This window comes from Triturus cristatus, chromosome 12, assembly GCF_964204655.1.
Source record: "Triturus cristatus chromosome 12, aTriCri1.1, whole genome shotgun sequence".
NCBI classification, from domain to species: Eukaryota; Metazoa; Chordata; class Amphibia; order Caudata; family Salamandridae; genus Triturus; species Triturus cristatus.
The window spans coordinates 580,427,797-581,581,229 of NC_140595.1; the positions used below are offsets into that span (position 1 = coordinate 580,427,797).

The following is a 1,153,433-nucleotide window of genomic DNA, read 5'->3' on the forward strand; positions in this document are numbered from 1 at the left end:
ACGGTGTCACTGAACACTGAAACGTTAGATTCCTTCCTAGACGACCAGGTAGATAGACTTAATATTAATGCTCCTCTAAGAAATCCCCTCTTCTGAGACAAAGGATCCATTTTTTGACAAACATTTTTCATTATTCCCTTTTTTTAGGTGTCCCTATATTAGACTGTCCTGACGAGACCCTTTAATTGGAATAGGGTCGAAACGCCGTTGACGTGAAAGGCAAATCATTCTATCGACTCTCAGAATGCTTGAGTGTTGTTAATTGGATTTATTAATTGTTTATGATTGCCTTTGTAAAGAAAAATGGAAACCTTTTTTGTATGTTGCACTTTATGTTATTTGTTTGTTTAGGTTTATTTTTTTCACTGGGACACTATTTGTAAATCGTATGAATATTGTCAATCTGTATTGTGAATTTATGTCCACTTCTTACAAAACCCTTTTTTGCTATAAAATATAAATATTCTTTACAAAAGACCTAATGTGTATGGCTGTGCCTTTTCTTCTGACATCACTCTTAACCCTTCCTCTTCTTTGGATTATTATCATGTAATATATACTGTATTGGTAAATATTAATCCACACGAGCCATTGTTTCCTCACAACACATAATACCCAGGCTCCTTGTGGGTAGGGTTTCCTTGTTTCTTAATCAATGAAAAAAAGTAACAACATTCTGGGAAAAGCAAATACTCATAGGGAATGCAGGATTATGTAAAGCATGCAAAATATAAGCAGGAACGACATGTTACCTTAACGCTTTTACTCTCGTTCAGAAATCAATGAGTATTTTTTGTCTCAAACATTGAGGACATGAATATAGGGCTCCTCCTGTACACATGTGTTAAGCAGGGCTCAGAGACAAAGGAACTCTTCAAGAGAATCTGATCTGACTCACGGAAACCCACAAGGGCTCCTTTTTATCCACAAATTGTGCACTCTTGATTGTCAGCACCAGGATGCCTGTTAGGTGAGAGTGTGCTTTACAAGTGAGATAAATAAATAAATAATTCTTATTCATGTCAGCCAGCTAGCTGCTCAAACATAGTATAGCACATATATATTAAAGTGTCCTGCTAAGAAGAATGAGTGCGAGTAAGTAAATGTGGGTGTGAATGATTGAGTGCCTGAATGTAACTGAGCATGAGTGAAAGAGTGTATGTCGAAGAAAGTGAGAGAAAGTGAGTGAGAAGGAGTCACGTAGAGTAAGTGAAACTGTAAGTTAGAATGAGGTAATCAGAGTAGGAAAAAGTGGTGAGACTGAGTGAGAATGTGATACCGAATGTTGAAGAGTGAGTGCAAGTGAGCAATTTTGAGTAAAAGGGAAAGTGAATGAGAATGAATAATGGGGGTGGTGAGCCTGAGTGAGATAACATGTGAGCAAGCAGGACAAAACACAGGCCTTAGCAAAGTGGAGGTAAATATTTACTTATGGGAGGAACATAGTGTGCATCTTGAAAAAAAATGTGGTCAACTCCTGGGGATGTTGTCTTGGCACAGTAATGGCTTTTGAGAGAATTTGTGTAAAAATGGGGCGTTGAAAATAAAATGTAGTATTTGACCCTATAGTTTTTTTTAAAAAATTATCTTGGGAGTAGCAACACCCAGACTGCAAATCCCCCTAAAAAAAAAAAAAAAAGGCACCCTTACTCGTTTTGTACGCTCTAGTTCAGCTCTAGCATTACGCTACACTACTCTCAAGCATCACCAGCCATGGTGAGAAAGGGTATTGTGCACAACTGACACAGTTAAATAGTTTATACATTTTACTGTTCCATTGGCATAAGACTCAGGAAAAGAAAACACACAGTTCTTTATTGATCCTTCACTTTAAAGTAGATCCGAGAAACTACTAATCTCTCCTTACCGGACTACTGATAATATATCTTTTGAGCTCTCGCTACCGGCTTTCTGACTTTAGCTGCTTTTGGGACAGTGAGCCCAGGACCCATGTCTGCGCATACCCGGCACACTTAGGGTGCAACATTTGCGAAGGGCTGTCCACTTCGCAGCAACACAAGTCACATTTTTTGTAACTTTTGATCCGTTTGAGCTACAAACAATTTGTAAGTTAAAATTGTCAGATTATGTAGCAGATGTGTTATGTGTCAAATATGCCAGGATCATAATTATTCAGAAAACATTTGCAAACTAGGATATTTTGCTATTCATGTTTGAACTGTTCCTGTGGAAAATAGGAGAAGTGCTGATGACAGAAACTCCATGGCTCGGAGACAAATGGCTTGTGCTTCCAGTTTTAAGCGTATTGGGGACATTCTGTGATTGGAAACATATCGGACTTTGGAAATGTATTTTAATGTGAATAATTCATATTAAACCTTAAATAATCATATGTTGCCTTCCCATTTGAGACGTGATGAATAGAAAGGGTGTGTGCTGATCTCTTCTGTGCTTTAAGTGCAGACCGCCCTCATTACAGAGCAGAAAGTTTGTGTTGGGCGCTATAACAGAAAATATAATGATGAAAACAGGTAGGACAACGGACATCAAATAAGTAGCGACTAACATGATACCAGGTTCAACGCTGGCTGAATAAGTCCCTTTCTTGACCATAGTAGCTCAAATGTTTATTTAAAAAATGCTGGCACGTAGCGTAGTTTCTAGCAATTTTTGCCTCATAGGTATTGTTTCACAATAGTGTATTTAATGGTAGATCACGGCTTCACCAGAGGGACGACTAGGTTTATCACATTTATGGTTTAAAAAGCAGACTTTGTGAACATGCCATGTTAAATATCGGAAGTTAAAAATATATCAGATTTCACACGTTAATTCATACTAGTTAATGATGTATTTAGCTGTACAGTTAAAGATATATGTTTCTTTACCAAGTGTATGTTAGGAAACCTGACCGCCAATTAACCACGTTTCTAGACAGATTTCCTGGGTCTTCTCTCATCCTTACGTGGGTTTTCCCCTTTACACACAGTTTGCAGTGCTGCTCTCTGAATAGTCGTAAGCCATCATACTTGTTTAGGGTGTAGTCTTCAGGAGTTACAGCTTCTTAGCACAGGGACACATGCTTGCCTGTAATATGAGACTATTAATGCCACCTGTTAACCTAAATTCCCCCAACTCTAAAATGTGTTTATTCTTGTCATGGCATGAAAAGAAATTCTAGTCCATCTTTGAAACATCCCATTAAAATGTGTTTTCGATATTTTGCAGCCTAGAGCAGAAGGTAACGTAATTACTGCTGGCATCGGGTTTCTAGATGCTTCAATGGGAGACTAGCCTTCAAATCGGTAGTCTCCCGCCTGAAACGGGAGGGTTGTCATGTCTGCTACAGTTAAAGATTGGAAGAGGAGGTTTCTGAGGTGGTAGTATCAGGCAAGTGACACTACTTGGGCTCCCTCTGTTCGAGCCTTCATGGAGGATCCCTCTTCATTACTACCTCCACCTGACCCCAGACTCCGCAACGCACTCCCTTGCAGGCTTGATTATCCACTACTCCTCTCCAGTGCACCTTATCTCACAGCTGACCTTGGGCCCCAGCCCCATATCAGGCACCATCGGGCTCCACTTTCATTTTTCCCGGTAAACACATTAGTAAAATCACCTTCAAACTTAAAACATTGAATATAGCAGTAAATATAATTAGCACACACTTTAAAGTATGTTCCACAGTAGCCCTTATGACCCGACTGCTAATTAAATAAACAAAAACAGAAAGGCTATGACAGGGCCGGCTTTAGCGCTGATGCGAAAGTCTTTTTTGGCGCCGCACCAATAATCACTGCCATACGCCACAAGTGCTCCTCATCTCCCCATAGCCCCTCCCCCTCATGACCTCCTCCTCGGATTCCCTCACTGCCACCCTCCACCAGTGCCCCTCATTTCTCTGTAGCCCCTCCCCCTCATGACCTTCTCCTCAGAATCCCTCACTACCATCCTCCAGCAGTGCCCCTCATCTCTCCCTAGCTCCCCCCCCCCCATGACCTCTTCCTCGGATTCCCTCACTGCCACCCTCCAACAGTGCCCCTCATCGCTCCATAGCCACTCCCACTACCTCCTCCTCGGATTCCCTCACTGCCACCCTCCAACAGTGCCCCTCATCTTTACGTAGCCCCTCTCTCATATGCATTTCATTTGTTGTGTAGCGCTACTCACATCAGTGTAGTGTGTGTCAGTACTTTACACCACGCACACATTATACAGAGACAACGAATCATACAAGTATGTAAATCAGCCTACAGGGAATGTCACATAAGCCAATGAGGATTACACGGTGTATGAATCGCATGTCATCCATACTGGTGGGCAGTTATTTTAAGTGGGTTTGGTCTGGAGAAGCACAAACTCAGAATTTAAAGAGTACTCCAGTGGTTAGGGGTTGGCTTTACTGATAAAAATGTATATCTGCCCAAAGATACTCATTTTAGCAACATTAGAATAATGAACGACTGGGGAAGTTCTAACTATATCACAAAACAAAAAACGCGAAGTTCTAACTATACCATTCAGGTTTGCATACAGCTCTTTGATGACAGTTCATTGGTCACTGTCCTATGTTAGGATTGTAACTTCTGAACTTCAATAACACAAGGATCTCTGTCACAATGACAGTAACCCACTGAGCTTCCACATAAAATACAGTTCATCTGCACTTAACTACTAACAGACAAATGATTGCTCTCCAGCAGGATCATTAATAGCCAACGGTATCTGGGCATTTTTTTTATTGTCCTATTGTTGTCCTGCATCAGCCACGATAATGATAAAAACTGATTAAATGAAGCACACACGAAGTACATGTCCTGCTGGGCCTGTGCAGATTTAAAAATAAATACAAATAGTGACACATTCTCCTACCTACTCCATTAGTCAAACTTAGTGTCGCAGCCTGATGTGATAAGCAGCTGCAGGGGTCAGGAAAGGTGAATATGAATAAACAAACTTCTTTTCTCCTACGCTGCATAGAAGTATAAATATCCACGCAGCAGAACAGTAGGCAAAGGTTACCGCGGCCAAAGGAAGGATTTGTTGCCTTTCACCATGCCCCTGTTGGAGATGAAGGGGTGAAAACACAACAAAAGCCTCATTGACATGTAAATGGTCTTTTAAAGACCTGTGAAGTACTCAGGTGCGGCTGCGATAATCTCAAAAACTGTAGAACCGGGCCTGAATTAGGGCAGTCCCGGGACGCTTTTTTTTAAAATCAAGAAGTAAGGGAACGGACTAGCATAATTTTTAAAAGTAGGGGCACCAGTTCCCTTCCGTTCCCCCCCACTTCTAACACTGTGTGTGCCTCTGCACAAACACTATCAGGCTTTCTTGACGTCTAGTCCACGCTCTGTTATGGAGTTCTCAAATCCCCTCTAGTTGTCAAGGAAGGAGTCAGCAGTCCGTCCAGTATGATTAACGCACACTGAGTGTAATGGATAATGGGCCAGGGAGCGGGGGGGGGGGGGGGGGGGGGGGGCTAAGGCAACCACATGAAGGGTCTGCTTCCAAAAAACAGCAGGAATCTCAAGTTATATATAAACTAGCACCCAGTCTCCTTCCCAGTCCAAGAAAAGACAAGGTATACATTTTAACATGATCCACTCACCACCAGCCCCCTTGCACTGTGCAGACACTTATGGTTATTGTGCTCTATGCTAGGGTTGCTCTGCTGCAGTCAGGGGCCTGTAGTTAAATTACAGACGTAGGATCCAGGGGAATTCCTGCTGCACCACTAGATCATGCCGTGTGATCTCCCACTCTCTCCCCATGCCTCAGGTGGTGGTGATCCCTTAGCGCCATACCATTTTCAGCACTTTGAAGTACCATATTAACTACACAACAATTCAATAACTGGGGGGGGGGCAGTAGCAATATAAAGAATGTGCATCGCTTCTGCATTCGACCTAGCATCTTTGTAGCGCTGTAAATAACAGGTGTCGCGATTACTCAAACTTATTTAATCAAACTCAAGGGTGGGGGGGAATCAGAAGGACAGAATTCACACGTGACTTTATAGGAGCGTCTTCTCTTAGCAGAAGCTGCATTCTCAATAGCTACATCCACTATAAAGGATTTTGAAAGGAGTTAACTGGCGCCCTCTTCCATTTCACTGTGACCGTTTCTATCCTGTCCTCGATGAGCTCTCGCCTATGTACAAGCAGGGCTTAAATAGATTTATCTAAAAGTCATTTGATAAAACATGGCTGTGGCACTCAAGTCGGAATGACACTATAGCAATGTTGAAATCAAAATACATGCTTTCACCAAATAAAAAGGAGATGCATTTCCATGCTAGGTTGGGCACCACCCAACCAGGTTACACCTTCGGGCACATAAAACAACCACATGTAGGAAATTAGTGTAAATGACTTCCAAAGAACTGGCTGGAGAACACAACGGTGCACTGATACAAAAGGTCTACAACATTCTTAAACTCACATGTTTAAGACTTTTTCTGAAAAGGGACACTAAATTTACAAAAAACGAAGAGGGGCAACTGTTCAGCAGACTAAAGTGCACAGCCAGATCTAAAAATGTCTCTTGGGGCCACCCTCCTCAATGGGTGACCCTGAGAACTATTTTCAACCTCCAATGTTTCACTTATACACGATGTTGTTGAAATCCAAGCCCCTTCCCATGGATGGTAGTTCGCTACATACTATTATATATACACAAACACACACAACATTCTGACAGTCAAAAACAAACTATTGCATCCCAATGAGACAGACTCGAGACGTTTTTAGAAAATGTGATTTGTGAAACCGGTCCAGGATGTGACCTCAGATTCATACACATCTGCTATGATCATATACCAAGAGGAATCAAGGATCCCTTAGTAGCATTCAGGCAGGGAAGAATAGAAGTGTGTGTGTGTGTGGGGGGTTATGGTAACTTACCTGCACTATATCCAGTACCATCCCGGTAGCTACAGTCCCGAACCCGGCAAGCAGGAAAGGAAAGAACACTTGCAGGCCAATGGAGAAAGAAGTCTCTTTCAGAGGTTCACTGGGACTAGGGTCCTGGTCCCTGCTGAGGTCATCGCTCTCTGTGCTCTGGCTGCCGTTCTCCAGCAGGGCGTCTTCTTCGCACATGCCCTTGGCTTTGGCGCGCGAGTCAATCACCGCCAGCCCTACACTGTCCCGCGGCCCCAGGAAGGCAGCCTCCACTCGCTCCAGTTCCAGGTTGCCATTGTAGTCCTCATGGTGGGCTGCGATATTGGCCAGAGAATTCTCCTTCTGCTCCGTAGAGGGCATGGCAGACACCACCACTTTGTCGCTTTCTGGCTAATTTGGCACGCGGTAATCACCTATGCGGCACGCTGCCTGAAGGTGGCACGAGGGGTGCTGTCTGCCCAGAGAGGCCAGCTCTAAGAGAACCCGGCCCTCACCCGCAACACCCAAGACTGCGTGAGCGGCGAGAATCCCCAAGTACACAATCTCACAGCCAGGAGAGCTACATAAAATAATGAAAACAAGTGGCAGGGAAAGTGTTCACTTTCACTTCCGCTTGAAAAAAAACAAAGAAGCCCGCGAGTGGTGCGCGCGCGCGCGCCACTGCGAGCCATGGCCTATTGGTGTCTATTACGCGCACCAAGCGCGTAATAGACACCAAAAATAAACAAAGATAAGATTATCGTAGCGAACCTTCAAAACTAATGTTAGGCAGCAGCAAAGACGTGTCAAAAAATGACAGCAGGCCTCTACACCAAAATTAGTAAATTAAGAGAAGTGCAATAGTCAAATACAATTCAAAATATAGAACCCTCAAAACAAGCATATGGTTTTGTTCCATTCATGTGCACAGTTGTTAAGTGCCCCAACTCAAGTGCCACTTCCTGCAGTATAGACTCTTGTAGCTATAAAAGTTTTCCTTCTGGGTCGTGTGGTTCTACCGTTATCATAAGAGGCTTAAAAAGATGGCAAATGCTGGTGACCTAAAACCCAGGCCTGCCTGCCTGCATGTGTATATATTTAAACAAAAAAATATAAGTTGTGTAGTTAACCAAGGCGAAGGAAAATATAATTATTCTGAAAGGGCCAAAACGCCGTTGACACGAGTAAAGAGATTGACAAAGTTTCTTGCTTTTTGCAGATACAATTATTGCACTATTGTATCCATGACTGTTTGTACGTGAATTTTCTGTCTCACGCGTGTATCAGCCAATCACTTTTAGTTGATTCCCATTTTTTCACCTTTCATTTTTTCCTTCATCTTGGTTGACTACACACCTGGGGTCTGCTACTACTTTCTCTCTCACTATACACAACGTAATTAATTGTCAGAATGTATATTTGTTTTGAATAAACTTGGTTTGGCTGAACCGTGTTACATACTGGTTGTTATTATTGCCCTTTCTAAAGGTTTGAAATATTGTTTTTTGTGATTCAGTCCGCACAGAAATCTCATACCCATATATCGATGTTTAAAATGAGTTTTGTGTGAACGTTTTCCCTCAAGCATTGCCTGCATGTGTATCATAAAACACAGGCCTCTGTGGCTTCGCATGCAAGTAAGCTGCAAAAGTCTCTATATATGCCCAGGTGAAGTCTTTGCATCAAAGAACATATGGTGCCTACCCACACACTTCCTTTCCCTCGAAATAAATCACTCAAACATGTTAGACTGAAAAAGCTTTGCTCCTCTGCCAGGTGTAAGTAGCTAATCAGGTCATTCTATATAGTGGCATTCAAGTCATTTAAGTCCTGCCTTTATAAAGGGGAATAGATTACAAGTTGTGGAATGCAAAGAACGAAAAACAAATCAAGGAAAGGATCAGATGAAACAACTTGAAGCCTCTGAGACGTCACTCAGTGTCCATCAAATTGAGCTAACATAATGCGCACTACTGGGCCAATAAACTACATATCAGCCAGGTCACTCCTGACGCCCATTAGGCCGTCTACTTGCTGCCAGCACATGCCCATATACGATTGCCGCTTTGTGCGCATCAATGCCTGCATGCTTCTAGTTCTCTCAACAGATGCCTATGTATTCATGGAAATAGGCAACTGTTGGTGGTCTGTGTGCATGCATCATGTGTGCCCTATGTTGTGTGCCTCTGCACAAACACTATCAGGCTTTCTTGACGTCTACTCCCCGCTCTGTTATGGAGTTCTCAAATCCCCTCTAGTTGTCAAGGAAGGAGTCAGGAGTCCGTCCAGTATGATTAACGCACACTGAGTGTAATGGATAATGGGCCAGGGAGCAAGGCGCTAAGGGAACCACATGAAGGGTCTGCTTCCAAAAAACAGCAGGAATCTCAAGTTATATATAAACTAGCACCCAGTCTCCTTTCCAGTCCAAGAAAAGACAAGGTATACATTTTAACATGATCCACTCACCACCAGCCCCCTTGCACTGTGCAGACACTTATGGTTATTGTGCTCTATGCTAGGGTTGCTCTGCTGCAGTCAGGGGCCTGTAGTTAAATTACAGACGTAGGATCCAGGGGAATTCCTGCTGCACCACTAGATCATGCCGTGTGATCTCCCACTCTCTCCCCATGCCTCAGGTGGTGGTGATCCCTTAGCGCCATACCATTTTCAGCACTTTGAAGTACCATATTAACTACACAACAATTCAATAACTGGGGGGGGGGGGGCAGTAGCAATATAAAGAATGTGCATCGCTTCTGCATTCGACCTAGCATCTTTGTAGCGCTGTAAATAACAGGTGTCGCGATTACTCAAACTTATTTAATCAAACTCAAGGGTGGGGGGGAATCAGAAGGACAGAATTCACACGTGACTTTATAGGAGCGTCTTCTCTTAGCAGAAGCTGCATTCTCAATAGCTACATCCACTATAAAGGATTTTGAAAGGAGTTAACTGGCGCCCTCTTCCATTTCACTGTGACCGTTTCTATCCTGTCCTCGATGAGCTCTCGCCTATGTACAAGCAGGGCTTAAATAGATTTATCTAAAAGTCATTTGATAAAACATGGCTGTGGCACTCAAGTCGGAATGACACTATAGCAATGTTGAAATCAAAATACATGCTTTCACCAAATAAAAAGGAGATGCATTTCCATGCTAGGTTGGGCACCACCCAACCAGGTTACACCTTCGGGCACATAAAACAACCACATGTAGGAAATTAGTGTAAATGACTTCCAAAGAACTGGCTGGAGAACACAACGGTGCACTGATACAAAAGGTCTACAACATTCTTAAGCTCACATGTTTAAGACTTTTTCTGAAAAGGGACACTAAATTTACAAAAAACGAAGAGGGGCAACTGTTCAGCAGACTAAAGTGCACAGCCAGATCTAAAAATGTCTCTTGGGGCCACCCTCCTCAATGGGTGACCCTGAGAACTATTTTCAACCTCCAATGTTTCACTTATACGCGATGTTGTTGAAATCCAAGCCCCTTCCCATGGATGGTAGTTCGCTACATACTATTATATATACACAAACACACACAACATTCCGACAGTCAAAAACAAACTATTGCATCCCAATGAGACAGACTTGAGACGTTTTTAGAAAATGTGATTTGTGAAACCGGTCCAGGATGTGACCTCAGATTCATACACATCTGCTATGATCATATACCAAGAGGAATCAAGGATCCCTTAGTAGCATTCAGGCAGGGAAGAATAGAAGTGTGTGTGTGTGTGGGAGGTTATGGTAACTTACCTGCACTATATCCAGTACCATCCCGGTAGCTACAGTCCCGAACCCGGCAAGCAGGAAAGGAAAGAACACTTGCAGGCCAATGGAGAAAGAAGTCTCTTTCAGAGGTTCACTGGGACTAGGGTCCTGGTCCCTGCTGAGGTCATCGCTCTCTGTGCTCTGGCTGCCGTTCTCCAGCAGGGCGTCTTCTTCGCACATGCCCTTGGCTTTGGCGCGCGAGTCAATCACCGCCAGCCCTACACTGTCCCGCGGCCCCAGGAAGGCAGCCTCCACTCGCTCCAGTTCCAGGTTGCCATTGTAGTCCTCATGGTGGGCTGCGATATTGGCCAGAGAATTCTCCTTCTGCTCCGTAGAGGGCATGGCAGACACCACCACTTTGTCGCTTTCTGGCTAATTTGGCACGCGGTAATCACCTATGCGGCACGCTGCCTGAAGGTGGCACGAGGGGTGCTGTCTGCCCAGAGAGGCCAGCTCTAAGAGAACCCGGCCCTCACCCGCAACACCCAAGACTGCGTGAGCGGCGAGAATCCCCAAGTACACAATCTCACAGCCAGGAGAGCTACATAAAATAATGAAAACAAGTGGCAGGGAAAGTGTTCACTTTCACTTCCGCTTGAAAAAAAACAAAGAAGCCCGCGAGTGGTGCGCGCGCGCGCGCCACTGCGAGCCATGGCCTATTGGTGTCTATTACGCGCACCAAGCGCGTAATAGACGCCAATAGGCCATGGGCGGAGCAATGCGCCCGCCTTTGGCCAATTGCGTGCAGTCTTTTATAAAAAGACGCACGCAAAGGTCAATCGTGTAGCACAAAAGGAATCGCACACGCACAAGCGTGTGCGATTCCTAGGTCAGCTTCGATTCCCCGTTTTTTACCTACTAAATGTCTCGCGCTGCGTGAGCACTGCTGCGCAGTGAACCGCTAAGCGCGAGACCTAAAAACAGAAGTTATGATCATAATTGTTCAGTACAATTCTCCCTCATACAACAGAAACTGTACAAAAGCAAAGAGAATTATAAGCCTCCACTACAAAACAGATGCCGTACAAAAAGAAAGTGGTAATGCAAGACTTCCTCACAAACAAAGAAAAGTACAACCAGGGATGGAAGGAGGAGGACAAGCCTCTGTCACAAAATTGATGCAACACGGGAAGGCAGGAACAGGAGAACCACCCATCATAAAGAAGATGTATCATGGGATGCATTAGCAGGACAAATCCTTCCTCACAAAACACGATGGCATAAGCAACAGCTGCGCTTAAAATTAGATGTAGAACGGGAAGCTAGCATCAGTGCAAGCCCTCCCATAACAGAAACAGCGTGGCCAGCAGCTGGGCACAACTGTACACATTGGTAGAGGGCTACTCAAGGGGCTGTAAACCAAGAGCAAATTAGAGACATTGAGGCATCCCAGCCCACCTATGGCCATGTAAGCCTCTCTCACGAAAACAGGTGATTAATATCAGCAATTACACACCTGCCGAGCGAAACGTGTGGAGCATGGGCAACAGTAAAGGATTGGTGTGCACAGATGCAAAGTGGTGTTCATGTATATGACATCTCCAGCCAGCGGAGGATTTTTAATGGTATTATTTGGCATTTTTGTAATTCACACTCTATCCATAAAGGAAAGTGGAAATAATGATTTCTAATCCCACAGTCCCACTCTTAGAAAGTACAAAAAAAAACTACAAGTCCTACAATGCATAATGATGGCTAAAAAGCGAGGACTGGATTCTTAAGACAAGGGGGGGATCGATTGACAGCTATGTGTGTGTGTGTGTACATATACTATTCCCCAGTGTCATGTGCTAATCTTGAAATTGGATAATTAAACTGCAACACCCTCCATACTTATAGTCAATGTGGCATCGTTGCATTGGATTATGGACTTTAAAACAAATGCTTAAGATGAATGTCTTATCTTGTTTCTCTGTGAGCAGTTCTAAGTGGGTTTCAGGGCTAAGGGAAAGATCTAACGTGTATATGTTGACGAATATTTATTCTAACATTGTGTGCAGTTAGCATCATAATGTGAGCAGGGCCTACCCTTTTAATACAGTAGTCATGCAAAGTTGTTATTAAAGTGTCTTTTAAATTAGAATGCGAGAACACTTACAGAAGTTGTCATAATCTCAGTTTGCAGGTCATCGAGGAGCATCTGCTTTCACTGGAACTGAACTTCATTAGACTCTACCAGTCCCTTTCCATGAGGCCAGGGAAAGCCTCACAGAGGTCCCTGCACAGCCGGCCGGTATGAGCGGTGCACTTGACTCTGTGCCCTGTGTCAGCATGCCAGTAGACTTCAAAGATTTCTAGCATCCAGTTCCTAAACGGCAACAAAGCACAGCAACAACGCTGCCTTCAGGGACTCCACCTGTGTGCTTTCCCCCAGGAGGCACCATTAGCAATGAAGGGGGCACAGGCATCCAGATTTACAACTGTTGGGAGTTTCGAATGCTGCTTCCGGTCCGTGGCCCTGTTCAGCTCCTGAGAGGCCTCACAGTACAAACAGCAAGGTTTTTCATGCTTTCAGCTCGGTGGAAAACAGGCTTCCACGAGCTGTCCTTTTTGAGGCATTCGCTGCACGAGAGGCCCTCCTTGGATAGTGAAACCTGGACCCCTGCGGGGCCCTGCGTTATGCCCCTGTCTAGTTTAGTGGGAATTTGGTGTAATTGTATTCATTTTATATGTGTTTAAGCATTTGCCCATTTTACAGGTGGACCTAATGAGAAATCATCAGTAGAGGTAGGCGAGCCACTGAAACCTCGAGCCTGAAGCCTGCCTCTGGCTCACCATGTGGTCCAATTGGAGGCTCGAGCTCACAACGAGCCGAGCTTTCATGCGGCTTCTGTCTGCCACACTTTTCATGCACAAAGAGGTAAAAACAAAAACATTAACAGTTGAGCTAAAAAGGAGAGACAAATACATACCCATTTAATGGCTGATTTGTAAAAAATTAAGAGCAGAAAGCCTGGATTAATCACGACTCTCCGCTTAACTAAATTGTGTGATCTTAGCCAATTATTGTATTTTACCAATCCTTGTTTTTCTTCACTATTGCATAAGAAAGCACCTTCAAATAAGCGAGTTAAGAATACCACCTAAACAAAAACTTATTGTGTTTGATTTAATAGACTATAATTTTTCTCTATAAAAATCTGGGCAACATACAGAGTTAATGTGACAGCTGTGTAGCTTTGGTGTTCACTAATGCTCTGTTGCCACATTGGGGGTAGGGAAGAATGATTTTAAGTTCATGTTTAGAAAGGATCACTTCCACATGTTAAAGAAAAACACATTTTCTAATTTTGCAGACTTTACCACATTTTAGGTGGTTTGTTTTATGATTTACATGGAAAACATTTCCTGAACCCTGCTCGTGCATGGGCTCTATGAGCAAAGCTGGACCCTGTTACTTTGTTGGCCCGCCCACCTCTAGTCGTCAGTGACAAGAGTTGAGATCAACACTTCCTGTGACATCATCAATATGCAAATATTTTCAAACGCCTAAGAATTTAGAAAAGTTGATAGATCTGATTCCACAACTCAACATCATACTTCACCTTCTGCTTTTTATGGCCTACAGTCTATATGTGCTTGTGCATTTAATCTGCTTTTATCTCTTCTGCCGTAGTTCGATAACCTGTGACAGTTCTGTGCAGAAAAGCCATGAGACAGTTCTTATGTGGTTAGATCTTCAAAATGTGTGGGATTTTCCAATCTCTGTACAAAAGCCTTTCTTTAATTTCCTTGTTATCGTCGAGTTGTAACGTTTCTAGTCAGGGCCGGAGTGCCAATTCCGGGCAATCCCCCGGTACGCTGGACAGGGTGGGGGCCGGTTTGGTGACAGGGGGCCGGTTTTGTTGCTGGGGCCAATTTGGACCCTGAGGCGTGACCGAGCAAACAAGCACAATCTGCATAAAATGCAGCTGCTACTTGTGCTGCACGCACCGTCCGGGACCGTGTCCTTGATGTCACCCGATTTTATTTTATTTCTTAAAATTCCACCTGTGACCTCTGACCTGGGTTGGGTGGGTGCACCGTGATGCGCGGCGCGCAGTGACGTCTACTCTCAGTCTGCGCGCCCGCCGCGGTATAGTCATTCACCCTTAGGATGGAGACGGAGTCTGGAGACTGCGCAAGCGCATTCGGGGTCGGCGGGTCGGGCAAAAAAAAGTGCGCGTGGCAGAGACGACTGAAAGACAGGCTGGCATGGATGAAGTGGAGCCTGCCGCCGTGTCTGGCGCCCGCAGCCAAAGGTGAGTGACAGGCCATCCCCTGCGGTGAGTTTCATGGCGGGCGGGCGGGGGCCGCACGATCGGGCCAGGGCCGCAATTAAAAGCAAAAGCCATTAGGCCCCTGCCTACCCATGATAATCGGCAATGAGGCTCCTGCGACAGCACATGATTATTAATCACCAAAACACAGAGCCTGCCTGGAGTTCGCTGGAACTGGAATCGCAGCCGTGAAAGGGGCGCAGTTGTTAACATACATTACGGATTGTTCTGGAGAACTTGAGCAGGTAAACACAGACACACAACCAGATAAAGATACAGAGAGGAACAATAGAGCAGAGGGACACCAGTAGAGCAGAAAGATACAGGCACACAACTGAACACAGATGCAGAGACAGGAACAGAGGTAAATGAACAGACGGAGACAGGTACACAACCCGACAAAGAGGAAGAGAAGGGGGACACTAGAACTTAGAGACAATCATAGATTAACAAACACACAACCAGACAAAAACACTAGAATACTGGGACATGAGCAGAGGGACAAAGACACGCAACCAGATAAGGATATGGTGAGAGGACCACTAGAACAGAGGGACAAAAACACAAAACCAGATAAAGATATAGAGACAGGAACGATAGAGAAGAGAAGAGGGATACCAGTAGAGCAGAAAGATTCAGGCACACAACTGAACAAAGATGCAGAGAGGGGAACAGAGGTAAATGAACAGAGAGACACAGGTACACAGCCCGACAAAGAGGAAGAGAGGGGGAAACTAGAACTTCAGAGACATGAGCAGAAATACACACGCACAGAACCAGACAAAGAGAAAAACACTAGAACCCATGGACATGAGGCGAGAGACACAAACGCACAACTAGACAAAGATACAACATAGAGAGGAATGCTACAACCCAGAGGCACTGAGTGTAGGGCTGCAGGGGTGCTGCTGCAACCCCAAAATAACCACCATGGAGTTTAGAAGTGAATGAGCAATAAAACGCCTTAACTTGTGTTTTTATTTTGTCACGTTTACTGAGTTCATAGACAGAGGTCAAACACCAGGCCATGCCTTTAGACACCTCGATGCTTATTCTTTTAAGCTGGAGATTGGTGTTTTCTTTACTTTCTCCGTCAGCTGTTACAGAACCAGAAAAGAAGCACTTTTTGTAATTTAGAAGTGTGAAGGAAACAACGATTTTACTAGGATCAAGACAAAGTCACAAGACTTTACATGGTGATGCACACAACAAATATTTGCTGAAAACAGATTTCCACAAATTTTATTGTTTGTGCTGTAGGTAGTTTCACAAGTAAACTGGATACGTGTGCACATGTAATGCCCATCTCGATGGAAAAGGTGCTGTCTGTAAATAACTGTGCTACTACACAGTCCTTTAGTAGTGTATTTGTGAGAGTGTGCCCTAATACATATCTGGCTACACACCACATCCTCACCCCTCTCCTGCTGAAGGGGCATTGCTCATTAGTAACACTTGCTCTTTGTGTGATGTTTGGATGTTTCACAACCCCTGTGACTTCAGCGCAGCTACCTTGATGGCAGCACCCCCACTCTGAAAACTGAACCAGCACCATTGCTAGAACAGAGGAACAGCAGCAGGAAAGAAAGGATAAGGCACACAACTAAACAAAGAGAAAGAGAAGAGAACACTAGAACATAGAGATGCAATCAGAGAGACAGGCACACAACCAGACACGGGTACAAAGAGAGCATCACTTGAACATAGGGACACTAGCAGAGAGGCACAGGCACACAACCAAGTCGTGATCAGCTCAGACTGTTAAATTGGCGGCAGGGCTGGACGAGAGAGCCGCTGCAGATTACAAGGGACAGAAACAAGTGCTGGTCGCAGGCAGAGCAGAAAAAGGATGAAAGCGAGATGGGTATGGTTTAATGACCAAGGAGCAGGGCTTGAACCACCTGAACTGTCCTCGTTGTCCATGATTAGCGGAAGGGCCTGCATTCCTAGGCATGAGGGCGGCTCTGTCTGGGTGACAGGACCAGAGCCCTGGGGTCAGCCTGGAGCCACGGCCTGCCGCCTCAATGTATTGGACAAGAAGGTAAAAATTATGAAATTCATTATTTGTACTGACACAAGCTTTTCCATGCATAAAAGTGTAAAATAAAAAAGACAAGACATGTGACGTAGCAAGATATTGCAAAAATAGAAATGCAACATGGAAAAAAACCCTTTTTTCTTCTGCAGTGAACTTAAAGCGCAGGATCGGCAGCCTCGATTCTCTTCCTAGTAACTGGCTGTAGATATATGCTGTACTGGCGCGCACATACGTCTCATTTCTAGCATTTCCGGAATGGGTGGATTGTAGGTGAATGAGTTTCTGGCGAGCGGTACTTCCACCATTGCAGCCTCCAGCCTGAGTGATGACAGCCATCAGTAGCAGCAGCCTGAGAGATGCCACTTGTAGCCGATGCCTTCGTGGCCTAGATAACCGGTGTTCCTATCCCCAGGGGCAGACGTAAGCCAGTGTCTGAAACAGCCCTCCAGGCATCGCTGTACACCAGGAGCACACGTTGATTCAGCACCTTCTGAGGAGCTTTTTCAGGTCCTTCTTACATTGCACACGGAAATGACGAATCCCGGACATGTGTTGCTCTGCTTGGGAAGGGCTTAACCTCTGAAATTGTTTTTATAGTGACACTAGACACCGTAACACTGTAAAAGCATTCACTTTTTTTATTTTTTTTATTTTTTAAAAACTTTATTGCACTTCAAAACATGAGAAGGATATACAATTCAGCATATTGCCTACAACCAGCATCTGGCCGGCAATGCATCGCTCCGTAAATGTCAAGATAGTATCTGTGCAGAAGGGGATAGGGGAGTACACAGCAAGCTGCCTACAACCCTTCCGGGCCGGCCGCGTTGATGGAGGCTTCAGAGCAGCTACGCAATAATTTCCAGGTAAAAGCATTCATTCTGTTCACTAACAGACACAATAACGGGTACTCCAGAAAGCCAAGCTGATCATCGTATCTGAAACCCAAAGACGAATAACCATCATCGGCCCCTGAATACAATACAGGAATGCTACATTACCTGGTACTATATACTTGATAATGCGCACACAGTCACACCTTTCTTGCTCCTTCTGCTGAATATGTGCATCTCTGTGCCTGTATTTGTACACTTCGTATCAAAGTCTACTGTAGTGGCTTTCTGAATACTTTTACATTGGTCCCTGCTTGTGCCTTACAGAGCCAATGGGGTTAGCCTGATACCACTGGCTCTGCAACTTATCTGGTCAGTCTGGGCAATAAAATGATCACATGGTGTGCAGAACAGGTATCAGATGCAGCTACATTTTCTAGCAGTGGTCAACCTGATGATATCTTGCAGCACCCACACTGGGTGGGATGCGGACTAGGGCCGCACAGTGATTCCTAGGGAACTGGCCTGAGATAACTCCTCTTAGGACCAAGAGAGCTCTGGAGCTTTAGGCAGCCCTAGTCAGTGCAGCCTATAATTATAGATCTAGTGCGCAGGGACCACGCTGGTGCTTGTCCAACTTTCAGTGCATCCGGCGTCACGTAGTGAAGAGCCTGGTGTTTGTAGTAGCTCTGTGGCAGCCACCGCCTGCTGCTGTCATCTGGTGCTGCGGGGTTGGGCAGCAGGCAGTGGGGCGCCCACTGGGGCAGACACCGCTCAGCAGTGCTGATAATCACTTTTATTAGGGTTGAGAAAGCAGTTCTATAGTCAAGTCTAATACAGTGTCCTGGCTGGCTGTAATGTGTGCCTCACTCTCCTGATTTCTGGTGCTTTGCAGCAGTTGCAAGAACTTCTTAGAGTTCCTCGATGCTCCAATGGGTGTAATGTCTGATATTTCTATGTTTCCCTCCTCTTCATTGGTTGATGTTTGCTTGCAAGAAAGTGTCACTCGTAGAAGTTAAAATGTCACTCATAATTACACTGAAATTGTGAAAATGTCACACACAACATTCTGAAACCTTGGCAGCTATGTTAAACTAATCGTAAATACTGCTGCTGGTCTCCTCATTGGCATGTAGAAAATAGGCAACCCCTCCCTGAAGTAGCCATGCTGGCTCTGGCCGTGGGGCTGCATCATGTTTAAAACCATCATGCATCACTTAAACGGACTTCAGAAACAACATCCCTGCATACCTAGACCAGAACTTGGCAATCTCAGGTGGTGCGCACAGGAAGCCAAAACATTGCCAAATTGGAGACCAGGAGACGCTGGGCCAAAAGACTGGAACGCTGCCCTCTATAGCAGGGGTCTGGAGCAGCATCCAGACTAACCTAAAAACTGCCCAAATCCTGCGGTACTGAAGATCCCGAAGAAGCCCTTGTTCACTAAATACTGCCACGTTACTTGTTGGTTACCCATCTAAACTGTACCTTGGGCTCCTGACCTTTATTGCTCCATTGCTTCGCCAGACACATTCATGCTTTAGAAGTACTTCTACATCTATTTTGTAATCATGAATTACGTAAATGATTCTTGTCTGGATTTAAATGCATGCAAATTTCTTTTGTGGGCATTCTAAATCTGCCATGGCTTTAGCTGTTTTCAACCCGCATTCTCCTATACGGTTACTAGGTGAGGGTAGCTTATCCTACTCACTGAAATCTGTGTGAAGAAACCTTTATGGCCTGGTACTCCCCCAAGTCACCTCTTTAACTTTTGGTACCCACAGCCAGCCCTTGCCCAGATGAGGTCTCCCTCCCTCCTTTAAGGCAAGTATTGAGACCCCACCAATTTTTCAATTTTTGGATTAGGGGGGAGTAACCCCCCCCCCCCGGCCATATTTATTGCAAAATAAAAAAACATTATTTATTAACCTTACCACACACCACTAAATACGACATTATTACCCGACATCAAGTAACATGTGTCGACATTCATTTAAACGTTAGATTTCAATCACATACTCTGTATTAACCAATCCTGTACTTGAAAAGCTTACAAATAACGACACTTTTATTATTATAAATTCACCAAAACATCATATTTTAATTAACTATCTCGTGAGATACCTGTAATACAAGAAAAAGAGCCAAGCAAATGCATTACTGCGAAACACATTAACCGCGTACCCGATCCTCAATTTACATTAATTCTATCTCCTGAGATACCTGCGATAAAAGTAAACGAACAAAGCAAATATATTACTGACAAACACATTTACAATGTACCAAATCATCAAAATTACATTACTTCTATCTCCTGAGGTACCTGCAATAAAATCAACAGAACAAAACAAATACATGACTGATAAAACACCATTAACCCCTTCCATGCCCATGACGGAACGGTTCCGTCATGAGCATCGGTTGCGCTGTGCTCATGACGGAACCGTTCCGTCATGGCCCCGCCCGCGCTCGAACCCTTCAGCACCGCGGGGGAATTCCCGCCGCGCTGAAGGGGTTAAAATGTACAATCTTCCAGTGTGCATTAATGCTATCTCCTGAAATACCTGCAAAGAAAATTTTTTAATAGACAAACCAAAATACATTCCTGACCAGCACAATTACATTGTCTTCATTAGGGGATGGTGGGTGGGGAAAAATACATTATGTGCCGCTGGTGGCCCGGGTGTTGCCCCTGTGGGGAGAGCAGAACAAGAGACTGTTCTGCTCCCCACACCCCCTTTTAAAAGGGGGGGTGGGGGGGCACAGGCCAGGCCGGTCTAAACCGGCTGGACCCCTACGCTAGTGCCCGCGTGGTTCACGCCCTACAGAAATGCCCCCTATTGGACGCCTAATGGGGAGGTGGGAGTGCTCCCACCTCCCCCTTTTCCCCGGGGACCGGTCCGACCGCCATAAGGGCGGCGCACGCTAGTTAGCGCTCAGCCTTGCTCATATGGCCTGGTACTCCCCCAAGTCCCCTCTTTAACTTTTGGTACCCACAGCCAGCCCTTGCCCAGATGAGGTCTCCCTCCCTCCTTTAAGGCAAGTATTGAGACCACACCAATTTTTGAATTTTTGGATTAGGGGTTGTAACCCCCCCCCGGCCGTATTTATTGCAAAATAAAAAACATTATTTATTAACCTTATGTACAATTACGCAGAAAGGCCAAATACATTGTTAGACAGATGATGTCACATGGCTATCTTTAACTCTAATACACACTCCTACCGTAAATCTAACTATGCATATACACTTTCTGCGTGTCCCCTCTAGAGCCTACGGCAAAGTCAATGACTGGCAGCCTCCCGATCCCAGCAAACTAGCAAATTACGCGAAATTATTTCGCCGGAGTTGGCTTGCGCATGGGTACAGCTTATCGGACGGATACTTTCCCCCGGGCCCCCCTGCGCCCTGTGCCTTAAACTCCATGACGGGGGCTGCAGAAATTCTGCATACTTGCGCCCTGATGCGCGTGCGGGGGTGGCCACAGGCCCACTGGAAAGAATGACTCCCCCGACCCCCGCACCCCGACAGCCTACCTACCGGCTGTCACTGCCCCTGGAGTTACATGGTTCTGACCGCTAAGGACCGAAGACTATGCTTACCAATCATGACCTTACCGCCACAGGACAGCATAGTTGCCCGACTATCTGTCTTCCCCCTCAGCCCACCAGGAAGGTCATGCCCTGTAACTCGCCTGCCCCGAGACTCAACTACAACCCTTCGCCCCAGGCGAGCCGGGTCGTTACCCCCTAGGTGCATGCCCATGTAACTATCTCTCGTTCCCATATTACGCCCCATGGCCTCGGGAAACTGCAAGCAAAACATACAAATGGCGCATCCGTCAGTGTACTGCCCTACTGACAGGCTAAAGACGTACACTACTGTGCATGATACTATGTACCCGTGCACTGAAGCAAACTTCTCCCTGAGTCACAGGGTGAAGAAGCTTGCCATTCACGTGAAACAGAACCAATGGGCTAACTCTATTCTTGTTCCCAACCTACGCCACATGACCTCGTGAACTGTATGCCAACAAGAAACTAGAATATCCGTCCGTGTATTGCCCTACTGCCAGGCTAAAAACTTACACTTCTGTGCATGATACTATACCAGTGCACCGATGCAAACTTCTCCCTGAGTCACAGGATAAAATTGCAAGTCATATGAACAGAACCGATGGGCTACAGCAAATGAGCCGAAACCAACCCGGCGTCGTCGATGGCGAAACTCACGACTCTTGAACTGGAAGATGGTGAGGCGTGACCCATCGCCACGTAGGCTACCCCATAGTATCTAGTGTGTCCCGTGTAGAAAACACAGGGTGCGTAGGTATTGTATAATACGACCTGGGCATCTAATACCAGAATGTGCCCAAGCATAGGTACCGTGATACAAGCATGGACATCCGTTGCACAAGTGTTCGGGCACTAGGGCGCTGAGTTAATGTGTGACAATACATTAATAGTACAAATGTACGAGCACAAAAAAGGGGGTGACTAAACCACAGGCATGTAAATATTGATCGCACGAGCACAAAAGGTGCATAAGTACCATGCGACACAGCCATCCCAATGCCTCTGCGTTCAGGCACGAGTGCAGAGATTTTTCTTGCTACCATACATAACTCATAAGTATATGCGTACAAAGGGTCCATAGGTACTGTGTGACAACTCACAGGCCTGTCTTGTGTACGTGTACCCGCACACAGGTGCAGAGCTATAAGGTGACATACTAGCTTCCAATGCATACGTGTATCTGTGATGGGTGCATAGATGTTATTTGACAACCGACTCCTAATTCATATTCATTTCTGTAACAGCACCCGCTCGCTTATGGGACTCTCGAAGGTGTAACCATGAGGTCTGGGATGTAGTGACATCATAAGTACTGATAATGTATGTAAATGACCACACAGAGGCAGGCGCCTCTCGAGACTGACATCAAAAGACTGGTATAATATTGACGTGAAGTTACCACGGTTTGAAATGCCTTGCTGTAATGCCCATAGTAAGCAGTCATGCTTCTATCATTTCGTTAGCAGGGCGAGCTAACCAAGCTGTCTCCATGCTTTAACGAGCAGGGATATGTTCGCATTCGCAAGGCTTTACTTGGGAACTACAAGAATAACTGGTGATATACCGTATATATACACGCACCTTGCTGGCTGACCTGAAGCAGGGCTTTTACAACTTTAGATTGGCATCAGACTTTTAATTCCGCCCGCTTAGCATAGACTCAGTTCTATTACATAAGGAACATTGCATGTGACTTTCAACGGGAGCGCCTAGCATCTGTCATGCCCCGCGGTCCTGCCCCTACAGGCAGTGAGTATTTAAAGGACGAAGGGCGTGTAAACGCCGCTTCGCGTTCTTGCATTGAGCCCCATTTCCGTCCCGAGAGTTCTTGCCTGACTTCCTGTTGTTGTATTTCCGGTTTCCTGTTTCGATTCGCGGACGATTCCCGGCTCCGATGTTGGTCACGCTGTTGGTCCTGGTGAAGCGTGGCTCTGGCGGTGTTCTCTCTCCAGGAGCAACTGCGAGTGTTGCGCCCGCTCCCTATGGTTGTTGTGGATGCAGACGAAGTACCATTCAAGTAAGGTCTGCTGGTTAATAAGTTGTGCGGGGGTTTCCTGTCTCTCGTCGCTCCTTACTTGGGAGTTAGAAGTTGGTAGGTGGTACGTGGATCCCCCTCGCCAGCGCTACATTTCTTGGTGACTTCAGACCAGCGCTACATTTCTTGGTGAATTCAGACTGCAGCCTTATCAGGCCTGTGTGTAGTTGTGTTTTGCCTGCTGTTAAGGCGACTCCGAGGTTGTGAATTATTGGAGTCATTCCTTTGTGTTCTTACAACGCCCTAAGTATCGTCTACCTCCCTTTGCTCCCACCAAGTACAAGTCCCTCTGCTTCATATCCCTCCCCTACGTCCTCCTGAACAGATATCAGGAATCCGGTGGTGATTACTGCGAGGACCATTGAGCAGGGGGTTAGGTTTCCCATACTCCTTCACAAAAAGCACGGTACTTGTTCTTCCTAAACCAATTCTATGAATGGGTGGCATATTATACCTCCTTTGTTCACGATCCCTGCCTATCTGTTCTCCGCAGCTGCCCGAAAAGGAACTACTTACCTAGAGTAATACCTACATATTCCCGCAGACTAATACCCAAGCAGCTGGCGATACTCCTGGTAGGTGCCAGGGGAGTGAAGATTAGAAAGACCAAGGGTAGCGATACATAGATATTCCTATAACCATCTTTGTATTACAGCTGGGAGGCCCTCTTATTCTTCCTGCCAAGATCCATCACGCTCCTGCTGTTCCTCCTGCCGGAATCATCTATCAAGGCCTACCTGTTCCCCCAACTATCCTTGTTTTGTTTCCCTGTTTTCCCCAGCGGGTTCTCCGCACTCTAGAGTTTGATAGAGTCGGAGGAACGCGGGGGACGACTGTGGACTTTCTTCACGACTCCAGACGCTCCTGCAGAACATCCGCGATCCTTACAGCATCGTGCCACTTGCATTGAGGGAAGGAAGATTGGAAATCATATTACTAATTAACAGCGCCTAGCATAGCATTGGATTTTCAATTCTGACCGCTTAGCATAGCGTACATAGGGAAAATTGCATGTGACTTCCAATGAGAGTGTCTGGCACACATACTGCACTTTTCCAAGTGTTTTGCCAGTAGGTCCCATATGCCACCCATGGTAATACCAATGTCCGTCATCAGGTAGAGAACTTATGCCCTATCGGCACTGCCCAGTAGTGCCCCTGAATCTCAAGGCCTCCTGCCTCTGCCCATGATGTTACTTTACCTTTGAGAACACAGATAGTGAGGCACTGTGGTGTAGATAAGTACCTTTTACGCACATTATTATCCCCCTGGCCGCGTTAAATTCAGCTTCTTTCCGTAGAGTTCGGCAGAGCTCACGTTCACCAGAGGGCAACTTGGCGCTGAATCACAGATGTTTATTGTTACCCAACTCAATGGTATTCAGCTTATCCACTCAGAAGGATAAAGGCTGAATGAACCCCCCCACGAATTGAACCTGGGACCATGAGGTCAAACACAGGCCCCTAAAGTGGACACCTTAGTCCCTTAAGCCCCCAGGCCCAACTCAATATTGAAGACAGCTGCAGATCATTAATAGTGCTGCCAAAAATTAGCCTCTAAGACCACCTTTCTCTGAAGCCTGTTTAGACTAGGCTCACGCCAGGCACCCACCGGAGAAAAAAGGAACATTGCCATTAAACCATCCGCTTTGCAGTTATTCCCGGACCTCGGGGTGAGAAAAAGCAGACCCAACCTTAGTCTGCATTAGAAACACATCCGCCTAAGTTATATGACATGTGTTCTGCATACATTCAACAATATCTAAACAAGCATTTACAATGCAATGGTCTCGGCATTGGTAAAGTTAGAGCTATTGGCATTGCTCATGACATTATTTTTGTTTAGGTTTTTTGTTTTTAAAACATTTAAAGAAACGGCATTGTCATGAGCAATGCCAATAGCTCTAACTTTAACAATGCCGAGACCGTTGCATTGTAAATGCTTGTTTTTAGACTGTACACAAACTCCCTGAAGGGGTCTAACACACTGAGCTACCCTACACGTAGTGCAATGTGTAATATGCGAGCGTCTCATGGATTTCCGCAGCAGGCACACGACCCACTGATCTGCCTTACTGAGTAGCCTATGGCGTTCAGCAGCATAGAAGACGGAGATCTGTACAGTAGGCACCTACAACACCCTGCTGGAAGTACTGAAACACGTGGTGTGCATGTGATAGGCTGATCTCATCGGCAGGCTCAGTCCGAGTTTGGAGCGCGAGAGTTACAGCAGATTAGACACAGAAAACGGAAGCAGGCGCCTAACCCGCGGAACTATAGCACCAGCTGATCGTGAACTCGGGTTGCAGTTTGAATAGTTATTTCCTCCTCTCTTTCAAGGGATTACATCGGTGATCCAGTCTGATGGGTCGGACAGCTCTAGTATTAGAAGCCAGAATTGTAAGAGTTCTGAAATGGATATGAAGCTAAATCCCACAACAATGTCAGGGAGTCTCTGACAGGGAGTTAGCCTACATTATTAAAATCGCCCATTGAGACCGTATATGACCCGTGTCACGGCCGTTAAAAGAACATAGGGTTGGTTACAGACAGAGATAAACCTCCTAGAAATGGAGGCTAGAAAATAAAGAGTCCGTCCTTTCGCGCCTACAGTTCTACAGGCTATCTTTGAACCGGTGGCAGATCTGAGGCTTAACTCACCCGCAGCCAGGAAACATGGTATATCCCGCTGATCTATCCACATCCAGAAATAGTGCTAGTTCTCACTGCACATACCTCCCTGTCCCCTCTATCCCGCCTGGAGAGGTGTGAGGATAAACAAACATCACAGGGGAGAGGCCCGCTGCTCCGGCTCCCGGGCCGGGGCCCCCCGCAGCGCTTCTCCTCGCCTCCCATGGCTTTCCCCTACTCATCTTGACTTTATCTCCTGTCGACTGCGGGAGGGGGTGTGGTGGTGGAAGTGGGAGGCCATGAGGCAGCAAGGGGCGTGGCGCATCTGCGTGTGACACAATGACGGGGCACTGGAGCAGGAACCATTTTCGAGGGGGAGGTGTGAGGGGAAGGGCAAGGAAGGGGTGAAGGTACCGAAGATATCGATTTAACCACTGACCGACTTTCTTGTATAAAACGCGCATGCATTGGGAATGTGAAATACAGGTAAATTCTCGTACAGTTAAACAGCTGTGCATAATGAAATCGCCAACGGCTGGAAATCGTGCACTCCTCCTCCAGCTAAATCTTTATCAAGATTCAGTGGACTAGCCGTAGCAGAGCTAAAATTAGCAGGAGTACACGCCCATGGGCTCTGCCCGAGGAAACAATGGGAAGGAGCTCTCCTCAGACAGTTATACTGTCTCAGGCGGCAGACACAAGCACTGTATCACACAGACTGTCACCGTCTCTGAAACAGTCACAAAGGCATTAGCCACTTCAGATACGATAAATATGAATTGTGCGTCAGACTTACCAAACATAGTCAGTGCCATGGTAAGGCTTTAGGTTCAGCGCGTGAAGACCAGCTGCCAATGCGCAAAAAGCGGTCTTCGCAGGAAATGCTGCACCAACACAAAGTTAGGGGCAAGTCAGCACACAAAGGCGTGCTCGTGACTGTAAGCACAGCACGCTCAGCTGTGCCACGGGAAGCCGGTTCTCATGACGGCAGCGTCAGGGGCAGACTCGGGATACGGTAAGCGCCTGGAGCGGTGCGGTCACGGTGGCCGGGGTCAGGCAATCACACTCTGGTTGAGGCTTGCACATGCGCTCAGACAGCATCCTCCGGACTCTGGGCAGCCATCTTGCGGAACCATAAGATTCCGGTGCGAACGAAAACATAAAAATCTTTCTGTAGAACTTTTTCGAAACATACAGAGACGCTGCCCATGATGACGCGGGTCCGTCACCTCAGCGGCCAAGCACAGAGCTCCTGCCGTACAGTAGGAGATCAGGTGAGGGAGCAACGCCGGGACACCACCGCCTTTCTCCGAGGCACAGCAGAAAATGCCTCGGAGAAAGGGAGTGTCCTTTTCGGATTGGGGGGCGTGTTTTGCTGTTGTCTCCTCCCTGAGACTTCTCGCAAAAAACACGCCCCCCGATCCGAAAAGGACGGGGCCTAATCGGAGTGACTGGACCTCTTCTCCAGTGGCTGGCCAGCATTTACGAGGCCAGCCAATGGAGAACAGGAGAGAAGAGGGGCGGGTGCAAGCCCCTCTTCTCAAAGTCACTCCAACTCATTAAATCTCGGAGCGAGACTGCGCAAGCGCAGCCTTTCGCAGCCGAGACCTAAAAAGGGGGCTGGTGTTTGTGGTGGCCAACAATATCACTGTATGTCCCCTGCCCAAGCACTGTTAGACTATTAATAGGCTGACCTTATTGCTTGTTGATAAATTTCTTATTTCAAAATCACTCCCACCGAGAGTTACACAAAATTCACTGACCACCCCCCCTGACCTGTATTGTTGGGTGTGACATAAGTGTCCAAACAATCAGCCATGCGTGTTGTCATAAACCGCTGTATAGTCTGCCTCCCCACAAGGTTGCGCGCTAACATGATGGTAAATGGGATGACTCCAAATTGCTCTTATTAAAGGGAATAGTTGCATACTCATGTTATGCGCAATGAAGGCAGCCTTCGGTGCGTGCGGAGAACCCTGCTGTTACGAATGTCATCCATACTTGTATGTGTGTGCAAGCGTGCTGCACTCCTAGAACATCCAACCCATATCACACCACTTGATAATGATACCGTGCATGGCGCCTCCCACAAATGCCCAGTGTTACCGGTGTGCATCATGGTTACATCAAGCTACACTTACTGTCTGATGTGAATAGTAACTTCCCATACTTTCGATTTTTTGAAAAAACTTTCCAATCTATTGCGAAACCCTCTAACAGTAAATAACTTCTCAACATTGCTTACCCAACGCGGACATGCGCATTTTTTAAATGGGCGATATAAAAGAGGCATGACAGGTATTCAGCGGTTTTTAAAAAACACATGCCCCTTGAAAATCAGAGACTTGAACCCTTAACCATCAGAATTGGACCTTAACCAGTGAGCCACACAAGACTCTGAAACACGCACTTGGATGCTATCTTATGCAAATCCTATTGTGGTGCACTAGCTTCACCATCTTGGAGTTTCAAAAGCACTATACCTAATGGGTGCTCATATCACCCCGCTGTGCTCAATCTACCCACCTGAAAGGTTTAAAATTGCCCGAAGACTGCACAAAGTTAAAGCATAAAACAAACTTTCGAGCTCCGCTGCCACCCAGATTTAATTCCGAGTCATAAACCACATGACATGTCTCTGGTCGAGGGCCTGGCCCACGTACACATACAGTGCGTCATTAATTACACGGAGGCAGGCTTATTAAAAAATGAAACCCCATTGAATCAAATTTTCAGTGAAATTTCGAAACAGCTAACGACGCGATCTCGATACTGACAATACGCCTGATGAATGGTTGCCCGATGATAACCCCCTATGTTACACAGAGGCAGGCTAATAGAAAGTGAAACCCCAACTATGAGCAACACTATCACTTGCAACATGCCACCGCACTGGTGGCAGTGCTGGCACACAGCACTAGCTTGTAGCAGGGGGACGCATGGTAAATGGTGCCACATGAGGGCGGTAGCAACAAACTGGTTATGCGACCCAGCCATCACCGCAATTAGTGAAATTGCAACTGAGGGGAAAAGCACTGCTAGTCTATTTGCCACGAAGATCCCCCCACACGACTAACCTATATGGCAGGAAGTACACTGGCATCAGATGTTAATTAAACAAGCCCACTAACTGCTCTACTAGAAATTGCAAAGGGGAAACATGATTAACAATTCCTTTGAAAATATTTCCGCGTTTATTCCTTCGCAGTCCCCTCATGCTGTGGCCTGCATCTAGTCACAGGCCTGCAGCATCAGCCCACCATCGACTGGATGCCCAGGCGCCCTGCCACCTTTGCCTCGAAACACCCGGGCTAAAGTTTCCACTAATGCACTAGTTTCCTAAGCCATGTTTTAAAGCCCCTCGCAAAGGGGGAGTGCTCCCACCTCCCCCTTTCCCCCGGGGACCGGTCCGACCGCCATAAGGGCGGCGCACGCTAGTTAGCGCTCAGCCTTGCTCAGCAGTCATTCTGGCCATGCTAACGTGTTGATGCGTGTTGGCAAAGCGTGCACCGTCGCTGTGCTATACTGGTCTTCTGCATTAAAAAAAAACATAAAAAAATACTGCAGAATGTGATATGATATCTTGTTTTGATTGACGTGTGGTCATTTTCCTTCAGTTCATAGAGACCATCAACCACGATGGCAGTGGAAGGTTTTTCCTTCCCGGAGATACTGAAGAAAGACCAGGACCCGGTGGGGCTGGCAGTGTTCGAGGGCTGGTTCTTCTCATAGAGTCTGTGATCTGATAGGCGGGGTGTTGGCACCTCAGCGTTCGTAGGATACCCAGAAAGGCCTCAAGATGCCGCCCCCATGATTAATGTTGCCTTAAACATCTAATTAGATGTTATCTCTGTCCACTGTAATTCACCACCCCACCTGCCCATCCATTACTAAGCAGTCTGTTCTAGTCGCTTACACTAGGCACCAGGTTCTGGCTGCAGCGGTACCAGTCTCAGCACTGAAGTGTAACTTTTTAGTTGATGCACATACTTTCGAGATTCGAACCACCGACTCCCATGCTACTGTGATGCCAGCACAGGGCGCGGAGAAACTGCCCATTCGAAATAGAAGTGAGAATAGCTCAGCAGGTGGGGACGCTTCTTGCTCGATCTGGCTGGAGCCCCGTGAGCATCAGCCATGAAGCAAAGGACGTGCATGCTTCAGAATATTGCCTATCAGTACATAAATCAGAATACCCATGCAGTGAATCCTCTTCTTTTTATGTTTGTGTTCTTCTATTTCTCCAAATTAACTGGAAGCGCTTTGTGTATTCAGTCGCTACTTGTAAATGATGCCATTGAACACAGTGCCCCGTGCCTTCTAGTGGGAGATGCAGTGACATCCACCTTCACGAGCCTCCTTGCAAATAGATGCGTGTGAAATAGCAGCACGTTGGTTGTGCAGTGCAATAAATACTGCCTTTCTTCCCCCCGGGTAGATTCCATCATCTCTGGGACTCTCACAGACTTCCTTGCCAGACTAATAGTTATCACTGAGCTGTGGAACAAACTCATTTAAAAACAGGAACAGTCAATGCCAATTGATTGGGCTTTTGTATAGTGGATAATGTTAGTCAGCATCAACACTACACGGAAGGGGTAGCACAAGGGCAGCAATGGAAGGTGTTTGCTTTCCCACACTCAGTCTCGTTCTGCTGAGGAACAGGGCTTTAAGTGGGCCGGGTCCTGCCGGTGTAGTTCTAAAAAGCATGCCCTGAGACGGGTCCCTATCGGGCTCTCCATTTTTGCCGTCACCCTCAGGGTGAGAAAAAAAATCTCAACTCTGCAGCAGTGCCACCCTTTGCTGCCTTTAATGCAACTTCAAAGAGCCTCGTTATCGTTCTTTCACAGTCTCCTCATTTCAGAACTGAAGCATTTTCAATATTATATACTACGAAGCCATAGTTGTCGCTTATTCATCTTGTGCAACTAACATCCATTGACAAAGCCAATAGTGCTGGCTTGTTGTAGGTATAATGTTACTTGCTGTATTATGTATCTGGATGCAATGACAGACGCACCAAAATACCAGTCGGGCGGACACACTATGCTAAGCACAGGCTATTAGCCTAGGTATTTTAAGCCACAGCCTCAATGACATGGACCATGGCCCTTTGAGAGACCCCCATCCACCCCAACCCAGTTTTTTTATCTCACTTAAAGCCCTGCTGAAGAACATTTTAAACCTGTCGCCATGATCATGTTGAACAATCCTAGGCCTCGGCCACCGACCTAATTTGTGGCCCCGGCATTTGAACCTATACAAATTATAAAGACACAGGCCGAACCAGAATGGCACCCCACACACAAGATTAGAAAGAGAAATAGTTTGACGATTTATTTAATTCATTTTTGTCCACCTAGGGATTTTATTCAGGGGACTCAGAATTATGTAGTTCTAAGCCAGGAGAGAGATTTTTCCGGTTACAGAGGACTAGTTCCAGGCATCTGACAGCAAAGCTATCTCTTAGGGGTGAAATAATTCCCACAGGCTCGTCCCGGACAGCTCTTCCTCGGGTTACAGGGCCTTCAGGCAACCCTATAGTCTTCAAGATGAATCCCAAAGCTTTGTCTCTTCTGACCACATTCTGCGAGACACCTAGAGGCCTGAGGGCTGCCCCAGTCACATGACACAATGCTGAGGGCTAAGCGGGGATCTGAGTAGGAGGCTGCCGAACAACTTATCATGGAGATAAGGTGGATTCAGTTCGGGAACCCCCCAGAAGCTCTACATAGTAAGCGAAGCATTTGGAGCAGGATGCACTGATACTGTCTTCATAATCGAGGATGTGATCTGTGGACCTCTTTAAGGCATTAGCTACTCAACTACATTGGAATAAATGCAAGAGTTGAGCCTTCAAAATGTAAGTCATATAACCAGGAAACTCTGCTAGAGAATGACTATAATCACCACAAACAAATGAGTAAATGAGATGATTTCTAATTGAATACAATGTCCTTCCTATATTTTGTTTTACACTACCTGTACATTTTGTAGTGCTTTCTGTATATATAATGTAACAAACAACGCACACATTGGGTTAAGGTGTTTCGGCAGGTGTGGCGGAGCTATACTTTCATTTTGGGTCCTATTCTTCAGCCTTAAATCTGCCCTGTGTCTTCACCAAGTCTCTGAGCTCATTCATGGGACTTCTCCACAAGCTGGTGATCTCTGTCCATTCATGCCTGAAAGACTGGATGATTCATAAAGGGTCATGCAGAATGTCACTTCTCGGGTATGCAAGGTGCTCTGTCATCTTAGATTCTTTGGAAACTTGTCCAAACCCCCTCTCATTCCAAAGTGAGCTCACCCATTTATTGGCTCCTTCTCCAGGACAGATCTGTGTGCTGTATTTATACCTGATGCTCTGGCTCGCCTTCAACTCAAGCATTATTAAAATAATTTCGAACATTGCCCTGTTGTCACTAACCGTAACAGCAGCCTGGCGGCTCTTGCAGCATCAGAGGCTCGCGTCTTGTCGGTGATAGTGAGGCCCGTGCTGTCTCTAGATGCTGCTCTGCACTCTATCACGGACTCCGGAACTCGTATTTGCATAAGCTGATCCCTCCGTTACACATGGTATTTATTTATTTAAGTAGCTTATACAGCGCGCAGCTACCCCCGAAGGGGTGTCCCGGCGCTAAGACAGAAACTCAAAAAACGTGAGGGGAGAGTCAAATCGAAAACAAACACAGAAGTCATGATAGAGAGAACAGCCATGTTTTTAATTTGCTACGGAAGATAGATTCAGACGGGCAGAACCTGAGGTCAAGTGGGAGACAGTTCCATAATTTAGCAGTAATTACGCTGAACCCTCTACCGCCCATTCTGGAGCGTCGAAAGCGAGGTGTAGTCAAGAGGCGTAAGTTGTTAGATCTTAGTGATCTGACAGATTGAGATATTACCACTCGCCTTTTGATGTATCCAGGCCCAAGGCCGTTAATAGCACGATAGGCGAGGGTGAGGATCTTAAATTGAATGCGGCTTGCAATGGGGAGCCAGTGAAGCTCTTTGCAATAGGAGGCAGCCGACTGACGGTAGGGGATATTTCCAATCAGTCTGGCTGCCGCATTCTGCACGATCTGAAGACGAACGATCAGATATTGAGGGGCACCGGCGTATAAGCTGTTGGCGTAATCTAGATGAGATGTAATAAGGGCCTGAGTGATCGTTCTGCGGGCATCTAAAGGAAGATAGGGAAAAATCTTCTTGATCATGCGCAGCTTCGCAAAGCAGGCAGAGGTGACCTTGTTAATTTGCGCTTTACAAGAGAGTGAGTCATCAAATTGAAAGCCCAGGTTACGTGCTGATTGGACAGGGGTAGGCGCAGGGTTAAGTACTGTAGGTCACCATAGACTAGAGGAAATTGGAGTTTTCTGATTAAAGAACAGAACTTCTGTCTTATCAGCATTAAGTCTAAGGTGGTTGGTGGTCATCCAGGCACAGATGTTATCCAGGCATAGGCGGAAGTTGGCAAAGGTGGAGTCCGAGTGGTCTCTAAAAGAGAATATTAGCTGAGTATCATCAGCGTAAGAGACCACTCTGACTCCACAAGATTCCACCACCTCGGCCAGGGGTGCAAGATAAACATTGAAAAACAGAGGGCTCAGGGCAGAGCCCTGCGGGACACCACACAACAGGGGTTTACTCTCTGATCTGAAAGGCCTGAGCACCACCTTCTGAGTTCTGCCAGTAAGGAAGGACTCAATCCAGGCAAGGGCGGAGCCACCAATTCCCACCTGCTTTAGACGGTTTAATAGCATTTTATGTGAAACCGTATCAAAAGCGGCGGATAGGTCGAGGAGGACCAGCATGGCCTCCTCGCCCCTATCCACGCACTCACGGATAGTCTCAGACACTTCCAAGAGGGCAGTCTCAGTGCTGAAGCCTGCTCTGAAGCCAGATTGGGAGTCGTGTAATAAAGAGTTAGTTTCCAGATATTCTGTTAGTTGCAGCTGCACCGCCTTTTCCAGAATTTTTGCAGATTTGGGGAGGAGGGAAATGGGGCGATAGTTAGAGAATTTAGTAGGATCGGCATCCAGCTTTTTCAGAATGGGGACCAACAAGGCTTCCTTCCACATAGTTGGAAAAATGCCATAATGGAGGGAAGCATTCCAAATAGAAAGAAAAGGGATAGCCAGTGAGGGGGCCAGTTCACCCATGGTCTTGGCAGGAATAAAGTCGGAAGGAGAGCCGGATCTGCACTGGGTGAGTAACCTGAGTGCGATCTCAAGAGTCAGCTCGTTATAAGACTGTAAAGAAGCGGATTCCGGAACCATCACAGGGAGGACCAGTGGAGATTCCTCAGTAGGAAACGAGGTGCTAATTTTAGCAATTTTTTCGAGGAAAAAGTCAGACAGTCCATCACATAGAGCCTGGCTAGAGGGGTTCTGCACAGCTCTGGCCGGGGGATTTACAAATTCTTTAACAATATTAAAAAGGGTTTTAGAAGAGTTCTTAGCGTTGGAGATTTGTAGTGAGAAATAGTCTCTCATGGTAGCTTTTTTTAGTTTGAGAAATTTTTTCAGAGTGGATTTGTAAATTGCTCTGGATTCAGGGTCATAGTTCTGCCGCCACTTGCGTTCGAGAATTTTGCAGCGACTTTTTTCCTCACGGAGGGTTAGAGAAAACCAAGGGGCAGAGGGGCGTGTTCTAGCAGAGGTGATGGGTTTGAGAGGGGCAATGGAATCGATGGCAAGGAGCAGTGCGGAGTTGAGCCTAGACACATTAGCATCAATGTCACTAGACAGAGGGTCCGGCTGATAGTTGAATACGGGGTCTAAGGTTGCACAGGTAACTTTATGCCACTTTCTTCCCAGCTCTTTCCTAATGACAGTAGGGGTGGGTCTCGAGTTTAATTCTAGGTCGAAAGGGACAAAATGGTGATCAGACCAAGTGAGAGGGAGGGAAGGAAAAACTGTGGTGTTCGAAAAATTAGCAAAGATAAGATCAAGAGTATGCCCAGCTGTGTGTGTGGGGCCCTTGACCAATTGAAACAAATTCAGACTCTGCATCGGTAAAATTGGCTTACACCGAATTGGAAAATTAAATTTACTTGCAAGTCCCTAGAAATGTGATTCTACATGTACCCAAGGACTGTAAATTAAAGGCTGCCAGTGGGCCTGCAACACTTATTGTGCCACCCACGTAAGTAGCCTATTTAAACATGTGCCAAGGCCAGGGCCTGTCATTGCAGTCTGCCTGTGCAGTTGTAAAACTGCCATTTTGACCTGGCAAAAGGAACCTTTTGCCAGGCCTAAAAATATTCCCTTTTACTACATATGTCACCAGGATGTCACCACTAGCGTAAACCCTTTCCATAAGGCAGGATGCAGTATGCAGAGTGCAGTGTATTTAAATGGTTTGGCATATACTTTTAAGTTTTATATGACCCGGAATAGGCAAGGCTGAATTGCTACCCTTGTTCTTTGTGTGATTCTTGAATTTTTCACAATCCCATGACTTCAGTGATGTACAGGCAACATTGATGGCAGTACCCACACTCTGAAAAATGTTCCAGTGCCATTGGCCTGGGTGCCTTTGTGTGAATTTTTCATGCTTTCTGGCTAGGGTGCCATGTGAGACATTTCCATGCCTTCTGGCAGCCTGGGTGCTTATGTGTGACATTTCCATAGTTTCTGGCCTCGGTGACCTGGAGGCTCATTTGTGACATTTCAATGCTTACTGGCCTGGGTGCTTATGTGTGACGTTTCCATAGCTTCTGGCCTCAGTGACCTGGAGGCTCATTTGTGACATTTCAATGCTTACTGGCCTGGGTGCTTATGTGTGACGTTTCCGTGCTTTCTGGCCTGTTGTGATCATGCCTGGGTCAGTGCCTAGGTGCTTATGTGTGAATTTCCAGTTTCAGGCCTCACTTTACATAAGATGCTTCATTTGAGCACTGTTTACAAAACTCAGGATATAAAAATCATTTAATGTTTGCACGTTGTCTTGTACACTTTTTACTCTGAACCTTTGCACAATTGTTTGAGGTTAAGTGTGTTTTTAAATGTCTCAATGCTAATTTATATGAAGAATAAATTGGTTATATTTAAATTCATGTTTCGTGCTAGACATTTCATTTTTTAGTGTTCTCTGTAGTAATGTCTGTGATTTATGACTGGGTATCCTGGTGCTCCATAAGATAATAATTTACTATGCTTTAAAAGTTAATACAATCTAATATGTAATGAAAAAATGTGTTGAAAAATGCTTTGTTTTGTCCTTTCTATCTCCCAAATTTTCTTGGGGGGGGCGACCCCCCCAAACTCCCCCGAGTAGTGGTTGCTCACTGCGCTTGCTCGCTATACGCCATGTGGGGGCTGGTCTCACTTTTACTTTGTTCTCTCTGATTCACTACTTGTCTTTTTTTGGTGCTCTCTGAAAGAATGTCTATGGGTACATATGACTGGGTGGGTAACCTGGTGCTCTTTAAGGTCATCATCTACTATTTACTGTGCTGTGAAAGTTGATACAATTGAATATGTAATGAAAAAGGTGCTGTAAAATTCACCATTTTGGTCTGTCTTTTTCCAAAATTTTCTTGTGGGGAGAACCACCCCAAACCCCCTAGTAGCAGTAGGGCTCGCTCGCTACGCGCCGGACGGGGGCTGGTCTGCCAAAATTTGCCAGGGCTGCTTTCAGTTCCCAGTCTGGCCCTGTTTCTAGTCATCTGTAATAATGAAATGACAGAGCTGTTCAACTGTAATAACTTATTACAGATGAGCTGTGGCACACAATACCTGCTGCCAGCAGCCAGGGTGAGAGGCAAGTCATGAGCATCATTGCAGTTGGTGTATAATAAAATTGAGAACTACCACTTAGTTCTTCTGATATGTTTTTCTAAAATGAACAGTGATCAGCAGAAAGGACATATTTATTGACAACATGTTTATTTTTGTATATCAGTCATTATAGGAAACACAGAATCTCTGCATGTTTCAATACATTCTAAGCTACATAATTTTTTAAGTCATACATTAAACTTTTACTATTATCTTTTTTGCAACAAATTTTTAAATGCTTTTTGGTGTGTTTAATTTTGCACTACAGATTTTGTTTTATTCTTCATGTCTGCAATCATTCTATCTCTTTTGTGTGAAAGAGCAAGATTGAAGGATGTAGCGGGTTTGTTTTAAAAAGCGAATGTGTGACCATGTAAAATGAGGAATAAAATACCCTCTGCTGTACATTAAAAGAATGTTGCAAGTCACCTCGGAATTCCATGATTATATATAGGCAATCCGCCTTCGGCTTTATTCCCTTATATGGTCAAGGAACTCCTCCGTAACTTGCAGTATACTTATAATGTACGGCAGGTGGGGTATTTTATCCCATATATTCTGCTTATTGCACCTTAGAAAAATTTGAATAATTAATCTAACAATTTATTAATGAGGTTGTTTTAGCAATGTTATGATTGATTCAAATATAAGTGTTTCTTATTGTAATCTATGTGATTAATACAATAAATTGGATTTTCCTGCTATTACATATATTCTAAGAGGAATGAGTGGCCAATATCCATATGACTATCGTCAAGAACCCACAGCAGCTTGAAGGGATAACCTACAGAGAGTAAAGAATGATTTCTAAAAGTGTCCTTGTCTTGCTTTTTGATAGTGGACTGAGACTGAAACCTTATTCGTATAAAGGGGGTAGAAGGATGCAGCACAGCACAGTTAACAAGTTAAAAAATACCAGGGTTGGCGACTTATGGGTTAAAGGGAAGACAGCCACATTTAAAGACCTACAAAAGAAATACCACCTCGCCCCCACGGAAAACTTTCGCTACCTATAAATCACCCATGCGATTGACTCGGCCCTGCCCCGAGACTGCCCCCTTCCGGATTCCTCCCCCCTGGAAGACCGACTGCTACTAGATCCGATGGACTGCAAGGCAATCTCTCTCACTTATAAAAAGTTACTAAATAATCGGTCGGACCCGAATCAGAAACTGAGAGCGAGCTGGGAGCGTGACCTGGGTGTGATGGAAGAGGAGGATTGGAGGGAGGCGCTTGCCTCCCCCAGAGAGGTGGCGATCCCTCAGAGACTCCGACTGATTCAACTAAAGATAGTCCATAGGGTCTACTTAGGGTCTTGTCTGAGTCCAACACTATTTAATGTTTATATGGCCCCTTTGGCCAAAATTGTAGAACCATTAGGGTTCGAGATAATCTCAAATGTTGACGAAACTCAGCTTATGTTTTCAATTGGTTCCAACATAGAAGCTGAGAAAATCCGATTTTTGGCAGGTATGCTCGCCATCTAAAACTGGATGACGGAGAACTGCCTTCAGTTGAATCCTAGTAAACCCGAGGTTATACTAATAGGGAAAGCATCAACCATTTGAACGGATGTTTGGTGGCCGTCTCAGCTGGGAGCTGCCCCCATCCCTACACAATCTGTGAAAAATCTTGGATTAAAACTTGATCAGACACTGTCCATGTAAGATCACATTGCGGCTATTACTAGCTCCTGTTATTATAGCTTACCTCTCCTATGCAAGATTTTGGCCTATCTGCCTACCAAACACCGTAGAACCCTGGTCCAGGCTATGGTGATCAGCCGCCTGGACTACGGAAATGCACTGTTAGCTGAAGCAGGCAAGACGTTGCTTTCAAAACTGCAGGTGATTCAAAATACCGCAGCAAGAATGATTCTGAATCGCCCGCCAGGTTCCCCCTCAGGCCCCTTGGGGAGAGAGCTCCATTGGTTACCAGTGAGGAAGCGATCCAACTTCAAGATCTGCTGCCTCACATACAATGCCTTAAACGGCAAAGGCCCCTATTACCTGCAAAAACAAATTACCAAACAGGCTTCTGGTCGTAACCTTAGATCTAATTCTCTAGCCCTTTCGAAAAGTCCCCCGAATACGTCTTAGTCGCACTGGGGGCAAAGCCTTCTCATACCTTGCCCCAGGGTACTGGAACCAACTGCCTATTGCATTGCGTGAATGCACCTCATATACCGTCTTCAGGAAACAATTAAAAGCTTTTCTGTTTTGAATCTATGCATTAATCTGATTTTGGTTTCCACCCTCTTTTCACTAGGTAAGCGCCGAGATGCCCCCGGGTGAGTCATGCGCTATAAAAATATACTTAACATGTATACTTATACTTTTATATATCTATACTTTACATTTCCACTGGTACTGGAGCGCTAACTCCACTTCTGCTCAGGGACACTATGGGCGCCATGTTTGAATGATCGGGACGATCCCCGAACCGATCACTTGCCCTATAGAGCAGTCTATATTTTCATTCTGGTAATTATAAAAAAGATCATTTTTATTCCAGGTTATGCCCTGAGGGAAGCACTTGAGTCCATAAATTTGGCTCATGTGTCTTGAAGGCGGCTTTAACGTGGCCGTCAAGTAAGAGGAATAACAGTTCTCTTCACCCAGTCCAGTATCCCTAACAATCGCTAACAAGAGGCAAACCAAAATGTTCCTACAGTTGATGCAGTCTGCTTGGGTTTTGTGACGTATTGTGTCATCATTCACCAGATGGCCTTTTTTAACACTAAAATGACCACATCTGTGATCGTGAATGAAGGCTTATCAGAACTCAATGAAATGATGCAAATTACCACAGCTGGCTAACCAAATAAGGAGATGAACAAAAGGGCAAATCCGTCTGCCAGGTTTTTGACCAGATATGTCATAAGGCAAATACATTTTTTAAGTCAGACAGATTGGCAGAGGCAGCATTACCATCAGAAAAAGAGCAGTCTGTTGTTGATTGTACACTGGCAGATGCTTGCTCTTTCCAGTTCATATTACACATTTACATTTGTGCCCACTGTGAAAGTGACCAAAAGCAACAAACTAAAATGTAGTGTCCTGAACAGGGTTCACCACCCTAGGGATGTTCAAAGGAAGGGACTGTTGGCCTTCCAAGGGCCCAAGGATGTACAGTACTTCCCGTAACAAGAGGAACTAAGGTCCGAATTCACAAACACTTTGTGTCAGGATTGAGTTACTTTTCTTATGCAATTCTGATGCAGAGTGTTGAGGTTGGATTTACTATCCAATACAAACCGTGATTTATGTTGGGTAGTAACCCAAAATAATGCAACGTTGTGCAATTCTCTGCCTTTGCGTCATAGGGTGTTTCATGGGTGGGGCATGGGCATTCCATTGCAACAACCTATGTGTCCGAGCTCAGGCCTCTTGCTCCGTATCCTGGGACCAGAGGCAAGCATTGTGTTAGTGCATGTCAAAATTCAGGATGTCTACTCTTTGTAGACGATCCCTTACTGCTTCCAAAGAAGCGTAAATACTGCATATCTTTTAATACGTTCCCTCCCTCGTTTAAAATGACGTGTCCGGAACAAGCCGTTGCTTGGCTTACTGTTCCGATCCTGTAACCTCGCTCCCTTTGTTCGTCAGCTGCCGAAAGTCTTGATACTCTGTTTCCAGTTCGCTTTCAGCATTGGTATCCTGGCCGCGTCTTTGATGCTTATTTAGTGAGTTACTTTCCCCGTGATTGCCTTCCAGGATTCACGACCGCACTTGTGTGTCCCTTTTTACACGGGCTTCTGCCCAGCTGGTTTCAGACTCTGAAACGGGAGAACGCGGTCTTTTCCCGTATACTCCATTCCGCTCTCCCTGCCCGCAGTGCTTGTCTCATTCAGCTACGAATCCCCTAGCTTCTTGAGTGGTAAGCACCCTCTCTTCCCCCTTACGCTGTCGCATTGTTATACCGCTACCCCTTCTGCTCAAGTGTTAGGCTTCTCCAATCCATACAGTTGCTTTCGCCTCTCTTGTGCTCCGCATCCACAGTTTCTAAAGAGCACTCCCTCCCCTTTCCTCCCATTTCCTGGTTCATTCCTTATGCTTACAGGAACCCTTTAACGCTGAGACACCAATTGTCTTACCCACCCACAAGGACCTCCTTTTATATTTTGTTTCCTCTTCGCCCTAAAGTGCAGCACCCTATTAGTCCTTGAACGGACTACCGTTGTCATTTTTTTGATACTGCCAAAGTTTGGCCTTAGACTCCTGCTACTACAGCTTCAAGGGGAGTGACGGTATCTCCTCCATCTCTTCATTAAGGAAGCTTTGAGGCTCTGGCTGGTAAGTAGATATATTTTATTGAACTTGACATGCATTATCACTGCCTTGTGGGATACTAGCCGCATGAAGTTCAGTGTTAATAGGTCTTCCTATTTCTTTACAGCCTTCCTTGTGTCCTGTCTTTCTACACCAGCGTTACCTGTTCTTCAAGCTGCGGAAGAGTGGTAGTCACTCTATAACTCACTCCTCCAACTCTTAGGAGACCGTTATCTGTGAAGGAGTCCTTCATTATTCCTCCAGACACTGTTTTTTGGGAGAGTGGGCAATTTATCTTCGTTCCTGTGGAATCAACCAGGGTACAGGTTTATCAAGAGACCTGTGGCGCGACACTATGGAATATGTGGCAAATCCCTATCTACAAAGATTTGCTCCTGAATCCCTTGCCTCCTTGAGGTAGGCACAACTAGGAGAAATATATAAAATGTTGTCTTGTTTTTCCAACTTTTCATGAGTGCTGCATTGTACAGCACACATGCAAAGTGGGAAAAGCCTTAAAGCATAGGTTTTGTACTGGCAGGGACCCCTTCCAGTACAAAGCCTACTGTTCAGATAACGTAGACTACATTGGTGCATGGCTACCCAAAGTGCACCAGTGCAGGGAGAGAGCAGAAAAGCACCATGCCTTAGTAGATATGGTGCAGTTCTGCTCTCTCCTTTTTATGCAATGCAGCACAGTAACTTTACTTGCTGCTCTGCCTTGCATGACTTCTTGATAAACCTGGGCCTAATTCTTTGAATCGACCGTATGTTGTATGTTCTTAGCATATAGTGGAAGGTGACTCTGCCCTTGGAAGGAGTGATCACTTTCCACAAAGCAATGCTTGATAAAATTAATCAAGGCCGTATAGTTCAACAGTGTAAAAAATTGGGGCACATTTCTGCATGCGTTGTTAGACGGCATGGCGATAGCACACTACTAGCAGAAGGTAGGCCAGACACTTGAGGCAAAAGGCTTAATCAGGGCCAGACTGGCGAGTCAAAAAATAGCCCTGGCAAAAAAGGCTCAAACCTGCCAGCTCCCTTCTTTTCATGTAATCTCTCTCTCTCCTCTCCTCTCTGTCTTCTCTTTTTTTTTTCTTTTGTCCTCATTAAAGAAATAAAGTGAGTGGTCGTAAAGCAGTACCATGGCACCCTCCTGAACCCGCCAGAGGGGATACGTAACCCTGTAGATCTCTCTCCACTTCCAGGGTTTTTAGGGACGCCAACCACATGACACTTGGGAAATTGCCAAGGACAATATCAAGCCCATGGTTTATAGATAAACCATTTTCCCAGAAACTCACTTGTTTCATAATCATTGGACTTTTGTGCATACTAGGACGTTGCAGGACCCAAATTATTAGCCCAATTATCCCAAAGCCCCCAAAATCTAGTTGTGGATTCTTTTAACAGAGGACACCTAATCTAAAAACTTTGAAGAATTAGGTGAAATCCAATTTAGACAGATTTCTCTTCTTGCCAGAAGAATTCAAACAAACAATAATGAAGCTTGGAGATTTGACAGTTTGGTAATAATACTGTCTTCAGGTAAAATTCCAAAAATGATTAATACCAAGCTTACCTGAATTTCGTGGCCCATTACATCTGAAATAGTCTTACCAACTTGCCTCCAGAAGCCCTGGATCTGAGGACACTGCATGAACATATGCACATCATCTGCGCTTCTCAGATTACATTTCACACAGAACTTCTCTCCACCTCCCAGCTTGGAAAGCCTCTTCGGGGTCCAATAGGCTCTGTGGAGTGTGAACAGATGATTTCTCCTCAATGATGCAGCCTTGACAACCTTCCACAAAATGCATATAGATACTTGCCAGAAAGATGAAATGTCGCTGGAAGGCGGTTCTCTTCTCCAGGGCTCCTCCATAGGCAACGGTGGCAGATCTGCTTAAATCAAAGTCAACTCCTCTCTGTCATCTCCTCTCTGATTGCTTTCTCCCTATCCCCCCCCTCCCTCTCTGTAATTCTCCAAGTGCCTTCTGCAATTAATTTAAGGGAGATGGGAAAGTGACAAAAGCACCAAGAGCAGCCCTGGGCGTTCAAAACCGATGTCCAAAGGTTCCAGCCCACCAGAGAAATGCCCAGTGGAATATAAGGCCTCTTCCAGACCTGAGAACTTGCATTCATACCCCCTGAATCACATCAAAATGTTGCTATGGCACCACACTTGAGTTTTTGTAAACTTATAGCATAGTTTTTATTTGGATAAAATGTAATGTGCAAAATAAAACACAATAACATTCATCTGGAAAAAAGAAAACAAAGCATTTACAAATGCAAAAACTAAAGTAATCAATTCTGTATGGACCAGTGACTCCATACAAACTTTATATAGAGAATGGAAATTTAAATGATTACGAAAAAAAACAAGCAATAGGGAAAGATACTGGAAGTAGTATATCAAAAGAGCAATAAGGGATCCGGTGTATAGAAGCATTCTTCTCCTAGAATAAACAAGCCTTTCAAACTCTGTCTTGACACTGAAAAAATGGACAGAGTATTATGGGAATGTTAGATCTAGTCCAGAAACCTGAACATCATAGAGGCAGAGTACAATTGATTTGTTAACATGAAGATGTACTAACATGTATCAACAATATAAAATGTGGTGACAAAGCACCATGACTGTATTATCTTGGGTCAGATGTCCTAAAAATTGATCCCAACTGGTGAGCATAAATAATTGTTCATTTATTTGAAGCCTTTGGAAAGGCAACAAGAGATCTTACCTCATGGACTTACCAGATCCTATTTTAGTGGACCATGTTCCCTCCTGGATATTACTAGTAACTTAATTGGAAAATGGATGATGGAGTTAGCTCTGGGCCCAAAACATGAAAATAAGTTGGTTTCTGACCAAGGAAAAGCACATTAGATCATTAAATACTATTGAATAGTATTCAAATTATCACAAAAGCACATGTTTTAGGAGCCTCATATTTACGTGGCATTCCCATACCTAACTCCAACAGAGGAATTTACATTGGAAAAAAGAAACACATAAGGGCTGGCTTTGACTTTCTTATATGTCAATCAAATTGTATACCAGGGAATATCTGCCACATAAGATATAGTTTGTTCAAAGTCCAGTGGATGACCTTGTGGGTTTACTCAAATTAAACATTAAAATATTTATTGCCAAGCTATATGTGGGTGAAACAGCAATTATAAATTTAGCACTGTAAGGACTTAAGAATAAGATAACTTTGTGTAAAGATTTAATTTATGAATTATAGATTGATCATTAATCTTTCCGAAACCAAGATAGTTAAATTTGATAGAGGTCCTGCCAGGTGCATATGGAATAGCAAGGCAAAATATCTTCAGGCCAGAAATTCAAGGAACACAATATCAGGAGGTAGGTGCACAGAGGGAGGTAAGGATTTACTATTCTTAACTCCACATCTACATACCTTAAGTTTCAAAAGAGAACTTTATTGAAAAGTAAAGAGGCGTTGATATACAATATAGATGATTGATCATCAAACAGCATGTCATAAATAAATTCCAGCATAAATACATGAATGAAGATGAAGAATAACAGGCAATATAGTGAGAAAATAAGAAAGAAATTGGTATATATTTACATATTAGTTAGAGGAATACCTAGAGGATCTATGGAGGTTTGAGTACTTCTTGTTGGGAAGGATTTGGTAAGAAGTGTTGTTTGGCGCAAGTATCAAAAAATGTGGTAATAGGTAACCATAACTGAAGTCTTTTAGTAACTGTAGGAGTGGGAGAACGTATCCAATCTATGATTGTGGCATATATCATACCACCATGCCTTATATGAAATTTTTGTGAAGTCTTTCCAATTCCTTGTTATTTGTTGAAAGGCGACTGCTATTAATAAATCAATTATTTTGAAATTAATCTCAATATTGTCCCAAACCGGTGGAAGGCTACCTAAAAAGATATTCGTTACAGAAAATGGGACATTTGTGCCAAAAATTGAATTAATTTGAAACCAGACCCGTTTCCAAAAATTATATACTGGTGAACATGAGAATAACATATGAAACAGATCGGCGTTTCGAAATGTACAAGACCAGCAGGTGTCTGGTACGTTAGGGAATCATTTGTGTAGGGTTTGTGAAGTCAGCAAAAGCCTATTATATATATAAAACAGTGTTTGTATCAAACTAGCTGCTCTTGAGGATTTGCCTATTTTAGTCCAAATCTTAGTCCACAATGTTAAGGGCCACACAATATTAAAGATCCTCTCCCATGCCGCTTCAGCTCTTGATTTCTGTCTCAGTGTGTCAGTGGATTGGAAGAAGGCGTATAAGGTGGATGCTTTGGGTTGAGTGCATAAAAGAGTGGATAGGTCTTTATGCAGGTGAGTGGTGTGATCTTTGGAGGCTTTGTTCAATAACTGCGTGTAGATATCAAGAACAATTTTACGAAGAGTGTAATATTTAGAGATAAAGGAGTTAGGTAAGGACTATAACTGTTTAAGCGAGGAAAATGAAAGAAATTCTTTATCTAAGAATAATTGGTGAATCCATATTAAGCCACGTTGTTTCCATGCTTTCCAGTAAAGTGGTTTGTTACGTATCAATAGGGTGGTATTGTGCCAAATGGTTGAGTTTAAAAAAGAGTCAGGAGTGTCATGAGATAAGGGATATACAGGGCTCAATAATTTAGAAGTGAGCTTAAACAGAGGAGTAGATAACGTTTGGGGTTTACGAGAGAAGGAAAGGTGTTCTTGAAATGAAAATGGAGAGAGAAACGAAAGTTCAACAGATGTCCATAGGGTCAATCATCCACAGAATCAAGCAACGAGTAGGATGCTTGTCGCGATAGGAAAGCTTTATGATAAGCAGAGAAATTGGGAAAATTGACTCCTCCTTCGGTTTTGGGACGTATTAGCTTAGAGATAGACATTCGTGATTTCTTGTTATTCCATAAAAAAGAAGAGAGTACTGAGTTGACAGATTTAAATACCTTAGTAGATATGGGGGCAGGAATGTTGGAAATGGTATATAAAACTATGGGAGATAGCATCATCTTGATAGTATCCAGGCGGCCCACCAAGATAAATAAAGGGGATGCCATTTAGTTGTAAGCTCTGAATTTTTTTAAATACAATTGTTCATGCATAAAGTTACCGTGCCTTTATATGTTGGCGTAAAATTTAAACCCAAATATTTGATATAAGATAGCTTCCAGGTAAAGTTAGTTGAAGCAAAATCAGCTTTAAAAGTAAATTTAGTCAAGGGTAAGATTTCACATTTATCGCTATTTAGTTTGTATCCAGAGATTAGTGAAAAGGACTGAACTTCCTCTAGGAAGGCAGGGATCGATTCATTGGGGTTTGAAATGAAGAGCAAAATATCGTCAGCATACCCTGCAAGTTTGTCATTGGTTGTGGGAGTCTGAAAACCTTTTATTTGTGCATTTTGACGAATTTTTTAGATAAAGGGTTCAAGGGCCAAATTGAAAAGAAAAGGGAATAGGGGACATCCCTGACGCACCCCTCTGCCAAGGTCAAAGAATGGTGATATTAGACCATTGGCACACACAGCAGCGCGAGGGTTAGAATATAACAGTGAGATTAGGGAAATGAAGTTTTGGCCAAAACCAAACCATTTGAGGGTATAAAATAGGTATTGACACTCCACTCTATCAAATGCCTTTTCAGCATCTAGTGCTATAGCTGCAAGGGAATGGGTGAAATGTGAGGCTTTAGATAGGATGTTGAAAAAAGTATTTTGTTGTCTTGTATAACTCGTCCCTTAACAAAGCCGGACTGTTCCTTGCCTAATATTTTTGGAAGGTAAGGGTCTAAGCGTAGAGCTAGTGCTTTGGAGAAAATCTTGTAATCTATATTAACCAGCGAGATGGGTCTAAAGTTCTTACAATACTTTGGGTCCTTTCCTTCTTTAGGTATTAAAGAAATATGAGCATCGGAGAAAGACCCACCAGATTTTTTTAAAGAGTAAAAGGAATCAATTAGAAGATGTAGTTTAGGCATTAATAAATTTGAGAAATGGAGAAAGTATTCAACAGTGAAGCCGTCTGGTCCAGGTGCCTTATCTTTTTTTAGGTGTTTGAGTGCATCTAAGAGTTCTTGTTGTGTTATCTCAGTTTCCAGAAATGATAGATCAGCAGAAAGCCATTGTGGTTTTTGTATGGTTGATAAAAAGTGTGAAAGCACGTGGTCTGTAGAATGTGTTTCGGAGGAGTACAATTTTTTGTAAAATAAAGCAAATTCATTTAAAATTTCCACATCTTTGAATTTTAAAACAGAACTATCATCGTAAATAGGATCAATATTCAATTTGTTATGCTTAGTTTTTAAATAGTTGGCCAAAGGTTTTCCTGCTTTAATTCTACCCCCATAAAATTTAGCTCTAGATTTCAATAGATATAACGAGGCATTATCCGTTGATTCCTTGTTAAACTTTAACTTTGCTTGTATAAGGGATTTGAGAACATCTTTTGAATTAGATGTGTAAAAAGAATGTTCCAGTCTCTTAATGTCTTGGAATAATGATTGTGTACGGTTGCAAGCCATACTACGTTTCTTTGCCACATAAGTTATAATAAAATCCCTTGCTGAGGCTTTGAAAGCGTCCCAAATCGTTGAAAATGGTAGGGATTCAGTTTGATTTCTAAGGAAATAATCAACAAAAAAGGCATTAAATGAGGAAGAAAACTCTGGATCAAGAAGAAGAGAATTGTTAAATCGCCATCTTCTAGGAGCATAATAGTTTTGGGTAAAAAGTCTAAATCCATTGGAGCGTGGTCAGATAATAAAATAGGTCCTATTTCTGCGCACGTAAGTGCTTGCGAAATGTTATGCGATACAATAAAATAATCAAGTCTTGATTGAGAATGATGCATCGGGGAATAAAAGGTGTATTCTCGTGTAGTCGGATTGCATAATCTCCAAGCATCGAGAAGTTTATGCTGTGTAATCGTATGGATAAAAGATTTGTGTGCCTTATTGGGAATAAATTAGACTTTCGAGTTTCGATCTGTGAAAGGATCGAAAACCTGGTTGCAATCCCCTGCCAGTATGAAATTATCTTCCATGTGTAGAGTTATCATCTTAGCTACTGAGAGCCAAAAAGAAGAGTCACCAGCAGTAGGGGCGTAAACATTGAAAAAAGAGACTGGAACATCCTTCAACATCAACTTGACATTAAGCCAACGGCCGTCTGCATCTGATTCTTGTGAAATGAATTTAAAAGGAAGAGATTTACGACACAATATCATAACTCCATTACGTTTGCCATCACCACTGGAATAAAATATTTCTCCCACCCAACCTTTTTTTAATTTTAAGGACTCTGTTTCTGTGAGATGAGTCTCTTGCAATAATACTATATCTGCATTTAACTTGGCCAAATGGGATAGAACCCTTTGTCTTTTAATGGGGGAGTTTAGCCCTCTAACATTCCATGATACTAGTTTTAACGGCATAGCGGGTAAGAGAGAACAAAAAATGATGAGAATAACCAATAGTAGTTCACATTAACCAAACAAATAGGAAAAATACCTAGGGTAGAAAATACCTTACCAATAATAACCATGACTGGAAGGAAGAAAGAAGAAAGTATCAAAAATAGTAAAGGGAGAGGAGGCGTTTGATAAGAGAAATCAATAAAGTAGGAGGAAACATAGCGAAGATTGTGAATTGAAAAAAGGAGACGAGAAAGTAGGTAGAAAAAGGCAAAGATGGTTAACAATAGATGCTGGAGAATGACAGAATCAATAATAAATTCAAATAGAGAGTACAAAATAAGATGATGAAAAATATCGGGGAAAAAAAAGACAACAACGACACCCAGAAAGAGAAAAAGAAGAATAGTTAGAAAAAAGAGAAGAGAGAAAATCAGAGATGGAGGTAAAGTAGAAATGTAGGAGAGTGACATACCTACATAGGGAGAAAACAAGTAGACAAGGAGGAGGGGTGGAACCACATGGAATAGACAACACATCCAAGGTCGGCTGAGCGAGGGGACCAGGAAGACATCACGAAACAAGGATAGGGAACCTGTGGAGGCGAAGAGAATGATAAATAGGATAAAAAACTAGAACGGACAACAACAACAGTAATAGTAACCGAGAATAACAATTAACAGTTGTACAAAATAACAAACTGTGGATAATGCACGATAAAAGTTGTACAAGCTTAAAAACTCAATTCTCAAACTATTAAAGATAGTAGTGAGGAGAACAAAAATTCGAACAACATTTTAGAAAGAAAAAAAAGCAGCGTCGAGCTTCAAACATTAACCGAAGAGGAAGGACCAGAAGAGTCCATGGCAGATGGTTTGCATGAGTTTATGAAACTTTGCAGGCGCAGCGGGTCTTCATATGTAGTTATTCTGTTATTGTAGGTAACCTTGAATAAACAAGGGTGAAAAAGACCGTATTTGGCTCCCAATGAGCGAAGATCAGCTCTCATATTTAGAAAGGCTTTACGGCGATTAGCAGTAGCCTTGGCGTAGTCCTGAGCAAAAAACAAAAAGGAGCCTGACCAAATAATCTTTGGAGAAAATCTAACCGCCGCCAATACCTTCAACAAATCTGTATATTCTAAGAAACACAAGATGACTCCTCTTGGTCTTTGTGAAGGTGAGGCATGAGAAGGTACACAAACTAGCCGGTGCGCTTGTTGAATATTTAGTACTGTACCCTCTGGCATGTGGGGAATTTTTGGAAGAAATGTTTTAAAGTAAGTAAGGGAGTCAGATCCCTCAAGTCCTTCCTCTAATCCGTAAATACGTAGATTATTCCGCCTATTGCGATTTTCAAAGTCCTCAACCTGTTTTTGGAGCACAGAAACTTGAGAGTGAAGATGGAAGACCTTAACACAAGTTTCTTTAAAAGAAGTAACACTTTGCTCAACTGAAGAGACCCTTGTTTCAAGTTGGGACCAATTGTCTGTCAGGACTTGCAATTTAGTATTAGTCTCTTCCATAAAGGGACGAAGAGCTCTAATTTCCTCCAGTAATAACTCCATAGACACTGGTGACGTTGATTTAGGAGGCGAATGAGGATCTTTTTTCAGTTGCTTGGTATTGGATTTCCCCAAAGCAGCTTGAGAGGATTCCATTGTTGCATCTAAGTTTTGAGAAGATGACGTTAAAGAATCTTCTAATTTGGAGAATTCAGAAAAAATCCTTGAGTTTTTCCCAAAAATGTGTTTTGGTTTGGAAAATGAATGGTATGGCACCTTTGTTCTGCCCATAAATCTCACACCGTGCAATCTTTCTCGACGCAAATTAAGTGAGAATATAACATCGAGCAATGAGGATCACACAGAAAAAGAGATGTTGTGATGAAGAGACATAATGTAACTGTATAGAAGTAGACCTGCAGAGTTAAAACACAAAAGTCTCTTTTATTTGGGGAAATTAGTCATAAAACATGCGAAGTACCTGCTTTAGAATCTTGGCGTAGGGGCACAAAAAAGTACACAATGATAATATCTAGTAATGAGCCTAAAATGGCCACTACACAACTTGCCTCACCAATGCTTAGGCGATGGTCAAACAGTAAAATGCATCAAACGAGCAGTAAATTCCAGGTTGGAAGAACCAAAAATAGCCGGTGAAAAATTCCAAATCCATGGTGAGCTGAGGATGGAGCAAGCAAATGTTATGCCGCGTGGTAGCATTGTGCAGTAATCTGAGGAAGAATGCGAGGGTGCATCATGCTTCTAAAATGGCTGCCAATAATACTGCAATGGAAGAGCTAAGAATGGACTTACTCAGTGAAACCCAGCGCCACATTTGCTGCATAGAAGAACATACATTTAGCAGTCCAAAGTGATTGAGAACTTGGTGAGTCAGCGCTGGCATTAAGGGCTTGTTTGCAGGTTTCTTGTGAAGAAATGCGCAATCAATTCAAAATGGCGGCCGTAATTAAAGCGGGACTGCGAAATACTCACTGCGGCATTAAAACGTTAGTCTTTCCTTAAAAAGCTTATCGAGCGCTTCAAAGCGTTCCCGGCAGCTTCCGACGTCTGCTCATACCCTCGGCACAGGGGGAGACTGCTCGCAAACCAACGTCTTCACGGTGAGTCGCGGAACCTCACTCGTTCGCCGCCATATCCCTTGGGCGCCAAGCCACCCCCCCACATCTACATACCTTTGTTATATATATATATATATATATATTATCACTAAGGTGCATATAAGTCGAGTTACATAAAGAAAATCTATGCAAACTTACCTGTTGATATATTGTCCCTCAATATTCTGTCCTGTCCATATTCTGCCTTTGATATTCACAACCTATACTGCAATGGGTTAGGATTGCGGAAACATTTGTACACCCGATCATAACATTTTCAAGTAATCACACATAAGGTGACCATGCTGTTAGATTTGCAAACCTGGTAGACCCAGTAGTATGTTGGCGTATTACATTTTATAAAAATGTGGAATGCTGATTAAAGCCTATTGGAGCCACGATGATTTTGATTGTCATGTATGGAAATGAGACCTTCTGCCACTTCATCTCAGTGAAGTTCTGTGATGTTCTGTTGATGCACCAGGGTGGTGACCCAATGTCTCAAATCAGGTGTCATTTCTTTAGAAGCAAGAAACTAGCATGTATTACTGAAGAATGGCCCCTTCATTAAAACTGAAAGCATGAAGCCAGGTAACTCATGCACCTGCTATATATACACTTTGGAGAAACTAGAAGAGTGGGATATGTCTAAATGGTTGTTTACTCAAGATGTCTACTTCTATAAAATGAATAGTAGTCTGGGAGAGTGGTGTGGTACAGGACTGGTAGACAACCTGTAGCCTATCCTTACTGAAATGAGATGTGACTGGGGATGTGTGAAATTAATGCAAAATTAATTCCACAAAATGTTGTCCAACCATATTATATGAAATTACACGAAATACAAATCTGTCATTTTGAGCTATATTTTAGAGTGAAATGCATCCTTGTGTCAATTTTGGGCGCAAGGACGCTTTTAGACGAAAGTACCACAAACAAAAGCCACCCGCGTTCTGTTGTTCCTGTGTATACATTTGTACCTGCTAATGAAACATAATTACAGAAAGTGGCGTGATGGCATAATTTTGGGAATTTCACGTAACAAGCCTAACATTAAATTCCTTAAACTACATGAATTAAATTTCGTCCGGGCTTAGATGTAACACAGTAGTTTTATGGCAGTAGGAAGGCTGACTATTCCACTAAATTTACCAGAAGCAATCACTGATTAGGCCAAAGCTTCAACTTATTGTGCTGTGAGATAAAACATGAAGATTAAAAATCATAAGGGTGGTAGGGAATGCAGCTGTTCATTAGGTGGTACAGTGGGTATCCTTACCATTTGTTCTTTTGTGAGCATCATTGGGTCTGAATGAATAGATGCTTGAAACCAATTTTCCCGACACCTGGCCAATGGCTGTTGATCTGTGGAAAACCTTCAAAGACATTCGAACAGAGCCATAGAAATGAGGAAGCCTGTTAGGCCAAGCAGGACTATGTTGATGTGTGCCCCCCTGGGCCACCTCTCCCTCTTCCAAACGACTTTGGTAGCAAGCAACCCCCCTCATTCATCATAAGGGAGAGTCTTCTTCCAGGTAGGATCATTTAAAACCTTTCTGTGTTTTAATGTGTCTCGACATTGCACCTCTACCTCATTGTGTTTCACCTCTTCCTGGGAGTAGCAAAGATGCATTTTGAAGCTCATCGCAAAGTACCCAGCTCAGACCACACACATGGCCACGGAAAGCAGAGAGAGGAAATGAAGATGGCTACGGGAAGGGGAGGAACAACCGCTGCACAACCGACTCTTCTGCATCTTCTATGATGAATAATTTGTATCCGTGTGCACCAAGATGTATTTGTTTAGTGAGACTGTGTACCTGAAAAGGGTTTTTAGTGGGGTGCATTGGAAAGGCTGTAATCCTGGTTTCTCCATTCATCCACGCTGCGCAATATGAGCAAGCTTAGAAACAGGCTTTTATTACATGTCATGGACGCGGATTGAAAATTTACAGGCCTTGTTGGCATCCTCTGACATAGCGAGGTAATGGTGTTTCCACATTCCATCCCTTTTCCCTTCTTGAATAGGTATAAATCCCACCAATGCACAACACTTCTCTGCAGATCTCATTTTTAAAGGACCAGCAGTACTTCCCAGTTGTACTGTTATTATTTTAATAGCACACAACAGGACCCCCAATCAAGATGTCCCCACCTTTACTGGGACAAGAACTTATTTCTCAGCAGAGATAGTAATATGTGCACAATGTCTTTCTTTCAGGATGGCAATGCCTTTATTAGCAGCTTTCAAAATGGCTGCCATACTTTTAATAACACAGTACAATTGCTAGTTGAAAGTCACAGCTGAGAAGCCAGAATTGAATGGAGACAGTCTGAATTGCCTTCACGCCTTCAAGATAAAGTATTGTATGGTCTATTTTGGATTGTCAAAAGATTACACTCCTGTGTCCAACAACTAGTCATAGTGCTCTCAGCCAGCTTCTTTATTGATCTAACCCATGAATGAGAAGTAGGTAGCTGATACTGTCCAGACCATATCAGCCTTACTGAGGCAATGCTCAATCAGGAAATGTCCTTATTTTTGTGCAGCTTTGTCCGTGAATTATATGGCAGAACAAAGCAGCTTTGTCCTTGAATTATATGGCAGAACAAAGGCAGAGTCCAGAATACACCAGGTTCACTTTATTTACATTTTAATCAACTGCAGATCTATCCATAGCATAAGATTTACATATTATTGTGGCTGCTCTTTTTTCTAGACTATTATCTGATGAAGTCCGGGAACAACTATAAATTATTGTCCCTGGTTCTCAGAGCCACATACGTAAGGTGCAAAATATTGATTATTATCTATTTATTTATGTCTTCAACATATTCCTATTCATCCAAATATTCATGAATCTTGAATTTCAACATTATTCAATGCATTTCATTGCGATTCATTCAGACCAACCCCTCCTGAGGCGAAAAGCCGGGAGCCGCCTTGTTATTTTTAAAATTGTAAATTGTGTAAACTGTGCTCACTTGTGTGTTTGTTTTTTAAAAACTCACTCACCACTCGCTACTCGCTACTCGATTAGCCAGCACCCCGCACAGCTGATTGCAAGCTGGCGCTGAGACGAGACACGCCCACTCGACAGGCCACGCCCCCCTCTGCTACATAATCGCGCGCTGACCGAAGCGGCGCTTCATTCAGACCAACCCCTCCTGAGGCGAAAAGCCGGGAGCCGCCTTGTTATTTTTAAAATTGTAAATTGTGTAAACTGTGCTCACTTGTGTGTTTGTTTTTTAAAAACTCACTCACCACTCGCTACTCGATTAGCCAGCACCCCGCACAGCTGATTGCAAGCTGTCGCTGAGAGGAGACACGCCCACTCGACAGGCCACGCCCCCCTCTGCTACATAATCGCGCGCTGACCGAAGCGGCGCTTCATTCAGACCATCCCCTCCTGAGGCGAAAAGCCGGGAGCCGCCTTGTTATTTTTAAAATTGTAAATTGTGTAAACTGTGCTCACTTGTGTGTTTGTTTTTAAATACTCACTCACCACTCGCTACTCGATTAGCCAGCACCCCGCACAGCTGATTGCAAGCTGTCGCTGAGAGGAGACACTCCCACTCGACAGGCCACGCCCCCCTCTGCTACATAATCGCGCGCTGACCGAAGCGGCGCTTCATTCAGACCAACCCCTCCTGAGGCGAAAAGCCGGGAGCCGCCTTGTTATTTTTAAAATTGTAAATTGTGTAAACTGTGCTCACGTGTGTTTGTTTTTTAAAAACTCACTCACCACTCGCTACTCGATTAGCCAGCACCCCGCACAGCTGATTGCAACCTGTCGCTGAGAGGAGACACGCCCACTCGACAGGCCACGCCCCCCTCTGCTACAAAATCGCGCGCTGACCGAAGCGGCGCTTCATTCAGACCATCCCCTCCTGAGGCGAAAAGCCGGGAGCCGCCTTGTTATTTTTAAAATTGTAAATTGTGTAAACTGTGCTCACTTGTGTGTTTGTTTTTAAATACTCACTCACCACTCGCTACTCGATTAGCCAGCACCCCGCACAGCTGATTGCAAGCTGTCGCTGAGAGGAGACACGCCCACTCGACAGGCCACGCCCCCCTCTGCTACATAATCGCGCGCTGACCGAAGCGGCGCTTCATTCAGACCAACCCCTCCTGCGGCGAAAAGCCGGGAGCCGCCTTGTTATTTTTAAAATTGTAAATTGTGTAAACTGTGCTCACTTGTGTGTTTGTTTTTTAAAAACTCACCACTCGCTACTCGCTACTCGATTAGCCAGCACCCCGCACAGCTGATTGCAAGCTGTCGCTGAGAGGAGACACGCCCACTCGACAGGCCACGCCCCCTTGTTTGTTCCCTCCCTTTCCCACCCTCATAAACATGCCCACTCGTAGGACGTGCAGCGGACGAGCGCAGCGGGCGCGCCGAAGGCGCGCTTATGGCAAGCTCGTCTGCGCTCGTCGCGCCCGGCCGTGCCCAAGGGCCATGTCCCATGGCCCCACCAGAGATGATAGACAGGTATATAGTCCGAGCTTCCTATATCAGCTACGGCCACCTATCTCTCCCAAGTGTGGTACCCCGTTACACCCCCTGGAGATCCCTCGACGCTGCAAGAATCCATGCAAATCAGACCTACTCACTACAACCACAAAACCCAGAGCCGAGGTAAAGAACTATTCCATGCTCCTTCTCAACTGCAGGTCTCTAGCAAAACATTGCCTAGAAATTTCCTTACTACTGGAGGAATATTCCCCAGATGCATTTTTCCTGACCGAGACATGGCTGAACCAAGACTCTCAGCCAGACCTGGCACAAGCCATCATCCCGGGATATCAGATAGTGCGGGTTGACCGACCACTGGGTAGAGGTGGCGGCCTCGCGATTATCTACAAAGAAAGCTATACCTGCCGCCATTTAGCGGAAGACCTTGAGGACTGTGAAAACCTCTCCTTCTCTATCGAGTTCACTCCCAATGCCTGCTTCCCCGGTAGTCTTATATACCGCACTCCCGGCCCTATAGGACAATTCAACACCTCCCTACTCTCGGTGACCTCCCAGTCGGTTGTCTCTCCCTCCAACTTCACTCTACTTGGAGATTTTAACATCCATTTTGACAACCTGCTGGACTCCTTGGCACAAGAGATACAGTCAAGCCTGGCCGCAATTCAACTTGAGCAATTGGTCTCCTCTGTTACTCATGAAAAGGGGCATCTGTTAGACCCGATCTTCAGTAACTCCGACCAGCTCAAAGTGGGCAACATTACCAGACTTCCTTGGACAGATCATTTCTTGATAGCTTTTAATTGGACCACGAGCAAATCACCCCCTTCCTTATTTAATACAAGGAAAACCCGTAATTGGTCTAAACTCCCCATTGACAATTGGACGCAAGTCCTTTGCACCACTAGACCCTCTCTCTCTCAAGACCCTACCTCTAACAATATAAAATATAATGAATGGATAACCACCTCTCTTGACTCGGTCCTCCCAGAATACTTACCATACTCCAAGAGACATAGTAAAACAGCTCCTTGGTACACAGAAGATCTTAGAAACCACAAACGTCTCTGCAAAAGACAGGAGAGAAAGTGGCGCACATTATATAATCCCGAAGAAAAAGTGACCTATAGGGAAATGATCAGGAATTATAAGCTGGCCATAAAAGCCTCGCAAGCTGCCTACTACAACCTTAAAATAACTACGGCGAAATCTAAATCTAAAGAAATCTATCGTATAGTTAATTCCATGATCAAGCTTCCTCCACCTGTTACAGATAATAACAACTCACCGTCCAAGTGCAACGATTTGGTGGAATTTTTCTTTCAAAAAGTCAATAAAATGTATCTTTCTTTTCCCAACCCGCCCACTGATTCGCCTGTCCAAAGCTCGCACTCAGCCTTAAACCCGACCAAGCGGCTGGAGTCCTTTCCCCTGATAGCATTGGAAACCTTAGAGAAATTGGCACAACAAATAAAAACCGGATCTCCATGCGACCCAGGTCCTCGAGGCTCATTGTGCTTGGCCAGCAAGATTATCTTCTCTATTCTCGTGGATCTACTGAACTCCTCCATAGTAAGCAGGACAGTTCCCACGACTTGTAAGCACGCCATGGTGCGTGCTCTATTGAAAAAACCTTCCCTTGACCCAGCCAACCCCAGTAACTATCGCCCGATCTCGCTACTCCCATGGGCGTCAAAAATCTTGGAGAAATACGTCAATACCATCTTGACATCGTTTTTCGAGGAAAACCACCTCCTCGACTCCTCCCAAACGGGCTTTCGAGCCAAACATGGGACAGAGACCGCCCTACTGGCGGTAACTGAGGAGGCAAGACGGATCCTGGATCGAGGAGGGTCAGTGGCAGTGATCCTCCTCGATCTAAGCGCCGCTTTTGACACGGTACATCACAAAATCCTGTTGACCCGCCTCGCCGACTTAGGAGTGACCGGAGATGCCCTGACATGGTTCGAATCTTTCTTATCAGGCAGAACCTTTCAGGTCTTCAACGGCACATCCCGCTCATCCAGTCGCCCTCTGGGATGTGGAGTCCCGCAGGGCTCCTCTCTAAGCCCTACGCTCTTCAATGCATATATGAGGCCACTGGCTGGGATTGTTCGTCCGCATGGTGTTAATATCATCTCCTATGCGGACGACACCCAGCTGGTGGTTTCCCTTACTCAGAAGAGCGACCTCCAGTCACCACCAGACCTAGCGGCCTGCCTGGAAGACGTAAAGAGCTGGATGATGAGCCCATGCTTAAAGCTCAATGACGATAAAACTGAGCTCATGCTCCTGGGCCCGGCCTCCCCTGCCACCATAGAGTCGATCTGGCCACCAAGCATTGGAACGGCCCCACCCCCCAGAGACAACATCAAAAGTCTAGGCGTGTGGCTCGATAAATCTCCGAGCCTTAATACACAGGCCACCAAGATATCAGCCACTTGTTTTGGCCTCCTTAGGGTGATCAAAAAAGTCCTTCCCCTCCTCCCTTTCGAGGCCAAACAAATAATCATACAGGGCCTCATTCAATCCCGTCTGGATTTTAACAACGCCCTCTATTTGGGAGCGCCAGACTACACCTTACAAAAGCTTCAACGCACCCAGAACTGTGCTGCCAGGGCGCTGCTGGGAATCCCTCGGAGGAGCCCAAAAAAAACCGGCCTAAAGACCTTACACTGGTTACCTGTCAAGGACAGAATAAAGTTCAAAGCACTCTGTACTGCCCACCAGACATTCTGGGAAACGGGCCCAGACATCAATTGCTCCCTGATTTCTCCCTACAGGCCCAATAAGACCCTTCGCTCCTCAACGGCATTTCTAGCCAAAATTCCCAGAATCTATAGAGCCAGAGGAGGAGGACGCTCCTTTTCGTACAATGTTTCCAAACTTTGGAACACCCTCCCTCTGCAGCTGAGAAACAACCCCTACCTGTCCAGCTTCCGCAAACAGCTAAAAATGTTCCTGTTTAATGCTTAACAAAGTGACCTTATGAGGGTTTTTTTCCTCTGTTTTTAGCGCCTGGACGCCTCAGGGCAGCTGCAGCGCTCTACAAATCACATTTTGATTTCATTTCATTTCATTTTCATGTTGGTTATCCCCAATGCATTTTAGAAATATCTTTCCCTTCATCTAAAGGAATATTTAATATCTAGAAACTAAAACAAGCATTTACCAAGTTTATCATAAAAAACATTATTCTAATCAAAGATATAGTTTAAGCTACCCTATTTCTCCTAATACTAGCTTGTTAGCAAGGCCCCCAGACTGTCAAGAATAAAAAACTCTATTCTCAACAACTCACCCAATCAGAGTTATTTACCAATAACAAAGTAAGCTTACACCATTCACCATCTCTCATTTGTTCTGCCATTACCTGTGTGTCTTACATTATCTGACCAACCCTGTTTTAATTATGACATCCCATTTTAAAGTCTTTCCTCTCTTGCTACTTTCATATTATTTTATTCCCCTTAGAGAATTCCTTTAACAAAAAAACTTGCTATGTTGACAATGTTGTATTCAGATAACAAATACCCATCCTACATATGTAGCTCCTTCGCTCACATTTATCACTGTCCACAACATGATCTGTTTTTCTGGTTGTCGAATATGAAATCTTTTTTCTACTTCGCTACTCATATTCTTTTCTCCCTCTCCCCCCATTAAAACATCATGTGTTTTTTACTTTATTCACTACAGTCTTTCCCTTATCTTCCCTGAAAGGCTTTTCCCCTTTTCCATATTAGAAAATGAGAATGGATATTTTCCACTATATGTATCATATTTCGATTCCGGTGGTACATCATAATTATATTTTCATCACATTTAAAACTATCCATATTGGACCGAAACTTTAATGATCAAATATGATTTTTGAACCATCAGTGTGAGTGTATGGCTAAGGATTTTCTCGATTCTCTGTTTTTATCAATGCTTCCTAGGCAGCATCCAAAGCTTTTCCTGTCCCTTCATTCCATCCAGGTAGACTTTGTGTAATCTATGAATCCACTGGTATTCTTGATGTAGCAGTCTTTCTTTGAAATCTCTGCCCCTTTAGGTCTTTCTAATCATCTCATATACACAGAGACGGCTGGCAGGAAACGGGATAGACAGGGCGGGGGAGGGACGGACGGACTGACAAACAAAACCCCCAAAAACCACTTACCTGTCGCCGGCCACCGGCCCTCCTCCGCTTCGGTACCTTCACATGCCGTCTATGGCAGAAGCAGGAAGCACACAGACTTCCTCCCTTAAGCCAATCACAAAGCTGAAATGCAGCATTGTGATTGGTCTGAGCTCCATGGTTCAGTGCTCAGACGGGAAATGGGAGCCTGGGCATGTTCCTCAACAGGCTATGTAAATGGGAACATGCAAATTGCGCATGACTGTTTGGCTGGCCCAAGAGGGCCGGCCAAACAGCCATGCACACTTAGAGTGCAAACGACTCCTCACCCCATGATCCCAGCCCCGCCCTAACTTAGCCCTATAGTGAAAAATAAAATGATAGTAAGTGGGTTATTATATTTTATTTTTCCTTTCTCCTGCTCTCAGACCAGTGGGGCGACACTCCTCCGCCATAGCGGAGGAACCATCCCTGCATTTACCTCTGTCATTAATTGTGCCAGTGTATTGTTGCCATGAAATATCTCTCTTTACTGAATTTCATATCCTTATGAATGTTTAACTTATGTTCATTATTCTTTATTCTTAGCACATGTGATGTTTCTCCTTCGTAGCATTTCCCATTTTGTGGTACCCTTCATCAAGGTAAATTAGGCAGAAGCATTATCATGCACACCCTGAAGTCTCAAATTGGATTTACCATCAGTGTCTTTCACTGATTTTCCTCCAACTGACACCAGTATGTTCACATGGGCACCTTTCACTCCCAAAAGATCCCTATCACCTTCTGAGTCTTCCAGGGTTCAATACTGTCTCCCGTCATCCTCAAAATTTAAATGGAACAGCTTGGCACTCTACTCACAGGTAACAGCTTTAATATGCTGAGGATACACAACTCTACTCGAAAGTCTCATCTGCTTCAGACATCCAACAACTCAAACACTGCTTGCACATCATCCAGATCTGGATATCCAGTGCCTATCTAAAGCTCAACCCAACCAAGACAGAATTTCTGTTGTTTGGACAACAAACAAGAAACAGTACGAACCTGGATCAATGACATGAACCTTGAAGGCATCAAATGCCAACTTTCACCGAATTCTAATTCACTTGGATTCACCTTGGAAACCAACATCACCCTCAAGCAACGCAATGCCAAAACACAAAGACAGCCCGGTACCAACTCTCTTTTCTAAAGAAAGTCAAACAATTTCTTCCAGAAAGTGACTACAGAACTTCTGTTCAAGTCATTATACTCTCACATCTGGATGGTGATAATGCACTGCTCCATAGCCCACCAGACTACACAACGGCACCCCTTAAGGTCCTCCTACTTGCTGCAGTATGTCTCCTCCAAGGCCTGAAGAAACTTTATCACATCACCCCCATTCTGATCCGACCCTCAAAGTTTACTGTCCAGTTCTGGAGGCCGCATATCTGGAATGTTTAAGACCGATTAGGAAACAGTCCAAGATGGCAGCCAAAATGGCTGATGGTTCATATAAGTCTGGTGAAGAGTCAATGATGATAATAAACTAGACTACACTGAAGGAAAAGCGAGACGCAGGATATCATTGTCATATTCAAATTTCTAAAGGGAATGACCGTTTTGTAAAAGGCAAGTTTTTTTGTGTAGCAAAGATCTCCTAGTAGTAGAAGCCACAATGTAAAACTGGTAGACAAAAGGCTCTTTTAAGTTGTTTTAAAAAATAAGCATTAGGTGTCGCCTATGCAAGAGCTTTTGGCTTTGTCAATGTCTTTTAGCTACATTGTACATCAGCTGTGCAGCATGTCTGTAAGTTAAAAAACAAAAAGTGCTTTCACGATGCCAGCGCTGACCACGAACAGCAGTGATAAATTTTCTTAGTATGGGATTGTAGGAAGATGGAGTATTATGTGGCGATGCTGGTTAGGCTTCATCATGCAATGCTCCCACAGACCCCAAAGAATGCTAAATCCATAGCTCAGTCCTGGTGTGTGGCAAAGAGCTCCCCGAGCTGGCTAGCATCATCTTCAAAGCCTGCTGCACCATTTACAAAGCCTTGACAATCGGCCCCTCTTCTTATCTTGCAGACAAGCTCACCACCTCTGGTGATTCTTGCACACCTACAACCAGGATACCATCAGATTGCAGGCTAAGAAGTGAAAAAACAAACAAAAATAAGATAGCAGACCGTTTCTATCTCAGCATCCAGGATCAAAAACAACATCCCCCTCTCCTTCAGGACCACCAGAGTGCTGCTTCAGTCTAGGAGAGAGTCGAAGACGCGCCTCTTTCAAACACACTACGTCAGAATACATTAACCATCCACAACTCCGCTTCCTTTCCTTTTACTCACTGACTTTATTCTTGTCTTTGACCATGAGCAGTGCTCCGCAGCCCTTTGTCCAAGTTTGCACTATAGAAATATCAAAATATTTAATTATAATACAGCTCATAAGCACGTTCACACCACTGATTTTCAACGGATCACAACATATGATCGTTTGCTTTTTTTTTCTCAAAACTTTTTGGTGGGATAAAACAAATGATCGTTTGCATTTTGAATTGGAATCCCACTAAAATCTGCTAAAGAATTAGAAAACATGCTTAAAGAAAAATAAATTTCTATTATTATTTCCTTTGTATTGAGGTTCAGAATTTCTAATAATTGGCCAACATTTATATACAGCAAGATTAGGTGGAACATGACCAAAGTACCTGTGTCCTGCACGCATGGACATTTCTCCTCCTTCCATCTCAGTGCCTACACAATGTTTTAAGTAGAAACAGTTTCCTAAGTGATGATGACTATTACTTCATGCTTGCATCTCAATACAACTAACAGATGCAGGTTACTCCTGCACTATTATTTTTTTAAGGTACACTCACATTTTTTGCTCTACTTGTTTGTATGCATTTTCAAAAAATTTCCTTGGGACAGAAGCGAATAGTTCCCCAGCAAGTTGTTCCTTATAAAGTCAGAACACTTTTCACTTTTATTGGACAAACATTGCTTGTTGGGTAATCGTTTAAGAGTGGTATTTCCGCTATTCCACATGACTAGTGAAGATGCTTCTTTTCTGAGAGTGCTTATTATTGTCTCATTCCAAATATAGCGGCCCTGCTGGTAATGCCACGGAAAGTACAACAGGCATATTGAGCAATGCACATTCCCTTATGGGGTGATATTATATGTTCCTAATGAACATTTGCATTTGGCAGCCTATAAACATACCATGAAGCCTGGGCATACAAGTAAAACCTCAGGGCAGCAGGCTCCCTTGCTCTCTACACTTACGGTGCAGTTATGGGGGCTCCCATCAGGTCCAGTGTGTGCAAGTGTGTCCAAGCAAGGTCACAGGCCTAGTGGGAGCCACCTTGCATGAGGCCTCCAGCATATGGCAGGGAGGAGGTAGAGTATTTTGAGTCCTCTTGGGTCCTCCTCATCGCCAAGCCAAAACTTGTTTAGAGATCCAACTTATGAGGCCATCACTCACTAGCAGAGCCTTGAGGTGCGGCATTTGCCTGGATAGGTCCTTCTCTTGTTACTGGCAATGGTAGTTCACCGCTTGCCCCACTTCAACTCGGAATTCATTGACTGACCTTTCACAGTCCCTCCTCTTTTCCCTGCACAATCACACGAGATTTGTACTTGACAGTGGAGCCACATGGAACATCATGTGTGTGCACTTAATTGCACATAAAGTATATTTAGTTTGTGGATGTGTGTGCACTTAATTGCACTTAAAGTATATTTAGTTTCTATAAAAGTTGCAGACAAGGTGTGGCCAGGAGCATCAAGATGGCGGTCGCACTTTAGAAGTGCTCCAGACCCCCGTCATCAGCTCCTAAATCCGCCACCATTGGAAAGTGAGAAGCTCGCACTCATGCTGCTGGAGCTGTGTCAATTCAAAGCCTTTACCGGGGTGTGGACTCCAGGCTCCTCAGACCCCGCATTGAGCCCTGCCGAGATCCTCCCGGCTGACCGGGACCCAAGATGGCGACTCCCGCCAGCAAAGGCGCCTAGTCTCACTCGGCGGCGCTGTGCTCTTGGACCGCCTCGTCAACTATTGGACCGTGGAGGCCCTGCAGGGGTGTATGTAGTGTTCGAGGCCCGGACTGGAGGGCTGCCGATACACCTGCGGCTTCCATCAACACGCAGGTGAGAGGTGCTGGAGACGTCCGTAGCGTGACCCTGGGGCTGGGCTTGGCAACGGGCTGCGAACTGGCCGTGCGGATAATTGGGGGGCCAGCCATCATCTCAGGCGGCAGGGAGACCGAGATCCCTCCCTCCCCCCCTCCCCGGTCTGGGCCTTGAAACTGCCCTGAGCCCTGGAAGAGCAGCAAGACTCAGGCCTGGAGGCTGCCTCGAGGCAGCAGTAACTTTCACCGGCGTCTCTCTCAGATCTGGTGGGCGTGTGTGACACGGCATCGGGGGGCCTCGGCTGTCAAGGCGGGCAGCGGGGAGACGCTGAGTGGTGTTATTCCTCCCCTCGCCCCCCCTCGGCGCTGCCATACCTTGTTGGCCCCAGTGGACCCAGAACCTGTATCCTTGGCCTAGTTGGAGTTTAGGCCTGGTGTTCTGGGCCCTATGTATGCACACATGGATGGGCTTGTCCCGTACGTTTTGGCCTTGAGCTGGATAGTAGTGTGGTATGGGGGTCCCGGAGGGGGGATTGGCTGACATTTTGGTCTGCGGGGGCCTGCAGATCCAATCTCATTTCTTCCCCCCCTTCCTTCTCATTCCTCTGCCTGACTCTCACCCGCCTTCTCTGGAGCCCTGCGGCTGTGGTGGAGGAGTGGAGCAACCGGTGCCGCTCTGGGCAGCAGAGGGGCGGCTTGCCTGATCTTGTTCCCTCTCTCTCAATTGTCCTGCATGATCCTCCAGACAACGGACTGCACTTACGTCTTAGAGGCTACACATAGGCCCACTGCTGCACCTGGGCGGGAGTCCCGCTGATACGAGGTGCACTATCCTTGTGACGCTGTAGCGGAGTGCCTGCCCTGGTTGGTGCCCCCTGAGAGGGTCTGGTTCCGTAGGAGCGGATCGGCTGTCTTTCGGGCAGTAGGGGGTCCGTGTTCTGACGCCTCCCCTCCTGCCACCTGCCACTGGGACTGGCCGCCTGACAAGTGAGGCACTTCTACCGGATGTCCTGGACTACCCCAGTGATCCCATTGTTGTCCACTAAGGTTGGTGGTGGCTGCATCGGAAGCCCACTTGCCCTTCTAGTTAGGGCCACCTTTTCCCTCCACCTGCTCCTGAGGGCTGGTGCCCGTGAACAACATTCTGACATCGGTTCTGCTCCGGAAACATCTTTGAGCCTAGGTTCCCTCCGGATCCGGAGGTGGTGAATTACAGTGCGACCTGGGTTCTGGCTGACTGGTCCCCCCTCTCGGCCCACAACCTTTCAACCGGGTCTGCTGCAGACGCCTGGGGGATCGACCACGGAACCCCGCGGTGGCCTGGCTTGGTGGGGCCTATTGGAGCCGTTCCCTGGCCTGTGGACCTGAGTGTTTGTCTGCTTCCTGTGAACCCCCCAACGCCTGGTTCTGCAAGAGAGAGACCCGCGGCTGCTGAACCGATCGCCCCTTGTTTTCCCCCTGGCCCGAGCTGGAAGTGTCTGGAGTCCCGGCTCCACCTGCTGAGTGAGACCATGGAGAGAGACCGGGGAACGGAACCTCTCGTCACAAAGACTAAGATGGAACAGTACACTACCACAGAGTCCAGGGCGATGGGAGGGTCCGTGGACAAGGATGCCATCGCCGCTGCAGACCTTAACACTATCCTCCAAGCAATTTGCACCTCCCAATCCTCGGTGGAGGGCAAGATTGAAGAAGTCCGAGTCGACATGACTGTTATCCGCCAAGACCTCCGCTACGCCACGGCCTGGATTAAAGAAACGGAGTCCCGCATCTCCACGGTGGAACATGAGGTCCATCAGCTTAAAAGCCATGTCACCCGCCTTCAATCTCAGACCCAAGAGCTTCACAGGCGGGCTGAAGATGCCGAGAACAGGTCGAGATGAAATAACCTCCACCTGGTGTGCTTTCCAGGGGGCTCGGAACAGGGCCGAACATCTGACTTCATCGAACGCTGGCTAAGCTCGTGGATGCCTGAGGGATCCCTCTCCTCATGGTTTGCAATTGAGCGGGCTCATCAATCTCTCGCCCCAAGCCACCACCGGGTGCGCCTCACCGGCCAATAATAGTGAGGATCCTGAATTTCAAGGACCAAGACTCCATCCTGGCAGAAGCACGTAAGCAGCAACATCTCAAACATCAAGGCCATGTGATCATGATTTTTCCCGACTATACCCGGGAGGTTCAGGGCCAAAGACGTTCCTTCGGAGAAGTCAAGCAAAAGCTTTGTGCCTTAAACATCCAATACAGACTCCTCTTTCCGGCCCGCCTTCAAGACGTGTTCCAAAATAGAACCCTCTTCTTCGAATCCCCTGAGGAAGCCTGGACATGGCTAACAGAGGAACGCCCTTTATGACTCAGTGCCCGTAACCAGTCCCTCACGGGCCACACGGAGGGTGCTCAAAAGGATCTACCTGAACCATGCCCTAAACGCACCCACTCGTGCAGGAGACGGGGTCCACGATGTGCAAGATCAGAATCACCGTTGGGTCCCCGCCGGCGTACATCGGCTGGAATACCCCCAAGTGATCACCCACCTTCACGTCGCACTGGCTCCTCGAAACACTCGGACCCGAGAGGAACTCCGCCCCGTTCATCTCTGCTTGACTTAACGGACTCTGATCTCTCCCGGAGCCCGGCCCTTCTCAAGCCTATACCCTGAGTCGTAGTAGACCGCTGGCTGTAATCAACTCCGCGGCACATGGTACTCTAATCAAGCTAGCTGCCGCTCATCTCTCTTGATGGACATCTACACAGAACATCCTTCTATGAGAAGAGGTCCTCCACGAATTCCCATTCCCAAGCGTTTCAGTTTGGTTCTCTTCTAGTTCTTCTCTGGTAGGGTCGACAGATGCTACTATTCCCGAAGTGTAGGGAGGGGGTAGGGAAGGAACAAGGGACCATTGTCCCAGTTTTTCGTTGACACACTTTCTTCATTGCACCACCACCCCTGACCAGCAGCACAGCGAATGCACACACAACTCGCGTTACAATGATGCACTCACTAATTCTCGAAGGCAAAGTATGTCTCTCGCGCCTGATATCTGTTCCACGAACCTCATCGCATACCTCTATCTCCCATGACTGACAATCATAGTGGGAAGGGAGCGCTTTATATAATGTCCTGGAATATCAATGGGCTGTTAGACAGGGTCAAGCACACAGCGGTCCTGAGATATGCGCAGTGACATGCAGTCGACATATTGATGCTCTAAGAAACCCACCTTGTAGGCAACAAATGCCCTTTTCTGGTGAGGTACAGCTATGGCGAGGTCTGGCACTCCGGCTTTAATCGAAGGTCGAGGGGTGTAGCAATTCATGTGCACTGTGCCCTCCCATTCATGCTACACAAGGTCACTACGGACCCCTCCGGTAGCTTTGTGGCCTTGTAGGGGACCATAGGAGATCAGGCCCTGAATTTGCTGTCTGTATACTCCCTGCCATCGCTGATGGCCTCCACCCTTAAGCAAATTGCAGACCTGGTTGCCGCTTTGCCCCCGGGAATGACCATTATTGGGGGGGACTTTAATGCAGTCATGAACCCTGACATTGACACTGCTGGACTCCCTTTGACTACCAGAATCGCCCACGCTAATCTTTAGATGAACTGGACAGCCACCCTAGGAATCTGCGACACCTGGAGACTTTGGCATTCGCAAGCCCGGCAATACACACACACACATCGGCATCCCATCACACGCATGCATGACTTGATTACATCTTCATGCCGGCCCTGGACTGTAGGGTAATGAAAGATATTACCGTCATCCCTAGAGGTATATCTGATCACTCACCCTTAGCGATGAAGATAGGCGACCTCCCGGAGTCTCTACACCCGATTTGGAGACTGAATGCCTGGTTTCTCCAAGTTAAAGACTTTAGGAAGTCGGTGGGTGGCGAGCTCCAACACTACTTTGCCACCAACCAAGGCTCAGTCTCCTCCCCAGGTACCCTGTGGGAAGCTGGAAAGGCCACTATTCGAGGCTTCGCTAAGGGCCAGCTTAAACTCAAACGGACTGAGAATGACTGCCGGCTCACACTACTAGAAGCCCAAGCCACCCTCATTGAGGGTCAGTTGACTGAGGGGAGATCTGAGGCCCAAGTTAGACGACTGGTATTTCTGAGAGATGAGATTAGGCAGGTTTCCCTGGATGCCGCAAGTCTGCTGTGGAGGTCCTCCGTAGAAAGAGTCTATGGCTGGGGGAAAAAAATGGGAAGCTCCTTCATCGACTGGCCACCTACCCAATGGCCAATCGCATAATTCTGGAGGTCTTAGCTTCGGATGGCGCGCTCCTACGCCCCCCGGAGATGGTAGCTCAGTGTTTCACCACATACTACACAGCCCTCTACTCCGCCTAGCCTCCCAGTCTGTCACTTCCGGAGCTGCTCCATCAGGAACAGATCTCTCTTCCGCGTCTCAGTGGGCCTGAAGCGGAGGCGCTGGACCTCCCAATCACTCTAGAGGAGGTCAATGATGCCATGCATGGCTTCTGCTAAGACCCCGGGAGCGAATGGATTCCCACAGGAGTTCTATGCGGCCTACCGAGACACTCTAGTACCCCACCTTCTAGAGATGTATGCCGAGGCGGCTGACAAGGGTTCGTTCAGCATGGAAACTAATATTGCCACCATAGTGGTGATTCCTAAGTCTCAGCCCCCCTTTGAAGCACTGCTCCGATTACCGGCCCATCTCGCTCATTAACTCGGAGCTCAAAGTGTTTGCCTCCATCTTAGCCAGTTGGCCTAACGGCTAGGGCGCTCGACCTCGGGCCTGGGGAACTGGGTTCGAGTCTCGGTAATGACGCTGAACATCCTGTGATTCTGGGCAAATCACTTAATCTCCCTGTGCCTAACAAAAATGAATGTGTGTCCTCATGTAACGTAACTGGTGCTATGTAAAGCGCTCTGATACCCGATTCCGGTCAAGTTCGCGCTATATAAAACTCTGCAAAAAAAAAATGTCTCTGGCCGTATTTTACCAAGCTGGTCCACCCCTACCAGTGCGGCTTTATGCCCTCACGGGGCATCAGGCACTGTCTCAGATGCCTTCACCTCGCCCTAGCAAATCGCTAGCGATTGGCCCCATACGTGTCGCTCCTTCTCGTTGATTTTGAGAAAGCTTTTGATTCCGTGGACTGGCGATACCTTTAGGAGGTGTTGAAGGAACTGGGCTTTGGGGAACACTTCCGCAATCTGGTAAAGACTCTCTACACCAGGCCTCGGCCCATGTGCTGGTCAATGGAGCACTGTCATGGCCCTTCCACATCAGGAGAGGCACGAGGCAGGGATGTCCCCTCTCGCCCCTCCTCTTTGCCTTGGCAATGGAGCCCTTTGCTTGCCTCATACGTTCGGACGAGCAAATTATGGGGTGGAAATGGGCCGAGCTGGAAGAGGACAAAATCGCTCTGTATGCAGATGACGTCCTGCTCTTTCTGGCCGAACGAGCACAGTCTGGACCACGGTTTCTTCGAGCACTGAGTCTCCTTGAGCAGGCCTCTGGCCTCCGACTGAACTCCGCTAAGTCCGTCCTGGTCCCCTTCATCTCTCTCTCAAGAGTGCTTTGACTGGCAGACTACGATACCTCTCCGGCGACAGTCCTTCAAGTACCTTGGGATCTGAGTTGCTCTCCTCCCAGACCTCGCCTGGTCGCTCAATGTAACGCCGCTAGTTAAGAAGGTCCGAGCTGATCTCCTCATATGGCAAGCGCTGCCGCTGAACCCTATGGGCAGAACAGCCTTATTTACAATGATGATTTTACCCAGGTTCTTATTTGTTCTCCAGAATATACCCTTACTTTTCTCACAAACGTGGTTCATAGAGATAGACAGTCTAGCCACCAAGTTCCTTTGGGGAGGTCGGAGGCCCCGATTGGCCCTCAGCCAGTGCCGGATCCTGCCCTTTGATGGTGGTCTGGGGATGACAAACTTATATCTCTACTATTTAGCAACCCGGCTCCTCACCATACATGATTGGTTCAATGGAGGCTGGTCCGACCTAGCATACAGGGTGGAACTACATGTCCTGGGCCTGTCCAGCATCCAAGGGATATTGTACGGGAGCACCATTCCCAAAACCCTGCCCGCGGTAACACGGGGAGTGCTTCTGGCCTGGCGAGCCTCTCTGCGCCACACCCAGTGGGCGGGCAAACTGACTCAATATACCCCACTTTGGCAGGGCACCTGGCTCCAGGAGGTCGCCACCTTATCTGGCTTTAGAGTGTGGGATCTCATTGGGATCTCGTAGCTGGGGGCTGTATGGGGAGGGGACCATCTACGCACCTTTCAAGATCTACAGGCCCAGTATTCCCTACACCCTTCACAGTTTTACCGATACTTGCAGCTGTGTCACGCCCTCCACTCCCATATTTCAGAGGGCACCTCTGTACCGGAGTATAGCCCACCCGAAGCCCCAATCATGACCGGCAACTTGGGGAAAGGGGGAATCTCTTGCATCTATCGCTCCCTCACTAATAACACTCCCAACACACTACACGGACTCAAGGACAAATGGGAGGGATGGCTTGGGATCCTGGAGGACGAGGATTGGAGGGACGCGCTATTGACGCCCAAAACAATCACAGCCTCCGCGCGGCTTCGCTTAGTCCAAATATACTACCTCCACGCCGCTTACCTCACACAGCTGCGCCTCCAGCAAACAAGACTCAGACCCGATTGGACATGCCCCCGTTGTAGCCAACCACAAGCTGATTTTTACCACATGGTATGGCTTTGCTCTGCTATTGCACACTTCTGGGGAATGGTGGTGGGAGAATTCTCTGAGGTCCTGGGCTTGGAGGTTCTTCTTGATCCACTAAACGTTCTCCTGGGAGTCACTGAAGGACTGGATGGCTTCAGGGCAGACAAACTCTTTCTGAACACAGCCCTGATGGTGGTTAAGAGGGACATTGTGGCCAACTGGTTGAATCCAACCGCACTCACCATGACACCATGGCGCAGGGGGGTGGACTGGTGCGCGATGCAGGAAAAGCCACTGTACGAGGCCAGGGGGTGCCCAAAGAAATATCGCAAAGTGTTGGGCAAATGGGTTGTGGTGTTGGAACCCCTTGAACCAACTGGGGGCCTGTGGCGGGCGCTACTCTGTTCCTTTTCATGTTCTAAGACTATCCATGACATACTCGGTGTCATAACGAGATTATGTTTTTGCTGTGCATTGAAGTCTTGACTTGCTGCAGGTCTTCCTTTTTCTGTGTATATGCTTTTCTTTTTCTTGCTAAAATCAATAAAAATTGGTTATCAAAAAAAAGTTGCAGACATAATGTGCTTAACTAACACTATTTATGTTCACTTTCCCAGATGTCCCTTGTGGATACTGTACAAGTCCCTTCTGAAGTTGTTTTTAAATTCCAGTTTTGGGCTTTTTGTATCAAATGGTATCATTTTTCAAACGATATTACTTTGAGGTGAAAAAGCACCGTGAGGCAGCAATCAGGCTGCGCATCATGGAAGAATGCCATTAAACTGGGTTTCGCACAAAAATACAAAAAGAAACATTGACGCTTGACAAAATACTAGCTTTGGCCAGGACTGGCGCCAGGGCCACATCGCATGCCATCCATATGGGAGAACATGAACAATAGAAAAAGCTCATCATATGACATGGGACAATGGCAGACGTGACAAGTCACCGCCGCCTCCGAACTAACCAGAGAGAGGCTACCGCTGCAGACCATAGTACCTGCACGTCGGCACCTGCCCGGCCATGGGATGGAAGTGGCAAAAAGTTCAACAGACACAATCACTTTGTGAGTGTCTGCAATGTGTAAGGCCGCGTACAACGTCGACTCGCTGAGCAAGGCACATGGAAGCACGCAAAAGCAGCCCAACAACAGACTCCGGCTCTGCTTCCACACGAGGGGCCACTGAATGCCTATACCTCATGATGGATGCCCCGGCACTAGAGAGACCCTCAGAGCATGCCCAGCTGGTAAACGAATGGCAGAGTAAGAATACGGTAACAGTGAATCTCCAAGTAGGAAATCATACTACGAGATTTGTAATTGACAGTGGAGCCACATGCAACATCATGTGTGTGTCAGAATATGACAAAATGAAACATATACTTCTATTGGTGCCCTCCACTGTTGATGTTTTCACATGGGGTGCAAAACACCCCATTATGAACATGGGAAAATTTGTGGAGATGCCCACATACAATGGAATGTCAGTGCAAGAAGTGGTGTATGTCCTCAGAGGCGACATATCGGCACCGTGTTTACTGAGCAACGTCACAGCTTACATGATGGGTCTCCTGGCCTTGACATATCACTTGTCTGAGCACCACAGCATCTTGAAAGAGTACCCGGCATGCTTCAAAGTGCTTGGAAAGATGAAGGACATGCAAGTCACCCCTCACATCAATAAAGCAGTCTGACCGGTAGCTCAGAATCACTGTAGAGCTCTAGTGAACCTCCAGCGACAGGTAGAGGAAGAATTGAAGAGCCTATTAGCCCAAGATATCATTGAGCTCACTGTAGGACCAACGCTGTGGGTGTCCCCCGTCGTGGCCGTGCCAAAGAAAAACACACCAAAAATTCACATCTGAGTCAACATGCGGATACCGAACATAGCCATCGAAAGGGAACACCCAGGCCCTCACCTGAATTACATGATTTGCTGCCTCAATGGAGCCTGTTTGTTCTCCAACCTAGAACTAATGAAAGGCTAACACCAGCTGGAATTTGACTTGCATTCACAATACATTACCACATTCTCCACACACGTGGGACTGTTCCGCTACAAGCACTTAAGCTTGGGGTGTCATCCACAACTAAAATATTCCAAGGGGAAACACCCATCACAATGATGGCATTGCTACGCGGTGCCATCGCAATGCAACTTTTACATCGCACGATCCTTTGCATCGCATGCCTTTACAACGCATGCTATAACAGCGCACTGACATTTTCATCGCATGCTATTACAACGCATGTGATACATATTTGTGCTCTAATGATGCCTTTACAGTTTAAATGCTCGCAATTTCAAATGTACATGTAATGCTATCATGCTATAAGTCACAGTATTAGTACCCCAGCATTAATAAATAAATAAATACAAAAATATTAATTTGGAATTAAATTACTTAATATATTTTTATTTTCATTTTTTTTTTATTTATTTAGAATTATATTCCATAAATACTTAGTTTGGATGTATTTTCCCACGGTTTCACATTGGAGTTCATGGCGAAAATTGTCCCTTTTTTATTTTCACAGTAAGCGATGACGTTTGCGTTCATGCGTGCTTTTCGTCATTCATTGGGTTGACGCAAGCCACGGAAGATGGCAGGAACAGCTCTGTTAAGGTAACACACTTTTTTCCAAATTACTTTTTTGTACTAATTTATTTATATAACATTATTAATGTATTATTGTTGAATATTCTGTAATATAATTCCAAATTCATTTTTTTGTATTTATTTAAATATGTAGCATTATTAATAGATAAATGCTGGGGTACTAATACTGTGATTTATAGCGTGATAGCATTACATGTACATTTATGTAATATAATTCCAAATTAATTTAATTGTATTCATTTATTTATGTAGCAATTATTAATGGATTAATGCTGGGGTACTAATACTGTGATTTATAGCATGATAGCATTACATGTACATTTGAAATTGCGAGCATTTAAACTGTAAAGGCATCATTAGAGCACGAACATGCGTGCATTTCGTCATTCATTGGGTCGTCGCAAGCCACAGAAGATGGCAGGGACAGCTCCGTTAAGGTAACACACTTTTAGATTCCTTAAATACTTACTGTGTTGCATTTAGGTTACATTGAGACGAGGGTGCTTGATAGGAAGGGCAATAATAAATTTTTTATAGTTAAATTGTGGACGGACTGTTTTGAGGGTCACTAATAACATTAATATCGAATTATTTATACTTGGTTACGTTTCATTCTGCTCAATAAAAAATATGAAATATGTAATGTAACTAATAAAAACACAATGGGAAATGTTTTGCATTATTGCTTTATTTTACAAACATTGTCGGTGGTACGTTTGCATATAGCATTTATGGTATTGTTAATTATACATATTTCATACTTGGAAACTTACATTTTCGGATTATTATGTTTATTAAATACATATTTCACACTTTTTATATTCATTTAGAATTATATTCCATAAATACAGACTGTGGATGTATTATCCCACAGTTTCACATTGGAGTTAATGACATAAATTGTTCATTTTTTATTTTCACTGTAAACAATGACGTAAGGGGGAATGTTTTGCATTATCGCTTTATTTTACAAAAATTGTCTGTGGTATGTTTGTATATTACATTTATGATATTGTTTATTATACATATTTAATACTTATTTTGCATTATTGCTTTATTTTCCAAAATTTGTCGGTGATACTTTTGCATAATACATTTATGGTATTGTTTATTATACATCTTTAATACTTGGACATTTACAATTTCTAATTATTTTGTTTATTCATTACATAGTTCAATTATTTTTACATCGGATTTTATAATAAGGATTGTCCTTTTTTCATGTTCACAGTAGGCTATGACGTCGGCGCGCATACGTTCCTGACGTTCTTCCGGGACTCGTCGCGAGACAGAGAGCAGATGAAAGGCAGAGCTCCGTCAAGGTAAGTGACTTCAACTTTCCTATATACTTATTTTAATAATGAGTTCATTCACATGATAAATTACACTATGTACATTAAGTTCAATGTCAATATTTGTCCTTTTTTCTTTGACATTTGATGTGGTGATGTTGACGCGCATACCTTATTATTATTATTATTATGAAATGTGTTAAGCGCACGGCTACCCCTAACGGGGCTGTCCCGGCGCTGAGGACGGCAGCAGCAGAGAACATAAAACCTAATAGCTCGCAAACAGCCATGTCTTCAGTTTACCTCTGAACTGAGATTCTGAGTCGATCATACGGATGTTAAGTGGGAGGGCATTCCATAGCCTTGCAGTAATCACTGCAAAAGCTCTGCCAGCTTTCCTAGATCTGTAGAACCTGGGGGGAAGCAGGAGACGGAGGTGATTGGATCTAAGCGCTCGAGAGGAATGAACTCGCTTCAACCTATGTCTGAGATACCCTGGCCCCTTACCATTCAAGGCCCTGAACGTCAGGACCAGTGCTTTAAACTGAATGTGAGAGGAAATCGGAAGCCAGTGAAGGTTCTTCAGATGAGGGGAGATCGAATGGCGGTAAGGGATATTACAGATCAACCTGGCCGCCGCGTTTTGAACCATCTGAAGTCGGTGGAGGAGATATGCTGGTGCACCCACGTATAGGCTATTACAATAGTCCAGGTGGGAAGTAATGAGAGCATGAACGATAGTCTTCAAAGAATCTGTGGGCAAATAGGGGGATATCTTTTTTATCAGGCGCAATTTGCCAAAGCAGGCAGAAGTGATCTTATGAATTTGGGTCTTACCCAACAACTCGTTATCAATTTGAAAGCCCATATTACGGGCGGTTTTAACAGGTGATGGGGGAGGGTTTAAATCCGACGGCCACCATAAGGATGGAAGTAAAGGTGATTTTTGGTTTAAAAAAAAGCACCTCGGTTTTATCGGTGTTTAGCTTCAGGGTATTGGAGGTCATCCAAGATACAATGTTAGAGAGGCAGTTTTTAAAATTAGAGAGTCCGGTGTCAGAGTGGTCTCTGAAAGAAAAAATAAGCTGTATATCATCAGCCTAAGAGACCACTCTGACTCCAGAGTCCTCCACCACCTTTGCCAATGGTGACAGGTAAACATTGAAAAAAAGGGGGCTGAGAGCCGACCCTTGAGGGACTCCGCAGCTAAGGATTTTTTTGTCTTTGGACATATAGGGATGACACCACACCTGTTGCGTTCTATCCGTTAAAAAGGATTTAATCCAGGCCAAAGGCGTGTCTCGTATCCCTATATTATAGAGTCTGTCCAACAGTATGGAGTGCGAGACGGTGTTGAAAGCTGCGGACAGATCGAGGAGTACCAACATGGCTACCTCGCATCTGTCCACGCTTTCCCTAATTGTTTCAGTGACCTCTAATAGTGCTGTCTCAGCACTATAACCGGATCTAAAACCTGATTGTGAGTCGTGGAGGAGATTTTGGGTCTCTAAATAGTCGTCCAGCTGTTCCTGCACGACTTTTTCTAATATTTTGGCTGGTTTGGGTAGCAGTGATATGGGTCGATAGTTAGAATAGACTGACGAATCAGCTTCTGACTTTTTTAAGACAGGGATCAACATTGCCTGTTTCCATGTTATAGGGAACTGGCCAGAGGAGAGAGATGAATTCCAAATTGAAATTAACGGTTGGATAATAGCTGGGGCTAGGGTCGTAAACACCTGAGCGGGAACCGGGTCGAGAGGTGAACCTGATTTGCACCGCTGTATTTTTAATAAAGCAGTGTCATGTGGGATTGCTTTGAAGGCATGGAACAATATTACGTTGGAGGGGATGGGATCCTGAGGAGGTGTGGCCTCACCTGCCCTCTCCGTGGGATTAAAAGAAGAGAATATATCAATAATTTTACTGTGAAAAAAGTCAGAGAGGCCGTCGCAGAGTTCTTGACTAGGTTTTGTAAGGCAAGTAAGGGCTGTCGGTTTAGTAAAATTCTTCACGATTTGATATAATGTTTTGGCCGAATTTTCCGCAGTAATAATTTTGTTGGAAAAATATTCTTTCATAGTGGCCTTTTTGAGTGTGTGGAATTTTTTCACAGCAGCTCTGTAAATAACAATAGCAGAAGGGTCATAAGTTAGTCGCCATCGACGTTCGAGCTTCTTACATTTACTTTTTTCTTCACGTAGCATTGGAGAGAACCAGGGGGCAGAGGGTTTTGAACGAGCCGAAGAGATGGGTTGTAAGGGGGCAATAGTGTCAACAACTGAGGAGAGGTACATATTAAACTTCTCAACATCGGCGTTTAGATCATCCGAAGAATGCCATTTCAGGTTGGCCAATTTGGGCTCGATTTTGTCACAGGTGACTTTATACCACTTTCTCCCCAAGTCCTCCTTCCTACTGTCAGTGGCCAGCAGGGGAATGGAGGTCAGGTTAAACGGGATTAAAAAGTGGTCGGACCAGATCAGGGGAAGCGGCCGCAGGGTAGTAAGGACTGGTAGGTTCGTGAATATGTGGTCCAGGGTGTGACCCGCATTATGCGTAGGACCGTGAATTCTCTGGTCTAGGTTTATACCCTCCGGAGTTTCTACTAGAGACCTCGCTTTTGGGCATGACATGTCCTCAACATGCAGGTTGAAATTGCCTAGAATGGTAAAGTGGGGATGTTTCAATGATAGGTCTGCTAGGGTCACTAATAGCTCCGAGAGATACGAAGGTTGTGTGCCCGGAGGGTTGTAAATCAGGGCTCCTGCAAGAATCAGATGCGTTGAGTCTGAAATACTGAAATACATGGCTTCGATAGGGCCGGAATTTGCTAATTTCCTAGATGTGACGTTCCATTGTTTTCGCAATATTATGGCGATTCCTCCACCCACTTTGGTACCTGGCCGACTAATCCCAGCAAAGTGGTAGTCCAGGGGGATTGCTAGGGTGATATCAGGTTTGGAAGTATCTTTAAGCCAGGTCTCAGTCAGGAACATCAGGTCCCAAGAGTGAGATGTAAGAGATAGCCAGATGTCGCCCGCGTGTTTTGGGAGAGACCGGCAGTTGAGGAGGCAGGCTTTCATTTCTCTAGGTGGTGCTTGGTGTGGTTTCTCTATGCTACATACTCACGGACTATCTGATACATAGGCGAGAGAGAAGGAACAATCCTTACATACAAAGTGCTTAGTAAGTAGCTGTGCAGGGTTGCATTTGGTGTTCCCACAGCCGGGCAAAGGCCTCAGTGCTAATAGTTGAGACCTCGACCAGCAAGTTCGCCAGGTTGGGGGGCCACCGGCAGCACGCCCGTCACAGGTCGCGGCACAGGCGTGGACGGGCGCAGACGGGCTTGCCTTAGGCGCGCCCGCTGCGCGCGTCCGGAAATGCATCTCCTTAAGTGGCTGACGCACTGACCCCTGGCTCCACCCTCCCAGCGTGGTGATTGGTCGCCCTACCCTCCACAACAATCGGGCAAGCCCGTGGTGGACCGGGGTAGGAGTGGAGTGAGTGAGGCACACAGAGGCAAATGTAATATATACAGGCAATGTTAAAAGCAATTTTTTAAATCTGTAGGAAACAGCAGCACAACCTGTAGCAGCTAGCGCGACCAAGTTCTAGCGCGCGTCCCAGCAAACAGGAAGCAGCCTTGCCTTAAGTGGCTGAAGCGCTGACCCCTGGCTCCACCCTCCTAGCGTGGTGATTGGCCGCCCTACCCTCCACAACAATCGGGCAAGCCCGTGGTGGACCGGGGTAGGAGCGGAGTGAGTGAGGCACACAGAGGCAAATTTAAAATACACAGGCAATGTTAAAGGCAATTTTTAAAATCAGTAGGAAACAGCAGCACAACCTGTAGCAGCTAGCGCGACCAAGTTCTAGCGCGCGTCCACAGCAAACAGGAAGCAGCCTTGCCTTAAGTGGCTGACGCGCTGACCCCTGGCTCCACCCTCCCAGCGTGGTGATTGGCCGCCCTACCCTCCACAACAATCGGGCAAGCCCGTGGTGGACCGGGGTAGGAGCGGAGTGAGTGAGGCCCACAGAGGTAAATTTAAAATACACAGGCAATGTTAAAAGCAATTTTTAAAATCAGTAGGAAACAGCAGCACAACCTGTAGCAGCTAGCGCGACCAAGTTCTAGCACGCGTCCACCTTACTGTTGGGATTCCAGGACTCGGCGCAAGACACAGCAGGAAAGACACTTGAACATTATTAATATACATAGTGTTGTAGGAGGTACATTATTAATGTTTTTCGGATACGTAGGATGTCTTTTGATTAACATTTACAATCCCTGGCATGTTGCAAGACTTATTACTTCTTACTTTATTCGAAATAGTAGGGTTATACATTGGGGGTAATTAAGAACTCTGTACAAAAAAAATAAACTAATTTGTGGCCCTTTTTCCTAACAAACAGACGGGATGTACAATGTCGCCTACAGAAGATTCTGGAAGTTTGAATTGGGGATTCAATTTCTTTCCATACCTTCGTTGGATTTTTGGGCGTTTTTAGAACGGTGACTTACCTTTTAACAAGGTCTTCGGATTTCCATACAAATGGAAGGACTTCGCTGGAATACCACATTTTGGCTACAAACTTTGCAATTGGAGGCGTTTTTGGAACACTATTCAAGGATTAGCACCTAAATACAAGGGCTTTTTGGGAAAGAATACATTTTTGGTTTCAAAGTTGGACAGTGGAGGCGTGGCTTGGATACCAATCAAGGAATTAAAGGACAATTTTGGGTTACAGCGTAGGATTTTTGAGCCCTACTTGCAATACATAGGGGAAAAAACACACGGAGCACGGGAAGGTGAATGGTGATTTTTTGGTGTTGCATACAATGGAAAAAGGACTCTTGGTGAACACATGGAGAGAAGACATGGTCAAGTGTTGAAGAAAGAAAACTTCATACAGTAATTAAGTTCCATACATTTATCTCGAAATTTTACATGCACATGATTGAATTGTTATTTCATTTCACTACTTTTTTCTGTTTTGTTGTTCACTATTTTGCGTTGTTTGCACAATGCTGAGCCCTTTTTGTCAAATTTGCACCTTGACCACTTATCACTGCAAATTGATATTGATGCTGCTTAGTATCATTTGATATACCTGACAAAATAAATATGGCTTCATTTCTGATCAATGCTGGCCATATCTTTCTTTACTTATTGACTTGTTGCAGATAACTATTGTACAAATGCTGATATTTTGTCAATGAACGATACCTTCATCATATTTTCACAGCATCCTAACTTAACATGCTGCAGCATGCACATTCATCCCATGTATAGGCACATTAAGTCATTACAACTCACCTAGCTAGGAAGGATTCTGGTGCCATGTGTAAAGTTTGCAGATGTCGTCCAAATGTTTATCAACAAACTTGTGGCTGATGAAAGCAGAGAGATCATTACATTTTCATACACTTGCCATCTTTGGGTAAGTGATTGTTCGGTTTGTTGGTTGGATGGTATTGTGTGGGTTAATAGAACAGCATATTTGGGAAGGGTCTGGTTGTCATGCATGAGGTGCCCCAAATGTGTGGTGTAGCCTAATCACAGTCTGGAGTTTAATACATTTATCAATTTATGTCCACATTTGGGTAGACTACAGAAATATTTCGGCTTACATTAGGGATGTTAAATAGGAAAGTACGAAGATTGTTAGGTAAAGGAATTCAGTATGTGTGCAATGGAAGCTAGGTAGTCAGAAGCCACAGACAACGTAAAGAGTTGTAGTGCTGCCAATAGTCTTGCCGACATTTCCTTTGTTCGATGGGAAATACCTGGGTTTAGACTACCTGCTAACAATTGTGACATTCGCATTTTTTGGTAACTTTTCTCCTTTCGCAAAATTTCTAAAAAATGGTAGAAATTAGGGTGAGGTTTGCCAATACTGTTGTTTAATGAGTTGTGACATCCCTCTATGGCATTGTTTGTCTTTTCTCCTCCCTCTAAGCAGGTCAAGTATCAGTTCCACCAGTCCACAAGTAAAACGTGGTTTCCTCCTGCGACCCGAGCTGCTTAAATGGCCAATCCATGTCTCTTGGAATTAATTTAAAATTGGTGCCAATTTTTCTTCGTTTGACATAAAGTACTCTGACTCTGTAATAGATGTGTAGTACTCGTCTACACTGTCAGGAGGAACAAAGCAAAGGGCAGTTTGTTTTTTAAGCTCAAACTGTAGTTTGCTGTCAGACACATAATCCTCAATTAGGGATGTTGTTTTAATTTTACGACAATACGCCTGAGAAAAGTGGAAAAAACATCCTTGGATTTAGGTATCCATGTACAATTTGGTTATAGTATTCATCATTGGTAATTCAAAGTCCATGACTTTTGTTTGGAATTTTTGATTTTAGTACTGACAAAAGTTCAGTATACGTTGACGATTGTTTGTCTCGTAGCAAACTGTACACTAAAGGAACTACTGTGTTGTTAACGTAGCCGTGAATAGTGTATATTTGGGTGAAAGGGGTGGGCGTACTTTTAAACGTATCATCCAAACATCACTGTTCTCCAACCTATTTAGGTTACGGGGGGTGCTAAACATTATAATTCGCTTTAGAGGGTTTTGATTGTCATGCAATATGAAAGGTTCGTTTGAAACAGTGAGAGAGAGTTGCTGAGGAATAGATATATCCGAAAAGGTTTGTGGTGTAACTCGTTTAGGGTTATTTGCCTGTTTCTTACATTGGATAATTCTACGCAAGTTTGGAATAGTGGGGATACTACTGGCAACATGTTCAGGAATGTGTTGGGATACCTCCCTTAAAATAGCGCCGCACGGGTCAATGGAGTTGCCTGCAATCACTGTCATTTCATTTATTGATTATCTCACTTTAAAAGCTGTTGCAGAGGCAGAGTGGTTATGGTCTGTGCTTCTTAAAACTGAGTCACCCAGAGTAGCCGCTCTGCCTCTGCAATGGCTGGAGTAGTATTGCACGCACCTCCAATAACCCCGTGGCTCCGAATGTCTATCCTTACAATATACATAACAACTGTGTGTTAGTAGCCGGTTTCCTCTGCTGGAGGTGATGTATTTGACTATCTTTGGAACAGACTTTAGCTCTAGGTACATTACTGCAAGAAAAGGAGACAATGATGATTTCGATTGCACCGATACCCATACACAATTCGGGGTACATTACAAATGGCGCAAATGTTTCTTGACCTAGCACCTATAAACATTGTAGCGTAGCTCTTTGGGTCCGTCTGTTTCAATTTATTAGCTGTGCCAAAAATGAATAGGTTCCCTCACAAACTTTTTCAATCTGTTTATCTTTTGTACTACTGTGCTCTGGCACTTAGCGATGACACAAAGTTTACCTAGCCTTGAGACTTTGGTCGATTTGAGACTCTGTAACAACAAAAGAAATATTTTGTTTGCAGGGTGATTATTAGTTTGGTAATTTACATAGTATGTTTAAACTACAGTTGTACTAAGCGAGAGAACACTGATATTAAATGCCATGGTACTATGCAACACATTGGGTTCAGAGCAAATTGGATGGCGTAAAAGCCCTTATCAAATGCCATTCATGTACCTGTATAGCTTTTGTGAGAGTTGTATTACTTTGTGGTTAGTGTGTCGACATGTGGATACTTGGATGAAGCTTGTCGCTGTTGATGGCCTATTTTGGGAGACAAAATTGGTATTATTAAGTAGTAGGGTCTATCGCATAACAATTACGTTACACCAGTTTTGAACTGCCTTTATCGTACTAAAACTATATCGAAAGGACATTTTTTACAGAGAGTATAGCATGCACTTTGGTCCCGAACGCCGGCCTGTGCCCTCAACAACTCTCGTGTTCGTTCACAAAAAACTTGGCTTTGATTTACAGTAAATGCTATAGGTTCTGGAACAGTTATTTTACAAGTTGGGATGTAGCATCATGATTACACGTAAGCTGCACTTTCATTCACAGAATGCAGTGGCCTATGCTTCTATAGGGCACTGCGCTATGTTTAAGCTGCATTATTATGTTTTTGGCTAAATGTACAGACTTAGGAGTAGGTAGTTCCAGGCCCTGGCAGCGATGTAGGAGAAGGAGTGGCTGCAACAAATGCGTGCAAGAGCGAGTAAAGAGAACAGGGGTCTAGAGGGATGGTGGAAGTTCACTCGATGGTTGATGTAGGCAGGTCATAGGTCATGGGGAGGTCACAGGTGAGTAGCCAAACTCTATAAACCCCTGATTGATTGGCTAGAATTATTATTGTACATATTTCAGGTTTACGGTAACTTTATTTTGAATATATTTAATGTACAAAAGTCACCACATCAACGGGAGTTTAAACCATGTTGGAAGCCCCCAGCAGGGTCAGGCATTTCGATGATAGGATGAAAGCACATGAAGAAAAAAAACATACAAGCATTTGCCACTTTGCTAATTTGTAGTTGGCAGCGAGGTTATAAAAGATGTACATGTGAAGCTGCTGTGCCCTTGAACAGAAAAACATATACAAAAAATGTTAAAGAAAAATATATTGGCCTACAAATGCATGGCAGGTAACTAAGTATCTAGGTTACTTTTCTATTTTTTAACTAAAATTAAACTACCTTTGCTAACACCAGACATAACAAGCATTTGCAATGCAATAGGTCTCGCATTACTGATAGTTTGAGGTATTGCAAATAATAATGCAACACCAATTGCTCATATGTTCAGTAATGTGAGACCTAGCGCATTGCAAATGCTTGAGTAGTGAGCCAGGAACCAGCATTGTAAGACTCAGTGCAGTACCATCAGCTGCTCCTAGAGGTCCTAGTGAGCAAGGCACCAGCACCTCCTGTCTAGGTGCAGTTCCGCAAGCTGCTCCTAGAGGTCCCTAGTGAGCAAGGTACCAGCACTGCTTGTCTAGGTGCAGTACCGCAAGCTGCTCCTAGAAGTCCCTAGTGAGCATAAACCTTTGGTCACATATGGTACTGCACCCTGCAGAAGATATGGTAAATCCACAATACCCATAATGCATTACATGCAAGACAGTACCACAAGTACATTCAAATAGCTGTATCCATATATACAATTAGTAGCTTTGAAATGTGACAAAATAATTTTTATATTAATTCCAGATTAGGTTGCACTTTATGAGGAGCTGATAAAGGGAAATTTATAGAAGGTCTACTATAAATGTGAGATGTGCTAGCGAGTAAAGTAACCACTGCCAACCTAGTTTAGGACCAAGTGAGTGTCCTGTCTGAAGGCCTTTAAAACAAAAATGCCTTGAGGCTGTAATTAAAACCTAGGGCGTAACAACACATGTAACATGGGTGTCATCATGGGAGGTTACAAGAAGAGACAAGGTGGTACTGAGGAGGGACTACTAAGCCTAATTACAAATGAAAAGCCACCACTTACAAAGAACAGAGACAGTCAATTAAAGATGGGCGGAAAGTAGGCAGAGCTTTATGCCCATATTCTGAATACAGCATATCTCAAAGAGACAGCGCAAGCGCTGCCCAGGCGAGATCTAAAAAGCAGACAGACAATACATTCCCATGTGATCTCCAGACAGCCTCAGCTTGATGCCCAGTACTTTTTTGTTCCCTGTGCTAGGGTGCACTTGTTGGAAATATATTGATTTCATGTGTGTGTCCAGTTGTGATCTCCTAAAGTGATCTTGTAGATGTATCCTGGTATATGTCGGGTCTCGTGGCTCAGTGGACTAATGCATCAACTGCAGGGGCCTGTGTTTAACCTCATGGTCACAGGTTCAAATCCCGGCGGGTTCACTCAGACTTTCATCCGTCTGAGGTAGATAAAATGAGTACCATTGAGTTGGGTAACAATACAAATCTGTTATTCAGCGCCAAGATACCCCATTAGGAGTGAATGTGCGCTTTACAAATACATGTGTTATGATATATACATCCTATAGCCCTCTCTAAGTGAGCCTAAACCATAAATGTGTGTTCACTTTAAGTTGCAGTATCAAACATCATATTGGCATTCACAGAGCAGAAGTGATCGATTGCTAAAATCTGGAACTTTTGTAAAAAAATAGCAACTCCATTTGCACTATTTTTGTTGAGTGCACCAGAGGGACTGAGTCTCCAAAATTAATGCTTGTACAGCAGCAAATCATAGAGCAAACTGATTTCTTTTGTGTGCTTGCAAAACAAGAAAGGGAGAAAATTAATTTCTGAACTTTTTATGGTTACTCTTTTAAAGGTGAATTAAGGGACAGTGTTTGTTGCAGAATAGGAGAGCTACATTTCTGTTACATAAGTAGCAAAAACTGTATGATTTCTAAATAACAATTGCATTATATATGTTTAGCAATGGTTCCACCACAAACTGTGACAACTTTTGTCATGATTCAAAAAACATTTGCAACATAAGAAATGCTTTTCTCTCTTTCCCATAACACCAGCAACAAGCGAGTGCATGATGGCTCTGCCCTACATTTGCCTCAGATTCCCCACAGCGGCCTCCTATTGTGAAGTTTCAAGCAGACCACAGTGAATATGTATCTTGCATAATCCTGAGTAAGGGCATTGTAGTGTTGTCTTTAAAATCTTAAGTCATGTAAATTTCCTGGCACACCAATAGAGTAAAACAGTTATAAAACAGGGAGGCATTGTTCTGCAGCCAAACAAACGTCTACCTTGGCCACAAGCTAGTAACAGCACTCCTGTGCAAATAAACGCAGTCCCCGACAGGGGACAGCAACAAGGCCGTGGTCTGCATTCGATTCGGCAAGGTGGCCACCACCAGCCTTCCATGTGCATACCTGCTTCTTGCTCCAGCAACCGCTAAGGCTGGTCTGGTGTGGAATGCATAAATTATTTTTGAAGTATTTTGTCTCTTTCAAGCGAGACGAGCACGCGACCAATGTAGAATGAGCCAATGACTGATTATAAGAGTCAGACTGAGGAAGTGTCAGATTTAATTACTAAAAAAATGCAACATACGAACAAATTTCGCAGACACAGAAAGAAGAGTCTCCATTTATTACACAGATATGGCTCGGAGTGTTATTATCTCAGCACTCAGAGAGTGCTGCTGCTGCAGACAGCTGCCATGCGGTCTCCGAAGGCTACGCGGTGACCCATCTCCAGTCATGTACTGGCAACGGCATGCCCACAAACTGTGATTAGACTCGCGGCCGGACTAGAGTACTGCACAAGGCCGCTGGTCTGGGCCTGGAGCTGCAAACAGGCATGGTCTGTGGCTGGACGAGTGCGGAGCGCCCTATGGACCTGGCTAGCCGCTGTGTGTGTCGGGTGGCGTGGCCGGGAGTATTGATCCTGCCAGGTGTGGCAAAAGTAGACGGTGACGTAGACGGGATACGAAGGCCCGAGGAGCCCTGGGACATGATACGGTGAGAGAGGCGTGCAGGATGACTGGGCCCTGCTGCGGTATGTGAGACCTGGAGGGACGGTGCAAGCAGAGGTACGGAATCGGAACCTCACTGCCTCGGATGCGATTGATCTAGCGAAGCTGTTGTGTTGACAACTGCTGGTGCTGTGCGGAGTCACGGGGAGGCGGGAAGTTCCAAGCCTGAACTGCAGAGGGAAGACCGCGACCAGCTGCAAAGTAAGGCACCACTCCTAACTACGGCAAAAGGCACACAATTGATCGTGGAGCAAAGCAGGACAGGGAACGAACCCCCCATCCACGCGCTAACAGTTGATCTTGCGCAATATAATTTTTTTCGATAACCTCTGCAAGCTGTGCAAGCACTAAGGATCTTGACTAGGAGACTAGCAAGTTAATTTTAAAGTGTGCAGCGCCATATCTGGTGCAACGTGAGGTGTGCAGAGAGGTGGACAGGGAAAAACCAGAGAATACACAAAACAAGCCTGAAAGTGAAAGCGCGCCAGCCCTACGCGGGGACAGGAGATGTGCACGCATACGGAGTGCACATCTCCTTCCATACGCGTGCACATCTCCTGTCCCCCTTCGCCCACCAAACCGACAACAATAGGTCTCAACGAGGCAAGCAGCGCATGCACTGCGTCGCTAGGTGAGACCTAAAAATGGCTCAGCTTTTGGGGGAAGACTCTGTGCTTGAGGTGTTAACAGCCACTACAGTGCTAGCCTCTTACCTCCCTTGCTCTTTAAATTGTTTCACTTTGCTGTCATTACAATATCTTTTGGTATTACAGCTAAACACAGAATGCTATTGTCTAGCTCCCTTGATGTTGTTACACAAACGATGCTATTAAGTCTTTTACTGTCACATTCTTAGTTTTATCACACATAAGAAGGTTAACACTGTCTTCAGCACTAAGCAACAAATGTTAACCACAATTTTTCTTTCTTTTATCAGTGTCCTGGCCACACCATAGGGGGCAAAATAAAAGTATACTTAGCAAGAGTTTATAAAAGTCAAAACTAGAACGGTTGTAAGCAAAAACGCTTGAAACAAAATAATTTTTGGCAAACGTGCATGCATATAGCTGTTCCGAAAATTGAACCAAAAACTGCCAGTTTCTCAAAGTTGCAGTGTACGTTTGTTCACCTGTACCTCTCGTTGACGTACCTTTTTATGCTTGCACCGCTCCCTGCCTGCACCTCTTCCTCTCTGTAGCTTCCCTAGCAGAGACTTTGCTTTCTCCCGTTTACTCCTTTGTGTGCTTGTGCCTCTGAAGGCCTGTATGCTTGCTTGTTCATCTGTCAGCCTGGATGTCTTTCCTCTGCTCCTCTCTGTTCCCATCCTGCACCCCTCGCACGCCTATCATTATCTGCAGCTCCTCCAGTCAGGACCAGGGCCCGCCTGTACCCATGCCGCATGTATCTGTCTCCACCCCGTCAGGCTGTACCCACTGCACACCTATACCTTTCTTTTGCAAGTATTGTTCCCTAACATAACCTCTCCCAGCCTGCAACCAACCTCCCCCTGTCTCCATCTCACCTCTCTCTGCCTGCAATCAGTACAATCACTTTTCCGGTTAGCACAATTTCTTCAGACTCGACCATAAACAACTGATAAAACGTTTCTGTAAATATACTATGGGGGTACTCAGTGCTATTTACGTACAGTTAGCACTTATCAAAATACACGTTTTGCCACGCGCGAATTGCACACCGGACAGTACAGAAAATGTGCACGTTAATCTGACTATCAATGTATTGTAGCTCAAAACTTTGTTACAATGTTGGCACAATTAAGCTTGTTTTATTGTACGTCGTTAATACATATGTTATATTTCTCTGTTGCTTTACTTACAAGCTTTACTGCGGGAGGGATTGCTCTCGATTTTGGCGCCTTTTCAAAACGCTGACTTTGGAGTTCACACTCTGTGAAGATGTAAAAATGCGTACTTTTAGTACATTTACTGCTACAGGACAGTTTAATAAGATTACTGGAATTAAAGTCACTTACTTGTTTGGATGAATGCCTCTGCTCAAGGTAGTAGTCAGAACGTAAGCACAACGCGTCTGTTGTGCCGTGGAAACTGGTCACATCTGGCCTGCAAATGGAGTGCCCCTCCTTTTATACCCTAATTCAAGTGTTGCGATTTTTTTAAATAAAATATGTTTAATTAACCATTTTTTATGCCTGTTATCAGGTTAAAACAAGTATTTTACGCTTTAAATAGGGAAAGTTTACTATTCGTGGGGGCCTCGGAAAACCGACACTTACTACCAGTGTTCCCAGTAACGTGCGCACTCGCGCACGTCTGTTCCTCCGAACGCGCAGACCTGCGTGTGGAGCACCCACCCACAGCACATCCTGGGAGAGTAGCATTTGCGCCGCCGCATTTATAACGCGTGAAAAATGATAATTTCCTGGTTGCTGTGACTCCTGCACTTGCTGTATTTCCACCTTAATGAAGCGCGGCTGGGGGCTGTTGGTGGGCCCTTGTGAAAATATTTGTTAATTGCAGCACATTACGGTCCTGTGGATACAATTTGTCCCTTTTGTATTTGCCATGTTCTCTTTCTACACACTTTAAATATTAATGAAGACTGATTCTTAGGAGTCTAGGACTTCAACCAAATAACAGGATGTCCTTTGACTGCGACCACAGATAGTTTCCCCATTTCTTATGATGTTCTTGCTTCTCCACTTGATTTAACATAACTAGCTAGAATTTAGAAAACAGTCAAATCTGCGTCTTAATATTTAGCTGTGATTCCTTGCTGGATATTTCCTTTCATCAACAGCCTTTCCTTGCTTTCAGCGCCTCCTCTAGCCATTTTTAGGTCTGCCAATAGACAGCCTTTGGCTGTCTCACACAGATGCCATTTTGTCTGATCACTTGTGCAAAGCCACCAGAAAAAGAATGCACTTCACTGGCAAGACTGGCGTGTCTAGACTGCTGAACCATTACTTAAATTTTATGTTTTATAATTTTGCCAATTACTTTACACATTGCATATGTTTGCAAAAACATATTGCCTGCTTGACCAGACCTGACCTATTGACTTTGCCAAAGAATATTTGTTAAATCCTATTTCCAGACAAAACTTTTAGATCCAGATTTCACAGGATTCCTGAGAACCTTTGATATCTTAATGTTCCAGGAAACTTGGGCGCAGATGTCTATCCCGCTCATCGGCTACAAAGAATACACGACAGCAGCTGAAAGAAAGAGTGCCTATGGGAGGGCAAAAGGGGGCCTTGCAATTTATATAAACATTAACATAATAAGTGAAACGGTGGAAGTGTTTGTGTATGACCCAAATATGCTGGTAATAAATCTGGAAGGTTTGGATAATAAATTTTAAAGAACCAATTATCATTGCAAATCTGTACATCAATCCAAAGCAAAAAGCGACATCCTGGAGGAGAATATCAGCTCACTTATCCCAGTTAAAAGACAGCCATAACAAGGTACAATGGCTAGTTTACAGTGACCTTAACCTCAACCTTTTTCATTTTCCTTCGGAGGAACAAAGTGACGCAGTGCGCCCCCTCCCAGAGCAAGTAATACTATCAATCTTACAGAGGGACAACTCAGGAGAACTCATAAAAGCCTGTGAACTATTGGGCCTGCTGGTACTAAATGGCCAAAAACCATCTGACATTCCACCTGGCTGGTCAAGGGTCTGCGGTGACACGGTCTCAATCATAAACTATACCCTTGTTTCAATGCCCCTTTACTATCAGGCTTGCAACTATAGGATATGCCATCGTGTGGAAAGCGATCACAACCCTCAGGTCATCAAGGTGAACACATCCCTGCGCAAACTTGAAGCTTTTTGTACATTGTCAGGAGGAACACACTCAGAAAACCTGAAACGCCTGAAGTGGAGCCCCGGCTCCATCAACTCATTAGCAGAGGATGCAGTCTCAAGTCTACAGGACCTAGCCCACAGTGAGCTCAATTCAATAGCGACTTGGGAGACTCTCGCCAGTAATATGACACAAATCCATAGTGAGAGGCGTCACAAGAAGGGAACTCGACTTGATCATGGCAAATCGTTAATTATGCCCGTCCAAATTCGGAACATAACAAAGGAAACAGGCAGACATTTTCAGCAATCACGTCAACATCCAGGAGACCTGGATCTACTACAACTCTGCAATGAAAGACGGCGGCTAAAAAAAAAAGATATCTGGAAGCATAAACAAGCAAAACAAGAAACATTATGGGCCCAGTTACGACACGCCTCTAAAACGTACGATTTGAAAAGATTCTGGTATACAATTAATAGGAACAAGAAAGGCTCTGCAGCTGCAAACAATGCCAATATCAGTGAGACAGACTGGGTACATTATCTAAAGTCACACTTCAAGAGCGGTTTGACTCCTTTAGCTAGTACATTCGGTCCTAATACAACCACTGTGATACAGCGGAAAATTACAGCAGCCGATGTAGAGAAGGTCATCAAAAAGTCCTGGGCCGACTGTGTCCCCAGCCCAAATGGGCTACCACAGGCTTTATTCAAATATCTTTCCCCAAAATGGGCTGTTTTCCTAGCGTCCATGTTTAATTTTATTTAGGAAAACAATGTTATTCCTGATAGCTGGAGGGGCTCCATCTTTCATCCCATTTTTAAAAGGCTTAGCATGTTCAACTAGCAATTATAGGCTAATAGCACAGATGGATGTTGAGTTAAAATATTTTTCAATGTTGAAACTCCATGATCTGGAATCCTGGTCGTATGACAATGGAAGAATCCCTTTAAATCAAACTGGCTTCCAAAGGGGCCAAGGTACTTCAACCAATCTTATGTCCCAGAGTCTAATCAGGAACAGAGCAAAAGCAACTAGAACACCCCTTTACCTACCTGTGCTTTGCTGACTATAAAGCAGCTTTTGATGGTGTCCCCCCGGGACAAATTATGGGCCAAGCTTCAGCAACGGGGCATCCCAGCGACATCCTACAAGCAATTAGGCTGATATATTCAGACACCTGGGTCAAGATCAAAATTGGAGATGGCTCCTGCGTATCAAGGAAGGTGCAAACATCCTTAGGCGTAAAGCAGGTCTGTGTCCTAGCCCCCTTCCTTTTTAACTTACTTTTGGCAGATCTCGCCACTGACCTTGACGAACAGATGGCCTATGCTCCGACCATTGGAGGTCAACAACTGTCACATATCCTCTACGCTGATGACCAGATGTTGCTTAGCAACATGCGAAAAGGACTTCAAAGGCTGCTCAAAACTCTTGGAGCTTATACCGAATAGAATGGCCTGGAAATACATTTTTCAAAAACAAGTGTGATGGTGTGCAGTCGTCCTTTTAAGATCAATCGAAAATGGCTTATCAACGGAAACAAAATTGAGGTATACTCTATGTATACCTAGGAGTGAAAAGACGCAAATGAATCCTTTGTTTCCCAGGTGAAGGCGATCAGGGCGGAAGCGCAGGCCCTTAATTATGGCTTCTCATCACTGGCCAGATCTATTCAAGGCCACGATCTAAACCCCCATGGGATCAGTTATAAAAGCCAAACTGTTGCCAACCCTTGCATACAGAATTGAGATTATGCTGGGTGATGGTGCTCCTTTGTTAGAAAAACTGATAAGAGCCTATAAACAAATCTTTAGGCTCCCCAAGTCAGCTTCTCTTGCGCAAATCTGGCTAAAATTTCTGCTTACAAAACAGACACTTGCTAGACAGGCGGCGTGTGTAAAGGTTTGTTATAACCTGCGAGCAGCAGCTGAAAACACTCTGGCTAATATAGTCTGGATCGAAATTAACTTGCAAAGGGGCAATGGGGCTCACAAATTTTTAGAAAACAGTGTTAAGACGCTTGATCAAGGTGACCTTTGGACCTCTAATATCTCGGGGCAAACCTTTAAGAAACTAGTAAATAAATCTACCAAACGGCAAAGTTGGGTTGCAGACAAAAAAACCCTGTCAAAACATCACCACGGGTGGCTGGTGTTGAAATCATATTCCACTCTAAGAGAATGAGCCCTGCTAGCCGCACCTTACAACCGGAAGATCAAACTGTCATTTCTGGCCCTAAGATTCAGAGAAATACCCATGGTAGACCTCATACCAAAATGGCGGATGTCCGGTCTAAGTGAAGACCGGTCCTGCCGTCTATGCCACCAGGCGACTGAATCTTTGCTTCACATTGTCTGTGTTTGTCCTGCTCTGATGGTTCAACGAAGATTTCTACTAAGGCGGGAGTTCCTTGAACGGGGAATTAGGTTGTGCAGGAATGCACTGGTGGAGTCCATGAACCTAAATAACACCATGCTGAACATAAGACTGACTCAGTTATTGATATGTTTTAAGAAAATGATCAACTAATAGGATACGTGATGTGTGATCTGGAAGGGGTCCATGAATAGAATTCTAAAATGTAATAGCTCGGAAACCCCTTATGTTAACTGATCATGCACAGAAACTGAGAAGGACGGGTTGCTAGGGATTGAAATCAGCAGCTCCTTATCCCGTTGGGCTCAGAGAACTATTTTATCTTTTTTCGTATTATTAATGATGTGAATTCTTGCATAATTGTTTTTTTAACAGCGGGTCTCATAGTCCATCTGGCACTGTATTTATACTTGCCTCAGTCCTGCTTATATGCACCTTAATTACATATATTCATTTACTTAAGGGACTTTTTTTTAGTGGTCTGTGTGGAAAGCTTGCTTTTTTAGACATTAGGGTAATGATCAGCCCCTGTTTAGTCACTTTTATCTAACGTAGCATAGTTTTTGGTATCCCGACTAAAATTCCTAGGAATGAAAGTTGAAGAAAGCAAAGTTTTATGACAAATACCCATTTTATAAAAATTTTTAATGTATTTTTAAACTGTGATTTTGGTTTATGGTTTTAATTAGCTAATAAACTAACATTATACTAGTAAACTCTTATTTCCTTTTGTATTTCGCCACCCCTTGATCCATCTCGGCAGCCATCTCTTCTTCTTTCAACCTTTTGCAGCATTTAGAGCCACAGTGACTCCCTAAGGTGTAAAGATATGGTTGCCTCAAGAACACAATGGCATAACAATCAGCGAACTATACTTATTTGGAAAATGTGGGGTGTTTGATTGAATTACTAAGGGATTTTCCACATCTCTTACGCACACAAAATGTCTCACGGCTTCCGTCCTGGTCGCAGAAAAATAGGTCACCATTTAGAGAGAGCACGATTTGCAGTGACGGGCAGTATTGCCGTTCTAGTATGCGGAAAATCATAATTACTTTTCCAACTGACAGTAACGCATCTAGAGGTCCAAAGGCCACTTCCCCGTGTTACCTGTGCACTGTGTTATGTTTAAGCATTTGTATGTTGCTATTTTATTTACCGTTGTTATGGCCCCCTATCATTGTTGGAATATGGGCGCCCTTTCCGTATGGCTGTAGGACTGCTCATCACCCTGTCGTGTTCTGAGGGCAGAGAGGTGGCCATCAGACTGTGCCATGCATGGTTAGGTCAGGCTGTATGTTGTGCATGGGTGTGTAGGCTGAAGGACTTCCACATTTAATTCCTGCAGCAAAGTTGAACCGAGGTCCATTTCCTGGCTAGAAATGTTGCACTTGTGGGTATGTTACAGAGAAGACCCCAGGGCAGAAGCACTCCTTTCCGAGGGCATGAAAAGTCTGTATGTGGAACTAAGTCTGTGATGTGTGCCGTGTTTTTATTACATATGGTTTATAACGGGGAAATAAATAAGTAGAAAAATCTCAGAGGCTTAATGTCTAAATAATTTTAATAAAAAAAGTCAATAAATTATGCCATTTACATTACAGAGAACTGGCACAAATAGGTTGCATGCCATCTAGATACAGTATATGCAGACACTGATACACAAAATAAAGAGACTAATGAGTTGCATGCAAGTACAGCACAAGTACCAATAGACTGGACATATATAAAGTGGATATACAGTACACCGGGCCCTGTGTGCAGGATGCAGGTTTTCTGGTTCTGAAAGTAGTTCACACAGTACTTTTCAAATCAGACCTTTTCTTCTTTTTCGATTCCATTTTAAGTCTGCCTAATTGGTCATGTAGTACTGCTGTACAACTGTGGTGCCCTTAATACATATGCACCGTACATAAACCTTGAAAGCCGCCCATTTGTTTGAATTATTTACTGTTGAGCCCTCATTTGTATTGAAACAATGTTGTATTTCCTCTGTGATTGTGTTACTCCATATTGCATACACAAATTCAGCCAGTTACAGCTGCCATGTTGGCAGCCTGGCACACTGTAGCGTCTCAAGCAGGGGATTGTCTTTAGAGAACATCTTGTGTATCAGACATTCTTCATGCACATGCGCTGCCTATTTGGCAGTCAATCAATGTTTCCCATAGGCGTGTTCATTCTCTCAGGATTCCCTCCTACTGAGTTCTGGGGATAAAGTAAAAAATGAATAAACTACGCTATAAAAATATAACTTTAAAAAACCGCTTAGGGTCGCTAATATAAAACATACAAAACCTGAGGGATAAATACTAAATACATTTACCTCACTAGACAGGTAACACTGAGGGCCTGATTCACAAAGGTAAACTTACACTTATGTATAAGCTTATGATTGTTTGCTATTCACAAAGCTATATTTTACTAGTAGTATCTTTACGACTGTGGAGTCTCCACACATGAAGATAGGATACCCCTATCTTTTTATGTGCGGAGACTCTGCTGTTGTGAATATATTACTAGTAAAATAACTTTGGGAATAGCAAACAATTGTAAACGTATACAAAAGTGTAAGTTTACCTTTCTGAATTGGGCCCTGGGTCACTAAAATGACTGGGTTATACTAACATGACTAGGCACTAAAGACATCACTGAGCAGGATAACACAGCATGCCACAGATGACATCACTTAGTAAAATGAGACCACTAATCTTGGATAGCATCATTACAAGGATACCTCCGCTAATCTCTGATGATGTCATTGATAATGAATGACATCATTAAGAGTACAACCTCAGTAATCTTTGGAAACATCACTGATCTTTGATTAAGGACCCGATTTGGTTGTTGGCGGTCAGAGTAATCTCGGTTGACCTGGCGGAGGATTTAACATCCACCAGGTTGAGACTACCCCACCTGCTAAATTTAAAAACTACCACCAAGCCGGCAGTCATTTCTAAAGCATTGGCAGGAACTGCCCTCACAACTCCTGTCAATGCGGTTTACAGCTTGGTGCAGGGCTCCGTCAACATGATTGAGCCCTGCACCAAACCGTTTTCTTAACAAAAACAAAAACCCTGAAGTGGTATATTCTTTTTGAAAATAAAATAAAAATAATAACTTCTCCCCTCACCATGGGAGCAGTCATGGCGAGTGGGGCATTTAGCAGTTTTCACTGCCCTGTACGGTCAGTGTTTTCCTGGTGGTGATGGGCAGTGAAAACGGAACTCTAATTCCACCCATTTAAATTAGGTTGGCATACTTGGAGGTCTGCCTCCAAAGGCCCTTTCTCCACTCTGTTAGAGGGGTTTAAACACGGTAGAGACAGACAAATCTCCACCGTGATTAAACCTAATGTATGCTTGTATCTAAATTTGGCAGGAGGAAAATTATCTTGACGGTATAGATACTCCATTGCCGTTGCAACGGAGTATCTATACCGCCAAGATAAAAATCAGGGCCTAAGTCACTAAGAAGATAGCATCATTGGTGACATCATCTAGTAAGTGATGCCATGTGAAATGATGGAATCGTTTATCAGAAGACAAAATTGTGAGGATGGTAGAACTAACATCTGGTGACCTCAGCAAGAAGATTATATCACCAATCTCTGGTAAAGTCATCTGGGCTAATGAAACCAATATTCCCAGAAAATGTGGAAGGATATCTTTCTTCGTTATTGATGGAAAAAAATGGATAAGATGTAATTTGGAAAGATCCATCTCGGGAATCAGTCTCAAGACTGACATTATTGGTCTCAATGACATCGCAGGTGCCTCCTAACATCACTGGCTGTTTCATCAGGTAGATTGCCCCCCTATGGTCTGATGACATCAGGAAGGCAGACAGTTTCACTCTGACAGCACTCACTTTGGTATACCAGCTCATGTCTGGGATTGGAGACCAACTACCGTGTTTTTTACGTGCTCATCACTGTCAAATTAGATAGAATTTAGAGGTGGGCTGAGTCAAAGACAGTTAAGTGTGAGCAGCAGTTACCAACTGTCAGTGCTCAGGTGGGCAACTTCCTAATGGCCATTCACCTTCTCTTCTGACATGGTGCCAAACATTGCGTTACGAGGAGAAAGATCGTGCGAAACACCACCCTTCCAAACACAGACTCCTTTCTTACATTTTCCATATGGTGGTGGGAGGAAGGATTCCAGCTTAGCAAGAATTCTCCACCTCTGTATGGACTCAGTTTGCCCCCTTATTGTCCTGACAGTACATTACAGGCAATGTATGTTGTTGAACAATGAAGCACAAGAGATGGGTCTAGTTGTGATCTGGGGGCAAAGTTTAAGTCTCTGGAATCAAAGGCTTGGAGTTCTAATGATCACTTCTCTAAATGGCATACACTTAGTAATTCACCGGATCTGTCTGTGTCTCATTTCCCTTGTATGCCAAAATTGTGAGATTCAGAAGCAAGCTATTAAGTGCAATAAATTAAACTGAGCATTTGTGTTTTGGATTTATTAAGGGTCACTCACTTCTCGCTGGGAGCTGCTCTCCGGTTGCTTCATTCAAGCACCTTACAGCTAGACCTGCATTAAACATTTAACAGGAGTATGTGCTAATAAGTGATATCCATGGGGTCTAGTCCAAACTATCCTAATTTTCCTAAACTGAGAGAGCAGCCTGTTACCTGTGGAGTTGTACTAGTAAATTAGTTACTGTGGTATGGGTCAGGTTGGTGAACCCAGTGTCTGATATTAACCAGAGGAGTATGTGGCATTGTCTGCTCCTGCCACATTCACAAAGTCTAAGCATCAAAATGTGCCTAGAAGCAGACTCTTAAAATGTTGCATCAGGACGGTCACTGGCTGAAGACTTTCCCTCCTTGGCGGAGCTGCAGTGATTCATGAGTGTCTGGTAAAGTCCCTGGTGGTCCTTCTTGCAGAGATGCATCATTTGTCACATTCCAGGTCTTGGGATCCTTCCTGGCCCTGGTAATGCTGCTCGCAGAATTCACGAATTCTGTTGCAGGCCTCTAGCATCAAGTCCTCTGGGACGGTTACCACAATTCGGAAGTAGTTGGGATACTCGAAACACTAAAATGAGAAAAGGGCAGAAAGTAGGTTAATGTTAGCAGTAGTTGTAAAGCTCCTTTCCAATATGAACCTTCCCCTCAGAGACTGCCAGTGAGATGAAAGACGCTTGTAGTGAGGCAGATGCCACAAAAGTGGATGCAGATGCCGGTGGTGATGATAAAGAGTCTTTAAGAATTGTAAGTGTGAAAGGAAAAAGAAAGAGAAATAAATTGTGACGTTAGCTTTGTGGGAGCGAGTCAGGTAAGCAGCAACTGCTTTGTAGCAAAATGTGTTCTAGACTGTCTTGACTCTCAGAAAACCAACAGGTTCTGCAAGATGTTACTCTTTGAAATACATTGTTGAGTTTAAGAACAACTTACAGTAGCTGGAAGACAGAAGACGGACTGCTCTGAGATCATGCGCTCCGTAAAATGCACGTCACCCTGGAACTCTGGGAAACATTCCATGTCGATCCCGACCTGCAGACGGAGGTAGGAGAAGTGTGAGGTTACATAGGCAGTGGCACCAGGTGTCTGATCTTAGGATGCTTGGCAGAGCATCAACCATCCCTTACTCCAACCCCTTCTGTTCTTGTGCCAAGCACAGCACCAAAATTTAAATCGGACTTGCCCTTTGGTCAGTCATTATGTTTTTGCACTAAATGCTAATGTTTACCTAACATCCCAACCGCTAGAATGTATATGACAAGAAGTCTTGTAAGAAGGTTGGAAGGTTTAAATGAAAGTCCCAAGAGAGCTGTGTATGCTGGGAGAGGAGGCAGACATGTTGGGGAGAGCTGTGCGACTGGGCTTTATGAGCTGCATGCAGGGCAGGTACCGCCAGGCGAAGAAGGTGACCAACAAGGATGTCTAGGAAGAGTGAATAATGGAAGGGACGCTAGTGTGGGGTAAAGCTCTCGCAGAGCTGCACTGGGATATTTTTGGGGAGTGAGGATGATGAAAGTATGATAGTGAACCTCCCATTTTAAGTCAGTAGTAATGTCTCTTAACATTTGGAAAGCACGGAAGAATTGCAAAATCCACCGCCTACTTCCACCTGTTATTCTGTATGAAATACCTCAAAAGCAGTAACACTGGAGGAGAGGGGTAAAGAGAAGGCTATAGCTATGGAGGAGGGCTGCACACTGCATCCACTGCAGTAAGTCATGGGCTGAAAGTAGTGTGGGGTCTAGCTAGGCACATACTCTGGAGCAGTAATGCCTTATAAGAGGGGTGAAGTACGACATACAGTTGTTACTCTGGAGAAGGTTGTGGCTACCACAACAAGATCACCCAGGTTCAAGCAGAAGGAGAGAGGGGCCTGTGGCGCTATGGAGGCAAAATGTGGTTCTGCCTCCAAACCAGGAAAGACAAAGAGGTGGGTTCAGATGATACTCTGTGCTGCTGTGAAGCTGTAGACACAGCCTCGAGCGCAGCAGTGGCCAGGAGAAGGGGTCCAAGGAATTTGTGGTGAGACGGGTATGAGTATCAGAGCGGTGATGTCCAGCGAGTTAGGAGGACCTCTGGTGATATGGAGAAGAGCTGCAGAGCCGGTCAGAGGACAGCAGCAACATCTGGAGAGATGGGTTTACACAGGGCATCTAATGCTGCAGAGGTGTAGATACTACTTCCAGAGGCTCATCTACAGCCAATGAGATGAGCTTCTGATGCTACCTTCAGGGAAGTGAAGTCTATGGACAGGGGATTACTGGGGTTGGTGGCGCTCCTGATGCTGTCTCCACACAGGGATGTCTGAGGAGACTGGGCTAGAGAGACACGGAAGCTTCTGGGAAGGGTTCTGTATACTCCCTCCACCCAGTGGCTTCCCCGGGATAGCAGGCGTGCTGTGGAATAAACGATCTATGCATAGCACTTGCAGCACTATTTCAATGGCAGTCGGACCATATTGGTTTGATGCCAAGCGAGACCACTGCAAACACTGCCCCCTTTCACGCAGTGCATCACGTACAGATTACCCTTGAGTCTCTCATTATGGCCAACGTCTTTGTGCGACAGGCACAGTACCCGCTTGTGTTCCTAGTACTCAGCTTTTCCAAAGATTTAGGCCACCACTTCCTTGGGTCCCTGTGTTCGTCTATATCTGTAATACCTGTGCTCTCACAGCCACACAAGAGTCGAAGCAGGGATTTGGTAACCTGAGAATTAAAGTACGGCTGTTACCCCAACGAGATGCGACATGCCACTGTCCTCTTGAACCCAGTTAAACCCCTTCCCTGACGGTCTGCCACCGCTGCTGTTCCCCTACTTCATCCCTCCCCAGTTCACCCTCCAGAACCACTCATCAGCACTTCAAGGGCTGCCAAAAACAACATGAAATCGCTTACCATCAAGTACATGGCGCCATCAGGCCGGACAGGTCGGAGTCCAGGGACAGTGGACAGAGCAGTGTAACAAAGGTCAGCATTGGACTGCCAAAGGTACAAAAGATAGCAAAAATGAGGACCCATGCCAAAGGACCAGGTGAGCAAAGCAGAGCTAACATCTGAGCAAATGTTCTCAATGGGTCAATAATAAACATGAAGTCAACAGGCTGCACGCATGAGTCAGCAGTACAGGACTGACTGGCCCTCGACTCCCACGCACCCTCTTGTGACCCTTTCCTGCCCACACGGCTCCCTGAAATGAAGCCTGCTTAGAGAAGATGTGACATGATGCAGACATTGCCACCACATTGTTCCCTGAACAGAAGCATGCTTGGAGAAGATATGACATGATGCAGACATTGCCACCACACTGTTCCCTGAACAGAAGCATGCTTGGAGAAGATATGACATGATGCAGACATTGACGCCACACTGTTCCCTGAACAGAAGCATGCTTGGAGAATATATGACTTGATGCAGACATTGACACCACATTATTCCCTGCTCTGGAACCTACTAAAATATATCTTGACTGCAGGGGCGCTTCTGTAGACATTGCCACCATACTATGCCCTTAACTATAGCCTGCCTAGAGAAGATAGGACATGATGCAGACATTGCAACCACACGATCCTCTGCTCTGGAGACTGCTAAAATAGAACTCTCCTGCAAGAACTCTTCTGCAGATGTTGCTGCCACACTATTCCCTCAACTAGAGCCTGCCTGGAGAAGATACAGCATGGTACAGACATCGTTACAACACTAGTCCTTGGTCTTGAACCTGCTAAAATAAACAGGAGTTCTTCTGCAGACATTTCCACTACATTCTTCACTGAACTGGAGCCTACTTGGATAAAATACAACTGAACTTCTACAGATGTTGCCAGCTCACTATTTTCTGCTCTATAACCGACTAAAACATATCTCTCCTGAAGAAACTCTTCTGCTGGCCTTGCCTCCACACCATTTCCAACGAGCAAATGGTTCGAAGACCCCTTGCCTCCACACCATTTCCAACGAGCAAATGGTTCGAAGACCAAAATACTCATCTTTGGCCACCCACTCAAAAACATCAACTCACAGGAGGAGCCTAGGGGCGCTAAATAGAAAATGCTGACTCCTACAACTACCTGGGTGTATGGTGCACCACTAAAAGTGGACATAAAGAGCAACCGAGACAGGCCATCACAAAAGCTGAAGCAATCCTCATGAATGCAAGTACATTCATTAAATCTCTGGAAAGCCCGTCTACTGGTCCAAAAAGACTGGCCCGGGCAGCTACTTTGCTGCCAATGTGACCATAAGTAATCAAAGCTTACCCGGGTCAGCTAGTATGTTCCCTGGACATATATCAAGTAAAGGCTTACAAAAGAGTCTTCACCCTTCCTCTGCATCTACGAACTGCTGCCCGATAAGGCTGGAATTAGATTTGTGGCTCAAATGTGGGCGAGCATGGCAACCTTTGTAAGTTACTACCACAGGATAACCAGAGTGTCGGCCAACACAATGAAAGCAGCCCTCCGGCCTGTTTACAGCCAAAGTGGGAACCCTTGGTCACAACACATACAACTCGCAATGGACACCCCTCAAATTGACCAAAAGGTGTTAAATGGCCTGCAGCTCTCCTGTACCATGCTCAAACACGCCTTGAAAAAAAAAAACACAATCTAGAAGGCTGTCCAAGGAAAGCAACATGAAGAAGCTCAAAAACCTTCAGAGTTCTGCTAGCTGTGGAGCGGCCACATTCCAGCGCACAATTTCTCCAGAACAAAGCCCTGTCAAGTGCACGCCGCAAAGGCTGCTTGAAACAAATTCTTTTAGCCAGGTGAATGGGCCTACAAATCAAGGAACTTAACCCAAGATGGGGATCTCTAAAATAGAAAAACTGCCGACTTCGCCACTATAAATACGAATCTTTCAACCACCTGCTTTGTAGTGGACCTGTACTTCTTACATCGCGCCGCAGACTGTTAAAACTACTTTTTATCGCCTGAATTTATAACAAGGCAGTAAATCTTATATTGATATCATGAAACAGAGACTAGAGGTCGCCATCTCCTAATGATCGGGCCCGGTCGCTGCATCAGAGATACATGCTCAGCTTAGAATGAACAGCTCTAAAGCGGCCAAACCCCACAGATTCAAGACTCATTTTGCTTGTTCTCTGTGTCACTGTTTAACACTTATTTATTTCTGCTAAATTTAGATGCTGCTTGTACACCTTGAGCTTAGCTCTCCACCCAGTATTTAACACACGGACTCAGTTTCTCTCTTTTTAACTTACTTTTAGGGGTTTTATGGATTTCACGCTTTAATTTGTTTACCTATATTGTAAAGATTTTTTATTAATCGTAAAATAAAGATTAATACGACTGCTGCAGTAGCTCCTCTAAGGCCATTGCCACCACACTATCGAATGCACTGAAACGTAGTAAGTGAAAACATGACTGCTGCAGGAACTCCTTCTCAGGCACTGTCACCACACTACGCCCTAATGAGAAGCCGGTTAAAAAATATAACTGTTGGAGGAGCTCATCGGCACACAATGCTACCGCACTATCTCCCACTCTGGAGCCTGATAGAAGACATGACTGCTCTAGGGCCACCTCTGCAGACACAATTGTCAAACTAGTCCGCACTCTCGAGCTTGATAGAAGATATGAAAGCCTTCGAGGCTCATCAACAGATATTGCCAAAAGACTATCCTGGGCTCTGAAACCTAATAAAGATATGACTGCTGCAGAAGCTTCTCTGCAGAGATTGCTGCCATACTATCTTGTACGCAACAGCCCAAAAATCGAAGATATTATCTTGTCCTCTAGAATTTCTTAAGACGGTACTTAATTTAAGCTGGTGGTTGCCAGTGAGGGCCACCACTTATTTCTGGAGACCAGGACTTATTCCCCTCACATCAGATATTTACTGAGTGCAAGAGAGGGAAAACACTGACTGGGAGAACACATAATTGCATCTGAGCTTTTCTGCAAACATTGCTCCCACACAACACCTTGACCGGGTGCTTGTTAGGAATACTCAAGATTGCTGCAGAAACGGTTCTGCAGGATTTGCTCCTACACCTCTTTCTTCTCTGGAGCATTTTGGGAAAATAGAACTACTGCAGTAGCTCCTTTAAAAACGTTGAAATCAAACAATCTTCTCTTATGGAGTCTGTTCGTAGAAGAAGACATGGCTGTTGCAGAATCTATGCCACAAGCATTGCATCTGCACTATCATGTACTTTGAAGCCTGCTAAGAGAAGATATGATTGCTGCGGAAGCTCCTCTAAAGACTTTGTCACCACACTGTTCGCGGCTATACATCCCATCAGAAGAATATATAAAATGCATTAGCTCCTCTACAGACATGTGCATTGTACTACTCCCTGAGCTGGAGATTGGTAGGATAAGAAACTACCACTGCAGGAGCTCCTCTGCAGACATTTCGGTCCAAACTACTCCTCGTAGAACCTATTGCAGAGGGCCCTGACCCCTCCCTCCCCCCCCCCCCCATTGCCCCAGGGTCTGCCGACAACAGGTAAGAAGGAAAAGACCCAGCCTGCAACTCCTTCATCACACACGCTCCATTCCAGCCACACCTCCTTTAAACATTGGAGCGGATAAGCACCTTTAAAAAACTGATGGTGTTTTCGTAAAACTCTTGAGGTGTCCGGTGGATGATCTGTTCCAGAGCCCCCTGGACTATTGTGCATGGACCAAGGATCCGCTGACTGAGACACACGAGTCCTTCCCGGATCTAGAAAATATGAAAATCAATATTATTATCGTAGCTAAATTAACAAGTACTTTTAGTTTGAACAACACAACTTATGTTACAAAAATAGCTGTGAACGATAGAGGAAGCAATGAAACTGAAAAAAGACAACCCCCATTTAAGCACAACATCTTAAAATAAATTTGTCTAGTGTGGGTCTTGCATATTTCCAAGATTTGTGAGTCTTCAGTCATGATGTAATCTGGTTTATAACCTTCATCTATGAAGCAATGTTAAGGATATCCTTTCTTTAGAGTGGCTTGATGACTGTATGATGGTTCAATGAATTTGACTTAAATCTGACTTGGTTCAATGAGAAGCTCTTTAAACCTGATTTTAAAAGAGTTCTGAAGAAGAAGTGGTCCATAAAAGTTATGATTGTGATCTTAAATGTTTATTTGGCAGGCAGGTTTGATTCACAAATGCTGTTGCACACGTGTTTGCTAGGTGTACATAAAAGCAATTTGCGGTTAGTGTCTCTTGACGGTTGGGATGGGAGTACCACCATATTTCATCGTGGTGTATGAGAAGACATACATCCAGAGAATGGAGAAAAAAAATTGGAAATACACATTTCTGCTATGTAAAGAATCTACAAGTATATTTGCACTAATATGAATAATTAGAGTCTACAGCTGGTATAGCTTTCCAGATGTTCTGCAATGCAATTATTAAAGCAAAAACTAAGGAAATGTGTATCAAAAGTATTTTATTCTGGCGCCATTTTGCATGAATCTCGTTTACGAGGACTGAAAAAAATGGGAATTTAGTGTCAGAAATCCTAAACCCTGTTTCACAGAATTTTGTAGGCGTAAGTTTGCTTTACTGTGACAGCATAAAATCTGGAAAGCAGGAGATTTGTTACTGGTATTGAGAGTTGCAAGAAAAGAGGTTCCATGGGTGTGACAGAGGACTGGCCATTGGGAGTGCTGGGAACTTTCACAAAGGTGGAAGTGTTGGACTATTCACAGACATGTCTTGTACCATAAAAGCACATCCAGGATTAGTGGTAAAGAAATGCTGGTGTAAGTGAGCGTTTACAGTGGAATAAAGACCTAAACTACCACATTTTCTCAAGTGGACATGGGAAGGAAAAAAAAATCCGTAGGTCTACAGTTGGGTCGACTGCTGGACAGTGCAGAGAAACAGAGACAGGTGACTGACAGACAGCAACCTAGGTTTTATTTCCCAAGGGCATCCAGGGGAGTTCAGAGAATCAAAACACAAGAGTAAACCTAAGAAGATTGTAGGAGCAAGTCTACGAATCATATATTTGCTCTTTTTACTGTGAATTCCCCTGAACATATTAAATTGTAAGGATTCCTTCCCCCCCCCCCCCCATTTGTCTTTCAAAAAATGTATCCCTTCCTCTAAGTGATTCCAAGTACTGTCACTATTCATAGACATGTCAACAATAAAAATGACACTTCAACTAATAGTAATATTGCCGCTAAGAACAATTCAAACAACATCAATAATAATAGCAATAGTGCCATCACTAAAAACAATGTACAAATTAATTTGACTAATATTATAACTTCTAAAAAGAAAAACTATAAGGACATTTACATTGATACAATTGCCAATACTTTCCATACTATTTTTAATACAGATCGTTGAATTACTAAGAATTCTAATCCAGTAAAACTAGTAATAGAATCTGTGCTGTAACCAATGCTGCAAAGAATACGTTTTTTTGTATTATTACTGTTACTTCAATTGTGTTTCAGGCATGACCACTGTTGATTGCTCGCCCAGTCATCGTGGACCTGAGCGGAAGGACATTAGGCAACAGTAGTTAATGCCTGCAACCATGGAGGGTTCTAACAATGTTAAAAGTACTATTAACGATGCTAACAGCCATGCCACCTCTAGTGATCAGTCATTAACAGTGATAACAGCTCCCTCAGCCGGCGCCCACGCCCGGGGCTCACCTCCTTCCCGAAGATCTCCTTGCGGTCGTGGATGAGGATCCAGCCCATCCTCCAGCCGGGGACCAGCCAGCGCTTGGCCAGGCCTCCGCAGGACATGATGGGCACGGTGGTGCTGAGAGGTGCCATGGCATGGTACTTACGCTCCCCAAAAACCTGCAAGAAGGAGCAGAGAGGACACCCAGTTAGTGATTCTTGTGGTTTCAGCATGGGCGCTTTACATGTTCAGGTACAGGGGGGGTCACGCAGTGCATGGTGCCCTCGCTCCCAGGTGGGCTCCGCTGGACAACCGGGGAGTTCAGCTCAGTGACCGACAAAGGGTGGACTCATACAGGGGACAGGCTGTGCAGCATTAGCAGAACAAGAAATGATACATGGGACACCCCCACCCCACCGAGAGCTGGGCTCTTACGGGGGACTCACGGCACATCAGCCACAAGAACGGACGTGATACAGAGGACATGCAGCATCAGGGAGAGCTGGGCTCATACAGAGGATACGCAGCACAACAGCCACAAGGACTAACACGATGCACGGTACAGGAAGCATCAGCGTGAGCTGGTCTCATACAGATTATTTGCAGCACAGCAGCCACAAGAACCGACACTATACAGGGGACCTGCAGCGTCAGCAAGAGCTGGGGCTATACAGGGGGCGCACTGCAAGCTCAACTAGAAATGGCCATAGAGAGGCATCATTGTAACAACTAAAGACCTAAACTGTTACAGGGAGTATACAGGGTGAAGCAAGAGCTGCACTGATACAAATGACTCACGGTACAACACCTGCAGCAACAGACGTGACACAGGGGACATGCAACATCAGCAAGAGCTGGGGCTATACGGGGGGCGCACGTCAGGCTCAACTAGAGAAGGCCACAGCGGGGCATCTAAAGGCCTCGACTGATGCAGGGGGTATACAGTGTGCAGCAAGAGCTGGGCTGACACAGATGGCCCACGGTACAGCAGCCACAAGAACTGGCATGATAACAGTACATGCAACACCAGTAAGAGCTGAGCAGATACAGGGCGCACTGCAGGCGCAGCTAGAGAGGACCATAGAAGGGACGCAGCGTAGCATATAAATGCCTCAACTCGTACATGAGATATACAGGGTACAACAAGACCTGGTCTGATACACGAGACACAAGGTGCAGAATCAAAGTGGCTCACTGTGCGGCAGCACTACGAGCGGAGCTGATAAAGGGACACAGGGTGCAGTATCAATGAAACTGTACTGATACGCTGGCTACACCGCGATACCCAAACCAGAGCTGGGCCGATACAGCATCATCGCAATGCAGTGCTGCAGACGTCAACGGAAGCTGAGTTCATACACGGGACATACCATCTAGACCGGAGGACCCATTCAGAGGGCACACTGGAATGGTGACCCCCCCTTCTCCACTCCTGGACGACTTCGCTTTTACGTGGCATTATCAAGTGTGTTGGTCCGACTGGCCAGATTAAAATTAAATCAAAACTACAACTCCCAGAATGTACTGATATGTTAAAGCAAAGTCCTAGAATGGGAATTAGGGTGACCAACTGGCATTGGTGCAAATTCAGGACGGTGAGTGTAAAAATTCAGGACAAAGAGTCAAAATTCAGGACACAAATTCAGGACAATAGGTATGTTTTACAGACACAGAGGAGGTCGCGCAATATAAGTAAGCCCAGCCATATCCAAACCATTTGCAAACCTATCCATCATGTATCCTTCCATCTATCATTTCACTCATCCATCCCTTCGTCCATCCTTTCACTCATCCATCCATCCATCCACCCTTTCACCCTATCCATCTGTACACTCACCCATCCACTCTTCTACCCATCCATCCACTCATCCATCCAGCCATTTACCCTTTCACCCATCCAGCCATCCTTTCACTTACTCATCCATCCACCTAGTCACTCATCCTTCCACCCATTCAGTCATCCATCCATCCTCCCTTTCTCTCTTCATTGACCCTTTCACTTAGCTATCCTTCCTTCCATCCATCTACTCAATCCATCGACCCTATCACTCATCCATTTATCCTTTCACTCCTTCACTCGTCTATTCATCCTTTTGTCCACCTACCCTCCCTTTCACTCACTCATCCGTCCATCCATTCACCCTTGCACTTATCAATGCATCAATCCATCCATCATTTCACCCATCCATCCACTCATCATCCACCTTTTCACTCATCCACCCACCCTTTTACCCATCCAGCTACCCTTCGACCCATACATCCAGCTATTTACCTTCTCTCTCATCCATCCTTCTACTCACTCATCAATTCTCTCACATTATCCATCTATTCAATCTTTCATTCATCCATTTACCCTTTCACTAATTCATCCAGCTATCCACCCATCCCTTCACTTACTCACTCGCTCGCTCACCTTTTCATATTAATTTTGAGCTGAGCCTTTGAGAAGAGGCCCATCAAGAACTTCACCCTCGCTGCAGGAGCCATTCCAGGACTGGGACAGAAGCCACCCAGGGCGGAGACAGGATCCACCACAGGGGGGACAGGAGCCATCACGGGAGGGGGATGGGGGGGACAGGAGCCATCACAGGCGGGGGGGGGGGGGGAGAAGGGTACAGGAGCCACCACATGGGGGGACAGGATCCATCACTGGGGGTGGGGGGCAGGAGCCATCACAGGAGGGGGAACAGGATCCACCAGGGTGGGCATGCAGTGTTCTAGTATATCTTGGTCTCTTCCAGGGTGGGGTAGGGCTCCTCACCCCCTCCTGGACAAGACAACGAGATGACAGGCTCTCTTTCTAAAATATTAGATTTGCCATCCCCCACTGTGATGTACAGTACTTAAAGGAGATACTCCAAAAGAACTGATGTAACCGATTGTCCTCCATACTTTGTTAATCGGTGTGCGTGCGACTGTGCCATCTCTTTATTACATTACATACTGCATGTTTTAAGAACCGAGGTTTGCTTACAATTTAGTAACAGTAATTAAGCTCTGTGAAGAGAACCACGTGCTGCCTCGGTGTAATCAGGGCTGGTTCTACGATTTTTGGGGCCGTGGGCAGGAAGGGAATGTGTGAGGCCCCTCTAAATTGCAGAGACATGACGCATTCAGGGCTGTTTGCATCTGAATAGATCCCTGCGCCTGAAGCTGCAGCCCCTCCCTCTGTCACCTTTAAGCACCTCTTAACAGCTCATCAAGGGCTGAAGGTGTGAGGGCTGCCATCACGCTGCGCCTCTCCAATGCTGCTGGGGATCTGAGCTTTGGTACTGCATCGGAGTCTGTTACACCCGACCTCAACAGCATCGGAGTCAAGAAGGGAGGTGGGTGGAAGCTGTGCCAGCTTTAGGGTGGTGCGACTGGTGCCCGGTTAAAATTACGGACTGTCCGTGAAATTTACGGACGGTTGGTCACCCTAATTGGGAATACGAGCCGTCTGGGTACCCTACACACTGCAGCATCTTCAAACGCTGAGCTGATGGGGGGGGGGGGGGGGGGGGTAATGCGTCATTGGGAGCTGGCGTGAACTGAAGGGCACACGGCACAGCAGCAGGAAGAGGTGAGACCCATGTCTCCGGATTCCGTCCCTCCTACAGCCGAGGATTGCCCTGCACCAGCACTCTGCTCGAGGCCTCTCCCGTTCCAGCAACAGGGCCTCTCGGCTAGGGTTAGCGCCCCCCTAGGACGTGCGTGACAGGCCTGACTCCAGCACATGGCGCGCACACTGTCCCGCAGCTGGCAACGATTAGGAGTCTGGAAACCAGAACCTCTGGATAGGGCAGAAAATGCGCAGTCATCGTGGCGTGATGGCAGGGGCGGGGTCTGCCTTCATATGCTGAGACCCCGCCTGCATAAAGGAAGGCAAGGACACTCCACATGTACGCACCCCCCCCTCCCCCCGGTGCTTGGCATCCTGGCCTGCCCATCGCCTGTGCATCTCAGCCATTTGTCTGAGTAGGGCCTGCATTCAGTACATTCCACCCTGACTCCATAAACCCGTCGAACATTACTTTCCAATCCATATAATGTGGCCTTTAACTAGGGCTTTTTTGGAAACATTGCTTGTCCGCTCTCCAAGGAGGCAGGTGGTGCAGAGATGCGCTTCATAAGCGGGGTCAAACATTGGCCAGGAAGGGCCACGTTTCAGCCATTCCTTCTATACACGGAGGCACATTGATCCCATACAGAGACCCTAAACAGTTGGCCTGGCCGTGGTGGTTACCTGTGCTCTACATCAGTGGTTCGCAACCTTTTGACTTCTGGGGACCCCAATCATTACGGAAACCTAAGGACCGCTCTCCCCCCTCCCCCCCCCCCCCCCCCGAATTATTATTACTGGAATTCGGGGACTCCTTCACAGAGTCATGACTGCTCGCTGAGGGCACCAGCATAACAATTGTTGATGATTTGAACCGCAACAATACACATAAAATACAGGAGAAAAAAACAAACCCACAAATGAAAAACTTTTTTTTAAATTCGCAAACATATACATTTTTTTTTATACTTTAATATGAAGGATGGAGCTTTTCTAAATTCAACGGATCCACTCGCCATCCATACTATATTTTGCTTGATGCACTGGTACAGCTCCCACAAATCAATCAGAGGATACTAATTTAATTTTTAGCCTCCAATTTCAAATTCCTGCACATTTGCAGTACCCCCCCCCCCCCTCCCCCTTGTTGGTGTTTTTTACCAAGCCTCCACCAAGCCATCTGACCAATCTAGCTCTTGGTGCTCACCATGTCTCCGTAGATCTCATCGGCCAGGATGGGGACGCACTGCCTCGCAGCCACTGTGGAAACAAGAGAACAACTCTCAGGAGTGAGCCTACCACCCGTTGCTTTGAAACCATTCACTGATTGCTTGTCTTGGGAAAACCAAGATGGCTTCCATTCGCCCACTAATTTGTATTCATTTTTTTCTTATTATATAGAACTGAAGCACCAGGGGTTGCTTGCAAGCTCTTTTGGTGTGGAAAGAAGGAGTACAGGATAAGTTGTTCATACAGGTTGTGAGTATGGTTATCGTACAAATGTCTATGCACTATGTTTAAACCATTACTTGGTGCCAGGATGCAAACAATTGGGTTTCCATGGTGGCCATACAGTAGGAAGTGTCTAGTCTCCATTACATTGTCTGGAGCCATGCTGGGCAGATGCTGAGGAAGAATGGATTGAACTTTCGGCCAAGCGATGTGGTAGGCTAGGATGAAACAGGGTTCACGAGGGCCTTGAGTTATGACGCAAATGTTAACCGGTCACCTAGGTTGAGGGAGACTACCGGGCCTACCTGTAAGGTGACCTTGCTGAATTCTCCTTGCTGCCATTTGGGGAGTTACGATGAAGGTGGCAAACAACCTGGTGGCGTGTCACCACATTTTAGAGCTTCCTCCTTCATTTTACAATATCACTGTGTGATAGGCTAGAATACTTCGGGTAGTAAGAAATGTCAAACCAATTAGTTCAAGATCTGTTAGTTCAACGTATTCCTAATTAAATGCAGAGTTTCGTTCAGTTTTTAGTGTTTCAATACAAAAAAAAAAAAAAAAAAAAAAATCCAGCTTGCTTTAATTATGCCCAGATCCATAAAATCAGCATTTACTTTGTGAAGTATAACATCAGTTTTTCAATTTCTTAGATCCTTGTCATCTTCCTGGACTCACCTGCAATGATTTTCTTTAAGTGCGCTTTGCTGAAGACAGACCCGCAGGGGTTCGAAGGGTTGTTCACAATGATGCAGGCAGTTTTATCATCAATTAAAGACTCCAGATGTTTCAGATCAATTTCCCAGGATTTCTCTGGCTGTGGAGGAAGAGACAGAAAGTGTTCAACTAACTCTTGATTGTGGAATAATCTACAGGTCAGGTGGTGCTCCACTGAAGACAGCATTTTGTACTGCGCTGCTGTGGTTTGTGATCCACCATCATTCAGGCGGCTAACATGTGGGCGAGTCTGAGGTTGGACAGTTGACTTATTCCTAAAAATATGAAACTTGAAGTTGTGCTGCCACTACACCTGAAGTCCTCACGATTATGCAGGTGGCGGCCTCGGTTATATCACACTCACCCTACAATTCTACCTTTTGCCATCTTAACTTTGGTGGGCTTTTTCCCCTAGAACTGGCTATCCTGAATAAATGTTCCTTACCCACGCTTTAGCAAGACTATCTTTTCAATCACTTGGTTAAAATCAGCCTCCAGAGGTGGACTGGCCTGTGAGCAAATGGAGATTTTCCAACAGTGCGGTGATTCTGAAAATGAAGAAGAGTCCGAGCCCTCTGCAGTGTATTGTTTTGGGATTCCTGCTGGAACCTCTACCAATGGCCTAACTCTATTGGCTGAAGCACGGCACCGCCCTTCGAATGAATCTCTGGTCTTACATAAAAAATGGAAACCCAGCAGATGATAGTTGCTTGCGGCAGTAGATCAAACTATCCATAAATAACTGGCAAATCTGGGAATGGTTAACATGTCATCCAAATGTTACATCACAGATTTTATTAGAAAGACCATGGGCTGTTCTCCCAGACAACAGGGATGGGGAAGTAACTCCAACACAGAAGAAAGGCATTATGAGCAGCATCTGGACTCTGCAGTATCTGGTACAATTCTTTCTAGAGGGCCTGTTTTAGGGTAGAGCTGCTATAAAGGGGCCACCCCGGGTAGAGATAAAAAAAGCAGTTATCTTTACCCAATCCTGCATCTATAACAGTCACTTACAAAAGACATTCTAGAACATTGCTTTGTTTGATGATATCAACTTTGATTTTGAGAAGTATGGTGACATCATTCACACAATGACCCATGCTAACACCTTCCCAAAGCCAGACTTAAGCCTTGGTCAAATCAAGGTCTAAGCAGGGGTCTCTTGGAATTCATAGTGGCCTCTTCTATTAACTCACCAGCAGGTTATACAGTTTGACCTCAATCCCCATCGAGAGCGCAAGCGTCTTGTAGAGGGAGAAACCAGGCCGTGGTATCAGAATGTTCTGCCCAGGGTTGGCCAGAACAGAGAGACATAGTTCAATAGCTTGACTGCAACCACTTGTAAGGATGACATCCTGCAGAGAAAAACAGTATTCAGTGAACCAGCAACGAACAGATTATTCCAGGGAAGAAGAATCCAAAAAGCACATTCCAGGGAAGTTCTATGACCATAAAAACACTTCTTAGAATAGCAAAATCATCTAACAGGACCTTCCGCAGCATCGTTTACAAACACCACTATTGTCAAAGCAGTAATGAGTGCTGAAAAAACATTCGAGAGAACTGGTTACCACACAGAACATTCTAAAAATAGACTGATCATCAAAAAGGACCTCCCAGGTTACAAATACACATACCAGACATAATCATCAACACAGTAATAGGCATTAGTTATCGAGAGGAGCAGTGATCAAACAGAATACTAGTGATATTCAATAAAGAGTAGATCAGAGAGTAGTATGTACATTACGTAAATGATACACATGGAGAGAGAGAAAATTGACAACTAAATTGTTGCTAAACACTCATCTCTCCCTCAAGACTGCAGGGAGATACCTACTCGTGTATCCAATGCTGGTTCTCTTAGTGAAGAAAGTAAGTTTAAAGTAATTGACTGTTTTAACTACTTGAGCAGATTGGGGACATGCTTGGGGGTTGGGTACCTCGGTCTGTTGTGAGTAAAAACACCCTAAACCTGGTGTGTTACATTTTCAGTCAGGAAGATGGATTCTAGTGAAGAGAAGGAAGTCCGTTGCTTTCTCTTAACAGTGTAATGAAAGGCGCGAGCTTCACTTCAGCCTTTTCAGTTTATGTAACTGCATCAGGCTAGTACTGAGGCCAGATTTCCAAGCACACTTTAAAAAGGCATTTTTTATGAAAAACGTTACCTCTAAACATGGTTTCATAATAAAGGTTTTTTTTACACTGCTCGGGGAATCTACAGAAACCTTAGTATCTATTCCTATTATGTGTTATGCAAGTCACACAAGGTGGCAGATGGTCTGCATTCCCCCCTCATTATACAGGGCAGGAGGGAATTGGTAGCAGGGATGCCACTTTCACCACCAAGATGTCTTCTCTGCACAGAAATCAAGGGGTGAGTGCATAGAAATGAAACTGTTCTCCAAGCTCTGGAGCTCAGTGGTTGACCTCTCTGGAGTTATTGGCTCTAGCCTGCAAAGGTTATTTATTCCACCATGGATAACTTGTCACTGATGACTGGCCAATAGCAACCAAGGACTGAATGTGCAAGGAAATGGCAAACCAATAAATTGCTTCCCTATGTTGGAATCCCTCTAGTTTCTAGAGAGGCTGTATTTATGATGAGACAAAGCATAGTGGAGCTACAGAAGACTGCTTAACAGAGACTAGAGACTCCGGGCCGGATTTAGATTTCGGCAGACAGGTTACTCTGTCGCAGCAGCGACTGCTATACATATAAATCCCATAATATCCTATGGGATTTATATTTCGGTGGAAGGTATATCCCGTCACCGTGGTGACGGGTAACCTGTCTGCCGAAATCTAAATCAGGCCCTCGGTGTTTAATGAAGTGGAACTTTTCCATGCGCTGTAGAGCTCAGTCTTCTAGGTCGTTCAATCCATTGAGCACATGTAGGAGGAATTGCCTCTACAAACTTCGCCCATCCATGGTCTATATGGAGTCAGTCATGGAATGGACATCGTTTAACTATGGTTGTAAAGACAAAAGTGTCCGGATTCTCTATGGGTGATGATGCCCTATTAAAGTCAAGAGCTTGAAACTGGGCAAGAGAGAGGAGGACTGAAAGTGCATTGAATGTTTTTTTCTTTCATAACTTGTAAAAACACGGTGTATTTTGATCTATCATTAACTGGCTGCCCAATAGAGAAAGCACCTCTAGAGTCTAGTAAGGTTCAAGTACGAACTGGTGTTTAGTGGCTGAACAGGACTTAGAGACTGTTTACTGGAAATGCATGGCACATTAACTCTTCTTTGATCTCTGGAAGAATTTATGTTGGTTAATTACTAATTGGAAGCCCAGCGTAGGAGTGACCTCTGGACTCTGGGAGGGAGGGGGGGGGGGGTCTAGCCATGAAAAGACCAGCCCTCGACTGGCTACATAGGACTAAACCAGAGACAGAGACAATGGACTGGAAATGTATAGAAACAGAACTCGGACATAGCCTCTGGAGTGTAGTCCACACTGAGAAACCAATAACTGGCATCCTTATAAAGGCGTGGCCTCTAGTCTCACAGGAACCCTATCCATGAAGAGACCAATCGCAGGCTGCTCACTGGAGATTGAACGAGAGACAAAGAAGGGGGCCTCAACATGTTATGTTAAGTTAAACTCTTTTATAAAGCGCACAGCTGCCCCAACGAAGGGGTGTCCCGGCGCTAACAACAGTATCCTGAGGAGAGAAGATTAAGCCATGGGGAAGAGAACTGTCTTGATAGCTTTGCGGAATGAGGTCAAACAGTCCAGATTGCGGATTTTCAACGGCAAGGAGTTCCAAAGCTTGGATGCCAAAAGACGGAAAGATTTGCCCCCGGCTCTCGATCTCTTAACTCTGGGGACAGAAGCTAGCATCAATTCAGAAGAGCGCAACACACGATTAGGAATGTATGGGGTGATCAAGTCAGACAGGATCTCGGGGGTAGCAAATTTAAGAATTTTGAAAGTAAGACAGAGGGATTTATATTCAATTCTTTTAGAGATCGGCAGCCAATGAAGGCGTCGGATGGCCCCTGCTCCTGAGCATGATCTCGAGAGACCAAGGATGGCACAAGCTGCAGAGTTTTGAATACGCTGAAGACGATTAAGTTTCGCCTTATTAGCCCCTAGCAGCAGAGAATTGGCATAGTCTAGTCTATAAAGAATGGTGGCCTGGATTATAAGTTGGCGTGTAGCAGAGTAAAAAAAACGGAGCGTGGGTCTTAAAGCACGCAGAAGACCAAAGCAGGTGCCAGCTATTTTTTTGGTATGCTCTTGAAAGCTCAAGGTCGAATCGAACAGAAACCCGAGGTTCTTCACCACCATTTTAGAGGGGGAGGGGGGGGGCAGGTCCCAGGGATGGAGGCCACCAATGGGAGTTCCAGAGCTCCTTGTCCCTGCCTACCAGAAGAACCTCTGATTTACTGGCATTGAGCTGGAGACAGTTCTCTGTTAACCAGCCCACGATAGCTTCAAGGCCTATCTGGAAATGAGAGGCATCGTGAACATGATCATCTGAAAGAGCTACCATGAGCTGGGTGTCGTCCGCGTAAGAAACCATGGAAAGACCATGGTGATGGGCGACTGCGGTTAAGGGTTGTACGTAAAGGTTAAACAGAGCCGGGCTGAGCGCCGAGCCCTGTGGAACCCCCTGCTCAATAGGTTTAATGGAGGAAGCAAAAGGAGGGGCAAAAACTTGAAAAGATCTGTCAGTCAAAAAGGAGTGAAACCATTCAAGAGCGAGATCTTTAATCCCGGCTTCTTCAAGCCGGCGCAGGAGAATCTGATGAGAGACCGTGTCAAATGCGGCACTCAGGTCGAGTAGTACGAGTGCCGCTGTTTGGCCTTTATCGAGGATGGAACGTAGGTTTTCGCTCACAGCTAGGAGGGCGGTTTCAGTGCTATAACCCGCACGAAATCCATTCTGGGATTGATCTAAAATCTTATTTTTGTTTATATGTTCAGAGAGAAATTTATTGGCATGTGCCTCAGCTACCTTGGCCACCCACGGTAGAAGAGAGATCGGCCGAAAGTTCTCGGGCTTAGTGGGGTCAAGGAGGGGTTTTCTCAACAGGGGAAGTACCCTGGCCTGTTTCCAGGCCATAGGAACAAGAGCCCTGCTGAAGGAGGAATCGATAGTCGCGAGTAACGGCGGAAGGAGAACTGAGAGACACTCTTGGTATAGAGTTGGTCTCATAGGGTCGAGAGGAGACCCCGATTTAATTTTGGAGCTGAGAGCAATGAATTCTTCTTGTGAGATGGGGGGATGCTCTCCAAGGAGGAGTAAGATGTAGGAATTGAGGGGTGTCCTGGCGTCATGGGATGATTAGAGAAGGATTTATAAATATTTGCAACTTTTTGAACAAAGTAGGATGCCAATTCTTTGCATTGTTTACCAGAAGTGATATGCGAAGTGAGTGGGTCTTTCCTTATTTTCAGATCATTGAGGATTTTAAATATGCATTTAGTGGGGTTATTGCTGGAGGCAATCTGATTTGTGAAGAAGGCAGTACGGGCTAGCTGTACGGCTTTGTGATAGCTTTTGATAGTGGCCTGATATTGTTTCTTCACTAAAGGGCAATAATTCTTGCGCCATGCTCGTTCGCTATGTTTACAGGCGCTCCGCATAGCGGCAAGAGAGTCTGTATACCAAGGGTTGGGGCAAACGCCACGTCCCTTAGACCATGTTAATGGAATAAGGGAGTCAAGTGCTGCATGGATCCAGACACAGATCGCACTGTAGGCTTGTTCAGGGTCGAGGTTATCAAGGGTGGGAAGGCTAGAAGACAGGCAGGCCATCAGGTCTTCCAATTTGAGTTTGTGCCAACACCGTTTAAGCGTGGCCCTAGTCGTAGCTCTGGGGGTGGTCTCCGCCTGAGGAAGGAGAATAGTAATAAGGTAGTGGTCAGACCAGCAGACAGGGCTAGGGGGTTTGACCTGGGAGGGGATATTAGAAAAAAACGGGTCTAAAAGATGTCCAGCCAGATGCGTGGGTTCCAGCACCAGCTGTTTAAGTTGACATGCTTCCAGATCAGCAAGCAGAGAGCTGATGTTCGAATCAAGGTGATGATCGAAGTGGATGTTTAAGTCGCCAATAAGGGTGAAATTGGCTGTTCTGGTGGCCAGAGCATGAACGACTTCCGTGATGGCTGCTTTAAATTCAGCGGAGGGGCCAGGAGGACGATAGACCAAGAGGCCAGAGAATGTGAAGTTGGCATTAAGTGAGATGGAAAAGCGTGCACACTCGGAGCCAACAATGTCCTCACGAACGAATGTGCAATGGAGAGGAGTCTTAAAGATGACCGCCACCTCTGGTTTCTCCGTTGATGGTGTGGATATTAAAACCTGGAGGAAGAGCAAGCCCAGGTTCAACCACGGTATCAGCCGTAAGCCATGTCTCAGTAATGAAGACATCAGGAGATTCTGCCTCAATGAGATCATAAATTTCGTTGTAGTGTTTCACTAAAGAACGCGCGTTCAGGTGGAGTATTTTAAAAGGGATTTTGGTAGGAATATGAGCAGCGGGTGAAAGTGAGGGATAGGAATTATAACTGCATCTGTTACAGCAGAAGGGTCCCTCTGGGGATATACAGTGATCTATACTGCACAGGGGAAGATTATGTCCAACTGATAGCAGAAAGTCCCTAGTATACCTAAGCGTTCCCGGCACGCATCCAGCAGCATGACTGGCGGCGTACTGGCGTGGACGGGCACAGACGGGCTTGCCAGCGGCGCGCCCGTCCGCTGCGCGCCCGAGTCAGTGACTGCTTAAGTGCTGGCATGGAGTGGAAAAGCTAGTGCGGGCCAGGAGTACTACCAAGATGGCGTCCCCCCTGCCTCCACACGGGAAGCAGGAGTGCTGATCAGATGGCGTCCCAGATGCTAATACCCCCCAAAAAGTGCAGGTAAGCAATGCAAAGCGCCGCCCCAGCGGACTGAGTTACAAAAAGTATTAAAAGCTGGTAAAACCCCCAACAATTGAATACAGTAAAACAGTTTTAAAAACAATTTTAAAAAGCGAAAATAGCAGCAAGTATCAAGCGGCAAGCTCTACCTCCCGGCTCAAGCCTCAGGAGACTGAAGTCAACATGCACTGGAATGTCATTATTTGATGCCTTCTAGAGCTCAAGATCGACAATGGCCATTCAGACCTAGGCTTCTCCGAGGATGAGTAACTCTAGTCCAAATAGAGTTCAAAGCCGGATAAGTTACAGGACTGAGCTTCCCTTCATCCTGTCTAGTCAAACATTGCACTAACATGGGGTCTGATGTGCAAGATTGTCCTTCAAAAGCATAGTAATCTGACCACATACTGCCTAATTTCACAGCACTGCTAACCACTCACGAAACAATGGCCAATGGCAATGATGTTGCAGGACTGTTAACATCACACTGTGCTATTAGGCTGAAAGTTCAACTACAACAATCAAATGAGTTCACAGTGTGCTGCCCTCAAGGGACAGCCCTCGAGGATATTCTGCTTGGGTTGCAGCTTCAACTAGCTGCATGAACTATAGGTGTTGCCTCATGTCCTGGATGCTAAATACACTTAACACTATTATCCTACATCTTTATCCGACTTGCAGTACATCGTTACACACAGCAGTGTACATCACACATATTTTACTAATCCATATGCCTGAAGTTCACCAGATAAAGAGATATTTGAAAACTCAATGTAGAATATTTTTATTTGGGGATTCGTGTTTTACTGCGAATACTCTACACCTAATTATAGAATATTGTATATCACTTTGTTTTACACATTTGATCCAGCGGCCAAAGCTTGAGTAGCTAGTTCACAAATATGTATGCTTATAATTCATATTGAAAAAAACGTCAAGAAGGAGGTCTATAGTATAACCCGAGACGTCCGAAGGATCTAGAATTTTCAAATCAAAATAACTAATTTTGTCCCGCCTTCATCATTTGCATGCAAATTGGGGACCATTATATTCACTTTATTGACATCACTACAACCCTGGTCACTGGAATTTTGTGCAACGGAGGGCCAAATTATGTGACTGGGATGACTACATTATACGGCAAGGAAATGCACATTATGCATTGTACTGTGGCAAATTTTGTGGTAGTATCATTCTTCATTTTGTTATTTTACAAACGCATTAATGCAGCAAACGTGTCACCCTCTTAGTACTAGTTTAACTCCTGAATACAGCAATGGGCGAGTAAAAGGTGACAAGTTAATCTTTCCAATAGCCCTGCCCCATTTGTGTCGATATTTTTAGGAAATGCTTGTTCCGATTGAGACCAAAGTGAGATGGTGGATTTGGCAAGTGCAGTAAATTCATAATTATGCTGAAAATGTTGTGGCCGTAACATTTCATAATTCTAATGGCACTGCCTATAACCAAATTGTGGAGGGACAACATCATGTCAGCTTCCGCAGCCAGAAAAGGAAGGTTTTGAAGTTTCCCTAAAGGGACCAGTCTTAACTGACCACGAAGGACATTCCAAAAGGAGCTTGGACCAATAGGTTTTTTTTTTTTTTCTTTTTTTTTTTTTTTTAAATCGGGGTCTAAAAGCTCCTGGCCCCTCCACAAAATCCCCAAAGGTACACAGATAACTCTTCTGATCTCTGTTGCATTTAGTTCGGTAGAACAGAGATAGTAGCCGGAGTCTGAAGTTGTTACCTTGGCTTCGAGAGGGGCATCTGGGCAGCTGTAAAACTCTGCAATGACATCACGGCTGGATTGGTACCCTAGAAAGAAAAAGAGGTGGAGATGAAGGGAAGTGCATACCATGAACTTGTACGGGCCAGTAAACCACACGAACCACCCCTTAATGGCCATCTGGTAATCCATCCTGATGGAGAACACTTACCTACAGATGGGGCGTAGCCATTGTATTTTCCGGAATCAATGGCATTCTTCATGGCTAGAGTGACCTCGTCATCTGTCGGAAGGTTTCCAAAAACAGTAGGGTCACCTGTACGGGAAAAGAATCTGTGTCAGGGTGTCACTGAGTATTTACCTTCCAGCATTCTCTCTGCGTCTACAACTACCTGCAGCCTAAGTTCCCCATCCAGTAGGTTCTTGGGATCACCCATTACCAGTAGAGTGATCGCACTCATTCATAAAATTCTCAGGGTCTCCTAGTGCCTGTAATGTGATCGCTCCCAAACAATTAACTTCCAGAGTCCCAAAGCCTGTAGTGTGGTCTGTCCCATTCAATAAACCACCTGGGTTTCTCAGTGCCTGTAATGTGATTTCTCCCATTCAATAAACTCCCAGGGTCTCTTGGTGGGTTAGTTTGATCACTCTTTTTCAATAAACTAGATGATGCTATCAGTATCTCCATTAAAATCGCTCCCCTTTAGCACACTGTCATAATCTCCAGTATGGGAAATATGATCTCTCCCATTCAATAATCCCAGAATGTCCAAGTACCTGCAGTTCAATATCTCTCTTGCTACACCTTTGCTACATCTTCCAGTAACTATTATACAGTCCACCCCCTACTATGGGCTCTGTGGTCCTGCCAGTTTGTGCAGCCTACTTTCCTTGGGGCTCCAGTCATAACCCCTCACTATCACTTTCATACTAGTCTTCAGGGTTTTGAACCTCAGACCACTACACGGCTTAATGCTCATTCATCCATCTACTCGTTTACATACGCCCCAGGGACACCTTCCCGCCTCTGCTGCGGACATTCATAATGTTAGACATGTCTCTGTTGCAGCATCAATCTGCTCTCTCCAGTAACTATGATGGGCTCCATTTTTAGGTCTCGCCTCACCCAGCGCATGCGCTGGTCTGGCGAGACTTATTGAGAGGGCTCCAAAAAGTGCTACCAGGCCAGCCTAGAGCTACAGTGTATGTGCGCGGGCGCGCGTGCCGCGCTTTACCGCGATTACCCTCACTTTTGCGGCTGCTTTGATGTTTGATCGCAATCACTTTCACTGCCGCTTTGCATAGCCAATAGGTCTCGCTTTTGGGACCTTATAAGTATTTAGTTATGCAACTGTTGCATAGCTAAACACTTATAAGGTCCCAAAGGTGAGACCTATTGGCTATGCCAATGCTTGTTCCTACATGTTTTAGGCCTTACACCCACACACAGATATAAGCGGGCGGGACTCTCCTAGTCGCACGGGAATGCAAAATATGCCTTCTCCACCCCTGTTTTGCCACAAGAGAGCTTCATGAGTCAGGTCACTATAACATGAGCCTGTAGGGCACTTGTGTTGCGATATATTTAATATATTTTACTGTTTTAATCTTCATATAGCCATATTTCAAATGACAGTGCTTTTATGACATTTATTGTCGAAATAAAGCTAACTGATATATAATATTACGGTACAGATTCAGCCCCTTGTGCACAGAATAAACTTAATGCTCATTCACTATCCCAGTTTGAGAAACTGATGTGTATTGCAACGTGTTTCTTGCAAGTAGGCCCAGCTTCCGGTATTACTGGCCTAAATTAAATTGCCATATGCCTCATCCAAACAGTTTGTGCTGCTATGTTCACTATGTTCAAATCTAGCCAAAGGGACGTCCAGCTCCAATTGGGGTGTAATAATGTTGGCAGCAGAGTGAGCTCAAAGCAACAGGCCTAAGCCTCACTGATCGCATAGTGGGAGCATGTATAGAGCCCATGGCTACCTAGAACACGTTTGTGCACTATACAGGAATGCATTCAATGGGAAAATAACTTAATTTCAATTCAATTCAAAGTTTATTGTTTGATTACTAAAAACCATAATAAAATGTTAAAAACCATATAATTCATGTATACACAGAGCACAATTTAAAAAAAGAAACCAAGTTATTACAAAAACAGTGGAATAATCTTGCTTTAAAATGGGTTAAGAGAGTCCAAACCACAAGTAGATGTGCCTTGGATTCATATATTAGCAGATATATTCCTGGCGTTGCTCAGTTAGTTAACTTGTGGGGGAGTTTTTTGTCTTATAAGTGTTAGTAATATCAAAATGGCATAATAACTAGAGTTCACTGAAAATGTTGCAAATGCAGGTACAACTATAGGATACAGACTGTGATAATGTCTTGTTATACTCTGACAAAGGCAACTTTACGAATGTCATTGACATCGTATTCCTTTAACTATTCTGTACAATTTATAAGCTGTTTCTGTAGAGGAAATCTAACATATCCAAAGAAGGACTAATGACAAAAATCAATAAAATGTGTAAAAAAAAAACAACAACAAAAAACACAAACACAGGTCTAAGCCTGTCTGTGACCGTACTGACCTATGGAAAGAGCAATCATGGGCTTGTTGGGGTTGGGCTCCAGCTTCATACTGTCCACAAGTGCTCGGATGGGGTTGAACGTCCTCTTGGACACCTCGGAAGCTCGCACCGCCCATCTGGCCTTCCTGGGCTTCACCTTCTCCGGCAGGGGGCTCGAGTCCTGGATGTTTACGTGAACGTCAAGGACGCTAGGCCGCAGCACGTTGCCGTTCACTTTGATGACGTACTTTTCCGTCTGCATGGCTCCTGTTGGCGAAAAGGTAGCTTAGAACCCTGGGTAACAAGGTCAAAGGCCAACCCGGAAAACTCGCCTGATGTCCGACCTATATAATGCATTATGACGGGTAAAAAAAGAAGTCTGTGCGGCCGTGAGGGAAGCAGCGTGAATGGAAGTCGCACGTAGAGCTGCAGGAAATTAAAGGTGCGTGGGGAAGGTGCCAAACCGCGGCGTAACAACGATTCGATGGGTTTTTTAAACAAACAGGGAAAATCCACTGCGCCGCATTTGTTTAATAAAGGACTGCTATAGATGGAGAGCGTGCAAGAGGTAACTGTATGCAGAAAAGTACAGTTATGTTTATGGGGGGTGTAGGAAAAGCTGAGCAAATAAGAGGTGAATATGGAAATGGGGAAAAACGAAAACAGTGGAAACGATGGACACATCGAGAAGGAGGCTGCAACAGAAGAAGCGGGATACAGAAAAATACAAAGAGAGTAGGAGTTGAGGTGTGTTAAAAGGCTATTGATGGAGAGGTGAAATTAGGAGGACGAGAAGGGTAAAAGGTGTAGAAGCAAAGAAGGCAAACGGTAAAGTAAGAAAGTGAGAGAATAAGACATGGATGGAAAATATTGATTTTGAGATAGAGGAGGGGAAGAGAAAAGCAATAAGAAAGGGATGGAAGCAGAATATGAGGGAGAACGAGGAGTATGTCAGAATGAGACAAGAATTAATAAGTAGACCGCTTGGGCCGTATTATAGAAACTTTGGAGTGCTGCCAAAACAGTATAAAATAACTTTGCACTGTTTTTGCTATGTATGTAATAAAAATATTACAGTCTAGGCAAAGGAAGACGAAAGGAAATGATGAGAAAAGGGGGGATAGAAGACTAATTTATTATAGGAATAGAGGGGTTGAACTGGCAGATTAAAAGCGTGAGGCAGAACAACAGAGGAGAAAGGTGGACTGGCGAGCGAGAGAGAGGTCATGTGTATGTCTGCAAGTAAGAACACGCGTGTGCAGAATGAAAGACCAGTGCTGGAAATGGAGAAAGAAAAAAAAAAGATACACCGGGATACCGTAAATATGGGTAAGCATAAAAGGGTTGGGGTCACAAAGGGCAGAGTCTGACTGTCCGCGTATACACAAAAAAAACCTGCACCTAAACACAGCAAGGACCGACTATTTGCTCAGATCCTGAGGTGCTGCAGCTCAGAACGTACAGTACACAGAAAGCAGAGCCGATGAATGTGCCCTGGGGCCTGCAAATCGCACCGGATCCTCCTTGATCCCCCCCCCCCCTTTACAGCACTAGAAGAGAATAAGATTGAAAGAGAATAAAATATAGAGAGAAGGATGGTGTGTGAGCGGGAAGAGAAGTGAGAAATGAGCGGAAAAAAGTGGGGAATTGGGAAAATAACGAATGAGAACGAAAGGAAGCCTAAAAAGAGGCTAAGGGATAGACTTCAAGAGAGGGGTTGCAAAGAGGAGATACAGGCGAACTTAAAGACAAGATTGAAGACGGCGGGAAAGTGGAAGGGGCGAGATAGAGAAGGGAGGAGACTGAATTGAGGGAAGACCGGGCAAGAAAGGGAGGTGGTCGAGGGAAATGAGCGAAAGAGGGAGAGCATTTGGAGGGAATGGGAAAAAAAAAAGAGGCGACTAGAGACTAGTGACAAAAGTTGTTAGGGGAGCATGGAGAAAGGGTTAGGGGCGCGAGACGGGGGAAAAGGCAAGAAGAAAGTGGGAGAGGAATTCAGAGCGAGACGAATGAGGCAGGGACAAGAGATGTGGGAACAAATACACAGCTAATGAGTAAGAAGAGATGGAAAGGCAGAATTGTCGATTTGGCGAGTAACAGGTAGAATCAAGGAGACAGGTGGGGTATAAAGAGTGGGGTTACGGGGAGAGGGAATTCGAGGGGTTTAAGATGAGACAGGAGAGGTGGACGGGAGTGGGTACATTTGGCAATGGTATGGGTGGGAAAGGTGACAGTGGAGGGTAGAGATGGGAAAGTGGAAAAAGGGGGGCTTGGAAAGTGGACGAATGGGTGGAGACGGAGACTGGAGACAGACATAGAGAGAGTGCTAGAGAAACACAAATAGGAAGATTGAGAGAGAGAGAGAGAGGTGGGCAACAAATACATGGTGGGGGAGCATGGGGTGATGGGTACATAGAGAGTTGGAAAGACAATGAGATTGGGGACTGCGAAGGCACGGATGGGTGGGTGGAGATAGAGGATGAACGGAGACGAGATGGTGCTGGATGGAGAATATACAGAGAGAAGGGTCAGTGGGGTTGCGATGTGGGCTGAGAGAAGGGACAGAGACACAGAATGGAGCAGGGAAAGAAAAGTGGATTAATCCGCTAGAAACATCGCAGGCGATTTAAGGCGGAGACCTCCCAAAGTGCTTCGGTTCCATCACACAGACATTAATTCATTCAACAAATGAAATGTGTGCACCCAGAGAAGTCGGAACAGGATCAGCACTAGCGGACACGTGCAGAGAATAGAGCTTCCAGGCGCAGAGCCTCTGCTGACCTGCATTTAGAACCGACAATAATACCACAATTAAAGTGTAATAAAGAAGAAACTCCGAAGTCGCAGGAGACATGGGGCACACTTAGCACAGGGACGAGAGGGCTTCTTTTTCGTATGTGAAAGGCAGGCACAGTCCCATCTCGGCGTTACCTCTCGTGTCTGTCTCGGTGCTTGGCTCTGGTAGGTGCCCTGGGTCCTGATGCAGTCCCACTTCGGATTCCTAGAATGAACCTCGAGCCGCTCCCGCCTCCATCAAATAGTCCGGGGAATGGGAGTTGGGCTGGCATTCCTTCTGCTATTGGTGGAAAGTGAGGGCTGTGCCCCACACCCCCGGCCGCCCCTCTCCTCCCAATGTACAGTGTTACGACGAGAGGAGTTTTAACCCGTTCTGACGCTGTCGGAACACGGGGGCACGTCACGGGCTCGGCGGCTGTTCAGCGCCAGGCGTGAGCGTGTGCGATTCACAGGAGAGACAGCAGAGGGGAGAGACCAAACTCTGCAGTCAATAAGACCGACCGGCATAGGCGCCCCACGTTAGATAGAACAGAGCTATTGGCAAAACAGCAGGCTGCCGAGAAGACGCATGTCTATAGCCGCACCCGAAAGTCACCTCTCGCATTTACATGAGAATCAGCACAAGGGTTGTATCTATTTAATAATATGCACATAAAATATCCGTTTTCGTTGATGTTTTTGTATAGCGCTTATGCAATCAGGATTGTGTTCAGAGTACTAAAAAACGAACTTTATTAAGTGCCTCAACTTTCCTTAATGGATTAGTGGACTTGTGCCGCATCACGCACCTTCTGTTACAATTAGTGCATGGCGTGCGTCACCGCTGTATGCACGTGCTGTGATGCAAATCTGAAGGATAACATAACAAGTGAATGGAATGAAAAATTGTCTAGCAAGCGCGACAAAGAATTTTCAATTCTATTAAGGACACGGAGGCGAGGATTATGCTTCTCTTTGCTTTACTGCAAAACACAGCAGCCAATAAAAACAACTTTAAACTCCAGCATACCCCGGAAGTACAACCCCCTCCATAGTATGCTCCAATCACTGTCAATACTTTAGTATATAAGTTCGAATCACGATATCACTTCCTCTTTCTTTGCATGAAACTTTTAACACAGTCCACAAACTTGACCGTTGAACACTGGACCACCGATATCCCCATCGACGTGCGTCCCAACTTGAACTTCGAACTTCCTCTCCGGAAGGCGCTGTCATCTGCCCACTGCCAAGATGAGTTGTCTCCCTGATGAGCCGTATCATCCTCGCCGATGCCAAAACTCCAGAACCTCAAGGTTGCTTGGTCTGTTCACCTGAAATGGAAACTGACATCGTAACGTCCATACAAAAAGACGTTGAAGGCAATGTATAGGATTACCGGGTGGGTACAACATTATAACAAATACACCATAATGCCATCATTTCCAATGCTTGGGTGGGATAATCCTCGCCTCCGTGTCCTTAATAGAATTGAAAATTCTTTGTCGCGCTTGCTAGACAATTTTTCATTCTATGTCAGTCCACGGAGGCTCTGATTATGCTAGTTTAAAGTTGACTCGCCACCACCGAAGCTACATCCACAATAGGTTTATGATAAAACGTTTTGAATGTGGAATCAGCCGACCAGTCCGCCACAGTCATGATATCTTGCAACCGGGAACCCGCCCCAAAAGACTTAGAGGCCATAGCTCCCCTAACGGAATGAGCTCCAAAAATGGAAACATCCACCCCCGCAAGACCCAGTAACCAAGTGACCCACCTGGCCAGGGTTGCAGATGTGACCGGGCGAAAAGGTCGCTGAAGAGCAATTAACAATTGTCCTGATACATCAGATCTAAATTCCCTAGTACAATCTTCATAAACCTTCAAACACTTGACCACACACAATTTGCTGTGATGAGGAAATGCAGGATATGTAATACACGGAGAATGCGTCTTAGTACGTCTGGAAATCGTAAAGGAAACTCCCGAAGGAGTAAATACTCTACCTGCCAAATCCAATGCTCGCACATCCGACACTTGTCTACATGAGATTAGACACAGTAGGACTGTCAATTTTGCCGATAATTGTTTCCTAGACAGGGCTTCATTATTCGGCCAGTTCCTCAAAAAACGCAAAACCACCGAAACATCCCAAAGTACGGTGTACTTAGGTTGAGGTGGGTTCACTAACCGAATCCCTCGCACCACCTTGCAAACCAAAGGGTGTTCCCCCACCGGTCTGCCCTCCACATGCGGATGGCCCGCCGAAATAGCCGATCTAAAGTTATTCACCGTCCGGTATGCCAAACCGGATTTGGCTAATTCCGACAAAAAATTCACGATTAGATGAATATCAGATCCCACGGGATCACTCTGTCGCTCACCACACCAACTAACCCATCGTTTCCAAGCAGATTCATATCGCTTGTGTGTGGAGGGTGCCCAAGCCTGGGATAAGAAAAAGAGAGTGTCTTGCGAAACTCCCTGCACCTGCCAGCGACGCCTGAAAGTCTCCAGGCCATGAGAACCAACTGGTTCTGCAACACCAACGGGTGGCGAAACCCCTGAGGATCCGTGAGAATGTCCGGAAACGACCGAAGTCGCACCGGAGGCGCACAGACCAAGGTCAAGGCGGTTGGAAACCATGCTTGCGCTTTCCAACAAGGAGTAACCAGGACTAGTTCCGCTTTCTGTCTGCGAGTTTGTGCCAACACTCTCGGGATCATGGCAAATGGTGGAAAGGCATATAGAATGCCCGTCGTCCACGAGCGAAGAAAGGCGTCCGAGCCGACCGCTAGAGGGTCGGCCGCCAACTGTAGAACCGTGGAAGCTGACTGTTGAGTCTGGACGCAAACAGGTCCAACACACAAGGTCCCCACTTGAGATTCAACGCTTCGAAACTGCTGGGATGCAGCTTCCAATCGCTGCTGTCCCGCAAATGTCGTGAATTCCAATCGGCAATCACGTTGGATGACCCGGGAATATATTCCGCCGTCACCACCAGACGATGGTCCAGGCAATCATGCCAGAAGTCCTTGGCTATCTCCGCCAAGAGACGAGATCGGGTCCCTCCGAGCCGATTTATGTATCTCACTGCGGACACATTGTCCATGCGTAGTAGAATGCAACAAGAAACCTTCTGCGGAGCAAGAGTTCGAATCGCAAACGCTCCCGCCAGAAGTTCCAAGCAGTTTATATGTAATTTCAGCTCCTCCTGAGACCAACGACCCCCTGTCTCCATGGTCCCGCACCGCGCTCCCCAGCCCCATTGACTCGCATCTGACTCTATCACTACATCCGGGCTGGAGGAGAAAATGGCTCTGCCGTTCCAGGCATCCATATGGTCTAACCACCAATTGATCTCCGTACGAGCCTCCGCTGAAAGGGCTATCTGTTGCGCATACGAGAGACCCTTGCGTAGATGCAAAATTTTCAATCTCTGAAGGGCCCTGTAATGCAAGGGACACGGAAATATCGCCTGAATGGATGCCGCCAACAGGCCTACAAGGCGAGCCAGCGTCCGTAATGATATTGTCGGAGAGGCAAGCGCTCTCCTCAATTCCTTCCTGATTTCCACTCTCTTCCTCAAGGGAAGTAGTAACTGGCACGTGAGAGAGTTGATCTGAAAGCCCAAAAAATCCATCGATTGCGATGGAGTCAGAACCGACTTCTCTAGATTCAAAAGGAAACCCAGTTCCTGCAACAGTCGGAGCGTCCAAGACAGGTGACTCATCAAGAGTTCTCTCGACTGTGCCATAATTAGAATGTCGTCGAGATAAATTATCAGACGTACCCCTCGTTCTCTCAACCATTGCACTACCGGTTTCATGAGTTTGGTGAAACACCAAGGGGCGGAAGACAGACCAAAGGGCATCGCGGAAAACTCGAACCACTGGTCGCGCCAGAGAAACTGGAGAAACCTTCTGTGTGGCGGGAAGATAGGAACCACCAGATAGGCGTTCTTCAGATCTAAGCGAACTAGCCAATCCTGTTCTAGAAGAATGTCCCTTAGTAAATGGATGCCCTCCATTTTGAAGTGGCGATACACCACCCACGCGTTGAACTCCCTGAGATTCAACACTAAGCGAAACCCTTTGTCCTTCTTCGGAACCAAGAAAATCGTGCTTACAAAGCCCCGAGGGTGGGGAATAGACCTCACAATCGCGCCTTTGTGAAGTAGCGCTTCCACTTCCCTGTCGATGAAACTCTGTTCTTGTAGGGAAAAATGTAGGGAGCCGGGCACCAGACTCTGAGTCGGAGTGGCGTAGAACTCTATGTGGAAGCCCTGTACTGTTTGTAAAACCCAGGGATCGACCGTAATCTCTTGCCACCTGTGAAGGAACAACGCAATGCGACCTCCCACCATGCACTCTGTGGTATTCAAAATCGTTACCTGAATAGGAACTATCTCCGGAATTTTGTTGTCCTCTGTAGACTCCTCTGTGGCCTCGACTGCGTCCACCCCTATTGCAGGAGGGGTAAAACTGCGACTTCTGACCACCTCTGCCTCTTTGTTCAGCACCTCGGGAGGTCTGGTTATAACCTCGGCCGGACCCTCGACCTCTGGCGCGTCCGGCCCTATCAAAAACACCAGTGTGGAACACCTTCTTGATGTTAGCCTGCGCCTTATCAAGCGCTGAAAACGTGGCGACGTATTTGCCCATTTCTTTGACAAATTTATCGCCAAACAACATGCCATTGGCCAGAGAACCCGGTTCCGTCGTGGCCATCTCCGCCATTTGAGAATCTATGCGCATCAAGAAGGAGCGCCTCCTTTCCGTTGACCGCGCCACATTGGCATTGCCCAAAAAACACAGGGCCCGTTGAGCCCACTCCATAACCTCCGAAGTGTCCAATGGCGTATTTTGATTTTTGGCGTTGACCGCCGCATCTAAGATTTTGGTAAGGGGCCCCGAAACAGCCAGTAGCTTATCCTGGCATCCCCACCAGGCTCTGTCCAAACCCTTTTTCGGGTCCTTTGCGAATTTGCGCATAAAGGTAGCCATATTCGGATCTAATTCTGGCGTGTCCGCCACCTTACCATTCAGCGAGGGTCTAGGGCATTCCGACCGTAAGGTGGCGCGCACCTCCTTCTCAAAACCCTGTCGTAGGTTTACCCCCACATAGTGGGCCACCTCTGGACAAGGAACCCACTCTGAGGATCGAGGGTGTATAAGACTCTGAGGGTCAAATAAAAGATTTTTGGGAGCCTGACTATCATCTGCCTTATAAGCAGTATGTGTCGCCTTGTTCGATTTCTTTTTAGGTCTCACCGACTCCCCCTCCGAGTCAGACGTATTAGTAGTAGAGGGAAAAGAGTCATCCGTGGTATAAGCAGCCATGGAACCATGGTCTTTCATGATGTTTTTGGCCATGCGCGCCAAACCTTGGCAGAGGACTGCGAAGTTCCCGCGCCACTATGGTGCGTCTTCATCTTCCTCTTGCCATATTTGAGGAGAGGCTTAGTAAAAGGTTTTAGGGCTTTTATTAAAGCTTTATTCACTGAACCCTGGACGTGGGTATCCAGGGCCTCAACCAAATTCTCCTCCAATTGTTCAGGCTCCTCATACTCCTCATATGCATCACACTCTACCCACTGATCTTCCTCTTCGGCGTAGTACGCTATTGCTGTCAAGCAGAGAGGTTTGGAGGAGATTCAAGGGGGGGAGTAGCCCAGGGGTCTGTCAGAACCTGCTACTAAAGATTGCACAGCAAAATATGACACCCAAACTAAAGGTTCTGACAAAATAACTCAAGGTGGAAGGAGAACCCCTTAAACTCCCCTAGAGCAAAGCTCTATGCCGGTAACACGCTCCGGTAAGCGTTCTAATACTGAGGCCAGAGATGGGTGCAGTCTTGTAGTCTGTGCGCGAGGAACCGTTAACTCGTAATGAGGAAAAAACGGGTTCTCGCGCACAGTCACAGCGTCCGGGGCAACGACGCGACCGCTCTCTGGGCACGAGCGTGTCGTGTCTGCCTCCTCCTTCTCCACCGCCCCCTAGCGCTCGTAACACCGAGCGATGCGCGCGCAACAATACACGACGTCCCCAGAGGGACCGTAGCCGATAACAAACGCCTCAGAAAGCTGACACGAGCGCGCACAAAACGAACCGCACAGTGAAAGAATCCTGAATCACCACTTACACCAGCGGCACAATCGTCAATAAAAGAGCTTCCCCCACAATTACCACAACGATAAAAAAGGTAAGGAAAAGCACTTATCTGCTGCTGCAGCAGCAAAGAAAGAGGAAGTGATGTCGTGATTCGAACTTATATACTAAAGTATTGACAGTGATTGGAGCATACTATGGAGGGGGTTGTACTTCCGGGATATGCTGGAGTTTAAAGTTGTTTTTATTGGCTGCTGTGTTTTGCAGTAAAGCAAAGAGAAGCATAATCAGAGCCTCCGTGGACTGACATAGAATCTTAAGTACTAATTTTATTGGCCAGCGGCTGGAAAATGTGGCATGATTCGAGGGGCCGCTAGTGTTTTTTTCACGACCCGCCCTTGTGTTGCAAAATGTAATTCTATATTTTTAAGCAAGGCTGTTGTCCTCTTTATAAACGATGGAGTAGGTAAGACCTTTAGATCCGCCGAACGGCACCATGTGCTGGATACCCGGTTCTTTCTTCTTTCCCTGGTGCTTGATTTCGCTTAGAAACAGGTGCTTGTGACGTGGGGGCCACACTTTAAGTTTTTGACTCGGGCTTCGCAAAAATGTCTGCCATGACTATGTATTCCTAACTTTGTGTTTTATTTCCTGTCAGGGATGAGTGAAAGCGTATTAATGCGCGAAATATTGTTTTTAAATATAGCTCTTGAAGTGTTTCAAATATTCCAAGTTTTGCAATGAGAATCGATCGGACATGAATGTGTGGTTTATGCATGAGCGCATACATTGGGTCCATGCACTTACCCAGCTATCGAATTTACATAGCAACGTCTGCAGCTTGGGTTTCACTGGCGAATAGACGGTAAAGTCTAAAGCGGATGATGTGGTTGTGGCCATCATGCTGTGTTGCCTATGATCAGCTAACCAGACCAGGCCGATCCTAGTGAGGGCAGACCAGGCAAGGCCAATGTGATGGGCAGAAGGCACGAATACAGTGGGTAGAGTGGGCGAGAATTGCCTGTATTGTGAGTGGCAGAAGGCCTGAGTGACGCTAACGTCATGTACCCATAACAAGGCCTTAGGGTAGTGCCCGACAAGCAGACTCCCGGAAGGAAGTGGCAGGCCATCTCGGGACCTCCCTCTAACGTGATTGGTAGAATACCAGAGAATGGGGGCAGTTCGGGTACGGTGCAGATGCCGCCTTCTTTCCATCCTCTCACTTTAACCACACCTCACGTGCCCTGAGCCTCAAGTAACTTATTTATTTATTTATTTTAGAGTTTTATATAGCGCAAACTAGACCCGAAGATATCAGGTAGCAGAGCGCTTTATTTACATGAGCACGAGTTTCGTTCCAGATTGACACATTTATTTTTTGTTAGGCACAGGGAGATTAAATGAGTTGCACAGAATCACAGGATGTTGAGCGTTCTTTCCGAGACTCGAACCCGGTTTCCCAGCTTCGAGGTCGACCTAACCGTAAGACATCCTCTCTGATGCAGAGACTAAAAACCTGAGTTCATAACTAAAGCAGTCCGTGCCATGTAATTAAGCGCTGAAGCACAGCATTGGTTTCCACCCATGTTCAGACGTGTATATGTCCCTTAAGGTCCTTGCACAGCATTGCAAAGGGCCAGGCGTTGACTCCGGGTGTTAGGATGTATGCGGGGTCTCTATCCTTGTCTCTCCCATGCCGTCTTTTGTTTGCTTTCTTTGTGTCGTAAACTACAAAATTAGCATGAACATTGTAGGGGAAATTTCCCAGTTGTAAAAGTTCTTTGTAGAACTATACTGAATTTTCTAACTCTGTAAAGGCTCTGTGCACTACTAGGCCTGTGACTGCCCTACACATGTGCAGCTCTGATCTAAAGCCAATCAAATTGTGAACAAAAGCTGTGTAGAGGCGCCATGTGACTGACCAGCCAATAGCGTGAGAGGCATTTGTAGGGCAGAGGCACTACATCACAATACTGTCATCAACACCACTGCACTGCTACTTTTATCTTTGGTTGCACGAATAATGCACAGTTGTGTTTGTTTAAACTTTTTTAGTTCATACCTAATTTTATTCAATTTCCAATTACAACAACACTCCCCTATTTCCAAAGACCGGTGAAGAGAGCAGAGAATTGAAACATGGTTTGTGGTTGGAGGGTGCGTATGGGGATGCGGAAAGGTAACTGGATGAGAAAGGTGAGGGAGAGGAGTGGTTTAGAGAGGGGGAGAGGTTATACCCAGGGAACTCGAACGTCCATCATCAGTATTGAGTCTGTTATGTGGTTCATGTGGTCAGGGCTGTGTGCCTTGGAGTGTCAGTCCATTGTTCAGTTGGCATCCAACATGTTCTGAGACTCCCGGCATCCGATGAGCCAATATTCGCACGCACAGGGGACATGTGAGATCACAGAATTCCTGTGCCACGAACTGGATACTAGGCCCCACATTTTGTCAAATTACTGTAGTTTGTGTCCCAGAAAAGCTGCGACTTTCTCCATCCCAACAAGATCCCACAGTTTATGCAGCCAGTCCAAGTGAGTCGGACCCCTGCCCGGCCGTGAGGACCTGTCTCGCTGTCCGCAAGGCCATTGCAGTGGCTTTATATATGAGGAGAACGTCCCACTCGACCTACATCTATTCAGCAATGGCTACTATTCGCTCTATGGGCTATCCCTTGCTGTGAGAATCAGTGGATACAACAATAACACATTTATTTTTATCTTTGTTTATTGTCAATCCTTAGTTTAGATTAGTATCAAAAAGAGTAAAAAAATTTTTGGCATATATTTTTTTTATATTAAAAAAAACATTACTTTTGTGTTCATATATACAGTACAATTCACAAATAATTCAGCATTATATAGCTCTCTTATTCGTACAACTTAAAGAACATAATTGTACATATCCCCATATTGTGATCAGACCAACATCACATCACACCCCACATCCCATTGCATCCTTTCATCCTTTCATGCCAAATGCACACATTCACACATCTCATGCATTACTAATCCAGCTTTGATTGGCATGCAACAAGAAACTCATGGCGAAAACCCTTCAATAATGTCCATGGTTATGCTGCCAGCTGGAGATCCAACAGGCCGACGTACGTTTCAGTGGATAAGGTATACTTGAATCCACCTTCTTCAGGGCTGCTTATTTTCAATAATTTGTACAGCGGAGGTTAGATGGGGAATCGAAAGTTCAGGCTGACTTGATGCACACCGATAAAAGCTTTGTATACAGGAGATATAAGCACATCTGTGTCCTCCTTGCAAATGGGACGGCGGCAGTCCGGTGCTCTAAATAGCTGAAAAGAAATCATGGAGCACAAAGAACATGCATTTAGACTAATATTTTGACACCGAGTGGCTAGCTTGAACAGCACTGGCCCCGTCAGCGCAACTTAGGACACAGTGAACCAACTAATGGCCAATAATATTGGAAACAGTATCAATAATTTATAAGCAAATACAGACGTTAGAACAACCACTGAAAGTGAAAATACTTCTACCATTGGGAAAGGCCTCAGATGTGCTTATACATCCTGTATACATTCTTTTATCAGTGTGCATCAAGTCAGCCTGAACTTTTGATTCCCCAACTAACCTCCGCTGTACAAATTAATGAAAATAAGCAGCCCTGAAGAAGATGGATTCAAGTATTCCTTATCCACTGAAACGTACGTCGGCCTGTTGGATCGCCAGCTGGTAGCATAACCATGGACATTATTGAAGGGTTATCGCCATGAGTTTCTTGTTGCATGCCAATCAAAGGTGGATTAGTAATGCATGTGATTTGTGAATGTGTGCGTTTGGCATGAAAGGATGCAATGGGATGTGAGGTGTGATGTGATATCGGTCTGTTCACAATATGGGAATATGTTCAATTATGTTCTTTCAGTTGTACGAATAAGAGAACTATATAATGCTGAATTATTTGTGAATTGTACTGTATATATGAACACAAAAGTAATGTTTTTTAAATATAAAAAATAGATGCCCAAAAAAATGTTTTACTCTTTTTGATACTAATCTAAAATAAGGATTGACAATAAACAAAGATATAAATAAATGCGGTATTGTTGTATCCACCGATTCTCACAGCAAGGGATAGCCCATAGAGCTAATACTAGCCATTGTTGAATAGTTAGGTTGAGTGGGAGGTTCTCCTCATATATATTTCTGTTTTCCTCCTTTTTTCCCAGACCTCATAATTTAATTTCAGGGGGTACCTTTGGTTTTTGAATGCATTGCAATGGCTTTCCCTGTATGGGAATGCAAGGTGTAGGTTAGCACAATGGGGAGCCTCAGAAGCACATAACCTGGGAAGGGTGGAATCTCTGTATCAAAGATGTAATTGATGTCTTTTAAGACTCTTCCCAATAGCGTTTGTGTTAGGGGCAGTGCCAGAGGAGGTGAGTGTGGGTGCCCTGTTGGCCACAGTTCAGCCAGCAGCTATCCAGATTGCCAGTTTTCCATCTCACGAGTCTAGCTGGAGTATAATACCAATAGTGGGTTACTTTGAGCATTGCCTTTTCCCTGAGGCCCAGAATGACGCCGTACGTGCTCTGTAGAGGAGGTCTGGTCATTCTTTAACTGTGAAGTGGCGACTAAGTTCTGTTTCACATCCCCTCTGCACCAGTGATGGGCAGTCCAGATTATGTCAGGTTTTGCTCCGCAGGATCCAGCTGCCGCAAGTAAGGGTCCACCTCCTGACGTTACCAACACCCTGAAGTTTTACACAGAGTGTTCGAACCATCAGGCGAGGGAAAGGGGAGAAGGGACAGCAGGGAAAGGAACCTGAAACAACAAAGGACAAATATATAAACAGAGCATGTGATACACGACTACTCTCATGTGGTCTCACTAAACTCTTATATACCTGTTTGGGAATGATCTTACTCTCACTCTGTAACACATCCAAGGTCTTCCTTAAGACCAGAAGCAAGCAGAAAACCTAAGCAAGAAGATGGTCTCCCACATACCAGTTTCAAATCATAGGAGACCTACACCTTCTCCTCAGAGAACCAAATAGCAGCACCAGGTTAGAGTTCATTCTTAGTCTCAAAACAGAACCATAAAAAGGCACATCAGGCAACAGTACTGTAGTGGTAATTCACAGATACGGTAAGGCGTGGTTAATACACCACTGCATTCCGCTCAGACAAAGTCCCAGAATAATCCATTGTCCACGGCAACATGTGGTTAACGATCACCACAGTGCTCCGCACTTGCTGAATACTCTGAAATGAAGAACACGGTAACGCGTGGTTTCGATCACCACCGCGCTCCGCTCTTCCCAATGAGGTTGCCGGTTCAAAAGGAAGGAATCGGCAACGCGTGGCTGAGACCACCACCGCGCTCCGCTCCAAATCAGCCAATCCGAAAATAACACACAAGGTATCACGGCAACGCATGGTTACAAACACCACCGCGCTCCGCTTTTGCCCTAAAACTTGTGGGTCCAAGAAAAGAAGGAATCGGCAACGCGTGGCTTCGACCACCACGTGCTCCGCTCCTGATACTCACTCCGTAATTTAGAAATGTCAGCACACGGCAACGTGTGGTTGCCTCCACCACCGCGCTACGCTTGGCCTCCTCACCGCCCCTCAGCTCGCCGAGTCTAACAACAGCAATTGACTCCTCGCCAAGAAGACATCGCTGGAGGCCGGGAAGAACTGCTGACCGGCGGGCTGCTCTCTCCCTCATCGAGAGCTGACAAAATGGATTCCGTTGACAATTATGTGCATTGGCTGACGCGCGTCCTCGCCTGAAGTACTTCCTCCCTCCGGAGGCTCATGGGATGTGTAGTTTCTTGTGCATGCGAGGTAGGCGCCGCTATGGATCCTGACAGATTGCCAATGATGAGTATAAGAAGTGAGTGGTAAGATCACAGGTGCTTAATGACGGTCACCCATTCCCAGGCTTCGACATTCGCCCTCACTACAATGGAGTTGTAAACCTCTGGGGGTCTGTGTTTTTAAGGAAGCAAGAGATTTTCCAGAAGTGAACCCCTGCTATGCTATGGTCAATAAAGCACTAGTGCTTCTCTGTCTGTGTCCTGTTTCATTCCACTAAATACCGTAACTGGGCTGCTAGGAAGTAATGGGATAGGTGGGATATGTCTAGACCACCGTCTGCTACTGATAGTTAGGCTCTCTTCCTTGCCATGTGTGACGGGGAAGAGAGTTACGCCCCGACAGCAGGGTACCCGTGGGACTCATCACCTTCTCTTCCCCTACAGCCACCAGCGGACCACAGCGCTTCAGAGTGGTATTCCTTTCCCACACAGGACTGGACTCTGGGACAGGGCTCCTTTAACGCGGCCTTCCACTTGGACGAAACCCCGCCCACCGAGGACGTCATCGTAGAGGGGCGGATAAAGGCTGCGGATACCCGGAAGACGACGGACGGCGTTTCCCAGGAGGAAGAAGGAGAGACCGAGCCAAGGAGTACGAGGAGACAGGAGAGAGATCGAGGAAGCGAAGGACGTGACGACAGGAGCACAGAGCCGAGCAGAGAAGACCGCTGCAAGCCAGGAGGCCACCGACCCCTCGAGTCGCCCCGCCACGTTCCCACGGGAGGAGCGTGGCTTGAGCAGGTACGGGGGAAAGTAGCGGGCTGGGTGGGACGGAAGCCGCCGCCGTTACTGTAAAGTGCCCGTTGAATGCAGTCACAACCCCCTCCCCTCACTCGACACCCTGTCCATTGCACTCGCCGGCCGGTAAAAGGCGCACTAGAGCACTCGGTGTCCCTCACTCCCGGTCCCTTAATACGAGCTGAGCAGGACGTTGTCCTAATCCTTGGTTTTCCTTGTTGTTTTGTTTACGGTTGCCGTTATCACTGCTGCGAGGCCACCGAAACCATCCAAGGGGTGCGGATCAAGACCAGGGAAAACAGGAGAAGCGTACCCCTACCAGAAGCCTGGAGGCGTCGGGGAAAAAACCATCTGACTCTCCGCTGTCTATAGCTAGCAGAAGGACATTGCGCCAAAAGAGAACTTTGTCAAAAATAAAGCCATCTTTACATCGCCCTAATCTGGTTGTCGACTCTGTCCCTATCACCCCGCCACAACTGGTGTCAGAAGTGGGATTGCCAACAAAGTCCGTCTGTAGTACTGAGATGGACGCCCTTATTCAACATCTCATCAAGGGACAAGAGAAGTTAGAATGGGCGGTGCAGAGGCAGATGACGTCAGCCCAAGCAGATCGGGAACAATTCCAAACCACCATTACGGCACAAATCGAGAGCCTGCAGAAATCCGGCACTGTCACGGTGACCCCTACTCCCTTGGAGAACAGACCCCTGAACGTTCAAAACCCATCAGGAATCGCTTTGCAGAAATATGCAGCGGGGGAGGATCCGGACGTCTTCCTCATGAACTTTGAGAGGGCTGCTAGGGCCTTGGGCTGGCCCGAGGAAAAATGGCCTTTCTTTCTGGCCCCACTGTTATCAGGCGAGGCGCAATTCGCCTACCAAGTGGCCAACCCCATGGGAATCACACCATACCCGGCGATCAAGGAAGTCATTTTGGATCACCTAGGTCTAGATGGGGAGGCATATCGGCTAAGGTTCAGGAAGGAAAGGGGCATACCGGGAGAAAACCCCAAGACCCTCTTCTTTCGCTTGAAGATGGCAGCAGATAAATGGCTCCGACCGGCCTCCAGTACAAAGGAGGAAGTCATGAACAGAATATATTTGGAACAGTTCATGGAAGCGCTACCATATGCTACCCAGCGATGGCTGAAACAGCATCCCGGCCTTACCCCAGAACAAGCCATCGAAATGGCGGCCAATTATGCCCGAGCCCAACCGAAAACCCTAGGGTGGGACACAGAGAAAAACACAAAGGGCCAACCGTCAGTAAAACCAGAACGAAGAGGGAAACCTACTCCCGAACCTACCCGACTTAGACCTAGGATGGAGGGACCACCAATACGTGGGCCCCAGTGCTTCGACTGTGGTGAATGGGGCCATATTGCAAGACTCTGTCCCCGGAAAAGACCAGTAGACGAGCCCATGGAGGTCGGGTATTTACCCAGGACTGTACTCTACTCAGCAGAAATGGGAGCGTCTTACTATGTGAGTTTAAGGATGAACGGTTTGACGGTACAGGCCCTATTAGATTCAGGGTGCAGACAATCAGTGATACGTAGGAGACTCGTACTACCAAAACAGTACGTAGTAGGGGCAAAGGTCCATATAAGATGTGTACACGGGGATATAAAGCCCTACCCCCTCGCCCAAGTGACCCTGACCCCCCTTGGTAAAGATCCCTGTACCGTAAGACTGGGGGTGGTGGATTCCCTTCCAGAGGATGTGATACTAGGGGTGGATAATCCAGAGTTCCTAGCTCTATTTAAACGGTCGTTGTCCCTTCCCCCTTCATGCAAGTCCGAGCTTGTAGCAGCGCTCACCTCTGCGGAACCGTGGGTATTAGACCGCAGTTTCCGCTTTGCACAGGCTAGTGATCCTACACTGGGTAACGCTTGGGAAAGTGCCCATGTCACCCAGGATCAGGAAACCCAGAGATACCCTAGGTTTCGGATCTACAACAATCTTCTATATAGGGAAGGAGTGGAGGGAGGAGACTCTCAGTTGTTAGTGCCAGTTTCATTCCGGGAGCAAGTGCTCTTCTTTGCACACACACACCTCACAGCAGGACATAGTGGGAAGGAAAAAACCACCGATAGTATTCTACGGCATTTCTACTGGCCAGGCATCTACAGAGACGTTCAAGAGTACTGCAGAAAATGTGACATATGTCAAAGACAGAATGTACACCGGCCCCCTGCGGCGCCACTGCAACCGTTACCAACCATCGGACGGCCCTTTGAGAGGGTCGGTATGGATCTGATCGGACCATTGCCCAAGTCTTCGAGAGGCCACCTCTACGCTCTTGTCATCGTGGACTATGCAACACGGTTTGTTGAGGCTTTTCCGCTAAGAACCCCGACAACGGCACATATCGCAGAAAAATTTGTCGAGCTCTGTTCCAGAGTTGGTTTCCCGAAAGAGGTTCTAACCGACCAGGGGACACCCTTCACGTCGAAATTGATGAGGGAGGTCTGTAAAACACTGAACATCCATCACCTGCGTACATCGGTGTACCACCCCCAAACCGATGGTTTGGTGGAGAGGTACAATCAGACATTGAAAACCACTCTGAAAAAGATGCTCTCGACGGAAGGAGGTGATTGGGATCGGCTGTTGCCCCTGGCTCTCTACGTCCTACGGTCCCAGAAACAGAGCAGTTTAGGATGTTCGGCGTTCGAGCTGTTATACGGGAGACACCCAAGGTCATTATTGGAAATCACGAAAGAGGCATGGGAGAAAGAAGAAGAGCAAGAACAGCTGTCAATGCTGGACTATACCCAGCAGCTCCGATCCAAACTGGGAAAACTGCAAAATCTGGCGTGTTCCAATCTAGAACAAACAAGAGAAAAGCAAAAGAAATACTACGATAGAGGGACAAGACTCCGCAGATTGAACAGAGGAGACTGGGCGCTTCTACTGCTCCCGCCCATAGCCTGTAAAGGTAAATCTGAATGGAAGGGACCATATGAGGTGGTGGATGTCATAGGAGACACGACTTACCGCCTGAAGATGACATCCACCAAAGTACAGTCGTACCACATCAACTTACTAAAAAAGTGGATTGGGCCCCCGCCAAAGAGAGTGAACTTACTCATTCCCACCTCAAAAACAGAAACGTCAACATTGAAGAAGTTGGTTGTCAACGAAGAGCTCACGCCACAACAAAAAGAGGAGCTAGAGAAAACGCTAGTACCTTACGATGATATATTTTCGGATCTACCCGGAAAAACGACGCTGGTGGAACACAGCATCGAGACCCACCCAGGAAAACGGGTAAAACAAAAGCCTTACCGAATACCAGCAGCCCGTAGAGAAGCCATAAAAAAAGAAGTAGACGACATGCTGCGGCTAGGTGTCATCCGGCCTTCCAAAAGCGATTGGGCATCGCCAATTGTAATGGTCCCCAAGCCGGATGGGTCAAGACGGTTCTGTATGGACTTTCGGGCCCTGAACGCTATCTCATCTTTTGACGCCTATCCTATTCCAAGGGTGGACGAGCTGATCGAGAAACTGGGGGAAGCGGTGTATATAACCACATTGGACCTAACAAAGGGGTACTGGCAGGTACCCCTCAGAGAGGAGGACAGGAAGAAAACGGCCTTCATAACGGATGAAGGCCTGTTTGAATTTACTGTGCTGCCTTTCGGACTCCATGGGGCTCCAGCAACATTTCAACGCCTGATGAACACCATACTACAGCCCTACCAACAGTTTAGTTCAGCCTACCTGGATGACATAGTCATCTACAGCAAAACTTGGTCCGATCACTTGACTCACCTGCGTACCATCCTCTCAGCGTTACAACGGGCAGGTTTACATATTAACGCAAAGAAGTCCCGAGCCGCATATCACCGAGTGAATTACTTGGGTTTTGTATTGGGGGACGGGACCATCACTCCTCAAATCAACAAAGTGAGGGCTATTGAGGGAACCCCCTTTCCTACTTCCAAAAGAGATTTAAGGGCATTTCTCGGTCTGATAGGGTACTACCGCAGGTTCATCCCCAGATTCGCCGATTTAGCGGCTCCCCTCACTGACCTTCTACGAAAAGGGTCCAGACCCCGGGAATTACAGACACCCAATCAGGAGGCAGTGAGAGCATTCAACGACCTTAAAACAGTCATCACCACCCATCCGGTACTGGTGTCCCCGGATTTCAATAAACCATTTGTCCTGGCCACAGATGCCTCAGACATAGGTATAGGGGCAGTATTGTCACAAGTCGACCAGGGGGGGCTGGAACACCCGGTGTTGTTCATCAGTCGTAAATTGTTTCCTAGGGAATCCAAGTACCCCACGATAGAGAGGGAATGCCTAGCCATAAAATGGGCCATCGAGAAATTGCATTACTATCTGGAGGGCAAACCGTTCATTCTTTTCACAGATCACGCCCCTCTTAGATGGATGTATCAGAACCGGAGCCAGAACCCTAGAATTCTCCGATGGTTCCTCTCCCTCCAGCCTTATGCCTTTTCAGTGATGCACCGGAAGGGGAAGGACAATGGGAATGCGGACTATCTGTCCAGGGTCTTTCCTCTCCCCGAACGGGAGAATCCAGGGGGGGAGGTGTGTGACGGGGAAGAGAGTTACGCCCCGACAGCAGGGTACCCGTGGGACTCATCACCTTCTCTTCCCCTACAGCCACCAGCGGACCACAGCGCTTCAGAGTGGTATTCCTTTCCCACACAGGACTGGACTCTGGAACGGGGACAGGGCTCCTTTAACGCGGCCTTCCACTTGGACGAAACCCCGCCCACCGAGGACGTCATCGTAGAGGGGCGGATAAAGGCTGCGGATACCCGGAAGACGACGGACGGCGTTTCCCAGGAGGAAGAAGGAGAGACCGAGCCAAGGAGTACGAGGAGACAGGAGAGAGATCGAGGAAGCGAAGGACGTGACGACAGGAGCACAGAGCCGAGCAGAGAAGACCGCTGCAAGCCAGGAGGCCACCGACCCCTCGAGTCGCCCCGCCACGTTCCCACGGGAGGAGCGTGGCTTGAGCAGGTACGGGGGAAAGTAGCGGCCTGGGTGGGACGGAAGCCGCCGCCGTTACTGTAAAGTGCCCGTTGAATGCAGTCACAACCCCCTCCCCTCACTCGACACCCTGTCCATTGCACTCGCCGGCCGGTAAAAGGCGCACTAGAGCACTCGGTGTCCCTCACTCCCGGTCCCTTAATACGAGCTGAGCAGGACGTTGTCCTAATCCTTGGTTTTCCTTGTTGTTTTGTTTACGGTTGCCGTTATCACTGCTGCGAGGCCACCGGATCCATCCAAGGGGTGCGGATCAAGACCAGGGAAAACAGGAGAAGCGTACCCCTACCAGAAGCCTGGAGGCGTCGGGGAAAAAACCATCTGACTCTCCGCTGTCTATAGCTAGCAGAAGGACATTGCGCCAAAAGAGAACTTTGTCAAAAATAAAGCCATCTTTACATCGCCCTAATCTGGTTGTCGACTCTGTCCCTATCACCCCGCCACACCATGCAATTTTTTTGCCATCGCAGACAGAGGCCTCAAATAAGTGTTGCAGTTTACCTAAAAGGTGAGGTGTGCTGTAGTAATGGGTCTTTAAATAGATTGTAGAATTTAGAGTGTTAGAGTTTTATGTGGATTCTGCATTCTATATGATGTAAAAAGAATGTAAATGTGGGCAGACGCGGTATAGCAGTGAATGTGCTCACACCTAAACACCAGCGCTGCTCGAGGTTACTAATAAACTACAAGATAGTTTCTCTCTTGTGCCTGAATCGTCATTACATATTTGGCGACAAGTTATGGTAACCTCAATGAACTCACACTGATCCTAATCTGCTTCAAGACGTTCGCAGTGGATCACATTCAGCTACGGTGTTTGAAAACTACGGCAGTTGGATTTACTTTGAAAGATCACCGGACGAGTTTAAAAACTCCTTCTTGCGCTCCCTAGTAAGCGGACACATTTTTTGAAAATACTCTTTTGTGTTTTAATCTCCTTGTCTGCCTTCCGACACTCGGAAGTTAACCGTCTCCATGCGCATTGTTTACCTTTCAAGTTCAACGTTACCAAGGCTCGAGCGGCATCCTTCACGAGCTCGGTTGACGTAAGTTCTGTTTCTCGTCTCGTTGAGTTGAGTTATGCAGTACGTGGTTTGACGTGTTGAAGTCACCACGCTGGTTGTGACCCCAACATGACGAAATTTTGAGGATTTCAATCTCAAATCGATTTTAGCTGATCGTTGTACAGAACTTCGCCGGAGAGAGAAATCAAGAAATATTTACACAGGAGTGCACCGGATGTTTTATTTACAAAATTGACTGGGCAGTAAGTACATTCTACCTATTTAAAAGTACTTTCCATTACTTTTACATTTCCAGTACGTTTCATTAGAAAATTATTACTGAACTCGCATAATGACTACTTCAACAGCATCTTCTCAAGGAGAGGCACCTCCACGGGGTGACTCTGCATTTCACCTAAGTACTCCAAAGGAATTTTTATCATCTCCGGGAGAACCTATAATTCAGTGGAACGAATAGAAAGAATATTTTTTAAACTACATTGCAAATCTTGAAGATTGTAGTGGAACTTATTCTCCTGAAAGAAAGAAAAGGATCTTAATGTACTGTCTTGGTCCTGAAGGTCTTCGTGTTTTTGAGCAATTACAGCAACGTGATCGACCTGGTGATGTTGATGTATTTAAAGCTGCCTTATTAGATCTAGATGAACACTTTTCACCCACGGTTTGTGTTGGTGTTATGCGCCACACTTTTTTTTCCAAAGGAAACGGGAAAAACATGAATCCATTGAGGATTATGTGTCAGCCTTAAGAAAGCTTTCTATATCGTGTAGATTTGGAAATCTTCACGATGAACTCATAAGAGACCAAATAATGATGTATGCAAAAAATAAGGCTATTCAAGATAGATTGTGGGTGGAGGGTGAATCCAACTTAAAAGATATTATTGCTATTGTCAAAAAAGCTGAGTTATCAGAGCGTTGTGCTAAAGTCACTTTAGCATCTGATAAAATAGAAGGTAACGATTCCATGAACAAAATTTCAGAGGGTCAGGGTAAATCCTCTCAAGCATTTAAAAAAATGTTTGATAAAAATGACATAAAGAAAGGTGAAAGTTCTATTAAAAACAAGCATTACAACTATTCTTGCTATTGGTGTGGCAGCAGTTCGCACTCTGCTCAGTATTACAAATGTCCAGCAAGATCTGCTAAGTGCTTAGAGTGCGGATCAATTGGACATTTTGCCAAAGCGTGCAGACCTAAGAATTACAAGAAAAAAAATAAAGTTGCTTGTGTGAGAGAGAGTGATATTGAGGAATCTTCCTCTGACGATTGTGATGATGACATTAAGGTTAGGTGTGACACTAAGAAGAAAGTTGTCCTAAAAATTTCTGGTGAGGGTGACAGTAAACCTCTGTGTTGGGTTTCCTTTGGAGGTGTATCACTGCAGGTGGCAGCAGATTCACGCTTGCCTTACACTATCATTGCTGAAAGTATTTGGTTACATCATTTTTCCACTATTGGAAATCATTTGAAAAAACCTGACATCAATCCTGAAAGCTATACAGGTGAGAAAATAAATATTATTGGTTTTAGACCGCTAATTTTCAGGTTCAAAAGCAGAACTGCTTTATGTAAACTATATGTAGCAAAGGATGGCCCATCCGTCCTTGGATGGAAAGATCAACGCAAACTGAACATTATTTTAGATCCCAATAGTCCAGAACCGGTATTGGTAGCGTGTGAGTCAGAGGATACAATGAAATGGGTATTGGAAGAATTTCCTAATGAATTCAACGGTAAAGTTGGAAAATTGAAAGGATTTTCTCATTCCATCAGGTTGAAACAGAACGCAGTCCTCAAAATTCATAAGACACAAAATATTCCATTTATTGTGAGGGATGAAGTAAAACTGGAATTAGTTAGATGCACACATTTTTGAACCTGTGGAATCATCTGAATGGATATTTCCGTTGGTAGTCACCAGACGTGCCAATGGCAAGGCCCGTTTATGTGTTGATTTAAGAGGGTTAAACAACAACATTATTATCGATCAATTCCCGCTGCCTCGCATTGATGAAATGTTGTCTTTAACCAGGGATGCAAAGTGGTTTTCCACGCTAGATTTATCCTCCGCTTACCATCAAATTATGTTAGATCCTGATTGTAAACACTTGACTGCTTTCTGTACACCTTTTGGATGTTTCCAGTTCCGCCGCATACCCTATGGGTTGGCATCGGCAGCAGCTGTGTTTCAAAGACTCATAACACAACTATTTGGTGACATCCAAGACATAGTATTTTTTCAAGATGACATAATCATGGGCAAGTAAAAAAAAAACACCATGATGACCTCTTGAGAAAAGGTTTGCAAGTGGTTGATAAAAAAAGGTTTAACTGGTGAAATTAACCAATGCAAGTTTGCAGAATCTAGTGTAACTTATCTTGGTCATGAAATCTGTCGTGATGGCATTAAACCTAAAGAAAAACTTGTTGATGCAATTCTCAAAGCTCCTCCACCACACAACAAAGATGAACTTCCTTCATTTTTAGGTTTAGCGGAATATTATTCAAAATTTGTTGAGAAGTTTTCAGACAAGACTCATGAGATGCGTTCTTTGCTTAAAAACAAAAGCAAGTTTGATTGGTCAAGCAAGTGTCAATCTTCTTTTTTAGACATCAAATCTGCTATTGTTAAAGCTCCCACCTTAAAAGGATTTAATCCTTCTGCAACTACCTTAATAAGTACCGATGCTATTGGAAAAGGTTTAGGTGCGGTTCTCACTCAAGAGAATGGGAATGAAGATATTATAGCTTTTGTTTCAAGGCCATTATCACCCACCGAAGAGAGATATTCGGTTATAGAAAGGGGGACTTTAGCTTGTGTGTGGGCCCTTGAGCACTTCAGAAAATTTGCTTGGGTAAGAGAATTTACCGTGAGAACGGACCATAAACCTTTGACTAAAGTGTTAACCACTAATGGATTATCAAGAGCTTCTGCTAGGATTGCCAGACTTTCCATGCGATTGCAAGATTTTATTTACAAGGTACAATATGTTCCCTGGAGAATGAATGTCACCACAGATTTTTTAAGCAGAATGTCTTTACCTCTTGGAGAGATTGACGCTAGTCCTTGGAATGACGTGTGTGTGGCCGGAATTTTCATCAGTTAAAATTGTCAGGGGCTACAAGACAAAAAATGGATGGATGCGCAGTCTTATGATGTAATTTTAGAAAATGTAAAAAACAGAGTTGAGAATGGTTGGGAAAGATGTATCAAATCTGACCTTGTTGGTGAACTTAAAGCATTTTGGGAAGTAAGAAATGAGTTAGGCATTGAAGGTATGTTTTTGGTGAGGGGTGAAATAATTATTCCACCATCTGTTAAATCTTTGTATTGGTGGCCTAAAATTGATATTGAAACGGAACGTTTTGTTAGATCGTGTGTGGCATGTGAATCAGCAGACAAATCACAGAAAATCTTAAATCCTCCTTGAAGTTCTTTAGCATGCCCCAATTTATCGTGGGAAGAAGTAGCTTTAGATATAATGGGACCAGTGTTATGGACTGATGGTTCTCAAAAATACATAATTGTCTTAATGGATATGTTCTCGAAGTGGCTTGAAGTAGAAGTTGTACAAAAATTGACACTCGTTCTGTTATCAAATTCCTTGAATATATTCTTTAGAGAGGGTTTCCCTAAATCCTTACTCACTGATAATGGTGTTCAGTTTAAGTCCTTAGAAATGAAAAACTTCATGGAATATGCTGGTATTAATCAAAATTCACAGCACTTTATCACCCAGAGTCATTAAAGGTACCGTACAGTTAGCTATGCAAAACAAAAGGAATTTAGAGATGGAATTAATGAAAATGGTGTTGAGCTACATAGTCACCATTCACGATTCAATTGGTAATAGTCCTTTTGGTATCATGAGAGGTTGAGTTCCCCATTCTAAAGTGAATCCAGGTTGGATGAACAAAGGAAATAAAGTTGAATGGAATGTCAACGACATAAAGGAGTGCATGTTAAAATCTCAACAGAAGAACAAAGTGTTCTTTGACAGAAAATATGGTGTCAGAGATGTTAATATTCATAAAAGAAAATGGGTACGAATTAAATCCTGTAGGAAAGTTGTAAAGGGAAAAAACAAATTTAGTGAGCCATAGAAAATTTTCAAGGTGCATAGAAATACAGTGCAACTTGAAGATGGATCTATTTAGCAAATTAGGTATTGTAATTTTATTTACTGCATGTAAATAAACTCAAGATACTAATGTTGGTTCCGAGGAGGACAAATATTGGTGGATTACCATTGATCATACAAACAATCGAAATGTACTTCCTTCCACTAACAATATGTCTGATCAAAGCTCAGACCAGTGCAATGATAATGAAATAGTTAATTGTCCTGTAAATCAAACTTCTTCTACTAGCACTGACAGAGTTGGCAGTTTCGGTCGAAACATTGTTAAACCCAGGAAACTTGAAGACTATGTTTGTGTCACTTATATTTGATTTGTTCTTGTTTTATTCTCCTGAGTATACCTGTTTAATTTTTTGTTTTGTTTTTTTGTTGTTTATTATAAGGGGAGCATATGAGCATGTTTTAATAAAGAAGAGGGATGTGTAGTAATGTGTCTTTAAATAGATTGTAGAATTTAGAGTGAGAGAGTGTAATGTGGATTCTGTATTCTATATGATGTAAAAAGAATGTAAATGTGGGCAGACGCGGTGTAGCAGTGAATGTGCTCACACCTCAGCTTGTTTCCGGTCCAGGGAGGACCTGGCTTGGCAGTTGGGGCTGGACTGTTCCCATGAGGCACAGGGTCAAGACTGATTTGCATATGGCCTGGTCTAAACTGGGGTGGCATGGTGAGCAAAAGAATGATGGATTTAACCCAGATCTCTTGACTGGGGGTGAATGTTTTGATTTGTTCTGCATTCCGTCCATCAATTGTGTGTCTTTTGCACACCTCAACATCAGCGCTGCTCGAGGTTACTAATAAACTACAAGATGGAGTATTTTAGGAAGAAAAGTCCTTTTTACAGCCGTTATCCTGCCCACCCATGAGAGGCTTCCAGGGTTCCATGAGTGTAGGTTGGTGCACACTGTTTGTAGTCCATCAGAATAATTGCTGTGTACTGTTTGCTCTAAGGTTGAATACATTTTCAGTCCTAGGTAACGTCCCACTGGGCTACCCAGGAGATCAAGTGGAGCTGTTCCGGCTGCGTCTGTCTGCTCTGTGAATAGTTCGCTTAAGAGCTTGTGATATCTGTATATCGAATGTAAAGCGGTAGACTCTGTCAAATGCGTCCAACTCTTGTAAGACGGCCGAAAAGGAGGATAGGGGCTGGGTCAGTGTTACCAGATAGTCACTCATATACATCACTAGCTTGTGTTCATGCCGGTCTAGGGTGATGCTCTTTATCACCTGATTGGGACATATGCGTTTGGCCAGGGGCTCCATATGGAGGGCAAATATAATCAGGGACATCAGTAATCCTTGACTGGTGACTCTAGCCAAAGTGAAGCCATGTGAGGAGAGTCCATTAACGCGCATGCAGGCTGTGGGATTAACATAGCTGCACCATACCCATGCTTGAAATCTGGGTCCTAAGCTTACCTCATCCAGTGTATGCCACAGGAAGGGCCAGTGAACCCAGTCAGATGCCTTCTCTGCATCTCACTCACCCACCACAATAAATGTCAGAGGATAAAAAGGTATGTTCATCAGCAATATTGATATTCTGATGGTCTTATATATTCATCAGCAATGTTGATTTTCTGATGGTCTTTTTATTTTTCGGCTGGCTGTACTCATCTTCGTTTTTAGCCTTAGAACTAACATGTTTCATCACTAAGGGGCGCACCCCATGACTTCCTCAGGGCAAAAAAACAGAAAAATCATGGTTATAATGCCACGAATAATTTCCAACTGATATTGCTCCCACAATCTTGTGACATCTGTGTATTACCCGTTTAGCAATGAAACGTGTTGGTTCTAAGGCTAAAAATGAATAAGAGGCCAGCAGGCCAAAAAATAAAAAGACCATCAGAATATCAATATTGCTGATGAATATACGTTGTTGTACTCTTAACATTTATTGTGGTGTGTGGTGTTCTTGAGGCTGGAATGTTGTGCACTTTAACTTTGGATCAAAAAATTGGCGCTGAGATGCGCGAGCGAGCAGCTTTATCTGTGAGATGTAGCAGGCTCCTGGTGATATCACTACAGCTTCTCTCTGGGATGAATCCGGATTGGTCTGGGACTATGAGGCTTTGCATGTAGGGATTAGGGTGGGTGGCTAGAATACGTGTAAAGAGTTTGGCATCAACATTAAGCAGGGATTTCAGTCTATATGAGTAGCAGAACGTGGGATGTTTTCCAGGTTTGGGGAGCACCGTGATCACAGCTTCCCGCATGGTATCCGTGAGTGTGTCTGTCTCACTAGTGGTGGGTGGGAACTGGAGCAAGCTGGAAGACAAGTATCTTGTAGAATACGGGTGTGAACTCATCTTGTCCCGGGGTTTTCCCAGGATGCAGGCGTACAATAGCTGATAGGACCACATTGAGACGAATATTGACTTCTAGTAAGAGTGGCCTCTCTCGCTGGTAGGCAAGTGGTGTGGGCTGTGTTTTTGTAAGCCAGGGCCTCCCGTGGGACTCCACTTCTGCGGTGCAGAGGCCTGCATAGAGGCGCTCAAAGGCCATAGCTATGTCTATATCATCAGTCGTTTTAAGACCCTCTCTTGTCAAGATCTCTGAGATCCTGCCTTTGTGGTTTTTGGTCCTAAACTTGCTTGCAAGAAGTCAACCTGCCTTGTTGCTGCCCACATACTATTTCTACTTGGTGCCGAGGAGTGTGTATTTGGCCCTGTCTAGGTCCAGGGTTTTGACTTGTTTCTTAGGAATGGTTGGCTGTCTATGCAGCATGTGTGCCTTGGTGCATGTATGCACCTCTTTCAGTTCCCTCCCCCAGTTATCTAGGGCAGAGAGTTTATCTCTCCTATTTTTATTTAATGTCACCAATATCTCTGATGGCCCCCCTGAGCACGGCTTTAAGCGTGTTCCAGAGTAGAGAGGTGGAGGTGCTTGGAGAAAATGTGTGATCGCCTCCCCAACTTCCTGCTGTGTTGATTCGTATGTTAGGAGTTTATTGTTAAGGTGCCATACTCTAGCGTAGGTGTGTGTACCTGGTCTGTGGATGGAAATTTTGATGGAAGTGTGCATCAGAAAGAGCATGGGTGCCTGTATCTGCCTGAGTTAAGGTTACCATCAGATGCGGAGAGGCCAGAAAGTAGATTAGCCATGTTTGTTTGGTGTGAGGTGGAAAAGAAAGTGTACACCCTTGAGTTGGGGTTCCAGGCACGCCAGACATTGGTAAAGCCTACTTCTTATAGCTGAACGGATACCATTGTCAGAAAGGGCCCCATATTGACCTGATCTCTGTGCTGATCTGTCTAAGGACATGTTCTGTACTAAACAGAAGTTCCCGCTCACCACAATATTCGCATCTTCTGAGGCAGCGACAAGGCCCAGCACATCCAGGATAAACCACTCCTGGTGCTCATTAGGAGCATACAGTGTTGCAATCGTGAAAGTGTAGTTGTTCAGTGAGATCTTAAGTGTATTTCGGCTTGTGTGTGAGTGAGCTGTCCCTGAAACCTAGTGGCTAATAAGATTGCCACACCAGCCTTTTCCCCCGGGCCTGAGGGAAACATTCTGTCGAACCATCTGGATTGCAGTCTCTTCCAGTCCCTCTTGAGGAGATGTGTCTCCTGTAGGGGACAGATATCGCAATTAGAATCTAAACGCTTCGCTGCGGCGTTAATACCTCGCACATTGAGAGTCAGGGTGTTTATCTTTACACTTCTTAAAGCAAGCAGCCCTCAGCGGTGTTGGAGAGTCTAACACAAAAAGTGTTTGTAATACAAACAAATACAGCACATACTGATCCATCCATACAGACAGACATGTAGTACATAGGGAGCTACAAGCAAATGCGGGAATCATGCCAAGACCTTATCAACCCTATTACAGAAAATAGGCATGTGAGACCCTCAAAGAGCAGAGGATCACAAAGTTTAACAGGAAAAATTATAAAACAATTTAAGTATAACATTTTATTGAAATGAGTCCGGACTGCCTGAGAAGCAGAGAGGAGGCAGTCCTTGAATGAGCAGAAGATGCTAAAGTGTGAACATGGAAAATCTAAAGCACAGTTAGGCATACACGTACATAGAAAAAGCCAATAACTGGGCAATACGAATGTAGCATGAACTGAAGATTAGAACACTCACAAACAATATAGATGAGTTAAGAGCAAAAGCTACCAACCGAAATGCAAGATGTATGCCAGTTAATTGTATTGTGTATAATCAGGGATGTGGAATTCCTATAGCCGTCGCCCAGGACATATGGTTTGGGGTCAAAGGCAACAAGTTTTAATGTGCATTTTGTCCTTGGGACAAGCAGGCCCAACCCCCTGCAGCACAATCCCTTTGGCTGCCAGTTTGCAGTACCCCATTAAGGATCAGGGAAGGGCACTGCCTGCAGTTAAGTTAATATTTGTGTGCATATGTTAATGCTATTCAAACTTGTATTTATGGTTCATTAATTGAAAGCCTTTATTATTGGGGTGAGCGCTCTCAGTAAATGTAAGTTCTGACTGCTCTACTGACAGTGGTTCCAGTATAAAAATGTGTACAAACGGTTTCAAAGTTTAGCAATATGAGGCTATGCATAATGCTCCCAGAATGCTCTCTGATTAGATGCAAATATTTGCAGAAGCTTGAAAGCAAGATTATTTATTCTTTGCTTTCAATATAAAATGTTACTAAAAAATGAAAGTAGGTGTTCTTTTTTTTTTTTGCTGAACTGCTGTAAAATTTCAGGTATTTCTTTGCAGCATCATTTAGTAAAATGTGTTGATGCATGCTTGTATTTCCCCAAAATATTCATATTAGAAAATCAGTGTAACCAGTTTAAATAAGATTTTGGGAAACCTAAAAATAAACAAGCATTGGCAAAGCCAATAGGTCTGAAATGGTGGTCAGATTTTTAGTTTTGCAATGCGTGACTTGTGTTGGCATGGTTTTTGTAAAACCTTATTGATGTGAGAGCTGCTGGACCCTCACCATTATAACAAACATTGGCAAAAGCAAAAATTGTTTCTGGTCTCAAAAAAAGCACGCACTGCCACATTAGTTACTGGCACTGAACAAAACTAATTTGTGTGCCGATATGCTCCTTGTGAAAGAGCAGAATGCTGTCACTCACTGTGAAGCCAGCCGATACAGAGAGAGAGCGAGAGAGAGAGAATTTTAATAAATACAAAAGGTCATGGTTAACGCCAGACCAAACTAGGGGCCCAATTATTAAAGAAAGTCTCAAAGGTGCACCCTTGGTATATGTCCTTGCATTAAGGGCAGCAATATGGCTTTCGTGAATTCACAAGAATTTACAGCAGTAGGGCAAGAGATAGTACTCCTAGAAAATATTTGTGAACTGCATTTTAGCATGAGCAAAGAAGCATGTGTAGATTTGCTCATGCGAAAACCTGTTTGCAAGTTTATTTTCCCTCTAACCACTTTTTTCCCATTTCTGGAAGAAGGTTTACTTCTGCCATTGTCAGGAGTAAATTTCCAACATTTCTCAGTATTGGAAAAGATTAGAGAAGAGTTGTTGAAAACCCTTAAAACAAGTTAGTAGGTTCGCACAGACTCAAAAGGATATTCCAACCCTTAAACTATTGTTTACCACTACCTTCGGTCCCAGTATGTAGATCTGCGGAAATGTAGCAACATAAAGGGATTGCTAGTATTCAAACACTACTATGGTATGAGCCCTGGCATAATCAGAGAGGCTATATAAGAGCTCTTATATAATGAGATTGCTGCCATAATTTGTCGCCGCACAACATGGCACCAATGGGACAAGTAGATTTATGAAGCAACCTGCCCCATGGACAAGTAGATATTTTAATAAATTCCACACCCCTGATAATTGCATTGAGGAAGGAGGTTTCTTAGTTCGCCGAAGTAACATAGTCAGTGGCTATGAAAAAGCCAAATTCCACAGTAATACCTTGTTTTGCGTGTATTCTAGTTTGCAACAAAATAAATTTCTAGCTCGAAGAGATCAAAAATTATTTAAATTGCTCTGCACTCTGCCTGGCATTTTGCAAAGAGCAATGATCACCTTTCAGTTGTTGACTGTAGTATTCAGTCAAGTCAAAGTATGCTTTATTCGAAATTCATTCATAAAAGCAAGTACAAATATACAATAAAAACAATTCATACAACATTTAAAAAAAGAATTATATTCCAATCAATGATATCAGAATACGAGACATACTTCTTGAAAATTTCAAACTTAATTACTAATCCTATTTATGTAACATACTGTTCTATTAACAAACGGAAATTTAGAAAAAATTGTAAGAATAGATTAATACAGGGGTAGTTTTAAAATGTATATAAGTTAAGATAAGATGCAGACGAAATGACATAGCAGAGAATAGTCAGATGACTAGCAATCTCTATCTAAACAAGAGAATAGTCAAATAACTAGCAGTCTCTTTCTAAACAAGAGAATAGTCAAGTGACTAGCAGTCTCTGTCTTATCGACCATGCCCACCCTAGGTACTTTGCAGTGGCTACTGAAATCCAAGTCAAAGTGCTGGTGCATATAATACGCAAAGCGACAATACTACTGGTGGTCCCCAGATTTTTACACATCGGGGACAGCCAGATGCGCCTTGGAGCAGCGTAAGCTTTGCACGAAAATAAAAAGTGGCCGATTGATTCTTTAGTAATACCACAAACGGGGCAGCTGTCACAAGATCCCCCTTCCCACTTAGCTGACAGATATCTGAGGGGAAGAGCGCCTGCTCTAAGTTGGAAAAGGATTTTTCTTTCTCCTGGCTTGGTTATAATGTCCCAGTAGGGTTCTAAACAGGGATACATCTTGGCCTCTAAGAATTCTCCAGTCATAGATCCAGCACTGGAGCTACTCCATTGCCGGGAGGCAACCATCTCCCAGTAAATGTCTTTTAGAGTGCTTTTAGATGGAAAAATTGCTCTCTCAGGATCTTCCCAAAGTGAACACAAACCAAGCTCAGTCAAAGTTGTCTTAAGTGATTTTAACCACCCAATTTTGTGGAATACATCAGATCTTATAATGTCTAAAAAGCCCTCGGCAGAGTGAGAGAGCACAGGAGTCGTCCATAACCTGCGCCAATATAAGATCGGACGGAGCTTAACCAAATCTGAAATTGCTCTTCTGCCCAAATCATATTTGAGGGGCAACAGGGGGGTGCTTTTAGGGATACCCGTTATAGCCCTGAAAAATTTATTTTCAGAGGATTGAAGCACAACCACTTTCTCAAAGCCCCAGAACTCAGCACCATAAAGGGCAGAGCCTAGAGCCTTTGCTTCATAAACCTGAAGGGCAGGTTTTACAGGTTTGGTTAAGGATTTTCTATGCTCTGCACAAATAGCACCAGACAATTGCCTATGTCTAAGTGTGGCAATATCAATATGGTGCCGCCAACTCTTATCGCTAGAAATATGTAAGCCTAAATATGTGAAAGTATTCACTACTTCTAGCGGGCGGTCATTCAAAGTAATTTTAGATTAAAAATTACGATGGGGATTAAAAATCATAAGTTTTGTTTTGGCTGAATTAACTTCTAAGCCATACTCCCCACAAAATTGATCAAAAATAGACAAGGCACGCTACAAGCCACTAGGGGTTTTAGATAAAATGAGCGTATCGTCTGCAAACATTAAAATAGGGATTTTGATCCCAGCTAAAAAGGGAGCATCAACTTGGGCAGAGAGCATGCGGGCAACATCATTATTGATGTACAAAGTGAAAAGAACGGGAGCCATTGAACATCCTTGTCGAACTCCTCTCTCAACTGGGAAGTCCACAGTTACCGAACCTAATCCCCCCCCACTGAATTCTTGCAAAATTGGATTCGTGGAGTCTCATTATCGGTGATAATAAGTCACTAGGTAGTCCCTGTTTCTTAAGGACCAACCATAGCTTAGACCGGGGGACAAGGTCGAAGGCAGCCCGCAAGTCTACAAAAGCCGCATACAAGCTGCCCTCACCTAGTACGACGGTCCTCCATTGCAACAGGGTGAAACGAAAAACCTGGTCCACCGTACTTGTGGACCTTTGAAATCCTGCCTGGAAGGGTGAGAGGGCATTAGTCTCCTCCGCCCAGTCCAAAAGCCTATTGACAATCACACGCCCCACAATCTTTTGAATAGTGTCAATGAGGCTTATCGGTTTATAATTGCCCGGCTGGGACCGGTCACCTTTCTTGAAGACCGGTATAATTACAGCACCCTGCCAGGAAGTTGGTACCGCTGCACCCAATGCAATAGCATTCATAAGAAGATGAATGTACTTACACCAGCGCTCTTTATCATTTATAAATACATCAGCTGGGACACCATCGAGACCAGGAGCACGTCCCGAAGCTACTGAGCTAAGGGCCATCATAATTTCATCAGCACCAAAGAGGTTGTCTTGGAACTGATTTACACTAATATCTGGCCCTGACACAACGTTATTTGGCTCAGCGTACTGGTTTTTAAAGAATTTTACCCATTCTTCTTCTGGGACGTTGTTACTTGGGGGACCGGGTAAACCTGAACTTCTCCATTTGACAATGTGCCAGAATAACCGAGAATCCTCCCTATCACTAGCTGCCTTTAACTCAGACCAGTGATGCTCATCCCAGGCTTTCTTTGCCTTGGATATACTAGTTTTGTAATCTTTTCTGGCAGATTTGATTACAGTAGATTGCCCACCCTTGATGGCATTACCTAAAGCCAGTCGTGCATCCCTACACTGGTCATTATACCATTTTGCAGGTTTTGGGGCTCTAGCTCCTTTGTTTTTAACAGGTTTAAGAAAATAAGCTTTGATTGTACAAAAAAGGGTGTTATGAATTCCTATTATCTTGTCCAAGCCAGTGCTAAGTGATTTAGAGTACTCTATGGCCAATATTGCTTTATCAACCTGGTCGCTAATATTAGCGATGGCCTGTTGGTTAGTCACTATATTTTCCCACCTTAATCTACGCATGTCGTTGGTGGGAACGGTCAGGGGAGGGAACATCTCAGTGTGGCCAATGGGCTGATTGATATGGGACCACCATTTATGAACTGCGCACAGGGGGTTATGATCACTCTCTATCCGCCAGACAACTTCCATGTCACAGATCAAGGGCCATAGTTTAAGACTACATAAAACGTAGTCGATCCTGCTGTTATATCACCCGTTGTCAAATGTACTGGTCCCATTTTTGTCACTACGGGTTCTTCCATTTAGGGCTCTTAGACCCTTTTCATAACAAAGGGCGTTTAGACTAATCACGTCATCAGTCCAACGCACAACCGGGGTGAGCTCCAATTTAGGAACTCCCCATTGCCGGTCCTCTTCGTCCCCAAAAAGATCATCGTCATTAACTAAGGGTTCGAATGTATTCAGTCATTTCAAGAGGTGATGATTTTGCGGACTTATACTAAACATCGCCAATTGATGGATTAGGGGAAATATTTTTGTGTGCAGCAGGAGAAACAAAATACTCAAATACTTGAATGTAATTCATGGCGGAAATAATGAGTCTGGTGTTGCCATTGTTGCCATAAAAATATTTGTTCCCCGATTCGCACAAATTCATGTTTCGTCACAGGCACTGCCCTCAAAGTAGCAGTCATTTTAAATTAGACTACAGCATAACCTTTAACATGTTGAATCTCTTTAAACTCCATTATATTGAATCAGACCGTGCCCCTTACTCACCACATAGCTCAAACAAGCATAGGATATTGTTGCAAGGGTGAAAAGTGTTTATGACTCATCTAATTATTATTACTGATAAGGTCAACACCCCTATGTTGGCAGCTGCCAGTCGCAACCCGTAAGCGCAAAGTAGGAATGCAGTATGGCTTATAATGTCTATGTAATGCCTTGTTAGCTGGTAACGCAAAAGTGAGCTTTTGGCAAGCGCCTTTGATGCATACTGCTATGCATGTTTGATTGATAGGTACTTTACCAATACTTCTTTGATTCAAACCAGTCTAGAGGGATCAGATGGAGAGGAGGTGTACTACTTAGAAATTTGAAAAAAATAAATTCTATGGTAACATCTGAATTCCTACCAGAATATTGAATATAGCGCAACAAAAATATTGTAGCTGTAATATCAACTATAAAAATATTGTGAAGGTATATTGTATAGAGTAAGTAAGTAAGATCTCTAGTGCCAATTAATAAAAATCATTGCAATATAAACGAGATTTACATTTTATTTTACATTTGATGAATGGTTAAAAAAATTACATAAAAACATTAAGATGAAATGCAGACAACACATCTAATTGCAATTGCGTTTAGATTGGCTACAAAATGTTAATTGCTGGTTGGGTGCAGTGAGGCCGAAGCAGCTTCCGGCTAAAATCGTTCAAAGGTTATTGATGTGAAAGTGCCAGTGTATGCTCCATGAGCAGCCTTGATACATGTTGCAAAAGCCTAGTTGCCTTGCATGACAGCTGTATGCTATTGCAGTTCAAGTGGGCCTTCACTGCAGGGCAGCAAGACCTGATCTGAAGAGCCCTTAAAGCTGCACGTAGCAGTTTCCATCTGAGAGGTAAGACAGCAGGGCGCACGCAAAGAAGATGAAGTAGGCTTTCTTGGCTATTGTCACACAAGCGGCATTGGCTGTCTGGCCAGGACTGCTTCCAAGAGGGGACCAGGTCTTTTGAAGGAAAAGTGCTCAGACGAAGTAATAGTAATCAACGTTGGGTAGGGCCCGCAGTGTGGGTCATATAGTATGGTTGCGGACTCCAGGAAGTGTGAAAATGCAGGCCGGCCCATAAGTGCCAATTTTAGGTAAGAGCCGCCTTATCAATAATCTGGGATTGTTGATTAGCGGCCTTATTGGTGATTTTGATTTAAGGCAGTGAAGTCGAGATTAGAGTTCCAGGCATTGTCTAGGTGTAGCTTGCTTATGGTCTCTTGAAGGACTGTTGGCCACGAGTTTTTAACATTGGGTTGCCTCCTCATTTCTGAACAACATATGGCGGCCAGTGAATCTCTGGGGGCTGTCTTGAGCTTCCAGCAGAATTTAATGAGGGCACTGCTTCTAACCAGACTTTGGTGGAACAGGCCAAACTCCAGTCTGACCTGTGATTGAGATGTATGTTGCAGAAGCCTGAATAGTCGTTTAAAGAGGGACGATTGGAGCAGGTTTAGTGTGATTGGATCATTCCCTTTTTTACAATTCGGAGCAGTATGCAAGTGACTGGAGAAATGTTGCCCTTATGACCTGTAACAGATGGTATTGTGATGTGCAGTCAATATTTGTTTTGGCAGTTTAAACGCAAACTGAAGTTTGTTGCGACGACTCTTCTATGGGTGATGTGCTCTTTGATCGATGTCGTCCGCTCCGAGTATTGCAATGGGCTGGTAGGAGGCAAGAACCTGGGGTCGCAGTCCGACTTAGGGATCGAAACCAAAAGGGATTTGTGGAGTGAGTACAGCAGACCATTGCCATCCAGCGCCGCATTGTACATTGCCACCAGCCATGATGTGAAAGTGTGGTAGTACTCTAGTGGTAGACCGTCTAGGCCCAGAGTTTTGTTCCAGCTAAGTCTCGGATCGCCTGCTTCACATCGGCAGGTGTAGTTTCCGTATTTAGGGAGAGTTTTGTGGAGTTTAGGATCTATGGGAGGGTGGTGTCAGAAAGAAATTCATCTGCTCGTTCTGTCTGGGTGTCCTGGGGAGCCCCATGTATACCAGAGTAGTAATCATAAAAGGCCTGTAGGATGTCTATTTGGCTGCGGTCCATAGCCTGGGCAGGCTTGACGACCTTAGTTATTGGCTTGGTCATTGATTCCTGCCAGACAAGCCATGCTAGGAGTCTACTGGGTCTTTCACCCTTGCAGTGAACCCTAGCATCATGGACAAATAAATTGTAGCGCTGTAGGCTTGCCAGGTGGGAGGCATACGCGGTCTTCGCATCCGCCAGTTGGGGCGTGATTGCTGGAACCTCGTCCGCCACCTTACTGAGATCAGCAAGAGTGCGGTCATAGGTTTTTTTTTTTACCTGCACAAAATTGCGATCATCTTTGGCAGAGTTCGTGCAAGACCCTATACGAGACGGTAAAGCCTGCATGGTTGAAGAGAAAACACCTGTTTACTATTCATAGGGCCTACTTCTCCCCACTAAAGCTCTGTAAAATTTCTACCGGCCCTCCGGTCTGTTGCAAGAAATGTGGGCTGGCCTCAGCTTCTGACACCCATATGTTCAAAGAATGTCCTGCTCTGGAGATTATTTGGGACAAAGTCGGCTGTTTTCTGACAAGGGTTTTGAGCTGTCCAATCCATATTGACCTACCCCTGGTCATCTTTGGATTTACAGATGAAGAAACGGGCCCTTCCAGATCACTTCTTTTCTATCTCATCTTGCTGGCCAGGTGTCAAGTCTTTATTCCAAACTCCCGGGATCGGTGCGTTGCTCAAATGGGTCCACCTCTCAATCGCTCCACTCTCTGATGCTATAACAGTGCAGAGGGTAGGAATGATTAAGCGAGGGAAAGAAAGGATGGGGACAGAAGGGAGGGAGACCTACAAAACAAGATAAAACACAATTACCATCCTATTCTACGTCTAATAGTTCAAAACCAAGAACCCGCAACATACACTTGAGCAATAACTACCTGTAAAGGAAAATAACATGTGCGTTTTCATAACCAAGCTCTTGATGAAGGTGCCTCCTGTAAGCAGACTTTTACTATGAAATATAAGGAGACAAAATGGTCCAGGTGAGTTGTTAACACACACTAAACGTAATCACTTACACACACACACTCACACCTGCTAGTGCATACACTGTACCCACCACTTGGAAAGTATCTACTTGCATTGCAGAGGGAGGTTGAACCTACTTCACACCACAGCCCCTGCTAGAAGAGAGAAAGCGCACAAGAACTTATACAGTAGTTGATAGCAATATTCATAACAAATAGAACAAGTGAAAACTGGCATTATCATCATGCCCAGCGCTTCGTTTGGTTGCAACAGCCCATTTGAATATACTAAGTACTCCTCTGTTGATGCAGCACAGAGAAATTGACATGAAAGTTTCATCCATACACATGACACAGCCTTTCGTAATATATGTTCAACGTCACTGAATCATGCCCAAGTTGGAGGGAGCGTGTCCCACCTCCGTAATTTAGAAACAAAGTTGTGCCCTTGCTCCTAGTGTCAAGAAATGCCTTGAGTAGCAGAAGCAACGTTACGCGCTGGCTTCAACATCCATGAAAGCCTTAATTATCCGAATCAAGGGTTGAGCGTTTGCACCCATGCCGGTAATTGCCCCCGTAATGTTCGGAACGTTTAGCTTTCCCTACTCGCTGCAGGCGGTGACCATGTCACCCTTACCGCCCTTCATTTGGAGTCCACGGCTTTAGGATTCTCTTGTGGGTGTTCCAGCAGCGCTTCCGCGATGTTCTAAATTCGCAGCACTGATCGCTGCCACTGCCCTTCCTTAAGAATGCTGGGTAACGCGTCATTACCCAGCGCACGCGCCTACCTAGGAACGCTCCTGGGAAATGTAGTTTTTTACGGGCGATAAGCCCGTGCGTACTCCGCGCCCGTGCAAAGTCACGCCATAGCCGGAATATATGACACCAGGAGAGAAATTTGTAAAAGATGGACAGAATATTCCCCTCCTACCTTCTCAGACTGGCTGTCCTCAGTTGTGACAGTCTCTAAGCTTGACCTTGCTAGATCTTGTAGTAAGAAGTTGGCCTTTTGGGATCTATTGCAACTTAGATTGGACTTTTTCCTGAGTCCTATGATTATGCTGCCTCCATACTCTTAGGGCCATGCCGTTTTATTTCCAACTTTACAGCGAGGGTCGCCCAGCTTCTGGAGCTTGGTTGAAGAGTTATCTCAGCTGGTCCCTCATTGGCCCCCAAGTAGATTCTGGCACCTGTAGGTGGGTCTCCATCTCTAAATGCCTACCTTCTCCCAGCTTGCTGAGTATGGTATAGACATCTTGGGTGCAGAGTGAAGTGAGATTGGTGGCGAATGAGGATATTCCTACATCTTCCTTGAGGGGTCTGCGGACTCCTGATATCTGTTGGATGCACATTCCTCTAATAACTACTTTAAACACATTCCAATCGAGCATCCAGGTGGATGCCGTGTTGTGATTTTTCAGTAAAGTATCGCTTTATACAGGTCTCCTGCTCTCTCTTTAATACCTGATCTTCAAGACAATCACAGGGCAGTTTCCAGGTGGGTGTAGGTGGTAGGGGGGGAGCCCAGGCGAGGGCCTCATGGTCAGAGACTATCCAGGCCAGCTAGTCAGCATGCAGTTTTAGCGGTACCAGTACAGGGGAGCACAGGAAGCAATCAAGCCTCACCAATAGATTGTGTGGAATAGAATGAAAAGAATAGAGTAGTGATGTGGGGTGACACATGCGCCCAGTGGTTTACCCATGTGCGGAAGCATCCCGCCTGCACCCAGGGGGGCTGGTGCAGAGGGGGATGCGATCTGTCTAGAGCCAGATCCAACACGCAATTTAAGTCCCCACCCAGCATCCATGGCGTTGTTGTGGCATGGGCAAGTGTTTTAGAGAGAGCCTCCCAAAAGGTCCCCTGATCAGTGTTGGGAGCATAAATGCGATAGCAGTAAATGCTACAGAGTAGAACGGGGCAGCCATCCAAGCCCCCCTCAAGGAGGGTATAATACCCCTCCCTGTATATCACCCTATTGGTCTCCCAGAAGGGGACCCCAGGATTGATCCACACCATGGCACCCCTTGCATACACTGAATATGTTGTGGCTTACACTATACCTCTCCTGCGAAAGCGGTCAGACTCTTCTGTTGTGACATGGGTCTCTTGCAGGAAGGCTATCTGTGAGCTCTGTCTCTTAATGTAGGAGTAGACTGCATAGGGTTTCCTGGCAGTGTGCATGCCACGGACAGTCAGAGTGAGAAATCGGGTATTAGTGGTGGGGTCCTAGTAAGATAGGTGTGGTGTGAATGGTGATTGCAGGTAGCCTGTTCCACGGATGTTCCACCCACGCCCTGAATGTGTGATTGGTGTCCGCCCACCTAGGTGTATGGGTGGTGAGGAAAAAGGCAATAGGAAGAAACAATAGCAACAGGGGAGCAATGCAACTGAAATACAGGGAGTATATCCCAACTGTCGATACGCCCAAACAAGACATGTCTAGCATTCTCTAGTGTATTGTGGGGGGGGGAGCAAGCAAATGTTCCAAGTGGAGCAATTCAGGTACCCTCGGAGCAATGGGGTCAATGTGTACCACTAGCGATGGGGGGGCTGCATGGTAGGTGCTATGGAACTAAGTGGCCTCCATGTTCATAGTGATCTGAGGAGCAGCAGGAGACTCAGCTAAGGGTATCTGCTGTCTGTGGAGTCACCAAGGAAGGAAACTGCACGTGACTTTTCGGAATGAATGGTGTCCTCTTCTGAAGTGAAGATGTGAGGGTCATTTTCATTGCCTTTGACTACTGGTGTAGGGTCTATGTTGGCCGCTGTCTGTAGGGCTTTCCTGTGGTCTGAAATAATTTGCTCAAGGTTTGGAGAACTGGTTGATGAGATGCGGGAGGGCGGCCTCATCTGTGCTCATTCCGTTTTCTATTCCGTCAGGTGTTTGGAGTACTTCGGGTGCTGGATGAATGGGTGGTGTGACTCGTCATGTGTTCGCCCCCACGTTGGTCTACCCAGTATCATGCTTCTTGGGATCAGTGAAGAAAATGTGGTGTCGTCGGCGATGATCTTGAGTCTGCCGGGGAACAGTAAGCAGTACTTCACACCCGTTGGCGGAGGTGCCGTTAACTTCCAGAAAGGAGAACCTCTGGCGCTGGACACTGCGAGTGTAATCAGGAAATAGCATTATGTGCTTGTCTTCAACTCGGAGGGGGCTTGTCCATCAGGCAGCACAAAGTATTGTCTCTCTGCCTTTGGAGTAATTTTGCCAGCATGGGGCGCAGAGGAGAACCCAGGGATGGGCTCCTCGCTACCATGCGGTGTATTCTCTCAAGAGAGAAGCAAGGGGGAGCTCCGAATCCGGGGTAAAGGTCTTTATCCAGTCTGCAGACAGGCAATGGTGTAGGAGCCCTCAATTCCCTCTGGGAGACCCAGGATTCGAACATCGCTTCTGCTAGACCGTCCCTCTAAATCGTCCGCTTTCCCCTCCAGTTGCGTGACCTGACGTTGTAGATCTCGAATCGTGTTTGGTTGTCCTTTGCGAGAGATTGTAGAATTGACATGGTTTTCTCGCCGTCTGTGACTTTATCCATAAGCTTGCAGTGGTTATCTTGTAGGAGGTTGAGGTCAGTAGCAAGGGAGCCAAACCTAGCTTCCTTGGTAACGCATGAACGTTCAATGGCTGCTAAAATTCTGTCCAGTTTGTCTGATTTAGAAGGAGCCGGTCTGTTCTCTTCCTGCAGGGTATTGGGAATTGTAGAGGGTGGGGCCGCAGGGATCAACGGCTGGGTGGTAGCAGTAGACCTTCGCATGGGATGTCTGTGGGGTTTTCCGATGTACTGTGTTGGTGTCGGAGTGCTTGGTTTCAGGTTTGTGTACATGTGCCGCCCAGGTGGGGGGATTGCCTGTGTGCGGCTAGAGCTTATTCTCCATCGCAATACCTCACTCTTGTAGGGGTGTTCCCAGTGCAGATAGATGTATTGACGTGTGCCTCGAATGTGGCGCTGGTTGGTTACCGGGGTTGTAAGTTAGTTAAGTGACTACGGGGACCCCCCTCTGCCAAGGTGTCATGGATTACGCCTGTAACCCAGTGTAAGTTCCAGCTCAATTAGTTTTGGGGCGGCTCCTCAGGGGCATTAATCTTTTTATCTCCGGTGTAGAGTAGATAGATGTTTGGTGCAACAAAGGCCTCTCAGGATACTGTCGGAGACTGTTGGGCCCTCTGCCGGGCGAGCTCAGGTGCTTAGGCGGGGGTCGTCAGTGCACTCTGCAGGTCTGCCCCCTCAGGTATCACCTGGATCGCTGATTGAAGCATCTCCTGGAGAGCCACCTCCAGTGTCCACTGGGGCCCCCTCTCAAATGCAGTCCCGGGGATAGAGCCAAATAGGTTAGTGACTAGTGTACTTCCTCGCTGTGTCGGGTTATTGGCAGTGGTATGGTCCTTTGCACTTCGTAGACGGAGCCTTTGTGGGTAAGGTCAATCTCTTCGGGATGCAGTCACAAGGGACCCAGCGGCATTGTGCAAATTGGCTTCCCACAGAAGGGACCGGAACAGATTAGCGTGTGCTGCCCATGAGTCTTATCACTGCAGTTCACTGCGTGGGCCTTTTCGCCAGGTTCAGGCCACCGTTTGTGTAGTAGGGCTTAGTTGGGAGGGGGTCTCCAGGCTTCTACACCCCTGTCTGATTGGATCCTTTCTTACCTGCTGTGTCAGAGATAGTCTTCCAGGAATGTTGGGTCCGGGCTACTGCATGTGAACCCTGACAGAGAAGGCCTCCATCTTTTCTTCCCGCCGCAGCAGGCAGTCTCTAGCAGTGCGATAGAAAGTGCCTCGGTGTTAGCGCTGATGCAGGCCAGCTGGGCCCCAGTGCAGGTGTGGGGCTGCTGACGCTCAATTCAGCCAGGGTTAGGAAGGGGCCACCGTCAATGCACCAGTCGCTTCCCTAGGCCCTACCGTCCGTCTGGCCCAGTCGCGGCTGATCCTCGCAGTCCCAGCAACCCACCACAGATCCTTGGGTCTCAGCGCATCTCAGGCCGTGTTGCATCAGGATCTGGCAGTGCACGGTGTTGCTCCTTGCAGGCTGACACTGCCCGTGGGGGGGGTGAGTTCTTTGCCGACCCGACCCGACCTTCTACGCTGTCCCCTCCTGTTTCCCAGGCTTACGTGATGCTACCGGTCACTGCGGCAGCTTGGCGACAAGCCGAAGCACGCTTACCAGGCACATTAATTCTTGCTGCGATGACTGTTCAGAGTCCCCGAGGCTCCTACCCCGCCAATGGTAGCAAAGTGCCATTGTGTGAGGCTCGGGATCTCCTCTTTTTTGCTCACTATAATCGGGCATGTTGGAGGGAAAGCCCATCTTGGGAGCGGTAGGCCGCCATCTTGTCTCCAGCCGTTGCAGGGCCTGTGCAGACTTCATCACCCGGCAGCCCCAATTTGGATGTCCTCCCTTTAGAACTGGAGCAGCTGACAGCTTGCCATTTTGTACGGTGTGGGGCAGCCCCCCAAATGGCGTTTTAGGCATGGATTAATGCCGATTGTAGGGCAAACCATTGGAGCGCTAGGGGATTGCACCCACCTTCTTGGCTGATTTAGCTACGCCCCATGATTGTGTTCACTTATATTTTCAACAATAGCTTTTTGGGTGGTGACCTTGCCATAGCAAGCATCGGAGTAATATTTAGTGCATTTCCAATGTATCCTTTCACTCAGTGCTTTGTTGCTATAGGTGCACCCCTTATAACTTAATAGTAGGTTCTCATTTTGAGATTAGATATATGTTGTAGTTTCCAACATTATACATGTGCATTACTGGATTATCAGAATATATGCTATTTACATTTAAATAATGTTAAAAAAATCTATATTTTTTTATAACATGTTTTACATTATTCACTTACATTTTTGGCATTTCTTCAATTTTTTAAGTTGATTGGTTCTGTATTATTTGGAGGGATGTTCTTTTTAAAAAAATTTTTTACTGTTGAGAAAGAAAGATATTTTAATTATTGATGTGTATTTAATTGTTTGGTTTGTACATTTTGATGGTTTACTTCTAAAGGTAAAAAAGGTTTGTTATTCATTATTTTAGGAGTCCTGCTTTTTTGTATTATTTTTTATTATACTTGCATTCCATTTTATATTTCCCCTTCTGGCCCTACTTTGGTTCTCTCTCTTAGTTACAAGTGTTAGCAGCTTTAGGCTGCCTTTGCTTTGCGCAGACACATATAATACATTTGTTTTTGTGACATGATAATATTTTAGCACGCTATGCATATAAAGTGTTATTCAGTGACTTTACTGGGGCTTAGTCTGAACATTTCGTACAAGTTCTAGCAACTGTTTGTCTTGTGCCCGGTCAGTAACATATCTAACGTTTCTAGACATAACACAGTAGCACAGCTGTAGGTTTTGCTGACACCATTTCTATAATATAAACTGTGTCTCGACCTCTCGGAGGTTAGAGGGTAGAATTCCTGCAGAGGGACCAGTCTTAAAACGGAGGCAGCAACCTTACGTAAACTGAGTTTACACCTACGATATGGACCACATAACTACACTCACCAGGTATGGGGTTCGGCGCTAATCCCAGAGATCACTAATATAGATATATTGGTTGTCATGGTTGGGCTGTTAACGGTGTACAGTCTGTTAGTAATATTAATTACTTTTCTTAGCTGTATTTATTTATTAATCGCAGCAATCCTGCTTCAAACTAGACTACGATAGTTTCAATAAATAAAATTGTGAACTTCCTTTGTGTCTTTCTTCTGATTACTATGGACATGCATGAGTGAGAATGAAAGGTGATAATGTGTTTCCACGGTTCCCTTGGGGACTAGAGGTTCATGTTCTTGGTTTGCGGAAATCACCTGTTACTTTGGAAGGTTAAAAGTTCAGGTGAGCCACTGTGAGCTATTCAGATTTTGGGCCAACAGACACTGATGTGATAATGGGACTCCGTCCCTACATCCTGACTTCCTGTTCTCCCAAGGCACAGTTCTGTTCCCAAATAGAATCCCTGCAACATGGTGCCAAAAACGAGTGGTCTGGTACTTACTTAATGGGTCTCCTGAATAGTGCTGGTGTGTGCCTATAGTACTCTCACACCTACCACCGTAGATGTCTGTGATGCTGGGGATATATCCTCCACAGTATTTTTAGGAAGCACCTAATTTTGTCTTTTGATTACCCTTATTTGTGTTTGTACTTTGTTTCCATTACTGTTTTAGTCATGGCACAATTCCAGCCTATCCCCATTGCTGACAATTGCAGACCTGTAGTACATGCACATGTAACAGTACATGGCCTTACTAATGCAGGTGATGACTTTATCTTTGTGGTTGAAGCCCATGATGGCTATCGCTTAGAAGTATTTTATTCTTGGGTCAGTTTTCTGGTTATGGATGCTGCGATTTTCATGAATACATTACTGTTACTCCAACACCAACAGTATAGAGCATATGTGCTCTTAGAAATACCACTGTCGCATTGGGAACTTCAAAATTGGTTCTGAGGTGCCCTAATACATGTACTTGGACCAGTAAGCACAGGTCCCCTAGGTATTAAAGGGGCTACCTACCTGGCCAGCATTAGCTGGTTATACACCATTCCCTTATTTAGCGAATCTGTGCAAGAGGTACAACATTTATCCAGTGGTCTAGTTGACTATACCAACGCTTGACTCAGTATGTTTCACATACCTTGCTGGCTGTTCCAGCTTGGGCTGACCTGACAGGGCAAGCCCAGTTGCCTGCAGTGACAACTAGAAGTCATTGATTGTTCATTCAGTTAAGGGCAAGATTCCCACTAATCGTTAAGAAATTCCCTTTTGGATCCCACAAAAACTCGATCACATTGAATTCTTTGTTTCCCCTTATGGAAATCCAAGATAAGCAAAGAATATTGACTATGTGCTTAAACCATGGATTAATTCCTGGAATTGGTGACTATACCACATGGGGCACAGTTTTTACTGCAGTCTACACCATTAGCAATGGTACTCCGTCTATGTCAGTCTTGCCGGGGGTGTTAAAACAAATGCAGAACAAACACGGAAGAGCTGCTGCCTGGATTTAGGGATGGAAATTTTGCAGTGGTGTCCGCAATGTCGCACATTAAAGGCGAAATAGCTTCTCTGGATATACGCTAGCAACTCAAAAAGGTTGCACAAGTCGACCGGGAACGTGAGCTACCTATAATTATTGCTGAAATCTATACTTCTTTAGGACGCAATTATTTGGGAACCAGACCTCCCAAACTGCAACTTGGTAAATCTAGATCCACACTTCCAAGCAGAACCCTGCGTCTGTTAAAAAATCAATGGGATAAATCCAAACCAAAACAGAAAGGTAAATCTCTGCCACCGGAGCCCTCAGAGAGACGCTATAATTTGCGTGATCGCACACAAAAGGCACCAGAAAGGTATCATATTTCTGATACTCATTCTTTTGAGGACTAATCTGAAATGCAATACGAGAGAAGAGGGCATTCTGACCGCAGACAGGAAGAGTATGTTAAACCGAAGACCTCAATTTTAGCCCCAATTTCAGAAAAAGAAAGTTGTGGCTTTAACCACAAAATATACCACAAACTCTGAACTCTCCTCCTGTATAGGAGGTGGGCGGTATCTCTCCTCAAAAGCGCTATATCGCTCCTCAACAGTGCGGCAGAGGTCACTATAGTGCACCGGTATCTCCAGAAGTTTCTGGCAGCAACAGCAACTGATAGCTTCATTACAGTTGAAACTCCAGACAGACACGTGGGCCCTTCAGACAGATTATATAATTTGTATATACAAATTGAGGGTGACATATCGGGCACCATTAAAGCAATATGCTGGGAAAATGTTACTTTATCATATGACATTCTTTTAGCAAAGGTTGATTTGCCTCTGCAGTTTGTCCAAACAGCCCCACAAGATGACGATGTGGTACTTCCTACTTTCTCTGCGCTTGTCCCTAATGAACTCAAACAAGCCTACGTAGCAGAATTGGCTCTTGCATCAGCCCCAGCTTTATATCTCAAAGCACCTGTTAGAGAAATACTCTCCCATTTGGAATACGAGGGAGTAATTGAACCCTGGATCTCGCAAATGGATAATCCTCTATTTTCTGTTGTGAAACCAGATCATTCATAATGCATTGTCTTAGACTACAGACAGTTAAACAGCCATACACGCACATTTGCAATACAAAAAACACAGTAAGGCACTTATAAATAATATAGTCTGTAAAATAATACAAAACAACCTTGGATATTTCCAATGGTTTTATCATCTAAAATATAGCGCCTGAAAGCAGGGATTGGCCAGCCTATTCACCACTCTATCAGTGTAGTTTTTCACGACTCCCTATGGGGTATAACAACAGTCCAGGACTGTTTGTTTCCTGCATAGTGTCAGTTCTACAAGATATTGACCCATATGCATTGTCCTACGTAGATGATATCTACATTACGGATGATGAGTTAAACACACATTTGGCAAGATGTGGAGCGCATAATATTGGGATTCACCGACTTTGGCTACAAGTTCAGCTTTAAGAAATCTAATATAGCATTTCTAAGTGTCGTATTTTTGGGATATGGACATACACTTGAAGGCAAAAGCCTAGCACCTCATTTCTTAGAGAAGTGTGCTTTGCTGCAGCCTCCAAACACAATACGGAAACTGCATTCCTTGTTAGAATTCCTGAATTTTGGCAGAACCTACATACCTGATTATATACAGCGCAATAAATCATTGTATGAATTGATACACCCTGCTTTTTACAGTTCTCATTGGGCATCAGAACACACAGACATACTCAGATCCTTACAGTTTGATTAGCTTGCAATATAACACTTATATCCATGCGTTAACACAACAAACAAACCTGATCATCCGTGTAATTGCGGGTGCCATTGGCTTTACCTATAACGAAGGTGAGAGAGTGCCGATCACATATAAATTGCATTTATATTCCAGGGCGGAAATGCGTTTTGCATCCACTGAAAAAATACTGACTGTGGTGCAGATGGACATTCTTAAAGAGCAGCCATTTGCACAGGGAAAACACATTATTGTTGTCGCCACAGTCCCGGCCTTAAAGGCTGTCACAAAAGCAAGTGTTCCTAACGCTAAAGCCCTCCATCCTAGATGGATACAGTGGGCCACATCCTTAACAGCTGTTGATGTAGACTTCATCTTTGACCTAAGAGTTTCTTCAATATGAGCATGTTTATCCCATGCCCAGCAATACTTTGCCTGTTGATCAGTATAAATACAGTGTTTATACTGATGTTTCAGCCCCACCTGTTATAGGTACCAACCACCAATATTCGGCGGCTGCACCACTGTTCTTGGTGTGATGTTGGACTGTCAATTCCAACCACAAAAAACTTACACACTCCTTAGAGAACTGCATTACTCAGTTAGCTGAACTGAAAGCCTTGTTCCTTGCTCTGGAACATAAGGATCGAGAATGCCCCACAGTTATAGTGTGTGATTCATATTACTGTGTCTAGTCTTTTAACGACCATTTGCAATTATTGGTGCCAAAATGGATTTGAAGACTCTAAAGGCAACACAATAAAACATAAACTGCTTTGGGTTAAAGTGGCAGACCTTGAAGATAGGTTGCCACAGGCTCATTTAATTAATACGTTGAGTCACCAACTTGTGGGACCACACATAGGAAATTAATTGGCTGATGAAGCTGCCAAATCTGCAGTAGCAACTGCATCGGTTGCTGCGTTTACTCGTTTGATTGCCAACCAAAATTGTAGGCTAACTTTAATGATGGCTGCGCATGAAGGTGGTGTTTCTGCACATACATGCAGGTGTGGCGGCCACAATTTTGATGCGACAGCAGCATTATTGGTAGCAAGGCTTATACAAACAGGCCAAGAATTTTGTTCTTTGTTGTGACATTTGTCAATAAGTTAAAGCGTTCACAGTGGCTTGTCCACCGCAGACAAACCTGTTGATTTCCAACAAGCCTTATGGCTGCATTTATGTGGACCTGTGTAGTCCTCCTAATTTGGATGGAGCGCTTAAATTTATCCTCCTAGCAGTCGATTCTTTCTCCAGGTTCCTCTGGGTGTGGCCACAACGTTCGGCTGATGCTCGTACTGTTATTAAAGATCTATTGCCTATGGATTGTAGGAAAACGGTGGTACACGCATTGATCACGCCTCACCTGGACTATGCTAACAGCTTGTACTTGGTCTCCCAGCCTATTTGATCAGGAAACTACACATTATTCAAAATGTGGCAGCTAGGCTTATTAGGAACGTGCCACTCAGCCACCATATTTCCCCCCACCTGCACAGTCTGCATTGGCCGCCTGTCAAAAGGAGGATAGAGTTTAGGGCGCTGACCCTCGCTTATAGATCAGCTAGAGACACTAGCTCTTAATACTTGAAGCAGAGACTCCAGAAATACCACCAGACTAGGGCTTTGAGATCGAATCACTAGGAACTACTTCTGATTCCCTGCTTCGCAAAAAACAAGTTTGGCAGCCGAGCTTTCTCTGTGAAAACTGCCTCTCTCTGGAACTCCATGCCTGAGCCCATACGGAAGGCCAAGTCAAAACCTATGTTTAGGAAGGTTCTGAAAACCTGGCTTTTTGGCCTACCTTAAAGCTCTCCCACCAGTTGTCGCCTACTGTTTCCGCTGCTAGCGCTGGGACACTTCCATAGGAGGTAGCCGTGCGCTCTATAAGTTGCAATGATAATAATAATAATCTTCAAGTCTTTATCGGGACACATGCATGTTCTACATTCCACTCGGAAAAGTGCCTTGCTTTCACCTCTAAGGCGTACAGAGATACTATGGCTACCCTGGGTGTAGAGATCCATTATTATTCTCCATATCGGTCCGAGGCCAATTCTGTTGTGGAAAGGATGAACGGTGACTTAAAGCAGTCCTTATCATCTAGAGCATTAGGCATAGGACGTAGTTGGATCCACCACCTATATGGGGTACAACGAGCACTTAACAATCTCCCTACAAGATTTCTGTGTGGCCGTACCCCATACGAGGTCCTTTTTGGCATCAAAATGTACGTTCCAGACCTTGGCGGTCCAGACACTTTGGCAGTCCAGACACTGTGGCGGCAGCTGCGCCCTTTGAAGTAAATGATTGTTGTGCTGTTTAACAGGAGTTACAAACCCTTCTGACTGGATCCCACCAGTTAGGGATCTCGTTTGTGAAAGGATTGAGGTTAAAAAGGAGTTTGACCCATCATACCGAGCACCGGTGCCAGTCCTTGCCATTCAAGTTACAAGAACTGTGATTTTGCCACCGCTTGCTGGTTCTAAAGACCATTGTTTCGTCTCAATTGATCACATCAAGTTACATCCTGTGGCCGAGTATGAACTGATGACCACGAGGAGTCCTTGGTAGTTCCTTAATTCTGCTCGCTACCATACAGGAAATTCCTCTGCAGCTTGTAAGCACCACCAAAGCTGTTTCTCCCCAGCTTGGCGGGTTCGGGGGTGGGATTACTGGAGAATGAACTTAAGTTGATTCCCAATATCGCTACAACTTCCAGCCTCACAACTAAAGTGAGTACAGTACTTACTACTGTGTCTACTGCAACTGAAGTTGTTTCTGCTGAACCACCTTGTTTGGATATTTCCAGTTCTCTTACTGTACCTGTGGGACCAGGTTTTCAACAAACTGCTTCTTGTTATTATATGGGATCAGATGATTTTTTGATAATTCCTCCTTGTTGGACACACCTCCAAAGGCTTGTGTTTTCTTTTCATGGCTTATCTAGTCCCACCTTGGATAATTGTTTGGATAACACTTTCTTTGGTTTTCTATTCCTTTGGATTGGATTTGTGACAGTTTGCTGATAAATGGCCATTACCTTCCAGAGCGCTCTGCCACAGAACTGGTCGATAAGATGTTGACGCCTCATTCATCTTCACATAAGCTATAAAGAGACTTATCCTTTGTGAACCTTTCAGCTGTACCACTAGCTAACGTAATTGTTTGGGATAAAGTGCCTTATGATATATTTCGGACCAAAAGAAATACTGCAGATTCTTTATGTATTTAGGGTTTCAGTGGGTGATGTAATTGTAATTGAGTTACATTCTGATGATTGGGATTTCGAAACTGTGAATTCCATGCTCTCAGAGTCAGACTACTACACTGTTTTTGAATCAAATGACCTGTACCTAAATTCTGCTAATTATGGTAAAATGTACTATTACCATCATTATGGACATCACGATTTACATTGAGCTAGTGTTCAACACACACTTTTTAACTATACACAATGGGAACACTGTCCTACTCCCCCACAATGGAGCTCTAAAACATATAAAGATAAATTTGCATATTTTTCTGGATATGATGCATCAGATCCGAAATCATATTATTTTAAACTTGTCCCTGCACCACCAAAGAAATATATGCTTAGACAAACTAAGTTAATATATACTGACTTGTTTGTTACACAAGTAGCTGTCAAGGGCTATGATTATTAGACACCATTGGCATGAAATCGATTTCGGCTACCCAACCATGGCAAGTTCAAGGGACAGACACCTTGTTACGAGCCTGTTTAGTTCTAACTCAAATGATTTTTCTGAATGATACAATTCAGCAGACTACGTGTCTAGTACTAACAAAATCAAAGACACGAATGCCCCTAGCATTCCTTCCATTACCCGATTTGATAATTGGTAATGTCTCACATATTATACTGAAGAACAACTCGATGATATGATGCAGAATTTACATTTAACTCCACACTTACAGGTCCCAACGTGTGGTTATTGTGGCCAGTGGACACAGATGGTTGTTATGCTTGTTTTTTGAATTCCACATTAGGGTCTAAGGCAAGCAAACCCGACCCCCGTTATTCCCACTCCCAGTATTCAGGAATTGTCACCATCTACTCGGTGGGTAAACTGTGCCAGCAATGGTTCGAACATTCCAGACTGTCTGCAGTAAAACATCTTTCTCTCCTTTCAGAAGATATGGACCTATTAGAATTTCTACTGGTCTTAAGTCTCCACGTTCAAAAATATTTGTTTATGCCTCCTAGAATGAAATGTGGAAATTATCACAAATAGAAGCTGCTGCACATTTCAGACAAATTGACCAAGATAATTTGGATAAAGTACCTGCTGTTGTTGTGAATAGTATTAATATGTTGTCTTCTCGCATTTACAACTTAAACAACTTTGTGTCATCTGTTATTGTCTTCATTGTACTATGGGCAAAGTCAGCTTAGCTCCATCATGCAATTTAGAGGGACACTTCAGGTACTCAAAAGTGGTCACGTACTGTGGTGCTACATTAATTCTACACAGCTATTCTTGCTGTTCACCCTGATATGCAAACAACAACTCATACAGAATGTTATATCTCGAAAAGTTAGAACTGTTTTCCCATTCACAATAGCAGAAACACCGTCTGAAGTGCGGCTGATATATGGGGTAATATGTTTGCCAATTTCAACATTCCTGTTCACAGCTTGCATGAAACTTTTGCCGGTGGGTAGATCTGAAGCTGGGGGGGGGGGGAGATATTGGGGGGGGGGGGGAGGGGCTATTCATAGTTTGGTCACTCCCATTATCTTATCAATTGAGTGGGCCGAGAAAGAGGTCTTCCTTACTGGAAAGGAATGTGACTCTTCTGTTGGTCAATCACTTGTCTGTAAACACATAACCATTCATGGCGCATGTAATGCTTTAGTAGCATATTTGGCAGGTTATTTAAAAGGAATATCAGCCCCTTCAATTCTTCCCCTCATTACTGTCTTTTCAAATGGAATCTATTTGATGTTAAGCGATGAAGACGGTTGTGGCTTGAAGGCTGGGATCCCGTTTATTTGATCCGTCTCCCAGTTAGTGATCTGCTGCAATAATTTTCTTTTTTCCCCCTATGCATACGGTCTCTGATGCTTCTTTGTAGCTTTCAATTCCAATTTTGAAAGCAGATTTTAACAAGCTAAAACAACTCAAATCCTTATTGTCTCAAAAGGATGTGGCATTAACATCTGCCAGAGAAACATTTGAAATACATGTTGCAAGGACATCCAGTGATATACAGTCCCTGCTCAATGACAATCTGCCATTACACTGCGGCGAGCTAGTGCACCAAATTCTTAATGCTTCCAGCACTGCCTGTGAGAAAGTGGCTCTGTATACACTGTTCCCAAATAGGTACAGTGTGTATAGAGTCCACAGTCCCCAGAGGTTTGGCAGAGGCTAAAGTTAGATATAACCGTACTCTCTAAAGTGGTAGCTTGGTCGAGCAGTAAGGTAGTATCAGAGGACAATGTAAAGCATTTGTTGTACACACTCAGTCAGCAAATGGTCTCACACACTCAATAACTGAACTCTCGGCCAATGGTTTATATAAAAAATATATGTCTGTTTTATTTTAGAACCAACAATAGGTATTAAAATATACTTTCTCAGAATGAGATGCTTTAGGTAAATACTTTTGCAATATGCAATTGACTTTTGTAAATACTGGTTACAGGTTGTTGCAATAGGCAACACAATTTCAAACACAATAAGGCATTGAGCTCAATGGAAGTTTTAAGTTATTTGCAATAGATTACTTTCAGGATTACTTTTGTAACTCCAGGACTGGATCCTAGATTCAGTCCTGGGACAGTTCTTAGAAACAAGTGATAAAAGTCGACTTAGTTACTGTTGTGATTTTTAGGCAATATTTAGCTATTTTCAAAGTTGACACTTCGAAGAAATTTCATAGAAAAACAGTCAATGATTCCCTATGGAAGAAAATTACCTGTTACAGGTAAAGTAGGTTCTCGTTACTTTTGTAATCCAGTACTGGGCTCCTAGACTCAGTACTGGGACCTCTATCTAAAACAGGAAAGTAATTACGTTTTGACAGTTGGTACGATTTTTAAGGAATATTTGAAGTTTGCAAAAATCGACGGAAGAAATTTCACAAAAAAACAGTCAATGATTTCCTATGGAAGAAAATTGGGTTACTGGTAAGTACGGTTGTGAATATTTTTCAGGGTCAGTGCTGGGCACCAAGATCCAGCACTGGGATCTCTCCTAATAGCAGGTGAGTATTTTCGTTTTCGTTACTCGGCTGATTTTTGGTGAATATTTTAAGTCTTAGAAACTCCACACTTTTTCAGAAGAAACCAGTCAATGTTACCCTATGGAGGAATATTGGGTTATCAGCTTTTGGGTAAGTACTCGACTGGCAGAGTTAAGGTTCTGGGCACAGACTCGGGGTTCTCCCAGGGTCAGGTAGGTACAGTTGTTACACCCTCAGCGGCGCAAGGGCAGCCGGGTGCAGAGTGAGTTAGGCCCAATGTTATCCTATGGGAGGCAGGGGGGCCTTGGTTGGTGGCTGCTGACTAGCAGGCCACACAGCTGTGGGAGCTGGGCTCCTGGTCACTTGCTCAGGTCAAATGGGGAAGTAGATAGGTGTAGAGGTTACACTGCAAGGGCCACTCGGGCAGCTGGGTGCAGGGTGCTTTTGAGCCTTCGGGCGCTCAATGGGTTTCAATGGGAAAGCTCCTGGTTGAACAAAGGCTGCAAGCTCGGGGACGAACATTCTTCAGGTGCCACCACCACTTTGCGAGGTAAGTTGGGTAGTTGGAGGATAGGTAGGTACCCAGGAGTTGGGCACAGGGGGCCGCAGGGCGCCGGGTGCAGGGGTGCATTTTGGTGTCGGGAAATCTTACCCTCTGTTGATCGCGGTTGGGGGGGGTACCTGGTTCTGAGGTTGCAAGCGTCGTCCGGAGCATTGAGGTGAGTCCTTGGGGGCCGGATTCGGGGTCACAGTCACCGAGGGGACGTCCTCGGGGTCTTTGTTCACTCCGGCACAGGCCAGGCTTGGCGGGTGCAGAGTGTGCAGGGTTCGCGGTTCCGGGCTGATGCCATGGGTTAAAAGCTGGTTTTGAGCAGAGCCTCTGCTCATGGGAGTCCAAGGTGCTTAGAGCTAAAAGGTAGCCATTTCCTCCGGGGTTATGTGAGGTTGCTGGCCACAAGAGATGCCGGGATGTAGCAGGAGCAGGTTCGAGGGTCGACAGGCCGGTAGGGCTGGGGCCAAAGCAGTTGGTGTCTTACTCTTCTTAGCAGCTGCACAGCAGGTCTTCTTTCTTCTTGCTCTTCTTTGTTTTTCGGAATCTGGAATCTAAGGAAGGAAGGTTCAGGGTGCCCCTAAATACTAGATTTAGGGGCGTTACAGGTAGGTAAAGGGCAAGGACCAATGGGTCCCTGTCCTGGGGTGGCTACACCCTCTATTCTGCCACTCTCCTGTGGGAGGGGGGGCAGTAGCCTAGTCCTGATTGGGCAGGGCCCCCATTTTCAAGATGGCGAGGGCCCAGAGATGTGCTTCACCTCGCCTTACCCCACCTGAGGGGTGGGGTTGGCAGGCTGGCACATCCCCTGTCCTTATTTAGGGTTTCCGGCCAGGCTTCCCGCCAGAGTGGGGACAGCAAGTGGCCTGGGGAAGCTCACAGAGGCGGCATGTCTTTGAAGCTTCCCCCTGTCCATCCTGGGGGAGGAAACCTAGCACCTCGCCCAGGATGTGCATTGTTGCAGGCCCAGGAGAGCGGGGCTCTCCTACCCAGGGGTCCAGCAACATGTCTGCTGTGTGGCAGCCTAGGCAGCCCCTCAGACCAGACGTGGATTGTAGGTTAGGTTTCAGGGGGCATCTCTAAGTGTCCCTCTGTGGTGCTTTGTACATTAAATCCCACACTGGCATCGGTGCAGGTTTAATGTGCTGAGAAGTTTGATTCCAAACTTCTCGGTCTTCTGTGTTGCCATTATGGTGCTGTGGCGTTCGTGTTTGACGAGCTCTCAGCACCATGTACTCTTAAATGGCAGCACTGCACTTACAGGGCCCAGGAATGGACCTGGGTACTGTAGGGGCACAGGGCTCATGCTCCTGTGCCCGCACCACTGGCATAGGGGACCCAGCTAGAGGGGTGGCTGATGTATGCCAGGGCAGTGTAGGTGGTGAGCATGGCACACAGGGATGTGTGCCATGTCGACTCTCTGTTTTGTCTTGTACCCAGATACTCAGCTTGCAAGGGCAGTGTGTGTGTGTTAGGGTACAGGGCCTCTTAAGGGTGGCACAAAAGTGCTGCAGCCCTTAGAGCCCTTCCCTGGTCACAAGGCCCTGGGTACCTAGGGTACCATTTACCAGGGGCTGACATGTGGCCAGGGTTTGCCAATTTGGGTTTGAAGTTTTTAGGAAAGGAACATAGGCCCTGGGCACCTGATTGGCAGGAGTCCAGGGCACACTCAGTCAAAGTACATTCAGCAATTCAGCAAAAAGGGGGGCATACCATGCAAGAAAGATGGCACTTTCTCACACTGCCCTAATATCACACTTTAAAAAAATAATCGGAACTGGTTTGGTCAGTACCTTCCAATGCTTTTTTGGAGTAATACCAGCATTTATTTTTTCATTATTTTCCAGTGTGTTCTGAGGCTTATCCTTGCTGTTCTTCCTCTTTGGCGGCATTTTGATTCTATTTTTTCAACTCTGCAGTGGATGTTTAGTTTCAAATCCAATTGGTACTGGAACTACCACTGGTCCAGCTGTGCTGTGCTGTGATCGCAAAATATGACTCTTTTGAGTCCCTTTGCTCCAGGTCCTGAAAACTGACTGGTCACTGTCACTCCAACCCGCCTGGTTTACCTGCGAACAGCTCGTGTTTCACTGCCTATGGGGTCCCTTTGAATGGTCACTGGATATCTGCTTGACTCCGGAGCTGTCTGTTATGTGGACATGAACCGGTTGAGAAGTCCAATAATGACCCATTTTCGGAGTTGTCCCATGACTGTCGCTACTTCAGGATGCATGGTGCGAGCCTGGGGGAGATGAGATAGAAATGGTTCTGTTTCCAAACCGAATCCCTGCAACACAATTTTCTTTTTGTTGTAATATAATTTTGCTGTACTTTTGTGACTTGGTCTTTTTTGTGTTATTTGATGTTGTTTTTTGGCAGTCTTGGTACCTGTGTTTTGGTGATACAGTTTTTAAATAAAATTTATTTTTGTTGCTGTTAAATTTAAATTATGTCATCATTTTGTACTTATTTTGTACATGCAGGGGCTTTATTTTTTAGAGAGTGTTGTAGCCTTTCAGGTTGTAGCTTTAGTCAGGCAGACTTGTTAAAAAGTATTCTTTTTTATTGCTTTTACAGCTACTAACAGCAAAGTGCATGTCACATTGAGGTATATTCACATAAGCTTAACATGTCAGACCAACATATGAGACACTCGATCCCCGCCCACCCTCCTCAATGCTCATCTAGTTATAAACATAGTCATCCCCTATTGCAATCAACATCTGTGTCATGTTATAATATACATTTGTCACAAATCCCCTCCTTATAGCAAGCCGTTTCCCATAGTATCTTCCTACTCAGTCTAGGAAAATTCGCCTTTTTAGAAATGGCTGCTTCTGCAGCAGTTAGTTGCTTATTTGCATGTCTCTTCTTTACTAATTTTTAATTGGGAAAGTATTTTTTTGTTAACTATTTTTAGTTTAATTTCATTGGATGCTGGGTTAGTAATTTAATGTTTTTTAATAGTGTTTCTTTAAAGTAGATGCTATTTATGGTTTTTTTGTATTTGTCTAGAATTATATAAGTATAGATCTTTTTAATTTAACAAGGTTTTGGTTCAAAATATTTTTGGTTTCATGGTTTTGGTCCTGTTTAATTTGTTTTGTTTTACTGACAATATTTAGTATTTCCTAATTTTTGTTTTCATTATTAAGGTATTTAAGATATTTTTCGCAGCAATATTTTTGCAGCCAATATTTGTGTTTTTGTGTATTATGAATAGGGTGGCCATATTAGTGACCCAACATTTTTTTATAATATTTGTGTATTTTGATATTATTAATCTAAGTATCATGTCACATAGGTGTATTTGGTGAAGGGCACTGCTTGCCTTAAACCCATTACCCATCAGTTTCCTTGTTTCTCAGCTCCTGATCAGAACACAGCAAAGACCAATGAAGTAGTATATGGCCATGAAACAAGAGAACTGTGCTAGATTATCTTTTTCCAGATCTTACACGTTCCTGGAAATTACATGCTAGGGAGTTCAAACAGAATTGCAGATTAACCTTCCAGAATGAATTATGAATTTGAACTAAGCCTAGATTCATTTTTGTTCTCCTCGAACCAACCTGCAAATTTCACATTTGAAGGGAAGGTTTGCCTTCCTATTCATTTTCATGCAAGATACTGTGAAGTACATTTTGCAAACATTGCATGTAATTTCCATCCAAAAATAAATTGCAATGTCTCCTGCCTCTAAAATGCAGATGAACACATTTGTGATCTCTCAACTCTTCGGCTGAAGGTAGTGTAACAGTTAGCAAAGTCCTTAGGTCTCTAAAACATTTCCACTTTTCTGTCCTGGTTTCTGATCAAACGTGTGTCACTACTGCAAAGCTATCATATGGTGTACTATCAAATCTGCTGTCTCTAGTTCCTTTTTGTAGCTGCTAAGATAGGAGAAACACACCCCATCTCGATGCTTCTCTACTTTGGTAAGATTACTTGATAATTACGGAAGTGTCTGTTTATGCTTATTAATGATACATTTTCAGTTAGAGGGTAAATTTAAAGTTTGGCTGACGGAAGGTACTACATCAGGATGGTGTAGGACATTGCCCCGTCATCATGAAGGACATCCACCTGCTAAATCCAGAGCTGTCCACCAGCCTGCAGATAACTCTTAACCTTGACAGGAACCATCAAAGTTCTGAAAATATGTGCTGCCAGCACTACATGTGTATGCGCACGCTCCCACCCATGAATAAGTGTACACTTACATTAGTTTTGACATGACAGAACCTGTTAATGTAATATTCTGGCCGATGGTAGAGGCATTTGCTGGATTGTACTAGAGAAGAATTCAGCATAAACATATCTTTATCTTATTCCTTGATCCTTGTTTGTTCCTATTGCCAACCAATGGGTATATTGCTGAGCTAGATGAACAACAGAAAAAGAGGATGGGAAAGACCGCTTGAAATAGCCAGGTAATTAGTCAAATACACTTTATAAATCCTACAGAACGAATCAAGACAGCAATACTGGAGAATTCACGTGCGATAGTCCACATAGCCATCCTGAAGATGTCTCTAAAGCTTACATTTCTTGAGATCAGAATTACGTTGCTGTAACTTTGGTAGACTGATTTTGGATCATATTATCAATGGGAGGTGACCAAAGGAAAGAGTAGACATGCTGGAAACAGAATGTAATCCATTGTTAAATGGTGGCCTTCGAGGTAATATAACACAATAGAACACCGGAGTCTGAACATGGGAAAATTGAAAACCAGAAACAAAATAACCTTGCTGAGATGCTGTATTCCTATTAAAGTATGATTTCCCTCACCACCATTGGTGGCATACTTAATTATCGGGAACCTCCTCTCACCTCCTCCACCCGTTTAGAGGATAGAGAGTACCCTGAGCCCCACACCAGGGCCTGAATTGCAGCACCACGCCCGACGACTGCGGGTGATCACCAGTGGATCCCTTCTTTAGATTTACAGACGTCCACTGGACGTTTTTGTGTTAAATTATATTATATTTTGAGCACAACCGCAAAGCAGAAGCACTAACACTATAGGTCTTGACAACTGCCACAACACCTCATCTGAGGGTTATTGGCTGAAATATGTTAACCTACCTTGGTGACACACCCCATAAGATTTAATCCTTCCTGTAGTCCCCTTCGTTTTAATCCTGACCTAGGGGCGCACAAATAAAGGTATTCACGTACCCTGCAGCCAGTTTTAATCATCACACATTCTTTTGCACGCTCTGCTTACTTCACTACCCCCAGCTCATTAAAGGGTATTTATTATAACTCTGAAAACATTTGCTGTGCTCTCTCTGTGAGGGGTTTGCAGCTCGCACTGTGACTAGGCATCACGGTGCAAAGAGGTTTCCGATGATGAAGCACGGCACCTATGGTGGGTGAGGGAAATCTTCCTTTAAAAGGAATACTCCATCTCAGCTAGGTTATTTTGTTTCTGTTTTTCAATTTTCCCTTGTTCAGACCCAGGTGTTCTATTGTGTTATATAGTGTTAAATTGGTGAGTCAACTCCTGCTGGTCTCTAAATCTCCTCTGGCCCTCCTTTTGTGTGTTGACCATTTAGTCAATGCCAGGATGCAGCCAGAATGATAACCACACTCCCTAAGTAAATCAGAGGATTTGCTAGATAAGAGAAATTAAGTGGAAGTCATCAAGGATCTTTCCAGACCAGTTGATAATTCCACTTGATCGAAGAATTGAAGTTCCTGCCTATAAACAAGGTTGATTCCGTTGTTTATGTGGATCAAGAGAAAGTCTAGCTCCAGATGATACCAGATTCTGAAAACTTAGTTAAGGGCTATCTTACTGGGTTCTTACTTCCGGGGTGTGTGTAGGAGTCTGCAGGCAAGGATTAACTTCAACATGGAAGACGTTCGGAAACAGCCACATTCTCAGGTCCCAATAGCCATTCATCAGAATGGAGACGCTTGCATGTTGTTAATTTTCTTGATATAAATTCAGGTTTTTGTATTGACCATGTTAATCATGAGTGACATGAACCTGATGGTTGGAAAAAACGACATGAATATCGCTTTGAACTCTAACTTAGTTTATGTGGAGGAATGTTCTTTTTTTATTGAATTTTTTCAATAACATACAGCAGAAACTTAGAGCAATACAGCACAAAAAAAGCAAAGCACAGTCAATGGGCATACAGACATCTTAGTTACATACCTAGAGTGGTATCTACAGCAGAGCATAAAATTCACATGCAGTGTCAAAGGAGCATAGATACCTGGCCAGCACATTCGCAACATAACGGATACAGCCTTCCTTCCATTAATGCATAATATATAGCCTTGCTGGCAGACTAATTACTTAGACCTTATATTTGCCCTAACATGGACAGCATTAATTGTGATACTGATCTTAGCCATCGGAGCGGGCACTTGCAGCCTGTCAATCTGAATTACCACGCAAATACCCTAATAGGTGTTCCCAAAATATCTCTTGGGCGGTACGAGGCTGGTAGGAGCTCTGCATAATTCGACAGCTTCTCTTTACAGTATATAATGTCTAAGAGCCAGTCTTTGAATTTAGGGGCTTGCCCTCTGCCCCATCTGCATGCAACCTTTCGCTTCGCCAGTAATAGGCCTATCGCAACAAGCTACTTATGTGGTGTTATTAAATTCTCTGTGTAACCAAGCAGCGCAAGCACCGGTGACACAGGGATGAGGGAATACACCATTGTGGATAGGGCTGTTATCACCTCCTGCCAATAGCTATGTACCTCTCTGCATTGCCATGCCAGGTGTAAAAACCCCGCTCCCTCCTGCCAGCACCTTTCACAGCGGTCATCGTCTCTCAATTTGTATTTGCATAGGCGCGCTGGTGTGTAATAATAAACTATGTAAAAACTTAAATTGTACGATCCACAAACAACTACTTGCTGTGATGGCCTCTGTCTGCATACAGCAGTACACCCACTGTTTATCTGTCAGCAGCTCATCTAATTCGTGGTCCCATGCCTCCCTGGCGTCATGTTACGCCTGCAGTCGCTCCAGCAGTGCAGTGCGATAAAGTCTGGATATAGCATGTGCTAGCCCCTCCATTTTCAGCATGGTGTGCAAAGTGTCTAGTGTAGGAGGTTCCTGATGGAAACCAGGGATGTTGGCCCTGACCTCATGCCTAAGCCTGATACATAAGAAAACCTCTAGTGGTGTGACGTTCTTACCACTCAGAAGTACCTGCCTGTCTTTAAACATACCCTCATGGTAGATGTACCTCCAAGTGTTCAGGCCTCTTTCTCTGAGCATGTCCCGGCATGCGGTCTCGCGGGTGACTGGCGCAAGGGGATAATATGAGAGAGGCAGAAGCGGAGAGTGCAAAACAGGTTTACGCGCTATCTAGGCGAGCCGTTTGCATGCTAGGTTGGTGCAGGTCACTGTATGATGTACGATCCCTTCTCCGGGTACTCTCATTCCTAGGAAGGAAGTCGTGGGTATGGAAGCCATATACCCCTGTTCTATAGCCAGGTGTGGCATGAATGTTGGTGGATGGAGCAAGGATATTACGTAGTGGGCTAGGGCACTTAGGAAGTATAGTTCCGTGTCTGGTGCTTTAAAGCTGCCTTGAGAGAATGCTTGCGTCAGAATCTGCCAGCTCACCCGAGGCTGTCTTCCTCCCCATGCCAGCTTGATTAGCAGCGATCGGAGTTTGCGAAAAAAGGGACAGCCGGGATGATAGGGTATGTTAAGAAACCAATATAATAGTTTGGGTGGGATAATTAGCTTCATTAAGGAGATTCTGCCTGCTAGTGTTAACGGCAGTGTAATCCAGTGGGCTATCCAGTTTGTGATAGCTTTAATGGCTGTGCCGTAGTTTGCCCTGAGTGTTTCCTCTCTATCTCGCGTTATTACCACACCCAAGTATTTTACTTCCGAATCGCACCATCTTAGCGAGTAGTCTAGGGGGAATTTGGTGATGTTGGGCGTGAGGGGAAATATTTGTGATTTGCTCCAGTTGATATTGATCCCTGACAGGGTGCCAAAGCGGATAAACTCCCTGAGGATAGGGTTTAAGCTCATATGGGGCTCGCGGAGATAGGTCATATCGTCTGCGTACAGTGAGACTAATATTTGCTTTGAAGGGTACAGTATTGCATATTCTCTGTGATGTTGTCAGAATTTGGCCGGGAGGGGTTCGATTGCCAACGCAAAAAGCAGAGGGGAGAGAGGACACCCTTGGCGGGTGCCTCTCAGAACGGGGAATGGATTGAAGTACAGGCCGTTAATCTGTGCGATGGCTTCCGGTTGAGAGTAAAGTAATGCTATCCACGATAATGAGAAGGGAGCCCATTCTGCCCAATACCATGAACATGTAGTCCCATTCCAGTCAAAGGCTTTTGTGGCATTTAAAAAAATCCCGACTGCTGATGACTCCGGATCGATATCATGCAGCAGCGCACAACTTACCAATAGTATTCCCTGCCCACATATTCAAAGCGCTAGACACACTGCTGATAGAACTAATCTGGGGTATGGGTAGGCGAAGGATAGGGCTAGCAAAGCTTAAGTTAAACAATAGAAGCAGTGGAATGGGGGTACCGGACTTCAAGACTTACTGTTATGCCAGCCAGCTTCAGTGGATGGCATACTGGCTAGCAGGTAGGAATCTACATGAAATAGGAATATCACAGAGGTTGTGAGAGGGGGGTAAGTTACATAAATTACTGTTGCCAACCATAAAGACACCACCGAATACATATCCACTACTTAAAGTGGCTCTACATTACTGGAGGAAGGCGCTACTATATACTAAACGACAAAGACCGTATGCCCCGAATATTCCTTTGATGGGTGTCCCACTGTCTATGGAGGTAGTCTCCACACAACGTATCTCAGCCTGGCTGGATACGGGAGTGGATACAGTAGGTATGCTCTTTGTGGCCGGTGCACTGGTAGATCATAATACACTGGTAAGAGAGCGAGGAGTACCTAATACACTTTTTCTGACGCATACACAGATCCTGAGATTTATACGTAAGGGTTGGGCTCCGGATGGACAAGAACCCCCAACGCACAAATTAGTGAACATGTTGTACCTAATGGGGAATGGCAGTCACCTAACAAAGTGGTTGACACATGGGATCAAATCACATACGGTGGCGCCACTGTGCTCTCAGAGAAAGATGGGATGCAGAAATAGGGAAGGATCTTACAGATAAGGAATGGAAGGGTGTTATCGAATACCCTAGGAAGGTAGCACGTAATCCCAAATTTAAATTCATACAACTAATGATATTGCACCGGGCGTATTTATCTCCACACAGATTAAGTATGATGTTTGCGGAAGTTGCTGATGAGTGCCCCCGGTGCCAAGAGCCGAATGCTGACCTAATACATACGTTATGGTCAAATTGAGCACAACAGTGGTATTTATTATAGGTTAAGGCGCCACAAAGAATAGTCACACATATTAGTATTTAGAACTGTGTAGATGACGGTGCTAAAAGGTGAGAAGAACCACCCTACTTCTCAAAATGGGGGCCTTTGCCCTCTACAATAGAAAACACTCCTTAGCACACGTGATAGTTACAAAATGCAAATATATATAGCGCGTTTCCACAGAAGCTCAACAAAGTTACACCAACTTGGTGACTATCCCACTACCTCAGATTTTGAGGAATGTTATTGTCTTACGTTTGTTTATTATCCCAATACATACACTGGTCTTTTATATTTCTTTATATAAACACAGCCTTGAGAAAGTCGCGGGACAACATCCCCCTGTAGCGACGAAACACGTGTTGGCTGTTGGCTGTTAAGAATAACTGAGAAGACTTGCATAAAATAAAAAGAACAACTAAGAAGAAGGAAAATAAATCCTTTTTGTATTCTTTTGTTGAGCTTCTGTGGAAAACGCGCTATATATATTTGCATTTTGTAACTATCACGTGTGCTAAGGAGTGTTTTCTACATACGTTATGGTCCTGCCCTAGAATTTTAAATTCTGGTCCACACTACACAACATATTAACAACCATAGCGCTTGGGAGAATAATTAACACCTTGGAAATCTGCTTGCTGGGATTAAGCCTTACTAGGAAAACTGGGCACCCCACAACCCGCTTTCTTAATCTAATGCTGATAATAGCGAAAAGAACGATAACATTACGCTGGAAGGCAAGGAAAGCACCAGCGGTCCAGGATTGGTAAAATGATGCAATCCGTTGGGGTACTGCAGAGGGTATAGAACTTCAGAGGGAAGAAAAGCGCGGACTGAGGAAAAAAACTATTTCACTGGACTGGAATGTGTTACTGGAAGAACTTAAAGCGACTGATATTCATGTAATATGATGAGTATACTGATGTATTGTAAATATGAATATGTTGATGATTCGGCAGCCAGTTCATTCAGGACCCAATGTTCCAATTGCTAAGGTAAAATCTATAGCTTGTGTTGAGATCTTGCGAAGTGAAGTGTAGACAGTGGTGTTAGCGGCGAATGTGTGACTTAACAAAATGGCCGAAGGATGGGAGGGGGGATGAGTTATCATAGTTGTTACGTTATTCTTTTGATCTATTAGGTAGGATATAACGAGGGTGTTTTCACATGTCACGGTATATAGAGAGTATAAGATATAGTGAAGATGTCTGACGAGACAAACTATACAGAACTGTATCTCCTTTTTTCCACATATGTAAATGCGCATTCATGAAGGTTGCTGGGTCTTTGGACTATAACACAATCAAAGCCGCTATACTAGTGGCAATGTAACACCATAATTGTAAAGATGTATAATGAAGAACAGTACATGTTGTTATGGAGGCAGACATACATTGTCATGGATGTGAACCAACCCTAATAAAATATGTTTTAAGAAGCGAAAAAAAAAATCATGCAGCAGAGCAAATTATGCAAATTTGCTGTCCCGGGTACAAAACCCGCCTGATCTGGTAGTACCAGTCCCTCCATCAATAGTGTCAGTCTGTTAGCTAAAACGTTATCCAATATTTTGGTGTCCCAATTAATCAGTGAAAAGGGTCTGTAAGCCTCGCATCTGGTAACGTCCTTGCCTGGTTTGAGCAGAGAAATGATCATGGCTTGCCGCATCGTCATGGGGAGGGCGCCATTCTCCCTGGCCTCCTCGTAGACTTGTTTTAGAGGCTAATTGGTCAATTTAGCATTTATAAAAGTCTGCAGGCAGACCATCTGGGCCTGGGGCATTGCCAGAGCGCAGGTTCCTTATGGCAGCCCTTATCTCATCTTCCTCAATATCTGCTGCCAAAAACTCTCTACGGGACTCTCTGATCCAGGCAAGGGCAGCGTCTTCCAAGTAGGAAGCCATGTCAAGTTGGTTCCCTCTATGTGTGCTGTATAGCTGCGTGTAGTAGTCAGCAAAGATACTGAGGATCCCATGTGAGTCAGTATGCCTAATGACATCCTCGTCTTCTATTTCAAGGACCTGACTGACAAATCTAGGGATGCAAGTTAACTCGGCTAAAGCCTTACCAAGGCGTTCACCCTCCCCATATACCCTAGCATTGTGATATTTAGAGCGGAACTTAGATTTGCGCTCTGCCTCGTCAGAGAATTCTATTAGTACTTTGAGGTGTGCCCGTCGCTGAGGGTTCGGGTCAGCAGCCAGACAGTCCTCCACTCTTTTAAATGTCACCATCCAATCTGTGTAAAGTCCCTCTGATGGCGCGCAAGATCCCCCCCCTTCCTTCGCTATACAAAGTCCCCTAATAGTGACCTTAAAGCTTTCTCAGATGCTAGCCAGTGATGGGACGCTATCTACGTTCCGGGGGAAAACTCAAGAATTTCCTGGCGAATGTCCTCGCGGAAGCAGTCATCTAATAGCGCGGTGGGTTGGAGCCTCCAGGAGCGATACAGGGATACATTGCCTGTTTAATCAATACAGGAGAGTGGTCCGAGAAAGTGAGTGCCAAATGTGACGTGTCTCAAAGCCATGTACTCAGGCCTTTATAGAGTAACCAAAAATCTATACGAGACCAGCTGGAATGAACACTAGAATAGAAGGTGCCCTCTCTTTGTGCGGTAAGGTGCTTATTTGTTTTTGAATGCAAAGAGGGGATTGCATATGAACGGTCAATCTTGGGGTCTAGTACTAGGTTGAAGTCCCCTCCCCATATGAAGTAGGTGGAACCAATCTCCAGGATATGTCCCCAAAGTTTATCAAAAAAAGTGGCATCATCAATGTTAGGGGCATAACAGTTTACTAACGTAACAGAGTGGTCTGCCAGACTGTCCCACCTCGCACTATATCTGCCCTGCGCGATGCACTTATCGGACAGTATTTTACACAAGCTTTGAGTAGAATTGCCGTGCCCCTGGCATATGTCGAGTAGGATGAAAAGCATCTATGTGCAGCCCATTTCCTTCAGAAACTGGGTGGTGTCTTAAGATCTAGGTGCGTTTCGTGCAGCATTGCCACATACACATGGTACCTATCAAGGTAGCTCAGGATTTGCCTGCGCTTTCCGGGGATCTCAGGAGACCTTGCATGTTCCATGTCAGGAAGTTATAAGTATGGTCTGTAGTCAGTTTAGGTGCGTCTATTGATCCGCATGTGCCCCTTTGACTGCAAGGACGTGTGAAGTCCACTGTGACTAGAATTTAAGTGATTGTCTGTGCTCAGTCGGATCGGAGCAGATACAGGACTGTGATGTGCAATGCTGCTTAACAATAGAGTCCCCTTGCCCCCCCACACCCACAGCCCGATCCCGCAGGCGAACATCAACCCACACAAAATCCCAACGAACAGTCAACAGTGGGGTATGTCCCAAAGAGGAGCTGTGAGAAAAGGAATAAAGGGATAAAGATGGGGGAAAGAGAAAAACATGAAGGAAAGAGAGAGTAGACCGGGAGCTGGTAAGATAGGCCTCAGCAGGAGTGGGGAGGGAGGTCCAGGTCAAACCATTGCATTACCCAGGGAATTCCCACTGGGGATATGTGCCTGAGAGCCTGGCATTGCACCTCGCTGCTGCGAGGGTGCCCGGGAAGTCAGTGTTGGGTGGCACTTTAGCTGATCTCAGCAGCGCTATCTATGCAGATACAATGGTGAGGTATCTATGAGTGTTCCAGTGGGGTTAAGTACACAGCCCTGACAGGCATACAGTAAGTTAGTCCTGCAGTCCCAGTAGATGAGTAGTGCCTCGCTTTCCGTGCGGAAGGCATCCTCATTCCTCCTCTGGTGCCGGAGATGGTGTTCTGGAATCAGGATTGTCATCCCAGTTGGTAGGAGCCTGTTGTCCTACAGTTTTTAGGAAGTCCTGGGTTTGCTGCAAGGTATTGAATATGTATATCTTCCCATGATATGGGACACGTAGACAAGCAGGGTAGAGCATAGAGTATGATATATTAGCTTGCTGAAGCTTGCGTTTGACTGGCAGGAATTTATTTTGCGTTTCTTGTGCAGCGATAGTAAAGTCCGGGTATATGGAGATACTATTCCCCGCATGCACAAGCTCTCACTTGTCCCTTGCTAATCCCTTGTCCCGGTTCTTATCATTAAGTAGGCGCGCCAGAATGGGGCGAGAGGTGCGCCCATCTGGCGGTGGCCTGGCAGAGAGTGAACAATGAGCTCTCTCTACCACCAGCACTTTGGAGAATGCCTCCACCCGGAAGAACTCCAGCAGTAGGCGCTCAACATATTCCTCAATGCGGCCCATGGCAGTGGACTCTGGAACACCCACTATGCGCATGTTATTTCTCCACAAACACACCTCCAGGTCCTCATTTTGGGCTACAATGATTTTCAGGAGTTTTTCCATACCTTGGAGTCGGTCTCGGCCTGTTAAGGTGGTGTCCTCGAGGGTGGAGATGCGCTGCTCTGCCTCAGTTATACGGCCATCATTTTTCTCCAACCTTTGCGTAATGAAATCCATACGCATATTCATTGCGTTCATTTATGATTCGATGAATATGAGGCTTTGTCGCATGGTTAGGAGGGATTTTATGTCTGAATCCAGCGAGGAGGATGAGGGCGGATTGTCTTCCTGACAGTGACATTCGGTGTCCTCAGCAATGTTGGAGGCGGGTTATCACGCCGTAAACTGCAGTTTTGCCTGCTTACCCTCCGTGCGGCCCATGTTCTGCGCTGCCGTGTGCGTACAATTGGCACTTAATATAATATTACACAGAAAGGCAGGAATGCCAATGGGAAGCGGATCACTCCCTGTTTGGTTTATGCCCGGCTGCGCAGGCTGTTTAGCCACAGTGTGTTCCTGTAAGTTTGCGCTCTATACATCCGGAGTGTCACTCCAGGCTTTTCCTAACTCCCGCGGTGGTAGTAGGCCGTGGGCACAGTGCATTAAATGGGCCCTTTCAGCAGCAAGTTTTTGTCAGCCTTACAGTGGCCTTGGATGTCACCAGTCCCAGCTTTAGCAGCGCATTCCGTCAGTCCACTTGTAGATAGGCGCCGCAGCAGCAGAAGGCCTCACCTTTTACTCTGAAGGGGTGTCGCAGGGGCTCCTCGGTCACTTCAGGCTGGAGGCCCCGGGCTCTCAACTTCCCTCACTACTGCACAGGCCTCGGAGCTCCTCTTACGGGCCGAGCAGGCCTTCCCCCATCCGATCCAGGATGTGTTCCAGGCAGTCGTAGCTGCAGTAGCCTCTCATTTACGAGGGTCTCGGGGACACAGCTCCCGCAGGACAGGGATGCCCGCCTCCCCGACAATCTCTGGCAGCCACGGGGAGCGGACGCGTGGACCAGTCAGTCCCGGCCCATTGCTCTGTAAAGCCCACCTGGGTGGGTCTCACCTTCCGGCAGAAGCTCCTCATCACGGGGAGCGGAGCGCCTTCCCCAGTCAAACGCAGCGGAGGCAATTCCTCAACACCTGGCACCACCAACGATTGGGATCGCTGCTCAGTATGGCCGGAGAGCTCTCCTGACCTCAGTGCAGCTCTCTACTTCACCTGGGCGGCCGCCATTACCTCAAACCATAGGCCTCATTCTGTCTTGCGCTGCAGTATTTCATGCAGCTTCACTCGTTGTTAGGTTTCACTCCTCGCCTCCACTCCTTGTAGCTTTACCTGCGCCTGACTGCAGCTTCTACAAGGTTTTTACCACCATTCAGGTAAGGATTTTGCCAGATTATGGTCCCTGGCTGCCAGGGGCTCACGAGAGTGCAGCCATCTTGCTCGCTGGCAGTCTAGCGTCCCTGTGGAGGAATGTTTCTGATCTGTTTAGCTAAACTGCTTATGGAAAGACCTTGCAGTGATCACTCCCAATCAAACTGAAGAATCTTTTGTTTCCGAAACCTGATCCTCATGAAGCAGAAGAGACAGCACACCAGCAAACCAGGAGAATTAGCCCAAAATCTCAGGGCAAGTAGGCTGGGGTTGATTTGACTAGTATTTCAGCACATGATCCCTGTACTCTGTCACATTGAGCTCAGTAGAGCACAATTGCAACCTAGTATCCGGACCACACAAATGCATGACACCTGAAAGCCCTTGTAACCATATGTTATTGCCTACGTTTAAGAAAGTGATCTACAGTTCCTGTTAAAAGCAGCAAATTTGCTATGGCAAGGAAGGCTTTTGCATGTCCAGTGTCAAGAATGAGCCTAGGAATAGACTTGGTTTGGGCAGAGATAGGCAGGATTGTGTAAAGTTCACTGACTTGATTAAAGAGCATCAGTCAGAGCAGAGCAGAGTCAAGATGAATGTGGCATGGTCGTGATATGGAGCTTGTAGGAAGTTGTTGGAGAAAGGATTTCAATGGTCCTTTTGGAGACTCAAGAAAACCTCCTTTGGGGCCAGTAGTTTGCTGAACAACTGTGGAGACTACAGGAGAAGGTATTGCATTGAAATGCTGGTCCAGTATAGAAACCATAAATATTGTTGATGGTCTTGAAACAACAAAAATTAAATACACATCCTTCAGACCCACTAAGCACAAACCATGAGTATTATTGGCAGTCTTGAAGCATGACATTCTTTAATATTCATCCAGCAGATCTACCAAGCCCAACTAGTTGTTTCGAACTGCTGAAAAGTACCAGAGCCAAAGTCAGCAAAGCAAATTTGTTGAAGCGGAGAAACCGGTTTAATTCAATAAGATCAACTCGGGTTCAGAGTCCACCCCTATCTTTGTGATTAGAAAATACCAGGAGTGAAAATACGTTCCCTGATTGATGGATTGGACTGGCTTTATGGCTCCTGATAGGTGGAGCCTTTAAACCTCTGCAAAATGCTTTAGAGAGCCTGTTTGAGTAGCAGTGTTCTTGTCAGTAGAGGATCAGGCGGTTGCACCACATAGTTTTTGCAGTCAGTTAAGAACTCCCTGAGGTCCTGATTGATACAAGTCCAATGATGATAGTTAAGAGAATGTTCTGTCCAGACTGGAATGGAGTATGTGACCAGAGGGGAAAGAATGAATGGTGTCCTGACAATAAGAATGTCTTTAAACTCCTTGGCCTCCGGTAAGGCAGGAATCTGCAGGATCTGACTTCCCTGTGAAGTACATTTATTAAACTAGGCGTATAGACTAAACATAGAATAACTGGCACAAGGCTTAATATTTAAATATGTATCGATCATGGTGGTCTGGAAGGTGATCACCAACTGGGAGGAGGTCTGCAATGTAAATGGAACTCAGCAGTTTGGCCATGTCCAATTCCTACCGAGTAGATGATTCATAGGTCAGTGAATTTAGGATATAGGGCATGAGTACACAGAGCAGTACTCCCTAAATTACTATTTTGTGGTGTCAGGGACTGTGGTGCTTAAGATACCCTGGACTGTCATTCCTCCCTGTCGAGCTGAACCCAGGTCAAGCTAGATGGGTTCACTTGGAAAGCGGCAAGCTGTTTGGACTTCATATTCTGCAAGTGCAGATCAATCTAAACATCTTAAAACACCGATACATCACCTCACAAAGTTTGAAAAAACAGACCATGATTTAGAGTTTTTAGTAACTGAAATTCAACCTATTTCTAGTACTCACTTTTGCTGCCACCCCACCTGGAGTATAGGCCACCAACAAGGACTCTCCAGCCATCTCTGACCTGGGATTTTCTTTCAATCTGCCTCCAGGTGTAACCCATCTCCTTGCAGTCAGCATTGAGACCTCGACACCAGGTGTTTCTTGGCATTCCTCTTTTCCTTTTCCCTTGATTCCAGGTGTGGGATTGTCTGGTGGTGTTTGATGTGGCTAGCGAAGGGTGTGACCTATTCAGCCCCAGTGTCTTCTCACGATTTCTTCATTATCAGGGATTTGGAAAGTCTGCTGCAATACGTCGTCGTTGCTGATGGTGTTTGGCCTGCGGATCTGGAGGATTTTCCTCAGACAGCTGTTGATGAAGGTCTGGGACTTTGTTGGTGGTAGTCACTGTTGTCCTCCAAGTTTCTGTTCCCTACATTAGGACCAATTTTATATTGGTGTTAAAAATCAGATCTTGACTTGCAGCGTTAGATCCTTGGAGCTCTACATCTTCTTTAGCTGAATGAAGGCATCCCTTGCTTTGCCGATTCTTGCCTTGACATTGGTGTCTGTGCCACCCTGCTTGTCTATAACACTGCCCAGAAAGGTGAAGACCTAAAACCCTTCCAGTGCATCACCTGCAAGAAGTGGTGCAGTTGTGCTGGCTGGATTAGCCTTCAGGATCTTGTTTTTTTTCCTGTAGATGTTGAGGTCAAGTTATGCTGATGTGGCAGCTACTTTGTCAGTCTTCTCCTGCATTTACGGATGGGTATGGAAGAGTCAGGCCTGGTCGTCTGCAAATTCCAGGTCATCAAGCTGCATCCAAGGTGTCCACTGGATCCCATTTATTTACCTTGCTGTGAATGTCTTCATGATCCTTTTTATGGCCAGCAGGAAGAGAAAAAGTGAGAGCAAACAACCCTGGCAGACTCTGGTCCTCACTTCGATGGCTTCTGTGAGTTATCCTCAATGAACTATCTTGCAGGTCATTCACTCGTCAGAGTTCCGGATGATTGTTACAATTTTACCTGGCACACTGTAGTGGCGGAGGACTTTCCAGTGGGTCTCCCTGTCCACGCTGTTGAATGCCTTCTCATTGTCAATGAAGTTGACATAGAGGCGGAGTTCCATTTCATCGACTGCTCAGTGATTATGCGCAGCGTTGCAATCTGGTCTGTGCAGGATATATCTTTGCGGAAGCCTGCTTGCTGGCTCGAAACGGAGTGTTTTGTTCCTTCAATCTGTTCAGGATGACTCTGTTGAACACTTTTTTGGGGGTTGATAGAAGAGTTATCCCACTGTAGTTTGCACAGTTACTCAGGTCAACTTTCTTTGGAATCTTGATCAGATATACCTTCCTGCAGTCTGATGGCACCTTTTCCTCTTCGCAGATCCTTCCAAACATGGCATAGAGCATGTCTACTGATGTTTTAATGTCTGCCTTCAGTGCCTCTGCAGGAATGTTGTCAGGTCCTGCTGCCTTCCCATTTCTCATATGTTTGATGGCTTGCCGTATTTCTTCCTTGGTTGGTCTGCTGCTGTCAGTTGGCAAGTCTTTGTCAGCTGGCTGTGTGTCTGGTGGAAAGTGCTGCACAGGCTGGTTCAGCAGTTCTTCAAAGTGCTCCACCCATCTTAGTTGTTGTCCTTCGTTACCCATGATTGTGTTCCCAGCTTTGTCCTTAACAGGTCTTGCTGGCTTGCTATATCTGCCAGAGAGTTTCCTCGTTATGTTGTAGAGTTCTTTTAAGTTTCCATGGTTTGTTGCTTCTTGGGCTTCTGTGGCAGGACCATCGACGAATCTTCCCTTGTCTGCTCTTAAGCTTCTCTTTACTTCCTTGTCAGTTTTGGTGTATTCACCTTGAGCTTTTGCTTTTTCTGCTCTTGTTCGGCTGATGTTGACTGCAGCTTTCTTTTTCTTTCTCGTTTGGATTTTGCAGAGTGTCTCGGTGGAGATCCATTCTTTATGCTGGTGTTGCTTGGGACCCATTACCTTATGGCAGGTTGATGTTGGTATTGCTTTGCTCTTCGCCCACTGCCGTTCTGCTGGGTCTCTGTTGTTCTCTAGCTTTTGCAGGACTTGAAAATTGTTTCTGCGGGTGACTGATGGTGTTGTTATATCACTGGCATTAGTTTGTTGGTTACATCCATGCGTGCTTCAGCTTTAGCTTTAGCCTGGCCACAACAAGGTGATGGTCTGACGCCACATCCGCTCCTCTCATCCCTTTCACATCCTGCATGGGCCTTCAGAACTTCTTGGCAATGCAGATATGGTTTATCTGATTCTCTGTTGAATGGTCTGATGACACCCATGTTGCCTTGTGCATTCTTATGTTTGGGAATACACTACCGCCTATCACCATACTGTTCAGGGCACAGATCTGCAAGCCTTTCTTCATTCTCATTCATGTTGCCATGGCCATGGTCGCCCATGACTTCTTCGTACCCAGTGTTGTTGCTTTCAATCTTTGCATTGATGTCCCCCATCAGTAAGGTGATATCTTTCACAAGGCATTTCTCCAGGATGAACTGGAGTCTGTTTAAAACTGTTCTTTTTTCTCTTTGCTGACATTTGTAGGTGCATAGCACTGAATAACATTCATCATGATCTTTTTTTTCTTTGTGCAGAAGGTCGGTTTGATGATTCAGGGACCATGGGCCTCGGAAAGAGCTCTGATGGCTGCTAGTCAGTGCTACTCCCTGAGTATGTGAGGTGTTCTCTTCTTTGTCTCCAGAATACAGCAACATTCCTCCTGGAGCCTGTCTTTTCTAACCTGACTGTGTCCATCTGGTCTTGCTGATGCCAAGCAGGGCATGGTTGTATTTTTTCATCTCCGTTGTATTTTTTTCATCTCCACTGCCACTTTGGCTGTTTTGCCGTTCTCATATGTGGTCTTCACATTCTATGTCCTGGTGGTTATGGTCTTGGTCGAAAGCAGCTGTATCAGGTTTGTGGCTTTCAGGGATTTCTAGCTTTCACCATGAGGCATTATGGCTGTCCATGAGAGAAATTCTGCTCTCCCCAAGGCCGGGATGTCTTTTGCCTTTTGGTTGACATTTCTATAGCCAGGTTTTATTTTTGGGATAAAATATTTCTATTGGGTTTCCTATTTACTCATTTGTAGGGTGCAACAAATCATCCTCAGGGAGATCTCTCGGCGGCTGAAGTTTTGAAGGCAAAACATAATAAACACAGTAAACATGACAGGCAGAACAACTAAATTGGCTAGAAGACCTTGGCAACATAGCAACACAAGGATAATCAATGCAATCCCTGGAGCCCAAAATAGTCCCACCAAATACCCCATATCTTGTGATGTTTATGTGGGCAGCTGTGTGCTGTGTACGCTTGTTCCTCCATTTTGAAAGACTAGTCCATAGCCTGCTGCTAAGCCTGCAAGACCGGGGTGGCACCCGTAGACCAGATCCGGGTTATATCTTGCTTCGCGAGCAGAGTATCCAGCCCCACAAGATATCTCTCAAAGTGCTTCCCTCCAAGGTCCTCCAACAATCAACTGGCCTACTCAGCACCCCCAGCAGAGCTTCCAAGAGTCTGGACCAGTCATACCAGTATGATGGGGCATGACTAGACCACCTGATCAAAATCTTCAGTGTCGGCTTCGCACTGATGGCAAGTGGGCGTATGAAGCCTACCCGCCCTCCATAGCCACTGCAGCGTCGGGTATGGAGTATGTAGAGCATTCACTTGAATCATCCGACACCCAGAGGAAATAACCAGCTCTCTCAGGGCAAGGACCACTTCCCTCCATTCCCCATCATCTAAGGCGCCCACCCAGGATTCCCAGCGGGCACGGAGAGTGGTAATCCGGTCTAGAGAGTTGATGACCAGTGAGCAGTTAATCTTGGAAACCCCACACTTCCCCATGGGAGCCGTGAGGACTTTACTCTCCATGAGACTGAATTTGGGGCTCTCCCCAAGAGAGGACCGGTGGGACGACAAGGCATGTCGGAGCTGCAGGGATCTGACAAATTGTAAGTGGTGCAGTTGGAAGTCCCCCTGGAGAAGTGCTGCATGTGGGAACTGTGAGAAGTTGGCCTGGTATATGCTGCCCACTAATTAAAGTGGGCACCTTGTACCAGTCCAAACAACCCTTATTGATGATTAGGTTAAAGACAACCTTTATTGAAACCTATCCTAGTGGTAGCTATGGAGAGCAGCCTTCAGGCTAAGTCTCAAAGGAATGTAAAGCAGCTTGGTTTACCAGATTATAACCTCTTGAATGACCAAATGAAAGGAGAACTACACAAGGTATTTATAAAAAATATAGGTATTTATTACTAAACGCTCTCTACTAACCTCTTTATGAGATTAAAGAACAAGATACACAATATTAAAGCACTAGAACGACAGTAAATAGCACAATGCACAGTGGCCCCAGGGGGAGGCCAAACCATATATTAAGACAGTGGTATAACAACCCTGACTTAACTAGACACAGTGCCTAGAGCACGTAGAATCGCTGGGACCCCAAAGTAGTGACACAGGGGACCCACGGGGGACACGTGCAGTGTGAGAACACAGCCGCGAGCTCCGTACAATCCTATGGAAAAGTCACGGTTGGAATTTTAAAGATTAAGGACCCTTAGGAGAGGACTTTGAGCAAACCCTTTCAAACTTAGAAGGTTTTAAGGCCAGCACCCATGTGAGTACCGGAGTACTCTTGTTACCTAACCCAGGGAAGCTGGGAGCGTAGGTGTCAAATGGTGTCGGGAATCTTCATCGTTTTCTAAGGCGAGATGCTGCAAAGTGCTGCTGCCGTGAAGAGGAAAAGTGTCCGGTGTGATCCAAGCCTGGATCGGAGATGTGAAGAACCTGAAAGCAGAGGAGACAGAGTCTGGGTCACTTGCCAGTTACCAGGGGCTCGGTAGACGATTGCCCACCGATGTCGGGTGCCTCAGGTGCGGAGAGGTGAAGCTTGACTCTGCAGCCACGGGAACCAGGAGACGTCGGCGACGACCAAAGTCCGCAGGCGAGCGGTCCCACGAAGGATGTCGAGTGCTGGGGGGGTCGGTGTCCGTATCAGAGACCATCAAGCCTTGGCAACTGCACCCCATGCGGTTAGAGTAAAGATGCTTCGGTGTGGACCAGCAAGGTCCTGTGGACTCCCCAAGTGAAGGAGAACCAGGGCACGTCTGCAGCAACCAGGTAAGCCCTTTGAAAGTTAAAGTTCCCTTCTCAGGGACCCACAGGTCGACGGACCAGGGATCGCGAAGGGACCTCGAAAGGAAACACAAAACACCATCCCACGGAACACTCGTGGAGTGTAGACCAGTGATCTTCGGTGGAATCACTGCTCGGGGTCGGGACTACACGTAGTCCAAAGCACAGCCTCAGGGATCGCCAAAAAGCATATGCTGCTGCAAATGTGCACGGTGTCCAGGGATTAGGGTTGCACGGTCCCCACGAGGGCTTTGGGTCTCAGGTTTGCTGAGAACACTGATTGGCCTCGGGGAAGCTTGGGAACCCACCTCCGGTGTTGCAAAATCTTCAGAGTCCGTCGGAAGCTGCGTAGATGCAAACCGGTCAGATGTGTTGAGGTGCTTGCCTTCCAGTGGAGTAACTCCTTTACTCCAAGGGAGATTCTTCAGTTGTCCAGCAAAGCGTAGATTGTCGAAGGATATTTGGTTTCTGTAGCAGAGTTTTGTCCAGGTAATATCTAAAGTCTTGTAGCCAGGGGTTCCTACTTTATACCCAAGGAAGGGGTAGGACAAACTCTGGGGACCCACCTATGGGAGGGTCAGGCCAGAGGGGTTAGCTACACCCATGTCCTTTGTCCAGTTTCGCGCCAGAGCAGGGGCAGAGAGCCCCTGCAACCGGTTTGAGCTGGACTATGCACAGGGCCACCAAATGTGCCCCCAGTGCAGACATCAAAGTTCTCTGAGTGCACCCACCCAGCCCCAATACACTAAAGCCTGTCTGGGCGGTGGTCACACCTCCCTGTGACAGGAAAGCTATTGTCCAGCCGTCCCCTACCGGAGTTTCGTCCAGCAGCAGGAGGGCAGACTCATGTCTGTGGCTGGCAGCAATCATTTTGTGATGCCAGGGCTTGCAAAGCTGGTACCGGGTGTACCGGTGCTGTCATACTTCTCCCTCTAGTAGGGTGGAATCATACCTCCCACACCAGTTACTGGTGTGGAGGTATGATTCCAAGGTGTTTGACACCAAACACGACATGTTTCCATGCACCCGTTTTAAAGTTAGCATTTATCGCAAGGTTATAATGCACTTAAGAGTATATGGTATGGCTGCATCACAAACCACCCCGGAATAGAGGTTCCGAAGGCTGCAGAGAGGCTCTGCTCAGGCAGGTGCACCCTCTCACATAAAACCCAGCACCCTGCCTTCAGGATTGATAAGGCTTGCCATAGGGGTGTCTGATAGGTTTATATCTGCAGTGTTATGGATAGATACAGTGAACCTATGTCTAAGTAAGGGGTGCATGCACCACCTTACACAGGCTGCTGTAGCAGACCTGTTGTGTCATTTTGAATGGTCTCCCAGGGGTGGCATAATTCATGCTGCAGCCCCTGAGAGGCCTCTGGGGTACCTATGCCCTGGGTATATAGTATACCATATACTAGGGACTTATAAGGGTACCCCAGAATCCAATTTGAAGTGTACCTAAAGTACATGCAATCAATTGAGAGAGAAAGCAGCTAGACTGGGGTCCTGGATAGCAGGATCCCAGCCAGACTAAACCGAAAACAGTGAAACATCAGCAAAAAAGTGGGGGTAACTAGAAGAAGCAGATCCTACTCTCCTACAGAAACCGTGCCATACATTGCCCAAACGTGAGATACCAATCAGGTCCCACCTCCCAAACCCCACCAGACCAGCCACCTGACGAAGTAGTGTACCCCTCCAAAGGGGGTGGTCTCGAGAGTAGCCCTGCCCCCCAATCAGTCCACCTCATGGCAGACCGCTACACCCAGACCACCTTAGTCAAGTCCGGAAGGGAACACGGGATTAGCGACCAGTATAGATGATCTACGAACGTATCTCATTACAGGAACAACAGTTCTGCATGTTATGTCGGGTCATCCCTTTCGCTATGAAGCCAGTCATTCAAAACCACAAGCTGGGAAGCCCAGAAATAGAGCTGCAGGTCAGCTGGCGCCAAGCCGCCGTCAGAGGTGGTATGTACGCATTTGCCGAAGGCAATATGCGGAACCCGGTAGGCCCACAAAAAGGGGTGCAACATGGCATTAATGGTACAAAACAAAGACCTTGGGGATGATATGGGGAAAGTTTTGCAGGACATATAGAAAACTTGGTAGTGCCATCATTTTAAAGAAGGCAATCTTTCCCATGGTGTTGCAAGGTAAGGAAGACCACCGTTCCAAGTTCTTCCGCATGCGAGCCACCAAGGGCGTCAGGTTCTGGTACCAGGAAAGAGTGAGAAGGAGTGAGATACAGATGTCGAGGTAGAGGAAGCTTAACTGACGAAGGGGTATTTGAGTCAACCACCCATGGTCCTGTAGGATACCTGTCAATAGGATCAATGAGGTCTTGGAGTGGTTAACCTGTAGGCCGGATGCCTGACATAAAGGTCAAGCATGTGTACCATTCTAGGGCCTGTTGCCACAGAGTTGCACAGGCAGAGCAGCACATCTTCGGCGTGCAGAGAGATACGATCCTACTCAACGCCTTCTCCCCACTGGATCCCCCGCAGCTGTGCATCGCAGCAAACCCATATTGCCTGCGGCTCGATTGCAAGAGGAAGAGGGGGGTGAGGGAGGGGACATCCCTGCCTGGTCCCCCACTGAATCTTGAACGCTGGCAAAAGTGACCTGTTAGCCCGAACATTGGCCGCGGGACCAGCATACAGGGTTTGCACATAAGAGATGCAGCGGGGCCCGAGGCCCATTTGTGCCAGGACATCCCAGAGAAAATCCCAGTCTAGGGAGTCGAAGGCCTTCTCGAAGTCTCTGAGGAGAAAGGCATTAGACCCGGCAGCATATAATGGTATGCCACTGCAACTTACACCCTGTGGGTGCAATGGCACGTACCACGAGGTTGCATGAACCCACATTGGTCGGGATGGACCAGTGGGGAACTATCTGGAGGAGGCAATTAGCCAGCACTTTGGAGTATATTTTGAGCTTTGAGTTAATAAGTGAGATCAGGCGGTAAGACGCAAAATGCACCAAAGACTATTCCGTCTTATATAGGCCCTCTATGGTCGCCTCATTTAACTCCGCTGGGAAGCAAGCTTTGGCTAGGGCTTCATTGTACAGTGACAGTAAGTGGAGCAACAACGACTTTTGGAATTTCTTATAATAGGCTACAGGAAAGCCATTGGGCCCTGATATCTTGCCGGGGTTCATTTCCGAGAGGTCTGCATCAACCTCCGCAAGGCTGATTGGTTAATCCAGGCCTGCTGTATCTGCCGCCGCAAGAGTAAGCAATGGCAAATCCGTTATGAGAGGGGAAGAGCACTTGCGTTATGGTCTCAGGTGGTGAGAGTATAATGTACAATAATAGTCAGTGAATGCTGCAGCGATGTGCCGGGTCTTGGTAACCAATCCTTGCTCAGGGACCCGTATCCCAGGGACCACTCTGTCTGCCAGACTGTGGGTTGCCAGACAGTACAGAAGCTTACTCCACTTATCACCCCAGTCATAAACCCGGAGTATGCTTGTGTGCAAGGATTGCAGGTGCGCCAGACATCACAAAGGCCGAAGCCAGATGCCCAGTCCTCAAGGCGGGAAGCCATGGCCCAGGGGACATCATTATGTTGAAATCCCCACCCACTATTGTGATCCCTTGGGGAAGGCCCGCCTGCACCTGCTTAACGGCGTCTAGTGTAGGGCCAGCAGCTGAAGGGAACGTAAATGCTCAACAAATTGTAAGCTAGTCCATTAGTTGCCCCCTTCTACAGTGACATATCTGCCCTGTGTGTCCGATTTACTGCAGGTGACCACCATGGGTAGGATTTTGTGAGGAGGGTGAAGGATTGAAGCTGCTCACCTCAGACCCCCGAGCGGGCTGGAGCCGCGATCCAGGAGGTGCATCAGACTGCACTTATCTCATGATCCCCGAGGACGCATGCCTCATGCAGCCACCCTGCCACCAACTGCTGATCGAGGGGGCGCGACTCAGCACTTCAATCCAGTGGTCCCTCCAGGGCCCCACACACAATCGCGTGCCAGAGGAGCAGCCTGGGCCCTCTGCGTGCCACACCACAGTCTAGGCCCCAAGCCACTAGTCGCTCCCACGCCGCCCCCGGTGGAAACGAGGCACCATGGGGTCCCCGGGCCTGTAGGAAGGATAAGCCGGCTTCCCAAGAGGGTGTTAGATGCCGCCAGCCACAGGATGTGGACAGAGTCTCATCAAGGGAGCCGAGAGCTCACGGAGGGATGTACGTCATCTTGGCCGACTTGGCCATGCCCCCAGCTATGGGTGAAGTACAAATGCTAAATATGGAATTGAATAAACTAGCTTCATTTTCTCCAACATGTTATCCCTCTGATGTAGAAAATGGATCTGATGAATTCTCCTCGTTACTCAGAATTCCCTCCAGAAAGAGGCGGGTAGGCCACCAAGCCACTGGGCAGTGGAGGGTATACCTTCACTAGCCCAGCGATGGCCCGCCTGCCATGGGAATTGAAAGTTCCACCCTAATAAGGACGGATCATCTAACGCCATGTCTGCTACCGATAGTTGATTGTGAGGATGTATCTATCACATGGCAGGGCTATCTGAAACACAGCAATTCTCCCAATTCTAAATAAGGTGAGGGACCCAAGAAATTGGTGGATGGCAGAGCCACTGATTTACCACTGTCAACTTCTAAATGAGTCATTTTATCTTAAGGGGATATTCTCCATCCAGTGTTCTGCTTCTTCCCACGTACTCACCTCTGTGCTTGTTCTCACAGAGGCTCCTAGATTCACACTTAAAAATCTAAGATATCTTCCAATGGCCCCATTGTTCTCTGTGATTGTATTCTGATGGGTAGAGAAGGATGCCAGCATCTCTCTAAGGAAGCTATTGTGTATTTGTCGGTGTGCCATGCCTACACACCACTGCTTGTGGCCTAGGTAAGTTACCCATCTGGCAGGCCTTCCAGCCCTATGGCAGGGTGCACTATACCATAGGTGAGGGCATAACTGCATGAGCAGTATGCCCCTTTAGTGTCTGAGCCCATTCATTCATTTTTGAGTACATGATGGCTTTACTGAAGACTGAGAAGTTTGGTATCAAACTTCTCAACATAAAACACCCCCACTAATGCCAGTGAGGAATTTATTATAAAATGCACTTCGAGGACATCTTAGAGATGCCCCCTGTAAAGCGACCAGCTTCTAGTGAATATGCCTCGTTACCCCGCATGTTTTTTTACGCATGCGATTACAACGCCCTCATTACATCGACCATTACTCCGCAAGTCGGAACAACGACTTGCTCTAGGGGCGGCGCTGGATGTTGGAATAGTATAATTTTACTAATCCAACTCCAGTCTGTGCAACAGTAGGGAATGTGTTGGATTTTTAAATCCAATACTTCTGACCCCTAGCGCAAGTCGTTGTTCACACTTGCGGAGTAATGGCATGCGTTGTAACAACGCGGTCATTGTAACGACCGTGTTGTAATGGCATGTAGTGGTCCGGTTTCAGGGTAAATGATGTTTTCCGCTTCTAGTGTATTGGCTGACCGGTCCCTGCCAGCCGCCAACCACCAGACAGGTTTCTGACCTCATGGGGTGAGAGCATTTTTGCTCTCAGAGGTCAGAAACAGAGCCTGCTCTGGGTGGAGGTACTTCTCACCTCCCCCTTGCTGGAACAGAAGTCCTTGGGGTGTGCCTCAAAGGCTCTCACCTTGTGTTATGCTGATTTGACCAGCTCCAACTAGTGGAGATGCCAGCCCCCCTGTCCTAGCCCCACCTTTTGGCGGCAGGACATTTTGGAAAATTAGTAAGCAGCGAAGGAGTGTCCACCTTGGCCTGGCACACCCCTAGGGTGGCCATGAGCTGAAGTGAACCCCCATCCTCAAAATTCTTCATCTTGGTTTGGAGAATTAGGCCCAATAGGGATATGCCCTTCTCTCCAAAGGGAGGGGTCACCTAAAGGGTGGAGTCACCCTAAGGGACCATAGCCTTTGACTACTGCCCTCCGACCTCAGTAACGCTCTTAAATGTAGCATTTAAGGGCTCCCTTTAACCTTGTTCCTCAGATTCGATGACATAAGAAGAAGTACAGAAGAGCCGTGCAGCAGCAAAGGAGGAAGATAACTGACTTGGCTCAGCCCTACTGGCCAGTCTCCCGTTTCAAGTATCCTGCTTGCAGAAACCGGTGTGTCCCGCAGCCAGCAACCTCTAGGAGACCTAGAGACCTGAGCTGCCTTCGACAAAGACTTTACTCCTGTGGATACCGGATTTGTCCAGCAAAAGCAATCTCCAACAAGGACTCCATTGCCTCCTGGAACCGCGAGTCCTCACCACTCTGCACCTGTTGCCCACGGCCCAGGTCGCCCAGTGATTGAGTGACATCTCCTCAGTGATCCTGACCTGGGATCCAGCGTTGGATGACCTCTCCTGAACTTCCCCATGACTCCTGCAGCCTCATCTTGAAGGGTCACCCGACCACGACCATATCTACTGAGAGAAACCTGATGCCTAAAGACACCCCTGCACCTGCAGCCCCCAGGTTTTGGAGTGCCCCGGCATCCCCCCACTATCCAACTTACCTCTCCAATTGTTAGATTCCTTCAGCCAGTCTTCTGATCCGAGCCTGCAGCTGTTTTCTCCAACTAAGGATCTCCATTGATTTCACCTGACGCCTCCTGTGCACCCCGGATGTCCCTGTGACGCTGGTGGTGCAGCTTTGGTGCTACTTGGTGGCCCCTACAGTGCTAACCTCAACCCCCAGGGCCTGTGTCCCTGAAACGCAGGTACTTACCTGCAACCGGTGCCTCCTGGAGGTGCTCCCAGCTACCAGTGGCTAACATTGGGCCTAGTGACCTCTGCATCCAGCTGCCCCCGTGCCGCTGGTGGGCCGTACCTACCTTGGCCTGGTCCTTGCCCTGTGTTGGTCAAATTCCCACAAAGGCTGAACTTGTAAGTCGAGTACTTACCTGAAAATTACTTACCTGCCTTTCCTCCCATAGGATTACAGTTGGTTCTCTCTGTATTGCACTAAGTGTTTATTCTGAGAAAAGTACAAAGTATCTCTTTTGACATTAAGAAGTATGTCATGCACCTGTAAAGTATTTGTAATGCTTATACAAACCTTTGTCATCTATACATTGAAGGTATTGCATTTCTCAAAAGTCTACTTACCTATAACTGATTTCTACTTTGGTCCTAAAATAAAAATAACTAAAGTAATATTTTTGTAAACATTGGCCTGGAGTTAGTCATTGAGTGTGTGTTCCAGCCTTGTATTAGTGTGTACAACAAATGCATTCACACTACCCTCTGATAAGCATACTGCTCAGCCCAGCTACCACTGAGAGTAAGGTATTATCTACTTTATCATCTGCTATACCTTTGGGGACTTACTGGACTCTGTGCACACTATATCACTTTTTGATATAGTATATACAGAGCCAGCTTCCTACACATGGTTTGTACTGTAAGTTGTTGAGTTTCTTTGAAGGCTTAATTTCATTGTTCTCTCTCAATTATGCCCCTGGTCTCTAGAAGAGACAAATATTTGACAATACTTTATATGCTACATTTGAGTTGCTGTCCCCCTACCATAGCCTGGGGTAAGCCTTCTCCCCTTGCTATAGCTACCTTTAGCGAGTCAAGTGTGCAATAGAAGTAACTTGGCTTTTTAATTGGAATAAATTAGAATGTTGGGCTCACAATCTCCTTATTCCTTTGGTCTCTCATCTGTAAACATTAGGAATGCTTCGAAACAGGCTTTGTTAAGGAAGCAAGTGCTATAACAACTCCTTGACAAAGACCCCTAGCTTTATCCAGACGTGCACTGTAACTGTTGCAGTTAAAATGTGCATGTTTTATAGCTCTTCTAATTGTTGTTTTTAATGTCCATGAACATTCTTCCTTTACTGCTTTTGATTAAATCACTGTGTAGTTTTAGATACTCGTGAGAAGCTCTCTAAATGTGTCCCTGCACTGCTTTCAGCAGATCCTATAAATATCTGTTATACTGTTTTGTTGATGTGAATTACAAATAACACAGTATATGTCCTTCATTGATGAAAACTTGCCTTTTTCAGCACGTATATGTTAACACTCAGTACTGAAGTAAAAGCTGAGAAGTACGCTCCAGGTGTTTGAGCAAATGCTATTTAAATTACAGTACACTGCTTCCTTTAAGGCCAGCGTAGAAGATGGGTAGTTCAAAAGATGTTTACCAACAAGGGCTTGTGCATTACTTGACATTTCTCAATTGGCTTGCACCAGTGGTGCTTTAACAGTTTTCAGAGTGGGGTGCTACCATTAATGTTACATCACTAAAGTCAGGGATTGTGAACTATCCACGTGTCACACTAAAAAATAGATCACACAAAAAATGAGTGTAGCAAATGTATTCCCCAAGTTTGTGGTAAGGATGTAGTATGTGGCTTGTAGTACATTTTGGAGCACACTGCCGCAAATGCATTACTAAAGCATGGTGTGGTAGCACACAGCCATTACAGACAACACATTTTCCATTGATATGGCCACTAAGTTTGCAAAGCCATGCAGTTTTAATGATAAAACTATACATTGCACAAACGATACTGTATGGATTATCTGCATCCTCTAGTGTATTGACTTGTTTTGATTGTATTAAAACCTTTGCTTCCACTACGTTACAGAATTACAGAAAAATGTGCTTCATTTGTGCTTTCTTAATTCTGATATATTCTAAAATATTTGTACAGTTAATTTACAGGCATTTCAGTTTTGTTTTGTGCTTAAACAAATTACCTCCTACAGCCATTCCTTTCACCCTCCCACTACTCAGCAAGATTGTCACATAAAGCCTCTGACTTTGCAGTCAGAGAAAGAGGAGTAAACGCAAAGCTCCCTTTAAAAAGAACAAACCGCAATTTGTGGAAGATGTAGCTTGACATTTCACCTCTGTCTTTGAACACGCAGCAAATGTGACTAGCTAAAAACAAAATCTAAAGACCTCTTTGACTTCTGAACTCCGGCATAGTTATTTTGAGGGTGCTTCAACACCCCCCATGCCCCCCAACCTCCAACTTCCGGTGCCTATGGTATGGGCATGAAATTGAGGAGGAGGGTGTTTAAAGTTATGCTTTAAACAGCCTCTTTGTAAAGAGCACGGTCCAAAATAAACAAGCTTGTAGACAGAAAATTGTTTCTTACAGGCAGGCAAAATTGATGAACCGGTAGTAGCAGAGGTAAGTAGAATCATTCAAGCAGAAAGGTAGGGGGCAGGAAACCTTTTCAAAGAAATACAACACATTTACTGCTTCCTGAACTAGCATATATATGAGACAACTGAAAATACATGCACTCTAAAGGAGTGCCTCACAAAAAAGAAAAAAAGAGTTCCCAAAAAGTGAGCACTCCTAGATGAATACAAGAAGCCAGTCAGTGAGGTGGTAAACAGGCTATGCTCCATGGGAGGGACAAAAACATGCTGGAGGCCTAAAACAAATAAAGGTAGCAAATAGAAAGCAGCAAATGTGAGGTACAAAGCACAAAGCCAATTGTAAGCAATGGGTGGAATGTATTTCTAGGCCCTAGAATGTCCCCTGTGTCTTTGCAACCAGACAGTAGCGCTGTCTAGTAGGCCTTGACCTAAAAAGCGCATAAGGTGTAGGCTGCACCGGCATGGGCCGGCCCGATCAGATCGCCTACACGCTTGATAGAAATAAGCAACCAGGTGTAAGGGGCTAGAATGCTAAAAGAATAGTTCTCAAGCAGTATGTTTATATAATATAGGTTCCGGAGTAGCGTGCTACTTGCCAAAAAAGTGCTTCAACACTCCATCAGGAATAACAAGCACTATATAAATGCAAACCTTTTTCTCTCCTCTACCACTCCGCTATCCTTCTGAATCCAAATAACTAACTAACCTATCCACCACTCAAATTACTTTCATATTTCACTATACTAATTCAACACTAATCCTTTATTGGTTCCGGAGTAGCGTGCTACTCACCAAATAAGCACTTCAACACCCCATCCGGGACAACAAGTGCTATATAAATGCAAACCTTTTTTCCCTCTTTTCTGTCCACTATCCTTCTCAATCCAAATAACGGACTAATATCCCCCACTCAAATTACTTTCGTATTTCACTGTACTAATTCACCATTAATCCTTTATGGGTTCCGGAGTAGCGTGCTCCTCGCCGAAAAAGTGATTCAACGCCTCGTCAGGGTTAGTAAGCGCTAAATAAATGCAAATACAATTCAATAATAATGGAGTCCAGGCAGTATTGCCTTCCCCTCTGATCTTTTTGGTAGGATTAGATTATAACCCGCTTTTGCAGACCCGCATCCCTGTTTATTAATATTGACCTGTTGTCTTGGACCCTCCATGAGTACTGGAAGCTGCCTTCAACAATTTGCTTGACAAGTAAGGGTATATTGTATCCACTTTTCTATTTATTTGTGCTAAGGAAATTATGACACAACATTTTGGCAGCAGGACTGTGTTGCATGACAGACTAGCTTTGATTGTTCTTTGCTTGCAGTGAGATTGCTGATAAGAAAGGAGACATTGTATTCACTTGTTCAGTTACTAATTTAGTAAGATGCTTGATATAGCAATCTGGCAGCCTGTCTTTCACATAGTTGGAAGCAAAGCCAAAAGGAAAGGGCAAGCATACATCAAATAAGACAAGGAAAGAAAGGGGGAGAAGAGGGAAAATAAGAGCATGAATTATTTGAAAGGGAAGAGGGAAGGAAGTGGAGGGGGGGAACCAAAGGACGCAAAGGACATGAAGGGGCACTGACCAAGAAGGGGCGAAGATTGGGAGAGGAGGAGCAGAAGTAATGGGGGGAAAAGTAAGATTAGAATGAGAAGGTGGAAGGGGTGGAAGGAGGAAATGGGAGTAGCGAGAAGAGAAGTTAAGGGAAACGAGACATGAGATGGTAAGGAGACGGTAAGAATAGAGGGTGAGAAAGAGGGGGCAAAGAATAGGAGGATAGAGTGAAAGAAAATGCAGTAAAGAACAGGCAAGTGGAGTAGAAAAGCTAAGGGACAGAGGTGCAAAAAAGGAGAAAACAAGGAAAGGGAGAGGGGAGAAGAAGGCTTAGGAAAGGGAGATATAAATAATTGTGAGGCTGTAAGCTAAAGCAAAGGAGAGGGAGCACATTAAATATGACTGGCATAGGACCGGTAGGGCAACTAGGAAATATAACTTTATGACCTGTCCCAAAACAGAAGCAATATACACTACGAGGAAGCCCTCTGAGAGGTAAAAGAGGGCAGGGGGTGATACCTAAATCATCCTCTAGTCCAGAGGGCTGAATAAGAAGCAAATTAAAACATTACATCTACTCAGGTTAGTTGAGACACTTTTTGATACTAATAAACAGAAGGAAATGCTCCTAAAGGAAAACACCTCAGACAATTCTCTTTAGGCTTCTTATGCCGGCGTATAATAAACATGCAGCTTGCGACCAACCAGCTTGTTCCTCTCTTGGAGATATTAAAGATCAAACACCTGCTAACATCCCAGACGGGGGGCATCAGAGGGTATTTCCATCACACACCTCCATACTATTCAGGCTGTTGTTTCTACCAAAATAGATAATGTCATCTAGGCAGCTGAAGCAACAGGTCCTCCCCAAGTACCAGGTCTGAGCTAGCCTTTTCTCCTGACATTTCCACAGCAGCTGCAACCTCCAATCGGCCCTTATCAATGGACTCAAGAGGATCAGGGTACTAATGTAATTGCCTCAACACCTCCCTCTCTCTCACCCAACATGTCAGACACCCACAACAACAAGACTATTAATATTGTGGCTGGCCTGCCAGGGAAAGTAGGCAATGCTCTGGATAGCTCAGATCAAACATCCTCAACAGTTCAGACTAATCAGATAGATAAATCAATGACCATATCTACACAGGTACCATATTACGCTTCTAATATCTCTCGTAAGCCTGTTCAACAACACCTTGACTATGAGCATGATGATGTGGCTCAAGGTACAGGCTACTGAATCAATCGAGTGATTCCATCTGCACCAATGATACAGAGTCAACGACCAAGCAGCCTAGTGAAGCCCTTGGCCATTTGAAGGCTAAGAAACAGTTTGAGCAAATCAATTCAACCAAACCCAAAACTGCGTGGTACCAAAGTACATGAACATGAACCACATATCACAACAGCAAAGGGCATGCTCAAGCACATCCTCCTGGACCTTACTGAGATTAAAATAAAGGCAGCATTTCGAGAATCTAGCGCAACTAAATTAACTAAATGAAAAGGTGGATTGTCTGACTGAAAGAAATCGGCTCTAATAACAACCTCGCTATCCAGACAGAAACCCAGGTTGGTAAAATAGAAGTTACATTTCGAGAAGCAAACACTAAACTGAATCTAGAACGTAAATGCAAAAAGATGGAAAATCCCTCTAGACAAAACAATATTCTGATCAATGGCATCTCCGAAAGAACTGAGCCCTCGGATCATTTTACCTTTATTACGTGAACTTCACAACACTTAAGAGATGAGATTTTGTAAGAAGAAAAAGACAACCACCCGGAGCAGTCAAGGCACATTGAATCACTAATATGCATCTCAAGCAGGAAGCCCTCCCAAGAACAATTATCATGTTCTATAAAGACTTTCTGATCAAAGACCGGGCAAGATCTAGGTAGAGAATCTCGATAGCAACAGGAAACTAATTTTCGATTTACCATGATGACTCGTTCACCACGACCTTAAGAATAAGAGAAATGAGAAACTTTCAAACTGAACTAAAAATACTTGAAATCACTTCTACAGTGGCCCTGGCAAGCATGAAAGTAGCATAGCAAGATGACATCAACATTTTTAAGGAGCCAGAAGTCGTCCAAAATTTCATCCAGACACTCCCTATGGACAAACAAGTTTAGTTGATTGTTAGCCTGAAGAATTACACCCCCGCTTTTTTTTTGTCTTTTCAAATAAACCAGCAGCAACCTTGCCATCTTCAACAATGCCATGTAGTATTCTAATCAAGGATCAAAAGGAGGAAGGGGAGTAGCGGTGGTATCCACACCTTCCTGGTGAGAGCAGGGACAAGTATTGGGTAGGATGGAGACGCACCAGGATGTTAAGAGATAAGAAGGCTAACAGTAGGTACCACTTGCGATCACTAGTGGCTTACACAACATATGTTAAAGGCCTAAATGCACAGACAAAGTGATATAAAACCGATGAGGAGATTCAGCAATTACTGCCAACAGATAGTCTGCCTCTAGAAAACTAGACTGAAATATCAGGATAGCAATAAATACTGTGAACTGAGTGCAAAACCATACTATATCACTTGCAAAATGCCTCGGTTAAGAGAATGATAATCCTAATATTTGAAGCTTTCCTAGAGGCCACTCAGCAGACTATGTCAAACAGTATTGGGCGCTGCGTCATACTTACAATCAAGCTTGGTAGTAAAACACTGCATATCTGATCTGTATATGTCCCTACGACAATATTTTAACACCATTCAATCAAATTTTAAATACACTAATCTCTACCACTGGAAGGTGTGTGTTCCTTCCTTCCTTCCTTCCTTCCTTCCTTCCTTCCTTCCTTCCTTCCTTCCTTCCTTCCTTCCTTCCTTCCTTCCTTCCTTCCTTCCTTCCTTCCTTCCTTCCTTCCCTCCTTCCCTCCTTCCCTCCTTCCCTCCTTCCCTCCTTTCCTCCTTTCCTCCTTCCCTCCCTCCTCTTGAGTATGATAACACACTCACGCTGTGGGGACCTGAACCCAAGTCCCCAAGAGGTAAAGTCTTCGAAATGACTTGTACTGTAGCCTTAAACACACTTAGCATATCAAACACACTTCAGGATTTGGAGCTCATCTAGCAACAGAGAGGATAGTGATTTTAAAGAAGCAAACCCATCAGAAAACCTAAAACTTGAATACAATTGCCTTTTTAATTGTACGTGACTTTTTTTCCAAAGTTTATAAACCACACAAATAGAAGCATGTGGGTCATATTGCATTATTTCCTAATTATAACAATCGTAAGTATGAGGAGATTCGGATGGTTACATTAACCATGTATTAGCTGTGCAAAAATGTTTCCTCAATCTAAGCTGCTGTTAATTTCATTCTGTGTCTGAATGCTCAAATGGGAAGCAGTCTTAAATGTGATGAAAGCATATTTTCATTTGCAGCTGGAAAAGAGTGACAAAGCTGAAAGCGTTTTTATTTTGTCTTGTCATAGTGTAGTGTATACAGCGTGCAAAAGTGCACTTTCAAGAACACACAGGAAGACGGTCTTTCGAATCTCATTAAAGTATCCAAGAATGAATTACAATTCCAGTTAAAATCGTCATACCCTCCTGGCCCATTCTCAGGAATGAAGTGAAACCAGTCAGGGAAGTTAAAAACACCATGCGAGGCCAAGGCCAATTTGCATGTGAAAGCTTGGGAGCGGCTCCCTCACGGTGCTTAATTGCTCCGTTTAAAATGAATAGCCTGCATCCCCTCCTCCCAGGGCCTCAGGTTAAAGGGACCACCATCACCTTTGACTGTATGGAGACGGCCAACTCCTTAACTCTCTTAAGCTCTTCAGCCGCGTTCTGCTTCTGAAACGAATAAATAGAGAATCAACCCATTGGTTATTTCACTGTTTTCTCAAGTTAGCATTAAGCTATTTGAGAAGGTATCTGCACACATGTTCGCTTAGGGGAGTCAGTAAGATAAATGTAGTTAAATACTAATTTAGCGCATTAATTTGTATTTATTTTTCAGTTTTATGGAGCGCAAATTTGACCCGAAGATACTAGAGTGCCTAACATGAGCACAAGGACACATTTGTTTCATAGGCATGGGACACATTTGTTTCATAGGCATGGGACACATTTGTTTCATAGGCACGGGGACACATTTGGGGGCACATGCCTCAAGCCTTTTACCATTTGGGGACGGAAAAAGGCCTGTTCAGATGCATGTAGCTTTTGCCATTCGCAATTTAAGGAATCGCTATTTTTTGCGATTATCTAAATTGCAAATGCATTTAGGGAATCGCAATTTGCGAATCCCTATTTGCTGGTGCATGTAGCCTTTCCTAAATGCTAACTGTGCAATTAGGAAATGCTAATTACCATAAACTTCAAGTTGATGGTAATTTCTGCATGATTTGAAAAATGCACAAAAAAGCATTTTTCAAAGTGCCATCTAGCGCACAAGTGTGCTTCACATGTGCACATTTACCTTTCGTTGGTGGTGCATCAGGGGGGCCTTAGGCCCCCGGGCACCCTTGGATTTCCATTTGCAATTTGCAATTACCAATTTAGTAATAGCAATTTGCGAATTCATTACCATTCATTCCTATGGGCCTGTAGGCCCATTGGAATGAATGGAGTCACATTAGCTAATAGCGATTCGCAATTTCTGAATCGCTATTAGCTAATGAAAAGGCATTGAACATTTTATTGCGATTCCTACATGCATAGGCATTTGTGATTTCCAAATAGCGTTTCCTTGAATATCACTATTTGGTAAATGAAGAGTTTGATGCATGTGCCCCTAAGTGATTTGCCCAGAATCAAAGGATGTTGAGCTGCTGCCAAAACTCAAACCGGATTCCCCAGTTTCAAAGTCAGCAGTTTTGGCTGTAACACTAATTCATCTCACCATTAGATTATTCATTTTGTTGTATTGGCAGAATAAGATCAATAGGCGATATGTTAAATGGTTGATGCAGACGAGGAATAGTTTTGAAACTTGTGCCGATTGTATATTGCATATAACAAGGCAAATGAAAGTTTGGAAACATCTACCCTTCACTGATATACCTGAGTGACCACGCCACATCTATTCCAGTGACATAAGCCCTTAGGGCACCCACACACTAGAAGGTACTCTGTGAGTGCACCCAGTCACATACTAATCTCATTCTAAATCACTGCCCCACATATGCGCCTTTCAGAAGCCTTACAAAGCAATAGTAATCCACAGGTTACAAAAATCAACTGACTCTTGTCTAAACCCGATCTCAGGAGACAAATGATCATACAGGCTCCGGTATTACAGAGTACAAATTGCTGACTCAGACATAAAACAGAGCGATTCCCCTCTTCTTACATACAGTAAGTGTTGTCTTTCATGGAAAGCAGCTATACTTTAGATTTACAAACTTCAAAAATCGAATTCTCGCACAGGCCGGCTATCTTTCAAATTATCCCTCACATCAAAATGGGATTTCAGCCATGGCATATGTACTGCAATGGGTGAATGCCATAACCTGCTTTGGATGCCCCTTAAAGTATACACTTCCATTCTTTCAGATAAAAAATGAAATGAGAAAAAAGCTTTCTATGTTCCAAACTAAAATATTTACATACTTGATAGTAAAAACTTATCCATGTAAACTTGAAAATGTGATATTTCTGTTTCTAGAGAAATAGATATATTCTGAATACGTTCTGTTCATTGAATTCCTTCTTGATACAAGGTGTACAGTTTTGTAAAATAAGGAAATAACATTTAGTGACATTCATTTCAGAAAGAAAATATGAAACACAGATTTCTCTCTCAGCATGCATCTCTAATCTACTGCTATGCTCTTGGGCAATGACCTGTAGAAGATCTCAACTGAGTAGCAAGTTGGAAACTTGCAACGCACCTGATAATGCTCAGCTTAATCTTGTGCCCAGAGCAGTCGTTTCTTGGGTTGCTTTCACTATTTATGGGCATCTATCCATCTATACTAGGCATTCCTGCCCTTCACTTTCAGTAGTAAGCATAGATATAAATGTAATGACACTAGCAAAAATGACGAAATTCTGTATGTTGTACTGTACACATTTTTCACAGCACACAATTTCTCATAGTTTTGCCTACATAAGAATGGTTTATGCAGAAAATGTCTTTCTGCAAGGCAGTCTAATATCTGAGGCTTCATAAGGGGTGACAGAAAAGAGGAAAAAGAGGTTTTGTCTGCATACATTTCTTAGCAAACACAAACAAGTAGATCACATCGCTAAGGGAGGTGGTGTAAAGCAAGAAAAGGAGATGACCAAAGACAGAACCTTGGTTGACACCAGCTGGTAGTTGGGGGGGGGGGGGGGGTGAGACGATTCGATGGATTGCCAGTCCACAGAGACAGACCAGCAAAATAGGTGGGAGAACCAGTTCAATGTCGAGCCTATGATGCTTAGAGGCCTTAGAATGTCAATAAAGGTGGGTTGTTAATGGTGTCAAATGCGGCAGATAGTCCAAGACTATGATGGCTCAGAGGACGTGGCAGGGGGCTGGTTTTATGAAGTTAGCTATGTGAATGAGGGGAATTTCAGTGGAGTAGAGGGTTCAGAATCCTATCTGGAACACATGGAGCAGGTTGTAAGAATTGAAGGTGGTTGAAGATGAGACATTAGATTTTTGGGAAAAAGTAGGGTAGTAGAGAAATTGGATAGGGAGGCAGGGTTTGCCTTTTTTTGTAAGGGATCTCCAACATAGTTTTAAAGTATGAGTGGTAGATGTCAAATAAGAGAGAGCGAGGAATATGGATGTCAGGATGTCAGACAGTCCTACTCTAGAGGTTCGAGAAGGAAGTTTCATGTTTTTTTACAGGATTACAAGGGTAAAAAGCTCACAAAGCGTTACTAGATTTGAGTATCGGAGAAAGGTCTAGTGGTTTGTACAGGCAAAGTCACGATGTGTGGAAAGAGGAAAAGTTAGTAGTGAGGCTAGGGTTTATCTGATGGTGATTTTTGATGAGAAACTGGTCGCAAAGTCTGGTGCGTAGAGTAAAGATGCAGACATAGCTGTTCTAGGAGGAGCAAAAAAATCGTTAAGTGTGTCTGCCCGACTAATATTGGAAGGAGACAGACCTAGCATTGTTAGGCATTCTAAATAGCTTGTCCAGGGTTTCTTGGTATGTATGTAGGTGTCCATTAGTCATGTTCATCTGCCATCTACAGAGGAGTGTGCTTTGTGCTACCTTGCCTTACTTTTTTTTTTAACAAGGCCATGCTTATCAGGATTTTCATGGCTTTTTAAATCTATAATGAATTTTGCATCTTGACTGTGCCAAATAAGGGTTGCAACCCTGTCATAATATCTTAGTAAATCTGGGCCTGGCTATTGTATAAAAAATAATCTCTGAGATGAAGGTATGGTGATGATGCAGTCATTTTTTAAGTAAAAAAAATATTTTCACCCCTAAATGAGGGCCACCTGAGGGCAATGGATGAAGGGCTTATTTTGTTAAATGATAAGGCAATTATTTTTAGAATATAAGGTTTAGAAGACCTTCAAGCCCAGTTCTGCACTTCATATTTGGTTTGTGCACAAAAATCGCTGGTTCCAAAAGTAGGACGTGCAATTGCATACAGAAATAGACTTTCATAGCTAAAAATGTACCACTGTTTCTGTTCCCAGTCAGGTTTTTCATTAGTCTTAAAAATGTAACCCAAAAATGTGGATATTTAAAATTCTAATCCAGCCCTTTCTACGCAGAATAGTGTATCTACACCCTTACAGTTTTTGTGAATTAGTGACTGCGACACAGTTAAATGGACTGATTTGTCCAGATCCTTCGGTCACAGATTGCACATATGAACTAATTAATGAATTTCACAATCAGTTTACAATTAAAAGCTAGAGCTCTGTAGGTAGTGAAGGAAAAGTGCAAACACAAAGAGATGACGGACAGAGTGTGAAACTTTTCTAACGCTCACCCTCAGTGATAGAGCTGGGTTGAATCCATCATCGTTCTTTAGCTCACTTCGCCACCTCAGTTCAGACCCAGCAATATGCAAATCAGTCTTGACCCTGTGCCTCATGGGAACAGTCCAGCCCGAACTTCCAAGCCAGGTCTTCCCTGAACCGGAAACAAGCATCCTGGGACCGGTTTTGGGGTAACACCCTTCTTCAGCCAGGCTAGCTTGAGTCCAGTGGCAAAGTGAGCAAGGGACCCACGTCTGGGCATACCCTTCCAACTTAGGGTGAACAAAGCAAACACCAAGAGATGACAGACTGAGTGCTGAAACTTATCAAACACTCACCCCCAGTCACAGATCTGGGTTGAATCCATCATCGTTCTTTAGCTCACTTGGACACCTCAGTTCAGACCCAGCTTGTATGCAAATCAGTCCTGACCCTGTGCCTCATGGATCCAATTTGCCAGATGCATTGATGCAGATTGAGCACACTACCTTCAGCGCAGTGTCCTCTCTCCGGGAGTACCCTCACCGTAGAGGCAATACAATGGGTCCTCACTGTGGTGATTTTACACTGGCAGCTGCATTTTTGTTTTGGCATCATGCCAGGCAGTGCCCTCACTGTACACCTGTCACCTTGAGAGATTCCATTACTGCAGGGATGTTATAAATGGAGCTACCCTGGAGGATGTGATTTTATCCTTGGAACTTCCGTACCTGCTGAGATGTCACCTTGAACCTGCCTAAGTTAGCTACAATGATTTTGGGAGGTGCCCTTGCAGTAGTGACGTCACATCAAGAGCTTTAATAATTGTAATGAAGTTGGACATGAGGTACTCTTGTTGCAGTGGAGTCATATTGGCAGCTGCCGTAGATGTAGCAACTTTTCCATGGGGAGCTGCAGTCATTGTTGAAAGAATCAAATTAATCAAACATTGGCAAAGCCCATAGGTCCCGCCAACAAGAGAGCAATTGACATTGTCAATATTGTTTAGTCATGCTGTATAGCAGTATGGGTTCTGTGATGTGTGGCTGTATGTAAAATAAAAGTGCCATGACATGTCCAGGTTTGCCCGCATAATAGCAGGGCTGGCAGGTGGCAGTGTGGAGGAAGGGCAAAACGGAAAAAGGCCCTCCCCTTCTAGTCACAAGCCACATTATAGCATTTGTTTGTATAATATCGGACGAGAATGAGTCTGGAGGCGACACAGGATGAGGGCGGTCGAGCTGGGAGCAACTTGTACAAAAAAGGATGTGAGGGAGGGGCTAGGAGCAAGCGCACAGACAAAAGTGGAGGGGGTTGGGACAAGAACAACATGGGCAACATGGTGTCCATGGGTTAGTGATGTGAAAATTAGACAAAAAATAATCGAATACTAATTCTGAGCAGGAATGATTTAGCAAATTTGGCATTGTAATGCCTTTATTGTGGTTGACCTCAGCACTGTAACTATGCAAAAATGCTTTCCAAAACACTTTTTGAAAACAAAATAGAGTATTTTGTATTGTAGATGGACTTAAACATGTACATGTTTGTTCCTGCTGATGATAAAGCCCCTGCTCCACAGCAATCTAAAGCTAAAACAGGACTGTTATCCCATGCTGGGAAAATGTCACCCCTTTTCTAATACCAAAAATCTCAATTAACAAATGCTAGATGGGCGAACAAGTTGTGCAGTATCCAAGTGCACTTTGCATGCATCTGTCACAGCTAACTTAAAATTGTTGGAGCAGCTTATGTTGCAGTTTTGCTGACACCAGTAAAATCTCCTGAGACAATTCTCAACTATATCAAACCAGAGCAACATCATGCAAAAGAGAGTGGTACTTACAAGAAACCCATGGGAAAATAAAGTATTTACGAAAATAAAAATCTGGTGTCTGTATTTAGAAATGCTTTTGTGAGGCCCGCAGCCTGTGCCATCTCACAAATGCAAGCATTATTAAGAATCATTTGAACAGCTTTAGTACCATGTGCTTCTGGGAGGAGCTGCTTAGTCCACGCACTGAGTTTAAAATATAAGGGATTTAACAAAACTATGCTTTTCTAAGTGTAAAGTATATATATGAGACAAAGATCTAAGACCTCATACAAATATCCCGAGCAAACTTGACTTTTGGAAGAGACAACGCGAGGGAAGGGGGCTACTGGGATGAAGTCCGGACAGCACAAAATGAGAAAACCAATTTATTGTATCAAAAACGGAATTATACAGCAAAGACGCCAGTTAAATGATTCTGAAAGATAGGGAAGGCTCTCCCCGTGCCGCCACGGGGGCAAAGGTTGAAAAAGGCCTGACAGGTGCTGGGAAAGTCCAGGTCTTTGTCATGCAGCACTGATGTGAGCTCTTCCTCGGCCGGGGGCATGACAATTGAGGCTGCATTGCTCTGCAGGGTCCCCACCCTGCACACGCATTAGGAGGAAAGTCTGCCTAGGAGTACCAACAAAGGAAGGGCTCTTCTCCGAGGAAGGAGAAGAATAACATCTGCAAAGTACACGAGCGGAATCTGCTGCCTTTGTCAAAGACACATTTCACGCGTGTTATCAAGTTAAGAAAAGGAGATCTGAGTACCTGTGTTCTCGGCTCTCTGAAAACGGGAATTTCCGCGCCTTGATGTCCTGGCTGGAAACTCAATCTGAAAACGAACCAGCTACTAAACATTTGCTCGTGCGCGTTCATTTATTTGACTTTATAGGTAAAACATCAGACTTTGTTTACAACTTTTCTATTCTGTGCTGCAGGACTTCTCGACAGTAATGTCAAGCAGGCCTCTTTGTCATTAATTTGGAATATTAGTACATAAACATTGAGCTCTCAAAGAGTAGTACATCTAATTCTACTTTTATCCTGTGCATTTGGCAACTTTATTATTTTCATCAGCATATATGAGAACGATAAGCCACAGAATGCAAAAAATAATAAAGACTGGTTGGAGTGTTCAATATTCATGGTAACCATTTGTAAAAAAAAACATAACATTCTTTGAACACAAGCGTAGAGCTATGATTTTGCATTGACAGGCAACAGAATGACTTAAATGGCAATGCTCATCAAGGTAGCACAGACAATGTGGCACAATAAATTCAATACAATGATGTGCAGCTAAATACAGTGGCTGTTTGGAAGATGGTGGGGGGGTTGTAGTAAAAAATAGACAAAAAATAATGAAAACGTACCTGCTGCTCGCGCCGCCATCCATTGCCTCTATGCAGCCTCTCCTCGTTGCAGGGGAAGCACCCGGGCACCCTGGCTTCCTAAGCCAATGACAACGCTGCAATGCAGAATTATGATTGGTTCCCCTAAGTTCCCTTAAGCCAATCACAATGCTGCATTGCAGTGTTGTGATTGGTCTGAGTGCAGAGGTTCGGCGCTCAAAGGGGGACAGGGAACATGTGCATTTTCCCCACCAGGCTGTGCAATACGGTCTCATGGGGAACATGCAAAGTGTGCTCTCATGGGCAACATGCAAAGTGCGCATAAATGTATGGCCGGACCAAGATGGCTGGTCAAACATTCATGCGCACTTTGAGTGGGCAAACCATTCCTCCCCCCGCCCCTACTCTGGCTAGCCCTTCCCCTGCCTGCACCTAGGAAAGGAAAAAGGAAATGATAATAACACGTTTTGTTATTATCATTTTCTTTTTCCTCTGCATTGCCTTAAAGCATTGGGGTGCTCACTACGCCACTGGAGTCAAGCTATCCTGGCTGATGACGGCTGATAGCCAGAAACCGGTCCTAGGATGCTTGATTCCGGTCCAGGGAAGACATGGCTTGGCAGTTCGGGCTGGACTGTTCCCATGAGGCACAGGGTCAAGACTGATTTGCATATGGCCATGTCTGAACTGGGGTGGCGTAGTGGGCAAAAGAACGATGGATTTAACCCAGATCTCTTGACTGGGGGAGAATGTCTGCATTGTCAGCATTCCGTCCATCATTTGTTTGTTGTAACGCTTTTCGCCCTAAGTGGGATGGGTATTCCCAGACGTGGGACCGGTGCTCACTACGCCACTGGAGTCAAGCTATCCTGGCTGATGACGGCTGATAGCCAGAAACCGGTCCTAGGATGCTTGATTCCGGTCCAGGGAAGACATGGCTTGGCAGTTCGGGCTGGACTGTTCCCATGAGGCACAGGGTCAAGACTGATTTGCATATGGCCATGTCTGAACTGGGGTGGCGTAGTGGGCAAAAGAACGATGGATTTAACCCAGATCTCTTGACTGGGGGAGAATGTCTGCATTGTCAGCATTCCGTCCATCATTTGTTTGTTGTAACGCTTTTCGCCCTAAGTGGGATGGGTATTCCCAGACGTGGGACCCGTGCTCACTACGCCACTGGAGTCAAGCTATCCTGGCTGATGACGGCTGATAGCCAGAAACCGGTCCTAGGATGCTGGATTCCGGTCCAGGGAAGACATGGCTTGGCAGTTCGGGCTGGACTGTTCCCATGAGGCACAGGGTCAAGACTGATTTGCATATGGCCATGTCTGAACTGGGGTGGCGTAGTGGGCAAAAGAACGATGGATTTAACCCAGATCTCTTGACTGGGGGAGAATGTCTGCATTGTCAGCATTCCGTCCATCATTTGTTTGTTGTAACGCTTTTCGCCCTAAGTGGGATGGGTATTCCCAGACGTGGGACCCGTGCTCACTACGCCACTGGAGTCAAGCTATCCTGGCTGATGACGGCTGATAGCCAGAAACCGGTCCTAGGATGCTTGATTCCGGTCCAGGGAAGACATGGCTTGGCAGTTCGGCTGGACTGTTCCCATGAGGCACAGGGTCAAGACTGATTTGCATATGGCCATGTCTGAACTGGGGTGGCGTAGTGGGCAAAAAAACGATGGATTTAACCCAGATCTCTTGACTGGGGGAGAATGTCTGCATTGTCAGCATTCCGTCCATCATTTGTTTGTTGTAACGCTTTTCGCCCTAAGTGGGATGGGTATTCCCAGACGTGGGACCCGTGCTCACTACGCCACTGGAGTCAAGCTATCCTGGCTGATGACGGCTGATAGCCAGAATTCGGTCCTAGGATGCTGGATTCCGGTCCAGGGAAGACATGGCTTGGCAGTTCGGGCTGGACTGTTCCCATGAGGCACAGGGTCAAGACTGATTTGCATATGGCCATGTCTGAACTGGGGTGGCGTAGTGGGCAAAAGAACGATGGATTTAACCCAGATCTCTTGACTGGGGGAGAATGTCTGCATTGTCAGCATTCCGTCCATCATTTGTTTGTTGTAACGCTTTTCGCCCTAAGTGGGATGGGTATTCCCAGACGTGGGACCCGTGCTCACTACGCCACTGGAGTTAAGCTATCCTGGCTGATGACGGCTGATAGCCAGAAACCGGTCCTAGGATGCTTGATTCCGGTCCAGGGAAGACATGGCTTGGCAGTTCGGCTGGACTGTTCCCATGAGGCACAGGGTCAAGACTGATTTGCATATGGCCATGTCTGAACTGGGGTGGCGTAGTGGGCAAAAGAAAGATGGATTTAACCCAGATCTCTTGACTGGGGGAGAATGTCTGCATTGTCAGCATTCCGTCCATCATTTGTTTGTTGTAACGCTTAAAGCATTGGGGTGACGCTCCTCCGCATTAGCGGAGGAGCCGCCCCTGGCTAACTACTTCTGCACTAGAAGACATGAAAACTTGCTTTCTTCTGTGTTTACTTGAACTTCTCTGGAAATTGGAATAGGTCCAAAATGTTCTGAACTTGTTTTGGGATAAATTATTAAAGGCCCCCTAGATAGAGGATGCCTGCTTACCCTGTACACATTAGATATACTTGATCTGTGAAATTAACATGGTCACTCGGCTATTTAATTCACTCTCAGAGAAAGTATGGCAAATGCAGACCTGCTTTTAAAGAAATTGGTCCTTTGTCACTAGAATGGACTCATAATTTATCCATGAATTTCTCCCTGGCGAGCTTGGAGTAACCAGTCTCGTATACTATACTCAGGGCCTCTAGAGTTACAGTATAGAGGAGGACCACATTATACAGCAGTTTTGGCAACATTTTGTGGAAAGAAAAATCACTTTTTGCAGCATTATGGGGCACATTTTGTGATAGTATCACCTAATTGTTTTGTCATTTTTACATACTAACACTATCTGGGCAAATGTTTCTCTTCATTAGTACCAATTTGACACCAAAATACAGCAATATCCAAAAATGGTTACCAGTCACTTTTGCAAAGGGCCTTCTACTGCGTGCCAACCTGTGTCACTGTGGTGTTATTCATTTTTGATCTGTTTAAGCTTGAAACATTGTTTTGGTAAAATCTGCAGATTATGCAGCCGATGATGGTTTATGTGATAATTGGGACAAATCCATAAATGTGCAGAAAACACCATGGGCCTCTGATGAGCTATGTCAGGATTCAGAGTTCTGCAGGGGATGGGGGTTGTGCTGGGTACCAAGGGGGATCCGTGGATTCCCTTGCGTTGATTAAAAAAAAAAAATGTTATATGGCAATTTAATTGGCCTTTATGGGTCTCTCTGGCCCCTTTAACACACTCAAGGGCTCAGGGTACCTCTACCCTGACCCCTTCATTCATTTTGCACAGAGTGTTGCAGCCCCGGGGTCCGTTTCTCGTTACATAAAATACATAAAATGTCAGCCACAACTTCCCAGTCAGATTGTGGACAGCAAATCCAGATCCTCTGTGGGTGGATCCACAGAGGATACGCCGCCCCCCCCCCCCCCCCCAGATATACAAATTTGGATTTTGGTTAATATCTCTAAAATTACTGAATGGATTTACACCAAACTAGCCCTGGACCAAGATCTATTTCCCATCCAAATTTGATGTAATTCCATTCAGCAGTTCAGGCTGTAGTTGTGTTAAAGTCTCGATGGGAATTAACATGGGAAAAACGTGTTTTGGAACCCCCATCTTTCTCAGCCCCCACTTGATGGATCACCCCAAATCTTTCAAGACACCAGCTGAAGTGACTGGCAACTTAGTTTTGAAAATGTCGTGAAGATTTATCAAACTGCGCCAAAGTCTTCAGCAAAACAAAAAAATGTTTTCCAATTTTTCCTATAGTAACTAGGTCCTAACTATATATATATATGTGTGTGTGTGTATTAGCGTTTAGGTGTGAGTAGGGTTAATGGGTGGTAAGGGTGTTTTTAGGGTTTGGGGTGGGTAAGGGAATAGGATGGTTACAGGAAAGGGGGTTTTGGGGTGTTCCCTCCTAAATAAAATATTTAATATTTTAATAATAAAATCAATCAATGGCAAAAGCCATAAAAGCAAGTACAGAAATATACAGCACGAAGAGAAGGACATAAAGTATAAAAACACAGTCAGAATAACACCAGCAACACATAATAGAATCTTCATAATTAATATGCCAAACTGTCTAATGCCGCTGGTGGAACTAATATGAGCGGAGCATGCCCCAGAGGTGCCAAAAAACTACCCTAACCATAAGGTCCTGATGGAAGCGCCGTATGAGGACAAGGAGTTCTTTTTCATTGCCTATCCGTTCTATTTGATGCCATACCTTCAAGCAGTTCACTAAATCGAATGCACTTGTAAAGTCAATAAAGGCCAGATGTAGTGACCCTTCCCCGGCACTACCACATTTACCTGCTATAAGGTAAAGGTTTGAGCACTGATCAACAGTGCCACTACCTGGCCTAAACCAATATATTGGATTTCTTTTATGATAGTTTTTTCAACAGCCCATCTCTCCATATGGAACAAAAGGAAGCGGCCCGGAATCGTAATGCTGGAGTCCACTAAGGAATTTGGCTTATAGCAGGATGGCAAAGATCTGTCTCTTTTATTAAAAATAGGGACAACTATGGCTATACTTCAGGAGTCTAGAGTAGCACCTGAGACAGCAGATTTAAAAACATTAGTTTGCAAGGGTCCCCACAGGTCTATATTTGATTTAAAAATATCTGCGGGGACGCTGTCTGGGCCAGGTTTCTTTCCGCAACATATTTCCCATTGGCTAGAATCGCTTTGTGGGTGTCAATGCGAATCGGGAGCCTTTGTGGGTTTTGGGGATCAAGCAATAGTTCATCCATATTTGGTGGACTTATTTCCTGATTGAAAAAGTTTGTAAAATTTGGAGACTCAGTAATCTCCAGGAATTAGGCGTGCCACTTTTGGGGCATCTAGCTCTGAAAAAGGCTGGTTTACCACATCCCAAAACTTCATATCATCATTTGTCCTCCCCACCGCTACAAGGACTTACCATGCTTTATTTTTTTATTTCAATTTTCCTTCCCTTTAAAGTTTATTTATATAACCTTCTTGCATCCTTAACTTCCTGTATTAAACAGAGACAATATTTAAGAGCTGCCATCAACTGTTTATGGGCAGCTGAACAAGCCGCATTGACCCATCAGTGGGGGGAGAGACTCTGGGGGATCTGGTGGAATTTAAATTGTCCGATATGGACCTGCAAATGTTCTTAAACCCGTCTTATATGATATCAGGCCCTGTATCCTCCTTCAGGCAAGTTAAAAAAAAAGCCAATTTTTCTGACCACAATATTTTGATTGAATACAATAGGGTCAGTTTTATCCCAGTGAAACCTTAATCTTTTACTTTTGGAATAGGCTATCCTATCCTTTTTTTTTAACTATTGGGTGTAAAGTAATAATTCAATATGATAATAGGGCATTATGATCACTTACACAATAACTAGCCACTATAAAATCTAATAGTAGATGGAAAAGCTTTGCTGATACCACGATATAATCAGTATTGCTCCCTAAGTGATCACCCAAGACGGTTGGGATGCGAGCCTTATTTTTGTGGAACATGTCACTAGCAAAACTAAAGTATACTTCAAAATAAAAGTATTTAATGCTTCTCTATAAATTGTATACATAAAATTAGTAACATAATTGTTAAATGAATCAGAGTTATCTCAAGTTACTATAACTCATGCCCTATAGTAATTGTATCTTGCACCCTCGTCCTGCACGGTTTTGTTATCAATGTTGTAATTTCAGATGTCATTAGGGATGCAGTGACTGAAAATGTAATCAGTGATGCAATATGCGAGAGGAGAAGAAATGCATAACAGTGTCATGAGTTATAGTTACTTTAGGGCACGAGTTACAGTTACTTGATATAACTATAACTGGTAGATTACGGAATCCACTCTGTAGTTATAGTTAGGGTTACTAGAAAAAAGAATTCCTCTGATTCTTTAACATTAATAACTTTGCACCCATTTGATAATACTCCACGGAAATTTGCAGACCTATTCCTCTTTCTACATGAGCAGAGTATGCAAAGTTTTGCAGCGATTCATCAATTGGTTGAAAAGAAAAAATGAGGGCCCTGAAGCATGCTTAGGCACCAATGCATTTTCCATTGACTTTGTACTCCTGCGCATCGTGAAGATGGCTGGTCGGATTTGTATTAAATTTGGCCGGATTACACATTATTGTGCACAGATGATCTTTTTGGGTACTACAGGTATGTAGGGTAAGTATTTTTCAAATTGTAAGCTATTTTAAAGTAGTGATATCTGTAGTTGTGGCATTTGTGCAAAATGTTGTAATATTTTGTAGAAGTATTGCAGTACATAATGATATCAATTCATTATGTGATTGGCTAATGATGGCCTTCACAAAAGTTAAAGGCAGCTGTGATTTTTTAGGTACACTTTGGCTGTGTTCTGTGTTATGCTTTCAGATATGGGTAAGTATCCATTCTACTTCACTCTAATCTCCACTCTGTCACTACACTCTAAGCTACTACACTCTATATAACCCCGAGGTTCAAGGCCTGGAGAATGCCCCCTGTTAAGTCTCTCAGCACCCACCTTCTCTGTACCAATAAAACTAGGCCCAGCCACCAGATTTCCACGCCACAATCGCACCTCTAGACCAGTGTTCCGTGCTCTCCATGCCAATGGAGCCAAGCCATCCTGGCTGATGAGGGGTGAAACCCCAAAACCGGTCCTAGGATGCTTATTTCCAGTCCAGGGAGGACCTGGCCTGCCAGTTTGGGCTGGACTGTTCCCATTGGGCGCAGGATCAAGACTGATTTGCATATGGCTGGCTTCAAACTGGAATGGCATGGGGAGTAAAAAAATGATGGATTTAGGCCCAGATCTCTATAGTGGGGGGAATGTATGACATTGTTCTGCATTCTGTCCATCAATTGTTCCTTTTGAATTTTGCCGCCAGGTCGTGGCCTGTCTCTCTGGACTGCAGCTCTGCTGACTCGCTGTGTTGGTCCTCTGACTCCCTACTGTGATCAGCAGTAAGGGACCACAGAGCACCAGAACCCCGGGACCAATTGATTTCCTCCAGGAAGCACTCTGCAGGTCACTTCATCCAGTCAATAGTGGCATTGCCAGGACGAGGTGTCCCAGCTTTTGCCCCCGCCCATAAAGTCCAGAGGCCAGGTCAAGACAAAGCAGGACACAGAAACAGGTGGTGTGCCCCCCCCACCCTGGCCCTCCAGCACTGGGCCACAGACCTGGGGGTGAAATTACCATTGCTTTGACAGATAATTGCCTGATTAAATGAGCTTTAAGCGGGGAGACTTGCTTCAGGTGTTCTCCATGTTGGCCGCTCAGGCTGCGCCCAATGACATGAGCATCATTGTAATCAAATGCAATCTTTTCGGGAACTTTAACTTCACTTTATCAACACACTGTCCGTGTGGATATTTCACCATGACTTCCTTCACACACTGTCTCTGAGGGAATGTGAACATTCCTATCATTACACACAAACCTGTTTGGACCTGAGCATCATCATCTTCACACTTTGAGCATTGCTTTTACACACCATTTTAGTGGGGACCTGAACACAATCATCTTCACACACTATCTCTGTGGGGACTTGAACATCATTATAATAATCATTAAAATCTGTCGCTACTTGAGCCTCCCTATAATTACACACAACCTCTCTTTGGACTTGATCGACCTTAGTTTAACACTCCTGGGGATTCAATCCTTGTCTTTACACACTATTTCAGTGTAGACTTGAATACACTAATCTTCCCACACTATGTCTGTAGGGACCTGAACATCGCAATGATAACACTCTATCTCTTTGGGAACTTGAACTTTATTATAATAACACTATGTTTGTGGGGGCATGAACATCACTATAATAACATACCATGCCTGAAGGAACTTGAACATTCCTAAAACTATAAAGAGAATGAGCTCAAAGCTACGCTTTAGTTAACCCAGACATCAGAGTCATAAGAGAAAGTCTCCCTTACAAGGAACCCATTTGGTTTACAGAAGAACCCTCACCCACCAACCTAGGTGATGGCATGCTTAATCTTAGGGTTCCCACCCAGGGGGCAGAGTGCCTCCTAGGTGTGCTTTGACACTGATTACAGTAGATCTGTTTTTTTTGTTGTTTTGCATTTTTAGTGAGTAGTGAATACTGTGAGAGTGAAAAATGTAAGAGTTAAAACTACCTCCAGGGTACCCTAATTCTTTATTATGTGGTCCCTGGGGTAGGGTTAAAAACAGGTTATTTGGACGTACATGAGAGAGTTGATTTTGCACGTCTCTAAAAGTATGTGAATAAATAATACTCCAAGTGAAGTGGTCTGCGTGTTTCAGCCAAAGTGTGACCAATTGACTGGTAATCTGGACTTGGAACCAAATAAAACATGGCACCTCAAAAAACACATTAATTGTATTTCCAGCAACGTCATCTATATGATAACATGTCCCTGTGTGTTACATTATATAGGAATGGCAAGCAGGAAGGTCAAGACAAGAATTTGTGAACATCAGATTAATATCCGAAGTAAAAGTAATACTACCAAAATGACGGGCCATTTCCTAAGTGCCTAGCACAAGACAAACAATCTGAAATGGGTGATAATAGTACAACTAGACACACATCAAGGTGACCGTCAGAGTTCCCTCTTGGAAAAGGAACAAAGATTGATTTACCGTCTTTCCACTCATAGACATGGCTTAAACGATGACATACCCTGGCATTCCCTTATGCTTAGGAAAGAGGATTGTATGACATTATTTCACATTTACGCCCTGCTCGTAGTCACACAGAAGAGTCTCAAAAGTAAATAGGCTAGACCTTTTAAAAAACCTTTAGGCAATATGTTAAATGGTTGATGCAGACGAGGAATAATTTTGAAACTTGTGCTGATTGTATATTGCATATAACAAGGCAAATGAAAGTTTGAAAACATCTACCCTTCGCTGATATACCTGAGTGACCACGCCACATCTATTCCAGTGACACAAGCCCTTAGGGCACCCACACACTAGAAGGTACTCTGTGAGTGCACCCAGTCACATACTAATCTTATTCTAAATCACTGCCCCACATATGCACCTTTCAGAAGCCTTACAAAGCAATAGTAATCCACAGGTTACAAAAATCAACTGACTCTTGTCTAAACCCGATCTCAGGAGACAAATGATCCTACAGGCTCAGGTATTACAGAGTACACATTACTGACTCAGACATAACACAGAGCGATTCCCCTCTTCTTACATACAGTAAGTGTTGTCTTTCATGGAAAGCAGCTATACTTTAGATTTACAAACTTCAAAAATCGAATTCTCGCACAGGCCGGCTATCTTTCAAATTATCCCTCACATCAAAATGGGATTTCAGCCATGGCATATGTACTGCAATGGGTGAATGCCATAACCTGCTTTGGATGCCCCTTAAAGTATACGCTTCCCTTCTTTTAGATAAAAAATGAAATGAGAAAAAAGCTTTCTATGTTCCAAACTAAAATATTTACATACTTGATAGTAAAAACTCATCCATGTAAACTTGAATATGTGATATTTCTGTTTCTAGAGTAATAGATATATTCTGAATACGTTCTGTTCATTGAATTCCTTCTTGATACAAGGTGTACAGTTTTGTAAAATAAGGAAATAACATTTAGTGACATTCATTTCAGAAAGAAAATATGAAACACAGATTTCTCTCTCAGCATGCATCTCTAATCTACTGCTATGCTCTTGGGCAATGACCTGTAGAAGATCTCAACTGAGTAGCAAGTTGGAAACTTGCAACGCACCTGATAATGCTCAGCTTAATCTTGTGCCCGGAGCAGTGATTTCTTGGGTTGCTTTCACTATTTATGAGCATCTATCCATCTATACTAGGCATTCCTGCCCTTCACTTTCAGTAGTAAGCATAGCTATAAATGTAATGACACTAGCAAAAATGACGAAATTCTGTATGTTGTACTGTACACATTTTTCACAGTACACAATTTTTCATAGTTTTGCCTACATAAGAATGGTTTATGCAGAAAATGTCTTGCTGCAAGGCAGTCTAATATCTGAGGCTTCATAAGGGGTGACAGGAAAGAGGAAAAAGAGGTTTTGTCTGCATAAATTTCTTCGCAAACACAAACCAGTAGATCACATTGCTAAGGGAGGTGGTGTAAAGCAAGAAAAGGAGATGACCAAAGACAGAACCTTGGTGGACACCAGCTGGTAGTTGGGGGGGGGGGGGGGGGGTGAGATGATTTGATGGATTGCCAGTCCACAGAGACAGACCAGCAAAATAGGGGGGAGAACCAGTTCAATGTCTAAGCCTATGATGCTTAGAGGCCTTGGAATGTCAAGAAAGGTAGGTTGTTAATGGTGTCAAATGCAGCAGATAGTCCAAGACTATGATGGCTCAGAGGACGTTGCAGTAGGCTGGTTTTATGAAGTTAGCTATGTGAATGAGGGGAATTTCAGTGGAGTAGAGGATTCAGAATCCCATCTGGAACACATGGAGCAGGTTGTAAGAATTGAAGGTGGTTGAAGATGAGACATTAGATTTTGGGGAAAAAGGAGGGTAGTAGAGAAATTGGATAGGGAGGCAGGGTTTGCCTTTTTTTGTAAGGGATCTCCAACATAGTTTTAAAGTATGAGTGGTAGGTGCCAAATAAGAGAGAGTGAGGAATATGGATGTCAGGATGTCAGACAGTCCTACTCTAGAGGTTTGAGAAGGAAGTTTTATGTTTTTTTACAGGATTACAAGGGTAAAAAGCTCCCAAAGCGTTACTAGATTTGAGTATCGGAGACAGGTCCAGTGGTTTGTACAGGCAAAGTCACGATGTGTGGAAAGAGGAAAAGTTAGTAGTGAGGCTAGGGTTTATCTGATGGTGATTTTTGATGAGAAACTGGTCGCAAAGTCTGGTGCGTAGTATAAAGATGCAGACATAGCTGTTCTAGGAGGAGCAAGAAAATCGGTAAGTGTGTCTGCCCGTCTGATATTGGAAGGAGACAGACCTAGCATTGTTAGGCATTCTAAATAGCTTGTCCATGGTTTCTTGGTATATATGTAGGTGTCCATTAGTCATGTCCATCTGCCATCTACAGAGGAGTGTGCTTTGTGCTACCTTGCCTTACTTTTTTTTTTTTTTTAACAAGGCCATGCGTATCAGGATTTTCATGGCTTTTTAAATCTATAATGAATTTTGCATCTTGACTGTGCCAAATAAGGGTTGCAACCCTGACATAATATCTTAGTAAATCTGGGCCTGGCTATTGTATAATAAATAATATCTGAGATGAAGGTATGGTGATGATGCAGTCATTTTTTAAGTAAAAAAATGATTTTCACCCCTAAATGAGGGCCGCCTGAGGGCAATGGATGAAGGGCTTCTTTTGTTAAATGATAAGCCAATTATTTTTAGAATATAAGGTTTAGAAGACCTTCAAGCCCAGTTCTGCACTTCATATTTGGTTTGTGCACACAAATCGCTGGTTCCAAAAGTAGGACGTGCAATTGCATACAGAAATAGACTTTCATAGCTAAAAATGTACCACTGTTCCTGTTCCCAGTCAGGTTTTTCATTCATCTTAAAAATGTAACCCAAAAATGTGGATGTTTAAAATTCTAATCCAGCCCTTTCTACGCAGAATAGTGTATCTACACCCTTACAGTTTTTGTGAATTAGTGACTGCGACATAGTTAAATGGACTGATTAGTCCAGATCCTTCGGTCACAGATTGCACATATGAACTAATAATTAATTTCACAATCAGTTTACAATTAAAAGCCAGAGCCCTGTAGGTAGTGAAGGAAAAGTGCAAACACAAAGAGATGACAGACGGAGTGTGAAGCTTTTCTAACACTCACCCCCAGTGATAGAGCTGGGTTGAATCCATCATCGTTCTTTAGCTCACTTCGCCACCCCAGTTCAGACCCAGCTATATGCAAATCAGTCTTGACCCTGTGCCTCATGGGAACAGTCCAGCCCGAACTTCCAAGCCAGGTCTTCCCTGAACCGGAAACTAGCATCCTGGGACCGGTTTTGGGGTAACACCCCTCTTCAGCCAGGCTAGCTTGAACCCAGTGGAAAAGTGAGCAAGGGACCCATGCCTGGGCATACCCTGCCAACTTAGGGCGAACAAAGCAAACGCAAAGAGATGACAGACGGAGAGCTGAAACTTTTCAAACACTCACCCCCAGTCACAGATCTGGGTTGAATCCATCATCTTTCTTTAGCTCACTCCGCCACCTCAGTTCAGACCCAGCTATATACAAATCAGTCTTGACCCTGTGCCTCATGGGAACAGTCCAGCCCGAACTGCCATGCCAGGTCTTCCCTGAACTGGAAACAAGCATCCTGGGACCGGTTTCGGGGTAACACCCTTCTTCAGCCAGGCTAGCTTGAGTCCAGTGGCAAAGTGAGCAAGAGACCCACGTCTGGGCATACCCTGCCAACTTAGGGTGAACAAAGCAAACACCAAGAGATGACAGACGGAGTGCTGACACTTATCAAACACTCACCCCCAGTCACAGATCTGGGTTGAATCCATAATCGTTCTTTAGCTCACTCCGCCACCTCAGTTCAGACCCAGCTATATGCAAATCAGTCCTGACCCTGTGCCTCATGGATCCAATTTGCCAGATGCATTAATGCAGATTGAGCACACTACCTTCAGCGCAGTTTCCTCTCTCCGGAAGTACGCTCACCGTAGAGGCAATACAATGGGTCCTCAGTGTGGTGATTTTACACTGGCAGCTGCATTTTTGTTTTGGCATCATGCCAGGCAGTGCCCTCACTGTACACCTGTCACATTGCAATGACGTCACCTTGAGAGATTCCATTACTGCAGTGATATTATAAATGGAGCTACCCTGGAGGATGTGATTTTATCCTTGGAACTTCCGTACCTGCTGAGATGTCACCTTGAACCTGCCTAAGTTAGCTACAATGATTTTGGGAGGTGCCCTTGCAGTAGTGACTAATTAGGAAACAAGGAAACCCTACCCACAAGGAGCCTGGGTATTATTTGTTGTAAGGAAACAATGGCTCGTGTGGATTAATACTTGCTAATATAATATATAATACATGATAATAAAAAAAAAGAAAAAGGGTTAAATATGGTGTCAGAAAGAAAAGTTCAGCCATACACATTAGAACTTCTGTAGAAATGTTTTCTCTTTTTATATTTGCAATAAAAAGGTTTATGAGAAGTGGACACAAATTCACAATGCAAATTAACAATATTCGTACAAATTTCAAAGAGTGTCCCAGTGAAAAATTAACCTAAGCAAAAGAAAGTGACATAAAGTGCAACATACAGAAAGGTTTCAATTTTTCATTACAAAGGCAATCATAAAAAATTGATAAATCCAATTATCAACACTCAGTCATTATAAGTGTCGAAAGAATGATTTGCCTTTCACGTCAACGGCGTTTAGACCCTATGACAAATAGAGGGTCTCGTCAGGACAGTCTAATATAGGGACACCTAAGAAAAAATAATAAAGAAAAAATCTTGTCAGAATAAAATGCTCTTTTATCTCTAAGAAAAAGGGGTTTTAGAGGAGCATTAATATTAAGTCTCTTTACCTGGTCGTCATAGATGATATGTAACGTATTTATATGCAGTGTCACCGTGCTCAATGTGAAATAAAATACTCACAAGGGCCCAGCCGGGTACTATGTGAGAACAATAAAAAAACTATTAGTGCCAAACTATAACTTTAAAAGAATACATGATAATCGAGATGCTAAAACTTCTACTTACCCCTGTGAGAGGAGACTCACGAAGAGTTAGTAGCCCAATAGTTGGAAATCTAGTGTTGATTGAACTTAGCGTGAGAGTCTGTTTGCAGAGAATAACGAACGGGAACCACATACGCGAACTGCTTGATAGCTGTCGCTTATTTTCAAGGAGTTCTATCGGCTGTAACAAAGTATAGAAGGGGGAACACGGTGAGCTCCTGAGATTAAAGGTTGACCCAGTATCTGCAGAAAATACCCGCTAGGAAAAGACAGAACCGTCCCTACCTCTCTCGAATGCTTCCAGGTGTACGAATCTCCTGTATTGCGCTGGAGCAGGGGAACAAAGTTCAATCTGCTTGGTACGGTCACATTGATTGGAGGGGGGACTGCAATATTTAAACGTGATTTGCTGGTGAACGACCAATCAGGAATCCACATTTACAATGAAGCAGCGGAAGAAAACGTGTCACGTTGCTAAGTAACCAGTGCATTTTGTTAAAAGACGTTCCGAGTACAAACGTCTTTGGGACATTGTTAATAAAGTTTTTGGCACCTCGGTGATTTGAGGAACAGAATTTAAACCAAAATAGGGCAACAAAAATAAAATAATATCGCGTTAACAATAACGAAGGTCTCGTATTGTTAAACTTAATGTAACTCATATTGGTATAAGTGGATGGAGTATCTGAAAATCGTTAAAAAGCTGAAGTGAATATTTGGTTTTTGTTCAGACGCACGTAGACAACAGCATATTGTATAAAGAGCCCATCGTCAATTCTCCATTAAATTGTGTGAGAACAATACTCTACTATACACTGCTAAGTAACCAATGCATTTTGTTAAGACGTTCCGAGTACAAACGTCTGTGGGACATTGTTAATAAAGTTTTTGGCACCTCGGTGATTTGAGGAACAGAATTTAAACCAAAATAGGGCACCAAAAAATAAAAAAATAAAAATAATATCGCGTTAACAATAACGAAGGTCTCGTATCGTTAAACTAAATGTATCTCATACTGGTATAAGTGGGTGGAGTATCTGAAAATCGTGAAAAAGCTGAAGTGAATATTTGGTTTTTTGTTCAGACGCACGTAGACAACAGCATATTGTATAAAGAGCCCATCGTCAATTCTCCATTAGATTGTGTGAGAACATTACTCTACTATACACTGTACACATTTTTTCAATTGAGGTTGACAATTAATTCATAGATGACGTTTGATACGAGAAGGCTTTCTTCCTGTCCTCAATCAAAGAATATACGTCTATTAAACACTTGTTATCTGTACAAAAGACATGTTATTTTATATAAACCATTGTTACTTTATACAAAACATTGTATTTCTTTGTAACAGTCAATCATTAATAGAGAATATCTTTGGTTATACATAGAACATGTTTCAGTTGATATCTTGCCGTGCAAATATACCATCTCATATATACATAGTCCAGGTTCACACATTACTGATTACTCAATTTTAGAGAAACAAGATGTTATTAAGGAAACACCTTTCAGGACGTTATTCATGACTATGTGGAAAGGTATGAAGCTTAATGTATGGGCCAGCAGAAATTTTAGGTGAGGGTGATAATGAACCCACGCCATTCCTCAGCTGAATTCAATCCTTGCATTATAGAGTTGGTGCGTTCGATCCAGCGGCATTCTAATCTTTGTAGTATCTGTGATAGATCTCCGCCTCTATTAGAGGCAGCCACTTTGTCTATCACTTGCCAGCGGATGTCATTTGCTGTATGGCCCTTCTCTAAGAAGTGGTTGACTAGAGGGGCGTTGAGAACCGAATTCTTAATCCTGCTACGATGTTGCCCTATCCGTGCTTTCACAATTTGTTGGGTTTGTCCGATATAGGGTAACCCACAAGGACACAGTATGCAGTAAACCACATTTTTTGTATTGCAATTTGCAAAAAAATCTAGCTGCTGATCGACTTTGCCATGTGAGAATTTTTTTGTATTAGCCGTAAATTCGCAAGCAACACAGTTGCCACACTTGTAGTGGCCTTTTACATCTGGTAAACCCCAAGCTGATTCCAATGATCTCGTAGTTTGGGATGGACTCTCCATTGATGACCTAATGAGATGGTCCTTGATATTCTTGCCTCTTTTAAAGGCAAACATCGGAGCATCAATGCTGGAATCTATGTTTTTAATGATGTGCCAGTTTTTTGTGATTAACTTACGGATTAAATTTGTATGTATACCAAAAATGGTAACACAGATCAGTTTGTTTACTTTGGATTTCACTTTTGGAATGAGTAATGTTTCCCTTGGGCAGAACCAAGCTCTTTTCAGAGAATTTTTAACTAATTTTTTGGGGTAACCCCTCAATAACAGTTTTTCTCTCAGAATATATGCCTCTCTCATATAGTCCTCTTTTTTGGTGCAGTTGCGACGTAATCGCAAAAACTGTCCATGGGGTAGTCTATCTCTAAGTGCACGCGAGTGGTGACTGTTGTAAGCAAGTAATGTATTCCGCTCGGTGGGTTTTCTGTGTAGTGAAGTGTACAATTTCCCATCATCATGTGATATGTTTAGATCTAAAAAGGCAATACATGAATCATGTATGGTGGATGTAAACTTCAAATGTGGTTGGACAGAATTTAAATAAAGAACAAAATTGTTAAACTCAGAAATAGTGTCAGACCAAATCAAAAAAATATCGTCTATATACCTTTTGCAACAGGTAATCTTGGAATGGTATATATTATCGTTATTCAGGACAAACTTATGTTCTAGATTGTCCATAAAAATATTTGCCAGATTCGGTGCAAAAATTGCGCCCATGCTGGTCCCGGAGCATTGTTGGTAATATTTACCTTCTGACATAAAATAATTATGTGTCAGTGCAATCTGTAGGAGTGCAATAATAAAGGAAGTTGGAACCCGGTGAGGTTTTGATCTTGTCTCTAGTAAATCCTGAATCACCTGTATACACTCTTGCTGTGGTATGTTCGTGTATAGTGAAGTGATATCTAGAGTCGCTAACCGATCTTTTGTGATGTCGTATTGTCTATCTTCTAAGAGATTGATCATATGCATGGAGTCTCTGACATAAGTTCCTTGTAGAGGAACATAATCCTTAATAAAGAAATCTATGTATTGACCGATAGGTTCAAGAACTGAACCACATCCTGACAGTATAGGACGGCCAGGGGGATTGGTGATATTTTTGTGTATCTTCGGGAGAGTATACAGAACCGGAGTTCTAGGGCAGTCGATATTGAGATATTCAAATTCTTTTTTGCTTAAAAAGCCTTCTTCTAGGCCCTCTGTTGTTATTCTTAATATCTCTTTTTTAATTCCAGCAAGGGGATTTATATCCAATCTTTTGTAATGTTTTTCTTCCCCTATTTGTTTCCTAATTTCAATGTCATAGTCGTCTCTGTTTTGTACAACAATCCCGCCCCCTTTGTCAGCAGGTTTCAATACAATTGATTTGTCATTTTTTAGTGTCAACAAAGCTTTACAATCATCTAAACTGATATTATATGGGATAAATCGTTTGCTCTCTTTTAAATTGTCAATCCCTGTTAGAATTACCTTCTCAAAAGTTAACAATTCGGGTGGCATCATACCATTACTGGGATAAAAAGTTGAAGGTGGTTTAAGTCCTGTACCAGAATCTTTCATAGGGATATCCTTTCCCATGAAGAATATTTTTAAACGAATTTTACGAAAAAACTGGTAGATCTCTGTCTTCAGATTGAAAAAGTTGGTACGTTCGGTTATCACAAAAGATAATCCCTTACTCAGTAGTGAAATTTCTGAAGAGGATAGGAGGTGCTGGGACAGGTTAAAAATGGGAATACTTTCTGTCCCTTTATTTCCTAGCCCTAGTATGGTTGGGGTCCCCATTGACAATGTTTGTTGCGGGTCTGACGTTCTCCTGCATATTGATGCCATGTTCTCCCCCTTCCTCTCCTCTTGTTTCCTCGGTCTAAAAAAGGCTGACCAGGGTGACTGTCCGTGCGGCTTGGACCGGGTTGCACGTCAGAATCACTTGATCCTCCAGAGGACTCCGAAAAAGTCATTGGTTGATTCCTTCTAAACCTACCCCAAGTATTCTGTCTGTTAAGGGTACCAGTTGTATTATAGTAATCCTCTCTCAAATAAGGATATACCCTTTCCTTTGAAAAGCTTTTGATGTCTTTTGACACTTTATCCGCTTTTTTCTTTATTTCAAATGAATTGAAATCCTCTATTGATTTATTGATCTTGTCTAGAAGGATTTTAGTTTCCTCTAAACTGTCGGCACCCAATAGTTCTTTTTCTAATTCCTCAATTTCTTTTAATTCTGTCTTCGCGTGATCAAGTGCCGTTTCCACCCCCAGCACCATCCAGTGGCGGGAGCAGGTTGTGGAAATGCCACTAAAACCACCTTTGAATTTAGGATCGTCGCAGTAGTGACGTCACATCAAGAGCTTTAATAATTGTAATGAAGTTGGACATGAGGTACTCTTGTTGCAGTGGAGTCACATTGGCAGCTGCCGTCGATGTAGCAACTTTTCCATGGGGAGCTGCAGTCATTGTTGAAAGAATCAAATTAATCAAACATTGGCAAAGCCCATAAGTCCCGCCAACAAGAGAGCAATTGACATTGTCAATATTGTTTAGTCATGCTGTATAGCAGTATGGGTTCTGTGATGTGTGGCTGTATGTAAAATAAAAGTGCCATGACATGTCCAGGTTTGCCCGCATGATAGCAGGGGTGGCAGTGCGGAGGAAGGGCAAAACGGAAAAAGGCCCTCCCCTTCTAGTCACAAGCCACATTATAGCATTTGTTTGTATAATATCGGACGAGAATGAGTCTGGAGGCGACACAGGAGGAGGGCGTTCGAGCTGGGGGCAACTTGTACAAAAAAGGATGTGAGGGAGGAGCTAGGAGCAAGCACACAGACAAAAGTGGAGGGGGTTGGGACAATGAACAACATGGGCAACATGGTGTCCATGGGTTAGTGATGTGAAAATTAGACAAACAATAATCGAATACTAATTCTGAGCAGGAATGATTTAGCAAATTTGGCATTGTAATGCCTTTATTGTGGTTGACCTCAGCACTGTAACTATGCAAACATACTTTCCAAAACACTTTTTGAGAACGAAATAGAGTATTTTGTATTGTAGATGGACTTAAACATGTACATGTTTGTTCCTGCTGATGATAAAGCCCCTGCTCCACAGACATCTAAAGCTAAAACAGGACTGTTATCCCATGCTGGGAAAATGTCACCCCTTTTCTAATGCCAAAAATCTCAATTAACAAATGCTAGATGGGCGAACAAGTTGTGCAGTATCCAAGTGCACTTTGCATGCATCCGTCACAGCTAACTTAAAATTGTTGGAGCAGCTTATGTTGCAGTTTTGCTGACACCAGTAAAATCTCCTGAGACAATTCTCAACTATATCAAACCAGAGCAACATCATGCAAAAGAGAGTGGTACTTACAAGAAACACATGGGAAAATAAAGTATTTACGAAAAGAAAATTCTGGTGTCTGTATTTAGAAATGCTTTTGTGAGGCCCGCAGCCTGTGCCATCTCACAAATGAAAGCATTATTAAGAATCATTTGATCAGCTTTAGTACCATGTGCTTCTGGGAGGAGCTGCTTAGTCCACGCACTGAGTTTAAAATATAAGGGATTTAACAAAACTATGCTTTTCTAAGTGTAAAGTATATATATGAGACAAAGATCTAAGACCTCATACAAATATCCCGAGCAAACTTGACTTTTGGAAGAGACAACGCGAGGGAAGGGGGCTACTGGGATGAAGTCCGGACAGCACAAAATGAGAAAACCAATTTATTGTATCAAAAACGGAATTATACAGCAAAGACGCCAGTTAAATGATTCTGAAAGATAGGGAAGGCTCTCCCCGTGCCGCCACGGGGGCAAAGGTTGAAAAAGGCCTGACAGGTGCTGGGAAAGTCCAGGTCTTTGTCATGCAGCACTGATGTGAGCTCTTCCTCGGCCGGGGGCATGACAATTGAGGCTGCATTGCTCTGCAGGGTCCCCACCCTGCACACGCATTAGGAGGAAAGTCTGCCTAGGAGTACCAACAAAGGAAGGGCTCTTCTCCGAGGAAGGGGAAGAATAACATCTGCAAAGTACACGAGCGGAATCTGCTGCCTTTGTCAAAGACACATTTCACGCGTGTTATCAAGTTAAGAAAAGGAGATCTGAGTACCTGTGTTCGCGGCTCTCTGAAAACGGGAATTTCCGCGCCTTGATGTCCTGGCTGGAAACTCAATCTGAAAACGAACCAGCTACTAAACGTTTGCTCGTGCGCGTTCATTTATTTGACTTTATAGGTAAAACATCAGACTTTCTTTACAACTTTTCTATTCTGTGCTGCATGACTTCTCGACAGTAATGTCAAGCAGGCCTCTTTGTCATTAATTTGGAATATTAGTACATAAACATTGAGCTCTCAAAGAGTAGTACATCTAATTCTACTTTTATCCTGTGCATTTGGCAACTTTATTATTTTCATCAGCATATATGAGAACGATAAGCCACAGAATGCAAAAAATAATACAGACTGGTTGGAGGTAACATTTGTAAAAAAAAAATAACATTCTTTGAACACAAGCGTAGAGCTATGATTTTGCATTGACAGGCAACAGAATGACTTAAATGGCAATGCTCATCAAGGTAGCACAGACAATGTGGCACAATAAATTCAATACAATGATGTGCAGCTAAATACAGTGGCTGTTTGGAAGATGGTGGGAGGGTTGTAGTAAAAAATAGACAAAAAATAATGAAAAACGTACCTGCTGCTCGCGCCGCCATCCATTGCCTCTATGCAGCCTCTCCTCGTTGCAGGGGAAGCACCCGGGCACCCTGGCTTCCTAAGCCAATGACCACGCTGCAATGCAGAATTATGATTGGTTCCCCTAAGTTCCCTTAAGCCAATCACAATGCTGCATTGTAGTGTTGTGATTGGTCTAAGGGCAGAGGTTCGGCGCTCAAAGGGTGACAGGGAGCATGTGCATTTTCCCCACCAGGCTGTGCAATACAGTCTCATGGGGAACATGCAAAGTGTGCTCTCATGGGCAACATGCAAAGTGCGCATGAATGTATGGCCGGGCCAAGATGGCTGGTCAAACATTCATGCGCACTTTGAGTGGGCAAACCATTCCTCCCCCCGCCCCTGCTCTGGCTAGCCCTTCCTCTGCATTGCCTTAAAGCATTGGGGTGACGCTCCTCCGCATTAGCGGAGGAGCCGCCCCTGGCTAACTACTTCTGCACTAGAAGACATGAAAACTTGCTTTCTTCTGTGTTTACTTGAACTTCTCTGGAAATTGGAATAGGTCCAAAATGTTCTGAATTTGTTTTGGGATAAATGATTAAAGGCCCCCTAGATAGAGGATGCCTGCTTACCCTGTACACATTAGATATACTTGATCTGTGAAATTAACATGGTCACTCGGCTATTTAATTCACTCTCGGAGAAAGTATGGCAAATGCAGACCTGCTTTTAAAGAAATTGGTCCTTTGTCACTAGAATGGAACCATAATTTATCTGTGAATTTCTCCCTGGCGAGCTTGGAGTAACTAGTCTCGTATACTATACTCAGGGCCTCTAGAGTTACAGTATAGAGGAGGACCACATTATACAGCAGTTTTGGCAACATTTTGTGGAAAGAAAAATCACTTTTTGCAGCATTATGGGGCACATTTTGTGATAGTATCACCTAATTGTTTTGTCATTTTTACATACTAACACTATCTGGGCAAATGTTTCTCTTCATTAGTACCAATTTGACACCAAAATACAGCAATATGCAAAAACGGTTACCAGTCACTTTTGCAAAGGGCCTTCTACTGCGTGCCAACCTGTGTCACTGTGGTTGTATTCATTTTGATCTGTTTAAGCTTGAAACATTGTTTTGGTAAAATCTGCAGATTATGCAGCCGATGATGGTTTATGTGATAAATGGGACAAATCCATAAATGTGCAGAAAACACCATGGGCCTCTGATGAGCTGCGTCAGGATTCAGAGTTCTGCAGGGGATGGGGGTTGTGCTGGGTACCAAGGGGGATCCGTGGATTCCCTTGAGTTGATTAAAAAAAAATGTATATGGCAATTTATTGGCCTTTATGGGTCTCTCTGGCTCCTTTAACACACTCAAGGGGTCAGGGTACCTCTACCCTGACCCCTTCATTCATTTTGCACATGGTGTTGCAGCCCCAGGGACCGTTTCTCGTTACATAAAATGTCAGCCACAACTTCCCAGTCAGATTGCGGCCAGCAAATCCAGATCCTCTGTGGGTGGAAACACAGAGGATGCGCCCCCCCCCACCCCCCTCCCCCACAGATATACAAATTTGGATTTTGGTTAATATCTCTAAAATTACTGAATGGATTTACACCGAACTAGCAAAAGGTAATGCCCTGGAACAAGATCTATCTTCCATCCAAATTTGATGTAATTCCATTCAGCAGTTCAGGCTGTAGTTGTGCTTAAAGTCCCGATGGGAATTAACATGGGAAAAACGTGTTTTGGAACCCCCCATCTTTCCCAGCCCCCACTTGATGGATCACCCCAAATCTTTCAAGACACCAGCTGAAGTGACTGGCAACTTGGTTTTAAAAATTTCGTGAAGATTCACCAAACTGCGCCAAAGTCTTCAGCAAAACAAAAAAATGTTTTCCAATTTTTCCTATGGTAACTAGGTCCTAACTATATATGTGTAAATATTTATGCATATATATATTATCTACTGGCGGTCGCCATAGATAGTTATAGTTAGGACCGTGTTTCCATAGGAAATCTCAAAATTCTATTTTGAATAACTTTGGCGCCGGTTGACGAATCCTCGCGAAATATTCAAAACTAATGGGGCGCTCCGCTCAGCTCCTACCCTGAAATTCTCGGGGGGATTCGTCAAGCGGGGGCCGAGAAAAAAGGGGGTCCCAATATGCGTTTTCCCCATGCATTTTCCCATAGGACCTTTAGTCGAAGGTACAGCCCGAACGGCTGAACAGAATTACTTGAAACTTGGCAAAGAGGTAGTCCTCAGGTCAGGGATGTGCCTTTTGCATATATGGAGTCAATCTGTTCAGTAGTTCCTGAGAAAATTGCAGTTAAAGTACATAAATATCTATAGCCGCGCACCGTGCGCGAGCGTAATTCTGATTGGTGGTTACATGTCAGTCAACGTTCGAATCGGTCGAAATCAGGAAGTGTCGGCCGCCATTTTGTTTGTTTTGAGTGCGAGAGTGAAAAAGGAAGGTGGCGAACGTGGGGGCAGGGTAGAGAGTTCCTGACCCCCTAGCCTTTGTCAGGGGGTCCCTGAAGGACCCTGAAGGCAGAAAAAAACATGTAATTTTTTTTTTTTAAATCGCGGGGTGCGCGCACCGTGCGCGCACCATGCGCGCACGGAAAAACCCCCCAAAAATAAATTTTTAATACGTAGTTTATTGTAAAGTAAATATATAAAAAATATAATAAAAAAAACATTCACTGAAAAAACCATAGGTTTCACACATGTTATAGTTAGGTGGACATTTCACTCGTAAAAAACCAATGAAATTCCCCCGTTATAGTTAGTTCAGATAACTATAACTCGCGCGACCGCCACTCTATCAAAAGGATGATGTCATCAGTGATGTCATGAGTGATGCCACTGACCATGTCATGAGTGATGTAATATGTGACGTCATCAGCAGTGGATTGCGGTAGCGCGAGTTATAGTTATCTGAACTAACTATAACGGGGGAATGTCATTGGTTTTTTACGAGTGAAATGTCCACCTAACTATAACATGTGTGAAACCTATGGTTTTTTAAGTGAATATATATATGTGTGTGTGTGTGCGCGTGTATTAGGGTTTAGGCGTGAGTAGGGTTAATGGGTGGTAAGGGTGTTTTTAGGGTTTGGGGTGGGTAAGGGAATAGGATGGTAAGGTTACACGAAAGGGGGTTTTGGGGTGTTCTCTCCTAAATAAAATATTTAATATTTTAATAATAAAATCAATCAATGGCAAAAGCCATAAAAGCAAGTACAGAAATATACAGCATAAAGTATAAAAACACAGTCAGAATAACACCAGCAACAGATAATAGAATCTTCATAATTAATATGCCAAACTGTCTAATGCCGCTGGTGGAACTAATATGAGGGGAGCATGCCCCAAAGGTGCCAAAAAACTACCCTAACAGTAAGGTCCTGATGGAAGCACCGTATGAGGACAAAGCGTTCTTTTTCATTGCCTATCCTTTCTATTTGATGCCATACCTTCAAGCAGTTCACTAAATCGAATGCACTTGTAAAGTCAATAAAGGCCAGATGTAGTGACCCTTCCCCGGCACTACCACATTTACCTGCTATAAGGTAAAGGTTTGAGCACTGATCAACAGTGCCACTACCTGGCCTAAACCAATATATTGGATTTCTTTTATGACAGTTTTTTCAACAGCCCATCTCTCCATATGGAACAAAAGGAAGCGGCCCGGAATCGTAATGCTGGAGTCCACTAAGGAATTTGGCTTATAGCAGGATGGCAGAGATCTGTCTCTTTTATTAAAAATAGGGACAACTATGGCTATACTTCAGGAGTCTAGAGTAGCACCTGAGACAGCAGATTTAAAAACATTAGTTTGCAAGGGTCCCACAGGTCTATATTTGATTTAAAAATATCTGCGGGGACGCTGTCTGGGCCAGGTTCCTTTCCGCAACATATTTCCCATTGGCTAGAATCACTTTGTGGGTGTCAATGCGAATCGGGAGCCTTTGTGGGTTTTGGGGAATCAAGCAATAGTTCATCCATATTTGGTGGACTTATTTCCTGATTGAAAAAGTTTGTAAAATTTGGAGACTCAGTAATCTCCAGGAATTAGGCGTGCCACTTTTGGGGCATCTAGCTCTGAAAAAGGCTGGTTTACCACATCCCAAAACTTCATATCATCATTTGTCCTCCCCACCAGTAGAAGGTCTTACCATGCTTTATTTTTTTATTTCAATTTTCCTTCCCTTTAAAGTTGATTTATATAACCTTCTTGCATCCTTAACTTCCTGTATTAAACAGAGACAATATTTAAGAGCTGCCATCAGCTGAACAAGCCGCATTGACCCATCAGTGGGGGGAGAGAATCTGGGGGATCTGGTGGAATTTAAATTGTCCGATATGGACCTGCAAATGTTCTTAAACCCGTCTTATATGATATCAGGCCTTGTATCCTCCTTCAGGCAAGTTAAAAAAAAAGCCAATTTTTCTGACCACAATATTTTGATTGAATACAATAGGGTCAATTTTATCCCAGTGAAACCTTAATCTTTTACTTTTGGAATAGGCTATCCTATCCTTTTTTTTTTTTTAACTATTGGGTGTAAAGTAATAATTCAATATGATAATAGGGGATTATGATCACTTACACAATAACTAGCCACTATAAAATCTAATAGTAGATGGGAAAGCTTTGCTGATACCACGATATAATCAGTATTACTCCCTAAGTGGTCACCCAAGAAGGTTGGGATGCGAGCCTTATTTTTGTGGAACATGTCACTAGCAAAACTAGAGTATGCTTCAAAATAAAAGTATTTAATGCTTCTCTATAAATTGTATACTTAAAATTAGTAACATCATTGTTAAATGAATCAGAGTTATCTCAAGTTACTATAACTCATGCCCTATAGTAACTGTATCTTGCACCCTCGTCCTGCACGGTTTTGTTATCAATGTTGTAATTTCAGATGTCATTAGGGATGCAGTGACTGAAAATGTAATCAGTGATGCAATATGCGAGAGGAGAAGAAATGCATAACAGTGACATGAGTTATAGTTACTTTAGGGCACGAGTTACAGTTACTTGATATAACTATAACTGGTAGATTACGGAATCCACTCTGTAGTTATAGTTAGGGTTACTAGAAAAAAGAATTCCTCTGATTCTTTAACATTAATAACTTTGCACCCATTTGATAATACTCCACGGAAATTTGCAGACCTATTCCGCTTTCTACATGAGCAGAGTATGCAAAGTTTTGCAGCGATTCATCAATTGGTTGAAAAGAAAAAATGAGGGCCCTGAAGCATGCTTAGGCAGCAATGCATTTTCCATTGACTTTGTACTCCTGCGCATCGTGAAGACGGCTGGTCGGATTTGTATTAAATTTGGCCGGATTACACATTATTGTGCACAGATCTTTTTGGGTACTACAGGTATGTAGGGTAAGTATTTTTCAAATTGTAAGCTATTTTAAAGTAGTGATATCTGTAGTTGTGGCATTTGTGCAAAATGTTGTAATATTTTGTAGAAGTATTGCAGTACATAATGATATCAATTCATTATGTGATTGGCTAATGATTGCCTTCACAAAAGTTAAAGGCAGCTGTGATTTTTTAGGTACACTTTGGCTGTGTTCTGTGTTATGCTTTCAGATATGGGTAAGTATTAGGTTTGATATTTCCCCCCTACCTATTACCACTTTATGAAAGTGTTAATAGGTCAATAAAAATATTTTGAAGATTCTATATATTAAAAAAAAGTACAGGGTACCGCACTACTGCCCCAGGAGTGCCACAGTAAGAAAATATATCTTAAGAAACATAAAATACTCCATATTTTACAAATATAATGTACTATAGTGTATTTTCTATTTTTAAAATATTTAAATAATCGCAAAAATAATTTAAAGTCTATGCAGTACTGTGGTAATACCTTTGGTTAATACAGGCATTAGCCAATCACATACTGACTTCTCATCTGCATGTACCGTGGTATGCTGCAAACTTACAGTGGTATACCACAAACTTATTACGGTGTACCGCAGTAAATATATAACAGATTTTTTTATAAAATTGATAACTTTAATACTACATAAAATATTTACACATACTACCAAAAATTACCGTGTACACCTCACAAAATGTATTCCAGTCACATTACATCTACATCGGTTTTCACACTTTCACACTGTGTCTGTTTATATTGCTGCACTCCACTCTATGCCATTCCATTCTATGCTATGCCACTCTACATTACTTCACTCTACATCACTCCACTCTACGCCACTCTACTCCACTCCACTGTACGCCACTCCACTCTACGCCACTCCACTCTACACCACTCCACTCTACACCACTCCAATGTATGCTATTATGCTCTACGCTACTCCATTCTATCACACTCCAGTCTACACAACTCCACTGCAGGCCCCTCCACTCTACACTACTCCATTGTATTCTATTCCAGTGTACTCAACGCCACTCTACAACACTACAGTCTACACTATTTTACTCAATGCCACTTCGCTGTATTCCACTGCACTGTACACCACTGTACTATCACTATTGCAGTGCATGCCACTCCACGACACGATAATCCACTGTACGCTATTACATTGTATACTGTACAGTGTACATTGTACACTACTCCATTCTACTTCACTCTAATCTCCACTCTGTCACTACACTCTAAGCTACTACACTCTGTGCTATTCTTCTGTACCAAACTCCACTCTACTCTATGCTTCTCCACTATATGCCACTCAACTCTGTCACTACACTGTATGCCGGTAAACCGTACGATATTCCACTGTACACTGCTCCACTGTACACTATTCCATTGTATGCCACTCCACTCTATGCCACTATTCTGTATGCCACTGCACTCTAAGCTATTCTACTGTACAACACTCCATTCCACAGTGTGCTATAGCACTATATGCCACTACAGTCTATCCCAATGCACTTTACCTCACTTCCCTCTACAACACTCCACTTCATGGTATTGCATTCTAGAACACTCCACTCTATGCCACTCATCTGTATGGCTGCGCCCAATGTCAGGAACCCTGATCAAAACACCTCCCGCAGCTACACTTCTGACAAACTCCACCTGCTCAACCCTGGACTCTGCTACAAACACTGCTGCTGAGCTGTACCTCAGACCAGTATGGGCCTCTTTGCCTGCTGACATTGCCACTTCACCTGCCTCCACACACCCGCTGCCACCTCCCACACACAGACTGCACTCCTCACCAAGTCAGAACAAAACCAGGTAAGGTAAGTCCTAATTGGGGCGTGGATTGTGAGAAAAGGTGTCATGGATGGGAGAGTAGCCCGTGCTCATGATAGAAAAACAGAAGTGTAAATGTGTGAGTGTGACCTGAAGGGTATATCGAGCTTCTGAAGTAGTGGCCCTATGGGCAGGAGCCTGAGACACCCCTGGGACCCAGGGGTGATGGATAAGCACAGAGGGAGTACTGCCACGTCCTCTGTTAGAGGAGGGTATCTGCTATTTTGGTGGTAACCCTGGGAGGTGACCCCATCTCTTATAGCACAGCAGAGGAAGTATCTCCATTTTCCAAGGCCTCAGAGTTGATCGACCTTAGTTTAACACTCCTGGGGATTCAATCCTTGTCTTTACACACTATTTCAGTGTAGACTTGAATACACTAATCTTCCCACACTATTTGTGTAGGGACCTGAACATCGCAATGATAACACACTATCTCTGTGGGGACTTGAACTTTATTATAATAACACTATGTTTGTGGGGGCATGAACATCACTATAATAACACACTATCTCTGTGGGGACATGCACATCACTATAATAACATACCATGCCTGAAGGAACTTGAACATTCCTAAAATTATAAAGAGAATGAGCTCAAAGCTACGCTTTAGTTAACCCAGACATCAGAGTCATAAGAGAAAGTCTCCCTTACAAGGAACCCATTTGGTTTACAGAAGAACCCTCACCCACCAACCTACGTGGTGGCATGCTTAATCTTAGGGTTCCCACCCAGGGGGCGGAGTGCCTCCTAGGTGTGCTTCGACACTGATTACAGTAGAGCTGTTTTTTTGTTGTTTTACATTTTTAGTGAGTAGTGAATACTTTGAGAGTGAAAAATGTAAGAGTTAAAACTACCTCTAGGGTACCCTAATTCTTTATTATGTGGTCCCTGGGGTAGGGTTAAAAACAGGTTATTTGGACGTACATGAGAGAGTTGATTTTGCACGTCTCTAAAAGTATGTGAAAAAATAATACTCCAAGTGAAGTGGTCTGCGTGTTTCAGCCAAAGTGTGACCAATTGACTGGTAATCTGGACTTGGAACCAAATAAAACATGGCACCTCAAAAAACACATTAATTGTATTTCCAGCAACGTCATCTATATGATAACATGTCCCTGTGTGTTACATTATATAGGAATGGCAAGCAGGAAGGTCAAGACAAGAATTTGTGAACATCAGATTAATATCCGAAGTAAAAGTAATACTACCAAAATGACGGACCATTTCCTAAGTGCCTAGCACAAGACAAACAATCTGAAATGGGTGATAATAGTACAACTAGACACACATCAAGGTGACCGTCAGAGTTCCCTCTTGGAAAAGGAACAAAGATGGATTTACCGCCTTTCCCCTCATAGACATGGCTTAAACGATGACATACCCTGGCATTCCCTAATGCTTAGGAAAGATGATTGTAGGACATTCTTTCACATTTACGCCCTGCTCGTAGTCACACAGAAGAGTCTCAGAAGTAAATAGGCTAGACCTTTTAAAAAACCTAGATCTTTCGTACTGAGAAGGTACATGCCATATAGAAAGAGATTAAGCCTTTCCTTAGTTATTGAACGCGTACTGTAGCATAGATGTGTATGCTAATTTGGTATCGCTTTTTAATCATCAACACCTGAATACTTAATGCCGAGTGCACCTCTTTATTTTAATCTTAAAATCTGCATTTACATCCCAAACCACTTTGGTTCTAATGACCCAAATATGCATTAAATGCCTCCATAGGGTTTGTGCCTTCCCACTCTCTGTGAGAGGGGAGGATTAACTCTCCAGAAGGGCCCACCCTCCCTAACCAATCAAAATGCTGCATCCCAGCGTCAATGTAGGCAAGATGACTCAGTTCTTAAACCTCCCGGGAATGGGGATACGGCTTTGCCGTGATCCCAGAAGAGACGTATGAAGAGGTACCTCAGCAGGTGGCCGAACGTGACGCAGTGAGTAACTAAATAAGAATACTGCTCGCTTGATGGGTACCTCTTGTGCTGATACCTTTTCCTTCTTTTATCTTTACCCCTATTACCATGCACAGAGTTTGGGGACTTGAATATCATTAGTTTCCTACTTTCTGTAAAGAGATTTAAGCTTTGACTTTCCACACTATTTCAGTGGGGACTTAAACACGATAATCTTCACACACTTTGTCTGTGGGGACATAAACATCACTATAAAAACACACTATCTTTGTGGGTACTTGAAAATCACTACTATAAAATACCTTCTCTGTGTGCACTTGAGCATTCCTGTAACTACACACATCCTCTGTTTGGACTTGATCATCATTAGCTTCACACTTACAGTATGGGTATTTAAGCTTTGTCTTTACACACATATTTCAATGGGAACTTGAATACAATCATATTTCCACACTGTCTCAGTGGGGACTTGGACATCACTATGATACCACAATATCTCTGTGTGGACATGAGCATCCCTATAAAAACACACTATCTCTGTGGGGACTTGAGCATCACTATAATGACACACTATCTCTGTGGGGACTTGAACATCACTATAATAACATACCATCTCTGTGGGGACTTGAGAATTCCTGTAATGACATACAAGCTTTGTTTATACTTCAACATCACCAGCTTCACATTCTCTGTATGGGGCTTTGTGAATACTGAAAAGTAGTAAAGTTAGACCTTTGGTCTAAGTTTACCTTTATGAATCGGGCCCTATTTTAATGAGGACTTAAACACAATCATTTTCATGCACTATCTCTGTGGGGACTTAAACATCGCTATAATAACATACTATCTTTGTGGGGACTTGAACAACATTATAATAACACGCTAACTTTGTGGGGACTTGAACATCACTATAATAACACACCATCTCTGTGGGGACTTGAGCATCCCTATAATTACACACAACCTCCGTGTGGACTTGAACATAATAAGCTTCACACTCTATGTAACGGGATTTAAGCTTTAAATGTACACACTATTTCAATGGAGACTTAAACACAATTATCTTCATATACTATCTCTGTGGGGACTTCAACATCTATTTTGGCAAAATGTAAGCAGCTAATCAAGCTCTGGGGTCCACTTGACCATATTCCTTGGTTCCATATGTTAATTCCTTTATGTGTTAGTTCCCTTATCTCCTAAGATTTGATGCACTAATAAATAGGTTAAATACAGCTTTAAGTGACTTTCTTTAAGGATGATATGATATTTTCTGACACATTAACATAACCTGTCTTTAATGTATACCCCTAGTATATATGCAGCAATTCATGTATGAATAGAATATAATGTTGTTTGTGTATATTGTTTGTATCCTGAATTTTTCTTAACATTTTCCTGATATTAGTATATTTTAAAAACATTGGGAAAGGTTAGTCCCCACAAGGCAGGTATCCACATATAGTCCCCACAAGGATGGTAGAGAGAGAGAGAGAGAGAGAGAGATAGTATCCTTGTGGGGACTTGAGTATGATAACACACTCATGCTGTGAGGACTTGATTGCACTGTGGAGACCTGAACCCAGATCCCCACAAGGCAACGCCTTCTAAATTATGAAAAATGACTTCAAGAACACCTGTGCCAATTTTTACAACTTTTTAAAAATTTACCTTGTGGGGACCTGTGTTTCATCAAGTGTGTTTATATTTTTGCTCAGCTCTGCCCCTATAGAGAGGTAGCGGTACTGCAGTCTTAAACACACTTTGCATTTAAACACACTTTGATCTGCAGAATCGCATACTTGCAGCAGATAGGACAGACATTTGGAAAAGCTCAATAACTTGTGTCTATCAAAATATTTTCCATGCATATTAACCTTTCCTCTATTTATTAGAATAAAACTTTATTAATATGAAGCTATTAAATTTAGACTTTGTGTCTGAAAATTGTTAGTGGTTTTATGAACATTGCTAAAGCAATTTGGATCAGTTTCAAATCCGAAAACGCTTCACTATTGCCGTTTGATGCATGTCTGGAATTAAACAATGATGGTGCATAACACCGTGATTCAACTTAAACTTATTTGATCTTGTTTTGCACATAACAGGCATCAATGTCTATTGTTACATTTTACTGCCTTTACCAGGAATTCAGAGTCTTTATTTTGATTTTCCTTTGTTTGGATAATAAATATTAGGCCTGGGTGGTAAATTCCGTTCCGCTCACGGAATTTGCAGAATTTGGGTAATTTTGCATTCCGTGGAGAACGCGGGATTGCCCAAAATTCCGCGATCCGCGGCTTTGTGGAATTTTCTGCTTGTTCACGCTTTCAAAATGTGTGTTCGCGAGATATTTCCCCCCCGAGCGCGCAAACAGCGTTCATGAACAGGAAAAAAGCATCGCGAACGGGCGGAACAAGCTATTTCGCGGGTTCGCAGAACTCTGCATACTCGTGGAGATTTTTACCGTTTCGCGGAGCTTTGCGTAGCGGGACTACGCAAATTCCACCTACCCCTAATGAATATGCACAATTGAATGTTATTTTAAATGATGACTGGATAAGTGAGTGATTAGAGTTGCATTTCACTAATGGCTACGTTCTTGCAGACAGCGAACTGAAACAATGTTATGCCCAGAGCACTGCAAAGTTTATTTTTACCAGAAAAGGCATACTCTTATAAAATTAATGAACTTCTTAGAATATATATCCAAATATTGTCATGTTACCACATTTAAATCATTCAACTTTTTTGATTTAAAAACTGTTCCTAAGCCTCTACAAGTTTTTTTGACATTCCAAAGGGTTGGTGAAGAACAATCGTATAAAAAGGAGGATGCACCAAAAGAGTGTTTTTTCTCCTGAGTTGGTGAGCACCAAGGATTTATGTTACACCCCATTTTCTAACTTTGTATTGGAAATGGGTGAAGTGCAGTTACCTAGTAACCACTAGGGTTATGATTTCAATAGCGCAGCAGGTGCAGTGGCACTGGGATCAAAAGCTCCAGGCACCCCACTAAACATCTAATATTGCTATATTTTATTCCAAAACAGGCAAACCACAAGTGCAGTTACCTTGCAGACAACAAGGTCATGGTTTTACTGGTGCAGCAGGTGCAGTAGCAACGGGCCCAAAAGTTGTCAGAACACTCCTAAACACATAAAATTGCTATATTCGACTACTAAACAGGCAGTGACAATTGCAGTTATCTTGCAGTTAAAAGGGGCTTACTTTGAATGGTGCAGCAGGTGCAGTGGCACTGGGGTTAAAAGCTCTAGGGGCCCCACTTAACACCAAATATTGCTATATTTAACTACTAAATAAGCAGTTACCTTGCAGGCACCAGGGTCATGATTTCAATGGTGCAGCCCATGCAGTGACACCGGTGCCCAAAACTCTAGGAACCCCTTTAAACACCAAATATTGCAATATTTTACCACAAACCAGGCAGTCACAAGTGCAATTACTTTACAGGCAATAGGGTAATGATTTGAATGGTGCAACAGGTGCAGTAGCACCAGGGCCAAAAGTTGTCATAACTCCTCTAAACACCAAATATTGCTATATTTTGCTACTGAACAGGAAGACATAAATGCAGTTATCTTGGAGGCACTAGGGGTATGATTTGAATGGTGCAGCAGCTGCAGTGGCACCGTGCCCGAAAGTTGTCGCAACTCCTCTAAACACTTAGTATTACAATTGCATCAATGAATTCAATTATTTCCTACTTTAATTTCATTTTTTTAAATGTTGCTATTACTTGCCTGCACTATAACACTAGAAAGAGCACAGTATATTGCCTTTTTGTACACAAACATGTCATAACACTTTAACAGACTTTCTGTAACTTATATTGTACAACTACTCAGCAAGCTACAACTTACAACGAAAAAACAGCTTATTATTAGTCACATAGGTGAAACCTAATGCATTTACCAGTGCTTGTTTGTTTTGCTTACAGCACTCCATGGGAGAATACGTGTTTTCTTTCTCTCCACCTCCGGATTATGTTCTGCTTCTCTTTCAAATCCATGCCCTCGTCCGCTCTGTGTTTTTGTCATCCCTCGTCTTTCTGTTGCTTCTCATCCCTTCCCTCGCCACTGGTTACTTTTATTCACTGCTGACAACAAAGTTGACTTCCTATCCCTGCCACTTTGCTGGCCTCCTGTCTCTCCTCATACTGTTTTTTCAGGAGATCTTGGCAGCTGCGATTTCCTACTAGGTCACTCCTTTTCTTAAGTGTGCTTTCATTCACTCCATGGTGCAAGTCTGCCAAGCTTGAATGGAAAATTAAAAAATAAATTGCTGCTGCATGCGATGTGACACATGCATAAAACACATACATCATCACGTTGGGGCTGCCATAGAGTCCTGATGCTGCATAAATGCACATGTGTTGTGATTTGGGCACACACATCATAGCACTAGGATTTTTGCCACTGCTATTCAGCATGCGAAATAACCATTTCTTTCTGTTTGTTGATGATGAACAGCAAAAGAGGAGATCTATTGCTTTGCTTGTATTTGTTGTTTTTTAATTTTTTTATTCTGATGCTTGTGGGCCTGTAGTTGTACAGAAAAGGAAAAATACAAGTTTCCGATGCATTTGTGCGCTAATCTAAAATCAAGTAAAAAGTTCAAACTTTTGCAAAATAGGTTACATTGTGTGAATTTCAAAAACAACCTACCATTAATGCATGAGTTCAAATAGATTTGTTTTTGAGCAACTGTTTACAGACTTTATATGAAAGATATTTCTTTCACTAGGCCTTGCAATTAATTTTGTTATGTGAATTCAATTATGTTCATAAACGTGGCTTGCAAGATGCTAGTCGATTTTTGCATTGGGTTTCCAAGTCAAGCGATTTCCCCCTCGTTTGATGGCGGCTTTCCGGGTTTGGCGCAGTGCGGTGTGAGAAGACGCTAAGGAGCTACGGGCTGAAATCTGCACGCTGCCCCGGCTGTTTTCCGGCACCCACACAGTCCTTCACGGTCTTTCACGGAACGGTACTCTCTGGCACTGGAGAGGGTGCAGGGTTTGAAAGTCGGCTCCGGTTCCTCACATCCCCCACAGCTGACCGCTGAGGACTGCGCCGAGTGTAGAGGTTTCATAGAGGTTTCGTCTTTCTTCGTCTTTACAGCCTGACGGCAGTTGCAGAGTGAAGGTTCCGGTGCTTTGTGCTTCGCAGGCAGAGAGGCAGATAAGTGTGGCGAAGTACAGAGAAGTGCAGCGGTGTGGCCCTAACAAGCAGGCTGGGCTGCGAAAATACGGGAAAGTGCCGCATGAGAATTTTTCAAGTATTGAAACCCAAGAAAATCAAGTGTGGACTACGGTAGGAGAGAGATAGGAGGGCGGCATTAACGGTGAGTCTAATACTGATTGAAAAGTAAGACTTTATCTCACTCACCTTGCAGTGTTCACCGGGTTCACTGGGTTCTCCATGGGGCGCATTGTTTGACTTTGGCGGGGTGATCTTTTGCCAATCTGCTGTTGGGGTGTTGAACGCTGCCAGACCCTGGAGGCAGCACAACTCACCCAGCCCTCTCGCCGTACCATTGCCGAGGGTGATGGCTGATACGGTCATCAGGGACTGCATTGACCATCGTCCCCTGGGCAGCGCACACTGCATTCGTCACCATAAAGCGCTTAAAACATCGCGGCGCCTCCCGTAGCCAGGAGGAGGTAGGGCTGGGCCAGGGCTCTAACATCGCCACCTACATATATGATTACTCCGTTTTGGTGACTACACACCGCTACAGAAGGCAGGTGAGGAAAACTGGATGCCCGTAAAAGGAAGTAAAATTGATGACTCAAATCAGTTGGGTTATTTTGATTCGCAACTTGCCCTCTTTTCAAAACAGTACATTACTGCTGAACTTATACATCCAGACCAGAGGGTTGGTGACTTAGTTATCTATTATTGTGCAGTTTAAGGCCGATCCTGTTGGGATTTTGGTCCCCGAATCGCGATGGCTAAAGAGAGAATCAAACCAGACAATGTGGGAGGGAGCCTAAAAGAGACACTGGATGCTTTCTTTATCAGGGCAGAATCTGCCTTGGATCAAGAAATTCGTTCTGCCAAAAGAAGAGTTTCCTTGGACTCCAACACAGCCCAGAAAAGACTGTCCATGGGGGGTTTAGTCAAGACAGAGAATCCGAAGGCTGTTACCCCGAAAAATTCAGACATTGTTATTACTTCCCACAGATCGGCAGAGAAAGCCTGCGCTGAGGCAGGAGTAATTATGTCACCTACCAAGGAAATTACATCTGTAATTGTAATAAATGGAGGGGAGGAGGGAGAATCGGGCCAATCTATGTTGGCATCTACGTCATCATCAAGGGGGGGAAGGAGCGGGGGGAAGAGGGGGCGGAGAGGGCAGAAGTACCAGAGCCCTGTGGGCTGCCACCTATGGAACCCGCAGAGGTTGTAACACGATCCAAAAGGGCGCGCTTAGATCAACACATGTCTAGTAGAGACGTCATGCCCGTAAGTGTCCCCACAGCCTCAGCCAAGAGCGCACGAGAGGGAGGGGGAGGACGAAATAAGACTACCAGAAATGTGAATAAGAAAGAACCATTAAAGGAGGATAGGCCCAAAGGGACACCAGAACCCACAGGCTTTTCGCAGTGTTCTAAATGCAGAGGGATGGATTTGGGCAATGAGGAGGACTCACCATTATGGTTAAGATTGGAATTATTAATCACTAACCAACTAGCACCCCTCTACATGAAAATTAGCGCGCTCGAAGAAAATATGGCCAGATTGGCAGCACAGTGGACGGGCCCATCCACATTAGTCACTCCCCGACACATAGCAGCTCAGGATATGGACACCCGGGGTAGTGAGGGCACGGAAGAAGTACCACAGGGGGACCTACCGCAGAGAGAGAGGAATAGCACCCACTCAGGTAGTGCGCAAGCAGAACACCCGGGGACTGGCAGAAACGAAGACACCAGAAGGAAGGAGAGCGTTCTGCCCACTAGGAAGGAAGGGCATATGATGCCACAACAAAGTGGGATAACAGGAAAGAGGGCTCAGGGGGCTAGGTGGGATGGGACTGGTGCAATTGTAGTGAATGAGCCAGTAGGCAGCGAGTTTGTCATGGGTACGACGAATTTGCCTGTTATGGATCTTCTTCCCGCCACGAGCCCTTATACTATAGTTCTGACAGGGGTTCCTGCTTCTACTGAAATCTGTGAAGAAACACCCCAGATGTTAATCAACAAGGCAGCACATTGGTTAAGTAAAAACACACATTTTAAATTGGAGCACTATAGGCAAATCTTAATGGCAAGAAGGGTGTCCTGGATAGGCCGGAGCAGAAAGTGTTTTGAAGGAGACACAGTGATCGTACATTTTAGATCACCAGGGCTGGTACAGGACCTCCTTGCCTATCCCCGAGGTGGCCTCAGGTGGGAGAATGACCCATTCATCCAAATGTTACCGCTGGGTTTCTTTTATAGGGACCCATGGACAAGTTCCCGAAGAGAGTTTGATAGGCAAACGCATAGTGGGGTGATTGGAAATGGGCCCTTGTCTCTTACAAAAAATCGTTTTGCTCCTCTGGCAAATAGCCGGGGATTAGAAGACATTGATTGACATGAACGGAGCTCTCGCCGCGGCGACGTCCTCGCCGAAGCGATTGCTCCATGCATATATTTTAGCGGAGGCCTCCCAGTAACCCCAGATTGCACACAAACACCCGTTCCCATGGAAAGTGATATGGTTAGTTGTCCTAAAGAGGATAAAGGCCAGACTATAGGAGACCATTCGATTACCCGCGGTGGTCAGACATTGCCGAGCACAAGTACCATGACCCAAGGCACTATAAAAGTTTTATCATGGAACGTAGCGAGGCTGTCAGCAAAACTAAAAAATTATGAATGGGTGGCTTATATAAAAAAAGTTCCAGGTCATATGTTTACAAGAGACATGGGAATGGAACAGAGACCAGCTAGCTCTTGAAGGCTTTAAGATGTTCTTTGTCCCGGCAAGGAAAGGGCGGTCAGGAAGAGCTAAGGGCGGGCTGATGATCTATGCGGATTTAAAACTGAAAGGGACATGGGTAGACCTGAGCTGGAACTCTGATGTTGTACAAGGGCTAAAACTACGTATGAGGAGCCAGAACATATTATTCGTGAACTTTTATAATGCTATAGTTCCAGGGTCACCACTCATAAATTTTAGAGAATTGGGCAAAAGGGAGAGACTGATCAAGAGGGATGCAAGTACGACTGGGTGCTCGCAGGTGATTTTAATTGTCACCTTTACCCAAATGCGAAAAATTCACGGGGTGTCTGGTACTCCTGTCCGTTGGAAGAGGGCCCCCATTTAGAACACACTGCAGAGGAAAAAGAGCTCAATAAGGTGCTGGAAAGGCATGATCTCCAACACACCATGGATTTAATAAATGGAGTTGATGAAGGGTGGATTAACCCAACTTTTAAAGGAAGAGGCTGTGATTCAGTCATTGATTTTATTTTTGTATCTCACATAATGAAGCAAGACCTTTTGGGGTTCGAAATACAATCTAGTGCATTTAGTGACCACAATCCCTTAGTTATTGTCCTGAGGGACCCAAACACTACCAACACCCTCGACAAAAGAGGTCCGAAAGGGGAGCTAATGGCGACTGATCAGGGTAGAAGGCTGAGATGGTCCAAAATTGACGTTGATGCCTTTTATGAAGCACTAATGGCAGCCAAAGACCATCATATAGGAAGGTGCCTGAATCTTGAAGTGACAGGGGTCGAGCAGGTTAAGGCCTACGAAGGGGCAACACTGCACATTGATAGACTCCTCAGGGTCAAGTCTGGAAAAAAAGAACCAAGGGAACATGGGTGGTTCGACCAGGCTTGTTCTAAGGCTCTGAGAGAGCTGAAAATGGCTTAGAAATTTTGCCCGAGGGATAAAACCAGGGTTAAGGCGTGTCAAGGGTTATACAAAGATACGGTTAAGCGCCGTGAATCTCTGATGCAACAGCAGGCGTGGGAGAACCTGAGGGAAGCAGTAGATACTAAAAATATGACGGCATTTTGGAAAATCATAAATGATCCTTGCTTAGAATCATGCAATAGAAATGGGTTTACGGAAATAGTAAATGGGTTTTATTCAAGGAAATGATGAACCAATAAGTCGATCCACTCCGGTGTACCATTCCCTCGTGCAATTATGGGAGAATAAACATTAAGGTTACCCATGAAGGAAGGGTGAAATGTGAGCACATTGAAATAAAATTCACTTCCCCTAGCTGATAAGAACACCTCTGTGATGTTAGGAAGGCAAAATTAGAGGAGTCCAGGAACTCCAAGATGGCCGCTACGAATACTGACTCGGGCGGTATAGATCAGAGGGCCTCTTTCTATGTTGGTGAAACAAAGAGCATGCTGGGTAATGCACAGAGTGGGCGTTGAGGGATCAGCGTGCACGGAAACATCTCCTCTTTAAATAAGGGCTTGATGTGAGACACCCGTATCGTCGGAGGACGGATGAGGGGAGTAAGGAGACAGTGTCTCTTTGGAATAGTAAGTGCATAAGTGACATCCCTGTTGTGTGAGTAAGTTACCTGAAGTGAGAATGTCGTTCAGCCACCACGTCACTTTCTACAATGCCTTGAGTTCCGCATTAGAAGAAAAAGTTGAATAGTGGAATGAGGACGAGGGCGACTATACATGGCCATAAAATGTGATTGGGCTGTGTGGAGAAGATGATTGAGTTGGAATTTTATTTTCATACAAACGAGTGTTTTTTTTATATTGATGCTCCTTCCTCATACAGAGTGTGACGACAAGAGCACCCTCCCACGCTGTCCCGGGTTTAGAGCATTACTCGTAAACTCTTGTGAGTATTATTAAGTTCCATTGGATGGGGGCACGTGTACAGGATAGACAGACTAATAACATGTGATTTGACACGCAGAGTATACGGAAAGAGACACGGTGTGAGCCATGGACCGTTTTTTAAATGGATGATTTGTATATACACACATAGGAGGATCTGACACTCTAACACTTGGTGAAGTGGTGCCTTGTGGTTGCGGTATCCACAAATTTGGGGTTCTGGTTTTGCTAGAAGGTGAGGCTGCATTGGAGAGTATATATCACGTTAAAAAGATGCGTTGGAAATACAATGAGTATTGTGAATAACCAGGAGAAGAAGGAGATTGGAAATGATGATCCGTTTCTTTTTCTTCTTCTGTTGTAGATATGTTTATCCTCTTGGAAATTCCACAAAGAGTGACGCGGGGATATTACCCCGATTGAATAAGGTAAAAAATACCCGAGAAGGGGTATAGACCAAACCAAAGGGACCAACACCCTGATGAATGCCAGAGTGACCCGGTTGGGCACATACAAAGCTGGCAGAAACATGTTGGTTTTAGCAGGGGGATTGTAGGGTCGTTACCTGCCCTGGATACCCCACCTTGTTTATTTTAATCCTGCCAGAGGTTGACAAGAATAAAAGTTTGAGGGTCAACCCCGAGACAGTTTTAGATTTCTTTCTGCTCTTCTTTTGGTCCCTTTCCCTTGGAGACTATTCGTTTATTTTCTTTCAGAATTACACACTTGTGTATGTTCTGCTTGTTTTTTCCTTATACTCTACCCTCACCACTTTTCTTCATCATTTATTCTAAAAAATTGCGCTCCACCTAAGGTGTTGGTCTGCACCTAGGTGTATGATGCGGCCCAATGATGAAGCATGACACTTTCGAGTGTGTGAGGGCAGTATTATAATATCTATTGATTTTCCCACTTATAGCGTCCAAGATTGTCTTTATCTGCTTTTTTTGATTGTGTCTCTGTTGTGTGAGATTAAGTCTATTTGAGGGAGTCAGAGACAGTCTTATCCCTCGTCTCTTCTGCATTGTGTTTTGAACACCCAGGAAGATTGCCTTGTGAACAATGAAGGGCCAGGAAGGGGGGAACCCACAATTTTCTCTCTTAATGAGTTTAAGGCCAGCATAGAAGGATTGACCAGAAATAAAGCGCCGGGTCCAGATGGCGTCCCCCCGGACTTGTTCTTAGCGTATGCAGAGTTGTGGGCCCCGATTTTAACTAGGGTTATAAACGCTGCAGTGTGCACGGGCATGCCTAAATCTTGGTCAACAGCCATAATTGTGCCAATCTTTAAAAAAGGTAACAAGGAGAGCCCGTCCTGTTACAGGCCCATTTCCCTGATAGATGTGTCCGTGAAAGTTCTTGGCAGGGTTATTCTTAACCGTCTATTAGATTGGTCAGGAGAATACAAGATCATAACTGACACACAATACGGTTTCAGGGTCGGCCGGTCTACAACGGACCAATTCCTCAACCTGTATCTCCTGACCGCCAAGTACACGATAGCGAGCCAAGGAACTGTGTACTTGGCGCTCATGGACCTCACAGCCGCATTCGATCGGGTGAACAGGAACAAACTGTGGGAACTTATGGAGGGACTGGGAGTGGATCAGGGCCTAGTAAATATTTTGAGATCCCTACACATGAATACACATGCCCAGGTTAGGTACAACGAGGAGGGCAGTCTGACAGATCAGTTCCCCTGTACGAGGGGAATCAGACAGGGCTGTATTTTAGCACCTTTTTTATTCACCCTCTACATTAACGGCTTAGAGAAAGCACTGGCGGGGCTGGGAGTGGACTCGCCTAAGATAGGTCACAGGGAGGTTCAGATTCTGCTCTACGCAGATGATGCGGTACTTCTGGCCAGATCCTGATTCTCTACAATTCAATATGTTCCGCCAAAGTTCTCTATGGCTGTGAGGTCTGGGGCTTTGTGGATACAAAGTCGCTCCATACCAAAGAGAATAAACTTTTAAGAAGACTACTGAAAGTGCCACAAAGTACCCCGGGGTTAATTGTACATGAAGAGCTGGGTGTTTCCCACATCGAGGACAGGATAAAATTAAAACCGGTTAGCTGCTGGATTAAGATCTGGTCTAACTCAGAGGCGGCCCTGACAAAGAGATATCATTCAGGACTGCCTGGTACGGGACAAAGGGATGAATATCCCATGGCTTAAATATGTTAGAGATTCTCTTAAGGCATCGGGTCACCTGGAACTTTTTACTCACCCTACCAAAATCTTGGCAAAGGACCATTGTTAAAGGGGAGTTTTTGAATTTACTGGGTTCTATCAGGAAAGACCAAGAGATAACAAAACCTGCAGTGAGAAGCCACATACTGACGAAATCTTGCCCGGGCATTGAACCTTACATGTATCTCATCCATAGTGCCCAGGATAGGTACCTTATGACACGCTTCAGGTTGAACTCCATACATCATAGCCTCCGCAGGACACCCTTCACTTCGTGCTGTTATGCCCGTATTATACGCTCCCAAGGAAACATTTTTTAAAAAGAGTTTAAAAAAAGGGTGGTTTTAGACAGGCCAAGGTAGCTTTACTGTACCTGAAACTTTCTGCAGATATTTTAACATTGCACTGTACTGTAAACTTTTTCAGAGTAGCGATGCGCCTTAGGAACACAAGAGGGGATATGTGAACTGTGTACTACGAATGTTTTTTTCCCTTTATTATGATACTGGAGCACTTTAACAACCTTTGGCTGTTTACATAATGCATATGTATTTTACTGAATCTGACTCATTATCAACGTTAGGCCCCGCGTCCCCTATGTATTACACACGCACTTTTAGTAAATTACATAATTTTAGACGTGCTTTCTGATCTACTGGGGAAGTCTGGGGGGAAAGTGGTGCGCTGTATGTACTGCATTGCTGTTTTAACCAGAATAACTGCCCGTTTTTCACATTGTAATGTTTGTCTCTTTTTATCTAATGGCTTGTACTGTATTTTTTTATTTTTTTATTTTTTTTTATTTTTTTGAATCCGTTTATTACAAAATTCAAAAAATATACAAAGATGGGCCTACAACCTTCAGGCCGGCCGCTAGCAAACAGAAGGAGCATATGGTACAAACAATAGCGCGCTTGCTGCGGCAAAGGGAAATGCACAGGAGTTAGCAGCGTTGATAGCCACACCATCCGGACCCCACATAACGGTTTCTTTTTGATATAAATAACAACAAGAAACAAATCCACAAGGCAACCCACAATCGGAAACAGCAACATGTGCTCCCCTAGAAGGGGGACCCTACCAATCCATAGGAGTATCAAGGGGGGGAAAAGGTCAGGACAGGGACTAGGTGGACTCAGTGCCCGGTACCGGGGCGATAAACCGGCTAAGGGGACGGGGCGGAGACGGATCGGGCAATAACGGCGGGGTACAGATTCCCCCGCGGTAGGCGTTCCAGGGGCCCCATACTTTCTCCCATGTCCCAGGCTTACCTCTCGCAACATACACCACCTTTTCCCGAAACATGCACCAGTCCATGTTGTCCTTCCAGGCCGAGACGGTCGGCGACCTCGTCGTCCAGCTCCAATCCATCGGCAACCCATGCCTCACGAAGGCTAGTTAGCAATCCCGCGCGGTCATTAATAAGTTTTTTATAGATTAGTGAAATCGTGCTTTCCGGTACATGTCCATCTAGCACTCTGTCCTCCAGAGGGGAATACTCCGGGATGGAGGCAACATCCGGGTAGACGGAGCATAGCGCATGACGGATCTGCATATACCGAAAGTACTCCCTGTCCTGCAACTGGAATTCCGTCTGCAGCATCTCGAACGTTTTGAATCCCCCCCTAGTCCAGAGATCACCCACCCTGCTGATGCCTATCATGTCCCACCTCTCGAAGCCCTTCGAAGTCCACAGGGTGCCCAACTGCTCAGATGCGTATAGTGGCGACGCCCGGGTCAAACGATCTTTCCACCCCATCGCTACATTAGCCGCGTGCCACACTCGTACCATGACACGCGTGGGGCCCGTCAGACGTGCGTCGAGCGAGCTGGAGTAAAGCGCTCGGTTATAATCACCACCCGGCAGTAACATCTTATCCATTTCAAAGGCCGGGTTTAGAGCGGGCCCGTACAGGCCGTGATTAATCGCAGCCAGCTGGGAGGCCCAATAATACCGTTTGATATCCGGGAGGGCAATCCCCCCGTCATACCACGGGAGCGTCAGCTTCGCCAGGGCGATACGCGGTCTCCCTTCCCAGAACAGGCGGCGTTGCAAACTCTCCACTTCGCGGAAGTAGCGCACCGGGACGACGTCCATTGTGTTCTGCAGAGCGTACAGGAAACGCGGCAGCGACATCATCTTAAACAATGCCGCCCGGCCGAGCGGCGAGAGCGGCAAGCGCCTCCAACGTGCGACATCCTCCTTCAGGCGCTGGAGGGGGGGAAGCAAGTTCTGACTATATCGGGCCTCCGCATCCAGAGTAATGAAGACACCCAGGTACCTAAATCCCCGCGGGGCGATCTGGATAGGACAGCCCCGCGGAAGGATAGGAGCCTCCCCGGAGAGAACATACACGCACGATTTAGCCCAGTTGATGACAAGGCCGGAGTTATGGCCAAATGAATGCAGTACATCAACCAGTACTATCAGTGATTTACGTGGGGAAGCCAGGTACAGGAGAATGTCATCAGCGTATAGGGATACGCGGTCCTCATACTCGGGGGTCCAGCGGAGACCACGGATAGAAGGATGCCACCGCAGCCACTCCGCCAGGGGCTCCAAGGCGAGCGCGAAAAGGAGCGGCGATAACGGGCAGCCCTGCCGCGTGCCTCTGCCCAGCTCGAACGGAGCCGATACTCTACCGTTCACGACCACCTGTGCCAGCGGGACAGAGTACAACAATTTAACCCAACTGATAAACCCAGGGCCAAACCCAAATTTCGCGAGCGTCGCCCAAATATATGGCCATTCCAGTGTGTCAAACGCCATAGTGGCGTCCAAGGACGCCAAGATGGCCGGCTCCCGTATGTACGGGACACGTGCGAGCACCCCATGCAAACGCCGCAGGTTAAGCGCTGTGTTATGTTATGTTATGTTAATTTATTTCTTCTATAGCGCACGGCTACTCCCAGGAGCGTCCCGGCGCTTTGCTGAAGAACAATAACAGATAGAAACAACACATAGCGACTGCAAAAGAAAAATAGAAAAGAGACTCAGGTTATCTAGAAGTACTTAATTAGTAAAGAGCCACGTTTTAAGCTCCTTTCTAAAGGCAAGGAGACTCGGGGCCTGTTTGAGAGAGAGTGGTAGTTCATTTCACTCCTTCGGGACTAGGTAGCGGAAGGATCGGCCACCCATACTTACACGCTTAATGACCGGGACTGTCATTTTGGATAGCAAAGATGATCTCACGGCCCTGCCCGGTACATATCGGGATAGACGTTTCCTTATGTACTTGGGGCAAGAGCCGTGTAGAGCCTTAAAGGCAAAAGTCAGGCACTTAAAAAAAATTCTTTTAGTGATCGGCAGCCAGTGTAAGTCTCTCAAAAGAGCCGTAGCACCGGCTCTCCTTGGGAGCCCGTAAATAGCACGGGCTGCCGAATTCTGGACCACTTGCAGACGGGTCAAAAGATATTTTGGAAGGCCCAGAAAAAGGGCGTTTGCGTAGTCCAGTCGCGATCCAATCAAAGCCTGAACAATAGTCTTCCTATATTGAACAGACAAAAGAGGAAGGAACTTTCTCAGCATACGTAAAATGCCGAAGCATTTACCTGAGAGACACGAGATATGTGGCCCAAAAGACAGTTCACTGTCCACAATTACTCCCAGGTTTTTTGCTTTAAGTGACACACTGTCAGGTGGAAATAAATCTTGAGGCCACCAGGCTTTCCAATCTGGTTCACAGGTGCAACCAAAAAAGAGCAGCTCCGACTTGTCGGGATTGCACTTTAGCCCATTACACCTGAACCACTCGAAAACCGCCCCCAAACAGTCCTTGATCTGTACGCCATCGAAAGTACCGCCCCTGTCACAGGTGAACAGGAGCTGGGTATCATCGGCGTAAGATATGACCTGGGCGCCAAAAGATTCCGCGACTGCCGCCAGAGGAGCCATAAAGATATTAAATAGCGTGGGGCTAAGGATGGAACCCTGCGGTACCCCTACCTCTAATGGAGACATTTCCACGGAAAAAGGGGGCGCCCAGATCGTTTGTCGGCGGCCGGCTAGAAAAGATTTAAGCCAACTCCACACCGTTCCCTGAATGCCGCACTCCCAGAGTCTTTTAAGGAGGCGATCATGGGGGACGGTGTCGAATGCCGCCGATAGATCTAACATTACCAGCATAGCCCTTCCTCCAGAATCGAGTACTTCCCTGATGGCATCCGTGACCTCTAAGAGGGCCGACTCTGTGCTGAAATTTGCACGAAACCCAGATTGCGTATCGTGCAACAGGTCGTGTTCCTCAATGAAATTAGAAATCGTCCGATGTTGCGATGGGGGATGAAGCCGGACTGATCCTGGTGAATCAAGTCACACACTACGCCGACCAGCCGATTGGCCAACACTTTGGCAAGAATTTTGGGCTCCGCATTCAATAACGAAATGGGCCGATAGGAGGTGACTCGGTCCCGCGGCCTCCCCTCCTTGTGGATAACCACAATTGTAGCCAGACGCTGGTCTAGCGGGAGGGAACCCGTCGAGTGGGCCGCAAGGAACATAGCACGGAGATGTGGTGCCAGCGTATCCGGTCGCAGTTTATACAACTCGATGGGAAGACCATTAGGACCCATGGCCTTGCCGGAAGCGACCGAGCGTATGGCGAGGGCAATTTCTTCAGAAGTTCGACACTCTGTCCTCCTCCGAAAGGGAAGGCAGCGCGATATCTCTGAGCAGGGCATGGGAATCCTCTTCAGAGCGGGAGGACACCGGGGAATACACCCCACGGAAATAGTCTGCAAAGCAAGAAACAATTTCTTCCGGTTCAGTGACACACACACCATTCTGTTTCTCAATCAAAGGGACAACTCGACTCGCTCTCTCCTTTTTGTCCAGCCACGCAATCAATTTACCAGCCTTATCACCCACATCATACAGTCTCCCCTGTTGCTCTCTACTGAGGCCCCTGGCCGCCTCCGTGACGAGGGCCTTATAGGCCGCTTGCTTGAGTCGGAGAACATGTAATTTATCATCCGTCACCCCATATTCTAGATCATCCTCCAACTCTGTTATCTCAGCTTCAACACGGGTCACCTCCTCCTGCTCGCGCCTCCGGGAGTGGGAAATAAGGGACAGGGCCTCTCCCCGGAGTACCATTTTGAACGCCTCCCACAGTGAGACCGCCGATGACACAGACCCCACATTCTCGTCAAAGTAGCGCTTAAACCAGCTCCGCGCGAATGGTGGGGTCACGCAGGTACCAGGGATTAATCGGGGCCACCCTACCCTCTCCCCTCGGAAGAATATCGAAGCGCAACAAGAGCGGGGAGTGGTCCGAGATACCCCGTGCCAAATGGCTCACCTCTCCCACCCTCCCCACATGAGCCGCCGGAACCAGGACATAATCTAGCCGTGAGAGACTACCATGAGCCCCGGAATGGAAGGTGTACTGTAGCTGCGTGGGATGTTTCAAACGCCAACAATCCACCAGCCCCAAGGTATCCAAGAGGCCAGGCAACCACGCCTGGGCCCGGGGGAGATCCCTAGGGGGGTGACGGTCCACCGTTCCGGAAACACAGCATTAAAATCCCCCCCCCCCCCCACCACTAGAATCCCCTCCGGAAGGCCAAGGAGGAGGCGCCCCAGGTCCGCAAAGGTGGTCGTCTGCAGCCCCGGCGGGACATATACTGACACAAAAACGACCACTCTGCCCTCCATTCTGCCCACCAAAACCGTGTAACGTCCCCTGTCGTCATGGAGCACCTCATCAATCTCCAACGGGAGCGAGTTCTTAACCATAATGCCCACACCCCTTGAACCAGACGTGAAGCCCGAATGGGCCACAAGGCGGTAGCCCCGTCGATTCATAGCACGAAAGGAGTTGCCAATGAGGTGTGTCTCCTGCAGAAAAACTATATCGGGCGAAATTCGCTTCAAGAACTGCAGGACCACACCTCGTTTTATCCTGTCCCCCAGTCCATTAACATTACAGGACAACAAACTCAGTCCCCTACCCCCCATCATAAACAGAAGCCATCACTCGTCCCCCAGAGAGCACTTTAGAGAGAACACAATGATACATTTGCCTTGTGGTGTAAACGAACAACACTCCACCCCAACCCACCCGCCCCAACAAAACTCCCCCCTCCCTGCACCCCTGCATGAGCCCGGACAGCCCCCCCAACTTGCAGTGTGCCTGTCGCCCCTATATAATGAAACTAGCTAGACCCCCTAGAGGAGGAAAGAGTACCCTTTCCAGACCCCACCCAACCTCCATGGGAGAGGAAAGAACAAAGACAGAAGCTTGGTCGAAAGTGGCATCATAGTCGTCCAGAGTGAGGACCAATATCAACCCCTCAGTCCCGATCCAGTGGGCCGTCTCCTCCCGCCGCTCCCCCCCGCCATCTTGATCACGATCCCCAGACAGAGTATCCAGCCAGTCCCCGGCCGCTTCGGGACGATCAAAAAAGTGCGTGCGACCATCCACCTCCACTCGCAGCTTGGCCGGGAAGAGCATGGCATATTTTAGGTTCATGTCCCGAAGTCGGCGCTTGACGCCCAGGAAGCTCAGTCTCTGCTTTTGGACCGCTTGGGTAAAATCAGGGTAAAAGTTCACCTCCATATTTTCCAGCTTAATCGGCTCTTGCAGTCTGGAGGCTTGCAAGATCGCGTCCCTGTCCCAAAAGTTAAAAATCCGGGCAATAAGAGGTCGCGGAGGGGCTCCGACCTTCGGCCTTCCCCCGGGAACTCTGTGGGCCCTCTCCACGGCAAAAAATTTACTCAGTCCCCGAGGCTGGAGATGGGTAGCGATCAGGTCTTCCACAAATAGATCCGCTTCCTCCCGTCCCTCGGGTACCCCGATGATGCGGATGTTGTTCCTCCGGGCCCGACTCTCGGAATCCTCAAGGCGCCGATCCATAAGTGCACTCGCTTGACGAAGTCGGCGCACCTCCGTTTGTAGGGCCGCCACCTCAGTCGTGAGGCCCGATGCGGTTTGGGCCAAAGAATCAACCCGGTCGTTGGTCTTGGAGAGATCAGCCCTCACCAGGCCAACATCCACGAGGACCGCGTCGATCTTATGTGCCAGGGTATCGAACCGCTGGCCCACCGAGGCCTTCATCTCGGCAATGGCGCCCATGACGTCTTGCAGAGTCAGATCCGTGGGCAAGTCCGGGGCATCAGAAGGGCCCTCAGAGGACTTGTGTGGTCCGCCAGGAGATCCCCTCTGGAGGGTATAGCGGTCCATGATGTTGGCCTGATGTACGGCGCCACGCCGGGTCGACTTGGTGTTTGATCGATCTCCATCTTGTTTCGTGGCCATCGCCACAGTTCTCACACTCGCACCAGCGACGCCGTAGAGGGCAGGCAATCGGGGCCACGAGCTCCGGGGGGGGCCACCCCAGATCGGCGGGGTGGGTCACAGCCGGCAGGCAGGCAGGGTCCCCCAGCGAGGCCACACCAACACAAAGAGCTCCGCGATCTCACTCGCAGAGAAGGCGAGGGGGTGCGAAAGTGAAAGCGAAAGTGCGGGGTACGCGACTCGCCAAGCCCAGCCCGCCGTTGTTGTTCACTTTGCCACCTGGTCACCCCCCAGCGCAAATCCGGGGTCCGGCGAGGAGAAGGCCGCAAACTTCAATCGGTGCTCACTCCGGCACCCGAGGTCCGATTTGAGAACGGGAAACGGGTACCACCTCAGCTCAGGCTCACCAACACAGTCCCCTCAACCGAGGCAGGATGAATACAGGATAAATGTAGGAGGTTGCGGAGGTCCTCGGGAGCCTCGCACCTACGCGGCCATCTTGGTTGCGCGCTAGGCTCCTCCTCCTGTACTGTAATTTTTATCTGTGTTTTTATGGCCGTTTCGGCCGAAATAAAGATTCTTGATTGATTGAAGTCAAGCGTTTAAGGTACCGAAATGCCTATTTCCCCTTTTCTTGGAATGACTTTTTCCCGCTCTGTCCTCAAACTCTGCAACCTGAAATATGCATGTCTCCTGTTTGCAGCCCTCCCAAAGTACCTTTTGATATGAGAGTTGAGAGCCTCGTCCTGGCCTCCATTGTCTTGACTATGGCCTAGGAGAGGTGTGAATGCGCTCTACCGAGGTTCAGCATAACAAAGGGCCGAGAGCTTGACTCCCCCAGCAGTGAGCGCCTTCCCGGGAAACACCTGCAGCAGGCAGCAGGCTGTAGTAGTGAGGGAAGGGATCCAGATGCTGGTGTGTTGTGTCCCACGAAGCTGTCTCCACACGAGTTTAGTATATAAAACACTGGCTTTTACCCAAACGTAATAGTCATGCATTAAGTACTGCATATACATTTACAACATACTTTTCTGTGAAAAACTAACGTTCTGAGAACGGTAACTCTCAAATGTCCAAGGAAAGCAAGGTGTAGCTACGTATACAACAACTTGGGATGGCTGTTTTCAATTTAGTTGCAAAATAGAATTCTCAAATTTTAGTGCTCTTTTTCCGCATGCAAAATGCTTTGATGTTGCAAGCTGCTCTTATCAAAATTCTAATTTTACACTAAATCTCATTAAGTTTTAAAATGTTTAGTGATGAAATGACGGGCGCAATGACAACACCAATCTGAACTTAATAAACCAAAATCAGAGTGCTATAAGAAAGGTGAGTGTTCACAAGTGTAGCGTAATTAAAGATTTAGCACAAAAAAACTATTTATTTTGCAATTCTATATGTCTTTAGATAGTTTATATACAAATGAGCAATCCTAGCCGAAAGTATAGCTGGTGAAGAATGAATTATGAATTTTCTTAGGAGAATTTAAAGTAACAGTTTTGCACTTGACACTTCAGTTTTAACAGTGTCTTCTGCGCTAAATAAAAACATTTTGCACATCTGAGGAAGTCGCTTAATCTCCATTCTTGACTGCCTCTATATTCTGCAAGTTCCTATCGTATCCTTGTTTCTATTTTTCTCGCTACTGGTCCTGCATGCATTTTTCCGTGTACAGCACCTTGCGTTTGGGAAGCTCCTTCTAAATAAAATTCTTCCCTGTACGTTGTCCTGCAGTTCCTGGAAATTATAGGTCTGCTCGATGTACCGCAGACTTTAATTTTGCTTATGTTTTGCAATCAGCCACTGGAGATAGACACATGTGAAGTCATGGACAGAGGGGAAGACAGACAATGAGAGACAGAGGAAGGTAGACATGGGAAGATATGTAAATGGACAGATGTGGGAAGACAGAAATAAACAGACAAAAAGAGAGATGAATATAGGATGCTTGGACTCGAGTAGACATGGGAAAAAAATTGATGATAAAAAAAGAATCAGATAGGCACAAGAAGACACAGACTCGAGTACTCAGTACCACAGGGATTGGACAGGAAGACACACAGAATGAAGACTAAGGGAGGTCAAGTCAAGAGGCAGTGATATTGGGAGATATAGACACAGAAGGCAAAAATGGTACTGTAAAAGCAGGAGAGCACACTGAAATGGACATTCTCTGTCAATGAGACAGGCTCACATTGACTGATATATGGAGACACACATTTTGGCACAGAAAGAAATGAGCACTAACATAGGGACACTGTATCAGTGAGAAATAAACTATGAGATATGGCCTTAGGACAGAGCAATGTAAGAGGGAGATGTAACGAGATCAGAAAATAGATAGAGGCATGCGTTAAGACTTTCCTGGAGTTAATTGAAGAAGTTACAGCACCAAATGAGGAATGCAAGAGGAAGGCTGTCATCCTGGTAAGTCTGACCATCAACTGCCACCCACAATGTCCTACCATCTAATCTCACACACACATCAGACTTGCACAGACTCCAGAACAAACTATACATTCCAGACTCTCCACCATCATGTACCATTCCAGTGCCACCTCTACCAAAGGAGATACCAGTGGCGGCTCCTCCGCTAAGGCAGAGGAGAGTCGCCCCACTGCTCTGCAGCAGTAAAAGGAAGGAAAATATAAAATGATAACGTAATGTTATTATCACTTTATTTTGTCCTCCTGCTGTGGCAGCTTTGCATAAGGAGGCGGGCTGCAGAGCAGGCGAGGAGTGGTGGAACCCTCCTAAGTGTGCAATGACTGTATGACAGTCATGGACATTTTCCCTGTTCTCCATGCAGGCTGCATTACAGCATGCGTGGAGAACATGCCCACCCCTCCAGCCCCTGACTGAGCTCCATGGCATGGCGCTCAGACCAATCTGTGATTGGTCAGGGGAGTCCAGCTGTGCTTCCTGTTCCTGGAGTCGGACGCAGGAGAGCAGGAGCAGAGACGCGGGACCCAGCAGCAAGGTAAGTGGTTATTTAAAAATCTTTTTACATTGCGACCTGCCCTCCCCACACACGCCCCCCTCCCGCGAGCCGTGCCGGCCGCCACTGGGAGATACAGACAAGACAAAGATATATTACAATAGGAGGACAATTGGTCATGGATATAATTTTAGGGACTCAAACTTTAACAGGGTTATTCACAAAGGTAACTTACACATGTGATTAAATTACACAGGTAATTTACTCTTTCACGTTTGAGTTGGAACTTTTTTTTTTTTTAATTGTTTTTATTTAAAGAAATAAAAGACAGTCAAGTTACCATTGTACTTGTTACACCCACATGACTCATTCTATTTACGTACATGTAACGTTTGCAATCTTATATACATTGTGCATACAATCAATTCGTTCAATGTGTAATTTAAACATCATTACTGTCAGCATTATCGCCTCCCCCATTGAGTCCACTTCCCGAATAAGCGATGGCAATTCGCGAATACCTCCCCTATAGGTATTCCATTTCCCCCATTTTTTGATCCATTTTTGGGGCATTCCCTGTGTATGTACACCGTTTTTTCCACCACCATCACTGTGTCCATGTCTTTACACCAAATTGTTGGGGTAGGAGTAGCCACCCCGCTCCAATTGCGGGCAATGTTTCTTTTTGCTATCGTGATACCCAGAGTAACCCAAGATTGCTGTATTAGGTTTAGGTCTGTTGCGTCCCATATATTACGCAAACAACATTTGGGGCTCTCTTGGTACTGAACAACCACTCACCCTTGTGATCAGTGACATGACTGCTTCCCAGTATCCCATCACCACGGGGCAATCCCAGATAGTATGGAAGAATGTACCAAGCCCCCCACAACCTCTCATACATAGCGGGCTGTCGGTTTTACCAATTTTGCAGAGGGTAAGTGTAGTAAAGTCTATGAAGAATTTTAAGTTGTATTAGTCGTAGTTTAGATGTAATCGCTATCTCTCTGGGGGAAGAAAGCGCCTCCTGCCATTCTGTGTCATCCATTTTGCCCACTTCAGCCTGCCATTTGTTTCTGAGCTTTCCCATCGGGTCTGACATATTATTGATCATTTTTTTGTATGTTAGGGAGATTGCTTGTTTATCTAAGTAATCTGTCAGTAATCTGTCCTCTAGCGGGGACGCTTCTGGCAGGGTGGTGTTCGAGGGGAGTAATGCCTCAAGGGCATGTTTAATCTGTTGATAACGAAAATGTTCGATTGGTGCCAGCTTGTATCTTGTTTGGAGCTGTGTGAAAGTGGTCATTTTCCCTTTCGCCCAGAGATCTCCAACCTTCGAGATCCCGATGAGGTCCCAGTTGTGGAAGCCTTTGGTTTTTTCTAGTCTCCCCAGCTTGTCCGTAACCCATAGGGGCGTCGCTCGTGTGATCGTGTCTTGCCATCCTAGTTTTCTATGCAGTAATTTCCACGTTTGGATCAGGGGCGGCTGGTGACATTTTAAAGTGGTGGGGCGTAAAATGATTGGTATACTTCACCGTTGCGAGCGAGCGTAGCGAGCGAGCCCGAACCCCTATAAGGAGGGTTCGGGGGGGGTTCTCAACCCGAGAAAATTTTGAAAAAAGAGAAGAGAAATGGTGCATTTTCAAGCAAATTTGAGAAAGCAGGAAGGTTAATAAAGCAATTGTGAAAGTGCAGTTATAACATTAATAAAGAGATGTCATATAACATAGGTAGCTGCTTATTCAGTGTATAACCACAGAGCTTCATAACAGACTTCGAGATGCAATGCATTTCTGAGTACCTCACTCACAGATGTTTTTTATTTAACAAACTAAACTGGTTGCAAAGTAGCAGCATTCAAAATTGTTTACTTTTTGTAAATGAAATCAGCACGTCTCTCTCTAAGAGCAGCAAACTTTTCAATAACTTTAGTGTTAAAGTCCGGGATTTTCTGAACTAGCTTGCTCTCTACAGAGAGCATTGCCAAAGCATTGAGTCTTTCCTCAAGCATGGTGTTTCTCAGGAATGTCTTAATCCTCTTTAAGGCTGAAAAACATCGTTCTGCCTCGACTGTTGTCATAGGAGTGGTTATGACAATTTTAAGTAAAGCCACTGTCTCTCCAAGTGACTTTTCCATATTAAGTTTATGAATTAAAGCCAGCAAAGACAAGGCACTTGTGGCCTTCCGGTACACAGGCATTGCGTACAGTACAGTCAACTCAGTTCTCAGCTCTTCTTTATTGAGCATAGGATAAGCTCCCACAGCCTCATTCAGAGCACGCTCCGGGAAGGATTCATCATATTTGGCAAACTGTTGACTTTGCAATAATGTGGCACTCACCAAATGTTTTGTGAAAGAAAAACGCTCTTTTGCCTGCACAATTACAATGTCACAGATCTCCTTTGCAATTCGGACCATAGTGGTGATGTTTTTCCTGCGGTTTGCGAAAATAGATTTCTCTGGCAGTTTGCTGTCTAAATTGTCAACCCCATCTCTCACTTTGCTTATGCTTTGTACAAACATAGTAGTATATACTTGCACTTTGACAGTATCTATCTCTCGTGCTTGTAACTGATTGTATAACAGGTCGACAGCTACCATTATATCATGAAATAAAAACAGTAAGAACTGAAACTCTCTGTCTTGTAGTGTTCTACCAAAGCCATGGGCTTCAATCTGACTTTTGTAATCAAACTCCTCATTGGCTTCTATGGCTTCAAAACATTTCAGAAGGTCCTCTCTATGTTCATAAATTAGGTTGACTGTACGGATGTTAAAGTTCCAACGAGTTGAGGATCCCCGTGGAACGCTTTTGTCTACAATGTCATGAAGTGCTTCTGTTCTTTTGGGGGAACGCGAGAAGAATGCTGCCATGCCTCCTATATCCTGAAAGAAAATCCGTGTCTCGGTGATCTTTGATACTGCCTGTTGCATAATAAGATTAAGTTGGTGAGCGTAACAGTGCACATAATGAGCATTAGGGTACACATCTCGAATTCTCTTCTGAACTCCACTAAGGCTTCCACTCATTACGGACGCACCATCATAGCTTTGCGCAATAAGTTTTTTTTTTTTGAGGCAGCTCTGGAAAAATTAAGCTCAGTTGACGCAGTATAGCTGCAGTAATGGTTTCTGCACTAGAGTCTCTTAAATGTGTGAAACCATAGAACCTCTCCACAACTTGTCTGTCATTGTCAATGTATCGAAACACTAATACGGACTGTGTTTTAGTGGTCACATCAGTGGTGTCATCAGCCTGAATAGCCACAAAGTATGTGTTTTGCAATTCTTGCACAATATGGCTACTCATAATTTCGAGCATACACTCAAGAAGTTCATTTTGTATTGTTTTAGAGGTGCCCTTAAAGACTGTAGCACGTGCTAAATGTGCTTCCATATCCTTGTCTATGCTTGCTATTAAATCCACAAGGCCTTTGAATATTCCAGGATTTGGGGAACCTTCCGATTCATCATGGCCTCGCAATGCCAGTTCAAAAGCACCACAGAAACGAATGCAATCAATTATTTTGGATAGAATCTGTCTGTTCCTATCAACTGCTTCATTGTGTTTCTGTATTGCTTTGCGGTATGCATCACTTATCTGCTGCTCAATCGGAGCATCTTCCCCCAACATTCCCAGTCTAGTCAGGTTTTCCATATGCTTTCTTGTGCGTGAATGCTTCTTTATTTTTTCAGACAAATGCTTCAAGTCTGTTACTCCTTGATTTGTCCAAGAAAACTCACCAACAAACAGCAAGCAGGGGAAGCAGAACAGAGAATTTCTTAAAGGGCACCCTGTAAGCCAATCAGCTTTTGTGTACCAGGCGTTTGAGAATGTACGTGTGGACATTTTTCCTCTGTCCTGGGAAGTTTGCTGTAGTTTTAGGTCAGGCCGATGAGGTCCCAATTGCTTTAAATCTATTTTCTCTTGAAGTGGCCGTGCCTGGAATGACCTTGTAATCAGCTCTTGTACTGTATTCATGATGCCGATGCTGGCCTTACCAATATATATTAAAGAAACCTGCCAATAATCAAAGTACAACATATAAGGTGCGGTGCAATAATATCAAATTTCAGTATAAATACATATATCTTGTGCAGTATCGCAATAAATCTCCAACAGCTCCCCTTTGCACAACATGACTGCTAAAAATACAGCCTTACTGCCTGCTGCCTCTGTGTGCCATAGTGGTTGCTGAAGGCACTGAAACAGACACTGCTTGAGGGCCTTGAACAAGGCAAGGGATAGTTAGTGCTGTTAACAACCGTTATTGGCCAAATCACAGGGCTAAGGCTGTTAGTAAATTCCATCCACTGAGGGTACAATGTTCAGAATGTGTGCCTACCCCAACCACCATGTACAGTGACAACACACATAGCTCTAACTCCAATCTAAAAAAAAAATAGCATCAGTTTCCTTACCTTTAACTCTGGTGTTTGCTGGGTCGTAGCCGGGGTGAAAGAGCAGCAAAGGAGGTCTTGTTCTTCGCCGGAAATATGACCAAAAATTTGGTAAGGGTTGTCAAGCTTTAGAAGGGGCTGAAAATAAAAATAACGTGCTGTAACTAGACAAGCATTGCTTTTAAAATACAAGTAATCCCAATTAATTTTACCAGCATCAGTTCTTCAAGTTAACATAAAATAACTACAGTGTTCTTAAAATATTTATTTTGTTTGATGTTCGGGGAAACCAGACTTTTTTTTAGTCTGCTACGTTAAAATTATCCATTGGAACCTGCTTACATTTAAATGTAATAATGATATGATCTTTAGCTTTCAGTATCTTTATGGAATACAATAGATCACAATTTTAAATTCATATTATCCTTTAATCAATACATTAAGAAGTGCAGCAGAGAACCATAACTTGTGAAATAGTGTAAATATGTGCAAGAACCTATTCAAAATTACATTTGCCAGCGTTGTCAGGCCGTTCTCTGCTCGCCTGCGTCCTGCAGAAAGCCCTAGCTGGACCTAGGAATCTCATTAGCATAATCCTCCTGCCTGTTTATTGCCTTGTGAAATGCTTTAATGACTCCGCCGGCAGAGGCGGCGAGGCCCCCGGGAATGGCCAGAAACATGTATGGAGGCCCCCCCCCCCTTCCGACCCTCAAAGCGGTTGCACTTTTTCACCTAGGGATCAACGCTTAAGCATTATGTGAGCACGGGGAATCGCGCCATAATTGTAAATCCTTCCCCGGGGCTATGGTCGTGACTGGCTCAAGCAGGATTTCCACAGTGTGTGACCTTGAACATATGCGTAATGTGATGGAACGGGCCTGCACTGGGATGTTCTTTCAGAAGTTGCGAGCTCACCTTCACCGCTCTGGGCCGGCAGCAAAGGTGGGACAGGATCCAGTCGGAAGGGGGATTAACGGAAAGAAAGAGACTGAAAATAAGCGATCGCTGGAAGACGAGGCATTACCCTGAGAGAGAGGAAGTTGAGAGAGAAAGAGAGCACGCAGTGAGAGTGAGAGAGAAGAGGAAAGGAAAGGAGAGCGATTAAAAAAAGAAATAACTGCGCGCACTAGGGCCTCTAGAACATGGAATCTCTGACTCTGGGTGGATCTTGTGTGTGGAGCTGCTGGTGCATTAAGCCCTCTGTAAATATATCTAAAATATCCAGAGTTACAGACACTCTAGCCTTCTTTGTAATCTTAACTAAGTTCTTGGTAAGGCCCATAACTGGCAAACAAGACGTATGTGCTGCCCACTCTCCACATCAACGAGCTCACAATTTATTTCTCCCCATCACATCTTTAACTTCTCCAAAAGAACCTGACTCTATAATAAATACATCATTTGCTTGCATGCGCTGTGGTCAGTGCCTTACCTGTGTCACCAGTTCTCATTTTTTGGCTCATAACAAATTTTCCATCCTCGGACTTTTAGCAAGAGACAGAAAGGCAGTAACGGGAGAAAGAAGGAGGAAGAGAAAGACAAGAAAACACGAACAAAGTGTGAAAGCTGGGATTAAAAACAGCCTGCAAGACTGAGATAAAGAGACAGGAAGCGTAGGGTGGTGGAAGAAAGAAGCATCGGGAGGAATTGAGACTGGTCAGCGTTGGTATTTGGCCTGTGCCCACTCTTGAGGGCCTGTTGTATGCAGTGGTGCTGTGGACCCCCGCTTTAGCAGCTTCAGCTGGGGGGGGGGGTTCTTTATGGGCCTCTTCTGTCTGCAACTCACCAGACAAAGCTGATGAAAACTGCTATAAAGAAATGCAAGTCAACAGAAGAGTAAGCAGGAGAAAAGAAGAGCGAAAGATTTGTAAATAGAAGAGGGAAAGATGGAGGAATAGTGAATGGAAGGAAGGGTGAAATGATGTATGGATGAGTGGGTGAATGAATACATGGGTAGATGGATGAGTGGGTGAATGGGTGAGTGAATAGCTAGGTTGATGGACAGGTGAAATGATAGGATAGTAAAGGGATGGCTGAGGGGTGGCTAAGTGAGTGGATGGACAAGTGAAAGGGTTGTGTAGTGAAGGGATGGAAGAACAGGTAAAAGGACGGCAGAGTAAAGGGATGATGAGTGGGTAAAAAGACCAGTGAACTGATGGCAGAGTGGATAGATAAATGGATGGGTAGATGGCAGAGTAGATGAAAGCATGATGGGTGGATTGGTAGATGGCAGAATGGATGGTTGGATGAACTGATGGCAGAATAGAAGGCATAGAGAATCGATGGATGGATGAATTGATGGGGGTGGATACATGGAAGGATGGATGGCAGAGTGGTTAGATGAATGGATGGCTGGATAGATAGACAGATGGATGGCAGAGTGGATGAATAGATGGATAGAATAGAATAGGAAAAGATTGAATGATGGTTGAAAGATGTAAAGGTGAAATAGCGGGTATTAGAAGATGGATGTAAGAGCAAAAGGATGAATAGATGGACAAGGCGGCTCTTCTAGGGAGGGTTGGACTCACTTGCTTCGCATGATTGGTGCCACTAAAAGTTTTATTTCAAAGTGGGGTTATTTAAATTGTCTGGTTACTCCCTTTGTTGTAGAGGGTGGGAGAGGCGTGCATCGGTCCGGCCTCTCCCAGCACAACCCCCGCGCTCGCTCTTGTGAATTCTGCGGGTTTCAGTTTCGCAAAACTTGTCAGGCCAGTTACTTGAGATAGGAGTGATCCCAGCGGCCGGAGAGGGAACACTGCGACATTCTTCGCAGCCCTGCCTCGGGGGAAAGAGGCAGAGCGACAATGAAGGTCGAGAAACAAACACCGCTCTGCCGAGGAAAGAAAGAGAGTCAGGCCTCGGCCACCATACTCTAAACTGCAGAGCGACGACCAGGCCTCACAGTTCCCTCCAGGGCGAACGTGTCTGTGTATCATGGATATTTGGAGGGCGCGCGGCAGGTGTGGAGGGGGTGACTTGGCATGGTCCAATCACCCCTTCCCAAGTTCCCACCCGTTTGAATTCGCTGTGAAAACACTGGTAGTAGTCCAACGTGAAAAAATAGCGTGAAACTGCGTCTCGTGTATCTGCAAGGAGCTTGACCCACCCGGACAGAGCGTGCGAGTAGTTCAGTGTGCATGGGCATAGTGTGAAAAGCTTGGCGTGCATGGGCAGTGTGTGAGGTGTTTGACGCGCATGGCCGAGTGTGAGAAACTTAGCGCGGACTCTGAGGGGAGCTTGACGACGGTGTGAGAAGCTAGCCTAGCTCAGATGTAGACGACATGTTGTGTCGGGAGCTTTATACTTACGGACACTATGCGGAGTATTCAGCACATAGCGCGTGTGGCTTGGGGCAGAGTGAGGAGCTAGGTTAAGGTTAGGCGTGGAGGAATGGCGTGAGGAGTTTGATGCACGTGAACAGCGCGGGGAGCTCGCAGACAGTGTAAGAGCTACAGCATGTCCACGACGCAGGTAACTTTGTACTCCGAAGAGTCCAAAATCAGCTTACCCTTTGACAAGATGGCATTTTCATCTCCAAAAATATGTATTATTATTTAATTTTTTCAGTTGTATTTCTTTAGTACATATTTCTTATTGTTTTCTCATTATACTTACTTCAGGTACTTTTATGCAGTGATATCACGAGTTTTTCACGACGACACACGAGTCACTCAGTCACACGACGGGTCCTGACTCTGAACGCACCGCCGCCACGAGGTTATGAGCAGACAGTGTCGCACCACCGCATGCGTGATGACGCGACCGACTGCTGGAGTGCGCACCTCATGGCCAATCACTGTCACTGTGTTCAGACATAAGCCACAGTGATTGGCCATAGGTGCGCGGCACCCAATTAGCAGTTACTCGTTGGTCTGAGAGACTGTATCAGGCTCTCAGCCAATCCAGAGACGCTGCATTAGCAGCGCCTGCCCTGGATTGGCGAAAGAGCACGGATAGGGCTCGCCCGGATACCGAGAGGGGGGCTGCTGCATGAGGTAACCCTCGGCCTCTCGGCCCCCTCCTCTCAGTACAGTAGTCAGTGGCAGACAGTGCGGGGAATGCGCATGCTCGTGCTTGTCGTGAGACAAACTCGAGCATGCGCAATAAAATTGCGAGCCGCTGCCTGTCTGTCAACTCTCAACTGTCAGTGCTCGCCCCCCGGCCCCACCCCCTTCATGTCCGACGCAACGCATCATTTGCATTGCCATTGCTGCCGGTCTGGGGATTGATTTGCGTGCGTGTGTCGGTAAGTGGGGCTCCGCCCCTGCGCCCCAATGGACGCACCGCCGCTGGTTTGGATTGTGTGGTGCGTCGGACCTTACATCAGCGGGCGGGTCTTATTATATAGTGCTTGGTGCAGTCCAGTCGGTCCTAGCTGTCGAGGGCATAGGCAGGGTCTGTGTAGGGGACATGAATCCATTGAGGAGGCCCAATAATAGCATTGTATATTAGGGAGTGCGATGCCACCATCATACCAGGAACGATACAGTTTGACCATAGCTATGCGGGCTGGCTTGTGGTTCCATAAGAGTTTGGTTACTTCTGCCTCAATGGCCCGGAAGTATGTTTGCGGGACTGGAAAGGGCGTGTTTTGGAGGGCGTAAAGGAACCGGGGGAGAGCCATCATTTTAAAAAGGGCCGCCTTCCCTAGCAGCGATAGTGTTGGTGAGTGCCAATGTTTAGTGTCTTTTTGAAGGCGTTTTAGAGGGGCTTGGAGAGTCAAAGTCATAAATAGTTCTGGACTCGAGTGATGTGGATCCCTAGATACTTAAAAGTATCGTTCACTACTTTTACTGCACAGCCAGTTGGAAGAAGTGTGTGGGGGGGTCCCTTCAGGACGTACAAGACCGATTTTTACCATTTTATCACGTACCATGAGTAGCAACCGTAAGTGCTACAAATATCTAGAAGACAAGAAAGTGAGCGTCGCAGGGAGGCCATATACAAGAGGATATCATCCACATATAATGAAATGCGGTCTTCCAGGTCTTCAGTCCATTTAAGTCCCTGGATAACTAAGTCTTGACAAACCCAGGCCGCCAAAGGCTCCAGAACCAAAGCAAAGAGAATGGGTGATAGCGGGCATCCCTGTCGCATGCCACGGCGCAACAAAATCTCTCTCGATCGACGTCCATTGGCTACTATTTGGGCCACTGGGTCAGTGTACAGTAAGTGGACCTAGGAGCAAAATTTCGGCCTGAAGCCTAATTTCCGGAGAACATCAAAGAGGAACAGCCACTCAATTGTATCGAAGGCCATGCGTGCATCTAGAGATAGCACCACAGCCACTTCCTGGATAGTATGACTACGTCCAAGCACATTATGTAGGCGCCGAATGTTCGGTGCTGTATTTCTGCCAGGCATAAACCCGGATTGATCTGGATGTATCAGTTTTGCTAGATGTGGCGCGAGTCTATTAGCCAAGGCTTTAGCCAATATCTTGGCCTCAGCGTTGATCAGCGATATAGGCCTATAGGAGGAACAGTCCTCCGCTGGTTTTCCGGGTTTATGGATGGCCACTATGGTCGCAGTCCTCTGATCATGGGGTAGCTCCCCTTTTTCAAAACAGACTTTGTACATTGCCGCCATGTACGGTGTGAGTGTTGTCGCATTGCGCTTATACCACTTGACGGGGATACCGTTCGGTCTCAGTGCTTGACCGGACTGTAATTTGTTGATTGCCAGCACTATTTCTTCAACTGAGAGGTCACCTTCCAGGGTCTGGGCCTCCACATCTTCCAGTATAGGAAGTTTGATATCTCAGAGGAACTCCTCCGCATCAGCTTGCGTATGTGTGATTGTGGAGGCATAAACCTGTTAGAAGTGGTTCGCTAATAGTTTCACTACACACTCGGGATCTTGAGTCAAACCACCCGTGGGGAGCCGGAGTTCCGCCACCCATCTGTCCGCCTTTCCTTTTTTGTCAAGCCAAGCCAGGAGTTTTCCGGCCTTGTCCCCAGCTTCGTAAATGGTATGTTGGGTTTTGGTGAGGCGCGCTTTCGCTGTCTCCCAGAGAAATACCTGGTATTCTTGTTTCTTTAACTGTAGGAGGTGGGCATTAGCATCTGATGGGTCCTGACTGTGGGAGCTTTCTAACTCCTCTACCTCTTTTTCTAACGTTTCTATAGTTTTAAGTTTTTCCCTCTTGTGATGTGTGATGAGGGAAGTGGCCTGCTCGCGGAGCACTGTTTTGTAGGCTTCCCAGAGGACGGCAGGGGAAGAAACGGTAGAGACATTTTCAGTGAAATAGTGCTTAGTGGTGTCAACTAGTCCCTTTCCTATTTCCAAGGATTTCAAATATCCGGGATATATAGGGAATATGCGGTTCTGTGCTGTAGAATACCAAGTGTAGAGGGCGCTAATCGGGAATGGTCAGAAATGGCTCTAGCTAAGTGAGTTACTGCGTGAAAATTCCCTAGGTCGGCTGCAGGTGACAATAAATAGTCGATTCTAGAGAGGCTATTGTGGGCCCCCGAGTGATAAGTATATTGTTTCAGCGAGGGGAACTGGGCACGCCAAACATCCACCATTCCCATCGCGTCCAGGAAATCTGTCAGTGCCGAGTGTGAGCGGTGTTGCTGTCGTGGGGGTGTACGATCTAGAGTGTCATTCAGAGTGGCGTTGAAATCGCCACCTATTATTAAAGGGCCATGTGGGAGGCGTAGGAGGAACTCACTGAGTGCTGCAAAAGCTGAGGAATGGAGTGCAGGTGGAATATAGAAAGAGACTACATTAATCATACGACCCTCACATTGACACGAGATCGCCGCAAATCGGCCTTGGTCATCCTTGTATGTGCGCTTAATTATGATCAGGTACTGCTTCTTTAGGAGAATTTCTACCCCCCGTGAACCGCATGTGAATTCGGAATGGACAGCTATCTTAAAACCCCATCTGTCTAAGGCCTTACATACCGTCCCTGTCAAGTGGGTTTCCTGGAGTAGGGTTATTGTGAGCGCCTTACGTTTCAAATATTGTAGGACTAGTCCCCTCTTTAGTTTATCCTGGAGACCATTAACATTCCAGGATATGAGCGGTAAATACTGTCTGGAGAATGTCATGGGGGTGTAGGGTCATGTGACTGAGGCATGAGGTCTTTGTGTCTCTTGTACCGGTGTTAGCTGATTGCGTTCAAACATTGTAAGCAAATTAAAATGGTTAGGTCATGTGTCCAAGAACATATAGAAACAAAAACAATAAAGAAAAACAAACTATCCCAGAACATCCCAAAACCCTCCCCCCACCATGCTTCCCTATAAGACGGTTGTTGAACTACCCGCCACCCCAACATTGCAGAGTGCCTAAGACCCATAACCAATTTCCTATATAAGGGGGGGGAATAGAGCCCTTCACACTTCCCTGGGTGGGGGGGGGGGTCAAACACTGGATTAGTGATCTTTACAACTAGTATGTAAACAAGTATTGAGGGGACGTTATTCTGTAGCATACAGAAAGGCATAACAGAGGATCAACAGTCACTTGCCATTCTTAATGTCCTTCATCGTCGGCTCACCAAGGCACTGGATCGGTGTTTGGTGTTAGTGACAATGTTCCATCGTCATGCTCTTGCGGCCTGAAGTGTTGTCAAAAGCAAAAACCCGTTGCAGTTAGGGGGGTCACGTAGAACCCGATCCAATGTGAGAGCTCAACAGGAGAGAGTCAGCCCTCCTCGGATCGGCGTTCTGCTTCCAGAGAATCCAACATCTGAGTCATAGAACGCTGCTTGGAATGATTATGCTCATTGTTCCGACCATGTCGTCCCCGATGCTGGACCGGGCGCCAGCCCTCGAGCCAATCTTGTGCCTCTTCTGGGGTAATGAAGAACCATGCCTTTCCATCTGCCTCCACCCTCAGTTTTGCTGGGAAAAGCATAGAGTACTTAATTTCACGGCTTCTGAGTTCTTGTTTCACCGCCAGGAAACTCCGCCGTTGTTTGGCCACCACTGCGGTATAGTCTGCAAAAAAAGAAATTGTACTCTGCTGGAATCGTAGTGGCGGGCTCACTCTTGCTGTCAGCAGGATAATGTCCCGGTCGCGAAAATTAAAAATCTGTGCGAGTATCGGTCGCGGGGGCGCCGCAGGTCGTGGTTTACCGCCGGGAACCCGATCGGCCCGCTCGACCGAGAAGTAATTGGAGAGACCTCTAGGCTGCAGGTGATCTTGTACGATATCTTCCACAAATAGGTCCAATGCCGGGCCCCCTGCGTCCTCCGGCACCCCCACCAGGCGCACGTTATTGCGGCGGGAGCGGCCTTCCTGATCCTCCAGTTTCGCCGCCATGGTCTTGTTGTCGAGCTCCAAGCATTGCACTTGCTTTTTCAATGCGGTGGTGTCTACATTTACCTTTACTGTTGTGGACTCCACTTCAGTTACACGGGAACTCAATTTCCGAAAGTCCGCGCAAATAAGTGCGTGTTCAGTGGAGACTGTGTCGATCCGAGAGTCTAAAGAGGCGTGGACTTTATTCAGGGTGGACATGATGTCTTGCAATGTGATGTATTTCTCTGGTGTGGCCTCGTTGACAGGTGGTGCGCCTGTCTCGGACTGGTCATGTACCCCCTTGTCAGATTTGGTGTAAGCATATTTTTCCAACTTGCTCTGTTGGTTCACTCGTTGGCCCTGGCCCCCATCCCGTCCCGCTCCTGCGACCACCTCCACAGGTATCAATTGACAGAGGGCAGTAATCACCGCCACCTGACCGTGTCACCCAGTGGCGCTCTCGGCCTGTCTGCTTTCCTGCTGTCTGGTGTGATGAATTATGAGGCCAGGAGTGGAGCCAGTACTTACAACGGAAACAGACCAGCAAGTCTTGGAGAGTTCAGGGTAGAACAAGGAGGCCGGGGTCCGGTTAAGACTCAGCACGGAATCTATGTCTTCCACAATCAACAACAACAGGGACAGTAGGGACTGTGCAGGCCTTAAATTTGGAGCAGTGTGTGCTATTTGTAGGCCGGGGTCAAGTTAAGACTCAGCACGGGATCTCTGCCTTCCACAATCAACAACAACAGGGACAGTAGGGACTGTGAAGGCCTTAATTTTAGAACAGGGGTGTGCTATTTATAGGAGCAATAGTTCAGGTATATCCAGGAAAGAAGTCCAGGGTTGAGCTCCCAGTCGGCGAGGGATAAGCCCCGTGTGAAGCCCAATGCGGCAAGCAGACAGCGTCTATGATGGCTTTAATACAGCACAAATGAATGGCAGTACCTGAAGCGGAGCGCGGAGCTGGTTCGGCTTCCACTCCACGCCGATGTCTCCTCCCCGTCCTTCCCATCACAGGGGTCCCGATATGCGGCAGTATCAGTGGCAGGTTCCAGATGGCGACCATCTATGCTGGGGAGATGTTTTTGCACGCGGTGCAGCTGGGAGTGTCACCCGGCCACCACTGTCCCCGGCGGCGCCAGACGTCTCCCCAGCGCCGTCTCCCACTCACCATACATGGTTGGGCCTCAAGGGGGTCCAGCGCCACCGCACACAGCAAGGGAGGCACCGGGATCTAAGTGCCGCGCTCCCCTGGTGTAGACAGTTCCGTCGGATCCTTGTCTGTGACCCCTCAACGTCGGGTCACGTCCAGGGGGCAGTCCCCGGTCTTGTGAGCGAAGGCCGCAAGGGGCTTCAAGCGGTCATAGGCTGCAGCGACGGCGTCAGGAGCCAAGCGAGTCGTTGTCCAGGTGCAGGCCGAGTTCGGACTTCTCAGCAGGTCATTTTGAAGGTAGGTGCGGATCTGTGCAACTGATTGACGTTGTTTTTCCCCCGATAGGGCTCAGAGCTCTAGAAGACGGCGGCCATTACATTCGGCAGCCGGCCACGCCCCGGGGTTAGAACTTTTGGTTATTCACTAAATCTGAGTGTAAAGCTACTCTATAGGGTAATCCTATATGTCATGAATCACATACCTTGCAAGGAAAGAGGGGTTCCTTGTTTAGTGAGGGGCCGAGAGGAACTCTGTGAGGGAGTACACCCTCCCGTGGGTTAACACTATGTCACTACAAGTACTCCCTTGATTAACCAGTCTGCCAATAGAGGATGTGGCTAACTGGAACAGTATACTGATGGTGGATAGATGGTATGCCCTATTTGAAGTATTTAACACCACCTATGCGTGGGGAAGGAAGCACGCCCTTTTGTTGTTATATTCCCTCACACACCCTAGTGGTGTCATGCTTCATCATCGGGACACCCCGACGCCTAAAAGTCAGGGTGGGCTCGGCCGTTTTTCAGGGAGCTCTTACTGAGTTTGTTTTTTGGCCGGGGGATAAAGATTAAAAATCAATGTCAGACCCTAGTTTCCCTTTATTCTTGGGTCTCGCACTGATAATAAAAACAAGAAGTTAGGGGTTTCTAGGGATATTATGGTCCTAGGACCCTATTGGCAACATGTTTCTGTCCCTTGCTGCCCCATAAAGGGTGCTTGGACTTTCTTCAGGGCGTGGGCCCCCTGGGAAATTAGAATAGTAAGAGAATTTCCCTATACTAATTCACGATAAGGGCAGGTAGCTGCTCCTTATAAACGAGACATTTGTCACTCCAAGCTGTGGGAACCTCAACCGAACAGGTGTTTCTACGGGGCAGGACCCTTGATGGCAGTTTGACTACAGGGCTACCCCTCTTATTGAGGTCCCACATGGGGTAAATCCTCTCCTAAATTGGGATGGAGTGATTTTGACGACAAATGTCTCGTTTATAAGGAGCAGCTACGTGCCCTTATCGTGAATTCGTATAGGGAAATTCTCTTACTATTCTACATGTTGGCAATAGGGTCCTAGGACCATAATATCCCTAGAAACCCCTAACTTAAGAATAAAGGGAAACTAGGGTCTGACATTGATTTTTAATCTTTATCCCCCTGGCCAAAAACGATCTCAGTAAGTGCTCCCTGAAAAACGGTCGAGCCCACCCTGACTTTTAGGCGTCGGGGTGTCCCGATGATGAAGCATGACACCACTAGGGTGTGTGAGGGTATATAATAACAAAAGGACGTGCTTCCTTCCCCACACCATCAGGAAGTTTTAAATCTGGTAGAAAATTTGGAACTGGACGTACTATTTCTCACAGAGACGTGGTGTAGCAATGACTCACTGGTAGAGCTGGGTTTCGCCTGCCCGGAGGGATATAAGATCTTTCATAAGCCCAGAGCAACGAGTAGAGGTGGAGGGATTGGGGTGATGTTTAGGGACACCTGGGACTTTGCCCCGTTTAAAGCGGATGAAGTGGTGGGCATTGAGCTTTTGGGGTTCTCCCTACAAGATCAGAGAGGGAGGCTCCTTACTGGGATGGTCGGGTATAGACCCCCAAGCTCTAACACTCAATACCAGGCACTCCTGGATGTCATTACGGCCCAGTCACTGACCCATTCTAGAATGTTGCTTCTGGGTGATTTTAATCTGTGGGAGAATGGCATGTTAGATAGCCATCTAAGAGATCTCAAGGAAACCTGTGAGAGTTGTAATCTGCATCAGTTGGTCCAGCAACCCACGCACCTAGGAGGGCACACTCTGGATCTTCTGTTTGCAGACCGCACGGAAACCGAGGTGGTTAACATCCTACCCCAGACCTGGACTGACCATTCACTGATCCAGTTTCGGATCCGGATACCTGGAGAAAAAAAGTTCGGACTGCCCCCAGTAACATATCGTATGGGGAGGGATTGGGCAAAAATTTTGGGAAGCGTGGCAGAGTCCTCCTTTCAAAGTCTGCCTCACTTCGACCCTCACGAGTCAGTGGATACGAATTATCACCTTTACTGTAATTATATCCAAGAAGTACTAGATAGGCTTGTGCCTTTGAAACGTCTGAAGGTCAGGAAAAAGCACTCCGCTCCGTGGTACACCGAGAAGTTGAGAGATGCTCGTAGGACCTGTCGGCAGACAGAGAGGAGTTGGCGCAGGCACTATGCTGAGCCTGACAAAGTAGTCTAAAAGGGTGCAAGTTCAATACAAAGAGATGATTGCCAAGGCGGATTTTTTTACCAACACCATTCTGTCAGCACCAAACAGAGCCAGAGCCCTCTTTAAAATCGTTAGTGACCTCTCCTCCCCCACCAGCCTAGGGAATAAAGTGGTCGCCTCGCAGGCGCTGTGCGATAAAATTGCCTCCCATTTTGAGGAGAAAATTTTAAAAATTGTCGGAGGACTAACTGTGCGTGACCCTACCACCCTAAAATCTCTTGATCAAATGCCTACGGAGGTATACGGGGGGAAACCACCATGGAATATTTTACTCCCCTCACAGACGAGCTGTTTTACAGCTGCGCACAGAAAGTTAGGTCAAGATCCCCACTTGACCCCCTCCCTAATAAGATTTGGAAAGAGCATATACAGACACTGTTCCCCCGAATGAGGCAGATTTGCTGCTGATCTTTGGAGGAAGGGGTGGTGCCTGAAGCCTGGAAGCTGGCGGTGGTCACCCCACTACTGAAGAAGCCCTCCCTGGACCCGGGAGATCCTAGTAGCTTTAGACCTATCTCCTTGCTACCGTTCCCTATAAAAATCCTTGAAGAGGTAGTAAGTAGATCTCTCTTGGAGTATTTGGAAGAGTTCCATCTCCTGGACGAGAACCAGTTTGGTTTTCGTCCGGGCCATGGGACGGAGACAGCCTTGATCACCGTATTGGACAATCTGCGGATGCGGGCTGACAGAGGCCTCTCGTTGGTATTGGTCCTCTTAGATATGTCAGCCGATACGGTTAACCATCGAATCCTGTTGAGTAGGCTGGAGCACTTGGGAGTTGGTGGCCGTGCCCTGAGGTGGATGCAATCATACCTCACAGGGAGACAACAGGTGGTTGCTCTGCCTCCGTTCACCTCTGGCAGGACTTTGGTGGAGCATGGGGTCCCTCAGGGATCGGCCATCAGTCCCATTCTTTTTAATATCTACTTGCAGCCACTAATGTCTATCATCAAGTCGCATGGGATTGATTTGGTTAACTATGCTGATGACACCCAACTGGTGTTTTCTCTGGAGGGGAAGGGCGCACTGACGGTGGACAGCTTTCAGGAATGTATGCGACAGACCTCAGAATGGCTAAGGGATAACTCCCTGCAATTTAATGGAGGAAAGACAGAGGTGATCTACTGTCCCTCGGCGGGAGTGAGAGACATGCCTTTTGACTTTAGACTGACCCCATAGGCGGATCCCATCGCCCCTGTGACAACGGTATGGAATCTGGGGGTCATGTTTGATGACAATCTTCAAATAGCCTCCCAAGCCAAAAAAAACACTTGCTCTTTTGAAGGTTTTACGACAGATCCTGCCTCTTCTGCCTATAGAGGACAGACCGTTGGTAGCACGCAGTATTATCTTGAGTAGGCTGGACTACTGCAATTCTCTATATCTGGGAGCTCCTCTTTACATCTATCAGAGCTTGCAGAGGGTCCAGTCTATGGCAGCCAAACTAGCACTGAACAGGAAACGCTGCTCCTCAACCACGTTGGCGCTACAAGAGCTCCACTGGCTCCCCATAAAAGAGAGAGTCATGTTTAAGTCTCTGTGCATTGCCTTTAGAGCGGCACATGGACTGGGCCCTATCTCCCTGCAGGAGAAACTGTCCTGGTATAAGCCTCAAAGAACCTTGCGCTCCTCGCATGCCTCTCTGCTAAATATTGGCAGAGTTAAGAAGGCTAGGATGGGGGGTAGGGCCTTTAGCACAGTGGTTATGCGCTGCTGGAATGACCTCCCTCTGAATATCAGACAAGCCAACTCTTTGATGGATTTTAGGCGGAGCCTTAAAACCTGGCTCTTTCCGAGGGAGGGACCTATGACCTCCTAGTCCGGTACCCCTGGTTTAGCTGTCCTCTTCCTCTGTTCTCCTCTTCTTTTCTGTTCTAAGGATGCGAAAACTTGATTAAAGTTTTTCTTCCTCCATCTTAGTCCTAGCGCCAAGATACCCGTAGGGTGATAGATGCACTCTACAAGACTGTTTTACATTACACGCATAGGTGGTGTTAAATACTTCAAATAGAGCATACCATCTATCCACCATCAGTATACTGTTCCAGTTAGTCACATCCTCTGTCGGCAGACTGGTTAATCAAGGGAGTACTTGTAGTGACACAGTGTTAATCCTATATGTCTTCACTTCCTAAAGAAGGGAGAGTAGCTAAATTTACAAGTGTAAGTTACTACTACTAAAAGAGAAATAGTAAGTCCAGCACCACACATGTTTAACTACTGATACTGCACTCACTCATTAGGACTGGTCTTCGTGAGAGGGACAGCTCTTGCACTTCACAACTCGCCTTGTATAACAGTAATGGACAATACCAGCACTTGTCATGATGGCTGCTGTATTTGTGAACCAGATTTTCTCACGGTATTTGGGACTTTACAAAAACTTCTCTTCTGGAATGCCGCCCCTTTTATGGGGTTGTACCCATGGGACATGGCACCTAGTGGCACAACCAAACAACAAAGCACAAATATGCCTTATAACCTTCTGTTATTCCACTCCCAACAGTACTTCCCAACAAAATTCATCACACATATAGATCCATTATAATGCATTAGACAGAAGACTTCACATGCATCCCAGACAGATTTGTCATATTGTCTGTTAAGCAGTTGCTTCTGTGAGACAATGGGTTTTTTCAGCTTTACCCCCACTTTTTACCCCAATTGTTTGACTGTTAGATACTGGAGTAATGACTCTGTGGTGCCCTGGGTCCTACTGACAAGGCCTTAGTGTATGTGCCCTAACCCTTAAAAGGATACATTTAATTGACTTACCCCCAAATGAGATAAGTTAACTTAGTATAAATCCATAGTATATGATACCAGATGTACCCAGGGCCTGTAAGTGTCCATCATGGTTGCCACACTGATTGTGCCACTACAAGTGTGCAAAGCCCAAACCTTCCTTTTTAATATATATGTTATCCCTAAGGCAGGCCTAATTAGCCCTAGGGCTGGGTGGTTTATATTAGAAAAAAAGACTTGTTGTGTTTTTACATGTCCTGACAGTAAAAATCCTGCATTGTCATTTTTACTGTGGATAGGCTACTGGCCCTATTGGCGAGTATGGAGTTACATGTGGATAACTCGGCAGCGCTAACTTCCAAATGCTACTACTAAATATGGTACTTCCATGGTATCAAAAGAAGAAGTGCATTTAACCCCTGTTACTCGAGTCAAAATTAATGTCACTAGTTCACAAATGGCAAATTTAGAAAGTTGCCATTTTGTTGCCCAAAGTTGTCCATAACCATTTTCTGCTGCATATAGCTGCTGTCCTCAAGACAGATGCTGCTGTTCTGTAAAGAGGTGTGAATGACTCTCAGGAAGAGGAACAAAGGACCTGCCTCGGGAACTGGTGGGACCTCCTCCTGGCAGGATGGTAAGAGTGGGTGTGAGCCCAAAATGATGAGCTTCAAAGGGGAAACTGCCTTTGAAGGTCAAATGGCAATCACTATAAAGAGATTGTTCTTTTGTTTTAGCAGACAGGCTGGCATCTCATACATAATTCTCCCATATCTCATACATATTCATTGTTTTTGTGCTGAATGGGCACCCTTGAAGGGTTGGGGAGACCCTCAAGAGGGTTAAGAGCCTCCTGCTCCACAAAGAATGCAGGAGCCTGTGTTACACCCCGGTTTACCAGCAGTACTAGTTCGGTGAAGACAGAAGTGATGTTAGTGACATATACTCTCAAAAGCGTTTACCACCAAAATATTGAGTTTAAAATAGATTTTGCTAAAAATATTTTGGGAAAAATATAGTCATGACAAAGGCTTAATAGTTTAATCATCAGGTTACCATTAAGATCAGTATTAGGTATTCAGGCCCAGGTTTAGATTCAAGGTTATTCCAAGGCTTAAGTTCAGGGCTAAGGATTGACTCAAGGGGCTGCAATTAGACTCCTGTCTTTGGCTAGATTCAGAGGTAGCTTTGGGTTCAGTGCTAGGATTAGGTTCAGATTCAGGGTTAGGTAGTGTGGTTATGTGTGGCAAGGAGGTCCTATATGTCTTCTGCATGCACAATGACACCATGAGCACTGCTCATCCTGAAGTGACTTTAGTTTGGTCTCCAAAAAGACATTGAGAGATGTTAAGATTCATCTTGTAATGTATAGGTTACTGTAATTTTCACATACCAATCTTTAACCCTTTGGATGCGTCGGACAGCCCCTGGCCGTCCGACGCCATGGTTGGCATGTGTGTCGGATGGTCAGGAGCCGTCCGATTTGCGAATGCAAGAAAATCTTATCCTTATGAGTATAATCCTTGTACTGTGCAAAATATGATTTTCTAAAACACATTCACAATTCTGCGTCTTAGAAACAGATTCATATTTTATTTATTCAGAATAGTCCTGGGCTTGAAATTCTGTTCCGCTCATGGAGTTTGTGGAGTTTTTCCCACTTCGCACTCCGTGCAGAGCGCAAAGTTCAGAAATAACTCAGCGTTGCAGAGTTTTTCCTCTTGTGCAGCTCGCCAATGTTGAGTTGGCGAGCGCGAGCAAATATAATCGTATTCAAGACCACCTCCTAGTGAGATTTCTCAACACCGGTGGTCGTGGCAGGTCGCTATTGCTTACATTGAGAAAATGTCCGCTTGAGTTGAGGAAGCTGCCTCTTGGGTAGAAAATCTACTCGAGTGGCAGAAAGAAGCAGCATCCTTTTGTGCCGTGCGTGGTGCTGTTTGTGCTGATTTCACAGCACGGGACAAAGACCCAGTGCTAAAAATCAGCAAAGGCAGCGTATCGCACTCCGATGCTTGCGGAACTCGAAATAGCACCCCAGAGTTTTTGGGGCACTAGAGCGAAACTCCGTGAACTCCACCCATACCTAATTCAGAACAGCCTTTAATTCTGATATTTGTCAGTTTTAAATACATATTTTGTCTTTTGGTTTCATCTTAATTTATGATCACAATCCTAATTTGAAAATGTTGTGCATCCACACAAATTGTAGGCAAATCCAGACTTTTTTTATTTATATAGGAGTGTCTGAGATTACTGAAAGCAAAAAAGTATTAAACAATGTGGCCCAGTGGCCAACGCCATGCCATGCACAGCTGTGCATGGTGAGAGGATGACCACCCGCTGGAAGCTGGCCGCGGCCTTTGGCTATGCATGGCAGGAGTTGGCAGCCCATGGGGGGTTGGATGCAGGCCTGGCTACAGGCTTTCGGGTGTGAAACAGTATCTCTGTTCCTTGAGCAGGATGGCCTGAAGGCTGTGGCCAAGCCTTTCTTGAGCTTCAAAGGATGCCTAATCTGTCACTTGCAGATGTAGCTAACAACTGGGCCTGCCCCTTTCCTTTGCCTTCTTGCCAGTCGAGCACCAATCCCTGTGGGAGAGGAATGGCCACCAGAACTTGTTAAGAGTGACCACATGGGGGGAGGAGCCAAGATGGCGACCGGAGCAGACGCTTGAGCGCCCGGCTCCGTCGGCCCTTGGCCTCGGACTATCATCCTGACTACTATCCTCGCCGATTTTCGAGGTGCAACGTGTGCGACGACGCGCTGACTGCGCCGCTGCCTTCCCGGAGTTTTAGCCCGCCCGGACGCCGGAGTTCTTGGTGCTTTTGTTCTCCGCATTGGACCCCTGCTCTATTGTGGCCTTGGCCGGCCCCCCTGGAAGCTCCGCAGTTACCGGACCCGCTAGCGTAAATCTGAGCCCCGCGGTCCCGGTCCCACCTCACACCACGGACTGTCGCCGGATGAGCCGGGGGAGGGACGCCCGGACACCCCCTGCACCCCGCACCTGATGGGCTGGAGCTATAGGGTGGGCCCCGGTGTGGCGGGTCTCCTGCCCCGTTCTGTGGACCGCGCTGTGGGAGGCTGCAGACCCCCCCTTTTCTATTGCCTAGTCGGCTGCAAAGAGATCCCGAGGGAAGGGCAGTGACTGTTGGCTTTTCCCTGTTGCGGCGCAGACCGGAGGGGAATTGCCTCCTTCCTACGACTTCCCCCCTGGCCACTGTACCGTTCTGCGGGAAAACATGGCGTTGATTGCCTGCTCGCGGCTGGGGGATGCTACTCCGGTCTCGCCCGCTGCCCGCTTCGCCCTCCCTCTACCAGACACCAGCTCCATAGTGCCGTCCCGGATTGCTACCGATGTGGGGGCGCAGCCTCCGCTGACATGCGGCTCCGTGCTGGCTGCCCTGCGGGACTTTCGTCTACAAATGTGTCTTGGTTTGCAGGCGCTGAGTGAGCGGTTTGACTCCATACTGTCGGCTGCGGGTCGTGAGCGCCCCGTTTGTCACCAACAAGGAGTGGGTCTGCCAGTGCTTTTGTCCTCTTGCGGGGACGCAATGGCTGTTTATGATCGTGCTACACTGGTGCCTGCATCTGGCTTTACCGGCACCCAGGATCAATCGCTCTCCAGCTCAATTGCGGATACTTTGTCTCCCCGTTCATTGCCGCCTGCTTCGTTGTTGCCTTCCTCACCGTGGCCGCAAGGGTATCCAGCAGAGCGACACCTGACGTCCTCGAGGAACCGTTCACGGTGGCCTACTGCTTCTTTTCTGTGGAACTCCTGTACTTTACATGCCAGGTCTGGACTTTATGTGGTGCACAAGGGGACCTCAATAGATGGTCGGCGGCCATTTTGTGACTCTACTTCACCATCCTCTCCCAAGCGGCCATATTGTCTTTGTCTGCACGGGGTGCGGGGCCTTCATGTAGGGGCGGGTGTAATCTTAAGCCCGCGATCGGGCCAGGGCTAAACTGATTTATATCGACATGGTTTCACGGATGGGCTGGACTGGGACTGGAACTGTTTGCATATGTTGTGCGCACTCGTCGCGGTTTGTCCGCCTTCATTTAAATTGTTGTGACACTTTATCTTCCCACGACCGCTTTTGGCGTAGTGGGTTCTCAGTGTGTGGCGGCCATAGTTGGCCGATGGTTTTGGGCGCTCTGGGGTAACGTAGGCTCCTCCCCACTTATCTCTCTGTTCTCTTATTTTTCTTTACTCTATTCCTACTTTCTCTCTTGTCTATATTTCGGGTTCATTGGGCGACAGGTACTATGCCGGGGGGGGGGCAGGCCGTAGCCTCCGCATTGGTGTAGGGTGGGGGGGTAATTCACTGTTTCTACTTAGTTCTATGGGCCTTTTTCTTTTATGTCTCTGCGCTATACTTGTTTCGATTCGGGGTCCGGGTGTGGGGTGGATTGAGTGGGGGCGGCTCTGGAGGGGTGCATATTCAATCATGTGACTATCCTGTTATATAGCTGCATCGCCTCACTGCCTGAGATTTTCCTTCCATGACCGTTTTAATGATGCTGCTGCTCTCCCGTGTGGTGAAGCTATCTAGCGGACTCGAATCTCCTTGGTTCTTATTCTTTACTGATTTTTTCCCTGATAAAATTATTTTGAAAACCTTAAAATTAACCTTCACTTCTCCTTCCCCTGGTGTCAAGGATCTCTCCAGTTTATACCTCATGACTCGTTGCTAATCTTGACCGTGGATGCGCAGGGGATGTAATGTTTGTACCAGTGCTTAACCGTATCGTGGCCGGCCTGACGGTTGTAGGCCCGTATTTGTTATTTTCATATGCACAAATAAAGGTTTTAAAAAAAAAAAAAAAAAAAGTGACCACATGGGAGAGGTTGCTCATTTTCATGGCCACATCTACAGGTTGAGCATAGGAGATCTGCAAAGGGGAAGAACGCTTCTATCATGTTGGATTTATGTTGAGAGGGGCACTGTGGCATTCATTGCAGTACAGTGCACAGACACTACTGTCATATAGTTCCTAGAAATCTATAAAGGACCTGCGCATTTAGAAAACATAAACTGTGGGATTGGTGTCCAGAATGAATCCAGACACCCCTACCGGATATGTTCGCCTGTATACCAGCTAGCTCACAGTGCCACTATGAGCCCCTTTTACCAAGGAACGAATAGGTTGAGTAGAGTGGTGCACAGTGGAATACGTACAAAGGAACGTCGTATAGTGGAGTGGCATACAGTGGAATGGCGTACTGTGTAGTGTTATAGAGTGGGATAGCATACACTGGATAGTGGTAGTGTAGTTGCGTACAGTGGAATAATGTAGAGTGGGTTTGCGTACAGTGCTGTGGCATACAGTGGAGTGCCATAGATTGGAGTGTTGTACAGTGTAGTGGCATACAATGAAATCGCGTATACTGGAATGGCGTACAGTGCAGGGAAATACAGTGTAGTATGGTTGAGTAGTCTGCCATACAGTGCAGTGGTGTAGATTGGAATAATGTAGAGTGGAGAGGCATACAATGGAGTGGTGTAAAGTGGACTGGTGTAGAGTGGAGTGAGGTGCAGTGTAGTGGCATAAAGTCGAATAACGTAGAGTAGAGTGGCGTACAGTGGAGTGGCATACAGCGGAACAGCACACACTGGAGTGGGGAAGAGTGGAATAGCGTAGACTACAGTGGAGTACAGTTGATTAGCATAGAGCAGAGTGCTTTACAGTGGAGTAGCATACAGTGAAGTAGTATTGAGTGGAATAACGTTACGTTTAGTGCCATTAAGTCTATTGATTTTTGGTTAAGTGGCATATAGTGGAGTAGAATAGATTAGAGTCATGCAGTGGAACAGCTTAGACTGTAGAAGTGTAGAGTGGCATACAATGTAGTATTGTACAGTGCAGTAACATACAGTGGATTGTAGTAGAGTGCAGTGGCGTATACTGCAGTTGAGTACAGTGGAGTACCGTAGAGTACAGTGCCATCCAGTGGAATAGCATAGAGTGCAGTGGTGCACCATGAAGTGGTGCAGAGTGGAATGGCATAGAGTAGAGTAGCATAGAGTGTAGTGTATTAGAATGGAGTGGCATACAGTGGAATAGAGTACACTGGAGAGGTGTACAGTGGAAGGAGTTACAGTAAAGTGGCATAGCCAGGTGTATTAGAATACAGTGGCGTACAGTACAATAGCATACAGTATAGTGGTGTAGCGTGGAATGGCCTAGAGTGGAGTGGGGTGGAGTACATTGGAGTGTCTTACAGTGTGGTGGTTTATAATAGACTGACGTAGAGCGGAGCGGCATTGAGTGGAATAGTGTAGAATGAAGTGGCATAAAGTGAAGTGTCAGAGTACAGTGGCGTATAGTAGAGTGTGGTATTTGAAATAGACGTAGCGTGAAAGTGTGTGAACGAATTTAGATGTCATGTGGCAGGAATTTACATTATGATGTGTAAATGTTCATTTTTGGTAGAATCTGTAAATAGTGTAAGTGTAACGTTTAAAAAATGCACCTATACATTGTGCCACGTTATACCTTGGTAAGTTTGCGGTATACCACTGTACATGGGGCTAAGAAGTGAATATATGATTGGCTAATGCCTGTATTTGCCAAAGGTAAAAGGTAGCCATGTAGTATTTATCACAGTTTTGCTGTGTTCTGCTGTCTGTTTTGCTACGTTCTGGGTTAGGGTCTTACTTGTAGGTAAGTATTAGGTTTCATTGTTGTTCACTATCTATTACTACTTTATTTAAGTGGTAACAGTGCAGATATTTATTTTGAAATTTCTATAAATTTTTATAGCAGTTTAGGGTGAACTGCATCTATTTTAAGTAGGGCGATAACATGTAGGTACATGAATATTATTAATAATAACTGTAAAAAACATATAAAAACATATAACACAATTAGGTAAATAAATACAAATAATATAAACATATACTTGTCAAATAAACACAATTTTTTAAAATAATAAAAAGCATAAAAATAAGTAATTAAAAAAAATATAACAGTAATTAAAAGAAGCAGCAAAAATAACTCAAATTAAAATAAAATTAGGAAGACTGTTACACTTGAAAGGGGTTACACTTACTATCCCCACTCCAACGTAAACAAAATCAGGGCAATTATTGTACCTCAGATGAGTTAGATCAACTATTCCCACTCCAATCTAAGGAACGATAAAGAAAGTGTTGGATTTCAGAGAGGTTTGATTTACTCTTCCCACTCTAATTTAAGCAACCCAAGGAAAAATGTGGGACCTCAGAGAAGCTACGTTTACTATTCCACTCTAATCTAAGTAACACTACGGAAAGTATTGGACTTCAGAAAGGTTGGAATTACTATTCCCACTCTGATCTAGGCAATAGTAGGGAAGGTGTTGGTTTTAGGAGGGATTAGAGTTACTGTTCCCACTCCAGTCTAAGCAACAGTAGTGAAAGTGTTGGACTTCAGAGTGGTTCAATTTACTATGTATACTCCAGTCTAAGTAACAGTAGGGAAGGTGTTAAAACTTCTGAAGGGTCAAATTTTCTATTCTCATTCCGCACTAAGTAACAGCAGGGAAAGTGTTGCATTTCGCAGAGGTTAGTGTTACTGTTCCCACTGCAATGTAAGCAACAGCTGGGAACATGTTGGGCTTTAGAGGGTTTAGATTTACTATTCACACCCCAATATATACAACAGAAGGAAAATTGTTGGACTTCAAAGGGGTTAGACTTACTATTCTCACTCCAGCCTAAGCAACAGTAGGGAAAGTGCTAGATTTGAAAAGGGGTTAGATTTATTATCCCCACTCCAATTAGGCAACAATAAGGAAAGCGTTGGAATTGGATGGGCTAGATTTACTATTCCCACTGCCATCTAAGCAACAGTAGTGAAAGTGTTGGACTTCAGAAAAATTACATATACCATTTCAACACAGTCATTTTAAAAAATATTTAAATACGTAAAAACATAAAATGATTAACCATATTTAAAATAAAAAATATATATTTAGTATACATGTAAATAAAATGCACAATATATTATAAATATACGAAATAAATTTATAAATAAATGAAGTATTTAAATAAACATATGTAGAATTCATTTCTCTCACTACTACTGAAGAGAAAACACTAACACTAAAGATAAATTATAATATGAATAAAATAACAACATTAAAATAAATGTAACATATAAAAATAATAAATAAAATATGCAGTATTTTAATATAAACATTATTGTTTCTTACATAGTCTAAATGAAACAACAATTTTACAGATTAAATAATCAAGGAAACAATTATATAATTTATAAATTAAATATTTAAATAGCATAAAAAGTTAATAAAGTAAACTATGTTAATTTAAATAATGTCTCACCTTATTCCCCTACAAACTAAACAACATGCTACTAAATTATAGATGACTAATTATCCTATACAAAGAAATACTTTGAGAGAAAGAAGAGCTTTGTGAGGAGAGGACCATTACATTCTCCAATTATGGAGACAAAAATTATAAAGATGTGCCAGTTCTTAAATCTATTTCTGTACTGTAATAATCCTAAAGGGTCAGAATGAATCAGCATGGGGAGTTTGTTGGAATCAGAAATACAGTTTAATTTCCCTTATGGAGACTAGAGTTCATAAGATGGCGGCTAGGAATGAAATTGAGAACTCAGATACTTGGATTTTTAAGGAGGTGTGGACCTTCATGGATGAACCCAGTTTAAATCTGTTAAAACTGCATTTGAAGTGGGATTAATAGATATGGGATAATTCCACTCTATCTCTGGTGGTGGCTTTAGTATCACTATTATCACATCATATCATCTCATGTGCATATATAAAGTACCCATTCACACCTAGGGGTATCTTGGTGCTGAATACCATATGTTCATTGTTATTTAAGTAAATAGTACTTATTGTGTGACATCTCTATAATCACACACTATCTCTGTGGGGACCTCGATATCTCTATAATCACACACTATCTCTGTGGGGACCTGGGCATGTCTATAATCACACACTATCTCTGTGGGGACCTGGGCATGTCTATAATCACACACTATCTCTGTGGGGACCTCGACATCTCTATAATCACCCACTATCTCTGTGGGGACCTGGGCATGTCTATAATCACACACTATCTCTGTGGGGACCTGGGCATGTCTATGATCACACACATTCTCTTTGGCGACCGTGGTAATACTATAGTCACACACCATCTCTGTGGAGACTTGAACATTCCTGTAATTACACGCAAGGTGTTTTGGCTTCAGCATCATCAGCTTCACAATCTCTGTATGGGTATTTGTGAATACTGAAAAGTAGTAAAGTTAGACTTTTGGTTTGAGTTTACATTGTTGAAACTGAAAAGTAGAAAAGTTCGTTTTTTTTGTCTTAGTTTACCATTGTGAATCGGCCCTATTTTAATGAGGACTTCAACACAATCATCTTCGTGCACTATCTCTGTGGGGACTTAAACAACGCTATAAAGCACTCTATCTTTATGAGGGCTTGAAAAAAAACTATAATCAAACACTGTCTTGTGGGGACTTGAACATCACTATAAAAACATACCATCTATGTGGGGACTTGAGCATTCCTGTAATTAAACGCAAGCTCTGTTTCGACTTGAAGCACCAGAGGGTGCCATGAGGCGCAGGGTCAAGACTGATTTGCATATAGCTGGATCTGAACTGGGGTGGCGAAGTGAGCTAAAGAATGATGATGGATTCAACCCAGATCTGTGACTGGGGGTGAGTGACTGAAAAGTTCCAGCACTCCGCCCATCATCTCCTTCTGTTTACTTTGTTGACCCTAAGTTGGCAGGGTATGCCCAGACGTGGGTTCCTTGCTCACTTTGCCACTGGATTCAAGCTAGCCTGGCTTAAGAGGGGTTGTTACCCCTAAACCGGTCCCAGGATGCTTGTTTCTGGTCCAGGGAAGACCTGGCTTGGCAGTTCGGGCTGGACTGTTCCCATGAGGCACAGGGTCAAGACTGATTTGCATATAGCTGGGTCTGAACTGGGGTGGCGAAGTGAGCTAAAGAACGATGATGGATTTAACCCAGATCTGTGACTGGGGGTGAGTGACTGAAAGGTTTCAGCACTCTGTCCATCATCTCCTTGTGTTTGCTTCGACTTGAACATCATCAACTTCACGTTCTCTGTATGGGGCTTTGTGAATATTGAAAAGTAGTAAAGTTAGACTTTTTGTCTAAGTTTACCTTTGTGAATTGGGCCCTATTTTAATGAGGACTTAAACTCAATCACCTTCATGCACTATCTCTGTGGGGACTTAAAAAACACTGTAATAACCCACTATCTTTGTGGGGACTTGAACATCACTATAATAACACACCATCTCTGTGGGGACTTAAACATCGCTATAATAACATATCATCTCTGTGGGGACTTGAACATTCCTATAATTACACAAACCTCTGTGTGGACTTGAACATCATTAGCTTCACACTCCTTTTAATGGGATTCAAGCTTTGAATGTACGCACTATTTCTATGGCGTCTTAAACACAATGATCTTCACCCAGTATCTCTGTGGGGACTTGAACATCTATTTTGGCAAAAATGTTAGCAGCTAATCAAGCTCTGGGTTCCACTTGACCATATTCCTTGGTTCCATATGTTAATTTCTTTGTGTTATTTCCCTTATCTCCTAAGATATTAAGCCCTAATAAATAGGTTAAATACAGCTTTAAGTGTCTTTCTTTAAGCATGATGTGATATTTTCTGGCACATTAACATAATCTGTCTTTAATGTATACCCCTAGTATATAAGCAGAAATTCATATATGAATAGATTATAATGTTTGTGTATATTGTTGATTAAATAAACATTTAGCCATGTGCTTTCAACTGTATTCAATCACAAATAGTGTTACGGAATTTTGATGGAATTACCAGGTGTGCAAATCTGCTGATGTAGGCTTATTTGTGTATGTTCCAGAGATGTTTCACCAGCTAAAATGGGGACCATTTACTGCCTCGGACGTTTGTGGCTGATCACAACCTTTGTGAATTGGTTTCCCAACCTGAAAAGGGATGTATATTGAGGCCCAGCCGCAAATGTTCTAATTTCAATTCCTTGCAATTGTAATTCTTTGCTCAAGAAAAAAAGTGGAGAGAAGGGATGTCTTCCCCTTCTGACTCGATGGAAACATATCAGTGGTCTGTACCCTCTTCTGCAGCCGCAAACTATTGAAGAATTACTGCCTTTGATAGCAGTTTGTATCCAGTTGTACAGTGAAGGATGTCCATGAGGGACAGGGCCCACTAATCGAATGTCAGCAGTGGGCATCGGAGGTCCATGGGATGCCACACTTATTTCTATTTGAGCCCTTACATCCTTTAAGGGTCTGAGGCTACAGTCCCTTGCAGGCCTTCATTTCTGCAATTGCAACCAATCGTAAGAGTATCTATGGTTTAACTCATGGACGCTAAGAATGCAGAGATTTTACTAATCCTTTCTAATTGCCTGTTTGCACTGTTTTGTGCAAGGAAACAATGCAAAACAATGTCTGTATTTCGACCTGAAGCCTCATGTATCAGGTCATTCAAATAGCTGGAATAAACAAGTTTTCATTGAGTGAAGGGGTAAGAGTGAAGGTAAAATGTATGAGGCCTTAGGGGAAGAGGTTTTTCAGTAGGGAAAATGTGTTTTCATTCAGTTTCCACATGTGAAAATACACACCTGTACATTTCTATGTGTGTTGAGCGATACGCATGTCCGTACTAATGGGAATTTGTGCCGGCTACAATTTCCCAGGAGTTCTCTTGGAATTCCCATTCCCACTGCCATCTAAGCAACAGTAGTGAAAGTGTTGGACTTCAGAAAAATTACATATACCTTTTCAACACAGTCATTTAAAAAAATATTTAAATACCTAAAAACATAAAATGATTAACCATAAGAGAAGTTTATATCGTGGAAGATCCACTTCCGTGTTGATCCCCAATAGTATAGAGCGAGGTTCTACCTCTAGGTGAGCCTCCAATATAGTATTCAGTTAGCGCACCACTGTGGATCAATACATTTGTATCTTAGTGCACTCCCAAAGTGTGTGTATGAATGTCCCCCGCTCTGCATGACATCGAAGGCACTCCGGGTTCTCTGCTCTGCCAATCGTGTGCAGCCTCGCCCTATCAAAATAAGCTCTATGAAGGATTTTGTACTGTACAAGGCGCAGTCGCAGCCTGATCGCCACTTCACGGGGATGCATAAGGGCGGCCTCCCAGTCAAGGTCTTCTAGCAGGCCGGTAATACGTTCCCACCTAACCCTGAGCAGGCCTAGGTTATCAGGAATATTGTTAATTTGTGTCCTATAGGTTAGTGAGATAGCCTTGCAAGGAATCTCTTACTGGAGGAGTCTTCCCTCTAAAGCGGCATATTCCGGGAGCGTCACCTCCGCAAGCCCTTCGGCTCGCCAGGCATGCCGAAACCGGAGATAAGCATAGTATTGGTTCGAGTGAAGTTGGTAAGTGGCCTGCAGGGAGGTGGATGACACCAATTTGCCTTTGTCCAGGACATCTACGACTTTGGAGATTCCTATTAAGTCCCAATTATGGAAACCTCTCAGTTTCCCAATTTCCTTCAATCGGGTCCCTTCCCATAGTGGTGTCTGCCTAGTGGGTTTCTTGTCCCATTGCATCCGTTTCTCTGCGCGTTTCCATGCCTCTACCGTCCGTTGGGTGGCCAGGAGGAGGCGGGCTGTACCTGTCCCACCATACAGGTAATGTAAATACGTATGATCTTGGAATTGTAGTCGCTCCAACCGGTAAGTGGGATGATCACCCGGAGAGTAGCTCCATTCATTGACTATAATAAGATGTGCTGCCCTATAGTATGCCCTAATGTCTGGTAGGGCCAGGCCTCCATTATACGGGTTCCGTTGCAGCGTTTGCAACGCTATACGTGGGTGGGCCCCATCCCAAAGGAGGGTACGGAATTCCCCATCAAGGGATGCAAATATGGCATCTGGTATTTTGCAGTACATATTCTGTAAAATGTATAACAACTGCGGAAGAGTGATCTTTTTGTACATTGCCGCCCGCCCCATGATCGTCAGAGGGAGTCTCCTCCACCTCTTAACGTCTGCTTGAAAGTTGGAAAGGATACGTAGAATATTGTGTTCTAAACAAGACGGAGTATGAGTAGTGATATACAATCCCAGGTATTGAAACCCATTCGGAGACACCTTCAGACAGCTCGGATAAGACTGAGGTGTCACCACCCCTGTCAGTGGGTACAAGGTGGATTTATTCCAGTTATTCTTATATCCCGCATGACGATTATAATCTTCAAAGAGCCGAAGAATTTTAGGAAGAGTTTCAGCTGGGTCCGTCACATATAGCAGAATATCATCCGCATACAACGATATGCGTTCCTCTGTAAGGTGGCCGGAGTCGTCGAGAAAGCCCCCTAAGCCCGGGGTAGATCGAACTATACAGGCCAGGGGCTCCAAAATAAGTGCAAATAGTAAGGGCGATAGGGGACAACCCTGCCTGGTACCGCGTTGGATAGCCCAGTTGGAAGATAATACCCCATTAACTCGCACTCTAGCTTCAGGTGCATTATATAGGAGAGCCAGCCACTCCCTGAACACGGGGACGAAATCAAATTTCTCCAAAACACACCACATAAAGGGCCAATGAATGGTGTCAAATGCCTTCTCGGCGTCTAAAGAAAGGAGTAGATATGGAGCCTCGCGGCCTTGAATCGTGTCCACCCAGTTAGCCACGCGTCGCAGATTAAAGCGAGTAGCTCGCCCAGGATGAATCCAGATTGGTCACCATGGACCAGGGGGCCAGTGACCGTCAGGAGGCGAGTCGCAAGTACTGTGGCCAGAATTTTTGTTTTGACATTAAGCAAGGATATGGGATGGTAGGATCCACACTCCGGTGGTTTCCCAGGCTTATGGATAACCACCACAGTGGCCGTCCGAAGATCCGGAGGCAAGCGCCCCTGTTCCTTAGAGTCCAGGTACATCTGTAATAAGTGCGGGGCTAATATACTACTGTTTTGTTAAAAAAATTCCCCCAGAAGTCTATTCGGACCAGGGGTCTGACCGGACTTTAGCCTACCAATTGCCTCAGTAATTTCCTCAAGCGTGAGGTCTTCTTCGAGCCTGTCTCTATCCGTTTGGGACAGCAATGGCAATTGGATTGTGTCCAAATATTGAGTGATATGGTCTATGCTCACCTGTGTTTTGGCTGTGTAAAGGTCTTTATAGTATTTAGTAAATGCCCCTGCTATATCCGTTGGTGTAGTATACACCTGTTGGCAGTCCTTAATAGCGAGTACCCACCTTGCCTCAAGCTCCTTTCTGCCCAACCATGCAAGGAGTTTCCCCACCCTATCTCCCGTTTCATCGAGCCGGTGTACGACAGCCAGCTGTTGTGATCGGACTGCGTTGGTCGCCAACGAATGGTACTCCTGTTTGGTAATTTCTAGTTGGGCCAGCTCATGGGTGTCTGGGTTATCAATAATTTTACTTTCTTAAATGCAGCAGAGTGGCCTCCAAAGTCGCCAGCTCTTGAATTTCCCTTTTCTTTTTATGGGCCACAATATTCTGTGCTCGGAGTACCCCCTTGTAGGCCTCCCATAGGGTGACTGCCAATTGGACTGAGCCACTATTCTCTTTAAAGTACAGTTCCGATTCTACTCATAACTCATCCGCTACCTTTTTATCTTTTAGAACCCTGGAGCTTAGTCGCCAGCTTGTTAACTGGCAGCCAGCTTTCCTTCCCGTTGTCAGCAAGAGTGGGGAGTGATCTGAAATGCCCCAGGCCAAGTATTCTATTGTGTCCACCCCAGTGACCTTCCCTGCAGGTGCAAAGAGATAATCCAGCCTCGAGAATACACTATGTGACCCTGAAAAATAAGAGTAGGCTCGGAGATTCGGGTGGTGTCGTCGCCATCAATCAGTCAACCCCAATGCGTGTTGGAATTGTGCCAGTGCTGTGGGATTATGGTGCCCTAACCGTGGTTGTGTACGATCCATCATTGGTTCGAGAACATCATTAAAATCTCCCCCCAGGATGTGTGTACCAGGCCCAGATTGCAGGAGAAGCCCTGTTAGCTGATCTAGCGTGCGTTGCTGCAATCGTGGAGGAGCATATACACTGGCCACGATAAATTGCTTGTGTCTCCAGGTGCCATGCCCGCAACATAGGTCCCATCTGGGTCTATCCACCTGTGGGCGACATGAAATGGGGGGTATTTTTTAACAAGAATCGCAACCCCTCTGGAGCCTTTAGTGAAACCTGTGTGACCCAGAACGGTGTAGTGTCCTCTGGCCAAACAGGGAACACTCGACCCCATCAGATGTCTCTTGCAGAAGTACAATATCAGGTGTAAGTTGTTTAATATAGGCAGAGCATAAGCCATTGACATTCCACGTAAGGACCATGAAGCGTTCCTCTATCATCATAGCCTCTCAGTAAAGTTACACGTTCCCTCTCCCACTCATAAGGAGCGCCCCTTCCCATTCCATCTCTCCCTGGTGTCACACTCAAGAAGTAAAACGTAACCAACAAAAAAATCGAAAACCCCAGCTCGAACAGTAACCATGTCCCACAGTGATCATGTAATAGCGGCTCATCCCCATCCCTACAGTCTTCAGATACCCGCACCATCCCCCAATTCGTCAACGTGACAACTTCATCACAGGTATTCTACAAGAGGTTTGTCACCCCCATCCCCCCCCCCCCCCGTAATCCCCCTCTCCCCCTTAAAACGAACTAAAACAAAAGAAATACAAGAAGCACCCACAATATACTTCCCCTTGATAGGCCGCTTTCTCACAGAGTCCTGATGGCCTCAGGGTCGTACTATCGTCCTTCAATGTTCAAAAACGAAAAATAACGTCTCTCCGGCCCCCCTCCCCACACTCTACAGGCACCCCACGACTCCCAAACTTGCCAACAGGACAACACTGGAGCAGGTAGACCACCCAGAGGTCTGTAGCCCCCCCCACGTGGAGATATTGTTAACCTATGGTATTACTCTTTTCCAACTTTTTGAGACGTTTTGTGGTTTGCACAGCAAGTGTATTAACTGATACCTCCACCTGCCCGTTATCAATCTACTCTTGGTCCATCAATCCTATGTTTAGATGGTCTGGCTTCTTTGGTATACACAGGGAGTATGAGATATACCATAGGCCAAACTGTTAGGCGTTAAAAGGTAATTTAAAAAATGGTGACTTCAAAATGTTAATATTTACTTATGATAAACTGAGGATTTTTTTCTCAAATCCTCTAATAGGCACAGCAACAGACAAGCACTGCAATTGGAAGTTTCCAATATTATTACAAAATAGTTTATTATAAATAAATACATACGCAGCACAACCTCATGTGTAGATAATAACAGTGTTTCATACAGCACTGTAACAGTAGGGTTGGTGCATATTTCCAAGCATTTGAAACATCAGGTTTTACTATTAACCAATCTGAATTGTACTCAAAACTCTCTTACAAGGATAAAAGCCTGAGCTGTGCTTGCTGGACTTCAAACAAATTACTTGCAAGTCACACCATATATCAGCAGGAACGGCTGGCCTGCTTAGCTAGCCTGCTCGTATACCACACCGAAAGCTGCATTAACCAATTAATTTACATTTATCAGGACTCATTTTGTGAATTAGTTGCAGTGGAGGCGAATATGTGAGGGACTAGCATGGAATCTATTCTGATAAGGCCTCTGCCTCACGATGACTTCACTTGCGTTTAGCTGTTTTAGTAATAGACAATCAAGCAGGACTCCGTGTTTCTTGTGAAGGACCCTCACTTTATAAAGCACTGTACTCTGTGACTTTTAGTCTTCATGTTCTTTCATTTGCAGACTCTTACAACAATAATTTGTAAAGGGAAAGCACTGGAAACACTGGGTCCTGCTAACTTGGAGCTATTTCTCAAATGTAGGTAACAAAAGAAAGAATAGGCCTCAAAACGCTGCTTGGTTTGTGCCTGGCTTTTTCACACTACTCTGTATGCTTGGCCATGGTTAAAATTATGGGAGGCAGGGCTCCATGGTACGGTAAAGAGAAACATTATTTCATTGCAAATTATTACTATGGGACATTACTTTGACTGGACACTCGATACTTCTGGTGGCAGTGTCTGTCTTGCATATTAAAGTCTACTTTGTTTTTTAGGTCTCGCCTAGCGTTGGAGCGCACACCCGCTCCCAGCTCTGCGAGGCTTCTTGTAACCTGTAACATTTCTGTAGTGTAGTTGAAGCCACGCCCATCTTTTTTATTGGCTGGCGTCATCGTTTATGCTAAACGCTAGCCTCCGATTGAAAATGAGGCTTTTTTGTTACTGCCCGGTCTCCTTTTTAGACGGCCCATCCCGACTGGATGTTTTACTTGCAGCGTGACACGGTCTCCTTCATTAGTCATGTCGGCACTGTTTTGCCAGGTGCCTTTGGCAAGGGCGGCCGCGTGTTTATTTTTGCATTGCGCTTTCACTTAAAGTGAAAGCGCAATGCAAATATAAACAAGCGGCTGCCTTTGCGCAATGGCGAGAGCTTTTTTTTTTATCTCGGAGATTCAAGGTGATTTTGCCTACAACTCCAATCCCGTGAGCACAAAAGGCTGCTGTAGAACAAAATGGGCAGGTTTATTAATCCAAAACTCATTAAAGGGGCTGCTTTGAGAAGCGAAAAGTGTCACTGGAGATTGTGAAACATCGCCACCCATCATTTTACGAAGACCAATTCACACTCAATGCCAAAAATATTGACAAGTAAATATGCACAGTTCTAATACAAAAATTACACCAGTTTCTCGACACTTGCAATACGGGACCGAGGGTGCAATGCGCACATGAACTAAACGTCGAGGACAAGTGAGAGCCCAGATCAAACACTGGTCGACGGTCCGAGCCCCACAGACTCATTCCGTGAATACTAGCAGTGCCAATGCAGCGACAGGCCTTTCAAGTCCTACCCTGATACAAGCTGACATTGCAAACTTGACGGAACTGACACACCCGAATGTTGTGACCACCGTCGCTAGCATGTTCACCCTCTGTGCAGGTCAGACCGTTACAATGTTACATATCTGTAAAATACTATGGATAACCCAATCTTACCCCCGTCCCCATCGGAAGCGCTTACTACTAGCCAGAGGAAATACAACGCAAAATGTAACCTGGATTGTCGGATGCGAAATCAAACAAGCATTCCGGCACTTCAATGAAATGAACCCAAGACTTCAAGCACCCATATATGACACCTTGGCTGCCGGACCCCTACCCACAAACTGTGCGAAGTCTTACTTTGCACGTCACGGTGTGTTTACGATATGTCACAAGGGTCTCCTTGGACAATAATTCAAGATCTGCTTGGAGACACGTCCTTCAGTTGCGGGGAGTGCCACGCGTACTTTTGGAAGACTCCATTGAATGCTGCATTCGACCCCAATGAATGCGAGTTCATGCAAGACGCCCCGAAGGAATGGCCCCCAAATCTGTTCCTGGAGACGCCAGCCTGTTGATAATCAGGGGCCTGCTTTTAAACAGACTGGCGTGTAACAAAATACGTTTTCGATGTTTTGTTGCGCACATAACATGCCACACAGTTATCTTCTGTAAATACAACCACACGTAGCACATTTTTGGAGCAGCGAATTTACGACATCATGCCAGCCGGGGGGGGCACTTTGAAAGATCAGAACAGACCTCTGGCTGCACAAAACTCCCCCACCAACCTTTGCAAAGGCCAGGTTTATCCATATCAGAGTATTCCAATAAAACATTGGTGTCTGTGTGGCACCCGTCTTGCCGTCAGGCAGTGTCCATCCCTTACCTACTTTTGATGGCGAGCGATGGATCGCACTTATTACCTTTATGACATTATCCATCTCCGTAAGCAGAGGAATGGGGATACGCCTACCTTACACAGAGCGATGGGTCGTGAACAAAATCCTTAATACATTTAAACCAGTGACCAAAAAAGTCACCCAAACCCGAGCCTCAACACTACAAGCATTTGCAATGCAATAGGTCTCGCATTTATTGGCATTCTAAATGACAATGCCTTTTTATTTATGTTTTAAAAACCAAAATAAAAAGCATTCTTATTTGCAATGTCAGTAGCGCAAACTTGTGTAAATGGGAGACCTATTGCATTGCAAATGCTTGTTTTTGTTGCAGTCAGCTAATATCCTTGAAGGCCATTAACTACTGTGACCACTACCCTTTCATCCGAGCACAATCCATTTAAATTTCTGGATGTTCCACAATGGCGAGAAGATGGTTAGTGATTGGGTAAACTAGTACCAGATAGGCACAAAACCCCAACCAGGAGTAATGTTGAGGAAACCCTATTCATTTTTCATATTTACATGAATTAGTCACTGGTGGTTACTTAGAAGCTGAAAGCCCTCTCGCACAGTGCAAGTTCTTGTTGAGATACTACAGATACACAGATTTGTCAGAAAGACAAATGACCTCACTCTTCCACATTCAAAATTGTCTTTTTCGTCTTGTGGTGTTTCCCACAATTTAGTTGCATTAAGAGTCCATTTATATGGAAAGTATGTCCTCTGTAAATGCAATACCGTTACAGTTTTTAGGTTGGTTTTGACAGCAAACTGTCACCAGACAGTTTGTGATCAACAGAAAAATAGTTTTAAGAAGCACTACAGACAGAGGAAGTTTGACTCCATTGGTTTCCTAGAGTACAGCATTTGATTGGATAATAGTTGTAGTAGTCTACCTAAGAAACAGTTTAATTGCAGTTCATGGACTGTGCAATGTCCATCAAATGCAAAAGATGTGCATTATTATACCTCACTCCCAGCACCCTTCTGCACCACTTGCTTTAATAACTGCTGGGCCATTAACTTCAACAAAACTATAGCAATTCAGGCCTCGTGCCAGCAGTAGCATGCCTGGTACAATGTGGTATGGCTGCACAGAATATTTCCTAATCCTAAAAAGACTGCTGCATTGAAACGTAATAATTCAGCAGTGTTTCGAGTGGGCTACTTTCCATCTGGGTGCATGCCCACAGACCAGATTCAGGCAGGAGACAGAAAACATTTCTAGCTAACCAAACCATGTCCCGCAGAGATGGCTAGACGATAGTTATTAATGGAGGAATACGCTAAACTGGAAGAAGCTAAACTTACTAAAAAATTGATTATAAAGACAATGGGGACCCCAAGAGATCCAAACTCTGTTCATTGCACCAGCCAACGTCACCAAGCAGAGACATAATGTCTATGGGTGGTGTCTGACCATAAGCGGAAGAGAAAGACTTAAGCTTGTTCTGAATGCCAGGCAAGAACCAGCAGTCCCTGAAATGTGCCATGCCACTGGAGGGAGATGGTCCTGTGTCATCTAATGATGTCAAAGCCCTGACGGGTCCAGAAAAAGATCTGGGAAGTGGATGATCGGGGACGGGCAGTCACAGGACATTTCTATGAGAACCGGCAACCATGGCTGGGATCTCCATAATGGGGTGATCAGGATGAGCTCCGCTTGATGGAGGTGAGCGTAGACTGACACAATCAGGATCGAGAGGAAAGGAGGGAAAGCATAGTGCTGTGTTCTGTCCCCTCCAACTGAACAGAGGAAGGAGGAATAAGGCTCACCTGAAGTGTTTGAGAAAGTGTTGCAGTTTCCTTGTCCTCCTGGGGGGCCACAGTGGTAGCGGTTGAACCCTCCACGACTCCTAGATGGATAGAAGGAAGAACAGGGATCGGTAATGTTGGAGCGATTTCTGTCCTGGTAAGGTCTGGCAGGGGCTGAACGGTATGGACGGCCGGTCAACGGCCCCCTGTATTGGTCGGCCCATCCAAAAAGGTGTTGATTACGAAATACCTTTTGTGGGTATGACTGCGCTTTATCTAGCACAGTGAAAGTCTTCACAAATTTCCCTATATTTCGTACCACATTGTCGCCAAAGAGGAGACCATTAGCCTTCAGCCTCGGCTCGGCATTGGCTAATTCTGCAAGCTTGGGATCAATCCGAATTAAAACTGAACTGTGATGTACCGCCGACATAGCACATTTAGAATTTCCCAGAAGGCACAGGGCCCTTTGGTTTCATCCTGAAAGGGTGTCGGGGTTGATGGGGGACTTTGACTCTTTGGAAGAAACTGTCCACTCTAAGATCTTACAAAGCGGGCCAGTGAGGCCGAGAATTTTATCTTGACAGATTTTCCATGATCTGTCGATCCCCTTCTTGCGATCCTTCAAGGACCTCTTCAGGAATGTCATCTGGTTGGGGTCTAGCTCTGGGGTCTCCATGACCGTTAATAATGTCTGGGCAGGGACATTCAGACCGCAACCTATTGCAGACCTCCTTATCGTATACTTTGCGGATGCAGCTGAGGACATATCAGCGTCTGGTGGAAGGGTAGTTCAGGCAGAGGAGTAAGGGTGGATGATAGCATCCGGGTCAACATCCAGGGGGGTTGAAGGGGGAGGAGTAGAGTGAGAGGAGTAGGAGAGACGGGAGCCGTCTTGGTGGGCTTTAGGGCGTTTTGGAGAGGGGGGAGAAGAATCATCGGTGTCAGAGGGGGAGGGGAATCTGAGTCTAGATCATGAGAGGTGGACGGTATTGGAGTCACTTCCTTTGAAGGCAAGTTTTGAGATGATGGGTGGTCTGAAGTAAAGGAGTGTGAAATGCACATCATGATGGCGATATAGGGCCAAGCTTTGTAAGGTGGGGGTTACCTGTCTGAGGGGGACCAGGTGGAGGGAGCATAGTGAGGTCGTAGGATTGCAGGTAGCTTGTGAATGGCTGGTGGGCGCCTGCTTAGGCCCTGTTAACTGAGTGTATCTTCGAGGCATCCAAGGCCTCTACCAAATTTTCCTCAAAGAGGCCCTGCTCTTCAGGAGCCTCAAAATTCTGCTCATCCGCAAAATATTAATGTCCTTCCATCGATCCCTAGGGAACTGTGAACAGAGCAGCTGACCAACAAAGGCTGACAGAAGCGGCTGGCGGGGGGGGCACTATACCCTTCAAAGTCTGTGGTACTAGTGTGGATCTTGCTCACACAATTATAGGGAAGTGTTAGACAAGCCAACCGGCAATATAGTCTTGAAGCGCGGAGGGGTAGGCTCTCCTTGGGAGGCAGCGTGACTCGTACCACCCGAGCAAGTGGGAGGCGAGCTAAAAAGAGGCCCACAAGGTCTGAGCGACAAGTGCTCCGCTTCCTGCTTCCAGTGCACCCATGCTGGGTGCTGGCAAGCGGCACTAAGCCCTGGCGGCGTTTTAAGGCATGTGCGCTAAGCAAGGTATAAAAAGCACAAGCCAATAAAGTATAATTAATAAAAGGGTACTTATCTTCCTGACCGAGCAGCTAAGAAAGAGGAACGAACATGGCGCTTCAATGTCTTATCTGCATACTCTGGCCTGATTGGTGTAGTACTGAAGACGTCATATGAATAGAATGTTGGGGAGCCCGTTCCATACCGCCACCTTCGTTGAGCCTGCAGGGGGCTACAGGGGAGCCCACCTCGTACTCCTTTCCCGCCACAGCCTGTAAGACCGCGAGGGGGTCACGAACTACAAGCTCCAGACTTCCTAGCGGCGAGGACGCGGACGCCACATCCAGCTTGCGCCAGGAGGCACTTATTAACAGGCAAGGGACCCCGCAGCGCGCGACGTGCACAGGTGAGAGCCCAGAGGATGCTGAGAGCCCAGAGGATGCTGGGCTGGGCCACCCCCCTTTTAAGCTCCAAGTGGCACCTGGAATTCAGTGAGAAAACTGGGTGAGTGTTGCTTTACCCATCCCCTGAAAAGTCCACACGCAAGTATAGCAATTGGTATCGTTTAAAAGTAAACTTTGAGTTTCCATAATGGGAAAGCACAGCAAACGACCACCTGCACGCCCGATAACTGATAGCATTAACAGCATGCTAGCGAGGGTGGTTAACATTGTTTCAGGTGAAATTGAACTCACGGAGCGCCGTTTGTCACTAGGCACCGAGGGGTGAACAGATATTGCTGAATTTAGAGCTATATCAACTAATTGTGCAGAAGACCTGCCTCTATCACAGCCCCATAGAAATGGCACTTGCACATCTCCAATTACAAGCGGAGTATAAGCGGGCTCGAGATAGTTGAGTCACAGACCGATATAGACATTGTTGCACCTGTGGGAATCCTAGCTGTAAAACGGAAGAGAAAGAGCGGGAAGCCTATTTGTACTAAAAGGAAACAGCCAACCCGCTCCGGTCCCCTTCGAACCTGTCTTTCTGCTTGGATACAGCCATCGTCAAGCACTGGCACTTTTGCGACAGTACTTAATACGAACTTGAGCTGTTCAATTGGTACACAGACTGAGGCGATATTGAATCTTGAGAACCTTGGGATGCTATTGCTAATATTGCCACTGCGATAGTGACCAAATAAATCAACAAACTTTTAAATGTGAAATTTGCCTCATTACAGGATTGGTTAGATCAATCGGGCCAATCAGCAGGGAATGCTCAAATTGTAGTAGATGAAGGGGGAGGGCCTACTCCCACAACAAACGCCTCAACTAATGATACCCAACCCCCTATTGTTAGAGACCCGCACCCGCAAGTAGCATGTGCACTACATGCGGACAGTTCAGGGGACCTTCTCAACCCCCCTCTAACAGGCATGGTACCACACATACTGTTGAATCGGTTACTACCTCCCAGCCCAATCCCGTTGTGGGCAGTGTTAACAGACCCAACAAACCTAATGGAGCAGACCAGAACCCATTTTCCAGCAAATTGAGTAGCAATGCCTTAGCTACCTCCAGCAGAAGTCCCCCACAAGCAAATCCGGATGTCCTGAACTTGCCACCTGCTGCCTGTCCGTATGTGTTGGTGTTAGCAGGTGTACCAACCCTTAAGAGGGATCAGAATGAGCCGTGGGATCAATTATGCAATAAATGCGTGGACTGGCTATCGAGGAATCAGAGGTTCCACCCATTAGACATGAATAACATTGTTATGGCACGTAGAGTTTGGTGGGTTGGTGCATCTATAAAGAACATTGAAGTAATGAATTTTCCCAGACCATCTATGGTGAAACACCTATTAAGAGCATGTGAGTCCACAACAACAAATAGCACCAATGTATATTTACTACCATTGGGCTATTTTTACAAACCAAATCACGGTCTCCACCCTAATGAGATTGCTCAAGAAAAAAAGTGGAGAGAAGGGATGTCTTCCCCTTCTGACTCGATGGAAACATATCAGTGGTCTGTACCCTCTTCTGCAGCCGCAAACAATTGAAGAATTTCTGCCTTTGAAAGCAGTTTGTATCCAGTTGTACAGTGAAGGATGTCCATGAGGGACAGGGCCCACTAATCGAATGTCAGCAGTGGGCATCGGAGGTCCATGGGATGCCACACTTATTTCTATTTGAGCCCTTACATCCTTTAAGGGACTGAGGCTACAGTCCCTTGCAGGCCTTCATTTCTGCAATTGCAACCAATCGTAAGAGTATCTATGATTTACCTCATGGACGCTAAGAATGCAGGGATTTTACTAATCCTTTCTAATTGCCTGTTTGCACTGTTTTGTGCAAGGAAACAATCCAAAACAATGTCTGTATTTCGACCTGAAGCCTCATGTATCAGGTCATTCAAATAGCTGGAATAAACAAGTTTTCATTGAGTGAAGGGGTAAGAGTGAAGGTAAAATGTATGGGGCCTTAGGGTAAGAGATTTTTCAGTAGGGAAAATGTGTTTTCATTCAGTTTCCACATGTGAAAATACACACCTGTACATTTCTATGTGTGTTGAGCGATACGCATGTCAGTACTAATGGGAATTTGTGCCGGCTACAATTTCCCAGGAGTTCTCTTGGAATTCCTATTCCCACTGCCATCTAAGCAACAGTAGTGAAAGTGTTGGACTTCAGAAAAATTACATATACCATTTCAACACAGTAATTTCAAAAAAATATGTAAATACCTAAAAACATAAAATGATTAACCATAAGAGAAGTTTATATCGTGGAAGATCCACTTCCGTGTTGATCCCAAATAGTATAGAGCGAGGTTCTACCTCTAGGTGAGCCTCCAATATAGTATTCAGTTAGCGCACCACTGTGGATCAATACATTTGTATCTTAGTACACTCCCAAAGTGTGTGTATGAATGTCCCCCGCTCTGCATGACATCGAAGGCACTCCGGGTTCTCTGCTCTGCCAATCGCGTGCAGCCTCGCCCTATCAAAATAAGCTCTATGAAGGATTTTGTACTGTACAAGGCGCAGTCGCAGCCTGATCGCCACTTCACGGGGATGCATAAGGGCGGCCACCCAGTCAAGGTCTTCTAGCAGGCCGGTAATACGTTCCCACCTAACCCTGAGCAGGCCTAGGTTATCAGGAATATTGTTAATTTGTGTCCTATAGGTTAGTGAGATAGCCTTGCAAGGAATCTCTTACTGGAGGAGTCTTCCCTCTAAAGGGGCATATTCCGGGAGCGTCACCTCCGCAAGCCCTTCGGCGCGCCAGGCATGCCGAAACCGGAGATAAGCATAGTATTGGTTCGAGTGAAGTTGGTAAGTGGCCTGCAGGGAGGCGGATGACGCCAATTTGCCTTTGTCCAGGACATCTACGACTTTGGAGATTCCTATTAAGTCCCAATTATGGAAACCTCTCAGTTTCCCAATTTCCTTCAATCGGGTCCCTTCCCATAGTGGTGTCTGCCTAGTGGGTTTCTTGTCCCATTGCATCCGTTTCTCTGCGCGTTTCCATGCTTCTACCGTCCGTTGGGTGGCAAGGAGGAGGCGGGCTGTACCCGTCCCACCATACAGGTAATGTAAATACGTATGATCTTGGAATTGTAGTCGCTCCAACCGGTAAGTGGGATGATCACCCAGAGCGTAGCCCCATTCATTGACTATAATAAGATGTGCTGCCCTATAGTAGGCCCTAATGTCTGGTAGGGCCAGGCCCCCATTATACGGGTTCCCTTGCAGCGTTTGCAACGCTATACGTGGGTGGGCCCCATCCCAAAGGAGGGTACAGAATTCCCCATCAAGGGATGCAAATATGGCATCTGGTATTTTGCAGTGCATATTCTGTAAAATGTATAACAACTGCGGAAGAGTGATCTTTTTGTACATTGCCGCCCGCTCCATGATCGTCAGAGGGAGTCTCCTCCACCTCTTAACGTCTGCTTGAAAGTTGGAAAGGATTCGTAGAATATTGTGTTCTACCCATGATCGTCAGAGGGAGTATCCTCCACATCTTAACGTCTGCTTGAAAGTTGGAAAGGATACGTAGAATATTGTGTTCTAAACAAGACGGAGTATGAGTAGTGATATACAATCCCAGGTATTGAAACCCATTCGGAGAAACCTTCAGACAGCTCGGATAAGACTGAGGTGTCACCACCCTTGTCAGTGGGTGCAAGGTGGATTTATTCCAGTTATTCTTATACCCCGCATGACGATTATAATCTTCAAAGAGCCGAAGAATTTTAGGAAGAGTTTCAGCTGGGTCCGTCACATATAGCAGAATATCATCCGCATACAACGATATGCGTTCCTCTGTAAGGTGGCCGGAGTCGTCGAGAAAGCCCCCTAAGCCCGGGGTAGATCGAACTATACAGGCCAGGGGCTCCAAAATAAGTGCAAATAGTAAGGGCGATAGGGGACAACCCTGCCTGGTACCGCGTTGGATAGCCCAGTTGGAAGATAATACCCCATTAACTCGCACTCTAGCTTCAGGAGCATTATATAGGAGAGCCAGCCACTCCCTGAACACGGGGCCGAAACCAAATTTCTCCAAAACCCACCACATAAAGGGCCATTGAATGGTGTCAAATGCCTTCTCGGCGTCTCTAAAGAAAGGAGTAGATATGGAGCCTCGCGGCCTTGAATCGTGTCCACCCCCTTAGCCACGCGTCGCAGATTAAAGCGAGTAGCTCGCCCAGGCATGAATTCAGATTGGTCACCATGGACCAGGGGGCCAGTGACCGTCAGGAGGCGAGTCGCAAGTACTGTGGCCAGAATTTTTGTTTTGACATTAAGCAAGGATATGGGATGGTAGGATCCCCACTCCGGCGGTTTCCCAGGCTTATGGATAACTACCACAGTGGCCGTCCGAAGATCCGGAGGCAAGCGCCCCTGTTCCTTAGAGTCCAGGTATATCTGTAATAAGTGCGGGGCTAATATACTACTGTTTTGTTAAAAAAATTCCCCCAGAAGTCTATTCGGACCAGGGGTCTTACCGGACTTTAGCCTACCAATTGCCTCAGTAATTTCCTCAAGAGTGAGGTCTTCCTCGAGCCTGTCTCTATCCGTTTGGGACAGCAATGGCGATTGGATTGTGTCCAAATATTGAGTGATATGGTCTATGCTCACCTGTGTTTTGGCTGTGTAAAGGTCTTTATAGTATTTAGTAAATGCCCCTGCTATATCCGTTGGTGTAGTATACACCTGTTGGCAGTCCTTAATAGAGAGTACCCACCTTGCCTCAAGCTCCTTTCTGCCCAACCATGCAAGGAGTTTCCCCACCCTATCTCCCGTTTCATAGAGCCGGTGTAGGCCAGCCAGCTGTTGTGATCGGACTGCGTTGGTCGCCAACGAATGGTACTCCTGTTTGGTAATTTCTAGTTGGGCCAGCTCATGGGCGTCTGGGTTATCAATAATTTTAGTTTCTTAAATGCAGCAGAGTGGCCTCCAAAGTCGCCAGCTCTTGAATTTCCCTTTTCTTTTTATGGGCCACAATATTCTGTGTTCGGAGTACCCCCTTGTAGGCCTCCCATAGGGTGACCGCCAATTGGACTAAGCCACTATTCTCTTTAAAGTACAGTTCCGATTCTACTCATAACTCATCCGCCACCTTTTTATCTTTTAGAACCCTGGAGCTTAGTCGCCAGCTTGTTAACTGGCAGCCAGCTTTCCTTCCCATTGTCAGCAAGAGTGGGAGTGGTCTGAAATGCCCCAGGCCAAGTATTCTATTGTATCCTCCCCAGTGATCTTCCCTGCAGGTGCAGAGATAATCCAGCCTCGAGAATACACTATGTGACCCTGAAAAATAAGAGTAGGCTTGGAGATTTGGGTGGTGTCGTCGCCATCAATCAGTCAACCCCAATGCGTGTTGGAATTGTGCCAGTACTGTGGGATTATGGTGCCCTAACCGTGGTTGTGTACGATCCATCATTGGTTCGAGAACATCATTAAAATCTCCCCCCAGGATGTGTGTACCAGGCCCAGATTGCAGGAGAAGCCCTGTTAGCTGATCTAGCGTTCGTTGCTGCAATCGTGGAGGAGCATATGCACTGGCCACGAAAAATTGCTTGTGTCTCCAGGTGCCCTGCCCGCAACATAGGTCCCATCTGGGTCTATCCACCTGTGGGCGACATGAAATGGGGGGTATTTTTTACCAAGAATCGCAACCCCTCTGGAGCCTTTAGTGAAACCCGCGTGACCCAGAACGGTGTAGTGTCCTCTGGCCAAACAGGGAACACTCGAACCCATCAGATGTCTCTTGCAGAAGTACAATATCAGGTGTAAGTTGTTTAATATAGGCAGAGCCTAAGCCATTGACATTCCACGTAAGGACCATGAAGTGTTCCTCTGTCATCATAGCCTCTCAGTAAAGTTACACGTTCCCTCTCCCACTCATAAGGAGCGCCCCTTCCCATTCCATCTCTCCCTGGTGTCACACTCAAGAAGTAAAACGTAACCAACAAAAAAATCGAAAACCCCAGCTCGAACAGTAACCATGTCCCACAGTGATCATGTAATAGCGGCTCATCCCCATCCCTACAGTCTTCAGATACCCGCACCATCCCCCAATTCGTCAACGTGACAACTTCATCACAGGTATTCTACAAGAGGTTTGTCACCCCCATCCCCCCCCCCCCCGTAATCCCCCTCTCCCCCTTAAAACGAACTAAAACAAAAGAAATACAAGAAGCACCCACAATATACTTCCCCTTGATAGGCCGCTTTCTCACAGAGTCCTGATGGCCTCAGGGTCGTACTATCGTCCTTCAATGTTCAAAAACGAAAAATAACGTCTCTCCGGCCCCCCTCCCCACACTCTACAGGCACCCCACGACTCCCAAACTTGCCAACAGGACAACACTGGAGCAGGTAGACCACCCAGAGGTCTGTAGCCCCCCCCACGTGGAGATATTGTTAACCTATGGTATTACTCTTTTCCAACTTTTTGAGACGTTTTGTGGTTTGCACAGCAAGTGTATTAACTGATACCTCCACCTGCCCGTTATCAATCTACTCTTGGTCCATCAATCCTATGTTTAGATGGTCTGGCTTCTTTGGTATACACAGGGAGTATGAGATATACCATAGGCCAAACTGTTAGGCGTTAAAAGGTAATTTAAAAAATGGTGACTTCAAAATGTTAATATTTACTTATGATAAACTGAGGATTTTTTTCTCAAATCCTCTAATAGGCACAGCAACAGACAAGCACTGCAATTGGAAGTTTCCAATATTATTACAAAATAGTTTATTATAAATAAATACATACGCAGCACAACCTCATGTGTAGATAATAACAGTGTTTCATACAGCACTGTAACAGTAGGGTTGGTGCATATTTCCAAGCATTTGAAACATCAGGTTTTACTATTAACCAATCTGAATTGTACTCAAAACTCTCTTACAAGGATAAAAGCCTGAGCTGTGCTTGCTGGACTTCAAACAAATTACTTGCAAGTCACACCATATATCAGCAGGAACGGCTGGCCTGCTTAGCTAGCCTGCTCGTATACCACACCGAAAGCTGCATTAACCAATTAATTTACATTTATCAGGACTCATTTTGTGAATTAGTTGCAGTGGAGGCGAATATGTGAGGGACTAGCATGGAATCTATTCTGATAAGGCCTCTGCCTCACGATGACTTCACTTGCGTTTAGCTGTTTTAGTAATAGACAATCAAGCAGGACTCCGTGTTTCTTGTGAAGGACCCTCACTTTATAAAGCACTGTACTCTGTGACTTTTAGTCTTCATGTTCTTTCATTTGCAGACTCTTACAACAATAATTTGTAAAGGGAAAGCACTGGAAACACTGGGTCCTGCTAACTTGGAGCTATTTCTCAAATGTAGGTAACAAAAGAAAGAATAGGCCTCAAAACGCTGCTTGGTTTGTGCCTGGCTTTTTCACACTACTCTGTATGCTTGGCCATGGTTAAAATTATGGGAGGCAGGGCTCCATGGTACGGTAAAGAGAAACATTATTTCATTGCAAATTATTACTATGGGACATTACTTTGACTGGACACTCGATACTTCTGGTGGCAGTGTCTGTCTTGCATATTAAAGTCTACTTTGTTTTTTAGGTCTCGCCTAGCGTTGGAGCGCACACCCGCTCCCAGCTCTGCGAGGCTTCTTGTAACCTGTAACATTTCTGTAGTGTAGTTGAAGCCACGCCCATCTTTTTTATTGGCTGGCGTCATCGTTTATGCTAAACGCTAGCCTCCGATTGAAAATGAGGCTTTTTTGTTACTGCCCGGTCTCCTTTTTAGACGGCCCATCCCGACTGGATGTTTTACTTGCAGCGTGACACGGTCTCCTTCATTAGTCATGTCGGCACTGTTTTGCCAGGTGCCTTTGGCAAGGGCGGCCGCGTGTTTATTTTTGCATTGCGCTTTCACTTAAAGTGAAAGCGCAATGCAAATATAAACAAGCGGCTGCCTTTGCGCAATGGCGAGAGCTTTTTTTTTTATCTCGGAGATTCAAGGTGATTTTGCCTACAACTCCAATCCCGTGAGCACAAAAGGCTGCTGTAGAACAAAATGGGCAGGTTTATTAATCCAAAACTCATTAAAGGGGCTGCTTTGAGAAGCGAAAAGTGTCACTGGAGATTGTGAAACATCGCCACCCATCATTTTACGAAGACCAATTCACACTCAATGCCAAAAATATTGACAAGTAAATATGCACAGTTCTAATACAAAAATTACACCAGTTTCTCGACACTTGCAATACGGGACCGAGGGTGCAATGCGCACATGAACTAAACGTCGAGGACAAGTGAGAGCCCAGATCAAACACTGGTCGACGGTCCGAGCCCCACAGACTCATTCCGTGAATACTAGCAGTGCCAATGCAGCGACAGGCCTTTCAAGTCCTACCCTGATACAAGCTGACATTGCAAACTTGACGGAACTGACACACCCGAATGTTGTGACCACCGTCGCTAGCATGTTCACCCTCTGTGCAGGTCAGACCGTTACAATGTTACATATCTGTAAAATACTATGGATAACCCAATCTTACCCCCGTCCCCATCGGAAGCGCTTACTACTAGCCAGAGGAAATACAACGCAAAATGTAACCTGGATTGTCGGATGCGAAATCAAACAAGCATTCCGGCACTTCAATGAAATGAACCCAAGACTTCAAGCACCCATATATGACACCTTGGCTGCCGGACCCCTACCCACAAACTGTGCGAAGTCTTACTTTGCACGTCACGGTGTGTTTACGATATGTCACAAGGGTCTCCTTGGACAATAATTCAAGATCTGCTTGGAGACACGTCCTTCAGTTGCGGGGAGTGCCACGCGTACTTTTGGAAGACTCCATTGAATGCTGCATTCGACCCCAATGAATGCGAGTTCATGCAAGACGCCCCGAAGGAATGGCCCCCAAATCTGTTCCTGGAGACGCCAGCCTGTTGATAATCAGGGGCCTGCTTTTAAACAGACTGGCGTGTAACAAAATACGTTTTCGATGTTTTGTTGCGCACATAACATGCCACACAGTTATCTTCTGTAAATACAACCACACGTAGCACATTTTTGGAGCAGCGAATTTACGACATCATGCCAGCCGGGGGGGGCACTTTGAAAGATCAGAACAGACCTCTGGCTGCACAAAACTCCCCCACCAACCTTTGCAAAGGCCAGGTTTATCCATATCAGAGTATTCCAATAAAACATTGGTGTCTGTGTGGCACCCGTCTTGCCGTCAGGCAGTGTCCATCCCTTACCTACTTTTGATGGCGAGCGATGGATCGCACTTATTACCTTTATGACATTATCCATCTCCGTAAGCAGAGGAATGGGGATACGCCTACCTTACACAGAGCGATGGGTCGTGAACAAAATCCTTAATACATTTAAACCAGTGACCAAAAAAGTCACCCAAACCCGAGCCTCAACACTACAAGCATTTGCAATGCAATAGGTCTCGCATTTATTGGCATTCTAAATGACAATGCCTTTTTATTTATGTTTTAAAAACCAAAATAAAAAGCATTCTTATTTGCAATGTCAGTAGCGCAAACTTGTGTAAATGGGAGACCTATTGCATTGCAAATGCTTGTTTTTGTTGCAGTCAGCTAATATCCTTGAAGGCCATTAACTACTGTGACCACTACCCTTTCATCCGAGCACAATCCATTTAAATTTCTGGATGTTCCACAATGGCGAGAAGATGGTTAGTGATTGGGTAAACTAGTACCAGATAGGCACAAAACCCCAACCAGGAGTAATGTTGAGGAAACCCTATTCATTTTTCATATTTACATGAATTAGTCACTGGTGGTTACTTAGAAGCTGAAAGCCCTCTCGCACAGTGCAAGTTCTTGTTGAGATACTACAGATACACAGATTTGTCAGAAAGACAAATGACCTCACTCTTCCACATTCAAAATTGTCTTTTTCGTCTTGTGGTGTTTCCCACAATTTAGTTGCATTAAGAGTCCATTTATATGGAAAGTATGTCCTCTGTAAATGCAATACCGTTACAGTTTTTAGGTTGGTTTTGACAGCAAACTGTCACCAGACAGTTTGTGATCAACAGAAAAATAGTTTTAAGAAGCACTACAGACAGAGGAAGTTTGACTCCATTGGTTTCCTAGAGTACAGCATTTGATTGGATAATAGTTGTAGTAGTCTACCTAAGAAACAGTTTAATTGCAGTTCATGGACTGTGCAATGTCCATCAAATGCAAAAGATGTGCATTATTATACCTCACTCCCAGCACCCTTCTGCACCACTTGCTTTAATAACTGCTGGGCCATTAACTTCAACAAAACTATAGCAATTCAGGCCTCGTGCCAGCAGTAGCATGCCTGGTACAATGTGGTATGGCTGCACAGAATATTTCCTAATCCTAAAAAGACTGCTGCATTGAAACGTAATAATTCAGCAGTGTTTCGAGTGGGCTACTTTCCATCTGGGTGCATGCCCACAGACCAGATTCAGGCAGGAGACAGAAAACATTTCTAGCTAACCAAACCATGTCCCGCAGAGATGGCTAGACGATAGTTATTAATGGAGGAATACGCTAAACTGGAAGAAGCTAAACTTACTAAAAAATTGATTATAAAGACAATGGGGACCCCAAGAGATCCAAACTCTGTTCATTGCACCAGCCAACGTCACCAAGCAGAGACATAATGTCTATGGGTGGTGTCTGACCATAAGCGGAAGAGAAAGACTTAAGCTTGTTCTGAATGCCAGGCAAGAACCAGCAGTCCCTGAAATGTGCCATGCCACTGGAGGGAGATGGTCCTGTGTCATCTAATGATGTCAAAGCCCTGACGGGTCCAGAAAAAGATCTGGGAAGTGGATGATCGGGGACGGGCAGTCACAGGACATTTCTATGAGAACCGGCAACCATGGCTGGGATCTCCATAATGGGGTGATCAGGATGAGCTCCGCTTGATGGAGGTGAGCGTAGACTGACACAATCAGGATCGAGAGGAAAGGAGGGAAAGCATAGTGCTGTGTTCTGTCCCCTCCAACTGAACAGAGGAAGGAGGAATAAGGCTCACCTGAAGTGTTTGAGAAAGTGTTGCAGTTTCCTTGTCCTCCTGGGGGGCCACAGTGGTAGCGGTTGAACCCTCCACGACTCCTAGATGGATAGAAGGAAGAACAGGGATCGGTAATGTTGGAGCGATTTCTGTCCTGGTAAGGTCTGGCAGGGGCTGAACGGTATGGACGGCCGGTCAACGGCCCCCTGTATTGGTCGGCCCATCCAAAAAGGTGTTGATTACGAAATACCTTTTGTGGGTATGACTGCGCTTTATCTAGCACAGTGAAAGTCTTCACAAATTTCCCTATATTTCGTACCACATTGTCGCCAAAGAGGAGACCATTAGCCTTCAGCCTCGGCTCGGCATTGGCTAATTCTGCAAGCTTGGGATCAATCCGAATTAAAACTGAACTGTGATGTACCGCCGACATAGCACATTTAGAATTTCCCAGAAGGCACAGGGCCCTTTGGTTTCATCCTGAAAGGGTGTCGGGGTTGATGGGGGACTTTGACTCTTTGGAAGAAACTGTCCACTCTAAGATCTTACAAAGCGGGCCAGTGAGGCCGAGAATTTTATCTTGACAGATTTTCCATGATCTGTCGATCCCCTTCTTGCGATCCTTCAAGGACCTCTTCAGGAATGTCATCTGGTTGGGGTCTAGCTCTGGGGTCTCCATGACCGTTAATAATGTCTGGGCAGGGACATTCAGACCGCAACCTATTGCAGACCTCCTTATCGTATACTTTGCGGATGCAGCTGAGGACATATCAGCGTCTGGTGGAAGGGTAGTTCAGGCAGAGGAGTAAGGGTGGATGATAGCATCCGGGTCAACATCCAGGGGGGTTGAAGGGGGAGGAGTAGAGTGAGAGGAGTAGGAGAGACGGGAGCCGTCTTGGTGGGCTTTAGGGCGTTTTGGAGAGGGGGGAGAAGAATCATCGGTGTCAGAGGGGGAGGGGAATCTGAGTCTAGATCATGAGAGGTGGACGGTATTGGAGTCACTTCCTTTGAAGGCAAGTTTTGAGATGATGGGTGGTCTGAAGTAAAGGAGTGTGAAATGCACATCATGATGGCGATATAGGGCCAAGCTTTGTAAGGTGGGGGTTACCTGTCTGAGGGGGACCAGGTGGAGGGAGCATAGTGAGGTCGTAGGATTGCAGGTAGCTTGTGAATGGCTGGTGGGCGCCTGCTTAGGCCCTGTTAACTGAGTGTATCTTCGAGGCATCCAAGGCCTCTACCAAATTTTCCTCAAAGAGGCCCTGCTCTTCAGGAGCCTCAAAATTCTGCTCATCCGCAAAATATTAATGTCCTTCCATCGATCCCTAGGGAACTGTGAACAGAGCAGCTGACCAACAAAGGCTGACAGAAGCGGCTGGCGGGGGGGGCACTATACCCTTCAAAGTCTGTGGTACTAGTGTGGATCTTGCTCACACAATTATAGGGAAGTGTTAGACAAGCCAACCGGCAATATAGTCTTGAAGCGCGGAGGGGTAGGCTCTCCTTGGGAGGCAGCGTGACTCGTACCACCCGAGCAAGTGGGAGGCGAGCTAAAAAGAGGCCCACAAGGTCTGAGCGACAAGTGCTCCGCTTCCTGCTTCCAGTGCACCCATGCTGGGTGCTGGCAAGCGGCACTAAGCCCTGGCGGCGTTTTAAGGCATGTGCGCTAAGCAAGGTATAAAAAGCACAAGCCAATAAAGTATAATTAATAAAAGGGTACTTATCTTCCTGACCGAGCAGCTAAGAAAGAGGAACGAATATGGCGCTTCAATGTCTTATCTGCATACTCTGGCCTGATTGGTGTAGTACTGAAGACGTCATATGAATAGAATGTTGGGGAGCCCGTTCCATACCGCCACCTTCGTTGAGCCTGCAGGGGGCTACAGGGGAGCCCACCTCGTACTCCTTTCCCGCCACAGCCTGTAAGACCGCGAGGGGGTCACGAACTACAAGCTCCAGACTTCCTAGCGGCGAGGACGCGGACGCCACATCCAGCTTGCGCCAGGAGGCACTTATTAACAGGCAAGGGACCCCGCAGCGCGCGACGTGCACAGGTGAGAGCCCAGAGGATGCTGAGAGCCCAGAGGATGCTGGGCTGGGCCACCCCCCTTTTAAGCTCCAAGTGGCACCTGGAATTCAGTGAGAAAACTGGGTGAGTGTTGCTTTACCCATCCCCTGAAAAGTCCACACGCAAGTATAGCAATTGGTATCGTTTAAAAGTAAACTTTGAGTTTCCATAATGGGAAAGCACAGCAAACGACCACCTGCACGCCCGATAACTGATAGCATTAACAGCATGCTAGCGAGGGTGGTTAACATTGTTTCAGGTGAAATTGAACTCACGGAGCGCCGTTTGTCACTAGGCACCGAGGGGTGAACAGATATTGCTGAATTTAGAGCTATATCAACTAATTGTGCAGAAGACCTGCCTCTATCACAGCCCCATAGAAATGGCACTTGCACATCTCCAATTACAAGCGGAGTATAAGCGGGCTCGAGATAGTTGAGTCACAGACCGATATAGACATTGTTGCACCTGTGGGAATCCTAGCTGTAAAACGGAAGAGAAAGAGCGGGAAGCCTATTTGTACTAAAAGGAAACAGCCAACCCGCTCCGGTCCCCTTCGAACCTGTCTTTCTGCTTGGATACAGCCATCGTCAAGCACTGGCACTTTTGCGACAGTACTTAATACGAACTTGAGCTGTTCAATTGGTACACAGACTGAGGCGATATTGAATCTTGAGAACCTTGGGATGCTATTGCTAATATTGCCACTGCGATAGTGACCAAATAAATCAACAAACTTTTAAATGTGAAATTTGCCTCATTACAGGATTGGTTAGATCAATCGGGCCAATCAGCAGGGAATGCTCAAATTGTAGTAGATGAAGGGGGAGGGCCTACTCCCACAACAAACGCCTCAACTAATGATACCCAACCCCCTATTGTTAGAGACCCGCACCCGCAAGTAGCATGTGCACTACATGCGGACAGTTCAGGGGACCTTCTCAACCCCCCTCTAACAGGCATGGTACCACACATACTGTTGAATCGGTTACTACCTCCCAGCCCAATCCCGTTGTGGGCAGTGTTAACAGACCCAACAAACCTAATGGAGCAGACCAGAACCCATTTTCCAGCAAATTGAGTAGCAATGCCTTAGCTACCTCCAGCAGAAGTCCCCCACAAGCAAATCCGGATGTCCTGAACTTGCCACCTGCTGCCTGTCCGTATGTGTTGGTGTTAGCAGGTGTACCAACCCTTAAGAGGGATCAGAATGAGCCGTGGGATCAATTATGCAATAAATGCGTGGACTGGCTATCGAGGAATCAGAGGTTCCACCCATTAGACATGAATAACATTGTTATGGCACGTAGAGTTTGGTGGGTTGGTGCATCTATAAAGAACATTGAAGTAATGAATTTTCCCAGACCATCTATGGTGAAACACCTATTAAGAGCATGTGAGTCCACAACAACAAATAGCACCAATGTATATTTACTACCATTGGGCTATTTTTACAAACCAAATCACGGTCTCCACCCTAATGAGATTGCTCAAGAAAAAAAGTGGAGAGAAGGGATGTCTTCCCCTTCTGACTCGATGGAAACATATCAGTGGTCTGTACCCTCTTCTGCAGCCGCAAACAATTGAAGAATTTCTGCCTTTGAAAGCAGTTTGTATCCAGTTGTACAGTGAAGGATGTCCATGAGGGACAGGGCCCACTAATCGAATGTCAGCAGTGGGCATCGGAGGTCCATGGGATGCCACACTTATTTCTATTTGAGCCCTTACATCCTTTAAGGGACTGAGGCTACAGTCCCTTGCAGGCCTTCATTTCTGCAATTGCAACCAATCGTAAGAGTATCTATGATTTACCTCATGGACGCTAAGAATGCAGGGATTTTACTAATCCTTTCTAATTGCCTGTTTGCACTGTTTTGTGCAAGGAAACAATCCAAAACAATGTCTGTATTTCGACCTGAAGCCTCATGTATCAGGTCATTCAAATAGCTGGAATAAACAAGTTTTCATTGAGTGAAGGGGTAAGAGTGAAGGTAAAATGTATGGGGCCTTAGGGTAAGAGATTTTTCAGTAGGGAAAATGTGTTTTCATTCAGTTTCCACATGTGAAAATACACACCTGTACATTTCTATGTGTGTTGAGCGATACGCATGTCAGTACTAATGGGAATTTGTGCCGGCTACAATTTCCCAGGAGTTCTCTTGGAATTCCTATTCCCACTGCCATCTAAGCAACAGTAGTGAAAGTGTTGGACTTCAGAAAAATTACATATACCATTTCAACACAGTAATTTCAAAAAAATATGTAAATACCTAAAAACATAAAATGATTAACCATAAGAGAAGTTTATATCGTGGAAGATCCACTTCCGTGTTGATCCCAAATAGTATAGAGCGAGGTTCTACCTCTAGGTGAGCCTCCAATATAGTATTCAGTTAGCGCACCACTGTGGATCAATACATTTGTATCTTAGTACACTCCCAAAGTGTGTGTATGAATGTCCCCCGCTCTGCATGACATCGAAGGCACTCCGGGTTCTCTGCTCTGCCAATCGCGTGCAGCCTCGCCCTATCAAAATAAGCTCTATGAAGGATTTTGTACTGTACAAGGCGCAGTCGCAGCCTGATCGCCACTTCACGGGGATGCATAAGGGCGGCCACCCAGTCAAGGTCTTCTAGCAGGCCGGTAATACGTTCCCACCTAACCCTGAGCAGGCCTAGGTTATCAGGAATATTGTTAATTTGTGTCCTATAGGTTAGTGAGATAGCCTTGCAAGGAATCTCTTACTGGAGGAGTCTTCCCTCTAAAGGGGCATATTCCGGGAGCGTCACCTCCGCAAGCCCTTCGGCGCGCCAGGCATGCCGAAACCGGAGATAAGCATAGTATTGGTTCGAGTGAAGTTGGTAAGTGGCCTGCAGGGAGGCGGATGACGCCAATTTGCCTTTGTCCAGGACATCTACGACTTTGGAGATTCCTATTAAGTCCCAATTATGGAAACCTCTCAGTTTCCCAATTTCCTTCAATCGGGTCCCTTCCCATAGTGGTGTCTGCCTAGTGGGTTTCTTGTCCCATTGCATCCGTTTCTCTGCGCGTTTCCATGCTTCTACCGTCCGTTGGGTGGCAAGGAGGAGGCGGGCTGTACCCGTCCCACCATACAGGTAATGTAAATACGTATGATCTTGGAATTGTAGTCGCTCCAACCGGTAAGTGGGATGATCACCCAGAGCGTAGCCCCATTCATTGACTATAATAAGATGTGCTGCCCTATAGTAGGCCCTAATGTCTGGTAGGGCCAGGCCCCCATTATACGGGTTCCCTTGCAGCGTTTGCAACGCTATACGTGGGTGGGCCCCATCCCAAAGGAGGGTACAGAATTCCCCATCAAGGGATGCAAATATGGCATCTGGTATTTTGCAGTGCATATTCTGTAAAATGTATAACAACTGCGGAAGAGTGATCTTTTTGTACATTGCCGCCCGCTCCATGATCGTCAGAGGGAGTCTCCTCCACCTCTTAACGTCTGCTTGAAAGTTGGAAAGGATTCGTAGAATATTGTGTTCTACCCATGATCGTCAGAGGGAGTATCCTCCACATCTTAACGTCTGCTTGAAAGTTGGAAAGGATACGTAGAATATTGTGTTCTAAACAAGACGGAGTATGAGTAGTGATATACAATCCCAGGTATTGAAACCCATTCGGAGAAACCTTCAGACAGCTCGGATAAGACTGAGGTGTCACCACCCTTGTCAGTGGGTGCAAGGTGGATTTATTCCAGTTATTCTTATACCCCGCATGACGATTATAATCTTCAAAGAGCCGAAGAATTTTAGGAAGAGTTTCAGCTGGGTCCGTCACATATAGCAGAATATCATCCGCATACAACGATATGCGTTCCTCTGTAAGGTGGCCGGAGTCGTCGAGAAAGCCCCCTAAGCCCGGGGTAGATCGAACTATACAGGCCAGGGGCTCCAAAATAAGTGCAAATAGTAAGGGCGATAGGGGACAACCCTGCCTGGTACCGCGTTGGATAGCCCAGTTGGAAGATAATACCCCATTAACTCGCACTCTAGCTTCAGGAGCATTATATAGGAGAGCCAGCCACTCCCTGAACACGGGGCCGAAACCAAATTTCTCCAAAACCCACCACATAAAGGGCCATTGAATGGTGTCAAATGCCTTCTCGGCGTCTCTAAAGAAAGGAGTAGATATGGAGCCTCGCGGCCTTGAATCGTGTCCACCCCCTTAGCCACGCGTCGCAGATTAAAGCGAGTAGCTCGCCCAGGCATGAATTCAGATTGGTCACCATGGACCAGGGGGCCAGTGACCGTCAGGAGGCGAGTCGCAAGTACTGTGGCCAGAATTTTTGTTTTGACATTAAGCAAGGATATGGGATGGTAGGATCCCCACTCCGGCGGTTTCCCAGGCTTATGGATAACTACCACAGTGGCCGTCCGAAGATCCGGAGGCAAGCGCCCCTGTTCCTTAGAGTCCAGGTATATCTGTAATAAGTGCGGGGCTAATATACTACTGTTTTGTTAAAAAAATTCCCCCAGAAGTCTATTCGGACCAGGGGTCTTACCGGACTTTAGCCTACCAATTGCCTCAGTAATTTCCTCAAGAGTGAGGTCTTCCTCGAGCCTGTCTCTATCCGTTTGGGACAGCAATGGCGATTGGATTGTGTCCAAATATTGAGTGATATGGTCTATGCTCACCTGTGTTTTGGCTGTGTAAAGGTCTTTATAGTATTTAGTAAATGCCCCTGCTATATCCGTTGGTGTAGTATACACCTGTTGGCAGTCCTTAATAGAGAGTACCCACCTTGCCTCAAGCTCCTTTCTGCCCAACCATGCAAGGAGTTTCCCCACCCTATCTCCCGTTTCATAGAGCCGGTGTAGGCCAGCCAGCTGTTGTGATCGGACTGCGTTGGTCGCCAACGAATGGTACTCCTGTTTGGTAATTTCTAGTTGGGCCAGCTCATGGGCGTCTGGGTTATCAATAATTTTAGTTTCTTAAATGCAGCAGAGTGGCCTCCAAAGTCGCCAGCTCTTGAATTTCCCTTTTCTTTTTATGGGCCACAATATTCTGTGTTCGGAGTACCCCCTTGTAGGCCTCCCATAGGGTGACCGCCAATTGGACTAAGCCACTATTCTCTTTAAAGTACAGTTCCGATTCTACTCATAACTCATCCGCCACCTTTTTATCTTTTAGAACCCTGGAGCTTAGTCGCCAGCTTGTTAACTGGCAGCCAGCTTTCCTTCCCATTGTCAGCAAGAGTGGGAGTGGTCTGAAATGCCCCAGGCCAAGTATTCTATTGTATCCTCCCCAGTGATCTTCCCTGCAGGTGCAGAGATAATCCAGCCTCGAGAATACACTATGTGACCCTGAAAAATAAGAGTAGGCTTGGAGATTTGGGTGGTGTCGTCGCCATCAATCAGTCAACCCCAATGCGTGTTGGAATTGTGCCAGTACTGTGGGATTATGGTGCCCTAACCGTGGTTGTGTACGATCCATCATTGGTTCGAGAACATCATTAAAATCTCCCCCCAGGATGTGTGTACCAGGCCCAGATTGCAGGAGAAGCCCTGTTAGCTGATCTAGCGTTCGTTGCTGCAATCGTGGAGGAGCATATGCACTGGCCACGAAAAATTGCTTGTGTCTCCAGGTGCCCTGCCCGCAACATAGGTCCCATCTGGGTCTATCCACCTGTGGGCGACATGAAATGGGGGGTATTTTTTACCAAGAATCGCAACCCCTCTGGAGCCTTTAGTGAAACCCGCGTGACCCAGAACGGTGTAGTGTCCTCTGGCCAAACAGGGAACACTCGAACCCATCAGATGTCTCTTGCAGAAGTACAATATCAGGTGTAAGTTGTTTAATATAGGCAGAGCCTAAGCCATTGACATTCCACGTAAGGACCATGAAGTGTTCCTCTGTCATCATAGCCTCTCAGTAAAGTTACACGTTCCCTCTCCCACTCATAAGGAGCGCCCCTTCCCATTCCATCTCTCCCTGGTGTCACACTCAAGAAGTAAAACGTAACCAACAAAAAAATCGAAAACCCCAGCTCGAACAGTAACCATGTCCCACAGTGATCATGTAATAGCGGCTCATCCCCATCCCTACAGTCTTCAGATACCCGCACCATCCCCCAATTCGTCAACGTGACAACTTCATCACAGGTATTCTACAAGAGGTTTGTCACCCCCATCCCCCCCCCCCCCGTAATCCCCCTCTCCCCCTTAAAACGAACTAAAACAAAAGAAATACAAGAAGCACCCACAATATACTTCCCCTTGATAGGCCGCTTTCTCACAGAGTCCTGATGGCCTCAGGGTCGTACTATCGTCCTTCAATGTTCAAAAACGAAAAATAACGTCTCTCCGGCCCCCCTCCCCACACTCTACAGGCACCCCACGACTCCCAAACTTGCCAACAGGACAACACTGGAGCAGGTAGACCACCCAGAGGTCTGTAGCCCCCCCACGTGGAGATATTGTTAACCTATGGTATTACTCTTTTCCAACTTTTTTGAGAAGTTTTGTGGTTTGCACAGCAAGTGTATTAACTGATACCTCCACCTGCCCGTTATCAATCTACTCTTGGTCCATCAATCCTATGTTTAGATGGTCTGGCTTCTTTGGTATACACAGGGAGTATGAGATATACCGTAGGCCAAACTGTTAGGCGTTAAAAGGTAATTAAAAATGGTGACTTCAAAATGTTAATATTTACTTATGATAAACTGAGGATTTTTTTCTCAAATCCTCTAATAGGCACAGCAACAGACAAGCACTGCAATTGGAAGTTTCCAATATTATTACAAAATAGTTTATTATAAATAAATACATACGCAGCACAACCTCATGTGTAGATAATAACAGTGTTTCATACAGCACTGTAACAGTAGGGTTGGTGCATATTTCCAAGCATTTGAAACATCAGGTTTTACTATTAACCAATCTGAATTGTACTCAAAACTCTCTTACAAGGATAAAAGCCTGAGCTGTGCTTGCTGGACTTCAAACAAATTACTTGCAAGTCACACCATATATCAGCAGGAACGGCTGGCCTGCTTAGCTAGCCAGCTCGTATACCACACCGAAAGCTGCATTAACCAATTAATATACATTTATCAGGACTCATTTTGTGAATTAGTTGCAGGGGAGGCGAATATGTGAGGGACTAGCATGGAATCTATTCTGATAAGGCCTCTGCCTCACGATGGCTTCACTTGCGTTTAGCTGTTTTAGTAATAGACAATCAAGCAGGACTCCGTGTTTCTTGTGAAGGACCCTCACTTTATAAAGCACTGTACTCTGTGACTTTTAGTTTTCATGTTCTTTCATTTGCAGACTCTTACAACAATAATTTGTAAAGGGAAAGCACCGGAAACACTGGATCCTGCTAACTTGGAGCAATTTCTCAAATGTAGGTAACAAAAGAAAGAATAGGCCTCAAAACGCTGCTTGGTTTGTGCCTGGCTTTTTCACACTACTCTGTATGCTTGGTCATGGTTAAAATTATGGGAGGCAGGGCTCCATGGTACGGTAAAGAGAAACATTATTTCATTGTAAATTATTACTATGGGACATTACTTTGACTGGACACTCGATACTTCTGGTGGCAGTGTCTGTCTTGCATAATAAAGTCTACTTTGTTTTTTAGGTCTCCCTAGCGTTGGAGCGCACACGCGTTCCCAGCTCTGCGAGGCTTCTTGTAACCTGTAACATTTCCGTAGTGTAGTTGAAGCCACGCCCATCTTTTTTATTGGCTGGCGTCCTCGTTTATGCTAAACGCTAGCCTCCGATTGAAAATGAGGCTTTTTTGTTACTGCCCGGTCTCCTTTTTAGACGGCCCATCCCGACTGGATGTTTTACTTGCGGCGTGACACGGTCTCCTTCATTAGTCATGTCGGCACTGTTTTGCCAGGTGCCTTTGGCAAGGGCGGCCGTGTGTTTATTTTTGCATTGCGCTTTCACTTAAAGTGAAAGCGCAGTGCAAATATAAACAAGCGGCTGCCTTTGCGCAATGGCGAGAGCTTTTTTTTATCTCGGAGATTCAAGGTGATTTTGCCTACAACCCCAATCCCGTGAGCACAAAAGGCTGCTGTAGAACAAAATGGGTGGGTTTATTAATCCAAAACTCATTAAAGGGGCTGCTTTGAGAAGCGAAAAGTGTCACTGGAGATTGTGAAATATCGCCACCCATCATTTTACGAAGACCAATTCACACTCCATGCCAAAAATATTGACAAGTAAATATGCACAGTTCTAATACAAAAATTACACCAGTTTCTCGACACTTGCAATACGGGACCGAGGGTGCAATGCGCACATGAACTAAACGTCGAGGACAAGTGAGAGCCCAGATCAAACACTGGTCGACGGTCCGAGCCCCACAGACTCATTCCGTGAATACTAGCCGTGCCAATGCAGCGACAGGCCTTTCAAGTCCTACCCTGATACAAGCTGACATTGCAAACTTGACAGAACTGACACACCCGAATGTTGTGACCACCGTCGCTAGCATGTTCACCCTCTGTGCAGGTCAGAACGTTACAATGTTACATATCTGTAAAATACTATGGATAACCCAATCTTACCCCCGTCCCCATCGGAAGCGATTACTACTAGCCAGAGGAAATACAACGCAAAAAGTAACCTGGATTGTCGGATGCGAAATCAAACGAGCATTCCGGCACTTCAATGAAATGAACCCAAGACTTCAAGCACCCATATATGACACCTTGGCTGCCGGACCCCTACCCACAAACTGTGCGAAGCCTTCCTTTGCACGTCACGGTGTGTTTACGATATGTCACAAGGGTCTCCTTGGACAATAATTCAAGATCTGCTCGGAGACACGTCCTTCAGTTGCGGGGAGTGCCACGTGTACTTTTGGAAGACTCCATTGAATGCTGCATTCGACCCCAATGAATGCGAGTTCATGCAAGACGCCCCGAAGGAATGGCCCCCAAATCTGTTCCTGGAGACGCCAGCCTGTTGATAATCAGGGGCCTGCTTTTAAACAGACTGGCGTGTAACAAAATACATTTTCGATGTTTTGTTGCGCACATAACATGCCACACAGTTATCTTCTGTAAATACAACCACACGTAGCACATTTTTGGAGCAGCGAATTTACGACATCATGCCAGCCGGGGGGGCACTTTGAAAGATCAGAACAGACCTCTGGCTGCACAAAACTCCCCCACCCACCTTTGCAAAGGCCAGGTTTATCCATATCAGAGTATTCCAATAAAACATTGGTGTCTGTGAGGCACCCGTCTTGCCGTCAGGCAGTGTCCATCCCTTACCTACTTTTGATGGCGAGCGATGGATCGCACTTATTACCTTTATGACATTATCCATCTCCGTAAGCGGAGGAATGGGGATACGCCTACCTTACACAGAGCGATGGGTCGTGAACAAAATCCTTAATACATTTAAACCAGTGACCAAAAAAGTCACCCAAACTCGAGCCTCAACACGACAAGCATTTGCAATGCAATAGGTCTCGCATTTATTGGCATTCTAAATGACAATGCCTTTTTATTTATGTTTTAAAAACCAAAATAAAAGGCATTCTTATTTGCAATGTCAGTAGCTCAAACTTGTGTAAATGGGAGACCTATTGCATTGCAAATGCTTGTTTTTGTTGCAGTCAGCTAATATCCTTGAAGGCCATTAACTACTGTAACCACTACCCTTTCATCCGAGCACAATCATTTAAATTTCTGGATGTTCCACAATGGCGAGAAGATGGTTAGTGATGGGGTAAACTAGTACCAGATAGGCACAAAACCCCAACCAGGAGTAATGTTGAGGAAACCCTATTAATTTTTCATATTTACATGAATTAGTCACTGGTGGTTACTTAGAAGCTGAAAGCCCTCTCGCACAGTGCAAGTTCTTGTTGAGATACTGCAGATACACAGATTTGTCAGAAAGACAAATGACCTCACTCTTCCACATTCAAAATTGTCTTTTTCGTCTTGTGGTTTTTCCCACAATTTAGTTGCATTAAGAGTCCATTTATATGGAAAGTATGTCCTCTGTAAATTGCAATACCGTTACAGTTTTTAGGTCGGTTTTGACAGCAAACTGTCACCAGACAGTTTGTGATCAACAGAAAAATAGTTTTAAGAAGCACTACAGACAGAGGAAGTTTGACTCCATTGGTTTCCTAGAGTACAGCATTTGATTGGATAATAGTTGTAGTAGTCTACCTAAGAAACAGTTTAATTGCAGTTCATGGACTGTGCAATGTCCATCAAATGCAAAAGATGTGCATTATTATACCTCACTCCCAGCACCCTTCTGCACCACTTGCTTTAATAACTGCTGGGCCATTAACTTCAACAAAACTATAGCAATTCAGGCCTTGTGCCAGCAGTAGCATGCCTGGTACAATGTGGTATAGCTGCACAGAATATTTCCTAATCCTAAAAAGACTGCTGCATTGAAACGTAATAATTCAGCAGTGTTTCGAGTGGGCTACTTTCCATCTGGGTGCATGCCCACAGACCAGATTCAGGCAGGAGACAGAAAACATTTCTAGCTAACCAAACCATGTCCCACAGAGATGGCTAGACGATAGTTATTAATGGAGGAATACGCTAAACTGGAAGAAGCTAAACTTACTAAAAATTGATTATAAAGACAATGGGGACCCCAAGAGATCCAAACTCTGTTCATTGCACCAGCCAACGTCACCAAGCAGAGACATAATGTCTATGGGTGGTTTCTGACCATAAGCGGAAGAGAAAGACTTAAGCTTGTTCTGAATGCCAGACAAGAACCAGCAGTCCCTGAAATGTGCCATGCCACTGGAGGGAGATGGCCCTGTGTCATATAATGATGTCAAAGCCCTGACGGGTCCAGAAAAAGATCTGGGAAGTGGATGATCGGGGACGGGCAGTCACAGGACATTTCCATGAGAACCGGCAACCATGGCTGGGATCTCCATAATGGGGTGATCAGGATGAGCTCCGCTTGATGGAGGTGAGCGTGGACTGACACCATCAGAATCGAGAGGAAAGGAGGGAAAGCATAGTGCTGTGTTCTGTCCCCTCCAACTGAACAGAGGAAGGAGGAATAAGGCTCACCTGAAGTGCTTGAGAAAGTGTTGCAGTTTCCTTGTCCTCATGGGGGGCCACAGTGGTAGCGGTTGAACCCTCCACGACCCCTAGATGGATAGAAGGAAGAACAGGGATCGGTATTGTTGGAGCGATTTCCGTCCTGGTAAGGTCTGGCAGGGGCTGAAGGGTATGGACGGCCGGTCAACGGCCTCCTGTATTGGTCGGCCCATCCAAAAAGGTGTTGATTACGAAATACCTTTTGTGGGTATGACTGCGCTTTATCTAGCACAGTGAAAGTCTTCACAAATTTCCCTATATTTCGTACCACATTGTCGCCAAAGAGGAGACCATTAGCCTTCAGCCTCGGCTCGGCATTGGCTAATTCTGCAAGTTTGGGATCAATCTGAATTAAAACTGGACTGTGATGTACCGCCGACATAGCACATTTAGAATTTCCCAGAAGGCACAGGGCCCTTTGGTTTCATCCTGAAAGGGTGTCGGGGTTGATGGGGGACTTTGACTCTTTGGAAGAAACTGTCCACTCTAAGATCTTACAAAGCGGGCTAGTGAGGCCGAGAATTTTATCTTGACAGATTTTCCATGATCTGTCGATCCCCTTCTTCCGATCCTTCAAGGACCTCTTCAGGAATGTCATCTGGTTGGGGTCTAGCTCTGGGGTCTCCATGACCGTTAATAATGTCTGGGCAGGGACATTCAGACCGCAACCTATTGCAGACCTCCTTATCGTATACTTTGCGGATGCAGCTGAGGACATATCAGCGTCTGGTGGAAGGGTAGTTCAGGCAGAGGAGTAAGGGTGGATGATAGCATCCGGGTCAACATCCAGGGGGGTTGAAGGGGGAGGAGTAGAGTAAGAGGAGTAGGAGAGACGGGAGCCGTCTTGGTGGGCTTTAGGGCATTTTGGAGGGGGGGGAGAAGAATCATCGGTGTCAGAGGGGGAGGGGAATCTGAGTCTAGATCATGAGAGGTGGACGGTATTGGAGTCACTTCCTTTGAAGGCAAGTTTTGAGATGATGGGTGGTCTGAAGTAAAGGAGTGTGAAATGCACATCATGATGGCGATATAGGGCCAAGCTTTGTAAGGTGGGGGTTACCTGTCTGAGTGGGACCAGGTGGAGGGAGAGTAGTGAGGTCGTAGGATTGCAGGTAGCTTGTGAATGGCTGGTGGGCGCCTGCTTAGGCCCTGTTAACTGAGTGTATCTTCGAGGCATCCAAGGCCTCTACCAAATTTTCCTCAAAGAGGCCCTGCTCTTCAGGAGCCTCAAAATTCTGCTCATCCGCAAAATATTAATGTCCTTCCATCGATCCCTAGGGAACTGTGAACAGAGCAGCTGACCAACAAAGGCTGACAGAAGCGGCTGGCAAGGGGGGGGGCACTATACCCTTCAAAGTCTGTGGTACTAGTGTGGATCTTGCTCACACAATTATAGGGAAGTGTTAGACAAGCCAACCGGCAATATAGTCTTGAAGAGCGGAGGGGTAGGCTCTCCTTGAGAGGCAGCGTGACTCGTACCACCCGAGCAAGTGGGAGGCGAGCTAAAAAGAGGCCCACAAGGCCGACAAGTGCTCCGCTTCCTGCTTCCAGTGCACCCATGCTGGGTGCTGGCAAGCGGCACTAAGCCCTGGCGGCGTTTTAAGGCATGTGCGCTAAGCAAGGTATAAAAAGCACAAGCCAATAAAGTATAATTAATAAAAGGGTACTTATCTTCCTGACCGAGCAGCTAAGAAAGAGGAACGAACATGGCGCTTCAATGTCTTATCTGCATACTCTGGCCTGATTGGTGTAGTACTGAAGACGTCATATGAATAGAATGTTGGGGAGCCCGTTCCATACCCCCACCTTTGTTGAGCCTGCGGGGGGCTGCAGGGAGCCCACCTCGTACTCCTTTCCCGCCACAGCCTGTAAGACCGCGAGGGGGTCACGAACTACAAGCTCCAGCCTCCCTAGCGGCGTGGACGCTGACGCCACATCCAGCTTGCGCCAGGAGGCGCTTATTAACAGGCAAGGGACCCCGCAGCGCGCGACGTGCACGGGTGAGAGCCCAGAGGATGCTGGGCTGGGCCACCCCCCTTTTAAGCTCCAAGTGGCACCTGGAATACAGTGAGAAAACAGGGTGAGTGTTGCTTTACCCATCCCCTGAAAAGTCCACACGCAAGTATAGCAATTGGTATTGTTTAAAAGTAAACTTTGAGTTTCCACAATGGGAAAGCGCAGCATACTACCACCTGCACGCCCGATAACTGATAGCATTAACAGCATGCTAGCGAGGGTGGTTAACATTGTTTCAGGTGAAATTGAACTCACGGAGCGTCGTTTGTCACTAGGCACCGTGGGGTGAACAGATATTGCTGAATTTAGAGCTATATCAACTAATTGTGCAGAAGACCTGCCTCTATCACAGCCCCATAGAAATGGCACTTGCACATCTCCAATTACAAGCGGAGTATAAGCGGGCTCGAGATAGTTGAGTCACAGACCGATATAGACATTGTTGCACCTGTGGGAATCCTAGCTGTAAAACGGAAGAGAAAGAGCGGGAAGCCTATTTGTACTAAAAGGAAACAGCCAACCCGCTCCGGTCCCTTTCGAACCTGTCTTTCTGCTTGGATACAGCCATCGTCAAGCACTGGCACTTTTGGAATCTCCGACCCCCCTGCGACAGTACTTAATACGAACTTGAGCTGTTCAATTGGTACACAGACTGAGGCGATATTGAATCTTGAGAACCTTGGGATGCTATTGCTAATATTGCCACTGCGATAGTGACCAAACAAATCAACAAACTTTTAAATGTGAAATTTGCCTCATTACAGGATTGGTTAGATCAATCTGGCCTTACTTATAGGGGGGATCTGGCCAATCAGCAGGGAATGCTCAAATTGTAGTAGATGAAGGGGGAGGGCCTACTCCCACAACAAACACCTCAACTAATGATACCCAACCCCCTATTGTTCGAGCCCCGCACCCGCAAGTAGCATGTGCACTACATGCGGACAGTTCAGGGGACCTTCTCAACCCCCCTCTAACTGGCATGGTACCACACATACTGTTGAATCGGTTACTACCTCCCAGCCAAATCCCGTTGTGGGCAGTGTTAACAGACCCAACACACCTAATGGAGCAGACCAGAACCCATTTTCCAGCAAATTGAGTAGCAATGCCTTAGCTACCTCCAGCAGAAGTCCCCCACAAGCAAATCCGGATGTCCTGAACTTGCCACCTGCTGCCTGTCCGTATGTGTTGGTGTTAGCAGGTGTACCAACCCTTAAGAGGGATCAGAATGAGCCGTGGGATCAATTATGCAATAAATGCGTGGACTGGCTATCGAGGAATCAGAGGTTCCACCCATTAGACATGAATAACATTGTTATGGCACGTAGAGTTTGGTGGGTTGGTGCATCTATAAAGAACATTGAAGTAATGAATTTTCCCAGACCATCTATGGTGAAACACCTATTAAGAGCATGTGAGTCCACAACAACAAATAGCACCAATGTATATTTACTACCATTGGGCTATTTTTACAAACCAAATCACGGTCTCCACCCTAATGAGATTGCTCAAGAAAAAAAGTGGAGAGAAGGGATGTCTTCCCCTTCTGACTCGATGGAAACATATCAGTGGTCTGTACCCTCTTCTGCAGCCGCAAACAATTGAAGAATTTCTGCCTTTGAAAGCAGTTTGTATCCAGTTGTACAGTGAAGGATGTCCATGAGGGACAGGGCCCACTAATCGAATGTCAGCAGTGGGCATCGGAGGTCCATGGGATGCCACACTTATTTCTATTTGAGCCCTTACATCCTTTAAGGGACTGAGGCTACAGTCCCTTGCAGGCCTTCATTTCTGCAATTGCAACCAATCGTAAGAGTATCTATGATTTACCTCATGGACGCTAAGAATGCAGGGATTTTACTAATCCTTTCTAATTGCCTGTTTGCACTGTTTTGTGCAAGGAAACAATCCAAAACAATGTCTGTATTTCGACCTGAAGCCTCATGTATCAGGTCATTCAAATAGCTGGAATAAACAAGTTTTCATTGAGTGAAGGGGTAAGAGTGAAGGTAAAATGTATGGGGCCTTAGGGTAAGAGATTTTTCAGTAGGGAAAATGTGTTTTCATTCAGTTTCCACATGTGAAAATACACACCTGTACATTTCTATGTGTGTTGAGCGATACGCATGTCAGTACTAATGGGAATTTGTGCCGGCTACAATTTCCCAGGAGTTCTCTTGGAATTCCTATTCCCACTGCCATCTAAGCAACAGTAGTGAAAGTGTTGGACTTCAGAAAAATTACATATACCATTTCAACACAGTAATTTCAAAAAAATATGTAAATACCTAAAAACATAAAATGATTAACCATAAGAGAAGTTTATATCGTGGAAGATCCACTTCCGTGTTGATCCCAAATAGTATAGAGCGAGGTTCTACCTCTAGGTGAGCCTCCAATATAGTATTCAGTTAGCGCACCACTGTGGATCAATACATTTGTATCTTAGTACACTCCCAAAGTGTGTGTATGAATGTCCCCCGCTCTGCATGACATCGAAGGCACTCCGGGTTCTCTGCTCTGCCAATCGCGTGCAGCCTCGCCCTATCAAAATAAGCTCTATGAAGGATTTTGTACTGTACAAGGCGCAGTCGCAGCCTGATCGCCACTTCACGGGGATGCATAAGGGCGGCCACCCAGTCAAGGTCTTCTAGCAGGCCGGTAATACGTTCCCACCTAACCCTGAGCAGGCCTAGGTTATCAGGAATATTGTTAATTTGTGTCCTATAGGTTAGTGAGATAGCCTTGCAAGGAATCTCTTACTGGAGGAGTCTTCCCTCTAAAGGGGCATATTCCGGGAGCGTCACCTCCGCAAGCCCTTCGGCGCGCCAGGCATGCCGAAACCGGAGATAAGCATAGTATTGGTTCGAGTGAAGTTGGTAAGTGGCCTGCAGGGAGGCGGATGACGCCAATTTGCCTTTGTCCAGGACATCTACGACTTTGGAGATTCCTATTAAGTCCCAATTATGGAAACCTCTCAGTTTCCCAATTTCCTTCAATCGGGTCCCTTCCCATAGTGGTGTCTGCCTAGTGGGTTTCTTGTCCCATTGCATCCGTTTCTCTGCGCGTTTCCATGCTTCTACCGTCCGTTGGGTGGCAAGGAGGAGGCGGGCTGTACCCGTCCCACCATACAGGTAATGTAAATACGTATGATCTTGGAATTGTAGTCGCTCCAACCGGTAAGTGGGATGATCACCCAGAGCGTAGCCCCATTCATTGACTATAATAAGATGTGCTGCCCTATAGTAGGCCCTAATGTCTGGTAGGGCCAGGCCCCCATTATACGGGTTCCCTTGCAGCGTTTGCAACGCTATACGTGGGTGGGCCCCATCCCAAAGGAGGGTACAGAATTCCCCATCAAGGGATGCAAATATGGCATCTGGTATTTTGCAGTGCATATTCTGTAAAATGTATAACAACTGCGGAAGAGTGATCTTTTTGTACATTGCCGCCCGCTCCATGATCGTCAGAGGGAGTCTCCTCCACCTCTTAACGTCTGCTTGAAAGTTGGAAAGGATTCGTAGAATATTGTGTTCTACCCATGATCGTCAGAGGGAGTATCCTCCACATCTTAACGTCTGCTTGAAAGTTGGAAAGGATACGTAGAATATTGTGTTCTAAACAAGACGGAGTATGAGTAGTGATATACAATCCCAGGTATTGAAACCCATTCGGAGAAACCTTCAGACAGCTCGGATAAGACTGAGGTGTCACCACCCTTGTCAGTGGGTGCAAGGTGGATTTATTCCAGTTATTCTTATACCCCGCATGACGATTATAATCTTCAAAGAGCCGAAGAATTTTAGGAAGAGTTTCAGCTGGGTCCGTCACATATAGCAGAATATCATCCGCATACAACGATATGCGTTCCTCTGTAAGGTGGCCGGAGTCGTCGAGAAAGCCCCCTAAGCCCGGGGTAGATCGAACTATACAGGCCAGGGGCTCCAAAATAAGTGCAAATAGTAAGGGCGATAGGGGACAACCCTGCCTGGTACCGCGTTGGATAGCCCAGTTGGAAGATAATACCCCATTAACTCGCACTCTAGCTTCAGGAGCATTATATAGGAGAGCCAGCCACTCCCTGAACACGGGGCCGAAACCAAATTTCTCCAAAACCCACCACATAAAGGGCCATTGAATGGTGTCAAATGCCTTCTCGGCGTCTCTAAAGAAAGGAGTAGATATGGAGCCTCGCGGCCTTGAATCGTGTCCACCCCCTTAGCCACGCGTCGCAGATTAAAGCGAGTAGCTCGCCCAGGCATGAATTCAGATTGGTCACCATGGACCAGGGGGCCAGTGACCGTCAGGAGGCGAGTCGCAAGTACTGTGGCCAGAATTTTTGTTTTGACATTAAGCAAGGATATGGGATGGTAGGATCCCCACTCCGGCGGTTTCCCAGGCTTATGGATAACTACCACAGTGGCCGTCCGAAGATCCGGAGGCAAGCGCCCCTGTTCCTTAGAGTCCAGGTATATCTGTAATAAGTGCGGGGCTAATATACTACTGTTTTGTTAAAAAAATTCCCCCAGAAGTCTATTCGGACCAGGGGTCTTACCGGACTTTAGCCTACCAATTGCCTCAGTAATTTCCTCAAGAGTGAGGTCTTCCTCGAGCCTGTCTCTATCCGTTTGGGACAGCAATGGCGATTGGATTGTGTCCAAATATTGAGTGATATGGTCTATGCTCACCTGTGTTTTGGCTGTGTAAAGGTCTTTATAGTATTTAGTAAATGCCCCTGCTATATCCGTTGGTGTAGTATACACCTGTTGGCAGTCCTTAATAGAGAGTACCCACCTTGCCTCAAGCTCCTTTCTGCCCAACCATGCAAGGAGTTTCCCCACCCTATCTCCCGTTTCATAGAGCCGGTGTAGGCCAGCCAGCTGTTGTGATCGGACTGCGTTGGTCGCCAACGAATGGTACTCCTGTTTGGTAATTTCTAGTTGGGCCAGCTCATGGGCGTCTGGGTTATCAATAATTTTAGTTTCTTAAATGCAGCAGAGTGGCCTCCAAAGTCGCCAGCTCTTGAATTTCCCTTTTCTTTTTATGGGCCACAATATTCTGTGTTCGGAGTACCCCCTTGTAGGCCTCCCATAGGGTGACCGCCAATTGGACTAAGCCACTATTCTCTTTAAAGTACAGTTCCGATTCTACTCATAACTCATCCGCCACCTTTTTATCTTTTAGAACCCTGGAGCTTAGTCGCCAGCTTGTTAACTGGCAGCCAGCTTTCCTTCCCATTGTCAGCAAGAGTGGGAGTGGTCTGAAATGCCCCAGGCCAAGTATTCTATTGTATCCTCCCCAGTGATCTTCCCTGCAGGTGCAGAGATAATCCAGCCTCGAGAATACACTATGTGACCCTGAAAAATAAGAGTAGGCTTGGAGATTTGGGTGGTGTCGTCGCCATCAATCAGTCAACCCCAATGCGTGTTGGAATTGTGCCAGTACTGTGGGATTATGGTGCCCTAACCGTGGTTGTGTACGATCCATCATTGGTTCGAGAACATCATTAAAATCTCCCCCCAGGATGTGTGTACCAGGCCCAGATTGCAGGAGAAGCCCTGTTAGCTGATCTAGCGTTCGTTGCTGCAATCGTGGAGGAGCATATGCACTGGCCACGAAAAATTGCTTGTGTCTCCAGGTGCCCTGCCCGCAACATAGGTCCCATCTGGGTCTATCCACCTGTGGGCGACATGAAATGGGGGGTATTTTTTACCAAGAATCGCAACCCCTCTGGAGCCTTTAGTGAAACCCGCGTGACCCAGAACGGTGTAGTGTCCTCTGGCCAAACAGGGAACACTCGAACCCATCAGATGTCTCTTGCAGAAGTACAATATCAGGTGTAAGTTGTTTAATATAGGCAGAGCCTAAGCCATTGACATTCCACGTAAGGACCATGAAGTGTTCCTCTGTCATCATAGCCTCTCAGTAAAGTTACACGTTCCCTCTCCCACTCATAAGGAGCGCCCCTTCCCATTCCATCTCTCCCTGGTGTCACACTCAAGAAGTAAAACGTAACCAACAAAAAAATCGAAAACCCCAGCTCGAACAGTAACCATGTCCCACAGTGATCATGTAATAGCGGCTCATCCCCATCCCTACAGTCTTCAGATACCCGCACCATCCCCCAATTCGTCAACGTGACAACTTCATCACAGGTATTCTACAAGAGGTTTGTCACCCCCATCCCCCCCCCCCCCGTAATCCCCCTCTCCCCCTTAAAACGAACTAAAACAAAAGAAATACAAGAAGCACCCACAATATACTTCCCCTTGATAGGCCGCTTTCTCACAGAGTCCTGATGGCCTCAGGGTCGTACTATCGTCCTTCAATGTTCAAAAACGAAAAATAACGTCTCTCCGGCCCCCCTCCCCACACTCTACAGGCACCCCACGACTCCCAAACTTGCCAACAGGACAACACTGGAGCAGGTAGACCACCCAGAGGTCTGTAGCCCCCCCACGTGGAGATATTGTTAACCTATGGTATTACTCTTTTCCAACTTTTTTGAGAAGTTTTGTGGTTTGCACAGCAAGTGTATTAACTGATACCTCCACCTGCCCGTTATCAATCTACTCTTGGTCCATCAATCCTATGTTTAGATGGTCTGGCTTCTTTGGTATACACAGGGAGTATGAGATATACCGTAGGCCAAACTGTTAGGCGTTAAAAGGTAATTAAAAATGGTGACTTCAAAATGTTAATATTTACTTATGATAAACTGAGGATTTTTTTCTCAAATCCTCTAATAGGCACAGCAACAGACAAGCACTGCAATTGGAAGTTTCCAATATTATTACAAAATAGTTTATTATAAATAAATACATACGCAGCACAACCTCATGTGTAGATAATAACAGTGTTTCATACAGCACTGTAACAGTAGGGTTGGTGCATATTTCCAAGCATTTGAAACATCAGGTTTTACTATTAACCAATCTGAATTGTACTCAAAACTCTCTTACAAGGATAAAAGCCTGAGCTGTGCTTGCTGGACTTCAAACAAATTACTTGCAAGTCACACCATATATCAGCAGGAACGGCTGGCCTGCTTAGCTAGCCAGCTCGTATACCACACCGAAAGCTGCATTAACCAATTAATATACATTTATCAGGACTCATTTTGTGAATTAGTTGCAGGGGAGGCGAATATGTGAGGGACTAGCATGGAATCTATTCTGATAAGGCCTCTGCCTCACGATGGCTTCACTTGCGTTTAGCTGTTTTAGTAATAGACAATCAAGCAGGACTCCGTGTTTCTTGTGAAGGACCCTCACTTTATAAAGCACTGTACTCTGTGACTTTTAGTTTTCATGTTCTTTCATTTGCAGACTCTTACAACAATAATTTGTAAAGGGAAAGCACCGGAAACACTGGATCCTGCTAACTTGGAGCAATTTCTCAAATGTAGGTAACAAAAGAAAGAATAGGCCTCAAAACGCTGCTTGGTTTGTGCCTGGCTTTTTCACACTACTCTGTATGCTTGGTCATGGTTAAAATTATGGGAGGCAGGGCTCCATGGTACGGTAAAGAGAAACATTATTTCATTGTAAATTATTACTATGGGACATTACTTTGACTGGACACTCGATACTTCTGGTGGCAGTGTCTGTCTTGCATAATAAAGTCTACTTTGTTTTTTAGGTCTCCCTAGCGTTGGAGCGCACACGCGTTCCCAGCTCTGCGAGGCTTCTTGTAACCTGTAACATTTCCGTAGTGTAGTTGAAGCCACGCCCATCTTTTTTATTGGCTGGCGTCCTCGTTTATGCTAAACGCTAGCCTCCGATTGAAAATGAGGCTTTTTTGTTACTGCCCGGTCTCCTTTTTAGACGGCCCATCCCGACTGGATGTTTTACTTGCGGCGTGACACGGTCTCCTTCATTAGTCATGTCGGCACTGTTTTGCCAGGTGCCTTTGGCAAGGGCGGCCGTGTGTTTATTTTTGCATTGCGCTTTCACTTAAAGTGAAAGCGCAGTGCAAATATAAACAAGCGGCTGCCTTTGCGCAATGGCGAGAGCTTTTTTTTATCTCGGAGATTCAAGGTGATTTTGCCTACAACCCCAATCCCGTGAGCACAAAAGGCTGCTGTAGAACAAAATGGGTGGGTTTATTAATCCAAAACTCATTAAAGGGGCTGCTTTGAGAAGCGAAAAGTGTCACTGGAGATTGTGAAATATCGCCACCCATCATTTTACGAAGACCAATTCACACTCCATGCCAAAAATATTGACAAGTAAATATGCACAGTTCTAATACAAAAATTACACCAGTTTCTCGACACTTGCAATACGGGACCGAGGGTGCAATGCGCACATGAACTAAACGTCGAGGACAAGTGAGAGCCCAGATCAAACACTGGTCGACGGTCCGAGCCCCACAGACTCATTCCGTGAATACTAGCCGTGCCAATGCAGCGACAGGCCTTTCAAGTCCTACCCTGATACAAGCTGACATTGCAAACTTGACAGAACTGACACACCCGAATGTTGTGACCACCGTCGCTAGCATGTTCACCCTCTGTGCAGGTCAGAACGTTACAATGTTACATATCTGTAAAATACTATGGATAACCCAATCTTACCCCCGTCCCCATCGGAAGCGATTACTACTAGCCAGAGGAAATACAACGCAAAAAGTAACCTGGATTGTCGGATGCGAAATCAAACGAGCATTCCGGCACTTCAATGAAATGAACCCAAGACTTCAAGCACCCATATATGACACCTTGGCTGCCGGACCCCTACCCACAAACTGTGCGAAGCCTTCCTTTGCACGTCACGGTGTGTTTACGATATGTCACAAGGGTCTCCTTGGACAATAATTCAAGATCTGCTCGGAGACACGTCCTTCAGTTGCGGGGAGTGCCACGTGTACTTTTGGAAGACTCCATTGAATGCTGCATTCGACCCCAATGAATGCGAGTTCATGCAAGACGCCCCGAAGGAATGGCCCCCAAATCTGTTCCTGGAGACGCCAGCCTGTTGATAATCAGGGGCCTGCTTTTAAACAGACTGGCGTGTAACAAAATACATTTTCGATGTTTTGTTGCGCACATAACATGCCACACAGTTATCTTCTGTAAATACAACCACACGTAGCACATTTTTGGAGCAGCGAATTTACGACATCATGCCAGCCGGGGGGGCACTTTGAAAGATCAGAACAGACCTCTGGCTGCACAAAACTCCCCCACCCACCTTTGCAAAGGCCAGGTTTATCCATATCAGAGTATTCCAATAAAACATTGGTGTCTGTGAGGCACCCGTCTTGCCGTCAGGCAGTGTCCATCCCTTACCTACTTTTGATGGCGAGCGATGGATCGCACTTATTACCTTTATGACATTATCCATCTCCGTAAGCGGAGGAATGGGGATACGCCTACCTTACACAGAGCGATGGGTCGTGAACAAAATCCTTAATACATTTAAACCAGTGACCAAAAAAGTCACCCAAACTCGAGCCTCAACACGACAAGCATTTGCAATGCAATAGGTCTCGCATTTATTGGCATTCTAAATGACAATGCCTTTTTATTTATGTTTTAAAAACCAAAATAAAAGGCATTCTTATTTGCAATGTCAGTAGCTCAAACTTGTGTAAATGGGAGACCTATTGCATTGCAAATGCTTGTTTTTGTTGCAGTCAGCTAATATCCTTGAAGGCCATTAACTACTGTAACCACTACCCTTTCATCCGAGCACAATCATTTAAATTTCTGGATGTTCCACAATGGCGAGAAGATGGTTAGTGATGGGGTAAACTAGTACCAGATAGGCACAAAACCCCAACCAGGAGTAATGTTGAGGAAACCCTATTAATTTTTCATATTTACATGAATTAGTCACTGGTGGTTACTTAGAAGCTGAAAGCCCTCTCGCACAGTGCAAGTTCTTGTTGAGATACTGCAGATACACAGATTTGTCAGAAAGACAAATGACCTCACTCTTCCACATTCAAAATTGTCTTTTTCGTCTTGTGGTTTTTCCCACAATTTAGTTGCATTAAGAGTCCATTTATATGGAAAGTATGTCCTCTGTAAATTGCAATACCGTTACAGTTTTTAGGTCGGTTTTGACAGCAAACTGTCACCAGACAGTTTGTGATCAACAGAAAAATAGTTTTAAGAAGCACTACAGACAGAGGAAGTTTGACTCCATTGGTTTCCTAGAGTACAGCATTTGATTGGATAATAGTTGTAGTAGTCTACCTAAGAAACAGTTTAATTGCAGTTCATGGACTGTGCAATGTCCATCAAATGCAAAAGATGTGCATTATTATACCTCACTCCCAGCACCCTTCTGCACCACTTGCTTTAATAACTGCTGGGCCATTAACTTCAACAAAACTATAGCAATTCAGGCCTTGTGCCAGCAGTAGCATGCCTGGTACAATGTGGTATAGCTGCACAGAATATTTCCTAATCCTAAAAAGACTGCTGCATTGAAACGTAATAATTCAGCAGTGTTTCGAGTGGGCTACTTTCCATCTGGGTGCATGCCCACAGACCAGATTCAGGCAGGAGACAGAAAACATTTCTAGCTAACCAAACCATGTCCCACAGAGATGGCTAGACGATAGTTATTAATGGAGGAATACGCTAAACTGGAAGAAGCTAAACTTACTAAAAATTGATTATAAAGACAATGGGGACCCCAAGAGATCCAAACTCTGTTCATTGCACCAGCCAACGTCACCAAGCAGAGACATAATGTCTATGGGTGGTTTCTGACCATAAGCGGAAGAGAAAGACTTAAGCTTGTTCTGAATGCCAGACAAGAACCAGCAGTCCCTGAAATGTGCCATGCCACTGGAGGGAGATGGCCCTGTGTCATATAATGATGTCAAAGCCCTGACGGGTCCAGAAAAAGATCTGGGAAGTGGATGATCGGGGACGGGCAGTCACAGGACATTTCCATGAGAACCGGCAACCATGGCTGGGATCTCCATAATGGGGTGATCAGGATGAGCTCCGCTTGATGGAGGTGAGCGTGGACTGACACCATCAGAATCGAGAGGAAAGGAGGGAAAGCATAGTGCTGTGTTCTGTCCCCTCCAACTGAACAGAGGAAGGAGGAATAAGGCTCACCTGAAGTGCTTGAGAAAGTGTTGCAGTTTCCTTGTCCTCATGGGGGGCCACAGTGGTAGCGGTTGAACCCTCCACGACCCCTAGATGGATAGAAGGAAGAACAGGGATCGGTATTGTTGGAGCGATTTCCGTCCTGGTAAGGTCTGGCAGGGGCTGAAGGGTATGGACGGCCGGTCAACGGCCTCCTGTATTGGTCGGCCCATCCAAAAAGGTGTTGATTACGAAATACCTTTTGTGGGTATGACTGCGCTTTATCTAGCACAGTGAAAGTCTTCACAAATTTCCCTATATTTCGTACCACATTGTCGCCAAAGAGGAGACCATTAGCCTTCAGCCTCGGCTCGGCATTGGCTAATTCTGCAAGTTTGGGATCAATCTGAATTAAAACTGGACTGTGATGTACCGCCGACATAGCACATTTAGAATTTCCCAGAAGGCACAGGGCCCTTTGGTTTCATCCTGAAAGGGTGTCGGGGTTGATGGGGGACTTTGACTCTTTGGAAGAAACTGTCCACTCTAAGATCTTACAAAGCGGGCTAGTGAGGCCGAGAATTTTATCTTGACAGATTTTCCATGATCTGTCGATCCCCTTCTTCCGATCCTTCAAGGACCTCTTCAGGAATGTCATCTGGTTGGGGTCTAGCTCTGGGGTCTCCATGACCGTTAATAATGTCTGGGCAGGGACATTCAGACCGCAACCTATTGCAGACCTCCTTATCGTATACTTTGCGGATGCAGCTGAGGACATATCAGCGTCTGGTGGAAGGGTAGTTCAGGCAGAGGAGTAAGGGTGGATGATAGCATCCGGGTCAACATCCAGGGGGGTTGAAGGGGGAGGAGTAGAGTAAGAGGAGTAGGAGAGACGGGAGCCGTCTTGGTGGGCTTTAGGGCATTTTGGAGGGGGGGGAGAAGAATCATCGGTGTCAGAGGGGGAGGGGAATCTGAGTCTAGATCATGAGAGGTGGACGGTATTGGAGTCACTTCCTTTGAAGGCAAGTTTTGAGATGATGGGTGGTCTGAAGTAAAGGAGTGTGAAATGCACATCATGATGGCGATATAGGGCCAAGCTTTGTAAGGTGGGGGTTACCTGTCTGAGTGGGACCAGGTGGAGGGAGAGTAGTGAGGTCGTAGGATTGCAGGTAGCTTGTGAATGGCTGGTGGGCGCCTGCTTAGGCCCTGTTAACTGAGTGTATCTTCGAGGCATCCAAGGCCTCTACCAAATTTTCCTCAAAGAGGCCCTGCTCTTCAGGAGCCTCAAAATTCTGCTCATCCGCAAAATATTAATGTCCTTCCATCGATCCCTAGGGAACTGTGAACAGAGCAGCTGACCAACAAAGGCTGACAGAAGCGGCTGGCAAGGGGGGGGGCACTATACCCTTCAAAGTCTGTGGTACTAGTGTGGATCTTGCTCACACAATTATAGGGAAGTGTTAGACAAGCCAACCGGCAATATAGTCTTGAAGAGCGGAGGGGTAGGCTCTCCTTGAGAGGCAGCGTGACTCGTACCACCCGAGCAAGTGGGAGGCGAGCTAAAAAGAGGCCCACAAGGCCGACAAGTGCTCCGCTTCCTGCTTCCAGTGCACCCATGCTGGGTGCTGGCAAGCGGCACTAAGCCCTGGCGGCGTTTTAAGGCATGTGCGCTAAGCAAGGTATAAAAAGCACAAGCCAATAAAGTATAATTAATAAAAGGGTACTTATCTTCCTGACCGAGCAGCTAAGAAAGAGGAACGAACATGGCGCTTCAATGTCTTATCTGCATACTCTGGCCTGATTGGTGTAGTACTGAAGACGTCATATGAATAGAATGTTGGGGAGCCCGTTCCATACCCCCACCTTTGTTGAGCCTGCGGGGGGCTGCAGGGAGCCCACCTCGTACTCCTTTCCCGCCACAGCCTGTAAGACCGCGAGGGGGTCACGAACTACAAGCTCCAGCCTCCCTAGCGGCGTGGACGCTGACGCCACATCCAGCTTGCGCCAGGAGGCGCTTATTAACAGGCAAGGGACCCCGCAGCGCGCGACGTGCACGGGTGAGAGCCCAGAGGATGCTGGGCTGGGCCACCCCCCTTTTAAGCTCCAAGTGGCACCTGGAATACAGTGAGAAAACAGGGTGAGTGTTGCTTTACCCATCCCCTGAAAAGTCCACACGCAAGTATAGCAATTGGTATTGTTTAAAAGTAAACTTTGAGTTTCCACAATGGGAAAGCGCAGCATACTACCACCTGCACGCCCGATAACTGATAGCATTAACAGCATGCTAGCGAGGGTGGTTAACATTGTTTCAGGTGAAATTGAACTCACGGAGCGTCGTTTGTCACTAGGCACCGTGGGGTGAACAGATATTGCTGAATTTAGAGCTATATCAACTAATTGTGCAGAAGACCTGCCTCTATCACAGCCCCATAGAAATGGCACTTGCACATCTCCAATTACAAGCGGAGTATAAGCGGGCTCGAGATAGTTGAGTCACAGACCGATATAGACATTGTTGCACCTGTGGGAATCCTAGCTGTAAAACGGAAGAGAAAGAGCGGGAAGCCTATTTGTACTAAAAGGAAACAGCCAACCCGCTCCGGTCCCTTTCGAACCTGTCTTTCTGCTTGGATACAGCCATCGTCAAGCACTGGCACTTTTGGAATCTCCGACCCCCCTGCGACAGTACTTAATACGAACTTGAGCTGTTCAATTGGTACACAGACTGAGGCGATATTGAATCTTGAGAACCTTGGGATGCTATTGCTAATATTGCCACTGCGATAGTGACCAAACAAATCAACAAACTTTTAAATGTGAAATTTGCCTCATTACAGGATTGGTTAGATCAATCTGGCCTTACTTATAGGGGGGATCTGGCCAATCAGCAGGGAATGCTCAAATTGTAGTAGATGAAGGGGGAGGGCCTACTCCCACAACAAACACCTCAACTAATGATACCCAACCCCCTATTGTTCGAGCCCCGCACCCGCAAGTAGCATGTGCACTACATGCGGACAGTTCAGGGGACCTTCTCAACCCCCCTCTAACTGGCATGGTACCACACATACTGTTGAATCGGTTACTACCTCCCAGCCAAATCCCGTTGTGGGCAGTGTTAACAGACCCAACACACCTAATGGAGCAGACCAGAACCCATTTTCCAGCAAATTGAGTAGCAATGCCTTAGCTACCTCCAGCAGAAGTCCCCCACAAGCAAATCCGGATGTCCTGAACTTGCCACCTGCTGCCTGTCCGTATGTGTTGGTGTTAGCAGGTGTACCAACCCTTAAGAGGGATCAGAATGAGCCGTGGGATCAATTATGCAATAAATGCGTGGACTGGCTATCGAGGAATCAGAGGTTCCACCCATTAGACATGAATAACATTGTTATGGCACGTAGAGTTGGGTGGGTTGGTGCATCTATAAAGAACATTGAAGTGGACTGCATTGTAATGAATTTTCCCAGACCATCTATGGTGAAACACCTATTAAGAGCATGTGAGTCCACAACAACAAATAGCACCAATGTATATTTACTACCATTGGGCTATTTTTACAAACCAAATCATGGTCTCCACCCTAATGAGGTGACCCCCCCTCCCCCATCACATTTAACAGGTTTCCGGCTCTGTCTGGGTTGGATACCCGGGATTGACTATTGCCATTGTTGGAACTCTTTGACCTCGATGCTGGACCACCACCTCTGCCTCCAGTAATTGAGCCTACTAGCCCACATACACCAATAACGGTCTTAGCCAGCTCAGCCCTTCGTAATCTAATCCGGAATGTTGCGGGGCTGCATTCCAAGCTGTACCAACCTGACTGGTTAAAACTTATAAGAGAGCAGGATATCCTCTTGTTCCAAGAAACTTGCCGCAACATCTTAGCAACAATCCCTAAGCACGGTCGACCCTTTGGGGGACTATCGATTTGGGTAAACGTCGCTGCGGTTGGTAGCATTGAAACTGTATGCACCAATAATAACAACTTTCAAGCTATATTGTATAACGGGGGTTTCTTTTTTCTTCATTAATTTCTATAATAATGATTTTCATTCTACACCAAATGGGAAGTTCCTAAATATATTCAATTTTATTGCGTCTATACAAAAATCTAAATTTTAAAGCAATTGGAATTTGCCTAGGAGGCAATTTTAACGCCAGATTACCCCAACCCTGGCCAAGTAATCAGTCCTGTAGCAGTGGACAAAATTGCCATAGGGGCAAGGAATTGGTGGAACATTTGAATAATTGTAACTTAACTAATGTTATGGAGATTGTGGCCACAATAAAAGATAATGTTCCCCAGGTGCCAACATTTAGAGGGTGGGGCTGTGCATCCACAATTGATTATGTTTTTATCTCCCCTGTCTTAGAGTCCTGCCTGCTGAAAGCAGAAACTATTGCGGCAACCTTTGGGACCCATAACCCAATACAAATATTGCTAGGTTTATCCCCTGGACCAACGCCCAACATAGAATGTGGTGCCAGGAATCTATCACCTTCCACTGATACTCTAAGATTGGTGTGGCGGGGCGTTAATAACACTGCCTTATTTTGTACAATAGTCAGGGATAACTTGAGTCTTATTAGTTCTCGTCTGTTGGCTCAAGAACCACACCCCGAGGTAATTAATGCTTTTACCGATCTTTGTGGCGCGATTAAATCCTCGCTGTCAAAACCAACCACTACAGTGCAACGTGAACCTAGATGGTTTAACCATGAATGCTCAGAGGCTAATAGGCAGTTACGTAAGGCCCTGTCACATTGCCCGAGGAACAATTCATCGGTTAAGTTGTCGAGGCAGAAGTTCAAGTCGGCCATCGCTAAAAGGAAGGAAGAACTATTCAATGAGCACTGGGACGCGCTTGTTAATGCTGCCAGCGCAAAAAATGGAAATACATTTTGGACTGCTGTTAAAGATCTAAGAACAATGGGACAGCTGTTAACTCCGATAAGCTGCAACATAACCAGTGCAACCTGGGAAAGTCACTTTTCCATATTTTATTTAACGCCAGCACTAGAACCTGACCTCTTTAAACGTAGGACTCCACCTAGGGTCCCAATATTGATAATAGAGGTTGTGGAGGCCATCCGCCAGAGGGTGGGCAATAAAGCCCCATGCCCAGATGGGTTACCCATCGACCTCATCAAATACAAACCTGATTTTTGGGCCCCCCTACTGCTAAATGTTTTTAATAATTTAACTAATGCTCCATTGCCAAGGTCATGATCCACTAGTATCATTGTCTCAATTTTTAAAAAGGGCGACCGCTCGCATCCCAGCTGCTACAGGCCGATTTCTTTAATTGATAACACCCTTAAAATTTTAGGTAGAGTTTTATACAATAACATTTTAACTTGGGCTGAGGATAATCACATTCTAGAGCAATGTCAATTAGGATTTAGGAGCAAAGTAGGCACGAATGAGCAGCGTTTAAATCTTAACTTGATCATTGGGAAATACACCATTGCATAGCAATTGCCACTTTATCTAGCTTTTATGGACCTGACCTCTGCCTTCGATTTTGTTAACAGGTCCCGTTTATGGTCTATTCTTTTAGCATACGGCCTGGACGAGTCCCTCGTGCATTTTTTAGCCCACTTACAAATGGATATGAAGGCACGGGTTAGGATTGGCGGCAGGGGTGAGGGGTCTGATGATATTAATGTAAGCATAGGGGTTAGTCAAGGGTGCGTCCTAGCTCCCCTTCTTTTTTATCATTTATATTAATAATTTGCCCAAATCATTGATTTTTTTTTTTTAAACAGACTTTTATTGATTTTCAGAACACATGCATCAAACCTGTGGGCATCTCAATGAGCAAGGTAGGCAATCAGTATGCAGTACCATGAATACAATGACAAACTGAACACCTCCCAAGGGTGACTGCAAACGAGAGAGCTCCACCCGGGTTCTCAGGAGCGCATTACTAAGTCTCAGCCATCCCCCTACAAGGAACCCATGACACAACTCAGTTTGTCTGCATGCGTGCTCCAGTCCGATGGTGTGAAACAACAAAAAGAACTCCCAACCCCCCTCCCCTCCCACTTCCGAAACACCCCCCAACAAGGACCACCCACCCCAACCACCCACCCAAGCATGCCGCCAGTCGCTAAAATATTCAGGAAGGCAAACAAAACTCCTGCACTACCTAACGGAATCCCTACCTCGCAGGGCGCAGTCCTTAGCGGATCAGGGACACAGGGTTGCACAAATCATTGATCACACTCACCGATGATATACCCTGAGTCAAAGGTAAGACCCTCCCCCCTGCTTCTATACGCAGATGATGCGGTTTTAATTGGACGCACACCCAATACACTACGCAATTTAGTACGGGGATTTACAGACTTTATGACTGGTTTAAATTTGTTCACTAATTTTAGGAAATCATTTATAATGTCTTGCTGGCCAAGGAAATACCCCCTAAGCTCTATTTCCACGGCTGATCAAAATTAACTTGCATTAGCACTTTCCCATACCTGGGGTTGGTCTTTGCTGCAAACTGCACCTGGTCTGACCATGTGGTGTTTTGTAATAATAAGTTCTCAAAGTCCACCAATTCTATCCTCAGCCTTCCCCGCCCAAAAAGATCTGGGGCAATTTTAGCGATTTTAAAGATTTTTAAATCACAGTGCATACCTATAGCAACCTATGGCGCAGAGGTTTGGGGTACTGTTAAAAGCCCCAGTGTCCAACAAGAGGAAAATAGAGGCAGAAAGCTCCTGGGTGCACCAATCTCCACTCCTCAGTATATATGCCACAGCAAACTAAAACTGAATTACATTGAAGATTTCATTAGGGCCTGCCCCACATTGTTTTGGCTAACCATAATGAAAAACCCTGCAGCATCTCTCACCAGGGAAATAATAGATGATTGCATTAGCTGTGAGAAAGGGATGGATATCCCATGGCTAGCTGAGGTGAAGAATTGTCTGGAAAGTGTTAATTTTGAAGGTTTGTTTTTTAAACCCAAACACAACTGAGACTGTAGACAAAAAGTTCTTAGATCTGCACTGTATACACTTTATAGCGCGGAAAGACTAGGGAGGGAATGAAAGAAATAAACTGTTGTAAATTTCACACCCATTGAGCGAACTGAACATCGCTTGCCTAGCTATATTACATTATCGATGTCACATTGGGAGAGAGGACTCCTCTTTCGTTTAAGGGCTGGGACTGTAAAATATTTGCTCTGTTTTCCCCTCGGGTATAATACAAAACTCGATTCCCTGCCTTGCCCATGTGATGGACAGAGTGGTCAGACACTCTTAAATTTTTTATTTTTTTGTAAGTACTATACAAAATATGCACAATGGCTGTTAATACCATTTAAAAAAAACTGTTACCTATCCAATTAGCTGATGCATTCAGCAGTATAATAAAATTGGAAAACGATTAATTGAATTTGCGTGTTGGTAAGTTTTTTACGAATAGCTGTAGGGGCTCGCAAATCGATGTGTAATCCATGAAGCCCCCCTGTATTTTGTTTTTAATATTATGAATTTCTGATTATGCCACTGCGATTGTTTTTACTGGGAAGTCTATCTGTTTCTTGTTCCTTACACTGTGAATTTTTGACCACGCTATTGCAATTGTTTTATTGTGATTTTAATGTTGTAAGTGCTCTACTTTTATGGATACCGCGTTATCCGAATAAAGTCTTTTGGATTGGATTGGATAGGAATAGAATGTTGGGAAATTAGTTTTTGTTTGATACATTCTACTTGGCTGCTGTGAAATTTTATTACTAAACAGTGAAGAAAGAGAAAGACATAATCCGAAGCCTCCTGTCCTGACATAGAATACCAATTGTTTGAGTTGAAATGGCTTTATTATAGCAGTCTCCACCTAAAGTTGCTTTGCTACAGTATGCATCCATAGGGAAAATAAAATCCCCCGATTTTTTTTGACAATCTCCCTCTTTCTGGTCTTTATTTACTTTTCACTTTGCACACTGATTGTGGACACTCTTGTAGTTCAGCTCTGAACAGCGGGGTAGCTGGAGTGGGCATTATTAGGCACAGGTGTAGAGAGAGGCTAACTGTTGCTGCCCTTCTGTGTTGGGCCTCCTAGTGCACGGAGGTCCCATCAGCAGCCTCCCAAGTATAGAGAGAAAGAAGCAGCCACAGCTATCAAGGAAGGACATTGGCTACCGGAGCTATTATCGAGATTGAGCTGTTATTCTATTTTAAATAAATCATTTTTGTGGGGATTTTAGTAACTCTTCATTGAAGTTTTATTGCAACAGGTAGTAAAAAAATAAGTAACAAGAAAAAACTTTACGTATCATACATATATTGTATGAAAGTTCTCTACAAATAAAAGAAATCACATCCTTACATCAAAATTCGTATAACAAAAGGGTAACAATAATCTAATTAGTGCAACAGTTGTTTAGCAAGAGCGACCCAAAGAAATTTCCATACATAGTTGCAGATACAGCTAGAGTTTGGAACTCATTCAAAAAGGCTCAAGTGTACATTAGGATGATAACAGAAAGTAGACAGATAAGTGAAAAAACAGGAGATCCAGTGGATGTTGAATAGGGATGGTATATGGTTGGTCAAAATGCATGTGTCATATTTGTTTTGACATTGACATAATCAAGGGTAATAAACAGAAATGTTGTGTCCACTAAAGTTATTTAATGTCTGCCATATTTAGAGCGAAATCCTGGGATTTCCTTGTATAGCCTCTTGGGAGTTGTGGGCACTTCTAAGGTATATGATCCATACCCACCAAGTGTGATAAGATATGCAATTGAATGCTTTCCATTCAGTAAGGATAATCGTGGTGGCAATGGTCAAGAGGAGGCCGAGGACTGCGAGATCACCACTGTTAAGATGCAATGAAAGCGGTGAGCACCATGGGCCTTGGACAACCATCGGGAAGTTTAAGATAATCGTCATCTTGAATATCTTTGTTAATTGATCCCAATATGAGCTAAGGTTGATACAACTAACACACATGTGTTCTGCTGTCTCAGGGGCCTGATTGCAGTTCCAGTATACATCATTATCACATAATTTTTACTTTTATAATTTAGTCGGAGTGCAGTGAAGTAAATGCATAGCAGAAAACTTCGACCCAATAAGCGAGAGGATGATTTTATTTCGTAGTACTGTGTCACAGAATTTGGTCCCGCTTTCTAATGGAGGTGAAACTATGTGCAGGGGCTCAAGCTTTGTGGCCCATTCGCACAGATATTGTAGTAGTTGGTGTGGAGCTGGTTAACCGCTTATATATTTTCGATGCAACATGCCTCGTTGAATACCATAATACCAGGTGGGAGACAAATGGGCCTAATTTAGACAATTGCAACTATAAGTTTCAGAAAAACATAAAATTCGATATTGTCCAAGTTCAATTTAGATTGGAGTTCTGCAAAGAGCGAGGCATGGAATTATCAATGTACAAGTCTTTGACTAAACATAAACCTATGCTGGCCCAGGTTGGTCCAAGGTTAGTGACCACTTCTGCTTGATTTTCAGGTTATGCCATAATGAAATGAGTATTGACTTAGAGATCAAATTTGGCATGTGTTTATCTAGAATTTACAATGCTTTGATAGTTTCTGCAAGTATTTCTCAGGAGTGTGGTACTGTGTACTCCGACATGGTAGAGATATGGTAAGGATCACATAATGCGTGTTCTTTATCTAGCCATCGAGGAGGGGTATTTGAGTCTGCCAGTAGTCAATGAGTGCCTTGAGCTGCTAGAAAGGCAGTTTGGTAGTAGCTCTATGTCGGCAATTTCCAACAACATTGTGTAAAGTCTAGTTGGAGGGTTCTATGGGCAAACCTGGCTTTCCTACCATTTCATAGAAAAGCCGATGTTGATTTATCTGTGGTGTTAAAAGAGGCAGGTGAAAGACGTAGGGGCAGGATGGATGTACAAAGGTTTATCACAGGGGTGATCATCATTTTGAGGGCTTCTCACCTACCCCACCATGATGTTTGTTTTGGGGTCTAGGAGGAGAGAAGATCTTTAACTTTAGCTATTGTTTGAGTTTCATTATGTTGAATTGATTCAGTTAAATCGTTGGTAAATCAAATGCCTAGTAATTTGAAGAATTTGAGTTGCCATTTAAGCCCGGAGTTCCTAAGGTCGATAGGTAAACAATGTGGGTTAAGAGGTAAAACCTCGGTTTGTCTTCGTTTAAGGTATACCCAGACACGAATGACAATTGGTGAATTATGTCAGTGATCGCTGGTATGAATTACATATTTCATCAGAAAAAATAAGAATATTATTTGCATCTGCATATGGAGTGGTATTATATAATGTTGAGCCAAAATTAAACCCTTACATTTCTGGTAAGTTGTTTAGCATTTGTAGCAACAAACCAATGGATAACAGGAAGAGCAGTGGTGACAGGGCAGCCCTGCCATGTACCTTGGCGCAAACTAAAGAGAGTAGACAATGCGCCATTTATTCTGATTCTCACCATAGGTTTGGCATATAATGCTGTAGTCATTTTTATGAATGAACCACCCAAATTATATGTCTTAAGTATTGATTTCAGAAATTTCCACTAGACCTTATCAAAGGTCTGCAACCGCTGGGTCTACGGACAGCTGAGACTTCGCTACAATATGACAGTAAATGTGCATATTCTGTCGCTGGCTAATATTCCTATAACAAACCCTGTTTGGGAATTATGTATGAGTTTGGGGATGAGTGATTCCAATCCTCTAGGAAAATCTTTGCATAGATTTTAGCCTCCATGTTGAAGAGGGGTGTCGGCCGGTAGTTTTTGGGGTTTGATGTGATCTTCACCTTCCTTGTGAATCAGTAAGATTGTTGCCTCCACTGCAGTTCCTGAGACCTTATCCAGCAGGGCAAAGTGATTAAGACAATCCTTTAGTTGTTTTATAATGCGGTTTGTCAGATTTTTATGGAATATAATGGGGGAAGGTCTTGGAGCTACCAGAACGTATATATCGTATTGCTTCTACATCTATCCTTGTCGGTTCCTGAAATAGTTTTTTCTCAGCAAATAATGTACGAGTGTGAGAGTCTTTTTTGGCATTATCGGACAGTGGCTGATAAAGGGCTGTGTAGAAATATTTAAAGACCTCCAGAATATCTTCCACTTTTAGTTTTTTTGTGAACTGTCTGAGGCTTTGATGTGGGAGATTAGGTTACTGATTTTCTTAAATTTGAGAGTAGCCGCCAGTGCCTTTCCAGTTAAGGTAGGGCAATTTCTTGGATTTTTGCACGTATATCCACAGATATGCCCATTTACTGATTAACCACCAACCATCAGTATCCTGTTCTGCTGAGATAATAGATAGACCCGATCTTCTAGAAATTAAAGTGAGTACCCCATTCTTTTTCTTACAGTTGCGAAGCAGGCTACCTCTACCACCCAGCCCCTCTTAAAGAATAATGCTTGTCTGAAACCAATTTTAGTTTGCTGTAAGAACACCACGTCACCTTTCAGGTCATTAAAATTGTTTGATACTTTTGTCCTTTTGACAGGGTGGTTGCGACCCTTGGTATTAAGGGATAATATGTTCAGAGATGTCATTGGTAACATATATGATGCCATAGTATCAGCTTGGTTTGGGAGAGCCTATAAATGGGCAACAACTAATTATAAACAGACATTGCACAACATAGTATTCTAGTGAATCTGAAAGGGGGAGAAATAAGAGCCTGATAAGATACAAAAAAGAGAACCATCAAAAATGTACAACAGAGGGAGTGTAAAGTCTCCCAACAGAGGGCCATGTGTCCCATCCCACCTGGGGTAGTCTGTGAGAGACGTGGTACGTAATGAGAGACTGTAGGAAAGCGACTGGAGTAGCAAGGATCCAGTGTGTGTGGCACTTGAGGGGGCGGCACATGAGTCCCAAGACCTCTGAGGGGCCAGATGATAAGGTTACCCAATAGTGACTTGAAAAGAATTGTACTGTATAGGTGTACAACCGTGTCAGACATCATATTTTGTGTAACAGACGATGCAGCGGCACAGAAATATGTTTAATAAGATAGCGTAACAGCATAGTTACCAAATCATCTACAGTTGTTCACCACACAGCATCCACAGAACTATAATAGAGCAGCGTAACATGCCAACAGGGTCAGTATTAGAACGTATTTGTTCCCAACAGAGACTCAACCCATAAACATATTTAAACCTAATAGTGGTTCCAAATGCCAAACTTCAACCAGATGTCTTGCCCAGAGAGCAGTCTGCCTGCATCTGAGATTCTGATTTTGTGTCCAAAAAGGTAGAAAGAGCTGCAGGGTTCGAGAATATTCTTGCCTGCCCGTTGAACATAATTTTAAACTTTGATGGACCAGAAAATGATTGTCGAATAGCCATTTCAGTGAGCCTGTTCCTCAAGTCCAAAAAACCTTAGCTCTGTATGACCACCTCTCCTGTCGTAATCCTGGGATATAGATATTCTGTGTCCCTGTCAATTTACAACTTTGAGTTTCGTCAAGTAGGCAAGGATTAGTTCAGAATGCCGGTGGCGCAGCGGTTTATAGATCATTGACCGAGGAGTAGAGACGTTTTGGGGATTATAAATTGAAACTCTGTAGGCCATTTCAAGCTCGAATTCCTTAGTAAATTTAATTTGCAAGGTGACCGGAATCCATGACACTAAAATGTCAATCATTGATGAGGCCATATTCTTTGCCCCTTCTGGGAGGCCAAAGATTTGTAGATTACTCCTCCTATTGTGGTCCTCAAGTTAGGTCATCTCAGGTTTAGGGCTAGATGGTGAACTCTCCAATCGCTGAAGGCGTTTGAATTGTGCATTGTTGTAGTCCTCAACCGAACTAATTCTGCATTCAACGTTTGATAACTTTATGTTCATGTCCTTAAGATCTTTGTGGATGTCTGCCACTTGAATTTTAAGTAGATTAGTATTTGTTTTGGCTGAGCTAATTCATGTACCGTATTCAGTTTTATAAGCATAGCTTTGAGTGTGGACACTTTTTCTCGATTGTCCTTCACCGGGATTCCGGCATCGGAGGGTCTTGTTTTGAGCGTTTGAGTTTTGCCTTAATTGTTTTCTCCTTCACACTGGTGAGCTTGAGATCTGCCATGGTGGGAGCTTTATAAAACAAGATTATGTCTGGGTCAGAGCTTCTGGAGCAGCATCTAGGGCATAAACCTCAATGTTTCCAAAGCTGGCTTGCATGTATTTCTGAGGTTGGCGCTGCCAAGATCAGAGAAAGAAACTAGATTAATGCTAGCCAACTTGAGGTGCCTGCGTGGGGATTTGAGGGTATGGTCTGGGGTGAATGTGTGCACTACCAAGACTGGTACCGCCAGAGTCGATCAATTCCAGAGGAACCGGAAGTGAGAGAACTGCATCTCACTGGCTAGTCGACAGGATAACTTCGGTGCCTGGAAATGTCGGGCCGAAAGATCTTACTCCTCATGAGTAATATTCACAGGGATAGTCAGATATCCACTAAAAGGACAGTTCCCATAAAAACCAGCATCCCAGGAATGGAGGAGTCTCAGCATCCCAGCCTCCCAGGAAATAAAAGGCTGTAGCTCCAATGTTGTGGTATGGTTCGCGGCCAAAACATTTTTATTACTGTTTCAAAAACATCATGAATAGGGGATTTGTGGCACTAGTATAAGACTGTTGAAGCTGCCCCTTCCCACCCTCGCATGCTGTGTAACTCCTCCTCACTAAAGGATATGTCTGATAGCTTGGAATCTGTATACCCAGTGAGGTGAGGTAAGGGGTCTGTATGTCAGCTGCTGTCAGAGGATATGCTGAGTGTATTATTGATGGTGTCACTGGACAATCTGGGGACATGCTTGTAAAAGTGCTTGTAAAAGTGCATTGTCACAGCTAGGTTATGTTTATAAAATTGTGCCAATTCCTTATGTAAGCAACTGTTTCTTAGCAGGCAAAACATTTCACACTTTTTATTTTATCTGATCAGAGTATGTAGGATTAGGGAATTTCTGAGGACAGTTGTGGTATTTCAGGGTGGTGACTGGTACTTTTCCTTCTTCTAGGTTGGTGCCGAGGTCCTCCAGTGGGCACCATGGAAAGGAAAAAAAACAAGCCACAGGTAAGTTCATGACTTTTAAAGTGTTCATATCTTTCTCTATGTCTGGTAGAACTCGCTTTCTTCCAACCTCTGCCTTCTGCCTATTCTGGCTCTGAGCCCGTTCCCCCCCCCCCCCCCCTTCTTGTTTGGCGTGGATGATTCCTTAAAGAAAAGAAACTAGTCATATTGACATTCTGGGAACTTAAAGGCTTTCATTAAAGCATACATAGCCAAACTAAAATAAATCACTCAGCCCACATTACATCCCTGGCCAAACCCCATTTCAAAACCATGAGGGAAACCTCATTCACCATAGTTCTTAGGCTGAGCAGATTAGCTAATATTCCACTATTTAATGTTCGGCATTAGAACCCCATTCGACAGCGTTGGTGCCATTTCACTCCCCTGTTACTTCCACACCCTTACCCTACCAAAGCGCATGTGTGAGACCCGCGCTGCTCCTGGAGTGTGGCGGGGCGAAGCGGAGTTTTCTTGGTTCTTCTGCTGACTCGCGGGCTGGTGCTTACCTCCTATATTCCAGGATCTCTCTGCGGACTCTCGCTGCTGTTCTGGGTCGCAGCGCTATTCTTTCCCGTAAGTCCTTTCCTTTCCCTCGGGTTCCAAGATTTTTAAGCTGGTCACTCTGAGTAGCTCAATCTCCTTCTCCCTCGCGTTGAGCAAGAGTCCATTTTCGCTTTCCTCAGCCTTCCCTCTTATTTTCACCTTCTGTGACTGTCCTTCTTCTGTTCCGGCGCAGGCCCGGTTCTAGCGGTTGTCCAGGCCTCGGTCCTTTACACGGAGACGAGGCAAACGGAAAAACTTATCTGAACTCGAGATTACAACTCCGATTCCCACATAAAGGTGGATCTGATTACGTGCTATCCACGAAAGGATTTTTTTAAATGAATATATATATTGAAATATCTCTGAGTTCTTCTGGATATACCCCGTTGGACCCATATTTAAAAATATTAAAGTTATTCAACTGAGGACCCGATATTTTGAACTATCTTTCTCAAGAGTGGAATCGATGGACCAGGTTATTCTATCTGGGACACACTTATAATAGGAGCTAGCAATGAGCTTGTTCCCCTGACTCAATTTAAACCATAGAAGGGGTTTTTATATCCGTATGAAAGTTGGAGAGATTTTATTATTCTTGTCCTGATGAAGGTGGGATTCAAATAAGCATCCACCACCGAAACGCGTCGACGCTTGTGTTTTTAAGAATTGGTTAAAATCCAGGAACTATCTCATGCCAAGATCTATTGTGAAAATAATAGACTGATGATTCCTATACATTGATTTTTACTGGAAATAACCTTTCTCCGATGAATATATTGATTTCACGCTATGTTTTTGCTCTCTAGGTCTTCTTTTTATTTTTAATACGCATTTTCCATGTATTTCATTTATTAGTACTATATGAATTTGTTAAATATTACTTATGTGATTATGTAACTTTTAATAAATTGTGGGGAATTTTTTTTTTATCGACTCAGTTCTTTATCATTTAGTCATATATGGTTGTTTGTTGGGGTCCACATTGAAGCTTGAGCTAGGCCAAATAGTGGGGTGTCTTCACCTCTGACTAGGAATTATAGTGATTGATGTATGTATGATATGATATTGTATATTTGGGAAATAAGGTGGTCTTTATAGATACCCAAGAGAATATTTTTTCTCACCCACCCAAGCATGAGCCTGGCCCATCCAAACAAGAGCCTTGGCCCTCGCAGTTACTGCTTAAATGCCAATAGAAAATGGGCACTTTAATTTATAATGTTCCTCCGAACATTGTTTTTCTTCCTGTTCTGAGAGTTGTGTGATTGGGCTTGGGCTCTTTCTCACAGGCACCCCCAATCACGCATCTCCTTTTAGAAAGGTGGGCTGTGTGGTGCAGGTACAAAAGGGGCATGGCGAAGGGGACAGATTCTTTCTTTGGTACTGGCTGTGTGGATATTTCCTTTTCTATCCAGTGCTGGAGAAAAGAAATTTGTTTATCCCGATTTTCCTTTCCTGACCCTCGCAGCTGCTTATCAGATGGGGATCTGAGGCAGAGTTCTATGAACAGAGTAGGAAAGAAAATGTGTGACTATTTGTTCTTATTTTTTAAATCTGCAAAGGCCCAGCAAGGCACATATTTTATGTATACTTCATTTAAATCGTTTTTATCATTATCATGGCCATGGATGCAAGACAATAAAAATGTCCAGATAACTGGTGATTAATGATCCTGCTGAAGAGCAATCCTTTGTGTGTTGCTAATTTTGAAATGCAGATAAGCTGTATTTTATGTGGATAGCTCAGCGGGTTACTGCCTTTGTCACAGAGATTCTTGTGTTACTTGCAGTTCAGAAGTTACAATCCTATCATAGAACAGTAACCTATGAACTGTCATCAAAGAGTTGCATACAAACCTGAATGGTATAGTTAGAACGTCACTTTTTTTATATTGCGATATAGTTAGAACTTTCCCAGTCTCATTATTCTAATGTTGCTAAAAACAGTTTGTTTGGGCAGATATACATTTTTATTAGTAAAGCCAACCCCCCAACCACTGGGTTACGCTTTAAATCCTGAGTTTGTGCTTCTCCAGACAACAGCCTCTTAAAATCTACTCCCCACCAGTATGGATGACATGTGATTCCTACACCTTGTATTCCTTCTTGGCATATGTGACAATCCCTATAGACTGATTTACATACTTGTATGATTCATTATCTCTGTATAATGTGTGCGTGATGTAAAGTACTGTGACACCCTACAATAATATGAGTAGCGCAATAAATAGTATACAACAAATTAAATGCATATGAGAGAAGAGCTAGGGTGAGATGAAGGGCACTGTTGGAGGGTGATAGTAATGGTGTCTGCGGAGAAAGAAGTCATTGGTGGGGCATCAAAAAAGACTTTAGCACTAGTGCTAAAGCCGGCCCTGTCATGGCCTTTCTGTTTTTTTATTTTTTATTTAATAAGCAGTCAGGTCATTAGGGCAACTGGTAAACATATTTTAAAGTGTGTGCTGATTATATTTACTGCTATATTCAATGTTTTCAGTTTGAAGGTTATCTTACTAATGTTTTTTACCAGGAATAATGAAAGTGGAGCTGGATGGTGGCTGATATGGGGCTGGGGCCAAAGGTCAGCTGTGAGATAAGATGCACAGGAGAGGGATGGTAGAAAAGTGGATAATCGGGCCTGGAAGTACTTGTGTTGAATCCTGGCCTGCTGGAATTTGAGGGTTTGCACTTAGGTCCAGACATTGCTCTTACTTTCAAATAACTCTCCACATTCTCTGTATACACACAGAATGTATCCGTTGTATCATGGTGACTAATTACAAGTAGATATGATGTAATCTTGGGCTTGTAGGTTACCTCCAGAAGCGACAAATTGGGCCCGTAGTGGCCCACCCAAATGCACCCTTGGACCACCCAAATTAAAATTGCTGGAGCCAGGCCTGTTTCGGCGTCTTGTGGTGCAGCATCCTGAAAAATGAACAGTCTTTATTTTCTTTCTTTTGTAGGCACGGTGTTCAGATCGTTCCAGCAACAGATGTCAGGTAAGTCTTCCCTCGAGTCTTGCGCACCCCCTTCAGTATGACTGCAACCTATGAAACTTGGCTTGGGAGATAACATCAACATCCAACTCCCTCTCCTGTTCTTTAGTAGATGATTCTTGCTGAATGTGTACAGCCCGTTTGCACACACAATAACACATGTGACATCTGCCTAAAGTCACCAGCCACAGCATAGAAAACGTGCCTGTTAAACCTGACATACCTACTTGGCATGGTATTCCCCAGACTTTTTGCCTCCACCCCCCTTTTTTGCTGAACTCCTTTTTGTTGGTATTTGGACTCGGTGCACTTTACTACTTCTAACCAGTAGTAAAGTGCTTGTTCTGTCCCCTAAATATGGTAAAATTGGTATACGCCTAATTGGCAGATTAAATTTAAATATGAATCCCTAGTAAATGGTACTACGCGTACCTAGGCGGGTACATTTATTGCTACTAGTGGGTAGCCGCACTCCTTGTATCTGTACCACCCAATAAGGTAGCCTGTGAAACATGTTTCGGGCCTGCCACTGCAGATTAGAGCAGTTTTAAATTGACTTTTAGGCTAGGCATAATCAACCTTTTGCGAGGCCTAGATCTTCTTTTTTAATACTTATAAGTCATAACTAAAGTAGGCTCTACAGGCTCATAGGGAATGATGCATGTTATTTAAGCAGCAAGACACATTATTTTAAGTTTTACATGTCCTGAAAGTGAAAAACTCCTAAAGTCGTTTTTCACAGTAATAAGGTTATTTCTCCCATAGACTAACACGGGGTTACCTTATTATACTTAATGTGATAACTACAGTTTGGCAGCAGATAGAAAAATAGAGAAAAGCTTCTTATACTCATTTGAATTTTAATTTACAATCCTCTTTAATGGTAATGCCCGGTTTGGAGCTAACCCAAGGAAAGGTTATGGTTTAAGTTTCTTTATTGGTGTTATCAGCAAAACCACAAAGAAAATAGAGTTACATCAGCATTACAGGGCCCATTGTCTCCAGGGCTCCGTGCAGTGTAATGGAACTACCCCATGCCCCCACCCATGGACCTGATGACCAGAAAATATTCGCCGGGTTGCCCTTTAAAGGGGCTGTCTTATGTGAAGACCCTTAAGCGGGGGCAGAATGGGCCTCAGACAGTCGCAGGTATTTGGGGCAAGTGAGTTCCCAAAATTCTGATGTCAGAAGGGTCAAGAAGGGCCACCATAGCTTGGGAAATTATGTACCTTGATTCGACAGGGAGAGGGTAATGCGTTCCATCCCTAGTATGGGCCACAGACGATGTAACCAGCCTAAGTGAATGGGAATCTGCCCTGTACCCCAGTGGAGAGGATATTTTGTAAGGCAGCACCCAGGGCTAGACTGATCTGTTTACCCCACCGAGACCTGAGGGGAAAGGAGAGAGCATGTGGTAGGTCCAATACTATGTAAGCTGGGAATCTGGGAAGCTCTGTGTCCAAGTGGGTGTCAATGTCTGTGAGCACTCCGAAGGCCTTGAGTTACAGGGAGTCCCACAAGATATGTAGGAGCATGGCTGGGGATCCGCATTCGCGCCAGCACTCTGGAGATCTGGGCGGGTTATATTTATGCAGTCGGTGGGGCGTGTAGTGCCAATAAGTATCGCTTTTCATGGCTGTCTCGATACTGGCGATATTATGAGCAGTGTGGTGTGCCGACTCTTTTGTCGTATGTTCCCTGCCTATTTCAGTCTCCCAACGTGTCTGGCTCTTAGATTTGGAGACCTCTGTGATTGGGCCTATCAGTTGGTACAGTTCTGAAACCAGGCGCCTGTCAGATTCTTAGACAGGAGCCAGTGCTCAAAGGGAGTGAGTTGCCGCTCCTGTGCGAACGGAGTGGTGCATTACACAGTGGAAAATCTGGATGTAATGCCATCGCTCTGATTCTGGGAGTGCATACTCTGAACGCAGGGACTCAAAAGGGAGGGGGCTCTCCAGATCGAACAGGTGGTCCATGGCCCTACAGCCCACCTGGTTCCACACCTGGAATGTGGGGTCATGGAAGCCTGGATTAAAATCTGAGTTCCTAACTATGGGAGTCAGTGGTGAGGGGAAGGACGTTGGGTCCCACTGTGTCACTAGTTCATCCCAGACAGCCAGCAACGCTTTAGTAATAGGGGAGAGGTACAGGGTTTTGGGCCTTGCTTGTTTATGAAGGAAGGGTATGCTCCACAGAGCCTGACCTGCTGGTGCTCCATCCATAAATAGCCAGCGCTTTTTCGATTCTGCGCGTGACCATTCCACAAAGACCCTAAGTTGAGTGGCCTGGTAATAGCAGAAGAGATCGGGGACTCCTAGACTGCCCTAGATTGGGGGTCTATAGCTAAGGTCTCTACGAATACACGGGTGCTTTTCCGCCCACACAAGTGTATTTCGTGCTGTAGAGAGCACAAGGTCCAGGGAGGAGGTGTAGCCGGAAGTACCTGGAAGAGAAACAGGATCCTTGGAAGGATCAGCATTTTAATTGCTGACATTTGCCCTAACCAAGATAGGGTTTAGGAACGCCTTGATCTGGTGAGTCAGCGTCTGATAATTGAGGGCAATGGTGTCCGTGATAGTGGAGGTAATTAGGAGACCGAGGTATGGGATGGATGTCGAGGCCCACAGTGTGGGCAGGACCTGCCGCAAGGCGTCTAAGGTTTGTGCCTGAAGGGTGAGGTTGAGGGCCTGTGAATTATGAATGTTTATCATAAAGACCGGTGCCAGGTCAAAGGCCTCCATCTCAGCCAAATAAGCTGGTAAGGAGATGGCAGGCTTCTCCAAAGACACTATAACATTGTCCGTGTATAAGCTTATGTTGTGCTGTTCCCCTCCGAATTGGACTTTTTTATCTGTGTGTTAGAGCGGATTCTATGGGCCATGGGTTCCATATAGAGGGCGAAGAGCAGGGGTGACAACTGGCACCCCGTCTGGTTCCCCGATTAATGCGAAATGGGGGCAGAGGAGCACCCATTGACGCGGACCACCGCTGTGGGTTGGGTGTAGCTACTGAGGATCCACTTTTGGAAGCAGTCCCTTAGGCCAAAGTGTGCTAGGGTTGCTGCTAGATAGGGCTAGTGGACCCTGTTGTATTCCTTTGCTGCATCGACGTCGAGAAGCATTTTTTCTTAATCGTACCTCTGAGATTTGTCAATGTGCTGAATTCTTCTGGTGTTATCACTGCACTGCCGTTGAGGCACAAATTTGGCCTGGTCTGGTTCAATAAGGCCCGGAAGGAAGGGGTTGAGTCAGGCGGCGAGAATTCCCATAAAGAGCTGAAGATCTGTGTTCAAGAGGGAAATGGGATTGTATGAGGAACACTGAGTCTTGTCCTTCCTGGTCCTGGGGATTACCACTAATGCCGCCCGTAGCATGGAAGGGGGAAGCGGGACTGAGTCCCCAATCACATTGAAAAGCCTAGTAAGGAGGGGGGACGAGGCTCTGGCAGAAGACCTTATAAAAGGAGGCCGCAAAGCCAACCAGATCCGGAGACTTGGTTAGCTTTGGGCGAGATATGCTGGAGATAACTTCTTCAATTCGGATGGGTCGATCCAGATTAGATGCCTGCGCGTCTGTCAAAGAGGCAGTAGCAGCTTCTTTGAGGTATGCTGGGATCACATCTGAGTGAAGGTCTTGTGCTGTGTAGAGGGTCTGGTATAGTCACAGAAGGACTCCACAATATGCACGCCATCTGACCATTCCCGCCCCTTCGTGTCCACAACCTTTCAAACTCCTGTCTCCTGGCGTTGGGCACAAAGCCGATTTGCCAAGAGGCTGCCAGAGCGGTCGCCCCCCACATAAAACCAGTATCGGAGCTGGAGTGCAGCGTATTCAGCTCGATCAGTATCTTATGACCGCAAACTGGGCGTGGGCTGCCTCTTAATTGTCTCCAGATCCTGGGGGCCCCAGTCCTCTTATGTAGGTGCTCGAGCTCGGGGCAGGTTCTCCCTTTTATCCCGCTGAAGTTTGTTATCTACGGCAGCTATGGCAATGAATTCCCCCCGGACTACTTTTTCAGGGCTTTCCACAGCGTGGAGACCGTAACCTCAAAGGTCCATGATTGTCTTTGTGATCTGGGCAATAACTTCAGGGTGCTGGAGTAAGGTGTCCCTAAGTCGTCAGGTCCTGGGAGTTGGGCCGGGAGACAGAACTGTGAGAGACACAGTCACGGCGGCGTGGTCCAAGAGGGAGCGCAGTTCAATCTCCGCCGACTGGACCACAGAAGCAACCCCCGAAGTGCACAGAAAATCATCAAATCTGTCATAGGTTTAGTGGGCGTGGGAATAGAAAGTGAAGTCTCCGGAGTGTGGTTGCGATGCTCTCCAAATGTCTACAAGGCTTGTGTCCCTCAACCAGGTCAGTCCTGCTAAGGAAAGAGCCTCTGTCCGCCTGTGGCGTTGTGCCGATCTGTCTGGGTCACTATTAAGTGCAAGATTTAGGTCTCCCCCATCAGCACCAACCTATCCTGTGAGCCCATGATCTTAGTCACCACTTTGCGGAGGAAGGGTTCCTGCCCCTCATTGGGAGGAGTATATTGTACTTACTATAATGCTTCTGAACCCAATGCTTAGGGAGTATGCTTGGAACCTGCCATTAATTTCTGCCTGTTTGAGCCCCAACTTTCCATTGAATGCCTGGGGAATCAGAATCGCCACCCCAGCTGACTTGGACGGGAGGGACAGGAAGAATTGATGGGGGAAGGCCTTTGAGTGAAGTCTGTGTTGGTCTTTGTGGACGAGATATGTCTCTTGCAATAAGCATATGTGTGCCTCGGAGTTTTTCAGGTATGAATGAATAGAGCTCCGTTTTAGCGAGTGATTGAGGCCTTGGGCATTGAAAGTGAGAACCACTAATTGGTTAGTCATTGCGTTTTCTAGTGGGAGGCGGTGTTTGGTGTAGCCCTATGCTGCCCTGTCTTATCACTGTCACGCCTTGGGATAGAGACGATCAGGTCGTGTGCATAGGGGCGGAATTGAAATGTGTATATGTGTTGTGTCACTAGGTAAACTAAACCCTGTAACAAGAGGTCCAACTGGCCCAAATAAAAAGTAACCAAATATTGTCAATATGAGGATCATAGTCCAGGATGGATATCACCATGGAGTACCAGTCAAAAGGAGGAATATCCATGGTCCCCCTCCCCGCTGAGTCTCCTTAGAAGGAAGGGAAAAGAGAGAAGCGAGAGGGAACATAAATGGAATGGGAGTGCATTGTCCATTATGCAGTCGTCGACCCAGCTGAATCTCTGGCCAGTGACTAGAACCGCCTGTCTCTCTCTGGCAATGGTGTCGGGGTCTGGGTGCAGTCCGGCTGGGGAGGATCTCAAGCTTTTCTGGGGTTCCCCTTTCTCACAGCCCTGTCGCCTCACATGGGGGCATTCGGGAAGGGTGTTTCAAGTTGAGTAGGCGGCATGCCTCATCCGATGAGCGGAGCTGATGCAGTTTCCCTTCTAGGCGGAAGTCCATGCAGAAGGGGTGCCCCAGCAGTAGGGCACTCCCAAATCTCAGAGGTTCGAGGTAACAGGTCAGAAGGCCGTACGTTTCTGGAGGGTGAAAGCTGCTAGGTCTTGAAACAGAAGTGGGGTGTGACCTTGAAATTGAATGGGGTGCTTATCTCTGGCACCCTTTATTATTTTCTCTTTAAGGATGAAATCGTGAACTCAAGTTAGTATATCCCAGGGGGGTGAGGAGGGTGGGGCGGTCCCAGCCAAGGATCTCCTGGGGCCAACTCTATGAGCATGGTCAAGCTTGATCTCTACATCGGGAGTAGCTTCAAGGATGAATTTAAACAGCTCTGTCACAAAGGTGACAATGTCCGATCCCTCTGCCCCAGATGCAATGCCTCGAATGCGGATGTTACTACGCCGATACCTGTTCTCTAGGTCCTCGGCGTGGGCCTGCAGGTCCAGATGTTGGTCTTTGAGGCACAGGATCTCTTGCTTGAGTTGCTCTATTTCCTCTTCACGCCCCTGTTTGTGATCTTCCATAGTAGAAACTCTGTCTCCCAGGCCCTCTATGTCCCTGCGAACCTCCCAGAGCTCCCCAGCCAGTTCTTTTTTGAGTGACTGAGGGTCTTCTTGCAGTGAGGCAAACCGCTTCGAAGTAGGGACTGGTGATTGGCGCCTCTGCCTGTGCAGCGTCTGAGGGTTCCTCCATGATCGTTGTTGAGGCTAGGTCTCCGGCCTGGGCCCCTGTTTGTTTGAGGAGCATTTCCTTAACATCCTGTCTCTCTTACCCTTTCCTGAGGCCATGATGGGAGGCTGGGAAGGGCCGTCTCACCCCAGCAGTTGTCCAGAACCGGTGTGGTCTGGGGAGCCAAGGTGGGCAGCCTTATGCCTGAGAATTCTGGTCACGGTCCCAGGAGGGCCAGGAGCGGGGCCAGACCCGGTCAGGCTCCCCCCATTTGGAATCGCAAGGACAGTGTGGTGGGGGAGGCGGCCTCCTCCCTCCGTCGCCCCCAACCCCCACAGTAGCAGAGGACCAGGGCGCAGGGCTCTGCGACTTCCGTTGGGAAGAAATGGTAAAAGCGAAGGCTCGGGTCAGGCAGGTGAGAGATACAAAGTCTGTTCAAACTGCTCCTTCAGGGTAGGTAACTGTGGGGCAGGGGATTCTACAGGGCTTGCTCACCAGCAGGACGAGCTTGATGGCCCTCGATCCGTATGTGGTTATGGGGGGGGGGGGGGGGGGGTGTCCCTCAATTTCCTCTGCGTGGGGCTGCTAGGACCAGGGAGGGTTCCTGGCATGGGGGGGGCCCTCATATGACAGGCAATACAACCCCGCCCCCCCCTTCTCCTCACCTTCATGCAGGGTCTGCACCTCTGGCTGCCTTATCGCCCAGCTGCAGGGCTTCGTCCCCGGTCTCTGCCCCTCCGATCTGCTTTGTCGCTCACCATGTGCGTGATGGCCTCCAACTGGGCTGCGGAGGAGGAGGTCCGGACCCGCCCCAGACCACCATGTTGATCTAAGGGCTTCATTGTTTCAGGGGGGCCTCCGGAGTGTGCACCCCGATCTGCAAGTGGTGGTCAGGCTGCCTCTCTGCTTGTCCGTACTGCGCCTCCCGATTCGGACTCCTCCCGGGGGGCCCGCTGCTATGGGACGATGCATATGACGAAGGCGATATTCCATCCTGAGGTCCTCCCGCAGCAGCTCCAGTGCCCCCCCGGAACTTCGGCTGGGCGCAAGCTAACCGCCGACAGGCCGGATCTCAGACGGTCAAAGGGTTCCCCAAAAGGGAGTCTGTCAGGAGCTTCAGGATGAGGCGTGCCCGGCCTCCCTTGCATTGGTAGGGCTCCGTGCTGCAGGCCGCTGTCTGTCCAGGCCTCTCCCAGGCCCCTCGGCCTCCGTATGGGCGTGGGAGTGCCGGAGTAGCTCTCGGAGCATGTCTCCCACCTCCGGGGGTCACTGCGCTCGGACCGGGGACTCGACTCCGCGCAATGGAAGCTGTTGATGATGGGGCCTGTCAGCGGGGAGCAGAGAGAGACGAGGGTGCATCTCACCCATCTGCCATCTTGGCCACTCCCCCCCCCCACCCCCCTGGGAAAGGTTAGACAAAGGGAGAATCCCCACCATCAGGCTGGCACTGGGTATAAGAATAGCACCTTCAGAACTTCTCCTCACAAAATGCTTTGATCTGTGGAAGATTCAGAAGAAGGGCTGCCCTGATGTCTAAAAAAGGAAGACTGGACCTGTTTGCCTTGATCCCAGGATCCCCAGCAGTGACGCCAGGGGGCTGATGACCTGTTTGAATTATAGGGGCTTGATAATCTTCCAGAGACCGCCCTGCAACTGCCCAGCACCACCTGGACCTGCCTGAGCCATGCTGTTTGCCTCAGCTGGAGTGAATTCTGATCCCCGAGAGTTGCCCCAAGGTCCTGGGCTGTCATCAGAGTGTACTCCTCCTGCCTCAAATGTACAAAATCTACACTCCAGGTGAAAATCCAGATGTTTTGGGACTTTATGCGACTGCAAGATGGCTCCTTGCTTCAGCAGCAGCCACTGCGTCTCCCTCAAAGTGAAGCTTCAAAGGCGACTTGCTCTTTAGTTCAAACAGCGACTGTCCACGTCTCCAGCCAACACTAAGCTCCAGCGACAACTGCTCCTCATGCCAACAACGAACTTCTCCTGGCCCCCAGCAACGTGAAGCTCCACCTTAGGCTCCTCGCATGGACAATGACTCAAAGACGGTAAACTCTTCACCGGGGCGAACCTGGTCCCTGTATCCGACCTGCATTCCATAGGGTTGGCCTGATCTTGTGACTTTGACCCAGTACAATGTGAACAGATACCAGTTATTAGCACTTTGTGCTTTTTGATCATATTCCCATCCAGAACTTTAAAAACTCATAACTCTGGCTTTACTGGATGCAGTTTTGGTGTCATTTTTATAATTACATTGTACTATATTTTTCTGAATTGGATTTTGATTTTTCTTGTGTTGTGTTTTCCCTTGATTACGGTTTGAGTGCTGCATAAATACTTTACACATTGCCTCGAAGTTAAGCCTGACTACTTTTGTGCCTAGCTACCAGGTGATTAAGCACAGGTTTATTTAGAAACTTTGTGGTTCACACTGACAAGGAAAAGGAGGTAGAGAAAAATGAAAACACTGCTACAAAGGGGGAACGCAGGAACCTGCACAAGTAAGATAAAGTGGCAGGGAGTATCTGGCAGGACATTAAAGAGGTCTGAGATGGACACAGGACTACGCTGCCTTGATCTTCAGCTCGCTGGCATTTAATAGTGCCAGCCGTGGGCTTCTGAGCAGCACTTCGGGAACAGTCACTCATTTTCCAAATTAAGTAAAGACATTCATCATGCGGCAATGCAAACCCCGTTTTTCAAATGCACAGGTGGGGGAGGGGGAATAAACTTGTCCTCCCCCAGAAACTGAATAACCTTAGTAGTTTGCTGATGACCTTGCCCTGTTCATGTGGGTCATTGGATGATCTATTGTTTATGCTTCCTGACAGAGTTATGACCTATGTATTGCAGGGGTGAAACTAGACCCGAACTTCGAGGGGGGAGGGGAGATAAGACTCCCAGACAGAGCCGGCTCGATCACTGGTGTCGGCTGTTACAGCAGTCTTTTTTGGTGCTCTCCTCCCCATAACCTGCTTCTCCATGAATTCCCTCACTACCGCTCTCCAACAGTGCACCTCATCTCTCCATGTCAAGAATTCCTGTCATACAAGGGAAACACGCCCTTATGTAAACAGGAGAGCTGTTACATAACTCAAGGGAAACACGCCCTTATGTAAACAGGAGAGCTGTTACATAACTCAAGGGAAACACGCCCTTATGTAAACAGGAGAGCTGTTACATAACTCAAGGGAAACACGCCCTTATGTAAACAGGAGAGCTGTTACATAACTCAAGGAAAACACGCCCTATAAAGGGAGGAACCGGGAGGTACAAGGCTGTCGGATATTGTGTTTACACCGACGTACCTGCTTCGTGAAGAGCAGTGTTCCGGAGTGGTGCTCCAGTAAGGCAAGAACGGAGGTAGGTCGAGTCGTTACTCCCTGGGCCGTGTCTTGCCCCATCGTCACCTGTGAAGGACCCGGAAGCTCTACCGGTCAACCATTGAGCTTCGCTTTTTGACTCGGCTGAGTCCAAGCGCAGTGGCGCTTTTGCTGGTTGGAGTCGTAACTCCCAGCCCGACCAGAGACACAGGGACTGCCAGCTGTAACGCACACCAGGAGGTGTTTGCCGCGTTACAGACTCGGAAGTCCACAGGATCGATCGAGCGGCTGCTCTCGGTTCAGTCTTCTTGCTTGTGATTGGGGTATCGGTGACGCATCACCAGGAGGTGACTCCGCGTCCCGGTGCAGTCTGAGGAAGAGGTTGAGCGGCTGCTCCCTTCAGGTAGAGACCCCGGCTGGGTGTTTCCCTGACTCCTCGATTCTCCCCAACACTCTTCGTGCCCCTCACAGCCTACCGATTGGCATTGTCGGCCATTTCATTTCTGCCCTCTGTTGGCATACGCCGGGATCGGCGTATATGCAGAGGACGGTTAGGACCATCCGTGCTGTGGGCTGGTAACGTACTTAGCCTGGAGGATTCCAGTGACTATAACTTTTGTTTGTTCTTTGTATTTTATTTGCCTTCATTAAAAGAACTAACCCTTCACAAGTGGTTGCATCCTCATTGTCGTGTCTGTTAAACGATCCTGAGACGTTCAGGGCGTTACAAAATATCCGACCTTAATAACACTAACTGTCTCCCGGTCGATAACAGACATGGCAACACTTGATGATGTGCTGGCTGCTTTAGCGGCCATGCAAGTTGAAGTGGCTGCCTCTAGGCAAGAAACAGCCGATGTAAAAGCCAGACTGGATGCTATACAATTGGACCCGCTCACGCCCAGCACCTCCCTCACGAACCAGACCCCTGCGGTAGTAGTGGAAATGCCGGTAGCCATCCCCTTGGCAACACCAGAGAGGTACAGTGGGGATCCTAACACAGTGCAGGTATTCCTCACACAAGTGGCGCTACATTTATCGTGCAAACCAAAGGCGTTCCCCACGAGTCAGGCTCGTGTGGCTTTCCTTATATCCTATTTGGCTGGAAACGCGGCACAATGGGCCGTACCTCTGGTGAGCAGGGACGACCCCCTCTTATGTGATTGGGGTGCTTTTCGCGAGGAATTCCTGAAGGTATTCGACAGAAGGGCTGACTCGTACACGGCGGACCGTGAAATGCTTGAGTTGAGACAGGGATCCAACGACCTGGTGCAGTATCTCAACGCGTTCCGAAGGCTGGTTGCGGAAACCAAGTGGCCTGTTGCTAAACAGACGGCGCTCTTCCATCAAGGGCTGTGCGATGAGCTCAAGGACGCCGTGGCTCATATTGACCCTCAACCCAAGCCATGTGAGGGCCTTATCAACCTGGTATTACGGCTGGAACATAGGCTAAGTGAAAGAAAGGGGGATCATGGGAGAAAAGGAAAATCCCTTCCATCCTATGTGACGGTGGGAAGTCCTGAAACTTCCACCGCATCCAAGGGAGAACCCATGGACATCAGCGCTATACGAGCGAGCCTCACTGCCACGGAGAAAGAGTCACGCCGTAAACTAGGATTGTGCCTATATTGTGGCAAAAAAGGCCACTACGTACGTGAATGCCCTGCCAAACCGAAGACGTCACGTTATCGGGCCAACCGGTCGGTAACAGCCGTGGTGGACATACCGTCGGAAAACTAGAGGACTCCAAGACCAGAGAAGGGGCATCTCGGAGTCACTCATCCATCCCTTCACTTTCCAACTCGGTCACTAAGGGACAACGACACCTGTTTATCACGGTGCACGTGGGAGTGCATGACCAGTGGATACCCGTTGTGGCCATGGTGGATTCAGGGGCCACTGGCATGTTTATGGACCACAACGAGGCATGCAGGCTAGGGCTAGTGCTTCTTCCCAAAGCAGTACCCGAAGACGTCTATGCGGTAGACGGAAGGCGGTGAAAGAATGGCCGGTGCCCCAAAGCGTGAAGGACGTCCAAAGTTTCATTGGCTTCGCCAACTTTTACAGGCGGTTTATAGATGGATTTTCAGGAGTGGTGGCCCCAATCACACAGCTACTGAGGAAGTCCAAGGAGTTTGTCTGGTCCCCTGAAGCGAACAAAGCCTTTGAGGCCCTGAAAAGCGCCTTTGGTAAGGCGCCGGTGTTGGCTCACCCCGATCCGGATCTCCCCTACGTGGTGGAAGCGGACGCGTCGGATGTGGCGCTGGGGGCTATCTTGTCCCAACGCAACCACGACACAGGGGTGCTTCATCCCGTTGCGTACATGTCCCGCAAACTCAACGACGCCGAACGCAACTACCATATTGCGGAGAAGGAGCTTCTCGCAATCAAGGACGCCTTCACCGAATGGAGGCATTGGTTGATGGGGGCAAGACATGTGGTATCGGTGTACACGGACCATCGGAACCTACAGTTCATGACGGCCACTAGACACCTTTCTCCCAGGCAGCTGCGGTGGATGATCTTCTTTGCGGGGTTCAACTTCCGCATCACATATCGGCCGGGGACGGAAAACCGGAAGGCGGACGCCCTGTCCCGTCAATCTGCAGTTAAGGAACCATTGCCTGCAACCGAGCGTTCCATCATTTCCCCGAGGATGGTATTGGGGGTTATCCAACCGGATACTTTCCTGAGGGGAAGAAAGAGAGGGATCAGGTCATTCGCATGGCGGAGGTGGCTCCTCAGTCACAGAGAATGGCAGCCTAAGGACGGGATACCCCTGAAGGGCAGGTGCCTATTGATACCCACGCCTAGGCTAAGGAAACAAGCATTCATCTGGTGCCATGACTCTCCATGCGCAGGTCATTTGGGCTTTGAAAAAACGGTGGCTAGCATGGGACGGCATTTCTGGTGGCCAACCATGAGAGTGGATGTCAGGAGGTGGGGACAGGAGTGTCCTACGTGTGCTACCATGAAGGCCGACCATGGCCGAACCCAAGGGCTCTTACATCCACTTCCGACCCCGGATAGACCATGGGATAGCATATCACTGGACTTCGTGGTGGGCCTACCGGTAGACCAGGGGATGACGGCAATACTGGTGGTGGTGGATTACTTGACGAAAATGGGGCACTTCATCCCCTGCAAGAGTCCCTACGGCCGGGGAATTGGCGTCACTACTCCTAAAGAATGTGGTACGACTGCATGGATTACCTGGGGTGATCGTGTCGGACCGGGGGTCGCAGTTTACTGCGCAATTCTGGAAGACTTGGTGCACTGCGCTGCATGTTAAGACCGCCCTGTCCACCAGCTACCACCCTCAAACGGACGGCCAAACCGAGCGCCTGAACCAAACGCTCAAACAGTATCTGCGATGTTTTGTGGACCAGGGCAGGGAAGAATGGGTCGACTTGCTATGGGTTGCAGAGATAGCCTATAACAACGCCACTCACAGCTCCACACAGTCCTCTCCGTTCTATAGCAACTATGGCCAACATCCCAGGTTCTTGCCATTTCTACATCCGTTCAGAGAGGACAGGATTCCCGCCACAGCGGACAGGGTGGCACACATAAAAGACACGTTGATGCGCTCAAAGGCTGTCCTAATAGAGGCCAAGAGAAGATACAAGGCTGCGGCAGATAGGAAGAGAAGGCCCGGGCCACTGTACCGCACTGGAGACTACGTCTGGATATCCACAAGAAACATGAGGTTTCGAAAGAACAGTGTGTTCCATCCCAAGTACATGGGCCCCTATCGAATTACCAAGTGTATGGGTCCCGTGAACGTGAAGGTGTGCTTGCCCCAGTCATTGCGGATACACCCTGTCTTTCATGTATCATTGCTCAAACCAGCACCCTCCAAGCCGTCTGGGACACCTAGGCCGGTATGCGTGGAGTCGGAGGTGGAGTATGAAGTGTCGGGCATACGGGCGTCCAAATGGCGCAGGGGGAAGCTGTGGTACCTGGTTGCGTGGAAAGGCTATGGCCCGGAGGAGCATTCATGGGAACCGGCTGAAGGGGTTCATGCTCCGCGCTTGGTCTCCTTGTTCCATCGGCGTTTTCCTGCCAGCGCTGGACCCGTGGGGAGCCGCTGAGAGGGAGGATGTACTGTCAAGAATTCCTGTCATACAAAGGAAACACGCCCTTATGTAAACAGGAGAGCTGTTACATAACTCAAGGGAAACACGCCCTTATGTAAACAGGAGAGCTGTTACATAACTCAAGGGAAACACGCCCTTATGTAAACAGGAGAGCTGTTACATAACTCAAGGGAAACACGCCCTTATGTAAACAGGAGAGCTGTTACATAACTCAAGGAAAACACGCCCTATAAAGGGAGAACCCGGGAGGTACAAGGCTGTCGGATATTGTGTTTACACCGACGTACCTGCTTCGTGAAGAGCAGTGTTCCGGAGTGGTGCTCCAGTAAGGCAAGAACGGAGGTAGGTCGAGTCGTTACTCCCTGGGCCGTGTCTTGCCCCATCGTCACCTGTGAAGGACCCGGAAGCTCTACCGGTCAACCATTGAGCTTCGCTTTTTGACTCGGCTGAGTCCAAGCGCAGTGGCGCTTTTGCTGGTTGGAGTCGTAACTCCCAGCCCGACCAGAGACACAGGGACTGCCAGCTGTAACGCACACCAGGAGGTGTTTGCCGCGTTACAGACTCGGAAGTCCACAGGATCGATCGAGCGGCTGCTCTCGGTTCAGTCTTCTTGCTTGTGATTGGGGTATCGGTGACGCATCACCAGGAGGTGACTCCGCGTCCCGGTGCAGTCTGAGGAAGAGGTTGAGCGGCTGCTCCCTTCAGGTAGAGACCCCGGCTGGGTGTTTCCCTGACTCCTCGATTCTCCCCAACACTCTTCGTGCCCCTCACAGCCTACCGATTGGCATTGTCGGCCATTTCATTTCTGCCCTCTGTTGGCATACGCCGGGATCGGCGTATATGCAGAGGACGGTTAGGACCATCCGTGCTGTGGGCTGGTAACGTACTTAGCCTGGAGGATTCCAGTGACTATAACTTTTGTTTGTTCTTTGTATTTTATTTGCCTTCATTAAAAGAACTAACCCTTCACAAGTGGTTGCATCCTCATTGTCGTGTCTGTTAAACGATCCTGAGACGTTCAGGGCGTTACACTCCATATCCCCTCTCTGATACGCATATCATGGTTTTATAGTGCCGCTCATAGCTCATTGACACTCGGTTCTGTGATTTGCATGATACACGTTCTTTGCAGCAGGCACATTAACCCTCTGCCCTACTTTACGATGAGCCAAAACTGCCACTAGACAAAATTCCAAACTTTCACTAGTAGGAACATTAATCAACAGAGTTATCATGACATTTTTTATTTTTGCCTGAAAACTGCTTGATGCACAAGAACGTTCATGAGCTTTAAACCAAAAATTATGTTTAAACACAGTGACCCCACAAAAGTTAATACCAGGTGCGGCTGCACCGATCGCACCGCCCTAAAGCCAGTCCTGCTTATAGCAATGGGGCAGGACAAGCATTTCCAGCAATGGGGTCAGAGCTAACCTCATAGCCATTATATGAGGAAAGGAGTTGGTCAGAGCTAACCTCATAGCCATTATATTGGGGAGAGGAAACTTTCACACACAGACCCAAGCAGAAGCTTGCCAGAACATTTGCATGCACATCCACTAAACCATGTAAACATTAGGTTAACTCCCATAGAATTAGTATCCAAGGTGCTCTCAAGCAGATAATCCCCCTCTGCCTTTGGAGGATAAATCGAAAATCCAAAAGAGACAAAAGGCTCCCTGGCCTCCACAAACTTTTAAAACAATTGCTGAGGCACACATTAACTATAATAAACCAGAGAAGCTGGTATCCACAATATGTTTGAGCGTGTCAGAAATTAAAGTCCATCAATAGCTTTGGAATTTCGCTTGCACGTTTCTTTAATATATCTTCTTACAAAATCCAGATATGTGCATAAAACAGCCGACACGTGTTTCGTCCAAAACGGACTTTTTCAAGGCTAAACACAAGTAGATAAATCCATTGATAATATCCATAAATCGTCAAGCATCAATAGGGGGTAATGTAGGCCAGCCGGGTATTATAAATTCCTTAAAGTCTATTGGTCAACGAACTCCCCGGATCATGTGACTTGCGTAATTGTAAACGCCTTCGTCAGGTCATATTAAACCTGCCAGGTTCAGCCCTTCGGACACGGCCAAAATGACTTGTAAGCTAATGTGACTCTAACTCCTGGTCCTTCTTTCAGAAATGAACCTGGCAGGTTTAATATGACCTGACGAAGGCGTTTACAATTAAGCAAGTCACATGATCCGGGGAGTTCGTTGACCAATAGACTTTAAGGAATTTATAATACCCGGCTGGCCTACATTGCCCCCTATTGATGCTTGACGATTTATGGATATTATCAATGGATTTATCTACTTGTGTTTAGCCTTGAAAAAGTCCGTTTTGGACGAAACACGTGTCGGCTGTTTTGTGCACATATCTGGATTTTGTAAGAAGATATATTAAAGAAACGTGCAAGCGAAATTCCAAAGCTATTGATGGACTTTAATTTCTGACACGCTCAAACATATTGTGGATACCAGCTTCTCTGGTTTATTATAGTTGATGTGTGCCTCAGCAATTGTTTTAAAAATATTGGGGAGAGGAGTTGGCCTAAAGGATAGGGCAGTTGACCTAAAATCTGGGGAACCAGGTTCGAGTCTCAAGGGGACGCTCAACATCCTATGATTCTAGGCACATCACTTAATCTCCCTGTGTCTAAAAAAAATGAATGTGTCCTCATGTAACACAACTAGTGCTCAAGTAAAGGTCTCTGATACCCGATACGTTAGGTTCAAGTTTGCACTATATAAAACTCTGTAAAAAAAAAAAATAATAATCTATGCAAGTAAGTGTGGGGTGTGATACTTCCCCCAAATTCCAGCAAGCAAAACAAGTCAACAGATTTCTAGTAGATGATTTAAAGGAGAGTAGACTTCTCCCCTGAGAATTTTTTGAAACTTTATGCCAAGGAGTACATACAATATGGCTGTACCAAAAATGTACCATGGAAACTTCAGCCACAATCATGGGTACCTCTAAAAGAGAAATTCCCTACGGTATCCAAGGGTCAGCATTTTGTCATTGACACCCCTATAAAATGAGTACAGGAAATCTTATGACAAGAGTTACCTCAAATATCAGTTCCAACATTTTGCTATGGATCCACCTTGTGTGCAAAGTATTATGTGCATCATGTCAGGGCCTTCAGCCAGGTGTGGTGGTGTGTGTTTGGTGTCCCTGCCGCTGGGTATGACTGGGCTAGAAGCTTTCTCAATTAGACAGTTCAAGTCCCCACTGCCAATGATGGTGTCTTACTAGAAGCATGTCAGGGCCTGCAATTTGCCATAGGTAACGCCTCCCATCCATATTCTATTAGTGACCTTGTCTATAAGGCAAGAATAGCCTACAGTATGCCAGACCAGCAGCACACTTGCATGCATAACACACATACACTGATACACACACATTATCTCTCACACACATTATCTTGCACTCTTTTGTGCATTTGCACTCTTTCAGTTTCATACATAGACACAGTGCCATTCACACTTCAATTAGTCAATCTGTTTTTATTGTGTTAGAAAAGCTTGCCCTGCTGCTTCTGCTGTACCTGCCTTGCCTTTTAGTGAAGCTTAATAAAAACATATTCTCTATACGCTATTCAAAAATAATAATATATTGCCTTGTCAATGTTTGTTACAAGTATGATTTGAATGAAAAGTGCACTTTCTGAAAATAGCTGTACAGGGCTTCTATTTGGTTTCACGTGTGAATCAAGCAGTTACAGTATTGGAAAATAATTACTTCACGTTCTAACATGTAATATCACAGCATCCGACTAATCTTATGAAGTGCCTAACTTTTTTGGCAACCATGGATTCTATCCAGTAACACTTAGCATTTTGGGGTTTTTGAGCCTCAACTTACAATGTAAAAAACAAAACCTACATATCCCAGAATGAGGCAGTGTGGTGAATGGAAAGCCAGGCATAGCTGAAGGTGTCACACGATCCTCAATCCAGCACCATACCCCAAAGCCTTAGCCCTAGTCTCCCTCCTTGTGCCGTTGTTGCAGATGGAATTAAGTAGGCAACGTACTATGAAAACAACAGGTATTCTGTGGGTGAATTCGTAGAAATATTTGTATATTCATGAGAGTTGTGTCATTTTTATATGTGCAGAGTAAGAGTTGTGCTAATGTAAGTAAGCGCTGGGCGATAGTGAATAGCCTGAGTGAGTGCAGCATGAGTGGTGTGAGTATAGAGGGAAAAATGTGCCGCTGTCAGTGTCGGGTCAGCTGCATGAATACAATATAAGAGGAGGACCCATGTGAGTGTCGGGTGAGAGGAGTGCGTGCAGAGTGAGAGGAGTGAGTGCAGGGTGGCGTGAGCAGTTTAAATGCATGATGAGTGGTTTGCCTGTGTGTGGTGGAGGGTGAGCGGTGAGAGTGAAAGGTGATCTGTGAGAGTGACTGGTGAGTGCATGGTGAGAGGAGTTAGTGCAGAGTGAGTGGTGCATCCCTATGAGTTCTTGCAGACTATTGTCCTTGTGTGTAGGCAGGATGAAGAGTGCCTATATGAACGCAGGCTGAGAGGTTTGTCTGTATGAGTGCAGGGTGAGTAGTGTGACTCCAGGATGAGTGCTGTGCTTGTTTATGTGGTGTGAGTGCAGAGTAAGTGCTGAGCCCATGTGAGTGAAGGGTGAGCTGTGTGAATGACAGGAGTGCCTATGTGAGTGCACTGTGAGCTATGTGACAGTGTGAGAGTAGGGTGAGAGGAGTGACTGCAGGGTGAGTAATGTGACATGAGTTTGGGTGTGGATTAAAGTGCGGAGTGGGAGCACTGAATGCATGATGTGTGATTTGCTTGTTTGAATGAGATTTCAGAGTGAGCAGTGAGAGTGACAAGTGAGTGAAGTGTCACATGAGTGCAGGATGAGTAGTGTGCTCGCGTAATTGCACGGTGAAAAGCGGGAGTGCATAGTGAGTGGTGTGAGTGCAGTGTGATCACTGTGAGTGCAGGGTGAGCGGTGTGCTCATGAAACTGCAGGATAAGTGGAGGGAGAACGGTGCGAGTTCATGGTGAGGGGCATGAGTGCAGTGTGGTTACAGGTAGTGCAGGGTGAGCGGTGCTCGTGTGAGCTCAGGGTATTGGCGGATGAACGGTGAGAGTGCAGGGTAACAGCGCAAGTGCAGAGTGATCCCTGTGATTGTAGGGTAGCGGTGAAGGTAACAAATGAGTGGAGTGTCATGTGCGTGCAGGGTGAGTAGCATGGTTGTGTGAGTGCAGGGTAGGAGGAAGGTGAATGGCGTGCGTGCATGGTGAGTGGTAGGAGTGCAGTTTGATTTCTGTGAGCACAGGGTGAGTGTGAAAGTGAAAGTTGAGCAGTGAGACTAAGGAGTGAGGTGTCTGAATTGCAGGTTGTATTCCCACACACCTGGAGTAACTCAGCATTGTATAGACGTCTGGAGTAGGGTTTCAGATACAGGTTAAACTATTGCTATTGTGGCATTATTCAGGGGTGGAGGGTGAAGAAAATAAATAACGTGCTGATCCTGCAACAAACTTTCAGTCTCCTGATTAGGGTTGACATCTGATCAGATTTCTGCCAACACCACTGGTATTTTGATGTCCCAGGTAGTACAAATATCAGCGTAATCACCTAAAGCCGGTATTTTTAGCACTTATCTGTGCATACTTTAAAAAAATGTTTTTAATTAAATAGAAAGCACTTTTAAATGTGTTCTAGGGCTGCATTAATGATCCATAACTAATCTTTAAATGAGGCAAAGACAGAAAAGTCATGTTACTAATGGCTTGGCAGTTCTGGCTGGACTGTTCCCATGAGGCACAGGGTCAGACTGATTTGCATACGGCCATGTCTGAACTGGGGTGGCAGAGTGGGCTAAAGAACGGTGATGGATCAAACCCAGATCTGTTGACAGGTTCTGATGCTCCGTCCATCACCACCCCCTTTTGTACCGCTTTGTTCGCCACAAGTTGGCAGGGTATGCTCAGACGTGAGTCCCTTGCTCACTTTGCCACTGGATTCAAGCAAGCCTGGCTGAAGACGGCTGAAATGCCAGAAACCGGTCCTAGGAAGCTTGTTTCCGGTCCAGGGAAAGCATGGCTTGGCAGTTCGGGCTGGACTGTTCCCATGAGGCACAGGGTCAGACTGATTTGCATATGGCCATGTCTGAACTGGGGTGGCAGAGTGGGCTAAAGAACGGTGATGGATCAAACCCAGATCCGTTGACAGGGCCTGAGTGTTTGATTGGTTCTGATGCTCCGTCCATCACCACCCCCTTTTGTACCACCAATGGCTACAGTATCATTTTATTTACAGCCCTGTTTAGTGTCAAGGTGAGCCCTTTGCAGACTCTTTAAACACCAACAAATGGCCGGTATTTTTCTTTTGGGAAGGTGCAATCCCTCCTCTCAAGATGCCTTTTCACTAAATGCATTTTACCACAGTGGAGGTACAAATGTAAGCAATAGGCAGAGTGGGGACCCAGGGGGTATTGGAACCATTGAAAGAAACCAGTAATAACCAGTTCATAAAAGGCCCGTAAATGGTCTTTTAAAGACCTGTTAAAAATGCGGGTGTGGCTGAGAAGGCACTCCAGACACTGCCGAGCCGATGCCACAGCAGCTCATGCTGCAACAGCCCAGGCTGAGCTACACGACGGAGTGGGAGAGGGGGGCCCTTTTAGCCCAATGGTAGCATAGGTGTATTTGCCCAGGTACAATACCTGTTTGGCCGCACTGTACATGCCTCTTAAATGCCCATTGCTATAGAGGTCGTTTATAGGTGCCCTTGAAGCATGCATGTTTTAGCTCTGGCTTGACAGCCTGTTAGACATATTGGTACCAATTCTTTAAAATATATATATAGAGCAGCCATTGGCTCTGCCCAGAGGAATTTTTAATCTCTCACCTCATGTTGATGGCAGTTTTCTTTATGTTGTAGATGCATTGTTCACGGGCAGCAAAAGTGTTTTGTTTTTTGTAGCGGTCTAGTTGTTAGCGCGTCACGTGACGTGACGCGGCTACGCACGTTGGCGCCAGGATGCGCGCGCAAGGTGAGCGCGGAGCGGGGAGAGAGTGAGTGCGCGGCAGTGAGCGCACATAGTGGTGGCCGGCGCTCCTCGGTGTAACTGCTCATAAGTTGAGCTAATAAATCATAGCAGTAGGACCACCGTGTTCCGAGTGTTCATTGACCAACTTTACAGTGGCGACGAGGTCGGGACGGAAACCAGACCGACGGGGAAGTGCAGTAGAGGGCAACACTCCACGTGGCCCCACGAGTCAAAGGAAGACACGCCACCAGGCCATCAAGCCCAAACAAAACACCGCACAGGCCGCCTGGAAGGGGGAAGTCACGGGATACGCCCCAGCCAACTGCGGAGGTCGACCCCAGGCATAGAGCATCCGAGGAGCGTGGCAGTGCCACGGTACAATAACCGAACCACATACAGGCCAAAGAGACGACGCCGTCCACAACCAACGAAAGCACACGAGCTGCCTTCGCACGTAATCAAGCACATAAAGCGCTGCACTGGCTACCAAAGAGGAGGAAGTGGGGTCCAGTGACAAGAGCCCCCAGAGGATCAAGCACTCAAGAACCAACGACAACACCCCAGGCAGCCCCCCGAGCAAAGCCACCGACGAAACAAGCACCAAGGAAGCAAAGATGAGTACCCCGGCAGGGTATGCGATTGCACCGGTGCAATTCCTAACGAAACCAGGTGAACCAATGATGAAATGGGAGGACTGGAAGGAATACATAGACAATTTCATAGGGGTTTTGGAGGACGAGAACGAAGAAAAATTCACGCCCCAGAGGAAAAAACGCATCCTGCTACTAAATCTAGGGCCCGAAGGGCTGAGAATATACAAGAGCCTAGTGCCCACGAAGAGAGAAGACACAGACGATGATGTGTATGCGCACGCGGTGGAGGACCTGAATGAGCGATACCGCCCCACCGTCTGTGTTTCGGTAGACAGATATAATTTCCAGCAAAGGAAACAAAAGGTGGGGGAATCCATCGAAGAGTATGTAGCAGCACTGAGGAAGCTAGCAGCCCCGTGCAGGTACGCACTGTGGGAAGACGAATTTATAAAAGATCAGGTGATCATGCACACCACCAGTACAAACGTGCAAGACAAGCTGTGGGCGAGTGGGGACACCACACTCAAGGAAGTAATGGTCATAGTGAAGAGGGCGGAACTTTCAAAGAGGTGCGCCGATGCTACCAGGAAAGACACAGGCACCCCAACCATGGTGAACAGGATACAGGAGGGAGATCACCGCAGGGACCAGAAAACCAAGTCTCCCACAACCAAAGGGACCAGCAGATGGCAAGGGAAACAAGCGGACGGTGAGAGCAAGAAAACGTGCTACAGGTGTGGAAGTTGGTCCCACGAAGCCCACGACAGACGTTGCCCGGCCTTCAGAGCCAAATGCATGCACTGCGGTATCATGGGCCACTACGAGAAGGTGTGTCGGAAGAAACAACAGAAGGGAGTGGTGAAATACATGGACCAAAGCGCGGAAGACCAGGAAGACGCCACGGAGGAAGAGGTGGTCACCGTACTGTGCATATACGATCAGGTACTGAGCGTGGATACCAAGAGATCAACCAAACCGGTCCTGGAGATGTCCATGGGTGGCATAACCATCTCTGTTGTGGCAGACACCGGATCCCCATTCACCATCGTACAGCGTTCAGTGTGGGTAGAACAATTCCAACCCAAGTTGGGCCCTGGGCTGGAGAAACTAGACATACGACCGGTAACATACAATGGTGATCGCATTCCCATGCTAGGGTTCCGACGGCTGTTGTTCGAGTTCAGAGGCCGTGCAGCGTGGTGCAAGCTGTATGTGGCCGAGAAAGGACCCTCCGTCCTGGGATGGTTGGACCAGGGCGACCTGGGCATAAAACTCGACCCAGGAGGAAAGGAACAGATCCTGCTCACAGACCAGGTGGAATGGCTGGACATGGACAGATGGAAGGAAAACTACCCAAGAGTGTTTGGGGGCGCAATTGGAAAAATGGAGAAATTTCAACACAAAATAGTACTTAAGGAAGGAGCCACACCAGTAGCACACAAGGTGAGGAATGTGCCTATTGCAGTAAGGGAAGCTGTCCAGACGGAACTCCAAGATCTGGAGAAGAAGGGCATCATAGAACCCATAACCTGTGCCGAATGGTTGGCGCCTTTGGTGGTCGTGATGAAACCCAACGGGAAGGTCAGGCTCTGCGTAGACTTGAGAGAACTCAATAAGAACATAGTGGTGGAGAAATTTCCCCTTCCCAAGATAGAGGAGATGCTGGCACGAACCAGAGGAATCCAGTGGTACTCCACCATCGACCTGACATCAGCTTACCACCAGGTAGCCCTACACCCGGACAGCAAAAGTCTCACATCGTTCATTACCCCGTTTGGGTGCTACAGATTCTGTCGCATGCCGTTCGGGCTAGCCTCGGCGGCGGCCGTTTTCCAGAAGATGATGCACCAACTGTTCAGAGACTGCAAGGACGTGCAGTACTTCCAGGACGATATATTGGTGATGGGCAGAGATAGGAGGGACCATGACCGGACACTGGAAAAGGTATTACGGACACTGGAAGCTAAAGGTCTCACGGCGGAATGGTCGAAATGCCGGTTGGGAATGCAATCGGTGACCTATTTAGGCCACGAAATAGGGCAACAGGGGGTCACCCCCAAGATGGAGAACGTGAAGGCCATCGTTGAAGCTCCGGCCCCCAAGAACAAGGAGGAGGTCAGGTCTTTCCTGGGGATGGCGGAGTACTACAGTAAATTCGTGGTGCAATTCGCATCCAAGACCTATAACTTGAGGAGGCTGACCAGAGAAAGCACGGTGTTCCAATGGACACCGGAAGCCCAAGCGGAATTTGAAGTCATCAAAAAAGGGATCCTAGAAGCAATGCCTCTCAAGGGTTATGACCCGCAAGGCGCCACCATACTCATCACGGACGCCAGCGACAAGGGGTTGGGCGCTGTACTCATGCAAGACCGAGGAAGTGGAGACATGGAGACAATAAGCTTCGCCTCCAGAGCACTGACGGAGACAGAAGGCAAGTACAGCGTCATTGAGAAGGAGATGTTAGCGGTAGTGTGGGCCATGACGAGATTCCGGCAATTCCTATGGGGTACCCGATTCCTGCTCAAAACGGACCACAAGCCGTTAGTGAAGGTTCTGACATCGTGTGGACACGCCAGCGCCACACCCAGGATATCGAAAATGTCCCTAAAATTGTTGGACTACAGATATGACGTAGAGTACATCCCGGGAAACAAGAACCGAGTGGCAGACTACCTGAGCCGAGCGGCGGCCATGGAGCCGGGAGAAGAAGACCCTGCGGACAGAGGGGAGATGGTGGCTCTCATTGAGGATCAAGAGAAGATCATCAGCAGACAGGAGTGGACAGCCGCGTATGACGAAGATGCGGACCTGATGGAGGCAAAAGTTCACATCACCCAAGGGTGGCCCGATAAGAAAAAGGTGAAACCCAACCTCAAACCTTTTTATGAAGTGAGAGAGGAACTGACTGTGGGAGATGAGGGCATATTCATATACCGGGGAGACAGAGTAATTCCCCCCACGAATCTCATCAACAAACTACTGGACCTATTACATGAAGGCCACCTGGGTATTGGGAAACTCAAAGCTAGATCGAAACAGAACTACTGGTGGCCAGGCATGGACGTGAGAGCAGAGAGACATGTCAGGGAGTGCCCCCAATGCCAAGGGGCTGACAAAACGTTGAGGCCATTACGCCCGGCTCTGGGAAAATTCGACACTCCCGCAAACCCATGGGAAGAGTTGTCCATAGACATTTTAGGGCCGGTGCTGGATGACCAGAGCGTACAGAAATACGTGTGTGTCCTCATCGACCGTTATTCTAAGTGGCCAGAGATAAAAGTGAGCGAAACGATGGACACGGAGAACATCCTGGAGTTCCTATCGGAAACATTCACCCGAGAGGGAATTCCCAAGTCCATCTTAAGTGACAACGGGCCACAGTTCACATCAGAAAAATGGAAACAGTTCATGGGGAGAAACGGCATCGAGGTAAAGCACACGGCCATATACCATCCAGCAGGAAACGGTCTAGTGGAACGATTTAACAGGGTGGTGATGGGGGCCATACAAGCAGCCATCACCTGTAACAAAGACTGGAAGAAAGCGGTGGAGAATATGGTATGGGCCTACAGGATAACGCCCACAAGCACAGGGTACAGCCCGTTCCAAATATTGAGAGGACGTGAACCTTTCACGCACGACAACAGAATCTGGAAGGAGAAGGTAGTGACCAGTGAATGGTCTCCAGCAGTCGTGAGAGCAAATATGGAGAGGGCTCAAGCCATCTACACCAACAACTACAATAAGAGGAGGAGTGTGAAGGACACTCGGTTAGTGAGAGGAGAATGGGTGAGAGTAAAGTTGGCTACCCTACAGAGGAAAGGAGACAGCAAGTACAGCAAGCCCATGCAGGTCAAGGAAGTGTATGATAGAGCGGCTCTGCTCAGTGATGGGAACGTGTGGTCGCAGGACCGCATGGCCCGGTGCAACAAGATATTGAGATGGGAACAGTGGGAGACGGAAGACGAAGGCACGGGAGACGTGGATGAAGAGAATATGGCGAGCGGAAGCGAAGAAAGGGAAGAAGCAGGAGCAGGAGAGGAGCAAGGAGGAGAGCAAGGGGGTAAGACCCCAGTGACAGAGATGGACAGGCTAGGAGGTAATCTGGACAGTGGAGGAGCGATGGCCGAAGGGACAGAACGTGAGGAAACACAGAGCCAAGGGGCTCGAGGGTCTAGTGGTAAGGTGACCAGGAGCGGAAGACAAGTTGTAAGGCCTTCCAGGTTCCAAGACTTTGAACTGGACTGCGAACTGTAAGTGACTTATTGTTGGGTCGGTAAAAGGGGGAGATATGTAGCGGTCTAGTTGTTAGCGCGTCACGTGACGTGACGCGGCTACGCACGTTGGCGCCAGGATGCGCGCGCAAGGTGAGCGCGGAGCGGGGAGAGAGTGAGTGCGCGGCAGTGAGCGCACATAGTGGTGGCCGGCGCTCCTCGGTGTAACTGCTCATAAGTTGAGCTAATAAATCATAGCAGTAGGACCACCGTGTTCCGAGTGTTCATTGACCAACTTTACATTTTTCACTTCAGTTTTTTTTCAATGTAATCCCGTAGTCCGAGTGCAAACCAGACCTTTTGGCTTTGCCAATGGTTGTTCCCACATGTTCCTCTGTGTTTTTTTTTTGTTCTGTTTTTCTGCAGAGCTGCACGCACAGCACATCACGTTCCTAAACGTTTGGGGGCGTGGACCTAAAAGCTACAGACATACGAAGTGAGCAGCTTTGGCGTCCGATCAATACATTTTTCCCCTACAGTATGCACGTCCCGGCCCCTTCTGACTTCATAACACGCGGTCCAGCCGTCAACAGAAACTTTCCTTTTCGATTGGGTGACGCGTTGCCATACCCCTCTGCCGCGTCACGCCTTCCCCAGGCTCCCGAGTGGAGTCAGCCAACATACACAGCTATTTCGAGAAAAAAATTGGAGTCTCAGAAACTGTGCAAAGCCAACCGGGATATTAAACATTTGTGGACAGACCGAGGCCTTCCGAGGGGCCGGTCTGTAGGGCTGGGCCACAGCAGTCACGCCAGGCGTGTGGCTTGTGCCGAATCACGGTGCCTCAGACCAGAGGCGCAACTAGAGCCAAATTTCGGGGGGGGCTGAGCAAAAATTTCGGGGGGGGCTGAACTTTAAGCAATAGGCAGAGTGGAGCTGCAGAGGCTCTTAGAAGGGGTGAAACAACAGCGAGGCCTCATTAACATGCAAATGGTCTTTTAAAGACCTGCGAAGTGCTCGGGTGCGGCTGCTTTTTTTGCCCGGGAAGGTGTCTCAGCCCGGGCTGCCACACACGACGGGGGGGGCTGAAGCCCTGTGAGTCCAATGGGTGTTGCGCGCCTGCCTCAGACCCACCATCACTCCCGAGGAGGAGGCCTGCAGGAATCTTCCTCATTCTGAACCCTGGGTTGTGATCCTAGTGTCAGTCCACACACGGGCACACCCCCGTGTGTGCTGAATTGCTCCATCATGGTAGTGAGGGGTTGTCGTGGCGGAGAGCTGTGCAGGGCCGTACTATGGGCGATCCATGTCCATACACATCTCTGTGAGCATGACACGCTTCGGGTTCGTGGGTGGAGCACATGCGCTTCTAGCGGGTCTAGGAGACATTTTTAGGTTTAAGAAGTTATGTTTCAGGAGGTTGTTGCGTGTTGGTGTACTGACTTTCTCTAGGGAGGGATGAGGTGGTGGTTGGGTGGTACAATCAGATGATTTTAAGAAAAGCATTGAATCCCGTGAGCGAACAGCTGCACGAAGAAAGAGCCCCACACAAATACTTGTCTCTTCGTCCAATAATTGTTTAAGAAAATAATACACTTTATTACACTGTCTAACAGTTCTTGCTTTCAGCAAGTTCACTAAAATCTTTTGAGTTAACAGTTTATAAAAGCCACTGAAAAATTAAGAAAATGCATTATTGATTGTTTTGCGGTTCCATTACACAGGCATATTCTCAGCTCAAGGTTATGTTGGTACCCGGCAGGAAAACATAGTCAAAACTTCAGAGTGTCTGTCCTAAAGTGAAAGAGTAAAGAGCGCTCCCAGTTACTTCTAGGCTCCCATATGTTACTAGTCGAGAGGTGGGCTTCGGTGTGAAGGCTCAGTTAAGATGCACCCGTCGGCTTCAGAGATTCAGCCTTCATCCTAGCTTCTTCTAATTTGACCGTTAATAAGGATAATAGCCAATTTTTATCCAGAGTGGAATTTACAGTGGAATGCGTAAAGGCATGGCCAATGCCGATTCCTTCCAAAGTTTTTTTTAACATAGCCCAGCCAGGGTATTGATAACGCCATATTGCAAGCTAGGGAGTCGGCAATTATGTGTCTTGTAAGTTATACTTCCACCAACCGCCAGATGGATAACCACAATATGACCGGTCTCGTACGAATAAAGTCATTCAGGTATGTTAGTTCTAACACTTTATGGCAGATATGAGTGGTGGATATTGAAGCTGCCAGGATTTTTCTATAAAATCTATTTTCCTCTCTTTGCAACATAGAGCAATCTGAAATGCCCAATGCTACTATCAGTGTTCATTGTGCGTTATATATCTGCACCAGAGGTGTCAAAGACTTTCTACCCACAAGACTTGGGAGGCTCAGCATAGATCCTATCGCTCTTGTGAGATTTATCCGGCTTTTGGAGATATGGGGAGCCCAAGTTCCAGCAGCACGAATAGTAATACCCAAATCTGGGAAATTATCAATGGATTGGAGCCAGCAGCGATGCTGGCAATGCATGAACACTTCAGACCGCAGGCCATTATATAAGATTTTGACACATTAGTCAACAATTCTGGATCGGCCATAAAGTCACAAATGAGTGAACTATTTGGCGTAAGGCCTTCGGGCTGTGGGCCATTAATACGTTATCATCCACATAAAGTAGTGCAGGAAGAGAGATGCTGTTAATCTTGGGTACATCCTGCATGCTTTTAGTCAGATGGGAGATGAGATTGTTGATATATACAAATAAAAAACAGAGGGGCAAGCACACAGCCTTGTCATGTGCCACGCCCATTGCTAAATTTGTTGCAACTTCGCCCCCCTAACCAAACTTCGCCCTGGCATTTCTATTTGTGTGCAATACTACTAGCATGTTGACCAAGTCTCCATCTTGACCGGTTTCTAGTAAAATTATCTGTAACGTCGATCTATTAACACAGTTGAATGCCATGGTCAAGTCCATGAAGGCTAGCTAGAGCTGTACCCGCCTTGCCACTGGATATTTCCCGATTTATTATATTCAGATTCAGGCATTCCTCTATTGTGCCAATCCGGCACGAAAGCCGTACTAGCTGGCGTGCAGGTTGTTGCTATCAGTGGCCCATTCTTTGATTCTGTTGTATAGGACCCTCCCACAAATCTTTGCAAGGGTGTCTTTCAATGAAATGGGTCGGTATCATTGTGGTTTAGAGGGGTCCCCCTACTTAAAAATTGGTACTATCGTTGAACTTGTCCAAGAGCGGTGGACAGTAGACTCTGAAAGATTATTATAAACATTAGCCAGTAAAGGGGACAAAAATTAATTGGAAACCCATTGGGACCTGAAGCTTTACCCCGACACTCTGTGATATAGCCACGATCACTTCCTGTAAAGTGGAATATATTAATTCAGAGCAGACCTCCCGCCTCAATATATTCTGCGTAATATTTTCCTCTGGAGCAAAATACATTTGTGAAAAATTAATTATCCAGGCATTACTATTTATGTGGCAGCTGATATGAGGTGTTCTTGGGTCTTATGTACGCTTATTTGTTGCAGCTCCCCAGAAGAGTTTACTATTTTTAGGGGGCTGTATGCCTAAGAGTTTCCCATAGCTACGTTAGGATTTCATTTTGCCGAGTGTTATTAGTGTTATTACCAACTTATATTGTTTCTGCAAGATGACATAAGGGCTTTATTTCTGGGCTTCATTACTAAAGCTTTATGGAATGTACAGTTTGCCCTGGAACATTAATTATTCAACCATCGAAGAATCTGGTGGGTTGGACCAATTGGCTTGGATAACAAGTGTCTAATATTATTAAATAGAGCCTTGAAAGAATTAATTATCTGCCCTTTAGCAGCCTCTTCTAATGAGCATTTAAAATGAAGACAGTATTCTCTGTGATTGTTTTTCTCAAAATTATAGTAGGGTCTTCCATTTTCCAACATAATCTAGGGTTGTCAATAGACATAGATAAATATATGAGACAGTTGTGAGTAATCTAATGTAGCACATAAGGCTAATGTGCCTGTTGCAAAGATTGTACCATGCCGATCACAGAACTGAATATTATGTGCATAGCTGAGGGGGGTTACCGCAGAGCTCCTTTTGCTACTTTCAGTTCATAAGTTCCAATTGTAATATAGAACAGTGAGCTACGAACTGCCATCAAAGAGCTGCATGCAGACTGCATTGTACAGGCTAGAAAGTTATGTTCTTTTCCAGTCTTTCATTATCCTAATGTTGCTAAAAAGGGTTTATGTTGGGTAGAAATACATTTTTATTGGTGAAGCCAACTCCAACCACTGTGGTGCGTTTTAAATTCTGAGTTTGTACTTCTCCAGACCAAACTCTTAAAAAATGCCTACCAGTATGGATAACATGTGACCCTCTACACCTTATAGTTCCCCTTTGTCATAAGTAACATTTTGTATACACTGAGTTACACAGGTATGATTCATTGTCTTGGTATGTGTGTGTGATGTAAACTGCTCGGACACCCTACAGTGGTTTGAGGCGCTATAAAACGTATGAAATACATGTAATTAAGAAGCTATGAAGTGATGAGGGGCACTGTTGGAAGGGGATTGTGATGGAATCATTGAAGGACCCGACAAAGATTGTCGCACCGTCCGCCATCAGTGCTATAGCCGGCCCCAGCCCTCCCTCAGCGAGAAGCCCCCTCCCTGCAAATTGTGCAAGAGAACATAGTCTTCCATATCAGACCTCAGAGGCTCTGGATGTAATAATGGTCGGCATGAAGGACTAAATTGCATTTTCAGACTTTCCTGTGTTAATCACCTCACCATTTGGTGAGGGAGATATACATATATTGTAATTCACAGCAATACAAATTGTGGTGTGATTAAAGGAAGACATGATTAATAAACTTTGTCTTCTGCGTTAATACATCAATACAGAAATCGCTTTTCGAAATGAATACAGTGTCATTTTTTGCACAATGATAGCAACACTCATTGAAAGGGGCTCTTAACTGCACTTTGACATTTTATATCCAGACCTTCTAATAGACCTATACCCACACACGTGAAAAATTGCCTCAGTATAATTGTCGCTGGGTATCCTCTTGCACTTTGAGATCATCATTTACTATGCTTTGAATGCTAATACAATTGAATAGATAATGAACAAGCATTGGCAAAGCCAATAGGGTGATCCACTGCAAAATCTATTGTTTTTGGCAATATGTTTAGATCTGATACAGAGCAACATGGCTTAAACTTAAAAAAAAAAAAAACACAAGCTTACCCTTTGAAAATGCCGCATGAACGTTTGCTGTTGAACACAGGTTTGCAATTAAGTAAGTCTGCGCATGACTGTGTGATTTTGACCCGCCGTTTATTTTTAAGGAGAACAGTACCCCGTCTTCTCCTACCATGTCTTGTCTGTCACCCTGACCTCTACAAGAAATTAAAATCACCAGAACCGCACACCACTCGTGGTTAAGAACCTCCTCTGATATTGACAGTAGTGTTTTTCTTTGGTCTGAGCCGTTGGTCCAGTGTTGACAGCACTGGTTCCACTGAGTGCAGAGCGAGGTCTCTCCCGCTTCCACGCAGCATGCCAGTCTGGCTTGGAGAGCAGGACCTCAGCCAGTTATTCGTTCTCTAACATTGCTTATGGGTGGGGTCTGCGAGATGGCACCCCCCTGCCAGAGGTACAAATAAAATAAATAAATGGCTGAGAGTGTGTATTGCAGCGGATGGGCCCCACACGAACATGGGGGGGTGCAGCGTCTCCTTGCTCAACAGGGGAAGTTGGAGGGGTTTGAGTGGGGGAATCAGTGGAGCACAGGAGTGGACGACGGGAGGAAGGAGGGAGCAATTAATAGCGAGGGCAGCTCAAGGAGGGTGGAAGGGGAATGGGAGATATCAGACCAGAGGATGGAGAGCAGGAGAAGGAAAACACTTGGAGTGCAGCCAAGAAACTAAAAAAACAAGTACCTCTAAAAGCAAGCAGCCAGTGGAAGGACACTGGCTGCTGACAGGAAGCTGTACTTCATCCAAGCTCCACAGAACAAACATCCCGACTGGAAGAGAAAGTGAAACCAGGAGGCCCGATCAGAGAGAAGCAATAAAATGAGTGCTATGGGTGGTAACCAATGTCAAGTAATGAGCAGGGTCTCATCCTAGTTTAGTTTTTCTTTTAATTACAAATATTTTTTCAGGCTCAGCGCAAGTGCTGTGCAGGTGAAACCTAAAAATGTGTAGAATGCACCATTTTCAACCCAAATGTTCTTGGGGAAGAGCCTCCCCAAATCCCCCTTGTAGTCATCAGGCTTGCACCCTGTGCTTGCTCACTATGCACCGTACGGGCCTGTTCTGACAAAATGTGCTAGGGCTGCTTTGGTTTCCCAGTCCGTCCCTGTTGAAGTCCCTCGGTGCTTTCTGGTTGGTTAAGTAAGTGGATACCCCATAATGTGTATCAGTGCAGTTTTAACACAAAGCATGGGTTAAGAATATGTAGGAGAAGCTCATTGAGAGTAATATTTTGGCACATTTTATGAAACCAAACAAGTGAACACCTGTCCTAAATCCTCAGGGGACATAGCCAAGTCCCAGAACTTTCATGTCCAGTTTCAGAAGATCTGGTGCACATTAGACCCTTTCTGGCTTGCCCTTTGTGTGCCACAACATCTGAGACAAAGGAGGGTTTCTCATGCCAGCTCATCTTCATGATTGGGAGACTCCTGAACACAGGTGTATTGTTATGCACTATTGATTTGGTAAAAGATAAGGAAGCATTTGATATCCTCATGTTTCCCATTCCAAGTGCACTCGACAAGAGACGCTGGTGCAGTGTGTTGTCTTCTGTACAAGTTACAGGAGAGCAAAACTTGGATGGCCTGTGCTGGATGATCCTTCTGTACTAATGTTGTGCAGTTTGTGCTGCAAATCAACAACATATTAGCGATGGTAACTTGTGGTGGGCAGGGCTTTGCTGTATATATTGATGATGTCCTATTTATGGGGGAAGTTTATAATTGAGCGGACTGGTCTTACTGCTGCTACGGTTCTTGATTGGGTGTATTTTGACATTGTGTAGGGCCAATACCATGAGTAATTTGTGTTCTCAGCCAGACTGGGCGCTTTGTTGTATCAGATGTTGTTGTGATGGGGTGAAGGGATTTCGGGGTTGTGGTGCTGTTTCTGCAAAAGTATGTTGGCTACAACTGTGTTAGACTGTGGGAGGTATGATGGCACCATAGAGTTGGGAATGCGACAGATGTAGAATTTGTTGATGCTGTTAATATTGATCAAATGATAGAACTCTGTTGGACGTTGTTATTGTTAGGATGACATGGTGCTCCAGTAATGATGAAAGGCTATACGTTGTATCAAGGTGATATTAGCTATGTTGTTTGGTGCATTGCTGATGTGGTTGTCAATGATGTTTGTTAGTAGCTTAGAGTGTAGACTCCATGTTGGTGAAGGTTATTTTAGTGTCAGTCAGTCAGTCAGTCAGAAAAACTTTATTTCGGCTTTTGCCATAAAAGTGCATAAAAAAACATAATATTATTAAAATTGGTACAACAATAGTCTGATAAGACTCATTCGTCATTACATAGAATAAAAGCAGATAATAAAATACAGATAATAAAACCAAATTAACCTTGGTGAGGTAGCAGTTTTCTTCTAATTAGCCACATTGAGAAGAGAAATTTGGCGATTACAGTAGCATATAAAGGAGAAGAGTCATACTTTAACAACCTATGGAGTTCCATACAATGTCTAGCCCCTATGTTCTTGGCAAGTTGGATTATCCATTTTCTGCGCGGGGTTGTATATGCCGGACAGAGAAAAACAACATGTACCTCAGTTTCTTCCAAAGTACCACAACCAGGACAGGATTGCCGGACTGAACCCAACCACTTATTTGTTCTCGAAAAGAGCGGGAGGGAGCCGTGCCTAAACTGTAGGTATAGCTTTTTGGCCATAACTGGATGGATCAGGTCTATTACAGACTCAAATTTATAGCTAATTTTGACCTCTAGGAATACAGAGGTCAAGTTTGCTGTGGTAGCAGTGCGAATAAGGTGGGTCAAGTTTCTTTCCTCCAGAATTTTTGCCAGAGATCTCTTTGGAAGAGAAGAGCAAGCATGCTCTGGCGAGTGCCAGAGATCTTCTCTCCCTATCTCCCTTAGTGATTTCTTTATATAGGCTAGCCAAGGGATGGCGCCAGCCATTGGAATCGACAAAATGGACTTCAATTCCTCCTGAAAGTTTATCAATTCAGGGGTACTCCATAGGCGGCGCCAGTACATTACTGGTCTGGAAGCAACCATGTCCGTAATCGGTTGGATGCCTAAATCCATCCTAAGTGGCTGCATAGGCGTGCTCATTGGAAGTGCTAGTATGTTTCTAAAAAATTTGTTTTCTGACTTGAGTAAAATCGGGGAGGGGGTATGGCCCCATAATTCTGCTCCATAGGCTGCAACACCCCGAGCCTGGGTTTTGTAAATCTCTACAAGTGGGCTGATCAGTTTAAGGTGGCTGTTTTTAAGCATCTTAATGATGCCCCCGGTTATTTGGACAAGTTTCAGGTTTACTTTAGAGATCTGAGGTCCCCAGGTCATTTTGTTATTAAGGGTCAGACCCAGATAATCAAATGTAGTGACTCGTTCTAGGAGCTGGCCGTCCAGTTTAGGTATAGGATGATTGGTAGTGTCTGCATGGAACACCATATATTTAGTTTTGCTTACATTGATGACTAAGTTCCTTTTCCTGCAAAAGGATGCAAAGCCCTCGAGGACTCTTCCCATCCCCATAGGAGTCCTGGAAAGAAGCAGGGTGTCATCAGCAAACATTAATGCAGGGATTTTCCTTCCCGCCAGCTTGGGGGCGTCAATGTCTCTTAGGCTCAGAATTTCCTCGACGAGCCCATTTAGAAATAAGGCGAAAAGGGTTGGGGCAAGGACACACCCCTGTCTCACTCCCTTTTCAACCCCAAATGGGAGCGTGAGTTCACCCTTTAATCCAAACCTGACCCTGGCAAAGGTGTCTTTGTGGAGTCGCTCTAGTAAGTCACAAAGATAGAGGGGTACTCCCATCTCCTTTAGTAGCTCCCAAAGCTGTCTACGGTCCACCGTATCGAAGGCAGACTTTAGGTCAACAAACGTGAGGTAAAGACTGCCCCCTTCAAGGATAATGGTTTTCCAATGGATCAATTGCAGCCTAAACAATTGGTCCACAGTTGACATCTTTGCTCTGAAGCCCACCTGTAGGGGAGTTAATATGTTGGAGTCCTCCATCCAGGTCTGGAGTCTCCCTAGAAGGATGCGAGCAAAGATCTTCTGTGCTACATCGATGAGGCTAATAGGCCTATAATTAGCCGGATCGAGTGGGGAGCCCTTTTTGTGGATTGGTATTATCTCGGCTCCAGCCCATGTAGATGGTAATGGCATTCCTCCTAGGATTGCATTGTATAGGCCATAGAGATATGGGACCCAGATATCAGGCTCACTTTTAAAAAGATCTCCTGGGATCTTATCTAAGCCGGGGGCTTTATTAGGCAGTGCTTTACTAAGAGCCATTCTAATCTCGCTGAAGGTACACGTGTCGGCCTGCCTGGGAATAGTGTCAGGGCTGGCGTAGGGACTAGGGGGATGTATATTTTCAGCAGGTGCGTTAAAAGCGTATAGGTTTTTAAAATGACTACGCCAAGTTTCTTCCCCAAGGTTAGGTTGGAGTGCTTGATTGGGGGCAGATGATCCTAACTTAACTAAGTTCCAGAAGGATTTGAAATCCCTGTTCTTCAATGCAAAGGAGATCTCCTCCCATCTAGTGATTTCCCAATCTTGCTTCGCATCATGCAGGGTTTTCTTAAAAGAGGCCCTCGCTTCCTTAATTTCCAGCGAATTGCCATTCTTGAGAGTTATCAAAAGCAATGACTTTGCTTCCCTACAATTTTTATTAAACCAGGTTGGTTTCCCCCTGGTTAGCGCCGGGTTGGTCTTAATAACTCGACTAAAGTGGGTCCCAAGTATGGCACAAAGTTCAGTATGGGTGGATCCAATTAGTTCTACGTTTACATAGCCCTCAGATGTAGTGGATTCTCCCATTGTTTTCTCTAGGAGAGGATAGATCTCAGAATACATTGCACCGAGAACACTTTCAGATTGAACAATCTTCTCCCATCTGATTCTTCGTGCCCCATCGTAAGTTGTTAGCGGGAGAGCGATAGGTGAAGCATTGGGAGTAGTAGGGGGAATATTAAGACCCTCCATGGATACAACTATGGGATTGTGGTCACTTTCGTAGCGTTTAATGACTTCGAAATTCGAGGTCCTAGACCAAAGTCCCATACTAACCATGATGTAATCGATTATGGAGGATTGCCCATTTCTTTCGAAAGTTGGGTTACCTGGGCTATCTGGAAGGAACCTGCCATTACATGCTCGTACTGAAAATGCGAGTGTAATTTGTGTAAGTTGGAGGACCAGAGGCGTCCAGGCTTTTGTGGGATAGGTATTGGGTGGAGGTATATCCCATGCTTGGTCCTCTTCCTGTAATACTGGCATGGTTAGGCCATTCAGTGGCTCATAGTGGCAATTAAAATCTCCACCAATAATGAGATGTTCAGGATTAGTGATCGTACTCAGGAAAGCCTCCAAGCTGGCCAAAGTGGGGGACAGTTGACCATAGCTCACTGGGCGGGAGTATATGCTTATCAAGTTCAACTTACGCCTGTCCTGGAGGGATATATCTAAACACATAATATCTGGGGAGTCAGTACATATTTTTTTGATGGCAAATCCCAGATGTGTTCGGACCCAAATGAGCAACCCGCCCGACGGTCTACCCTTCTTTGGCCTTACTGCGGGTTCCCAAAAGGTAGCAAACCCCGCGCGATGGCAGGGGCTCAGTGCCCAAGTCTCCTGTAGTAGGCAGATGTTGTGTCTATCAATGAATTCCCCCCAGTCGGGGAGTTCAAGCAGGCGTGTCAAACCTGCCACGTTCCAGGAAAGGATATTCAGCCCGGCAGTTTGACTGGTAATGGGATTACCGGAGAGGGTCGTACGAAAGGTTGGGGTGGTACTCAATGGTATGGCTGAACTATCACTATTAATACCACTTGGTCTAGAAGAGTCTGTAAGAGGTGGAAGAGAAAGATTATTAGTAACGAGGGTGGGGGAACAAAACACAGCTGGAATAGGAAAGGTTGAAACCGTTGGGCTCCCCATAGATCGATTTTTGGGCCATATTGTGGATTGACCATCCTTGTGGTCTATCGAAGACAAGATAGGAATGGTACCCTGACCGTCAGCCTTTCCCAGATTGTGCCCAGATTTCCCTAATCTTTGTAGAACCAACGATGGCGAGAAGGGTCTAGAGGATTTTCCCCCCGAGCATAGGACATAACCACCATCCGAGGGTTCCCTGCTAGCATATCCCTGAGGAGCCGGGGAATATTGGGGAGTAACCAAACTCAGGGTGGAGTCCCTTGGTGGTGTCACAGCAGGCCCTTGAGGGGGACTAAGCTTCAGTCAGTCTATACAGTCCAAAGGACTGAACCTGTTATAACAGGGAATGTTGTATTGGAGCATATGAGTCTCAACATCATGGTTTCCAGTTTGGCCAAAGCCCATTCTCTGTCTACCTGGTTGCTCTTTGGCTATATCCCTCCCATGGGTGAGTGATCCAAGGGGATAGAAATGGGAGAGGGGGAGGGTATGAATTCCATTAGCAGTATCCGCCCACCCCCCCTTATGCACATGTTGTGACACCCTTGAATCTTTGAACGTTACAACTACGCAGTCTCCCCTGATGTTCTTCGGGCCACTGACCCACCCATGAGACTCTTCGAACCATTAAGATTTCCCCGTTCAGAGTGGGTGGCAAGGGTCTATATTTATTCATCCAATGTATTACCTTAAACTTCAGTGATAGATAAGGTTCAGCACTATCCTTCGGAAGTTCGGGTACACCTGATAGGACAGCCACATATGGGCTGCAATCAGGGGGAAGATCGAGTCTCGGGAAGGGCTTTGTATTGGGGAGGGTGTCAGGTCTTAGATTAATCAAAGGGGGAGTAGGAAGCTGAGTTAGAGATTCTACCGGGGTGCCCGCTATAATGGGAGCCATCGACTGGGGAGGGGGGGCGGAGGGGAGGAGTCTGCCATTCTCACTGGGGGCTAATTCCCCAGTGTTCTGGGCTGGATTGCACTGAGTAATGTTCGCTGTAAGCCTTTTACTCAGAGTGTTAGAAGACTGTGTGGTTGAATTTTGGCTAGTTAATTTCGCTGTTGAGTGTATTGCAGGGGCGGTGTCTAATTGAATCCTTTCAACTATCGAAGCTAACTTTGATTCTACTGCAGAGAGGCGCCTAACTAGAGGGGACAACCTTCCGTCAATTACTTCGGCCATTTTATCCCAAAAATTACTGGGAAGCAACACCCCCGTAGTTTCCTCACTTGTAGTTGTGGGGGTAGAACGTGTAGGAGAGTCCTGGATCAAAGTGATTTGTGGGTCTGTGTTTCGGGTAGGGACATTGTGGGCTGGGTTAGTAGCTTGGGTTCTTTGTTTTTTTTTTGAGGGATATGTCATTGTAGCACCCCCTCGTTTCTTAGCCTTTACAACTGGGGGGTTTGAACCGGTGGTTTTACTTCTAGCAGAGCGATCAGCCATGGACCTTGTTTTGGGACAGTTGGCAATGGGTGGAGGAGCGTAGTTGTCATCCTGTATAGACCCAGAGAAAAACGATTCGGCTAGGGTGGTATTGGCAAGGGACGGGGGGTCCCTTATCAGTGCTTCAACTGGATGGGCACTTGCTAAAGGAGGCTCAGGGTTGTTCAAAGGGGGGGAAGGGGCAAGCGCAATGGGTCCCAATGAGGATCTTTTCCCTAGTAGAGGGTCATGGGATAGCCTTCTTTCAGTGGCAGCAATCTCGTATGCCAGAACGTTGCTCGCTCGAGTTATGAAGTTGTCCAATGTCCCCATAACATTACTCCCCTTGGTGCCCACCCGTAGAAATCCGGTTGCCATAATATTTGCCTTGCTTAGAATATCGACCAGGGGGGGGCCCAGGCCAGGCTCAAACAGTCTCGAACGGCCTCAAACGGCCCGCTCTTTGCCCGGTCTTCGCCCCGGTGAGCGTCCCATGCGCGTCCCGCTAGCGCGGGTGGGAGGGTATCTATATAGGAGTGTCGATGTCAATAAGGGGGGAGGGGCCGAGAAGAGCTTCCAGGTGCGCCCAGTGATGTCCGCCGACTGCACCCTGGTCCTCGCAGTCCCGGCAATCAGGCTCCCCCAGCGTCCAGCGCTACAACACCAACAACTTCCCCGCAAGTCTGGGGATTCAGGTTCAGTGAAGCTCCTTGCCCGGTAAGTGGAGATTCTGCGCCCACGAACGGCTCCCGCGAAGCGGGGGCCGTGAGGCGTTATGAAGTGGAGGGGGGAGGGGCCGAGAAGAGCTTCCAGGTGCGCCCAGTGATGTCCGCCGACTGCACCCTGGTCCTCGCAGTCCCGGCAATCAGGCTCCCCCAGCGTCCAGCGCTACAACACCAACAACTTTCCCGCAAGTCTGGGGATTCAGGTTCAGTGAAGCTCCTTGCCCGGTAAGTGGAGATTCTGTGCCCACGAACGGCTCCCGCGAAGCGGGGGCCGTGAGGCGTTATGAAGTGGAGGGGGGAGGGGCCGAGAAGAGCTTCCAGGTGCGCCCAGTGATGTCCGCCGACTGCACCCTGGTCCTCGCAGTCCCGGCAATCAGGCTCCCCCAGCGTCCAGCGCTACAACACCAACAACTTCCCCGTAAGTCTGGGGATTCAGGTTCAGTGAAGCTCCTTGCCCGGTAAGTGGAGATTCTGCGCCCACGAACGGCACCCCGTTTTAGTGTTGTTGGAGTGGCAGAACATGTGGTGGTTAGGGTGATCTTTTTATACTGAGGTTTAAAGTCTTTAGGTCAGGATAGGTCCGCCCTGTTGTTGAGGTTACTGGAGTAATGATCCGTAGGTACAAAATGTGTTGGGTGGGCTGTGTGATTGAGATTTTAACTAGGCTGATGTTTAGCCTATTAATTCATGACATGATACAAGCTCTCTTAGTCTGGAGTTGTTCGGGTAGGGTAACGGGTATCTTTGCAAGTGTCGACTAGAGTGGTGGGGGTTATTGGAGTGCTGTGGCAGTGTTAAGAAGGCCAGGGCCCAGATTTACCGGGATATCCGGCAATGCAGCGGAGCATTCCTATTTGCTGCACTGGTTTGTGTGATATAAACACTGCACAGCTTCATACTTACTAAGATTGGCCTGTTGCTAATGTCATCCCCTGCAGTGGCGCACAAAAAGAATGCCTGGGGTCTGGGCAGCGTGACTCCATGGCACTGAAGGTGTGAACTGTCTTGCGTAGGATCTGTACCTGAAGCATACCCTTCTAGTCCAAGCTCTTATGCGTTGACAATTCTAGAAGGGTCAGTCACATTGGATTTGTGCTGCGCACTGCATCACTCATGCAATGTGTTAGTGTCTGGGGAAATAAACACAGTCCTCTTTTTTTTGCGCCTGGTTCTCGCAGGGGATAGTTTTTGACGCAAAGTCCGCTCAGGCTATCTTAGTTGATCGGACTGAACAGCAAAACCTATGGGTGTTTGGCCTGATCCTCCCCAGTAAGGGCCCCTCGAAGCAAAGCGGCACAGTGTAGATGTGGTGCTGTGAAATGAATACATTTGCAGGGCAAAATATATTTTGCGCTGAAAAGTAAATCAATATTGCCACTTTTTGCGCCAGGCCAAAGCCTTTAGAGAGCTGTGCCTTGGGTGGCAGGGAATGGTTATTGATGTTCTGTGAAAGCATCAGAAACAAGTCTCATTGGGTGTTTAGTCAGTGAAGCTATTTTAGAAAACAAATGGCGTTTTTCATGTAGCACGTCATACCATACCATTGATGCTTGTAAGCACTGTAATTAACAATTTTACTATTATTCAATTTACGCATTCCACAAGGATGATGAGTCTTACAAGTTAGCATGCCTTCCACTGGTGAGCTTTCAATGCACTGAGCCATCCTGGCTGAATGACAGATGGTGCTGCTATGCACTGGAGATAGATAAGAGCAACAAAACAAACCACTAAGCTACAAACAAGTGGGTTGGCACTAATAAAGACAAATGTGGTGTCTAGAACTGTACCTTTTTTTGGTATCACCCAATGCCATTGCCTACAGCCTCTAATTACTATTTAGATATGTTACTTTCCGCCCCTCCTTCCAGTCCCTCTGGCCTTTCAATGATCTTTGCTTGTGATCTGATCAAATATTTGCCGTGTCTAATGACCCTGGTGTCATCCTCTCTGCTGTTGAGTCATGCTTGCCAGTACATACGTCAGCCAAAAAGTCAACACCCCCACTCCTTCATTGCTTTGCCTGCCCTCCAGTACACCCGCAGCGTTGAAGCATGCTATTCACACCAAGAAGAGCTCTGTTTGCTCGGACTTCAAGGCCATGGATGAGGATAGAGTGACGGGGACTGACGCAATAAGCGCACCCCCCCAGAATGCACTGCTGCCGGCGTTTTGATGAGTGCCAAGCACTGTGGCCAAGTGATGCACCGGGTGGAAATGAAAGGCAAACAGCAATTGCACCCTAAATGAAAGGTTCAATGCATTAGATTAAAAAACAAAAACTTCAGATCAATAAATCTGGTGTTTCATCACTCCTGTCTTGACTGTATAACCCAGCCCCCCTGTATAACCCAACACCGCCAACCAATTAGCCACAGGTTGCAGTTTGCCATGTCTTTCGAATGTACAAAGTAGAAACCGAAATAACCAAGCTCCTATATTTGTCCTAAATGATGTGCAATGTTCTGAGTTCTGAATCTCAGGTGCTTGTAGAAGGATGAAAAGTGTGGAGGATCTCAAAAAGGTGTGTGGCCAAAGAAGCAAAACTAGGAAATCTTTATGAATGTGGAATCTATCGTTGGAAACTGTGTGACTTTGTTGACTATTGTATGACTTTCTTTATGAGAGATTGGCCAATATAAGTATTTGTGTAATATAAACATGTGAACTAGGATTATGTTCTTGAAACGGCGTGCCCCACTACCAGTTAATAGGATTGCTCCAGCTGGGTTTTGTGTTATGGCATCCAAACACATCACACAACAAACACATACACCCAAAACAAGGCAGACCTATTAGATTTGTCAATGCTTGTTAGCACTGTTTTTAGTCACAAACAGATAAATTAAAAACAATTCCAATTCTTCCCTCCATATCACTTTCCTCAGTAATCTCCCTTTCTGAGCATTTCTCTTTCTGAAGTTCATCCATAGGCATCCTAGATTTTGACCATCTGTCACACCAAAATTTCAGAAACTTGAGCACATATTCCAGTTTTCAGAGAGGATTGACTGAACACAGAGTATGGCAGGTATTCATGTATTCCAGTGTAATATTAGTTAAAAGTTATTATCAGAAGACAATTTAGTTGACAAAGATGATACTGTGAGTAAGAGATGCATTTAATTCCCCTTTGTGCCTCATTGTTTCTCTTTTCTATGTTGATGAGTGCTGTTAACAAAGTCATTCAGTGACAGTGATATATGCTAAATTTTAGGACCCTCCCACTGACCGCGGAGCGAAACCTCAGCATCATACTGGACTCCTCGCTCACTACAAACCACCAGATCAAACCAGTCTCTTCATCATGATTCCACACACAATCTTCACCTGCTTCAAAAGACCTTCAGATGAATCCCCACTGAGACCAAAAAGATGGTTGCCCACGCACTCATCATCAGCTGACCCGACTACGGCAATGTACTCTACGCAGGTGTCCCCCAGAAACTCCGCAGGAAACTACAGAACATTCAAAAAGCTGCAGCCAGACTGGTCCTCACCACACACAGCCACATCTCTAAACACCTACGAGAACTCAACTGGCTCCCAGCCAACAAAAGAATCACTTTCAAGCTCCTCATATATGCCTACAAAGCCCTCCATGACGCCAGACCAGCATACCTGAACCACCACCTCTCATTCCACATACCTACCAGACACCTCCGCTCCGCTCACCTGGCCCTTGCCACAGTCCCTCGGATCCGCAAGACCAGGACCAAAGAAAGATCCTTTTCCTACCTTGCAGCCAAAACCTGGAACACCCTGCCTCTCCATCTCAGGCTATCCCCATCGCTGAACCAATTCAGGAAGGATCTCAAGACCTGGCTCTTCGACTAAACCGCAACGCCCAGTCAGACCTGCAGCCCCACCCCTCGTGCCTTGAGACACTCACAGGTGAGTAGTCGCGCTTAACATGTACTGATTGAATGATTCAGTGTCCAATGATAGATACTAAATTGTAATCCGTCTTTTATGTTTGTGGATTTTCAGTTTTTGTTTTTCAAATTATCGTAACCTTTTGACACATAATCTCATTCCTCTCCATCACTGCCTTTTCACTCTTTCCTTCCTCATGCACTTTAGTAGTCTCCATTTCATCATGCTGCTACAACACACACACACAACCCAGCATTTCCGTTTCCTTTGGCACTGCCCATATTTAGACTTTTGTGTACCTTCTTCACAAACTTTCCCATAGCATTATAATTGAAATTGGCACGTGTGACCATTGCACTGTGCATTCTTTGGAGACCAAGAATTGGATGATCATGTAGTCAGGACATCTTTATTGCACAATGAGTGGCACTATCAGAAACTCTCACTGCCTTCTGCTGCGACTCAAAGTCTTACAGTTATCACCCTTTATGAACATCCATCCACTCCCCGAACTCAGCCAGGTACCTGTGTGTGACTCAGTATGCAGTATAGAACAATCATATGTTGCACAGAAGACACATATCCTGAAAAGGAAACAGGGCCTTGTTTCCCATGTATTATGAAGTAAAACTTGTGAAATGTTATGGGGTTAGAATCCCTCACTCGGATTACCTTAATGGTTCTTGCACACATTTTCACAAATGAAGCCAGTTTTTTGTTTTTTTGTTCACAATAAGTTATTGCCATTGTAGTAATACAAAAACCATTACAAAGAGGAACACAAGGAGGGAGAAGAGAAAAATCAACAAGGATCATTATCAATGTCAAGAAATGTACATCAATGTAATATTTATGATTATTGTCAGCAGGTGTGGTCTCTTGGTATTTGATAAAAATTGCAGCAAGGGATTGTAGTCTAAAGATACAGCGTTGTTGTGCGGAGAAGATACATAGCAATAGGTGGTAGGTAATATAGGTTAGTCTTAAGGGGTATGTGTCTGTAGTATATGAGTATCGTACACATTATTGTAAGTGTGATCTGGTTTAAGAACTAAGGATGGGGAGAGGAGGTGACGGAGAGGGGAATCTGTGTCATGTGATTCAATAAGAGGGGTGTTAAATTGTAGGCAGTGCCAAGGAAGAAAGCGTCTGTAGGCATGAGGGGTTGGCATGGGAGGATTTCCCATTATGGGGATGTTTTGTGATAAAAAAGATCTAGTGTCTCCCAAATACGCTGGGAGGTTACAGGGGAGTCTTAATTACTAGATTGGGTTATGTGTGTGCTTTTTAAGATTGGTGACCCAGGCCCACCAGGTGTGGTATGATACGTTGTTACTAGATTTCCAATTGATCAATATTACTTTGATGGCGATAGTGAGTAAAAGGTCAAGGAGGGAAAGATCCGTATCGGAGAGATAGATTGGAAGATCTGTAAAATGTGGTCCTCATAGAATAAGCTGGAACAACAGTGAGATGGGTGTTCGGAATATTTTATGTAGTATGAGGTAGATATCTCGCAAATAGATGCGCAGATGGGGGCAATATAACATGTGTTCTTTGTTGCCAGTTGACAAACCCCAAGCCCAGCTTGTGTTTGTGTCTCTGGGTTTAAGCCAGAACAATTTTGCTGGGGTCCAGTACGTGAAGCCTTGAGCAAATAATTTGGTCTGGGTCAGCGAGGGATTCAATTTACGTCACAGTAAGTGTGATCCTATTTTCGCCCAGGCGTCCTTTCTTGGTAGAGTAAGGTCTCTAGCAGAAAAGTACAGAGCCTATTTTTGTGCTAAGGGTGGGTAGCATGTGATTATTGCTGCAGTGTGTAATTTGTCAAATTTACATTGAACATGACCACTCAAAAGAATCACTTGGAGTTTCTGTAGTTTAGATGCATTATGAGGGGGACAAAGCTTAGATATCTTGGGTTTAATTTGAAGGAAGTCATAGAAGTCTATGTTTGAAAGGTTGTGCTTATGCTGTAGGGAGATGAATGAAAGCGGTTTGAAGTTAGTGTAGAGATCTGATATCGTCATAATCCCCTTGGCTGCCCAAATCGGACCGTTTGTTGGGGAGTTGGGAATGTGTAATTTCTTATTGTGCCATATCAAGAGCTGATTTACGAATATTGGTTGCCAGGACCATGTCTAAAGAAAGAATGGCAGTTATAGTGTCTTTGAAAATTGTGCGTAACTGGGTATAAGGGTGGGTCGTCATAGTCAGTGTGACCAGGAAAGAAAAGGTGTGACAAATGGAGTATTCTACATCAAGCCACACAGGTTTTTGTAATACGCAGTTTGATAGGTAATCCAGTTAGGGAAGTTTCAACCTTCTGCTTTCATGGGTGTTTTCAGCCTTTTAAAGCTAATTTTAGGTTTTTTGTTCTCCCATAGGAAGTTTCAAACAACCGTAACAATCTTGAGAAAGAAGTCAGGGAAAAGTCGAACAGGGAACATGCTGGACAAAAAGTTGATTGGAGGTGGCGGCGTATATATTCACTGCATAGATTTCTATATTGGAGGTTTGTAATCGTATGATTAGCCATCTGCCATCTTGATCCATTTCTGCTGAAATAATTGAAAGGCCCAAGGTCTTAGAGATCAATGTGAGGACCCCATTTTTAGGTCTCGCCTGACCCAGCGCATGCGCTGGTCTGGCGAGACTTTTTGAGAGGGATCCAAAAAGTGCTACCAGGCCAGCCTAGAGCTACAGTGCATGTGCACGGGCGCGCGCGCCATGCTTTTCCGCGATTACTTTCACGGCCGCACGGCCGCTTTGATGCTTGATCGCGACCGCGACAGCGATCACTTTCACGGCCGCTTGGCATAGCCAATAGGTCTCGCTTTTGGGAACTTATAAGTATTTAGATATGCAACTGTTGCATGGCTAAACCCTTATAAGGTCCCAAAGGCGAGACCTATTGGCTATGCCAATGCTTGTTTTAATGAGATGGTGGGGGAGCAGGCAACATCTGATACCCATCTCGGAAGGAGAGGGCTTGTTTGTAGTCAATTTTGGTCTCCTGTAGGAATTCCAAATTGCCCTTTAGAGAGTGACAGTAGTCAGAAAAGTGTCTACGCTTTACGGGGTGGTTAAGTCGTTTGGGGTTAATAGTAATAACTTTGAGCATGATGGTGTCGGGGTCAGTCGCTGGGGTACCATGGGGACATAGCGTGTATGGTGTTATGGGTGACCACAGAATGTGATACAGCCAGTGAGGACTCATGAGGATCACATGACATCGGATAAAGTTAAGGTGATAGGAGATAGGTAGTGTTGGGAATAGAGTGGTGGGTCATAGGGAAATCAATCATTCTTCAAAGGCGTAAGGGGTCTCAAGAGCAGAGGTACAATGTATGGGGCAGTGGATGTCACTTGCAAGATACAACCAGTAGGAAACAGCCAGTAAGAACAAACTGCCAGTAAGAACAAAACTAAAGGAGGGCACAGGGCCGCCGCAACAGTTACAAATTGATACAGTATAAACATTGAGGCCCTGTCGGGCAGTAAATGGTCACTTAGAGTAAATAGGATACTTAGAGCACATAGAATACACAGTTCTTAAGATAACTTGGCACAAGTAAATTACAAAACATAGATGCCATGCCTGGCATAAATGCTCACTTAGAGTATATAGATCTTAAGATACCTTGGCATTAATAACGTATAAACAGTAGCATGTGTACTAGCAAACCAGTACATTAGTATATGTAGTCATAAGGAGTTTATGGACATATCTGGAGGGGGTAATGGTTGTTGATGAGTGAAATCTGATATTGCAAGGAAGCACATTGTAAGCTGAGGATATATGAGGTGCAATGTGGTATGCTGTAAGTGGACACGCTGGCCGCAGGAAGGGGCGTCATAGGGAGTAGCGTGCAAGGATGTGAAACTTTGTAGGGTGCCTAATAGTGATACGGATGGAAGGGGATCAAGGTGTCCGATTATCGCATAGTCAGGGCATCGGGTTGGGAGCTGGAAACAACCACCTGAAACCCACCATAGAGGGCATCCGTGGCTGAAGTACAGGAGTGTTGTGGTGGGTTCATAATGGGTCGTTTGTCAGCCCCTGAGTTATATCGTGTGTTGGATCCCTTATGAAGGCACAAGGAAAGTTGGACAGCATCACAGAGTGCAGGATGTAATGATTCTATAATGGGATGTGTTGCAGAGGGTGTAACATGAGGCATGGAGCAAGTCAAGATCGTACTGTTTCTAAAGGTGCCGGACATGTGGGATATTGGAGTAAGTACTGGGAGCAGTGGCTCTTCTCGGGGGTGGTTTAGAGCAAAGTGAGGGGCGTGCATCACCTGGTGATCATACAGTTGTCATTGTGGTGCACACAGAAGTAATAGTGTATGAGTTATGGGTCGCACACGTGGGCATGTGGTGTTGTTTAAATCTTATGATAATGTTTAAGCTCTGAAAGGCAAAACATTAGGAGCTTTATAACCAGTAGAAGCCTGAAAGACATTATAGAACTTTGTAGAGATAGGTCACAATATGTAAAAATAAGGCATTATGCGATTTTTTTTTTTTTTTTGTTAAGCAATGTAAAACATTGTGACATACTATAAAGGATATCGAGGAGCTGAGCCGGTTAGATGTGGTGTGACCATCAACTTCAGCCCGGACCACTGGTGGAGGTTTCCAGATGAGCCTCTATTGTGTTGTCTAGGAACACTCTCAAGTCATTGGGGCCCGAGAACACGTGGGTCTTTAAATGACAATCAATCTTACATTTTCCTGGGCCTATGATGAAGTGCTGGATGACTCTATCCAGTAGTGAATGCTTGAAGGCTAAGAAACTTTTCCTTTTGATAATTGTGTCTGCTGATCTCCGCGCTTTGCCAGGAGAGTCACCTTGTTTTCTTCAAGTGAGACAAGCTAAGTTCTGTGTGTTGGTAGCTCACGGGTCGAAAAATTAGAGCCTGTGGGGTGGACATGTTTTTGTTTGGTAGGAGGGCACCCTATGGGCGTGTTCAGTTTCAAAGTCTTTGCTGAAGGTAATGCCCAGGGACATCAGAATCTATGTGTCAAGGAAAGCGATCGCGGAGGGGGCCTGACCTTCTGTTTCCTCCTGTAAACCGAAGATCCTGACGTTCCGTCTTCTATTGCGATCTTCCAACTCAGTTAATTTGCGCTTGAGAACAGAGAGGGAGACGTCATTCTTAAGGAGACTTTTGGATTGCATTGCCGTGCGATCCTCCATCATGCTTATTCGGTTTTGGGAGTTCGTTACTCCCAGGTTAAGTTCTTTAAGATCTCTTCTGATCGCAGCGACTTCCGTTTGCAACATAACAGTGTTTGCCTTTGTGCTTTGAGCAATTTCATGGACGCCGTTTTTTTTGGGTTTTTTTTTAGTATCTTTTCAAGTCTGGATTGGCTCTCATGCTTCTCTTTGATTGGTGAGTCCAGGTTCAGGGCTTAAGCTTCATGTTGCGACCTTTTCAGCCCAGGTTTAGTTTCTTTTTCCTTGAGTGACTTGTGATCTCTCTGGTCTGCCATGTCTGCAGCAAGTCTGGTGAGTTCTGGTAGAGAAATGCGCAGAAGAGAGGGGCCACAAGTCAGAGTGTTTGCGTTTTGGTAGATGGGACGGGGAGTGTTAAACAGCCCAATCTTCAGCCCAGTCTTTGCACAGTGACTGCGGTGTTCCGTTGCTAAGTAGAGAAGTAGGCCCTGCAGGAGACACTGCAACCGGATTGCCCTGTTCGCAGTTGTTGGTGCTTACACTGGCTGATATGTCTGTAGTCAGTGCTACCGCATGAAAATCAGATAATGAGAGGTGCATACGCGGGTAGGGGGGGACAGAAGGTACAGCTACGAGATATGAGCGGAACACATTTCCTCTGTAGTGGGCCTGCCCAGTTTCCGCTCAATCTGTGCAGAGTCACTGTGATTCTTCGTAACTAGTCGGAGAGATAGGCACTGTAGTGGGCACTTTATTTTGAACACTGTGTGCCGGTCGTTGGATTGGATGACTGGAATTATCAGAACAATCAAATACCCAAAATGCCTATTCTCAGGCACTAGTACGTTGCTGCTGTTGTTGTTGGTATGTGATCACAGTCCGTGCTACTACATGGAACCGAGAAAATGGCGGATACATAGGCAGATAGATCATCCCTCCGTGCCAGGGGTGATGAGCAGCTGGAGTGCTGGACAATCGAGCAGCCAGGTGGAGGGACTCTAGAGTGGTCGGGAGGGTTAAAGTGTAGAAGAAGCAAGGGTGGCCAAATGCATTCAGGTGGGCTAGACCAGACCAGGCGCATTGTTTTGAGCATGTATATAGACTGCAAGAGCCTGGCAGAACACTCTCAAACAACGAATACAGAGCGTTTATTGGGTACTGGAGTAAAGGCCTGAGGGCTATGTGGCTCACACACTAGGCCAGCAATGAACACACGGTGGGGGAGGAACAGAGCACTCTCTGTATCGTGGTCTGCGTGGCTAGCATAGGCCAGCATAAATTAACTCCTCATAATAAATCAGCCCAATTGGCAGAATTGACAGTTCATAGTTAAGATTGGGCAGGCGAGGCACAATTCACACAGTTCACAAGTTCCAATTTTCCTGCAGCCTTGTATCGCGCTGTGCTGCGAGCAGTTTGGGCCATCGATAACACTGGATGCATTCAAGGTGCAAAGGAACAGCCTTGGAGGCCGCAAAGGCAGCGCGTCAGATCAGCCAACGGGGTAGACTATATCAGAACACATTGTGCTATATAGTAAAGAATAGTCTGTCTCACCACGCAGGGCTCCTTATAACAGGCACTGTGGAAGCTGATGCGCCCATTATGGTACGAGTGGGCTGCAGCGCTGTACGCTTGGTTTGCAGACAAAGGGGTAGGCTGCAGCATCTTGCGCTCATGCTGGGCTCGGCATGGTTGCCAACATGTTACCGACGGGTCGGTACCTTGGGCACCCAGGATCTTAATTGTCCCTAGGATGTGCTCACCATCGTATCGAGGCACTGATCCTCATAGGAGAGCATTGAGAAGGTGTTTGAGACACAAAAGTAGGTTGTTAACGCTGCGGACTCAGCAGAGCTTTTAAGGGAGAGCTGCCATCTTGCGTGGACGCTAGCCATGCCCCCATAAAGTCAGTGTTTTTGCTAAAAAAAATAAGGATATGTGTTCAGGGCCCAGTAGGGATCTTTTTCAAGACTGTTTTTAATTAGTGCTGGACCCAATCAATTTAAAGTCTTGTGTATCTCCACATTATGTAAAGATTATGTATTAAGTGAGAGTGTAAGGCCCTTCCTCTGACATATTCCAGGGCAATCAGTGAATACTCCGCACTATGTACGGTCTTTGCTGTCATTTACCTCTGGTGCCCGATAGTCTGAAGTACCACATCATTCCATGTTTATAACCAAGTTGCTTCCTTTATAGACAAGCCACAACAAATTAAACAGCGATGTGAAAAAAGAAGATCCTAGTACTTCTGTGGCTAAGATATGACCTCAAGGTGTACAACGTTAATAATGTCAACAATATTGGCTACCACAAATATTTTGAAAAAAGTATTGTGATGACAAGAATATTGGACAGCTTATTGCTGGTAACAGTATCATGTTTATAAGTGTTTAAGTGTGACATTAGTCATCTCGAGAATTGAATATGGATGTACAACATAATAAGGACTACCCAAGATCTCAACAGCCCCGCTAAAAGCTTGTCTTAATGCAGCCACAAGACTCATAACAGGATCTAAAAAATGTGATCACATCACACCACATTTAAAAGCGTTCAGCTGGCTGCCATATGAAGGAAGAATCCAACTAAAGATTGTACTGTACTGTAATTGCATTTATATAGCACTTACTACCCCTGACGAGGTGTCAAAGCACTTTTTTCTGTGAGTCGCACGCTACTCCAGAACCCATAAAGGATTATAGTTGAGTTAGTATAGTGAAATATGAAATTAACTTGAGTGGTGGATAGGTTAGTCAGTTATTTGGATTCAGAACCATAGCGGAGGGATAGAAGAGGGAAAATGTTTGCATTTATATAGCGCTTGTTACCCCTGATGTGGTGGATGTTAGTCAGTTATTTGGATTGAGAAGGGTAGCAGAGGGATAGAAGAGGGATAAAGGTTTGTGTGTGTGTGTATATATATATATATATATATATATATATATATATATATATATATATATATATATTCACTGAAAAAAACCATAGGTTTCAGGGGTGTTATAGTTAGCTGGACTTTTCACTTGTACAAAACCATTGAAATTCCCCCGTTATAGTTAGTTCAGCTAACTATAACTCGCGAGCCCGCAATGCACTGCTGATGACGTCACATATTACATCACTCATGACATGGTCAGTGACATCACTGATGACATCACTGATGACATCATCCAGTGAATGTGTGTTTTTCTGAAAATTAAATATGTTTTATATATGTATATCTCAAGGTCGATGGAAGAATAAATGGGTATATAAGTGTCTAAATGGATGATTTGTTTTTGAAAAATTGATTGTGTAACTGACTGATTAAGTGTATCATAGTGAATACATGGCTTAGTGAGTAATGTTTAAATATGTAAATATCTGTATCAGTCTCTCACTTTGTGTATAAGTGGCTGCATGGGTTGGTGAGTAGCTACATGGGTGTCTATATAGGTTATTAGTTGGTTTTTTGAGTATCAGTCTGAGTGTCTGCATGGTTCGGTGGGGGGTATTACGTAGTGCATAGGTGCATGAATGAGTGACTCACTGTTTGTATGTGTTGAAGACAGCATGTGTGCAGGACTGTATGGGTGGATGAGTGTGTATGGGTGTGTTAGTGAGTGAATGACTCTCTCAATAGTGTCTTTATGAGTAACTACATATGTTTTAAACTAGTATATGTGACTATTGGTGTATATAAGTGAGTATATGTGAGAGTGAGAGATTGAAAGAGTTCCTGTATGAATAAGTATGTGTTTCTATAAGTGATTGTTTAAAAGACTAAGTATGTGTAAGTTTCCGTAGAAGTAAGCGTGGTGGTGTGTGTATAACTGTATATGCAAGTAAATGTATGTTTGATTCTTTATTAGCATGAGTGACTGTGTGTGAGTAACTCTATGGATGAGTGGCATTGTGTAACAGGATGTATAGGTGTATGAGTACATATGATGAGTAAGTACATGTATGAGTGACCGTATAGGACTGTTGGTGAATGAGTGGATGTGTATGTGGATCTTAGAATTACTGAAGAGGTTGTTGTAACTGGTATTGGTATGTCCATTGTTTTGAAAATTTTAGTCTCTATTTTTGAATGTGTGTATCAAAGGTTATATTCGGGTGAGAGGAGGTCTGCCACTCTATCACAAGGATGATGTCATCAGTGATGTCATGAGTGATGTCACTGACCATGTCATGAGTGATGTAATATGTGACGTCATCAGCAGTGCATTGCGGGCTCGCGAGTTATAGTTAGCTGAACTAACTATAACGGGGGAATTTCAATGGTTTTGTACAAGTGAAAAGTCCAGCTAACTATAACACCCCTGAAACCTATGGTTTTTTCAGTGAATTTCTGAGGTTTTTTAAATGCTAATTCCTAACTATAACGTGCCTGAAACCTATGGTTTTTTCTGTGAATTTCAAAGGTTTTTTAAATGCTAATTTCTAACTATGCCTATAGAGATAGGACATGTGAAGAAAGAAGAACAAATGCACAGAAAGAAAAAAAAGAAGTGCAGAAAGAAGCAACAGAAGTCCTCAAAGACGAAGAAAAGTGCAGGAGGAAGGATAACGTGCAGAAAGTACAAAAAGAAGAGCAGAAAGAAGCCTTGTTGCAAAATCATCCTGTACCCTCAACTTTTTCAGACGGATACTGGTGGTAACTGAGTCTGACTAACCAGTCCTAGAGCCAGTGCTATATTAAAAGACACTTAGAATACAGTGAAAACACCTACATACACTAGGGAACATTATGCGTTGGGGTCCCCCTGTGATTAGCATGACCTCCTCTGTAAGCCCCTAGTATATAATAGGGCAGGGGGATTAAAACTACCTCTTAAAACAGGCCACAGGGCGTTTTTGCACATGTTAACTCAGGCCCGTCCCCTCCCTTCACCACTGTGTAAACACGCCCTGTGTCCGTTTTTAGTTGGGAGATTAAGTTCATTTGAATCCTGAGGGTCCCTAGGGTCCAACTAGCCCACTAGGTACCTCCAGTAAGTGCCACAGAGCTGCTTTGCAGAGAGGTGTAAAAAGTGGCACAGCCTGGACCACCTCTCTGCAATGCAGCTCAGTGGCGCTTACTGGAAGCACTTGGTGGGCTAGTTAGCCCCCAGGGGCCCTCAGTATTGAAGGGAAATTATATCCCCAATTTAAAACGTGCCATAGTGCGTGTTTGCACACGTCACCTCAGGCCCTGTCCCCTCCATTCACCACTGTGTAAACGCGCCTTGTGGCTGTTCTAAGTTGAGAGATTAAGTCCCCTTGAATCCTAAGGGTCCCTAGGGTCAAACTAGACCACTAGGTACCTCCAGTAAGCGCCACAGAGCTGGGTTGCAGAGAGGTGTAAAAAGGGGCTTGGCCTCAGAACACCTGTCTGCAGCGCAGCTCCCTGGCGCATACTGGAGATGCCTGTTGGGCTAGTTGGCCCTCAGGGACCCTCAGTATTGAAGAGGAATTAATTCCCCAACTTACAATTCGCCAGGGGGCGCGTTTGCAGAGTGCTGCAAGGAGGGGACGTGGCCTACGGCACGATGCCAGTCATTTATTTATTTTAATTTTTTAAGAAGGGGGGCTGTGTGCTTCCCCTTCTTATTCTAATTTATTGACCCTGATGACCCCATCCCCCAGGGCCTGTCTCCTAATTATATTTTTTTGACCCCAATCTCCAGGGCCGGCCACTGTTTTTTATTATTTTTAAAAAATATATATTTATAGACACACCTAGGACATGTTGGACAAACCGTACGTACCTATCACCATGACGATTTGCGTGATATTCATTAAAAGGCGACTATGCATACAATGAATCCATGTGGAATGTATTTACACCACTAGTGAAGCTCTGACATGTCTGATGCCCTACCGTGCCTAATCCCGGTAGACACCCTTGTCGTTTATTTATACAAACATGGGTAGCTATTGACGGGCACATTTAATACACATGCATATCAAGCCATTCAAAGGGGATTCGACAAAAATTCGACAAACTATGCAAGAAACCCCCTCACGGTTAATAAAACACACATACACTGCCGGATGTGTAATACTTTTTATTTTACTCTCTGGAAAGGGGACGAACATCACTTGAGAGTCACAGCGCGCTCCTGGCAGAGCCCAATGCTGTGTTACACCCACCATTGCCTGCTGAGTGCCACACACCTCTGTGTTGTATTCCACTAGCTAGTGCATATGCTATGACACTCTCTAGCCCATGTGCACTGTAACACCACCCCGTGAATATATCATGCCACACTTGTCTTCGCACGGGTTATATTGCCCCATCTAACGTGCCTTCCTCGATGCCTATGTTATAACGCACAGTGCTATGCCATATGTGAGAAGTTGGCCTGGTATATGATGTTCACTAGTTAACGTGACCACCTTGTACCATGCCAAGCAACCCTTATGGTGTGGTTGTAAGTCAACCTTTTCGGACTAGCTGCCCTAGTGGTAGCGTAGGCTAAGCAGTCTTTGAGGCTAAACTCGTTAAAGCGTGTTAAGCAAGCTGTTTTACCATATGTAACCCCCCTTTATACCAATGAAAGGACACCACACATTTATATATTCAAAATATATATGTATTTATTACTCAAAGTATCCCCTAGACTCTTTATGAGCACAGGAGCACAAATCGTTAAACAAGAAAGTATTGCAATATACAGAAGTTGCACGTTATATGGATAGGCCCTGGTGGCCGATCAAACCATATACTAAAATAGTGGTATAAGTACCACGACTAGGAAAGGGAAAAGGCCTAGGGCCTCTAGAATCGCTGGGCCTACAAGGAGCTAACTTCAGTTAGTGACCAGGAGGTCCACGGGTCGCGTGTGCAGTGAGGAAAGTTACACGCGGGCTCCCATAGGTTTTCAATGGGTGCGTAAAAGTTCAAAAGTTACTGCTAGAAGGGTCTTCTGGATGGACTACGAACTTAAGACTTAAAACACAGACACTAGAGATGTTTCTCTACACTTGGGCACCGGAGTGCCAGCTTTACCTCACCCACAGGAAGCGGGTGCATAGGTCTCGAAGTGCGTCGGGTTTCGTCTATCTGTTCAATGAAGCCTGATGACAAAGATGCTGCACGCGGTCAGTCCAGAAGAGATGCGGTGGATCCAAGAGTGGATCGGAGTTGTAGAAGACCTGAAAGCAGAGGGGACAGTGTTCACAGTCACTAGCCAGTGACCGGCGTGGCACCAGGTAGGTACCCGGCGATGTCGGGTGCAAACAGGTGATGAGGTGTAGCTTGTCTCCGCAGCCACGTGGTCCCTGAAGGTCGACGACGTCCAGGAGTCGGTTCACGAGCTGTCCCACGCAGGCTCTCGCTGTCGGCGGTGTCGGCGACTCGAAGGAAGCAAACAAGCCTTGGCAAAGGCAGGAGTCGTGGAAAATGAAGAAGGCTGATTGTTCTGACCGGCAAGGTCAGAGGGGCTGCTCCTTTGGAGGGAAGCAGGGGCCAGTCTGGAGCAACCAGACCAGTGTCGTAGTTTTCAGAGTTTGTCGCCAAAATGGCCACTAGCCAACGGGCCAGGGACCGGGCAGGCGCGTCAAGATGCAAAGTGCAGAGGGGCCCCATGCAGATCGTGGAGATGCTGGAGGGCTCACCTTTGGTGCAGATGCTGCTCGGATGTTGGGCTTCTCAGGACCCAAAGCACAACTTGGAGGGAGCCTCTGTTGTCGCGCTTGCAGCTTGTCGTGGGTCTTTCAAGATGGCTGGCTCCACGTATCTCGGTGCCTCCACGGGTTCCTTCTTTTCAGGGACTGTGGATCGGGCGGTGAGAGTTCTGGAGGTCCAGGTCTTGTCGGGCTCTGGGCTCGGGCTCCGGCAGGAGGCGGCGGCAAAGCAGACGTCGAGTAGCTGGTTGGTGCTTGCGTTAGCAAGATGGTCACTCCCTGACCATAGGGGAGATTTCCTTCTGCCCTCTGTGCAGCAGAGCGTCGAAGTTCCCGTCTTCTTCTTTGTAGTAAGTTGATTCCAGGATGTCTGAAGTCTTAGGACACAGCTCCTACCTTTAAGCGGATTCTGGGGGCCGGACTACCTGCTAGGTCCCTCCCTAAGGGTGGGACCAGGAAGGGGGGTGGTTACACCCCAATCCTTTGTCCAGCTCGCCCCAGGTCCGGGGCTGGGGTGCCCCAGGACCGATTTGAACTGGCATATGCACCGAGGCTCCTTGTGAGCCTCAGGCATGTCTGATTCCATTCAAGCCCTACCTGACCAATACACAAAATCCTGTCTGGGGTGGTGCACGCACCTCCCCTGGCAGGAAACCCTTTGTCCATGTCTCCCAAGCTGGAAGGACTCCCAGCAGCAGGAGGGCAGACTTGTGTCTGTGGTGGCAGCATCCATTTTGTGGAGCTGAGGCTATGTCTGATTTTACCCGGGTTTCAGGTACTGTACATGTCGTGTCCCTCTAGAAGGGTGGAATGCTAACCCCGTCGCCAGAATTGGCGAGGGGTTAGTATTCCAATTCGTATGACCCCTTACTCGACATGTTTTGATAAAGCCAAACCAAAGATAGCATTTAACCGCGAGGTTCATAATGCACTTAAGAGTATATGGTATGGCGATATCTGGAAACGGTAGAAGGAAGTTGTTCCACCACTGCAGACAGGCTCAGCTCATGCCAGAGCACCATCTCACATGGAACCAAGCACTCTGCCTTCAGGATTGTTAAGACCTGCCATAGGAGTGACTTATAGGTTAACATGTGTCCCATTTAAGGTTAGGTATAGGTATACTACACCTAAGTAAGAGGTGGTTACACCAACTTACCCCAGCTGAGTGATCAGCCAGTTGTGTCAAATTGTTAGGCCAGGCCAGGGGTGGCACAATACATGCTTCAGCCCCTGGTAGGCCTTAGATACACCAATGACCTGGGTACCTAGTGTACACTGGTACAGGGGCTCACAGGGTGATCCAATTTCAATTGGTTATGCACCTATAGTGCATAGTGTTAATTTAGTAGAGAGAACAGCAGGTTGGGGGTCTGATTAGCAGGCCCACAGCCTCAATATGTCAAAAACCAGTGAAGCAAAAAGCAAAAATTTGGGGTGACCATAGGATAGCAGACCCTACTCTCCTACACCATACATATTACAATCTGGAATCCATATCTTTGTCATCAACAAAAAGAGGGGGGGACCGGGAGCATAATTAGAAAATAGGTCCAGTACCCATGCTCCCTCAAAATCACGTATTTATATTGAGAGGGTAGCTGTTCCTAAAGATAGAAGTAGAAAGATCTGCTGTGTGTGCTCTGAGAATGGTTGGGCCGGAATGAGTGTGGGGAATTTCTCCTTTGAAATTTAGTGCCCTCACACACCCTTTCAGGTGTCCTGCTTCATCATAGGGCGTTGCTCCTCGTGGGGGTGGCGCTGCAGTCCCCCACGGGCCCCGCAAGAGGGCTCTTTGTCGGAGTTCTTTTAGGAGACGCCGCAGTTGTGCATGGGGGTGTGTGGGTATGACTATGAGGGATGTGAGTGGTGCGTTAAAACTACTAGGTAGAAACCAAGACCTTTATTCACGGCTCTATCTAGCATTGATTAAAAATGATCCTGGAGGTCCTCAAAGAACAATATAATGAGGGCAGATATAAAATTTACTGCAACTCTCAGGATAGGTGAGTGAATAGGGAGTGAAAGTTCTAGAAAAATAAGGTCAACATGTTTCGCGCTTCAGAGTAGGTCCTTAAGGGATCCGATCGCGCTTCGTCAGGACCAAATCAGACAGGTGAATCTAAAAAGTATATGAATGAGAAGGAATAGGCTCCAGTGAAAATGAAGTACTGTGAACCTATAGTACCTTGATAGTAAGGGGAAATTGCGTCCTCGCGCTGGTAGGTGCTCCTTCTTATTGGAAAACCTACACCCAACCTATTAAAATAAAGACAAGGACAAACACACACATAAACAGAGAAGGAAAATACAACATCTATCATATTTTTGTGCCAAGAGATGTCGTGAATTCATTGCACAGTGGCATGATAAGTGTTCATTCACAATCCACATGCTTCTAATGTACACATGCAGATTGGGTGAAATAATCACAGAAACAATTTCTATAAGATAGAGTGAATCGGGCCGCTACCTGCAGTGCATGTGTGACTTTGTTAAGCTAATCAAATACGACCATGTGCCATAACAAAAACCAGATTGAAGGTCTCTTCTCAAGCGGCTATTAGATTTAAAAGCAACACCCGGTGTACGTTGGGGTGTTATTGCATATAGAAAAATACCTAAGGACAAGCCAGGCCTACCCTATGAGATGAAAGGGAAGGGCTCCGTTAGCGGTTCGGATTAGGCGACAGAGAAACTGAGGAAAATCAATCAAAGAATTAGTCTACCTCGTCTCAGTCGTTCCGCCGCCGATCGTCTTCCCATGATTGAGGAATACTCACATGTGCTCAGTCGCCTATGGAGTGGAAACCTACCCCTCCTCCGTTACGCGCCGGGATTGTAGACGGGGGTGGGGGGAGATGTCTTATATGTGTTCCATAAAGACGCTGAGTGAAGTGTCCGCGCGGTCGAATGACGCCAAAATGTGACGTAATGACGTTGCGTGGACAGAGTCACGGTGATCACCAATCGCTTCCCGAAGCTGAGAGGTGACGTAGTGACGATCTCTGTGAAGTTGCCATGACGATTGTGTCCATTACGGGAGCGTCAGACTACGCAAAGGTTATTCGGCAGGGTAGTTTAAGACGTTGCCATGACGATCACGTTGGTTATAGGAGCGTCAGAATTTGGGGCTGGTTTACGGAAGGTTAAAAAATGTGAAACCAGGTGACCTTAAAAAGAGTTTTTTCTTTTTATGAAAAAAACTTTGTGTAAATATAGTGCGCACAGTCACTGGGTATGTGTTATCTCATAAGAATTCTATCTAAGGTGCTAATGATACATGAGACGTTGGCGTGGTGTACATAATAAATATAACAATAATAGAAGGATGGTACATGACGCTAGGGCCGTTAGCAAGCAGCAATAAACAAGCTTAAAAGTGGTATAAACTAGTAAACTAATCCTGATGCTGCATGTTAAAAATAGAAATCACATACCTGATGTTATAAGAGGTATTTACATTAATTTCGAAGTTCTCGTCATAGTGTAGTAGCGAGTCAGGATAGAACTCGTTACACGGTGTTAATTACAGACTCCGAGTGCATCTTGCATAAGCCCATACTTCAGGACAGTGTGGGTGATCCTAAATCTGAGGGGTTACGATCTGATGTGAAATATTGCAAACAGATATCTGCTTGTCATCGCAAAATTCATTAAGAGTTTCTCTGAGGGGAATCAGGTTAGCTCGACCCACGGGATTTCGTCATTTAAACCTTTGGTGTCACATCTCAGTTTATGGACCCATCGTTGTTCTTGTATGAACAAGTGCGTTTGTTCCAATAGGGATTGGAAACTATGATGGTCCATCGAAGACTTTCTGCTGGATGTCCTAGTTCAGAAAAGTCTGTTAATAATTTGGTATTAGTCTTCTTGCGTCTTATAGTGCTCTTATGCTCCCCTATGCGTATCTTGACTGCTCGTGTGGTCATCCCCACATACCTCTTATTACATGGGCAGACTATGGTGTAAACACAATTAGTCGTGTTGCAATTCGTGTGTCTAGTTTGGCGCCAAGGTGTCATTAGACCCAGGTCGATTTCTTTTGAGATCGCAGTTTCTGCACAAGTTGAGCATGAGCCACAAGGATAATGTCCCACTACTGGTGGCAAAGACCATAATGTCGATTGGTATGTGGGTTGTGGTTTCGGTCTCGTATGTACCAGGTGGTCTTTTAAGTTCTGCGTACGTTTGAATGCAAACAACGGTGGGGGACCAGGTTCGAAGGCTCCTGAGTTCAATATTGTCCAGTGTTTTTTGATTACCTTCTGTACACTGTTAGAGCCTGGAGTGAACGTGGTGACACATGTGATAGTCTCCAAATCAGGTTTTGCTTTTATTTCCAAAAGGGCTGTCCTGGGGCTGTTTCTTGCTCTTTTGTGAGCTTGACGGATAATGTTCTTGGGGTAGTGTTGTGCCTCCAGATTGTGCTTAAGTAGAGCTGATTGTATCTCGAACTCCTTGGTAGTATCACAATTTCTTCGTAGACGCAAGAACTGGCCAACCGGGAGGTTATTCCTCAGAGCACGGGGATGGTGGCTATCATAGATCAGAAGATTGTTCCTGTCTGTAGGTTTTTTGTAGTTCGTAGTGTGCAGACAACCGTTCTCCAGTGAAATGAGAAGGTCCAAAAAGGGGATACTATGTTGAGATCTTGTGCTCGTAAACTTCAAATATGGGTTTAGAGAAGAAGATCCTTTTCGGTTACACCAAGAACTTCAACAGTTCTTCAGAAAAATCAGACTGAAGGCCTTCTTTCAAGGAAAACCTGACAACCCCCCTACTGAGACAGGTCTGAAAAAACCTTCGAAATTTACTCCGACAGCAGCAATGACTCCACATGAGGTCCTGACGTTTGAGCAAGCTGTCCTTAAAGATGTAGGAGCTCTGAACCAAAAACGGCCTTATGACAACCTATCAAAAGAAGAAAGATCTGTTCTTTGAACCATCACTGAAGATCGCAATATAATAATCAAGCCAGCTGACAAGGGCGGGGCCATTGTCATCCAAGACCAAGAGGCATATGATAGAGAATGTGACCGTCAGTTGGCGAACACCACATATTATGAATTGATCACGGTGGACCCTACCAAACGTCTTCAGACTCAGATCAAGAGCATGACCAACGAAGCATTAGCGGAAGGCTGGATCTCACCACAGGAAGGAAATTTCCTTACGACAGAAGAACCCCGCACTCCATACTTCTACACATTACCGAAGATCCACAAGGGGCTTACCCCTCCACCAGGCCGTCCAATCGTCTCCGGTATTAACTCTGTACTAGAACCTCTGAGTAAGTTCTGCGACTTCTATCTACGTCCCTTGGTCAGCAAAACTCCGACCTATCTTAGAGATACTACCGAAGTCCTAAATCTGATAGAACTCTTCCCTGATGCGGATAAGATTGATTTCCTGGTGACTATGGACGTGGAAGCCCTTTACACGAACATACCACAGGACGCCACATTAGAAGTTTTGGAGAATACGCTCCGGAACATTGAACCATGGCCCTTCGAAACGCCGATCACATTCATTTGTGACTGTGCTTCCCTTGCTCTGAAAGAAAATTTCTTTGCCTTTAAATCACAGCTGTTCCATCAAATACAAGGCACGAGCATGGGAAGCACATTCGCGCCGAGCCTGGCATGCCTTTACATGGCCCATTTCGAAGATAGGCACATTCTAGGAGCTACCAACCCCTACATCAAACACATTCTTCTTTGGCGTCGCTACATTGACGATGTGGTTTTGTTTTGGCAAGGAAATGAAGAACAATGTATTTCATTTTGTAATTGGGTTAACACTCTAAACCCATATTTGAAGTTTACGAGCACAAGATCTCAACATAGTATCCCCTTTTTGGACCTTCTCATTTCACTGGAGAACGGTTGTCTGCACACTACGAACTACAAAAAACCTACAGACAGGAACAATCTTCTGATCTATGATAGCCACCATCCCCGTGCTCTGAGGAATAACCTCCCGGTTGGCCAGTTCTTGCGTCTACGAAGAAATTGTGATACTACCAAGGAGTTCGAGATACAATCAGCTCTACTTAAGCACAATCTGGAGGCACGACACTACCCCAAGAACATTATCCGTCAAGCTCACAAAAGAGCAAGAAACAGCCCCAGGACAGCCCTTTTGGAAATAAAAGCAAAACCTGATTTGGAGACTATCACATGTGTCACCACGTTCACTCCAGTCTCTAACAGTGTACAGAAGGTAATCAAAAAACACTGGACAATATTGAACTCAGGAGCCTTCGAACCTGGTCCCCCACCGTTGTTTGCATTCAAACGTACGCAGAACTTAAAAGACCACCTGGTACATACGAGACCGAAACCACAACCCACATACCAATCGACATTATGGTCTTTGCCACCAGTAGTGGGACATTATCCTTGTGGCTCATGCTCAACTTGTGCAGAAACTGCGATCTCAAAAGAAATCGACCTGGGTCTAATGACACCTTGGCGCCAAACTAGACACACGAATTGCAACACGACTAATTGTGTTTACACCATAGTCTGCCCATGTAATAAGAGGTATGTGGGAATGACCACACGAGCAGTCAAGATACGCATAGGGGAGCATAAGAGCACTATAAGACGCAAGAAGACTAATACCAAATTATTAACACACTTTTCTGAACTAGGACATCCAGCAGAAAGTCTTCGATGGACCATCATAGTTTCCAATCCCTATTGGAACAAACGCACTTTGTTCATACAAGAACAACGATGGGTCCATAAACTGAGATGTGACACCACAGGTTTAAATGACGAAATCCCGTGGGTCGAGCTAACCTGATTCCCCCCAGAGAAACTCTTAATGAATTTTGCGATGACAAGCAGATATCTGTTTGCAATATTTCACATCAGATCGTAACCCCTCAGATTTAGGATCACCCACACTGTCCTGAAGTATGGGCTTATGCAAGATGCACTCGGAGTCTGTAATTAACACCGTGTAACGAGTTCTATCCGGACTCGCTACTACACTATGACGAGAACTTCGAAATTAATGTAAATACCTCTTATAACATCAGGTATGTGATTTCTATTTTTAACATGCAGCATCAGGATTAGTTTACTAGTTTATACCACTTTTAAGCTTGTTTATTGCTGCTTGCTAACGGCCCTAGCGTCATGTACCATCCTTCTATTATTGTTATATTTATTATGTACACCACGCCTACGTCTCATGTATCATTAGCACCTTAGATAGAATTCTTATGAGATAACACATACCCAGGGACTGTGCGCACTATATTTACACATAAAGTTTTTTTCATAAAAAGAAAAAACTCTTTTTAAGGTCACCTGGTTTCACATTTTTTAACCTTCCGTAAACCAGCCCCAAATTCTGACGCTCCTATAACCAACGTGATCGTCATGGCAACGTCTTAAACTACCCTGCCGAATAACCTTTGCGTAGTCTGACGCTCCCGTAATGGACACAATCGTCATGGCAACTTCACAGAGATCGTCACTACGTCACCTCTCAGCTTCGGGAAGCGATTGGTGATCACCGTGACTCTCTGTCCACGCAACGTCATTACGTCACATTTTGGCGTCATTTGACCGCGCGGACACTTCACTCAGCGTCTTTATGGAACACATATAAGACATCTCCCCCCACCCCGGTCTACAATCCCGGCGCGTAACGGAGGAGGGGTAGGTTTCCACTCCATAGGCGACTGAGCACATGTGAGTATTCCTCAATCATGGGAAGACGATCGGCGGCGGAACGACTGAGACGAGGTAGACTAATTCTTTGATTGATTTTCCTCAGTTTCTCTGTCGCCTAATCCGAACCGCTGACGGAGCCCTTCCCTTTCATCTCATAGGGTAGGCCTGGCTTGTCCTTAGGTATTTTTCTATATGCAATAACACCCCAACGTACACCGGGTGTTGCTTTTAAATCTAATAGCCGCTTGAGAAGAGACCTTCAATCTGGTTTTTGTTATGGCACATGGTCGTATTTGATTAGCTTAACAAAGTCACACATGCACTGCAGGTAGCGGCCCGATTCACTCTATCTTATAGAAATTGTTTCTGTGATTATTTCACCCAATCTGCATGTGTACATTAGAAGCATGTGGATTGTGAATGAACACTTATCATGCCACTGTGCAATGAATTCACGACATCTCTTGGCACAAAAATATGATAGATGTTGTATTTTCCTTCTCTGTTTATGTGTGTGTTTGTCCTTGTCTTTATTTTAATAGGTTGGGTGTAGGTTTTCCAATAAGAAGGAGCACCTACCAGCGCGAGGACGCAATTTCCCCTTACTATCAAGGTACTATAGGTTCACAGTACTTCATTTTCACTGGAGCCTATTCCTTCTCATTCATATACTTTTTAGATTCACCTGTCTGATTTGGTCCTGACGAAGCGCGATCGGATCCCTTAAGGACCTACTCTGAAGCGCGAAACATGTTGACCTTATTTTTCTAGAACTTTCACTCCCTATTCACTCACCTATCCTGAGAGTTGCAGTAAATTTTATATCTGCCCTCATTATATTGTTCTTTGAGGACCTCCAGGATCATTTTTAATCAATGCTAGATAGAGCCGTGAATAAAGGTCTTGGTTTCTACCTAGTAGTTTTAACGCGCCACTCACATCCCTCATAGTCATACCCACACACCCCCATGCACAACTGCGGCGTCTCCTAAAAGAACTCCGACAAAGAGCCCTCTTGCGGGGCCCGTGGGGGACTGTAGCGCCACCCCCACGAGGAGCAACGCCCTATGATGAAGCAGGACACCTGAAAGGGTGTGTGAGGGCACTAAATTTCAAAGGAGAAATTCCCCACACTCATTCCGGCCCAACCATTCTCAGAGCACACACAGCAGATCTTTCTACTTCTATCTTTAGGAACAGCTACCCTCTCAATATAAATACGTGATTTTGAGGGAGCATGGGTACTGGACCTATTTTCTAATTATGCTCCCGGTCCCCCCCTCTTTTTGTTGATGACTTAATGAACGGCAGCTAGCCGTGGGACCCCTTTTTCTTTACTCCTCTATTTTTTCTGACTTCTTGAGAGTACTCTCTCAATACAAACGGATACCTATTATGGACAACGTAGGTCTGAGTTTCGATGACGAAACTATAGCAGAGATCCTTCGGGCACAGTCACTCTTAGGAGAAGATGGAAGTGCAGCAACAGGCAGCAAAGCAGACGATTGGAAATCCCTACTATCACTGAGGAAACTACAGATTAAGACAGCTCTCCACGGGTTGATGATGACCGAATACCTGAGAGCTAATGTCGCACCCAACGGTCTCCTAGTCACCATACCTCCAAGGATCTTCTTAGAAGACTTGACATTTCGCACAGAATGGTCACAAATCGCATGGAAGTGCACACGAGACTGGCTCGTTTTAATAATTAACACAGCTAAGCGCCTCTCGGATGAACTCCTTATTCAGATTACCATGGCTGAAAACGGTTTGAAAACAGGGATCTCCATTACCTCATTTAAGTCAAGACTAGCTGAAATTAACGAAGAAATGAGTGAACATAAAGACTTTCTGACAAAACAAAAGATCACAAAGTTACAGAAAGACCTGAAACGATTCAATAAGGAGAACGTGTATCCCTACACAAAAGAAGACTACGTATTCCCAAATTACGAAACAACTTCCGATGAAGGGAGTAGCAATAGATCTAGTAGGACAGGATCTGTGGGGAGTGATTCCAGTTATGAAGGGCAACAGTATTCACCATATGCAAGAGGAATACAACAACCGACACGCCCTCCGTTATTCCATAGTCCCCCACCTCCATTCTCACACCCATCCTTCCAACCACCAGCCTACCCAGGACAATGGATGGGACCACCTCCGATGTGGCATGTACCTCCAACACATCATCTCCAACCGCCTCACTTCCAACAATACCCGAACCCCCCTTTTCAGAACAGAGGGAGGGGCAAAGGAAGAGGCAGAAGAAGAGGAGGCTTCAAGAAGGTACAGTGGCAAGATCAGGAACCAATGACGCTACGGAGCCAGGCAAGAGGACAGAGACCCTAGTGGTAAATTTGTCATCTAGACAACTGACAGAAAAAGAAACCACACTCCTGGAGAAAGGCTTGGGATTTGTCCCCACACCAAAAGAAGATCCTTTTCGGTTACACCAAGAACTTCAACAGTTCTTCAGAAAAATCAGACTGAAGGCCTTCTTTCAAGGGAAACCTGACAACCCCCCTACTGAGACAGGTCTGAAAAAACCTTCGAAATTTACTCCGACAGCAGCAATGACTCCACATGAGGTCCTGACGTTTGAGCAAGCTGTCCTTAAAGATGTAGGAGCTCAGAACCAAAAACGGCCTTATGACAACCTATCAAAAGAAGAAAGATCTGTTCTTCGAACCATCACTGAAGATCGCAATATAATAATCAAGCCAGCTGACAAGGGCGGGGCCATTGTCATCCAAGACCAAGAGGCATATGATAGAGAATGTGACCGTCAGTTGGCGAACACCACATATTATGAATTGATCACGGTGAACCCTACCAAACGTCTTCAGACTCAGATCAAGAGCATGACCAACGAAGCATTAGCGGAAGGCTGGATCTCACCACAGGAAGGAAATTTCCTTACGACAGAAGAACCCCGCACTCCATACTTCTACACATTACCGAAGATCCACAAGGGGCTTACCCCTCCACCAGGCCGTCCAATCGTCTCCGGTATTAACTCTGTACTAGAACCTCTGAGTAAGTTCTGCGACTTCTATCTACGTCCCTTGGTCAGCAAAACTCCGACCTATCTTAGAGATACTACCGAAGTCCTAAATCTGATAGAACTCTTCCCTGATGCGGATAAGATTGATTTCCTGGTGACTATGGACGTGGAAGCCCTTTACACGAACATACCACAGGACGCCACATTAGAAGTTTTGGAGAATACGCTCCAGAACATTGAACCATGGCCCTTCGAAACGCCGATCACATTCATTTGCGACTGTGCTTCCCTTGCTCTGAAAGAAAATTTCTTTGCCTTTAAATCACAGCTGTTCCATCAAATACAAGGCACGAGCATGGGAAGCACATTCGCGCCGAGCCTGGCATGCCTTTACATGGCCCATTTCGAAGATAGGCACATTCTAGGAGCTACCAACCCCTACATCAAACACATTCTTCTTTGGCGTCGCTACATTGACGATGTGGTTTTGTTTTGGCAAGGAAATGAAGAACAATGTATTTCATTTTGTAATTGGGTTAACACTCTAAACCCATATTTGAAGTTTACGAGCACAAGATCTCAACATAGTATCCCCTTTTTGGACCTTCTCATTTCACTGGAGAACGGTTGTCTGCACACTACGAACTACAAAAAACCTACAGACAGGAACAATCTTCTGATCTATGATAGCCACCATCCCCGTGCTCTGAGGAATAACCTCCCGGTTGGCCAGTTCTTGCGTCTACGAAGAAATTGTGATACTACCAAGGAGTTCGAGATACAATCAGCTCTACTTAAGCACAATCTGGAGGCACGACACTACCCCAAGAACATTATCCGTCAAGCTCACAAAAGAGCAAGAAACAGCCCCAGGACAGCCCTTTTGGAAATAAAAGCAAAACCTGATTTGGAGACTATCACATGTGTCACCACGTTCACTCCAGGCTCTAACAGTGTACAGAAGGTAATCAAAAAACACTGGACAATATTGAACTCAGGAGCCTTCGAACCTGGTCCCCCACCGTTGTTTGCATTCAAACGTACGCAGAACTTAAAAGACCACCTGGTACATACGAGACCGAAACCACAACCCACATACCAATCGACATTATGGTCTTTGCCACCAGAAGTGGGACATTATCCTTGTGGCTCATGCTCAACTTGTGCAGAAACTGCGATCTCAAAAGAAATCGACCTGGGTCTAATGACACCTTGGCGCCAAACTAGACACACGAATTGCAACACGACTAATTGTGTTTACACCATAGCCTGCCCATGTAATAAGAGGTATGTGGGAATGACCACACGAGCAGTCAAGATACGCATAGGGGAGCATAAGAGCACTATAAGACGCAAGAAGACTAATACCAAATTATTAACACACTTTTCTGAACTAGGACATCCAGCAGAAAGTCTTCGATGGACCATCATAGTTTCCAATCCCTATTGGAACAAACGCACTTTGTTCATACAAGAACAACGATGGGTCCATAAACTGAGATGTGACACCACAGGTTTAAATGACGAAAATCCCGTGGGTCGAGCTAACCTGATTCCCCCCAGAGAAACTCTTAATGAATTTTGCGATGACAAGCAGATATCTGTTTGCAATATTTCACATCAGATCGTAACCCCTCAGATTTAGGATCACCCACACTGTCCTGAAGTATGGGCTTATGCAAGATGCACTCGGAGTCTGTAATTAACACCGTGTAACGAGTTCTATCCGGACTCGCTACTACACTATGACGAGAACTTCGAAATTAATGTAAATACCTCTTATAACATCAGGTATGTGATTTCTATTTTTAACATGCAGCATCAGGATTAGTTTACTAGTTTATACCACTTTTAAGCTTGTTTATTGCTGCTTGCTAACGGCCCTAGCGTCATGTACCATCCTTCTATTATTGTTATATTTATTATGTACACCACGCCTACGTCTCATGTATCATTAGCACCTTAGATAGAATTCTTATGAGATAACACATACCCAGGGACTGTGCGCACTATATTTACACATAAAGTTTTTTTCATAAAAAGAAAAAACTCTTTTTAAGGTCACCTGGTTTCACATTTTTTAACCTTCCGTAAACCAGCCCCAAATTCTGACGCTCCTATAACCAACGTGATCGTCATGGCAACGTCTTAAACTACCCTGCCGAATAACCTTTGCGTAGTCTGACGCTCCCGTAATGGACACAATCGTCATGGCAACTTCACAGAGATCGTCACTACGTCACCTCTCAGCTTCGGGAAGCGATTGGTGATCACCGTGACTCTCTGTCCACGCAACGTCATTACGTCACATTTTGGCGTCATTTGACCGCGCGGACACTTCACTCAGCGTCTTTATGGAACACATATAAGACATCTCCCCCCACCCCCGTCTACAATCCCGGCGCGTAACGGAGGAGGGGTAGGTTTCCACTCCATAGGCGACTGAGCACATGTGAGTATTCCTCAATCATGGGAAGACGATCGGCGGCGGAACGACTGAGACGAGGTAGACTAATTCTTTGATTGATTTTCCTCAGTTTCTCTGTCGCCTAATCCGAACCGCTGACGGAGCCCTTCCCTTTCATCTCATAGGGTAGGCCTGGCTTGTCCTTAGGTATTTTTCTATATGCAATAACACCCCAACGTACACCGGGTGTTGCTTTTAAATCTAATAGCCGCTTGAGAAGAGACCTTCAATCTGGTTTTTGTTATGGCACATGGTCGTATTTGATTAGCTTAATAAAGTCACACATGCACTGCAGGTAGCGGCCCGATTCACTCTATCTTATAGAAATTGTTTCTGTGATTATTTCACCCAATCTGCATGTGTACATTAGAAGCATGTGGATTGTGAATGAACACTTATCATGCCACTGTGCAATGAATTCACGACATCTCTTGGCACAAAAATATGATAGATGTTGTATTTTCCTTCTCTGTTTATGTGTGTGTTTGTCCTTGTCTTTATTTTAATAGGTTGGGTGTAGGTTTTCCAATAAGAAGGAGCACCTACCAGCGCGAGGACGCAATTTCCCCTTACTATCAAGGTACTATAGGTTCACAGTACTTCATTTTCACTGGAGCCTATTCCTTCTCATTCATATACTTTTTAGATTCACCTGTCTGATTTGGTCCTGACGAAGCGCGATCGGATCCCTTAAGGACCTACTCTGAAGCGCGAAACATGTTGACCTTATTTTTCTAGAACTTTCACTCCCTATTCACTCACCTATCCTGAGAGTTGCAGTAAATTTTATATCTGCCCTCATTATATTGTTCTTTGAGGACCTCCAGGATCATTTTTAATCAATGCTAGATAGAGCCGTGAATAAAGGTCTTGGTTTCTACCTAGTAGTTTTAACGCGCCACTCACATCCCTCATAGTCATACCCACACACCCCCATGCACAACTGCGGCGTCTCCTAAAAGAACTCCGACAAAGAGCCCTCTTGCGGGGCCCGTGGAGGACTGTAGCGCCACCCCCACGAGGAGCAACGCCCTATGATGAAGCAGGACACCTGAAAGGGTGTGTGAGGGCACTAAATTTCAAAGGAGAAATTCCCCACACTCATTCCGGCCCAACCATTCTCAGAGCACACACAGCAGATCTTTCTACTTCTATCTTTAGGAACAGCTACCCTCTCAATATAAATACGTGATTTTGAGGGAGCATGGGTACTGGACCTATTTTCTAATTATGCTCCCGGTCCCCCCCTCTTTTTGTTGATGACTTAATGAACGGCAGCTAGCCGTGGGACCCCTTTTTCTTTACTCCTCTATTTTTTCTGACTTCTTGAGAGTACTCTCTCAATACAAACGGATACCTATTATGGACAACGTAGGTCTGAGTTTCGATGACGAAACTATAGCAGAGATCCTTCGGGCACAGTCACTCTTAGGAGAAGATGGAAGTGCAGCAACAGGCAGCAAAGCAGACGATTGGAAATCCCTACTATCACTGAGGAAACTACAGATTAAGACAGCTCTCCACGGGTTGATGATGACCGAATACCTGAGAGCTAATGTCGCACCCAACGGTCTCCTAGTCACCATACCTCCAAGGATCTTCTTAGAAGACTTGACATTTCGCACAGAATGGTCACAAATCGCATGGAAGTGCACACGAGACTGGCTCGTTTTAATAATTAACACAGCTAAGCGCCTCTCGGATGAACTCCTTATTCAGATTACCATGGCTGAAAACGGTTTGAAAACAGGGATCTCCATTACCTCATTTAAGTCAAGACTAGCTGAAATTAACGAAGAAATGAGTGAACATAAAGACTTTCTGACAAAACAAAAGATCACAAAGTTACAGAAAGACCTGAAACGATTCAATAAGGAGAACGTGTATCCCTACACAAAAGAAGACTACGTATTCCCAAATTACGAAACAACTTCCGATGAAGGGAGTAGCAATAGATCTAGTAGGACAGGATCTGTGGGGAGTGATTCCAGTTATGAAGGGCAACAGTATTCACCATATGCAAGAGGAATACAACAACCGACACGCCCTCCGTTATTCCATAGTCCCCCACCTCCATTCTCACACCCATCCTTCCAACCACCAGCCTACCCAGGACAATGGATGGGACCACCTCCGATGTGGCATGTACCTCCAACACATCATCTCCAACCGCCTCACTTCCAACAATACCCGAACCCCCTTTTCAGAACAGAGGGAGGGGCAAAGGAAGAGGCAGAAGAAGAGGAGGCTTCAAGAAGGTACAGTGGCAAGATCAGGAACCAATGACGCTACGGAGCCAGGCAAGAGGACAGAGACCCTAGTGGTAAATTTGTCATCTAGACAACTGACAGAAAAAGAAACCACACTCCTGGAGAAAGGCTTGGGATTTGTCCCCACACCAAAAGAAGATCCTTTTCGGTTACACCAAGAACTTCAACAGTTCTTCAGAAAAATCAGACTGAAGGCCTTCTTTCAAGGGAAACCTGACAACCCCCCTACTGAGACAGGTCTGAAAAAACCTTCGAAATTTACTCCGACAGCAGCAATGACTCCACATGAGGTCCTGACGTTTGAGCAAGCTGTCCTTAAAGATGTAGGAGCTCAGAACCAAAAACGGCCTTATGACAACCTATCAAAAGAAGAAAGATCTGTTCTTCGAACCATCACTGAAGATCGCAATATAATAATCAAGCCAGCTGACAAGGGCGGGGCCATTGTCATCCAAGACCAAGAGGCATATGATAGAGAATGTGACCGTCAGTTGGCGAACACCACATATTATGAATTGATCACGGTGAACCCTACCAAACGTCTTCAGACTCAGATCAAGAGCATGACCAACGAAGCATTAGCGGAAGGCTGGATCTCACCACAGGAAGGAAATTTCCTTACGACAGAAGAACCCCGCACTCCATACTTCTACACATTACCGAAGATCCACAAGGGGCTTACCCCTCCACCAGGCCGTCCAATCGTCTCCGGTATTAACTCTGTACTAGAACCTCTGAGTAAGTTCTGCGACTTCTATCTACGTCCCTTGGTCAGCAAAACTCCGACCTATCTTAGAGATACTACCGAAGTCCTAAATCTGATAGAACTCTTCCCTGATGCGGATAAGATTGATTTCCTGGTGACTATGGACGTGGAAGCCCTTTACACGAACATACCACAGGACGCCACATTAGAAGTTTTGGAGAATACGCTCCGGAACATTGAACCATGGCCCTTCGAAACGCCGATCACATTCATTTGCGACTGTGCTTCCCTTGCTCTGAAAGAAAATTTCTTTGCCTTTAAATCACAGCTGTTCCATCAAATACAAGGCACGAGCATGGGAAGCACATTCGCGCCGAGCCTGGCATGCCTTTACATGGCCCATTTCGAAGATAGGCACATTCTAGGAGCTACCAACCCCTACATCAAACACATTCTTCTTTGGCGTCGCTACATTGACGATGTGGTTTTGTTTTGGCAAGGAAATGAAGAACAATGTATTTCATTTTGTAATTGGGTTAACACTCTAAACCCATATTTGAAGTTTACGAGCACAAGATCTCAACATAGTATCCCCTTTTTGGACCTTCTCATTTCACTGGAGAACGGTTGTCTGCACACTACGAACTACAAAAAACCTACAGACAGGAACAATCTTCTGATCTATGATAGCCACCATCCCCGTGCTCTGAGGAATAACCTCCCGGTTGGCCAGTTCTTGCGTCTACGAAGAAATTGTGATACTACCAAGGAGTTCGAGATACAATCAGCTCTACTTAAGCACAATCTGGAGGCACGACACTACCCCAAGAACATTATCCGTCAAGCTCACAAAAGAGCAAGAAACAGCCCCAGGACAGCCCTTTTGGAAATAAAAGCAAAACCTGATTTGGAGACTATCACATGTGTCACCACGTTCACTCCAGGCTCTAACAGTGTACAGAAGGTAATCAAAAAACACTGGACAATATTGAACTCAGGAGCCTTCGAACCTGGTCCCCCACCGTTGTTTGCATTCAAACGTACGCAGAACTTAAAAGACCACCTGGTACATACGAGACCGAAACCACAACCCACATACCAATCGACATTATGGTCTTTGCCACCAGTAGTGGGACATTATCCTTGTGGCTCATGCTCAACTTGTGCAGAAACTGCGATCTCAAAAGAAATCGACCTGGGTCTAATGACACCTTGGCGCCAAACTAGACACACGAATTGCAACACGACTAATTGTGTTTACACCATAGTCTGCCCATGTAATAAGAGGTATGTGGGGGTGACCACACGAGCAGTCAAGATACGCATAGGGGAGCATAAGAGCACTATAAGACGCAAGAAGACTAATACCAAATTATTAACACACTTTTCTGAACTAGGACATCCAGCAGAAAGTCTTCGATGGACCATCATAGTTTCCAATCCCTATTGGAACAAACGCACTTTGTTCATACAAGAACAACGATGGGTCCATAAACTGAGATGTGACACCACAGGTTTAAATGACGAAATCCCGTGGGTCGAGCTAACCTGATTCCCCCCAGAGAAACTCTTAATGAATTTTGCGATGACAAGCAGATATCTGTTTGCAATATTTCACATCAGATCGTAACCCCTCAGATTTAGGATCACCCACACTGTCCTGAAGTATGGGCTTATGCAAGATGCACTCGGAGTCTGTAGTTAACACCGTGTAACGAGTTCTATCCGGACTCGCTACTACACTATGACGAGAACTTCGAAATTAATGTAAATACCTCTTATAACATCAGGTATGTGATTTCTATTTTTAACATGCAGCATCAGGATTAGTTTACTAGTTTATACCACTTTTAAGCTTGTTTATTGCTGCTTGCTAACGGCCCTAGCGTCATGTACCATCCTTCTATTATTGTTATATTTATTATGTACACCACGCCTACGTCTCATGTATCATTAGCACCTTAGATAGAATTCTTATGAGATAACACATACCCAGGGACTGTGCGCACTATATTTACACATAAAGTTTTTTTCATAAAAAGAAAAAACTCTTTTTAAGGTCACCTGGTTTCACATTTTTTAACCTTCCGTAAACCAGCCCCAAATTCTGACGCTCCTATAACCAACGTGATCGTCATGGCAACGTCTTAAACTACCCTGCCGAATAACCTTTGCGTAGTCTGACGCTCCCGTAATGGACACAATCGTCATGGCAACTTCACAGAGATCGTCACTACGTCACCTCTCAGCTTCGGGAAGCGATTGGTGATCACCGTGACTCTCTGTCCACGCAACGTCATTACGTCACATTTTGGCGTCATTTGACCGCGCGGACACTTCACTCAGCGTCTTTATGGAACACATATAAGACATCTCCCCCCACCCCCGTCTACAATCCCGGCGCGTAACGGAGGAGGGGTAGGTTTCCACTCCATAGGCGACTGAGCACATGTGAGTATTCCTCAATCATGGGAAGACGATCGGCGGCGGAACGACTGAGACGAGGTAGACTAATTCTTTGATTGATTTTCCTCAGTTTCTCTGTTGCCTAATCCGAACCGCTGACGGAGCCCTTCCCTTTCATCTCATAGGGTAGGCCTGGCTTGTCCTTAGGTATTTTTCTATATGCAATAACACCCCAACGTACACCGGGTGTTGCTTTTAAATCTAATAGCCGCTTGAGAAGAGACCTTCAATCTGGTTTTTGTTATGGCACATGGTCGTATTTGATTAGCTTAACAAAGTCACACATGCACTGCAGGTAGCGGCCCGATTCACTCTATCTTATAGAAATTGTTTCTGTGATTATTTCACCCAATCTGCATGTGTACATTAGAAGCATGTGGATTGTGAATGAACACTTATCATGCCACTGTGCAATGAATTCACGACATCTCTTGGCACAAAAATATGATAGATGTTGTATTTTCCTTCTCTGTTTATGTGTGTGTTTGTCCTTGTCTTTATTTTAATAGGTTGGGTGTAGGTTTTCCAATAAGAAGGAGCACCTACCAGCGCGAGGACGCAATTTCCCCTTACTATCAAGGTACTATAGGTTCACAGTACTTCATTTTCACTGGAGCCTATTCCTTCTCATTCATATACTTTTTAGATTCACCTGTCTGATTTGGTCCTGACGAAGCGCGATCGGATCCCTTAAGGACCTACTCTGAAGCGCGAAACATGTTGACCTTATTTTTCTAGAACTTTCACTCCCTATTCACTCACCTATCCTGAGAGTTGCAGTAAATTTTATATCTGCCCTCATTATATTGTTCTTTGAGGACCTCCAGGATCATTTTTAATCAATGCTAGATAGAGCCGTGAATAAAGGTCTTGGTTTCTACCTAGTAGTTTTAACGCACCACTCACATCCCTCATAGTCATACCCACACACCCCCATGCACAACTGCGGCGTCTCCTAAAAGAACTCCGACAAAGAGCCCTCTTGCGGGGCCCGTGGGGGACTGCAGCGCCACCCCCACGAGGAGCAATGCCCTATGATGAAGCAGGACACCTGAAAGGGTGTGTGAGGGCACTAAATTTCAAAGGAGAAATTCCCCACACTCATTCCGGCCCAACCATTCTCAGAGCACACACAGCAGATCTTTCTACTTCTATCTTTAGGAACAGCTACCCTCTCAATATAAATCCATATCTTTGTCACAGTGCATATGCAACGTTACACTCCCCAGCACATATTTTATATTACAACTTTAGAGACTAGTTAGGTTACACAACACTGCCCTGTGCATATTACACTCCAAGGCGCATATCGCATAGCACGTGCTAGTGCCTGTGCTATCTTGCGCTCTCCAATGAATCTGTAATTGCGCACAATGTATTGCATATTATATTTCACGCCCGGTTCATCTTATATCACACTTTTTGGTGCATAGTTTATACCATACACTATATTGTATCATAGTGAATACATGGCTTAGTGAGTAATGTTTAAATATGTAAATATCTGTATCAGTCTCTCACTTTGTGTATAAGTGGCTGCATGGGTTGGTGAGTAGCTACATTGGTGTCTATATAGGTTATTAGTTGGTTTTTTGAGTATCAGTCTGAGTGTCTGCATGGTTCGGTGGGGGGTATTACGTAGTGCATAGGTGCATGAATGAGTGACTCACTCTTTGTATGTGTTGAAGACAGCATGTGTGCAGGACTGTATGGGTGGATGAGTGTGTGTATGGGTGTGTTAGTGAGTGAATGACTGTCTCAATAGTGTCTTTATGAGTAACTACATATGTTTTAAACTAGTATGTGTGACTATTGGTGTATATAAGTGAGTATATGTGAGAGTGAGAGATTGAAAGAGTTCCTGTATGAATAAGTATGTGTTTCTATAAGTGATTGTTTAAAAGACTAAGTATGTGTAAGTTTCCGTAGAAGTAAGTGTGGTGGTGTGTGTATAACTGTATATGCAAATAAATGTATGTTTGATTCTTTATTAGCATGAGTGACTATGTGTGTGAGTAACTCTATGGATGAGTGGCATTGTGTAACAGGATGTATAGGTGTATGAGTACATATGATGAGTGAATACATGTATGAGTGACTGTATAGGACTGTTGGTGAATGAGTGGATGTGTATGTGGATCTTAGAATTACTGAAGAGGTTGTTGTAACTGGTATTGGTATGTCCATTGTTTTGAAAAGTTTAGTCTCTATTTTTGAATGTGTGTATCAAAGGTTATATTAGGGTGAGAGGAGGTCTGCCACTCCATCACAAGGATGATGTCATGAGTGATGTCATCAGTGATGTCATTTGAGATGTCATCAGTGATGTCATGAGTGATGTCACTGACCATGTCATGAGTGATGTAATATGTGACGTCATCAGCAGTGCATTGCGGGCGCGCGAGTTATAGTTAGCTGAACTAACTATAACGGGGGAATTTGAATGGTTTTGTACAAGTGAAAAGTCCAGCTAACTATAACACCCCTGAAACCTATGGTTTTTTCAGTGAATTTCTGAGGTTTTTTAAATGCTAATTCCGAACTATAACGTGCCTGAAACCTATGGTTTTTTCTGTGAATTTCAAAGGTTTTTTAAATGCTAATTTCTAACTATGCCTACAGAGATAGGACATGTGAAGAAAGAAGAAAAAATGCACAGAAAGAAAAAAAAGAAGTGCAGAAAGAAGCAACAGAAGTCCTCAAAGACGAAGAAAAGTGCAGGAAGAAGGATAACGTGCAGAAAGAACAAAAAGAGGAGCAGAAAGAAGCCTTGTTGCAAAATCATCCTGTACCCTCAACTTTTTCAGACGGATACTGGTGGTAACTGAGTCTGACTAACCAGTCCTAGAGCCAGTGCTATGTTAAAAGACACTTAAAATACAGTGAAAACACCTACATACACTAGGGAACATTATGCGTTGGGGTCCCCCTGTGATTAGCATGACCTCCTCTGTAAACCCCTAGTATATAATAGGGCAGGGGGATTAAAACTACCTCTTAAAACAGGCCACAGGGCGTTTTTGCACACGTTAACTCAGGCCCCGTCCCCTCCCTTCACCACTGTGTAAACACGCCCTGTGTCCATTTTTAGTTGGGAGATTAAGTTCATTTGAATCCTGAGGGTCCCTAGGGTCCAACTAGCCCACTAGGTACCTCCAGTAAGTGCCACAGAGCTGCGTTGCAGGGAGGTGTAAAAAGTGGCACGGCCTGGACCACCTCTCTGCAATGCAGCTCAGTGGCGCTTACTGGAAGCACTTGGTGGGCTAGTTAGCCCCCAGGGGCCCTCGGTATTGAAGGAAGAATATATCCCCAATTTAAAACGTGCCATAGTGCGTGTTTGCACACGTCACCTCAGGCCCCGTCCCCTCCCTTCACCACTGTGTAAACGCACCTTGTGGCTGTTCTAAGTTGAGAGATTAAGTCCCCTTGAATCCTAAGGGTCCCTAGGGTCAAACTAGACCACTAGGTACCTCCAGTAAGCGCCACAGAGCTGCGTTGCAGAGAGGTGTAAAAAGGGGCTTGGCCTCAGAACACCTGTCTGCAGCGCAGCTCCCTGGTGCATACTGGAGATGCCTGTTGGGCTAGTTGGCCCTCAGGGACCCTCAGTATTGAAGAGGAATTAATTCCCCAACTTACAACTCGCCAGGGGGCGCGTTTGCAGAGTGCTGCAAGGAGGGGGCGTGGCCTCCGGCACGATGCCAGTCTTTTATTTATTTTAATTTTTTAAGAAGAGGTGGTGTGTGGTTCCCCTTCTTATTCTAATTCATTGACCCTGATGACCCCATCCCCCAGGGCCTGTCTCCTAATTATATTTTTTTTACCCCAATCCCCAGGGCCGGCCACTGTTTTTTATTATTTTTAAAAAATATATATTTATAGACACACCTAGGACATGCTGGACAAACCGTACGTACCTATCACCATGACGATTTGCGTGATATTCATTAAAAGGCGACTATGCATACAATGAATCCACGTGGAATGTATTTACACCACTAGTGAAGCTCTGACATGTCTGATGCCCTACCATGCCTAATCCCGGTAGACACCCTTGTCGTTTATTTATGCAAACATGGGTAGCTATTGACGGGCACATTTAATACACATGCACACCAAGCCATTCAAAGGGGATTCGACAAAAATTCGACCAAAACTATGCAAGAAACCCCCCTCACGGTTAATAAAACACACATCCACTGCCGGATGTGTAATACTTTTTATTTTACTCTCTGGAAAGGGTCAAACATCACTTGAGAGTCACAGCGCGCTCCTGGCAGAGCCCAATGCTGTGTTACACCCACCATTGCCTGCTGAGTGCCACACACCTCTGTGTTGTATTCCACTAGCTAGTGCATATGCTATGACACTCTCTAGCCCATGTGCACTGTAACACCACCCCGTGAATATGTCATGCCACACTTGTCTTCGCATGGGTTATATTGCCCCATCTAACGTGCCTTCCTCGATGCCTATGTTATAACGCACAGTGCTATGCCATACATATTACAATCTGGGATCCATATCTTTGTCACAGTGCATATGCAACGTTACACTCCCCAGCACATATTTTATATTACAACTTTAGAGACTAGTTAGGTTACACAACACTGCCCTGTGCATATTACACTCCAAGGCTTATATCGCATAGCATGCGCTAGTGCCTGTGCTATCTCGTGCTCTCCAATGAATCTGTCATTGCGCACAATGTATTGCATATTATATTTCACGCCCGGTTCATCTTATATCACACTTTTTGATGCATAGTTTATACCATACACTATATCTAGTTTTCATTTTCAATCGTGCTCTCAGGACTGTGTTCTATATAACACTGTGTTCACCTACCCTTTTCACGGGCATTACATTTTGCGATAGGGGGTGGAGGGTCAGGGGGTGTTTCTGCCAAGTGAGCCCGGAGTCACAGTCACAAACGTCCTCTTCTTCCTGAATAAAAGTGAGATTATGCTGCATACTTGTTCATATTTTAAGTAGTTCGCACAGACACACGTTTTAAAAACAATAAAGTTCCTAATACCCGCCTTCTCTGAACAGTTAGCTTGCTGCCCCATCCCCCTCCTCCCTATCCTCTGTTGTGTGAATCCATGGACTAGCCTCCTCCCTCCTGCCATGCATGGTCTGATGTGCTGCCACTGCCCTCAATTTAGTATGATGTACCAGTCCACTCCTCCTGCCCTCCATTGCCCAATTCTATGCCCCATCATTGACCTCCTGCTTAAACTCTGTGCTTAGCTTGCTGCCCCTATTCTCCTTCCCCCTGCCCTCCAATGTCTTTGTGCATGCCCCTGCTCCATCCTTTTTGCCCACCATGTTCCATGGACCTGCCACTCCTATCTACTCTGAGTGTTCTGTTGAGCTTCCACTCCCCTCCCACCTGCCTAGCATTGTCAGATGACTGTAACCTCTCCCTGCCACCTCCACCCTGCCTGTCCACATGCCATGCCCCTATCCTCTTCCTCCTGTCCTACATGGTCCATTGTACTGCCACACCCTTCTGCCCTCCCGGGTCTGTTGTGCTGCAACTGCTCCTCCTGCCTGCCCCGTGCGGTCTGTTGTGAGGCCCCTTCCCCTGAACTTTCTTGTCTGTGCACAGGTCCTGACCCTCCCTTCTATCCTCCATCGTCCTTTGTGTTGCCCCTGCACCCTCCTTCTTGCCCATCATAGCCATTGTGCTACCACTAACCCTCCCACTTGCCATGCATGGTCTTCTGTGCTGCCATGGCCCCTCCCACCTTCCCTGTGTGGTCAGTTAGCTGCCCCTGAACCCCTCCCACCTTCCCTCCATGGTCTGTGTGTATGCCATCACAGTCTCACTGTTGCTCTTCATGGTGTGTCTTGCTTCTAGTGCCCATCCTGCCTGACCTCCATGGCTATCTTGCTGCTCCTGCCCTGCCCCCTTGCCCCCAGCCCTCTGTTTACATGTGCAGACCCCTATTCCCTCCCTCCTGGCTTGTCTGTTCCATTGTAATGCCCCTGATCCATCCCTCCTGCCCTTTATGGTCTGTTATGCTGCAGCTTTCTCTTCTGTCTGTCCATTATGGTGAGCTAGCTACCATTGCCTCTTTCCCCTCTGTTCTCTGTTGTCCATGTGCATGGTCCTGTCCCCTCCCTCTTGCTTTCTATGGATTGTTGTGCTGCACTCCCGTCCCGCATGCCCGGTGTGGTGTATTGTGCTGCTGCAAACCTTGATGCCTGCCCTGCAGGGTCAGTTTGGTGCACCTCTCCATGTCCCTCCTGTCCTCTGTTATCCAAGTCCATGTCCCTACCCCATTTCCTTCCATGATCCAATGTACCATACTTGCGAACATTTTGAACTTGGTAAGAGGGAGATTTTGAAAAAAAACTGGGGTATTGATTTTCCCCTTTGAGTTACATTGAAAAAGAGGAGGTTGTAGACAGGAGACAGATCAAATAAAGCCCATTTGAGCTTAAAAACATTGGACGTTTCCTGGCTGAATCGGGTCTGTTGGCATGTATGGTTGTACTACCATTGCCTCTTCCTTCTGCCCACAATGGTCTATTACATTGCCACAGCCTCTCTTGCAAGTCCTGTATTGTTGGTTTGTTGCCCCTGCCCCCCTTTCCACTGCCCTCCATAGTTTGTTGTGCTGCCACGGCCCTTCCTGCCTGCTCAGTGTGGTTAAATTGTTGCCTTTGCACCCTCCTACCTGCCTTCAATTTTCAGAGTCCGTGCCCCTGGCCTCTGCCTCTCGACAGTATCCTAATGAACAACTAGATTGCTAACATTCTATATTTATTACAAAAGTGTGGAACGCCTGACGTCATCTTGATGTAATCAAAACTGTAATACCTAGAGCATTTCCTTTAGAAATTACATATATGAGAGGGTCTTATTGGCATCAAAATTATGGTTAGTGCTCTAAAAGACTAAAATAAGGACATATTTTCTGAGTTTTCAAATAGCGAGAAAGCACTTTTAAATTATTTGTTACCTTTATGTTTTTTTATCCAGTTGACCACTTGATTAAATGTTGCACTTAGGGGAGAGGATGTGGTGTTACTTCCAGAACTGCAGACTTTGCAACTGGGGAACCAGGTTGGAGTTTCTGTTCAGCTCGACATTCTGTGATTCTGGTCAAATCACTTAGTCTCCCCATGTCTACAACCAAAATGAATTTTTCTTGTGTGATGTAACCAATGCTCATGTAAAGCACTCCAATACCTGACAAGCCTGCACTATATAACACTGCAAAAACACAAAATAATAAGTGTTTTGCACACTTCTGTCATTGGGCTATATTTGGGCTACATCTGGGTGATTTTGGGCTACATTTGGGCTCTTTTGTCTCCGGTGGCCATCTTGGGAGATTTATTTGTTATGAAGTTTCCTAATTTCCTCATGTACTGCAGTCTCCTCAGTAGGAAATGCTTTCAGTTTTTTACTTTGATTCCATCAAGAAGGCATTCAGATGTGTCACACATTTGCCATAAATTCAGAGTGTTAGCACTCTTTTTGCTCATTAGATCACTGTAGTAAAGCTACTGCTCACCAGGGAAAACTGCTGCTGGTATTGAAAGTGCATGTTTCAGTCTGCATGTCAGAATTTTTTAATGAAATAGAAGAGGATTTGAGAAGTCACTCAAAATGTGCCCTAATTTTTCTTTCTGCAGCACTAATCATACTTTTTATGGAAAAATGAACCCCCTCATGTTGTTCCTTTTTAAATTAAATGTTTTAAGAGTTACCACTTTAATCCAAGCAAGATGGCTTCAGGTGTGCCATACGTTTATCATAAGTAGGACTGTTAGCGCTCTAGTTGTTCTTTGGAACACTCTGGGAAGCTGCAGTAGAACACAAAGGAATCAACTGACAGTCTCTGCCCTTGTTGGATGTACATGTTTTACTGAGAATGTCAGACTTCATTCTCACATGACTGAGAAAGATAATGTGAATTTACAGAAAATAAGCTCTCAGTTTAGCTTATAGATCACCTTCCAAACCTCTGTGGGAAAAGCATGAGAAAATATTTTTCTCTCAATCATGATATCCCAGCAGAAGGCTTTTTCACATGGTGAAATCACCTTAGAACATACCACAATTCCTAAAATGAGTATGGTACCATCAACAAATGATTTATAATGTAACTAAAGTCTTAAAACCTTCTATTAACTGCAATGCTTTTTAATGAGGTGCTGTCATGTATATTGGTCCCAAGATGGCTGCCAACACTTCTTGGATGAAGTGCTGACAGCCAATCAGATCTCAGGATGAGATGTGTGGTTAGGCTCCGCCCACATATATATATGATTTTACTTTTGATTTTCTCAGGAACTACTGAACAGATAGACACCAGACCTGCAAAAGGCACATCCCTGACCTGAGGACTACCTCTCTGCCAAATTTCAAGTAATTCTGTTCAGCCGTTCGGGCTGTACCTTGGACTAAAGGTCCCTATGGAAAATTGCATGGGGAAAACGTGTTTTGGGACCCCCCTTTTTTCTCAGCCCCCGCTTGACGAATCCCCCGAGACTTTCAGGGTAGGAGCGGAGCGGAGCGCCCCACATATTTTGAAAATTTTGCGAGGATTCGTCAACCGGCGCCAAAGTTATTCCAAATAGAATGTTGCGGATTTCCTATGGAAACACGGTCCTAACTATAACTATCTACTGGCGACCGCCAGTAGATAATATACACATACACACTTGTTACCCCTAATGGGGTGTTGAAACCCTTTTTTTCGGCGAGTGGCACACTACTCAGGAACCCATAAAGGATTAGTGGCGAATTAGTATGGTGAAATATGAATTTTAGAAGTGGACATGTAATATGTTATTTCGATTGAAAAGGATAGTGGAGCAACAGAAGAGTGACAGCTTTAGATTTTTTTGGGGAGGTCATAGCAGTAGTGGGAGGGTTTGGATGAGTAGAAAGGGATGTGGAGGGGAGAGTCAGAGGGAAGAGTTTAGTAAAAAAATTTGTCAGGTGGTGCAAGGAGGGGTAGAGGAGAGTCTAGGAAAGGCTATTTTGTGGATCATAGTAGTGGTATGGGGTTTGGGATGAATAACAGAGTGGAGGAATTGGATATATTGATAGAGGTATAGGGTGAGAAATAAGGTGAGAAATAGGCTAGTGCATTGGGAAGAGTAGTAGAAAGAGGTTTGAGATGAGTCAGAGTTGAGGTAGAAGATATATTGGGAGAGGTATAGGGTGAAAATAGGGTGGTGCATTGGATATGCTGAATTAGAAGAAAGTAATACATATATAGATCCATAAGCACATTGAAAGTCTATAGATGCATAAAGGAAGTAAGTATATGTAGATTAAAGATATTGATAGCAGTATAGGGTGAGAAATAGGGTAGTGCGTATAATCATTTTTTTGAGGGGGGAGGGAAAGTAATAAATATATAGATCCAAGTACATGGAAGGTATATAGATACATAAAAGAAGTAAGCATAAGTAGATTAAAGATGCATTCCATAAACTCTGGTTTTGAAGTGTTGTACATAAAATGTTTTATTTTTTATAAACATAATTATTCTACATGTTAATACAAAGCAATACACATATATAGGTACATCTCTATAGTACAAATAAATACTTATATACAGAGGGATGTGCTGTAAATTTCAGTTTGCGTATGTTGCTTATGTGTGGGAGAGCCAATTCTTGAGTAGTTTCCTGAAGATAAGGTGGTTGTCGGTTGGTCTTATGTTGGGGGGTAAACAGTTCCATATTTTGGCTGCTTGAACAGAGAAGCATGTGCCACCCATGTTTTTTTTCTTGCATCTTGGGATATTGAGGCGAGGTGCCACTCTAGAGCGGAGGTTCCTATGATGAATGTATTTGGTGATTTTATTCCTGATGAATAGCGGTCCCATTCCATGTATGGCTTTGTGGGTGATCAAAGCAGCTTGAACGTGGATCTTCTGGCAACCGGTAACCAGTGCAGGGCTTTCAAGGCAGGGGAGATGTGGTCTCGCGGTCGATATGCAAGAGTAGTCTGGCAGCTGAGTTCTGAATCCATTGTAGTCTTTTCATAGTTGTTAAAGGTGATCCGTGGTAGAGGCTATTGGCGTAATCGAGTTTGGACAGAACAAGGCAGATGGTAGCTTGGACCTTGTGTGGGAATCCCAAATGGGGGAAGATTCATTGCAGAGTTTTTATAGTAACAAAGGTTGATCTTGCTAGTTTGCCCACTTGGGCATTTATCGATAACTTGGAGTCCATGTTCATTCCGAGGTTTCTTACTTCCTTTGATACTTTATGGTTATCTGCATTCATCAGGCCAGGCGGCAAGCGGGTCATAATGTTTCCAATCGCCACACAAGTGTATTTTCGCTTTGGAAGCATTCAATTTGAGATGGCTCCAAGTCATCCATTAATCCACGGCTCTGAGACAAGTGAAAATTGGCGAGTTTCCATTGTCTTTGGGGCATTCCAGATGAAGGAGTATTTGCGTGTCATCTGCATAGTTATAGCACATGAGTTGAAATTGATCGATCAGTACCGGTAATGACTTCATGTAAATATTAAAAAGCATGAGCGAGATGATAGAGCCTTGAGGGACCCCAGCTTTTGTGGAGAACGGTTTGGACAAGAAAGGTGGAGTATGGATGACATTAGTTCTGTTTTGAAAGTAGGGCGAGAGTTCCAAAGTTTGCTAGCTGCCACCGAGAATGCTCTGTCCCCCCCATTTCCCCTTTTTAGTTCTTGGTACCACAAGTCGCATTTGAAGCGAAGGATCGAAGAGATCTGCTGGGGGAGTGGCAACTGAACATTGTTTGAAATCTCGACAGGTAAGGAAGATAGAGTGACTTGTGTACCATGCAGAGTGACTTAAAGCTGATACGTTTATCAATAGGAAGTCAGTGCAGGGATTCCAGTACCTTCCTGGCAAATTGATTTCTGGTAATGTCCAGAACAAGTCTCGCCAATGCAGTCTAGAGCATCTGAAGTTTGTGCTGCACGTCCTTATTGGCATCCAAGTATAGTGAATTACAGTTATTGAGTCTGGACATTACCAAAGCCAGTGCACCTGTATTCGTGCTGGTCGTTGAAAGAGAGGGAAGATTTTTTTGAGCATCCTTATGATCAAGGTACATGTAGAGACGATACGGTTTGTTTGAATATTAAAATTAAGTTCTGTATCCATCAGAACTCCAAGGTTCTTAGCCTTCGAGCTCGTGACTGGACAGCATCCTAAGGATTGGGGCCAACACTTCCTGTTCCACTTTAGTGTCCCTGATCTGAATATCATCACTTCTGTTTTCTCCCCATTAAGCTTCAAGAAGTTACCGGACATCCACTCTGCCACTTTAGTCATGCACCAGAGGATGTGTTCTGACGTTGAACATGAGCCTTTGGGGATAGTAACCATGATCTGTGTGTCATCAGCATATGACACTACCTTCAATCCAAATGAGTGAATCACGGTTGCCAGAAGTGCCACATATAGATTAAAAAGTGTGAGACTCAGAGAAGATCCCTGCTGCTCTCCACAAGGTAGAACAAAGGAGTCCGAGTGAAAATGCTGTAATTTCACCCTTTGAGATCTACCTGTCAATAATGAAGACAGGAGGGCTAGTGCTTGTTGAGAAACACCAAGACTCTGGAATCTGTCCTGCAGCAATATAGATGAGATGGTACCAAATGCTGCTGACAGATCCAGGAGAATCAGCACCACCCTCTGTCCTTCATCCCCCGTGCGCCTGATGTAATCAGAAACCGGTCCTAGCAAGCTTGTTTCCGGTCCAGGGAAGGCATGGCTTGGCAGTTCGGGCTGGACTGTTCCCATGAGGCACAGGGTCAGACTGATTTGCATATGGCAATGTCTGAACTGGGGTGGCAGAGTGGGCTAAAGAACGGTGATGGATTAAACCCAGATCAGTTGACTGGGGGTGAGTGCTTGCAATGTTCAACACTCCGTCCATCATTTCCTTTGGGTTTTGCTTTGTTCGCCATAAGTTGGCAGGGTATGCTCAGACGTGAGTCCCTTGCTCACTTTGCCACTGGATTCAAGCAAGCCTGGCTGAAGACGGCTGTAATGCCAGAAACCGGTCCTAGCAAGCTTGTTTCCGGTCCAGGGAAGGCATGGCTTGGCAGTTCGGGCTGGACTGTTCCCATGAGGCACAGGGTCAGACTGATTTGCATATGGCAATGTCTGAACTGGTGTGGTGGAGTGAGCTAAAGAATGACGATGGATTAAACCCAGATCAGTTGACTGGGGATGAGTGTTTGATTTGCTCTAACGTTCTGTCCATCATCCCCTTTGGTATCGCTTTGATGTAATCAGTTGCAGATAGCAGAGCCGTTTCCGTCCCATGGTGTTTCCTGAATCCGAACTGAGAATCATGAATCCATAATTGTTATGCAGTTTCCATCAGATGATTATTGAGATGCAGCTCCAGGATCCTTGCGGGGACTGGAAGCAGGGATATGGGACGATAATTCTTACAGTCCCCAGGATCTAAATTAGTATTTTTTGGGAGAGGCCTAATAATGGCTTGTTTCCAACTATGCAGATAAGTTCCAGATATAATCACATTATTCATGAGCTTACAGAGGGTCTCTACTATGGTGTTCACTGCCATATGGAAAACTGCTGGTGGACAAACATCCATGGGTGATCCTGCATGCGTTCTCAGGAGATATTGTACAACAAGTAGGGGCGAAAGATCAGAGAATTTTGAGAGACTTCGATTCTCAATACAGGGATCCGATGGCGCCCCATAGGTAAGCCTGCTGGATACCAATGATTTAGTGGACGGTCCGGCGTTCAGATCAAAGCCAGTGTAAATGTCCATAATTTTAGATTGAAAAAAAGTGGCCAGGTGATCGCAAAATGCTTGTGAAGTCTCTGGTTCTGCTGTGAGTTGAGAGATCGAGAGCTGTTGTACTAGCTTGAATATTTCTTTAGTGGAAGATGAATTTTCAATTTTATATGTGCAATATTTGGATTTTTCTTCCACCAGTACAAGCTCGTATTCCTTAATACTTGATTTGTATAGCGTTCTTTCTTGTTCCTCTAGGGTTTTTCTCCAGGCTTGCTCAGAACGACGGCAGGCTTGTTTTAACAGTCTGAGTCTATCATTATTCTTTATGGGTATGTGTCTTCAAAGGGGCCAGTATATTAGCTGCAGATTCCAGCCATGTCGCAAAGGCCTCAGCCCAAGATTGGGATCCTCTTGGATTATGTAGGGAATATTATTTAAAGTGTTGGCTAGGGTCTCAGCCGAGAACCCTTTCCAGCTTCTAGATGTGTTTGGGGGTGAGGAGTTCTATGGTCAACAGCTATAGATGGGAGGGAAAAATCGAAAGACACTACACTATGATCGGACCAACACATAGGTATGGTATTTTGATAGGTAATTCTTAGATCATTGAAGATCCCGTCCAATGTGTGTCCCGCTTTGTGAGTTGGAGCCGGTACTATTTGCTGCAGACCGATGCTAGAGATAATCTCTAAGAGAGCATTAAAATCTTGGTTATCCCTCTCCTCTAGGTGAAAATTAAAGTCCCCCATGATAGTCAGCCATTTCTCTGCTATAAATGGTTCTAGCAGCCGTTTTAATTCTTAAAGGAACTGCACTCTTGGTCCTGTGGGTCTGTAAATCAGCATCCCTCCGAATGCGCAAGTGGCTGAAAGAATGAGTTTGAAATGAGTGGCTTCACAGGTGTGGGGATTCAATCCTGACTCAATGAGGCATTTAAATTGTGACTTAAAAACAATCGCCAACTGCCCCCCCCCTCTCCCCCCTTTGTCCCACCCTATCTACCCTTTGGATAGAGTATTTATCCGGGATAGCATCAATTAGGTTGAGTCCTGAGGCTATGTTAGCCCAAGTTTCAGTGATAAAAACCCAATCGGGTTCCAACTCATCTAGAAACGTTGCAAACTCCACTCTATGTTCAATAAAGGAGCGAGCATTTAGTACTAGCCCCCTGTACCTCTCTGTTTTTCCTATGGTGGTGGTGGCCAATAAGTTTTTAGATTTGCCGGCTCTATGAGTAATAAATGGACTTAAACAGCGGGGCATGGAGAAGCTGCCCCAGGTACAGGTGTGGAGTGAGTGTTCATGCCCACTCTCGAAGGGAAAGATAGCACGTGAACAGTAACAGTAGCTCTCACCTTTTCTAATCTTTAATAAGGCTTCCGCAGAGTAGGAGAGAGTATTAGATTCCTCTGTGTTCAGACAGCCAGCGTGCTGGGCGCTGTCCGGACGCGGACGGGCACAGACGGGCTTGCCTTTCATCCACTGCCTTTCACCCACTGGTTGAGAAAACGCGCACCCAGGTGTGCTGTGAAAGATGTTTATTTGCCTCCAACTCAGTGCGTTTTGATCACACAGGGTCTTGTTCACAATAATGGCAAATTGTTCTGAGCACTCCATGTATACAGTATTTAAGTGACATGAACATAAAGAAAGGACCAGACTCCTTACATTTGAATGGGCGCCATCTTGTAACGCCTTTTCAGTTAAAGTCACCTTATATATAACCATGTGGTTCAAACATATAGACGTCCCAAACAAATTATAAATCAACTTCAATATTCCTAAAATAACATAAATTCTCACATTTCCTGCATGTCTGAAAATGTCCAATATGTGTTGCTAGTCATCTTATAATGCTCATAGTGCGCAAAGATTGGGCAGAGACTCCTTACATTTGTGTGGGCGCCATCTTATAACGTCTTTTTGGTTAAAGTCACATTATATATAACCACGTGGTACATACATATAGACGTTTCAAAAGAAATCAGCGTCCATAATCCATTAAAATAACAAATTCTCACATTTCCTACATATTTAGATATATTTCATGTGTGTCACTGGCCATGTTACAGTGTCTATACCCATAGTGGGCAAAGGTTGGTCTGTGGGCTTGCAGTGGTCAAAAGATTTTTATATATATCACCACTTGCACTTCCCAGGTTATGATATACAATAGAGATACCTTGTAATATGACACTATATTCCTTTTTTTCCTCAGTAAGCAGAGACTAACCAGTGAATTCACATTTGGTATTCTAACTTCACTTATCATACCAACATGCCTTCAACATAGGACTATATATATTTTAAGCGTGCAGAGAATTCCGTCTTGCCTACCAGCTGATACAAACCACTGAGGAAGGGAACTGAGATTCCTGAAACGCGTTTGGTGTATTAAAGGCTGCAACGTTCCCGATGTTTCCTGCTTGCAAGTGATCACCTATAAACAGAGGTTTACTTACCTGCCAGCGATTTCTTTCCATTTGAGGCAACTCTTTGACGATGGATTTTGAGCTGCTAGCCCGGCCGCGGAGAGAAGCCCACCGCTGGTGAGCGGGCTCAGTGTCGACGCGAGTTGTTGTCAGCAATGTTTTGAGAGGCAGTACCTGTGATGAATCACTGCAAAGCGGGGCAGGCAACAAAACGGAACTTGCACCAACCCACTGGGGTGACAATAACTTTTAATTTTGCTTGTTAGCAAGAGGAACTCACTGAAGTTTTATATCTCCGACACTACAGAGACCATAAAGCCACGTTGATGGCCCCCCGACTGATGTACGCTCTGGAAATTTAAGCGTGCGGAGAATTCAGTCTTGCCTTCCAGGTGATACAAACCACTGAGGAAGGGAACTGTGATTCCTGAAACGCGTTTGGTGTATTAAAGACTGCAACTTTCCCGATGTTTCCTGCTTGCAAGTGATCACCAATAAAAAGAGGGTTACTTACCTGCCAGCGGTATTTATATATATATATATATATATATATATATATATATATATATATATATATATATATATATAATATATATATATATATTTCGCTAAGATTCGTCAACGGGCGCCAAAGTTATTCCAAATAAAATGTTGCGGATTTCCTATGGAAAATAGGTCCTAACTATAACTACCTACTGGCGACCGCCTGTAGGTAATATATTATGTAAAAGAAGAAAGGAAATGTGAGTGCAGTCTCAAAAAGTACGTCTTAGCTTAAGTTCTGCATTGTGGTCTGTTCCATGTGTGGATTGAAGAAAAGGGTTAGGGGTGTAAACTCCGCAGAATGTGTCACCCTCGGACTCCATCTCCAAATTCCCTTCAGTTCCTTCCTAGAACAAGCATTGGCATAGCCAATAGGTCTCGCTTTTGGGACCTTATAAGTGTTTAACCATGCAACAGTTGCATAACTAAATACTTATAAGGTCCCAAAAGCGAGACCTATTCGCTATGCCAATGCTTTTTTTTTTTTGTTTAGAACTTGTTAGTCCGTCCAAGGACTATAGATTGGTGGGCTCCCGACGAAGTGGTATGGTTGTTTAAAAAAAAAATAACACATAGGTGGACATGATTAGATAGCCAGCCTTGCTTCACTGGAGAAGAACGTTGAGATGCTAATTTAAAAATTGAAAATACATGTGTTAGCATATAACCAGGTCATGGTACTGCCTGCAGTGCTGGCAAAGGACTGCGTAGCTGGGTTTTACAGCTCGGAGCTTGTCAGACAGAGAGACAAGAGTCTTCTCGCTTGGACAGAACATCACTTGCGAGCAACACAAAACGTACCCAAGTGTGAGAAAGCAGACTGCGAAGGGTGTGAGTGGGAGGCTGCGGTGCAAAAGCATGCCGAAAAGAAGAAAAAAAACAGCGACTAGTACTGAAACTAGGTACTGGATGCGTGGCCGGGAGTCAAGTCTGAACCGCTTCCTTATTGGATGTCTGGCCCTGCACGATATTTCTGTGATTGGGTAGAATAATCTTACGACTGCGCCACTCGTGTGGATTTTTATTGGTTAGCTCATCTCCTGCAATGTCAAGTAAACTTCCGATAAAAACAACAAGACTGAGGCGCAAAAGTGAAACCAGGCTGGCTGGCGAGTGGTGTGCGATGTGCGCGCACCATGACGAGAGAGGAAAGCATATGGCGCCTCTGCATGTCATTGTGCGCGTAACCGCACGCCCATCGCCAGTGCACACGCCAGTGGGCTGAAGCGCTTCCCCAAAAGTGGATTGCATGGCGACACAATTGTGCGCATTCTCGCCATGCAATCCACTTTTGGGAGCCCCTTACTAGAGTCTTGCATAGCGATTGCTACGCAATAGCTAGGCGAGACCTAAAAATATGTGCCAAAAACACTGATTAAAAACAGATTCAATCTTATGTTAAAAGCTAAGAGAGAATTACAACATCAGGACATCACGTGTTCAATGTCTAATCTCCTGTGTGAATTCTTAATTCTTCTTCCACATTGATCCCCATCAGGGTTCTTAGTTTCTAAATCCACTATGTGTTTGGATACCCTTCTCCTGAGAGTGAGTGCTCTATTGTCCCCCGACTCAATTTTCACCTGCTCAATGGCAAAGTACCTCAGCATGTTTCTATTGCTGGTATGAAATTTGGCATAGTGGCGGGCTACGGTAGCATGCCTGTCCACATTATCTATTGCCCACATGTGTTCAAGGACACGTTTTTTTAAGGGATGAATAGTACTCCTTATGTATCGTTTTTTGCATGGACATACTAGGACATGGACTCCAAAGCTGGAATTGCATGTAAGAAATTGTTTAATTTCCTTTTTGCCACTTTCCTATGGGACAGAATATTATTGTTCGAGGCATATGAGCTGCAGATCACACACTTAGGATAAGATCGCCATCTGGTGTTGGGCTCGGATGATTGCAGGTTGTTGTTGTCTTCGGAAGAAGCCTTTTGGTCACGAGATAGGTGACTTCTCCTCTGGACAACAGTGCGCATGGGCATCCACTCCATCCTCAGATTGTTTTTTTCCGCCATTGGGTTCGGATGAACTTTTCCACTCCGGCTGAAAACTTCTGAAAATCCAGCTTTCGAAACCAACAACCTTTACAACTCGACGTCGAAATCCAATCGGACCGGTTCCGGATACGGCTCATGGAAAGGACACCTTTTAAAAAATGCCCCCAATGTGGAGCAAAGTTCCCCCACAGTGACCACCACGAGGTCTGCAACCTGTTCCTCTCGCCGGAACATAACGAATCCAACTGTCCAGCCTGCGCCGCATTCCGTTCCAAGAAAACCATCCGGGACCGAAGAGCTCGACGCCATATCATGGCCAGACCAGCTCCAGGACCAGAGGATATCTTTGCCCAGGATGTCCCGGAAGACGATTCCGAAGACCTCCAAATCGTATCCGAAGCGGACGATTCTGATGACCTCATCACTCCGGGGCAACGAGTGAGTACCAGTGCCCCTACCCCAACCCCCCAAAAAAGACATTGGTCAAGACTCCGCCAGCTGGCCCCAGTCGCGACCGAAAATCGTCTTCAGAAGCCCCGCCCTCGGGTCCGCCTCCGAAGAAATATAAGCCTGCAGGTGGCTCGGGCTCGAGCAAACCACATGTTATTGTGCCCACAATACCTTCGGCACCGAAGACTTAACACCTCTCGGCACCGAAGCAGGCTCCGAAACCATCGAGGCTGAAATCTCCACCGGTACCAAAACGTTCTTCGGCACTGAAATCTCCGCCGGCACCGAAAAGTTCTTCGGCACCGAAACCATCGTCGGTACCGAAAAAAGTCCACAAAGACTCTACCGATCACCCAAGACATAGATCGGAACCCAAAAAGTCGGCACCAAAGCCTCTCTCTGACAATGAAAAACTTTTTCGCCCGGATCCCACGCAAAAAAGGATTTATATCAATCCAAAAACCGGACAGGTCACCGCTGTGCCATACAAGAAAAGGAAGCTGGACACAACACCTCCTCCAGCTCCCATAAAGAAGAAGGACTTTGCCACCTCACCCATTCCTCCTTCCTCTCCTATATCACCTCTCATCCCACCCCCTCTGCCCCCACCTCCTTCTCCTCTACCATCTCCTTCACATACACCACCTCCGCAGGATGATGATGATGATTTAGGGGGAGGGGGGGATCCGGATGACCTTAATGATCCTAATGATCCTTTCACACTCCCGGATTCAGCACCCTTAGATGACTGGGCTTACCCTTTACCTGATATTCCTGATCCCACTACATACCCCTCCAAACCCTCCCCTCCTGATGACCACCTAGGGTTTGGACAGCTGATAAACAGGGCGGCGCTTTTCCGTGGCGTCACCATGCACTCAGATACACCTGAAGAGGACTTTCTTCTAGACACATTTGAGCAGTCGCAAAAATCAGTTCAGATCTTGCCCATTATTAAGGGAGTCATAAAACACGCCACAGAGGTTTTTAAAGACCCTGTTAGAGCTAGGGTTCTTAACCCCCGAATTGAAAAAAAATATAGACCGGCCCCACAGGATCCCGCGTACATTAAAGCACAGCTCCCTCTAGACTCTTTAGTCGTTTCAAACGCAAGAAAGCGGGCTAACTCCCAAACAACAGGAGACACACCGCCCCCAGACAAAGAGTCCAAGCTATTAGAGGCCTCGGGCAAAAGAGTTGCAGCACAAGCTGCTAACCATTGGCGTATTGCCAACACACAAGCCCTATTAGCCCGATATGATAGGGCTCATTATGATCAGCTAGAAGATCTGTTACAACACCTGCCACATCAGTACAAATCCCAGGCCAATGACCTCATCCAAGAGGGAAAACTCATCTCTAATGCATCAATCAAATGTGCACCAGACGCAGCGGACACTGCCTCTAGGTCAATTCTTGCTCAACCATTCAACCAAGGGCAACTATTTGGACCCGCAGTAGATACTGCACTAGAGAAGATGAAGAAAGATAACAAGACTGCTAAATCAATGGGAGCATTACAGTCTCCACAACCGCGAGGCTCCTTTTGACGCTCCTTTTATAGGGGAGCCTCCAAAAATGTGGGAACAGACACCTCTTCCACTTTCAAAACCTCCACACAAACATCCCCTAACAAAGGATATTTTAGAGGAGGATGTAGGGGAAACAATACCAAGGGCCGAGGTCGGGGCAATACCAACACCGCACCTCTCCAGCCACTAAACAGTGACTTGCCCCCACTCCCCCCAGACCATTCCACTCCAGTCGGGGGAAGACTCCAACAGTTCCTACCTGTCTGGAATTGCATCACAACAGACAAGTGGGTAAGACAAATTATCCAGTTTGGTTACTGCCTCGAACTCACAAACACCCCCCCACACATACCACCCAAACACCGTCCAATGTCACCACACCATCTTACACTCCTCAAACAGGAAATTCGGTCCTTGCTTCAAAAACACGCAATAGAACCAGTTCCACTCCAGCATCAGGGTACATGAGTATATTCTCTATACTTCCTAATTCCCAAAAAGGACGAGACTTTAAGACCCATACTCGACCTCAGACTACTAAACCAGTACATACACTCAGATCACTTCCATATGATCACTCTCCAACAAGTCCTCCCACTACTTCAACAAGGCGACTTCCTTGCCACATTGGACCTCAAGGACGCATACTTTCACATCCCCATGCATCCTGCTCACAGGAAGTATCTAAGATTTGTGGTAGACGGACAGCACTATCAGTTTACAGTCCTCCCATTCGGAGTAACAACTGCACCCAGGGTATTCACCAAATGCTTAGCAGTAGTGGCAGCGCACCTCAGGAGACCACAAATCCATGTCTTCCCGTATCTCGACGATTGGCTCATAAAAGCCAATACTCTCGACAAATGCGTTCTCCACACTCACCGCACTATTCAAACCCTACACGACTTGGGATTTACCATCCACTATCCCAAATCTCAACTGCAACCCTCCCACATACATCAATATCTGGGAGCCACCATAAATACGTCCAAGGCCATAGCTTATCCCAGCACAGCCAGGATAGCCAACATACAAAACCTCATCTTAAAATTTCAAACTCAACACTCTCTTCCAGCAAGAGTGTTTATGCAACTGTTAGGCATGATGGCGTCATGCATCTCCATCGTGCCCCATGCACGACTTCAAATGCGTCCCTTGCAAGAATGTCTAGCACAACAGTGGAACCAGGCTCACGGACAACTTACCGATCTGGTGTTGGTGGACAGTCGCTCACTTCGTTCACTGAAATGGTGGAACACCATCAACCTGTCCAAAGGGCGACCGTTCTTAGAGCCTCTTCCACAAGTAGTGCTGACGACCGACGCATCTCTCACACGGTGGGGAGCCCACCTCCTTCAACACACCACTCAGGGCAGATGGACCACTCAACAAAAACTGCTCCATATCAATCACCTAGAACTTCTAGCGGTGTTCCTAGCACTCAAATCTTTTCAAGTACATCTAAAGAACAAAACTGTCCTCATCCGCACAGACAACATGACGACAATGTATTACATACAAAAAGAGGGGGGACACATTCTCTCCAACTGTCCCAACTCGCACAAAACATCTGGAGATGGGCAATTCCCCAAAACATCTACCTGCTAGCGAAACACCTTCCAGGGGTTCACAACCAGGTTGCCGATCTCCTAAGTCGTCAGACACAGCAAATCCACGAATGGGAATTACACCCCAAAGTCCTATTCCCATTCTTCCAAAAATGGGGCCAACCAGACATAGACCTGTTCGCCGCACACGAAAACGCAAAATGCCCAACCTTCGCCGCCAGGTTTCCACACCCACAGTCGAAGGGCAATGCAATATGGATGAACTGGTCAGGCAGATTTGCGTACGCTTTTCCGCCTCTCCCACTCATTCCATTTGTGGTACGTAAGCTCAAACAACAGTCTCTAAAACTGATCCTAGTATCTCCCACTTGGGCACGTCAACCCTGGTTCACGACACTTCTGGAACTATCGCTAGTTCCTCATCAAAAATTGCGCCTTTACCAGGCCCTATTAACCCAGAACCATGGAGAAATCAGACACCCAGATCCACAGCAACTGAACTGGCTGGCTCCTGAAGTCTTAGAGTTCGGTTACCTCAACCTCCCACCAGACTGTATGAATATCATAAAAGAAGCTAGAAGACCTACTACTAGGGCATGTTATGCTACAAAATGGAAAAGATTTGCCATTTACTGCACTAACAATGATATACGTCCACTGGATGCTTCCATCCAAAACATTATTTGCTATTTACTACACTTGCAAAGATGCAATTTAGCGTATTCCTCCATACGTCTACACCTAGCAGCCTTAGCAGCCTACTTACAAAATAGACAACACCTGTCACTATTTAAGGTACCAGCCATCAAAGCCTTTATGGAAGGTCTCAAAAGAATTATTCCTCCAAGATTACCACCTTCCCCAGTGTGGAATCTAAATATTGTTCTAACAAGGCTCATGGGCCCTCCATGTGAACCTATGCATAAATGCGAACTGCGTTGGAGCGCTAGGTGGCGCCTGCCCGTCATGGCCGCCTTTCACTAAGGCTCCCGGCGCCGGACCCCACAAATCCTCCTGGCTCTGTCCCTGACTGCCCTGGCCGGCTCGATCTGGGAGTGGAGGCTTGCGGAGCTGCCCTGCGGTCCCGGGCCCGATCCTGAGCTGCCGTGGTCATCGCGGGACCCGCCTGGTCGCCGCGGAACCTGGCCGGCGCTGGACAGCGGCGGCTGTGGAGCTGCGACGCGGGCGAGCTACAAATCGTGCCCGCGGCGCCCACGAGGGGTGTAGGCCTGACCCTGCTGGTGGAGGAGGGGCGGCTGCCGCGGGCCCTGACAGCACCAGAGACGCGAGGCTCAGCTTTGCTGACGACTCACGGTGGCCCAGGAGTGGTGAGGCGGACCCCCCCCCCCCCGAGCAAACTGGGGCAGTGAAGCAGGCGGTGAGTGCGGCTACGAGGGACTGGATTGCTGGGGCTGCTGTGGGGGCCGGGTGCGGAGGGGAGAGACCCCCCCCCCCATCGGGCTGGGCATCGGCCCCCCCCCTCTCCTCCTCCTGTCTGCAGTGTGGCGCTGGCCCCGTCGGTCCGAGGCTGACTGAGGGGCTCCAGGTGCAGGGGGCCCTCTTCTGGTTCGGGCCGCGCTCCGGCGGTCAGGGGGGTGTGTGCGCCATCTCCCCCCCCCTCCCATCGCTCCAGGACTGGCCTTGCTGGGGACGTGGTGCTCCGGGCCCCGGGAAAAGAGGGCCAACGGGTGGTGACGTCCCCCCCTTGGAGTTGGGGGGTGATCGCGCTGGTGCGGCGCCCCCTCGGAGGGGTCGGCTGCGCACACGCATCGAGGCCTTGGCGGTCTATCACCTGCGACGCAGACGGGTGACACTACATGGGCCCGGGGCCCTGAACTGAGGTGCTGGACCTCGCCTTGTCCGTGGGACGCTGCGGACACAGCTGTGGCCGGGGGTGCGACTGGTTGTCCTGCTGGGAAGCCCGTCGGGGCTTGAGCGCTGGGTCTGAAGGTGCCGGGCCATTTCTCCACGCGGGATTCCCCGGCAGTGCCTCCTTCTGCCCCTACTGCGCCTCGAGCATCCACCCACGTCCTGAAGGGGTACCCCCAACCCGTTGCCCGGCCTCGCTGAACGCTGCGCCCGGGGCGCCCCCACCATGGGTAAGGACAAGGCCGCCAAGCCGGCGCCCGGGGCCGCCCAAACCAGGATGGACAAATTCACGACCTCTGAGAAGGGGTCCGGCTCTACGGGCGAGCCGGCCCCGGCCCCCGCTGCGGACCTTGCCGCCATCCTACAGGCCATCAACTCGTCTCGCGCCTCCCTGGAGGGTATGGTGGGAGAGGTCAAGGTGGATGTTGCTCTTCTCCGGCAGGACTTGCGGAACGCCACCACCCGCATCTCGGACGCCGAATCGAGGATATCCACCGCTGAGGACGACATCCGCCACCTGCAGGACCAAGTCCGGGAACTAACCACTCACTCTAAAGAACTACACCGCCGGGTCGAGGATGCAGAAAACCACGCTCGGCGCAGCAACCTGCGCCTGGTGGGATTCCCGGAGGGGGTCGAAACGGGTCGGGCGGACGACTTTATGGAGCGCTGGTTCCGATCCTGGATGCCGGTGGACAGCCTCTCTGCCTCGTTCGTGGTGGAGAGGGCCCATCGATCCCTGGCCCCCAGGCCCCCCGGTGCGCCCCCCCCCGGCCTTTCATCCTCAAGATCTTAAGTTTCCGAGACAGGGACGCCATTCTCCGCGAAGCTTGGCGCATGGACACCCTCCACTACCAAAATCACAAAATCATGATCTTCCCGGATTACACTCGTGAAGTCCAGGAACTGCGCCGCTCTTATAGTGAAGCAGAAGATGCACTCCCTGGGCCTCCAGTACCAGCTTCAGTTCCCGGCCCGCCTTCGGGTCATCTTCCAACACAAGACATTGTTCTTTGATACGCCCCGAGCGGCCTGGTCCTGGTTGACAGAGGAGCACCCCCTACGCCGCACTGGCGCCTGCGGGCGGGCGGGGGGGACAGGGGGGCCCCGGACATCGAGGACCCGCCGGCGGCATCGCACGTTACCCCGGGAGCGCACAGCGGAGGAGGCGATCACCACGCGCTCCGGGGGGGCGGCCGCGCCGGGGGTCGAGGGCCTCTTCTGCCTCATCGGCTGCCCCCGCCGGTCCCGCGGCGGGCGGGCGGTGGGCCGTGTCGCCCCTGCTGGTGGATCCTGCGGCCCGGTCGGCCGAGTCTGTGGACACCTCGGACCTCTCTCGCAGCCCTAACATTTGACGTTCTGTGTTTCATTGGGGGGGGGGGGGGGGGGGAGGTTGACTGTGCTCGGGCCTGGACTGGAGTGCTCCGATGTCTGTATTGCTCTCGGCCAGGGCAGGTGCATCAGGCTTGAATTCTATTATATCAGGGGTCCACTAGTGCTCAAGCCCGAGCGTTTTAGCTTGGTGGTTGTTCCATTTTGTTCGGGCGACAGATGCTTCTGTTTTCGAAGTATAGGGTGGGGGGTGGGGGATTGGGGTTGGTTTGGGGTTGTTTCTTCCTTCTTGGGAAGGTTTTGTTGGTGGGGGGGACTCCCTCTATGTTGTTGTTCCACGGCATCTTGTAACCTTTGACCTGCTCTCCTGCTCGATGTCCCGCTGTCCTTCCTCTCTAAGGGCTTGCGCAGCCGCGCCTCCATTGGCCCCCTCTTCCGTCCTGGATCATGGCTGACCCACCTGTTCCCAAGGCCGCCATGCGTGTATTGTCCTGGAATGTCAATGGTCTTTTAGATCGCTTTAAACGCATGGCGGTCCTTAAATATGCACAGCGTGCAGAGATTGACGTGCTCCTTCTCCAGGAGACCCACCTCCTGGGCAATAATTGTCCCTTTCTTACCCGATATGGTTACGATAGGGTGTGGCACTCAGGTTTTGCGAGGGGATCCCGGGGGGTAGCTATCCTGCTCCGCAAGTCCTTTCCCTTCGTCCTGGCCCAGGTGCACCTAGACCCCCAGGGCATGGTAGCGGCGGTTTGTGGTACTCTTGAGGGGCGACCCCTCACCTTGCTGTCCCTTTACGCGGCTCCGTCCCTCCTGTCGGCGGCCCTCTCTCACACCGCGGGCCTCCTCCCGACGCTTCCGGCGGGCTCACTCATTCTAGGCGGAGATTTTAACGCTGTCTACACACCCCATCTGGATTCGACGGGACTGATATCCTTGGCCCGAGTCGCTCGCGCAAAGCAACTCTCGACCTGGGCTGAATCTCAGGGCCTGTGCGATGTTTGGAGGGTCTGGTACCCGCAGGCTCGCCAGTACACCCACACTTCGGCAGCTCATCACTCCCATGCCCGGATCGACCTCATCTTCGTCCCGTCTACCGAATGCGCTGGGGTGCAGGATGCCCGCATTCTCCCGAGAGGCCTCTCGGACCACTCGCCAATGCTCCTTGCTCTTTGCCCGCCGCCCCTTTCTGCCCGTCCGATGTGGCGTCTGAACGCTTGGTTCCTCCATGACCAGGCTTTTCGGAAGGTGGTCGGTGGCGAGATAGCTGACTATTATTCTCACAATGCGGGATCCGTCCCCTCCTCTGCCGTCCTTTGGGAGGCCGGCAAAGTGACTATTCGGGGGGCCGCTAGGGGGCATGTGCAACGGCAGAGACGTGCTCAATCCCAGAAACTCGTGGCTTGCGAAGCTCAGGCCTTGGAGCTGGAGCGCAACCAGGGGATGTTGGGAGACGGCACACGGTCGCGCCGCCTGGCCTTCCTGCGGGAAGAGATTCGCCTACTCTCTCTGGAGGCGGCAAAGACTCTGTGGCGCTCCTCGGTGGCCCGGGTATACGGATGGGGAGACAAGAACGGTACACTTCTCCACCGGCTGGCCACTTACCCCCGGGCGGGCAGGATTATTCCTGCCATCAAGGATTCTGCGGGCGGAACCCGAACGGACTCGTTGGCAATGGCCCAAACTTTCGCTGGCTATTATTCCCGGTTGTATCGAACCCAGGCGTCTGGGCTCTCCCTTGAAGAGTTGCTGGGGACGACTGGGGCGGTGCTTGGGCGGCTGGGACGGGAGGTTTCTGAGACCCTCGATTCGCCTATCGCGCTGCAGGAGATTGAGGAGGCGATTAGCCACCTGGCGCCCGGGAAGACCCCGGGACCTGATGGGTTCCCTCAGGAATACTATGCTCACTATCGTGAGACCTTGGCCCCGCGGCTTCGGGACCTGTTTGCGGAAGTGGTGGAGACGGGTTCGTTCCAGCCAGAAACGGACACAGCTACCATAGTTGTCCTTCCCAAGACGCAGCCCCCCTCGCAGTCCTGCTCAGACTACCGGCCGATATCCCTTATTCATTCCGAGCTCAAGATCTATGCCACGGTCCTCGCGCAGCGGTTGCACCCGTCTCTTGCCTCCTTGGTCTACCCGGACCAATGTGGATTTATGCCGGATCGGGGGACCAGACACTGCCTGCAGCGCCTGCATCTCGCCCTGGCACACCGAGGGCGCCTTTCCCCCTATCTGGCCCTTCTGCTGGTCGACTTTGAAAAGGCCTTTGACTCAGTGGGGTGGCCGTACTTGGGTGATGTCCTAGAGCGCATGGGCTTCGGTCCCCGGTTCCGTGCCATGGTCGCGGTCCTGTACGCAAGCCCGCGGGCCTGGGTATTAGTCAATGGGGCTCTGTCCTGCCCATTTCCTATAGGTCGAGGGACGCGCCAGGGATGTCCGCTCTCGCCCCTCCTATTCGCTCTGGCCATGGAACCACTGGCTGTACTGATTCGGGCGGATCCCACTCTCCACGGGTGGGACTGGCGAGGCGTGGCCCCTGACAAGATTGCCCTATACGCGGACGACGTCCTCTTATATCTCTCTGATCCAGCGACTTCGGGACCCCAGGTCCGCCAGATTCTCCGCCGCTTTGGCCAAGCGTCGGGTCTTCATCTGAACCCCAAAAAATCCGTACTGGTCCCACTACACCCGTCGAGGGAATGTTTTGACTGGCAATCTGACATTCCCCTCCGGAGACTCTCATTTAAATACCTGGGGATCTGGGTCACCCTCCTTCCGGAACTCTGTTGGGCCCTCAACGTGGCTCCCGTAGTCAACAAGACCAGATCAGATATGCTCAGGTGGCAGTCACTCCCACTGAATCCGCTGGGGAGGGTCGCCCTCTATAAGATGATGATCCTCCCCAAGTTTCTGTACATGTTACAAAATACTCCGTGCCCCTTTCCGCGCCCGTGGTTCCGGGAACTGGATCAGATGGCGACCAAATTTCTCTGGGGCGACGGCAGGCCCCGGTTGGCCTTAGATCGCTGTAGGGTCCCTTCCTACGACGGAGGCCTGAGCATGACCAATCTATATCTATATTATTTGGCCACCCAGCTGCTGGTGATTCATGACTGGTTCTCGAATGGGTGGGATGATCCGGCCTATCGACTCGAGGTGCAATGTCTCGGGTTCTCCTCTATCCAGAACATGCTCTATGGGGCAACGGTCCCCCTGTCGCTCCCCGATGTCGTCCGGGCCCCTTTTCTGGCGTGGCGCGCAGCTTTGCGGCACACCCGCTGGTCGGGGAAGATAACACAGCTCACACCGCTTTGACACGGAACGTGGCTGCGGGAAGTGGTGGGGCTTGAAGGATTTCGGCAGTGGGATCTTCTCGGAATTTCCAGCCTGGGCGATATATGGCGGGGGAGCCACATGTGTTCCTTCCAGGAGCTTCGGACCCGCTTCTCGTTACAGCCTTCCCAATTTTATAGATATCTTCAGCTGCGTCATGCGGTCCAAGCCCATGTCCCTCTGGACTCCAGATTGCCTGCGCATAGCCCGCCCGAGGCTCAGGTGATGTTAGGGTGTCTGGAGAAGGGGGGAATATCCCGCATATACAAATCCCTGATTAACAATACCCCGGTAGATTGGAGCGGCCTAAAACAGCGATGGGAGGCTTGGGTGGGGCCCCTAGATGAAGCGGACTGGAGGGATGCCCTTATGGCGCCTCGATCGCTTACCACTTCCGCCAGGTTGCGGCTCATCCAACTCTACTACCTCCATGCCGATTATCTGACTCCGGACCGCCTACATCGGGCAGGCCTCCGCGTGGACGCCTCATGTGCTCGCTGTGGGGTGGATCCGGCGGATTTCTTCCATATGGTGTGGTCTTGTTCCCGCCTGGAGAGTTACTGGACAATGATTGAAGCCGAACTCACTGAAGTTCTGGGATGGGAGGTCCCCCATGATCCTAGAATGGCTCTGCTGGGCATCACGGACGGGTTGGATGGGTCCCGTAATGAAAAGTACTTTCTCACTACTGCCCTAATGGTAGCCAAGAGGGATATAGCGGCCGTGTGGTCACAGCCGGACCCGCCCAGAGGGGCTACCTGGAGTAGAGGGGTGGATTGGTGTGCCGCTCAAGAGCGGTCATTGTACGCTGCCCGGGGCTGCCCCAAAAAATTCCGCAAAGTATGGGGGAAATGGCTGGGGGGGCCTATTTTGAAGGGTGGGGGCGCAGAGGGCGGGGGCGGGGGGTTGAGGAGTAGGGGTGGGTTTTTACATTTGCTTGTCAATGCTTTCCTGTTTGCATTTACTGATGCCAAGTTCAGCGAACTATTGTATGTCATCCTTGATTTTGCCTTCTATGCAGAAATAAAAAAAGTTGTTTATCAAAAAAAAATGCGAACTGCAGTTCCTAACATGGAAAGTGGCTTTCCTTATCGCAATCACATCCCTGCGAAGGGTAAGTGAGATACAAGCCTTAACTCTTGAAGAACCATTCCTACAACTACATCGTAACAAAGTGGTTCTTAGGACAAACCCAAAATTCCTACCTAAAGTAATTTCCCCTTTCCATCTTAACCAATCAGTCGAGCTACCAGTCTTCTTCCCTAACCCAGACTCAGTAGCTGAGAGAGCCCTTCATACCTTAGATGTTAAAAGAGCCTTGCTTTATTACATCGACAGAACCAAACCTTTTCGCAAAACCAAACAGCTGTTTGTTGCTTTCTCTCCACCACATAAAGGCAACCCCATTTCAAAATCAGGTATAGCCAGGTGGATAGTTAAATGTATCCAAATATGTTACCAAAAAGCTAAACGCACTCTTACAGTTCCCCCTAGGGCGCACTCCACGCGTAAAATAGGGGCTTCCATGGCATTCTTAGGGAATATTCCCTTAGAAGATATTTGCAAAGCAGCCACATGGTCTACCACACACACCTTCACTAAACATTACTGTGTTGATGTGCAATCCAAACAACAAGCTTCCGTAGGCCAAGCTGTCCTAAAAACTCTATTCCAAACTGCTGCAACGGATACAGGTGACCACCGCTAGGGGAGACACTGCTATATAGTCTATCCTAAGTGTGTGATCTGCAGCTCATATGCCTCGAACGGAATATGCTACTTACCAGTATGCATCTGTTCTTGGCATGTAGAGCTGCAGAGCCACACATGCCCACCCGCCTCCCCAGGACCTGTATCTGTTCCAGCATTGTCTTAATTAGACACTACACATTGAATCCTTTCTCTTTTTTCTTATACACTCCATCATTTCCCATCATGGCGAAAAACAATCTGAGGATGGAGTGGATGCCCATGCGCACTGTTGTCCAGAGGAGGAGTCACCTATCTCGTGACCAAAAGCCTTCTTCCGAAGACAACAACAACCTGCAATCATCCGAGCCCAACACCAGATGGCGATCTTATCCTAAGTGTGTGGCTCTGCAGCTCTACATGCCAAGAACAGATGCATACTGGTAAGTAGCATATTCCTTACATATTCACTGTTCCTACCGGCTTTACTTTTTTTACAAGGAAAAAAGACTTTCAAATTGTGTGAAGTCTGTGTGGTATTCCCCCCCCCCCCCCAACTGTGCATCAACTGGTCCCTAAGAGATCTGCCCTTCCTATATGTGACGCTTGGTTTCTCATCTATTACATCTTGTATGATAGGGTCAGATTTAAGCATCTGCCAGTTCTTTGACAAAAAATTCAGGATCTTTTTCTTTTTGGCTTTGTTAAATGTGGTTATGATTCTCATCTACCTTTTTAACAGGGTTAACGGTGATTTCTTCACAGAGCAGGGATTCTCTGTGTTTTTCTTTGACCTTTTTATAGTTTTTCTAATACCCATTTATGGTATCCCCTTTCCTTGAACCTTTTTATCATGGTCTCCTGTTATTTGTTGTAAACTTCTTCTGTGCTACACTTTCTACATGCTCTGAGGAGTTCTCCATACGGGATATTCCGTCTGGTTGGTCACTTTGGGCTTGCAAAATGGTATTCCCTGCTGTCGTTTTTCTGATTAACCTAGTATAGATAGTATCCTGCTTAATCTCTATTTCTCTATCCAAGAAAATGATCTTTTACCTGCTAATCTCTGATGTGAATGTAAAATTATATCTGTTGTTCAGCATGTTCACAAATCCCTTGCCAGTTCCTTAGTACCTTGCCAAATCAGAAATAGGTCATCAGTGCATTGAAGTCATATTACAACATGCTGAAATTCTGTCTAAGGCCCTCATTGTGATGGTGGTCGGACGAGCGTTCGACTGCCATAGCTGTGGGGCGTAGACTGCCCAACATGTAGTCGGTGGCTCCACCTACCATAGTATGATCTGACCGCCGTGAAGACAGTCAGAAACAGGCATTTTACTATTGCGGCTTGTGCTGCGGCCCAAAATGGGACGCAGTACAAGACACAATAGTAAAAAGCATCTGGTGCCTGCCACACAGTGCATGGATGTTTTGGGTGGGGTACCACATGTGGCCCCTGGCCCCATAGTTGAGGCCCACGGGGGCCCCGCTAGGGTCCCCCAAAGTCCCTTTTTGTCTGCCTTTACATGGCAGTGAGACCGCCATGTAAAGGCTGAGGAAAAGGGACATCCTAATCCCTATGGCGGTGCCTCTGCAGGCACTGCCTCCATTGTAGGGATTAGGCTACAACAGCTGCCCCAACGGGCTTCTTGAGCCTGTCGGAGGCAGCGGTTTTTCCCCCTGCCCAAATCGCTCTCACTGCCAGTATCTTAATCCGGCGGTCGGAACGATGCATTGGATGTCGGGCAGACCGCCACCGACAGCCTGTTGGTCGCAGTCCGCCCAACATCCTAATGAGGCCCTAAGGTGCACATGCATCAAAATTTGGAAAAGCAAGTCCTTATTAGCGATAAATAAGGAATCGTAAATAAGGATTCGTTTTTCCAGATGCATGTACAGATTCGGTTAAATTTAGCGATTCCTTAAAAATCGCTAAAAGAAACCGAAAACACAGTAGCGATTCCTTAAAATAAAGAATAGCAAATACCGAATTCGGTATTACCGAATTCGGTAATTACGATTTCAGAAATAGCAAATTCGCTAAAAACAGGTTGCACTGGAAGCAGGCTGATGACATCACAACCAGGAAGTCATCCAGCCCATGCTTCATTCAGTGCCCTGAGGAGCTCAGAGGAGGAGGCAGAGCATAGAAGCTGAGCTAAGAGACTTCACCCTCACAACCCAGCCACACTACAGCTATCCAGGATGGACAAGAATGCATCTAATCCATCAGCCACGCCCAGGAAGAGAAAGTTCTCTGACAGGGAACTGGAACATTTGATAGAGGGGGGTGAGCAGCAAGCATGATAAGCTTTTTGGAAAGCTGTCACTCAAGGTGCCCGAAGCCGAGAAGCGCAAGATATGGCTGCGCATTAGGGAGAGGGTGAATGCTGTTGGAGTCACGCACCGCAGCATAGACGACCTGAAGAAGAGGTGGTATGACCTCCGGAAAAGGGCAAAGGAGCGCATTGCCGAAAGGGTGAAGGGAGCAGCTGGCACAGGAGGGGGGCCATCCAGAGTACTTGCCAACACAGCCCTGGAGGACCTCGTTGAGAGCACCATTGAGCCAGAGGCAGTCGTCGGAGTCACCCAAATGGACACTTCCGGCACAGCAACCATAAAACAAGGTAAGATGCATGCCTGCGCTGATACGCTGCGTATTGTATACCCATGCCCATCCCCCCAGGTTAATCACAGTGAGCAGGGAGAAGTGCATAACACATATACCCTCACATTAGTATTGCATCATGGGAGTTTTAGTCATGTTAGCCAAGTTGCAGGTATGATCACCAATGCACAAGAAATTAGACCAGCAATACAGGCCCAACAGTGTGTCTAAATATGTCATGTATTGTATTAAAAGTATGCAAAATGATAACAGATATAGTCACAAAATAAACTAACAATGCACTGTTTCACACACAGATGCATCTCCGGTGGACTCTGATGCCAGCGATCGCCTCATCATTTCCGAGACACCGGCAGAGACCGATGGAGAGACTCCGCAGGAACGTCAATCCACACCAGCAGCACCACTGACATCACCACCACCACCGACAACACCACCAAGACGCAGGGCACATGTCCCCTCCCTGCAGGTCATGGATACAGAGCCGAGACAGCACCCACAAGTGTTCCCAGTCAGACACGTGTCACTCCGCCAGCTCCAACAGCACGTGGCCGAGTCAGACAGCGGTGCAGGTCCATGCGCAGTATTGCTGAGGTCTCCGAACAGCCTATAAACGTCCTTGGTGGTGTAGAGTCCCAGATGCTGCGTGTTCAGCACCTGCAGGGGAGACATATGGGAGCAATGAACCTCAACCTCTCAATACTGGCTAAACACATTTGCACATTGACAGATGCTGTGCGTCACATGACCACATTTGTAGCCGAGTGGAATCGTGACATCAGCAAGTCCCTACAGGAGCTCACCCATGCCGTCCTAGCAGGAGAACACATCGAGCGCAGGAGGCATCGGCAGAACTTGCTCCATTCTACTGCATCTACCAGGGCCATCACCAAGCTCTGCAACAGCACTGCAGTTTTGTCACGCCGCTCCGTGTCACTGCAGGTAGACCTAGGGCATTACTGCGGGGATGTAGCGAAGGCCTTAGGCCAGGTGACGACTGCAGTTGAACATCTGCAGTCTGGCACATTTAGTGCCAGCAACTTGGGAGAGGAGGAGGGCAGTGAGGCGGCATCGAGCGTGAGTAGCGTGTCCGTGCCAGAGATCAGTAACAGGAGGCGCAGCTCTGCAGCCACAGACACATATCGTGGTGATGTAGAGGAGACTCGCCACAGGAGGCTGGGGGTATGTGGGAAGCGGCACTAGACATTCAGTCCCGCCTATTTGTCCATGGTGGTGTAACCATGGGCCACTAGCATATCGCGATTGTACTCCCGTGATGCCAACGGATCTTTTTTTTTTCTCCACAATGTGTAGAATCACCATCATGTTTTCTAATCATGTATATTCACTTTGACAAGTGTTCATGTGAAGTAAACATTTGCACTCCACAATATGTTGTGATGGCTCATTCTTACCTGGCTCGGAAGTGTTGTTGTGTGATGTATGTCCGCCTCCTTTGACCTTTAGCTGTGCATGGCACATGTGCCTGTCTGTGTTGTGCGGGGGGTTGGTCATCCCGGATGATGTCATCAACGTTCATCTCTATTTGTATCCCACTTCTTGTCGCAATGTTGTGCAGCATGGCACACACTGCTATTATCCTGCAGCAGGTTTCAGGGTTATACTGCAATGCACCTCCCGCCTTGTGTAAGATCCTGAAGCGACTTTTAAGGATACCAAATGTTCGCTCAACCACATTTCTGGTACTGATATGTGCCGCGTTGTAGCGCTGCTCCAGAGGTGTTGCTGGGTTGAGGTAGACAGTGAGGAGATATTCACGCAAGGCGTATGCGCTGTCACCTACAGGGTGGGAAGCAAATGGTTAGTGGCAGCAATACAATTACATATGTGATGAAGATGTAACAAATAGGAATATGTATGTACCAAGTAGGTGTCCCTCTCCAAATTCCCCGTTGAGTAGACGACTGTAGATGCCGCTGTGTCTGAATATGTAGGAGTTGTGTGTGCTCCCGGGAAATTGTGCAACAATGTCCGTAATGATGTGCTTGGCATTGCGCACAACCTGCACGTTTATCGAGTGATAGGACTTCCTGTTACAGAATAAGTTCTCATTGGCTGAGGGGGGACAGATGGGGACATGCGTGCAGTCAATGTATCCTATGACGTGGGGAAATTGTGCCACCTGGTAGAAGTCCTGTTTGGTCTGGTTCAACTGCTGTGGGGTAGTGGGGAAGGTGATGTGGGTGTGTATCATTGTCAGCATGGCATCAATGAATTTACGAAAGAAGCGTGAAAGTGCGCTTTGTGATACGCCTCCGGCAACCGCTACGACCCCCTGGAAACTTCCAGACGCCAGCAGGTGCAGGCTGCATAGGACCTGGACGTGCGCAGGAATGGCATTGGTCCTATGGGTCTGGTGCTGCAGTAGTGGTTCCATGTCAGCAATTAGGCGCATAATCATGGCACGATTCAGTCGGTACTTGTCATAGATTTCGTCGTCATTTTGGCCCAGCAATGTGATGCGCACCCTGAATACCCTCTCCTGGATCCTCCTCCTGCGCTGTGCTGCTGCATTTATTCTCCTCCTCCTTGCAAGCACGAAGAGGGCAGCCATTTTGGAGAAAATACGGGGTCTCCTGTGCCATTTTAGAAGGGTTTCTGATTGTTTCCACCTGTTTAAAATAAAAATAAAATTTTTACTTTTTTCCCTTCATCAACTTTACGTCCTGGTTGAGAGTCCCCTTAATCTGCTCATGCTAAATAGCGATTTTGCAGATTTTCGGTATTTGCGATTTTTTCTTCTTTTTTTTTTTTTTTTTTTTTCTTTTTAAACCGTTTATTGCAATCTCAAGAATATACAGGTATGGGCCTACAACCTTCCGGCCGGCCGCTAGAATGACAGGAGCATATGACATACATACAAAAACACTTGGCGTTGCAGTGGAGCAAAATCAGGAGGTATCAGCGTCGTGGGCCACATCACTCTGACCCCACAATACGGTTTCATTTTACACAAACAACACAAAAACCACACCCGCAAGGCAACCTGCAATCGACAGTAACAGCACGTGCTCCCCGAATGGGGGACCCCAGCCATCCACAGGAGTCTAAAGAGGGGAAGGGGAACAAATCGAGGACTGGGGGAATTCCGTGCTCGGGGCTAGGAAAGGAGTCAACTAAGGGGACGGGGCTGGTGAGGCCGCAGGCAGCAATGGTGGCGCGCAGATACCCCCGCGGTAGGCGTTCCAGGGGCCCCATACCTTCACCCATGCCCCAGGCTTACCCCTCGCCACATACACCACCTTTTCTCGGAACATGCACCAATCCATGTGTTCTTTCCAGGCCGACACCGCCGGGGGCCTCTGGGATCCCCACAGTTGAGCAATGTCACGCTTAGCTATCATATATCCCAGAGTCACCCATCGCGTCTGCGGAACCGAGTAGTCAGTTGGTTCCCACACATTCAGCAGGCATCTCCTCGCTTCAGGCAGCAGCGCGACATGCGTAACCACTCGCAGGACCTCATGCACACCACGCCAGAATCGCTCCACCTTCGGGCATTCCCACAAAATATGCAAAAAAGTCGCCAAAGCACCACACCCACGCTTACACAACCCATCCTCAGCATAGCCCATACGCAGAAGCCTTGGCCCCGTCATGTAAACCCGGTGGAGTATCTTAAGCTGGACGAAGCGAAGGCGAGCCGGTATGGCCACCTCCTTCGGAGAGGCCACCGCGGAAATCCAGTCTTCGTCGTCCAACTCCAGCCCGTCGGCAACCCAAGCCTCGCGGAGGCCAGTCAGCAGGCCCGAGCGGTCATTAATCAATTTTTTGTAAATAAGGGAGATCGTGCTGTCCGGAACGTGGCCATCCAGCACTCTATCCTCCAGGGGGGAAGACTCCGGGATGGAGGCGACGTCTGGGAAGACTGAGCCCAGCGCGTGACGGACCTGCAAGTACCGAAAGTATTCACTGCCCTGCAGCTGAAACTCCGTCTGCAGCGTCTCGAATGTTTTAAATCCCCCTCTCGTCCAGAGGTCCCCCACTTTACTGATGCCGATCGTGTCCCACTTCTCGAAGCCCTTCGAGGTCCACAGGGAGCCCAATCTCTCAGACGCGTACAACGGTGATGCCCGGGTCAAACGGTCCTTCCACCCCATAGCTGCGTTAGCCGCGTGCCATACTCGTACCATGACACGCGTAGGTCCCGTCAGGCGGGGGCCGGGCGCGCCAGAGTAGAGCGCTCGATTATAATCGCCACCAGGCAGGAGCATCTTGTCCATTTCAAATGCCGGGTTTAAGGCGGGCCCGTAAAGGCCATGATTAATTGCAGCCAGCTGGGAGGCCCAGTAATACCGTTTAATATCCGGGAGGGCAATCCCCCCGTCGTACCATGGGAGCGTCAACTTCGCCAGGGCAATACGCGGCCTCCCGTCCCAGAACAGGCGGCGCTGTAGACTCTCCACCTCACGGAAGTAGCGCGCCGGGACTAAATCCATAGTATTCTGGAGAGCGTACAGGAAGCGTGGCAACGACATCATCTTAAACAATGCCGCCCGGCCGAGTGGCGAAAGCGGCAGGCGCCGCCAGCGCGCGACGTCCTCCTTCAAGCGCTGGAGGGGGGGAAGCAAATTCCGCTCGTAGCGGGCCTCCGGGTCCAGAGTAATGTAAACCCCCAGGTACCGAAACCCCTGTGAGGCAATCTGGATCGGACAGCCCCGCGGGAGGACGGGAGCCTCCCCGGAAAGCACATACACACATGATTTAGCCCAGCTGATGACAAGGCCTGAATTGCGGCCGAATGAGCGCAAAACATCAACCAGGACAATCAATGATTTACGCGGGGAGGCTAGGTACAAAAGGATATCGTCAGCGTATAGGGACACGCGGTCCTCATATTCGGGGGTCCAACGGAGACCACGGATGGAAGGGTGCCACCGCAGCCACTCCGCCAGGGGTTCCAAGGCCAGCGCGAACAGGAGCGGCGACAAGGGACAGCCCTGTCGTGTGCCCCGTCCCAGCTCGAATGGGACCGATACTCTTCCATTCACCACCACCTGCGCCAATGGGCCCGAATACAACAATTTGACCCAGCTGATGAACCCCGGGCCAAATCCAAACTTCGCCAGCATGGCCCAGATGTATGGCCACTCGAGCGTGTCAAACGCCATGGTGGCGTCTAAGGACGCCAATATGGCCGGCTCCCGCACAAACGGGACACGCGCGAGCACCCCGTGCAAGCGCCGCAGATTAAGGGCCGTGTTGCGATGGGGAATAAAGCCGGACTGGTCTTGGTGGACCAGGTCGCCCACCACGCCGACCAGCCGGTTGGCTAGCACCTTGGCGAGGATTTTGGGCTCCGCATTCAAGAGCGAGATAGGCCGGTAGGATGTAACCCGGTCTCGAGGTCTCCCCTCCTTGTGGATCACCACGATTGTAGTCAGACGTTGGTCCGGCGGGAGGGAGCCCAGCGAGTGGGCCGCCAGGAACATCGCACGGAGGTGGGGTGCCAGTACATCCGGTCGCAGCTTATACAACTCGATAGGGATGCCGTTCGGGCCCATGGCCTTGCCGGATGCGACCGAGCGTATGGCGAGGGCAATTTCGTCGGCGGTAGGAGCGGCATCTAACGACACCCTGTCCTCCACCGAAAGGGAAGGCAGCGCGATATCCCTAAGCAGGGCATGGGAATCATCCTCCGAGCAGGGAGAAACCGGGGAATACACCTCGCGAAAATAATCCGCGAAACAAGAGACGATGTCTTCTGGCTCGGTGACACGCACACCATCCATCCTCTCAATCAGCGGGACCACACGACTCGCTCTCTCCTTTTTATCCAACCATGCAAGCAGTTTACCAGCCTTATCACCCACATCATACAGTCGCCCCTGTTGCTCTCTATAGAGGCCCCTGGCCGCCTCCGTGACGAGGGCCCTGTAGGCCGCCTGCTTAAGTTGTAGGACATGTAGTGCAGCATCCGTCACCCCACCCTCTAGATCACCCTCCAATTCAGCGATTTCGGCCTCCACCCGGGTCACCTCCTCCTGCTCGCGCCTCCGGGCATGGGAAATAAAGGAGAGGGCCTCCCCTCTAAGAACTGTTTTGAAAGCTTCCCACAGGGAGATAGCCGAAGGGACGGACCCCACATTCTCATCGAAATACCGCTGCAAGGATTTAATCAAATCAGCGCGAATGGTGGGGTCGCGCAGGTACCAGGCATTGATTGGAGCTACTCTGCCCTCCCCCCTCGGGAAGACATCAACGTGCAACAGGAGCGGGGAGTGATCTGAAATACCCCGCGCCAAATGGCGCACCTCTCCTACCCTCCCAACATAGGCCGCAGGGACAAGGACATAATCAAGCCGTGAGAGGCTACCATGGGCACCCGAGTGGAAAGTGTACTGCAGCTGCGTGGGATGTTTTAAGCGCCAGCAGTCCACCAATCCCAGTGTATCTAAGAAGCCGGACAGCCACGCTTGCGCCCGGGGGAGGTCCCTAGGGGGGTGACGATCCACGGTCCCAGAAACCACCGCATTGAAGTCCCCCCCAACCACCAGAAGCCCCCCCGGAAGGTCAAGGAGGAGGCGCCCTAGGTCTGCGAAAGTCGTGGACTGTAACCCCGGTAGGACGTACACTGATACAAAGACAACTACTTTACCCTCCATTCTCCCCACTAAGACAGTGTAGCGTCCCCTCTCATCATGGCGCACCTCGTCTATTTCCAACGGGAGCGAGTTCTTCACCATGATGCCCACCCCCCGTGAGCCCGACGTGAAGCCCGAGTGGGCCACCAAACGATAGCCACGCCGATTCATGGCACAAAAGGAATTACCAATAAGGTGTGTCTACGGAAGAAAGACCACATCTGGCGAAAGTCGTTTCAAATACTGCAGGACCACACCTCGCTTAATCCTATCCCCCAGTCCGTTAACGTTCCAGGACAATAAAATCAGGTCCCTACCCCCCATCACAAACAGAAGCCATCATTCGTCCCCCCGAGAGCACCTTAAAGACACAAATACAATAAAGGGTTTGCCTTGCGGTAAAAACAAACAACACCCCACCCCAACCCACCCATCCCAACAAAACTCCCCCCTCCCTGCACCCCTGCATGAGCCCAAATAGCCCCCCCAAAGTGCAGTGTGCCTGTCGCCCCATGAATGATTAAACTAACTAGTCCCCCAGAGGAGGAGGGAGAGCCCCCAAGAGACCCCGTACCACCTCCACAGGAGGGAGACTTAACGAACAGTCAAAAATGATGACAATGTTGTCCAGAGCAAGGCCTACTATTAGTCCCTCAGTCCTGATCCGGCGAGCCCTCCCCTCCAACCGCGCCCCCCCCACCCCCCCGGCCCCGATCCCCGGGCAAGGAGTCCAACCAGTCCCCGGCTGCCTCGGGACGATCACAAAAGTGCGTGCGGCCATCCACCTCCACCCGCAACTTAGCTGGAAAAAGCATCGCATACTTGAGGTTCAAGTCCCGTAGACGACGTTTGACTCCGAGAAAGCTCAGTCTCTGCTTCTGGACCGCTGGGGTGAAATCAGGATAGAAGTTCACATCCATATTGTCAAGTCTGACCGGTCCTTGTTGCCTAGAAGTCTGAAGGATAGCGTCTCTGTCCCGAAAGTTGAAAATCCGGGCAATGAGAGGCCGCGGAGGGGCTCCGGCCTTAGGTCTTCCACCGGGAACCCTGTGGGCACGTTCCACCGCAAAGAATTTACTCAGCCCCCGGGGCTGGAGATGGGTGAGAATCAGATCCTCCACAAACAGGTCCGCCGCCGCCTCCTCACGTCCCTCCGGCACCCCGACAATGCGGACATTGTTCCTCCGGGCCCGACCCTCGGAATCCTCCAGTCGACGATCCATCAGGGCGCTCGCCTGGCCGAGCCGGCGCACCTCCTTTTGGAGGGCCGCCACGTCCGCCGTAAGGCCCTAAGTGGTGTGGGCCAAAGAATCGACCCGGTCATTGGTCTTGGATAAATCGGCCCTCACCAGGCCAACATCCACGTGGACCGAGTCAATCTTTTGCGCCAGTGTGTCAAAGCGCTGGTCCACCGAGGCCTTCATCTCGGCGATAGCGCCCATAACATCTCGCAGGGTCAGATCCGCGGGCAGCGTAGGAGCATCAGTCGGGCCCTCAGGGGACCGATGCGGCACCTCGGGAGATCCCTTCTGGAGGGTGTAGCGGTCCATGCTGTTGGACTGATGGGCCGCACCACGGCGGGTCGATTTCACCTTTGCCCGGTCGCCATCTTGCTTTGTGGACATGGCTTCAGTCCCCAAATCGTGCCAATCACCTCGGAAAAAGCCGACAAACCAGTTCACGGGCTCCGGGGGGGGGCCACCACAGGTCCGCAGGACGGATCACAGCCGGCGGGCCAGCAGGGCACCCCAACGAGGCCACACCACCGCACACCGCCCCGCAACCCAACCGCGCCCGAGCAGCAAGGAGGGTGCAAAAGCGAAAGCGAAAGTGCGGGGTACGCGAGTCGCCCAGCCCTGCCCGCCGCTGTTGATCACTTTGTCTCCGGATCGCCCCGCGACTCCAATCCGGGGGGCCGGCGTGGAGAAGGCCGCAAACCTCAATCGGTGCTCCCGCCGGTGTCCGAGGTCCAATTTGGAAACGGAAAACGGGTGACACCTCAGCTCGGGCTCACCAACACAGTCCCCTCATCTAGGACAGGATATTTTCAGGATTTATGTAGGAGGTCACGGAGGTCCTCGGGAGCCTCGCACCTACGCGGCCATCTTGGTTGCGCGCTAGGCTCCTCGTATTTGCGATTTTTGATGCATTCCATAGCGATTAGTTATTTGCGACTCGCTATATCCGTGAGCAATTGAATATATCGCTATTATCAAATCGCTATTTTGCGATTCGGTAATTTACCGCGTGGGTTATTTTGCGATTATTGGATTTTTTAGTTATCGGGGTTGATGCATTGGGATATGATGTTTTGCAGTCGGTAACGGCCTGTTTTAACGAATCACTATTTTACCGAGGGGATTTTGGCTTGATGCATGTGCCAGTAAGTGTCTTCTATGGTGGACTCCTGCTCCTCCCACCAGCCCATCATGAGTCCTGCATAACTTGGAGCGAAACAAGTGCCCATCGCAGTCCCCTGTTTTTGCTTGCATAACTCATTATCAAACATAAACAAATTTTTCCTAGCAATTTCTAATAGCATTTTTGTCTTCTAAGAGGCTCACTGGCCTGGCCTTGAGAAACTTTTTTATGTCTTCAAGGTCATCTTTGTGGCTGACGTTTGTGTATAGGAAGAAGACATTGAGTGTCATAAGCCAGTAATCGTGTTCCCAGGCAATGTTCTATATTTTTTTCAAAAAATCTTTTGTATCTTTTACAATAGAGGGCAGGCTTGACACGTAATGTTTGACAAAATAGTCAACAAATTTATAGCTGTTTTCAAGGAGGTTACCAGTTGAAGAAACAATTACCCCCCTGCAGTGGATTGATGGCATCCTCATGAAGTTTTGGAATGAGGTAGAAGACAGGAGTACATTGGAAATTACATTTCAAATAGTTATACTCCTCCTGTTTTAGTAAGCCTCGATCTTTCCAGTTGGTTAGCATGCCACAGAATTTGCCTATTGTGGAGTGGGAGGCTTCCTTAGTGATGGGTTCATAACACTCTTGTGTAGTGAGCTGTCTCATGGCTTTTGCTCTATACATCTCTACTGACATTATCACCACATTTCCCGCTTTGTCTGCAGGGCGGATCACTATACTTGTGTCCTTTGCTAGTGTTTCTAATGTTTTCTTTTGTGTTTGAGTCAAGTTGTTTAGACATTTGAATTTCTTCTTTCTCAGCTTTTTAAGTTCTTATATGGTGTTTTCATGAACTGCGTCTATCATACTATAGGAAGTGTGGGGTGTGAATATGGAGCTAGGTTTGAAATGACTGATGTTTTTATCATATGTTATCCCTAGATCATCCAAAAACCTTTCTACATCTTCTTCCCCAATTTTATTACCACGTTCTAATTCATGCAGGGTAACAAGCATGTCCACATCACATATTTTCAAATTATATCTCATTGGGTAGAGTTCTATTACCTTCCCTCTCTTTGAATATCCCTCTGGAAAGAAAATATTTCTTCAATTTTGTTTTCATATCAACTTAAGACTATTCTTGTCTGCACATAGTCAAATCGCATAGTGGGATAGAAGGTAAGGCCCAACTTTAACACTTCCTCCTCTTCGGGTGACCGTGTTCTGTTGGATAGGTTAATCACGCTTTAATTTACCATCTCCATTATTGGTGATGTACCTACCCCTTTTCATTCTCACTGTGGTTGTGTCTCATCTTACTCTTACTCTGTTTCTGCCTCCTCTGTTTCATCATCTCCTTCATTTTGGGGGGATGTTGTTCTTATCTGGCTTTTTCTGAGCAGACATAATCTGTTTAGAATCGTTGGTCTGGTTGAACCATCTCCTTCTGATTGACTCTCTTCCCCGAACACTGAGATGTCACTTTCTTCTGCGAGTTCTGGTTCTTTTTCGATTCTTGTGGGATCTGCTTGTATTTGTACTTTTGCTAGTTCTTCCTCTTGGTATAGGGTATCATACTTTCTGTTAAATGTCAGTATGCGTGTCCTCTCACAGTCCTGCACATCCCTCAGGAATGTTCTCTGTTTTTGCAATTGTATGTCTTCTTCTGATTTGTCAAGTCTGTCTTTCATTTGTTTGATGAATTTATCAATATTCTTCTCACTTTCCAGTCTTAATTTGTCAATCCATTATCGGTTCTATTTCATTTAGTATCTTCTCTCGGTATGAGTGGGCCATTTTTTCAATAACATTGTTAGCATAATATCAGAGCATTGTGTTGAGTTACCTGCCCGTTCCTGTAACATCCCAGGATCCGGATTGGGGAAGGTTGGGATGGTATAGATCCGAAGGACCCTTTGACCTTTTTATTTTCTATATAGTTTTGTAGGGATGTTGCCTCCCACCATTTAGAGAGTTCAATCTTAGATAATCTTTGCAGTTTCCTTAATTGCTTTGTTAAGGTTACTTCCCCGTAGCTTTACCACTACTACACTGGTACTTGGTGTTTTGATTGTTAGTCCTGAAAAAAGGGCTTTCCTTACTCCTGGTGCCGTGAGGAGAACGGCTGCATCTTTGCACATACCGCCGTGAGGTGAACGGCTGACACTGGAGAATCCCGCACCTTGCCATCTTGCTTCCACGCCGTGAGGGGAACGGCAGCCCATATCTGGGCTACAACTCCCAGCAGCCCAAGTCTATCGGGCCCTGGGCGACGCGGCATAAAAACCGCGTTCCGCGGGGCGGGTGAAGGGCGGGCCCGTATGGGGCCGGAAGAGACTGGGTTTGGCCATCCCTCTGATATCCATTATCAAGGAAACAATCCTTACATCTGTGTTTTAAGGTAATACGAACTCAATTGTTATACATTGTTTGACAGTGTGCCATCTTGCGGTGTTATAATTGGATTGTTTTGAGTTCTTGGAATGACGAGTAAACGCAAAGGAGTAGCCGGGACATTAGACTCTTTTATCGTGAGGGCAGAGTCCCTGCTGACCCACGAAATTGAATTGACAGAACGACGCCTGTCCATGGACCCTGTAACATTACATTCCTGTCTATCATTAGGCGGCCTGATCACTGATGGTGTAACACGTGAAACCCCTCAAAAATCACTGCCAATGGAAGTTTGCTCCGTCTCCTTAGACTCGCCATCGCCAAGCCTGGGAGCCCTTAACATGGATGTCTCGGATGCACCTGGCATCAACACTAGAGCACGGGTGGCATGTCCACAAAGGAACGCTAAAGGCAAACACAACCTGCTAAAAGAAAGAGAAATGTTGGGATGATTAAGTCTAAAAATCCCAAAGGTTGTCAAGCCACTATTAATGCAACAAATCAGGTGGTTATTCCCACTGCTTCAGTGGGTACACAGACTGATGCTTCTTTTAACCTTGCCCATAATGACACTATTACAGGTGTTGTGGGAGATGATGTGCCTCCTCCACACCGAAACCTATTGAAAATGCCTTGGCTGACATTAAGAATGCAATTGATATGAAATTGGAATATTTGAACTCTGAATTGGCAGGAATGTGAACTCTATTAAAAATATTGGCGGGGGTGGAATACCTCCATCTTCTATGGGTAACACATTTGGGATAGAGTCACATCCTAGCTCTGTCCTCTATAAAGATATTACTCCTGTTATCCCGCATACAAATCGCAGTATTATAAATGTATTTCCTGGGTTAAATCTCATTAGTGAACAAAGAGAACGACAGGATGACCCCTGAGTAAATACAGAGAATACAAACCTAGCCTTAGGAAGAAGTCGTCTTACTCAGTCACGACCTATCGCCTCTGCAAGTGACATAAGTTTAAGCAGGGATATTTCCAGTTGCCCTAGGAGCACCAGCTCAAGACCAAATACTGACGTGCTAAGTTTACCCCCTGCCTCCTGTCCCTATGTGTTAGTTTTGGCTGGGGTTCCCAATTTAGTTGGGGATCAAAGGGAGTCCTGGGCAGATTTGCGTAATAAGTCCGTAGACTGGCTCTGTAAACAAAAGGGGTTCCACCCTTCCAATATGAATGATATTCTTATGGCCAGAAGAGTAGGGTGGGTTGGTCATTCTGCCAAGAACATAAATGGCGATTGCATTGCCCTCAATTTCCGTAGACCCCATACGGTTCGCTGTTTACTGAGTATCTTCAAGCAATCCTCCATACAAAACACCTGTATCAGTGCGCTCCCTTTGGGTTATTTCTATAAGCCATCTTCCAAAACTTCTAGGGATGCCCACGTCCTGCCTTTGTTAACCAATCGGTTCAACGCATTCTCTAGTTTAGACGCATAGGATTGACAACCACCATTGATGGTTGCTCAGCAGCATCAGCAGCATTATTTGGAGGATTCTTCTGTAATCATAGTAACAACCGACAATGATAATGACAAGCAATCTTTAACTAGAGTTAATAGTGGAGCAGATTTGAACATTCTTGGTTGGAATGTAGCAGGGCTACAGTCCAAGCTTGATGACCAGGATTGGCTGCACCCAGTCAAAGAACAAGACGTAGTAATGTTTCAGGAGACTTGGGCTACACACGATTTGCACATCAAGGGGTTTCACTGCATCAGTGTAGCGGCTTCCCGTCTCAAATTGGGCTGACCATCTGGGGGCCTTTTTATTGGGCTTAATGTAGCAGCTGGAGGACGTTTTAAGATATTATCAAACTAACAGTTGTAACTTTGAAATTGTACTTTATAAGAGAAGAGTTTCTTTTTACTTGGTAAATTTTTATAATAATTATTTTTTTTCCATCCCCAACAAGAATTTTATTGAGCTTTTCGATTTTATCTCTAATTTAGACTGTCAGCAACGTTCGGGTAATACTATTGGGATCATTTTAGGAGGAGACTTCAATGCAAAATTTAATGATACACACTATGGTGCAGAGACATATAATTTAGGTGCTTCCTCCCATAGGGGTGCAGAGCTGGCAGTGTTTTTGAGCTCGCATAACTTGGTTAATGTCATGGATCAGAAGGGTACATTACACGCGATTAATAATCATCACCTGACATTCAGAGGTAGGGGCTATTCGTCTACAATAGACTTTGTTTTTATCTCCCCCTTGCTCGTGGATTACTTAATTGCCACTGAGGTTGTTGCTACTATCCATGGGGATCATAACCCTATTAAAATAGGATTGAGATTGGCTTCACGACCCGTGTTTTCATCTGAATGTGGGGCCAGAGATCTAACGCCATCAACTGACAAATTAAGATTAATATGGAGGGGCATTGATAATGGTGATTTGTTTAAGTCACTAGCGAAGGACAACTTGCCCGTCATTAATTCTTGTTAGTCATTTCAAACCCCGCACCCAGAGGTAGTCCATGATTTCTCTAAACTTTGTTTGGCTATTAAAACCTTCTTGTCGAAGCCTGCATCTCTGAGAAAGCAGGGCCCTAGATGGTTTGACGATGAATGTTCACTGGCTGATAGGAATTTGCGTATGGTTTTGTCAGTTGAACCTAGGTGTGCCTCAGATGTGAAACTGGCTAGGCAGAAGTATAATACAGCAGTTAACAACCGAAAGGGAGTACTCTTAAGTGACCGTTGGGAAACCCTATCACAGGCTGCAACTAACAAAAAGGGTAAAACATTTTGGCCTCCTGTAAGGGATGTCCGATCTATGGGACAGTTATTAACTCCCATCAGCTGTACTATTTCTAGTCAATCTTGGGAAACTCACTTCTCTAAAAATTATGCTATTCCCCTATCGGAGACCGACCAGCATGAACATGGTTCATTTACCAGTATTCAGATAACACTTTTCTAAGTAGAAGAAGCTAATCACCAGAGCATTGGCAACAAGGTCCCTGGCCCTGATGGGCTACCAATAGATCTTATTGAATGTAAACCGGATTTTTGGGCCCTGCTCCTTCTGAACGTTTTTAACAATTTAACGTATGCTCTGTTACCTGATACCTGGGCAAAGAGTATTATTGTCCCAATATTTAAAAAGGGGGATCGGTCGCAGCCCAGTAATTATAGGCCTATCTCATTGATCGCTAACACCCTTAAAATATTGGGCAGAGTTTTATATAATAAGATCCTGGAATGGACAGAGGAATGTAGTATCTTAGAGCCCTGCCAGCTAGGCTTTCGCAGCAAGGTTGGCACTAATGAACAATGTCTCAACCTTAGCCTTGTAATTGGGAAATACACCATTGCACGGAACGTTCCAGTCTATTTGGCCTTCGTGGATTTGTCCTCAGCATTTGACTATGTTAATAGGTCAAAGCTGTGGGCTATCCTGTTGGCCTATGGACTGGATGAGCCTCTGGTCCATTTTCTGGCATATCTTCATAAAGATCTCCAGGCACAGGTGAGGATTAGCAGAGGTGGAGAGGTTTCAGGACCCATTAAGGTTGGAAGGGGGGTCAGGCAGGGATGTGTCTTGGCCCCCTTCTTTTTATCATTTATATTAATGGATTGAATAAATCACTAGTATCCATGACCCAAGATGTTCCTATGATTAATGGGAAACCCCTTCCTGCACTATTATACGCAGATGATGCGGTTCTTATATGCCGCACCCCAAATTCTCTGTGCATTCTAGTACAGTCCTTTGTTAAATACATGGATAGTTTGGACCTAAGTGTTAACTTTAATAAAAAATGTTAAATGGCCTGTGGCCCTCAGAAACGTCAGCTTAGTTCCATTGTTGTTGGCAGTCAAAAATTAAGTACCTGTAAATTCCCCTATCTTGGGGTGGTTTTTGCTGCGAATGACTCCTGGACTGAGCATCTCACCCATTCCAGGAGCAAGTTCTCAAAGACCATCAATTCGATATTTAGTTTTCCCCGACCAAAGAATACAGGTGCCATTTTAGCTATCTTAAAATTTTTTAAACTACAATGTGTTCCAGTGTCCACTTATAGAGCCGAGATTTGGGGTACTGTAAATAGTTCCTGCATTCAGCAGGAAGAAAACAGGTTCTGTAGGAAACTGCTGGGTATCCCAATCTCCACCCCGCAATATATTTGCCACAAAGAATTACATTTAAATTATATAATTGATTTTATGCGTGCTCGACCAGCCCTTTTCTGGTTATCGGTCTGGAAGAATCAGGCAGCGACTCTAACTAGAGACATCATTACTGATAGTGTGAGAAGGGGATGGATAGTCCTTGGCTTTCTGGAGTGTATCAGAGTTTATGCAGCGTCAATAAAGGCTGCATTTTCTTAAATCCCAGTAAAGCCGAAACACTACACAAAAAAGAACTCGGAAGCGCCCTTTATTTGTCATATAGCACAGAAAGAATTGCGATGGAATCGAAGAAACCCTTTGTTTCCAGTTATGTCTCTTGAGCGGCACTGCTACCCTTTACCAAATTATCTTACTTTACCTATGAGCTACTGGGAAAGGAGCCTTTTATTCCTCTTGAGAGCTGGGACAGTTAAATTTGTATTGTGTTTTCCTCTTGGCTACCACCCGAAACTAGATTCAGTACCCTGTCCATGTGACGGGGTGAGTGGCCAATCAACCCTACATTTTTTGTTCTTCTGCAAATATTACATGAAATATATTAACCCCTTCGCCGCAGCACGAATTTTGCCGCGGCGCTGGGGGGGTTTGGGGGCAGCGCGGCGTCGCCATGCTCGTGACGGAACCACTCCGTCATGAGCCACGGGCGCGCTGTGCTCATGACGGAGTGGTTCCGTCACGACTCCGCCCACTCGCACTAATCGCCCACACAGGCGGGGAATCAGCGCCGCGTGGGCCGAGCGTCCGCCAGCGGCCGCAGCATGACGGAACCACGGAGTGGTTCCGTCATGAGCAGCGATGCGGTTAAGGGGCTTCTTTACCCTTTTTTTCATAGGAGCAGGCCCATTAGTTTGGATTCTGCCTATTTAAGTATGCTTGCCTTGACCGATGAAGAGCTGGTTTTTCGCATAAGCACATTTCTGAGACTTGCTACTCGCGCACGTAAGACAATGTTAAACCCCTGAGTTTTTAGTCATGTATGGATAAGCTTATAACTGTTGATAATGGATTTTCATTTTATTTACAAACTAAAACTTGTGACATTGTGTCTTATATTTTTTACAATGCTGTACTTTTATGGATACAATGTTTATCCGAATAAAGTTTATGAACTGAAAAGGGCTTTCGTGGCTTGTGTCCTTAGTTGTTCCCTCTCTCTTGCCATCATTTTTGAAAATATTGAGGCCAAATGTCAATATTGAGTATAGCACAACACCCATATCTGGGTTCCTTCTGCCTTGAATCCTAAACTCTTTCTGTAGTCCCGGTATCTTAAATATTCCAACTGTTTAATGTTTGAATGTGCACATCTTTCACAGCACACCTGAGAGTGCATTTTCTCAACCAGTGGATGAGAGGAGTTTTGATATATATGTAGTGTTTTTAAATTTTTTAGTTTTTAATATTTGTACTGATATTTTTTAAAACATATATATTCATATACTGTTTTTTGTATTTGTTCAGAATTATTTTTAAGTATTAAATATATTTTTTAATTATTATTATATATTTTTGTTATTTTTTTAAGTTAATTAGTTTTTGTAAGTCTTTATAATTTTAAATACTTTCACATAAATATACTTACCTATATAAACTTGATATTTAGTACCACAATATTTCTGCCGTAGTATTTTGCAATATTTTTGTATCACAATATTTTTAATGTTAAGATTATGCTCCAGAAGCCACCCTCAAACAATATTATAGCACATATACAGTAATACAGTATAAAGTCATTAACACGGCTATATGGTTGTTCTCCAGGGAAAGGATTTGTGTAACTTTGTCACGCTTTGTACATTTTTTGTTTTACAATGAAGGGGAATGGTACCAGCAAATTAGAGGACGGCTATGGGTTCCAGGTTTGCTCCCTCATACGTAAACTTCTTTATGGCGATGATTGAGATGGAGCATGCCTGGTCTAGGAAGGCAGCCAAATAAATGGATCTCATCCTCTTTTGGGGGCCTTTTATTGATGACGTTTTGGTAATCTGTAGAGGAACTAATAGTGAGCTGTTAGAATATGTGGCGTACCTTAATAACAACAGCTTTAATGTAAGTTTATTGATGTGCCATAATGTGAATCAGATTGATTTTTTTAGATGTGCAGTTGTTTGTAGTTAACAATGAAATACAGAGGAGACTGTTCCATAAGGAAACAGCCACAAATGACATTTTAAGAGTGGATAGCGCACCTCCTGCTGCAGTCATCAGGGGTATCCCATATGGGGAGATATGGACCCGCAGAAATTGTAGTAAGGATGAAGATTTTACAAATAATCTCAAGGATTTGAGAATGAGGTTGTCAGCTCGTCAGCTCGTGGCTATTCAGGGCAGAGTCTGGAGAAAGCGGAGACCAGGGTACACAAGATTAAGAGAGAGGAAACTCTGGTTCCAAAATTGAAAAAAACACCACAGGAAAGGTTAGCCTTCGTTTTTACTTATAGTACAGATCAGAATGTGATTTTTAAGATAATGAATAAGAATTGGAGCATCTTAAAGGGGGTACCTGAACTAACAAACAGTATTTCTGACAAGCCATTAGTAACATACAGAAAATGACCCTCGATTAGGAACAAGGTCACCAGGAATTATTTAGAGTCAAAAATAGACATTGGTCACAATTGGTTACTCAAACAACCGAAGGGTTTTTACACATGTGGCGCAAGTACAGTGTGTAGGTTGGGCACCAGCAATTTGAAGGAATTTAAATACAATAATGACAAATTGTATTGTGTCAAGGAATTTATTAATTGTAATAGTTGTGGTGTTGTGTATGTCATTAAATGCAAGTGTGGGAAAATTTATATCGGCAGTCCCAAGAGAACATTGAAGACTAGGATCCAAGAGCATAGAAGATCCATAGTCAATAAAGACAGCAGGTCCCCCATTTTTCAACACATGAGGGACAGCCACCCAGACAACAGCAGTTTTAAATTTCATGGGATACAAAAAATTGTTCCGAACAAGAGAGGAGGGAACTCTGACCTGAGATTGAGGCAGGAGGAGGCTAAATGGATTAGCAGATTGAGGACAGTGCAACTGGGTCTGAATATTGAAAATTAATTCCATTACTTTTTGTAATCCTGACTCGGGAGGTATGGCAACAGTTTAGGATATGGATGTGGGGCACACTGTCCTTAGTGTTATGGGTCACGTAGTGGAGTTATGCAACAGATGGGTGAATGGTTGGGGCATGAGAATGGTACATGGATGTAGTTGCAGGGGATGCATAGGAATTTGGGCTCGGCAACACACAGTCTGATTGGAGAGAGGTTATTGTGATGCTAATAACTTGCCAATTGAAATGGCACAAACGTGTGATGGGACAAAGTCATTTTAGGAGATATGAAGGATAACGGTTTCACAGGCCATTTGAGGCCGACAACAGTGATCGGACTGATAGAACTTGATAGTTAGGAAAGGTTTACATTAATGTCTGGGTCGCCTTTTTGACTGATGAAGAGGACTGACTACAGAGGATAATTGAGATGTGGAAATGAACTACTTTTGCCGGAGGAGCTAGTATTGTGGCCAACAGCATCAATTTGATTGGCAAAATTTGGCCTTCAGAATAGGTTTATATGGGGGTCTGGTTCCCTTACGATTGGAGTGGAGACTAGCCACACAGGATTATTGAAACGTGGAAATTTTAAAAATAATTACGGCCAGAGGAGGGAGCACGGGGTTCTATGTTCAGTACACGTCTGGGCTTAAGGCACTTTGATTGGCCGAGCGATCTGATTCTTTCAGAGGACGGTTCCCCTTTAGGTCCGGCTCGCAGGTTATTGGCTAAGGAAATGGAGCCTAATAGTAGAGGGTTAGAATAAGCACAATGCACTGTGGTCCCCTTGTGATAACAAGGATAGTTTGGAAGGAATACTATATATATATATATATATATATATATATATATATATATATATTCACTGAAAAAACCATAGGTTTTACAGACGTTATAGTTAGGAATTAGCATTTAAAAAACCTTTGAAATTCACTAAAAAACCATAGGTTCAGGGACGTTATAGTTAGTTGGACATTTGACTCATATAAAACCATAGCAATTCCCCCGTTATAGTTAGTTGAGCTAGCTATAACTCGCGCGCCCGCAATGCACTGCTGATGACGTCACATATTACATCACTGATGACATGGTCAGTGACATCACTGATGACATCTCAAATGACATCACTGATGACATCATCCAGTGAATGTGTGTTTCTGTAAAGTTTAAATATTTTTCATTTATATGTATGCCAAGGTGTATTGAATGAGTGGATTTACAAGTGCCTGAAGGGTTTATTTAGTAGGTGTGTGACTGACTGTGTAAGTGAGTGATTGAACGTGTCTTACTAAATGCATGGGGTAGTGACTAAACTGTGTGAAAGTCTGTATTAGTCTCTCAGTTGGTGTGCAAAGCAACTGCATGGGTTGGTGAGTATCTACATGAGTGTCTATATGGGTTATTGATTTTTCTGAGTATCTGTAAGGGTGCCTGAGTGTCTGCGTGGGTGGGTGGGGGAGTGTGTGACTCTGTGCATAGATGTCTGAGTGGGTTCTTCACTGGTTGTATGGATTCAAAAGTGCATCTGGGAAGGGCTGTATGGGTGAGTTAGTGTGTGTATGGGTGTGTTGGTGAGTGAATGAATGTCTCAGTGGTATATGTGTGACTAACTACATATATTTTAAGGCAGTATATGTGAGTGTTGGAGTATATAAATGACTATACGTGAGAGTAAGTAATTTGAAGAGTGGATGTATAAATGAGTGTCTGCTTGGATCAGTAATTGTATAAGACAGTAAGTATGTGTTACTATCTGCATAAATAAGTTATGTGGTGTGTGTATAATTAACGGAGTTGGTGTGTATAACTGTATACATGAGTAAATGGGTATGTAATTGATTCTTTGCATGACTGACTAGGTGTGTGAGTAACTCTATGGATGAGTGGCGGAGTGTGACTGTTTGTATAGGTATATGAGTGCATATTATAGTACTGTATTGATGAGTAACTGCATGTATACCTGACTGGATGTGTGTGTAGACCTAGGAAATAGTCAGTGGTATGTAGTATCTGGCATTGTTGTGTGTATGGTTTCAAAAATAGTAGTCTGTATTTTAGAGTGGGTGTATCAAAGTTTAAATTAGGGACTCAGTATGTGCATCAGATTATCACGTGGATGATGTCATGAGTGATGTCATTTGAGATGTCATCAGTGATGTCACTGACCATGTCATGAGTGATGTAATATGTGACAACGGCAACGCTCTTTGCATTTTCTACCCTGACTCTGGGCCATTTGTTGTTTCCAGGTGGCTTCTCCACCCGTTTTCCATCTGCACCCGCTGGCCGTCTCCCTCCTGCGGCCGCAGACACCACCGCATCGCGGTCGCAGTGAGGAGGGAGACCGAGGACTACAACTCCCAGCCTCCCCAGCACCGGAAGTTGCCTAGTGTCACCATCGCGCCTGGAGGCGCATAAAATCGAGCGCAGCCCCGGTGGAGCGGGCAACGCTCTTTGCATTTTCTACCCTGACTCTGGGCCATTTGTTGTTTCCAGGTGGCTTCTCCACCCGTTTTCCATCTGCACCCGCTGGCCGTCTCCCTCCCGCCGCCGCAGACACCATCGCATCGCAGCTGCAGTGAGGAGGGAGACCGAGGACTACAACTCCCAGCCTCCCCAGCACCGGAAGTTGCCTAGCGTCACCATCGCGCCTGGAGGTGTATAAAATCGAGCGCAGCCCCGGTGGAGCGGGCAACGCTCTTTGCATTTTCTACCCTGACTCTGGGCCATTTGTTGTTTCCAGGTGGCTTCTCCACCCGTTTTCCATCTGCACCCGCTGGCCGTCTCCCTCCCGCCGCCACAGGCACCACCGCATCGCGGCCGCAGTGAGGAGGGAGACTGAGGACTACAACTCCCAGCCTCCGCAGCACCGTAAGTTGCCTAGCGTCACCATCGCTCTTGGAGGCGCATAAAATCGAGCGCAGCCCCCGCGTCGCGGGATCGCGCGCGGGACTAGCTGGGCTAAGGGCTGGCCATCTGTGGCCGTCCGGGGCAGAACGAAGCAGGGCTGGGCAATCCCCCTTGGCCCCGCTGCACCGGTCTGCCTGGTTTATAACCACCGCGAACTTAAGGTATCCGATATTAATAACCTAGAGATTGTACTGCCATCTGAACCATGGGCAAAAATACTCAACACGATCTAGTACCAGGCAGAAAAAGTGCACTGTGACTCCCTTGCCAAGTTTGACCGCGATAGACAGGATGCTACAGAAAACAATAGGGGTTGTTGTAACAGCCATAGAGAGCACTGAGAGACGCCTATCACTCCCCCCAAATATGTGCCTTCCCTCATTATACCCTAACACTACTGTTACACAGGTAAATTCCTTTGGTTCTATACTTTTGGATTCCTATGCAGAGCTCCCAAGGATAGAGGGTAATTATAACAACCTGCCATCACAAAACCCACCTCCTGCAACGTTCCCTACTGCTACTAGACTTTCACAAGCCCCAACTCTGCAGTCCCAAGATATATTTGTGGAGTCCTCCTTTTCAAAAAATGATTTAACGGACTTAGAGGGTTTGGACGCCCCTTTCTTGGGGCCTCCAAAGCAGGTTAACCCCTTAAATGTACTAGACAGGCCACCAACTTCGTTGACCAATGAGGAAATAAGCCATCGAAATCATAATGATTTGATATTAGCCCAGGAGACTTCTTTAACTAATGATGCTTCTTCCCCCAAAATGGTTAACCGATATCTCGAAACTCGAGCAAATGCTGGAGGCACTATAAAAAGAAAAAGGACAGAAACTGTACAAAAAGGGGGGAAACCAAAATTATTAAAAACTGTAGACTTGGTAAATCCTGAACAAGGGCTACCTACAGGAAGGGTTTCCGCAAGGCCTGAAGATAATCAAGGGAGACCTATCCAAATCATTGCAGGTAGCCGTACTGAAATTATCCCTCCTGCCTCTACTGAGGGTGTTGGAGGGTCAATGGCACATACAGAGCATATTGTTAGATCAATGATCCTCCCCCTCCTTGAAAGGATAAAATTGGTAAATGAAAAGCTTGAGAGATTCGAACAGTTAACTCTAGACAACTTTACCTCCTTAAAAAACCTGATAAAAGTTGAAGTTAGAGGGAGAATGGAGAACATATCGCCACCTCATGGGGATCCTGTAATTGCTACAGGGGCTGCAACTGGTGTAGCTACTGTTCAACCGACAAAGGTAGGGAATCGAAAGGGTCCCACTTGCAATAAACAGACAAAAAAAAACCCTGGTAAAAGTGTACACGGTATAACAACTAGTGAGGGAAAAAATGTGAGTGGGAGGGTCATTTGTTCTGAAAGTGTACAAAAAACAAAAGATAACTATGATACCAACACGAAAGTCCCATTGGTAACGATTGACCTACCGCCAGAGTCATTACCATATGTAATCGTGCTAACTGGCGTCCCTGAATTAAAGAATGGGAAACCAGAATCTTATCAAGAACTAAAAAATAAAGTGATATTCTGGTTGAACAAGAATAGGCCGATCCCTAGATACTTGAAAGGAGAAATACTGTTTGTTAGAAGGGTTAATTGGATAGGAAGAAGACTAAAAGACATACAAGGAGATACAATTATTGTCAATTTCAGAGATAGTAATGTAGTAAGATTAATTTGCAACAAACAGCACTACACTGATAGGGGCCCTATTAGAGTAAAAAATCTTAATTATTTCTACAGCGCGAAGGCTATGCGAATACATAGACGTCAGCAAACCACGGCTCATGAAGTGATGTCGGGAGGTTTTAACATCTATCCTCCGATAGCTACAAAAAATTATTTGACAGAATTATATGGGCTAGATGAGGTAGACTGACCGGGAGAAACTCATGGAAAGGAAATTAGTGACATAACTGTTAACTCCATACAGGTGAATGAGGACAGGTATTATACAAGGGAAGCAGTCAAACAGGGCTGTAACCCTATCCCGATGGATCAACTGGGAAATAACAACTTATTAATATCGATAATTGGCGAAGGTACAAATATGGATCATGGCCAATTTGATAGCAAGGACAATGCCGAGGTTAAACTAATTTCTTGGAACATTGCCGGAATAAGGAAAAATATGTCTGATCCCGCATGGCACGACTACATTAATAGTGGGGACCTCATTTTATTTCAAGAAACATGGGGAGTAGAAAACTTCTTTAAAGTAGGCTACAGGTCATTTTATATACCGGCATCAAATCTGAATAAAGGTAGACCCTCTGGTGGTTTGATAATCTGGGTAAAAATTACACTGGGCATTGACTTTAAACAGATAGACTCTAATAGTCCTGACATTCTGGCCATAAAATCCCAAGATGTTAAAGGACGGGTAATCTGTATTATTAACATTTATAATAGACCCCAATCGTCAAATAAAGAATCAGAGACAATAGCCCAGTTAGACAGCATTATCTATAATCTAGACCATAAAACTATGTTGATCATAGGGGGAGATTTCAATAGGAATTTCAAACCAGTTATGGGTCTAGAAGATATCTATGGGGAAGAAGATAATGCTAATAATATCCCCAGGATCGATGCAAGCCATACAATACCCTGTACAAAAGGCTCCTTGCAACTGTTAAAAATGACAATGGAACATGGTCTACGTTCCTGCAACGGGCGACTTCCATCAGATTTCCCAAGTAAACCAACCTTCAAAAGAGGTTGTTCTACTAGCCACTTAGATTATATACTGGTTTCTTTAAGTCTATGGCCAATGCTTATGGACCTGAAGGTGGATAACCGTATAGAAAGTGACCACTTGCCTCTCTCTTTGACCACTCTTAGCTCACTATTCGTGCTCCATACGGAGAAGGTCCCTCGAGATTATAACTCTTCACATGATCCTTTAGAGTCAAATAATCGCAGGTCCTTAAAATGGCCCGCTGTAATGGGTAATGCTGCCATTATTAAGAAAATTTACGAACTCTATGTAACACTCATGTCGCCGCTAGTTGATATTAATACTAAGGATTTTTCCTCAACAGCAGTGCATGGGAACCTGATACAGCAACTTAGTGAGATCCTTTCAAAAGGGACTAAAAAAGTACAATCTTGCCGAAACAACCGTCCGAAGGAAGGACTTTGGTACAACAAAGCCTATCGCCAGGCCAAATTAGAATTAATAAAAGCTGTAAAAGGGAATAAAAAAAACATTGTTAGAGATAAGAGAATGCATTACAAAAAAAACATTTTATTAGCTAAAAAGGAATGGGATGAAAAAGTTTGGACGGACTTGCTTCAGGCATGTAAACTAAAAGACCAAACATTGTTTTGGAATCTTATAGCTAGAGGCACTAAAGAAGGGACCCTATCCAGGGACAGGTTTCTAGAGGAAAATATCTGGGCCAAACACTTTTCTACATTGTATTCGTGTGGAGGGGATGAGGAAGAGTGGATACATGAATGTACAGAGTTAAATACATGTGAAACATCCTTAACATTTAGTTTGACAGACACTATATTAGCTATTAATGCAGTCAAACAGGGCAAAGCTCCAGGGCCAGATAAAATTCCCGGGGATCTCTGGAAACATGAGAATCACTTGTGGGCTTCATACATTAATTTGCTCAGTAATGATATTGTAAGAGGAGCTCCAATCCCGGAGACCTGGCGGGGCGCAGAAATTGTGACTATTTTCAAGAAGGGAGACAGACTTAATCCTTCACATTATAGACCTATCAGTTTGATAGATGTCCTTCAAAAGATTTTTGCCCGTCAACTTTTAAGCAAGCTAAATATGTGGATCGAGGCTAATTCTATTTTAACAAAATACCAGGCAGGTTTTAGAGTTAGAATTAGTACGGTAGATAAAGTTTACAGATTTCTATGTTTAATCTGGAAATATATTAATATAAGGAAATCTCACTTATATATAGCTTTTGTGGACCTCAGAGCGGCCTTTGATCTGGTCCCCAGGGAGAAGCTATGGAAATTCTAAGGGATATGGGTGCCCCCGGGGAAATTCTCCAACAACTGATCAGGCTGCACGAGGGTAACTACGCAAGAGTGAGGTGGGGACCTAATGGAGAGCTGACAGAGAGAATAGATATAAAGAGAGGCGTCAGGCAAGGTTGTGTCTTGGCGCAAACCCTCTTCTCCCTTTATGTGAATGATATCCCAGACACCCTCTTGGGTTGCGAGCATGATTCTCCCAAGTTGTGTGGTCAAGCCGTTCCGGCCCTATTATTTGCGGACGACACGATTTTAATCTCCCAGACCCCTAAAGGACTACAGAATCTGTTGAATAAATTCCTGTCCTATCGTCTGGACAAAATTTTTCGAAATCAATGCTTCCAAAAATAAGGTTATGATGATCAGTCCTCACAGGGGTTTTAACAAAGCTTTTATTGTATATAATGAAAAGATTGAACAAGTGCAAAATTTCAAATACTTGGGTATTACCCTCGACACTAAAATGAATTGGAAGCCTCAAATCGAAAAATCGAGGGTAATACTAACACAAAATCAAGCTCCCATATTTAGGAAGTATAAGAATAGCCTTGTTAGAGCAGTATCACCTGCAATTGAGCTATTTAAATATAAAGCTCAATCGGCTACCCTATATGGGGCAGAATTATGGGGCCACGTAGTAAGAGATGCCTTTTCAGTCCAAGAAAACAGCTTTTTCAGACAACTTTTAGCTATTCCAGGCTGCACCCCTTTAACCCCTTTATTTTGGGATTTTAACATACGTCGTTCGGATGATCATGCCTACCTACGCCCACTACTATACTGGGTTCGCCTGTGGTCCACCGATGAGCTAGTGGACTACAGAGATGCACTAAAGGAAATAATGCAAATAAAGAACACCACCCGATTGGCATGGTTAGTGCACATCGAAAACTGGTTTTCAAAGCTGGGCCTACGTAGTTTTTGGACAGATACTGATTCCCTTACCAATTCCTCTAAAAAGATGCTGAAGGCAAGGTACTGGGAATATACTCATAATCGTCTATTACAAAACTCTAAAGTAGGAATATTGACCCTTAAATATTCCGATGTAAAAATTGAAAGTAGATTCGAATGCTTTATGGATGAAATTCAGCCCCCTCTAGCTAAATCATTGTATCTAAAGTACCGTTATGGTATTTTACAATTTAAATCTAGAATATCAACGTGGGCGTGTAATAAAGGACTTGGGCCCAGCACCAAATCTGACTTGTGCCAATTGTGTGACATGGGTGTTAGGGAGGATGAGGCCCATGTTCTATTTATATGCCCCGCATATCTGCAGGCAAGGATAAAGTGGATTAAACCCATTTGCCTCCTCTTAGGTTTTCGGCGCATTAAAGATGGGGAAAGAGTGTTCAAGGGCGACACGTCACAGACTATAGTATTCAGCCTGAGTCGTTTTCTTCTTGCTGTAGCGATAGTTAGGAAAAGAAATGGCTTAAAAATGTAATGGTATTATCAGGACAAGTACTGATATGACCTATATTAGCATTAAAGTTTCATCCATTGAATGCAAATTTGTTAAATAAGGGGGATCTTCTTTCGGACGCCCCCTTTACACATTAATTACTTGTAATATGTGTAAAGTTTTATAGATCACCATGACTCAATCACCTATTAGTTCTGACATTCTTCTTTTTAACTTAATATGCCCTGGTATTTTTAACTTCTCTATTATATTTATTTGTTATATATAAGTATTACCTCGCCCATGGATGATTGGTTTTGCTCCAAAGGACTGATGAATTTATACTGTGCTTGGAAGAATCTCTAAAGCCTTCGTATACTGTGTGCCCTTCTAAGATAACCCTTTACTAAGTAGATATTGTATGTATCCATGCATGTACCAACTGTATTTCCCTTAAACGCCATATCCTGTTTATGATTATTGTTTTTAAATATTGTACTCTTTTATCGTTATTTTAACCGAAATAAAGAAATTGATGATGATGATATGTGACGTCATCAGCAGTGCATTTGCGGGCGCGCAAGTTATAGTTAGCTCAACTAACTATAACGGGGGAATTTCTGTGGTTTTATATGAGGCAAATGTCCAACTCACTGTAACGTCCCTGAAACCTATGGTTTTTTAGTGAATTTCAAAGGTTTTTTAAATGCTAATTCCTAAGTATAACGTCTGTAAAACCTATGTTTTTTTATTGAATTTTGAATGTTTTTTAAATGTTAATTTCATATTTTAATATTTATAAAACCTATATTTTTCTATATTTTTTTTGTAATATTTTGGAACTCTATTATCCTTTTTGTTTAACTTTAAAAATTATGTAATGTTTTAAATCTTCAAAAAAAAATATGTATATCTTTTTTTTTGTTGTTGAGAAAACTGTGGTCCCGTATCGGTAGTGTACCAAGCTCCATCAGCACGCAAATCCTATCTGCCATATTGCTAAACTCGTAAATGATGTGCATTTCGTTTCCGACAGGTTTGTGGCACCACGTCCCGTGTAACATATACGTATGAGGTCGCGCCAGCTGCTACTTTGGTATGCGACGGGTACGCAGTGCCAAGCCGCGTGTTACGTCATGTACGTATGGGGTCGCGCCCGCTGCGTGTTGCGTATGCGACGAGTGCACACTGCCAGGCCCTGTGTTACGTCATAGATGTATGGTGTTGCGCCGGGTACGCCCTTTCCTCTTTTTTTTTTTTTATGTCTCAAAACTATATCTAAATAAGTTTAAAGTGTATATGAGAGCAAACCATAATCTAAAATATTTTAAACATTTATATATTTCTAACTATAATAAAATTATATTATGGTAAATATTTTTTTCAAAATCGCGTCGGGTGCGTCCACCTTGCGCGCTCGGTGCGCGATTGCCATGTGACCTTAAAAAAATACATTTGACTGGTTCATAACATTTCACATTGTAGCAGTTGGAGAACACCACCTATTTTAGTCATTCTCTCTACAGCATTTGATGAGACACACCTCTTCTGCTTAGAGAGCTTTTTTGAAAACTTTATGCTATGTACACATATCTTACAGTACACACCACATGCAACCATCATCTTCATCAATATTCATGGTCTGTAAAGTAGCCTTCCACCTGTGATAGCCATGCACCTAAAAGTTACATAACTAAAGTTTTCCCCACTGCCAGAGGTAACATGGTTGCATACGCTGTCCACAGCACAATGTAATGTGGTACGGCCCAGGGGCAGTATCATGCATAGATAATGAACACACAGACACAGATAGATAGTGGAAGTGGGTACGGGCACGTGCGTTCGACTCCTTTTTATTACCAGGGTCACATATCCAGTGACGTCTGTGCTGACTGCGTGTGGGGTGAGTGTAAACCAGCCCTCAGGGAATGGTTGCTGCTAGCATCAACTACAACAGTAATCATTAGATCACACACAGAGATTCAATAATAAAAGGGTCAATAGTTTGTGCTGCAGTAAGGTAGGGACTGTAGATGTGAAATAATACACAAAAGATTCTATCGTAAAAGAACCATAACTTGTGGTATACTGAGATACAGGCAGTAGATCAGAAATAAAACACAAAAAGATTGTATCATAAAGGATCCATCAGTTCTAGTGCACTCAGATAGCCACATCAAAAGCATTCAGCATGTGCACAGCCAGCGATGATCCGTGCTGCGGGCGGGCCGTACTATGAGCAATGTCTGTTGCCTACAGGACTGCATCATCTGCAATAGCAACTCGATCTGAATTGTGAACACTGCTGTCTACAGTGTAGCCAGGCAGTGCGGTCAGCAAGGGTTCACAGCCACGTGGCTTTGACTTGAGCTGTCCTGTTTGCAGTACACGAAGAAACAAAAAGCGTATGCGGAGCCTGCGATGATGCGTAGTGCGGACAGAGCGCACTGGAGCAATGTCTTTTGCCTACAGGACTGCGTCATCTACAATAGCGATTCAATCTGAATTGTGAACACAGCTGCCTGCAGTGTAAATTGAAGGCAGTAGTCGGCACAGAAATGCATGAATACTTTTTCTCACTTCCTCTTCACAAAATACAACAACATAACTTACAAAAACTCTGCAATAAATAAATCAAAACAATTCGAATTGCGATCTCTGCTGTCCACAGTGTAGACTGTTATTCAGTTTTCTTTTCCACTAACAAGAAGAATTTGGTCACTGTACTAAACCTATAACTCATCTAAAAAACGTTTTTCAAGCAAGTATACTAAAAGGATATTGTGTATATTTCAATAGACATTGTAGTTAGTTGCCTACTGGATTCCGTAATTTAACAATCACCACTCGTTCTGAATTGTGAGCCCCGCTGACCGCAGCTAAGGCCAGAGGCAGTGGTCATTAACGCCTCACAGCCACGTTCCGTTGGATTCGGAAGCACGGAGTTGGTTGCACCTGATTGGAGGGGGTACACAGAAATCCTCACAGACTTTAACTTCTGACATCCTTAATCATAGAATCAAGACCCCATTTCACTGTTCGGACCTACTGTACCGCAGTGTAGTCCAGCGACTACAGTCAACCAAGCCCAATAATCATGTGCAGCAGTTAGCTACGGAAGCATAGAGTGTGATGCACCTCAACGGAGGGAGTTCTGTGAAAACCAAGCAGCAGGTAATACGGACATCGTCCATTGTGGGATCAAGACACCGTTCCACTGTTGGGACCAAGAGTTGGTTGCACCTGGTCGAAGGGAGTACCTTCATCTCCACTCTCAGTTGCAGTTCTAACATTGTCCATTGTGGGATCAAGACACCGTTCCACTGTTGGGACCTAGAGTTGGTTGCACCTGGTCGAAGGCAGTACCTTCATCTCCATTCTCAGATGCAGTTCTAACATCGTCCATTGTGGGATCAAGACACCGTTCCACTGTTGGCACCTGTTGGAGTACTGTGTTAGTAGTATACAGAGCACTCCACGGTGCTGGGCCTCAGGCTGTGCGCTCTGTGGCTGTGTCGCGGTAGCCAGCATTGATCTCAGAAGCCTTCCCAGCTCACAGACCTCGGCCCAGGAGCTTCCGCCGGCACGTGGTAGGCCCTCTTTCACACACACGACGGTGTCGAAAGGTGAACTGTGGGGCATATGTGCATCTCAGCGGCCATGACGGTTTCTGGGTACCAGAAGGCTGAGAGCATCATTCACGCACCCACCTTCACTCACGGCGTCAGCCTCGTGGCGGTGTAAGCTGTGCGGACCTGGAAGAGAACCACACCCAGAGAAACGTGCCTTTTATTCATACCCCTACGCTAGCCTTGCGTACGCCGAGCCAGCCCACTACGCTAAAGATTTGGGGGGGAGGGGGCACGTACGCGCTATGTTTTCGTAATCTTCCCTACTGACTGTACTGTCATGGTTGCGTCCACTGTCCACTTCACTCAATAGACCATCAGTGTATGTTGACATGTACATGTCTGTGCTCTGCATACTCAAGTCTCTCCGGCACATCCCCTCAACACTTTGCATTGTATACTTTTATAATCGAGAATCACTTGCCACCTTCGCACATACTTTGCTCCCATCTCTCCCCGCATTCTGCATTGTGTGGCAGAGGTTCCATGCCATGTTTGGTTTGTGTCAATGGTTATCCAAGGATTCCCACAGTACGTAGTGTCGTTGTGTCTGTTAGGTGTACATGTTGTTTGTCATGTTGCATGCGATTATATAAGGTAGCGCGTTTATTCACGAGCAGTTGTTTCTCCCATTTACATATCGCTTTCATAAAGAGGATACAGAAGTTTTTCTTACAGGTGAAAAGTGCGACCACAATGGCAGTCATTCATTACTATGCAAGAATGTCTAACTGCACGACGCTTCTAAGCTTACAATCTTGCATGCTTTCTAAAAAGCACGCCAACTCCCACAATCAGACCAACATTCACACAGCTTTCTAAAAGCAGTTATCTGGTTCTTAATAACATGGACTGCTACAGAATGTGAGCTGGCATACCGTATGTCCTTACTGTTTCAAACTGAGTAACTTCCTGTGGCAATGTCTATTCCCACCCACACAAAGTAACTCCCACAGTTCAACTTGGCCTTCAATACCTACTTTGAAAACAGATTTCATTAAACTGAGCAAACTGAAAGCGCTTTTGTTTCAAACAGAAGTGTCCCTTACTTCTGCAAAAGAAATTTATCGACTGCAGATAGCACGAACTTCAAGTAAAATACAGTTCCTTTTAAATACGAACCTCCCATTACACTCTGTGAATTGTTACACAATTTTCAACACATCTGACACTCAAGGTCTGGCATATTTTTTTAACACTGTCTCCTCCGGCCTTGTCACAGGCTTTCTAACAGTTTTTGGTATAATACCAGACTTCATTAATTCGATCATCTCTGGAATAACAGGGACAGTGCCCATAATTCTCGCTCTGTTTGCGGCCATCCTACTACTATTTTTGCTTGTAAAAAATGGTTGCGCTCACTGTGGTAACAATCATGTGCGACAGAATACGCCTCTATGCGAAGCTACATCAATACCGTGAACAAATGGAACAACTTTTCGGCTGCCTACCTCTATCTATTATTGGAGCCAGCTACAACATGACATTTATTTACACACATGTAATCGGCATGCAACCATCTTTTTATTGCAAAACTTGCCCATTCGACTGGCGAATGGATCTATGTCTTGCCAACATCCCAACAATCGCTCCCGATAGCCAGCAGGTAATGGAGTATCTTGAAAACCATGAACTTGATTGTTCGGGCAGTGGAGCAATGGCGGATGCAACGCAAAAAGGTATCCTGGCGGAATGGGATTTCTGTGCAGCCGCGAAAGATCTCCTGCAACGTGCGACCTTTGACAACATCGCAGATTGCCTGCCAATTCAAATTACCGCTCCAACATTCGAGGAACATTACTGTCCCTTTGAGGATATGAATTGGATTGCTTCGCATTTCTCACACGATGGCAACAATCGTCTCTTGGAACATTACACATCTCAAGCCGCTGAAGAACTTCCGGACTGCAATCTCCAAGACTTGTAAGAAATTCACGTTATCCTTGGATTGATTTTTTCCAACTTTTTTTACTTTTTCCTATAAAAATATTTTAATACACTTCAATTGAACTATTTTCATATAATAACTTTCTAAGTATACTCAGGCATTTGAACATTGTTTTCATTATTGTCCCTTACGTCTCCAGCCTAACCAGGGATGGGTGATGTATGGCCTATGCAAATACGCTATTTACATGCTAAATTAGCCTAAACCCGACATCCCTTTTGAAACCATGTCTATTCTTTGTGCACACATCTCTCTGCCTGCCTGTTATCCACAAAGCCCTTTCATACAAATTAGCTAATCCTCAGCCTCTGCTCACAAGCTGGCGATCAAGATAAAAAAACACGACATTGTTTAGGAACTAGTTGGCACAGTCTGGTAATCGTATCCTACCTTTATTTTCATTATAGAATTTACTCATTCATGTCTAATAGCTTTTGTTTATGTCACATGGAACTGTAACATGTAATGTGCAATTCACTGATGCAGCAGCTTAGTTTTGAATACAGCAGAAGTGGTTGGAGTTTGCCTCAGCTTGATGCCTTAGCTCTTGCACAAGAATGTTTTTTTGAATGGGCTAAAGACAATGTATGGTTTGACGAGAAGGGTACCGAATGTGCTTCTGAGAAGCGTAATGTTTGTGTTCCTCCTCAAAGTTCCAATGTGAGTAGCACTATTACCAATTCTGACATGCACCAGATTGAATCTAGTGTAGAAGCGATTGCTGACTGTTCTGCTGTTGATAATTTTGGGTTACAAAAAAGGAGTACCAGGGTACCTAAGAAGTTTGATGATTACATTTTGAATTTTTTTTTTTGTTTTGTTTTCTTAAAGGATACATGTGGTAATCGTGTCCTACCTTTATTTTCATTATAGAATGTAGTCATTCATGTCTAATAGGTATTGTTTATGTCACATGGAACTGTAACAAATAATGTGGAATTCACTGATGTAGTAGGAGCTTAGTTTTGAATACAGCAGAAGCGGTTGGAGTTTGCCTCAGCTGGATGCCTTAGCTCTTGCACCAGTGGGTCCATTTATGGCACTTAAATAAAGACACTTTTTATATAGCTTGCAGACTCCATCGCTTTATTACACACAGCAACTTTCTTAGACACACCTGATTTCACCATTTGTCTTCTGTGGCATTGCAACATTCTGCATTATATTCTTCACGATTATTTCTTTACTCCTGCTCAAACACTGCATTCGAGTCTTCACACCGGTAGGGGTGAGTAGTTCGCTTCCCACTCCCTGTATAGTATAAACGCATACTAACACTACTTACACAGGTATGCTACAGTGGCCAGTATCCTACAGCGCCCACATCACTTTGCCACAATCAGCTCACGGCTTAGGCTCACGGTTTGATCCCCGAGTCTTCAGACCGGTAGGAGTGAGTAGTTTGCTTCCAACTCCCGCTATAGTCTAAATGCATACTAACACCACTTGCACAGCTATGCTACAGCACCCAGAGCACATCGGTTTACAGCAATCAGCTCACGGTTTAGGCACACAGTTTCATCCCCGAATGTACCTGCACCTCACCTCAGCACCATCTCACTGAGGGCAAAATAGCACTTTCACACCGGTAGGGGTGAATACTTCGCTTCACACTCCCTGTATAGCACACCCTAACCACCCCACAGAGCTCACAGCGCTCCTACCATCCTCTTTCCTACTTTTTTCGCCCTTTTTTCCCCTTACTCGCTTCAACTGAATCACAAAATGGCTGCCAACACTACCTAGTTGCAACCGTTCGCAGTCAATAACAAGAAAGCTTGTGCTCGTAACGCCTCAGCCAATCAGATGACAGAATTCCAAAATAGCGATATCTGTATATTTTGATATTTCTCCAAAACTACTGAATGGATTTACACCAAATAAACAAATGTGTGCTTTCTAGACCAAGACCCTTCCCCCTGCCAAATTTGGGGTAATTCCTTTCACCCGTTCAACCTGTAGCCTTGTCTAAAGTTTCCTATGGAAATTGCATGGAGAAAACACGTTTTGGGACGCCCCTATTTTCTCAGCCCCCCCTTGACGAATCACCCCCAAACTTTCAACATATGAGCTGATATGAACAAAGAATTCGTTTGGAAAATTTCATGAAGATTCATCAAACAACGCCAAAGTTATAAGCAAAACAAAAAATGCTCTTCCTATGGAAACTTGGTCCTAACTATAACTATCTACTGGCGACCGCCAGTAGGTAATATATGCCACGAAGAGATCCTTTTGCTTGAAAGAACCGAAGGGACACCATGGGGTACTTCAAACAGGAGATTTATTTCAAAGAGCATGGGCATGACGTGTTTCGGACATTTCCTTTCTCAAATGCCCGCTCCTCCCCTGATCAACCACAGTTCCGTTTAAATTCCTCCAGTCGTTCCGCCATTGGTGGCTCTCCTGATAGGCCAGTTAAAAGTCACACGCAGATCTGCAATCCCAGTAGTAAACTGCAAGTCCCAGCAGGCTCTCTCACCGCATGCTAGGCAAGTGACTTCAGTCGGCAATGTCTGTAAAACAAAACCATCAGTATAACATTAAGAACGCTGTTCAGGGCTGTGGTAGTCGAAGCAGTTTATAACAAATACTCCTTCCAAGTCCCCAAAACGCCTCAAACCATACTGATCCGCTCCTTGGTTGGCCTGGAAAACGCAGATACAGTGATCCGGATTCCTTCGTGGAGTCACGAACTGCAGTTAACAGCGGCACAGATACCGCGGGCGGATGTGGTGTATCAGAGCCTATCCATTACCATGAATACAAAGAAAGTGCCGAAGCTGCCCCGGATGACTCTTTCCTCTTGTTGAGACGGGTCTCCTCCATGTGCGCCCAGGACTTGCACAAAACATATGCCACAAAGAGATCCTTTTACTTGAAAGAACCAGAGGGACACCATGGGGTACTTAGAACAGGGGATTTATTTCAAAGAGCATGGGCATGAGGCGTTTCGGACATTTCCTTTCTCAAATGATCGCTCCTCCCCCGATCAACCACAGTTCCGTTTAAATTCCTCCAGTCGTTCCGCCATTGGTGGCTCTCCTGATAGGCCAGTTAAAGGTCACACACAAACCTGAAATCCCAGTAGTAAACTGCAAGTCCCATTAGGCTCTCTCACCGCATGCTAGCCAAGTGACTTCAGCCGGCAATGTCTGTAAAACAAAACCATCAGGATAACATTAAGAATGCTGTTCAGGGCTGTGGTAGTCGAAGCAGTTATATATATATGTTGCAGACATCTGGTCTCGGGCAGACATAATACACATTGAGTGTGGGTAGGGGGTGGTTTTAGTCCTCCTAGCCTTAGGAGGTACCATGGGGTTCTCTTTCCGATCTGTGTTCTAACTGCTCTAGATAGCTTCACAGGATGAATGGTCTGTGATTTTCTCTACCTACGGTTCCCCTTCTAGTCCGGTTCGCAGGTGATTGGCTTGGGAAATGGAAGCCCGAAAGTAAGGGCCATGATAAAGATTGTTAGCCCAGAAAGGAGGATAAGTAGTTTATTCTAATGAGGGGATAGAAATCCAGACTTTTTGATTGACCCGGGAGGTAGAGTAAGAGATAGGGAATATGCACATAATTTATTCTAATGAGAGGATAGACATCCAGATTCTGGATTGAACCCGGAGGGAGAGGACCTGATAGAGAACTTGCACTCAACTTATGCATACTAATGGATGAGGGTATAGAAATTCAGACTTTTTAATTGACCCGGAGGTAGAGTAAGAGATAGGGAATATGTATATAATTTATTCTAATGAGAGGATGGAAATCTAGATTTTTGATTGGCCCCTGAGGGAGAGAACCAGATAGGGATCTTTCATACAGCTTATGCATACTAATGGATGAGGGGATAGAAATTCAGACTTTTTGATTAACCCAGGAGGTAGAGTAACAGATAGGGACTATGCACATAGTTTATTCTAACGAGAAGATAGAAAGCCAGATTTTTCATTGGCCCCGGAGGCAGAGAGCCAGATAGGGAACTTGCATGCAGTTTTTGCATATTAATGAATGAGGGGATAGAAATCCAGAAACTTTGATTGGCCCGGAGGGTAGAGTAACAGATAGTGAATATGCACATAGTTTATTCTAATGAGAGGATAGAAATCCAGATTTTTTTATTGGCCCCAGAGGGAGAGGACCAGCTAGGTACAGATTTGTGATTGGGTAACTCAAAAGTATAAAAAGGGATGAGTGGAGACTATGGCTCAGCATTTAACTAGATGGATACTGGATGAGCAGCAGTCAGGAAGTCTCTACGGACATGTTGTTGGGACTGACAGTACTGTATGTGAACAGGAGGAGGGAACAGTTTGTGGGGCCATTGTGGAGGATTTGCTGGAATTTATGGTGGAGGGAAACTGGAGGGAAATTGGTAGTTTTGATGTCTTTTTTTTTTTTTTTAAAGAAATAGGTACATTTGGAGAAGAGGCAATGAGAATGATACCTTTAACATGGGCATGGAGAAGGGCTTGAGGAAATTGTCAAATTGATTATTATTTTTGGCTAAAGCAAATGGACCATTTTGGCATGTTTATTTCTCGACTCAGGTTAATAGACATTGGTTGGATGTAATAAGTAACCAACTGGGTCTGAAGTGGTGTCTCTTTTATTATAAAGATCAATGAGAACAGGATATGAAACATTTATATAAATTGTGCTGCACCTTGATAGACACAACAGAGTAATTAACGGAGTCTTCTGACTGAATCGTGATATGAGGTAACAATTATGTGTTTTTTTGCTCACGTTAGAGATGGAATTTTTGATTATTTAAAGGGAGGGAGTGCAGCATTCCAAAATACACAGAGGGGAGGTTTTCTAAACATTACAGGGTGCTATACAGGATGGTTTCTAAACATTACAAGGTGGTATACAGGAGGGTTTCTAAACATTACAAGGTGGTATACAGGCATTGAGGGTGTGGCTGGAAAGGAGACAGCACATCAATATTTAGAGATGTTGATCATGCATAAATAGGGGAGTATCAAGATAAAAATAAAAACCTTTCTGATATGTCACTAAGATTTATTGTACAAAATGTCCACAGTAGAGTGTATATAGGCAGGGAGTCTTGTGGGGGGATATTGTGCAATCAGTTGTATTAATAGGAATAATGTTGTATATTTGTAAATATGTAAATATAAAGCCAACTTCATATGATTTGATGCGTATGTTTTGATTTGGCTGAGCTGCGTTAACTGCTTTTGATGAAAAGCATTGATTGAATAAAAAAAACTGGATCCAATAAGAAACACAAGACTCCCAAGTGATTATTTTTTTAATGGACTGGCGATAATTAAGGAATGAACAGTATTATTCTTTGAATTTTGGAAAGACAAATCAAGGATGGACTTTTACACGCTCCTTTTCTTCTAAAATTGGATTCAGAATGCTACAGTGTATCAAGGTGGCTATGCTACCTGTACCTATACCTATTTTATAGGCTTCTCAGTGGGTTTGTGCCCTTGTAACTCAGAATCCCGTAAAATCGTTTCGAACCACAAATAACACGAAAACGTACCTCCTGAATATTCAAAGCTCTCGCCCATTGGTTTAGTTAAAAGGGTAGGATGTCTCTAAGCTCTCTTAAGGTAGGGTTCACTAAGGTCATGGTTCTTACTTAAAAGCATTGCCAGTGGTACAGTAGACAGTATCCACAATGGGACACATTTGGAGAGTGGATAGGGACATGATCTAAGCTTTTCTCTCATTCACAACTCAACCAAGAGCAGGAGAAAGGATGGGTTAGTGTTTCCGGTGTCTTGTGGGCCAGCAGCAAAAACTACGGTAAGGGTAGAGAGACAGAGGTGGAGAGGTCTCCCCCATAAATGAAAGAAAAGAAACCATTCTAAAATATAGCTTGCAATTCCTGAAAATAGCAGAGATTAAAAAATTAATAATAAAACTGCAAAACCTAGTTTATTCACTCATAATTAATTTCAAAGTTTGTAAACACTGACAGAACAAACGCACGAACAATGGTTCCGATAGCTTCAAATATGTATATGTCCTCTTTTCACACATACCTAGGTCCAGTCCCCTGAGATAGGCACTAGGGTCTTGTCTGACCAAGTCCCAGTAACAATTACACTAGACATATCTGACAGACTTGCAGAATGAGAATGGGATGCCCTCTCCCGCCTTCACTATGCGCCCTTACTATGGAGCCATTGCTTTAACATGTAATGACGAATCCTGAGGTGAAAGGCCAAAAATGGGCAAATGAAAATGGCACCGTTTGCGGACAGCATTCTGGGACCTATTATGAGTCTGCCAGACCACTGAAAAGTAGTAATCTGGTGGGTGTCAGCTACCTTTGGTGGAGCAGTGGCGCAGCGCTTTGTACCGCCACGCCACCGTTCTGCTGAAAGGTCGTAATACGGCCCTCTATGTTTTCTGTCTAACCCCCAAACATCTCTCCCATCACTTCTACAGGACCTGCAATGCTTTCAGTTGGTAGATGAATTAAAAATCAACCAACAAAAATCCAAGGTGATGGGTGTTGGATAAATAAAGTAGATAAAGAAGCGATAGCCACTATCAGTGGATTTACACAAGCCCCAATGTGTTTTGATTATCTGGGCGAGACTGTTCCCCCTAAAATGAGCAAAAGAGATCAATGTATGACCCCACCCCGACTAGTTACCCTGTTTAAAGGTTTATAGAGATGGGAAAAACTAGAAATCTCGTGAATGGGAAGGATAAATCGAAATTATTTTACTACCACGCATCCTCTGCGTATTTAGATGCTTGCCTATACTGATCCCTTTAGAGACTTTGAAGCTCACACAGAAGTGACTGTAGATCTTCATCTGGGATAATAAACCACTGAGAGTTTCTAAGACCTTGGTGATGAGCGTGCCTGCAGAAGGTGGTATGGGTGTCCCTAAAATTGAACTATATATCTTATCAGCCCAACTGATCTCTGCCCTGACATGGTGTTCACCAGATGCCTACAAACCTTGGTGTTGGCTAGAACATAATGGGTGTAAACAATGGAGAGAACGAGGATTCTGAAGGGGTACGTCTCTATCCCCAGGATAAAGTACAAGAAACACAGTGGAGGAACCCACTAATATAGACGGCTCACTAATACTTTTTTGAGAGCCAGAAACCCATTAGGTTTTGTTAAGACCCCTCACCCACCAACCTAGTTGGTGGCATGCTTCATCATCGGGGTCCCAACTGGGTAGCCAAGTGCCACCCAGTTGTGCTACTTTGCCTGACTACTGCGGAGCTGTAATTTTGTGATAGTATGGTAAAAAGTGCTAATGAAGTGGTGCAGAGTTAAAATTGTCTGTGGGAGTCCTTGCTGAATGATACTTTATTCCCAGCGGCCCAGGACAAAGTAAAAATTAAAAGAAGGACAACTTTAAGATAAACTGGTCTTAGTTATCACTGAGGTCTACTTGTTTCAGCCTCGTTACAAGTTGGCCTCAGTCAACTGAGCCTTACTCTGTTATGTTAATGTTATGTGTATTTGTATAGTGCCCAACTCAACGGGGAGGGTGTTCTGGTGCTAAAGCATGAGCTGAATGGGCCAAGCCAGTGTCTGGGTTAGGTAGGTGAAAAGCCAGGTATTGAGTTTCTGTGGAATTCAGGAACTGGGAAGGTGGCTCTGATGTGCAGGAACAGGTCATTTCAGCCTGTAGGAGCGAGGTAGGAGAAGGCACAACTGCTGGATCTGGTTCTCTATTTGCAAGGGTTGTGCGTGAGCAGGAGTCTGGCTGAGCAGAGGTGTCTGGTAGATTTGTGGAAGTTAATGTGGTTATTGAAGTAAATGGGGCCAGTGTTGTGTAAGGCTTTGTATGGGTGTATGAGGAGTTTGTCCATCTAGTCAGAGGCAAAGTCCCCCCCACAAAGCAGTCAGTACAATTTCCTCTTCTTCCAGGGCAGGTCACAGCATCAGGGCTACCAGTGGGGCCAAGGCCTGGTTCTGGCAGGAGAGAAACAGCACCTACCATGGTTCTGTCTCTAGTTAAGTATGTCTTTGGACTCAGAGGGCCGGATTTAAAGTTCAGTGGACGGGTTACTCCTTCACAAAGGTGACGTGACGGCTATCCTATCCACCGTATTACAAGTGTGTTATATCCAGTGGCACTTGTAATTAATTGGACCGAATATCCGTCATGTTTGTGGCAGAGTAACCACTCTAAAGCAGGGTGACCAACCGTCCGTAATGTTCATGGACTGTCCGTGAATTTACTGTCATGTCCGTTGTCTGTGAAGAAAGTTTCTACGGACGGCATTTGTCTGTAATTTTAGACTTGGTGCTAAAGGACAAATGTTCAGCAGTTGAGATGGCTCAAAAGCAGAAGTGAGGGTGTCTCCTGTGCAGTGATTCAGCAGGAGGGGCAGCCAGGGTGCCGGGCTACTTCAAAGAAATGCAAATGGGGGGACTGGTTAATCTGGGCATGAATGCGAAATGGATGTTAATTGACCTTAAGTTGCCTTGAGGGAAAGATGTCTTCTTTTTCCGCGGTATTGTAAGGGTGTTCCAAGCTGAGCTGTGCAGTGTGTGCTTTGAAACTACAACTAAGGTCACTAACCACTGTTCCATTACATTGAGACTCACAAGAAGGATGCGAATAGCTCTTTCCTGCGATCTCTTGTTTACAATTTGGAAGGTGTCGCAAAACCCCTTTCACAGGTCAGGAACATTTTCCTCACTCTTAAAACAGGTTCTGTACATTGCAAAATGGTGTTTTGCTATCGGAAGCATGACTTTGCAACTAAAATCAAAACCTTTAGGACATGTGGCCTCTGGTGGATTGACCTGTCCGTATTCATGCATTAAACAAGATTTTTTTCTTCTTGCACTTTTTGCTGTGGAAATGCAGGCTTTGGACAGTGGTAGTATATTAGCTGCAGTAAATATGCATATATCAATGTCACTTTGCAACTAACATCAAAATAAATCACAAATGGGACGTGATAGTTCGTGTGCTGGCTCCTCATAAATCAGGATGCTTTACTAAGTTCTGGGCATATGGCTCTCCAGTAGCTCTTCCCCATCATTTTACTACAGCAGTCAGCAGAAACATATCATGCTCCATTTGAGGTCTTTTGTGTCCTGCAAGCTACAGTCAGTGCAGACGTAAATGGAGACGTAAACCTTAGGGGTTTGCATGATATCACCTCAATACATCTGCTGCCACTTAAAACAAGCTACAAGGGAGGGGCATGACACTTTAGGCTATACTGCCCCACCTGTGATCCTCAGCTTCTTGGTATAACTATACTGCTCTCCTACCTTTACCCTACAGCCCCCACTTCTTGTTGCTTACCGCTCAGCTTTACTAGTGTATATCTTACTGACATCTTTTTGGACAGATTTGTTTTTTATTCTGTGGACGTTTCAATATCTCAAGGTTAGCTTTGATCAGGCAATTCCCTTGTCATGCTTTCATGTCGTACACCTTCTGCACATCTGTAAACACCCTTCAATGATACTGTTTCTATCCTAATGTCATCCTTCTAAATTTTTAATCCTGTTATGACAACAGTTTATACGGCGGCCTACAAATTGTTTCTCTGCACTCCTGCCACTGTGAAATCTATTGTGTAGTGCGCTGTAATCGTTTCATCATGTGCTTCCCTTACATATTCCTTTTACAGATCCCAGTTGCTCAAAACTGCGCGAATACCACAACAAGCATTTGTAATGCAATCGGTCTCGCCTTTAGGACCTTATACGTATTTAGCTATGCAGCACATTAGCCTGTGCTAACATGAAGGGAAAGTAAGCACGCCGGGTATGGGAACACATGGAGAGAAATATTGCCTTTCAGCTGGAAATGGTATAGTCCAAAGCTCTGTTTTTAATATAAAATCAGGGCCTTCGGTGGTCATATCACTGAAAATACAGGATTTGAAAAAAATATTGTCTACGGGTGCTCGTGGAAAACAATATCTATGGACTGAAATCTAGAGAATGCTAAAGTGATTCTGGTATTCTACAGACCTCTGCTGGTCGTTTTCTATCAAGGAAGTTATATAGAGGCAGTTGCTAGAAAAACTTTAAAAGGAAAGTCCCTCAGCAGAAAGCAATTCTGGTATTTTACTGACCTCTGCTGGTTGTTTTCTATCAAGACAGTTAAATAGAGGCAGTTGAACAGAAAAAAGTCCTTAAGCGGAAGCAGATAAGTCCTAGGGCAGATCTCCAGAGCTCACAAAGTACATACACAAATAAATATATAATAAGTATATACAAGAGGTCTCAAATGTTCGACCTAAAAACGTGAAGTGCATGATTGTCTCAAACTAATGTAAACTTATTTTGACTTGTACTTATGTTGGTTGTCTTATTACTTACTTATATACTATTGCGCAACCTCCTCTGATGTGTCTGTAAAAGGAACCTTTTGTTGCGATTTTTTGTCCTGAATTTTGACCCTTTGTCCCGAATTTTTACACTCACCGTCCTGAATTTGCACCCATGCCAGTTGGTCACCCTACTCTAAAGCAGGCCCAGTGTCCCCCCCCCCCCCCCCCCCCGATGTCAATACAAGAGTGTTTACTGGCTGGATGGAGCTTGTGCCTATCCTGACTAAGGGGAGCCGGTATGAGGTTAGGATCAGTGTAAGCATAAAACTGGTTCAACATTTAAATACTCCGTCAGGCAGGGCAGACAGCATCTGATTTTGCGGCAGGCAGACGAGGATTGCCCAAAACTATACAAAGCAATATTGATTGCGCCAAGGTTCCCTCGGCTAAGATTTCTGGTTGCTATCCAATGCAGGGTAAAAAACACAGAAGAGACTGTCAAGAAGAACTCTGTTACTGTGGCAAGTAGAACATTTATGAGAGGGAAGTAGATGTACATCCCCAGCACATCACGCGCCTACTAGAGGTCTGTGGTCAGAGAAGCCAGGACAGCAGCCCTCAGGATGCCACATACAAGGAGAGCACTCAGATGACTGGAAGGGGATGCAGACACTCGCTGTGTCCTCCTAAGAACAACATTCGACCTGCATGCACTCTCCCTGTCATATAGCGCTCCTGTAATGTCACACATGCACACACACACACACACACTCTTTCTCTCACTCAGTCTTTGGGAACAAGCAGAGACCACAGTTTTGGGGGCTGCCCACATTTTACGTTGGAGTCTACACTTTAAAAAAACACAATACCGAACAGATGCGGTCGAACAATGTCCGGCTGTCACAGCTGCGAGTTTTGTCCCTACAACCAGGGCTTCGACTCACACGCAGCAGAGTGTGTGTGTGTGTGTGTGAGGTTACAGCAGGCACAAGGCGCAGAGGACCTGGTAAAGTGAAGTCCATGAATTGTCTCTGCCAGTATAGTTGTGGCGTGAAAACAACTTTCATCCGCGATTCAGCTGGACACAACTCTATGAAACACGAATGCGCCCCGGACCGGTTTGATATCTTTTCTAAATATCTCTACTACCAAATGCTTAGAATAAACATTGCCACGCATAGCTTGCCCTCTCACACAGTTGCGACCCTGCCCTACTCCTATCACACCTATAGTACAAAACTACTCATATTTTTCAAGGGAAATTGGGGGCGTGCCCAGAGAGAAACAACATTTAGTAAAACCCCAACAAATGGAATTGGTACACCGGATTCTCCAGTCCAATTGCCACTCAAGTTTTTTCACTCTGAGACTTTAGCAGTGTTCGTTTGCATTACTGACTACCATACTTAGAAACTGCGTGTCCTTTGTTCTGACCTTTAAACTGGCCCAAATTAAATCCGTTCTATGACACACTTCAAACGGTAATTCACGTGAGGTTTACCGTTATACTATCTGCATTGCCAACTCTTTAGCAACAGTGAAGCTTTCTGCAGTGGACGCATAGTGTCTGTTTCTCAGAGCCGGGGTCTCGTATTTCCTCTTGAAGTGCATGTGACTTGGGTAGACACGCACCATCCCCGTGAAGACCATCGCGCTCCGGGGACTGGCCTCGTAGAGCGTTTGGACACTTTTGAGCGAGGGCATGCATAACATAAGAGTGCAGTTCTATTTGCTTTGGTCTTCAATATAACTTGCTCCAGTGTTAAGGCGCACATGGAGTTAGAATGGTAAACATATACTCCAGTGCACGTTCAACGGCCAGGCACTCGTATATTTGTGGTGTGTGTGTGTGTGTGAGATAAGTAATGTTAGGGAGCTCCATTTTGATAGACTCAATGATTCATGTATCAAGAGCGGGAAGGGATGGCCAGTCATCACCCTGCTGATGATTACATGGATTTCAGTATACAGGTAGGCTTGTGTTTTACGATCCGTTACAGGTTGGGTGGCTTTGGATGGTGCAAGCTTAATATAAGCTACATCAAAGTGTAATTTAAGTTGTTATACTGCTTGTAGATGTGGGTCGCACAGTAGGGGGTGTATACAGCTGATAGGAGATTTCACCTCTAAGGTTTTGTCTTTCTGTATTTGAGCAAATTATACAATTAGCACACAAATGTGTTCATTCTTTAATCTTTTTGAAAGAAAGAATTACAATTAATTTTATATCGCAGCTGGGAGAATTTGTGTTTGAGATTTTTGTTCTGATTCGTCAAGTTTTAAAATCACAAACTGTGATTCACACAGTGCCCCAGATTGTTTTCTACTGTATCAAAATAGAAATAGCTTTCAGATGAACAGCTGTAGTTATAGCTGTAGTTGATGCTATTTTCAGCTGTGGTTAATACTTTGGACCTTGATTTGCTTATAGTTGTGATGAAAGCTGCCATCACTGCTGTGCCAGCCTCTGTTGTTGCAGCTCTTGTTACTACTGTTATAGTGGCTGTTGTTGCATCTGTTGTGTTTAGTGTTGTGGTGCATTTTGTTACTGCTGTGATTACTTCTTGGGTGCCTACCTTGGGGGCACATATGGTCACCAGTCCGGTCCCTGCTATGGTCACTGCTGTGGTCCCTGTTGTGTCTGCAGCCGTTGTTGCTACCATGAAAGCTGTTGTTGCATTTGTGGTGGAGGTTGTTGTAGCAGATGTTGTTTCTGCTGTGGTTCCAAATATTAGGCAGTTGTTGATGTCTCTGATGTGGTTACGGCTTTGTTTGTTGTTGTCCCAGACATGCTGGACACTGTTGTTACTGTTTTTATTCTTTCCAGGCAGGCTGGTATGCTGTATTTATTCTGGCCATCCTGGCAGATATGATGACTGCTGTGGCCCCTGATGTGGGTACCTCAGTGAATTCTGCTATGCTGGCAGCTGTTGCTGTCCATGCCATGGTGGCAGCAGTGGAACCTGCCCTAGTTACTGCTATTGGAGCAGCTGTGGTTAGTGTTGCAGTGAGAGCTATTGTTACTGTGACTTCTACTGTTATGCCTGTTAAGCCTGTCTGCTCTGTGCCACAGCTACCTGCGGTCAAGCTCAGGTTTGTTTATCGACTTTAAGGGTTCACCCTGACAAGGGTTGTGATTTATCAGTGAGTTGGGTTGTCACGCGTCCCAGTTATTAATCCATTGTTTACACTGAGACACCAATCATAGCATACCAGTCTCCATGATGTATGCCGACACAAACTAAACACAGACCCCTATAGAAGAGATTGACACTGGTACTGAGAGATTGAGTAGATTTTACCTGTCACTGTTTCGCACAGGAATGCAGGTAAAAAGTCCTGTGCCCTTATGAGTGTCTCATCTTCCAGCCTGAGTAGAAGATGGGAGTCACACTCTTCAATGGAAAGGGATACACTGTGACTTGTTACCCCCCTACACCCTCGCTTACCCCCAATCCAGCAGAGTCTGTTTCTCTAAAGGAGAGGAACATAATAGACATGCAGCACTTTCAGGTGGACCAGCCAGTGGAAAGACAGTGTCAGCCACAAAGTAAAATGAAAGAGTGGGATGGCTCGGCTGCCCTCATAGTGTGATGGCATCCCCCTTCAATGCTGGTACATATCTTTTATTCACCAAAACTAATTTTCATAAAAGATTTCAAAATACCCAACACAATTATAGGGGTTTAATATGAGTTCTCCAAATGCTCCAAAAAGTGTCTCAACTGAAACTTGACTAACTACGGAGAGAGATTTACAGCACAGTCAGAAGGCCGTGTGCGGGGTGAGTGCAGGTGGTGTGCTGTGGCGGACAATACAGATATATTAAGACACTGGAAAAATGTTGTCTGGGTTCACACAAAAGCCTTGCGGCACACTTACAAGGAGGGGGACAAAATGGCAAGACAATTCTTGTGTATCCACTGTCTTGTTGCTGAAGGACCATGATTTCTTTCCCGTCTTCGGTGTCTGGGATTTACAGATAACATTTGGTTTGCTCTTGAAAGGAAGAGACTGGGTTGCCAATTCTTGTGTATCCATTGTCTAGAAGATATCTTGCTTTGTTCCACCAGACATCTATTTGTAGGTTTATTGTGGGTAAAGTAGCTGCCCCAAGTGGATTTTAGTGTTAGATGTGGGAGGACACTAGGACTACCATGGTACTCCTCATACCCTCCATCCTGAGAACCCAATTTAAGTGTGGCTGAAGAACTTCCATCATCTTGAAAATGCCTTAAGTAGGTAGGGTTGGCCCCAGGATCTTTTACCCCATTGGTTGGGGCATGCCCAAAAGTTATCCTTACTCACCAACTCGTGCCAGACCTAAACTTGTCACCCGATGTACCCACTTCAGAACACTCCTGGACCTGAGGAACATCAGACGAGGATTGGACCTGCTGTCTGTGACCTGAAAAGAACCTTGAGGACTGGACAATCTCTCTCTTGTATCCATGACAAAGAAGTGAACTCCAAGGGTCATATGGTTGATCTCCTTTTAATGCTACAAGAGGCCTTTTCCTGCAACAGTCCAGCTGACCAATGGCAACTGGAACCTGCCGTTTGACCTCTGCCTGACACCCTTTGAGTCTCTAAGTCTCCCTCCCCCTGAGGTTCCGGGGGCTTTAGACATATACCGATGTGGTTGATTAGGACCTAAAGGACTTATGTTAGTAGGTAAAATCTTTGAGCAGAACGAACCTACCTGCAGGTCATAGTGGTCTGCGTCAAATTGCGCATAGGTTCTGGCCTACCACAACATTGGCAATTTTCACTTCTTGAAACTAATCCTGCTTAAAACTTGAAAGAATCATCATCACCAGTTCCCATTATTAGATTTTTGTCATTTTGGTGTCATTTTTTTTTAATAAACACTGTTTTGTTTTTACAAGTGTTACAGTATTGGTGGCTAAGTGCTCATTGTAAGATTAGTCATTCCTATCATGTTAAATAACATTCACTTCAACATAAAACCTTTCCCAGGCTCTTCCACTCCACCCCTCACACCCCCTGTTTACCCGCCCGAGCCCGGGTTACCACAATACCCCTTCAATCTCTTCTGGTATGCTGCTTCTCCTAGTAGCTTGTCAACCGCCCCTAGTTCATCTCCGGCATTGATGCAGTCCTGCAGGCCATTGATGTCCACCGTCCACATTTCCCCACACTGCCTGGGGTGCTAGTCATCACCTGCGTCCCAGATTTTCCCAAACTTTTTGGAGTACCCTCTGCCCTTATATACCAGTTCTTCTATTGCTAGGCACCTGCTCATTCCTGGGACCCAATCCTGAACTTGTGGTCGGTCTGCCCTCCCCCACTTTTGAATAACTTCTCTTTTGACTAACAGTTGTCTCAGGTTAACCCGTAGCTTCTGGCATGGTGGAACCTCTGACCTCTCCATACTAGGGGTACCTGTCCATCTATTCTAGCGCCCACTGCGGTTTCCAGCCTGGTCTGTAAACCCACCCAGAACTGCACCAACATTAGGCAGTCCCATAGCTTGTGAAGGACCCCCACTAGCTACACGCACGCAAGCACTTATCATGTTTCGCCCGTCCTATTACGTGTAGTAGTGTCCTAGTGTAGTAAATCTTATGTAATTTTTCGAGTTGTATTAAGCAGAGTCGCGCTTGTATTGCCACCTTTCGGGGTGAATTATAGGGCGTCCTTCCATTCATCATCATAGATGTCCCCCAAATCCATCTCCTAGCGCTCTCTTAGTTTGCTCAGGTCTCCCTGCGTGTTTACCATTAGTGTGCTGTAAGGTAAAGCGATTGCCTTGGCTGTCATGTGGCTGTCTAGCAGCCACCTATCCAGGGGCAATTCTTACATGGTCCTTTCTTCAGGAGGGATCTGGGATTATAGTGCATGGCGGAGCTGCAGTTACTTAAATAGCTGGCTGAGTACCATGTTATATTTCTGCCTCAAGTGTTCAAAGGGGGCCATTGCATATGCATCCCACAAGTCCTTTCTGGTTGATAAGCCTATCAAGTACCATTTCCTGAATCCTGGTAGTGCATTGACTGGGCCTAGCTCGGTCCCCCGCTGGGTCTTTGGTGCCAATCGCTTTTCCCACCCCATCTCTCTTACTGATCTACGCCAGGTGGTGACTACCATGATGGTCGCAGGTGGTGCATCATTCACCAGTTTACCACTGTAGAGGGCATAGAGATAACCCTTCTCGCCCTTCACAGCCCGGTCTAGTCGGTATGCCTGGTCGTCTAAGGGTGCATACACCCAATCATTCATGCCGCTTCTTAATATTTCTCAACATTTGGGAGTTGTCTATATAGTATGTTTTGTCCCTATTAGAGATTCACAGTCCCAAATATTTAAAGTGGCCTTCCACCATCTTCAGGGGCATAGGCAGAGTGCTTGGTGGTGTTCAGCCACCTATTGGGAAGACTAGGGACTTGTCCCAGTTTATATTTAAGCCTTATTGCCCCCATATATTGAAAATATCTCACTTACCCGTGCAAGGGAGAATTCTTGTTCTGCCAGGTATAAAAGGATATCGTCCGCATATAGCGAGATTCGCTTCTCCCACATGGATTCCCATCTCCATTCCCAAATCTGGGCTTCTACTGTTATCCATTCTGGTAGTTCCTCCACTGCCAGCGCGAATAGCATCAGCGATAGGGGGCAACCCTGTCTTGTACCCCGTTGGAATTTCCTGGACAGGACCCCCATTCACCTTCATGTTGACTCTGGGGTTTGTTTAATGCAGCTGCACCCATTTCAGAAATTTGGGTCTGTAAACCATTTTCTTGAGGGTCTCGAATAGGAAGGGCCACTTCCCTGAGTCAGACACTTTGCATTGAGAGAGGCAATGTCCAAAGGCACTGTCAGGTCCTTTGCCATGGCCATTTTATTATACAGACGGCGTAAGTAAAGTCTTGTGAGCCTGCAGGGCATTAAGCTGTTATGCTCTGGGTGTGCTAGGTCCCGTATCACCTTTTGCAGCCTATTCATCAGAACCTTTGCTAAAATTTCTGTATTTGCATTGAGGAGCGAGATCAATCCGTATGATTCACAGCACTACATCGGCTTCCCAGCCTTCAGTATGGGTACTATTGTTGCCATTTCCATGTCATCGAGAAGTGTGCCTCTCCAGTGGGCCTCTGTGAACATTTGATGGAGTGGCGCTACTATCTCACTGCCCATTTGTTTTTTTAGAAATTCCACCAGGTGTTTTTGGGGCCTGGTGTTTTCCCGGATTGTAGTTGTCTGAGGACCTGTTGGATCGCCTCTTGTGTTCGCATCTCAGTGCCTGCTCGTTTCCTGCCAGGGTATTCACAGATAAATTTCCCTATGGCCTCCTCTGAATGGATTTTGCTGAATTAAAATTCTGCAGGTAAACCGCCATAGCGTTAGCTATCGCCTCCCTGCCTCAGGCCTGTGTGCCGTCTGATGCTATTAATAGCGGTATATGTTTCTGTTCTCTCCATCTGGCACTAAGCTAGGCTAAGAGATTTCCTGCCCTGTCTCCTGCCTTGCAGATGCATTTTTGGAATATTTTGTGTGTGCGTTTGACCGCCTTGTTGGCCAGTGTGCGAAGTTCCTCCTGTTTCAGTATTAGGCAAGTCTTTTGTGCCATCGATGACTGATCCCTCTGTAGGATCTCCCCCTCAAGTTGATCCCATTGTGCTGCCATTTTCCACCTCTTTCCCCTCCCCTGATGTACTCACTTAATGGATTGTTACTTTATAGGCTTCGGACAGCGTGGATGACTCCCTCAATGTCTTTGTTGTCTACGAAGTAGTGTTTAGTATCCTCTCTCAGGTGCTCTACCACTTTTGAGTTGGCAAGGTGCCACGCTACCCTTCTCCATTCCCCCTTACCTCTAGGTCTCCAGGTGTCCAGACGTATGCTATGGGGAGAGTGGTCTGAGATTGGTCTGAGATTCCCCGCTCTGTATGCACAGGAGAAGTATGAATACACCATTGTTGTCCATGCAGTGTCCTCCAGATATTCCCCAGGCCCAGTGCTTGCGTAAAAGAATGGAACTTCCTGGCTAGAGGTGGGGTCACCTGTCCAGTCATAGAGCAGTCAAGGTTTAAGTCTAGCGCCACGTTGAACTCCCAACACCCAGGATCATCAGAGAATGCAGCAGTTCTGTGCTCAGGCTGCCTAGTTTCCCTAGTGTGTCAATTTGCAGTCCCTGTGGGGCATATACATTTATCAGCACCGCCTCTTCCTCCTCCCACTCTCCCAATGCCACCGTAGTAGCCTAGGTCATCCGCCCATGTCTTAACAACATGAAATGGCGTCACTCTCCTTATCAGGATCACTACTCCGCTGGGATCCATGGTATAGCCTGTGTGGCTCACCACCATGTATTTTACTTTATTCACCACTTCACATATAGTGCCGTTCATAAGCGTTTCTTGGAGGAATAAAATGTCTGCCAGACGGATACCTGCTGAGGGCTTTCACCATCAAGCCTCTCTTAATTTAGCTGCGAAGGCCGTAGACGTTCCACGTCAGTATTTTCTGTGTGTGTGTTGTCATGTGTTTTGTTCCTGTCCCCCATTCTACCTCCTAATCTCTCCCCGGGTCATGTAATCCCCATTTGAGTTCTGGGATGTGAGTCTTGTGCTTGAACTAGTTAAGTGATCCCCAACCCCGTCCCACTCTACCTTACCGCCTTCTTCAAACTGGTCGTCGCCCCAATTCATGGTATTTCTGTCGCCCCAACTTGTAGCAGTTAAGTTACAGTTCAATTGTTAAGTGTCCAAGGAGTGGTCCGTCTATATCTCCACAACTACTTTATCCTGTTCTGTTTTGGTTTGGTCTTGCGTGGGTGCTCATGCGGTGCATTTCGGTTGCCTTCGGCGTTTTGTGCTCCTGCCATGGCTCTATTGGCTGTGTTGGGCAAGCCAGTCCCATACTTTTGTTACAGTGTAGAAAAAGTGGGTGATTCCGTTCTCAATTATTCTCAGTTTTTCCAGGAATAGTCAGGCATATTGTTTGGTCAGCTTACGCAGGTGCCGGGAGATCCTGATTAACGTTTTGTGTTGTTTCTGGAGCGCCCTGGTGTAGTGCGGGTAGATATGAGTTTCACAACCTTCCGCTCTCCAGGGGCCGAGCATCCGTGCTCTTTGTAGTATTGCATCCCTGTCTCGGAAGTAAAGGAGTTTCAAAACTACAGTGCGTGGTGGTGTCCCAGGCTGCATATCTCTTTTTCCAGGTCCTGTATACAGGCAGTATTGTTGAGGTGGCCTGGCTGCGCCTGTGCCAGCATGGATTCTATTTCCGTTACCCTCTCTGCAAGCTTTTTTTGGTCCATCCATAGCTCTTCTATGTCCTGGACCACCATCTCAATTTCTGTTCCAGTGAAGTTTTAGTGTCCTATATGGTTGCTAGAATGATGGATGTGGGTGTCCCCAGATCCTGGGTCTCCGGTGCTACCACTGGTGGGGTTTTAGCCTCCCGCAGGTGGGGTGTCTCCACCCGCTGAGGGAGTTTTCCCACTTTAGGTCGCACCACTGTTGCGATGAGAGTTCCTCCTATGGTCTACTGGCTTGCAATCACTGTCCTCCCGGCTGCACCTACAGAGTGGTCTTGACTGGGTCCAGTCTCCAGGCCTTTTCCCATGGGTGCTTTAGGCCGAGCCTTGGGCGAGTCGTGGCAGTTCCCAGTAGTAGTGTGTGTCTCGTACTGAGAAGAGGTCTGCTGGGACCAAGTCCCCTCACAGATCGGCTCCATTGTTGCAACCCAGGCATAAGCACCCCTCACTTGGACCCTGCACTCCACTGTCGCTAACCGGTGCGATTCATTGCACCCCCTCTCAACTGTCCACCAAGTCTAGGGTCGTCTTCTGTCATCACAGGAGGGATTTAGGGCTTTGCCACCTGTTCCCCCTTATTTTCCCACTAAGGTGTTTCCAGGTGTTGAAACGGGGACTTAAGCTGGCTGTTTCCCCGATCCGAGGGGAAAGGTGAGGAGTTTCATTTTTTTGTAGCCGTCCTTTGGTTGGGAGACATAGCGGGAAAGGCTTTTGAATGTCCCGGGGGCAGGTCCAGGCGAAGCCACGTTGGCCACCTCTGCGTTGATGTGCACGCTATCTCTGCGGCCCTAGTTTTGTAGCATGCATGGGAGTCTCACAGCGGCCGCACTCTCATCTGCTGCTGATCCACATCTGTGCCAGCTCTGCAGTCCGAGAAGGACGAGGCTGAGGGCGCCTCAGCCACCCCTGAATATGCTGCAAGCCTCCGGTGTTGGCCTCTTCCGCCAGTATCCCTGATGGGGCATCTGGGTCTGCCCACTCTCTGGACCCTGGCTGATCGGCTCCTATGAGAGCCTCGCGGCAGCCACCATCTTACCAGCCACGGTACCAAGTCCGGCCCTGTAGCAGCAACTGTCTCTCCGGCTGCTTTGGTCCTCCAGTGAGGGTACCCCCTGTCAGTAGTCTCTAGGGGGACCTCAGGGCTTGCAGGATGCCTTTCGACGTGGGCCTCGGGTCTGAGCTCGGCTGCCGGCTCTATGTGCCTCAGGCCATGCCCCCCCATCATTTTGTGTTTTTTTTAACTGTACTCTATTTTTCTAATTCAGTTTTGGATATTTATTGTTTTGCATTTTTACCCTATTACTGCTTTGATACTGCATAAATACTTTACACATTGCACATATGTGCCATAGCTATCAGGGAGTTGAGCTAGACGTAATTTAGTGACTTTAAGGGTTCACGCTGACAAGGCTTGTGATTGTTCCGTAAAGTGTGTAGCCACCCAACCCAATTAACAATCCGATTCCTCACAAATAGTATCTGAGTTCCTGGCAACCCATTTATAAATGACAGCACTGACCATGGATTCTGCCCAATGACCATCAGGCAGGGCAAAGCCCCCAGAAAAAAAAAACGTAGTCATGTTTCAGCCACTGTAACATCAAATATGCAAAGGTCTGGCTGGGAAGTCCACTCCAAATGCAGATATGACCTCTAGTGCAGGGAGGTCAACTTCTGAAGCACCACAGTAGAAATGCCACTATACACGTCAATTCACCGAAATACCCAGTGTAGCAGAAGTTACATCCTGCATACCTTGACCCCTAATAACATCAAAGGGTTTACTCCTTTCACATTACTATGTCACCCTACAGCTTCTATTGGCTGCTAAAGGTTATAGAATATGAACAAAAGGTCAACTACAGAAAGTAAACACCACCTTAGGAGCTCTGTTTATTTTCTGTCCATTTTGCTGCATTCATTAGCCTTGAGACCAAAGGGTAAAATAGGGTTGGCAGCCCTGACGTGCATGAATGCCTTCCTGGAGCTCTAGCATGGAGGCCTAGGTACTTAGAAGAAAGTAGGCTGGGGAAATGAAGAACTGAAAGAGCACACGCACATAAAGTCGGGTTGGAGCCATTTAAAATAAAACAGGATGTCTAGTATGAGGTTAAAAAGCCCCAATGCTGCCAAAGGTTAGTTGGTGCTTAGCCAGCAGGGCACTTCATTGAGATGTTTTGGGATTTAGATCCATTTGCCCCCTTTCAGCCCTCCAAATAAAAGGCCAAATTACTCCGTACCATCAGGAACATATTTTACAAAACACACCTTTCTGACCAACTGAGAAGGAGCCTTGCTTGCTGTACAGAACATCAGGCCAACCGGAAGATTGTGTGGGTCCTAGAGTAAAACCTAGTTGTAGGGCTGTGACCCAAAGAACGTGGCTTCAGTCCCAGCTTCCCAACTTCACCAAACGATGTGGCCTTCAGCAATTGCTTTCCTTCACGTTTCCTCCATTTCTTTGATCATCACATTTGATAGCACCTTGAAATATTCCAGTTCAGGATGCACCCTTCTCGTACATACTTTAATAGACCACAATGTGGCTTTATCTAAATAACTATAACGGCCACATATAAGAGGTACAAGGCAACTGAATTGCCTGCTGGGTCATTAATAACATTGGTCAGGCAGGAAGAGAGAAAAGATGCACAGAGCCACTGGCTGAATTGCACAGTGTGTAAGCAGCAAACCTGGTTCAAATTCCGGCTTACAGACTGACCAACCCGTGTGACCCTAGGCAATTACTCTTCTACACTGTGCCTCCGTTTACATGATCGTCACATGCACCGACAAAATTCCGTTCAGCGTTCACACTGTCGAAAACCTCACCTTTACATGGTTTAAGAGAATATAATGCTGCTCCATCCAATACAACAGTAAAGTCTTATATAAGCGGCATAAGACAACTATAGTCACTAATAAAACTGCTGTCAGGGCAGGAGTATGGTTCACTAACCGTGCATGATCTAATGTGCTGAAGTGAAACAATCCAAGGTGGTAAAGAATCCACGTTTTATGGTCTGGCGTAACAGCGCAGCTGTCGCCGGACAATTATGTGAGCATCACTAGAGAGGGGCTTTGGTTATTTCCACATGTTGGAAGCCAGTAGTACAGGTTTTGAGTGGTCAGACGTTTTGTGCTTCCACAAAACATACTTACTCCCCAATATAGCTGTGATCATTTTAGTTGTGCACTACATGAGCTTGAACTTTCAGGGGCATGACTTGCATTGTGATAACATTTAAGTGACTTAGATAACTAGATCATTTATGGTGCTTTTCTCTGGCAGCAGCACACATGGAAGGAGGTAGTCCATAACCTACATGAATGTTTAGGTTTGGCTTGACAGTGCAAATGTCCCCTGACCTTTTAAACTACACCAATATTATTCTACAGTTTTTTGCTTCCCCACAAATACATAACCATCCCCATACTAATTACTTGTTATGCTTCATGTTACAATACAACTTTCCTTTGAAGCCAGATCTATTTGGCATTGCAAATGCTTGTTTAATTCAATAATTTGGACTGCAGGCTCAGACTGAGTCAGTGATAGTTGCATGGTGGGAGTTCAAGAATGGGCTATGAGCCGGAACTCTTGGCTCCTCAGCGGCACTGTTCTTGCAGACAGAAATACTGTCACAGGAAAGAACACAGACAGGGCTACCGTGGAGAATTATGTGATCTATGACTGCTGTCACTATCATTGCCCAAATGGGGGTTTCATAGGGCAGGCTACGATTACAGTGACCTGTTCTATGGAACATGCCGCTCCTGTGACTTGGCTCTTGCCGACAGACCTGCCCATAGCGAATGGCTTCTTTAAGGAGCAGGGACTGGGGGGACAATGCCCGTCTGCCCCTTCTTCTGACAGTACTGCAACTGCAGAAGATTTCTCCCTGTAAAAGCATGGTAGTGTCTTTATTACTAATAAATATGAATGTGAGGTGCACTCCTTTTTTTCCCCCTCTGATAAAATAACCTTTGTTGCTACTTAACTGATGGTGCTCCACTGCTACGTATGCGGTCAATATACATCAGTAATAATCCGCATGAGTTTTTCAAGCAATTCTATTTGAATACAGTGTGCACTGTGCATATATTACAATTTTGCAATTTCAATCACAATACTAAATTGTCATTCTGTTTTTGCAATTGTTTAATCACATCATATAACCATGATACAACTTTATGAAATTCATTTACATTCATGAACTTTTGTTTATTTGTAATATTGATGTTCTGACCAGCTGATTACGATACAGCCGGTCAGAATTGAAACCGGCCAGTCATTCCGGCTGGCTTACAACAGTCAGTCGGAACCGGCCCGTAATCCATATGGACGGCAGTTTATGCCGTCCAGATTACAATGCACGGTTTCCTGCAAGGTTTCCATGCCGGCCTTTCCGACATGGAAACCCTGTTGGAAACTGTGTTTGGGGACCCCTGGCAGGGCCCCTTTTCCCTTGCGTTCTCCAGTCTCCAGTTGGCGGTTTAGGAGGCACCTATGGTGCCCTCCAGTTAATCCCTTCGCCTTGTGGAAGGCACCTTGTGGTGACTGCCACGGGGTGCAGGGATTAACATTATCTCTCATTTCTCTATGGGAGCTTGTGTTACGGCTGGTGTACGGCTGTAACACAAGCTCCCATAGAGAAATAGGAGAATGCGACCGCACCATGTGTGGTTGCATCATAATTAGGTGGCCAGGACTGCCGACCGAAGGTCGGTCGGTCTCGTTTCTGCCACGGTGTCGGTGTGAGGAAACTCCGACCGACATCGTAATAGGCCCCTTATTGTTCATGTATAAATACTAGTTTTATTATAAAAAGGGAGTATTTGATTAGATATTCATTTATTGGGTTTGCTGGATGTATTTTGGGCCTTGTATCTGTGTACACTTTGCACCTACCTCCCCATTGAGAAGCCTTGGACTGCTCAGTCAATGCTGCCACTTAGAAGCAAGTTCTGAAGCAGTAGTACTTGGCCCACTTGTCCAGGACTCATAGTAGGTCGAGCCCCCGGACATTGGGAGAAAAAGACCTCAATCCCCATGGTTGGGCTCAGTAGCTCGTGCTTGCCCCATGGTCCTCCAAAAGGGGTTCTGACAATAGTTTTATTTATTTACTTTAAATTAGGCATTTTTTATATATATGTCAATTACAATTTGTGTGTTTTTTTTAAAAACGCTACTCACTTTATTCTTCCATTAAATCCACAACTCCATTATAGTATCATTATTAAAAAGATTCTTTTTTAAATTACATCAAATAATATATCAATAGCATACAATTCAATAAACGCATTTGTTTACAAATTATCCACTTAATACCTCAGTAATTTACTACAACCGTAACAATTTATTTTGATATTACACTTATAAAGTGTAATCCTAATATTAAATTGCTTTAAATGTAAAAATAAATTTTTAAAAACAATATTATGTACAACAATAATTAAGTTAACAATATTTTAACTTCAATATATTGGCTAAAAAAGCGATACAATTAGCATTGATATTCTCATTTTTTGGTACTCGCGATATTTCCAGGTCGATATTCTAAATTTGATATTCACCTATCTGCACCCACTCCACCACTGTGACCAAGGAATTTGTTCACCCCCGGATTGTCCAATGGTTAGGTGATTTGTTGCCCTCCACCTTGGCAAGAATAGGAAAATTTACATTCCTGTTTCCCCGCCTTGCCTAAGGTAGTGAGGTATTTATTGTCCCCCGCCTTGCAGAAGGCAAAGTTGAGGATTTGTGGGCAGTGGGAGGGCAATTAAACCACCATAAAAATGCTGCACAAGGTAGCTAACAGTTCCCCTTGTGCCTTGCTTGCAATTTGTGAACATGGCAGTGGCACTTCTGTAAGATGTCCTGATCCTCCATAGCCTTCACATAAATAAAGGTGAAGGAGGGTAGCTGAAATCTGTCCTGTCTCTTGATTGACCTCCATTTTGTGAGTTATGGACGAAACCCCAGATAATTACCTTGTATTGAAAGACAAGCAGGACACCAGAGCACCTGTCCCTAGTGACATTTCTTTCGACTGAAGGAGGGGAAATTGTCCCCCTGGGGCAAGGCATGTGGCGCGACATGGAAAACCCTTGCCCTGCGCTGATGTACTTCCCCTACCCCCAGTACTTGGGTGAACATGGCAAATAATGTTTTTGACCAGTGCAGCAATGCAGTTTTCAGATATTTAGGACCTGTAAGTTCTTATAAAAAGGTGTTCTGCCTTTTTTTCTGCCCAGACAACTAGTAGCTATTGCGGATACTTTAATTAAATCATTGGGATACCTGCCGCTTGCCTGATTGTTCGAGCTTCTAAATTTCACGGCCAATTTGGTGATATCTCCTGCTGTAAAAGTGTCGATGTGGGGCTCCTACCTTTACGAATTAGTCAATTAGTACAATGATTAGTAAAGCCAACAGGTCTGGGCTTGGCAAATGTGCAATGTTTTATTTGTTTATGCATTTAGCATACATTTGCAAAAAATGACAAATATAAAAATATAAACAAAGTTTAGCCCAACAGTTCGGGCACACTAGCCCGGGCACGGACGTGCACTCCTTTTCAGATGGCTATGCACATACGAGTTGACAAAATGCCACCACTGATGGTGCAAGAGATCCAATCGATGAAGTGGGCTGGCCCACAGTCACGTGCTGTTGTAGTACATGGATGATGTTTTTGGGGCATGTTGATGTATTGTACATTGTAATGCTTTCATTTGTTTCTTGACTCACGCATGGAGCGGACGCTGGTGGGGGGGTTTGAACGGTAGTTGTCAGTTGCGGTTTGACCTCCAAGCCAGCGAGTTGCTACATGCCGTGGGTGATATCAGAAGGAGAATAAACTTCATTTTGGAACACATCTTAAGTGTACCTCACTTACTTCACTTGGCGATGACCGGGAACATCACCCACTGGCTGATCCCGCGCAATTGGGCCATCTTTCCAGTGGTGACTGCTGGTCAGCTGCTGAGAGGCACAGGAGAGCAGATGCCATCGTGCAGTTGGTATCAACAGGATTTACACGCATTTAATCACAGTCTTTTCGGTGAGAGATACTATTTGGGATCTTTTGGGCGGTTGACTGTGAGGCATCCTTTGGTGCGTGTCTGCGCGAACATCTGTGCGTTACAGCTGGCTGTGCACATTAGCTGAAAGACGCTCCGTGGCATGCACCAGTGTAACCAGCGGCGCGTCACTGTTCAACCTGCACGTTACAGCTGCTGCGCAAGTCAGCTGAGAGATGCTCCGTGGCTTGTGCAAGTGTAACCATCGGCATGTCACTGCTTACTGCGTGACCGCTCGCTGTGCAAGATTGTCCCTGTCAGGCAGGTACGCCCCAGTCAGGTGACGTCATTGTGTGGGGGGTGGTGGCCATATTGGTTATGGTCCACAAAATAGTATATTAAGTGGGCCGTGGAACTCTACAGCGGAAATGTTTAAAACACCGTTAGACATCGGTGGCAGCTGGTTTAAAGGAGGTAACTTTGTTCATTTGTCTACAGAGCGTATTTAGGTCTACTTGTAGGTGGACGTTCTTCCAAATAGCAAATCGGCTTAAAAAAGTTCCTGATAACTATATCTTGGGGAGGGGGGGTTTGATCTCTGTGTTTGAGCTAACCTTACAGAGACTATGGCAACACCACATCAGATTACTCAACCACCACAGTTCCTAAGTAAGCCAGGTAAACCAGCTCTGATGTGGTCAGAATGTTCAGGATGTTTGAGAACCATTTGGTGCCTATTGAGGCCATAGAATATGCTCCTGCACGTAAGTTTGCCATGCTTTTTGGGAGTCTGGGGCAAGCAGCACAGTGCACTTTTGATAGTCACCCACTGATACCTTCTCCTCAAGGGCAGTCTGGTGATAGACAATGGAATGTATATATGAAGGCGATTGACAGGCTAAAGAAGCAGCTTGTTTCAGACGCTCCAAAAATTATGCTGGAGTGCCATTATTTCTATAAACGGAAGCAAATAGAGGATGAAAAGATTGAGGAGTACATTTAAGCGTTATGGTATGGCAACGAATGTGGTTTGGGCCGCTTGTCAGATGATTACATGAGAGATCAATTTATATTTAACTATAACTACGCATCACGAAAGATTACGGAGTTGCAAAAATCCATCATTAGCTAAAGTCATTGACTTGGCATTAAGTATTGAAAGGTCGACAATCTCGACAAAAGCCATGCGGGTGGATACCGTCTCGGGTATCAATGTGGTTTCTTCGTCTGATGCACATCAGGAAGAAATGCTATGTATGGTTAGCGCGAAAGATAAACCGTAAAACTTAACACAAAAAATGTATCCACTTTTGTTACAGATGTGGGTCAAATGGTCATCTGAGTAACTATACAGGGTGTCAGGCCACAAAGAAACATATTTGCCAATATACAATGTTTGGGCAGAGAAACTTACACAAAGGTGTACATAGCTGTTAAAGGAAAGAATAGCATTGGGTGGAAAGACTTAGCACGCATAGGTCTGTATCTGGTTCCTGGGAATGAGAACCCATTAAGGGTACGGGATGTGTCCGTTTGCAGTGTTGATGGAGCAGCGGGTTCTGTTAAGGAAATGTTAGCAGATTTTAAGGCGGTGTTCAGTGAGCAATGTGGGTTAATTAAAGGTGTGGAACATCATATAAGGTTGTTGCCTGATGCTCAACCAGTAGCTTACAAAGTGTGTGCGGTGCCTATGAGTGTTATGGAAGAATTGAAGGCCACATTACAAAGTTTGTGCTCTCAGGGAATGATCCAGGCCACTGATTTGTCGCAGTGGATGGCACCCATAGTCGTTGCATGGAAATCGTCAGGAGGGATCAGACTTTGTGCAGATTTAAGTGCCTTAAACAAAAATATTGTCGTAGACCGCCACCTGCGGCCTAGAATTCATGTGCTATTGGCAAATCTTGGGGTAGCTAAGTGGCTTTCCCTCATTGACTTAAGGTTGGCTTATCACCGGGTATAATTGACAAATGTCTTTCAGGAGTTGACTTTGTTTGTGATCCCTTTTGGTGCTTATACATTTCTGAGACTTCCATTTGGTCTGGCTTCGGCTGCCAGCTAGTTCCAGAAACATATGGACACCTTAATTCAGGGCACCAAGGGGATGCAAGCATATTTGGATGATATCCTGATATATGCACAGACCTTGGAAAAGCATAATGTGATTTTAAGGAAGGTGCTATCACTTTTAAAAAAACGAGAATAGACTGTAAGGGCAGACAAATACAAGTTTGCTGTGAGAGAGTTGGAATATTTGGGACACACAGTATCAGAGGCTGGTACAAAGCCGAAGTTCTCAGTGATTAGAGCAATCAGTGATGCTAAGGCACCCAGGGATAGGGATACGCTCCGCTTGTTTATGGGTTTGGCAGAGTACTATGCTAGATTCGTGTCTAATCATGCTCAAACAGTTGAACCATTACGTACATTACTAAGGAAAGGCCAGGTGTTTAAATGGTCTGAGAAGCTAGAAAATATGCCTGGGAAGGTGAAGGAGTTAATCATATCCGCTCAGGCCTTACATGCATTTTGTGAGGACTGCACGTCACTTATAACTGTGGATGCCAGTGTACATGGACTGAAGGTGGTGCTCAGTCATAGGGTGGATAGTCAAGAACAGACCGTGGAGTTTGCGTCAAGGTCCCTGAAGCAATTTGAATGCCAGTATAATACGAGAGAGCAGGAGGCACTTGCTTGTGTATAGGCAGTGCAAAAGTTTAAAATGTACATTTGGGGTTGCAGGTTGAGCTACACACTGACCACAGGCTACTAGTTTATATTTTTAGTGGAGTGAGCAGCAATAATATGTCAGCCAGGCTCACGAAACTGGTGTCTAAACTACAAGAATATAATTTTGAGATCAGGCATATTTCAGGGAGACAAAAAACTCTGAGCGGGTTGTTTGTTCAGAATGCTGATGGAAAAGGATGATGAAGAAGATCCCCAAGGGGATGATGTGGAGTGTGTGTTGGTAGTGGATACAGTAGCGGAATGTGGTTCTGTTATATTGGAAAAGGACTGGAGGGAGGCTGGTAGAAATTATCCTACACTGATTAAGGTGATTGAGTACATTACCCATAAGTGGCCAGAGTCGAGATGCTTAAGTCGGGATTTGAAAACTTTTGAACAGATAGAAGAGGAGTTATGTGTGGAAAATGACTTGATAATGTGGGGTGATCGATTCATTCCTCCTGCTGATGTACGTAGTGAAACCATAAGGGAAGCACATCAACAGCATCTGGGTGCCACAAAGACTAGTATGAAAGTGAAGCAACACTATTGGTGACCTGCCACTGATAGATTAAAATGTTGATTGATAAGTGTACGGAATGTTTAATGTCGGATAAACACTTGAGGACAGTACGTACGCCATTGCACCCAGCTCAAAATCAAGTGCGGCATGGGAAAAAATAGATTTTGATTTCTCAGGTCCATAAACAGTTTTACCATCAGAGTTGAAATACTTAATATTTGCTGTGGATTATTTCTCGAAATGGATGTATTATAGGTTTGTGGAGTCACCAGATAAGGATAATACTATTGAGTTCCTGAAAAAAATATTTTAACTGAGGGTGCTACTAAGGTTATAGTCACTGATAGCGGGGACACATTTTGTGTTGGAAAAGATGTGTAAATTCATGAGTACTCAGGATATATCACATCTCGAAGTGGCATTATAGTCGCCTAGTTCGAATGGTTTGGTGGAGCTAGGCAATAAAGTGATGAAGGAGGGTATACAGACTGCTATAGTGTCAGGTTTGGATGTGGGTGAGTTCATTGAGCAGAAGGTGTGGAATTATAATTTGGAATCTCCGCTTTTACTGATTTTTACAGATAAATACAGACAGAAAACATTTATTTTTGTGTGTATTTTTAAATGTGGATAAAAACGTAAAGAAGTTTGTTTTTTTAGTAATTCTAAATTCTTTCTCCCGTAACGGCCAGGTTAATAGCTGTGTAGGTTGATGGGATAGGGGGTTAAAAAAGAAAGGGATTTTAGTAAAGAAGCTTTAACAGCAGTATATATGCACAAGGCTGATACTGTAGTTTGCATGTCTTCATATAAGTTCATTGATTTAACTTCAACGGGTGTTCCGAACACTGAAACCTGGCAGGCATTCAAGCATGAGTGCATATTTAGCGCTGAAATAAATGTTGAAATAAACTAATTCCAGCTTCATTTATTTACAAAGACCAAAATAAATATGGATAAACACAGATAAAATTAGCAAAAAATAAATATGGTTAAATACAAACAGAAATGTCAAAAAAATAAATACCATAAAACCAGGAGCCCTAATTATAATACGTCACCACACTGCACCACAGGGGTTACTCGGTTTGCTCTGTTAAGGGGCAGGGAGGTTCACACATCTTTATTCCTGTCATGGTTAGGCGAAATGAAAACGGTGAATATAAATGATAAGTTAAGTACTGAAAATGTATCATCTAAGGTGGTTGCAAAACAAATCACTATGAAAAATAGTTTTGACAAGAAGTGTTACCTTGTGGGCAAGGACGTGTCTGTGGGTAACTAGGTATTTAATTAAGAAACCTCTTAAGGTGAGAAAAGGGGAGTCTACGTTTTCTGGTCCAGTACTAGTCAGTAAAGGAGCAGCATTTGTTGTTGGTAGAGGTTCGTGGAACAAGAGACAACTGGTGAAGGTGACAACGGAACAGGCTAATATTATAAAGTAGAAGAGGTTTGGAGGATCAGGATTGGGCACATTGGCTGCAGTCTGATGAGGGGAGTAGGACTGAGACAGATAGTGGGGTGGAAGATGTGGAACGGGTGATTGCTTCAGGTTCTAGCGGGGCTGGTTCTAGTCTTCCCAGCATGGGAGATGAGGTTAGTCACCGTGTCAGAAAAGTTCCTAAAAAGTTTGAAGACTTCATTAGTTATTAAGTTTTCAACCGTAGGATTTAGCGGTTGGGTGTAAAATGTATTTATGTTCTTAGTTGTTTAGTATTATTATTTTGTTTAAAAAAAAGAAGAGGTGATGTGGTACATGTATGATATATTTGGGGAATGTTGATGTATTGTACTTTGTAATGTTTTGATTAGTTTCTTGACCCGCGCATGGACCGAAAGCTGGTGGGGGGTTCAGATGGCAAGTGTCAGTTGCAGTTCAACCTCCAAGCCAGCTTGTCGCTACATCCCGTGGGTGATATCTAAAGGAGAATAAACTTCGTTTTGAAACACAACTGAAGTATACCTCACTTACTTCAGCTGTATGCTCTAGTGGACGGACACATATGACAGACAAATGGATGAAAAGGAATGACCGAAAACCCCATAGATGCATAAATGTATAGGTTTTCACCATGTTGTCATGTAAAAGATGAGGCTGGGGAGACATCTAAAGCTGTTTCTAGGCCTGACCTAAAAAGAGCTGCATTTTGTGGCAATTTATTTTTCCTTCAGTTTGAATGTCCGCTAATCTGGTATTCTGCCAATCTTACTGTTTACCTGCGAATGTAACTCAGTCTGCAACCCTTCCATGGGGCGTTTCTCATCCGCGTGGGATGGTAGGTACAGTTGTTATTTCGCACGGATGGACATGGGCCTGCCACCCATCCTCTCATCCAGAGGTCATTGTGCTATCTGCTCAGCACAGAAGCACAGCCCTTTTTAGTAAACATAACGTGACTAAAAGCACGTGTGCCAAAAGCCCTAAATGATCAGAAGTCCCACATGAAAGGATGGAATTTTACTGAAGTAAAGCAGGTATTGCAACATTTGTGCCCGTCTCCTTGAACATCTGCAGTGTAGAACAAAAACACAACGCCAGTCTCATACTAAATATTTAGTCCTGTTTTTTATTAAAGGTAAATAAGAAAAGACGTAACGGAAGTGACTGAAAACGTTTCATTTACAAACAAAAAATAATAGAACCCGAAATGCCTGGAAATGGTGGGAAGGAGAAGCGCGCTTGTGGGCACAGAGGGCAGGTGGTGGCGTGTTCCTTGTGCCTGGGACAGATGAACAGCCCATCTCTCACTACAATCCGCTTTATCAAAGCCATCCCGGCCAGAGCATACCAAAACTTCCCTTTTAATTTAGGTATTGGAAAATATATAAATCTACAAAAAATGCAGTGTGTTTTCAGTTACAATGTTAAAGATATGCACCAATGACCGAAACACTAAGGACTGATTTAGACATTGATGGACAGGGTGGTACACCACAAACGTGCCCTTTCCACCAAACTGAAGGTCCGCCCACCCTGCATTTAGCCGAGCCGAGCTCCTGTTTCAGAATAACTACACCTCATGGGCTGAAGAACTTGGGGCTGTCAGTGTAGGTGCCTCGGACCTGAGGGAATGGTCTGATGTGTGTTTTTTCAGTGCGTGACTGCCAGGGATAACCCTGATGGCCCAGAACTGAAAGAAAAACAGAAAAAGGGATCCCCACATCCTGGGAGGAAACTCCCTGAGTGACAGGATCATTTACTTGTTGTTTTTTAAAAACTATTTCCCGCGTTAGCAGTATGTTTTTAAAAAAAACAAAAAAGCTTGATGAGCAGCTGATTGAAACAGTGTTGCTTCTCAGCAAACTTTCAGTGCTGGTGGCTCCTCTGAAGGCACAGATCTTCGCAGAGCCCCTAGCCTGACAGATGGGGGGCTGTGCGCCATACTTAAAATGGTGCCCTCTGTTAGCCTTGACTGCCTTACTACACAACATGTAATAGTCCTGGGGCCCAACCTCATTTAAAGTTTGCAATTTTTGTAATTCGCCTCCAGTTATATCTTTGATAGTGCCGAGACACTTCGATGAAAGAAGTCTTTTTAAATACTAACATAACCTGCAATAACCCTGAGGAGCAGTTACAACTAGCATAGATGATCTGGATGTCTGGTTACACACAGAGTGCATCAAGCCTAGTGTCGGGTTCAATATAGCATGCAGTAAGTCTGAGGTCTGGTGACAGAGTATAGAGTAAGCCTTCGATCTGGTGCATGTAGTAAATCGTGGCCTAGCAGCACACAGTGCATAGTCAGCCTTGGGCTTGATGGCACACAGCAAGCAGTAGGCGTGAGGTCTGGTGGCATAAGCATGGAGTAAACTCTAGATCAAGTGGCACGCAGTAAGCTTTCAGTTTGGCAGCACACATCATAAAGTTATCTTGGTGCTTGGGGTCTGGTGGCACACATCATGCAGTAACTGGTGGTCTAGCAGCAAACAGCATACAGTAAGCCTGAGGTCTGGTGGCGCAAAACATTGATAATCTTGTAGTCTGGTGGCACACAGCAAGCAGTAAGAATAAGACCAAGCAGCACAAAGCTGTCAGTCAATCTGGGATCTGTTGGTACACAGCTTGGAGCAGGCACGCTTTCTGGTGACAAACAGCATAAAGTAAGGATGGGCTTTAATGGCCCAGAGCATGTACAAAACCTGCAGTCTAGTGGCCCACATCATTCAGTATACCTGGAGCCTGGTAGCTCACAAGCTTGCAGTCTTCCAGCATGCAGTCAGCACGAGTTTTGTGCCATACAACATGAAGTGGCCTGGGGCCACACAGGATGCAGTAGGTGTGTGCTATAGCAGCACAAAGAATACTGACATCCTGGGGTTTGGTGGCACACAGTAAGCAGTAGGCATGTTTTTGTTGGCATGCACCACAACGTAAGCCTGTGGTCTTCTGGTCCTCAGCATGCAGTAACCCTAGTCTAATGGCTCACACTATTAAGTGTGCCTGGGACCTGGTTGCATGTAGCATAGAGAAAGCTTGCTGTCTAGCTGAACACATAATACAGTCAGCCATGGGTTTGGTGGCACACGGCATATTGGAAGCTTGTGGTCTAGCTGCAGAGAGTGTACAGTCACCCTGGGGTTTGGTAGCACACGTTGCGCTGTAAGCTTGAGGTCCAGTAACATACAGCAGAGATCTCCTGGCTCAGGGTCCCTTACCACACATCAGGTAGTCCAGCTGCAATGCATCGGCACATAGCATACAGTTAGCCCTGGTTTTCATGACACAGAGCTTGTAGCACACATGGGGGCAGATTTACTATTTTTTTACGCAACGCAAAGCAGCAAGCAAAGTTGCTGCTCTGCATTACGTGAAAGGGGGACAGCAGAAATGCACCATATATATTAAGATTTGATACATTTCTGCTGTCTCTTAGCGTTGGCCACTGTGCGCTGTCTAGCGCAAATGCAGGAACCTTGCAACATGGTGGAAGTTTGCTTTTTTTACAGCCAGGATTGTATTAGTGCAGAGAGGTACACCTTTCTTCATGAAAACAATCCAAAGAGGCATATTCTCTTTGTATGCGTGCTGCACTAAGTAGCAGGCACAGAAAAAGGAAGCAACGAGGAGAAATAAAGATATTTCTTCTGGTTATGCCTGCTTGGAGGAGGTGCAGGTTGTTGACGCATTCCCAGGTTTTCAAGACCAAAATACATGGGTGGATGTATGAGAACACCCATGCTTAAATGCCTTCCCAAAGCCAGGTAACACATGGCAGTGAAATGCGCTGCCTTGCATTATTTAGTATTTACTAATCACGCAAAGCCATACAAAGTGACTTTGCGTTGCTTAGTAAATCCCAAAAAGTATTTTGTGTCAGGGTTGCGCAATAAAAGTGGCACAACCTGATGCAAAACGTTAGTAAATATGCCCCCAGATGTTTCGTGAGTCAGGGAATGGAGTTAGACTGAGGTCTGGTCGACACAGCATGAAGCAAGCACTGTATAAGTTGTGTTGGCCATTCTGTAAGGACCAGTGGCATGAGCATGCTGTTTGGCCACAAATAGCACTGAGCACGTTTGGCAGTGGCATATAGCATGGAATACAACTAGGGTTTGGTGGCTCACAAGATAGAGTAAACCTAAGGTCTGAGGGCACACATCATGCACTTATTTATTAATTTATTGCACGTTCATAGAGCAGTCCATAGCTGCTTCCACTACTTCAGTTCAACAGGTGAAATACAGCCAGAAAGAGTTAGAATCAAATGGGAGGTTCTCTGTTCGAAATTCTTCAGTCAGTGCCCCCACGTGATTTAGTGCAATGCACGCAGGGACACTCCAGTCATCATTCTTTTTTAGGTCTCGCCTGAGCCAGCGCTTTAGCGCTGCTCTCGCGAGAGCTTTTGTAAATGGGGGATTTGGAAGCGCAAACTAGTGCTTTCAGGCCTCCAAATACAGTGCATGTGCGCCGGGCGCGCGCACCATTTGGCAGCCTGTCATTCATTTCGCGGCCGCTTTGATGTTCTCAGAGAGCCACGCGGCCACTGAGAACATCAAAGCGGCCGCGAAAGTGCTCACCATATGCCAACCTGCGTGCCTCTCTCCCCTACCCCCTCCCTTTTCCCACTTCCTTCTTGGTTTTTTTTAACTGCAACATGTTTTTGTCAATGTTTGGAAAAGGAATCATGTGCAAGTCACACATATATAAACACATATTTTAATTCACACACACAAAAGGGCACACAATCCAGCTGCATAAAGCAAAACAAGCATTGGCAAAGCCAACAAGTCTGACTTGTATGTGCTAACACATGTAGTACAGGTATGCACACATGCAATTTGCATGCAATAGCCTCCTTAGGTCAAATCTTTTGTCTTTGCCAATGCTTGTTTGATCCGGCAGACCAGTATCCTGGAAACAATGGTCCTTCTCAGGCAGGTTATGTTGGAAGATTTACCGCCTACTGGTGGCCTTAAAGGTCCTGTGCTTGCGAGCCGTCAGTGTGTGTTTACTTCAGATCCAACTCCTCCTGCATTCGTCCACTCCAGGTTTGGCAGCAGGCTTGGTGTCACTGTGCTGAGAGAAGACAGCAGCGTGCTGGCCTCGCCTCCTTCATCATTAGTGCTCCCCGCGAGCCACGACAGAGGGAGATGCGGAAGCCGACGAGAGCGTGCGCCACTGGCTTGCTTGAAGGGAGCCCGTTTTCAGTGACTGTGGGCGCGTGATTTGTACAATTAGATGCAACTTGAAACGATTCAGCTCTCTGAACACTCATTTGATTTTATGATACTGGCAACGGAGGAGTGACCTGACATAATTTTGTTGCGTTTCCTTAGCAGCACGAAAACAGAGGCCTTCAATTTAAAGGAATAGCTGAATTATTTATTGCCCAAGTCAGCAGTTCTCATTACCGACCTCGGAAGGCTGATTGGCTGATACAGTTAAGAGTTTGATGGCTTTCAAATCCGTGATTAAACTACTTCGAACCCGCTCATCGACCCACCAAGCCATTTAGGCCTTTTGTGTTTTTTGCATATTTATATAGCGCGAACTCGACCCGAAGGTATCGGAGCGCTTTACACGAGCACCGTATTTACATTGGCACGGGGAGATTAAGTGTTTTGCCCAGAATCACAGGATGTGGACGCGAGCCCGAGGCTCGAACCCTTGTTTCCAGCACCAAAGTCGGCAGTCTAGCCGACAGACCACATCCTCTCCCCTGATAGTTTGACTTGGCACCGCTCTGTGAGTCACCTGTAACTTTTGTAATGCAACCCATTGCAATATTACAGACACACTACACATCACAACAGGTGTATTTTGTGTTAAAAAAGCTCTCTTTTATTTAAGCCAGTAGTCTTGATATCAGCACTGAAAGAATGAACGGATGAATAGGCATAACGCTTTGCAGAGAAACAAACTTATTACTAAGGTACTGATTTACAATTGTGCAGACAGCGTACTCTGTCACAGATGTGACGGAATACCCTGTCCCCCAAAACCTTGCCCCTTCCACCTTATTTAGACTTGGGTAGACTGCCAGCTTCCGTTGACGGAGCCGATGTAGGCTCAATCGATGGAAAGCTTCCGCCGACGGCCTGATGGAGAAGGGGCCATTAGAGGAAAGACTTTCCACCCCTCTCCTTATTAAAGGTAAATCCTGCTGGTGAAGGACGAATAAAATAACAAGCATTTGCAATGAAATAGGTCTCGTAATTACGCGAGTTTGAGCTATTGGCATTATAAATGACAATGCCTTATATTTATGTGTCTGTTTGTAAAACATAAATAAAAGGCATTGTTATTTACAATGCCAATAGCTCAAACTCGCGTAAATGCGAGACCTATTGCATTGCAAATGCTTGTCTTGCAAGGTTGCAGTTTGGTTCCACCCTGAAGCAGCAGCCTAATTGTGATCTATTGGCTTTGCCAAAGCTTGTTCTAATAATGGTTAAAAATTAAAAGATGCACTGCGTTTTCGAAATATAGTGTGTCTGAAATATCAAAGACAAACATATATAGAAGGTAAGTGTAGATTTATTCCACATCTATGTACATTGAAAATATATATATATCATCAAGGTACATATATGTGGAGTTAAGTGTAGTAAAACTTTGCTCACCCATAGAAACTTACCTTCACAATATTTTTGTACTTGATGTTCTTGGCACAATATTTTGTCCACATAATATTCTTCCTGCTATATTTTGTCTAAACACCTTTAATTTGTGGGACCTTTCAAAGTTCTGGCAGGTCCAATAAATAAGCAGGGCTCGACAGGCCTTTTATTACACCTGGCATTTTCCTGGTGGGCTGGAGCCATTGGAGGTCGGTTTTGGAAGCCCACTGGTTTTGGCCAGTGTAGCCAAGCTGTATCTCCTGTCTTGTACCTTGCTCACGTCTCTCTCTCTCTGCTCCCTGCACAGGCCAGTGTAGCGAGGCTGTCTCTCCTGCCTCTTGCACTATCCCATTTCTGCAAACCCTGATAGAATCACTGGCCTCCCTCAAGGTCACCACTGTCCTTCCTAAAGTCTCGTCCATCACTCATTGGCCCATAGAAGCGTAAAGTGCGGAGGGACACAGCGGACTGCAAGTACCGCGGTGCGTCACGACGGCGTTATAGAAACATGCACAGCAGGCCGAACTCTGCACAGATGAGACCCCGGGAAATGGGGAGATGTCCCTCCAGTGAAGGGCACGTCATTAAGTGCAGGCAGCAAACTCCAGGCCTCGAGGCTCCTGGGAAAGAAAGTAGTTCGCATCTTCCGTGTTTGAAAGTTTACCTCTCTGGACAGCGGGGGTTGGGGGGTTACTCACGCACTTCCTCGGAGATGTGAACGGCATCTGCGCTGGGGTTGGATGTCGCCGCCCTGTCCTGGCTGCACGGCCATGGAATGAACCATGGTGTCCTTATAGTCCGAGAAATGCAGAACCAGAACGAAATAAATATTTTCAAGGCACATTTTTTTAAGTGTACTGCCATCTACTGATCGGACGCGGCTACTGCAACGAATACATCAATGATGAAATCGTAGAGGGCCGTTGGGTCATGCAGAGGTCGTTGCGGTGCACAGCTTTGCTCACATCACAACTAGCCTAGGAGCACCCAGCGCCAGCCCAGGGGCAATCACTGCCAGGCGGGCGCTGCGGTACCCTCACTTCCAGTTTAGTATTAACCACCGCCATCCTCGGCGATCATCGCTCCAGCTTTATCAGGAACCACTGTCCCTCCTCAACTATACTCACTTTAAAAAGAAAGTACTGCCATCTGCAGCTACTCTCACTTCTAGTTTAGGAATCACACTTCCCGGGGAGGTATGTTAAGTAAACCTGCCATCCACACCTCTACTCGCTTTCAATATACTCGTAACCCCTAACATAGCTGCCAAGGTTTCAGATTGCTATGTGAGATATTTTCATAATTTCAGTGTAATTGTGAGTGACATTTCAATGACTGAGTGACACTTTCTCGCTAGCATAATCAAGCAATGAAGACAAGGGAATCATGTAAATATCAGAAAGTACACCCATTTGAGTATAGCTGCTAATGTTTCAGATTGATTATGTGTGACATTTTCATAGATTCAGTGGATTTAGGAGACTCGGGCCACGACAAAATATGTAACACATAGATTGGCACTTTCTTGCGACCAAAATCATGGAATGGATTCAATGGAAATAGACAAAAACCAGAAATTAACCTAATTTGAGCAACAAGGATGTCGAACTCTGCAGCAGGTGTTTTTAAAGCTATTATTTAATTTCTAAACAATCGGCATCCTCCACCCCAGACTCTGCAGTACCACAATGCGCCCGTGAGTCAGGGCATGATCCCCTAACGCCTCCACCCCTCCTAAGCAGCAAGAGCACAGTGCAAAGCATAGTGCGCCGGGCCACAGAATGAACCCCAGGGCAGAGTGAGACAGAGCCCCCAACCAAAGAGCCATTGCAGGCGAAAGGTGACACAAGGGGTCAACCTTGTGATGTCATCTGGTGTGATTGAGTACTCCTGGCATTCTGGTGAATATACACCCATGACAGTATAGTGTTTCAGTCGGAGATACTGCATCACAATACTCGAATTTGTGTTTTTATTCATATTTAACTTTATTTCTTCAAAAGTCTCCTGAAGCTTGATAAATACAAAATAAACCCAAGGAAGGACAGAGACTGCGTGTCCTGAAACTGGAGAGATGAGAGACGCTCACAGCCGGGAGAGAGGAGATAAGAGTTCACGCACGGATTAATACACCTTCACGAGCCGGGGCTCCGTGCCTGCGGATGGGTGACGTCATGCTGCTGAGTGATGCGGCCCGCATCCAACATCGGTAAAATATGCGCAGCACCGCACACTGAGTGAGTTAATTCATGCCCCGGGACGCGGACAAGACAGTGACTCTGTCTGCCCTGGCGCGCGGCAATCCAATCTCCAGTCGAGTCCCCGCTTATGTTCAGTGTTGCCAGATTTTGAGACCCATCCCAAGCCCAAAGCCGCTCAAATATAAGTCCAAATCCAGCCCAACGCAGACCAGTTCCAGCCCAAAAACCAGCCCAAAGTAGCAAGTCTCAAATTATGCAGAAATAGTCATCAGAAACAATTTTAAGGACAAATATACATTCTATTCAATATACAGATTGTGGGAGAGAGTTAACTGGGCACCTGCCTTAACGCTAATCATTTTTAAGACCAGTCCTCACTGCGACTTTGTCATGTGAACCTTAGACCCATCTTAGGTTCTACTAATTGGATTTTGTCATTTGCATCTCTACCAAAATCTGGGGGCTGACATTGAACAATATCAAAGAGGTTAATGTGTTCAGTTTTTCCAACTGCTGGTGTGAGTGATTCAGACAGCAGATTCTATTAGTACTGTATTTTTAAGTTGCCATTTTGATCTTGTAATTACATTACAAAAACTGTATGCCCAAGAGCAAACAACAAATAGATTGTCCACCATCATATTGCCCCTTGCAAGTGGACAGAAACCGTAAATACAAGAAAAATGAAAATACCACACCTTGGCATACTGTAAGCATAGCAGTGCCAGACATAGGCTTACATAAACCTGCCACTTATGTGTATAAAAAACAATAAATTAACAGTACATCACAAGACTTCTAATATTTGCTAACTAAAAGGTGTGATGCTCATCCCAGGCTCACTCGAACCACGCAATACCTGGCTGAAGAGCCCTAACTAGGCCGAGACTCCTCCTAGGTTGCTTGGGTTCCGGTTTAGGGAGGACCTGGCCAGACAGTTTAGGCTGGACTGTTCCCATGAGGATCAGAGTGAAACATGATTTGCATATGGCCGGGTCAAAGCTGAGGTGGCACAGTGAGCAAAAAAACGAGTGACTGGATTAATTCAAGCATTTCATTCATCACTTTGTGGACCATTTCAAGCATGGATCAACACTAGAACTAACAAACAGTAGGGGTCGTTGGAAGAGGAGGATGACTCTTGGAGAAGGGAATCTAGCAATGACAGAGTGCGAGGAAGAGAGACGCTTAAGTAAGGGTCTCTTTGGTAGGGATATGAGAGGCATCCAACAGGGTATCTATGGTAAGGGATTGTAAATGTAATTGCATTTATATAGTGCTTACTACCCCTGACGAGGCGTCGAAGTGCTTTTTTGGCGTGTAGCACGCTACTCTGGGACCCATAGAGGATTAGTGTTGAATTAGTATAGTGAAACATGCAAGTACATTTTAAGTGGTGGATAGGTTAGTCAGTTATTTTGATTTGGAATGATAGCAGAAGGATAGAGGAGGAAAAAAGGTTTGTATTTATAAAGTGCTTGTTACCCCTGATGGGGTTTGAAGCACGCTACTCCGGAAGCCCATAAAGGATTAGTGGTGAATTAGTATGGTGAAATGTGAAAGTAATTTCAGTGGTGGATATTAGTCAGTTATTTGGAGTGAGAAGGATAGCGGAGGGATAATAGGGGAAGAAAGGTTTGCATTCATATAGCACTTGTTACCCCTGATGGGTTTAACGCATTGGAGCCAGAACCATAACTGAACTTTGAACTGTGTGTTTTTCAGTCATCTTGCATAGATACTCTAATGCTTAAAAGAATTAGTGATGTATTTGTCAATTTTTATATAGCACAAAGCACCAAAAGTTATACATGGAACAATTAAGTATACAGTGAACAATATCATCATCCTAGGATAGATTAACATGGTGACCAGTTTTTATCATTAAGCACAATTAAAAGGACAACTTCTGAATCTAAAAGTAATAATCAACAGGCAGGTATTCATTGGAGAAGAGAAGAGCCCCAAGTATTAGAATTTGGCAGTGAACGGCAGATATCCTTAGACAAACACAGCTCGAATAGATAGGATTTTTTGTGTTTTTGGAAGGATGCTGGAGTGGGTTTTTCTCTCAGGTCTGCTGTTAGCGAGTTTCAAAACAGTGAGACAGCACCTGAGAAGTCTGTGTTGGAGTCCCGAGAACCAGTTGGGAAGTCGCCCTGTGACAACTAGAAGTGCAGCAAGGATGTACCGTGCACAGCACCGCCCGGCGCAGTGATGGTGAGCTCTTACCTGCGCTCTTCCAGACTGAAGCCTCGCTCCGCTGGTACACGCTCCACCTGAACATCCACCGGTTCAGCATTGGGGTTGTTGATGATCAGCAGCGTGGTGCGTGAGGTGCCCAGATGCACAGTCAAAGGACACGTAAGGGGGCCGTATGAAGAGTCCGAGCTCTAGCACGGGACACTGCTCATCTTGCTCAATCTACCCCGCAGCTGAGCACTGCCCTATGTCCAGATGCACAGGTCGGGAAGCCCGGTTTTCCACGGCCATCAAGTGCCTCCAACCCTGTGCCTCATTGCAGTGCTTACATAGAGATAGAGAGGAGCAGCACCATACCTGTTCTCTTCTTTCCCATTCTTGCAAAGCACCTTTGGACCACACAGCAAACTGGCACCTGGAAAATCAAGTTTGAAACCATCCTGGAGTTGCTTGTGAAATTCAGTGTGGACAGGGCCTTCCAGCCCAGGCTTAACGGTTCCTCCTGAAATCACGACCAAAAGCTGATATGCTTTTGGGTGGGTCCAAAATGTGTGCTAAAAAAAACGATGTCCTGGAATCCAGCTCAGGGTGATTACCAGCAACTGAGATTCATTGAAAGATTCACCTATCACTTTTTTGTTTTCCCAGTGAAATGTCAAATTTGCATCAATTTTTTTACCAAGATTGTTTGCATTTCCTTTTGCCCCCAAAACAATTTTGTTTTCCTTCTTTTGCATAGTGTCAAAAAACTACATAAATATCGGTCAAAACTTTAAAAATTTTAAGCTGAAGTAAACTCCAGACACTAGTGAGGTGGAAGTGAAATAATAAACCGTAATGATTTCTGACCAAAAATTACAACCTCTGCATTGGTTTTATTAAATTGCAGAAAACCTTTCAGGTTCCTGCTCTTGGTTTACACTAGACAGTTTCACCTCTCAATCCAGCCCTGTGATTTCGGAAAACATGCTGCTGTTGACACTGCATAAAAGCCGGCCTGTTGCTGGGCATTTCACATTAATATATTCCGGGGGACTGCCTCACAGATGCGCAGTTTGCACCCTCGCTTTTCAAATCTTTAAAGTCAATAACTTCCGGGGATGAGACATTTAGTTGCCAGGATTAACACAAAGGGTAAATGAGCCCGTCTCTGAATCACTGAGGTGTCAGAAAACCACAACTGGCAGAAACTGAACAGTTAGCAAGTTGACCACATGTTCACTGCTGAAGCTGTTTAAATATTCCATCCTCGGATTGCATTATTGATTGCTTCCTGTGTTTTTCGTCTTATTTTTGGCCTGCCTCGCTTTTTCTCTTTGTTCTTGGCAGGGATCACATATTGAAGCTTTGCTTCCCAAACAGTGACAATGACTTACTATAAGTGTGTGTGTGTGTGTGTGTGTGTGTGTGCGTTATAGCTAGTTCATGTTTTCCCCTCACAAACCCATAGACATTCAGCAATTATAGTTTTACTTACTCATTGCAGTCGTCCAGGGTTGTTGCCTCGACATGCGCCGAAACTCCGAAAGAGAGAGTGCGTGTCACCCCACAGCCAGCATTTTCAGGAACATTCAGCGCCGCGCGCAGGGCTGTCCATCATTGGTAGTGCTTTCGCACGCTACAAGATTGACAGCCCTGGGGACTCACATTGGCCCGCACACACTACTACCAAGCAAGGCGTGTCTTGGCTGCACTTCACAATTCACACGGGTGTGGGTGTGGTCTTGGGTCCTCCTCCAATGATTAGCACTGTGCTGCGCGCTCATTTGACACCGGACCTTCTGCGCCAGCTTTCTTTACTTTCAGTTTATGAATATTCATTGCTGTTCTTATGCAATCGGGCCTCGTGTTCATACAATGCATCCAGTAAAAGTGTTCGCAATTTGCGCACCGACTTTTACCGAATGTATTGGTTTTTTTGAGAACCACCATATGTTCAAACTTATTGGTTTGCAAATTTCGGATTCGTAGGGATTCACAATTTGCCCTACCGCATTAATATGCATAAGGTAGATAATACATTGTGACCCACTACGAATCGCTCACAGGGATCTCCAGACCACCATGCCTGTGATTGCTTTTAAATAAAGCAGCACGCTTTCCTTAAAGGAAAACTGAATGTGTTTAAAAAAAAAAAAGAAAAGTTTCAACAACTTTTTTTATGTGTATGCAGTGGTGCTAGTGGCTTTTTACAACATGCACAAAAGGGACGGGACACCTTCCCGTTTCCCAACGGTTTACTACCTTTGAGGTTTTGGTAACCTATCAATGATTTGTAACCGCAATGGAAGAAAAGCCCTAAACAAGGCCTTTTCAATCTGTGATTCAGTATGTAATTGCAAACCTATTTTGTGATTCGGTAACAAGTTACGAATCGCAATTTGGGTTTGGAACATACCCAAAAGCTATTTTGTGATCGCAAAGCCTCAGATTTTATGAATCGGAGCCTTTGTGACCTCAAAATAGCTTTCAGAAAGCCCTTCATCACTTGCAGTTGATGAATAACCACTGCCATGGTCCGCTATCATCACTTCCCATTTTCAGTATCCATCACCATCCTTGACTATCACTTTTTGCTTTCAAATAATCATGCTCAGCTAACCTCACTTCCAGTTTATTAATTTTTTATGAATAACCAGTACCATCCCCAGCTAGCATCACTTCCTTTTTATGAATAACCACTACCATACCCAGCTGTCGTCACTTTCAATGTATGAATGACTACTGCCATTCTCAACTAGCCTCAATTGCAGTTTAGTAATAACCACTGTCATGCGCAGCTATCCACATTTCCAGTTTAGTAATAAGTACCTCCATGCTCACCTATCATCCTTTCCTGTTTGAGTAACCACTACCATTCCCACCTACCTCAACTTCCTGTTCACGACCATCCACTGCCATCCTCGGATATTAACGCTGTGAAACCTAGATTATTTAGTACCCCATTTTTGCTAATCTTGATGGAATCACTGTCCTCCCTCAAGGTCACCAATATCCTAAGGTCTCGTCCATCATTCATTGGCAATCCCAGAACCATCACTGCCACTTCTTGACAATTGTATTCCAGTGAGGCCGTCACTTCCCTCCCTCTAGGCCTTCACTGTCATCCTCTGGTGAGGCTATCAGCGACAGCCTGCCCGTGAAGGTGGCAGGGGCACCAAAAGGATATAACTGGTCAATCTGCTTCTGGCACGTCTCAAGAGGGGCCTGGGGTTACGCAATTTATCAGAGTCCAACAGCCGATCATGCAACTTCTGTCCTGGTCTGACCTAGTTAACTGGCAACATGGATTCTCTCCACACCAAACCGGTCCCGTTTTACTCTTTAGGTGGCGCACTTGAAAAGCTGCCGACTTCAGGAGGGGACTTTAATGGAAGTCTCACTTTTAACGTGAAGGCTCTAAAAGTATCTTTTGCTAATTGCGGGTAGTGCTAAGGACTTCATGGAACTAGCGGATTATATAGGCTTCCAGATCCATTATCACAAATCACTCTAGATCCAGGGCCTCGTCCTGTCACATTCCAGGTATCCGATCTTCAGCTCGTCTATGATTTGTGCATGTTTCAGAAAGTCCCAGGCCAAGATAGTAACGCTTTGTTTGTCCTGCACTAGGCGGCTGTAAACCTCCAGCTCCCACGATCACTGAGCCTTGAGCCAATGCACAGCATTAAGCAGTGTGTAGGTTGGGGCATCATAACCTGTACACCTTGAACCTGGACACATCCCCTGGTGCAGCGTTGACATTCCCTAAAGTGATCACTGCCACCCCATGGGGCCAGTGCTGTCATACCCCAGTTCATCACTAACATTTCATCCTCTGAGGTCATCCTTGTCAGGCCACACCGTAATTTTTATCACTGACACCCTCCCCCCGCCAACCCCAAGGACAACAAAGTACTGGAGATCCATTGCTACTCCCCGGGTCATCACAGTACTGGGTTATCATTGCCACACTTTGTCATCACAGTACTGGGTTATCATAGCCACCCCCTGGGTCACCAAAGTACTGAGTTATCATAGTCATCCCCCTAGGTCACCAAAGTACTGGGTTATCCTAGTCATCTCCCTAGGTCACCAAAGTACTTAGTTATCATAGTCATCCCCCTAGGTCACAAAAGTACTGGGTTATCATGGTCATCTCCCTAGGTCACCAAAGTACTGGGTTATTAGTTTCATCCAAAAAGATCAACACACTACTCGGTTATCACTGCCATCCACCCCAGATCGCCCCTGTACTGGGGTATCACTGCCAAAGGCTGTGTTGTCACAATAACCCTCAGGAATCATCTCGCTCAACCTAGGCTTATCACAGTCATCGGCTTGGGCATTGACATCACTTTAGGGCCTAAACGCCATCGCTATCAAATTTTAGGCTCATGGCGACCAACTTCAGGGCTCACAAATTCGAACTGTAATATATGCTGTTATCTTGAGACATTACTGGGGTAGCCATGAACTCAGATAAATAAGCTATTTACCTTTGGTAAGGAATGGTTTCTCACCTGTAACTTCTTTTCTCTCGCAGGGGAATTTCCTTGATAGTCATAAGCGCTGAATAGTCCCGCTCATGCGCGAGCGACACCGGAGCAGTTGTTATATATATATATCTTCTTAAGTGTAGAATTTTCACCTTACTTCAGGAAGGCCTGCAAAGACACTTAAGAAAAAGAGACAGATTATGCAGCCTATTTACCTAGGCTACACTGGCCAGGTTCTTCATCCTGAAGAGAAAAAGGGGCCAGAATAAGTAAATTTGAGATAATTTTAGTGTTAGTAAAAATATCTCTCACAAACCCTTTTTTATCTTTATGATAGAGATGAATGGAGCAGGGCAGAGTAGCCTCATAGGCTGTCATTATATGTCTAAAAAAGAACACTGTGCCTTTAAGGGACCAGGCACCACCAGTATCCCATCATGCATAGCAGGTAGCAGTTACTTCAGTTCTTTTGGCGGCTACTGAAAACAGATAAGTAAAAAACAATTCCTCTGTCTCTTCCGCCGAGGAGGAGGGAGGGTCGCTTATGACTATCACGGAAGTTCCCCTGCGAGAGAAAAGAAGTTACATGTCATAAACCATTCCTTCTCTCGCAGGGGATTTCCATGTATAGTCATAAGCGCTGAATAGAGTAGCAAGCCCATACCAAAGAAAGCGGTGAAACAGACAGAGGAAAACACCAAAGGACTCAAGATAAAAGATTCCTGAGTAAAGCTTGCCCTACTTGAGTGTCTGCTCTAGCGTCAAATCTAGGCAGCAATGCTTTGTAAATGTGTGTACTGACTTCCAGGTAGCTGCTTTACAGATCTCTGAAATTGAGATATTACGTAATAAAGCCGTAGTGGGTGCTGATCCCCGAGTAGACTGAGCCCAAGGTTTGGCTGAAAGGCATTTGTTAGCTTTCTGATAAGATAATAGGATGCAAGAGACTATCCATCTCAAAATGGACAGTTTTGAAGTAGCTAGCCCTGTTCGGACTGGGCCATAGTTTACAAATACCTGTTATGATTGGCGAATAATCTTGGTTCTATCCAGGTAGAACTTCAGAACTCTCTTTACATCCAGGGAATGAAGGGATCTTTCCGCTTGTGTAGAGGGATTCTGAAAGAATGTTGGTAGGGATATTATCTGATTGACATGAAAGTCGGATACCACCTCAGGGAGGAATTTAGGGTGGGTTCTCATAACTACCTTGCTCAAGTGGAAGACAGTGTAGGGTTCATGAGAACAAAGGGATTGGATTTCACTAACCCTACGGACTGAAGTGATCGCCACAAGGAAAGCTGTTTTCCATGATAAATGTTGCAGACATGTCTTGTGAATAGGTTTGAAAGGATTTTGCATAAGGCGAGAGAGTACTATATTGAGCTCCCAGGGGAGAGAAGGTTGTCTGATTAAAGGAAAGAACCTTTTCAAACCCTCTAAGAAATCCTTAATCACCGGGATTCTAAAAAAGGATGTTTTTGAGGGACATTTTCTATAAGCAGTCAAACCTGCTAAGTGAACCTTTATCGAGAAGATTTGTAAGCCAAATTTTGCTAAGTGGAGTAAGTACGAAAGAATAACATCTTCCTGGCAAGAGGTGGGATCCACGTTTCTAGAAGAACACCATATGCAGAATCTCTTCCACTTGAATGCATATGCTGATCGCGTGGAAGGTTGCTTAGCCTCTTTGAGGATCTCCATGCAGTCCTGTGGCAGATTCTGATGTCCATATTGTATCAGCTCGGGAGCCATGCAGCCAAATTTAAAGAGGAGAGGCTGGGATGTACTATCTGGCCTCCGAATTTCGTTCGCAAATCCAGTCTGCATGGAAGCCGCAGATGTGGACGGATGGACCGGTGAAGGAGGTCCGTGAACCACCATTGGCGTTGCCATTCCAGAGCTATGAGGATCATCCTCGTTGACGATTGAGCCAATTTGATGAGAACTTCAGGAATCGGGGGGATCGGAGGAAAGGCGTAGAAAAATTTCCTGGACCAATCGATCCACAGGGCATTCCTGAGAGTTCCTGTCTGGTAGAACCTTGATGCAAAGCTATTGTATTTTTTGTTTTCTGCGGTGGCGAAAAAGTTGATGCTGGTAGTACCCTATCGCTGAAATGTGTCTGGTACCACGTCTTCGTGCAAGACCCACTCATGGTTTTCTTGCAAGAGTCTTCTGAGTGAGTACGCTTGAGCATTTGGACACCTGGGAGGTGTCCTACTGTGATTGTCAGGCCCCTGGCAAGAAGTCACTTCCAGATCGTCAGACTCACGGGATAAGACTCTAGACCTTATCCCTCCATGCTTGTTGAGGTTGTACATCGTTGTGGTATTGTCCGTTTGAACAAACAGGGAAGGGGTGTTGAATGAGGGGCAGAAAGCTTTCAACGCCAGATGGGCTGCCTAAAGCTCAAAGAGGTTGATGTGGTACGAAGCTTCCTTCTCTGACCATTTCCCCGGGATCTGGAGATGGTCCATATGTGCTCCCCTTCCCAGCAACGATGCGTCCGTGACAATCGTCTGAGGTTGGATCTCCTGATGGAATGGAGTGCCCTGGAGTAGATTGGATGGGGAGCACCACCATTTGAGAGACGACTTCACATGGAGGGATAGTTGTATCTTGTCCTTCCAGTTCCCCGTCAACTGGTCCCATTGATCCTCGAGACATTCTTGCAGAGGTCACATGTGCAGAAGGGCCTTCGGTTTGAGGAATATTTACGAAGCCATCGAGCCGAAGAGAGAGGCAACTGTCCTGACTATTGGATGGGAAGCTTTCATGAGCCTCTGATTCTTCAGAAGGATCGATAAGCGTCTCTCCTCCGAAGGAAACACTTTAGCCTATACTGTGTCGATTAAGGCACCTAGATAATGCAAGGTCTGTACTGAGGTAGAGATGGATTTGTCATGGTTGATCTGAAGCCCCAGTCTCTGTAAGAGGTCGCGGGTCCAGTTAAAATGAAGCTGCGCCTCTTGAGGCGAGGAGGCCTTGATGAGCCAATCGTCCACATATGGATAGACGAATATCTTGTGTCTCCGGAGATGGTCTGCGACTACTGTCATGCATTTGAAGAATGTTCTGGGTGCTGATTTTATCCCGAATGGAAGGACCAGGTACTGGTAATGGTCTTGTCCCACCACAAACCTTAAGAATCTGCGATGCTTTCTAGCAATTGGAAAATGAAAGTACACGTCTTGAAGGTCGATCAAACCGAGCCAATCTCCTTGATGTAATTGAGGATAAATGTGGTGTAAAGCCAGCATCCTGAACATTTCTCGCCGAATCCATTTGTTGGCTGTCTTGAGGTCTAGAATGGGTCTGAATTCTTGTTTGATAAGAAAGTATCTTGAATAAATGCCTTGTCCTCATTGTTGGTGAGGAACTGGTTCCACCACCAATGTCTGTAAAAGGATGTTGACCTCCGCTTGTAAGAGAGGAATCTGGAAGGTGGTTGGCTTTGGAGGGATGGACGGTGGAGGACTGATGAACCGCAGGCAATATCCATTGCACCCAATATTCAGCACCCAGGAGTCTCTTGTTATATTTTGTCACTCTATCGGGTAATGACATATGCTTCCCCCCACTGGAGTGGGGGACAGAAGAGGGGGAAGTAACGACTCAGGGCTTCGAACCAGCAGGCTGTTTACCCCCTTGAGGGTGTTGCTGGGAGGATCTTCCTCTTGGTTGGCATCGCTGATACGACTGGTAAGGTCGTTGCTATTGTGACTGAGGGCCACCCTGCTGTCGACCCGGGTACCATTAGGAAGAGTGACCTCTCTGGGAAGAGAACCGTCGCTGGTAAGGCCAGTAAGATTTTCTCTGCTCTCTAGGCCTTTCCAGGCCCACAGCCTTAAGGATCTCCATCTCCGCTTTCATGCGCGTCATCTCTTCATCCGCAAGGGATCCAAAGAGAGTGGGGCCTGATAAGGGCAAGTTTAGAATTCTTTTCTGCGCCTCTGGCTTGAGAGAGGTGAGACGCAGCCACGATTGCTGTCGAAGACCTATCCCATGGCAGTACTCCTGAAAGGCGTAGTGAAGAGTCCGCCGCCGCACTGATCAACGGTTGGAGACCATCAGGCCTTCGTTGAGGATCTCCATAAAGTCCTCCCTCTTGTCCCTGGGCAGATGGTCCAGAAATTGGTTTAAGTACTCCCAAAGGGCTCTATCATACATGCCTAGCAAGGCAGTGGCGCTAGCTGCCTTCATGGTCATTGCAGCTGTTCCGCACATCTTGCGGCCCACAGAGTCCAGTCTACGGTTTTCTTTATCCGGAGGGACCGTGTATGAAGGAAAAGTGGCATGTTGCTTCCTAGCAGCTACCACAATTACAGAATCTGGGGCTGGGTCAGAGCGAAAAAAAGCTGCATCCTGCTCTGGAGGTTGATACTTTTTTTGAAGTCTCAAATGAGCTGCTTTTATTGATGCTGGAGTAAGGAAGAGCTCCATGGCCGGTTCAAGGAGGCCTGGCACCAGATGCAACAAGGGTCTACCGATAGATTTTTGCTGAAGTGTTTAAAAAATAACTGATGTTGTCGGAGTTGGCGTGGATAAGGGGATATTCAGTTTTGTAGCACCCCTTATTAAGACTTCTTGGAAAGTCGAGATATCATCTACTGGTGAGCTTCGTGGAGGTGGAGAGTCAGTCAATGTTGGTGAGTATTGACTTGTAGATGTAGAAGATCTCGATCTCGAATGATGGTGACAACACCTTTGGGACGAAGTAGAGGAGTGATGATGGCGATGATGTCTAGAGCGATGGCGTGATCTAGACCTTCATCTCCGTGGCGTTACTGGAGGAGGAGGAGACACAGGCGGTGCAGGTGAATGCTGCAACGATGGAGAATATGTCCTTGAATATTCAGAGTCTGGTGATGAATAGATACGCCTCCTCTTTTTCCTGGACTCCTCAAGTCTGAGAGATGGAGATATAGACTTGGAAGTCGAATGCCTCGACGTCGACCTGCTCGTCGACGGCGAGTGTCGACTGCGCTTTGATGTGCGGGAGCGCCTTGACGTCGGGCTTCCAGTGTGCCCCAACAGCGATCTTCAGTGCCTCGACGGCGAGCTCCATGCTCGACTCGACGCCGATCGGCGTCCATGCCTCAACGTCGATCTCTGTGACCGCTTTGACGTCGACTTGTAAGGTGTACGCCTCGACGTCGATCTTCGCTGCCGGTGCCTCAACGGAGACCTACTTGGAGTCTTCGACGCCATCAACGTTGTGTCTTGAATCGACGGCGAGCAAGTCGGCGCCATACCTCCTCTCGACGTTGACGTCCTCGAAGACGACCGGGACCAATGTCGTCTCTGTGTTCTCCTCTTCTCTGTGCAAGTTGTTAACAGAGACTTGGTAGAGGTTCTACCTTCTCCAAGCCCTGAGGTCCCACCTTCAGACTGCAGCCTTCTCCGCTCCTCTGTTCCATGGAGACGAATCTTCTCCCGGTCTCCCAGGGTACTCTTGGTGAAGTTCCTGCAGTGTTGAGAGGACTCAGGAACATGATTGTCTGGAGGACAGATGATACAGACCTCATGGGGTTCTGTCTTGACCTTCTTTCTCCCACAAGCTGGGCATTTGTCAAAAAAGGATGGCATTTCTTGACAAAATGCAAATAATTTCTGTCAGAAAAAGGCAGGGAGAAACAAAAAACATCAAGTGAAACGTTTAAAGTTGAAATTCAATGAAGAATTTTGAAGAAAAAAAACAATTTGGTCGAGCTCAATGCTCCAGGATCCTGTCAGCAGGAGCCGAAAAAAAGAACTGAAGTAACTGCCACCTGCTATGCATGATGGCATATTGGTAGTGCCTGGTCCCTTAGAGGCACAGTGTTCTTTTTTAGACATATAATGACAGCCTATGAGGCTACTCTGCCCTGCTCCCTTCATCTCTATCATACAGATAATAAAGGGTTTGCAAGAGATTTTTCTACTGACTAACACTAAAATTATCTCAAATTTACTTATTCTGGCCCCTTTTTCTCTTCAGGATGAAGAACCTGGCCAGTGTAGCCTAGGTAAATAGGCTACATAATCTGTCTCTTTTTCTTAAGTGTCTTTGCAGGCCTTCCTGAAGTATGGCAAAAATTCTACACTTAAGAAGATATATATATAACAACTGCTCGGGGGTCCCCACGCATGGGCGGGACTTTTCAGCGCTTATGACTATAAATGGAAATCCCCTGCGAGATAACAATCTTTCTGGTAGATACTCTATCTAACTGCACATTTCTCACCTTGTGAATCTCCCCAGGTGCCAGAGTGGATCCAAAAACTCTTGCAATAGTTCCTGCACACTGGAAAGTTGTGACATTCACATCCACTGTGACTCCATCTTGCCTCTTGACAGCACGATACAGACCTGAATACTTGGCCACTGGAGTGCTAACATCAGTTTATTTACTGGTCTTTTCAGTGCCCTCAGATTTGCAGCATGATGGACAGACTGAAAACAAAAGTCCACTCAACAGAATGGGGAAGTGAGCTTGCTGTGAGAAAACTGGTGTTAGAGTATACCAGAAAGAGTGTTACAGAAGATAAGTAACTTAAGGACTTATATAGAGGTTGACAGAAGAATGTGGTGGAGTACCCTGTCTAATAGACTGACAGTCTTCCTGTTCTATTTAGAGCCTAGAGAACCATAGACCTTAGACCAGCAGCACAATGGCGTTTGGGCTGCTGGTCTAAGTACTGGAGACTGTTAATAGTATTTGGAGTCGATGGTCAGACATATTTTTTTTCTGTTTGGTACTGCCAGGGAAAGCCTCGAGGTTCGGAACAAAATAAAATACAAAATGATCCATACACCCTGTGAGAAATATCCCAGGATGTCAGGGCCATACTTTATTTATTTTTTGATAACCACATTTGATCAGATTTCAAATAACAATAGTAAGAGTGAAAAAACAGGAAAGGACAATCAACAAAAACTGTGTATCAAGCCATCCCCCGCCACCCCACCCTCCTGCAAAGATTAGATTACACGAATCACCAAAGAATCTACTGCTTTAGTACTCACACCATTTGCCCCAAATTTTGGAGAACGTAGTAGTGCAGCCCCTGGCAATGTAGATTGGTTCTTCCAATTTAGCACACCAGTTCATGACATATCGCTGTCGTTTCAATGTCAGTGGGGAGAGTTGCCGCCAAGCATGAGCAGTTTCCGTTTTAGCCACCAGAGGCGCTAATCTAAGTTATGTTGTCCCCACAAGATCCTTCCCCAAGCAAACCCAGCAGTGCCACCTTGAGTGTTAATTGTATGGGGGATTCCAGAAGCCCAGATAAGGCAGCGCCCACCTGGGACCAATACAGGGTAATCTGCGGACACAACCACACCATGTGAAAAAAGTTGGCTTCCGAGGATTGGCAGTGTGCACATCTGGCATCATGGAGGATCCTCCTGTTACCCAGTCTCTGTGGAGTCATTTAGGTGCAGTGGAGAAAATGTAACTGAATTAATTTCAGGCGTGCGGATATCGCCAGCTCTCTGAGTGCCATACAGGCCTCCTGCCAATCAACGTTGTCAAGTTCCTCAATCTAACCCTCCCATCTTGTGCACAGTGTTGCCAATGTTCCAGGAATGTTACTCACCAGGGCTCGGTATAATTGGGAGATTCCACCCGTAACCAACCAATTTCCCCATCAACAGTCAGTCCTCGAGAGGGTTGAAGTATGGGAGCGCACACAGATCCTCACTGTAAGAGCATGGCGTATTTGCAGGTATTGATGGAATTGAGTACTGGTAAGGTAGAACAGTGACTGGTATCAGCAAAAGAGTACATGGTGGATCTGCTCCAAATGTCAGCCAGCATTGATATGCCAATCAGATCCCAACGGTGAAGCCCCTTAAGCCGTATCAGATGTGCCAACCAATGACCACACCAAAAGGAAGTCTTCCCCGTCAGGTGCCTATTCTATCCTGGGAAGCGAAGGGCCCCCTCCAGATCAAGAAGACCACTCTGGTAACCTACGGAAGTGAGACAGGAAGCAGGCAACCATACATGTAGTGTATTACGCTGTTCAGGTTCAGGCCATTCAGCTCCAGCTGGTATGCCGGCTCATCCCAAGCACCAATCAACCAATCATTTATAACTAGAATGCGGGAGGCCCAGTAATATAAATGAATATCCACCCCCCCCCAATCCCTCCCTCATAGACCCAGCGACGTGTTTTGAGCTATATGGGTAGGGTGGCCATACCAGAGTAAGGAGCGAAGAATCAACTTCACCCGTGCACACCAAGCGTTAGGAATGTAGAGTGGGAAGTTTTGCATTATATAGAGAAAACTGGGCAGTATCATATTTTAATGCAACTTTGCAAAGGAGATTTAACCGGAGGTACAGCCACGCATGTAAACAGGTTTTGGTAGTACGCAAGAGAGGCGTCAGGTTAAGGGCCCGGGTTAGGTCCAGCACCATCGCCAGGTGCACGCCCAAGTATTTGAGGCTGAGCCAGCTAAATGACGTAGTATCCCCTCTCAAAGAGACAAGGAGGAATTTCGCCCTAATGAGGTACAAGCCAGAAGATTCCTCAATAAGGCATAGGAGCTCAAGAGCACGGGGGCCCGAAATCGTTGGGTTTCAAGATAAAGGAGAACGTCATCGGCATCTAACGCGATTCTATCCTTAAAGGCTCTTGTCCAATGCCAGACTTTAAGGTGTGCATCGCATCGGACGAAACGTGCCAAGGGCTCAATGGCCAGGGTAAAGAGCAGAGGGTAAAGGGTGCAACCCTGCCGGGTACACCATTCAATGGGAAACCCTTCGGAGAGTGCCACGTTGCTTTGGACTTCAGCTGTCGGGTGTGGGTAAAGAAGGGACACCATCGCACAAAAATGGGGCCCAAAACCCATACACTGCAACGCTGCTTCTAGATAATCCCAGTCGATGGTGTCAAAGACTTTTTCAAAGTCAACAAGGAACAGCACCAAATCTCCTGGCAGCTCCTCTGTGCGTCGAGGGCACATTGCAGTCATTGGATGCAGTGCTTGGTACTGCGATTCGGCATGAAACCAAATTGATCAGGATGTATTAGGGATGGGAGGATCAGGTGGAGTCTGGCCGCCAGAATCTTAGCGTATATTTTAATTTCCGCATTATTTAAATAAAAAGGGTGGAAAGAACAGCAATCTAGCGAATGTGCAGTTGTCATAGGGATGACGATGATGGAAACAACCCCCTTTCCGATGGCTGCCTTAAAGAGCTGAAGAAGATGAGGAGCTAGAGTATCATGGAATGTGGAGTAATATTCAAGGGGAAAGCAATCTAGGCAAGGGGTTATCCCAGGCTTAAGGTCTCTAATGGCAGCATATATTTAGTCTTCCGCGATCGCCTCCTCTAGGGCACGTCGCTGGGTTGGAGTTGAGGAAGGAGGCTGAATATCATTAAGTTTGGGATGAGTTTTCTCTTTGGGGGGTCGTGTACTGTGGACTCCATTCGTTATTACGAAAATAAAGAGGGAGTCAATGTCTTTGGTCACCAGTCGATACAAGAGTGCAGCGTTTTTGTCACCATGTCCGTAAACACACTTGGTGGTCGCCCTCCAACAAAGGCATGCTTCAATGGAGAGTAGTTGCCTCAGTGCGGCCCTATCTATGTCCAGCTGGTGGGTGAACGTCTCAGTGTACGCCCGAGTCAACGTAGACTCAGTGGCAAGTAAATGGGTCTCCAGGTCCACAATATTGTGTTGTCTATTGCGTTCCTTACGTTTGAGGTAGCTCCTCGCCCTCCCTCGGATAGTTGGTTTACTGGTTGCCCAGGGAGTTCCACAGACCCAGTGTTGGTATCAAAGTAGGAGATGAGCTCCTCAGTTAGGTGCTCTACAAGTCCCACATCTACCAGAAAACATGCATTAAGGCACCACATAGGGCGAATAGAAGAGGCAGAATCACCCAGTCAAAGAAGTTGTGGTGAGTGGTCCCAGATGCCACGGGGAAGCATCGACACTCCTGCAGTGACAGAAACATCCAGAGCTGACAGGAAGATCTAATCAATTCAGGACAGCGACTTAGCAGAGGCCGACAAGTGGGAGTACGCCATCTCACGTGGTTTATTAACCCTCCATCCGTCAAAAAGTACCATGGCAGTCAGCGAGTTATTTAAGGAGCGGGATCGAGCCTGCAAATCTCGAGGGACAGGACCAGACATGTCAAGGAGCGGATTGACTACCGCATTGAAGTCGCCTCCAAAGATCAATGAGCTAAAGGGTAAGTCGGATATAAGCTGGGTCAGATCATGGAGAGTTTGTGTTTGCATGTGTGGAGGAACATAGATGCTAAAAATGGTATAATGTTTACCCTCTAGCTCACCCGTCACCCCCACATGGGATCGTGAAGTATCTGGGTGACCAAGTGGGAGATATTGATGGAGGAGAATTGCTGTACCTCTGGACCCTCTAGCAAAGTCAGCAGGGTAGACACAATTGTAGCTAAATCTACAGAGAAAGGGGTATTTAGTGTCCATGCAATGGGTCTCCTGAAATAGTACTATTCCTGCACGGTGTTGGTGTATAAACTTAAGGGCCATTGTCTGCTTAATGCAGTCCAAAGACCATTGACGATCCAGGAAAGGAGACTATGGCTCAATATTTAGTTGGTCAGAATGTGCCTGAGCGGGCCTCAGAAGTAGGGCAGGCAGGGCCGTCACGGAGAGTGGATGGTGGCAAGAAATTGAAAAACAGATAGCAATGAACAATTCCAGTACAGTCAATCAAAACCCAAAACAGAACCCTAACACCCCCTCCCCCTATACCTCCACCCCGGAAACATATGTCGCCCAACAACTTTCCCCAACTAGCATATAACACAAAACTGGGCCTTCAAATAAAACTTCCTGCTTATGAAAGGATAGATAAAAGCAATAGTAGGCACCCTGGATCAAGAGCGAATAAATGTCAGTTCAGAAAGCTCGAAAAATCATCACAATGAGAGTGTTAAAGATGGTATGTCTGGTGACTCCGCTATGTCCTCTGTGGCCAAGGAATCTCGGAGTTGTTGAAGAGCTGCATGTTCCACAGGGTGGGGCTTCGACAAGTGTTCAGAATCAGATGATGTAAGGGATCTAGCACAGCTTCCCTTCCTGCTTCTAGATTAGTGGAGGCGATGACAATGGGAGGAAGCAGCAGATTTTTGTGAGGCCTTCGGAGCACCCAGCCTGGTGTCTCCTGGGGGATCATGACTGCTGAGGGACCTCTGCTCAGTGGCCCATTCCTGTGCCACCTCTGGTGTATCAAAGAAGTGAGTACAAGAGCCATGCACCAATTGCAGCTTGGGGGAAGAGTAGCACATAGGGAACGGACATGGCTCTGTGCTTCTGCTTCACCGCATCAAAGGATTTCCATTGCAGCTGGGTAGGCCTCGTGTAGTCTGGAAATACCATTTTACATGATTTTTTTTTTTTTATAGAGTTTTATATAGCGCTGGCTAGACCCGGAGGTATCAGAGCGCTTTACATTAGGAATCACATTATTACACAGTTAAAAACAGTTACAGGTTACGTCGGTTATACGAAACAACATTTAAATAGTATGGAGGAAGGAGAAATAGGGCGGATAGGGGTAAGGAGGAAGGGTGTAGGTGGAAGGAGGGAGATAATGGCAGGAGAGACGAAGGAATGTCTGCCCAATGTCCGGCTGGGTAGGTGACGGCCGAGGAGGGAATTCACAGCCCATCTCCCCTATAGCTATCAGGGTAGCTGCACCGGGCAACGGTCAGGTAGCAAGGTCTCAGCGGTCAAGGGATAGTTCACAGGGTAAATGTCCCGAAGGGTGTGCAGGATCCAGGTCGGATAGGGGTAAGAGGGAAGGGGGAAGATAATGGCAGGAGAGACGAAGGACGGGCATCGGTCAGATAGATAGATAGATATTTAGGAGACCAGGAAAAAGCAGAGTTACTGAAAACGATAAGGGGGGAATGGTCGAGACAGGGAGGCGGGGAGAAAACTGTGCCCAAAGTACGGCTGGGCAGGTGACAGTCTAAGGGATGAGCCAAGGCCTATCTCCTCAATAGTTGAACAGAGCAGCTCCACCGGGCGTCGGACATAATGCTCAGACTCCGCTGTCAGGGTAGGCATCAGATAGATAGATAGATAGATAGATGAGGAAAAAGCAAAGTTGCAGAAAAACGATGAGAGGGGAATGGGCGAGATAAGGAGACGGGGAGAAAACTGTGCCCAAAGTCCAGCTGGGTAGGTGACGGTCAAGGGGATGAACCAAGGCCGATCTCCTCAATAGCTGAACAGAGCAGCTCCACCGGGCGTCGGACATAATGTTCGGACTCCGCTGTTAGGATAGTGATCAGGTGTAGTCAGAGATTGTCAGAATAGCGCAGTGTGGGGGGGGTGAGTGAGAAACCATGGACCAAGTCAAATCTAGACGCCATCTTGAGTTCAGGCACAGTCCTGGTAGGGTTAAGTAAGAAGGAGATTGGGGAAAGAAAGTCACCACTGGCAGCCATGTAATGGTCAGGCTCCCATCAGCCTCCACTTCAAGTAAATAGTGGCCCCAGGGTCTTAGACTGGGGCTTAAAAGGAAGCCCTAGATATATGCGGGCAGCCAGCACTATGGGGCCGATGGAGGAGGGGCCCAAACGTGTGCTCCGTAAGGAACAAAGTTTGTTGCACACTTTAACTGGCGGGGGCCGGGCCTCTCTCCCTCTCTCACCTGACTGTTTCATGGAGACCCTAGATGATTCTTAAGGAAAGCCTCACTCACACTGGACCTGGGGGACCACGAAAGTATCAGTAGCTGCGTCCGGCCGGCATCCCCATTAGCTCCGGTACTCACGCCCCGCGGCTCACTGATTCATCAGGTGCCGGAGTAGGGCCATCTCAGCTCGCAGGAGGCTCGTCTGCTCTCGTTGGTTCAGGGGTCCACAGCTCGCGCCAGCTCACCTTAATTGGCGATTTCGCAGTCCAGTATAGCAGGTATGTAGTGGGGCACCAGCGCTCTCAGCAGCAGTCCGCTAGGGCGCCACTCCATATGCCGCGAGGAGCGGGGCTGCCGTCTTGCTCAGCAGGATCAGACCGTGTCTCCGTCCTGGGGAGCCGCCATTTTAGAGTCAGGCAGCCGTGATCGCCCATATCACAATCCTCCTTTCGTGGACAGCACCTCGCAAGTCTGTTGAGTAGCCTCAGCCCTCCAATCACTCAGCGCGAAGGTGCGGCAGGGCCGCGTCGGGGGTCCTCACGCCGCTTTGAAACCCCGTAGGCTCCGGGGACTCTCCTGGGCAAAATGGCTGACCGCCTCTCGTCGCCCTCGCTACTCAGGGGTCCCAGTCTGCTCCGGCAGCTGCAGCCACGACCTAAAACAGGTCCCCAGCTCCGACACTGGACCTCGGGCGGTCCGAGTGGCCTCTAAGACAACCGCCAATGACCCGCAGGGGAGGGAAGCCCTCGGAGATAATAGCGTCGGCCACGCTAGCTCAGTCTCAGTGGAGGAAAGCCTCAAGCCCGTCTTCCTCCACGCATCACAAGTTCTCTAGCGGGGAATTAGCGCAATGAGGACTGCTGAACATCAGAAGCCCAGGTGAGAAGGAGGAATTCGGGAGGATGGTCGGGATCGGGGGGGAAATCATCAGAAAGGCGATGCTTGGTCGGGAGCTCCCGGCCGGAGCTCCTCACCAGTCGGCCATCTTGTCGCCCATCAATGATGATTGATAAAGAAGAGTTTCCTGCGTACGTGCCTCACGCAAAATTGCATTGCGGTCCTGGTAGTTAAGGATCCATATGATCAGCGGGTAGGGGGTAGAGGGTCCCCCAAAGGGGGTGTCCGCGATCTGTGGGCCTGCTCCACCACAAATCAAATCATGGTGATCGGGAACTCTCAGGTAGCCAGGACTGAAGTCAGGTCTCAATGAATGAGTTGCACAGGGGTCCTCCACCGCCTCTGGAAATCCCACCAGGCGAAGACTGCTTCGGCGGGATACATTTTTAGTGTCCCCCGCTCGCGCCTCAAGGATCCGAGCTGTGGCCTGCAGGGTGGACATTGTCGTTTTGATGTCTGAAGACTCATCTTCAGGAATGGACAGGCGACTTTCATCCTTCATCACATGGCCTGCTACCTTGCAGAGATCTTGACATGGCAAGGCCGGAGCCTCCGCTCCCATCACCCGGCCCTGGTCAGTGCCGCTGGGCGATCAACGGTATCCTCGGTGCCTTCACGGCAAGAGGGAGGAGGGGGGGCACGAACGTGACCATGCGGCCCTGGCCAGCTCTGCCTTATGGCCCGACAACAGTCAGGTGGGTAGGGTCGGCTTTGCTGCAGGCACCAAACAAGTGAAAGTGCAGCGCAGGGGCAGTCCGGCAGAGGTAAGTCCCCTGGGCAAATGGGGAGTGACGAGGCAATCGGGTCCAGGGGTGCCCTACCAGGGTGACAGGCCTCCCCCGTTCATGGCGCACGGTCCACCACCATTTTGATCAACCACAGGTGTGGCCCGATCGGTACCGTGCACTCAACTCCTCGGCTCCGGGAAGAAACGGGGGGCCAAGCGAAGGTGTCCCCTCCATACAGGGAGATCAGAGAGGCGGTGGCAGGACTTTAGGGGTCCCAGGATGCAAAGGGATTTCGCAGGAGGTCGCGGGAGCGTCCTCAAGAGGCGTCCTCTATCTTGGCTGCTTTGGCCATGCCTGCCACCAATCATTTGTTTTACGGAAACATACAGATCTAAGGCAGGGATCTATAAATATAGGACACAAAAAAGGGAGGGCATAACCTTGTTGAATAATCTAAAAGATCAATTAGTCTGACGTGATAGAGTGGAAGTGGTGTAGATATCTCTGGATTCATCCCCCTGAAGGCACCAATTGGCTGATGGAGTAAAAAGTAAAGGGGCGCCGCCAATGGTTACCGGAGCTCGGGCCCTGAGCATGGCGGCGGAGACGTGACTTCACTGTCGGAAGTGCGCGGCACTCTCTTCACCTGGGAAACATTGGACTCTATGCTTGAGTGGTGCGGGCTTCCTGGGACCACACAAGTTCCTCTGCCCGGCGGTGGCATCCTGGAGCTTACTTCAGTGTGGCCCTCAGGGGATTCCGAGCCCGCGGGAGATGTGACAGAGGAGGTTGGAGCCTCAAAGCAGTGGAGCTTCTTTTGACCGCATTGGTGGTGATTACCTGCACTTGTAAGTGGCCCTGTGGAGACAGCAGCAGTAAAATGGGGGCACAAAGCCTGGTGGCGACAGGGACTGCAGTGAACACTCAGTGGGCACAATCCTGGCACCATGAAACTGAGTAACTGGTCCAGTCTGGATGGGCCTGAGCCTGCACCCTACATCGCACAGATGCGTTAGAGGCAGACTATATCCCCATCTCCATACACTGTACATCTGTGGTGGCGCTAGGCTTCTTGTTCGCATGTGGTTGCTGGGAATTTTCATGGCTGTCATCAACTTGAAAACCAGCCCAGGGCCCTGCATGTGGCGGAGCACTGTCCCTGTGTGGATATCTGGTCCTGTGGAGCTCGAGCAGCAGCAGGGGGCCCCTCCGACAGTGGTAGAAAAGCGCTGACGATTACCCATGGGACACATCTCGCTGCACCTGGGGACTCTCTGCTGCAGAATCCAGTGTGCCAGGAGGCGCTCGTGCAGCAGCATGAGGAGCACCCGATAGCGCTAGGAAAAGCGCCGACGATTCTCCGTCCGCCTTCAACTGGAAGAGCCTGGGCTGGGCTGGGCCACACCTCTGATCTGTTTCTGGATTGTGGGCGGTAACTTGTTTTAGTTCTATTAATACAATTTCCTGGGTATCTCTGCCACTTACTGGGCTTACTGAGCTGAGCTGACTGAGCTGTTGATCGCACCATTCTCCCACCTCGCCGCCAAGACATGGAACACCCTCCCCATCCACCTGCGTCGGAGCCAAGACCTGCTGACCTTCAGGAGACTTCTCAAAACCTGGTTGTATGATCAGTAGCTGCGACATCCCCCACCCCCTCCAGCGCCTTGAGACCCTCACAGGTGAGTAGCGCACTTTACAAACGATTGATTGATTGAGAAAGGCCGCTTCGTGCAAAACAATACCCTCCCTCGGCACCTGCCCAAATCTCTACAGTCAACGGCTTTTTGGCCCCGGCGGTTGAGGTAGTCTCCAAAGAGATGGAGCTGGCCCTGCATAGGTTGTCTCTGACAGAGGACGGCCCCCTACCACGCAGAATGAGCCTTGAGCCATTGCCCAGGAGTGATACCTCGGTACCTGCAGACCCAAGAGTTCCCCTTTGATACGGAATCTCTCAGATCAGCCATGTACTCACACCTTGAACACCATTGTGCCATCTGATACTGACCTCATATAGGTGTCCAGTCGGTCTTGGAGCCCTAGCCCATTGTGCAAATGCAGGAGGAGGACTGCAAACACCAGAGGGAAACCCAGCCAGACCAACTACGGTCCACCAAATGAGGTTCCTTCCTGGGAGGAATTGATCAACGGGGGAACTTGATCAGTTCACTCAGTCTCAAAGCAGAATTTGAGGCTATCTTTAATGCCAAGCTAGAACCCATCATCTCCCGGCTGTTATCCATTGAGTCAACCTTGTTGCGCCTTGAGGAAGCTAAGGATGCGTGTGAAGAAGAGAAGGGAGGGGTGCCACGTCGAGGCAGGTGAGGTCTGATAGTGCTACTGCCAATGACCTGGTTACTTATAGCACCACTACTCCTTTTACCTCTGATGTGGGCGACCGTCCCATGGCAACTTGAAGGCCTGGTCCTGGGGCTAACCAGAGGTCATTGAGGCCCTCATTAGAACACCCTGGGAACACGTGCTGGCAGACCCACTGGGGCCTCATATATGGGTTTGCTCCTCAATAGGATGTAAGGTGAAACAATTAACTATTATTTCCCTGAAAATCTTAGGGCTAGAATTCCTGTCATGAAATGGGTAAAAATCTCTTTCTGTATAATGTTTATAATATAAAAACTCCAAAGACTGTGGAATCTAAGGTCAAAGCACAGCAGTGGCCAATAGAACTTCAACTACTATAATCGGAGGCGACTTCAACACATGCTTTTAGCCTTCAGTTTAAATTAGGGACATAACAGTGATAAACACCAGCAGAAGGGTCTTCCCCAACAACTAGACCCCTGTATACCATTTACGTCTAAAACTGCATTACAAATTATAGACTTCTCGCTGTCTTGTCGCGTGAGAGCTTGTAATGGCTAGGGTGGAAGGGTAGCGTATACGGGTAATGCCACTCTTGGTTAATTATACTGTTGTTTAATCCCTATTCTATCTGCATTGGGTGACTCTGAGCTCCCTCCACTTGCTGTAATGAATCAACATGACAATGCTTTGAGATCCTCAAGAATGCTTGCTTTGTCAAATCAATACCTAGACATAACTTTCCTCAACCCTTCCTAGTATAAAAGGGGATGCAGAGAAGTAAAATCCCACCTGGTCAATTGGTCCCCAAAACCCAAATCCAGGCAGTTAGGGCTGGATATAAAGATAAGCTTAAGCAGGTCAAGATATCCTGGGATTCTTACATTTGGGGGTATAATCTGGATGCTACCCGGAGCAAGAACCAGGCAACTTTTTGGCACACTCTCAGCCATGGAGGTAAAACTAACTCAATGAGGCCAGAATCTAACATCCTACCCATAGTCTGGAAAGTACTATTAAGGCTGACGCTGACATGACTGATTGGAAGACACTGATTGCTGACTTAAACATCTCACTAGATGACTCCTAGGGCCCCCTTGAGAGATGGCTAATGTTATAATGTCTTTCACTCTCGACGAGACACGGCAAGCTATCTGTGAGTTGAAAGCTGGCAAGGCCCCTGGCCCATATAAAATCCCTGGGGACCTGTATAGTTTGGAGCCAGACGTCTGGGCACCATACTCAAATTGAATCTTTTAATGCGAGTTTGGCTTGAACGCCAATTCACCATACCTTGAGGGGAGCAGAAATAGTTTCTATTCATAAGAAGGGCTCACAATCTGACCCAGCCAACTATCGGCGTATAAGCCTGATTGACACAGCCCGGAAGATCTTTAGTAAACAGGTTTTGGTCCGTCTGAATTCCTGGATAGAGGATAACAACATACTATCCCAATTCCACCTAAAAATTAGCACTGTCGACCAAGTTTTTAGATTCCAAATGCTGAGATTGAAAACAGTGGAAATAAATAGAGGGAGCCTTTATGTAGCATTTGTGGACCTCGAGGCTGCATTTTATATGGTCCCGAGAGATAGACTCTGGGCAGTCTTGAGAGACCTGGGCCTTCCCATTACCTTGCTGAAAACCATACTAAGAATTTAGCTAAAATCAGATGGGGCCCTAACGGAGAGATAACGGACCGCATATCGGTCGACAGGGGTGTTAGACAGGGAGGTGTACTCGCCCCAACTTTTGTTGTTATTTATAAATAACTGTGTTGAGTTCCTAAAGGGCTGCAAAAATGACTACCCGGTTCTGGGTGGCACCAAGATCCCCGCCATGTTGTTTGCGGACAACACTCTTTTCGTGTCGAAAACCCCAAAAGGTCTGGAAAATTTGCTCGACAGATTTAGTCTTTTCTGTTCTAACCATGGGTTAGCCATAAACGGCAACAAAACTAAATGATGGCAATACATCCCCATAGACAATTTTGTGGAATGGTGAGAGTGGAGCGAGTAAACCTGGAGAGGGTAGTGCATTTCGATTATTTGGGTTTTCAATTATCCGGTACCAGCTCATGGAACCGCCAGATTACCAAGAGTGAGCTTCTCTTTAACCATAGAGCAGGAGCCACACTTAGCTTCGCAAAAAATACTACCTTCCACCCGATGTCTCCCGTACTGGAAATTTGGAGAGCCCATGCAGTCGCTGCTTGGGCTCTATGGGCCTGAACTCTGGGGCAATAGTAACATAGAGAGCCCTGCGGGTAGCCGAAAATACGTTTTTAAGGGCTGTATTAATACTCCTCCAAAGTACACTCCTGGTCTTTTTTAAATTAGATATGGATATACAACTGATTACTGCAATAGTCAGACTAAAATCTATCTTGTATTGGCAAAGACTACGTTTGACTACAGAGCTGGGACCCTATAGGAAATGGCTGAAGGATATTCTTAGTCTGCCAAGGAGTGATGCTTTATTGCCATGGCTGAAGTATGTTAAACAGACTATCTACGCACTAGAATTGCCTGACCTTTGGCAACGCTCTGAGTTCATTAACTCTTCCTCTATTAAAAGGGTAACGCTTGTCTTTTGGGACTATGAAATCTCGAAATTGCTCCATTCAACAAGCCATGGTAGAGTGGCCGAGTACCTATTAAATCAAGTGTGAACCGAATTTGAAACATTTCTTGATGAGATCGACCTGCCATTCACCATATCATTGTACATACGATTTAGGCTGGGAACTCCTACTGCTTGCATCTTTCACTAGCAAATTGAGATGTTGCCCAGAGGGCAGTGCACTCTCCCTAGATGTCAGGGAAACTGGTGAAATGGATGAACCTTTTCTCTTCTTTTACCCTATGTATGAAAGACAACAAATGCACTGGACTGTGCTCTTGTGCAGATACCTGGGAATACGACAATATAAATTGTCCTTGAGAGTCTGCAGGTCAAACGCCGGGCCATATATTGTTTTTTTCTGTTGCCAAATTCCTGGAATCAGCCTGTTTTATCAGCAACAAGGTTGCAAAACGTAGTAGCTGGTACCACTGCGCCTAAAACCTAATCAATTGTATGGGCAAAAGCAAATTGCAGTTCTGTTACACTAAGTTGCCTGCGCAATAGTATTATCTAATAACATACTCTTGTACTCTTACTGATCTATTACTAAGGCAGAACTATTATTGTCATTATTTTTATAGACCGTAGTTGTTTTAAGCACATACATTTTTGAGTACAACAACATGTACTTTTTACTCTCATGAACTCCAATCTTTAGGCATGACTGTATCTCATTTTAATTGTAGTTTTAAAACTTTTATATGTAGTCCCACATTTTGAATATGGTCTGGGACCAACAATTTTGTTTAATTAAGTTCCTCAAGATTGTTGTTGTGAACTGACAAATGAGCGAAGTCATGCTTTCATATTTCTTTGGAGCTTTTCAGGTCTTTGACCGAAATAAAATATTTAACCTGAAAAAAAGGGGTTTGGCGGCAGCAGCGCTGGGTGAGGAGGACAGTTGCAGCTGTTGGTAACCTCTTACCCTACCACAGTCCCTGGAGCCAAGAAAGAGCTAAAGTGGCTGAACTGGTTGCAAGGACTCTCTCCAACAATAGGCAGGGTATTTGCATATCCTGTGAACTCTTGAAACTGTTGGTGGAACTGGTGGGTATCGGAAAGCAAACCCATGGAAAGAGCCATAACTCTCCTATCCCGGACACATTCCATTACGAATCTGCCATTTCGCCAAACAATTGTTCCTCCTCAATAGGCATGTCTACAAGTCAGACTCAGATGTCACTGAAAACTAGGTGGCACTCATGCAAGTGTGGTGCCGGATGACAACGCTGGTGCCCATAGGACGGGCAACACAAACGGTGATCTTGAGGCCAAAACTCAAAATATACTTCCTGCGCACTGTCATGTTATGTTATGTTATGAACTTTTATAAAGCGCGACTAATACCCGAAGGTGTCCTGGCGCTATAGAAGAGAAGTCCATCCTTAAATCGAGACCAGGTATGAGAGGCATTAACGTGTGAATAACCATGTTTTAAGGGCCTTCCTAAATTCCAGATGGTTTGTGGTGTTACTGAGATGGAATGGGAGAATATTCCATGCTTTGGTTGCTCTCACTAAAAAGCTTCGCCCACCCCAATTCGCTTTGTTTGCCCTTGGGATGGAAGCTAGTTTTGCCCCTGAAGACCGCAGGCTTCTACCGGGTGAATACCATTGAATATGGCTTATCAAATGGGAAGGTCCAGTTTTGTGTAGGGCTCTATGTGTAATACACATAGCTGTGAACAAAACTCATTTATTTACAGGCAGCCAGTGTAACCTTTTGATCTCCGCCGAAATAGAGGCATATTTGGGAATACCCAAGATCAGTCTAGCTGCTGCATTCTGCAATAGTTGCAGTCTTTTCAGTAGTCCCTCCTGAATATTAAGGTAGAGGCTGTTACAGTAATCTAGTCTTGAAAGTGCCAGAGCTGATATAACTATCATTTGGGATTCTTTGGGTAGGAGGGGCAGGATCTTTTTACAGGACCGCGAAGTATGCGAAGTAGCAGAAACTACCGCATTGACTTGGTCTTTAACCCCTTCAGCGCGGCGGGAATTCCCCCGCGGTGCTGAAGGGTTCGAGCGCGGGCGGTGCCATGACGGAACGGTTCCGTCATGAGCACAGCGCAACCGATGCTCATGACGGAACCGTTCCGTCATGGGCATGGAAGGGGTTAAGGGAGATTTTATTATCAATAATGATTCCCAAATGTTTTACTTTTTTACTAGGAAGAGGTAACGGTCCCTTAGTATCTGGCCACCATGCAGGAGTCCAGAAATTCGAGTAGTTTCCAAAAATTACCACCTCCGTTTTAGTGGTGTTCAACTTGAGGCAGTTCTGGGCCATCCATCTGCCTACTGACGTCATACACTCCTTAAATGCGGATGCTGTATTCGATAGTCCTCTAAGAAGTAGAGAGACCACGATCTGAGTGTCGTCCGCATAAGAGGTAAGGTTGAACCCAAAGGATTCTACCAGGGAGGCCAAGTTTTTTACATATATATTAAAAAGTGTCGAACTAATAGATGATCCCTGCGGAACACCACATGGAAGGGAGAAAGGTTTAGCCGTAAAGTCTCCAAGGGTAACTGTTTGTACTCTGTCCGCTAAAAAGGACTTAATCAGTTTCCAGGCTTTTCCTTTGACTCCAATATCGTAGAGCCGGTCCATCAAAAGACCATGATGGACTGTATCGAAGGCAGCAGATAAATCAAGCATTATCATTGCTGCCTTTCCTCCTTGATCCAAAATGGCTCTAATCTCCTCAGTTGACTTGAGAAGCGCTGATTCAGTGCTATGTCCCCCTCGAAAGCCATACTGTGTGGGATCTAGCACCTGGCCTTCTTCCAAAAATCTGATGAGTTGTATGTTAATTATTTTCTCCACGATTTTCACGGGTAAAGGGAGCCTAGATATAGGTCTGAAATTATTAGGTTCGTTGGGATCCAGATGTGATTTTTTCAGGAGTGGGAGGATAGACGCCAGTTTCCATACTTTGGGGAAGTAGCCTTGTGCGAACTTTGTGTTAATAATAGTAGTTAAGATAGCTGACTGGTTCCGGGGCTAATTTTAGTACTGAAAGGGGGCAGGGGTCATTAGGTGAACCTGATTTGGTTTCCTCCAACAGTTTTAACACCTCAGTAACTGAGACGAACTTAAAAGTGTGGAGCTGAGTGTTATGATCACTTAGACCATTAGTATCTACCAGCCCCGAAACAGATGTCACATTTGAAGAATGTGCAAATGTAGTGAAAATGGCTTCAACCTTATCAAAAAAGGAATTAGCTATTTTATCACAAAGTACTTGACTAGATTCTATGGGGGGCGGGGCCGGAAGAGCCAAGACTGTGACTGTCTTAAATAATTCTTTAATAGAGTTTTTTGCCTTGTTGATTTTAATGGCAAAGAACTCTTGTTTAGTTTTATAGAGCATTTGTTTGTATTGGTTCAAAGAGTCTTTATATAGTTTTTTATCCTGTACATCATACTTCCTTCGCCAGGATCTTTCCAGGTATTTACAAAGGAGTTTTTTATCTCTAAGTTCTTGGGAGTACCATGGAGAAGATGGAAGGACTCTAAAATTGCGACGACTTTTTTTTAGGAGCCAATTCATTACATACTCCTTCCAACCAATTGGAGTAGTTCAGTACTGCTTTGTCCAGATCAGGAGAAAGATTAGGAAGGGTATCTGCCAAATAAATGTTAAGTTCGTCAGCCTTTACTTTTTTCCACGGACGATACATAGTTTGTTTATTCATTATTCTATTAGTGTCTTGCGAGGTGGAGGATACTGTAAATTTCACTGCCTTGTGATCAGACCAGATCACTGAGAGAGTGTCAGTGAAAGTAACTTGTGTATTATTGGTGAATATACCATCTAAGGTATGGCCTGCCTTATGTGTGGCTCCGCGGAAAATTTGTTTTAAGTCTATCAAATTTAAGAGGTCTATTAAATTCCTAGCGTCAGGGGTCTTCCTCAGCTTCTAGGTGGAAGTTGAAGTCGCCTAGTATCGAGAAGGAGCTTGCACCTAGTTCATTTTCCACCCAACTACTGGCATGCGCTATAAACCTAGATTTGGGACCTGGTGGTCTATATACCAAGGTACCCTTGAAGTTAATTTGGTGTGAAAGAGAAAAACAGAAATCTAAGGATTCGCACTCCGAGTTGGATGAACTATTGAAGGTTGCAGTTAATGATTCGTGGTAGATTATAGCTAGTCCACCGCCCTTCTTGTTTTGTCTGTTAAGGGTATGACAGATGAAGCCTGAGGGTGTAGCTTTCACAATATCAGGACCTGAGGCTTCATCCGTCCATGACTCTGTTATAAACGCAATCTTAATATCTTCATTTTCAATTAATTGCGCGAATTCAGTGCTGTGTTTAACAAGAGACCTCACATTTATTAGCAGACATTTGTGAGAGTTCTTTTTTCCATGCCCTAATTTTGCTTTAATCAATGGCTGGATGGTGTTAGTCGACTTTGAATATTGTATAGGTATATTAATTCCACAGTTTAAACCACATATTGTGTCACTGGCCAAGATGGAATCAGGAATAATGCACCTACATCGGGAGTTCCTCTTCGTGTTGTTTGAACTAAACAACATCGAGGCAGAGTAAATCTGTTGTCTGGGTTTTATTGGAGGAAAACGGGCAAGGGGCCTGGCGCTGTGCGCGGGCCATGCGCGCTCGCATCCGGTTATGAAGGCAGGAAGTGTGACGCCTAGAGCGCCGACCTGCCTTCACCTAAGATGGTGGCCTCGCCCTGGAATCGCCGAGTGCCAGAGGAGGTGAGTGAAAGATGTGCAAATAGCAAGTGCAAATATAGGAATGCAAGTGTCAATCAGCAGTAGTAAAAATACAATCCTCACAAATAAGGTTAAAATAGAGCAGCGTTTAAAATCAGGATAAGAGGTTATGCCCCACACTCACGATTAAAAGCACCGTCCACCCGGCTCAAGCCTCAGGGGACAACTACCATCTGACCCCTGAGGGACCATATGACTATCCTTTATCATCTGGGCAAACACATTTTGGAAAAAGTCAGGCAATGCTTGTAAAATCTCATTCACCATGTCCCAGAGGGCATAGGTGTAGCGAACCAAGAGAAAAACAACATGTAAGGATTGGGGGCTCCAGGATAGCCAATGAAAAAAACTCCTCTTCCAATAGGGTCTATTTTCTTTGATTCTCTGTCTGGTGAAGCGGCAGGAAAAGCTGAATTGATTCTGGTCATAGAGGCTTGAACTAAAAGGCTCTCAGGAGCAGGATGCTGCATCAGGAACGTTTCATCACTTGGAGTATGTCTGTGCTGTTTAGCAATCGGGTAACTCACTCACAGGGTCAGGAAAGTCTTGAAGCAGGCCACCATAAGGGTCTCAGTCAGGCTTCTTTGAATGGCAACCAGGGCTCCAAAGTGGAGGGCCTAGGCTATGAATCAAAAGGTTGGCCTTTGTCTCCAATGTAGGCAGCTGCAAGTCTAGCACTTCAGCGGGTCGCCATAAAAACACTACAAAAAAGATGCTCTTCTATAAGGGCAAATTCAATTCAGCCTCAGGTGAAGTGTCTAAGCCACTGGCATTCTGAAGGTCAAAATATAAGCCAGCATTAATGTAATGAGGGGAAAGTAAATGATCTGCCTCCTCCTCACCTTCATTTTGGGAATATTCTCACGACCGTGAACAGCACTGGAGTCGGAGCTAAAGAGGGACTTCATCTGCTTGAAATACTGCTTCCCAGGCAAGGGGGCAGGAGAAGCGTCTTTCTCATACTGAGGTTGAGCTTTGTGGTATAGCACAACTTGGGGAGCGACCTAGCTGAAGTCTGTTCCAGATCTACAATTGGAGTCAGAGCATAATCCAGCATGGTGCTTCTCTTTGCAATTGTCACCCCGAGTGGGACGGGTATGCCCAGACGTGGGTCCCATGCTCTCCATGCCACTGGAGTCAAGCTATCCTGGCTGATGAGGGGTGAAACCCTGAAACCGGTCCTAGGATGCTTGTTTCCAGTCCAGGAAGGACCTGGCCTGGCAGTTCGGGCTGGACTGTTCCCATTGGGGCAGGGTCAAGACTGATTTGCATATGGCTGGGTTCAAACTGGAATGGCATGGTGAGCAAACAAAACGATGGATATAGGCCCAGATCTTTGTACTGGGGTTAATGTATGACATTGTTCTGCATTCTGTCCATCAATTGTTCTTTTTGCATCTGAAGCCCGGGCAGCACCGATAAAGTAACATCCAGCTGGGCCTGCAGCATAGGAGTCAATGCATGGCAGGGTCCATAGGCGCATGGGGATGGCTCCCTGCAGAAGCACAAATTGAGGCCTTGGCCGATCTGTGGCACAGAAGAAGCACCAGAGGGATCCAGAGCCATCCTGTGGCCTCCTAGAAGGCTACAATCTGCTATGATGTCAACGATTTTTGACTCGGGGAACTCTGGGTGCATCAGCTCCAAGATTTGAATCCGAATCGGACGTCGACTCAGACCTTTAAAGCGCCAACTATGTCACCTCAGTAAGGTGGCAAAGAGCTCCATTTGGACTTTTTGTGTTTTCTCTTTGATTTGTCTCTTGATTTCGTCTAGGACTTACCTAAAGATTGTAAACGGAAACAGCTTTGTGACTTGGTGTGGGACCATGTCTCTTATGTTCGGTAATGTAGGGTTTAACGTCCCACTCCCTGATGGTTATTCGGTGCATCAAGCATTAATTGCTTGTGACACGTGTGTCATGGTTTAAACTCTGTCATTGTGGGGTGTGATATCCTTGCACACTGCCAAAAACGTTTCAAGAAGAAAACAAGTTTGAAAATCGATGGAGCTAAACTCTGACTCTCTGTAGAATGGTGCGGAAAAAGAGAAAACGAAGGTTAGTGCACATAGATGGTGCCTATTTGCCACTCTATGTCTGGATATGGGATAGAGTTGCATCCGGGGCCTATGGCACCACCTGCCGACTCACAGAAGCTGTTACAAGAATTTCCTGATTCAGTGCAGCACCTGGGGAGGTATACAAGGTTAGGCATCTCCGGTTTGAAGTATCTATCAGAAACTCACATCATTCATTCATGGGCCAATCCTTTTACATATTCCAGAATGTCACTTTCCCTCCACTATCCACCAATTGGTATACATGCATACTTATTTGATGCACAGCAAACAAAAGTAGCTTTAAAAAAAAAATAGGAGTCAGGATTTAACTACAAAGGTGACCTAGCATATGTTCAGATCTAGCACACAAGTAAAGTACTTGAAATAGTGACAGACAGCTGTATAAAGCCATGCACGAAGATGGGCAGAGTACCATTTATCCTGGAGCCTCATATAACCCCTTGTTCCCCAAGGTAAAATATGGAAGTGTTCAGGAACGAGGGGGTATTGGGTACCGATCCCTTGTAATCAGTAGTTATTAGAGCCATTTTATATTATATATTATTTTACTTGTCCTTGACAATGGGAGACCCCTTCCCCATTATATAAACTGTCCTGAAGGTTTGTCAGGACAGGTCAAGATCGTAACTCTTTTCCCAGATAAATTCCAAAACAAGGTTGTGTGAAGCTTTTATGTAGCTTGACTCTTTCCAGAACTCAAGAGTCATGTGCAAACCTGAATAAAGGATCAAAGATCCATAAATCAAAGTGTTAGAGTTACAGCCAACACGTGTTTCGCCCCCTATAGGCTGTCTCGCCTGGGGCTTCTTCAGGCGTAAGAATGAATAATTGGCTATATGTAGTCCTAAAATTAGTGCTGCAAATAAGAGGATATTTAGGATAAAGGACGTCTGGTCATTGGCGTCTAGTCTGTGTCTATCGGCATAATATGGAAGTGGGGCAAGGAATAATTCCTTGTCGCCACTTTTACAGTGGCGTCTCTTCCTCCAAGGCGGAGGAGCGTCACCCAACTGCTTTCTGCAGTGGACATAAAGAGAAAATAAAATGATAATTATTAGTTATTATCATTTTATTTGTTCCTGCTGCAGCATCTTAGTGGGTGGGGGAGGGTGAGGTTGGTCTGCTCTGCTCTCAAAGCAAGGGGAGGAGTGGTGGGCACCCTGTAAGTGCGCAGTGACTGATTGGCCGGCACTCTCGAGCCAGCCAAACAGACATGCGCACTTTGCATGTTCTCCACTCAGGCTACATTACAGCCTGGGTGGAGAACATGCCCAGGGTCCCATTCCCTGGCTGAGCGCCGAACAATTGCATTGCAGCTTTTTGATTAGTCATGGGGGCCGGGGTGAATCCTGTTGCTGGCGGGGAGTGACGCGGCTCAAAGACTGAGGAGAGACGCAGTGACAACGGAGGAGAGACGCGACGAGGAGGTACTTTTTTTCCCTAATTTTTTTACACCCAAAACCCCCCTGCCCCCGCTACCCCTGATCCGTGCCGGCTGCCACTGCACTTTTGGGTCCCATGGTGAAATATCATGTTAACCGGAGTGGCTTCTCATATTAGAGAGTGGGTGATGACAAAGCTCAATGCACCAGGTGCAGTGACACTGGTGCTGTGTGCCCAACTTATGTTTGGCAGGGTTCACAAATGGGTGCATGTTGTACTCTTACACAACACCTGAGAGGATCCTTTTCAGAGAGATGACCCCACCAAAGAGATTGAAGAACTGCTCCTGAATACACAATTGCACATCCATAAGGGGAATATACATCCATACATGCTCTAGCAACCTCTCCACAAACATGGAACAAGGACCGTCAGACAGTGTACTGCACCCAGCTCCTTGTCTTCTTACGTCACCAGGTGATAGTCTTCTGGGAAACATGATGGCTGGCTGAGAGCAGGCTTCAAGTGCAGGGCTCTTCCTCGGATCCCTGGTACCCTGCGCCTGTCACACTTTGTTGTCTTTTTTTCAGACTTCGAATTCCCTTGAGGTCGCAGACTAATCTGGATTACCCTGGAATTTGTGTACAAAGTCATGCGTGAGTTTTTTAGGCAACATGTGGACTCATCCTCCGAAGGACTGGCAGAGTCAGTAGTACAGGAAGACATCTCAAGCCTAACCCCCCTAGTCAAATAACTCTCCCTCCCCCGCTTGAGGCTAGCAGCAAGAATGACCTAACTTCAGAGTCATCTCTGAATTCTTCATCCTCTTTTCACGAGTAGGCAAAGGGGGAAAGTGCTGCAGGATATAATTACCTTCAGGTATCTAAAAGATACGAACTGCTAACAGAGATGATTGAAGGGGAGTTGATACAAACTAGTCACCATCAGCAATATCAATAGAACACTATGGTGAAACTGGAAAACAGGCAGACCCTTATCCTACGAGTGGAGAGGGGTTAGAATATGTATCATCTCAAAATGCACTAAATGGAACAAGAACAGGAACCGGGAGAAGAATGCTTTGAATTGGTGTAAGGAGAAATTTCGAAAGCGAGTAAAAGCAGATATAAGATGCCGATCACAAACACATTAAAAAATACCTGCTAACGGCGGAAAATAGATGAGTTAGCAAACAGAACAGCAGTATTGGGGGAGGCACTGATTATTGGGGGAGGCACTGATTACGACATTGTTAGAGCTTGAAAAAAGTTTTGCTAGAGCTGACCCATCTAAAAACTCAGGATAGGACCACACACAAGACATTAGAAATGCTTGAAAACTATGCAAAGCATCAGTCTGATACAAGATGGGCTCTTTTAGGGAGCACCGCAAGGAGAACGGACGTAGGCTATTCAAATGGCCCACAGGGACCCATATCGACAAAATCCATGTAGGAAAAAACCTACTCCTACTTAAAACTCTTTCTAAAGCCCTATGAATTAAATTCATTACTTAAAATTATTTTTCCTGTTCAGTCAAATCATATTTGTGCCCCGTCACCGAAGAGAGGCAGTGGGCTCTTGGAAAAAAGATGGGCGAATTACAGAGTCTAGGGACAAAAGCACACTTAAAATTCACAACCATATTAAAGGTGATGTGGAACAATAAAATGTACTCCTTTATAAGTCAAGAAAAAATAAATGAATTATTTCAGTGCATAAGTCAGGGAAATGTACAGATTTGACTATTGTTTGCGATTATCTAGGGGTTGTAGGGGACCAGGCATTTTGTTTTTAAGTAGAGACATGTGTTGGGGGTGGTGGTGTTCAGTGTGGGGAGGGGGTACATTCAATGGCATGATCTGGCCCAGAAAGTCTTAGAGGGTTGCCTTTGATGTTTTTTCACTGGGTGTGGAGCATGAGGGAGAAAATGAAAAAGAATGACCGTCTTTGTTGATGGGTTTGGAAGGGAGAATAGAATGAGCAGAGTGTCGAGAGCAGATGACTATGGTTAGTCTTACAACAAGCTGCTTATTTTGGAATGCGAATGGAATGAGAGCACAGAAAATGCAGAAAACCATCCTGGAATATCTTAGAGAAAGTCAAGCACACCTGATAATTCTTCAAGAGACACACTTCACTGAGGCCGAAGGTAAATCTTTGTTTAAAAGCCAAAGATTGTTCCAGTCAATAACTTACGCGACACAAACATTTACTACTAAAGGGGTTGCAATTTGGCTCAGGGGAAATTTAGGGATTCCGGTAGTAAGCTCTGAGGTGGATAAGAAAAGGGAGATGGGTCATTGTTGCATTTCAGCCCAGTTATGGTCAGTTTACTTTTGTTGGATATAATAGCTCGAACATTGAGGAACCAGAGGGCTTGCAGCAGCAATTTAATAGATTATTGGAATATTGGGTCCCAATATTATGGGGGATGATTTCAATTTTCTAAGGAAAAATCTGCTGGACCATCCGAAGGGTTAGGATGGGCCAACAGATGGTGTATTCATTTCACAGCCGGAAATATGGGCATAGATCAAGGTTAAATTACTGGTTTATAGAGCGAAGGTGGACTGATCAAAGTCAAACAAGCTAAATATTTCTCTGCCTTCTTGTCGGAACATGCAATTGTCTGGTTGGATCTGGAGAGGACAGGCGGTTTTCCTAGTAATGAGTGCTCGATGAAAAGAGTTAAATGAGCCTGATTTAGCACAGGAACTCAAGCTAAAAACCTTGGAATACATCAATTTCAATATAGGAACTTGCCCTGTATTTACTGTGAAAGATGCATACAAACCATTATTAAAGGCTTATATACTAAGTGGTCAAGAGCACTTAACAACAATGAGAAGGAAACCATATGAAAACTGCAGGAAGAGAAGATGGAGGGGCTGGAAAGTTTGCTGGCAAATCCATGCAGTAGAAATAAATATAAACAACTGAATTTAGACCTTGACATATACAAATTGAAGTGTAGATCTCATTGAACAAACACTTAAAGTTAAGTCACAAATGTAAGACTCTGAGTATGGGGAGAAGGCAGGGATTATACTGGCTTGGAAAATTAGGATTCAAAGAACCCACAATTATATTACTTGTATTGATCAAAGCCAGAAGAGCAGTGTATTGGCACACTCAGAAGAAATAGGACCCCTCTCAATGGGTATCTAACTTTGCAAATCTTATTACTCCCTACTATATGTCATCTAGCAATTTCTCTCTGCTGGGTGATTTTAATTTACACCTGGAAGATCCCACCATCCCATCATGCTACAATTTTCTGGAAGATCTAGCTGCACTGAACTTATCTATTATCAACTCCAGCCCTACTCATATAGCTGGCCATCTGTTGGACCCCATAATATCTAATGTCAGTGAACTCACGCACATCGCCACCGTACCTTCTGGCTGGTCCGACCATCATCTTATCAGCTTTAGCATTTCTTCTCCACCCTCCCCTAGTGTGAAACAAAATAGTATTGTCACTAATAGAAGGAACTGGAAGTCAGTCGACATCGATGCTTTAAATGCGGTACTCAAACAAAACCCTCCTAGCCCTAACTCCAACATCGACCACGTAGCAATGGAGACCCAACATTGGCTAACAAATGCAGCAAATAGCTGCCTGCCTTCTATTCACACCAAAGGGAGTAGGCATCGTCCCCCGGCCCCATGGTTTAACGAAAGCCTTAAATCCGAAAAATCAAAATGCAAAGCATTAGAACGTCAATGGCGTAAAAAGTACGACCCTAATGCCAAAAAATGCTATCATGATGCCAGAAACCACTATCATGCGGCGTGTATAAAGGCAAGAGCTGCCTTCGTCCTAAAAACAATTACCGAAGCAACTAACATGCCCAAAACTCTTTTCTCTAAAGTCAAGGAATTGGCGGGCGCATATACTACAGCCGCCGCTCCCCCCCTAAACGCTCAACATTGTCAGGCGTTAGCTTGCTTCTTTACAGAGAAAATTGACAAAATCATCTCAGATATCAATACTAAAATATCTGACGTTGATCCACCCCCTCCATCTAACTCTATCCTGCCTCAATCCACTGCTTTAGGCGGAAACCTGTTGGAATCCTGGCCGAGTCTCTCATTAGAGAATCTCAAAGGAATCCTCAAATCAGTTAAATCTGGCTCTCCTAGGGACCCCATCCCTATTAATATTATAAAAAAACTGGATGACCAGTCCTTGAATATCATAGCCAACCTCCTTAACTTGTCCCTCGACCTTGCCACTGTCCCGGCCTTATGGAAGCACGCTATGGTGACACCCCTCTTGAAAAAACCAAATGCTAACCCAGAAATACTGGCCAATTATAGGCCTATATCTCTGCTTCCTGCTTTTTCAAAGTGCCTCGAGAGACACGTGCACTCCACGTTAGCCATTTTTGCAGAGGAAAACTCCCTACTCCATCCCTCGCAATCTGGTTTCAGGGCTGGTTTCTCGACGGAGACCGCCCTGTTAGGTGTCACTGAAAATATCAGAAAACTTCTTGACCAAGGCCAGACGGTAGCACTTGTGCTATTGGATCTAAGTGCGGCGTTCGATACCATCTCCCACGAAACGCTTATTAGAGAACTGCACACAAATGGTATAAGAGGAAAGGCTCTGGAGTGGATTAAATCCTTCCTGGCAAACAGAACCTTTCAGATCGCATCAGCACAGGCCGAGTCAGACACCTTACCTGCAGATCATGGAGTGCCGCAGGGGTCCATCTTGAGCCCTCTGTTTTTTAACATCTATCTCAAACCTCTGGTAGAACTTGTTGAAAAGCTAGGGCTAACGCTTATGAACTACGCCGATGACACCCAAATCATTTTTTCCCTGTCGAATTCTTGTCCCCACTCCCCGTCGTTACTCAAGGAAGGATTACTAAAAATATTGAACTGGATGACAGCAAACCAGTTAAAACTGAACGGCGACAAGACGGAAATTCTGATTTTGGGAAAAGACAAAGATCTCTGGAACCCCGCGCATTGGCCAGAACAGATGGGCATCCTTCCTACCCCGGTGTCCCATGCTCGAAATCTGGGCTTTGTATTAGACAACGCCTTATCCATGGACAAACAGGCCAGTAAAGTTACTGGTTTGTGTCTCACCATAGCCAGATGGTTGAGGAAAATCCTGTGGATGCTGCCTATGTCAACACAGAAGACCGTAGTCAATGCCCTTATTACATCAAGGCTTGACTACGGCAACATCCTATATTTAGGCGCCAATAAATCTGTCATTGGACGACTACAAGTAGCGCAAAACGCTGCGGACAGACTCCTGTGTAAGATTCCTAGGAACGCTGGAGTCTCGAACCATCGCCGGGACCTTCATTGGCTCAGGATAGAGAACAGAGTTCGTTTCAAGGCCTTGAACTACATGTTCAAAATAAAAACAGGAGGAGCCCCAAAATACCTCCAATCCCTTGCTTGCCTTTACACGCCAAAGAGAAACCTCCGGTCCCAGACAGCAGCATGCTTCTGTATACCAAGGTTTAAACGTGCAAGATCAGGGGGCAGATCTTTTGCCTACCTTGGACCCTCCTTGTGGAACACGCTTCCGCTAGGCGTTCGGAAGGAAGATAACTATTATAGCTTTAGAAAGCTTGTAAAGACCTGGCTGTACGAACAATAAACACCTTAAATTCTCCCTCCGTTTCTGTCTCTTGTTCTAGCTGTGTCTAGGCGCCGGGAAACCCTTCTTGGGTAGCTGTTGCGCCCTATAAATTGACAAAATAAATAAAATAAATAAATAAATAGGACAGAAGTTTAAAAAAATGTCACCAGAACTTTATTACAAAGAGAATATTCCAAAGGCACTGGATTTGAAAGATTGGTTTGACCCACTTGAGTGACCCTTTTTAGATAATGAAAATTAAAGAAATGCAAGGTGCTGGTCTAGATGGCTTCCAAGGGAGTTACATGTGTGTGTGGCTAAAGAAGTATGCCTGCTAAGGAGGAAAACATTTAGCAATATTCTGCAGAGTGCCTGAACCCCCACCCCGTATCCTGGAGCAAAGCAACTATTGTAGTAATTCCCAAAGCTAACATGAATCCCAGAAAATGTGAAGCATACCGCCCAATATCTTTACTGAATACCGACTATAACATTTTTGTAGGGATATTAGATAAGAAACTGTCAATGGTGCTTGGGAAGATTGTCAGTGAAGACCAAAATGGTTTTATCCGTGGAAGGAAAATTAGGAATTTTATTTATCAAGCAACTGGTGAAACAGATTTAGCAACTACCAACAAATCTCCCTTCTTGTTAGTCACCTTTGATGCAGAAAAAGCGATTGATCCCTCCACTAGCAATATTTATGGACCTGTTTGCAAAATTGTGGGATTAAGTGTATTCTTGCATTTAAAATCTTGTATGCAAACTCATCAGTGGCAAAATTGGTAAATTGTAGCTCTGATGGACAGGTTTTTTTATTACTTGAGGCACATAAGAGGGGTGTTCATTATCTATGATCTTGTTCGATATATATATATATATATATATATATATATATATATATATATATATATATATATATATATACACACACTTCCAACTCCTTAACAGAGGACGCCGACGCCGTGTGTGGTTGCTTAATTCCATTATTGTCAAACCGACATTGTACGCTTTTTGGCTGATCCCAGCCTTGCTCACCAATGACGAGGTGGCATTTTTGGCAGTCTTTTAGCTAGTTTCATTATCACGTGTGTTACTACTAGTGCAAACATTATCAACAATAGACTCGTAGTTCATTGCATGTGCATTTGAAATGTATACAGCTTGTTAGAGTACAGATACGGTTTTTCAATATTTGCTGTTTGGGTAAAAATCCATTGATATTATCACATTACAATAATATATTGTTTCTTCCGACTTTTACGGGTAAGTACCAATAAAATTCGAACTATTGCACATCATTAACTGCGATTGTAAAACATCAATTTCTCCATAGTGGACAATCGCTTTATTTATAACGAATGCAAACAGTATTCTGCCCCTGTGGGCTTTTGCCCATCCAACTCTTACACCTAATAACACTGCCCAAGTGGGCTTGCTTTACTAGAAATATTATTGTAACATGCCTATAAGTCCTGCTGGTTTTTTTTATTGAGGGAAAGTGCATTAAATTACGTAACAATGAATCTAAAATTCATTGTAGTGAGATGTTTTCAAAACTTAAAAAAAATATATATGTGGGAAATAGAAGAAAATGTGTTTATTGCGTATTCTACTGCAGGAACGGGAAGCTTATGCCTACTCCACATGTGTGTCAAAGATGGGTGTGTATGTCCTCACCAATATTGAGGCCATTCTGGCTCTTCGTATCGAGCTCTATTATGTATCTGGATTCTAACCTCCTTAAGCTCTTCTCTCTGGTACCTCCTCTAATGTTAGAAGTTATTGCGTCAATTACATAGTATAAAAAATAGTGATAAAAGCTATCCGGTAACACGCCACTTTGATGAACATCACAACAAGGACACAAAAGGCCTCACATACTATGTAATTAACGCAGAAACTTCTAACATTAAATCCAAATATAGCGAAATCATGTTAGGCACACAAAATTACCATGCTATGTGATTTTAATGTAAAATGGTTGTTTTATGAAGGTATTTATACTTTTATTCATGTGTGCATTTACACAGATATTGTAGTATGTTGTTTATGTCTATATTTTGGTTTATGAGCACTGTTACTTTAAAAAGGGCGATTAAGCAAGCCTGCGTTGTCATGTGAGAAAGGCCGGTCACGGCTGAAACGCGTTATGGCGGAATGGTGTGAGCGAAAATAAAGAAATTTGTACTGAATTGGGTCTGCACTCGTTTCTCTCCTGGAGGAGACAGAAGTGGAGAGGGTTTGGATATTTACCAGATTGACTTCCTCCGGTGTTGCATACCCCCTCCCTACAAGTTGGATCCGTGATTGGCAAGTCACGCTCCCGGCAGACGTGGCCATCGGCACCTTGGTTTTCGGCGTGGCTGTGGAACCTTGAAGTAGAAGGAGAGAAGGAGTATTTTGGCAATGGAAAGCACGGAAGCCCCCTGCGGACAAACATGGCGAAGCCTCGACGAAGGGAACGGAGCGGTGCGGAGCTGGACATACGGCAGCTATTTTGCGGTAGCAGGACTGTGAGGAGTGGCGCACTGCAAACATCCCCGGTCATAGAGGTACGCGGAACACTTTGTACTACACAGCAGGTGGGGAGGTGTGCGCAGGAAGGGATCCCCGGCAGCATTCTGCAAGCTAAGTGCACGCTATTAAACTCATACTCACGATGTCTGCTGACACGCCGAGGGATCGCGAAATCTCCGCAAAGGAGATGTTCTCGGACTCTTGCGTCAAGAGTAGGCTAAGTGGCGGGATTCCAAGTCACTCCAAAATTAATTGGATGTGGGAAGAATCCCTCGGGGGCTGCGGATGATTGCGCCAAGTTACGATACACCGAACCCCAGGATGATGGCCGAGTGGGCGGAATGCAACTTGAACTCGTCCCGCAAGTTGTGTCAAATATTAGTCAAATACGCAGAAAGCAATAGGACTGATCTCCAACTGAAAATAGATGCTCTCAATGAGGAAATTAAGGCGCAGGGTGACACCCAACAGAAAAAGAAGATGCATGAGGAAATGTTGAACAGGCTACATAAAGAAGAAGAGAGAATTAAAGAAAGGAAAACGTATGAATTTAGAAGAGACAAGGAAGATTATGCCAATGGGCAGATGTTAGACCTGGCACCTTGGCGTGAGTCACCCTTCCACTTTTTGTCGCTGTGCCGCATGTATTTTTATGGTGTTGGCCGCTCAGCGCACTGTGCCACTGCCAACCAGTGCCACAGTGCAAGTGCTCCCTATGTAAAATGTATATGTTGGTTGGATTCCATGATTGGCTTACTTGGTTTAGTGTCAGACCCCAGTAAAGTGCACCAGGAGTGCCAGAGCGTGTAAATACAAATACCGCTGGTGGGCTTGCAGCACTGGTTGTGCCACCCACAGAAGCGGCCTGGTAAAATGTGTCTAGGTCTGCCATCGCAGAACCTGCGTGCAGTCTGGTACTGACAAATGCCAGTCCTTAAACCTTCCCTTAACTTCATGTTAGTCACCCCTATGGTAGGCCCAAGGGCAGGGTCCGTTGTAAGCATAAGGTAGGACAAGCCCTGATGTGTGTGGCATGTCCTAATAGTGAATTACAGCCATTTTCGTTTTTCACTATTGTAAGGCTACCCTGTTCTCATAGGCCAGAATGGGCTGGTAAGATTGTTACATCCTATGATCCTAACATGCCCAGGGAACATGGTAGAAGATCGAGTTTAGTATGCCTGAACTCAGAATAATAAGGTACATCTTTTCGTAAGGTTTATTTTAATATTCTGCGTTTGCAAATGCCACTTTTAGAAAGATGGCCTTTGCTTGCCTAACCATTTCAGCCCGCCTCTGCGTGATGTGTATCTGCTGTCTGGCTTGTGTGAGTGACAGGGCTGGGGAGACCCAGATGGGCAGGGCTAGGTAGCCTGGTGGTGAATAGAAAGATTGACAGGTAGATGGGCGGGAGGAGTACACCTGGACTCTGAATAGGACTGTGCTCTGCCGCCACAATGCCGGCTCCGCCCCCTGTGGAGCGTCTGATGACTCTGCCCTGCACTCTGAAAGAAGAAGCCTTCATCGCGTCAACAAAGTGCTCCAGAACTGGACTGAACTAGGTAAGGGCCCCCCTGGCCTGGGAGAACAAAAGAAATGTAGTATAAATGTAGGAGCCCTGCTCCTAAGAAATCAGATCCTCTTTGAACCAAGAAGAATCTCTGTCTGAGGAGGAGGCGCCAGGAAAGCTGTATGGAGGAAGACTGTCCCTATCCTGGGGAACTGGCCTGCAGTGGTGACCTTGCTACCAAAGGAGAGAAGAGGAACCCTTTACTAAAGACTTTGCTTCATTTTGATTTCAAGAAACCTTGTGCTTTCAAAAACGATCTCCAAGTGCCTGGAAGCGTGCTTGCCCCCTGAACTGAGCCCCAGGACCATTGGGCTCATCCTGACCTTCACTCGCCTACCGCTGGACTGTGGTGTTCCTTCCCTCGCCGGAGCCGTGACTCCCGTGCCCATCAGCCCCTCCTTGAGCCGTGACCGGACTGCTTAGCCGCCCCTGCCTTGGGAAGAGCCTTGCTCGATCTGAGCCGCTCTCCCGACGCCGTGCTGGGCTGCCCCCGTCACCTCACTCGCCGGAGGCCCGCTGCGCACCTTCACCCCTCCCCCCGGAATTGGCGCTGTGAGCATCTCCAAGCCTCGGACGGCCCGGATGTGGAAAGCTTGCCCGGCTGCCCCGCTTTGCTCACCTGCCAACCTGAAAAACCCCGCTCTTGCGGTGAGCCTGGAGGACCAGACCCCCCTCGTAAAGCGTGGGAGCCCCGGACGCCACCTCGCACTTCTGAAGAGCCGCTGAGCGCCCCGCACCCGCCTTCACAAAAAGAAACAAGGTACTGTAACTTACGAACTCGACCGCGAGCTCGCATCGGATCCAGGGTCCGCAACGTTCTGTTTTCCCTGCCGTCTGACGCGTGCCTCCCGGTTACCGTCTCAGCGCGAAGTGCGCTAAGGCCCACACTTCACCTTGTTGCCCCGCATAAGAAGAACTTCCCGTATAAAGAGAACTTTCCGTAACAACAGCGATCGTGGCCCCACCGTTTCACCGTTGCTGGGTCTTGTACTAAGTCTGCTGAAAATATATAAAAGCCTCATTTTTGTATACAACCTGCCTGGTGTCCGTTTGTGGTGCATGCAAAGTATTTACTGTGTGTATAATTGCAAGTGCTTAACCGTGTACGCCCTGAGGTTTAGCCTTGACTGCTCCCGCCACGCACCTAGAGGGTGAGCAGGGGTTATTCTAAGGAGCCATCCTTCACCCTGACTAGAAGTAAAGGCTCCCTGCTTGTCGCTGGTACTTGCCTGCGCCAACCAGAGCCCCCTCATTGCTAACATTGGAGGCAGCGGTGAGGATTTTCGGATTTGCATTTGTAGTTTGCATATAGTAGATCATTGATCGCCACATAGTGAGTGCAGACCAGTAACGCAGCCACAATACTATTGATTTTTTTGTTTTGCCAAGAATCTACATTTTTGAGAAACCATGCCTGGTTCACTCCCTGCAGGAAGGGCAGCCTCTATAGTCTCTGGAATGGATGATGTAGATTGGGGAGAAGGCGCACTTGAGAGCTACACAAATGAGGATTTGCAAAGTTTTTGCTCAAAGTTCAGAATTTCCCAAACTGGATTGAAAAACAAGGCCCAACTCGTAAAGGCGCTGAGGGCCTGGTATGAGTCAAGGGCACCAGAGAATATGGTGGAAGTGGTTCCACCAGAAAGCGTCCATGAGTTTGCCAAAGGCCTGTCGCCAGAAAAGTTGGCCGACAGGGCAGCAACCAGGGCACATGAACTAGAGATGGCAAAGCTTAATGGGCAGATGGATATGGACAAACAAAGATTGGCCATGGAAGAAAGGAAAATCCAAATGGAACATGAGATGAAGCTGAGGGAGCTGGAGCTGAAAGCGAAAAGTTTGGAGCTTAATCCCTCTGGTGGCAGCACACCGCCAGTACCGGCGGAATCAAGGATATATATTCCTAAAGATGAGGTTAAGGAGTTTTTTAAGAATTATGACATAGGGCAGTGGTTCAAAGCCTACGAAGTAGCCATGTCCTCCCACCGGGTCCCTGAGAAGGATTGGGGAGCGGGGTTGTGGGGGCGGTTCTTGAGTGAAGGGCGGGACACACTGCTAGATTTGCCCTCAGATGTGTATAACTCTTACCCCCATATGAAGGATGCTTTAATGGCTAGGTATGGGTTGACTCCTGAAATGTATAGACAGAGGTTCAGGGGTTGCACTAAGATTCCCCATAGTACGTATGTGGAGTATGTGACTTTTTTTTGCAGAGCACTGGATGGTTGGGTAAAGGGTAGCAAGGTTGATGATTTTCAAGGGCTTCTTGATTTAATGGCATGGGAGCACTTGTCCAGTAATTGTTTTCCTGAGCTACGCCAGCACCTGATTGATAGTAGGCTGACTAACCCTAGGAAGCTTGCTGTGGAGGTGGACCGCTGGGTCAGTACAAGGGTCACATGGGGGATTCCGCCAAAGGTGGGCAGGGTCCCCAGCAGAAGAGTGGGGGGGACAGGGGTAACCAGAGGTAGTTCCCAAAAAGGCCCCAAAGTAATCCCCAAGGGAACCAAGGGAAAGGTTCTCAGCCTCCCCCACCCCCGAGATCGACCGGGGCCCCGACAGGTCCTCCTGTTCAGAAGGGGCCCCTAAAATGTTACAAGTGTGGTAACATGGGGCATTTTGCCTCTGATGTAAAGTGTCCTTTGTATGGTAAACCAGCACCCACTGGTGCTCCACCCCGGCAGGTGACTAGTGTAGCCTTGGGGGCGGAGATGGGTGTCCAAGGTGGGTGGGGTCCCACAGAGATGTCCCTTGTCTCATTAGGAGACTGTGAAGTGGTCCCCCAAACCCAGCTGCCTGATAACACTAAGATATACAGGCAGTGGGTGACCATCAATGGCCGTAGGGTGGAAGCTCTGAGAGATACAGGAGCCAGTGTGACAGCTGTCAAGTGTCACCTGGTGTCTCAAGAGCAGGTGGTCCCAGGAGCATTCTATCCAGTTGTTGCCGCTGACAACACAGAGTCACTGCAAGGTGGCTCAGGTTCCCTTTGAGTGGGGGGGGGGGGGGGGGGTGTATCTGGTACTCTTCAGGTAGCTGTGAGGCCCGCCATGCCTGTAGACTGTCTGTTAGGGAACGATTTGGAGAGCTCACCTTGGGCTAAGGTGGAGCGGACTGCTCACCTGGAGATGTTGGGTATGCCGGATTGGGCGTGTGTCACCTCACGGTCCATGGCAGCAAGTAGAGGTACTCAAGAGGTCCTGGAGCCTGAGAGGGAGGCCCAGGGACCGGTCTTAGAGAGAAGGAGCCGGGGGCGCGGGAAGCCGGCCCCTGAAGTTCCCACGGTCCAGGAGGAAGCAGACCTTGAGGGGGATGCCTTGGAGCCTACAGGGGAGCAGATAGCTGAACTGGGGGACCTGCCTGAGCTGACCCATTGGCAGCAGGAAGGAGGCCCCTCCAAGGAGGACTTTTGTAAGGCGCAGAAAGAATGCCCTTCTCTCGTGGGTATGCGGCAGCAGGCTGCAGACCAGGCCGCAGGTGATCAGTCTGGGTCACATTTTATTTACTGGGAGAACGACCTCCTATATACAGAGCCTAAGGTTGCTGAGCCTGGGTCAGCCCGTGCGATGGTGGTACCCCAGGACTTCAGAGCCTTCCTACTGGGGCTGGCTCACGATGTGCCGTTGGCAGGGCATTTGGGGCAGGACAAGACCTTTGAAAGGCTTGTCACCCACTTTTATTGGCCTCAAATGCGCAGGAGTTCATACACTCACTGCAGGACATGCCAGACTTGCCAGGCAAGTGGAAAGAGTGGAAGGAAGCAGAAGGCTCCACTTCAGCCATTCCCTGTTGTCGGTACCCCATTCCAGCGAGTGGGGATTGACATTGTAGGGCCACTGGACCCCAGGAGAGCCATGGGCAATAGGTCCATCCTGGTCCTGGTGGACCATGTCACCCGGTACCCAGAAGCCATCCCTCTGAGGACAGTGACAGCCCCCGTGGTGGGACGTGCACTGATGGGAATTTTCTCCAGAGTGGGATTCCCTCTAGAGGTGGTGTCTGACCGGGGTACCAATTTCATGTTTCAAATACATGACATCCCTTTGGCAAGAGTGTGGTGTAACCTACAAGTTCACCACACCTTACCACCCCAAGGAAACGGGTTGGTTGAGAGATTCAACCGTACCCTCAAAGGCATGATAATGGGCCTAGAAGGACCCATGAGGCGTAAGTGGGACGTCCTCTTATCATGCCTTCTCTTTGCTTACCGTGAGGTGCCCCAGAAGTCTCTAGGGTTCAGCCCCTTTGAGCTACTGTACGCCCACCCAGTGAGAGGACCTCTAAGTCTGGTCAAGGAAGGCTGGGAGCAATCTCCCAGGAAACCTCCCCAGAATGTATATAGTTACATGCTGGCCTTCAGGAATCAGACTATGCGATTCAGGCAACTTGCTGAGGCAAATCTGGAAGCCAGCCAGGAGGAGATGAAGCGGTGGTACGACCAGAATGCCACTCTGGTAGAGCTTCAGCCTGGACAAAAGGTATGGGTCTTGGCCCCAGTGGAGCCCTGTGCGCTCCAGGATAAGTGGACCGGTCCCTTTGAGGTGGTGGAGCGCAAGAGTCCTGTGACCTATTTGGTGGACTTGCAGTCTCCAAGGAACCCCTTAAGGGTCCTTCATGTCAACCGCCTCAAGCCCCACTTGGAGAGGTCCCAAGTGGGCATGCTCCTGGCAACAGATGCTGGGATGGAAGAGGAGACCGAGCCTCTTCCAGACCTCCTGTCAGCCCAGGAGCAAGATGGGTCAGTGGATGGTGTCATCCTCTCTTCTGCCCTGACCCCTGAGCAACAGAATGATTGTCGCCAATTTCTGGGGCAATTTTCTGATCTGTTTTCCCTGGTTCCCGGTGTCACTGATTGGTGCGTCCATGATGTGGACACTGGGGATAGTCCACCCGTGAGGCACAAGGCCTACAGGGTGACTGACAGGGTGAGGGCATGCATCAAGGAGGAGGTCTCCAAGATGTTTGCACTCCGGGTAATTGAGTCCTCCAGCAGTCCTTGGGCCAGCCCAGTGGTCTTGGTCCCAAAGGCTGCAGCGCCGGGAGCCACTCCCGAACTCCAGTTCTGTGTGGACTACAGAGGACTCAATTCGGTCACCAGGACTGACGCACACCCCATCCCCAGAGCTGATGAGCTCATAGATCGGCTAGGGGCTGCCAACTACCTCAGCACGTTTGATTTAATGTCTGGGTACTGGCAGATCGCCTTGACCAATGGGGCCAAAGAGAGGTCAGCATTTTCCACCCCAGATCGGCACTACCAGTTCCGGGTTATGCCCTTTGGGATGAAGAATGCCCCTGCCACCTTCCAGAGGTTGGTCAACCAGGTGTTGGCTCGACTGGATTCGTTCAGTGCTGCCTACCTGGATGACATCGCAGTGTTCAGCTCCACTTGGGAAGAACACCTGCGCCACCTCTGGGAAGTGTTGATGGCGCTGCGGAGGGCAGGCCTCACGATCAAGGCGAGTAAGTGCCAGATCGGGCAGGGTTCTGTGGTGTACTTGGATAGATAGAAACCATCCTGAATTGGGAGTCGCCCAAAACCCAGACAGAGGTGAGAGCCTTCCTAGGTCTCACCGGGTACTACAGGAGGTTTGTCAAGGGGTATGGCAACATTGTTGCCCCCTTGACAGCGCTGATTTCTAGGAAGCAGCCCAGGAAAGTGATTTGGACTGACACCTGTCAGAAAGCTTTTGAGGCCCTGAAAGCTGCTATGTGCACGGCGCCCGTGCTCTTGGCTCCCAACTTCTCCAAAGAGTTTATCGTTCAGACAGACGCTTCAGAGCATGGTGTGGGGGCTGTTCTTTCACAGATTAATGAAGAGGGCCTAGATCAACCTGTAGTCTTCCTTAGCAGGAGGTTACTTCCACGGTAACAGAGATGGAGTGCTATTGAGCGTGAGGCATTTGCGGTGGTCTGGGCGCTGAAGAAGCTAAGACCCTACAGGGTATGGATTTCACGGTGGAACATCGCACTGGTACAGATCACGCCAATGCTGACGGTCTGTCCAGATTTTTCCGCCTTAGTGACGAGGAACTCCCTGGGGTAGGGTAGTTCTCCCCACTTTTCAGCTGGAGGAGACACGTGTTAGATCTGGCACCTTGGCGCGAGTCTCCCTTCCACTTTTTGTCGCTGTGCCTCATGTATTTTTATGGTGTTGGCCGCTCAGCGCACCGTGCCACTGCCAACCAGTGCCACAGTGCAAGTGCTCCCTATGTAAAATGTATATGTTGGTTGGATTCCATGATTGGCTTACTTGGTTTACTGTCAGACCCCAGTAAAGTGCACCAGGAGTGCCAGGGCGTGTAAATACAAATACCGCTGGTGGGCTTGCAGCACTGGTTGTGCCACCCAGAGAAGCGGCCTGGTAAAATGTGTCTAGGTCTGCCATCGCAGAACCTGCGTGCAGTCTGGTACTGACATGCTGACTGGCAAGTGCACACACTTGCCAGTCCCTAAACCTTCCCTTAATTTCATGTTAGTCACCCCTATGGTAGGCCCAAGGGCAGGGTGCGTTGTAAGCATAAGGTAGGACAAGCCCTGATGTGTGTGGCATGTCCTAATAGTGAATTACAGCCATTTTTGTTTTTACTATTGTAAGGCTACCCTGTTCTCATAGGCCAGAATGGGCTGTTAAGATTGTTACATCCTATGATCCTAACATGCCCAGGGAACATGGTAGAAGATAGAGTTTAGTATGCCTGAACTCAGAATAATAAGGTACATCTCTTCGTAAGGTTTATTTTAATATTCGGCGTTTGCAAATGCCACTTTTAGAAAGATGGCCTTTGCTTGCCTAACCATTTCAGCCCGCCTCTGCGTGATGTGTATCTGCTGTCTGGCTTGTGTGAGTGACAGGGCTGGGGAAACCCAGATGGGCAGGGCTAGGTAGCCTGGTGGTGAATAGAAAGATTGACAGGTAGATGGGTGGGAGGAGTACACCTGGACTCTGAATAGGACTGTGCTCTGCCACCACAATGCCGGCTCCGCCCCCTGTGGAGCGTCTGATGACTCTGCCCTGCACTCTGAAAGAAGAAGCCTGCATCGTGTCAACAAAGTGCTCTAGAACTGGACTGAACTAGGCAAGGGCCCCCCTGGCCTGGGAGAACAAAAGAAATGTAGTATAAATGTAGGAGCCCTGCTCCTAAGAAATCAGATCCGCTTTGAACCAAGAAGAATCTCTGCCTGAGGAGGAGGCGCCAGGAAAGCTGTATGGAGGAAGACTGTCCCTTTCCTGGGGGACTGGCCTGCAGTGGTGACCTTGCTGCCAAAGGAGAGAAGAGGAACCCTTTACTAAAGACTTTGCTTCATTTTGATTTCAAGAAACCTTGTGCTTTCAAAAACGATCTCCAAGGGCCTGGAAGCGAGCTTGCCCCCTGAACTGAGCCCCAGGACCATTGGGCTCATCCTGACCTTCACTCGCCTACCGCTGGACTGTGGTGTTCCTTCCCTCGCCGGAGCCGTGACTCCCGTGCCCATCAGCCCCTCCTTGAGCCGTGACCGGACTGCTTAGCCGCCCCTACCTTGGGAAGAGCCTCGCTCGATCTGAGCCGCTCTCCCGACGCCGTGTGCTGGGCTGCCCCGTCACCTCGCTCGCCGGAGGCCCGCTGCGTACCTTCACCCCTCCCGCCGGAATCGGCGCTGTGAGCATCTCCAAGCCTCGGACGGCCCGGACGTGAAAAGCGTGCCCGGCTGCCCCGCTTTGCTCACCTGCCAACCTGAAACACCACGCTCTTGCGATGAGCCTGAAGGTCCAGACCCCCCCTTGTAAAGTGTGGGAGCCCCGGACGCCGCCTCGCCCTTCTGAAGAGCCGCTGAGCACCCCGCACCCGCCTTCACGAAAAAAACCAAGATACTGTAACTTACGAACTCGACCGCAAGCTCGCATCGGATCCAGGGTCCGCAACGTTCTGTTTTCCCTGCCGTCTGACGCGTGCCTCCCGGTTACCGTCTCAGCGCGAAGTGCGCTAAGGCCCACAGTTCACCTTGTTGCCCCGCATAAGAAGAACTTCCCGTATAAAGAGAACTTTCTGTAACAACAGAGATCGTGACCCCACCATTTCACCGTTGCTGGGTCTTGTACTAAGTCTGCTGAAAATATATAAAAGCCTTATTTTTGTATACAACCTGCCTGGTGTCCGATTGTGGTGCATGCAAAGTATTTACTGGGTGTATATTTGCAAGTGCTTAACCGTGTACGCCCTGAGGTTTAGCCTTGACTGCTCGCGCCACGCACCTAGAGGGTGAGCAGGGGTTATTCTAAGGAGCCATCCTTCGCCCTGACTAGAAGTAAAGGGTCCCTGCTTGTCGCTGGTACTTGCCTGCGCCAACCAGAGCCCCCTCATTTCTAACAGCAGATTTTTACGTTTGCTCGTAAATATGACTCTCTGAGGAACGCCACAGCAAGCAAACGTAAGCAATTGCCCCACTCAATGAATAAAGGTTATCAGCAGGGAGAGGTAACATCGGCATCAGATGTAAGTTCGGCACTCGAAAGTGAATCCGAGTCGGAGGCAATAGGCAACAGGCCGGATCAAAGTGTAATCAAGCTGTCCTTGGGGGAACAGCTGGATTTTTTAAGAATCAGCAGAAGGGAAACGCTGTGCCCGAGGAACAGGCCAGCAAAAAGCGTAACACCCAGAGACGAAGGGAAAGAATGAAGGCCTGCAGACAGCGCAGAAAACAAGAAGCCAGCACGCGGACGGGGGTATTGGAAACGGAAGTAGAAGGGGCACAACAGTCTTCCACACCTCCGGTTGGAGCGAACACAATCATTAATCTGGCCCAAATTGATCATAATGTAGCGGAACAGCAACTGCTTTCCTTGGGGCTCTCCTATTGCCCGGAGAGCAATTTTAATTATACACAGACTCGATCAGACATAAACAAATTCATATGAAAGTAAAAATTGATTTTTTTTATCAGCTTCAATCTCAGTCTATGCAAATGGGTAAAGCTGCATTGATAAGGAATAACCCCGGAGCTTCCAATCTGACAGTAGCGGATTATGGTCTCCTCCGGGATTTACAAGATTTGGAGAATGAAAATGGGGGCCGCGATGAAGAAGCCACCGGGCAAGGCATTCAAGGCATGGGCTAAGAGGCCAGGTCTCCAACACAGGAGATATGTGTCAAACCAGCTAGTCCTTTTAAAATCAAATCTAAATTTGTACCCATTATGCCACGTGATTCCTTGATGTTTTTAACGAGCAGGTGGTGTCGCAGGTTAAAAAGTTGAACACTCGCATCAACAACACAAGGAGGAGAATTACCTACCAGGAAAGGAAATACTTTCAACTCATTGATAAATTAAAAAAAGAGAAACAAGTAGTGGTCAGAAACTCTGACAAGGGCGGGAACATTGTGCTGTGGCCCTTGCAGGACTATATGAAGGAAGCATATTCACAGCTTACAGATCTAGAATGCAATAAGAAAAGCTTGCTCCAAAAATTCAAGGCTACACAGGATGTCTATTTTGCAAAGCTTCTGGCATGGAAAAGCCTAGGGTTGCTAAACCTGGAGGAATACAAGTATTTGAAGAAGGAGCACCCGACTATTCCGCTGATCTACTTCATCCCAAAAATTCACAAGAAAATGAGCAAACCACCCGGCAGACCTATAATAGCTGCCTGCGATGGGCCTCTTGGCTCCCAACTTCTCCAAAGAGTTTATCGTTCAGACAGACGCTTCAGAGCATGGTGTGGGGGCTGTTCTTTCACAGATTAATGAAGAGGGCCTAGATCAACCTGTAGTCTTCCTTAGCAGGAGGTTACTTCCACGGTAACAGAGATGGAGTGCTATTGAGCGTGAGGCATTTGCGGTGGTCTGGGCGCTGAAGAAGCTAAGACCCTACAGGGTATGGATTTCACGGTGGAACATCGCACTGGTACAGATCACGCCAATGCTGACGGTCTGTCCAGATTTTTCCGCCTTAGTGACGAGGAACTCCCTGGGGTAGGGTAGTTCTCCCCACTTTTCAGCTGGAGGAGACACGTGTTAGATCTGGCACCTTGGCGCGAGTCTCCCTTCCACTTTTTGTCGCTGTGCCTCATGTATTTTTATGGTGTTGGCCGCTCAGCGCACCGTGCCACTGCCAACCAGTGCCACAGTGCAAGTGCTCCCTATGTAAAATGTATATGTTGGTTGGATTCCATGATTGGCTTACTTGGTTTACTGTCAGACCCCAGTAAAGTGCACCAGGAGTGCCAGGGCGTGTAAATACAAATACCGCTGGTGGGCTTGCAGCACTGGTTGTGCCACCCAGAGAAGTGGCCTGGTAAAAATAATAAGGTACATCTTTTCGTAAGGTTTATTTTAATATTCGGCGTTTGCAAATGCCACTTTTAGAAAGATGGCCTTTGCTTGCCTAACCATTTCAGCCCGCCTCTGCGTGATGTGTATCTGCTGTCTGGCTTGTGTGAGTGACAGGGCTGGGGAAACCCAGATGGGCAGGGCTAGGTAGCCTGGTGGTGAATAGAAAGATTGACAGGTAGATGGGTGGGAGGAGTACACCTGGACTCTGAATAGGACTGTGCTCTGCCACCACAATGCCGGCTCCGCCCCCTGTGGAGCGTCTGATGACTCTGCCCTGCACTCTGAAAGAAGAAGCCTGCATCGTGTCAACAAAGTGCTCTAGAACTGGACTGAACTAGGCAAGGGCCCCCCTGGCCTGGGAGAACAAAAGAAATGTAGTATAAATGTAGGAGCCCTGCTCCTAAGAATTCAGATCCGCTTTGAACCAAGAAGAATCTCTGCCTGAGGAGGAGGCGCCAGGAAAGCTGTATGGAGGAAGACTGTCCCTTTCCTGGGGGACTGGCCTGCAGTGGTGACCTTGCTGCCAAAGGAGAGAAGAGGAACCCTTTACTAAAGACTTTGCTTCATTTTGATTTCAAGAAACCTTGTGCTTTCAAAAACGATCTCCAAGGGCCTGGAAGCGAGCTTGCCCCCTGAACTGAGCCCTCTTGAAAATATGTCAGCTATATTGACTACTTTTTGCAAAATCATGTTAAGAACTTAAGATCCTATGTGCAAGACACAAGTGATTTCCTGCGTAAAATAGCTGATATACAGTGGAAATCCGATTATCTCTTTGTAGCCCTTGAGGTTACATCACTCTATACATCAATAAGGAATAATGATGGTATAAGGGCTGTGGAGCATTTTCTAGCTAATAGACCGTTGATATATGCGCAACACAGCAAGATGTTAATCAGTATGTTATCATTTTGCCTTGAAAATAACTTGTTTCTCTTCAAAAATCAAATGCATCAGCAAATATAGAAGGTAGCAATGGGGGCCAGCTCCTCTCCCAGCTATGCATGTTTATTCATGGTCTGGTGGGAGGAGCTGGTCCTCAGAAGGAAATCTGAGCAAGTCTACCAAGAGAAGATCATTACCTGGTTAAGGTTTACAGACGATTTGTTTATTTTGTAACAGGGCACCAAGCAAAGTGCAATTGAATTCATTGAGCAGATTAATATTAATGATGTTAATTTGAACTTTACCTCGTCCATCAGTAAAGAAAGGGTAACATTTTTATATGTGCAAATCCAGATAGTGGTTAATAAACTGACAACTTCTCTATACCGCAAGCAAACAGCTGGCAACACAGTGTTGCATGCATCGAGCTCACACCCCCCTCACCTCATACAGAGCATCCCATATGGGGAAATGCTCCAGATAAGACGAGTTTGTAGTGATGAGGTGGATTTATCTGTCAAACAGCTGAAAAATAAGGAACGCTTTGTTGCAAGAGGGTACAAAACAGAGGTTATCGATGCAGCTATAAACAAATCCAGAAAGCGAGCTAGGAATGACCTCCTCCAGTACAATACCAAACAACAGGGATCAGAAACTGAGGTGGTGGATCCAGCTAATGAGCCTACCAGGCCACCAAATGTGCAGGGCTTATCGGAGTTGTGAAAAACCACAATATTTTAAACAAAAATAATAAAAGAAAAAATTAACAACACTCTCTCCACCCCGTGTGCAAATGGTGCCCAAAGGGCACCATTTGTGCATGCCTTATAAAAATTACGAAAAATTAAAATATTACCTTTCAAAACGAAGTGCATCATATGTCCTCCATGTGCGCACGGTGCGCGAAGCGCATCGTGCGTACATGGCCCATCTAGCGTAACGTGGGCACGCGGTGCGCGTAGCGCACCGCGTGCCCACCGTGCGTGCACGGCACTAACTGCGTAAAGTGGGCGCGCGGTGCGCGAAGCGCACCGCGTGCTTACTGTGCGCGCACGGTGCGCGAAGCGCACCGTGCGCGCACGGAACGAACTGCGTTAAGTGGGCGCGCACGCCACGAATGGCGTAAAGTAACTTAGCATTTAAAAAACCGTACAAATTCACTGAAAAAACCATAGGTTTCCCACACGTTATAGTTAGGAATTAGCATTTAAAAAACCTTGCAAATTCACTGAAAAAACCATAGGTTTCACACATGTTATAGTTAGCGGAAATTTTACTGATAAAAAACCAGTGAAATTCCCCCGTTATAGTTAGTGTAGGCAACTATAACTCACGCGACCGCAATCTTCTGCTGATGACATATGTGTCTTTATGAAAAAAAAATATTTGAAATATATGCATAGCTAAAAATGTATGGAAGAAGACATGGGCAAATAAGTGTCTAAATACAGTATTAGCATCAGCAGAGGATTGCGGTCGCGTGAGTTATAGTTGCCTACACTAACTATAACGGGGGAATTTCACTGGTTTTTTATCAGTAAAATTTCCGCTAACTATAACATGTGTGAAACCTATGGTTTTTTCAGTGAATTTGCAAGGTTTTTTAAATGCTAATTCCTAACTATAACGTGTGTGAAACCTATGGTTTTTTCAGTGAATATATATATATATGAAATCCAACAGGCTGTCTCCCACCTCCAAACGGCGAGGAAGAAGCACACGGACACCAACTCGTGCTTCACAGATTTTTAATGACAATCAGCACCCACACAGCACGCTATATATATATATATATATATATATATATATATATATATATATATATATATATATGTGTGTCTGTGTGTGTATATATATATATATACAAACACACACACTCTTCAAAATATAAACAACGATGCTAGAGTAATCCCTTTTCATTACAGGGATATAATAAAATGATTGCCCTATATGCTGATGGCGTAATTCTATATATAAACAGTCCAATGGAAGCCAAATTCATATTTGAACAGCTAGCCTGCATTGGATTTTAAGGCTTTATCTAGGTATTCGCTAAATACTAATAAGGCAGAAATAATTACTTGGAATATAGCTCACTGTCCTGGCTCCCTCAAAAACGAGGGCAGATACTTAGCCACAGAGATTGGTCATAATATAGAAATGCTATCAAGGGAGAATTTAGAAAGCACTGAGTGTAAAATAAAAACATAATTAAAGAAATGGCAAAATCTCACTCTGTCGATATATCATTAAAATAGGCATTCTTCCTAAGATGAATGTTCTTTTTAGTTGTATTCCTCTTGAATTTGATAAACATCGGCTGCATTGGCTCCAGGGTAATAAAAATAGCTTTCTATGGGCATCATAGGGAGAAAGGATAGCTTGGAAAATGTTGAGGTATAAATTAAATAAAGAAGGTTTGCAAGTGCCAGACACACACTATCATTGTTGGACCTTTCAATTTAAAGCTTTTAGGATGCTTCTGGGATCCCAGACCAATCAGATAGCGGCCTAATGTTTAGGACAATGTTAAAAGGTCATAAGGAGAGGAAAGGCTTTCTGAACAAGCTCTGGACTCGGAGATCTTTTTAAAAAGATGAGGCTCAAAGTCTTAAAGGCTGTTTTCAGGATCTGATATAATATCAGTTCTCGATGAGAACTCTGATACTACAGTGTATTTGCACTACTGTGGAATTCATCGTGCTCCCCAGTTTATTTTGAAGATCTCTTGTCCCTCCCACTTAAAGAAGCAGGGATAATTACATAGGGGGGATATGATCACTTAGGATGGTTTACAATCATGGGATTACCTTTAAACAAAGACCAATGGCAAGTTCTCTAAAATCAAATATTTAGAACTTCACTCATACCTCAGCCCAAAGGCTGGAGAAGATTGTCACATTTGAGTAGGTAAGGACACTTCAAGATACAGATCCAATTAAATGAGAAAGCTCAGAGCGATACGAACTTCTATGTGAAGCTGAATACCGCAAAACTTCGCCAATGTCTGAGGTGTGGGTAGAATGCGTGCCATGCCATGTCAGTAGCTGGATAATTTAAGGCGAGTATCATTTAGCATTCTATACTCTAAAGTTAACCTGCTACACCTAAGAGGGACCATTTCTTCACTCTACACATGGCCTATTGGACTTCACAAAAAGCTCTCAAAATTGGCTGTGACAAAAGAAAGGGGCATCGAAAGCAGATGACATTCATATTTTTGTGAAGTGTCCGCGATTGAGCCAGTTTTGTGCTGCCATAAGTAAGGTAATATCAGAAGTAACTGGGCCAGAAATTGAGATAAGCCTAACATTTACTTTATTTGGGGCACAACCAAGAGACTTTGTTTGCATACAGCAACAAGAAATCAATTTAATTTTTTACTTGATGCCGATTGCCAGACTTCAGATTTGCAAAATGTGGTCAAACCCAAGGAAGCCACATAATAATGAGTGATAAATGAAGTGAGTAGTACTTGTAACAGCGATATACCATGTTCAAATAAGATGATACAGCCTCGCTCTCAATGGTTAAAGTGGTTGAATTTAATTAGGTTCCGCCTGGTCCAGTGAATATGCCATTGTCATGTTCGTCTTCGCGTTGGATAAGCAGCAGTTTCTGTATCATGTACAGTCATCTGTTTTTTAAATGAAAACGGAAAAATCCCCACCGGAATCTAGCACTGTGAGTTTAATTGGGCGCTAAACTTATACAGGTGATAAGGACAAAAAAACACACAACACGCCAGGGACCAAGGATCTCTTAACAATGATTCATACAGCTTAGCTGTGAAGCCCACTCCAAAACTAGGGTCAGAAAGGATGTAATTATGTGTTGGACACTGTCCGTGGTCTGTGGGTCCCCACTGAAGATATCGAACCTTCAATCTCCCTTTCAAAGGATACAAGTCAAAACCAGGCCCCCAAAACCCCTATCCCCATAGCAGTATCTGTTGATACCTACAGCTGGTGTACCCTGGGAGAAAGAGGCAGCACCTACTCTCGGCTAGGTAGTTCTTGCTGATGTCTAGACCCACCCACAGAGGTGGCCCTAAAGCAGTAACCATACACCCATACTCACGTAAGGCTCTTCAACCAGAGTCTGAGGCACTGTGTCACTGATGGGTCCTGGATACTCACACCTTTAGAATGTTGAGAACAAGGCTAACCCAGAGGAACACCTGCCATCAGATTAGACTGGCTCTAATACCCACCTGTCTTACTCTTCAGCGCCAGCTCTGGAGGGAGCCTACCAGATAGCAGCCCTCAAGGAGGCAGAGCACCCCTGGCAGTACTAAGTGACAGTCTGCCAGGGGGCTACTTCCTCTGCTGCCACTCTTTAAATGAACTGACTATCATCACAAAACAATTTGGCACAAGAAGACTCCAGACACGCGCATCCATTTATTTTGCCGTTTACAGTTTCATCCTAGATACATTTGAAGCAGGTTCTGCCCACAGAGTCCATAAAGACATTCTCCTATTGATAGTGGAAACCTACTGTGGCCCTGAAACTCAATGGGGAAGCAACTAGATCATGCAGACAGGTCTACTGTGTATATAATGACATACCTCAGTTTCCTAGATCTGCACTCAATGTGCATACTGAGTAGAGGGAACATTCTCTCTACATAACCAGAAACATGCAACTTCCCTTTCTGTAGTCCGTTCAAACAAATTGCAATTTATAGACAAAAAGAGTACATTCTTCACACAATAAATAAGAGCTCTTAAATAACACACTTCTTGGAGAAAGGGCGTGTGGAATCACATGGATGCAAATAGACTGGAGGGAGAGTTGGTCATTTGTAGCTAGACAGGATTGCATAACTGTTCGTTCTCATAATGTGGCCTTTTCTAGCAAACGGGATGGGTTCAGGGTTTACTAAGATTAGAGGAAGAGAGATACCATTTACAGCATGCTTTCCTCATAGCACAAAACTGTACAGCTGGCAACAAACGAACTGGGCAGCCATAAATTCACAGAGTATGTGGCCAAGGGCCTAACGCTCTGGAACAGACCTTGATAGATGAAGCAACAACAGCTTGTGGTTGTAATTTTTCTGGCTCTGTAAACTAGACCGAGCTCTAGGGACCAGCCCTTTGTTGTGATGAAGCAAAAGTAGCTTTAATGAGTGATTTGCGTGAAATCTCATTTGAGATTTCTAATTGGTCGATCTGGCTTCGGCATCTGTGCATTTCCTTGGTAGAGCTTCACTGCCTTCTTTGAAAATGGGATGTAATCCTAATCACTTTTGCTTCAGTCAGTGGACTCAAACCCCAAAGAAAGAGAGAAGTCCTTTGAGCTGATACAGCAGCTCATGCCAGAAAGGCTCAAGCTGGCAGCTTTGCTTTGTGCTGCATTCTCACATCTATCATTTTAATTCATGTTCTGCCCACCCCTGGTGAGCAAATCTTACAACCCTGAAACACAATACAAATTTGACAAATCCTCACTAGAAAGGCGTACAAGTTGCACCAGTGGCTGAAACTGGGGACAGCCTAAGAGAAGACTTACTGGTGCACACACCGTGAGATGTGAATTTGCTTCAATGACTGTGCGAAGTGTCGGTATGTTGAATGGGTCAAAGTTAGTCCAGTTGTGTTGCCCAATGAAGGGTCCAGGAAGAGATGATGTTGCAGCCTCCTGTTCTGGGCGAGCTTTTTTTCTTGGAGACAGCAGGTGGAGGCGTGTGAGCTCCCAGCCCTGAGATAGCTTGTTGTAGTGAATTCGCTGTCTGTTGAACTGGTGGAATTCTGTGCCATTGCTGTCTGCATCTGAAGAATCAGATGGCAAATATAAGCAGAAGTCTGAGTCCACACTGCCAGCTGCCCTTGGAGAGCCTGTGTTTGATGCATATTCACTACGCAATGAGGAGTCTAGCAGCATATTCTGTGACATAATTACTGTCATTGCAGGGGTTCCGGCAGAAGCAACTGAGTCTACGAGACCTGACTCTGGAGCTGGCACTGACAAACTCTGGCTGGAAAGGCGTACAAGCTGCACCCTGGGCTGGAACTGGGAGCAGTGCAAGAAGAGGTTGGCGGGTGCACACACAGTGTTGCGTGAAATATACTCCCTGGTAACTTCGCTGCGCAGGTCGGCATGTGCAGTACTTTGGAGTCGGGTGGAAGGTCCATGCAGGGAGCATGGTGCTCCCTCATGCTCTTTGCTAGCTCTACGTTTGCGAGTTGCGAGGTGGGATTGCTTTCTCAAGACCTTCACATGTGGACCGGCCTCTGCTGCACCTAGAGTTATTTTGTTTCTCTGGCGCAGCAGTCGGATACCTAATACCCGTTTTATTGCGCCCACTCCGCAGCATACGTTACACCTGACCCAGTCTGAAAGACAATTGAAACTCTCTTTGGATGTTCTGCTGCCAGTCTGCACCTCACCGCTCATGGTAGCCTCTGATGCTTGGTTAGTTGCTGGATGCACAGTGTTCATTATAGGTACTGATGCTGTGCTGATTTTCTGCTCCTCACTGCTCACACTTGGTTCTGTTGCTGTGCTGATTGTCAGCTCCTCACTGCTCACACTTGGTTCTGTTGCTGTGCTGATTGTCAGCTCCTCACTGCTCACACTTGTTTCTGATGGGGTGCTGACTGTTTGCTCCTCACTGCTCACACCTGGTTCTGTTGCTGTGCTGATTGTCAGCTCCTCACTGCTCACACTTGTTTCTGATGGGGTGCTGACTGTTTGCTCCTCACTGCTCACACCTGGTTCTGTTGCTGTGCAGATTGTCAGCTCCTCACTGCTCACACTTGTTTCTGATGGGGTGCTGACTGTTTGCTCCTCACTGCTCACACTTGTTTCTGATGGGGTGCTGACTGTGTGCTCCTCACTGCTCACACTTGGTTCTGTTGCTGTGCTGATTGTCTGCTCCCCACTGCTCACACTTGTTTGTATTGGGGTGCTGACTGTCTGCATCTCATTAGTTTCTGATGCCATGGGGCTTACCTGCTCCACATTGCTCACAATAGGTAATGATGTTGTACTTCTTGCCCGAGCCTCAGTAATCCTGTTCGGTTCAGATGCTTTGCTGACAGCCGGCTGTAAGCTATTCGCGCTTGCTTGAACTCCTTCTTGTGTCTTATCCCGACTTACCTTAATTGCACTGCTGCGTTCCTGTTCCTCACTATGTACTGTCTCCTTGGATACCCAGTTACATTCCTGCGCTTCAAAGACAATACTTGGTTCAGATTTGCTACCATCTTCCCTCTCTTCTGTTCTAGGGATGCCTGTGCCATCTAGAGACTGTGGAATGGTGTTAGTGTTGACGGTACTGGAAAATCTATAGGATTTCACTCCCAAGGGCACGCCACACCGTCCCTCCATCCTGATTTCTGTATCCAGGTTCTGGCCTACTTTAGAACCCTGTTTACAGTTCACTGCCTTATAGGTGCTGTTTGTAAGGGCAGAGGTCTGCACAGTAATCTCCACAGTGGTCCCTTCAATGTCTTGTCTTCCAGCAGATTGCTTGAGTACTGTACATCTCTGCTGGGCAGCTTCCAAGCCAAATGAGGCTCTCAAGTGGCTTCCCTTAAGATCCTCGACCATTTCCTGTGATTGGAAGGGATTTGGTGGAGAACACACCTCTTCATCTTTTTGTATCTCCTCGAGACTGGAATCAAGCTCTAAGGCAGCAAATACTGGACGTTTCCTGGCTGTGGATACAACACATCTCTCTGTATCCCTTCCTGTTCCCTCGACTATCCAACTTGTATTCCCAACCATAGAAGTATCCAGCCCCCCTGCCTCCAAAATCTCAGTGGTGCCTACAGCCTGTGGATACAGCGAGTCAGAAATGCATGCTCTCTCTGCACCTAACAAGTCAGGAGAAGAGGGTTGGCCTAGAGTAGAGAGCTCACGCATGTCCTTGGCACCTGCTATTAGATGGTTAGAGGAGCCAGGTGGTGGTGACGCTAGAAGATTAGTGTTGCTCACTTCTTGCACAACCTGTAACTCAGAGGTGGCCATCACATCGCTACCTGAAGGCTTCGTAGCACTTCTGCTGTACTGCAGGACATCTGCAGAACCATCTTTATGTGGAACATGCACATCAAGTTTGTCAAAGCTACCTCTGCCCATCTCAAGGGGAGCCAGCAGTTCAGGAGTGTCCGACTCATTTGTAGACATAAGCTGAGATTCATGAAGCTCTTCCCCTGGGATTTCCTGAAGGGTCTTCTCAATTGCCACCATTTCGATCTGCACAGAAGACTCTTTTGAGGGAGCATCTGTTAGGATTTGGTGTTCCATCTCCTCACAGTCTTGTTCAGGTTGATCACAGTCGATGCTCTCGTCCTTCAAGTCCTCACTGAGTGCAAATACCCATTCTCTACTTTGAATCTTACCTTTTTCTTGATCACTGATTAAAATAGTAACATCTTCTGCCCTGATGCTACTGGCACATTCTGATAATGTCTGCCCATAAACTGTAGTCTGTTTTGCAGCAGTCAGTTCTCCAAACAGGTACTTGCAGCATTGCTCCTCTACAGGGGCTACCACAGTCGATACCAGTTTCTGGCTCCTTAGACTTCCAATCCTCGCGACTGGACCTTTATTTCCTGTGCTTCTCTCCAGAGGGTTTGTGACAAGGTGCTCCTCCACTGAGCTAACGTTCTGGGTCAGGTGTGCCTGCACGCCCGGTGGCAATGGTGTGTTTTCTTTGGATATCTCTGCATGTGAATAAAAACAGAAACCAGTTATGAGAGATTAACAGATTATGCCATACTCATGAGAGGCTGTTTAAAAAGCATACTGGTGCCTACCTGCCAAGATTAGGCTTTCTCTAACATAAAACCTAACCCACCTCTTAATTCATCAGTCCCTGAAGACAGAGAAGGTACAAGGGGTTCACCTATTACAAAAGGTGTCCCTGGCTGCTCTGCTTCGATCAGATGGCCTTCTGTCACATTAGAAGGGACCTGTAAAAATGAAGAAAAAAGGATAACTCATTAATGTGACTTTTACCTACAAACCTGGTCACTCTGATGCTTTATATGAAAGGACATCTAAAGGTACAAATTATATACAGGTTACCCAGAATGTAGGAGCTCAGGTGGTTAATGACAGATTGTAAATAGCATACACAGCCAAGTCACACTAACGTACCTTACTTGTGCCAGTAATCCACATGGTAAAAATCACTACTAACCTCATAATCCGACAGCAGAGCAATGGCAAAGCCAATAGGTTTCATCCATGCAAGATCTACTGGCCTTGTCAGAGGGAGGAGGGCCGGGGGTGGGGAACGGCCAGCGGGAGGAGGTCTGGGGTTGAGGAAAGGAAAGCGGGATGAAGGAGGAGAGTGGGGGATGGACAGCGGGAAGAGGGAGGGGTGAGGAACGGACAGCGATATGCGGGTGGAGATGGAAAATGGACAGTGGTAGGAGGGCAGGGGTGAGGAATGAGCAGCGGAGGGAATGGACAGCTAGAGGTGGGTGGGAAACGGGCAGTGGGAGGAGGGCAGGCTTGTGAATGGACAAAGCTGGAGGAGTGGGAGTGTACGGCATGGTCATTGGGAGGAGAGTGGGGAACGAACACCGGGAGGAGGGCGGCGTGGAGAACGGTAAGCGGCAGGAGTGTGGGGAACGAACAGTGGGAGGAAGGTGGGGGGCTGGGGAACAAACAGCAGGAGGAGGGTAGGAGCCTGGGAAGTCGACAGCAGGGTGGGGTGGGTGGGGAACGGACAGCGAGAGGAGGGTGGGGAACAGACTGCAGGGTGGGGAACGGACAGCGGGAGGAGGGTGCGGTGGTGGGGAACGGACAGCAGGAGGAGGGTGCGGGTTGGGGAATGGACAGCGGGGTGAGGGCAGGGGATGGGGAACAGAGAGCGGGATGAGGGCCAGGGAGTGGGGAACAAACAATGTGAGGAAGGCGGGACATGGGGAACAAACACCGGGAGGAGGGCGGGTCATGGGGAACGAACAATGGGAGGAGGGTTGGTGGTTGACAAACAATGATAGCAGGGTGGGGTAGGGAAAAGACAACGGGAGGTGGGTGGGTGGTTGGTTGACAAACAATGGTAGGAGGGTGTTGTAGGGAACAGACAGTTGGAGGAGGGCGGTGTGGGGAACAGACAACGGGAAGCAGGCGGGGTGGGGAACGGACAATGGGAGGAGGGCATGGGGAGATCAGGGGTGGAGAACAGACAACAGGAGAAGGGTCAGGGAGTGGGGGACACAGCAGGGGGTGGGGAAGAAACAACAGACAGCGGGAGGTATGGAGGGAAGAAACAACGAACAGCAGGAGGAGGACGAAGGGAAAGCAACACTAGGGAGGGAGCAGCATTAAGAGGACGGGATAAGGGAAAGGGACTGCAGACACATGCATTCTATAACAGTGCATAAAAAAAGCGTCCCTGCAGGAGCCTGCTGCAAGTAAAACAACACTGGTGGCAGACAGGAAGCTGTACTTGGTCAATGCTCCATCGTAGGGAGACACATGGAGCCCCAGGAGGAAGCCAAGGCAAAGAGAAGGCTCTGACAGTATCTCTAGCTAAATATATTTCAATTACTATTTAATTTTTATTAAGATTTAGATCTAAAATGAGATCTACATTACAAATTGTAAAAATGTATACTCAATAGAAGTTTAAAAAACTTTTTTTAAATGTTACAATTTTAAAACACATCATTTCATTCACTGGATTAAGTACTAATTGAAGTGCTTCTTTTGTCGTACAAACCTCATAATTCACAAAGAGTGGTTAAAAAAGAAGACAACAGTTGAAGTGCAGTAAGGGACAAACAAATAACACATCGGCAAAATGTTGTGTAGAGTCCTTACATAAATCACAAATTCTGTCCTCAGGAAGTAAACCACTCTAGGCAACTGTAACCATTTTAAGCGGGAAAAAATTTATGCGAAGCAGTAATAAAAATTGCTGCACTCTGTGTTCTAGATTCCATATTAAATAGGGTTGTAGCTGTGCTTCAATACATGAGGAAACTATAGCAACCATCTTCTTTTTCCCATACAGATCAACATGTCATAATTCATGGAACTACTCCTAATACTATATTTCAAATAGTTTTAAAGTTGGAGGTGAAACATCTCCATTAACGCAACCTTAATCAATTTAAAGTGCAGAAGTGCTTGATTAAAATTATTAAAAAGAGTGTTAACATTCATGTTCTGACCAAGTACTTCTGCACATAGAAGACCTCTTACAATGTTCTCATTAATGTGCAGAAGTCGGTTTCTCCACCATAGAATTGCAACCAATGCCATTATATAAATATTTGACAGGCCAATTTCAAGGCATATTGCTTCAATCTGGGCCAACGTATTTAAATTACAAATTTCGCGAAACATTTGTCCCTTCATTTTATGCATGTTCCACTATTTTGTATCTATAACTTCAATATCATATAACAAAATGGGGGAACTTTCACACTATATACAGAGAGTAAACAATTAAAATATCTTCGACCTGTTGCCTGATCTAATAATACAAGTGCATTTGCGTGGGCCATCGCTTTACCTGAGAAAGGCACAATATGCTCTTTGTCTGATAAATTAGCGGAATTTTTTTCCAAAACAAGGCTATGTATTGTGACTTCCATCTGCTCAATCCCTAAGAACAATTGGTATTTTCTATTCTTTCTATACCTCTCATCCCAAAAATTCATTACATTACGTTTTTATAATGTTAATTTTCAAGTAATGACTGTCAGCATAATTTTGCAAGCAATCCTCCACCCTTTTTTGCAGACCTTTAGGGGTGAGGTCTAGGATAACAATATCATCAGCATACAATAATGAAGCTCTAGTGTGATGGCCTAACGTCGGGATATCCCATTCTATTTCATTCAGTGCAGTGGGAGGACCGTAAATATACAATGAAAATAATAAAGGAGATTACAGGCATCCTTGTTTAGGCTTTTATTAGTTATACTTTTTGGGGATAGGTCGCGGTCCCCTCTAAGTCAACTATTTTTTTTTTTTTTTTTTTTTTTTTTTTTAAATTATTTTTATTGCAGGAATTAGTAAATCTTTACATAATCGGCCAGCATTACATCTCAAGCCGGAGCGTTAAAACCCAACCCTCCGATCCCCTCCGGAAGTTGCTTACACAGCCGTTCAGCCCACAACCCTGGGGTCGGGCGGCGAAAGTCCGTGGGGGCTCAGGAGGTTGTCGATGTCGGCCCGGAGGATTCGTTGTCCTTCATCTGCTTTTCTAAACAACCCTATAACTCCAAAAACACCCCCCCACCCTTAAAACCCCCCAATCCCAGAAAAACCCTCCCCCCCCCCGCCATCAGCGCGCGGCATCTACCGCAACCGGATCTTCTTGGGGACCCATGGGGAAAGCAATAAAGCTGAGCAGTGCAACCGTCTAACGGGACTCAGGGCGCGCCGCTTCCTCTCGTTCGGCATCGCCGGGGGCGCAATACTCCCTAAGGGCCTGCACGAGCATCTCCCACTCCAGCGCTGTCTCCTCGGCCTTCTCGTTACGCTGCCTCCAAGCTAGCTGGTATCTAAGCGTACTCTCCCCCGCCGCCCACTTCAAAAATTCGCTGTGCCACCTGCTCCCTGTCGGGCCGGTCCGTGCCTTCCAATTCCTGGTCACCTCCCGTTTAGCAAGGAGCAGCCCCAAATCGATGAATTTACTAGATATTTTATTCTTGGGGGTATGAGGGAACCAATGCAGGAGACCCACCGCCGCATCCAACGAAAGGGATCTCCCCGTCGTTTCCTCCAGGGTCTTCCCCACTTCCTCCCAATAGGCCGACAATTCCGGGCAGGCCCACAGCATGTGGAGAAGGTCCGCCTCCTGGGCCGGGCATCTGGGGCACTCTGCTGAGGCCGCCGCAAAATATCGCCTGATTTTCACCGGGGTCAAATATGCTCTATGGAGCACATAATAGTGGACTAATTGAAAGCGGGCGTGGCGTGTGCCCTTCCAGGCACGCCGCATCAGCTGAGCCCAGGTCGTCTCTGGGATCTCCTTGCCAATGTCCTCCTCCCATCGGTTTCTCAGGGTGGTGAGGGGAGCCAGCCCCTCCTTGAGCAGTCTACCGTAAAGGCATGTGACCGCCCTTACCGTGCCCGCGGACATCATCACGTATTGGCACACTGGGGATAAAAGGGGTTCTGCCTGCGCGGACCTCCAGTGCGCCTGGATCGCTCGAACAAGGGCCGAGTGCAGCAAAAAGTCGCCGCGGGGAATCCCGAATCGATCAATGAGCTCCTGGAATGGCAAGAGCGTCCCGTCCTCATAGAGATCACCGATGAGCTGCAGGCCGGCGTCCTCCCAGGTCGCCAGCCGCGACCAATCACCCCCATGGGGCAAAGCCGTTAGCATCCCCAGCGGTATTTCGGGTGCATACGGTGTTCGCTGGTGGCCCCGGGCGTGAGCCCGGTTCCAGCACAGGCGAACGGTCTGCTCCTCCATAGACAAGTCCTGCAAGGCCAATCGTTGCCTCATCACTATGAAGGAGAGAACATGCCTGGCCATACCCGTTCCCCTCCTGTCCTCGGGGCCCCGGAACTCCCGAGCGATCTCCTGGGTGAAGGTCTGGAGCTGCGCCGCTAAGTAATATTTTTCGAAGTCCGGCGCCGCAAGCCCACCCTCCTCCTTCGGCCTCATCAGGGTCTTGAGGGCCACCCGCCGGCGGCCCGAGCCCCAAAGGAATCCGACTATCATGGACCGTAATAGTCGAAACGTGGCCGGTGGGATCCAGATCGGTAGTGTCCGGAAATAATATAACAGCCGGGGGAGCGCCACCATTTTAAGCAGAGCGATCCGCCCTGCCACCGAGAGCGGCAGCGTGGCCCAAAAGCCCATACTGCCTCGAAGTGCCCGGATGCCCCGGGCAATGTTCCCATCAAGGAGGCCAGAAGGTTCGTGGTAGACATACACCCCTAGATATTTGAAGCAGTCGGGTTCCCATCTAATCTCCCTACTTAAGGCAGGTGTAGGGGTGCCCCTGCGAATCGGGAAAAGACAAGTCTTAGTCCAATTCACTCGAAGGCCCGAGCCCTCCCCAAACTCCGTGAGCGCCGTCGCATCTCCATGTAGGGCAGCAAGCGGGTCTTCTAGGAAGAGCAACAGGTCGTCTGCGTATAGCGAGACGTAGTGCGGGCCTGACAGGGTCCACAGGCCCGCGTAATGGGCTCCCGACCGGAGATGCAACGCAAGAGGCTCCACCGCCAGCGCAAAGAGCAGTGGGGAGAGCGAGCAGCCCTGCCTCGTGCCCCGTTCCACCGGGTATCGTGAGGAAATCAGCGGTCCCGCCCGAACCCTGGCTGACGCCGAGGCGTACAGCACCCTGGTCCAGCTGACGAAACCCTCCCCGAGGCCGAACCTCCGCAACACAGTGCAGAGGTAGTCCCATTCCAGGCTATCAAAGGCCTTCTCTAAGTCCACTGATAGGACAACCGGGCATGGGGCGTCCACAAGCGGTTCCCCAAGCAAGCGGCACAACCTGCGAATGTTCATGGTCGTGTTACGCCTGGGGATAAAGCCAGCCTGGTCCTCATGCACTAAGGAACTCATGTGCCCAAGCAGCCTCGTGGCCAAGATGCTGCTCAGTATTTTATAATCCACCGTCAGCATCGATAAGGGACGGTAGGAGCCCGGATCGGATGAGTCCCTGCCGGGCTTGAGGAGCGGGACCACCAATGCCTCACACATCGAGCCTGGAAGGCGCCCCAGCCTCCTCGCCTCTCTATATACCACCAACAACCTAGGGGCTAGGAGATCGGCATAAGCCGCATAAAACTCTACAGGAAGCCCGTCCAGGCCCGGGGTCTTATTTCTCGCCATCTTTTTAATGGCGCTACGGATCTCTCCCAGTTCTATGTCGGCCCCCAAGGTTTTAGCCACCTCCTGCTCCATTGCTGGAATTTCTAGGGGCCGCAAATAATTATCTAGCAGGGCAGGGTCTCGGACAGAGCGACTGCGGTACAAGCGCTCATAGTATTGCCGGTAGCAGCTCAAAATCGCAGGCTGAGGATACACCTGGGTTCCGTCTGCCCTACGCATGGACGTCGTCAGTGAAGTCTGCCGCGCAGGGTTGGCCAGCCACGCTAACAGCGCGCCCGATCTATCCCCCTCCGCGATGGACCGAACCGTATAGGCTTTATAGTCAAAACAGCGGAGCCGTTCGACCTCTGCTGCCACCGCCTCCCTCGCCTCCGCCGTGCGCGTCTGTAAGTCTGGGTGCCCTGGGCGGCGTAATTCCAACTCGCGGAGTTTCCGATCCGCTGTCTCCAGGTCCGCGAGGATAACTCGCCGCACACCGACCTGTTTAGATATGCAGTGCCCTCTCACCACCACCTTAAAAGCGTCCCACTCTAGCGCTCTCGTGCTCGCGGTGCCACCGTTGGACGCGAAGTACTCCGAGATCGTGTCACCCAGGTCCGCCTTGAAGACACTGTCCTCAAGGGTCTCGGGACGTAATTTCCAGGTGGGCACCGCCGGCACCCCAGGAAACCAGCGAAGGTCCAACAGGAGGGGGTTATGATCAGAAATGGTTCTGGTCAAATATTCAGACCGGACCGCCGCCGAAACCAATTCGGGCGAACCAAGAAAGCCGTCCAATCGAACGTGCAATTCATGGAGGCTCGAGAAGTAGGAGTAGTCCCTAGTTGTGGGGTGTTGCGCCCTCCAAATGTCCGTTAGGCCCCAGTGAGTCTGCCAGTCCCGACGGTCCCCAGCCAAACGACGAACCGGAGAATCAGGGAGGGGTGGGTGCGAGCGGTCATTGTCTACATCCACTACGGAATTGAAATCTCCACCCAGCAGGATGGGCCCGGAGAGGCAGTGGGCCAACGAGCCCGATAACCTGGAAAGGAAGGCAGTCTGGTCGACATTAGGAGCATACACACAGCAAACGTTTAGGTCTCTCCCTCCCAAAGTCCCCGAAATGGCCACATAGCGCCCCTCTGGATCTATCACTGTGTTCGTGACCTGGAAGGGGACCCCAGCTCTAACCCAGATCAGCGCCCCTCTGGCATACGCGGAGTACGAGGTGCAAAAGACCTGCCCCCTCCATCTACGCTGTAGCACCGCCCCTTCCGCCTTGTTCAGATGGGTTTCCTGCAGCAGCGCCATTTGTATCCCCCTACGCACTAAATAAGCGTGGACCTTGTGACGCCTGGACATTGTATGAAGCCCCCGTACGTTCCAAGTAACACATTTCAGATTGGCAATCTCAGCCATTGTCCCATATCAGTCTCGCAAAGTCTCCCCAGCTGGGTCCCAACCATAAAAGGACATCGATCCTCATAGCACTGATGGCGGCCATTGTCCCCAAACAAAACTGAACAACCCAAATATTAATCAACTCCCCATCCACCCTCCCCAGAACAGGACCCAAATAGCACCATCTAGTTCCCATCCAAACCACACTCCCCAACAACCCACTACACCTTACTAATCCTGCAGTCGCCACCACAGGAAGGCCTTAAGGGCCAGGTGCGGGCCGGACGGAGGCAATGGGCCCTCGTCGCCCAGGCCATCAGGACTAGAGCAAGCCCACAACAGTGTCACGAAAAGACCCCCCCTCTAAGTCAACTATGACCCCAAGTAAAGGAATTAAGTGCTATTATGATTTTAGGTTAGTACTCTGGTATATTGAAATCTCTCAGCTTTCGCCATAGGGTAGGTCTGTCCACGCTGTTGAAAAATGAATACAGGCACCTTGACAGACATACCCTGTGATAGCATATATTTCTCTAAAATCACCTGCGAGACTGATGTTATCAAAGGTGGAGCTGTTCAGTTTAAAGCCAGTTTGCTCCAACGGGATTACAATATTGTCCTCCGCCCAGCTTTGTAGATGATTCAAAAGGCTCTTGGCAAATATTTTACTAATTGAATCGAGCACAATTATTTACCTGTAGTCACTAGTTTGACTAATGGGACCTTTCTTGTTTAATGGTAGAATAATACTACCCTCCATCAAGTAGGGACTGTGCCAGATAAATTACAGCATTTGACTCGGGAAGGCAGGTAGACTGACCACAAATCTACTTCCAGCTTTATAATTGTAGAGGGTTTTGATCAGGGCCTGGCCAAGGTCTGACTAATAAAAAGCAAGGGAACAAGAGTGATGATGGAGCCAATCAATAGTAAGTAACGGGCGGGTTCTAAGCCCTTTTTGAGCTTTTTTTTGTTTACAAGAGATTCCACAAGAGCTATGGAGACGAAACCTGAAAAGGTCTGTGTAGTCTAAACGAATGCACTATAGCACCTGTTATTTTTGTCCAATAAAAAAAGTACCTATACAAAGAATTATTCTTTGGCCTGACATGGCAATACATTTTTTTTATATATTCCGGCTGAAAGACAAAGAGTAACCACTCAAATCTGCCATTTGCTCCAGTCATTCCCTATCTCTTGCTCCATGTAAACTGCCACATAAGCCTTCAGAGATTTCAGCAGAGATGAAGGATGCGCTGTAGAGATAATGCAGAACACTAACTTCTCTTTTTGTTAAAAAAAAAATGTTTATTAGGTTTTTCACAAATCCAAAGGTACATACATTGTACTGACATCAATAAACCCACTCCACCATGCCAATGGGGAGCCCAGGATCCCAGTAGCATACGCCTCCACCCTTGCCGTATTACAACTCAGTATATATCAAATATTATGAGGATACAGGTCTCTCCCCTCCCGATGTAGAAACAATACAGTCGTGCCCAATATACACTGCTGCTAATATACAGAATAGACCTGAAAACATTAATCATAACCAAACAGTTGGGTGTAGGTAAACTATGGTGTATCTGCCTAACATGCACGAGTTTGTGAGGCCGTGCCGAAGAGCCACCCTCAGGGAGGCAGTACAAGGTGAGAGCCACCCAGAGATAACATGCCAGGCACCTGCAATATCTGCGGCGAACCCCTCCTTCTCTCACAAGGGTCCCACATCGCAACAACGAGGCCAAGACATCTACAATGGTAGCCAGTTGACTACTTGACTGCTGTGTTGCCCCCCCCCCCCCCTCTTTGGATCCCGAGGCACTGGGAGAAGAGCTAGCCCGGCTGGCCAGGTTCTCAAAGGCATCCAGCACCTCTGTCCAAAGAGGCGCTATGGGTCGTCTCCTCACCTCACCTCTTTCCGAAGCACCATTTCTTCTACCCTAGCCCATTCCAGAACACTAACCTCTCTGACAATTCATATGGACATTGTTACAGATATATAACATGTAACAGGTAAGGCATTGTAATGTTTACACATTACTATCCAGGTAAAAACGTGTAAGGTGTAGGCACCACAAGAAGAAGCTTTGAACCAGAACCAATATTGGAATTATACACCTGAAGTGATCATTCAAGTAACCATACCTTTTTGTTTTGGATTGTTAAAAACACGAATCTAAAGTGGGCAAGTAAACAAGCAATGACTTTATTAAGACCAGGTGAGTCTCATTTAATGAGATTAAGAATGAGCAATTGAACTAAAGTTGTATTAAACAGTTAGAACAGTATAGGGAACTGATTTCAGTTCACTTGGATAATAATCCATGGAGGCAAATCTATGGAAACAGCTCCTCTGGTAGAACCGTGGACTTGTATAAATAGATGAAAACGCCAATTATCTACAACAAAGACACTATTACAGCGACCAAATGTTGGTTAAAGAGATGCAATCTCCTGCACTTGGCACAGGATGATGCACTATGTATAAGCAGTGGTACAGAGCATATAAGGCTATAAGAGCTCAACTTAGACATATGAGCTGTATTGCACATAAGTTGGCTGTATACGGCATAGGAGACTTGATGGGCCTGGCCATATCAGGCTCAACATTAGGAGTTGCAGAGCCAGTGGCCAATGAGCTAGTAGTCTTTTTAGGGAGATTCCTGTTGACCTCACCTTTTTTTGGACTATGACTGGAGAAGAGCGAATTGCACAAGGTGGACGGACCCGAGATGGTGGCTAGAGTACTGGAAGCACCTGATAGTAATAACAAATCTCATTGCAGCTTGGTCACTGGTGAGCCAAAGGAAGTGAGCTTTCTGAAGGAAGTCACAAAGAGACTGCTGAAAAGGGCCATTCCAGACAGAGGAATCTGAGAACTCAGAAAAGGTGCAGTCTCCTCCACGAGACGCATTCTCAAGAAGTACAAGATGGCGGCAGCAACAGACAGAAAGTGAGGCGGGTGGCCTCGGGAAGGAAAGTCGAAGTGGCTGTTGTATGTCCTGTGGTATGTGCATTGACAATACCTTGTGCCCCCCCCATGATCCCCGCAATACCTCCTGAGAGCACTTAAGTCAGCTGAGTTAAAATAGTACAAGTGACAGAAAAGGAGCATCAATTAATTTATAAAAGGATGTCAGCTGTGATCAAGACACTGCACTACAAATAACAGATGAACAAAAGGGGGAGGGCCCTGATGGCCTCAAAACGACATGGGAGCCCAGCGGACAGTGGATTAACTGGTAAGAGAAAGAAATTGAGCTGTGTCTCGGGTGAAAGATAAAGAATGGCATAATCCGCATCCACTGCAGTGAAATGAAACAGCCGTACAAAAGCTAACGCTCCAGAAACTCCCAGAAGAATTGCATGAGACAATCTCTGTAGATATCCTGCTCATTGAAAGGCATATAATATGCTAAATACTTGGTTTAGAGGATACAGATATTATGGGTAAACCAAAAATGAGCGTAACTGACTCTGTGGGTAAACCACAAGTACATGGATAGCATGCGGCAGAGAAGGGAGAACAGACGACCAGAGACTAGGTGATATTAGAGGACAAACTTGATAGAATTCTCATAGCGATCTTTGCCCCAACGGTATCTCGGTAACAAAAATTGATTCATTTACCACAGCCTTAGGGCTGTTAATGGAGGACCAAAGAAAATTTGCAGGAAGGGTGATGCACACTGAGTTATCTTTGCAAACCCTCCAAGTTTCACCGAGCTGCATCAACAGGTAAAAGATCTTACTGAAAGAGTTTGCTTCTTTGAAGGAAGAACCGAGGGTGAAAGCACTGAGGGGCAGATTTACAAGCCCTTTGCGCCACTTTTGCTTCACTTTTCCCATGTTAACAGTGACGCAAAAGTGGCGCAAGGGGCTTGTAAATCTGCCCCTGAGTGTTTATACTGCTTTCTTTGGACCTGGGGTGGGTAGTTACAACCAGGTTAGTTGGGAGGATGGTTAGCTATGGAATAGAATGCAGAAGCGATGAGAGTGATTACCCAGTGAAGGGTAGGATCATGGATCCGCTGAGAGTTATACCTACACTAAAGAGGGGTTTGATATTTGTGCCCCTTATTAAATATTCAATTAGGACACTGACTGTTCCCGGGTATGAATTCAGTGTATAAAAGACACAATATATATATGTCAATATTAGACAAAGAGGTGCACATATTCTTTTATTGCACAAAACATATCTAACATATACAGAGATAGAAAGATTGAAGACGACCGAGGGGCAGTTATATTATACTGTTTTTTAGCAAATGCATGGGAGAGGGGCAATATGGGCCAGAGTGAAAAATCTCTTCATTACAATTACAGCTCAAATAGATTGGTAGGGAAGATGTGACGAGAGAGCTTTTTAGATGGGATGCCACACTGATCAGGCGGTTTATATATTGTACAACTGTTAACCAATCCAGTGTTGTATGCATTATTATCCAGATAACTGGCCCATTGTTTGCACTTGCAAAAACAACAGTTGATGGACAGAATGCAGAGCAATGTCATACATTCACCCCAGTACAGAGATCTGGGCCTAAATTCATCGTTTTTTTGCTCACCATGCCGTTCCAGTTTGAACCCAGCCATATGCAAATCAGTCTTGACCCTGTGCCTCATGGGAACAGTCCAGCTCGAACTGCCAAGCCAGGTCCTCCCTGGACTGGAAACAAGCATCCTAGGACCGGTTTCGGGGTTTCACCCCTCTTCAGCCAGGTTAGCTTGATTCCAGTGGCATGGAGAGCACGGGACACACGTCTGGGCATACCCTTCCCACTCGGGGTGACAAATGCAAAAACAACAGTTGATGGACAGAATGCAGAACAATGTCATACATTCACCCCAGTACAGAGATCTGGGCCTAAATCCATAGTTTTTTTGCTCACCATGCCGTTCCAGTTTGAACCGGTCCTAGGATGCTTGATTCCGGTCCAGGGAAGACATGGCTTGGCAGTTCGAGCTGGACTGTTCCCATGAGGCACAGGGTCAAGACTGATTTGCATATGGCCATCTGTGAACTGGGGTGGTGTGGTGAGCAAAATAACGATGGATTAAACCCAGATCTGTGACTGGGCGTGAATGTTTTGCCAATGTGCAACATTCCGTCCATCATCTTTTGTGTTTTGCCATTGTTTGCACTTACCATTTTTATTGAGGGGCAACTTTAATGGAGTAGTAAACACATACTTCGATGATTCCCATCTTATCCTCCACTCGAACGCTCATCTGTTTATAAAGTGGCTAAAGGATTCAAAGAGCGGCTAAATCAATGAACTTTGACGGATGTGTGGCAGAGTAAGCCCCCTACAGATAGGGAGTATTCATTTTATTTCCTGGTTCAGGATTTACATGTCCAATAAGTCGCAGTATCTATTTGGTGGTTATACTTAAAACTGTATATCACACCGAGTACTTATGGAAAACCGTTTCAGATCATAATCTCCTATTGTTACGGATATGTTGGGGTACAATGTTGTCCCAGTCACCTGATTCGCAACTGCAGAGTGAAATGCTTGAGGACTCCACATTTATGGAGAATTGTCTGAGTTTATAGATTAAATCTTTATAGATAATGCTGTGATACATTATTTGTGCGTTTTACAATGGGAGACATTCAAAGTTGAGATTAGAGGGAGATGTATTGAAACAATTGTGGGGTTGGGGTTGTCAGAAGACTCTGACAAGCCAGAGAAGTTAAGTCAGTGTCGGTAACTCATAGCTGAGGCATACAGGGTAGAGAGAGGGACGCAATAGAGCTGTTACCTTTCCTAATTGTGTTACAACTGGAGCCATTTGTGAATGGCTTAGGAATGAGGGTAGACACCAAATAGTGGGGCATCTTACTAACAGATGTTATCAACTCTCTCTCCCCAGGCTGATAATATGTTGCTTTTTATCACATATATATGTGCCAGCATGAGATCCATTCTTGCAGACTTACATAAACCTAAGATACTTGCAGGTTTAAAAGTGGACAGGTCAAAGTCCTGTTTGGTTCCTAGAAAAAAAGGACCTTTGCCCTGTTCACAAGGGACCTGGTTATCCCAATCTAGTTTAAGGACCACAAATGTTCTGCTACCTGGTTATCAACGTATAACACACTGAATTATATATACTAAAGGGAATTTTGGGGGCAGGAACAAAAATCCCTAGCACAGATGGCATTCTGGAAGAGGTTACTTCTTATCAGTAATAGGTTAAACGGCAGTGGCATAAATGGTGATTCTCCTAGTTTTCTTTATTACTTCGCTAACCTAACAGTAATAGTGGCCGGTAAACCTTTCGGGAGTTGGAGTCCCTGCTAGGCGAACTAGTCTAGTGAGCAGCGAGGCATAGGTGGCTGAAACTCCTGGTAACAAGGAGAGGGTTGAGAGCTTCTGGCCTGGAATTATATTACTTAGATACTCAACTGCAGAGGGGTGTGGGGAGATCGGGTAGGATTCGGCTCGGTGGCAGAAAACTCACAGAGATTGGTATACTCAGGATATAAAATACATAAAGACTGGTTAAATTATATGTTCCTTGGAGTTAGTAAGACTGATGCAAGCGGTGCTGAACTGTGTGCGAGTGCCACTCCGTGGAACCAGTCAAAGAACCCATTATGCCACTACAATACCGAATGCAAGAAACCATTGAATAGGAAGGGGTGGGTATAAGTAAGGTGAATTAACTTTTGAAAGGAGGCTCATCTTAGCATTTGATTCCCTAACAGACTATGACGTACATAGGGGACAATTTTCAACTAACTTGGCACTGACAAAGGTTCTAGAGAAATGATGGTCTATCCGTGCTACTGAAACCCAGACCCATGAATTTATTCAAACCCTAAATACGATGGAACAGTAGACACCTGATATTGTGGCTGTATAGGGCAAAGCCACCTACAACTGATGTCTCATTGAACAGGCTGAGGGACACATGGAATATTGAGTTATACAGAAGCCTCAGTCATACGCAATGCGAAAGGGTAGCAACATAGCCACACAAGGTTTCCAGAAATGCAATTTAATATCCTACACAGGACATATTTGACTTTGTTGGAAATCAAAAAGATTTTCCAAGGAGCACTATCCAAATGCCCCCGCTGTAGACATGAGCAGGCAGGATTTTGGCACCAGATGTGGGAATACCACTTATTAGTTGACTACTGCGGTAAGATCTAAAGTTGTGTCCTGTGACCTCCTGATCAGAACTCCACTCCTCAACACCAGGAATATATATGCAGGTCACTTTTTGTCCAATTCTGATCCTGGAAGAATGCAAGCTAGCTGTATCTGCTTTGAACTTTCTGCTGTCTCCCCACATTGCTTGCCATAAATCACGATGCAAGGTTAACAGTTAAGCATTTTACTTATTATGGTATTTTGGGAAACTGGGACTGTTTCTAATTGCAGGAAGGCTTGCTTGAATTATGTTTCTCACCTGCTGAGCCATAAAACGCTATATTTGCTGGGAACAAGACGACCTTTGACCACGGAGATTTCTATAAAAACTGACTGTCTCAGAAGGAGTCTAGTGGCTGTGCTGGGTGTTCATCAGTCAATAAACTACCTAGGAGCGTATAAATAAATGTGCATTCTGGCAGTACCTGACAAGCAGTAAGTGTGTTTTATTTTTGTTTCCACACTAGCTTAGAGAACAATAACAATGACTTGGAAGGCCTGTTCAATCACTTGAAAAGATGGAAACAAGTGTTCAAACACTGGGCGGAGGAGGGAAGTCTGGTTCTTAGCAGAGGTAAGAGGACTAAGAAAATTCCCAATAGCACAACATTGGGACACTGTTTTCCGAATTTTATGCTTCTAACCACGCAAAATGGCAACCGGCCTTGATGTTCAATGCATTCAATTCTGACAAGAGCACAATAGCTAGAAAAAAGACCATAATAGAGAACTGGTTGGTTAAGAATTAGGATGGCCCAGAATCCAGATGAACTCTCCCCGAGGGTGGGCGTGTTAGGTTTCCTGGAGGACCTTGGGGGACCTAGCAGAGAGCACACAATGGTTGGCATTGCTACCCTACTGGCAAAAAAAGATATTGCCCCCCACTGAAATGCCAATCAGCCTCTGAGCATCTCCGCATGGAGCTACACAATGGACTGGTGCGTTAAATTAGAAGAACCAATATACTTGGCCAGAGGCTTGACACAAACACAATCCAATATGGGAACCGTGGTGGGGCTACTATGGGCTGATTCATTATAATGGAGTTGTTGATGGGTTGATGAATGCTGTTACCCTCGATCAGGAGAGATTGTATGTTGCTGTCTGAGAAAGATATTTCTTTCTTTCAATGTACCTATTATAAAATCAACAAACATTTGGTTATAAAAAAATTATTAGATGACCCAATGACGGATAATCTAATCTTAAAATAGCCCACTGCGTATCTAAATATGTTGCACGTTAATCATGCACTTTCTGAGAGTAAACAAATTAACAAAGACCCATTCAGAAACAATGTTTCCAGTTATGGTTTATTGTTTATTTTATTAAAGTTGATCACATATGTAACTATATGAGGCTGGAAGATTTCATAATTTAACACAGTGGTTATAAAGGGAAAATAATATATAGACAGTGGTAATGTAAACCTGTATTGAAATCTGAGACTGGAATTAATAGACAAGATGTATAAGTTTTCTGGGTTGCAAAAGTAATGATTATCACCTTAGTACAATATGTGCAACTTCAAATTACAAAACAATATCCACAAAAAATTAGGTTCTGCTTTGCAGCTGACGGCTGTGCCTGGACACAGGAGCCTGCCCTTTTGCAAATGAGGAAGCATCTGGCATATTATGTTGTACCTGGGTATAAGAAGCTGTACCTGGCACATGATGCTACTACCTGAGCATGTGAGGCTGTGTATAAACCTGTAAAGCTGCGCCTTTGCATATAACGCGGTGCCTGGGCATAGGAGGCTATCGAAGTGTGCACGTGGCTGTGCCCGGACATAGGTGACAGGGCTGACAACTACGACAAATAAAATCAAATGACCATTTCATTTGTTTTAATGGACAAAAGGTAAGACTGATGTGAGCACCAAACAAATGGGCTTTCGGGTGTTTTTTCACCAGCTAGTATCTCAAGTAGGACACTGCCATTGTTAAGGTGTAAACACAAACAGCAATCTTCTAGTGACTTAATGATTGCAAGGTGGACAGTGACTACATAAAAGTAGTTAAGGGGCTTCTTTAAGCCAGAAAGATTAGTAACACGGTCACGGGATAAAAGAGCCTTGAAAGAAGTGTTTTGGAAAGCAAAGTTATTTCCAGCTGTTTTGTAAGTACTGAAAACATCTGTGATGCACATGAAGTGAGTGTTTTTATCGGATGTTCTTGAATGTAAGCCAATTTTAGGGCGTATATCTATAGGAATGTCTCATGAGAGGAAATGATAAATCATTTTATAAGAGCCACAGAGTGAAAAATATACCATTCTTTTCCATCAACAATGAAAAGAGCTATAAAAAAAGGGTCAATTTTCAACATATGGGAACATGCTAAAAAGGTTTTCAGCTAAATAAGCACCCATCTGCATTGCATAGCCCTTCCATGGCCCCACTGTGCACGTTTCATCATATTCCATGAGAGGAGTTGGCCTAAGGGCTAGGGCGGTCGACCTCGAATCTGGGGAACTGGGTTCGAGTCTCGGCAATGACGCCGTTGACATCTTGTGATTCTGGGCAAATCACTTAATCTCCCTGTGCCTAACAAAAATGAATGTGTCCTTATGTAATGCAACTGGTGCTACGTAAAGCGCTCTGATACCCGATTCGGGTCAAGTTCGCGCTACATAAAACTCTGTAAAAAAAAAATATATAATATTTTTTGCAGGCTGCGGACTGAATCTGCAAGCTGCGTAAATTGAATAAAGCAATTTTTACCGTAGTAATCCGCAAGCAATGGGGCTTGCACAGCTGAGATAAAGAAGGGCTATAGCAATCAAAATGTATGAATCATTTTCAAAGCAGACGTCCTGTATCATTTTTGGCTTCCAAATTCTTTTAAGCCTTCCACAGGACCCAGCAGCCCCTTCATCATGGGATCCCACTCGGGCATAAAGGTTTAGGTCTTACTTGGCCAGTGATTCCATATATGCACCACAAAAGCACTTTTTTGTTTCTCAGGACAATGCAGTAATAGTTTTGGGCATAGAATGAGAGGCTGGTCCCCACATTCCTATCATGTGTCCCCTGGGCTTTGGGGGCGTGGCTTCGGCAGCCACGATGGCGGACATGACTCGCTGAGGCTCCTGTCTCGGGCGCCTATGTCGTGGTCCTGAGAGCGGCGCCGGGACTGCTAACCGGTCACGGATCCGGTGGAACCCATGCAGCTGGGGGTGCGGCGCCAGCGGAGACCCGCAAACGCCGGAGAGACTTCTTCGGTACGGAGCCGCGGCGCGGGAAGCCTCCTGCGCCGCGACATCTAAGATGGCGCCGGTGGCACAGTTAGCGATCTGCCAACGACACGGGAGCACAACGGCGGGCGTTTGAGAGCCGCGCCTGCCCGCAACGGAGCCCGGACCCCTCGGACCTTGAAACACCCGGCGGAGGTGCAGGGGTGTGCCGGCCCCCTCACGCAAGTGGTCATTGCGCGGGGACCGGGAGCGGACCTGGCCGTCTCCCCTCCCCCAACTCCTCTTCTCCCCCGCTGGCCGACCCCAGGAGCCTTCTGTAACTACGACCACAGTGGAGTGGTGGCACGGCACATCGGTGAGGGCCCCGGACTTCCCCGGATGGGGGCAAGAGGCGCTGCCTGACCTTCCTATGGCCGCCTGAGCGACTCGTCGACCCGCGGTGAGAGCTCCTGCATTGTGGGGCGCTGCGGTGAGGAGGCCCCCCCCCCTCCAGCGGAAGACGCAGCGGGAGGCCCCCAAGACGCTACTGGTCCGCAGAGCATAAGGTGCGTGGTGTGGGGGCAACTGAGACCGGGGCCGGGGCTGGAGTCGCTGGGACCCCAAACTACATTGCCGATCGGGCGCACCCCCTCTCTAACCTGGGTGGGGCCGCCTGTGTGTGGCGTGACATTGCTGTGTTCCCCCCACGGGCCCCCACGAGGACGACAGCTACAAGAGGTATCCGTGACGTAACACACACTGACCCGGCTGTATAGCTGGCACGGAGACGCCATAGCGGAGGGGTGATTCGTCGACCAAAACGCTCCTGTGAGGACTCTTTCCCCCCCCCCCCCCCCCCCCCTCCGCCTGACTCCGCGGACACTGCCTCGCGCCTGGACCTCTAGGCGAACAAGAATCCAGCTCCTATCTGAGACCTTTACCCCCCCCCCCCCTCCTGCTGGGGGACCATCCCCGTCTTCTACACCCGATCAGGCACCGAGGCCAGCCGGGCCCACGGGTCCCGCCCCTGGGGGGCCCGCCTCCCCAGTACCACCCAGCCATGGGGAAACCAAGGTCCACGCAACAGTGTGCGGTGCCGGAGACCGCGCCGGAAAAGATGCCAAAAACTTCTACTTGGTCCCCTAACACCGGGCCCTCGTCGGACCTCTCCATCTCGGACAAACTAGATAAAGTCCTCGCAGCTATCGAACTCTCCCGGATCTCGATGGAGGAACGGCTCGGCACGTTGACGACGGAAGTTAATCTGCTCCGGGATGACCATCGCAAGCTGGCGGATCGGGTACGGGCGGAGGAACGGACAATAGAGGAAATGCAGCCCGCACTGAAAGAACAACAGTTGACAATCCAGGGCGTCCTCACCCGCTTGACAGCAGTGGAGGAAAAGACTCAGGACTTGGAAGGCCGCTCGAGACGCTGCAATATTCGGGTGGTGGGGCTCCCGGAGGGGATCGAAGGAGCAGACCCCATAGACTATCTGGACACTTGGATCAAATCCTTTACCCCGGCGGCGGACCGCACCGCGTTTTTCTCAATCGAACGAGCCCACAGGGTGCCGGCCCGGAGGCCCATTCCCGGAGCGCCCCCTCGACCACTGCTCGCTAAATTCCTGCACTTTCGAGATCGAGACGTGGTGCTCCGAGCGGCACGGCAGGCGGCGCCTCTCCGAATCGAGGATAAGCAGGTGATGATTTTCCCAGACTATGCCCGAGCGGTGCAGCAGCAACGATCCACTTTTCTGGCAGTCAAGCGGAAATTGCGGGACAACAACATGCAGTATGCGTTACTCTATCCAGCTCGCCTCAAGGTCCTCTACAAGGGCGCTTCAGTCTTTTTCACGACCGCCGAGGCGGCGCACGAATGGGCGGAACAACACTGCACACGGACGCCCGATACCCGCCCCAGAACCGGCTCACCCTACAACACCTTCCGAGCAACGAAAAAGCGCCCCACGAAGCCTCGCCACACAGAAATGAAAGCAACCCCTGGCACCCATGACTCGCCGGATCTGGAGCAGATCATGAAGGAGAGACGGGAAGCATTACAGGCGGTCATAGACCTCAGATCCACCCAGCGGACCGACTCCATTGATCGCCCTCCGCACATCTTCTCCTCCGAGGGTGAAAATGACAGTGATGACACCGCATCCGGGGTGGGCTCCGTGGTGCCCTCTGGGATCACCCCTCAAACGGCAGAGGGACTGTTGGATGGGCAGGTGTCCCCCTCCTCACCATGATGCTCTTAAGAACAATGGACTGCCTACTTTGTATCCTTACAAGTTATAGCCAATATGCACCCACCATTACAGAGGCCGAGCTTGGCACATCCCTAGCGCCGCGCAATGATCCTCTTGCATGCCTGCTAGACACATAAGCGCTCAGCGTCAGGTCGCTACCCCCCAACACATAGAACAGGTTCACTCCCCCGGCGTTACAGGGAGAAGTTTGGACACATCGTCCCTTGGATGTTGAGTCCTTTGCATTGGGACTGTTTCCCGTACCCCAGCATACCGTTTGTTTCCCAGTTCTTCCACACCCCACACGTCATGGCACCATACATCCGACCGACCAAATGCCCCAGAGGCCGGGATCACTGGTTCATATACAGGCAGCGGCGCAGGGAACCCCCTAGGTCCCCATACACGACATACCACCCATGGCACAGAGGACGGGAGTAACGGACGTTAACATACTCACGCTAAACGCGCGCGGCCTTCACACCCCCCGCAAGCGCTATGCGATCTACGCCTATGCGAAGCGCCAAGCAGCATCCATACTCCTATTGCAAGAAACCCATTTTTGTGCAGCGGAGGTAAGCAGGGTGCAGGCAAAATGGCGGGGCCTTGTTTGCGCTACAACCTACTCATCATTTGCCCGCGGCGCGCTGATCTGGGTTAGACCGGGTACCCCGTTCCGGGAACTCCAGCGGGTGGTAGACAGGGAGGGTAGGTTTGTCTTGTTGGAGGGACTACTTGACGGACAGGCCGTCCTATTGGGAAGTATATACGCTCCGAATGTGGACCAGGATAAATTTTGGGACAGACTTACGAAAACCCTAGCCCAATTCACACATGTGCCCTGGATTCTCGGGGGAGACTACAATTGTATCCTGGATCCCGACTTAGATCGCTCCTACCTCCCACTGCCACGCTCCCCTGCATACAGACAAATCGATAGATTTAAGGCATGGGTGGCACACTGGTCACTTACGGACGCGTGGCGCTTACATTACCCTCATACACGCATGTACTCCTTCTACTCTGCCCCTCACAATCTCCGGGTCCGGCTGGACCGGTTCTTATGCACGGCAGCAGTGCTCCCTCAGATCCGTCGCACGGATTACCTGGGTAGAGTTATATCCGACCATGATGCACATGTGCTCGGTCTTCAATGGAGACCCCCACACCCACCCGTCCCCACATGGCGCCTCCCGCGCGATTGTCTGGCGGATCCGGTCTTTACCCACGAACAGGAGTGTAGTATCCGAGAATACTTCGCCCGAAACGCGGGGTCGGCATCCTCCACCCTGATCGAGTGGGACAGCTTTAAGGTGGTGGCCAGGGGAGACTGCATTCGACAGCGAGCCGGGGTGAAACGTACCCTGGAACAGGCCCTCGAGAAAGCTGAGATACGGCTTGCTAACGCTACAAAACTCACCGACCAATCGGTGGCAACGGTAACGCAATTGGCCCATGCTAAATTGGAATATCAGGGAGCGTGTACGGATATGCGGCGATACAACTTTCGGACGTATGCGACTCAGATGCACAAAGACCGCGACAAGACGGGCTCGCTGCTAGCGTGGCTAGCAAAACAAGACACGGAGGTTCGACCCATCACGTCCATACGCACGCAACACGGCGTCTTGGTACACTCCCAGGACGAGATTCTGCAAGAATTTCGTCAATATTACTCGGAGGTCTATGACCGCCCCAGAGCATGGAATCAGGGGGCGATCGATCGCTTCCTCGACCCTCTCCCTCTCCCGCAGATCTCCGCTGCGGAGAAAACGGACCTAGACACAGCCATCCATACCTCAGAGATCACACACGCCATACGTACATTGGCCCGAAACAAAGCCCCGGGCTTGGACGGGTTCCCGCTAGAATACTATGTCACCTTCGCTTCCCTACTGACCCCCCGTCTATCGACGGTACTGGACACGGCACTACGTGCAGGCGAATTACCCAGATCCATGAGAGAATCGGTAATTGTCACTTTCCCGAAGCCCAACCGCGACCCACAGCTGTTAGCTTCTTACCGACCCATAACGCTCCTTACGGCCGACTGCAAAATTCTAGGGAAAATACTGGCAGAAAGATACTCCCGGGTGGTGTGTCCCCTAGTACACGCTGACCAATGCGGATTCGTACCGGGCAGGAATACCTCCCAGAACATACGACGTCTGTTCCATATCCAGGACCAGATTGGCGACCGTTTCCCCAGAGCGGCGTGCCTGATCTTGGACCTCGAGAAGGCCTTCGACACACTGACGTGGCAGTACCTGTTCTCGGTTCTCCGACGTGCGGGACTCGGCCCCAAGCTGGTAGCCTACACCCGCCTTCTATACACTAAACTCACCTCCCGAATCCGCATTGGGCGTCGTATCTCTTTGGCGTTCGCGATACACAGGGGTACCAGACAGGGCTGCCCCCTCTCACCCCTGTTATTCGCGCTGGCTGTGGAGCCCCTGGCTATCCGTCTCCGGAGAGAGGGACAGGACTGGGGCATACCGCTCGCGGACACCACGCACTGTGTCTCGCTATATGCGGACGATCTCCTCCTGTATATACGGGACGTCACTACGGACCTAACCTCCCTCGGGCTCACCTTGACCGAGTTCGCAGAAGCTTCCGGCTTGAAGGTGAACTGGGAGAAATCTGTGGTATATCCCCTGCACCCCGACTCTGCCCCTCAGGAGGTGTGGATCGGGGATCAGAGACTAAACTGGACGGCGGAGGCTCCCCGTTATCTAGGGATTCGCCTATATCACTCACCCTCTGACCTTTTCGAGGGTAACCATCGTAGGGCCCTCGCCTCTATACGTTCCACCATCGGGTTTTGGCGGCAACTCCCGCTGGCCCCGATTGGCCGCGTGGCCCTAGCGAAAATGGTTCTGGTCCCACGTCTACTCTATTATTTTACTAATCTTCCTGTGATACCGCCTCGCTCCTTCTTTAGAGATTTGGATACCCTACTAGGATCCTTAATATGGGGCAAGGGACGACATAGAATCGCACTGGCGAAACTGAAATTGCCCACGACACAAGGCGGTCTTGGAGCCCCCTCGTTCGAAGCCTATTTCCTAGCGGCGCAGCTCCAATGGCTCTCCTATTGGACAGCCGGCAGGCACACGTCCGAAACATACACGGCCACGGTTCGGATAACGACACCGGAACTATGTCGTATGCTTGTGGCGGGATCCCGCCCGGCGAGGACTTACCCACTCCAAGTGGAGGTGGCCCGGGGATGCATCCGGCGCATACACCGGCTCGCACCTGACAGGCCCTCGTATTCACCGTTGCTTCTGCTGGTGGGCTGGCCCAAAGATACCCAGTTCTTCACCCCTGCCATGCTTCGAGAGTGGACATCTAGGGAGGTCACCGAGGCAGAAATGCTTTTCGCGGAGGGACACCTCCGACCATTTCAGCAACTCATTGATGAACATGATCTCCCCCCGGGACAATTCCTGCGGCACCGCCAGCTCCTCAGCCATTTTCGACCACACTATGATCTCACGCTAGGGGAGCCCCCCACGCATCCGGTCCTTCACATGATACTGCGAATGGGATGGGGTCGCCACCTCACAACCTGGTTGTACAAGTCCATCCGGGAGTTGATACCCTCATCATTGACGCCCCTAAGGACCCTTTGGGAGGAGGAGGTGGGGCGGGCGTTTCACGACAATGAGTGGGACAGGGCACTCGAATTCCCCAAAAAAGTGTCTCGAAATGCTCGTTTCAAAAACATACAATATCACATTCTTCACAGGGCCTATTTGACCCCAGCGCGCCTCCAGCGTTTTTACCCCGACACACTCTTCCTTTGCCCCCGCTGCCAGGCGCAAGACGCAGATTTCCTCCATATGTTTTGGTCGTGCCCGGGGATCCGGGCATACTGGTCGACTATCCACGAGACCCTCCGGGATCTTACGGGGTTGTCCCATCTAGATACCTGGGAGTACTGCGCACTAGGAATAATGGGCCGGAAGAAGCGGCATAAAGTGCCCATACGATTTGTCTCCTTAGCACACCTCCTGGCTAAACGATGCATAGCTATGCATTGGCGTTCCCCCACGGGTCCCCCGATGGCGGCATGGAGGGGGGCGGTACTCAAATGGTCTGCGGCTGAGGAGGATACCCTGCGGGAAGAGGAGGCGAAGGGCACACGTAAAACCCCGATTTCCATGGAATGGGCGCTGTTGATGCATCAGTTTAAACAAGTCCCGCCCCTAACTGATCGGAACGCGACCGTGACCACCCCTACTGCCACGCGGCAGAGCGCAACGCCCACCCACCCGGAGGACACTCCCCCCTAATACTGTACACCCACCCTGGAGTGATTAGGTTCCTATCCCCGCTGCCCCGAGGTCTGCGCCTATGCTGTATGTCCGCCTGCTTCGTCGTACTGCGGCCAGGGGTTCCCAATGCACAGCTCCACCGGTCACCTTACGGATCACCGGCGATATAGTCTAGCTGACCCTTCTCTAATAGTCCATGACTGCTCCTAGTTTTCTCCCCCCCTCCCTGGTTTGATCTTTTATTCGGCAAACACCTGTTATCTTACACACAACTGCAGTAAAGATAATTATAAATGTCAAGATTGATTTCACCTGACTGAAAACATGTGCTTAATGATATTGTGATCCAATACTGATATGTAACGAAAGAACTAACAAATGCCAATAAAAATAAGTTTAAAAAAAATGTGTCCCCTGGGCTTTGCTAGGGCGTGGGAGGGCCTGATAGTTGCAATGAGGGAGGAGGATACCCCATCTGAGCCTGACACCTTCTGGGGAGCACTTGGCTTCCCCCCAGACTAATGGATTCCTGTTTCATGAAGACATGCCCCACGCTTTACCAGATTCCATTTGACAAATACGGGTCCCGGGTCGGCCACTGAGAGCATTCACGTTCCATCGGATACGCTTAGAAACCTTCTCGACACCATCGAGCCCGCTTTGATACTTACTTCACTACCCTTCCAGGTGCTTGACACCACAGGGGAATGAGACGAGAGGGGGGAGGGAACGGGGAAAGTTGTTGACCGGATTAGTTGTTTTCGTTTAATTCGGGAATCACACAGTTGTGTGAGTTATATAACACAATCCTGACCTTCAAAGAGAACTAACAACATATACCATCTCATTTATATGTGACTAGCACTCAACTTTTGATGTAATTTTGTAAAGTGCTCTGATACCCTCATCGGGTTTGGTCCGCGCTGTATAAAACTTTATATAATTTTTTTTTTTTTTAAATCTCTGAACACTACTGTGATACCCCACTGCTTGTGTGATAAAGGAATGGGACTCCACTGTTCCTGGCCTGTCAACTTTGGCTATGGCAATAAATTGCAGCCCTGGTGTTAGACTGTAGATTACTCATTGTCTAGAAAGCTAATCTATTGTACACTTACAGTGCTAATATAAAACCTAATAAAATATGTGTGCAAAAAAGATGTTCACCTAGAGGTGCAGAAACCTACATATTTAGCAAGAGGTACTGCTCTCTGCCATTCCGGCATGTGGCCGCCTACTGCTGAATTTTCATTTTGAGGAAGTGTGTGCAGTCTTTGCAACCCTACATTTCACACAACATAGTGCAGAGTGGCAAAAAAGGGCAAGCACATTAAAGCTAATCCAATTTTTCTGGTTGACCTGTTCAGTTGTAAACCCAGAGGAACCAAAGTCTACGGTCTCACTAAGCTCTCAATCTCTGCCTTTACAAGACGTTCTCACCTCTTGAATATTCAATAATGAACTGGACTCACTACTTGCTTAAAAGTTGTGCTGTGCTCCCAGACTTCAGCAACTACAGACAGGGAATGCTAAAGGTAGGTAGGTGGCGGGGGACCTGTAGCTCAGGAAGGTCATCATCACATTCCAGGAGGCGCGGGAGACCTATGAGGTGGGGCCGGGCCACTTCCTTCATTATGCCAATTTGGAGAGTGTGGCACAGAAGGTCTACGCTGGCTCCTCAGGCCTCCATGATGTTGGGAGGCCTGCTTTGATGGGGAGAGGGGAGGCATCTTATTTTACAAGGCGATCTGGGGAGACATGAAGAATGACCCATATGCTTTCCGCGGGGCCCGGGAAAGTGAGTTGGGGGAGCCCATTGAGTATGCTGGCTGGGCGCTTGCATGTGAACTGGTAAGGAGGGTTTCCTGCAACCATAGGTATAAGTTGCTTTCTTTCAATTTTCTGCATCGCACTTACGTGACCCCATGGCAATTGAACAGGATGGACCTCTTAAGGGAGGCGCAGAGTGCACGATGTTGGGAGCTTGGGGCCACCTTTTTACATTTGGGCTGGGTATGTGCAGTGATTCAGCAGTTCCGGAGGGCTGTGGTGCCTAAAATAGTAGGGACGACGGATATTGAAATTCCTCTAATGCCGTTGACCTGCCTCTTGGGGGTGGTGGTGAAACCCAGGGGGGCGGAAGATTCCCTATAGGCTGGCCCAGCTTGCTCTACTACTGGCCAAAAGGCAAGTGGCCATTGATTAGATGGGCACCCAAGTACCGTTGGGGTCCTCGTGGCAAAGAGATCTCTTTGAATGGGAGGTGGCTGAGGAAATGCATATGCACACTGCACGTACTGATCAGGGTATCTCGGATGCAATCATGTTGTGATGGTATCTTCACAATAAAGTTGCTGTTGTGGATGTGTCTGACTCAGAGGAGGGCTCTGTCTGGGAGGGGCGATGTATGTGCTCTTTGTACAGTGGTGCTTTGATTATGGCAACCAAATATGTATAACTGTACTATTCACTGTACATTTAGTTTGCTGACTTGGCTTCGATGTGCTCTTGTCCCCTAGTTGTTATACGTATCTGGTGTCGAAGATCAGCCGTGTATACCTCTATATCTCAATGTACTATCCCGACCAATGACTGTGAATTCTCCTCTTCTCAGAGTGGAGCCCTGCTTGTGTGTGTTCTCTTTTTGTTGCATAAAATCTATAAAAAGTAGGTTTTCTTTAGAAAGGCAGGTAGGTAATAAGCTATGTTTTTATACTACTGTGAATGTGTCCTATAAGGAACTTAACAAGCTCAGAGGGGTTTGCAAGTAATTACAGGAAACAGGTCCCACAAATATATTCAGAAGAAATACGATAAAAACATTTGGCGAAAAAAACAATATCAGGAACTCAAACAACACACTGCCAAGGAAGAAAACTCATTGTATTCAATACTGAAAGGGACTAAATATTTTATAAAGCACAGCACAATCCTGTCCTAATTACTCCCTACAGTACAACTTTACCAGACCCTCCACCCAAGAGGTAGAGCCACATGATAATGGTGCAGTGAACAGAAACATCTGCACTGGCATGCTCCCAACAGAGGGCATATACAAGAGTGGTATGGAGACACACACAATAAACAGCAAGCAAAATAATCATGGTAAATTCACTTAGGACACATATAGGTAGAAATATCGATTGTACACATGCATTTCCAAGCATGACATTAATTCACAAAGGGTAGCCTTCATTAGATAAATCTAAGCTTTCTTGTTTTCATTTTCTATTTGTTGTTAATTCCAGTGTTTTTTTCCAATACTTTCAAAAACTGCATAAATCAGTGAATATCAGTGCTTACCTTTTTGCTCCTTATAATAATAATAACAGTAGGATTGAGATGTTGTTTTCCCAGTGCTTATATGGCAAAGATCTGTTGAATTAAGATTTAAGATTTACTACTTAGGACACGAGATATATATTGTGCAATGCTCGGTTATTGCAAACCAGTGTCACACTGTCCTGTTCTTCCAAGTAAGAGCTGGATTAATACATTTATTATTGATTTTTTTTTTTAACAGAGTTTTATATAGCGCAAACTTGACCCGAATTGAGTATAAGAGCGCTTTACATAGCACCAGTTGCATTACAGGAGGACACATTCATTGGCACGGGGAGATTAATTGATTTGCCCAGAATCACAGGCTGTTCAGCGTCATTGCCGAGACTTGAACCCAGTTTCCCAGATTCGATGTCGACCCCCTAGCCGGTAGGCCAACTATTTTCCCCAAATGATTGATCTGGTTCTATTCCTTCTCAACATAATCATGTGGGAGGCCTGCTAAGGAATACATATGAAAACTGAGGGGTCTTCGGAGATAGAACACGGTGCTGCTGCATGAGCAAGCAGCTGAGGTAGTAAATTAACATCTGAAAGAAACACGTTAGTTAGATTCCTTACCTTAGAATATCCCCAGGCTTCAGGCTGGATCCAGAAAGATTTTTCGTCAGCAATACCCTTGCACGTCGCTAGGCGTTGTCTGCGGCTCCGTGTCCGTCGTCGGCGTTGTGATCGCCGGGATGATGTCTTCAGAGTACTTAGATGCCGCCCTCGCGCACTGACGTCAGTTCTTCGTTTTTCCGTGCCAGTAAGCACCGATCCGGGAAGAGCATACCCTTTTTAGTCACTTTTTGACTAAACTTTTTGAACTCTTTTGGTTCCCATTTCCAGTCGACCTCGACTCTGGTGCCGGTAGAGATGCCTGGATTCAAACCGTGCGACGCCTGTCACCGCCTGATGCCGGTCACGGATCATCACCGCCGGTGGCTCTACTGCCTTGGGGCCGACCATGATGCCGAGTTGTGCCTCGACTGCCGGGCCTTGACCTCGAAGGCTAGGCGGGAGCGGTCCTGCAATCTGCTTGAGATCCGAAAGTCGGCTCCGCGCCGCTCGAGGTCCCGGTCGAGGGACCGGTCGCGGAGCCGCAGTCGTCACCGTTCGTCGGGGTCAAAGTCCTCGCATTCCGGTAAGTCGAGGCGCAGCAAGAAGTCGAAGAGGCGCCATCGCTCTTCTGACTCCCCTCGCCGGTCGTGCAACTCGGCTGAGGGTTCGGGTGGCACCACCCGCGCGGCTCCGTCGGAGCCGCAGGAGTCTTGTCCGACCCCATACCTTCCGGTGTCTGGGTCTGACGCGACTCCGGCGGAGATCAGAGACATCCTCGTGGCCATGAGGAGTCTGGCTCCGCCGTCGACGCCTGCCGGCGCGCCTTCGGGCCCCGCAGGCTCGACTGGGAGGCCTAGCGAGCCGGCGGCTCCGGCCCTGGCGCCGTCGTCGACTTCAGTCCCGACGCCGCAGGCCCCCGTGGGATCCAGGCCTAGATCCCGGTCGTCGCCGGTCGACCTTACGACCCCTCTGCCGGCGTTGACCCCTTCGGTGCCGCCCCTGGCGCCATCTTCGGACGACGTCGTCCCCAGGTTTAGTCCCGGTCCGGGCCCGGCGTCGGAGCGGCGCCACCCGGCAACCTATCCAGCGCCGATGGATGACAGGTTCATCTTCCGCCCGGCTCCGGCCTTTCCACCTGTCTACCAGGAGTTGGATGACGGGGACGACTGGGTGGGGGGTCTGAGGATCCTCTGGCACTGCAGTGCCAGTTATCTCAGGACTGGGCAGAAGAGCTGGGGGATGCCAGTGGTCTTGACAGCTCCCCTGACACTGGCTTCATCTCTCCTCCCTCCGTGGCTACGGAGGAGGGTGCTACCTATTCTGTGGTGCTGCGCAAGGCGGCCGAAGCCCTCGGGCTGGAGCTCCCTGCTGTGGCTGTGAGGACTAATCTCCTCACTGAAGTGCTTCAACCGCCAGTAAGCTCCTCGGAGCCTCTGCTGCAGTTTAATGAAGCACTGACGGACGTTCTGATGGGCACCTGGTCCAAGCCCTCCACAGTCCCTCCTGTGGACCGGAACATAGACCGGTGCCACCGCCCCGCACCGGGCGACCCCAGCCTTCTGTCGGTGCACCCCACGCCCGAGAGCCTGGTTATCCAGGCCTCTACCTCCCAGACCACCTTCCCGTTCGCTCCTCAGGATCTGGACTCCAAAAGGTTGGAACAGTTTGGGAAGAAACTGTTCTCCTCCCTGAGTTCCAACACCGCGTGCCTTTTGGACCATTACACCCACTCCTTGTGGGATACGGTGGCGGATGTGCTGCCCCAGTGTCCGGAGGAGGCCCAGACACGGCTCGCCCAGTCTCTTGCCGAGGGGCGGGATGCGGCACGGTATTCGATACGATGTGGGCTGGACACAACGGACTCGCTAGGCAGGGCACTTGCGACCACGGTGGCGATTCGTCGCCACGCCTGGCTGAGAATCCACGAATTTCTCAGGGGATGTCCAGAGCACCCTCATGGACATGCCCTTCGATGGACGTTGCCTCTCTGGCGACAAAGCGGATAGTGCACTGGAGCGCTTTAAGGACTCCAGGGCTACGGCCAAGTCCTTGGGCCTCTCGGCCCGCGCCCGCAAACTTCCGCTTTTCGCCCCTTTCGTGGCCAAGGAAGGGGCGCCCCCTCACGTCCGTCTAGCCACAGGCCGCAGAACCTGCCTCAGCGTGGTCGCAGACGTGGATTCCGCCGAAGCGGAGCAGGGGGATCAGAGAGCCGGTCCGCCCACATCTGCCCCAGCAGCATCCGCCTCAAAGCCCTCCTAGTCTGAGCTTTCAGGCCCATTCCACGCCAGTGGGAGGCAGAGTTCGTCATCACCTGCTCCACATCGGACAGGTGGGTGCTGCAAATTGTCCGAAGGGGCTACTCCCTCCCCTTCGAGGCGACCCCTCCAGCCATGCCACCGCAGTGCCACCGCATGTCGGGGGATCACTTGCAACTTCTGCAGGAGGAAGTTACGGCCCTCTTGGCCAAGGGGGCCATCGAACGCATTCCTGGCCCAGAAGTAGGTTGGGGTTGTTATTCCCACTACTTTCTGGTTCCCAAGAAGGGCAAAGGGGGCCTACGCCCTATCTTGGACCTCAGGAGCGTCAACGCCTTCCTCCGGAAGGAGAAGTTCAAGATGCTCACCTTAGCTCAGGTTCTGGCTGCCCTAGACCCTGGAGACTGGATGGTAGCGTTGGACTTGCAGGACGCCTTTTTCCACATCCCCGTCCTGCCGGCCCACCAGCATTACCTGCGGTTCACGGTAGGCCACAAGCACTTTCAGTTTACCGTGCTCCCCGTTGGCCTCACCAGTGCCCCTCGGGTGCTCACGAAAGTGATGGCGGTGGTCGCAGCTCATCTGCGCAGATTAGGGGTTCCAGTCTTCCCCTATCTCGACGACTGGTTGTTGAAGGCGGGCTCGCCCCAGACAGTCGTCTCCCACCTCCAGACTACGGCCGACCTCCTGCATTTGCTGGGGTTTTCCATCAATGTGCCGAAGTCGCATCTGAGTCCCTCCCAGAAGCTCCTTTTCATCGGAGTGGTTCTGGACTCGGCGCAGTTCCGGGTCTATCCTCCGGAACAGCGGGTTCAGGATATTCAGGCTCTGATTCCAATCTTTCGGCCTTTATCCCGGGTTTCGGTCAGGTTGGTGCTGCGGCTCCTGGGTCTGATGGCCTCCTGCATCCTGCTGGTACATCACGCCAGGTGGCGGATGCGGGCTCTGCAGTGGGACCTGAAGTTTCAGTGGGCCCAGCATCCGGGTAACCTGTCCAACCATGTCTTGATCTCAGAGGGCACTGCAAGACAGTTGCAGTGGTGGCTCACGGACCGCGATTGGGTCAGTGGCAGATCCCTCTCCCTACCCCAACCGGAGCACGTAGTGGTGATGGATGCGTCCCTTCTGGGATGGGGGGGCCACATGGGAGAGGCAGAGATCAGAGGCCTCTGGTCTCCGGCGGAGTCCCGGCTCCATATCATCCTATTGGAGCTGCGGGCGATCCGACTTGCACTGAAGGCATTCCTTTCCTCTGTTCGGGGGAGTGTAGTGCAGGTGTTCACGGACAACACCACTGCCATGTGGTATTGCAACAAACAGGGTGGGGTGGGGTCGTGGACCTTTTGTCAGGAGGCTCTGCGCCTCTGGACATGGCTGGAACATCAGGGCATCACCCTGGTGGTTCAACACCTGGCGGGCTCTTTGAACGCCAGAGCGGACGAACTCAACCTCCGGTGCATGATGGATCACGAATGGCATCTGAACTCGGACGTGGCGCAAGGACTCTTTCGGCAGTAGGAAGAGCCTTGGTTAGATCTATTCGACACCGAAGAGAACGCACAATGTCATCAGTTCTGCGCGTTGGAATTTCCAAGGCGGTACTCGCTCGGAGACGTTTTTCATCACGAGTGGAGTTGTGGTCTGTTGTATGCCTTTCCGCCTATACCACTTCTGCCCACAGTGCTGAAGAAGATCAGGCGCGACCGGGCCCAAGTCATCCTTGTGGCTCCGGATAGGGCACGAAGATACTGGTATCCCGAGCTACTCAGTCTATCGATCGGACCCCCGATTCGACTGCCTCTTCAGGAGGACCTTCTGTCGCAGCAGCAGGGGACGGTCCTCCACCCGAACCTGTCCAGCCTCCACCTCCATGCGTGGAGATTGAGCGTCGACAGATGATGCCATTTGACTTGCCTCCTGAAGTCTGTAATGTTATTGTGGCAGCTAGGTGTCCCTCCACTAAATCGGTATACGCCTGCAGGTGGAACAAATTTGTGGCATGGTGCACAGCAAAGGCTGTGGATCCCCTTTCTGCCCCTCTTTCTGAGGTTCTCGTCTTTCTTCTTTCCCTGGCCCAGCTGGGCTCTGCTCTGGGCACCCTCAGCTATTTCTGCTTTCTTACGACTTCCTGATCAGCCTTCTCTTTTCAAATCCCCTCTTGTTTCTCGATTCTTTAAAGGCATTACTCACATGTTTCCTCCTGTCCCTTTCGTAATGCCTCAGTGGGATTTGAACCTGAGGTGCGCTCCCTTTGAGCCACTTCATAATTGTCCCCTTCGTCTTCTGACTCTTAAGACTGCTTTCCTGGTTGCCATCACCTCTGCTAGAAGGGTGAGTGAGCTCCAGGCTCTATCTTCTAAGCCTCCTTTCCTATCTGTCCATCCGGACAAGGTTGTTCTCAGGACTCATCCTTCCTTTCTCCCTAAGGTGGTAACTGCTTTTCACATCGGCCAGTCTGTTACACTGCCCACCTTTTTTCCGCCTCCACATCCCTCGAAAGAGGAAGAGAGGCTCCACCGTCTGGACCTAAAACGGGCGCTGTCCTTCTATCTGGGCCGCACGAAACAGTTCTGGGTGGACAACCAACTCTTGGCTACGTGGGCGCTAAGAAGGGGTGGGCGGTGCACAAGCGAACCATCTCTCGGTGGATCGTTTTGTGCATTAAGGCCTGTTATTCCTTGGCCAAGAAGGAACCTCCTGTGGGGCTGAGGGCCCATTCCACTCGGGCCACAGTGGCTACTACTGCCCTGGGATGGGGAGTTGCTTTGCAGGACATTTGTCAGGCAGCAACGTGGGCCTTGCTGCACACGTTTGCCAAGCATTATTGCCTAGACAGCCAAGTCCGGAGAGACGGCTTCTTTGGCCGTTCCGTTCTCCAGGACTTCCTGGTATGATCTTGGTTCGCAGACCCACCACTGGAATTGGTATTGCTGGGGTATCTATTCTGAGGTAAGGAATCTAACGAGTTTCTTTCAGATGAACAAGTTACTTACCTTCAGTAACAATATATCTGTAAGAAACATTAGTTAGTTAGATTCCTTACCGCCCCACCCATCCTCCCCGTTCTGCAAACTGATATCTAGGGTTAAGGTCATCCCTTTCAGGGCCCTAGATTCATGGCACCAGTGTCGGTCTCTTGCATGGCTCTGTCTTCCTGGCGTGGAAAGCTATGTACAAGAACTGACGTCAGCGCGCGAGGGCGGCGTCTAAGTACTCCGACGTCATCCCGGCGATCACGATGCCGACGACGGACGCGGAGCCGCAGAAGACGCCTAGCGACACGCAAGGGTATTGCTGACGAACAATCTTTCCGGATCCAGCCTGACGCCTGGGGATATTCTAAGGTAAGGAATCTAACTAACTAATTTTTCTTACAGATATATCATTACCAAAGGTAAGTAACTTGTTCTTCATGACCTGCAGGATGCCTTTAGTCATTTGCCCCCGCAGTTCACACTGTTAAGTTTATTTTACATTTTTGGTCCATGTCTACAACAAGCACCTGTAGGCATTGCTTTTTACAAAGTATGTGGGCGTTTTTTATTTTTTAGTTAAAAGCAGTGTGGGCAATTGTCTTTCTGCGTAAAATAATGGTACAGTTGCAGAATACACTTTACATTTGTATTTTGTGCTATGTGCACTTGCACTTTTTTAGTGCACTTTCCATCTTTGGGAAAGAACAATCACAGTCTAATCTGTTTACATTAAATGCAGTCAAAGTTTTTTGTAAGTGTGATGTTGCCAAGTGTCAAGACTCTTTCAGTACCATAAGTTCCAAGCTTCATTTTGACATGGTGTTATTAGGAATGAAAGCTGAACTAGGTGATTCTGGGGGTGTGCCATGAACACATCCTAAATCAGTGTGCAGGCTCAGAATAGGACTTGGCTCCTGTTTTGCTGAAAGTGTGGTGTCTGCTGCACATAGCTGTTTTTGAGCAGTACTGTTTACATCTCATAACTAACGCATAGACTTTCGGAGTTACTTTATGCATTTACAACAGTGCAGTTTCACCAAAACCAACACATGGGCTCCTTCTGGGCCTGTGCATGGGTAATGAAACGGTTCAAGATATGGTTTCCGATCCTTTTTGCAAGAGGAGACCCTGCTCCTCCAATAGGTATGCAATTCAGACCATAAACCTAACAAAAGCAGTGTTTGGGGCAGGGTTTATAAAAGGACATTGACACCTGAGGCCTCTGTATGCACTGTGGTCTTCGTTGCCACAATCCTATACCTGAGCTTTTCAGAAAGCAAAGTCCTGTCCTGTTCTCAATGAATGAGTGTGACATCACTGAGGTGCCACTTGTCCTGGTGTGCGACACTGCTTAAAGGTCAGTTGCGAGCCTGCTGGCCCCTATGGAGTAACATGCAGTAAACATTGAGCTGAACCCATATGTGATGAGCCATGCTACCAAAACGGGACTGAAAGTAGGTCCTAGGGTTGAAGAGACCGCGATGATCGCAGAGTTATATTAGATGGCTTACCATGGCCTGATTGGGTTCTAGCCGAACCATCAAACAAAAGTGCTAAGAGGTAGTGATGGGGAAATACTGGCACCCTCCCAGGAGCAAATTAATGAAACTCACCACACATAGCAGGTTTGCTCAGAAACAGAGTGAAATTTATTTATTGGTACCAAAAGCATGCATCATTGCTAATTAGCAAGGAAGAAGTAATGTGTCCTGCCTTAGGGGCCCTCAGACTGCTCTTCCCAGAGTGGCTGGTTTCTGAGTGCTATATAGTTCAGTAAAGCCATGTCAGCGGAACTAGAATAAGGCACCAAGTCAAATATGGCTAACATGAATGTGCAATGTCTGCACCATGCAAATTATAAACAGCCAGATATGGGCAGACCAGAAAGGCTGGCTCGGCACTGTATAGGCAACTTGCACAACCAGATAAGGAAACTTATGATGACGTCAGCACAAGGAAAGTGACCTCTAAGGCTGATTCAGAATAGCTGCTGGAAACTTGTCCAGGCAAGGTCAGATAGGAAGACCTTTGGAGCTATGGGCCTCATGTTAGTGTGAGTACGTACATATGAATTTAAATGGATATACATATATATTTTGCAACAATCCACCCTTTTGGATAGACCTATCCAACATTAGTGTAAAACCAAAATATATATATGTATATATGAAGGAAACATTAGTTACATATCTTTGGATGGCATTACACAGTGTTTGCATAAAATGCATATATTGTCACATTGATACATCCTGATGAGATCATTATTATATCAGCAGGCTGTTGTGATACCGGCAGCAAACTCATAATTAAGTGTCCAACAAATATTGTTTGCTCTATGCACTGCATCAGGCTACATTGTCACTTAGTCACTCAGTTCCCGGGCACTTTCTGCAAGTGTCAGTAGTTTAAAGGCACGCAGTGAGCAGTGATCTGCTTCTCCTCCTGGTCCGCAGTCGTCTTGTTCAGGGGCGGTTTCACAGACCTGCCCTGCGTTGTCCTCTTCAGTCTATTTATCTGCAGGTGCAGACCATCACCTTTCTTCGAGACTGCGTCGTGTTCTTCACTCAACAGCATCAGTTTATGACACGTCCCTCTGACACTTTGTGATGGGCCCTCATGGATCGTAGAATTGGTCTGGTCTGTCCTCTTCTTGACTGCTGTGTTGCGCAGGTCCTCTGGTGACAGATGGTCATCAATTTCTGGTACTGTCCTCTCAGGCGTTTGGGTACTGCTCTGCATTTTGTCCCCTCAATCCATTCATGGCGTTGGTTCACCGTCTGTGGTCCAGTCCACCTAGAACTAAAGGAAACCGCTTTTATTTTTCTCACCATGACCGTCTCCATAATCGCTTTAGAAGTCTTTGCCCCATTGCAGGCAGTACTAAAGTCAGAGCATCAGGCCATTTCAGTCCTGTTCCATCAGTTGCCTTTACTAATGATCTATTTTATTTTTTATTTTTATTTTGGCGCTCATTTACTCCTCGTGGCCTCAAGTTGGAGGGTGGTATGGGGAATGCATGTTATACTTTATTCCCCAAAACAACCTCTTTAGCATAAATGTAGTCACTAAGTGATCTCCTTCTATCGCTATTTATGCCCTGGTGGGTCCCTAGCCTTGGAGAGATGGCTTTCCTGAAGTACTGCGCCCCAGTTGCTGCATTATTCTTCCCTGTTGGATACACCTCCATTCATTTTGAAAACATATCTACCCACACCAGCAAATATTTAAATCCATTCACTGGGAAGCAACATGCATCTGCGCATTCATCCTCTCTTGTGCAATATCAGAGGTTCCCTGCTCCAGTCTTGTAAGGGCAAGGAACATACTGCGTGGGGACATAGGCATCTCATCCTGGTAGGCCCACACTCTCTTCATTATTCGGCTCACATCTAACATCAATCCACCCTCTATGTTCATCTAGTGTTGCAGACCATTGTGCTTCCTTTACATTAGCTTGCAACAATTGTCTCTGAATGAGCTGTATTTTTGGGAATGCTTTATTCATTAGTCCCATCTGCACTGGCTGTAACATGCTCTCTTTTTCTGCTGTGTCAGCGATGGCATTACCTTTCCCTAACTTAGTATTAGCTCCTGTGTAGGCTTCACATTTTATTACCGCTATCCTGGTGTATAATAGTATTGCTTTTAACAAGATCCTTACTACAGGACCTTTTTTAATAAGGCGCCTGCTTCTGTTATGAATCCGTGATACTTCCACAGCTGGCCACAAATAAGAACTGCAAAGCACAATGTGAGTCAGTGTAAATGTTAACAGTTTTACCCTTGACTAGTAATCATGCTTTTGTTACAGCATACAGCTTATCTTACTGGGTAGATGTTTCAAGTGGCAGAGCTGCACTTTCATCTTTGTTGTCTGTTATTGCTATGGCATACCCTGCTCTGTAATTAGTGTCTTATCAGTCTGCTGAAGAAACCATCAGTGTACCACTCATAGTCTGTCTTTACTAATAATGTCTAATCTTGGCGTGGTGCCATTTTCTACAATCTTAACACCAACTTACTTAGGGGTCTCAGTTGTCTCTAAGAGAATGGATCTCATCAGAATAACCTATTGCAGGTAATACTTTTGCCAAATTAAACAGGTGGGCATCTTATTATGACATTACAATTGGACAACACGGTGCCATTATAACATGTGTGCCTGCCAGCAGAAAAATGTTGTGTCAATCCAGGCAACAACAACAACTGTACCAAATGTGGCACCTAGACAATACACGTATAGTCCAACACAATGAGAGCCGTCCTCTCCACCATCACAGCTGCTGACCCTTAATCACTACAGAAAGCAAAGTCACATAGTTGTGTCCCACAGGCCTTTCTTTTCCAGCTGTGTCAGCACACCACTTCATTTGCAATGTTATTTTGCTCTGAAACAGAGATGGAAAGGCAGTTTGTAGTCAGGCAGTCTCCATGATGGTGCAGTACACAATGTCTCTTTCAATTTCCTGAAACAGTTTGCAAGTTCATTAGTCATAGCATCTGCATTCATGGACCCATTGGTGGCAGCAGTTCATTATCCCCAGGACGGACATCATTCCTTTCTTGGTGGGCAGGAGCTGAATGCCCGGAAACAATTTTATTCTGTCAGGTGGCATGCAGCGTGTACCTTGGAATATCACAAAACCCAAGTAAGTCCCTCTTTTTGGCAGCACTGGCATTTTGACAATGAGGCTTTTCTTCTGGAGGTAGTTCAGCAGAGCTACAGTCTCTTTTTCACAAGCTTTCACAGGCCTCAAGTGATGGAAATGTCACAAGGAGGTCATCAGCCTACTGCAAGACGATGCTACCACCTTCCAGGCATAGGTGGTCCAAGTCTCTCTTTACTGCCTGCGCACTGACATTGGGATTCACAGTGAATGAAGTGTACTGGGTATCCCAGCATGACTGCAAAGAGGCTTTCACTCTGTAGATGGACTTTAATGCTAAAACCCTCTGAGGAGATAAAAATACTCTGCCTCTACAGGTATAAATAATAATATAGTAGTGGTGTCAGGCACAACAGGCTCTAAGGGAACCACAAGTTCATTAGGTAATCACTTTATGGAGACAGCATGTTTTCACCACCCTCTCTTTTTATTTTTTACATTTTTATTTATTTTAAATATCATTTTATGGTGAGGGCATTTTTCCAAACCTCTCCGTTCCCTAGGACTATAATCTTATTGTTAGTTATGTGAACATCCATCCATTTCCTTTTCATATGTAACAAACTGCAGTCTAACAGCATCATTCATCATCTCTCAACACATCCACATGTGCTCTACAGGGGGTGCGTACAACAGAGAATCCTTACTGAAGCTGCAAGCAGTAAGTGCCCTGTTCTAACCTATCCTTCGGTATTTGTGAGTAAATTCCATGTATTAAAAACATAAATATATATACTGCTTCAAAAAATTATATTTATTTATATAAAAATTGTGAAATGTATCCCTTTATCTCCCACCTTAGTGGAAACATGACATTCTCCTTGGGCGTGTCTGATGCGTTCATACTGAAACACTGTGCAACAATAACACTGATACCATACTCTTATCTACTCTCTGGTATTTTCGCTGCACCCCATGATAATGTTGTTCACTAAGATTAAAACCCCACCCTGCATATCACCTACAAAGGTATTTCTCAAGAAAATAGTGATATCCCCATCTGCTCCTAACTTAATATGCAATAATTCCTTTAGCTAATTATACCTAAAACAGACCTGTGGTGTCCAATCTAGTTCTAGGAAGGCTTACTCAAGGCCATAATTTTGTTGGAGCAACTATGTAAATTCTTCCATCTCCTAAATGTAGTTAAAATACTAATGATGATATCCTGAATATTATTTACATGAATTGAGCATAAATTTGACCCTAATTGGCACATGATAGCCTGAGACATCATCAGAGCTAAGTTTATTTTAACATTCTCATTGAGCAATTTGTTTAAATGCTATGATCTTATTTGTAAATTACCTGTAGTGTTTTATCCTACTTAATACAAAGGAATTAAGTTGTTAAACTACTCTTCAACATTACACACACAAAGTCACAGTAGCTAACCTCAGATAAAAAAACAATGCTCCAAAAACTCCCTGCGTGGACATTTTTCTTTCAGAAGTGGTGGTCCGTTCTAAATACAGAATTTGGCCTCTGACCCTTAAACCTGTTGTCCCCTGTCTGAGCAAGGCTATTCTCATGTGGGCATCACAGCTCAAAGTAACTCTCCTATTGAAGGGGCATCCCAGCTCCGTGCCTGCGTGCTGATATTTTTTAAAGGTAGGATGCTTTTTTATTTTATTTTTGTGCACTGTGCTTTTCTAGTTCCTAAAGAACTTGCTAAACATTTCAGCTTTCAGAATGCCATAATGCGGCCTGAACTATTCTGCATTAAAGCGCGCAATGTAATTCACATGTCTCCAAAGCTACCCTTTGCATAACTTTTAATAGCCTTTATATTTGACACTGCAGCCATTAGGCCATGCTACATTTTAAGTTTGTCACTAAGAGACAGTAATTTTGGTGTTGTTAGATAAACTAATATTCAACCTTTTAATGTGGTACAACAACATATTTTATGTTTAAATGTGTTTATTGAAGTTTTCAAAGAAACAAAACACAACAAAACGAGATAGCATGAGAATAGACCTTGTAAGAAACTGGGTAAGCTGCCGGTGTAATCACAGCTCATGAAGGATCTTTGGAAGTAGGGTGCTTTTAAAACAATCCACTTTTGTACCCCCCAATATGCGAAGTGCATCCCAAGAAGGCATACTCTGTAAAAAACCGAAAACAATAACTCCCACCCCATCCGGTAGTTGCTGTTTCCCAAGTAGGTCTCTTTGTGCCAGGTGCCGCTATAGTGTGGTTAGGCTGTCGCAGAGGGCTGTGAAGGTCGCCACATGTCCGAGAGCCGTAACACCCGTAAGTATTTTGGCTGAGTGATCTCGTTGAATTCCGACGAAAGAAGTTTCAGAAAGGGGGCCCAAACTGTCTGAAAGGAGGTAGTGGAGTTAGTCAATGTGGCAGAGATGCGTTCCATTCCGAGAATGAACCATAACCTATGTAGCCACCCCGTGTAGCTGGGCAAGGTGGAGGAACCCCAGTGTGTCAATACATTTTGCAGCGCTGCCCCCAGTGCCATCCCCATTTGCCAACCCCTGATACTCTTAAGTGGGTATGTGATGGGATTCGGAAGCCCCAGGACAACATATACCGGGAGCCTCGAGATCTGTGTGTTGAAGAGCTCATCCACAGTGTCTAGGATCGTGGTCCAGTATGAGGAGAGAAGTAGGCAGTCCCATAGGATATGTAGTAGCGTTCCCTCGCCGCTGCAACCCCTCCAACAGGCGGAGCTCCTCTGGGGATAGCCCCTGTGGAGGTGCACGGGGGCAAGGTACCAATATGTAGCAATTTTCATGGCAGATTCTATGCTAGCTACATTGCGAGTCGTATGTTTCGCCCTATAGTAGATCCGGTCCCATTCTTTTGGTTTGAGTTCCCCTCCCAGCTCCCGTTCCCATCTCCTCTTGCTTGGCGTGTCCTGCGTGTGGGTGTTATGTCGGAGCATGTCGTACATGTCGGAAATCAGCCCCTTGTCGGTGGTATTGGTGATCAGCCATTCCTCGTACTTAGTCAATCGGCGTCCCCCCCCCCATCTCCCTCATTTCTGGTTGGAGCACCCAGTGTCGCAGCTGTAGGTAGCGGAACTGTTGCGATTCCGGAATGCCGTATTCCTGCTTCAGCTGAGGGAAGGAGAGGAGCCCCGGAAGGTCGAAAAGGTGTCCCACTGAACGACAAGAAGTGTCTCGCTACGCAGTATACGTTTTGTCCGACCAGCCGGGCGTAAAGTCACTGTTCCCGAACAGAGGAGTCAGAGGAGAAGGGAACGTGGTGAGCTTTCTAGAGACCACCCCCCGTCCCATACCGACATCACTGATTTAGTGATGGGAGATCTCATTAGGCCCGGAGGCCGCTGAGATTTCCTTAAAAAGGGAACCTTCCAAAGAGGTACTCCGGCCAGGGCACGGTCCTGGAAGAGCCACCTCTTTTCAGATTCTGGCTCGCCCATTCACCAGATATCTCAGTTGGGCCGCCTTGTAATAACCTAGGAGATCTGGTATCCCCAGCCCCCCCTGCTCGGGCCGCCTATACCCCAGTGCTTTGCTCATGCGGGGTCTCGCCCCTGCCCAGACAAACTGATTGATGTCGCGTTGCAACAAAGTGATCGCCCCCAGTGGAGGCAGAGCTGGGAGAGTTTGAAATAGAAAGAGTGCTTTGGGCAGTAAGGACATTTTGACCGCCGCTATTCTTCCCATCAGGGAGAGCTGGTGTTTGCTCCAGGCGCCAAGGTCTCGCTTCGCCTGCTGGGCCAGTCTGGAATAGTTCAGTCGGACCGTTTGGCTCACTGATGACGCTAAGTCCAGTCCTAAATAGGGTATCAAATCTACGACGCGGATGCCATGTATGCAGCCATCCTATAGTTGGATCGAGGATGACGCCGGGTTCAGATCTAAAATAAGTGATTTCCCTACATTGACTCTGAAGCCAGACACAGCTCCAAAAGCCTCCAGCTCGTCTATGAATGCCGGAAGAGAAACCCTCGGCTCCACCAATGCTGCTATAACGTCGACCACGTAGAGGCTGATTGGATGAGTCTCACCCCCAAACGGTATACCCTTGATGGCACGATTGGCCCAGACTTTCTGCGCTAGTGGTTCAATATACCAGGCGAAAAGAAGAGGGGACAGTGGGCCCCCCGCCGGGTTCCCCTCTGGACCGCGAAAGCCTGTGACGATAAGCCATTTACCCTGATGACGGCAGTAGGGTCATTATAACAGCAGCCCACCCATTCCCTGAATCTCTCCCCCACGCCGAATATAGTCATCGTATGCCCCAGAAAGCGCCAGTCTACGCGATCAAACGCTTTTTCGGCGTCTATAGTCAATAGGAGCGCGTCCATGTGAGTCTGGTGGGCCTTATCAATGAGGTTCAGTATCCGCTTGGTGTTATTCCCGCATTGGCGAGATTGAATAAACCCAGCCTGATCTGGTTCTATCAGGCTGAGCATGCACGGACCCAGCCGAGCAGCAAGTATGCCAATAAAGATCTTAAAATCAACGTTGAGGAGCGACACAGGGCGGTATGAGCCGCATTGCTGGCGATCCTTGCCTGGCTTTGGCAAGACCACTATGGCCGCCCCCAGCATCGGGGCGGGGATCGAAGCTTCCCTTCCAAAGGAATTAAATAGTCTCACCAGGAGCAGGGCCAGGATGTTGCAGAATTTTTTGTAGTAAAGGGCGGGGAACCCGTTGGGGCCGGGGGACTTGAGCAACTTAAGTCGGGAAATCGCTGTAACCACCTCTTTGATCCGAATGGGGGCGTCGAGTCTCGCCGCCTGGTCAGGTGTGAGTGTGGATACGTCGACTGAGTTGAGGTAGTCCAATGACGCCTGGTCCGAGGCGGTGTCGGCCGTGTATAACGTTTGATAAAAGTCCCGAAAAGCCCTGGAATGTCTTGGTCCCCTGTTATAACAACATATTTTAACCAGTTGGAGATAGAAATCTTAATGTGCACATTGAAATATGAATACGTACTTTGCAAATATTTATTTTAAATGCATTTATTTATAACACTTACAGAACTTCTTTTGAAACTAAGCGCAGAAGCTTTACTTAAACATAGAAAGTTTGTTTCACCCTTTAGAAATAAGTAATTATCTACTATGAGATCCACAAATGTAATTTTTAGGAAAAGCAGGAAAGGAAGTCCTGACTTTTATCCCTTTTCTTTTATCCAAAATAATCAACTTATATTTCAGAACTTTCAAGACTATTTTGTCTTTAAGGCACAGGCTTGTATGTGCTATTTGATACTAATTTAAAACTTAGTTGCCACTGTCTTTACTTGTAGCTTGTTTTATGACCGGCAGGTGTGACCTTCTAAACTTCTCAGGAGAGAAAGCAGCAGCTAGTGCTGGGAGTCAGCTCTGTTCATTCTATTAAAACCCAGGCATTCCAAGCCAGTCAAAATCGTTTTTATATCAGCATTTTACCCATACAGCAGCCACCAATTACTCATATAATGTGAATGCCTTTGAATATTTAATATCATGTATCTAAGGAGGGTCAAAACTACGCCACATCAATGATAAATTTCGCTCAGCTTTCTAATTGTCCTATTTGTGTAAAACACACAAATTCGTTTTTCTCTGTGAAGCCTACTTTTTCCTCTCGATTGCCTTTTTCTAGGTAAAGTTAGTTTTAACATTAAATAGCTCTAGCTACACCCAAAGGTCTCAGAGCGCTTCATTTGTTATGAGATAACATCTATAAGAGGGACATAAAACATGAACCTTCCTTAATACATCAATTATGTACATAAACAAACACAAAATATCTTCTATGAAACACAGGACAATGTATGTATGCAAAGTCCATTCTCTTTTTAATATGGAATGCTAGGCAATTCTGCCTCAAGTTTTAATTCTAATTTTTTATCTTTGTTACTGCTTCACTTTCCATAGTAGCGTGCAGCAACTTAGCATATTTTATATAATTAATTCTTTGAAATTTAATTCTTACCTTTATCTGCAGGGCTATCTGGTGATGATTTGTTTTGAACCTTTTTTCCTCCTGCCAGTTTTCAAACAATTTTCTAGTGGGCTTACCATGATTTTCTTCTGAGATCCCCTCTCATGAAATGTGTTTTGTTTACTCACAATATGCACTTACCCTGAATGATAAATACAAAACGTCTCCTACAAAGGAAAAGTTGGTAGTGGATAAAATGTGTTAAAAATAGGAAAATCAACAGTTATGGACTAGCCAGAGACATCACATAAAACCCATTTGCTTTTCTAATGCACTAATGCGCTCCATTTTTTTATATAAATCAAAGAAATATTTAAAGGTAACATAAAGGTCCAGTACTGAAGATCAATAAGGATAAGTTACTTACCTGTAATCCTAGTTCTCTTCCAGGGGTATCCTCATCAAAGTCATAAGCACTGAATATTCCCGCCCATGTGCGGGGACCCCGGAAATAATAAAATTATATATGAAGAACATATATATACAGCTCTGTATATGTATAAAGATATATTATTTTTTCCCAAGCAAATGCAGCCCCCATAAAAGGCTAAACAATGTAGACACAAATATCCAATAATGCACCATAGGTATAATAATACACCTAAATCTCCTTTTTCTTTTTTTTTTTTAATGAGGTAAAGAACTCATGATAAAGGAAAAAAGAACACTGTGCAAAACACAGATCCACAAAACATTGTTAGCCTGCAGGCTGCATTGCAATACAATACCATAGAGACTGAAAAGCCTTGTACAGGTTAAAACTGGCACCGTGCCTTTAAGGCAGCCCTGACTCCAATATCCCATCATGCCTCGGGGGTGACAGTTGGGTCAGTTGTTCTTTGCGGGACCGTAGTCCTACACACAAAGATATATTTCCTCCATGTTAAATAATCCACTCCTCATAATTGCCTGGGGAGGGGGGTGGGTTGCTTATGACTTTGATGAGGATACCCCTGGAAGAGAACTAGGATTACAGGTAAGTAACTTATCCTTCTCTTCCAGGGGATCCTCATCAATAGTCATAAGCACTGAATAGAATAGCAAGCCCACCTTCCACCTGCAGGCAATTGAGAATTGCACTATACATGGAGTAAGAAACCATTGACAAATTCAGTTATTGAACAGATTCCTCAAGGAGACTTGTCCTACTTGAGTGTCTGCTCTGGTGTCCGAGTCCAGACAATAATGCCTCGTAAATGTGTGGGCAGATCTCCAAGTAGCTGCCTTGCAGATCTCGGAGAGTGGGACATTATTGAGAAAAGCCGCAGTAGCCGCCTTTCCTCTTGTGGAGTGCGCTTTAGGTCGAGCGACCAGTGGCTTCTGCGCCAGCTGATAAGCCAATTTAATGCCTGACTGTGAGAAGTTGGCCTGATGTATGATGTCACTAATTATAGTGTGCACCTTATATCAGTCCAAATACCCTTATGGTGATTGGTTGTAAAGTCAACCTTATAGACCAGCTATCCTAGTGGTAGCATGGACAAGAGCAGTCTTAGGCTAAACTCTGAATGGCATGTGAAGCCAGCTGTGATACCATATATAATCCCTTGAATACCAAATGAAAGGACACCACAACAGATATATATATAAAATAAAGTATATTTATTCTAAGCAAACCCTCAGCACTCTTTATGAGATTAGAGGTAAGTACAACACAGTCTTATTTATGCATACATTAAGTCACACAGGTAAGTAATACAGTTAGGCCCTAGGGGCCACGCAAACCATATACTAAGTAAGTGGTATAAGGACCACTGTCACGGAAATAGAATAGGCCTAGGCCTAGGGAATCGCTGGGGCTACACTACACTAGCGTTAGTTAGGAAGTGGGAGGCCCACGGGATTCGTGTGCAGAGTGGAAACACTCACGCGTAATGCGTAAAAGTCAATAGCAATAGTACAGTTTAGAAAACAGTAGATTTAGGACACTTCCGGAGTAGCTAGGAAGTTGAGACTTGAAAACTAGACACTAGGATAGTCACTATCCTGATGAGCACCGGAGTACCCAAGTTACCTAGCCCACAGGCTGCGGGTGCATAGGGGTGAAGATGCGTCGTTTTCGTCGTCGACTCCTATGGGTGCCTGAAGAAAGATGCTGACAGGCAGTCAGTGAAGAGTGTCCGGTGGATCCCAAGGCTGGGATCAAGAAGAGAAGAAACCTGCAAGCAGAAGGGACAGAGTCAAGGTCACTAGCCAGTGACCACGTGGAACCAGGAAGGAACCAGGTGATGTCGTGAAGATTGCAGGTGAAGGTGAAGCTTGTCGCTGCAGCCAGGAGGACCAGGAAGCGTCGAGGACGACCAGGCCCAGGAGGCGAGCTGTCCCACGAAGGCTCTTGCTGTCGGCGGCGTCGAAGTTGGACTAGGACTCACCAAGCCTTGGCAAGCGGAACCCACGAAGAACGAAGGACTTGCTTCTGGTGCAGACCAGGAAGGTCTGGGGTGCTTCTTCTTTGCAGAGAAGCGGGAGCCAGTCTGGAGGAGCCAAACCAGCGCAGAAGATTTCAGGGTGTGTCGTCACCGAGGCCACTAGCCAGCGGGCAAGCAACCGGACAGACGCGGCAAGCAGGAAAATGCTGAAGGGCCCCACGCAGGACTCGTGGAGTGTGGGGGGCTGATCTTCGGTGCAGATGGTGCTTGGGGTTGGGGCTTCTCAATCCCCGGTGCACAACTTCGAGGGTACCTCAGAAGCTGCGCTGTAAGTTACTAGCCACTTTTTCCAGGTAGCCGGTCCCACGTCGCTCGTCGCCTCCACGGATCTCAGCTCTGCTGCAGATGTGGATGAGGGTCGGAGAAGTCTGGAAGTCAAGGCTCTGGTCGGGCTCTGCAGTCGGTTCCTCGTAGAACGGTCGCAAAGCAAAGGGTAGTCTCTTGATGGTGCCTGTTTGCACAGGGTAGCCACTCCTTGGCTACAAGGGAGATTCTTCAGTCTTCTTCTTTCGTCGAAGGTCCAGAGTTTCTGTTCAGTTTTGCAGGTTCAGGATAATCTAAAGTCTTGAGGCCCAACTCCCACTCTTATACTAATCTGGGGGGCTGGGATACCTGCTAGGTCACGCCTTATGGGTGGGACCTGGGAGGGGGTGGTTACACCCACTTCCCTTTGTCCAGTTTCGCGCCAGAGCTGGGACTGGAGTGCCCCAGCGCCGGTTTGAACTGGACTATGCAAGGAACACCTTGTGTGCCCCAGGCATGTCTCATTCCTTTCAGCCCACCCTGCCCCAATACACTAAAGGCTGTCTGGGGAGGTGCTAGCACCTCCCCAAGCAGGAAACCTATTGTCCAGGCCTCCCTGGCTGGGATCACTCCCAGCTGCAGGAGGTCAGACTTGTGTCGTGGCAGCAGCATCCATTTTGTGATGCTGAGGCTTTGGTCAGAGGCTAACAGTTGAAGTATGATTTTAACATGTCTTTCCCTCTAGAAGGGGGGACTAATATTCTCATGTCCAGAAATGGCATGGGGGTATTATTCCACAGTGTTAGACACCTTACACGACATGTTTCGATAAAGCCAAACCATAGTTACCATAACCGTCTAAGATTATAAGGCACTTTAAGAGTATATGGTAGGCTATATCATAGAACAGCTATAAGGACAAGGTTCCGAAAGCTGCAGACAGGCTCAGCTCATGCTAGAGCACCATCTCACATGTTACCAAGCACTCTGCCTCCAGGATTGTCAAGGCCTGCCATAGGAGTGACTGATAGGTCCACATGTGTCTATATGTAAGTTAGGTATAGGAATACTACACCTAAGCAAGGGGTGATTACACGACCTTGCCCCAGCTGAGTGATCAGCCAGTTGTGGAACAAACTTTCTGTAGTACCCAGTCAGGCCCAAGAAAGCTCTGACCTGAGTCTGGGTAGTTGGAGGAGCCCAGTCCTTTATGGTCTGGATCTTGCTCTCCAGTGGTTGAACCTGACCCCCACCAACTAGGTGGCCCAGGTATACAACCTTGCTCTGCCCTATATGGCACTTAGTGGCCTTGATAGTGAGGCCTGCCTTTTGCAGGGCCTCTAAAACATTCCTCAGGTGGACCAGGTGATCCTCCCAGGTGGAGCTAAAGACAGCAATATCATCAAGATAAGCTGCACAATAATCATCCAACCCAGCAAGGACTTGATTCACCAACCTTTGGAAAGTGGCAGGTGCATTCTTCAAACCAAAGGGCATTACCACAAATTGATAATGTCCTCCTGGGGTCGAGAAAGCAGTTTTGGCCTTTGCACTCTCAGCTAGTCTGATTTGCCAGTAGCCTGCTGTTAGGTCAAATGTGCTCAAAAACTTAGCAGCTGCCAGTCTGTCAATGAGCTCATCTGCCCTAGGTATTGGGTGGGCATCTGTCCTAGTGACAGCATTGAGACCTCTGTAATCCACGCAAAACCTCATCTCTCTCTTACCATCTTGGGTGTGAGGTTTTGGCACAAGAACTACAGGACTAGCCCAAGGGCTCTCTGAAGGTTCAATGACTCCCAGCTCCAACATCTTTTGTACCTCAACTTTTATGCAGTCCCTGACATGGTCAGGTTGCCTGTAGATTTTACTCTTCACAGGCAGACTGTCACCAGTGTCCACCTCATGGGTGCACCAGTTTGTCTGACTTGGGGTCAGAGAGAACATATGTCTGTAGGATTGCAGAACCTGTCTGCAGTCCTGTTGCTGATGGACAGTGAGGCTGTCAGAAAAGACCACACCATCAACTGAGCCATCCTCAGGGTTCTGAGTCAACAGGTCTGGGAGAGGGTCACTCTCTTCCTCCTGCCCCTCATCTGTAGCCATGAGTAGCCCCATGTCTGCCCTGTCAACATATGCCTTCAATCTGTTGACATGAAGCACCCTGTGGGGGCTTCTGGGAGTCCCAAGGTCCACCAAGTAGGTGACTTCTCCCTTTTTCTCAACAATAGTGTGGGGTCCAGACCATTTGTCTTGGAGTGCTGCTGGGGCCACTGGTTCCAACACCCACACTTTCTGTCCTGGCTGGTAAACAGTCAGTACAGCCTTTTGGTCATGCCAAGCTTTTTGGAGTTCTTGGCTTGCCTCAAGGTTTTTAGAAGCCTTCTTCATATACTCTGCCATCCTGGAGCGGAGACCAAGTATATAATCCACTATGTCTAGTTTGGGTTGTCTGAGAGGTCTCTCCCATCCTTCCTTCACCAAACACAGGGGTCCTCTTACAGGATGCCCAAACAAAAGCTCAAAAGGGCTGTAGCCAACCCCCTTTTGTGGGACCTCTCTGTAAGCAAACAGAAGGCAGGGTAAAAGGATGTCCCATCTTCGCCTAAGCTTGTCTGGTAATCCTTTTATCATTCCCTTTCGGGTCTTGTTGAATCTCTCAACAAGCCCATTGCACTGTGGGTGATAGGGTGTGGTGAACTTATAGTTCACACCACACTCCTTCCACATTGCAGTCAAGTATCCCGACATAAAGTTGGTACCTCTGTCAGAAATGACCTCCTTTGGAAAGCCCACTCTGGAGAATACTCCAAGCAGGGCCCTTGCCACAACAGGAGCTGTTGTGGTCCTCAGGGGAATTGCTTCTGGGTACCTGGTGGCATGGTCCACTATCACCAGTATGAATCTGTGCCCAGAGGCTGTTTGTGGGTCCATTGGTCCTACAATATCTATGCCCACTCTTTCAAAGGGGACCCCCACCACAGGTAGTGGTATGAGGGGGGCCTTTGTGGTGCCACCTGATTTGCCACTGGCTTGGCAGGTGACACAGGAGCGACAAAACTCCTTAGTATCTTCTGACATATGGGGCCAGTGAAAGTGAGGGACAAGCCTGTCCCAAGTCTTGTTCTGGCCTAAATGTCCTGCAAGGGGAATATCATGGGCCAATGTTAGAAGGAAGCCTCTGAACTTCAGTGGTATGACCAACCTCCTGGATGCACCAGGCTTGGGGTCTCTAGCCTCTGAATACAGTAGCCCTTCATCCCAATACACTCTATGGGTACCTTGAGCATTCCCTGCAGCCTCAGCAGCAGCCAGCTGTCTGAGGGGTTCAAGAGAGGGGCAGTCTAATTGAGCCTGCCTCAGATCTGCCCTTGAAGGTCCCCCTGTCCCAAGAAACTCAACCTGATCAGGTTCAAGTTCTTCTAGGACAGTTCCTTCAGGGCTCTCAGAATCATCCTCCTGGGAGGGCTGATCCACCACCTGAGGCAGGGGGGGAAGGCACAGCCTTAACCCTACTGCTCTTTCTCTTGGGTTGTGACTGGTCCATAGTTTCAGGATCCAGCACTTGTTCAGTGGTGCACTTTTTGGCCTGTGACCTGGTCACAGCAAGGACATGTGCATCTATCCCCAGCATTTCTGCATGGGTCCTATACTCCACTTCAGACCAAACTGAAGTTTCAAGATCATTGCCCAGTAAACACTCTACAGGAAGGTCTGAACTAACAACAACTTTCTTGAGGCCAGTTACCCCTCCCCAGGAGAAGTTAACAATAGCCACACTATGGGAGGTAGTGGCATTGCTAGCGTTGGTCACTAGGTAATTCTCACCTAGTATGATCTGTCCAGGGTCCACAAAAGCAGGTGTCACCATTGTGACACTAGCTCCAGTGTCCCTGTAGGCCTGAGCCACTCTTTGGTTGATAAAAGGTGTCTGTCTGTACTTGCCCAGGTTACTGGGGCCTACAGTAGAGGACAAAGCTAAGTCCCCATCACAGATCAGAACAGCCTGAGTAGGTACTCTGACTAGGCCAGAATCCTCCTCAGTTCCCAGGGTTAACCCTACTACACCCTTTTGCTGGGAACCACCACTTACAGCTGAACTAGGGGGTACAGTTGCCTTAGGGGCAATGGTGGCTGGGGGCTTATCCTTTTTGGTGCACTCACTAAACCAATGTGAGTTGGACTTACAATAGTTGCACCATGGTTTCTTTTGGCCATCTTTCTTTTTATCCTTTTTGGAACCACCCTCCCCCTGAGCCTTTTGGGGGCCTGGTGAAGACTTCTGGTCTTTTTGTTTCTGCTCATTACCCTTCTGGTCTGCCTTTTTCTGATCACCGCCCTGGTTCTGGTTTTTCTGCTTAACTCTAGTCCTGACCCATCTATCTGCCTTCTTTCCCAATTCTTGGGGAGAAGTCAGATCAGAATCAATCAGGTGTTGATGCAATAGCTGTTTTTGACAGTTGTTAAGTATTTGCTCTCTCATGATCAAATTATACAATCCTGTATAGTCCTTAACCTTACTTCCCATTAGCCAGCCTTCCAGAGCCTTAGTGGCACAATCTACAAAGTCAGTCCAGTCCTGAGTCTGTGTCTTCTGGGTATCCCTGAACAACAACCTGTATTGTTCAGTGGTTAGGCCAAACCCATCAATCAGAGCACTCTTCAGGACAGTGTAATTATCTGCATCCTCATCACTAACTGTGAGGAGCTTGTCTCTTCCTTTCTCAGAGAAGGAGAGCCACAAGATAGCTGCCCACTGACTTTGGGGTACCTGCTGTACTTTGCAAGCTCTCTCCAAAGCAGTTATCCATTTGTGGATGTCATCCCCACACTTGTAGGGAGGGACAATCTTGCTCAGGTTTCTATTATCATAGTGCCTGTCTCTATCTCTAGGAATGTTGCTGCCACCAGTGGGTTCTAACCCACTTAACTTTTGTTCTCTAGCCAGAGCAAGCTTCTCTTTGGCAAGGGCAAGTTCTTCCCTCTGAATCCTCAGATTAGCCTCCCTCATTCTGGCTGCATGCTCCTTTCTCTCAGGTGAAGTCATTCCCCTGTGAGAGGAAGCATTAGAGATGCTAGAGACATGGGAGTGGATGGATTCCCTTGAAGGGGATCTGTCCCTCCTGCTTCTCTGTGTAAGCCTACTTGTGGGTCTGTATGGGGGGACCCCATGCAAACTCCCATGTAAACTTAGGTTAGCCTGGCTAAGTCTTCCTACTTGGCCCTGGCTGTCTACCTCTCCATCTGAAGCCCCATCTGACTCCTCTGTGGTGGGTAGACCCTCCTCTGTGCCTAGGGCACCTGCCTGAGATGCCCTAAGAGCATCATACTCCTCTAGGAGTTGTCTTAACTGAAGGAGGGTAGGGTTTGCACCCTGTTTTATTCCTCTGGAGGTACACAAGTGTCTCATCTCCTGGAATGTTAAGGTATCATATCTAGAGGGGATCTTTTGCAGACCTGATCCTCCTGAGAGAGCATCTACTTGATCTCCTCTCAGAGACATGATCTAGTGAGGGTGTGGTGTGTGCACCTACCTACACTAGTTGTATCTACTAAACCTCTCTAGTAGTTGTAGTCAGGGTGTGTTATTCCCTTCAACCTACAACTACAAAGTCCAGTAGGACTTAAGTATAATAATCTATGTTATATGTACCTAGACAATATCTGTGTGATCTTTCAATTCAGTATCTCAAGATTACAATGGTATTACAACAGCAAGCTCAGATCCCAACCGCTGCTCACCAATGTGAGAAGTTGGCCTGATGTATGATGTCACTAATTATAGTGTGCACCTTATATCAGTCCAAATACCCTTATGGTGATTGGTTGTAAAGTCAACCTTATAGACCAGCTATCCTAGTGGTAGCATGGACAAGAGCAGTCTTAGGCTAAACTCTGAATGGCATGTGAAGCCAGCTGTGATACCATATATAATCCCTTGAATACCAAATGAAAGGACACCACAACAGATATATATATAAAATAAAGTGTATTTATTCTAAGCAAACCCTCAGCATTCTTTATGAGATTAGAGGTAAGTACAACACAGTCTTATTTATGCATACATTAAGTCACACAGGTAAGTAATTGTTCTGCTTGGGTTTTCGGATCAGATAGAACCCGCTCATCAGAGCCTCTCTAACCCAGCCAGAACGTTACCCTCTCCCTAGGGCCTATTCACAACAAGTAACCACCGATATATACCACCTAAGGACAGGGAATTCCTACTATATATATATATATATATATATATATATATATCTAGACCTCTTATAATACAAGTGGCGGCCTCGCGATCCCAGACGGACCCAGGACTTCCTACCCAGACGGCAGCCTCAGCCTCGCGGTCCCAGACGGACCCAGGACTTCCTACCCAGACGGCAGCCTTAGCCTCGCGGTCCCAGACGGACCCAGGACTTCCTACCCAGACGGCAGCCTTAGCCTCGCGGTCCCAGACGGACCCAGGACTTCCTACCCAGACGGCAGCCTTAGCCTCGCGGTCCCAGACGGACCCAGGACTTCCTACCCAGACGGCAGCCTTAGCCTCGCGGTCCCAGACGGACCCAGGACTTCCTACCCAGACGGCAGCCTCAGCCTCGCGGTCCCAGACGGACCCAGGACTTCCTACCCAGACGGCAGCCTTAGCCTCGCGGTCCCAGACGGACCCAGGACTTCCTACCCAGACGGCAGCCTTAGCCTCGCGGTCCCAGACGGACCCAGGACTTCCTACCCAGACGGCAGCCTTAGCCTCGCGGTCCCAGACGGACCCAGGACTTCCTACCCAGACGGCAGCCTTAGCACAAGTTCATCCTATGATCACCATAACATACAACAAGGGAATCAGTTTTACTATTTATCAGATCACACAAGAACTGCCAGTTTGAGCACAACCTGTTCTCTGGTTCGAGGGGCTCCTCTCTCCCTTATTCAGTTACCACTTACCTGATCAGGGTTAACATCCGTTCATGTCAAGTCACAGCTGACTAGAAGAATAGGCTACCCTCTTATACAAGAACACACAGCACATGTTGATTCACTACAAACTGGATACTTTATTATTCATTATATACGCAATCACATAACATTACTGTGTAACACATAACCTGCAAAGAAAAGTGAAAGATTAGGTTGTACACTCTAATAAGAAAGGGGTCGACATCACCTTAGTCGTGTGTAGCCTGCACTCAATGGTCATCTAGGTTCCCTTCTCGTCTGTGCCCCGGCTCGCCTGGAAGTCACAACTCCGCAGTCACGGATCTGTTCCCTTCTCCCTTCTCCGAGCCACTGGGACCTCTTCCTCATCGGCTACTCTCTCCTCTCTGGAAATTCTGCTAGAAGAGTATCTGTCTCTCGGTTTTTCTCCGCCTTCAAGTTTGTCATCTGTCTTCCCTGGAATAAGTAGTAGCTTTACTGCTAACGGCTAGATGCCGCCTACGGACTGAAGTAAGTGCCACGTAACTGCCTCAGACTTTCACTAATATAGAGGTGCATTTCCTCATGGAAAATTCCGGCCCGTAACCTGCCGCCCACCAAATTCTTGTACCTCCCCGTACCAAGGACACTTTCCCAGCCGGCCGGCCTGATGTAGTGTCTTCGGCATGAAGAAAAATACAATCCTTCGATAAGGGCCGGTCTGAACCGGTTCTCTCCAAGCGAATAACACCTCATAACTAAAACATCCCCTTTAACCTAGAAGCATCTCAAGCTGCCGGAGCAGAAAGAAAGATGGAGTCTCTCCCGTTTGAGGCCTACCAGGCCTGAATTCAGCACGGCTCCATGAAATACCCTCACTACAGGGCTGGTTATCCCTAATACTAACGAATCTATCCCCTAGGATATGTGTGCAAGCCCTAATCTATGGGGAAGAACACAGGATCATGTCGAAGTGCCTAGTAAATAGACTTCATTCACTACTCTAACCCTTAGGCTTGAATGGTAAGAGACTGAAGTCACCCTAATCACCCGTCAACACAATAGGGCCGGGAAAATCGAGCAGTACATTTCACCCTTGACTTCAGTCTATTATACATTCATTAAACAGAACTAACATCTGTGGAAGAATAATATGAAACAAAGCTAACTGATCTATGTCTAGTACCAAATGTGCAGAATTGAAGTAGTGAAGGAATACACTGAATAAAGCAACAGATAGAAATCAAAACTGCGATGGTAATCAGAATACCTCCTAATATTTGACGTAACAGATACAAATCGGGTAACCAATTAAAGAGCCAGTCAAACCAGCCCTGGTCAATGTGTTTTCTAACTTCCTCCGTCAAGTCATGTAGCTTGTCAATGTGAGCGCGAATGGATTGTGTATGATCAGACAAGTTAAAACAACAAAGACCCTCAAAATCAGAACAATCGTGTCCATGTTTAAGCAAAAGATAATCAATGGCCGCTCGATTTTGCAAGATGGCTCTCCGTTCACCCTGGGCGTCTAACAGCATGTCAGACAGGACTGTAGAAGTATGATTAATGGATTTTACCATCCAGCAGGCCATTTTCTCAATAGATTTAGCATTATAAACCGCCAAAGCAGGAACACCAATAATTGAAATAGCCAGGCTAAGGTATTCAGACTTGGAATATAAATGCAAAGATGAGTCACAATCCTCCTGTAACATCACTGTATCTCGAATCACACGAGAATTGGCATTCGGATGTGACGAGAACATCAGTAAACTGAGTCTCGTAATGGCACAAGGGCCACCAGAAATATTTGCGGGGACATATGGCCAGGAAGTATTACCACATGAGAAAAGCCATCCGGCAGGTAGTAACATCGTGCGATAATGACTAGGGGTAACTACCAAACTCTTGCAAGTCATATTGTTCTGGACCGAAGCACATGTTTTCGGTGTCCTTTGAAAGCACAAAGTTCGCTCATGAAGGGTAAAGGAAGTAGCACCTTTCAATTTTAGACGCAGACATTCAGAAATTGCACTAGGATTACACGTAAGGAAAAAACACATATCTCCTTGTGTGATATTATAGGTAACTATTTGGGACTGGACGGGGGGTATCTGGTCTGGTAGTTCAGTACATAAGGGGCAATACGCATGGGTGGCAAAATCGCCCAGAAGAACATTGGGGCGAGCCTTTGAAATGTTGAAAATATTAGTCAAAGTTTCCAGCGAAGCAGGGACAGCAACCAGACAGGTCGCTAAGATGTCGTGTACAGATCTCATCGGCGTCAAACAAAAGTGAGGGGCATCGGTCCCCCTCTTCGCCAGTAAGGTCCAAAAGTTCGATGACGAATCCCACGCAGCGAGGGAACGCGACACTCGGGTGCGTAGCTCATCCCGGGTTGACGGGATTCCTCCTCTCTCGTCGAACCAACCCGAAAATAGTCCGATGACGACACATCCTGCAGCAACAGTCCAAAGAATGATCTGAAAGAGAATCAAATACAGGCATTATTCATTCTCGTAAGTAACATTTGTCAGCCGGGACCGCGTCCCAGCTATCTTTCCCTGGTCTCATAACTAAAATGGTGTTGTCATGACCGGTGGCGATGACCTCTGCTTGTTCAGTGGGATTCTTAGGCGACTGCACCCAAACCCTGGCCCCAGGGTTATCTGTGGAGCCAAAACCTTTCTGGCCTCGTACAGTTAGCAAAGTTGGGGCAGTGCCTTTTACCATCCCACCACTGAAGACAGGCATTATGAGTAATTGAGCCACTCGGTCAGTTCGATGGATCAGCAAGTCAGCCTCACTGCTATTCAGCAGGAGCACCTTAATCTCTCCCTGATAATCACTGTCAATGACCCCTCCAAGCACCTGAATGCCTTTTACAGCCAGCCCCGATCTAGGGGCGATTAATCCAAAATTCCCGGGTGGTATATGAACACCAACACCGGTCGCAATGATGACCCGATCTTTACCTTTTATAACGGTGTCATCCATGGCATGCAAGTCTAAACCTGCCGACCCTGGGGTCGCTCTACATGGAGCCAAAGCTCCGGGAGTAATTTCCCAGTACATCACAGTCTCTCTGATTTCATTTGGCTGAGCATTAACATTCGGAGGAAACAAACGCATAAGTGGAGATTCAGCATTTAGAAAAGGACGATTATTCAAAATTAATAGCGCTTGGGGCAAAAAGTCTCGCCAATTCTTATATTTGTCATCTGTCAATTTACGCAGCTGCTCCTTCAGCAGACCATTCAATCTCTCCACAAGACCCGAGGCCTGCGGATAGTATGGGATATGAAATACCCAGTCAATATTGTTTTCCACACAGAATTCCTGTACCAATCTTCCACGAAAATGGGATGCATTATCAGATTGAATTTGGAATGGCACACCATAATACATCATAATCAATTCCAATGTTTTAATGGTATTCAATTGGGTAGCTTGCTTACAGGGAAGGGCTACCAACAGGCCACTGTATGTATCAACAATAGTGCAAACATATTGACAATTCCTACTCATGGGAAGTGGACCGATGTAATCAATCTGCCAAATTTGAGCGGGCAGTTTCCCGCGATGTAAATGACCTTTAACAATTTGGGGCACTTTGCGCTGTCTGATATGCTGACAAATGGGACAATGTAAAATAACATTCTTGATCAAATCTAGGGGAATATAAATTCCTCGATCATTAGCCCACCTGCTAGTGGCTTTCTCTCCAAAATGTCCTGCCTTCTGGTGGGCCCATTTCGCCAATCCCGCAATATCAGAATCTTGCCTGTCCACCACTGCCTCAGCAATTTTAGATTTCTCATCTGCAATGTTATGAAAAAATTTGTCAAGAGAATCTATCGGGGTGTGAGCATCCACATGGAAGATTGTAACAGTACTCTGTGGGAGCATCTCCCAAATCTCCTGCCATAATTCTTTTCCCCACAATTGTTTTGAATGCAATTCCCAATTATGGGAATGCCAAGTCGGTAACCAAACTGCCAGTCCATTGGCAGTAGACCAAGAATCGGTGAAAATATGACATGTGCCAGGTAACTCTTGTTTCAGAACTTGATAAACAGCATAAAGTTCAGCAAATTGACTGCTCTTACCTTCACCAGTTGTGCTCAGCAGTTTTTGTGTGATCGGATTATAGGACACCGCTTTCCAGTGCCGTTTCGTCCCTATGAACCTTGCTGAACCATCCGTAAACCAGACATGGTTTCTGTCCTCTGCGGACAAATCATCAAAAGGTCTACCCCACTTGACAGGAGACTCCTGTACTAAAGGTACGGAACATTGACTCTCAGTCTCAGTCGATGGCGCTCGCGCCACCTGCTCATGTAAAGATGCAACTCCTTTCTGTCCCACACGTGCCCTGTCTTGTATATACCATTTCCATTTAATCACACTCGCCTCTTGAGCATGTCCAATTCGGTGAGTTTTCGGCGAACTCATAACCCACTGCATGATAGGAATTTCAGGTCGCAAAACTATATCATGTCCCAAAGTCAGTTGCTCGGTATCCACCAGAGCCCAATAACATGCAAGTAACTGTTTCTCAAAAGGTGTATAACGCTCACCAGCATCAGGTAACTTTTTGGTCCAGAAACCCAACGGCACTCTACTCCTGCCTTGCTTCTGCCACAAACTCCAATTCGCATAAAGGCCCTGTACAGACACATTCAAATCCACCTCACCATCACGTACGGGCCATAAATCCAAAGCATGTTGAATTGCCTCTTTTGCTAGGTTGAACGCATCTTGCTGTGGTTTATCCCATTCAAATGCATTCTTTTTACGAGTGACACGGTACAAGGGGGCCAATATTTGACTCAAATGAGGAATATGCTGACGCCAAAAACCAAATAAACCAATGAAGCTTTGGGCTTCTTTCCTATTCCTCGGAACTGCAAAATCAAGAATTTTCTGTTTAACCTGAGGGATCACTTCACGGTGCCCTTCATGCCAATTAATACCCAAAAATTTTACAGCCTGGGACGGGCCTTGTAATTTATCCGGATTGATTTCCCAACCTTTCTCACGCAGGCACTCAATGACTCTGTCCAATTGGGTCTGAACTTCCTCTTGTGTTTCGCCTTGGATCAAAACATCATCAATATAATGACACATCTGAATTTGTGGATGAACCGGTACCTCAGCCAAATGCTCTGCCACCAGCCGGTGACATATCGTAGGACTATGCACATAGCCCTGAGGAAGACTTCTAAACGTCATCTGACGCCCATTCCACGTAAAACTGAACTGTTCCTGACACTCAGGGGCAATCGGAATCGAAAAGAAAGCATTAGCAATATCAATGGACGCATACCATGTACCTGGATGTTTTTGGATTCTTTCAATTAGAGTAATGACATCCGGTACTGCAACAGTCAAAGAGGGTGTGTGTTTGTTCAATTCTCGATAATCAACAGTCATACGCCAAGAATTATCACTCTTACGTACAGGCCAAACAGGATTATTCCAAGCAGAAGTAACTGGGGCTATAACACCTGCATCCACCAACTCCTGAATAGTGGTACTAATCTCCTCATGACCACCTGGAATACGATACTGCTTCTGACAAACCACTTTTGTCGCCTGAGGAACTTTTATAGGGGGCATTCGTAAACGACCAACCCGTATAGGCCTGGACGATATATAATGCATAGTTCCAAATTGGTAACATCCATCATCTAAATGCAAAGTCATTCCTTTCAAAATATCAATTCCAATTATGAATTCCAAGAGTGGCACCACTAGTACAGAGTATTCTTTTCTAGGGATTCTACCTATTCTCATTTCAAGTAAAGTTTGAACGGCAGGAGTTTCCTTTCCACCTAATCCGGTAATTGTAAAAGGCTGACCTGTAAACTTCTTTGATTTTCCATGAATAAGAGTGGCCTCCGCTCCTGTATCTACCAATGCTCGGGCCCTTTGGATATTACGATGTCTCCAATAAATTTCAATATCTACATAGGGTCTATTATCTCTGTGAGCCCATCTGTGCACTGGAGCTTGACCTATTTCCTAGTCATGCTTACTGCATTCTGTGTACCAGGATAAATCAGGATAAAGACTCTCACGTTTCTTAGGTATCGGTACCTCCTGTTCATATCCATTCCCAGTACGAAATGGATTCGTGTCTTCTGCATTACACTGCTGGTTTCGATCGGCCAAACTATGACGATCCTCTCTCCTCCTCAACTCAGGGGATTGATCCCTATCATCTCTACGTCTGCTGTAAACATAATCATTTTTTCCCCTCACTCTTTCCTCTTCTCTCTCTCGACGGGGGGACATATCACGTACATAACGTCGATCATCACGACGAACAGAGCGCCCACGGCGGTCGTCATCACCGCTACCGTCAGAACCACCACGATCACACTCAGTCATCCGAACACGGCGGGCACCCTCCTTCCGATCCAAGCCACGTTTGCGAAACAACTCCCACAAACGAGCAGTAGTCTCACCGTCAATGTCCTCCCTCCGCACACCATCGGCCAGAAGACCAGAAAAGATATCACGTCTAGTAAGTTTATTGTCACCAGGAGTACGAGTGTCAGGCCGGGACTGACGTTCAGGTTTAAACCACTCACCCAACTCACCGAGTTGGCGTACCGATTCCAGTACCGTAGATAACACGTTACCAGTCTGATTAATCAATAAAGTCATCATGACCTGCTTATAAGCAACAGGGGAAGAACGAATAATACGATTCCGCACAGAAGATGTCAACGAACCATCAAGCAACCTGTCAGCAGTACCCAGAAAAATTGCCGTTTTCATCACCTCCTCTTTGAGACGTTGTGCAGCGTCGCGCAAAGTATACCACGGTTTGTCATTCACAGGCCAATCAGACTCAGTAGGATACTTTATATTACAACCCTCAGTCGCCAATTGAAGTAAAGAGATTTGACCACCACCATTATAGTTACGAAAATGATCCTGTACAGTAGAATCCGAACTCAAGGAACAAAACTTCAAACAATCGCCATTATCTAACATAATGCCAGCAGCGCCCAGTTCATAAAGGCGCACCATCCATGTGAGTAAGGTCTCACCAGCTCGCTGCCGAAATCGCTGCAAAATATCACTAATTTCCTGTTGAGTAAAGTCCTCTAAAGAGTCTAAAGAAACACCCTGCGGAGCAGCAGGAGACTGCTGCAACTTCCGACGAAAAACTGGATGCGCCGAGACCGCGGGATGAGCATCACAAGGAGCTCGACCAGTACACGTAGAGGAACAATCAGTGGAAGAAGCATCAACCCCGCCCGAAGGACGAGCGCAATCACGGGGTGCACCATCAGAGGTGCGAGAAGCAGGCTTACAATCATGGCGGGAGCGAGAGGACTCGCGCTTGACAGATTCCTCACCCGAGGAACAAGAATCACTCGAATTCCAGATATTACCATCCCATTCATCAGGATTCCAATCCAGTCCGGCTTTCGCCACGACCAGACGCACCTTTCGCGTCGAAACCCGACCGCGTCGATTCTTGTATTTATAACGAGCAATTCGCACAGCCGCCCTCTCGGCAATAGTCTGGTAAGTCTCAAGTTTGTCAGCAAGCAACTTATTTTGACACCGCAACAAAGTATGAGAATTCTGAATCTCAACAAAGTGCGCTTCCACATCCTTAAGAGATATCTGTAGCTTCAACAACCTCTCATGCAGAATCCTGTACGCAGACAGAACAATCCAACCTCTGCGCCCCAAAATGGGAATCTCCTCACCCTTCGAGATGTGTGCCTTCTGTAAACAAGTAATCACATTAGCCGGCTCCGCCAGCTCCAAAGAAGAATTCCAATTCTCACTCAAACCAGTAGAATCAGCCCACTCACGGGCTAAGGCTTCATAAGGCGTTGAATCCCATCCGGGAATATCAACGGGCAACTTAAAAGTAGATTTTGACTTTCTAGAAAACATCGTGAAAAAGAAAGAAAAAGAAAAGAAAGAAGAAGAAAAACTATACACACAAGTATACCACAAATAATATACAAACAAAACCACGCACACGCCGAAAGCAAACACGAGACAACACGACGCACACAGGTTTCGAAAACGGTTCGTGACGCCAAATGTTCTGCTTGGGTTTTCGGATCAGATAGAACCCGCTCATCAGAGCCTCTCTAACCCAGCCAGAACGTTACCCTCTCCCTAGGGCCTATTCACAACAAGTAACCACCGATATATACCACCTAAGGACAGGGAATTCCTACTATATATATATATATATATATCTAGACCTCTTATAATACAAGTGGCGGCCTCGCGATCCCAGACGGACCCAGGACTTCCTACCCAGACGGCAGCCTCAGCCTCGCGGTCCCAGACGGACCCAGGACTTCCTACCCAGACGGCAGCCTTAGCCTCGCGGTCCCAGACGGACCCAGGACTTCCTACCCAGACGGCAGCCTTAGCCTCGCGGTCCCAGACGGACCCAGGACTTCCTACCCAGACGGCAGCCTTAGCCTCGCGGTCCCAGACGGACCCAGGACTTCCTACCCAGACGGCAGCCTCAGCCTCGCGGTCCCAGACGGACCCAGGACTTCCTACCCAGACGGCAGCCTTAGCCTCGCGGTCCCAGACGGACCCAGGACTTCCTACCCAGACGGCAGCCTTAGCCTCGCGGTCCCAGACGGACCCAGGACTTCCTACCCAGACGGCAGCCTTAGCCTCGCGGTCCCAGACGGACCCAGGACTTCCTACCCAGACGGCAGCCTTAGCACAAGTTCATCCTATGATCACCATAACATACAACAAGGGAATCAGTTTTACTATTTATCAGATCACACAAGAACTGCCAGTTTGAGCACAACCTGTTCTCTGGTTCGAGGGGCTCCTCTCTCCCTTATTCAGTTACCACTTACCTGATCAGGGTTAACATCCGTTCATGTCAAGTCACAGCTGACTAGAAGAATAGGCTACCCTCTTATACAAGAACACGCAGCACATGTTGATTCACTACAAACTGGATACTTTATTATTCATTATATACGCAATCACATAACATTACTGTGTAACACATAACCTGCAAAGAAAAGTGAAAGATTAGGTTGTACACTCTAATAAGAAAGGGGTCGACATCACCTTAGTCGTGTGTAGCCTGCACTCAATGGTCATCTAGGTTCCCTTCTCGTCTGTGCCCCGGCTCGCCTGGAAGTCACAACTCCGCAGTCACGGATCTGTTCCCTTCTCCCTTCTCCGAGCCACTGGGACCTCTTCCTCATCGGCTACTCTCTCCTCTCTGGCAATTCTGCTAGAAGAGTATCTGTCTCTCGGTTTTTCTCCGCCTTCAAGTTTGTCATCTGTCTTCCCTGGAATAAGTAGTAGCTTTACTGCTAACGGCTAGATGCCGCCTACGGACTGAAGTAAGTGCCACGTAACTGCCTCAGACTTTCACTAATATAGAGGTGCATTTCCTCATGGAAAATTCCGGCCCGTAACCTGCCGCCCACCAAATTCTTGTACCTCCCCGTACCAAGGACACTTTCCCAGCCGGCCGGCCTGATGTAGTGTCTTCGGCATGAAGAAAAATACAATCCTTCGATAAGGGCCGGTCTGAACCGGTTCTCTCCAAGCGAATAACACCTCATAACTAAAACATCCCCTTTAACCTAGAAGCATCTCAAGCTGCCGGAGCAGAAAGAAAGATGGAGTCTCTCCCGTTTGAGGCCTACCAGGCCTGAATTCAGCACGGCTCCATGAAATACCCTCACTACAGGGCAGGTTATCCCTAATACTAACGAATCTATCCCCTAGGATATGTGTGCAAGCCCTAATCTATGGGGAAGAACACAGGATCATGTCGAAGTGCCTAGTAAATAGACTTCATTCACTACTCTAACCCTTAGGCTTGAATGGTAAGAGACTGAAGTCACCCTAATCACCCGTCAACACAATAGGGCCGGGAAAATCGAGCAGTACAGTAATACAGTTAGGCCCTAGGGGCCACGCAAACCATATACTAAGTAAGTGGTATAAGGACCACTGTCACGGAAATAGAATAGGCCTAGGCCTAGGGAATCGCTGGGGCTACACTACACTAGCGTTAGTTAGGAAGTGGGAGGCCCACGGGATTCGTGTGCAGAGTGGAAACACTCACGCGTAATGCGTAAAAGTCAATAGCAATAGTACAGTTTAGAAAACAGTAGATTTAGGACACTTCCGGAGTAGCTAGGAAGTTGAGACTTGAAAACTAGACACTAGGATAGTCACTATCCTGATGAGCACCGGAGTACCCAAGTTACCTAGCCCACAGGCTGCGGGTGCATAGGGGTGAAGATGCGTCGTTTTCGTCGTCGACTCCTATGGGTGCCTGAAGAAAGATGCTGACAGGCAGTCAGTGAAGAGTGTCCGGTGGATCCCAAGGCTGGGATCAAGAAGAGAAGAAACCTGCAAGCAGAAGGGACAGAGTCAAGGTCACTAGCCAGTGACCACGTGGAACCAGGAAGGAACCAGGCGATGTCGTGAAGATTGCAGGTGAAGGTGAAGCTTGTCGCTGCAGCCAGGAGGACCAGGAAGCGTCGAGGACGACCAGGCCCAGGAGGCGAGCTGTCCCACGAAGGCTCTTGCTGTCGGCGGCGTCGAAGTTGGACTAGGACTCACCAAGCCTTGGCAAGCGGAACCCACGAAGAACGAAGGACTTGCTTCTGGTGCAGACCAGGAAGGTCTGGGGTGCTTCTTCTTTGCAGAGAAGCGGGAGCCAGTCTGGAGGAGCCAAACCAGCGCAGAAGATTTCAGGGTGCGTCGTCACCGAGGCCACTAGCCAGCGGGCAAGCAACCGGACAGACGCGGCAAGCAGGAAAATGCTGAAGGGCCCCACGCAGGACTCGTGGAGTGTGGGGGGCTGATCTTCGGTGCAGATGGTGCTTGGGGTTGGGGCTTCTCAATCCCCGGTGCACAACTTCGAGGGTACCTCAGAAGCTGCGCTGTAAGTTACTAGCCACTTTTTCCAGGTAGCCGGTCCCACGTCGCTCGTCGCCTCCACGGATCTCAGCTCTGCTGCAGATGTGGATGAGGGTCGGAGAAGTCTGGAAGTCAAGGCTCTGGTCGGGCTCTGCAGTCGGTTCCTCGTAGAACGGTCGCAAAGCAAAGGGTAGTCTCTTGATGGTGCCTGTTTGCACAGGGTAGCCACTCCTTGGCTACAAGGGAGATTCTTCAGTCTTCTTCTTTCGTCGAATGTCGAAGGTCCAGAGTTTCTGTTCAGTTTTGCAGGTTCAGGATAATCTAAAGTCTTGAGGCCCAACTCCCACTCTTATACTAATCTGGGGGGCTGGGATACCTGCTAGGTCACGCCTTATGGGTGGGACCTGGGAGGGGGTGGTTACACCCACTTCCCTTTGTCCAGTTTCGCGCCAGAGCTGGGGCTGGAGTGCCCCAGCGCCGGTTTGAACTGGACTATGCAAGGAACACCTTGTGTGCCCCAGGCATGTCTCATTCCTTTCAGCCCACCCTGCCCCAATACACTAAAGGCTGTCTGGGGAGGTGCTAGCACCTCCCCAAGCAGGAAACCTATTTTCCAGGCCTCCCTGGCTGGGATCACTCCCAGCTGCAGGAGGTCAGACTTGTGTCGTGGCAGCAGCATCCATTTTGTGATGCTGAGGCTTTGGTCAGAGGCTAACAGTTGAAGTATGATTTTAACATGTCTTTCCCTCTAGAAGGGGGGACTAATATTCTCATGTCCAGAAATGGCATGGGGGTATTATTCCACAGTGTTAGACACCTTACACGACATGTTTCGATAAAGCCAAACCATAGTTACCATAACCGTCTAAGATTATAAGGCACTTTAAGAGTATATGGTAGGCTATATCATAGAACAGCTATAAGGACAAGGTTCCGAAAGCTGCAGACAGGCTCAGCTCATGCTAGAGGACCATCTCACATGTTACCAAGCACTCTGCCTCCAGGATTGTCAAGGCCTGCCATAGGAGTGACTGATAGGTCCACATGTGTCTATATGTAAGTTAGGTATAGGAATACTACACCTAAGCAAGGGGTGATTACACGACCTTGCCCCAGCTGAGTGATCAGCCAGTTGTGTCAAAATGGAAGGCCAGGCCAGGGGTGGCATAATACATGCTGCAGCCCCTGGTAGGCCTAGGGTACGCCTATGCCCTGGGTACCTAGGGTACACTGTACAGGGGCCAATAAGGTGATCCTATCCAAATGGGTTATGCACCTAAAGTACATAGTATTAATTTAGAGAGAGAACAGCAGGGCTGTGGGTCTGATTAGCAGGCCCACAGCCACATCTAAGTCGAAAACCAGTAAAGCAAAAGCAAAAAGTGGGGGTGAACATAGAAAGCAGACCCTACTCTCCTACACTGACACAATCCACCTAGCAATGGAACGTTTAGATGCAGCAAAACCTGTGCGGACAGCACCATAGTTAACAAATAAGTGATCAGATTTCCTGACAGCCTTAGTCCTATCTAGGTAGAACTTTAGAACCCGCTTAACATCTAAAGAGTGCAACGCCCTCTCAGCTGGCGATGAGGGGTTGGGAAAAAAGGTTGGTAAGGAGATAGTCTGGTTAACATGAAAATTTGACACCACCTTTGGTAAAAAAGATGGATGAGTTCTCATCACTACCCTATTCATATGAAAAATTGTGTAGGGTTCTTTACAACAGAGGGCCTGTATTTCAATCACCCTACGTGCTGAAGTGATAGCTATTAAAAAAGCTGTTTTCCACGTAAGGTGCTGCAAAGTAGCTTTATGTATGGGCTCGAAAGGTGAACTCATAAGGTTTGATAGAACCAAGTTCAGCTCCCAAGAAGGCGAGGGAGGCCTTACTGGGGGGTAAACCTTCTTGAGCCCCTGCAAAAAATCTTTCACCACCTGCAGCTTGAAGAATGACTGCTGCGAAGGGGAGCGCCTATATGCTGTAATGGCCGCTAGGTGAACTTTAATGGATGAAAATTTCAACCCCCACCCTGGCTAAGTGAAGAAGATAAGGCAAAATCACTTCCTCCTGACATTTTGTAGGGTTATACTGATGTTGCATACACCATACATAAAACCTCTTCCACTTACAGAAATAAGAGTGTCTTGTAGAAGGCCTCCTAGCCTCCTTCAGTATGGTCATACACTCCTGGGGAAGGTTTAAATGGCCATACTGGAGGACTTCAGGAGCCATGCTGTTAAGCTCAGCGAGGGAAGACTGGCATGGTAAATCTTCCCCTGCATCTTGGTTAACAAGTCCGGTCTGCACGGCAGGCGCTTGTGAGGTCGGATCGACATGTGGAGGAGATCCGTGTACCACCACTGCCTCGGCCAGTCCGGTGCTATGAGGATCATCTTGGCAGACGAGTGTTGCAGCTTGGTCACCACCTTGGGGATCAGTGGGAGAGGCGGAAAGGCGTACACAAATGTCATTGACCAATCGATCAAAAGGGCATTCCCTATGGATCCTGGTCGATGGTATCTTGAGGCGAAGCCTCGGCATTTCGCGTTGTGTTCGTCCGCGAAGAGATCTATTTGCGGACGTCCCCACTCCTTGAAGATGTCCTCTAGCACCTCGTCGTTGAGTACCCAGTCGTCTGGATCTTGAAAATGACGACTGAGCAAGTCCGCTTTTACGTTGAGCTCTCCTGACAGGTGCACCGCTTTTATTGAAATGTTCCTTGCTAGGCTCCAGTGCCACAAGGACTGAGCCTCCAGCGAGAGTGTCCTGGATCGAGTACCCCCCTGTTTGTTCAGGTAGTACATCGTGGTGGTATTGTCCGTTTGTACTAGAATGGGACTCGTCCTGATTGCGGGCAGGAACGCTTTGAGGGCTAGGTGGACTGCCCTGAGTTCTAGCATGTTGATGTGGTACAACCGTTCGCTGCTGGACCACAGTCCTTGTGTTTGTAGGGATCCCAGATGCGCACCCCAACCCTGCAGGGATGCGTCGGTGATCAGCGTCTGAGATGGGGGTTCTTGATGAAACGGAAGTCCCACCTGTAGATTGAGTGGCTTCAACCACCACTTGATTGACTGCCTGGCCGCTGAGGAAAGACAGACTGTTTCCTCCCACAGTGAATTCCTTTGGTCCCATTTGTCCTCCAGATCTTGTTGGAGAGGACGCATCCTCAACCTGGCATTGGGCACCAGGAATATGCAAGATGCCATGGCCCCTAGCAGAGACGAAATCTGTCACGCTGTAGACCGCTTGTTGGTCATAATCTGCTTGCCTTTGAGGATCAGGGATGACCGTCTCTCCTCCGAAGGAAACACTTTTCCTACTGCGGAGTCTATAGTTGCACCGAGGTAGTGTATCCTTTGGGTTGGTGTGAAGTTGGATTTCTTGAAGTTCACCCTGAGCCCCAATCTGTGACACAGGTTCAGGCAGCGTGCCAGCTGTGAGTTTACACTCTGAGGCGATAGTCCTTTTATCAGCCAATCGTCTAGATAGGGATAGACGAAGACTCCTGCGCGCCTCAGTGCAGCCGCTACTACTGCCATGCATTTTGTAAATACTCGGGGGGCCTATTTCGGGCCAAATGGTAGGACCCTGAACTGATAGGGAGAGGTCCTCCCCACTACGAACCATAGGAATTTCCGATGACTCTGTACGATGGGGACATGAAAGTATGCGTCTTGCAGATCCAGCGAGCACATCCAATCGCCTTGCCGGAGATGCGGATATATTTGATGAAGCGCAAGCATGCAAAACTTTTCTCTTTTGATATGCTTGTTTAGTGTCCGTAAGTCCAAGATGGGCCTGAACTCTGCTTTTGTATTTCTTTTTTGGATTAGAAAATATCTGGAGTAGACTCCTCTCCCTCTCTGCGCCCTGGGAACTTTTTCTATTGCTGATTTGAGCAGAAGGGTCGCTACTTCTTCTCTTAACATCTTGAGGTGTTGAGATGATTGTACAGGGTGGATCGAGGGAGGAGGACTCCGGAAACGAAGCGAGTATCCATGTCGCAGTATATTCAGAACCCACTTGTCCTTTGTGATGGATTGCCACTCTGGAAGATGGTTTGCAATACTTCCTCCCACCGGAGCGGTGGACGGCATTGGGGGAAGCAGGTTCTCATTGCTTTCCTTGAGCCTTGTTTCCACCGCCGGCCTGGCGGTTACTTCCACGTCCCCTGGATGATCTACGGGACTGAAATTGTTGCTTCTTTTGCCCTGTTGGTCTTGATTTTTCTGCCAGTGAGGGGTTTGAACCCTCTGCTGGTAGCTACGCCTGTCGGTTCCCCTACGGCGACGGAATCCTTTCCGTTTCTCTAGGCCCACGGCTTTCATGGTCTCAAGTTCTGACTTCATCCGAGCCATTTGGTCGTCCGCATGAGAACCGAACAGCGAACTACCCGAGAAAGGCAGATTCAGAATTCTTGCCTGTGCTTCAGGTTTCAAGGCCATCAGCCTTAGCCAAGAGAATCTTCTGGCGGAAATCCCATGAGCATATGAGTGCACCGCCAACGTTGCTCCATCCGCTGCTGCGCTGATCACTTGGTTTGAAACTAGACTGCCCTCGTGCAGGATCTCTTCAAAGTCCTTTCTGTCTTCGGAAGGCACTTTTTCTATAAATCGCTGCAGGGAATCCCATAGTGGTCTGTCATAGCGCCCCAGAAGCGCTGAGGCACAAGCCACTTTCAGACTCGAGGCCGCCGAGCCACATACTCTTCTCCCCCAAGAGTCTTGAGATTTACTGTCCTTATCCGGCGGCACTGTGGATGATGACACCACTGAATGAGTTTTTCTGGCAGCAGCCGTGATCACAGAGTCCAGTGGAGGGTCCGCCTTGAGAAATAGAGGATCCTCGGGGGGCGGACGATATTTCTTAAGAATCCGCGCCGGCGCAGATTTGATAGTCGCTGGCGTGAGGAAGATATCCATTACTGGTTTAAGCAACCCAGGGACTAAAGGCAACAGTGGACGAGACACCACTCTCTCATGAAGGGTCTCGAAGATGACAGAAGAAGTGGTTTCTTGAACAGGCATGGGAATGTTCAACTTAGTCGCTCCTCTGCACAACACATCTTGAAAAGTGGTGATGTTGTCCACTGGCGACACTCTAGATGGTGGAGTATCTATGAGTGTGGGTGAGTAATCCCTTCTGGACGAACGGCTTGACAAGGAAGATGAAGGAGACCTCTGTCGCCTTCTCCCCGATCTGATTGACTCTCTCCTATGAGAGGTAGACCTGGATCGCCTTCTGGGCGAGCGTGAGCGCCTTTGCAATTCTCTTCCTCGAGAATGGGATCTTGCCGGTCGTGATGGTTAATCCAGAGTCCTTAGTCTTGTTAAGGAATCCTTAACTGCCTGAATCATTGCAGTGTTTTGAGGCATTTCCCTGACGGGGCTTTGAGGCAGAGCATGGCCCCCGTCTTGAGATGTATGCTCCACTGGAGGAGCTGGAGAGAGACCCAACACCTCCGGTGATCCGGATCTTGATCTCCTGCCTTGAGAGGCTGAGGGTGAAATTGAGATCGGACGCGATGAATCGTGCTCCGATGTGGTATATACCACTCTATGAGGCGATTTGCGCCTTGATACTTTCTTAAAAGTCAGACGAATGTGTGACGTCTCCTGGTATCCCACCTAGGGGGACCGTCTCGACGGTGATAGGCCTATCACCGGAGACCTGGACTTCGACGCAGAATGGATCACCGGCGATGTGTCCTGCCTCGACGTCGAGAGCCTTGTCGTCGACGGAGGGCTTGTCCTGGACGGAGGTCTAGAACCCAACGGGGTATTTTCGCCTCGACGTCACCATCTTCTCCGAAGATCTGGAGACCTTAGATGACGGAGGCTCCTGCCTCGACACCGGAGGCACCTGCCTCGACGCTGACCCCGACGGAGGCAACCGCCTCGACGTCGACTTCGACGGAGGCACCCGCCTCGACGTCGAATGTTCCGACGATGACCTTTGCCTCGACGTCGTCAGCACTTTCGAAGAGGATCGTCTTTCCCTTGATGGCGAATCAGGTCTCGACGTCGAGGATCTTGCAGGATCTTTTGATGCCGATCTTGGCCTCGACGTCAATGTAGATTTCGACGTCGAACGCCTGTGCTCTTAATGCGACGTTGACTTCTCTCTTGGTGTCGATTTAGACGTCGAGCGATGTCTTGACGTCGAACGATGTTTTCTCGACGTTGATCGGCGATGAGCCTCCTTCGACGTTGAAGGATGTTTTCTTGACGTCGAAGATGCCGACGACGAACAAATGCGCTTCGCCGACGGATCGAGCGTCGACGTGGACTTTCTTTTGGTAGCATGACTCCCCCTGGACTCCTCACCTCTCAGCGACGATCCTGCCGCTGGAGTCTTCGACGCCGAGCCCGACACCGATGGAGAACAGACAGAGACCAGCTGCTTCGACGTCGACCGCTCCGAAAGGCCATAAAGCCTAATTCTCTCTCTCTCTTTCAAAGTCCTCTTTGAAAGGTCCTTGCAGTGATGACAGGATGCAGGAGAGTGAGAATCTGGTAGGCAGACGATACACACCTCGTGTGTGTCTGAAGAGGCCTTCTTTTTGCCACAGGATGGACACTGCATGAATAAGGAAGGCATTTTTCTGACAGAAAAAGTTGTTAAATTTAGTCGGAAAACACAGGTATACGCTTCCCTGACAGACTTTAACCAGAGGAAGCCCAAAAAATTACTAGAAAAGTAACAATTCTTGACTGAAAAGTCAAAAAAGAAGAGAGCTGAATTCCAGGGTCCTGACTGAAGGAGCCGGAAAGAACAACTGACCCAACTGTCACCTCTGAGGCATGATGGGATATTGGAGTCAGGGCTGCCTTAAAGGCACGGTGCCAGTTTTTACCTGTACAAGGATTTTCAGTCTCTATGGTATTGTATTGCAATGCAGCCTGCAGGCTAACAATGTTTTGTGGATCTGTGTTTTGCACAGTGTTCTTTTTTCCTTTATCATGAGTTCTTTACCTCATTAAAAAAAAATTAAAAAAAGGAGATTTAGGTGTATTATTATACTTGGATATTTGTGTCTACATTGTTTAGCCTTTATGGGGGCTGCATTTGCTTGGGAAAAAATAATATATGTTTATACATATACAGAGCTGTATATATATGTTCTTCATATATAATTGTATTATTTCCGGGGTCCCCACACATGGGCGGGAATATTCAGTGCTTATGACTATTGATGAGGATCCCCTGGAAGAGAACCTATTCAAATGCAGTCATTCATCCATGACATAACTACGCTTATTTTAAAATCATTTCCCTGTGTTCCGGTGCAACCCGCAAATCAGAAGCTCCACTCACTATATTCTGGGAGGGTTTCTTTTTGTGGGTAAAATCAATACCCCATCCTAGCATAGGGTCTCCTGTAATGGACTTTTATAAAACCCCCAAAAGGGTCTAGCCATTTGTCAATATTTATTGACATAAAGTAACTTAGTTACTTATTAGTCACCTGTTTCACTACTTCTTATATGTGTAGGTACACATAAATTAGTCTCTAACCCAGGCTCTCCTGCAGTGTATGCCACATATCAATTAGTGTGTTGATACAGAGAATATTTTTAAAACATTCTCTACAGTCGCCTTGTCTATTTTAAATGCCAGTCAATGCCCCTTTTATTAATACTATGTGGTAAATACGCATTTGAAAGACTGAAAGGTCACTTGCAGCAAGGCAAGTTAGTTTTAGCTTACAGCTCACTTACCGGCTGGTGACATCACAGTCCTCCAATGTCCCACTTTCTGACACCATTCTGATAGGGAAATACTGGCACCCTCCCAGGAGCAAATGAATGAAACTCACCAGACATAGCAGGTTTGCTCAGAAACAGAGTGAAATTTATTTATTGGTACCAAAAGCATGCATCATTGCTAATTAGCAAGGAAGAAGTCATGTCTCCTGCCTTAGGGGCCCTCAGACTGCTTCTTCCCAGAGTGGCTGGTTTCTGGGTGCTATATAGGTCAGTAAAGCCATGTCAGCGGAACTAGAATAAGGCACCAAGCCAAATATGGCTAACATGGATGTGCAATGGCTGCACCATGCAAATTATAAACAGCCAGATATGGGCAGACCAGAAAGGCTGCAATGGCACTGTCTAAGCAACTTGCACAACCAGATGAGGAAACCTATGATGACATCAGGACAAGGAAAGTGACCTCTAGGCTGATTCAGAATAGCTGCTGGAAGCTTGTCCAGGCAAGGTCAGATAGGAAGCCCTTTGGAGCTCTGGGCCTCATGTAAGTGTGAGTGCATACGTATGAATATAAATGGATATACATATATATTTTGCTACAGGTAGGGCCTGCTCTTAAACCGGTTGGTACCAAAGTCTACAAAGAAGTAAAACTTCTGCAAAATCCAGTGTTTTCCATTTTCTACTGAAAAGCAAATATTCCCTTCAATGATGTTTCATTGGTTAAACTGGAAACCCTACATATATCTTGTTGAGAACAGGACGGTGCCCAGTAGGAACGCCAAGAACGTTCTCAGATTCTGATCTCATTTCATCAAATCCAGTTTTGCTTGATGTTACTGCAGTGTAATTTGAAATTAGCCACAACGTTACCTGACAGTTCTTTGGCAGACAACATCATCCACCAGCACAGTAATTTTGTTTTAAAACCCCAGCCAGTTTTGAACACAGTCCACAAGTGGGTGTGCTGAAATGCCATCATCTCACCATACGTTTCAGCATAAACTTTGTAGGGAATACATCCTGGCAGCCTCAAAATTGTTTTTAAAACATCTCCACTTTTGAGCTCCTGCACTGGTGTAATTGATCTGCACCATTTTCAACACTTTTACTAAAGATTCCATGGGAAAAATCCTCATAACCACCTTTAAAATTGTCTTTCAATTAGAGAAAAGTTTGACTACTGTTATTTTCCCAATAGTGTGCTTGAAACTGCACCATAATTTATAAGACCATGGCATCCATCATCATGTTGGCATTCTTAGTGATGCACCATATGAGAGATGAGTAAGGCCATATGTGCGTCCAGAGCTCACAATCACAGGTCTTAAATTACACCTCACTGATAAGACCCACCAAGGCCATTCATGTTCAGAGTAGTAAGGTTTAGCAGTTCGGGCAGAGTGTCCCTTTTGGAGCAGGCCAACATTGATTTGCGTGTACATGGCCTCTTGCTGTAATGGCACTCAAGAGCTAAAAACATCAGAATAAAATACAGGACTGACAAATTACCAGTGGACAAAGTGAATTCATACATTCAGTCTATCACTTTTAGCTTCTAAGTGAGTTACCATAAATGGGAGGGCTGTGCCCAGCTGTGTGGCTCAAGCTCACTGCAGCCTAGGACGCAAGCTGCACCTCACTAATGAGGCCTAACAAGACTGAAACATGGTCTAGTGTTGATCTTGTTCTCTTTCAGAGAGGACCTGACCATTTCAGGATGGGCTAGACTGTTCCTTTTGGGGACAGGTCAAGACTAGTTTGCATATGGTTAGGGTCCTTTTCAAATAGCAGATACTAAAAAATAATGGAATGGAATTGTCAAAATTTCATAAAGAGTAATGCAAGAAAATAAATATCTGTGCAAGAACATATGAAATTGTTACTGGCACACAAGTTCATCAGAGAGAGTGGAGACTATGGAGGACCAGCTCTTGAAGGCTGGTCCACACAAATTGCCAGGGGGTCAGAAACAGTCAGTTATGACTAAAGGCCAGCAGAGCAAACAAGTTGGTTGAGGGTTTCCTTAAAAAGGACCTGAACTAGCTAGATGGAGCATAACAACTTCTCATGTGTTGTACTGCTCTTGCGCAGTTTATCAGCGGTTTACATTCTTTGCCATTGTTGTTTGTTCCTTTCCTTATTTCATGTTCCCGTAGTTGGCCTGTGTGCTACTGTCTGTTCTACACTTTACTCCTGCCGTCAGTGAATACTGGATGATTCATTATCATCATGGTCACTGGTGTGATGGTGTCTTCATTGCCGGTTCCTTCAGGATCTCATGGTATTTCCAACTGCTTAAGGATCTCGTCATTGCTAATTCATATAAAAAGTTCATGGGTTTCATTACTGCCCTTTGCACATAGTTTTATACTTAAATGGTGATTCATTCCTGCTCTAATACTGATTTTGATGAATTTGTTGTGCTAGGACTCTGGGCAGACCCCAACGCTACATGTCACCACCTGTACCCGTGCAAGTACCGAGGATACTTCCACTGGTGTCTGATGGCAGGCATGTTTTGTTCCCTCTCACTTAATTTCCTGACTCCAAAACCCCTCTTTCCCATACAGGACTTGTTTCTTGAGGTAGTTACGCTACTTTGCCTCTTGAGACATCCATACAGGGAGACTGGTGGATTAGCTTCTGAATCCAGTGATCCATTCTCTTTTTGAGGGCGAGAGAACTCCTGATAGGAATACAGACAAGTGTAATTACACTCAAACTAGGTTGATTTGGCAGTCAAACAGCCCACATGGAGAAAGCTTTTGTGCTTGGATCTTGCTTCAAACATCCTCATAATTAACTTACAAGTGATGAAGTCAAATCAAAATAAGATTGGTGTGATGGATATTCAAAAGTAATGCCCAAAATGTTTCCACGTCATCATTGCCAAACTATTTTTTCTCATAAAAGGTAGACCGAGTAACACATCTCTACAATGTGTGCACGGCCAAGGTAGTGTTAGTGAAATGAGGTACATCTACCAGATAAAGAGAATTGGATCTCCTGTGCACGCGGAAGGATATCAAGTTGATGGTATAAAGAATAGGACCTCAAGTCAAATCTGACCAATCCATAGCTTATACTACCCCAGAACTTTTTTGTACCGCAGAGATACTAATTTTGAGTGTTCTGTATGACGTGCCACCCCACAACATATTGCTGTGGGACAGCTATATAGTAACAGCTACAGACATAGGTTCTTGAAATTCTGTATAGAGATCAAAATAAAGGGCTCAGGGGCCTGTACTTCCCTGCCTAGCGTTGGTTGGGATTGTGGACTTAACAATAGGGGTCCATCTACTGTAAATTCATGGCACTTACCAATACCCTTTTAGGCTAAAGTGGACAATCAAGGATGTTTTGTCTTGCCGTTCTACAATATTCACATAGTTCCTCACTCCACATTCTATGCCATTCTTCTTTATTTACAATATGTGTTCTAGCTGTAATAATAGATCAGATAATATGTGTAATGTATAGGGATGGGAAGGAATCACAGACAACTTATATTTTTAGATTGAGGCTTTGTTGTGCTTGAGTCCAAACGATTTCTGCCAGCCTTGCTTGAAATGGCTGCATTAATCAGGAGATCTTAATTTCCTTGTTTGATCGTCAAAGTTTCTCAGTGACCCAAATCTAATGATGGGTGTCAGATATCATGACTAGTTTCACTGCAGAAGATCAATATTCTAATGGAGCAAGTAACTATGTTTTAAAAGTGAACAGGCTCATGCCTGAGGAAGTGCATTCCAATATGAGATTCCAATGCTGCCTGGACCTGGCATCCAGATACATACATGTTCGGCAAAAGAAACACAATTTATGCTAATTCATTAAATTGCAGAATGTTTTACAATCCCCGTGGAGACATGTGGGTGGTGATAGAGGAAAAGGGGAAGATGATATGACAGGAGTGAGGCTGAGGACAGGATTTACTGCAGCTTGTGCATCTGATTATTCTACCAACACTTGCATTTCATAGTCATCGGGTGGGGAACTTAACTATGGTGGAACGAGAGGTAGAGGTGAATTGGATCCAATATGTATGTGTGTATGTAGTAGCTGTATAGAGTGAACCTAGGTAAAGGCAGCGGAGTGCTGTACAGGGTCAAAGGCAATTATACAGTCAACAAGTGGTTGAAGAGGGACTTTGGTCTTGAGAGCAGAAAAGTACTGATTCATTGTGTCCTGTTCTTCAAAGAGTTGAGTATTCAGCTCTTTCCTAAACTGGAGTAGGGTTGGACCGGTTCTAATGGACACAGGATGTCGTTCCTTATCGTGGATGTGTAAATACAGAAAGCCTGTTGCCTTGTTTTTTGCACTTTTTCTTTTCCACGTCGATGGTGTCCTGGTTGCAGGTGTGCTGAAAGCCACCAAAAGTGGGGAGCTTGTCAGCCAAGCAGGTGCGTGTGCCGGTCGATTCTTACTTGTCTGGTGGGCTTTAGAAACTGTCACATTCGCCAAAGTGTCAGAGAGAGACCGACATCCATTAAACTCTGTCATAACACTCTTACTGGCAGTATGCCACCACGAAGAGCTCACTGAAAGAGTGGGGTAATTTGCAACCAAGCACCATCCAGAGCAGTAATTAAGAGAGATAGTATGTTAATGATAGGTGAAAGAAGTCTGTCCAAGTGATATCTTAAACTGTAAAGTGCCAAAAAGAGTAATACCAGAGGCTTCAAAAGGAGAATGAAGTAAAAGTGTGGTTACGACCCTGGGCCATTCTCCAAAATGTGAGGTTAAAATAGTCTGTGTCCCACAACCACTATCGAATCCCACATGGAATTAGGCCTAAGTAAAGGTTACAAAAGGATAACACAGAGCAATGTGAACAAGTGTTTAAAGCTCTGGCAGTGCAGGTAAAGTCAGGCACCAGAGACGTTATCCCACAAAGGTCAAATGTAACCCAGATTTCAGAATATGGTTAGGGCAACCAGTCAATAGGGGGAATCTGAGCATGCTGTTAAGGGCAGGCAAGAGGCAATGCGGTAGAAAAAGGAGGAAGAAATGTACTCTGTGCTGCACAGAGACACCGCCCACTTGAGAAGCTGAGAGATTTGGAATACTTAGTCTGTTTTACGGATGACAGCTATAAGGCTTATGAATGTGCAGAGATGCAATGGGATGCTGAGAATTTAGTACTGAGACAAATGTTTTCTTCTAAGGGACTATGCATGTGTCATGCATGAATTCTATGGGGATCAGAACATGGAGGTGGCTCAGATAGTTATGAGCCCTTAAAGACCCAACAGCAAATGAGTTCGAATTTGGTGATGCACAGAATGTTGAGCTAAGCATAGAATGTGAGTCGAGAGCCTGCGTGCTCCTGGTGGGTTGAGTACATGCCTCCTGTTAGTAACGTGAGTATAATAATGAAAAACAAAAAGCTTTTGTGCCTGTATGTGCTATAGCTGCATCTTCAGGAGGTCCTTATTCTGTTATAAAAAAGATGACAAGGACTTACAGAAACATATGAACCAGTGCTTTCAACATAAAGTCAGCCTTAAGCATCTGCGAGGAGTCGGCGGAATTCTTAGCTCACCAAGCCCTCCATGCAGTGGCAGTGCGTTCCATGATTACATTTAGGGTTATAGATCGTTCCTTCCTGCTTCATCGAAGAAAGGAAGAGGTGGCCCTCACTTTCCCTATCATCCACATATTTTTAGCCAAGTTTAATATTTTTTGTGATTTTCAGAAGCATAGGGGCACACAGGCTTTAAGCGGTGGGTATTGTTGTACAAAGATACCTGAACAATAGCTGCAGTGTGGTTAAGCCGTTGAAAAGCCAGCATAGGGTCACTTGCATGCATTCAAGTGAGGACACCTGTGTCGCACAGCATACAATGAGTGGACGATGTTGCCGGTGAAAGGCAATGAGGAGGGCATCTTTGAGGCACTTGCCTTATTCTGCCTGGCAGTGCACCGGACCCATGAAGAGTGCAAGTTGTTTGTCCATGCATAGAGTTATTGGAGACTGGCATAATTTGTTGGCCTCACAACTACACGGGAACGGAAAAGCAGAGTGTATCATGTTATAGTGCAAGGCTCTGTGAAGCACACGAGGAAAAGCTTTTCTGCTCTCCTGCATGAAGAGGGACACATTGCAAAGTTTAACTTACACAGCACTCAAATTAGACTTCTGGGGCTCAAAACATGGAGAGTATTTTTACTGCAGCTGACGTTAGCAGTGAGTTCAGCCGCGGGAGCTCTGCTGGGTATGTTAGAATGGGCCAGTGACTGCAATTTTTCAAGGCACTTCAAGAAAGCTGCAACTAAACTGAAGCGACAGGGCTGAAGTGTGGGCTCAACACCAGGGTGGTGCTTGAGAAAATGCTGTGCTTCTTAGTTTTCTGTTGTTGTCCTTCTAACGTTTATTGGCTTGATGGGCTAGGTGTCATATTAAACATTGTTCGTTTGAAGTGGCCTTTAATATGGTCTGTTAATTGACGCCTAGTTTACTGAAACTAAAGGATAGTTTTTTTGTCCTAGTGCTTTGGTTGCATTGAAAGTGATATTGTGGCATTCCACTTGGTAGCAGCTGTATGTGAACGGAAATGTTGTGGCAAGCCTATGTATTGGGTCCAACCAGTACTCGTTCTTACTTGAGTTGAAGGTAAACTTTGAGTTACAAGGTCCTAGTTCTTCAAATGGTTCAGTGGCCAATTTTTGAGCCTTGATTGTATTTCATGATCAAATGCAAAAACAACAAGCATTTACAATGCAATGGTCTCGGCAATATTATAGGTAGAGCTATTGGTATTGCTCATTATTTTTTTATCATTATTGTATCCCTAAATAAATGGCATTGTCATTTCTATTGGCATTAGCTTTTTTTTTTTGCATATGTGATACCTATTGCATTAGCAGAGAGAGAGTGAGGTAGTGAGATAGAGGGAGAGAGTGAGGTATTGAAATAGAGAGTGAGGTAGTGAGAGAGAGTGAGGTAGATAGAGAGTGAGGTAGTGAGATAGAGAGTGAGGTAGATAGAGAGTGAAGTAGTGAGATAGAGTGAGGTAGTGAGGGAGAGTGAGGTAGATAGAGAGTGAGGTAGTGAGATATAGAGAGTGAGGTAGTGAAAGAGTGAGGTAGTGAGGGAGAGGGATGTTGTGAGGTAGTGATATATAAGCATAGAGTGATGTTGTGACTGGCCTTTCTTGTGATTGGACTCAATCCTATTTCACGTTGGATATTACATTTTACAACTAACCTATTCACTATGAATATATGCCAGCTACTAATTGCTCATCTTATCTTTCAGAATGGCTTGAGTGTAGTATGAAGCCCACAGATTTTAATATCAGTTCATGAGTACATCTGGAGCGATGAGGCTCAGCAGACAGGGTGTACTGGCTGCCCGTGCATATTATGCGTACACCTGGATGCTGTGCTTTGTAGCCATTGCTGCAACCCCAGTACGCATACTTTTGAAATGTATTACGTGTACCTTTTCATACTGTACAGTGCGGTCATATCGCTATTTAATAAAAGTGTTCTAGTGAAATAAGGCAACTGTGGTCATATGTAAAACAGAACGATAGATAACACGGGGTTTTGGAAATACACAAACCTCTCCCATCAGTTGTGCTGCCTCTTTTTCAGTGCTTTGAAAAATAAAACCAATACAAAGAGAATAGCTGTGGGAAACAAAAAGCAGCGTGCTAACAGTATAATTTGCCACCCTTCCAAATAATCAGTTCTCACCCCCTCCCACTAACCTTTCCCTGTCAGATTGCGTTGTGACGTCCTTTGTTATTGTAGCTCCACCTCACTCCCATTCGCCCAGCATATCCCACGCCGCACCCAAGCACCGACATGCTTATCTGAGTGTTCTGGTGAGGCACCGTGACCTTGGCACGAGAGCAAGGCGTAATTACACACGAAGCACGTTCCACCTCCTCTGTAATCAGCATGCTATGCCTTGAAAGGAAGTACAACACTTTAACCTCACGAGTTTCTATAGTTCTTCTCTGTCGCTGGCTTGAACCCTCGTTACAACAACCACGTACTACGCAGCCGCAGCGTCAGAGCCGCGTTGCACGGTAGTTACTTGATGACGTCTGCCGGGTGGACCGCGAGGCGCTCGATCTCAAGGCACTCGCTTTCATTTAGTTGCGATTTTCTGAACGCGCCTGCGGATTAAACGAACTGCAGATTACTCCCCCAAAAAGCTTTTAATAGCTCTAAAATTATTGTTTTACGTGATTTGGTAATGCCGGTGTTATAAACTTAAAGAAGACACGAAAAACAGCACTCGCGGCACAAGACCTAAAATGAAGCAAGGGGGAGAGGTCGCCATGAACACCGCCGCCTTTCTCCGAGGCGAAGCAGAAATGCCTCGGAGAAAGGCAGCGGCGTTTTCGGATTCGGGGGCGTGTTTTTCTTTTCTCTCCTCTTGCCATTGGCTGGAGGAGAAAATGAGAAAAGTAGCAAAAAACACGCCCCCGAATCCGAAAAGGACGGGGCCTGTTCGGAGAGACGATCCTATTCTCCAATGGCTGGCCAGCATTCAAGAGGCCAGCCAATGGAGAAGAGGAGAGAAGAGGGGCGGGTTCAAGCCCCTCTTCTCCAAAACATGAAATCTCCGGACTTCCGGTTCTGCCTTCGGCAGACCGGATGGTCCCGAGACCTAAAAAGGTGATGGATGGAATGCTTAAATTAATCTCTGCCACTGGCAATCACTCGAGCTGCATCCTAATCTAGCATTTTGCACCCACCATGCCACCTGTTTGGACTCAGACATATGCAAATCCGTCATGACCCTGCTCCTCATTGAAACAGTCCATCCCGAAATGTCAGGCTAGGCCCTCCCTGAATTGGAACACAAGCAACCCACAACTGGTTTAACATGTATTAGGGCTCTTCAGCCAGGTATATCTTAGTTCCAGTGACATGGTGAGCCCAAGACCTATGTCTGGGCATACCTGTTGCACTTAGGGCATCAAATGCAAAAATAACACTGTGATGGATGTAATGTTTGAATTAATCTCAGCCACTGGCAATCGCAGGGGCTGCATCCAAGTCCTTCACTTTCACCCACCATGCCACTTCACTTTGGACCCAGCCATATGCAAATCAGTCTTGCCCCTGGTCTTCATGGAAACACCCCAGCCTGAACCGCCAGGGCAGGTCCTCCCTGGCAACCCAGGACTGGTGTTGCCCTTATTAGGGCTATTCAGCCAGGTATATCTTGGTTCCAGTGACACAGTGAGCCTGGGACCAAAGTCTAATCTGAGGTGGCATAGTGGGCAAAAGAACAATGGGTTAGAAAACTACCAGAGCGATTGCCAGTGGTTAAACTTATTGCAAGTATCTGCCCATCACCTTTTGTGTGGTTGATGTATTCCATTATAAGTCATTGGGTGTGGGTAGGAATTAACAAGTCTGTGCATGCTGGCTGGCACTTGCATCCCATGGGGGTGTGAAATCTGGTATTGAAAGGTATTACGGTATTGAAGGGGGCAACAAGGATCATGGGGTGGGGTTCTTGGGGGTGGGCAGGGCTGCTCAAAATTGTATTGCCCGCCCTCGCAGGGCATGTGAAAAGGTCTGTCGGGATGGTTGTATTGAAATCAGATATATAGACTTTGAAGGGAAGGGGCATGTTGACAAGTGTGTCCCCAATTGTTTGTTTATTGCTCCTCCACCAAGGGTATACTCAACAAGCATTGGCATAGCCAATAGGTCTCGCCTTTGGGACCTTATAAGTGTTTCGCCATGCAACAGTTGCATAACTAAATACTTATAAGGTCCCAAAAGCGAGACCTATTGACTATGCAAAGCGACCCTGCGGCCGCGAAAGTGAAAGTAATCGCGGTAAAGCGCCCGCGCACATGCACTGTAGCTCTAGGCTGGCCTGGTAGCACTTTTTGGAGCCCTCTCAATAAGTCTCGCCAGACCAGCGCATGCGCTGGGTCAGGCGAGACCTAAAAAGGGGTGATGCAATTGACAGTATTGAAAAGGGGCCTTAGGAGTGTAGAAGAATAGGTCACATGAGGGCAATTTCTTGTGCGCTACCCTCCAGTTTATTCACCCTCCACAAGAGGGCATCCAAAAAATGACAGTTGGTGTGGTGGTACTGAAAGATACTATATAAGGTACAGAAACGGAAGGAAGGCGAGCTTCGAGTGACACTTAGAGGAATGGCCACGTGAGCACAGATGGGCTACTCGCAGAGAGGAAAACTTGGTGAACAGCAAGCAGAGTTGACTGCTATGACATCTGAGAGCATTAACCTTTGGTAAATAAAGAGGTTTGGGGTAGAGTAGATAAATGAGACAGGGAGAGGGTACCCCTGGCAATTGGGTGTAGAGAATAATCATGGAGTGCAAATAGGGAGCAGTGTATGGATTGGCACATCTGCAGAGAATTTGGAGTGCTCAGTAAGTGATTTGTCCTCCTTAGATTGGATATATGATCCACAGAGGGAAGGTCAGGGCTTATTGTGAGGCAGATCCTGTATATCTGATTTAAAGAAGTGTAGTCTGGATGTGCTGAGAGGGGCTGTACAGAGTGGTAAGTGGATGGAGCGCTGAGCAATGTGCATCGAACCAGTCACTGGAGAATGAACAGTGGAAAAAGCACCTGGGTTACTGGAAGAATGCAAGAAGGGTGTTTGTGGTGATTCTAAGGCTTGAAAATGGGTTGGGACACCTCCAAAGGTGGGATACTAGGAGGGAACATTTGAGGGGCAATGAGATGGGGGGGGTATGGAGAGGTCACAAAAGGTGTCACAGGCACAGAGGTGTGGGGATCATAAATTCCTCTTAAGGTTTACTATACTGCCCTGATCATTGTTTGTGCAGCCTGTCTCAGTCTGAAAATTTTCTCCAGTGTCTTTCTATTCTGCAGATGATTAGAGAAAGCTTCCCAAAGTTTTTCTTCTCCTTATATCCCCAAATAAGTGCCTGACATGTCTGTCATAAGGATACTCCCAAAGTGTGTACTTTTTTTTTATTTACGCACCAAACATAGCAAAGCCTTCAACCTGCAAAGCATCATACCACACTGGAAAGCTTTGAGATGGTGTATTTTTATTTTGGGGGAAATGTTCTTCTGTGCTTCTTCCATTTGAGGACTGTGGAGCTGCTGTTGCTTTGAGCCTTTCATCTTGCTGTTTTCCTTCCAAATGTTCCCCCTTTGCCACAAATATATGGCAAACATTCCTTCATTACTCAATCTCCCACTTATTGTAGTTCTCCACTCCATAGGCCCAGCAAAGAGCAACATGAACAAGAGGTACGCCAGCAAGCAGATTTAAAGTCCATCTGTGCCCTCATGTTCACACCGCTGCCCACTAGTAATGCTACATGGCAACTGCATATATATATAGGATTTTTTTTACATACTGCCGTCATTCTCAATACCACGCGACCACGTCACGTAGACCGCAGCCCATCAAAAATGATGAACTCTGGGAACTCCGATCACATGCCCCAATCGTATGACTCTCCAACAAACCGCGAACGAAATTGGATCACATGACACAGAATCATGTGATCCATTGCACCAATCACAGGCAATTAAAAAATCAGGAAGTGAACATTCGATTCTAACATGCAGGGAGACAAGGACACTGCTCGAGTGATGAGCGGACCCGTACCCTTGACGTAGTAAGATAATCGGGTACCAACCTATTTTTAAACCAAACAAAAGTGCCAGAATTGTCAGTAAAGAACTGACTAACAAGGTTCTAAATATTGATGTGTCCAATTTTTTTCCAGTGTGTGTCTACAGGGACAGTCCATCCCTGAAACTCCCTAAGATGTTGGTAAACTTACTTATACATGTAGATAACCTATATTGCCATTTTTTGTTGTTGACTGGTGTAGTACGCCGTTGTTTGTCCATTGTTTGTATATGTTAGTGTTTGTCATATGTAACTGGCACAATGAAATATCATAAGATAAACTACAAAAAATAGTCAGAGACATAAAGCACATAAGAAGGGTAAACATTACGATAAAAGTACCCTAGTAATTGATTATGAAATATTCTCGTTTTAGCTTCGGCCATACGAGGAAAAGGTCCTTCATGTATGGTCTATATATAAATGTGCATGCCTTTTTGAATACAATATAAACTGAACAAGCTAATAAGTTTATCACTATAACTAGCAGGGTAAACGAAGGTCCTGAAGAAAGCCAAATGACCTTTCGAGGCAGTTTTATTGGCTGAAACATGTCAACCTAATAGACACCTGGGATCATTAAATCCCAAGAGCGTTGTCAATCTTATTTTTAATCTATCCCCTAACCCTAAACGATTAAAAAAAATAGGTATAGGAGGTTATTTTAACACACCCATAGCCCCTGCCTTCACTCATAGTTACCTTAGCACTCCACTTACAAATGGGCCAAGTCCACTCACACATTCCATGTGTGTGAGTGAGGGTGCAATAATGAAGCATGCCACGGGTGGTACCTGTGAGCGAGGACCCTCTCTCTCTCTCTCTCTCTCTCTCTCTCTCTCTCTCTCTCTCTCTCTCTCTCTCTCTCTCTCTCTCTCTCTCTCTCTCTCTCTCTCTCTCTCTCTCTCTCTCTCTCTCTCTCTCTCTCTCTATATATATATATATATATATATATATATATATATATATATATATATATACATATATATATATATCCACAAAACGTAGCCTCCTTAAGGAATGATAGGGGACACAGCAGTTCATGCTCAGGTGAGTTTATTCCGTATTTAGCATGTCGCGTTTTGGATGTATATCCTAACCTCAGATGCTAAAAACATACTACACTGGTGCCAGCGACAGTCCTTTCTTAATGGTGAATAGTTCCACCCCATTGGTGGAAGTCTAGGGGCTGCAAGATCCAGCATCTATCTGGACGGACGACAGGAAAGGCTACCAGGACCCAGAGTCTTTTCCCTTGGGACAAAACAACTCTCCTTACATGTCCAATGCCTTCTGCAGCTTCCGTTGCGGGCGACACCGGGAAGAAACGTGACAATGCTACGTGCCTCACCGTGGCGGTCGCAATTTCCATTTTGTTGCAACATCAATAGAAGTCCATTGTCCCACACTGGACATGGCAACATCGTCTCAGTCACATGCTCAGGCTGGAGCACAATAGTCCGTTATTTGTCCACAGATTTCCCATGTGCTTGTAGTCAAATACCTTTCTCAGACATGTATCTATTGCTGTTACAAATAATGTATCTATTCTAAGCTAGCAATACATAAGAACAACTGGAAGAAAAGCAAGTCAGCAAATACAGGATCACAGTCAATTATGAAATAAAAACAGGCGTTCGAGTATTTGCTAATATAAGGCATTAAATTCAATGATGAATATTTAATATACATGTATACATTTAAACATATACAATTATATTTTTTAGTTCTTTTAGTTCAGTTATCATTTCCACATAAGAAGTATTCTAATTGCACAATAATACAAACCTGTGGGAGCACCCAGAGGGCGGTTGTCTGAAGCAACTGGTCAAGGAAACAATGGGGCATATAAAAAGATGCAGGGCCGAGTCCCAACCAACAGTTGCACTACATACATCATATCAAAGTTTCTATGGGCTGCAGTAGTACCTGGAAAGGGTTCATAACACCTACCACAATTCCTAGTGACTAGATTAAGCCTATCAATCTTCCACCACCTGATAGCATTTCCCACAGGCTCTACTTGGGCTCTCAAGGACTAACAGGCACATGCATCAATGTAGGCTTTTGCGATTACTTAATAGCGATTATTAAGGAATCGCAATTAAAGAATTGCAAAAGCCTATGCATGTAGGAATCGCTATAAATTAGCGATTCCCAAACATTCCTTAATTGCGACTCGCAAATTGCGGGTCGCAATTAAGGAATGCCTAAAGGCCCATAGGAATGAATGGGAGATTGCATGCGCAATTTGCGAGTACCAATATGTACTCGCAAATTGCGCATGCAATTTCAAGGGTGTCAAAAGGACACCCTGTTGTACCCCTGAAATTGATCTGTGCACACATGTTGCGCGTTCACATGCCCCAAGGGCATGTGTGCGTGTAACCTACAACTTTGAAAACTGCAATTTAATGCATTTTTCAAAGTTTTTGCAAATTACCATCAAGTACAAATTGATGGTAATTTGCGCCCCCTATTAGCAAAATCACAATTTGCGATTCCATCATGCATTGCATTTAAGGAATCGCAATTTGCAATTCCTTAAATGCTATTGCGATTTCTTAAATTGCGAGAGGCTGACAGGATGATTCATCGCAGAAACCCATTTTGCGGACGCACACGGCCGATTTTTGCGAATCGCACAGTATGCGCTCACAAAAATGGTTGATGCATGTATCTGCAAAAGTGCCCTTTTTGCAATGCAACCACCTCTATCTAAAAAGGATGTATTCATCTGCTGTAAAGTCTACAATGAAGGCAGTAAAAAGGTACTTAAGGCCCCTTTTTTAAGTGAAGGGCTGCAGTCACAAACAGCAGCTTATCAATTTGTTTTTTAATTTTTCTTTATTTATTCTCATTGATAATAACTTAACATTTGCACATAAACTCCATTTCGGCACCGTGAAACAGTACAAAGTGTATCTCTAACCCCATCGCCCACCCCCAGCGTAATAATTTTTTATGGATATGCAACGCATTCTTTCTAGCTAATGTGATTAAAATTAGGAAATCATTAAGGGACATAGAATTGATACATGTAAGGTTTGATATCGCTTTATCATTAATGTATTTTCCACATTCATGATCTTTACTATTATTTTAAAGATTTTACTTGTATTTAATTTTTTACAATAATATTTTAATTAATAAAGTTTGGGTGGGTTTGTTGCACATTTACTTCACTGTTATTCTATGTGCTTTATGAGCATATATATTTATGTACCGAATAAAGTTACTTTGAACATATGAGTGCACATTTAAACATATAAGAATATAATATATTTAAGTACTTTTAGTTCATGTGACATTTTCACATAAATAATCAAAATGCACAATACTAAGTATGCCCGATATCTACTTTTGAAAGTACATTTCTGTAGTAGGGGATCTCTGTTATAGTCATAATCTAGTGAATAGTCCCACCCATGTGCGTGGACCCCGGAGCAATAAAAAATAATCTCTAAAAGGTGACAAATCATGCAGACCTGCATACACCTTTAAGAGAGAATTTAATTTAAAGACAGATAATGCAGCCTATACCCACAGGCTACACTGTCCAGTACTTCAACTAGAATTCCACCAACATCCACAAACAGCACTGCCTGTCTAGTTTTTCTCCCCATAGGAAAAAACCCTGCCTCTACCAACAAAAGCCTCTGGAATGATAGAGAGGAAGGAGTGGACAGACAAGCCCCATAGGCTGCCATTATGTGGCTTAAAACAGGATACTGTGCCTTTAAGAAAACTTTCCAGGTTTCCAGAACTTTCCCCAGTATCCCAGAATGCCCAGCAGGTCCCATTTACTTTCAGTTCTTTTTTCCGGCTCCTGCTAGCAGGACCCTGGAGCATTGAGCTCTCCCCTTTTCAAGGGTTTTTTGGAGATTTTGTCAATTTTTGTCACTTTTTCAAGTGCTTAGTAGCTGGTACTGTCAACATGCTTGGCTTGTTCGACAAGTGCCCGGAATGTGGTAGAAAGAAGGCTAAGACTGATCCACACGAGGTGTGTATAGGTTGCCTTCCCCAGTCCCACGTGCCTGAAGACTGTACCATCTGCCACTCGTTCTCAGCCAGGACCCTGAGGGACAGAATGAAAATCAGGCTTTAAGTTCTGGAGGAGAGAAGACTGAAGGCACCAGGTGGGTCTGGAGGGGCTGATTTGGCCCATACTGAGGCCTCTGGGGGGCTCCCCAGGGGCAGGAAGACCAGTAAGCGCTCCCACTCCCCGTCGACGTCGAGGGCGTCGACGGCGACGTCGAGGAGGATGACCACCGTCTGTTCGCCGTCCCCCCAGGGCTCTAGGGAGAAGCGGCGTCGACGATCGACGTCGAGGGACCTGAATAGGCCTCCGTCGACTACATCGGCATCGTCGGCGACGACGCCGTCTTCGGCGCCGTCCAGCAGTCGACGTCGAGATCGGACCCGGCGTCGGCGCTCGCCGTCGAGGGGAGATCGCTGTTCGCCGTCGATGAAGAGGAGACGGTCGACGTCGACGCCGAAGAGGAGATCGACGTCAAGACGCTCGAGGTCGAGGAGATCGCCGTCGAGGCACAGGTCGCCGTCGAGGCGGAGGTCGCCGTCGAGGCGGAGGTCGCCGTCGAGGCGGAGGTCGCCGTCGAGGCGGAGGTCGCCGTCGACGCAAAGGTCGCCGTCGAGGAGAAGGTCGACGTCGAGGAGAAGGTCGACGTCGAGGAGAAGGTCGCCGTCGAGGAGAAGGTCGACGTCGAGGAGAAGATCGACGTCGAGGAGAAGATCGACGTCGAGGAAGAGAGAGTCACCGGAATCGGTGTACTCTGTGGTGTATACGCCTCCTCGGATGCCTCCGTCACCGCCTCCTCTCCCACCTCCTCCGACTCCTCCTCCACCACCGCCACCAACGCCGGCTCCTCCACCTTCACCACCGCCACCTCCACCGCCACCACCACAGCCGCGGACACTGCCTCCGCCGCCCCCACCTCGGTCGCTGCCACGCACTCCAGTGGGACCGCCGCCGGTTCCCCCGCGGTCGGTTTCCCTTCCGAGGTACCCGACTCCGCCGCAGGGGACCCCGAAGCCACGACGCCCGCGGTCGCAGGGACCGGCTAGACCGGCGGACAGGCCGAAGCCGAAGCCGTGGACGGTCATCGTCGAACTCAGGACGACGCCGTAGGAGGCACAGGTCCAGGTCGCACACGCGCTCCTCGACCAGAGACTTTCCCCCGACGCTGTCGGACTCACCGGGGACTAGGGTGTCTCCGGTGGACGATTTGGTCTCTTTCCAAGAGGTGCTGTTGAGAGGGGCAGCAAAGTTGGGTATCACGGTGACGGTTTCAACACCCACGACGTCCGTGATATTCGAGACACTTCATAAGAAACATCTGTCTCGCCCTCTACTGCCTCTTGTACCAGGACTGGTGGAACCCGCGTTGGAGCTGTTCCTCACTCCCGCGATGACGAAGGCTGCCCCCTCCAGGCTCATGAAAAAGTATAGGGCCCCGGAGTCGGACCCTACCTTTTTGAGAGTGGACCCGAAGCCGGATTCGGTCATCGTGACGGCGGCGAGGAAACAACATGCGACCGCCCCTTCGTCGACGGTCCCGCCTGACAAGGAAAGCCGCTGGCTGGACTCTGCGGGCAGGAAGGTGTGTGGGACCGCCGCCACCACCATGAAGGCGGCGAGTGCAGGGGCTTTGTTGGGCCGTTACGACCGGGCCCTGTGGGAGTCCCTGCAGCAGTATGCGGACCTGCTGCCCCGGGACAAGAAGGAGGACTTCTTGGAGACAGTGCGCGAAGGCATGCTGGTTTCTAATCAGGTGATCGGCGCAGCGGCGGATGTATCCTTGCCGGCCGCCCACGCCTACTGTCATGGCGTCCACCAGAGGCGGCATTCGTGGCTGCGCCTGACGTCCCTCAAGCCAGAGGCGCAGCAAAGAGTGGCCAACCTGCCCTTCTCGGGGGAAACCCTGTTCGGGAAACATGCGGACGATGAGATGGCCCGCATGAAGGCGGAGGCGGAAACCCTGACGGCCGTTGGGTTGGAGAAGGCCGAGAAGAAGAAGCGCCCGTTCCAGAGGCGGTTCGGGTCTTCGGACAGAGGGCGTGGGCAGGGTTCGGGACAGCAGCAGCAACAACAGCAGCAGTTCCGCAAGCCCTTCCAGAAGCGCCAGAGGGGTAGAGGAGGCCAGCAGGCTACTACCACTACCAAGGGCCCGGCCGGGTCTCGGCCCTGAGCGGCTACTTCCCCCTCAACCGTTACCCACTCCAGTGGGGGGAAGCATTCAATTTTTTCCGGCAGAGTGGAGAAAAATTACTCAGGACAAGTGGGTGCTGAATATTGTTTGCAATGGATAGAGTCTTCGGTTTATCAGCCCGCCTCCAGCGATTCCGCCGGTCAGCTCTCGATTCCAGCTGAGAGAGCTCCAGGCGGAGGCAGACATCTTGTTGAGAAAAAAGGCGGTAGAAGAAGTACCTCTGTCTCAAAGGGGAAGAGGTCTGTACTCTCGGTTCTTCCTCGTTCGCAAGAAGGACAAGAACGAGTTCAGGCCCATTCTGGATTTGCGACAGGCAAACAAATGGATTCGCAGAGAGAAGTTTTGCATGCTATCGTTGCACCAGATTTACCCTCAGCTGCAACGGGGAGACTGGCTCTGTGCCATAGATCTACAGGATGCGTACTTCCATGTGCCCATAGCAAGGAAGCACAGGAAGTTCCTGCGATTCCAAGTCGGCGCCAATCACTATCAATACACAGTACTGCCATTCGGGCTAAAGTCTGCTCCCAGGACCTTCTCGAAGTGTATGGCGGTGGTGGCGGCACACCTGCGGAGGAACAAGGTGTTTGTCTACCCGTATCTGGACGATTGGCTGATCAAGGCTTCATCCTTCTCGGAAGCACAAGATCACTTCCGATGGACGTGCGCTCTCTTACACAAGCTGGGGTTACACGTCAACATGTCCAAATCGGTCACGACTCCGGTCCAGTGCATACAGTACCTAGGGGCCTACATCGATACGCGGTCAGCAAGCGTGTCTCCTTCGGAGGAGAGACGGTTATCACTCCTTCGGAAGGCTCAGGACTGCTCCATCGACGACAGTGAGGAAGGTGTCTTCTCTACTGGGATCGATGGCCTCCTGTATCTTCCTCACGCCTCACGCACGGCTTCACATGAGACCACTGCAGGAGTGCTTGGAGGATCAGTGGGATCAGAGGACAGGCTCTTGGGACGACAAGATACGACTGTCGCTGCATGCTCTTCAGTCTCTGAAGTGGTGGTGTTCGGCGGAAAACCTCCTCAAGGGGGTTCCCTTCCACAAGGACATTCCCACGACGAGTGTAGTGACGGATGCTTCTCTCCAGGGCTGGGGAGCGCATTCCGGGGACTTGCAGATTCAAGGAAAGTGGTCTCCTTTGGAATCGACGTACCACATCAATTTCCTGGAACTCAGATCTGTCTTCCTGGCACTGAAGGCCTTCCTTCCGTCCTTCCAGACCACCTCGCTGCTGATACAGACGGACAATACAACCACAATGTATTACCTCAACAAGCAGGGGGGGTCGAGATCGCGCACTCTGTCGCAGGAGGCGCAGGCGATCTGGCGCTGGCTGCTGGCCCGAGGACTGACGATTACGGCCACGCATCTGCCAGGGGTGCAGAATGCTCAGGCGGACGCCTTGAGCAGGCTGATTCAGGAAAACCACGAATGGGTCATAAACGACGAAGTACTAGGAGAAGTCTTCGCAAGGTGGGGGACTCCAGACGTAGATCTGTTCGCCACCGCCGAAAACAGCAAATGCCGAGACTTCGCATCCAGGTACTACCAGCGGGGGACGCTGGGGAATGCGCTAGGGATCGATTGGTCGAACAGCTTTCTGTACGCTTTTCCACCCATTCCCCTGATTCCGGCGGTGCTCATCAAGCTGTCCCAGTCCAGGGCGCGGATGATCCTGATCGCCCCGGAGTGGCCCAGGCAGTGGTGGTTCACGGACCTTCTTCACCGGTCTCTCCTTCCTCACATGCGGTTGCCGTGCAGGCCGGACCTTCTCACGAAGTTCGGGGGGCGGATGGTGCACCCCAACCTCTTGTCTTTGAGTTTGGCGGCATGGCTCCTGAAATAGTGCAATATGGCCATCTGAATCTACCAGACGACTGTATGGACATTCTGAAGGAGTCTAAGCGACCTTCCACTAGGACATCCTATGCTTACAAGTGGAAGAGGTTCTGTATCTGGTGTAAGTCCAAGAACTTTGATCCGACAACATGTAAGGAAGATGTCATCCTTCCATACCTTTTACATCTGGCGCAGTCTGGCCTTAATTTCCATTCCATTAAGGTTCATCTGGCTGCTTTGACTGCTTACAGGAAATGCCCTTCACAGACTTCCTTCTTTCAGATCCCTGTGGTCAAGGATTTTTTGGAAGGCTTGAAGAAAGTGTTTCCTCCCGTCAGACTTCCCTCGCCTTCCTGGGACCTGAATGTGGTGCTGTCCAGACTGATGAAGGAGCCTTTTGAACCCATTCACAAGGCTTCATTGCAGCACCTATCCTGGAAGGCGGCGTTCCTAGTGGCCATTACATCGGCCCGCAGGGTGAGTGAACTTCAGGCATTATGTTGTCAAGAACCTTATACTGTATTTCATGCTGCTAAGGTGGTGATGCGTACTCAACCTACATTTCTTCCTAAGGTTATCTCTGTTTTTCATGTCAACCAGACCATAACTTTACCTACGTTCTTTCAGAATCCCTCTTCGCCAGCGGAAAGGTCTCTCCATTCCCTGGATGTTCGGAGGGTGTTGAAATTTTATCTGGATAAGACCAAGGATATTCGTAGGTCTGACCAATTGTTTGTTAATTATGGCTCAGTCAGGACTGGTCTTGCGACCTCTAAGCAGTCCATTTCTCGGTGGATTGTGTCCTGCATACAATTGTGTTATCAAAAGGCTAATAAGACCTTAGGGGGTAAACCTAAGGCTCATTCCACCAGGGGCAAAGCTGCCACGACGGCTTTGCTGCGTAATGTTCCGATTGCGGAAATCTGCAAGGCGGCCACTTGGAAGTCGGTCCATACCTTTGCTGCGCATTACTGTCTGGACACGGATGCCAGGACAGATGCTCAGGTTGGGCAGGCTTCTCTGCGAAATTTGTTCGCACAGTAGTGGTAGTGTCTTGTGTGTTCTCCACCGCTTTTGTTGTGTGGGGATGGGCTTGCCATTCTATTCACTAGATTATGACTATACACAGAGATCCCCTACTACAGAAGGAGTAGTTTCTTTTCTGTAACTCCAGTTCTGTAGTAGGGGTATCTCTGTTATAGTCATAAGCGCCCGCCCTCCTCCCCGGTGGAGAGATACTTATTCATATGTAGAATGCTACAGGTCTGGCGTGCTACGCCTTCAAAAAGAACTGAAAGTAAATGGGACCTGCTGGGCATTCTGGGATACTGGGGAAAGTTCTGGAAACCTGGAAAGTTTTCTTAAAGGCACAGTATCCTGTTTTAAGCCACATAATGGCAGCCTATGGGGCTTGTCTGTCCACTCCTTCCTCTCTATCATTCCAGAGGCTTTTGTTGGTAGAGGCAGGGTTTTTTCCTATGGGGAGAAAAACTAGACAGGCAGTGCTGTTTGTGGATGTTGGTGGAATTCTAGTTGAAGTACTGGACAGTGTAGCCTGTGGGTATAGGCTGCATTATCTGTCTTTAAATTAAATTCTCTCTTAAAGGTGTATGCAGGTCTGCATGATTTGTCACCTTTAGAGATTATTTTTTTATTGCTCCGGGGTCCACGCACATGGGCGGGACTATTCACTAGATTATGACTATAACAGAGATACCCCTACTACAGCACTGGAGTTACAGAAAAGAAACTACTCCATATGTAACATTAATGCATGCATTGGAAATTCTAGGTCATTTGACTTACTTTAGAATGCGATACACATAAGGATAGTTTGGAGCTAATAAAGAGATCTCTTTGAGTTAAGGAACAAAGCTTCAACGGCGGACTCTTGATTCTGCACCTCACGCCAGTTTCCTTAGTACAACATCCTGCGCACTGATACCACAGCACCAGCCGTTGTGTTTTAAATTCATGACACAAGCCAGTCTTTCTGGCCTTTGTTAGGATGTCTAAGCTACCTTTACACTTTGCCAATTGTTATACGTTTATTCTCGCCTTTTGAAATGTGGTGTTGTCTACTGAAGGATGCTTTTTCGTTCTGTTACATGTCTTAATATAAATGTCATTGATTGTTTTTGATTTTTCATTAATAGTTTAATTGTGGTTCTCTGTTCAAGTCCTGTGCCGTCCTTGTGCTGTATTTTACTTGTGATATTTGTGTTTTGATTTGGTGTCTTTTTACATGTCATTTTCAGCCCTGCTGAAGTTCTCTTTGAGAGAACAAAATGCGTTGGCTAAGCTGAATGTGCTATTAACGTATGGGAAATATTAACTTGAAATAAATACGTTTTTTGATACAACAAGAGTGTCTTGGACTGCATTGCCTAGCGCACACCCACTTGTAGCTGCATTTTCAAGATCTCTATGAGTTACACAGACAAATTTGCAAACAATTAGGATCATGAATCAGTCTTCAGTAATAACGTGAAGAGGATGGTTTGAAATAAATGACACATTACTATTATTCATTCTTGCAATATAACATGTTATAATTTAAAATCTTAGTTGCAATAAAGCTTATACATTTGTTATTACATATTGGTCACTTCATTAATCCATATCCATTTATTACTTCTAAATCATTTATATTAATGCAGTTCTTTAGTTGAGGATGTTTTTCATAAACTGAACATTCAAATGTATTTCTTTCAAATTTAGTGAGCACTCCAAGAGGGAACCTATACACTCTTCTTTTCGCGATGGTGTTGTCAGATACAATGTGTGCACAGATCATGCTGTCCCGCAAGAATCACATGTACAGTAGACATTCATTTAAGTGACCAGTATCTTTATTGTCAGGTTTTCTGTGATGTGTAAAGAGTGGGCAACTTTACACTGCACCAATAGTATTACATTCCTAACTATAACCTAACTTTAATCTTTGTTTTTTTCCAGTGAATTTATATGGTTTTTTTTTACATATAGTAGGATGATCATTGCTTTGTGCTGCATCAGGTTGGGTGTCCAACTCCCCGCTACACGCAGTGTGGGTTTGGGTGAAGGGCCTGGCCTGCTGCCAGGCCCAGCACTCAAACCCCAAAGGCAGTGTGCAGCAGAGGGTTGGGTGCAGGGCTTGTTGGGCATGGTGTTGCATGTAGGGCCACTGTACATGGCTGACTATTTAATTGAACAATATAAATGGTATCAAATTAGGTAAAGGCAGACGTAGTGGCTTTATCAAAGGGTCAGCACATCAACATATATAAAACAGACCTATCGGTTGAGTCAAAAAGCCACCAATAACTATAATCAAATATATGTTTCACAAATATACAAACTCCTCTCACATAATTATTGCATTTTTCAGGACCCTTCTACCTGAACAGTTGCATCTCCTTCTACCAACCACCCAAACACCTTTGTACCACAGGACTCCTACTTGCACACAACCTAAACTTATAAAGAACCAATCAGGGGGACTGGTGTTCTCTTATATTGTGCCTAAAGTGTGGAACGACCTCCCACTCTATATCAAGAGCCCCCTCCTCACTTCCAACCAAATACTTTTTTATGACAAAAGTAGTGTTTATACACAGATACAAAGCGAAATACGGCATACACAAACAATACACACAACCCTCGGAAGTCAGGGCTCGAGGGCCCTATTTATTAAGGGTTTCTGTAGTGTTTGCACCACGCAACGTGGTCCTGCATGAATTGATAAATCAGAAGTAAAGTAACAGCGCAAATTGGTGCATTGCGTTACTCTGCCTTGGGAAAAATTCAATAGGCGTTGTGTGGGTGTTTCCATGCAACTTCCCAAGGATTTCGATGCATTACCAGATTTACCATCGCTAGTGGACCTTGAAAAGTGCCAAAATGCTACACCTTCCCAGGTGAGGCATAACGAGGAGAAATATCTTCATTTCTCCTCATTACTTCCTCTTTATATGACTGCTGCATTTTGCAGCACACATAGAAAGAGGAATATGGCTCAGGGAATTGTTTTGAGCCCCTTTCTGCACAAAAACAATCCTGCATGCAACGCAGGTTCTCTAGCACCATGGTGCAAGGGTACCTGTGTTGGCGCTAATATTATTGTGCGCCAGCGCTGAGGAAAGGACAAGAATGCGCCATATTGTAATAATGCTTGCTACGCTGCATTACTTTTACATAAATAGTGCTGCAATATTTTTACATAAATAGGCCCCTTAGTGTTTAATAGCAGTTCCACTTCCCTCTCATCTGAGTCTCTGGAGGCCCAGTTCAACTCCAGTAGAAACACAGAAGTGTTCCCACTCCAAAGCACTATCTGACAGACAAGTTCCTCTGGGGCCTTCTGGCCTGCAGTTCAGTCTAACCCACACCAGAAGGAATGCTCTGATTGAAGTCTCCAAAAGCATTGCTTTCAGGGCAGCGACTGCCTCGGGTGATTATGACACCCGTAGATCTGCAGGGGTGCGGCTGGGTGTCCATGGCACTATTCCAAAGCAATGGTGAGTCTCCTTTGGTCTTTCCCACAGGGTGTGAGGGGGATGGATTTTCGGTTGTTCCTGGTTCCGTTTCTCAGTTGGGGCTCAGGCCTGCACAGTCACCACGGCAGCCTCTCCAGCAGGACTATAGCATCCACCAGGCTGAGCTCCTTGTTTTCCTCTGGTGGCCCCTTCCGTGTTACCACACCTGCTCATCAGTCAAGCGACGGCCTGATCAGCACAGCAAAAGGTTCCTCTTCACAGTGGAACCCTTTGGCATAAGGGGTCGCACACTCCCACCTCACACGGATAATGGCCGAACGGCACAGCAGTCTTCACAGCCGCCACCCTGACGTATGTAGTCGCGGAGTCAAACCTGCACATGGGCAATGACCCGATTGGTGCAGCAAAGTTCACAGCTCACTTCACGGTGGCCCACCTCTGGCATATGGGGATTGCCAACTTAACCCTTTACACAGGCAACGACCCGATTGGTGCAGCATAGTTCATGGATAATTTCATGGTGACCCTCCTCTGGCATACTGGAGTGGCTGACTTAACCCTGCACACAAGAAATTACCCAATCGGTGCAGCGGTCATCTCCTCACACCTCGCCACAGGGAACCACTCACCAGGATTCCCCAGTGGACCTCACTCCTTCCAGCTTACCTTTTCCTCACAAGGCTCATAGGATCTTGGCAATCAGGCAGACACTAGAGCACAAGGCTCCAGGGTTAGGTAGTTCTGGGTCTATCTGGGTGATGTCCCCTTCTGCAGCTGGGAGACTGGCAGGCCTTAGTTTCTAGCCCTGGTCACAGACAGAAGTCCTGCTGAGCTTCCCCTCTTTGCACAGCCTTTCTGGCTGCTTTACAGTGGACAATGTGGGGGGCATTGAGCTTCTCTTCTTATAGGCCATTTGCAAACACTAAAGTTGATATAGGGTCTGAGTCCTTGAAGTTTGTGTTGGGGAGTATGCTTCATTTTGAAGTGTTCTCTCCTCTGTCCTTGCTCTAGAAGGCAGTCTGTCACAGCTGGAGTAACTCCAGATCTGATAGCCCCACAACACAGGCCTTGGGAGTGACTAGAGGTTCATGCCTGGATGTCAGCCATAGTGAGATGTGTATCAAAAGGTTACCGCAGGGCCCCAGCCCTACTCTTTGTGATTTTCTTATCAGACCCATCTCCTTCCTGAGATGTGACCAGGCCTTTTTCCAGTGACCTCTCTTAAATCAAAGAGTACCCTTTGAAGCGTACTGGAAAGCCTGGCTATCCTTCCTCCAGTGTGTGTTCCACGCAGCTTACAGGAATGCAGCAATCCACAAATCAGTTTAGGGAAATGCCTCAATCACCTCGTGCTCCACTGGTTTGCGCTAGGTCTCACAAAATGGAATTCAGAATCTTTCATGAATTGTACAGTTTACATCCAGCATATGCGTAGAACACACACACACTGCACGGCCCTACATGCTAACTTGATGTAGGCTAAAGGTGAGTTAAATACACAGCAGTGGAACATTACACGAGTGACCCTGTTGGCTGACACTTGTAAAAAGGCCTGTTCACGTCTACTGCTCAATATAGAGTATGCTGTCACCACCGTGCTCATGCAACCTAACTCCTGGCCAAGGCGGTAGTCTATGGCACAGGCCTATGTCATGGCATACATGCAGGATCCGAGTTTACCCATGACAACAATCAGTACCAGGGATCCAGACATCACTGCAATTGGGGGTACTCAGGGCGGGGGTAATTGTCACCATGCAAATGTCTTTTCCGTCCTTACATGGAGTAATACTACAGCCACATAATACCATCTTGGATACATGTGTTTGTAAGGATAATCAAAAAATGGAGATATTGAAACTACAGAAGGAAAATGTCACTTACCCTGTAAGCATCTGTTCCTGGCATGTAGTGGTGTAGATTCACATGCTGTGCATACTCCTGTCATCTACGTTGGGCTTGGACATGTACAACTAGCTTTTCTTCAAAAGAAGTCTTTTTGAGTCACAGGACTAGGTGACTCCACCTATCAGTGGTAATACACATGGGCACCAGCTCCACTGTTAGACAGTTTTTTCCCGCATGGAGGGTGTGACTGGAGATGGAGCATAGGGATGCAGTAAATGATGACCATGCAAATTAGAAAGTATCAATATGAGAAAAAGGGAAGGAGTATCTGCAACAACCACAGGCATCCAGGAAGGAGGGTGGGAACATGTACATTTAAAGAACAGCATTCCACAAACAAATGCTTATAAGGGTAAGTAAAATTTTCTGTTCATTGCATGTGTGTTTGTAGATATACATGCTGTGCATGGACCATAAAGCAATACTCGGTTTTATGGACGTTTATTACACATACAGTTCAATTCTACCACAGTGAAATAATGAACACAATCACTTACAGAGCCACTTCTAGCGCTCCGGGTGAGTTCTCCCTTCCGTCTAGGACAACTCTCCAGTTCTGAGTGAGCCCCTGATCAGGGTGTCTTACTTACCCAGGTGGTATCAACAACGTTACAGTCCCCTTCTATGTACCAGAATGTGCTCCAGAGATTTTGGCGATGAGACAGAAGTGCTGTGGCATGGTGTCAAGCAGAGTACCTTTGGCAGTGCGGGACCCTTCTCTGACGGTGAAAGACCCCTTTAGCAGGAGTCAACACTCCAGCCAGACCCTTCCACTCATGCAGAATCCTCCTCTGGAGGATGATCCAGCAGATGATGCCAGGCAAGCAGCTCCTTGGGCTTGGTGATGCACATACATGGGTGTTGAGCTCTTTGAAGTGCCCACTCCTTGGTTCTGATCTTTGTCCAGGGGCCTGTCTGCCCCAGCAGGGGTGGCAATAGACCTAATTGATGCACAACTCAGGTCATAGGTGCAGCAAAGTGTTGCACTTGGGTGTCAGCCTCATGCAATATAGGTTTCAGAAACGTTCAAAGCATTAAGCTTCCTATCTTTTATGATGCTGTGTTCCTGGAGTGTGTATCTTATTAGTCCCACCATCTACCATAAACACAGTGATCTGGCCTCTCTGCACAGTTCCCTTCATGATTCCTAAATTACCTTTAATGCTTACAGGAGATGGTCTGCTCCCCTCCCAGTGTAGCTCGCCCCGCCAGCCCCAGGAATGTCAGCGATTTACATCTCCTGTCTGGGTCTGCAATCCACTACTCCATCTTATAGTTTTCTAGACCCTGGGCTCCCAAGAATGAAACCCACAGACCTCCATGTTATGTATTCCCACATATATACTCCTACATATAGTCTCTAGCACACATGAATATGTGTGTGCTTCACAACACTACATTCCTTTGATTTAGGCCAAGCAAGTTGTGAATACAGCCACAGAACGTCAACCGAATGTGCCGGTAGGCTCCACTCCTATAACACAGAAAACAGATCGGCCAATCTAAGGCTCACTAGACAGGTAGGCTGCCAACACCGCGCTCTTATTCCTCAACTGTGTGAGGGCAGGCTCCCAACCCATTGCACAAGGAAGTGCTTATGGCACACCCAATCCCCTGCTGGTCTATGGCAGACCGTAGTCCATCAAGATCATGACACGCACGTATGATCTGTGCTTGACGCAAGACCAATTTCGTAAGCAGGGTTCCAGATCTACATGCAGCTGGGGCACTCCGGCTGAGGTGCATGTCGTTCACCATGCAGGGGACTTTACCGTCCAACATTAACCATGTACATTTATCAAGAAATAATGAGTTCACAACTCGTACATTTTCCTGGGACACATGGACAAACGCAGACATAGCAGTTTCCCCACTAAATAGTAATCATTGAGGGAAATGTTTGAAATGTTTGAAATCTCTCTGCAATGCTGAGCTGTGTGGCCTGATTCACAAAAGGAAACTTACACTTTTGTGTAAATTTACTAAATTTCTGTATTCACAAACTACATGCGACTGCACTTCCTATACTTATTTGTGCTGAGTTCTCCAGACTAAATACGGAGTCTCGAAGTGTTGCGTACTCTGCACACATAAGGGAGTGAGGAGACGTAAAAATCCACACATACTTTGTGTATACTAAACGTAGTAAACTTACACAAAAGGAGAAGTTTTTACTGTTGTTGAAATACCCCCTCTCTTTACTGGTTCAATCTCCTAATGCTTGCTCATTACCAAAACCCCATAAGTTAAGCACCTACTTTTACACCTTTTAGGCCCACATAGCTTAACTGTAGCATGTGGTACCTTACATGTCACCAAACACACCATCAGAGCAAGATGCCTTAGAAGTACTAGTCACCTTACTGAAACTGAGTAGGCAATAATTTGGCACGCATGATTTTTATCATTGGGCATATTGTTAGGCCATAAAGCTTTTTATGAAGCGATAGCAATGCGTGTAGCAGGAAGGAAGTCTTTGTTTTTATCACCTGCTTCTGTGGCAAGAACATTCCATGACTGTCAAATGACTGAAATTGAGAACCAGTAGTGCCAGAGGCACGCCCATGTAGTGGGACCATGTGATGACCTTTGACTACGATTATTTTAATTGACTTTTGGTGTTCTACTTTATCCTAGCTTGAATAATTTTTTACTGCATGTGCACATTTCTTTGAAGATTTCTTTCGGGTGTCCTTGTAGCAGGGGGAGCGTTTTCATAGAGTAGAACAGCCTTGCCAAGAACAGAACATTTGGGATGTGCTTTTGAAAGCATGAGAGAGAGGAGTCGCGCGAGCGTGTTGCGCGAGATGGCCGCCTCCCGCTAAGCAGCGGCTTTAGGCCCGCTCCGACAATCATTTATGCTGATTTCAGGCAGAAATTAGCATTTTCACTCTGACGACAATAACGAGCAACTGTTCCTGAGTCTGCACATACCTTCTTGCTGCATTTGGTCACGTTGGGCAGCAGCTAATTAAGGTGAGCTGCTCTCCGATACTTCGACTGCTCCTCAGCCTGGAAATTCCTGTCAGAGGGTGGGAGCAAGTTCAGGAAAGGGTGCGGCTCAGGCCTAGGCCACTCCCACAGATGGTTATAGCTGCTGCACCTTGCTTATCCAGGCAGCTTTGTTTCTTTTTCCTTTGATATTATGTATCTATTGTCATTACAATATTGCTCCAGACATGACTACGACTCCCATGATGCACTACTGATATGAGGGAATATGTGTGGTGCACCTCTGCCTGCACACTGTGATCGAGCTGGGGGGATGGGAATGGGTATATGATATGCAGAGTATGGGCGCAGGCATGCATTTTACCTTGTTCAGTTGTGGCTGCGCCGGAGGTGTTCATCTGCGTGACTCCCACGACCGCCTCTGGCTCGATGGTCCCCTCCACTAACTCCTCAAGGGCAGTGTTTGCAGGCACTGTGGATGGCCCCCCTCCTGTGCCAGCTGCCTCCCTGACCCTTTCTGCGATCCTCTCCTTGGCCCTCTTCCTGAGGTCATACCACCTCTTCTTTAGTTCATCGATGCTGCGGGGCGTCACTCCCACGGCATTGACCCTCTCCCTGATGCGCAGCCATATGCGTCTTTTCTCCACCTCTGGCACCTTGAGAGACAGCTTTCCGAACAGCCTATCATGCTTGCTGCTCACCCCCTCGATCAGGTGCTCCAGTTCCCGGTCAGAGAACTTTCTCTTCCTCTTCCTGGCTGTTTCAGCAGTACCTGGTGCATCCTTGTCCATCCTGGTGAGGATAGGGTGGAAGTGTTGTCAGTGAGGATTCTGTAGCCTCAGCCTGTGTCCTGTTTCTCCTCCTGTGAGCTCCTCAGGCGAGTGAATGAGGGTGGGGCAGCTGTACATCCTGGTAGTGATGTCATAAGCCCGTTCCCAGAGCGACCCGTTTTTTGCGATTTCACTATTACCGATTTCGCTATTACCGATTTCGCTAATACCGAAATCGCTAATACCGATTTCGGTAATACCGAAATCGCTTTTTGCTACTCGGTGTTTGCTCTACTCGCTATTGTGGATTCGGTAAATAGCGATATTTAAGAAATCGCTTTTTTTTACCGAATCTGTTGATGCATTCAGAAATGCGATTCCTTAATAACGATTCCTTATTTCTCGCTAATAAGGAATCGCTTTTCCGATTTTTGATGCATGTGCACCATAATGTTTAGTGTTCACCTGATATGCTAACCAATAAGGAGATCATTTGGCTAAAATAGAAACTTACATATTTAGGTATTTTATTTGCTAAAAATGTGAAACAAACTTTGACTTTGAATTTTGAATCTCCTTCGACATATATTAAGATTAAAATTCAAAAGTGGTCCTCCTTGTTTTTATCTAGGTGGGGAAGAGTGGATGCAGTTAAAATGATTTTGGCCCCTATAATATTTTACATTCTTTCAATGATACCTATTCAACTTCCTCTCAAGTATTATAAAATCATTGATAACGTTTTGTCTAAATGTATTTGAAATAATAAGTCACCTCGCATTAGTTACAAAAAATTAAAATTGTCTAAACCCAATGGAGGATATGGTTTACCAGATTTTCTAAAGTATCACAAAGCACTTATTTTAAAACAAAGTATTTTTTGGTTTGAACATTCAGATCTTAGTAATTCACCTGCATGGATACATATTGAACAGAATTTTGTATCACCGTTTCCTCTAACTGCTTTACTTACAATGTCCAATTCTTCTAGTTTTTTAAAGAAATCACTAATATTGAAATCTACTAGATTGATTTTACGTGATTTACACTCTATTTTCCAATGTTCTGTAACACATTGAGCTTGTCGCTTTGGTATAATCCATTAGTAAAATTAGTCCGACATACAACGTTTTGGTATTTATGGATAAAAGCGGGTATTTGGTTTTTTAAGGATATTTATTATAATAATGCTTTTCTAAGTTTTGATGATTTAAAGCATAGATTTCATTTATTGCCGTCAGATAGTATTACATATGAATTGCTTTGTAACTCCCTCCTTGACTCCTTCCCGAATGGCTTTCCCTCCATTGTTTCTTCTGATTAGAAGTGTATCTCCAAACAATTGCATCTTCTTCCCATATAGTGTCTTTACTATACAAAAAGTTAAATATATCTGCTGATGATAATATCACTTTCCTTTATAATTTCTAGAACACTGAATTAAACTTGTCCTTACCGTTAGATACATGGAGGTTGATTTGGGTAAATTCTATTTCGGGTTGGTTGCCTGTAACACTATATCAGACTAACTCTTTTTTACTTCTTAATTGTTTTTGGACCCCCTTTAAAATTATATAATGCCAAACTTTTAACTTCTTCTATTTGTTGGAATTTTTCTTTAGAAGTAGGCTCATTAAAACATATGTCATATGATTGTCGTTTTGTTAAAGGGTTTTGGAATGTAGTTTGGCAAAAGATTTCTTGTATATTGAATATAGATGACATTGTATCATACCAGTTGTTGATTATTTGTAAAGCCTCTTTACTCACTACTAAGTTACCACTGTTGCCTAATAAGCTTTTTGATTTTTTAATCTCAGCAGCTATAAAAACGATTGCTTCTCATTGGAAAGATTCACCTTCTCTATCCGTGCATATGTGGTGGGCTTGGATTATTTTCACAAGAAAGGGTGCTAACTTAACCTTATCTGGAATTAGTCATACTAACTCAAACTATTCAAAATTTTGGAAACCAATTGATGACTATTTAATGTTGAATCCCTAGTTGATGCAAGTTTAAATATTTGTACTTGTACTTATGACTCTAATCTTAGCTTAGTAGCTCTGAATTCTCTTATTATGATATTTTAGTATTGTCCTTTTATTTATTTCACGGAGATATACTTTAGTTTTGTAGGTACTTATTTTATTTTATTGAAGTTATTATTCTTAATACTAGAATGCTTATCTTTACCTATAATGTATTTTATGGATTATTGTTTGTACTATCAAAATTCTAATAAAATATTTTGAACAGAAAGCATGAGAGAGAGAGAGAGAGAGAGAGAGAGAGAGAGAGAGGTGTGGAATGTACTTCTTGGTCTCACAGTGCAGTGTTATATGCAGTGGTGCTCAAATGTGCATTATGTTGTACATTGGAAGATGACGTTTGTGATGCTATAGGCAGTGGTGCACAAATGTGCATTGTGTTGTACATAGAGAAGTATTATGAAGTTCTTACTATTGGCTTTGACATGCCCTCATGCCAGCTTGAATTCTAACTCGGTCTAGCTTGAGCTTTTGCGCACACAGGCAGACCCCCAAACGAATAGTTTCTTACCTGTCGGTGTAGTTTTGCAGCTTGAAGATCTTTCTGGATTCACTATGCTGTGCATTATTCCGCGATCTGGTGGTTGGGTCTGGATTCGTAGTCTTTCTTTTGTTTTTTTTTTGTTTTTTTTGTGTAACCCAGGTGGGCGTCGACGTCCCACCATTTGGTGTACCTCTCGTGACGTTGGCGTGCTTCCTGCGGAAGTCCCACCTTTGGGGCGCCATCGTTGGGTTCTTTTTTCCCTTCCTTCTTTTTTTTTTTTTTTTTTTTTAACCCTAGGCGTTAAGTTACTTCCTTATATGTCCTTTCAGTTTTATCTTGTTATTTCAGTCTTTGTCCTTCCACCCTTTTTTCTCCTGCCTCATCTTCCTGGCGGAGGTGGGTGGGTTTGCTAGTGAATCCAGAAAGATCTTCAAGCTGCAAAACTACACCGACAGGTAAGAAACTATTCGTTTTGCAGCGTGAATCTTTCTGGATTCACTATGCTGTGCATAGATTTCGTAGCGGTTTGTTATCTCTGTGGCGGCTGGGTGGTCGACGGGATCGTTGGGATCTTGAATTTCTTCATTTTTTCGTCGAACTCCTTCTTCCTCTGAAGGATGCTCTCCATCTCCACTCGAGCCTTCTCTTTTTCTTCTCCATTTCGGAGACGTGTTCGTCGTCGACCGCAGGTCTCTTCGGCGGCGCTTGCGTCGACGCGGCCTTGTCTTTCGTCGCCCCACCTCGTGGGCCTGCGTCGATGAACTCTGTCTTTCGGCGGCCTTCGGCCCCTGGGAGTCCTTCTCGAAGGATCCGCTGGGCCTTCTGTCCTTGGACCCACTCGCGGTCGTCGGACTTTTCGGCGCCGGTGTTCCTTTTGAGGACTTTGACTCTGTTTTTCGAGAGTCACTTTCAGATTTTCGGGGCCCTTTCGGGGGTTTCGTACTCGACGTGTCTCTTACCTCGTCAGGCGTTTTCTTATCGGTCTCTGCGACCGTGAAGACATCAGGTCCTTCGGCGATGTTGTCCTGATCGTTGGTGGAGAGGCCCAGATCGTACAGCGACGGGGCCTTACCGTTGCCTTCCATATTGAAATTGGCTTTCCTCTGTCTTTCTCTCACCCGGAGTGTCTTCGGCGTGAATGCGGAACAGGCGTTGAGGTCCTTGCTCTCGTGGTCCATCGGCAGGCAAAGGTTGCAGACCGGATGTTGGTCCTTCTGCGCATACTTGTGGTGGCAGTTAGGGCAGAATTTAAATGGTGTCTTGTCCATTGCGCTCAGAGTCCCTGAATGCGCATTTTCCTATGGGCGTCGAAGAATTTCGAGGATCCCCTCCTTCTTCGCCCTCCCGGCTGTAATTCCTTCCTCTCTGTAGTCTTCTGTAAATTCTCCTTCGATGAAACTCGCGTATTTTCCTTCTTTCTTCGTGTAAAACTCTGGAGCTTCTCGATGACGATCCAGATCCAACGGCGGAAAAAAGAATCTGAAGATGGCACCCCAAAGGTGGGACTTCCGCAGGAAGCACGCCGACGTCACGAGAGGTACACCAAATGGTGGGACGTCGACGCCCACCTGGGCTACACAAAGAAAGACTACGAATCCGGATCCAACCACCAGATCGCGGAATAATGCACAGCATAGTGAATCCAGAAAGGTTCACGCTGCAAAACTATTTGCGCTTAAGGTTGTTTTGGAGATTGTTTTCTATACTGTTGGAGATGTTGGTAAGCTTCGTATAGATAACAGGTCGAAACATGTGGGAGCGCAGAATGAAACGTGAGAACTCTTTTGCCTTTGGAATGCTTGTATGGAGAGTGGCCAACTCCAGTAAGTTTCCTTGGTGAAGGGGAGGGCCTCTCGGAAACTTCTAGTGCTTTGAGATTATAAAACTGGGGTTTGTTAACTTGGAAACTGGGATTTGTTTGGAACCTGAATGAACGATGGACACATCCAATTCAGTGTAGCAGTTCCTGGTTTGCTGAGTCTCTTGACCCCGGCTATAAATCCCCCACTCTGGAGTGGGCCAAGATGCAATGTTTGCAGCCGGTAATGTTTTATTTTTGAGTATTGACATTGTGATGCTTGAGTGTGTCTGGGTGCACATTCAGGTCTCCAGTGGTTATAATCATCTGAGGTATTTTCATTGTGATGTGTGTATGTCTGTGTGCACATTCAAGTCTTCAGTGGTTGTAATCATCTGATGTATTTAGTCTATATATCTTTCGGATTTCTTGCAGTGGATGTCCATATTATTAACCGCTTGTATTTTGTTTCATGTATTTTATTCCATGCCTTTACCAGTTGTAGGACGCTGGCTCTGTACATACTATACTAAAATGAGGTATAGTGTGCACAGAGTCCAGTGGAACCCCAAAGGTAGGCAGAGGTAAAAGTAGAAAGCACCTTACTCTATTTGTGGTAGTGTGGGCGAGCAGTAAGGCTTTATCAGAGGGTAGTGTTAAGCATTTGTTGTACACACTCAATCAGCAAATGATGTTACATACCAATTTGTTTGTATCAAAAATATTATTTAGTTATTTTATTTCTAGAAGCAAGCCAGGCCTGGGATGCTGGGCCACCGTCTATTGGGCCACCCAAGGCCGTGAGATGTCGGGTGTCATTAGGTGTCGGATTTTCTTACCAGCTCCGGTCGTGGACAGGGGGATCCTCCAAAAAGAGACTGCAGGTGTCACAGAGAAGGTCGAGGCAGGTCTGAGATCACCAGGTCTCAGGTCAGGACCGCCGGGGAGACATCCTTGTGGTGTTGGGTCACTTGAACTTGGGCCGTGGGCGTCGAGTGCAGAGTGGTGTAGATTCGTGGATTTGGACAGAGCCAGAGTCTGTGGGTGAGCAAATCCCGTGCTCACAGGAGACATAGTCTTTAGGTTGGAAGGAGGGCAAGTCCTTCTAGTTCTTGAGGCTTCTGGCTGCAGGACACACTGGGATTTTGCTAGAGCAGGTTCAAGGTGGGGACAGGCCGGTAGGGCTGGGCCCAAGTCAGTGGGCATCCTCCTCTTAGTTTCAGCATGGCTCTTCGGTCCTTCTTCTTCTTGGTCGGGTCTTGTCTGAGAAGGCAAGGTTCGGATTGCCCTTGAATACTAAATTTAAGGGTGTTACAGGTAAGTAAAGGTTGGGACCAATGGGTCCCTTCCTTGGGGTGGGTCCACCCCTATTATGCCACCCTCAAGTGGGAGGGGGCATATGCCTCACTCTGGTTGGTTGGGTCCCCCCATCTGCAAGATGGCAGGGACTGAAAGTTGTGCTCACCTCACCTCCCCCACCTGAGGGGTGGGTTTGGCAAAGGTGGGCACACCACCCTTCCTCACTTGGTTTTCCCGCCAATTCTGTCTACTCAAGTGGAGGTCAGAACCGGTGGGGGCCAGTTGCTAGAAGCAGCAAAGGCCTGGGGAAGCTCACAAAGTCGGAAAGCCTTTGAAGCTTCCCCTTCGTGGACCCTGCCTATCCTGGGGGAAGGAGGCCTGGCACGGAGGCCCGGCACCTCATCTCAGGATGTGCATTGTTTCAGACCCCCGAGAGCAGCAGGCTCTCGACCCAGTGGTCCAGAAACACGTCTGGTGGTGGCAGCTGGTGAGCAGCCACTCAGCCTGGACACTAGTGTTAGGTCGTTTTTCAGGGGGCATCTCTGAGATACCCTCTGTGTGCATTTTTCATTAACTGGCATCAGTGTGGGTTTAATATGCTGAGAAGTTTGATACCAAACTTCCCGGTTTTCAGTAAAGCCATTATGATGGTGTGGAGTTCGTAATGACAAACTCCCAGCACCATATACTCTTAATGGCATTACTGCACTTACAATGTCTAAGAATCGGCTTAGACACTGTAGGGGTACAGGGCTTATGTACCTGTACCCTCACCACTGGTATAGTGCACACAGCTAGAGGGGTGGCTGAACTATGCTAAGGCAGTGGGTTGTAGGCATGGCGCACAGGGATGTGTGCCATGTCAACTCTTTACTTTGTTCTGTACCAAAACACGCAGCCTGCAAAGGCAGTGTGTGAGTGTAAAGGTACAGAGCCTCTAAGGGTAGCACAATAAGTGCTGCAGCTTTTAGAGGCCTTCTCTGGTCACAGCGTCCTGGCTACCTGTGGTACCATTTACAAAGGGGCTGACCTGTGAGCAAAGAGTGCCAATTGGGTTTTAGGGAAAGAACATAGGTCCTGGGTACCTGTTTGGCAGGAACCCAGGGCACACTCAGTCAAAGTACTTCAGCAGTTTAGCAAAAAGTGGGGGCAGCCATGCAAAAAGTGGGCACTTTCTTCCCCCAAACAAAAGAGGATGAGACTAACCTTTCCCTAGAGAGTCTTCATTGTTTAAGTGGAAGAACCTGGAAAGTCCATCTGCATTGGCATGGGCAGTCCCAGGTCTTTGTTCCACTATAAAGTCCATTCCCTGTAGGGAGATGGACCACCTCGAAAGTTTATGATTATCTGCTTTAGCCATTTGAGAGATCTGTGATCAGTTTGAACTAGGAAGTGAGTACCAAACAAGCATAGTCTCAGCTTCTTCAGGGACCAAATTACAGCAAAGGCATCCCTCTCAATCTCACTCCAACGCTGCTCCCTGGGGATAAGCCTTCTGCTTATAAAAAGCAGCAGGTTGGTCTTTGCCTTCATCACTGGTCTGGGATAGGAGCGCTCCTATCCCTAGCCCAGAGGCATCAGTCTACACTATGAACTGCTTGGTATGGTCTGGAGCTTTGAAAATTGGTGAGGAGCACATAGCCTCTTTCCGGGTGTCAAAAGCCTTTTCACAGTTAACTGTCCAGTTTACCTTTTTGGGCATCTTCTGGGAGGTAAGTTCTGTGAGGGAAGTCACAATGGACCCAAATACCTTCACAAACCTCCTGTAGTACCCAGTCAAGCCAAGAAAGGGGCTAACTGGGTCTGGGTTGTTGGAGCTGCCCAGTCCAGGATGGCCTGGTTCTTGGATTGTAAGGGTTGCACTTGGTCTCCACCAACAAGGTGGCACAAGTATACAACTGTTCCCTGCCCTATCTAGCACATGAATGCCTAGTTAGGCCTGCTGTTTGCAGGGCTTTTAAACCCTTCCCCAGGTGATCCTGCCAGGTGGAGCTAAAGACAGCAATATCATCTAGATATGCTGCACTAAAGGCTTCCAATCCAGCAAGGACTTGATTCACTAACCTTTGGAAGGTGGCAGGGGCATTCTTTAAACCAAAAGGTATAATAGTAAACTGATAATGCCCTTCAGGTGTGGAGAATGCGGTCTTTTCTTTTGCTCCTGATGCCATGACAATCTGGCAGTACCCTGCAGTTAAGTCAAAGGTACTTAGACATTTGGCTGCACCTAACTTATCTATCAATTCATCAGCTCTTGGGATAAGGTGAGTATCTGTCTTGGTGACAGAGTTGAGCCATCTATAGTCCACACAGAAACGAATTTCTTTCTTTCCACCCTGTGATTGATATTTGGGGACTAGAACCACTGGGCTGGGCCAGGGGCTCTCAGAGGGTTCAATACCCCTAGCTCCAGCATCTTGCAGACTTCAGCTCTGATGCTCTACTTAACTTGATCAGACTGTCGATAGATTTTGTTCTTGACAGGTACACTGTCCCCAGTGTAAACATCTTAGGTACACCAGTTTGTCTGACAAGGGGTTAAGGAAAAGAGCGAAGCATACAGCTGCAAGACTTGTTTGCAATCAGCCTGCTGTTGGGCAGAGAGGGTGTCTGAATAGACAACTCCATCTACTGATCCATCTTTGGGGCTGTAAGAGAGGAGGTCAGGGAGAGGTTCACTCTCTGTCTCCTGATCCTCTTCAGTCACCATCAGCATGGTGATGGCAGCCCTGTCATGGAAAAGCTTAAAGCGGTTCACATGGATCACCCTTTTGGGTGTCTTGCTTGTGCCCAGGTCAACCAAGTAGGTGACCTCACTTTTCTTTTCTCAGATGGGTAAGTGCTACTCCATTTGTCCTGGTGAGCCCTTGGTGCCACAGACTCCAAAACCCACAGATTTTGCCCTGGTTGCAATTCTACCAGTGTGGACTTTTGGTCATACCAGTGCTTCTGGAGCTCCTGGTTGGCCTCAAGATCTTTGGAAGCTTTTTCCATGTACCCAGTCATTCTGGACCTTAGGCCTAGTACATAGTCCACAATGTCTTGTTTAGGGTCTTGGAGAGGCTTCTCCCAACCCTCTTTTACAAGACAGAGTGGACCCCTAACAGGATGGCCAAACAGAAGTTCAAAGGGGGAAATCCCTACTCCCTTGTGAGGCACCTCTGTATAGGTGAAAAGCCAGCATGGTAAGAGGACATCCTATCTCCTATTGAGCTTTTCAGGGAGCCCCATATTCATGCCTTTCAATGTCTTGTTAAACCTCTCACCAAAACCATTGCTTTGTGGACGATAGTATGTAGTAAACTTGTACTGCACTCCAAACTCTTTCCACATAGGTTTTAAGTAAGCAGACAAAATATTTGACCCTCTGTTTGAAACCACCTCCTTAGGAAACCTTACCCTGGTTACGACACTAGTGAGGGCCTTGGCTACTGCAGAAGCTGTAGTAAACCAAAGGGGAATTGCTTCAGGATACCTAGTGACATGATCCAGCACCACTAGCATGAATTTCTTTCCTGATGCTGTGGGAGGTTCAAGTGGACCCACTATGTCCGCACCTACCCTTTCAAAGGGAACCCCAACCACTGGTAGTGGAATCAAGGGGGCCTTTGGGTGTCCACCTTTTTTGCATCTGGCTTGACAGGTGACACAGGAGCTGACAAACTCATTTACCTTCTGAGACATCTGGGGCCAGTAAAAGTGGCTAAATAGCCTTTCCCACGTTTTCGTTTGGCCCAGATGTCCAGCTGGGGGGATGTCATGAGCTAAAGTGAGTAAGAACTCCCTGTACTTCTGAGGCAATACCCGTCTCCTTGTGGCTCTAGGGTTTGGGTCTTTGGCCTCAGTGTACATTTGTCCCTCCTTCCAATAGACTCAGTGTGTACCACTGACATCTCCCTTTTCCTGTGCAGCAGCTTGCTGCCTCAGGCTCACAAGAGTTGGACAGGTCTGCTGCCCAAGGCACAGCTCTTCCCAAGGGGATCACCCCTGAGCCTAAGAACTCAACCTTGAAAGTGTCAAGTTCCATAGGCTCAGTTCCATCTGGGGCTTCAAAGTCCTCTCCCTAGGGAGAGGGGTCCTGAGTTTTAAGCTGTTCAGAAGATGGTTTCCTAGTCTTCCTAGCTTTCCTCTTGGAAGGTTGGGCCACTCTTTCAGGCTCCAACACTTCTTTTTCACCCTATTTTTGGCTCTGTGCTCTTGTCTTGACACACACAATCCCAGGGATGTCCAGCATTGCTGCATGGGTTTTTAATTCTACCTCAGCCCATGCTGAGGTTTCCATCCAGGTATCCAGGTCATTACTAAGCAGACAGGCAGCTGGAAGCTTTGGATAGACCACTACTTGTTTCAGGACAATAACCCCCCCCCCCCCCGCCCCCGTCTAATTTCACCATAGCCATGGCTTGGTTAGTGGTAACACTGTCAGCGTTGGTGACTGGGTAAGTTTTCCCAATCAGGTATTGCTCTGGGGAAACCAGTGTATCTCTCACCATAGTGACACTGGAACCTGTATACCTCAGGGCTTCTATTCTAGTCCCATTGATCCAGGGGTATTGCAAATACTTCTTTAAGTTGGGTGGCCACACAGCTAAAGTGGCAAACTCAACTTCACCCTCAGTGACTAGAACTGCTTCAGTGTGCAACCTGATTTTCTCTGGGCACACTGTTGATCCCATCTGGAGATCAGGAGAAGCTGTAGGAGGACTAGGGGGCTTCTTGTTAGGACAAGTAGCATCTCCAGTTAAGTGTCCCAACTTCTTACAGCTGTGACACCAGGCCTTTAGGGAATCAAAGTTCTTTCCCTTGTACCTATTATTGGACTGGGAAGAGTCGTGGGACCCACCCCCCTGAGCAGGTTTTTGGGGCCCTTTAGAAGACTCAGGCTTGTTATCTTTGGGGTTCTCACCCCCTTTCCCTGGGGAGGTTTTGTAACCTCTTTCTTTTAGTCACACCCAGTGGCTGTTTTTGTTACCCTAGTCTTGACACAATGGTCTACCTTCTTTCCCAATTCTTGGGGAGAAATTAGACCTAAGTCTACCACATGCGGATGTTACTTTTCATTAGTGCAGTTACTCAAATTATGTTCCTTCATAAACAAATTGTAAATTCCATCGAAACCATGCACATTATTTGCAGTTAACCATCCATCTAGTGTCTTAACTGAGTAGTCAACGAAGTCAATCCAGGATTGGTTTTGTGAGCCCCCGTGAATTAAATTCTGTATTTCTCAGTTGTGAGTCCAAAGATCTCAATCAGAGTACTCTTCATGAGGTCATAAGACCCAGCATCTGCCCCTGTAAGGGTCAGGAGTCTGTCCCTGCAATTACCAAAGGAGTGCCCCCAGTGTGACTTCTTCACTTTTCTCATTTCACAGGCCCTCTCAAAGGCTGTGAACCATTTTGTGATATCATCACTCTATTCATATTTAGGGACAACCCCTTTGGGGATTTCAGGATCAAAAGATTGTTCTTTATCCCTATTTAGTAAACTGCTACCACCATTGATGGCAGCTAAGCCCATCTCTGCTCTCTCTTTCTCTAGAGCCGGGAGTCTGGTCTCTAGATCCAATCTTTTGGTCAACCTTATTAAAAGATTGTCCTCTTCATTGAGGCTGTCCTTAATGTCCTCAGTGGCACCTGATCCACCTGTCTGTGCTGTAGGTGCTGATAGGTTTACTATGGGGCCACTGGGGCCCTTCTTCCCCTATAAGCTGCGCCAATACGATGTTAAGATGCCACGTGGGCGGAGGACGCCGAATGGGCAGGAACATCCAGAACAGCCCTTTAAAGAATTGCTGAATTACTGGAGGAAGAGCCGTCCTCACGAAAGCGAGAAATTGCCGCTAGAAAGACTTTTAAGGTGGAGTGAGACAGTCCTGACTGTGCCAACTGCAGAAAGAAAGGCAGAATCTGTGCCGGGGAGGCGTGCACTGGGTGGATGTGAACAGACGAATACCAGTGACAGAAGCGCTTACACTTTAGCTTGTAGGTCTTCACCGTGGAAGGCGCCCGCGCCCTGGCCAGAACTTCCCTGTAGGCAGGTGGAATGTTCAAGTGAGCAAATTCAAGGTGCTCAGGTTCCAAGCAGACAATTTGAGTGAACTGGGATTCGGATGGCAGATCCGACCGTTGTTCATTGTTAGAAGGTCCGGCTGAGGGCGAAGAAGGATAGGCTCGCACTGAGAGAGGAGCAGCAGCTCCGAAAACCATGCCTGCCGAGGCCACCGTGGAGCAATCAGGAGAATGTGGCACGGTTGTCTCCGCATTTTCCACAACACTCGAGGAATCGGAGGGATCGGTGGAAAAGCGTAGGCAAATATCTTGCACCAGTCCATCGAAAGGGCATTTCCGCGCAACCCTCTGTGGGGAAGCCAACTTGCGTAAGACTGGCATTTGCTGTTCTGTGGAGTTGCAAAGAGATCGAGGTTCGGGCGACCCCAAAGGCTGAAGACAAAGTCTAGAGTCGGCTGGTGCAACTCCCACTCGTGGGTCGATGACGTTGACCGACTGAGTGCATCTGCGAGAATGTTGGAAATGCTGGGCAGGTGGACTGCAGTGAGCGTGATCCGATGGAGTATGGCCCGATCCCAGATCTTCTGAGCCAGCTGGGAAAGCAGTGGAGATCTTGTCCCACCCTGCTTGTTCAGGTAGTGCATGCTGGTGGTGTTGTCCGTCTGAATGAGCACTGATTCCCCTTGAAGCTGGAGCTGGAAGGATTTGAGCGCAAGGAAAATTGCCATCAGTTCCAGTCTGTTGATGTGCCAAGAACATTGAGATAGAGTCCATTTGCCCTTGATGGATAGATCCTGAAGGTGTGCGCCCCACCCTTCCAGGGAGGCATCCGTGGTAAGAACGAGTTCCGGGGCTGTCACCAGAAAAGAAGTTCCAGCTGCAATGTTGCGAGGATGTGTCCACCAGTGCAGAGCTTGAGCCATGCGAGCGGTTACGAAGATCCGGTCGCTGAAAGAACCGGAGACCTGACGCCATTGCTTGTCTAGTTCCTCTTGAATGGGACGACTCTTCAGTCTGCAATGTGGGATCAAAGAAATTCAGGAGAACGCCATCCCCAGAAAGGACTTCAATATGCAGACTGAAACGGACCGCTTTGATCTGATGGAAGCTGCGAGCTGCAGGATCCGTGTTTGCCGATCGGCGGAGGCGAAAGCCATGGCCATGGAGGTATTGATGGTAGCGCCGAGGAACGTTCTGTACAGAGCTGGCGTGAGCTGAGATTTCTGTATGTTGACCGACAGTCCCAGAGAGTGGAACAGAGTCCGACAATACTGAGTATCTAGGGATGCTTGGTGGGAGGACTGAGACTTGATGAGACAATCGTCCAAATATGGGAATATTTGGATGCCTTGCAACCGCAAATGGGCCAACACCGGGGCAAGGACTTTCGTGAAGACTCGAGGAGCTGAGCGAGGCCCGAAGGGCAGAACCTTGAATTGAAAGTCCCTGTGGCCTACACGGAAGCGTAGGTATTTCCTGTGGCGTGGTAAAATTGGCACGTGGAAATAAGCGTCCTAAAGATCGATTGTTGTCATGAAGTCGTCCTGAGAAAGGAACTGAAGAATGTCCCTCGGCGTGAGCATGCGGAATGATTGGCCTTTCAGAAACTTGTTGAGGGACCTCAGGTCGAGGATAGGGCGCCACTCCCCATATTTCTTTAATACGAGGAAAAAACGGGAATAGAAGCCTAGCCCCTTCTGTGTTTTCGGAACCACTTCGATGGCCCCTTTCTTGAGTATACTGCTGATCTGATGGAAAAGCTCTTTGAGATGAGCGGGAGGAGGACCGGATGGAGGGGTGTTGCGAGGGAACTTGACGAATTCGAGGGCATGGCCCTTTGAAACGATATCCAACACCCAACGGTCTGAAGTGATCAATGACCAATTTGCAAAGGATTGGGAGATCCGTCCTCCAACTCGAGATGAGGGGGGACTGAGGGGAGGGGAACATAAACAAAGAGAGTCATTGTTTTTTGGAGGAGTTCCCCCTATAGTTGGACTTGCCTCTGTAGGATTTACCAGTCTGTTGTCTGTAAGACTCTGGGTTTTGGGATAAAAAACATTGGTGTCCTTGGCTGTAGGAGCGGTACTGAGTGGAATTGCCACGAAAGGAAGAGGTGGTGCTGTGTCCGCGAGCACCCCGAAAAGGCTGTCTTCTAAACTGGAGCGTGCCGTCTCAGTGTCCTTCTTGATTGTTTGGAGGGCCTCGTCCACATGTTGTCCAAACAAGGACTCCCCATCAAAGGGCATATCGAGAATCTTTGCCTGGACTTCTTGACGAAAAGAAGTGGAACAAAGCCAGCCTTGCCTCCTTAAAACAGCTGCTCCAGCCAGCTGTCGAAAACCAGTGGAGGCAATGTCTACAGAGCAATCAATAATCTCTGAAGAAGCTCTTTCACCTTCTTGCAAGATTTTGAGGGCGTCCGCTCTAGAGGGCTCTGGAATGAGCTTAACGAAAGCCTTCATGTCCGACCACATTTGGCGATCGTAACAGCCCAAGATGGCCAAAGAATTCGCCGCCCTTACTGTTGTGGAAGCCATGGTAGAGAACTTCTTCCCGATGGCGTCCAGGCGACGCCCGTCACGGTCAGGTGGAGAGGAAAGTGGAGACGAGGGATTCTTCGAGCGACGTTGTGACGCCTGGGTAATGACTGAATCCGGCTTAGGCTGGGACACCAAGCAAGCAGGAGAAGAGTCCGGGGCCTTGTACTTTTTCTCCAACCGCAGAAGAACTGCCGGGATTGAATTTGGTTTTTTCATTAGCTTAATCCCTTCATTCCAAATAAAGTCAATTATGGGCACGGCCGAAACTTGTTTCTGTGGTTGTGATTTGAAGTCGTACAGAAAGCAATCCTCCTCTCTCACGACCATGGGAAGATGAAATCGCTGCGCCGCTCTTTCCATCAGCTGATGGAGACCTGTAATGTCAACAGGTGGAGAGTTCACTGGCGACTTTGGAGGCAAAGAAGGCGAATTTATTTGATAATCATCCCAGTCGGCCATGGTGTCGTCGTCATCGCCCTGGAGCTCTCCATCTTCCGTATCCTGAAGAACGTCACCGTCACCCTCTGCAGGGGGCACTAGTGAAGGGGCGGATGGCGTTGGCTCTGCCGGCACTGGAGGAGGAGTCGGAAAGTTCGATGGTGCGTCACGTGGAGAACTGTGAGATGAAGGTGGAAAAGGGCGGTTGTAATCCTCCAACATAAATTGGAGGTTGGAGATGAGGGACAAAGTAAGCTGTGCCATTGGGACCTGTGTAGGAGGATCCTGTTCCTCTTCCTGATGGTAATGATCTTCCAGATCCTCGTCTTGTAAATCCTTACATTTAATGAAGAGTTCAGATGGACTGAGAGCGGCCCGGAAAGTGGAATGAATGTCCTCTTCAGAAGTAGAGTCATCCTCGTTGCCAGAGGGAAACAACTGTTGCGGTGGCTGAGTGGCCGGTGGCATAGGAATGTAGTCCAAAACAGCGTGACGACGCTGAAGCAAGGATTCGTCAACAGGAGCAGATGTTGGCGTAGACAACGGCACCAGAGGCAGAGATGCAAAAGTTGACACCACCGTCGACGAAAGCACCGTCGACGAAGCCACCGCCGACGAGGCCAACGCCGACGAGGCTGCCGTCGAAGAAGAGTTCATCATCGACGACGACGACTTCTTCTTTTTCACCGTCGATGAAGATTTGGACGTCGACGGGATAATCAACTTCATCGTCGACGAGGAGGATATAGGAATCGTCGACGAGACAGCCTTCAATGAAACACATACCACTGTCGACGGAGAGTACGTCGATGAAGCCGTCGTCGACGACCTAGGGAATCTGCTTGAAAACGTCGTCACCGTCGTCGACGAGGTTGAAGAAGCAGCAGATTTCGGCGACGGAGGGACCGTCGACGAGCCCGTCGACGGTTTGGCACATTTTTGAGCAGGAGTCACAGACGCCTGAGAGTGAGATCTCGGGGGCGTTGACGTAGTAGCAGAATGTACTGGCACCTTAGAAACTCCCAAAAGGTGAAGCTTTCTCTTTTTTAGAAAGGGAGAGGGCAAGTCCTGTACACTACTACGCTTGGAGGAGACTCCGGTGCGAGCAGAAGCCACACTTTCGACCTCAGAGAGAGGATTATCTGCGTCCTTCAATTTTTGGAGCCACAACAGGAGGCGACCCTCCCTGTCCTTTAGAGTCTTCTGTGAGAAAGATCTACAGATTTTACAGTTGCCCACCTTATGGTCGGGGTAAAGGCTGTAAATACATTTTTCATGAGGGTCCTCAGAAAAAAGTCTTAACTTCCCACAAGAAGCACAGGGACGAAAAAGAGACTTCTTACTTGAAGACATGAGGATAAGTTGAGGAAAAATCCAAACCAGAGAAATAAACTGAGCAGAGCTCAGGGAGACTCCCTTCACACGACGTGCGGTAGAAAATTTGAGGGCCTGAGCCTCTGAGGAGAAGGTTCTAGAGGGTGCTTGCGCCTGATTGGCTAGAGTTTGGACTATAAAAACGACATGGATATGTCAATAAAGTGATTCTTTGTTCTCAATGCTTTCCTATGTGTCAATGTTATCCTATGGTACTTTTGATTTGATATGTTATTTTGAACTATATAAAGTTTATTTAGATATGTATTTTATTCTTATATGGTTTATGTATGTATCTAGATACATGAGACTTATTGCTTTTTATGTACCGTGGGACTTCCACTTCGACGACGGGGAATATTCAAGCATGTGAATCTATGAAAGACACCCCAATACTGGAGAATAATTGTTACCCCTCCGCTATCCAACACTTTCTCTATTGTTGCACTCCCTGGAACAGGAATAGTAAATGATTCCCCTCCGCTATCCAACACTTTCACTACTGTTGCACTCGCTGGAGTGGGAATAGTAAATGTTACCCCTCCACTATCCAACACTTTCTCTAATGTTGCACTCATTGGAGTAGGAATAGTAAATTATTCCCCTCTGCTATCCAAAACTTCCCCTACTGTTGCACTCGCTGGAGTGGGAATAGTAATTGTTACCCCTCCGCTATCCAACACTTTCCCTATGGTTGCACTTGCTAGAGTGGGAATAGTAATTGTTACCCCTCCGCTATTCAACACTTTCTCTATTGTTGCATTCCCTGGAGCAGGAATAGTAAATTATTCCTCTCCGCAATCCAACACTTTCCATACTGTCGCACTCGCTGGAGTGGGAATAGTAAATTATTCCCCACTGCTATCCAAAACTTTCCCTAATGTTGCACTTACTGGAGTGGGAATAGTAATTGTTACCACTCCGCTATCCAACACTTTCTCTATTGTTGCACTCGCTGGAGTGGGAATAGTAATTGTTACCCCTCCGCTATCCAACACTTTCTCTACGGTTGCACTCCTTGGAGTGGGATTAGTAAAATATTCCCCTCTGCTATCCAAAACTTTCCCTATTGTTGCACTCGCTGGAGTGGAAATAGTAATTGTTACCCCTCCGCTATGCAACACTTTCCCTACTGTTGCACTTGCTGGAGTGGGAATAGTAATTGTTACCCCTCCGCTATCCAACACTTTCTCTATTGTTGCATTCCCTGGAGCAGGAATAGTAAATTATTCCTCTCCGCTATCCAACACTTTCACTACTGTTGCACTCGCTGGAGTGGGAATAGTAAATGTTACCCCTCCGCTATCCAACACTTTCTCTAATGTTGCACTCCTAGGAGTGGGAATAGTAAATTATTCCCCTCTGCTATCCAAAACTTTCCCTACTGTTGCACTCGCTGGAGTGGGAATAGTAATTGTTACCCATCCGCTATCCAACATTTTCCCTACGGTTGCACTTGCTGGAGTGGGAATAGTAATTGTTACCCCTCCGCTATCCAACACTTTCTCTATTGTTGCATTCCCTGGAGCAGGAATAGTAAATTATTCCTCTCCGCTTTCCAACACTTTCCATACTGTTGCACTTGCTAGAGTGGGAATAGTAAATTATTCCCCACTGCTATCCAAAACTTTCCCTACTGTTGCACTCACTGGAGTGGGAATAGTAATTGTTACCCCTCCGCTATTCAACACTTTCCCTAGTGTTGCACGCCCTGGAGCAGGAATAGTAAATTATTCCTATCCACTATCCAACACTTTCCCTACTGTTGCACTCGCTGGAGTGGGTTTAGTAATTGTTACCCCTCCGCTATCCAACACTTTCTCTACGGTTGCACTCCTTGGAGTGGGATTAGTAAAATATTCCCCTCTGCTATCCAAAACTTTCCCTATTGTTGCACTCGCTGGAGTGGAAATAGTAATTGTTACCCCTCCGCTATTCAACACTTTCCCTACTGTTGCACTTGCTGGAGTGGGAATAGTAATTGTTACCTCTCCGCTATCCAACACTTTCTCTATTGTTGCATTCCCTGGAGCAGGAATAGTAAATTATTCCTCTCCGCTATCCAACACTTTCACTACTGTTGCACTCGTTGGAGTGGGAATAGTAAATGTTACCCCTCCACTATCCAACACTTTCTCTAATGTTGCACTCCTAGGAGTGGGAATAGTAAATTATTCCCCTCTGCTATCCAAAACTTTCCCTACTGTTGCACTCGCTGGAGTGGGAATAGTAATTGTTACCCCTCCGCTATCCAACATTTTCCCTACGGTTGCACTTGCTGGAGTGGGAATAGTAATTGTTACCCCTCCGCTATCCAACACTTTCTCTATTGTTGCATTCCCTGGAGCAGGAATAGTAAATTATTCCTCTCCGCTTTCCAACACTTTCCATACTGTTGCACTTGCTAGAGTGGGAATAGTAAATTATTCCCCTCTGCTATCCAACACTTTCCCTACTGTTGCTCTCGCAGGAGTGGGAATAGTAAATTATTCCCCTCTGCTATCCAACACTTTCCATACTGTTGCGCTCGCTGGAGTGGGAATAGTAAATTATTCCCCACTGCTATCTAAAACTTTCCCTACTGTTGCACTCACTGGAGTGGGAATAGTAATTGTTACCCCTCCGCTATCCAACACTTCTCTACTGTTGCACTCGCTGGAGTGGGAATAGTAAAGTATTCCCCTCCGCTATCCAACACTTTCCCTACTGTTGCACTCGCTGGAGTTGGAATAGTAATTGTTACCCCTCCGCTATCCAACACTTTCTCTACGGTTGCACTCCTTGGAGTGGGAATAGTAAAATATTCCCCTCTGCTATCCAACACTTTCCCTACTGTTGCACTCGCTGGAGTGGGAATAGTAATTGTTACCCCTCCGCTATCCAACACTTTCTCTATTGTTGCACTCCCTGGAGCAGGAATAGTAAATCATTCCTCGCCGCTATCCAACACTTTCCCTACTGTTACACTTGCTGGAGTGGGAATAGTAATTGTTACCCCTCCGCTATCCAACACTTTCTCTAATGTTGCACTCCTTGGAGTGGGAATAGTAAATTATTCCTCTCCGCTATCCAACACTTTCCATACTGTTGCACTCGCTGGAGTGGGAATAGTAAATTATTCCCCACTGCTATCCAAAACTTTCCCTACTGTTGCACTTACTGGAGTGGGAATAGTAATTGTTACCACTCCGCTATCCAACACTTTCTCTACTGTTGCACTCGCTGGAGTGGGAATAGTAATTTTTACCCCTACGCTATCCAACACTTTCCCTACTGTTGCACTTGCTGGAGTGGGAATAGTAATTGTTACCCTTCCGCTACCCAACACTTTCCCTACGGTTGCACTTGCTGGAGTGGGAATAGTAATTGTTACCCCTCCGCTATTCAACACTTTCCCTACTGTTGCACTCCCTGGAGCAGGAATAGTAAATTATTCCACTCCGCTATCCAACACTTTCCCTACTGTTGCACTTGCTGCAGTGGGAATAGTAATTGTTACCCCTCCGCTATCCAACCCTTTCCCTACTGTTGCTCTCGCAGGAGTGGGAATAGTAAATTATTCCCCTCTGCTATCCAACACTTTCCATACTGTTGCGCTCGCTGGAGTGGGAATAGTAAATTATTCCCCACTGCTATCTAAAACTTTCCCTACTGTTGCACTCGCTGGAGTGGGAATAGTAATTGTTACCCCTCCGCTATTCAACACTTTCCCTAGTGTTGCACGCCCTGGAGCAGGAATAGTAAATTATTCCTATCCGCTATCCAACACTTTCCCTACTGTTGCACTTGCTGGAGTGGGAATAGTAATTGTTACCCCTCCACTATCCAACACTTTCTCTACGGTTGCACTCCTTGGAGTGGGAATAGTAAAATATTCCCCTCTGCTATCCAAAACTTTCCCTATTGTTGCACTCGCTGGAGTGGAAATAGTAATTGTTACCCCTCGGCTATCCAACACTTTCCCTACTGTTGCACTTGCTGGAGTGGGAATAGAAATTGTTACCCCTCCGCTATCCAACACTTTCTCTATTGTTGTACTCCCTGGAGCAGGAATAGTAAATTATTCCCCTCCGCTATCCAACACGTTCACTACTGTTGCACTCGCTGGAGTGGGAATAGTAAATGTTACCCCTCCGCTATCCAACAATTTCTCTAATGTTGCACTCCTTGGAGTGGGAATAGTAAATTATTCCCCTTTGCTATCCAAAACTTTCTCTATTGTTGCATTCCCTGGAGCAGGAATAGTAAATTATTCCTCTCCGCTATCCAACACTTTCCATACTGTTGCACTCGCTAGAGTGGGAATAGTAAATTATTCCCCACTGCTATCCAAAACTTTCCCTACTGTTGCACTCACTGGAGTGGGAATAGTCATTGTTACCCCTCCGCTATCCAACACTTTCTCTACTGTTGCACTCGCTGGAGTGGGAATAGTAAATGATTCCCCTCCGCTATCCAACACTTTCCCTACTGTTGCACTCGCTGGCGTTGGAATAGTAATTGTTACCCCTCCGCTATCCAACACTTTCTCTACGGTTGCACTCCTTGGAGTGGGAATAGTAAAATATTACCCTCTGCTATCCAAAACTTTCCCTACTGTTGCACTCGCTGGAGTGGGAATAGTAATTGTTACCCCTCCGCTATCCAACACTTTCTCTATTGTTGCACTCCCTGGAGCAGGAATAGTAAATCATTCCTCTCCGCTATCCAACACTTTCCATACTGTTGCACTCGCTGGAGTGGGAATAGTAAATTATTCCCCACTGCTATCCAAAACTTTCCCTACTGTTGCACTCGCTGGAGTGGGAATAGTAATTTTTACCCCTACGCTATCCAACACTTTCCCTACTGTTGCACTCCCTTGAGTAGGAATAGTAAATTATTCCTCTCCACTATCCAACACTTTCCCTACTGTTGCACTTGCTGGAGTGGGAATAGTAATTGTTACCCCTCCGCTATTCAACACTTTCTCTACTGTTGCACTCCCTTGAGTAGGAATAGTAAATTATTCCTCTCCGCTATCCAACACTTTCCCTACTGTTGCACTCACTGGAGTGGGAATAGTAATTGTTACCCTTCCGCTACCCAACACTTTCCCTACGGTTGCACTTGCTGGAGTGGGAATAGGAATTGTTACCCCTCCGCTATTCAACACTTTCTCTACTGTTGCACTCCCTTGAGTAGGAATAGTAAATTATTCCTCTCCGCTATCCAACACTTTCCCTACTGTTGCACTCACTGGAGTGGGAATAGTAATTGTTACCCCTCTGCTATCCAACACTTTCCATACTGTTGCGCTCGCTGGAGTGGGAATAGTAAATTATTCCCCACTGCTATCCAAAACTTTCCCTACTGTTGCACTCACTGGAGTGGGAATAGTAATTGTTACCCCTCCGCTATTCAGCACTTTCCCTAGTGTTGCACGCCCTGGAGCAGGAATAGTAAATTATTCCTATCCACTATCCAACACTTTCCCTACTGTTGCACTCGCTGGAGTGGGTTTAGTAATTGTTACCCCTCCGCTATCCAACACTTTCTCTACGGTTGCACTCCTTGGAGTGGGATTAGTAAAATATTCCCCTCTGCTATCCAAAACTTTCCCTATTGTTGCACTCGCTGGAGTGGAAATAGTAATTGTTACCCCTCCGCTATTCAACACTTTCCCTACTGTTGCACTTGCTGGAGTGGGAATAGTAATTGTTACCCCTCCGCTATCCAACACTTTCTCTATTGTTGCAATCCCTGGAGCAGGAATAGTAAATTATTCCTCTCCGCTATCCAACACTTTCACTACTGTTGCACTCGTTGGAGTGGGAATAGTAAATGTTACCCCTCCGCTATCCAACACTTTCTCTAATGTTGCACTCCTAGGAGTGGGAATAGTAAATTATTCCCCTCTGCTATCCAAAACTTTCCCTACTGTTGCACTCGCTGGAGTGGGAATAGTAATTGTTACCCCTCCGCTATCCAACATTTTCCCTACGGTTGCACTTGCTGGAGTGGGAATAGTAATTGTTACCCCTCCGCTATCCAACACTTTCTCTATTGTTGCATTCCCTGGAGCAGGAATAGTAAATAATTCCTCTCCGCTTTCCCACACTTTCCATACTGTTGCACTTGCTAGAGTGGGAATAGTAAATTATTCCCCACTGCTATCCAAAACATTCCCTACTGTTGCACTCACTGGAGTGGGAATAGTAATTGTTACCCCTCCGCTATCCAACACTTCTCTACTGTTGCACTCCTTGGAGTGGGAATAGTAAAATATTCCCCTCTGCTATCCAACACTTTCCCTACTGTTGCACTCGCTGGAGTGGGAATAGTAATTGTTACCCCTCCGCTATCCAACACTTTCTCTATTGTTGCACTCTTTGGAGCAGGAATAGTAAATCATTCCTCTCCGCTATCCAACACTTTCCCTACTGTTACACTTGCTGGAGTGGGAATAGAAATTGTTACCCCTCCGCTATCCAACACTTTCTCTAATGTTGCACTTGCTGGAGTGGGAATAGTAAATTATTCCCCACTGCTATCCAAAACTTTCCCTACTGTTGCACTTACTGGAGTGGGAATAGTAATTGTTACCACTCCGCTATCCAACACTTTCTCTACTGTTGCATTTGCTGGAGTGGGAATAGTAATTTTTACCCCTACGCTATCCAACACTTTCCCTACTGTTGCACTTGCTGGAGTGGGAATAGTAATTGTTACCCTTCCGCTACCCAACACTTTCCCTACGGTTGCAATAGCAAAAGTGGGAATAGTAATTGTTACCCCTCCGCAATTCAAAACACTTTCCCTACTGTTGCACTCCCTGGAGCAGGAATAGTAAATTATTCCACTCCGCTATCCAACACTTTCCCTACTGTTGCACTTGCTGCAGTGGGAATAGTAATTGTTACCCCTCCGCTATCCAACCCTTTCCCTACTGTTACTCTCGCAGGAGTGGGAATAGTAAATTATTCCCCTCTGCTATCCAACACTTTCCATACTGTTGCGCTCGCTGGAGTGGGAATAGTAAATTATTCCCCACTGCTATCTAAAACTTTCCCTACTGTTGCACTCGCTGGAGTGGGAATAGTAATTGTTACCCCTCCGCTATTCAACACTTTCCCTAGTGTTGCACGCCCTGGAGCAGGAATAGTAAATTATTCCTATCCGCTATCCAACACTTTCCCTACTGTTGCACTCGCTGGAGTGGGAATAGTAATTGTTACCCCTCCACTATCCAACACTTTCTCTACGGTTGCACTCCTTGGAGTGGGAATAGTAAAATATTCCCCTCTGCTATCCAAAACTTTCCCTATTGTTGCACTCGCTGGAGTGGAAATAGTAATTGTTACCCCTCGGCTATCCAACACTTTCACTACTGTTGCACTTGCTGGAGTGGGAATAGAAATTGTTACCCCTCCGCTATCCAACACTTTCTCTATTGTTGTACTCCCTGGAGCAGGAATAGTAAATTATTCCCCTCCGCTATCCAAAACTTTCTCTATTGTTGCATTCCCTGGAGCAGGAATAGTAAATTATTCCTCTCCGCTATCCAACACTTTCCATACTGTTGCACTCGCTAGAGTGGGAATAGTAAATTATTCCCCACTGCTATCCAAAACTTTCCCTACTGTTGCACTCACTGGAGTGGGAATAGTCATTGTTACCCCTCCGCTATCCAACACTTTCTCTACTGTTGCACTCGCTGGAGTGGGAATAGTAAATGATTCCCCTCCGCTATCCAACACTTTCCCTACTGTTGCACTCGCTGGCGTTGGAATAGTAATTGTTACCCCTCCGCTATCCAACACTTTCTCTACGGTTGCACTCCTTGGAGTGGGAATAGTAAAATATTACCCTCTGCTATCCAAAACTTTCCCTACTGTTGCACTCGCTGGAGTGGGAATAGTAATTGTTACCCCTCCGCTATCCAACACTTTCTCTATTGTTGCACTCCCTGGAGCAGGAATAGTAAATCATTCCTCTTCGCTATCCAACACTTTCCATACTGTTGCACTCGCTGGAGTGGGAATAGTAAATTATTCCCCACTGCTATCCAAAACTTTCCCTACTGTTGCACTTACTGGAGTGGGAATAGTAATTGTTACCACTCCGCTATCCAACACTTTCTCTACTGTTGCACTCGCTGGAGTGGGAATAGTAATTTTTACCCCTACGCTATCCAACACTTTCCCTACTGTTGCACTCCCTTGAGTAGGAATAGTAAATTATTCCTCTCCACTATCCAACACTTTCCCTACTGTTGCACTTGCTGGAGTGGGAATAGTAATTGTTACCCCTCCGCTATTCAACACTTTCTCTACTGTTGCACTCCCTTGAGTAGGAATAGTAAATTATTCCTCTCCGCTATCCAACACTTTCCCTACTGTTGCACTCACTGGAGTGGGAATAGTAATTGTTACCCCTCTGCTATCCAACACTTTCCATACTGTTGCGCTCGCTGGAGTGGGAATAGTAAATTATTCCCCACTGCTATCTAAAACTTTCCCTACTGTTGCACTCGCTGGAGTGGGAATAGTAATTGTTACCCCTCCACTATCCAACACTTTCTCTACGGTTGCACTCCTTGGAGTGGGAATAGTAAAATATTCCCCTCTGCTATCCAAAACTTTCCCTATTGTTGCACTCGCTGGAGTGGAAATAGTAATTGTTACCCCTCGGCTATCCAACACTTTCCCTACTGTTGCACTTGCTGGAGTGGGAATAGAAATTGTTACCCCTCCGCTATCCAACACTTTCTCTATTGTTGTACTCCCTGGAGCAGGAATAGTAAATTATTCCCCTCCGCTATCCAACACTTTCACTACTGTTGCACTCGCTGGAGAGGGAATAGTAAATGTTACCCCTCCGCTATCCAACAATTTCTCTACTGTTGCACTCCTTGGAGTGGGAATAGTAAATTATTCCCCTTTGCTATCCAAAACTTTCTCTATTGTTGCATTCCCTGGAGCAGGAATAGTAAATTATTCCTCTCCGCTATCCAACACTTTCCATACTGTTGCACTCGCTAGAGTGGGAATAGTAAATTATTCCCCACTGCTATCCAAAACTTTCCCTACTGTTGCACTCACTGGAGTGGGAATAGTCATTGTTACCCCTCCGCTATCCAACACTTTCTCTACTGTTGCACTCGCTGGAGTCGGAATAGTAAATGATTCCCCTCCGCTATCCAACACTTTCCCTACTGTTGCACTCGCTGGCGTTGGAATAGTAATTGTTACCCCTCCGCTATCCAACACTTTCTCTACGGTTGCACTCCTTGGAGTGGGAATAGTAAAATATTACCCTCTGCTATCCAAAACTTTCCCTACTGTTGCACTCGCTGGAGTGGGACTAGTAATTGTTACCCCTCCGCTATCCAACACTTTCTCTATTGTTGCACTCCCTGGAGCAGGAATAGTAAATCATTCCTCTCCGCTATCCAACACTTTCCATACTGTTGCACTCGCTGGAGTGGGAATAGTAAATTATTCCCCACTGCTATCCAAAACTTTCCCTACTGTTGCACTTACTGGAGTGGGAATAGTAAATGTTACCACTCCGCTATCCAACACTTTCTCTACTGTTGCACTCGCTGGAGTGGGAATAGTAATTGTTACCCCTCCGCTATTCAACACTTTCTCTACTGTTGCACTCCCTTGAGTAGGAATAGTAAATTATTCCTCTCCGCTATCCAACACTTTCCCTACTGTTGCACTTGCTGGAGTGGGAATAGTAATTGTTACCCCTCCGCTATCCAACCCTTTCCCTACTGTTGCTCTCGCAGGAGTGGGAATAGTAAATTATTCCCCTCTGCTATCCAACACTTTCCATACTGATGCGCTCGCTGGAGTGGGAATAGTAAATTATTCCCCACTGCTATCTAAAACTTTCCCTACTGTTGCACTCGCTGGAGTGGGAATAGTAATTGTTACCCCTCCGCTATTCAACACTTTCCCTAGTGTTGCACGCCCTGGAGCAGGAATAGTAAATTATTCCTATCCGCTATCCAACACTTTCCCTACTGTTGCACTCCTTGGAGTGGGAATAGGAAAATATTCCCCTCTGCCATCCAAAACTTTCCCTATTGTTGCACTCGCTGGAGTGGAAATAGTAATTGTTACCCCTCAGCTATCCAACACTTTCCCTACTGTTGCACTTGCTGGAGTGGGAATAGTAATTGTTAACCCTCCGCTATCCAACACTTTCTCTATTGTTGTACTCCCTGGAGCAGGAATAGTAAATTATTCCCCTCCGCTATCCAACACTTTCACTACTGTTGCACTCGCTGGAGTGGGAATAGTAAATGTTACCCCTCCGCTATCCAACAATTTCTCTAATGTTGCACTCCTTGGAGTGGGAATAGTAAATTATTCCCCTCTGCTATCCAAAACTTTCCCTACTGTTGCACTCGCTGGAGTGGGAATAGTAATTGTTACCCCTCCCCTATCCAACACTTTCCCTACGGTTGCACTTGCTGGAGTGGGAATAGTAATTGTTACCCCTCCGCTATCCAACACTTTCTCTACTGTTGCACTCGATGGAGTGGGAATAGTAAATGATTCCCCTCCGCTATCCAACACTTTCTCTACGGTTGCACTCCTTGGAGTGGGGAATAGTAAAATATTACCCTCTGCTATCCAAAACTTTCCCTACGGTTGCACTTGCTGGAGTGGGAATAGTAATTGTTACCCCTCCGCTATCCAACACTTTCTCTATTGTTGCACTCCCTGGAGCAGGAATGGTAAATTATTCCTCTCCACTATCCAATACTTTCCCTACTGTTACACTTGCTGGAGTGGGAATAGTAATTGTTACCCCTCCGCTATCCAACACTTTCTCTAATGTTGCACTCCTTGGAGTGGGAATAGTAAATTATTCCTCTCCGCTATCCAACACTTTCCATACTGTCGCACTCGCTGGAGTGGGAATAGTAAATTATTCCCCACTGCTATCCAAAACTTTCCCTACTGTTGCACTTACTGGAGTGGGAATAGTAATTGTTACCACTCCGCTATCCAACACTTTCTCTATTGTTGCACTCGCGGGAGTGGGAATAGTAATTGTTACCCCTCCGCTATTCAGCACTTTCCCTAGTGTTGCACGCCCTGGAGCAGGAATAGTAAATTATTCCTATCCACTATCCAACACTTTCCCTACTGTTGCACTCGCTGGAGTGGAAATAGTAATTGTTACCCCTCCGCTATCCAACACTTTCCCTACTGTTGCACTTGCTGGAGTGGGAATAGTAATTGTTACCCCTCCGCTATCCAACACTTCTCTACTGTTGCACTCGCTGGAGTGGGAATAGTAAAGTATTCCCCTCCGCTATCCAACACTTTCCCTACTGTTGCACTCGCTGGAGTTGGAATAGTAATTGTTACCCCTCCGCTATCCAACACTTTCCATACTGTTGCGCTCGTTGGAGTGGGAATAGTAAATTATTCCCCACTGCTATCTAAAACTTTCCCTACTGTTGCACTCGCTGGAGTGGGAATAGTAATTGTTACCCCTCCGCTATTCAACACTTTCCCTAGTGTTGCACGCCCTGGAGCAGGAATAGTAAATTATTCCTATCCGCTATCCAACACTTTCCCTACTGTTGCACTCGCTGGAGTGGCAATAGTAATTGTTACCCCTCCGCTATCCAACACTTTCTCTACGGTTGCACTCCTTGGAGTGGGAATAGTAAAATATTCCCCTCTGCTATCCAAAACTTTCCCTATTGTTGCACTCGCTGGAGTGGAAATAGTAATTGTTACCCCTCGGCTATCCAACACTTTCCCTACTGTTGCACTTGCTGGAGTGGGAATAGTAATTGTTACCCCTCCGCTATCCAACACTTTCTCTATTGTTGTACTCCCTGGAGCAGGAATAGTAAATTATTCCCCTCCGCTATCCAACACTTTCACTACTATTGCACTCGCTGGAGTGGGAATAGTAAATGTTACCCCTCCGCTATCCAACAATTTCTCTAAAGTTGCACTCCTTGGAGTGGGAATAGTAAATTATTCCCCTCTGCTATCCAAAACTTTCCCTACTGTTGCACTCGCTGGAGTGGGAATAGTAATTGTTACCCCTCCGCTATCCAACACTTTCTCTATTGCTGCATTCCCTGGAGCAGGAATAGTAAATTATTCCTCTCCGCTATCCAACACTTTCCATACTGTTGCACTCGCTAGAGTGGGAATAGTAAATTATTCCCCACTGCTATCTAAAACTTTCCCTACTGTTGCACTCGCTGGAGTGGGAATAGTAATTGTTACCTCTCCGCTATTCAACACTTTCCCTAGTGTTGCACGCCCTGGAGCAGGAATAGTAAATTATTCCTATCCGCTATCCAACACTTTTCCTACTGTTGCACTCGCTGGAGTGGCAATAGTAATTGTTACCCCTCCGCTATCCAACACTTTCTCTACAGTTGCACTCCTTGGAGTGGGAATAGTAAATTATTCCCCACTGCTATCTAAAACTTTCCCTACTGTTGCACTTGCTCGAGTGGGAATAGTAATTGTTACCCCTCCGCTATCCAACACTTTCTCTATTGTTGTACTCCCTGGAGCAGGAATAGTAAATTATTCCCCTCCGCTATCCAACACTTTCCCTACTGTTGCACTTGCTGGAGTGGGAATAGTAAATGTTACCCCTCCGCTATCCAACAATTTCTCTAATGTTGCACTCCTTGGAGTGGGAATAGTAAAATATTACCCTCTGCTATCCAAAACTTTCCCTACTGTTGCACTCGCTGGAGTGGGAATAGTAATTGTTACCCCTCCGCTATCCAACACTTTCCCTACGGTTGCACTTGCTGGAGTGGGAATAGCAAGTGTTACCCCTCCGCTATTCAACACTTTCCCTAGTGTTGCACGCCCTGGAGCAGGAATAGTAAATTATTCCTATCCGCTATCCAACACTTTCCCTACTGTTGCACTCGCTGGAGTGGGAATAGTAATTGTTACCCCTCCACTATCCAACACTTTCTCTACGGTTGCACTCCTTGGAGTGGGAATAGTAAAATTTTCCCCTCTGCTATCCAAAACTTTCCCTATTGTTGCACTCGCTGGAGTGGAAATAGTAATTGTTACCCCTCTGCTATCCAACACTTTCCCTACTGTTGCCCTTGCTGGAGTGGGAATAGTAATTGTTACCCCTCCGCTATCCAACACTTTCTCTATTGTTGCACTCCCTGGAGCAGGAATAGTAAATTATTCCCCTCCGCTATCCAACACTTTCACTACTGTTGCACTCGCTGGAGTGGGAATAGTAAATGTTACCCCTCCGCTATCCAACACTTTCTCTAATGTTGCACTCCTTGGAGTGGGAATAGTAAATTATTCCCCTCTGCTATCCAAAACTTTCCCCTTTGTTGCACTCGCTGGAGTGGGAATAGTAATTGTTACCCCTCCGCTATCCAACACTTTCCCTACGGTTGCACTTGCTGGAGTGGGAATAGTAATTGTTACCCCTCCGCTATCCAACACTTTCTCTATTGTTGCATGCCCTGGAGCAGGAATAGTAAATTATTCCTCTCCGCTATCCAACACTTTCCATACTGTTGCACTCGCTAGAGTGGGAATAGTAAATTATTCCCCACTGCTATCCAAAACTTTCCCTACTGTTGCACTCGCTGGAGTGGGAATAGTAAATGATTCCCCTCCGCTATCCAACACTTTCCTTACTGTTGCACTCCTTGGAGTGGGAATAGTAAAATATTACCCTCTGCTATCCAAAACTTTCCCTACTGTTGCACTCGCTGGAGTGGGAATAGTAATTGTTACCCCTCCGCTATCCAACACTTTCCCTACGGTTGCACTTGCTGGAGTGGAAATAGCAATTGTTACCCCTCCGCTATCCAACACTTTCTCTATTGTTGCACTCCCTGGAGCAGGAATAGTAAATTATTCCTCTCCGCTATCCAACACTTTCCCTACTGTTACACTTGCTGGAGTGGGAATAGTAATTGTTACCCCTCCGCTATCCAACACTTTTTCTAATGTTGCACTCCTTGGAGTGGGAATAGTAAATTATTCCTCTCCACTATCCAACACTTTCCCTACTGTTGCACTTGCTGGAGTGGGAATAGTAATTGTTACCCTTCCGCTACCCAACACTTTCCCTACGGTTGCACTTGCTGGAGTGGGAATAGCAATTGTTTTTTTTTATTAATTTATTTTGAAATGAGAAAATAAGAAATAGGGAAACATGGTACGAATACATCCACTCGCCTACAACCCATAGGGCCGGCTACTTTGTATCTGACATTTATTGCATATCTAGCGTTTCCCACATCCCGGAGGCTGGGTATCGCTATTGTATATGTGCAATAATTCCACAACTCTTTATACGAATGCCACCTACCCTGTCTATTCACGTAATCTGTTCCCTATAGGGAACCAAAAGTTTCCTTCTTTGTAACTCACCAAACCCATTACCAACCTCCTCCCCCCACCCCTCCCATAACCATGGAGATGACCTGTCAGCTGCTCCCAGGGCCCCCCCCCCCCCCTGCACCCAGTGCCAGTGCTGGCCTGCTCCTCCCGTAGATCTGTTTCACTTAACTTATTCACTGACCTGGTGCACACAAAGATCAACCACTACGTGTAACCCAGCGCACCCTCCCGCTCGCAGTCCGCAGCGTCGTGTACATATACCCCTCCGCTCACCACTAGCCAAAATTCCGCCAACTATCGTGTAACACCCTTAGCCTGCCTCCCGATCCGGTACGGCCACATCCTCCTCCCCCGCCTCGGTGCCTGGACCCGCTCACCCGTTCTTGAGATATTCCACATACAGTCCCCAGAAGTTCTTTGGCCTGCTCCTCGGTGGCAGCAGCTCACTAAATGTCTCCGATTGCGTACAACAGAACAGCACGTCCCTCTTCCACTGGTCTATCGTGGGAAGCGGGCCCCGCATCCAACACAAAGCCACTCTGTGCTTGGCTATTAACATGCCCATATCTACCAGCCGACGCGCCGCCTTTGGGAGCTCCCTAGTGTGTCCTAACAGGGCGACCGCAGGGTCCGTCACTAGTTCTAAGTTAGCTATCTCTCCGATCTGCCGAAATACAGCTTCCCAGAATTTAGCGACGCCAGGACAGTACCATGCCAAGTGGATGAAATCAGCCCCAGGATGAGCACACCTTTCGCACTCCGATCCCTCGCGCAGGCCATATCTATGCAGCCTGTCCGGCGTATAATAGACTCTGGTAATAAATTTAAAATGTATCAGTCTATGCTTGCCATCCAGCGATATGCGGCGTGTACCCGCGCAACAATATGTCCACATGGCGTCATCTATCACTTTGTCTAGATCTCTTTGCCAGGCCAAGCGGGCCTTGGTATATTTCTGGGATCTCTGGGACATGGCAATGGAATATAATTTGGGTGTCATCTTACGTGGGCTCTTGTGCTTAAGTAAATACGACAATTCCGGGACATCCGGAGGCTCAACCATATCTTCTCCCAGATGTTGTCGCAATGCGCCCCTAACCATGTGAAATTGAAACCTCTGCAGCAGTGGACTGGTCTCCGTTGTTGACGCCACGTCATCCCACGTTTTGGCGATACCATCCTTAAACAGGTCGCCCGCAAGGTTTATGCCCAGTCCGCGCAGGGACTGTACCACCGCGCGTTCCCTACATGGTGCCAGCCAGACCACCCAGTCCAGCGATATGACCGGGGAATACAAGAGCGCCCCCACTGTTTGCTGCAATATCCAATCCCATGCGTGCCTTATAGTGTCTAAGACGCCAGTCCTGTGACATGCAGGCTCGCTCATAATTGCCGGCAATGGGAGAGGCGCCCCAAACCGTCTCTCGAGTTTTAAATACGGGATCGTGTCATCGCCATGGACCCAATTATGTGCCTGTGCTGCCTGCGCTAGCTTGTAGTACAATTCCATGTCAGGCGCCCCTAGGCCCCCCATATGATAGGGAAGCGTCAGGACCCTCCAGCTTACGCGGGCCTGCTTCCCCGCCCACACCAGTCGCAGTAGCGATCTGGTCAGCCTGGCAAAAAATGTACACGGCAGCACCATTGGGATATTGGTAAACAGGAAGAGGAAGCGGGGAGTACCACCATCTTAGCGATGGATACTCTGCCCATAAGGGGAAGTCCGATCCAAGTCTCCACATCGTCCTCCAGTTTGGCTACGGCTCTCCCATAGTTCTCTGTAAAGACTACGTCGGAATCCCTATGAAGTTGTATCCCAAGGTATCTAACCGCGTCATCCGACCATTGCAGCGGGAACTCCATGTCGAATGGTGCTGTGGACGGCGTCAGCGGAAATGCAATGGATTTGCTCCAGTTAACCTTAAGCCCCGAAAGCGCTCCAAACTGTACTACCTCCCGCAGCACCGGAGTCAGGTTGCTTTCCGGTTCCCGAACATACAGCAAAGTGTCATCTGCATATGTGGAGACCACAATGCAATATGATGGGAAGCTCACGCCTCTGAGGTGATGGTATTTCGAAGGGCCCGCGCCAGCGGTTCTGCTACCAGGGCATACAATATAGGGGACAGCGGGCAATCCTGACGGGTCCCCCTAGAGATTGGTATAGCGTCCGTGACCAAGTCGCCTAGTCTAATCCTCGCTGTCGGGCCTCTGTATAGCACACCGATAATTTGAAGGAAGACGGGGCCCAGTCCCATTTTTGTCAGGGCCAGTCTCATGTAGGGCCATTCCACCGAGTCGAGGGCCTTCTCCATATCCAGGAAAACTGCCAGAGCCCTCGAGTCCGGCTTAACATGTTGCAAAACGCCAAACACTGTCCTGAGGTTATACGTGAGGTTCCTGCCCGGCACAAATCCCGCCTGCTCCGGAGCTATCAATTCCGGCGTGAGCAGCGCTAGGCGCGTGGCTAGCACCTTTGCCAAGAGTTTATTATCGACATTCAGCAGTGACAGTGGCCGGTACGAGCTACACTCCTCCAGGTCCTTACCTGGTTTGGGGATAGCTACCAGAATCGCCTCCCGCATTGATTGGGGTATATGCCCGGACACACATATATCATCAAACAGCGTGGATATGTGAGGGAGCAGCAGGTCTATAAAGGACTGATAGAAAGCTACCGTAAGTCCGTCCGCTCCAGGGGCGCGGTTTGCCTTCATGCCTGCCAACGCCTCCAGGATTTCGTCCCTCTCGATGGGGAGGGCCAAGAATTCCCTGTGTTCATTAGAGAGGAAGGGTAGCTGAATATGGTCTAAGTAGTCTTGTATGCTTTCCTCCATATTATTCTGTTGGGAGGCATACAGAGGTGCGTAGTAAGAGTGGAAGCGGGCGGCTATGTCCGCTTCTTCCGTCAGCATTTCTCCGTTGTCAGACTTAACCCTAGTAATCGCTGCCCTGCTTCTACGGGACTTTAGGACATTGGCCAGGACAGAGCTAGGCCTCTCACCTTCCCCATACTTTCTGGCAGTGGCATACTTCCCTAGATGTTGCACTTCCGCGTCTGCTTCCCTATGGTATTCTGCCAGCAGCACCTTCAGCTCGTCTGCAATATCGTCCGTCGCGTCCGACTGCTGCCTCGACTCTGTTTCCCCAATCCTGCGCTCCAATGTGGCCAACCTCTTACGAATAGAGCGCAGCACTCCTGAATGCTTAGCGATCGCCACCCCTCTGATATCAACTTTAAATGCTTCCCACACCGTTTGGAAGCTGTCTACTGAGCCCAGGTTGGTGTCAAAGAACATTGTTATGGCCTCCGCCAGTTCTTCCTTAAACAAGGGGTTGAGCAGCGAGTAAGGGGGGAACCGCCATAAGAATGGGGGGATAGTTTTCCTAGGGGCGACCAATGTAATCACCACAGGGGAATGATCCGAAAGGGTTCGCGGGAGCACCCTGCACGCGCGCACCTGCGGCACCAGCGATGACGAGGCTAGCCAATAGTCTATGCGGGTGTGCAGGTCATGGTAGGTGGAGTAGTGCGTAAAGCCCCCTCCGTAGGGTATAGAACTCTCCAAACATCTGAAAGGGCCATGCATATCATCTCTCTTTGCATAGTCTTAGCTGCCGCCGACTGCGACCTGGCCGGACCTCCCGATCTATCCAGACCCGGGTTCATAACAATATTGAGGTCCCCCCCCCCCACAGCATACATGGAATCCCCAGATCCTTAACTCTGGTAGCTAGATCTGCGTAAACTCAGGACTGTCATAGTTAGGTCCATACACATTAATCAATAACAAATCCAGCCCTCTACACTGGAACCGGGAGAGGACAAACCTGCCACCCCCATCCGCATAAAGCAATTGCGTCGCGCTGCCCAGCCTTGGGTTAAACCATGTAAGCACACCTCTGGCGTGCGTAGTGAAGCCAGCCGCATGTGAGTTAACAACCAGGCCGCTAGCGCGCAGCATTGGACTACGACTGGGGAGGTGCGTTTCCTGTAGGAAGGCTATATCTATATTATGTCTGTTAAGATAATGCAATACCTTGCGCAGCTTGCGGTGGTCATTCAAACCCCTAACATTCCAGGTCACCACTCTGATGGAAGCGTGCAACTCACTATCTTTTTCAGTGTGAGCCATGGCAGATCCCTTTGTAAGCATTGTGCTCTATCTCTACCTGCCGCACATGCCTGTCGCGGAGAGAGAACCATATCAAAGCATACCGACAGTTCAACCACCCCAACACAAAAAGAAAAAACAAAGACCCTGACCCCACCCTCCTCCCACAGCAGACCCCCCCCAACTCGGCCTTGCCGTGTTCCATCTTGGAACTACTCACCGCCCTCCCCCTCCCAGCCCTAAATAACTGATCCCAAACAAAAGGTAACAAAGTGAAATGCACTCGTGGGCAGAGGTCGCTCAGTCCGTAATATATGGTAACTTATCTCTGTAAATATGAGCTCAGCCAGCCAGCACAGCAACCCCATCATGGCCCCACCGCCTTGTTCCATTCTCTCGCCGTACTCCTACATTTGTCACAGTCAGCACGCAGCTGTGCGCCCTATGGGCGCGGTACATGACTACCCTCTACGAAATGAATTGGCCTCTATGTGCCAGGGCCCTCCATCCGCAACCCCTCCAGTAACTACATGAACTACTATGACTAGGGAACAGTAGCGACCTTTGCCCCCACTACCCACTGTCTCTTAATATCTGGGCGCTTAGTGATTAAAAACAATGCTTGCCAGTGCGCCTTCTCAGTCCTGCGTCTCCAGCGAGCTCTCCGTCTCCTCACTCTGCCGATTCTTCTCCGGACTGCCCCGCCGCTCCCTATGCCAGTCCTTCAACGCCTTATTCAGTGCTTTGGGGTCCAAAAAGATGTGCGATTTCCCCTGCCTGTTGACACGGAGCTTAGCCGGGTACAGCATGGCATAGTCAAGTCCCATTTCGCGTAGCTCTTTTTTCGCTGGGGCAAACTGCCGCCTCGCCTCTTGTACCTTGGAAGTGAAATCAGGATAGAGAGATATGGTCGACCCTTCGTATACCAATGTCTGTTTCTCTTGTGCCGTGCGGAGGGCCGCGTCTCTATCGCGGTTGTTCAATAGTTTCGCAATTATCGGTCGTGGAGGCGCTCCTGGTGGGGGCCGCGGACCCAGCGACCTGTGTGCTCTTTCCACCACAAATATCCCGGAGAACACCTCCCTGCCCAGCAGCTCCACTAACATCGTCTCAATAAAGCACTCCATTCGTCCCGTTGAAGTCGTCTCAGGCAGGCCCGTGATGCGTAAATTACAGCGCCGGGTACGCGCCTCAAGATCTTCTGTCTTGTCTTGCAGCACCTGTAGGAGCCGACCGAGCTGCTTATGGCCCGAGTCCAGTGTGGACTGGGCCTCCTCAACCTCCACAATGCGGCGCTCCGACTGGTCCAGTCTCTCCGCGTGTTTATCAAGGCGCTCCCCCATCCGATCCATTCTATAGGAAAGTGCGTCAATCTTCGCACCCAGGGAATTTATTCCAGACTGCCAACCTTTCTCCATCGAGAGTAGCAATGCACGCAGGTCCTGCTCCTCCGGAGGCGGCGCCGCGGCCCCACCAGCATCGTCCGTTCCCTGGGTCTGGGTTTTAGAGCGTTTTGGATCAAAGGACAGCTTGGGCTGGGACCTATCAGACTTGCCCATCTCGACCGCCGAATCGATGCCGCTCTCAGCCGCACCTGCTATGACCGAAGGCGCCCCCCCGGCGCGCGCAGGCACAGAGCGCCTAACTCACCACCCCGATCACCGCGGGATTAGGCCTCGTTATAAGACATCCAGCTCGAGCGCCGCGCCGTTCGTGGTGCTCCTCCTTGGCTTGGGGCACATCCGCAGCTAGTCCAGCACGCCTTCCGTCAACGATTGCGGGTCCAAGCCTACCAAGGCCATGCAACTTCCTTATCGCCTACCAGCTGCCGGTGTCAGGGCCCACTGCCCCACGCTGCCTCCTCCTCTTTGATCTTGCACCTGTCGCTGGCCACACTGTAGCTGCACATACAGCTCCGTAGGGAGGTCGCAACCGCCCGCGCTCCTCAAGGCCTCCACGGACCAGCCTCCACAATCTGCAGTGTTCTGTGGCAGCCGGAGCTGCCGCGTCTCGCTGTGTTGGGAACGTGTATGCAAGCCTGAAGGGTGTTGAGCGCGCTCCCCGCCGCTGCCCAAGAGGGCGCACTGCAGTCAACTCTGGGGTACAGCGCTCCACTCGCGTCTCCCTTAACGGTACTCTGTCCCTGGGCGCCCTATCTGCACTCCTCAGCTCACACCAACCGTTACTGCGGCTCCAATTGCGGTGCTCCCTCCGTCAGCTCCTCCCGGCGACCATCGGCATATACTCAGTCGGGGGGGGTGTGGGGGGAATGGTTTGCTCCTCCGGCGGGATCAAAGGGTCCCCCCCCCCCCCCGCTCTCACCGCGTCGGTCGCGCTGGGCTGCCATCTATCGAGGCGGTTACGGAGAGGCGATCCGGCGGGCCGTGCACTTTCACTTTGCCAGCCGCACGCCAAGTGACGCACGCCAGCCCGCACTGGACTCGAGAGCCGGGGATCAGCGCCCTAGCATGTCGCGATTCCTCCGTCTCCGCTACTTCGCCGGCATAACATCTCTAGAAACCGGAGTCACAGCATTCGGTAGCGCTCCCACTACCACTCGAGAATTCACCATCAGGTTGTGCGGACCAGCGGTGTAGGGCAGGATAATGGACGGATAGTGGTGCCGCCAGCCAGAGCTCAAGGCTCAAGCGGCCATTCTCGTTGCGAACCAAGCTCCTCCCCCCCGGGAATAGTAATTGTTACCCCTCCGCTATTCAACACTTTCCCTACTGTTGCACTCCCTGGAGCAGGAGTGGGAATAGTAATTGTTACCCCTCCGCTATACAACACTTTCCCTACGGTTGCACTTGCTGGAGTGGGAATAGTAATTGTTACCCCTCCGCTATTCAACACTTTCTCTACTGTTGCACTCCCATGAGTAGGAATAGTAAATTATTCCTCTCCGCTATCCAACACTTTCCCTACTGTTGCACTTGCTGGAGTGGGAATAGTAATTGTTACCCCTCCGCTATCCAACCCTTTCCCTACTGTTGCACTCGCAGGAGTGGGAATAGTAAATTATTCCACTCTGCTATCCACCACTTTCCATACTGTTGCGCTCGCTGGAGTGGGAATAGTAAATTATTCCCCACTGCTATCTAAAACTTTCCCTACTGTTGCACTCACTGGGGTTGGAATAGTAATTGTTACCCCTCCGCTATCCAACACTTTCTCTACTGTTGCACTCGCTGGAGTTGGAATAGTAATTTTTACCCCTACGCTATCCAACACTTTCCCTACTGTTGCACCCAGTGGAGTGGGAATAGTAAATTATTCCACTCCGCTATCCAAAACTTTACCTACTGTTGCTTTCGCTGGAGTGGGAATAGTAATTTTTATCTCTCCGCTATCGAACACTTTCCCTACTGTTGCACTCCTTGGAGTGGGAATTGTAATTTTATCCCCTCCGCTATACAATATTTTCGCTACTATTGCTGTTAATGTAGTGTAAAATGTAATTGGAAAAGACTAAACATATTTGAATATTTTAATGTATTATATATATAGTTTATTTTTATTATTATTTTACTGGTATATGTATATATGTATATTTAATATGTTTCTAACATTTTATAATTTATTATGATAATTTATTAATATTAAGTAAATATATGTTCGAGGCATATGAGCTGCAGATTATACACTGTGCATAGATCGCCATCTGGTGTTGGGCCCGGATGCTTGCAGTTTGTTTTTTCTCTTGGAAAGTCTTTGGGAGTCACGAGGTCGGTGACTCCTCCTCTGGTTAGTATTGCGCATGGGCTTCGGCTCCATCCTCAGATTGTTTTTTTCCGCCATCGGGCTCGGATGTAATACTTCGCGCTCCGGTTCCGAACTTCCCAGTTCACCGATCGACGCACAAATCCTCGCTCATCGAGCTTCTTCAAAGATATAAATCATCTTATTCATCTTCTCTTCGGCACTTCTTCGATTCCGGTGGTCGACGGCGGCCTTCGGGCCTATTCCGGCTCCGGTCTCGGCTGATGGAAAGAACTCCCTTCAAGAAGTGCCCTTGATGTGGGTCCAAGTTTCCCCACACCGATCTCCATGAGGTGTGCAACCTCTGCCTCTTCCCGGAACACGAGGCCCGAGACTGTCCCGCCTGCAAGTCTTTTCGCTCAAAAAAGACCATTCGAGATCGACGGGCTAGACACAACATGGCACACTCCTCGACCTCCGCTCCAGTCGACAACTTCGGGGACGACGTCGAAGCTCCGGGACAACAGGACATAGAACAGGAGGACGACGACCTCGTCAGCGCTTTCGAGGCCGACGACTCAGATGTGGAGGACATCACCCCGGCGCAGCGGGTCGTGAGTACAATTCCCCCTCCCGCGCCCACGCCGATACCGAAAAAGGCTTCGGTCACACCTTCGCCTCCGGGCCTAGGCAAGACCAAGGACATTGCTTCTCACACCCCACCTTCGGGCCCGGTAAAGAAGCCTATTAAGCCTTCCGGCAGCTCGGGCTCGAGCCAGCCGGCCACCGGTGCCGAGAAACACCCTTCGGCACCGAAGAAAAAATCGCCCTCCACCTCCACACCGAACCCGGCACCGAAGTCTTCGGTGCCGAAACCTGCTCCTCCGGCGCCGACCAAACATCACAAGACCCTCTGCACCGACACTCCCGTGCCGAGACCTTCTTCGGCACCGACCAAAAAAACGGAGGTTCCCAGGAAGCACGGCTTCGACAAACCTAAAAAACCGTCGGCCCCGAAACCTTCGGCGCCGACTGAACAACCAGTGTCACAGGAGCTCTTCACACCGGATCCTTTGCAAAAAACCCTCAACAAGGATCCAAAGACCGGACACTTGACATTGTCTTCAAAAAAGAGACACTTGGACAAGCCGGCTCCACCTCCACCTCCAAAGAGAAAGGACATTGCTACCTCTCCTTTTAGGGTGCATTCCCCACCTCCTCCACCCTCTCCACCTCCACCCCCTCCACCTCATCGTTCCCCCACCTTGTCTCCTGTCCCAGATGATTTGGGGGACCCTTACTATGATCCAGCAGATGTGCCACAAGATCCCACCCCTACTGGATCTCCAGACCCATGGGATGATTATAACAATCCGGACATCCCAGATGTCCCACAGGATGACCTTTATCCATCTAGGCCATCCCCTCCTGAAGATTCCTTGGGTTTTCACCATTTGTTACAACGGGCGGCACACTACCACGGGGTGGAGTTACATACCGACCCAGTGGAGGAGGATTTCCTCCTAGACACCTTTGACGATACACATAGGTCCACTGCCATTCTACCTATGTTAAAGGGCGTAATTAAACATGCCCCTGAGGTTTTTAAAGACCCAGTCAGGGCCAGGCTCCTAAACCCTCGGATAGAGAAAAGATACAAAGCCGCCCCTACAGACCCTTCTTACATTAAAGGCCCTGCACCATTAGATTCCCTAGTGGTATCTACAGCCAGGAAGCGCTCAAATTCTCAGGCGTCAGGCGAGGCGCCCCCACCTGACAAAGAGTCCAAGCTCCTAGATGCGTCAGGGAAGCGCACTGCGTCACAAGCGGCCAATATATGGCGTATTGCCAATACGCAAGCACTGTTGGCCCGATACGACAGGGCGCATTATGATGAGCTAGAGACCATCATGCACCATCTCCCTGAAAAGTACAAGACTAGGGCTAATGAACTTATTCAAGAGGGAAAAACAATAACCAATACCTCGATACGATGTGCCCTAGATGCAGCAGATACAGCCTCCAGGGCCATAAACACCAGTGTTCTTCTCCGTCGCCATGCCTGGCTCAGGGTTTCAGGGTTTAAACCAGAGGTTCAAGCCTCTATATTAAATCACCCATTCGACCAAGATCATCTATTTGGCCCTAAAGTAGATGAAGCCCTGGAAAAAATGAAAAAAGATACAGACACGGCGAAATCTATGGGAGCCCTACAAACACAGACTCCCAGGCGCTCCTTTCGCCGTTCTTCCTTTCGGGGCACGTGCAGAGGCTACTCCTCGGACAGTGCATCCATGTCCTATAAATCCCCTCCTCAGTCTACCTTCACGAAGGGTTATCAAAGAGGCGGATACAGAGGCAATAATAATAAGGGCAGAGGCAAAACAAATACCGCCCGCTCTGCCACACCTCCTGCCCAAGGACTTTTCCCCGCTCCCTCCAGACCATTCCACTCCGGTCGGAGGCAGACTACAACATTTCCTTCACGTCTGGGAGACAATCACCTCAGACAGATGGGCGACACAAATTATTCAGTCAGGGTATTGCCTAGAATTAACATCTACACCCCCCAACATTCCACCCAGGCACCGCCCTATGTCGCAAGAACATACTGCGCTACTAACACAAGAGGTGATCTCCCTCCTGCAAAAAGGAGCAATAGAGCAGGTCCCCATAAATCAACAAAATTTAGGGGTCTACTCCCTATACTTTCTAATTCCAAAGACGGGCGAGACCCTACGACCTATCTTAGATCTCAGACCTCTAAACACCTACATTCATTCAGACCATTTTCACATGGTAACCCTCCCAACAGGTTCTTCCACTTCTCTCCCAGAACGATTTTCTCACCACTCTGGACTTGAAAGACGCGTACTTTCACATCCCAGTACACCAGTCTCACAGAAAGTACCTCAGGTTTGTGGTAGACGGACAACACTACCAGTTCAAGGTGCTCCCGTTCGGGGTAACAACAGCACCAAGGGTTTTCACCAAGTGCCTAGCAGTAGTTGCTGCACACCTCAGAAGACAGCACATTCACGTCTTCCCCTATCTGGACGATTGGCTCATAAAAGCCACGTCCTACCAACAATGTGTGCAACATACCGCCGCTACGGTCCAACTACTTCACCAGCTAGGTTTCACGGTGAACCATCAAAAATCCAACCTGGTACCATCTCACACAAAACAATATCTCGGTGCCACCATAGACACCTCAAAAGCCATAGCCTATCCCAATCCTGCCAGGATTGCAAAAATACAGGCGCTGCGTCAAAAATTCCTATCTCAACACTCTCTCCCAGCAAGAGTGTTTATGCAGCTCATAGGGATGATGGCCTCTTGCATCTTTATAGTGCCCCATGCAAGACTCCAAATGTGTCCACTCCAAGAGTGCTTGGTGCGCCAGTGGAACCAGGCCCAGGGACAACTGACAGATCTGGTGTTGGTAGACGGTCGCACCCATCGCTCTCTGCAGTGGTGGAACACCACAAACCTTTCCAGAGGTCGACCGTTCCTGGACCCGGTCCCACAAATAATCCTAACGGCAGATGCATCGCTCTCCGGCTGGGGAGCTCATCTGTTACATCTCACAGCACAGGGCACATGGACGCCGCAACAGAAGTTACTCCACATCAAGTGAGTTACTGGCGATCTTCCTCGCCCTAAAATCCTTCCAGGCGCAGATTTCAGGCAAGGCAGTCCTCATTCGCACAGACAACATGACTGCCATGTACTACATTCAAAAACAGGGGGGCACACGCTCTCCACAGCTCTCTCAGTTAGCACAGAGCATATGGAGATGGGCAATTCCACAAAAGATTTTTCTCCTAGCCCAACACGTCCCAGGAGTACAAAACACCGTGGCAGATCTGCTAAGCAGACAGACGCAGCAGATCCACGAGTGGGAACTTCACCCACAGGTTCTTCACCCGTTCTTTCAGAAGTGGGGGCATCCACACATAGACCTATTTGCCACCCACGAAAACAAAAAATGCACAAGCTTCGCCGCCAGATATCCACACCCATTGTCCGACGGCAATGCGATATGGATGAACTGGTCAAACAAATTTGCATACGCTTTTCCACCTCTCCCACTAATTCCATTAGTGGTGCGAAAGCTACAGCAGCATTCCCTAACTCTGATCCTAGTAGCTCCAACATGGGCCAGACAACCGTGGTACACCACAATGCTGGAACTCTCAGTAGTACCACACCAAAAGCTACGCCTCTCGCCATGCCTCCTAACCCAGAACCATGGAGAGATCAGGCACCCGGACCCAGCTCAGCTCAACCTTGCGATCTGGCTCCTGAGGTCCTAGACTTTGGATACCTTAACCTTCCCCCTGATTGCATGAACATTATCAGGGAAGCTAGACGCCCTACTACTAGGGCGTGCTATGCAGCAAAGTGGAAAAGATTTGTTGTTTACTGCCACAACAACGCAATCAATCCTTTAAATGTATCCATACAGCACATTGTATGTTATTTACTCCATTTACAAAGGTGTAACCTAGCATATACCTCCATTCGGTTACACCTCGCTGCAATTGCTGCCTATTTACAAAATAGGCAGCACCTCTCACTTTTCAAAGTGCCTGCCATCAAAGCCTTTATGGAAGGCCTTAAAAGAGTAATTCCACCCAGAGTGCCACCCTCACCTGTTTGGAATTTGAATATAGTCCTCACACGGTTAATGGGACCCCCTTTCGAACCATTACATAAGTGCGAGCTGCAATTCCTCACATGGAAAACAGCTTTTCTAGTGGGCATCACTTCCCTCAGAAGAGTTAATGAAATACAAGCACTCACTATACAGGAACCTTTTCTTCAGATGCATCACAACAAGGTTGTACTCCGCACCAATCCCAAATTTCTACCTAAAGTCATTTCTCCATTCCATCTAAACCAGTCAGTAGAATTACCAGTCTTTTTCTCGCAACCCCAAACAGTTGCGGAAAGAGCCTTACTCACACTGGATGTTAAAAGGGCTTTACTTTACTACATCCAGAGAACACAACCTTTCAGAAAAACCAAACAGCTATTTGTTTCCTTCTCCCCACCACACAAAGGCAACCCTATTTCCAAATCAGGGATAGCTAGGTGGATTGTAAAATGCATACAGATTTGCTACCACAAAGCAAAACGAACGCTATCGGTTCCCCCTAAAGCCCACTCTACAAGGAAGATAGGGGCTTCTATGGCTTTCCTAGGGAACATACCACTAGATGACCTCTGCAAAGCAGCGACATGGTCAACACCGCACACCTTCACAAAACATTACTGTGTAGATGTGCAAACCAAGCAACAAGCTAGTGTGGGCCAAGCTGTACTAAAAACAATGTTTCAAACCACTGCAACGGATACCGGTGGTCGCCGCTAGGGTTGGGTACTGCTATATAATCTATGCACAGTGTATAATCTGCAGCTCATATGCCTCGAACGGAATATGCTACTTACCAGTATTCATCTGTTCTTGGCATGTAGAGCTGCAGATCTATACACGCCCACCCTCCTCCTGTATCCGTTCCAGTCTTATCTTATTTAGATACAATACACATGGGTTTCTTTACTGTTACTACTACGCTCCATCTTTCCCTGCGCAATACTAACAAGAGGAGGAGTCACCGACCTCGTGACTCCCAAAGACTTTCCAAGAGGAAAAACAAACTGCAAACATCCGGGCCCAACACCAGATGGCGATCTATGCACAGTGTATAGATCTGCAGCTCTACATGCCAAGAACAGATGCATACTGGTAAGTAGCATATTCCATATTATATTTTATATATATGTTAACTTTTTTAGCATATTTATTATTTCTAATTTTAAACATGTTATAATAATTATAGCTATCTTTTTTTAAATTATATGTATCATTTACTTTATTTTATATTATTTTTTACATATTTAAAAAACGATATTTTTAACAACGATATTTAAAAAAAAAAAACGATATTTTTGTACTTACCATGATGTAGATAGGATGTCGATATTCTTGACTTCGATATTTAGGTGTTGATATTTTGGTACCTCGATATTGTGGTCATCGATATTCTGTCAGTGATCCCACTGACACACCCAAAAAACAAGAAACCCCCTCCTTAGATTCCGAAACCAGCACCATAAGCTTTGAAGCCGGAACCAGGTCACTCAAAGCAGATATCAAAGGGACTTTTAACACCGACTAAGGACACTGATTTTAGAAAGACTGGCAGAAATGCTTGATGCTTGCCAAAAACTTCTTTTCATTTACACAGACGCATATAAAATCCTGACAAAGCCTCCTGATAAACCACCAGTTTCCACTCTTCCTCCCCTCCCAAAGAAAAGAAAGCAAACATTCGAGAAATATCAGGAGTACAATGCTCCTCCACATTTAGGACATAAGAGGCACAAGGAGAGGACACATACGCCTCCCATGCCAAACCCTGCACTACCAGCTGCACCTCTGCCACATCTTTCACGCCACCACAAACACCACCGTCTTTTCTACCACCAAGGTCAATCTTGCCACTTACTTCCTTGCCTTCATTACAATCTCCAAAATTATCAACTCATTCCTTCTGTGAGCCATGCAGACCATATGGGGAGGGGGATCCATATGACGAGCCTATTGAGGCAGGAGATGATCCATAGGAGGGCTGGAACGCAGACCCCCTCCCCCCCCAAAAGAAGATCAGGACATTGAGCCTTGTCCAATAAAACCATCTTCCCTGGATGATACAACAGCATACCATGCTGTAGTTCAGAGTGTGGCTTAAAACCACGTTTCTGTGCATATTGTGGCAAGGAAGATAATTTCCTCCTAGAGACCCTCCTGAAGACTGAGGCCCTGATTATGACTTTTTATGGTGCAAGAGCAGGTGGTACGTCACCGCCATGCTCCTGCACTGGCAAAGCTGTGTGGGCAACACTCGCCAGGTTATGAGTTTACTCGTGCCTAGCGGGCGTTTCTTTGGAGGTCCCACGGCGGTGCCTCTGAAAATAGGCACCGAAATGGGAACATCAAAGGCAGTACCTGCACGGCATACACTGGTGCACTCCATGCCGTGCAGGTACTGGGGTGCAAGCACAACGTGCCCTCCTGCATGCACCCCATGGCCCATAGGCAACAGGGGGCCCCGTAGGTCCCTCTCTGTTTCCTCTCTGCCACGGTTTCCACGGATGAGGAACCGCCATTGAAACCGTGGCAGAGAGCAAACTCCTAATACTTGCCGGGACTGCCTCATTCACGCCAAGCATATTGCGACCTCAAGATAGCTGTGCCACCATCAGGGATCTCCGATCCCTGACGGTTGCAGGAGTGCAATGGTGGTTCGACCACCCAACATGTAATGGGGCAGCCGGACCGCCGTTGGCTGGACCGCCACCGTGAGTCTAGAGGTCCGTGGGCCGCTAGACTCAAATCAGGCCCGAGTGTCGCATTCAATTTGTACAAATGTTTAAAGGGCTGACGAAGTCTGCCCCTGATAACTTTAAGGATCCAATCATGGCCAAAGTAGTCACATTGCAGAGAAAAAGTATAAGGTTTGCACAGAAGACCCTCTTTACATAAGGTCACAGGTTCCACCAGGCACCATACTGGTACATACAGCCAGGATGAGGGCATCTGTACAAACAACCGAGGATGCCCCATTTTGGATAAAGAGAACAAGCGTATAGGTGCAGCAGCAAATGAGTTGCTGTAGGTGCATCAACCCACTGGCACATTGCCAATTCCGTGACATTTTTGTCAAGTTATGACAGATTCCATTGGGAAGAGACGGAATCACTCATACAGCACCTTCCAGAATCATTCAGAAAACGGTGTGAGAATTTGTGGCAGAAAGGAATGTAATTTCAAATGCCAGCATCTGCAGCTCACTAGATGTCGCAGATGCTTCTTCAAGGGGTATTAACATCAGTATACTGCTCCACAGACATGCCTGGGGTCATGTTTCAAGCCAGAAGTGTAAAATAATTTAACATTCAGTTCAATGGGGAACATCATTGTGGTCCCCAGGTGGACGAAATGTAAGAAAAGATTAAGGTCACTGAAATAGCAAAATCCATGGGGCCCTACAAACAACTACCTCACGTTTTTTTTTATAGGCCATACCCAAGAGGTTTACTGACAGCAGTTCAAAACTCACATACACATAGCTGCCAAACGCAGCAACATTAAGCCTTTCAGGAACCCCAAAACATAAGAGGCTATTCAATGGTAAGTTACAGAGGTGACAAAACCAGAGGTAAGGGCAAAGGTGGTTCCTGAAGGGAAAGCCAACCACCCAGCTCTGATTCGCCCAGGGCACTTCTGAGCATATAATACCAGTCAGAGGGCGAATAGAAGATTTCCATCCATACTGGGCGGAAATTAGAACAGACCAGTGGCCGCACCAAATTGTCCAATGAGGCTATTGCCTCAGATTTCACACCACCCACTAAATATACCACAGACATAGGTTTTACAATCAAATCTAAGCCTGTTAAAAGAGGAAGTTCAAGTGTTTCTTCAAAAAGGAGCAATACAACCAGTGCCTCTTCAAGAAAGAGGGCAAGGAGTATACTTCCCCAGTCCCAAAAAGGAAGTAACACTTCGACCTATACTAGACCTCAGGTCACTCAACCAGTTCATCCTGACCATGTTACAGGACATCATGCCATTGCTTTGCAAGGGAGATTTCATGACGGCGTTAAACCTAAAAGAAGTATACGTCTATATCCCAATTCATCCTGCATATCATCTATGGCTAAGATTTGTGGTAAGTGGTCAACACATTATTAGTACACAGTGGTCCCCTTCAGGGTCACAACAGCTCCAAGGGTCTTTACAAAATGTCTAGTAGTAGTCGCTGTTCACCTCAGTAGAGTTGGTGTCCACATGTTTTCTTACATTGACGACTGGCTGATCAAAAGCAGCCACAAGGAGAAATGCCTAGCACACACTCAGACAGCGCTGAATTTATTAAACAGTTTATGGTTCATAATCAATGAGAAAATCTCTCACCTTTAACTTCAATATATCCAACCATTTCTAGGATCAGTACTAAATGCTGTTATGGGGAAAGCATCCCCAGCGAGCAGAGTGCTAGCATTTCAACAGCTACTCGCCCAATACCAGTAAAAACTGTAATGAGACTGGTTGGAATGATGGCATCATGCATAGCAATTGTGCCACAGGGTAAATTGCACATGTGCCTTTCTCCAGCAATGCTTCACCTGTCAAAATTCAAAAGAGGAGGATCAACTTGAAGATACAGTGTTGATAAAGGCCAGCACACAGGGTTACCTGCACTGGCGGAGCAACAACAACATAAGTAGATCTTTTATGCACACTCTTCCCCAGGTGAACATTACCACCTACTCATCACTCATCAGATAGGGCGCACATCTTGAAAACAAAACTGCTCCAGGTACATGGAATTCGGCACAACAGACCAAGCACATCAACTATCTTGAGCTCCTAGTCATCATGCTAGCACTTAAAGCCTTCTAGGCACTGATAAAGAACAAGAAAATGTTGCTCAATACCAACAATATGACTAATGTATTATAGCAATACACATGGGGGCCCATGCTCCCTTTTCCTCTCCAACCTAGCCCAAACGATCTGGCATTTGGCTATTCTTCACAACATACACCTCCTGGTAGGTGCACACAACTTAAGCATTACACATCAAAAAGTTCACAAGTGGGATCTTTGCCCTCAAGTATTACAAATGTCCTTTCACAAATAGGGGCAGCTCAACAGTAGACCTCTTTGCAACAAAGGGAAATGCAAAACGCCCACACTTCACCTCCAGGTATCCACAGGAAATGCACTATGGATGAATTGGTCTGGGATATTTGCATATGGTTTTCTACCTCTCCCACTCATCCCATATGTAGTAAGCAACCTTCGTACTCAATTCTACTAGAGAGGTCCATGTCACCTGACAAGAGACTTCCCCGCAGAGTGGGTCTTCCCACAAAGCACAAAGGCCTCAGACATCCAGACCCCAAAAAGCTCAATCTTGCAATTTGGCACCTCAGGTCTTTAGAATGTGATTACTTAAAATTACAGACGGTTGCACACAGACCTACAACATGTGGATACTATACTGCTAAATGAAAACATTACAGCTGCTATCGTCTCAACAAACACCTCAGCTCACTTCACATAACAGTGCAAAACATAATCGCTTACCTTCTGGACTTACAAAAGGCAGAATTATCATACACATCAATACATCTCCATCTGGCAACCGTAGCAGCATGTATGAAAAATAGATGAGGTCTGTCACACTTTTCAGTTCCAATAACAAAAGCTTCTATGGAGCACCTTAAATAGATAGTACCACCTGGAACACCTCCAGCCCCAATGTGGAATTTAAATATGGCACTCACACGATTAATTGGCCCACCATTTGCACCTTTGCACACCATGGGTTCTCAATGTTTAACATGGAATGTGGCCTTCTTAGCGGCTATTACCTACTTCAGAAGAGTCAGCTGCATGTGCTCACTAATCAAGAACCTTTTACTGAAGTTCATAAAGGTAGGGTAGTTCTATGAACTAACCCACGTTTTTACCAAAACAAATCCCTCCATTCCACTTAAATTGATCTATGGAGTTACTGTTTATTTTTCCAAAACCAGATTCTGTGGCAGTAAAGGATTTGCATATGTTAGATGTTAAGAGAGTGTGTACGTACTACACCAATAGGACAAAAGTATTTAGGAAAACTGATCAGCTGTTTATAGCGTATACACCACCACATAGAGGACATGCAATTTTAAAAGAAGAAATTTCAAGAGGGATCGTAAAATGTATTCAAACCTGCTATGCTAAAGCAAAAACAGAGCTCGTTGTAGCTCCTAGAGCACTTTCTACATGTGGAAAGGGAGCTACAATGATCAGTTTACGTAACATTCCTGAGGGTTAACTTATGCAAGTGAGCAATGTGGTCAAAATGACACACCTTCTCTAAACATTTCTCTGTGGATATATTAGCACACCAGCAAGCTATGTTTGGCCAAACAGTATTAAAAGCCATTTTTCAAACATCTGCCTCAACGTCCCACTAAGCACTGCTGGGAGAATACTGCTTTATAGGCTATGTAAAGCATGTGTATCTATAGTAATACATGCTATGTTACTTACCCTATGAGTATCTGTTTGTTGCATTTAGTGCATAGATTCACATGCTCCCTCCCTCAGCCACATAGGTGGGCAGTATCAGCATATATTTTTCTCTAATATGTAACAATCATAATGCATGGGCTTTTCAATTGCATGCATATATATAATTCTATCATTTGTATATATTTATATATACACACACACGCACACTCTTGTTCATTATCCATCTAACCATCCTGGATAAAAGAAATCTAAGGGTCAAGCTAGGGCTCATGCGCGTTGTGGAATAAGGGAAAAGTCACTCTACAGCTTGTGACTTAAAACTTCTTCCAAGATATACAACTTGTAATGTACAGGCCCAAAACTGCATGGGAGTATGAAAAGCCTGTGAATTAACAGCACTAAGCGCTATAAGCAGATGCTTACAGGATAAGAAACATATCCCTTACTTTTATAACACCAAAAGTACCCCATCCTGCCTATTTTTCGCCATCCACTTTCTGCAATCCCTAAGATAGGGTATCCACCTTTCTCAGAACAAAATATGGGTCATTTGTTTATTTCTAGCTATTCCAAAAGGGGCTGGAGCTAGAAGGTGAATATGAATTTGTGTGAAATCTTACAAATTGGGCCCCGTTCTTAAACTGTTGTCTATCAAAAATATATATCCTTGTTTTTTGATAACTGTATTCTTTGTTAAAAGATCTGACATCTCTTAAGTTGTTTTATGTACAGAACACTGATTCCTTATAGATAGAGCCAGCTTTATAAAAATATAAAAATAACAAGTAAAATAGCATTCTGTGTTTTGGGAAGCTCTACTTGGTTTGTAAACATGCCAAAGAGAAGACACATAGCATCACCATCCATGACTTCCCCATCAAAGGTAAAACACAACAATTGATAAGACAATTTAATGAAAAGTGAAAGAGGCTGTACCTGGTCAGTGGGCTTAGCAGGAAGAACCGTCTCCAGTCTGTACAGAAACTCCCAAAGCAGCTTCTCCACAGCACTCATGAACTTCTCCCCGTACTCTTGCTCCAGTGTTTCCTTTGGGTGACATTATAGACCTTTTTCATTTTGTTCTTTTTTCAAGACCTTTCTCTATTCAAATGCATAGCCCCCAATTAAATACACAAGTGCAAGCCAAAACCTTCAGCACTATGGTACTACAAAGACCTTGCGGAAAATAAACAATCCATCCACTCAGAAATGAAAATGGAAGAAAAACAGAACTCCCAATGATACTCAAGTCCCTCTGCTAAAAACATAGATCGCTCATCACATCAGCCAAAGCAAAGTACTATACCAAAACCATTAGTGAAACCACCAACAGAAGCTGAATGCTTTTCAAGACTATCAAGCACTGCATCAACCCTTGCTGGACCCACCTATTCCTCACTCCACAGCAAAGTGCTAATTCATCAATATCTTCTTCCATGAAAAAATACAGAACCTCCAACAGCACATCCACGACACCAAGCCAGCTTTATCTTTAATGCTCTCGGTAGGAAGCTGTCTCTGTATATACTATACCAAAGTAAGGTATAGTGTGCACAGAGTCCAGTGAATACTCAGAGGTTTAGGGAGGCTTCAAGTAGATAATACTAACAGCTCTGTTTTTGGTAGCGTGGTCGAGCAGTTAGGCTTATCATGGGGCTGTGTTAAGCATTTATTTTACACACTCAGGCAAGAAATGATTGCACACACTCAAAAACTGAATCCAGACCAATTGTTTTGTATAAAAAGTTATTATGTGGTTATTTTATTTTTTAGAACCAAGAAATACTCAGTTGCAGGTAACCGTTTTCAAGGTAGTAATACTTTTAAAATTGCAGTACGAATTGTTTTTCACGGCAGAAGATATGCGTTACAGTCTTAGAATTACTTCTGTATTTGTCAAGCAGAAACAGTAGCACTTAGCAATGTGAAGGATAGACAGTTGTATGCAATATATAGAATGCATGACAATCCTATTGGAGGAAAACAGTGTTATGCATTAGCAGGTTAGTACTCGACTTACAATCCCAGTTCCAGGTAGGTACTGCACCACCAGCGGCACTGGGGCGGCCGGGCGCAGAGGTCACTGTCCCCAATAAAAATCGATGGAGACTGGGGGCACCTCGAAGAGGCACGGTTTGCAGGTGAGTACCTGCGGTTTAAGGGCACAGGACCTGGGGGTTAAGATCAGCACGGGGGCCACAAGGCAGCACCAAAGTTACACCATCAGCAGCACTGGGGAGGCTGGGTGCAGGGTGCAAAATCAACGGCGGGTGCCCAATGCGTTTCAATGGAGGTTCTCGGTCACACAAAGAGGTAGCAGGCTTGGACTAGGAGGCTGGTTGAAGGTGACCACCGGCTGGGCAGGTAAGCTGGAGGGCTTGAGGAGGCCGAGGTAGTCAGATGGGCTCCCCAAGGCCGGAGGGTTGAGGATGCCAGGGTACCTTTTGGTGTCAGATCTTCTTAGTTGGAGCCGGTCACGGTCAGGGGGACCCTTCGTGTAGAGGCTGTAGGCGACTTTGTGAGGTGCAGGAGAGGTCAACCATCAATGGAGACTAGGTCAGGATCGCCGGGGAGACTTCTCAGGACAGGTGAGCCAATCTAACTCAAGCCTTGGGCTTCGGGTGCAGAGTGGGCAGAGGCCATGGATCCGCCTAGATCTGGAATCCTTGGTGTAGTTTCTTTTGGACAGGATCGCTGTCCTCAGGAGATCTTGTCTTGGCTGAAGAGTGGCAGTCTTCATGGGGTTCTTGGAAGACGATGGCCGTGAGACAGGCCTCGTCTTCTTCGCAGGGTCTTTGAGCAGGAGACAGGCCAGTAGGGCTGGGGCCAAATCAATTTATTTCCAGGCTCGGCTGCAGGGCATCTTCTTGGTCCTTTCCTCTTGGGTCACAGGAATCTGAGGATCAAGAGTCCCCCGAAATACTGAATTTAGGGGTGTTACAGGTACTGGCAGATGGTAGCCTTTAGGGTGACTACACCCTTTGAATGTCTTCTATCTTTGGAGAGGGGGCATCCCCCTAACCTGTTTGGGTCAAATCCTTAGTGGTCCAGTGGGAAAGCCTTGCTCTTCCGCTGGTTCGCTGGTTTCTGTCTTCGTGTTTGTGGCAGTTTTTCTGTTTTTTTATGTCTTTTTGTTTTGTTATTGTGCCTTTAATTTTCGCCTTTAATTATATTTGTCTCTGTACCTCTGACCTTTGTTTGTGTCCTCTGTGCTCATTTTTCGACGTCCTTTTCCTGCCGCTGCTGCCCCCAGGGCCCCTCCATCTGCCGGTTCCCGCTCCCGCCTCCCAGCTGCGCCTCCCTCCCCCTTCCCTATTTATTGGTGGCCGCTGCATGGCCGCGCAGCGGACGTTCCCCTGGCGCACCAAAGGCAAACCAATCTGTGTCCGTCTGTGACCGACCAGCGCCAGGGACCCTGGTTCTCTGAAAGTAAATGTTTCAATCACTGGAGGGTAACTGTTCCTAAGAATAAAGCGGGCCTATTAGGTCGCTGAAAGGACTGGTGAAAGGAACTCTTTTTAGGAGTAACGGTTGGATACATTAAGCTTATAGGGGGGAATTCCTCCTTGTTGAAGAAGTGCTGAGCAGCAGAGGGCAGGTAACGAGCTGTGTTCTTGCAGAAGTCAAAGTATACTTCGAGTCGCGCTCAACGCCGATGAGACTTCCCTTAATAACTCGTTTGGGTTGGATTTTTAAACTGAAGTAGTCATATTAGTTTGAGTGCTGTGTCGCCCTGACCACACCTATATCTAGGTATTATCACAGGGTGTACTGAGTGTCGCTGTCTCAGACCCCTGTATTTCACTTTTTTACACTTTGCACGGTCCTGAAGAAACACCACGGGATCCACTAGGGACCAACAAAGGTGTGAAACATGTCGTACTAATACCATCAGTTTTTTATCACCACCAGCACCATGATACGCAGAAGGACAAATACTCACACTTCTGACTATCAGATTATCACACTGGGCCTGCCCGGGACCAGGAGGACGAAAATGCTGCTGATGGGATACCCCCTTACGTGTCTCCTGTCCTTTATTTACAGTCGCCATGGGACTCTTCAGTACAGGACTGTCACGTCCCCTTTAACGCGGAGCAGTGCCCGGAATCCCCCGACCAGCCAACGTCATATAATGCTCCTATCAGCGCTTGGTATGCGGGAGGAGCAGCCCATTTAAACATCCAGGAGGGGAGGAGCATCATTGACAAGCCAGCCACGCTCCAGTAGGCTGTACCCCTACGTCTGACGACAAGACGGAAAGAGACTCATATCTTTAACACTGATACCTGTGTCATTTTGGAATCTTCAAATAAACCACTTGTTTGACCACTCGAACACCCTACTCCCTTTCTGGTTATCCACATAGATCAAGAGTATTTCTCTTGGCTTCAGTTTTTAACTGTATCACACGGACCAACGAATAAAGTCTTTTCAGGGTGCTAGTGTGATATTTTGTAATTCACTCACATCACTCCCTGCACACCCGCACTCACCACTGCGGCATTCCTCCAACAGATCTCCGATAAAGAGCCCTTTTGCGGGGCCCGTGGGGGACAGCAGCACCACCCCCACAAGGAGCAATGCCCAATGATGAAGCATGACACCCGCTTGGGTGTGTGAGGGCACTTCAACAATTCCCCCTATGAGCTTAATGTAATCAATCATTACTCCTAGAAAGAGTTCCTTTCACCAGTCCATTTAGCGACCTAATAGGCCCGCTTTATTCTTGGGAACAGTTAACCTCTAGCGATTGAAACGTTTACTTTGGGAGCAAGGGTACTGGACCTCCTTTTCCATTTTGCTCCTAGTCCCTCTATTCTTGTGTGTTTGAGACCTTGGTTCTCCGGCCACCCACCGATACGACTCAGCTGCCCTCCTCCCACTCAACCCCGGAAGGAACAACTGCCAGCTGTCTACGCCGAACACCACCCACGGCAAGTTCTCCTGCCGACAAACCTTCACCATACTCTTCACCCCCACGGCCGCCACCCCCACGCCTGACGCTAGCTCCCCGAAGCCCTGATGCGTATCTTCCTCAACGTGCGCTCCCTGCACAGACATGCTGGAGAGATCTGGGAACTCCTCGACACCCTCTTGCCAGACGTCACCTTCACGGAAACGTGGACCAAACCCACCTCCGCCCCGACACCGCCACTGCCATCCCCAACGAATACAAGATCCAGAGGAAGGACCGCCCCAACCGCCCAGGAGGACTGGCCATCCCACACCAGACCTCCCTCCGATTCACCATTTCCAGCACGAGCGACCTCCCAGACCAACACCCTACCTGGCAAAGACACCCCAGGACCTTGAACCGTGTTCACCACTACCATCGCCGACCTCCTCGCGCCCCATGCCATCGCCTCCATGGACTACATACTCATCGGAGACCTCAACTTCCACCTCGACAACCTCAGTGACCTCAACTCCGCCACCCTCCTGGACAACCTCGCCAACCTCGGACTGAAACAACTCGTCACCAGCCCTGCTCACAAGGCAGGACACACCCTTGACCCGATCTTCACAGGAGGCAACAACATCCACTTCAGCCACACCACACAACCCCCCTGGATGGACTACCACTGCGTACATATCTACGTCGACAAACCCACCGCCCCCAATCCTGCATGAAGCCCTCTGGAAAGGAACTGGCGCAAGGTCACCGAGGAGCACCTCAACTCCACCCTCAAACGCGATGCCCCCCACCTCGACCGATGCCAACTCCGCAGCCAAAGAACTTCACAGATGGATCACCAACTGCGCAGACAAGCTCTCTCCCCTCCGCAACCCCGATAGACAGCGCCCCAGGAAGGCCACCTGGTTCACCCCGACCTCCAAGAATCCAGACACACCTGCAGACGTCTCGAGAAGAATTGGAGAAACAGCAAAACTTCAGAAGACCGCACCACATACAAGAACACCATGACAGAATACACCAACTCATCAGATCCACCAAAAGGACCTTCCTCCGAAACAAAATCCACCCCAACGCCAATAACGCCAAGGAACTTTCTACATCATTCAGGAATTCACCAAGCCCCCCAGTGAAGCCATGGACGTCACACGCTGCGACAAACTCGGCTCCTACTTCCACCTGACAATTAGATCCCTCTACGACCACATCAACGACTCCGGACACCCACTCCACTCCTCCCCCCAGCAACGAAAACCTGCCCACCATCTCCTCCTGGACCACAGCCACAACCTAAGACACTACGTCGATCATAGAAGGCATTCACTCAGGAGCCCCCCACGGACCCCTGCCCTCCGCAAATCTTCCATAGAGCCGCCGCCACCATTGCACCTGAGCTAAGACGCACCATCAATGCCACCTTAGAAGCCGGCACATTCCCTGACGACTGGAAATGCACAGAAGTCAAGCCCCTCCTCAAGAAGCCCGCAGCAGATCCGATGAACCTCAAGAACTACCGACCCATCTCTCTCCTCCCTTTCGCGGCCAAAGTCACCAAGAAGATTGTCAATGGTCAACTAACGAAATTCATCGAAGAGAACTCCATCCTCGACCCCTCCCAATCTGGATTCCGAGCAGCAACCACAGCACCAAGACCGCCCTACTCGCCGACACAGACGACTTCCGCACCCTCCTCGAACTAGGCTACACCGCAGCCCTGATCCTACTCGACCTCTCTGCAGTCTTCGACGCCTTTTGCCACCACACTCTCACCACCAGACAAAGCCGGCATACAGGGAACCGCCCTCAACTGGCTCTGCACCTTCCTCACCGGCAGAACCCAAAGAATCAGACTTCCGCCCTTCCTCTGCGAACCCAAAGAGATCAACTGCGGAGTACCCCAAGGATCATCGCTCAGCTCCAAGCGCTTCAAGATCTACATGGCCCCCCTCGCCGCCAAAGTCAGACAGCATGGGCTCAGAATAGTATCCTATGCCAACAACACCCAGCTCATCCTCTCCTTTACTAAGGACCCCCTCACCACCAGACTCAGCTTCCCAGAAGGAATGAAGGACATCACATCCTGGATGAGCAGCAGCTGCCTGAAGCTTAACTCTGAGAAGACAGAATTCCTCATCCTCGACACTCCCCGTCTGCATGGGACAACACCTGGTGGCCCACCGCTCTCGGCAGACCCCACCCACTCCCACGGACCACGCCCGGAACCTCAGCATCATTCTCGACTCCTCTCTCACCATGACCTGACAGATCAATGCCATCACCTCCACCTGCTTCAACACCATCCGCAAGACCTTCAAATGGTTCCCCCTCCGAATCAAAGACCGTCACCCATGCACTCTTAACCAGCAGACTGGATTACAGAAACGCGCTGTACGCTGGGATCAACAAATCTCTGCTCCGCAAGCTCCAGACCATAGACAACACCGCAGCCAGACTCATCCTCGGCATCCCTCAACACAAACACATCACCCACAAGACTTTCACTGGCTTCCCGTCGAGAAGAGAGTAATTTTCAAGATACTCACCCACGCCTACAAATGCCTCCACAACACCGGACCCCAATATCTCAACGCAAGAATCTCCTTCCACGTACCCAAGAGAAACCTCCAATTCGCCGACCTTGCCCTTGCCGAATCCCAGAGAAACCTCCGATCCACCGACCTTGCTGAAACCCCGTGCATCTGCAGAGCCAGAACGGGTGGAAGAGCCTTCTCCTACATCGCAGCAAAGACCTGGAACGAGCAGCTGATCAACCTCAGACGCTCCCCCACTCTTCACACCTTCAGGAAGACCCTCAAGACCTGGCTCTCCAACTGGCCGGAGGCGCCCTGCTCCCAGCACCTTGAGAGCCCTATGGGTGAGTAGCGCACTTCACGATTCCCTGATTGATCCGATGTGTTCATAATAATCTGTATATAAACAAGACACATGATAGGAAATGAATTGGAATGATTATGATATGCAGTTTTTTGTATGCATGACCAATGAGGAAAGTTGTGGATGAGTGTGGCCTATAGGGGAGTGAATGTATGGTTGTTATTGTTTTAGAGTAATGTTCTATTTATATTCATGTAAATATGATGTTACATCGACTTTATTATTGAAAATAAAATAATTTTGATATTTTTCTACATTCATATGGTTTAGAACACTTTTCATTATGAATAATTGTGTTTGATATAAAAAATAGTAGTTGCCCGAGGATTAGCGCTATTGTGGGGCACATTGCTCATGTAGCTGTGCCCTCACCTGTGGTATAGTGCACCCTGCCATAAGGCTGTGAGACCTGCTAGAGGGGTGTCTTATCTACGCCACAGGCAGTGGTTGGTGGGCATGGCACACAGGGATGGGTGCCATGAACACTCAGAAGTTTTGTCTGCACCAAAGCACACAGTCTGCAATGGCAGTGTCTATTTGTTTGGTGAGGGGTGTCGGAGGGTGGCACAATACATGCTGCTACCTCTCCTAACGCTCGTTCACTCTATGCTATGACCCTGTTCAGCATTCCACAGCCTTTTGGCTAGGTTTGTGCTATAGATATAACACATACATGCATGAATGATCATCGGAATCTCACTCACACACACTTTCAACCCTTCCACACTATGGACATGTGTAACATCATATGGAGGCATCTGTCATGCTATCGGCCATGCAAAGTAAGAATGCTTGCAACATAATCTTAACAATGCCAGCACAAAGCTAAAAGCATCATACCTTTTGCCCTGCCTTCACAAGTATGCATGAATGCTTCCGCCCATGCCATTCTGAGGATGCATGCACCATGCTCTCATCCTTGCCATTTTAACAAGCATTGGTAATGCATCGGTTTCGCCTATGTAGTTAATAAAGAGCTGTTTTCATCAATCATCGTCCGGCATAAGGAAAGAGCTCCCTGACAGATGATACGTGAATGGAGAGGATGTGGTGCAGCGGCCAGAGCTGCTGACTCGAGATTTGGGGAACCCGGTTCTAGTCTCGGCAGCGCCCCGCAACATCCTGTGATGCTATGCAAATCACTTACAGGCACATGCATCCAAAGAAAAACCGGTCGCAAACGGGCAGATACTCAGAATCTGCCCTTTTGCGACCGGTATTTTTGCATTTGGGATGCATCATCCCAAATGCAAAAATCGCAATTTAAGTAATCTCTAAATTGTGATTACTTAAATTGCGATTGCATTTAAGGAATCCCAAATTGAGATTCCTTAAATGCAATGCATTAAAGTAAAAAAAATCGCGATTTCGCTAATAGGGTGCGCAAATTACCATGAAGTTGAAACTTCATGGTAAATTTCAAAACCTTTGAAAAAAGCACTTTTGTGCATTTTTCAAAGTTTCATGTTACGCACACACATGCCCTTAGGGCATGTGTGTGCGCAACATATGTGCACAGGTCCTTTTGACACCCTTGCGCCCTGAAATTGTATGCGCAATTTGCGAGTACCTATTGGTACTCGCAAATTGCGCTTGCAATTTCCCATTTATTCCTATGGGCCTGTAGGCCCATAGGAATGAATGGGAAGCTATTCTTTATTTGCGACTCACAATTTGCAAGTCGCAAATAAGGAATGTGTAGGAATCAGTATTATTATAGCAATTCCTACATGCATAGGATTTTGCGAGTTCTTAATTGCGAATCCTTAATATTCGCAATTAAGGACTCGCAAAATCCTAGCTTGATGCATGTGCCAGTTAATCTCTCCGGCTGATAAATATATATTTATAAATTTGCTGCAAAAGTAAAAGGCAAAACTTTGTGAAAATAAAGTTCCACCAAAGCGAATGTGAACAGGATTTCTGTGGCGGGAAACTCGTAAGAGAAGCAGACGAGGAACAAGCATTGGTAAATGCAGGAAAATATGCCACAGCCGATAGAAATGGAAAAAAGGTAAGTGGCATGCACAAGAACCAATGAGAAGCCAGGAAAGAGAGGAGGTGCGATGAAAGTTCCTTCAAAGTTTATATTAAAAACAATAGATTAGCAAAACCCAAAAATGGAAACGGATTTTCAGATTTTCAAAGACTGACTCCATTAAGTAAAAGAAAAACGTTACTTACTCTGATAGAATCTGTTCATAGTGTGTAGTTTTGTAGATTCACATTTGCGGCATACTCTTGCCATCTAGTGTTGAGCTTGAGTGTTTGCAGGTTGTTTTATTCAAAGAAGTCTTTAGAGTCACAAGATGTGCTCACTTACTAGAAAACACGCATGGGTACAGACTCTGTTAGATTGTTTTGCGCACAGTGGGTGACAATGTGTAACAAGCATTGGCATAGCCAATAGGTCTCGCCTTTTGGACCTTATAAGTATTTAGCCATGCAGCATATTATCCTGAGTGCTACAACATCTACTGTTCTTTAATTTTGAAGCTTTGACAGTGATAGGTACATTATAGCACTGCATTGAGAAGTACTTAAAGTGTTACTTTTGTACAACTGGTAGTCTGAACTCACATATCTGGAAGTGCTTTCATATGCGATAATGAAGAACAAGCATTTGCAATGCAATAGGTCTCGCATTTACGCTTGTTTGAGCTATTGACATTGCAAATAATAATGCCTTTTATTTTTGTTTTAAAAACATAAATACAAGGCATTGTTATTTACAATGCCAATAGCTGTAACTCTCGTAACTGCGAGACCTATTGCATTGCAAATGCTTGTTTCCACATGAAGCAATGGCAGACCTATGGGCACGCATACCTAGAGACAGATTCTGGGGAAGACTCATGATTTCTATAAGCAAAAAAAAAGGCTTTATTTTAGCTGTCTCCCGCCTAAGTTTTCCTCTTTTTCAATGTTAGTCAATGAGAAAAATAAATTACCGCGATTTCTTTTTCTCACAATCTCCCTCTTTCTTGTAACAAAATGTTGGCATATATGTAGGGGTGAGAGACCTATAGCACAGGTGTCCATTTGTACTGAAAAACAACGTTTCCTTCCCCTATTAGGAGGATGCTTATTCTGTAAGGCAACAAAGCTAGATTTGTGAATTTTATTGTCCCCCCAAAATATACACTTTTACCCGCCTGCTTTACATTGATTTATGTCTGTTGTTGCTTTAGTGAAAAATTGTACTATGGTGGTACTGAGAAGTGACGGGGAGTATTGCTGAACAATAAATACCCTGGGAGCATCACACAGGCCACATGCATTGTCATAGGAGTGTAGAGCAACAATTCACAAGGTAACAGACTATGGCAAGAAAGGGGCAGCGTCGATTTCATATATTGTAATAGAGGATTTGGCCCAACGATCACAGCTGCCGACTTTGGAACTGGGGAGGCAGGTTCGAGTCTTGCTCACCTCAACATCCTGTGATTCTGGGCAAATCACTTAATCTCCCTGTGCCTTCCAAAAAATCAATGTATCCTTGAGTAAAGTAGCTGGCGCTCATGTAAAGCGCTCCAATACCCTCGGGTCGAGTTCGCGCTATATAAATGCAAAAAAAAAACTATATATATATATAGAGTCACACGATGCTGAGTGTAAGAAATGGCCGTCACGAGGAAGGCAACTCGGGTACTCTCAACAGAGACAAGCTAGAGATTTCCAAAGATGTCCAGTATACCGAATAGAATGGAATAAGAGGGCCAGGGACAAAACGTGGAATGGTACGAGGCTGAGAAGTAAGATAAAAATGTTCCCGCAAGAAAGTTTTGTAAATATACGGAACTACCTACGTACACGGAAATAGTTAAGAGTGACAAAGGACAAAATCAGGAAAAGGACTCGAAAATACATGGGATACAGTAATGGCGTCTAAGGGCAAAGACAGGTATGGTGATGAGGCAACCTCCACTGTACGGTTACCAGACTGACTATGCCAAATGTATTCTGGGGTTTGTAGTCTTGGGTCAGCTTGGTTTATCCAGTCGATGGGTAAAAAAGGCCCAGCATTGCGTCGGTTCCTCTGGTAACATTATTTGCTGTACTGCAAAGGAAGAAGGCAGCCTGGCTGGGGCCATGTGGTGTACAAGGCAGAGCAGAGGCTTACTAATGCTGCAGTCTGTTTGTACAAATGAAGCCACACTACAGCATATGGCCCAAGTGGCCCCTAATTACCACTAAAGAAAACTCAAGTAACTCCCTCCATCCAGGAGAAACACATACCAGAGCTGCTGACGTCACCGATTGCCTCCATAAACCTCTGTTAATGGTGCCCTCGACCCTCCCGAGATGGCAGACAAATGCAGAATAACGCAAAGGAAGCTCGCTTAACCCTTTATGGCCCAGTGACTGAAGCAAGTCCCTTGGCTGGTATGTTTACCCGCCTATTAACCTATACTACCGTCCCTAATTGGGACAAGATTCCATGAATATCTTAGAGGTGCTCCGGACAATAAAACACGCATTTGGTGAACGTCGATACTCGTAGGTAGGTGTAACACGCATTTGGTGAACGTCGATACTCGTAGGTAGGTGTAACAAGCATTGGCCGCACGCGCGCCTCGCGCTTACAGTTAAAAAAAAAAAAGAAAACAAGACAAGCCCGGCGGAGCATGGCGCGCGCGCGCTTGGGGGCGGGGGAGCGGACCCTTTGAAGTGCTCCCAAAAGGCGGATTGCATGGCGGCACGATGCGCGTGAATGTGTGCGTGCTAGCCATGCAATCCGCTTTTTGGGAGCACTTTTCAAACCCGCTTTCTATAGTCTCGCTTTGCGATCGCTTACGCGATAGCAAGGTCGAGACCTAAAAAAGATATTCTTAGTGAAATAAATAATTTGCTTGATAACACAATTTAAGTGCGGAAGACAATGTGTCCAGGTAGCGAAGAAGACACAATGTGCCCAGGTTTTCTGGTTTAACTTTGTACAATCCAGCTAATAAATGGGTATCAATGAGACGTAACTGCTGAATTCTGGCTCTAGAAGTGAGTGTGATCGTCTCTAATCTGCGATTCTAGAAACACAGTCTGAAGTCTTGGTCACTGAAAGTATGGCTTTACATGCGAGGGTGTGGGAGCTCCAGGGTGGGGAGTGCACCAGATGCAAGGGTGCTCCAGTTTCCTCGGCTGCTGGGGTGCCTTCGAGGTAGCTTCTGCTCCACAGTGTGAAGAATACATACTGGTATGTTTTAGTTATTTTGTAAACATGCACCAGAGCGTATAAGTAACACCTATGAAGCAGGGCATCATCTCATCCAAACATTGACATCTTTAAGATGTGTTTGAATAGCTAAAAATATCGTCCTTCCGCCATTTCTAAGAGGTGTAAATAACGTGACTATTTCCCAAGTTATGGTGCTCCATTTACTCGTCTCGGGGAAAATGTAAGACTGTCAGGGATTCGATCTCATGATCTCCAGAATGGAGTACATATAGCTCACAAAATACTATACTTGCACATACAAGTAGACCGTCTTATAAGTTTCGAAAACAGGTTAAGTCGGATTACATAAACTGCCCGGGGGCGCTAATTTGCATGAGTTGCCAGTAACGCCATATCACAAGTGTGCATTGTTTTGATCCATTTCTTCTTTCTGAAAGTAAGTGCGGTTTTGCAACAGGATATATCATTTTACTTATTTTGTCGAAAATGACAAAATACAAACCATGATAGTTTCCGATTTACAAGACCGCTGGCGACTAAAAAAAAAAAACACAACAAAAGAGCATACCTTACAATGTCAGATGCGGGGCTTAAGTGGACCCGGTCTCACACCCGGTAGTAATTTTTAAAATAACATGAAACCGGGTTTCTATGGGGCCCTACAACATTTTTCTTAACTCTACTGGTGAAAACACTGATTGATACCAGAACAATGAATGTTAAAAATGTTAAGGTGATCCATGTCAGTGATTTAGTTCCGGTCTATATTTCACATGCTTTTCTTAATCTTGCATTCCCTTTTTTTAGGGTGTGATTTTTTTGTATTTTTCCTTAGTAGCATATTACTCTTGCATAATGCGTACTTTAAATTGAGTCGCCTACAGCCTCTTATAAATGGGCCACGACTGAGAGCTCCGAAGTGGAGAATAAAGCCAGCGTGAGTTTCTCACAGTGCCAATCAGTGGGTCAAAAAGGTATTCGGCCTGGTCACCCACTCAATGGCTTTTCGTGTATGTAGATGCAATAATAGAAAGCTCCGTGTGGCACTAAAATACGGTTGGTTTGCACTCTTTGGTAATCACAGTATAGTTTTTGTGTTTAAGCCATCCCTTACATACATTGGCCAACGCAATTTAGAGATCCATCACACGCCTTTTTCATCCCAAGTAAAGCCCTGATCATATGTAACACGAGGCTAAAAAGCGCCTCGGTGCAAAGTGAACCCTCATGACTTTTCGATGAAGTGGAAAGTTTTTACAAAGTAAATGTAATAGCGATGGGTGCTCGGCATTAAACCACAGATAGGAGTAAAGTGAAAGGACTTAGTTCTCTTAATGACTGCGCGGATGGATGACAGGGCTCCCTGGCTGCAAACAAACAAGGCTGCAAACGTTCATGAAAGTGAAAGCTAATAAGACAAGCGCGGCCAAGTGGCGGCAAAAGTGAAATCAGCTGCAGCGTCCCGCGAGTGGTGCACGCGCGCGCTCATGTGAAATCTGACACAACAGATGGCACACTGCGTGCCGCTGCTCGTAAACGCAAGCCGTAGGCCTTTTCACATGCACGAGCGTCAGAGCGTTTCCAAGAGGTTGTTTTCCTAGTGCAGCGCATGCGTGCTGCGCTAGGCTCGACCTAAAAAGTGTAGAGTGGGTGCAGCATGGTGTAACATGTGTTTTGTGCAGTGTCAACTGGTTAATAAGAGAAAAGATCTGCAATCAACAGGGGCTTCCCGGGAGGAGGGTGGGCTCATGTGATGCAATCATGTAATTGCCTTTTTGGAGCAGAGTGATGACGTCCTGTAGGGTAGTGGTATGGAAATGTTTTGACGGGATGTATTTGTTCAAAGGCCTAAGATCTAAGATAGTCCTGTCTTTTTTAAAAATGAGAAATTACAGAGAGTAGATGCCTTTTACCTATTGGTGTGGATGCTCTCTCTGTATTACTACTTTCTAACGAAAAGCTTGTACCTCTTCCTCAAGTAGGATGATTGTCTTTGCTGATGGCGTGTCTGAAGGGTGGGAGTTTGAGAAGGGTTCTGAGAAGTTCTAGCATTAGCCGTGGCTAACCACCACTAAAGCCACTGGTCTGTATTGTCCCCCCACAGTTGATGTTGATTGGGGGGGGAAGCGGTGTGGTGTGAGTCACTGCTCAGAGGTGGAGGCTCCTTTACTAGAGCCACCTCTGCCCTTGACTCTTTTGTGATCCCAGTATGTACCCCTGCCGGCCTTCTGGTGGACACCTTTCTGCTGTCTTAGGTAGAACTGTGGCTCGTCAGCTGAAGTGGCCTGTGGCCTTGTCTCCTCCCCTGGATTGTTGCACGCAACAGGATCCTCTCGCAGCCAGAGTTTGCAGAGTGCCTACAGAATTTGCAATCTGTGTCCTTTTTATTTTTTCAAGCATTGTGTCAACCTGGGGGCTGAAGAGATGCTCCCCATCGAACAGGAGGGTGAGGAGCTGATGGTGGACCTCGGGGATGATATCCGAATCCTCTGAGTAGGCTGCTGTTGTTGATGCCTCTAGAGTATGGGTACTCACAAACTTCCTGTCTGGGGCCAAAATTACTGAGTGGTTTGTGGCTGAGGGCTGCACCGGTAAGGGTGGGGTCAGTGGGGGGGCAGGCTAGAGTAAGAAAAATCATTTTGATTTTATTAGCAGACAATAACAATCTTAAGAGACATTGCATAGCTTCATACACACTTGGACCCCAATTCCATCACAGTCTCTCTCTCTCTCTCTCTGTCAGTCGGTCTCTCTTTCTCTCGATCAGTCAGTCTCTCTCTCTCTTAGTCAGTCAGTCTCTCTCTCAGTCAGTCTCTCTCTGTCAGTCAGTCAGTCTCTCTGTCAGTCTCTCATTCAGTCTCTCTCTGTCAGTCATTCTCTCTCTCGCTCTGTCAATAAGTCTCTGTCAGTCAGTCTCCCTCTCTCTGTCAGTCAGTCTCTCAATCAGACTCTCTGTCACTCAGTCAGTCTCTCTCTGTGAGTTTCCATCTCGCTCTCTCTGTCGGTCGGACTCTCAGTCAGTCTCTCTCTCTCTCTGTCAGTCAGTCTCTCTCTCTGTCAGCCAGTCTCTCTGTATCTCAGTCAGTCTCTCTCTGTGTCAGTCTCTCTCTGTTAGTGAGTCTCTCTCTCTCTCTCTCTCTCTCTCTCTCTCTCTCTCTCTCTCTCTGTCAGTCAGTCTCTCTGACAGTCAGTCAGTCTCTCTCTGTCAGTCAGCCAGTCTCCCTCTCAGTCAGTCAGTCTCTCTCTCTCTCTCTGTCAGTCAGTCTCTCTCTCAGTCAGTCGGTCTCTCTCTCTGTCAGTCACTCTGTCAGTCTCTCCCTCTCTCTGTCAGTCAGTCTCTCTCTCTCAGTCAATCAGTCTCTCTCTGTCAGTCTCTGTCTCTCTCTCTCTCATAGTCTGTCTCTCTCTCTCTGTCAGTCAGTCTCTCTGTCAGTCAGTCTCTCTGTCAGTCAGTCTCTCTCTGTGTCAGTCAGTCTCTCTCTCTCTCTCCGTCAGTCTCTCTCAGTCAGTCTCTCTCTCTGTCAGTCAGTCTCATAGTCAGTCAGTATCTCCGTCTCTCAGTCAGGCTCTCTCTCTACTCTCTTTCCACTCCCCACTGTCTCCCTCCACTGTCTCTCTCCACTCTCTCTCTCTCTCTCCACTTTCTCTATCTCCACTGTCTCTCTCTCCACTTTCTCTCTCTCTCTCTCTCCACTCTCTCTCTCTCTGGGGGGCCATGGGTACATTACCTGCATGGTCCACGGGCTGCCAAAGAAGGCCTGCTGGGCCGCTGGCGGCCTGCTGGTCTTACTATGAGTACCACGGCTCTAGAGGCTGTGTCCATGGCATTGAGTACACAACGAATGTTGATGTTCAAGATGGTCTTACCGTCAAACACAATCCTCCCCAATTTCCTGTATTCATCTGGAAGAGGTTATACCAGCTCCTCCATCTCCTCAAAATTGCACCTGTAAAAGAAGCATGACAGGGCTGGCTTTGTGCCAATGTGTGGTTGCCCCTACAGCTACCCTCTTGTCTGCTGCGTTGATATCTTACTCTCTTTCTTGGGCGGCGAGACATTACTGGCGGCTTAGGGAAGCCCTCTTACTGGAAGTATGGACTAACAAGGAGTCAGAAGAGAATTGGATTTTTATGTAAGTGGGGTTGGCTAGTGAAACGTTTGTATTCCTTTCTATCCTAGGCATCCCTACCTTAGCTTTGAGTGGCTCCCTAACGTTGCTGAGGGTAGACGTAAGCATGCCCTTAAGCACACCAGTTGTATGAGGTGGGAGAAAATGCTGGGAAACTTCTTGCTTAGATTAGCAAGAAAGAAATGGATGTGTAGTGGGTGGGCAGTACCAGAGGCAGCAAGGGGATGATCCATGCCACAGAGACCCAAGTTGCTCAGACATTTGCTAACTACTACCGATCGTTTTATTAGACCCGCCCGCTGAGTGATCCCACTGTAATCACTCAATATTTGGATGTGAAAACATTGAAAGGTGACCTCACCCTCTCCAAGATACAGGACATGTTCTCTAAACTTAAGGCTGGAAAGATTCCAGGGACCTATGGCATCCCCACAGAGTTTTACAAACACTATCTAGATATTCTGGGACTCCATTTATTAAATTTATTTCAGAAGTAAGCAAAACCGGACGCCCTCCCCTCCAAGCTCAGAACAGCCACCATAACGGTTATTCCTAAGGTGGGCAAACCACTAGATAGGTGCCTCATACCGCCCAATCTCACAGTTAAATACTGAGGTTAAAATTGTGGTCAAAATACTGGTGACCCGCCTGCTGGAGGTTATCATGCCCCTCATCCACAGGGATCAATCCGGGTTCATGTCGGACCGCTCTACCAGGATGAATCTACGTCGAACCCACAACTGGATGTCAGAGGTTAAGAATCAAACTGCCTCTCATATATTTTTATCACTTGACACGGAGATGGCATTTGATGCGGTACACTGCCCATGTCTAGATTACACCCTGATCAAATTCGGATTTGGGGCTAAATTGAGGAACTGGATATCAACACTCTACCAAGCGCAAAAAGATGCAGTCTGAGTCAATGGATTGCTGTCTTCTGAATTCCCTATCGGCCAATGGACCAGGCAGGGGTTTTCCACCCCCCATCCTCCCCCCCTTTTTTGCCCTTATGATAGAGTTCCTGGCTTGTCGAATCCGAATGCACCCTGATATCTGAGGTTCCCAGACCTCGGACTCAGAAGACAGGGAGGAAAAGATTTCCCTCTACGTGGATGACATTCTGTTATACATTACCGAACCCTGATCACAAGTCCCACACTCTTCCATATTTTAGAGGAATATGGACAACACTCTGATTGCAAAATTAACTGGGACAAATCCACTATATACTCCCCCGGTCCTAAACAGGATTGAACCTCCCTCCCTGGAAATAAATCTGAATGTGACCCCAGAGGGTTTTAAATACCTTGGATTATTCATGACACCTCACAGAAAACTATGTTACCGCCACAACCTTCGAAGGGTAGTTTCCAATTTCCAAAGGGACGAGGAAATGTGGTAAGAACTGCCCCTATCATTACTAGGGCATACAGCCTTTTTCAAAATGATCACACTATCACAACTACTATAAGCCCTGCAAAACACATATTTTCCATTCCCAGGATTGGCTTCTGCTGCCCTTAACGAAACCATTATAATGGCGGGATGGCCCTTCCTGATATAAAGGCCTATTACTATGCGACACATCTAATCCCCATCAATGATTGGGTGCATATGCCACAGGACCACCTCACATATAGCCTGGAAAGGGGTACTTTGGCACTCTGTACCTATGGTGGTAAAGGAGTCCAAAGCCTAATCCCAGTAACCCAGGTGACCTTGGGGCATGGGAAAGGGCTGTGAGAATTATTGGATGGCCCAGTAAGATCACCAAAGAGACTCTATTGTGGGTAGGAACATGGTTACGAAAGATTGGCGAACTGCAGGGATTTGGGGCATGGGACTTGATTGGAATCTCCACTGTTGAGGCAATTTTGGATAAATGGGAGTTTAAATCCCTGGCAACTTGTTTTGATGAATACGACCTACAGATATCCAGTTTGTTAAATAAGCTAGCCAAGGGCCTGTCCGGTACTGAGATACCGGACTATGCACCATTAGAGGGGAGACTGTTACCAGAGGCACTCACTAAAGGGGCTATATCTCTCTCACTGATAGAACACTGAACAACAATATGCCAGATAATCTGGAAACCCTACGAGAGTGCGGGGTACGGGATATAGAAGCCCAAGAAGATATTGATTGGGAGGCGGCACTTATGCACCCTCGAGAAGTTGCTATTAAGTCCCGGTTGCAACTCATCCAGTACAAAATTAAACACAGGGTGTACTAAGATGGGCACAGACTACACAAGATGGGCAAGACAGAATCCCTGACTTGCTTATATTGTCACACTGCTAGAGGGAACTTTTTACATAAACTATAGAGCTGTCCCACTATCTTTAGGGTTTTGGAAGAGATTTTGAAGGAACTGGGTAAAGTTCTGGGAGTCACACTTCCTACAGAAATCACATATGTCATGCTAGGGATCCCAAATGGCGTAGATGTTTCAAGACTCCATCTTCTTTTTAGCGCCTTGGGCTTAGAAGTTGCCAAACGAGATGTGGCAAGAAAATGGGGAGTGGCTGAGGTGCCAACTGTTCAGGAGTGGAAAAGGGGCAATGTTGGACATTTATACGGCATGGACATTTATACGGCAGCCGAAAAGGTTACCTACGTCAGCAGGGGTTGCCACCAGAAATTCCACAAGATATGGGGCCCATGGATCAATTATTAAGGGCTAGATTGTTTTGATGTTGCTGTAGACCCCCCTCTTTGATTTTCTGACAAATATAAACCATGATACACCCAGGGGTCGAGTGGCCCACACATGAACACAGCGAAGTTCAGAAGTGATGTTGAAAATATGCCTACATGTAATGCACTGTTTTACCTCCAATGTGTCACTCTGCATACATAGGCTTTCGGTTATTTGAATCACCGTATATCAAGTACTTGTCCTCCATACTACTATTGTTATAGATTGGATTCTAAATATACTCGCCATAAACAAATTCAAAATAAAAAAAAGTTATTTTAAAACAAAAGGCCCTTAAGCATTGCTAAAAACTGCATGAAGCATTCAGACTTTGAAAGATTCTCCTCAATGAAGTCCTTTTTCTACTGAACGAATTACACGTCAACTTTGTGATATGCTGTAACCCTATGATAGGTGTGGTATTGTCAGGGAGGGACACCCTAACTGGGTAGTGGTCTACGTCGGGGTTCACTCAGGTGTCAACGGTATAGTCTTCCCAGGGTTCATTGGTGGACCCTGGGTGTAAGGATGGTCACAAGAGTCAATGGGTTCACAAATACTGCCTGGGTATGAAACACAACGTGAGAACCCCTCAGGTGACTCTAGTGGAGGCAGAGATCATGGGCATGGTGATGGAGTTGATGGGGGAGGTGGAGTACGAGCTGGAACAAATGGAAAGAGAGCTTCTGCCGCTATTCCTATGTTTCTTTGGGGCTGACCAACCTTGGAGAAGGGTTCTACCTTAAAAGCAGGCCTTCCCATGCGACAGAGTGCCTTTGTTGGATTTGGTACTGGTGGTTTCGCCAAGATCTTCTTGGCGACAAGGTAGATAAAGAGATTCTTCTGCTAAGCATTGGGCTCCTCCTGTAGTCTTTGCCAGATCAGCACCCCAGATTCTGTGGATACAACTGTTGCTGAAGCTTTAGGGTTTAACAGTATCTTCAGTGTCAATGGGATTTTGGGTGCTGGCTTTAGTTGTGCTTTCGGCACCAGCTTCGGGTGTAAGAGTGGATGCTAGGCGCACTTGGAACAGTAAGGCTTGATGTCCAATGGGGGTCAACGGCCAAGGATGGAGCGTTTGTCCACTGCGAAGCCTTCTCTTTGTGCCAGTCAGAGCCAAAAGGTAATGGAGGCCAGTGAGGAGGACATTCTTTGTATCTGTGCTCAGGGCTTGCTGCTAGGCTCCAGAGGGAACAGTGCTCTACCTCAGCGTGGGACTTATTATGTGACCCTGTCTTGGTGGAATGTGCATGAGAGTCGAGTGGGCTGCTTACAAACCTATGAATTGTCTTTATTTGAGGACTACTGCTCTTCGGGGGCTGGGTTCACACCCTCTTCCTTATGCTCCGAGGCACTTGAGAAACCCATCTTTGCACTGGGTTTTGCTGGGCCACCGCGATTCAGGATGGGCTGGCCTTCTCTCCTTCTTTGGCAGCGAAGCAGATCTTCTTCAGATATGTACAGGGATTTGGAGGATGTCTATTGGTGCATCTGGTGATGTGGCTGGTGGCTTTCCCTTCCGTACTGTAGGGTTTTATTCCAGCAGAAGGCGAGGCAGGAATCATAATAAGAGTCACTGTGGTTGGGAGAAAGACACAGGTTGCAGATGTCAGAAAGGTCATTCACCGGTATTTAGAGTTGCATTAGGGTCAATGTTAAAAAGTGGTGCATCCTATCACCCTTTTCTGGTCCGCATTCTCTGGAGTCAAAGTCCGAAGGAGGACATACAGTCCATGAAGAGCATGAGGAGACCTTCAGTATCTGGAACATCGAGCACTGATTGTTAGTCCACCAAACATGTCCAGTGATGAAGCGTGTCAGAAAGTCGTCACAGGGTACCGGTTTTAACGATGCATTGGTGTTAAAATCCAACCATGCGCGCCTAAAAAATGAGCCATCTCTGTGTACGTTTGAACCCCATGGTGAAAAAACCCAAAATAACATGGAGTCAGTGCCCATGTGCATTGTCCACTAAGGAAGTAGTTGCAGTACTTCTCGTGACTTGAAAGATTTCTTCAAAGAAAAACAACATGCACATGTTCAAGCCTAAAACTAGATAGCTGGGATATGTAGAGCAAGTGTATTTACAGCCCTTGACAGGCACCACCCTATGCATGTTTCAGATAACAATCTGGCAGCCAATAAATTCGATGAATGGATCAGATCATCAGTTAACCAGTTGCCCTGGAAAAAAACAAAGAAACTGAGAAGAAGCCAGGTGGCAGCACCTTGGTATAGCTCAGATCTTAAAAACATCAAGTCTAAATGTAGACGATCTGAACGATTATGGAGGGTCGACTATAGCAGGGAACACGAAACAGCATACAATCTAGTCCTTGAGGAATATAAGGAAGCAATCAAAAAAGCAAAAATGGGCTATTTTACAACCAGTATTGGCGCAGCCAAAAACTCCTCTAAGGAGCTTTTCAAGACGGTTAATGTCCTGTCTAAGCGGCAGGAGGAAAATCAGTTTACACCAGATAAATACATTTGCAATAAGATTGCTAACTTTTTTCAAACCAAAGTACAAATGCTTTACGATGAACTCCTAAAAACAGTACCAAATTCCACTGAAAATAATAACCTAACCACCGATGAGAACCTACCCACTAGTAATTTGACCAGGTTTTCAACACTAACTGCAGAGAAAGTTAATAATCTGCTATTACTGACCAAGCCAGGCTCTCCTAATGATCTGTGTCCTCCTGCCACTCTACATCTGGTCTCAGAAAAGATCAGTTTACATCTAGCCCCTCTTTTAAACAAGGTGATCAACTCAGGGATTTTTCCTGTCCAGAGAAAAGGCGTGCATTAGGCTTATCTTGAAGAAACCCGCCTTGGATCCCACTGAGGTAAAAAAACTACCGTCCAATATCATGCTTACCTATAGCGGCTAAAATTCTAGAAAAATCAGTCAATGCTGACCTAACCCACTACCTCGATTATAACAACCTCTTAGACCCTACCCAAAATGGCTTTAGACCACGCCACTCTACAGAGGAGATTTGCAGGCAATTGGATGGGGGGAGCAAGAGCCATCCTTATCCTACTTGACCTATCCGCTGCATTTGACACTGTTAACCATGCGGTGCTAGTGCGGCGACTGAAGGCAATAGGAATTAAAGAGACAACTCTAACCATACTCTCCTCCTTCCTAGCATCCAGGGAGCCGAGGGTGTGCAGGGACAATCTTAAATCAGAGAAATGTTGCCTCCGGTATGGGGTGCCACAAGGGTCAGCATTATCGCCGACCTTGTTTAATATTTATGTCCTTCCCCCTCTGGCCAAGTTAATCAGAGATCATGGTTTTACGTTAATCTCATTCGCTGACGACACCCAGATAGTTACATCTATCTCACAGAGGGTTGAAGTCACAGCTGCAGGTTTTCATAAATGCTTGAAGTGTATCATGGGCTGGATGAATCTAAATTTCCTCAAGCTTAACACTGATAAAACGGAGGTGATGGTATTTGGGAAGGGTCCGCCTATATGGAATCAAGCATGGTGGCCATTGGAGGCATGCAACTGCCCCCCTCCGTCTACCAAGGCGAGAAATATGGGATGATATTCGACAACCAGTTGAACTTCACAGGACAGATCAATCGCCTGATTTCCTCCTGCTTTTTTCTATCACAGATCTTACGTAAGATCTTGCCTTTTATCCCTCAGGATCTTAGGAAAACGGTAATAGGTGCATTAATCCTCTCAAAAATAGACTATGGCAATGCACTATTCCTGGGCATTGACAAGTATCAGATGGCCAAATAGCAGTCAGTGCAGAACGCCGCAGCTTGACTATCACTGTCTATCCTTAAATATCATTCCATTTCCGCTAGTATCAGGCTGCGCCATTGGCCTCCGATCCAACAACGTGTGCAATTTAAGGCACTCTGCTTAGTACACAAGGCACTGTATGGCGGGGTAGCCATGGATATGCATAAACTATTTCTTTGGTACTCCCTGCGACGGAATCTCAGATCAGCCAACACTGGGCTAGTTCAGGTTCCCAAAGTCCAAAAAGCCAGATGGGTAGGGAAAAGCATATCCCATCGTGCAGCCAAACTCTGGAACAGGCTGCCAACTACTATTAGGCTGCAGCCAAATAGACTCCAGTTTAGGGAATTGATTAAGGCTTGGCTATTTCCCCCCAAATAAGTTCTGTCACTGCACCTGGACAAACACACTCCATGTTCTCTTTTGCGCCAAGTCGCATTGGCATTTGTGCGCTTTATAAATATTTTACTTACTTACACATGCCACAAACATATTGTAGCCTGGAAACATTACTTGGTGTGCCAGGCAAGAGAGTTGTTCCAACGTAGAGTATCACAACTTGAAGAAATTAAAGGGTCTGTTAGCTAAACTCTGTGTTGTCAGTAGATACTGTATATGTGTTGTCAGTAGATACTGTATGCCATCTTTTGGTATTCAAGCAAAAGACCACTATTAATGTAAAAATGTACCTGTAGGTAATGTGTTCGGAACTTGTCATCCCGTATTAGGCGAAAGGTGAATTTGCGGAACTCTTGATAACATTGTCCCATTTTCCAGAGTTCATGTGGTGTCTGCAAAAAAACAAATTGAGCAATAAGTCTAGTGCCATAATACTGGGTTCACCCGGAAAATGAATATAGTCAAAATGAAAGGTAACAGTCAAATCCTGTAAAGGACGAGCTATATATGTGTGTGCGCTGGGAGGAAGAGGAAACGCTAAGAATGGAGAAAAAATAAATCAGAGAAGGGCTTCCATAAGATCTAAAAAAATCAAATTAAGCACATGCATTCTGGATGGAACAAATTAATAGAACTGAATGGAGAAGGCACCTGAACAAGAATAGATAATTTCTCTTATACGGTGGTTATTTTTAAAACTGATTGTGGTCGTTTGCATCTTGTTCATAGGAGGTTTCTTGCTGGGTTTGCTAAATGAATGGGACTATCTTCCAACTACCAAGATCAGGTTGCATTTGGGACCCCATGTCAGCCTTCAGTAGGATGACGGTATGGGGCACACTATTGGTTTGAGGTCAATATGGCAAAGCACTACACACACACCTACTTTGTTCAACATACCTGCAAGCATCTCACCCTCTCAAGAGGTGAAGCCACCATCTTTGAATATGGACCCTTGGGACAGCTTGACCTTTAGCAGGATTCGGGGGCAGGTCTGTATACTCTCCTAGAATGTTACTGGTCTAAACAGCAGAATTAGGTTGAGATCAGTGATACAATATGCAGATGACACACTCCGGATGCACTCTTCCTCTAGAAGACACATTTCATAGGGCACCAGATGCGGGTACCTTGGACAGCATGGGTACACAAGGGGTTTTTCTGCTTGGTTCTCCAGTCGCTCCAGCTGGGAGGCCATCCTATTAAAAAGGACCTTCCCACTTGCAGTCATGGAGACACAGACAGACTCCATGGGAAGGTTTGTGAGGTTATGCGGAACATCGGAGGGGCAGGAATGGACTTTTGTTAGTATAGATGCCCCTCGGGCTGGTGGAGGACCCTCTAACATGGGTCTCCAAGGCTTTCACAATGCTAGGAGGAGATTTTTAACTTTCTGGTGTTGGATGTGCTTAGCACAATGTCCGCCACAGGACCAAAAGCCCTCATCAGGTTAGTGACTGCAATAGGCCTAAAAGACATCTAGTTCATGTGGAATGGCGGGGAAAAACAGTACACTTACTACTATATATTTGCCACAGCAGTAAACACCAGGGAGATAGTGCAAGCCTGCAACCCCCCGCAGGGTTTATTGGGTCATTGCCACATGGAACTTGTGGTTCGTGACACGAACAGAGTGCCAGGGGGCCTTTGGAGACTGAATGCCTAGTGGCTACATGATCATCATGTTGCAGACCTATTCAGGGAGGCCATCGTAGGATACTTTGATCTCAACTCGCCATCGGTTCCCTCTGCTCTCACATTATAGGAAGTGTTCAAAGTGGTAATCGGGCACTAGGCCTTGTCATGCGTTATAGGCTAAGATAGCTAGAAGCCAGGCAGTGACTTCCCCGTAGCGTGAGATTTAGGACCTAGGCATGCGGTTTGCAGATTCCCCCACAGAAGAAATCCTTTGATAGCTCGATTATGCTAGATCTACTTTGAGGCACACTGTTCAACTCATCTCACTCGGTGTGGCTACTTACTCAACACATAATTAATGAAGGAAGAGATAAAGTAGAAAAAATGTTATACTGCTTGACCAATCAGGAAGTGGAGGTGTGAATAGACCCATCTATAAGAAACAAAGAAGGGCAGCTAGTCACAAATCACTTGGAGATCACAGCAGCCTTCAAGCATTACTACAGAAGCTTGTATGCTGGTGGTGCCCCCGCAGATAGAGCTGGACTGCCTGATACAGCCCCTTTCTGCTTTCTATGTGGTGGAACGCTCCAAGTTGGATCTTTCCATCACCCATGAAGAGATCCAACAGGCACTATCTAAAATGCCCTCATGCAAAACACCTGGTCCAAACAGATTTCCCATGGAATTCTTTAAGAAATGTGCATCCCTTCTAATACCACACCTGCTCTCTTTCTTCAAAGAAGGCTGTTGAGTAAGCTTCCTGACCCATGACTTGGGGACTGCCACCACTGCAGTGATATTGAAAGAAGGGAAACCTCCAGAAGATTGTAGCTACCGTTGCCCAATATCACTTATAAATACAGAGGTGAAGATTCTAGCCCGGGTCTTGGCAACCAGACTGTCCAAGGTGATACAGTCATCTATGGTAACCATAACAGCTTTATGCAAGCACGTGCCACAGGCTCCACAGAGTAAATGTTGCTCTGGTCTGGGCGCAATAACAAAAAGGGGAGGCTCAGCTGATAATGGTGGAATTAGATAAAGCCATTGATGCAGTGCACTTGTCATTTTTACACCTAGTGCTCCAGAAGCTGGCTTTTGGCTCCTACTTTAGGAGGTGTTTGCAAATGTTCTACACCAATTCATGTACAAGAGTTAGGGTCAACAGTTTCCTCTCCACTCTTCACAGTAGAGCTTGGCACCCTCCATGGGTGTCTGCACTCCCCAATTTTATTCGCCATAGTTTTGGAACCCTTAGCTAAAAGAATCCGGTGCGATGCACAGTTGAGTGTTTTTTTGCCAGGAGGATCAGGTCTCACTGTATGAAGATGACCTTCTGCTATACATGCAGCATCCCAGCATATCCTTGCACAGAATAACACAGATTCTAAGAGTCTATCGTGAGGCCTCGGGGCTGAGTCAATTGGGACAATAAGATATACTTCTCTGTATTGGGCCCTACTCAAGACCATGTGGCAGCCCCACCTCAAGGTAGCCTACCTCCACTTTGATATTTAGGGATGTGGGTTACCAGATGTGCAGACAGGGATAGAGTCAAACATGGCTTCAATCCTCAGATAAACTAAATTAGAGTTGGAGAGGTGGTCCACCTGACCGCTGAACATCATAGATCGCGGTTCCCATTTCTAAGATGACTTTCCCACCGAGGTTCTTATGCAAGATACAGAATTTCCCCTTTACCCTGCCACAGCAATTCTTTCAAAACCTAAAGTTACTCCTGCACAGATTCCTATGGGAAGGGCAGCCGCCACGGGTCTCCTTGGTAAAATGTACAGAGCAACAATATGATTGGGGTCTGGGGACATTCAGGTCTACTACAGCGCTGGACAACTAGTCCCACTTTACGATTGGCTGTTCGGTAATAGGTCTGATCCAATAGTTACGCTGGAGTTGGTCCTCCTGCAATCGTATGGAATATACTTATTGCTCTACAGATTGCCTGGCACTGTGGCACACAAGATGATGAAGGTCTCTTACGTATGAAACTCCTCTCTGGTGAGAAGCAGAGCTGTTCCACGTGGTGCATCTGGAGGGATTCACGGCACAGGACCTCAATGGGATATCGAAGCTGGGGGATGTCTGGGCTTCAAGTCCCATCAAATCATGTGAACAAATTTCAAACAAATTTGAACCCATTTTGGTATTTACAGATACACCATGCTTTAGGGTCTTAAAAAGAGAAATTGCTGAAGGTGCCAGAATTTAATCCCCTAGAGGAAAATTTAACGATTGAGCCCTGGGATGGGCCAGGCATTACTAGACTATATAGAGCCTTAATTGTAAACATGGCTGACGTGTTTGCTAAGTTGGGAGGATGACATAGGGGAACTGGATGATGAGGAATGGATGTTGGCTTGAATGGCCCCCCAAACACTGATGATCTCGGCCAGGTTCAGGCTTATTCACTTCAAATTTCTTCAGAGAATCTACTATCATCTTGCCAGGCTTTGGTAGATGGATAGGGCCTGCAGCCCCACATACCTAAGCTGTGAACGGTAAACAACCTTTACAACGAAACTTTTACAACGCACTACCATTACAACGAAACTTTTACAACGAACGCGATGTAACCACGCGATGCCATCACAACGCAAGTCTTTACATCGACTTGCGCTAGATGGCGTGCTAACATTACAAATAGTGTAGTTTACTATCCCAACACCTTCCCTACTGTTAAGTGGACTGGAGTTGGAATAGTAAATTACGCTTTTCTAATGTTAGCACGCCATCTAGCGCAAGTCGATGTAAAGACTTGCGTTGTAATGGCATCGCGTGGTTACATCGCGTTCGTTGTAAAAACCGCGATGTAACTGCACGCGTTGCAAAGACTCGCGTTGTTACGTCATACATCCCTGTGAACACCCTTAAGCAACACTCCTACATGTTATTTAGGACTGGCTGATAATTGTACAGTATTAGGAGAGGATACATTGGCTCTTCTGGGAGGTCAATGGTCAGCATACCACATTAGATCCCAAGATGGTTCTGCTGGGCATTATGGTGGATTCGGGAGGACTTCTGACCGTGCTCTGGTGGGTGTGGGGCTTGTCGTAGCCAAAAAAGATACAGCCATACGATGGTGGGAGAAAGAGGTCCCAACGAAGGCTAAATGGCTCAGGGGCATTGAGCAATGCCCGGTTGCAGAAGAGACAGTCTACATACACAGTGTGAGACTGGACTAAGCAATATTTGCGGGTCTGAGGCCATGGCATAATTATTATAAACGTTGAAGGGGTGGGGGGGGCAACAGATAAACTGGTCATGTTTTACAACCTGACTGAGCAGAAGAAATCGCCCCTGGGAGTTGGTGGGTTAGTTTGCTATGATTTGAATTGTAATGTACTGTTACATGAACTGCCATTCTATTGCAAATTGTAGTTGACTTTTGTGTTGTTTTCACACTGAAAAGTCAATAAAAAGATGTATTTAAAAAAAGAATATTGCATGGCACCTAGTTGATGGGGCAGGAGTTAGCTGCTGGGGTGAGATTAAATGGAAGTGCCTTAACGGCCAGAGCAGCCGACTTTAAGGTTGGGGAACCAGGCTCGAGTCTGGCGGGAGGCTCATTGATCCTGTGATTCTGGACAAATCACTTAATCTCCCCGTGCCTAAAACCCCAAAAGAACTGAATGTGTCTGTAATGCAACTGGTGCTCATGTAGTGATCTCATACCTTCGGGTCAAGTTTGCACTATATAAAACTGCAACAAAAAAAGTGAGTTCCGTAGCAAAGCTCAACCAGTTCTGTCCACTGCATTCAGGGAAATTTAATTTTCCAAAACCTGACATCTTTTTTCACAAAATTGTGTGCACACTGTCAATCTTGTGTTTGTAAAAATTTAAATATGTGAAATTAATTTAATCAAAAGACAATTATGCTGTGTTAGGATCAAATAAATTTGATCTATATGGAAAAACAAAAACAGACCAAGATTTACCAGGTGGGATGGAATCACCCCAGAATGAAATGCTCAAGTTTTTTAATTGTTTTGTAAAGTGCACCTTTCTCTGCACAGCAGCTTCAACTTATAAGGTCTTTTTTACAACTCGTTCATGGCTCGGTAGTTGTCGCTCACCTTGTAGCCCACAGAAATTAAAAAAATTGCCTTAGAAGAAGAAACTTAGGGCCAGATGTACGACCACTCACTTTTGCAAGTCGCAAATTGCGTCGAATTGCAACTCGCAATCTGCGACTCGCAAAAGTGAATGTACAACAGTGTCTCAGACACTGTTTGTGATTTCCAATGGGGTCACAAATTGCATGCCTCATTAATATTCATGAGGCAAGCACAATTTGAGACCCCCATTGGGAATGGCTAGCACTCCCAGGGATGGTGACCTGCTGGGGTCAGCAGACCACCATGTCTGGGACTGCTTTTTAAATAAAGCAGTGTTTTTTTTTAATGCAGCCCATTTTCCTTAAAGGAAAACGGCATGCATGTAAAAAAGAAAAATTAAACTTTTCAGATTAATTTTGTAAGGGCAGGCAGTGGTCACTGGGACCAATGCCTGCTCTTAAAGAATATTTTCTCACACACTCACAAAAGGGACTGGGTTACTTGAAGTGGGTGGTAAACTGCGAGTGTTTTGCGGCCGCAAATGCAGTTGCAAAACAATAGTACATGGCAGTAAGTCTTGCTATTAGGAAGGGACACCCAGTCCTAATAGCAAGAGACACAAACGCTATTTTGCGAGGCAGTGACTCGCAAAATAGCGTTTGTACATGCCATGACCCTTTTTTGCTGTTGCAAACGGGCCGATCTCCCATTTTCCAGCACAAAAAAGGGTCGTACATCTGGCCCTTAGTTTTGTCTCAAAATGTGGTTTGAAAGCCAAATCCATCCATTCCTCTCCCTTCATTATATTGGATTTTCAACAGAAATAAACATTATCTATGTTTCATAACACAAGAGAACGAAGTAGACTCTTACCGCAAAGGGATCTTCAGGCAGCACCTCAGGGAAAAGATTATCCAGTGCCTTCAGGATGTCTAGCGGGCAGCGCATTTTCAGAAACATATCTAGCACAAGCTGAAAACATGAACACAGAGGTACCTCATAGAAACTGTACTACAGGGAGAGGGCTAATATAATTATCACATGGGTCAGGCAATGCAAAGATTATTGCACTCCTAATAGAAGTGGCATTTTGGGGCCCTCTTTACATAGACATTGGACAACATTTGATGCCTGGATGGGCAATCTATATTAATAACTATTGGCGACCCAATACACCCTTCGGTAATAAAGTTAAACAGGTAGAGCTGTCAACAAGGGATTTATTCTCAAAGATATGTTTTAAATAGTGTGATATATCTTCTGTCATGTGACCACATATGTCACCTCAAAACATTTGAAATACAACTTAAACGATTAATTCAGTAGATAAATTACAGTAACCGGGTGAGATAAAAGGTAGTTTGATTTGTATTCAAAACATGCAAAAATACAAGAAACAGGGATTTCTAACCAACAGTTCACACATACATTGATAACAGAAGTAAAAAATAGATCGAAGATGGATGTGTATTAGTCATCAATGTATTAACACCCATCTCCATAAAATGAAAACTTGAGTTGAATTTAAACATAGGAATCAAAAACTCAAAAATAATTGAATTTAACAGTGGCTAAAAGGAAGATGGGCAATCTGGCACCCACATGCGAGGCAGCATAGACAGCCGTCTGTTCTCGTCTTATTTTAGAACTTCCTTGTATTTGGCAAAATAATTGGATCAACAGGAGAAACCCCCAAATATAGGTTAATCGATCTTGTAGTCTACACAGGAAATTTACCAGTAAACTCAGAGGCTCACTGAACATTCTCTATGCCCCAAATGCCTGTCCCAGCAGTTTTCTGCCACTCTCTCACACCCTCTTACCTTCCCTTTTAAGCCGGCACAGAGCTTGGCATAGTGTCTGTAAAAGACCAGATCTGGCACCTGCTGATGAACTTTATGAAGGAACTCCAGCACCTTCCCAAAGTGTTCTGTGTCTCGTCTCTTCACAACAGCCCTCGCGGCTGCAGCAACACGTCGAATATTCAGGGAATTATCCCCTGTAATTGTATCAGAATCTGGGTGGAAACAAAAATGCATGGCTCTGAAGAAGAATAAATAAAGCATACAAAGTACATTACTTTACTTTACTTTATGGTTTAAATCTTTTTATTGAAGCAATACAAGAGACTAGAGTGCATCAAGGCGGGCTGCGCAGAGCCCCACAGCTTGTATCGGCATTTGCATTTATGAAGAAAATAAACCGTAAATAACTGGAACATTCCCACCCCTCACCCAAAGAAAAGGGGAAAAAGAAAGAAAGCACCCAAGAAAGCCCTCCCACCAATCCCCCTCCGTCCACTGCACTCTATATGTCGCAGCGCGGCGCTAGGTGGCCTCCCTGAGACCGGTCCCGCTATGTGGAGGGATCCGGCGAGGTAAGTCGCAAGAGGTTTAGGTATCTGGGGCAAGTCAACTCCCCGAAATCCTGAGCAAGAAGGGTCGAAAGTGGCTGCCAAAGTTCGCTAAAAGTTGAGTCTTTCCTGTGAGATCTTTTCCATGCCTAGCAGTGGCGTAACGAAACTTGAGGGGGCCCCCCTGAAAAGCACACGAAGGGGGCCTCCCCCCCCCCCCCCGGCGCCCCAGCCCATCATCTACCACTTTGCCCCACCACCCAAAAATCTGGTATATTTTGATTTGAAACCTCCAACATTTAATGAAATGCTTCTATTTTCTTCTAATGAGAAAGTGGGAAACCGTCAACATATAAGCTACGCCATTTGTAACAATACTGTCAAGAGCAGTTTATTTATTGAGCCAGCAATCCAACAATGCCAAGGAGAGATCCTATTGTCTTAGGAACTGCCTGAAGAACAAAGAACTATGAAGGATCTGAATTAGAATTGACATTGATGGACAATAACTTGAAACTTTGAAAGACGAACCCAAACCTGCTATTCCATAGACTCGACTGACAATATACATGATAATTACACAAGATATAACTCAGTATCTTGCGAATTCCAGGAGAAATAAACCAGTGAATTATCAAAATGCCACACCCTAGCGACTGTTTAGGTCCGTGCATGATAATAACTCAGAGTTCTTCAATCTGTGGGGCGCGCCCCCCTGGGGGGCGCAACACCATCTCAGGGGGGGCGCGCACTCCACACTAAGATCTTCCCTTTGTTGGTCTTTTACTGTCCCGCGTGGCAAGTCTTCACCCATTTCAAATGGGAATTTTTTCATTGTAGAGCTCCAGTAACAGAGGGTTGGAGGGGGGAGGGAGGGGAAATAGATAAGGCACGGCCCGGCCCGTGCTTTTGTCATGTAAAGAGCTGAATTAACTGTCCCAGGAGGGGGTTAATTCTTAGAGCTGAAATGCTTCAGCTGCAGTGGGGGCAGGGAGTCTCCTGCTATAAACGAAAGCAAAGGAACAGACAGTCCTGTTCCTTCACCTTTGATTTCATAGCAGAGGAGACTCCTTGCCTCCCACTGCAGCTGAAATGACTGTCTGTCCGTCCTGGGAGGGTTAGCTCTTAGCAAAAGGAGACAAAGTTTCTTTTAAATTTACACAGGCAGGCGCGCAACGCCCACAGGGCTTCAAGTTGCCAAAAGAAAAATGCCAGCCAGCCATGTGTAGTTTAAACAGCCTGCAAATTGATTGTCTTGATACTAAATATGTTTATAAAAAGTCTGTGGTTTTTGGATGAGGAGTAGGTTTCCCCGCCCCTTACACTATCTGCACCAAGCAAGAGGTGCTTGTGAGGCAGGAAATAACGGCAGATGGGTAAGAAAGGCAGAGGGAAAAGCAGGCGAGGAGGAGGCTCCTGCTTTGGCGGGGGAAGAGCCAGGTCTATAGTAGTCCAAATAGTGCTGAAAATGGCTTGAGCCCGTACTAGAAAGTTCTCAAGCACACCTGAATATTGGCTTCTCAGAGCAATAAATATGTCCCCAGGGAACTGATGTAGGGCAGGCATGAAGGGAGATAATTGCACAGGAAGCAGTCACCACTCTGCACATTAACCAAATATACAATTCTACAGAATGTATTTTACCGCTTATAATTTTTTATAGAGATTTGGCCAACAATAAGGTGCTGTGGAAGAGTGAGAGAGAGATAAGATGATGGCAAGAGAGTCATGTTTGACAGAGAGCAAAAGCTAGAGATGAGGACATATAAAATGGGGTAGAAGAACAGAAGAATGTTGGAAGAGAGAGGAGAGTAAATTAAAAGGGGGAATCTTGAGCATAAGAGTTGAATTGAAATGGGGAACACAGAAATGTGGGCTGGAGAGGAGGAAAAAGAGGAGGGTGGAAAGGGGACTAAGTAGACACAAGTGAAAGGAAGTGCAGGAGGAAGGAATGGGCTAAGCAAATGTTAGTGAGGCAGGCAACTGCAAGTTCATTTAGAGTTCACCTCAAAACCATTTTCGGGCATAAAGCACCATAGAGGTCATACTGTGTGGTCAATCAATTAGGGGTTTGTATAGCTTAGCTACTCACCTGTGAGGGTCTGAGTGGGGGGGCTGCTAATCCATCGGGGCGCAGAGGTTCAGTCGAGGAGCCAGGTCTTAAGATCCTTCCTGAATTGGGTCAGCGACTGGGATTGCCTGAGGTGGAGAGGCAGGGTGTTCCAGGTCTTGGCAGCGAGGCAGGAGAAGGATCTTCCTCCGGTTTTGGTCTTGTGGATCCATAGGCAGGTGGCCAAGGCCAGTTGGGCGGAGCAAAGGTGTCTGGTGGGTACATGGAATGAGAGACAATGGTTCAAATATGCAGGTCCTGTGTCGTGGAGAGCTTTGTAGGCATGTGTGAAGAGCTTAAAGGTGATTATTTTGTTGACTGGAAGCCAGTGGAGTTCTTGAAGGTATTCGGTGTTGTGGCTGCGGCGAGGGATGTTGAGAACCAGTCTGGATGCGGCGTTAAGGTTCTGTAGTTTGCTGATGAGTTTCTGGGTGATGCCAGTGTAGAGTGTGTTGCCATAGTTGAGTCTGCTGGTTATGAGTGCATGGGTGACAGTCTTTCTGGAATCTATGGGGATCCATCGGAATGTCTTTTGAAGCAGGCAGTGCATGTGGAAGCAGGATGAGGATACGGCATTGATCTGGCAGTTCATTGTGAGCGAAGAGTCCAGTATGATGCCGAGGTTATGTGCATGGGGGTGGGGTGGGGGGTTCCCAGTGCGGTAGGCCACCAGGAGTCGTCCCAGGCTTAGGGGGTAGGTCCCAGGATGAGTACTTCGGTCTTTTACAAGTTGAGCTTGAGGCAGCTATTATTCATCCAGGTGGCGACGGCCTTCATCCCATTGTGGAAGTTGATTCTAGAGGCTGCTGGTTTGTTGGTGAGGGCGAGGATCAGCTGGGTATCATCGGCGTGTGGTCCCTAGTGCTTCCCACAGAAATAAGAGCTGCATGACAAGGTGTAAATCTTGGGCTATTAATAGTAAAATGTGTATTAAAACTTCGAAGCATGGGTTGATAATTAAGCCCATGATATTGCACTAGATCTAAAATCATTCTCTGGAGAGAGCACTGGTGTAATCTGAGCCATCTACACCACAGGTGAAAGTCCTGCAAGATCTAGGCCTCCTGGTCCTCAACCACAGCACTGAAATTCTCAAACTGAATGTTGAATTTCATATATTCTATTTTGTGCTGTCTGTTGCCAACATTTAAACCAAAATACGGTACTGTTTATATTTTGCAGCTGCACATAGTAGGAACAAAATTCCAAGTAAATAGTTGAAGTTTGAGTTGGACTATGTTGCATAATTTGCATGGTTAGTGTATAGATTTGTATTTGATTGTCACGATTTTCAGTCTTAAAAATAAATCCTTTCAATTTTCCTGCACCTGAACCACACAATACAGAGGTATTATGAAGGAGAGAGATTAGCTTGTACTAATATAAACGTATATCACTTATATAGCGCAAATATATCTACAATGCAATGGAGCACTGTACACAATTGAGGTTTTAGAATGGATCATGTAGAAGGGGCATGATGAGCAAAAGGGATGGGGTGCTGCAGGTGTTTACAGTGAAGGGGAAAGGTGAGGCTGTCAGGGAGGGTTGGACAGCAAGAGGAGTGTCAGAGCTGCAGGTGAGCGCGGTGGTGAGAAGATTCAATGACAAATCTTCAGGGGTTATATGGAACTTGGGGGTTACCTGCGAAGCAGTGTCAGCTCCTTGTAGAAGTGGACAAGGGATCGAGCATGAAAGTTCAGAAATAGGGTGGAATTCCAGATCTTACGAGCATAAAAAAGGATGCCTGACAGGTCAGCTTCTCCTCCTTGTATTTCCTGATTTCCAGTCTGGTGATGCTGCAGCTGCGTGTTGTACATGCTCACCAAGAGAACATAATCCTGGTCAACGGGTAGAGTGCAGTGCAGCAGGTCTTGAAAGTTGCTGTAGCAGTGGAAACTAGTGGTTTACTCTCCGGGTTGGTGTAATCCTTTACATGAAAAGACCTTCCATTAGGTGTAGTGCCTCAAGGAGGAGGCCTTATCTTGGAGTCAGCTGGATCTCAGAGATAAACCTGTTGAGCTTAACAAAACTTGAAGTCGGCTTTCAGTAGGAACGGCGTCACTCTTCACATCATAGCCAACTATGCAAGAAAATCTTCATCCTGTCCATAATTTAAGCCCTGGAGTATCTTCCTTTCAATGCCTGATTGCTATACTTTCATTTGGTAAAAAGAGAACAGGCAATAATATGACTTGTGATTGGATGGGATATAGAATAACAGTTCGCAGATAATCACAGTGAATTCTCTGAAGGAATTCCGTATCCCCAAAACACATGGAAAAAGACCCTCTCCTGGATGTTACCTACCTAGACGGCAGAATTTTGCACGGTGATGGGCAAAAAAGTAATCCGAGATACATGACATATTCAATGTAAGTGCTGAAGAGATCGCTTTTTAGTGACCAGGTGCCTGGGTAAGATCTGCAGTTGGTGAATTTAATGAGGATGCACAAAATGGGGCTGTGCGATGAAATTCTGTTACTCTCGGCTGTAAACAAGGACCAGTCCTCATCTCTTCGAGAATGCATGAAAAAAGCGCTCAGCACCTTGCAATGCCCATCCAAGACCAGAGAAGAACTCGTTTAATACATTATTACATAGTGAATCAGATTTAAGGCTCCACTAAAAACCTCACAACCATTTTTATATGTCCCCAAACTGCCAAACATTCTACAAGCCCATATTAAGGAAAGAATATACACAACACAAATGAATGAAATATAACCTGCTACAAGACTGAGGCAAATTCAGACTGAGCCTGCAGGGTAAGTTAAGCATACCAATGCGATTTGCCTGTTCTTATATATCAGTTTCCATAAGATCATCTTTTAAATTCCTACTATTTAAATCTGACTGGCCGGGTGACTCCTTTCATGGTGATGAACCTGCTGTGGAGTTCCCCGCCCCTCCAGATCATTCCTTTTGAAAACCACCACACATGTTCAAAAGGAAAAACAAAACAATTGGACCGTTTGCTCATTCAGTTAGTCTTCAGATACACTGGAATCCTAGTCTAATGACAAAAACACATCCTGAGGGTAAACACGGTATGTATTAAAAGTATTACAAGAAAGCACATTTTACCTTTTGCCCATGCGTATTCGAGAGGGGTATCAGAACTGTGATCAGATCTGCCACTGCCGCTGTCGGTCATGTCCTCCAAGCTAATGATCAATTGCACTGCACTGAGGCACAGTAATTAGAAGGTCCAGGCGGCGACTCTAAAAGTTTCAATCTAAGACATATAGTAAAAAAAAAAATCAATATTTCAAATGAAGTCAAATATTAGATGTAAATCAGCAAAAAGCCTCAGAACCTGGAACTGGTAATGGAACAAAAGATCAGCACTAGACATACTGAATCAGCAAAAATAAAGGCCAAGATATTAGCACAAAATCCCAAACATACTACAGGCAAGGCTTGAAATCACCAAATACCTCAGACGATACAGATTTCATAGAATATGCCATCTGTACTAGCACCCAGACATAGTAATCTGTACAAGATTTTGCTTCAAGAACCATCCCATCTGTTACAGAATGCAACATAAGTGTACTTATTCACACATTTACCCTCTCCTAACATCAACAGAGTACCATATCTACAGGTCAGACAAGCATTTCACATCAATACCCGTATCAAACATGTGTATCAGTTACATATCAAAATATGGCTCAGTCCATCAGAACCAAATTCAGGCATCAGAACCACAGTTTAGCATCAATACCAACATGAGGATGGACATCAGCATTAAGTTAAACACCAGCATTGGATCCAAACAACAGTACCAGATAAACCCAACACCAGGGCTAGACCCAAACATCTACACCAACACTGGACCCATACAATGACATCTGCACCAGCATCATATTTAGGGCCTCATTTCGATCTAAGTGGACGGGATACTCCATCTCAAATGTGACTGATATCCCACTGCCTTATTACAAGTGCATTATATCCTATGGTAATTGTAATACAGCAGATGGGATATCTGTCACGCTTGTGGCGGAGTATCCCGTCCAAAAAGATCAAAATCAGGCCCTTAGACATCAATAACAGGTCATGATATATGACATCAAGGTATCAAACATCAACATTTAATGGACATAAATGCTTGGAACAAGCAAAACCTCTGGTAATTACACTGTATAACATTCCATTCAATTATTTTGATCTCTTCTTTGAAATTTAAGCTAGGGACAGGCTATAAGCAAATCAATCTTGCCATCACTGCTATACAGACAGTCTAGCTCAAATTGTTACGCCATGGGTTGACGAGCCCGGATCCCGCACCCGCGCGCCGTGAGAGGTACTATACCTGATAATTTTTTGGCAGTCTACAGCACCCCGCATACGTACCTGCTCCCTGCTGACGAGAGGCAATTACCTCGAAACACGTGTCCAGGGATGGCATTTTAACTTTTTACTCGTGGCATAGGTGTACCCGCCGCTGTCACTACATTCTCCAGAATCCTATGGGGCTATTTGCTAGTATGACGAGCGGTGTGCGACCCACTTCGCATTTTGTATTTAAAGCTCCCTGAGCCATGGGTTGACGAGCCCGGATCCCGCACCCGCGCGCCGTGAGAGGTACTATACCTGATAATTTTTTGGCAGTCTACAGCACCCCGCATACGTACCTGCTCCCTGCTGACGAGAGGCAATTACCTCGAAACACGTGTCCAGGGATGGCATTTTAACTTTTTACTCGTGGCATAGGTGTACCCGCCGCTGTCACTACATTCTCCAGAATCCTATGGGGCTATTTGCTAGTATGACGAGCGGTGTGCGACCCACTTCGCATTTTGTATTTAAAGCTCCCTGAGCCATGGGTTGACGAGCCCGGATCCCGCACCCGCGCGCCGTGAGAGGTACTATACCTGATAATTTTTTGGCAGTCTACAGCACCCCGCATACGTACCTGCTCCCTGCTGACGAGAGGCAATTACCTCGAAACACGTGTCCAGGGATGGCATTTTAACTTTTTACTCGTGGCATAGGTGTACCCGCCGCTGTCACTACATTCTCCAGAATCCTATGGGGCTATTTGCTAGTATGACGAGCGGTGTGCGACCCACTTCGCATTTTGTATTTAAAGCTCCCTGAGCCATGGGTTGACGAGCCCGGATCCCGCACCCGCGCGCCGCGAGAGGTACTATACCTGATAATTTTTTGGCAGTCTACAGCACCCCGCATACGTACCTGCTCCCTGCTGACGAGAGGCAATTACCTCGAAACACGTGTCCAGGGATGGCATTTTAACTTTTTACTCGTGGCATAGGTGTACCCGCCGCTGTCACTACATTCTCCAGAATCCTATGGGGCTATTTGCTAGTATGACGAGCGGTGTGCGACCCACTTCGCATTTTGTATTTAAAGCTCCCTGAGCCATGGGTTGACGAGCCCGGATCCCGCACCCGCGCGCTGTGAGAGGTACTATACCTGATAATTTTTTGGCAGTCTACAGCACCCCGCATACGTACCTGCTCCCTGCTGACGAGAGGCAATTACCTCGAAACACGTGTCCAGGGATGGCATTTTAACTTTTTACTCGTGGCATAGGTGTACCCGCCGCTGTCACTACATTCTCCAGAATCCTATGGGGCTATTTGCTAGTATGACGAGCGGTGTGCGACCCACTTCGCATTTTGTATTCAAATTGTTACGCTATGTGCACTCTTAATTACAGCAAAAGCAGCCCATGGCAGATTTCAGCAGTATTTATTTATCAAGGTTTATATAACACAAACGTGACCAGAAGGTAACAGAGCGCTTTATAGAGTTGGCAAAGAAGCGGTTACACATGTTACATATGGAGGAAATACAATTACATGGAGTAAATACAAATACACAGTCACAGTATATACAAGTGGTGTAAAATAGACAGTAGGATATGTGGCCGATATAGTCTTTAGGTAGGTATGGTGGGTTTTGCAAAGATGGAGAAAGTGGGGGGGGGGGGGGGGGGGGGGAGTGTGGAGGCACAGTATTTCCCCGAAGTAGTAGTTTGTGAGGCTCAGATTTATTTGAAGAGTGTGGTTAGGAGCAGCAGGTCAGTCAGATGGCTTAGGGGGAGGGTTGAGGTATTTCTTGAGAAGTAGAAGTTTTAAGTTTCTTCTTGAATTGATGGAAAGATTAAATGTCACGTAGATTGTGAGGCAGAGTTACAGATTCTAGTAGCATTCCCGAAGAAGGAGCTGGTTGGTGCGAGATTTCTCATTCTTAAATTTGAGCAGAATCAGGAGTAGAGTGTTTCAGCTGCAAAGAGATCTCTTTTGGTCAACTTTTGTTTACGAGATTGAGTGTTTTTTTCGCGTGGAGAGCTTTGTTTATTATGCAGGTAGTTTTGAGTATACATCTTGCCTCGATTGGTAGCCAGTTGAGAGAGTGGGAGTGATGTGGTCCCAGCAACCTTCTTCCGACAGGTCTGGCCGTTGCATAGAGTGTAGCTTTTTGAGAGGGGCTAATTTTGTTTTTGGGGCACTCATAATTGTTGCGTTACCATAGTCCAGTTTGAAGAGGACTAAGGATTGTACCACTGTCTTTAGGTCCTAGCTGGGGATGAAGAGTTTGACTTTTTAAAGGTGTTTCAACATGTAGAAGGCATTTTTTTGCTGAGGCATTAATAAGCTATTTCATGTACAGGTTTATGTCAAATGTAATCCCCAGGGATTTGACTGAGTTGGAGATGGATAGTTTGCAGTTCATTGCAGTAAGGGTTGTCGAGCCAGATATCTAAGGGAGAGGGCTTATCTTTAGACTGGATGAGGAGTTTGGTTTTGTTGGGCTTGAGATTAAGATGGTTGCTAGTTAGCCTGGATTGAACCGTGGAAAGACTGCTGTTTAGGTGCTGCATGTCTTTGACTGATGAGATTGCAATGTAGAGTTGGGTGTCATCTGCATAGAGATGGTAGGTAAATCTGGCTTGTTTCAAGATCGTAGCCAGCGCTTCCATATTGAGTTTGAATAGAGCAGGAGAGAGGGTTGATCCTTGAGGAACTGCTTGTGCGACTTTTGGTCCATATAGGAGAGATGATGTGACTGAGATTTTTGACAAGTGCAGCAGGGAGGGGGTCTGAGATGTGCGAATTTGGCTTCAGGCATGCGGGTAATTTGAGAACTTCTTCATCAGAGATATAGTCAAAATTCAGTCTAAGTTGCATAATGTTTCAGTTGCAAAGGGTTGGGGTTGGAGTTCTGGATTATTGATAGGGATAGACTGGGGAGAGAACCATTATTTGGAGGCAGTGCCTTCGCTGGACCCCCATTGCTGGGGGTGGATCGAGCTTGGTGTAGAGTGGTGGGGCAGGTGGCACAAGCGAGAGTTCAATGTTAGCTATTTTTTTCAAAGAAGAATGTTGCGAATTCTTTGCAGAGGGAAAGGGGTGGTTTGCTACTCGATGATGCTGAAAAGGTCTTTAAGCCTGTTCCTAGATCGGTCCAGTTGGGCTCAGAAGAGGGATGATTTTTCTCTGAAGATGTGTTTCTTGTATTTTTGGCATTCACCTTAGAGGATTGAGAGATTGGTTAGCAAGGGCTGTTGTCTCCAGATTCTTTCAGCCAACCGGAGCTGTTGCCTTTCTTTGTTGAGGTCTTTATTGAACCAGGATCTGGAGGGGAAAGTTCTTAATTTCTTGAGTTTAAGAGGGGTGACCGTGTCTAGGAGTTCTGCCATTTTTGTGTTGTAGTGGGAGGTGAGGGCTTGTAGAGGTGGAATTTGCAAAATGACTAATCCGTCTAACTGCTTGGGGGTTTTGATGTATGTTCCTCATTCAGTGCTTAGGACGGTTATTTTGGGGGTGGATCTTTGGTTGGTTGGCATTGAGATTAAACAGAATCAGATGGTGGTCAGTCCAGTCAGAGGGCAGGATTGAGAGGAGGGATACCATGTTATGTTTGGAGAGGATTGCATGGAGGGTAGAGCCTTTGGCATGGGTTTGTTTATTGCAGTGTTGGGTGAGATCGTTCACTTCTAGGAGGGAGGATAGGGCTTGTATTATGGGATTGTCTGCCTAATTCAGTATTTCTCCTCTACGATCAAGAAAAACTTCAGCCCAGGAGCCTATCTGTACCCCTTGGACTGGCTCACTTAGTCAGGTGCTAAAGATATATCTCGAACTGTCAGGCCACATGCACTTTGAATGACAACAGAAGCAGCTCCTGGGGTGTTAGACCAGCGTTTCACCTCAACGATCAAGTAAACCTTCAAGCCTGTGATGGCAGAACCTATCTGTAACCCTTGGAGTGACTCACTTAAATTGGGTGCTAAAGATGTGACTCACAAGCTTCTGTCCCCGAGAAGGTCAGAACTGTTACTAAAAATTAGCAGCTGGCCTAGACATCAGCACAAATATTAGAAATGTCAAAGAGCCTCAACACCATCATCATCATCAGACCAGACCTTCATATAAACAAGAGTGCTAGAACACCAAACATAATTTCAAGTACTGGAAAGTAGAAAGAAATCAGACACAAAGATCTTCACCAGCCTAGAACCTTCAAATCAAACAGCACAAGCACTATAATTTAGCAGCATAAAAACAATCTGAACAGCATTCTCGAATATATGCAAGAGGCAGACGATGAACAGGCAGAAAACAGTGCATAAACCAAACACATTAACAAGCAACAAACATCAAGGCTAATACGAAACAGCAGCGCAGTTTCAAAAACATTAAAACTAATCTCGAATTTCAATACAGATGGCAAACAGCAACACAGGTGGCCTACATAAAAAAAAACACTTGTCAAATATCAATATCAACAAAGGCACCTAACATTTATGTGGGCGTCAAACATAAGAGTAGTACAGGAGCAAGACATAAATAGACACAAATATATATAATGGTCACCCAAACCAAAATCTTCTCCAAACATCAACACGTGCATTAGAAACATTGACACAAATGGAAAACATCATCATATGTGGCAAACCACAATTTAGCTGGTAAATGTTAATACGAGCACAAAAAATTAAACCTTATATCAAACTTCTTTCAACAAAGGTAGCAAACAGTTGTTGAACATTGACATGGTACGAAACATCAACGTGATGGTGAAAAATCACCATAGGCCTAAAATATAACAATGTCTTTGTAGGAAGCTGGCTCTTTATAAACTATACCAAAGTAAGGTATAGTGTGCACAGAGTCCAGTGGATCTCCAGAGATATACCAGAGGCTAAAGTAGATAATACCTTACTTTTTTGTGGTAGTGTGATTGAGCAGTCAGGCTTATCAGAGGGTAGTGTTAAGCATTTGTTGTACACACTAAGGCAAGGAATGATGGCACACACTCAAAGACTGAATCCAGTCTGTATAAAAGGTTGTTACTTTGTTATTTTTATTACTAGGACCAAGATTTACTTAGTAGCAGGTAAGTGATACTTTCAAAACAATAATACTTTTCCAAATACGGTGTGTACTGGTTTTGTAGAAGCATACAAGTTACTTTGCAGTAGAGAAAATGGGTTGTAAACTCTTTAGAATACTTGTAATTACTTCAGATTACTTTGTAGTTATTTTTCAGTTACTTTTCTAACATTGTGCAAAACAAACTAATAACACAGTTTAGGCACTGCTGTACATCAGTGAGCAGGACAACTCATTTGTAGAGACTAAGTTACTTTGTTGCAATACAAGGCAGAGTTAACACTTAGGACTTTTTTCAGCGAAAAACCATACTTTGCAACCCTGTGGGGTAAACAAACTTAGCAATTTCAGGTAAGTAAAACTACTTTTGGTGTGCTCCTTTTGGGCGTAGAACCAAGGTTCCCCAAGGTTCAATTCTGCACTCAAGGTGCACCACCAGTGACAATAAGGCGGCCAGATGCAGAGTGCAGGGTTGCCAAAGATAGTCAATGGGGACTAGGGGCACATCGGTTGGAGGCTGCTCACAGGAAGATAAAGCGGCCTTGGAGGGCAATCTTCAGGAGTTAAGGTAAGTATAAAGGGGGGCAAAAGGCAGGACCAAAACCACACCACCAGCAGCACAGGGGCGGCCGGGTGCAGGGTGCTCACACAGCGTTGGGCGGCCCGTGTTACCCCCATGGAGATCATCGGTTCCAGTTTCCGGCTGCAGGCTCCGACCAGGCGGTCTCTTCAAGGGAACCAACAGCCAGGGGAGGAGGTTGAGATGCTAGGCGATAGGGGGGCACTGCTGGTTCTGGTCACAGGATACAGGGCGGAAGGATGCAGGGGTGTCTTTGGACGCCAGGTTTCTCCTTACCAGGCAAGTCGCGGTTGAGGGGGGGTCGTCATGAAGAGGCTGCACACGTCGACACTGGACTTTGGAGGTGACACCCCTCGATGGTTTGGAGGTCAGGACTGCTGGGGAACCACTTTAGGACTGGAGAGCCCTTTGGACACGGGTCGTGGCTGGCAGGTGCAGAGGTAAGTCCTGGAGCAGGGTTTCTTGGTTTCACAGGATCTTGATCTTCTTTTGTGGACAGGGCCGCTGTCCTCTGGAGTCTTGAGTCTTTATGGAAGCAGGGGATCAGTTCTCATCAAGTCTGAAGGTTGCCAATCCTTTTTGGAGCTGTTGTTTTCTTCGCAGGGGGGTTTGGAGCTGCAGGCAGGCCAGGAGGGCTGGAGCCAAGTCAGTTGTGCCTGTAGTCTTCACCGCTGCAACGTCTTCTGGTTCCAGTCTCTGTAAGTCATCAATTCTGCTGAGCTGGGTTCAGGAGCTACTGACCATAGGGCATCTACACCCTTAGTGTGCACACCCCACATGGGGGAGTGGGCACAATCCCTGATTGGAGGGTGCCTGCCATCTGCAAGATGGTGGACACTGAAGAGTGGGCTTCACCTCGCCTTCCCCACCTCAGGGGTGGTGTTGACAGAAGTGGGCACACCTTCTGGTTTATCCTGATTTTGCCGCCTGTCTTCCCATCAAAATGAGGGTGAAGACATAAAGGGGGCTGGCTCCTGCTAGCAGGAGAGGCTGGGGGTAGCGTTGCAAAGGCGGCAAGGCCTTTGAAGCTCCCCTGGTATAGATGGCTCTTCCTGACCTGGGGAGGTGTGAACCCCTCTGACCAGGAAAGGCTTTGTTTCTGAGTCCTGGAAGCAAAGGCTCCCACTCCAGGGGTCCATAAACCTGTTTTGTGGTGGCAGGCTGGTGTTCACCAGTCAGAAACCCAACAGCAGTTGGTTTGGTTCAGGGGTCTCCTCTAGAAGAAACCCCTGAGTGCATGGGATAATAAATCTGGCAATGGGGTCAGTGCAGGTTTATTAATCTGAGATGTTTGATACTAAACGTCCCAAGATTCAGTAAAGCCATTATGGTGCTAGGAAGCTCGTAATGACCAGTTTCTAGACCATTTACTCAGTATGGGTTTACTGGGCACTTATAATATCTAAGAATGGCCTTGGATATTATAGGGGCCTGTCTGCTCATGCAGATAAGTCCTCGCATAAGGTACAGTGCACCCTGCCTTAAGGGTGACTGAGCAGGCATGGCACTGGGTGTGTGCCATGTTGACTCTTCACTTTTAGCTTCACAAAAACATGCAGGCTGCAATGGCAGTGATCCATTTTTGTGGTGAGAGGACTCTGAGGGTGGCATATTACATGCTGCAGCCCTCAGAGGCTTTTCTCTGGCTACAATGCCCTTGGTACCATGGGTACTCCTTACAAAGGACTTACAGGTAGGCCAGAGTTGTCCAATTGTGGGAACAATGGTACAAGTTAAGGAAAGAACACAGGCCCTAGGAACCTGATTGGCAGGGGCCCAGGGCACACCCAGTCAAAGTGCAACTGATATCTGTCAAAAAGTTAGGGGGTAACCATGCACAATGGGCACCTTCCTATTCCTACAGTCCTTGAAAATCAATCCGACTAATAATCAACCTAGATAAAAAAAAATCACACAGAAAGTAAACGCAGAAGGTGGAAGTAAGCTTCAACAAAGGGATGAACCATGCACACAGGAGGCAAGTGCTGATGAGTTATAAACAAATAAAAGCCAACATGCACCATACTCCCAGCACAATAGTGAAAGGTGTAGCGTTATTGAAATACGTGTTATCGTCAAAGGCCATGACATTAGCATAAGTAAGTACATTTTATTGTATAGAAACAGTAAAATATCTGTTAGAATTATTAAGAAAAGGGGCTAAGATACATAAATAATTAAAACAATACAGAGCACAGAGTGAAAGATTCAAAGAAGTAATGTCCTGTATGTAATTATAAGGAGGAGTCTGAAATCCACGTTCTTTTTGTCTGCCCTGCTTACCGGATACAGCGTAAACGCTGGTTAACACCACTTTGTAAAAACCTGGGTTTCAAGCAATGTATAGCGGCATTGAGAATCTTAAAGAATGATACCAGCCCTCCAATTGTATTTGCGGTTTCTCGTTTTTTAAACAGTATGTGGTACATCAGGCAAGCTGCCAAGTATAATTGTATTGGAGTGTCTAACAGCACAACCTGATGTCTGCCATTTCCACTATTGTAAATCTTCTTGTATCTATTTTTAATGATAGATTTAACATAGTTTTTAGGGATCCTTTGATCGTGTTGCTATGGAGAGGCCTGTCATGTAAGGATGTAAATATATTGTATTTGTGATTTCTTTTTAAAATGTAAGCACTTTTATGGCTTTGCGCCGAAATAAAGTTTTTACTGACTGACTGAAAACATTAATAATGTGATTTTCCGGAAAAGGCTGCAGTAAGATCTAGAAATGTAGTAAGTTTCCCAGTGAATTGGCAGTCATTTGCAGAAAAACAATACATGATAGCTTGCCTAAAGGTCCTCCAACAAGTAATAATGTATGTGAACTTCAAATAATTTTTCCTCATGCCCAATACTGCAGGACATGAACAAATGATGTGTTCAATAGATTCATCATTATAATCACAGAGACGACTTCTTCTTTGAAGGTAAACAGCATATATTCCATGATTCTACAAGTTGGGATATTTGAAAAAACATAAGATGAAATCTTAAATATTTAAGTTTACATTCAGGCTCTAAATTACAAGCTAGATAGTCCTGATTTAATCAGGTATATGAATCTAATGTACAGTGTGCATGTTTATACTTCTCTAAGGTTGGCTAGTCTACTGTTCTTTCTCATAATCCGTCTTATTAAGGCTTGCACTCAGATAGAGGCCTTTTGTAAGAACAGATAGTGGCGGCAGATAGTGGCGGCAGATTGTTTCCGGTAAAGACCTTATTTGCAGCTGCAAGGCTGAATTCTGTGGTATATCCATTTGTATTGGTTCAGTCAGTCACTCAGTCAAACATATGTTTATTGTAGACTGTGGTCTTTAAAACATAAGCACAATAAAACCCATATACATACATGTTAAATTATTAGCTAAAATAGGGCCGAACCTACAGTTAAAACACGACATTACCACAACCCCTCATACAATACAATTAGCATAATTTTCCTAAAACTTCCTCTACGGACAGTAAAAATCGCCCCAAAGCACAGGCTCCATCCAAAAACCGCATATCCAAAAGTAGGTTTACTGCTTGCCCCCTTTCCCTAATATCATATTTTTGTAAAACGGTCTTCAATAAAAACTTTTGTTGCGCTAAAAACCACAACCAATCCACTAAAACATGCTTTAAATCTCCCTTCATATTAAGGCTGTGCAGGTAAGAGCGGTGGAGCCCGGTGGGAGAGGATTTCGACGGACGATGACGAGGGAAAATTAATTATTAATTTAATTTTCACTCGTCATTGTCCGTCAAAATCTCCCCTCCTCACCCCCCACGGGCCCCACCGCTCTTAGTTGCATGGGCACTGCTGGTCAGAGATTAAAACCTAGTTATCATGTCAAAGATAATTTGAGGTTTAGTTTGCTGTGTGAAGCAGATGAACGGAGGTTCAGTAAAACTCAAATTTCTTTTGCATAAATGTAATTAAGGTCCTTTATTGTTTTTTCCCAAACGACAATTGTAGCACATAATAAATAGGGGGCAAGCTTGAAGTCTGTTGTCTTAATGGATTGACAAATAGCTCAGCCTCCATAGACGTTAGAAAATCTCTCAAATGATCGTGCAATAACATAGGATTTATTTTTTGTTTGAGATGTGATTTGACCATGATACATTATTAGCCACTGTTAGACCTACGTAGTTGTAGCGTTTGACTTCTAAAATGTGAGCATCAATTTTTAGGCTTAGTGGACTTTGAGACTTGCCAAATGGCATCATTTTTATGTTCCCCTAGTTCATTTTTAGGTCTCGGCTAGCGAAGGCTGCGCTTGCGCAGTCTGGCTCGCGAGATTTAATGACTTGGAGAAGAGGGGCTTGAACCCGCCACTCTTCTCTCCTCTTCTCCATTGGCTGGCCTCTTAAATGCTGGTCAGCCATTGGAGAAGAGGCTTGTCTCTCCAAACAAGCCCCGTCGTTTTGCGATTCGGGGGTGTGTTTTTTGTCGATTTTTCTTTGGGCGTGTTGTTCGAGAAAAACACGCCCCCGAATCCGAAAACGCCGCTGCCTTTCTCCGAGGCATTTCTGCTTTCACCTCGGAGAAAGGCAGTGGTGTGCTTGTTTTCTTCTGGGAGTAAGCCTCTCTGTATTCAGATGCTGCCTGTGTGCCTGTTTTCTTCCTCGCCGTGTGCTGGAATCCAGAGTTCGTCCCTCGGGGTCGCGTCCACATCCTTCCCCGTGCCTGAATGGGTGACGTAACCAGCGCTCATGTAAGGCGCTACTAATCTCCCCGTGCCGAAATGTGTAAGGTAAATACGGTGCCATGTAAAGCGCTCCAATACCTTCCGGGCGAGTTCACACTATATCATTACTTTGTCCGTCGGCTAGACTGCCGACTTTTGTGCTGGAAGCCAGAGTTCGTCCCTCGGGGTCGCGTCCACATCCTTCCCCGTGCTTGAATGTGTAACGTAGCTGGCACTCATGCGGGGCGCTCCAAATCTCCCCGTGCCTGAATGTGTAATGTAAATACGGGGTTATGTAAAGCGCTCCAATAACTTCCGGGCGAGTTCGCGCCATATAAATATATAACTGTGCCAGCTGGTGCTTTCGTTCTACTGCTGCCTACATCGGGAGAATAAAGGGGCTTAAGAGTGCTGGTTAAGTGTTGTGTTGAAGATTTGTGGTGGGGGTTATGAGCAATGCCAATAGCTCTAACTTTAACAATGCCGAGACCATTGCATTGTAAATGCTTGTTAAGTCATTTTCACAGTTGAATTCCTATAGATTTGATAACTTGAATTGAAGATCAGATACAGTCAGTGAGAAGATAATAATATCATCGGCGTAAGTCAAATAGCTAACTGATGTACTTCGCAGGTCTGGTGATAGGCCTTCAGTGCAGTTTAAAAACAATGACAGATCTCCTATCTGAAGTGAAAAGGGACTAGAATATAGCCATGCTTTAGGCCATTTGTAGTTGTTAACTTCGGTGATAAAGGCCTCCTTGTTGGTTTAATTTGAAGCCAAGTTTTGTCATGTAGACTTATTAAAAAAATGCAATATATACTGGCTTACTCCTCAATTTGATAGTTTCTCTTAAAGTGTTTTTGACTTTATTAAATGCAGAAAAATAGTCAATACAACATGCATAATAGTATGATGTATTTTTAAAGCTTTGTTCACTAAAATGTAATGGGCCATAATCTTGTCAGTCGTGGAACAGCCCAATCTAATACCAGTTTAATTGAATGGAATTAAATTGCGATTGGTTGCCCAAGTATAAAGATTATCTGATATATATTTTGCAAAGAGACTTTCTCCATCGTTGAGGAGAGAAATGAGGCAATAATTTTTAGGATCCCCATTTTAGGTCTCGCCTGAGCCAGCGCGCATGCGCTGCTCTACAAGGCTTATAGTAAGGACTTCCATCTCACACATCTTTTCCTCGTGTTGCTTTTTTTTCCAGCCACACATTTGATTGGCCATTTTCGTAAGGCTTCCACAAAAGAAAGCACGCAAATGGCCAAAGGCTCAGGCATGTCCCGCCTTATCTTTAAATGTTCCCTCCCATAGCCTATGTGTCTCAGGAGCGAGCAGCGGCGCCATCTGTTTCCAATCATCGCGCCCGCGCTTGTTTACATGTGCCTGTCTCACGGTCGCGTAAATTGGAAACAGGTGGCATTCACTTTTGCGTGCGCGTTTCTTTTTTCTTTTATTTCTTTTAACTTTGATGCCTATTCCCCTTCCCACCCGCTTCTCAGCAAAGTACTTGTTTTTAAAGCGTGCGATATCGCGCTTTACCTTTAAATTTGTTTTTTTCTTCAATTGGTGCGCTTGTGCTTTCCTCCCTCCCACTCGCTCCTCAGCAATTTATTTATTTCTCACTTTCACTGTGGGAGTGCGGTAAGGTTCCCACGGCATATGGCAGGAGGCCTTCTGTCTCCGCTCTGGGTCTTGCTGGTTAATGTTTTCCCTTCTCGCGCAAGCCACCTAAAATGCCCCTTAACATTCCAATAGTTTTTGCTCTGTAACTGTTAGCAGCAGTTTTTGCCACGCACAGGAGAGCGTTTTCCTTTGAAAAACTGTGACCAAATTCTTCTTTCTGTGTTGAATGGTAAGTATTTTGGCGATATTCACAGCTCCAACTTTGGGACTTACGGCAGGGGCTTTATAAGCCTAGTGATTTTCGCACCAGGGTTTGCTGAAGGGAGAGTTTAGCAGCTCCTGAGTACAGAGCTGTTTTGTTGCACCTTCATCCTTAACTTACCACTCTTCCAAGCTAATTCACATTTCTTGGGCTCCTGGTCTAAGTACTGATGAAGCGTCTGCCCCGAAAGAATCGTTTACAAACCAGCAACGCTGTGTTATGTTGCATACCATACTCCTTAACAAACTAGCGAACTTGGGTTCAGGTTGAGATGCCAGATGAACTTCCTCTTTAAGTCTTAGTCTTAGTGGCTGAGCACTTAGGTGTAATCGGTACGCTCGGGAAACCACGTACGTGTGTCTCTGAGTTCTCTGCTCTTGAGGGTCAGGAATCCATTCACCCTCATTAAACACTGCTAGTGCCTGTGGCCGCCTCGAGGGAATTGTCTCACAGCATCTTAACTTCCCAGACCTCACACGCATTACTTCCTCATAGCTGACAACTCCTGTGTATCTTTACAGTCTGTTTAAAAAAAAAAAACTTTTTATGGTCCACCCTTTCGTTTGTTTCTTTATCATTTATTTAGATTTGAAGTCCTTTTGAAAGGGACTGTTTAATTGACTGAAGAGGTTAAATTCACATTTAGATGTGTTCTCTAATACCACTACTATCAGGCAGCCGTGATTGACACGAGTGGATGGCATTCACATTTGATGCGTTTATTCCTTTCTTGTCTATGTACACTGAGGTGCATTTAGATATACAAGTCGATACATAACTGAAGATCTACAGTAACGTCCAGCTGGACTAGTGCACGGAACTAATGAAGACAACCACTCTAACACAGCCTAATATGCAATTAACTACAAGACTGAAATCTAACCCTACAAACTAGCATACACATCTGCAATGCACCTCAACACCTCGGCAGGTGTAGTAAGTGCTATTTAAATCTACACTGCAATGTCCTCTACAAGCTGAATTGCCTTTAGATGCTTCATCTCTTCCTTTATTTTCCTGCATAAAAAGTACAGTTTCAGAGGTGCAAAGTGGCTCCTTCTTGAGTCTTTTGAGGCCCTCAAAGTGAGTGCAAGGCCTGAGCAGCAGGGTGAATTAGTGTGCGTTGGTACACTGCACTGAGTTGAGCCGCCTCCCTTCCCCCCTGAATCTTACTACTTCGTTCTCCTTTGCCTGTTTGCTGATTTAGATGAGATGGTCTGACGTGTCCTTAAAAGCTCTTGCAGAGTTAGGAGTCAACAATTCTGACAGTTCACACTACTATGCTGTTTGCTTATGCATATCTCCAGGTCAGTAATGTGTGGTGCTGGATGTCAAACTTTAGGCTGGAGACTGAGGCTACAAAGAGAAAAGATATCTGAAGTGTCTCCGATCACTATGGTGTGAAGCGTGTCAGTCTGTCATCAGAATAAGTTCTTTAGGGGGTATATTTGAATTTTTGTAGAATATCGATACATTTATATACATTTTCATTACTTTTCAGAAAGTTGATGTGAATTTTGCACTGTTTCTAATTTGAATGCAAGCAAAACAACTGTTTTCAGGATTCCATGGATGTTTTTACTTAGTAATAGTTTACTCTTATTATCCTGCAAGTATTGACCATGTTTTAGAGTCTGGACTTGCCACTCTATTTAAAATCTAATTGCAAGATTACTTTTTGCCCAAGGGAAGCTTATATGGTGTGGGAACAAGTGATAACATGGTTTTCAGCGCCCTCTGACTATCATCTGTGTGGGTGGCCTGTAAAATGTGGTTCAATTTATAAATTTTTCCATTTTGTACGTCTGTCATCATAAAAATACTTCCAAATGTGCCATTGCTTTGTTAGCTGCTTTTTAGGGTGCCAGAAAAGAAACCTGATTTCACTAAGTCCAGCAACTACAGAAAATTTGACCTTGAGTTTCTTAATGGCAAGCCTAACGTAGGATACATTATGCAAAAGTTGGTCGCACACTGCTCGTCACACCAGCAAGGGACCACTTTCATTGGGGGAACACGACTGGTAGGTGTAGCAGTGTGCGACCAATCTGGTTTAACTTTATATTCAGGCTCCCTTGAGCCGGTGGAGTCGACGGACTCATGGTTACGCACCTGCGCGCTACGAGAGGTACTAGACCTGATAACGATTTTAGCAGCTTACACAGCAACCCCACACATTTTCCTACTCCCTGCTGACGAGAGGCAACTACCTCGAAACACGTGTCCAGGGATGGCACACGCCACGCATACTTGCATTCACACTCGAGCATAGGTGTATCCGCCGACGCTGACCTTCAGGGACCACTTTCATTGGGGGAACACGACTGGTAGGTGTAGCAGTGTGCGACCAATCTGGTTTAACTTTATATTCAGGCTCCCTTGAGCCGGTGGAGTCGACGGACTCATGGTTACACACCTGCGCGCTACGAGAGGTACTAGACCTGATAACGATTTTAGCAGCTTACACAGCAACCCCACACATTTTCCTACTCCCTGCTGACGAGAGGCAACTACCTCGAAACACGTGTCCAGGGATGGCACACGCCACGCATACTTGCATTCACACTCGAGCATAGGTGTATCCGCCGACGCTGACCTTCAGGGACCACTTTCATTGGGGGAACACGACTGGTAGGTGTAGCAGTGTGCGACCAATCTGGTTTAACTTTATATTCAGGCTCCCTTGAGCCGGTGGAGTCGACGGACTCATGGTTACGCACCTGCGCGCTACGAGAGGTACTAGACCTGATAACGATTTTAGCAGCTTACACAGCAACCCCACACATTTTCCTACTCCCTGCTGACGAGAGGCAACTACCTCGACACACGTGTCCAGGGATGGCACACGCCACGCATACTTGCATTCACACTCGAGCATAGGTGTATCCGCCGACGCTGACCTTCAGGGACCACTTTCATTGGGGGAACACGACTGGTAGGTGTAGCAGTGTGCGACCAATCTGGTTTAACTTTATATTCAGGCTCCCTTGAGCCGGTGGAGTCGACGGACTCATGGTTACGCACCTGCGCGCTACGAGAGGTACTAGACCTGATAACGATTTTAGCAGCTTACACAGCAACCCCACACATTTTCCTACTCCCTGCTGACGAGAGGCAACTACCTCGAAACACGTGTCCAGGGATGGCACACGCCACGCATGTAGGAGAGTAGGGTCTGCTTTCTATGTTCACCCCCACTTTTTGCTTTTGCTTTACTGGTTTTCGACTTAGATGTGGCTGTGGGCCTGCTAATCAGACCCACAGCCCTGCTGTTCTCTCTCTAAATTAATACTATGTACTTTAGGTGCATAACCCATTTGGATAGGATCGCCTTATTGGCCCCTGTACAGTGTACCCTAGGTACCCAGGGCATAGGTGTACCCTAGGCCTACCAGGGGCTGCAGCATGTATTATGCCACCCCTGGCCTGGCCTTCCATTTTGACACAACTGGCTGATCACTCAGCTGGGGCAAGGTCGTGTAATCACCCCTTGCTTAGGTGTAGTATTCCTATACCTAACTTACATATAGACACATTTGTACCTATCAGTCACTCCTATGGCAGGCCTTAACAATCCTGGAGGCAGAGTGCTTGGTAACATGTGAGATGGTGCTCTAGCATGAGCTGAGCCTGTCTGCAGCTTTCGGAACCATGTCCTTATAGCTGTTCTATGATATAGCCTACCATATACTCTTAGAGTGCCTTATAATCTTAGACGGTTATGGTAACTATGGTTTGGCTTTATCGAAACATGTCGTGTAAGGTGTCTAACACTGTGGAATAATACCCCCATGCCATTTCTGGACATGAGGATATTATTCCCCCCTTCTAGAGGGAAAGACATGTTAAAATCATACTTCACTGTTAGCCTCTGACCAAAGCCTCAGCATCACAAAATGGATGCTGCTGCCACGACACAAGTCTGACCTCCTGCAGCTGGGAGTGATCCCAGCCAGGGAGGCCTGGACAATAGGTTTCCTGCTTGGGGAGGTGCTAGCACCTCCCCAGACAGCCTTTAGTGTATTGGGGCAGGGTGGGCTGAAAGGAATGAGACATGCCTGGGGCACACAAGGTGTTCCTTGCATAGTCCAGTTCAAACCGGCGCTGGGGCACTCCAGCCCCAGCTCTGGCGCGAAACTGGACAAAGGGAAGTGGGTGTAACCACCCCCTCCCAGGTCCCACCCATAAGGCGTGACCTAGCAGGTATCCCAGCCCCCCAGATTAGTATAAGAGTGGGAGTTGGGCCTCAAGACTTTAGATTATCCTGAACCTGCAAACTTGAACAGAAACTCTGGACCTTCGACATTCGACGAAAGAAGAAGACTGAAGAATCTCCCTTGTGGCCAAGGAGTGGCCACCCTGTGCAAACAGGCACCATCAAGAGACTACCCTTTGCTTTGCCCACGTTCTACGAGGAACCGACTGCAGAGCCCGACCAGAGCCTTGACTTCCAGACTTCTCCGACCGCGATCCACAGCAGAGCTGAGATCCGTGGAGGCGACGAGCAACGTGGGACCGGCTACCTGGGAAAAGTGGCTAGTAACTTCAAGCGCAGCTTCTGAGGCACCCTCGAAGTTGTGCACCGGGAATTGAGAAGCCCCAACCCCAAGCATCATCTGCACCGAAGATCAGCCCCCCACACTCCACGAGTCCTGCGTGGGGCCCTTCTGCATTTTCCTGCTTGCCGCATCTGTCCGGTTGCTTGCCCGCTGGCTAGTGGCCTTTGTGACGACGCACCCTGAAATCTTCTGCGCTGGTTTGGCTCCTCCAGACTGGCTCCCGCTTCTCTGCAAAGAAGAAGCACCCCAGACCTTCCTGGTCTGCACCAGAAGCAAGTCCTCCGTTCTTCGTGGGTTCCGCTTGCCAAGGCTTGGTGAGTCCTAGTCCAACTTCGACGCCGCCGACAGCAAGAGCCTTCGTGGGACAGCTCGCCTCCTGGTCCTGGTCGTCCTCGACGCTTCCTGGTCCTCCTGGCTGCAGCGACAAGCTTCACCTTCACCTGCAATCTTCACAACATCGCCTGGTTCCTTCCTGGTTCCACGTGGTCACTGGCTAGTGACCTTGACTCTGTCCCTTCTGCTTGCAGGTCTCCTCTCTTCTTGATCCCGGCCTTGGGATCCACCGGACACTCTTCACTGACTGCCTGTCAGCATCTTTCTTCAGGCATCCATAGGAGTCGACGACGAAAACCGACGCAACTTCACCCCTATGCACCCGCAGCCTGTGGGCTAGGTAACTTGGGTACTCCGGTGCTCATCAGGATAGTGACTATCCTAGTGTCTAGTTTTCCAGTCTCGACTTCCTAGCTACTCCGGAAGTGTCCTAAATCTATCGTTTTCTAAACTGTACTATTGCTAGTGACTTTTACGCATTACGCGTGAGTGTTTCCACTCTGCACACGAATCCCGTGGGCCTCCCACTTCCTAACTAACGCTAGTGTAGTGTAGCCCCAGCGATTGCCTAGGCCTAGGCCTATTCTATTTCCGTGACAGTGGTCCTTATACCACTTACTTAGTATATGGTTTGCGTGGCCCCTAGGGCCTAACTGTATTACTTACCTGTGTGACTTAATGTATGCTTAAATAAGACTGTGTTGTACTTACCTCTAATCTCATAAAGAGTGCTGAGGGTTTGACTAGAATAAATACACTTTATTTTATATATATATCTGTTGTGGTGTCCTTTCATTTGGTATTCAAGGGATTATATATGGTATCACAGCTGGCTTCACATGCCATTCAGAGTTTAGCCTAAGACTGCTCTTGTCCATGCTACCACTAGGATAGCTGGTCTATAAGGTTGACTTTACAACCAATCACCATAAGGGTATTTGGACTGATATAAGGTGTACACTAGAACTAGTGACATCATACATCAGGCCAACTTCTCACATTGGTGAGCAGCGGTTGGGATCTGAGCTTGCTGTTGTAATACCATTGTAATCTTGAAATACTAAATTGAAAGATCACACAGATATTGTCTAGGTACATATAACATAGATTATAATACTTAAGTCCTACTGGACTTAGTAGTTGTAGGTTGAAGGGAGTAACACACCCTGACTACAACTACTAGAGAGGTTTAGTAGAAACAACTAGTGTAGGTAGGTGCACACACCACACCCTCACTAGATCATGTCTCTGAGAGGAGATCAAGTAGATGCTCTCTCAGGAGGGTCAGGTCTGCAGACCCCCTCTAGATATGATACCCTAACATTCCAGGAGATGAGACAATTGTGTACCTCCAGAGGAATAAAACAGGGTGCAAACCCTACCCTCCTTCAGTTAAGACAACTCCTAGAGGAGTATGATGCTCTTAGGGCCTCTCAGGCAGGTACCCTAGGTACAGAGGAGGGTCTACCCACCACAGAGGAGTCAGATGGGGCTTCAGATGGAGAGGTAGACAGCCAGGGCCAAGTAGGAAGACTTAGCCAGGCTATCCTAAGTTTACATGGGAGTTTGCATGGGGTCCCCCCATACAGACCCCCAAGTAGGCTTAACCAGAGAAACAGGAGGGACAGATCCCCTTCAAGGGAATCCATCCACTCCCATGTCTCTAGCATCTCTAGTGTTTCCTCTCACAGGGGAATGACTTCCCCTGAGAGAAAGGAACATGAAGCCAGAATGAGGGAAGCTAATCTGAGGATTCAGAGGGAAGAACGTGCCCTTGCCAAGGAGAAGCTTGCTCTGGCTAGAGAGCAAAAGTTAAGTGGGTCAGAACCCACTGGTGGCAGCAATATCCCTAAGGATAGAGACAGGCACTATGATAATAGAAACCTGAGCAAGATTGTCCCTCCCTACAAGTGTGGGGATGACATCCACAAATGGATAACTGCTTTGGAGAGAGCTTGCAAAGTACAGCAGGTACCCCAAAGTCAGTGGGCAGCTATCTTGTGGCTCTCCTTCTCTGAGAAAGGTAGAGACAAGCTCCTCACAGTTAGTGATGAGGATGCAGATAATTACACTGTCCTGAAGAGTGCTCTGATTGATGGGTTTGGCCTAACCACTGAACAATACAGGTTGTTGTTCAGGGATACCCAGAAGACACAGACTCAGGACTGGACTGACTTTGTAGATTGTGCCACTAAGGCTCTGGAAGGCTGGCTAATGGGAAGTAAGGTTAAGGACTATACAGGATTGTATAATTTGATCATGAGAGAACAAATACTTAACAACTGTCAAAACCAGCTATTGCATCAACACCTGATTGATTCTGATCTGACTTCTCCCCAAGAATTGGGAAAGAAGGCAGATAGATGGGTCAGGACTAGAGTTAAGCAGAAAAACCAGAACCAGGGCGGTGATCAGAAAAAGGCAGACCAGAAGGGTAATGATCAGAAACAAAAAGACCAGAAGTCTTCACCAGGCCCCCAAAAGGCTCAGGGGGAGGGTGGTCCCAAAAAGGATAAAAAGAAAGATGGCCAAAAGAAACCATGGTGCAACTATTGTAAGTCCAACTCACATTGGTTTAGTGAGTGCACCAAAAAGGATAAGCCCCCAGCCACCATTGCCCCTAAGGCAACTGTACCCCCTAGTTCAGCTGTAAGTGGTGGTTCCCAGCAAAAGGGTGTAGTAGGGTTAACCCTGGGAACTGAGGAGGATTCTGGCCTAGTCAGAGTACCTACTCAGGCTGTTCTGATCTGTGATGGGGACTTAGCTTTGTCCTCTACTGTAGGCCCCAGTAACCTGGGCAAGTACAGACAGACTCCTTTTATCAACCAAAGAATGGCTCAGGCCTACAGGGACACTGGGGCTAGTGTCACAATGGTGACACCTGCTTTTGTGGACCCTGGACAGATCATACTAGGTGAGAATTACCTAGTGACCAACGCTAGCAATGCCACTACCTCCCATAGTGTGGCTATTGTTAACTTCTCCTGGGGAGGGGTAACTGGCCTCAAGAAAGTTGTTGTTAGTTCAGACCTTCCTGTAGAGTGTTTACTGGGCAATGATCTTGAAACTTCAGTTTGGTCTGAAGTGGAGTATAGGACCCATGCAGAAATGCTGGGGATAGATGCACATGTCCTTGCTGTGACCAGGTCACAGGCCAAAAAGTGCACCACTGAACAAGTGCTGGATCCTGAAACTATGGACCAGTCACAACCCAAGAGAAAGAGCAGTAGGGTTAAGGCTGTGCCTTCCCCCCTGCCTCAGGTGGTGGATCAGCCCTCCCAGGAGGATGATTCTGAGAGCCCTGAAGGAACTGTCCTAGAAGAACTTGAACTTGATCAGGTGGAGTTTCTTGGGACAGGGGGACCTTCAAGGGTAGATCTGAGACAGGCTCAATTAGACTGCCCCTCTCTTGAACCCCTCAGACAGCTGGCTGCTGCTGAGGCTGCAGGGAATGCTCAAGGTACCCATAGAGTGTATTGGGATGAAGGGCTACTGTATTCAGAGGCTAGAGACCCCAAGCCTGGTGCATCCAGGAGGTTGGTCATACCACTGAAGTTCAGAGGCTTCCTTCTTACCTTGGCCCATGATATTCCCCTTGCAGGACATTTAGGCCAGAACAAGACTTGGGACAGGCTTGTCCCTCACTTTCACTGGCCCCATATGTCAGAAGATACTAAGGAGTTTTGTCGCTCCTGTGTCACCTGCCAAGCCAGTGGCAAATCAGGTGGCACCACAAAGGCCCCCCTCATACCACTACCTGTGGTGGGGGTCCCCTTTGAAAGAGTGGGCATAGATATTGTAGGACCAATGGACCCACAAACAGCATCTGGGCACAGATTCATACTGGTGATAGTGGACCATGCCACCAGGTACCCAGAAGCAATTCCCCTGAGGACCACAACAGCTCCTGTTGTGGCAAGGGCCCTGCTTGGAGTATTCTCCAGAGTGGGCTTTCCAAAGGAGGTCATTTCTGACAGAGGTGCCAACTTCATGTCAGGATACTTGACTGCAATGTGGAAGGAGTGTGGTGTTAACTACAAGTTCACCACACCCTATCACCCACAGTGCAATGGGCTTGTTGAGAGATTCAACAAGACCCTAAAGGGAATGATAAAAGGATTACCAGACAAGCTTAGGCGAAGATGGGACATCCTTTTACCCTGCCTTCTGTTTGCTTACAGAGAGGTCCCACAAAAGGGGGTTGGCTACAGCCCTTTTGAGCTTTTGTTTGGGCATCCTGTAAGAGGACCCCTGTGTTTGGTAAGGGAAGGATGGGAGAGACCTCTCAGACAACCCAAACTAGACATAGTGGATTATGTACTTGGTCTCCGCTCCAGGATGGCAGAGTATATGAAGAAGGCTTCTAAAAACCTTGAGGCAAGCCAAGAACTCCAAAAAGCTTGGCATGACCAAAAGGCTGTACTGACTGTTTACCAGCCAGGACAGAAAGTGTGGGTGTTGGAGCCAGTGGCCCCAGCAGCACTCCAAGACAAATGGTCTGGACCCCACACCATTGTTGAGAAAAAGGGAGAAGTCACCTACTTGGTGGACCTTGGGACTCCCAGAAGCCCCCACAGGGTGCTTCATGTCAACAGATTGAAGGCATATGTTGCCAGGGCAGACATGGGGCTACTCATGGCTACAGATGAGGGGCAGGAGGAAGAGAGTGACCCTCTTCCAGACCTGTTGACTCAGAACCCTGATGATGGCTCAGTTGATGGTGTGGTCTTTTCTGACAGCCTCACTGCCCATCAGCAACAGGACTGCAGGCAAGTCCTGCAGTCCTACAGACATATGTTCTCTCTGACCCCAAGTCAGACAAACTGGTGCACCCATGAGGTGGACACTGGTGACAGTCTGCCTGTGAAGAGTAAAATCTACAGGCAACCTGACCATGTCAGGGACTGCATAAAAGTTGAGGTACAAAAGATGTTGGAGCTGGGAGTCATTGAACCTTCAGAGAGCCCTTGGGCTAGTCCTGTAGTCCTTGTGCCAAAACCTCACACCCAAGATGGTAAGAGAGAGATGAGGTTTTGCGTGGATTACAGAGGTCTCAATGCTGTCACTAGGACAGATGCCCACCCAATACCTAGGGCAGATGAGCTCATTGACAGACTGGCAGCTGCTAAGTTTTTGAGCACATTTGACCTGACAGCAGGCTACTGGCAAATCAGACTAGCTGAGAATGCAAAGGCCAAAACTGCTTTCTCGACCCCAGGAGGACATTATCAATTTGTGGTAATGCCCTTTGGTTTGAAGAATGCACCTGCCACTTTCCAAAGGTTGGTGAATCAAGTCCTTACTGGGTTGGATGATTATTGTGCAGCTTATCTTGATGATATTGCTGTCTTTAGCTCCACCTGGGAGGATCACCTGGTCCACCTGAGGAATGTTTTAGAGGCCCTGCAAAAGGCAGGCCTCACTATCAAGGCCACTAAGTGCCAGATAGGGCAGAGCAAGGTTGTATACCTGGGCCACCTAGTTGGTGGGGGTCAGGTTCAACCACTGGAGAGCAAGATCCAGACCATAAAGGACTGGACTCCTCCAACTACCCAGACTCAGGTCAGAGCTTTCTTGGGCCTGACTGGGTACTACAGAAAGTTTGTTAAGAACTATGGGTCCATAGTGACACCACTTAATGACTTGACCTCCAAGAAGATGCCAAAGAAAGTTCAGTGGACAGTAAGCTGTCAAAAAGCATTTGATGACCTGAAGCAGGCCATGTGCAGTGCACCTATTCTGAAAAGTCCAGACTACTCCAAAGAGTTCATTGTCCAGACAGATGCTTCTGAGTTAGGTGTGGGAGCTGTTCTTTCACAACTGAATGTAGATGGTCAAGACCAGCCCATTGCTTTTATAAGTAGAAGGCTGACCCCTAGAGAGAAACGTTGGTCAGCTATTGAGAGGGAGGCCTTTGCTGTGGTTTGGGCCCTGAAGAAGCTGAGGCGCCATACTTGTTTGGCACTCACTTCAAGATTCAGACAGACCATAAGCCCCTCTTGTGGCTAAATCAGATGAAGGGTGAAAATCCCAAACTTCTTAGGTGGTCCATTTCCCTACAGGGGATGGACTTCACAGTGGAACATAGACCTGGGACTGACCATGCCAATGCAGATGGACTCTCCAGATATTTCCACTTAGAACATGAAGACTCAACTGGTCAAGGTTAGTTTAATGTCCCTAAGTTTGGGGGGGGGGGGGGTTGTGTAGGAGAGTAGGGTCTGCTTTCTATGTTCACCCCCACTTTTTGCTTTTGCTTTACTGGTTTTCGACTTAGATGTGGCTGTGGGCCTGCTAATCAGACCCACAGCCCTGCTGTTCTCTCTCTAAATTAATACTATGTACTTTAGGTGCATAACCCATTTGGATAGGATCACCTTATTGGCCCCTGTACAGTGTACCCTAGGTACCCAGGGCATAGGTGTACCCTAGGCCTACCAGGGGCTGCAGCATGTATTATGCCACCCCTGGCCTGGCCTTCCATTTTGACACAACTGGCTGATCACTCAGCTGGGGCAAGGTCGTGTAATCACCCCTTGCTTAGGTGTAGTATTCCTATACCTAACTTACATATATACACATGTGTACCTATCAGTCACTCCTATGGCAGGCCTTAACAATCCTGGAGGCAGAGTGCTTGGTAACATGTGAGATGGTGCTCTAGCATGAGCTGAGCCTGTCTGCAGCTTTCGGAACCATGTCCTTATAGCTGTTCTATGATATAGCCTACCATATACTCTTAAAGTGCCTTATAATCTTAGACGGTTATGGTAACTATGGTTTGGCTTTATCGAAACATGTCGTGTAAGGTGTCTAACACTGTGGAATAATACCCCCCTGCCATTTCTGGACATGAGGATATTATTCCCCCCTTCTAGAGGGAAAGACATGTTAAAATCATACTTCACTGTTAGCCTCTGACCAAAGCCTCAGCATCACAAAATGGATGCTGCTGCCACGACACAAGTCTGACCTCCTGCAGCTGGGAGTGATCCCAGCCAGGGAGGCCTGGACAATAGGTTTCCTGCTTGGGGAGGTGCTAGCACCTCCCCAGACAGCCTTTAGTGTATTGGGGCAGGGTGGGCTGAAAGGAATGAGACATGCCTGGGGCACACAAGGTGTTCCTTGCATAGTCCAGTTCAAACCGGCGCTGGGGCACTCCAGCCCCAGCTCTGGCGCGAAACTGGACAAAGGGAAGTGGGTGTAACCACCCCCTCCCAGGTCCCACCCATAAGGCGTGACCTAGCAGGTATCCCAGCCCCCCAGATTAGTATAAGAGTGGGAGTTGGGCCTCAAGACTTTAGATTATCCTGAACCTGCAAACTTGAACAGAAACTCTGGACCTTCGACATTCGACGAAAGAAGAAGACTGAAGAATCTCCCTTGTGGCCAAGGAGTGGCCACCCTGTACAAACAGGCACCATCAAGAGACTACCCTTTGCTTTGCCCACGTTCTACGAGGAACCGACTGCAGAGCCCGACCAGAGCCTTGACTTCCAGACTTCTCCGACCCTGATCCACATCCACAGCAGAGCTGAGATCCGTGGAGGCGACGAGCAACGTGGGACCGGCTACCTGGGAAAAGTGGCTAGTAACTTCAAGCGCAGCTTCTGAGGCACCCTCGAAGTTGTGCACCGGGGATTGAGAAGCCCCAACCCCAAGCATCATCTGCACCGAAGATCAGCCCCCCACACTCCACGAGTCCTGCGTGGGGCCCTTCTGCATTTTCCTGCTTGCCGCATCTGTCCGGTTGCTTGCCCGCTGGCTAGTGGCCTTTGTGACGACGCACCCTGAAATCTTCTGCGCTGGTTTGGCTCCTCCAGACTGGCTCCCGCTTCTCTGCAAAGAAGAAGCACCCCAGACCTTCCTGGTCTGCACCAGAAGCAAGTCCTCCGTTCTTCGTGGGTTCCGCTTGCCAAGGCTTGGTGAGTCCTAGTCCAACTTCGACGCCGCCGACAGCAAGAGCCTTCGTGGGACAGCTCGCCTCCTGGTCCTGGTCGTCCTCGACGCTTCCTGGTCCTCCTGGCTGCAGCGACAAGCTTCACCTTCACCTGCAATCTTCACGACATCGCCTGGTTCCTTCCTGGTTCCACGTGGTCACTGGCTAGTGACCTTGACTCTGTCCCTTCTGCTTGCAGGTCTCCTCTCTTCTTGATCCCGGCCTTGGGATCCACCGGACACTCTTCACTGACTGCCTGTCAGCATCTTTCTTCAGGCATCCATAGGAGTCGACGACGAAAACCGACGCAACTTCACCCCTATGCACTCGCAGCCTGTGGGCTAGGTAACTTGGGTACTCCGGTGCTCATCAGGATAGTGACTATCCTAGTGTCTAGTTTTCCTGTCTCGACTTCCTAGCTACTCCGGAAGTGTCCTAAATCTATCGTTTTCTAAACTGTACTATTGCTAGTGACTTTTACGCATTACGCATGAGTGTTTCCACTCTGCACCCGAATCCCGTGGGCCTCCCACTTCCTAACTAACGCTAGTGTAGTGTAGCCCCAGCGATTCCCTAGGCCTAGGCCTATTCTATTTCCGTGACAGTGGTCCTTATACCACTTACTTAGTATATGGTTTGCGTGGCCCCTAGGGCCTAACTGTATTACTTACCTGTGTGACTTAATGTATGCTTAAATAAGACTGTGTTGTACTTACCTCTAATCTCATAAAGAGTGCTGAGGGTTTGACTAGAATAAATACACTTTATTTTATATATATATCTGTTGTGGTGTCCTTTCATTTGGTATTCAAGGGATTATATATGGTATCACAGCTGGCTTCACATGCCATTCAGAGTTTAGCCTAAGACTGCTCTTGTCCATGCTACCACTAGGATAGCTGGTCTATAAGGTTGACTTTACAACCAATCACCATAAGGGTATTTGGACTGATATAAGGTGTACACTAGAACTACTGACATCATACATCAGGCCAACTTCTCACAACGCATACTTGCATTCACACTCGAGCATAGGTGTATCCACCGACGCTGACCTTCAGGGACCACTTTCATTGGGGGAACACGACTGGTAGGTGTAGCAGTGTGCGACCAATCTGGTTTAACTTTATATTCAGGCTCCCTTGAGCCGGTGGAGTCGACGGACTCATGGTTACGCACCTGCGCGCTACGAGAGGTACTAGACCTGATAACTATTTTAGCAGCTTACACAGCAACCCCACACATTTTCCTACTCCCTGCTGACGAGAGGCAACTACCTCGAAACACGTGTCCAGGGATGGCACAGGCCACGCATACTTGCATTCACACTCGAGCATAGGTGTATCCGCCGACGCTGACCTTCAGGGACCACTTTCATTGGGGGAACACGACTGGTAGGTGTAGCAGTGTGCGACCAATCTGGTTTAACTTTATATTCAGGCTCCCTTGAGCCGGTGGAGTCGACGGACTCATGGTTACGCACCTGCGCGCTACGAGAGGTACTAGACCTGATAACGATTTTAGCAGCTTACACAGCAACCCCACACATTTTCCTACTCCCTGCTGACGAGAGGCAACTACCTCGAAACACGTGTCCAGGGATGGCACACGCCACGCATACTTGCATTCACACTCGAGCATAGGTGTATCCGCCGACGCTGACCTTCAGGGACCACTTTCATTGGGGGAACACGACTGGTAGGTGTAGCAGTGTGCGACCAATCTGGTTTAACTTTATATTCAGGCTCCTTTGAGCCGGTGGAGTCGACGGACTCATGGTTACGCACCTGCGCGCTACGAGAGGTACTAGACCTGATAACGATTTTAGCAGCTTACACAGCAACCCCACACATTTTCCTACTCCCTGCTGACGAGAGGCAACTACCTCGAAACACGTGTCCAGGGATGGCACACGCCACGCATACTTGCATTCACACTCGAGCATAGGTGTATCCGCCGACGCTGACCTTCAGGGACCACTTTCATTGGGGGAACACGACTGGTAGGTGTAGCAGTGTGCGACCAATCTGGTTTAACTTTATATTCAGGCTCCCTTGAGCCGGTGGAGTCGACGGACTCATGGTTACGCACCTGCGCGCTACGAGAGGTACTAGACCTGATAACGATTTTAGCAGCTTACACAGCAACCCCACACATTTTCCTACTCCCTGCTGACGAGAGGCAACTACCTCGAAACACGTGTCCAGGGATGGCACACGCCACGCATACTTGCATTCACACTCGAGCATAGGTGTATCCGCCGACGCTGACCTTCAGGGACCACTTTCATTGGGGGAACACGACTGGTAGGTGTAGCAGTGTGCGACCAATCTGGTTTAACTTTATATTCAGGCTCCCTTGAGCCGGTGGAGTCGACGGACTCATGGTTACGCACCTGCGCGCTACGAGAGGTACTAGACCTGATAACGATTTTAGCAGCTTACACAGCAACCCCACACATTTTCCTACTCCCTGCTGACGAGAGGCAACTACCTCGAAACACGTGTCCAGGGATGGCACACGCCACGCATACTTGCATTCACACTCGAGCATAGGTGTATCCGCCGACGCTGACCTTCAGGGACCACTTTCATTGGGGGAACACGACTGGTAGGTGTAGCAGTGTGCGACCAATCTGGTTTAACTTTATATTCAGGCTCCCTTGAGCCGGTGGAGTCGACGGACTCATGGTTACGCACCTGCGCGCTACGAGAGGTACTAGACCTGATAACGATTTTAGCAGCTTACACAGCAACCCCACACATATTCCTACTCCCTGCTGACGAGAGGCAACTACCTCGAAACACGTGTCCAGGGATGGCACACGCCACGCATACTTGCATTCACACTCGAGCATAGGTGTATCCGCCGACGCTGACCTTCAGGGACCACTTTCATTGGGGGAACACGACTGGTAGGTGTAGCAGTGTGCGACCAATCTGGTTTAACTTTATATTCAGGCTCCCTTGAGCCGGTGGAGTCGACGGACTCATGGTTACGCACCTGCGCGCTACGAGAGGTACTAGACCTGATAACGATTTTAGCAGCTTACACAGCAACCCCACACATTTTCCTACTCCCTGCTGACGAGAGGCAACTACCTCGAAACACGTGTCCAGGGATGGCACACGCCACGCATACTTGCATTCACACTCGAGCATAGGTGTATCCGCCGACGCTGACCTTCAGGGACCACTTTCATTGGGGGAACACGACTGGTAGGTGTAGCAGTGTGCGACCAATCTGGTTTAACCTAACGTAGGATACATTTATTTTGCTACCCCAGTGAGCAAAAGTTGAAAATTCTACTTTGCATTAATAAAACACTCAAAGTTTGGCCACTGTACTTATTCCAGTGGTCCTTTTGCAGTAAAGTTACCAGACATGGGTAAAGATGTCGAACACTGGCTGCTACTAAAACCGCAGCCTCTGGGCTGCTCCAGTCTCCCCTCCCACATTCCCTATCTAGCCACCAACAAATACTTGGGCCTTCTTTTGTGTGGCAAATCTTTACCCTACTTTGTCTGCCTTGCCTGGTGAGCTCATATTGTATTCAAAATTAAATCTGGATTCTAGTTCTCTCGTGTTAATTCTTTGGCTCCCACCTTTGCTCTCTGCACCCCAGGTTTAGCCATGCTAGGTAGTTGGTATTGCATGCTTCTAGAGGTCAAGGGATCCCTACTATTAAAAGTTGTCAAATCTTCTACCCTCCCATAGACCTGGTGCGCTCAGAGCATCCCATGGACCATGCGCTCCTAATCAATTTCTACAAGTCTTTCAGTGAAATCTGAGCTGTGCATCCCCTTGAACAAAAACCCTCTAACAGCCATTGTTCTGCCAAATGCATATTACTTAATTGATCACAAACGGACTGAATTTTAGTCACCTGCTGCAGAGATGTTTGTGTCCAGCAATTTTCAGGGGATAATAAAAGTAAATAACTTGTGATAAATCAATTTGCTGGAGAGATCTGTGTTATGTCTAGTCAGTTTTGACTGCTCATAAAGCATCATAGAAAGTTAAAGCACAACATGCAGATCAGATTTGTATTTTATCTAGATAGCGGAGTGTTACTGATTTTGTCAGATCCTTCTATTTGCAGCACATAAGTTAAAATCCTTCTAATATAGCACCGTGAGCTGTGAGCCGGCATCAAACTGGCATTCAAACTGCAATGCATGGGTTCTAATTTTCCCCTCCTCTTTCGTTATTCTAAGAGTTTAAACAATTGTTCCCGTGGGTAGTTTTAAAGTCTTATTAGTTTAGACACCTCCCAGCCACTGCTTTACGTTTTAGATCCCGACTTTGTTTTCCCAGACCAAGCATTGATATCTGTATGATGTAGCGCCTAAACCTTGTAACTCTCATTGTCTTGTGTAACATTCTCTGTACACTGATTTACTTAAGAAGTGATTTATCGTCTTTCGTTTGCGAGATGTAAAACACTGTGACACCCTACATTGGGATGAGTAGCGATATAAAGGAAATTAAATGAAGAGTAAAAGCTTTTAAATTGTTGTTAATGTGATTACCCAACAGACGCTACAATGACAATCTTATTGTGCATGCATCTCTTACATACAGGAGTTCAACAAAGTCAAGAAACTGCCTCCAAATTATAGTTTCTCTTAAATACTTGTAAAGTTTTCCTCCATCACATTGGCATTTAGCTGTTAGTCTTCAGATACCTCCCAACCAGTATGAGACTTCTTCAGAAGGAGGGCTGATATCCCTAAAACTGAGGCCTTTGTATTCGGTGGGTGAATTTCCTCCAATTGTCTGTTAAAGTACGTGTTGCAGAATCCCATACAGTGGACGACTATCCCTTCTCTTTTTATAGTTTAGAATTGTTGTGATGTCCCTTTTAGGTGAAGCTGTTTGTCCTTTGTAAAAATAGGAGAGTCGAGCCAGGCATGTAGTCAGTGGCGTTGTCACAGCATTTCATGCCTTAAATTTGAAAGAAGTCCTCTGGGGTGCCCCTTTACTATGAAATGGAGCTCTTTCAACCTGTAGCTATAACTATAGACACGCCGATGCTCATGCACTGCTAGCAATGGTTTGTTTTTCCTGGCTTTGTGGTATTTTTTTTTTTACTGTTCTTTTTATTGGCATTTGCGTGGTGCATGTCTACCATTGGAATGGGGCTTGGCTATGTTTTGAGGCCCCCTTGCACTGATCTGCAGTGGGCCCCTCTTTACCTTCTGCTGGCTCTGCATGTAGCTATTTATACTTGTATCTATGCTGTGTGATGAAAACAAATGGACAAGATTGGTGAGGAAAATTCAAGGGCGGGGGTGGTGGGGATACTTGTTGGTTGTGCTGTTATTGTCCAGTATTTGTTTTTGTTTCGAAAGCTTTTTGCAACTTTTTTTATTATTATTTATTTTCTGTAGTTACACAAGCACTTAACATACAAAATGTCATATTACTAATACCTCATTTGCGTATCACATTCTCTTAAGAGACTTAAGGATAGTTTCATACCAGCATTTTTATTTTGTACTCGTTTTATTTGGCATCCCACATCAGTTAAACGTTCTAGCAAGGATAACAAGCATTGGCATAGCCAATAGGTCTCGCCTTTGGGACCTTATAAGTGTATAGTTATCCAGCACAATATCCTTGGTGCAACAACATTAACTGTTGCATGGCTAAACACTTATAAGGTCCCAAAGGTGAGACCTATTGGCTATGCCAATGCTTGTTTAAATATGGGATGCATTACGGCCCTTTACACAAAGATGTAATGTTGCCCGATTCAAAGACCTATATAAATAGTGTAGGAAAATGCCCCTTTTGTCATGGTTACCCCCTAACTTTTTGCCTGATAACTGATGTTAACTTGACTGAGTGTGTGCTGGGATCCTGCTAACCAGGCCCCAGCACCTGTGTTCTTTCCCTAAACTGTACCATTTTTCTCATAATTGGCACACCTCTGGCCCACATATAAGTCCCTTGTAAAAGGTACCAATAGTACCAAGGGCCATGTGACCAGAGAAGGTCCCTTAGGGCTGCAGCATGTATTGTGCCACCCTAAAGAACTCCACACCAAGCACATACACACCCAATGGCTATGTGTTGTGGTGTGGCTAAACTAAAAGAGTTGACATGGCACACCTTCATGTGTGCCATGCCTACACACCACTACCTGTGGCATAGGTAAGTCACCCCTCTGGCAGTCCTTACAGCACTAAGGCAGGGTGCACAATACCACCGTCAAGGGCATAGCTGCATAAGCAATATGTCCCTAAAGTGTCTTAGTCCATTCTTGGACACTGTAAGTGCAGTGAAGCCATTTTGAGTGCATGGGCTGGGAGTTTGTCACCACAAACCTTACAGCTCCATGCTGGCTAACTATACCGCTTTTTGGTACAGTATATACCAAACCAAAATAGTACCCTCCCTTTTAAACAACAATGTAGTAAGGAGATAAAGATGCACCTATACTCCACCACACTCCGAGGTAAGAAAAGGAAAGACCTTTTTCTATATACAAACCCTCACCCACTCTAATAGTGGCATGCTTCATCATCGGGTTCACTCTGACTCCTAAAGATCAGGGTGGGCTCAACCTTATTCCAGGGAGCTCTTCGGATAAGTATTTGTTTTTTGGGGGTTATATACCCACAAAAAAACAAATACTTCTTCGAAGAGCTTAAAAGGGAGGATACTATTTAGGATTTTGTTCATTTTATAGGGAGTATGTATTCCCTCTCCTTCAACATATGAAAGGATCTTTCTACCCTTCTGGACTCAGGAGTCGCTCTCCAGGTCCTAACTGGTTAAGATAGTATATACAGAGCCAGCTTCCTACAAATAGGTTGTGAAGTAGTACACTCCAAAGATTGGGGTCAGCATTAACTATACCCCCAAGATGGCCTTCGCATTAGTGGGCCACCACAAAAGAGCTGCTCTAATCTTTTTTGTCTATAACTGGCACCCTTGGTTATCATCCATGGTGACACTTTGGGCAGCCATGCCAGGACCAGTCAAAACTTTGTTGTCTACTAACTCAGTCTGACCCAAAAATGGCACCCGAATAATTATTTTCAGTTTAAGATCATTAGAGTCAAAATACCTGGGGCCACTGCTAGTATATTGGTCTGAAGCCTGTGGGTTCTCAGATTTGCTGTTTAAGTTAGGAATATATATTTGTAAATGTATGCTAACTGCTGCCAAACTACTCACCCAAGCTTCCATTTTGTATCTTCTCAACAAAGCGCACTGACTTGGTAGATACAGTACAGCTCCAGAAGTAGCAGGGACATGGAACAAGCCAGTCATACACCACAGTAAGTCCCATGCAGCCCCAGTCCAAGCAGTGACACAATCTACAGTCAAGTGCAGTTCCCGCCTCGGTCAAATTCAAATGCAAGTAGCAGATAGACATCCCACTCAGGCCCAAGCAGTCCTAGTCTAGGCCAACATCTGTTGCAGGCAGCGGACATACACAGCAGTCAGTCACATGCAGTCGCAGCCTAGACAGCCATCAGTTGCAGCACCAGACATACATCGCAGTCATTCTTACGCGATCCCAACCACGGCAACATCAGTTGCAGGCAGCAGACACAACACAGCAGTGCCAGTATAGGACAACATCAGGTGTAAGCAGAAAACACACAGCAGCCAGTCCCAGATAGCACCAAATTAGGCCAACATCAGATGCAGGCACCAGACACACACCACAGTCAGTACCAGGCACCCAGTCTAGGACAATATCAGTTACAAGCAGCAAAGACACTCTGCAGTCAGTCCTAGGCAGTTCCAAGGTAGCCAAACATCAGTTACATGCAGCAGACACACATCATAGGCAGTCTCAGTCTGGAACAACATCAGTTACATGCAGCAGACACACATCATAGGCAGTCTCAGTCTGGAACAACATCAGTTACAGGCAGTAGGCACTCACCGCAGTCAGTCCATGCAGTCCCGCCCTAGGCCAACATCTCTGTCAGTCCCAGTCTAGGACAACTTACGTAGCAGACACTCACCGCAGTCTGTCACCCGAGGACCAGCCTCGGTCAACTTCAGTTGAAGGCAGTAGACACACACCGCAGTCAGTCACAATCTATGACATCAGTTGCAGGTAGTGGTTGCACACCTCGGTCAAATTTAGTCAAGGACAACATCAGCTGCAGAGGCACACCACATTCAGTCCTCTGCTTTCCTTCCTAGGACCAGATCAATTGCAGGCAGCAGACAAACACCACACTTAGTCCCAGTCTAGGGCGACATGAGTGGCAGGCCGCAGCCGCACACCACAGTCGGTCCTATGTAGTAGCTTCCTAGGCCGTTATCAGTTGCAGGGGCAGACAGCCCACCGCAGTCAGCCCCATGCAGCTGAGGCAGAATTAGAGATGGTCTAGATACAAAAACACCGTCAGTGCCACGACGCGAGCACAGGCAGCAGGCACTCATCGCAGCCACATGAAGTAGCAGCAGTGAGAGGCAGCAAGCACGCTGATCTCAGAGTGGGCACTGCAGTAAACAGTCGGAAGGCGCACACTTTTTTAGGTCTCGCCTGAGACAGCGCTTTAGCGCTGCTCTCGCGAGAGCTTTTGTTAAAGGGGGATCTGGAAGTGCAAACGAGTGCTTTTCAGGCCTCCAAATACAGTGCATGTGCGCCGGGCGCGCGCACCATTTGGCAGCCTGAAAAGCACTGCCTGATCACTTTCACGGCCGCTTTGATGTCCTCAGTGAGCCGCGCGGCCACTGAGGACTTCAAAGCGGCCGTGAAAGTGCACACTATTTGTCACCCCCTTCCTGCTTGTTCAATATTCTGTACTTCATCTCTAGCGCTCTATCCTTTCTTACAGCATTCCTTTCACTCGAGGTCCCTCGCCTCTCCCTCAAGCAGCATCAGTCTCTTTCTCTCAGTACATCCCTCTTCCTCCCCTAAAATCAATGTCAAATGTGTCCTTAAGGTAGCTAGCTGCGTGTCTGTCTATCTATCTATCCATTCGGACACAAATTCAGATTTAATGACATATGCCCAGGCCTATTTTTTCTCTCTTGTTTGATGTGCGTTCTGAACACACATACACATAAATGCACACACAACACGCATCCATTTAAATTTGCTAACACACACTCGCTCTCTCACACAGTGAGGCATTTTTCAAACACACACTCATTATTAACACATTCTCAAAAACTCTAATACACACTCACGCCATTTCAAACCAGTAAAAGCACTAACACACGGCAGCAGGAACGCATACCTCCACTCACCACACATTGCACTATTTCACACACGCACACTGCTTCTCTCGCGGCCTCGTCACACACATGCACAACTCCACTCTGACTGTCTTTGCTATTGAGAACCAGTGGACACGTGCTTTCTCATGCTTGTTTTACTCTCGATCGTAAATGTTGTATTTCACTTATATGTCTCTCAGCATTAGCAGGTTTTCTCCCCAATCGTTTTCCCGTGGTATTTTCCCTTTTTTGCACGTCTCTTCCTCTTACACATCTCAATCGTTTGGCCGAGTCTCTCCCAGCTGAATGTAAAAGTAACAAGCATTTGCAATTCAATAGGTCTCGCATTATTTAAGTTTGAGCTATTGGCATTGCTAAATAATGCAACACCAATAGTCTTTTGAACAATAGTCGACCCAGCAGGAGAGTTACTTCCCTACTATTTAACTCCCTGGCATACGAAACATTCATAGAAGCACCAAATACCGCTTATGGCTGGCTGAAAAGCGAGCCTTTTTTTTGCATGCAGCACAATTACAACACGGGCCCAGATACAGCTAACCTCTAAGAAGCTTCAAGCAGGCGACTGTGAAGGCCATAAACCACCCCCCTTTCAGTGCGAACACAAGGGATTGTAAACATCAAGGGGCCTTCATGCAGAGCTCAAAGACCTCATAAATCAGGTGCTTATCTCTGGGAAGCTCATTCCTTAGCTGCCCTCTAAGCAGGGACAGGGAGGCAGGATTACGGTTCCAGCAACAAACAAGCATTTGCAATGCAATAGGTCTCGTATTTACACGAGTTTAAGCTATTGGCATTGTAAATGACAATGCCTTCTATTTAGGTTTTAAAAACAAAAATAAAAGGCATTGTCATTTGCAATGTCAATATCTCAAACTCGCGTAAATGCGAGACCTATTGCATTGCAAATGCTTGTCCTTTCTAGCAGTTTAAACACAGAAGGCAGCAGAATGCCTCCCCTCTGAACTCTGCGCAGCCAGCAGCGCTCTTTAACCTCTTCAAAACAGTCTCTACTGAGGCCGACAATGGCAGAGATACAGGCAAAACGGACTGGGCAGACATGCCAAGCAGGCAGGAGACGTGGCAGTGCAGTGCCTTGGTTTCAGGCAGACCCTTTACAACAGACATTGGGCTCAAAGGGCTTCTGCCTCCCCCCCGCCCCCTCCCGTTGTGTGTGGCAGCCCGGGATGAGACAGCTTCCCGGGTACACACACAGCGGCACCCGAGTATCTCACAGGTCACCCCTTCTTAGAGCCCCTGCAGCTCCACTTTGCCTAAGAATTAGACCCCCCCCCCAACATTTTTCTTAGGCTGCCCCCGAAATTTGTCTCTCTGACTACAGACAACCACAAACGTCATCTGAGGGGCAACACAGACAACGGCTGACATGAAATTAAGTCCCAGCACAACTAACACCTCACAGTCCCAACCGTCCCTGGCTACACAAAGGACGGCCAGGCAGCACGTAACCACGCCTGTGCGTTAAATTCCAGCCCCATAACAGGCAGGGATGCGCACCTCGACACAGGCGGCAAACACAGTTTCAGCATGCACACGAGGGGAGCAGGCAGTCACTCGTCTCTTCACCGGGCAGCAGAGGCAGAACCAAGACAGGCAACTAATGCACGGCAGCCTGTGCACAGGCAGCAAGCACGCACCTCAATCAATGACGCCTGCAGCCCCACCAGAAACCAGCTGCAGCCCTCATTTCGTTGCCTCCGTGCAGCTCCAGCACAGGCAGCAGCAGTGACAGGCAGGTGACGCACCTCTGAGCCCACCACAAGTAACGGAAAGTAGATCCTAATTCCGAAACTGCGCGCGCTCTTACCCCGCAGAGGCCTGGTCCTGCACGCACGGTGCTCCAACCCCCTCCTAACAAGCCCGGGCATGCACCTCATTCACAGCCGGGCAGCCCCGCAGCACGGGGACGAGGGAGGGGCTGCGCCGGTACCGGGGCTGGGCAGGGTTCGACGGACTCGCGGCACAGCGCGATAAAACAAAGAGGGGTGGGGGCGACCATTTGCTGCATATGAACTTTTCGCAGTTACAGACTACAAGGGTAGTCACTGTGGGGACGCTCCACGATAGAGAAACATAAATGCCCCAATGCACAAAAGACAAGACCACATTCACAGGAACTCTGTTAAATATTTATGCAAGATTACACCAAATGTTACACTAAAAAAACATAATGCACGAAGCCTGAAATCCCACTTTAAATTCCTGGGTCTAAATGCTCTTATTCATATAATTGGGACATCAGTGTTGCTCCCTGTAATAAGAAAGTCACTTATCACTGTTCTGTATGGCTTTCAGCGGTGACATGCTGTGAGTGACTGACCCCAGTTTTCCTCTTTGACCAGTTCTCCAGGAAGTCGAGGGTAGTGATGGAAAGACGTTTTCTGGTCAAATTTGGAGAGAAAAAAACATTGGTGCGAGAGTTTGAAGTATTTCTTATGCCCGCACCACTGATGCTTCCGAGTGTCAATGTTGTGGAATATCAAGGCTGGATAGTTTCGATTTCACCTCATTCCTCCTTCGTCCACCACCCTAGTATTCCTGTCTCTTCATTTCACTCTCTCAGGTCCTTTTTCATCCTTGCTCCATTTGTTATTGTTTTCTTTCTTTCTCTTTCTCCTCTTTCTGCCCTTCTCTTTCTCTTGTTGATCAAAAATAACTCTTGGTCCCCTGCAATGAATGTCTGTGGCCATCACCTTCAATCACTGGCACACATTAAGCATTGGCGTATCCTTTGCCTTCTGCGGTGCTCCAGAGAATCAACGGAGGTGATGGAATAATGGATGGGGATCCCTCATCCTCTCTGTCTTCATCCACTTCCCTTGTGGCCCAAAAGACCCAGGGGAAGGGGTAAAACAGCAGGTCTTGCCACCCGCTTAAACTACCCAAGACGGATGATTACAATCTCCTTTGACTTTTCAAAGGCAGTCCATACATGAGGAAGTCTAAACACCATCCAGGAGAAGTTTGCAGTGCTCACATGCAAGCACGGGTTTGATATGCAATTAATTTCACTCTGGGGCACACTACAGGCAGAGGAGGATCAGAAGTCCTCACCACAAAACGCAGAGGTTAACATTTTGACAAAATTAGTGGCTTCCCGGGTGGTCCGGGTAGTCAAGACGTTGGTTCATCCTGACCAATTGGGATTTATTAAGAGACGGAACACCTCTCTAAATCTGCGTTGGCTGCACGGAGTCCTTGGCTGTCCAGCCAAGATACATGAAGATGCCCTTGTGTTCTCGCTTGACACCTGTATAGCATTTGATATGATCAAGTGGCAATACATGTTTGAAGTCCTGACCAAAATGTGCCTAGCCCACGTTTCCTAGCATGGGTATGGCTCCTCTATTCAGATCCCTAGCGCAGGTCGCAGTGAATGGAGCTACCTCTTCAGTTTCCCGACTCCAGCATGGGACTAGTCAGTTTTGCCCACATTTTTCCCCTTGGTCTTCGCTCTGGTCTTGGAGACTCTGTCCGCCTGTATTAGGGATGACTCCTTCATTAGGGGGCTGAGGTGGACGGAGGACTGCGAAGACAGGATATCATTCTATGCTGATGATGTAGTCCTCTTTGTCTCTGAACCAAATTGTACACTTAATAGAATCCTACATATACTCACTCTGGTCTGTCACTATTCGCGACACTGTCAACTGGAATAAATCCGTAGCCCATCTCCTTCATGGGCAGGCGCCGCACCTCCCTCACAACTGCGAGGCCCACATTGTCGAAGAGGGTTTTCATTACCTAGTGATATGTTACCACTGACCAAGGCATCTTTTATACTCGCAACCTGGAGCTGCCGCTGGAGCCCCTGCAGTGGGACATCAAACATTGAAGGGTCCTGCCCCTTTCACTCCTTGGGAACGCTGCACTATATAAAACAATCTGAAATCCTATGGAAGGCTTGGGTCCATATGCAAACTTGATGGGACCTCTAGAATTTTGTATCCAAAAAAGTATCTAGTAGCTGGAGTTCTCGAAGGAATTACTCAAATGACGAGCCGATGTTGTGAATCCACAATAAATCATACAGGCTTGTGGATTCACAACATTGGCTCGTCATTTGAGTAATTCTTTAGAGGACTCCAGCAACTAGATACTTTTTTGTATACACTATATAAAACAATGGCACTACCCTGATTTCTCCATGCACTTCAAAATACACCCTACTCAGTCCCCGTATCTTACTACCAGGAGATTGAGAGCACAACCCACACGTTACTCTAGGATGGGGGTCCGGTGCAAATCGCCCCCAAAAAACACACGAGAAGCTGGTATGATGGCAGAATAGCCCTGCCTGGTATCCAAAAATACTATTGGGTGGCACAGCTCACTGTTATCAATCACCGGGTCCATATCACAATGGAAGAGCCAGTGTATTGCCTGGACAGACAAACCATGCAACTTCGGGGATATCTCAGGGCCATCTATGGGGGGAAACGTACGACATCCTTCTCGATCCCCACCGCAGTTATACTCGCCATCTGGCACAGCAAGCTGCATGCCTTGGGCTGGTGTAGCAGGATTACACAGGCCACGCCCTTCTGGGACACTGCACATCTGGGAACTCTGGGGACTCACTGGGGCTTTGACAAGTGGGAACTAATCAGCCTATAAAAAGTGGGAATCTGTGGGCACAGGGTGGAGTGATCCCGTTTGCGGACCTGCAGAGTGAATGCTAATTGTCACTCACTGAAACCTATCGCTCTCTGCAAATCCAGCATGCTCTGCAGACGGTATTGCCAAGGGGTGAGGAGCTCCCTGAATTGTCGCCACTGGAAGACAGACTGTTGACTGACCGTATGCCCAGACAGCCAATCTCCCTCACCTACCGTAAACCAATTAATAACTCTCCCAATGCCCTAATTCAGCTGCGTAAGCGGTGGGAGTGGGACCTTGACGGCCTAGAGGACGGTGACCCCTGTGCCCCACACAGACGGTCGCTCCCCTCGCACTGCTGCTGCCTGTCGCCTACCTGCTGGTGCCGATCCCGCTCACGCCGCTCCCTCCTCACCAGCGCTGACCTCTGCTTCTCGCCGCTCTCCTCCTGCTGCTGCTGGCCACTCTCCTCGCCTCCTCTCCGCCGCCGCTGCCCCGGTCACTCGCCTTCCTGGTTTCCCGCCGCTGACCCCGCAGTCCCGCCTCTCCTCCCTGCCCATTGGCCACCCAGCCTCCCGCCTCCCAGCGGACCCTCCCTCCCGGCTCCTTACTTAAGGTGACCGCGGCGGGCTGGTCAGTGTGACCCCTGTGCCCCACACAGACGGTCGCTCCCCTCGCACTGCTGCTGCCTGTCGCCTACCTGCTGGTGCCGATCCCGCTCACGCCGCTCCCTCCTCACCAGTGCTGACCTCTGCTTCTCGCCGCTCTCCTCCTGCTGCTGCTGGCCACTCTCCTCGCCTCCTCTCTGCCGCCGCTGCCCCGGTCACTCGCCTTCCTGGTTTCCCGCCGCTGACCCCGCAGTCCCGCCTCTCCTCCCGACCGACCTCAAGAACTTCCGCCCTATCTCGCTCCTTCCATTCCCTGCCAAAGTCATGGAGAAGGTCGTCAACAAGCAGCTGGCCGCCTTCCTCGAGACGAACGGATCCCTCGACCCATCGCAATCCGGATTCAGAGCCAACCACAGCACCGAGACCGCCCTCATCGCAGCCACCGACGACATCCGAGCCCTGCTCGACAAAGGTGAAACAGCGGCACTCATCCTCCTTGACCTCTCCGCAGCATTTGACACTGTCTGCCACCGCACCCTAGCCCAACGCCTCAACGACACCGGCATCCAGGGGATTGCTCTGGAATGGATCATCTCATACCTCTCCGGCAGAACACAGAGAGTACGCCTCCCTCCGTTCCGCTCTGAGGCCACCGAAGTCATCTGCGGCGTCCCGCAAGGATCATCGCTCAGCCCCACTCTCTTCAACATCTACATGAAACCCCTCGCTGCCATCGCACGCCAACACAACCTCAACATCATTTCCTACACCGATGACACCTAGCTGATTCTCTCCCTCACCAGAGACCCCGACACCGCCAAAGCCGACCTACACGAAGGGATGAAAGATGTCGCCGAATGGATGAACATCAGCCGCCTGAAGTTGAACACGGACAAGACAGAAGTCCTCATCCTGGGACCGTCGCCCTCCGCATGGGACGACTCCTGGTGGCCCCCGGCCCTGGGCACCGCACCCAAGCCAACGGACCACGCACGCAACTTGGGCGTCATCCTGGACTCCTCCCTATCGATGACCAGACAAGTCAACGCCGTCTCCTCATCTTGCTTCCACAACCTCCGCAAGATCTTCAGATGGATCCCGACCGAGACCAGGAAGACTGTCACCCAGGCCCTCGTCACCAGCAGACTAGACTACGGAAACACCCTCTACGCCGGTACAACAGCCAAGCTTCAGAAAAGACTTCAGCGTATCCAGAACGCCTCCGCCCGTCTCATCCTGGACGCCCCCCGACGCAGCCACATCTCGAGCCACCTGAGAGACCTGCACTGGCTCCCTGTCAACAAGAGGATCACGTTCAGACTCCTCACCCACGCACACAAATCCCTCCACGACCTGGGCCCAAGGTACCTCAACGACCGCCTGACCTTCTACACGCCCACCCGACAGCTACGATCCGCGAACCTCGCCCTCGCCGTCGTCCCTCGCATCCAGAGAGCCACCGCCGGAGGAAGATCCTTCTCCTACCTGGCGGCTAAGACATGGAACTCCCTGCCCGTCCACCTGCGGCTGACCCAGGACCACCTCGCCTTCAGGAAACAGCTCAAGACCTGGCTGTTCGAGTAGTAGCAGACCCCCTCCCCCAAGCGCCTTGAGACCCTTCCGGGTGAGTAGTGCGCGATATAAATTCCATGATTGATTGATTGATTGATGAGTGGCCCGAGGCCTTGGCATCCCCCATGAGGTGGTCAGTAGATCAAGATTCTGACTGGTCCAACTAAACATTCTACACAGATGTTCCCATGCATGCGCTACTATGTTAACAATGGGCTGAGCACCAACTGCATTGTGTCATAGAAACTGTAGTCAGGTGGGTGCATTTTTCCACATCCTCTGGAGTTTTCCAATAATTCAGCAATACTGGGAATCAGTGACTGTATGCCTGAATGGTGTATGTGGAAGTGATATGGAAGATACTGTGACGTGGTGCTTGTTGAATTTCTGGGATGCAACTGATTTTCCCCGAATGGACCAAAAATGGATGATGCTGGGATTTATAGAGGCTATGCGCAATATCGCATGGCTATGGAGGTCGGAAATGGCACCTCAATTAAATGATTGGAAGAAAGACATGGATTGGTGCATGATTGCGGAAAGAGTAGTCTATGAGGGCAGGGGATGTCCAAAGAAATCGGTGAAGATTTGGGGGAAATGGAATGACCATTGAGGTGGGATCTGCGCCCCTACTAAGAGTACGAATTTTGAAGCCTTGTATCGAGAACATCGGAGCTCATCTGCTGCGAATTACCTGGGGGATGGTGGTGGGGTAAATGTGGATGGCAGTGTTGTGGTGCTATAGTGAATTGTTATTTTTACTGTCCTTGTTTTTAGGTCTCGCCTGAGCCAGCGCTTATAGTGCTGCTCTGGCGAGAGTTTTAGTAAGCGGGTTTTGGAAGTGCTAACCTAGTGGCTTTTTTCAGGCATCCAAACTTGTGTTTGCGATGTCGTGCACGCGCACAGCTGCTATCCTGGTTTCTAGCATTCCTCGCATGGCCGGCTTTCCTCCCCCTCTCTCACCCGCTCCTCCCCCTCCCTTACTGCACGGAAGAGTTTCAGCCTTAAACGTAAGGAAACACTTGGAAACGTTTCTTTCACGCCATGTCAAACCCTGTGTACTTGTAGAAATACAAATCTTTTATGCAGCAAAAGCTTCACATTTTTAAACAATGACATCCAAAACAGAACTGTTTATGCGGTCACAGGGAGACACTACTTTTATTCTGCTGTACTGGCGCTCGTGGTTTGTTTACTTGTAACACGTGCAAATGCTAAGCTATTAATGAAGCTGGATGGCTCTGTCTGGCTTCGAGCCCCATGGCGCCTGTTGTCTGTTCCTTCCTTAGTATTAGTAAATGCAGTATTTGAAGAGCAGATATTTTAGCTACTAGTAAATGTGTGTTTTTATTTAGCCTTTCTGCCCACTTGTTTCCGCTTAATCTTTGCACTCTCCTCTTTGCTCAGCTTTTCAGTCTTTTTCTCTTAAATCATTCTTTTACTTTTGTCTGAGTTTCTCTCTCACTGTTTACACCCTCACTTCTGCTCAAATCTCTTGACCTTAGCTTGTTCTACTCTTAGTTCGTTTTTTCTCACACTATGCAATCTCACTCTTCGTTGCTATTACAAGGACACTGCCCACCTTCTATGGTGTAGTGCCTGTTCCTCGCAGCTTGTTCACTCTCTTGTGCCCCATACAAGCCCCTTCGGCCTTCACTGGCGGCTGTGGCCCCCCCTTTCACCAGTGGCTAGTGAAGTATCAGTAGATGTTGTAGCACCCAGAATAATGTGCTGTATAGCTAAATACTTACAAGGTCCTAAAGGCGAGACCCATTGGCTTTGCCAATGCTTGTTTTATTTGCAATAAAAAGGTATTTATAAAAATAGTCCTCATCACATGGCCAGGCAGTGCATATCCTTCTCTGGTCTACAGCAAGCAAATGATCAGTTTTTTCTGGAGAGCAGCCTGAAGCCCTCCTCCTCTAGTTGCTCTTTCCTCCATGCAGGGATACTTTCAGTACCCCTATTCACTTCCTTGAAATTGATTTCAGGGCAGAACTTCCAAGTTTCAATTTCCAAACATGGCAAGGGCAGGTGGCTGTCAACGACTCCAAACCTATATCTGGCATAATGACTTGGCGTTTCTGCCTCATATTTACACCCATTTCCAGACTAAGACTATATATTCTAAAGGCCAAGCCCTGGGATCAGTTTGCAGCTGTTCCTGACTTATGTGTACTCCTTGCAGACTGATCAAGCCAGTCTCTGTCCTCTAGTGTCAGCAAGAAAGAGGCTGGGGCTGATCGCTACCGGTAGGGAGGCCAACACAAAGACACAAAAGAGGGCGAGGCTTCCTTACTCAGCTAATTTTGAACTTGTTTGGGGGTAACTCCTCTGAGGAACAATGGAACAGGAAGGGGACCAGAGCGGTCCGTACAATGGTCCCTACAATTCAAAGAGGCCCTCTGTTCCCTATCATCTGCACTTTAGGGGCTGGTCCATTTCAAAGGACCTCAAAAATGATTTGAAAGAGTGATGCAATTCACACTGCAGTCTGGTAGGCTTCTTCCAACCTCCATCTTGTGTACCATTCCTGCATAGAAGTTCCAAATGAATTCCTGGGCTGCAAGAGTCAAAGACAGCAGACATAGTCCATGCCCATCCCATCCCACTACACATACATAGTTTAACCATACATGCAACATCCACATCCCACATGGGTGAAGCGAATGACCCAGTTGCACAGATTAGCAAAAAATGAGGAGCCAGTAGCTGTACAGACAACAGGTAAAAATGGCCTTCTCTGCATGTGTATTCCATTGGCGCCACCGCTGTCATTTTCTACCACCTGGTCAGCCAAAGTAGTCCTGCTCAGTAACTGTGGTGAACATGATGGACTCCTCAGACCACAGTTCAGGGTCGCATTCTGTGTCACAGTGAATCCTCAACATACACACAATATGATTGTTGTGTGCACTGAGGCGAGAATGCTCAAAATGACCAGACTCGCTACATTGATTTCTCGTAGGAAAATCCATACATACAGCACATGGTTTTCCAACTCCACCACATCTAACACAGAAACACAGCAAATACTCTTGTGGGGAAGTGCTGGAACCAGCTATAGGGCATAGATAAGATTTTCTTTTTTTTTTCTTTTTTTTTATCCTTTTATTGAAAAACAGGAACCAAATACAGGCTCAGCGTACCACATGACTTTCTGATTATAAGTTGCCCTTCAATACATCAGAAAGCTCGAGTACTTAGACAATCACATCTGTACATCTAGCCTTACACGTATAGTGCTCACCTGGCCCAACCTCCCCATTCTTACAACGCTACCTTACTTACTATCTATCTGCCCCCAACCCTCCCCCCCCCCGTCTCCTCGTCAGCTCTATCCCCTGTACGCCTGCCAGGCCCCTCACACCTTCTCCCATTTCTTAGGGCAGCCTCTAGCCATATATACCACATGTTACGCCCTCTGTCCCCAATCCAAATCTGTCTTCCAATCAGCGGCCACTGGCACTGAGGTACCCCCCCTTCCCCCAGTTCCCTGGCTACATTTCTTTTCGCTACTCAGGCCGCCAGTCTTATCCATATCTCTTTGTATTTAGGCCAGTAAAACTCCCCTTTTATCCCTAGGAGCAACCATTTGGCTTCTTAGGGAATTTCCACCCTCATCATTATTGTTACCACCCACACCCAGTAACCTTGTATGTATCGGCAGCCCCACAGGACATGAAGAAAGGACCCCTTGCTTACACAATCCCTCCTTCACCGTGGGGATTCTGCCCTGCCTATTCCGTACAGGAGGGTCTGCGTGTAGTAGACTCTGTGGAGCACCTTGAATTGAACCAACCTGAACCGGACTCTGATGGCCAGCTCCCTGGGGGCCTGTAGGCCCTCTGCCCAATCCTCGTCCTCAAGCTGTCCCAGACCCTCTTCCCAGGTTGTCCTCGAGTGGCCTAGTAAATCCGGTGAGTTATTCAGTAATTTCTTATAAATCAATGAGACTCCCTTCATCATCAAGGCCTCCGTCAGTACCCGATCCTCTAATGGCGAGGAGTCTGGTATCTGCTCCCCTTCCCGCAGGTGTCATCGTAGGGCATGCCCCAACTGCATATATCTAAAATAGTCAGTGTCTGCTAGATCAAACTCCCCTGTAAATCGGAAAATGTTATGTACGCCCAGTTCCTCCAGACAACCCTCCGATGTCCGATCTCTATATGCATCCATTTTTTAAATCCTCCCAATCCCCTAACCTTTTTGAGGTGAGCACTGTACCACAGCAGTGTCAAGCTAGTGAGTTTCCCTTGCCAGCCCAGTAACCGGGTGTCCTCTTTCCATACATCAATAACTGTTGGTGTATGCCGCGGTCGGGGATACCTCTTCCCGTCCCATATATCAGTCCCTCATAACCACCTGGGCCTGTGCTGGCCCTGTCTACCCTAAAAGCTGGGTCTTGTTGATCGCTGTATACGCACTCATTCACAACCAAGAGCTGAGAGGCCCAATAGTACTTCTGTATGTCTGGGACCGTAAGTCCCCCATCGTACACCCTGCGGTGTAGTTTGGCTAATGCAATTCTAGGTGCGTCCCCTTTCATAGATCAGATTTTCAAAGAATCCATAGTTTCCTGTTCCTGGGTGGGGATAAAAAGACATGCACTCATAAACTATCAATTACTGCCACCAATCATCATTTTCCTGTAACCTGGTGAGCGAAAGAACACCCGAGTGCACCTACAGATCAGAGTGCAGTACACTGCTGGGAAGGATTGAAAATATATCTCTTTGTGTCAAGGCTACTAGAACAAAAACAATCAAAAAGGCCAGATGAGGGACAGGGTGGAACAGTGGTCCTTTTGAGTGAGGTAGGGAGAAGGCTGGCACAATTAGGCAGGAGGCAGTACAGAATGTTCAAGAGGGGAGGAAAGACCAACGAAGAGAGGATAGAATTGAATGGAAGGGAGGTGGAGTGGGTGGGAGGGAGGGTTGGTAAGCAGAGGGAGAAGGAAGAGAAGGGTGGATAGAGAGGGACTAGAGCTAGGGAAGGCTATGAAAGGATGATGGATGGATGTAAAGGAGATGCATGCAATTAGATTGAAGGAAGGCTGTGTAGGGGACAAGGGAGGCGAGTGTAAAGGTGAGCAGGATTGGATGCAGAGAAAAGGCACTGGATTATAAAAGAGAGACACATGAAAGGGAGATCAGCGGAAGGGTGGAAGGCGAATAAGACTGGATGAAAAGAATGGGAAATAAGGAAGAGAGGGTAAGGGCGGTGGTGAGGGGTATGAGGGCTGTGGAGGCAAGAATATAGTTTACTTAATGTGGTTAGGGACGGATGAGTAGTAAGGAGGAAGATGGGAAGAGAATGTGGATATGAATGGAGTAGTTTGGAGATGGGGAGAAAGGGAAGAGGATATGGAAGTGTGGACAAGGAAGGGTAGTAAGGGAATTATTTACTTATTTGTTTTGCATTTTTTATAGCGCAAACTCAGCCCGAAGGCATTGGAGCACAGAATATGAACACCAGATTTCATTACACACGGTCAGAATTTTTTTTTAAGTACATGCAGATGAAGTGATTTGCCCAGAATCACAGGATGGTGAGCAGACCCCAGGACCTCGAACCTATTAACGTAGTTACTAAGCCGACATCTGTAGCCTTAGTTCACATCTCCTCCTTAATAGAATGAAGGGGGAATCATGAGAGAGGCTGAAGGAGAAAGCAGAAGGTTGTGGAAATTGGTGTTGGTAAACCGAGGCGAAATGGTGTGACAAAGGGAGAGGGCGGAAAAGGAATATGGGAAAGGGTGAATCAAAGGTGTGAAAGTGATAGGAAGGGCATCAGAAAGTAAGAGCATGGAAAGGAGTGGAGGAGGGTTAGGGAGAGGTGGGAAAGTGATGAGAAGGGATGAAACAAAGGGAAGTGAAGGGATGGAAAGGGAAGCAAAAGAAGGGAAACTGAAAAAGAGCAAAGAAGGGATGGACATGGAAGGGAAGATAGGAAGAGAGGAAATTGATAAATGTTAAGAGAAAGGCAGTGATGTGCTGAAAAGCTAGAAAGTGAGAACTTGATTTGGATCTGAGAGGAGAAGAGAGTTTAGTAGTTAAATGGGGAGGGAATGGAGTAGGAGTAAATTGGGAAGGAGAGAGTTGAGGCCATGCAGTAGTAAACATATGGTGCTAGGAAAGAAAATACACATGTAAGGGGAGAGCATAAGAGAATGAGAAGGGGGAAGGGAAAGGAAAAAGGGGAAAGAAGAAAAGCGAAAGGGGAAAAGGGAGGGATGGAGGTGGAGAAAAGACAGATGAGGAAGACTGGAATGTGGGTGGAGGAAAGGCCAGTGGAGCACAATTAAGTGGTGATGTAGAGAAAGAGAGGGGGATAAAGAGTTTATGAAGGTTGGGAATGGATGACAAAGTGAAAGGACAGAAGGAGCTGTTGGGTATGTGTAGGAGATGTAGGGATCAGCAGGTTCCCATAAGAACGCAAAGAGGTGAAGGACAATGAGAAGAGTAAGGAAAGGCAGAAAAAAGAAAGGGGTGTAAAAGGGGTCAGAGAGAAATCGAAAGCAAGTATGGGGCAACAAGAAGGGGAGTAGAGGTGAGAAACCAAACGCAAGCAGAGAGATGTAACAAAGGATGGTACTGCGTGAGCCCTCCAAATCGGGACAGACCACTCACTTACAGAGATAAGATCCCTATTTGGAGATGGTCACCTACTCTCCTTTGATGACCTAGCAGACGAGACGGACCTCCCTAGAGTCCAGTTCTTCCTTTATGGTCAATTGGTGGCAGACTGCTACCGAACCTGGCAAATATTGGATAGCGAACCGGCAACACAACTGGTCCGCCATGCCATTCTGCAAATGGGTCCCAGGCGCCATATAGTGACGTGGATCTACAGGGCCATTTGAGACGTAAAAGCAGTGTCCCTTACCTACCAGTGGGAAATATGGGAAGAGGGGCTCCAGAGGCCACTGCATAACAAAGAGTGGGAAAAAGCATTGGAATACTCAAAGAAAGTGTCCCACAATTCCCAATTTAAAAACATACTTTTTTGTAAATCTTGCTCCGCGCATACCTAACACCCGAGAACCTTCAACGATATCATCCGAACATATTATTCGCATGCCCAAGGTGTCACACCCCCAGTGCGACTTTCTTTCATATGTTTTGGAACTGCTCAGCGCTTCATTCCCATTAGAACACAATACATACCACACTATGTGAAGTAACAGGGCTCACAGACATTACCACCTGGGATGCCTGCGCCCTGGGCATATTCAAATGCCGCAAGCACTACAAGGTTGAGATGCATTTTGCGTACCTGGTCCTCCTATTAGCTAAGCGGGGAATTGCCATGCACTGCACTCCATTGGCAGCCTGTACAGGAGCGGACGGCATATCTCTATGCAATGGGCGATGCTTTTATACACCTTTAAACATACCTTAGCACACACAAGATCTCCCTCATTATCACTCCACCCTCAGCTGACTACATTGGATGCACCCACCACCGAACATGAGCACGGGGACCCCCCAAGCAAACGGGAGCAGCCCCTCTGGATCTTGCTGACCCATACACTCCCGATGCCCTCGCCGTGCAAACATAAATGTAGACTCTCAGTACAACTCATCCATATCCATCATCCTATACCTCCGTGCACTCAGTGTAATCCCAGTTCAGTTTAATCCCCCTAGTTTATTTACGGTTAGACTTCCCTGACACAACCATCTAACAACGTTCAAGAGGTAAACAAGATGCAGTTAAAGTGCAATATATTGAATCCATCACTCAGAAAACAATTACATTTCAGCAAGATATTAACTAGAACGCTGTACCTATCATGCACCAGTAGAAATCATGTAATTGTAACCAACTGCATGTGCTAACCCTGCTGTATATCTTGATTGGTAATGATGTAACCCTCTGTCTTTGTATGATGAAAACCCAATAAAACATTTTTTTTTAAACAGAAGGGAAGGGAGGTGAGGGGATGAAAGTTGTTGGCAATGGAGATGCAAGGAGAAAGATGAAAGATCAGAAGGCGAAGATGAGAAGGAAAATGAGGAAGGGTGATGGATGGGTGGCTATGGGGTGGGAAGTGAGGAAGAGGAGGGCAGAAGCAGGAAAAGGAGGGACAAGGCCCAGAACGGCTGATATAATGCAACTGAGAGGATGGGAATGGGATGTGATGGAAGGGATCGGTGCTGGAATGTAGTTGGATCATGTCGGACCCTGGTTCCGGCAGCTATTTCTGGGCTTGACCTAGGATCCGGCTGACCAAGAGAAATATGTTGAATTTGTCCCAGTGTCGTTTTCTTAAACGAGGACATAAAGTCAGCAGTGCAGCACAGTGTCCGCATTCCGGTCACAGCAGCAAACTGCAGGGGGTGAGGGGCTTTCTTATATTCACTGCCAGCTGGGCATAAACAAAGGCATGATTTAAAGGGCCATCAGCCCTTTCTTTAGTTCAAGTATCATTGACTGTCACCTGAATCACGTATGGAAGTTCCGTGAGAACTTATTAAGGATAGCAAGCAGTGTAATGATAGTGCACCAGACCAGTTTCCTTGCACTCATTAAGTAGTACAGAATGGAAGTTTAACTACCGTTAGTAGTAAGGTCGGGATAGAATGCATTTTCGAATTACTCTGTTGTCTTACCATTTCCCAGCATTTTGATACACCAGGTGTGGGATTCTCTTGGTTCGTCTGAAAACAGACGATTTTCCAGCTGTATTATAAGTCGTATTCCCATTAGGACATACTCCCCAGGTAGAATGCATTTTTACTGAACACGCTAGTTTGGCAAACTTAGGACCTTCCCCGCGGAGACTAAACATTATAGTATAATAATTCTACCCAGTTCAATATGGTAGCTGAATCCTGAGTTCCGGTTCGTCTCGGACCAAGTGTTTATCTTTAGGTGGAGTTGACATCCGGAGCGACGTCAGCGCCTATGGTAGGCAAGCCCACAACCTACATGAGAGGGAAAAGGACAGTACAGGGTCTGTCCAGTCACTAAAAGGAAGGAGTGCACAAGTGGTGATAATAGATGGCTTGATGGGATATCAGGAAGTACTCTTTCTATTTATTTCTATTTGAGGTAGAGAACGTTCACAATTGGGTGTAGGCTTGATGTCAGGTGGCGGCTCTCTAGCACAGTGCCTAGTTGTCGATAAATGGGAATAGATATTCATATACCGTTCAACAGCGATTATGATGTTAACTGTTCAGGTCATGGTAGGCAATATGGGGTCTTAAATTGTGGCATTCCTTAGGAAAGCATTTACCGCCAAAACGCGCGTTGAAGAGAATTCATTTAAGTCACAATGGTGTAAACAAATTAAGTTGCCAACATTTCACTTGTGACTATCTCAAAGTGAATATTAAGGTGTATAAATTGATTGTATACTGTGACACCTAAAGTTCATGTAGAGATGAAGAAAAGTTGTATAATTAAAACAAACAGAAATTTCATATATGCTCAAGACCTATGATTTTACATGTTGGCATTGAACTGAGAATATTAAACATGCATATTTAGACTGAAAGATGCTATATATTGAGCAATACGTGTTCTATTTGTATAATATCGATCGAATCATAATAATAAAATGACAAAGAAACAATCATACATGTATGTGTGGAAGTGTGACTTAGAAGCGTATATAGATGAATTAGGTTGCCACGGAATCTTTCTAATGATATGTTTTGCTCTGCCCATGGAACCATAAATCAAGCAGGGAGTCCTGTTCTAAATATTTCTAATACCTAGCTGCCAATGCAATGGAGGAAAACAAAGGCGCACAGCTTATCACTTCACAAGTACTTCAAAGGAACTATGGCTTGGAGGGAGGGTTTTTCTACTTTCTTCACCCGAACCCCATGTCAGAGATGCACAAGCACTGTAGGAATATAAGATTATTTGTGTGTATGAGCAATTTCACAAATAATGATTTAAATGGCACCTACTAAATTACTTTTTATGTGATTCCTTTATAGCGCTGCTCATCCCAGTATAAGGCGTCAGATTGCTTTACATTACACACAGAGACACAATAAAGTGTCTAAATCAATATACAAGAAATTTGACATGAGACAATGAGGGTTACAGGTGTAGGAATCACATATCCATACTTGTAGACATTATATGTTAGGAGTAAATGGTCCAGAGAAACACATGGTCAGGACAAAAAACATAATGCAGTCATTGGGGTTGTCTGTACTCACAAGACAATATTGCCACCCCTTTTTCTCTGCGACACCTTCACTCTCAATTAATGGGTTCCCGGAGTATATTTTTTTAATTTTTCAATTCCAGCACTGGAACGGAGGCCATAGAGGAAAAAGAAAATAAGTAAATGGGATGGGGAAGGAGAGGAGAGCAGAGTGTGTGGAGAAAGACAAGTAAAGAAGAGGAGGACGAGAGGGAGGGAGAGGAGGACAGGAGAAGGAATGTAAAGGCGGAGTGATCATCCAAGGTAGAAGAAAGGTGAGGGAGAAGAGCATGGTTAAATGTGGTGAGGATAAAGAGGAATGAAGGGGACGGGAAAGCAAAAAGAGAAGGAATTAAGTGAACACGAGGGGAAATGAGTATAGGAGAGTGAGGAGATACTGAGATGGTACAGGGACGGGCAGGAGAGGTTATGGAAGGGGAGAAAGGTGGGTCAGGAAAAGGTGGGGAATGGTCGAGGGGATAGTTGAAGATTAATGGGAGGGATGAAAAATGAAGGAAGGAAAAAGGAGAGGGAAGGGAGGCAATGGACAGGGTGGGGGTGAATGTGGAGCAGAGTGGCAAACAAATCGACGAGCAGTGGATAATGGCAATAGGGACACAAATGGAGAAGAGAAAAGTCACAAGAAAGAGGATTAGAGAGAATGGGAAGGAGTGGAAGTAGGAAATTCAGTGCTTAATTTGAGCTGGTCGGCGCCACCCGCATTACTTTTTGGGGCCCATCACTTATTTCTACTTATGAAACATTTCCCTGGAGAAAGAGAGGGAAAAACAAATGGGAAAGAATGGGGAAGAGAAAGACGTAGACACCGTCATAAAGGGAGAACGTATGGACCCTCAGGAGTGAGATGAAGGCACAGGGGTGTCTACCAGTGGATTAAAGAGGCCTGAGGTGGATTAAAGACTATGCAGCCTTAGTGTTCGGCATGCTGACATTTAATAGCACCAGCCACAGTCTTCTGATCACAGCTTTGGACAATGGCATTTATCAAGATTTCAGGCAGCACAGCAGGCCACCTTGCTGCGCTGCGTGATTGGGAAAGGGCAGGAACGAGTCGTAATTAACTTCATACAGCACATTCCTGTCCTTTCCATGCGCTGGTGCACAATGTGGTGCCTAGCGCCAACGCAGGCACCCTTACACCATGGTGCAAGGGTGCCTGTGTTGTAAGCAGGATTGTTTTTGTTCAGGGAGGGGCACCTTCCTGCACAAAAACAATCCCCTGAGGCAGTTTACTCTTTCTGTGGGTGCTGCAGTATGCAGCACACATAGAAACAGGAGAAATCAAGTTATTTCTCCTTGTTACGCCTCACCTGAGAAGGTGTGGCATTTTTACGCATTCCCGGGTCTACCACTGATGGTTAATCTGAGAATGTGCCAAAATCTATAGCTGGATGCGTGGGAACACCCACGCTCCACCCATGGAACGCCTCCCTGAGGCAGAGTAAAGCAATGCAGCAACTTGTGCTGCGTTACTCCAGACTAATCAAGTCACTCAGGGCCATGCAAGGTGGCCTTGGGTGGCTTGATAAATCTAACTTAAGAGTTGCATCACTCTTGTGCCTCATTACGTGGCGCAAGGGCAACACGACTCATTGGTAAATCTGTCCCAAAGCTCTAGGGGGGGATTTTTGGAAGGCAGAGAGAGGTGAGGTCAGAGAAAGTGTAGGGGGTTTGGAAAGAGGGGGAGGACTGTTGAGGAGAGAGTTGAAGAAAGGAAAAGGAAGGGGCAGAGAAGAAGGGGCTGATTTATGCGCGTAAATGAAAGGAGAGTTCATGGGGCTTTGTGGGAGGGTGGTTAGAAATGGGGTCTCTAGTTGGCAGAGGTTTGCACCTCATCCAAGTAGGAACCGTCAATCCTAGTCAGGGTAAGTGTAGTACATACTAAGTTTACCTGTGCTCACCCTTGGGTAGCTTGGCTCAGAGCAGTCAGGCTAAACTAAAGAGGCAATGTGTAAAGAATTTGTGCACTCACATTAACACAGTGAAAACACCACAAAAGTATTCCACAACAGTTTAGAAAAATAGCCAATATGTATCTGATTATACCAAGACCAAAAAGACAAAAATCCAACATATACAAATCAAGGTATGAAGTCTTCAAAATTAAATGCAGTCTGTCACTTAGAAACACAATAGCCCCGGCTGAGACTTTACTGACGGGCTCGACGAAGTTGAATCTCAAAATTCGGGGCTGACCGCGAGGGAGGGGGGGGGGGCTGCCTTCGGAATTGTATAAACCGTGGTTACAGTACCTTGGAATCGATGACAGAAAAGGACGTTGCAAGGCGCTGGGAAGGTGAGGCATCGCTAAGAGCAGGCGACGTTGGTTCCTTACTGTCGGTGCAGGTCGTTGCCACATCGGTGCTCAGGACGGTGCATTGCACAACGGAGTTGAGGTGTCAATGAAGCAAGTGAGGAGTTAGTTCCTTGAAGCGGTGCAGAGTTGTTGAGTCAGTGACGCCAGGGATGTTGCAAGGCACATGGGAGGTGATGCGATGTTAGCGGTGAGGAGTCAATTCTGCTGGCGGTGAGGGGTCGAAGCGTCGAGGGTCAAGCCATGAGGCATTGACTTTGCAGTCGATGTCACACCACAGGCCCACTGGTGCTGCTGCAGAGACAGAGTCGGGCATCATGGACTTCGATGATGCAGTGCTCGAGACTCCCGCTGTGGTGGTTCTTCAGAGGTGCTGCGGCGTTGGCGGACACGCATTGCCGGTCGTGGTTGTTGTGTTTAGCGGGTACCACGGCTCCGGTGCAGGTATCAGCACGATGTTGAAGTGTGGCACCAGTTCCGAAGAGGTGCTTGTAGTCGATGTGTGAATCATCTATTTAGGACAGCAACTCTCTTCCAAGGGCCCAAGAACAGGATTTGGCCCCACTTGGCAGATTAGGGCTCTCAGCAGAATGGCCCAGGTGCTACAGGTGAAGTCTTTGATGGCCCTGAGACTTCCAACAGGAGGCAAGCTCAACTCAAGCCCTTGGAGAACATTAGAAAGCAGGATGCAGAGAGCAAAGTCCAGTCATTTCACTCACAAGACAGAAGCAGCAGGCCAACACAGCAAAGCAAGCAGCAAAGTGGCAGTCACTCCGGGAAGCACAACAGCTCTTCTTCTTGGCAGAATGTCCTCAGTCCAGAATGTATGGTGTCAGAAGTCCAGTACTTTTATCCATTTTACCCTTTGAAGTCGAGAGACTTCAAATAAAGGTCTTTGTAGTGCACAAGACCCTGCCCTCTCTGGCCCTGGCTCCAGACACAATTCAGGGGGGTAGGCAGCTCTACTGAGGAGATAGGCACAGCCCTATTCAGGTTCAAGTGTCAACTCTTTCCACCACTCTAGCTCAGAAAGACCCATCACCCTGGTTATGGGCTATCAGGATGTTCAAGGCACACCTCATCTCCCTTTGTGTGTGACTGTATTGGATGAATTTACAAAGGCCAACTGTCAACCCAGACGAGTATTCTAACGAGAGGCAGAGGCACAGAATGGTTAAAGTAACAAAATGCCAACAGTCTAAAAGAGGCATTTTCAGACCTGCAATTTAAAAACCAACTTCACAAAAAGATGTGTTTTTTAAATTGGGAGTCCAGAGATACCAAACTCTAATTTTCTATCGGCTCCCAATTGGTAAAGTGTTACAAGGCAGCTCCAATGCTAACCTATGGGAGCAATAGGCCTTCCTGTAAAGGAAAACTGATGTAGCTGTTTTTCACTACCAGGATATATAAAACTCAAGAGTACATGTCCTTCCTTTTCAGTACATTGCGCCCTGTCCATGGGGCTATCTAGGGCCTACGTTAATGGTGCCTTACATGTAGTAAAAGGGAAGGTTTGGGCCATATAAGTTGGTGTATGTTACACCCTCTGCTCAGCCAGTATGAGTGTGCTGTGTGGAATATTGGTGCATGGTTATGCATTGGAATGTTGGGTGCCTGTGAATGTCAGTTGGTGTATGAGCTGAGCAGCAAGGAGGCTGCTCCTGGTTGGGCTCATTACTATAGCTTATCTTTGAAGCGTATATTTGGAACATATTACTTATAATACATCATCATACAGAACTTACACTTGGCATCAAGGCTTCTTTGTATTACAACAGTGTACTTGCCAGGTTGACATGGCAGCTTCAAAAACTGCGCACACAGGCTCTGCCGTGGCAGGCCCGAGACAGGTTTGAGGTGCTACTCGGGTGGGTGGCACAATCAGTGCTGCAGGCTGAACTGGGGTGGTAAAGTGAGCTAAAGAACAATGATGGATTCAACCCAGATCTAATAGCAACTGGGGTGAGAGTCTGAAAAGTTTCAGTGCTCCATCCATCATCTACTTGTGTTTGCTTAGTTTGCCCCAAGTTGGCAGGGTATACCCTGACGTGGGTCCCTTGCTCATTTTGCCACTGGATTCAAGCTAGCCTGGCTTATATGGGGTGTTACTTCGAAACCGGTCCCAGGATGCTTGTTTCCGGTCCAGGGAAGACCTGGCTTGGCAGTTCGAGCTAGACTGTGCCCATGAGGGACAGGGTCAAGTCTGATTTGCAAATTGCTGGGTCTTGCCTGGGGTGACAAAGTGAGCTAAAGATCGACGATGGATTCAACCCAGATCTAATAGTGACTGGGGTTGAGTGTCTGAAAAGTTTCAGGGCTCCATCCATCCTTTTGTATGGTTTGCAGGCCCATTAGTAGCTTTTGATTTACAGGCCCTGGGCACACATAGTGCACTCTGTACTAGGGACGTATAAGTAAATCAAATATTACAATCATAGAGAAACCAAATGCAATTACATTTTAGACACAGAGCACATGCACTTTAGCAAAGGTCAGCAATGGTAAAGGGCCCAGAGTCCTAAAACTAGCAAAAACGAAGTTTGGCACACAGTCAAAAACAGGAGGCCAGAAGCGAAAATACAGGGAAAACCACGCCAAAAGGTGCCAGGTCTAATAAGGTTGATTTCGAAAATAGGCAGAAGCTCGAAGGATGGAGCAACTTGGGGGGAAAAAGCTGATGGGCCGGGAAGAGGTTGGAGATGGAATGGCAAGAACGAAAGTATGCAGTTCCTGAGGAGGGCGTGGAGGGGGCGGGGGAAGAATTGCCATAGACCCTATTGGACGACTTTGCGCATTAAACATGTCGACCATCTCCCTCTTACACATATCACTCTGAGCTGCAGCCGGTATAATTTTCCTTGCCAGCCACGACTTTGACAGTCGGTTGTTTTTATCGGTAGTAGAGGAATGGAGTGAATAAAATTGATTTTTGAAATCCCCTAGCTATTTTTACACCCACACGTTTTATTTTCCACTTCTACTCACTACACATAAGCCCCCACATCACCATCTAGCTTCACGTCAGCAACCAGAGAAGACCTCAGGCAAAGAGCCCCCTTGTGGGGCTTTTGGGCATTGCAGCGCTGGCCCAGCAACAAGCTGCCTTATGATGAAGCATGACACCCTTCGGGTGTGTAAGGGCCCGTGCTCCTTATTGGAGCTTCTCCATCTATAGTTTCCATTCTGTACCTTGAGCACCCCCCTTCCCTTTCACTTCTTTTCTCCTCCCCCGCCCCCTCCACGCCCTCCTCAGGAACTGCATACTTTTGTTCTTGCCATATCTATTAGGGGCCTGTATGCTGTACCTACCAAGCCACTGTCCCTCTTGTTCGTGATAACGTTGGAGATGGAATACCAGAGTGGCGGTTGCAGGTATGGGTTTGCTGGAGCTGGGTGAAGAGGGGTTGGAGAGAGGGGGGTGGAAAATGGTTTTTTAAGCAGGGCCTCTTGAATTATGATTATAGATTTGCATTCGCCACATAATCCCTCATTTGCTGAATAACCTGCAGATTTTAACACAAAAAATGTTTTTGTGGCTGAAACGGGCTAAAAGTTACTAAAAACGCAGCGACACTTGTTGTTAAGCAGTCGAAAGCCCTTTGCAAAGATTGACAAGTCACCTTTCAAATGCTTATTGCTATTTTTGGTTGTTATACTGGTACCAATGTGATGCAACCAATGCCCAAACAGTGTTAACAGGTGTAAAAATGTCAAAATAATGAAGTTGATATTTACTCAACCCTGCTGCATAATTCTAGTGGCCCTGATTTTAAATTACAGAGTGAATGGAATTATTTAGTTTACTTTTCACTCAGGTTTTAAGATAAATACTCAGTTTTTTTCATTTGGTCTATTCAGTCACCTTTACCGTTGCAAACATCATCCGGTCCTTTTTATTTCAAAGGTCTGCTGTTCTAGCAACCACAGCCCCAGAAGAAATATGGCTCCGTCGATGCCCTGCTGCAGCTCCCTGCTGACCAGCCTTTACCACGTCACACCCCGGGACCTTGTCACGCGTCATCATAACAGCGTGGGAGATACCACGTGCTTCTATGCGGAATGGTCTGGGAGGGAGGAGAGCAGTTTCTTGGCAGACTTAATGCAGCAATTAAGACACGTAAACCGAATCCAGATACGAACATAAACATGCGTCGTTACCTACAGACTAAGATGTAGTTTATCTTTCTCTCTGCTGCAGTGGAATCTTCCCTCTACACACGTCATTACTTTCCTGTCCTCGAGGCCCTGGTGACATCACATGCAGTAACAATGACAACGCAAAGTGCGCGGCTCCGTTCTGCTTCCAACTCTAAAACGAAGATAGACATTTACACATAAATACTACAAAATTTACGTTTTTCTCAGAATTATTTTTAAAAAATCAGTGCCTATATACAATAAACTAAGCGCACAATGACAATTACTTTGTATCCAGCTTCTCCAAATAATAATAAAATGATTTTGTCGACCTACAGAGGCGGGAACTAGTTAAAGCAGAGTTTCATGAGTTTTGTAACAAGCGGTTTGAGAAATTCTGCAGTATTTTGATCTCTTCCCTGGTTGCCACGCTCCTCCGTGACAACAAATACGGAAAGTGCACTGCCAGAAGACGGGGAGTTTCAACTCATGTTTGAAGATTTTCAGAGAGGTGCTGTTTCATAGATTTGGGGGTTTGAGTTCCAAATTCTAGCCACACTCTCAGTTAAGGATTGTGCTATTGTGTCTTACATTTTCAGAGACAGAGACAACTGCCATTGTCTGTCAGTCCTCATTGCTACTGCTGCGGTTAGTGTAGTAACTTCTGCCCCGATTACTTACCGGTAATCTTCATTACTCCGAGTCCTAGTCTTCCTCGCCACAGTATTCACATATGAGCCTCAGGCTCCACACAGAACTCCAAGTAAAATTAAAAGAGCAGCGCTCTAGTCTCCCCTCCCTCCTCCAATATGGCCCCCAGTGTCTTCAGCCAATCCCATAAAGGGATACATATCAAACATCACGACCTGATACACAAAGCCGCAGACATGAAGCCACCACCAGGGCCGGGAGGGAAGGGAAACTATACTGTGGCGAGGAAGACTAGGACTCGGAGTAATGAAGATTACCGGTAAGTAATCGGGGCATTACCTCCTCGTCCAGTCTTCCTCGCCACAGTATTCACATATGAGCCGATACCAAAGCAATCAGCTTCATGTAAGGAAAAGACCACACCAAAGTGCAGTGAAAAACAAAATTTAATAAACAGAGGTACAGCAATCAAAGACAACCTCTCAAGGCATCCCCGCAGTCAGAACAGAAGATGCAAATGAAACAGAACCCCCACCCCCAACCTGGAGGCGGTAATGGGACATGAATGTATGAGGGGAAGACCAAGTAGCAGCCCGGCAAACATCCTCCATGGACACCCCTTTGAAGGAGGCCCAAGACACAGCAACAGAGCGGGTGGAACGCCCCTGAACAGGAAGGGAGGGAACTTCAGAAACCGAAGCATACGCCAACAAAATGGCCTCCTTAATCCAGCGACTGATCGTCGAGAGGGAGGGTTTCAGTCCCTGACGTGACAAACCATAATTGACAAACAAGTTGTCCACTTTGCAAAATGAAGACGTGCGTGACAAATATATCAATAAAGCACGACGAACATCTAAGAGGTGCAACAGGGCTTCCTCATCCGAGGAAGGATCAGGACAAAGACATGGAAGCACCACCTCAGAAGACCTGTGAAAATAAGAATCCACTTTCGGAATGAACGTAGGATGAGGGCGCAACACCACCCTGTCCGCCAAAACCAACAAAAAGGGAGCAGAACGGAGGAAGGCACCCAACTCACCCATACGTCTGGCAGAAGCAATCGCCACAAGAAACACCACCTTGAGTGTTAAAAACTTCAACGCCACCGACTCCAAAGGCTCGAAGGGAGCCAACTGCAAGGAGCGCAAAACCAAAGGCAGGTCCCAAGGTGGAGGACACATAATAGGACGGGGGCGTTGGAAAGAGAGAGACTTAAAAAGTCTAGCAACCAAAGGCGAAACAGAAATTAAAGGGAGGACATGGAACGCCTGAATCGCAGCCCACTGAGCCCGAAGAGTCGAAATGGCCAAGCCCAGCACAAATCCATCATTCACAAAATCCAAAATGCGAGCCGGATCCAAAGAAGCCACAGACAGATTGCGACCCAGACACCAAGAAACAAAATTATCCCAGTTTTTTGCATAGGATTTAAGAGTAGAAGGTCTCCTGGATTGTTGAATGACCCCAGCCACAGTCAATGAACAGCCAGTTCGCATCAACGAATCCCTTTCAAGAGCCAGGCCCGCAGACCCAATGAACGGAACACAGGCAGAGGAAGAAGAGGACCCAACAGAGGATAAGGACTGAATGGCAAGGCCCACCCCGGAGACACAGCTAATTCCAACATGAGGGGATACCAAGGGCGACGCATCCAACCCGGAGCAATGAGAAGCACAAAGGATCCCTCCCTCTTGACCTTCTGCAAGACCGCCGGAATCAGGGGAACAGGAGGAAAGGCATACAATAGACCCTTCGGCCAAGGGAACGACAGGGCATCCACCCTCCATGCATCCCGGCAAGGCATAATTGTGCAAAAGCAACGGATCTTGAAATTGTCCTGGGAAGTGAAGAGGTCGACAATCGGACAACCAAACATCCGCTGCAACCTCCTGAACATCACATGTGTCAGGGACAAAGAGCCCATGGAGGGAAACACCCGGCTCAGACAATCCGCCACAGTGTTCTCCACGCCAGGAAGATAAATTGCAGATAGGGACTCCAGATTCAACTCCGCCCAACAACAAATCCGACGGCTGAGGCAACTGAGGGATTGAACCCTGCACCCACCCTGATGGTTTATATATGACATCACAACTTGATTGTCCATTCGAATTTGTACATGGTGACCCTGAACCAGATTCGAGAAATCCAACAAACCCAGAAGGACGGCTTTCAGCTCCTTGTAGTTGGAGGAACATGACAACACCGACTGAGGCCAAACCCCCTGAGTCGATGAATCCCCCAGAGTAGCACCCCACCCCAGCAGGCTGGCATCGGTAGTGACCACGCGGGTGGGAACAATCAGAAAGGGACGGCCCCTGGACAGATGACCCTCGTCCAACCACCAACCTAGGACCACCCGAACTTCCTCCGACATAGGAATCAAAACAGTCATATCTAGGGAACAGGGGTCCCAATGCGACAAAACGTGTGACACCACCGGGTACATGTGTAGTCGAGCCCACGGCACCGTCAACAACGACGCTGACATCAGACCCTGAACCCTCAGCCATAGGCTCACAGGATGAGAATGTCCCACCAACAGGGCACGAACAGCAGCCATCAGGGACAGAATCCTGGGAGGAGGTAGGAACACCATACCCAACTGAGTCCTGAACAGAGCCCCAATGAAAGTCAATTCCTGTGCAGGAACCAGGGAGGACTTCGGTACATTCACTAGGAACCCATGATGTTCCAGGACATGGCACACCCTCTGGACATGCAACTCCGCCTTGGGAAGAGAAGAAGCAGAAATTAAAATGTCGTCCAGATAAGGAAACACACTAATGCCCTCCCCATGCAAAAGGCCAATAAGAGGAGCCAGAACCTTAGTAAAGACCCTGGGAGCAGAGCAGAGTCCAAAGGGCATTACCTGGAATTGGTAATGCCGACCTAGCACGCAAAACCGGAGAAACTTCTGAGAGTCTGGATGAACAGGAATATGGAGATAAGCATCCCTCAAGTCTATCGAAGCAAGGAAGTCGCCCTGAGATATCAGAGGAAGGATCAACTGAAGGGAAACCATCTTGAACTTCTGGTGAGGGATGTAAGTATTCACCCACTTCAGGTCCATCACAGGTCGAAGATCCCCAGTTCGCTTTGACACCAGGAATAGGATGGAATACACACCCAACCCCAATTGATCGACGGGAACAGGAATCACCGCACCCTTGACCATCAGGGATTCGATGCCTTCCAAAAGCGCCAATCTCCGTACAGGATCCCTGGGATAAGGAGTGGCCCTGAAACAGTCTGGGGGAGTCTGGATAAATCCAATACGCAAGCCCTCTGAAACCACCTGCAGCACCCATTTGTCCGAAACAGTCAGGTTACAAGACTCCAGGAAGAAACTGAGGCGATCCCCAACCGGACCCATACCAGGAGCGATCCAGTCACGATTTTGGTGAAGGGTTGGAGGAGGAAGAAGCACCGGAGAACCGGGTTTTTCCAAAGGAAGGAGCACCCCGGCCACGCCCCCTCCCACGAAAGGGCGGACCAGCTCTACCCCTCCGAGAAGGGCCAAAAGCCCTCTGAGACCCAAAGGAACGGAAGTTACCCGTCCTCTCAGGAGCCAGAAGTTTACGGTCCTCCGCCGTTTTCTTAACCATGTCATCCAGAGGCGACCCAAACAGTTTAACCCCAGAAAAAGGAATCTTCCTCAGTAGATTCTTCTGCGCAGCATCAGCCTTCCATGAACGAAGCCACAACTGGCGTCTCGCAGCCACCGAAGACCCAGCCGCGGAAGCCGCCGCACCCAAAGAGTCAAAGGAGACATCCGAAAGCAACCGAACTTGTTGCTCCATCATAGCCAGGGTAGAAGAAACATCCTCCCCCTGGTCCAACAATTCAGACAGAGACTGAAAATCCTTAAGCAAGGATTGTATAGTGTAAGAAGCATAGGCAGCCGCCCTGATAGAGAAATTAGCAGCCGCAAAAGTGTTCTTCACCGCACCATCCACTTTACGGTCAACCGGGTCAGCAGGAGAAGAATCCTCAGACACTACAGTTCCATGAGACGCCATGCTGGCCAACAATGAATCAACCTTCACCGAGGAAGGAAATTTCACATCAAAGTCCAGTAGCAGGTACCTTTTATTCAAAAAGCGTGGAAAGGAACCCTTGTCTACATCTTTCCATTCATTCTCCAGGACCCTCAAGACTGAAGAGTGCAGAGGCAAAGAATCAGGTTCAGGACGCTGGTATTGCGCAAACAGATCGTCTTCCAGAGGAACAATAGAAGCAGGAAACTCCAAGTTCTCTCTAATGTGACCCAGCACCTCCTTCAGGTCGGCACCTTGCACAAAACGACCTATGACATCAACCTCCTCCTCAACGTCAGAAACATCAGCCGCAGCGCCATCAACCTTAGCCCGCTTCGCAGGAGGAACAGGCATCTGACCTCGTATAGCAGCAGCCACAGCAGAATTTATCATCTGCTGCAATACGTCCATAGAGGGAATCTGGACACCAGAACCAGAAGCCTCAGGAGCAGAATCAGGCACAGAACGACTCTCCATCACAGCTATACACCAGTGAACGCATGAAGAGAAACACAGGCAGGTAAGAAGACAACACGCCTGGCATAAAAGGCCCTGGGTTGCTAGGCAACCAAACAAGCCAGCACCTGTAAGCAGATAATCCAATCATAAATGTCCGGAGGAAAAACAGCCGCGCGCATGCCCACATACAGTGAAAACGAGGGCCGAGACAGATCGGAACATCAAGGAACGCGCAACGAAGAAGCAGCACAAAGAAATGCGTACGGGATTCACCCGCCCCCACAGCACGCATACGCGGCACCAACAGGAGGTAAGAATGATACCGGCAGCCTCGGGCCCCCAGATCAAACGCATCCGGCCGCGCTATGTCCGCTTAGCAGGACGCGCGGCCGGGAAATGAAACAGACCACGAGGGATCGTCAGTGTCACCTTACGACACAGGCAAAACAAATCGAATGCCACTGAAAGTCCGCTAAAGCAGGACCAGAGGCACAAAGGCAGTAGCAGGAGGCAAAATACAATACATGAAAATTCAAACAAACGATCGTGTAAAAACACACTACTACCCCCAAACTAGATACCCAAGGGCATAACGGGACCGCTGAAGCAGGAACCCAGCCCCACTCACCTGTCCAACACCGGCAACACAGCACTCGGAGAAGTGCAGAAAAAAAGAACAGGTCGTGATGTTTGATATGTATCCCTTTATGTGATTGGCTGAAGACACTGGGGGCCATATTGGAGGAGGGAGGGGAGACTAGAGCGCTGCTCTTTTAATTTTACTTGGAGTTCTGTGTGGAGCCTGAGGCTCATATGTGAATACTGTGGCGAGGAAGACTGGACGAGGAGGTAATGCAGTGTTCCTACCATGGGCGTCCGCAGAAATTTTTCCAGGGGGGGGGGCAAAATGTTAACGTCATCACTATCCTCCGACATCATGATGTGTGCCAGGTGGGGCACAAGAAACACTGGGGCGCAGGAGGAGCCATGGGGGACAGGAAGCAGGCTGCATATAATCTCATACACCATAGGGCTGTTGTGCCACAGCCATCTCTTTCTTTAATAAAGTAAGATTTCTCTGGTGGTTAATGCAAAGATCTGTGTTTTATCTACACCCAGTTAAGAATCATGAAGTTTAACATGCAAATTTAAAATTTGTATTTTATGTATCAAGGTAAGCGGGTTACTGCTTTTGACATCCTCTTGTTACTTGCTGTTCATAACTTGCAATAATTCTAATATATCACAGAGAGCTATGGATTGGCATCAAAGAGCTACATGCAAGTGTCAAGGCATGGGTTTAGAACCTTATTGTTATTTTCAAAATCTGTCTGTTAGCAAGATTGCTGAAAGAGGTCATTCAGAAGTAAGAACGTCTAAAGGGGTTTTAAATCATGACTTTGTGTTTCTCCCAACCAGGCACTCTTGACAATTTGTAATCCTCCTTGTCTTATGTAACATACTGTAGATTGATTTGAACACTTATGATTTATTGTCTTTTTTTAACGTGTGCGTGTGATGTAACATACTCTGACACCCTACACTGGGATGAGAAATGCTATGAAACAATTAAATAAAAAAATGAGAATTTTTAAAATCATAATTTGTGTAACTACCCAGATCTAACATACTTGCGGTGTGTGCTCATTTCTTATACACAGAGGTTGAGCAACGTCAAAAACCTGCCTCCAAATCATATTTTCCTTGTACAGATCAAAAGCTGTGTGTCTTAGTTTCCCTCGATTAGATTAGCATTTAGGTGTTGGACTCCAGGTAGTTCCCACCATGGTGATACTCAAACAAAAGGAGTACTGATGGCCCTTTAAATTAGGCCCTTGTTTTTGGGTTCCACCAGGTGATACTCGAACAAAAGGACGGCTGATGACCATTTAAAGTAGTCCATTGTTTTGGGTCCACCTGGAAGTGAAAATAAAAAGTCCTTTCACCGCCTGCAGGTTGATGCTGTAGGAGAGTAGGATCTACTTCCTATGGTTACCCCCACTTTTTGCTGATGTTTTACTGTTTTTCAACTTTAGTCTGGCTGGGGCCCTGCTATTCAGGACCCCAGCCTAGCTGCTTCCTCTCTAAAATGGATTCCAGGTACCTTAGTGTCACGAGGCGAGCCGGGACACCGGATTGCATGGGGCGGACTGGTGGGTGGTGCCGGAGGTCACGGACAGTGTTGTTTATGATTCACAGGAAGACGACTGGAGAGTGACAGCCGTAGAAGAAACATCCTCAGAGGTCTTCCCCTTTAACTGGGATCAGCTCCCTGGTGCGCACGCCCACAACTGTGACGTAGTCGACGAACCTCCAATAAGATCGGAGCCAGACGGACCCGTAGTGTGTGGCTACACCGGAGCGGAAGCAGGAGAGTGAAGGAGAACGGAGCCGAGAGAGACTGCAACAGCGGAGAGGTCGGAGACGAGAGAAGCTACAGCGACAGGGACGTCGGAGAGACGAGAGCCTACGTCGAAGGAGAAGTCGTAGAAGGGAGGACTCCGCACCCACGTTTCGCCGAGCCGCGCCCACGGAGGAGCGTGGCTGACCCAGGTGCGTGAACGTTTTACGGGCTGGGTCGGGAGGAGGGAGAAGGCTGAAAAAGATCCTAAACGCCTCTCGCCGCCGCACCTGTAAATACTTAAGCACTTGGTCCTTTCTACCCCCCCCCCCTCACTTGCACTACCTTTCCTGAGCACCCCGGACGTACTGAGTGTAGGAGATTGACACGAGAGCACCGGAGTGTACCCTTCACGTCCTGGGCCCCGTTTTGTCCTTTAACTTAACCACCATACTGACCAGAGTCTTTGTTGGTTTTGTCTCCCCTCTATCGGTGAGGTCGACATCGGGAGTCCTCTGACGTTCACCACCGGGACCCGTCCTTTGGCCACGCCCCGCCTAGACGAACTGGAAAGCCGACCCCTTGGGGAAGAGACACCAGAACCTGGATAAACAGCACAAAATCATACTTCCGCAAATAAAACCCTCTCTAACTAGACGCCGTGTCCTGAGTCGTCTGTCCGAAGCGTCCACACTTAGGTACCCTACAGATTAGATTCTGGAGTGCCTTTTTAAGTCCCTAGTATATGGTATACTATGTACCCAGGGCATAGGTACCCCAGAGGCCTACCAGGGTCTGAAGTATGTATTATGCCACCCCTGGGAAGCCCTCCAAAATGACACCACACGACTGCTACTGCAGCCTGAGTGAGGTGGTGCATGCACCCCTTACTGTGATATAGGTTACCTCTATCACTACCCATACACACACACATATAATCCTATAAGTCACTCCTATGGCAGGCCTTATCAATCCTGATGGCAGAGTGCTTGGTTTTCATGTGAGAGGGTTGCCCTGCATGAGCAGAGCCCCTCTGCAGTGTTCGGAGTCTATTCTCTGATGCTTTTTGTGGTGCAGCATGACCATTTACTCTTAAGTGCATTATAACCTCGCGGTAAATGCTAAATTTGGGATGGCTGGAAGGAAATATGTGGTGTTTGGTGTCAAACACCTTGGAATCCTACCCCCACACCAGTAACTGGGGTGGGAGTAGGATCCCACCCTTCTAGAGGGAGAGACATGACAGCACTGGTTTACCTGGTACCAACTTAACAGAGCCCTGGCATCACAAAATGGATGCTGCAGCCACAGACTGGCCTCCTGCTGCTGACCGAAACTCCGTCAGGGGAGACCTGGACAATAGGTTTCCTGTCACAGGGAGGTGTAACCACCTCCCAGACAGGCTGATGTGTATTGGGGCTGGGCAGGAGCACTCCTAGAGTGCTTTGAAGTCCTGCACTGGGGGCACATTTGGTGTCCTTGTGCATAGTCCAACTCAAACCGGTTGCAGGGGCTACCAGCCCCTGCTCTTGTGTGAAACTGGACAAAGGAAATGGGTGTAGCCACCCCTCTTTCCAAACCCTCCCATAGGTGGGTCCCCTGAGTTAGTCCAACCCCTTCCTTAGGTATAAGTAAGGAACCTCTGTAACCTGAACTTTAGATATCCTTGGACGAAACTCTGAAACACAATCCTGGAACTTCGACTTTCTACTCAAGACTAGAAGACTGAAGAATCTCCCTTGGAGTCAAGGAGTGACTCCCCTGCTTGGCAGGCACCAACGATGCATCAGTCCGGTCTGCATCTATGAAGCTCGCGCCGGATGCCGAAGACTTTGCAACAGCAGTGGTAGATTTCCAGACTTCCTGGAGGCTGACCTGAGTCTCCAGCAAAGCTAAGACCCGTAGCTGTCGTGGGTAACGTGGGACTGGAACCCCTAGACACCGTGCACATTTGCAAGTGCATCACCTTCCTGACAACTCTCGAAGCTGTGCTTTGGGTTAGAAGAGAATCCACCGAAGATTGCTGGCCTACCCACTCCGAGTGACCCGTAGGCCGCCATTTTGTGATTCAGCTTGAGGTACCTTTGCGATCCCTTGTCCGTCGACTTGTGGGTCCCTGAGAAGGCAACTCTGATTTTCCTTGGGCTTTCCTGGTTGCTCCAGACGTGCCCCCACTTGCCCTCACTGGGTGAGTTCCTCAGACCTTGCTGGTCCTCACCGAAGCCATTGTTCGCTTTCTGCGTGGGTTGCTGTTGCCAAGGCTTGGTGTGTCCAATCCAGACCCCGACGCTGCAGCACTCGACATCCTTCATGGGACAGCTCGATCCAGCTCCTGGCTGTCCTCGATGCCTCCTGGTCCTCGTGGCTGAAGAGTTAAGCTTCCCGTCAACTCACCTGAAGCTCCCGACATCGGTGGGCATTCGACTATCGTGCCCCTGGCAAGTGACCGAGACTCTGTCCTCTCTGCTTTCAGGTTCTTCTCATCTTTGATACAGGCTTGGATCTCTTCGAACACTTCGCATCTTCCCGGCAGCAGCACTTCTTCGCCAGCTTCCATTGAAAACGACAACGCGACCTGACACCATTTGACACCTATGCATCCGGCTCCCTTGAGTTCTCTGGTGCTCCCGTGGGTGTTGGCCCTAGACAACTCCAAGTCAAAAAGGGTTTACTCCTAGTCATCTCCTAAGTGTCCTTAAACTTTAAAATTCCAACCGCGACTTTCCCCATAGAAGCTAACGGCGCTCGCGGCTGTGTTCCCACACTGCACGCGTCCCCCGTGGGTCCCCTGTGTCACTATCTTGGGGGGTTCTGAAGGGGCCCAGAGATTCTACAGGCTCTAGACCTTGTGTCTTGTCAAGTCGTGGTTCTTATACCACTATTTTAGTATATGGTTTTGTACGCCCCTAGGGCTAACTGTCTATTGTGCTATTTACTGTTGATATTTGCCTTGTAACTTGTGTACTTCGACTTCTAGCCTCATAAAGAGACTAGGGGTTGTGTTTTAGAATAAATACATATATTTTATATATACCTGGTGTGGTTGTCCTTTCATTTGATCATTCATGAGATTATAGACTGGTAAAACAAGCTGCTTTACATTCCTTCAAGACTTAGCCCGAAGGCTGCTCTCCATAGCTACCACAAGGATAGCTTTCAATACAGGATGTCTTTAACCTATCATCAATAAGGGTTGTTTGGACTGGTACAGGGGGGCCCACTATAACTAGTGGACAGTATATACCAGTCCAACTTTTCACAGATGCTCAGAATAAAGAGCGGTCAGTGGCGGGTGCTGCTGAATGTGTCATGGTATTGGCAAATTACGCCAGGCCAAAATCAGCATTACCTCAGGGAGGGCACCCTGGATCCTGGACCATGCTTAATAACAGCCCCGGGATCTGGCAGGAGCACCCTCATGTTCTGCACTGTACTGAGCACATGTATTACCCCACATGAGGTCATTCTCAATATACTGTAAAGGTGTGTGGTAAATCACCCGTTTTAAAGTGCACCAATCTCTGAAGGGCGTGGGTTTACCTCAAATAAATAATAACGCTCACAAGCAAGTGGTAAATGCTTTCTACCCTCTATTAACAATGTGCGCCAGGACAGGTTGCCCAACAAATACGCAATTACACAAAGTTACATTAGTTTGGTCTGGTTCTTACGCCGAGGGTTTAAGAGGAAACAGCACCTTACAGGCTTAATTCTGAGGTGGGTGGAGAGAACAAAGGCAATGGTTATATTTTTGGTTCTTACTCCTGTTATGAGCTGATCATACATGCTGTTTGCTCTTGTGTTTGATCATGCAATTGTCAAAGGGTCCTACCTGGAGGATATTTGATGTACAAATCTGTACGCTAGGAGTAATAATATTCAAAACTTGCCACAGGAAACGTTTACTTATGGTATTCCTTATTTTAGGGCACATGCAAATACATACCCCATTGCCAGTACCAAAATAATAATGCTGTATCAGGTGCAAATGGGAGTTTGTGCCTGAATTGTTATCACCAGCAAAGCTGCCATCGGAGACTAAACTAGCAACAAACAAATTTGCAGATTTTAGCACAAAGAGTGTTTAAAGTCAGGCGCGCAACGCCCATTGTGCTCAAAGGACTTCAGCAGCCCCCCGCCCCCCTCGTGTGTGTCAGCCCGGTTGAGACAGCTTCCCGGGCGCATACACAGCCGCACCCGAGTACTTCACACAGGTCTTTAAAAGACCATCTACTTGTTAATGAGGCTTTGTTGTGTTTTCACCCCTTCTTAGAGCCCCTGCATCTCCACTCTGCATATGGCTGGATGAATTAGCCCCCCCCGCCTTGAAATTTGTCTCTAGTTGCGCCTCTGTTTAAAGTCGAGGTAGGAGGGAGATGAGTTGGTGTGACGTTTAAAAGAGGGGTGAACGAGGGATTGAAGACGCCGTGTGGTGATGGTCATGGGCGTCTGCAGGGAGGACAAGGAGGGGCGCTCCGGGGGGGGGGCAAGCGCCCCTCCTTGCCCCCCCCCCCCTTCCGTACACCCATGGTTCCTACTATTAATGCTGGCAGCTCCGGCGACTGTCATTCTCTGCCAGTCCTGCTGCTGACACTGCTTTCCCTGGCAAAGCCCTACTTGCCCTTTTCTTTCCTTTCATATATTCTGCCTTCGTTACGGCATATTTTTACCATCGGGTTTCTCAAATGCACTTCCATTATTTACTCTCTCCCTAACACACACACCAAAGATATCTTTGTTGCTTAAGCTACTGATTGCCAGTGTAAATGCTGGGTGAACATTTTTCAAACGTACACTAGTGAAAACAAAGCTGTGCACGGCAATTAGCTATTATCGACTTAAGAGGCTTTCTGATGATTTTAGGAGAGAAAATTGTGTGGTGTTGAGGTAAGTGGGATGGTAAGGTGAACAGAGACTGCACAGACTCGTGTGTGCATATCTCAGGTATGGAGCCCTGAACCTTGCGCCCCAACCCTTTAAGTAGTACAACCCCGGTGTGGGTCCTCTACTGTTACTACATTCCTCTGAAATTTTAAATGTTCAAAACAAACTAACCAACAGTTCAAAACTTCATCCGCCATTTGTCTAAGTCCCACCTTACTGGTCAAAATCATAGTATCAGGGGTTGAATGGGCTCTTAGGTTGCATTAAGAATAACTTCCTCAAGACAGGGCACCAGGAGGCTCAGCCCCCACCCCAGGACTAGCAGAGTTATGTTATGTTAGAAAGATTTGTACAGCGCATGGCTGCCCCAGCGATGGGGCATCCCAGCACTACCCAGGTAACACTTTGCAAGATGTAGTTCACCTGAGGACTTATTGCTATTTCTGCGAAATTCTCCCTCTGTTTCATTGATAACTCTCCAGTGACCAGGCTGAAGCCTCCATGGTGCAATGTCTCTCCAGATGGGGCTGACATGTCTAACCTCAGATAACCACCATACTTCAGGTGCCCAATCTTTGAACTTATTGAAGAATTCGATATTTCTCCACCTCAATCAGCTGTCACCATCATGCCATGCCTATACACTACTCACCACTGGGAAGCCGAAACTTGCTGCCTGAGTGATGATTCGGCACCTGAACCACATCCTACTATCTCCCTTACTAGCCTTACAGTGCCTCTTTCAGCATATTTTAACACCTGTCCGGCATCCAATGGTGCTGGGGTCCAGCGTTTATGGTAAAGAATCACATCCATTGCAATTCAGTCCATACACACCCGGCTCTGCAACTGGCCTGTTTCTTGGCATTCCCGGACAAATGAATAAAAGGCCCACTCAAGTGGCCAGTGATTGGCATGATCAATACCGATGACTAAATCGATGGTGCGAATGAAATGCTCAACCTCACCACTGGTTTGCGGCCACCTGGAGTTGAATTTCTGGTAGGCAATGTTCAGGAACTTGAGATAATTTGACACCTCCAGATCCTGAAATGGGGTCCATTACAAGTTCTGAGTTCCTGCAACAGGCCATGAGTGGACATCACTTTTTCCAGCTTTGGTATAGCTTCATTGGCCAATGTACTTTATATTATCTCCACTTTAGCATATTTTTAGTAGTCAACTACCACGGCCAGCATTTACTGGCCATCATAGAGGCTGCTGAAATTCCAACTAGCTTGGAACCACAGGGCAGTGGGGTCTTCTCCTGTGATAATGAGAGATGGAAGATTGGCCGCATAGCAAGCAGTTAACCACAACTTCACAGCGGCCTGGAGTCAACAGCGGCCTTCTTCAGCGAGGAAGGTGCATATCTCACATATGGAACCCCAAACCTTGGGTTCCAACCACTTGGAGGGGGAAATTGCTGGAATAACCTGGGCCATACGCTCTCAATGGTACAACCCTGGTGTGGGCTCTGCACAAATACTACAAAATGTGGGAAGGATGTGGACCTATATCAGTGCAGTGAATATTTCAAAAGGAAACATGTAACGTTAGGTGTGAAAACAAAATAAAGGTGAGGCCTTATTTACTAACTGTTGGGCTTTGTGGTAATAGTTTTGTTTTCCACTTACTGAGAAGTATTTAAACTTATAGCCTATGAGGTCCATGTTATTTCGAGCATCCAAGCCACCCGCTAAGTTACTACGCACAAGCTGTGCATACACGTGCCAACTTCTTCGAAAGCGCTTTGAAGTGGCATTGCATGGGGCACCTTGCGGCTCTGTGTTCCTCTGTATTGCACCTATTCAAATAGTTGAGAACCGCAAATACTATAGAAACACCTACCTTTTTAGGCTTCGCCTGCACAGCGCTTGTGCTGTGCTTGAGAAATCTCTTGTATCTAATAGGTCTTAAAAGGGGGCTCTTATCAGTTCCCACACTGAATTACTGTGTTCATTCACTTTTGTGGGGAACTTTTTTTTTGTTAACTTCCTCTGGATGGACACATTACTGATACTTCTACTAAAGTTGTTCACACTGTTTATGCCCCAATCACAATCAAGATAAGATCTCTTCCCATAGCAAAGGCAGACAACTTCTAACAGTATGCTGGAATGCTTGCTTTTTAATATTTAGTTGTGTAAAGCAGATACTTTATTTAGCCTTAGAACGTTTGTGACATTTCCTATTCATTCCTCAGTACCTTTCTTTTCACTTTGTAGGTATTATCGGATTGATTTTTTCAACTTCATCTATTAGGTCATTATGATTACATTCTAAATGTTGTAATAAGCATTGCACGTTAAAAATAAAGTTCATATACAAGAGCTGTGCTATCTTTTAGTACTAAACAGGCAGCCACAAGTGCAGTAACCTTGCGGACAACAGGGTCATGATTTGCATGGTGCAGCAGGTCCAGTGACACCAGGACCAAAAGCTCAAAGCACCTAACTAAACACCTAATATTGGTATATTTTACAACTATACAGGCAGTCACAAATGCAGTTACCTTGCAGTTGAAAGGGACTTGATTCAAATTCTGCAGCAGATGCAGTGGCACCAGGGCCAAAAGTTGTCAGAACTCCACTAAAACCAAATATTGCTATATTTTACAACTAAACAGACAGTCACAAGAGCATTAATCTTGCAGGCAACAGGGTCATTATTTGAATGGTGCATCAGGTGCTGTGGCACTGGGCCCAAAAATTATCAGAACTCCTTTAAACACCTAATATTGGTATATTTTATAACTGAATTGGCAGTCACAAGTGCAGTTATCCAGCAAGCGCTAGGCTCATGATTTCAATAGTGCAGCAGGTGCAGTGGCACCGGTACCATAAGCTCCAGGCACCCCACTAAACACTGATTATTGCTATATTTTACAACTAAACAGGCAGGCATTCACAAGCGCAGTTATTTTTCAGGCACTAGGGTCATGATTTGAATGGTGCAGTGGCACCGAGCCAAATAATTGTCAGAACTCCTCTAAACACCTAATATTTCTATAGTTGATTACTGAACAGGCAGTCACAATTGCAGTTAACGTGTAGTTGAAAGGGGCTTGATTTAAATGGTGTATAGCATGTGCAGTGGCACCGGGGCCAAAAGTTGTCATAGCTCCACTCAACACCAAATATTGCTATATTTAACTACTAAACAGCCAGTCACAAGTGCAGTTATCTTGCAGGCAACAGGTCATTATTTGAATGGTGCAGCAGGTGCAGTGGCAATGGGCCCAAAGGTTATCAGAACTCCTCTAACCACCTAATATTGCTATAATTTACAACTAAACAGGCAGCCATAAGTGCCGTTATCTAGCAAGCACTAGGGTCACGATTTCAGTAGTGCGACAGGTGCTGTGGCACTGGGACCAAAAGCTTCAGGCACCCTACTAAACACCCAATATTTATATATTTTATTCCTTAACAGGCAATCACAATTGCAGTTACCTTGCAGACAACAGAGCCATGATTTGAAAGGTGCAGCAGCACCGGGCCCAAATGTTGGCAGAACTCCTCTAAACACATAATATTGCTATGGTTGACTACTAAACAGGCAATTGCAGTTCCCTTGCAGTTAGAAGGGACTTGATTTTAATGGTGAAGTGGCACTGGGGCCAAAAGCTGTAGGGACCCCACTAAACCAAGATTATTGCTAGATTTTTCTAATAAACAAGTCAGTCATAAGTGCATTTATAAAGCAGGCAATAGGGTCATGATTTGAATGGTGCAGCAGGTGCAGTATCTCCAGGACCAAAAGCTCTAGGCACCCCACTGAACACTTAACATTGCTATATTTTACTACTAAACAGGAAGTATAGAGTGCCGTTACCTGCAGACAACAGGGTCATGATTTGGATGGGGCAGCAGGTGTAGTGGCACCAGCCCAAAATTTGTCGTGACCTCAACACCTAATATTGCTACATTTTACTACTATAGAAGCAGACACAATTGCAGTCATCTTGCAGTTAAGAGGGGCTTGATTTGAATGGTTTAGCAAGTGCAATGGCACTCGGACCGAAAGCTCTAGGGACCCCACTAAACACAGAATATTGCTAAATTTTACTACTAAACAGGCAGTCACAAGTGCAGTTGCCTTGCAGGCACTAGGGTCATGATTTCAATGGTGCAGCAGGTGCAGTGACACCGGGGCTCAAAGCTCTAGGAACTCCTGTTAACACCAAATATTGCAATATTTTGCTATTAAACAGGCAAGTCACAAGTGCAGTTACTTTACATACAATAGGGTTGTGATTTGAATGGTGCAGCATATGCAGTGGCACCGGGCCCAAAAGTTGTTATAACTCCTCTAAACACCAAATATTGCAATATTTTAATACCGAACAGGCAGTAACAACTGCAGTTATCTTTCAGACACTAGGAGCATGATTTGACTGGCGCAGCAGGTGCAGTGGCACTGGGTCCAAAAGTTGTCAGAACTCCTCCAAACACATAATATTGCTATTACATCAATTAATTATATTGTTTTTCTATTTCATTTCCTTTTTCAAAATGTTGCTATTACTTTCCCGCCCTATACCTCTCGTAACAGCACAATATATTGCCTTTTTGTACATAAACAAGTCATAGCACTTTAACAGGCTTTCTGTAATGTACATTGTACAACTACTCAGCAAGCTACAACTTACAACAAAAAACAGCTTACTATTAATCACATAGACGAAACCTAATGCATTTACCAATGCTTGTTTAAGCTGGCCCTGTTGCATTTCACCCCAGGTACTCGAGTACCAATATGCTGCGTTTGTGATCAATATGGTTAGGATATGCACTGCACTTCAGGAAACAGCAAGGTTGTTTCCTGGTGTCAACTGAAGTGAAAATTTCGTTCGTAATTGTAAAGTAGTAAAAGACGAGATGACGTCTTCCTACGTGAGGTGTCTCGTTGCTAAGGTTCATTCCTCTAGTGCGGTAGCTGCTACCTTGCAGGTACGAGTTGTTGTGAAAGAGCAGCAGGAAGTAGCTGCAGGTAACGGGGGCGCGTCGTTAGAGAGGGGAGGGCCTGACAGGTGGCTTGTTGTTCAGAACATGGATGGTCTGTGCCTCAGGTGAGGAAATAGAGGCTGGGGTGAATGTAGAAGTTACAGATTGGCAGGGTTACAAGTTTGTAGTTCACCTAGGAGCTCGCAGCACAGCCTGATGGTGCTGGGGGCGTGAGCAGGAAGTGCACCACACACCTCGGGCAGGGCCTGGACTTTATAGAGTCCGAACACAGGAACGCCCTGACTTGAACAGTGGGGACTAGTAGAATTGGGGTGCAGAAGGCCTAGTGACCACACCGTCATCCGCTCCACTCAACACACATGCACAGACGTCACCCATAGATTACACCGACACTTTCATTGTGGGTGAAGAACTGCTGCAGTGCAGACTTTGGATCCCATGTCGAGGGCGCGGCAGGGGCTTGGGTAGGTTGTGGGCACCAGAGATTGGGCGCACAGGGAACAGGTGCAGTGTGTGAGTTCCTGTGCATAGAAAACGCGGCTCTTGCTACCGCCTGTGCGTGTTATTTTCTTTTTTCGTTGGGTTTGGGCGTGTTTGGGGGGTAGGGGAGAAGACAAGGAGATAAGCAAATAACTTGTTTGTGGCAGATGAAGGTAAATGTTGTCCTAAGGGCTAGGTCCCCGAGCCTAGGGGGTGGCAATTGGAAAAGCTGCTGGTAAAGGCAACAGTTGGATGTTTAAGGAGAAGTAAAGAAATAGTTCGAGGAAAGAGAGCTAGACGCGAAGGGACCGGGAAAGGGGCGGCTAAGAGTTGATGTCCATTGGAGGTATGCTGTTCCCTAGTGCTTCACTCCATATGCAAACTCAACTCTGATCGTTTCATTCCAGGTGAAGGAAGGATGTCTCATGTGGATCACCGGTACAGGCACGACCCCGGGCGCGTCCCCAGAGAAGGGGAACACCGTACCCCCAAAAGTAACGAGGACCACAGGGACCCAAACAGGAGGGACGAACGGCTGGGAAATGGGGACAGGAGCAGAACCCGACCGCCCCATGAGCAGTGCCCCCCAGAGAAGAGACACGCGCAGGACCGGCCCCGGGAGGAGCGGTCCCGAGAGGTGAGGGAGGCCTCGCGGGAGCGGCCCCGGGCGGACAGGGGCTTGGACAGTGAGCCGGAGAGCCGGGAAAGGTACAGGGAGGACAGGAGCCGGCAGCACGGGCGCACGGAAAGGAAGGAGGGGAGCCGGGACAGGAACCGGGACGAGAGAAGCAGGGACCGAGGGGAACAGAGCCACCACCGGCAGGAAGGGGTCCAGGACCGGTCCTGGGAGGAGAGGAGCCGCGATGCGTACCAGGAGAAGCCCCGGCCACGTGAGCGAGACCGCTACTGGGACGAGCGGGGCCAGTCTGTCCCCAGGGACGCAAGGGAGGTCGACTTCCACCAGGAGTCCGCTTATTACAAGAAGTAAGTGCTGCGGCCCTGTACGGATATTAAGTTCTCTCTTTGACTAAGTCAGTATAGACTCCTTATCCAAACCCAGAATTACTGCCCCCTGTAAGTACTCGAAGCCGATTTCTCATACATATCGGGTGTGGTGGAAGGGGCGCTGCAGTGGGTCTGCTTTTAGAACCTATTGGGTCCTCAAAGGGCAAGTCCTCCTGGTATGTTGACTCTGTTATTGTTCTTGGACTATTGCTCAGAACGAACAAAGGGCGCGTGGTAGACTTATCAGAGATGTGCAAGAGTTCCTTGATGAAAGTATTCAGAATTTGGAAAATAGCCTTTTGGTATTTTGCAAAACTCTCAAAATACACAGTTCGTCTGTGGTTGCAAAGTTAGAAAGTTAATCATAGGTACATCTATTCTGACTGATGCTTTGACTTCTACCAAAATGTGCAAACACCCCGCTTTCCCCAGCGTGTGCCAGGGACAGGGGCTGGTTTACTGGAAAGATACGCCCAGCTCACAACCCCCCCCCCCGTATTTTTTTATTCATTTTCTCATTTAACCAGAAAAAAATCAGATGTATTAACAGTGCTAAAACAGCTTTTGGAGGGCGCTTTCAGAGGACAGGCAGGTGACGGGGTTGGGAGATCTGGTCCTATTTGATAAGATAGCATAAAAGAATAAAATGGCAACTCTGCATACTAAGTCACGAGGTCGCCCCTCCTTCCCGCTTAAGACTATTGGTAGCCCCTGAGGCAATGTGTCAATACTGGATAGCGCTTTGCACCTCACACGTGAAGGAGAGAACATCATTTGTCAAAAATGACTCTTCTCTTCAATAGCGGTAACTCCATACTTCAGGTGCTTGCTCAAGCCTTGCTCTTGGACCCCGTCTTTCTTGTGTGATTTTGTGACCGGGACAGCCAGGGACAGAGGGCTGCAATAGATAGCTGGACCCATCAATGCCACTGCTCTTCCGTTTGGTCAGCGCAAGGATTCCTTGGACGGGCATTGGCATTTTTGCTTCTAATTACATTATCTGTTTATGGGCACATGAGGGGACTTGAAGTTTGCCATCGAGGGTGCCCCTGAATAGAGAGGACAACCCAGTCCATGTTAAAAAAGAAGGAACAAATCATGCACATTGGACGCTGAGCAAGAAAAACTCAAGAAAATGTTGATTTTGACCCATCGTCTTTAAATAACATAAATACACAAACACTAATCATTAAAAACGAAATACATTCAAATAAATATCCCAAAAAACACGTATAACAATAAAAACCCAATTATAAGATTCATAAAAAACCTCTTCTCTTAAAATATAAACAGAATAAGATCATTTCATAGAGTTATAGAGCAACCACAGGCATCACCATAAACCTTCTTAAAAATGGGAACACGTGTCCCAATCCTGCAAAAGGTCTTTTGCGGAAATCCTAAATCTCCCAACGACACACGCCACATATAAATGGTGCATGTCCGTTAGGAGCGGCCCAGCTTGTATACAGTTACTCATACCATATTTTAAGAAAAGCAGTCTTAAAATAGTCTTACAGAGGAGCAAGAATTTTAGACAATCTATAAGAATGTGCAAAATGTCTCATTTAACACCCAAGCCACCCCGCTGCATCTATGATTGCCATTTTTATCTTATCACTATTATAACAAGGGTTGATGTCCATTCTCAACCTTAGCAGTTCATATCTAAACCAACGATTGGGAAGAAAATCTACGTATGGGAACCACTCGCCATTTCTCCAAGAATTGAGCATAAACTGGACAGGAAACTCAACAGTCAATATGCCAGCTTGTTTGAGGGCAAAATAGTTCGAGTCCATTTTGTAAGTAATATCGATGCAACAGAAACTCTTTTTTAAATGTTTAACCATCATTGTATCATAATTTTAGCTGAGTGAGATTTGAAGTGCATAGGATACAAAATGTACCGGGGCAAGTACCAATAACGGTGTTTTTGATGACCGCATTCATGTGACATCGCAGACTACAGCTTTCTCTGATGTCCTGTGCACCCCAGATATGGAACATTTTATTGCTGCCTCTTTCTGTGCGACACCCCTCCTTTAGTATTACCCCTTCATAAGCTGGCTATATTGGAACAAAACTTGGGGGCACCTTTGCCTCCCCAGTAAATGCATAGAAAGGTTACAGTTGTGCTGCCAACATCCTTCCAGGATGCCTGCCCTCATAAAATGTAAAAAGTTTTAAAGTAGGCATGAGGGCAATTTAAATTCTGCTTGCACGATTCACAAACCTTATGACATTTTTGCTTAATTTTTCATTACACAATATGGTCGCTGGAGATAAATTAGTGCGGAAAATGTTTCGCAGAAAGACATTTTTTGTTTGAAAAGTATCATTTTATGTGACTTTCTCTTTACCTGAAGTAAATGCTTGCGTGAAAAAAACACGCACGATAACAGCATACCCATGTTTGGCACAAATGTTTTACATGATTTCTGGGGAAAAAAATTCACACCCCTATAAAACAGAAGTACTTGCTATCATGCTACCTGCCAAGCTCAAACAACCTACATTCATGTGGCTTAAAAATATTTGGAGTCCCGCTACCCTTTCCCGTGTCCTTCTGGCTTTCCCAACCTCTCCATCCATATGCATGCTGCCATCTGCTCTGCTTCTATTGTACTTCCTCACTTTATAAGATTTTGCCAGTGTCATTTTATTTCGTTTTAGAATATCAAATAAAATAGGTTTAAGAAAGGGAGGCAATGGTACAGACAGATAAGTGTTAGAAAAGCATTCCTTATCCAACAATGTGCAAATAGTAAAACCGTAGCCCGCCCAGTAACCCAAATGACTATGGATTTTAAATAGATCATGATCAATTGGAAACCACAATAAAATACCCCTCAAACTGACCTCTGAGATTGGATTTGGTGTAATTTTTAAAAGATGTAGTTCTTGGTGTTACTTTTTAAAATTTAGTTCTTGACGGAAACAGACTATTATTAGCTGTATGACTATCGACATGCAGCACATTTTAAACACGTATTCTGCAGCATCCACCAGCGAACACTTTCTGGGTACTCTTTGCAAAGCTCTGTTTGTTTTTTAGGCCTGACTAGTGACCAGTTAAGCTGTATGGAAATACCTCAAATCAGCAAATAGCAAGCATAAAGGGGTCTTTGAGTCCGCCCTCTTCAGTCATTGGCTGTTGTTTTTGTTAGCGTCCTAACATCAGTGTTCAACTAGGACAGGTTACTTGTACTTGAATTCTGCCTGCCACAGAAGACAGCAAAATGAATTAAAACTGCAAGGTCAGTGTCATTCTCCTACAAAGCAATACAATATCTCTAAATTATGCAAAGCTCATATCCTTCATATTGCTTTTTAAGTATTTGCATTTCGTATTATTCTTCATTTTGTAGTGCTTACATTTTGCCTGGATACCATTTCAGAGCTTTGCCAGTGCCCACGTGATGCCGGAGTGCCCTATGGCATGTCAGCGTTTTAGCTCGTAGCCTCCCCATCTCCTTGACACACTTCCTCTTTTATAAGTTGGTAGGGATTCGTCTTCTCAGACCTTCAGACATGAGGTATCCAACATCAGTATGACACTCTTAACTGCTCTCATTTAAATCTCTCCGTTTTTGAGCACCACTCAGTTGACTTTTGAAGAACACACATCCATCATTTTGTCCTCTGGTTTGAATGCCTGACTCTGTATATCCAGCAGCTTAATCCCCCACATTGCCTTCATCCTCCGTATCTTTTCTTATTTGGGCGGATGGTTTTCCAAATACACAACCCATTTGTTTAGGACTAGCCTACAAGATGGCACAAGCTGACTGTGTGCAAAATACCTTTTGTGGGCTTACAAAGAGCTTGCAGGCCATTCATTGCTTACTATTGGTTGACTTTATTGTCACTTTCATTTGCATGCTTCTTATTCAATGGCTTTCCTTGTCCCAGCTTGTCCATCTTGTGTTTATCCTGCCCCTGGAGCATAGTTACTTTACTCTTTACCATTTTGGCTGGCATCTATCCTTTCACTGCTTGCTTTTAGGGAACTACTTTTTTCGTTTTTTTTTTACTCCACGAGAGTGCATGTGTTTTCCAGCTGTCTCCTCTGTGTGCTTTTCCCCACCCACATTTCTCCCCCATGTCAATGTGCTTTTCTTCCCCCACTTGCTCTTGTGCTGCTCTCTCGCCCGTGTACTTCCCCATGCTCCACGTTGTTCCCTTTTGCCCACATGTTTCTCCCTTTGCCCCGTAGTTCTTTCGCTCTGTCCCTTGTTTTTTCCATCTGACCCCATGTGTTCTCGCTCCTGTTGCTTCTCTCCCACCCGCCAAGCTTTCTCCGTTTTTTTCCCCACCTGCTTTTGCAATCCACTCTTCTGTTTTTAATTTTTTTTAAAGCACTTTCAAGCTACATTTTTCAAAAAAGAGATTTTGCACTGTTTTTTTAAATTTACTGATTCACCTCAGAACTGAAAAGAAAAAGAAACAAACCCTGTGCCTTTTTATAGGCAAGCATATGTCAAAAACATATGCGCCTACAAAATGAAGCAGCGTCATTGTGCCTTTGGTTTTTTAGCAATGTTGTACAGCAGCCACGGTGCTGTACAGCATGGCTGAAAAACGTTAGCAAAGCCAGTGGGTTTTGTAGGCGATACCCATTGTCTTTGTCAGTGCTAGATTCCGTTGGGATAAACTTTGAGTGCATCTGGTTTCCAGGTCTCTCCCTCCTGTGCTTCTCATCACCCTGCTAAATACCCCCCTCCACTTGCTCTGTGTTGCAAACCCTTTCCTGTGTGTTTCTGTCCCCTGCGCTGTTGCTTTCTTGTTGGTATGCTTCTCTCTTGCTCCTTGGTTGTTCTCCCTTTTGTATTGCTTTTTCCTGTCCTCTTCATGTTGCTTCTCCCACCTACCCGCTCCTCTGTTGCCCCCCACAATTTTTAGGTCGAGCATTCGAGACCTCTTGTATATACTCGTATGTGTATGTACTTAGTGGGCAATGGAGATCAGCCCTAGGACTTGTCTGCTTCTGCTTAGGGACTTTTTTTCTGTTCAACTGTCTCTATTTAACTGTCTTGATAGAAAACGACCAGTAGGGATCCATAAAATACCATAATTGCTTTCTGCTTGTTCAACTGCCTTTATTTAACTTTCTTGACAGAAAACGACCAGCAGAGGTCAGTAAAATACCAGATTCACTTTAGCATTCTCTGGATTCCAGTCCATAGAAATGGTCTTCCACGAGCACCCGTAAACCATATGTTTTTCAAATCTTGTATTTTCAGTGATATGACCACCGAAGGCTCTGATTTTATATTAAAAACAAAGCTTTGGACTACACCATTTCCCGCTGACAAGCAATATTTCTCGTGCATCAAAAGGGAGCAGTTCCTCGTTAGGGGCCAAGGTAAAAGGTATCATTGGCTTCCTACAATATTGGTGGTATCTGGGGAGATCTGAATTTCAGATCTTAATGCCCTCACACACCTGTTAGGGTGATATGACAGCCTAACGGGTGTGTGAGGGCATTAAGATCTGAAATTCAGATCTCCCCAGATACCACCAATATTGTAGGAAGCCAATGATACCTTTTACCTTGCCCCTAACAAGGAACTGCTCCCTTTTGATGCACGTATATACTCCTAGGAGCACAGGACCTCTAGAAATAACCAGCTCTCACGTCCCCCCCCCCCCCTTTTGATTATACAAAGCAATATTTCTCTCCATGTGTTCCCATACCTGGCTTGTCACGCAGTTTGGTGCTTACTTTGCCTCCAAGTTAAAGAACAGTAAATGTTTCACTACCCAGGCTAATGTGCTGCATAGCTAAATACATATAAAGTCCCAAAGGCGAGACTGACTGCATTGCAAATGCTCGTCTTTTATATATTTTATTGTTTTAGCGAACGAAGAGCAGGCAGCAGACTGCTGCCAGCCCTTCCATTAAAAAAAAAAAAAAAAAAAAAAAAAAGTGCTTTCGTGCTACTTCTTTTTCACTCTGCACAGCATCTTGCAGTTGCTGTACAACAGGGTTACTCATAGTGCGGCCCGGCAAGCCTTCCTCGGCAGCCCGCAGACATCCTACATGTTTTATAAAAAAAAAATTAAATGGTGTAAACACTGCCGGTTGCAGCAGCCTGGACTCTGAGACTCTGCTCTGTGGGGGCCGGGGGATTCCAGTGATTGTCAAAGTGGAGATGCAGGGGCCTAAGAGGCGAAATACAACAAAGCTTTATTAACATGTAAATGGTCTTTTAAAGACCTGTGAAGTACTCGGGTGCGGCTGTGTGTGAGTGCTGGGAAGCTGTCTCAGGGCGGCTGTGTGTGCGCGCTGGGCAGGGCCGGACTGGGAACCAAAACCGGCCCTGGCAAAGTGCTCGGCCGGCCCCCCGGGCTTGGGGGTGCCGCCGAACTCTTTGCCAGGGCCAGTTTTCGGCCGATTTTGTTACAGGGCCGATTTTGCAGTTATGCTGAAAAAACGGCCCTGTAACAAAAACGGCCCCCTGGGGCCCAAAACCGGCCCCCAACCGTGCGGCGCACCGGGGGATTGCCCGGTGCCCGCTATGGCTAGTCCGGCGCTGGGAAGCTGAGGGCTGACACACACACGGGTGACGGAGAGAGGGAGAGGGAGACCGAGGGAGAGACAGGGAGAGAGAGACAGGGAGAGAGAGAGAGACAGGGAGAGAGAGAGAGAGACAGGGAGAGAGAGAGAGACAGGGAGAGAGAGAGAGAGACAGGGAGAGAGAGAGAGAGACAGGGAGAGAGAGAGAGACAGACAGGGAGAGAGAGAGAGACAGACAGGGAGAGAGAGAGAGACAGACAGGGAGAGAGAGAGAGACAGACAGGGAGAGAGAGACAGGGAGAGAGAGAGAGACAGGGAGAGAGAGAGAGACAGGGAGAGAGAGAGAGACAGGGAGAGAGAGAGAGACAGGGAGAGAGAGAGACAGGGAGAGAGAGAGACAGGGAGAGAGAGAGACAGGGAGAGAGAGACAGGGAGAGAGAGACAGGGAGAGAGAGACAGGGAGAGAGAGACAGGGAGAGAGAGACAGGGAGCGAGAGAGGGAGGTAGCCGGAGGGAGGGAGATAGGGAGGGAGGGAGACCGGGATGGAGACAGGGAGAGGGAGGGAGACGGAGGGAGATGGAGAGAGACCGGGAGGGAGAGAGACAGGGAGGGAGACCGGGAGAGGGAGGGAGACGGAGGGAGATGGAGAGAGACCGGGAGGGAGAGAGACAGGGAGGGAGACGGGGAGAGGGAGGGAGACAGGGAGGGAGAAAGACGGGGAGAGGGAGGGAGACAGGGAGACGGAGGGAGGGAGAGAGACAGAGGGAGGGAGGGAGACAGAGGGAGGGAGAGAGATAGAGGGAGGGAGAGAGACAGAGGGAGGGAGAGAGACAGAGAGAGGGAGGGAGAGAGACAGAGAGAGGGAGGGAGAGAGACAGAGAGAGGGAGGGAGAGAGACAGAGAGAGGGAGACAGGGAGACGGAGGGAGGGAGGGAGACAGCGAGGGAGACAGCGAGGGAGACAGCGAGGGAGACAGCGAGGGAGGGAGAGAGACAGAGGGAGGGAGAGAGACAGAGGGAGGGAGAGAGACAGAGGGAGGGAGAGAGACAGAGGGAGGGAGAGAGATAGAGGGAGGGAGGGAGATAGAGGGAGGGAGAGAGATAGAGGGAGGGAGAGAGATAGAGGGAGGGAGAGAGATAGAGGGAGGGAGAGAGACAGAGGGAGGGAGAGAGACAGAGAGAGGGAGGGAGAGAGACAGAGAGAGGGAGGGAGAGAGACAGAGAGAGGGAGGGAGAGAGAGAGAGGGAGGGAGAGAGACGGAGGGAGGGAGAGAGACGGAGGGAGAGAGAGAGACAGAGGGAGAGAGAGAGACAGAGGGAGAGAGAGAGACAGAGGGAGAGAGAGAGACAGAGGGAGGGAGAGAGACAGAGGGAGGGAGAGAGACAGAGGGAGGGAGAGAGACAGAGGGAGGGAGAGAGACAGAGGGAGGGAGGGAGAGAGACAGAGGGAGGGAGGGAGAGAGACAGAGGGAGGGAGGGAGAGAGACAGAGGGAGGGAGAGAGACAGAGGGAGGGAGAGAGACAGAGGGAGGGAGAGAGACAGAGGGAGGTAGGGAGAGAGACAGAGGGAGGGAGAGAGAGAGACAGAGGGAGGGAGAGAGAGACAGGGAGAGATAGAGGGAGGGAGCCGGAGGGAGGGAGATGGAGAGGGAGGGAGGGAGACCGGGATGGAGACAGGGAGAGGGAGGGAGACGGAGGGAGATGGAGAGAGACCGGGAGGGAGAGAGACAGGGAGGGAGACGGGGAGAGGGAGGGAGACCGGGAGGGAGAGAGACAGGGAGGGAGACTGGGAGAGGGAGGGAGACGGGGAGAGGGAGGGAGACGGGGAGAGGGAGGGAGACGGGGAGAGGGAGGGAGACGGGGAGAGGGAGGGAGACGGGGAGAGGGAGGGAGACGGGGAGAGGGAGGGAGACGGGGAGAGGGAGGGAGACGGGGAGAGGGAGGGAGACAGCGAGGGAGACGGAGGGAGGGAGACAGCGAGGGAGATGGAGGGAGGGAGACAGCGAGGGAGACGGAGGGAGGGAGACAGCGAGGGAGACGGAGGGAGAGAGACAGCGAGGGAGACGGAGGGAGAGAGACAGAGGGAGGGAGAGAGACAGAGGGAGGGAGAGAGACAGAGGGAGGGAGAGAGACAGAGGGAGGGAGGGAGAGAGACAGAGGGAGGGAGGGAGAGAGACAGAGGGAGGGAGAGAGACAGAGGGAGGGAGAGAGGGGGAGGGAGGGAGAGAGGGGGAGGGAGGAGGGCGACGGGGGGAGGAGGGCGACGGGGGGAGGAGGGCGACGGGGGGAGACAGAGAGAGAGATCTGTGTATGCTGGGTCTGGTGGCTCAGTGGACGAAGGCGTCTGCTGCAGGGACCTGTGTTCAACCTTATGGTCACAATTTTTTTTTTTGCTTTAGCCCCGCCCTTCCCCCTCTGACCCAGCCCCCACTGGTGCGGCCCTCGGCCACAAACCACACTGTAAATTTGGCCCCCGAGAGAAAGTTTGAGTACCCATGCTGTACAACATCACCAAAAGTCATTGCAGTCAATAGGTCCCAAAGGTGCTGCATAGTAACTTTGCTAATGCTTGTTGCCCAAGTGATTTGGTGCTTTTTCAAACAAAGGGCAACTAGCAGCAGGTGTAAGACCAATATATACTCACTCCCTTTATCCTGAGTTGCCCCCCACCCCCACTGGTTGACTTCGGCCTCCGGGCGCTGTCCTTACTGTCTTGCATGCACTCCCTGCCAGGTCTCTCCCAGACAGAAGCTTTTGTTGTGTCCCATGCCTGTAATTGCTCCAGTAGATAGAAAAGGCCATTTAGTCTGGTATAATTAAATTCCAACCCCTCCTGTCTGGCCAGACAAGTATCACCTGCTGGGCGGTCATGCCGGCTGCCCTGCTCTGCATGACCGCTTAGCCACAGAGCCACCCCCACAGCAAGTTTTACAAGATCTGTGGGGCTCATACGAAGGTTCTGCTCCATTCTCTCTCAAGCTGGTAATGTGGCTCAGCGAGACAAGTGCTCCTTTGTGGACCCCCTTGTGATCTTCAGGTCCGGAATTAAACGTCAGAAAAGCCAGCTTGGCCCTTTATGCTTCGAGGTTGGCAAGTGAGTACTACAGAACTGGTTGGTAGAAACACGATACTAGCATTGTTTGTTTAATAGTTTAGGTTTTATATAAAATGAACCCTGGCAAAGCCAATAGGTGTGGTTTTAATGTGCGAACGCATGTAAAACAGGGATTCTCAATTGCTGTTTATGTGTGTTGCATGCACAAATGCTGTTTATCACTTTAAAGAATAAATTTAGGTGATACAGAATTGAATGCGACAAACAGCTTAATGATTTATTGTAATGTTCAGATGTAAAATAGTCCCTCATGCATTCCAAAAAAGGCACCACCTACAAGGTGTAGTGATACCACAAATAGCATGTGGTGATTCGGCATTATATCTGTGGGGGTAGACAGTGTCAATATTATGTAGATTTAAAAAGAATTGGTGTTATCTAGCTAGACCTAAAAAGGTAACTTCCCCCCGAAGTTCACACGAAGAAACACGTGCTATAAATACTACTTGCAAAAAACCATGCCACACAAATACATTCTGGCTTCATTTTTAAGGTAACTTGAAAAATGTGCATTCGGTGTCACTCCCTTTCACATGAGTCTGGGCCGCCAGATGTAGAGCAAAATCTAAGCCCTGCTGTAGGTAAATAAACTCTTAACGTGTGCAGCTGATTAGGTGTTGACTCAGCGGAGTTATCAGCTGTGGCCTTTTGGATTACGGCCTGTGTTTCCGCATAGCGATATGATAACCGCTATTATTGTCTAACCACTAACAAGAAACTTAGATTAACGCCAAGTTAAATGGATTTTTTCTTGTTTCCAGGGATGCTCTTTCACTGGGCTACGGGCCGCCTCTGGAGAGCCCCACCTTTGATGAGCGAGACTACTACGAGTCTGAAAGAGGGGGAGGAATCCTGGAGTGTAACAAGTGCAGATACCTGTGCACCGGAAGAGGTAAGAAGCTTGCTGCACCACTCGAACTAATGCAGGGTCTGGAAATCGCTCCGCCGATGCACCTCGTTCATGGCCTGTTTCCACCTCTGCTTTTGTAATGGCGCCATCTATGCTGATCCCAGAGATGTTATCACTTGTGGAAACTGGGGAGCAGATTCCTAACTACGAAACCTCTTACGGAGAAATCAATTCACCTCTCTATTTTCGGACAAAACGATGAGCGTTGCAAAAATTGCATTGATTTGACTTTCATAGCAGAGACTTCACCTGCTTTAAATGTACAAGTGGTACCTGCATTTCAATCACTACGTTTCTGTTTGCTGCCTGGAAACTTCTACGTTGAGTCTATACTGTTACGCATTATAAAGATGGTGATAACTAATTATTTCAGAAAATGACCGTACCGACCCCTGTGGCTTCCCGCAAAATGATGCTACCCATAGAAAAATGTGAGGAAGGCCCCCCGTGTCCCCATATCTTGTATCTCCCAGATATTCATTGGCCTGTGGCTAAATGGAGGGTGGTGGGGGGGGGGCAGAGGCGCAACTAGAGCGCCTCATTAACGTGCAAATGGTCTTTTAAAGACCTGTGAAGTGCTCGGGTGCGGCTGCTTTTTTGCCCGGGAAGGTGTCTCATCCCGGGCTGCCACACACGACGGGGGGGGGGGGGCTGAAGCCCTTTGAGTCCAATGGGTGTTGCGCGCCGGGGGGGGGGGGTATATCTGAACGGTTGCCCTCTAAAGACGGGGGCGCCCTGTGCCGCAGGGGCGTGTAACACCTCTCCCCTGCCCCCCCCCCCTCCCCGCTCTGGCTATCGCGATTGTATGACATTTCTGTTACGGCCGCACTCTTAGCCGTTCCGTAGCAGGGCGCACACTTCAACTCTCAGATCCAAGCGTTGCTAAGAGCGTCAAACCCATGAGGCGATATTGCGCAGTCCCCCGCCCGCCCTGACGTTTACAGAAACTGAAGACTGGTTTTTCAAGCTCCTCCGTGGCTCGTACCTGAAGTTTGTGAATCTCGCAGCTCAGGCGGGAGTTTCACTGATCGGTGTGACGTCACACTTGGCTCGTAAATCCTGCTGTTATCAGGAAGCACTGGGGACTTGTAGCTCGGAGTCCAGAGAGCAGTACTGGCCCGTGCTATGCCCTGCGGCGGGGATCTGGCCAGTGCCTGTGTCATAAATGTAGGGGCATTGCTTGAAGTGAAGGGGCAGGCAGTCGACTGCCGGGGTTGCTAAATACCAAGGTTGTCTAGTCTTGATTCCACCTTTCTTCCTCCTCCCTATACTTCCTGTCTCTTTATCTCTCTCCTTCACTGATGTAAAGATCAGTGTTGTCACATGAAACGCTATGTTAAGCAATTTTTTGTAAGTTGCATTCCAGCCAGGTGAGCTGTCTTGCTGCTCCACATTCTTGTATGATTGGCTAGTGGCTTGGTATGGGTGGAGGTGCTGATAAGAGAGGCTGGTAGCTGTGGTCATTGGTGATCTATGATAATGGCAGTGACGGGGTATGATGGCTGCCCTGGATGCAGCGAGTAAGCCCAGCTCCCTTAATGTAGAATTCTAGGTGTTGGGATGGGGTGTGGGAAAGTTCTCCCCTGCCCATTTTTTTTTATAAAATAAAGCGGGCCCAATAGTGCAATTTTACACCTTTATTTTCAAGAAGTTTGCTAAAAACTCTCAGCCTCCGAAAGGGCACTCATTACACATTTCTGTACTTTCGTGGCGTGCCAAGCAAAGCCGAACCTGCCTTGGAAGGATACAGTTTTTCCCCCCCAAAGGTAATTTTGAGAAAATGTGGCATATGGTGAAATGTTCAGCACGGGTTCCCTAGAAGGTGTTAACAAACATAAGTGATGTCAATTCAGAAATTTCTTCACCATAGTATCTGGTACAGTTCTACACCCCACTTTTTTCAGTTTTCCTATTCCGCCGCTCATAGATTTTCAGTCCTATGTTGGGAGCGAAACTTTCCTTGAAAGTGGCAAAGTGAAAAAACAAATATGCACACATCTTAGAATCTGGTCAGTACAGCAGAGCTCAAGAGATGTACAAGCTCCTACAGCAGTGCTGTCCTCCATATAAAGAGATAGAAGACCGATTACGCCAACCTAACAGACTAGGGTTTCACACAGCTTTGGCTATTCATCTAAACATCTGCTTTAAATGCATATTTAGAAATGAATCCTTCTGCCACCAAACATCAGTCAGACAGTTTATGAAAATACACAAATGTGAGGGAACACGCACTGTGAATTTAACAATTAATCCTAGTACTCAGTTTGTAGCGTGCTATGAAGTGTCTCACTCTCTGGTCATAGAGCGTGTATGACATATTCAGAAGCCGCGCCTCCTGTTGGGGTTCGTCCCCTTTAGCACCACAAATTCCCCTATGTCAAGGGGTTGTTAAAAAATGATTCAACTTGAATGTAGTTCAAATGCTATATGTTTATTGTATCAAGGCATTATTCAATTTTCATCCACCTTGTCCAACAATAGATTGTTTTAATAAATCATGATTCTCTTCAAAATGCTATATTTCATCCAAAACAATTCAATTGCATTATCCCATCCCGATGCATCGGACCCTAACAGGGGACGCGGTTTCGGAGTTTGTGAAAATACCCATATTTTACTACCAAATACAAGCAAAATGTTCCCCAAGCAAAAGTTTATATTTTTTATGAAATAACATTTTCTTTCTGAAGCACTAGCATTTATTTGTTGGTAAATACATGTTTCATGCTCATACACTGAGTTGCCATTTTCCTTGTGTTTTCACATATAATGGTGCCACAAATGGATAGGTTGTGCCTTGCATGCACATGTATCGCCACCCATCGCGGTAGATGCCCATAATATGAAAAGAATTGTAACTAATATGCCAGAGGGCAGCATTATACTAAGGACTGACATAATCATTCTACAGATGTCCATAATAGACCAGAAATTAACACTAGTATGCTGGGGTCAGTATAATAACAGAAATGGGCACCATCATGCCACGGTTACATCAGTATGCCAAGAATTACCACTGCTATGCCAGGGTCCACAGACTTGCACGGATTGGCATTATCATTCCATGGATGTTCACAACTTGCCAAGATTTACCATCATTTTGCCAGGACCAGAATCTTCAAAGGGATTGGCGTCATGCCTTAGATGCTCAGATTATGCCACATGTTACCGCAGTCATGCAATGGCCAATATTATACCAGGGGTAAGGCATAGGCACAATCATGTCATTACTGCCCATTGTCAACCAAGAATTGCCACCAAGATGCAGAACAACATTTTACCAGCAGTCTGTACTAGCCTACCATGAATGCCCACAAAATGCCATGAATTAACACAACTGTGCCCTTTAGGACAAACATTACACCAAGGGTGGGCAGTGAGAAAAATATCATTGATGCCCACAATATACCAAGCACTACCACCATTCTGCCAGGGTCACCAATAGTGAGAGTGGATACTTTGTCTTGGATGCCACAGTATGCCAGTAATTATCATCAATATGTCGAACAGCGCGCTCATATATATGCAAGCAAATACTTCCTTGGCAACCAATGGGCTGCTGTGCTTCTGGTCGCCCGTCCCAAGATGTGTCTGTCCTAGTAAAACGGATTCTGTGTGTCTGGTAGTGCAGGGTCTTATTGGGCCCTGCACTTTCAGTCACATTTAAGGTGTGGTGCTGGGTTGTTTAAGGAGTCTGACCTCCGTTCCGCAAGTCGCATTGCTAGAGTCGCACTTCTAAAAATGAGAAAGCTGCATTACCACTGTAACCACATAAATGACGAATGTCCGTTTGGCTAAGGGTGGACATCTGACCTGAGTCACCCACATTTTTTTTTCATCCTTCTCCCCCATGGTGTGCCAGAGCAGGTAGAAAAACATGGGCAGTGTATGTTCGAATGCTTTAATGGGGGAGCTGCTCTAGCTGGTAATGAGGAGGATTTTAATGTGAGCATCCTCTGGTATCAGAGCGCTTTACATAGAAACAGTTACGTTACATGAGGACACACATTCATTTTTGTTAGGCACGGGGAGATTAGGTGATTTGCCCAGAATCACAGGATGTTCAGTGTCCTTGCCGAGACTCGAACCCAGCTCCCCAGGTTCGAGGTCGACCGCCCTAGCCGTTAGGCCAACTCCTCTCCCCAAGAGTACTTGATACTCTTTAAAGCTCATGATTTCACTTGTGCGCCTGATGAAGTCGGAGGGATGCTTCCTGCAATGTTTCAACCATCCATCTTTCAGCATCCTCCACTGCTCCACCCTCGCCACTTCACTTGCAGTTTTTTGGCACACACTGGGCTATGTCCATACATTCTCCAAGTCCCTTTTCCCTTCTGGATGTGAGTAGCCAATTAAAAAATATATAAGTATTTTGTAACAAAAAGAGATAGTTAAAAATATATCATCTCTGTTGGTGACTGTTATTCATAACCAATATAAAGTGGGGCATCAAGGTGGGCTCTTGTGCGATTCTAATTGGTGTAAGTCCAGCCAATTCAAGGAGTCTTCCACTTAGAGTGTGAGGTGGAACTGATAAGTGGAATTCCCTCACCAATTTGGAGCGCTACTCATCGCAGTTGGATGAACACATGATTATGTGCAGGAGGAGTTGCCAAACGCAGGATAACAAAAATGAATGACACACCATATTCCAAATCCGACAATCCCAAAGTAGATGGAATAACCAAAGTCCTGGGACATACATTTCTAAAATTTAGCAATGGAGGTATTTAAGAGTTCTGTGTTTTGAGTTGTTCTAGGGTCTGTATGTCCATGACCTCTTTAGTGGACTACATTGGTGTTTTCGGGTTTTATGATTTGCTGCTAAGGAGTATCCGGCCTAATTCTAGATGTCGCTGGTGTAGGGGGGCTCTGTCTTTTCTTCAGTAAGTTTTAATACAGTGCTTCTCAATTCTGTAGGAAATAAAGATGCTGATTAATCTTTTCTGTGGAAAGAAATCAATATAGCTTTACATTTTTATTAGAGATTCTTCAGTTATCAGATTGCCTGAGGTTTCCAAACCTTTTCAAGAAACTCTATTCACTTCCAATTCCCTAATCCACATACAGAGGGCTTCTTAGACATTTAATTTTCTTTATTCATCTGGTTAGGTGTATGTTTATTCATTGAGATCTTGATAATACGCATGTGATGGTGATTTCGTCTATTCTCGTTTTGTTGCCTTTTTGGTACATTGCATGTTAATAATTTGTGGGTTCTATAATTCTTCAGTGAAGGGTATCCTTTTCTATCCCATTTTTGGCCCATTGAAAGAGGGGTAGTTGTGGAAAACAAGTAATAAACGTGGCTGATCTTGGTTTGGGGAAGTAGAATGAGGAGTGCAGTTACGTGTTTTTGGAGGAGGGTGGGACTGTGAAACCACTATCTGCAGATAAGTTAAGCATGAATGGTAAAAATAGAGTTGTGTTCCAGGGGAATGTGGGATGGCCAAATGGAAGTCTAAAGCATGTGTGTTTGACAAATCCCTTGGTTCCATACTACTAACTCCCTGGATTCCTCTCTGCCCCCTACTTGATGCTGCTAAGCTTTAATCTCTCCATTTTACCCTCATATATCGTAAAGGAATATTAAACAAGCACTGAAGGAGATTTAGCCTACTGTCTCTGAGTCAAATGCACTTGAAGAAGGAATTTGGTTTGTCCACTGAAAGCTCAAAAGACCTGGAGTATTTGCGTTTCAAAACTTGTATAACGACAACAGAGTTTTCTCTTCACATGATCACCATTGCCAACGTTGTCCAGAAAGAAAGGCACATTTGATATCTGTCACCAAATTGGAGAGCAAAATGTCCTAATTGTTTGAGGAACTGAATCCAATCTCTGGAGAATTCTGAATATGTACAAGCAACATTATGCATATTATTCTCTTATATGCAGTGTACAACCATGTGCAAAACAAACGTTCACGAAAGTGCCCGAGAAGATTAGAAAAAACCTAGTTAGTACATCAATCTTTTCGAAAAGGTCTACGCTAAGTAAGAAAATAAGACTTGTCACTGCCTTAAAGCAGCAACAATCTGTCCTACAGCACTAGTTGTTAGAAGTATAAAAACACTGCGGAAGCTGCCCATCAGCAAGGAGTAAATGATGGTGATCAATGCTGGATGAGGATGGCACATTGCGCACCACGTACAAAACACATTCTTAATCACAAGTGTGATTTGCAAAGAAGACGGACACTGCAAAATTTCTGTCGGTGATCACCCTTTTTGGACACAAACTCGGGCCTACTAAACAAACTGTGGCATCTAAAAGGCTCAGCTGCCCATGTCTTAAGTGTATAAAATGTAACTTTATTGGGAAAAATGGTTCACAGCTGCATTTGAAGTCTGGAAGTTATGAAGTTCACCACCAAAAACAGACAAAGGAGGAAAAGCTAAGCTGGGGGAACATTAAATGCAACAAAAAAAACAGCCACTACTAGGAACATGAATACAGGCAAAACCCATCTGGCAGATTCGTACCGGGAACAGCATCTATGAAGTATCCAATCAAAGAGTAACTCTGCTCCTTTAAGATGTATTTGCAGATGGGCGGAGGTAAAGTTTATTTATTTATTTAGTTTTAAAGTTTTATAAAGCGCGAACATGACCAACGAGGGTATCAGCGCGCTTTACAATTTGTGCAACAAGAAGGGTACAAGCAAACAAAACAATCAACACAGCGCAAATTCACAGTCTTATAATGTCCGAACATTCTCCTGAACCAGGCAGCTCGGCCACAGATCAACGTCTATGGCCCCAGTGTCCAATGGGGAAGCCTGACTCAGGCAGACATTTCTTCATCAAGAGCCCTTTGACTTCTGTGTTTTGAAGAGGGCAGTGGAAGAGTTCGCCCTGACTTCAGGGGGAAGGGAGTTTCAGATCCTCGGAGTCATACCAGAGAAGGCTCGATTGTAGGTATTTTTTTTTCTTGAATTTTAATGGTTTAAGCAGTAGTGGATGGCTTTCTGTGCAATGCAAGCAATTTTAATTGTATCTGAGCTTCAGTTCAGGGCCAGCAGGTCCAGAGAAATATGGTTGTATTTTTTTTAGTGCCAGTTATGTACCTGGCAGCCGAATTGAGGGCAACCCTCAGAGGAGCCGTCTTCACTCTGGGCAAGCCGCACAGCGTTGCGCTACCGTAGTCCAGCTTTGAGATCACTAATGCTTGTATTGCAACCTTTAGGTCAGGAGCAGGGACATAAGGTTTGAGTTTTCTTAGGATGCTGAGTTGGAAGTTTGCTCCTTTGGTGAGGGAACTAATGTCCTTCTGCATGTTCAGACTTTTGTCTAATATAATACCCAGAGAGAATGCCGAATCCACAAGGTAAGGACTACAATTAAGAGCAGTAAGCTGATTCAACCATTGGTCCATGACCTGAGACTGTTTGAGGGGTGAGATTAGGAGGAATTCAGTTTTTAGAGCATTAGGCTTCAGGTGGTTACGTGTCAGCCAGCTTTGTGTTTCCAACAGGACTGAGTTGAGGGCTTGAATGTCTTCGGGGAGGCGATCTTCAGGTATAGTTGGGTATCATCCGCATACATTTGATCGTGAATGCTGGATGATTTCAGAATTTGTGTCAGAGGCTTCATGAACAGGTTAAAGAGCGTGGGGGAGAGCGCTGGACTCTGGGGAACCCCCAGAGTGAACGGTGCAGGATGGGACAGGGATTGGGTCACCTTGAAGCTTTGGGATCTGTTCCGAAGGAACGAAGAGAACCAGTTTAGAACAGGCCCAGACAGCCCCATCCTGTGTTCCAGGAGGTCAATTAGGTTATCGTGTTTGACAGTATCGAATGCTGATGAAAGGTCAACAAGGATCAATAGGCACAACTCATGAGCCAACATTCTTAGCGCATCATCGACAATGTGCGTTAGCGCAGACTCTGTACTATGGCCCGGGCGGAATCCAGATTGGCATTGGTCCAGGAGTTGGAAATGGTCGATGTGGTTCGAGTTGGGCGAGCACACATTTCTCCAGGGGCTTTGACACGGTGGGGATGTTTGAGATTGGGCTAAAGTTAAGAAGGTCCATGTGATCAGCAGATGGTTTCTTCAGAATCGGGGTAACTTGACCCGATTTTAGGCTATCCGGAATAGCACCTTGTCAAGTTTGTCCAACATAAATCAAATGTCGACGTGGCCTTTAAGTATGTACCTTGAAAACGCAGGAGGGGAGTAAGACAATATCTACTATTGTTCTTGCAGAAGGAAAAGCAGACACACTAGTCTGTCTGGCTGTTTTAGGTGGCTTGTGATCCAGGGAGGGGAACCACCAAGAAAATGAACCCATTCACACTTCATGGTCAAGGGAAAGTGGCAGGGCATTTTCGGATCCATTCCCACCAGTAAACTCTTTCTGAGTAACTGCAATGTGCAGCGTCGGGCACAAGCAGCTTAGTGCTAGATTTTGCACTTTGCACTTATTACAGGATGAGCAGAAATAGATTTCGCTCCTGAGTTTTGCACATGCATTTTCCTCCATGTTTTTTCTGGAAGGAATTGCATTTCGACCTTCTCGTGACATCTGTGCCAGAAGATAAGCTAGTTAAGACGGGGCAACAGGGGGAAAAGGATGGAAATCAATTTCAGTCAAAGACTATGTTCTAGTGTTACCACCTCGATTACCTTGTGTATAACAGTCTTCAGGAATATAGAATACCCGTGCATATCAAACCCCAATGGATAGATGGATACATTTAGCTAGCTACTCAAGCAGCTCTTAATGACAAAATGCTCACCAGTAAGCTGTATGTGGTTGGGTTCCTAAGAATGCAGAGTATTTATGGATCACATTAAGGAAGGAAGTGGGGCGCATGATTCCATCTTATCTAGCATAGCGTGCAATAAAATAATGTAAAAAACGAACAACCGACAACTCCAACATAATAAATTATTTAAAAAATGGTTCTGGTAACAAATGATTTATTTCTATTGTAGGGAAAGTGGTTAAACCTACACTGTAGATCAATAAGATGTTTGTTTGCAGATAATGGAGGCAAATTAAATAACTTCACTGTAATAGGCTGGATTACTACTTGGCATCTCATCAACAAGGTGCGGATTGAGCTCTCGAGCCCCATAGTGTGGGTTTGATCTGCAAAAGTAGCAGCCATTGTGTCCAAAACACTGGATATCCAGCACCAAAGAGAAAAGAACACAGTTTGCCTCTCTTGGACAGCTAACCTGTCCTTGTTTAAATGTGTATATAATGTAGGGTGTACCTGTATGTTTGCACAAGGATGCAGCGTTCAGAAATAGTTATTAATCCAGATAGTAACTGAGTGGACTTTGTGAGTACAATTAATGGGGCTCACACTCTGACTGAGGACTTGCGTCCTTTCAGAGGAGCCATGTCTACTTTCAGCTGTTCTGTCACAAATATGGATGTTTAAGCCACCTCAGTGTTCATATTTCACCACCGGTGTTTCCCTCTGAAGTATCAATGCAGAGATGCTCTGTTTGGTGACACCCACAGATTTGCAAGGTGACATCATGGGTGAGCATGTACCGAAGCGTGGCCTGGAAACAAGGATGTTATTCTGGAGTCAAAGGGTCCAGCATTGACATAATGAGGTTAGCTTGCCCCACTAGGAGACAGCAGCAGGGACACAGACTGGGCAGATGAGCACGGTCGAAAGGTCGCAGCCAGCCAATGGGAGAAATATGGTGAAAAAGCTGTGAGGAGTGGAAGAACATCATACTTGGATTTTGGATAGTTCTACAAGTTAAAGGTGGATCATGGTTGGAAGAGATATGGAACATCCTTGCACATATTAGTGTAAGCCAATATTTTTGCTCTTCAGAGTACATCGGTGAATATTTTTCATCTGTCCTCACAGAAATAAACCATAACTGCATATCACTGAGGCAGATCCAAGGGTATACTTCACAATCTCCTAGAAGAAAAACCTATCTATGTGTTATACAGATATTAGGACTTGGAAAATATTGTAATGACTGGTCTCGCTAACAACACCTATACATAATGTACATGCTAAATAGTCTAAAAGGAAAAGAAATCTGGAAACGTAGGCTAAATGAATTTTGGTTAGCATCATGAACAACATCTATGAATAAGAATGCAGCAAAATGAGAAAATTGTAATTAATTCCAATTGTTGGAATGAGCCCTAGGAGAAGAAGCAAACCAAAGAAAGTGTTAGTAGTTTGCGGCATACATTTAAACACATTTGGATAGATCGTGGAAGTCCCTGAAAACAACATTTTATCAAGTTTATCTGGGCAGACTAATAAAAGGTGACACCTTAAGTGCATAATATATTTAAAGGTTTAATTAGCTGTTATTTCTAGCACATGATTTCCTGACAAACTATATCAAACAGTCCAGTGAAAGCTACAATGAACATGTGTTCACTGATCTCCCTACCATGCCAGGTAGTTGACCTGTGGCCAAATGTACAAACCGACTTTGCATTTGTAAAGCTAGCTCTGCACAAACTAGCTGACTTTGTAAATGAGAGTCCATATTCGCAATACATAAAAGGTGTATTTCAGTTTGAAAATGACATTCACAATGTCATTGTAGTACCCACTTGTAGGTTAAGAGTAACACGCCCCCCCTTTCTAGTGTCATCCCATGGCAGCCAGAAACCACGTGCAATAGGGGAGAGCTGCATGGCAACTCATTTCCTCGGTGTTTAGAACAGCTGCCATTATTGGCATACAAGGATCCTCCAATGAACTTTTCATAATGCACCCTTTATTGTGGCATTAGGAGAGGTGTGGATTGCAATGCCAGTTGACTGCGAAAATGAGAAGGTAGTCTGAAGTCTGCTGGGTCCTGGAGGCCTCCATCCCTGCTGCCTAGGTTTGCCATGAGGTAAATGGCCAAACCCACCTCATTGTTATTCATGATCTGAGCCATATGTGTCTCAGTGAACCACAGTTCCTTGGCGTGAACTGATTGGTGCATGGGAGCAAGGTCAGCTGAAGCATCATCTTAACCACTTTCGAAATTCTCATGTGGTCTAGTAGTTTAATGTAATGCCGTAGTATGCAGAGTTGTGATGGCTTTTAAAAACGGAATATCTTGAGTAACCCCCCCCCCCCCCCCCCCCCATACATGCCGGGAGCACTTTTGTTAGGAATTTTGAGAGAAAGGGAAAATCTGCATGGAAGCCCGCCCTAGGTAGGACAGGGCCTTCTGACGCATCAAAGGTGACTGCTGTTTGGTGAATGGGCTTCCACCAACGATTGACTGTCGATAGAGACTCTAACTGCAATCAATCAGCAGTTGCCCCACCTTTAAATGAGTCTGGGGGAACAGAGTTTGGCCGAGTAAAAGTCTTGGTAATTGACATTGTGTCTCCTGCCCCACCAAACTCTAAATGACCCACCCCTAATGCTAATCTAATACAAATCCAAAGTAAGACGCTGTCATTATTCGGAAATCTATTGCAAATTTACTTCGCTTAAAAAGTATCTTATCAGATAATTAGTCTAACTGTTGGAGAAGAGGAGAAAGCCCATGAGTTGGGTGGTATGATAGTTAGCTGATGCAGAGGCTGGCTTTCATAGCTGACGTCGACTAACAAAAGTGGTATGCACGCCCATCTGTGGAGCATAAGGTGAAAGGGAGGGATACAAATGTTGGTTTACTTTTGGGTGTCACATATTTGTGCTTATGTTTTCTTGGGATATTGTTTGCAATTGTCTTGGCATGCAGGAGGCTCCAAGAATAATATATAATTTCCCTGAAGGCAATTCTAACCGGACCTTCCGCTTTTCATTCTTCCAGCTTGCTGTCAATTGGTGGAAGTCCTTTTGAACATGTTGATTCTCGTCTGCGCCTCCGTGTCATACAATTCTACAGGTGGCTTCACCGGCATCACCAACATGGGAGGCATTTACTACTATGCATTTGGAGGGGCCTACAGTGGCTTTCAAGGCGCAGATGGAGAGAAAGCACAGGAGCTGGATGTTGCATTCTACCAGCTGAAGCTGCCAACGGTCAGTGCCACCATGGCGTTTGGAGGAGCGTTAATGGGCTTCAGCTGCCTTATGGTTCTCATTGGCGTGTTCAGACTTCCTTGGTACTTCCCAATATGGTTGCTTGTTGAGTGCATTCTGGATATTCTCATCGCTTGTGGATATGTGCCAGCCTTGTATTTCTACTTCCGTAAGCTGCTGGATGCCTATGCGACACAGGTGTGTACAGATCGGGAGGCTTTGTACAAAAGCAAGGGGTACCCTGGATTTAGTTGTGCCCTCCATGGGGCTGATATTGCTGCTGGTCTCCTTGGATGCCTTGCCATTGTGGTATTCTTCCTAAGTGCTTTCTTGGCAGTTCGTGGTTTCCGTCGAGTTCGACTTATGAAGAAGCAACAATCAGCTCAGAATTTGGAGTTTTAGCTGTTATGTACATAAACAAACAAACCGACACGTTCAGCGTTGTGCCACGTTGAAGGATGCGTGCATACTGAACAACTCAGAACCCAGAGGCACATCTGAGGCAGAGTATCCACAGGCACAGGATAGACCTCTCACAAGGTCACCAGAGAGGCCTGCATATGCGGGCCTGTACATAACAAATAGGAGTAAAGTCTGAAACAGAGGGATCTGCCTTTCAAGCCCCACCACCCCTTTAAGACTTCTATATCTGATATGTTTTGTTAAACTCCACTAGTCACCAGAGTGAAAACGAGGATGTTTGATACCACAGAGTGGCATTTTTGCATTGCTCTATTGAAAGCGGTGCTCTGGGCCCTCTTACTGGTGACATTAATGCTCTGTTTTACAGTGAACTCATTTAACTTATGAATCCAGATGTGTTCCTTTGGGGAATGTTTTTAAACCAGATAAAAAAACTGTAAGGCTTTTTGAAAATTGTGTTGGGGTGGAAAGACCACCATTGATTTTGGCATCGCTCAGGGCAGAGCGAGAGATCCTGCGCTAGAAGAGTATATCCTGGGGAGATGGATTTGTAGGAGGAAGTTGTGACCTGAGAACGCAAACAAGTATGTCTTGAGTACTTTGCTAATGAAGACCAGACACATCACCAACAAAAAGGACTCAACTGTTTCCCCATCCCATCAGAACTAGGAGGTCAAGTTGGAATGTGCTCACTTCTTAAAGAACTCAGAACAGTCTATGAAACAAATCTTAAATTGTAACTGGCTGAAAAAGCATGGGCTTCAACACTTGAGTTTTGTTGTGTGCTGGTACATTGTGTTGTTAAATAATACTGACCAGTGCTCAAGACTACTGTGAAAGAGAAGGGCATGTATTCTGTGACCTGCTGTCAATAACTTTCTTTTTTATTGCGCACTCTTGTGTCATTTCTATGGCGAAGCTTTGTTTAGGAACTGTTTTGAATGATTTAAGTAAAAGGAAAATTACTTGGCTACAACTTTAGTCTATCAAGGGTATCTTAAATTTCTAAACACTGAATAACTCTAACTAAAACAGCCCATCCAACAAAACGCACTGCCATGTATACTTTGGGGGCATGATTTCAGTGTCTACTCTTATGTAGTGTGCGTTCATTTCCACTTCAGATTAATACATTTACAGCTTTGCTCCACGTTGCCTCTCCAATCTGTTTTTAGAACAGTTTTCAATATGCCACAAACTAGTGGACAGGTTTCCACCAAGCCATTGAAAGAATACATACGGATCCAATTTCTATCTTCATGGCAACAAGTCCTGTAGTAGGGTTTTGCATAAATCAACCAGACTTGGATTGCTCTCCAAATTACGTTTCATATCCCCTTGCCAAATCTCAGACAAATTATGAACAAAGAACCAGTTGTGAATGGAATATTTTGCTCACCAAATTTGATTTGATGCCAGAGGATTTGCCAAAAGGGTAAATTGCGAACAAGGGATCTCGGCAATAACTGTAGAAGAGCAACCCTTCTCTGAAACCAAATCACTTTGAAACCAAATCACTTTAAAGTGAGACATAAATTATGCAAAACCAAAGGAAAGAGGTTCTGTAAGCTTCCAATTTAGATAGAGCGTTCAAGGTGAAATGCCTCGAACAACACTTACTGTTACAGCCGATATTGCGTACTTCATACTCTTGCATCACCGGATACAGCATTACCATAAAAATAATATAATGTTTTTTAACAGATACCTGTGTTCTCTTCCTAAATGTGTTGACATGACCATTTGTACACATACCAAAAGATCTGTGCATTAGTATATGTAGAGAAACATAGCAATCAAGACGTCTATATTTTTGTACTAGTGAAATAAAGAAAAATGACTAAATATTGATGATCTGAGTGATTTCTTGCCCTTGAAAACTGATCACTTTTAAGCCCTACTGAAAATCAACAGGGTCAACTTCTTATATCTTATAAAGTAAACAGGACTATTGTTTAAGTTATTTTCGACTATGAACTTTAAAATTCTCTTCTGAATGTTCATTTGGCGGTTGTAATTGATTTAATGTTTGTGATCCATTTGACTCTTACCAGCTGGATTGCCTTTTCTTTTTGTTTTACTGAGCACAGCTGGCAGATGCCTGTGCCCCAGTCTTAAGCTTGCTTGTCATGGAAAGCTTCCTAATCAAACTACTTAGCCATTCAGGAAAATCAGGAGGCAGGCTGGCATACATCGATCGGCCTGCCACATAAGCTACTTTTAACTATAAACTCTGCTTCGATGATTCAGTTTGAAGTTATGGATTTAATACCCATCACAATGTACTGATGTTTGTTTGTGTGTTATCGCCATCTGGTATGCAACACCAACAGCTGAACACTCTGGGATTTGTTGGAGACTTGGGGCGTCAGCATTTGGAGTTGGATAATTTTTATGATAAGGCTGGATTGTGTGGGTAGGAGGTAAATTGAACATCTCCAAACTTTTCAATAGCCATTGTCTCTGGCTAACCACCCACCCATGAGACAGGACAGATTCTGACCTAATTCCTTATGATAACCTGACTGTTACTTGGATTGGCTTCACTCCAGTAGGATGGACATATTGGCAAGCAGAACGCTTCACTTTCCAAGCAGAGTCTATATGCCGGGGCCACTAGACTTATGCAATTCAGCAGCGTTTTTTGCTTAATTATAGATTTACCGCATTTGCCACACAATACATAATCTGTAGATTTAACCCCCCAAAAATTATTTCTGGCTTAAACGGATCAAAAGTTATTAAAGTGTTGCAATGAGTTCCCGCAGAGTGGAAGGCTGTTCGCAAAAGTTGATTGGTCATCTTACAGTTGCAAATTGCTGTATTTGGTGTTAAACTGGTACTTCTGAGGTGAAACCTTTGACCATACACTTTTACCATGAGTAAAACCGGCAAAATAATAGTGATGCTGTAAAAAAAAAAAAAAGCCACATTACGACGCATAATTTGCCTTTTATTGCGCATAATTTGGTTCTCCCCTGCTGCATAAATCCAGTGGCCGTGGCTATAAGTTAAATATAATTTGCCCTTGCTTTTTTCCTGCTTAAAAAAAAAAGCCTTTTTCTCCTAGCGAATTTAAAAGTACATTTTTGTGGTATTTCACTCTCCTATTATTGAAAACACAGAATACTACTTGCCAATTTCTTACAGCTTAAGCAGTGTCGTTGGGTAAGCCAGCAGCACGACTCCTAAAGCTAACTGATAAAATGAGAATGAGATATATATATTATGTGTACGGTAACCATATTTTCGGTACCGACACCTCAATGAAATTGAACACTGGTCTCCTTGGGACCTACTATGATGCACTTTCCGGAAGTCAGGCTGAAACGGGCAAGAGTAGTGCTGGGTGCGTTTGGGACACCGGAATACACACAAAGGTCCCGCGGTCTCGTTACGATCAGGCGCCTCCCATCACTTTACCAATTAAGGGCACTATTTAATAACACCCTCTACCCACACTTACTCGTCACCGGGGAGGAGCACAGTACACAACTCGGTGATCCTGCGGAGAGCGCACCTTGACGAAGTAAGACGCTGTGATCTGGATGAATGACAGTTGGATGCCTGTGTAGTAGGATACAGTCCACACCAGTATGCCTCCTTCTCATTTCCCGTATTTCGGTAAAAGTATGCTGCCTAAATTCTTTTTTTATTTGCTTACCTCTTCAGAGTTTGACTACAGGGGTTCTCCTTTACTCCCCCTCCCATTGAGTACATAGGGTTAAGGCTGTAGGTAAGAAGTGGGAAGTAATTTTCCCCTTGATTTTACTCACTTGTGTATTCACGTATGCCAGTCACGTGTTATACACTTGCACTACGCGCACTTAAATTTGTATACAGTGGCGTCTGTTTGATTTCTCATGAATGACCCCTAAACCTACCGGTTGCTGAGTATGTGTTTCATCATATTCCTTTTTTTCCCCTCACAGGGTACTTTTTGACCCATATAAACAGCAGAGAGTGACTACAGTCTCTCCACCGCTGATTTCCTTTAACCACAGTATTGGTAAGAGTGGAGCCCGTTATTTGGTTAAATACTAAGGTCCTGTTGACAAAGGGCAGAAACATGTCGACCCATTTTCAGACCAATTTTCCTACGGCGAGGGGATATTAACTTTCCCAATTGCGCCATACACTTGTTTTTATAAACCATATAGTTTCCTAGATCATTAAAATAGGTAATGAGGTTACTATAATGGTTTTTAATTTCACTTATTTACTTTGGGCCCCACATAGATAGAAGTGCATACCTGTCGTCAGGTGTATGCCCGCCCTCTATCAAACCAAGTTTTTAGAGGGCGAGGACTGGCCGATGATGAAGCATGACACCAGGTGGTGTGTGAGGCCAGTCCGTAACTTTTAGTGAGATGTCCACACTCAGTCACATAACACTACTTGGCACTTTTTAGGTCATTCTTATAGGAGCGGCCCTATTTGTGTGTATCATCATATATAGTTTATGCCATGGCATTCTTTGTATGTATATTTATGTAAAACCAGGAGGCAAGCGGATGCTGTAAGGTAAAATCCCACTCAAGATATTTTCTCCATTAGTAGAGTTGTTTCTCTGTAAAAAGTAGTTGTCGCATGCTATCTGTGATGCATTGATAAAACAATATCTATGGAGAAATGGTGATTGTCAAAAACGTTTTCTTACATTTAAGGCTGCTGAACATTCCCCCAGCCCCCACCTCCACCAAAATGGAATGCTTCATGCCAATTACAATCTGGACTATTTGAGGGGTAGGGCCATCATAGGCCTGCAGAACCAAAGCCACTGTCTAATCACTTTTGCAGAAACTCTGCATAAGGGTCAAGAACAGGGGCCTCAGGCAGCCCCGCCTCCTGCTTGAAAGCCAAAGAATGTGGAGAGTGCGATGGACTTGTGCATGCTGCACTTACTGGAGCACTTGGGCAGGTCCATCGTGGCATCAAGTAAAGTGGAGAACCTCCCAGCCTGAATCGGCAAATAACATGACTAAGATCTGAAAGGAAACAAAGCAACACTTTCCACATTCCCTCTAACCATTGTGCCAAACAGCATGGCCAGCCAAACCTTCTAGGCTAGAGACTGCTGCCTTTTGGAAGACTAGTGATATAGTGGTCTGAAGGACCAGCGAGTGATGCTACAGCTTTCTGCTGAAACGAGGCTCCCTATCTTGTAGAAGTATGAGTCACACCCACACCTATACGCACCTCTCTGGACCCCGTGAGCCTGCTTAGACTACCCCACGTCTACCTACAGCCCAATCACCTAATAAAATGCCTGTCACCGATAGGCCTGGTGTTGGGTACCAGAATAGAAAGGGAGGATGGATTGGACACATCACGGCATGCAAGAAAATGATCCAGCTACACATAACCCTGGTCCTGACAATAGCTGATCCCTCTGAAGGCTGAGGCTCACCTGCTGGGGCAATACAGGACCAAATGACAACACTAAACACAAAACTATCTCGCCCTATTTTAGAAAAGTCCTCGCATCTGTAAGGAGAGAGAAACAACAGGAGTTATTGCTTCAGGATTCCTTTTTTATGGTTCCCAGGGTAATCTGAGCCTCAGTTGAAGACCAGGGGTGTAAGTATGCATTCAAGATGTGTCTGCAAAATCACTAAATAATTCCAGGAGATAGTGTGCCAGAACAGATGTACATTTTTTAACTGCTTCAGTGTGTTGGACACTCTGCTCACGTCGAACACATTACCTCTGTAGTGCAGTAGATGTAAAGTGTTTCTCAACCACACTGAGCAGAACAGAACATCCTTCCTTTTGGTGGAGGAACTGTAAGGATCATGTGTGTGTATGTGTGTGTGTGTATATATATATATACATGGCCAGTATCGGATTATCTTAAGGAAGCATATAGACAATTAAATGACATCCAATGTTACAGGAAAAGCAATTCACTGAAATACAAAGCAATGCAAGACATGTTATTCCAAAGTCTGTTAGCTTGGAAGGGTTTGGGACTCCTGAGTTGGGATGAATATAGGTTTATAAAAAAAGAACATCCACTTGTACCATATATTTACTTCATACCCAAAGTCCACAAAAGCCTAACAGCTCCACCTGGGAGACCCATTATTGCAGCATGTAATGGGCCTCTAGAAAATCTTTCCAAATATATAGATTACTTTTTACAGACTCACATGAAGATGCTAGATTCTTATATACAAGATACCAGTGACTTTCTTAACAAAATCAAAGATCTAGCATGGAATACAGATCTACTATTAGTAACACTGGATGTGACCTCCTTATACACATGCATTAGGCATATGGATGGTCTAAGAGCAGTTGAATATTTTTTGAGCAGGAGATCGATGGAACATACAGAACATACACGAATGCTGCTCAATATGTTATCTTTTTGTCTAGAGAATAATTACTTCCTTTTTAATGGCCAATTTTATCAACAGGTACAGGGTGTGGCTATGGGGCCAGCTTCTCCCCCAGCTATGCCTGCTTGTTTATGGGCTGGTGGGAGGAGCTGGTCCTCAAGCGGGAATATGAACAAACCTGTAAGTGCAATATAGTCTCCAGGATGCGTTTTATTGTGGATTTATTTATTGTCTGGAGAGGTACTGAGGAGAGTGTTTTACAATTTGTAGAAAGTATTAACCATAATGATCTTAACCTTAATTTTACTTTTAACATCAGTAAAAGCTCAGTGACATTTTTAGATGTACAGGTTTTAGTATACAACAATATCCTTTTTAGAAAACCTACCGCAGGCAACACACTACTGCATGCCACAAGTGCACACCCCAAACATTTAATAAATAGTATACCTTATGGGGAGATGCTCCGTATCAGACGTATATGCAGTGATCCAGTGGATATGAAAATAAAACAAATTGAAAGCCAGGCAAGGTTTTTAGATAGAGGATACAGCCCCAGAGTAGTCAAAGCAGCCATGACTAAGTCACAGCTCAAGCCAAGGGAAGAACTTCTTCAATACAATACGGAGATAGAAAAAGAAAAATTGGAGCCAGTTCGCCTAATCTTAACCTATTCAAAACAGGAAAAGGAGCTGAGAAACATTGTCAGACGTAACTGGCATTTTGTCAGAGATGATCCGGTGATAGGTGGCTTAATGCCACCTAACCCTGCCATAGCTTTTCGTAAATCTACAAGCATGGGCAATGTCTTGGCCAAAAGTAGTCAGGAGATGTGTAAAAAGGAGAGCTGGATACTTTCCAGAAAAGGATTCTATAAATGCTCAAGCTGTAGGGCATGCCAATTTGGAATTAATACCAAAACCTACAGGACATTTTTCTCTGATAACAGAGAAATTAAACAACATTTGACATGTAAAACGGAGTATTGTGTGTATGTCCTGGAGTGTGACTGTCAACTTAAATATGTGGGCAGCACCAAATTGGTAGTACATAAGCGAATCCTACAGCACTTAAGGGCAATAACAAATAAAGATCAGAACTATCCCATTGCAAGGCATTTTGAAACCACGCATAATAGTGATCCTCGATTTCTTCATTATTTTGCTATTGAATCCATCCCCATAACAAAGAGAAGAGGGGACAGGGAGGCTTCCCTACGAAGGCTTGAGACCAATTATATATTGGAGTTTAACTGTAAGTGGCCGGGTGGTTTGAACACAACTGAAGATCTACATACCCTTTTATGAGAAATTGGGAATGCATGGTGTTGTATTATCAGAAAGAGAAAAGAAAAAGGAAAAATTATTTTACATGCCACCAGAGTGAAACATCTTTGAAAAATCTCTAACAATGTTTGATAAATTTTTGATCGTCAATAACATGGCTATACTTTCCGCTACACAAGTAAATCTAGAATACCCAGTCCCTTAAAATTTGGTGAGAAGGGATAACCAATTAAAACAATAACAATGGGAATAGAGGAAAAACTGTTTATTACAGGGGCTGTAGTCCTGTGACATTGTTTTTTACAGTTAGTTTTAAGAATTTCATGGGTAGTTTTTATCTATGTGTCTTTTTATTGATTGTTTTAGACATGTCACTGGGCTATTGTCTATGTTTTAGTATTTTATCCTCATTGATCTTATACATTCTACCTCTATAAGGATGAACAGTATCTCTTATTTCTGAATGTATAGTTTTTTCAAATTTGTGTCCAAGGGATTTATGCAATGGTTTTTTATGCACTTGTCACTTTTTTGGATTTTAGCGTATTAAGCCCTTAAGTATTTTATAAGCTTAGAATGACAGCACTATAGCACTTTATCTTGAAAAAAAGAAAATAAGAAAAAAACATAAGGATCTTTTATGGTCCCGGTGAGCACTCAACATTATTTGATGTATACTGTGCAACTAATTTATTCATGAGAAAGTTGGATAAAATGCATAATTTATTTTTCCACCAAAAGATTGCGTAATATAATTATCAATACATATATGAGGTAAATAGGGCATTTATGCTTTTATTGTATGTTTTAGATTTCCTTTATATATGGGGAATTATATTTGCGCAAAAAAGTTTTAACTGATGAAATATGCTCATACAAACATTAGTATGTCTTCCATGTTCATTAATGATTATGTAGCACTTTAAAAATGGGCAATTCTGTGACGTATGATCAGGTGATCAAGGCCGCTTGGACGGCCGAAACGCGTCCTGACACAGAGGAAATAAAATAATGCTGCAGAAGTTGGTCTACGCTGGTGATTTCCGCGCGCAAGCGGGTGAATATCGCGAGTTGCTGTTATATATTATGCTGCAACTTGAAGGCTGATGTCATACTGATAAAAGAGAAATCAGTTGGTGCCTTCACATTAATCGATGGTAGAGGGGCAGAACCTGAGCAGATCAAGGACTACGTGAAGACCAAATTGACTTCATATGGTCACAATTTTCTTCTATTCCTTTCACGGCGATAGGCCTACCCACACAAGTGGGATACAGTTTTTATCAGCAGGAGAGCAGGAAAACTGGTTGATAGGAATCCTGTGGATCCACACAGATTGTGGGAAAAATGTGATTTTAGACAAAGTGTACATTTCTTAGGACCTTCTGGGTAAAACAGGTAGTGGGAACTATGCAGATCTGTCTGGGTTTGGTAGGTTTCCGTAGGTGGTGGTCTAGCCTAGGCCCGAATTCTGCAGCTACCCATGCCCCCAATTTGGTCATTTTCCATAACGAAAATGTTATGACTCCACGTAGCGTTTTGTGACGTTTTCTGTCACGGGTGATCGGCCCACTCACATAAGTGGGTTACTACTTTTATCAGGAGAACTACGAGAACACTGGATAGTAGAATTTTTTTTATTAGTCACAGAACATTCCCTCCATTTTGTCTTCCAAATGTAACCAGTGTGTAAGAAAGAACACATTTTGCAAAGTACCAACAATCACGATTGTAATGGTAAACACAGCCACAGATTCATAGTACAAATAAGCACTATTCCTAAACTCATTAACTTGGCGACATTTCACAAGTGCATAGATTTCCTTTTAAACTCCTTTTTCACTCATTAGATTGTAGCATGTCAATTGCTGCATCGTAGGTACACAATGAAAAATCAATCATCATAACCCTGTGGGTATTGTATACCTACTACCTGAAGGGTGTGACAGATATAATGGTATAATATTATTGTAAATCTGCTGTTGGGGCAAAACATATAGATGAAAATGTTGTCACCAATAGCAATTGTTTTATTTAAAAAATTAGTTTCTTGCTGAAAACCATGAGCGATCTACATAAATGATCCCTTTCTGAATTCGGAATGTTGTCTACTGTTCAGAAATGTATAGCTTTCTGGGGTCACCTATTGGTTTCACTCCTGTTTCAACCACAAACTACAAGTAGGTTGAAACCACGATCATATGAAAAATTAACTACCACTTTGAAAAATGCAAAAACTGTTAAATGTTTGCATTTTTTTTTTAAACAATTCTGATTTGTTCCTAGTAACTGGAAAGATGGTGAGCTTAGCAGAGCCCACCTTTTATTGATGCCATGTTTTCTTTCATATGATTTCCTACACACAACCTTCATGCCCGTTCCCCACCTCCCAAAAAAACTGACCTTGGTATATTTTGTCTATTTTTTCAGTTCCTCCCAGGAATCCACAAACCTTACAATTCCCAACATAGGGGGGGGGGGGGAGCTTTGGCCTTTATGCCTTTTGGGGGGGGGGGGGGGGGAAGCTATGAAGGGTTAAATGCAAAGTGCGCCAAACACAAAAAGGGCTCAGCACTGGGGTGGACAAGCTTCAGCAGTTGAGGGGTCAAAGAGTTCAAAATGGAATGCATTTGTGTCAGGGATTTACAGTTATTGGCACTGATATTTCTTCCAGTGGACAGAAGAGATCCAGATGCCCTCACTGCTCGTCCCTGACAAAGAATATAGGGACCTGCTTAGGTAAAGTGTGGGTATTCTCAACCACGGAGGGAACATGGGCTTTGCAGAAAGTTTTTATAGTAATACGCAAATACCCTTGTGGTGGCAATGGGTGTCGTGCTCTGCTTTTCCTCAGCCAGGATTAATCTGGAGGCAGCCTTGTGGTTGGTGAGCCAATAAGCTAACTTACCTGCCTTTTGCCAGATTCTTTTACATGGCACTTGTAGGCCATCTAAGTGCACTTGGTTGCATCCATTGCTAACATCCTACAATGCATTATGGTTCATTCAGGCTTATGGAAAACTGCCTTTTCTGGTGTAGCAATAAAGTCACATAGAAGGTTGAGAACTTCTGCTTCTGTGGTAGCAAGGCCAAGACCCCTTTCCCTAGCCCCATTTCACAGTTACACCGTAGCTTTTACTGAACACAGATTTGAAGGCCTCTTATTTGAAGGCTGATCAAACTGGCCCTGAAAGTAGAAAACTATGTCTTCCTGTGAGAAGGCTGAAAATCCATTGTCTCTCAACCACCAGGGCTTTATACTCCATATGCCGCGAGGCCTCATGACGAAACGACTCAACTGCAGTTCCACTGTTGAATGGTCAGAAAGCCCCATAGGAAGAATTTGTGACCGTTTCACCAAGGTTGTATCAGTGGCCAGGAAGAAAAATTAGTCCAAAAGACGATAGGACTTGTTAGCACCAGAATACAATTTATATATACTTTCCCTGGCATCATGGACCCCCGTTGGGGCAACACAGTGAACAGGTTAGTTCTGTGGACACTGAGTGACTTAGAGCCCCTTGTATCCAGTTCTTGAGCCACTCATTTCTGGGGACTGGGGCTTATTTTTCATCATCAGACTTTGGCACAGAGCAAGGCACAAAAGAAAGAAAGACTGAGGAAGGGAAAGATGAGAAGACCGTGACAAAGGGAGAAAGCAGGGAAGTAAAAGTCAAATAGAGACAGGAAGTGATGTGGTGGAAGAAGCAGGCAGGCAGTGGATCAGGATAAAACAGCATTGATATTCAGCAGTGATGGAGGGTGGTTTGTAGGAAAATCTTTGGACCCCTACACCCGTTTATTTATGTACTTTTTCTAAAGAAAGTAAGCACTGACAATTGTAGAAGACATTGGAGTCAGGACCTTTGGTTTGATTGGGACATGGACAATTGAAGGCACTTCTCTGGTATTTGAGGTGACTGAGAATCAGACTAAGGATTTGCATTGTCTTGGGGTTTGAAATGTTTGTAGATAATTTTGGAAATTTAATATAAATTGGATGGTTAAAGCATAAGAAGTATTGTATCAGTTAATCAAAATTATCAGACACAATTAGGGGTTCAAACAGAGGATTTAGGTTAGGCATGTCACAAGAAACTTTATAGAGGTTTGTTTGTGGCATGTCACAGTCAGGAACAATAGAACACTATCCTCTGTTCTTCAAGGGGGCAAGTGACTGAATAGATTCTTCGGAATCAATGGTGACAACCCTCTTTTCTCCAGAGTTAGTATTACAAAGAAGCCTAGAAGACCACTCCTTGGTGTATCTATGTCACTGTTTAAACTTAACACTTTGAGTGTTAGCTGAAGTGTACGCTAGTGTTGAATCTGAATATGAATGCTGCTTAGTAAATGGACTGCTACGAGCACGGGTTTGAGGTAACTCTAAATGCTTCAAAGTCAGCAAACCTCCAAAGATTTCAGTACATAAGCTCCTTGAATTGAGTATTAATGCTGGGCCTCCAAAGGAGCTTGTTTCTCAGAGGGCCCCATCGGGACCAAAGAATAAGACACCGCCTGGGAGAATACCTCTACCGTGGTACTAAAGAACAAGTTACTTAGTTTCTGTAACACCTTATCTTGTAGAGAATCTTATCTAATGTACTCGATTGGGGTGAATTCTGGATTCTGTGGCGCTCACTGGAATGTCAGCGCTATTTTATACAAATTAGCATGTAATGCGGTGCACACACAAAAGGGCGGGATGCCCACCCAACATCCACAATCCTTACCCTAAGGTTCTATATAAACATTTGGCATACGCAAAGTTTTCAACCTTGATCATTTTGAATGCCTTATTCCAATTAGCTAACACGTGTTTCGTCATAATCACGACTTCATAAGGGCTCAATATCTACGAGAATACACACTACAATCAGTCCTGACGATACTATTATTCCCCAGTAAAATATCAAACCCCTTATTGTCACCCAAGGCGTGTGCGCGACAGTTTATGGTGGGAACGCCACAGGTGACCATAAGATTTGTATGATATTGGACACAGACCCTTAAACGGGAGGTTGTTGATGAAGGATTCACCGTGCAAGGACTGTGCGAGAAAGTTTGGGATCATATTGATTTTACTGGGAAAAAATATTATCGGCAGGACTGATAGTAGTGTGCGTTTTCGTAGATATCGAGCCCTTATGAAGTTGTGATTACGAAGAAACACGTGTTGGCTAATGGGAATAAAGCTAGTTGGAATAAGGCATTAATAATGATCTAGATTGAAAACGACTAAAGAATGAATTCTTTTAAAACGTTGCGTGTGCCAGAGACTCTATCTAGCCAAGATTCCTTACCTCAGAACTATCCCCAGGACTCCAACTGGATCCAGAAATTATTTGTGAGCAGTACCCATGCGCGCTGGTAGGTGGCGTTGAACAGCTCTGTGTGGCAGCAGCATACGTCCCGGTAGTGACGTTCGCCACCCCAGCATGCTGAAATTAGTTTCATTTTGCAACTTTCCATGCCAGTAGCGCAGAGCCACGTAGAACACTGACCACTCATATGGAAAACTAGGCACCTGAAAGGGGGTAAACCCTGTCCCTAGAGATCTTTTCCCAGATCTGGAGGATGGGTGGGTCGATAAGGAATCAGTGGCTAGATAGTCACCTTGGGATACATACACAAGCACTTTTACCTGAAGGTGGGTCTGCAAAATAATGTCACAACAAAAAGTCCTGCAGGACCGAACGGGCAAAGGGCCTGTCCTGACGGACCTGATTGTCCAGGTAGTATTGTTTGGTGAACGTGTGCAGAGAGGGTCACATTGCTGCCTGACAGATGTCCAGGGCCGGGACTCCGCTTGCTAATGCAGTGATCGCAGTCTTGGCTCTGGTGGAATGACCATGCACGCCCTCAGGGGGTATCTTCTTGGCCAGTGCGTAGCAGATTTTAATGCAGAGCTTGATCCATTGGGAAATGGCCTGCTTCTGCACAGCCTTTCCCTTCTTCGCTCCGACGTACCCCACACAGAGTTGGTCATCCACCCGAACTTTCTTGTGCGGTCAAGGTAGAAAGACCAAACTCGTTTTGGGTGCAGTCTGCGAAGTCACTCCTCTTTTAGAGGGATGTGGCAGAGTGTAAACAGTAGGCAGGGTGATGGACTGGGCTACATGTAAGGGAGTGCTGACTTTTGGCAGAAAGGAAGCCCTAGTTCGTAGAACCAGCTTGTCTGGGTAGATGTTTAAATATGGAGGCTTGGATAACAAAGCCTGAAGCTCACTGACTCTCTGGGCAGATGTTATTGCCACAAGGAAGGCCATCTTGACAGTAAGGAGCTCGAGAGGACATTTGTGCAAGGGCTCAAAGGGAGCGCACATCAGGACTAGATTAAGATCCCACTGAGGTATGATGAAGGGGGAAGGAGGAAAGATATATGTTGCAAGCCTTTCAAGAACCTATGTACAATGGGGGCTTTGAAGATCGATGGCTGGTCTAGGCAACTGCAGAAAGTCTGATATGGCAGCAAGGTAGCACTTTAAGATGCCCAGAGCTGAGGCCTGCCGGGCAAGGGAAAGAACAAATATAAGAACCTGAGAAAGAGGAGCTGAAAGGGGGTTAACCTGTTTTCTACACACCGTGCCACAAACTTGCCCCAATGGCCGGCGTATACTGTTTTGGTGGAGGGACACCTGGCTGCCAAGATAACATTTCAGACTTCGGGCGGAATGTCAAAAGCTGTCAACTCTTGCCGCTCAGCCTCCATGCAAGAAGGCGGAACATTGACAGGTTCACGTGGAGAACCCTCCCCAGCTGCTGCTACTGAAGATCCTCCCACAGGGCAGGCTGATCGGAGGCCCGAGGGCTATTCTCAACAAGTCGTGATACCAAACTCTCTGAGCCAGTCCGGAGCCACAATGATTACTTCAGCCCGGTCGTTCATGTGAACTCTGGGCAGGAGTGGTCTTGGTGGAAAGTCGTACAGGAAGCCTGAGCTCTACTCAAGATGAAAAGCATCTCAGAGCGAGAGCCGCCATGGAAACTCCAGCGCTCAGAATTTCTGACATTGCACGTTATTGGCCGTAGCGAACAGAACCAAGTAAAGCTCTTCCCATTGCTAAAAGAGATCTTGCACCACCTTCAAATGGAAATTGCACTTGTGATCCGCTGGGCATTATCGGCTAAGTTCGTCCTGCCTGCCGTTCAGAGATCCCGCCAGGTGTTGAATCGCCAGGAAATTGTCCTGATGTTCCAGCCATGTCCAGAAATGCAGGGTCCCTTGACAAAGGCTGTTCGACCCCACCCTATTTGTTGCAGTACCACATGGCAGTGGTGTTGTCAGTGAACACCTGTACTAGCCTTCCCTTAATGGTGATAGAATGGCTTTCAGTGTCAGTTGAATTGTCCGGAGCTCTAAAAGGTTTATGTGGGGTCTGGATTCCATTTGAGACCAGGGGCCTCTGATCTCCACCTCTCCAAGATTGGAGCCCTATCCCGGGAGTGACAAATCTGTCACCACTGTCCAATCTGGATGGAGAATGGAGAGGGGTCTGCCGTTGACCCAATCGCGGTCCATGACCCATCACTGCAGATCTTTTGCAGTTCCGTCTGAGATCTGGACCATGTTGGATAGATTACAGTTATGCTCTGCCCACTGGAACTTTTAAGTTCCACTGCAGAGCCAGCAAATGCCAGCAGGCATGTGTCACAAGCAGGGTGTAGGAAGCCATGAGGTCCGGCACCCCCAAAGTCAGTCTCATCAAAATCCAGGATAGAGGCTGAAACCTCAGTATCATAGACCGAATATCTTGAACTCTACGTTCGGGAGGATAGGACTGAAACTGCACCAGAACAGCTCCGATGAAAGGGAGCACCTGAGAGGGAGACAACAGCCTGTGGGGAGCCCACCTTCAACAGTCAGTCGTCGAAATAGGGGAAGACTGGCTGTGCCTGATCTCTGCAGATGAGCTGCAACCACTGCCATCACCTTGGTGAACACCCGAGGGGTGCTGGAAAGGCCAAAGGGAGCGTGGTGAACTGAAAGTGTCATGGCCCGCCTTGAACCGCAGGTAACATATGTGGGCAGGCTGGACTGGATCGTGGAAATAGGCATCCTGCAAGTCCAGCGCTACCATCCAGTCTCCTAAGTCCAGGGCAGACAGGACTTGACCGAGCGTGAGCGTTTTGAACTTCTCATTCTTGAGGAAGAAAGTGAGGGCTCAGCTCTAGGATAGACAAAGGCCTCCGTCCTTGTGCATTAAGAAGTAGCAGGAATGGCAACCACTACATACTTCTGGTGTCTTGGCACACTCTCAATGGAGAGTCTTTACTTTCTGGCGGAGCAAGAAGAGATGGTCCTCCGTCACCTTGTTGCAAGCAAGTGACGTGTGGAGGGTTAGTCACACAGGGGAGGGAGTATCCCCTCAAATTTGGAGAACCCATTGGTCTGATGTTATAGACCTCTAGTGGGGCAGGTGATGGCATATCCTGCCTCCAGCTCATGATGGTAGGAGTACTACTGAATTGTTTTATTAAAAAAATATATTTTTATTGGGTTTTCTATTTGAACATTGCATGGTACAAATCAACATATCAATCAACCAAGCTACACGTGGTAATTGTTAAGGGTATTTAACATCTATTCACAGTATCAGTATATACCCAAGTGTTCTGTCTTCTGTGAATGTAAGTCTCATCAGGCTATTTCCTTGGCTTTCAGTGGTCCTGAACGGTCGAAGGCTCTGCATCTCCTCCATTTGTATCAATGTTGTAGTATTTTAATCAGGTGCCCCAAACCCTCCTAAACTTTCTAGGGCACCATCTTGCTTTATATGTAACCCTCTCAGCTGCCATGTAGAGGTCCATTTCCAGTTTCCTTTCCTGAGGGTGGGTGGTTCAGGCGCTCACCAGTAGCATGCTACATCCCGTTTCGCTACTATCATGCCTAGATTGCTAAAAAGGAGTTTGCTTCTGGGTATGCCCACTTTTGTGGGTATTCCTAATAGGAGAAATTTAGGGTCCATCTGTTGGGTGACCTCTAATATCTTGTATAGTTCCTCCACTATATTGTGCCAGTAGGAACTGATCTCAGGGCAGAACTATATCGTATGCATGAAGGCCCCTGTCTCGTCACCACATCTCAAGCAGTTGGGTGTAGCAGCCCTGCCAAACATATGAAGTTGGGCACTAGCATAATATACTATGTGGAGGACTTTGAATTGGATAAGTCGCAAGCGGGACCTGACTGCCACCTCTCTAGGGTGCATCAGGGCCACCTCCCAGTCGATGGAGTCCAATTTGCCCACCTCATTTACCCAGGCTTCTTTCAGATTCATCGGGGTGTCAGGGACGTTATTTAGGATAGTTTTATAAGACCACGATGTAGCTTTCTCTAATTCCCCCTGAAGGAGCCTCCCTTCTTGTGGGGCATATTCCTGGAGGTCCTCTACCACTATCTTTTCAGCCTGCCAGGCATGTTTCAATTGCAGTTATTTAAAATATTGTTTGTTGTGTAAATTGTATTCCCACTGCATGGAACTTAAGGGAAGCAGTGTACCCTCCACAATAAGGTCACCCAGTTTGGAAATGCCAATCGTGTCCCACTTTTTGAAGCCCTTTAGCTTTCCAAATTCTTTTAGGCGTCTTCCTACCCATAGGGGCGTTTCTCGTGATACTCTCGTCCCATTTCGTCAACCTTTCCATGCAGCGAAGATCACTTCAGTTGCGGTCAACAAGCTACGGGACCCCTTACCCCCGTATATGTAGTGTAAGTATGGATGAACCTGAAATTGGGTCCTTTCTAGCACGTAGGTTGGGTGATTTCCGGGTTGGTATCCCCAGTCCTTGACCACTATTAAATGTGCTGCCTAATAATAAGCCCATATGTTGGAAAGAGAGATACCCCCATTATATTGGTTCATTTGGAGTATTCCCAATGCCACTCTAGGATGTTTCCCATTCCACAATAACATTCGGGTTTCACTGTCAATTCTAGTAAACACGTCGTCAGGGATTTTATGATAGGTGTTTTGAAGGACATAGAGACATTTAGGGAGTGACATCATCTTGAATATAGCTGCCCGCTCCAATAGAATCAGCGGCAACGTTCTCCATCTTTCTACGTCCTCATGAAAGTACTGAGTCACCCTCTGAATATTGCGGTCTAGACTGGTTTCAATGCCCACGGTCATATAAATACCCAAATATTTGAATCCCCTCCTGTCAGTACGCAGCTGTCCTGGACAGCTCTGATCGTTGAGTGAGCCACCTACTGGATAAAATCTGGACTTATCCCAATTGATTCGGTATCCTGCATGTGCCCCATGGCTGTCAAATATCTGAAAAATAGCAGAGAGTGACATAATTGGATTGGATATGTATAGAAGGATATTATCCGTGTATAGCGATATCCGTTCATCATTTAGGTCATCTTCCGTTAGTCTCAAACCCTCTATGCTCGGGTGTGACCTGACTATAAGTGCCAGGGGCTCTAACATTAGGGCAAATAAAATGGGTAATAGAGGGCATCCCTGTCTCGTGCCCCTCTCTTTGGGGAATTCGGTAGACATCTTGCCATTCACTCTGGCTCTAGCAGGCTATAAAGTTAGGGCTGAATCCAAACCTCCTCAGAGCTTGCCTCAGGAAGGTCCAATGGACAGCATCGAAGTGCTTTTTCAGCATCTAGTGACTGGATTATGTGGCAGTCTTTCCTGTGCCGGACGGTTTCAATCCAATTGTATAGTCGGGGTATATTAAGTCTAGTCGACCTCAGAGGTATAAAGCCTGATTGGTTTAGATGTATTAAGTCACTAATTACTGTTATCAAGCTGTTAGCCAATAAGTTGACTAGAATTTGTCTTTGTTGAGGAGAGAGTCTCTCTTTCTTCTAACAAAGTGGGGACTGTAACTACTTCTAGGTATTTCTCTATTTGCATATCTTCAGCTAAAGGCCACACCTTGTAAAAGGCTACATAATATCTTGCAAATTCGGTTGCAATGTCTCGAGGTGTAGTAAATGAGTCTCCATCTTCTCCTACTGTCTCGGTCACCCATCTAGCCTCAACTGCCTTTCTGCCAAGCCATGCCAACAGCCACCACGCTTTGTTCCCAGTGTCATACAGACTGTGTTGTTGGGACAGGCTCATTGCCCTGGTTTCTTTCTGCACCAGTGACAGGTATTCCTTACGTATTAGAGTAAGTTTACGTTGGATAATGGGGTCTGCGCAGGCCTCGGGTCTCCTCTTCAGTTCCAACAGGGTTTGCTCCAGCATCTCGCATATCTCCTTTTTCTTTTTATGCGCTATGATATTTTGAGCCCTGTCTCCAAGTACTGTCTTGTAAGCCTCCCAAAGGACAACAGTGGACGATACAGAATTCCTATTCTCAGTGAAGAACAGTTCTGCGTCCACAATGATTTCTTTAACAACTTTGGTGTCCCGGAGTTCCTAAACATTTAATCTCCTATCTTTCTGCACCCCAAATGTCAGCCAGAGTGGGGAATGACCCAAGAGACCCCTGGCCAGGCGCGCCAACCTTTCCAACCCTCTCACTTAACCTGCTGGTGCAAAAATTGAGTCCAATCTAGAAAACACTCTGTGAGCTCCAGAGTAGGATAAATATGTACAATTAACGGGGTGGTGTCTACGTCAGAGGTCTGACAGGCCCATGGTAGTTGTAAAGTCAGCCAGGACTGTTTCTTTCTGTGGTCCCTTCATCGGGATGGTGCGCTCTAGGTTTGGGTTGATCACATCATTTAAGTCACTTCCAATAATATGTAAGGAGGAGCATGTTAGGTGGGTCTCCTGTAGGAAGGCTACATCCGGTTTGTGTCTCCCTAATATATCAAACAATTCTGATTATCTTGTTGGCCTGGTCCCGCCATTCTCATTTCGTGGTGGTAGTTGGCCTTCGCACGTTGGGTCCCACTGCCTATATCTATGTAGCCCCCATGCATGCTCCATTTGTAGTCATAACTTACCCCCTTAACCAACATCCCCCCACCCCAATGTTACCCCCACTTTCCCCCGCCTCCTGCACATTCCCCCAACTTGCCAACCTGGCAATCATGCTACTGGATAAGCCAGAGAGGACTGTAGTCCCTCCCCCAAACCCAAGTGGCCCCTGCCTTACAACCTCAGAAATGTAAAAGTAGTGAAAAACAGTAACAATAATGCGCTTTACTACCACTGCTTCAAGGAGTCTCTGTAGAATCTGAAGGGGCAGGTGAAGGCTCCAATCACCCCATACCATCATAATATTATCGCCATGCCACCAGTTAGTTGCCAGTTTTATCTTCTTCCAGAGTGTCCTTCTTTGCCACGGAATATGTCCCAGACTGTCTCCCCTCCAGTAATGCGATTTCTTGAGGCAGTGGGTGCAGTCCATCTGTGTCCGAGGAACGACCCCTGTCAGAATCCTGAAGAGTTGGACTGCCACAATCTCTTAATGTTTTCGATTTTTTTCTGTTGTAAGGGCATGTTTCCCTCTGTGTCTGAGGATATTCCGTGTCTCCGTTCTAATTGGTTCACCCTCAGTGGGGTCCCTTTACTCCACGGCCCATCAGGTCAACTTTATCTCCATCTCCCATATCACCACGTCTTAGACCTTGTTCCACCCTGATACGGGCGCCTCCACCTCTTTGGCTATTGTCTGTTTCTGGGGTGGGTGCTCCTCCAGCCAGGTCCAAGCCTCTTCTGCAGAGTGAAAGAAGAACACCTTTCCCTCCGTGATTAACCTTAAGCTTTGCAGGGAATAGCAACATATAGTTGAGTTGAAGGGCTCTCAGCTTGACCTTTACAGAGTCAAAAGTACGTCACTGTCTCTGGACCTCTCAAGAGTAGTCAGGAAAAATCATAATTTTGTTGTTCTCATGACGGACTTCTCTCAGGCGTCGGACCACTCTCATTATCATGCCTCTGCCCAGGAAGTGGGCTGTCATCAGGCGGGGAGAGGCGCCCGTGGGTGATTTGGGAGTCAAGGTTCTGTGGGTGGGTCCTATGATGAAACATGAGGAGAATTGTTCCATTGGAAGGGAGGCCCGCAGCCAGCCTGTCAGGAAGGCCCCACCATGGGGGTTACCACTTTTGCATAGCGGTCTAGCTTGCCTTTTCTTTTGGGCTTGGGCTCCTCATCATTAGCCATTTTGGTTCGCACTACAGGTATTACCCAGCAGAAGTCCTATGCTGCCTAGTAGTTCAGTGAGGACTTCCACTCACATCAATTCCACATATATTAGTTGCCTATACTTCTGTTCTGCGGTCCTGACTGTTGTCATTATTTGGAATCAGGAAACAGCAGGGGCTTTACCACGTCTTCCATGGGATGCAGTTCACGTGATCCCCCACTGGGTTAAAGGAACCGGAGTTCGGAACGCTGCCCCCCCTTTATATAAAGAGGGCAGTCCAGTTGGTGGGTATTTATTCCTAGCAGCCCTTGTCAGAGGGCACGGTAAAGCCGCTGCGCATCCATAATGCTACAAAGGTTGTTGGATCTTCAGTACGGCATATGCCCATGTTCCAGTCGGATGATTTCAGTCTGAGTCTGTGAGGTCTCTATATGCTATGGTTGACAAGCACGGGGGCCTGCTTGCGCTCACCAGTGGTGTCTAGAGTGTAGCACAGCACTTGCAGCCCAAGACAGCAGAGTTGAGCAGGGTATCTCCTGTATAGTGAATGAATAATGATGGGTGGTGTTAACTGCCTGTGGGCTTGGTAGACTTTCTTTGCCTCAGCACATGCCAGATTAAACCCCCACAGCCCTGCCTATTATTAAGGTGCTCTTTTGGGGTACTTCTTCTCTTAGCAGGTCCCCCCACCGGCCAAGGACCAAATGCTGTCTGCCGGGGCTACAATTTCTCGGTCACAGAAGAGCGCATGTCCAGTAATGTCCCTAAAGAACAAACTGTTGCTCACCTTCAATACGAGTTTTAAGGTGAGTGGCTGCACGACCTTAGGTCTCCCAATCTATATAGTGCCTTGTTACAATAGGTGTCCACGTGTCTAAGATGAGGGCCCTTTCCATCCTGTCCTACCTCGCTCCAGCAGTGATGTTTCAGGAACGTGGGCCGCCTCGCTCCCACTGCACGTTTTGACACCTGGGCCAGCTTTACAGGCCCTGCCCAGGCCGCATATGATCGCTGTCTCTAACCTCTGTTTCACAGGGCCCTACCCAAAAGGGGGCGACCAGGTGCCACAGCTACCTCCAAATGCCAGTGGCAGAGAAGCCCCCTCCCTTCTCCCTGCAGGCCCTGGGCTCCGACAACTCCAGAGCCTAGGAGTAGATCGCAGTAGCAGGCACCACGGCACATCCGGGTCTGCATCCGCAGCGGAAGGCCCACACAGCACTCTACTGCAGGGCAGGTCTGTCCCCCCACTCCAGCAGGGAGCACGACGTACGACAGTCCGGTGCAGGGGCAAGACGGCAGCTTACTGCGCATCACCTTTTCCCCCAGGCCGCCTTCTGCTTCTCGGGCACAGGACGACTCCTCTGGGCCATGCAGCCCGTCTGGTCTGCGGCTCATCGGCAGTGTTCTTTAATGTTCCTGCAAGTATTGTACCAGAGCTGTTGTCTCCCATGTTAACCCGGTTTGTGACTCAATGTCGTAAGTCCTCTGCTGGTGGCATAACTGGGAAATGACCGATGTAAGGGGTTTTGGTACGGAGCTCTTTTACAGAGCGTCCGCATGTTGGCCTCTCTTGGTACTACTGAATTGTTGATGATATTTGTGTATGTTTTATGGATTTGTAATGTGAAATAAACATATTTGATGATGGTAAGAGAGCAGACTATAAGGGTTTGGAGGCTGTGACTGCTGGGGTGAAGGAATGGCCAGGCGTCTAATTGTCCGACCCATGGGGCCTGTGGGTACCACGTCCTCGGCCACACAGAGACTGGGAAGCTTTTGTGCTGCCGTGGGAACTGGAAGCCCATTCCTTGGCCACGAAAGGAGCGAAAGGCAAATCGGGTATGGTGAGGGGCCATGGCAAGGCCCAAGGACCTGGTCATAGCCCTGCTGTCTTTAAAGCGCTCCACCACTGAATCCACCTTGTGTCTGAAGAGAGGGGAGCCATCAAAGGCCTTGCCCAAAATCAATGCTTGGACATCCCCTGAAACAGCAGTTGTTCTCAGCCAGACGTGGCGCTGTAAGGCCACCATCGAGGAAATCGCTCTGCCAGCAAGTCAGTGGTATCCAGTCCACATCTGATTGAACTTATCTGCATCTCTCCCGTCGGCAACTGTCTGGGAGAGTCTGGCCCGAGCCTCCTCCGGAACCATGGGCAGTGCCTGCGCATCTGAATTCTATAAAGCATGGAAGCAACAACCCAAAAGGCATGCAGTGTTTATGGACCACAGTGCCAGGCTAGTGGAAGAAAACATCAGCTTCCCTAAGGTGTCCAGCCTCTTGGACTCCCTATCCAGTGGTGTGGTAGAGACTGCGCCAGGATTTACATGGGAGGTAGAGGCTTAGACCACCAAGTTCTCTGAGGTAGGGTGTTGTGTGAGGAAATTGGGGTCCCCTGGGGCAGGGCGGTAGCAGTGGGCAATCATCCTGTTCCCAGGAGCCCCTGTACTGGGCTTGGGACAATTCCCAAGCAGGACGTTTGTGAGGCCTTCATTAGATGGGGGAAACGGTTCTGAGGGGGGACACTCCCAGCTGCAGCACCTCCATCAAGACATTAGTCTTGACTGCCACTGAGGGCAGACCTCAGCCGCCCTTCTCACCACCATTGCAAAGGGCGCCACCTCCTCCATAGTCATGGTAAGGGGAGAAAGCATGCCAGTATCTAGAGAAGTGTCCAGTTCACTGGCCTCTGCCAAGTCCTCACACCAGTCCATTTGTGGATCTAAAGTTTGGTATTCCTCCTGCTCCAGCAACCCCTTCCAATCCTCCCTGACTGCTATCTCATTGGAATGGAGCTCAGGCTACGGCCTGGAAGGCATGGCTCTAGTCTGCGCTGAAGTCGGACGACTCTCTGTGTTTGAGTCGGGGATTAGAATGGGGACGGCACCACTGGTGGGTGCCGGGAGCGTCGACTTCGGGACCAGCATCGGGCAAGTTCGAGGTGGTATGGCAGGCATGGGTCTGGATCCAAGAGGACTGACTGTAATGCCGTATTTATAAATGTAATGTAACGCTGTATTTATAAAGCACAGACTGCCACTCCGAAAGGAGCATCCTGGCACTGGTTGGAGGTGAGAAGTGAGGGAGAGCCCAGGAGATCCTAGATGAGTGAGAGACAGGCACCAGTAGGAACTCCTTTGGAGTCCAAAGGCGCACCGGCTAGAGTGGGACGCTCAAATATGAGGCACATGGGCACATAAAACTCATGGAGTTGAGCGGGGGTCGCTCCAGTTCCTGAAAACTCAGGACCCAGGCGTTGGCTCAATGGTGAAGCTCAGCTTCGAATGGCAGTGCTTCCTGGTCTCGTCAGCTGACGGATGAGGTGAAGTCATAGACCTCTTTGACTTCTTACTCTTCTTCTTGCTACTGGACTTATCCGAGTGACCCAACAACTTCTAGTGCAACGAAGACTTTTGGGTTTGCGACTGATCCTGGGACCTTTGTCTCAACCGGGATCGAGATCGTCGCAGCTTCACGCGTCAAACCATGAGGAGCTTGAGAGGCATCGATCAGTGACGGGCGCTGCAGGGCTTGAAGCTGGCATTCCTAGAGGACATACTGCCACACCAAGAGAAAAATTCCCAGAAGGCTTCTACAAAAGTTGAAAAAAGGCTAGCCAAAGAGTGATTAAGGGTAGCTCTCTCCAGATCTGCGCTAACTGGTGTGGAAAGAAAAGAACTGACGTCAGCGTGGTGCCTATATAGGCACTGTGCACCTCACTTCTGTCGCAGATTATGCCAATTACACCACATGGAGCCGTTCGATGCCACCTACTGGTGCGCAGGGGTACTGCTCACGAAAAATTTTCAGATCCAATCTGACGCCTGAGGATAATTGTAAGGTAAGGACCCTGCGGCTAGAAGTCTGTATGAGAATATGACATTTGTAGTCTAGGGATAATTTCTCTATAAAGGGAAGGAAGAATTTGACTGACTTGGGCTTATATCTGGAAAGAAGAGCTTGTAGGGACACTGGTTAAAATGGAATAAAATTGTGAACTTAGCTGCAATTTTCCCATAGGCAAAAGCTTTTGAGAGAATGGCCCGGGCCTCCTCCGGCCCCACAGGCAGCAACTGGGCAACAAATCCCATAGAGCAAAGGCACAGTGTTCACAGACCGCAGTGCTAGGCTGGTGGAAGGAAACATCATCTTCCCTAATGTGTCCAGCCTCTTGGGTTCCTTATCCGGTGGAGCAATAGTGAAGACTCCTGGATTTACGTGGGAGGTAGAGGCTTGGACCACCAAGCTCTCTGGGGTAGGGTGCTGTGTGAGGAAATTGGTGTCCGAACTAAATATGAAATGACTCCAAATCAAAGATGGCTGTTTTGTAGTTATAGGGGTAAATCTTCAGCATGTCGCAGTTCTGGGAGGCTTAGTGAGTCAGCCCATTTCTGCTCAGGCAGAAGAGTAGAAAACAGCAAAACATTAGGGCAGCTGTGCCCTCTGAGGAAGGTGGAATGGGGTGACCAGTGAAGTGCAGTGAGCCAAGATATACAGCAATGAAAGAGGACAGAAAGTGGTGAAAAAAGGATGTGATCTGCAATTTGTCACTTCTTATCTGTAACCCACTCTTCTTCCTCCAACAGCAAAGCATCACTTTTCCTTAGTGGAGCTAATGCACCACTACTCCTTAAAACAGCAATGGGCTGCCCTAAGTGGCAACGCATACAAAGGGTTTCAGAAAATATTTTGATTTAGTGACTGAAGCCTGCTACCAAAAATACAAAACAGTAAGATTTTTTTGGATCTGCCTCCTCCATGCTCATGACGGAGATACACTTTGACAACTCAATTACAAAAGGGATTTTCAAATTCAAAATATTAAAGGGTACATAAATACTTTAGCGAATTGACCCCAAAATGTCTAAAATTAGACTATTCCTTTTACGATAATAGGATAGATAGGACTGTGCTCTCTCTGCACTTTTACTGTTAGGGATTTGGACATTTCATGGCCAATTCACACAGACATTTAAGAGGAAGTGAAGAAGCCCTCCTGTAGTACTACTTCCAGTAAACATTGTTCTTTCTGAATTGGCCCGATTGTATTTACATTAGAAGTCTATCCTACCCCCAGCACAGGCCCCCACTGACTGTAACAAGAACCAATGAATACAAAACAATTATTCTGAAAATGCATTCCCACTCTTTCATCTCTTGTACTCTTGTCCTTCCTTCAAATGTGTTGATGAAATAAAACATGCAAAACAACATTCTTTCTTCTATCCTTTCGCCTTCCCCAATTTACTACAAAAGCCAGGCAAGGCAGGCTTTGTTAATGGTGGCTAGATTAACATTTGTTTTGGTGCTGCTACCATCTTGGTAAAGCTTAGTATAATGCAAGACGACTGCTGGCCTTTATGAAATGAAATGAAATGAAAAGGAAGGTTTATATAGCGCAACTGTCACTCCTGACGGAGTCTCCTGGCGCTGCAGATAACTAGTCTAACTGTAACTGTCCAAACTAGATCAGGGCCAGAGAGCAGGCATCTGTGAGACCAAAGATCCAAGTCTTAAGGGCTCGTCTAAACAGATTTTTACGTTGTATTGCCCTCAAGTTCTTTGGCCAATTATTCCATGCTTTTGCTCCCAGTATCGTGGCTGATTTCCCTCCTTTTGATGACCGTTTAAACCTACTTAGTGCCAAAAGATTTGCAGAGCTTGATCGTAATGTCCTGGTTGTAGTGTATGATTTAAATCTGATGGATAGATAAGCAGGGCCGACTCCCCGTACCGCTCTAAAGGTCGTCAGAAGTAGTTTGAAGAGGATTCTTTTAGGAATCGAAAGCCAGTGCAAGGTCTTTAGTGCGGCCGAAGCAGATGATCTACGAGGGAGTCCCAAGACCAATCTGGCAGCTGCATGCTGGACTACCTGAAGCCGTCTCAGGGAGGATTTATTCGTCCCAACGAGAAGGCTATTGCAGTAGTCCAGCCGAGACAGAATGAAAGCTACTGTCACCGTTTTCCTTGCTGCTGATGGAATGAGATTGAAGAACTTTTTCAGAGTACGGATGTGACTGAAACAAATCCTCGTTAATTTTAAAACATGGGGCTTAAATGAAAGAGAGGAATCAAATAGTACCCCCAGATTTTTAGCAATCTCAACCGTAGAGGGGGGGGGGCTGCAATGTCATCTGGCCACCAGTCTTTGGGTTGAAACATATTGTTTTTACCAATGGGAAGAATCTCTGTTTTATCGGTGTTACGGCAGAGATGGTTGTTATTCATCCATTTAATGATCGCTGAGAGACAAGCTTTGAAATTCTCTTCCACTGTTGTTGATCCATCTTCCAGAGACAGAATAAGTTGGGTATCGTCAGCGTAAAATGTAGTCTCAATTCCAAATGACGAGATTAATGAGATCAGCGGGGCCATGTATACATTAAACAACAGGGGACTGATAGATGCCCCCTGTGGGACACCCGTAGAGACAGTGCGTGCAGATGACACACAGGAACCCAAGGAGACAACCTGTTTCCTGTTAGACAGGAATGATGTGATCCAGGCCAATGCCAGATTTGTAATGCCACATGATCTTAATCTGGCTAACAGAATGTCATGGGAAATGGTGTCAAACGCGGCAGACAAATCCAGAAGAATCAAGACTGCCTTCCTGCCACTATCCATGATGAATTTAAGGGTGTCAGATATCTCCAGTAGGGCTGATTCTGTCGAATGCTTTGGACGAAAACCCGACTGTCGAGAATGAAGGATAGATGCAGACTCAGTGAAGCTGACAAGTTGTTGATATACTATTTTCTCAGTGATCTTACCCAAAATAGGTAGAAGAGATATCGGCCTGTAGTTGGATAAGACTGAAGACTCAACATTCTGTTTCTTTTTTAACGGTTTTACAATGGCAAATTTCCAATCCTTAGGGACAATACCCAAAGCGAGAGATGAATTCACTATACCATTAATAACTGGATTAACCACATCAATGATATGATGTAAAAAAGTTGGTGGACATACGTCCAATGGTGAACCAGATTTACAGGCTAAGATGGCCTCTTTAGTTTGGACTAATGTGGCAGCTTGAAATGATTGCAGAACAGGAAGGTTTGAACCAGGATCTGATGATCTTTCATCTGTAAAATCTTCCGGTCTAAAATTCCTAAAGTTCCTTTGAATGTTTTTAACCTTGTTATCAAAGTAGCATGCAATTTCATTACAGAGTGCCACGGACGAAGGAATGGTGGTATGCAGGACCTTAGGATCTGTAAAAGATTTTACAATTTTAAATATTTCTTTTTGGTTATTCTTGGCTATGATAATTTGATTGCAAAAGTATTCCATTTTTGCAGTTTTAATAGCCAGATTATATTTCTTCCTGAAAGCTTTGAATGTATGCAGGTTGGATGTTTCATATCCCCTCCTCCACTTACGCTCAAGCTGCTTACTGTGTAGGTGAAGATCCACTAGATCCTTGGAGAACCAAGGGTCATTGTGGATTTTCCTTTTCGAGATTCTGGTACCTCTTCTAGGGGGTTCCAATTTGTTCCCTATAGATGTAATCCAGTTAAACATTCTAATTGAGTCCTCTTCTGGTTCTCCAATGAGTGCAGGTGCGGTGTCTTGAACCGTAGCTAACAAAAGGGGGTTGGAGGCTAATAAGCGCCATTTCTGCTTGAAAACATTAGTAGGGTCACTGTCACTTATGCCTGTACTAACTTTTTGGGGAATTGAGAGGGCAAAGGGAATAAAACTGTGATCCGACCAAACCTGTGGTAATGAATTACTAATCTGTAGGGACTTTAAATTGGTGCAAACTGTGTCAAGCGTATGCCCTCCACGATGAGATGGACCTTGAACCATTTGTTTAAGTCCCAAAATGGAGACAATTTCTAGAAAAGATGACTCTCCTGGGCTGTTGTCACATTCCAAATGAAGATTAACATCCCCAAGAAGAGTGAAGTTCGAGTACCTGAGCACTGCCTCACTAAGGGCATCTCCCAGGAATTCTAAAAAGGTGTTGCTGTTGCCTGGAGGTCGATACAGCAATACCCCAGAAAAGGAGAAAGTATTATGCATGGTACAACAAAAGCCCATGTTTTCTGCTGCTTTAAGTCCTTGGAGGGTAAAGGTCTTCACCTGCATGGTCTCCCTATGTATAATGGCAACTCCCCCTCCCCTGCCATCCTCTCTATCTTGCCTGCACAGAGTAAAATTTGGCGGCAAAGCAACCACTATGTCCGGATTGCAGTCTTCCCTCAACCAAGTTTCGGTAATGAATAAGAGGTCCAGCTTATTGTCAATAATCAACTCATTAATGTCCAGTGCATGCTTACTTAAAGATCGAGCATTTATTAAGCCCCCTAGAATGGGAACCGAATGACTGCCAGTGGTATCTAAATCAGTCATTATATTGTGATCAATAACGTTTATTTGTATCTGGCATTTCATACAACTTATTGGGCCCATAACACTATTGACCTCTAACAGATGACCACATTGTTTACCGGTGTTCAGTTCCTCCAAATAGCAAGAGGTCATGGTCTGGTTTAAGGGGTAACAAGCAGCATGGCTGGCGCTGGACGCGCAACGGACGCGGACGGGCGCAGACGGGCGTGCCTTAGGCGCGCCCGCTGCGCGCGTCCGCTGCGAGCGTCAGCGCCATAGCCTGCTTAAGTACCGTGCTGGAGAGGGTAGGTCTGTAGACTAGACCGTCACTCTATCAAGATGGCGGTCCGAAAATGTCCCACAGGAAGTGAGTGCAAGTATGTAGCGTGAGTCCTCCCTCCACACAACCAGCACCAGCTGTGGTGGACCGGGGAGTAAACGCGGAAGGCAAGATTACACAAAGGTAAAATTAGCACAATACAATATGCGTTCCCTGCAGAGTATTGTAACACGATTTTAATATCTAATTAAATTTTAATAACTACAAACGCCGCAAAGCAAAATAGATACAGTGATTTAAAAAAAAGATTTTTTAACAAAAAATAGCGAGCCTTAATCTTTGTTCCAGCGTTACAACAAGACAAGTTGACAAGACAGTTATTTATGGAGCGTGCACCCTCACCCTTCAAGACCTACTGAGCTGATGTGTTTCTTTTGGGTAGTATCCCGCTCAGGTTCCTCACAGTCAACCACAACTTAAGGATTCCGATGTCTGGATTGCTGCTCCTTGAGTGGCACCTCTGTGCTTCTTCTGTTCTGGCTACTTTGTCTTAAATTGATGCATCAGCAGACGCATGGCTTACCGCCACACTTTCCTGGAAGCCGCTCAGCTGACTAACCTATCGTACTGGCTAGATCGCTGTCTTACAATATCACTGTCCTTCTCATTACTTGTGGAATGCTGAATACTGCCTGTTTTCCAAATTGCTTGTAAGAGGGGACCCCTCATCTTAGAGCTTTTGGAATTTAGTTGATTGCCATGACTTACCTACTCTGTTGTCACTTCTGGGATAATTTTGACTGATTACCCAACTTCTATGTCTAAACCACTTCCTCTCTTTACCTCCTCTCAGGTGTGCTGCAGATTCTGGAGATCCTCCTCTGTGCGCTGGTTCTCATCTGTATTATCTCATCTTACTTCGCTCTGTCCGGTTTGAGCGCCAGCTTTGGCAGTGGCAGCTTTGGCAGCAACTACTTCCCATTTGAGGGGCAGGAACTGCAACAGGTCCGCCAACTGGACCAGCAGTTCACAGTCATGCGCTCTCCCTTAATATATGGTGGGCTGGCCTTCTCCGTGTTGATGGGCAGCTTGACACTTGGGGTCCTGGCAGTGGGCTCCAAGCATCTGCAAGATCTTACTAAGAAGTGGCTGCTTTTGGAGGCTGCCTTCAGTGTGCTGGCTTGTCTGTGTTGTGGAGCAGCAGTAGGCATCTTCCTGCACTTTGCACTGGAGATTAACGCAACTGATGTATGCAAAAAGAGAGAGAGACTGTATGCTAGAAATGGGCTCAGCTGGATGAACTGTGACCTGGCAGGAATCGACGGCGCTGCAGCAACGTTTGCCATACTCTTGATCATTTTCTACGTGGCCAGTGTTGTGCTTGCCATCAGAAGCTTACGGGAACAGACACGGGACAGAGGCTATCCTGATGGTTCTTCAGCAGGCATAGAACCCGACTTTCCTAATAGGTGCTGAGTAGCCAACTGCTTGTGTCCTACATTTCAGTGAGGTACACCCCCTCTAGATGGTATGCCTATTACCGCATGGCAGTTATATTACACCCATTACATCGACCTAACCCTTACCTTGCAAGGTAAGTATAGGTAAGAATGAAAGCTGAATAAAATAGTTAATAGGGTTAGGTACATAACGCTGGGATAAGTAATATTATGCTTACTAAGACGTGGTAGGGAATGATGTAATTGTAGGTTCAAATTATCAGCTTTTCAGTGATTGCGGAAAGGTTGCAAGGAGGTAACTTAAATCAAACACATCAAAATATGCTACTAAAGCAAGCCATAGGAGTGGAATGATGCAGTATACAGAGGGATTGAGCATGGTTTGACAGGGCAGTATCAATATTCCTGTGGCTAGATCAAAGCCATGAGTCCCCTCGAAGAAGCAGGTAGTGGATCAACCCTCTATGGAGGTCTGTTGACTTCTTACAAATGGAAGGAGACGCCATGTTGTTCAAAGGAAAATGGACAATCTTGAAACTGTCTTTTGCATAATCATCTTATTTTTAGGTCTCGCCTAACCCAGCGCATGCGCTGGTCTGGCGAGACTTATTGAGAGTGCTCCAAAAAGTGCTACCAGGCCAGCCTAGAGCTACAGTGCATGTGCGCGGGCGCGCGCGCCGCGCTTTACCGCGATTACTTTCACTTTCGCGGCCGCTCTGCATAGCCAATAGGTCGCGCTTTGGGGACCTTATAAGTATTTAGTTATGCAACTGTTTCATGGCTAAACACTTATAAGATCCCAAAGGCGCGAACTATTGGCTATGCCAATGCTTGTTTATCATGTTAGGTGTGAATCTGCATATCACCTATATTCAATGCTCGAAATTATTCTTTTATAACCTCTGGAAGCAGCACTTGCGTATTATAACATTTCAATTGCAGAGAGTGCCAAAGTTTGCCAAACTTCTTTGGAGTGAAGGCAGTGGTCAACAAATGATCAATAAAGGACTCAACCAGCAGCTCTAAATATGTAGACTAACAAATATACTGGTGATATCAGTGATGGTGAGCCTTTTGTAATTACTTCCAATGGCTACAATCGGGATATATAGCTCACCTTTGGTTTGTTGCTACATAAACATTACACGTTTAGTCTAGTCTTACTTGACGTTGCTGGAAGTGTTTAGGCTGTGAAGAAATCTTACTGTAGGCTGCAAAAGTACGCGCTTATGACTCTGGAAGACAGGCAGATACTGTAGTTTCAAAGAAACCTGCAATACAGCCTATCAAACATGGTTTGATGAGGCACCTGTGTGTTATGAACGAGAACAGGGGATGAAAAAAGGGCATGTATAGATGACTGCACCAAAATCTTTTCCAAATGAACTAATGTTTATACTGTGAGATTGTTCTCATATGGATGTAGTATCACATAGTGATCGGATGGTACCTCTGCAGTAATGCATCGCTTCTTTTTTCTCCACACCAGACAACAACAATAATATTACGTTCTGCAGCACAGATATAAAGAGGAAAATGCCTCTAAGGATTGTTTCTGTGCAGGACGGTGTCCCTTCAGGCACAAACAAAAAACCTGCCTGCAACACAGGCCCCCCCTTACACCATTGCGCAGGGTGCCTCCGTTGGCATTTGGCAGCACTGAGTGCGCCACCACAGGGAGACAGCAGGAATGCATCGTATCATAGATAAGGCACGTTCCTGCTCTCTCAGTCATGTATCGCAACAAGTTGTCTTGCTGCGATGCCTGACATTTTGATAAATCTGCCGCTTTATGTCTGAGATGAAGATCTGATATTTGTAGATCAGGATGAATGCACATTCCTCCTGATCCATGGCCTCGTTCTCAATACCACCTCACAGTGTGGCCTTCCATTTAAGTGTTAACTTTATTGGTGGCAGTATTAAGGTTTGGCTTGAAATGGCTGAAATATTTTTAAAGGGATCACCAGCATATGTAAATATGGGGTCATCCCTCACAGAACCTATTCCTTCATTGTTTGGGGAATGTGCGGTGCTAACCTCTCATAAAACCACCAGGTACCTGCAGATCTATGATTATTTGCAGGCTGTCCGTTTCTAACCCTGTTTTAAAATCGCCAACATAATGCGTGTTTCAAGATATCCTAAGTTGGAGCAACACAAACCTCCTTAAGCCAAGTGTTTGAAAGATTGACTTACTTTGCCTGGAACCTTGTTTAGGAACTGCTCTGTCTGCAGACCTTTCTGTACTAGGAATCACCATAGCTCAGAGCCACTGAGCCTTGTCTAATACATGAGGACATTGTGCCAGAGAAATCAACAACCTCATCATAGCTGAACACTCAAAGTTCCTACCATTAACACACATCATGACAGAAAAACAAACGCTGGCAAAGCCAATAGGTCTCAGTTTCATTTGCTAACACATGCTGAGTTGGCACATTGGAGTAAGACATGAGAGAGGGCTATAGTTTTAGAGTAGTCTCTCATGCAGCTCAATGCAAGCACTCAAGTGGAGGCACAAGGATACACCCAACGACCAGTAGCATTAGGTGAGAGATGAATATTCCACTGGGCTGTACCAGCGTTTCGAGCCAATGGCAGAAAGATCCTGGTCGAAGAAAGCCAGTGGTTGAAATGGCAGCCCCGAATTCCACTTGGTGTATACTGTAAGCCATAGGCATGTTTGATAGCTGCACTGTGAAAACCCAAACCTAACTAGTGAACAGAAATGTATTCAGCCACTCACTACACACTAATTGGCCACCATCGTTGAAGGACCTCTTTGTACTGCAGTCAGGATTGTAAACTTTTTAAAGCTCTGTAAACAAGTCAATGCTTGCTGTGGCTGCTTGTAAGCACCTAAATATACCTTTCCTGAACTTCATGCCCAAATGCCTTTTGAGTTACCTCCCAGGCTACACATGTGAAAAAATAAACTTTCCTACCAGGGTGCTTTACATTCTACATTTACTCTGCCTTGTTAGCCCTGCCAAAGATACCCAGGGCTGGACTTGCCTTGAAAGACAGGTGAAGTTTTACCTCTGCCGAATTACTACTATAGACTACGGAAAATTTAGATATAACACTATCCGCCCACCTGCAACAATCAACTGCTGTTTAGAAACACACCGAAAATATGGCTATTGTACCTCCACTTCGGAGCAACCCAAAAACACAATGAAAACTTGCATCAATCTGTAATACAGGTCCCGTCATTGATTAACGTGATAGTCCACAAGAATAGGTTGTTGAAAGCACTTGTAACATAGTTCCAATGATAAGGAAGGCTCTGTGGTACAACGTACGCAAGGTTATTCCACTGCAGAGTGAACTGACTCTGAATGTGCAAGGTTGAGTGTCTTCACAAACTTGAAGATTAGGGTTCCCAGAATAGAAGCAGTTGTTGGTTGCTGGATAGGGGTGGGGAGCTGTCCCAGCATGTTGCATGGTTTGTGAGGTTGAATCATGGCTATTGATGGACCACATCAATTGCCCTTTGTGTGATTGTTGATACTGACATGAAGGTGTAGTTGGTTGAGTAACAGTGGTTGAAAAACAACAATAAAGAGCTCGATCTGAACACAAGTACCCATGTAAGGAGATTATGGAGACTAAATTGAGGACACTTGCGCTAAACCATTTATTACTAGAGTAGATTTTTGATAGCTTCAAACATTTCGGAAGGTTCTCAGAACGTTCCTCCTGGGAGAACTGCCACCTGGGGATGGGCAATATCAATTAAATGTAATCAAGCCCACTATGAAGGCATGAACAATGCAGGCGCAAAGAAGAAAATGTCTTTAAATCTGTAATGAACCTAGGGCAATCACCCTGAGACATAAGCACCCAGAGAAAGTCATGCCATATTGTGGCACATGCACACGTCACCTATGGTCATTTTGTGGATTTATCCATGGTTTAGCATTTCAGATTTTCTAAACCCAGTATGTGAAATTGTATTGCCTACTTACTACCATTGAATTAATTATTTTAAAACCCACCCAGGGATTGCAATTTTTAAAATAAACTATTGATCTGAATTTACCTTTCTGTAAATGTGATTGTTGATCTGTCTTCCACCTAGGAGACAATGCTACAAGTGACTTTGCTGCTGTGTTTTCTTACTTGCCCTCCCAGATCACCCTGTATAATGGGTACTTCGGGGAAGAGAGAGTACGTGGGAGAGGGCGAGCACAAGGAGGGTAATTCTGATTCCTTTTATGTGTTTTATAGACATTGTGGATCCACTTGGGATCTAAATCCCATCTTTCCTGTTAGTAGGGCACTTGGGCCATCATTATGAGGCCCCTGGATTAGAGGCAGGGATGCCAGAATGTCAGATGGCCACGCCCTACGCTCTACCATCACTGTGCACAGTCTTTGACTGTGTGCAGCAGCAGTGCATTGTTAGTTGCCTAACATTGTTTTTTGGGGGGGGGTTTTAGTCACACAAGGCTCCCACAGGAGTCTCATAGGACTAAACGCTCTGTACCGCGGTACAACGACAGGGCTAAAAAAGTGTTTCTGTTTTTTGGTCTCCTAATAAAGGCTAGTGGGTCATCACAAAAAACATGCTTTCTGAGTAAAGATCTAGCTTTCTGCTAAATTTGGCGTAATTTTGTTCTAGCCATTTTTCCTATATTTTAGTCTAATTTATACTATGTAAAATACATGGGCTTGACAGATCACCAAGGACTTTCCACGAAGGAGCTGACTGTGTTTGTGTAGTATAGACTGTAGGATTGGTGTTCAGACTGATTCTAGACACCCCTACCGAGTAAATTCGCCTGTATACCAGCTAGCTTACAGTGCCACTAGAAACCCCTCTTACCAAGGAGAGAATAGTTCTTGGCAACTATCGAACATGACAACTCTGTCCCATCAGGGATCGTGGAACAGTACGATAATTTTCGCTCATTCACTCATGCTCACTTTGTCTCCGAGAGATACACAGAATAAACGGTGGGGACGCTTTCGATAAGTATTTATTGAACCAGCGTCATTCTAGTATAAAATAGGTGTGCTGAAACAACCATTAGACAGAAACAGATATAAGTGATTATAAGCACCAACAGAGTAAAAGGATGGTAGATTTCTACCACAGTGCTAAAACAATGAACACAGGCAAGTATAAAAATACATGACAATAAAAATGCGTACTCCGACAATGCAATCCTAACTAGATGTACCCAAGTGTACCTAGCATGTATGTAGGTGTGTAGCCAAGAATCCCTCTAGGATAAAGTCATCCCCATTACCTGATGTGAGAGACTGTGGGACCCCATCCTGGTCTCGAGTTGGACACCCCGCAAGGGATGTCAGACCACTGCGTGCTAGAGTGTCTGCGTGCAGGAACCTCAGCGTCTCACGTCAGTGTGTCAGCATGGAAGTCCTTTTTCTCCTCTCTGCCTCAGCAAATATATGGTGTATATATACCCAAAGTGGTACCCTCAGGGGTTCTACCTTGCTGTGTCATGTTGGACTTAGGATGACAGAAGAAATGACCCTTATACATAGTTATTATGCAGGAGATGGTAGTCCTGCTGAGTTTCCGAGAATCCTCCTTCGTAATGGATGAAGCTAGTTTTCAGGGAAAAACCCACGTCTTGTAAGCAGTACCATAACTAGGTAAAAGGTCAGTCCCAAGAACCGTTATGTAGTGTAATGGTAGGGGAGAATATAGGTGAAAGGTTAGGTGACTATCAGAGCCTATATTGGGGTACCTCTATGAAATATAACAATGCTGTCTAACTTTTTTTGGGGAATGTTTTGTGAAGATTTGTCAAACGGTGGCAAAGTTATTAGGAATGTTAAAAAAAAAACGCTATTACTACAGAAACTCTGACTCACATATATTTACACAGTAGTGACTGCCACTGTGACAGATAGATTCATATCCACTATCCTGTAGCTGTTGTGAAAACAGAGCCAACCTCCTAACTCAAGTATCCTCCTTTATTCAAACTGATGTCTGTACATCTTGGACAATTACTGTGACCTTTCTCCATATCTGACCTCCTTTTCCCTGTTGAAGTGTGACCATATTGAATATTTCTATGGGTGAGAAACCATTCAGATTGAACAGATCATTTAGTGTTCTTTCTTATAGCGCAGAGTCTCTGGAGTAAAACACTGTCTGATGTTCGTGGAATCAAATCACTTTTGTAAAGGCAGTGCAGGCCAGGGCACCAAATGGCTTTGCCCCACATTTTGAGTGTATGCAGAAATTCTCTTTACTCCTTCCGTTTCTTCCGCGTAATTCTTTCATCCAACATGTAGAACTGCATGCCAGGTTGTCTGATCCAGTTTAACCATACTAAAGTTTTAACTATTTTGTTGAAGAAACACTTGTAGCTCCCTCCTGTTGGGCATGGCCACAAAAGAGTGTACTATCACCCTGACCTCTGCATGGATCTTTAAAACAAAGCCAAATGCATCATTTAGTTGTAAATGTTTTGATCTCATGTTGGACACTATACATCAAATACATTTCTGTATAAATAACAGTTTCTGGACCCTAGTATGACCTTTGACCTTTCAGAGGCAGTGGGTCTCTAGTGTGGCCTGTGTTGAGCCCAACTTTATGACGCATCCCCTGTTGTTCGGCAAGCTCCGATTAAAACGCCTTGCCCTGCATATATGCAAGGCACTAGGGAATGCAGGATAAAGGTAGGAAGGGGCAAGACGGTGTTGGTCCTGTGGTGCTCCCGTATGCTTATAAATACATACGTACATTCTGAAAACTTCCAGATTTGTATCTGCCAATTCTGATGGTATCTAGGAGACCCTCCTTTAAAGCCAGCTGTCACAATGCAGAATGAATCTGTGGTGAAGAATTTGTAATCGCACAAGGCTTTTACCAAAATGGATGCCAGTACCCCGCTGAACTGATGCTGTGTGAGGGGCATTCTGTCCATGTGAGTGAGAAGGGTCTGATCATCCTCCTGTATCTCTCTTCCACTAATTTGTACATCAGCCTCAAGTGGTAGTAGCCATTACCACCCTGCCTATCCAAAAATATAACCCCCCTCTTTGCCTAGTGTGATTGTCTTGAAGAATCGGAAGCACTGAATAACTGTAGAATGCCTGTCAGAGGCAATGAAGCTTTTGTCACCCTTTGCTACCAGCGATCTCACGTGAAGCCATTTTGTGATACCAGAGGAAACAGGTTTTGGGCCACACTAATAGGAGGTGGGAACTCCTAAAGTTGCATTTCATGGTAGTGTTTTGCAAAGTTTCGAAGGGGTCATCAAACAACCAACAGGAATGTCCTACAAAGAAGAGGTGGGAAAAGGGAACTGCAAATCAAATAGCCACATGAATGGTGGGTAGAAGGTAGGTGCACATACATCACTTGGAAAGCCAGATGTAGGAAATTGGGTTACTGGTTGTGGGTCGGTTAAGCCGTACTCAAGCAGCAGCCACAATTTTTTTCTGAGTGAAACACAAGAAAACCCCAAATTAACCTATGCTTAACCCTTTGGTAGCTTTGGCACAAAAAGCAGTCAGGCTTAACTTACAGGCAAGCATTAAAGTATTTATGCAGCACTTTCAACGGTAATAAAGTGAAAACCCAACACAAGAAAAACCCCACACCAATTTAGAAAAATAGAGTAAAATGTAGTACATTATTTGAGGCCAAAACAACAAAAATTCAATAAGTAGAACCAGACACTTAATTTGAAAGATTTAAGTGAAAATAGTGCCTAGGAGCACAAAGCACCAACTGTAGTAATCTGGTCACACCAGACCGAGACAAAGTCACAAGGTTCAGGCCGATCTTGATGGAGCCTGGGCTGGATACAGGGACCAGGTATGGCCCACTGATCAAAGTATCTTAAATCCTAGTTTGCGGAGCGTTGTGGGATCCCGCGTCGAGGATACTTCATGCAGAAATGGTTCTATGGAAGTTGCAATGCGGAGTCCTGCATCATAGTGAAGGATGCTGTTGATGAGAGGCTTGCGATGCGCAGTCCTGCGTCAAGGATGCATCATATAGTGGCTGGTCTGAGGAAGCTGTGTGGCTACAATGCGAAGTCCTATGTCATCGAGGATGCAAATGTTGAGGGGCTTGCAATGCGAGTTACTGCGTTGGGTATGTGCTGCGCAGTGGCGGTTCTGATGCGGCTGCAAGAAGATGCATTGCGCTGCATCGGTTCTGCTCACAGGACCACAGCTGGGCTGACAGAGCACCTTCAGGCCCACTCCCAAGGTTCCAGGACTGGGGTGGCATCACTTGGAGGGTAGGACTCATAGCAGACAGAGTCCATGTGCTGGGATCAAGATGGTTGTAGCCTTTTCTATCCCTAATCAGGAAGCCAGCCAACTAACCCTTGGAGTCACTATGGTGGTCCTGTGTTCAAGATGCAAGACCAGTTCTTCTCCCTCAGGCAGTAGAGCAACAGAGTAAAAGTCCTTCTTGCAGAGAAGCATAGCTGGTCTTCTGAGTTTTCTGAGTCTTCCACCGGTCCAGAGGTGTACTAAAAAGTTGGGTCAGAGTGTCCGCTACTTATACCTTGGCCCACACTGAAGTAGGAGAAGGTTCTGAAGGTTTCCACCCCTAGAGGTATCTGGAGTTTCCTGCTTCACTGCCTGGCAAAGCTTGTCTAGGGGCACAAAAGACTAGTGTCAAACCTTTTGTGAGTGCGCTCAGGCAGAGTCTTTGTGATGTGCAAATGTGGTAGGTGACAGCTCCTGATCGAATCAGAGATGGTCCATACTGTCAACACATATCCCCCTTTGTCTCACTGTCTGGGAGCAATAATCAAAGACCGACTGCCAGCTACACCTAGTCATGTGACCCAGAATACAGGCTGCAGGCACCAAATGGTTATGACAAGAAAATACCAACTTTCTAAAAGAGGCATTTTAAGAATTGTGACTTAAAACCCAACTTTACCATTGAAGAGGGTTTTAAATTACAATTCTTTAGACACCAAACTCAACATTCTGGCCTGCTCCCAATGGAAAGGTAGCACTGTTGTGTAGTTCCTAGGAGTCCCCCAGGACCTGCATGTTTTGGGTGACCTAAATTGAGGGCTTGGTGTCCCAACCGCTTCCAGACACCCCCACGGGATATGTCAGCCGTTAGACCAGCTAGCTCTACAGTGCCACTACCACCCCCCTGTATTCTAAAGTGGTGTAGGTAGTCTCTGGCAACCACTGAACATGACAACCCTGATTCCTCATAGATTGTGGAAAACTGTACAGTTTGTTTCGCTCAGACACTCGTGCTTGCTTTCTCTCAGAAAATACACAGGATGGCGATTAGGACGGTTCAATAAGTATTTATTGGTCCAGTGATAGCCTTGTGTAAAACATATGTGCTGCGACAATCAGGAGACAGAAGCATACGAAAGAGTTTGCTAGTACCAATATAGTAAATAGTAGATACATTTCTACCACAGTGCTAATAGGATGAACATAAATAGTTCAGATGAACACAGTAGCACTTGCATATTCCTAAAATATGCGCCCTAAGTATTTTGCATAAATGTACCTAGCCTAGAGGTGTAGGTGTGTATGGGTGTGGCTATGTGTACCTATAGCCAAGAAACCCCCAGTGAAGAACCAGCCTCTTCACCTGATGATTGGGAAAGAAGGACCCCTTCTCTGGTTCGGGAATGGCAACCCACAAGATATGGCAGACCGCTGTGTGTTGAAGATTCGGCATGCAGGACCCCGTCTCAGCTTGGAAGGAATTCTCTTCTAATTTGTAGTGGGGAGTGAGGGTCTTTTATACTAAAGTTGTCACTCCAGAGTTTTTTCTAGAATCAATATGTATTTAAAACAATCATGGATGTTTTGAAAACAACCACCGATGCTTTTCTAAACAAGTGTGATCATGCACAGCTGGCTGTTGGCCAAGGATGACAAACAAAAGTAGTGACGCTTATACAGAATAATTCTGCAGTGCCTGGGGACATGTTTATGTACGTTAGGTACAGGGATTGTGATAGAAGACTAAGAGCCTGTTGTCGAAGAGACAGGAGCAAGCTATTAGGTAAAAGGTCGCCTGTTTAGAATCGCTGTAGTCGTGTGAATGGGACAATGCATGTAAAATGGGGTATACATGACAGGGCTATCCTAAAGGACATGACAGCACTTACTACATGTAATAAGGTAACCCATTGGTTATTCTATCAGAGAGGTAGGCCGTGCAATAGTGAAAAACAAATGTAAGTGTGTTTCACTACCAGGACATATAAAGCTTAAAAGTAGATGCCCAACTTCTAAGATACATTGCACCCAGCCCGCTAGGCTGTGTATTAAAAAAGAGGGTTTAGGTCTAGCAGACGTTTTATTTTGCCAGGTCAAAACATTAGTTGGAACTGCACACAAAGGCTGCAGTGGCAGGCCCTAGGCATATTTAAGAAGTCTACTTAAGTGGGTGGCACAGTCAGGGCTGCAGGCCCAATAGTAGTGTTTATTTACAGGCCCTGGGTACACATAGTACTACTTAACTAGGGACTTGCAAGCAAATGTGCCAATTGGGTATAAATCAATGTACCATGTTTAAAGGATAGAGCACAAGCACTTTAGCAATGGCTAGCAGTGGTAAAGTGCACAGAGTGCTAAAAGACAACAAAAACAGGAGGGTGAAAGCAAAATGTTTGGGGATGACCCTGCAGAAAGTGCCAAGTTCAACACCCAAAACATTAGTTTGCCACCCTTTAATTCGTCTGATATTTACTTCTCAGTATTTATTTTGGCTCCACAGTACTTTTGTCCGCATTTATTGTGTTAAACTATGCCTAAAGTATCTCACTCAACTTTCAAGGTAAGGATAATTTAGTATTCAGATCACAAAAAAATATTAATTTACATCAAATTATTATTATTTTTAAAAAAATCTGTTTTATTGATTTTTCAAACACAGTTACAGAAATTCGGCTTACTTGCATATGAGTTCCTTTGTCATAACGCTTCATGGCAATAGCATTATTTATCACACATGAAAGGGACATAGTTGTGCAATAGTTTGTAGAATGATAACTCTATCCAGTTGCTCGGAACCCCTAATACAGTGCAGATCTTAAGCATTGCTGTGCACGGCCCACTACTCCTACTCATGAGTACATCAAATTGTCCCATTGAGTCCCTCAGCCGAATCCATTTCTACTTCCAACAGATAATAATGAAACAGAACATGTAAAACCTCAACCGCCTCGAAATTAGACCAGCTCCATTATGCATATCCCTGTCTCCGCCACCCGTCTGCTCCCCTTCGATCATGGCGGTGTGCAGTGACTAAGTTGTAACTCACAGTCTTGTGTCTAGATGCATATTCTCACAGCGCCTAGTCTAGGGGTAAGTCATGCGTGGAACACTACAAGGTCACTCCGGCGGATCCCCCGCTGTCCGTCCTGGAATCAACCCCCCACCTACCGGCTCGCCCCCCAATCTACCTCCTCCATATGCCTGAGCGCCTGGAGTAACTCCTCCCACTGTGCAGCTATAGGCGACTTCCTCAACCCTAATGTCTCCTCCCGTCTGATGGCAGTCCCCTCCGCTCCGGCCCATGCAGCAAGCGAGTGCCTCCACGCCTGCGGATGAGGTGGGTCCTGCGCTTTCCACCTCCTAGTTATGAGGCGTTTTGCCACCGCAAGTCCCAAGTCCAGGAATCGAGACGTCACCTTAGTCGTCGGCGTCCTGCGAAAGTGATGCAGCAGATGGACCACCCAGTCAAAAGGTATGTCACGACTTGTTATAGTACGCAGGGAGTCATGAATTGTACACCAGTAGGAGCGTAATTTGCAACAACCCCACAACATGTGTATGAGGTCAGCCCCCGGCTCAGCACATCTAGGGCACCCTGCGTCAGTGCAATGAAAGTAGCTATTAAGAGCCGCAGGGGTAAGATACGCCCTGTGTATGACGAACAATTGTATCTGTCGGAGGCGCATATTTCTAGGTATACGCACCGGGCCTTTCAATATGCGTTCCCATTCTTTATCTGCCAGTTGTCTCTCCAGGTCTACTTCCCACTTGTGTCGAAGCGGCTCTAGGGTGATCGCCGTATGTGTCCGTAACGACGCTGCAAACCATCGGATCAGGTGTCGGCCTCTCCCCATGATGTGTAAATACTGTATGGTGAGGTGCTGGCTGGGCTCCGCGGTCATGTCTCCCCACCTGGCAACCAAAGCCCTAACTAAGGAGTGATAAGTCAGGAATTGTCCCGGCGGTAGTCCCCCCTCCTCCACCAGCAAGTCACACGAGAGGAGCACTCCATCCCGGTACAAATCTCCTAGAGTCTGAATATCTGCCTCTCGCCATTGTGTAAGCGCGAAAAATATTAATTTACATCAATGCGCTTATCTTAAAATTAGTATTAGGTTTAGTATTGCTGTAATTAGTTTAATTCTATTTTTAATTTAAATTTAAAATAAATCAGCAATATTTTGGGTTAATGTTAAAATAACTGATTTAAATTTAATTTAAAATAAATGCATTTAATAAAATTAATTTGCGGTACGGAAGAGGCTTAGAATAATGTTTATTTTACTTTATTTTAGAGTTAATTTAATGCAGTATAAAGTAATTTGATTCATATTATTTAGATGGAATTAATTACAGGGTCACGGTACGCATTAGGATTACAAATGAACCCTGGGAGCCTCTTTACATTTGTACCAGATTTTCTGAAAATGCATCTTGAAGGAAAGGACTTGTTGTAATAACACAAGGCTATTTTATTTCATCATGCTGGCATCGGAAAGACCTGAAGAGCTGCTTTGCCAAATAAGAGACCAGTGGTGCAGAATGCTTCTGGTCTCATATGAAGCACAAAAATCCCACACATATATTGTGATGATTACCTTGGTTCATTTGGAAATAGTTTTTGAACAGAAAAACGGACAAAAGCAGAGCATAGATGCTGACAAAAGTAGCTGCACCTTAGAGAAGCTTCGAGGCCGAGGCCTATGAAGGGGCATCATTCCAGCTCTACGAGCATGGGCACATGCTGGTGAAGCCTGTGACATGTGGCCCCGCTTAGGGAGAGACCATAGGCTACAGCGGAAGGGTCCTCTACTGCCATGGTTTAGAGTGCAGATTGCGTGGCTCTAAGATAGCGCTGGGCGGCCAATGGGAGTGTGCATTGCCAGACTGTGCACTCTGAGGCACCGTGTATAGAACTGAGCCCGGCGCCGTGGTGTTTAAGCAACGGTGCACAGTTAGTTAGGACCGGCTATTGTCGTCATAGTCATCTGACCCAACCAGGCCTCGTCAAGGCCTGGGGGCCTTTTGACTTTAAATTGGCACATTTGGATGAGGTCACAGACTCAGGGGACGTTTGGGACTGTTGTGCCCCTGTTTGGCAACCTCTCAGGAAGGATTGCCTTGCTACACTGGAATAAAGAGACACCAGAAGGGCAGAATTTAACAGGTTCTTCAGTTGTTGTCCCTGGTTAGGCCGTGGTGCTTCCTGTGCTCTACACTTATAAGAGATCCTCCTACCGCTCCTGGTCTGCCCATGCCAGCCAAAAGACACTCCCAGAAAAGACCACTGGGTTCTTCGAATCTATACAGTCCCAATGTGGAAAGGACTCTGCTGTTCACACCAAAGATAAAAGTGTGGGGGCTGGGGGTTGAACTGCTGAAATGGCTTTCACCAAAGCAGAACTATCCCTGCTTACATTGTTCTTATGGTCAAGATAGTTTCCCTCAATGTGAAGGGGCTAAATGCCCCAATGGAAGGTACAAAAATGTGGCTAATTATGGGAAGGGGACCTATGACATTATCGCCCTGCTGGAAACTCACCGAAAATGATCAGAGGAAATGAAATGCAAACACACGTTATCCCATAGTGTTCAACTTCTTGAGTCCATCTAAACATAAAGAAGTAGCCCTGTTTTTGCCCTCAAAAGCAAGCTTGTCACTCTGTCAGTAATGTATGCCCCTAATATGGGCCAGGATGATTACATCTACAATATGCTACACAAGTTAGCGAGGTTTGCCAAAGAGGATATATTATCCTGTTGGGTGACTTCAATGTGGTCTGGAACCCACTTACTGATCGCACAGGGTCTAAGACTACCCACATGGGGGCTTTACTAAAAAAAATGCAAAAACAGATTTTGAAAGCTAGGGCACCACGACATCTGGAGGGAACAACATGAGGACAGGATCAGACTTTTTTTTGTCATTTCCATAGGACGTTTTCTAGAATTAATTATATCTTTCCTTCCTCTCCCCTCACACAGTCGCCCACACAAATATTGGCACGATTTCCATTTCTGATCATGACCCAGTAAGTGTGAAATATGGACTGGGTGAGAAGCAAATATCGATGGAGTGTAATAGATTAACTTTCCATCCTTCGTTGCAGAGAGATCCGTTCCTTAGGGATGAAATTACACTCCACATACCCTCTTTCTTGGATACTCTGTTGGGTCTTCTTTGGGGCACATTTAAGTAGGTCTTTCGGGCACTGTATGTACAGTAGCACATCTTAAAAAAACTAGCAGACAATATAGGAACAATGTATATGGAGACCTGAAAAAAGAAGGAAGAAGAAGATAGAACTTAGCTTTTCCATCAGAACCTTAAGACACAAATGTGGCGGAACTTTCCTTAATACGGTTAAAAACCGCACACTTTGCCTAAGGGAGCAAGATGGGTCCCCATTTGCCCAGCCTTTTTTAAGTGCATCAGGAGAAGTCCTTTGTGAAGGATATTTTCCTTGATGATGGCACAAGTCTTCACAGAGTAAGACAAGTTAGCTGCCTTCCATGCATATTATTCTAACCTATATACTGCGGAGGGCCCGTCAGGCAGTCTTCAGACTGGTTACCTGTCAACAATTTAAGGAACTGGAGAAGCTGATCTCCTCATCAGAGTTTTCTCAGAGATTTACTCAAGCTACATAAAACCCCAGGCCTGGACAGCTTTACTGGAAATTTCTATAAAAAATTAAAATCACAGCTGACTCCTATTTGCTACATCTCTTGAACTTCTTTTGCAATAACTAAAACAGTCACCCCCTCTTGAACAAGGCGACCATTACCCTTAAACCAAAACAATACAAAGACCTGGACAGATGTGCCTCTTACAGGCCCATTGCACTTTTGAATATTGATATCACGATTTACAACCAGATCTTAGGCACGCACATTGAATCAATTATACCCACTTTGATACACCACAGCCAATCTGGCTTCATTAACATGGCAAAATGCATGACAATATAAGGAGAGCTCTCCACCTGGTCGAAAGAGATAAGAAAATATCGACCCCAGCGTGCAATGTGTCCCTTGATGCTGGAAAAGCTTTCTATCTAGTGGACTGGGGCAGGTTTTGTCTAGAGTGGGGTTTTGCCTGCAGTTTCAAACTAAGGCTCTGGCGGGCTACCAATCTCTGATCTTCTAAATCCTCTTAAATGGCAACATGATCACGCCCTTCCCATTGAGTAGAGGCACACAAAAAGGTTGTCCCCTGTCCCCATTCATGTTTTCACTCAGTATTGAACCCTTTGTTTCTGTCTTGCCGAATGTGAGACACGAACTTGTGATGTTTGCTGACTATGTGCTCCTGACTCTTACTGATCTTGAAAAATCCCTTGCCAAATTGCAATTTCACCTAGAGGCTTTTGAAAAAGTTTCTGGTTTTAAAATAAACTAAATCGGAGATCCTCAATCTTACCCACCCACAAGAAACTACTGTTGAAACTCTGGAGATTGCTCAATTTAAGTGTTTAGATAAATGCATTGCCTAATTGGGAGAAAAACTTTCTACAGACTTATCTGATTTGCCTAATGTATCTCCCTTACTCTCAGAGATATGTGGGGATCTTAAGAAAAGTTATTCTCTTCCACTGTCTTGGATCAGTCGAATCAACACTATAAAAATTAACATTCTTCTCTGACTTCTATATATATTTTAGGTTCTGCTGATATCCCTACCCAAGGTATTCTACACAACATTAAAAAGGGCTTTTTAAAATATATTTGGGGAGACCCCAAGTGACTTACAATGTCCTATGTAGACCTAACATGAGTGGTAGCTTGGCCGTTCCTGATGGCTATGTATATTATGTTGCAACCCAACTGTGGGTCCTTTCTGAATGGAATTCAATCATAAGTTAAACCTCACCACCTACCATTCTTCTCATTAACCAATTCATTTCAATCCATCTTTTATTCCAACACTAACACTGAGGCTGTTCGATGCTTAGAGTAGAGGTGACTGTCTTAGAGTGGGTGACATGTATTCTCAAGGTTGTGTAAAGTCATTCCGAGTGCAAGAAGGAATTCAAATTGAGTGAACAAGAGAGGTTACATTTAGCTCAATTGCAACATTGGGTGTCTCATCCAACCATCAACAATGCAGTGACACAAAAACCCATATGGATGAATGCAATGGCTGCACATAGTATCCTTGGCAAAGAAGCTCATTATAAACTATTCTACGACTGGTAAATGTACCCAGCTAAGTTATACAAATTCTATCCCCACGTGGGCCCCTGGTGTTGGAGAGAGTGTGGTATGGTTAGAGACCTAAACCATATCTGATGGTCCTGTATTGCGATACAGCCCTTTAGGAAAGAGGCTTTGAATAACCTTAGAGTTATACTGGGTCTTGTTATTTTGGGTTGTACCTCAGGGGCTAAAATACCAGTCGAGGGGGGGACAGGATTCTACTCTGGAACTGCCTGGGACGGCCAAGACCACAATAGTGGCAGTTTGGAAGATGAAAGATCCTCCAGACATGAATCAATGGTACACCCGGCTTTGGCAGTTAATAGCCCTGAAAAAGCTCTTGTGGGATTTATGCAAAGATGCTCATGATTGTAAATTGTACTGGGACCATCCATTGAACTTTTTGAACTAAGGGGGCACCAGTGAGAGCTTATCCACTGAAACTGAGGGCTTCGGATTGAGAAAGAGTGGGATTGGTAAACTATGCTATATGGGAAATGCAAAGTGGATTATTGCACCCTTTGGAATTGCGGGATGCTGAACAGACGAACATTTTCCAATTATGCTAAGTGATATACATATGTAGAAAATAATTGATCATACCTTCCTAGAGAGGGTTGGGAGTTGAAGGGATAAGTTGGTGGATGTTGTTTTCTCTGTTTTTAAAATGTACACCTTTTATTGTACTGCTCTCAGGGAACTTAGTAGCTCCTCTAGGTGTATCCATGGGAGGACTCACTGCCTGTTGAAACAGTGAACAATATGTGAAAAACAATGAAAATTGTTTCGTTACTAAAAAAAAAAAAAAGGACAAGCTAAGCTAAGCTTAGCAAAGCTAATAGATCTGGCTTCTATTTTGAGTAACAGCTACAACATTTATTATAAATCTCAACAGCGCAGAAATACAGAGATTACAGCAATTACAAGCTGTAGTAATGACAATATTAGAAGAGCAATGATGCATTTGGAATAGGTACTGCAGTCCGTATTCTGCTGTTAATAGAAATATAAATCCGAGGGGGGTGGGGGCAAGGAACATAAGAAAGCAGTCACTTAAAATGTTAAAGTATGCGCAGTTGAGGAGGGATATCGCACAGTTCTGTATCATGAGGTGGTGTAGGGGATTCATTGGTTAGATGACAGTACAGGGCATAATAAGGATTAGGCTTTGCCTACGGATGCTAACGGCACACCATCTGCAATTTCAGGTCGCTGTTCTCCTGTGACCGCTCGAGCACATAGGTATAATTGAAGGGCCCCCCAAATATCTTTTAGGTCGAGAGTGCAAGTGCATTAGTTCCCAGAAGGCAGCAAGTTGTTCCCGACATTTCTGAGCCATTCAGACACAAGTGGCAATTTGCGGTGTCCCCATCTCATCGCAACCCTGCCCTAGGCAAGCAGCAAAAGAAGAGCAGTTAATTTGCGCACTTCCGGAGGCACCTCCCTCACATAGACCAACAGCCCAACTAGGGGAGTGCGCTCAAGAACGTGTCCTGTAATATTTTTGGTCGTCGCATATACCCAGCGGCGTCACTATGGGGGTGCGGACCGCACCGGGTGACACCTTCACATGGGGTGACATCAACAGGGCCGGTGTGTGTAGAGCAACCTAACCTTTTAGGAGGAGGAGGTGCCTGTGCGCAGTGCGCACTGTCTCCTCTCCTTTCTTTTATTTGCTTCCCTGTGAAATGGATCCAAAAAATAAAATATCTTTTGCTGGAAATCAATGTCGTATTTTTCTGACCTTTAATTCCAAAATGCAGCATCGGGAATAAAAGTTTAAAAATATGAAAAATAAATAACTAAATAAAGTAAGACAGAGTGGTAGCAAACTGTCCAGATTGATTTTATTCACACCCAAACACATTAGCGCCACCACTTTTACAGAGTTTGCCAGTGAAGCGCTATTTTTGTTTTCTTGTCTTCGTTTTCCCTGGGCTTGGAACTAGTGCACCAATCCTGGAGGTACTGCAATGTGAGGATTGAAAAACAAAATTTGTACTGCTGCTCTGTATCTAGGGATGTTGTCTTTTTTTTACCATACTGCTTACGTTTTGTAAGGATATAAGCAATGGCCATTGAAATGGGTCCATTCAGGGCCCTGTTGTCATGTCCTTAACTTTTCAGGCAAAAGCACTCACTGATTTCTGAACAGTGAGTGTAAAAGCGTTAAGGTAACCATGTTGTTCCTGCGTACATTTCACATGGTTTGCAAAATTTTGCATTCCCTATGATTGTTTGCTTTTTCCAGGATGCTGTCACTTTTTTTTGTTGGCCACATATTGCTCTTGCCCAGTGCGTAATTTAAATTGAGCCGCATCCAGGTGTTTATAGCTGGCAACAATTGGGTTGTAGTTGAAGGCAGTCTGAGTTTTTCTCAGTGGGGCAGTATGGTGTTCAGTGGGGGAGAGGATGTGGCACTATGGCCAGAGCTGCTGATTTTGGAACTGGGGAACCAGGTTCAGCCTTAATAACCAGTCCGCCAGACCACTCTCCTGAGAGAGCACTATCTCATGCTAGACCTTAGAAGGCTTCGCAAGACATTAGAAGCCCCGGTGTCGTAGCACCAGCAGGTGGACCCTAGCATGAAAAGTGTAGGTTAACCTTCAAGGCTTGTTTTGTGGCAGGCCTATGAAGCAGTACACCCTAGAACAGTGACCTTGTCACTGAGATCACAGGACCCTTGAGAAGGGCCAGCTCTAGAGCGGTGCAACCGGTGTGACCGCACCAGGTGCTCCCTTTAGGTGGAGGCATCATTTTTGCAAGTATATTATGGTTTTAAAAGCGCTTGCTGCCTCCTTCCTGGCCTCCAGTAATTTTCGGTAACAATAAAAATGTCATGATGACTCTGGTGATTAATGTTCTCCCTAGAGAGAGATCAGAATTTTGTCTAATAGAAGATTTGACTCATGGAAAGGTAGCTCAGAGGGTTAATGTACCTGCTGCAAAGAACATGTACCCTGCAGATCACAAAGTGCACATAATGTAAATAGGCCAGTGGGCTACTGCTTTTGTCAGAGAGATCCTTTTGTTACTTGCAGTTTATTAGTTAAAATCCTAACATAGAACAGTGAGCTATTAACTGGCATCTACTCCGCAGCAACACAAGTCACAATCTTTATTAACTTTTGATACGTTTGAGCAACAAACAATTTATTAGTTTAAATGGTCAGATTATGCTGCAGATCTTGCATTATGAGGCAAATATGGCAGAGCCATTATTATTTGGAAAACATTTGCAAACTAGGATTTTTAGCCATTCATGTTTGAACTGCTGTTTTGGTAAAGGGAGAAGTGCTGATGACAGAAACTACATGGCTCGGAGACAAATTGCTTGTGCTTTCACATTTTATCGTATTTGGGGACATTCTGTGATTAGAAGCATATCCCACTTTGTGAACACATTTTACTGTCAATAACACATTATAACCTTAAATAATCATGTGTATCCATTGGTTGATAAAACTGGGTAGTGAAACCAAACAAATACAAAAAATTGGGATGTTTGCGCATTCTGGCCACACCTCTGGCTCTGCCCACTGATCCAATCCTTGGGTTATTCCCGCCCTCTGATTCTCCGCCCACAGTTCCCCTACTTTTTTCCCCCCACTTCGACCACTGATATATCGTGTTGCTGGATAGTGGGAACACCATACCAGTAAAAAGTACCATACCTATGATATTATAAATTCCAATAAACTGTTGACTAGCAGGTAGCCCACTGTACAACCTGATTAATGAATCATTATCACACTGTTGTTAACATGCACATTTTGTAAATATAGGACCTACATTTACAAACGTTACTAAGGATTCTGTATGGTCCCGTTATTTGCCAACTGTGTCCACTGGTGGACTCGGGCGGAGGAGGTCCATGCGGTAAGTCGTGAGGGGGTGACACTATGAGTTACCCGCACCTGGTGGCACCAACCCTATTGATGCCACTGCATATACCTCGGCCCAGTAATCTGACAGGCCTGGGCAATCCCAGGCAAGATGCAGGAATCCGACGTTGGGTACGGTGCAGCGCACACAGCATGCAGCTGCACTCAAACCCATCCTGAAGGGCAGCTCTGGAGTGCAATAGAGACGGTGAATGTATCTGAAATGGGCAAGGCAAAGTCTGGAGTTGGGGAGAGCATGCAGTTTGGGCGCAGCAATAGCGCCACTGTTCATCTGTAAGAGGGGCCGATATTTCCGTGTCCCATGCGTACCTGCTAGATGGGATTCTGATTGGCGCAGAGTTCTGCATCCCTGCATATAGTTGCGTTATTAACTTGCAGGGAGATGGGGTAGTGAGAATTGCTTCAAGCACTTGAAACATAGGTGGGACATCCGGGAATGTCGCATGTATAGCGCTGGTTGCAGCACGTAATTTATAGTATGTGAACGGGTCTAGTAGGCCACCATCATCACCTGCTGTAGTGAAATGAAAGCGCCATCAGGCTGAATGGAGTCCATGGTTGTGACGTGCAGTTTGGGCATTCTAGAGCAGGTGCTGGGGAAGAGTGTCCAAAAAGCGCACAGTGGGAGCAAAGAGATGCTCAATGCGGATCCTGTGTCTGAGCTCGTTCCACTCACATACCGTGCACGACACAATGTCGATCTGCGCCTGTGGTCATTTGGGGAGAAGAAATACTGCCATCGATAGAGGACAGATCATGGCATGATCGGATTCCGGGGCCATATGAGCAACGAATTTTGGAGGAAAAAGCCATTGGTGGAAAAACTGTGCCTGAGTGCTAAAGTAGTGTATGTCCATGTCAGGGGCGCCCAAGCCACCTTGTTCAAAGGGGAGTGTCAGAACCATAGAGCAATACCAAGATTCTGTGAGGGGTGAATGCAAGACCGCGATGGGCATGGTGTTGGAGGAGCCGAGCAATCAGCGGCTCCATCGCAATCGCAAGTAAGATGGGAGATAGGGGGCAGCCCTGACAGGTTCCCCTCATCACAGAAAATTTGACTGAGACTCTAACATTCACCTGTAGTCGAGCCACTGTTTGAGCATATAGCAGACCGATTTGTTTAATGAAGGTTTGGCTCAGTTCGAGGCGCGTCAGTAAGCGAAGAGGTAAGGGCATTTGAGAGAGTCAAACGCCTTTGTGGCGTCTAAGAATACTGCAGCCGCATGCAAAGACGGGTCAATGGTGTGGAGGAGGGCAAGAAAGGTGCCCAGGTTGTAAGAGGTTGATCTGCCTTGGATGAAACAAGCCTGATGAGGCTGGACAATGTTTGGTTGTAGATGGAGGACACATGAAGCGATAAGTTTGGCAAGGTTCTTGTTATCCGTATTGATCATGGGCAGTATGAATTGCAGCGGCAGGAGTCCTTACTGGGTTTGAGATGGGGGCAGAGCTCCAGCGGAAAGGGATTAGTTATACATAGCAAGCAGATGTGGGGCCAGCAAGTGGGTGTATTCTTTATAAAAGGCGGCATTAAGGCCATACAGGCCAGGCGCCTCTCTACAGGCATAGCACGAATAACTCTAATGATCTCCTCTGTTGAGAAGGGTTCATCTAGATATCGCCTGTGCCCATCTTCTAGCCACAAAAGCTGGATGGAGTCCAGATATGTATTGAAGTCCATGGGATCGGAGCCTGATGGGTATGGTATTGGGATGTGAAAAATTCTATCATGGCCCCCTGTACAACCTCTGTTCACCTGAGAGTGCTCATTATGAATCTCGGTGATGAAGTCACTCGCCCATGGCTTACGGAGCAGTTGGGCAAGTAACCTGCCTGGTCTGTCGCCTTCCGCATTGCGTCAAGTTTGTGCCTCTTTCCTGAGGAAGCGTGTCTCCCTTTGCGCAGCCTCATCATATTCTGTCAGTTTGCTACGAATGGACGCAAGCCTGAAAGCATCGAGATCTGCAAAAAAACAGGAATTCAAGCTCCTTGATCTCCCTCTCCAGACACGCAAGGTCACCACGTAATGCGCAGAGTACGCCTGCCTGCTTTGCGATGCACGTCCCTCTGATAACCACTTTAAAGGCCTCCCACAGAGAAGACCATGATATCTCGGAGTTATTTTGGTCTAAATATTCCACTACTGCTGTTCTGATATCTCCCCACAATACCTGATCCCTCAGGGCAGCAGGAGGGAGCCTCTAAATGAATGAGCTTGGGGGGCAGCCTGGGAGCAGTAGTTCCAGTAAGACCGGATCGTGTTTGGACAATATCCTTGGTTAATGAGAGACCCACCCTGCCCAGGATAATAGATCTCGGGATGCCAGCCAGTAGTCTATACAAGACCATGATGCAAGGGTCGTCTTTATGTATGTGCCTTCCTTGTCACCAGTGTGGCAGAAGCACCAGAGATCTGTCAGATCAAACTCTTCCATAAGCAGATGGAGTTTGGCAGCTGCAGGGGGATGATGGCAGCTGGAATCGCTAGCCTGTCCATCTCAGGGCTAAGTACCACATTAAAGTCCCCTCCCCAGACAGTCGCACCAGTCCCTAATGTCCTAGCCAAGCGCCATACATTAGCAAAAAAACTGGGGGTCATTGGTATTAGGGCGGTATACAGAGAGAAGTTTGACTGTTTGATAATATAGAATACTGGAAAGGAGAACAAATCTGCCTTGTGTGTCACACACAACCCGACGCATGCGCCATGGCAGCCTTTTTCCTGATTAGGATCGCAACTTCATGCACGTGGCTGGAATAATAGGCTACGTGTCTCTCCCCAACCCATCCGGCAACCCATCCTACACAGAGTTGTGTCTGTGTTCCCTCTGTGAGATGTAGCTCCTGCAGGAAGCAGATGTCTGTCTATAGAATGTCTTTGCAGATATGTAAGGACTTGTCGCATCTTACGTCTGTCATTTAGGCCTGGGATGTCGCACGTTACAGCTTTAATTGGCTGCATGAGTGGTTAGGGTGTAGACACCGGAGCATCTATCTGCTCTCCATCACGGCAATATCAGGAAAAGGTTCTGGCTGAGTGACAGTAGGGAAGGAAAGTGCAAAAACATTTAGCAACCAAAAGTTGGCAATTAAAAACAATAGTGAACGCAACCTCGCACCACCCACCTTGTTTCCCCAAATAAACCAGCTGCAGCAAGGTAAACAGAAGGAGTGCAGACCTCATCGAGCATGCACCCTCCAGTTGGTTTAATTCCACATAAGGCACTCCCAGACGTCACAGTGTTATATTCCCGAGTTAGGCTCATGTAGCGAGGCAACTTATTTCTTACATTGTCCTCACAAATACAATTATTTAGCTGTGACCTTTTACACATATTTGCATGAACGACAATGTTGGATTTGTTTCTCTGAAACTAAACTTGTTTTCACATCTACCTTGGCACAACATCATCACAATGCCCTGAACATCATGTACACAGTCTTGTTTCGCACAACGCACAAATGTCTTCACTATCTTCATCCATGGGGCGACATGGCTAGCTACATATCCATAACGTCACTAATCTATGCACACATCGCAAGGCTGCTTTCTATTATAAAAGATGAGCATCCTGATAGATTAGTAGAGGAGGCACTTAGGCTGACACCGAGGTCCTTGCATGCTGAGAAATCACCACGCAGCTGTCTGACATCTTGTGAGGGGTGTCCAGTTAGTGACCAAGATGGGGTCCTTAAAGTCTATCCCATCAGGTGATGGGATTGGATCGTCCCTTGGGGTGTTCTTGGCTCTACATCTACACACACTCTAAATACACTTAGAGTAGGGTTCGCATAGTGAGAGTACGCTCGATTACTGCCTTTTTTTATATGCCTGCTTATATACATTGTTTAGCACCATGTTAGTACTATATCTACCATTTATACTTTTGGTGCTTGTAATCACATTTATTTCCTTCTGTCTACTACTCATTGCAGCACGTGTATTTTATGCAAGAATAACATTGGTACAATAATTATTATTGAACATGGCCCACTGTGTACTCTCTGTATATTTCTCTGAGAATAAGTGACCACGAGTGACTAAGCGAAAAGTTCTGTACTGTTTCCGTGATCCCTTAGGGGTCAGGGATGTCATTTTCAGTGGTTGCCAGAAAACCATTCTCTTCCTGATAGGTTAGGGGGGCTTACGGTAGCACTGTGAGCTAGCTGGTCTACAGGCCAACACATCCTGCGGTGGTATCCGGGATCAGTCTTAATGCCAAGCCCCTAGTTTATGTTCTCCAAACAATGCACAGATCCTACAGATTAGTAGGAACTACACAACATGGTGCAGCCAACATTGGTTAGGCTCTTATTTAATAGTCAAATCTGAGTAGTTCAGTTGTGCTTTCTCAGAGACCCCTACTCACATTTTAACCGAAGATGTCCGTAGTGGGAAGGGAAACAAATCCGCCTCCGCTGAATAGGTATAGTCTATATATTGGCTGTAGAATAAATCAAGCTTGAAGGATTAGAGGTTCCCACATTGTGTATACCATCTCTGTATAAGATGTTTGTTAAATACTACAGCTGTGACAATGACCGAAAAAACTGAGGATGTTGAACAGAAAGTTGGACTAAATATTTAAGAAGATTGCAGACAGGCAGTTACTGTGAAATTATTAGAACATGGTCTCCCGGCAACGGGTAGAGATGTTACATTCATGGTTGAGGCACACATAGCATTCAGAATGGAGGTATTCTATTCTTGGGTTAAGTTTCCCGCCTAAATACATTGAAGTTGAACCACCTGATGAGTATTTCCCATACGTGGGTTTAGAAGTCCCGTTAACTTACCAAGAGCACATTAATTGGTTTAAAGGCCCCATACCACAGAACACGTGAGAGTCTGTCCGCTCAGCAGAGAAGGAGCGCCTTGGCCGGTCTTAGCTTCATATACACCGCATCCAGATATTGTTGCTTTATCAGCAGCAGGAATGTGTACACTCTACAGAAATTTAGTAAAAATGTACAGACCTCTTACACAATACGTGATTAAAACATTTACAGTCCAACCTGCAAGGGCTGCTCAGGCTACACAACCACACATGGCTACTACAGGTAATAGCCCACAAACACTAAATGCCGTTATGTGAAAGGTTCCCACCAGCCGAGAGCACAGAAAACAGCACTGTTTGAAGCAGTTTTTCCCCATACGGGTCCGCAGGAAAAACACAGAATATTGAAAATTTGCTGGCCAATGGGATGTCCCCTGCCTCTAGAAGATAGTGTCACTTGGAGTACAATCTTCTCTGCTGTATGTACCAGAACAAATGGTACCCCTTCAATAGCAGTCATACTAGATCTACAGAAACGGATTCAGAATGATTACAGGGCAGAGCCTGCCTTAGATCTGGGGATGAAGCTTATGGGCAAATTTGCGCAGGTATTGGCTAATATGTTAAGTAACATAAAAGGGTAGGCAGCAGCGGTGGTTATAGTCCAATGCCTGAGGGAATTCACTCATGCACAGCAGGAGCAGGAATTGCCTAAGATTATCGAAGATACATATGCTTCGCTTGGTAGAGATAATCTGGGAGCTAGACCTGGTAAACCAATAGTTAAGAGCAATTCTTAAAAGGGTAACTCTAAGCAAGCAACAGATTCTTCAAAGAAGAAATGGGTTAATAAAAAAAATGAACAGGGGGGCGTGGCCACGCTGTCTATGGAGTAAGACGCGCGCTGCCGGGGCTCCGGGCCGCCGCCCGGGTGAACTGCATTGAAAGGTGCCACGGCGGCTGGGGTGACGACTCCAGTGAGGGCGAGTAGGCGGCGGAGAGGAGCGGGCTGCTGCCGGTTGGCTCGGGGAGCCCTGAGCTGCCTGATTGCGGCGTCTGTGCCTGTGATTGCGGAGAGGCTCTGGCTGATGCGGGTGCGCCCGCCATTTTGAGCGTCCCTCGTTGGCGTGCCGGGGAACGGCTGAGTGGAGTGGCCGGGAGCTGAGGCCTACCGGAGGGGATGCCCGGACTGCTTGTGCGGCGACAAGGTGATGGAGGTGGCGGAGCGGCGCTCTTGGGGTCAGCGGCACTGGAGGGGCGGCCCTAGCTGGTGCGGGAACGTCCGCCATTTTATGACCCACGGCCCTGCTGAGGTGTGGAGGAGAAGGTCTGAGCTGCCGGGGGCCGAGGACACGGGAAGTGTGAGCAGCCTAGACTGAGCCGCGACGGGCGAGAAGTGCCTGAGGCCCGAGACACTTGTCCTGCTGCGGGGGCGGAAAGGCTGTGGAAGCGGGGAAGACCGCGGCCGCTGCAGTGGAGCCTGCCCGGGTGCCCTGGAGGACACTGCCTACCCCGAGAACGGCGGAGCTGCTGGGGCGCCCGGACCTGCAGAGGGACCTGGACTTGAACGTCCCTTGCTGGTGAGCCGGGGGCGAGGCTGTGCGGGTGCCGGGGCCTGCCGGAGGAGATGCCCTGACGGCTCGTGCGGCGACGAGATGTCCGGGCAGTAACGGAGCGGCGCTCTTGGTGACAGCGGTGTCGGAGGGGCGGCCCTCGCTGGTGAGGGTGCACCCGCCACTCTCTAAACCCCGGCCCTGCTGAGCTCTGGAGGAGGTGACCTATGCTGCCGGGAGCTGAGGACCTCGGAGGCGCAGCACGAGCAAATTGGACTGAGGTGAGACGGGCGAGGGGCACCTGAGGCCTGACTCCCTTGCCCTGAGGGCTACAGCGGGGGTGGACGGCCTGAAGAGGCGGGGAAGACCGCGACCGCTATCGCGAGGCCTGCCCTGGTGACCTGGTGAGTGCGGCCTGCCTCGGAGCTGCGGGGGAGCCGGGACCTGCGGAGGGGCTTGGACTGGGGCGTTCGACCTGTGCCTCCTGCTGGGGACGTCTCGGCCTGATTACGACGCTGGGGCTCCTACCCTGAACCTTACCAGAACCACTTAGGCGCTTGGTTGGTACCCCCCGGCGCGTCCTGGTCCCGCCTGGCACAGCGAGTCCCTGACCTGCTTTTGGACGGCGAGGCCCCGGCCGCTTTGGACCGCCCCATTTACCTGGACACTGTGTGGTGAGCGGAGCTGCGTGGATTTGGTGGGGCCCCCGCTTGCTGTTGGGCCCCCGCTGCGTTCTTTGATGACAGTCAGTCGCCCGCTGGTACTGGCCCTTGTGGATGACTGCCGGGTCCCCCTGGGGGTGCTGAGAGGGCATTGTGGTGAGAGTGGAGTGTACTGCCGCCTTGGGGACTTTGCGATATCCGATGGCCGAGAGGGGGAGGCCTTGGGACGGAGGCTCACTGGACCGGTGACTGGCTACGTACACGTCTCGAGGGTGGTCATTGCCGCTGCGGGCCCTGGAACCTCCAGTCTCGCTTGATCTGGGGCTTCAGCATTGCAGCGCTGCGGCCTGGGCTGGTGGCCTCCGGCCCTGGAGCAGAGTGTGGACCTTGAACCGAGCGCTACGTCGAACCACCTGGGAGTCAAGGGGTGCTGGTCGGCTGGTTCGGTGGTTGTGGCGGAGTGGACGGACCCTGGGCGGACTCGTCGGGCTGCTGTGGTGACCCTTCTATCGAGGTGCAGCAGGGCCGCAGAATGACGCGCACTAAGCCGGGGAGGGAGCCGCCGGCGGCCTTTAAGGACACCACCGTGAAGGAACTCTGGAGCAAGCCCGGTGCGGCGCTGGCGGGGACCCCATCGTTGGGGCGGGGGCCTCGGCGGAGCCAGTGACGCAGTCCTTTATGGCACTCTTTATGCAGGATCTCAAGACTGAAATCGGCTCGCTGCGCACAGAGGTCCAGGCATGCGTTAAGGAGCTCTGGAGGGACGTGGGGGAGCTTGGAGACAGGGTGGATGATATGGAAAAAACCCTGGATGCCCGCACGGAGGATCAGGAACACCTGTGGCAGCGGATTGCGACCCTGGAGGAGTAGCATGTCGAACTCCAGATCCGACAGGAGGATTTGGAAAATAGGGGGCGACGCAACAACATCCGCATTCGGGGCGTCCCGATTGGAGCGGAAGGTGCGGATATCATGACCTTCGTGGCGGATCTCCTCCATGAACTCCGGGGGGATGACGACGCCTCGCCGCCGGCCCTGGATCGGGCGCACAGGGTCTCTGGGCCGCCTGGGAGACCTGGCCTTATCCCTGACATTCTGACACGGGTCCATTTCTTTGTGGAAAAGGAAGCCATACTGAAGGCGACTAGGGACAGACCCGAAATCATGTACAAAGGCGCCCCGATCCAACTTTTTCAGGACTTGGCCTCCACGACCCTCAGGCGCCGGAGGGTTTTTAGACCGATCACTGACAAATTGAGAGACCTCAACATCCGCTACCAGTGGGGCCATCCCTTCGCCCTCATATTCCAATGGGAGTCCAGGCGCCGGGTGCTGCGTTCATATCGGGAAGCTGCGCAGTTGCTCCAGATCCCGGACACCCCGCCGGCGAGCCCATCGCGACGTGCTGCTGGGCCCCACGTTCCGCTCAAGCCTAGCTGGTCCAGGGTGCGCCGCCCGGGGAGACCTCTCTCCCCTGCTGCAAGCAGATCATCGCGGGACAAACAGGATATCATACAACATATCCGGTCATTGGAAGGAGGCTCCTCGCCGGCGGGATCGCAGGAGTCCGCCCCCAAATGACCCTGCACAGTTGCGGCATTGTTCCTACCGAGGGCCCCCCGGGACGGGGGGGTTTGCAGCCTGTCCGCCCAGTGACTATCTTGACCCCACTTCAACGCCACGACCACCCTGTGTGGGATATGAGCGACATCTGCCCTTTTCGACACTGCTTATCCATGCATGAGGCGGTGGCCCGGAGCTACCCCTGGCGCCATTGAAGTACAACGACGGTGATGACGGTCCCCCACCCCTATTCTTGGGAGAGTGACATCTCCGGGATAGCCTGTGCCGTTGTGCCTGGCCACTCCCTAGACTGGAATAGGCCTCGTTGGCCCTGTTGGCTGTTTTGTTGTATTAGTTATTCCCTCAGATCCTATCCTTCCCTTTCCCCCCCATTCCTCATCCTACCCCTCTGGCGGGGGGGCCCGTGGGTGCCCGGGGAACCTTAGAGGAGATATCAACACCAGTAGACCAGTAACCATGACCACTGTACCTTCCTGGAAGGTTCTCTCCCTGAATGTGAAAGGGCTTAACTCACCGAACAAACGGCACCAGATTTGGCGATATTTGTTGCAACAGGGCCCTGACATCATTTTCCTACAGGAGACGCATCTCCTTAAAGCTGATGTGGCTCGAATGGCCCACCCACGTTTCCCTCATCGGTTTTGGTCTTCGGCAGCCACCAAGACGGCGGGGGTAGCCATGTTCTGTCGGGCGGGTTTCTTGCAGGGCGATGTGATGGTACTTCGGGACACTGAGGGCCGATTCTTGAGGGTTGAGCTACTGAGAGGGCACCGCGCACTCACACTTTGCAATTTATACGCCCCAAACCAGGGTCAAGACGCCTTTCTGCGCCGGATAATTCGGGAGCACCTCGAGCCGGTGGGTTCTGACATCATCGTTGGGGGTGACTTCAATTTGGTGTGGGACGCGGAGCTAGATCGCTGTGGGGGAGCCTTTCATGGGGTGGGGGCCATGTCCGCAACAGTGAAGAAATCCCTTGCTGCTCTAAACTTAGTAGATATCTGGCGCTATCACTCCCCGGGACTCAAGGATTACACCTATTACTCGCATGCGCACCGCTCCTACTCACGCATCGACATGCTGTTTGTCTCCCATCTTTTGCTTAAGGACACCATATCGGCGTCCCACTCTAGTATCTCGGTCTCTGATCATGCCCATGTGGAACTGTTGCTTCACGAACGCCTCGCTCGCTCACCTCGTTCGCACCGCTGGCGGTTCCCGGATCATATACTGCGGGACCCGGTTGAAAGGGAGGAAATTCAGATGGCCATTCTGGCATATTTTGAAAATAATGACGTCTCGGGGACTCCTCTTCCTCTTGTGTGGGACGCCTTTAAGGCTACAATACGGGGCAACCTCACAGCTATAGCCGTCGCTCGGGCGCGTGAGGCCAAACTCTACGAAACTAAGCTCACGCGCGAAATCAAGACGCTGGAAAAGATGGACCATGAACGTCCCTTAGCAGCTCATAGGCGGCGGTTAGCGGTCCTCCGGGGCCAGCTTCGCGTGCATAGGACGAATAAGGCGGAACAGGCGTTACTCGCGCTCCGGCAGCGTTATTACGACGGCGGCGATAAAGTGGGCACTGTCCTCGCGAGGCACTTGCGCGCGCGGGCGGCCAAAGCCCATATTGCAAAGCTACAGGGGGCAGGGGGAGCCTGGGCGACCACTGAACCTGCAAAGCTTCAAGCGTTCCACGACTACTACTCCTCTCTATATGCGGGGGACCCCCCGGAGCCTGAACTGATATCGGCGGCTTTGGACGAATGCGATTGGGAGCCACTGAGTAAACCTCACTCCGAGCTTCTGGAGGAGCCCATCACTCTGGAGGAAATCGCGGGTGCTCTGAGAGACCTCCCATTAGGCAAAATGCCTGGGCCCGACGGGCTCCCGGTGTCATTCTTTCGTACCTTCCTGCCGCAGCTACAGCCATACCTCCTCCATCTGTTCAACTCATTTGCGGACTCTGGGGGGCCATCTTCGGATATGGCATTGGCAGAGATAGCCCTCATCCCGAAGCCGGGAAAGGACCACACTCTCTGCTCCTCCTACCGGCCCATAGCCCTGCTCAATACTGATCTCAAACTGTATACCAAAATCCTAGCCAAGCGGCTCTGTGCTCACTTGCCCACCCTTATTGAGCCGGATCAGGTGGGGTTTATCCATCAACGCCAGGGTGCGGACAACGTACGTCGCATAGCCCACATTGTGGGGAAGGCCAGGCACTGGGGGATTCCGGCTTGTCTTCTGTCACTCGACGCTGAAAAAGCGTTCGACCGGGTGGACTGGGCGTTCCTCCGAGCAGTTTTACGGAAGATAGGGATTGGACCTAAAATGGAGGCGCGCATCATGGCCCCTTATACTTCCCCCTACGGCTAGAGAGCGAGTGAACGGTCAGCTCACGCAGCCCTTTACCATTTGCAGGGGCACCCAACAGGGTTGCCCCCTATCGCCCCAGCTATTTGCCCTAGTGGTTGAGCCGCTTGCTATCCTCATTCATCAATCCCCGGCTATTAAGGGCATTTCCCTTCGGGGCCGGGACCATAAGATCGCCCTATTTGCCGACGACCTCCTACTCACGTTATCTGACCCCTTACACTCGCTTCCGGCGGTACACTCGCTGCTTCAAACCTATGAGCGCGCCTCCGGGCTTAAAATCAATCATTCAAAGTCCTGGGCGCTTAACCTCACGATTCCAGAGGAGGAGGTTGAGGCGTTACGGACTTGCGCTCCTTATCAATGGGCGAGCGGATCGGTGAGATACCTTGGCCTTAACTTGACCCCGGACTTAGCCACCTGGACGCAGGACAATTGGCAGGAGTGCAAACGCTCGGTCTTGGAAGACTTGCGCACCTGGAAGACTCTCTCGCTCTCCTGGCTCGGCCGGCTTAACGCACTCAAGATGTTCGTGTTGCCAAAGATCCTCTACCTTTTTCAAACACTGCCGACGCCCATCCCTGAACATCAAATCCAGGGGCTGCAATGTGAATTGGTCTCCTTCATTTGGGGAGGTAGGAAACCGCGATTTTCCAATAAAGTTTTGAAACTCCCCCGGGACAGGGGTGGTCTTGCTTGCCCCAACCTCCTGGATTACTACTGGGCGTCGCACCTCCGCTTCATTCTCGAATGGGGAGCGTGGGAAAGCGAAAAAGTTTGGTTCCACATGGACCGGGCAGTCACATGTCGCCCGATCTGGGATCACGCATGGTTGCCCCGAACGGTGCGTCACCGCAGTGCGTACATGGCGGTCCCCACTAAGACGGTCCTGGAGATCTGGGATAGGGTGGCGGTTCGTAGGGGGCTTACCACCTTCCCCTCTCCCCACACCCCTATCGCTCGCAACCCACAGTTCCCGCCGGCATGTCGCCCTCCCTACTTCGAAAACTGGACCGAGTCCGGTTGTCGGACGATCAGAGACCTTTTTGTGGGGGGAGAATTCAAAACTTTTGCCCAATGCCAACAGGAATTCGGACTGGCGGACACTGATAAATTTCAATATATACAACTTCGACACTGGGTGCAGGGCTTCGCCCTGGTGCAGGCGGCCACACGGCCATACACCCCGTTCGAGCAATTGGCGCGTACCTTAGGCACCTATAAGGGTTTAATCTCCCGCATATACAAAGTACTCCAGCTTACACGGCGTCTTGACCCCCACCCATACCAGGTGCGGTGGCAGAGCCTCTCTGGCTCCGATATTGCACCTGCTCAGTGGGCGCGACTTTGGCGCGATATTCCCAAAACGTTTCGTAGCATTCCCCAACAAGAATCGGCCTACAAGGTGATGACCCAATGGTTCTATACCCCTGCCCGACTCCAGAAGATGTTCCCTAAGGTTTCCCCGCTCTGCTGGCGCTGTACTCAAGCGCTGGGGGACTTCATCCGTATTTGGTGGGCGTGTCCACTTCTGACTACCTACTGGAAGGAGGTCCTCAGCCACATTAAGCGTGTGCTGGGCTACCCCCTGCCAGAGGATCCGCTCACGATAGTGTTGGGTCTCCGACCAACCTCTCGGCGGGCCATGACAGGCCGTGACTGGCGCTTGAGCCTCCACATGCTGGGCGCAGCGAAGCAAACAGTAGCGTTATATTGGAAGAAGGCAGAGACGCCCTCTATTAATGTGTGGTTTACCCGCCTGTGGCAGGTGGTGGCGATGGAACTGCTCACGGCCCGCCTTCAATTTAGGGACACTAAGTTTCGGACCCTTTGGAAGCCCCTAGTAGACCACCTGGGGAAGATAGAGCATGCTTGGCTACAACCACCGCGATTGAGGGCCCTAAAGATGTTCGGTGATGAGATTTGCCCGATTAACCCGGGGGTACTTTTGAGGTCCACAGGGCGGTCGCCCTCCCCGTCGGAGGGTCCCTAACTCCTGGGGTGTGCAACGGGGTCCTGCTCTCCCACTACATTTTTACGCATCACTACACGAGTGCTATGGGCCCTCTGAGGGCAACCCCTCTAGACTAGGGGGGAAAGCTATATGCAGGTAATAAAGATTTGCACTCCTTGCCCTCCCGCCGGGCCCACTTCCCCTCCCCCCAGCTTCCCCACCCCCCCCTTCTCCCACCTATCATCTCTATTTACTGGTTTGTTTTCTTTTCAGGGATTATTGAGGTTGAGCGATGTGACATACTCATGGTAACCTTGAGCGGAAGTGCCTCCCCACTAGCCCCAGACCTCCTGAGGGTTGCGGGTCCGATGGGGTGCCCCATACTGCACTGTAAGAGCTGTATGTGTCATACCAAACAGCGCTGACATAGGCCTGGCCCAGTGTACATTGTTCACTTGCCCTGCGCATAGTAGCGTTGGCGCCGGCTTGGGGCAAATGCCATTTCTATATGGCCTAGAGCTGGGCCCCTGTCTGTAGTTAGTCTGCAACGTCTACTGCTCATGTTCTCCATGGTTTCTAGGCTTGAGTGAACGCGGCTATAGACTTGCTTTGGGGCAATAGGCGAGTTCTATGTGATAATCTGAGCTATGTTGTAGCTGACAGGGCGATGGTGCAAGTATTCTAATGAGTGTACATGAGGAGGGGATAATAGGTCGCAATGTCTAGTGGGTCGGGGGATGGCCTCATGTTTAGTGTATACCCCTGGACATGGGAAGTGCGCTGCTTGAGCCCCGCTCTATTCTATTGCATTTGCCTTGTAAAGCGCTGATTCTTGCTGCCGGCCGCAATGGTTGTAGGCGTACAGCTGTGTATTTTGACTAATCGCACCTCTCAATAAACAAAACGTTGGTTATAAAAAAAAAAAAAAAATGAACAAAAAAAACAGTCACGGGTGGGTCTCCTCAACAGTAGCACGCTGAAAGAAAATATAATCTGAGAAACCCTGACAATTTTTGAAAACCGGGCAGGTATCAAGATACTGATACACGTTCATCTCATTCCTTTCAGGAGATATCCGAAAAGCGTTCGGAGAGACATAGGCGGTCAGAGTACAGATCAGAAGAGTGAGAGGATGTGGTCAGTTGGCTTAGACTACCGATTTTGGTGCAGGAAACCAGGGTTCGAGCCTCGAGGTCGCGTCCACATCCTGTGATTCTGGGCAAATCACGTAATCTCCCCGTGCCTGAATGTGTAATGTAAATACGGTGCTCATGTAAAGCGCTCCAATACCTTTGGGTCGAGTTCGCACTATATAAATATGCAAGAAAAAAACAAAAAAACAAAGAGGGAGACATATCGCACTTCAGACTACATCATTAAACAGGAAGACAAACAAAAGACTTTAAAACAAACTCAATTTGAAAAGAAGTTAGCGGGGATTAAAATTAGAAATGCCGAGGCTACTGAGGACTCTGCTTCTGAATGGGGAATGGGCAGTGATGATGCTGGACAGCGCGCAGAAGTCACAATAGTTTGCAAGGACCTGATGGATTATCTGGCGGTGGTAGTGCTGAATGAGCATATCATAGTGGAAACACCTGATACAAGAGTTAGTGTCCCAAATCATTTATACGAAATGATGCTCAAAATTAAGAGGGACATACTAAGACAAGCAAAGGGTCTCATTTGAGAGAACCTGACCTATGGTTACAACATTCTTTTGGCCGAAAAGGATTGGCCACCTGAGTTTGTTATGGATTGCTAAATGGGAGAAGTTATTTTACCTGCTTTCTCTGGCCTTGAACCAGAATCAGTTAAAAATTCATACGCGCAGGAGTAGGCGTTAGCTCCTGCACTTTACCGCAATCATGTTGGGTGGGATGATGTCACCTCATCACAAGATCCCATTAAAATAAATTCCTCAACCACAGAGACAATATCCAACAAAGCATAAAGCAAAGAAACAAGTCAGGGAGATCTTAGACCAAATTGAGTATCAGGGTGTGATTGAACATTGCACCTCACCTATAAATAATCCCTTGTTTTCCGTAATGAAACCCGAAAATTCATATCCTCTGGTCTTACATTACAAACATTTAAATGCATCCCCACTCACATTCACAGTACAAAATACACATAGTGCTGCACTAATGAATAACATAGTATGGAAAAAATACAAAACAACACTAGACATCTCAAATGGATTTTTCTGCCAAAATGTAGCACATGGTAGCAGATATTTGACTGTATTCTCGGTGCTAGGCTCTCAACGCCCATATTGTCAATTAAGCCAGGGTTATAAGAATAGCCCCAGTTGTTTTCAGCCGGGGTAACCAAGTTACTTCAAAGTTTTGAAGAGGAGGCATTATCCTATGTAGATGATATCTATCTGACGGACGATTAATTAATGGAACACTTGTTTAGGGTGAACCACATAATTCCTGGGTTTGCCCACCTGGGATACCAATTTTATTTTAAAAATTCAAAAATTGCGCACCTCAGTGTCCTACTTTTAGGGTATGAATAGTCAAGTAAAGGCAAAAGCCTGGCAGCACACTTTGTAGAAAAACGTGCACTACTCCAACCCCTCTGAAAAGACTACAAGCCATTTTAGGATTTTTGAATTTTAGCAGGACATACATTTTGGATTAAGCAGAAAGAGTGAAACCTTTCTACGACTTAATTAGACATGATTTTTCAGTGCATCATCGGACCCAGGAACATTACTGATATCCTATGTTCCGTCAAGCTGACATGATAGCTTCCAAACATTTACACACGTATGTTAACACAACTAACGTGGTGATCCACGTAGTCGCTGGTCCAACTGGGTACACATCACGTTCAATGAAGGTGATACAGTCTCTATAGCAAACAAATTACATTTGTACATGAACGCCGAAATGCGTTTTGCACCAACTGAAAAATTGCTCACAGAGGTACAGACTGCTGTAATGAGAGAGAGAGAGAGAGCACTAGCGCAGGGGAAATGCATAATTGTTGTGACCACAGTACTGACCCTAGAGACCGTTACAAAGTCAGCATCCCGAATGCTAAAGAATTACATCCGCGATGGATTCAATGGGCTAACTCACTTACTGCAACAGATGTAGATTACAGATTCGATTCTACATTACAAACACAATTATTCCTGCAGTATGAACAAGAATATCCTCTGCCGAATGTAATAATAATGCCTCTAGATTGATATGAATGTATCATTTATAGCGATGGATCTGCTCAGCCGTCCCTAGGAACGAAATAACAATATTCCGTGGCATGCGCAATAGTAAAAGGGCGCATGCAGGATGGAAAGTTCTTTCCCATAAAAACACATACTCAGTCTCTAGGGAACTGTACCGCACAGCTGGCAGAAGTAAAAGCCCTGATACTGGCACTACAAAATACGGATCGTGAATTCCCCACACTCATAGTGTGTGATTTATTTTACTGTATCCAGTCCTATAACGAATATATACATAATTGAGCCCAGAATGGATTAAGGGATTCCAAAGTTTGCACAGTAAAGCACAAAATGCTTTGGGAGCAAGTGACAAAGCTGAAAGAAGGCCTGCCACGGGCTCATGTTATTCATACATTGAGTTACCAATATGTTGGCGTTCACGTTGAAGGGAATTCAATGGCGGATGAAGCCACCAAGGCAATAGTATGTACTGCTGTCTTTCCTGCAATAACTCACTCCAGTACGAGGATAGACTGAACAACTGTGATAGCTGTCAATGCCACGTGCAACAGCTCTGCCCTGCCGAAAGTTTTCCACTCAAGTACTTCTACAAGTTAGATGCAAAAAACATTCCATATGCTCAGACTCCAGAAGCGGGGAATAGAGTAATACCAAACATTGATCGCAGATTGGGATTGAAACTAGCTGCACACGAGCATCTGGGTTCAGCACATGCAGGCATCACTGCTACAGTTTTACTACTAAAGCAGCGCTATTGGTGGCCAGGTCTTACTAAGCAGACCAAGGACATGGTCCTCAAATGCGACATCTGCCAGCAGATGAAGGGCTCCACCATATTACATCCACCACAAACACCCTTATTGATCTCAGACAAACCTCTTGTGTGTGTGTATTTGTATCATTGCGGCCCCTTACACTCAGACGGAGCTTACAAGTACATCTTGGTGGCAGTAGATTCATGCTCCAGATTCCTCTGGGTTAGGCCCCAGCGCTTGGCTGATGCTCAAACTGTTATAAAGGATTTGCGATTCTTTATCAGCACATACACAACTGGCACACTACATTCCAACCAGGGTCCGGCGTTTAGCTCGCAGGCTTATAAAGAAGCCATGGGAAGTTTGGGTGTGGCATTACGGTACTCCTCACTGTACCATTCCAAGGGAAATTAGGTCATTGAGAGGAAAAACAGTGACTTAAAGCAGTCTTTAATAGCTAGGGTACTAGGCTCGGGAGCAGTTTGGCCAATCGCCTATATGGGGTCCAGAGAGCACTTAACATGCCAAGAAAATCCCTGTGGGGTTGTACACCTTATGAACTCCTGTTTGGGGTGAGGATGTGGGTACCCGATCTTGATAGTGTCAGCACTGTGGGGGCTGAAACCACATTTGACATCAATGATCGTTTGGATGTTTTACAGGACCTTAAAAAATACCAAGCTTTAAAAAGCAAGGTCCAAGTAAAACGCACCGCCACTGGGGAAGTGAAAACAGTATTGGCAAGACCTGCCTGGGTCCCGAGGATTGGGGACCTGGTCAGAGTGAAAATAGTGGGCAAAAAGAATTTGGGTCATCTTAAAGAGCGCCTGTACCTTGCATGGCTGTCGAAGGTACCAGAACTCTACTACTTCTGCCACTTTCCGGTTGCTGAGACAAGAGGTTTATTTCAATTGATCTGATCAAAACACACTATGTGGACGATTTTCAACAGTAGGCCACGTGTGCTCCTGGGTAGCCGCTGCGCTCCTCTCGCTACAATACAGGAAGTTCAGATGGAAGCTTTAATAATGACTGAAGACTCCACTTTCCAAAGCGAAGCTGTAAACGACAATGAAATAATACTTCTCCCTGTTGAAACAACTACAATTGTACAATCAATGTACGACGTCTATGTAAACATGTCACAGATTGAGTCATCTACCAGTTCTACAAAACCTGCTGAGCTGCCAAGAATAGATCGGACTGTGTCTGGCTACTTCGTGCATTATGACGATTTCTCATCAAATTCAAGTGAACCTGATCTGCCAACACCGCCTCTCCCTTTCAAGCTATGAGTGTATGCTTTCTATCTTTGGCTGAAAAAGACGTACTTCATTGTTCTCTGGATACATCTCTCTCTGGATTACTTTGCCTGGTACTTTGGATTGGTGTAGTGACTGTCTTTTTCCTACTTCTGAATGGACACTTTCTCCTAGAACGCTCCGCAGTACAACTCGTGAACTTGGTTCTTAAACCACATGCGTTATCGCACCGTGAACTGAGGGACCTGCTCCACATGAACATTACAGCAGTTCCCGTTTCCTAGAATTGTATGGGACAGGGTATCGTATAATGTGCATGGTCCTACTGAAGTTTAGCAAATTCCTTATTTGTTTAACATTTCTTTAAATGACATCATCACCTCCAGTACTTTCTCTGATGGTTGGGACATTGTAACTGTGGATAATTTACTTCAGATTTAGATCAATCCGATGCATTTTCTAATGATGAATTTTATGATGGCACAAGTAATTTTGGAGACATGTTCTGTTACCAGCATTATGGTCACCATTTTTTACATAAAGCTAGTATCCCACGCGCTATCTATAATTTCACACAATGGGAATATTGCAGAAAGGTAGTTCAAAGAATTTTGAACAGAAGTTTATTTTTCAGATTTGCAACTTTAGACCCGGCCTCGTATTACTCTAGGCTTGCATCCACACCTGCTAAGAAAAATATGCTAACAAACACCAGGCTTCCTTTATTTCCCAACTGTCTATGCAGGGTTTCGACTTTTGGAAAGACTCAATGGACACAAAATCTATCTGGGAGGCAAAAGACTGGCAGTTTCTGGGAACGTAGGCCTTATTTAGAGCATGCCTCATACCACATCAAATGATTTTCCTGAACAAAACAGTGCAACAAACTTCATTTCTAGGTGTAGCAAAAATAAAGGATTTCAACCCACCACATATTCCCGCATTCTCACGCTTCGAGAATTGGCAGCACTTATCACACTACAGAGAAGATACATTAGATACCATGATACATAATGGTTCTTTCAATTCATCAGACCCCAATTGGAACGGATGGTGGGTTTGGTCTGTGGACACAAATGGGTGTCAGTCTAGATTACTGGGTAACACCAAATAGGCCTGATCAGTTATATGTACAAACAGAACACTCAGATGTAGTGATGTCTAATAGTGTTGGGACGTTATGCCTAGATTGTCTACAAATCGCAACACTCTCCCAGGTGAAACAACACTTGTCTCTTCTTTCCGATGCCATGGATCTCAGGGATTTTTTATTAGGCTCAATGTCAAAAGCGCTTCTTGTACGGAATATACAACGAGCTGTGGAAGATTTCTTAACAAGAAGCTGCTGAGAGATTGTACCAGATTGATAGCGTTAATTTAGAAAAGGCTTTGGCTGTGGTTGACAACGATATGACAACTGTATCATCCAGAATATATTCACTGGGCAGCATAGTGTCTTCCGCAATTGACATAATACAGCAAGACATGTCTATATTACAACGTGGACAATCACAATTACGGTCAATAGTAACACTGAGCTGGATGTTACAAACTTTATGTTCTGGGCACGTGCCATGGCATTATATCAACAGTACAAATCTGTTTTCGGCATATGATTTAACGGAAAGATAGATAGTAATGGCACACAGAGAGAATATACCATGTTGCACATTGAAAAATTAGACTAATTACCTTTTACCGTGGCTGAAACACCACCACTGAATGGATAATCCATGGTTACATCACCCTACCGGTCATGACATTTCAATTCCAATATTGTCTTCAATACCAACAGGTCGGCAGATATCAAGCACGAGGGGAAGGATATGTCCACGAGTATTGGCAATTACTCTTCAGGTTCAGATGCAGGAACGAGGATGCAGAAGATTTTTTAGTGGCTCCGACTGTGAAGATGCCTTAAGTGGCTCCTTGGTTTGCAAGGGGCATGCAATGCTTCAGTGGTGAACTTGTCTTGCTTTCTGAAGGGTTCCCAGCTGCCATGATTCATCCTGTATTCAGGCTTCACTAGAATGGGACCTATTCGTTTTTTTAAAAGAGTTTTATACAGCGCGAACTTGACCCGAATCGGGTATCAGAGCGCTTTACATAGCACCAGTTGCATTACATGAGGACTCATTCATTTTTGTTAGGCACAGGGAGATTAAGTGATTTACCCAGAATCACAGGATGTTCAGCGTCATTGCCGAGACTCGAACCCAATTCCCCAGATTCGAGGTTGACCGCCCTAGCCGTTAGGCCAACTCCTCTCCCCTTTGATGCTGAATGATCAAGGTTGCTGCGGAATTGATCCGGGCATTGATTATCTGGTTACAGTTAATTCCATAGTCACTTCCTGTACTCAAGTATTGTTTCCACCTGCCCGCACAGTCAGGGAGGCAGCGCTATGGTCTTTGATAAATGTTTCCAACATAAAATTTGATTCCTCAAGCAAACAAAAAGCCATGCTCTTGCAAAATGATGTGGCCTTAATGTCAACCAAAGAGAAGTTTTCTTCAGGTTGCAAGGTCCTCGTCCGAGATACAGACACTACTTCACACTAACCTCCCGCTGCATTTTGGGGAGCAGGTCCATCGTATCTTTAACATGTCTAATACAAAAGGAATACGGCACTTTAAAAAAAAATTTTAACGGGTATGGTTAGCACCTTTTAGATGATTTGTGGAGTGATACCATCTTTCATACAATCTGTGTTGGGAAGCGTTTTTGGAGGGCTCCCGCTTGTCCTGCTACTTGTGGCAGGAATCCCAATTTTATTTTATTTACTTCGCTATGGACGTCCCAGTTCAACTCGAAATGGAGACAGCACTGCTAGTGCTGCATTGAATGAGAGCATAATACACTGCTCCATACACCTTGGCTTCAAGAACTAAATGAGCATTGCTTCTTATGGTTCAGGCCGGTCTGGCGTGTCTGCATACAACCTGTCGTCCGCTGCCTGCTTTGCAGCCACAAATACATCCTGGATATATGTCTCGGATCAGAATTGGTTGCGGCACCAGACATAGAAGTACTGATGGACCTCTTAAAGGCCCATGGGTATTGCTGTCCCCAGCGTATTCCATTGGCGATGAATGCATTCTTAGAGCCACCCTGGGAGGCATCAGCTCCTAGTGATGTGTTCAACGGCTCTGCTGAAAACGTGTGGGATACGATGCCTCGCTCAGCGGCTACTGTGAGAATTGGATGGAATCACCTTTGCTCCATAAACATGCTAGGACGTGCGCCTCTGGGAATGTCTGTGGATGTGGGCATCAGCAATGTTGTGTCTACTACTCGGAACACAAACAATTGGCCTTTTCCGCGTGGGAACAATTTGGCCTCCTTTTTAAACAAAATAAACCAAAGCAGCTTTTGATTTTTCGAGGCACCATGGCTTTCTGAGTGCTTGGGATCTCAAATGATATAATGACTTAGACTTTTAAAGAAACATTTGAAAGGGAAGCCCGCTTTTAGATGCTTTAAGAGTAGTTTTTAATGTTTTTAAAATTGTCTGCTGGCTTTCTGGATAGCTTTTTAGATATCGACCCTTAGTATAAGGAGTGGGTGTTATATTTCCGAGTTAGGCCCATGTAGCAAGGCAGCTTGTTTCTTACACTGTCCTCACAAATACCATTTTTCAGCGGTGACCTTTTTTTTTTTATAACTTTATTTTTATCCTTGTTCAAAAAAGCACTCAAACATAAACAGCAGCAATTAAAAATACAGTTGTCCTGTGTACATCAGCAATTTTTTTTAAAAACAAATTTTTATTGTGTCAAATTAGCCATCACCATGCAGAGCGGTGACCTTTTGCACATATTTGCATGCATGACAAAGTTGGATTACTTTTTCTGAAACTAAACTTGTTTTCACATCCAGCTTCGCACAACATTATCCCAACGCCCTGAACATCATGTACAAGGTCTTGTTTCACACTACGTACAAATGGCATCACTATCTTCATCCACGGGGTGACAGGGCTTTCTACATATTCATAACATCACTAATCTAAGCACACATTGCAAGGCTGCTTTCTATTATAAAAGATGAGCATCCTGATATATTAGTAGAGAAGGCACTTCCGCTGACATCGAGGTCCTTGCATGCTGAGAAATCACCACGCAGCGGTCTGACTTCTCGTGAGGGGTGTCCGGTTCGTGACCAAGACAGGGTCCTTCCCTCTGTCCCATCAGGTAATGGGGTTGGATCGTCCTTTGGGGGGATTCTTGGCTCTACACCCATACACACTCTAGGTACACTTAGAATAGGGTTCGCATCATAGGAGTACGCTTGATTACTGCCTTGTTTTATATGCCTGCATATATACATTGTTTAGCACCATGGTAGAACTAGATCTACTATTTACGCTTTTGGTGCTTGTAATCACGTTTATCTGCTTCTGTGTACTAATCATTGCAGCACACGTATTTTATGCAAGAACAAGTTTTGTACAATAAATATTATTGAAAATGTCCCACTGTGTATATTTCTCTGGGAATAAGTGAGCACGAGTGACTGAGCGAAAAGTTCTGTACTGTTTCCACAATCTCGAAGGGTGAGGGTTGTCATGTTCAGTGGTTGCCAGAAAACCATTTACTCCCTGATAGGTGAGGGGGGCTTACGGTGGCACTGTGAGCTAGCTGGTCTATAGGCCAACATATCCTGCAGGGGTGTCTGGAATCCATCTTGACGCCAAGCCCCTAGTTTATGTTGTCTAAACAATGCGCAGATCCTACGGATTAGTAGGAGCTACACGACAATGGGGTTTAATGTTGCATCAAATGGAGCATGAAGCGCCTATGAGTCACAAGGTGTCGTCGGGACTAAATGCAAAGGATACAGTTATTCTGTTTCACTGAGATGTGTAGCTCCAGTCTCTCGATCTCTTGAGGGCGATCCTCCTGCTCAAATTGGGATGAGCAACAATTGGCGGCAACAAGAGTTTGGCGGCAACAAGAGTTTTCCTAGGTATGTAATCTGCAGCTTGGCAGGATACAGGAGTGAGTATTTGGCTTCAGTGTGTTGGAGGGTGAGTTTGATCGGTAAAAAGTATCTAAGTGCAGCCTGCATCAACGTAATAAAGTCTGGGAACATGGAAATCTCGATCCCTTTGTAGTGAAGTGGTCGCCGTTCCCTTACCAGCCGAAGAGCCATGTCTCGATTGCGATAGTTCAATAATCTAGTGATAATGGGGCGAGGCGATGTTCCAGGCGGTGGCCTAGGACCGAGCGATCTGTGAGCCCTTTCGACTGTGAGCATGGCAGAGAGGTCAACTCCAAACAGCATGCATATCATATATTCAACGTAGTCTACCATTTTGCCCATTTCTGTTGACTCTGGCCCTCCAATAATGCGCAGATTGTTGTGCCTGGATCTGGCTTCCAAATTGTCGTTTTTATTTCAAATTACTTCCAGTTCTTTCTCCGTACTCGGGAGCTTGTCCCGTGCAGCAGAGTGCTCATTTTCAATGTCAGATGTGTGACGCTCCAGTTGATCGGTGTCGTCCTTCTCGACCATTTCTTGGAGCCGTTCAAACCTGTCTGCAAGCAGGTCAACTTTTGTGTCAATGGCAGTCAGACTTTCCTTGAGATCTAAAAGCATGGGGCAGATATTGTGGTCTAGAGACAGTCATCCCACGCAGCCATCCGTGTTTCTTCAGGGGCCTGGTCGGACACACCGTCCAATGAAAGTTTGGACTGCTTGGTGTCACTTTTTCCCATCCTCTGATGCAGGGCACACCGGGTGCTGAGTTGCCCACTTAGCCGCTGCAACGGTAATCAGTCAATCAATGTATCCGTGGCAGCAGGGTCTTATTTGCTGTTTTATTATTCAAATAGGAAGTTAGATAGTTCTTCACTTGCGCTGCAACACGTGGTGGTATTCAGGTGCCAGCATGGCACTTCTCCAGTTGTTCCGTCGCAGAAGAAAGGTCAAGCACAGATCCAGACCCCGCCACTCCCTTAGGTGCTGCAGGGGGCACGAGCAAGTCAAGATGTCTGAAGTGACAGAGTGTGCAGGAACAGCACAGTTCAGGTTACCTGAAGTAGTGTGAATGGTAACAAGTCAAAGGTAGGTACAAGCTTGTTGTCCTGTGTAGCTTTGTAGGATAGTCTGGTTCAGTCTCCGCCACACCTCAGATCCCAGGGGGCACAGTATCGCTGACCCAACCCTAGCACTCAGCAGGCACCAGGCACTATGATGTGGGCAACCTGTGTGTGGGCGGGGGGGCGCAGCCCATCTCATCAGATCATTGCCCTGTGGAATGAGCACCTTTCTGCAGGTAGGACCGAGCCAGCTCAGTTGCTTTAATTATGTGGAGCTCCGCAGTGCATATGGGGTCAGTGCGCCGTATGACTCACCGCTGTCACTAAAATTAAGTATCATGCTCATCACATATAGACCAGGCATGCCCTTCAGCTCTGATCTTTCCCTTATGGGGCATTCTCGGTCTCCAGTGTTGAGCTCCTGCAAGGCAGCCGACCCCCTCAGTCAGCCAGATGGGGCAGCCCTCCTTGACTGGGACAGTAGCCACCATGCCACAGGCTTCCTGACTCGCAGTGCATCCTCTGCTCACTCACCATGTAAGTCCAAGGAGTCGATCCCCATGTAGATCTTGGTGGCGTACCAAAGGGGAGGACTGCCATTGCTGGCTGTGTCCCCCGGGCTCACCAGCGCAGGAGACAGCAGCAGCCGCACAGACTTCCATCAAGATGGCAGCCACCACCAGCCTCCCACAGGCATCAGTAGTCCGGCTCCAGCAGCTCTAAGAGCGAGCACAGGTGAGGAGATGCCCAAAAGAGGCTGCGGAGGTGGGGCAGCCGGTCACTCCTCAGTCTACAACTCCGACAGCCCTAACTACAGCCTGGCGAGGCCGGACCCAGTCACTGTCCCGGGCCCAAGCTCCAACGGAGTCAGTTCCAACTGCAGACACCCGCATCCCCAGAAAAGGGCGATTAAATGTTGCAATTTGTATGGGGGGCCCCAATGTCCCCAATAAGCTAGGATACATGTTGGATAATTATCTCCAGCCGGCAGAACATCGGATGTAAGTGGCCATCTTATGGTCAGGCTTTCTAGCGCCCCCCAATGACAATTTGTTTTTAAACCTGCCTCAGTAGAACAACATAAAGCCATTGCTTCCTGTACATCTATGAGATAAAGAATTTAAAGTGTGATGATTCAGTGCATTTTTTGAGAAGTAAAATAGTCCTTTATTCATGCAATGCATGCACTCCTCCATAGACGGCAGAAGAGATGAACAATTTACTTACCTTCTGAAACACTTTATCAAGTAGAGACTCTATCTAGCCACAGATTCCGTACCGTAGGATATTCCCAGGTATCAGACTGGATCTGGAAATTTCTGAGCAATTCCCCTTGTGCGCTGGTAGGTGGCGTTGTTCGGCTCCACGTGGCGTCATCCGTGCCAGAAGTGACGCGCACAAGGCCTATATAGGTGCCACCCCAAGGCGCTGACCACAGTTCTTGACTATTTTTTCCACACCACAGTACAGAGCGAAGCTAAGGAAGCTGCGGCGGTAAGATGCAAGGAGCAGAGGCTGATTGTAACCGGAGGACGAGATGAGGTGTTCCAGTCATCCGCCCTGCGGGGCGCACCTGTAGGAGACCTCTGATGTTGGTGGTTGGGGACTCCCACTGATGCCGAGGGCCCCCCTAGCATTGAGAGTGTGTGCCTCTGGAGATACCCTGACTCCAGGGGACTCAGCACGGGCTGACCAGATCCCATCTGCCTGACCCTAAGATGGCGGGCATTGTGCCCAGTTACCTGGGACTTGCCTGACTCTAAAATGGCACCCAGACTTCAATTTATGACTATGAGATCCCATCTAAGCATGGGGCCTGTTTACTCTACCTTCTTGAGCCCCCACGAGGTTTTTGACTTCCACTGCTGATCTGCTAGATCTGACAGTCTTCCCAGCTCCCTGCACCCCTTCCCTCTCTTGGGGACTTGTTTCTTCTGTCTTGGACTTTTGCAACTCTAACTATTGTAACCATGTGCCCTTTACCAAAGCACTCCTTCTCCCCTTGTTGGGGAGGGATCCAACATTTATACCCTGGAGTCTCAGAGCCCCCTCTGATAGAGTCCACAGCGTCAAGGGAGCCACACACAGCGGAGGTGTGGGAATAACACCATTTCCACTGGGATCACAGCACACCAGACATTAGACACTATTTTTCCTCATCTCCCGGTTGAGTTTCTTTCACCCTACCCCACTTTTTTCCCACTTTCGTTCTTTGTCTACCTCCCCAGCTCTTATCCCCACTCCCCTGAAACTCTCCCCTTTCCTGCTTTTTACCTTACGTATATGTTTTTAACGCATGTAACTACGCTCCAGCAACTTGTAACTATGCTCTGAAACTGTGTAACTATGTAACTTGTTAACTATGCTCTGAAACAATGCTTGTCCTCATGTAAAGCGCTCTGATACCTCCGGGTCTAGCCAGCGCTATATAAAACTTTTCAAATAAAAAAATAAATAAAACAAATAAGGAAGAGTGACTGGTGTGCCAAAAGTGAGGTCCAAAAGAATCTCTTAAGGTAGAGAAGACAGTCTGCAGAATGGGGAGGTTGGGAGGGTTCGTAAGGAATCTGCGGCAATATAGAATCTCTACCAGATAACACGTAACCGAATGTAAGTAGCGTGTACATCTGATAGAAACTTCTGGCCGTAGATTACTTACCTTAGAATAGATACCATAGCAATATCTCCACCCAGAAGTAGGTCTGCAGATTGTTTCAAACTAGGAAGTCCTGGAGGGCCGAACAGACAAAGGGCCTATCTCGCCGCATCTAACTGTGAAGCCAGTAGTGTTTGGCAAACATGTGCAGCAATGCCCATGTAGCTGCCTGACTGGGGTCTAAGACTGGTATATATCAAACAACATAGTCTGCCGGTGTGACAGACTCTCCAAACGGAGATAAAAAGCATTTACAGTACAAGTAAATCACTCCTACAAAAACATGGAAGGAGCCCTATTTAAGAGGACGGAATCCCATCACCCACTGAGGTGGCATGCTTCATCATCTGAGATCTCCTCTTGGTCGCAAATCCTAGTGCAACCAAGGGCTACAACCCCCTCACTGTGAGGGAGGAGCTCAGGGATGTTTTGGTAGATCAGATTGTTGGATCTCCTAAAATCTGGATAGATGTGAAGCGAATTGCAGTGCAAAAATATGTGAAAAAGGGGACGTTAAAATCGGCTACCAGGAGAAAAAAGAAATTTTTAACTTTTTCTAGGAGTGATTTACTTGTACTGTTAGTGCTTTTGGTCTCCGTTTGGAGAGTCTGTCATACCCACAGACTATGTTGTTTGATATATTATTGACTGGGGATTTCGCCCGCGCTGGTCTTTAAACTTTTTCCCTGAGACCCTTTACTTACCTTAGTGTTGTGCTTGTCTAAGACTGGAACTCATCAAGCCAACACATTGGTCACAGATGTAGCTCTGGTAGAATGAGTTCTTAAGTGTCACACAGAGATAGGTACCGCTAACCTTTTCAGCCGGATACAGCGGGAACGATGGAGATGCCAAATAATCCCTTCCCCTAGATGGAAATACCCATGAGTAATATGTGACACTGCAAGGATAATACCACCACAGGGGAAAGGGAAAAAAGGGGACAAAAGAAACAATAAGGCTGCAGCTGCTAGGCATAAATAAGGGATGTCGTCTGTAGGAGAGTAGGGTCTACTTTCTATGTTCACCCCCACTTTTTGCTTTTGCTCCACTGGTTTTCGACTTAGATGTGGCTGTGGGCCTGCTAATCAGACCCACATCCCAGCTGTTCGCTCTCTAAACTAATACTATGTGCTTTAGGTGCATAACCCAATTGGATAGGATCACCTTATTGGCCCCTGTACAGTGTACCTTAGGTACCCAGGGCATAGGTGTACCCTAGGCCTACCAGGGGCTGCAGCATGTATTATGCCACCCCTGGCCTGGCCTTCCATTATGACACAACTGGCTGATCACTCAGCTGGGGCAAGGTCGTGTAATCACCCCTTGCTTAGGTGTAGTATTCCTATACCTACCTTATATATAGACACATGTGTACCTATCAGCAACTCCTATGGCAGGCCTTAACAATCCTGGAGGCAGAGTGCTTGGTAACATGTGAGATGGTGCTCTAGCATGAGCTGAGCCTGTCTGCAGCTCTCGGAACCATGTCCTTATAGCTGTTCTATGATATAGCCTACCATATACTCTTAAAGTACCTTATAATCTTAAACGGTTATGGTAACTATGGTTTAGCATTATCGAAACATGTCATGTAAGGTGTCTTAACACTTTGGAATAATACCCCCATACCATTTCTGGCAATGAGGATATTATTCCCCCCTTCTAGATGGAGAAGACATGTTGAAACCTACTTAAAGTTAACCAGAGCCCCAGCATCACAAAATGGATGCTGCTGCCACAGACACAAGTCTGCTGGGAGTCCTTCCAGCGAGGGAGGCTTGGACAATAGGTTTCCTGCCTTGGGAGGTGCGAGCACCACCCTAGACAGGATTTAGTGTATTGGGGCAGGGAGGGTTGAATGAAACGAGACACTGCCTGGGGCACGCAAGGTGTCCCATGCATAGTCCAGTTCAAACCGGTGCTGGGGCACTCCAGCCCCAGCTCTGGCGTGAAACTGGACAAAGGAAAGGGGGTGTAGCCACTCCCCTTCCTGGTCCCACCCATAGGAGGGACCTTGCAGGTAGCCCAGCCCACTAGCCCAGTATATTAGTAGCTAGTTGGGCCCATGCTAGATTAGATTAACCTGAATCTGCAACTTGAACAGACTCTGGACCTTCGACATTCGACCTCAGGAAGAAGACTGAAGAAATCTCGCTTGTGGCCAAGGAGTGACCACCCTGGGCAACCAGGCACCATCCAGCGACCGCTGCTTGCTTTGCGACTGATCCTACGAGGGACGACTGCAGAGACTGACCAGCGCCGAGACTTCCAGACACCTCTGAACCAGATCCACATCTCCAGCGAAGCTGAGACCCGTGGAGGCAACGTGGGACCGGCGACCTGGGAAAAGTGGCTAGTAACTGACTAGCGCGACTTCCGAGGCTCCCTCGAGGCTGTGCTTGGGGAATTGAGACGCCCCACTCCCGAGCACCATCTGCAAAGAAGACCAGCTCCCCACACTTCACGTGTTCTGCGTGGGGCCCTTCTGCACCTGTGTTGCTCGACGTGTTGTCCGGTTGCTGGCCCGTTGGCTAGTAGCCTCTGCGACGACGAACCTTTACTTTCATCTTGCTGGTCCGGCTCCTCCAGACTGGCACCCGCTCCTCTGTGAAAGACAAGCACCCCAGACCTTCCTGGTCTGCACCAGACGCAAGTCCTCCATCCTGCGTGGGTTCCGCTTGCCAAGGCTTGTTGGGTCCTGACTCAACTTCGACGCCGCCGACAGCAAGAGCCTTCGTGGGACAGCTCACCTCCTGGTCCTGGTCGTCGTCGACGTCTCCTGGTACCCGTGGCTGCTGCGACAAGCTTCACCTCTTCACCTGCATCTTCACGACATCGCCTGGTTCCTTCCTGGTTCCTTCCCGGCTCCTGGCTGGTCACCTAGACTCTGTCCCTTCTGCTTGCAGGTTCCTTCCTTCTTGATCCCCACCTTGGGATCCACCGGACACTCTTCACTGACTGCCTGTCAGCAACTTTCCTTTAGGCATCCATAGAAGTCCACGACGAAACCCGACGCAAGTTCACACCTATGCACCCGCAGCCCGTGGGCTAGGTAACTTGGGTACTTCGGTGCTCACAAGGGTATTGACTATCCTAGGGTCTAGTTTCCGAGTCTCGACTTTCTAGCTATACCAGAAGTGTCCTAAAACTGCTTATTTCTAACTGCTAGTAATTCTATCGACTTTTACGCATTACGCGTGAGTGTTTCCACTCTGCACCTGAATCCCGTGGGCCTCCCACTTCCTAACTGTTGGTAGTATAGTGTAGCCCCAGCGATGGCCTAAGCCTATCCTGTGTTCGTGACAGTGGTCCTTATACCACTTACCTAGTATATGGTTTGCGTGGCCCCTAGGGCCTAACTGTATTACTTACCTGTGTGACTTAATGTATGCTTAAATAAGACTGTGTTGTACTTACCTCGAATCTCATAAAGAGTGCTGAGGGTTTGACTAGAATAAATACATTCTATTTTTATATATATCTGTTGTGGTGTCCTTTCATTTGGTATTCAAGGGGTTGCAAATGGTATAACAGCTGGCTTCACATGCCATTCAGAGTTTAGCCTAAGACTGCTCTTGTCCATGCTACCACTAGGATAGCTGGTCTATAAGGTTGACTTTACAACCAATCACCATAAGGGTTGTTTGGACTGATACAAGGTGTACACTAGAATTAGTGACATCATATATCAGGCCAACTTCTCACAGTCATACGCTGTGGACCTCGCTCTTCTGCACTCCACCCCATAAGCCCTGTAAGGGAAACGTACAACACACATAAGATCACTCTTCTCTATGCACAGAACCCGCAGAAAAACCCTTATGTGTAGTGTACTTACTTAATAAACAGCTGTACTTCTCCTAAGTTATAACAGGCACAAAAGAGAAAAATAAAGTAAAGTCTTGAACAAACAGTCATAGTCCACAGAACATAAGGTACTTATCTGACTGAACATAATCCTCTTAATGTTGGCAGTCACACGATCCTCCTGGTTTCTCTGCTTCTCCAGGTAGTTTCCAAGATAGAGTACTCTGGGCACTCCCAAGCGTTTGCGCTTACTAATGATTGTTCGGCAGGATCTTAGCAAACGATTGATGTAGTGCTGCCTAACGCTTGATTCCTTGCATTCCGGAGGCAAGTTCAGGGCATTCAAGAATTCGGCGCTTCCGCGTTCTCCAGAGCGGAAAGCCGGTGTTTGTACCAAAAAAAGCAAGGGAGCTTCCTTAGTGCTTAGGGGTATGTGTTCTCGGCGTGTAATCCAGCATGGCTCCAATGCTGCTGCGCTGAATAAACAATAGTGGATTTTTCTGTGTCTAGCGTAAGAGTCACTACTCGGCCATGACGTTTCCTCTGGTGCTCTAGGGTCGAGCACGGAGGTACGCGCTGAGCCAGGAAGTGAGCAGGCTAGAAAGGCTGGGAATGCGGATACCGCAGGAGGCGTATGAGACGCCGAGCAGGCATGCGGTTTCCGCTAACAAAGTACGAGGAAGGCAGGGAGGCAGCCGTCCTCAGGCAGACGCTACCAGAAGTCCATAAAACAGGCGTTCCGACGCTGTCAGGTAAATCATGTCCTTCTTCCTGTCAGAGAAAATTTGCAAGTGACAAGCCTCGAGCATAGCAAGGGTGGGGCTTAAGTATACTAGTCAGGTGCTCTGACCAGCTCTCCCTCAGGATTATGGGTGATGTTGTTCCCTGCTTACTCACTCATACGGGGTTGTGTGTTCCTATTCTGTGTGCCTGTCTCCGCCTAGCCATGACAGTCCCCCTCCCATCGTCCGCCGCCTCGACGGACCACCGGGCTTGGCGGGGTAACGTGTATGAAAATGCCGCAGAAGACTAGGGCAACGTAAATTGGCCTTAGGTTCCCATGACCGGTCTACCAGATAGTGCACTCTACCCTGAACGTACTTGGAATCCAAGATACTCTGTACTTCATACTCCTCCTCCCCATCGATCTCAATAGCTTGTGGTCTGACAGGTAAACGGGTGCCCAAACGGGTGCCCTGAAGGCAGGGTTTCAAAAGGGACACATGGAACACGGGGTGAATGCGCCAATCAGAAGGTAGTGTAAGTTTCATAGCAACAGGATTCACCACCTTCTCTATGGGATATGGTCCTACAAATGTAGGCTGCAGCCTATTGTTTCCCCTGAATTTTAGTGTTAAGCCACACCCGATCTCCTGTCTTATAAGAGGGTTCAGGTGTTCTCTTTTTATCTGCCTGTCGTTTGTCCCGTGTTCGTGCTTCATGTAAGTGTGTTTTGGCAGTGTTTAGGACTGCTTTGATGTGTGCATGGTGTTCTTGGATAGACAGGAGATTGGAAGACACCGGCTGTTCAAAGGGTAACATATTGGGATGAAAGCCATGAGACAGTAGAAGGGGGAACATCCCAATGAAGCATGATTAGCGTTGTTGTAGGTGAACTCTGCCGTCCACAAGAGCGTGCTCCATTCGTTTTCCTGTAACAACGTGAAGCATCTGAGATATTGCTCTAACGTCTGGTTTAACCTTTCTGTTTTGCCATCCGTTTGCGGGTGGTAGCTTGTAGATAGCCTGGCATCAATCCTCATGATCTCACATAGCGCTTTCCAGAATCTGGAGGTGAACTGGGTCCCTCTGTCTGTAATGATGACGGAAGGGATTCCATGTAGTAGTCTTATTATGTGTTGTAAGAAGACAGTGGCCAATTCTGCTGATGTAGGCAGTTTGTTCAGTGCTATGAAGTGTCCCATTTTTGTTAGATGATCTACAACCACCAAGATGGTATCACAACCGGAGCTAGGAGGCATTTCGACTATAAAGTCCATAGACACAGTGTGCCAGGGAGCCGGTGGTGTGGGTATTGGTCTGAGTAAACCACTGGGTCTTTGATGTTGTGCCTTAGATTGTGTACATACAGAAAATTCTGACATTTTTCTGTGTCTTTTCGGAGCGACTCCCACCAAAAGTATCGAGTCATAGTCTGTAACGTTTTTTGGATTCCCATGTGACCACCCAATGGTGTATCGTGGATCCAGTGTAGGACTTGTTGCTGTAAAGGCCCTTCAGGGATGTATATTCTATCGTCACGGAACATCAGTTCTTCTTTCACGGATCGATGTAAGGCTTCCTTCATCACCCATGCCTTTTTATCGACACCTGTGGTTTGTTTCTTTACTTCGTTTAGGAAGTCATGGGTGGTGATTAAGGCTGCAGTTTCTGTAGGAAAGGAAGCCTTCTGTAGAATGATGGGAGGCTCTTCTGTGGTATCGATGTCTTCCATAGGGGTAGGTAGCGGTCTGGAAAGCGCATCAGCCATTCCGTTCTGGGTGCCTGGTTTGTACTTAATTACGAAGTCGAAATCCGCAAAAAACAACGACCATCGTAATTGTCTAGGCGTTAGCGCTTGAGCACTCCTTAAGAACAGCAGGTTTCGATGATCTGTGTACATTTCTACTGTGTGTCTGGCCCCCAGTAGATGGTGTCTCCATTCCTCACAGGCGCGTTTAATGACCAACAGCTCTTTATCGGTGATGCTGTAGTTCATCTCACAACTGGATAACTTCTTTGAGAAGAAGGCGACAGTATGTAATTGACCAGTGTCAGGGTGCCGCTGGGAGAGGATCCCTCCTAAGGCGTAGTATGAGGCGTCAGTCTGATGTTATAGACCTCCAGTGGTGCAGATAATTGTGTATCCTGCCTCCCACTGGGTGCCCATGATGGTAAGAGGGCAAACGAAAGGGGTTTGAAGGCTGTGGCTGCCGGGAAGCGATGGACTGGCCTGATCTCTGGCTGCCCGACCGACTAGATCTGTGGATACTGTATCCTTGGCGACGCAGACGCTGGGAAGCTAGTATGCTGTGATGGTCTAGGTGTGTAAAGACATGATTGTAAGCCATTCCGTGACCATGAAAGAAGAAAAAGGTGGACTGGGGTTGGAGATGGGTCATGGAAAGGACCAAGGACCTAGCCATAGGTCTGCTCTCTTTGAAGTGCTCCAGCTCTGATTCCCATTTGTCTCTGAAGAGACGGGAGCCATCAAAAGACATATCCATAACCGATGCCTGGACATCTCCTGAAAAGCCAGTTCTTCTCCGCCAGGTGTGGTGCTGTAAGGCCACCGTCGATGAAACCTCTCTGCCTAGTGAGTCGGTGGTATCCAGTCCACATCTGATCATAAACTTAGCTGCATCTCTCCCGCCAGCAACAGTTTGGAAAAGTATGGTCTGGGCCTCCTCCGGACTATGGTTAGCACCTGGGCAACCAAATCCCATAGAGCATGGGAGTAACGACCCAAAAGGCACATGGTGTTCGTGGACCACAGTGCCAGGTCGGTGGAAGAAAACATTTTTTTGCCTAAGGTGTCCAGCCTTTTGGATTCCCTCTCCGGTGAGGCGGTATGGAATGCACCAAGATTTTAACAGGAAGTAGAGGCTTGGACCAGCAACCTCTCTGGGCTAGGGTGTTGGGTGAGGAAGTTGAGATCCTCTGGGACAGAGAAGTGTAGGAAGATAATCATCCTGTTAATGGGGGTCACTGTGCTGGGCTTGGACCAAGTCTCAAGCAAGACATGTGTAAGGGCTTCATTAAATGGGAGATGCGGTTCTGAGAGATTCATTCCCAGCTGAAGCACCTCTGTCAAGACATTTGTCTTGCCTGCCACAGAGGGCAGGCTAAGATCCAAGACCTCGGCTGCCCTGTGCACCATCATAGCAAATGACACACACTCCTCTGTTGACACCATAGGGGGAGAAAGCAGTCCAGTCCACTGGCCTCTACCAAGTCCTCATACCAGTCTATGTTGGGATCTAAAGGCTGGTATTCTTCATCCCTATGAGTCATAGCCCATAGGAATATGTCTGAGGCTTCGGCCTGGAAGAACAAGTTACTTACCTTCAGTAACGCATTATCTGGTAGAGACAATATCTAGCTGCAGATTCCTTACCTTTAAATTTCCCAGGCGTCAGATTGGATCCAGAAACTTTTGTGAGCAGTACCCTTGCATGCCGTCTGGTGGCTCCGTTCGGCTCCATGTGACGTCGCTGGCATCGTTGGTGTTGGTTGTGACGTCAAGGTCACCTATATAGGCACCACCTAGGCGTGCAAACGTCAGTTCCTATTCATTTTTTCTATGCCAGAAGTGCAGAGCCATGAAGTAAACTGACTTGTGTGAGTCACAACTAGGACCCTGAAAATGGAGCAACCCTCGCCATATAAAATGTGTCCGCAGAGCGGGAAGGCTTGGCTGGGTCTGTAAGGAACCTGCAGCCAGATATTTACCAGATAATGCGTTTCCGGAGGTAAGTAACTTGCTCATATGATAGACTTCTAGGTGCAGATTCCTTACCTTTGAATAAATACCCAAGCCATACCATCCTGGCGGTGGGCTGTGGACAGATTTGCTAGACTAAAAAGTCCTGCAGGACCGAACGGGCTAAATGGCTGCCCCTACGGATGTGACTGTCCAGGCAGTAGTGCTTGGCAAACGTGTGCAAAGATGCCCACGTTGCTGCCTGGCAGATATCCAGAACTGGATCACCACAAGCCAACTCCGTAGTCGCAGCCTTCCCCCTGGTGGAATGAGTTTATAAGCCCTCAGCGGACTGCTTCCTAGCCAGGGAGTAGCAGATTTTAATGCAGATAACGACCCAGCACGAAATGGTTTGTTTCTGCACTCCTCAGCCACTCCCCATTCCCTCATATCTGCCTTCCATCTGCTGCGAAGCACCACCTTTTCAAAGAATGTCATCAGATAGGGAGGCTTGGATGACAAAGCCTGAAATTCATTCGCCCACGGGCAGATGTTATCGCTACTAGAAAGATGTCTTGATGGTAAGCAGCCGTAGGGGACAATTGTGTAAAGGCTCAAAGGGAGCACACAAGATATGTGAGTACCAAATTGAGGTCCCACTATGGCATGATAAAGGGCGTAGGTGGAAACATATGTAAAAGCCCTTTTAAGAACCTATTTACAAGAGGGGATTTGAACAAGGAGGGTTTGTCTGGCTGCCGCAAGAAAGCGGACAGAGCAGAAAGATAGCCCTTAAGCGTACCCAAAGCAAAGCCCTGCTGGGCAATTGTTAAGAATAAAAAGAAGAATGTTAGATAGAGAAGCAGAAAGAGGGTCAATACACCTTTCTGTACAATATTTTACAATTTCTTTGTCCAACAGTAGGTATATACCGTATTAGTGGACGGCCGCCGGACTGCGAAAATAACATTACATACTTAGGGAGGAAGGTCGAAAGATATCAACTGTCGCCGCTCAATCTCCACGCTAGGAAGCGGAGAGTTGACAGGTTCGGGTTGAGGACCCTCCCCTGCTGCTGCGACAGAAGATCCTCCTAAAGAGGTAGCCTGATCGGAGAATTTATGCTCATTCGAAGAAGATCCTCCCGAAGGTGCACCAAATCAGGGGACTGATGGCCATGCTCAACAGCTCGGAATATCAGACTCTCCGTGCCCAGTATAGAGCCACAAGAATGACTTGGGCCCGGTCGTTCTAGATCTTCTTGGGAACTCTGGCCAGAAGTAGTATGGGCAGAAAGGCGTACAGGTGGCCCGAGCTCCACCTGTGATGAAAAGTGTTGCCAAGCGATAGTCGTCTTGGCAACTCCAGCGTGCAAAACAGCTGACATTGTGTGTTTTCTTTGGAGGCGAACAGATCTAACCAAGGCTCTCTCTTCACTGCTGAAAGAGACCTTGTTCCACCTGTGCCAGGTGTGGAACCACCAGAGTTATGCCCTGCTGTTCCAGCCATGTCCAGAGAGATAGGGCCTCTTGACAAAGGGTACACAACCCCCCCCCACCCCACCCTGCTTGTTGCAATACCACATGGCGGTGGTGTTGTCCGTGAACACCTGCACCAATGTCCCCTTGACAGAGGGAAGAAATGCTTTCAATGCTAGCCAGATTGCCTAAAGCTACAACAAGTTGATATGGAGCCCCGCCTTTCGGCGACCAGTGTCCCCTGATGTCTACCGCTCCCAAATGGCTCCCCCATCCCAGGAGTGGTGTATCGGTCACTACTGTGAGATCTGGTCGGGGAAGGGAGAGGGGTCTGCCTCTGACCCAATCGTGGTTCGTTAATCACCATTGCAGGTCTTTTGCAGCTACCTCTTAGATCTAGACCACATCAGAGAGATTCTCCTGATGCTGCTTCCATTGCAGAGCCCGCATATGCCATCTGGCATGATTTACCAACAGGATGCAGGAAGGAGTCCAAGCAGCCTCAGTGTCACTCACCGAAATCAAGGATAGAGGCTGAAACATCAGTATCGTAACCTGAATATCCTGGACTTGCTCCTCTGGAGGATAAACCCAAAACTGCACTGTGCCCAGAACAGCTCAGATGAAAGGGAGAGTCTGAGAAGGAGTCAGGTGTTACTTCGGCATGTTTAGAGTGAATGCAGGAGTTCCGCCATAATCTGAAGGTGGGAGACGACAGCCTGGGGCCAAGTCACCTTCAACAGCCAATCATCGAGGTATGGGAAGGGTGACACCCCTAACCTCCGTAGATGAGCTGCAACCACATTCATCATCTTGGTGAACACCCAAGGGGCGCTGGCAGGGCCAAATTGTAGCACAGTGAAATGAATGTGCTCATGGCTTACCTTGAACTGCAGGTAATGCCTGTGAGCAGGCAGGATGGGGATGTGAAAACAGGCATCCTGCAAGTCCAATACTACCAGCCAGTGTCCTTTGTCTAGGGCAGACAAGACCTGAGCAAACGTTAGAGTAGGAAAGTAGTATCTTTCTAGCATAGATACCCCTGCTTTTTGCCTGGTGTCAGTATGTTTGACTGTAGTTAACTGGGATCCTGCTAACCAGGACCCCAGTGGCAGTGCTCCATCCTCTAAATTTGATGGTAAGTACTTTGTAAAACCCACACCTGAGCAAACGCTAGAGTAGGAAAGTAGTATCTTTCTAGCCTAGATACCCCTGCTTTTTGCCTGGTGTCAGTATGTTTGACTGTAGTTAACTGGGATCCTGCTAACCAGGACCCCAGTGGCAGTGCTCCATCCTCTAAATTTGATGGTAAGTACTTTGTAAAACCCACACCTGAGCAAACGCTAGAGTAGGAAAGTAGTATCTTTCTAGCCTAGATACCCCTGCTTTTTGCCTGGTGTCAGTATGTTTGACTGTAGTTAACTGGGATCCTGCTAACCAGGACCCCAGTGGCAGTGCTCCATCCTCTAAATTTGATGGTAAGTACTTTGTAAAACCCACAATTGACATACTGGGGTACCACTGCAAGTCCCTAGTATATGGCACTGAGATACCCAGAGCATTGGTACACCAGAGCCCTCCCATGGGCTGCAGATCGTATTGTGCCACCCATAGGAGTGTATGCAAACTATGTCTGCAGAGCTGCTATCGCAGTCTGCGTGAAATGGTTCCTGCACCTTTCACCTTAGATATAAAGTTTTCCTTATATCCGGTCACTGTACTTTAAACCTATAAGTCACCCTTAAGGTAGGCCTTCAATCCAAGGGCAGGGTGCACGGTTCTAACTGTGTGGGTACCCCTGCACGAGCATAGGAACCCCTACAAACCCCAGACTCCATTCTCTGGGCTTTGTAATTGTAGGGGAGCCATTTTAAGGTATGTAGTGGACATTGACAAGTCGAGATGTCCAACTTTATAATGGCTGCCCCAAACCTGGACATGTTTATTATCAAATATGTTGGAATCATGCAATTACACTAATTCCAGTGTTAGTTGCATGTTACCATGTACTTGGGGTGCCTTAGAGTATCCCCCAATACCTACCTGAGTGGCCTTACAGGGTCTACCTGCCAGCCCGTGCTGCTGCCGACCCTAGATAGTGTTCTGCCCCCTTGCTGATGAGCTTAACAGGCATGGGAAGCTGAACAAAGGATTTCCTTCTATGGAGAGATGGGATCACCTCTTCTTTCGAATAAGGTAAGGTGGAGGTGCTTCCGAGGGCCACCAGACTGCATTAATGGGGCACATTTAGGGCCCACCTTGCATAAACCAGTTTAGCCCAGTTCAGGAGCCCTTGACTCCCACTGTCGCGCAAAACTACACAAAGGACAGCCCCCTGTCCAGCTCCTACCTAAGGGGGTGCCCAGAGCTCCTCCAGGTGGCCATCTGGAATCGTGGCCCCTGCGAGCATCTGACTGGCTAGCTACATTGACCTCCCCTGATAGGTTGGTCACCACAGAAGATGTCCTTCCCATTTTAGGGTTACTTAAGGGCTCCCTTGAGGGTAGGTCCTTCGATCCGCCCGGACTCCATCTTCGAGAACTGACAGCCTGTCTCCTGAAGATCGTCTAAAGACTCTTCTTCTGTTGGACACTGGAACTCTGCTGCTGGATTAAGCCAGGACCTAAGACATGACTGCTCTGATAGGAAGATTCCTGCTGCAACTCTGTCTCCGTGCTCTTCGAAGTTTCTGCAACTCCGTGTCAGCAAGGACTCCTGCATCCGCAGGCACATTAACGTCGATGAGTAGTTTGCTGATCCTGCTGTTCCACGGACACCTCCCCGCTCTGCAACACAGGTGGTGGTTTGTTGGCTCCCCAGAGGCCTGACTAGTCTGCCCAGCAACTTGGAGAACTGCACTCCCTCTCCAGTCGACTTAAACCGCATCCCTGTGCACTGCATCTTGTTGTTGTTGCCGAGGCATGTTGACTCTACTCACCGGAGATCTTCGAGCTTCAAGAAGCCCACGTCTTCATCTTCTGTGTGCTGCGGAGGTTTCCCTGTGACTCTCTGTGCCTGCTACCAGAGGGTCATTGAAGGAGCTCAAATGATTCCTGCTGGCTCTCCTGCGTGCTGAGGGCCAGCCCTGACTTACCCTTGCTGGGCTAGTCCCACAGACCTTGCTGCTCTGCAACTAATCATCATTTCCTTTGCCCTGACGGTTGCTGTTGCCAAGGCTTGTTGGTGTTCCTGCCAGCCACTGAGCTTCCTGCATTCTTCATCTGTCATAGGACAGCTCGTGGACGTCTTCTGTGCTCCTGCATCGTCACCTGGGCTCCACAGCTACTTCATCAAGACCGTCGTGCTACAGCAAGTACCTCTGACAAGGGGTAGCATTATGGTCCGGTGCCTCCAAGAAACTTCTGGGTGGTTTGAACTCTGCCCCCCCTGCGTTTAGGTACTTCTCGTCCAGAATCCATGTTTGGGTTTCACCATCCTGGTCCACGAGTCACTACAGCCGCCGGACTTCCAAGATCCTTCATTGGCTTCTATGGGCGGTTTCGACACCACTTGGCACCTATGCACTCTGATTCCCTGGTGTAGGTATCCTAATTCCCTGGATATCCAGGGGTGGAGTGGCTCACCAACCTTCCTTGATCCGATTGGTGTCATCTGGGTCCTTTGGCAAGGATCCTGAAATAAGAAAATACGAACCGCAACTTACCCTGTGTTATCCTATGGATGTTTGACCCGGTGTAACCACTCTGCACCTGGGCGCCTTAAGGTCCCTAGCTACTCACCTTTGGTGGTTCCGTGCTTCCCATGGGATCCTCTATCCTTGGGTATTAGTCTTGCTTTGGTAGTTACCTTTTATACCACTTTCTTAGTATATGGTTTGCCCCCCACCCCCAGAGGGCATCATGTGTTTTTCTATGCCACTTACCTGTTATTGAAGTATTTCTTATGTGTATGTAATATCTCCGGGTAGATGTACCAAGTTAGTTTCTAGTGTTGTGTAATAAATACTACAGGATTTTTATAACCTTTTCTGTGTTTCTTTCTTGTGTGAAAGCTTGATGACTATGTGGTAAATGCACCCGCTTTACATCCTCCTGAATAAGCCTTAGCTGCTCTTCCCATCTACCCCTTGAGAGCTTTGGTTATCAGGGACCTAAACACTATCACTAAGGGTTGCCTGGACTCAGTGCACAGTGCTTCACCATAGGTGGCACCATATACCTAGCCTGCCTCCTATATTAGTGGTGCAGGAACTAAGGACCCTATATAAGATTAGACAACTCAAGACAGGTAGAAATCCCACTAGGTCTTTTCTAGTAGAATTACTCCAGCGAGATGACCTCCAGAATCCTTGGAAGGCCGCTAGGGGAGGAAGACCTTTGTGAGGGGGATTACCTTACAGGACAAGAGCAAGAAGTACTCAGTGCTGCTGGCTCTGGCAATGGACATGGTCACACACAGGGAGTCAGAGGAGACTCCTCTGGGCAACCCTATACCTGTAGAGGGAGGTACAGATGGTACTGGAGGGGTTCATGACAGTGGGACCACTTTCACTCCCTCTGGGTCGGTAAACAGGGTTCCAAGGAAGAGGAGGTCTTCCTCATCTTCACAGTCCTCCGCATCAGTTGCTGGGTACACTCACTCTAATTTAGATAAGGCCATCCTAGAAAGGAGGTACAACCTGCTCAAACTTCAGAAGGCCAAACTCAAGTTGAAGAGGGAGCTGTTGGCCCTTGAAAGGGAAGTCCTAGAAGTGGGAAAGGAGTGGAGGAACTTGGGGTTAGAACCCTATGGTGGCAGCAATAAAGAGACTTGATTCAGGGAGGAACACTTTGATTCTAGAAATCTTAGCAGGATAGTGCCCCTTTACGAAACTGGGGATGATATCCACAAGTGTATTACTGCTATGGAGAGGGCCTGCAAAGTCCAGACGGTCCCCCATAAGCATTGTGAAGCCATCCTGTGGCTCTGCTTTGCAGACAAAGGTAGAGACAAACTCTTGGCAGTTAGGGAAGAGGATGCCGACAACTATAAGGTTTTGAAAGAGGCACCTATTGAAGGATTAAGACTTACTTAAGAAGAATACAGGATTAAGTTCATGGATACTCAGAAAACCTCTTCACAAGACTGGGTTGATTTTATAGACTGCAGTTAAGGCCCCGGGAGGCTGGTTACATGGCAGTAATAAACACAACTATAATGAACAGTATAACTTTATTATGAGAGAGCACATCCTTAATAATTGTGTGTCGGAAAAACCGCACCAATACCTGGTGGACTCTGAGCTGTCCTCTCCCCAAGAATTGGGCAAGAAGGCAGACAAATGGGATCACCCCAGGATGAGCAATAAGCCTCATGGTGAGGGGTAGCCAGGAAAAGAAAGATACATCTAAGTCCCAAGGGAAAGATGGGCAAAAACCTAAAGATAGCAAGACAAAGTCTCCTTCAGATCCACAAAAACCTTCCTCTGGGGGTGGGTCCCAATCCTCTTCTTCTAATAATCAACCTCCTTGGTGCTCTGTAAACTGAAAGGCCAAATGGACATCTGATCCCAGTTGTCCTAAGAAAGGCACTAAGTCTACTACTACTCCCTCTAGTGCCCCTAGCAGTAGCACTAGTAGCAGTAAAACCCAACATGGTGTAGCTGGGTTCATCTTGGGTACTACAGTGAACTCTGGCCTCGTCAGAGAAGTCATTAAGGCTTTCCGGATATCAGAGGGTAACATTGATGTTGCCGCTTTCTCTGCCTGGCCTCCTAATAGAAGAAAATACAGGCAGCATCCCCTAATCAATGGTACTGAAGCAGAAACTTACAGGGACACAGGTACCAGTGTCACTATGGTGACTGAAAAACTGGTGTCACCTGAGCAATTCTTACTTGGGCACACTTAACAAGAAACCAGCGTAGACAATATCACTAATAGCAACCCCATTGCGGTGGTCAGTCTCGGGGTTGGGGGTGCGGGGGGAGGGGGGGTTTACTGGCCCTAAAAAGGTTGTGGTATCCTCTAACATGCCTGTAGAGTGTCTGATGAGCAAAGCATGGGCTGAAGTGGAGTTAAGGACTCATACTTTGACTACCTGTTAAGTGTTTTTGTGGCAACTAGAGCACAAGTCAAGAAGCAGGGAAATCAAGGAGCATTGCAGCTTACAATAATGGCCCAGACTACTACAAGCAAGAGAGTTAGGAAGGATACGAAATTATCCTCCCCCCAGATTTCCTGTGAGGATCAGTCTTCTCAGGAAGATGATCTTGCCCCTTGTGAGACTGTCCAGAGGAACTTGGGCCTGACACAGCAGGGCTGCTGGGAGCAGGGGGACTTTCTAAGGAGGAATTGAGTCTGGAGCTGAAATCCTGACCCTCTCGTGAGCGCCTCAGACAGCAAGCTGCTGCAGAGACTGGGGCTGTCAGTGAGACCCACACGGTGTATTGGGAGGATGGACTACTTTACTCTGAGGCTCAGGCCCCCAAGCCGGGTGCTACCAGGAGGTTGGTTGTTCCTCAGAAATTTAGGGAGTTCCCCTTATCCCTAGCAGATGACCTACGCCTTACAGGGCATCTTGGGCAAAGCAAGATTGGGGCAGGATTGCCCACACTTTCACTTGCCCCACATGTCTGAAGATACCAAGGAGTTGTGTTGCTCCTGTGTCACCTGCCAAGCCAGTGTTAAGTCAGGTGGCACTACAAAGGGCCCCTTAATCCCACTATCAGTGTCTGGGGTTCCCTTTGAGCTTGCAGGGATTGACATTGGTGGTTCCCTAGACCCTCCTACAGCCTCTGGGAACAGTTATATCCTGGAGGTCGCCGACCATGCCACCAGATATCCAAACGCTATTCCCCTTAGGACCACTACAACTCCTGCAGTGGCCAAAGTTCTCTTAGGAATTTTTTCCAGAGTGGGTTTTCCTAAGCAGGTGGTGTCAGACGGAGGTGTAAACCTCATGTCTGGCTCCTAGAAAGCCATATTGAAACAGCGTTGTATCAACTATAAGGTTCACAACACCCTACCATCCATAGGGTAAAGGGTTAGTTGAAAGATTCAACAAAACCCTTAAAGGTATGATTATGGGACTATCTGAAAACCTCAGGAGGAGATGGGATGTCTAGTACCGTGCCTTTGTCTGCCTACAGAGAGGTTCCACAGAAAGAGGTGGGCTACAGCTCATTTGAACTTCTGTTTGGACATCCAGTTAGGGGGCCTCATTGTCTAGTGAAGGAGGGATGGGAGGAGCCTCTCAAACCTCCTAAGCAAGACGTTCATGCATGGCTGAGTACATGAAGAAGGCCAGCAAAAACTTGGAGGCCAGCCAAGAACTTCAGAAGTTATGGCATGACCAAAAGGCTGTTATGACTGTTAACCATCCAGGGCAGAAGGTATGGGTCTTGGAGCTTGTGCCCCCAAGAACACTTAAACATAAGTGTGGTGGCCCCCATGCTATCCTGGAGAAGAAAGGTGAGGTCACCTACCTGGTGGACCTTAGTACTCCTAGAAGTCCCCACAGGGTGATTCATGTGAACCACCTAAATCCTTACTTTGACAGGGATGAGCTGAGCTTGCTCATGGCTACGGATGAGGGACAAGAGGAAGAGAGTGAGCCTCTCCCTGATCTCTTCTCACACAATCAGCTGCTGGAGTAGTGTTGGCAGACAGCTTCACTGACCAGTAACAAGCTGACTGCAGACAGGTTCTCACCCACTTCACAGAACTATTTTCCCTGACACCCAGTCAGACTACCTAGTGTGCACCTAAGGTGGACACAGGTGACAGTCTGCCTGTCATGAATAAAATCTACAGGCAGGCTGACCATGTCAGGGATTGCATCAGGACAGAGGTCCAGAAGTTGCTGGAGGTGAGGGGCCCGTTAAGTCTTCAGATAGCCCTTGGGTTAGTCCAGTAGTCCTTGTACCCAAGCCTCATTCCCAAGGTGGAACAAGAGAAATTAAGTTTTGTGTAGACTACAGAGGCCTTGATAAACAAGTTACTTACCTCTGGTAACGATATATCTGTAAGAGACATATATTAGTTATGGATTCCTCACCTTAGAATTACCCCCAGGCATCAGACTGGATCCGGAGAATTTTTCTTCAGCAGTACCCCTGCGCAACGGTAGGTAGCGTCGGCCGACTCTGCGTTCGTCGTTGGCGTCGTGGTCATCGGAATGACGTCCCGGTATCTACTTAGACAACGCCCCTGTGCGTTGACATCAGTTCTTTACACGACATTCCATGCCAGAAGCGCAGAGCCATGCAAGACACTGACCACTGGGGCACAAAACTAGGTCCCTGAAAGGGAGTCCCTTACCCTAGAAGTCCGTTCGCAGAACAGGGAGGATGGGTGGGGCGGTGCCAAATACATAACTAATCTATGTCTCTTACAGATATATCGTTACCGTAGGTAAGTAACTTGTTCATCTGAAAGAGACTGTTAGTTACGGTTTCATCACCTTAGAATAGATACCCCAGCAATACCAACCCCGGAGGTGGGTCTGCAAACTAAGTTCACACCAGAAAGTTATTAAGAACTGAACGGCCAAAGAAGCCGTCTCTCCAGACTTGGCTGTCCAGGCAGTAATGTCTGGTGAACGTGTGCAATGATGCCCACGTGGCTGCCTGGCAGATGTCATGAAGAGAGACACCACGTCCCAAAGCAGTAATGGCTGCCGTCGCCCTGGTGTAATGGGTGCGCAGCCCTATTGGAGATGTCTTCTTCATTAAGGAATAGCAGATTTTGATGCAAAGAACGACCAATCGAGAGATGGTCTGTTTCTGCACGGCCCGGCCTTTTTTGGCACCCACATAGCCAACAAAGAGCTGGTCATCCACCCGGAATTGTTTTGTGAAGTCCAGATAGAATGAAAGCGCACGTTTTGGATCCAGACGGTGGAGCCTCTCCTCCTCTTTAGAAGGATGTGGGTGCAGAAAGAAGGTGGGCAAAGTAATGGTCTGTCGTATGTGGAAGGAAGTACCCACTTTGAGAAGGAGAGAAGGCCTAGTGTGAAGGAAAACTTTGTCCGGATGAACAGCCAGGAAAGGAGGTTTGGAAGAAAGGGCCTGAAGCTCACTCACCCTGTGAGCAGAGGTGATGGCAACCAAAAAGGCAGTTTTAAGTGTCAGAAGTCTGAGAGGACAGTTAAGTAGCGGCCCGAAAGGAGCGCACATAAGATAGGTCAGAACCAGGTTCAAGTCCCACTGGGGCATTACGAAAGGAATTGGAGGATACAAGTGAGTAATGCCCTTAAGGAAGCGATTTACAATAGGGGACTTGAAAAGAAAAGGCTGGTCAGGAAGCCAAAAAAAGGCCGAAATGACTGGAAGGTAGCCTTTTAAAGTGCCCAGAGCAGGGCCCTCCTGGGCCAAATAAAGAATGAAGTGGAGAACCTCTGAAAGGGGTGCAGATAGGGGATCCACAGCCTTTGCTGCGCACCATGCCACAAACTTGTTACATCTACAGGCGTATACAGTTTTGTTGGAGGGGTGCCTGGCTGCCAAGATAACGTTACAGACTTCGGGAGGAAGGTCGCAAGCTGTTAACTGTCGCCGCTCAATCCCCACGCAAGGAGGTGGAGGCTGGACAGGTTCGGGTGGAGGACCATCCCCTGCTGCTGCAACAGAAGATCCTAACGAAGGGGCAATCTGATCGGGCGATCGATGGCCATGTGCAAGAGCTTGGGATACCAGACTATTCGTGCCCAGTCCAGGGCCACAAGAATGACTTGGGCCCGGACGCGCTTGATCTTCTTCAGCGCTCTGGGTAGAAGTTGTATAGGCGGAAAGGCGTATAGAGGACCGCAGCTCCATTCGCGACGAAAAGCGTTGCCTAGCGAGTGCCGCCTTGGAAATTCCAACACACAGAACTGCTGACATTGCACGTTCTCTACGGTGGCGAATAGCTCTAACCAAGGCTCTCCCCACTGCTTAAAGAGATATTGCGCCACCTCCGAGTGAAGATGCCATTCGTGATCCATCATGCACTGGCGGCTGACTTCGTACTTCCTGACGTTCAGAGAACCTGCCAGGTGTTGAACCACCAGGGATATGCTCTGATGTTCCAGCCATGTCCAGAGGCGGAGGGCCTCTTGCCATAGGGTCCAGGACCCCAACCCGCCCTGTTTGTTGCAGTAAAAGACGGCGGTGGGGTTGTCCATGAACACCAGCACTGCCCTTCCCTGGACAGAGGGAAGGAATGCTGTGAGTGCAAGGCGAATCGCCCGAAGCTCCAGAAGGTTGATGTGGAGCCCGGACTCCGCCGGAGACCAGAGGCCACTGATCTCCGCCTCTCCCATGTGGCGGCCTCACTCCAGAAGTGATTCATCTGTCACCACTGTGAACTCTGGCTGGGGAAGGGAGAGGGACCTGTCGTTGACCCAATCCTGCTTCGTTAGCCACCACTGCAATTGATGTGCAGTGCCCACCGAGATCTGGACGCAATCAGAAAGATTCCCCTGATGCTGTGCCCACTGAAACTTTAGGTCCCACTGCAAAGCCCATGTATGCCACCTGGCATAGTCCACCAGCAGGATGCAGGAGACCATGAGACCCAGTAGCCTCAGAGTCATTCTGACCGAAACTCGGGCTAGAGGCTGAAAGATCAGAATCATAGCTTGAATATCTCGGACTCGCTGCTCTGGAGGATAAGCCCGAAACTGCGCTGTGTCCAGGACCGCTCCGATGAAAAGAAGCTCTGAGAGTGAATCAGGTGTGACTTTGGCACGTTGGTGAACCCCAGCGAATGCAGGAGGTCGGCCGTAGTCTGGAGGTGGGAGACGACAGCCTGGGGCGAGCCTGCCTTCAACAGCCAGTCGTCGAGATAGGGGAAGACTGGAACTCCTGATCTGCACAAATGAGCTGCGACCACTGCCATCACTTTCGTAAACATCCGAGGGGCCAAATGAGAGCACAGTAAACTGAAAGTGCTTGTGGCCTACCATGAACCGTAGGCAACTTAGGCCTGTGAGCCGGCAGGATGGGGATGTGGAAATATGAAACCTGCAAGTCCAACACTACCATCCAGTCTCCAGGGCCGAGGGCAGACAAGACCTGTGCCAGTTACAACATTTTGAACTTCTCCTTCCGGAGGAAGCGATTGACGTTCCCGAGATCCAAGATAAGACGTAGGCCCTTGTCTTTCTTGGGCACCAGAAAATAGTGGAAATAACAACCACGACCTACTTCTGGGGCAGGAACTCGCTCGATGGCTCCCTTGGCCAAGAGAGCCATAACTTCCTGTTGAAGAAGGGCCAAGGGATCCTCTGGCATGCAATGTAATTGAGGTGTAGTCTTGAATAGGAGGGAGTAGCCCCTTCGGACTATCTGCAAGACCCACCTGTCCGACTTGATGTTGAGTCAGTGGGGGAGGTGATGGCGGATCCTGACGCCCACAGGCGAATGGTGGCCCTGAAAGGTCGGACTAGGAGGGTTTGGAGGCTGCTGCAGAGGGGGCGCTGGTGGAGTGCCACACCCACTGGCCCCCAGACCCATGACGGTGGGTCCCACATCCCCGGTGGCACTGTGGTTGGACAGCTTGCGAAGGCCTGTGGCTCTGGTCGGAACGTGGCGGGACACCCCTTCCGTAACCACGAAAAGGGCAAAAAGCAGACTGCGTGGAGAGAGAGGTAGAAGCGAGGCCCAAGAACCTGGCTGTAGCCCTAGAGTCCTTAAAGCGCTCAAGTGCGTTGTCTGCTTTGTCGCCAAACAAGCGACGGCCATCAAAGGGCATGTCCAAAAGCGTAGCTTGGACATCACCCGAAAAGTCAGTGGACCTCAGCCAGGCGTAGTGTCTCAGGGTTACTGACATTTATATCGTCCTGCCCAGCAAATCGGCAGTGTCCAGCCCTTCGGCAACTGCACGAGAGAGCACGGCCCGGGCCTCCTCCGGGCACTGTGGCAGCACCTGCCCTACCGTGTCCCACACAGAATGGGAGTAATGGCCCAAGAGACATGCGGTGTTCACCGACTGCAGTCCTAAGCCGGTGGAAGAAAATATTTTCTTCTCAAGGTGGTCCAGCTTCTTGGATTCCCTATCAGGTGGTGCGGTAGGGAATGCGCCCTTGGAAGTCGAGGCTTGTACCACCAGGCTCTCAGGGGTGGGGAGAGTAAAATGAGGTCGCCCGGGGCCGGGCGGTGGCGTCGGGCAATCATCCTATCCACAGGAGCCCCTGTGTTGGACTTGGACAAAGTGCCTAAAAGGATGTCCGTGAGGGCCTCATTGAACAGCAGCAGGGGCTTCAAAGAAGCTGCTGCCGGTTGAAGCACCTCGGTCAGGAGGTTAGTTCTGACCGCCACCGTAGGAAGCTCAAGGTTAAAGGCCTCAGCGTATGATGCACCCTCCTCCGTAGCCACGATAGGGGGAGATAGCATGCCAAGGTCTGGGGAGGTGTCCAGACCACTGGTCTCACCCAACTCCTCTCTCCAATCCGGTTCTTCAAACTTGTCTGCCAGAGGGTCCACAGACCCCTCCCAGTCCTCCTCACCCTCCTCTGGTAGCCACTCAGGGCGATAGGTAACACCAGGGGAGAACAGGGGTTCAAAAGTACAGGTTGGCGTCGGTCTCCACATCAGCCGACGCCGGTCCGGCTCCGTGTGCACATCGAGGGGGAGGCTGGGGTCGACCTCAGCTGGGGACATAACCGGCATCGGAGGGGGTGGAGGTATCGCCACAGGATTCGGTGCCGGAGGAGGTGTCACGAGGTCAACCGGTGCCGATCTGGATCCAGGCCTGGATCCTTGGGGACCCTGCAGCGATGGAGAAAAAGCTGCCGGCATCGAAGGCCTAGAGCCCCCAGCCGAGTCCGTGGGGCCCGAAGGCACGCCGGCAGTGTTGGGCTGCCCAAAGATCGAGTGGAGGGATTCGTAAAAAATATGAAGTTGGGCAGGGGTCACCCCGGCTCCCGGGAAGGGAGGGAGGCTCGGGTTGGACCACCAGGTTCCGTGGGCGGAGCCTGATTACTACCTTCCGCAACCCGCGTCGCATCGGCCGATGGACGGGGAGAACGCGAAGAGCGATGATGCTTCTTTGCCTTCTTTTTGTGCTTCGGCTTACCCGAAGACGAAGACTTCGACGATGAGTGGTGGTGTTGGCTCCGCGACCTCCCTCTCGACTGGGATCTCGAGCGGTGCGGAGCGGACCGCTGGTCCTCGAGAAGCTTTCGGGACCGCTCCCGCAAAGACTTCGGGTCATGGTCGTGCTCCAAAGACCAAAGACACACTGGTATATGCTGTCCACTAATTATAGTGGGCACCTTGTACCAGTCCAAACAACCCCTTATTGATGATAGGTTAAAGACAACCTTTATTGAAAGCTATCCTAGTGGTAGCTATGGAGAGCATCCTTCAGGCTAAGTCTTGAAGGAATGTAAAGCAGCTTGTTTTACCAGTCTATAATCTCTTGAATGGCTAACCTAAAGACAACCACACCAGGTATATATAAAATATATGTATTTATTTCTAAACACACCCTCCTAGTCTCTTTATGAGACTAGAGGTTAAAACACATAAGTTACACTTCAAATATAACAGTAAAATAGCACAAATACACGTCAGGCCCTAGGGGCGAGCCAAACCATATACTAATAGTGGTATAAGAACCACGACCTTACTAGACACAAGGCCTAGAGCCAGTAGAATCGCTGGGACCCCAAGGAACCACCCACAGTAGTGACACAGGGGCCCACGGGGGCCGTGTGCAGTGTGAGAACACAGCCGCGAGCTCCGGTTAGCTTCTATGGTGAAAGTCGCGGTTAGATTTTTAAAGATTAGAAATGAACTAGGACCAAACCCTTTGGGACTTACAAAGTTCTAGGGTCAACACCCACGGGAGCACCGGAGTACTCGTGTTACCTCACCCAGGTATAGGTGTCAAATGGTGTTGGGTCGCGGCATCGATTTCAATGGGAGCTGGCAAAGAAGTGCTGCTGCCGGGAAGACGAGAAGTGTCCGAAGAGATCCAAGCCTGAATCGAAGATGAGAAGAACCTGAAAGCAGAGGGGACAGAGTCTGGGTCACTTACCAGTGACCAGGAAGACGATAGGCGGATGGCCACCGATGTCGGGTGTTTCAGGTGAAGAAGGTGAAGCTTGACTTTTCAGCCACGAGGACCAGGAGGCATCGAGGACGACCAGGAGCTGGATCCGAGCTGTCCCACGAAGGATGTCGAGTGCTGCAGCGTCGGTGCCCGGATTGGACACAACAACCCTTGTCAACAGCAACCCACGCAGAAAAGAGAAAGATGCTTTGGTGCAGACCAGCAAGGTCTGAGGGACTCACCACTTGGTTGGGAGTCAGGGCACGTCTGGAGCAACCAGGGAAGCACAAGGAAAATCAAAGTTACCTTCACAGGGACCCACCAGTTGACGGACCAGGGATCGCGAAGGGACCTCGAGAGGAAACACAAAATGGCGGCCCACGGGTCAATCGGGGTGACTAGGCAGACAATCTTCGGTGGATTCTGTGCTCGAGGTGGGAGCTACAATTAACCCCAAGCACGACTTCAAGAAACGTCGAGAAGTCAATGCACTTGCAAAAGTGCACGGTGACCAGGAGTTCTGGTTCCACGCTACTCACGAGGGCTGCGGGTCTCAGCTTTGCTGGGGACTCGGGTCGGCCTCTGAGATGTCTGGAAATCCTCTTCCTGGGCTGCAAATACTTCGGAGTCCGGCGGGAGCTTCGGAGATGCAGACCGGCAAATTGGTTCGTTGGTGCCTGCCAAGCAGGGGAGTCACTCCATGACCCCAAGGGAGATTTCTTCAGTCCTCTAGTCTTTAGTAGAGCGTCGAAGTTCCAGGATTCAGCTTCAGAGTTTCGTCCAGGGATATCTAAAATTCTGATTACAGAGGTTCCTTACTTATACCTAAGGAAGGGGTTGGACTAGCTCTGGGAACCCACCTATGGAAGGGTTTGGAAAAAGCGGTGGCTACACCAATTTCCTTTGTCCAGTTTCGTGCCAGAGCAGTGGATGGAAGCCCCTGAACCGGTTTGAGCTGGACTATGCACAGGGACACCAAATGTGCCTCCAGTGCAGGACTTCAAAGCACTCTGAGTGTGCTCCCACCCAGCCCCAATACACATTAGCCTGTCTGGGAGGTGGTTACACCTCCCTGTGACAGGAAACCTATTGTCCAGGCCTCCCCTGCCGGAGTTTCGGTCAGCAGGAGGCCAGACTTGTGTCTGTGGCTGCAGCATCCATTTTGTGATGCCATGGCTCTTACGTTTCTACCGGGTATACCAGTACTACCATGTCTCTTCCTCTAGAAGGGTGGGATCATATCCTCACATCATGAACTGATGTGGGGGTATGATTCCAAGGTGGTTGACACCAAACATGACATGTTTCCGTGCAGCCAGTCCAAAGTTAGCATTAACCGTTTAAGATATAATGCACTTAAGAGTATATGGTCAGGCTGCACCACTGACAACTCCGGAGAAGAGATTCCGAAGGCTGCAGAGGGGCTCAGCTCATGCCTGGGCACCCTCTCACATATAACCAAGCACCCTGCCTTCAGGATTGATAAGGCCTGCCATAGGGGTGACTGATAGGTTACTATGTGCAGTGACAGGTGAGGTATAGTGAACCTATACCTCAGTAAGGGGTGCATGCATCACCTTACCCAGGCTGCAGTAGCAGACCTGTGGTGTCATTTTGGGTGGCTTTCCAGGGGTGGCATAATATATGCTTCAGCCTCTGGTAGGCCTCTGGGGTACCTATGCCCTGGGTACATAGTATACCATATACTAGGGACTCACAAGGGTACCTCAGGATCCAATCTGGAGTGTACCTAAAGTACATGGAATCAATTTATCAGAGAAAGTAGATAGGCTGGGGACCTGAATAGCAGGTTCCCAGCCAAACTAAGTCAAAAACCATGAAAACACCAGGAAATAAAATGGGGGCAACCTTGTAGTCAGATTCCACCTTCCTACATCCGTAACCAACATCAATTTGCGACATGAGTTGCAAGCTTTGAAGCCGGTTCAAGGACAGGACATTCCTACGTGCACCAGGAGTCGTACGACTCGAAAAGATGCTGGCAAAAAGTCGCAAAAAGAGAGTCAACAAATGACTTGAGATACCGCTCTCTCTGAAACTCTGCGCTGGCTGGAGCGGAAAAAGAAAGAACTGATGTCAGCACACAGGGGCAGGCGTCTAAGTAGATACTGCGATGTCATTCCGGCGACCAAGACACCAACGACGAATGTGGAGTCGACCGACGCCACCTACCGCCGCGCAGGGGTACTGCTGAAGAAAGTCTGACGCCTGGGGGTAATTCTAAGGTGAGGAATCCATAACTAATAGTCTCTTTCAGATACAGTCACTAAGACTGATGCCCATCCTATCCCCAGGGCAGATGAGTTGATAGATACTCTGACTTCCGCCAAGAATCTCAGTACCTTTGACCTGACCGCAAGCTACTGGCAGATCAGACTTGCATATGTTGCAAAACCCAAAACAGCATTTTCAAACCCTGGAGTGCACTTCCAGTTTAAATTAATGCCCTTTGGTTTGAAAAATGCACCTGCTACATTCCAGAGGTTGGTGAATCAAGTTCTGTCAGGCCTGGAAGACTTTAGTGCAGCATATCTAGATGATATAGCTGTCTTTAACTACACCTGGCAGGATCACCTAGCCCACCTCAAGAGTGTACTTGAGGCCCTGCAGAAGGCAGGCCTCACTATCAAGGCCCGTAAATGACAAATAGGGCAGAGTGAAGTTGTATACTTGGGCCAATAATAAATAAAATAAAATAATATAATTCAACCCTCGGAGAGCAAACTCCAAACCGTTGTGGATTGGGATGCTCCCACTATCAGACTCAGATCAGAGCTTTTCTGGGCCTGACTGGGTATTACAGAATATTTGTTAAGGGGTATGGGTCTGTTGTGACTCCCATTAATGACATCACCTCTAAGAAGATGCCTAAGAAGGTGAATTGGACAGTTAGCTGTCAGGGGGCCTTTGATGCCCTGAAGGCGGCCATGTGGTCAGCTTTCATTCTGCAGAGTCCTGACTACTACAAACAATTTATTGTCTAGACAGATGCCTCTGAGATAGGAATAGGAGCAGTGTTGTCACAACTAAATGAAGAGGGCCAGGATCAACCAGTAGCTTTTATCAGCAGAAGCTTGACCCCCAGAGAGAAACGTTGGACAACTATTGAGAGGGGGGCCTTTGCTGTGGTCTGGGCCTTGAAGAAGCTGAGCCCATACCTGTTTGACACTCACTTCAATATTCAGAAAGACCATAAGCCCCTCTTGTGGCTAAAACAGATGAAGGGTGAAAACCCCCAAAATTTGAGGTGGTCCATTTCCCTACAAGGGATAGACTATTCAGTGGAACGTAGACCTGGAAGTAGCCATGCCAACACAGATGGACTTTCCAGATATTTCCACTTAGAAAATTAAGACTCAACTGGGCAAGGTTAGTCTTTTCTTCTTTTGTTTGGGAGGGGGTTATGTAGGAAAGTAGGATCTTTGTGGTATAGATAACCCCCCTTTTTGCCTGGTGTCAGTGTGTTTTGACTGTAGTTCATTGGGATCTTGCTAACCAGAACCCGAGTGGCAGTCCTCTTTCCTCTAAATTTGATGGTAAGTGCTTAGTACACCCCACAATTGACATACTGAGGTACCACTGTAAGTCCCTAGTATATGATACTGAGGTACCTAGGGCACTGGTACACCAGAGTTCTCCCATGGGCTGCAGCATGTATTGTAACACCCATGGGAGTCCACGCAAACTGTGTCTGTAGAGCTGCTATTGCAGTCTGCGTGAATTGGTGCATGCACCTTTCACTTTAGGTATAAGGTTTTCCTTATGTCCCGGTAACTGCACTTTAAACCTATAAGTCACCCCTGAGGTAGTCCCATCAGTCCAAGGGCAGGGTGCATGGCTCTGTGGGCACCACCACACAAGCAGAGGTACCCCTACAAATCCCGGACTCCATTGTCTGTACTTTGTAAGTGCGGGGCAGCCATTTTAAGGTATTTACTGGACACTGGCTAGTCGAGAGGTCCAACTACATAATGGCTGCTCCGATCCTGGTCATGTTTGGTATCAAACATGTTGGAATCATGCAACTACACCGATTCCAGGGTTAGTTGCATTAAACCATGTACTGAGAGGGCTCCTTACAGGGCCCCCCAATACATACCAGTGTAGCCTTACATGGTCTGCCTGCAAGCTCACACTGCTGCCGGCCTCAGAAACTGTTCTGCCTCCTTGCTGGTAAGCCTAACTCAGGCAGGGAAAGCTGAACAAAGGATTTCCTGCGAAGGAGCGGTGTGATCACCTCTCCTTTAGAATTAGGTAGGGTGGGGTGCTTCCGAGCACCACCCGACTGCATTGAAGGGTGCATTTGGTACCCCCTTGCATTAACCAATTTCGCCCAGTTCAGGAGCCCTTGTCTCCCGCTGTCACAGGAAACAACAAAAAGGACAGCCCCCTGTCCAGCTCCTCCCTAGGGAAATGCCCAGAGCACCAGGAGGACACTTGATTCTGCCATCTTGAATCTTGGCCCCTGGGAGCATCTGACTGGCTAGGCCAGCTGAGTAGCTACTCTGACCTTCCCTGTTAGGTGGGTCACCACAGAAGATGTCCTTCTGCATTTTAGGGTTACTTAAGGGCTCCCTTGACGGTAGGTCCTTAGATTCGTCCAGACTCCATCTTCAAGAACTGACTGCCTATCTTCTGAAGATAGTCTAAAGACTCTTCTGCCATTAGACATTGGAACTCTGCTGCTGGATCGATCCAGGACCAAAGCAAGACTGCTCTGGTAGGAAGATTCCTGCTCCGACTCCATCTCCGTGCTCTTCCGAGTTTCTACAACTGTGTGGCGGTGCACCCTCCGAGTCAGCAAGGACTCTGCATGCATCCAAGCAAGAAGGAATCTCCCTTCGAGTGAAGGAGTCACTTCCCTGCATCCGCAGGCACCTCGACGACTGGTTTGCTGACCCTGCTATCCCATGGATACCTTCCGGCTCCGCAACAGAGGTGGTTTGTTGGCTCCTAGAGGCCTGACCAGTCTTCCCAGCAATTTGGAGTACTGCACTCCCTCTCCAGCTGACTTGAACCGCAGCCCTGTGCACCGCATCTAGTTGTCATTGCCAAGGCTTGTTCACTCACCTCAGCGAAGATCTTCGAGCTCCAGAAAGCCACATCCTCCAGGACCGCACAACTCCATAGGGCCCTATGTGTTTTTCTATGCTACTTACCTGTTATTGAAGCATTTCTTATGTGTATTTGATATCTCCGGGTAGGAGATAAACCAAGTTAGTTCCTACTGTTGTGTAATAAATGACAACGTATTTTTTATAACCTCTTGTGTGGTTCTTTCTTGTGTGAAAGCTTGCTGACTGACTACGTGGTTAATGCACAATCATTTGTGGAGTCCCGTAGGGATCGTCGTTAAGCCCAAGCCTCTTTAATGTATATGTCTCTCCATTAGCCAAGAATGGGAAGAAATGGGGTTTCAATATTTGTTCTCATCCAGATGACACACAGTTGCTGATAGCAACAGGAGAAATATATGAGGACACCAGAGGTAACTTGATCAACTGTCTTTCAGAAACTGCAAATTGAATGACAGAGCATTGTCTGAAGTTAATTACAGAGAAGTCTGAGATATTACTCTTTGGGGGAACACATTTAATCTGGGATTCATCCTGGTGGCATCAGTTGCTAGGCACTTTCATAACCCAAACAGATTGTAAAAAATCTAGGCGTTTTGGTAGACAGTGCGCTAACTATGCAAGACCAAGTAAAAGCAACGTGCAGCAAATGTTTTGCCATGCTAAAATTGTTAAGGAGACTTTTTAAATGGATCCTAGATAATTGGAGGCAAGCTATAGTTCAGGCCTTGATAACATGTAGACTGGAGTATGGGAATGTTCTATATATTGTCATGGCAGATCACGACTGCAGGTGACCCAAAATGCAGCAGCCAAGCTAGTCTACAAGAACAAGATCAGCTCGGCATCTGAATGTTTGGAGGTGCTACATTGGTTGCCTATGCACCAAAGAGCTAAGTTTAAGCTACTATGCCATGCGCATAAAGCTTTACACAAGACTGACCCTAAAATCCTGCCGAACAAAGTTGAATTCTACTCTCCTTCACAAGAACTTAATCTCGCAATCTCGCCCTGGCCAAAACTAGGCGTATAAATAAAGTTCGAGCGGGAGGTCGCTCGTTCTCTATCAGGCAGCTGTACAATGGAATAAACTTCCAATAGACCTACCCCTCACTGATGATCATTTGGGGTTTAGGAAGAAACTGAAAACATGGCTGTTTAGGACCTAATGCTGATGCCCCTGTAATAATTGTCTCTGCAATGATGGTGAGCTGTAACTAGCGCCGTGATATACCGTTGGGATGAATGTCTTGCTTTATGAGTACAGTAAATAAATGCACCCATTTTACACCCGCCTGAATAAGCCTTAGCTGCTCTCCTCAGCTACCCCTTTATCAGGGATCTAAACACATCACTAAGGGTTGTCCGGACTCAGTGTGCAGTGCCTCACCGTAGGTGGACGCTATATACTGAGCCAACCTCCTACAAGCTGTGCCTCTAATTCAGGCTGTGTAGGCCTGTTAGGCACTGGAGCCGATGTTGTGTGACACGGGTCCAGCTCTGTAATAGAGTCGGGAATCCAAATGGGTTTGGCGGCACTGGGAACGATGCCCCTAAAATGGCCCCTGGAGGTTGCAAGGTCATGGCTGGGGTGGATTCGGATCCACTGATGGATCCTAAGGGGTTTACTGGTGCCAAGAGCAGACAAGTTGGCGGAGCTCCAGTTGGAGACCTTCCGGAACCCATGAGGTACCATAGGTGCTCCAGAGGGGTTCAACCACCGAAAAATCAGGTGCATCGAGTAGGGTGGGAGTCACTCTGGGAAATTTGCTGAAGTGTGGAGCGGACCCAGTATCTGATGCTGGCTGCACAAGGACAACCTGTGTGCGGGGTAAGGACTTGTGGTGTTGTTCCCTCATGTATTTTGAAGAGTGGGAACGGCACGGAGAAGTATAAGAGGGCTTCAATGGTTTGTGGGACTTAACAGAAAAAGTCCTAGAGTGTGACAAGGACCAACGCAAGCGACTTGGAGCGGTCCCAAAACCTGCCATGCAAATGGGACCTGGAGAGATGTCACGTGACGAGCGGCCAAAAGCTTCATGGCCTACTCTAGGTTGGCCTTCAGGTTCATGGTCTGTACTTCTCAAACAACTTGGAATCGTGGTCTTTTTCAAGGCACCACAGACAGGCTAAGTGGAGGTTTGTCACTGACATCTGTCGATGACAGGCTCCACAAGGCTTGAACCTAATCAGTTTCTTCGGAGACAGTCCTGTCAAAAAAAGCAAAATGAGCACACCAGTTGTCGACAAGAGGGTCGAAACTGATTAAAAATTACCGAGGGGAGCTTGCGGTGATCAAAAAGAAGGAACTGAGGTCAGCACGCTGCACACATCACTTTTGGCATGGACAAAGCTATCGACGCAATTGCTTAAAGATTTCCCAATCCAGTCTGACACCTGGGAATATTCTAAAATAAGAAATCTGCGGCTAGAAGTCTCTATCAGATAGAATGATACACCATACAGCCAGTAGCATGAGGTGAGAGAAAAGTACTCCACTGTGTGAAGCTAAAGTCCACTGCATGGATATCTTAGGATTTGGTATCAATAGGTAATACCAACGTCTCCAAACAGTCACGTATAAGCCCATTCCTAGGGAAAATGGACTCCTGCTCACCTGAGAGGCAAAGTGTTGACACTTTTTGCTCAGATTTGACACAAAGGCATATCTGCAAGCACTGTTGGGTTTAGAAAACGTGTGAAGACTGCATGATTCAATTTCTATTCAAGAGTTGATTGGATACATCTATATTTTGTTTAAGGATGTCTGCGAGAAAGAATAGGCTGTAGATGCCCATATAGATCTGCTGCCACCTATAAGGGTCAAGGAGATGAGCTTTCCTCGAGGCTTGGGATCATCACTTTGGTTTTGACAGCGTGGAAGCTTGTAATGCCAGAAAGTCTGCCTTTAACTTCCATACATTAATGTGTAGTTGGAAATCAGATTTGTCCCAAAGAGTACGAACACAATAAACTCTGCACTGTGGCCAGATTTACTGAGCTAAGTTTACAGTGGCTCCGATTTGCAGTTAGTGGAATGCAGAATATGCATCATGCCTGGAGTTGGAGTTGTGAGTCCATCATCTCAGTGTCATAAGAAGAGATTATTAAACAGGTAAACATTAAGACTGGCTGTCTAAGAGCTGATCCTAATGCTTTGCAAGATCTCATGCAGGCTGGTGGTGCCTAAGCTGGACGCATCCAAGAAACCTCAGCAACGACAGGTTATCATAGTGTTCCACATTACGAAAAGGCCTGTTCCCCATTTGATCAAGGATAATTCATCGAGAAAAGGTAATTGCTGCTATCAGCTAGATTCCAGAATGTACACAAAAAATTGTTCCTCCTGTAATGCATCAGTGAGTATCTGCATAGGTGTCTGAGAATCTAAGATTTTATAGGATTCTCACAAGTAGGTTTACACTTTTTAAAGCCCATTCTCCAGAAAATGCCCTTACAAGACAGTCATCAAAGTAGCAGTAGCTATGGATCTTCTACAGACACACAAAGGCCAACACATAGGCCAAACTCTTGGTAAAGATTTGCAGGGTTACGAGTGGATATAAATCCATGTGATTTGGCCATAACCGTGCCATTTTATACTGCTGCAACACTTATTGTGTTATGAAACGGACCAAAGTCTTCCCAAAGATGGTTAGGTCAATTACATTTTTCTGGGCAGATGCTTAAAGTCTAGCGGCACTTGCCAATATATGGAAAGCAAAACACACAAAATGATGGACGCAATGTTGCACATTGGGAAAACATTCACCCCCAGTCACAGATCTGGGTTTAATCCATTGTTATTTTGCTCACCACGCCACCCCAGTTCAGACACAGCCATATGCAAATAAGTCTTGACCCTGTGCCTCATGGGAACAGTCCAGCCCGAACTGCCAAGCCATGTCTTCCCTCGACCGGAATCAAGCATCCTAGGACCGGTTTCGGGGTTTCACCCCTCTTCAGCCAGGATAGCTTGACTTCAGTGGCGTAGTGAGCACGGGACCCACGTCTGAGCATACCCTTCCCACATAGGTCGAACAGCAAAACACCCAAGATGATGGACGGAATGTTGCACATTGGCAAAACATTCACCCCCAGTCACAGATCTGGGTTTAATCCATCGTTATTTTGCTCACCACGCCACCCCGGTTCAGACACAGCCATATGCAAATCAGTCTTGATCCTGTGCCTCATGGGAACAGTCCAGCCCGAACTGCATATGGCCATGTCTGAACTGGGGTGTATACGCCCGCGCGCCGCTACTCCATATTTGCATACCTCCAGCGACACACGGTCAGCATCGTCATGCTACAGGAAACAGATATGACACAGCCGGAATTAGATAGATTGCGCAGACGCTGGAGGAGACAGGTGCACGGCACGGTATACTCGGCGCATGCGCGGGGCACAATAATCTGGGTTAGGGCGGGCACTCCATTTGTTTGCGCAGACACAGTGATAGATCCTGCAGGCAGATATACCTTAGTGCGGGGGTCCCTCAATGGCCAGCAAATATTATTAGGCTCCATATATGCCCCTAACATAGACCAGCCCTAGTTCCTCACACAGCTATCCGCAGCCCTGACCCCTTATGTTGGGCTCCCCTGGCTGCTGGGCGGGGAGTTTAATGCGGTGCTTGAAGTCCACACGGATAGATCATTTCCACCGCTCCGGTCGGCGACGGCGGTGTCCAATGCGCAAGCACTCACGGACTGCTCACACACTTGTCATTACTTGACATGTGGCGCGTTCAGCACCCTCATGAACGCATATATTCTTATTACTCTGCAGCACATGATCTGCATGTGAGGCTCGATAGGGTGGTGGGTTCCCAGCCCCTAATCCCGCTAGTAGAGGAGTCGGAATACTTGGGGCGGACGCACTCCGACCATAACCCCATGAGACTCAGGCTGAGTTGGGATCCTGGTCACCCTCCCATTCCTACGTGGCGCCTCCAGCCGCCTGCATTGGAGGACCCTGAATTCCGTTCCTCTCTAAGGACGGCCGTACTCGAGTATTTCGAACGCAACGAGGGAACGGCGAGCACCGCGCTGGTGGAATGGGACGCCCACAAAATAGCTGTCAGAGGTCACTGTCTCGGGGCCACAAGGAACATTCGGAAGCAATTGACGTTGTTGCTTACTCGCCTAGAATCACAATTACTCCAATACGAGCGGGAAGGCGAGGGTGGAGGCAGACACTCAGGCCACCTGGAGGACCTCCGGGAGCAGCACGCGGCACTCCTGGAGCGATTACGGTGCCACAACTCTGCGGCCCACACGTCTCGTACACATGCTAGGGCAGACAGAGCAGGTCGTCTTCTGGCTTGGCTGTTGAGACAGGAGAGTAACCGTTCCCCGATAGGAGCTATACACACACCAAAGGGGCCCCGGGTCTACACACAGAGGAAGATACACAGGGTTTTGGCTAACCATTACACACAACTGTATCAATCCATGGGACGCTGCCTGGGTCCTGCACTAGAGAGGTTTCTGGAGTCAATCAGTTGGCCTCGGAGGCACACCAAGAGGCGCTTAATGCTCCCCTCACGTTGGAAGAAATCGGAGAGGCGATTGGATCCATGGCGTCTGGGAGAGCGCCGTGTCCGGACGGCCTTCCAGCCGAATATTACAAAGCATATCGGGAAGCTCTAGTGCCGCGTCTGCATACTCTTTACTCCACAGCCTTGGAAGAAAACACACTTCCCCCGTCGATGCGGGAGGCTTACCTGGTGTCCCTCCTCAAGCCAGATAGAGACCCCGAATGCCTGGGATCATATAGACCCCTGGCACTCCTTAATGTGGATTACAAAATATTCGCCAAGGGGATGGTGGGGCGATTAGCACCAGTGGTCCCCGACTTGGTTCACAGTGACCAGAATGGGTTTGTGCCTAAGCGCAGTACCTCGCTGAATCTCCGGAGGTTCTTCAGAGTGGCATCGGATACTGCACGGGAATGGCCTAGGGCGGGATGTCTTGTACTGGACCTTGAGAAGGCCTTTGACTGTCTGGAGTGGAGCTACCTGGCAGCAGTGCTGTTGAAGTATGAACTTGGCCTGGGGTTCCTCCAGATGGTAGACCTATTATATAAAAACCCTACAGTGCGAGTGCGACTGGGACCATATATATCTGATGCTATACCAATACGCAGGGGCACCAGGCAGGGGTGCCCCCTATCACCCCTCCTGTTTGCGCTCGCAATCGAACCTCTAGCCGCAGCGCTCCGGGCGACACTGGGAGATGGGATACCCCTTGGAGATGCGATACACCACGTGTTGTTATATGCGGACGACCTCCTGGTCTTCGTGCGAGATGTGGACAATATACCAGCCCAGCTGGCGCGCCTATTGTGCGACTTTGCCGCCCTCTCGGGCCTCCGAGTGAACGCCCCCAAGTCCTGTCTTTATGCGTGTAGGGGGGGGGGACGGACGCCCAGGACCCGGGATACGTTCTGGATGGAACGCGGGTGCAGTGGTAACCTAGGGCGTGCCATGACGGCCATCAGGTCCCTAATACTCTTCTGGAAAACGCTTCCCCTAACAGTCACTGGCAGGGTAGCACTATCCAAAATGGTGATCCTTCCCCGTCTTCTGTACTACTTCGCTAATCTACCTCTCTATGTACGGGTGGCCTTTTTTACCACGCTCACTAATCTTCTGAGGGATTTCATTTGGGGTAACGCACGTCATAGGGTGTCGTTGGCGAAGCTGTACCTACCTACCGATCAGGGGGGACACGCCGTACCATGTTTCGAGCACTACTATTTGGCCGCCCAATTGCAGTGGATAGCTCGCTGGCTTGCAGACAAAGGCCGGGAGCACACGGTGACCACTCTCCTTCCTCTTTCTATGGACGCTATCAACAAACTCTTCCACCCAGCTACCATGGCCCCTGTGCCAACACCGCTCCTCCTAGCAGTGGCGTATAGGTGCTACCGCCGTACTCTGTACCTCACTAGAACGCTGGTCCCTTATGCTACGGCCCTCCCGCTGGAGGGCTCCCCTAGCGGGTCTGGGGTGCTCACACCTCTTGAACTTACGGAATGGCACGAAGCCGACATTCGGACCCTGGGGGATCTGTACCGGGATGGCACACTTAATCAATCAATCAATACATTTGTAGAGCGCGCTACTCACCCGTGAGGGTCTCAAGGCGCTGAAGGGGGGTTGTCATTTACTGCTCGAATAGCCAGGTCTTGAGGTGCTTCCTGAAGGTGAGATGGTCCTGGGTGAGTCCAAGGTGTGCGGGGAGAGAGTTCCATGTCTTGGCGGCCAGGTAGGAGAACGATCTTCCTCCGGTTGTGGTTTTGCGGATCCGTGGGACGATGGCGAGGGCGAGGCTGGCGGAGCGGAGCTGGCGGGTGGGAGTGTAGAACGAGAGGCGGTTGTCGAGGTATTTGGGGCCTATGTCGTGGAGCGCTTTGTGTGCGTGGGTGAGGAGCCTGAACGTGATCCTCTTGCTGACGGGGAGCCAGTGCAGGTTTCTCAGGTGGGGAGTTATGTGGCTGTGGCGAGGGATGTTGAGGATGAGTCGTGCAGAGGCGTTCTGTATTCGCTGCAGTCGTTTCTGGAGTTTGGCTGTGGTTCCTGCGTACAGGGCGTTCCCGTAGTCCAGTCGGCTGGTGACGAGGGCCTGGGTGACCGTCTTTCTGGTTTCGGTGGGGATCCACCGGAAGATCTTTCGGAGCATGCGCAGGGTGTTGAAACATGAAGAGGAGATGGCGTTGACTTGTTTGGTCATCGTGAGGGAAGAGTCCAGGATGAATCCCAGGTTGCGTGCGTGGTCTGTGGGTGTAGGTGCGGTGCCCAGCGCTGTGGGCCACCAGGAGTTGTCCCAGGCGGATGGGAATTGTCCGAGGATGAGGACCTCCGTTTTGTCTAAGTTCAGTTTCAGACGGCTGAGCTTCATCCATTCCGCGACGTCCTTCATTCCTTCCTGGAGGTTGGTTTTGGCGGTGGCTGGGTCTTTGGTGAGGGAGAGTATCAGCTGGGTGTCGTCGGCGTAGGAGATGATGTTAAGGTTGTGTTCGCGTGCGATGGCGGCGAGGGGGCTCATGTAGATATTGAAGAGGGTTGGGCTGAGCGAGGAGCCTTGGGGTACGCCGCAGATGATCTTGGTGGCTGTGGAGCGGAAGGGAGGGAGGCGGACTCTCTGGGTTCTGTTGAAGAGGAACGAGGTGACCCAGTCCAGGGCTTTTCCATGGATTCCAGTGTTGTGTAGGCGGGTTATTAGGGTGCGGTGGCAGACGGTGTCGAAGGCGGCCGAGAGGTCTAGGAGGATGAGAGCGGTTGTTTCCCCGTTGTCCATCCGGGTTCTGATGTCGTCGGTGGCTGCGATGAGGGCGGTCATGGTGCTGTGTTTGGCTCGAAATCCGGATTGGGATGGGTCGAGTGCGTTGTTTGCATCGAGGAATGCAGTCAGTTGTTTGTTGACGGTCTTCTCGATGACTTTAGCCGGGAAGGGAAGGAGAGAGATGGGGCGGAAGTTCTTGAGGTCTTTTGGGTCGGCTGTGGGTTTCTTTAGAAGGGCGTTGATCTCTGCGTGCTTCCAGCTTTCTGGGAAGGTGGCTGACGCGAAGGAGTTGTTAATGATGTTCCGGAGGTGGGGTGCGATGATGGCGTTGGCTTTGTTGAAGATGTGGTGAGGGCATGGGTCCGAGGGAGAGCCAGAGTGGATGGAGTTCATGACGTGGGTGGTGTCTTCAGTGCTGACGGAGGTCCAGGCGCTGAGGGTGGTGGGTGTGATTGTTGGTTCGGTGGCTGGAGGCGGGGTCTGTGTGCTGAAGCTGTCGTGCGATCTTGCGGTAGAAGAATGTGGCGAGGGAGTTGCAGAGGTCTTGCGACGGTGCGATGTCGTTGTTGCTGGTGCTGGGGTTGGAGAGCTCCTTAACGATGTTGAAGAGTTCTTTGCTGTTGTTGATGTTGTTGTCCAGCCGCTCTTTGAACGATGTCCTTTTGGTGGCACGGATCAGCTGGTGGTGTTCACGGGTGGCGTTCTTGAGGGCTATCATATTTTCTGTCGTCCGTTCGTGGCGCCAGGCTTTTTCGAGGGTTCAGCAGGTTTTTTTTTTAGTCTTTGAGGGCGTCGGTGAACCATGTGGTTTTCCTGTTGCTGGTCTTGCCTGGGGGGTTCTTAAGAGGAGCGAGGTCGTCTGCGCAGTTGGTGATCCACTGTGCAAGGTTCTGGACTGCGTTGTTGGTGTCTGGGGTGTTGACTGGTGGGTTCTGGCTCAGCGATGTGGTTAGCCGGTCTGTGGTGACTTTGCTCCAGTATCTGCGGGGGATCTGTTGCGTGTGGTGTTGGGAAGTAGTCTTCTTGAAGGTGAAATGGATGCAGCTGTGGTGGGTCCAGTGTAGCCCGGTGGAGTGGCTGAAGGAGACGTGGTTGCTGGCGGAGAAGATGGGGTCAAGCGTGTGGCCGGCGTAGTGGGTGGGGGTGTTCACCAGTTGCTTGAGTCCGAGGTTGGCGGGGTTGTCGAGCAGGGTGGTGGTGGTGTTATCGTTCTTGTTCTCCAAGTGGCAGTTCAGGTCCCCTAGGAGGATGTATTCGGGTGAGGCTAGGGTGTGTGGGCTGATGAAGTCGGCGATGGTTTCGCTGAATTGTGTGCGTGGGCCCGGGGGGTCTGTAGATGAGGGTTCCTCCAAGTGTGGTTTTGGGGTTGGTGTGGATCTGGAAGTGTAGGTGTTCGGCGGAGGAGAGTGCCATTCGAGTCCCTGGGGGAGGAGGTGGGACTACCACCGGGGCAATTCCTCCGGCACTGCTCGCTGATCGCGACGTTAGCCTCCAGATGGGGAGACATGAATGCAGAGCAGAGTCAGCACCTCACAATACAGTATCTCCAAGTTATGGGTAGGGGCAGGCGCCTGATTCGGTGGTCCGCGGCATCCTTACGCGAACACGCGGCGATACGCCTGGACCCGCTCCGCCTCAAGAGGGAAACGGACTTGGCACATCCCCTGGAGGACCGAGAATGGGAAAGGATGCTCAAAAGCCCAACATACATACCCAGGAATATGAGATTCAGGCAAATGCAGTTATTTGTAGTTCACAGATCATTTATCTATGATAAGGTACCCCCTGTACATACTTCTAGGTCTGGGAGAAGGGGAAAAACAACAAAAAATATAACAAAATACTTCCACACGACCTATAGTGATTTCATTGCGGCTGTCACAAACTCCAGTGGACTTACTATTCTTTGCAGATCAAATCCTACTACAAAAATTCATTTAAATATTTTATTCAAAACATATTTTTTCATTTACATATTTTGTTCAGAACATATTTTCTTTTTTGATTAATTTAATATTTTTACCCTATAGTGCACTTTTGTTTAAAAATAAAACATGATAGAGCATCATATTTGTAAATAAAGAGAAAAGCAATATTTTTACATATATACAATTTTGTACAAGACAAACATACAAACAGCACATATCATAGTTCTAATATCAGTACACATAAATATTCTTTCAATGATATGATAATTATCTATTTTATCCCCATCAAGAGAAACAAAAAAGGAAATTTGTAAAGAAAAATCACAACATACGGCACCTCTCACTCCATTCTACCGTCACTCAAACACAGACATACATGCACACTTTCGACCTGTCTTTCACCAACAGGCTTGAAAAGACGTGCTACTACACTACATGGTAGAAATCCTATTTATCCATCCTTGGTGTGGCCGTCAGCCGGGAGTACATCTAGCCAACGTACGTTTCTGTGGATTCAATTAGTTAGTCTCCACCTTCCTCCGGGCCATCCACTTTCTATTCTTAATCTCACTAGTAGAGGTGCGATGAAAGAATCCTGTTTGAGTACTTAAGAAGTTTTCTTTTCTTACGATCTGCTATTTCATTTTCAGCCAGGAAAAGAATCCTAGTGTAGATGTTTCTTACTGCATAAGAAGTTGATTTATAAGCATGGCATGGTTATGCCTGTATCTCAGTACTGTAGGGTTCAAGCGTCCACGTTTTTTGAAAGAGGAGATCTTTTGAGATGGTGTCTTCCAGAGTTTTGCAAGTTCGCTCTTAAGGGCAAGCTCATAATTCAATCAGTTAGAGTGCATTCATTTTTGTTTGGCATAAAAGTCCTTCTGTAACAGATCCCTTAATTCTGCTTTTCCCAAGATGTTCACAGAGCATACCTAACGCCTGAGCAGATTAATAGTTATTTCCTCCGCTCAGACGCAAAGTGTCCCCGCTGCGCCGAGCTGGGGGCTGGGCTGGTACACATGCTATGGAACTGTCATAAACTACACGTTTACTGGCGGACAGTCGGGGAGATACTACACACATGCACAGGCCGCAACATACCCTTTGAATGGCCGGTTTACCTCCAACCCCGGTTCCGTAGAACCCCAAGTCACAAAAGTTTCATTCCGTTTCCTCGACCTGGGATTGGTGGTGGCGAAGCGGCTCCTAACTAAGAGGTGGAAGGCGTCAGACCCACCACATATGCGGGCTTGGAGGTACTCGCTCCTGGCTTGGGCCAAAGCAGAGGGAATCGTCATTCGGCGGGAGGAAACGTTAGGACTAAGGAAGGTGGCCATAGGGATGCAATGGGAGGGACTGCTCCAGGCCTTACCACAGACAGAGAGGGACAGCCCTGCGGGGCAACCTGAGAATGTGGGCAGCGTGCACACAGTAGGCGACGGACAGCCCACATGTCATCCTCTGTAATATCATGTATGCGTACCTACATCATCTGACACCCTGGGTGGGCGTCATCTGGGTCGGCGGGTGGATTTTGCGACCCCGGCCGTGCTGCGGGTTGGTACGGTGGAGATGGGGGAGGATACGGGGGGACTGGGTAAAGGACGATCACACGGAAGTCGGGCTATGCTGCTGTTACTGTTTTGAGTTTTGTTCGTTACTACCAATGGCGTCTGTTCTATATCTCAAACTGAACAATCTGAATAGGCTCTGTGCAACACAGCAATGGAACCACATCGTTAATACTCAGTGTTTTTACCCTAGTTGGAATGGACTAACTGTTGAAGGTCTAATTGTACCTACGCCAATGAAGTCACCGACATGTATGTTAGCCTTGTACCTGCCCTGCTGTATTGACTACTAGAGATCGATGATTGGTTCAATATATGGTCGGCCATACATATTGTCATTTGTCTGTCATGATGATGTAAACCATTAAATTATTAAAAACAGATTTAAACTGGATTCTCTCAAGGCAAATTTGAGTTTCTGAAGATCATAAGTTGAGGTTTTGGGGTTCAGTTCAGTGTTGTCAATAAACTGTTGGATTTTGAAGTTGTTCTCTATGTATTGATCAAAGGGTTCCACAAAGAGGTTGAAGATGATACAGGAAAGAATGAATCACTAACTTCAGAGGAGATGGGGAGTTTCTGGATATTTATGGTCCCATCTATACAATCTGGTGAAGCTGATAAGGCAGGCGATAAATCACTGCAGTGTCAGACAAACCATGTGTGTTTGCAGGGAATGGGTCGGTGCCTGATGGTCGCCTGTGTTGAAGGCTGAAATGATTCAGTCCCTGCTAAGTTGCGCTCAGCAAAGAAAAAAGAAAACCTTCCAATAAAGCTCCTGTTTAAAAGCCATTGGTAGGAGAGCACATCTCAATACAAACCCTATGTTCAAAATGTTTGTGGCCGGAGAGCCATTGTCCTCAATCCAAAACCTCTGTTGAAAAGTCCTTGGTAGGAGAGCTGATGTCATCGATCCAAAGCCTCTATTCAAAAGCCATTGGTAGGAGAGCTGATGTCCTCAATCCAAAGTGTCTGATCAAAAGTCACTGATAGGAGAGAAGATGTTATCAATCCACAAAGTGAACGTGTGGAACTTCCTACAACATGCCACCAAAACTGAGAATGAATTCTCTTTCACTAAAAAAGTTTGATGTTGTTTACGCTGGATCCAACCACAGCAGCTAAAACCTATAGCTGCTTTATCTACAGCCTCAGTCACACACCCTTGGATTGGCACTGTACAGATTCATTAATAATAGAGAACAAGCAGCTTTTAAAGGATGGTGATCGACTACCTAACAACCCAGAAATATACAATTGGTGTTAACTTCTCGCCAATGAAAAATAATGTACATGCCTTTGGCTCATTTGAGATTGGATTTTGGCACCTACAAGGCTTTTAAGTTAGCACTTCAAACAAACATCAACATTTCCATTTTCACCAATGCTGCAGATGTATACATCAGTACTCATCTGCAAACCGAATTTAGACTTTCTAGACTATGTCCCTTGATAAACACATATCTTTGATTCAGATATTGCAGCAAACATGTACAAATACAAAAATCCCTCCTTAAAGGCTACCCATTATGATGATGAATATATCCTTATATACTTCAACTGTCTGTAATGCACGTTGGGTAAGTAGATCCTTTTGTTTAACTTGTTTGTCTAGTTTAGTAGCAGCCGTTATTGTTGCGCCATGTGCCCTGGTTAGAATTTCAAACAATGGTGCACAGGAATATCCTTCAATTCACACGCATGCCTTGGTCTAACGTACAGTTGTAACAGGTACCACCATAACATTTTCCGTCATTGATGGGACCTGTGTCTTAGACTGGTTTAATGTAATAGTAAGTGTTGCATGACCCCCACTCCCCCACACACACAAACATTTAGAACAATCCAACTTATACACATTGAAGCAAGCAGTGTTGCACATATAGGATATGCAGATCCCACCTCTGATTAATACAGTGGAATATGATACAGGAGCTTTTCCTACAGCCACCCTCCCATTTGGTTAACATTTTATAAAAAAATATTTGAGCCATGTTTCAGTTTCTTCCATCTGTGGTTTAATTTTCTTATATGGCTTAATAAAAAGATTAGATGACATTGTATGGAGAGATGACATTCACATAATTTGACTTTGAAAATGAACCTCTGACAAAAAATAGTAAGGAATAATCAAACCTTCATCTTCCTGCAGGTTGCAGGTCTAAGTTCTATATATTTTGCCTGAGCCATAACGTTACATTTGAGTATCAATAGAAAAACAGTAGCTTTGTTCATCATTTCTCATCAGACATTACCACCATATCAATAAAAAACAATAATGTGCAAAAATAAGGACTTGCAGGTGCCATTGGGGATATGGTGACATGTCACCTGACAAAGAGTGTGCACTTAGAGGAAATAAAGGGTGCAACACTGTTGGTTGGTGGACTGTCATAAGATTGGAGCATACATATAATGTACAATTTGGAGGACGCAGCAGGGGTGGAAGTCCTAATGCTCTATTTATGGTGGTGGGGGAGGAGTACATATATAAACAAAAATAAAGATTCTGCAACAACTTACACCCATTTACCTGCCTGATATGATGATTCATATTATTCCATTATAGGCGTTGTTAGATTTCCCATGCCTCGGACAACAGCTAACAAGTTCACAGGTTTTCAGGGTTTAAAGGTTTCTCCCACTTCTCAGTGAATAGTAAATACTTGAGTCATAGATATGCACACTCTCAGACCTCAGAGCACAGGGAAGGTAGAAAGGGTGGATGCCATACAAGCACATTGGGGAATGGATCCTTACTCCAAAGCTGAAAATAAATCAGTCCCGAAAGCTTATATGTCCTTTCTCTTTGCAGTGCGAGGAACAAGCAATTTCAGGCCACAACTGACCAGCAACAATCATGGTTGAATTCCCTTCAGGGCTCAGCAGGTCCACTGCCTTTTAATTAATACAATCGGTTCTCCTGACATAAAGTTCATCACTATTAGCTGTTCCGAACAGGTGGAAAATGGCAGCAGATTTTTCTCTGGAATCGGGCAAAAAGTAGCGGCAAAGGACCTGGTATTCCCAGGTCGGTGTGGTGATTCCTCATTCCAGGGACAAATCTTGTAATAGCGGAATTTTTTACAGCGATACTAGTTTGAATCAGAGATTCCAGCCCCCAGTGACCCCACACTAAAATCCAACAATCTCCCAATGATGTCCTGATTCAAGGTGTTAGGAAAAAACATATCCTTCCTCGAAAGCATTGATTGTCCACAGAAGGTAATGAAGGCTTTCAAATCAGTCTCATTCCACCCAATATGCAATTTGAGCAAAGTAGAACGTTTTATTGAATTTAAGAGGCAAAAAATGTAAACCGTGAGAACGTGGGTTAAAAGGGGCATATACCCTTCGGGAGAACAAGGTGCTGGAGTTTAATGCAATCATTAGTGTCGGGCATTCTATGGACTAGCTAGTCCTTTCTCACAGAGAGTGTTTTGTAAAAGCTACTAAGCAAGGTCACACCCTGGGTTTTGAGGATGCAGCTTGTCTCTTTCATATAGTGAGTGACACTGGGGTCAGGGCAAAGAGTCTTAGCATTCTACACAGTGAGTAAAAGTAGGCAACAGGACACCTCCACTTTCTGCAGGATTTTGGGATAAGGAATAAAGAGTTATCATTTCCTTTCCCCAGACTTCTGATTGAGTTTCACTGAATTATCCTGTTTTCAGACAGTTGATTTAATAACTGTGAGCCTGCACAACACCTGCGCTATTGCATCGAAGTGTAGAACAATGTATCAGCATGTCTACACACGTTCATCACAAAGGATATGAGTCTTTCAATCCAAAAAGCATGGTGATTGTATCCTGTCCCCAGTAACACAGTTCTCTGACCTCTGGACTTGTGTGACCAGTAGCTACGTGTGTGTGCGCCTCTCGGGCAGCTGCTAAGCCTGCTGCTGCTTCCTACCTAGGTATCTGCGTGTACGTGTATCTGCCTGTGCTAATGCATGGGCTTGCCTGTGTTTTTTTCTGTTTCTTGGCCTAATACTTTTGAGCATGTACTGAGAGCCCGCATTTTAGCCAGCCTGCATGTTTTGCAGTGTGTTTTTGTGCATACATCTACTATTGATTTAACTACCTTCTTAAACCATGTGTATTTGTGCCAATTTCCATGTATTACCTGGCCTTTGTGCTTCTGTTCACCTCTGTATATTTAACTATCTCGGATTGGCTGCCTGTGTAATGTTTGCAAGGCATGCTTATCTAAGTGCAGATCCCTCCATGACTTGCCACCTGGACAGTTTCTTATCTCTAAGTGTGGTCTCTGTTGCTAGAGGGATATCTTGTTTAAAGTTCGTGAATTGCGTTTGCATAAATGATCCTAAAGGGATCTTCTAAGGTGCAAAGTTATCTGCCTGTTAGGGGGGTCTAGGAGTCATTTATGAATCAGTATTGCAAACCTATGCCTTATTGTCTGACTCCAGAATGTCTAAAAATCTAAATGAGTTATCTCCAGTATTTTCCGTCCCAGTAGGAGCAGATATACAAATACTGGAGTACCTTAGGCCTTATAACACCCCTCCTCTTCACAGGATTTAGAACGTGATGCACCAAGTAACCACTGTCTCATCCTCTGTGCTTCCCTGTTTTTACTGGACACACAATTTCACGTGGGGCACATGAAAATAGTTGATGATGCAGAGAAGCAATGATCCTGAGAACTGTAGCAAACCTTGAACTATTAGATGATTCCACAGGATTCCATTAGGAACAATCTAAGGGGTGTAACGCAAGCCCCTGTGGCCGGGCCCCCAACATCTTTCAGGAGGGCCCCATTCAGCTCAATGCCAAGGAATATCAGTGAGATATGGGAGACTGAGGGCCCCATCATTTTACGGTTCGCCACTGAACAATCTACATAAACATTGTAATTAGTTTGGTCTACAAACTGGAAAAAAAGTTTCAAGATGCATTGTTTGGCCCTATGTTTTTCAAAAGAGTCTACTTGAGAGGATCCCTTCAAACCACAGCCATGGAAGGACTTGCTTTCTCCCTTACTCATTTCTCCAAGACAAGGATGCTGTAAGCCACCCTCCGATTGTGAGCAGAATCCAATGAAGCGGCGGTAGACTCCTTAGCATTATTTCTAGACAGTCTATCCACATGCATCACTACCCTTTTCACGTGTGGCACTGCCATCCCCACATTTCTTGTTAGCCTTTACTTTCTTTAGAGCCTCCAACTCTAACTACTGCTAAAAAACAACAACTCTCCCCCAGCATGCTGCCACATTGTGTCCAATTTTAACAGGTTTATTGGTTGCTCAGGAAGTGCGTGTGCAAAGTCCTTATCTTGTCTCTCGAATTCTCTTTGGCTCTGTCATTAGTTAAAATGTTGCAAGGAAGGCAGCATTACTAGGCCAGGCTGCAGTGCATGTTCAGAATATTCATTATCCTGTTCAAAGTGCTTTCAATGCATACTTGAATCAGAAGCTTCATTGGTTTCACATTTCAAGCAGACTTTCTTCTGATTGGCTCTGTTCTCCTAGAGAAGAATACTGTACGGGGTACGGATCATGCCTTAATATGGCCCTGGCTCACAAAAGCAAGGCCAGTTTTGCAGTTGTACAGATTGATCACTTTAACATCAAACAATTCTCCATGATCCAGCACCGGCCCCACCCAACATTAATATACTTATATACCCACATCAGTAAAAACAAGGGTGGTCCTGAGGTCCTCAGAAGAGAAACGGAAACATAGGTGAGTAAACGATCAGTACAAAACTGCATTCCCTGAAAATGTACTGCTCAACTCCAAATATCCCATTGTTTTTGTCTTAAGAGAAGTACCCACTGTACGCAAAGAAAGCGGAAAGAGTTTTTGAGGCGGCTCCCTTCCCGTTGCTCTTCTCAGTATAAGTTCACAAGATCACTTCCTACTCCTTTTATCGGTTAGAGCATCTTTAAGTATGGAAGGTGCTTCGTAGCAGCGTAGGCACAGGTCCAAACATTATCATACACTTGATATTCAATATTTGCTTGTGTTATCCATTGCTCTAATTTTGCATCTGGACAGATTAAGAGCATACTGAATATTACTCAAATTCAGATGACAACATTACAATTATTTAAATGTTTAAATCCAGATGTCATTTAGTCAAGCTCGCTTGCATGTCTTTTCTGTGCCACTCAAATAAGACACCTAGGACTTTTCTTGCTCCCCAGGCCAAAACACGGCCTTTGCTTATCAATAGTTGACAGAGCTACCAGTACCAGGAACATTCAAATAATTCAACAATGAAGGTATTTTTTGTAAAATAGCCAAAAGATACAAATGACAATGAGAAATCAAATCACACATTACTGATTGTAAAACTGGTTAATAATACTCATTATTGCTCCTTACTACTCTATAAAGAGAGGAGTAAACAGCAGTACCTAGAATGGGGGCCATTAATAATTGTAATTGATTGGCAATGTGGTGAATATTCCATTTCAGAAACAAGGGTAGTTAACAACCCCTTTAAGCAAATATTTTAGTTTTACATCTTTAAAAGTGCATTTCTGAAAATGTTCTGTATATTGTTATTTCAAACTTAGGCCTTATAATCGGAGGTTGCACCCCCAAAAAACTATATTCTGATGGGATACTTCTAACTGCTGGTTCCTCACCTTTTGAATCCCCACTGGCGCAGGGTTGAATTAGGAACTTTTCAAAGCAACTACTCCCATGCACTGTTGATTGGTGGTGCAACCACCTTGAGCCATCCCAGGAAGTGATGGCAAGGATCTGCATAAAGATGCCACCCCTACAAGCTTCTTTCTTTTCACGCCCTTCAATGTGGATCTGGAGCTTTGACTTTGTCAGAGTTTACCTATTCCCCAAAACATATTTTCTAGACATTGTGCTATTGAAATGTGTTCTCTGAAGACTACAGACCATGGTGGGATTGCAGGAAGCAGATATCAGCCAGGGATCCACACGATGCCTGCCTAAAGTGTCTAAGGCCTAGCTACAAATGCTCACTGATGCACCTGAAGGGAGTGGGAGTCAAAGCTGTACATCACAGAACACAAGAAACAGGACTGGTCACACTTCAGGTAGCCAACCTGTTCCGGCTTCAAGTCTGAAGAAGTACAAGAGACTCGTTTCTGTCTCTGGAGAGAAGTCATACAGTAGGCACTCAAAGGATCTGATTCTATCATTTGACCCAGAACCCTCTGCAAAACTTGTATTGACAAGATCTGCATTCCATAGCCCATTGTTGACCCCACAATATATTCAGGCCTTCACGGAGGCTATGCCACTTCTTTTTAGAACAATGCAGACTCCCTCATTAGTGCCTTCGGGCCCGAATGAGCCACAGGGATGCCCATTTGGACTTCTGCCGGTGGGGCTCTCAGAGGTGCCGACTGACCCTCATTGGACCTCTGTCCAGTCCTCTACTGGAGCCAGCCCATATCTCCACTCCTGCAACAGAGGCCTTGGAGTTCCAACTGGTCCAACGCCAGCCACACCTCTAGGGGCCCATTAACCTATATCCGACCCCAACATTTATCTCTGAGTCAACATTAGCCCACCCCAGGCCTATATCTCTTATGTGATCACAGAGGTGGAGCCTCCAACTTTGGACGGACCCCAGCCTCTTTCCCAATCCAGTACTATCGTAGGCTGGAGGACTTGTTTGGATTAGATTCAGATGCCATAGGTGATGAGGAGAAGAAGACAGACAAATTATTCCCCCCCCCATTACAAAGATGTTGGCATCTACATGAACCTACAGAGTTCCCTCTGCTTAGATACGTCAGATGAGACAGATTTGGACTTACCACCAGTGCCACTCAGCTAGGAGAGTAACTCCTTAGCAATAGTAATCTGCATAGCATCAGACGTTTTGGGTATACAGTTGCCTATCATAGACACCAGGACAACTCTACTAACAATATTGCAGCTTGCAACTGCTGCTTCATAGCTCTTGCTGCTTCTTAACGAGACTTGGAGATGCTGACAGCAACCGGACTAAACTGTGTTCGTCTCCCCAGTAAGCTGTTCGGCGGCTAGGCACCATAGACCTGTCCCAGGGGTCTCAGCTTTTCTAACTCATCACCCTACTCCCAAGAGGTTGGTGGTTCAGGCTTTCACCAGCTAGGTACATTTCAATGCTTTCCATACTGCGCTTCTGGAGTCAAAGCACATTGATAGAAGAGTCTTCCTCCACCAGATTGGCATTAAGGTCCCGGAACACAGTCTCCATTTTTGGGACACTACATGCATGTCTTATTCAATAAGGGCAGTGAGCTCTTATGGGCCACCCCTGATTAAGTCAGGAATGCATTTTCAAAACATTCCAAGACGCATACACACAGCTATACATGTTCTGAAGGCCAGCCTGGAAACGACCGACTGTGAGGGTCAAGCATCAAGCCTGGATGCATGGTACTGTTTTTTTTTCCAGTAACATGCAGGCATCCTTAATAGATATTTGAAGGTTTTAAGGCTTTTTAGTGAAAAAGCTGATTCTGTTCTGGAGCACTTAAAGGACAGCTTTGCTAATGCTACCAGAAATTCTGAGGTTTCTCCCAGGTCTTCTCTATCTACAGATGCAGCATTTATGACCCATATAACAGCCAGCACAGCCCATTATTGGCTCAAGTGTATGTGGTGGCTACAGAGCAGAGAGCAGCATGTCCTCTTCCTTATCTTGATCCTCCCTCCCCCTCTGCCACAGCTTTGGCCAAACTACACTGATTCCCTTTCTCACGTGAGACCAGTAAAGTGCTAATTGTTTTTTTTTTGGCCTGGCTTGTATGCTATCACTTTAGAGCAGAGGGTGCCACAGATTGTTCAGCAAGGTTATGCCCTTCCCATCCACTCAAATTATGTTCCACTTATTTCTGTCCTGTCTTCAATGGAGACGGGCATGTGGTGTTTCTCTGGATATTGTGTGGTGCCCATAAAGTAAGGAGGACTTGAAACAATATTAGACCTTCAACTGTGTTGACCCATGCCCAGATTTGTTCTGCCCTGTGTAAAGGGGACTGGTTGTTGTCCTGGGACATGCATGAAATGCACTTTCCTTTACTCCTCTAGCAGCCCCACAGATTCTTCCTTCGGGTCATGGTGGTGTTGGAGCACTTTCAACTCACCATCCTGTCCTTCAACCTCACGACAGCCCACTAGCTGTTCACAAAAGTGGACGCAATGTTGCAAACCATATATGCAGGTCGGGGATACTTAGATTGCTGTCCTGAAAGACTGGCTGCTGAAAGTGGGCACACTGCAATCAGGCATTGATCACTAGCAAATAGCAGTCGCCCTTTTCTCATCATTAGGGTTTTCAATTAATATGCTGAAGACCCACCTGCAACCTACACAGAGGATCTCTTTTCTCATGGGTTATCCTGGGCACAGTGGCAGGCATTACTCTAATGAGTCTGAGACATCTAGGTTATGATCGTAATGGGTCAGGTTCACTCCTGGGTTCTGAAATGTACGGTTCTTAGCCTCATGCAGCCTGCTGGTCCCTCCGGCCTGGTGGCACAAGCGAGCCCTGCAGTGGAATCAACACTGGAGCTGCATGTCAGAATACATCCTAGGTGGCCACTCGTGGCGGCGATCTGACACTAACCTAACCCACAACAAACCTTTCTCACTATGCCATTGAGAGCTCAAACTAGTTACGTATGCATCAACATTGGAGTGGGGTGGTTATCTGGCAGAGCAAGGGGTAGGGGCACGACAGGGGCCTTTGGTCACTGGGGTAGCAGAGACAGCACATCAACCTGCTGTTGCTTTGCGCCAATCGGTTGACCTAAATGCCTATCTTTCATCAAATGAAAACTAGTTCAGCTCCTGAGGAACAACACAACTGTCATGTGGTGCTGCAATAAACCGGGTTCTGTGAAGTTGCAGCTTCTACGCCTAGCTCCGAAGTGGTTATGGGATCACTCAGACAGTCAACTATTTGGCAGGCTGGCTGGATGTCCAGCGGACAAGCTCAGCAGTTGTCATCTAGCGGCCTATAAATGGCATCTTCATCCCAGGACGCACCCTGGCTAATCTTTTCACAACTACCAAGACCCACACAGTGTCATGACTACTGTGTGTCGGTATTGAGGCACCCTAGGGCATGCATTATGCTGGAAGTGCCTTCCAACCCCTACAGCTCCTGCCCCTAGTTCTGAAAACAGTCTTCAATAGATCAGGCTCAAATCACTCTGATAGCCTCAGATTCAGCCAGGAGAGCGTGGTACTCTCCTGAGTCTCATTATTTGCCCTTTGATCTTCGTGCCTCTTAGAGCAACAGAGCAGGGTCCCCCAGCTGAATCCTTACAACCTACACCTCAATGAGTGGAGACTAAGCTGTACAAACTGAGAGAGTTTGATCTGCCCACAGAAGTAGCAGTTGTTATTCTCACGGCTGTGTGCCCATCTACCAAGTCTGTTTATTCTGGTTGTTTTCAAAATGCTTGGCCCTGTGTGGGGACTATCAAGTTGACCCTCACCAGACAAAACTACCTGAAGTTGTGATCTTTGTTTTATCTCTGACCCTGGAAGATTTTGTGGTGGGCAGTGTTAAATGTTACTTGTCAACTCATTTGGCCTTTCTGTGCTTGCCTGAAGAACCTTCGTTATTCAAATCACCGGTTGTGGTATGTTTTTTAAAGGGGCTCACATGCGTGTCCAATCCTGCACCCTTTCCAATGCCTTAATGGGATATTAACTTTCTCCTTACGTTCTTGATGTGGGTGTCCTTCGAGCCTTTGCACAGTTACTCATGAAGACTGCTGACCATTAAGATCAGTATTCCCATTTGCAATTACTTCTGCCGGCCCTGTCAGTGAAACCTCTGTACCCCACCTTCTTTCCTGAGAAATTGGGTCTACAAACCTGTGCCTTCTTTCTGCCAAAGTTAGGATTACAGTTCCAAGTGGGACAGTCTACCACTCTCTATGCCTTCTTTGCTCCACCTCTAAGGAGGAGGAAAGGCTTCACAGGCTGGAACCTAGAAGATCTCTTAGCTTCTAAATTGAGCGCACAAAGGAGCACCAAGGAGATGATCAGCTGTTTATTGATTGTGCCAGGGTTAATAAATGAAAGGTGATCCAGAAGCGAACTTTATCCAGGTGGATGGTGCAATTTATTAAAACATGTTATGCTCTGCCTAACCAGGAGCCTGCTGTGCCTTCCTGCTTATTCTACCAGAGGCAAGGGTGCCACTAAGGCGTTGGCGAGAGGTGTTCCAGTTTGAGGCATTTGTCATGCCTCGACGTGGGCGTTTCTTCACCTGACATTACTCTCGTGATAATCAAATTCACTGAGAGGGCCATTTTGTCCACTGGGTCATTCAGGAGTTCCTGGTGCAAGCCCACTCCTCAGACTTCCATCTTTTGGAAAGCACTGGTTTGGCATTTTTTCATATATAATGAATCTGTGGTTAGAAGCAGCCACCAAAAAAACAAGTGACTTACCTTCTGTAACTCTTGTTTTTGTGAAAACGTTCTAGCTATGGATTCCTCATCACCCTCCCTCCTCTCCTTTCAGTGGAGTGGACTTTTAGGGCTCCAAAAAGATCCCAAGTTAGATTTCGCACACTGTAATCTGTCACAGTAAATCTGTGCCTGAGCTGTCATGTCATGAGCGCACGAACAGCATAGGGTCACCGTGGGGCTAGTCGCACCACTTACTGGCATGAGGGAGCAGTTGCTTCTAAAGCTTCCAGTCCAGACTGCACATGGAGGTGGTGCCTTTATACAACTCCATGTCATCACTATCTGGGACAATGCAGGATCATCATTGAGCCAATGTCGCACTTGTTAGCACACAGGAGCTGTTGGTTTGAAAGGTTCAGGCTCAAGTCTGGTTTCTAATGTAATTCAAAACGTGAGGAATCTGTGTTCAGATAAAGTATCCACCAGAAAAAGCATTACGGTCAGTGACTTGTTATTTAAAAATACAAGTAAACTAACTTATGCCAGTACATCAGTACCATATCCTATATGAACATAAGGCACATTAAGCTACCTACCTATCAGGTAAGTAATTAGATGTTCTTTTAGTTACCAGTTTTCCAATAAGGATGGAACACCTGGAATGAAGGGTCGGGCAGAGTTTTAGGAGCAAAAGACAGCTAGGTATGAAGCATGACATAAGTGGCTGTTTTAGTGAGTGAGAATGTTCACCGAGCATTGTGTCAGTCTTAAATGTTTCAGGCACTATGGATCTACTATAGCCCGCTGTAGCGGGCTATACCGGCTATTAAAGGCCCGCTCCAGCGTTCGGCGAGGGCCTTTAACAAGGGAGCGGGATTTTAATAGTCGGTACAGCCCAGCTACGAAGGGCTATAAGGCTATTAGAACATTTTTCCACTAGAGGGCAGAATGTTCTAACAAATAAAACAAAGGCCTCTCGGAGCCCGAGGGGGGTTAAATCCCCTCGGGCTCATAGAGGCCTTTGTGTAAACAACAATGGAATGTTGCTTTGCGAGCCTTAACCGGCCCGTAGATGCACGGAGCACTCCATTGTCTTCAATGGAGTGCTCCACATTCCAATGTTCTAATAAAGAATATAGACAACATACACAATAAGATTGAGCAGGATCTTTTCAGAATGTTCAGTGTGATGAATAACTTCCGTTCTTAGAGCAAAGTTGAAGGTAATTTGTTTCAAAATAAAAGATTTGGACCCTAAATCTTCTCTTCCCTAGAGTCTCTGAATTTTGGGGATTCTAGAAGCAACTGCTCCTCGTGACTTCTAGTCCTTCCCTGAAATATACAAAATTATTTTGTGAAATAACCTGGCAGCAACGCTAAAGTGCTTTTGAGTCAAACAGGCAGGTTTAGTGAAAGGACAATGTGGGATGGGGAAAACTAAATCCAGGCTGAGATCATAAACAGCACAAGGTTCAGCTAGAAGCAGGGTGCAGATCAGAGAGCTAATCTTGCCAATGGCTGAAAAATGCACAACGTAAATAACGCATGTTTTCAAACGGGCTTATGATATAAAGGTGACTTGAAAATACCCGTTATGCTGGTACTGAGGCCATATCAATGCTGAACTAGGTTGTACAACTTTGGTCTATCTAAGAGAGCATGCAATCTCACATTCTCTATAATCAGGAGCAAAAAAAAAAGAGGTTCATTGTTTAGTCTTAGAATTCAGTAATAATCCTAATTTAATAAATAATTTAATTTCATGGAACAGTGTGTGCTCAAGGACTGGTACTCCAAGAAATACAAAGCTGCATGCCTCATAGTGCTGGTAAAGGACTGGAAGAGACTTAGTGTAGACACTTGGCTAGATGAAGTGGTTGGCCTATCCAAAAGCAAATTTTACGTATCCTAATAGCTGAACAGTACGAAAGGCATGCAAGACCAGGCTTGGTCCTTTCCTACACCATTAGTGATTAACGTGTTGCACTTGTGAGGCATGTTGTAAGAGAAGTCATGTTTCTGCCTAGACATTCAGCCTTAACTGAGATAAAGACAAACCAAATCTGCTTCTTAATGACTGACAAACCAACCTACGTTCATCACTGTGACCATTGTGAAGTTGGTAAGTCTACGGTAAATGAATGAGCTATAGCTCAGGAAGGCTTACTTCTTGCATGAGCCGTGCGTATTGGTAGAAATACATGTGGAATGCCAAATACGTATGTAGTCACAGTGTTATTAGTGAACTTAACTGGTGACATTGAAATGAAGCAGGGGGGCAGAAGGGAATCAAGGATAGATATCAGTAGGTGGCAGGGGACTAGGATTTCAGCTGTGGGACCATCCTGCTTGAGTAGGCTCAATCCCATTCATTCTTCAAGCATACCCGGGGCTTCTTAAACTATGATAAAGTGACTCTTCAAACCTAGCAAATAGGTCAGTCTGAACATAATGGGTCTAGGAGTAGAAATAAAACCGAGGGCCCCTAGGAATTCTCAAGAGTGGGGGTATTTAAAAGCTAAAGAGAAGAGGCGACAGTAAGGAAACCTAGTGAATTTCATATGACTGAGGCAAATATGATGTGCCCTTTTGTATTTTGACCGTCCAAACTGCTATCATAAATCAAACAAAAAAACGGATGAATGATAAGTCAGGAACGGGAGCTTTTGAGATATGGTGACATTGGAAGATTGTTGTAAGAATGCTCTCAGGCATCTAGGTTTCAAATAACTAACAAACATCCCAATTCATGAAATGAAATCCTGTAGGCATGTGCCTACTTTTGGAGCAAACCTAAACTGTCACAGAATTCACAAATGATTCAAGGTCTCCTGGGAATCTGAGCCTCTCACAGATTCCAAGGTAAAGTTCTGGAAATCTCTATGAATTCCATATTAATTTCACACCTAAGCGTGTACCCGTGTGTGAATTTAGGCATGCTTAACTGTATCGCACAAGTATAATTGCACTGCAAATCACTTTTCAATAGACAAAGCCTTTCATTTATGCCCCCATCAAGTTTGTTGGTATTCCCTCCCATTTCCTACTCTGAAAATGAATTTACTCCTGCCCTTTACATGCAAAAATCTGCAACTATTAAAAACGGTGGGAATTAACCTGCAAAAAAGGGTTATGAATACCCATATACTGGCAAGTAATATTAACTGTGAGTATATCCATTTACAGGTTGCAAATTCATGTTTTGTGCAAAACATGAATTGCCACTCCTAAGTAATGCTTTTATGCACCAAAATCAAAACATACATGATTGAAAATCTTATATATATCTTAAAAATATGTATATGGATGTAAACAATAGATCAAGGGTGGTAAATGCATCCATAAGATCAAACCACAAAAAAAAGTAAAATGTTCATCTATTTTAGGAAGGCTTCCAGAGTTGTTTATGAACTACCTTTAACCCCAAGTAACTATGCCAGAATATAAGATGAAAGAAGAGATAATTAAAAACTATGGGAATGGTGTAGCATGGCCATACTCACAGGAGTGATAACATTAGCACAAACATTCAAGAGAGCCCAAATGACATCTGGATGTAAACATGTAAAGTATTTTAAAAGCCTTACTTAACCTCAAGAAATTGAAAAACAGTGTTTAAATGTGAGGAAACAGTAGACAATATTTATGGAGGATACAAATAATGGAGAAGGAACAATGGCGTCACAGTAAAGTCTGCTGTTCTTTATCAGCATTGCAGAACGTGAGAGCGCAAGCAGCTGAGATGAGGGAAGGGAGAATGGAAATTACACCCAAGGCAAAATTTGTTCTGTGTCTCCTGAGTACAAAGGAGGATCCCTGACCGATGATCTCAGCAAAGTGAGACCATGACCAAACTTTGGATTCAAGTATCCGCCGTGATCTTGTTGAAACTTTTTGGAAAGAGTGTTTTTTTCAGTTCACTCTGTTAAGTTTAACAGTATTGTAGTCTGTTTACTCCTTGGTGCTGTAGCGCACAAGGGGGACCATATCATCTGTGTTCCTCAAAGGGTTATAAAGCTGTGTCAAATTCCTCAGGTGGAATAGTCCTATCCTCTTTGTTTGGTTCTGCTGCAGAACCCATCTCCTGATGATGTTTCAATTGTTCCTTCACTTCCTCTTCTAGATCAGGTGGTACAACAAACTTATCCTCAAGGTCCTGCTGTGTGGGGGCAGAAAAATATCCTGTTTTTCTTTTGGGAGCCTCAGTTGCAACTTCTATCACATTTAAACTCTCTTCAAGTGGCACCACTGATCCATTGGAGAGTTTTTTGCCAAAGAGGCAGGAGGTGGAGGGAGACTTGTGCAAGGCATCTCTCTCCTTTGCAGAGGACGAGACTGTACTGCTGTTTTTTCTTCGGATTGTGAAACAGAGTCCACCACAATCTTCCTCTGAACCAGCTGCGGACAATCCTTCATCTGTAGTAGGAATAGATGTTTCCAAGCTTCTAAGCTTCAGGCAGTGGATATCTACTTCCACCTCCACTTTTCTGCCATTGCTCACTATGCCATCGGTTGCAGGCTCATCGTCGCTGTCGAGACCATTGTCTGATTGGTTGCTGGAAAAGGTGGCACAAGAAGGTTGGCGCTGAAACACACTAGTGGAAGGGATGGGATGCAAGCTGCAGCGCCTCTCAGGCCTTGGCACTAAACCCACCTCTGGACCTGCAGTCATGTGTTCATCTGAAGCTGTGGAGCCTACCTCACTGCTCACTTCTGAAGCTGACAATTCACTGTTGAACTCAGAGGCAATACCACTACTAGATGAGGCAGTCACTGGTTCAAGAGTTTCCTTTGTGGTTGTAGAGTGAAACCCACCATGGCTTGGCAGGGTAAGGCCTTGCATCTGACATGTGCAGTTGTCCTCACCAACATTTAAACAAACAACCATGGCAGCAACATTGTCTTGACAGCCATAGCTTTGAGCAAAAGTGCAAAGTTTCTTGGCAGCAGCAAGAGGATCAGGCACATGCCGTATAGCCTTCACAGCCTCAATGTGAGACATGTTCTCCCAAAGACCTCTGTTACCCAGAATTAGAAACTCGTCCTGAACAGTAAGTGTGATGGAAAAGATATGTGGTTTCGGGAGGACCCAGGGATGCAGGTAGGTACAGCCGAGCATACGGGTGCAACAAGTCACACCGTTTATTTTGTTATCCTGCAAAGAGAAATGACAATTTAAGTTTTGAACAGTGGGCAAGCATAATATTAAAAATACTTTAATATTCATAAAGCACTGAAGACAGAGGTGAGACCTTCACGAAAAGTACAATATTACATCACTGCGAGCAGCGATCATACAAGGATGTGGAGCAAGAACAGCAGTTAGATGTATCCACACCGTCTGGTATTAACTAAGCATGGCTGTTCTAGGTTCTTGCTGCATTAGGCTACCCAGCAGTTCCATACTTAATCTGCATAGGCTGTATTCGGGCTGGACCCATATACATTTTGATCTTCAATATCAGAGATGTCTCTTTGAAAAACAACCATACTCATTATGTCTCCAGTACTGCTAGTACTCCAGTGCGTTGAGACATGCATATGAGAAGTCATCCCAGAGCAAGAAACATTTGGTTTAGAATACTTAGTTACTGAACCCTAAGAGTGGTTAGAAGGGTCCACTACAAGGCTGTGCCCCTTTGCCACCCTCTAGTTCCTGAACTCCAGTCCTCTTCTTTGCCTAGACTGGACTTATTTTATGACAAAACAGTGATGCGTAGAAGGACGTTTGGTTGTATATATGAAATAAAATGAAGACTAATATCAGAGTTTACATCTCGAGAAAAACATGTCCCTTCTTTACTACGGTGGGGAATATTTGCATGCATGAATTACTACTGAGGGCTGGAGGCGAAACTACATCAAGTAGAAAAGAAAGCTTTCGACCTGTTGAACTTATAGTCCTTGTGTTTATTGTTAGGTGATATAATGCTTTTTTCCTAGTAACCCAGTTGGAAAATGTAAATTGAAAAGTAGCCAAGGAACAGATGTCCTCTACCAACCCTAACCAACATATGCCATATTAACTGATTGTCTTCCTATTTTTATTCAGAATAAAAAGGTGAATGCTGTCTGGGGATGAGTGAGGCATCCAAAATCTGCCTTTCAGGGGATGACATTGCCCTTTATGTGGCAGAAAATCATGAAAATCTGTATTTATATATACAGGTATTTCCTCATGCTTCTGCAAATCGGACAAAATGTGATGACTAAGGTGACGATTAACAAGTTACTTACCTTTCGGTAACGATATATCTGTTAGAAACATATATTAGTTATGGATTCCTCACCTTAGAATTACCCCCAGGTGTCAGACTAGATCAGGAGAAATTTTTCCTCAGCAGTACCTCTGCGTGTCGGTAGGAGGCTTCGGGCGAGTCCGCGTTCGTCGTTTGCGTCTTGATCGCCGGAATGACTTCTCAGTATCTACTTAGACGCTGCCCCCGAGCATTGACGTCAGTTCTTTACACGACATTCCATGCCAGAAACGCAGAGCCATGCAAGATACTGACCACTCGTGCACAAAAACTAGGGCCCTGAAAGGGAATCCCTTACCCTAGAAATCAGTTCGCATAACAGGGAGGATGGGTGGGGCGGTGAGGAATCCATAGCTAATATAGATCTCTTACAGATATATGGTTACCAAAGGTAAGTAACTTGTTCATCTGGAAGAGACTATTAGTTATGGATTCCTCACCTTAGAATAGATACACCAGCAATACCAACCCCGGAGGTGGGTCTGCGAGCTAAGTTCACACCAGAAAGTCCTAGAGAACCGAACGGCTAAAGAAGCCGTCTCTCCGGACTTGTCTGTCCAGGCAGTAGTGTTTACTAAACGTGTGCAATGAAGCCCACGTGGCTGCCTGGCAGATGTCATGAAGAGGGACTCCACGTCCCAAAGTAGTAGTGGCTGCCGTCTCCCTGGTGGAATGGGCGCACAGCCCCACTGGAGGTTCCTTCTTTGCCAAGGAATAACAGATTTTGATGCAAAGGAGGACCCATCGAGAGATGATCTGCTTTTGCACAGCCCAACCTTTCTTGGTTCCCCCATAGCCAACAAAGAGCTGGTCATCCACCCGGAATTGCTTTGTGCAATCCAGATAAAATGACAGCGCACGTTTTGGATCCAGACGGTGGAGCCTCTCCTCTTTAGAAGGATGCGGGGCGGGAAGAAGGTGGGTTAAGTAATGGTCTGTCCTATGTGGAAAGAAATAACCACTTTGGGAAGGAAAGAAGGCCTAGTGCGAAGGACAACTTTGCCCGGATGAACAGCCAGGAAAGGAGGTTTGGAATAAAGAGCCTGAAGCTCACTCACCCTGCGAGCAGAGGTGATGGCAACCAAAAAGGCAGTTTTAAGAGTCAAAAGTCTGAGAGGACAGTTATGTAGCAGCTCGAAAGGAGTGCACATAAGGTAGGTGAGAACCAGGTTTAAGATCCACTGGGGCATTACGAAAGGAATGGGAGAAAACAAGTGAGTAATGTCCTTAAGGAAGCGACTTACAATACGGGACTTGCAAAGAGAAGGCTGATCAGGCAGCCGAAGAAAGGGTGAAATAGCCAAAAGGTAGCCTTTTAGAGTACCCAGAGCAGAGCCCTGCTGGGCCAAAGAAAGAATGGAGAGGAGAACCTATGAAAAGGGGCAGAAAGGGGATCCACAGCCTTTGCTGCGCACCATGCCACAAATGTATTCCATCTACAGGCGTATACCGTTTTAGTGGAGGGATGCCTGGCTGCCAAGATAACGTTACAGACTTCGGGAGGAAGGTCTAAAGCTGTCAACTGTCACCGCTCAATCTCCACACAAGGAGGTGGAGGCTGGACAGGTTCGGGTGAAGGACCGTCCCCTGCTGCTGCGACAGAAGATCCTCCCGAAGAGGCAGTCTGATCGGAGGATCAATGGCCATGTGCAGAAGCTCTGGATACTAGACTCTTCGTGCCCAGTCTGGGGCCACAAGAATGATTTGGGCCCAGTTGCACTTGATCTTCTTCAGCACTCTGGGCAGGAGTGGTATAGGCAGAAAAGCGTATAGAAGATTGCAACTCCACTTGTGACGAAAAGCGTCGCCTAGCGAGTGCCGTCTTGGAAATTCCAATGCGTAGAACTGCTGACATTGCGCATTCTCTTCGGTGGCGAATAGATCTAACCAAGGCTCTCCCCACTGCTGAAAGAGACCTTGCACCACCTCCGAGTGAAGACGTTGTCCGTGATCCATCATGCACCGGCGGCTGAGTTTGTCCGCCGTGGCTTTCAGAGAACCTGCCAGGTGCTGAACCACCAGGGACATGTCCTGATGTTCCAGCCACTTCCAGAGACGATGTGCCTCCTGACATAGGGTCCACGATCCCACCCCGCCCTGTTTGTTGCAGTACCATATGACGGTGGTGTGGTCTGTGAACACTGCACTACTCTCCCTTTGACAGAAGGAAGGAATACCTTCAGTGCAAGACGGATCGCCCAAAGCCCCAGAAGGTTGATGTGTAGTCCGGACTCAGCCGGAGACCAGAGGCCTCTGATCTCCGTCTCTCCCATGTGGCCGCCCCACCACAGAAGTGAGGCATCTGTCACCACTGTGAACTATGGCTGGGAAAGGGAGAGGGACCTGCCGTTGACCCAATCCTGGTTCGTTAGCCACCACTGCAATTGGTGTGCAGTGTCCACCGAAATCTGGACATAATCGGAAAGATTCCCCTGATGCTGTGCCCACTTGAACTTCCGCTTCCACTGCAGAGCCCGCATATGCTACCTGGCATAGTCCACCAGCAGGATGCAGGAGGCCATGAGGCCCAGTAGCCACAGGGTCAGTCTGGCCGAAACCCAGGATAGAGGCTGAAAGATTGGAATCATAGCCCGAATATCCCGGACTCACTGCTCGGGAGGATAAGCCCGAAACGGCGCTGTGTCCAGAACTGCTCCGATGAAAAAGAGCTCTGAGAGGGAATCAGGAGTGACTTATTCACATTGATCGTAAACCCCAGCGAATACAGGAGATCGGCCATAGTCTGGAGGTGGAAGACGACAGCCTGGGGCGAGTCCGCCTTCAACAGCCAGTTGTAGAGATAGGGGAAGACCGGAACGCCTGATCTGCGCAGATGAGCTGCGACCACCACCATCACCTTCATGAACACCAGAGGGGCGCTGGTAAGGCCAAAGGGGAGCACTGTAAACTGAAAGTGCTCATGGCCCAACGTGAACCGTAGGTAACGCCGATGGGCCGGAAGGACGGGGATGTGAAAGTAAGCGTCCTGCAAGTCCAACGCTACCATCCAGTCTCCAGGGTTGAGGGCAGACAGGATCTGAGCCAGTGTCAACTCCTTCCGCAGGAAGTGGTTGACGTTCCTGAGATCCAAGATAGGACGCAGGCCCTTGGGCATCAGAAAGTAGTGGGAGTAACAACCATGACCTACTTCTGTGGCAGGAACTCGCTCGATGGCTTCCTTGGCCAAGAGAGCCGTCACTACCTATTGGAGAAGGGCCAAGTGATCCTCCTACATGCAATGGAATTGAGGTGGCATAGATGGAGGGGTAGTCTCAAAGGGGAGGGAGTAGCCCCTTCGTACTATCTGCAAAACCCACCTGTCCGACGTGATGTTGAGCCAGTGTGGGAGCTGACGGCGAATCCTGACACCCACTGCCGAATGGTGGCCCTGAAAGGTCGGACTAGGAGGGCTTGGAGGCTGCGTTGGTAGAGATGCCTGCCCGCTGGCCCCTAGACCCAGGACGGTGGGTCCCACGTCCCCGGCCACGCAGAGGCAGGACAGCTTGTGCAGGCCTGTGGTTCTGGGCGGAACGTGGCAGGGCACCCCTTCCGTAGCCACGAAAGGGGTGAAAAGCAGACTGTGTGGGGCGAAAGGTAGAAGCGAGGCCCAAGGACCTGGCCGTAGCCCTGGAGTCCTTAAAGCGCTCGAGCGCGTTGTCTGCTTTGTCGCCAAACAAGCGACGGCCATCAAAGGGCATGTCCAAAAGCGTAGCTTGGACATCACCCGTAAAGCCAGTGCACCACAGTCAGGCGTGGCGTATCAGGGCTACTGACATTGAGATCGTCCTGCCCAGTGAGTCGGCGGTGTCCAGCCCACATCGTATGGCGAACTTCGCTGCGTCTCTCCCTTTGGCAACTGCATGACAGCACGGCCCGGGCCTCCTCTGGGTACTGTGGCAGCACCTGCGCAACCGTGTCCCACACAGAGTGGGAGTAACGGCCCAAGAGTCATCCGTGTTCACCGACCGCAGTCCTAAGCTGGAGGAAGAAAACATTTTCTTCCTAAGGTGGTCTAACTGCTTGGATTCCCTATCAGGTGGTGCAGTAGGGAATGCACCCTTGGAAGGCGAGGCTTGGACCACCAAGCTCTCAGGGGTGGGGTGTTGGGAGAGGAAAATGGGGTTGCCCGGGGCCGGGCGGTGGTGTTGGGCAGTCATCCAATCCACAGGAGTCTGTGTGTTGGGCTTGAACCAAGTGCCCAAAAGGATGTCCGTGAGGGCCTCATTGAACGGCAGCAGGGGCTCTGAAGAGGCCGCTGCTGGTTGAAGCACCTCAGTCAGGAGATTAGTCCTGACCACCACCATAGGAAGCTCTACTTTTAAGGCCTCAGCCGCCCTAGGCAACACCACTGCGCATGATGTACCCTCCTCTGTAGCCACGGTAGGGGGAGATAGCATGCCAAGGCATGGGGAGGTGTCCAGACCACTGGCCTCACCCAACTCCTCTCTCCAGTCCGGGATCTTCAAACTGGTCTGCCAGAGGGTCCACAGACCCCTCCCAGTCCTCCTCACCCTCCTCTGGTAGCCACTCATGGCGATAGGGAACACCAGGGGAGAACAGGGGCACAAAAGTACTGGTGAGCACCGGTTCCGAAGTCGGCCGACGCTGGTCCAGCTTCATGTCCATCTCGAAAGGGAGGCTGGGGTCGATGTCGGTTGGGGACACAACCGGCATCCGATGGTGCGGAGGTGTCGCCAATGGATTTGGCGCCGGAGGAGGTGTCACGAGGTTGACCAGCGCCGATCCAGGCCTGGATCCCTGGGGGACCTGCCGCGCCAGATCCAAAGCTGCCGGCATTGAAGGCCTAGAGCCCCCAGCCGAGTCCGCAGGGCCCAAAGGCACGCCGGTAGAGTCGGGCTGCCCAAAGATCGTGTGGAGGGTTTGTAAAAGCTACGAAGTTGGGCAGGGGTCGCTCCGGCTCCCGGAAAGGGAAGAAGGCTCGGAGTCGACCCAACAGGCTCCGCGGGCGGAGCCGGACGACAACCTTCCGCAACCCCCGTCACGTCGGCCGACGGATGGGGAGAATGTGAAGAGTGATAATGCTTCTTCGCCTTCTTTTTGTGCTTTGACTTAACCGAAGACAAGGAGTGGTTGTGATAGCTCCGCGACCGGTCCCGCGAACTCTCTCTCAACTGAGACCTCGAACGGTGCGGAGCCAACTGTCGGGCCTCCAGAAGCTTTCGGTAATGCTCCCGCAAAGACTTTGGGTCATGGCCTGCCAGTCGGAGCCCGACTTTGGCCCGTGGTCGTGCTCCACACACCATAGGCACACGAGATGGGGATCCGTCACCGACATCAGTTTGTGGCAGGAGCCACAAGGCTTGAAGCCGGTCTGCCACGATGACATCCCTGTGCACCAGGAGTTGTGAGGACTCAAAAAGAAGTCGACAAAAAGTCGCAAAAAGAGAGTCAAAAAGTGACTCGAGGTGTCGCTCTCTCCGGATTTGCGCTGGCTGGCGCGAAAAAAGAAATAACTAACATCAGCGCGCAGGGGCAGCATCTAAGTAGATACTGCAATGTCATTCGGGCGATCAAGATGCCAACGACGAATGTGGAGTCGATCGACACCACCTACCGACGTGCAGAGGTACTGCTGAGGAAAAAATTCTCCGGATCCAGTCTGACGCCTGGGGTTAATTCTAAGGTACTAATCTCAAACCCATACTTTGTTCCTCAGATTGTAAAAAATACTAGAACCAAATCAACTCAATTTCCAAAACCAAAAGGCTTTTTTTAAATTGTTTAGACAGTTTTATCTGCAAACTGAGAGAGCACAAAACAACAGACTCAAAATTTACAAAATTCAACACTGGAGCACCTGCAATAAGATCTATGTAATTCACATTATAAAATAACCTTCTGTCAAAATCTATGCTGTTAGTACTATTCACCCTCTGAAAATTAGGATACAACATAGCTGCAATATTAACAGAAGACTATTTCAACATCCCACTGGGGGTACACTTCAACGAAAACCATAAACACAATAGAAGCTTCACCTTTTTTGGGATTAAACATAGCCTGAAACCAACAAGAAAGGCAATTGTGAACATAATTTAAGGCAGAGAATGTCTATAGATCTTGAGAGCAGACTTGGTCAAGAAAGAACTCAAAGAACTGAACATTACCACTGGCTGATCCAATTAAGTGGACAACATTGGTGAACGTAAAAGGGTTTTACAATACAGAGAAACAACACTGAGGGGGAATCATGAACTAAACCTATAGGAAAGAGAAAACCTATAGATCATCAGCCTGGACACACTGGAGGTATTTGTGTAAAACCTATACACATTTGAGTACTGGTGAAAATACTGAGACTGTTTACCTCAACTTTGGTTTGATTTCTGTAGCATACAGTGGAAATATGATGTATGCTAATGTCCATTTCAAACAAACTGAGTTCTTACTCTCTCTTCCATCGCCTTAACATATTGTCTGTAAAATATGAACACTACCTCAAATCTCTTCCTTTTCACAATCTTAACTGTATCCCACCATGACACGGTACAGAAAAGGAGTTGAGGGAAAGTAATGTAAGAACATACCTCTTCATTTAATAAGGACTTTTTATGTATGTATATCAGATTAACAGTGATCCAGCACATTAGAAACGCTCACATATACCTACATAAATTTATACCATTAGGTTTTGCATAAGACACTCCGCACACTGACCATAATATGAAAACCTATCCATATTACACTAATGCATCCTCATTCCTTGATGAGGACACATTTCTAAATAATTAGAATATGATGGCCATAGTTCCTAGCCTGGATACAAACACAGGAGATTAGAACATATGAAAGACTAAAACACAGGACACAACTACACAGAAATACTCACACAAACTCATATTGAGAGTTCTCATGTACCTGTAGCCTAGAAAAATCCTTGAATATTAATATTATTTGAATGTATTCATAATACATTATACCACACACATACTCTTGACTTATGTTAGATCAACCTAGCACTAGCCTCATGGTCACTACAATACCCCTGCCAGATACACCACAATGTACTAGAACATGGAGAAAGAACATATCACATGATGAGGGTGACATAACGTAATTAAGGAAGTTGCCGGTTCAGAGCAGGCGCTGGGGACTACAACTGCCAACAGACCGATATATGTCACCAGGTAGCATTGAGGATACCCCTTTGAGCTACGTTCTTGCCCGCTGACATGGCACCAGAGTTCTGGGCCTTACTCTCTCAGGCAGTTGCTGATGGGAGAGATGCAGCAAAGTTCACTCCCCATTGGGGACTTGACACGTCTGACTATCTAGGCAGTGCGGTTTCATCGGCAGTGGCCTTGAGGCGCTAAGTCTGCTTGAGGATGACTGGCTTTTTGGGGGATGTCTAATCTTCTCTTATAGACATGCCCTTTGATGGCACCCATCTCTGCTGATTTGACAGGAGGTGAAGGATACACCCAGCTATGAGGTCTTTCTCAACCTACCACTTAAGCAAGTAGCAAAATAACTTTACTTAAAATTCCGCTATGACACACGTGAACTAGGATTGTTTATGGCTTCGTGGGTTGCTAGTGGGAGGGTCGGTAGCATGTCTAGATGCACCCAATGCTGCAAGCTACATAATAAACAGTACACCATGCAATTTTTTTCTGTCAAGCATATACAAAACCAGGAGGGAAGTGGCTATGATCCCTATGTAAATATCTTGGTATACGAAGGTATCTGGAGGCGCTAAGAATTCTAAAGACAACAGGTCCACTTCCATAATTTTTGCAGTAAGCAGTTTATCTATTTTCTGTCACCATTATAAGGAAAGGGAATGGTCTTAAATTTTAATTTGGTGGTTTTTAAACTCTATTTTAAACTAGATAAATCTGTGATTTGCCATGAAAGCCCTTGCCTTGTGGGAACTCCGGAACTAAGACAAGCAGTGTACCTTTACTACGACTGCGATATTACAATAAGTATATCAGCCATGATATTCTACTTCTACACATACCATGTACAAGATGTACTTTGTTCTAAGCATTGTAGTCTCTTAGACTAGGGAGCTTTAACAAACGTTTTAGGATGATTTTAATAACGGATTGATCTTATTGATAAAACGTTTCGCTTTTTCTACTTATGTAATTGCAATAATGGCCTGCCTTTTATATTTGCATATTTTATTAAACAATCTTCCGAAATAAACATATTGACTGACTGACAGGATGTCTTCCCAAAGAGGCAGTCGAATCAGAGTACATGTGCTCGTAGCCAGAATTTATGGGTATTTCCCTCCTTGTCCAAACCGAAGCCACTAAGATGACTTGAGCCTCATCTTTCAACATCTTTTTCAGTACCCTGGACAGAAGAGGTAGGGGTGTAAATGTATACTGGAGTTCCTATCCCCAGTGCACTGGAAGCACCTCCAAGGGAGAACTACATTGAGAACCCCAACTCCAAAAGCTTTGAGACAGTGCATTTTTTGCTGTGGCAAACAGTTTGGGCCAGGGTTCGCCTGAAGCTGGAATATGCCCTGTGCCATCTCTGAGTGTAACTGCTGTTCATGATGGCTAGGCAACCTCGGCTGAGGTCATCCTCCCTGGAGTTTAAAGGCCCTGCCAGATGCTGTGTAATCAGTGAGAAGCCCTGAGCATTCAGTCCCTTCCAGAGCCGCAGGTCCACCTGGCACAGAGCCCATGAAGCCACTGTGTCCTGCTTGTTGCAGTACCACGCGTTGGTTGTGTTGTCTGTAGGAACCTGTACCCCCGTTCAGTGACAAGTAGATCACTCACAACGGCAGCAAGCAGACTAGAGTCATCTGATCACCACCTCTCCCTCTTGACCTCGCCAACCCAGCAAGAATGCATTCGTTACGATCGTCAACTCTTCTGAAAAGCTTTACAAACTGATACACAAGCCAACACCTTTGAAATAGGAAGCTCTTGAGTTGGTGCAGAATAGTAAGGTACATGAGGAATAGACAATTATTCATTCTGGCGGCCTTTTGCATGTTTTTGACAACTGTAATTGTTGTGACTAGTTCTTCCTTTGTTTTTTCCCAAAAATGCCTGAAGAGAGTATAAACCCTCACTAAATGATCCCTCACTGTTTTCTTCTTGCCATTGCTGCAACTAGTGTCTCTGGAACAAATGTGCACTCTGTGCATCAGCATTTTAAAATGGTTCTTTCTATGCAGTCTTCCATCTCCTTAACAACACCCACTGGAGATGCAGTGAAGTTAAAGTTTGAATAATAATTAACAGTTTAACTTGTAAGCAGTGGCATACGGCACAGGAACCAGTCCATGTTGACTGCTCATAAAGGTAACTGAAATTGCTGCGTCAATGTCTAAGCCCTTCCCAAGGTGGACGACCAAGCTATTGAGGAAGCTCCTTTTGGCGACAACTGACAGCAAGATTTCCAGTAATGATGTCCCTGAGTTTTGGAGTGGGCCCACCAAATGCCATGGTGCAGTGAATACCTTTCTTTGCAATTTTGATGATTTGCGGAGTGTGAGACAGAAGGTGGCTCTGGTCCACAGGGGAATGAGCTCAGTGTCTTTCAGTCAACTAGGACGTCCTGATATATGCTAAAAACATCAGCGGTGGGAGCTTATGGAAGACAAATCACACAAACTGTGAATGTGTCATAGAAAAACTCCTAAATACTACAGGAAACACTTGTCAAATAGCTGGTATTGTGACTCAGAGCTGTGTTCAAGATTCATACTCCATGGAGCTGAAAAGGAACTTATACCTACGACTACAATGCTATCCTGTACAAATGTTCTTCTGGAATCCTGTTACAAAACACCCTTGTGTAGGTTGTAACATGTAGGGGCACCGTTTCCTTTTCTACTTTAATTTTGGGGGAGATAGTTAAAGGGGTGTTTTTACAACCAAGTGTATTTTATAGTGTTTAGGTACAGTTACAAATGGCTTATTTATAGTGTTTAGGTACAGTTACAAATAGCTTATTATATTCAACAAATGTTTCCAGTGGCAAAGGAAAATTGCACCCATTAAAATGTGTTCCAAGAACAAAGATATTTCAAGATTTGGCACATGGGGAGGATATTCTAACATTCATTAAAAAGCAATTAAAATCCTGCAGGTGGAGAAATGAAATGTAATGTCCATGACGGGTGACAAGGGGCAGAGCTCAGTTAACAGAAATCAGGGAGTAGAAGGAATCCTGCAGTTTAGGGCTTCCACAGGCTAGTTTAACATGCCCATACAGGGGTACTGCTAGTGCAATACCTCCTTTAGCATTGTCCTGTCTCACTTCCCAATGATATGACTGGTGGCACTGCGACATACGAATATCAAAAAGGGTCTCGTGTGAAGCATTTCTTAAAGCTCAACAGAGTAGAAATCGGTGGAACAAATGCAAATACAATACTCAAAAAGCATGTTACTCACCATATTGAGTGTTTTTTTCCTTGTCGTTTGTCCTCATGCAAACTTTTTTTTTTTTTTTTTTTTTTTTAACTCTTTATTTTTTAACATTGTTAGATACAGCCGGGAGAAAACCAGAAAGCATTACGCTTAGTCATATGAGGAGATACAGCAATAACACCATTTCACAGATTGCATTACATTACATTGGAGGTATTCATTAGGTCGTGGCAGTTCCGCCCTCCATAGAGAGACACAAAAACATCCAGACTCCGTCAGTGCAGTAAACCCTCCTGATGAAGACGTCAGTCCTCCCTCCATACCTCCCATAAACCATCTGACACTATCCCTCAGCGCCACTATTAGTTACACCCTGGTCCTCATGCGCAGAGAGGTATCTCGTCAGGGGGCCCCAGATGTCAGGGGGCCGAGACACAGGCGGCAGCAATTCAGCATACAGCAGAACATTCTCCTGACAGGTAATCATATCCCGCAGCCATTCCTTAAACTTAGGGCTTCTCCCCCGCCCCCATCGGCATGCCACTCGTCTCTTGGCTAGCAACAGCGCACAGGTAACAAATCGTCGGTCCGCCTTGGGTATATCCCGGGTGTACCCCAGCAGGGCCTGAAGAGGGGAGGGATGTATCGGGCCCCCCAGCATCTCGCCCATGGCAGCATAGACTCGGTTCCAATAATCGTCTATACTCGGGCAAGTCCAGGCCAGGTGTAGAAAATCTGACCCCGGGGAGTGACATCAATCGCATCGATCGTTGTCTCGGAGATGAAACTTGTGCATCTGGACTGGAGTGCAATAGAGGCGGTGTAGGAATTTGTAATGGATCACACGGAACCTACTACTCGAGGAAATCATTTCGGTTTGCAGACAGCAGTACTCCCACTGCTTATCAGTGAACACTGTACCGATCTCAGTCTCCCAGCCGGCCCGAGACCTCAAAGCGTCCCTCCGTTCACGAGTATAGAGGCGCCTGTAAAGCGAGGAGACCATGTGCGACGGGGAGGTGGAATCGAGAAGGTAATGGAACGGCTCTAGAACTGCAGGCTCTGCCGGATATGCCGGCAGTATTTTTTGCAGGCCACTGCGCAGTCGAATGAACGCAAAGACCTCCAGGGGGGTTGGGACCGCAGCTCCAAAAAGGAGCGGGAGGTCACGAAACCTGCCCTCATGGAACAAGTCCCCCCAGCACGCGATTCCCGTTTTTTGTTTGATTCGCTGAAACAGACCTTCCTCAAGAAGTGGAAGAGCCGGGTGGTACACCAGGGGCATCAGTGGGGAATAAAGAAGCGGCGCGTCCATATGGCCAGCCAAAACACTCCAAGCATGCGCCGTGGCCTGAACGGGGTTACGGTCAGCCCGTGACGAGGGAACCTCCGCGAGGGCCACGCCATCCAGCGGGATCGGATCCGCCAGCCAGTGCTCCACCGCTAACTGTGGCATATAAGGGGTGGGGCGATACCAGTAATACGCGTAGTGCGCCTGAGCGCAGTTGTAATAGAGTTCAAAATCAGGAATATCAAGGCCCCCCTGTGCGTACGGGCGCGTGAGCACAGCCCATCTAAGCCGCGGCCTCCTTCCCCCCCAAACCAGGCGGATAAGTTCCGACCGCAAAGCCCTAAAGAAATAACCCCCCCGGATGAAACGGTATGTTGAGGAAGAGATAGAGTAGCTTGGGAAGAATAACCATTTTGATAAGTGAGACACGACCAGCCATGGTCAGCGGCAAGGTCAGCCACCTAACAACACTTGTGCGTATATCCTCCAGCGTCTTGCCATTGTTCATACGCAGCAACTCATGTCGATCCCTGGAAACCCGCACCCCCAAGTACTTCACGTCAGTGTCACACCACTCCAACGGGAAATCGAGTGGGAATCTGTCGATCCCCTCAGTAAGGGGAAAGACCGCAGATTTGCCCCAGTTGATGTGTATTCCCGAGTACAGCGAGAACCGGACAAACTCCCTAAGTATGGGGTTCAAGTGTTCACGGGGGTGTTTGATGTACAGCGTGAGGTCGTCCGCGTAAAGCGACACTAAGATTTGCCGCTGTTGACAGTGCAAGGAAGCCGCGAGGTAGTTTTGCCTAAGACGCCAGGGGTTCTATTGCCAAGGCAAAGAGGAGCGGTGATAGCGGGCACCCCTGTCGGGTGCCCCTAGTAACCAGGAACGGTTCAGAGACCCGCCCGTTTATAAGAACTCGTGCCATGGGGCGGTGATACAGGATTTGGATCCATCTGGAGAAAGCTATTGGCATGCCCATATTACGCAGAATCAAATGAAGGTAGTCCCACTCGACCGAGTCGAACGCTTTGGTGGCGTCCAGGAACACCGCCACCATCTCGAGAGAGGGATCCGCATTATTCAGGACCGAGAACAGGGTCCGCAGATTGTGGGAGGTGGACCTGCCAGGGACGAACCCGAATTGATCCGGCAGGATCAAGTCTCCTATCAGAAGGTTAAGGCGGTTCGCTAGGACCTTGGCTAAGATCTTCACGTCGCTGTTGAGGAGAGAAAGGGGTCTATAGGAGTCACAAGAATCAGGGGGTTTCCCCGGTTTAAGGAGCGAGACTATCAGGGTCTCCGACATACTGGGTGGCAGCGAGCCGGTCTCATTCGCCTCCTCAAACACCTCGCGCAGAACCGCCGCAAGCGGGTCTATAAAAGTTTTCTAGTAGTCGACAGGGAAGCCGTCTAGACCCGGCGCCCTCCCTGATGACGTCTGCATGATGGCTTCCTTGATTTCAGCTGTTCCTATAGGGGCCGCCAGGAACTCCCGCTGAGCGTTTGAGAGCCATCCAAGAGTGAGCTCCGAGAGATACTCAGACATTTCTAACGGTGACTCCCGTCTGGATGTGTACAAGCCCGAATAGTGGGAGACAAAGGAAGAGAGTATAGAGGGCGTATCTCGGCATATGGAACCGTCAGGGCCCCTGACCTCCAATATATGATTAGAGCCCCGTGGGGGGCGAATTGCCCCCGCTAGGAACCTGCCGGGTCGCTCTCCTTCCCCATACGCCCGCGCCATGAAGTGCTTCCCCCTAAAGTGAACTTCTCTCTCCGCAGTGCGCTTGTACTCAGAGAGCTTAGTACGATATTCCAGCTGCGCTCCAGGATCTTCCAGGAAGTCTGCGGCATTTTCCAACGCCCCCAGATCCCGCTCCAGGGAAGTTCAGAGTAGCGCGAAGAGAGCGCAACACCCCAGAGCCCTTCGAGATGCACACCCCTCGCATAGTGACCTTGAGGGCCTCCCACACCGTCGCAACGCTATCCACCGACCGTCTGTTGCGGTATATGAAGTCCATAAGCTGCAATTCCACCCCGCGAAGGGGAAAAAAACGCGCGCCCAGAACGCCGATGGGGGCAAGACGGGGCCCGGAGAGGAGGAAGATCTGGACTGGAAGTCCTTGCTCGTGGGCATGCAGCGGAGCTTGACTTCCATTGACGCAAAGATTGACACTATGAACACTCGGCTGGATGCGGTGGTGCAACGGCTGGACCAGCACGGAGAGCGGCTCAAGGAGGCGGAGGGTCGGATCTCGGAGTTGGAAGATGGGGTCGGGACTAGCGCAACTAAACTATCGCAGATGGACCGCCTACTCAAAGTCATAGCGGAGAAAAACGAGGATTTGGAGGCGCGCTCCCGGAGGAATAACGTCCGCCTGGTGGGTCTGGCGGAATCCAGTGGCGGTGGCCGTATGGAGGAATTCATAGAGCGCCTACTGACGGATACATTTGGACGGGATGCTTTCTCGCCTCAGCTGGTGGTGGAGCGGGCCCACAGATCCTTGGGTCCCCGGCCGGTTCCGGGGGCTCCACCGCGCCCGGTGATAATCAAGTTCCTCAACTACAGAGACCGGGACACCCTGCTGCGCTTGGCCCGAGAGCAACAACCGATCTAGCACGAAAATACTACGCTCTTGTTCTATCCGGATTTCACCCAGATGGTGCAGGAGGCCCGTCGCAAGTTTGTGGGAGTGAAGAAAAAGCTGCAGCAACGCGACATCCCATACTCCATGCTCTACCCTGCTAAGCTCAAGATCACTAACCAGGGCAAAGTCCACTTCTTTGGTAACCCGCAACAGGTGGAGGACTTCCTCAGAGACCGACGGCCCTCCGCGTCTCCGCGGCGCAGCCCCAGGGCGAGATCTGGGTCCCGGTCCCCGACGTCGGCTCCGGACTGATGAGTATTACTTCATGATGCCATAATGTTCACTTCTGTCTTATCTTCACTGCATCCCTCTCTCTCCTCCTTTCTTACTCTTTGCTGTTTCTCCTTGTCTCTTCCTTTCCCAATTTTGCTCACGCCTCCTTCTGGCTGTAGAAGAGGACTGGAGGACTCCATCAGCTGAGCTACCTGACTATTTGGGAGAACTTTTTCAATCCGTGGACTTCAGTCCGAGCCCGGGGAGGTTGGGGGGGGGAGCAGGGAGATCGAGTGACCCACTCATATTGCCATTTGTTACTCAAGAGGTGCTGGCAGGGTTGTTGTGGCTGCTATTTGCCGTGGCACTCCCCCTCCCACCCCACTTTCGCTTCCAGCCTTCGGAGGCGGCGATATGGTGGGTGAAATATCGGGATTGGAGGGTAGGTCCAGCCCACTGGCGTTACCCGCAGAGGGAGTACCCCACAAGACTGGCTTTGCTCGATGGGAGGGTTGGGGGGGTAGGGCTCCCGGCAGGATTGGGCTGTCGTGGTGGGAGGGGGAGGGAAAGGGGGGGGGAAGGGTTGTTGGGGGGATGGTTGATAGGTAAGTTTTCCTCTGACGAGTTGGTTGAGTCGGACGGAATGGGGGAGGGGAGGAAATGTGAATACAGAATTACACTAAACTATTGGACTGATCACATATACACATTGGAGTGGCTGGTTGGGCGCTGCATACGGTGGTGCCTTGAGTCGGTGGCAGGCTGCCTGGCTGGTCTAGAGGTGGGAGGGCGTCCGGATGGTCGGGCATGGCTGAGAGACAATCTGCAAGTGGGCATTCGACGTCAGCCTATGTGATGGCGCAGGAGGGGGACGTTGCGCTGCGAGACCCGCATAGCGGAGTGAATGTCCTGGCCTGGAATATACGGGGGTTGGGTGACCCACGCAAGCGCCGCCAAGTCCTGGGGTATCTAGACCGCCACCAAATACATATTGCGTTGCTACAGGAAACGCATACAGATCCCCGGGGCACACCTAACTTCACGTCCCGCTGGGCGTCTTATGGCCTATTTTCCTCATACTCCACATACTCTAGAGGAACGGCCATTCTGGTTAAGAAGCACACCCCCTTTGTGCCTCTGGGGGAAAAATCGGATGCGGAGGGCCGTTTCTGCGTGGCGTGGGGTCGCATGGGCAACGCCACGATTACCATCGTGTCTTCTTACGGGCCCAATCTGGACGAGCCCACGCACTTTATCTCCCTATGGGAAGTCATATTGGGGGTGGGATCCACTCATTTGCTTTGGGGGGGAGATTTTAATGTTACTTTGAATCCTTCTCTGGACCGCTCCAATGTAGACACTCCACACCATCCCCGCTCTCAGGCATATATCTCTGACCTGCTGACCCACCATTCACTGATAGATGCTTGGCGCCGGCTACACCCGGACGCGCGGGAGGGTACGCACTGGTCGGCACCACATGCCACATGGGCTCGGTTGGATTACATATTGCTTTCTAGGGGCTTGGGGACCTCACTGAGGGCGGCGCGCCACTTACCGTGTACCTTTTCGGACCACGCACCGGTACTGATCACTCTGGCCCGGAACGGGCTGGTTGGTGCACCGCTCCCCTGGCGCATGCAGCCTAACATCCTCCGGGACGAGCTCTTCCAGCATGAAATGTCCCAGGAATTGCTTCGTGTCCGTCTTGCCCATAGTGACTGCAGTAGTGGGGTCAATTCACGCGGGAGGTAGGCAGGTCAATGCGTGTGATTGGTGCCAATATCTGGGCAGGATGGCAGGTCACACGCTCTTCACTCCGTGTCACTCTCCCACGCCAGCTCCCCGAGACCCCTTCGCTGGAGCCCGTCAGGAGTTAGCCACCGAATAATCCGATCCGACCCACAACTGGCAGGGGGTCGCAGCGTCATCCGCGCCCCCCAGCTCCCTCACAGCCAACCACGCCTCAGTCAGACCGGCCGCAGGAGCGGGGATGAGCCCGACCAGGAGATCCTCTTCAAGTACTCCCCACGCGGGGCCTAACTCCATGGCCCTGTGCACCCACGGCTCCGCACCAGCAGACGTAGGGAGTGTCACCGTCCTCCCCCGCAGTCACCAGCAGGATAGGCGAAGGGCCGCACGAGAGGCCGCAGGGACGCCACGCGGACAGCAGTTCACCAGCAGCACCAAAGCTCCGCAGATCCGGCGCGGCCGCGCCACCAATAGCCGTTCCAGCCCGCTCACCAGACTCGCTCCCAGCAGCTCACGGAGGACATTCACACTGTTCTCTAAGCTCCGCTCCTCCCAGCACCCGCGTCGGGCCCTCCGGAAATGCTGACCAGCTCACCAGCGTGTCCACAGCCGCCACGGCATTGGCGCGCGGCCCCAGCCCAGCGGTCCAGCAGGCCCCGGGGATCCTCGGCCTCCAGTGACGCCAGCGGCCGCCTCGGCGCTCCGCCCCTCTCCGCAGATTGTTCGCCGCAGACCTGCAAAGGCCGATTTCTCCTGCCACCGGCCGCCGTTCCGTCCCAAACTGGTACAGGGTGAGCTTAAGGTGCCCCACTCCTCACCGACGTGGTCAACGCCGCATTTGCTGGCCTGGAGGATGGCGTTGTCGGATCGTGATTTGCCTGGCCGGCTGGAGCCTCACAGAGGTGCAGCCATGTCGGTCCAGCGCCACCTAGCGCCCCCCGTCCTCATGCAAACTTGTGGGACATTAGTACCACAGTTAGGAAGGATGGAACAATATTTAAACAAATGAAAAGGTGCTTCTGAAACGAAAGGCTTGATACCTGCGTGACCGCAATCAAGCTTCAACAGGTGAAGTCAATGATTTTACTTTGTTTAATAAACACATTGCTTCGCTCTCAATATTTTCTCTCTCTGCACTATCCCTATATAGTCCTTTCCCCCCAAACCCAAAAGTAAAGTTTGCATTTATTTGTGCACACCACCCCTTCTGTAGTAACAAATTACTATACTATGTGGCGCAAGCTTATTAATAATGAAGGGGAGGACCCTGGTACCTTACAAATTCTGACACCTCAGGTAGCAGTTGAAGAAACATATGTTTATGACTGAATTTACCTTGTTATGCTTGCCGGACATTCACAAAAGGATTCCAGGCAGTGATGAAACCCATTTACCTGTATAGAGACCTCTGACACCCGTAAATCACACTCAAGAGGTGGGGAAAGCATGTATTCCAAGGTATGGTTAACCTTGGAAGTTCATGAATGCCTAAAACATGGATATTTGACAGCATTCTCAAACTCCTCTCATTCCCCTTCCCACCCTGAAAAGGGGAGGATTCTTAATCCAGTATTGTGTAAATCCCCTTCCAGGTTGGAAAGATGAATGGATGAGCCCTAAATTTGGTAAGGGTGTAGGAAAAAAGCTTTCTCCACAGCGTAAAATATGTTCACATGGAGAAATAAGAAACCAAAAATAATGAGAGCTTACACAAGGCATTCTATTTCCCCTGTGTGTAGGTCTCCACTATGATGAACTCCACACAGCAGTAAAAGGATCCCGTTGAGAATACCATATGACCTTCCATATTGTTTGTGAATTCCAGAAAGAAGAAAATCTACAGTCACATGTAGAGATTAATCTGCAAGTGTAGATTTACTACTTTCTTTGTGAATCTGGCCTCTAGGCTTGATTCTGCTTCTCTTTCAAAGATGCACATTTATACTTATTCTTTGTTCTATGCATGGCTCTCAACAGACTGAAAAGATCAAACATTACCTCTGTTAAAATGGCTTTTTGCTCTTTAATCCTTAAACATTCATCAGGGCACTGTTCTAGGGTGAAGACTCGAGAGAGAGGCAGAGGTTGGCCATTGCGACACAGGATGGCTTGGCATGTTCCCACATTGGCTGCTGTCATTGTAAAGGAACTTGAGGCTTCGGTAGTATGATGTCTAATGTAACACATTAGAGCAGAAGATCCAAGCTTTTGACCAGCCATACCCAATTTTCTATTAAAGAAAAAAATATATTATGGCAAGAGTTGACTTTTAAAAAATCAAACAAAATAGTGTTGGCATGTGAACTTGCAGACAAAAAAGAAAACCATTACAATGCTAGTTATCCATTACTGGTATCTCCTTTGAATTTATAACCAAAGAACATGCCTACCTACCTAAGTGGAGGGTTCTGGAACACTTTTAAAGAGGAAAACCTATTTTCAAAATGTGAATATGGTGCTAAAAATTCTTCCCTACAAGGCAACGTTTTCTACTTTTTATTAAAAATAATATCCTAAGAAAAACGAATTTTAAACATGGTAATAACAGGCTCAAAAGCCTGTTCCTTATACTTTCCTAAAAAGAAATAACCAAAGCAAAAATTAACATCCAATAAGGACTACTCTTGCTGCAGGGGGGCTATTAGAGTGTCCCTTAAGTCAGTCTAGCACTCCAATCCCAGAATACAGTGCAGAGACAGCTAGAGCAGTTAGCAGTATTCTCATAGGTGTCCCACCAATGCCCTGGTTTATCTGTGAGGAGGGATGGCGGGTTAAGAATCCAATGTATACACTTGTGACGGAGAACTAGAATTACAAGTACCTTTTACTTTGAAATTCAGAAGTTTTGAATATAATAGCCAGCTAAACACTAACCCACGAGGGGCTAAAGGAGACGAACATGGAGAAAACAATAAGGACATCTATCTAACCACAAAGGTTACAACTCAAGTGTCAACTCTGGAGTCACGGTATTGAAAAAAAGTGGGGGGTGCTTTCCAGGTACCCGCTCTGAAAAGGTTACTGATAGGTTCCTTCCTCATGTAAGTACATGTCGCTGCATGACTTTTGCGGAACCGACTTCAAGCCTACAGTGATCGCTAGGTGCGAGTGGATTGCTCAATAATTAGTAAATGAGTTTTTTTTTCTGACATCTTTGGTTTTGTTCAGGAAAATTTCAGTAGAGAAATGTTGTTAATGAGGAAGTCTGGAATTTATTGTGAGATCAAAGAGGAAGCCAATCTTAAGGAAACTTTGCTAGCATATAAAGCAGTACAAGTTATTACATTTTCCAGGACAATGGTTTTTGCATTGGTTAAGCAAGGGCTCACTAATTTGGACTGTACCTTACTTAGCATCAAGAAGCTGGTTCATATACCACTATTGGTGAATGTACAGATTTTTAGGTTCAGTCTAGGTTTGGATTGCTTCAATCTAATAAACCCTTTCAAAATAAGGGAACGCATCTTTAACACTCAGCAGTTTGGCTGAGCGTGCCTGTTTTGATACGATCAAACCTTATTAAGTGGACAGCCTTGTAACAGGTCAATGCCAAAAATTCTGAGCTTGATCTTAGACTTAGTTCCTCATAGCTTATTCAAGTAATACATTGATGTTGGGTTGTCAGTCTGAATAAAGCTCAGGCTAAATAAAAGCTGTTCAGTGCTGAATGGATAGTTCTAAATTCCAACAAGTTAATGTGGTACATTTTTCCACTTTGTGCTTTCTGGTCCGTTACACTATGTCTGTGGGTATTCCATCCTATCATAGAGGCATCCTTTCTAATAAGCAACTCCAAATCTGGACTCTGCAAGGGAATCCCAAAATCATATCTTTCCTATACCCACTAAAAAAATGAAGCAATACAGTGGTTAAGTCTAGCGTTTAGTTGTAAAAAAAGAAAAAAAAAATCTTTTGATGTATTTTTCAATACAAAACAATACAGTGCAGCATTACATCATCAAGTACCATCGCATTATTGATGTTGAAGGCATAGGAACGGGAATTCCCTAGGTGGGGGCGTGGAAACAAGAGGAACAGATCAACATCATGATGGATCACTGCGCATGGGTGTGCCTTTCAAGATTGTTTAGAGGCTCGACTTCGGTGGGGTGAGAAGGATAGTGTCGGCGGGGGGAGGGGGTGGTCACCAGTTTGTTCTACTCAGGCACATTACCAGGCATAGTAGTAGGCACTGCATTGTCTCCGTCCGGTGCATTACAGTCAATCGTCTCTCAGGAATGTGTTCTGATCACCCAATTGTCTAACATGTCTCCCCAGCTCTCAAGATCTTGTTCTGCGTTACTGTCAGTGCGGACACTCCGGAGCCGGCATTCTTCCGCTGCTGCCCATTCCAAGAAGTCAGCCAGCCATTTAGACATAATTGGAGGGGTCAGGCTATCCAGTGTATAGCTATGAGCCGCTTTGCTAGCACTAATCCAACTGAGCAAATCTCTACTGCATTTTTTTTTTACACTTCTTGGGAAGTGGTAACAGTCCCAGCACGCAATGTCGGGCTGTGAGTTCTACAATCACCTTTGTCACTCTACGCACCTCCTACAGTACCTCACCACAAAACCACATCTGCAACTGTGCATAGTCCCAAGCAAAATGTCCAAAGTCTGCCAGGCTTGTATCATACCTAGTGCAGCCCACCGGGAGCATTGGATAAGCTCTATGCAGGCGCTGTGGTGTCAGTTATGCTCTATATATGAAATAAAATTATACCAACTTAAATCAGGCATTGCTGGCAACCTTGTGCACCTGTGCCAGGGCTATGTTCCATTCCCCATCCGTCAGCGGAGTCTCCAACTCCCCGTCCCAGGAGGCGCACTTTAGTGCAGTACTCCTCTGTCTATCATTTTTGAGGGCTGCATTTAGCTGGGAGATAACAACTTTGGAGGAACCGGTATCTCGAATCACTTTCAAGACTTGGGACTCCCCCAGTTTCTCCAGGAATTAAGTCAAAATCTCTGACCGGGAGGGGTGGGGCTGGGAGCGGGGGATGGTAAAATAAAAAAAGGAATTAAGTCAAAATCTAAGTTGCCATGCGGGATATGCTCGCATATTGCAAAAACTATGCCCGATATATGCCGTAATCAGTTTCAGCCTCCTCAAACTGACATAAAGTTGCTGTTTAGAAATCAGTCTCATGCTCTCTGGCAACCACCCTCCAGTAATTTAGTAACATCCATGGGGTCTCAAATATGCAAGAAGGGGGTCAGCCACCAAATTGGGAGGAGCCTGGCATAGAGCACTTGCTTTAGAATCTGCGTGACAGCTTTTTCCCATGTTTGGGCCACTTATATGACAATAAATGGAGTCCCCACCGGAAGTCTACGTCAGCACACGAGCAGCTTTGGAAGCTCAGTAACTACAGTGGAGCCAGACATCAATTTCTTCTCACAGTTACGTCTGTCGTCGCACCATACAGCGGCGTACTGAAGTAGGCCTGCCAGGTAGTACATTTTGAGGTCCGGGAGACCAAGTACATCCCGGCAAACATCCAATTTCAGGATCTTCAGGCGGACCCTGCTCCTCTTTCCCGCCCACACCCAGTTCACCAACAACCTATTGAAGCTTCTTTTCCAAGTTATTAGACTACAGCAAACTCTGGTTGTTCAGGCTTTCTTGGAGAGGTGTCATGTGCGTCTTCGCTGAGTACAATAAGAACACAGGAGGCCATCAAGACGCGAAGAGATGAAATCTAGCTGTAAGACTATTTCAACAAGTGCAAAAAAGTTCTGGTGAAGTGATGGCATTCTCTGTACCGAAGGATATACTCTCATTAATTGTTTATATGATAATGATTCACAACTTTCGAATTTGTTGGAATAAAATGGACTGATTTTTGGAGTCTCAGATCTTTTAGTAGTCTTTGGTGGTGTCAAAGCCTTTTAGTAACTCTGCCAGTGAGCTGCTTTGAAATGCCAGTCATTAATAAAGAGCTAAATGAATGCATCTGCCTTTTAAGGAATGTTACCACCATTGTACCATTTGGAGAATGCTTCAGTGATGACTTGTACCCATTGTGTCAGTCTTTGGTCCTGAATATCCCTTATGTTTTTTTCCACTATAAGTATGTGTAGGAATGTGTCTTGCATCAAATCTATTGTGCACATCCTTCTACTGGAAACATCTGAGGGTACATTTGGTGCAACAACATCATTCTTTTTTTTTTATCCTCATTTGCCTCCGACTCCAGCCAACTAGAAGAATTGGATGTCGCTACCATTGCTCTGTTTCTTGAGACGTAGGCCATCGAGGTGAAACCCAGAATATATCGCCCTCCTACCAGTAGCAGACAGACCTACTTCATGTTGCTGACCTCTCGTTGTCTAGGAGAGGGTGGTCGCACTCTCTTCTGATTGATCGTAACCGATGACTGTTGCTGAAGGCCCACCCGAAATCGGAGCTGGGAGCCAAAGAAAGGTGAGGCCCAGCACAGTCAGAGAGCTTTCCAAGAGGCATATTCATAGGATCAAAGCATATTTTTCAAAGTGATAGTATGCCCACCTAGTCACATCAAAGATAAATAATTAATGATTAACAATCAACACGGAGACCAATTTATCAAACAATCCCAAATGGCTTTCTTTCTATTACTCTTCAATCGGACCAGGTCAGTCTTAGAGATTTTGTACAAGGAGGACAACCAGTTCGAATTTGTGGGGGGTGTAACCTCAACCCATCTCCTACATATTTCTCGTCTAGTCAGCAAAACAGCATAAAATAAGAAACCCCTGTTCAAGCCTGTAATTCCACTTGCAATACCAAAAATGATGAGGCCGAGAGAAATATGAACCTGGGTGCACAAAATATCAGCTAGAGTAGTCCATACTCTATTCCAGAATTCAGAAATAGCTGGACAGTCCCAAAACATATATATGTCAGAGGCATTCACCATGTCACATTTCTTACGACTGACAGGAGGACCCTTTACTAGTCGGAGATAAGTAAGCCCTGTGTGTAGTAAAATAGTGGTTTCTCCTAAACCAGGCTGGCTTTACAACTGTAAATAAGGTATTAAAGGAGGTTTGCCACAGATCTACCCAGTCTGTATCTGGTATAGAAACTCCCCACAATTCTTTGGCAAGTCTAAAATCCCCATCAATGACCTCCTCAATAGACCAATAAAAGAAGGATACTTCTTTCTTCCCTACCGGCCTCAGTACCAATTGCTCTTCCAGCATATTCCTTTTGCCTATAGGTTTTTTAAGACTCTGGGACCAGCTCTTCAATTGTCAGTATTTAAATCTAGACATACCCTCCTCTAGCTTATCATCTAGTGATAGTCACCCCACACCAAAATCCCGCTGTTTTATCATGAGACAATCCCACTCCATCTAGCATGGCCAAAAACATGCTTCCCCCTCTCTGATGAATCAGGGGATTTCAGCAACATTCTTGAGAGTGTTAACTGGAAGGCCCAGGCGTAGTACTGGAGGTCGGGCAGTGTAAGGCCCCCTTTTTCCCTTTTACGCCTTAGCTTTTTCCAGGATATCCTCGTAGCTTTATAGGCCCACACAAATGAATTAATAGATTGCTGAAGCTTATCAATTGCCTGCTTCTTAAAATATAAGGGAATGGTATTACAAAGAATAGTGATGACTTTTGGCAAAATTACCAACTTAATTAAATTAATTATACCCAAAATAGTGAAAGGGTGACGGGCCCAAGATTTCATGAGTTTCTGGCAATCCTTTGCGACATTTGCAAGATTTGTCCCCGAAATCTTATCTATATGCTGGACAATCCTCATCCCCAAATATCTAATCTTGTTCTTGGTTTGATATCGATACCCCGGCAGATTCCATGACATAATCTCAGTTTTTCCTGCGTTGACTTCATAACCCGAGACTTGACCAAAATCCTGTGCTAGCCAGATGACGTGAGAGAAAGACAACTCCAAATCAGATGTAAGAATCAGGATGTCATCCGCATACAGGGCTACCTTCCTCTCCCATGCTCCAAATTTAAATGGTGTAATACCCGTCTCCTCCCTAAGACGTTGGGCAAAGGGCTCTACATACATGGTGAATACGATGTGGGAGAATGGGCAACCCTGTCTGGTTCCTCTATTAATCCTGAAAGACTTGGTCAAATTCCATTGACCAAAAGCCTCGCCGAAGGTTCACTATATATAAGCTTAATAACTCGACAAAACTTTGTCCCAAAGTTGAACTTCTCCAGCACAGCCACTAGATAATTCCAGTTGACCCTATCAAAGGCCTTGGGGGCGTCTAGTGTCATTGCTGCCAAAGGTATTGAGATAGTGGAGGCGAAATCAATAGCTCCAATAAAATCATGAGTAAGATCAAAAAGATTCCTACCTCTCAAAAATCCCTTTTGGTCTGCATGCAACAAACCACCCGCCACCGTACCGAACCTGTCGGACAAAATTCTTGTGAAGACTTTATAGTCAGTTTTTAAAAGAGAAATAGATATGTATGACCCGCAGTTGACTGGAGACTTCCCTGTTTTTAAAATCAGTGTTATGGTGGCTTCTCCCCACGAGGTAGGAGGTCTAGCACCTCAGCTAGTATTTTGTTGAAAAGAGTTGTCATCGTCGGAATTATCGCATCTCCCAAGAATCTATATAATTCCGCTGGAACGCCATCCGGCCCAGCGGCCTTACCAGCCTTGCAAGCTGCAATAGCTTTCCTAACCTCCTGTTGAGATATATCAAGCTCCAGATTTTCCCGTTGGGAGGAGTTTAAGAAGGTAAGTTTAATCCGACTTAGCCACTCCTGTGCCCAGATGCTGTCTACCTCGTTATCTTCATCATATAGATCTTGGAAGAAGGCTTCTCCATTCTCTTCATCTGTAACTACCGATGTATTATTGTATTCGTTATCCATTTGTTTTATGAGATATCGTACCCTGTCAGTCTTGGCCTTCAATGCCAAAAGTTTGTTAGCCCCTCACCATATTCAAAATAGTCAAGCTTACTAGCTTCCCATCTTTTAGAAATCCTCATCTGGATGGTACTCTCCAAATGATCCTACAAAGTTGCCAGTTTCTCAAGATGTGCCTGGTGTTTTACTGGGTCGGCCTCATTGTTCATACTCCTTTCAACCGCCTTCATATCACACTTAGTATGTGCTATCTCCTCCCCATACTGCCTATTCTTAAAGATGGTCCTACTTGTTACTAGGCCTCTCAGGTAGGCCTTCCAGGCATCCCACACTACTGGGATCCCCGCCAAACCTACATTCACATTTAGAAAGAACTCTGTCTCCTGAGATAACTAGCCGGCTTCTGATTCGACTAAAAAGTGTACGGTCAAACATCCACACCCTTGTTTGTTCTTTTTCTGTCAAGATTAAATCCATCCATACCGCCACATGGACTGGTAGGTGGGGAGTCAGGTAACCTATGTCTTTAATTTTACCCCGCAAGTCATTATTAACCAAAATAAAATCAATCCTTGATTTGTTTCCATATTTGCGATTATAAAATAAAACGCCTAATTGGGAGCCCGACCTTTCTCTCCAGATATCAGATAGAGCGTTCTGCCTCATCATCATCTGGAGGTATGTCCTGGACTTAGACAGAACATTTGCCCTACTACTTAGGAATTTGTCCATTTGGGGATTCAAAACTATATTGAAGATTCCGGCTAGAATAGTCGGATCTGGAAATTCCAACAAATTCGCAAAAATGGTTTTCAGTGTGGAGGGGTCATCCTGGTTAAGACCATAATAACCTACTACGGTTAGAAGAGAACCCTTACCAGATAGCTTAACAATGACCCACCTGCCACTTGGGTCTGTCATAGCGTATAAAAGACTAGCATTTGCTTGTTTTTTAACCAGAATGGCTACCCCCCTGATGTTAGAGCTCTGACTAGAACTAATACAGTGCTCCACCCATCTGAGCTTTCCAAAGATTCCACTTATTTCTTCCCTCAGGAGGTGTGTCTCTTGTAGGATGATTATCTGAGCTGAGTAATCTTTGAGGTATTGCAGGATTTTTGCCCTCCTACTTTTTACCCGGAGGCCATTACCATTCCGGGATAAAAACTGTAACGTTCTGTAGCGAAACCCTGAATATGCCTGATCTCCCCATATGTCGACCCCAAACCAAGAGCGATAGCCAGCAAAAAGACCAAAAAAAAGACTAAGCCAAGAGGCGAATGAGCATTTTTTTCTTTTTTACCCCAATGCTCCCCATCACGTGCTCCCTCCCCCCCCTAATCCTTGAACCCCTCCCTGGAGAACCCTGCCCCCATTTACCTGGACTAAAAGTCCAGATTCTGCCTACCAGGGCACCCTACCCCGTCGCTGTTACCAATGACAGAAATCAGCAAGCAGCTAAAACTCCAACCATTACTAGTGTTGTAACCCCCGTGTATTTTAATTTGGCCTAATTACTAACCCTAATTACCTCATGCATATCTTTCCGATATCTGAAAATATATGTCTTTGATCATGATCAAATTATTCGCAGAAGAACCCCGATACCTATAGTGAATATATAATGTAACATTGCAATTAAGACTATTTGGAGACTTTAGCTAAATTATCCAAGAGCTCCTCCGCCTCCTGCACTGTTTTCAGGTTGTACATTTTATTGTTGTGCATGATTTTTAAATGTGCGGGAAATTTTACTTGGACAACCACCCCCAATTTCCTAAAGTCATCCATTTTCCTACCTAGCTCCCATTGTCGGTCTAAAGTAACTCGAGCTAAATCCAAACGAATTTCAAAAGCAAAGTCTCTGGGTTTCAGTGATTTCTGCTTTAAGGCAGAATTTAGTATCTTCTCTTTCAAGGAGAAAGTAAAGTTTATTAAAATCTTTCTTTGTTTTGTCCGGTTAGGATGCCTCCTAAAGGGGTCCCTGTGAATCCTTTGTATATCCCTCATCAAGTCCTCCTCCGACTCTTCAATCTGAACCAATTCTTTTATGAGTGTTACAAAAAAAACCTTGATCGAGGAGGAACATGGCAGCCGCTAACTAACGGCCGTGTTACGCTCCCTCGGGTTCCACATAGGGGACCGATGCTGAAGCCCTGATAAGCTAAATTGTTTTTTGATTTTCCTACCTTAGTTTTCTTTCTTCGTTTCGCCGGCTTTTGTGACATGCGGGGGGGCCCGCTCCTTTACTGTCGAGACGATTCGGTGACTTCTGCCATCCTCGGCGTTCACGGCGGCGGCACTGAGACAGGAGCTTGGCGCTGGAGGGAGAGGCCGTGCATGAGTGGAGACGCCGGGACATTGCCGGCCTGTTGCTCCGGTTCGTAGGAGGAAGGGTCAGCACCAGTTTCGGTGCATACCCGGGTTGCCGGTTCGGGTGGTCTTCCGAGGAGGATGGTGAGCAGGTAGGGGGGCTTCAGCGACTGGCTCCTCCTGAAAAGGCCAAGGACACTAGTTTTGGCTTAATTTACCTACCAGACGGTAAGTCAGTATTAGAAGCCTTGACTGGGAGAGAGAGCTTTATTAGCAGTAATCCTCCGGCGCCTTGCCAAGTGGGTATACCTTTGATCCAGGAGGGGGAAGTCACTTCCTTATTGTATGGAGAAGAGTGATGGGACTAAAGAGGCTATCTCCAGCCCTAAATAAAGCAGGTACACCTTGCGAGCCAGACCAGCCCGCCTATCATCAAATACAGTTATTACTCAGTCAACCCTGCCCTCCCAGGTCTCCCCCCCCCCGCATCTCTGAAGTTAGAGCATTAATTAAACAACGTAAGCAGGGTGGAAACACTATTGACATTGGAACTCCAGCAAAAGCGAGAGTAACTAAGGGCAAAGGAAAAAGCCGGGACAAGAAAACACCTACTGTAAAAACCAAACTTACGCCGTCTTTAAAAACCTTCTATCAAGTTATATCTCTGTCCATGACTACACCCATGTCCACGTCCATGTCCACCTCCACGCCTATGGTCCCAGTGTGTTCAATTAGGAAGGCATCAATCTTAAATGGTAGTGAGCCTATAAGCAATATTACGCAGCCTAGCCTAGTGGGAATTGAATCTCAGGCCCCCTCTAGCGCCAGCACAGAGCTTGAAACTGAAACTGAGTCTGTGGTCCACCCGATGGTCAATCTCACTAATAGATACTCAGTTTTGGGATTACAAGATGAACCGGAGCAGGAGCAAGTACAGGAACAAGGGGTGGAAAAGGTTCACCAAAGCAGCAGCAAAGTTTAAATACTCCTGTCCTCAAGGACCACACGGTCCCAGCTTCGAGCTCACATTCATTAGCCGATTTACTCCTGGCTATGAAAGAAGAGATGACCAGTAGGTTTATTGTGTCGGAGATGAATCAAGCAGAGTTAGCTAGTAGGTTCTCTGTATCAGAAGCGAATCAGGCTGCTATTCGTTCATCATGCGAGGTACTGGCTCAGAAGTTAGACGAAGTCACCTTGAGGACCGATGCAATTGAGTCTGAGATTCCCAAACTAAAAGAAACGATTAAAACGACCTCTGCTGACCTGGAAAAGTTATCAACTCAAAATAAGCAACTGAAGGATGACCTTGAGCGACTGGAAAACCACTCTAGGAAAAACAATTTGAATTTTTTAAATATTCTGGAAGCTCTTGAGAGGGAGGACATTAAGGGGTTTGTGATCTCCCTATTAAAAGGCTCTGTTTTAAAAAAAAATCCAAATATCGATCTTGCATATGAAATTCAAAGAGCCCATCGGGATCCCTTCAAGAGAAACCCAGGGAGACAGAAACCCCGGACAATTCTAGTGAATTTTTTGTCTTGTTCAGTTAAGGAGATGATTTTGACTGCCGCACTTAAGGAAGGGGTGATATCTTCTCCACTCTCGGATATGCCCCCCTTCTCCTTCTCCATCAGATCCTATATTTCACACATAACGGCTACAAGACAGTGGGAATTGGGGAAGAGGTTAGCAGAGTTAAATAGTCTTGGGGCAAAGGCTCAATTGAGGTTCCCTGCCACACTACGTGTGATGTGGAATAACCACATGCATATAATTCGTACAACTGAAGAGGTGGAGGCCCTTATTACTAGGATTCAACATGGAAAGGAGGGAGGGAAATAATGGAAGGATTAGAGGTCTAGAAGGGCTCGGTTTCTAGATCCCAAGTCTCTAGAGTTAATTATCAGTAATATATTACCCGAAGGATTGGCAACCCGAATAGGCTTAGCCTGCTGAAAGGAAGGGTTCCTCATGGTGTAATGGGTCACAGGGGGGGAGAGGGGAGGTTGGGGGGGGTTCATCTGTATTTTAAGAAATGCCGTATAATTCGAGGAAGGGGTGCATCAGCTGATTGCAGGTAATACTAAAAGGGACAGTAAAATAGGTTTTATTTCCTGGAATGTGAATGGTTTAAGATGCCCGCGTAGGCAAAGATTAATATTTAAGTATCTAGAACTCTCCTCTGCCCAGGTCTGTCTTTTACAAGAGACACGTTTGACTTCTATTAAATCACATTCAATTTTTTCAAAAATCTCTTGGATAAACTGTTTTTGCTATTCGCAGCAATCAATTAACAGCAGAGGTGTTGCACTCTTGGTGAAGAAAGGGACCCCCTGTGTATTTAAATCTGTACAGACAGACCAAACAGGGAGATGGATTGTGGCTCTGATGGACTTTGGGGGATTAGAATTGGCTTGTTCTTCCTATTATGGTCCCAATGTTGATGACCCTTCATATTTAAGTAAATTACAAGACAAATTGATGATGGTGACTCCTCCCTTAATAATAGGCGATTTTAATGTCCGTATAGATCCATCCAAAGACAGGTCTAATTTGAGCCATGTAGCAGGGACCCCGCGATCTAGCCGGGCCATGAAAAATCTGCTACTTGATATGAACTTGGTAGACCTTTGGAGGGCCAAGAAGGGAGATCCCCACGGGTTCACTTTTTATAGTAAAAACATCATCATTCATCCAGAATAGATTACATCTTAGTCAATAGGGAAGTGTTAGATAATCTATGTGAGGTATCTGTCTTACCCAGCCATCTCTCTGACCATGCCCCTGTTTTGTTTTCGTATTCCAAGGAAGGTAACATTCCATAAATTAGATGGACATTGAACAGATTAATGTTGTCAGGTCCTGGAATTGTTCAGTCCATCAGAACTTCCTCCTTAGAATTTTTTTCACTAAACCTGGGTTCCACGTCTATAGGGTATGTATGGGATGCTTATAAAGCTAGTCTGAGAGGCATGTTACATGATCTAATAAGCTCTAAAAATCGAGCTAAGGCCATGGAACTACATTCTATCGAGAGCAGGATAATCGAATTAGAAGTGGAAAGTCTTAATCAGGAGAACTTAGAAAGACTGACACACGTTCAGAAAGAACTGGAGGGGGCTAGGCAGGAGCTTAGGAGCTTGTTGGACCAGAAATGCAGGGCACAATGGTTAGCAAAGAATATGGGAAATTTTGAATAAGGGGAAAAAGCAGGTGCTTTATTAGCCTGGAAGGCCAGGACTGATTGTTCAAAAAATAACATCAATGAACTAATAATTAATAGTAATGGAGATAAATCTAGCAAGGCTGAAGACTTGCAAAAGTGTCTTCTTTCTCTCTTTTCGGACCTGTATAAGGAAAATCTGGTTCCCCATCAGGATAAAATATTTTTCTGGATAAGGGACAAATCTCTGCCTACCTTAACTGAAGTTAGTCGGGTCTTTCTTGATGCCCCTATAACCATAGAAGAGATTAGGGATCAAATAAAGAGATCCAAAAACAATAAAGCCTCCGGTCTGAATGCTCTTCCGAATGAAGTTTATAAACTTCTTTCGGACTAATTGACCCTGGTACTCCATACTTTATTCAACTCATTTTACAGCCCAATAGGTGTGGTCCCCAGATCCTGGAAGGAAGCTACTATCGCCCTGATACTGAAGCCAGGGAAAGACCCACTAAAGGCTGATTCCTACCACCCGATCTCCCTGCTGAATGCCGATTATAAGATCTTTATGGGCATTCTGGCAGGGAGAATGGCGAAACTGGTCCCGAGTCTGATTAACATCGACCAGAAGGGTTTTATGGCAGGGAGGTACATCCAGGAACAGACTCAACTATTGATTGGGAATATTGACTTGGCTGTGGTGAGAGCGGACCCCTTGGCAGTGGTGGCCTTGGACGCAGCTAAGGCCTTCGACTGGGTCTGCTGGAGGTATCTCTGGGAGGTTCTCGAGGAGCTGGGCATGTGCCCTGTTTTTGTCCAGACCTTAAGGAATTGTTACCAGGGAGCCTCCACAAAGATTCTGCTGAATGGCACCCTGACTCCCAGCTTTGACATCCAGAGAGGGACTAGGCAGGGGTGCCCCTTATCCCCCCTTTTATTTAACATTTACATCGAGCCCTTGGTGCAAGCTATTAGGGTAGATGATTTAATCTATCCTTTTAAATCACAAAATTATCATTGTAAAATAGCACTGTATGCTGATGATATTATTTACACCAGCGATCCGGAGGCAACTATTCCATGGCTCGAAAATCTGTTGGAGGAATTTGGCTCAATTTCTGGTTATCTAGTCAATTCTGCTAAAACGGAAGTAATGGGTTGGAACATCGATTACAGGGGAGGCCCCATTAGCAATGAATTTAAGTATCTGGGTATAAACATTTTTAAAGACCTGAACAAAACCATAAAGGAAATCGACTACCTCTTCGCCAGATGGAGGAATCTTCCCTTGACGATCTATGGGAGGGTCAATCTGGTGAAGATGAGTATTCTCCCTAAGCTGACCTATCTGTTCAATGCAGTTCCTTTAGTCTTCTCCAGTAAGAGCATTAGTAAGATCCAGGGGAAAATCAGGAGCTTCATCTGGGTGCATAAAAGCGCTAGGATGTCCTGGAAAAAGCTGAGGAGGAAGCTCTTGAAAGGCGGGTTGGCCCTTCCGGACATCAGCTGGTTTGTAATGGCCTTTCAATTTAGGGTATCAGGATGCTGCTTTCAATACCAGATGATACAACATGGGGTAGGCTCCTGGGTGAGATGGCTATGGTCGAGGGGGGAAGCGGAGGAGAAGGGTTTCTATATAAGTTTGGGGCCCCAAGATATTTTAAACGTGTGCGTCTCAAGGTTCTTAAGGCCACCCTGGAGACATGGTATAAAGTGAGACGCAGATGGAGTATTGGATATTTCTCTGATTTTGCTCCCATATGGGATTCCCCTGGGACCCCACTCTGCCTTAGAGATAGCGTGGCAATACCAATTAAGAGAGCTGGTGTGGCTAAATGGTCTGATTTGTTGGACGTAGATGGGATTCCTCCATGGGATGTCTTAAGAGCTAAGATAGGCCCTACACTCTCTAAGCTCAAGTATTTTCAACTCAAATCATGGTACGAGGCAGAAGTGGGTGAAATATCTGGGAATTTTGAACTAGAGCGGCTATTACAAAATGTCCAGCCAAAAAAGAAAGAGATATCCATGTGGTATACAAGGCTTCTTGAAGCAGATGATATAGATATTCCACCCCAATCATCGGTTTGGAACCAATCACCCCTCGGCCACAATATTGAAGACTTTTTTGAGCCATCTTTTAAACTACTTTATAAACACTTCAAACCAGCCAGTTTAAAAAAGAATCATCTTTTTGTCCTTAACAGACTCTACTACACCCCGGCCATGATAGCTACGTTTGCTCCGCTCCCCCCCCCCCCAAAATGTCCTAGATGTAAATTACCGAACACATCTTTTTTTAATGTCCGGAGTTAAGATCTTACTGGAAAGATGTGGGGGACTCCTTATCGGACATTTTCGAAAGTAACATCGAGTATAACTTTCATCTGGTGTTTTTTGGGGGTAATGGTTCTACCAATGGGGTCTTATTACAGATCCATAAGGGACTGCTGTTAGATCTTATATTGCTCGCTCGGAGGGAGATTTGTATAAAGTGGAAAGACTCTATCCCCCCGAACAGAGAGGGCTGGCTTAAAGCCGCGTTTAGTATGGCACGTTTAGAGCAAGAAGGGAGCAAGGAAACTTCGCTTAACATTTGGCATCCTCTGTTAAGCTGGGGCTGGGATTTGCAATTGGTAATTTTTTAAGAGTGCTGGTCTTTCTCCCGGGTCCTATGATTACACCAAGCCTCTACTACCCGGGACAGGTCGGGCCGACCTAGGCAAGTGCAGTTAGCCGTGAGGCGCCCAGTTGTAAAGTATGACAGCTTGTTAAATCTACAGATGTTTATTGGTGAGATGAGGACAAAAAATTTTTTTTTTAAAACAATAAAAACCTTAAGATCTTATCCCTCCTTTCCCTCGGGGACATTCAATAAATGTAAATTGTTGCGCCTGGAGTTGTTTTCTAACGTTTCTAGTCTGACCCAGAGCACAGCCTCTTCCTTCTTGAGCGTCGAAATACCAGCTTTAGCTGCTCCCAGGTCTTCTTTAAGCTCCTCCACTGAATTTTCTAAAGCCACAGTCCTAGAGTTAAGAAGATCACATTTTTTCTCAAGAGACTCACAGAAGAGCCTGATCTCCCCCTGATTTGTCTACGAAACAGAAAACCCCTTTCTAATATCCATAGAAAGGGTAGAAAAAAGAGCCTCCAGAGATGCCACAGAAGAACCCCCGTCGCATGTATTAGGGAGTCTTTCCCCACTTCTCCACTGCCGCTGCCATTGCCATTGCCACTGACCTCTCCGCTTTCAGCGTCAAGGCTTTCTCTTCTAGCATGTTCATTGACTTCGCCTGAGGTCATGGTTATAACTGCTCCCGGGATCTCAGGGTTACTTAATGGTTCAAGTTGTGTAGCAGGTATGGGAGTGTTTGCTGTCTCCTCCATAATTCCCAGGAAAGGTCGTCGCTCTACCTCTAACTGCTCAAAGTTTTTTCTAAGGGTCTCCCCCTGTTTTACCACATCCAAAACCTGTGGATAAATTTTGAAATAAGATCTTGATGACGGGGTAATCCTTACTTTGGAGTCTAGAGAGTTACCCTTTGTTCTGCTGGCTTTAGTACTTCTACCCTTAATCTCACAGATTGAAAAGAAGAACAATCTTCAGGTTCTATTGCCGAGATGGTACCTTCTTTCCTGTGTGTCACACTACTATGTGTGGTTGATTTGCCCTCTGGGGGCAGCTTGCTGTTTTTATCGAGGGGTTTCCCTTTAGTCGACCCCTGCGCGGCTCCTCCTCGCTTAACTCACGGCAGCCATGTTCTCCCCGTGACTTCCCATATATTAATTTAATTCGTTGAAATCCGCAACATCCTTCTTGTTTCCTGGGATTTTCATTCTAAATACAATTGTTATTATTAGTAGAGTCTGCCTGTATTCCTTCTTTTAGTCTTACTTCCTGACAAGGAAATAACAACTGTATGCTCCCTGAATTCTCTTATGTACAGGAACTACTATTGCTCTTTTTTGTAGGATGTCTACTTCTCCCACCCAGGGCAAGCAATGGTTTTGTGTTTTCTGGAGAAATATTCAGAGAAGATCACATTAACCAAACAACGCATTTGTGTTGCTCTGTGTTTGTCATCTAAGTTTCCTTGTTAAGTTCCATCACATAAAAGATAGTATGAGTGTTTACTCCACTGGAATGCTTGGAAGAAGAACAGAGTGATTGCTTATTGGGTGGTTGCTTATCAAGTGTGGTTACCACCCCTGCTCTGGGTGTACATCTTCGGTAGTAGAGCTTATTTCTATGTTGTTGAAGGTTTTGTGATCTATGCTAGAAAGGTGGCTATTTATCAGTGATCTTCTTCCAAAATATAATACGTTTTTTGTTCTCACAAGCAGAAAAAGTCCCAAATTGTTTTTGTTTTAATCCAGACACAATAACAGAGACCGGGTGGAGGGGGGGGGGGCAGCTTTTAAGAAGGGGGTTTGTTTAAAAGCCCTGCGTTACATCTGCTGAAGATACTTGTATATTTCATCCAAGGCTAGTGTGAGAAAGGTTTCCAGCGTGGGTGCTAGCAGACCTAGAGCTAAAGGCATTAGTGGTCTTGCTTTGACTTTGTGTTGGATTGTCTAAAAAAATGGATTGGATGGAGAAATTCTCAGTGAACAGTAAAATAATTGACCAGTTGTTGAGGTTGGATTATAGCCTATATTCATGCCAGACATACCTTTTTTTGGAGCTGCTGAGATTGAGGAAAAGATTCTTGGTGGTAACCAGTACCTTCATTTCTAAGCTCCTGATATCGATGAAGGACCTAACGGTGAATGGAGGTAACTCAAACAGGTCATTGCAGAGACTCTCAACAAAGCTCTCAAAGTAGACGCCCTGAAAGCTGAAGTGGAGCAAAAGTGATGCCGATGGCACTCCGTTCCGGAGAGACTTCTGGTATTGATAGAGATGGTGGCAAGAAGGACAAAGGAAGTTGCATACCTTCCCCCAGCTCTTCTGTTTGGTTGAAACCTTGACGGAGTAGTGCTTCTCCCAGAAAGGGACCCTAAGTTTGCTAACAGTTTCAGTTTAGCCCACAAAATTATCATTTCTCTGTCACAGTCTCCTGTAAACGACAGTCTAACAAAGGCGACACTTTATGGTATACGAATAAACAAGACATACCATATGCTAACCTACAGTGATTGATTAGAACCAAAGGCAATACACTTGTTGAAAGGAGCTAACATAGTGACTGATAGCAGGAAAGCAGTACTTCTGAGAAGAAAGAAGAATTGAAAATAGCCTGACAGCCTCAAAATGTTCTGAAAGGACAACGTATGCCCAAAGACAGACAGTGTTACTTTGTAAGTAAAATAAACCACATCAAATGCTAATTGTTCAGACAAAAGAACAAGCATTAGCATAGCCAATAGGTCTCGTCTTTGGGACCCTAGGCTCATCAATTGAAGGTTGAGAACATACGTGCAGCCCGTGTTTAATTTCTGTTGTTTTACTGTTTTCCGCTATGAAATGTACCTCAACGGAGCTGTGTGAGGTCTCAGTTGTATCAGTCTGCGAACACTGCAGTCCAAGGCTGAGGGGCCTTGGCGGCGGCCTGTGGTTCCCTGTGATGGTGGTGCTGCATGCTACTAATTAGAACTGAGGTGATTGGTCGGGCTAGGGTGGACTTTCATTGGGGCTGGGGAGATCACTTGTAGAATGGCAAGGCAGGCAGACACTGAGGTGGGGTGGAGGTAGGGCTGATGAGAAGTAGAATATTTTTAGTTCCCTTGTCCTGGGGGGCGGGGGGAGAGTTAAAAGGATTAAACACATAGGGGGATATTCACAAGGACTTATCTCTGATTTATCTCCGCCTTAACGCAAAAAAAGTGGAGATAGACCTAACATCCCATTCACAAGCTGGTTTAAACTGCAGACATTTACCGCGATAACTGCCCCAAATTTTATCACCACGGCGGACAACACTAACTAACCCTAACGAGATGCAGAGTAGGCGTTCCCGTGCAAAAACACACGAAAAAACCACAACACCACTTCCACAACGAACTGCCAGATCTGCGAAGCAAACCAAAAACAGGCGATAAGCCGCGGTAGCCGCAGGTATTTAACACCTGCCTCAAGCAGGTGTAAAGACGGACGACTAGGCAACAGAGCCCCGCACACAGCCACACCCGAAGAACCAACTACGCCATGGAGCTACTCATTATATAGCTCGGAGCTCCAACAGGGTCGTAACACCCACCGCCACCACCCCCAGGACCTGGAACCGGACCACCACAGAGACACCGCAGAGTAAGACAGCGGACCTACAAAAAACGCACCACTGTCACAGATCTAACGCCCAAGGAAGTCATTGCCCACTACAGGCTCAAAAGGCCAAACATCCTCCACATCGCCCACAGGCTGAGGGTCCCAACACAGCGGAGAACCAACATCCCTCCGCAGACAAAGCTTCTGTCTGTGCTGCACCTGTTGGCCTCTGGTACCTTCCAACCAACAACTGCCAAAGTCGGAGGGGTCTCACAGCCAGCCCTATCAAAATTCATCACACCTGTCCTGGATGCCATCCTCAGCTTCATACCCCAGTACCTTTACTTCCCTAACACTGCGCAGGAACAGCTGGAGACAAAGCAAGGCTTCTATGCCATAGCCGGATTCCGAGCCGTGTTGGGGGCAATCGACTGCACACATGTCCAACTTGTGCCCCCTGCGGATACTGCACACCACTACCGGAATGGCCCGTAGGAACTCCATCATTGACACTTACTTCTCATGAGCACGTCACATTGTGGCTGTCCATGGCAATTATGGGACAACAGATAATGTCCAATTGCACTGCATGTGTGATTAAAACATATTTGCAGGTTACAGGTTGTACTTGTACATTGTCATGTTACATTTTCCTGCGGTTTCAGATGTGATTTGCCATGTTATGCACATTTGCGGAACCTGTGTTAAGTTGTGGAGGGGTTGCAGTTTGTACAGGGATGTTGTCAATGTCGAGGTGCACTTCTGCTTATGTGCGTATGCTGCACGGTGGGCGAGTCGCTCCTGCGGCTCTGATTTGTCTGCCACTGGTCTCTTTCATGCGGTGTGCCTGTCGGTTCTGTTCTTCCACGGTGCTTGGATGTTGTGGTGTACATGCTGTCCTCTGCAGTCGGTCAGGGTGCATCCGTGGCTCTCCGCTGTTGATGTATTTTTTTCAGTGGCATTTTTCGTAAGCTGTTCTTGTGCTTTTTCCCCGCATTACGCGTGAGTATTGCTGCCCTCGCTCTGGTTGTCACTGTTTTCTTATAGCGCTTTGGCCCATCGCAGGTTTTTAGGCATTGGGGTTTGTGTTTTTATCTCCATCAAGGTGGTTGTATCGCGGGCTTTGGCTGCGGTTTCGGCAAACTATCGCATGGGGCCGCCTTGTTGTGAATTCCACATTGACACAGGGTTATTTTCCCGTGATAGGCTGCGATGTTGAGAGTTGCGTTGTGTTAAGCTGCTCTTGCAGTAGTTATCACACATTCATGTGAATATACCCCAGAGTGCCTTCAGCGTGCTGTCTGCGGGGCCCAGTTATGTGTGCATGCCAGGCATAAGAGCAAAGACGTTTTAAAACACGGCACATCCCAGGGAAGCTGTTTTGGTGTTCTTGAGTTAAAAATAAAGTGACGCAGACAGGTGCCGTGAGGTCGACAGCGGCTGGAAGCCCCCACAAGCGGGTTGAAATAAGAAGCCAGGGACCAGTAGGAACGTGTGGGAGGATCGCAAGTCTCGAGCCAGGCAGGCTGTCCGATCACCGGCATTGATGTGGGTGCTGCCTGGGTGCCGAGAGAACACTATGAGAACTACTGTCAGATTGATTATTCCACAGACGGCTTGAAGCAAGTCATGTCCGGTGGCTGTGTCAGGAGGACTGGATTCTTGTGTGGAATGCTGGCAGGGGAGAGCTGTGAATAACGCTATACCATGCGCTAGGACATCCCTTTGCTGCTGTGGTTGGGATTAAATTGTTTGGGGTTGTAATCTGAGAAAGAAAGAAGTGACAATGGGACGAAAAGAAATTCAGATTACGCGGATTATGGACGAACGGAACAGGCAGGTCACCTTCACTAAAAGGAAGTTTGGATTAATGAAGAAAGCCTATGAACTAAGCGTTCTCTGTGACTGCGAAATTGCTCTGATTATGTTCAACAGCTCCAACAAACTGTTCCAGTATGCTAGCACAGACATGGATAAAGTTCTTCTTAAGTACACTGAGTACAACGAGCCACACAAAAGCGGAACCAACTCTGACATTGTTGAGGCTCTGAACAATAAGGAACACCTTGGGTGTAACAGCCAGGACCCCGACAGCTCCTATGTGCTCACTCCACATTGTTTCAGGCAGGGGAACTGAAAAAAATGGGACAGGAAGGACAGCAGAAGAAAATATTGGGGAAGGCAGATGAGCAGAAGAAAAGAGTAAGAAAGGCAGGAGATTTTGGGGCAGATCGAGGAACGGTAGAAAATATTGTGACAGGCTGGGGAGCAGAACAAACGATTCAGGCAAGGACAAAAATCATGGGGGAAAAAAACAAGCGCGGCCGCGAAATTGAAATAGACCATGCTGTGTTAATTAGTAACATGATTCAGGAATGCAGCTGGCACACTGCGCGCCACTGCTATCTCCAGGGACCCAAACGCCATGGGAGTGAACGTTTAAAGGAAAGGCGGGACATGCACCCGTCTTTGGCCATTTGAGTGCTTTCATTATTGAAAGCCACACGCAAAGGCCAATGGAATGTATGGGAGTTAACAGACCCACACGGAGAAGTCTCTGGGAAGTTTGGAGTGCTTACAAGAAGCCTCCCCCAAAAGAACTCAGAGAGAAACCGCCTCCAGTTTGGTGCAATTGTCTTTCATTTTCACGGGCAACAAAAGTTTATCTAGAGCTTTCCAGTTTCTCTGAATGGACACTAACTGTTCAGAATCAAACCCCCAGCAGCAGAGCATACATGAGAAATGCTACAAGGAAGCAGTAGGTAAGATTAACAGGAGAACGAAAGAAAGTAAAACATTCAATGCAGGAACAACTAACAGAGAAAATGTTCAAATATTTATATTAAACACCTCGCACAATACAAGCGTATTCACTCCTGAAACTAATACAAATTGCAGAGTGCATTATGCTTTTCCACAACCCAAAACGCACATATGGTTGGAGCAGAAAAGCCACACAATATGCTGGGAATAACAAAGAGAGGAGGAAGGAATCGCAGAAGATAAGACCAGTGTGTGAAGGTGGATTTAATCAACAGTAGAGGAAATGAAAGAAGAGGATGAGACAAAGAGCGGAGTGGAATAATGAGAGACTTACAAAGAGGAAGGAAGGAGAGAAGATGAAGATGGAAGAAAGGTGGGAAAAGGCGGCAGCAAGGTGTTGATGTCAAAAAAGTGACAAAACTGGATAGAAGCTTAAGTAATGGTACAGGAGTCACAATTTGAGAAGATTTGGAGAATTGGAGGCGATAAAATACGTCAATGGATAAACAAAGGAAAAGTGATAAATGGACAAATGAGAAAAACCAAGAAGTGTTTTAGAAATCAGGCAAAAAGCATAAAAAGTTAAGTCTATGATGAAACATGTCTGCTGCCATCACAGATGGTACAGTTTGGTCTGCCACCATGTCTGCCTCTATAGACTGTGAAGCTGCTTAAACTATTCAATGTGCCTACAGACAGACTGCATTTAAAATCAGGTGCAGAAACAAACCTTTGGCAGGGCAAAAACCACTGACGTAGTATGTGTGCTGCCCTCGCTTGCTTTGTGAATCTTTGCAGTTCTTCGGTACACATCTCGGTAGATACCATGCACAGAGGCTGTTATTGCTGCACACAGTAGGGAGCAATTCAATGGAACATTGCTTAGGATGACGCACTTGTACATATGCGTGTATAGTGTTAGTATGAGTTAAGGTGTCATAAGTGTATTACTGAACTCCCTCTCGCTAGCTGAATAACAATAGTTGAATAACTGAACACAAAGCATTAACCTTAGGTGTGTAATGCAAGAGAACAGGATAAAATCTTACAGTCTCTAAATTGCACCAACTGCAATCCTAGGCTCAAATCCCAGCTTCTCCACTTTACGAACTGTGTGATTCACAGCCCATTGCTTTACTTCGGGAGGTATCATTTTCTTTAACCTTCCAGTTTGAGGGCATATGGAAGTAATTCAGTACATGATCGGTGAGGTACAAAAACTCACTTGTATATGGTTATTATAAATTAATCATGCTATATATTTAATAATAATATAGGAGATATAAATAGAGAACATGGCAAACATACATGTTCGGTAACTCGTGGCAACGTCGATAAGGCATGGGCAGGGCTTTAAGTGGGCCAGGTCTCACCGGTGCTGATCACAGGCAGTTTTTTTAAAGGGGGCCTCAAAACGGGTCTCTATTGGGCTCCGTTTTGTGCCCTGGCACAGGCAGTCCATTTTTTTACAGACAACAGTGATAGCAGGTGCATCATGTGCGCGTGCTCACACTGCTCACTTCTCACTAGTGGAGAAGTTATGGCATGATGTCATGCCAGGTGAGCCTTGTAGGAGAAGGGAAATCCTTTAAAGAGAGTCATTTTCTCTCCGGATTTCCCTTCTCTTTTTGAAACTCAGGAGCAGCAACATTGTCTTGGTGTCACCAGGGCTTTAAGTGGAAGCTATTTAAATATTATATACAAGCCATAGTTGCTGCTTATTTATTTTATGCAACTAACAACCATTGACAAATCCAATAGTCCTGATTTGTTGTAGGTATGATGTTACTTGTTGTATCATATATCTGGATGCAATGACAGAAACAGCAAAATACAAGTCGGGCGGCACACTGTGCTAAGCAGATTTTTAGCTTACGTGTTTTTAAACCACGCCCTTAATTACATTAGCCACACCCCCTTTGAGAGACACCCCCCCCCCCCCCCAGTTTTTTCATCCCTCTAAAAGCCGTGGCCTTGGGGTATTCTTGAACATTTAATGTTTAAACAAATCACGTAAAGTACATGTTACTCAGTTCTGTCATATTATCGTATATACTTGAGACACTGAGAAATTCTGAAAATATACATGTTTTAATGTTAAAGTCTTTAATCATATTTTTTCATGATATTTGTTCCATGATTTATGTTTTTTGATGGCTCTGTTCGTGCTTGGCTCTTAGACTCAAGGCAGGCCTTGCTAGCCTCACCCTAGGATGCCTAACACCTCCCCAAAAAAGTAGTGTACTACGCCCTTGAGTAGCTGGATGCATCTAAAGGCAGTAGACTAGAGTAAGCGATGTCGGTGCACTGAACCAGCAGCCAGTTTGGGAGCGGCGGGATGAGGTTGTGTAAAAGTATTCGTCTAAGTTCTCATAACCTCTCGCTGCAGCTCAAGAACTGTTATTTTAATGCGAGGGGTGCTCGCATGATTGGGGGCAGGGGGTGTTCCACAGTCCAGGAATATGTCACTCCTGAGTCTAAACCAAGGTAAAGCGCCACAATGCCTGCGCATGTGCAGAAGAACGTTCACCACGTGAGCCCCGCCACCGATCCGCCTCGCAGGCAGATTCAAAAGTGCTGGGTTGTGGTTTTAAGACGGTGCTCACGGCGACATCCCCCTTATTGTGTGCTGACGTCACTGCAGTATAAGCGGCTCGTTCAGGCGGGAACGCGAGATCCCCCAGTGTTTTAATGAGACCTGCAGCGCAGTACCCGCGTCAGTAATCGTCTAGTCGGCATGTTGATGATGCCGCAGTGGTATTTATAGGATTTAAAAGATTACAGGGTTATTTTTGCATTTTCGCAATTGTGCATTTCATCAAAGTACAAAACATCCCCACTTTGAAGTGCACCGGGTACAGACGCGTTAGGACGAGCCCCAGACGTCTGCAAAGACCTCACGGAGGAACGAACCAGGTCTGCGGAAGGAGCAGGATTCTTGACTGAGGCTTCCAAGCGCTAGGGCTCGGTGGAGATGTATTCATTCACATAGCTCACATAGGGAATATTCAACTCTGAGAAAAATGAAGTATTATCAGGGAATATGACTGTATTGCAGCTTTATTCAGTAATTTTTCATTTCTCAGGGGAAGCTCAGGGTTCAAGCTGGAACCCTCTGGGAACGCAGAATTAACAACCCAGCGTCCGCGCAGTGGTAACGAGGCTCCATGAAATTGGAATTAATAAAAGCGCAAAGAGAAAAGCGCAAAGAGAGTGTAACAGCCACAGAGTGAGAATGTGAAAGAAGAGAGCAAAAAAGAATGGAAAGAAAGATGGAAGGAAATACAAAACAGGAGGGAAAGTAGGTTGGAGGGAACGAAAGAAAAAAGCCACAACTGTTTCCAATTAACGCGAGACGCGGGCGCAATAATTGTCAACAGATGGCACTGATGCTCGCTCTCATAAGCCGTAGGCCGTGGGCGGATGCAAAGGTGGGACATGCACCCGCCTTTGCCCAATTGCGTGCTGTCTTTCTTAGAAAGACACATGCAAAGGGCAATAGCGTGTGAGCAAAAAAAAAAAAACACACGCACGAGCGTGTGGTCCGAGTTGGAAACCCTTACAAAAAGCCTCGCCGAGCAGCGCATGCGTGCTGGCTTAGGCGAGACCTAAAAAAGGAGCTGCACTAATCTCTGAGACAGAACATACCTGTTAAACTGCTGTTGCCTGCCTGTGGTCTATCTGTCTCAGTTTCCTGCTTTATTCTTGCTTCAATAGCATAGGATTTGAACTCGGTTATTTCAAATTGTCCACATCTGATTTAATTTGGTTTTAATTTTCAATTTAAAAAAATTAAAACACTTCCTTTTACATATATTAGTGTGTAAAATCACATTTTGGAAAGAAGGTGTGTTCTTTAAAAAGTGTTTTGGGATCTCGAACATAGAGAGATTTTACAGTTATGAAATCAAACAGGAGCCTGAGCTGGAGAACATGCTAAAATAAATAGTTTACCTTTGACAAAACATTAACTCCAAATATATAGAACAAATATTCACAGTAACAGTTCTGCTTTTATCCAACTGCTTTTTTCTTCCACACCAATTCCTACCATTTTAAACATTGCTGTTCGATCAGACAGCTCATATCCCACTACCAGGTATCATCAGACACCTGTGTTATACAGCCTGCTCTGGCCAGTCTATTCTGATCCATTCCTTTGACGGATCTTCTCATTCCAGCCACCAGACCCACATTGTCAGCAGTTATTCATCGGTTGACATGACTGAGGTGTAAACACGTGTTCATATAACAATATTAACGAACATAGACTGCCAAACATACCTGTGAGACACAAGGAAAGTGTTGGACATGAAGGTTTTGTCATTGGTGGTCTTCTGGACCTCCTCCAGGAGCACATCTCCCATGGTGCATTGCAGCAAACGTGGAACCTCCTCATTTCTTTCACCATCAAACATGCCATAGAGCACATCAACACCTTCTGCAAAATCATTCACTGCCAAGGATGACACACAGAGTCTGCAGAAGTTAACAGCAGAATAAAAAGGAGAACAGCAAGGAAAATGTTAATTCCAACGTGCCCTCGTTTCAAGTAAAAGTTGGAAAATACAAGTTACTACTTTTGTGCTTTGGTAATCCCAACCACATTAGACAAACTGAAATCACTCTGGGTGGTCTGTCCAGAGCAGACGTGAAAAAAAAGGCAATAGTTTGTCTCCATTTATGCAGCCAGGGTCTGAAACAATGTACCTGTAGCCATCAGGACTGCCCCAACTCTGCTCCAATTTAGGAAAGAGCCAAGAATACACCTCTTTAAAGAAAAACACTGAATCACAATAGAGTAATTATTCACCTCCACATTGAAAACCCAACTCCTCACCCGCCAAATCACTCATTTACTGCACCTATGCTTTTTACCATGTACAGGGCTCCCCTACCTTTTGGCTTGGTACATGCTATGCAAATATCACACATATATACAGTATCTTGAAAAATGTATTGTACCAATATGAAAAATGCACATTATAAATAACACCACAGTGAAACCTCTTTCGGTCCTGTTTGACGTTGAGGGAAATCATGTTTTTAAATAACATAACAACTCGTGATATGTGGAACCCAGGTGGGCTTTGGAGGTAACAGTTGGAGGGATACAGCTGTCAAAAGATAGGCAGCAAAGAGTCTGTGTTGCGCAACATGACCTTGTTAGACTGAGCGTGTCTTGTCCCACGATCAGGCAGTCCAGGGGCCAGATCTATGTGGACATCCGGGCATTTAAAAAGGGAGTGAAAGTGGCCTCTCCGCATGGGGCGGCTTTAGCGGTGCGGTTGCGCCTGATCCAGTTTAAATACCTTCATAGGGCCAACTTTACACGGAAGCGTCTGTGGAAGACAGGGCTGATTGCCTCACCGGAGTGCCTTAGATGTCATCGGGAGGAGGGTACGCTAGTGCATACAGCTTGGCAATGTCTTTCCCTAGATCGTTTTTGGAGGGGGGTACACACTTGTTTATTGGAAGTTCTGGGGTGGGACCTCCCCCGCTCACCGAAGCTTGCCTTATTACATTTTTTTTTTTTTTTTAATTTTTATTATTCAGCAGTGTCAGAAGTACAAACAAAGAAACACAAGTTGACATATAAGCCAAACTTAAATCCAAATCTAACTCATAAATCAAAAATAATTACAATTAATTTACACAAATCATCGCTATTCACAGCCAATCGGTAATCGGTGCCCATAATTGCTCTCCAAATAACTTTCTTCTATGCCCCTTCAATTTAGACAGAGCAGTTTCCATATGGTATAGAGCAAGAAGCCTAGATCTCCATTCAGAAAAGGAAGGTGGATCCGGGCTTAACCACTTAGTAGTAATAGAAAGTCGCATCACAGCCATACACAAAAATAAAAAGCCCCTTTGTGGTAGCGGCCTACTAATTAATGAATCAAACTCGATACCAAACAACACTAGGCCCGGATTAAGAACTACACAAATTTCTAAGGAGGAATTCAGAAAAAATTGTAGTTCGCCTAGGAAGTGAGCCAATGATGAACACAAAAAAAACATATGTGCAGAATCCGCTGCGTTCTCGCCACAGCGCGCACATTTATCACCCTTTCCAACCTTCCATTTTGCAAGCTTGGCTGGAGTATAATAGAGATCGAAAACTGACATGAAACACTGACTCTTTAAACTCCCAGAAAACAAAATAGTGCTTGCCAATTCTAATGACTCCTGCAAGTCTATATTCTGAATCCCAAGCTTTCCTTCCCATTTTAATTCCTGACTTTGAAGATCATCCAACTGGCCATGAATAACTTCTTTATATATTTGTGACAGATTCACCTTACGTATTAAAACCTTGAGTATATGAATTCCCTCGAGTGAGCATATACCGTCTGTGATGGCTTTATCTACATAACTACGCAACTGTAAATATTTAAAGAAGCCCCCCTTTCCCAAATCAAATTTCTCCCTCAATAAAACATATGGCATTATTTGACCATGATCACTTATGTCACCCAGAGTCCAGATACCAGCCGCCCGCCATTTCCGAGCGACGGAGTCCATTAGGACAGAAGACATAGCCCCGGGTAGACCAAGCGGCGTGTAGCCATTAACTTTGTTTATTTTGCACAGCAGACATATCTTTTTCCATACGAAAAAAAGCTGCTGCCACAGTTTTAAATCTAGTTTTCTTGTAATAACTGGGCTCAATAACCCTAACTAATAAATGCCGTGCTTCGAAACCCAAAACTAGTTCAAATATAGAGGGAAAAACAGCCGAATCCAGACTTGCCCTTTCTCCATAAATCAAAATTCGACAATGTTGTAACATTGAGATATAATAGTATAAACGAAAATTAGGGCTAGCCCACCCCCCTCGACTAACGGGCATATAAAGCCACTTCAAGGCCTTTCTAGCCCTTTTAGAGCTCCATAAAAACCGAGAGCAGAGTCTTTCTATGCGCACAAACAAAGAGTTAGGAAAAAGTAACGGAATCGCCCGAAATATATAAAGAAACTTTGGAAAAATCAACATTTTGATAACATTACTTCTTCCATAAAGTGATAAATGCAGATGGTCCAGTCTCTCCAAGATCTTATCAGAGTCTGATATAATAGGGTCTGCATTCAAAGCTGGAATATCCTCCACTTTTGCTGAAATTCTGATGCCCAAATACACCGCCTCATCGACTATTCTAATATCAACTGGGCGTCCCTTTTCAGAATGTAAAATTTGAGTCTTGGCTAAGTTTAGCTTATAGCCTGAATACCTTGCAAAGTCATTCGTCAGGATCTCAATTCTATCTAGCGCACGAACAACGTCACTAGTCAGAACTGCTATATCATCAGCATAGGCTAAGACTTTCGCCTCATGTAGCTGAGGTTTAACAGGAACAATTAATATATCATGTTCCAGTTTATAAATCAGAGGTTCTAAATAGAGAGCAAAGAGCACGGGCGAACAAGGGCATCCTTGTCGTGTGCCCCTCAGCACTTTAAACTCCTCTGATTGTACCCCTGAGACCCTTACAACAGCAGCCGGATTTTTATACATAGTCTGTATAGCCCTTACAAAATCATGGGGAAATCCCTTCCATTCGAGCACTGACCACAAGTAGGCCCAGGAGACCCTGTCGAACGCCTTTTCGGCATTCAACAGGGCCACCACGGCCCGTGACCCAGTTGCCTGCGCCCAATCTAGAAGAGATATAACCCGACTAATATGATCTATGGTGCCACGTCCGGCAATAAAACCATGCTGGCGTGGTGAGACAATTGAGGTTATGACTTTCGACATTCTCCTAGCAAGGAGCTTTGAATAGATTTTGCTGTCTGCATTTATTAACGAAATAGGTCGATATGATCCTAATTGCAGCCCATCCTTCCCCTTTTTTTTGAATACCATAATGCTCGTTTTGGACCACGAATCCGGCGGAAAACCATTGAAGGCATTTTGCAGCAACATCAACAATTCTGCCCCCAGCACCTCCCAAAACCTCCTATAAAATTCCAAAGGTACTCTATCCAGGCCCATCGCCTTGCCGCACGGAAGCGAAAAAATAGTGGCCTGAACTTCTTCTAACATAATTGGCACAACCAAGGTATCTCTTAATTCTTCTGACAGAGAGGAAGGGACAATCCCAGCTAGATAACTCTCCGCCTTATCGGTTGCCTCATACTGATACAGATTCTCGTAGAATATACGAAAAGCTTTCCTCACGCCTGGCGAAGTTACCTGAACTACGTCCTGCGTATCTCTAACCTTGAGAATTTTATTCTGTAACTCTCTTTGTCGAAGTCGATTGGCTAGAACCTTACCAGACTGCTCACCATACTCGTAACATTCTCTTTTGTACAGCTGAAACTTAGCAGCCACCTCTTCAGCAAACTGTTGGTATATAACGGATCTATTAATAGCTAACCTTCTCAATGTCTCCGTCAGATCTGCTCCTTCTTTAATATTCTTGTCCAACTCCCGTTCGATGTTACTTAGATCTCTAATACGATTGTCTAACTCTACCTTAATCTTTTTCCGCTTATGGGCGGCATAACTAAGAGTCTCACCCCTAAGTCCCGCCTTAAATGAATCCCATACAATAGCTACAGAGGCAGAGTTCCTATTTATCTCAAAAAACCTTGATATCCAATCCTTAATATGTCTGCAATACTCCAAATCCAGCAATATTTTCCTGTCAAAAGTCCACTCAAAATTTCGTAAGATAATTGTATCAAGCTCAATGTTTAAAACTATGGGATTATGGTCCGAAATAAACCTAGGCAAGGTAGAAATCCTTGCATTTTCAAGCAGGGAATAAGATACAAAAAAATAGTCCAAACGTACCAATTTTTTGTGGGGAACTGAAAAAAACGTATATCCTGGCTGAGTAATATTAAGTTCCGTCCATGCATCAACTAAGCCTTGATCAGAAACCAAACTTCGCAGACTTTTAAACACTCTAGGCTTCCTTCCAAAATAGGACTGGTTACCTTTGACATCAAACCCCGTATTTAAATGTATATTCAGGTCCCCACAAATTATAAACGGTTGCGACCAAGTAGACAGTTCTATTTTGATTTTTTCAAAAAATTCAGATTCATCTAGGTTAGGACCATAAACTGTGCAAATTGTAAGCTTTCTACTGTTGACAATAACTTCGACAATTGCCCAACGCCCCCATTTATCCTCCTTTTGATTCGTAACCGTCAGTAGCCCTTTCTTAGATAAGATAGCGACCCCCCTTAAATTAACTGACTGCCGAGAGCAAACTACCAAATCCATACCAAGGCCCCTTAGCCAACCCCTGTTTATCCATGCAATGTGCGTCTCTTGTAAACACACAACATCCCAAGACATGGCCTGCACTATCCTAGCCAAAACCCTTCTTTTATTGGAGTCATTTAAACCGCATATGTTAAGAGAGCAGATTGTAAATTTAGTCATTTAAGCTACTATAAGCTTTTCCCGGGTGACCCACTTCTTTTCTCAAAATACTCTCCCCGCTTCCATACAATGTCTCTTGTCTGACTGGAGCTCGTAATTACTAATAACATAGAATTACCAAATAACAAAATTGCAAGACTCCCTCCAGACCAATGCAAAAAGTACACCTCCACTGCTGAATTTTTTATCACCAACCCTACCCTGCTACCCCTCCAACCCCCCACCCAGTGCCACCGCCCCCAAACCCCCCAACTCCATCCCAAAGACCTCCCCCACCCCAACCGCTTACCAACCCCATGAGGCATTGGGAACAAATCCCTTGTGATGTAGAGTCGGACACCCACGCCTCCCACTCCCCTCATCTGCACTCTTCACTCTCTCAACAAATCAAGTTTACAGGATTAATTTCCTTCCATTACTCAAACAGACTTTGCCTCATGTTTCTCTGATGGCCAAGCAAAAGAAAAAAAAAAAAGAAAAAGGTAGAATCAGTACAATCACAAATAACAAACTATAATGTCTATAGTGTCTGTAGAAACTGTTTGGCCGACAATTCATCAAAAAACATCATTGTCCGTCCCTTGTCCACAATTTTCAATTTTGACGGGTTCTGTAGGAAGACTTGAACACCTTTATCCTGAAATTGTGGGATCAGCTGTCGCATTACAAGTGATGGAGGGAATAGGCGGCAACATATATAAACGCCATTTATTTTTATTGGGCCTTACTCTAGCAAAATGGGACATAGCCAGGGCGTGGAAGGCACCGAGGCCCCCTATAGTGGCAGCATGGAAGAATGGTTTGGATTTCTGCATGGGCCGGGAAAAGCCAATTTTGTCGCCAGGAGGTGCCCCCAAAAACATTTTAAAATTTGGAAAAGGTGGGCAGATTACCGGGGACTATTCCTGGAGCCGGTTCCAGCTGCGCAGGACACGCACTCGTAGAGCCAAATATTGCACGGAGAAGATTCAGGGAGTGGGGTGGGGTGAGGAACTCCGGTTGATAGCATTACTGCAGTATTCAAATGGTTTTTGTCAGACAGTGGGTGTATGGTGCGATCGGGGGGTGGGGTTGGGAGGGGGGGGGGGAGTTTGATTTTATTGTATTTCCCTCCATGTTCCTTTCCTGGGGCATTATTATTGAAAATGTCAAGTACAACATTGTATGCTTTGATTGTGCAGATGCTCCTGGGTTACAGGGCCCTGCTATTTATGTGGAATTTGACAAATAAAATTTGTTTAAAAAAAAAAAAAGGGAGTGAAAGGGGTCTTACTTGTGAACCCCTCCCTGTAGGTCATGCACTAATCGTAGCATGCACGAAAGAAGAGGGCAATGGTTGAAGATGGGTGAATGATTAATCACCCAACTATACATGCATTTCAGCATCCTTATTCAAGCCAAGTGTCACTGTCTTGAATTTGAGAAGGAGTTTGCTTTCTCTTCTGAGTTTCAGTTCACGATCTCCCCCTCTTTTTGCTGGGTGAACTATTTCCAGGCCAAAGAAGGTAAAGTCTTTCTGATGTGGATGCAAGAGGTGAAAGTGCTTTGTCAGGGGGTTGCCCGTGATGTGTTTGTGTATATTCCGGTAGTGTTCTTGTATCTGGGTTCGTAGTGGTCGAATTGTACTCCCAATGTATGGGCTTTTGCAGGGACAGAACATAACAGTCCGTGAATTTACTGTTGCAGTCAATCCATTATGTTATCTTGAATTGTTTTTCTTGGGTCATGTTGACTGTTGTGGTTTTGCTGATGCTGAGTTTGCATATGCTGCAATTCCTACATGTATGGAAGCCAGGTGGTCTAGCCAGGAATGTTGTAGTGGGCTTTCTTTTATTTTCAAATTCCGATTTACATAGCAGGCTCTTTAGGTTCGGAGCTCTTCTAAAAGTCATTTCTGGCTGGTGCTTGAGGTGATCATTGAGGCTGGGCATGCCCTCTTCTTTCGTGCATGCTACGCTTAGTGCATGACCTACAGGGAGGGGTTCACACGTAAGACCCCTTTCACTCCCTTTTTAATGCCGGGATATCCACATAGATCTGGCCCCTGGACTGCCTGATCGTGGGACAAGATACGCTCAGTCTAACAAGGTCATGTTGCACAACACAGACTCTTTGCTGTCAGCTCCCTTGACCTGACTCTAGTCACACCTCAGACCCCCAGGACCCACCGTAGCAATCCATATATAGACACAATAACCCCCTTCCCCCCGTAAACCACCCACCGTAGCAATATGGCATGTGCCTTTTTGTCACGATCCTAACTGACTTCTTGAACATGATACACACTGAGTTCTTTCCCAACATGGCGCCCGCCAATTTGAAACGCTTTCCATATGACATGATGACATAATAAACACCTGTGACCTCCTATGCAACTCTTTCCCCATTCAAAGATGGCGTCTGAAGTCAGACTTTGCGCGTCACGCTCTGCCACCGTATAACATCAGTTCCCATCACAGCATTCTGCTATAGTATGCCCCTGAATACTGTGTAAAAGCCCCCCCCCCCCCGAGCCGCCTGCCCAGCACATTGCCAATGTGACACATGATCAGTCCACTCTTCCAAGATGGCGACCACCCATTAGGTCCGGTCTGATCTCCTGCATCCCTTGACCCAGAAATATATTGCGTCACTTCCGGTATTTAAACTACCTCCCAGGTGAGGTGCTGAATTGCTTTTTTTCCGAATACGTACCGGTGGGATTTTGCCCTAGACATGTAGGTGAGCACACGCACAGGAGGCCGATGCCTCTTCCGTCCGCTCTTACCTGCTGAGGACATAACCCAACTCCCCCGCCTTTTCCCTCAGATCGACTTAGGATCTCTATACGCTAAGACAATAAGAAGACTTAAGCTCGTTTGCCTATTCTATACGGTAAGCAACCGCTAATATCCACTCGTCACCTCACAACTTGCCTCCTCCCACACCACCAACCGCAGCTACTCGACCCCCCTCCCCCACTTTCCCAACACACACAACGTTACTTCTTGCGTTTTTCACAGATCACACCACCAGCGCCCCGCTTTACTCACACCAGTTCCCGCCGGACGCGCGCTGGGGCTGACCCGTAGCTCCTAATACTGGGTGGGGATGAGCCCTGTTCTCCAACAATTCCATTAGCCGTGTACAGACCTGTCTTTGACATGCAATCCACTTTTGCTGCCTGCTAACTAACTAAGCTACCGTGGTTCATGTTCATTTCCTCCCGAACTCAAATCGACCACTGTGGTTCCGGCAACGTAACTATACATCTCGTTAAATTCTATATGCATTGCCATGTATTTGTCACAATTGTACACATAACCTCACTCGTTTGGAACGCCGCTCTCACGTCATTCTTTCAATTACGCTTTTCGATGACCCGTATGTATGAACTCGATGCTCCACGCCGCATTGCCCAAACCCTTATCCTGCCCTCTCCCTTTACCCCTGTCTTTCATGCGCGCTACTGTTGTGCGCGTTCTTCCTCCCACCGCCTCCCTTCCACCCTGGCCTGACAATGTTTCAATCTCTTTTTTTTTAAATGTACTTTCTGCATGACAACGTTGCAATATGCATTATTTAATATAATGTCCTGGTTTTCTGAACTACCGGTATCTCTTCTACCTTGTTATCACTATGCATGTTCCCCTACACACATTCTGTTGGGCGCCACTCAATGGTTCCCATGTGGATAACACCTACTTACATACACTTTAGTCCTTTGTGTTGTTGTGTGCAAATATGTTGTGATATGCCCCATGTATTTATCTCCCATATTGTCTTTTGTATACCATCCATCGATGTCTGAATGTCAATGCTCCAATAACATGGGGCACCGACCTTGGCCTACACATGTCTATGTATTTTGTGTTAATGTACAGCCCTGAAGAAGCACCAGGCTGGATGGCAATGTAAGGGGGCGAAACATGTGTTGGCTGTTTTTCACCCTTTGCTAATCCAATACAGAATTCTTAAATCACCTTCCTATAAAGATATTTCACCATGAAACCAGCGTACTGGAATTAATCCTGAATCAGAACGACTACATAAACTTGTCCGGACATCTTTCTGGAACTACTGCGCACTTAGGGGGTTAGGGGTTTCCCCCTGTCCAGGACCAGTACTAAAAAGTAGACCTGTTCAACTTTATTCAGCAAGTAAGGAATTGGGACCCATCACCCCTTTTTTCCTCACAAATCTACACATCTGACCTTCGGTGCCAGTATATGTGCAACATACAGCCCCTCTCTGACCCTAGGATGTGGCCGTTTAAAGAGTTTTCACAGCATCACAACCTAAATCCAAAGTGTCCATTTTGATCAATACAAGAAAGTTTAGGCCAGTACACAACACGCTTGTTCCTGCCTTCTCTGACACAAAGAGAGAACTGGAAGACATGGATTCAGAAAGGGCAATTAGATTACTACATGAAATTATTTTGGTAGCGAATTTCAACAACTTGTACTCGATTAAACTTGCTAATTGTGTGCATCTGACATTACCTACGTGGATGAAGATGAGACATGGTTTTCATAATGCATTTAAGATCTAGGGAGGAAAACCAGCCGCTTCTGGGAGTTCAACGTGGTCTCCATACATTAACCCTTTCGATGCTTGTGACGGAGCGGTTCCGTCATGTGCGTCGGTCCCACTGTGCGCATGACGGAACCGCTCCGTCACGGCCCCGCCTGCGCAAGAACCCTTCAGCACAGCGCGGTAATCCGCGCCGCGCTGAAGGGGTTAAACTTTGAGTCAGCATGTAGAAAATATGTTTTACTTACATGTAATCCTAGTTTTGCATTGTAGGTTTGTTCACTCAAGTCATAAACATTCCTCCCTCCTCCACGGTTGTCAAAAATTAGAGGATCCTCACTGATAGTCATACATGTAGAAGAGAATTGCAAGCTTATCCCTCCATAGCCTAAGTCATTTCTCAACCATGAAACAGTCTTCCACTTTTAGAATGTGCTCTTGGTCTACCAGAAAGCGGTAGACCAAGCTAGTTAGGTAATAAGAACAGACTATGCAGGAAACTATTCATTTGGCTGCAGTTTGTTTCAAAGATGACATTCTGGTAAGGAGAGGTCCATGACTGTCAACAAGCTGATTAATTTGGCGTATGTCTTACGCAAGTAAAATCTCAAGACTCTCCTAACTTCAAGTGAAAGGAGAGCTCTCTCTCTGTTGAAGTAGAGGGGTTACTAACACATACCAGCTGAGAAAATGTTTGGTTTAAAGTCCAAGACTACCTTAGGTAGAAAAATAGGAAGTGCCCTCAAGGCTAATCTAATGCAATCAAAGACTGTGCAGTTCTAATGCTGACAACACTGTAAGTTCACTGACCTTCCGAGCTGATATATTTGCTATTAAAAAGATACGTTCCAGGAAGGTTGCAATAATGAGGGGTTTGTGTAGGCTCAAATGCAGGTGCCATTAACTTTGACATAACCAAATTGAGTTCCCATGGGGGAGAAGGCTGCTGCCTTGGAGGAAATGTTTTCCTTAAACCCTCCAGAAAGCTTTAACTACTGAAATCCTGAAGAATAATCTCTGGCTACATCCTTTCATGGATGACATGATGGCAGCCAGGTGACCCTTTATTGACGAAAATTGAAGAATTGATCTTGCCTAATGCAAAGGTAGGGTGTTATTGTACTTGGGACAATCATTTTGAAGGCACCAAATTACAATTTGTTTCCATTTAAAGGCACAGGAACATCTAGAGAGCTGTTAAGCTTCTTTGAGAATATTAATGCAATCTGTCTTCCCTTGCATTCTCAGCAGAAGATTATGTCTCTAGGTTAGTTACCTATGTGGTTTCAGTGACAGGTGAAGCAGGCATGGAAACCACTACTGTCACCACGGCATTGGGTTGTTTCAACTTTATCAGCACTAATGGGATCAATGGCAGTGGTAGGAAAGTGTAAATAAACCTGTAGGACCAATTGAACAAAAGGGCATTGCCCATGGATCCTGGTTCTCATACTCTTGAGGCGAAGTTTGAGCATGTTGCATTTTGACTGGTGGCAAAATGTCTTGAAAGATATCCTGCAAGACATTATTGCTTAGTGCTCATTGGTGGTTTTTGATTACGTATCTGTTTATCAGATCTGCTTAGCAGGTCTTGAGACCTTGCAGGTGTAAAGGCGGGCCTGTGTGGACAACTTCCTCGCTAGGTGCCAGTGCCAAATAACCTATGCCTCCAGACAAAAAGCAATGGATCTGGTGCCTACCTGCTTGTTTAGGTAGTGCATTATGGTCATGGTGTCTGTCCGGAGAGAACTCTGTTCATTGTTAAGGACAGAAGGAGAGTTCAGAACGAGATGGGCTGTTTTCAACTCCAGAACATTTATGTGATATAACTGCTGTTTCCCTGACCACAATCCTTGACCACACACAAATTGAAAATGGGCTCCGCATCCCGCCAGGGAATCCTACGTTACAATCTTTGAGACAACAGGTTCTAATGAAACCGTGTTCCCTTCAGGAGGATGGCTCTTTTGCACCACCATTTGAAGGGTGCCTTAGCCTGGGTGGATAGGGTAAATGTTTTCCTTCCCAGGTGAACTTTAACTGTGCACACTGATCTTCCATGCACTGTTGGAGTAGTCCCATGTGGAGACGTAGATACACTGCCTCCCACCAGAGAGGTGAACAAAGGAGAGGAAGGGGGAAATTATTGCTTACTTTGGGAACTAGATTTCCATGAAGAGGAGGCCTGCTGTTGCTGCTTTTGTTTGAGCACCTTTGATAAAAGGAGTGTTGTGCCTGCTGGAGCACTGATGGGATTGACTCCTCTGCATTTGGTATCCGTGGTCTTGGCATTTTCACTGGGATTTATAAAATCTCTTTAGCTTCCAAACTAACTGACTAACAGTTTCAGCTTCCTTCTTTATTGGCTCTAGAGCATCGTCAGTATAAGATTGAAACAGTGAAAGGAAGGTTTCGAATCTTCAATTGTGCATCCGGCTTCAAAGATGTTAACTTAGCTAAGATGGACGCCAAAAAGGGAAATGCCAATGGTAAAACTATGTCCCCACAGCCAATTCTGCAGAATTAATCACTGCACTAATGAAGTTGTTTGAAACCAATTGACCTTCGTGCATAAATTCCAGAAAGTCTTGTCTCTCTGAAGATTGTCTGCAAAGACCATCCATGACTCCCATAAAGCCCTGCCGTATCAGACCAATAAGATAGAGGTACTCACTATCTTGAATACTTTTGCTGTAGACCCACACACTTTGCCTCAATAAAAGTACTTACTTGATCCGGCGATACTGACTTTTCCAGAGCGGGAGTGTCTCTTCCTAACCACTGAAACAATGACGGAGTCTGGCTTTGGCTCTTGCTGAAGATTAAGAGGGTCTTGGTCTTAAGATCAGTATTTCTTCAATAGCCTTGAAGTCGCCGTCGTAACTATCCCTGAAGACAAACATTTCTCTTCTGTTAGCTCAGCAAAATCTGGTACCAGAGTTAGTAATGATCTTGAAGTGGCTCTCAGCAGTAGAGTTTCCATAGTTACAGAAACAGAGGTCTTATGAACCTCTACTTGAATATTCATCTTTATTGCTCCTCTAGTGTGCGTGTCCTGAAAAGTGGTGATGTCATCAACAGGTAAGGTTCGCAATAAGGAATCTGCTGGTGAATTAGGTGTGTACAAGCCTGTGGACTAATGCCCTGATAATGGAGAGATAGATAGAGATCTTCTGACTTTTTAGTTTCAGTGGTGTCAAAGGAGGGGAGTAACTGGTCGATGTGCTGGAACAGTTGGCAAAGATGGATGTGTTTGGAGAGCAAGCATCTTTCATATTAGGTCACATGGAGGTGCTTTTGTGCATCATGACTTGCTATCATGGTATGTTCAGAGTAGGATTAGGTACCTGAAAAGGGTCCTCTGCAGGGATGATCATTCTTGGCACATTTTGCAGGTCAGGGGAATAGTGGTTTTGAAAAATAGAGCTGCATAGGAGAGTCTGAAAGCCCAGCCGCAAATGAGTATCTCAACGTCAATCTTCTCAATTGGGACCCGATACATCTTGACTGCAAATTTTCAATATGTTTATTGACAACAAGGTCAATGGAGAAGGGCTTGACATTGGTGTAGTTGACGTCATATGGACTGAAACCAAGGATTTACCTGCTGGTACTTGTCCATGCAGCGTTGGCACTGCTGCTGAACTGGCCTTCAATGGCGAGCGTGTTGATGCAGAGCTGTACTTCGACATTGACCAGTGCTTGCAGGAGTGTCTGGAGTGATGGCATAGATGTTTCCTTCTCTCAATTGGGTCGTCCTTTTCAGGAGAATGTAGGATCTCAGAAGAGGAAGCCTCTTCACAGACACATATAACATTGTATGAAGGTGACAAAAAGTAAATCTGAGTGAATTTCCTCAAAAATAGAGTGAAATAAACGTAAAGTGTTCTGAGATCCTCTCAGCGCAAGCTGGAAAAAAGAACCAACTGTGAGGCAAATTGTTAGTACAGTGCATGCTGGGAGATGGAAGCCACTGGCTTCTTAAAGGAGCAGTGTAGATTTTTTTTAACCTTATGCACACTTTCCCTTTACTTTGGTCTTCTGTAACACAAGGGTCCCACAGGTTCCATTTACTAATGTGACATATTATTGAGCTAGGTGCTGCAACGTAGTCTTTGTGTTGTTTTAATGAGTTTTTCCATGTAGAACAATCCAGCAAATCTAACCTTTTTTTTAACGATTCAAATAACACCTATTTTTGCATATTTGAAGTGTCCACTCGCAGGTCTAATTGTATTAATAAAATGTTCTGGGACCGCAGATACTGGCGGGAATATTCTACGTTTATGACTATCAGTGAGGATCCTAAAAAGCAGAACATGGAAATAGTAAGGGTAAACTCAAGAGCCAGCTAGTGTCCTAGAATGGCTCAGCCATTTGGAAGGCCAATTTAAGGATTCAAGTCCCGGAAGGGATACATTTGTAAATTCTGGTGACACATATGTACAGCAACTACAGCTAGGACTCTGGTGAATGTCAAGCTGGCAAAACTCAGACCAAAGCATAAAGTCTTCATTTAGCGATGCTGAACGTACAAGTTACTTACCTTTGGTAACGTTTTATCTGGTAGAGCCTCCATGTAGCTGCAGATTCCTTACATTTGAATTTTCCAGGCGTCAGGCTGGATTCGGAAACTTTTGCTGATGACGTCGGGTAGTTCCCTTCGGCTTCGCGTGATGTCGTCGGCGTCGTTATCGCCGGTTATGACGTTGCAGTGCCTATATAGGCGCCACCCAGGCACGCGGACGTCAGTACTTTTTGTTTTTTCCATGCCAGATGCGCAGTGCCACGAAGTAACTGACGCAGTCGTGTGCAAAACTAGGGCCCTGAAAGGGGGAGTAACCCTAGCCCTACAATATTAGTCTGCAAAGCTGGGAGGCATGGGTGGGGCTCTAAGGAATCTGCAGCTAGACAGAGTTTCAGAGACTTTTAGCTGCAGATTCATTACCTTTGATTTAGATACCCAAGCCATACATCCCGGCGATGGGTTGGCGACCAATATCCTATACTAGGAAGTTCTGCCGGACCGAGTGGGCAAAATGCCTGCCCTGGCGGACCTGTTCGTCCAAGCAGTAGTGTTTTGCCATTGTGTGCAAGGATGCCCACGTTGCCTCCTGACATATGTCTTGGACTGGGACACCCTGAGCCACGGCCGTAGTCACAGTCTTTCCCCTGGTGATATGGGCTCTTAATCCCTCAGGGGGCTGCTTCCTTGCCAAGGCATAACAAATCTTGATGCAGACAATGACCTAGCGAGAGATGGTCCTTTTCTGCACTGCCCTTCCCTTCTTTGCTCCCACGTTCCCCACAAAGAGTTGGTCATCCACCCGGAACTCTTTTGTGCGGTCAAGGTAGAACTACGACACTCTTTTTGGGTCCAGTCAGTGGAGACGCTCCTCTTCCTTAGAGGGATGCGGGGGAGCAAAGAAGGTGGGCAAAGTGATGGACTGACCCAGATGGAATGGGGTTACAACCTTTGACAAAAAAGATACCCTGGTGTGAAGCATCACCTTGTCCGGAAAGGACATAAAATAAGGAGGCGAGCAAAATATTTCCTGAAACTCACTCACCTTCCAGGCAGATGTAATCGCCACGAAGAAGGCTGTTTTAATGTTCAACAGCCGGAGGGGACAATTTTGCAAAGGTTCAAAGGGTGCACACATTGGATAGGTAAGGACCAAATTAAGGTCCCACTGTGGCATAACAAAGGGCTTGGGTGGAAATAAGTGAGCTAGCCCTTTTAGAAATCTATTTACAATAGGAGATTTGAAGAGAGATGGCTGGTCAGGCAGCAGCAAAAAAGCAGACAGAGCCGAGAGATAACCCTTGAGAGTTCCCAAAGGCAGAGCCCTGCTGGGCAAGGGTTAGAATGAAGAAAAGGACAGTAGAAGAGGAGCAGAAAGAGGGTCACTTGACCTTTCTGTACAGTATGATACAAATGTCTGCCAATGGCAGTCGTATACCGTCTTAGTGGAGGGCCGCCTGGCCGCCAGAATAACATTACAGACTTCGGGAGAAAGGTCAAAAGCTATCAACTGTCGCCACTCAATCTCCACGCATGGTTGCGCAGAGTTGGCAGGTTCAGATGGAGGACCCTCCCCTGCTGCTGTGACAGCGGATCCTCCCGTAGGGTCAGCCTGATCAGAGGATCGATACTCATTTTCAGAAGCTCTGGATACCGGAGTCTCCTCGCCCAGTCCATAGCCAAAAGGATGACTTGGGCAGGGTCGCTCCTGATCTGCTTCTGAACCCTGGGCAGGAGTGGTATGGGTGGAAAGGCGTACAACAGACCTGTGCGCCATACGCAATTAAAAGCATCGCTGAGTGATAGCCTCCTTGGAAACTCCAGCGCGCAGTACCGCTGACACTGCGCATTCTCTTCAGAAGCGAACAAATCTAACCAAGGTTCTCCCCACTGCTGAAAGAGACCTTGTGCCACCTCTGACTTCTTCTTCTGCTTCAAGTGTCCCGAGGACCTCGAATGGGAGGAAGAGGACTTAGGGCTCCGTGAGCGGTCCGGCGACCTCGTCTTCTTCAATCGGGACCGTGACCTCCTCGGAGTCTTGCTTGACAGTGTTGACTGCTGGACCATGAGTAACTTCATCACCCGCTCCCTCAATGTCTTCGGAGCCATCTCCCGACAGTCCGAACACGACTTTGTATCGTGGTTACAATCGAGGCGCCACAGACATATGAGGTGGGGATCAGTGACAGATATCATGCGGGAACAAGTCCTGCATGGCTTGAAACCTGTCTTCCTCGAAGACATCCCTCGCACACGATGTCGGAAATCCCAAAAATATTCAACAAAAGTCGAGAAAAAGCCTGCCAAAAAATGGCAGAGTGGTAGCTCTTCCCAGATCGGTGCTTAACTGACGAGGAAACAAAAGAACTGACGTCTGCATGCCTGGGTGGCACCTTTACAGGCACTGCGACGTCATAACCAACGCTGACGATGCCGATGACGTCACGCAGAGCCGCATGGAACCACACGATGTCATGCTCAAGGGGTATTGCTCAGCAAAAGTTTCCGGATCCAGCTTGGCGCCTGGGAAATTCAAAGGTAAGGAATCTGAGGCTAGAAGTCTCTATCAGATATCTGGCATTTGCAATGCACTTCAAGAAGTAGAAATTCTCATCTTGTGAGTTTATGGGCACAGTGACATCCCAGCCGAACAGATGACAGTTGTTTTCCTGATGGAAAGGTTTACAATAAGTGCTCACAATTCAAGCTGGAGGAGTCTGCAAGTACCACCAACTGATTGCACTGCTTGGCGACAATTTAAAAATGCAAATAGTAAGAGTGATTCCAGCATTGGACTTAAATGATCAGATAGGAACATCTTCTCAAAGTCAGTCTTTGTAAGGGAATCTAACATCTGGGCATATCTTCATTTTCTTGGGAATTTCGAATACAAAAATATCTTTAGTTTTAGCCTAACCTGTGGCACCTATTAAAAGCAAAGACAATGAGGCCCTCTGGGTGAAGGAAATTTCTTGCTGGATGGAATTATCCTTGACTGAAAGGCTCATCATTAGAGAACTGACTCAAGTTGTCCCGTTCTGTGGAAAGGCATCAACGAAGGCAGTTTAAATTGTGCCTGTCAATGCCATATTCTTGAGATGGATCAGCCATGAGCTGTATTTGTTACTAAAAAGGCAAATGCAAGTAGGGCATTTCAGGAATGTCTGCAGATTCATGACTACAGTGCTGACTCTGAGCTTTTATCAACCGATTATCTTTAACCTTCCCTGTTCAAAGATACATGTGCTCAAACTGCTTATGTCATATAAAACCAAAATGGAAGGGATTATGGACCTTATTTAGAGTATGGAGGATGCGATACTCCATCATAGGTACATTATAGCTTATTGTACTTGTAATATAGTGGAAGAGGATATACGCCATATTTGTGACAGAGTATCCCATCTGCGAAAGTCTACATAAGGCCCAATATGTCTCTAATGCAGACCTCAAGAAATACCTGCAACTTGTTAAAATTTGAAAACAGGTATTTTTTAGATCAATCTCTCTTTCAGACGGTTGTTTTAAAAACGGTGGCTATATCTTCGTTCTTTCTCATGAGAAAAACACTGAATTTGTAACACTTTGTCCTCCGAAGGACAATTCTGAAGAATTGTTTTGCCTCAGCATCCACCATTAGCCAAACCTCTTATTATGAAAGAACAACAACAAAGGAGCAACAAAAAATATTCTGATTATGTGAATCCATTATATCCTATTCCAGTTTACAAGCTGAAGTTGTGTCCATTTCCCTTGAATAACAAGGGAAGACCTTGCTTGCATTTGAATAGGATGAACGAAAATAGCCAAGGTGTGTGCCATCTGAAAACAATTATTGTTAAATAGACAGTTAAATGTGAATGTGGAGTCAACATGTAAGGAATAGCTACTTAGCTGTAATCCTACATCTCTAAAATCGGTGTCTTCATACAATTAATCAACCTAAAATATTTATGCCTACATGCGAGATGAACAATTGTTACTTACCTGTAAACAGGTGGTTCTCCAGTATTGGTGTCTTTCATAGATTCACATGCTTGAATATTCCCCGTCGTCGGAGTGGGAGTCCCACGGTAAATAATATAGCAATATATACAGCCATAATATATATATATATATACATATACATAAGTAATCATATAAAAACAGAGATATAAGTAAGTAATAACATCAAGAATGTCCCTATATGAAATTTCCATAGAGATACATGGAAAGAGAAAAAAGACATTCGTAGTCTATCTCTGTCATTATGTTAGTCCAAACTACGGCCAATCAGGCGCCAGCTCCTCTCTAGAACCTTCTCCTCAGAGCTTCTCACCTCAGATTTTCGTAGCACCAAAGTGACCTTAGAGTGTATGAGGAGAAGAGAGCCTCTGAAGGGAGGAGGGAGGGTCGCATGTGAATCTATGAAAGACACCAATACTGGAGAACCACCTGTTTACAGGTAAGTAACAATTGTTCTTCTCCAGTATTGGGTTGTCTTTCATAGATTCACATGCTTGAATATAGAATAGCTAGCAGTAACAATCATCATTGTTTCCATGATCACAGAGCCCTGAAATTATAATGACAATCTTCTCATGCATATGACAGTACTGAATAACTGTAATTGTATAAATGCATCATATGTCAATTATAAATGGAAACAATATGGAGGCGGGAGGAAGAGGCTCACCTTATTTAAAAAGATTGCGTAGCACTGCCTGTCCTACTGCAGCGTCCTCTTCGCTTAAAGTTGCCAAGCAGTAGTGCTTAGTAAACGTGTGTCTGGTCGACCACGTAGCTGCTCTGCAGATGTGTTGCAAAGGTACTCCAGCAAATAAGGCAGTCGATGATGATACTGCCCTAGTGGAGTGCGCTCTCACTGAAGACTGTAGGGGTTTGTTTGCCTTTTGGTGGCAGAAAGCAATAGCTGCTGAAATCCATCGTGCAATGGTCGGCTTAGTAACCTGACGTCCTTTATGACAACGTCCATATGCTATAAAAAGTTGATCGGATTTTCGAAACGAACTTGCCCTACTGATGTAGAATTTTAGGCATCGCTTCACGTCCAAAGAGTGCAATCTTTGCTCTGCAGGTGTCTGAGGGTTGGCAAAGAAGGTCTTTAATATTACTGGTTCATTAATATGAAAATCAGTAGGCACCTTGGGTAGGAATGATGGATTGGTGCGTAACACTACAGCATCCGGTTTGAACTGCAGGAACGGAGGTTTGACGGTAAAAGCATGAATGTCACTGACACGACGTGAAGACGTTAATGCCAGAAGTAGTGCGACCTTCCAAGTTAGATATTTTAAGTCGGCCTTGTGAATGGGCTCGAACGGAGGTCTCATCAATTGCGCCAACACAACGTTAAGATGCCACAACGGAGGAGGGCGTCGAATTGGCGGGAATTTCCGAAACAAACCTTTAAAAAATTGGCGGCGGGCAGACTTGCTATTGGGGCTGAGAGAACAGTGGACCAGGGATGGCCTCGAGTTGGATAATGAGGACTGGCAGTCAGCGGTCTCTTCGCCTAAGGAGGTTGCGATCCCGTCGCGTCTGAGGCTGGTGCAGCTTAAAATACTGCACCGGGTGTATGTTACGGGGCCAAGGCTGGTCCACATGGGATTCTCGGAGGACGGCCTGTGCAGAAGGGGATGTGGTATGGTGGGTACTTTCCTGCACATCATCTGGGAATGTGGTGTCATTGTGGAGTTCTGGAGGAGAGTCCATGCAGTTATGGGGGAGGTGACGGGCATTGTGGTACAGCCGGAGGCGCGGTGCTGCCTCCTGAACGTCTGGGGCCCCACTGATCTCGATGAGGCGCAGACCCAATGGGTGACTCTGGGTAACATGGTAGCTAAAAGGGATATCGCGCGATTATGGGGCTCCTCGGGAACCCCTACACTGACCGCGTGGAAGGAGAACATGGATTGGAGCATGTTTAGGGAGAAGACGGTCTACTGCTCTAGAGGTCGCCCCCGGAAGTGGCATGCCATCTGGGGGCGGTGGAACCAATACAGGGGGGGAATATGTCTTGCCCCGGACCTGGAACCTCCCGAGGAACAGCTTTCCCCCTGACCTACCTTCCAGCACAGTTTGGTTTTGGTAACCGTTCTGGGCCTCTGCTGTTCCCCTTCTTCCTCCGCACACAGTCTTATACTTAGTAGATGAGTGGGGTCCTGCCTCCCCTGGGGGCTTTCGCCATGGGATTTCAATGTTTCTGCCTTGCTGGGGTTTGTTGTGTGTTTTTTCTGTGTTTATTTAAAATTGGACCTTTGCATTACTCATCGTACTGTATCTGGGACACATTACTGTATCTAACTTGCAATGCTGCCGAACCCTCGGGCTGTCGGCTGAATAGCTGTGTCCTGAATTTCGAAATAAAGGTTTTCAAAAAAAAAAAAAAAAAAAAAAAAAAAAAAATTGGCGGATTATTCTTGAGGAACAAAGGGAATTTGATCCATCCTGCCGAAAACGGGAAATTGCTGCCAAGAAAACCCGTAGGGTTGCATGAGACAAACCAGAATTAGCTAGGTGCAAGAAGAAAGGTAGTAATTGGTGCGCCGTGGAGTGTATCGGGTGGACTCCGTTAGCAACACACCAGTGGCAGAATCTTTTCCATTTGAACTTGTACGTCCTGATTGTAGAGGGTGCTCTTGCTTGGGCCAAAATATCCCTACAATCCTGCGGGATGTCTAGATGGGCGAACTCATGGTGTTCAGGTTCCAGGCCGATAAGCTCAGTGAGGAGGGATTTGGATGACAAATTCTCCCTTCGCTCATCGTGAGCAGATCTGTCCGATGTTGCAGGAGGATTGGTTGACATTGGGACATCAGAAGCAGTTCTGAGAACCACGGTTGTCGGGGCCAGCGTGGGGCTATTAGAATCAGGTGGCAAGGTTGTCTCTTCATTTTCCAAAGGACCCGAGGTATGAGGGGAATTGGAGGAAAGGCGTACGCAAATAGATTGCACCAGTTTATCAAAAGGGCATTCCCCTGCGAGCCCTTGTGGGGATGCCAGCTTGCATAATTCCGGCATTTCCGGTTCTCCAGCGTAGCAAAAAGATCCAGTTGCGGACGACCCCATATTTGGAATATCCTCTCTAGAGTGGGTTGGTGTAATTCCCACTCGTGGGTCGACGAGGAGGACCTGCTTAGGGAATCCGCTAGGATATTGGCTACTCCTGGTAGATGTACTGCTGTAATCATGATTTGATGACTGAGAGACCAGTCCCAAATTCTTTGAGCTAACCTGGACAGACTTGGGGATTTTGTTACGCCTTGTTTGTTTACATAGTGCATACAGGTTGTGTTGTCTGTTTGTATTAGCACTGATTCTCCCTGGATCAAGGGCAGAAATGACTTTAGAGCAAGATAAATTGCCATCAACTCCAACCTGTTGATGTGCCAAGTTCTTTGATGTGCTGACCATCTTCCTTTTACGGAGAGATCTTCCAAATGTGCACCCCATCCCTCTAATGAGGCGTCTGTCGTGATTGTCCTGTCCGGCGGCACCGACAGAAAAGACATGCCTTCTGTGAGGTTGGCTGGATTTGTCCACCATGCGAGCGCTGATCTCATTTGATCTGTGACACGTACTATGTCGTGGAAAGAACCCGTGACTTGACGCCACTGAACATCCAGTGCTTCCTGAATAGGACGTGTTCTCAGCCTGCAATGAGGAACTAAGGCAATGGAGGATGACGCCATCCCCAGAAACGATTTCAACAATCTCACAGAAACTGACTCTTTTGACCTGATCAACACCACCAGCCGTAGTATCTTTTGCAGACGCTCTTGGGAAAGAAACGCTCTTGCTGATACCGTTTCCAGAGTTGCTCCCAGAAAATCCCTTTGTTGAGCAGGATGAGGTTGGGATTTTGCTGCATTTATGGACAGACCTAATGAGCGAAACACGTTCTGGCACAGAAGTATGTGTTGTTCTAAGTGAGTGCTTGACTGGGATTTTAGGAGAAAATCGTCCAGATATGGAAAAATCTGCACTCCCTGAAGTCGCAGAAACGCTATCACTGGAGCTAGTACCTTCGTGAACACACAAGGGGCCGAGCGCAGACCAAACGGTAACACCTTGAATTGGTAATCGTGTTGACCCACTCGAAAACGCAGGAACTTTCGATGCCTTTGTAATATCGGAATATGAAAATAGGCATCCTGGAGATCTATAGTTGCCATGAAATCTTCCTGCGAGAGTAGACGCAAGATGTCTACTAGCGTCATCATACGAAAGGATTGGCTCTTTAGGTATTTGTTTAGTGCCCTTAAATCGAGGATGGGCCTCCACTCCCCGTTCTTCTTTGTGATTAGAAAGAATCGGGAATAAAAACCCTTTCCCCTTTGCGATACTGGCACCATTTCTACAGCTCCCTTCTGCTGTAGAAGTCGAACTTGATATAAAAGTTCTTTTATGTGAGCAGGTGGTGGTCCGGAGGGTGGTGTGGAAGGAGGGAATTTGGTGAATTCTAAGGCGTGTCCTTTCTTCACAATGTCCAAAACCCAACGGTCCCTTGTGATGGAGGACCATTGAGAAAAGAACAGAGAGATTCGACCTCCAACCATGCATGTCCGGAAAGAGTCACTGTCTCTTAGATGCGTTTCCTCTGTATGAGGATTTCCCTCTATACGACTTAGAGGCCTGCTGTCGTTGCTGGGTATTGGAATATCGGTTGGATCCTTGATTATAGGGTCTGTATTGATTATTACCCCTTCGAAAGTTGGAGGAGGAGGTGCCGCGTCCGCGTGCACCACGAAAATTCTGCCTTTGAAATTGAAGGTTTCCTAAAGATCTAGCTGTCTCAGTGTCCTTCTTTATGGATTGAAGTGCCTCATCAACGTGAGTTCCAAATAACGCTTCGCCGTCATAAGCCATGTTAAGAATCATGGACTGTACTTCCTGACGAAAGGATGTCGATCTTAACCATCCTTGCCTGCGCAGAACAGCCGCTCCGGCAAGCTGACGGAATCCCGTGCAGGCGATGTCTACTGCACAATCAATTATCTCCGTCGATGCTGCTTCTCCTTCTTGAAGCAACTTCATTGCTTCCACCTTAGATGGCTCTGGTAACTCTTGCAGCACATCTGAAATGTCAGCCCACACCTGTCGGTCATAGCGACCCAATATGGCCAAGGCATTAGCTGCTCTTACCACAGTAGAGGCCATTGAAGAGAACTTACGCCCTATGGCATCCATTCGCCGTCCGTCACGGTCCGGTGGTGCGGTGACAGTCGACGTCGGATTCTCTTTGCCTTACGTTGCGCTGCCTGCGTAACGACTGATTCAGGTTTAGCCTGTCCTGTGAGGCATGCTGGGGTTCCTATTGGTGCCTTATATTTCTTCTCTAATCGAGGCACCTGTGCCGGCAAGGTATTCGGTGTTTGCATCAACTTCTTGCCTTCCTCCCAAATAAATTCCACAATAGGAATAGCATGAGTCTGTTTAAACGGCTGACTTTTGAAATCATAAAGGAAACAATCTTCCTCTCTGCGCTCAGTTGTTAGTTTAAAACGTTGCGCCGCCCTCTCCATTAGTTGATGAAAATTCGCTATGTCCACTGGAGGTGAATCCCCTGTGACTATCTGAGAGGGGGATGGTGTCTGTACTTGGTAATTGTCCCACTCCGCCATATCATCGTCATCGTTATCCACATCCCCATTATCATCTGGGATTTCACCCTCTTCTGTTTCTTCCTGCGGAGGCTGATATTGAGGCAACAACCTCTCTGGGACCTGCCTTGGTGGTGCAGACGGCAGCAGAGGTAAAGGATTCTCTATTGGTATCGGTGGTATAGTTGGAACCACAGGAGTTGACGGGACCTCAGAACCTTGTGGAGGTAGCGGAAAGCGTTGATTATAGTCATCCAACATGCGTTGGAGATTAGTTATAAGCGACAAAGGAAGAGTCGCCGTTGGTTGTTTCGCAGGCACCTGCTGCATGTACACTGGATCTTCATCCTCACTGCTGTCCTGGCATTTAATTATCAAGTCGGATGGGCTTTGCGCCGTTCCAAAGGACTCCGGCAGACCCTCGGACTCCTGATCAGAATCTGTAGCAAATAAAGGTGATGGAGGCTGCGCCTCTGATGAAAGCGACGCTGAAGATGCGTGAGGTAGCTGTTCTCTCCTTGACTCTTGGGCAGACGATACTTTTTTTAACTTTATCCTTATGAAAGAACCTGCCGTCGACTGCTGTATGGTAGGCACTGTGGATGTCTTCGGAGAAGGCCTCGTCGACGGAGCTGTCGCAAATGGAACGATTGTCGACGGAATAGGCGTCGGTGAACCTTGTGCCTTGGAAATCGACGTCGACGGAGCCGCCGTCGACGGAATCGTCGTCGACGGAGCCGCTGTCGACGGAGTCATCGTCGTCGACGGAGCCGCCGTCGACGGAGTTGTCGTCGACGAGGTCTTGGTCGACGAAGCCACCGTCGACGATCCCGTCGACGGGATCTTTTTCTTCTTCGTCGACGGAGTGGGCGTCGACGAGTTCGACGACGTCTTCGTCGACGACACGGGTAGCGTCGACGGTGCCTTTACCTTCTTCGTCGTCGATGTAATGGGCAAAATTGAAGTCACCGCCCTTGTACTACTGATGGTCCCCGTCGACGAGGATAACGTCGACAGAACGCTCGTCGACGACGAAGCAGCTGATGTCGTCATCATAGTCACCGTCGACGAGCCTGATATCGCAGATCTCGTCGTCGGCAGCGTCGTCGACGAGGCGGACAGTCTTTTTCCTGAGGACTGTGAAGTAGACGCCTCTTCAGCCTGAGAACTGTGTCCCTTAGGCGACAAAACAGTAGGTGAGACAGCAGAAGTGGTAGCTGTCAGAGTCAAAGAAAGCTTCTTTTTCTTGAGGAAAGGAGATGGTAACTCCTGCACACTACTGCGCTTAGAGGCTGGTTGAGAACGGCCAGAATACAGACTTTCCACATCAGAAACTGGGTTATCCTTATCCTTCAGTCTCTGTAGCCATATTAACAGACGGCCTTCTCTATCCTTTAAAGTCTTTGTAGAAAAGGTTCTACAAAATTTACATTTTGCCACCTCATGATCTGGGTACAAACAGTAAATACACTTACTGTGTGGGTCCTCAGAAAATAGACGCAGCTTTCCACATGAAGAACATGGTCTAAACAAAGATTTCTTACTGGAAGACATTCTGACTGACAAAAAACTGAGCAGAGCTCAGGGAGACTCCCTGTCACACGACGTGCGGTAGAAAATCTGAGGTGAGAAGCTCTGAGGAGAAGGTTCTAGAGAGGAGCTGGCGCCTGATTGGCCGTAGTTTGGACTAACATAATGAGATAGACTACGAATGTCTTTTTTCTCTTTCCATGTATCTCTATGGAAATTGCATATAGGGACATTCTTGATGTTATTACTTACTTATATCTCTGTTTTTATATGATTACTTAAGTATATGTATATATATATATATATATATATTATGGCTGTATATATTGCTATATTATTTACCGTGGGACTCCCACTCCGACGACGGGGAATATTCAAGCATGTGAATCTATGAAAGACACCCCAATACTGGAGAACCCAAATGTAATCCCACTCACAGATTTAATTATGCTCTGACATTGAACTTTAATTAAAAAACCCATATGGATAAGGAAAAGTTATTTTTCCATAAGCTTAGTTCTCTATCAGGTGTATCTTTTCCTTAATTTCACAAACAGGCTATCTTTGACTAAATTAATATATTCTGTCTCACAAATGGAAAAGGCACATTCCAAAAATCTAAATTAGACTGCATATATACACACAAGACTTACTTGTTCCTCTGGCCTGACATTTCTGCCAATCCATGTTTCCAAAATGTAGATGTTACAGTCGAGTCTGCAGAAAGTGCTAGTTTTTGATCAATTTTAAGTGTAGTAATGTGGCTAGGATGAAACCAATATAGAAACAATTATTTCACATCACTGGTTAAACTTTGCTACTTGTACTTCAAATTTTTTCTTTAAAATTAAACAAAACACCCAAATCATGAAGCAGTAAATACAGATATACATTCCCAATATCAGAAGTTGGAGTCCCCCTGTTTACAAAGTGTCTTTGAGATGTTCAGGCTATCAAAACCACATGTTACTGTCAACATATCCCGATTGGCTAACTGGCACCATTCCCAATTACATGGTATTTACTGTGGGAGGGTAGGAGATGGATACACTTGCGCTCTCTTACTGTACATATCATCTGTCAGTTTCAGATCATTCCTGGTCTTAAGGAGATAAAGTTCTTTAGGCTCAGCTCATTACATGTATCTGTGCACCATAGAATCAAAGAGGAGGGCTAGCAGTCAACAGCCAATGTATAGCAATCCTGCAGAAAGTCAGCAAAAACACACAAAAAAAGGATGCACATTTGTATTGTCCTTTCCCTCTGCTCAGTGCACAAGTTACTATTTGGTGTAATCTGTTCGCAGACCCACCACCGGGGTTGGTATTGCTAGGGTATCTATTATAAGGTAAGGAATCTATCACTAACGTGTCTCTTTCAGATGCACAAGTTACTACTTGTGTAACAATATATCTGTAAGAGACATTAGTTAGTGGTAGATTCCTTACCTTGGAATATCCCCAGGCGTCAGACTGGATCCGGAAAGTTTTTTCGTCAGCAGTACCCCTGCACATCGGTAGGTGGCATCGTGCGGCTCCGTGTCCATCGCTGGCGTCGTATGCGCCGAGATGACGTCACAGAGACTACTTAGGCGCTACCCATACACACTGACGTCAGTTCTGTACACGACTTTCCGCGCCAGGAACGCAGAGCCATGCAAGAAACTGATCACTAGTGCCATGAAACTAGGGCCCTGAAAGGGATGACCTTAACCCTAGAATCAGTTCGCAGAACGGGGAGGATGGGTGGGGCGGTAAGGAATCTACCACTAACTAATGTCTCTTACAGATATATCGTTACACAAGTAGTAACTTGTGCATCTGAAAGAGACACGTTAGTGATAGATTCCTTACCTTAGAATAGATACCCCAGCAATACCAACCCCGGTGGTGGGTCTGCGAACAGATTACACCAGAAAGTCACGGAGAACAGAACGGCCAAAGAAGCCTTCTCTCCGGACTTGACTGTCAAGGCAGTAATGCTTGGTAAACGTGTGCAGCAAGGCCCACGTAGCTGCCTGACAAATGTCCTGCAAAGGAACGCCGCATCCCAAGGCAGTAGTAGCTGCAGTTGCCCTGGTAGAATGGGCACGCAGCCCCACAGGAGGCTCCTTCTTAGCCAAGGAGCAACAGGCTTTGATGCACAGAACGACCCACCGAAAGATGGTCCGTTTGTGCACGGCCCGACCTTTTTTGGCGCCCACGTAGCCAACAAAGAGCTGGTCATCCATCCGGAACTGTTGTGTATGCATCAGATAAAACGAGAGCGCACGTTTTGGGGCCAGACGGTGGAGCCTCTCTTCCTCCCTCAAAGGATGCGGGGGTGGCAAGAAGGTGGGCAAAGTAATGGTCTGCCCGATGTGAAAGGGCGTGACAACCTTTGTCAAAAAAGAAGGACGGGTCCTTGACACCACCTTGTCCGGATGAACAGAAAGGAAAGGAGGTTTAGAAGAAAGAGCCTGGAGCTCACTCACTCTTCTGGCAGAGGTGATAGCTACCAGGAAAGCCGTCTTGAGAATGAGAAGACGCAAAGAATAGTTATGAAGTGGCTCAAAAGTGGCGCTCATCAAAAAGGTCAAGACAAGATTCAAGTCCCATTGAGGCATTATGAAAGGCACGGGAGGAAACATGTGCATAATGCCTTTGAGGAAACGGTTAACAACCGGGGACTTAAAAAGAGAAGGCTGATCTGGAAGCCGCAGAAAGGCGGAGATAGCCGAAAGATAACCTTTGAGAGTGCCCAGAGCAGGGCCCTGCTGGGCCAAGGATAGGAGGAACAGAACGCATCCGTCACTACTGTGTGCTCCGGTTGGGAAAGGGAGAGGGATCTGCCATTGACCCAATCGCGATTCGTGAGCCACCACTGCAATTGTCGTGCAGTGCCCTCCGAGATCTGGACATGATTGGACAGGTTGCCCTGATGCTGCGCCCACTGGAACTTCAGGTCCCACTGCAGAGCTCGCATATGCCAACTGGCATGTTGCACTAGCAGGATGCAAGAGGCCCTCAGACCCAGGAGCCGGAGGGTCATGCTGACTGAAACCCAGGCTAGAGGCTGAAAGATTGGAATCATAGCCTGAATATCCCGGACTCGCTGCTCGGGAGGATAAACCCAAAACCGTGTCGAATCCAGAACCGCTCCGATGAAGGGGAGCTTCTGAGAGGGACTCAGGTGCGACTTCGGCATGTTGATGGAGAACCCCAGCAAATGCAGGAGGTCGGCCGTAGTCTGGAGGTGGGAGACGACTGCCTGGGGCGAGCCCGCCTTCAACAACCAGTCGTCGAGGTAGGGAAAGACTGACACCCCTGACCAGCGCAGATGAGCTGCGACCACTGCCATCACTTTCGTGAACACCTGAGGGGCACTGGTAAGGCCGAAGGGGAGCACGGCAAACTGAAAATGCCCCCGGCCTACCGTGAACCGCAGGTAACGCTGGTGGGCCGGCAGGACAGGGATGTGAAAATAAGCGTCCTGCAAGTCCAACGCTCCTATCCAGTCTCCAGGGTCGAGGGCAGCCAAGACCTGAGCCAGAGTCAGCATTTTGAACTTCTCCTTCCGGAAGAAGCAGTTGACGTTCCGGAGGTCCAAGATGGGATGCAGACCCCCTTTGTCCTTCTTGGGGACCAGGAAGTAGTGGGAATAACAACGACTCCCTACTTCCTGCCTAGGAATGCACTCGATGACCCCTAGGCCAAGAGGGTCGTAACTCCCTGCTGGAGAGTTGCCAAGTGGTCCCCCGACATGCGGTGGTAATGAGGTGGCATGGCTGGAGAGGGTGGACTGAAAGGGAAGGGAGTAACCCTTGCGGAGGATCTGCAACACCCACTTGTCCGATGTGATAGCGTGCCAGTGGGGGAGATGAAGGCGGATCCTGCCACCCACCGGCGTGGGGTGCTCCACTAAGCTCAGACTAGGAAGGTTTGGAGGTAGAAGAAGCGGGGACGGAGATGGATTGATCCCCACGCTGAATCCCAGACCCGCCCCTGCGGAAGCCGCAGCCGCGCTGAGGCTGGCTCTGCACAGGCTTGCTGAAGGAACGTGCCTGGACGCCCCTGCCTTGGCCATGAAAGGAACAAAAACCAGGAGTGGCTGGGCTCTTCGTGGAAAGACCTAAGGACTTGGCCGTAGCTGGCGAGTCCTTAAAACACTCCAGCGCACTGTCGGCCTTATTGCCAAACAGACGGGTGCCATCAAATGGCATGTCCATGAGTGAGCTTTGAACATCTGGCGAGAACCCGGTAGATCGCAACCAGGCGTGGTGTCGAAGCGCCACAGTCGTAGAGATGGCTCTACCTAGTGAGTCCGCAGTGTCCAAACCACACAAATGGCGAACTTAGCCGCATCCCTACCCTCGGCAACAGCCTGAGAAGCACAGCTCGGGCCTCCTCAGGACACTGAGGCAACACCTGTGCAACGGCATATCCCACACCACGTGGGAATAGCGACCCAAGAGGCAAGCGGTGTTCACCGACCGCAGCCTTAAGCTGGCCGAAGAGTACAGCCGCCTGCCGAACTGCTCCAGCTTCTTAAGAGTCCTTATCCGGTGGAGCCGTGGGAAATGCACTCTGGGACGTTGAAGATTGGATGACCAGACTCTCAGGCGTAGGATGAGTGGTCAGAAAAGCAGAGTCACCCGGCGCAGGGCGATGACGCCTGGCGACATTCTTATCCACGGGGCCCCGGTGGCAGGCCGCGACCAAGTGCCCAGTAAGACGTTAGTAACGGTGTCGTTAAACGGCAGCAGGGGCTCCGATGAAGTGGACGCCGTCTGGAGCACCTGAGTGAGGAGATTAGTCTTTAGGGCCACCGTAGGGAGATCAAGGTGGAGGACCTCAGCGGCCCGACGAAGCACCATCGTATACGAAGTGCCCTCCTCCATGGTAGGTGGAGGAGAGGCAAATCCTGGGTCACAGGAGAGATCGAGGCCGCCGGCCTCCTCTAACTCGTCCGCCCAGTCCTGCTCGGAGTCACACTGACGAGCAAGAGGGTCCTCGGACCCCTCCCAGTCATCCTCCACCTCCGCCGTATGTGGGACAGGCTGCGGCGGCAGGGCAGGGACCGAGGAAGGAACAAACGGCGCCGGGAACAGCACCAGACGGGGCCGAACCGGCGCCGTGTCCCAGTGCGGATCCCAGGTAGGGACAAAATTGTCCAAGAACCTAGGCAGGGGCGGAACCAACGGTACCCACTGCGGCGCCGGAGGCAGAGCCGAGGGCAGCGCTGGGGCCGGAGCCAGCAGCGCGGGACCTTGGGGCGTCGTGTCCGGAGCCAGCGGCACAGAATCCTGTGGCGATGGGGCCGAAGCCGTCGGTGGCGCCGACGGCCCGACAGGATCCTGACATGGGACCGCAGGGCCCGAGGGCACACCGGCGGGAGTCCGAGGTCTAAACAGGCGGTCCAAGGTGGTAAAAATTCTCGCACCTGAGCAGGAGTCGCCAACGGACCTGGGTAAGGTGGGTAAACCGCAGGACTACCGGGCTCCGAAGGAGCCGCAGGGGTAGAACCCCTGTTCCCCTCGTCCGCATCTGGTGACCGACGGGGAGACGTGGGAGAGCGACAACCCTTCTTTGACTTAATTTTGTGCCATCTCTTACCCGAATCTGAGGGTGAAGACTTGGAGTAGAGTAGACAACTGACAGGAGACAAAAAGTCTCAAAAGGATAGTCAAAAAGTGACTGAGGTACGTGCTGTAACCGGATCTGCGCTTACTGGCGCGGAAAAAGGAATAACTGATGTCAGTGCGCCTGGGTGGCGCCTAAGTAGTCTCCGTGACGTCATCTCAGCGCATACGACACCAGCAACGGACACGCAGGGGTACTGCTGACGAAAAAACTTGCCGGATCCAGTCTGACACCTGGGGATATTCTATGGTAAGGAATCTATCACTAACATGTCCCTTTCGGATATGGTGTGACGTATCACTAAACAGTGTTTTAGAAAATATAAAATTATCTCAAATGCTTTGCACAATCCTGTCACCAGGTTCACTTCGATGCTCATCACCCACTCAGCAAGACCTACTTTATGTATAGACCCCACCTTCTTCTGGAATCAACAGCACAAATCTGTGTGAGATGGGTATACCTTAGTACAACGAGGTTCAGTCTATAATGGGATTTAAACTAGTTGAGCCTACATCTAGCATTGCAGGACACCACTTAAACATGCTTACAAGCTTTGCTGTACTCTACGGCCCAATGGCCCCAAAGTCCCCATCCCATTTCCCTGTTTGTAGTACGGATCTTGTCGGACAGTCAGCACTATTCCTAGGACCATCAACTCTTTGGGCTGGGTCAAAAATCTGTGGGGCACCCTAGTCAGCCAAGCGTAATCAAAAAACGATCCTTGTGTACTGCATCTAGTGCAGGGCTTTAAGTGGGGTGAAAGAACTAGGGGGTCTCCCATAGGGGTGTGGCCAATGTAATTAAGGGTGTGGCTTTAAAACACTTGTGCCCCAAAAACTGTGCTGAGCATAGTGTGCCGTCCGACTGCTATTTTTCTGCTTCTGTCCATTCATCCAGATATATAATACGACAAGTAACATTACACTTACAAATTAGTAACACCCATGACTTAGTTGAATATAATATTAATAATGTTTCAGTTCTTGTAGGCGAGGTTGTGGCATAAGGCTTGAGCTACCGTCTTTTGAGCTAAGAAAGCAGGGTCAAGCCTGATGTACGCTCAGCATCCTGTGATTCAAAAAATGAACACGTCCTTGTGTAAAGTAACCGGTGCTCATGTTTGCGTTAGTAATGTCACTGGTGCTCATGTTTGCGTTATATAAAAATGAAAAACAAGTCACTTTGAAGTTACATCAAAAACAGTGACCGGTGCTGCTATTGCAGTGTGAAGCTTTTTTTTCCCCCTCCACCCCGAGGGTAAAAATGGAGAGTCCGATAGGGACCCGTTTTGGAACCTGCTTTTAAGAACTGCCGGTGCTGAGCACCAGCAAGACCCGGCCCACTTAAAGCCCTGATCTAGTGTCTGCTGCATCAAAGCTTACAAACTTTCTGACTTCACAGAAATGAGCCACATCTACTGTGAATCTAGCTGGTGACAGCTATTTTTCTTTTCTCAGTGAGAGAAAACACAAGTCTCCACAGCAGTACCTCTAGATTATTAGGGATTCCTCTGACCACTTTATGCCTAGAACACTCGTAAACATCTGAGCCAACAAGGTAATCAAAGGTGGCATTTTCACTCAAATTCACAATGAAGTAAAAGAGAAGATTTAAATCCATGGTCTATGGATTTCAGCTAATAGTTTGTTCTCATTGTTTGACTCAGCATCCAGCCAGCTGGCCGAAAACTGCAACTTTAATGCTAGGTAACAGTTTAATATCAGGTAAGGTCAGTCTACCCTGTTCAGAAGGACGTTTTAGTTATGAGCTTGACATTTGGGTGCGATCCATGGACACCAGGAAGGCATCAGGCTTTCTGTATCAAGTTCCCTAAAATAGTTCTGTGAAAAAGGACACATCATGCCTCGCGTAAAGTCACGCGAGTAGTATTGCAGGCTTGATTATTGCTATATGCTCCATTACTCCATTACTGAAAGTGGAAGAATAGACAAGAAAGCAGTCTGCTAAATACCCAGACTTTGTGTAAGTCTAGCATTGCTCACAAAAATTATTTTGTATGTATGTCTAAACATATAAAGTGACTTTGTCTCCCACAAAAAGCCCAAATATAGGAGACTAGTTAGCACAGTGTGCTAAAGCACTCTAGGGAAAAACCTTGCTTTCTGTCAACTCATCACCAGACAACTCTGCAAATCATTCCAACTGGTGCAAAAAGTGCGGTGTCACTCATTCAGGATCCCTTACATAAACCAAAGTGCTGTCTGCATAAATTGCCATCCACCTACCCTAAGCCCCCAATCTCACATTCTCTAAAGGAGTGTAGCCACCAGAGTGTCCAATGGTCATAGTTAACCAAAGTGGCAACAAAGATCACCCCTATTTGATGCCCCTCCTGAGCGTCCATTTATCAAAGATCACATTTATATTTTGAATCTTAACTTTGGTGGTTGTAAGTAAATCTGATGCATATATTGTCTACATGCTCCATTTATATCCTCCTGCATGTCAATGTCTTAGCCTCTAACATTTGTCACATCTAAGATGTTACGCCAAGAGATGTTATGTCAGGCCTGCATTCTACCCATCTTGTCAACCTCTCTAGGCAATCTTTGCCTACAAAATGTGTCCCTTTCCAGCCTGTCGGAGACTAATCCCAGAGCACACTTCTAAATTATAATATCACCAACCCTGAAGGATGAAGCAGTTCAGCCTGCAAAAGTCCACTTTCAGTTTCCAAGTTACTCACCAAATGACTCTTAACTGCACACATTTTACAGAAACAGAATCCACATATCACTTATCTCATTGCATCCAATTACAGAGCCTTTGACCTCGCCATACACCAATTAATCAACAGGTATGACTGAATCTCAGAGATCTAGCTTAAATTTCGCACCTGTCAGCATCACTACTCTGAAATGCCATGTAGAAATAGATGTACTGCATTTAGAGCAAGTGTAATCAAGATGTTGAGGTAAGTGATCTGACAATGTCCTACCTAGAACCTATTCACACTCTTATTACAGGGGTTATTTATCATAAAAACCTATCCAGTCTGCTGCAGAATCTGTGGGTGGCAATAAAAAAGTCCAGAACCTGTGCGTCTTGTCAACACCACACTACACCAAGTTAGTCTAAAACCTTTTCCAAGACATTGTGCTTTTGGGGCATGGTTGTCAAAGGGGGCATTTATCCTGCATTGGGTCGAACACCCATTTAAATCTCCCAACGGTACTATAGACGTTGTTCGATGCAGACAGGTGACCTCTAATACCTTAGGAAAAACATCACATCCAAGACATTAAGCAAATGTGCATTCAACAGATACCTTGGCCATTCAACAACTTTCACACAAACATATCGTCCCGATCCCTCAGAACTTTACTTGAATGACAGTGTAGCATGTGTGCTAGCCTCACTTTTTGAGTTGGACGGATATAAAATTAAAAATGCTGCCATCTCTATTTTTTTACCAAGCGGTCATTTTTTTATAGTTTCAAAAGTGTTTCCTGCAGAACTACAAATTTAGCATCTTGTCACTTAATCCAGGAAAACACCCAGTGCCTCCCAGTTTAGCTGGTCACATTCCACATAGCATCAATACGCCCACACCTTCCATATCACCTGATATAACATTAGGATTACAGACCTCATGCTATGTCCAGTATCCATTAGCAATACATGAATCTGCAGTGTATAACAAACATATGATTACCTGGGAAAAGAGGTCAACTAAAAATTGAACATAACAGACCGGCTAATCGTCTCACTGCCCACCCCCATTACAAGCGAGGTACCATCTAAGGTCTACTTGCACATCTTCCCCAAGTACCTCCCAACCAAAACTTAGCAATAGAAAAGCGCAACTGAATGGCACACTAGAGCAAAGTGGTGCGGAAAGTCAACCATCCTGCCTAGTGTCACCATCCATTCTTAGAGGACAGCAGGGCCAGGTTGGGTTACTACCAGCGTGATACAGTGGAACAAAGAAAGAATACCATAAGAAGAAAAAGAAGGGAAAGATAGTCTTCACCCCTAAACAACTCATCCCACCAACAGAAGCATCAAACAGGTTATCAATTTGTCATCAATTGGTTCCACTCAATGCAGGAGCAACTGCATTAATGACTCAACTTAACTTTCAACCAGTCATTAAAACATGTACATACAAACCTTAAAAACAAAACAATACAACATCTATCATTGAGCAGTTTATTTATTTAAGGTTTTATATAGCGCTGGCTAGACCCAGAGGTATCAGAGCGCTTTACAGCAGCAAGAACAAGGCAAGTATCAATGGAACAAAGTATACAAGCAAAATACAAACAAGGACAAGAGAATGTCCAAACACAAACCCAGCTCAATTACCAGTTCATGAATAATAAAAATAATTAGGAAATATTACATACAGAAGAGAATAGAAATTAAGATACAGACAGAGTTCGGTTGCCAGTTTATATATAATGAATAAAATCCAGAGAGAACAGTTGCAAATTGAATCACTAAAATTAGAAATTTCAATTTCGAGTACAGCTCGGATCACTAGTCCAAACTTTCCTTATCTGTATAGCAGCCGCAAGAAACACAAAAGCTGCAAAACAGACTTGCGGTATAAAGTTGATAAATTAATAAGAGCAGACCTACATTTTCGGATCCCTACTTCTAAGTAAGCGTGGGTGCAAAACCTTTTGACCGGCGACCAAATAAAACTTGTATGAGAAGAAAAATTGTACCATTCATTGCTTTGATGAGGACTCATTGGGGCAATACAGAACAGGACACCAGGGCCGGCTTTAGCGCTGGTGGCGCCCAGTGCAACAGTGGTTGTTGGCGCCCCCCCCCGTGACCACCTCTGCCATGCATTCCCTCACTACCATCCTTTAACAGTGCCCCTCGAGTTGTATAGCGCCACTCATACCAGTGTAGGGTGTCAGACCACTTTACATCACACACACAAAACGCAGAGACAATCAATCATAGGTGTGCAAATCAGTGTATAGGACATGTTACATAAAGCAGAGGACTAGAAGGTGTAGGAGTCACATGTCATCCACACTGGTAGACAGTATAGTTTAAGAGCGCTTGGTCTGGAGAAGCACAAACTCAGAATTTAAAACATAACACCATAGTTGGGGGTTCTTTTTAATAATCATAATTGATTTATATCCAAATTAATCCTTTTTCGAACATTAGAATAATGAAAGATGGGGGAAAATCATAATGCTCTCATCTATACCATGCAGGTTGCATGCAGCTCTTTGATGACAGTTAATAGATCACTGTTCTATGCTAGGATGTTAACTTATTAACTTCAAGTAGTAAAAGGATCTCTCAGACAAAAGCAATGACCTACTGATCTATTTAAATTATATGGACTTTGTGATTTGGTGGTACAGGTTCTTTTGTGATCTGCTGTTACAGGTTCTTTGCAGTAAGCATATTAACCATCTGCGCTATCCTCAAAGCTTCCACTAGACAAACCTCCGATCTTTCTGTAGAAAGAAAATTAATCACGGAGTTATCTCGACATTTTTATTGATGGCTGAAAACTGCTGGAGGCCAGAACACTGGCAAAAGGTGCTTTTAAAACTATTATTAACTTGCAAACACGACGCCCCCACCTAAAGTCAGCGCCCGGTGCGGTCGCACCGGTCGCACTGCCCTAAAGCCGGCCCTGCAGGACACAGATGATCTCTGATACTAGGAAAACTTAACCAACCTGCAACCAGCCCCATCGTAAAGCAGCTTAACAGGATTCGTTCAGAGGCAGTCCCAGCCTAACCCAACTGGGAATCAGTTCTTAAGCAGAACTTGGTAATTATGTACGGCCTTACTGAGGGCTTAGACAGGTCGGAGATCCCTCCCTCTGACATAACATTCACCCTCTACCTAGCTGCAAACAGCTTAGCATCCCTTGGGGTTATTCTCAACAACACAGTGCATTTTATTTAGCAGGAATTTTCCTAATATAGAATAACCTGGAAATTGAAACAACAATGGGATTCTTGACAATTTCCACAGCAATTTCTCTTGTAACTGCAGCATGTTCACTGTGTCATAGCAACAGCTAGAGGATAACAAGCGCCTGACTAATTTTTTATCCGGAAGATATGATAAATCAGTTTCTTCTTGACATACAAATATGGAGTTACCTGCAGTTAGACCCAGAATCTTCTTTAGGAAACAGTCCTCCTGGGTCTGTAAGTTATGTCAGCTACACATTTCATAACTCACAATAGCCATGGTCTTAGCCTGGTAAATCTTCAGTATTGATAAGATATGCTCACCCCCCCCCCCCCCCGCCCCCCAAGTCAAGTTTTGAAAGATTGTGCTCCCCTATTGACTCAACTGACTTTACTCAACATAGCTGACAGAAGAAATGACCAACCCTGCTTTGAGTCAAAGATTACTCCTAGATATGGGAATGATGCCAATCTTTAGAGTGGGATGCTATCATCAATTAATTAAAAATTAAGTTTAGAATAACGGAGCAAGTACACATTCTTGTCTAACACCCCTGTTTGAGCTGAAAGAGGGTGTGCCTCCCTGACCACAACGCATACAGGCATGAAAATGTATGTGTACAACACCAATAGGCAAAAATATCACCATCCAGACCCAGTTAGATGACAAGACTGACCATAAATTGGGGCAACTGACCTGATCGAATGTAGACGACAAATTAATGAATACATAGATGTTAGTACTGTTCTATTGTCCCAATGTCCTTACGGAATCCAAATTGTACATCTAAGAGTATACCATTGTTTATTGCCCATGTCTGCAGTCAATTCAGGAAAATTCTGCCCAATAACTTAACTGTAGAATGTAATAGTGAAATCAGTTGATAACATGATGGGGACAATAGTGGAGGATCAGAAGGTCTTATGAAAATCAAAAGCGCCACAGATTGCATTTAAGGCCTTAGTTAACAATAGTTTCATTATCTTTATAGATTTCCATTAGGACCCCCCTCTTGTCCTGAGCTTGTATGCTGTGTACTAGTCCTTGTTACTTTCTGCACTTCTTCAAGTCATAAATCGTGAGACAGACTTATGTTTTGGGACAGGTCTTCAACAGATTTTCACAGTTAGCAGTTTTGGCATGGAGGGCCTAAACTGCCTTTTCCAAGAAACCTTCCACCCGGCTGCAAAGGATTTGTGTTTTTATAATGTGTGTCCTTAGGGGCACTAGGGACCTTCCATTTGAACATGATTAGGCAACTCTCTTTTAACTTAAAGGACCAAGAGAGGGAATCCAGCCTAGCCTATGACAGACTGTTTTTGGACCCATCCATGGCCCCAGTGATTTCCAACCATGGAAAATATATGTTGCGTCTGTTGCAGGTGCACTGGGAGGAGCTTTCAAGTACTGAGGTCTCTGGACTTTGAAGTCCCCCTGTTTTTGAAATAATAAAGTAGAGGCAACTCCGTTGAGGTCTATGCCAATAAGGAGCTCTGCTGCCCTGTAAGATAGTTACTTGCCAAAGATGGCCTTTCTTCCTGGGACTGTGAGTGCCTCTGCTCTCTGGCACCCCTATGGTAGAGTCAGTTCTTGTAATAGCGGTGCCTGAAGAGGTACCATGATCAGCTGCATTCACTGTTTGTAAGATGCAAGAAGATGGTCATTTTCTTAATCAGGCCAAAATTGGGCATTTGATGTCTCAGCAGATGGTTTCTAAGTTCGTAAGGTGGGTGATCATCTCCTTCTTCCCTCTCTTCTATGTGCTCTGTCATTGATGTGCATCTTGAGGATGGCTCCCCATGAACAGCGAAGAGCACCTTAATGCTGAAGGTCTTGATGCAAAGTCCTCAATGTCAAGGGATATGCTAATGGTGCCTCAGCTTTGAACTCATAGGAATGCAAGGCTTTCAATTTCATAGGTCTACAAAACAAAGCAAAGATAATCTGAGCAAGAGATAGTATTTTGAACTTTTCCATTCTGAGGAACCAGTTCAGAACCCTAGATGACGACCACTGCCCTTTTTGGGGACAAGAAAGTATTGGGAGTAGCACCTCTGACCCCTTTCCTTATCTGGCTCCAACTCCATTGGACCTTTTTGGAGTAACACTTTTATCTCTTGTTGCAGAACTTGCAGGTGGACTGTTGGCTGTACTGAAGGGGCAGAAATGGGTGGAGGAACCTGTTGAAAGAATAGGGTATAAACCTTTCCTACAATTTGTAAGACCCCTAATTCTAAAGTAGTGAGTACTGTGGAAAAGAGGACACCCACCCTCCAACTGGTTCCTCTTGATCTGACAAGAGGATACTAGGGCTGCTTTCCTGGGGTGGCTGTGGAGGAAGAAGAGGAGGAGGGAGGAAGCAGAATTGCTTGTGTTCTCCCTTTGCCCCAGTCTCTATATTGCCCATACAGCAGGTTTGTTTGCTGTTGTTGTTGGTGGGGAGATGGTTGCTGATGGTCTCAAAAGGAAGAGCCTCTTAAGAACCGCCTTATATTGGCAGTAATACTGTTGTGTCTCAAGACCCAGAGATCATGTTGTTGCCTTGCGTTCCTTAAACCTCTCTAAGGTGGAATCATCCTTTGCCCCGAAGAGACAGGAATGATAAAATTGGAGTTCCATAAGTTTAGTATGGACATCCTGGAAAAAACCCAGAATTTCTCAGTCATGCATGATGTGTAGAGAGATAGATGTTTCCATATCTCTGGCAACTGAGTCTGCGGTGTCCAGGCCAGATTTGATCACCTGTTGTGCTGCAGTTTGTCCATCCCTTATTATCTACAAAATGTGGGGTTGCAATGGATCTGGTGGATTGAACAGAACTCTGTACCATATCCCAGACAGCGTATACATAGTGTACGAGGAGACAGGTGGCATTCAGCAACTTGAGGGCTATGCTACCCGCTGAGAAGGTCTTATGTGGATTCCCTATCTGCCAGGGTAGTAAAAAGGCCTCTGACGACAATTGTGAGAACCAAGATGCCTGAACCACCAGGCTTTCCGGTGATCGATGAGAGGAAAGGAAAGCTGGGTCCCAAGGTTCTGGACTTTGATATCTCGCATTTGCTCTCTGTACTGCACTGGAAAAAGTGCGTTTCTCCCAAACTGCTAGAATAGGCTCTCTGAGGGCATCATTAAAGGGAAGCAGGGTCTCTGTCGTTTGTAACGTTTTATGCAGAACATCTGTAAGGATGTTGGCTTTGGTCTTGGTTGTAGGGAGATTGAGGACTAACATCTCTGCCGCTTTCTTTATCACTGAATGATAGGTAATGACCTTACGCGGAGGCAACCCAGTTGGGGAATACAATTCCCATGCTGGCAAGGCATCCAATCCCCTTGCATCTTTTAACCCCTTTAAGTATGGGTCCAAAGCCACAGACTGCCCGTTCCCATTATCCGTGCCCTGACTGGTTTCCTCGGGAGATCTAAGTCCCCTAAAAAGAATCTCCCCTCTTCAATGAGGCACTGAGCATCCCAGTCTTAAGGATGTTAGGGAATTCAGACAGGGGTTAAGGTTTCTGGTCAAGCCAGTTGCAGTCAGTTGTGGAGCCAGAGCTAGTTGTGTAGCTGGTGGTGTCAATTGTGGCATTGGTGGAGTCACTTACAGCACTGATAAGGCAGTGGGATCGGCACCAAAGGAGATGATCCTGATGTGATAGTGAGTGGAGGTGAGGTATGGCACCGCAACTGCAGGCGGGATTTGAGCTGCGTTTGAGGTCATAGCCTAGGTCACCAGCGGCAAAGGGAGGCATGGAGTGAAGGGAGTCGGGTGATATGGCATTTAAAGAGCACCAAATGTGTATCCCATATGACCCATGGGCCAGTCAGCACTTCTGAAGAGGCCCATGTTTCTTTGGAACATATCATATATTGCTTTCAGAAACACTGCTGGTTCTGTCCCATGAGTGGGCACCCCCAGGTGAAGCTGATTGGACTGGGACCTCGGGGTCAATGCCACAAGCAGCAGCATGTCTTGGACCGGTGCCAGGTCTGAGCAAACGGCAGGTACTGGCTCCTCTGTGATGTACACCATAAGATCGTACTCCTATACTCATGGTTGCTGGGAGGACAGGGTCAAAGGGACTTACTCTTGGAATGGCGCTGTTCAGATTTGTGTTTTCTTTTCTTCTTGTATTTCTTATTCGATGATTGCAACGACTTCCGTCTTCAAACTCGCCCGAGACTAGCATCTTTATCGACGGTCATCCCGTATTCGGGCCTTAAACACTTTCACCTCCCTCTCCTTAATGGCCTTGGGATGCACAGTGTGACAAGAGCCGCAGACGTTTAGCTCATAGTCTGACCCAAAGCACCACAGGCATATTTCGCGTTGGCCTGTAATGGTTATCATTTCATGACATTCCCTACATGGATTAAACCCTTAACGTTTTGAGGGTGAAATTATCATGAAAACTGCACCTGAAAAGGGAAAATTTGTGTTGAAAACGTTGATAATCTTCTGAGGGCCAGATCTGTGTCAATGGTACAGTAAAGGGGAACTGATGTCAATGCGCCGACGGGGGCGCTTTGTAGCTCTAGTGATGTCACAAGGACACCACGTCCGGTGGAGCAAGCTCCCACTACTGACATGAAGAACTATTGAAGTTTTCAGATTCGGTTCTGACGAATGGGATATTACAAAGGTGAGAAATCTGCAGGTAGGAGTATTGATCAGAAAGATGGAATCAGCACTCTTGAGCACATGAGTTTTTTAGAGGAGTCAGCATGGGTAATTTGACACCCTGGATTTTTTATTTTAAAGAATAGGTAAATAGGAAGATGTATCCCCCTAATACCACATGCATTCTCATTTCAGTGATCATAAACTGTACACACTATATAATTTACAACTTCTTGATACAAATCTGGGCTACCTACCTATCGGGTAGACATGGGGTATTATCTCACTTTGGGGCATATGTACAAGAGGCTAACGCCGCCTTATCGACAGTTTTGAAGCGATATTTGTATCACCATATGTACAAGCTGTCGCTAACCTCTGTTAGCGGCGAAAACCTCCATTCTAAAGATCGCCACTTCTGTTAGCGATAATGACATGCAAGGGAGGCGTTCCAGTGCAAAAACAGCCGCTAACCCCACTTCTCGATATTTACAAGAGGATGTCCTGAACTTTGGAGGACCAAAACAACTGCCTCTAACTGCAGTTAGAGGCAGTTTTTTAAGACCAGAAAATAGCTGGTCTTAAAAATGGAGATAACACTTGGGGCCTCTTTCCAGCTGGTTTTGGTGCTGGACAGCACTGTAACCAATGTTGCAGCACTGCCCTGCGACAAAACTACAGGGCAGGAATGTGCACCATCAATAAGATAGTGCACATTCCTGGGCCTCAGTCATGAAAAGTGTTGCAGCACTGCGACAAGACAGTGTTGCAACACTTTTCACTACGCCCTTCTTGCGACACCACGGATGCGCAGTATTCAATGGACAGCGCTCCATGACGCAAGTAATGACAGATACGTCTGGAATCCTGATGTATCTGTCTGCTCTAAAGTCACACATTGCTGCAGTCGTGTCACGAGCATGACGCAACTCCAGCAATGCATGGGGCCAGCCTATTCCTGTGGCACTGCGTCACCCTTACACAGGCCATCAGGCAGGCGTAAGGCACTGACGCAGTGCTGTCCTACAATTGTCGCAGTGAAATCTGAGGGATTTCACTGTGCCACTCCTATGAGGCCTTGTCGCGTGGGAACGCACAACCGGGTACATTATACCGGATGCAGGTATGATGTGGCACAGGGCTTCACAAGGTCACGCATATGCTTACATGTGTCACTTTGTAAATCCGGCGCAACGTGGTGCTAGTTTTGCCTTGTCCATTCTTGAGAGGTGCCAGCGCGTCGGTGCAGTTGGAGATCTATTGGTGGTGGTTGTGCGCTGTCGTCCAAGAGTTGGCGGCGTGGTGGTACTGACAGAGTTGACGAGACGTTCTTCAGTGGCCGTGATCCAGCTGTGAGGGGGGACGATGATGGGGATGGTGTATAGTGGGCATGGTGAAGACCTGATGCATACAATGATGGTTGGTCCAGGAGAGTCCGGTGGTGTGGCTGTAGTTGAAGTTGCCGCTGGCAGAGGAGACGTGATCACCGTATGTCCTGCTATGTGGCTTGCTGCGGTGACTAGCTGCTTGAGTCTGATGTTGGGGAGCTTCCCCAGGAGGGGATGGTGTTCTAGCCACTGGGGTTGTCCAAGTGGAACTTGAGTTCCCCAAGTAGGATGTCTTTGGTGGATGGGAGAGCCTGGTGTGCAATGAGGTCTACAATGATATCGGAGAATGGGTATCCATGGCCCGGGGGTCCTGCAGATGAGAGTGCTGCAGAGGATGGGGATCGGGTTGGGGTTGGTCCGGATCTGGAAGTTAAGGTATTCCATGGTCACCGTTGGGTCATTAGAGTGCGTGGTCAGTCCGAGTGTGCTTCTGTAGGTGATGGCAATACCTCCTCCTGGACTGTCGGGGTGGTCCTTGCGGGTAATTTAGTAGCCATCAGTGATGGCGATGGCAATGTCCGGTCCGGAGCAGATTTTGGTCCTTGCAGGCGATGTGGCATCCAGGGTTGATGTCAAGGAGGGTGCTGGCGCCGTAGTGGTGGAGTATCCGAGAGGAAGGGAGACATCCAATACAAAGCAGGCATTACATCGTAATGCCTTTACAATGCACCTCCAACAACGCTGGTGCCTTTACATCGCATTCCATTACAGCGCATTGCAAGGTCAGTAATCGGGTATTTTTAAGTTTTAGGGTGGGTAAGGGTGTTGGGTGTCGGAGGTGAAATTTGGGGTGTCTCATGGGTAAACTTTTAAATTTGGGGTGTGTTTTGGGGTCAATCATGAAAATGCAGGTGAGCATTTGGGTCAAAAATGAAAATTGGGGTTTGCATTTGGGTCAAATATGATTTTTAGGGTGTGTTTTGGGGGCTCAAAGAAGAATTTTAGGGTTCAAGGTTTGCTTTGTGGTGCAAGGGTTAGTTTTAGGGTTGCACTCACTGCAGTGGGGATAGTAATATTTACATCTCCGCTATCCAACACCTTCCCTACTGTTGCAATATGCCTAGTATTAGTATGCATTGTAATGGAATGCGATGTAATGGTAGGCATTGTAACTTCATATATACCTTTGGCACACCAGTGGTACCCCCGCTGCGCATGGCCGCACATTGGTAAGTGCTGGGGGGGGGGGGGGGGGGGGGGGGTAATGGACAGCTGGCAGGTGGGAAACGCCGGAAGGAAAGGAAGCTGGACGGGGCAAGGACGCGGGGATGTGTGTGAGAGGGTGCTGTAAATATAAATATTTAAATGAGAGAAATCTTATCTTGAGGCCGGGTCCCGTGTCTTCGTTGCTCCTGCTCTCCTGAGTCTGCTTCCAGGAACAAGAAGTAGGCAGCCAGGCTCCCTCCCCTAAGCCAATCACAACGCTGCAATGCGGCATTGGGATTGGTCATTGGTGCTGGGACAAGGCATTCAGCCAGGGGCTGGAGGGATGGGCATGTTCTTCATGCAGGCTGTAATGCATCCTGCATTGCGAACAGGACAGTGCGCATGACTGCTTTGGGACGCCTGAGTGGGCCGACCAAACGGTCATTGCACACTTGAGTCGGCATGCCACTCCGCTCCTGCCCTGCTCCGTGAGTGGAGCAGCCCTACCCACCATCCCGCCCGCAAAGGAAACCTAGCACGATCACATCCTGAAGTTATCATCATGTGATGATTTTTCCTCTTCTTGCACTGCTTGAAAGCAGTGTGGCGACGTTCTTCCTCCATAGCGGATGAGTCGTTACTGGGGGTGTGTCATCTACATGTGCTAGGCCTGTGTGACTCGACACCCGGGCCACCTAAGCTACGAGTTCCGCCTTCTCCTTACCTGGACATTGATACCGTGGCGCAATCCGCTGCACTCTCTCGAAATCTGTGAATCAGCCAGCAGGAGCCTCAGCCAGGTGGGATTTCACAAGCCTGGGTAAAGCAGTCACTGACAAGTCCCCTGGTGAACCTCCCGATGCAGATGATGCAGCAGGGCCACCTTAGGCGTGAAGTTGCAGCGCTCCCGCCACATAAGTTCGGCGCAGCTCAGGGGCCTCACCCTCCACAGCATCCGGTCAGCGCAACATCATCTGGCCTGTGATGCAGAGAGGTGCTGCCCACCGTTGGTAATCCCCTCTGTGCTCCCCGGTGTAGTGGTGGATCGTAGTATGCGATGCAGACCTCCCTACATTGGTGCGGAGGCGCGCCTCTACCATTCACAGCTCCAAGGGGCTCAAGGAGGTCTTCTCACACAGGTCAGCAACGTGTCTCCATGCGACCTGCCAGACTTCACCACCAGATACGGGCGATCGCTGCGCCTAAATGTCTATTGCCACGGCTCATCTACTCCACAGCTCCTCTGCATCCCACGCCAGGTTCCTGACACAGATCCAGTGAGGCATCCAGGCTCCGGATGCAGGTCCAGTGAGGCAACCAGGCTCCAGACGCAGGTCCAGCGAGGCATCCAGGCTCCAGACGCGGGTCCAGCGATGCATCCAGGCTCCAGATGCAGGTCCAGCGAGGCATCCAGGCTCCAGACGAAGGTCCAGCGACGCATCCAGGCTCCAGACGCATGTCCAGCGACGCATCCAGGTTCCAAACGCAGGTCCAGTGAGGCATCCAGGCTCCAGCAGCAGGTCCAGCGACGCATCCAGGCTCCAGACACAGGTCCAGCAAGGCATCCAGGCTCCAGACGCAGGTCCAGCAAGGCATCCAGGCTCCAGACGCAGGTCCAGCGACACATCCGGGCTCCAGACGCAGGTCCAGCAACGCATCCAGGCCCCAGACGCAGGTCCAGTGAGGCATCCAGGCTTCAGAAGCAGGTCCAGCGACGAATCAAGGCTCCAGACACAGGTCCAGTGACTCATCCAGGCTCCAGATGCAGGTCCGGTGAGGCATCCAGGCTCCAGACGCAGGTCCAGCGACGCATCCAGGCTCCAAATGCAGGTCCAGCGAGGCATCCAGGCTCCAGTCGCAGGTCCAGTGAGGCATCCAGGCGCAGGTCCTGCGAGGCTTTCAGGCTCTCATCTTGGTCATCCTGGATGTTGGGTGGCTTGAGGAGGTTGTTGATGTGTGCTGCACTTGGCCCTGGCTGCTCCATTCTGCATTTCATTTTTTGTGTGCCTATTTTCTATTAGAGGTCGACTGATAGGCAATTTTTTCCAAAAGAGGCAAAAGAAACTCACGTTGGGCTATGGGCCTTTCGTTGGTTTTCGCCCTCTAATGCTGGGATTTCTATCACCATCAAGCTAATGTTAGCGGCAGTTTTCACCACTGTTCCCTGAAGCTATGACCATGTAGCGACGTCTTGTACATATGTCGCTAACAAGGCGATAGTTTTCAGTGGTATACAGCTGTAAGAAAACTGCTGCAAACTAGCGTTAGCAGTAGTTTTCGCCAGTCCTTGTACATATGGCCCTTGATTCTTTAATTCAACATTAAGGTAATAAATAAACCACCCAATGAACTTGGTTACTTCTTCAATTTCGCACAAATGTTAGCAATCATAAGGTCTTTATGGACCACACTGACTCAGCGAAATACTATTGATACACCCAATTTTAAAACACCGTCCTTACTTGTAATACAATTAGGACAAAGGAGAGCAAGTGGATGACTGATGTGAGACGCAGAATGAATGAAGGAATGTAGGATGATGTGTGATCAGGGCAGATGGTGACAGGTATGTAATACTGAGACTGGAATAAGAATGTGGACATACAAGAAGCTAACAGAGGAGCGTGCTTGAGAAATACCTACATAAGTAGGGATGGGAAGATAATAGATTGGTAGTGAGGTAGTGAAAATAACTGAGGACAGATGGCAGAGACTTGATAATGTGGATTGTTTCGGACGAGGCAGTACTTTGATCTGTTGGCAGTTCAGATAAAGGCAGGGGATTACAAGAAATATGTACATGAGATAAGTGCCCCCCATTGTGGTCCACCCACCGGATGGGAAAGTGTAGAAAAGAGGAAAGTGGAGGCATAAATAGAGATGCATGCAAAGAGGAGCAAATAGTAAGGGATTGAAGGAGGATAAGATACAGTTGATGTTTATGGAGAAAGGAGAAAAGAAAGAATTTACACTCTAAGCACCTATATGATGTATCACCTGAAAACATCAAGGGCGCGATGATCCAGTACGAGGTTGGCATTCCCAGTCAGGTCCAGTTCCTGCAGTGAGGTGGGCAGGGTCTCTGGGATCAAGATTTCAGTTAGAGCGTTACAGCTCAGGTCAACAAGCTGTGAGGAAACATACAAAATATAATGATACATCTGTCTGTGAACACACCAAATTGCAAATGTCAAGAAAAAAGCTTCCTGAACTCAAATACAATACTTGTTAGCTAAGGAGTGAAGTTCTTTAATTTAGTACATATAAAGGTTTCCCAAGTTACACACTGTAGTAACCCATAATCTCTCTTTTCGTCCCTTCAGTAATTAATTTGTACTATCCGCTTTCTATTCACAATATTCAAGCAGATGTCCAGTACTTCATCACCTTAGAAGTCTAAGCACCAAGGTCTTAGCAGTCTAAGCACCAAGGCCTTAGAGTAGCTTTACCTCACCCACTCCCAGAACTTGCTCCCCCACTACGTTCCTGTTGTTTGCATTCAAACTAATCTAATTAAAACTTGTTCTATAACTTTACTAGGAAAGATAATCCTGTGGCTTGCTTATTCTATAACTCACTAAAATAATTTTGCATAAAAGACACAACTTTGATATCAGCAGAAGCTACAGACTCAATAAGTGCATGTGTTAGAGCATTCAAAACAGTGTTTAAATTCTATTATGAGTAAGGTTTTCCTAAGGGTGGGAAAAAAATCAAAGTAGATCATCAAAATGGTATTTAAAAACCTCCTTATGTAATGAAAATGTTTTGAGATATATTGTTTGATTATTTGGCCTAAGAACTGCTTGGCAACACTTCATCTGAGGAGCAAGTCTGTGAAGAAGCAAATAACAAAATATTAACTATTTTCTCCCATTCAAATTTCAAGTAGAGGATTTTCTTGCAGGCTGAATTACACCAAGATTCTTGATTGATATTGTGAGAAAACAGGCTATTAGCTTTGTGACCTGTACAAGTAATGGGTTCGCATTCACCGCTTCACTGGGAACCAAACACCTCATTGTAGCGCTTGACTATCTCAGGGAAGCAAAGCAGAGCAGTCCAAGGCCTACTCAAAGGAGGTGGTGTGGGATAGTGACCACCATTCGCTGGCACGCAGTAATAACACCCAATAAACGATTGTCCAGTCTCTGCTTTTTCTTTAGAAAAAGGAAAAGCAGATTTATTACACAGACACTACTTGATACTAAGCAGTAATTACATATATATAAATATATATATAAATATATATATTCAGCATAGGGTTACGAATGGCTCAACAGCAACCACACTGCACTCCAAGGGTTTTTTTATACGGCTTTCTTTATTGATGAGTTCACACCAACGCGTTTCGATGGCCTCTCGCCACCTTGTTCACGATCTATATATATATATACACCTACCTTTTTGAATAAAGCATGTGTAAAACCACTGTGAATAATACTTGTGAATAAAGCATCGATCAAACCATTGTAAAAACATTTTTAAATAAAGCATGTTTCCAAACATATACCACGTGTTTTTTTTTTTAACATTCTTCAGGACACATAACCTGTAGCCATAGTTCCAGCCCCTAGAGGGAGTTTAACTGCACTTCCAACTATGGAGCTAAAGCTCCAGCCTGGGGTGTGCAGCCCCCCGCACTCCTTTTCCTTTGCTGGTGGTGGCCCCACTGCCTAGGGCCACCAGGAACAGTGGAAATGCTTTGTCAAGTACTACTCTACATGGCATTTTGGGGCACTCAGGAGTGTGTGTAAGAAAGTGGGTTTCTGTTGCAGTAACCCCCCCCCCCCCCTTTTTTTGCCTAATAGCTGATGCACTTTTCCTTGTTGTGCCCTGGGCTCCTGCCAATCAGGTGCCCAGGGCCTGTGTTCCTTCCCTAAAAACTGCCTAACAGCCAAAACCCAAATTGGCAAACCCTGGCCACATGTCAGCCCCTGGTAAATGGTACCCTAGGTACCCAGGGCCTTGTGACCAGGGAAGGCCTCTAAGGGCTGCAGCACTCATTGAGCCACCCTTAGAGTCCCTGTACCCTAACACACACACACACACTGCTCTTGCAGGCTGAGTGTCTGGATACAAGACAAAACAGAGAGTCGACATGGCACACATCCCTGTGTGCCATGCCCACAACCTACACTGCCCTGGCATACACCAGCCACCCCTCTAGCTGGGTGCCCTATGCCAGTGGTGTGGACACAGAGGCAGGAGCCCTGTGCCCCTACAGTACCCAGGTCCATTCCTGGGTCCTGTAAGTGCAGTGTTGCCAGCTAAGAGTATATGGTGCTGGGAGCTTGTCAAACACGAACTCCACAGCACCTTAATGGCAGCACTGAAGACTGAGAAGTTTGGTATCAAACTGCTCAGCACATTAAATCCGCACTGATGCCAGTGTGTGATTTAATGTACAAAGCACCACAGAGGGCATCTTAGAGAGGCCCCCTGAAACCTAAACCTACAATCCACGTCTGTTCTGAGGCTGCCTAGGCTGCCACACAGCAGACATGTTGCTGGACCCCTGGGTAGGAGAGCCCCTGCTCTCCTGGGTCTGCAACAATGCACATCCTGGGCGAGGTGCTAAATCTCCTCCCCCAGGATGGGCAGGGGGAAGCTTCAAAGGCATTCCGCCTCTGTGAGCTTCCCCAGGCCACTGCAACCCCCCACTCTGGCGGGGAGCTTGGCCGGAAACCCCAAATAAGGACAGGGGATGTGCCAGCCTGCCAGCCTGCCAACCTCAGCCCTCAGCCCTACCCAATCAGGACTAGGCTCCTGCCCCCCTCCCACAGGAGAAAGGCAGGATAGGGGGTGTACCCACCCCAGGACAGGGACCCATTGGCCCCTGCCCTTCACCTACCTGTAACGCCCCTAAATCTAGTATTTAGGGGCACCCTGAACCTTCCTTCCCCAGATTCCAGATTCCAAACTACAAAGAAGAGCAAGAAGAAAGAAGACCTGCCCTGCAGCTGCTAAAAAGAGGAAGACACCAACTGCTTTGGCCCCAGCCCTACCGGCCTGTCGACCCTCGAACCTGCTCCTGCTCCAACCCGGCATCTCTTGTGGCCAGCAACCTCACAAACCCCGGAGGACCTGGCTACCTCTTGGCTCTAAGCCCCTGGGACTCCCATGAGTAGAGGCTCTACTCGAAACCTATCTCTAGCCCCTGGCAGCAGCCAGGAACCGCGAACCCAGCACACTCTGCACCAGCCGAGCCTGGCCAGTGCCGGAGTGAACAAAGACCCTGAGGACGACCCCACGGCGACTGTGACCCCGAGTCCGGCACCCAAGGACCTCCCTCGACACTCCTGAAGAAGCCTGCAGCCTCAGAAGAAGGTGCCCCCCCAACCGCGATCAACAGAGGGTAAGATTTCCCGACACCTAAAGGCACCCCTGCACGCGGCGCCCCACGGCCCCCTGTGCCCAATCCCGGGGTACCTACTTATCCGCCAACTACCCAACTTACCTCTCGAATTGGTGGTGGCACCTGAAGAGTCCTCGTCCCCGAGCTTGCAGTCTTTTTCTAAACCGGAGATTTCCCATTGAAATCCATTGAGTGCCCGAAGGCTCAAAAGCCCTCTGCACCCAGCCGCCCGAGTGGCCCTGGCAGTGAAAACTCTACACCTACCTACTTCCCCACTTGCCCTGAGTAAGTGACCAGGAGCCCAGCTCCCACAGCCACGTGCCTTGCCAGTCAGCAGCCACCAAACGAGGCCCCCCTATCCCTCATTTTTTTTTTTTGTTGAAACATTTTTTATTGTTTTCCAACACAACAAGACAACAATCAACTCACAATCCCCACCCGTCCAGGAAATACCACACATGTAGCAGCATCCCCGACTCTCCTGAAGACGGCTCAACCTTCCCACCCGGTCCCCTACCCCCCCTCTCCCACCCTCTGTTAGTGTGCCCCCATCTCCTACCCCGGTCCCACTTTCGATGTGTCCCCCCTCCCTGGTCAATAAAATACAGGAGCCCAGCCTCTCCCTAAACCAACAGGACCTTCCAGCTAGCCCAGCCAAAAGTGTAGGCGGTCAGGGCCCACCGTCTCGCCTCTTCTACTCCCCGCTCCCCACTACCTCCTGCCCGTCAGACCCGCTCTCCTCAGCCCCCGTCTCGGACATCAACCCCTGAAGTTCTACCACCAACGCTTCCCATGCCCGGGCCGTCGCCAGCGCCTTTTCGTCATCTCGCCGGAGGGCCAGTTGCACCCGGAGCGTGCCCTCAGCCCCTGCCCAACGCGCCAACGCCGATCTCCAGCGCAGGAAGTTAGGTCCCCCCCGGGATTTCCAGTGCAGAGTCAGTTCCCTCTTGGCCATTATCAACCCCAGATCATAAAATTTGCTAGTAACCTTCGTGCGGCGAGTGTGGGGGAACCAAAGCAGCAAACAGGTCCCCATATCCGGGGCAATGGAGCGATCCGTGACCTGGTTCAAGCAATCCACCACTGCTTCCCAGTTGTCACCCAACTGCGTACAGGACCAAAACATGTGTCGAAAGTCCGCACCGTCCACCCCGCACCGCGGACACTGAGAGTGCACTCCCCCGAAATATCGCAGTATCTTGGCCGGTGTCAGGTATGCCCTATGTAACGTAAAAAACTGGACTAACTGGAACCTGGCATTCCTCGTTCCCTTCCAGGCCCTCCGCACCAGCATGGACCACGTGGACTCAGGGATCTCTTTCCCTAGGTCCGCTTCCCACTTTTCCCTCAGGGCGCCCAGGGGGAGGAGGCTCTCCGTCGACAGCCGGCGATAGAGGCAAGTGATGGCCTTAGCCGTCCCCGCCGCCATCACTACATATTGGCAACCCGCGGCAGTCGGCGGTTCCGAAAGTCCCACGTTCCAATGCCTCTGGAGGCTCGCCACCAGGGCCGCATGAAGCAGGAAGTCTCCCCGCGGGAGCCCATAAGAGTCCTGCAAGTCCTGGAAAGGTAGCAGTACTCCCTCTCTAAATAAGTCCCCCACCATCTGTACCCCCAGTTCCTCCCAGACCGCTAACCCCGACCAATCTCCTCCATGCGGGAACGCCGTACACATCCCCAGGGGGATCTCCGGGGCATAGGGGTGAACTATGGCGGCCCTCCTCTGGCATCTGTTCCAGCATAACCGGAGGGTATGTTCCTCCAAGGTGAGCTGGGCGAGGTCTAACCTCTGGTGGAGGACTATAAAGGCCAGCACATGGCGCGGTATTAGTCTGCCCTGAGGGCCTTCCGGGCCCCTGTACTCCCTGGCCACCGCCTGCGTGAGCCATTGGAGCTGGGCCGCCAGGTAGTACCACTCAAAATCCGGTGCCTCCAAGCCCCCCTCTGCCCTTGGCCGCCGCAAGGTGGTCAGCGCCACTCGACGCCTTCCCGAGCCCCAAATGAAGCCCGTGGTTAATACCCGCAGCCTCGCAAAGAACGACGCCGGGATCCATATAGGAAGCCCCCTATCCCTCATAGGATAACATTGGGCCTAACTCTCTCTGCACCCGGCCGCCCTAGAGCCGCTGACGGTGAACCAACTGTACCTACCTGACCCTGGGAGACCCCTGAGTCTGTGCCCAGAACCTCAACTCTGCCAGTCGAGTACTTACCCTTAAACCGCAAACTCTATTTTCCTCATAGGGTAACATTGACTGGCTTTTTACTGAAATTTCTTCTAAGTGTGGACTTTTCAAATCTTCAAATATTCACCAAAAATCAGCCGAGTGACAAAAACGAATTTACTCACCTGCTCTTAGGTGAGCTCCCAGTGCTGGATCTTGGTGCCCAGCACTGACTCTGAAAAATACCTACAACTGTACTTACCCTTAACTCAATTTTCTTCCATAGGAAACCATTGACTGTTTTTCTGTGAAATTTCTTCTAAGTGTCGATTTCTGCAATCTTTAAATATTCCTCAAAAATCGTATAACATCTGAAAACGTAATTACTTACCTGTTTTGGATAAAGGTCCCAGTACTGAGTCTAGGCACCCAGTACTGGATTACAAAAGTAACGAGAACATACTGTACCTGTAACCTGAATTTTCTTCCATAGGGAATCATTGACTGTTTTCTCTGAAATATTTTCAAAGTTTCAACTTTTAAATTCGCTAAATATTGTTTAAAAATCATTACAGTAATTAAGTCGACTTTCATCACTTGATTCTGAGTACTGACCCAGGACTGAATCTAGGATCCAGTCCTGGAATTTCAAAAGTAATCCTAAAAGTAATCTGTGGCAAATAACATGAAACTTCCATTGAACTCAATGCATTATTGTGTTTTAAATAGTGTTGCCTATTGCAACCACTTGTAACTGTTTACAAAAGTCAATTACATCTTGCAAAAGTATTTATATAAAGCATCTCATTCTGAGAAAGTATATTTTAATTCCAATTGTTGGTTTTAAAATAAAATAAGCATATATTTTTTATATATAAACCATTGGCCTAGAGTTCAGTTATTGAGTGTGTGAGACCATTTGCTGACTGAGTGTGTACAACAAATGCTTTACACTGTCCTCTGATACTGCCTTACTGCTCGACCAAGCTACCACTTTAGAGAGTAAGGTTACATCTAACTTTAGCCTCTGTCAAACCCCTGGGGATTGTGGACTCTGTACACCCTGTACCTATTTGGGAACAGTATATACAGGGCCACTTTCTCACAGTATGCCTATAGGATTAGTGGCTCGGCTGCTTTCTTCTCTGCTGTTGTACGGCCTCGCCCCACACGTCTTCCTTGTTGTTTATATTTTTCCTTTTCTTTGGGGCTGCCTGGTCCCACTGGGGCACCCCAAAGGCCTTTCTTTGTGGGGGACAGCCCAGGGAGCCCACCCCTTGCTGCTATGGCCAGCTACCCTTGCGAGCAACACTTCCTCATGTTGTCGTGGGAGACACCAGTACTTGACTTTGTGGTGTCAGCCCGCTCCCCCAGACACAAGCACTGGGAGCTGGGCAGGCCCATCAATGTTGGGTGGAGTGTGGCAGTGCTCCCCTGTTCTCCTTGTCTTCACTGGGGCTGTTAGTAAGTACCCCGGCCCCTGCCTCCTCTACAGAGGGGAGCACAGTTGTGCCCCCAAGTTCTTCCACACATTGGGGACCGTGGGTTGGGATCCCCGGGCCCTTTTTTAGACTTGGAGGGGGGGTGGGAGGGTGTACAATGGCGATCCCCGCATCTTTTTCGGCGGTGGGGGGCTTGGAGTTGGGGTCCCTGGCCTACATAGTTTAACCAAGCCTAAGGGTTGGGATCCCTGGTCCCTCTGAGTCTAGGGAGGGGGCCCCCATGCATGACACCTCCCAGGGAAAACCCTCCACAGGGGTTAAGAATCTTATGGCAGCGGTGCTCCTAATGAACAGGGGTCTCACTGGGTGTTAGGGGGGACTGTCAAAGGTCAAATCCTTTTTCTCCATATATCTGTGGCCTGTTGTGTCGGGCTGTTTTGCATTATTTTGGGCTCCTATTGCTCCTGGTGACGAGCTCTAGCCACCTGGAGCCCTTTCCTTAGGCCTCCTGACGTTAAAGATGCCAGATTTTACAGGGAGCTGATTCCTCTTGATCAATGAGCTTTCTGCTCTGGTGCTTCACAAGTCCAGTTCTTACCCCAACTAGTCCTTAAGGGAAGTAACGGGATCGGCCTCTCTGGTCCTGGAGCGAGATCCACTGGTTCTGAGGTTAACTGTAGTCAGAGTCCTAAGTCCAGGTGGGCATCATGGGGTTCCTCCTTCCAGTTGCCTATGGCTGCCACCTCCAGGCCCAGTGTCTGGCACCAACAAAAACACAAAAATCCTCTTCTGCCCCTTCTGCAAGACTTTTTAAGTATGGCTGGAAGCTTCTAGAAGCAAGGCACCCCTGGCCAATCCTAGGGCGCCACATCACCTCTCTGCCCTGTCCCAACCATCCTGCACAGCATGCTGGGACAATTTAAGATGGCCTCATTCAGGAGTCAGTGGTCATATCTCCTCTGGGGCCCCAGCTCTGCCCCTCGCTGACATCAGTGCCAGGGCCATTCCCACCAAAACTTCAAAGAGAAGCCTCTTCCTGTGTTGGCTCAAGATGTCTGGACTCCCTCTTTTGTTCAGTGGGCTTGGGCTGGCCCATCCCTGGTACAGTGTGACAGCAAACTGATGGATGCATATTCTTTTTTCCCACCTCTTCCCACTCAGGAGCTGAGTAAAGTACTGTTAATTGTTCCCTGAGTGTGGGAAGGCCTTTGTTCCTGCTGCTGAAGAAAAATGTAATTAGCATGGCCCACCAAGGTATCAAAAGGTCTGGGCTCTGATCCTGAAAGAGCTAGAGAAATATAACAACTCAGGAGGATCTATATGTTGTACAGATACCTTCTTGGAACTTGCAGATTTGATTTTGTTGCACAGGTTCTACTCCATTTTGATAGGTCACTGGACTTTCTAAGCCAAAGGGAAGTGAAATTGCACTTTGAGGCAGATTTTCTCCAAGTGTATAATAGAGTGTCACTGCAGACTAGACAGTAAACCACATGGACTTTCCCAATAAATGTACACTAACATTATAAGGCCTACCCCAGGTCAATATCTAATCCTGCAGAGTCCTCTCTGCGCCAGTCTACTTGTGTGCAGTTACAAGGCTAAGCGCACGAGAGTAGTCTCACACATGCAGCCCTCATACGTATGCACATGTAACCAGCCAGGTGCCCCTTACCCTTGCTACTTTGCAGTGGCCTTATCTTAAAAGTCTGACATTGGGGGTAAACACAAGTAGTCCATTTATCGTGCATTTACCATGGGTCATTCACAAATTTGTAAGGCTGACCGATAGTACAAAAAAAAAGCCGAAAACCATGTGATCAAAACGCAAAATATCTGGACAGATTACATGGGCAGAACACATTTCATTAACAAATATGCTGAGGGGGCGTGGCCAACCGTCAAGAGACATGGCCGCTTTCTGAGGCGGCTCCAGCCGAGCGCGCCCGTTCCAGAGTCAATCCGCCCACTCATCCGCACTGAAACTGGCTAAAAAGTAAATAACTGTACACCGGACTCCACCGCGGATCGAGGGAGCCGTGAAACCGCAGTTTTCAGATTGCCGTTCTGGCTCTCCGGCCCTGACGATGTCCATCGCGGCCCGGCAGTGGCGACGCCCGACCTGCTCCTGGTGATAGCTCGCGCTGCTGGCTGACGCTCCGGGCAGGCGGCTCGGTTTGGTTCGGCCGCATCCATTTATCCTTGCGGCGCCTGTGCCTGAGGGAGGCAGGGCGGCTGCCCTGGAGAACGCGCTGTGATAAGCGTTGCCCGGCTGCGCCTGAAAGCGGTATCGCTGCCTGCCTCATTATCGCGCGGGCCTCGCGCCACTGTGGCTGTGAATGCCGGGGGCACCACGGGCTCGCCTACACCGGAGTACACTTAATGCCGCCACTCTGCTAGTCTGCGGGTGTGGCCCACACGCAACAGCTAAGCCCCGAGACGGGCGGGATAAATCAGATGCCCTGTGACAGGTAGGTTCAGCTCTTGGAACTGCCTGCCTCCAAGGACGGGGGAAGGAGAAGAAAACGTGACCGTGCAGGTCCCTAGGCGCTTGAACTCCATCTGCTGCCTTCCCGGCTGATCGTGGCCCCGAACTGAAACTGACATAAGTGGTGGGGGCGGCCACGGACAGTTGCTGCAAAATTCGTCGTGCTTCCTCTCCCGAGGCGGCAAAGTGGACCTCTGGGTGGCCTAGTGGCTGGACTGCGCTCCCGACAGGTGAAGGAGGCTAAGTAATTACCACTGAGAGGTTAAGCCTGACTGCGGATACTGTTTATTGGCATCCTGTGCAGAGTGTATTTGGCGGCCTCCTGCTGTGGGGTGGGTCGGAGAACCGGTCCCTGGGAGTGTACTCCATGGGCCCATTGCTACTGACTGTTTCCCGGCAGCCCGCGGTTCATTGCCTCCCGGCCAACCTTGCAGGAAATGCCCTGTAGACAATCGACATAACATTCCAGCTGCGCAGAACTGGTTTGCAACAGTCCCTAGGATCTTACGTGGAGCACAGCGGCTCAGTTATGGCTAGGGGTCGTGACACCAAGACGGCGGTACCGGCCTAGCTAAACAAATTTGCATGGGACAAGGCCCCTGGGGCAAGATCGAAAGCAGGAGCGGCCGCAACGGAAAGGCAGCAGACTGGAGAAGAGGCCCACACCACCAGACTGGAGGCGCAGCTGGACGATTATGAAGGGCGCTCCAGGCGCAATAACGTTCCCATATTGGGGGGTTCTGGAGAGAGCGGAGGAGCCGTCAGCGGATCTGTTTGTGGAGGAGCTGATCACCACTCACCTCAAACCAAGCGGACTCTCGAACTTCTTCTCTGTGGAAAGAGAGTACAGAGTGCCGTGTGCCCCTCCGTGGCCTTTACTAGCAAGAATTTTAAATTTTAGAGATAGGGACATCATCCTGCAGACAGCTAGATCTACGCCCCAACTGACTTTCCAGAACAGTCAGATCACCTTTTTCCCAGACTTCACCCTCAAGGTACAGAGACAACGACGCAGCTTCCTCGAGGTCAAAAAGGCACTTCGCGATAAAGATCTGAAATACGCCATGCTTTTCCCGGCCAGGCTGAGGGTGGAATCGAACTGGAAGGCTTGGTTCTTTGCTACGCCCGAGGAGGCCTGGGATTGGTTGGATGGCTGGCGCACCGTGGGTTGAGGTGGCAGCCGCGCCCGAGGGACAAGGGGTGAAAAGGGCGCCGAAGATTCCGAGAGAGCTACCCAACCTGGCGAGTAGGAGGCGGCGACGGGAGGGTCCGAATGACTGGTTTGTATGCTTCTCTATTTCTGGGTTGGGGACTTGTCTGCTTGCCGCCAGACTGGGAGGCGGTCCGGGCCTTCCTAAACAGTGCTTTACAGTGGATTGTGGCTTTGGGACTCCTCCGTCATGGACATACGGTGATTCGAGCTTGGAATTGTAGTCTCTTGAGCATCCTTGCCTGACTTCTATGTCTGCCAGTTATTCATGTTTTCTGGGATGGGTGCCCGGTTAGACTCACGCACCCACAAAGTTAGGTGGGCGATAGGCACTCTGCAAGTTCGGGTGAGCGGGAGGTTCTGACACCACCATGCAGGGAGGGGGGGCTCAGCTTAATGGGTTCGGGGGGTTTGTGTGGGTTGGGGGGTTGTTCTAATTTGTATTATTGTTTTTCTGTTTCACAGGTATGACACATATGATTTGCTTCTTGCATGGGCAGTAACTGGTGGCACACATTGGGAACATTGGTCTCTGTTGGGGTAAGGGTCTGCTGAGGTGTTTCCTCGTGGGGGGTCCCCTGACGATTGATCATCCACCACCCAAGACGAGATGGGCAAGATTATTAGACAGGGGTTGAAGCTGCTATCGTGGAATGTTAATGGGCTGGGCGACAAGATCAAAAGGGGCGTAGTGCTCCAGTTTTTGAAGCGGCACTCCCCCGATGTAGTCCTCTTGCAGGAGACACATTTGCTAGGTAATGCATGCAGGGCCATGTTGCGCTGGGGTTCCCATCTGGTGGCGCACTCGGCCTTTGGATCTGGCTCCCGGGGAGTGGGCATACTGGTCCGAAAATCATTCCCATTCAGCATGCACTCGATACACACAGATGTCCTGGGTAGATATGTTGCTGCCTCCGGTACTTGGGAGGGACAAATACTCAACCTTCTTTCGGTTTACATACCGCCGGGTTTGCGCACTCAGGCTTTTGCTGACCTTGGGGATCTCCTCTTGGATTTGCCAGATGGTAGAATCCTAATAGGGGGCAACTTTAACTCTATTGTCTTTGATTCCCTCGACCGGTGGCCACAAAGGGCCCTGCCGCCCTCTTGCATGCGTATACATAGTTTTGTGGATGCAATGGGCCTGGTGGATGTCTGGAGGGGACTCTATCCGACTGAGCATCAATACACCTTCTACTCAGGCCCAACCCACAGTCTGTCCCGGATAGATTATGTGCTGACACTAGCACACCAACTTCACAACATAAAATAAATACAGCACCTGGCCTGGGGTATCTCCGATCATTCGCCTATTTTGTGCCGCCTCGAAGTGGGTGAGCCCTTGGTTGGCCGTATTGCCCCGATAAACTCCTGGTATCTCACAAATCCCAAAATCAGGGACAAGATCTTGGGTGAGTCAGACCTTTACTTTCAGGAGAATGTGGGGTCGGTAGACTCTGCTGTAACTCTTTGGGAGGCCTACAAAGTGGTTATGCGGAGGGTGGCGTTGGCCCAGATTGCGGGACAACGTAAGGAGAAGAGTGCGGTTCTGACTCGCTTGGAGGAGGAAATCTTAAACTTAGAGCATGCACTTCAGACACATGACTTGGCGGAGACATGCCAGAAATTGCGCATTAAGGTCAAGGAATTCACTGATATGGTTACAGAAGCCGCTAAGGCGCACTATAGGGCCACGCTTAGCAGGGTATACGAAGTTGGCAACAAGGCGGGCAAACTGCTGACCTGGCTAGATCGCAGGAAACAGGCCCGACATGTAGTGGTTGAGATAGATACAGAATCCCGCTCTCGCCTCACTACCCCCCAGCATATTGAGGACGCATTCGGCCACTATTATCAGACCCTTTATACTTCACGTACACCGCATATGGAGGTCGAGGCTTCTTCGCGATATTTCCTTACCGTCTCTCACGGACGAGGAGCGCTCTGATCTTGACTTAGATATCACAGGTACGGAGGTTGAAAAGGCCATTTATGACTTAAGGGGGGGAAAGCGTCCAGCCCTAACGGCTTGCTTATCGAGCTGTTTAAGGTCACGGCGGACAAGATGGTACCCTATCTCACGGAAATGTTCCGTGAAAGTAGGGAGAGAGGTATCTTGCCCGAGGATCAGAGACTCGCCAATATTGTTGTCATCCATAAAGCGGGTAAGCCGGCCAACAAGTGTTCCCCATACAGACCCATCTCATTGCTTAACTGCGAAGCCAAAATACTGGCAAAGGTTCTGGCCTCCCGTCTGCTCAGAGTTCTCACCCGGTTGGTCCATCCGGACCAATCTGGATTCATGCCTGCCAGAAACACCTCCCTCAATTTGCGCAGGCTCCATGGAGGGCTGTGCCCTGCCAACACAATCAGAGAAGATGCCGTCATTGTATCCCTGGATGCTGCTTCAGCATTTGATACCATCGAATGGCCTTACATGTTCGCAGTCCTCCTCAAACTGGGTTTTGGCCTCCAGTTTACCAGCTGGATTCGACTTCTATAGCACCAACCACTTGCCCAAGTGGTAGTCAACAACAGGAAGTCCTCCGTTTTCGTGCTCAGTAGGGGCACTAGACAGGGTTTCCCCTTGTCTCCGCTTCTCTTTGCCTTGGCCCTTGAACCTCTGGCAGCATGGGTCCGCCAGGACACCTTTATAAGGGGCCTCAAATGGATGTCTGGATGGGAGGACTGCATATCGATATATGCGGATGATATTTTGCTCTACCTAGCCTACCCGGCTGCTTCCCTTAACGTGGTCCTGGACATATTCCAGGTGTTTGGAAGATTTGCTGTTTTTTTCAATAAACTGGACCAAATCTGTGCTTTACATTCTCTGTGGCAAGTGGCCTGTACTCCCGCGGGGCTGTCCAATGAAAGAAGCTGAAGATGGTTTTCAATTCCTGGGGATCTGGGTCTCTAAATACCTGTCCAGATTTTATGACCGTAATCTCCTGCCGCCTCTTGTGCGTCTTAAATGAGATGTCCGACATTGGAAGTCACTTCCGTTGTCCCTCATGGGGCGCGCGGCCCTATTCAAGATGATGTCCCTTCCCAGATCCTTATATGCGCTACAAAATACTCCACATCCTGTTGGATCCACGTACTTTAGGGACCTCGACGGTATCTTGCGGGACTTGTTGTGGGAGGGTAAACCATCTCGTATTGCAACACACAAACTAATGCTGGGATGGTTTGATGGGGATATGGGACTCCCAGATATAAAGAAATACTACTGGGCATCGCACCTCGCTGCCATCAACCAATGTACGTATAGGCCGCAGGGTGACCCGGCCTTTCAGATTGACAGGTGGCTCTTCCCAGGGGGAAGCTTTGAGGGAGCTCTTAAATGCGGTCGTTGAAGCCTGCTCTGACTGGCCCAACAGGACACGCAGCACATGTGTGGAAAGCGGCTACCAAAAGCCTGGGTTGGGAGGGGAGACTCACGCAGGCCTCACCACTCTGGCATAATGAGCAGCTGGGCAGGCTGGTTCGTTCAAAGGGCTTCAATCGCTGGGACCTCATAGGAATATCTAAGGTGGGTGACTTATGGAAGGCGAGTGGGGTCGTCCCATTCGCAGTGCTGCAGCAGGAGTATGAATTGGCCCAGTCTGAACACTTCAGGTATCTCCAAATCAGACATGCCTTGCTTGCGGTTCTTCCTAAGGGTAGTACACTCCCGAGTCCTCCCCGCTCGAAGACAGGGTTCTAGATGGCGACCTACCAGAAAAGGCCATATCTCTTATTTACAAAAAGTTAATCAATAACGTGACCGATCCCTTGATTCATTTGAGGGCTAAATGGGACCACGACGTGGCGGGACTGGATGATGAGGAGTGGATGGCTGTGGTGGCCTCCCCTCGGGAGGTGGCAATTTCGTCCAGACTCTGCCTGGTGCAGCTGAGGCTTCTCCATAGAGCCTACTTGTCTGGACACATGATGGTCACCATGGGGTACAGTTTGGATGAAGGCTGTGCAAGACAATGTGGCTTGGGAGGCTCCTTTATCCACATACTGTGGGAATGTTCATTTATCCAGAAGTATTGGGAGGCGTTGGCACGCCTGATGGAAGAGGCGCTGGGGCAGCAAATTGACTGCAATATAAAATTGGCTCCCCTGAATGTGTGGGGTCCCACTGACCTGAATTCCAGGGAGAGAATGAGGGTTACCTTTGAACTGATGGTGGCGAAAAGGAACATTGCAAGACTGTGGAGGGCTCAGAGACCACCAAACATTGCAGAATGGGGCAAGGATATGGACTGGTGTATGGTCACGGAAACGTCGATATATGAAGCAAGGAGGTGCCCGAATAAATAGACGCAAATATGGGGGCATTGGAATGTTCACAGGGGTGAGATGTGTGAGCCACTGAGATCGAGAGGGGACATTCTCACAGAGATCTAACTGCGTTTAACAGTAAATTTGTCACTGTTATTCTGCATTAACTATGCTTTCATGTCTCACTCGTAGTGTACCAGCTATTGCCAGCCTATATACATCTTGAATGCTCATATGTCATGCCTTAAAAAGAGTTTAAAATATATATATATATATATATATATATATATATGCTGAGGTGACAATATGTCGCATTTCAAGATTTTGGGCACCAACATTCATCAATAATGGTAAGGGGTAGAATATCTGTTCTGCCTCTCTTAGCCCCTGCCTACTCTAACGATTTAGCAAGAATGAAGACCATCCTCAGAGGCAGATGTCAATGAAGCCCTATTGTGAAGCCTAATGGAGTGGGTGACTATATATGCTGGAGCCAAAGTGGCGCTACCGCATTCATTCTGCAAGGTGAGGTGTTTTTTTCAGCTTGATCACTATCTTGCAGATCAGACGAAAGGTTATTTTTGGACAAAAATACCACTGGTTCTTTGAATAGATTACCATCTTACTACTTGATCCAGTAAGAGGCCAGATGTTAATGAGTGTGTCTTGTCTGGCTAATATTATGTTACCAAAAGACTGCAAGAGGCAATCAGACCCTGAAACCAACATGCTGTTGTTGAATTCTAGTTTTGATAGAAGCAAATCTACTCTTGAGAGCATGGATGTGTCCTTAAGGTGTAAAGGCTCTGTCCACACTCATATAGAGTATTCCACCACTGAACTTCAGGCATGTGATAGACTGACAGGTAAATTGTTGAAGTCGGCTGACAGACAAAGTTGAAAAACGGTCTTCGGGATCATGTTAATGCTACGTTTGGATCTGGCAGCAATATGGGTTTGATTAACATATCATTAAATAGTCATAGATAAGTAGTCCTCTGCTATTTAAGGCCTTTTTTCTGTTAAGTCCGCGCCACCAGGTAAACAAGCTGGAGGTGATTTTGCAGCATGAGTGGGAGAAGGTAGCTGTGGCTGTTCCTCGATTTGCTAGAGAACAATACAAAAGGCAACAAGCCAATAGAGTGACATTCTGAAACATACGGAGTGGCTCCAACAGTATCCCCACCAGATTATTGGAGGATGATGCTCGTTTGTAGGCCTTCAGTACAAATTAACAAGAGCACAACCCACAAGTCCATGTGAACAAGAGTATCAAGTGTATAATTTGGAACAAGCATTCACATGGAACTCAAGAGCAAAATATGATACTTCAGGAAATCCTGATAGATTTAATCTTTTACTTGATAGTGATATTTTTACAGAAAGAAAATGTTGTTCTGATTTAATCTTGATCAGTATTCCAAACTTAATAAATTCGACTCAGCCGAATCGAAGTTTATTCTTTCATAAATTAGTCAAACATGAGTATGAAAATCAACTGTAAAGTGAGTACGAACCCCAATTGTTAAGAACCAAAACCATCAAGACCAGGAAGGTAACAGTGTGAATAAACATACATGGTCTATTGGTTATTGCTTCACAAAACAGCCTAGGTACATTTACATCTATTTTTCAAACACACCTGGTAAAATCCCAGTGTTCCTTTTGATTTGGTCCATCTGGGTGGGCAGGAGGAAGCTCGGTGCGGGGCACTCACAGGAATGGTGAAGGTAAAGTCATAACTCTCACTACACTTGCCAGCCCGAGGCGCAAGAGGAAAAGGAAAACTGTCAGCCTCTTGTTGAGCTCAAGCTGGGTGGTGGTTCTACTACTATTTTAACAGAGGAGGGGGAGGGGGGGGGGGGCGGTCGTCCAGTAAACATTTATCACCCAAAGACTTGGAGTCATTGTTGAATAACAAATTGGATCCAATTTTGGTGAGACTTTCTCAAATTGAAGAGAGGGTAGTAGAGATACTTACCTCGATGAACAAGGGGAGTGTGGGGTGTGGGGCTAGTCAGGAGCAGGGCCCGCTTGGGCTTTCTTGTCAGGAGAAGGAGCCCGGGTCAATTCATGTTGTCTCTGCCACGGATCTGATCCTTGTAGCTCCTAAACCTGGGAATGGGGTGGAGTCTCGGGATGCCATACCTTACCCTCATCTCTCGGGCACTGACAGGGATGGCCGGCCTCTTAGGCAACCCATTAAGTTAGGGGGAGTGCTCAACTTGTCCACAGAAGCAACTCTATGTAATTATTTTAGGGAATGCCCCTCCCTGCTTCACCCCTAGGGGTGAATCATATCAAAAACACAAGAACAAGGTGCTGCACTGGTCTAGTGCATATTTGCCCTGTATTAGTGGGGTAGAAGACTCCATCGTCATGGCCTGTAGGGTAAGCCGGGTAGGTATGGACAGGAAACCGTTGGGGAGGGGGGGTGTCGGAGACTGTGTGGTGGTTAATTTCAAGAATCCTTGGCAAACGGGCAAACTTCTTGAGGCTGCACCACGCCCAATATTAGGAATATCAGGGATAGTTGTCCTTCCATCGGGATTTTTCTATAGGCCAGGTAGGACGATTGGTTCTTTAGATTCTCATCACACTCATAGGGGTGCCAAGCTTAACTAGTGAACATCTTGAATCAGGGTCGTTGCTTCTTGTTTCTGTTGCCAATAGATTTCTGCCCCAGTGGGTCCTGGGCCACTCCTAAGTCATCATATTCCTGAGCACCAGTGTGTGGCTCATTTTGAAGGCGTATATAACCAGGGGGTTTGTGGAAGTGACAAAACGCCTGCTGGATCCCCCGCAGCCTGTGTTCCAGTGGTATGGACCCTAGATGAAGTTACACAGGGTATTCTTGCTTTGTCTAGTAACAAGCCCCCAGTTCCTGATAGTATGCCGCTTGATTTGTTTAAAGCAAATATTGAGGTTTGGCCTCCACTCTTTAACACAGGTGCTGAATGCGGCAGCTCAGGTGGGGACATTCCCCCTTGGTCCACTGGCATCATTGTTCCCGTTTTTAAGAAGAGGGACAAAGACAATCGACAATGTTATAGACCCGTATCCTTGCTGGATTCAACAGTTAAGGTCCCAGGGAGAGTGATGTTAAATAGGATAAGTCATTGGGCAGAAGAGAACAACATTTTGAAGGATGTTTAGTATGGTTTTAGAGCTGGGAGGTCCACTTCAGACCACTGCTTAAATTTCCATCTAATTATAAATAAATATATAGTGGCATGATCTGAATCTATGCACTTAGCCTTCATGGATTTAACATCCGCCTTTGACAGGGTGAATTGAGCGAAACTGTGGATACTGCTTTGCGAGATGGGGATTAAGCCTAGTATTGTGGCCCTACTAGCGAACCTGAACTCAGAGATGCACATGATGTACATTGAAAGGTATTACCAGCAATAAGTATTTTATTTTTGATAAACCAATTGTATTATTTTCTGTTACAACATACAGTACAGTCTGCTCCAGTTGCAGTACACAGCAATTTACGATACATCAGAATTTATGGATATTGGTACCCACAGTGCAAATCTTCAATCGTCCACCAACCCATTATACGACCATCACTTACCTCAAATCTTAGAGTGTTTCTAATGGCAACCCCGAGCCTAGTAGATTGTTTTTCCAAATTGGGTGAACCAGTCACCCCTGCCTACCATTCAGCTATTGTTGGGGGGGAGTAGAGGGACTTCCATTTGCAGGCTATGTCTTGTTTTGCCACATCTGAGACCCCGGAGGTCCTCCAGCAGGGTAAGCAGTCCCATTCTCAGGGTCAAGTCAATTGGCCGTTCCAGGACCTGGGATAATGTGTTTCGAATCCCTCTCCAAAAGCCGGTTATTTGGGGGCATGATCAAACAATTTTGAAAACAACTGGTGTTTGCATGTGGGCATCTGAAGCAAGTAGGCTGGGGGAGCCTCCCAGCATGCTACATGCGCCAGGGAGTGAAATAAGTCATATGCAGGAATCATAGCTGGATCAAAAATGCGCAGATGGCAGTTTCTCGTGGAGCCGACTGTGCATCGCACCAGTCAGTGTCGTCGAGGGGACCCTTTAATTCCTCCCATTATTGTTTAAGGTTTTGGAAAACCTATGGGGTATAAACTACTAGTGTGCGGTAGGTGTGGGATATGGCCCACTTTCTTATTCGGCCAGTGACGAGTCTAGTTTCAAGATGGCGGTATTTGAGAATGCCTGTGATGCCTAAAAGATGATGGGAAAAGGCATGGCAAAGCTGTAAGTATTTATGGAATTGCACATGCGATGGTGGAATTAGTGTTGAAGGTCTTGGGAGGAGCATACATGCCCCCTGTGCCAAAAGTCTCGTACAACTGTAATTCTAACAGTCCCATATCCTAAACCTTTGAAGAGAGCAGTGTGGTGGAGCCACCTGCCTTCACACCAGAGGGAGGAGTTGTGTGGGTTTCTTGTACCAGCTCAAAAACACAGGGCCGCTCGCCAGGCCTTGTAGACCACAGTGGTCACATTGTGAAGACTAAGGGAGATGGGGTTGCCACTGAGCAGCCACATCACTTTATTGGCCTCTAAGTGACATAGCTTCAATTAGTATGTTGGGTCGTCTCACCCACTCACTTAGCCACACACTGATAACTGTCAGATGGGACACCAGTAATACAGCCATCTCCGCCCCACCATCGTAGACAGATTGCTGGGATTTATCCAGGGCTATATGGGTGGTCTCCCTGTCCACAGAAATGTACAGATCACAGTATTGAGCTGGCAAAACCAGTGATTTGGGATAATGAATGAAAAGTGTTGAAGAATGTACAGGAACCTAGGAAGGATCATCATTTTGAATACGGCCACTCTCCCCAGTAGGTTAAGCAGGAGTTGCTCCTACTTTTGGAGGTCCCATTTCATTTTAGTGCTTAGTGGTGTGAGATTGAGGTTCCATGCTAAATCCTGGTCTGCAAGGATACAGAAGCATAGAGACCGGAAGCTTAGCTGTCTAATAGGGATATCTGATTGCCAGGTTGTGATCCCCTGATCGCCACGGATAAGTATCAGAAGGAATTTGGCTCAGTTCATACAAAGTTCAGATGCATCTTTATATAGAGCCAGCATCTCCAGTGACCGGGGCAGTGAAAGGTGTGGGTTAGCTAAGAAGAGCAGGACGTCGTCTACATACAGGGCAATCCTCTCCTCTGTTGGTCCACTCTAGTGCCAGCACTGAATGCGTGCATCACAACAAATAAGTTGTGTTAAGGATTTGAAAGCTAGAGCAAAAAGGAGTGGGCAAAGACGGCATCCCTGCCAGGTGCCCCTGCAAATCGGAAAGAGGTTGAAGATTACTGGGCAGTTGGGACAGTGTACAACATTTTCACATAGGATCGGAATTGCAGCCAAAAGCCCATTTTCTCCATAGCCATAAAGAAGAAGAAATCCAAGTCAAATGCCTTATTTAACTCTATGAGGAGAACAGGGTCTCTCAAGGTGTTAGCATAGGCTAACCCCACTGGTGCACATCATATGCAGTGGAGTGTGCTACAAGTCATCAGGAAGCTAAATTGGTCTGAGTGGATCAGGAGAACGAGGGCTCACCGGAGTCTGGTGACAAGTAGCATAAATCTTGACTTCCGCATTGATCAGGGAAATCAGGCAGTATGACGAGCAACTTGAGGGTGTTTGACCCTCCTCTGGGAGAAATACAATTGTAGCCATGTCACGTTCTGGAGGGAAGGCTCCCTTAGTGACTGCTTCTGTATGTAGTTCTAAAAGTTGGGGACCAAGGATCTTGCTATATTTCCTATAGAACTCCAAGGAGAATCTGTCAGGCCCAGGGGTTTTTCCCAGTTTCAGAGCCATCATCATTGTTTTCCTCAAGCGTAAGGGGATTTTCCAAATCTGAGGTGAGGGACAGTGTGAGGCATGATAGAGGAATGTCATTCAGGAGCGAGTTATCCCTCTCTTGCTACGGCTGGGGGTGGGAGACATAGACCTTGCAGTAGTAATCTACAAATGCCGCAGCGATCTCAGTGTAGCTGTTCCTGTGGGTTCCTGGTGGCTCGATAATTTTGGTAACGATTCTGGAGGACATCTCTTTAGTAGCTAGCCAGTATAGCAGTTTCCCACTTCATATATGCATGGAAGTCCTCCAACATTGAAGGGTCTCCTCTAGTGAGAGTTGTTTCAATGAGGCTTGTACCAGCTGTAGTTGTCAGCCTAGGATTTCCAAGGGGTCAGTGAGGTACTGCCGTTCTGCAACTAGGATTTGCATTTGAATAGTCTGAAAAATGGTGTCCAGGTCGGTGGATGGGGGCTGTTGAAGTACTAGGGGGAGTCATTAGTTGTTCCAGTCAGCAGGCAAACTGTAAATGTATCAATCTTGGTTTGGAAGTGGTTGTTGGCCCCCCTAGTCTTTTCCTATGGCTGACTGGGCTGTAGATGGTATGAATATGAGAGGGTAAGGTGAAGCCTGTCTGGGTCCATCAACATTGGGCAATGAAAGCTGGTTTACAATCCAGGATTGGCCTGCTGGTGAGGTGTATGGGCTGCCAACCTATGGCCCGGATCTGCCCGGTGTGATCTTCTAAGGGACTCAGATCAACTGCAAGAAAACAGGGCTCTTTTCAGATATCCTCCCACTTTTTGCCCCCATTAGGACTACTAGGTGACTCTGACAGTGCACTATAGCCTGCTAACCAGGCCCCAGTGCAGGTGCTCTCTCCCTAAAACTGGTATGTGTAAATTGGCATCCCCAATTGACAAGGACTTTACCCCCCTTATAAGTTCCTTGTATATAGTACCGATGGTATGGGTGGTAATGGGATCCCCAGGGCATGCAGCACCGTCTGTGCCACCCTGAGTGACCCAAGTAAACTACTGACAGCAGGCCTGCCACTGCAGACTACAGGAACAGTGTAAACATTTCCATTTTGACTTTGTCCTCACCATGTTTGGCAAAGTGAATGCACTGCTTTTAATATATGTCATACACCCCTGAGGAAGGCCTCCTGCACCCAGGAGGCATGGTGCCTTATTTTAAAGGTGTGGGCATGCAACTGCAAGTGTATATGTTACGATAGTGGCTTTTACCATTAAATTACACTATAAGTGATAGGTGGTCCATAGGATAACATGGGCTGGCACCCGGGCAAACCAGAGGTTGGCAGCTCCATTATGCCACTGCCTAAATATGTTGTGTTCAGGTTTTTCTCATTGACTGCAACAATAAAGTCTCAGTGTATTATTTTCCACTGATTTTATATTGATTCTAAAATCTATATCTCTTGTTATATGTGTAGGAGAGTAGGATCTGCTTCACATGGGTACCCCCACTTTTTGCTGGTGTTTCACTGTTTTTCGACCTTAGTCTGGCTGTGGCCCTGCTAATCAGGACCACAGCCTAGCTGCTTCCTCTCTAAAATGGTTTACATGTACATTAGTTACATATCTAATTGGATTCTGGAGTGCCTTATAACCCCCTAGTATATGGTATACTATGTACCTAGGCCATAGGTACCTCAGAGGCCTACCAGGGGCTGAAGCATGTATTATGCCACCCAGGGGAAGCACTCCAAAATGGCACCACAGGTCTGCTACTGCAGCCTGGGTAAGGGTGTGCTTGCATCCCTTACAGTGGTATAGGCTACCTATATCACTACCATTGCACACACATATAAAACCTATAAGTCACTCCTATGGCAGGCCTTAACAATCCTGAAGGCAGAGTGCTTGGTTTTTATGTGAGAGGGTGTCCCTGCATGAGCAGAGCCCCTCTGCAGCGTTCGGAGTATCTCCTCTGATGCTGTTTGTGGTGCAGCCTGACCATTTACTCTTAAGTGCATTATAACCTTGCGGTAAATGCAAACTTTGGTATGGCTGCACGGAAACATGTCGTGTTTGGTGTCAAACGCTTTGGAATACTGCCACCCCCCCCCCCCGCCTCCCCCCCCCCCCAGTTCTGGTGGCGGGGGTAGCATTCCACCCTTCTAGAGGGAGAGACATGTTCACACTGGTCTAACCCGGTAGGACTTTCTTGAGCCCTGGCATCACAAAATGGATGCTTCTGCCACAGACACGGATCTGGCCTCCTGCTGCTGACCAAAACTCCGGCAGGGGAGGCCTGGACAATAGGTTTCCTGTCGAAGGGAGGTGTAACCACCTCCCCAGACAGGCAACAGGCAGATGTGCATTGGGGCTGGGCGGGAGCACTCTCTGGTGCTTTGAAGTCCTGCACTGGAGAGGTGTGGCTCACTAGTTAGAGGCGGCAGACCCGTAAGCAGAGAATCGGCCAGGGACCAGGGTTCAATTCCTGACGCGGCAGGGTCGTGGACCAGGGTCAAAACGGACTTGATAATTCTCGCCTCGGTACCTACTCTAACCAGGAACACACTTGGCAACTCTGGGCATTAAGCTTGCCTCATCTCTACAACGGCCCCCCACAGACGCTGGGGATGCCTGGTTTCACCTTGGAGATACCCAGAAAGGGACCATCTCACAGGGATAGCCAGGATGGGTTCCCCAGCGGTCTACAGCACCGGGACGCCCCGTTGCTGGGGCAGCTGTGCGCTTTACAAGTCTACAACAACTACAACAACACTGGGGGCACACTTGGTGTCCCTGTGCATAGTCCAGTTCAAACCGGTTGCAGGGGCTACCTGCTCCTGCTCTGGCGCGAAACTGGACAAAGGAAATGGGTGTAACCACCCCTCTTTCCAAACCCTCCCATAGGTGGGTCCCTAGAGTATGTCCAACCCCCAAACTTAGTATAAGTATGGGAACCCAGTCCTTGAGACTTTAGATTACCCTGGACGAAACTCTGCAACATATATCCTGGACCTTCGACTTTCTATCATGACTAGAAGATGGAAGAAATCTCCCTCGGGGTCAAGGAGTGACTCCCCTGCTTGGCAGGCACCAAAGAAGCAACTGACCGGTCTGCTTCGCTGAAGCTCCCGCCGGACGCCGAAGTCTTTGCATCACCAGAAGTGGATTTCCAGACTTCCCCGAGGCTACCCAGAGTCCACAGCAAAGCTGAGGCACGTGGCTATCATGGGTGACGTGGAACTGTGACCCCTGGACACCGTGAACTTTTGCAGCAACACTATCTTCCTGGTCCTCCTCGAAGTTGTGCTTTGGGCTCCAAGTTGCCCCAGCCTTGAGCACCTCCTGCACCGAAGATTGCTGGCCTCCACTCCACGAGTGACCCGTGGGCCCGTTTCAAGTGCGACCGCTCGAGGCTCCTTCGCGATCACTAGCCCGTTGGCTAGCAGGTCCCCACGAAGGCAACTCCTCTTCTAATTGGGCTTCCCTGGTTGCTCCAGACATGCCCTGACTTACCCTCGCTGGGTGAGTCCCTCAGACCTTGCTGGTCTGCACTGCAGTCCTTTCACTGAATTCCAGTGACTTGCCGTTGCCAAGGTTTGTTGGGTCCATTCTGGTTGCCAACACCGCAGCACTTGACAGACTTCGTGGGACAGCTCGAATCCGGCTCGTCGACTTCGTCGACACCTCCTGGACCTCGTGGCTGAAGAGTCAAGACACCCATCAACTCACCTGAAGCATCTGACATCTGTGGGCATTGGTCCATCCTGCCCTCAGTTACTGGCTTGTGACCCAGACTCTGTCCCCTCTGCTTTCAGGTTCCTTCCATCCTAGATCCAGGCTTGGATCTCTTCGGACACTTCTCTTCACGGCAGCAGCAGTTCTTCGCCAGCTTTCATTGTAATCGACGACGCAACCCAACACTAAAAGACACCTATGCACCCGGCTTCCCTGGGTGAGGTAACTTGAGTACTCCGGTGCTCCAGTGGGTGCTAGCCCTAGAACTTCTTAAGTCCAAAAGGGTTTGGTGCTGACTTGATTCTAAGTGTCCCTAATCTTTAAAATTCCAACCGCAACATTGCCCATAGAAGCAAACAGGAACCCGCGGTTGTGTTTACACACTGCATACAGTCCCCGTGGGTCCCCTGTGTCACTACCTTGGGTGGTTCCTTGGGTCCCAGCGATTCTACAGGCTCTAGGCCTTGTGTCTATCCCAGTCGTGGTTCTTATACCACTTTTTTGGTATATGGTTTGGTACGTCCCTAGGGCCCAAACATGTATTTGTGCTATTACTGTTGATTGCTAACTTGTAAATTAAGTACTTCAAGCTCCAGTCTCATAAAGAGACTAGAGGGGTGTGTTTTAACCTAAATACATATATTTTGAATATATACCTGGTGTGGTTGTCCTTTCATTTGATCATTCAAGAGATTATAGACTAGTAAAACAAGCTGCTTTACATTCCTTCAAGACTTAGCCTGAAGGCTGCTCTCCATAGCTACCACTAGGATAGCTTTCAATAAAGGTTGTCTTTAACCTATCACCATAAGGGGTTGTTTGGACTGATACAAGGTGCCCACTAGAAC

At 46.4% G+C, this 1,153,433-nt stretch overlaps 5 protein-coding genes, 1 long non-coding RNA gene and 1 pseudogene across 13 annotated transcripts in view; 2 read left to right on the forward strand and 5 right to left on the reverse strand.

Moving 5' to 3' along the window:
• Positions 1-13,054: 13,054 nt before the first annotated feature.
• LOC146776301 (uncharacterized) lies at positions 13,055-79,555 on the forward strand. Its single transcript, XR_014972414.1, has 3 exons — positions 13,055-14,864; positions 74,378-74,468; positions 78,852-79,555. It is a non-coding gene; the product is annotated as an uncharacterized LOC146776301 (long non-coding RNA).
• Positions 79,556-96,415: 16,860 nt separating this feature from the next.
• TAT (tyrosine aminotransferase) lies at positions 96,416-125,087 on the reverse strand. Its single transcript, XM_085638779.1, has 12 exons — positions 124,890-125,087; positions 121,980-122,225; positions 119,582-119,686; positions 119,392-119,459; positions 111,956-112,114; positions 110,718-110,856; positions 109,795-109,847; positions 105,073-105,225; positions 102,992-103,120; positions 99,329-99,412; positions 97,365-97,463; positions 96,416-97,005 (listed from the first exon to the last, which is right to left on the reverse strand). Exons 2-12 carry the CDS (start codon positions 122,218-122,220, stop codon positions 96,862-96,864), a joined length of 1,374 nt encoding a protein of 457 aa, XP_085494905.1. The 5' UTR covers positions 122,221-122,225; positions 124,890-125,087; the 3' UTR covers positions 96,416-96,861.
• On the forward strand, positions 122,309-935,922 carry MARVELD3 (MARVEL domain containing 3). Of its 8 annotated transcripts, none has more exons than XM_085638771.1 (8): positions 122,309-122,400; positions 365,631-365,686; positions 369,195-369,230; positions 414,228-414,355; positions 626,813-626,919; positions 877,554-878,130; positions 888,551-888,681; positions 931,269-935,922. In XM_085638771.1, the coding sequence occupies exons 2-8, from the start codon at positions 365,660-365,662 to the stop codon at positions 931,889-931,891; spliced, it is 1,629 nt and encodes a 542-aa protein (XP_085494897.1). In that variant the 5' UTR covers positions 122,309-122,400; positions 365,631-365,659; the 3' UTR covers positions 931,892-935,922. The 8 variants fall into 8 exon arrangements, with proteins under 8 accessions (XP_085494897.1, XP_085494898.1, XP_085494903.1 ...); XM_085638772.1 differs by lacking the exon at positions 931,269-935,922 and adding an exon at positions 900,465-902,944 and having other exon boundaries at positions 122,331-122,400; XM_085638777.1 differs by lacking the exons at positions 122,309-122,400; positions 365,631-365,686; positions 369,195-369,230; positions 414,228-414,355; positions 626,813-626,919 and adding an exon at positions 876,627-876,651.
• On the reverse strand, positions 123,501-130,111 carry LOC146776304 (uncharacterized). Its single transcript, XM_085637109.1, has 2 exons — positions 129,130-130,111; positions 123,501-123,508 (listed from the first exon to the last, which is right to left on the reverse strand). The coding sequence occupies exons 1-2, from the start codon at positions 130,109-130,111 to the stop codon at positions 123,501-123,503; spliced, it is 990 nt and encodes a 329-aa protein (XP_085493235.1).
• LOC146776305 (uncharacterized) lies at positions 193,704-196,519 on the reverse strand (annotated as a pseudogene).
• LOC146776306 (uncharacterized) lies at positions 607,397-837,663 on the reverse strand. Its single transcript, XM_085638770.1, has 8 exons — positions 837,528-837,663; positions 800,365-800,515; positions 794,638-794,831; positions 793,688-793,786; positions 787,386-787,487; positions 764,039-764,149; positions 611,824-611,938; positions 607,397-611,689 (listed from the first exon to the last, which is right to left on the reverse strand). Exons 2-8 carry the CDS (start codon positions 800,432-800,434, stop codon positions 608,427-608,429), a joined length of 3,954 nt encoding a protein of 1,317 aa, XP_085494896.1. The 5' UTR covers positions 800,435-800,515; positions 837,528-837,663; the 3' UTR covers positions 607,397-608,426.
• A 98,751-nt stretch (positions 935,923-1,034,673) lies between the features above and the next one.
• PHLPP2 (PH domain and leucine rich repeat protein phosphatase 2) overlaps positions 1,034,674-1,153,433 on the reverse strand; it is a 717,402-nt gene continuing 598,642 nt past the window's right edge. Inside the window, exons 15-19 of the mRNA XM_085638614.1 lie at positions 1,128,109-1,128,239; positions 1,107,064-1,107,174; positions 1,081,114-1,081,308; positions 1,055,523-1,055,754; positions 1,034,674-1,036,147 (exon numbers count right to left, since the gene is read on the reverse strand). Coding sequence (XP_085494740.1) covers positions 1,035,002-1,036,147; positions 1,055,523-1,055,754; positions 1,081,114-1,081,308; positions 1,107,064-1,107,174; positions 1,128,109-1,128,239 — 1,815 coding nt within the window. The 3' untranslated portion in view covers positions 1,034,674-1,035,001. The remainder of the gene's footprint in view (positions 1,036,148-1,055,522; positions 1,055,755-1,081,113; positions 1,081,309-1,107,063; positions 1,107,175-1,128,108; positions 1,128,240-1,153,433) is intronic.

Bases quoted from the DNA above. Each gene is read 5' to 3' on its own strand.
- TAT (XM_085638779.1), bottom strand. From the start codon at position 122,220: ATGCAGACGGAAAAGTACGTCATCAAAGTGAACGGCAACGTGCTGCGG. The intron at 109,848-110,717 runs GTGAGTCCAGGA...TTGTTTCCACAG, and splicing joins CTTAAAGAAAATCATTGCAG to TGGCTGCGAGGCAGTGCGTC. The intron at 97,464-99,328 runs GTAAGCGATTTC...CTCCGTCTGCAG, and splicing joins ATGGCGCCATGTACTTGATG to GTCGGGATCGACATGGAATG.
- LOC146776304 (XM_085637109.1), bottom strand. From the start codon at position 130,111: ATGGCCAAAAACATCATGAAAGACCATGGTTCCATGGCTGCTTATACC.
- MARVELD3 (XM_085638771.1), top strand. From the start codon at position 365,660: ATGGAAAGGAAAAAAAACAAGCCACAG. The intron at 369,231-414,227 runs GTAAGTCTTCCC...GTTCTCCCATAG, and splicing joins GTTCCAGCAACAGATGTCAG to GAAGTTTCAAACAACCGTAA. The intron at 414,356-626,812 runs GTTTGTAATCGT...TTTCCACACTAG, and splicing joins CATAGATTTCTATATTGGAG to CTTAGAGAACAATAACAATG.
- LOC146776306 (XM_085638770.1), bottom strand. From the start codon at position 800,434: ATGACCGACAGCGGCAGTGGCAGATCTGATCACAGTTCTGATACCCCT. The intron at 794,832-800,364 runs GTAAAATGTGCT...GTTTCCACCCAG, and splicing joins CGAATACGCATGGGCAAAAG to ATTCTGATACAATTACAGGG. The intron at 787,488-793,687 runs GTAAGAGTCTAC...GTTTTTTTGCAG, and splicing joins TGCCTGAAGATCCCTTTGCG to ACACCACATGAACTCTGGAA.